At 46.3% G+C, this 1,153,433-nt stretch overlaps 1 protein-coding gene and 1 pseudogene across 1 annotated transcript; one reads left to right on the top strand and one right to left on the bottom strand.

Annotated features, from left to right (window-relative positions):
* Positions 1 to 19,373: 19,373 nt before the first annotated feature.
* On the bottom strand, positions 19,374 to 22,636 carry TMEM215 (transmembrane protein 215). The gene has a single exon (XM_069626003.1). The coding sequence runs from the start codon at positions 22,167 to 22,169 to the stop codon at positions 21,492 to 21,494; it is 678 nt and encodes a 225-aa protein (XP_069482104.1). The 5' UTR covers positions 22,170 to 22,636; the 3' UTR covers positions 19,374 to 21,491.
* A 167,555-nt stretch (positions 22,637 to 190,191) lies between these two features.
* Positions 190,192 to 190,343, top strand: LOC138512763 (5.8S ribosomal RNA; annotated as a pseudogene).
* The last annotated feature ends 963,090 nt before the right edge of the window (positions 190,344 to 1,153,433 follow it).

Below are 1,153,433 nucleotides of genomic sequence, written 5' to 3'. Positions count from 1 at the left end.
TGCTGAGGTTATAAACTCAGGGTTGTTGAAGTAGTGAAAAAAAGGGGATGCTTTGACATTACTGACATGACATTACTGACATGACATTACAGGCCAACCGTGGATGGGCAGGTCCCTTCTTCAAGGCCCAGCTACATTCATCCCTCGCTGTCATCCCTCTTCTACCTCTGCAGCATTTCAACCAGCTGCTCTCCTCTCCACCTGAGCCTGGCTGCTGGATGCATAGTTGTTTGGACCTGCCGTGATCATCTTGCTGCCTGCAGGTCTGAGGGTGCAATTGGGGATGACATCTCCCATCATTTCATATGTTGTTTGCATTTTTTGGGAAAAATGGAGAAAAAAAGAAATGAAGATCTACTTTATTGGCACTTTTCCTCCTACACGGCATGAGCCCCTCACAATATATCCTGAATGAATAGCCATGCTTGGGCACTGTGTTTGGGCTTACTTTCAACTTGATGCCCTGTTTTTCCTTTGTCTGCCTACTGCGCGGCTACTTCAAAGATGGTCGCCGCCATACTCTCAATGTTGAGGCTGCCTCTCTGGGCCTCTTCACCGGAATCTGCTGCTGATTGGCCAGTAGGTCCGTCTTACTAACCAACCCGGGGACCGGCAGTTTTTAGCAGGCCCCCATCTTCCAAGGCACACTTCCTAAGGCCCCTGTCTGCTCCCTGTCCACTACTTGGACGCTCTCAGGTGAGTCGCTGTCCCCCTGTGCGGTATACGGGGTTAGGCTACATGAATGTGCCCACTTGATTGACTCTTGCATCCATGCGCCACAGCTGCCCTGCAACATGGGGTTAGGCTCCATGAATGTGCCCACTTCATTGACACTTGCATCTCTGTGTCATAGCCACCCTGTAACATGGGGTTAGGCTCCATGAATGTACGCACTTGATTGACTCTTGCATGTCTGTGTCGCAGCCGGCCTGCAACATGGGGTTAGGCTCCATGAATGTGCCCACTTGATTGACTCTTGCATCTCTGTGTCGCAGCCGCCCTGCAACATGCGGTTAGGCTCCATGAATATGCCCACTTGATTGACTCATGCATCTCTGTGTCGCAGCTGCCCTGCAACATGCGGTTAGGCTCCATGAATGTGCCCACTTGATTGACTCTTGCATCTCTTTGTCATAGTCACCCTGCAACTTGGGGTTAGGCTCGATGAATGTGCGCACTTGATTGACTCTTGCATCTCTGTGTCGCAGCCACCCTACAACATGCGGCTAGGCTCCATGAATGTGCCCACTTGATTGACTCTTGCATTTCTGTGTCGCAGCTGCCCTGCAACATGGGGTTAGGCTCCATGAATGTGCCCACTTGATTGACTCTTGCATCTCTGTGTCATAGCCACCCTGAAACATGGGGTTGGGCTCCATGAATGTGCCCACTTGATTGACTCTTGCATGTCTGTGTCGCAGCTGCCCTGCAACATGGTGTTAGGCTCCATGAATGTGCCCACTTGATTGACTCTTGCATATCTGTGTCGCAGCTGCCCTGCAACATGGGGTTAGGCTTCAAGAATGTGCCCACTTGATTGACTCTTCATCTCTGTGTCGCAGCTGCCCTGCAACATGGGGGTAGGCTCCATGAATGTGCCCACTTTGAACTCTTTTTGCAACTATGCTTGTGATGTAATTACCTATGTACATTTTTCTATGATGTAATCACCTCCTGTGCTTCCTCCCTGTAACCAGAAGCACTGTAACCAATCTCTTAAGCTTAAGTGCCTAGATACCTCTGGGTTTTTTGCGCTATATAAATAAATAAATAAGTAAGTAAGAAAGTAAGTAAGTAAGTAAGTAAGTAAATAAATAAATAAATAAATAAATAAATAAATAAATAAACTAAATTAGCATGGACTCCAGGAGCACATGGAGGTTTGGCTTGGCCTTAAGGTCGGAGTTGGAGTAGGGGCAGTGACTGCGGTGTATGCTCGAAATTGATGTTGGTGAAGCCAGAGAGGCTTGTGGAAAGATTTGAGAAGTGTTGAAATCAGTGGGAAATATATTGATTGTCGGTTAAGAATTGTGAGAACAGACTGAGAATATTTTGGTACAAAACAAATTCCCATTTTGAGGTCATGTAAGTATCAGCAGTCAGACGAGTGATGTGCCATCATAGGAGACACTCCCCTAATACATATGTGCAGGTTGCTTGCATAATATAAGGTCAGAATGTGCAAGTAAATTGCAGAATGTACTCGGGAGACGGTGGGATAGATGATAAAACCTTGGCCCCAGGAAGACAGTTTTGTTAAACCTGTGATGCAACACATGACCATATATTTACGAGCCGCATCTAGGGGCAAAATTTTACAAACTAGGATAGCAGTTCTGCAACTATGGAAGATGTTCGGCACGAGGTGGAGGACCCACCCAGAAGGGAGTGGATACTTAATCAGCATGACATGGGGATGCCACGCCAAGGGCTCCTCCTCCCCAGAGCACTGACCCACCAAGCAAGGGGCAGATGTTTATCCATTGAAAGAATTAAAAGTAGTGGCAGGGTACACTAACGCTGTGTATGTACCTCCCACATATAGCAGCAAAGACATAATAAACAGAGCCAAGTTAAATAATGCAAAGCTACTTCCCATGCACAATGTTTATGAAGAGCGCTATGAGTTGCCGGCAAAGTTAGCAGAGGGCGCCAGAGAAAGGGTGGCAGCAGAAAAGAGCGAATGGGTGGGAGGACAGATATTACTTAAATTAGATAGACCACACAAACCGACCCTAAAGATATGGAAAGGGAAGCTAAGATAAATGGGAAAAAGAGGAAGAATAGGAGAGACAGAGAAGAAAGTTAGAGAAGGAAAAAAGGGAATGGGAAAAAACAATAGAGGAAGTGGAAGAGAAGGAGAAAAAGGAAAGATGGCGGCAGAAAAAAAGAAGGAGGGAGTTAGAAGAAGCAGAGAGGGAGAAAAAAAGGGAAGCAGTGAGAAAAAAGAAAGAGGAAAGGGAAAAGCAGAAAGAGGCAGCAAGAGAAGCAGGGGGAAAGGGAGAGATAGGTGCCACTGAACGAAGAAAGGAGGAGATGGGAGGTTGAAAGGCTCCTTCGAGAGCATATGCATAAGAAATAGGAAGAAAGTAAACAGCAGGAGAGAGAAAGGAGCTAGAAAAGAAAAATTAAGGAAAGGGAGGAAAGAATAAAAAATAACACGCTTCCTGATGAGGATGAGGGAGAAGGTATATGAAGGAGGATTGGGAAACAGAAGGGATGGCAGAGCCACCTTTAAGGCAACAAAGAGCACAGCAGGGTCACCACAAAGGGAGGAGCCAGGTTTGCCAGGCAAGGCTATGAAATGGCAACGGGGGAGAAGTATGCTAAAATGACTGAATTTTGAAAATGAAGAAGTTGAGGGGTGTGATGATAATTGCGGGACAATGGGGTCAGATGAAGGAAGAGATGTAAGTGAAGATGAGGAAGAGGGAACGAGGCAGAAAGAGAAAGGCCTGGACTTAAGACACACACTAAGTGCCTCAAGGGCCACTCACCCAGGTTAGACAAAGGTACCCCCATATACCCAGTGTTTGAGGGGGCACCAGGACAGAAGAAGGCAAGCATGAATGGAGCATTCACAGTGACGAAAGGTCTAGACGCACCCAAGTGTTATGAACAAATAACTCAGTACCCAATATTAGAGAAGGGGTGAAGGTGGCCACAATATATACCATGGCCACAAATGGACAAGGACAATTTGAGGTGTAAATTGCCATTGTTGATGGGAGGGGCAGGGAAATCGATTTACAAGATAGAGAAACTGACAGCAGAGAGGACTCTAGCAGTGGCCGACATTCAAATCTTGCTTTCTGCTATCCTTGGGGAGAGGGTGGATGACATTTGGAAACAAGCAGGGTATCCTGGGGTGACCGCACAGAAACCATCATATAATACCTTCTAATAAATACCTGGGGCGGCCATATGGCAAGCGCTCACAGTGCAGTATCCCAACATGTCAGACATAGGTGCGTATATGGCACGTAAAATGTGTGATGACGAAGACCCCATTGCATATATATAAGAGAGCCAAGAACGTTGGCGTCTCAAGACTCATGAACCATGGGACAAGACAGTGAGTTTTCTTTATCACATACTAAGTCAGGGACTATCCGAGAATGTTCAAAAGCAGATGAAGAAATTAATTGTCACAATGCCTGCCCCAGACATCCGGAACAGGTCCATCTGTCCCGGGAACAGGCACCCAAGAAGACATAGGAATTCCCAAAACCCCACCTAGGGGCTGTATGGGTTCAGTCCTGGCGCCGTAGGTGCCAGGCTCATATTGCCAACTTTAAACTATGCAGGTCATCCTGCAAATAACTCATGCACAGGCCATGAAGGGACTACTTTCCTTTAGGAACTATTTTGCTGCTTGGGTGTGGTACTGGAACTTCTTAACTAGGAACTACTTTTTTGATGCTATTTAAAGCATGCCCGAAGAGCAGCACACGCTTTGCGTTATTCTGCATCTTAGCAACGTAACGCTCACCGTGTCTGCAGTCCAGCATCCAGTCTACAGCCACACCTGTCTCGTGTCCGGAGCCGATACTAGAGAAAAGGAAAGAAGAAGAGAAGGTTAGAACAAGGAGATTTCCATTTGGTCATCATCTTTTCCTGGAGCAGCTGCAGCTGTGGATAAAGGAAAAAGACATTAAAATAAACTGCGTCGCATTGCCAGCTGCAGCGCTGCACCTTACTCAGCTGTCTTCGGAGCATCTCCATGTCCCGGCGCAGCATCCGTTGAATCGCCGCCCGAAACATCAGCATCTGAAAAGACAAGAACAAACAAAAGGTGAGCGGGGTTCCACCAAAGACATTCTTTTACTTACCGCAAGATACTTACTCGGAATTTTACCGCTCGAGGCAGCGCTGGTCACCATCCTACGTTAGACATTTTTGGCAAGGCACCGCACCTGCAAAGAAGATAGAGAACTATTGGTTAATTACATTTGGAACAATATTACTTGCTAGACAGTGCTTGGTACAAACTGACTCTTACCTAAGCGCTACCTTCATCCATTGTGGCGAACTCACTCCTTGGATCACGCTGCAAGGGAAAAGGTATGAAAGGAGCAAGAGTGAATTAACAGACATTTGAACTCTAAAAGAACTATACATCCGGTTTACACACTACTTACCTCGGAGTCATTGTTATCTGGAACTCTGCCAAATACCTTTGGATCAGTGAAGTAACTGAACTTCTACGCGCCCCTGCACTCCACGCAGGATGGAGAGTTCATCCTTCCAAACAATAAGGTGAAACTTTATGAAGGGGAATACTGGAAGTTTTCAGGGAAAATAGTGTTAGTGTAACCTCTCTACCACGGGTGGCTAATCCCCTTTACTGCTTTTAGGAAAATATTCTTGCGGGCCAGGCAGACGAAACTGAGTGGGCAAGTGCAGTCGATCATCACTTTGCTACGAGTCACACTGGTGGAGACCGCAGCAGTCCAGCTTCCTTCGACGCCCCAGTGGAATCCAGGTGAGCGTAACATTAATGGGGATTGAAGCAAGACCGTGGCCAGAGATTCAGTTGACAATATTACACTATTGTCGGTTAATGCAAGAGAACGCTAGAAAGAAATGCGAGGATAGAAAGCAGGATGAAGCAAAATTAGTTCTGAAAATGGCTGAGGATTTAATGGGGGACATCCCGGATCCATGGGACCCCTACAATGTTGGGCATGCGGGAAGATTGGTCACATATCCTGAATGTGAGAAGCAGGGGAGGGATGCAACAGAATTGGCAAGACCCAAGGGGGGGACGACATATCCACCCACATACCGACAGAGCAACCAGACTACTATGCCCAAGATCACACACCATATCAGACACATGTGCTGCAAATGCAACAAGCTCCTAAGGAGGTGGCACAACCAGAGAAAACACATACGCAGACACCACCAAAGCAGGCACACAATTAGATGCAGTCACAACAAGCGCATCTGCAGATGCACCAACTGCATGCACCACCCCAAGCACTGACGCAGCAAAATGCCCTGACTACATGGCACCCAAACACCACAGTACAGACTCCTGCACCCATAATGGGGAACGTGACAGTAGTGGGAGGGAATCCTTTGACTGGGAATGGGATGAATCTATACCAACAATAGGACAGCCCACAGACTGACTTGATGTGTTCCATACTATCTGGCCCACCTGGCCCGCAAGAGGTGCCATGAATGGGGGTGACCAGAGGTGTCAAGATGTTCTCTTTTCTGGGAGATATGAGGGCCACTAGATCCAGTGTTAGGGAAGGGAGATACCCAATGTCAGGTGCGTCCATAAATGCACAAGGCTTTTCTGGGGCTACAAATTTGGTTCCATTCCATGATGAATTGCCCCTCACAGTTGGGCAACACAACATTACCGTGCTATTATTGTATTCCCGCCAAACTCCAGTGTACATAATGGGAAGGGATATGATGAACAAGTTCAACATGACCATGTCCTTTACTGAGCAGGGAATAGTGTGTTCCACTCCAGGGATCCACTATGTGAATGCACAAGAATTTACTCTAGCATTCTGTGGTCAGACAGTGCAGAAGGGGCCATCCCTAGATCCCAGGTGTTTCAGTATGGGGTGAGCCTTATATTAGCATGGCTCCCTGGGATCCAAGGGAAAACATTGAGGGTACCCACAGACCTTTTATACAGGCCAGAAATCCCCATGGATGAGCAAGTGGGACACGTGTTCACATTAGAATTGGAACCGGTTATAATCAGGGACGGGAGAGTAGTTCTCCATGGGACAGATTACAGGGGAAAGCATGGCAGGCAGTAATTGCCCTGGACGAAGGGCACAGACTGACAAATTTGAAAGGCAAAGAGTTGTTTAGAGACAACTACTATGACAGTGACGTGGTGTTCTCTATAAGCATTACTTTGGATTAGATGGGGATTGAGCACAAGTGCCACAGAGAATGGCACTCATGAAAAAGACACCATAATTTCTTGAAGACGACTTGGCACAAGCGCCAGCTGCCTTGTGGACCAATAGTCCTTATGTCTTATGACATCGGCTTACTAAAAGGGATGGGGCAGTCAAGACGAAATTGAAGCCAGGAACAATTTTACCGAGAGTAAAACAATACCTCATGTCCAGAGAAGTAGACAAAGGATTTTTTTTAGACAATTTCAGTGCTAGCACAACCAGGAATTTTAGTACCCTCAGAGTCCCCAAGTAACATGGAGGTGTACAGAGTGAAATAAGCGAGGTGGGGGGTCATGGAGATTTATACAAGATTTGCGCCCCCTAGACAATATTGTTGAGGCCAAATTTCCATTAGTTCCCAACCCAGCAACCATATTATATAACATCCCAACGAAAGCCACACATTACACAGTGATTGACATGAAAATTGCATTTTTCTCAATACCCTTTCATGAAGAGTCACAAGACTTGACCTCATTTTCATATAGAAATTGGAAGGGGAGACATACAAGATTAACTCAGGGGTTCTGTGAGTCCCTATCTATATTCAATAGAGTACTTAAGATGGATTTGGGGAACGTACACATGGATTGCACAGTAATTCAGTATGTGGATGACATTTTGGTGTACTTTGAGACAGAAGAGCAGTGCAGAAGAGACTCCATGATCACAGTTTTAGTTTTAGCAGACAAGGTATACAAGGTAGACAAGGCAACATTACAGTATTATCAGAAGGAGATTCTATCCATTGGGCAGTTGATTTCCGAGGAGCGCAGGAAGGTAACCCCAGAAAGAGCAGAGGCTTTCACTAAAATACGACAGCCAAAGACAGTAAGAGAGATGCAGCCGTTTCTGGGGTTGCACAATTATTGCAGAGCATGGGTGTTTGACTACTGCCCCTCCTAACAGGACTTAAAGAGATTCAGAGAGACAAGGCGAGATAGCCTGGACAAATGAAAGGACAGAAGCATTTGACAAGCTGAAAAGAGCAATACGCACAGTCTTAGGGATCTCTGAATACAATGCAGAATTTTACTTATGCTCGCACTTCAATGGGGTGGTGAAGACAGCAGCACTCACACAGAATACTACCCTGGGACATAAACCTTCAGCTTTCTACAGTGAGCTTTTAGATCCAGTGATGAAGGGTCAATACCCTTGCGAGCAAGCATTGGCTGCAGTAGCTTTTGCACTAGAGAAGTGAGCAGATATCACAAAGGGCTGCAAAACAACAGCCTAGGTGGAACATGCCCTTTTCGCCATTCTCGAGACCCAAGAGCACATTGACAATGCAGAGAGCGTTGGGTTACAAATTAATCATTTCACCCAAATCATAGAATTACAGGAATGAGACCCACCATTGTACCTGGAGAGCACTGGTACACCAGTCGTGCCCTTCACACTATTACAGGTAGCACTAGAGCAACTCCACCACCGGACCCATATAATTAAAGAGAGTCTTGCAGCACAGATTGCGGAAAACTAGTTTGCTCCCAACTTGGTGGAACATGTTGCCGCCTATATTTTTAATTGCTTGATTTGCCAACAATTCACAGCAGGACATACGTTACTAGAAGTGAGAGTCGCAATAGCCCAGCCTACAGGGCCTTTCCAACATTTGCATATTGGTTGTGTTGATATGATTCAAAATTGTAACAGCTACAGATACATGTTAGTAGTTGTATGCCCATTCTCACGCTGGATCGAGGCCGGTCCGTGCACCTACCCCAACTCCACAAGTGCTGCCAATTTCCTCATACAAGAGTTATTCCCACGATGGAGTGTGTGTGAAGTCCTTTGGTCTGACAATGGACTGCATTTTGTAGTTGAGGTTTTCGGGCATATCACAACTCTATTGGGGATTAAGCATACATTCCCCTGTGCTTATTACCCGCAAGTGAATGGAGTTTGTGAGCACCTCAATGGCCTACTCAATGAGAAAATAGTGAAGCTGAAAATGACACTGAAAGAAGGATGGTTCCATTGTGTACCCTACCACATTTTGCTCTACGAAATCAGCCAGACTCTGATCACCATTTAACTCCTCATGAGTTGGTGACAGGATGCTGCATGCGCATCCCACTTGCTCCTCCCACTAGAGTATTGACTGATGCCCAGAATGCTGCTGTTATTTTGGGAACTGAAATGCTGACTACCTTTCGCCGATGATTGTTAGTGTTTCTTTTATCTCTCAACAGCTTGAACCACGCCAGGGGAGGCCAAAGAAGAATGAGAAAGCCCCCCCCTTTTATCCTGGTGTTACGCTGACCTGGTCTCTGTGGGGATGTTGAGGCACGGTTGGAGCCCTCCCTGGATTCGGCTCCCCGGATCGGTTCTCTCCCCCAGCTGCTGCCAAGTACACTGCTCTGGATGTTGGGACTGCCTCTGCGAGAACACGAAAGGCAATGAAAAGGGTGTGGAGGTATCGTGACTCCCCTCTGACATTTCGTGCCAAAATGAGGTAAGTAAGCATTTACCCATATAGGCTCACCTGATATATAGTGAGGGCGAGCTCTCCATCCTGCTTCTCATCAGCAGGGGCGCTTCAAGATGACCCCGTTCCTTCACTAGTCCATCGATGTGGTGGCCCAGGCCGGCTGTGACCGAACCTCTTCGAAGGTAGGAGTTTTTGTGATGATTATTGTTCATATAATTATTAATGTCTTGTCACATGATTTAAGTTTGTATCCTTAATAATGTCTCTTTTTCCCTTATAGATGATGGCGGCCCAGCAGAGCCGTTGTGCTGGTGGAGGAATCGAAGTGTTCCCAAGAAGATGACAAGTTGGAATCCTAAGGTAAGCGCTAGATGTGATGGCACGCGACCTTAACAAATGTCCCTATTAGGTTTCAAACCTTCTTTGTACTTTCCTCCTGCAGGTGTGCGGACCTGTTGGCGAGTGAAGGATGCCTGCGACCACGATGAAGAAGGCCGTGTAGAACTCCCTAGTTGGTGTCCGAGCTGAGAGCCAGGTAAGGCGCGCAGCCGGCGGTTGCATTCCACGAGCCAGGTAAATGCGCTCTGGTCGATCGTGGATGGAGTCACTGCGAGCAGATAAGAGATGCTTCAGAGATGGTTCTGCTGGTTCTGATGGAGAAAACAGGTAAATTGCACCTCTGCAATGGTTTTGCTGACTCTGCAGGTAAAATGCCTCTCCGCGATGGTTTTGCTGGAAGACAGGTAAGATGCTTCTCCGAGATGGTTTAGCTGGAAACAGGTAAGATGCTTCTCTGAGATGGTTTTGCTGGGAAACAGGTAAGAGGCTTCTCCGAGATGGTTTCACTGGAAAACAGGTAAGATGCTTCTCAGGCGGCGGTGAGCGTTACGCTGCTTAAGCAGAATAACGCGAAGCGTGGGCCTGCGGGTGGGGCAGGCTTAAATAGCATGGTCCCGGCCATGCCCCCTTGCTCTACTAGATGGTTCCACCCTGTCACTCCCAAATGATGCTGCATGTGCAGATTCATGGATTCCTATGGCCACCCCTGTCCAAGAAGCACATGGATGATCAATATGAGATGGAATAACACGTGCCCAAGGGAAAAAGTGTGCAGACCATTTAGAGGATGTGAACTGGGGTTCCTGTCCAGTGGCCATGACACCTGGAGATACAGTTCTGTTAGAAACTTCATTCGGGTATGGCATAGGCCTCGCTTTAATGGTTCATATATAGTAGACAATGTTACTCCCACAGCTGTAAAATGGATAGGGAAAAGATCTTGGTTTCATCTCAGAAATGTGAAATGCTGTACAGGCGAGGCCCCCCTGCCCTAAACCCCAGACGAAGCAGCCCAAGAGGACGAAGAGTGCAGATGCGGTCCATGGATAGATAGATTATCCATAAAAGAGGATTTGTACAGGTGCACTGTCCTTTCTTGCATACAGCTACCACTGTGCATGAATGAACAGCACTTTTGAGAAAAAGACTGTGTCCTGCAGTTTGAAAGAATCTGCGAAAGCAGTTTTGACCAGCTAAAATTACAGACATTAAGTGTTGCCTTGTCAGATTTCTATCTACGCTTTTCTTGCATACATTATTGAAAGTTACCCAGCACTGAAAAAAGAGTAAAGTGCCCATTACCGTCTTGCTCAGCGATCCCAAAACGCAGTATATATTTGAGCACATCCTTATGGCCTTTCTAACACAGCTCCCTTGTAAAGATTTAGCCATCTAATGGAGGGGTGGGAAACATAAGCGACGAGAAAAATTATCGTAATTCAAAATGCTGTAGATTTTGCTAAACACTGAATGATTGCTTACAGACAGAGAAATGAATAATACAACCAAGGCCACTGTGATTATATTTTTTGCATTCTGCTGTCTCTACCTCTTTACCCTCCTAGCGTTCAGAAAAGTGGCAATGTATTACACACCTGAACCAGCATATGCTAATGTGACACCTGTTTCCCTACTAACTGAAGTGACAAACCCACCCCTCACTAGTGCCATCCAAGAGATCAAGAGGCTCAAGAGGAGCATCACTAATAACTTCAAATATGTGAACGCTTATATGACAAGTTATTCGCACGTCACCATTAACATGCGGTACCAGCACATGATCCGTGTGGGGAGGGAGGTTTCAGAGGAGAGCTGCTATGTTTGGTCGCTCATTCCCTATGCCATGAGCTCCTCCAGGACATTCAGAGCCACTGAAATCCCAGCAACTAGGGCACAGTTACTAATGCATTGGGCTATTTGCACCTGGAAGTGGGCTACACTGAGATGGATGTCTCAAAAGACAATTCCATTTGACGATAGTTACATTAAGACACACAGGATGATGGAGGATTACTGGAGCACAGATAAAATGCTGCAATATATACTGGATGGCTCCAACTGAGGGGAAGCTAGAATAGTGACACAGAAGGGGCTGCAATGTCTGAACACTGGAAGGAGAGAGATAGGGGGAATGCCAGGATGCTGGGAGAGACCCCAACTATTAGTATATGGATAAGTATTCACCGGAGAAGAATGGGTCGAAGGAATGATGGGATGTAAGGCACATGCACCCCTGACAGTTCCAGTGGAAGTGGTGCAGAAAGAACAGGATGAGTGCCTCAAGGACTGGGCGGAATATTCAAAATTGCTTACCTGGGCAGAAAATGAAGCAGACCCTCTACCCATAATACCCCTCAAGAACACATCATTATGTTACCGGAATGATGGTTCATTAAAGGTTGGAGAAAACAGAGGCTGCAAACACAGTTCAAAGATAACTGGCATGAAGGTAGGAACAGCAGTACTCAAGGACCACTAATCGGCCTGTGATCCCAAAGCCTACATGCAGCTTCCCCCTGACTGGTCAGGGATATGTTCCTTGGTATTAATGAACACACCAACCTTGGTAGTACCCCACAAAGACACCAAGATAGATGGTGTCCCAAAAATGGACGCACACTTGAGAAAGAAAAGATCAGTGCGGCTTAGCAGAGTAAGAGGGGAAATTATGTTTCCAAGAAGATGGAAACAGCACTTGACGCAATACCAGATGAGCAAAGGCTGTTCAGCAGGACAGAGATGTTCTTTGCCTCTGTTGTTCTAGGGATATAAGTGAATGAGAATTCCAAGTGGTTGCAGATTATGCAATGGGAACTGTTACAATCAAACTCAAACGTAAAGGTTTTCAATGCCATAAAGGAAAACCTCCGAGCCATGAGTCTCATGACTCTTCAGAATAGGTATTTTCTAATCCTCATCACAGCCATGGAGGGCGGTGTCTGCACAACAATAGTGCTGTCCTGCTGTACATAACAATCTGCCCCTGACGAGCAAAATGTGAACCTCACAGTAGCAATAACATTGCTGTCAGACTTACATGCTAAAATGGAAGAAGAAATAAACTCAACTGGGGAAGAGGACAACTGGTTGGCGTACATCTTTTTGTGGATTCCATCCTGGATGGTGAATGGTGTAAAGGTCCTAATAGCTGCACTATTGTTAGTATTATTCAGATTCTGTGTCATCAGAGTAGCAATAGCACAATGCATGAAGACAACACAGAAAAGAATAGGAATGAAGATATTAGTAGATATGATTACAAAGGCAGACGAGAACACACAAACTTTCGGAGTGCTGCAGTCACACCTAAAACACAGTCCCCTCTTTCCTCCAGGTATGAAATTCTTCTACACCATGACGCTGACAATTACGTTGGATGTTGGGTGTTCTGCAAACCAGATGGGGAGTGGTGCGAACACATAAAGAACTCCGGCAACCTCAGGGGGGTGACAAAGGTGTGGATCCCGAAGACGCCAAGCAGTGGGAAAGGGCCTCCAACCAGTGTGGTCAATGACTCGACCAGAGAGGGGAATGAAGAGAGACAAATGAACGTGTTCATTATTGCATCGGCCCTTCCCTGTTTCGATGGTACAGACACGAAGGGTCTACTTCGCTCATATCATCTAGACCTTCACCACCATTGTATCACTGATGCGAGGCACATTTTTACCCGAGACAACCTTACAGACCCTACCCGGATGATGTCACCAAAGCAATAAATCTTCAGGCAGTGGAACCCATGGATGAGCTGTGATCATGAAAGAAACTAATGAGGTCACAGCCGAGGCCAACAGACGTAGGTGCAATAGACAAGAAGAACATATAGATCCAAACACGAAGCTACACAAACACTGTCAAATTGCACTTAGACATGAAGAACATGCTTGCATCCATTAAGTTAAAAAACATACTCTCCTTGCTATGCGGAAATGCAAGTCGCACGAGAATACATTTAAAAGCTTGCTCAATGCAGAACGCCATTAAAATGAGTGGCCATGTAAAGCAAGATGGAGGACGCAATCACATTAGGTGAATGGGAGGCAGTGAGGAACCATAAAGCAACAGAGAGACCCTATGTTGCTGAGCCAGCGACAGGAACTAAAGCCCGAACAGCGCAGATAGCAATGTGCACAGATTGCCATGGTTAGCTGGGAAGGTGGGTTTGAACGAGCATTGGAAAAGTACAGACAGTAACCAAATCCCAGACAATGGACATAACTCTATCTGAAGGAGCAAAGAAACAAATCTTGCAGGAAGGTCAGATTCCCACCAGATCACACCTGACACTGAGAGGAAAGTAGCTTAATAACGCCTACAGTAAAAAGGGCTAAATTCCTCATTAATCACTGAGCAGGATAATTTGAAATGCGGTCTCCACTCACAAGACCTGCAGCTGGCACAGAATGTCTATTCATTAGAGCCAGACATAGGCAGACAGAGACCTTTGTTCCATTCATCTCACTGGGACGAAAATGCAACATAGAGTAAAGTTGAAAGCTAATTGTCCCAGCTTGTGGCCTAGGGAATCAGGGAATGGCAACTTTAGTGGTACGTGCAGCAGATTGGGGCCATGGTCACGTGCTGGTAACAGTCCAAAGTGCCAAGGCTGAGAAAAGCCATCCTTGTCCAATCATCATGCACCTCTAACGCTCACCCTTACACTGTTGCGCCTACCAATCATAGAACACCCCGATGACCTGTTCCCCGTGTGTCTTTTTGTAGTTGGTCCCAGGCGCAGTTACCTAATAGCGCGGGAACAATTATGTTACTTACCACGTATAGAATATGTAGTCGGCCATACTACTCACCCAATAACATGCCACCTAGGTTTGCACAATATTAAATTTTTTGTGATGGCATTTTGAAGTAAAACTCCGTGGCAATCTTGTACTCGGAGGAGAGAGACTTGGAATCACCTGATGTCCATCACTCTCCCCGTTTTATTTTTGATTCTGAAATAAAACAGTACTATTGCCATCTTACTGGACTCTTCCGTTTTTTTGGCTTGGGAGGCCCCCTGCCCGCCCGCTGCATACCCGAGAGGGGGCGTCTTCCACAATATCGCCAAACCACTCTTTCTTCATTTTATGTTTCCCTTAAATCTTACCTTTTGTCTTTGAACGAATGATCATTGTGAATTCTCAACCTAAAATGATACCGTTTTATTTTCTGTGAAGCGCTATACAAATTAATAAATACAAATAGGATTGTGCAGTATTTTCTGAATATGAAAACAGGATTATCAAGCAAATATTTTCGGATGTTTCAAAAGGATTGTTCTGGCAACCGTATATTAATGCTCTAGAACAGTAGCATAACAACACTCAAGCTACGTTGATGTCGGCACATGTTAAGTCACTAGTAATTGGTGAAAAGTCTTAATTAGTGATAGCAGGCAACATTAAGTGAACCTCATACTGCATCTGGACCATAGCTGTTTGCTATAATCGTCACTACGGTTATGGAACTATGATAATTTACAAACATGTAAATGAGATATGTTCTTCTGTCTTCTTGTTCCATGTGATGATATGAACACAGCATATACAATTCCAATCCTTCTGAGGAAGCTGCATTTGTGAAACACGTGCCAAGAAATAATTGCTCAAAGACCGAAATATTACACATCCTTGACCAAGGCAACAATTGGATAGTTTTCAGTTCATTTGCATGCAATTTGTTTGCATTACATTCAATAACAATCAGTGCGGATTATAACCGTAGAACTTCATTTGTTTAAAATGTATTCACTCCCGCCAGTGCAGAAAGGCAGAGTGGGGTGCATGCAGGGTGGGGTGCCGCTCTGTATTTAGAGCTAAATGCGGATGACACGCATGTTTCTGAAATTGGACATTTTAGTTTTACAAAGTTTCATTTGCTGTATTTTCAAGTCTTGAAAGAACATTTGCAAATCCCAGAGGAGTGTGTTTAGCCTCACGCAACTTTGAATGCTGTTGCCTGTAGTCTTCCATTCGGCATATTGAACATTAAACTATAATCATACTGTATTTGCTCAACATGTTGCTATCAGGATTAACATATTTTCCAGGTAACTTTATTTAATGGTTTGCGAACTTTCAAAGTCCTTTCCAGCAAGCAGTGTCATTTTAGCCCTTGGATGTCGAACACAACACATACCTGTACTACCCAGCGCTGAGAAGACACGTGGTCAAGTGCATTGAAGTGCAAACTGGGTACAAATCATGGTTTCATCACGGAACCAAGAGCAGTGATCATCGGCAAAAACATGTTATGTCGCTGTGCAGTATCTGCTGTTCTCATTGTATGCTGTTAAAAAAGTTGCAGTCATGGGCTCATAGCCTATGTCATTGTTCCATACCAGTGCTTAAAATGGAAACATGGAGGTGCAGGTGCTCACTATCTCAGAGTACCGGCTTACTGTTGAGAAGTTCCGGTACTCCTCCATTAAATGTATTGGCTTCCTGCTGAGAAGTGCCGGTCCAATGTCTTACAAATAAAAGATGTGCAGGAACTCAGGACCGGCCAAAACCTACCCATTTCAAGCACTGCTCCATACATAACAATAATAGTGCACATTTGTGTATTGAACATTGGTTGTTTCTCTTTCGGCACACACACTCACTGTAACTTCTTGTAATACAACTTCTCATGGTGCACTTTGAGTATCAAAGAGTGATGTCACTGCACGTGACGTTCTCTCATGTGATTCATGGAAAAGAAAGGAGGCGATGCCTGAAAGGATTGGAATTAATCCTAAACTCTGGCATAACTCTGGACTTCCCTCCAGACCATCAGTCTTCAGCCTGCCAAGCCATTACAGAAAGGGGACGGGTATGCCCAGACATGGGTACCATGCCTACTGGGCCTAGAGGCTCACACTACCCCTCGCTGATGACACCCAGTCAGGCTGAAACTTGTCTGGGGTTGATTGTGGTCTCATGCAGAAGGTACGTGGGCTAGCAGTTCGGGCATGACTGTCCCTTTTGGGGTGGGACCAAGCATGATTTGCATATCCAATAAATAAATAAATACAATATGCTTTTTCCCCTTTCTGTAATGGCTTGGCAGGCTGAAGAACGATGTTCTGGAGGGTTGCCCAGAGTGATGCCAGAGGTTATGATTAATGCTAAACCTTCCAGGCATCACCTCTTTTGTTTGGCTTTGTCACCCCGTTTGGGACGGGTATGCCCAGAAGTGGGTCCTGTGTCTGCTGGGTCTAGAAACCCAAACTACTTCTCACTGATGACAACCATTGAGGCTGAAACTTGTCTCGGGTTACTTGTGGTCTCGTGCAGAATGGGTGGGACCTAGCAGAATGGACTGGACTGCCCCTTTTGGGGTGGGACCAAGCATGATTTGCATACGTTCTTTCCCCTTTGTGTAATGGCTTGGCAGGCTGAACAATGATGGTCTGGAGGGTCGTCCAGAGCAATTGCAAGAGGTTATGATTAATTCTAGACCTTCCAGCCACCACCTCTTTTGTTTTGTTGTTATATCATGTGATGTCTCTTTCTGTCACATTAATACAAATGCAAATGAGGTAGCCCTTCACTTTTTCCGCTGCACAAGTGCAAGCAATTCCTAGAACCGCCGTTGGTTTCCAACTTGCCTCTGCTAAAGCTAGAAGTGTGCGAGCCAGAACCATGATGTACATGTAATCTGGCAAACCCACCGTGATGCAGGCCTGGTCCCTTTATACTGGAGATGGGTGCAACATTTGGCCCATGGAGTCCTCGTCTGAACTTTAGGTGACCAGCGGGAGCCATTTTGACTCTTGTCTCGTGAGGACGTAGAGCGAGGCACGGTGTGAAGTTTAAGTTGCATCATCCGCACCTAGTCTATCATTGACTGGAAACTGTAGCCTCCAGGGCAGTAACCCTAGGAGCACAGAAGCTGCGCACTGGCCACCACTTCTGCATGGGCCTCTCGCATATCACAAAGCCGGAGTTGCACGCTAATGTCATTTTTTGCTATCTGTCAGAAAATCCTATCGGAAGGAAAATCTGACAGCAATTGTAATGTCATTTTTTGCTACCCGACAGAAAATGCTACCTTTGACACATAGCAAAAAGCGACGTGACACACATCAGGATTTTCAGAGAGCAAAGGCGTTTCGCATTTTCATAGGGCAAAATCACTCCTTTGGAAGGCAAAAGCACACATCAGCAAAGTTCGGCCATTAAAGGGCAGGGTGCTGCGATCTCCCTAGGAGTGCTAGGCAGATCACTATGGACCGGGGAAAATAAAGAGTAGCAGAAACAAAACAAGTTGATCAAGTTCGCGAATCACTATGCATGACTTTTCATGAAAAGGTTGTCTGTGTCAGATTTGTTTTGAAAATGTACATGGCAGGAAAAGGTGCATTGGCCGGGTAATATTGCATCAAGCTGCGTGGGGCAGTTAGTCATTTTAAGGGCTCCCCATTGTCTCGGGAACCTGGCCCTGACTCTTCTTTCAGACCCTGCCTTCCATGACTGCCATGTGGGCCCAACCCACCTAGACCTTGCACTCTGGACTCGACCAAGTCAATCACAACACGTTTACATGGCGCTGCCTCCTCTTTGCGTGCATTTGATTGTTAAGGCGTGCACGTGCGTTGCTTAGCATAGCGAGCGGGTGCATTTCTCTACGTCCACGCAACACCCACACGTGTCCGCTCAGATATCCCAAGACACGCCCTGACAGAGAAGCTTAGCAGTGGAAATAGTTCCGAGTGGGGCTGCAGCTTAACACCAGAGCACGTGCCAGAGGCTGTGGAGAGCTCTCCTCCAGAGCTTTTAGAAATGTCTGCCTTCGTAGTGGGGTAGTCTTGAAGAGAGGTCCGGGCGGAGCACTTCAGTGCATTCACAGTGCCCTCTGTCCTGCTAACTATCTTCAACTGCGCGCGCTGTGCTGCCAACTCTCTGGAGGGGATCACATCGCCTCCAGACGCTGCCTGCGCTTCCTCTGCAGTTATGCCAATCTGTGACCACAGGGAACTGTCAGGCTGTACTAACATTACTCTGCTTACCGGGTGGAACTACGTGTCTCCCTCCGCCGTTCTCCCCGCTCCGCCCCCTTCCCGTCTCCCCCTCGCACCCACTTCTGCACACGGTAGCGCTGCACTGAAATTCGTTCCGGACCTGGCGCCATTTCTCAAGACGCATATTTGCAGGTTGGAGGCGCATTCTGCGCCAGTCTCTGTCAGGCAGCTGAGCTGTGCAGCTAGAGCCCTCACGGACACGAATACAGCGCTTCGAAAATCGCACTCATGGCGGGTGCGTGCTACATACAAACACGCTCCACACTGACAATTGCTGTCAATGCATTGGAAGTCATATCCAAAACCACCTTAACACACATGCACACCTTTTATTTTTAGGTTTTCAATAGCTTGCCTTTAATTGCTACCTTTTTGTTGTTTAATGTCAGGTGCACCCCAGCGCCATCTAATGAAATGGTGAAATTCCTTGGCGTTTGTCCTTGCCATGTGGCCATCTGGAGGTGGGCACAGCTGTGCAAGTGAGGCTATGCACTGCCAACAGGCATCCGGCGAAGAGGTGCCAGCAGCCGGGATGAGCCATGGAGGTTTTCCAGCATTCAGACAGCGGACAATTACCATCGCCCCTCGGGGACAGCAGACATGCTCTGAAAACATTGTACACAGGGAAACCACGTCGCATTACAGAAGGATGTGGATTGTAAAAAGTCGCTTTATTTTACAAAATCAAAAAGCAAGTTTACAACTGAAGCACTAGACGATGTCTTCCCCCGCTCTATGCAGGAAGAACATGCAGCTGCTGTGTTGTCCCTTTTGCCCCTCCCTGCCACGCCCAGTGCACACACCCTTCCCACCCCCACCCCGAAGAAGCAATCGTCTCCGAGGGGGCGGGGATCATGATAGAAAGGCCTGCACACATGTTTATTAGATGGAAAATGAAAGGTAGACTACAAGGTGATGAATACCTATGACGATTACCAGGTAACTTTCTCAACATGGACACCAAGTTCCAGACCTGTGCTTCCATTTCGTAGCCCGTTGCATTTTGGAAGTTGTAGTCTTCACTTCAGTTGAAATAAGCATTGACAAACCAGTTTGGGCTTTTCCTATAGGCAATCGGCGTGCCCCCTGCCCACCGTAACCGTAAAGAAAATTGTAACTCTTACATATAGCAATCTTCTCCAAATGTGAACACGAATAATAAGAATAACGCGTCACTAATGCGTTTTACCTTTTCTTTACAAAACAAAGCAATAATAACATGTTACTATTGTTCTTGACATTTTCTGTATAAAAATGAAAACGAGACAAGCCAAGTAGTTTCATTTAAGGCTGCTTTTTGGGATACTCCATTGCTTGGAAATCGAGCACATACCTGTTATTATACCACTGTAGCTGCAATGAAGTCATGACCTTTCAGGCCTCCGTTTTTACAGTCAGAAGTGGCGGTTTTAAATCACATAGATGTGACGAGAATTTAGATAATATAGAGCATGTGTTACTGATCCTGATCGTTGTGTATACCCGGAACACATGGATGCCACGCGAACATGTTCTTTCTACACCAGGGTGGCGATGACCACCTCTAGGAGCCAAAACAGACTGAATAACTGGGGTACAACGGCTTGAGGGGGGACCCTGTGCTGGAACGGGGTGCCTCTGTGCATGCCCACAGCGTCTTCTGGTGACATTGAAACTACTTGCCCAGACAAGGGGCATTTACCCATCACAATCACCCACCTTCAGTAACATAGCAAGACGCTAGTCCCCAAGGGCATCTACTCAATCTAGATACAGTGACCGACCCACCAGTTGCCAGGCTGCTAGCAGCACAGCAGCACCCTGCCTTGAGAGTGCGCTAAAGTGAACGCGATAGTGTGGCGAGGGAGGCGGGGCTTGCAACACTTAACATACTTTAAAAAAAGGAATGCAAAAGAGCGTGGGAAGAGATGCCCGGGCGCAGGCTTGCTCCCCAGCCCCTGGCTGTGCATATGCAAAATGCTCTGCAAGCGCCACTGGGCGCGTCACAGGGTCAGAGTCCTACACATGCGGACGCACAATACGAGAGGTTCAGGCACGAGAGGTAAGGTATACATAGTCGTCGTATAGCAGAGTCCGTCTTTGCATCAGTGTAAGGAGAGGACATGCATTGTAAACAGTTACTTTTGTGGATTAAGAGCACACATCTTTTTATACAATTGTATATGTACAGGAACCTGTGCAAGTTCAGTATGCGCCCAAGTATTAGAACTTCTAAAAGAAAAAGAACTTGTGCTACGCCACAACAAATGGGCTCTTAAAAAATGCATGAAGAGAAGAACTTTACATGGCTTCGCTAGGTTTTTTTTTGGTGTGCGTACAAAAGAAACAACAACGTTTAGGAGAAACCATAATATCCATCGTTCTGATACCTCCGCATGACGTGAAGCCGGCAGGTGTATTATGAGATTAAACAGGGTATCCTGCAGTCGGCGCTTCGATGCACTTTCCGGGTTTAAGCGCTAAAGTAGGAAACCAACACGGTGAATACATTCAGTGCGTCTTTCGTGATGCAGGCGTTGCATGGCTTATGAAATGTAGAGGAGCACTCTTCGTTGGGGTCCTTCCGGGTCGTAGATACCAGCACTATTTTAGTTTATAGAAACAAGACGCCATAATATTGCTATATCGTAGTCTTTTTAACCAACACCCTCCCAACATATCCCTGGTTCCAATGCATGTCAGTGGGCGAAAAACACCGTCCTGCTCTTACCACGTCTCCCTCTTTGAGTGTTCCCAGAAGTTGCAATGCCTTTTGAGAGGGCACGTGGGTTCACACGATGGTCTCGCGGTCCCAGCTGACTTCCTGCGGGTTGATGTAGCAGCAGTACTGGTCCTCGGGCGCCCCCTCCTCCACGGGGGACTCGGGGACAGGGTGGGCTGTGAACACCATCCTGTCATCGGCGGCGGTGTAGAGGATGCGGCTGGCTGTGGAGTTGATCTTCTGGAAGACGCAGTAGGAGGTGGCGGAGTCGGCCCCTGGCGGCAGGGGCGTGCTGGGGCAGTAGCACTCCTCCAGGTACTGCAGCACCTCCTCCTGCTCCTGCTTGGTGTCCCGGGTCTGCGCCCGTGGGCTGCCGCCGCCACCACCCTTGGGCAGGAAGGGCTGCTCCGGGCCGCTCTTCTTGTCCAGTTCGTCCGAGCTGCCCTTGCCCGACTCCAGGTCGGAGCAGGGGGTCTTCAGCAGCTCGATGACCTCCTTGTCCGCCTTGGCCTTTTTGGCGCAGGCGCAGGTGTTGTAGGGCCACTTGGTGCATCCGTCGGTCCTCTTGGCCAGGATGATGGCGGCCACGCCGGGCAAGCAGATGGCCGGGCCGATGGCCAGCAGGGGGATGTCCCCCAGGAACTCCCCCTTGATCCCAGAGACGGTGAACATGAAGCCAAACACCAGGAAGACGCTGACCACGGCCACCACCATCCCGGTCCTGGGGTTGATGTCATCCGGCCTCATGGCTTCCCCGGCCCCCAGCACAAGTCAAAGGTCACGGGTGGATCATCAGGAGAGGGGCCTCTTATATTTCCTTCTTTTGGAGAATACCTTCCCGGCAAGTTGTCCATTTGAGGAAGACAGCAAGGAATGTTCCATAAGGAGAAAGCTACCAGGGAACCCAAAATCGTGGCCGAGCCTCAGCACGGACTTTATTGAGGAGAGGCATTGTCAGCAGCGAGAAGGATCCATAAAGTGGCCCGAATAAAGATCTTCACTGGCCGTGACACGTCTGCTCCGCTGTCAATCCCCAGAAAGGAGAGCTGGGCTTCAGGAAACTCCTGAGGGGGCTTCCCCCGGCGAGGCCTGCCTGGCCCAGGGTCCTGGAAGAAACAGAGAGGAGAGGCATTAACACAGGGCGCTCTCCGCAAGCGGGGCGGTGTTGCGTTCCCATGCATGTGCTGTGTCTGTGAGAGAGCGCGCGCGCGTGTGTGTGTGAGCGGGAGGGTGGGGCGACCGACGAGGAGGGAGGGCTGCCAGTCCTAGAAAGCCGGGAGGCATGCAGCTTCTCTGGTTTCAGAAAGATAACACAAAGTCAACACACAAGGATGACTGAGGGGAGAGTGAGACAGGGGCACACACTCCCCTCACTCGGCGAGGAAAGCTCATTCAGATTGCCATGCTGAAAACAACATGCTCTTAATTATGCACACAACACAGATTGCACAACTGCACACGCTAATCAGCTCGCAGGGAGTTCAGCGAGGCCGACAGAAGCTTTACCTCTCCCTGGAGAGCGAATATCGTCCGTCGCATCGCACAAAACGCATGCAGTTAAGACATTGGATTAGACTAGTTTGTGTTTAAAAAAAAATGCAGATATTTATTTATTTATTTATTTAATAGATTTATTGTACGTCCAGACCCTGAGGTATCGCGGCGTAGTTACAGACAGAAGCAAATACATTCATGGTGATGAGACAGCATTAGAGCAAGTTTTTGTGCATTGAGGAACAAATGTAGCTTAGTGTCTAACCAGCCTCCAGGCGAAATAACCCCTTCTGCTATCAGTCCATCAGCAAGGCTAATCAACCTAACACCCAGTAAAAGTGGCTGGAGGGGCACATGTAGAGCTCGGCAAAACACCCAAAACAAAAAGATACAAAATAAAGTGCCTACTGTGAGATATTGGCAACAGGAAGTCTCATCGTGGCCAGTGGTGTGGGCAGGATGTGGAATTCAGGGCAAGGCCAACACATTTTTGCTCCTGGGACAGGGGCCGGTCTGTCATTCTGTCCACGGCTGTATTCAGACCTGTTTATGTAAGCTAACGAGGGTGCATATGTGCTTGTTTAATACACAAAGAACGTATTACCTTTTTGGGGACTGCAAATGTTATGCATAAGAAGCTGCATCCATGTGTCAAACAACTAAAGAAATGAGACCTTATCGCACAAGCTCCATTGGGATGTTTCTAAGCCAGGGTCCCGGGCTTTCCCATACCAGGGGTTCGGAAGGAGGGGCAATCGTCCCAAGCCCCCCAGTGCTTTCGGATGAGACAGAGGTCTGGAAGTGTGCAGTCGGAACTCAGGGAGGGGACAGGGGGGAGGAGGGTGGTAGCAAGTACCATACAGCATGGAGGATGGGGATCTTTCTTTTGGTCCAGCGAACATGTGCAAGCAAACAGCACCTTACCTAGTAGCAGCCATATTGGAATCGAGGCCTAACGTTGTGCTGCAGCCAGGGCCACAGCCCTAAGCCTCACGCATAGAACTAAGTGTATGCATGCAGGAATAGGTTTGGGCAGCGATGAGAAAGGCCAGAGCTGCAGAGATTCATAGACCCTTCATTGTCTCATGTTGCCAACATTTTGTATGTCAGAAGGAATGCTCCCTGCAAGGCCATGAGGCGGTTGAGAGCTCTCTGTGAAAAGCTTTCCTATCCCAGCCTTAAATAATAGCACTCAAAAGCCTGAGTCCCCAAGACCCCAGCATTCCAAGGTACCAGTCAGTCCCAGACCACCAGCCATAAAACGGTTAGAAATCAATCAGAAAAGATCTGAAAACAAGCCCCAGTTGCCTTCACCGTAGGTCATGTGATTTGTGGTGCGAGGTGCCAGGAGGGATAAAACAACATAGCTAAAACGAGGGCGGCAAACTTTGGTGGGTGCCAACGTGTCTGGAATCGAGCTGTAGTCTGTATCCTCTTAGCCCATGTCTGCAGTACTAGGTGCACATCAGGTCAGAGCTAGAGCCAGTATTGTTTTTCTTCACATAATTGCCAATTAGTTGCAGATTTATGCCTGATGAAGCTCAAGGCGCAGCCCACGTGGAAGAAGATGAACAGACAGGGTTGGGACCATTGGCCTGGCATCCCCTATGGAGCAGCTAGCCTATGTATAGAGTCACACCATCCAGCCATTTGGATTTGTACATTATGTAACTTGAGTCACTGATGACGCTGTAGGTCTTCATAAAGTGTTATTTCTACTAATTTCAGCAGAACGATCCGTGGCAGTAGAGTCCTTTGCTGGCGCATTTCTATTTTTGTGGAAATAAAACTTAGTTTTCCTTGCAAGAGGTGTGCGGGGCCTTTTCCCCAGTGTGCAGTATTTTTTCTGGTGTGTGTTCAGGGGCTTCTCTACATTTTTGGTGACCTTGACGCGATCCCAGCGACACCTGTGAAGATGGAGCTATCAGGCCGCATCTCTGGAGGGGCCGCTCCCACCTACACTGACCAGTTCCAAGCGTGCAACCCGCAGCGGTGTACAGGGGCCATTTTCACAGAATTCCTGTCTGCTCTTTGAAGCGGGATGCGATTCCTAGAAGGGTGCAGGCCTTTGTTCGGACCCCATGATGGAGGAGCTCGGGTAACATGCAAATGTAAGTACAGCTTTTGCGAGCGACAATAAAGGGGGTATGAGCAGGTGGGGATGTGAAGAGTGTGTGTGGGTGATGGGAGGGCGTGAAAAGGCCACGTGGCGGTTTTTGTATTTTTATATTATTATTATTAGGGAGATAACAAGGAGGAAAAAAGGAGTGTGAAATCCAATCTGAGTAAGGGAGAAGGTGGCACAATTGTGACGAGGAGGGTGAGGCACAACAGGCTCCAGAAATTACACCAAGTGTAGAAAGTTTGTGGGTCGAGCGATTGAGGAGGAGGTTTGGGTGGTTAGCAGTGGCAAGGAAAAAGGTAAGTGGCGAACGGAGAGCGGGGCGAGGAGTAGGTAAACAAAAGCCATTATTGCACAAGGGACCCGGGAGGGTGGATTATGTGCCATGGGCACAGTTGGATAAAAACTGTTTGATCTAGGCACTCGCGCCCCTTACTGCCAAAAGGGATCCGAACAGATTGGAAACACAAGCAAATTATAAACATCCTTGTCCAATTTTGGTACCGTGGACGGAACGGCAGGCTTACCTCTGCAAGGTCGTAGATCATTGTTTAGTTGCAACACAGCGAAAATACAATTATTACCCAATGATAAAAGGGACTGTCCAGTCAAGGTTTTATAAAAATATCTACTTTATTATTATTCAACAGACAGTTCCAGCACACTACAAAATACAACCCACCCTGTAAACGTATGCAGAGGATAGACAGTTTCAAGAAGGAAAAGGGATGCACTTTGGATACTGACACGAGGGTAGTCGGTAAAGTAATTATTCGCAATAGTTAAAGGATACTTGGTTCCAGCAAAAAGGAAGCAATGTGTCATAAAATGTCACTAGGGGCCTTAGGAGAAGGACCAAGGGGATGGAACCACAATGCACCTTGTGCTTGTAGAAGTTCTTGGTGCTCGACAGGATCGAGTCGGTTTCAGGGCGCTTTGCAGCTTCTGCGACAGAGTTCAAGGCAGGAGACAGCTGCGGGTATCAGGCGGCAGGCCGTTCGGCGAGCGAGGCTGTACAGATGGCTGCAGGCTTGCCTACACAGCGGCTCTGGGTCAGGAATAATTGTCTCAGTGCTGGTTGATGGGTCTGAAGCACTGTTCGAGGCGTCTCGAAACAACGTTAGTGTCTGCAGCATGACAACTGTCAGCGGTGCAGTCGATTGCAGCTCGGGGGGCTCGACTGACTCGAAATTGGCCTTTAAGGCAGATGCTGGTTGATGCTTGTCGATGCACTCCTCCTAGCTTCCTCACTGAGCTTGTGTCATCCTTTAAGGTGGACGCGACCCAAAGCTGAGGAGAGTGTTGCAGGCAACTGCCGTGTCTTTGGCTTGGTTCAGAGACTTTCTGGCACTTCCCACACAGGAAGCTTGCTGCTGAGCCTAGGGCATGCTCTGTGCTGGCTGGGTACTGGTTCTGGAGCTGCTGGAGGGTCCTCTGAATTCAGTATCTTCCTCGGTTAGCTGGGAGATGTTAAGGGGAGTGATCTTGCTTCCCTCTTTGGAAATCCTGCCCTTCCTTCACTGGCGAAAGCTGTAAGGCAGACTGTATCTTCAGCCAGGGTCCAATGCTGAGTTTGTGTTGTTATTCCTTGCAAAGTCTTCAGATGATTTTGCTTGATTTTTCAGTGGGGTTTGACACCATTGACCACCCTACCCTGATCACCCGTATGTCCTTGGCGGGTCTCTCTGGCCAAGTTATGGCTTGGTTTTCTACTCACTTCAAACTTTGGACGTTTCGCAAAGTTCTTCCTTGCATTCCTCAAAAATGTCATGCACCTGTGGTTTCTTCCCTGGTTATCAGCAATATTGATTATTGCAACGCCTTATACCTTGCTCTTCCACAGTATCTGCTTCAGTGTTTCCAGTTATTGCAGAACGTGGCAGCCAAGGCTGTTCTTCATCCTCCTTTTGGCGCCCGGATGACTCTGTTTTTTGCATCAACGTCATTGGCTTCCCATGGAGCAGCGTATTCAATTTCATTCGCTTTGCTTGGTGCACAAAGCTGTCCACAAATCAGGAGCTGAGTTTCTTCAGGCAAAATTCAGTATCTATAAACCTGCCAGTCCACTTCGTTCGCAAGCATTGATGACCATGGGTCAGGCTCGTTCGAGTGGGTAGTCGTGCTTTTTCAGTGGCAGCAGCAAAGGTTTGGAATCTTCTCCCGCTTTCTTTATGCAACATTGAGTCCCACTTGCCATTTTGTCGGGCACTGAAGACTTTCCTCTTTTAGTTTAGCTGTTTCTCTGGTCGTCCTCACTTCTTAGCCTAGCGCCTCGATGCCTTCGGGCCTTCCTTGCGCTGTACAAATGCTATTAAGATAAGATAAAATGATCAACCAAAAGAGCGGCTCAGCCCTCTATTAAAGCCAAATAGGCCACGGTTATTGGTGTAGGCTAGGTCTAGCTTAATGAACAATCCTGGGTCCCCACCAAAAATCTCCTGTATGCATGAGGTCATAACCAGAGTGCTTTGCAGCAGCAAAGGTAAAGGGGTGAAGACATGTAATACTAAGTACCACCCGTATTCCTGTCTGTTGTGGATCAAAGGGTCTCTCTAGTTAATGGAGCTCCCTTTGTTTCCTGATTGAAGTGGCAGGCCTCCCTTGAAGCTGTGGCGAGACTAGACTTTTGGTTGCCGTCAAACCGATACTCGTACCTTCTGAATGGAGTCCACCTGCGGGATGACTACTCTAAATACATAGTTCCAGACATGACAGGTCACTGCCCTTGATACTGAGAGGCAGGAGCTGGCTTCAGGTTGACACTGTGCATATCAAATGTTGTTGGGGTTTCCTGTCCTTTGTTAGTCCTGCGACCAGGCCTCCCGTGGGCCTGTTTGAATGAACTCTGATTAGTATGCAAGGCTACCACCAGAGCAGCAAACAAAGGAAAGAGCGGATCCATTGAGCCTTTGTCAATTGGGCTGGCCATGGCAGGAGGAAGGTTTTGCCTTCCCCCTTCTGAGATGCCTTAATGTACTCTTGGCTGTCATATTCCAATTTAATATGACAGTGGGGACAGTGCCTGTATGTAGGCTGTGTCCGCCCAGAGTACACAGGTCTATGTATATGTCATATAGAGAGTATAGGAAAATGTGTGCAGATTATCCCCACACATTTTCCAGAGGTTGATCTACCATAATTCAATTTCATTTAAAATTTCAAAAAAGCCTAGGCGAGCGCACACCCACCATGTGTATGGTCGAATTCCTCACAATGTGCTACTGTCATTTTTGTCCCGGCCTGCCGGATTTTGCAAAATTTGTAGAGGACAGTTGGGGAGCAGGAAGGGCATAATCTTTCCCCCTCCGCCATACAAATGTGGGTGCATTAACACAAGCATTGATTTTCATGCTGGCCTTAATCTAATGGATTCCTATGCAATCCACCTACAATTACAGCTGTTGAAAAGCAGATCGATCATAGATAAGAATCCATGTAAATGCTGCCTGCAAAGCATACTTTGCAGGTGGCTTATGAACTTTCCAATAGCATGGTGGAAAAGTGAGGAGCAAAGGTGATTTTACCTATGTTTTACTCCTCACTTTTCCACCACTTAGTGGAAAGGAGGACCATTTTACAGAAAGGACGTTGTGCACAATAGTGCAAAAGGAGCTAGTCCCCTCTCATGCCATTGAAATGGAAATTAAAATGACCCACTAAAATGTCAAGAATGCAAGTGTGAAAAGTCTCCTCTAATTTCACTATAGGATTACATTATAGTAATTGTTTAGTACAAACATCCAGCTTGCTGTTATGTATAGTGCAAAGAAAATATCAATATTCTGAGCCCTCAAATTTCCTGTGACCATGAGTTAGAAAGCCATCCCGTATCGTTTCTTAACCCTTTAGATTCGGGGAGTTTTCAATTTAAAATTGCGGCAAAATGATAAGTCCCAGGACTCAAAACAAAAAGGGATTGGATGGCCTTCTCACAAATGGCCACGGGAAACTTGAGATCTATGTATTCTGCAAAAAAGATACTTTTTTCATGTGGAAAATTGGCGGACATCAGGCATATAGACTAAGCTTTCCGGAAGGCGTTTTTCTTTTTGACTCACTTTTTCTTAAAAGAAGGCATATATTTGCCAAGTTATGTGTGATCTCCTGCAGTCTTTCAGAGGTTAATGCCCCATTACGTTTTATTCACATGTTAACAAGGTGATTGCCAGGCCCTTATTAAGTGCTGCTTCATGTGTCCCGGACATTGTAAACAGGGAAGGTGTCGGGGCATTTCAACTTTTCAAATGGAATGGGCCTGGAGCCTCAGGAAGGCCCCCAGCAACTGCCCCCATGTTGCCAGTCAGCAGTCTTCTAACACGGCAATATATTCCTTTCTCTATTTTCGTTCTGGGGCTTAAAATGTGTCTTTTGCAGCCCTCGCATTACAAGTTGCATTTCCTGGAGCCCTTCCGGCCGTCACTTCCCAAAGGATATGCAGAAGTATTATCACCTTTGCCTTTATCACTGGCTCCTCCACATCCGCCGCTTGCTGGCAAAGAAGGGTTTATAGCTCTCCAGTGGGCATTTTGTATTTAAGATCCCTGCTGGCTGGCCATCTCAGGATAATCGGCTGCTATTAAACTTATCTTGGTTGCCATTGTGATGTATGCACCTCAGGGGTGCCTCAGATTGTTTTCGCTCTAAGCAGGGGCCCCCAAGCTTCATGTTGAAATGGGCCCCCACACATCTTCAGTCGGCCTGATTGTAAATTTTCTGCCTGTCCAAAAGAAAGCTCTGAAGCCAGAGAGGTTAATGGCCTGAGATGAGATGGGATGGAGGAGGACTCCAAAACACAATGGTGTTGTTGGCCAAACAGAAAGGGCACTCAAATAAGAGGTGCAACACAAGTTGCAGGTGTTGCACCTAGAGATCCACTAATTTGCATTTTTTAAAAAATGTGTTTATTTGTAAATCAACACACAGGAGAAATTATACAAATGCATTACATGAAGCTTCTCAAATCGTGCAAACCCAGAGTCCCCTTCTCCCATCCCAACCGTTCCCCGGCGAGCATAGTTCTCAGGCCTCAATCGGACTGGTCGGTGGTGGTAGCGGTTCATCCACAGCGTGAAGGGCTCTTGCAATCAGGCGCGGTTTGTGGGTCAGGGCCGGGTAGTTCAGGTCATAGTCCAGTACTGGTGCCCAGATGTCTCGAAATCGGTGAAGCAGTCCCGCTTTGGCCGCCGTGACCCTCTTAGCCGCTAACAAGAACTGGGACACCAGGGCAGCTCTTCTCCCTGACCGCGGGTATGAACCTGGAAATGGAATCCCTAGGAGGACCTGTTCGGGCGTGAGCGGAATGGTCACCTGCGTGACATCGTTTATGGTAGCTAAGCAAAGGGTCCAGAACTCCTTCACTCGGGGGCAGGTCCACCACATAGGGAAGTAGGATCCTGGAAGGCCGCAAAGTCGCCAACATTGGGGGTCCAGTGCTGGTTGGAAGTGATGAAGGCGTAGAGGGGGATAGTACCAGCGCAGGAGTAGCTTATGGGCACACTCCCGGTTGGTAATGCAGTGGGATGTCTTCCCCGTTCTTGTCCATATGTCCACCCACATGTGGTCCTCAATGGTGTGTCCGAGGTCCGTTTCCCATTGAGACATGTAGGTAGGCCTAAACTGGAGGGGGTCCTCCTGCAGCAGTCTATATAGGGCTGAGATCCTTCCCCGGGCCGGTAGGTCGTTCACCTTAAGCTCTAGTGAGGTGAGGGGTCTCGTGGCTGCCGCACGGGTCTGCGGGTGGGAGCACCAGTGCCTAAGTTGGGCTAGGAATATCTATCCGTTTCCGCCAACTGGAAAGTCATCTTGCAGCATTCAAAGGTTAGGGGGGAATCCCGCTCGAAGAGTTTTCCCAGAGTGGTGAGGCCCCATGTGACCCAGTTTCTAAAGTTTTGGGGGTAGGCCCCGGGGGAAAAGGCTGGGTTGAGGAAGATTGGGGAGAGTGCACTCAGGCCTCCTGGGGCACCACGGTGTCTGCGAGCCCACTCCCAACCCCTTATCATTTGTTTTGTGGCTGTTAAGGTGCACGGCCAACTTTGGCGTAAGGCTGTAGTTAGGAACGGGAGGAAGCGAAGGTGGAGAGTGAGGCAAGATTGTTCGATTTCCACCCATTTCGGCCGACCTGTAGCAAGCCCCCATGCTTGGAGGTGGGCTAGTTGCGCCGCCATTTGGCATTTACGGAGGTCGGGTACCCCCAGACCTCCCAGTCTCGTGCTGGCCATCATTGTTCTCTGTGGGATGCACGCTTTCTTTCCCCTCCAGATGAAGTCCACCATCTTTCTTTGGAGCCGCTGTAGGGGGGGAGCGGAATGGTGATCGGGAGGGCGGCACAGGCATAGAGAAAGCAAGTTCATCTTGCATGCCATGATGCGGCCTAGGAGGGAGATCTCTTGTGATTGCCAGCGGGTCAGATCCTTTTCTAGTTCCTCGAAGAGTGACGGGAAGTTAGCCCAATAGACTTTCGTTGGATGTGCAGGGATCTGAACCCCCAGGTAGGGGATCGATTTGATGCTCTACTGGAAAGGACCTCTCTCCTCCAAGGCCTCTCGTTCAGCCGAGGTCAAACCCACTCCCAGCGCTGCTGACTTTTGAAAGTCAATCGCGAATCCCGAGACCACCCCAAAGTTATGGATTTCAGTTAAGTCCTCCCTCATGGAACCCTCAGTGTTTGTAATGGTGAGCAGAACATCGTCCGCATAGAGGGCCACTTTATGTTGCGCAGAGCCAGTACTCAGGCCACTGATTCAGGTTTTTTTTCGGACTCGTTGAGCCAACGGCTCCATGGCCAAAGCAAAGAGCAAGGGGGACAGAGGACTTCCCTGTCGCATTCCGCACGTGAGGGAGATCGAGTCCGATAGGCGGCCGTTGATTCTCAGCCTAGTCCTAGGGGCCTGGTAGTTCGCAAAGATCCTTTTCAGGAAGGTCGGTCCAAAGCTAAAGGCCTCTAGAGTGAGGCGCAGGTAAGACCAGTCCACCGTGTCGAACGCTTTGGTTACGTCCAGCGCCAATAAAGCTAGTTGTTGGGAGTCCCGAGTCGCGATCTCAATGAGGTCCAGAGCTCTGCGGATGTTGTCTTTTGTTGACCTGTGGTGAATGAAGCCCGTTTGATCCGGGTTTATGATTTTCGGGAGGATGGGTGCTAGACGATTGGCCAGGATCTTGGAGTGTATATTGGCATCCAGATTCAGCAAGGCAATGGGTCTATACGAGCTGATATCGTGGGGGTCCTTCCCAGGCTTGGCGATAAGGACTGTGATAGATTCCTGCATTGTTGGGGTGACCGTTCCAGTGACCACAAATGAGTTGTAGAGGCGGGGCAAGGGGGCCACTAATTGGGCCAAAAGATTTTGTAGAAGCGGGAGGAGAATCCATCTGGGCGCGGGGCCCTAGATTTTAGGCTCTTAATGGCTGCCTCCACCTCCTTGGTCGTAATCAGCGCTTCAAGGTCTTCCCTGGCTGCCGAGGACAGGTGTGGGAGGGCCGCCTTTTGAATGTATGAACGTTGCTTGGTCAGATCCTTCGGGGCCGCCGTCATTATTTCCAGGTGGTGGGCAGTTGCCAAACGTACTTTCTCGTGGTCTGCGTAATGGATCACCCCGTGCGGATCACGGAGGCCCAGGATTGCATTCATACTCTTCACCTTTGCCAGTTTGTTCACCAAGAGTTTGTTGGCCTTGTTGTTGTGGGCGTAGTACCATTGCTTGGTTCTGGTTAACAGATTCGCCATAGCCTCAGCGTAGTAAGTATCCAGCATTTGCCTAGCCATTTGTAGGATCCTGTAAGATTTGGGGGCCCAGCCCTTCCTTTTGTGAGTAGCCTCTGCTTCACGGACCTCAGCCTCCAGGACGGCTCGAGTTGCCTGCTTTCTTTTATGGAATGCGCCATTTTGGGCAATCAGCTCTCCTCTAAGGACCGCTTTCATGGCATCCCAGGTGTTGGCCGGGGAAGTGTCCTCTTCCCGGTTTTCGGTGAAAAAATTCTTGATGGAGCTGGCGATTGAGTCTCTCACAGCCATGTCCCCCAGAATAGGGTCATATAAGCACCACCAGCGGCGTGGAGGGGGCTCCGGGTTATGGGACCGCAAGGTCAATGTAACTGGGGCATGATCCGAGAGGATCCGGGGGCCAATTACCACATCATCAGTGAAAGTCAGGATCTGTGGGGAGGTCAAGATCAGGTCGATTCTAGAGAAAGTATGGTGCATGTATGAGTAGAAGGTGAAGTCCCTTTCATCCGGGGACAGTGTCCTCCAAGAGTCTACAATGTTCAGCGTGTGAAATAGATTGAGCAGGCCAGTGGCCAACTTCAGGTCTCTGGGTGTTGGAGGGTGGGACCTGTCCTTGAGGGGGTCCGGGGGCCCCATTAAAGTCTCCTCCCATGACGACATGCCCCTCAATGAAAGGGAGGAGGGTGTCCTCTAGGTCCTGGTAGAAGTCCCCCTGGTATTCGTTCGGAGCGTACACCGAGATGAGGGTATAGAGCTGGCCATGTATGGTGAATTTGATTGCAATGAAGCGACCCTCTTGGCATCAACGTGTGTCGAGAATCTGGGGCTTCAGGTCATTCGCGAATAGAATGGCGGTGCCTCCCTTCTTGGTTCCATTAGAGGCGAGGAATTGTAGCTGAAAGAATCTGCTTCGCAGGCGAAGAAAGTCCACCGGAATCAAATGCGTCTCTTGTAAGAAGGCAATCGAGGTCCCGTCGTCCTGTAGCCTCTGTAGAATAGATTTCCTCTTCAGGGGGGAGTTCAGGCCCCTAACATTCAAGGTGGTGAACTTAAGTTTCAAATGCAAAGATTGGTCCGGAAGATCCACTTGCTGAGGGGAGGGGTGTCGTGGGGGAGTCAGGTTAGCCATGGACGTGAGAGCGTAGTCGTTACGGGGTCTCCTGTGGTTGAGGGTTTTTTAACTGGTCTAACTGGCCTCCAATGGGAGGAATTCACATTTACGAATGACCCCCAACGGGGGGTCCAAATTGCAGTCAGGGGGGTCGATTTAAAAGTAACGACATGGCCCCTGAGCGCCAAGGCTGTCATCTGACAGCGCCAACATGGTTGAAGGCGTCTCCAAGGGTCAAAGCATGGCATCCACCTCGGCGGGGGTTATGGACGCATGGAGTCCGCGGCTAGATGTAAAGGCTTCAGGCGTTTCCAGTACCATGTGTCTGGCGTAGGCATTATAGTGCTTTATTTAGGTTTGCGGTTCCTCTGCACCCTGGACCATGGGGTCCGTTTCGGCTTTGGGGAGGTCGTGTCTAAAGCCGGGCTTGTCCGACTCAGAGCGGAGGGGTCTGAAGACCCAAGGGAGTCCGGATGAACGATTGACGCTGCATCGTCCAGGTAGCTGATGGTGCGCGGGGTGCCCTTGTACGAGAATTGTAGAGCCGTGGGGAAAAGCCATCGATAACGGATCTGCTGATCCCGGAGAAAAAGCGATAAAGGCCGGAGCATCCTGCGCTTCTGAAGAGTCTGCGGGGAGAGGTCCTGGAAAATCTGTATCGGGATTCCCTGGAATGAGAGTTCGTCCTTTGAGCGGTCAATAGCTGCTATGGCCTCCTTGGTGGTGTAGAAGTGGACCCTAGTGATCACATCGGGGGGGGGGGTCCGTGTCGATACCGCGGCTAGGGCCCAGCCTGTGGGTCTGATCCAGGAGTTGGGTCTCCTCCAAGTCTGGCAGAGAAGAAGGTGCTGACATATTCAGGGAGCTCTCGATCGGGGATTGAAGCGAGCGCCCACGCGGGGGCCAGGTTGTTGCGGCGAGAGCGGTTTTCCAAGTCCTCCTGCTTATATTCAAGGATTTCGGTTCTCACCACCAGCGACTGGACGGCGTGTTGAATTTCCGTTAGCGAGGTGGAGTGGTCCATAGTTAAGTCCTCGACCTCCCCGACCCTCTGTTCTATGCAGGCGACTCTTTGTTCCGTCTGTTCCAGTTTGGCAGTGAGTTCTGTCATGCAGGCTCTAAATTCTGATTTAATATCGCTCATGAAGGCTTGGAGGTCCTCCTTGTTCGCAAGTGTCCCCCCGCCGTCAGCCGGCTTCTGGGGAGTAAGTCTGGGGGGTCTGCTTTCTTACTCTTCTACGAGGCTTGCAGCATGGTAGATATGTCGGTCAATTTTGAGGGCTTTAATGCTTTGGTCATGGCTCCGAGGCGAAGGGACGTCGCCCGAGGGTGAGTCTCGTGTCTACGTTCCACGTAAAGCAAAAGAAGGCGGCCAAATAGATGTATGGGATGGGTAGGGCCCAGGCGTCCCAGGCGATGGAGCAGACAGGTTGAGCTTTCAGAGTCTCACGAAGTGGCACAGTTCCAGTAAAATGGGCGGCTGCCCAGGAAGATGGCAAGGCGATGTGGGCAGTGGCGCCCCAGGAAGTCAAAGGGGGTGGCACACTCTGTATGGGGTCAGGGCTAGTGGGCTTGAGGGTCCTCTGACCCGGTGGGGTCTGGAGGGGAATAGTAGGCTCCCGGGGGGGGGGAGGTGTTGCAGTGGGCCCCAGAGTGGTATGCTGAGGGGCCGACAATCTCACCTGGGCGATGTGCGTGGCCCTCACACGAGCCGGGGTCGCGCTGTAGCTGGAAGGCCTCCGATGGTAGCCAAGGGAGGCAGGGCCTCACCCCCGGGAGCAGCAGGCAGAAGGCGGGCAGGGGCGCCCCAGGAATCGAAGAGGACGCCGATGTAGCAAGGGTCCCGCCGAAATAACAGGGGCATCAGCGGGGCCGCCGCTGGAGGCGGGCGGTGGATAAGCCTCCAGCTCCGAGATCAGTCCAAGGCCCGTGGGGCAGCAACCGCTGGTGGTGTAGCAACTGGCAGGAAGTCGCCGGAGCACCAGCAGCTCAGAAATCAGGCCCAGGGGTGGGGGGAGGCGTCCCGCTACGGGATGTCAGGTGGTGCAGGCCTCATACGTGGGCCCCCGCTATCAGATGCGGCTCAGGGATGATGATGAGTCCCAGCCGCCAACTTGGGAGGAGTCGCAGAGATGCGGCCGCCATTTTGGGCCGTAGTACGGGTGTGGGCGTCCGAGCTCCCCATCGCGTTTTCACCGTTGGCGAGAGCGTTATGCACTCAAAATGCTGTCATCTGTAGCCCAGGACCTCAGCAGCTGAGGGCTTGCCATCTCGTAACACGATCCCGGCTGGAAATGGGCAGAATTAGGGCTTAGCCGCGGATCCATGCGGAGGCCATCAAAGGAGCTGCCTCATCGCTGGCGCTCCAGGCCACGCCCCTTTTTATTTTTAAAGCACTCACACAGCCCAGGGTCATCGAGGCGCTGTTACAGGAATATGACTTTGTTGCGTATTTATAATGCGCTTATTAACCAGAGGTTTCTAAGCACAGACCCGGGGATCGAACCTGTGTTGCTTTGTGTTGTCTTGTTTCCAAGGCGAGCACGTTGCCGCTGAGCTGTCCTCCTGGCTAATGTCTGTAATCATCATTTCTGCTATGATTGGAATGGGTCTGGGGTAAGTGTGCCCGTAGAGTTGATTGTAATAAGCTTGGCTTTTGCGAAGTCTCTAGGTTTCCTGGTATTCCATACCAATTATGGGTAACTTCTGAGGGAGTGGAAGCCAATTGCTATGGATCACCCCACGAGGCCAGGTTGACATATGCCTAGATTGCCAGAGACCTCTCTGGAGCCTACAGGCGTATGTTTTTTCAGCTTCCTTTCTGCCGGGTACAGTCGATGCAATGAGAACCTTCCAGTTGGATGATGGTAAGATCTGTTATTTACACTGCAATAAAGATATAGGGGCTGCTTCCTTCACCTTTTCTGTGGTTTGGGGTGGGCTACTGCCATGCAAGAATGGCACTAAGTGTGATTGGAGATCCCCTTGCACCTGTGCTAGAGGCCTAGTTTATTTTTCCCACGAGCGGAGCGGCATTGGCGGAGGTGTCCAGTGTCACTTAGCTTCCGATACCTCGCCTCCTCCTTTTCCAGGGTTCTCTGGTTATCTTTGTGATGTCATGGCTCTCTCGCTCCATCTGGGACTGCATTACTTGGATTTGCGCACAGCAGGGTTGGACGGCTGTCCTTCTGCTTATGCTAGTATGGTTCTTAGCCCAGGACCGGGGTTGGGGGTCCTGGCCAGTTTCTATGCATGACTTTCCGGTGATCTGGTTGGAGATTGATGCTACATGTGTTGCCCGGTGCATGGATGTTCCACCGTGTGGGCTCTCTTGGCGGCCTAGTCCGGGCAGAGTTTCTGCCTAGTTCCCGGCATTGTCTGCTTTTCGTTCCACCCACTGGGCCTTGGAAGCTCCCTTGGAATCCAGACGAGAAACGCTTTGGTCTGCTGAAGCTGCAGGATTCCGGACTTGGCACGTGGTTGTGAGTGGGGCAAGAATCTTCCATCTAGTCTTTGGCAAGCCCCATGAAGTAAATTCTGCGACATGGAAGGTGCGTGTGGGGGCAATGCTTTAATTACTCACCTGTGATTTTCATTACTTCTAGTCCCTCTCTTCACAGTGCTACGCTCGCTGCTCCTGTCTGTTTGATAGAATAGGAATTATCTTTTCCTGCTGGATATGCAACAAGAGGTTTCTGGGTAACTCTGAGGTTTTCTCACTTCCACATCAAGTGTGTAGGGTTGAAAAAAAGTTTTTAAAAAGAAGAATTTCTGGATAGAGTTACTGGCTTAGAAGTGGGTCATCTCATGAAGTGAGTTGTGTGACGAGGAAGGTAGGACTATGAGCAGTGAAGATTACCAGTAAGTAATCTATTCATTTCACAATATTTTTAGGAGTAAATGATTATGCATGAAGTAGTTGGGTAAGAAAAGTGGGCAGTAATTTCTCAGCATTACTAGAGTTAGAATGTTCACACTCTGTTATTACTTAAGCAATAAACCAGGAGGAGGGGGCATTACTAACTGGTAAGTGTCTCTAGGCCCTAGTTCATGAGAGCCTTAGCACAGGTGCGCGGCCTTGCCTGGCTGGTAATAACCACCCCCTAAACCCCCCAGATGTATATAGCTATTAGCACCCCAAGCAAGCGAGCTAGGGTGTTATCGGCTATTTTGTTGAGGAAATTCATATTCACACTGAGCACACACTTTGAATTCCCTTGAATAACTACAAAAGAGGGCCATCCTGGACATAGAAGTGGCGTCCTTTTTCTATGGCACTGGCGAGCAACAGGTGATGAAGGAACCGATTGACAGGGAACGTAGGGGTAGTTGGTGGGGGTGTGAGAGAGATGGGGGCCAGAGCGTGAAGGTGAGAGGGAGCGTGTGGGGCGGTGGGGCCTGGCTTTGGTGGGGACCAGTGTGGGTGGCGGGAGCTGCAAGAAGAAAATGGCAGCTTGTGGGGGAGGAGCCGGGTGTCTGCCTGTAATGTGGGTTTTGCTATATTGTAAGGCTTGCATTCCCAGACACCTGGATTGGTTGGCCCATGGCCCTCCTGGAAATAGCTATTATTTCCTACTCTGATTAACTTGCTCTGCGTGCGTGTGTGTATGTATATTTGTATGGATTGTATATACGACAACCCTAGCTAGCACACAACAGTGCCTTTTCTGAAAATGTGGGTGAGGACAAAGTGAGAAAGAGAGGTGAGCCCGGTAGAGGAGGCCAATTAATATGGTTCACCCCATGAGGCCAAGTTCACATATATATAGATTTGTGCACAATTGAAACTAAGTGTCTAAAGCGACTCCTGGGTCTCCATCTGACTAGTACATGAAGAACTGGACGCCAATATCTCACCCAAGTGGTGGCTTTTAAACCTCTAGCTTTTGGGTTGCGATTATGGAAGATACCAGAACTGAGCATCTTCAGGGATTCAGCTCTCGATGTGCTCAATCAGGGTGGAGGCCGTGCACTCTCATGGTTCCAACATGTAAATGAACCTTGACCTTTACTGGGTGCGCTGAACTCTGGGATTCCTCCGAGAGGATTGATTCCGGTACCTCACATACAGGGGTGTTGCTAGGTCTGGAAAAGATCCGGGGCTAGGCTAATTTTCAGACTGGCGGGACTCGGGGCTAGCTATAGCCTTTTTGGTTGTAACCCCTGAGCTTCTATCCGGGGCTACAAACAAAAGACCCAGGGCTATAGCCCTCTCAGCCCACCCCTAGCAACGCCTCTGCTCACATAGATATATTGGGATAACCGTGCAGTGGAGGTGGTGAACGCAGTGAGAGAGTCTGCAATGTTCAACCATATTGGTCTAATAAGCTGAAATCGGGATATGAAGATCATAAAGCCAAGACAGTTGTGGATCTCTGTATATCATACTAAGGCTTGGTATCCTACCGGTTGCCCAGCAACCGATGAACAAATGGGATCCAACTGAGTCAAATGAATGTGAATACTGTAAAGCAAGGGTGGAGGCAATCGAACACTTGCTTCCGGCATAGCCCATTGCACATGCAGTACCACACAATCTATTTGAGGGATCATGGCATAAGGTCCACCTACAGTAGAGGACCCTACATCACACTGGAGAACAACCAACGATGCATGCTACCGCCTTTGCAGTTACCAAATATCTGCTTTTATCATGGTTAAGGAGACAATAAATGTTAAAGCTAGCAAATTGATCAAGAAACAGGCAGGAATTTTTCTAAAATCATAATAAGACGGCTTTCCATTCCTATTGCGCTTCGAAACCTCAGACATCTGAGCTGCAGCCATGTGTGGCACCCATTTATTGACTTTGGAAGAATGAAAGGCTGAGTTTGGCCCTGCCGGGATCCGAACCTGCGTTAACAGGCTCTGCAGCATGGATGCCAAAGCAAACGTCTCGCTGTGCTATCCGACCAGCTAAAATGGCGTTTATAATACAGTATATTCACATCAATTAGTGACGAACCATGTTTTAGTTTGATTTCATGCATGGCAGTTTTTTCCGTTTAGGTTTTATGCTGATTTTAATGACAGCTTTATACTGTGTGCCTAGTGAAGGAAGGTATTGTGAATGAATGAGTATAGATTTCTAGAGACCTTTGTTGAACCTGCCTGCATAGCTTCGTCCATCATCAGCGCAGGGGCATGAGTTTACCTTGGAAGCAAGACGCCCCAGTCCACGCATAGAAAACCCTGGGTATTAATATTAAGCGCACTATAAATAACCCCTTACAATCCTTTCTGCCCTTTATCCTGGTACAGTCCGTGCAGTGAGTACCATTCAGTTGGGTAATGGTAGTAGGTGCCATTAACACTGCAATAAAGATAGCCCTCAAACCCCTGGCTGATAGTGTGCAGTGGAAACCCTCTGCATAAGGCCCACCTGATTTAGAAGTTTTGGCTGCACCACAGTGATCGTGGCTGCCCCATTTGGCTGAGCTGTGTGATCCTGCGAAGGCACACAACGCCATTGAGCTAATCGGCCTTGCCCCCAGCGCCCCTGAAATGTGAGCTGAGGGGTGGGGCATCAGCACAGAGCTTTTTGTTAGAGAGGCGAGGGAAGCCTTTTCTGAAGCTAGCAGTGTTAAAGGGTGTTGCACATTAGCTCATCATGTATGTGTGCATGTGTGCAAGGAGTGTGTATGGAATGTATGTGTGGATGAGTGCGTGTGAATGAGTGGATGGTGTATGGGGGGCTGGTGCACATGTAAATGAGCAAGTGTATGGTGAATGGGATGTTTAAATGAGTGAGTGAATGTGTAATTGTGTGTGCGCGCGCGCTTATGTTATGTTAAAGGTACTTGTATAGCGCATCGTCACCAACGGAATTGGTCCCCAGGCACTCTGGCGGATCTGTAAACAGGAAGGATGGTTAGGGTTAGTCAGGAGGAGGGGAGAAGGAGAGTGGTTATGTGTAATACTTAGCCGCTCCCAATTGATACTTAGCCCCACAGCAGGCAACAATTGGGGTAGAACAGAGGGGGCGTGGAATCCTAGTTTGCCCACTCAGTTTCCGTAGAGGCCCCTCCCATCACCAGTTAGCCCCCCGAAATGTAGGTTTCCTTGCACCCTTGATCCTGAGGCAATCACTGCTCCCCGTATGCCAGTTCCCGAGTCTGCCGAATTGGAAACAGACTGAGCGACATTATTAAGCGAAACTGGGAGAGGTGCCAGAAATGAAGTGCAGTCGCGCGCTGCTTTTGCATCCTTGGTTTCTCAAGTGAAGGAGCAACTGCCTGAACGCGAGACTTCCGCCCAATCCCCAGACGGTGCCGCAGCCAGAGGCAGCTGCAAATGCCAGGGCCCAGAGAAGAGCTTCATTTAACGCGGCCGCTTCACGCTGGCAATTAATGAGGCTGCGCGCAAACAGATTGCCCTTTCGTTCGTGATTATGAAACCAGGTTGCCAGTGGCAAAGCACACGAAATGCGGAAATGCCAGAATCTATCAAGTTTCCTGGGTGTGTACCATCTCAGTGGGTCCAGTGTTTCCTGCTAGACAAATAAGCTGTCAGTGGGCACCCAACAGCCACTCACTAGAATACACACCCTGCCACCCAGCACCACATCCTCAACGACACCATGACGCGGTGTTTATCTCTTTAGAGACCTAAGAGCGACCTATGCAGTGCTAAATGTTTGTGTGCAGAGGTCAGTAGACCCAACATTCAAGTGTTATAAAGTACAAGACCTGGGAAGTAGCCAGTACACCCAGCACATGTCCTCTCAATAGGGTACACGGTCTGGGGGAGTAGCATGTACACCCACCACATGTACTCTCAATTATAGATTTTCGGGGTGTTTATTTCCCCGACAGGGTACACGGTCTGGGGAAGTAGTGTGTACACCCAGCACATCGACCCTCAATTATAGAATTTCTGGGTGTTTATATGGGGAAGTAGTGTGTACACCCAGCACATGTACCCTCAATTATAGAATTTCGGGGAGTTTATTTCCCCGGCAGGGTACAAGGTCTGGGGAAGTAACGTGTACACCCAGCACATGTACCCTCAATTATAGAATTTCTGGGAGTTTATATGGGGAAGTAGCATGTACACCCGGCACATGTACCCTCAATTATAGAATTTCTGGGTGTTTATTTCCCCGACAGGGTACAAGTTCAGGCGAAGTAGCGTGTACACCCCGCACATGTACGCTCAATTATAGAATTTCTGGGAGTTTATTTCTCCGACAGGGTACAAGGTCTGGGGAAGTAACGTGTACAAAGAGGAGGGTGGAAGGTGCACACACTAAATTTCTAGAAATACTGATTCATATGGCAGTTTGTCAACAGTTAAGGATTTTTGGGGTGCAGGGGAGGAAATGTAGCCCTGGCACAGGGTTACTAAAGGTACAAAAAGGAGAGAAAAGAGGATCCGAAATTGGAACCCTCCCGTCCCTTGCACACCTTAAGTTTGCGCCAATATGACGCCTTGAGATTGACTTTTGTCACAATAAATTAGATATATATTCCAGTGGATTTCAAAAGATAATACAATTTTTTTTAAAAAGAGTGTAGTAATGACATCCAATGTAAAAGAAGATTCTTTATTCCAAACGCGTGAAACAGGAAGGATTCAATTCATTTGATTGTGGCTGACGCGTTCCGAGAAGTTCATTCTCTTCATCAAGAGCCCAGAATAATGAATTAAACACCAATTTTAAGCCAAGACTTCTGGCATACTCCTCCCCAATCCACACAAGGAGTTCAGCACCTGAAGGAATCACCTGGCATGCACGATAATAAATCTTTCCACGGTACTGAAAGGCAGCGTGTACACCCGGCACATGTACCCTCAAGTCAATCATTTCTGCGTGTTTATTTGCCTGACAGGGTCGGTGCTATTTTTTGGGGGTTATTTTCTTAGGGAAAGTGCTTTTTTAACCACCGCTAAATTATCATCTTGTTGACAGAGAAATAAAATGCAACATTTTTAGCAGCTGCAATGTTTATAGAGGAGTAATCAAAAAGAGAAAAAACTATATAAAAAAAATAAGTAAATGCAAGGATTTTAGTGCAGAATGTTACCCACATCCAGTTGGGGGCCACTATCCCATTGATTGAAATGGAGAGATAAAGTCTATGAAATGATTTACTCACCCACATTGGTATACATTGTACAGACCACCAGAGAGCAACCCACATATAATGAATGGCTTCATAATATAAATATCCACCCCTTCATCTCGCCTCTCCCCGCCCCCTTCCCCAACCCACCCCTGAGAAAACTCTAGGGGTGAAAAAAAGTTGTGCGTCAGGACAGAAATACAGATAGAGCCAAGGGAAGCAGATGGAACAGCAGTTTAGGCACTTTCCCTAGGCAACCCAAGAGGCGACGCAAGGTTGTTTGCTGCAAATTTTTCCCTAAGACTCCACTACCTTACTACCTTACTACTTTACTACCACATGCACCCCAAGCCTTAAGAGTCCCTTCGATTGCTCGAACCCGGTATTAGGATACCTTTTCCTCCGGACTCACCTTTCTCAGTACACCTAGAAGACCTTGGCCCTCATTACGACCCTGGCGGAAATCGAAAAACGATGGCGGAAATGCAATACCGCCATCGAATAGCGCTCGGTGCGACTATGACCCGTCACCGCAAAGTACGATGCCATTAGCGACACCGTAGTGAACGCCAACGCTAACTGCACCAAGTACGCGCGCGCGCGCCATGCCAAACCATAAATACCACCATGGCGCAAGGGTACGCAAATTCCGACCCTAGCGGACATGTACCTAACGCCATCAAGCACGGCGGAAGGTACCATTCCGCCATGGTGAGAAGTACGGCATCGCGAATCAACCGTAAACGGCCCCACTGAGTGCCTGTACACCGCTCCCTGGCCACATAGTACAACTCCCCGTAGGTGCAATGAAGTCACAATGCAACCAGTGAAATGTACAAGTCACCCATGCATGCCAACGAACAAAAGAATCTCAAGAGGGGCCAATGGGAGCTGCAGGGCACAGATGGCACGAATACAGAAGCCATTCCAATGGACATGACCTCAGTCCCCCACCAAGAAACGCACGCAAACACAGGCACCTGTGACCAGCAATATTCCGAAAATCACATCATTCCACCAGTCCACCTGGCTGACCGGCATCTGTTACACAAAACCTAATCCCCCGCCCCTGAGCATGACATCATTCAAACAGTCATATTGGCAGCCCTCATCCCTGACCTCACTGGGCTTCGTAGGCAAACGCGCCCAGCACAGTACCACGCAACTATACTCCGAAGCTGGAACCCAATGCAGATCTCCTCACAATACATCGCTCCCCAAATAGGAATATGCCACATCACTTGCAAAGAAGAACGCTACACGGCCCATATCAGAATAGAAATTTAATGCACAACAAATTCACCAAGCCCATACAGCCATTAGGCCATGAACTCCAAAACACATTTCACCATTGTGGGCTGCATCCGCAAGAAATGACCAGCTACTTCTTGTGTGACGCCCTGTTCCTTCATGGTACACAGGGCCACATTCTCGTACGAAAAGGCAACATGGAAGCGCACAGAACCGCAGGGCCGTCCCAATGGGGAGGCACTAGTCCAGCTGAAAGGCCGAAATGTTGCTCCGAGCCACTAGTACTGCGTAAGGGCATGTGGCCCATTGGCGATCGTCCCATAAGATCGTAATGCTGCTCCACTGATTAACACGAAGCAGCAGGTGTCGGGAGTAAAAGCCATCTGCATGAGTGGCATACAGATGGCAGTGGCAAAAGGGGAGGAGATACCTGTCAACCAAAAGAAAAGAAAAAGAACAGAATGGCCATCAGAACTACATTCGAACAACTCACTTCAATGATCACACTAAATCCACAGCCATATGCATGCTAGCCCACTCCAAAGGATCATCACCACCCCAAAACCACTTGCGACTCATAACTATCTATATCGAGGTGTAAACACCATCACAAACGAGTGTACCTGTGCATGCGTCTGTGAAAACAGAATCCATCAGATGGGATTGGTAACGTGCATGGACACAAGTGTCTGAGGGCGCGTCGAGACAGGGAGGGCTCAACAAGGCCAGATAGACGATGGTCCCACTATGGCAGCCCTGCATCACATGGCGCAGGGGAGGCGGACAGATTCCAAGAAGCCCTGTACATGGCAAACACTGTATCAAATCATCTGTCCATGCATCCATTCATCATTCCCTCATCCCGGTATAAAAACGCCTGAATATTTACTCACATAACATTAGAAATTTCCATTGAGTCTGTGCGTTATGCAGCCTGCAAAATCCACTGTGCCGCAGCCCGTAATTCCAGTGTTGTGAAGTAACATGTATTTGGGAACGTCCGGCCTCATCGTCCACTTCGCTATTGCGCATCCCAAACTATTCATATCAATCATTGCATCCTCGCCATGGCCCCTGTCCCAAGGACATTGAACAATAGAACGTTATATTTGCAGTCAGACCTGTGGGCATCTCCTCGCCGCTAGCTGATAACCGAAAGCGCCGCCCTTCGAATTCCTCATTTGCAACATCACGTCGAAAAGGCATCTGTGGCCGCTTGAAATCACAAATTAATCCATCTAGTGCGGCTGTGTGTGAAAATGGCAACTGCCTTCACTCACAAATGGGACGCCCCGCCCGTCGTTGCAACTCGGTACAGTGATGCATGAGGGTCCACCGTTACTCGAGTACTACGTTCCACTGACCCTTCACAAGTCTGTTCGCGACTGCAAAGATTGTATGTGAAACAATGGGACCATAGCCGAATGAACATATCAACCAATGTTACACGGCCATCGGGTACAAATACATGATTGTAATAGCAAGATGCCATTCCTCGAATTGCAGCGTTGTGTGCGGGACGTGCTCGGCCAAAGGGGAGAGCAGCTTGCACAGGTGGAATGAATCACCACAGGTGGAGGCCATACAGCCTGAAAACACATAAATTGCACACCCAGTCTCCTCCCACAACCACACCCACTCCGAAATGCTACCGGCAGGACTCGCGATGTTGGCCCTGGGGGACCTGATAGCACTGCAAGTACTCCAACTCCAAGAAGAAGACGAACACCAACTACAACCGGCCGCACGGAGGAGACGCAGGAGGAGGAGGAGGGCAAGGCAGGGCCAGCAAGGGCCGCCAGCACAGCCACTACCACCACGCAGGCAGCCCGCAATCCCACGCCTCCGAGCACATCCGTTCAACCTCACTGATGAGCAGATCCACACCCTCTACCGTTTGGACCGGGACACCATAGCCGCCATTGTGGACATGACACAGGCTGACCTTGTCAGCATGATAGATAGCCCAACCGCCATCCCACCCCTACTGAAGGTGGTGTCTGTACTCCACTTCCTGGCCACAGGCACCTACCAGCACACAGTCGGACAGTTGCATGGCATTTCTCAGCCACTGTTCTCACGGACACTATTGCAAGTGCTCGATGCCCTCCTGCAGCACGCAGACGACTACATCTCTCTACCACGCTCGGAGCAGGAAATTACCAACACAAAAGTGGGATTCCATGCACTTGGCGGCATACCGGGTTGCCTTGGTGCCATCGACTGCACCCATGTGGAATTGGTCGTCCCACATGCCATGGAGGCCCAGTACCGCAACCGAAAACAATTTCATTCTCTGAATGTACAAATGGTGTGTGACTCCAACAGGATCATTACACATTGTTGTGCCCGATTCCCTGGATCAACCCATGATTCTATGGTCTTGAGGAACTCAACAATACCACGCTACATGGAGCGACACGCAGGGTACAGATCCTGGCTACTCGGTGAGTCTCATTTCATGCATGATGATGTGGGGTATGTGATGCGGCAATGACCTGGCAGGAAGGGGGGGGGTGCGTACGTAGCAATGGCATTCCACATAATTCGTTTATCGTCCACATACAGGTGATGCCGGATATCCACTGAAGAGATGGCTCCTCACACCAGTCCGGAACCCACGGGACCAGCATGAGGAGGACTACAACCATGCCCACTCACGTACCCGTGTAGTCATTGAACAGGCATTCGGCCTACTGAAGACTCGTTTCCGGTGCCTCAGCAGGTCTGGCGGGGCACTCCTGTACCGCCATGAGAAGGTTGCAAAGATGGTGATGGCATGTGTCATGCTACACAACATGTGCGTACGTAGAAATGTGCCCATGCCCCCTGACGCAGAACTGCAAGCACCTGATGATGGTCATGATGAGGGTGGGGATGTGGCAGCACCTCAAGGAGTCCGCGAGGCACAGGAGGGCCGTGACATTCGTCAGCATCTCATTGATGCATGCTTCTAGCACTCACGCCTGGTGGCTGATACATGGACACGGGACTCGTGGCACTGTGTGTGTCTGGTACATGCACAATATGGACTGTACGCCTATGATGGCCTAGTACACAAAGATCATTGTCCACACATCTCATTGGTTGATCGTGCATTGTTTATGGCATATGTGATATCATGTTGAACACCCTATCGACCCGCCACCCAAGTGAGCCCAACACACCCCCTCCACCCTCCTACCTCCCCCCCGAACACCAGTGTCCAAAGATGCTCATCGTCAGTGGGCAGTCGCTATTGCAAGCCCCCTCTGCGGGTATCAGGGGCACCCCTGCCTGTGGAGCGCAGGTTCCTCCCAGATCTACGTTGGGGGCTGCCCTGGACGGAACTTGCAACGGATGATGTCTCTGCCTGCTCACGTCCATGCATGTCCCTAAGGGTTTGTGAGAGCTCAGTGAGCACACGGCGCACTGCGGCAAGTTCGGCACATACGTCTTTGGACGTCGCATGCAGTTCCCCCCTCAGGCTCTCGGTGCTTCTCTCCATTTGGACTCTCAGGCTCTCGGTGCTACTCTCCATTTGTACTCTCAGGCACTCGGTGCTACTCTCCATTTGTGCCCTTAGTGTCTCTGTACTTCTCTCCATTTCTGCCCTAAGTGTCTCAGTTGATGTTTCTATGTCTGCCTTAGTGCCCCCACATTCATCGGCATGGTCCTTGAGGAGCGTGGCCAGTTGCTGCTGTTGCACGATTAACTGGTCGAGGGACTGTTGTCTCTGCTGGGCCATGGCCATTTGCGGTGGTGTCACAGAGTGGCTGTTCGCCTCATGTTGCCTTGCCACAGGGCTTGTGGGGGATGGCCAGTCGTCGTCTTGTGGGTGCCCCTGCGTGGTATCCTCATGGTGTACGGGATGGAACAGACAGGGGGATTGGGACAGGTCATGGATGGATCTGACTTCGACATCCCCGTCTTCTGTGTCGGAGCATGCTGCCATTAATGGGGTGTCACCTATGGTGCTGCTGCCACCAGAGGCAGTGCCTTCTGTGGCATCCATTGGGGGGACCTGTGGTGCTGCTGTTGTGGGCATGCTGGCTGCTGGGGTGCCTGTTGATGTTCCCTCCTCTGTGCTGCCACTTGATTTGTGCTACTGCCGTGTCTTGATGCGTGCAGCTGAGGTGGAGGGTCTTTGGCCGTTGGTCTTGGCCCTCTTTGCAGGTGTGCTGGTAGGGGTGTCCTGAAGCTCGTCGTTTGGATCGGACCCTGTGGTGGAGTAAAGGAGGGCGAGCGTTATTAATGGGTCTGTGGGAATTGGAATGGCAATGTATCACATGCATTGGGGTGGTACCTGAGGGTGATTTGGGTCGGGGCCTTGGAGGTGCTTTCATTTGTGTGTGGAGTGAGGGTGCAGTTGTTTGGCAGCCTGCAGTTAGAGTGTGCCTGCTGCACGTGTAGTGGGTGTTTTTGGGGTTTTTAATTATTTATGTATTTATTGTGAGTTTTAAAGTGCACTATCAGGCCAATGTGTGTGGACATTCTCCTGGCCATGTGTTGCTGTTGCGCTATGTGGACACATGTGATTCACATGATTGGACATTGTGGATTTGGCATGGTTTTATTTGGGCCACCTACCGGATTCTCCGGATGTCTGCACTCCTTTCTCCATCCCTCCGACTCCCTCTATGCTCTCCATTCCAATGGTGGAGGCACAGATTTCTTCCCAGGGGGTCAACTTGATGGGTGATTCCGATCCTCCCCCGGTGGCTGTGGCAATGTTGCGGTTGGCAGAAAGTATGCTACGGACGCGTATCCGCAGGTCGTCCCATCGCTTTCTGCATTGCTGTGGGTTGCGGGGTGCGGTCCCCACCGCACTTACCCGCTGTGCCACCAGGGCCCATATGGCCTTCTTGTTCGCAAGTGCCGTCCTGGTCATTTGCGTGGAGAAGACGGCGGCGGCATTCTCCTGGAGGGTCTCTGTAAGCACGGTGAGTTCCTCACGGGAGAAGTGGACCTGCCGCTTGCGGTCGCACGCTTTCTTCGCTACTTTTCCCATTTTTCTTGGTTTCACTAGGGTGCATGACGGGTTGGGATGTGTATCAGGGTAGTGTTTTTAGTGGTTGTGTGGATTTTCTGGTTTTATAGGTGTACTGCGTGTTGTTTCCCGTTCCGGGCCCATGTTTTTACTTCCGTTTCCATATATTTACGGTCACCGTACTTTCCGGTTGGCGCTCACTGCGGTGTCCGCTAAGATGGGTGGCGGTATTGCACCTAGGGCGCCGTACGGCGGCGGTGTGGGCCGTTTTGGGGTCATTTCCGCCATCGCGGACTTTGCACTTCCGCCATGCCGTGGTGCTCGTGCCCGATGGGTCGGAATGGGCCGCACTTTGCTCCATCGTGCAATGGTGGAAACGCTATTTACGCTGTGGCGGTCCGGTCAGTCACTTTCCGCCAGGGTCGTAATGAGGGCCCTTGTATCTAGCCCGTCTAATGCACCTTTAGGTATGCGCGCTGCCAGCAAATGACAAAAAAAGATAACGGGAAAGCCTCGATATCGCATCTCGAAAATAATAAAACAGCTGATCGCTCACACCTAGAAGATGCAATATGATGTTATCAAGTGAAAAAGTAGTTTTAAGATGATCGAAAAAAAAATATTTATTTAGAAAAGACCACCCTGTGACCGCACAGAACAGTCTTTCTAAATCAAACTGTCATGCCCCTAATGCATACGAGTGCACGCAGGTGCTGACAAGCACAGGCAGGGGAGGAAAGAAGCATTGAATGAGGTAAGTGTATTTAATGTGATGCGTGTGCGTCAGTGTGTGTGTTTGGGGAGAAAGTGTCTGTTGGACTGGGAAGGGGGCAGTGGGTGAGAAAATAGAAGGTGCGGGGGGTAAAAAGAAATCAGTCTTTTTTGTGTTCGTCCTTTAAAATGCATAAATATCACATAGAACCAATATAATAGCGTGTCCATGACGCTTGGAAGACCTATTATGGAGATCAAGCTAGTGGGCCTAGAAGGGCCCCTCTCATGGACCACAGCACCAACAACAAAGCTCCATACGAGCCTCAATGTACGTATTAACACACCACTTCAGTGAGCATTGGCTGCAGGCAGGGCTACCCGCACTCATGCACCAGCATGCAGCAATGACCAATGACACATTTGGTCTAACTCGGCACATAACGTTTTTCAATTTACACCACACTAAGCCTCAACACCTCTACCATTAAAATCCAGTGATGACCTATAACAAAATTTGATCCAGCTGGACAAATAATACATCTCTTGCACTCACACACTCTCCTGACCTCCCTCAGCACCCGACCACATGCCTGATCTCTGGGGTTGCTTATAGCAGCCCGGCCAGCCCACCTAATTCCTTATCTTGGCCAAAATGCACGCATGAATTCCAAACCTCTGTGGGAATTTCTCATACTCTGGATGGTGGTCCCCGGGGGCGTTCCCACCACAAGCATGTTGCGACCATAGTAATGGTAAAAGGCGCTATATAAATGACAACTACAATTACAATTATAATCAATAGATCAAAAGCAAAACGTGACATGTATACATAGGAATATCCTACGGGAATAAGTAGACAAACTAAAATACGAAAAGGTAAACCAAGTAGCCACATTGACAAAGAGGGCCCACATGGGCAGGAAGGAACGGTGCCACCCAATGGACTTTGTGGGAGGAAGGGGAGGAGGGACTGCGATAATATGCAGCACTGGCCCAGAGGGATTGGTTAGTAGTCTGGCCCTGCACAGAAGAGTGAGGGCAAAGGTACTTTTCGTGCGACGTAGGAGTGGGGGAAAAAGAGCAACAATTGTGGCACAGGCAGCGACTACTACTGAAGCGGAGATCGTGGGCGCCATTGCTACTTAGAAATTTGCAGGTCGGAAGGAAGTCAAGAGGGCATATGAGGGATGTTAATAGGTAGGGTATTAAGTGAAGGCCACAGAAAAGGGCTGCATCAGCGTGTGTGGCGGCTGCCATTTAGGCGTGTGCCAGCCGCAAAAGGAATGGTGGGCTTGGAGGGTAAGAGGGTGAACGAAAGAGAACAAGTGGGCAGAATAACATGTAGGACGAGGAAAGAAAAAGTAATTTACGAGGGCCAGAGCTAGGTCTGAAGCGGCTCAGGTGGAAATAATGAGGTCCGAGGAGAGCAAGATGGTAAAACCCCAAGGATCTTGGACAATGCTGTGATGTACTTGGAAGGCTATGCAGTGGAATGTGATGTAGAGCAGAATGTTATGATGTGAGTGAGAGAATGCTTGCGATGAGGGTTCTAAGCCCAGGCAGTTGGAAAGCCCCTACCTGGGTGATGGGAGCCAATGTCTGTTCCATGCAACTGTTCCTGATAAGCTTACCTGATGTAACCTAAGAAGATGTAAATAAAGCTTAATGTAATTTACCTGCAGCCTACGGAAGTCACTTTGTTTCACTGGGGACGAGGATGGTCTTCACGAAGATAAGTAACAGACCTGCAAGGCAAAGGAGAGACAATTAAGAGACCAGGCTGCTGCGGGGGGTGCAGCAAGAAGACAGAGGAACACACTGCCCTCATACAAGTAAGTCCCATCACCCAGGAATGGTATGTTCCAGGGGCAAAGTATGAAGAACTGATCCTGGTGGGGTACAGAGGAAGAAGGAAATGTGCCCATAGTAACTGAAAGAGTAACAAATAGTAACCCAGCGCTATGAAGAAGGGAGGCTTTTGGCACCGTGGAATTCCAAGAAAAGGAAAGATTTGCCCCAGTGCAGAGTCCCGGGAAGATAGAGAAGGGGAGCTGTGCATCAGTTAAAGATCCCTGTATAATTGATTGGGGAATCGTGACCTGCAGCTTTATTCAGAACAGGTTGGCGGATCTGTAAATGAAGCTGCTCAGTGGTGTCAAGTGGAGGGGGGCATGATAACACTGACCATGCCATGTCCCAACCTAAAATTCTGTGCTGGAAAGATGATTTGGTCTGGTGGGACTTCAAATTACTTTGGAGAGGTACCAGATTGCTCTTCTGCTGCCTGTAATGCAGCGTTGTATGTCGTTGCAAGTAGCAGGTTAAATACAACCTGTCTTGTCAATACAGGGGCATTTTATATAAATGTGGGTCAAGAGAAGTATTGCGTTTTGGTTGCGTGTGTGGATGTGTGAGGAGAGGTGATGCTGGCCTTGTAATAGTTTATAGGTGATAGCACTAGTAACGATAATTTCTGTAAGTATGTGCTAATTTATAACCTCTTGAGGAATTACAGGTTAGACCTAGTTAGGCTATGGACTTTTAGGCATTAATAGGGTATCAATGTTAAAGTTTGATACATTGATGTATGTAACCTGTTGTTATGCATTGTACTAGTCATAACAGAATTTGAGGAATTGCAGCGGTACATTGCGTTCAAGCAATGAGGACTTTTGGGATCACTTTATTGAGACATGTCTAATGATATGTGGATAATGAGTCCAATGCAAGATGCAAGGCTACGTGATGCAATTGCCGGAGGTAGATCTTTTGTGGAAATGCAGCAGTGAATTTGTATTGATGTAGATTTTGAGGTGTGGTGTATGTGTAGGCGACCTGATCACTGTACATGTTGTGGGATGTTTTAGTGTGCTTAGTATTGACACTGTGAGTGTATGATGTAAAGTTTGGTAGACAGGAGGGTCATGCCTTCCGCATTGTGAGTGGATGGGAATTGTGTGTTTCCCACCAGGTAGGAGGGTCATGCCTTCTGCAGTGTGTGTGTGGGAAGCATGGGTTTCCCACCAGGGGACATAAGGGAGGTCATGCCTTCCGCATTGTGAGTGGATGGAAATCCACATTGTGAGTCGATGGGAATTGTGTGTTTCCCACCAGGTAGGAGGGTCATGCCTTCTGCAGTGTGTGTGTGGGGAGCATGGGTTTCCCACCAGGGGAGATAAGGGAGGTCATGCCTTCCATATTGTGAGTGGATGGGAATCCACATTGTGAGTCAATGGGAATTGTGTGTTTCCCACCAGGTAGGATGGTCATGCCTTCTGCAGTGTGTGTGTGGGAAGCATGGGTTTCCCACCAGGGGAAATGAGGGAGGTCATGCCTTCCGCATTGTGAGTGGATGGGAATCCACATTGTGAGTTGATGGGAATTGTGTGTTTCCCACCAGGTAGGAGGGTCATGCCTTCTGCAGTGTGTGTGTGGGAAGCATGGGTTTCCCACCAGGGGAAATGAGGGAGGTCATGCCTTCCGCATTGTGAGTGGATGGGAATCCACATTGTGAGTTGATGGGAATTGTGTGTTTCCCACCAGGTAGGAGGGTCATGCCTTCTGCAGTGTGTGTGTGGGAAGCATGGGTTTCCCACCAGGGGAGATAAGGGAGGTCATGCCTTCCATATTGTGAGTGGACGGGAATCCACATTGTGAGTTGATGGGAATTGTGTGTTTCCCACCAGGTAGGAGGGTCATGCCTTCTGCAGTGTGTGTGTGGGAAGCATGGGTTTCCCACCAGGGGAAATGAGGGAGGTCATGCCTTCCATATTGTGAGTGGATGGGAATCCACATTGTGAGTCAATGGGAATTGTGTGTTTCCCATAAGGTAGGAGGGTCATGCCTTCTGCAGTGTGTGTGTGGGAAGCATGGGTTTCTCACCAGGGGAGATAAGGGAGGTCATGCCTTCCATATTGTAAAAGGAGGGAATCCGTACAAAGTGAGTGGTCATGCAGGTTCACACCTACCTGGGTTGATAGGGGAGTGTTTGCGTCCAGCGATGTTATAGGAGTGCTTACAAAAGGTCAGCAAGTGTAGATAGGGGGGACGCACTCCGTGTTGCAGATTCAAAGGTCAAGAAGGGGGGGCGCCTCCCATTTCTATTTATACAAAGTTGGGCTTCCCTCTTAAATAAGCGCACCGTGTGATTGGGTGTGTGCTGGCGAACGTGTGATGTGCTGTGTGTGTGGTGATGCTGTAAGAAAGGGAGATGTGTTGTGATGTGCTTTTTGTGTTTGTGATGATTGTTGGAAGAAAGCGAGATGTGTTGTGATGTACTTGAAAGGATATGCAGTGGAATGGGATGATGTGAGTGAGAGAATGCTTGCGGTGAGGCTTCTAAAAGCCCAGGCAGTTGGAAAGCCCCTGCCTTGGTGATGGGAGCCAGTGTCTGTCACTTTGTTTCAGAAAAGAGAGGAGAAAAGAGGAGTCATAGGGAGAGGGGTTTTGAGTGAAGAGGAGATGATCGATACAAGGTTGAGGAGGTGAACAGAAACAGGATTGGACTGCAAAAAGTGGGGAAGGAGATAAATGAAAAGAAGAAAAGGAGGGTGACACGGGTAAGGGGTGGGCCTGAAGTGCAGACAACAGCGAAGGTACCGGCCCACACCACGTACTGGCCTCGAATGAGGGATGAGATGTAAGGGGAAGAGGCACAGGGTTTGAGCCATTTAATGCATTGGGCCTCATTACGACCCAGGCGGTAAGTTACCGCCTGGGCCGTGACTTTACCACCATGGCGTAAACTACGTTTACGCCATGGTGGTTGGCGGACTTACCGCCCCATTCCGACCTTGGCGGGGCGGTAAGTCCCCAATCCCCATTTACCCTTCCCCATTCCCATTTTTGCCCCATAGGGTATAATGGGAGTGGGGAAGGCGTTAATTACGCCACCGTAAATTACGGTGGCGTAATTAACTCCATGGGGCCTCATTAGGACCCTGGCGGAGAGGGTATTACGCCAGCGTAGTGCATGGCGTACCTCTCCGCCATACTACGAGTTCCCGTAGCGCCATGGAGGTTTTCTCCGCCTGGTTTTACCAGCCGGAGAAAACCATGGCGCTACGGGACCTCGTTGTTAATTACGCCACCGTATTTTACGGTGGCGTAATTAACTCCTTCCCCACTCCCATTATACCCTATGGGGCAAAAATGGGAATGGGGAAGGGCAGAATGGGGATTGGGGATTTACCGCTCCGCCGAGGTCGGAATGGGGCGGTAAATCCGCCAACCCCCATGGCGCTATCGGCGGCTTTCCGCCATGCTTCGCGGTGCATTTAGCACCGCGAAATCCGCCTGGGTCGTAATGAGGCCCATGGTCCCTTAGCGCCATGGATTTTAACACCTGCTAAAAGCAGGTGTTAAAAGCGCCATGGCGCTAAGGGACCTCGTACTCAGGCGGTAAGGGTCGGCTCTGTTAACGCTGCCGTTAACCCCTTACCGCCTGGGTCGTAATGAGGCCCATTGACAAAAAAAATGGCGCGGTTGGCTGCCAGGGCAATCTAGCAGTGGGGCTCATGTGAGAAAGGAAGAGGGGGTGGCATATGGGGAAGAACATGAAGAGGTCGAGAGCAGTGAGTGGGGGAAGGGTAGCAGCTCCAAGGGACGGAAGATAGTAAGAGGAGCATGGGGTCTGCTGGATGAAGAGTGGCAGGGTGAGGAACAGGCGGGCATGGATAAGGAGACAAGCCCTGGAATATGTCAGAGGAGGGGGTAATGGTCACCAGCAGAATCAGTGCTGAAGGGTGTAGAGGGGCGAGCATGGCGGGTCACTCTGGGCAATGCAATATGTCAATGCAATGAGGAAAAGACCAAGATGAGATCTGCACATGGTGGTGAAAGTGCAGGGTGGAAAGGAGGTGGCAGTGATGAGGGCAAGATGGCTGACAAGTTCCGGTCGTGACGCAGTCTCAAAACAATAGGGGATGGAGTTTGTGGGAGGCAGTTTTGAAAAAGAAGAGGGGGAAAGAAGGGTGGCATGTAGATACAAACATGAATGCACCACATGACCTTGGTGGCATCTTCTCACACAATGCTGCGTGTGGGGTGGTGATGAAAGAGGTTACAGGTCTGGGGGTGAAGGCACATACTGCGATTAGCTTGTAAACTTTGAAAGGGTGGCTCATATTTTACCCTGATAAAGGTGTGGCACAGGGGTGTAGCTAAGTCTGGAAAAGACCCGGGGCTCTGCTTATTTTGGGACTGTCGGGACTGGGGGCTAGCTAGCTTTTTTGGTTGTAACCCCTGAGCTTCTATCCGGGGCTACAACCAAAAGATCTGGGGCTATAGCCCCCTTAGCCCCCCCTAGCAACGCCTCTGGTGTGGCTCATTTATTGACGCTTGGGTTTGAGGAGGGGTTCAAGATTCCATACGTGGACCTGTGGGTTGGTAGGTGGGCAGAGAACGTGCAGTCTATTAAGGAACAGACAACTGTGGTGGAGGAGAAGTGGGAAAAAGAAGGGAGGGAAGGGAGAATGGTGGGTCCATTCAATGTAATACCAATGACAGTCCTGATCATATCACCAATGGGCATAGTGCCCAAAAAAGACAAGACTGGACTTCAGAATGATACACCACCTGTCTTGGCCACAAGGGGTGTCTGTTAACGACTATATATACTGCGCAGACTGTGCAGTGGCTGATGGCTGACTCGAATGTGGGCAATGTGATTGCACATATCAGAACATATGGGCAGGGGCAAATATGGCAAAATGAGACATACATTTGTCATTCATGTTGCAGCTACTACACCTAGATGATTTCCAGGTGTTGTGTTTTCAATTTCAGGGAAAGCTATATGTTGACAAAGCATTGCCGGGGGAATGCTCGGCAGCATGCATTCCCTTGCAGTTGTCAAAGCAAAAACAAAGAGATGATGGCTGTAAGGTTTAGAATGAATCTTATACGTCTGGAAATTGATTGCTCTTGGCAACCTTCCAGACCTTCTTCGCCTGCCAAACCATTACAGAAAGGGAAAATACCATATGCCAACCAGGCTTGGTCCCACCCCAAAAGGGGCAGTCAAGCCCGAACTGCTAGGTCACATCCCTTCTGCACAAGACCACAAGCATCCACAGACATGTTTCAGCCTCATTGGGCGTCATCAGTGAGGAGTAGCTTCGGTCTCTAGGCACAGCGGGTGTACGGGACTGAGGTTTGGGCATACCCGTCCCAATCGGGTTGACAAACCAAAAACAAAAAGGGAATGGCTGGAAGATTTATAATTAATCTTAAACTTCTGGCAATTGAACTGGGCAACCCTCCAGACCACTGTTCTTTGCTATTATAGAAAGGGGAACGACCATATGCAAATCAGGCTTGGTCCCACCCCCAAAGGGGCAGTCCAGCCCAAACCTCTAGGTTACATCCCTTCTGCTAGAGACCACAAGTATTCCCAGACATGTTTCGGCCTCATTGGCCGTCATCAGGAGTAGCTTGGCTCTCTAGGCCCAGCTTGTACGGGACCCACGTCTGGGCAGGTATTGCCCCAAAATCCCAAATTAAAAAAAATGTATGGTAGATTTCATTGAATTTCAGCTGTACGAACATTTCGTACAGCCGAACATGTTGATCAAATCTACCAAATGGTATCATTGTAGCAAACAAGGGGAGCGTGGGCATCCCCCGCACTGTTGTGCACTACAGTGGTACTGGCGTTTGCGGGGGTTTGCCCCCCTTCCTGTAAAATAAAGTTGAAAAAAAAATAAAGGAGGACCCTGCGGCACCAGTTCCCATCCACGCAAGTGAAGGGAACCGGCGTCACAGGCAGATGAGGGAGTCAGCGGCACACAACGTGTGTGTGTCACCAACAGGTAAGTACGGGTCAGGTTAGGGGATGTGCCTGAGATCATGCGTAATTTCACTGCAGCATGCATTTCAAATTCAGCATTTTCGAATTCGAAATTCCACGCTATAGTAAAATCATGTAGATCAGTCTGGGTATACTCGTCCCACTCGGGGTGACAAAGCAAAAACAAAGAGGTGATGGATGGAAGCTTTAGAATTAATCTTAAACCTCTGGCAATTGCTCTGGGCAACCCTCCAGATCGCTGTTCTTTGCCTGTCAAGCCATTACAGTGGTGTGTTTAAGCATGTTTGTGAAGGGGGTTATCATGCTTTTCACAGGTTCACATCAGATAGTTCACTATTTTGAGGAATTTCTTGGTGATGGGCAGGGTTTGACGACTAATGCTTCTGGCTATTGGTGGAGTTCGAACATCTGGTGGAAAAGCTGGGTATCCACCAGACTCCTGACAAAATAGAGGGTCTGGCACCGGTTCGGACTTTCTTGGGGATCGAATTGGATGCAATGCAAATGGAATCAAGGTCACCCAGTGATAAATACGGACTTTGAAAGAGATGATATCAGAAGTGTTTTCAAGAGACAAATGTGAGGTGAGAAATATTCAACAGCCATTGGGACATCTGAACTTTGCATGCAGGGTAGTGGTGCTGAGTAGGGCTTCCTGTAGATCAAGGTGTTAGCCCTTCCGAGGACAGAAAAGACCACACCACAGGATCAGGTTGACGATTTGGATAAAGAGGCCTGGAAGTGTGGAGGTATTTTCTGGTAGGTTACAATGGGACATCAATGTGGCTAGTGGACAAAGTCGTACAGTGGAATGTGGGGCTGTTTTGAGATGGGGCAGGGGCACATCATTTTGGGATATACTGGAATGGGAGTTGATGCACGTGTGAGAGGCCTGCAGAGTGGTTGACGTAAAAACAAAGCATTGCGTTTTTGGAATCGTTCCCGGTGCAGATGACACCTGAACTTTAGGGACCGTGTTGGAAGAGAAACAGGGTATTGTTCAGGGTGGATAACTAATGCATTGAGCCAGTGATCAACAGACAGTATCCCTGGGGCACTAAATGGTATTGCTGATGTGATATCCCTTTCACAGTTGTCGAGATTCCCTAGGCTGGCGCCTGCAACAGACGCCTGGCCAGCAGCAATACCAACAGGGATGTGGCAGCTAGGAATGAAAAGGTACTGGTACTAGTGGAAAGCTCATTGATGGAATCACCAACGGTGTCATACAAGATCCCATGGAAACGATTTCAGAAAACTAGACCATGGCGAGATGGGGGGAGTGGTGGCGGGAGGACAGAAGGTCAGAAGTAGAGAGGAGAGACAATGCATATTGCTTTATTTATTGTGAAGACAGGGCTGTGGGTGGTGATGATTTCTGCAGAGTTAGCTGGTATGGCTTTCTATGGGAAATGGGTTAAGGGATACAACCCCAAAGCTGGCAAATTCGCCAGGAAGATGTTGGAAGGATGGGCCAGAAAAAGTGGAGCTTGAACAGATCACTGTATACCAGTCTCAGTGGCTCTTTTAAAAGGATTAGTGGCAGCGATGAAAGTGGTGTGTTACTCAAGTTGGGAGAGCTGTTTCTTACAGGGCATGTTTTCGACCTTGTTTTTTGGGGTGTTTAGGGTTTAGGAGCTAGTTGGTGGAAAGGTTAGGGAGGATTGACAGTGGAAATTGTGTGTCCAACAGGGGTCTGTCTGGGGATCAAGAAGTGTAAAATGGACCAGAGATGCAACGAGTTGGTGGTGGAGCTGCACAAGCCAAGGATGCAGATCATTAGTCCAGTGGTATCTCTAGGAAGGTTTGAATGGAACAGAACAGAAAGGGAGCAGGGACGTTCTTTCTGCATGAGGACAGACATGTAGTGAAAGGGTTGCAAGTGCTGGCAATGTTCAATAAAAGGGTGAGGTGGGCAGGTCTGAACCCAACACAATTTGGTACCCACTTGTTGCGCATCGGGTCACTCTCAGAAGGGACTGGTTTAGGCATGGGGAAGAGATGGATTAAATCTTTGGGCAGGTGGAAGTCCTGCGAGTTCAGAGGGTATGTCAGGATCTGGGGCAGGCAATGCAATAGGTGAAGGGCCCGGTTTATGTATCTTTTCCCAACATTTACTGCCAAAGGTCCTTAAAGAAATTTGGATTTGTGGACACTCGATTGTAAAATAGGCCAGACAGAAAGCGGAGAGAGAGCAGGTGGACACAAGGATGTATGGAAAGCAAATGCAGGGGTAGGTGCATGGCCCTACAGTGGTGCAGAATTGGTATAGTCCTGGCTGAGCGGGGGATATGCTGATGGTAGGTGCTAGACATGCTATTTGAACTATGGACCAAGAGGCAGTCAGTGGACTTGATGACCATTGACTTGGATTCGAAAATACTAGAGCTGATGAAAGAAGAGTTGGGCATTCTATAAAAGTTATGGACAGGCACTAGGGTGGCGTGGACACAGTTGCTTTCAAAGAGGGCCTGGGAGGGGCGCAAGGAGACCGGCAGCTATTAACAAGGCTAGCACAGGAATACAGAGGGAGTTGTTGTGGGTTTGAATGGCTTATGGTATAGGAGCGTAGAGCGCAAAGTAGTGGGATTTGAGAAATCAGCGTTCTTCAGGCAAGACTAGCCGCATTTGTCATTTTTGGGGGACGAAAATATGCCTGATGACCTTGATGCATGCAGTAGACAGTTTAATGAAGGAAGAGGGTGTCAGGTGGAGAGAGGGGTGGGGGGGTCAGTGGGACTCCATATGGGGAGGATCCTGCAGAGTGTCGGGCAGAGATTAGAGAACAGGCAAATCGAAGAAAAGGCGAAAGACGTTTCAGGGTAATTCATAGAATTTCGCTGAAAAGTGTCGCAAGCGGCTGGCGCAGAGTATCCGCGTGCGATTGACTGCGCCAGGCACGTGCGCTAAAACCGATTTCCGCGCACAGCGTATTCATGGATTTCATGCTCCCAAACCAGCCGTGGCGCAGAGTATCGCAGCGACCCTGCAGCAGCGCCAGTAACGCCCCCAAGAACGCCCTCGCGCAAGGAAAAGCCATCAAAATCGCTAAATCATCGCAAAGGACTGCGCTAACCCTGGACCAGTTTACAGGGCTGCCAAACAAGGAACGCAAAGCGGGTAACGTGCATATCAGGGGTACGCGTGAAGTCATACACGCGATTAGCCAGGGTACGTGTATTACAGGGGTACGCGGGAAGTTTAACACGCGATTGGCCAGGGTACGTGTATTACAGGGGTACGCGGGAAGTTTAACACGCGATTAGCCAGGGTAAGTGTATTACAGGGGTACGCGGGAAGTTTAACACGCGATTAGCCAGGGTACGTGTATTACAGGGGTACGCGGGAAGTTTAACACGCGATTGGCCAGGGTACGTGTATTACAGGGGTACGCGTGAAGTTATACACGCGATTAGCCAGGGTACGTGTATTACAGGGGTACGCGGGAAGTTTAACACGCGATTGCCCAGGGTACGTGTATTACAGGGGTACGCGGGAAGTTTAACACGCGATTAGGCAGGGTACGTGTATAACAGGGGTACGCGGGAAGTTTAACACGCGATTGGCCAGGGTACGTGTATAACAGGGGTATGCGGGAAGTTTAACACGCGATTAGCCAGGGTACGTGTATTACAGGGGTACGCGGGAAGTTTAACACGCGATTGGCCAGGGTACGTGTATTACAGGGGTATTCGGGAAGTTTAACACGCGATTAGCCAGGGTAAGTGTATTACAGGGGTACGCGGGAAGTTTAACACGCGATTAGCCAGGGTACGTGTATTACAGGGGTATGCGGGAAGTTTAACACGCGATTGGCCAGGGTACGTGTATTACAGGGGTGCGTGGGAATCATCACACGCGATTAGGCTGGGTGGGTCCTCACAGGTGTTCCCTGTACACCCTCCACGGCCCCTGCAGGCAGCCTACAAAACAGGGGACTACCCTGCACACCTGCTCATGTCCCCCTGCACCCCCACCCCCCAGCAGTGCAGGGGCAGCCTCCACCAGGCCCCCACTCATGTCTCCCACCACCCCCACCCTCCCGCCACCAGGGGCAGCCTCCACCAGGCCCCCACCCATGTCTCCCACCACCCCCACCCCCCGCCACCAGGGGCACTCTCCACCAAGCCCCCACCCATGTCTCCCACCACCCCCACCAGTGCAGGGGCACCCTCCACCAGGCCCCCACCCATGTCTCCCAACACCCCCACCCACCAGCACTGTGGGGCACGTGGCCAGCAGGCAGTCAGGCAGCAGCAGATGGCAGGTGGGAGCGTGCTCAGGGCTCTGGGGGGCAGTAATTTGGCCTCCTGGCCAGGAGCGTGGTCTCTCGTGTGTGAACGCGTGGACAGCCTGATAGGGAGTGAAATCCCACACGTCAGCAAAGGCCCTTAGCGCGTAAACCCGTCAACAGCATATGCGCGCCTATAGTCACCTGCACGTGCAGGAAATTGTTGCGTGACACGTCCCAGTGTCAAAGCGTGTGATTGGTGAAAATGGATGTACACGTAGAAGTGACAAAGCGTGTGATTGGTGAAAATGGATCTACACGCAGAAGTGACAAAGCGTGTGAATGGTGAAAATGGATCTACACGCAGAAGTGACAAAGCGTGTGATTGGTGAAAATGGATCTACACGCAGGAGTGACAAAGCGTGTGATTGGTGAACGTACACGCCGCGTAAGTGACGCTGTACGTGTGGGCCTGTATATAAGGTACATGTAGAACACCATTTCCTTGTACGTGCTTTTCGTGGAGAGCGAGTGGGTGAATTCTGAACTTCTTGTCGTTTCACACGCGATTTACTTCACGGCGTTTCCAGTTCGTATTCCCTGTTACCTCTGACAGCTTTTTCTCTTTTTTCTCTTTTACTGGTTTACCTGGGCCTGTTCCCTCAAACAGTGTCCCCTTCTACTGTTGTCCTGTCTTCTCAGACAGCGTACACATCTTCTTTTGGCGGGGGTTTAGCCAGCCAAACGCGCTCATTCTTCACGCTCTTTTACCTGGCAGACGGTGAGTCACGCATGTATCCAACTTCTGTGCTTGCCCCGTGTGTAGCCTACCCCTTCAGAGGTCATTCTAGGCTGCGTGTGACACGCATACGTTCATTCTTGTGTTACTGGGTGCCACAGCGTAGTGCAGGTTTTTCTTTCTGCACACGTGGTCTAGGAGGGGTTGCGTGCACGTCATCTCCCTTTTTTGGGCCTCCTGTGCGTTGCGTGACCCGTCATCTTTCCCCAGGGGTTACAATCAGCCGTGCTAGAGCACTAGGGTACAATTACCATCTGGTACCCAACCCCTTTGACCCCCAATTGCCCAGGACAATTGTCTACAGCCACTCCCATACGCACATTAATATCAGTGCCATGGCTGGGAGGCGAGGATTCCGTAAGGGTGGCAAAGGTGGAAGAGCCACAAGTGGTGGCCGTGGTGGATCCGGTAGGGGACGTGGTCGTAACTTGCAGGGTGAGCCTGTCCCCCCATGTGTGGAGGACCAGTCAAGGGCACCCATCATCCCCCCCCCTCCCCCCCTCCCCCCCTCCCGTTGAGGCTGAAGTGGCTGACACCATCCATGCTCAGCCCTTGTTGGACCAGCCCATTGTGGCACCAGACCTGGCTGACTCCATGGCTGACTTCCAGGTCAGCAGGGCTACGACACGTGCGCTGGTGCACGTTGATGCCATCATGCCACGTGGATCTGGGGCAGCAAGGTCATCTGCTGCACCAAGGAGGCAGGGCGGAGTGGCTGCAGGGGCAGCTGCGGCTCCATCCACCCCAGCCCTCACACACCCAGCCAGGACAGTGTCGGTCCTAGTCCATGCTGCTGACATTCCCCCTGACACCATCACACTAGAGCCAATGCCTGCACCAACTCCCATGCTGAGTGTGCAATCCCACACTCCTGATACAGAGTCCACCAGGGCTCCTGCCCCTAGTGTCCAGAGCGGCGCAGGACACTCAGGATCACCACCACCTTCCAAGCGGAAGAGGAAGAGTGCTCGTCCGGCACAGGCTGATGCCCCAGACACGGCTACACAGTCCGGCCCGTCCAGGAAGCCCAGCTTCACGGATGACGAACTGAATGCACTTGTCGAGTATGTGTCCGGACATGACAACGAGATGGTCATTGTTGCAGGATCCAAGACCACACCTGCACAACGCCAGGCACACTGGCAGACCGTTGCGGACATCGTAAGTGCCCTTGGAATCGTGAGGCGCACAGCCAATGATTGCTATAAGCGCTGGAATGACCTAAAGCGCAGGGCAAAGAGTAAGCTGGCCTCAAGTCATGCCGCAACTCTAGTGACTGGAGGTGGGTCTCCAGTAGTAGACATGGAACTCACTCCACATGAGTCAGTCGCTGGGACCTACGTCACGGAGGAACAGATCCAAGGCGTGGGAGATCTGGCTGATTACGAGGCATTGTCCGGTGAGTGCACATGCATGTGTGTGTCATCCATGTGCATGGTGTGTGTGTGAGGGCTTCTGTTTGGGTGCCAGGTGAGAGTGTGTGCGCCTCAGTCGTATGGGTCAGCCATGTGCTTCATGCAATACTTCCTGCGCAGCTGCATTTGGCCATAGCAGTATCCCTTCTGCCAACAGTAGACATCTAGCACAACTGCACGCCAGTTGCCCTTGAAGTGTCACCTTGACACAACATATTTGCTTATTTTTCACTGTTCATTCAGTCAGTTTGTTTGCATTCCACCACTTTCACTAGGCATGTCGCTGTCCACTAGTCACATGTCTGACATGGGTATGGTAAAGTGGAGTGACTTTGTTACCTGGATATCATTTGTACACACATGTCCCTGTGCAATTTGACCATTTCAGACTGGCAGCTCCAGGTGAAAAATCTGACCTGTTAGAATCAGAAAAGCTATTACATGCGGGAACTCGACTGAATGAATAGGTGCTGCCCTCCTCTCCATCTTCACTCAATAGCAATGGTACATGCCATCTGTGTGATGGCATGTGTGTTTCACCTGCCAATCACAGGCCAATGTGTGATGCCACTGCCAGGCAGCATGCAGAAAATTTGTTCATCTTCCATCTTGGTGTCATCAGTGTGTGCCATTTGCCTGCACTTCATACGCAGTGAGGGTGCATGCATGGGAGGGTTTTAGTCATGTGGGACATGTGTCAATCAAGTACTGGTTCTCTTGCTTCTCAGCCCTCAATGTGTGCCATGGTGCTAATGCCTGTTTCCATTACTTTGTTTTCATGTCTTTGCAGGGGAAGACGCACCTGATACTGCTGGGGTTGTGGAGATGGTGCAGACCCAGGAGGTGTCCCAGGGCCGACCAACCACCAGTGAGGGACGTGGTGTGGTGGTGGGGGAGAACCCACAAGTGCTGCAGGTCGTGCTCTCAAGGGGTGTCTCTGGCTGCACCTCCCCCGAGCTGTACTCAGGTGTTGATTCGGATGAGACCTACGTGCCGTCGCTGGTGAGTGTTCCAGGGAGGGATTCTGTTCTGTCTCACCCACCTGCACCAGGGTCAGTACCCTCCATGGGGATGTCAGTGTTGGCAGCTACGCCTTCGGTGGTTACGGATGCAGGGTCACACTCCGCGACATCTGATCCTGTTCCTGGGCCAGCAGATCAGAGGGGGAATGCAGTCCTGGAGCCTCAGGCAGTGCCGGCACAGCAAGGCGCAGTTCGCCTTGCCCCAGACAGGTGTGGTGCCCGCCGACGTGGTGGCCGTACGCCACCCGGCAATACCGCATGGGAGCAATCCATTTACGGTATGGCTACCCAACAGGCTGCATCATCCGAGATGATGGCTCAGGCCATGGATAGGGTGGCCACTTCCATTGTCCCCCCAGAAAGGCTGATGGAGCGACTAGAGCAGGCAACCGACTCCATCTGCCAGTCACACAGGGAGGACATGTTGGGGTCCAACAGGGACAGGCGGGCGGCACTGGCGACTCTGCAGGAGGCCATCTCCATTGAGTCCCAGGGCCACAGGGAAGCCCTGAGGCAGGAGCTCCTACACCTCAGGACGACTCTTGTTGAGCTTGAGGCTTCAACACACCAAAGGACAGAACAGCAGCTGGAGCGTCTCACCCGTACGCTCTCAGCTGAGATGCAGGCAACGAGGGCGGAGGTCCGGGCATCCCGTGAGTTGTTGCATGGGGACCTCCGCACACTCATCCTCCAGAACCAGACCTACCACACCCGCATGCTTGCAGCCATGGAGGAGCAGACTAGGGCCTTGCGTGGGCTGCCTCCCATAGTGCAACCACCTCCGGATGCAGCTGCACAGGGTGATAATAGCGACAGCAGTGATACTCCCACAATAGGGTAGCCGTGTGGGCCATGAGCCCATGGAGGTGTTTTATCTTCCCAGGATCCACGCAGGTGGGTTCTGGTGTGCATCCTGTCCTCGGACCTCCTGGGTGGCCTCCCCAACCCCCCCGGGCCCATCAATGGCCATTTTTGATTGTTTCTTATTTTTATTTTTATTTTGATTTCTTTTATTCCCAATTTTTTTGGGACGATCTGTTGGCTCCGATCTGTTGGCTCCGATCTGTTGGCTCCGATCTGTTGGCTCCGATCTGTTGGCTCCGATCTGTTGGCTCCGATGTGTTGGCTTCCGTGGTTCCTGTGGGCATACGCTGCATTGTGGCTGGGCACATGCAGGCTTGTAATGTATTTGGTTCAGATGCTTGGGTTTGAGTCACACACACCCCTCCTGCTTCCCGTTTCCATGGGCTTGCAAAGGGTGTGCCCAAGTGACAGTGAATTACACAGTGACGTTGGACTCCCATGAGCTGTGTGGCCAGTCTGTAGTCAATACTGTGTATACATTCATAGTGCATATTGCTGTTGTGTTGTACACTGCATGTTGCATTGATGTGTAACTCTTCTTCTGTGTCTACCTCCCAATTTGCAGGTCCCTTCCTCAAGTCCACACAAGGACCTCTAGTCTGGCGATGGGGACCATGTTGGCAGCAGTGCACCTACAACTCTACATGGCGCCAACACTGCACAGTTGGTAGTGGTGGGAGTGCAGGCATTTCCAGGTGGTGAGACTACTAATATGTAACATTTTTGATGTCATGTTAATGGTACTACGTGCTCAAGTATGTTGTTGGTCCGGCATTGCTGTGAGCATTTCAGGTGTTGCAGGTTTCTAATAGTGCCACTGTACATAGTGAGAGTGATGTCATGTTGTGGGGATTACTTTGTTTACCTGCAATTAGCATGACATGGCACGGTGTGTCGTGTGGCAGTGCTGGGGTTGGGTTGGCTGACATGGCACTGTCCTCTTGTTGCATTTTGCAAGTGGGTATTCATTTTAGCTGCTTCAATGTGTAACTTCACAAAACTGCATTGGTGGTGTCTGTGTGGGTAGGGATGCACACATTGTGACACTTCCAGGTGAACAATCTCAGGCTGACATGGAATTCCCGGTTCATTCTCCACACATTCAGGATCAGTGTCAGGTTGAGTCATCATTGATTGTCAGATGGAATGTGCCAGGGCAGTGTGCACTCCACAGGGGTGTGATTTCTATGTGAAGTAATTAGCCACTAGCTGTGTACGGGCTGCCTCCCCCCGTGCCCTTTCCCCTCCCATGCGCAGCGGCTGTGCATGTGGTTGGGGATGTGGGGCCACCACCATGTCCACGGCCAGGCCCCGGCGTGTTGCAACGTTGTGCAGGACACATGCTGCCACTATGATCCTGCACACTACTGGGGGAGCGTATAACAGCTGCCCGCCAGAACGGTCAAGGGAGCGAAAGCGTGACTTCAGCACTCCGAATGTGCGCTCCACTATGCCCCTGGTTGTAATGTGGGCTGTGTTAAATCTTACCTGGGGTGGCGTGGTGGGGTTCCGAATTGGCGTCATCATGTGGGGGCTGAGAGGGTAGGCACTGTCCCCTGTGGAGGTGGGGATTGGTATCATTGGTGAGGTTGTGACCTTGCTCAGTATCCAACATGCATGCATGTGCAGTGGCATACATACTCACCAAGCAGCCATGTATCGCCATGCCGCCCAGCTTCTAGGTCCCGGCTTAGGGTGGACATTCGGTAAATGAAGCTGTCGTGGGTGGAGCCGGGATAGTTGGCATATACTGAGGTGATGATTCCCTTGGCATTACATGCTACCTGCACGTTGATGGAATGCCAGTGCTTGCGGTTCCTATAGATGTGCTCAGATGCCCTGGGGGGACGTAGAGCCACATGGGTGCAGTCGATGGCACCTAGCACTTTGGGGAATCGTGCCACTGCGTAAAAATCCAGGGCGGCAGCATGCCTTTCTGCAGGTGTTCTGGGCAGGTATATGTGCCTGCGGACTGATGGGCGTGCAGTCATGATGTTCAAGACCTGGTGTAGGCAGCGTGACTGGGTGGCCTGTGACACCCCACCCACTATGGCACTTGTCCGCTGAAATGATCCAGTGGCTAAGAAGTGCAGTACATTGAGGACCTTCTCCAGGGGGCTGAGTGCTTGGGAGCACAGGGTGGGTGATGTGAGGTCATCCTCCCACTCACTCACCAGGTCCAGTATGATGTGTGGTGGAAACCTGTACCTCCCATACACCTGGTCATCAGGCATCCCGAAAAGGCTGGTTCTGGGTGTGAATATTCTGGCCCTGACTATCCTCCTCCTCCTCCTTTGGTAGCCCACTGCCACTGCTGCTAGGAACGGTATGTTCATCCTGGCGTCTGAGCTTGTTATTGTTAAAGTCCGCAATTTATGCTTAGCGCGTGTTCTAGGCGAGCGTGTGACCCGCGCACCCCTGGAATCCAGTTCCCAGTCCAATAGCGTGTGGAAATTCACACGCACCACGGGATACAGCGTGTGACCCGCGCAGCCCTGGAATCCAGTTCCCAGTCCAATAGCGTGTGGAAATTCACACGCACCACGGGATACAGCTTGTGACCCGCGCACCCCTGGAATCCAGTTCCCAGTCCAATAGCGTGTGGAAATTCACACGCACCACGGGATACAGCGTGTGACCCGCGCACCCCTGGAATCCAGTTCCCAGTCCAATAGCGTGCGGAAATTCACACGCACCACGTGATACAGGTTTGCTGACGTACTTGCGTGTGTAAGTGGCCGCGCACCCATTAAATACACGTACATAGGCCAATCGCGTGTACGCGCACTTTTGTCCAATTACACGCGATGACACTCTGACGTGCAGTATCTCCACGTGTGCCCCGTCATCACGTGCTGAGTGGGGAACACCCGTGCGGGTCACGTCACAGACGCGCTTACGCGCTGAGGGACTCTGGTCCAATAGAATCGCGTATGCGTGCTGACGCGCTTACGCGCTAAGGGCCTTTCCTCGGATTTCACGCTGACGTGCAGGATTTTCACGTGCCAAATCACTCCGTATCAAGCTGGCCACGCGAAAACACACGGAAGCCCACGCTCCTGCCCAGAAGGCCGAGTTACTGCCCCCCAGTGCCCCGAGCAGCCTCCCACGTGCCATCTGCTGCTGCCTGCCTGCCTGCCTGCCTGCTGCCACCGTGCCCTGCCATTTGGTGCCTGCACATCAGCCATCTGCAGGGGTCCAGTTGCTGTGTCCACCCCTGCTGGAACTGAAGACTCCCGACTGGTATTACATCGCTCCACAGCCCAGCCCCAGGACCCAGTTGCCCACCCACACCTGCCTCTGGGGTTGCCATGTCGGGCACTTCCACATCTGGCACCAGTGGCAACCCCAGGCCAGAGGGGCAGAGGGGCACCAGCTTCACTGTCACCGAAGTTGGTGTCCTGGTGGAGCATGTCCTGGGGCAGTATGATGCCCTCTTTGGATCGTCCCGCGCCAGCAAGGAAGGACGGCAGAGGATCTGGGCCGACTGTGTGGTTGCCATCAACGCGGAGGGGGTGGCAACCCGCGACGTCCTGAAGATCAAGAAGCGCTGGGAGGACTTGAGGTCCAGGACCCTTGTGAAGGCCCGGCGCCTCGTGGAGGGGGGCCGGGGCCGCATGAGTTCCATCCAGATGAGGGTCCTGGAACGCGTACGCCCAGCGCTCCACGCCCAGATCCTTGAGAGGGAGGCCCGTCTGGAGTTGAGCGGTAAGTGTCCATGCATTACTGTGTGAGACAGGGCATGTTGCGGTGTGCTGGTTCTATGATACTTGCCTGTATGTGTGCCATAGGCCATGTATGCATGTATGTGTGCAGGGACATCATGGTAATGCATGTGCGACCAGTGATGTGTGATGCACATGGTTGTTGTATGTGTTGAAATGCCGCATGGGGAGCCCTATTCAGATTTTGAACATGAGAGCATGCCAGTCTCTGTACGTGGACATGGGTGGGGGTGAGGGATGGGTGCTGATGCCAGGTACATATATGGTAGCCATGTCTGTGTGCCTGACCTGCGTGTCTGTGACTTGTGCATGCCATGGATGCATGACACATGTGTGTGACAATGCAGAGATTCAGTAAAGCAGCCAAATTACCCTTGTAACCGCTGTGTTTGGTGTGTTTGGGGCCAGATGGATGTGACTGAGGTGAAGTGTGTGCATGTGATGGGCATGAGGCATGATGCATGTGAGTTACATATCATTGAATGTTTCAAGAGTCCATTGGACATGCATGGAAATGTCCATGGCATGCACCATGCCTGTTACTGTGTGTGTTTTGCCTGGACTGACCCATGTGTTGTGGAGGGACATGATGGAAGTGTACTTTGACAGTGGTGCTCATCTGCTATTGCTTCCTGTCTAGGGGACCATTGTACAGTGCCCTGATGCTTGTGTTCTTTGTCTCCCTCTACGCAGCGGCTAGTGATGAAGAGGGCGGAGACGGCGCTGTGGAGCAAGGCGGCGGGGATGCCCCCACGGCTGCAGCGGAAGGGGTGGGTGAGCCCCCACAGGGGCCTGCTACGGTGGGAGACGGTGAGGAGCCATCCAGGTTGGTGGTTTGCACAGAGGAGGAGGAGGCCGCCACTGGGGCACACATGGGGCCTGGTGGGGGCATCCCTGCTGGTGCAAGTGGTGCAGTCCAGGGCCAGGGGCAGGAGGCAGCACAGGTCACCGTGGAGGGGCCTGTGCATGTCGCTGTCCCTGACCCTGTGAGTGCACCACCATGCACCAGCAGGGATGCCCCGTCCCAGGCCTGTCCGCAGGTAGAGGGGATGTCCATGTCACCTGACTCCCCTCCACCTGCGGACGTGGGAACCCCTGGCCGTGCGGAGAAGGTCCTGATTGGGGTCGCGATGCGCACGGCTGTGATTCGTGATGCCGTGCGTGCTTCCCGGGAGGAGCACGCACGTCATCACGAAGTGCACCGTGCCGACGTGGCCCAATTGGGATCGGCCATGTTCGGGGGTTTCCTGCATGTGTTGGCCAATGTGGCGGCCCTCTCCTCCTCTGTGCAGGCTATCCACCAGTCGTTCTCCTTGCCCTCTTCCAGCCCAGATGCCACCAGGGCCCCCTGTGGACCTGCCCCGACCAATGCAGCCAGCTCGGTGGGGATCCCATCCCTGCCACAGTCGGGAGTCAGAGATCCAGCAGGGGTGGACACCAGAGCAACTGGACCCCAGCAGATGGAGGATGTGACGGCATCATCGGGCAGGGCACGTGCACGACGGCGTCGGTGGTTTCCATCAGCCTGGATGCCGTCGTGCTGGCACAGGCAGTTGCGTCGGAGGCAGCAGCAGGCTCAACGTGGGAGGCATCATGGCTCGGGGCCATCAACATCAGGGGCGCAGACATCGGCCGGAGGGCAGGAGAACCCTGGAATGGGAGTGGCTTCCGTGTGGGAGAGGTTGTGCCAGCGGATAGGTGCGGAGCGGCAGCGGGCAGAGGAGGAACGGCTCACGATGGTCAGGGCGGAGGACTCCATGCGGAGGGCGCTGAGGCGGGCTGAGTGCCTCGAGGGTCTTCGCAGGGAGTTTGAGCTGGACACTGCGTTATCCCTGCGGGACCTCGGGGCCAGGGAACATGCCCACCTCCAAGCCATTGACCAGGAGTTCGATGATGCCCTGGCCCATGACAACAACCAGTGAGCCGTCCGAATAGCCCGCTGCCTTTGTATATAGTTGTATAGTTAGGGTTAGGTTTCCTTTGTTTTTTTGATTTTTTTTTGGTTGCGATTGGACAATGCACCACTTTTTTGTATATAGTTCACTTTTTAGTTAGTAGTCAGTTAGGTTTAATTTGGTAGGGCTCATGGACCCAGGATGATCTTCTTAATTGGCTTATTTTAATTTTTCAGAATTTTTTCTTGGACATTCATCTTGTTTTGTTTGATTTGCTTTGTGTTTTTTCTTATTTGCTGTTCAATACATATTATTTTTTTAATCTTCAATGTGTCGTATCATCTCATTGCTTTCAGGCATGTCATGTTGGGTGTTTTGTCATTCACTTGCAGCCATTGTGTGTGACAGACATGTGTTAAATTGCATTATTTACATTGGGGGTGTAACATGTAATTGCCTTTGATATGTGGGTGGGTGTGATAGTTGGTTGGGCCTTTTGGCAGGGGAGGATGGGCATTACGGACATGATTGGGGAATGTTGGGACCCAGGTGCAGGGGGGCATGGATTGGACATGGGTGGGGGCCTGCTGGCAGGTCCCACACAGTGCTGGGGGGTGGGGGTGGTGGGAGACATGAGTGGGGGCCTGGTGGAGGGTGACCCTGGTGGCTGGGGGGTGGGGGTGGTGGGAGACATGAGTTGGACATGGGTGGGGGCCTGCTGGCAGGTGCCCCACAGTGCTGGGGGGTGGGGGGGGTGGGGGACATGAGTTGGACATGGGTGGGGGCCTGCTGGCAGGTGCCCCACAGTGCTGGGGGGTGGGGGTGGTGGGAGACATGAGTTGGACATGGGTGGGGGCCTGCTGGCAGGTGCCCCACAGTGCTGGGGTGTGGGGGGGGGGTGGGGGACATGAGTTGGACATGGGTGGGGGCCTGCTGGCAGGTGCCCCACAGTGCTGGGGGGTGGGGGTGGTGGGAGACATGAGTTGGACATGGGTGGGGGCCTGCTGGCAGGTGCCCCACAGTGCTGGGGGGTGGGGGTGGTGGGAGACATGAGTGGGGGCCTGGTGGAGGGTGACCCTGGTGGCTGGGGGGTGGGGGTGGTGGTAGACATGAGTGGGGGCCTGGTGGAGGGTGACCCTGGTGGCTGGGGGGTGGGGGTGGTGGGAGACATGAGTTGGACATGGGTGGGGGCCTGCTGGCAGGTGCCCCACAGTGCTGGGGTGTGGGGGTGGTGGGAGACATGAGTTGGACATGGGTGGGGGCCTGCTGGCAGGTGCACCACAGTGCTGGGGGGTGGGGGTGGTGGGAGACATGAGTTGGACATGGGTGGGGGCCTGCTGGCAGGTGCCCCACAGTGCTGGGGGGTGGGGGGGTGGGGGACATGAGTTGGACATGGGTGGGGGCCTGCTGGCAGGTGCCCCACAGTGCTGGGGGGTGGGGGTGGTGGGAGACATGAGTGGGGGCCTGGTGGAGGGTGACCCTGCACTGCTGGGGGGTGGGGGTGGTGGGTGACATGAGTGGGGGCCTGGTGGAGGGTGCCCCTGGTGGCTGGGGGGTGGGGGTGGTGGTAGACATGAGTGGGGGCCTGGTGGAGGGTGACCCTGCACTGCTGGGGGGTGGGGGTGGTGGGTGACATGAGTGGGGGCCTGGTGGAGGGTGACCCTGCACTGCTGGGGTGTGGGGGTGGTGGGTGACATGAGTGGGGGCCTGGTGGAGGGTGACCCTGGTGGCTGGGGGGTGGGGGTGGTGGGAGACATGAGTTGGACATGGGTGGGGGCCTGCTGGCAGGTGCCCCACAGTGCTGGGGGGTGGGGGGGTGGGGGACATGAGTTGGACATGTGTGGGGGCCTGCTGGCAGGTGCCCCACAGTGCTGGGGGGTGGGGGTGGTGGGAGACATGAGTGGGGGCCTGGTGGAGGGTGACCCTGCACTGCTGGGGGGTGGGGGTGGTGGGTGACATGAGTGGGGGCCTGGTGGAGGGTGCCCCTGGTGGCTGGGGGGTGGGGGTGGTGGTAGACATGAGTGGGGGCCTGGTGGAGGGTGACCCTGCACTGCTGGGGGGTGGGGGTGGTGGGTGACATGAGTGGGGGCCTGGTGGAGGGTGACCCTGCACTGCTGGGGTGTGGGGGTGGTGGGTGACATGAGTGGGGGCCTGGTGGAGGGTGACCCTGGTGGCTGGGGGGTGGGGGTGGTGGGAGACATGAGTGGGGGCCTGGTGGAGGGTGACCCTGGTGGCTGGGGGGTGGGGGTGGTGGGAGACATGAGTTGGACATGGGTGGGGGCCTGCTGGCAGGTGCCCCACAGTGCTGGGGTGTGGGGGTGGTGGGTGACATGAGTGGGGGCCTGGTGGAGGGTGCCCCTGGTGGCTGGGGGGTGGGGGTGGTGGTAGACATGAGTGGGGGCCTGGTGGAGGGTGACCCTGCACTGCTGGGGGGTGGGGGTGGTGGGTGACATGAGTGGGGGCCTGGTGGAGGGTGACCCTGGTGGCTGGGGGGTGGGGGTGGTGGGAGACATGAGTGGGGGCCTGGTGGAGGGTGACCCTGGTGGCTGGGGGGTGGGGGTGGTGGGAGACATGAGTTGGACATGGGTGGGGGCCTGCTGGCAGGTGCCCCACAGTGCTGGGGTGTGGGGGTGGTGGGTGACATGAGTGGGGGCCTGGTGGAGGGTGCCCCTGGTGGCTGGGGGGTGGGGGTGGTGGTAGACATGAGTGGGGGCCTGGTGGAGGGTGACCCTGCACTGCTGGGGGGTGGGGGTGGTGGGTGACATGAGTGGGGGCCTGGTGGAGGGTGACCCTGCACTGCTGGGGTGTGGGGGTGGTGGGTGACATGAGTGGGGGCCTGGTGGAGGGTGACCCTGGTGGCTGGGGGGTGGGGGTGGTGGTAGACATGAGTGGGGGCCTGGTGGAGGATGACCCTGGTGGCTGGGGGGTGGGGGTGGTGGGAGACATGAGTTGGACATGGGTGGGGGCCTGCTGGCAGGTGCCCCACAGTGCTGGGGGGTGGGGGTGCAAGGGGACATGAGTTGGTGTTCATTAGTTCAAGGAGACATGTGCCTTTGGTGGGGGGCATGCCCATGGTGGGTGGGCTGCCTGCGGGACATGACCAGGGATTCAGGGTAGTCCCCTGTGGTGTGGGCTGCCTGCAGGGGCCGTGGAGGGTGTACAGGGTACACCTGGGAGGACCCACACTGTGAAATCACATGTGGAACTTCCCGCGCACCCCTGAAATACACGCGCCCAGGCTGTTCGCGTGTGGAACTTCCCGCGCACCCCTGAAATACACGCGCCCAGGCTGTTCGCGTGTGGAACTTCCCGCGCACCCCTGGAATACACGCGGCCAGGCTGTTCGCGTGTGGAACTTCCCGCGCACCCCTGAAATACACGCGCCCAGGCTGTTCGCGTGTGGAACTTCCCCCGCACCCCTGAAATACACGCGCCCAGGCTGTTCGCGTGTGGAACTTCCCGCGCACCCCTGAAATACACGCGCCCAGGCTGTTCGCGTGTGGAACTTCCCGCGCACCCCTGAAATACACGCGCCCAGGCTGTTCGCGTGTGGAACTTCCCCCGCACCCCTGAAATACACGCGGCCAGGCTGTTCGCGTGTGGAACTTCCCGCGCACCCCTGGAATACACGCGGCCATGCTGTTCGCGTGTGGAACTTCCCGCGCACCCCTGGAATACACGCGCCCAGGCTGTTCGCGTGTGGAACTTCCCCCGCACCCCTGAAATACACGCGCCCAGGCTGTTCGCGTGTGGAACTTCCCCCGCACCCCTGAAATACACGCGCCCAGGCTGTTCGCGTGTGGAACTTCCCCCGCACCCCTGAAATACACGCGCCCAGGCTGTTCGCGTGTGGAACTTCCCGCGCACCCCTGAAATACACGCGCCCAGGCTGTTCGCGTGTGGAACTTCCCCCGCACCCCTGAAATACACGCGCCCAGGCTGTTCGCGTGTGGAACTTCCCGCGCACCCCTGAAATACACGCGCCCAGGCTGTTCGCGTGTGGAACTTCCCGCGCACCCCTGAAATACACGCGCCCAGGCTGTTCGCGTGTGGAACTTCCCGCGCACCCCTGGAATACACGCGCCCAGGCTGTTCGCGTGTGGAACTTCCCGCGCACCCCTGGAATACACGCGCCCAGGCTGTTCGCGTGTGGAACTTCCCCCGCACCCCTGAAATACACGCGCCTAGGCTATTCGCGTGTGGAACTTCCCGCGCACCCCGGTATACACGCACACGTATTTTTTGTCAGCGGGTGTCCGTGTTTGTGGGTACCCCTTTGCACGTCTTTTTTCCTGGAGGGCCACAGTATGGGACATTCATCATGGCAGTATATAGGTGCGATTTGTTGGCGCACCTTTTGGCGCACATTTCTTACAGCCGCAGAGACGCTACCGCCTGCTTTCTTGTGGCGGTCGTGTTTGTGCCTGTGCGCTGGTTTGAGCGTGCGCTTTTTTCCCCTATTCTATTCCATGAATACGTGTTGTAGGCGAGCGTGTGGGCGTTCCGCGCACTTGTGCCCTGTACTTCCCCCGTGACGCCCACGTTTTGGCAAGTTGTTCCCCATTCCGAGTGTTACGCCCGTGTTCCGCCTACTTTTGTTGCGTGCGCCGCGCTATGTGCGATTTTCGCTGTGGCCTGTGCGATTTTCGCAGTGACCTGGCGCACGCTGTTAGATGGCCTGTGCGCCAACGTGCGCCGCGCACTTTTTATCGCACATCCGCTGGTTTTCTCGCGCACGGCCTTCCATGAATCGACGTGCGCTGCTTTTCGTGCGATTTTCGCAATTGCACTGCGATTTTCGCTATTCCACTGCGATTCGCACGTTTTTGCCCACTTGCGCCGCGCTAATTATTCCATGAATCGGCCTCGTTTGAGTTTTAAAAGGTCGCAAAGGAGAATAGAGGGGAAGGGTAACAGAGAGAAAAGAACGACATAGATTGGTCCTAGAGCGGGTAGGTACAATCGAGAAAGAGGAGAAGAAGAGGGAGAATAGAAGGAAAGGAGAAAGAATACAGGGAGACGAGGCTGGGGGAAAAAACAGCAGGAAAGGCACCAAAGAAGAGGGGCAAGAAAAGGGGGTGTAAAGGGAAGATAGCAGAGAAGAATATGATTGGTAGCGAACACTGAAGGGGTTTGATGATGTCATTTGTAAGGCTGCGCTGCCTTGCACAAAGCAGCCTTTCCTCAACAGTCATGGAGTCAGAGAGGTTTATTTGAGAGGGTCTCTCACAAAGCCCACATTTCTTGAGGTCACAGAACACATGTGCTGCACTCACAAAGCACTTAGTGGACTCAACCTAGAGTTATCCAACAAGAAGGCTTCAGGGAATGCAGAAAACATGAACACATGGTCTGAGCGATGGGCTCATATATTTAAACTAGCATTGGCTAAGCCAATCATTTTGGTTTTGGTATGAGCAGTGGCGAGAAGGTCAGCGGGAGTGAGATGAAAAGGGACACAGCGATGACAAGGAGCAATGCGCAAGAGAAACCACTTGGTCAGTTGAAGGACACCCTGCCTTCATCTAAAATGCTGAGGCCACAGAGGCAGCCGTGGGGTATCTCCGGGGGTTCCGTGTCACCTGTGAGTAGCTCATGCTGGGAAACACATGTATGCTCCTTAGTTGGCCGACTTCTCTTTTCTGCGCTGTAGCCCCATTTCCTCTCTTTTTGCCTTGGTGTATGCTACTTCTTCTATTGATCTTGTTGACCTCTATGACAGGCCAATGCTTCGCCTTCTGCTGGTTACCCATCTGTCGAATAGTCCATCTCGGTGCTGACCGATGGGGCACAGAGACCATGAAAGAGAGGAAGGACTAGTTCAGAAATAGCCAGGAGCCTCACTACAGAAACCCAGCAGTGATTCATGTGCAGTTAGACCGGTATTAGCATTAGGACAAGCACTGCCCTACTCACCTGATACACCTTCCTATTATCAGAATCATGATGAATGCAAGGCTGATTAATAATGATCAATCATAAATATTCACACACAAAGCATCACGACACAAAAAAAAATCACACCTTGGCCATCATTATAGAAATTGTGCACCAATGCAAACCTAATTATACACCTCATTTACACTGAGACACAAATTACCCTGGTGCAAAGAGATCTGTTTCAATGTATTTGTGCACCAGGGTAGTTTGTGCCACACTGCTAATTCTACCCATAATAGCTCTAGCCCAATGCAAAGGTTCTGCAATGCAGGGCCATTTTTTCAAAATTTTTAAATGTAAAAATGTGCGTAAAGACGCCAGCATCTTTGGTTGGCTTTAATGCACAGTACACAATGCATGTTTTAACCTTGGCGTTTCCAACTTTTGTATACTTTTCTTTACAGGAAGCACCAGTGTTCGTTTTTTAAAACACATTTTGTATATTTGTTCACCAAACGGCAGGCAGGGCGTTGTGGGGTCGGGTGGGGGGGGAAGAAGGGGGTAGGGGTTTGCTGCACTACCCCAGTCGGAAGATACTCCCCATTATGGTAAAGTCATGGGACATGAACGATCCGTACACATTCTGGGTGCACATTATTTGGGCCATCCTGGCGCTTACGCGCAACGTGAAATACTTCTCGATGCATGGCAGTGATTTATTACATTCATTATCTCCCTTCACTAAGCCCGTGATAGGCATTATTAACAACGTGGGTTTTATGCAATTAATTTAAAATTGCAAGCACTGCCTTACATAAAAAATGGAGAAAAAAAATGAATGAGTCGACCAGCATTACGTTCCTGTATTCCTGACCGTTTGCCCAAAATCTGGGAGTATTTTTTCCAGTCTCAATGATGAGTTGGGAAACACAAAAATGACTGCCTCTTTGAGAACACTTTTCTATGTTGTTTGTTTGGGCCGTTAGAAGGTTCAGAGACAGCACTTGTTCCTGTTTAATGGGTGTCTGATTTTAATTCCTCTAGGCATCCACTGAGTACCATACCTGTACCTAGAAGGCGCAGTGCCCATGTTTCCATTTTCCTCTGCTACCCAGAGAGGAACTTGGCTTGTCAGGAACATATGTGTCCTGCCTGAACGCACACACAGAGCACCACCACAATGATATGCAAACTAGGCAGAGCGACATAAGTCAGGCGAGTATTTTTCGGGCAATGCCTGACTAAGAAGACAGACGCCACCTATGCTTTTGTTTATCACTTCTGAAGTTTGGCAGCTGAGACCAGGGCAAAGCTGGCTTGAACTAATGAAAAAGGGTTCGTAACCATCCATGTTGTGCTAAAAGGATCCAGAGTTTGTTCTCAATGGTGGTGATGCCTACATGCCTGGGAGCATTGTCCTGCATGACAACCATATTGAAGTACAAATAACGGTGCAGAGCAATGGAAAAGACAGACTTCAAGCAACCAATCATAACAAATCACTTTGCTGAATGTCTTGGTAATCATCACACCAGAAAGACAGACAAGTCGACCCTGACTCCGTATTCCCTAATGTCTTTGTAGAGGAGGTCCCAATAAAGCCTGCACTCCAGTCGCACATTTTGAAGTACCAGGAACTTTTACACCGAGATATGTGACGTATGATGAGCAAATAAATCAGCAGAGAGCCGCAGTAGGGCTCTGCCCAGTACCTATCAGAAGAGCAACACCTATTGGAGTCCCAATACCCAGAAAACCGTGGAGAGTAAAGTATCCATTAAGAAAACCCTACCAGCAAATGAGACGAAATGAAGATTGCCTCAGTACTGTCCCGGAAGAAACCAAAAAGGCCTTAATGGAAGACGAATGGTGACGTCACGAGGACCCGGACAGACTCACAGATAGAAGAAATGACAACCTGAGAATGACACACAGAGACAAAACGCCATGAACACGGATATCGTGAACCTAAAAAGGGAGAACAATGTTGAAATACAAAGAAGCTTAAGCTTTAAACAGGATGAAGGTATTCAACCAGTTAAGACCTGTATATATGCTTGGAACCGCAAGAAAGCTAAGAAAACAATGCAGCTTGCAATGCTAAGTAGATGAATAGTGCGACAAGCGCCATTATACATAATCTACCTCAAAACGAAGCACAGTATTATAAGTGCGATTCCACTTTGCACGAAAAGCAGAATCAACTCAGGTTACTAGAGGCCAAACAAGACAAGATTCATATTCTAGCAAAACGAGAAGAGACGGCTGGAGAGACAAGGTCATACCAATAGAAGGAACGAACAGTAGCTACACATAATTGAAACTTAAGAAAATAATACCCTGTCTCTGAAAGGCCAAGATAAAGAGGCGTAGGAAGGTGGCAAGCTAAATAAGAATCAAATACACAAATTGTGAGAAACCAGAAAAATCCACAGTGTGGGAAGCACGTGACCAGCCGAGCGAAGAAAAGCACGGGTTCACACCTACTTCTTGGCAGCCTACCAGGCAGAGATATCAGAACTTTTCCAGACAGAAGATGCAGATTCGAGGCCAACCACAGTAAAATAATTGACACATAGTTGCTGAAGCAATGATTGATTGTAAACTTAATTGGAGGAAGGCTGGGTAACTGAGGGGCGCCCCGCACCTGGCAGACCATTCTGCGTGCTACTAAGCAAAGTGGAAAATTATGCATGGGGTTGGTGCCCACCCAATCACGATGGACCAAATAATCTAGGGTCCTATAGCTAATAGAACCAATAGGTCATTGTACTTTTAGCGACGTCTGCAGTAGTCATTTTGAAAGAAGGGCTTAAATGCCCACCTGACAGCGTTTTACCCAATCCCCTAACTCTGTTACCATATACAGATATAGCACCTATATTAAAGTTACCTTTTCCTAACTAATAAAATTGCATGTTAACTTTTGAGTGCTACATGTCAATTATGATGTGTTTTGAGCATAAATGTTGCAACTTGTATGAAGTTTGTTGGAGTTGAAGCGAGAAGGACGATCGCATCACTGCTGATTTCCATGACTCCCCATTTTTAGTACTTGTCATTAAACGGACTCCCTTTGCCAAACCATTGAGTTGTCCTTATTAATTGGTGTTGGTGTAATACATCTGCACCCCTATCCATCTCAAGGGTGCAGCTATCTCGTGTTAAAGTACTTCGGAGCAAACCACGGCTCTATGGGCCGGCCAGGGGTCTCCAGAGTACACTTGGTAGCAGAGATTGATGGTTTATCGATTATCGATTAGAAGAAGACACCCATTGACCGTTGACATAAAGTAACTCTAGGTCTTTGGCAATATCACAAGTCCTTTTCCATTCGGCCAAGTAGACCGTGAAGCTCCCTGTAGACAGTGGTAGTGTAAGAAAATACTGCTGACCAGGGTCTGAAGGGACTCGTGTGCCCCACATTATCCCTTCCCATTCCTAGGGGCAGCTGAGCGGGTGAAAAGCTGAAGAAGTGGGTAACAAAGGCGGTAATCCTGAGGGTCCAGAGAAGAAATATGAAAACGGTGAGTAAAAAGATTGAATGTTTTGGCAAAAGTCCATGCTTTAGAACAAGTAAAGGGAAAAGGTAACGGAGGGAGGCGGGAAAAACAAAATATAGTTAGAAGTAGAGAAGAATGTATATATATAAGGGGATAATGATTCGAGGATAAATAAGGAAATAAAGGTTACCGGGGAGGACACCCGAGAAGAGAGAGGTTACCGGGGAGGACACCTAAGAAGTGAGAGGATTTGCCTTATTCCTATGTTTTTAATACAAGCGGCTAAAAGAAACGTGTACCCAGAGCCCCAGCTAAAGGAGGATTGATTAGACTACCACGACGGATAAAGACGTCGTGAAAGGGGTACGTTTAGACTCCATGAAGGCGTAATGATTAGAGGCAGAGATATATGTGACCAGCTGGTGTTCGTCTAGTCTGTTAAGCGTCTTTCTTACATGTTTTTTGTTGTGACGTCATACATCTCAACATTTTCCTTGAGAAAACTGATTTAAATTTTACGCGATTGAATAGCTGAGATGACATTGCATATGAATTGATGTTTTTGAGTAAATTAGAAGGTATAAAATGTTGTGAAAAATTTGGATTGGAGCTTGCAGTGTTTGGTGCTCACTCATATTGTTGGAACTGTTTGAGTCACGTGGAAGTGTTGAGAAGTGTTATATAAGAGGAAAGGGAACAGATTTAAGTATGGGAGACATGACACCATTGACACACTTATGCAAACAGTTGCCAAAACACGCACCCAAGCCAAAGAAATACAGTACAGAATTGGTTAAAGGAACCGCCCACAAGATGTTTATGCCATGGCCAGAGGGTGGGTCCTTATCTAAAGCCGTCTTGCAACACATGACGACATATTTGCATGCCACATACACGGGCAAAAAGCTAGACAAACACATAGCTATTTTAGAACTTTGGAAGATGTATGAATAAGAGAAGGGAGAGGAGCCGCCAATAGATTGGATAGTTAAAATATGCTCAGAGGGGGGTGAGACGCCTACCACGCCACCCATCCCAAACCCGAAACAAAGGGTGAAGAAAGTAAGGATGAGGGATTATACCGGCTGAGAGAGCTTAAAGCGGCCACGGGTTACAGCAACCCGGCATATGAGTCACCTATGCATAGTAGTGAGGAAAATCAAGGGAAAGATAAGGATAAGGATATTGCCTCCACTGTCCCAAGGGACAAGGGGAGACATGATAACGAAAGAAGGGATCAGGCACAGACAAGCACATCTCTCGACAGAGAGAAGGAAAGAGATGGAAGGGAATCAAAGATAGAACTGATGAGATAGCATTCACAAAAAACGAATGGATGGGAGGGCACATTTTACTGAAACTTGATGGCAAAGGCATTGATGATGCGAAACAAAAGGAGAGGATAGAGGATGTACAGAGAAAGGGAAAAGAGAATGAGTTGAGAGACAAAAGAATAAGAAAGAAAGACAGACAAAGGCGAGAACAGCTATATCGTGAAGAGCAAGAAAGACAGCTCGATCGCAAACCAAGAGTAGCAAATGATCAAGACAGACAGGAACAGCAAAGGTCAGAGGAAGAGCAAAGGATACGTGAGAAAAGAATAAAGCGACAAAGAGATGAGGAAAATCGAAGAGCAGATGAACATAGAAATGAAAAGAAAAAGGAAGAAGATAGATTCAGAGAAGAGGCGAGGAAACGCAAATAATTTGATGACGATGTAGAACGTAAGCGGAGACAGAGAGCATGTGATCTTGAATATCTGGGGAGAGAGGTTAAAAAACCTGATCCACTAGTAGATTGGGAAGATATAGAAGAATACTTTCCTGCATAAGATTCAGTACCAGGCACGTCTAGGGCAAATATGGAAGATGACTTTGATACCAGAAGCATCAGAGAAACCATTGATAGAATATATGATGAATGGGTTAGAACAAACACCCCAAGGGGAAGAGGAAGACGAGAGCCAGGCGAGCACTCAGCTAAACAACACTGAGGATGTCTCCCGAAGTAGTGTGAATAGAGACCTATCCCTGGATAGACTATAAATACGTAGGAACAAAGAAGACATGAGACGTGGCACTAGTTGGGCACAGACAATGTCTGACTCTGAAAGGGAGGAGCGTGAGGAAAACGAGGAAGAGAGACGGAGCGAAAGATGACTCCCAAGGGAAAAAGGAATAAGATGGTCAGACACTAGCGAGTTTGCACCGAGGGCATCAGAGTCACCACACATTCTGACTGACATAAAGAAGTATCTCACGGTCAGAGGTGGGGTGTCTTCACCACCCTATGTAGACAGGCTCAGGACATTGCCAGGGAGACGGCGATGTGGGAATATTACCCCTGCAGTAGACAGGAGAACAATGAGAGAAGAGAGAGAGGGATATGCATCCCAATTTCTGCTACTCGAGAAGGGGGGAGTAAGACCACAATATATTCCATGGCCACACATGGATCATGAAAACTTGAAAAACAAGCTTCCAATGCTGACATCGGGAGCCGGAAAGTGGATACACGAGTTAGAAAAAATGACAGGAGGAAACACGTTAGCTATAGGGGACATTGAGGGTCTCATAATCGCCATACTTAGTGAGAGAGCATTTGATGTGTGAACACGAACAGGCTACCCTGGTGTAACCACAATTAATACCGCACATGACGGAGCCCCATTTAACAACTGTAGAGCCGCAGTATGGAACGTGCTACGAGTGCTGTATCCAGACACCTCTGATATGGGAGCTATAATGACACGAAAAATGAAGAAGTCTGAGGATCGTTAATTTATATACAGAATTTTCAAGACGGATGGGTACTAGAGACGCATGAATCTTGGATGAAATCTATACCTGTGTTCTACCAAATATTGTGCCAAGGGCTGCCAGAGCCGGTACAGAAACAGCTCAAGAAATTGGTAGGAATTGAGGCTAAACCTTGGGCAGAAATACAGCTGACTATGGCACACTATTGCAGACTACTGCAAGAAAAGAATTGCAAAAAGGAAGCTGCTCGAAAGGGTGAGGAAGCGAAATTGGTGCAGAAGAAATTGTCAAAATACGCTCTTGAGGGAGCCATGATAACTAGCGCAGCTGAATCGAGCATGCTGCAGGTGACTAATCCACAACAGAATTATCAGGGCAATACAGGGTTTTACCCACGGGGAAGAGGATTTAGGGGAAGAGGATGGCAGAGTAATCAGGGAGGCTTTCAGAATAACCAAGGAGGTTTCCAGAATATGCAAAATGCCAATCAAGATATGCCAAATGAGCAAATGATCCGACCACCGCCAGTATGTTGGTTGTGTGGAATGACAGGGCACTTAGCACGCAAATGCAGAAACCAAGGCATGATGCAGAACGGCCAAAGGACAGGAGCAGGCATGGCAAATCCACCTCCAGTTTTACAGCAAGGTGTTGCATAAAATCACACGGTGCAACAACAAGCGCCAGGAGCACAACACGGAGTGCAGCCTCAGAATATGGGGAATTTTCCACAAGGACAATCCCAACAGGCACCGATGCAACTGTCACAGACAATGAGCACAGGGCAGACCACAAACCCTGGAATGGGAAGTAACAATAGGAATGGGGAAATCCACCAGCACACAATGGGCCAAAATTGTATATGAACTAGGGCAGCTCACTGACACCAGACCCTCACAGGGAACCTCACAGGGAACCTAGGCTGGATGTCGTTATAGGGGATAAAGAATATTCCTTCCTAGTTGACATGGGTGCAACACGCTCGTGCATACGTGAAGGCAAGTTTTCCTTGTCTGGCGAGGCCATAAATACTCAGAGTTTTACAGGAGCTGCAAGTCGTGTTCCCTTCACCTATTTTGATATAGTGCTAAGATCATAACCGTCATTGGTAGGGAGGCTCACCAATGTCACTGACTTTCTTCAAGATCCTGAAAACAAAACGACAATAAAGAGATTGATTACTGTTATTGCCGAACAATTTCTCTTACATCCTGAGTACAGTGAGAAAGAACCTAATGTCTGAAACACAGACGGAAATAAATGAGCTTATGAACACCTTGTTCTTTCGTATAATCGAAGACTGTCCAACTCTTGTCGGAAGAACAACAGACACACTCACGTTTCTTCAAGATCCAGCAAATACAGAACACCTAAGCCATCTCCTAAATAAAATAGTAATTCTAGTTGGACTCCACGTGAACAGACAGTGTAGACATTGTTTACATTGAAGAGAGTATACAATACTGAACCTCAGCAAGACAGGACAGATGTCCCTGTCACTAGAAGACAACAGGTTGGCTCACAATGTCCTCTTTTGCCTAGCCGCTGACTTTCCAGAGCTAGTGGCGAGACCAATCGATGTTGACGTCCTCACATTCATCAGAGATCCAGCTAATGTTGCACAGATGGGCATGCTCTTGCATGGAATCATGTTACAAATAGAGTTCTCGAACCATCAACAGAACTATCTGAGGAGATTCTAAAAAGCTTTCCACCGAGGGACAGATCGAGGAAACAGTATCAAGAACTTCACTATTGCATTTGTTATTATTCTGTCCTTACTCTTCATATTGACCAGCATACAATATTTCCTCAGGACTGAAGCAAATCCGAGGAGTGGACTGGGAGCTTACTTACTTTGAACATGCACAGTAAAAAGACTTACTGAGGTGTTAGTTGATTGGATTTTTCCCATAGTCTAGCAAAGGAACTGTATCCTGAGATAAGAGACAACTCATCATCCACAAGAGGGAGGACACTTGTGGAGCACCTGACACTCTTAAACCCAGAACTCGAAAGACGATATTGGTTGAGGGAATACAATAAAAGTGACATTTGGTGAATGATTGAGATGGGGGTCCAGAGCAGCAATCTGGTCCTCCCGCAGGTGGAGAGACAACCACGCTTCTCTGGAAGTAAATGCTGCCGCCTGACATACAGGGGCATAATGTATCTGTGTATCATATTCATCATTGTTTTACTGTCATTAACAATCAGAACTGCATCTTTTATTGGTGCACAAAGCGTTCCAATTCCAGTGCACCCACCTAATGATGCACGCATGAAACCCACAAAAGCACTCAGACCTTACATAGTTATTCCAGTCCCTAGAAGATCTGACGGAGGAATGAATGAACTTGAAATGGATTTGATGATCAATGACACACACACTTGGGGTAACAAACAAACAGAAAAGCTGGAGACAGGGTAAGCAAAGAATTAATGAATAAAAGTTACTGACAACCACACGCATGCAAACACTGAATGCACATGAAACAGGCCAAGTGTCAATGACTGCAGAACCACAAGCCAAAACAGTAGAGAAGAAGAGACTGCCTGCCATAAGAAACTGCAGATGCTGTGAAAAGACAAGGGGAGATGGAGAGAAAGCCAACAGAAGCAGTCATATCAGAGACCCTTAAGAAATCAAGAACCAACTCAGAGGAGCTCTCTGCACGAACACAACTGATAGTAGACTCATTATGGCCATTCATAGCCAAAGCAAGGAAAATACAAGAGGAACTGAAGAACAAAACCACAGAGACTGTATTGCCAAGCATATATGTTCCTACACAAGGGACAAGTACAAGTTCTACAACACAACCATACAGCGGACCAGCATCAGGGTGGTTGAAATGGATATTTATAACCAACAGAAAAAAGATGCATGAAGACCAAGAAAGAGCTGCCAGACTTTTGTCCACTCAAAAGGTGCAGATGAGGAGGCCTGCACCATGGACCGGGATACCTGAGAATCCTCCAGCAAGAAAAAGCCATACAGATGCATTCAGGGATGTAGTCATAGCCAACTATAGGAAAACACTAAGGGGCCGATTCATGGAACAAACGTGCGCCGAAAATCTTTGCGCAAGCAGGCGCAAGCGCAAAAAAACAGGCGCACGCGCACGCGTGCGATTCATGGAAGTCCCTGCGCGTGTTTTCCTCGGGATGTGCGCCAAACCCGTGCATGGCGCACACTTCACTGCAACATCCCGAAAGGCGTGCGCGACGCGCACAGTGAAAGCGCACAACCTCGGCGCATACACCAGAAAGTGGGCGGAACACGAGGCATAACGCGCGGAATGGGGAACAACGCGCGAAAATAAGGGCGTAACTGGGGATGTACTGCAGGGAAGCAGACGGAACGCCCACACGCACTCGAACCACACATATTCATGGAATCGAATAGGGCAAAGCCACGCACAGCCAAAGACACGCACAAGCCGAAACACGTCTGCCACACGAAGGCAGGCGGTAGCGTCCCTGCGCATTACAAAAGTGGCAACATACAGCAATTGGGCCTTTGCGAGCGGGGTACGTGTATTTCGGGGGTGCGTGGGAAGTTACACACGCGATTGAGCGGGGTACGTGTATTTCGGGGGTGCGCGGAAAGTTACACACGTGATTGAGTGGGGTACGTGTATTTCGGGGTTGCGCGGGAAGTTACACACGTGATTGAGCGGGGTACGTGCATATCAGGGGTGCGCGGAAAGTATCACACGCGATTCCATCAGGGTACGTGTATTACAGGGGTGCGCGGGAAGTTCCACATGCGAATGTCCAGGCTACGTGCATTTCGGGGTGCGCAGGAAGTTACACACGCAATTGAGCGGGGTACGTGTATTTCCGGGTTGCGTGGGAAGGTACACACGCGATTGAGTGGGGTACGTGTATTTCGGGGGTGCGCGGGAAGTCACACACACGATTGAGTGGAGTACGTGTATTTCGGGGGTGCGCGGGAAGTTACACACGCGATTGAGCGGGGTATGTGTATTTCGGGGTTGCGTGGGAAGTCACACACGCGATTGAGCGGGGTACGTGTATTTCGGGGTTGCGTGGGAAGTTACACACGCGATTGAGCGGGGTACATGCATATCAGGGGTGCGCGGAAAGTATCACACGCGATTCCATCAGGGTACGTGTATTACAGAGGTGCGCGGGAAGTTCCACACGCGAATGTCCAGGCTACGTGTATTTCGGGGTGCGCGGGAAGTTTCACACGCGATTCCATCAGGGTACATGTATTACAGGGGTGCGCGGGGAGCACCACATGTGAATTGCACGTGTGGGTCCTCCCAGGTGTTCCCTCTACACCCTCCACGGCCCCTGCAGGTGGCTCACACCACAGGGGCCTACCCTGCACATGTCCTGCAGGCACCCCATCCACCATGGCCATGCCCCCACCCAACCCACATGTCAACTTGCACTACTGCCCACCAACGCATGTCCCCCTGCACCCCCAGCAGTGCAGGGGCACCCTCCACCAGGCCCCCACCCATGTCTCCCACCACCCCCACCCCCCAGCACTATGGGGCACCTTCCACCAGGCCCCCACCCATGTCTCCCACCACCCCCACCCCCCAGCAGTGCAGGGGCACCCTCCACCAGGTCCCCACCCATGTCCAACTCATGTCCCCACCACCCCCACCCCCCAGCACTGTGGGGCACCTGCCAGCAGGCCCCCACCCATGTCCAACTCATTTTCCCCACCACCCCCACCCCCCAGCACTGTGGGGCACCTGCCAGCAGGCCCCCACCCATGTCTCCCACCACCCCCACCCCCCAGCAGTGCAGGGGCACCCTCCACCAGGCCCCCACCCATGTCCAACTCATGTCTCCCACCACCCCCACCCCCCAGCACTGTGGGGCACCTGCCAGCAGGCCCCCACCATGTCCAACTCATGTTCCCCACCACCCCCACCCCCCAGCACTGTGGGGCACCTGCCAGCAGGCCCCCACCCATGTCTCCCACCACCCCCACCCCCCAGCACTGTGGGGCACCTGCCAGCAGGCCCCCACCCATGTCCAACTCATGTTCCCCACCACCCCCACGCCCCAGCACTGTGGGGCACCTGCCAGCAGGCCCCCACCTATGTCCAACTCATGTTCCCCACCACCCCCACCCCCCAGCACTGTGGGGCACCTGCCAGCAGGCCCCCACCCATGTCCAACTCATGTTCCCCACCACCCCCACCCCCCAGCACTGTGGGGCACCTGCCAGCGGGCCCCCACCCATGTCCAACTCATGTTCCCCACCACCCCCACCCCCCAGCACTGTGGGGCACCTGCCAGCAGGCCCCAACTCATGTTCCCCAGCCAACATGTCATCACAATCTAGATCCCTGGTCCCTATGGTCAGCCTCCAAATGAAAAACAGCCACCTGAGTATTGCATCCACCCACTCTGAAATGGCAATTACATGACAGAACACCAATTGCAAGTTTCGAAACAAACACATGTCCCTCACATACACCCAATGGGTGTCAGTGAATCTCAAAACCCATATCATGATATGCATGAAACCAATGAGATGATACTACACATTGAAGTTCGATAAAAAAATATGTATTAGAGGAAACATAAATAGATTCAAAAATAAAGAAACAGAAATGGGAATGTACAGAAATGAAAAGAAGTATGTCCGTGAAAAAAAGCAAAAGCAAAAATCATAATCCAAAGTAATGGTGTCCAAAGTCACTGTCCACAAAAGAAAATCCAATGGGAAATAATAATTGAAAGCCATTGCTCCATGGGTAAATTGTGAAAGTGAAATAAAATCCAACAGTGAACTATGTACAGACGAACAAGCCAGGGTCCATTGTCCCAACCAAAGAAATGAAACCTATCTAACAACACTAACTAATAAAATAAACTATATACAAAAATGTGGCCAATGTCCAAAAGGTCCAAAAAAAATCAAAAAACAAAGGAAACCTAACACTAACTACATAACTATTTACATGGGCAGCGGGCTAGTCCAACGGCTCACTGGATGTTGTCATGGGCCAGGGCATCATCGAACTCCTGTTCAATGGCTTGGAGGCGGGCATGTTCCCTGGCCCCGAGGTCTCGCAGGGATAAAGCAGTGTCCAGCTCCAACTCCCTGCGAAGACCCTCGAGGCACTCAGCCCGCCTCAGCGCCCTCCGCATGGAGTTCTCCGCCCTGACCATTGTGAGCCGTTCCTCCTCTGCCCGCTGCCGCTCCGCACCTATCTGCTGGCCCAACCGCTCCCACACGGAAGCCACTCCCATTCCAGGGTTCTCCTGCCCTCCGGCCGATGCCTGCACCACTGATGTTGATGGCCCCGAGCCATGATGCCTCCCACGTCGAGCCTGCCGCTGCCTCCGACGCAACTGCCTGTGCCAGCACGACAGCATCCAGGCTGATGGAATCCACCGACGCCGTCGTGCACGTGCCCTGCCCGATGATGCCGTCACATCCTCCATCTGCTGGGGTCCAGTTGCTGGTGTGTCCACCCCTGCTGGACCTCCGACTCCCGACTGTGGCAGGGATGGGATCCCCACCGAGCCGGCTGCATTGGTCGGGACAGGTCCACAGGGGGCCCTGGTGGCATCTGGGCCGGAAGACGGCATGGAGAACGACTGGTGCATAGTCTCCACAGAGGAGGAGAGGGTCGCCAGATTGGCTCACACATGTAGGAAAGCCCCGACCATGGCCGATCCCAACTGGGCCACGTCGGCACGGTGCTCTCCGTGATGACGTGCATGCTCCTCCCGGGAAGCACGCACCTCATCACGAATTGCACCTGTGCGCAACGCGACACCAATCAGGACCTTCTCCATACGGCCAGGGGTCCCCTCGTCCGCAGGTGGAAGGGAGTCAGATGACATGGACATCCCCCCTACCTGCGGACGGGCCTGCGATGGGGCATCCCTGCTGGTGCATGGTGGTGCAGTCACAGTGTCAGGGACAGTGACATGCACAGGCCCCTCCACGGCGACCTGTGCTGCCTCCTGCCCCTGCCCCTGGACTGCAACACTTGCACCAGCAGGGATGCCCCCAACAGGCCCCATGTGCGCCTCAGTAGCAGCCTCCTCCTCCTCTGTGGAAACCACCAACCTGGATGGCTCCACCCCGTCTTCCGCCATTGCAAGCCCCTGTGGGGGCTCACCCACCCCTTCCGCTGCAGCCGTGGGGGCATCCCCGCCACTTTGCTCCACAGAGCCGTCTCCGCCCTCTTCTTCACGTGGCGCTGTGTAGAGGGAGACATAGAACACAAGCATCAGGGTACTGTACAATGGTCCCCTAGACAGGAAGCAATAGCAGATGAGTGGCACTGTCAAAGATCACTTCCATCATGTCCCTCCACAACACATGGCTCAGTGCAGGTAAAACACATGTGGTAACAGGCATGGCGCATGCTATGGACATTAGCATACATGTCCAAGTGATTCTTGAAACATACACTGTTGTTTTGGAACTCACATGCATCATGGGCCATGCCTATCACATGCACACACTTCACCCTAGTTTCATCCATCTGGCCTCGTACACCACAGACACAGTGGATACAAGGATGACTAGGCTGCATCAGTGAACCTGAACATTGCAACAGACATGTGTCATGCATCCCTGGAATTCACAAGTCACAGACACACAGGTCAGACACACAGAAATGGACAGCATACATGTACATGGCATCAGCACCCATCCCTCACCCCCACCCATGTCCAGGAACAGAGACTGGCATGCTTTTATGTGGCCATTCCGCATAGGGCAACCCATGTTGCATTTGAACACATGGTTCACACATTACTGGTCTCACATGCATGACGTCCCTGCACACACACATGCATACATGGCCTATGTCACACATACAGGCAAGTATCAGACAACCAGCACACTGCGACATGCCGTGTCTCACACAGCAATCCTTGGCCACTTACCGCTCAACTCCAGGCGGGTCTGCCTCTCAAGGATCTGGGTGTGGAGCGCTGGGCCTACGCGTTCCAGGACCCTCATCTGGATGGGACTTATGCGGCACCGGCCCCCATCCACGAGGTGCCGGGCCTTCAAGAGGGTCCTGGACCTGCAGTCATCCCAGCGCTTCTTGACATGTTGGTAGTCGCGGACTGCCAAACCCTCCGCGTTGATGGCAGTCACGATGTCCGTCCAGATCCGAGTCCGTCCTTCCTTGTTGGCGCGCTTACTTCCAAAGAGGGCATCATACTGCCCCAGGACTTGCTCCACCAGGACACCAACTTCGGTGGCGGTGAAGCTGGTGCCCCTCTGCCTCTCTGGCCGGGGGTTGCCAGTGGTGCCAGATGTTTCAGTGCCCGACATGGCAACCCCAGAGGCAGGAGTGGGTGGGCAACTGGGTCCTGGGGCTGGGCTGTGGAGCGATGGTATCCCAGTCGGGAGTCTTCTGTTCCAGCAGGGGGGGTCACAGCTGTTTGTTTCGGAACTTGCAATTGGTGTTCTGTCATGTAATTGCCAATTATGAGTGGGTGGATGCAATACTCTGGTGGGTGTTTTGCATTTGGAGGCTGACCATAGGGACCAGGGATCTAGATTGTGATGACATGTTGGCTGGGGAACATGAGTTGGACATGGGTGGGGGCCTGGTGGAGGCTGCCCCGGCACTGCTGGGGAGTGGGGGTGGTGATAGACATGGGTGGGGGCCTGGTGGAGGGTGCCCCTGCACTGCTGGGTGGTGGGGGTGGTGGGAGACATGAGTTGGACATGGGGGGGGCCTGTTGGAGGGTGCCCCTGCACTGCTGGGGGTTGGGGGTGGTGGGAGACATGGGTGGGGGCCTGGTGGAGGGTGCCCCTGCACTGCTGGGGGGTGGGGGTGGTGGGAGACATGAGTTGGACATGGGTGGGGGCCTGTTGGAGGGTGCCCCTGCACTGCTGGGGGGTGGGGGTGGTGGGAGACATGGGTGGGGGCCTGGTGGAGGGTGCCCCTGCACTGCTGGGGGGTGGGGGTGGTGGGAGACATGAGTTGGACATGGGTGGGGGCCTGTTGGAGGGTGCCCCTGCACTGCTGGGGGGTGGTGGTGGTGGGAGACATGGGTGGGGGCCTGGTGGAGGGTGCCCCTGCACTGCTGGGGGGTGGGGGTGGTGGGAGACATGAGTTGGACATGGGTGGGGGCCTGGTGGAGGGTGCCCCTGCACTGCTGGGGGGTGGGGGTGGTGGGAGACATGGGTGGGGGCCTGGTGGAGGGTGCCCCTGCACTGCTGGGGGGTGGGGGTGGTGGGAGACATGGGTGGGGGCCTGGTGGAGGGTGCCCCTGCACTGCTGGGGGGTGGGTGTGGTGGGGAACATGAGTTGGACATGGGTGGGGGCCTGCTGGCAGGTGCCCCACAGTGCTGGGGGCTGGGGGTGGTGGGGAACATGAGTTGGACATGGGTGGGGGCCTGCTGGCAGGTGCCCCACAGTGCTGGGGGGTGGGGGTGGTGGGGAACCTGAGTTGGACATGGGTGGGGGCCCGCTGGCAGGTGCCCCACAGTGCTGGGGGGTGGAGGTGGTGGGGAACATGAGTTGGACATGGGTGGGGCCTGCTGGCAGGTGCCCCACAGTGCTGGGGGGTGGGGGTGGTGGGAGACATGGGTGGGGGCCTGGTGGAGGGTGCCCCTGCACTGCTGGGGGGGTGGGGGTGGTGGGAGACATGGGTGGGGGCCTGGTGGAGGCTGCCCCTGCACTGCTGGGGGGTGGGGGTGGTGGGAGACATGGGTGGAGGCTGCCCCTGCACTGCTGGGGGGTGGGGGTGGTGGGGAACATGAGTTGGACATGGGTGGGGGCCTGCTGGCAGGTGCCCCACAGTGCTGGGGGTGGGGGTGGTGGGAGACATGGGTGGGGGCCTGGTGGAGGCTGCCCCTGCACTGCTGGGGGGTGGGGTGGTGGGAGACATGGGTGGGGGCCTGGTGGAGGGTGCCCCTGCACTGCTGGGGGTGAGGGTGGTGGGAGACATGGGTGGGGGCCTGGTGGAGGCTGCCCCTGCACTGCTGGGGGGTGGGGGTGGTGCGGAACATGAGTTGGACATGGGTGGGGGCCTGCTGGCAGGTGCCCCACAGTGCTGGGGGGTGGGGGTGGTGGGGAACATGAGTTGGACATGGGTGGGGGCCTGGTGGAGGCTGCCCCTGCACTGCTGGGGGGTGGGGGTGGTGGGAGACATGGGTGGGGGCCTGGTGGAGGGTGCCCCTGCACTGCTGGGGGGTGGGGGTGGTGGGAGACATGGGTGGGGGCCTGGTGGAGGGTGCCCCTGCACTGCTGGGGGGTGGGGGTGGTGGGGAACATGAGTTGGACATGGGTGGGGGCCTGCTGGCAGGTGCCCCACAGTGCTGGGGGGTGGGGGTGGTGGGGAACATGAGTTGGACATGGGTGGGGGCCCGGTGGAGGGTGCCCCTGCACTGCTGGGGGTGGGGGTGGTGGGGAACATGAGTTGGACATGGGTGGGGGCCTGGTGGAGGGTGCCCCTGCACTGCTGGGGGGTGGGGGTGGTGGGAGACATGGGTGGGGGCCTGGTGGAGGGTGCCCCTGCACTGCTGGGAGGTGGGGGTGGTGGGGAACATGAGTTGGACATGGGTGGGGGCCTGGTGGAGGGTGCCCCTGCACTGCAGGGGGGTGGGGGTGGTGGGAAACATGGGTGGGGGCCTGGTGGAGGCTGCCCCTGGGGGTGCAGGGGGACATGCGTTGGTGGGCAGTAGTGCAAGTTGACATGTGGGTTGGCTGGGGGGCATGGCCATGGTGGATGGGGTGCCTGCAGGACATGTGCAGGGTAGGTCCCTGTGGTGTGAGCCACCTGCAGGGGCCGTGGAGGGTGTAGAGGGAACACCTGGGAGGACCCACACGTGCAATTCACGTGTGGTGCTCCCCGCGTACCCCTGTAATACACGCACCCTGATGGAATCGCGTGTGATACTTTCCGCGCACCCCTGATATGCACGTACCCTGCTGATATCGCGTGTGAAACTTCCCGCACACCCCGAAATACACGTAGCCAGGACATTTGCGTGTGGAACTTCCCGCGCACCCCTGATATACATGTACCCTGCTGACTTTGCGTGTGAAACTTCCCACGCACCCCAAGATACACGTAGCCAGGAGATTTGCGTGTGTAACTTCCCGCGCACCCCTGATATACATGTACCCTGCTGACTTTGCGTGTGAAACTTCCCACGCACCCCAAGATACACGTAGCCTGGAGATTCACGTGTGTAACTTCCCGCGCACCCCGAAATACACGTAGCCAGGAGATTCCCGTGTGGAACTTCCCGCGCACCCCGAAATACACGTAGCCAGGACATTCGCGTGTGGAACTTCCCGCGCACCCCAAAATACATGTAGCCAGGACATTCGCGTGCAGAACTTCCCGCGCACCCCTGGAATACACGTACCCTGCTGATATCGCGTGTGAAACTTCCCGCGCACCCCGAAATACACGTAGCCAGGACATTCGCGTGTGGAACTTCCCACGCACCCCTGATATACACGTACCCTGCTGAATTCACGTGTGAAAATTCCCGCACACCCCTGATGTACACGTACCCTGATGGAATCACGTGTGGAACTTGAAGCGCACCCCTGTAATACACGTACCCTGCTGAAATCGCGTGTGGAACTTCCCGCGCACCCCTGAAATACACGTACCCTGATGGAATCGCATGTGAAACTTCCCGCGCATCCCTGAAATGCACGTACCCAGCTGAAATGACATGAGGTACTTCCCGCGCACCCCAGTGATACACGTAGCCCGCTTGCCGTGCTGGTACAGGGTTAGCGCAGCCCTTTGCGCTGGATTGGGGATTTTGATGGCTTTTCCCTGCGCGAGAGGCGTTCTCGGGGGCGTAACTGGCGCTGCTGCAGGGTCGCTGCGCCACTGTGCACCACGGCTGGTTTTGGTAGCTGGAATCCATGAATACGCTGTGCGCGGAAATGGGTTTTGGCGCACGCGGCTGGCGCAGGGATTCGCACGCGCACACTGTGTGCCAGCCGTGTGCGCCACTTGTGCGCTGAATTCTATGAATTACCCCCTAAGAATCAAGAGAAGCATGCATGGAGATGACAATGAACTAAACGACTACCTGGACAGCACAGTACATCTGGGAAACAACATTTGGTACCAGCACATGAAGGAAGTTGGAAGACGAAGTTCAGAAGGGGAATGCTTTGTTTGCGCACTCCTACCATACAGCATGGGGAAGTCCAAGATCTTTGTAGCTATAGAAGTTGATGTCCAGAAAGCACACTGTCTTTCACACGTAGCCATGTGTAAAACTAGAGGCCAGTTCATGGGAAGTGATGCTTCCCTAATATGGGCAACTGAAACAGCCTATCCCGATGAAGATGATTATGTTCAAGACATTAAGACAAGAAACAAAGCTCAAACTAGAAATCACGTGATCAAGTACGAGAAGCCTGGAGTTAAAGGAGCAGAAATCAGAAGAGAGGCAAACCAGAAGCTGAATGTCCAAGGAATAACTCCAGAAGAGGCTCAAAATTGGAAAAACAGAGGCCAAATGCAGATTTGGGGAACAGTGCTTTCACCAGACGAATGGGAGATAGGAGTAGTGATCTGCAGAGCATGGATGGTCGCTGGAGCCTGCAAGGAGGCAATTGAACATTCACAAAGGATATGGAAGCCATTATGGCCACAACTTGCAAAACTACTGACGTGGGTCGAAGACAGAGGGGGACCCTTACAGATAGTGCCACTAGAAAGCCCGAAACTATGCTTCAGGAACAATGGCACAAGGAGAATGGGAGAGAATCAGAACTGTGGACGAGTTTTTGACGCTCCAGGAATGGTTCATGGCACTGCCGTAATTATGGATCATTATTGGGCATGTGGATCCAAGGCATACATCAGACTGCCGAAAAACTGGGGAGGCACATGCACAATAGTGAATGTCCACGTTCCAGCATTAGTGATCCCAAAAAGTGACCTGAATATCGACAGTTTGCCGAAAGCAGATGCTCACCTGAGGAAGAAGAGATCTGTGGAACTGATAACTCGAATGAAGAGAGAGAATTACTTCTCTGCTAAATCAGAAGAAGCCTTTCATGCAATCCCATATGAACATAGGCTGTTTAGTCCCACCTCATCAGTGTTCACAACGATTTTCATGCCAAGAATCCAAGTTGGAGTGAACACTAAATGGTTGCAGATAACCAGATGAGAGTTACTGCAGACCATCAACACGACCATAAAAGGATTCAATGCGATTAAGGAAGAGTTAGGAGCCAGCCGACTGATGATTCTCCAGAACAGATATATCCTTGACATGATCACAGCCATGGATGGAGGAGTTTGTGCAAAAATAGGAGAATCATGTTGCACATTTATACCTTCTCATGAGGAGAATGGAACTTTAATAGAAGCCATAGGTATGCTAACAAACCTACAGAACCAGATGATCAATGAAACCGACGAAGTTGATGATGACAGCTGGTTTGGATCACTGTTTTCATGGGTCCCGCAATGGATGGAAGACACATTCAAGTTCTTGGGAGCCCTGTTAGTGATGATATTGCTAGGATTTTGTGTTATCAAGATAATAATCTCTCAGTGCCAGAAGACTGTGAAAAAAAGCCATAGGGATGAAGATCATGATTGATGTCAAGCCAGGATGGAAGCCCAAAGACCTGACTGATGAGGAAATAAGAGACTTTGTGAAGGCCAGCATTCATGCACCAGAAGGAAGAAAGTTTCTCTATCCCAGAAAGCACAGAAATCATGTGGGAAGATGGGTTTACTGTAGCCCAAATGGACAATGTCAACTAATGACATGGAAAAAAGACGAACATGTAAGGACAGCAGGAAGCCTGAAAGGAGTAATAAAAGTATGGACTCCAAAGAGACACTTCTTCAAGCCATCATGTACAGACCCAGAAGATGAAGAAGGAATGAACCCAGGCGATGGAGTGAAGACAAATGCAGAAGAATCGAGTAAGTTGAATCCAAAGACAGAGGTGAAAGTGGTCGATGAATCGCCCAGAGGGGTGAGTGTAGAGGAGGTCCCAAATAAAGCCTGCACTCCAGTCGCCCATTTTGAAGTATCAGGAATGTTCACACCAAGATATGTGACGTATGATGAGCAAATAAACCAGCAGAGAGCCGCAGTAGGGCTCTGCCCAGTACCTATCAGAAGAGCAACACCTATTGAAGTCCCAATACCTAGTAGTCATTTTGAAGGAAGGGCTTAGATGCCCACCTCACAGTGTTTTACCCAATTCCCTCACTCCGTTACCATATACAGATATAGCACCTATATTAAAGTTACCTTTTCCTAACCAATAGAATTGCATGTTAACTTTTAAGTGTTACATGTCAATTATGATGCGTTTAGAGTATAAATGTTGCAACTTGTATGAAGTTCGTTGGAGTTGAAGCGAGAAGGATGATCGCATTACTGCTGATTTCCATGACTCCCCGTTTTTTGTACGTGTCATTAAATGGACTCCCTTTGCCAAACCATTGAGTTGTCCTTATTAATTGCTGTTGGAGTAATACATCAGCACCCCCATCCATCTCAAGGGTGCAGCTATCTCATCTTAAAGTACTTCGGAGCAAACCTCGGATCTATGGGCCGGCCGGACGTCTCCAGAGTACATATTCACAACTCCAGTGAACGAAAGCGGGGTGCATCCACCCCATTTTCCTGGATCATTATAAGAATTTTGACAGGAGGCGGTGATGGAGAAACACACCTGGAGAGTAGCAGCAGGGGCAGTCTTGGTTAGAATGAGCAGAACGGGTACTTCAGATCCAATAAAAATGTAGGAACAGCAAACCGATGCTCTTAAGGAATTACACCAGAAAGACATTAGCAAATGGTGGGACCATGCTCCATAACTACATAGATTTAAGAAGAATCCCCAGCGATCTTCGCTTGCACACTACCCCATTTTACAAGAAGCATGACCCAGAGATGCTAAATTATGGAGTGGAATGCACAACATACTCATCTGACCTGATGCATACACTTTTCAACTTTGCAAAAAACAAGCTGTCAGAAGTACCTGGATGAAATGGGGGTTCAAGAAGAGAAAACGTTCTTCGTCATGGATGCTTTTGAGATAAAGAATCGCACACCAAAAGTGGAGACGTATGAGGAGGATACAGATTTGCAAATAGGGGAATTTCCTCAGGGATGAGATCATCTATGAGATGGAGCGGATAAATATGTTTGCAAAGCGCTTTGATGAGGAATGGCATTGAGATGCGCACCTCACCCCAAAATACAGGTCTGCGGATAATTAGCCCTCAAGTTCAGAAGGAGCTTCCTCGGACATGGAAAACATGCCAGTCAAACACAATTCTTTAGAGGAATTTTGCCTTGACGTCAAGTGCAGCCAAGAGACAGAGGAAAACGCAGAGGATGCCGCAAGGGACCTGGCATGGAAAAAGAGGAGAGAATAATTGACACAGGGTCACCGGAAACCCCCATGCAAAACCCACAGGGCGATGGCAGAATACAAGCAGAAGGAGATGAAGTGAACAATATTTAACATCTCCACCTAACTGAGGATAAAGCAGAGGTATGGCGGTTGTATCAAACTTTTGAGCATAGCAAAAGCTTCATTGATGTAGATTGCAGAGACTGATTATAAACAGTACAGGCTGTATGCACACACCTGCATAATAGCAGCAGTTTGCATATGCCAAGACATCTATGTTTGGATGATTAAACGAAGGTAGGGTGAACCCCTTTCCCCAAGGCTGGCTGGGGTAAAACGTCTATAAAACAAAAGAAGTTCCACCGTTGGATTCTGCTTACACCATTTCTTTGCATTCGAAATGTAATTCTATCACCACAGGTGTCAACACCTGCTATCCAGTTTCTTACTTTAGACCTTACTACAAGAAATAAGGCACATAATATACAGTATGTCAAGGAGTCAATTAATTGTAATTTCCCAACACGAGAGTAGTAGAATAATCTAATTTATTGTACTCAATTTGAGTCATTGAGTTACACAAAATGTTGAATCCTTGATACAAAAGACCAGGGGGCAATACCCTGGAGAAAACACTTGCAATCATTAGTAGTTCCCAAACATCTAAGTGGCCTATACACAGGGGACAGTGCCCTGGGAAGATAGAGTCTCAAAAGGCAGGAATCAGAGATGTGTGGATGGGCCAGCGTTTGAAAATGCTTGAAGCTGACAGAGTTGCAGTGGGCTATTTTTGAAATATCACTCTCTTATGTAAAGTACATGTTTCAGATACAAGCAATAATGCACCCTGAGGTGTGAGATGTGGAGTTAGTGGAGAACATTGGTCTTTATAAATGGGAAAAATTAGTCACATGTATTGTGAAAAAATGCGCTACTTTGTTCTTTTTGCATCAACAAATTAGGCATGGGTGGGGCATGGGTGGGGAGTAGAGCAATCACTCTACTCCAGAAAGTTCCTGCCACTCTAACTTACCTATCAATGGCCTAGACTGCTACAGACCTGCACCATGCATTATTAGAGAGATGTGACCACCAGCCCAAACCTATTAATGGCGGGACATCAAACACTGCCTGCAGTATAATGCTAACCATACCACGAGTGAACCACAAAGACGAGCCTGCGCCAAATCTAGACAGAAACATGATTGTTAGCATGGATTCTCAAGTTTTATGAATCCTAGCATGTCCACACTTAGATAGAATTGTGATTGTTAGCATGTCCACATTTGGATAGAATTGTGAATGTTAGCATGTCCACACTTAGACAGAATTGTGAATGTTGGCATGTCCACTCTTGGATGGAGTTGTGAAAATTAGCATGTCCTCATTTGGATAGAATTGTGAATGTTAGCATTGTCCACACTTGGATATAATTGTGAATGTTAGCATGTCCACACTTAGACAGAATTGTGATTGTTAGCATGTCCACATTTGGATAGAATTGTGAATGTTAGCATGCCCGCGCTCAGATGGAATTGTGAATACTGGCTTATCCACACCTAGATAGAATTGTGAATGTTAGCATGTCCACACTTAGACAGAATTGTGAATGCTTGCATGTACACACTTAGACAGAATTGTGAATGTTGGCATGTCCACTCTTGGATGGAGTTGTGAAAGTTAGCATGTCCTCATTTGAATAGAATTGTGAAAGTTAGCATTGTCCACACTTGGATATAATTGTGAATGTTAGCATGTCCACACTTAGACACAATTGTGAATGTTAGCATGTCCACACTTAGACAGAATTGTGAATGTTGGCATGTCCACTCTTGGATGGAGTTGTGAAAGTTAGCATGTCCTCATTTGAATAGAATTGTGAATGTTAGCATGTCCACACTTGGATAGAATTGTGAATGTTAGCATGCCCACTCTCAGATGGAATTGTGAACACTGGCATGTCCACACCTAGATAGAATTGTGATTGTTAGCACGTCCACATTTGGATAGAATTGTGAATGTTAGCATGCCCACTCTCAGATGGAATTGTGAATACTGGCATGTCCACACCTAGATAGAATTGTGAATGTTAGCATGTCCACACTTAGACAGAATTGTAAATGTTAGCATGCCCACTCTCAAATGGAATTGTGAATGTTAGCATGTCCACACTTGGATAGAATTGTGAATGTTAGCATATCCACACTTAGATGGAGTTGTTAATATCCGCCTGCGTCGCATCTAGATGGAATTATAAATGTTAACATGTGAAAGATGCATTAAGAAAGCGTGCCCTATAGCCTCTCCATAAATTTAGAAATGTGCCCAATAGCCTGTCTGGTAAACTGAATTTAGAAGTGTACCCAAGATCCTCTGTGACAGTTGCATTCAGAAGTGTGCCCAATAGACACTCTGGAAAGTTGCATCTAGAAGTGTGCCCAATAACCTCGCTATGAATTTAGTAGGGTTCCCAATAGACACTCTATGAAAGTTGCATTTAGAAGTATGTCCATTATCCCCTCAGTGAAATTTAGAAGTGTACCCATAGCCTCCCTGAGAGTTGCATTTAGAAATGTGCCCAATAGTCTCTCTAGTAAATTGAATTTAGAAGTGTTCCCAACACCCTCTCTGGAAAAGCCTCTCTGAAAAACTGACTTAATAGTGCGCCCAGTAGCCTCTCCGTAGAAAATGGAATTTAGAAATGCGCCCAATAGCATCGCTGTGAAGGTTGCATTTTAGAAGTGTAACCAATACCCTCTGTGAAAGTTGATTATAGAAGTGCATCCAATAGACGCTCTGTAAAGTTGAATTTAGAAGTATTCCCAATTACATCTATGAAAGTTGACTATAGAAATGTATCCTATAGACACTCTTGAAAGTTGCATTTAGAAGTGTGCCCAATAGTCTCTCTGTTAAATTGAATTTAGAAGTGTTCCCAACACCCTCTCTGGAAAAGCCTCTCTGAAAATTGACTTAATAGTGCGCCCAGAATCCACTACGTAGAAAATTGAATTTAGAATTGCGCCCAATAGCGTCGCTATGAAGGTTGCATTTAGAAGTGCAACCAATACCCTCTGTGAAAGTTGATTATAGAAGTGTATCCAATAGACGCTCTGTAAAGTTGAATTTAGAAGTGTCCCCAATAGCATCTGAGAAAGTTGACTATAGAACTGTATCCTATAGACACTCTGGAAAGTTTCATTTATAAGTGTGCCCAATAGCCTCTAGTAAACTGAATCTAGAAGTATGCCCAATAGCCTCTCTGTGGAAAACTGTATTTAGAAATACGCCCAGTACCCTCTCTGGGAAAGTTGCAATTAGAAGTGTGCTCAGTGAAAGAGCATATAACCGATCATACCACACCACCATGCTTACTCTCTCCTTACATCACCACTCAACTAGAACACAGAGATACTATGACACCATTCGGTATAACTGTTCTCATACCAACATTCCGCCGCTTACTCCACATCATTCTATGTAATCACTGCTGGTTCCACACCCCCAGCCAGGCGTTTTCCTCAGGCCTGACGCAGCCACATCCGTTCCGGATAAATCCTGCCAGAACGAACACATTCTCCTGATCTCTCAACCACCACACCTACCGCTAAGAAGCAGCTATTACACGAGTACCGCACGAGCTGCACACATACCCGGTGCTCACACGCACCTTTTGACTCTCCCTACTCTCTCTACTGATCTGAACTTCGGTTCCCAAGGGCGTTCAACCTACAAGCGCCTTCAGACCATACCAATGGTATATAAGGCGCTATATAAGTGCAAAATAACAATAACAATAACAATTAAGCAATCAGACTAAATTACCTTATTCTTGTTGAGAGAAGTGCATAGGTGGGTAAAACATCACCCCCCCCATTTGGCCACCCTATTGACTGGGGTGCACCATCAGGAGGGAGGCTTATTGCATTAAATTACTGCACATCTGAGTAGCAGTATATTCTACATAGTAGAAAAACACATTACATGGCTGTTATTGCCTGGCCTGCAGGAGAATCATGGAACAGACTTTATTTTCCCTTGGGAATGTGGCTTATTAAAACATCAGAAGTTATGTGTTCAAAACCATTGCCTAGTTCAGATCAACTAATGCGCAAAATTTCGTCTTCTATTTGGGACAAACAACCCATACATTTAGCCATTTTTAGTAAATATAAGACATATAAAAAGGTATTTTACAACGGAAGTTTCGTGCACTTATGTATCTTTTGAGGTGAAATGTGCTATCCATGTCATTGTAGGCAGAAAGGCCCAGAAGAGCAGAACTCTTGGGGGGGTCATTACGACCCAGGCGGTAACAATGGCGCTAGTTGCGCCATGGTTGCCGCCGGTATTTTACCGATTCCGCCAATGGTAAATGGGGAATTACCGCCCCATTCCAAGGTTGGCGGGGTGGTAATTCCCCATTTACCATTGGCCCTTCCCCATTCCCATTTTTGCCCCATAATGCTCAATGGGAATGGTGAAGGCGGTAATTGCGGTACCGTAATTACCTTCAAGGTCCCTTTGTGGGTCTCTACCTTAACGGCTGGTATAGACCAGCCGTTAAGGTCGGGACCCGCAAAGGGACCTCGTAGTAAGGCGTTAAGGGGTTAACGGCGCCGCAACCTTTTACGGTGCCGTTAACCCCTTAACGGCTGGGTCGTAATGAGGCCCTTGGAATGAGTTTTGCCCAAGGTGAAATATTTGATGGGTTGCACTGAATTAGTTGTAAGTAGAAAGACATGTGATGTTATTATTGGACCCTATGTTTCCCTATGCTGCTATTAAGCAGATTCCTCAACACTGTTCTGTAGATATTACGCGAGGACGAGATGACCCGATGATCCGCAAACAGGGTTATTAAATCTCCGGACAGACGAAACTGTATTAATGTGATGGACGATACATTTAAAACAGTTACATGAAGCATCAATAGCCATCCATAAGAGAGCCAAAACGAACTATACTGTAATACGAAGTGCACAGCCAAGGAATGCACAATAAGAGCAATAACAGGAGAGGATCTGACCCTTTCCCTGCATGTGAAGGTCAGATATTTAGGCTTCTGTCAATCTCTCAAACGTGGATCTTTCTAAGCAGGGCAGAATACCAAGAAATGTAGTGTCATTTGGCATATGGGAACTGTGTCCAAAGTCCTAATTTAATAAATGGCAAATCCGGACTAAGAAGTCAAGTCTGTGATGTTTCAGAAATGAATATTTCCAAATACATCCAAAATATGAATACTGCTATGACTACTGTCATTGTTCCCACGCATAGTCCAGGAGTGCTTTGTGGTTGGAGGTAGAGATTATTTCACAGAGGAAAGTAAACAATTGCACTTCAAACACACAGAATGATTAATGTTGACATGCTTGCGACCAATGTAATCACTCCAAGTCAGGAACCTCTTAGTAGTAAGGGGTTAGTTATCATGTTATGTATGATTCAAGGGGAAGAAGGGAGAGAAAGAAAGTAGACAATAGAATAAAGGCAAAAGGAAGCCAGTGCCTGGGCAGAGAAGCCTCTGGTCAAGATCTGCAAGAAAGATTTAAAGAAGATAATGGAACTTTAACCTCCAGAAGCTGATACAATGCCCAGCTTTGTGGTCCACTCCATTCTGCCATATCCAAGCTGACCAATGGCCCTTTCGAGATGGGGACACCGCCGGGCTGCCGCCGAACTCGTAACACTGTTTCTGCCGCCTGATATCCCTGTGCCACCGGGGCAAGCCCCGGCGGCCTGGGATATCAGGCGAAGGAAAGTGTAACTCCCCATTCGCGTGGAGTCCAACAGGACTCCACGGGGATATGGGGACACGGAAGCACCGGCACCGTTGCTAACAGTGCTGGTGCTTCAGTGAAATCCATGCCGGCAGGGGCCGGTGCCTCCGGCAGGTCAGACTGGCTGGGAGCAGCGGCCCCTGCAGGCATAGTTGTAGTCTGGCGGTCTGGAAAGGGTGCTGGTATGGTGCTACTGGCACCCTTATTTCCTGACCGCCAGGCTTATAATGAGGCCCATGTGTGTCATCCAGAAGGGGAAATAGTGTAGCAGACTACTGGAATAGAGGGAAGCAGGCCTAAAAAGAGGGATGTGCGCACACACATCAGCTTAAGCCAAACCATGTTCACCTTTTCCTTTTTGCACTTTATAGAATCTGCAAAGTAAGTAAAATAATAGTATTTCAGTGGGAATGCATTGTGATAGCCATTTAGAGCTTAATTGACCACAGAAAATAATTGCTTTCAAGGATTAGATTTTAACACGTGAATCCCCCAGGCTTTTGCTGAAGCAAAGGTATTTTTACTTCCATGATCATCATCCACATTTGAAATCACAGTTTAAAAGTTGGATAATATCTCGAAGAGGGGAGTCTGTTGGGGGGAAGGAAGTAGTAGGAGACACAAGGCCAAAGAACCTGCAGCCCTGCAGTCCAACCACTAGCATCTAGTAGACAGGTCCCATTCCACTAGCTCATATTCTGTCTCTCTCTCTCTTTCTCTTTTTCACTGTCTCTGGCAAGACAATCTGCGATGTGAAAATCAGGATGGCGCGAAACATCCGTCAGTCCTCTACTCCTGGTGCCTATTGCGGCTCGCTCCCCCATATGTACCATGGGATGACCATGCCACTCTTGTGGGGGGCATTGGTCAATTCCCAGTTGGACTATGGCAACCGCCTGTTAGATGGCATTCCATGAACACATCTGAACTGGTTACAGAAGGTACAAAGGGCAGCAGTTAGACTGATTTTTAAAGTCCCCAAATCATCCCCAATCTCAACCCTGCATCACTCCCTTCACTGGCCTTCGGTGAGGGATAGAATCAATTTTAAGATGCTCTGTTTGATCTACAAATGCTAGAATAACTTGGCTCTGCTCTACCTGGCTGAAAAACCGGTACGATATCAAATGTCTTTAGCTTTGGGATCTCCGGATAAAGGTTTGTTGGTTGTTCTGCCATTCTGCTGTGTCTCAAGGGGAGACAGGCGGTTTGCAGTTCATGGCCCCAAACTGTGGAATAGTCTTCCCTGTGAGTTTAGGAAGAAGGAAACACTAATTAAATTTCGTAAATCTCTGAAGACTTACCTCTTTGAATAACCAATTTATGATTGGTCGAGGCTGAATCAATCCCTCGCGTTCACATATTGGAGTGCTTTTGTTTCAACTGCGCATAGATACGGTTAACTTCGTTCAGTCCAGCGGGTAATAAATACTTCAAATCTCTGTCTCTCTCTCTCTCTCTCTCTGTCTCCCCCACTTTCACTCTCTCTTTTCTTCCTCTCTCTCCCTCGCTATCTCTCACTCTTTCTTCTCTCTCTCTCTTCATGTTTAACAAAACAAGCATCTATTCCGCTCCTAAACTGCGTGCGAAGGGTCAAGGGAGGAAAGAACGTTTGGTTCAGAGAAAGGGCTGCTTGAAGTTTGAGGACCACAGTCACCCATTTCACCTACATTAGTGTGTTGGTTGGCAGGCTGAGAAACACCTCAAACCTCACTGTGACATGCTCAGGTGCTGTGCTCAGTGGCCTGCTGGGAAGTTTGCTCATCAGGGCCCATTAGATGGTGGAGAAAGAGGCAGAATCCCTGCTCCTTTACCCAGAGGTCTCCCCCTGTCTCCCACGAGCCCCAAACTATTCTCACTAAGTCCAAAATGAAATCCCCCTTCAGACCATCAATGGCCACAACTCACAAGGCTTTGAGGCAGTACCAAGACCTTGATATTAAAGTGATGCACATCCCTGCAAGGGGCTCTTCATGATAAAATAAGGAGCAGAAAATATAAACAGTAGAGTGTGGTTTCCTCAAAAGTGCTGCACCTAGACGTAACATTGGGTCAAGCAGCTGTATGATAGTGAAAGCAGTATGCTGGCAGTGACAGAAATGGGCTTTGTGTGTGGCTAGAAGGATAGGATGGACTCTCCAATAACACTACAATCTAGAGTTGGCAGTCTCTTTGGTCCCTTGCTATGTATGGATATCTGGATAATATGCTTACAAACCTGTGAGCCACAAATGATGAAGCCAGGTCAAAACAGCTATGCTTTATTCATCCATATTTTAAGGGCTCGCCTTGCAAGCTAGGGAGGGGCTTTCATGGATTAACATATGCACAAGGTGTGAGCTGTTCCCAACAGGTGCTGTCTTGGAGCCAGGAAGATATTGTGTCACCCATTAACAGCTATTAACACTATAAAAGAGATGAAGCGGAACAAGGAGAAGGTGCATTCCTGGAGTAGGTCAGTGTTGACTGAATTGTGGACTTGTATTTTCAACTTTTACACAAGTTGGTATGATGTCTGGGAAAGAATATCAGAGAATGTGTGTTTTGCGTAGTTTTGAAATGGTCCCAAAAGACACAAGAAACATATGTGTAGGCCATTTGTGCTCCCTTGGATTGCCTGGTAAATGTCTAGTTTCTTAAGGCTTCAGTTTGGGGGATATCTCTGCTGTCTAAATTGTGAGCCTGCAAGGTACAGCATATGCAATATAGAGGCATAGTTCAGCTCTCTCAGGACTGACCATGCACAGAGTATGACATGAGATTGTGGGTTGTAACACTCTTGTCTACAGCCTGACTATATACAGTGCAGGTCATATGATTTGGGGGGTGGAGGATAACACTTCTGCCTATAGCTTGAGCATTATGTTGTGGTATGTGAGATTTAGAGGGCTAGCTCTGCTGTCTGTAGTCTGAACATGTACACTAGTGAGCGTCTGAATTAGGGGCATAGCTGTGCTGTCTTAAGCTTGAGCATGTAAAGTACATTGTGTGCAATTCAATGGGATAGCTCTGCTGTCTAAAGTCTGATCGTGTACAGTACATTAAGTGCAATTTAGGGGCCTTGGTGTCTAAGGCCTGACCATGTTAAGTTATGTTAGGTTTTGGGAATTTTTACGGGGCACCACAGAAATATATGATCTATTTCTTTGACCTAACCCTGTGTTGTCATGTCTACATAATCTATATATTATACGATTTTAAATTAATTTTTTCTACAAAACAGTGTGTGTACTGTGCCAGATGTAAGGAAGGCATGATATCAACAGTAAGAAGGCATGCTATCAACAGTAAGACAGACACAAGTGACCACAGTTCAAGGGTGTTTATTGAACTTCAACAAGGGTGTGATAAACGCCTATCTAGCCCTATATCTAAGATGGGCGTGATCTCGACCATCAAATAATAGATAAAACGGTCTGAGTCGTGTCAGTCAAAATCCTAAGATTTAAACTAGAAAACCTAATGCCTGGCCTCACTCTATTACAATAAATGTGAACAGGGATAATCAAAAATGAAAAGAGTGTTTCAAAAAGGAAATGTAAGGAATGGCTTTCAAAAAATGGTGTAACACTCCCTTCCCCACGTTTAAAGCATGGGGTATCAGATTTGATGAAAAAAAGGTAGGGGAATGACACACCGTTCCTTAAGAGACACACTGGCTTTTGGGTACACATCCTTCAGGTCTCCCTCGAATCAACCCCTCAGGTATCCTTCACCCAAGTCTGGGTCTTTTCTTAAACACAGTTCAAACACAGTTCAAAACATAGGCTTCCATCAGTCCGGGTTTGAAACCGCCTTAATTCACAACATACAATAGATCTCCCTCAGCCAGGTTCGGATCTTTGTATTTCATAGGTTCCAATTAGATCTCCCTCTGTCGGGCGTGGAGTTTCAAACACAATGGGGGTCATTACAAGGTTGGAGGTAAGGGATTACCGGCACCGGTAAGGGTGCCGATGCCGGTAATCCCTTACCTCCGTATTCCGAGTTCCCTTTGCGGGTCCTTCCTTACCTCCTGCTTTTAGCAGGAGTTAAGTACGGGACCCGCAAAGGTACCTCGGAGGTAATTACGGTACCGTAATTTACGGTGCCATAATTACCTCCTTTCCCATTCCCATTGAGCCCTATGGGGCAGAAATGGGAATGGGGAAGGGCAAAAGGTGAATGGGGAATTACCAGTCCCTCCAACCCTGGAATGGACCGGTAATTACTCCATTCACCATGCCGGATTTGGGACGGTTTCGGAGGCAACCATGGAGCTAATACTCCATGGTTAGCTCCAAACCCGGAATGAGGCCCAATATCAAAGTAGATCTCCCTCAGTCGGGCTTGGATCTCACTAATCGAAAGCTCTACCAAATCTCCCCCAGTCGAGTTCGGATCTGGTTATTTGGGAGTTCACTGTTCAGTTTTTGTACATTCACTTTTACAGAAAAGACTTTCTACTGGGCCAAAGGGTTTCACTCACACCTCTGCCTGACCACTTCGGCAATCACATTTTCTTTCATAGGCTTCCCTCAACCGGGCTCAAGCCTATCGCCTGAAATATCTTATCAAGCCTTTTTGTCACAGCTTTCACAACCTCTCACCAATGTCTCTTGGTATTTGTAGTTTTCTTGCTCCTAGCGTTTTGTAGTTTCCCTTTTTGTTCACTCCTTTGCACTCTTATCATTCTTACTGAGTTTTTATTCAAGACAGTGTTAGTGTCTAACTTTGTTTCCTACAACAAACACTTCAACAGGGTTTTACAGTCTTTCGATTGCGCACAGGGTTTAGCTTGACCGTTGCAGGACCACTCTGTTACTTTGTAATGCGCGTGGTAAACTTAAAACACGCCTTCCACTTGTCGGCATACGTGCAGTTTTCCCTAATGATACAGTTTCACTCGTGGTCGCAATTTCACTTATTCTGACATTAACCAGACTTTTGTTCAGTTCATTAACTCACCGGATGATGTATTTCTCGCTTCTGGTTTGTGCCTTGCATATAGCGTTCAAGGCTCCTTGCACAGCATTCCTTTCCCCCCCAACTCAGCCGTTATCCGAGAGGGAAACAGGGCAACCATAGGCTTCCAACAGCAGCTTGTTTCTCTTTCACACGTCTTTCTCCTTTGAACTCTTACAGCCTTGCAATCAAAGGGAACTACCGTCTGGCCTTCTCTCGAGTTTCTGTTTTCTCTAACAGCTCCTTGGCCTCTCCCTTCGTGTTGCCTGGTTCGCCTTGCTGACAGGGAGTGTTTATTGAACTCAGGTGTGAGCAATTGCCTGACTCTGCTTGGTCTCATTAGTGTGACAATATGGTTGATTCCCATAGCAAAACATGTTATTCCTATGCAAAATCTTCATTCTTCTTTCTTTGTTCTCTTTCGTCGCAGTACTTAGACAAGCAAGTGAGAAATAGGGATTGTGGGAGTTGTAGTGTCTGATAGGAATAACAGGTACGTCTGGCATATTACTGTCGGGAAGTGAATGATGGTGTTCTGCAAAGGCTGAGGGAAGTAGGATGATGGATATTGGGAAAGAGGAAGAGAATACCGCGTCTCACCCTTGGGCATCCTCTTTCTACTCCTGAAGGATCCCCTACTCAGGTGATCCTCCCGCACTTGTACACCCTCAGGGTCTGGATCCAAAGGCGGTGGCCGTGCCCTGGCCACCTAAGATGAGGATCCAAGGGAAGAAAATTTGAGGATGTCAGGTTCCTCACACAGAGCAGTGAGGGGGATTGCTGTATTTTGAAAACATTAAAGTGGGGTTGAGCTCATCCAGTCTAGAGATTTATATAGGCAACTGTGATAAATTCCCCTGAATGGGTGCACCCAATTAAATATCCAACAGATTTAGGGCTTGTTGAGAGACAGTGGCCCTCATTACAACACCGGCGCCAAACCATGGCGCTATTCGCACCATGGTTGGTGTCGGTGTTGTAACGAGTCTGCCATGGAGAAATGGGGAAATACCGCCCCATTCCAAGGTTGACGGGGCGGTATTTCCCCATTTCCCCATGGCCCTTCCCCATTCCCATTTTTGCCCCATAGGGTTCAATGGGAATGGGGAAGGCGGCAATTACGGTACCGCAAATTGCGGTACCGTAATTGCCTGCGAGGTCCCTTTGCGGGCCCCTACTTTAATGGCTGGTCCAGACCAGCCGTTCAGGTCGGGTCCCGCAAAGGGACCTCGTAGTAAGGCGCTAAGTGGTAACGGCGCCGCAGCCTTTTACGGCGCCGTTAACCACTTAGCGCCAGGGTCGTAATGAGGCCCAGTGACTGTAGGGAATGCAAGTGACATCACGGTAACACACAGTGCCTAAGGCAGGTTTCTGCACAAGATATCACATTTTTGTAAAGGTGCTTTGTTGTAGTAAATTGGACGGCTCCAAAAGAATAGCCCCAGAAGAATAGCCCCAGAGTAGAGACACACTGTTTTGAAATTAAAAAACAGGACCCATCATTGACTATGACCTTTCAGAGAGTAGAACACGTTAACCTCATAGAGACCTTTGTGGAGTCATGGCTGGTGATATTTTCTTTCAAAAGTGGGAGGACATTTTCTAAAGAGAAATGGATCGCACATCTGGAGGAAACAGAACACACAGCAAACAAAGCAAATGCAAGCAGGCCGGGAACCCCCAGAAAGAAACCCTGAATAATGAAGGCAATGTGTATTTCATAGAGGGCAGAAAAATGTGGATGCACATTCTTATTTATTAACTTACTGCCCTACAAGAAGGTGCTTTGACACATAACCTAAGGAAAAGGGGAGTGCACTCGAACCATTCTCGACGTCCATGTCTACTTTCGCTCCTGCAGAGTCCTTGACCAAACCATCTAACCTTAATCCGAGGGAAAATGTTAGCAAACCGAACTTGATGTCAACCTAAGGTCAAGTTCATGAAACAGGTAACATTAAAACACTGGAATGATGCACAAAATCACACTTTCTGTGTAAACAGTGAGTGCAAGTTGCGATACATGTTTCACTCCTATCCAATGTCTTATTCAGTGTGATTATGGCCATATGTTGATTCAGGGTCCTAAACCACCTTGAACCAAGGGATGTTCAAGAATCGTTGTATTGGTATTAAACATCTTTTGGAGTATTGCTAGATTTCTTTTAATGGAATCACAGAATGAGAAATAAAAATACACCAACTCTGAATGAAACATCCAGTGATGGTCATGGCCTAAACGTGGTGTTTAACCTGAATTCGACCTGAGATCACCTGAAGTTCAGGCATTTCAGCCAAAGTGAGATTCCAGCACTTTGTTTGAGGTTCAGATGAGATGGTTAGACCGAGTTCAACCTTAAAGTTTATAAATAAGGCCAGCCCAGTAAGAGCTTGTTAACTGTTTTGTAGTGTTGTGAAGCCAAGTAGACTCAACTGAGGTTTGACACAGATATTTGGGCTAAACCATACAAAATTATCAGGGATTTCTACAAAAGTGGGACTTATTGGCTATCTTCCTCTTCAACATTCTCTCCCTCATTACACCTGATGTTGCCTCCAATCGTCTTCTTCAACTTCTTCAATATGTTTCTCCTTCTTTCCTTCCTTAACCCTTCCTCTTGCCGCCTCTCTGCTTTTGCTCCTCGTTATTCTTCATCTTTTTCCTCCTCTGTTATCCTGGGCACCTCTCTTCAGCCTCCACTTTATACTGCACCTCCTGATGCACCTCTCTCCTCCAGAAACTCTCCCCAGGATTCCCAAATCACCTACGCTTTTCTCTCTAGGATCACGGCTTACTCGGCTTAAGGACTACCTAATCATATTTAGGTGTGGGTTGTAATTTTTTGCAGGCTCCTGTGGTAGCTAAAGCTGCCTTTCCCCAAGGGTCACTTTGGCCTTAGCTTCGGCTTGCAGCCAATACGTAGATTAGACACAGATTCATGAGTAAACCAAGCTTCTTGTATTAGATAGAAAATACACAGCATATGGAGTGATCAGCTGATAAGAAGGAGAATACAGCAGGACAAGTGACGGGCAGTTGGTGCTCAGAGCTCTCAAGGGACAGCCCTTAGATGGCAGGTTATATAGCATATCTTATGCAATCGCTAATATATTATATCATTTGCACAATGGTGGGAAGAACTTTGCATGAAATTGCAGACATTTAGCAATAGCTGTCAACATCTCACTTGTGACCTTGTGACGAAGCCTTGCAGGGCCATTGGCTGGGTACACAGGGACATCATTTCACCAAAAGGCCAGGGGTAGCGGAAGTGACATCATACAACTCTTGATCTCTGATGACATCACTGACCCCACCCCAAAGTGACATCACAGGAAGCAATGAAACACACCCTTTCACCCCTTGACAAAACAGGAAGTGGCATCACATAGCATTGTTTCTAAGTACACTACGAAAAATAGGGTTACGATATCACTGTAAAGGGACTGGGACTCCCCTCTCAACGACTGGAAATTGATCTGTGTAGCAATCCTGGATCACTTGGGCACATCGGAAGAATCATTGATATATACTCCAGTAAAGGTGAAGAGTACACTTTATGACCAAGATTGGATAGATACGTGTGATGCAAAGTCTACAAAGAATCTTTATGGTCACTGTGACTTGGAGTGCAGGTCAAGAGGAACATTGCCCAAATACTTGGTATGATTTCCTAGTCTACTACACAGATCTCAGTTCATGACATTCCGCCTGAATCTCTTGCCAACAAGGGAAATTACGGAAGCCAGGATTAAAAATAAACATTATAGAAACTTTGAATGCAGACTCTGTAAGGCCCCTAGAGAAACTCGCCACCGCTTACCTTTAATCTGCTCAGCTCTTTGTGCACAAAGAAGCAGGTGAATGGGAAGGTTCCTGCTGCAATTTACTACGCTGTCTGTAGAAGACTGGTGGGTTCTTCTGTTGGTGGCAGAACGGGTCTCCATAACGCTTGCCCTGCTGGCATATCTGAAGGAAGTATTTGGTATGCTGGAAAAGGGGCCAGCTTTGTAAAAAGTGAAAGACTTTCTGATGTTTCACACTTTGTGCAGCTCATTTTTTATTAATTGGAGGGTGTTTGTCGCCCTGGTAAGAAGTTCTAAAAAAAGGACAAAAAAAAGGAAAATGTGTGCTCTTTTGTATTCATTTTTTTCAATGGCCCTCATTCCGACCCTGGCGGAGAACCATGGTGCAATTTGCACCATGGTCCATGGCGCAAAGCTGCCAACTCCGCCATTGGGGTTGGCGGACTTACCGCCCCATTCCGACCTTGGCGGGGCGGTAAGTCCCCAATCCCCATTTTACCCTTCCCCATTCCCATTTTTGCCCCATAGGGCATAATGGGAGTGGGGAAGGCGTTAATTACGCCACCGTAAATTACGGTGGCGTAATTAACATCAAGGTCCCGTAGCGCCATGGATTTTTCCGCCCGGAAAAAGCAGGCGAAAAAAGCTCCATGGCGCTACGGGAACTCGTAGTAAGGCGGAAGGGTACGCCATGATTTACGCTGGCGTAAACCCTTTCCGCCAGGGTCGGAATGAGGGCCAATGTCTTTATTTTGTTTGAAATTTTGTAATGTGTTTATAGTTGTAAGGTTTGACTTTGATAAACCATGACTAATAAAATAAAACAATAATAAAATATATACATTTATACAAGACTGGATCACCATATGTATCATTAATATAAGGGCGTATAGGCCCATATTACCAAATTACTATGAATGCAAGCAGATGTCCAAGGCCAAACGATAATGATGTGTTATTAGAAAGCACTTACGCTTAAGCGCTTCATATAGAACAAATATACATACAATATTACCCAACCTGTGTTGGTACTCATTTATCTACCTCAGCAGGATGAAAAGCTGAGTTGATCTTGCCGGGAGTCAAACCTGCAACCTGCAGATCACACACACATTGCAGCAGCCCGCACTGAACCCACTGAGCTATATTAACGGCTATAGCTATCAGAAAACCAGCCACTCCAGATACAAAGACCCACATGCTGCTAGCCACAACCCAAGAGTCTCAATTGAATGTTAAAAAAAGGAAAACAAAGGGAAACAAAATAACATTGTTTTAAGGGTAGCAAGGGAGACATCAGGATTTCGCAGGTGCGACCACTGGCGACCCCTAAATGATGTTCCTGTGGGTACATCGTGTTGTACTATGGATAAGCAGCATTCGCAGACACCCTTCTGTTATCTACCACATATGGTGCTAATGCTATACTTGCAGAGAGCAAGCAGAAGAGAATGTCTGATGGGTTCCTTTGCCTTGTTACAGGGTATTGGTCTAATCTGCTCCAGGATGGGTTTGGGCTTGTCAGAAGAGCAGAGTGCAGAAGGAGGCAGAGGGAAACAGAGGGAAAGGCAAAATGGAGGATCTAAGGCCTAACGTATGAGACGGCCTAATGATGCATACCGTAGCATAACATAGCATAGCATAGCATAGCATAACAATCCTGCCACATCAACCCCCACGTTGGTCATTCCTGAGACATGGTGTAGGCCACAGGGAGCATGAGTGGGGCATAGCATCAATCAAAGATGCCCAGGTACATGGGTGACATAGGGATAGTGTGGGTAGGCACAGGGATTGTCACTAGGATTGTTACAGAAAGGATGTTGCATCAGATTTTGGGACCAGGAACCCTATCAGTGCTTTGAACCATGTCCAGGTGTTGCGTTTGGAATGTTGGGGTGTGTAGTGAGCTTTTGGAAAAAGGGACACATGGCAGATCACTGGGCGAATGAACCGAATGGTGCATTAACTAGTCCAGTTACCTGGTAGCCATTGGGAGGCTCTAGCCCCACAAAGGAAATATAACCCTCTGTGGGTGTAGGATGCTATTGCGGTGCTAGGTGTGCCATTACTATGAAATTGTCCTATCCTACTGACAGTTGTGTGGTTGTAGGTGGTGGTGGTAGCACTTCTGTTAAGGACATAGGTGGCTGGAGTGATACCCATTGAAGGCAGGGTGCCTATCGCGGTGAAAGAGATCAGAGCATGTGAAACAAATGTGGTCAGTATTCTGGAAAAAGTGACCACAGTTCAAGGGTGTTTATTGACCTTCAAAAAGGGTTTGAAAAACAAAACACCTATCTAATCCTAAATCTACAGATGGGAGCAAGCTACGACCATAAAATAATAATAACGCAGTCCTCGTAGTGTCTTGTCAAAATAAACGTGTCTATACTATTGTAAATCCTTACCTCTAAATAAAAATAGTGTGGGAAACAATGTTATAAAAAAGAAAGAAGTGTTCACAAAAGGATATGTCAGAATGTTCAGGCCGTTGGCCTCCCTTCCACATGTTTTCAGCACGGGACAAGGCGGTACACTCGAGCTTATCACACTCTCTGTTTTATCTAGCACAAGGATACAGTTCAAACATTCATCAGGGCCTTCCGTGCCCAAGTCACTTTGTCTTTCAAATTCTCTTCATTCAAAGGGCCTGGTGTGACAAACAAACGATAAGTTCCTTCCTCTTTCCGAGTATTCAATTTCTTAGGCGATTCACTATTCACCTCGGATCCCGCTCAGATGGGCTCAGATCCTCTTAACACAATGAGCCTCATTAGAAGTTTGGCGGTAGCCTTGCCGGTAAAACGGGCAGGCTGCTGCCAAACTTCTGAAAATGTCCGGCACCCGCGAATGGGCAATTACCGGGCCATTATGGCCCTGCCAGACCCGGTAATTTCCCATTTGCAAGTGCCAGAAAAAAGATGCTCCCCATTCGGCCCTGTAGTGCTGAATGGGAATGGGGAGGTCGGATGCACCGGCACCGTTTATAACGGTGGTGGTGCATCCGACATGCTGTGCTCGCGGGTGCCTTTCTGCCCGCCTTTCTGCCCGCCAGGTCTGACCTGGCACGCAGAAAGGCACCCGCGAGCACAACTAGTAGTTTGCCAGTCTGGGAACTACGGAACTGGCATGCTTACCAGTACTGTAGTTCCCAGACCCGCAAACTTATAAAGAGGCCCAATGTTATTAAATCATACATGCATCCAATTTCTCGTACGATATTTTTTCTTGCGTGACTCATGCTTGACCCCTGATCCCCATCAGTCGGGCTCAGATCTCGGATCCCTCTCGGTTGGGCTCAGATCTTGGATCCCCTCGGTCAGGATCAGATTCTTTTTAACACAATGTTCGTAACTTTACACAAACTTGCTTTAACCAAAAGCTTTTAACTGATCTCCCTCAGCCGGGCTCAGACCAACTTCCTATACGTTTTCATCAACTATCGAAGACTTTCGAATGTGCACAGGGTTTTTGCTTGACCCATTGCAGGATCATTTTGATTTCACACTTATTTATCACTCTTCACATTTGCCCACTTTCCGCTGTATACCTAACAGAGACTTTCATTCACAGTTCTCTTCAGTCTTCATTATACAATATTGCTGCTTGCAACCTTGGCTTCATCACAGACTGGTCTGGTATCAGTCTCCCCAACTCACTGGCTGTGCTGACTTCACTGGCGCTGCTTGGTTGTAGGAGCCAAGGACAGTACCACGGCAGCAAACGATTCTACTCGCCTTGACACCCAATGCAGGATTCTTCAGCCTTGATTCCTGGTCTTATGTTTCCTATTCTGGAAGGTTCCCGAAAGTAACAGACTTTTGTTGAAAAGGTCAAGGGCGCTTCCCTCCTTGCAATCCTCTTCGGTTTTGACGTCTTTCGCCTGATATTAAACTGCCATCATGGAACTGCTGTTTCCTTGTGTGCTTTGCTTTGCTCAGTGTGTGCTTTCGTGCTCCGTCTTTTATCCGAGTAGGGAAAGGTGATGGAAGTTAGGTGTGTGTGTAATGGTCAGTGATTGCCTGACCCTGCTGACCATTGTTTGTATTGGGACATGCCAGGTATACGGCTCAGGTGTTAGTCTTTTTTTTCTCACAGTGAGCTGTCCGTGAGAAGGTGTCCATGTTGGGAAGGGGGGGGTGAGTGGTAGGATGGAGCTAAAGGTTTACAGGGAAGGGGATACCGCGTCTCGCCATCTGGTGTCCTACTTCCACTCCCTGAGGGCCCGTCACCCAGGGGATCCTCCCGCACTGGTCCACCCCCAGGAATTGGATCCAAAAGCAATGGCCGTGTCCTGGCCACCTAGATGACAGATCCCCGGGAATTAGCAGGTGAGGCACCTTCAGGATTCTCACAAAAGTGAAATACCAGAGTGACAAAATAAGCAGCAGGAAGGTTGTATTTACCGATCATCCCTAGGTGAAGTTTCACAGCTGTGGGCTGCACTGGACATCCTCCATGGCCCACCTCTTGACCCCCACCGCAGATCTGGCAACTTCGCAGTCAACAGGAGTGCCACACTTATAAAAGCGACCTCTTGTATGGTGAGGACCTTGGTGTGTACTTGGCAGTGTGGTCGTGGTCGAGCTAAAGTGGCCCCATCTTTTTTTATTTTTTTTATTGGTTTGTTACAAACCTTTAAAAAAAGAAGAACAGCACAAAACAGTTTTTCCCTTTAAAACAGTTTTTCCCTTTAAAAGCTACATTCATAGCTATTAGTTATAAGACCATCAGTGACACAACTCAATAATAAGACTGACTAATTGATACATTTGCCATTGAATTTTTCATAAAATATTTCTTAGTTTTTCTACTATCTTTTCTAAGAAAAAGGTTAATTCAATTGTTAGTTTTCGATCTAAATCACTATATAAGTTTCTCCACCAATCTTCTATGTCTAAAGATGGTTTTATGACAAAATATTTGGAGAAGTACAAATTTCTATCTTGGGTTAAGCCCGAACACATTAAAGTTAAGTGTTTCAGAGTTTCACATGGATTTCTGCACAAGCGACATGATAAGACTACAGACTCTTCTTTTGACCAATAGTTTAGTTTTTCTCTTGTTGGTAGCTGGTTTAGCCGAAATTTTGGAAATAAACGGGCTTTCCCAGGAAATTTTTCAAGATAATGTTCTGCCATGTTATATCTTTTTGCTTCCATAGGAACTGAGTTCATAGCTCTGTGTTGGCTTCGAATGTCGATGGTCTCGATCCAATCTTGAGTCCCCAACATGGTTTTAACTTTATTTGGGTTACTTTCCAAGGTAAAAATATCGGTGCTTATGTCAGCCAAAATTTTCTCACAACGTTTTGCCCATATAGTGAGAATATTCACAAGGTTTCCAGTGTCTAGATCTTGCAGAATTGCATATTGGGGCGCCAACTGCTTCATCTTCATTTTACGATATTCATTTAGCGTGTTCCATGATATTCTTGCATTAATGGATATTAAACCCAGCTCATATTGTATACATGCAGTTGTTACACCCTTGGGCAACCACAACACTCTTGACCAGAATTCATGTTCTAATGATGATCAGAATTCCGATTTGCAACCAAAGGCAGCCTTGGCACCATGTATTAAGGCTGGAACAGCCTTCTGTTTGTAAAAGTTCAGCACTGGTGTTATAGAAAATTTCCCATACTTTTTGTTTAGTAGGCATGCTTGGACTGTAAGTTGTTTGTCCTTTGTTCTTTGTACCCATGGGGCATCATTAACACTAGAGCTAATGGACATGCCTAAATACGTGGTTTGGGTTACCAATTTGATGGAGTCTGTTCCAATTTTCCAGGTGAACGTTTTTGATACGGACGTCTTCTTGGTCTTTGGTAGATTTTGTAAAATCAAGATTTCTGATTTATTGGTGTTTACACATAGTCCGTTTTGCTGAATATACTGTTGCAAAATGTTTAGCTTTCGCTGTAGACCAATCGGTGTTGAGTCCAACAGGACGAGATCGTCCACGTAGAGAAGCCAATTTATTTCCTTGCCGTTGATCTTAGATGGAAAAACTTTGGCTCCTACATAAGCTTCACCAATATCGGAGATGAACAAATTGAAGATTAGTGATGCCAAGGGACAGCCTTGTTTAACTCCTCGACCAGTATATACAGGATCTGATAATGTGCCCTTTTGGGTCAATCTCACTCTTATACATGTGTCCATGTGCAGCTCTTTTACTGCCATGATTAAACTTTCCGGACATTTCCATGCAATTAGCTTTTGCCAAAGCAGTTCTCTGTCGATACTATCAAAAGCTTGCGATAGATCTATAAACGCAAAATATATGTTCTGTCCAGTTCTGATGGCCTCCATTTTTAGAACATTGAGGGTAAGCAGATTTAAGCCACATCCTACTCCTTTCACAAAGCTCGTCTGGCGTGAGTCTTGATGTCCTCTTATTCTTGTCCAGTTCAATAGTTCTTTCTGTAGCTGCATCGCATAAATCTTACCTAGAACATCAAGGAGTGCGATCGGTCTATAATTCTTTGGGTCAGCCCGATTTCCTTTTTTGAATATTGGGACAACGATCGCACTCTTCCAGGAAGCAGGTGTTGTTTTTTGCGGGCTATGGTTGAAAAGAGGTTGAAACACAAGGACGGCCATTCTTTAGGATTCTGTTTTAGGATGTAGTTTGTCAGGCCATCAGGACCCGGTGCCCGTGATGAGCTGCAGCACATAATGCTTTGAAGAATATCCTCTTCATCAAACTGATGATTCCAATGTGTTAATTTTGGAAATTCAGGATCAACTGCAGTTCCCTTTTTTTCATACACTTTTGTAAAGTGGGACACCCACTGAGCTTCTGTTACCATGTTGGTTTGTATGGCTTGTTGTTCACAACTACTCTGGTTTATTAATTTCCAGAAATCTTGCGAGTTGTTGTTGGTCAGGCTAAGCATCATCGCCTCTGCATCTCTTTGCTGGAGAATTATCTTGTGGGAGATTAGCCAGTTTTTATAGTTTTGTTTGCTTTTTTCCGGCAATTTGTTGTTCCTTACTGGCCGGGGCTGTAAGTAGTCTCAGTTCCTTGCGCAATTTTTGTCTTCTTTTTACAAGTTTGTTGTTATACTGGTGCTTCGGTTTAAAAGCTCAATTTTTTAAGCCACTGTTTTGGTGTGTGTACTGCTGCAATAAATGAGAGTTCTCTACTTCTGAAGTTTGGTGGCTACTTGAGTGTTTGGCATATGCGTTTACAAGAGCTTTTACCTCATTGACATTCATCTTGAAACGACTCCGATTTGGTTCCACCAAGACGCTCCGATTCCACCAGTCAGCCTTTTCTCTTTCACTATATGTAAGGGATAGTTTAAGTTGACTATGATCGCTCGTCCGCGTCTTTGTGATTTCAAGCGAGTTGATTTGTTGTGTGAGACTATTCGACACATAAAAGAAGTCTATAGTTGAAGTTGACTTCTTATCACTCCACGTTGTGTGAGCAGGGATGTCAACCTTGATGTTACCATTTGACATTGTTAGATTTCTATCATCCATTGCAGTATGCCATCTGGCTGCCAATTTTTGGGAGCCAATCTTTGTGTTATTCCAGCCATTGTTCATTTTTAGGCACTCCAAATTGATGTTGCCACAAAGAATGATGTTTGGTGCTTCTTGCTCACTGTTTATGTCATCAATTATTTCACAGACTGTCGTTATAAATTTAGTTGTGCCTGCCAGGTTGTGATGCCAATATACATTGATTAAATCAAATTGGTTTTCCTTTTTAGTCTTACTGCATGTTGATTTTACAACCGTGTGCTGTATAAATGCAGAGTGATTGATTGATGAAATAGTTTTCCACCCTGAATTTATTTTAATTAGCGTCATCAGCCCTGCAGATGGACACCCTTTTTTCCTCATCCCAAGGGGCACTTTGGCCTCAGCTTCGGCTTGCAACCAATAAGGAGAATAGACACAGACTGATGGGCAAACCAAGCTTCTTCTATTCGAAATAAAATACACAACATACAGAGTGAACAGCTGATTAGCAGGAAAATACAGTCGGCACTCAGAGCTTTCAAGGGACACCCCTTAGAGAGTAGGTTATATAGCATATCCTATGCAATCACTAATATATTATAGCATTTGCACAAAGGTGGGAGGCACTTGGTATGAAATTGAAGACATTTGGCCATAACTTGTCAACATCTCACTTGTGACCTTGTGAGGAAGCCTTGCAGGGACATCGACTGGGTACATTGTGTTGTACTACGGTTAAGAGGCGTTTGCAGAAACCCGACTGTTATCTACTATATATGGTGCTAATGCTATACTAGTAGGGAGCAAGCGGAAAAGAAGGTCTGATGTGTCCCTTTTCCTTGTTACAGGGTCTTGGTCTGATCTGCTACAGGAGCGGATTGGGCATGTCAGAGGATCGGGGTACAGAGAGAAGCATTGGGAAACAGAGGGAAAGGCAAAATTGAGCATATGAGGCCTAGATGTATGAGAGAGCCTAATGTAGCATACCATAGTATAACATTAGATAGCATATGACAGCATAGCATAACAATCCTGCACATCAACTTCTCCCAACCTCTCACTTGGACCCACCCCTCCCCACTCAGCTACGTGGCCTGAGCTTTATTAAGGTTGGCCACCATTTTGAATTCACATTTGTTTGTTGTCTGGAGCTGATTGTTTCCAAAGAACTCTGTAGTTCCACTTTACATCTGGCAGAGCTCTGCTGTGGAATGAGATCTATGTTTTCCAGTGAACAATCCTTTACCCCTATTGTAGCAATGCAGGGAGGATGTTGGTAAAGCACACCAGCTGTTTCTCCTGTTCTAGATTTCGGTGCATGACAGTGCAACCTCTGGCTGCATATTTCACAGGAGATGGGCGAATACCTTAACAGCTCCAAAGGGAAAGCTCTGAGTGCACCAGGGCCTGCAGGCTCCGAGGTGGTTGGGAGAGGCCTGGTATGTTTGGGGTATTCTTAAAGGCATTTAGGATGTATGGTGCAGCAATGTGATGATGGTGGGGTAGAACAGGGTATCCTGCAATGCAGCCCATGTGTCCAACTATTTGTTGCAGATGGTGATACGCTGCCACGTGGGTTATAATAGCAGAAAAGGTTAGGTGCTTCATACTAGAGTTGAGGGAGAGGTAGAAATGTAAATCAGTGTTCATTCAGCCACTAAATGAAATAAAAACCCTTAAACTTAAAAAAAGAAATGTAAATGGTATTTAGTTGGGCAAGAGGTGCATATAACAAATGACTACAAATACAATATATAATACAATATAATATAATACAAATATAAATACAAATAACTGAAACTGTAAAGGCCATCTTGTGAAACTCAGGAGGAGAGAATCAGAATGTGAGCACCTTTCATGACACACACACACATGAACTTTCTTGACAGTGATCAGTAGGGAGGCCACAATCAATCTGTTGTTTTTTAGTGAAATAAGGAAAAGCAAGAAAAAGGTTTGAAACAAAATCCCACACAACGTGTCACAAAGGTATTCTCAGGGGTTTCGAATAAAGGCTTTCATTTTTACCCTTTTTTAATTTTTGGCTGGAGGAGGAAGCATAAGCGAAGGGGATTGGAATGGTGTCAGAAATATTTTCTGACAGGCTTTCTAAAAAGGTTTCACAAAGGAATAAAGTTAAGATAAATTGGATTAAAAACAAGATCAATGGGTTTCAAAAGAGATTTCCAAAAGGGGTAAGTAAGAACATAAGTAACTTCATAAAACAAGTACAATCAAACAATGAAATGTCACAAACGTAGAATAGAAGGAAGACAAGGTTTGAATGGCTACAGAGTGTGGAGCTCACTCCGTGTGTGGACCACCCTTGATCTTCCCTCTAACAGTCAGTCCCAGCCCACAGAGAGCCAGGAAGTGCATTGGTATTTTTCTCTTGAACCTTTCTAGAGATGCCAGGGCTCGGAATGGCCCATCAAATGTCTTTGTGAGGGACAGTAGATCTGATCGCCCTGCTGAACCTGAGCCCATCCACCAAACTTGCAAAAGGAGTTCAGGCATGACATTGGGCTGCGAGAGAGTCTTGTGAGAGCTTGCAAGTCTGCCGAATCCATAATATGTGAATTGGTTTGGCTCATGGAGTCCAAGGTCAGGATGTTCACCCAGCTTTAGGGATGGATCATCCTGAGGGCACACCTTATATACTTTTACTAAAAATAATGGGCCTCATCATGAGTTGGGCTGTAGCCCTTAAATGCGTTGGCAATGGTATTACCGCCGCATTTAAGGGCTGACCCTATCACGAGTTGGGCGCAAAATGGGCTGTTTTGCCTCCACCCTCTCCGTGGAGGTGAAAATCCCCTGTTTTCGGCTGTATTACCGCCGGCTGTATTAGCCCGCATAATTAGCACTGAAAATGCCCCATTGAATCCAATGGACCAAATGGGGAATGGGGATTTACCGTTAACACTCAACCTGTGATCCGGCGGTAATACCGCCAGACCTGTTGGCGCTAGGGCTATTACAGTCGGGCAGTATTACAGCCAGGATACAGCCCAACTCGTGATGAGGCCCAATGTGTCCAAAATAGAGTGGGAACCAATGGATTTTTGAACTACTGAGAGGCTATATTAGTCTACTCAATTAGTTTCATTTGAATTTGAATTTGAAGTACAACTAAACATAAATGTTACCAACCACGGAAATAGCAAGCAATTTACTAATCCTCTCAAAATCAGAAAACAACAATCTTTGCCTAATGTAGAATCTTTTTTTAATTTAAATAATATTCTGCTACAACAAAGACTCTACCAAGAACTAGTAGACATCAATGACGATTCTACCAGGGCATTAGTGGACAATCATTTTCTTCAGAGGATCAATTTAGGTAAAGACATCTCAATAGACTTGGTCATTGATACTCAGTACATTTCAGTGCATCTGGTAAATCCCATCACTTCCCAAATACGGCTAGAATGTTATGATAAAATTGATGGCACCAGGCCATAACCTCTGCATACCTCATAAGAATGGGATTTTGTGGTCTACTCTATGTCCCCATGTAAGGTCGAAAGAGAAGGAAATGGTATTATGTGTTTACCTAAATCCCATGGATTCATCTATCAAGGAAGACACCATAAACATAAATCCACTCAAGCCGAGGCAGCCTCAGAAATGGCTTCCCTAGAGGTATTTCTAGGTTTCTTTCCAATTGGCTAAAATATATTAGCATTGCTGATTCCTGCGATACGTCGGTTAAGGGCCAAGAATTTAGATGGGTGTTTTGGGATTTGCAAAACATCTTCCCAGTTGATTGGTATAGTTGTTGGCAGGTGTTACTACACTGTACAACGACATCCAAAAATCCTGATGCTGGTATTTGATAGACAGTACAGGTTGCCCGACGCTTCCATGGAACCACTCATCTCAAAGAGAGGGTCAAAAACTTGGACTCTCCTGATATCATTTGTTAAATTCAGAGTATTAAAATACAATGGACAGTGGAGGCACTCTGAGGACCCAAGGAAAGTAAATAAGATGGTCTACATACAGAGATGGCCTTTTGCTCACATCAATCAGGAACGTGCCCAGATCCAGGGATCAAAAGTATACTCTACCATTGATTTAACAAGCAGATATTGGACATCCGACATAATTTAGAAAAATCATTATAAATTGGATTTCCCTCTGGAGAGGGGGAAACACATTCAATATCTTCCTGCATAGGGCCATGTTTGTCCTGAGCAAAAGAAGACATTTGACCTATGTTGATCATCTATTGATAAAAAGCAAGATAGTGAAAGAACACCTGGAAGATGCTGTCATATCGGATACAGCTACAGAAATCAGGTACTAATCAGAAATCGGTAACCTTTTACCTGCCAGGACTTTTGGACTACAACTCCAGTTACCCATACTACCCCTACCTAACACAGTCAATAGTGAGAGATCCTGGGAGTCATAGCCCAAAACATCTTACAAGTCGCAGGTTGAAGAGCCCTGTGCTAAATGATCACTTCAAAACAGAACCAAAGTGAACATTTTGGCTCATTAAATGAGGGATAATGGTCTTAATCATCAGAAAAGAAGGTTAAAATACTAGTAAAATGAAAGACCCCTAGAAATGTGCATGTACTACACAACCTTTGAGGATTGACAAATTATAGTTGAGAGTTCAATCAAGATTTTATAAAAATCTCTGAACCCTTACTACATTCATTAAAGACAGGGGTAAATTCAGAATGGGGGTTGCACAAATCAAGACAATAAAGCAACACCTAAACTATGGACGCTATGTCGTTACCACCTGATCTGAGCCCCCACCCCAGATCAGGGGTCATTACTATTATCACCCTGGTTTTCCAATCCAGAAACACGCGGTGCTGACAGCAATGTATTTTGTACAAATTAATGGGACACGCTCACAGAGTCCCGTTAATTCATACAAAAACTTACCTAAGATGGCCCGGCGTGGAGCTGGATGTCCCTCTTCCATTTTCATGATGCTCTGGGAGGCTGGAGCGGTGGCGGCAATTGCACCACCACCAAAAGAATATAGAGAGTGGGTTAAGGGGGTAGGGAAGGAAGAGAACAGTGACCGGAGGGAGGGTGGGTGTAAGATGGCGAGGCACGGGAGCAGCCATCAGGTTGCTCGGAACACAGGCTTGGATCATGGGATTCAGACCGTGATCATCGCAACCTGCTTGGTTGGCTCCCCCGCCCTGGGTACTAATTAAGGAAAGTCCATTCCCACGCTTCTTGTCTGGCTTACCCCGTAATGAATAAGGCGTTGTTCCGCGAAACAGGATTCTCAGATGCCCGTTCACCTTCAATTCTCTATGAGGACAAAAAGGTGATCTTCAACGCTAGCAAGCAAATGCCACCTGTAGAGGTAAAATTGAATTGTCTGAGAAATCTCACTTTTGGCAGTAGCATAGAACAATGAATGCTTGATTTATCAGGAGCACATTATATGTTACACCCTCCATGAACCGCTACAATATTTCCAAAGTGACAGGATAGGGGCAGAGAATGCCCATGGCTAAAGAATTCCTTATTTGAATCTTTCCATGCAAGTCCACCATGTATAGATGTATAGCTCATATATAGCCAAAATAAAAATAAATCCTGAAGACATGAAGGAATTTAATAATATGGATGCTTTTTATATTCACCCAGTGGCAGCTAGTAAATTGGTGGGGTGTAACTATTTCCCCAAATTGTCCTGAGTCAGTGTGTGTGTAGAAAGAGAGGTTAGTTTGTGGGGATTCCCCCCTGAAAGCATGTTTAAAGAATGTATCGAAATGGTGCATGTAGTGGTTAAAAGTCATACAATTTGTAATGAATTCTCTACGGTAACACATGAGAAAATACAATAGATTTCAGGCAACCAACAAAATCCAGGAGCATTTTGCAAGACATGTTCATAATGCCTGTGTGCACAATAATTGCCATAATTGCCAAGGTAAATACACTTTCCTGATGTCAGTGCTCACAATACACACCAGCATACCAATGTACAACATGCTACATGATATATAGCAACATTGCCACTGGAAAGCACAGTTTCATGTTATGATGCCTGTGCTCATTAGATAGTCCAGCTTGTCCCTGTAAAAGACTCTTGTGATCCTTGTGCCCACAGTGTATGCCAGCAGTGTCACTTAAAATATCCTTTATGATGCCTGTGCTCATAACTTATGTCAGTATTTCTGCTGTAAAACACACTTCATTATGCCTGTACCCACAATATATGTCAGCAGTGCTACTGTGAAAAACCTAGGGGAACATTTTATTCAAAAACATACATCATTTCTTAAAGGGAACCTGTTACGGATGCACTCAGGTACAAACAAAACACCTTCATACATCTTTAGATATTTGTAAATGCAAGCATAATTGCATGTAAGACTTACACTTCGTACTGCAAAATGAGTAAATATTGCCGACCATTTATGCCTAGCAAGATGCGTTTATAATGGTTCCTATGGAATCAACCTGCTTTAAGCTGGTATAAAAAGCAGGAACATTGCATTGGAATCCAAAGCATTTGTGACAGCATGAAAGTGTCACACTGGAATAAATGAGTGTTCATATTTATGGTGGAGAGGTTCTCATTATGTTTCCTGGTCCCTCTATGCCATACAATGAAAAGTGGAGTAGAGTAAAATGTAGCAGTGTGTGTTGCAAATGTGGATGAGCATACAAGATGCAGCCAAGCTGTACCTATAGGTATTGCCATTTTGCAAATGGACCAGGCAAATGGAGCAAATGATTGCTGTTGTACATTTTACATCTTCTCAGTGTTTGACCTCAAAGCATTGCCATGCCCAAGAGAGCAAATTATCTGTTTGTACAGTCTACCTGTACTTGCAAGCATGTGCATATGCATATGTGGTGATGCACTTACGGTGTGTTTTGTTGGGATGTCAGTTGGGGTGGAATGGTCTTGGACCAGGTCAATTATGGGTCAGGCAAGAGTGAGGCCTCCACTAGAAGATTCTGGCTGCCTGCAACGTCCTAAGTTTGGTGGTTCTATCACTTTGATGACATTGGGCCTCATTACAAGTTTGGCGGTAGCCTTGCCGGTAAAACCGTCAGGCTGTCGCCAAACTTGCATTTTTTTCCGGCACCCGCAAATGGGCAATTACCGTGTCATTACGGTCCTGCCAGATCCGGTAATCGCCCATTTGCAGGCACCAGAAAAAAGATGCTCCCCATTACCATTCGGCCCCATAGGGCCGAATGGGAATGGAGAGGTCGGATGCACCGGCACCGGTTATAACGGTGCCGGTGCATCCGACATGCTGTGCTCGCGGGTGCCTTTCTGCCCGCCAGGTCTGACCTGGCGGGCAGAAAGACACCCGCAAGCACAATTCGTAGTTTGCGATCTGGTAAGTACGGTACTGGCATTCTTACTGGTACAATAGTTCCCGGACCGGCAAACTTATAATGAGGCCCATTATCTCAATGGCTCACGGGTGAAATCACCTCTGACACTGTGGGTTCCACTTGCTTCATGAATGGAGCAGGCATGCAAAAGCAATGACTGGCAAACTGCTTTCCATAGGAATCCAATAATCACATAACATTGTACAACAGGAAACACCACACATCAGAACCTGCAGACCCAGGGAAAAAGAATCAGGGGCAGGAGTGACATCTAAGATGGTGGACCCGCCAATGTAAAGCCCAGCCCACTGGGCCCTCACAGAACTATGATGTGCTAATTAACACCCACCAGTCCAAACCCCTCACTAATTTAGTCACCTAGGGGCAGGCCCATAGATGGACTTCAGCATAAGGCGAGGACATACATATGAACCCCAACTCACAGTGAGGGAGTGTGGGTGTTTGGAGACTATTGTGGTGGGCTGTTGTAGAGAAATTGAGATGTTTAAGGAAGGTGGTAGAAGGTGTTTGGAGGGTGAGAAGAGGTTTGCATGGCAGAAGAAGGTTTGAGAGAAGGAGGGTTGAGACCAATGGGAGAAAAGAAGGTTGTTGGGAAAAACAGAGGATGGAGGTGATTGTAGAAGGAAAGGAGGAGTGTGAACCTCAAAAGAAGGTGGTTTGGGGGAAGAGGAGAAGGATGGAGAAGATCAGAAGGGGTTGGGGGAGAAACAGAGGAGCTGGATAGAAACGTTCAATAGGAAGAGGAAGACAGGCGGAATATGAAGTTTCCAGCAGGCACAACTTGACCAAAGAGGGGTTAGAGGATATACTGTGATTTGAAAGAGTTGGACTTATAGTGGGAGGAGGAATACACAAGGAGTGGTGTCAAGGGTGACCAGGTAAAGCACAGGAGTAGAGAGAGGTGATCAGAAGAGCATTGGTCAACATACTAAGTGGGAGGGATGTGACTGTTGAGCTCACATAGGGAATCTGGGGAGGCTCATCTCAGACAGCAAGATCTGAGCCTGGTCAAAAAAGTCACCCTTTCCGGCAGCTGGTGGAAGAGACCCAATGATGGCTACCTGCCCTATCGAGCTGACAAGTGAGGAAAAGGGGACTGGTCTAGGAAACACTAAAGCACATCAATGGGATGAGCAGACAAGTGGTGCCAGAAATCCTAAAGCCCAATCATTGGGAACAATAGACATAAAGAGATATAACTGAACTGAATCGTGGCTCAGAGGTGAGCGTGTTGACCTTAGACTCCTACTCTCATAAGTTTCTTTGTGACGGGAATACAAATGGTTTTACTATACTTTTCTTGTACAGTCTCTTTGTGCTGCTCACTCGGTTATATGAATGTGAACATACACGACATAAAAGTCTACTTTAGTAGCTTTAACCATCGGGTGTATTCCACCGTAGTGCTCTGAGTGGGAACATAACAGCTAAAGCTTCCCTCCTATTGTTTAACAGACTTCAGTCGGCATTCTTTGGTGAAATATATCCTACTAGTTAATAGATACCCATATATAATTGGTTCTATGTCATTATTTCTATTTTTGTAGGTCGCCTACCCAAAAGATCGATTTGTTTTGGCCGATTTTAGGCAGCCTACAAAAATCCAAATAATTATATTTTTTGTCCCCACACCATCACCCCCACCCCTCTTCCCAGATTTACTGTAAATTGGGGGGTTTCATCCCCTGAACCATCTTCCCTCGGCCTCTGAAACCTCCCTCCCTTCCCAACACCCACCCCCCACCAAAAAGCACACAAACACACACACAAACACCCAACACACACACACACAAACACACAGGCACATACCCACTTACCCGTTCTCGCTCATTGCTGCTCCCGGGTCCTGGCATGCCTGTCAGCCCCTGCGCACAATCGTGTGCATCGCAGGGGCCGACTGTTCGATTTAGAAAGACCGCACTGTGCGGTCACAGAGCGGTCCAGGGAGTCCGAGTATCTCCTCAATGTATCTAGGGAGGCTTGGAGACCCGCAGGAGTGAGGTCAAGCAGGATGATGTAATACCCGTAGCTCACCCATTGGAGGAGGATATCCCCCAATTTAGGAAGAATAGAGATGGAATTGGCCAAGGCAGGGCCCATGTCTGTTAAGTATAAAATAATCAGGAGGGGGGCGAGAACCGCGGACCGTCGGGATCCAATTGGAAGTGGTACCAGACTGGTCCACCCTGGTTTCAGTATGAAGTGATGTAATCATTGACAGGAGGCTCGATGGAATGTTCCATGATGAAAGCTTCTGTCAAAGCTTGTTATGATTGACAAAATCGAAAGCTGCGCTATAGTCAATGAATGTGGTGTAAACAGAGCACTGCAGAGTAAACCGAGCCTGTTGGACTGGAGAGCGAGGCAGTTGGTAGTTGTGCTCAGGCCCTGCTGGAAACCAGTCTGGTTAAAGGGAATAAGCATTGACTCCACAGCCCAAGTCCTGAGGTCAGAGAGGAGCATGCAAGAGAATATTTTGGAAGAGGCATTGAGCATCGCGAGGAGGCGATAGTTTCCAGGTAGGGATCGATAACCCTTTTTCCAAATGGGGACGATGATTCTGTCCCTTCATGAATGTGGAAGCAAATTGGGACTCAGATCCAGTGGAAAGGGCAATTTAATACAGAGCCAAGCAGGGTCTTTTTTGAGCTGCAGATGCCGTCAGAACCATGAGCTTGCAATGACTTATTGCTAACAATAATCTTGGTAATGTCCGCAGGGCAATGAATGTAAGACCATCTGCTCCAGGTGTGAGCACAAACATTCACGGTGGAGGTATTATGCCCCAACATTTCAGTCACGTGCTCCACCCATGCCGATTCAGTGGTACACGACAAGTCGTGCTCACGGCGTTCTACCAAGGCCAAGTTCCAAAATTGGTACGTGTCATTTACACAAGCAGTATGGACCAACCTACGCCAATTTGAACATTCCTGGGCATACCATTGTTGTTTAATCCATTTACGGTGAAGAAAATTGGCTCTGTTCCGACGAGATGTGCAAACTTGAGGGTCGAATTCGGTACCTGCTATATTACCCAGTTCCTTGAGTAAATCCTTCTTACTAGTTACAATGATTCTATGATAGGAATACCGGAGAACACGCACCAGGAGTGTGGGGTGCTGGTGGCTAGAGGCTTTTTGTCTGAAGATTGAGGTGACTAAGGTCAGAATTACTTCCCCCAAAATCATGAATCACCTTGAGGGGGCTGACACTACAGACACCCAAAACCTTGACTGTGGAGCAATTAACAAAGGAGGCCAAAGCAGCACATAGAATTGGGGAGTCTTCTTCCAGTCTTTGCTCACTCCATGAGATGACATTTAAAGTGGAGTTAACTCTTAGTACCCCAGTTGGTTCACAAACCAGGGGTGGCTCAACCAGATTCAAGGCCATCACAAGGGAGGAGTGGTCACTCTCTAGGCAGGGCGAAACTACCATGTTAACCACCAAAGTGGGGTCATTGGCAATAAAGCCATAGTCCAAGATACTACTGGAGCTGATACCAAATTGAGTACAGTTTGCGGGGTTGTCCGCTGGGATGGCTCCATTATTCATAGAAAATCCAGTAGAATACAATAAAGTAGCCCACTCCAAGCCCCTTTTGCAGGAATGGGCAAGTTGACCATCCTCCACTGGACAGGAGGAAGGGGGTCGGAGTGCAAAAGCCGAGTTGAAAGGGCCTGGGATCCGAGAATTGAAATCCCTGCAGATGATGCAAGGAGGGCAAGAGCTTGGGTCACTAATCAGCCTCTCAGTTTCAGCTAGAACTTCAGCATGGGGGAGCCTGTAAGGAGGATCACACAGGTTGATAATCACAACTTCCCTGCAGTCCCCATCAAGAGGCATGGTGAACCCAGCCATTAGGATATTTGGAGACCTGGTCAGTAATTCCACCATTCTAAGAAGGTTATTATTGCCCAGCAGCAGCCCACCCTAGGGCGTCCCCTAGGGATCTGGGTGGCTAACTTATTAATAAAGTGCCACCCATCAACCACCACCGGCTCGATCAGCCAAGTCTCCTGGAGATCCACAATGGAATACTGGGCCAAGTTATCGAAAAGGCTGCCTGCCTTGAAAAGGTGGCTACAGCCACAAGTATTCCAGCTGATCAGTTGAGCAAAATGATGGGAGGGAGCAGATAGAGGCCCTTGCCACCCCTCCCCCCCAAAGCAGCTTTTCATCTTTTCATATACTGTGAAGACTCCTGTGGATCCCTCACTGAAACCCTGCCTAAAGTCTCCAGGTGGCCAGGGGAAGGCAGAAGCTTCCTGATTCTAACCCTGGGAGTTGTGTACTACGGGAAGATCACCTGGGAGTAGACAGTGCACAGGAGGGTGAGGATATTCCGTGGGATGAGACACAGTATTTATTTCTAGAAGGAAGAATCTTCCCAAGATGCCTAAAGAGATAATGGCTTATTGCCATTGTAATGTCCCTAGCCCTCACATTAGATTTCGAGCTGTGGACCTTAACTAAAAAAATCCAAGCAAACCTTACCAAAAGAAAGATCCTTTTTGGTATTCCAAAATAAACCCCTTCCTCAAACCCAAGGGTACACTGTAAAGGAATGTGGAAATGTTAGCTTCAATAAACTAGCTTCCTCTGTAAAGGCTTATCTTCATAGCTTCTCTCTTAATAACTTTAAGGGAATTAAACATACCCTTAAAAGTAATTCAAATATGCTAAACCCAATTTAGTTGAAAGAAGCTACAAGTCCAAGAATCCTAAGCCGAGGAAGAGGGCTGAGAAGGCAAGCATTTGCCAAAGTTAGGCAATTAAATTAAACCTAGTGGCCATTGCAATAGTCGGGCAATTGAAGCTAATAGCCCACACCTGAAAACTATCACTGAACCTGGGAGGCATAAAAGGCCTTCTCAGGCAGTGGTAGAAGTGTACCAAAATAAATAGTGGAACTGTGAGTCAGCGGGGGACAAAGTAGGCAGGTAGGGAGCATTGCGCAAAACATTTTTGAAGGGTTGCAGCCATGCTTGTTGACAGTCAATTAACTTGAAACAGATTTCAGTTTAGCTGTAACTACTATCTGATGGTAAAGTGGAGAAGTGTGCTTTGACTTCACAAAGAACAGTTCCAGAATGGGGAAAATGGTTGCAAAAAGTATTGGAACAGTTAGCAGTAACAAATAAAAGTTATGGAACGCCACTCCCGTCCGTTCCCGCTCACTTCCACCACTGCTCTCAGTGAGAGAAAGGAGAAAGGAGTGGAAGGAGCTGGAATGTTGACTGGAGTACATGCTGTGGCAGTGGAAGCAGAAGGAAGACACGAGACTGGAAAACCAAGCAGAAGTGGAGGAACAAAGAGGGACGCTGGAACGAGGAGACAGCAGATTTCACCTGCGTGTTCTGAGAGACTCCTGTCCTCCCAAACCCTGAAGTGCAAAGGCTGCGCAGCAGAAGACATGCTGGAGAAATAGTTTACCCATGTGAGCCAGATTGCCAAGATGTGTGGCCAGACCAGAGACACCTGTTCAGGAGAAGGGTGTGGGTCCCTAGTGAGCCAGAAGCAGTAGAGGTTGTAGTAGAAGTCAGGAAAGCAGTGCAACCCGGAGAGAAAATGCATCAGAAGGCAGTAAGTGAAGCATAGCGTTCTAAAGCATTGCGCGAGACTTGCCGGTAAGAGTAACCAGCTCCTTTGCCACTTGCGTAAGATTTTCAGCAAGTACCTTAACTTGGCTTCCTTATGTCAGCCTTTTAGGTTTTCCATCGAGTACCACATATCTCTAAGCTAGTTCTTGGCATCCTTGTTCTGTACACATTCAATGTTTCATTGTATTTCATGGTCATATTTACGCTTCACATTTGGTGACCCTTTTCCCCCCTTTGTGCTTAGCTTTTTTCAAGTATGCAGGTTACTATTCTTTAGTGCTTCAATAGGCTGCATGTGTGTACTATTGTCCAATTCTGCCTGATCTGACCCCCATAGCTTTAGTAGGCATCTTTCATGTCCCAGTGTTAAAGTGGACATGGGAGTTGTTAGTGGTCATTGCTCTTAGTCGCCTCTTCCTCGCCACAGTACTGTTAAAGGACAAAGGTGGGAAAATGAAGGGAGATCATTTGAAATAGCCCATAAAGGCTTGTGGGAGGTTGGGTTGACTGTCAAAAGTGAAAGGGGGATAGCATGTCTCGCCTTCAGGTATCCAACTCCCAATTCCCAAGGATCCTCCATCCAGGCGATCCTCCCTCGCTTCTCTACCCCCAGGGTCCGGTTCCAAGAGCGATAGCCTTTCCCTGCCCGCCTGAAAAGAGAATCCAGGGAGTTAGGAGTGAGGATACCCTCATGTTTCTCACACTGCTCATGAAACTATATACTAAAAAGTGACATTATTGCTTTTCAGGCACCTAATTGGCACTAGAGACAAGATTGCCCTTACAAGGCAGTATCAACATTATCAAGATCTTACGATTTTTTATTCAAAGTAAGATATAGAGAGAGAATTGATATTTATATGAAACCTGCAAAACCAAGCAATGTCAAAAAAGGGTTGACACAGCAAGCATGCAATGCGGAAAAACATGTGTCGGGCATTGGACTTTAAAGGTATTGTACCAAAATGTCACACTCATTTGTATGCCCCCACAGTCACTGCGACTTTGGAGGGTGACATTTACTGGGCCCAAGCAGAGCAGGGGTTGCGGGGGTGTGCCCCGCTCTACCTGGGCGCAGTAATGGGGGTCAGAGGTTGCGGGGGTGTCCCACGCTTACCATTTCGGAAAGCGGGGGACATGTAAGAAAAAAAAGAAAAGCACCCTGTGGTGTCAGCTCCAACCTATGTTAGTGGGAGGAGCTGACACCGCAGGGATCGCAGAGTGCGGGTGGCACATTTCTGCGTGTGCCGCCCTAAACCTAATTGGAGTGGGGGGGTGGAGAGGGGTAATGCAGGCCAGGGGAAGCAGGCACAGTGATCCATATGATCACTGCGCCGCGCCGTAACTGGTGTTGGCATTTTCGGCCGTAGCACTTACAGGGGGCGCAGTGATCACATAGATCCTCTTTAAATGATAATCACAACAGGAAAATTGGGCATTGGACTTCAAATCAAGATCACAAGTGGAAATCTAAATTAATTGCATCAAATAATATTATAAGTTGAATTAAATATGTTTCCACAAGTTTATTTGTCAATTTACATGATATGATATGATATGATATGTCATGTATAATGTGCCTGTACACTAGTGTTTCCAGGCGCAACAAGACAAGGGAGGGAGGCAGAGGGAGGACAAGACAAAAGACAAATGATCTTACTAGGCCTTGTGTCATTCAGATTGTGCAAGTGCGACAACGCAAAGTAAGGCGGAAGGGAGAGGGGGACTGCCAGGGAGAGGGATGGGCAAGTGCAATCAGGGCTTCATTGCTCTGAGTAAGTGCACTCAGGGTAGTGCGGCTCTGGGTAAGTGCAAGGAGGCAGGACACTGCAGAGGTTACAGCTACAGTAGGCCCGCAGGCAGTGCAGGGGAGACTGATCATGGAGGAACCTGGTACCCAGTGAGACTCTGAGGGTGCCAAGCAAGCAGTCGGCGGAGCAGACAGGCAATTGAGTAGGGGAGGGAGAGAGAGAAAACAGAGGAGAAAATGAAGGTCTTGAGCTGCGTCCGGAACTTCAGGTGGACCGGATCAAATTTGAGAAGGGCAGGGAGGCCATTCCAGAGGCATGCACCTGCAGAGGAGAGAGATCTACCCCCCACTCTCTGCCTGGAGAAGCGTCTGACTCTCAGAGATTTGGAGGTAGCAGAGAAAACGTCTTGAGAAGGAAGGTATTTTGGAAGAGAGAGTTGGATGTAGGGTGGGACTCTGGACCAGAAAGCCTTGTGGACAATGCAAAGGGTCTTGAACTTGATCCTTGCTGCCACCGGGCACCAGTGGAGAGATTTCAGGGCTGGAGAGATACGGTCCCTGGGCTTGAGGCCAATTATTTATTTTATTGATCATTTGTAAAGCTCTATACATCAAGAAATTGCATTTTAAAGCACCCACGGGGCAAAGGGAAGGGAACAAGGGAACAGCAGGAAATGGAATATGATAACAGAAGATGAGCAAAAGATAGGAGCGGTTTGACTAGGCCTTGTGAACATTTAGATTGTGCAAGTGCAGAGAGTGAGTAGGGAAAGGGGTAAGTGCTAGAGGTTCCACAGAGGGGTGAAGTGCCAGGGAGCCAGTTGCAAAGGCAACAGGTAAGTGCCGGGCAGTGACCACTAGTTGGTGGAGGGGTCACCAGCCCATACAATAAGTGCAAGCTTGTGAGACAACACAGGCCAAGTGGTGCCCGAAGGCAAGTGCAGGGGGTTGAAGGACACATAAGGGCCCAAGCGACCAATCACAGTGACTGATGGGCTTTTGCACGGGAGGAAGAGAGGGAAGGAGGAGGTGAAGAGGAAAGTCTTGCGGTGCTTGAGGAACTTGAGGAGATCTGGCTCAAGACAGAGAAAAATGGGGAGGCTGTTCCAGAGGAGGGAGCCAGCCAAGGAAAGGGAATGGCCGCCCGCTCACTGCTTAGAGAAGCACTTTACAAGCAGAGAGTTGGAGCTGGAGGATCAGAGGGATCTGGAATGAGAGTATTTGGTGAGAGTGAGTTGCAGATAGCGTGGTCCCTGGCCCCCGACAGCCTTATTGATGATACAGAGGGATTTGAATCTGATCCTTGCAGCAACCCGGAGCCAGTAGAGAGATATTAAGGCTGGAGAGATACGGTTCCTGTGCTTGAGGCTAAGGATACGTCTTGGAGCCCTATTCTGTATTAGCTGGAGGGAGCGGAGAGAAGAGGAAGGTAGATTAAGCAAGAGGCTGTTAAAATAGTCCAGCCTGGAGAGTACCAGAGCGCTGGAGACATTAAGCTTCTGGGAAAAAGGGAGGAAAAGGAGGGTTCCCCTGGGGAGGTAGAGTTGGAAATGGGCCTTCTTGACAAGGTCCAAGATGTGAGGAATGAAAGAGAGAGAGGAGTCAAAGATGACCCCCAGGGTTCTGGTTTCAGAGGAAGGAGAGGTGGGCGGGCCCCTCGAGGGTTTGCCAGAGTGAAAGGAGAAAAGAGGGAACAGGAGTCCCTATAGGAAGAATCTCAGTCTTGCTAGCATTGAGACAGAGATCACTGTTGGTACTCCAAGAATGGATGGCAGGCAGGCAATAAGGAATGACAGAAAAAGTCAGAAGAGATGCAGAGGGTAGTCTGAAAAAGAGATGGGTGTCATCTGCATAACACTGGAAGTGCGGGGAGAAAGTGGAGATACGGTGAGCAAGAGGGGCGAGATAGATGTTAAAGAGCCAAGACGAAAGTTTATAGTGCTGAAGAACGCCACAAGTGGAGATAGAGGGGGTGGCATAGTAGCCAGACAGGAGGAGGCAGGTGTCAGAGAGGCAGCAGAAGAAAGAGGTGTCAGAGGAGCCAGAGAGGTGCAGGTAGGAGTATCGAGAGAAGAAAGGAAGTTGATAAGATGCTGGAGACGCCTATCGAAAAGGAGAAGATTGGGCTCAGGGCCTTGGGCCAAGACAATGCCATTCCGATAGACATTAATGATGGTCTTGGAGGAGTAGAAGGAGGCCAAGAGGACCTCCCACCGAGTGCCACCATTAATGGGTGAGGAAGAGATAGGAGAGAGAGCCAAGACCATGTGACGGGTCAATAGGTCTGGAGAGGGAACGACAAAGAGGATGTCTAAGAGAGTCTGTCTGGAGGAGGCGCTGGTGTAGGTGTCAGAGATAGTCCTGGGTTGGAGACCAGAATATCCCTCTTGAAGTTTTTCCTTCCAGATTTAGTGAGAGGGATAGGATAGGAGATATAGTAGCAGTTGGAGTAGATTGGAGGGATAGAAAGCACCATAGAGGGTGCAAGGAGGGAAGTTGGAAGAAGAGATGTGACACACCACAAGGCTAACAAGACACAGCAAGGCAACAGAAAATGACAAGAATGGGGGACACAGTGTACACAACAGTAACAACAGTAGACTCAATGGAGTGGGAACCTAGAGGGAGAAAAGCGCAAGAGGAAACAGCAGAGCAGAGTAAACCAACCGAAGAGTGGGAGCCTAGAATGGGGTAAGGGGAATAAACAGATCAAGTAACACAGTATTAACAACAGTAAACTCAATGGAGTGGGAGTGGAAACCTAGAGGGAAGCAAGAGGAAACAGCAGAGCACAGTAAACCAACAGTAGAGTGGGAGCCTAGAGGAAGGGGGGGGAAGAAACAGACCAAGAATCACAGCAGTTAACCGTGAGGAGACAGAGCAGTCTCAGTTCACAGCACAATAAACACCAAGTACGGCTAACCACAGAGGGGGGAGCATAAAGTTTGCACAGAGACAGAGTGCGTTAAGCCGACAGGATAAGTAAATGTACACGCAAGATCTGGCAGTTTAGTAGGGAGCAGTAGTGGCTTATCACAATGCACAGACCTTTTTTACCTTACGGTCGCAGCTGGTCGATGGCTGTGCAGCATGCTTGAACTCTGTGTCGCACCCCTTTGTCGCCAAACACCTGCATTGCACAACACAGCGCCCTTAGCCTACGCAGGCTTTGCCACAGAGGGTGTGGTCCTCACTTTCTAAAGAATATCTGCTTGGGCATAGGAGAATGTGCTACGTTCAATCGGACAGCCTCTTCTGTGGTCCTGCGTTGCACAGCACTATGCCCTTAGCCTACGCGGGCTTTGCCACAGAGGGTTCGGTCATCGCCTCTTAAAGGATATTCTGTGTGGGCATAGCTCAACGTGCTACATTCGATCGGCCAGCGTCTCCTGCTCTCCAGCGTTGCACAACACCACGCTCTTAGCCAACACAGGCTTTGCCACACAGGGTCCGTTCCTCGCTTCCTAAAGGATATATTGCATGGGCATAGTGCAATGAGCTATGTTCGATCGGCCAGCGTCTCCTACGGTCCTGCATTGCACAACACTGTGCCATTAGCCTACTCAGGCTTTGCCGTGGAGGGTCCAGTCTTCTTAAAGGGTACAGTGCATGGGCATAGCACAACATGCTACCTTCGATCGGCCAGTCTCTCCTGCGGTGCTGTGTCGCACAACACTGTGACCTTAGCCTACGCAGACTGCCACACAGGGTCCAGTCCTCGCTTCTTAAAGGATACGCTGCATGGGCATAGCGCAACGTGCTACGTTCGATCAGCCAGCATCTCTTGCTGTCCTGCATTGCACAACACCGCACTCATAGCCTATGCAGGCTTTTCCATGGAGGGTCCGGTCCTCGCTTCCTAAAGGATACATTGCATGGGCATAGCGCAATGTGCTATGTGCAATTGGTCAGCATCTCCTGTGGTCCTGCATTGCACAACTCTGCACCATTAGCCTACTCAGGCTTTGCTGTGGAGGGTCCGGTCTTCGCTTCTTAAAGGGTACACTGCATGGACATAGCACAACGTGCTACCTTTGATCAGCCAGTGTCTCCTGCGGTCCTGCGTCGCACAACACTGCGCCCTTAGCCTATGCAGGCTTTGTCACACAGGGTCCGGTGCTCACTTCTTAAAGGATACGCTGCATGGGCATAGCACAACATGCTAAATTCGATGGGCCAGCATCTCCTGCAGTCCTGCATCGCACAACACCGCACCATTAGCCTACGTAGGGTTTGCCACAGAGGGTCCGTTTCTTGCTTCTTAAAGGATACAGTGTGTGGGCGTAGCGCAATGTGCTACGTTCCATCGGCCAGCATCTCCTGCAGTCCTGCATCGCACCACACAGCGCCCTTAGGCTGTGCAGGCTTTTTGGAAGCACAAACATGATATTAATGTTGGTTGTTGTTTTGATTCTGACAAAAAATTGTATTTGAAATCGAAAATACGTTTCCCTTAAAATTTTAGTTCAATTGATTTATACATGCAATGAGCATTGGTATGGAATTGTATTCAATTAATTAACTAAGCATTAATCTTAGGTGCAATGCATTTTGCATTCCAATAGTTGCTAAGCAAACACAAATCTATTCAGTAAGGATTAATGCAGATATCCCATGAGCAGCTATTGTAAGTAACTGGTCTGTCAAAAGAGTGTGTAGGTAAGATCATGTGGTGTGAGTGAACATGGAATAAGAGAGTGCAGCGTAAGAGCATGGGGTGTAAGCGCATGTGTAAGAGTGTGTATTACAAGAGAGTATTGTACGTTTGTGTATGCTAAGCATGTGCTGTAAGTGTGTCCTAAGTGTGTGTGTCATAAGAGCATGCATTACAGCATTTGTCATAAGAGCATGTGCTGTAAAAACATGTGGCATAATAGTGTGTGATGTAGGTGGGTGTGAGAGTGTGTGCCATTCTATGGCCCTTCAGGAGGTCAAGGTGGACATGAATAAATTGGAAGGGAGAGTAGATGCAACTGAAAATGCACTCCAGGAGATCACTGACGACACAAAGAAGTTTGATGAACTGGTGGAAAACCTGTCTAGGGTCAAACAAAACTTAGAGATCCAAAGCGAAGACCTTGAAAACTGGTCAAGGAGAGCTAACATAAGGATTAAAGGCCTGACAGAAGAGGTGGGGGATAAGGAGTTATGTTCAATGGCCAAACAGGTGTTTGCAGACTTGATAGACCTAGAGGATAGTGCTGTACTAAAAATAGGCCTAATGCATAGGGAACAAGGCCCAGGGACGTGTTGGTCGCCCTACATAACTACGAGCAAAACGAGAGAGTGCTGGCAACGGCAAGGAAATCAGGGGGGATTGCGTTTAATGGGTTCGACTTGCAGCTCTATCAAGACCTTGCACAGTCCACCTTGGCTAAAAGGAGACTGATGGGTCTGGTGGTCAGAGCATTGAGGAAGAGGGAGATATGATACCTTTCCCTTTGGACCTTTGTTTGATTGGGAGGAGCGTTGTTAGGGTGAATTCTCTGATAAGGCTAATTTCCCAAACCTAGTGAGTACCCCAGCAGCTTTGCTGTATTTTTGGGGTTTGTTTTTTTCTCCTGCTAAGAGTGAGACTCTTTTCCTCTCACTCTTAGGCATGATTTGAGGTATGTCTTTGACTTTTTGTGTGCTTATGGGCTATGGGGACTTTTACTCCATACGGTATCATTTGTTTTAGTTTGTGTGTTACACAGCACCCTCAGTGCCGTAACACAGGGGTGTCATAGTGACCCCCAAACATAGACTCCATACCCTGGGACTGACTACTGTCTCCCAGGGCATGTAAAGTAACCATTGACTTTACTAGTCCAAAATTGTGAACAGAACCAGTACAAACCATCATATTGTGGAAGTACTGGAATGGGTTAATTAGATTGCCCCTGGGTCTGTTTCCAAGGGGACACTGTCCAGTCCCCCCTTGTCGAGTTTCTGGCTGGTGGCAGTGGTTACCACGCAAAATATTCCACCAGAATATTTCCTATGGGATTTTCCCATTGATTTTAAACGCACCACTTTTTGGTGCAATGTTAAAGATACCGCCGGTTTATTTATTTAATATAAAATCACCGGTTGGGTCTTTTCGCCAGAACTCTTTTCTAAAATGGCATTCGTGTCCGTCTCTGTAACTCCAACCAAGGTCGGGCCCTTTGTTCCACTTTTTTGGCAGGCTTCTCCACAGAGGCCCTCCAACTGGTGCCACTCTGTCTGGGTTCCACAGGATGTGTGGGTGGGGGAATTGGCACCATGGACTGCATTGCCTTAGCAACTCAAGTCGCACTCTGTTCTGATTGGCCCAGTGGTGAGCCGCCCGGCTCACCACTTGGCATGTATGAGTGACAGCTAGGCTGTTGAATGGGGGTTTTTCTTTATAAAAGCAGGGCTTTTGGGACTGGAACTTCAGAAGTCGCCACAGGACCTAAGAAATCCGAAGAGGGGAGAAGCTGAGCCATCTGCAACGACGACACCACCGGTGGAGCCCTGCTGCAACGACCTCACCACTTTCCCGACGACAAGAGAAGATCTTCTGCTGAAAGAGTCTTCTCCCTCTGAGCTGGTGTGATCAACCAGTTCGCCATTTTGCCTTCCACAATGTCTCTTGGTCGAATCGCCCGTGCCAAGCACCCCGGCGTCCGGATAGCCAAGCTTCACCACTGTGACCGCGAATAACAGGAACGCACCTTTTAACCGACGAACTCCGCGGCTGGTCTCTTCCCTGGGCAGTGCAACGACTCAACGTTTCCTCCTCAACGAGATCATCTCTTCCCCTGGTCGAAAACACGAACTGCACCCGCTGCCAGGAACAACTGCCACCGCTGGGGCTTCCTCAACTTTAAAGGTACTGTGTTCCACCTGGCCTCCCTTTCTATGGTTTGCTAAAGGTGACCCTTAAATCCTTGGCTTTCCAACTGGGTTGGCCCCAGACCTTCTAACTTTACCTTCTGAATCAACCCAACCTCTTTTGAACATTTTTACAAAGACTTGAATGCATTTCTAAACTGTGTGATCTTGGGCACATTTCACCTTGCTCCATTTGAAGTGGGCCTGGTCTATGAACTTTGGCTCTAAAGTAGACTTTGCCTTCACTAACTTGTTTTGGTCTTAGAAAAGTGTTGGGAACTGTTTTATTTTTATGACCTGCCTTTTTCTCTCCCTTTAACTGAATTATTGGAGTGCCATCTAAGTTACGCGCTCGCATCTGTTTTTACAAATAGTGGTGTTTTGACTTCGACTTGTCTAATAATTCTTAAGAGAGGTGTGTATACTTTTCTGACTGTGTTTGAACTTGCTTTGATTTATAGTGCTAGTGTATTGCCTTAAGTGTGTGTTAAATAAATAATTATATACTTTTGATACCAAGCTCTGGTCAGTATTTGCTTGCTCTAAATGTGTTTTTAGCCCTATTGTGTATCCTCTGTATACTGCCCTACTCTTCTTGAGAGAGGTCTGACTGCTCAGCCACAGCTACCAGGTAAATGTGGGTGGTACAGACTGCTACCAATTGGGTTTGCTGCTTACTCCTGTAGTCTTAATCTTCTTGCAGTGGTCCCCAAGGGAACTGCACAGGATTCTGCCTAACAAGCGTCAGCCCCGAATTACCACATGCAAGGAAGGGGTGAGAATCCTGGACTTTGAAGAGGAGGAGGGCCAAGGGTGCCCCCAAAAGCCTGCAAGGGATCCAGTCAAGAGAAAACTGTGGGAATGGTCCAAATACACAATGAAAAAACCCAGGAAAGAATGGGCACGAGTGGCCAACTTAAGCTTTCTGAGAAAGGAATAGAGGGGAAAGAGAACCACTTGGCAGAGACTATGAGCAGATTAAACAGATGATCAGAAGCTCTGGGGGTTGGGATCAAAAGCTGCCTGGGGAAGGAGGTCAGGAAGGAGGTACCAGGGAAGGGGTTGGGGATATAGGCTAAGCTGGAATCACTCATGGGACTGGGGGAACCCACAAAAGAATCTACTAGGATGGCGCAGGGGCTTAAGTCCCAAGAGGAGAAGTCAGGGGGCTAGAGGCTGGTTGAGTCCACCCAGTGAGAGGGGGGGAGAAGGTTGCAGGGGGGGGGAGAGATGGGAGAAGGGAGTTGGGAGAGGGAGTGGAGGAAGGGGACGTCCCAACCATAACCTGTATTATGCAGTAGCTATTAGAATGACATACCAGGACCAATGCTAGATAAGACACCCTTAACATCATCTCCCTGAACATTAGGGGGATAAACTCCCCGGTGAAAAGGAAAAAAACAGAATATTTTCTGGGGTTGGAGGGACCAGGGTTGTTAACCCTCCAGGAAACACATATCCACAAACAAGACAAACAGAAAGTGAAAATAAGGGGGTACCAGCAAATATTTCAGGCCAACGCAGTGGGTACTGATTGCCATCTGAGATAACATGGGCTTTCACATCATAGAGACGGAGAGAGACTCACAGGGTTGATATTTAGCTGTGACCTTTCAGGGGGGCATACAACCTTGCAAGCATATGTTGATTATGTTGATATATGCACCCAATGTGGGGCAGTAAAAGGTTCTTAAGATTAATACTATGAAAGCTGGAGGTTTTCGCGAAATGACACATAATTCTAATGGGGGATTTCAACAGGGCTTGGGATCCCTGCGAAGATTGAAGTGCGAGAGTCTTCCATAACCGGTGTAAACCCTTGAAAGAGCTAATAGAAAAAATTGTGCCTATGTTACTGGTAGACAGTTGGAGTGAAAAGGGTGGGAACACGAGAGGGTACACATTTTATTCACACGTGCATAGAACCTTCTCGAGGATTGATTATGCACGAGTGTCAAGGGCCTTACTCGGATAGGTAAAGGAAATTGAGGTGAGTGCCATTGCCTTGTCTGACCATACTCCCGTTATATTATCTATAAGTCTGGGGGAAGGCACACCTGGGCTGTGGTGATGGCGTTATCCATCGCATATTCTTAAAGACGAGATCCTGAGGGCAGAAGTAAAAGATAGTATACTAGATTACTTTAGCAATAACAGCTCAAGTGAGACAAGTCAACAAATGTTATCAGATGCTTTTAAAGCCACCTTGAGGGGGGCGCGTATAGCCTTGAAATAGCGGAGACATAGACAATTGAGACAATTGGAAATCGAGCTAGAGGGAAAAATGAAACAAATAATGGTCCCCATGGCAGAGGGTGCCGGAGGGGCTATCAGAAGGGAGTATCGGCTGATAAAGGGTCAACTCGAGGTCTTACAAATGAAAGTTGCCAAATGTTTACTGAGCTACCTGAAACAGAAATACTATATTAAAGCTAACAAGACAGACCGCTTATTGGCAAGGGCACCGAGGAAGAAGGAGAAGTCAAGAATGATACTGAAAATCAAAACAGAGGGGGGCAAGGAAAGCACAACCCTTGCAGACATTATGAGGGCGTTCACAAAATGTTTGTCCGCTCTGTACAAGACGAACTCTCTGTCAGAACAGTCGCAAAAAAAATACCTCGAAATATGCCCATCAAAAAAGGTCACCAATCGGGATCGGGAAGAACTGGAGGGTGATATTACACCAGAAGAATTAAGGGTGGCTATAACAAGCTTACCAATGGGGAAGGTGCCGGATCCGGATGGGTACTCAGCGGACTTCTATAAAACCTACAGGGAAATCTGTATTCCGTACCTGGTCCTGTTCTTTAACTCTTTTGGGCGTACAGGGGAAATGACACCTTCCAAGGAAGAAGCCAAAGTAGTGTTATTGCTGAAACCAGGGAAGGATAGCACCCAATGCGGATCCTATAGACCGATCTCACTTATTAACATCGAAACAAAGATCTATACGAAAATTCTGGTGAATCAAATTGACCGGCTCCTTTCCGAAGCTCATTGACTCAGACCAATCTGGCTACATTAGAAGGAGACAGACACGCGATAACACTCGGAAGGTCAGTCTCCTCATCGAAAAGGTTAATAAGAAAGGAATTCCAGCATTAATCCTGACCCTAGATGCTGAGAAAGCGTCCGGTAGGGGCGAATGGCACTTTCTCTTCCACAACATGGAAAAAAAGGGATTCAGGGCCACATTCCTAGCAATGATAAAGGTGAGTTACCACTGTCCCAGATTACGACTGGCAATTAACGACCAGCTCTCTGAGAGCATCCCAGTTTCGAGAGGTACAAAGCAGGGGTGCCCGCTCTCTCTGCTGCTTTACGCAATCCATCTGGAACCCCTTCTGGCAATTATTCGAACCACGGACGAAATAAAGGGGATCCCATTCGGGGGGAAAGATCACAAAATTGTAGCATTCGCGGACGACTTGCTGCTAATCATTACGGACCCTGTCGGTACTCTCAGGGCAGTTGACTGGGTACTGCATCAGTTTGGAGAGGCAGCAGGCTTAAAAATAAATGCCCAAAAGTCAGAGGTGTTAAAACTGTTGGTTCTGTCACATAAAGCCCAAGAACTGCAAGAAACCTTTCCATATAGGTTGATGTACAAAGGCATAAAGTACTTAGGAATAGTGATCACCAAATCAATAGACACTTAATTTGTTGCAAACTACCTGCCCCTACTAGGCAAATCAGGGAGATGGTAGCCGACTGGGGACCCCTATCAATATCATGGTTCGGGAAGATCAATGTGCTGAAAATGGGGATCCTACCAAAGCTGCTTTACCATTTTATGGCATTGCCAGTACAGGTACTCAACACTTACTTCTGGGCTCTACAAAAACATATGGGTGCATTTATATTGAATCATAAAAAACCTAGGGAGTCGAGACAAGTTATGAGAACCTTGAAGAATAAGAGAGGGCTTGGGAACCAGATTTCAGAGCTTACTATCTAGTGTCTCAGATCAAAGTGATTTGGGACTGGTTTAGGAATGACAGGGGGAAGGTGTGGAGACCCATGGATATGGCAGTAGAGGGGACCCCACTGGAGGAGGTTTTATTTGTATTTGTATTTTATTGATTTTTATATAGCGCTTTTTCCCAAAGCATTTCACAAAGAACAATTAGCAGTTCAATAAAATCAGCATAACTATTGTTTTCAAGGGTTTATAGTGATATTTTCGAATACCCATATATTTTCGAATGCCATTTTCTCGACACCAAATTTGCCGGAAATCTTTTTTTCAAATGGTTTTTTTTATTTTATTTTTAAAATGTGGGGTTCCCTCCAAACCCCTGTTTTTTTAATGTACACTTTTTTTTACTAACAAAACACCAAAAAAACATGAAATTAAAAAAAAAGAAATTCGAAAAAAAACATTTCGGCAAAATGTTTTCGACATAATGGTCATTCGAAAATATGTTTTCGAAAATATGACCGGATACCATTTTCAAGATCAGCCAGTAACAATCAGACAGGTGGCTGAAGTAAGTGACTTTTTAAGGAGGAGAGAAAGAGAGAATAGGAAGTTTTAGAACAGAGGTAAAGAAGAAGGAGGTTCCAGTGGAGAGGGGCAAGCAGTTGGAAAGATCAAAAGCGAGATTGTGCGCAAGGGTCACGGGGAACTGTAAGTAAAAAGAGTCCAGCAGAGCGGAGAGGCCAAGAAGGAAAATAGCATGAAAGAAGGGAAGCCAGATAATCGGGAGCAAGGCCATAAAGAGGTTTGAATACTAAACAGATGAAATTGAATTTAAGCTGGGAATGAAAGGAGAGCCATCCAAGAGAGTAAAGAGAAGAGGAGATTGAGTCACGATAGGAAAGTAAACAAAGTGAGTGAATAGAAGAATGATAGATTGATCTAAGGGGGGCTAGGCATGAGGAACGAAGACCAAAAAGTAGAACAGACAAGGAGAAAAGTCAAGAAAAACTAGTGAAGAAACCATGAGCTTAGTGGCATGAAAAGTAAGAAAGGGGCACATTTTGCGAATATTGAAGAAGTGAAAATGATAGGTACGAGAGGTGAGTGAGATATGATGCTAAAAGAGAAATTAGAGTCAAAATAAAGACTGAGATTGGGGGCAGTAGGAGACATCACCAGAGTTGAAGGGGGAAAGAGAATTGAAGAGGGAGGAGACGGAGGTAGAAGAGTATTAGCAGAAAAGAAAAGCACTTCGGTCTTTCCTGAATTTAAGGTAAGAAAATTAGAAGTTATCCATCACTTAATAGCAGTAAGACAGGAAGAAAGAGTGGAATGGATATCAGGTGTTAAAGATGAGAAAGAGAGAAAGAGCTGAGTGTCATCTGCATAAAAGTGATGTGACACTCTGAAGGAAGAGATAACAGGAGCAGAAAAAGAGGTGTATAAGAAGAAAAGAAAAGGACCAAGAACAGACTCTTGTGGGCCACGGTGATCGAGAGGAAGAGGAGGAGAAATAATGCTGCCCCAGGATACGGCGAATGTTCGATTGGATAGATAGGACAAAAGGGAGATAGACCAACAAACATGTACTGCAGTGAAATAGAAGTGCTTGTGGAAGAGACGTGGGATGAGTCAATAATGCAGGCATGTCTGACCACCTTCCCCTGCCCTCTGACACCTTTGTTTAGAAACTTGCAATTTGCACCCGATATGGGAGGCAAAGAATGTGTTAGGTGGCAAGAGGGGGTTGCACAAAACTGAGGCACATGTTTAACGGACAGGAGTTGAAAACTTTCAATCAGTGTAAAGAAGACTTTGGGCTAGCAGAAGGGGAGCAATACCATTATTTTCAAATACGACACTGGTTACAAAACCCCACGATTAGGAGAGCTGCTACCAGGGGATTCACCCCCTTCAAAAAATATGTCTCGACAGATACAGGGGACAAACATTTAGTGGGGGAAATGTATGCCATTATCAAAGATGGGGAGGAACTGGGAAAAGAGGCATACATGAAGAGCTGGGAGTCGATAGCAGGGCATCCAATAGAAGAGGAACAATGGTCTGTTTTGTGGGCACAGACCCCCAAGTTAGCAAGGGCAGTCCAAATACAAGAGATATGGACAAATAAGTTGGTTCAATGGCATCACACCCGCAAGACGCTACATAGATGGTATCAGTCAGTCCCGGACAAATGCTAGAGGGAATGCAGGGAGGTGGGAACATGGACACACATCTGGTGGGAGTACCCATCCATTTATTCATATTGGGTAAATTTCCAGTAAGCAATGGAAGAGTTTTTCGGGGTACAATGGAGGGCCACTCAGGGAGAGGCCCTCTTGGGTCTCAGAGGAATCCTAGAAGAGTTACCAACAAAAATTACAAAGAAAGGCATATGTGATTCTGATGATGGTGGGGGTGCTGGTGGTGGCTCAGGAGTCGAGAAAGAGGGAACCCCCAATGAACATGAATGAGTGGAAATGATATGGAATTTTGTGGCGTGAGAATGGGTCATTTACTCTATTCAGGAGGATAACCAAGTATTTCTTATAGAATGGGATTTGAAGTTTCTCCAGCGGGACCCAAGAGGGGCATCGTGCTGAGGAAGATGAAACTACTGGGGGTGATCTGAATGCAGAATAAGTAAAGAGCACAAAAGGGACAAGGACTGTCAATGCCTTGGTCAGAAAGCAACACATGGACTCTGGTCTCAATTGAGGGTTGGACAGACAAATGCTTAGGGAGGAGGAAGGTGGTCAAAGAGGATCAGGGGTGTGATTCGAATGGGTTACAGTCGAGACAGAGGAAAATAGATTCAACAATGTTGTGTTGTTTGGATGTCAATAAAAACTTATTTTTTTAAAAAAGAGGGTGTGCCATAAGAGTGTGTCATAAGTGTGTGTGTCAAAAGAGTCTGTGTCATAAGAGCATGTATTAAAGAGGGTGGGCTGTAAAAGCATATGCAATCAGATCCTCCAGCATATTTCGGCATGCAATTGAACATTTTGCTGCATAAAAAAGCTACTTTTGCAGCACAAAATTGTATTTACTGCAAAATATTTGCAGCAGATGTTTACTGGCGGGTGTAAAATTGGCAGGTTGCAAGAAAGAGGCAGTGTGTGGGACTGCAAGAGAGCCAGGTTGTCATTATTTGCAACCTTTTTTGTATTCATTTAATAGGAAGAGTCCCAGCTGTCCCTGGTTGTACCCCACTTTTTCATTTTAATGTGCGTGCCTACTTAATATTGTTTTTAATCATTATCAGTCATATTGGTGAAAATATTCCCCTTGTATGTTCTCAAATCCCCCAAGAACCCACACACCCCAATGACCAACACCGCTCACACTCATCAATTCCCCATCACAATTTGGGCTCCCAAACCTTTCACTCTGACAGTAATGCACATACTCATGCTGTCAGTCAAACTTCCAAGTCACTACTCACACTTCCCATTCCCTGCCACACTCCAACCCATGCTCCCAACTCACACCTTACATTCCTTAGTTCCTCCTGCCATCTACAGTCCTTCATTCGTTCTCGCTCATTCTGCATCTTGCATGCTTTCTCCCTTTCTGTTGCACTCTCAACCAATCCTTTCTCCCTACGCGGAGCTCCCTGCCTCTTTCTGCCCAAACACCAGCTCTGTGCTTTCTGTCACACCGAACCCCACCCCCCGTCGCCCACCACTCCCTCTGCTTTCCGAACCTGCACTCCCTCTCTTCTTTCTGGCCTGTTGGTCCCTCAATGCTTTCTGGCCCACTGCCCACCTCTGGCTCACTGCTTCCTCTCTGCTCTCTTGCCCACCACTTCACCTTCTGTCACCACTGCTCTGCCTCTGCTTTCTTTGCCATTGCTCTACCATCTTCTCCTTTCCCCCTCGTATTCGGACTATTTTTCTTTTTCAAAAAGTTTGATTTTGAGCCAGGTCCTAAAAAGAAGCAGCATCTAAAAACAGAGCAGATGATGTGCTCTAATGAAATGCCCTATTTTGGGAAATGAGCGAGTCATCTTATTCTCAAAGGTGACCAGTGCATTTCTATGAGACTTAGCAGTAGCATAAAGGATGTGCTGCCCAGCAGACTTTAACACATCAGCTTTGGGTGTGCTTCATAGACAATAATGTTGTACTGGTCCCAGATCATTGCACCATGATGGACCCTTAAAGGGCCTGTCACTGTAAAATGTGATACAAAAACATTTAAATCCCCTTTGAGGAATAGAAATGCAAGTGAGACAGCATTGATGCACACCTCTATGGGTGGTTTCAACTGAGCCACTTTTGGCCCCCACCGTCCCTGCCAAATGAAAGCCTGCTTCAGTCTCCTAGAATCACCTAGGTGTAATCAGTATATTCACTTAGGTGTAATATACACATTTATTTTTGCTATAAAACTCATATCAAATTGGAATTAAATATGCTCATTGTCAAAACCAAAGTCTACAACGAAATGTGACCTATGTGAGCTGGTCCCTAATTCCACTGCTAAATCGACAAAGCGCCAAGATGCTCGTTTTAATTCCTTGTGGAGGAATTAGGTGCTTATGGACATTATTTAGATAGATGGGACCCTTCTGAGAAGAATCACTAGGTCAGCCTGGAGCGTCTCCAGTGACAGGAGTAAGCTTAGAAGGAACCCACTCAAGCTCTTAAAGCATGTATAAGCCATTGCATACCCAGGGCAAGGGTCTGCAAGCAGCGGCTCGCCAGATGTTTTGGACTACAACTCCCATAATCCCTCAACATTGACTATGCTGTCTGGAACTGGTGGGATTTGCAGTCCAAAACATTTGGAGAGCCAAAGGTTGCAGACCCCTGACCTGGGGGCTCATATTTGTATGCTTGAGATGAGACTGTCTGAAAAGTCTTTTATTTAGCCTTAGTGTATGAGCAAACAAAGCATCGCTTTCAGGGAGCAGATTAAGCGACTTCTGTGGATTGACAAAGGTGGCATATTTACACTTGCAAGCAGATGCCAACACATTTCCTTGGTTATCATTTGAAAAACCAACTGGGAAAGGAATGGAAACGTTGTGAATTTATCCTCATTAGTCACCGTCAAGAAATCATCTGATTTGGTGCGTGACTGCCACATCTTGCCCAACTCAAGGAGGATAATTGCGTTCCTGTGATTTCGTTAGGGGGACGCAGGTGACAGTGATGTATAAAGAAGCCGGGAAAAGAATTCCAGGAGAGCTCAGCCAATGCTCGTGCGACTCTTCCACAAGAGAGACCACGGCGCGATGTACCCTCTTTGAATACTATTTATTACTTGTTCCATGTGGATCACGCTTCTCCAGAAGAGGTTTCATCTGACACTGTCAAGGGAGGATTCTGAGCCTGTCCTGAAAGCAAATGGTTTAGAACCAGCTGACTGAGGAGGAAGGGAAGGCCCATCCGTTCTTAAGGAAGCTTTATTGTGTTAGTCCCACCGAATAAGATATTATATAAATTGTTCACATTTGATTATCATCATTTTTTAAACAAATTATTTTGCAACATGTCGCACAGTTTGTGTTTTTGTTAATATATTTACAAAAGCAAATCTCTATGTGCATTAAAATAAAATTGCAGTTTATAGCTTTACTTCTCACCTCAGTATTTTGGTATGATGTCCTTTTGCTGACAGTCGTTTTTTCGAAGGAATTTTTACCGAAAAGATTCCATTGAAAAAAACTCATCGAAATACAAATGGGGCAGGTAAAGGGGTTAAAAATGGTGGAGAGAGGGTCAGGTTGGGGAAATAACATGGGAAAACCGGGGGCTGGATGGGATCCCCAAATAAAATTTTTAAAATGTCGATGAGATTTTTCTATGGGTTTTGCTTCGGTAAAAAATCCATTGAAAAAACAAGTGTCGGTAAAATGACATAGAACCACTATTTTATATATTTAATGGTGATTTATAAAGCACAAACTTGCAAATAGGTTGCTTCCGGGTGGCAAGTCTAAAAAAGTGGAGATGGGAAAGGGTACATGGGTATGGGGGAGGGAGCGAGATGTACTGATGGAACCGTTCTGTGCTGGAACAAAGTTGCTTTCCTGTCAAGAGAAGGACCTAAGCATAGCCCTCTTTACACCCATCCCGCTCTCAGCTGATTTATTTTTTGCATTTTTAAAGCGCTCACACAGCCCGGGGGCATTGAGGCGCTGATAGAGGAGATTTTCTTTGTCTTAGTTGCGTATTTATAACACGCTTAAATACTCTGAGGTTTCTAAGCGTGGACCCGGGGATCGAACCTGTGTTGCTTTGTGTTGTCTTGCTTCCAAGGCGAGCATGTTGCCGCTGAGCTATCCTCCCATTGACAGAAAAACGAGAGATGTACTTCGCTCGTGGCCCCTCCTCTCTTTCATCGTTGATGTATCGTAGGTGTGAGACGTTACTCGCTCAGCCATTCAGACCGCCATTCAGACCATATCCAGACGACATCACAGAAGAGACTAGTCTGAGCAAATCGACTGACCACAGCCACAAGGAGCAGATGATGTCACGACTGACATCACATAGTTACGTTAGACATGAAGCACATAGGCATCCCTGCACGAAGCTACGCAGACCTTTTAGTTTATTGCAGGTAGACACCAAGGATTTGCTTATGACTCACATAGCTAGAGGACTGACACATGTATACTCTTTTGCTGAGCATGAAACCGCAAGACGCATACAAATACATATGAAAGCTGGCTGGCGCTTAACGCAACTAACATGGGCAGCCATGCAAACCAAGATGGAAGCCACAGGTACATTGGAGTGAATGGGACAAGCTTCGGGAGTTTGAGATGCAGAGAAAGACAACAGGCTGATCCAGTTAAGGCTTGCAGGACAGGCTTCCAGTACAGTCACTGTGCACAGATAACCAAGGACACAGAGATAAGGAAGGTTTCCAGATAAGCAGAAGGAATGGGCACCTGCAAGAAACCCAAGCTAAAATCCTCATAATTACAGGCAGAAGGGCTCCATTTCATGGTCCTCACACAAGTGACTTGCATCTCCCAGACAGTGCCTATTAATTCGGAATAGATAGGGATGCCAGAGGAGCCACCAGATACGGTTTACCCAATAAGTATACTAATCCATTATAGAACATATATGTAGTTCACCTCACTAACCAATCCTGGGCTCTTGTTAGGTTTTTGGGATGTAACCGCATTTTGTGATGTCACCCACTAACAAAACCAATTGCCTAGGCACTGAGAAGTGTGGACAATGTCATGTTGTTCATGCTGCAATCCCTGTCATTTGATTGTGCAATAAAGACATTTCATCATTGTCTTACGGCTGGGTCTTCCGTTCTTTTTTCAGGGACCGGTTCCTCTTTCATGTACATTGAGAGACTGTTAATAGTCCCATAACTGCCATTATAGGTGGTAGCAGAGAGGATGGTTGCTAAAACCCCTCAGCAATTGACCACCTTGTCGCACCACTGGATTTAAAACTAGGCCTGGATATTGAGTGGTCATCAGGAGCAAACTTGGAGAAATTCCTGCATGCTTCCAGTGGGACGCCAAGTAGACCGGAAGGCAGAGTGGCAGATTGGGGGAAAGGTGGTGCCCGAGGATCCATGGAGTGTGAGTATAGACTCAGCCGTAATACAAACAGTGTGGAGGGGAAGTTGTTATTTGTCTTTTGTTTTGTGCTATTGTGAAGGATACCTGTTTCTGGGTGTTTAGCCTAAGGTTATGGATGAAAAAATAAGAAAAGAAGAAAAAAAATGGATACCTGTTCTTGGCTGATAGCTTAGTTATGGATGATTTGTGTATGGAAATCCTGTGTCTAGGCGGTAGCGCAGCTCCCTTAGGTCGCAGACGGTGGTTTCTTAATTTATCTCACAGAGATCTTATCCTATGTGATGGTATAGAAGAAGAACCACGTATTTGTTGAAGATCCCTGTGGTTGAAGGACAGGACACGAAGACTGCCGTATATACGTGTAGATATTATGTTTTTCGTATTGTTGTGTTCTGGGGTATTGTGAAACTTGTAAGGGTGACTTTGAAGTATCAAGATCTTTCCCTTAGCTTTGAGAGGTCACAAATAGGGGTGGCAAATAGGACACAGAGAGTTGTGGTGGAAGTGACGACCTGTGGTGGGGCACAGACGTAGCGGTGACAGAGTTAAGAAATTACAAAAGTAATGGTTATTAACATGGCGAGATGATGACTGAACTGTTATAGAGAGTATATCCTTTCGGACAAGGCTCAATGAGCACATGAGAGAATTGTAGGTTGGCCCTTGAAGGCAGAGAGTACAGTGTGGGCGGTGTGTGGAGCACACTCCGCTACTGGTGATGAGCCGGGGAGGTTGTTGGAAATGCTTTGTGGACATAATGGGCCTCATTACGACCCAGGCGGTAAGTTACCGCCTGGGCCGTGACTTTACCACCATGGCGTAAACTACGTTTACGCCATGGTGGTTGGCGGACTTACCGCCCCATTCCGAGGTCGGCGGGGCGGTAAGTCCCCAATCCCCATTTACCCTTCCCCATTCCCATTTTTGCCCCATAGGGCATAATGGGAGTGGGGAAGGCGTTAATTACGCCACCGTAAATTACGGTGGCGTAATTAACTCCATGGTCCCTTAGCGCCATGGATTTTAACACCTGCTAAAAGCAGGTGTTAAAAGCGCCATGGCGCTAAGGGACCTCGTAGTTGGCGGTAAGGGGTCGGCGCAGCTAACGCTGGCGTTAACCCCTTACCGCCAGGGTCGTAATGAGGCCCAATGTGTTAAAATGTATCACAAATCCTGATTTGAGGTCAAGTAAGTATCGGCAGTCAGAAAGTGATGTGCCACTACGGGAGATACACCCTTAAGCCCTTGTGCAAGTCTTTTCTGCGGTATCAAGATAAAATACTCAAGTATGGCACAAAATGAACTTGCAATACAGAGGAGAAAAAATGGCAAAGCCATGGTCCCGGGAGGGCAGTCTTTCCAAATATGTACTGCAACTGATGTCTACATATTTACATGCCACCTATAAGGGGAAACAATTTGAGTAAATGGTTGGCCATATTAGAACTCAGGAAAATGTTTGAGGACATGGAAGGTGACCCGTCCAAGAAGGAGTCGATGCTAAACCAGCAGGATGCAGGGGGCGAAGCATCCACAGCACCTCCTCCTCCTCCTCAAACCATAGACCCTACATCAGGATGTGAAGGATTTTACCCCTTGAAGGAACTAAAAGCAGCGGCAGGGTACACCAATCCTGTTAATGCACCACCCACGTACAGCAGCGAGGACGCGCTTAGTTGCTCGAAGCAAGCTAGCAAAAGGATAGGTGCTCTAAGCGATTAATGTAAGGAGTGCAGTGAATTACAGCAAAATTGATGAACAACAATAAAGGGGCACCAGAATGCAGCAGGGATCGCAAAGTAACGGTGTAATTGAATGAGTGGAGAGGGCCAAAAAAATTCTCAAACTAGACAAAAGGAATACAGACGACCATACAAGCAGAGAAGAGGAAGCTCAGCGGTGCAAGAAACAGGAGGAAGAAAGTAGAGAATAGGCAGAGATAAGGGAGGAATTGGAGAGAAGAGAAAGTGAAGAGAAAGAGGAACAAGAGCAACTGAGAAGGGAAAAGGAGAAGGAAGAAGAGAAAGAAAAGGAGAGAGCGAGAGAGGAAAAGGCAGAAGGAGATTGAGGAAGAGATGAGAAGAAAGGCAGAAGAAGAAAGGGAGAGGCAGTCCAGGTGAAAAGGGAGAAGAGAAAGTTAGAAATCGAGGGCCTTTCTAAGGAGAGTTGGTGTAAAGAGGAAAAAGAAAGGGATAGAAGACAGGAACGGAAAAGGAGGAGAGAAAAACGCATCAAAGAGGTAGCAGTTATTATGATAAGACCAACACGTTTAAACGACTAAGAGGAAGAGAGAATACGGAGGAGAACGGGACACTGTATAGGAGCAGGAGGGATAGCATCTCAGCTTCAAAGCTAAGTAGGAGTGTAGCAGGGTCTCCATTGAGGGGAGAGAGCAATTCATTGGACAGAATGACGGGTAAGCAGCATGAGAAACACCCGAAAAGGAGACTTAATTTCGAAGATGAGGGAGACGAGGGCAGCGATTATAGTGGGGGAACTATGGATTTGGACGAAGACGCAAGGGGAAGTGACGATAACGAACCGAGAAGGCCAAGCTGCCCAGCCAGGGAAGTAAGCCCTGAGAGGGTGACATGATGGAAAGTAGAGGGAAACATTAGGAAAAGTGTGCTAGGATCCGATGGACACCTTGAACATCCCAAGGGTAGACTGCATAGTGCAGATGAATTACCTCCATATTCACAGAGGCTAAGAGCCTTACCCGGATGGAAAAGAGCAGGTATGACAAGAGCGTTCACTGTTACCAAAGACATGGGGAGGTATGACAGGGGAATTGGCCTGACACAGTTCCTGTTACTAGAAAAGGGTGGCGGATGACCACAGTATATACCTTGGCAACAGATGGACCAGGGTAATTTGAGGTACAAGCTGCCTCATTGACCGCAGGAGCAGGGAAATGGATATATGAGCTAGAAAGACTGATAGCAGGGACGGCATTATTAGTGGGAGACAGGAAGAGCTTGCTTTCAGCCATTCTTGGGGAGGTAGCTAATGATGTGTGGAAATGGGCAGGATATCCCAGATTGACAGCACAGAATACGGCACGCAATTGTGCACCATTTAACAACTTCAGAGCAGTCGTATGGCACACTTGAGAGTACAGTATTTAGACACATCCGACATAAGTGCGATTATTTCATGCAAAATGCGTAAGAATGAAGACCCACTTCAGTACATTCAGGAGATACAAGAGCATTGGCGTCTTGAGATGAGAGAAGCTTGCGATAAAACTGTGGGATTATTTTATCACATATTCAGGCAAGGGCTACCAGAACAGGTACAGAAACAGATGAAGAAATTGGTGGCAATGGAAGCAAAACCATGATCAGAAATTCCGTTGACTATAGTGCATTATTGTCGCTTAATGCAAGAGAACGCGTGTAATAAATGCGAGGAAAGGAAAAAGAAAGAGGCAAAATTAGTACATAGGAAAAGTATACAATATAAGGGGCTATGTTGACAAGTGGAGAGGGAGCAGTTATTCAAAGCACACGGAACCAACCACAGATGGCAGGAGGATGTTTTGTGGCAAGAGGAGATACTAGTCAGTGGTCATGGGGAAGATGGATGCCCCGAGGAAGAGGGTTTATATATCCCACGCAGCGGGGTGGAGACAGGTTCAGTGCCGGACAGCCTAGACCCTTAGGGGGTCCGCTGCATTGCCAGACATGCGGTAGAGTAGGCCACATGGTGAGACAGTGCATAACTTTAGGTGGAATGCAGCAAGTTGGAGGGGCGACATACCAATTGATATACCAGACTGAACAGTATGACTATTATGCCCAAGATCACACATAGAAGCAGTCATATGTGCCGCAAATGGCACCATTGCAACAGACACCGAGACAATCACAAAAGCCTATGGGATACATATCACAGACACAGTGGTACACACAGCCACCACAGACACCAGTACAGCAGAATGCCGTAGACACAAGTCACACGGACTCTACAATATAAACTCCGGTACGGAAATTAGGGGAAGCGACAGTGGTAGGGTGCGACCCCTTCATGGGGACAGGAATGACAATGTACCCATAATAGGACAGCCAAGAGACAGATCTGATGTGTTCAATCCTATCTGTTACACCTGACCCAAATGAGGAAGTACGTGTAGGGGTGACCATAGGTGACAAAACATTTTCTTTTCTCGTGGATACGTGGGCAACTCGATCCTGTATTAGAGAGGGGAGATACCCAATGTCACACATCGCCATGAATGTGCAGGGATTCTCTGGGGCTACAGATTTGGTTCCCTTTACCGACAAGCTTCCAATTTCTTTAAGAGAACACACCTTACCATGCCACTATTGGATTCCCTCCAGACACTAGTCAACATAATGAGTAGGGTCATGATGAGCCGATTCAACATGACCATTTCATTCACCGAGCAACGGATAGTGTGCTCAACCCCAGGAATTCACTATATGAATGCACAGGAATTTATTCAGGCATGTTGCGGTCAGACTGTACATAGGGGGGTGCCAGTGAACTATGAGTTATTTCAATATGGAGTGGAAGTACTATTGGCATGGTTTCCAGGAATACAAGGTAGAGTTTCTATTTAGACCAGAGATCCCCTTAGATGAAAAGGAGGGACAAGTGTTCCCACTAGAACTAGAAACGGTTATAGTGAGATGAGAGAGTAGTGCTACACAGGACCGAGGACCCAGGATGGGCATGGAGAAAAGTAAACACAGTAGGAGAAAGGCACAGGCACTTGTGGATAGGTGCATTATAAATGTCATATCATATCACAGACTGACTTGACAGATGAAGAATTGTTCGAGATGACTATTCGGACCTCGAAACAGTATTCCATATGAGCCTTACAAACTGAATGAGAATCCTTTACAGTCAGGTGCCACAGATAATGGCCCTATTGAAGAAGATGCAAGCACCATTTCTTGAGGAAGATTTGAAGCGAGTGTCAAGAGTTTTATGGACCAACAGCCCATATGATATGGGCCTGTTGAAGAAAATAGGAGCTGTTAAAATCAAGCTCAAGCCACAGGCAATCTCACCTGGGGCAAAACAATATCCCTTGTCATGGCAGGCAGACAAAAGCATCTTTGAGACAATCTCTGCATTAGTACAACAAGGCATTTTGGTACCATCTGAATCACAGTGTAACACAGTGGTGTACCCTTTGAAGAAGGCAACAGAGGGATCATGGTATTTTGTGCAGGATCTGCATCCTTTGAACCATATTCTTGAGGCAGAGTTTCCGCTAGTTCCCAACCCAGCGACAATACTATGTAGCATTCCTCCGGCAGCTACCCATTTCACAGCGATAGATTTGAAGAATGCCTTCTTTTCTATTCCACTACATGGAGAATCACAGGGCCTGACATTGTTTCTATATAACAACACCAAGTGGAAACACACAAGACTTCCTCGAGGGTACTGCAAATCACTCTCCATATTCAACAGGGTACTCCAAATTGACGTAGGGAACATACATTTGGACAGCTCAATTATTCAGTATGTAGACAACATCTTGATTTGTAACAAGTCCAAAGGACAGTGCAGGGAGGACTACATGCAATTACTGACTGTCAGCAGAAAAGGGTTACAAGGTGGACAAGGCGAAGCTGCAATATTTCCAGAGCAAGGTTATGTACATCAGACAGATGATATCACAAGAAGGTAGGACGGTAACCCCAGAAAGAGCAGAGGCAATTTTCAGGGCACACCTGCCGCGGACTGTAAGAGAGATGCAGCAATTTTTCAGCCTCAGTAATTACTGCAGAGCCTGTGTGTTTGACTACAGTACATATACGAGACCCCTTCTAAGCGGGCTCCAGGAAGCGCAGATAGGGGACAGTAGCCTGACATGGACACAAGAGATGACAGAAGCACTTGAGGAACTGAAAGGGGCAATATGTACAGCCCCAGTTTAGGGTTTCCCGATTATCACGAGGAGTTCTATTTGTTCTCACACTCCGATGGAGCAGTGATGTCTGCAGTGCTCACACAGAAAATGACCTTAGGACACAAACCAATAGCTTACTACAGTGGGCGATTAGACCCAGTAATGAGAGGACATTACCCATGCGAACAAGCATTGGCAGCAGCTACATCTGCAGTAGAGAAGTCGGCAAGTGTCACATTGGCCTGTAGCACCACGCTTTACGTGGAACATGCCCTTTTTGCCGTCCTCAAAAAACCGCAAAGCACGTTGACTACACAGAGAGCGTCAGGGTATAAACTAATCATTTTGAATCCAGCAATAAAAGTAGTAAGGTGCAGAATTTGAAATCCAGTGACATTTATAGCAGAACCAGTAGAGGAAGTAGACTATGCACATGACTGAGCTACATACACAGTATCCTATGATGATATCCCTAGGGTAGGAGAAAAAGCACTCAAAGGAGGATAGATACTCTTCATTGATGTGTCATCAGCCATCGATCTGATGATGGGAGAAAGGCATACTAGGACAGCAGTGATAAAGATAAAACCAAGTGGAACAGTAGAAGTAGTAGCAAGCGCGAGATTGCCTTCACATTTTTCAGCACAAGCAGCAGAACTAGTGGCTCTCATCATAGCATTAGAAGAGCATAAGGAGGAGGAGATCACTGTGTACTCCTATTCCGCCTACGTGATGTCAACAGTACACTAAGGACTGTTACATTGGAAAAGGAGGGGCTATCGACGTGCTGATGGCACACCAGTGCAGCACGCGCCCCTACTGGCCAGACTCATAGATGCACTACAACTCCCATAAGCCATAGCGTTCGTGAAGTGCCAGGCACACACAAGGGGGGAGGATGCGATCTCCTGCGGCAATGAAGCTGCAGACACTGAAGCAAAGCGAGCAGCATATTTTACAGAAATAAGGGAGTTTGACACTCCATCCAAAACACAAATGTGTGTTTGTAACCTAATGCTGAAAGATACAGTTCATTGCCTGTTACCCAAATAGTAGAGTTCCAAGGGTGAGCACCAATAGAAGAGAAGGAATTATGGGTGAAGAGAGGATGTTCAATATCCCCTACAGATGCACAGTGGAGACAGAAGAGCACAGGGAAACCAGTACTTCCTGCAACATTGTTGCAGTTTGTGCTAATGCAGCTGCACTATCCCACTCACCTTAGCAAGGATGTCCCTGCTGCACACATTGGAGAAGACTGGTTCCATTCCAACTTAGTAGAATTTGTCACCACATTTATGGATGCATCGTATGTCAAAAGTATGATGAGGGCACATTTTGCGCGTAGTGTGAGGAGCAAAACCGCACCCTATTGGGCCTTTTCAACATCTCCACGTAGATTATGTGGATATGATCCAAGTCTGCCAAGGGTACCACTACATGATTGTGGTTGTATGCCCTTTGTCTCACTGGATCAAATCTGGTCCATGATCACCCCCCGATGCCTTGCCTGCGGCTAAATTCCTTGTCAGAGAGGTGCTCCCACGATGAGGGGTATGCAAGGTATTGTGTTCAGACAGTGGACCTCAGTTCGTAAACCAGATTTTTGAGTACCTCACAACCCTGCTGAGGATTACACATAAGTTTTCCTGTGCTTATCATCCGCAAGTGAACAGGGTTTATGAACGCCTCAATGGCTTGCTCCCAAAAGAAATTGCAAAAATAAAAGCAACGTCAAAAAAGGGATGGCCTACCCTTAGCTGTGTTTGCATTGTGCAATAAATCCGGACCAGACCACCATTTAACCCCATATGAGGTGGTGACAGGATGATGCATGCGACTCCCAATTGCTCCTTCTACTAGAGCTCTGACAGATGCCCAGGGTACATTCACTGTCCTAGGTGATGAAATGCGTGACTATGTTACTTCAATGATGGTTAGTGCTTCTTTTATCCCTCAATAGCTCCAGTTGTCCTGGGGGGGGCGAGGAAAATAATGCCCAACTAACATACTTTTAACTGCTTAAGCAACCACTACCCTATCCTGGCGACCAGGTATTGCTAAGAAACTTTGTCTGCACCTGGCTTAAGCCCTTATTCGGAGGCCCCTATGTAGTAGAGCATGCAATGGACCAGGCCGTGAAGCTTGCTGATAAAATGGCCTAGCACTTTATTGGAGACGTCAAGCCCTGCAGCGGTGAGACCCCCTCGGCCCAACTCAGAGACTATCAAAGGCAAGAAGAACAACAAGAGCAAGAAACCCCAAATTGCATGCAAACAAGATCATAGATTAGAGTTGGACAAGAGCAAAATGAAGAGCTAGAGTAGTTACACTGTCATTCTCCTACAATAGGTTTTCTTCGTGAAAGTATGGACTAACTACTGGCAAATAATTTTACACCTGCACACATTCAAAGACACGTTTTTCTTCTTTACTTGGCACACACCTACCCAGCATTAACACAAGGTGATACACCTGTCATTACGCTACTTAGCAGTGTCAAAATTTGATTCATTCGGGAACAATTGTTTCTTGCAGTATTGGCTCAAGATTACCATAGAAGAGCTTGACTAGCATAACACAGCAATGATGTTGTATGTTAAAAAATGTTTTAATGTTTTCATGGATGCTATGGACAGTACAAACGATGCACAGCGGTACAGAACAGGAAGCTACTGCAAGGTTTATTGTGTTGATATTTTTTGCATTCTTCTGTCTCTACCTCCTCACTCTCACTGCACTATAAAATATTGTGTTGTCTGATGCACAACCCCTATCCCTGCCATCACGGAACCATATCTGGTAAAAAGAGTAGCCGTGCCAGAGAATTAAAAAGACTCAGGCATAGGGCGTATATAGATTGTGAACACGTAAATGCTTGCCTTGCTGACTCAGCCAATGTATCTAAAGTGTGACCAAGGAGGGGTTGGTGACAACGAAGGAGAGCCACTATGTCTGCTCTCTCATCCCCTATGCCATGAGTGCTTCCAGAACATTCATAGCTCCAGAAATTCCAGCAGCTAGAGCACAATGCCTTATGCGTTTAGCCCTCTGCACTACAAGGGGTTGATTTCAAGGGAGATGGGCCACATTGATATGGATGTCCTGTATGAAGACAGTTACATCCAGACTCAAGAAATGGTAGACTACTGGAGCACCAACAAGGCTATAGAATACATTTCTGACAAACCAAACAAGGGGAAGCTAGAATAGTGACACAAAAGGAATTACAATGCCCAAGGACAGGACAAACATAGATAGCAGGGACTCCAGGATGCTGGGATAGACCTCAACTGCTAGTATATGGGCGGATATTCACAGGAGAAGGATGGAAAGAAGAGATGGTAGGGAGTAAAGCACATGCACTCCTGACCGTTCCAGTTGAAGTGGTAAGAAAGAAAATTACAGTTGTCTCAAGGAGTGGGCAGCAAGTGCAAAATTGCTTACTTGGGTTGGAGAATGAAGCAGTCCCTACACCAATCATACCACTTGAAAGTGCTTCCTTATGCTTGCAGAATGATGGTCCAGTGAAGGTTGGAGAGAACAAAGGACGCAAGCACATATCAAAGATAGCATGGATGAAGGTTGGATCTGCAGTACTGATGGACCACTATTGGGCCTGTGGATCCAATGCATGCATGAAATTACCACCCAACTGTGGAGGGATATGCTCAATAATACAATTGAAAACACCAGAATTGGTAGTGCCTCAGAAAGACAAACAAGAAGATGGATTCCCCAAAATGAATACACACCAGAGGGAGAAGAGGTCTGCAGATCTAGAGAGCAAAAAGAGGGAACTATGTGTCATCAAAATGGAAGACACACTGCATGCGATACCACAAGAGCACAGACTATTCGGCAGAACTGAAATGTTCTTTGCATGAGTAGTTCCAGGAGCCAAGACCAATGTTAACTCCAAGTGGTTGCAGATCACAAGATGGAAACTGTTGCAGAAGATAAACTTGACTGTCATGGGGTTTAACAACACCAAGGAAGAGCTGAGAGTCGTCAGATTGATGACCTTACAGAACAGCTATATTTTGGATCTACTCACAGCTATGGAAGGAGCCGTTTTGTCCCAAGATTTGGCCTTGCTGTTGCATGTATGGGCCTTCTGACGATGAAGAGAATGGGACACTTACCAAGGTGATCACACAATTATCAGACTTGCACGCAAAGATGGAAGCAGGGACAAACCCGATAGAGAAAGATGGAGACTGGCTGTCATACACCTTTTCCTGGATACCATCTTGGATGGCGAACGGACTGAAGGTGCTGATAGCAGCTTTAGTAGTAGTTGTATTCGCCTTCTGTGTTATCAATAACACAATGCACAAAGACCACTAAAAAGACAATAGGGATGAAAATATTGCTGGACGTAAACACAAAAGTGGACGGAGAAACACAGACTCTGGGTGTATTTCAATCACATTTGAAGCAGTGTCCTCTCTTCTAGGTTCAAGGTTCTCCTTTCCCCCAGATCCGCGCAACTATTGGGGAAAGTGTGTGTGGTGTGAACCCAACAGAGATTGCTGTTATATGACCTGGAGTTTAGACGAACAAGTAACATGTGCCAGACACCTAGGAAGGGTGGTGAAGGTATGGATTGCAAAGCTGTACATAACCAGAGAGAAAGATATGGGGAGTGTAGTGGACATGATGACAAGAGGGGGTTTGAAGAGAGGGACCTAAACATAGCCCTCGTTACACCCATCCCGCTCTCAGCCCGTTGACAGAGAAACAAGAGATGTACATCACTTGTGGCGCCCTCCTCTCCTTCATCGTTGATGTATCCTAGGTGTGAGTGAGACGTTACTCGCTCAGACAGCCATTCAGACCCTACCCAGATGCCGTCATAGAGGAGACTAGCCTGCAATCAAGTTGACTGACCACAGCTACAAGGAGCAGATGACATCACAACTGACATCATGACATAGATACTTTAGACATGAAGCACATATACGCATCCATGCATGAAGCTACGCAGACCTTTTAGTTTATTGCAGGTAGACACAAAGGATATGCTTATGACTCACATAGCTAGAGGACTGACACACAAATACTCTTTTGCTGAGCACAAAACCACAAGACACACAAGAATACATATGAACAGCTTGCTGACGCTTAACGCAACGAACATGGATAGCCACGCAAATCAAAATGGAAGCCACTGGTACATTGGAGTGAATGGGAGAAGCTTTGAGAGTTTGAGATGCAGAGAAAGCTGACAGGCTGATTCAGTTGAGACTGGCAGGACCGGCTTCCAGTACAGTGACTGTTCACAGAGAGCCAAAGACACAGAGAGAAGGTTTTCAGATAAGCAGAAAAAACAGAGCACCTGCAAGAATCCCAAGCTAAAATCCTCATAATTACACGCAGGAGGGCTCCATTTCTTGGTCCTCACACACGTGACTTGCAACTGCCAGACAGTGTCTAATCATTCAGGATAGATAGGAATGCATGTTTCCATAGAGCTGAAGGCAGTGGGATACAAATGTAACACAGGTTCAAAGGCAAATGTTCTGTCTCATGGCCTAGGAGATCAGAGAAAGTAATTTTTGGGAACACATAGCACCTTCGGGGTCGTTCCCACTACCTTGAGTTGTTGCACTCGGCCTGGTGTCCGTCCAAGGCTGAGAAGACCCCTTTTGTCCAAGTCCTGTTTGCCATTCATGCTAAGCATACACTATGTTGCATTGGCCAAGTACTTTTCACTAACCTGTAACTCTACATTTGATACTTCTAGAGGTGTTCATGGGAGGAGCCACCAGATATGGTTTACCCAATAAGTATACTAATTATAATTGTAATTGTTCTTTTATAATGAGCTTAATACCAGAGATTGGTTTCTAAGTGTGAGATCAGGATTCAAACGTGTGTTGTGCTGCGTTGTCTTGCTTCCAAGCCAAACGTGTTGCCCTTGAGCTATCCCGCCTCACTTCGATACATCTAATCCAATTATAGAACCTATATGTAGTTCACTTCACTAACCAATCCCGTCCCGGGATGTAACCACATTTTGTGATGTAACACACCAACAAAACCAGCTGACAATCCCCTAGACACTGAGAGCGTGTGGAGAATGTTACGTTGTTCATGCTGCAATCCCTGTAATTTGAATGCGCAATAAAGACAGTTGACCTTTGTCTTGTGGCTGGGTCTTCCGTTCTTGGTGCAGGGGATTTCCAGGGTTCAGTTCCCCTTTCATGTAAATTGGTAGGCTGACCACCATTACACCTGTATCTCCACTCCCACCCCGGACTCAGATGGATGGGTGCCACGTAGTGCTTTTTAAAGTTTTTCAATGTTCATATTGTGGTGGACCATGCCGAAGGGTGATTTGGTGTTTTTGGTTATTGTTTTATCGCTCAATGAGAATCCACTCTGATCTGCAGAGTCTTAGTGTCCCTTTTGTATTTGAAAGTGACATTTGGACATATCACTCTTTTGTCCTCAAAATTGCAATTTTATCGTCACATCTCACCACTATTTTAGCCCCAAATTCTATGGCATGGCACAAAGACTTCCTATTATACTTATCTGTCTTTCTTTAATGGCTCCAAACAGCAGTAAGAATTATAATAGAAGAAAACTACATATCCCATAACCCCCTCCCTGTCATGTGATGGTAATGATCAGTCCCCTAACATGTGACCCTGTTAAAGGCCCGTGCCCCCAAAGCATGTCCACTTTTCTTACTGCCCCCAACAGATGAGTATTCCCTTTTTAGCTGTTAAGTTGCATGCAGATTGGTTCTTGTTTTTGGTATCCCTGCAGGGTTGTTAATCTTTCCACTGTGTGTACTGGTTCTCCCAGAATTTATGTGTATGAGAAGTAGAAGTCGTTCTTGATTTTTCAGTGAGCATGGCATTGTGAAAGGATCCCCTTTGGAAGACATGCACTGCTGTAGTAGCGTGCAGGGTTTGACTAAGGAAAGGACCCAAGAAGAACGTGCATGCACACACACTCGCCCAGTTCCTGTTTCTTGGACTGTTTCTTTGTTTAAGAGGCTGAGTGCTCCAGGGATTTCATGCAGCAGGGAGTTTCTGTGTGTGGCTATTGTTTGTTTAGGTATCCCTTTTCTGATGACCCAAGGGATCTGGTGCGATTCACAATGGCAGGGGAACTGATGGATAGGCAACCCCTTGCTCAGTTTATCTCATAGGAGGAGGAGGAGCCTGTCTTGGAAATTAAGCTTTTTAGGGGCAAGTTGTTTCTCTTGTGAACACCTCCCTTTCACATGCTATGGCTAGAGCCTTAGATTCTAGATTACCTGCCCTGGCTCACTCTATCTAATCCAGGATATCTCAGGCTCTGACCTCTTGGAATCCCAGTGATGCCCACCCAGGTAGTCAGGTTGCAGGAGCCAGGGATGGCAATGTGGGGTATAGTCCTTTCCATGATAAAGCCCCTATCAAATTGAAACACCTAGAACAGGCAAGCTCTGGTGATGGGAGGAGCAGTTTTAGGGGGTAGGCAGGCTTGGTAATCTTTCCAGGATAGGCCCTGCAATACCTTGGGACCATTGATAAAATATTAGATTTAGTAGAAGAAGCCAAGGCGTGAGAGTCTACTCTAGAGCCCCTGGATATTACGAATTGGGCCTAATGGGTGTTTTTTTGGGCAGGGATGCAAAGGCTTCATGTATGCAGTAGAGGAGGAAGGGCACCTTATTAAGACCAGCTCCAAATAAGTGAGTTTTGCAGAAGCCAAATGTGTGGAAGTCACTGACCTTCATTGTTTGGAAATTATTTTGTCAGAGAGCTTGTGAAATATGTTGACATTGTCACCTCTCTGGAAAAGGCTCAGTCTTCTTTGAAGGAGATTGTTTCCCCACGGGTGTCCACCGGGGTTGGCCGTAGTTCCCATTCCTCAGGTCCCTTCTGCCAGAAGAAGCTCAACCTACTCCACAGGGACCTATACAGTATTTCTGTCCCCAGTCATCTCAAGGGGACATGCCCTATGGATTAAGAGGTGGCCAAGGCAGAGCCCCCGTCTAGCAGGGGAGGTTACCTACTCCCCTATGGAGGTTCCAGTTGGGGGCAATTGATGTTCTTTACACAAAATGTGTGTCTTGTTTCTCAAGACCCTGTGGTTCTTCAAAGCAAGATGGGCTTCAGATTGATGTTATCACAGCCTCCTCATTGGAACTTTCCAAGGACTGTGGTGTTTTTATGCAGAGAGAATCACCAGTTGCTCGACCAGGGGAAACAGGAGCTCTTGAAAAAGAAGGAAGTGGAGAGGGCTGCATGACAGGTGGAGTTCTCATGAACAATATATTTCCACTATAAAAGAAGGAGAAGGGGTTTTGTACTGTCATCAACCTCTTCGGGAGTTAAATTTCTTTGTGGTGTGTCATGACTTCAGACAGAGAGGATTTCCACGTTGAAAGACGAATTGAGGCCAGGAGATCCTCTCATGAGGTTGGATCCCAAGGACGCATATCTCACAGTCCCAATTTCCATGCCTCTCAGGCAATTCTCGCACTTTCTGTGGGAAGGGAAATATTACCAGTTTTCTGTGATTCCCTTTGTTCTTTCTTCAGCCTCTTGGTGCTTCTCCAAATGACTTAGACCAGTAGCAGAGTTCCTCAAGTTAATCGTTTATTTGGATGACAACCTGATATTGATCAAATCCATTCCAGTTGTGTGCTGCCATATCCTGAGACAGTGAATTGGCTTCAGTTCCTAGAGTTCATCAGAAATGTTCACAAATCATAGCTGACTTCATCAGGCTATGCAGTTTCTGGGCTTTGTGATAGACTGTAGGTCAGCGACCCTGCACTTGCCGCAGAAATTGTTGCTTTTCAGAATGGTACTGTGGCTGACCTATCTCTTCTAAGAATTTTGCCAGATTAATATGCTCACTCTCGCCTTCCACCTACGCATTGTTTCCAGGCCATCTTTATAACAGGAGTCTTCAAAAGCAAAAAATTCAGGCTCTACGTCAGACTCTAGGTTACTCACGCTGGGTCCTGTTTTCTGTTGAGGCAAGAGAAGATTGGCTTTTGTGGATAGTGCACAAGAAAGCTTGCAAAGGAAGGGCCGTTTTCGCTACTTCCTCCAATCGTGTATTAGAATCTGATGCAAGTCAGAGGGAATGGAGCATCAGGTGTGGCGCAACGTTGACTGGAGGGGCTGTGGTTTCCAGAGTAGTCGTCATGGCACCTAAACTGTTTGAATAGGCTTGCCACTCTTTTTATGGTCAGGTGCTTCACAGGCAGGGTCTCCCATTGTGTGGCCCATCTTCTGATGGATAACAGCGCAGTAGTACACTATGTCAACAAGCTAAGGAGGGCTCACTCTCAATCCCTGTTAGACCAGGTAGTACATTTTGGGGACTTTCTTTGGGGTTTTGCATTAAGGTTTTGGGGTTCCTCAACCTGGAAGCTGACACGTGCTCTCGACAGTGGTTGGATAGGAGCAACTCATAGTTCCATCGCTCCTTGTTCAGCTGTGTTCAGGAGTTTTCTGGGCCTTTCCATCTGGATCTTATTGCGTTCTGCCTCAATACCCATTTCCCGATCTTTTCAGTTGGGCACCATATCCGTTTGCTCAGATAACAGATGCATATTTCAACTTCTCCATGTTTGATTAGGGCCTATGACTGTGCCTCGGGTGTGTGCGCTCGCTGGTGCATACTAAGGAGTTTGGATCCCTTTCAGGCAGAATTTTCGCTGGTTTTAGTTTTTTGGCAGGTTTAACCCCAGTGCTTTCGTACTATACTGTTAATACTTACTATTCTGCTATTTCAGCCAGGCATGCAGCGGGGAAAGGATTCCCTTTGTAGGAAAACCTGCCTGTTTGTAGATTGTTGAAGGGCATGAGGCTTTCTCATTCTCCTCTTTTTTCCAAGTATTCCTGTGTTTGAGATATGAATCAGTTTGTCAAGAGGAGATGAATACGTCATTCATGGCGTTGGCCCCTACCCCGCCCCCATATAGTAAGAGCGAGAAGGATACGTCATTCATGGCATCTACCCCTCCTCCGCCTCCATACCGCAAGTCCACAGGGGAGAGAGGGGCACAATAAAAGCTTTTAACTCAAGCCCAATCAGCACCCTGCCATGATGGCGCCAATCTGGAATCTGCACCATTGTAGGGAAAAAGCAGGAAAGGGGCACTAACGATCCGTTCTGGGGGCATATATCAAGGAACTCATGTGCTATAATAACAAAGAGGTTCTAAGAAATCGAGCAGCTGGATCTGGACACTGGCCTTATGACCACCACTGAGGGGGATGCATCAGAATGGTAATATATTGCAAACCCAGCATGAAAAGTGTGAGGGGTCAGTAAAGTGCGACTCACGACTGTGCTTAGTATTCTCAGGAATTGACATTTTATTATACAAAAAAAAATATAAAATAAACCCTAACTTACCTACTGTACTAGGGGATTCCCTACTTCTCCTAAAATCTATGGGGAAACCTCCTAGCTTTCACAAAATTAACCCTCACACTAAACATTATAAACATTATAATGTACATAGACAAAGCAATTATAAAAGGTTACCAAACACCCAGTGTCTTGGAAGACTCCTAGTGGTCCTGGGTAGATCCTGCTCCCCAGGTATGTCCCAAAGTCAATTTCCTCCAAGGAACAACAATCTCTTAACCAAAGTCTTGAAAGGTTCCAAAAAAACAAATGTTCAAACAAATAAAAATCCACTGGCACTTTTATAGAGTTTACTCTATGGGTTTGGGTGATACTTGTTCTTGCTTCTTCTTCAACAACTTCTACGACTTCTGCTTCAGCATTTAATATGTTGCAAGATGTGGACTTCTTACTGAAAACGAAATCAGGCACACGTGATTTTATGGTACTTATAAACTGCCACTTCAAAGAGAGACGGGTTCCCACCTTTCGGTCAGCATTCAGCTTCCAAGGTATCTGGAAACTTTGCCTCACGCACGGTCTCTTTAAACAGTGCTTGCAACTCTTCGGGAAAGTCAGTTCTACTTCAATTAAGCTACCAGCCACATTCTCCATGTTAACAGGAGCCAGGTGACCACTCGGCAAAAAGGTATTTCTAATATTAGGGAAAAGAAAGACTTTCACTACACGCAAGTGTTTTACATAAGTGCGTGTGACATTTATCTTCTCCGAAAGACATGTATGCACAAGCATAATTAAAGCTGGTTACAGTTACGAGCAAGGTATTTCTGTTGTTCAGGAGTATGGAGCTTCCTTTTCTGACTCCTAATTACAGCGACTGCAGGCTGCTGCTGCTTCCCGGCTTGGTTTCCTCTCCTGCTACTGCTACTGACACTTTTGGGATCCACACCCCTCTGCTGCATGGGTGTCTCCGATCCGGCCTCATCAAGGGAGAGTCTTCTGCTCTCCAGTTCCCCTCAGCCAGTCTCTGGACACGGACCTTGGGAGATTGCACAACTTCAGCTCTGCATTCACAGCAATTAGGCGCACCTGGAAAGACTGCCTGTTGCTTCCAGTCCCTTCCAGTGCTGCCACAGCCAAATAGGGTTTGTGAGCACAGGACCAACTCAGAGCCTGCAGGTGAAATCTGCCCTTTCCCTGCTCCGGTGTCCCTTCTGTGTTCACACTTCCTTGTGATCTGCAAGCTTTGTGCTCTGCTACTTCTGCTTTTGCTGCTGCCGACGTTCCAGCTCCTGCTTCAGCTTCTTCATGCTACTCCTCCCTGCTGCAGCCTATTATGCCTCTCAGGGGAGCTAAATGGTTTCCGGTACTGACCCTAAAGACTAATTGCCTGACCTTGCCAGGAGCCAATAGGATTCCCTGCCTGATGCAGACTCCTGTATGCCTCTTTAGTCATATTCTTCTTCACAGTCCCTGAGGGATTCTGGGACTTGCAGTTTATTTGTGGAAAATGTAATTTCTCTTATTCTTTAAAAGGGTTTAAAATGGATTTTCTACCCATGGTATTATTAAGAGAGGAATTATTAGATTTAGCCATTTGAGAGACAGCAGGGTTAAGAAAGGTCACATATTCACGGTTCCAGCTGGCATACTTTTGGTATTGTGGGGGATATGGGTATTTAGGGGTATAAAGATTGGTTCCGTGGGCCCAACCGTATTCCTCTTCAAGGAAAAATACTGTTTCTCACCCTGCACAATCTCCCCATGTCCCTGGGCTCCACCCGAGTGATCCTCCTGCAGTGCACCACCCCCAGGATTGGGATCAGGAAGCATCTACCCTCTCACCGCCACCTGGGAGGAGACTACAGGCAGGGTTTTAGTGGGGGATCTGCAGGATTCTCCACAAAAAGCAAAGAGGTGATTGAAAGGAGTGGCTGCTGCCCCTGGCGAGGCTGGTCTTAGTGATGGCACCAGCAAAGGAAGTCTGCTTAGTGCATGTTGGTTAACATGCAGCATTAAACAAGTATACATAATATAAACGGGGGCAGTGGCTGGTGGCACCCCCAGGCTTTGGCCCATTTCAACTGAAATGATTGAAAGACCCTGACACTGCTTCTGCAGGCCGAACATGTGCTGGGTGCATTATCAACTCACTGAATTCATTAAAAAGAGGATTGCAGTGAGCTGCTTAGGGCAATTTTCAAGTCACCTTCATAACTATTTAGACAAAGGACAGGTAGGTTTTGCTGCAGCTGATTTGGTTGAGGGATAATTCATCAATTTATTTTCTTCATTTCTTGCTGTAAATATATGTGGGTGGTGGGTTTAGGTTAATAATTAACGTGGGAGGATTATGGGCGGCTGCAGTAGTATCCCCCCTCATATATTTGCAACAAAATCAAAAATATATTCAATGAAATTTCCCTAGACCGATTCTTTCAAGAAAATAATGTAGAACCCTTTGTCAATGAACAGCAACTCTTTGTTGCTTTGATGTGGAACGTACAAAATTGGTTGGTGCAAAATGGTTCCCAAATCTGATGTTTCGATGTGGAAGGAAGGAAGGAAGGAAGGAAGGAAGGAAGGAAGGAAGGAAGGAAGGAAGGAAGGAAGGAAGGAAGGAAGGAAGGAAGGAAGGAAGGAAGGAAGGAAGGAAGGAAGGAAGGAAGGAAGGAAGGAAGGAAGGAAGGAAGGAAGGAAGGAAGGAAGGAAGGAAGGAAGGAAGGAAGGAAGGAAGGAAGGAAGGAAGGAAGGAAGGAAGGAAGGAAGGAAGGAAGGAAGGAAGGGCCGGCTTACTTGTAACTGTGAACGTTGCTTACCATGATCACATGGCAGGCAGCGTGTACAATGAGCATGTTAAGCAGCGATTAATTTTACTTGTGAATGCTGCTTGCTCATGCACACCTGGTAAGCAGCTTTCACAGTGACAAGTAAACAATGCCTGACATGTGAGCATGGCAGGCAGCATGTGCAATGCATCCCTATGGGCTCCGTCGGCATTGTGCTGCTGCATAAAGCCAGCTGACCCCATAGGGATCTCCAGCATTTTCGTTGGCAAGAAAATCTATGTCGGCACAAATGCTCGAGCATTTGTATGGCAGAGGGGAAGGAATGTGGCAGAAATGCAAGTTGTGTTCCACCCCTCCTCTCCGCCATACAAATGAGTGAAAATATGGTGTGGGGTGACGTTATGTGAATGAAATGAGTAAATGCCTTACACAAGGCTTTTACGCCTGTCATTTACACTAAGCCACTTATTAAAATGAGCTTCTGTGTGTTGGAAAAGTGAGGATTAAAACAAAGGTGAAATTGCCTTTACTCCTTCCTTTTCCACCACATTAGTGGAAAGGTGTAAAGGCGGCCAACAAATCATGCTTTGCCGGCAGCATTTGCAAAGGCTGTGTAATCTGCCTGCTTTTACCCAGTATGGATTTCATGTGGATTCAATAGGATTCCATTGGATTGTCATGGTTTCGTCCAAAGTGACCGAATAAAAAATACTGAATACGTGATTTGACCGAATTTCAGCCATTCGAAAAATCTGACGCCAGAAAAGTTAGACCAAATCACGCATTCGGTGCTGGGGTGTGCGGGGGTGTCCCCCGCACCCTTGCTCACTATATTGTGAGCAAAGGCTGCGGGGGGGTGTCCCCTGCACCCTTGCTCACTATATTGCAGCTGTTCCAAAAAAAAAGGAAAGGGCCCTGCAGCGCTGCTGCCTGATCACGGAAGTGAAAGGGAACAGGCGTCGCAGGGACACAGCGAGATAGAATGTAAGGTAAGTAGGGGGTGGGGGTGTGGGTAGGGGTGTGTTGGGGGTGTGGTTAGGGGTATTGGTGGGAGTGTTGGTAGTGGTTTGGGCAAGTCAGTAATGTTCAGGGGAGAAAAAATAATCTTCGGTCTTTACTCCCTCGAACATTTCTGATTAGGTCTTTCAACCCCAAACCGATTACCCACCAGAAAATCCATGCTTGCAGCAAAGCACCCTGATTTGTGAGACAGAGCGGGAAATGGTGGTGGACACATTATGTCGGCCCCGCTTCCCAACTACTCAAACACATTTTGCAAAATGAGGCAGATCGAACTGACCTCCCGTCTTAATATAGAAACAATATTCCCAATTGCATTACACTAACAATGCTGCAAAGATGCCCAAAATGCGAATCCTTATAGTGAAAAGTTACCTCAGTTTAAAATTCTATATCAGCAAACACTCCCAAACAATTATACAGTAAGAAAAATCACGCTTTAGATAACACTCTTACCTGTGCAGTTTCTGTGATCCAACTTGTTTTCAAGGATATGGGACTGATGCATTGAGATCTGATTCTCAGAGATTTGAACTGGAGAAAAGGAGACCGTGCTGTGAGCATCTCTGATTTGCACCTGCTATCACATACCTTATTCACAAAGCCTGAAACCGCAGAAACTCTGGAAATCTGGAGTTACCTGGAGTATCTTTGAGAAGCTAATGTACAAATGTGATTTCCAAAATGTTGCTGATGGGAATCTCAGAGATGTTACAGGCATCCTCTGAATATCTGCATGCATCTCAGAGATGCTCCAGGCATCCCCAAAATGTCTGCAGACATCTCAGAGAAGCGAAGCTCTAGGCATCCTTCGAATGGCTGTGGGCATCTCAGAGATGCCTTGGCATCCCCAGAATGTCTCCAGGCATCCCGGATATGCTACAGGCATCCCCAGAATGTCTGCAGGCAACTCAGAGTTGCTCTATGCATCTTCCGAATGTCTGCAGGTATATCAGAGATACTCCAAGCATCCCCAGAATGTCTGCAGGCATCTCAGAGATGCTCCAGGCATCCCCAGAATGGCTGCACGCATCTAAGATATGCTCTAGGCCTCCCCTGAAAGTCGGCAGGCATATCAGAGGTACTCCAAGCACCCCCAGAATGTCTGCAGGCATATCAGAGATGCTCCAGGCATCATTTGAATGACTGCAAGCATCTCAGAGATGCTCTGGGCAACCCCAGAATGGCTGCAGGCATCTCAGAGATGCTCCAGGCTTTCCCAGAATGGCTGCAGATCCAGGCGCTGTGAATCAGTTATAAGGGCACAGCGGCTAATCTGAAATGCTCCCAGGCACTTTCTGCTTCACTCCTGTGCAGAGCTTTGGCAGTCAGGCCCAGGGTCTCCATATCCTGTATGCGCTGTGTGGCAAGGCCGCAAGAATACCTGGAACAAGGCGAGGCGAGGCGGGCAACAGGATCCACAGCAAATGGGTTATGAACATGCCTGTGTTCTCACTGCCGCTGTAATCTTCAGTTATTTCTTCCTTTTCTAGCATATGACTCTATTCACTGAAACATTATTAACCCCTTTTAACCTTTGCCCTGTTTGAAAGCGTGCGAGCCAATACAAATAATGTTTTCCAATTGTGCAGGGATCTAAAAAGAAAAAAGAAAGGAACATAATAACAGCCGGCTAAGTGTTGGGAGAGCTCTGCAGGCATGAGCAGGCGAGAGGATAAGTCATTGACTGCCAGAGGTCCTGTGCTTGTTGAAATTGAATGGAATGGCTCGGGGCAGCCCATTGCTTTCTGCCAGTACCCAAGCCCCCGCCATCAGACACATGCAGCCTTATGTTAAGTAGTATTGTGTGGCGGAAAAGCAAACGCAAAGGCCACGGCTGCCAGGGGCGCACCTTTGAGGTTTTGGGGTATCTGAGTTTTTCCCAACACTCTATGTTGTGTACGCAACTAAAAAAGAGAGCACGGCAATTATGCTAACCCCAGCATTGTCATGTTTTTTTAAAAAGGAAACAACAGCTTGGTTTTACGATGACTGTTGTGCCTTCCGATCCTTCGTGTTAATGCCCTCTGTTTGGGGGGTGCAGCTCAATCCCCATCACATGCCTTTTCATGACCCCTACCCAAAATACTGTATTGCCTCCACAAGTTCCCCCGACCATCCGACACACCCCAAACGCGCTTCGTGGTGTCATTTCTCTTCCTTCATCTACCAATCACAGTTGAGGTAGCCATCAGTAGCTCGGGAGGCATTTCAGCCTGTTGCATGCACTCAATTAATGGTCAATATTAATATGATTTATCTTGCAACACTGTGTGTTAAACACTTCATGAGTGATTCTCTTTGTTTTTGTTCACACCTGAAATAATTCCTTCTATGTGTCATCAATTTGTGTCAGATAAGGAAACTGAAGGACAGTGATGGAAATTGGTGTGGCCAGGATCACATACTTTGGTCAAGTGGAGAAACTGGGATGTTAGTCCAGATTTCCAGGTTCTACAGGGTGTAGTTTGGGCAGTGGACTATAGATCCTCCCATCCCAACTTTATATGTGAATGTACATCAAGACGCAATGCTTTCTGCTTAACTGTCTTTCAAAAGGGCCGCTCCTATTTTGCATTCAATGTTTATGTTTATGTCTTACATTTATAGGATTAAAACCCGAAAAACGAGCAGGCGAACAGGGAGAGGGACTGGGTGATGATTACCCTTGTCTAAAAAGAGAGACATTCTCAAAAAAGGAAACACTTAAGTTCCCCCTTGAACGTATTGAGACAATGGGCCTCATTACAAGTAGGGCGCAAAGGGATACCAGGCACCGGTAATGACACCGGTGCCGGTAATCCCTTTGCGCCCTACTACGAGTTCCTTTTAGCAGGCGTTAAGGACGGGACCTGCAAAGGGACACCGGGGTCAATAACGGTACTGCAATTTGCGGTACCGTTATTGCTGCCTTCCTCCTTCCCATTGAGCCCTATGGGGGCTCAAATGAGAATGGGGAATGGCCTAGGTGAATGAGGAATTACCGGTCCCTCCGACCTCGGTATGGACCGGTAATTACTCCATTCACCAGGCCGGTGTTAGAACGAGTTTGGAGGCAGCCATGCCGCAAATAGCTGCGTGGTTACCTCCAAACTCGGAATGAGGGCCGATGGGCCTCATTGTAAGGCTGGCACTCCCGTAATGAAGGGGGCCGGTACGGGACCGGCCCCCTTCATTACGGGAGCGCCGATCACGAGCTTCCCATCGCGGGACCCGGATCGCACGACTGGTAAAACCAGGCGTGCTTTCCGGGTCCCGCGAGGGGAAGAGGGAGGCAATAACGGGTCAGATGTAATCTGCCCGTTATTACCTCCCTCCCCATTCCCATTGAGCCCTATGGGGGCTCAAATGGGAATGGGAATGGGTTCCTGCAAGGAGGAATTGCCGGGTCCTCCTATGTCAGAGTAACCCGGTAAGTCCCCATTGCAGGAACCCGGTAATGGAGCCCGGAACGGAGACAGCCATGGAGCTGACGGAATGAAGGGGGCTGGTACGGGACCGGCCCCCTTCATTCCGTCGGGGCCGATTACGAGGTTCCCTTTGCGGGACCCGGATAAGACGTCTGGTAAAACCAGACGTCTTTTCCGGGTCCCGCGAGGGGAAGAGTGAGGTAACAACGGGACACTTATAATGTGCCCGTTGTTACCTCTTTCCCCATTCCCATTGAGCCCTATGGAGGCTCAAATGGGAATGGGGAAAGGTTCCTGCAAGGAGGAATTACCGGGTCTTCCTATGTCAGAATGACCCGGTTATTCCTCATTGCAGGAACCCGGTAATTGAGCCCGGTTTGGAACCAGCCATGGAGCTAATAGCGGCATGGCTAACTCCAATCTCGTAATGAGGCCCAATGTATCTTTCACACAGAGAAGGGAGTTCCAGACTGGTGTGCCCTGTACTGAGAAGCCTGTTCCACCCGCAGAGACGAGCCTGAATCCTGGAACCGAAGTGACATTCAACTCAGCAGAGTGCAAATCTTCATTTTCAGTTCACAGAAATGGATTCTTCGGGCAAGATGAAAAAAGCTGTGAAACAAAACAACATTTACATTTTTCTAGCAATGTGGACATAATGCCAGTACCTGGCAAAAGTACTTTGCCAGGAATATAGAAAGTCTAAACAAAGAAATTATTTGTCAAAATAAATGTATTCAGTGTCCATCTAGAGTCATTTGTTATTGGATTTTAGTCCTAAGTAATGGTTAGGCTTTATTAGAACCCTACTTGTGAGCCAACATCAACCTGATGGTGGCACGTGCAAATGTTTCTCCCTTTATCAGGCTTTATCAAGACGTTAATTTCCAAAGATGGTTACCAAGGTAAATCTTCAGACCTATTCTTAATGAGTCCTTTAGCATCCTGGCTAACCCTAAGCTAGAACAAAATGTCCACCAGGTGTGCCCAACAGAAGTGTTCATAATCCTAGGCCCCAAAGTCCCGCCCGTATACTAGAAATAAACCCATACCAGATGTTGTCCTGGGCAGTAATTCTGCCCTCTTCAGGGTCTCTTGCCTACACATCGTTCCTTGGCATCTTCATAGCCTCTTTCACTTCTCAACACTTGCTTCTTCTCAGGCCTCTCCACCATCTCTGGTTCTGCTCTCAATTCTCTCAATTTCTCGGAACGGTAACCCGCATTTCTTCCCCCTGTTTCAGGGAGATGATAATTGGTGCCTCCTGCAAAGGTTCTTCTTCATAGGCTTCTTAAGGAAGTATCCATCCGTCAGGCCTTCCTTTTACTCAGTGCCGTGCCTTTGTAAAAAGATTGAGGTTGTATTTCACTCTGTGGTTGAAATTCTTTGCACAATGGGGTTTTAATTGTACTGTCTGAATAGAGTTTAGTTGAAATGTGTAATTCCATTCTTCTCTGCAGGTAAGGCTATAGCAGTACCAGGCTATGCTGTGATTAGTAGCCCCTGCCATCCTTTTAGGTAATAGTAGCTCCAAAGGGGATATTTGAATACCATGTCTCTGAGGGGAGGGCAAGCCCAGGAAAGCCCACTCGATCTACCCTCTCGGAGGCATTTTGGGAAGCGGCCAGACCAACCCAGTCCAGTGTGGCTGTGTTGCCGCATAAGAAATGAAGGGGAGTTCTTCCAACTTTCCACACACCATTCAGCAAGAAACTCTAAAACTAATATCATCTGCCAGTTATGCCCAAATCCAAACCAATGCAACCAATATCCCAAATAGGGGCTGAATGCAGGGCATACCAAGACTGGCACCCTCCTCCTCCTCATGCAACATGTATCAAACTAACCATGCACTCATTAACTAAAGATCCACCGACCACACCCTGACACCCACCATCTCCCCATTGCACCTACAAATGAAAGCAAGCAGGCAATGGATTCGGGTCCGTTAAGTTCCTACAGCGAGTGGAAATGTCTATACCTATTGCGTATAGCTATCAGACACATCCCCCTCCCTCATATGTACCCAGGCCGCATTGTGCTGCCTTCTGAGAAACAACACAAACTGAACACTGGAACTCACAACTCAGACTCTCACCACAACAATCCTGCTGAACGCAAAGAACATGTAAATACTCACCAGACACAATCCCTGCACAATCCCTGCCCTCACTCACATGATGTCCTTGGGCATGTGGATCACCTAAGTTAACTGAAAACATAAAGGTACACCTAACACACAGCCCAGACTTACCTCTTTTACAGCAACGGCTCGATCTTGCCGGCCAGAGCCATTTCTAGGTTTATAAAAGATCCGGGGCTCGAGCCCATGGCAAGTTTAGACAACCACATAACTACTCTATATCATATGAACACACGCGCAGCATTGCGCTTTCGGAGCATTAATATTGCATAGTATACTGCTCATACTCATTTGGAGTACTGCTAACGTGTGCCTATACTGACACTCCAAAGTGGACAAAGAAAAGCCTTAGGCCAGGACAGACATACTAACTGTGGATTGAGAAATTGTATTTAAGCAGCAGCTGGAAAGCTACCTGTTTGCCACATTAGCCATACAGTTGCTTGCTGCTGGTTGGTGGGCTGACAAACTAACAGGGGGTAGCTAGTGGCTTAAAAAGTGGCGAGGCATAATTAAGATAATTGTACAATGTAGCGAGCGCAGCAAGTGAGCCTGAACATGCCGAAGTGGGGCTGCAGGATTCTCCCCTGTGAGAATATTTTAGAAAAACCCTGTCAGAATCACACATATTTCAGCACAATTTTTCCAAAATAACCAGAAAAGTAGATATGTTTCTTAGAGATCTAAAAGGCTACTGAACACTGTACAACTAATGACCTGGGGCCAGCGGCAAGCAGGCGGGATACAAACACCCTAATAACATAACATAACATGGTAGTAGGACTCATAATGTACAACCCAAATTGAAAAAAAACATGCGAAGCCTCAGAGGGTGGATGACAGATGTGATGCCTAACATCTGAAAATAACCACTGTTAGCATAGCAATGGATCCTTTGCCTGTAGTAGGCATCATCAATCTTCAGCCAGGAATGTAAAGGTCACTGCTCAAGGCTCAAGCATATCCACAATTCTGCCAGGCGTGCAGGTGCTGGTGTCTCGGGGGAATGAGAGGATGGAAGGAAGCAACCTATACAGTTTTGATTATTAGGTGATGCTTAAGCAACACCTATAAGCCAAAACTATTGGAGTACAGATATTTGGGAGTAGGGATGTGAGAGGGGCACACAGCTTGTGGGAGTTGTTTGGTTATTTATCCCCCTATTGACTGCCAATAGCCAGGCTCATTTCTATGGCCATTCACACCTACTACATGTACCTCCTTGTCGAAAACACATCATCCTCGGATCTCTTTGACCTAGCTTTATCAAGCACTAACATCAGACTGTGTGCCATGTAGAGCCGGCCAGTGTTATTTCAAAGCAATCTTCTGGGAGTTAATGGTTAACTATGACTGTAAACACACTACTTGCATAATACAATTGTCCTAAGTATGTCTTCAGCCTCTTGATTTATAAGCAGTATGTGTGTCCTCACATCTGTTGCTTGTACTGAAGTCCCATTAAAAACAAAAAAGTGTGGCTTGAGTATAAGTATTATATAGGTATTTAACAGGCACTGTTATCATATGTCTAGGTGCTCATACAGTTTTCCAGCTGTTGCCATCTTATGGTCAGGTGGTACCATTACAGCATACCCTGGTAAATGCCTATCCTCTGCCCAGAGAAAAGCAAAGACTGTTGGCTTGGCCAATCCTTGTTTTTAAAGGAATGTGCACTCCCCCTTTGTAGTAAACACCTGCCTAGCACAACCTTCCATTCCTCTTCCATTACTCGTCGCCCGCCCCTCCCCCAGTGTTTATATTTGTTTTGAAGGTTTTCTTCACACTTTACACTGAATCCTTGAATCGACTTTATTTCAAAAAACGTTTTTAAGCGCATTTATCACAAAAAACTTCGGTGTATGTATTTGATCCCTAAAGTGATGTTGTTAACATCGTTATATTTGATTAGGTTGCACTACGATACGCTTGAGTGTGCTCTACATTGTTAGAGATCAATTTTAAACATAAATAGCATATGCTGTCACAAACAAATGTACTTCCAAATGATTTTAAAGTAGTGGGAATGCCAAGGTGCTGAGATCCCACAAGAATTCCATAAAGCTCCTAACTGATGTGGAATGATCTGCTGAAGACACCATGCTGAGCTCTTGTGGACTCCCACCAGTGCGCCATCCAGGCCGGAGGATAGCTCAGGGGCAAAGTGCTGTTCTCAGAAGCAAGATACTGCAGGGCAACACAGGATCGAATCCCCCACCCGCCTTATAAAAGATGAATTAGGGCGCATGAAGTTATGGCCCCACTGGAACTTATTCCCAGCATGTTGGGGGTAGGCATTTGCTTGTAGCCCTTGATATTCTATCTGGGGCTCCAACCAAAATACCCAGGGCTAATGACCCCCCCTTAGCAACACCTCTGCTGCCGGTTACCAACACCGAGCGACAACTCAAACGCACAATCTAATCCTGGTCCACCCTCAACAACAACCAACAATAGCTCTCTGCTAGCCTGCGCCTCCAGATCAAACAGCAATCCTGCTATGCTCTCACCACTCCCACAATGCTTTGCCATACCCAATACAAAGTAGGATCCTGTTGCACTCCATCTGGGCCCAGCCACGCAATAACACACAGACTCCGGTGTTTCTCTTCTTTATTACTCTAACATGAACTGCCTTCCTTGCATGCGCTCCCTCCCCCCAGTCTCTTGTTTCGCTTTCCCTTAAAGGGACCAGCGCCCCGTTCCCCGTAACAGACATTACAATTCAATGCCTACACCCCTGCCCTTACTTATCACGGGAGTCTGTGGCCTACATCTGTTCAATGAGACAAGGGGGTTTACGTATGGCCCGCTGTGGGGGGCCGTGCGGGTCGTCCCGCGTCTTCTTCAGGTGCCTTTGGCGGAGGGTCCTCAGGAGGTTCCGCCTGGGGTCCTCCTTCCTCTGTTTCTTCTTCCGCCGACTCTCCTTTGTGGTCTTCTTGGAACAGCTTGCGGAAGAACGAGGCATTCCTTGTTATCTCTCCATGGTCTCCCGAGGCTGTGATCATCAGCCCTTTCACTTCAGTAACCACCAGGGGCTCGGGTCTGTATCTGGAGTGCGTTTTCCGTTGCTGCGTCTGTCTCACTAGTACGACCTTGCCTACTGGGATCTGAGGCTCTTTGGCTTTCTGTTTCTGATCAGTCCATTCTTTGCCCTTTCTCCTCTTTTCAGCCTCTCGTTTCCTGATTGTGGCGTCTTCGGCCGGACTGTAATCCTCCTGCTTTGGTAGCCTTGTTCATGGCTTGTACTTTATCATGAGCTCTGCTGGGGTCCGGCCGGTTGTCAAATGAGGTGTATTTCGGTAACTCCTCAGCATCTGGGAGATGGCTTGGGGCATAGAGCCCTGGTCTGCCGCGGCTTTCTGGTGTGTCCTCTTTATGGTGGCCATGAAGTGTTCCGCCATACCTTTGGCTTGGGGCTACAGGGGAGTGATCCTCTGGGGGTGGACACCTAGGTGTGCAGCAAACTTCCCGAACACTTGTCCCTGGAAGGGTGGACCGTTGTCTGTTTTTACAACATTCGGGATGCCCCATTCACTGAACAGTTCATCTACCATGGCCACCACCTGCTGGAATGCCATGGACGTCAGATGCTTCAGCAAGGGGAATCGGGAGTATTTGTTGATCGCCACCAGGAGGTGGCCTCCCCCTTCTGGTGGCCCATAGAAGTCTAATGCCACCTGTTGCCAGGGTCCATCTGGTAGCAGAACTATTTAATGCGGGCATGGGAGTGGGCTTGCTGCTGTCACCTGACATGGAGTGGAATGCGTCAGTGTGTCCTCAACTATGGTGTCCATGTGCGTGAACCAGACCTGGTTGCGTAGGATTTTCTTTGTGTTGGCAATGCCCCTGTGTCCTTCATGCACAATTATGATTAGGGTGTCTTGACAAGTAGTCTGTGGGATTGGCCTCCCCCAAGGCTTGTGGACAATGGTGTAGTCATATTACTGGAGGCGGATGCCCCAACGTTTAATGCGCAGCCGCATTTTGATTTTGGCGTTCCTGAATAGGGACAGGAGCACCTGGTGGTCAGTTATGAGCACAAATGTTCTCTCAATGATGAAGTGGTGAAATTTCTTGCATGCCCAGACTGCAGCTGGGCTATCACGTTCTGCATGGGAATAGGCCTGCTCGATGGAGGTGAGTGCTCTGCTGGCATATGCTACTATGCGTGTCTCAGCATTTTGCTGTGGGTTGGTCTGGCCTAGAATGGCACCCGCCCAACAGGGCTAGCATCTGCTGTAATTTCTGTGTCCCACTTTGGATTGAAATATGCCAGCTGGCACTTGTTTGCCAGCTCCTGTTTGATCATGGAAAAGGCGTCCTGGCACTGTTCGTCCCATGCAAAGGGGAGGTCCTTCATGAGGAGTTGTCTCAGTGGGCTGGTGAGTGTCACATGGGGGGAAGATATCGAGTAGAGTATCCAGCCATGCCAAGGAATGATCGCAGCTTGAACATGTCCTTCGGGGATGCCAAATTGATAATGGCACTGATTTTATCAGGGTCTGTCCTGATACCTTGGTCAGAGAAGATATGTCTGAAGAAGCACAGGCTGTGCTTGTTGATAGTGCACTTCAGGCCATTAAGAGTGAGGTCGGCTTCTTGAAGGATGTGGCACACCTGCCAAAATGCCTCGTTGTGATGGTCTTGGGTGACTCCAAAGACCAAGATATCGTCACTGTAGTTCAAGGTATTGGTGACTGGCGCTATCAGCCTGCGTATTGTCTCCTGGAAGCTCTCGGCTGCCGAAGATATTCAGAAGTTTAGCTGTTTGTAACAGAACAGGCCTTTGTGCGTCGTAAAGGTTATGGGTCTTGATTCAGGGTCGATGACCAGCTGGTGATAGCCTTGGTTCAAATCCAGTTTTGAGAATCGGGTGGCCTGGTTAAGTCTTACTAGCATATCCTCGATATTTGGCCCCGGATGCCTCTCTCTTTGGATCGTGGTTTGGGAATCCTCATGTCGACTCATGTCGCTTTCTAGTGGACTTATTTACTTCCAGGTGCAGGCAGCGCAATCCTCGCTTTATACAGCGTTTCTTGCCGCTTGTCTCCGCCCCCCTCGGGACTCCTCCGTATCTGGCGGCGTGCGATACTGCTCCTTCCTGCGGATCCGTCACCAGCTGCAGCGTTGTTTCACTTCACGCTCGGCTCCTCTGCTGTCGGTCTCCTTCCGGCGGCCAACGCCCGCAGTCCTCCTTATCGCTTGCCTTTCTTGGGCATTTTCTGGGTCTCCACCAACTCCGCAACCGCTAGCTTGGGCCGCCTCCACAGGCCACGCAGCACATCTCGGCCACCACTGCAAGTCTCACCTCGACCTCTGCCGCATTTCACCTCTGTCGTCTCGGGCCAGCAATGTCCCCACCTCAGTGGGACAACAGCGTGGGCCAACTTCTCATCGCCAGTTGTTGCATTCTAACTGGGCCCAGCCACGCAACAATACACAGACGCTGGTGTTGCGTCTTACGTCTTTATTACTTTAACATTAACTGCCTTTCCTGCGTGCATTCCCTCCCCCTTCCCACTCCATCCTCTTCCCTCCCCCCAGTCCCTTAAAGGTACCAGCGCCCCGTTGCCCGTAACAGATCCTACAATTCAATGCCTACATCATATAATGCTATTGCCATTGTCACCACTCAACCCTTTCGTGGGCCCTATGTTCATTGTTTGTCTGTTTTGTGTTAGCATGTGGTAAGATTTAATATGTGTTAGATTGGCTCATCTCGCTTTATGCTGCATTTTCCTGGCTTATTCTGCGCTATATTCTGGTAATGTTTGCCATGATTGCCATGACACACTACACAACAGCATGTTTTGCTGAGTTGTTCCCTGTTTTGTCATGTTATACTGTACCATGCACTGCTGGGTATGGATGCAATTACAGGCTCAGGACTGCTACTTGTTCGATATTAGGAACCTGTGGATTCAGGAATGTCAACCGACCTGGCAGCAGCTTAATCCGGCAGCTCCTGCTTCCTCCCCCGTCTGTGGATATTGAAGTCACTAAGCCTATGAAAATGAGTACTCTGAGTAAAAAGAAGATTGAAGTACCTGAGAACCCCAGCCTGAAAAATTCGAAGCAAAGTGGCGAGCTGGAGGATACCCCTGGCATCAGTGACATTTATGCCCTTTTACTGAAGGTCTCCCAGGATGTGGGCAAAATGAAGATTTCCCCGAGTGAGCTGCCATCAAAGGTTAACCACCTAGAGACCCGAGTTACAAAAGAGCAGTCTGGTAATTCAGCTTTGGCCTCAGAGGTAGGAGGGAGCATTAGAGCCTACAATGATCTGCGGGGGGAAATTTCTAATCTAAAGAAAAAGATCTAGAACCTGGAGGTGGCAAGTAGAAATCTTAACCTTCGCTTACTGGGTTTACAAGAAAATGATGAGTTGGATAAGGACTTGGATGCACGTGTCCTTAGGGAGCTGGCTGAAGTGCTAGGAAAGAAGATTGTTGACTCTGGTGATTTGGTGTATTCCTACAGGGCCGGTAAACTTGTAGCTGATACATAAAGCCAGATTGTTTTGGTAGTCACAAAAGTAAGTACCAAGGAGAGAATCCTGAAGGCTGCGAGGGACAAAGGAAAACTATTTTTTGATGGGAGACCCCTGGCTATCTACCCGGATTACCCCAAGGATATTGTGGAAAAAAGGAAGGCATTCAAGGAAGCGAAAGGCTTTGGCCATGGAGAAGAACCATGAATGCTATCTTGGTGAAACCTGCAGTTTTCAAGATATATATGTACGGAGGCGTGAAGAGCACAGAAGACCCTGCATAGGCTCAACTATGGCTCAAAGCGGTGCAACCATCAAGGATTGACCTGGAATAACTTTTATTTTTAATTATATCACACAAGGGTCGTTTTAGCTGTAATTCATGCAATGTAATGTGATGTCGCAACATGTATTGTTCTATTATTCTTAGACATTTCCTAGTGCAGTATTTGGAATATATATAAGTTTACCGTTACTCGTAACGGCTCCGGAGACAATTCAGACCGGGCTTGTGGCATATGATTAATCTGAACGTGAGGGCCTGTGCCATGTGAGGTGCCTTTCTCTAATAGGAAGTGCACAGCTTAATATCTAAAATGGTAGCGACTAGTTCCCATCTGAGAAAAGGACCATAGCAACGTCCCGCCCCCTCTTCTTCACGTGACTCTGATGTCATCCCTATGATTCCGTCGGAGCAGTGAAGCGCTTCCGGAGCACGTTCAGTGAGCGGGGCCGGGGCTGAGCGGCAATTCTGAACGCTCTTGCTGCCGGTGCAAGTGCAACCGGAGCCTGCCAACCTTTAGCTTGCAGCGGATGGGGTGGGCATTTTCTCTGGCGACCCTGCCAGCCTTTTGTTTGCAGCGTTTAGGTTGGGCTTTTTCATTGCGACGGCGGGAATGTTTCTACGGCTCTGGCTGCCAGGGTGCAGGAACAGCAGCAACCCGTGTGCTCTTGGCTGTAAATACAATTGCCATTTTCTTCCGGATACCGTGAACGTTCCTGCAAGATGCCTGATTTCGATAGGGGAGCGGGAAATTACATTTATTCTAAAAAATCATGCTCATCTATTCAACATGAAAGGTATGGAGGGCTAAGAAAAGGAACAGGGAGACAGTGTATGATGGTGTTTGACTGATCAACGGGGGCTAATAGAGTGATTTAATGTTTCATGTGCGTGTGATTATTAGGATGGATGGTTTTAGAGGAGGTTGACTAGGGCTACCTGCGTGTGATTCGGGATTGGCACACAGGCATCTGTTGCAATCGGGAAGGGGCATCTTGCTATTTAGAGGGAGGATGGGGCATTATGGTATTGGACTAGAGGGAGGGATTGGGCATCTTGGTGGGGTCTGAATGGTTGCATAGGGGCATGCAGGTGTGGGTCTGGTGTGATGGGGCACATTTGTGTGGATCTGGAGAAAGGGGCACATTGGTGTGGGTCTGGAGGGAGTGAAAGGACATAGTGGTGTGGGTCTGGGGAGGGATAGGGACAATGGTGTGGGTTTGGGGAAGGGTTGGGGTACATTGGTGTGGGTCTGGGGAGGGATGGAAGACATGGGTATGTTTCTGGAGGGAGAGATGGTGCACAGTGTGTCTGGAGGGTGGCATGGGTCATCTAGGTGTGGGTTGGGAAGTTGGATGCAGCATCTTGGTGTGGCTCTGGAGGGAGGTGTGGGGGCACATTGGTGTGGCTCTGGAGGGAAGTGGTGAGGGCACATTGGTGTGGATCTGGGTGGAGGGATGGTGCACATGGGTGTGTTTCTGGAGGGAGAGATAGGGCACAGGGGGTCTGAAGGGTCGCATGGATCATCTCGGTGTGGGTTGGGAAGTGGGACAGGGCATCTTGGTGTGGCTCTGGAGGGAGGTGGTGGGGGCACATTGGTGTGGGTTTGATGGGAGGGACCGGGACATTGGTCTGGGGAGGGATGGCCGCATATTGGTGTGGGTCTGGAAGGAGGGGATGGGGCACATTGGTGTGGGTCTGGGCGGATGGGGGCATACTAGGATGGGTGGTTTTAGAGGGGGTTGGCTGGGGCTATCTGCATGTGATTCAGGATCGGCACATGGGCATCTGATGCAAGGGGAAGGGGCATCTTGCTATGTGGAGGGAGGATGGGGCATTATGTTATTGGTCTAGAGGGAGGGATGGGGCATCTTGGTGTGGTTATGAGAGGGAGGGATGGGACATATTGGTGTGGGTCTGAGAGGAAGGGATGGTGCACATGGGTGTGGGTCTGGAGGGAGGGATGGGGACATTGATGTGGGTATGAAGGGAGGCATAGAACACAGTGGTGTGCATCTGGAGGGAGGGATGGGGCACATTGGTCGGAGGACGGATAGGGGCATCTTTCTGTGTGGAGGTAGCATGGGCCATCATGGTATGGGTCTTGAGGAAGGGATTGGGCATCTTGGAGTCTGGATCGGAGGGGGCATTGTTGATCTGGAATGGAGGGACAGGGCATATGATGGGGGCAGCTCAGGGAATGGTGGAGCATGTGGGTCAGGGCTGGAGCACTCTGGTGGGAAGGAAGGGGGCATCTGGGTGTGAATGGAGGGATGGGGTATGTTTGTCTGGAGAGAAGGATGTTGGTTTATTGGAGTGGTGGGAGTATGTGTGTCGAAGGGATGGGGTAATCGGGTGTGGGTATAGAGAGAGAAAGAGCGAATGGCGCCATCCGAGTTGAGTCTGGAGGTAGAGGTGAAGCATATGGGTCTTGCTCTGAGGGGTGGAGCATCTTGGTGTAGGTATGGAGGGACGGATGTTAAGTGTATTTGTGTGGGTTCGGGTGGAGGGATGATGGCATGCATGTCAGGAGGGAGGTGGCATTTGAATCTGGAACGTGTGTTTGGAAGGAGAAATGGGGCATTTGAGTGTGAATGGTATCTGCTTGTGGGTGGGGGCATGAAGGATCATTAACAGCGGAACAGCGGGAGGGAGAGCCGTGGGCCCGACCTCGGTTGCATCCCAGACATACACACCACAGCCCGGGGCACCTCTCGCAGAGCGGTCCGGTGCGCGTGGTCAACCAGGCGCGAGGGAGCGGGCATTCCCTTCCACCGGAGAGGGGTCAGCGACCCAGCAGATGTCTGGGGATGCCTGGCAGGGTTGGGTTAACCTGCCAAAGATGTCCCCAACCACGCACCGGAAAGGGAGCCCTCAGCAGCCCCCTCTCCTCAATGAGCCCGCCTCTGCGCTGGCCGGGGGCACGCACTTCTCTCTCTGACCTGCCAGCGGGTGGGCATTGGTGGGCATACCCCGGTCAGCAGGGAAGCCCTGAGTGGGGGCAGCCGGGAGCCGAGGGAACCTGACTGCTCTCAGGTGGCGCCTCCCCAGGCAGACAGGGGCCCGGCACGCCAGGCATGAGCCTTGAGCCATGGTGCAGCTGGCTTAGTTGACGGTGGGTGCCAAGGTTCCAGCCGCCCACATCTGTTGGTGAACCATGGCCAGGCCCGCTGGCACAGTGGGTGACCTTCCCTCCTGCCCAGGTACCTGGAGCTGGGCCCTATGTGGCCGAGCTGGGGTTTGAAGACTCCAGCAGTCCCACCCAACCCCCTGTCTGTGCTGTCTCTGGCCCGCCTCGCTGTCCGTCTCCCAGCCCCCCCCCCAAAAGGGAAGCGTAAGGGGTCAGGGAAGGCTGAGTGGATCGGGCCGGGTGGGCAGGTGGCGGAATGGCCTACCTCCATCCCCCTGGGAAGTGCTGTGCTGCTACAGGTGGCGGTCAGGCTTCCCAGGCTGAGCACCTGGATTTCTTTTCTTTTTTTTTTTAAACCACAATGGTTTTGGCCGAGCTAGACAGGGCGCTGGGCTGTCCTGCCAGAGGCGGCGCTACCTCCCCCGACCTTTCCTGCACCGGCAGGGTCAGGCCGACGTCTGGAACAAAATAAATGTGCCTGTGACTCTTGGCGGTGGATCACTCGACTCGTTCATCGATGAAGAACGCAGCTAGCTGCAAGAATTAGTGTGATTTGCAGGACACATTGATCAACACGTTGAACGCACCATGTGGCCCTGGGTTTTTCGACGGGGCAACGTCTGTCTAAGGGCCTCATTACGACCCAGGCGGTAAGTTACCGCCTGGGCCGTGACTTTACCACCATGGCGTAAACTAAAAACTACGTTTACGCCATGGTGGTTGGCGGATTTACCGCCCCATTCCAACCTTGGCGGGGCGGTAAATCCCCATTTTCCCATTTTCCCTTCCCCATTCCCATTTTGCCCCATAGGGCATAATGGGAGTGGGGAAGGCGTTAATTACGCCACCGTAAATTACGGTGGCGTAATTAACTCCATGGTCCCTTAGCGCCATGGATTTTAACACCTGCTAAAAGCAGGTGTTAAAACCTCCATGGCGCTAAGGGACCTCGTACTCAGGCGGTAAGGGTCGGCGCTGTTTACGCCGCCGTAAAACCCTTACCGCCTCGCTTGTACATCAATCGCCCGGGGGTTCCCTCCCAGGGGCGTGGCTGGGGCTGTCGCAGGGACCCCATTCCATTCATCCCCCTAATGTCAGACCCCGATCAGCACCGTCGCTGGATCCTTGGATCTGGAGCACAAGCTCATTGCTGACGCGTCCTGTCCTCCCCAGTTTCCCCCCCTCATGCTGATATCGGGAGGGCCGGGTGGCCGACGCGCCCCGGATGTGGTGGTGGTGGCGGCAGCAGGCTTTAAAAAAGCCTGGCGCCCCTTAACCCTACCCCGGGGAACCTGGCCGTGCTGTGTGTTGCTGTCTTTGGTGTCCCACGGCTGCCGGCGCAGGATGACCATGAAGCGCGGACCTCGTGACCATGTGGGCTTCGGTCGCAGATTGGGACAGAGCACACTAGCCTGCGCCAGAGGCACAGGGCTGGGGCAACCCCCTGTACGGGCCCGAGGCCAGCTGCCCTGAGCTTTGTGCTCCCTGACCACGGCCTCAGATCAGACGTGGTGACCTGTTGAATTTAAGCATATTACTAAGCAGAGGAAAAGAAACTAACCAGGATTCCCTCAGTAACGGCCAGTGAAAAGGGAAGAGCCCAGCACTGAATCCCCATTCAGCTGCAGGCGTGGGAAATGTGGCGTACAAAAGGCTGACTCCCCGGCATCGCTCAGGGGGCTCAAGTCCTTCTGATCGAGTCTCACCACGCGGATGGTGTTAGGCCGATAGCGGCCTCTTGCACACCGGGATCAGGTCTTCTTGAAGTCAGGTTGCTTGGGAATTCAGCCCGAAGCGTGTGGTAAACTCTGTCTAAGTGTAAATACGGGCACGAGACAGGTGGCCAACAAGTACCGTAAGGGAAGGTTGAAAAGAAGTTTGAAGAGAGTTCAAGAGGGTGTGAAACGGTTGAGCAGTAAACTGGTGAATCCTGTGGGCGGACTGCACAGACCCCAACACGGCAGGCAGGTTGGTGTCACCTGGAACGGTGGAGACCCTTGCGGGTCTGCGGCACGGGCACATCCAGCCCCAGCAGGGCGCATTTCCTCTGTAGCGGTGCACCACGACCGGCTGAGAAGGCCCCAGGGGGCAGGTGGCTCTCTGCTCCAGCAGAGAGTGTTGAGCCCCCTGACAGTTTTGCTATGTCCACAGGGCTGAGGGAGATAGACCGCCACCACGCCCTTATCCGGCAACCATCCTAGCCCCTCTTGGGGGTCGCTAGAGTGGCGACGGGAGATGGGGCTCCCGATGTGACTCTGATGGACTGCCCTCAATACGCCCCGACTACATCGTGCTGCCGGGCGGGTTGGCCCACAAAAGGCGCCAGGGGTCTGAGGTGATGTCAGTTAACCACCCGACCTGTCTGGAAACACTGACCAAGGAGTATAATACGTGCCCGAGTCAGAGGGCCGAATGAAACCCTGTGATGTAATGATGTTGAGGGCCGGTGCTCGCCGATTGCAGTGGCATCCTGTCGCGGTGGGCCCTGCACCGACCCATCTCGCCCGCTCTGTCAGAGAGATGATGCATGAGAGGTGTGTGATAGGACCCGAAAGATGGTGAACTCGGCCTGGTGGAGGTCTGTAGCAGTCCTGATGTGTAAATTGGTCATCCGACCTGGTTATAGGGACAAAAGACTAATCGAACGATATAGTAGCTGGTTCTCTCCGAAGTTTCCCTCAGGATAGCTGGCCCAGGGAAACCCCAGTTTTATCTAGCAAAGAGAATGATTAGAGGTCTTGGGGCCAAAATTATCTCAACCTATTCTCAAACTTTAAATGGGTAGGAAGCCCGGCTCGCTGGCGTGGAGCCGGGTATTGTATGAAAGTGCTCAGTGGGCAACTTTTGGCAAGCAGAACTGGCGCTGTGGGATGTACCGCACCCCGGGTTAAGGCGCGGGGGTGGTACCTAAAGCCTGTGCCCCTGGATGGTGGGGTCGGGGTAGGCCCGGCTGGCCACTGAGCCAACTGGCCTGGTAGTAGGCCCAGATGGCCCAACTTGTGGCTGGTGGACCAGATGGGCCGAGTTGTGGCTGACTCCTGCATTTGTCTCCGGTCGGATTCAGTAGGCTTAATAGTTGGCGTGGAAGTATCTCCCCGGCCCGAGTACACGGTGGTGGTGCCTTAAGTCCAGGGCGGGGAAGAGAGGTAGCAGCTTAAGCACCCACCCCAGAGCACGGGGGTGGTACCTTAAGCCTGTGCCCCTGGACTGTGGGGGCAGGCATGGCCGCCGGGCCATCTGGCCCGGGGAGTAGACCCAGATGGCCCGAGTTGTGGTTTCCACGGCTGACTCCTGCATTTGTCTACGGTTGGCATGGAAGTGCCACCCTGCGGCCTCCAGGGCGGCCGTGATGCAATTACCGGCTTTAGTTCAATGGCATTCGTGGTTTGCACCCGGTCCCAGGGCAAGTATCAACCACGTGTGATCAGGTCCAAGACGAGCTGCGTGTGTCAAGGGGTGCCCTGAGCGGGTCCCTTTCCTCCGCGTGGGGGTAAATGCGCTCGCAGTGGCCGGCCCTGAGTTCCACAGTGTTTGTGGGTTAGTCCGGGAGGGAAAGGCTCTAATGTGGTGGGAGAAGCTCTCCCGGAGCGGGCCAGAGCTCCAGGGCGAAATCCCCCGAACCCAGTGGTAGTAGCAGGGAGCCCTGGTGGGGTTCCCATCGCTCCCCACAGGGAAAAGCTCTAAAGGGGCCCTGCTAAAGCTCCAGGGTGGCTGGCGAGGGGGGGGTCCTGGCCTTGGGCGCCTGTCTCACGTCTGTGTTGACTGTCCCCAAGCACGGTGGTGATCGTGGGGACTGTCCCTCTCCGGAGGGTAAAGCTCTAATGTGGCGCAAGAAGCTCTAAGGCAGCCCGGGCCAGAGCTGCAGGGTGGCCGGGGCTGCTGCCCCCACTGGCCTTGGGTGCCAGCCTTGTGCTTGTGGGTCGAGTCCCCAAGCCTTGCGGCAGTCGCCGGGAGCCCTGGATGGAGAAGCTCTAAAGGGGCCCTGCTAAAGCTCCAGGCTGGCTGGGGGTGCTGGTCCCCTGAAGAACCCAGCCTTGGGTACCTGTCTCACATGTGGGTCGACTGTCCTTCCCCGGAGGGATAAGCTCCAAGGTGGATCAAAAAGCTCTTACGTGGTGGGGGGGAGAAAAACTTTAAGGTCGCCTGCCCAGAGCTCGAGGATGACGATTGGTGCTGGCCTATGCCTTTGGGCACCTGCCGGTCCCCTGTTCTTTGTCAGGTGGGGGGGCCAAAGGCCCTTCCCGTCCAGTCCCATTGGAATGCATTGACCTACCAGATAGCCGCTCTCCGAGCCCGGCCATCTGGTCATTGGCCAGAGGAATGTCTGCAAGGACCAGACGGCTGGGCTGCTCTCGAAGTCCCGATGGACGTCAGTTTGAAATTTGTCTCCATTTGGGTCTATAAGGAGCCCAACGCTTTTGCTGAGAGGTCCCACTCTGTCACTCTGGGTACACAGATGACAAAACTTAGTCACCTTCCTCTGGATTACTATAGACTGGGTAAGAGGAACCTGTCTACACTCCTCTTGGTTCTTGCTGCCCAACCCGGGCTCCATGGTGAAACCCCGGGCCGGCCGGGGGGTGTGCCCCACGAAATGCACCAGCAGAGACTGGCCTGCTGGGGTGCTCTTCCGAGCACTCCATGGGATCGATTTGGTGCACTTGGTCTGTCTAGGGTAGGACTGCTTGGCCAGCCTCGGCTGTTTCAAGCAATTTGCTTCAACCTGCCTTGGGACCGTGTCAAGGGTGTGCTTCCCTCGGGGAGGGCCCCCTCGTGTGGGCGGCTCTAGAACGAAGGCCGAGCAGCCCGGCAACTCCCCAGTGGTCAGATCAGATGGGATCTCATTGCAAGCACCAACGCGGCCCCTCCTCAACCAAGCACGTTTCTTCAGCAGTTCGGAACACACGTTGGCTGCTGACTCCCTCTGCTGCAAACCAGTGGCAGCGTGCTGGCAAACCCCCCTACCGGTCATGTTGTGCCTGGCCTCTCCCTCCCACCCACCCTGTGGCATGGCAGAGCAGGCCCGGCCGCCGGCGCCCGCGTGACCAACCTGCCCACTTGACCTGCACACGTCTGGGGTTGCTCTTTGGCGCTCGGGTTCTGCAGACAGCTCCAGAGGGTGCAAAGTTTGGCTCTGAGGCAGTCGCGCGGCTCCCCCCGTTGCCACCCTCCAGCAGGTGCGGCTACCTCATTGATCCTGCCAGTAGCATATGCGTGTCTCAAAGATTAAGCCTTGCACGTGTAAGTACAAACGACTGGTACAGTGAAACTGCAAATGGCTCATTAAGTCAGTCATGGTTCCATTGATCGCTCCATCTGTTACTTGGATAACTGTGGCAATTCTAGAGCTAATACATGCCGATGAGCGCGGACCTCCAGGGATGCTTGCATTTATCAGACCAAGATCAATCTGGGCTCGCCTAGCCGCTTTGTTGACTCTAGATAGCCTCAGGCCGATCGCACATCCATGTGACCGCAACAATGCATTCAGAGGTCTGCCCTATCAACTTTCGATAGTACTTTCTGTGCCTACCATGGTGACCACAGGTAATGGGGATTCGGATTCTGGAGAGGATGCCTGAGAAACGGCTACCATATCAAGGAATGCAGCAGGAGGCCCAAATTACCCAATCCCGACTCCGGGAGGTAGTGACGAAAAAGAACAATACAGGACTCTTTTGAGGCACTGTAATTGGAATGAGTACACTTTAAATCCTTTGAGTACCCATTGGAGGGCAAGTCTGGTGACAGCAGCCGCGGTAATTCCAGCTCCAATAGCATATATTAAAGTTGCTGCAGTTAAAAAGCTTGTAGTTGGATCTTGGTATTGAGCTGGCGGTCCGCTGCGAGGCGAGCTACCACTGCCTGTCCCAGCCCCTGCCTCTTGGCGCCCCCTTGATGCTCTTGACTGAGTGTCCTGGGGGTCTGAAGCATTTACTTTGAAAAAAGTACAGTGTTCAAAGCAGGCTGGTCGCCTGAATACTTAAGCTAGGAATAATGGAATAGGACACTGGTTCTATTTTGTTGTTTTCCTGAACTGGGGCCTTGATTAAGAGGGACGGCCGGGGCATTCGTATTGTGCCGCTAGAGGTGACATTCTTGGACCAGCGCAAGACGAACCAAAGTGAAAGCATTAGCCAATAATGTTTTCATTAATCTACTGTCGTTTTTGGTTGTTGGTCTTCAGGTCTGCCACTCTGTCAAATTCCCTAGGAGTGCTGTTAACCTCCAGAGGGAAGTGTCCATGTCTGTTATCACGACTAGGAGGTCGTCAGCAAAGGCCATTGCCTTATGTCTTCCCCACCAAATGCAATCCCTTTTATTCCCCTCTCCTGTCTAATTCTAGCTAGGAGGGGTTTGAGAAGGTTTGCGTACATGAATGGTGACATGGGCAACCCTGCTTAGTACCCCTAGTGATCCTTATCGCCTGGGAGACATGCCCATTGATAGCTAGCCTGATAAGTGGTGCTCCATAGTTGACTTTGACCAGGTGGAGAAGGCCCGGGCCAAACCCCATAACCACCATGGAAGCAAACAAGAATGACCGTTTGACTCAGTTGAATACCTTCTCTGCGTCTAGTGCTAACACCCCCTGCCCTCCGGACTGCCCTGTTTGACTTCTCTATCAGGTGGGATATTCGCCTAATGTTGTCAAATGTTTGTCTCCCCTTGACAAAGCCTGCTTGATCCGGGTGGATCAAGTCGGTGATTACTTTATCCATTCTAGATGTTAGAATTTTTTGTTAAGATTCTGGCATCAAGGTTTATTAGGGCAGTAGGGCGGTAGGAGCTAAAGAGGGTTTGTTTCTTGTTTGGCTTAGGGAAGAGGATTACCTTGGCCTCCTCCATGGACTGGGAGATGCGGCCCGTATCGGAGAAGGAGTTGAACAGGGATGTCATTAAAGAGACTAATGTGGTATGGAATGCTTTATAGAATGTGGCGGGGTACCTGTCCGGGCCTGGGGCTTTATTTGGTTGTAGCGATTGGATCCCTGCACGCATCTCGTCTTACGTAATCGTTCCTTCTAAAGCGTCACGCTGGCTCTGTTCTAATCTTTTTAGCCAGCAAGATACTAAGAAGGCCTTTTGGAGGTCACTCTCTGGTGCCTTCGTAGAGTAGAGGCTCGTATAGAACTCTGTGAATGCCTGCAGGATCTCTTCTGTACGTGTGGTTTCCTGTCCCTCCACCATCTGAATGGATGGTGGAGGGACAGGAAACCACACATACCTACTTGGCTAAGAGCCGGCCTGTCTTGTTTGCCTGGAGGTAATACTTCTGCCTCAAGAATAGGAGCGATTTTACTGCTTGTTTAGCTAGAAGAATATTGATTCGCCCTTTAATATGCCTATACTCCCTCCTGATCATTACCCCCTATCTGTCTCCGTTAACTCCCTGTTCTAGGTCCACCTAGAGGGCCTTCTCCTGTTTGGCTCGAGATGCTTGCTTTGCTATGAGCATCCCCCGCATGGTTGCCTTAAAGGCATCCCATATTACATGTTCCTGCACCTCTGGGGTCTTATTTTCCCCAAAGAAGTTGCGGATGGACTTGTGTATCTCGTCGCAAATTACTGCATCAGCAGATGTCAGGGAAACCACCACTTCCAGAGCCCCCCCCCCCATTGGATTTCTAGCTGCAGGGGAGTGTGTTCGGGCAGGGCTATGGTTTCCCTTTCTATGATCCGTACTTGGCAAAGCAGTGTCTCCGAAACCAATATGTAATCAATTCTTGGGAATGTTTGGTGCACATGTGAGTAGTAAGTATACCCCTTGGAGTCCCCTTTTAGTTCATGCCATGTATCTGCTAATGCCATTCTGTTATGCTAGCCTGTAGTTTACTAGATGGGCCTTTAGATGTGGGTGTCCTGTCCGCGCTTCTGTCTCTGGATGGGCACCACGCCAATTTAAAATCTCGTCAGTATTAGCTGCCTTGTTGTTAACTGGTCTAGCTTCTCCAAAAACCCCTGCAAGTATTCGTCCTGCCCTGAGTTGGGGGCGTACACTGTGGCGATTGTGAGAGGCCACCCCCCATTGTAGGTGGACGAAGATGAATCTACCTTCCTTGACGGCTTTTGTGCTTATTATTTCAACGTCGGGTAGGTGTCTAAACGCTATGAGGACCCCTCAATCTTTGCTCTTGTCGTTGGCCTGCAGAACCTGGGGGTACCCTCTCAACTTCATTCTGTGTCTATCTTGCTTACGGATATGGGTCTCCTGGAGCATCACAATGTTGGGCTTGGTATCCTGGAGGAGGTGCTCCAGTTTCCGTCTCTTAAGTCGGTGTGTTTAGTTCTCTAACATTGAGTTTTAGTATTTGGATCCCTACCCATACCCTGTTACGTCCTGAGAGTAACCATGTCGAAACGATCCGCCTCAATTTAAGCCCCCCATCCTCCCTATTGCCCCCTCTGGCTGGACTTGGCTCAACTTCACCAGGCCGTAACATCGCTCCCTCCAGCTGAACACTTTTTCTTTTTCACCCAGGTAGGTACAGCCACACATGAGGTACTGTTTTCATCCAGACACCTATGGGAAGGTAGGCCATGTGTTGTTGTTGGTATGTTTCAGAAGTTTCCAGGTTGGAAATGTCTGAAAATTGTGTTTATTTTCCCTAAATTTCAGACTTTGCTGGGTTTTTGGGTAATACATTCCAGGGCAATTTGTGCAAGTCAGACCTCTGTGGGTTCCTACGGGAGTCTGCTCTCCTGAAACACTTGGGTTATCAGTGGTTTAGCCTTTTCCATTTGCACCCAGGTAGGTGCACCGACACATGAGTTACAGTTTTCGTCAGGACAAGTTTGGGAATGTGGGATGGTAGGACATGTGTTGTTTTCACTTGGTTGAACATTTTCATACATTTGCTACTGCACTTTCTTACACAACCCTTTAATTTTCCAAATGTGAACTACATGTAGTTGCTGATTTAGGCACTGTATGCTTTTGTAACCTGCTCAAGTCACCTACCCTTCAAAAGGTCTGCCTGTGCTCTTTCAAAAATTGTATGCTTGCCATTCCTCACATTTATTTTCCTTATTTACACATGCTAAGTATGTCTGTTTAGGCCGTCAGCATAAAATTCCTGTGTACTATGGCTCCGTTTTTGGCTTCTGGTATATGCGATTTCCTAACTGGAAAAGTCAGGGGAACGTAGCGGGGCATTGCTTTTCTCAATATTCACAGAAGCCATTACCTTACAGGTCCAACCATGTCCAGCACATACCTTTTTTAACTGTCATTTTTTGAAATCTTTCACCAAACTATGGGCATTTTCCCTACATGGATGATGCCTGACCTGCGCAAATCACCCTTTCCTAAACGTGGAATTTTGTCACTTTTCAGAAATGTATGCCTTGGTCTTCCCTTTCAGCTTTCCTACCCTCCTCTTCCATTCCGTCCACGCATGGACTATTGGGGGAAAAAAAGGGGTAAACTCGCATAGCTCTCACAAAATTGATGGTAACCTTATTTTTTGGGTTTCCACTCAACCTGTTCTTGTAAGCCTGGAAAATGGCAAATTCACCACAGCAAACCATTTGTTCCTAGCGCTTACAAGGAAACAACCACAGGCTTCTTTGTACATCATTTTATTGGCATTTTCTGAAAAAACACAAAATGTGCTCCCTTTTCGGCTATATTCCCTGACCCCCCATACAGCAAACTAGGATTCCTAGGTGGCGTTATGATCACCTACATGTGGGAAGAAAGGGGGCCACATTTGAGCGAGATATCACATGTAAATAAAAAGTTACAAGGGATTGAATGGCGACATACCGAAACCACCAAGAAAGGGCTTGGCGTGCGGGGGGAGGAGCATTGGCAGTTAAGGGGTTAAAAACAAATAACACATTAGCTTAAAGAAATAGACAATTGGGTAATTGAAGTGTTTTTATTATGACAAGTTCTTACACTGTAAAGCAACAAATAATACATATACACGTGTAAACCAAAGATCAAATTGGTGGAGCCATATGGAGTGAACCTGCTTTACCTGGGGGATTGGAAGAAAAAGAAGACGAATAGTGAAACATTTATGGAAAAACAGTCCTCATAACTGCACATGAATCGCTGCAAGAATTGGATAACAGAAAAAGAAAACTTTATTATTTCAAATGTTCACAATTTTTTGTCACAATATTTCCTGTAAGGGCTCAACCGATATCACGACTTCACACCTTCAGCAGGGGCACGCTGATACACAGTGCCAGAGGTTTGTAACACAATTATAGATCTATAAATTATTTGCTTTTCATAATGGTGCTGTAGTGTGAACAAGTACAGGTAAACTATAGACAACTAAAGGTCTCAGAACATTTCCAAGTTAAAAATGTCACTCGAAATATGGATTTATAGGACAGTGGGCCTCACTATAAGGTTGGCGGAACGGGTTTACCGGCACCGGTAAAGGTGCCGGTGCCGGTAAACCCGTTCTGCCCTACTACGAGGTCTCCTCACAGGACCCGCAATGGGCGCCTGCAAAAACCAGGCGTCCTTACCGGGTCCCGCGAGGGGACCTGGGAGCTAACAACGGGCCCGTCATTAACGGGCCCGCTGTTAGCTCCATCCCCATTCCCATTGAGCCCTATGGGGGCTCGAATGGGAATGGGGATGGACCGGGTCCGGGTTCCTCGGACGGGGAATTACCGGGTCCGCCAAGGTTGCGATGGCCCGGTAATTCCTCATTCGAGGAACCCGGGCCCGGATTGCGGTATGGAGGCAGCCATGGCGCTAATAGCACAATGGCTACCTCCATACTCGTAATGAGGCCCAGTGAGTTAAAATAACATGAAAAGCAACTCACACTGCCTAAAATTAAAAATGCGATTAGAGTGGAAGGAACTCGGAAACACTTGACACTTTTCTCAAACGCACCTGGCACTTTTTGAATCCGTTATGCTCTTTGCACTTTAGTCAGGCATTTCCAATAGTTACGATTTGCCTTGAAGTAATATGGTTCTCCTTTCACTTTATGACGCATTTTGCACACAGCACATTTATATGGATGTATAATGGATTTATATGTACAAGGCAGTTTGTCAGTATTTAATATCAGGCATTTACTAAGCGGAGTGGCCGAGCAGGAATGTACAAACAGAATTTGGCCTGTAGATATTCTGCCCCAGTTCCATAAAAGGCATGATGAACTAAACGTTAGCCCTTGACCTGAATGGTCTTGGCCATGGGTAGCCAATGAAGATGGTGCACACACAGAGTAATGTGAGCACAACTAGGTGTGTAAGTGGCTACTCTGGCTGCAGAGTTCTACAGGACCTGAAGGTGCAATAGGAAGTAGCCAGTTTGTGCCAGAAATAGGGTGTTGCAGTGGTCCATAGAGGACATAACAAGTAAGGACACCACAGGGGCACGTAACTGAGAAAGGAGTAAACAAAGAACCTTACTATGGGGTTTTCATTTGAAGATGGCCCCTTTGACATACTGGACTTAGCTTTTCTGTCTGCGGAATCTCAGATAACATATTTACCCCTAAAGATGGCCAAAAAGAGGGGGTCCAAAAGGCAGTAGAGGAAGGAGGGCCTACCACCAACACCTCATTTTTCCCCCCTGAACCATCTATTACACATCCATGCACCCACAGCTTTGAGACAGGACCTACATCTGGTCGCTGTCTCGACAAGAGATCTAAACGGACCAGGATCACTGTGAATAACAGTGGAAGCCGTGAGAGCAGATAAGCTTGGTAAGAGGTTACATGTACATGTACATGTTAAACAAACCTGGAAGATGGAGCAAACCTGAGGAACTCCACATTTCAAGGCAGACTGTACAGAGGGAAAAGGGGAGATGGAAATTGACTGTTCAGTTAGAGAGAAACAAAGAAAACCAGGAAAGAACAGCACCAGAAAGGCTGGCCCAGACGAGCAAGGGGGCATGGTCAACGGTATCAAAGGCGGCAGATAAGTCAAGTAATAAGCACCGACACTGCCCGAGTCGTGCAGCCAAGCCACATCGTCAACGTTTGAGACCAGCACCCCCTCTGTGCAACATCCTGGACGAAAAATGGATTGAGAAGTGTGGAAGAAAGATTACTCAAGAAAGGGCAGACAAAGCCTTCAAAAAGCTTCATAAGAAGATTCCAAAATGGCCCCCTTGATCACCCCACCGTGAGGAGCTCGCTCCTCCCCGGCCACCTGAAAAAGAAGCAATAAGGGCAGCAAAAGCAAAGGGGGACAACTCGTGAAGCGAGCGGTCCCTAAGAAAACTCCAACTGGAGCGTTTGGGGGCAGAGTGAGTGGACCTGAGACCGCCAGCAGCGATGCCTGTGTGGGGACTGACAGTCGAGCCGGAGGAGATCAGAGAACCCACGTGGGTGGTGCAGAAGACGCAGGGTGCCCATTCAGCCAAAGCAACATAGGCAAGACTGGGGAGTGTGAGCGGACCACCACGGATCCCCGGCGGCCGACCTGGGGGAGACAAGGCTGCTGGACCAGTCCGCCTGCCGGGACACACTGGCGCAAGCACTGCAGCGCGGCAATACAGCAGAGCCAGCGCAGCCCGGACACCCAGCTACAAATGAGAGGGAGCGGCTAGTATACCCCTGAAATCCTGCGCCTACCTCTGCCCCATACAGCAAGCCCGGCTCCACGCAGTGCAGGGCCTCCACGAACCACGCAGCGCCGGGGCCCCATGAGCTGTGATGCGCCCCAGATGGCGCAGGGTACGTAGGCATAATTAAGGGAGTTGGCAGCCATGAAGCAGGCACACGCAAGACGCTCCCCTCCCAAACAACGGACATGGAGGTTTATGAAAGCATCTGCCCCAGCGTACCATAACCTACACTTGGAAGGGGACCCCCCTCCCCTACGGCAGGAGACACACAGCATACCCGGACCCAGGCAAAGGCCCAAGACCATACCATTCAGCAACATCAGAGGCAAACTGCAGTAATAGAAGGGTGACAGCACTAAGTCTCCTGCAGCATCCCCCCCGCTAACGGCCAGGGAAGGAACCCGGGGGCGAGGGGTGGGGGAGGCGCATGCTCCCAACCCCCAGCATTTGACTCCGCAGGAGAGCGCTGCTTCACTCCACCACCCACCCTTATGAAAACTAACCCTGCCATGCAAGATTAATCGAGAAGGAACCTCCACTGGTGCAAGAGCATACTTAGAGGCTCAGGAGCGGTGGGAGCACAGGGGCACCCCAGGAAGAAATTCAAGAAGCTCCTGGGCTCCAGTGTGACACTGCGACCATGACCACTTTCACCTTTGAGTGTACTAGCCCCACGGCCCCCAGGGGGCAACTAACCCAGGCTCTAAAAGGGAGCTAGACCCCCGCTGCGCACAGTAGGGAGAGAGAAGCATCCCCTTCATACAGAACAACTGGCCAATACCCCGGGGTCAAGAGGAACCTCAGAGGCCTGGGGAGAAGCCCCCTACAGTAAGGTGCAGGCAAGCATTCGCCATCACCAATCAATGTTGCGCAACAAGGCCAAGGAGGCCAAAAAAGGCCCCTCAAGGGCCAAGCTCTCAAGAAAACAGGAAGGAACCCTCCAAAAGCTATGGAGAAATGAGGGGGAAGCCCCGGAGGAAGAGGATCCAGCGGTGACAGAGAGACAGCAGTCTGAGGAACCCACGACGCTGCCACAGGGGCAAGAGGTCACAAGCAAGGTGCTGCAACAGTGCTTTTAGGCATTCAGTGACCAAATGACTGCTACCCTTCAGACACAATTAAGCCTAATACGCACAGAACTTGCACAATCCCTGCAGGAAATCTAAGGCGACAGCTGAATTGATACAAATGAAAACGCCATTCAAGAACTCACTGAAAACACCCGGAAGATAGATGTATTAGCGAAGCAGCATGCGGTAGCGACACATCCTGGAGCTCCAAATCAAGGACTTGGAGAACCACTCAGGAAGGTCCAACATCAGGGTGAAGGGACTGCCAGAAAGTGTGAGTGATGCCGACCTCAGGGAAACAATGCAGCATGTGTACAAAGATTTGCTGGACATGGCTGGGGGAGAAATTCTCATAGATAGAAGGTCCGCAGCGAGAAGAACCTGGTGCCAGGGCAAGAGAAGTGGCGATGGCTTTACAGCGATACGAACAAAACAAATGTATCCTCCAAGCGGCGAGGAAAGCAACCCTGATAAGTGACCAGCGCGGTCATAGAACTTTTCCAGGACCTGGCCAAATCCATACTAAAATGGGCCCGGTGACCAAAGCCCAGATAAGATCCAGGTGGACATTCCCCTTTGGAATGGTCTTCAAGTGGGAAGGGCGCCAACACCACATCACTACGTTGGATGAGGGTCCCAAGATCCTGACTATTGAAGAAGAAGGGGATGCAGGGGGAGGACATAATAGGAGGCCAGAACCTTAAGGCCACCAAGAGAAGCCATGGGAGTGGAGAAGAGTAGAGAGGTCAAAGCCAAGACACAAACAATTGCGGGGGGGCAGAAACCGAAGCCCCAGGCTGAATAGGCTGTCCACTTAACAGCAGCGGTGGGGGATCACGAGACAAGGGCTAAGACCCAGTGGGGTTACACAGGGAATGTCAGCCCAAGGGTCGGCTCCGGGACAGGGGTGGGAGGTGACAGATCTTGGAAACAGGGGAGAGCAGATTTATTCTCTGGGATGGGAACGAGATCCAGCAACCTAGGACGGCGTTACGGCCTGGGGAAGTTGAGCCGAGTCCAGCCGGAGGGGGCGATGTTACGGCCTGGGGAAGTTGAGCCAAGTCCAGCCGGAGGGGGCAATAGGGAGGATGGGGGGCTTAAATTGAGGGGGATCGTTTCGACATGGTTACTCTCAGGACGTAACAGGGTATAGGTAGGGATCCAAATACTAAAACTCAATGTTAGAGAACTAAACACACCGATTTAAGAGACGGGAACTGGAGAACCTCCTCCAGGATACCAAGCCCAACACTGTGATGCTCCAGGAGACCCATATCCGTAAGCAAGACAGACACAGAATGAAGTTGAGAGGGTACCCCCAGGTTCTGCAGGCCAACGACAAGAGCAAATCTTGAGGGGTCCTCATAGCGTTTAGACACCTACCCGACATCGAAATAATAAGCACAAAAGCCGTCAAGGAAGGTAGATTCATCTTCGTCCACCTACAATGGGGGGTGGCCTCTCACAATCGCCACAGTGTGCGCCTGCAACTCAGGGCAGGACGAATACTTGCAGGGGGTTTTGGAGAAGCTAGACCAGTTAACAACAAGCCAGCTAATACTGATGGGATTTTAAATTGGCGTGGCGCCCATCCACGGACAGAAGCGCGAACACGACACCCACATATAAAGGCCCATCTAGTAAACTACAGGCTAGCATAACAGAATGGCATTAGCAGATACATGGCATGAACTAAAAGGGGACTACAAGGGGTATACTTACTACTCACATGTGCACCGAACATTCCCAAGAATTGATTACATATTGGTTTCGGAGACACTGCTTTGCCAAGTACGGATCATAGAAAGGGAAACCATAGCCCTGCCCAACCACACTCCCCTGCAGCTACAAATCCAATGGGAGGGGGGGCCTCTGGAAGTGGTGGTTCCCCTGACATCTGCTGATGCAGTAATTTGCGACGAGATACACAAGTCCATCCGCAACTTCTTTGGGGAAAATAAGACCCCGGAGGTGCAGGAACATGTAGTATGGGACGCCTTTAAGGCAACCATGTGGGGGATGCTCATAGCAAAGCAAGCATCTCGAGCCAAACAGGAGAAGGCCCTCTAGGTGGACCTAGAACAGGGGGCTAACGGAGACAGATAGGGGGGTAATGATCAGGAGGGAGTATAGGCATATTAAAGGGCAAATCAATATTCTTCTAGCTAAACAAACAGTAAAATCGCTCCTATTCTTGAGGCAGAAGTATTACCTCCAGGCAAACAAGACAGGCCGGCTCTTAGCCAGGTAGGTACATGTGGTTTCCTGTCCCTCCACCATCCATTCAGTACAGAAGAGATCCTGCAGGCGTTCACAGAGTTCTATACGAGCCTCTACTCTACCGAGGCACCAGAGAGCGACCTCCAAAAGGCCTTCTTAATATCTTGCTGGCTAAAAAGATTAGAACAGAGCCAGCGTGACGCTTTAGAAGGAACGATTACGTAAGACAAGATGCGTGCAGGGATCCAATCGCTACAACCAAATAAAGCCCCAGGCCCGGACAGGTACCCAGCCACATTCTATAAAGCATTCCATACCACATTAGTCTCTTTAATGACATCCCTGTTCAACTCCTTCTCCGATACGGGCCGCATCTCCCAGTCCATGGAGGTGGCCAAGGTAATCCTCTTCCCTAAGCCAAACAAGAAACAAACCCTCTTTAGCTCCTACCGCCCTACTGCCCTAATAAACCTTGATGCCAAAATCTTAACAAAAAATTCTAACATCTAGAATGGATAAAGTAATCACCGACCTGATCCACCCGGATCAAGCACGCTTTATCAAGGGGAGACAAACATTTGACAACATTAGGCAAATATCCCACCTGATAGAGAAGTCAAACAGGGCAGTCCGGAGGGCAGGGGGTGTTAGCATTAGACGCAGAGAAGGCATTCAACTGAGTCAAACAGTCATTCTTGTTTGCTTCCATGGTGGTTATGGGGTTTGGCCCGGGCCTTCTCCACCTGGTCAAAGTCAACTATGGAGCACCACTTATCAGGCTAGCTATCAAATGGGCATGTCTCCCAGGCGATAAGGATCACTAGGGGTACTAAGCAGGGTTGCCCATGTCACCATTCATGTACGCAAACCTTCTCGAACCCCTCCTAGCTAGAATTAGACAGGACAGGGGAATAAAAGGGATTGCTTTTGGTGGGGAAGACATAAGGCAATGGCCTTTGCCGACAACCTCCTAGTCGTGCTAACAGACATGGACACTTCCCTCCGGAGGTTAACAGCACTCCTAGGGAATTTGACAGAGTGGCAGACCTGAAGACCAACAACCAAAAACGACAGTAGATTAATGAAAACATTATTGGCTAATGCTTTCACTTTGGTTTGTCTTGCGCTGGTCCAAGAATGTCACCTCTAGCGGCACAATACGAATGCCCCCGGCCGTCCCTCTTAATCACGGCCCCAGTTCAGAAAAACAACAAAATAGAACCAGTGTCCTATTCCATTATTCCTAGCTTAAGTATTCAGGCGACCAGCCTGCTTTGAACACTGTACTTTTTTCAAAGTAAACGCTTCAGACCCCCAGGACACTCAGTCAAGAGCATCAAGGGGGCACCAAGAGGCAGGGGCTGGGACAGGGAGTGGTAGCTCGCCTCGCAGCAGACCGCCAGCTCAATCCCAAGATCCAACTACAAGCTTTTTAACTGCAGCAACTTTAATATATGCTATTGGAGCTAGAATTACCGCAGCTGCTGTCACCAGACTTGCCCTCCAATGGGTACTCAAAGGATTTAAAGTGTACTCATTCCAATTACAGTGCCTCAAAAGAGTCCTGTATTGTTCTTTTTCGTCACTACCTCCCGGAGTCGGGATTGGGTAATTTGGGCGCCTGCTGCATTATTTGATGTGGTAGCCGTTTCTCAGGCACCCTCTCCAGAATCCAAATCCCCATTACCTGTGGTCACCATGGTAGGCACAGAAAGTACTATCGAAAATTAACCTCCGGAGGGAAGTGTCCATGTCTGTTAGGCCACTACTGTGGCTGTGTAATATATAGATATATATCCTCGTTTACAGGTACTGAGGTATCTGATGACTGTGAGGCGCTTCTGTTATTGAAATAATGAAGCAACCTTTGAACTGTGATTGAGGAGCTAGATGGAAAATCAAATCAATGCACATTCAGATGATGAATAATTGTGGGCTGAAATAAACATTAGACCCCCTTAGTTGTCAGCCATGCAAGCCATTTGTGACACAGCATGTACTGGGCAACCTTACTGATTATGTAAACAACCTCAGATAAGGCAACCCCATCTCAAGTCCTATCTGTGGCAAAATGGGACTTGATGGGCTTGGATTTGCCTGGCAAATGCACACTTGGATGGATAAAGTAACAATAGTGACTGTTTGTAGAAGACATGTCATAACTGAAGAGGTTTCATCAGTTTGTGTTGGTTATCACATCGCCTGGGTGACTTTACTTTCATTACCCTCAATGGTAATTTGCAATATGCAACTGTGGCTCCTCATATACAACTCCCCATACAGCATACACTCCTGATCATACAAGGTTAAAGTCTTGCACAAGGGACAGACTAAATCTCAACACTGAATTAGTACGGAGATCTTCTACCTCGGAAAAGAAAACAGTTATGTGGTGGGGGCTAGCTCCCCTTATATGCAGCTCTCTTCATTCTGGCTCAGAAGGAGAACCAAGGGTTGTCACTCACCCCAGTGATGAGCCATTGCCAGCACTCACCTCACATCACCATAAATGGGCATTCCTGACAAGGCCAATGGACCCTTGAGGACATCCCTTCCTCACACGGAGAAAAGGAAATAGAACAACTCTGGAGAATGACATGTCAAGTGCAGGTAGAGCAGTGAGCGAAAGCCTTCTTCACTTGGCCTGCAGCGGTGCACCACAGCCTTCTTCACCTGAGCTGCCGTTGTGCGCAATGGACTGCAGAAGTGAGCTACTCGTAAGTCCCTGCTCTCCCGGGTAGCCGGTGGCACGGAGTAAGCTCTGGATAGTGCACCTGGGTGGTGGGAAACTCAGAATACAGTCACTGAGCCTGAGGCCCGTCAGACATGGCCAGTCACGATTCACCCTCAAGAATCAAACCACTGTTTAACAGTTAGTCCTAGAAGTACAAGTATAACTAACTGCTAACAATCAGTTTAAGGGTGAACGTCCAGATCCTGAAGTACAGGCTCAAGGGGAGCCACCTCAGGACACCGTGCAATGTAATTCCTCTCGCTCCACCTCTCTCCGACCGTCAACTTCTCTCAACATTTTAACCCCCTCATAAATTCTAGGAAGGTCACGTAGAGGTCATTTTGACAAAAGGTCATTGAACTAGCCAATGACCTCTCACCAGGGGAGCTAAAATGGCTTCCCCATTACATGCAATCCATGATACACAGAGTACATTTAAAGATAACTCTGTACTACCTACATATTATTCTTCACATAAATTCATACGCAATGACATCAGTGACATGCACTGATCTATACATTTTACATAAGATTGATACTTTCAGCCCTAATGGACTGGGGCACACGTGCTTATTAACCTATTCCAGGCAGGGGTGCCCCCACAGCCCAGCCATTCTATGTATGTGACCCCACACCCATCAGAGGATTATATATAGCAGCGAGAGCTGAAGAAATTCTAATGTTTGTGGCTCCCATGTTACAGGAATACTTTAAGACATTCTACTGTTTGCAGCTTTTCGGTTCTTGGTAGCAGCAAGAGCCTACAAGAATTTTCATGTTTGCAGTTCCCATGTAGCACTGAGAACCCAACACAATCCCATATTTGAGGCTCCTGTGCAGCAGCAGGAACATGAAAGGGTCTCATGTTTGCAGATTGTATACAGCAAGGAGAACGAACACAAATCATTCATTTACTCGATGCTCATGTGTGGGTCTTGCTGTATATCCATTTGTACAGCATGGGCACACCACATAGTGATTCCTTGGCACTAGGACTGTGTTGGTGAGAGCTATAGGAGCAAAGCTAGCAGCAGAAAGCAGTGGAAAAGAGCCAAACCGGATGTTTCAGCTGGAAGGCAGGGAAGCAGGGCCAGTGCGTCCACCAGGCATGGTTAGGCACTTGCCTATATGTGCAGCATTTCCGCCAAAGGCATTTTGTGTTGTATATGTTTGTATTCTCGGGGGCAGTCAGACAGCAGCAGCAGGTAAGGCACCATGAGGATGTTGGGGTTGGGTTATGAGTGCCAGGGTGTGGGCCGTGGCGTGCACTCGCACCTGCGTATTAACGCTGCATGCGCAGTGCCATTGACCCTCGTGACTGGTTTGTGCCGATGCAAATTTGTTTGACTGTCATCGTCAGCAGCCTGCCGCGTGCCACCAGTAGCTCACTCCACACATCTGCATCAGCCTTACTTTATTCAGTGCGGTGGTGCGCTAGCAAGGCCCCGGGGCCCTAGAGTGAGGCTAGCCTCACTTGCTCAGTTCTCGAGAGACACCCAACCGACGACGCAGGTAGGAGGTGCCAACTCTGAGTCCGACCGTATTCTTTTGTTGTACTACATTGTATGAAATGTTCTCTGCCTCCTGCTGCCATGCCTCTCAGGACCAGGGCGGGTGCAGGAGGTCAGGGGGCAGCACGACGGCCTCGCCTCCGAGGCTCCACCGGTGCCGCTAGGCAGCTTCGCCTCCTCCTTGCCTTCTGTGGTTTTTCTAATTAAATATTCTGACTCTGCCTGCTGCCAAGCCTTTCAGGGCCATTGCAGGAGGTGAGGGGGCACATCATGCACACTCTACAGCTATCTTCCCAAAAATGTATCCCCTCAGACACCTTTCAAAGATGTGTTCTCATTGGTACCACTTGGGCTCCCACAATCATTCGCAATACAGCACTACACTACTACACACATCCAGAATGATATCCCTCATGACCTGTGCCACCAGACACTCAGTGGGTGAATCTACAGTGAAACGCAAAACGAAACTGCTTTCAAGGAGCTTTCCCAATGATTGTTACTCCTATGGGGTGATGTGACCTTTTCAGTTTTCATTTGCAGTGACACTTAAGGGCCATCAGGGGCAAAATAATGTATTAATGGGACCTGCATTCTTCACATTCATGAGAGCTTGGAATGGATTCTTCACATTTTCCATTGACTATTTGGAATTCATCCGTATTGCTGTTTTAGGATTGAAAGAATGGAAATACAGTGTACAATATATCTCAGATGCACCTGCAAATAAATAACAAGGCTGACCGTGTATCATACCAAAACTATGCATTGGAGGTAAATGCTCCCCATTCTGTTTAACAAGCATTCTGTGGGTTCATTTGTAATTTGAACTGCAGGGAAAGACGTAGGCAGTTGGACAGTGCTGTGTTTGACTGAAAGTAATGGGGAAGCGGGACATGCTAATTGTCAGGAATTAGTTGCATTGTAAGAGCTATGCATGGTGTGAAATAATTTGCATGGTACCAACTTGTTTACTGGAATAGGCGAGATGCAAATCATTTTAATAAGGACCATTTAAAAGGGGACATGGCTTTGCGGGTTAGAGGTGGTGCATGCACCTGTCACCCCATAGATCAGAGGCTACAACCTTTGGCACACAAGATGTTTTGGACTACAACTCCCACTACCCCTAACTAGCATATTCATTGGTGAGAGGTCATGGGAGTCAAAGAGCCTCATTACAAGTTTTGTGGTCCGGAAACTACGGTACCGATAAGCTTGCCGGTACCGCAGTTCCCGGACAGGCAAACTAGGAGTTGTGCTCGTGGTTGCCTTTCTGACCGCCAGGTTGGACCTGGCGGGCAGAGCGGCATCAGCGAACACAGCATGCCGCATGCACCGGCACCATTCACGAATGGTGCCGGTGCATGCGGCTTCCCCATTCCCATTGAACCCTATGGGGTTCAAATGGAAATGGGGAAGATTTTTTTCTGGTGCCCTGCAAAGGGCAATTACCGGGTCCGCCGGGGTTGTAAGAACCCGGTTATTGCCCGTTCCAGTGCGCTGGAAAAAAAACAACTCTGGCAGCAGCAGTGCCTGTAGCACAGGCACGGCTGTCCGCCAGGGTCGTACTGAGGCCCATAGTCCCAAACATCTGCACGGACGCAGGTTGCAGACAACTGCCATAGATGACCCTCATGACACAGGGAATACATTGATATCAAGGAGATCTCTGCTGGAGCACGGTGGCAAGTCTACTGGGTGTGAACTGCTGTGTGCAGATCACCTCCTGCATGCTAGGGCTTGATTTTCCTTCCTCCCGTGTGTTGATGGTTTCTCAACACTAGCAGGCCAGGCTCACATTGGTTAACAAGCACCACTGCTGCAGATAAGCATTTCAACTTTACTATTAAAAGAGTGCAATAATTTGTAATAGGAACAGCAGGGCTGTGTTGCATAATCAGCAGGTGATTTGACAGAGATGTGCATGCTTTCGACTACATAGAGTAGCAGGGGATGGAGCAGGTCAGGCTAGAGGTGCATTGGGGGAGAGCTGTGGTTAGGTTCCATGACTGGAATAATGGCAGGTGGTTTGCTAGGAGTTGTGTGTGGGCTTGAGTGACGGAACCGTCAGCTCCCTGCAGCGCAGGATCAAGGCACATTAGTATCATTGTTTCCCAGTACAATAATAACAGGAGCTGCTGCAAGGAAGGACGGATGCGCATCAGCAGAGGTATTTATGAATAACAGCCGTCAGTATTGGGGAACACATAACCCGTCTCTCTGCATTTGTCTATAAACACAGATAGGGGCGGTATTGTGATCAATTGTGCAACAACCTCAGTTGCATTTTGCCCATATGCAAACAACATTAGCACCATTGCAGCTATATCTGAACTGCATTTGGACAGGTGCTAATGCCATTTGCTTGTGGAAAAAATGTGATTGTGGTTGTGCAGGTTACCATAATACCACACGAGACATTCACAGCAATAAAATAACCCCACCTATTGACTTGGCAATGCTACTAGACGCTAGTGCCCTGGCCTGTAGGGTAGGCGTGCTCTTTAGTAAGCTTTAAAACCAATATAAGCGGGTGCTACCTCTCTCATAGGATGCATGGCTTCGGGAGAGTAGATGTGTTGTGTGTTTATATCACTAGAATGTGAAAACAAAAGTGCATAGATAACCCAACCGATTACAGATATGGGAACCTGTTATGCAGTGAACTCTGCCCCACCCGAACTGGCCTTCCAGAACCAGGACACCTGCCAAGTCACTGGTTCTGCACCTACCATACCAGTGGTAGGAGAGGTAGGAGATGAAACCATCCATCCAGAGGCAGCGGGATGACACTAGGCCAGCCTTTCTGGGCGTTCCTTATTCAGCGACACAAGACAGCCACAGCCCTAAACACTTTCATGGCCCCGAGGCATATCAAACATCTCGCTCTGCCCCATCACTCTTAGTCTTTCAGACGCACTGGCTCAGCTATTGCCACGTTCTACTACATTTGGTTGATAAGAGGCTTAAAGCTTCCAAAGAAAGCTTCACAGCACCGGCACATTGACATCTCTGGACAGACTTTTCCTGATGCTGATATTAAGATTGTAAATAAAGACCAGGTACAGGCATAAGGGCGGGGTTGCGGTGGAAGGGAACCATGGGTGACGGCTGTAGAATTATACAAGAATGAAATTCCTGAACGGTAAGATGTGAAACGCAGAAGTCTATTGGGAGCAAAGGGCGCCGGACAATGGAAATGTTATTATATTGGGAGCAATGGGTGCTGGACACTGGACATTTTATTATTGTGTCACAATGACAATCATGTCTCACTACACAATATACACTCAATCACTTCAACATACATAAATCTATGTATGCATATGTCTGCATACATAATATTCAAACACGTGTGGATATTTACATAGATTTGTGAAAGTGTGTTTGTATGTTTGGGGTTGGCTCCGGCCCCACAACACTTGGGCTTAATTTTTGGCCCGAGGTCAGCATACCAGTCTGGGGTGTACTGGCGATAGTGAAATCTGACTAACACCACCCATTCCCCCGGCCCTCTGCTATCAATATAGGCAATTTTGGGAGATGCCAATTTTGTGATTTGTCAAAAGTAGGGCATTAGCTTACAATCAAACATACACAAGGCTGTGGCAGACCCCCACGTGCATACCCGTGCAACGACGGGTGGTACAGATAGCACATATATATTTTTTACAGATAACATAACAGATATGCATTACACCAAAACTTGTAATATTTATTAGATATTTACAAAGGATTTCAGAATTAATGCAAAATAATTGCAATTAATTTGAGAATACGGTTCTTTGCAACATACGCGACCTAGGCCTGGCGTCCACCTTGAAAGCAACGAGTGAGAGCAGCTCCAGCCCCAGCATGAAGGCAATCTTTCCTTTTGGATTCTGGGATTTGAAATTATTTCCCCACTTGGAAATTAAGAAAACTACAAGTCCCAGAATTCCAATCAAAACCAGAACGGACTGCCTATCTCGCACATGGCCATGGGAAACGTTAGAGCTATGCTATGGTAAGGCAATATTATTGTGGGCCTTGAAGTACAACATTTCAATATTTGTACCAAGTACAACATGAAAGGTTTGTGTGCAAGTGCCTAAACTATACAGTGTTTAGGCACTTTATTCAAAAGGGAGTGGACAGTTGCAGATTTCAAGAAGGCAGGGAAGAGTCCAACAGAGAGACAGACATTTAAAAACTCAGAGACATAAGAGCAGATGATTGAGACTTAAGTCTTTGAAAAGTTTGACGAGCAAATAGGTCAATAGGAGTGCAAGACTGCTTGGTGCTGTGAAGGACAGGTGCTAATTAAGCAGGCAAGGTAAGGGAAAAGTAGTCAGGAGGAGAAAGGGTAGAGGGGAGATGTCATGATAAGAATGAAGGTGGGGTGAGAGAGAGAGGAGGGCAACGGTATCACACATTTTTGAGATTTTAGGGGAAAAGGGTAGTGAGCAAAGCATTAGCAGAGAGAAAGGAGGAAGGGGATATTGGCTTGGGAGGTGTGAGCAATACTTGGAGTGTAGATAAAGGTTTCGGGGTCGATTGTAAAGGGTGGATTTTAGGTTTGTATCATAGGAAGGCTTTTCAGAGTCCAGTGCAAAGGTGGGGTCAGCAAGGGATTTGTGTAGGCTAGGAATAGGGTGAGCATCCGTGAGTTACACCAGCATCATAGGTCATGGTGCATGCTTCACTTGAGGGTCTGGCTCACAGAGCTGATCCAGGGCTGAGGGCGCGGACGAGCAGATGCGAATGTGCACGCAGGTTAAAGGGTGTCATCAGTACATAGTAAAAGTCAGAAAAAGAATGGTCAATGGTCAATGAAAGAGGCATGAATAGGGGAGAGGGACAGGAGAGAGGTCCTCACATCATCCTGGTAAGGGGCAAGAGAGTGCTGCTTGAATTTCCCTTGGTCATTTAAGAGGGGAGAGGAGTAGAGGGTGGAGGGACTGAGATGTTAAAGTGAAGAATAGAGTGATCCACAGGAGAGGGGTTAATGGAGAGATCAGAGGTTGAGAGCAAAGTAGAGAGAACGTTACAGTCAAGAGTGCTATAGGCTGGATAGGCTGGTTGTGGAGGACGCTGAGCAGTGGTCAGACAGGAGGGAATTAAGTTGACGGTGGCTGGTTGCAATGGGATTAGTTAAGGTCCTCCAACATGGCAATGGGGATGTGAGTGGGTTGTGACTCAAAGAGGAAATGCAGGTAAGTGAGGAAGGAATTGAGAGGGCCAGTGGGTCGATAAAGAGTCAGAACAATGATATGAATAAGAGGGAGGAGTTGAAAAGTGTCATACTCAAAAGAGGAAGGAGGGAAGCCCGCTGGGGGCATAGAGGCAGAGGCAAGGCCCTTATTGATGAGGAAACCCACACTGCCACCCTTCTCAACAGGTCAGGGAGAGCAGGAGAAGATAACAGCAACTGTTTTGGGAGCCGCTAGTGTAGCAGAATCAAGAGAGGAGAGGTCTGTGTTTCTGTGATAACAAGAAGTGAAAGTTGAGGGTGGTGGGATCTGAATGTGGTCAGTGATGTCGCAAGACATGTTTCCTAGCTGTTTTGCAGTCCATAGGCCAACTAAAAGAGGGTAAGGAGGTGGCATAGAGGAGCAGGCATTTTACAGTAACTAAGGGGGACAGAAGAGGTTTGAGATCCTGCTAGAACGGGAGCATCAGGTTGAATGGGTTGCATTGCAAGGAAAGATGGGGAGTGGGAGAGTATGGGAGAGTTTGGACTGAGTTATGGCTTAAGGCTATGAAAGAAGGGGACATTGACCATGTGTTAGGTCACCCTCTAGCCTGGCTAAAAAACAACCAATTATGACTTTGTTTCTTTGATCTGGTTGTACTATGTATCTTTAGCTATCACTTGTCACTATAGGTGGTGGTTTTACACAAAAATTCTAAAGCACAAATTTACTTTAACTTTGTACAAATTAAATTGTGTTTTCTCATTCAGTTGCCACTAAAGGATTTGTAAATGCATAAAAACAAGCCACATTCGGTAAACTGAATTTATATGTATATGAAAAATCTATGCAAAAAAACTCTTAAACGTATGACTACAAAATGCATGAACAGCTAAATAAATGAAAGCTGCACCTAGTTTCAAACTTTGTCTGTGCTATCTATTGATGGGTTGAGTACTACTACATACTAAAGAAATTTAAATGTGTGTTATATGACAGAACAAATTTTGGGTTTACAGTAATTAGTAAGCAGACCACGAAAATACAGTGATCAGGACAACCCCCCCCCCTTGTGTACCATATGAAAGAAGGGGAGGACAAAGGGGAGTACATGATGGAAGGGACCAAAGTCAAAGTCTATGTGAAAGAGTAGGGTACAGGAAATAGGTCGGTGAAGACAGTGGAGTAAGGGCATAGCCCAAGAGGGAAAGAGTAGGTGAGTGCGTGGCATGGGAAGGGAGAAATGTTGGCTGGGGAGAACTGGGTATCCTTTCTGAGATGGACTAGAATGGGATATAGGCAACCAAAAGATAGTCATTCAGTTTGCCCATCTGTCCAGGGCTGGTAGCCTAAAGACAAGTGGGCCTACATTCCCTATAGCCATATGAAAGCAGCCCAAAAGCAGGATGTAAATTGTAACCCACTATCAGAAACCTGAACCTCTGGCAAACTAACCAGATGACATGCTTCTGCATCAAAGAAGTTAGTCGTTCAGCAATGGGTAGCCAAACACATGGCATAAATAAGCAATTTTGGTGTAATAATCCACCACAACTGGTATGGCCATACATACCTGGTCAGCTAACAAATCCTCAATGAAATCCGGGCTTATGTTATACCATGCAGCAGGTGGCATGTGGAGAGGCTGCAGCAGACCCACAAGTTAACCAGTAGATGTCTTAGGTTGCACAAATGAGGCATGGGATAGAACATGTTTTTTAACATAATTTGTCGATCCCGGCCAATGAAACCACCAGTGTACTAACTGAGCATTTTTGTAAACCCCCAAATGTCCTGCCACCTTGGGGTCATGAAGCCAAGCTAAGACTTGTGCTCAGTGATACTGCTCAAAGGGGTATCCCTGGTTATGTGGGATGTGCAGTCCCTTATTCAACTGTAGGTGTTCTCATTCCAGCTGTGTTTAATTTTTCACAGCCCAATCTTTCAGTTCCAGCAGGAACATGGCTGGTGAGGTATACAGTCATATAACTTTCCCCAGTGCCTAAACTGGCCAGTTCTTATTTTGCTGGTTCCCTATCAGTACCATACATCTGACTTAGCGCGTCCTGCTTGGTTTTTGCTGCCCGACGGCAAAACGTGACCACAAAATCATAAGCCGAGAGGAATCAGCAGAATCTGGCCTGTTGTGGATAGTACATGTATATGTACTCTAGGCAAGCAGGTTCTTGTGGTCTGCTAAAACACTGCAATCTGATGCTATGCCCCCTGTACATAATGTATTCTCTCAAAGAAGTCATCCTTAAAAATCAACAACTCCTGTTCTGTGATAGTGTAATGTTGTTCAGCTGGGGACAGTTTTCCCAAAAGAACGCAACTGGATGCAGTGTTTCAGCTGCTACACATTTTTGAGACAACATTGTCCAAATTGTGGTGACAGATGCATCAGCCTCAACATAAACAGGCTTGCGGCACCCATGTGTTGGTGAAAGGGTGTGGCAGGAAAAGCCTGGTTTAGGGTGTCTTGTGTAGCTGCATTCCAACACAATAGGACTTCTTTTTTTAAAAGGCATGTGCAGCTATAGTACAGAATCCTGGCAATAAGTGCTGCAACCAAGGAAGCCTTCTAGGGCCTTGAGTATCTTCAGTACAGGCCTCTAGGGCACTGCACGGATCTTCCCCGGTTCCATGTGCACACTTTGTGCTGTCAATATGAAACCCAGGAATTCCAGCATCTATGTATGAAATAACACATATTTCTCCACTTTGGCATACATCTGATTTTCTCTGAGTTCACGTAAGACCAATGACACAGGTTGATCATACACAAGCAGGCAAGGGCACTAAATCCGTATATCATTGGCACAGATGACTACAAAACGATTGACCGCTTCCCTACGGCCTCACTCACAAAGTGTTCAAACATGGCCGAGGAATTCAAAATCGGAACGGCATGAACTGGTGTTCAAACATTCTGTACTATGTACAGAACACCATCTCCCGTTCATCCCTGTGACAAATCCATACCAGGCTGTAGGCAGCCTGGAGATATAGGGCCTGATTCATGGCATTTCTTGCACGGTGCAAAGTGACTTTTCACTGGTGATATGATATGATATGATATGGCATTTATAACACGCCTATACACAAGTGTTTCAAGGCGCGACGAGGCAAGAGAGGGGAAATACAGACAACGATCCTACTAGGCCAGGTGTCATTCAGATCGCACAAGTGCGAGGGTAGGGAGAAAGGGAAAAGTGCCTGGGGGGAGGGAGAGGGGAAAGTGCAGTACATGGGATAGAAGAATAAATACAATAAATAAAAGTGGCCTGATGGCGGCAAGTGCAAGGTAAGAGCAGCCATAAGTGCTGGTAGGGCGACTGTAGGGAAACAGAACCAGTCCCTAAGTGCAGGGGGTTGCCAGGGAGGCAGGGCAGGTGTGCAAAAGGCAGGACCTGGCCCCAAGATCAGAAAGGGTGGCCAGGCAACCAGTGCAGATTCGGCTGGGAATTTCCGCAGGGGAGAGAGGTAGAGAAAGCAGAAGCAAAGAGGAAGGTTTTGAGGTGTTTCCGGAACCAGAGATGGTTCTCCTCAAGTTTCAGGGAGGCTAGAAGGCTGTTCCAGAGGGAGGCCCATGCCGAAGAGAGAGAGATCGACCACCAACTCGTTTCTTGGAGAAGCGGCTGACTCTGAGGGAGTTGGAGGCAGCTGAGCGAAAGAGCCCGAGAAGGAAGGTATTTAGGAAGAGAGAGCTGAAGGTAATGCGGCCCCAGGCTCCAGAAGGCCTTGTGAATAATGCAGAGCGTTTTGAACTTAATCCTTGCAGCCACTGGGAGCCAGTGCAGAGATTTCAGTCCTGGAGAGATACGATCCCTGGGCTTGAGGCCAAGGACAAGTCTTGCAGTCCTCTTTTGGATAAGTTCCAGAGGGCGGTGGGTAGAGGCAGGCAGATTTAGATAGAGGTTGTTGCAATAGTCCAGCCTAGAGAGAACCACCAGGGCTCTGGAGGCAGTGAGCTTCGGGGGGAAGGAGAGTAGAGGACGAATACCTCTAAGGACGTGCAGCTGGTAGTGTGACTTCTTAGAGACGCCCGAGATGTGTGGAGAGAAGGAGAGTGTGGAATCGAAGATGACCCCGAGGTTTTTAGCCTTGAAGGTGGGAGCAGGAAGAGGGCCAAGAGAGACCAGCCAGAGAGCTGCAGGGAAGGAGGGAGAGGGTGTGCCGATGAGTAGAATCTCAGTCTTACTGGCATTAAGGCAGAGGTCATTGGTGGCACACCACTTCTGGATAGCAGACAGACAGTCAGAGATGAGGGAAGGAGAGGAGGAGGCCGAGGGTAGCCTGAAGATGGGCTGGTTATCATCCGCATAGCACTGAAAATTGGACAGAGGGCGGCGATGCGGTGGGCAAGGAGTGCCAGGTATTGGTTGAACAGCCAAGGAGAGAGGTTAGAACCCTGGGGGATGCCACAGGTAGAGAAAAAGATATCAGAGAGGAAGGACCCAATTTGGACCTGGGAGGATCGGTCGGAGAGGAAAGAAGTCAGCCACGCCAGAGCCTGTCCAGTGATACCCAGGTTATCACTGAGGCGGTTGAGCAGGATGGCGTGGTTGACAGTGTCAAAGGCAGAAGAGAGATCAAGCAAGATAAGGACACATGGGGTGTTGGAGTCAAGGTTGGAGAGCAGGTCTTCACGGATGTTCAGGAGAGCAGTTTCCATGCTTCTGGCAGCTCTAAAGCCAGACTGATAGTCATGAAGACAACCAACAGATTTGGTGTGGAGATTAAGATGGGAGATGGCCAGTTTCTCCAGGAGCTTGCCCAGGAAGTGAGTGATGGAGATTGGGCGATAGTTAGCCAGGCAGGAGGGGTCAGCAGAGGGTTTCTTAAGAAGAGGGTGCACAAGGGAGTGCTTCAGGGGGGATGGGAAGACTCCAGTGGCGAAGGAGTGATTGCAGAAATCAGCCAGGGCAGGAGCCGGGGAGTCAATGTGGTCCTTGATAGTTTTGGAGGAACAGGGGTGAACCTGTTTTGACAAGACTTTCGTAGATCGTACTTGTTGAGAAACCTGGTCTGCAGAGAAAAGGGGAAAGGCATAGAGGGAGGGAGGGGGGGTGGCAGCAGAAGGGCCAGAGGAAGAGCAGGGGATAGAGGGAGGGAGGTGATAGGAGGAGAGTGAGGACAGGATGTCCTGAGTTTTGGAAATTAAGTGAGAAGCCAGTGCCGTGCAGAGGGCCTGGGAAGGAGCAGGAGAGGTAGAGACTGTGGCAGGATTGGCCAGTTCCTTGCAGATTTTAAATAGTTCAGCCGAGTGACTTTGCACTGCCAACAAACACCCTGGTTCATGCAACAATGCAAAGTGTCTTTTTGCCCTGCAAAGTGACTTATGTTTATATACGGGCCCCTCAGAGCTGATCCATGAGAACCGTAATTAATGATGGGGATTAGAGATTCTTCAAGGCGATCTTATGAATCACCCTGTACACTCTAGACAGGCACAATTTCCCTCTGCATTTGTATTAAAAAAAGAGAAGAGGGGCTGCCGGCAAACGAGATTGATGGATCAATCCATTTTATAAGCATTCATGCAAGTATGGGCGCAAATACTGGTCTTCTTGTTTCGATAAGGCATAGATCCATCTTAGCGCCGGACAAAGTCAGTGGGACAATCATACCCACGATGTGGGTGAAAGGTGGCCAGCCCCCTTATCCCTACTGGGTATGTCTGCATATACTGTGTCGCATGGAGGGTAGGTTGAAGATTGTCTTGCACTCGGTTTTGTATCAGAATTGATCAAGGGTAAAGGCAAGCTAAGGACACCTAAACAGTTACTGTACCTTTCAAATGCGCTGGTCATGAAACAGACTGTTCATCAACTACAGGGTTTCGGAGGGACAGCCAATGAATGCTTAAGATGACCCCAAACTGGGAGCATCTATAAACAGCACTTCTGTGCGTCCTTCCAAACAAGTCATTGGGCCTAATTACAAGTATGGCCGTAAGGCAACAATGGCGCCCGTATCGCTACTGGCACTGTTGCTACTGTACCGCCATACTACAAGTTGTGCTTGCGGGTCTCGCTCTGCCCGCCAGGTCGGACCTGACGGGCAGTGTGGCACCCGCGAGCACAACTCGTGGATGCACCGGCACCGTTATGAACGGTGCCGGTGCATCCGAGCTCCCCATTCCCATTCAGCCCTATGGGGCCGAATGGGGATGGGAGTCCCTTATTACCGGCACCCGCGAATTGGCAATTACTGGGTCCGCCGACCTCGGCATGACCCAGTAATTGCCCATTCGCGAGTGCCGGTAAAATCACAGGTCCAGGGGCAGCCATGCCTTTGTTACAGGCACGACTACGCCATACACGTAATGAAATGTCGACAGTGCACCCTACGACAGCTCCTAATGATAATAGGTTTCCATCAATGCCCTGTACAGGCTCTGGATTTCCTTTCTGACACATAGGAATGTGAAATGAATTGGCGTAAACAATGTGTAAATATTTTCTGGTGGCTCATGAATTTTTGCACATAATGCCATGACTTTCTGCAATAAACGCAACGCCCTCCGTTCAAATGTCTTTCATGTTCTTACGGTGTAAACAGGCCCTGATCCCCTCCAATGTGTGTGGGCCCACGGGATGACTCACAGAACGTAGCCTGCAACTCTATGGTTATCAGGCATGGGGTGGAAGGCCAGAGAAACCATCCTGCATCCCTCTGCTGTCCCCATCATTCACTCAGCTGTTGGTGCACTTGAAGTAGTATATCCGAAAAGGCAGTCTTTGGAGAGGAAATTACCAACGTTGCGACGGGCAGCTCCAACCTGAACCTCCTATAAAATACAGTGAATTTGATGCCCTATGTAAAGGCCACAAGCTTATGGAAAATATCCAACGTACTGCAGCAAAATCTTATTTTCTTGCCAAAGACCCATTGGACCCAAAAGCCCCAAATCAGAAGCATAGGCATGATACTTAGGGCCTGATTCATGGAAGTGTTTTATAAAGGCACAATCCCATAGGAAAATGTTCTGTGAGTCAGGGCCTTAGTATCCACAATCTGACTTCATGCAGCTGTAAAGGCAGAAACATTGTATGGCAAGGGGGTCATTGGACTCCAAGGCACATGAACTGTCACTTGCAATAGCTGACAAAGTTCTGGTGTCCCTTAGAGTCCCCAGAAAAGTGTCCGAGTGGAGATAAGCAGGAATAGACCAGATGTGGGGCAGCTAGGTTTCGTCTGGCAACACAGGAGCAGTGCATGGTCGTGGCATGGAGACTACGATACAGCGGAATTCCTACTCCAAATTTCAGGACTTTGTCCGGGAGCAGATGTTGATTTGTTCACCTCTTGTCCAGCCCATCATTGATCGCCGCATGGGCTGTGGTCATTTCAGTACACAGTGCAGCAATGATGGCGGTGAAAGGACCCTGGGCTGAAGCCTGGCCAGGCTAGGGCACAAGGGATCATGAAACTGTCAGGATCCTGGTAATGTACTTTTGATATCCAGCCTTCACGAGCCTCCTGAACTGTCGCACCCCTGTGAGGGAATTTCAACCACCTCACAGTATGTGGAAAGCACAAAAGGTTGGAGAAATCATCAGCCCAAAATAAAGAAGTTGCAAATAAGAAGCAAAAGAAAAATAACATTTACAATGTATGTGACGGTAAGCAGTTATTCCATGGAGAAACCAAGAAGAAGGGAACCTATACTACCTCATTGCCCATGTTGCAAGATAAAGCAGAAGGGGACAGGGGGGTAACACTCCAGGAGTTGGGGATTAATAAAGGGTATACCATTGAGGTAAAAAGCGTTCCCATCAAGTTCAGACTCAATAGTTTCCACAAGTGAAAGAGACAAGAGTCCACCAGTTGACGATCAAGTTAAAATTGCAGAAGCACTCCCAGGAGAGTGACAAGAAGGGTGAGACCAAGTTGAGAATTCCAAACAATCCAATAGCAGAGAATCAGCAATACCTGCAAACCCCTCAGATCAGCTTGTAAAATGATTGCGGGCAGTGCATCCCGCAGAAAGACCAAACGAGCTGTGTGAAAACAGGAGCAGTCCGTGCAGTAGACCGAGGTCGGCGGAGTCAGAGAATCCAGAAATGGGAGGCACATTGGGTAAATGGATGAGGGGTGGAGGAAAGGATGACACCAGAAATTGATAGCATAGTGTCCACACAAGAAACACAGCAGGCACCCAAAGGGATAACTTGAGGAGCAGTAGCTTGAGGGTACCCAGAAACAATATACCCATGTTAAGTGCAGGCATCATTCAGTTATATGTGCATTGTACTCCTCCAGCCTCTCTGTGTGCCATGTTAGAAGACCAACCTGATCCCAGGCACCTGTTCTAGACTCCAATACGGGAGCACCGCCAACCATAGTTTATCCACATGCTGTTTCTCACATGGTATATCCTGACACATGCGCATCACATTGCATCGAAAACATATGCATCACCTTATATGCTCCACAAAATGTGGCCATTCACCGTCGCTATCCAGAAGCCGGAAGTAGATTCAAAATACCTGTAGTTCACCAGTGGATATTCTGGGAGCTGCAAACTGAGCGCAGGAGAATTTCCTCTAAGGAGGTCCAAGGTGGCCAGGATGGGGAGAATGGAAGAAGCGGGCCTCATCATTGATTACATGGCTGATCACAAGGATACCCTCTTGCAGCTGCATGGGAAATGGAATAGCTAATGAGCAATATTAATATCTTGGTTTTTGCCAACTGAACCCCCAAAGAGATGAAGGGGCACTGGGGAGATATTAAGCTGTGGGTTTTGCAGCCATAGTTTGTGGACAACTTATTCCCCACCCCTCCAAAAGATGTGCAGGGCAATGATGTCATGGATAGTTGGAACTGTGTACCTGTAAATGGAGTCCTGTGCCCTCAGACTGTATACACTGTAAATTGCAGACAGGACTCATGTTGTGATAATATTCACATGATGTATGGCCATGGCTGCTGACTGTCTGCTCAGACCCGAGGCTATGGCTACAGCATTACAGTGCTGTCACAAATCACTGGATGTCGTCACTTCTCCCTGGGGGGAACCCCTTCCCATGAAGCCACAGAGGTGTGGCCGCTACCTGATAGTCCCCCTGGTAGTGGTACGACGTGGGAGGATTTTGTGGGGAGGGACTCCCCCCCCCCTAGGGAGAAGCACAACCATCTAGGCTATAGCTCTTATAAGATCATCACACTCCCATACACTCTACCCTCTACTTCCTCTACTGACCTCTATGTAGATACTAGACCAATGTACTGTTGTAAAGTAGACTACCTCAAGGTCCTGGAAAGTACTGAGACGAAGAAGAACATCAGGAACATGGGTAATTCCGGTAATGGAGAAAATGTTGGCTGCCAAAATTATTGAACCTTCTTAAAGTCTGTGGTCCTCACCGATATTCCTTGTGGCAAAACCCAATCAATTGTAAAGGTGTGTATAAACTTTCAAAAGCTCAATGCTATATCTCAGTTCAATAATGATCCTATGTCCTGCTTCGATTACCTTATTGATTGGCTGGGGTCAACAGTTTACCTCTCCATGATTGATCTTACCAAGGGTTGTTGGCAGGTGCCCTTGAATCCCACAGACAAATAAATTATGGCATTTTCCACCCCTAGAGGCCTATTTAATTTTTTTAAGTCCTACCATTTGTGCTCCATGGTGTACCCGCTACTTTCCAATGACTAATGGACCAGATGTGTGACCATACTCCAGCTTTTGCAGTGCAAACCTGGATGACATAGTCATTCATAGTCAGTCGTGGGAAGAGTTTATGTTCCATCTTCATGAAAATACTAGAGCCCTGGGACTCATTGCTAAACCCAAGAAATGCCACTTAGCCCAGTCGGCGGTGGAATACTTGGGATTTCTTGTGGGCAATGGGTTAATCCAACCCCAATTAGAAAAAGGTCCATGCTCTCCAGGAAACACCAGCTCCAAAAACGAAGTGGGATACAAGGGCCTTCTAAGCACTTACTGGATATCACAAGAGGTCCATTCCCAATAAATCCACCATCACCTCCTGTGTAACTGCTAAGTTAAAGAATGCAGAGCCCCGAAAACTGTGTTGGCAGAGGGAGGATCAAGCCAGTGTCAACACCTTGAAATCAATCCTATGAAGTGAGTCAATCTTTAAGGACCGCAACTTCAATAATGAGTTCATCCTTCAGACTGACGCCTCTACGGTGGGATAGGTGCAGTGTTATCACAGAAATACAATGGAGTGGAACATCACGTGCTATACATCAGCCAGAAGTAATTTCCACATGAAAGTTAGGCTTATCACTGACCATTCACCCCTCAATTTGCTTAGTGTCCGAAAGGATACTAATCCTAGAATCATGCGCTGGTTCCTAGACCTTCTGTTTTTGTGTAGAACATAGGAAGGGAAAGAGCAGAGGAACGTAGATTTCTTATCTCGTTTACTTATGGAAGGAGATGGGGAAGCTGGTAGCATTAGAGGAAGGGCATGTGACGAATCAATAGATGTTGTCACTTCTCCGCATGGGGGAACCCCTTCCCATGATGCCATGGTGGGGAGGCCACTATCCGATAGCCCCCCCTTGGGGTGGTAAAATGCAGGTGGATCTCATGAGGAGGGCCCCCCCCCCCCTAGGGAGAAGGTCGACCATCTAGGGTATAGCCCTTATAAAACCATCACACCACCACGCACTCTATCCTCTACTTCCTCTACTGACCTCTAAGTAGATACTAGACCTATGCACTGTTGTAAAGTAGACTACCTGAAGGTCCTGGAAAGTACTGAGATGAAGAAAACATCAGGAACATAGGCAATCCAAGTACTGGGATGAGGTGGAATACAGAAACAAGGAAGAGCAATACCAAGAAGGAACTGCTCGCGGCACAGACTTTCGCAGAGGAGTGGTTTCTTTTGCATGATAAAAACCAAGAAAGGACTGCCTGTCGGAGAGTCACAGCCAACCGGGACATGTGACCATGAAGCCTGTGAAGCACAAAGAAGATGAGCAGAAGGACAGTATGGAGCCGAGAGCAGTCCGCTCTCTGAGTCAAGAGGACAACAGGACTCCTTTGCCACCAGCTTCCAGACGGCAACTCGAGGCTGGCCGAGAGTGGCGCGAACACAAGAGGCAGTGTGCAGACCATCGCTCCAAGGACCGGGCAGGAGATTGATGAGGTAAAGGCACCGAGACATGGAGATGCCCCCGCAGCATACGGAGTAGGAGGGAGACCGCAGGAAGAACCGGCTGCACATCCCAAAAACACAGAGGGTAATGGGAGCGGTGCAGGGACCGGCAGGGGCTGAAATGTACAGGAGGCAAAAACCCTGTACAAATATAACGAACAGGACTATCTTCTTCATGTCAGTACTTGGCAAGCCAGGCAGCCAACGGAACATAAAGGGAAGGGGAGAGGAATAAGGGTCGAGGACCCAAACCAAGAGAACCGTACGAGTCATCTTCCTCATGGCAGTTCTTGGCAGGGAAGTGGGCCAAACCAAAGGAGAGAGAAGCCAGGGTTACAGACCCTCATAACCCTCACAGTTGGGTGTTGCAAGTGTGAAACCTAAGGAGCAGAAGATCAGGGGAACACAGTCATTCCCCCTGGTTGTAAGGCTTGTATTATAGATACCAGGAGAAGGGAGTCATTCTCCTGGTAACTTGGACCAAGGGGAAGGTCCAACAGGCCTGGGGAAGGGAGTCATCCCCCGGTCTTTTTGAGATGGAGACCAGATGCCAGGAGAAGGGATACATTCTCCTGGCTTATCAGACAATGTAAATATTATTTGGAACTTTGTGACCTGGCAAAGGAAGTCATTTCCCCAGGCTGTTTGGAATATTATTTGGAACGTTGTGCCCTGGGGAAGGAAGTCCCCCAGGCCTTTTTGAGACTGAACACCAGGAGATGGAAGCATTCTGCTGGCTAACCAAGGAAACATTATGACAAACTTTGACCTTAACCCAGGAGAAGGGAGGCATTTTCCTAGCCTACAAACCAAACAATATTTTGGAACTTTGTGAACTGGGAAGGGCGTCATTCCCCAGGTGGTTTGAGACTGAGTGCCAGGTGAAGGGAGGCATTCTCCTGTCCCACCAATGAAACATTGTGTGGAACTTTGACCTTAACCCAGGAGAAGGGAGACATTCTCTTGCCGCCAGAACAGTACTACTGTATTCCTTAGTTATAGCGTAAGGGCCAGAAATAGGGTTTTCTTGACACAGGACGGTGGACACATTTATTTTAACAGACATCCTGTCAATCACTTTAGATCTTTAGTTGAGGCAGGGAAACCCCTCTTAGGCACAGGGAAAGATAGGTTTTCTCTTGCTTTACTTATTAATATGCAAATGTGTACCAATGAGGATAGGACCAAGATGACAGATGGGTGGTGGTTCCTAGGGACAAATATCCTATTTCTGATGGTTCTCTGGTCATGTGGCTTTATGTGAGATGGCAGGAAGAAGAGCGGCTCATCTACCTAGGATCAATGATCAGTGTACAATTGTTGAAATATGTTGCTTAACATGGCATACACATACCAATGAGGCTGCCCTCTCACACACAGATGCTTCTCCAGAGGACACCTCCACCGAGGAAATGTGTGTTGTGTGGACATGCCATCTCTTGGGGGCCAGGGGGTGGTATGGAGGAGGGGACTGTACAGGTGGACATATCCACTGTTCCTCAAGAGCAAAAAGGTGCATTGGCTGGGGGTGGCAAAGTGGAAGAGATTGAAGGGCCGTTGTCTGCCCGTTAAGCTGAGGGGCCCATTACTTGCCACAGGTGAGACACTCGATTCTGACCATGTACATGCACGCACAGTGACTGGATGGAGGAGATTCTCCAAAAGCAACTCTGCCTGTGGTCCCGGCCCTCATTAGGTGAGGTTCTGCATGGCCTCTCCGATGAGGTTGCTGCTACCACGCTCGCCTCTGTAGCAGAGGTCAGGGAGGTGGGACCCATCCTTGTGGAGGAGCTAGGAGAGAGAAGGAGTGCACAGAAATGCACCCCTGGGAGGCAGGTGAGATTGTGGATGCACCAGCATTCAGCAACCATGACAGCTGCCAACCACATTGCAGCATCCCCAGAGGTTTATGGGTAGCTATGGCCATATCATCCAGCTACAGGACCACACTCTGCATTAAATCACTATGACAGCATGGCCAGCCCCACCCAAACGAGGCAGGAACACCTTCTGGGGCGCCTAATACTGGACAGGGTTGCTCCAGGTAAGGCCACGCCCTTCCCTCAAGCTAGCAGCATGCCCACAAGTGACCTTGCACAGATTGCTTTGTATTTCATTTTATTTGTATCATCACAGGAAATTACATTTCAAGTTGAGGCTAGGGGGCTTCCATTATTGATGTGGACATGTGTGGTCTGATGTTAAGACTCGGTACTCTTTGTGTGCTGTGTCCTATTTCAATTATACATGCTTTGTGAAGGATGTTGTGCGCCACCATACATGCAAATCATGGATTCTCTTAAAGTCAGTGTTCGCGTTTAAGAGAATAAGAATATGTGCCTACATGTGTAAATAATTTATGGGTGCTCATGGCTGCCATTGGGGAATTCTGCAGCACCCCAGAGGAGACTAGCATGCCAGAAACAGTCAACGGTCATTTAGTCAATTGATTTCTCATTGTGCATGCACAAGACACAATGTCACAGGCCCTAGGTGGCACACGTGACTGATTATGTGAAATAACTTGTAACCAGGTCTTCCCTAATGACCGCTGCCTCACCCCAGCCGCCCATTTATTGCAGCATATGGGCCAAGCGGGTGTGGTTGCAGATCATGCCAGATCCCCATTTGCAAGCCACACCCGAGTGCAAAGCCATGCAGCACACAGCAGGCAGCTATGACATACCATCAGAGGGCTGTGCAGTAGCACTCCACTTGAAGGCATAGGCATCCGAAACAACGTTATTCGATCTCGATTGGATTGCGGGTGTGCATGTCTCGGGAGGATAGCTCATGGGCAACATGCTCGCCTTGGAAGCAAGACGACACGGAGCACCACAGGTTCGATCCCCGGGTCCGTGCTTAGAAACCTCTGAGTATTAAGTGCGTTATAAATAACCTGTCATATGGTATGTGTGCAGTGTTGTAACTTTGCTGGCCTCTGCCCTCTAGGTTCCTGGATAGGGTGAATATGTGTCTCTTCAGGGCTAAGCAGTGCCACTTGTGCTAGAGGGCCACCGTGTGATGTGTCCTGCCACATGCACTTGTGGATGTGAGCTGAAGGTAGAGTACCATGACTTACCCATTACTGGCATGCAATACAGAGTGCCGGTAGATATAGTCGCCATGTGTGGATCCTGGGTACTTGGTATTCACGTTCATTGTGTTGATACTGACGTCACACACACTCTGCACATTCCTGGAATTCCAGCGCCTCCTGTTCATTTACATGTATTCCATGCCCAAAAGACATCTAGGTAGCAACATAGGCTCCAAGATTCTGGATCTTATTTGGCCGTGGGGGAGGTGCGCAGAAGGCTGATAGGTATCTGTGCCCGGGCTCCAAAAACCGTTAAGGTTGCCCTGTGTACGCCAAATGAGGCGTCGAGGTGGAAGTTGGGACAGGAAGTGGGGAATAAGGCTGACTTTCCTAGAGGGCAACTGTCCATGCTTATGTCTTTGCACAGGATCTGGTTTTGGGAGCAAGACACAAAATGGACGGGAAGACATGGAGAGACCAATAATCAGTCATGACATCTCCCGGCTCCTCAGCTTACCTTTTATGTGAGATAATACAGTGACTGCAGAGGGATCAGCAGGGTCTGAGTAGGGATTCCACGTGGCCTTTTGTGTGTCATATGGATCCATGGTACTAGCAGATCCAGGTTTTTACTTAGTGACTGCTAACATTGATCAGCGCTGCTCCTAGTGCATCTCATGCCAGGGGTGGATAATGACATGGAAGCCCAGGGACCCCACACATTCCCAGATGTTATCCGCTCCAGATGGGAAATTATGCAAATCCGGCATATAGGGCTGCGAACACAGATTTGGTTGCGGGAAGCTCATCAAACTAAGCCCATTTTCAGACACTGCGCGAAACACTTACGCGGTTTTACGGATAGAGATTGGGGATCAGCATTGTGCGGTATCAGGTCATATTTTCGGCAGCAAAAATATCGCCGAACATATGGTAGTCGGGAACAGCCATAGTTGATATTTTTGGTGGCGAAAATATTAGGTGCGTGGGTTGCTGGGGTGCCCCTCGCACATAAAAAAATGATGCGGGGGTTGCGGGGGTGTCCCCCGCAGGGTCCATGTGTTATTTTCGCCGCAAAAATATGGCGATATTTTTGCATCGCGATATATTTGTGGCAAAAATATCACATGGAACCCATTGTGCATCATTTTTCTTTTAAAACATTGAAGTGATAATAAAAGGCATCTTGGTGAAAGGCTATAAACTATATGTAAATATGTAAATTAGCTCCTAAATGAGCACTCAAATTCCTTCCTGTTGGAGAGCTGTGGGGGGCATTTAAGAATGCATCTTTGGCATCTGCAGCAGCTGTTGCAAAGTAACAATAATATATTGATTTAGTGAAAAGTTAAAATCACCACACACACACACACACACACACACCCTGCTGCACTGACTCGCTTTAAGTGTGGCTCTGCCTAGGAGCATGGCATGTGTTTGAACTCATTCATGTATTTGAGTTTAAAACATCTCCCACAACTGGGGCCTACACACGTATATTACAAAATATAAAACAATGTTGACGCAGGAAAAGAAACCCACGCTGTAGCTCTTTCCTTTCAGTTACAAGGAAGAAAGACTCATCGCGTGCTGTTGAAAGATCTTTCCGCGGCCACTCCTTCACCATGATCCTGGGCCTCACCTGCTTTGCTCAGATTGATGGCAGCTGAATCGCTCAACACCCCACCCTGGTACACATATAGAGCAAATACAATAAACAGCACAGGGGATTAACTGCTTTTTTGTGGGAAGAACTTACTGACAAAGCAGGAGGAGGGAGAAGAGAAATAAACTTCCCATTCCAACAATAAGCACACAAAGACATAGAGAATACAACAGATTCACACACTTGGCAGGCTCGGGCTGGCTCATAGGGCAATAGGGCAATGCCCAAACCAAAAAGGCAAAATGCTAGTGTGGGCCCCTTTTCTGGGTCAAAGAAGTGGGCCAGTTTTATTAGTTACTTCACTAAGTGGGTACTTTGACCAGTGTTGCTGAATAAATATTCTTTAAAATGCACAATTTGCTTCACATTTGATTAAAAAAACTTCCCCTTGGGTACTTTTCAAACAGTCGGTCACAAGAGGAACGAATTGCCATTTGCAACTGTGTCCCACTTTTTCATTGGTGCCCGAGACAATTGTATGCCCCAGTTCGACCCTGCACCCACTATACACACATTTGCCTTCCCACAAATGTCACTATGATACATGGACCCTGAAACCCAGAATTGTATGCCTCAGCCCGACCCTGAGGTAGGAAACATAAAAAGGCCACCCTAGGGACCACACCTATCACACAGGTGTTTTTTTTATGAAACATTAAACATTTTATTGGCCTTCTCCTGGTGCTTCTTTTTATATTGCACTAAGGGTTTGCACGTTATGTTATATTATGTTCAAAAGCTTTTCTACTTCACCCATCACTGCCAAAGTGGTCTTATCGCACCAAGGCTTGTCCAAATAGGGGTATAGGGCTTCATTACACGGAATGCGGTAAGGGTTTACCGGTACCGATAAGGGCACCGGTACCAGTAAAACCTTACCGCCTTACTACGAGGTCCCTTTGCGGGACCCGACCTCAACGGCTGGTTTTACCAGCCGTTAAGGAACGGGCCCGCAAAGGGACCTTGGTGCTAATTACGGTACCGCAATTTGCGGTACCGTAATTAGCTCCTTCCCCATTCCCATTGAGCCCTATGGGGGCAAAAATGGGAATGGGGAAGTGCCTTGGTGAATGGGGAATTACCACCCCCGCAAACCTTGGAGTAGTGCGGTAATTCCGCCATCCACCAAGGCGGACACGGTAAAATACCAGCGGCAACCATGGCGCTAATAGCGCCATGGTTACCGCATACCGTCTAATGAGGCCCATATTGTTACCAGGCCATGCACAGTCAGTGGTGGATAGGACATGGGGGTAAGGGTGAGAGGATAAGATACGCAGGACTAAGACTGAAATGAGACAGATAAACATATAAAGAAAAGGGGGAAACCTGCCTGTTGCACCAATCAATGTTCCTCAAGGGCAGCTTCCAGTGCAGCAATTGCATGGTACTAGAATTAATCAGCAAAAGGTTAATTGATTGATTCAAGGTGAGTTGTGCTTCAGCTCATTTTGCAAGAACCGGGTGTATTATATATTGGTTTGTTTATGGAATGCACGTTGTCACCTTCTGGCTGCTTCAAAGCACATGTTGCCCTTGTAAAGACTGCGGATAGCTCAGGGGCAATGCTCTGGCTTCATAGAAAAGGTTATAATCAGCAGCACCAATTCGGTACCCGGTCCTGCTATTGTGCTTAGAGGCTGGCAATATAAAAAAAATGATTTAAATTTTAAAGGGCAGCATGACACTAAGGTGAAATGACATAAGAAAACATGACATAATATAACTAAACCTAACATCCTAGTATATTGCAACTGGCATCATGTCCCAAAAAACAAAATGAGAGGAGAAAAAAATGAGGTAACTGATGCATAAAAATGAAAATGAGCAAGACTTCCTTAAAGTCAAAATATGCAATTTGGTTGAAAGATTGCACTGGCGAGGGAGAATAAAAAAGGAAATCACAGAGATGGAGCAGGGTTAGATGCGATGAGGGAGGAATTCGATGTTTAAACAGTGGCAGGTGAGGAACACCAACCTAAAAGCAAAAGGAATGTGTACTTTAAAAGCACAATTTCAAGTTAGCATTTTCCACAAACATGCCTTTGTCAAAAAAACACATAGATCCAAACAGACAAACATTAAACAAAATGTCCCATCACTCTAAGCATGACATGATGTAGCATAAAATAACATAGCGGGTGGAAGAGCCCGGAAACACCTTCTAGGGAAGACTGGATGAAAAAACTCAAGAACATGTTCTTGATGGACAAATTGACTGCCTTGGTAAACAATAATTCATGTTCTTTTCTCGCCGATTGGTATGGGATCCAGCAGACATGGGGATGGGACGTCCATTAATTCCAATACCGCGCCCCCGGATGGTCGGGGCGCGACCATCAACGAGAAGAACTACACCCAGTGGGGGGATCCCACGACCCGGGGCGATATCGGCCTCAAGCCAGCCATTGAGTTGGTCACGTGTCGCATTGAGTCAGATACAGCGGAAATTATATGAAAGTTTGGTCTCCTTGCTGCTGTTATGTTGGCATTGACACGGTGGGGGGTGGGTGAGAAGGGGGGCAAGATAGGGGGGGTTTGGGTCTAATGTAATGTTTATTTTTGTTTTACAAAATGCTAATAAAAACCAAAGTTTAAAAAAAATAAATAGCATAGCCATAGTATATCATACCAAACCTAACAAATCATAGCATTGCAAAGCATGGCAGATGTGATGAATCAAGGGAATTTGACACTTCTCCCCAAGGGGGAGTCCGCCACACCCCTGTGAGGCTAGGGAGATGAGCCCACTTTGAAAAACCCTCCCTAGGGGTCGAGGCAAGTGGGACCTCACCAGGATAGATTCCCCCTTTGGGGTCAAGGACTCCCATCCCCACGAGGAACCCCCTGATGGCCTCCATGTGATAGCCCACATGGAACCATCTAATACACCAAATCATTACTAGTGCCATGGCTGGGATGAGCGTATATCATTATTAAAGAGGACGACAAGCTGTCCCTTTAAATCCCAATGTCCAGTGGACTGTGCCGAATACGTTGAAGAGAGGGGAGACGCCAAGGGAAGGTGAATTAAGAGAGGAAGGGTGAGACAAATAGGGGAAGCCCCCTGTATGTAGAAAACCTGAAGGAGGCGGAGCTGATGCAGACGACGAAGACTGCGAAGTTCAAACTGCATTGAGCTAAAGCAGAATGTGCTGGAAGCCCAGTATAACAGAAGAACAGGGAGACTTGACGGCTTGACCAGAGAGATCAGTGGTGGCGTGACCACAAAGCAATCGCTGTGGGCACGCTGCCCTCTCAATGACACTGACACCACCTCAGATCTGAAGCCCTGAACTAACCTATTACCCAGTATCTAGGAGATAAAACAGAGAAACAGCAATGCACACTAAGTGGACATCGCAGGATCTCTGGAAAGAAGAGAACATATGTGCAGAAGCACAACTACCAGGAGAAGAGAGTCCTGACTTTAGTTTATTAAAACAGTGGTAGGGTTAGTTAGGTTAGCTTTGGAGAGTGGACTGATTCTTTTTGGACATTTGCTGACGACTGGCAAGCACCTTAGTTAGTAAAGTAGGTCGGAAACACCGTATAGTGATAGGCAAAGATAGGCCTTCTTTTTATTCTTTAATAAATGCATGACAAACATGTTCTCAAGAGTCTCTGTCCCTCTTCTGACACACCACATTTGGTGTCAGAGTGGGATCTATAGAAACTGACCAAAATTGGGGACCCATCTTATTTACTAAATTGAGTCCCAATGCCAAGCCCACTATGGTAGCTACAGCTGAGTTCATAGGATTTTAACTATGTGAGGATATTTTGATAACACCAGGCGAGAGACGCCTAATCCCCATAGGACTAACCTTAGCACCTCCCCAAGGGAAATACATTAGACCAGCATCCAAATCAGGTTTAGCCTGGTGATATGGGTTGGATGATATGCAGGGGTCATTGATCCTGACTTCTGACAGGATATCAAGGGATGAAACCCATGAACCATAAAAGAAGGGGAGTAGATGGCCAAAGTGATCCTTGAAAAAAACATTATTCCCAGTGCCTCAAGAAGAAATAGACCAAACAGATACAGAAGGGGGAACCACAGGCTTCGGAGAGGCAGACCTTCCCAGAGTAGAACATCCTCCTGAAGAATTATAAGAGGTCACCCCTTAACTGACCTTGCCTTTGCCCAAAGGAAGAACTCCATCCTCATGGAGGCCTTCAGTAGTGTCACCACCGAAGAAAAGGGGAGAAGACAGTCAAGTCCTTCTTCTTTTTAAAAAAGGCTTACTTTATTGGGGTGATGTAACCACAGAGGGAGTATGGTGTAAACAACTGGTGGTTCCACAAAGTCATAGGAGAATTGTTCTGGAATTTGAACACTCCCATCTGACAGCAAGTCATCAGGGAGTTTGCAACACTCAAAGTCAGATCACACACAGCTTTTATTGGCCAGATGTCTTTGCTGATATCAAGAACTTTGTACTGAGCAGTGAGATGTGTCAGAAACAGCAACCACTCCAGTTCCAGCCACCCCACATCAATCATTGCCCATCATTGAAGTCCTGTTCTCAAGGACGGCGAGAGACTTACCATTCTTCTGAAGAGTATGATTCCCAAAAGAGATCCTTACAGACCAGCGTACTGCCTTTATGTCTCCTTTCATGCAGAAAGTGAAAGAAATGTTTAATATTAAAGCCTTAAAAACCTCAGTTTATCATACACAGACCGACGGATTGGTAGAGTGTTTAAATTAAACGTTCAAAAGAATACTACACAAGTTGGTTGAAACCAACTGAAAGAACTGAGATGTGATGATACCATGTGCTTGGTTCATACTCAGGTTAAAACCCCAAGCTTTCCTGCAATATTCCTGTTTGAATTCCTCTATGGAAGGAACTCCGGGACATGTTAGACATGCGGAAAGAAACCCAAGAGGAAAGGGAGGAAGCTATTTTACCAGTTTCTCAGACTGCGCAAAAATGAAAAGCTCATATGGCAGCAGTACATGAAATCATAAAGAAACACTTGGGGCAAGCACAAGAGCAACAATGGGAGACATATAATAAACATACTGTACCCTGTACATTTTCAGTTGGATAGTCAGTCTTGGTCCTTCTGCCCACCTCCAAAAACAAAATGATTTCCAAGTGGTATGAACCATATGAAATCTTGGAAAAGAAAAGCCCCTTCAATTATCTCATCTCTCAACAAGATAAACAACAGAAAAGCTATTTTTCATGCCAAATTGATCAAAGAGTGGAGAGTAGACCCAAACCAAAATACTACCATTACTATGGCTGCTCTCCTTACTGAGTGATAGAAAACATACCTTAGTTTCCTCTGACCTATTCTCTTCACTACAGACTGACAGTCATGAGACACGGGCAATGATAATTATGGTCCTCCTGGCGTTTGTTGCCACGTCTCGTTCATGCTGCTGTACTTCCCAAGATGGCACCATCCATTTCACTGAAGAACTGCCTTTGTCCTTCCAGTTGTTCGGGTCGGCCATCTTGGTTTCTGAACTCTTCCGGTTTCTACAGACCATCTGTGTTCGCAGATGATATGCAGGTTCCAGAGGCAGCATCTTCGCGTCTCAACATTAGGTAACGGATTGCCTAGTTCAGCGCTTATAACTTGTTTCTTTCCTGGTAACCTGTCATTATATCCATTATTTCATTCCCCCGCCTTGCTTTGCTAAATTTCCCATGTTCTCCAGACCCTTCCTTTGCTACATTTTTTCAGTACTATGCATTATACAATTTTACTGTGCTATTACATTTTGCACTTGTGCAGATTTTTTCTCTTTGTTGAACGGTTTTTACTGCTCTTTTCTGGCAGTTTGCTCTAGAAGTTATTCTGCCTGCAGTATCCATGTAGCAGGCAGGCTGGCTTCTGGAGAGGCTCGCCCATACCTCTGTAACTCCAAATCCCATCGGACGTATCAGCGCACATTATCTCCAGCTTCATATTCATGCACAAAGTCTCAGGTGAGCTCAAATCCTGACACTAACATTAGCAACTTATTGGACTAATTTCCTGAGGTATTCTCAGAGCAACCAGGCAGGATTATTAATTTCTTTCATTTTATTAGAACTCCAGCAGGGAAGATGATTAATTTAAAACCATATCGAATCCCTGACCTTTGAAAGAAAATAATTGAATAAGAGGTAGAGGAGATGCTCAAGGCGGATGCAAGCAAACCCTCTGAGAGCCCTGGGCACTCCACTATTGTCTTAGTAGCAAAGCTAGATCAATCAAGGAGGATCTGTAGAGACTTCAAAAACTAAATTCAATCTCAGTGCTTGATAATGACTTAATTTCAAGAATTGATGATCTGATTGAAAGGTTGGGCTCAGCCAGGTACATATTAGCCATAGACCTAACCAAGGGGTATTGGCAGATCCCATTGAATCCAGCCTTCTCATCCCCTCAAGGCCTATTCCAATTTAAAGATTTGCCTTTTGGTCTTCATGGATCCCCAGCCACTTTTCAGAGGCTAATGGATAAACTATTGAAGCTCTACTCAGCCTTCTGCGGAGCATATTTGGATGATATTGTGATTCATAGTGATAGTTGGCCTGACCGTGTCCATCAACTGTATGAAATCGTTCAGGCCTTGAGAAATGATGGCTGCACAGCTAATCCACAAAAGTGTCACTTTGCACAAACCACTGTGAAATATTGGATTTTTCATAGGGAATGGTCTGATACAAGCGCAAACTGAAAATGTGAAGGCAGTCAAACTGACTCCCATCTCCAAAAAAGAGACTTTTGTGCATTCCTGGCAGTGACTGGATATTATAGAAAGTTTATACCTAATATTCGCCAACCTGACAGACAAACTCAAGAATGTACAACCACAAAAGCTACTCTGGGATAAAAGGGATCAATCCAGTTTGATGGTCTGAAAAACATAATGTTCAATGAAACTGTGCTTAAGATGCTGGATATTAACAAAGAATTCCTGTTACAAACAGATGCATTAAAGATGGGCCTAGGAACCGTACTCTCACAAGAACTTGCTGGAGTCAAACACCCTGTGCTATATACAAGCCAAAACATGTTCCCAGAGAACAATCCTTTGATACTCTATAACTGGAGGCTCTCACCATAAAGTGGGCTGTCAGGCACTTAAGGTATTATTTGACAGGTCGAAAGTTTAGATTGATCATGGACCATTCCCCGCTAACCTGGATGAGTTTACAAAAGCACACTAATGCCAGAGTAATGAGATGGTTCTTGGTTTTACAGTCCTTTTGTTTTACTGTCGAACATGTTTATTTCTTAAACCGCATTCCTGTCAATCAAGAAGGGGAAGCCAAGAACATAAGGGAAAGGATATGTGATGAATCAAGGAAATTGGTCCCTTCTCCCCAACAGGGAGCCCCCCCCAGCGTGAGGCTTGGAAGGTGAGCCTGCTCAGCAACACTCTCTCTAGAGATCGAGGCTAGGGTGACCTAACTGGGAGAAACTTCCCCTTTGGGGACACTGACTCCCATTCCTGTCAGGAACTCCCTGAGGCCTCCACGTGATGGACTACATGGAACTATCTAATACACCTAATCATTCGAAGTGTCATGACTGGGACGAAGATGAAGTAAACGTATACTGTTCTCAAAGAGGAAGAGAAGCTGTCAGGGACGTCTTTTAGGGGTCGCCAGGGTTCTCCCTTGCTACCCGTAAAAAAAATATGTTAAAAACAACACTTTTCTTTTTTTTTTTACAAATTGAAGCTCCTGGGCTGTGGCCAATGCCATGTGGCTGTTTGAGCTATTTGCCTTTCTGGAATTATGTACAATAATTTCTAGACTCATTAAAGGTTTATTTCAGGCACACGTCAGGGGGTGAGTCACTGATTTAGTCTATTCTTAAACACCTCAAATTTACAATGCAGACAAAATCCTCCAAAAATAATTTTTAGAAGAATAAGCATCCATTTCGGACTATGTATTTTGCTTTTCGCAAGTTGCAGTTGTAGCATGTTTTTTTCTGCCGATACATATGGTGATCCCATTCTTGTATGAAATGTATATCACGTTACAGTAATATTGTAACCATATTTTTCATAATGTACTTAGAAACAATGCTATGTGATGCCACTTCCTGTTTTGTCAAGGGGTAAACGGTCATGTTCCATCGCTTCCCGTGATTTTACTTTGGGGTGGGGTCAAATGACATCACTTTCTGCGATGTCATCAGAGGTCAAGGATCATGTGATGTCAATTCCGCTACCCGTGGCATTTTGGTGAATTGACGTCTCTGGAAGCCGTCCCTTTAACTCAATCTCCAGTGGACTGTGCCGAGTAGGTTGGAGAGTAGATGCCAAGGGGAGGAAGAGAAAGAGGGTTCCACGTTATTTCGCCGAATGATTTTACATCGTGGGACTTTTCATCGCCACCCTTTCATCGCCAAAAACTCCTTTTTTAATTTTTCTTTATTTAGGGGGGGGCTTTGCCCCCCAAAACCCCCCCCTTACTTAAATAATCATACCCCAAACCGCACCAAACACCCCCCCCGTAAAAAAGTTTTTTAAAAAAAGTTTTTGGCGATTAAAGGGTTGGCGATGAAAAGTCCCACGATGTAAAATCATTTGACGAAATGCATGTATACCGAGAAAGAGAAGAAGGCAGAGACAGACAGGGGATTCCCCCTGTATGGAGAACACCCGAAGGCAGTGTAGCTAACATGGACGGCAAAGCCCACAAAGTTCAGAACTGCTTTAAGCTGAATCAAGACACGCTGGAATCCTGGTGAGACAGAGGGACAGGGAGCTTAGACATCTCGACATGAGAGCTCGGTGGTGACATGACCACAAAGCAATTTTGGTAGGCAGGCTGCCCTTTCAACGATGCCGACATCACCTCAGAGCAGGAGCACAGAACAAACCGATTACTCTGAGTGGTATCGGGAAGCTAAACAGGACACCAAAACACACATGAAGCGGGCCTCATGGGAAGCCATCCAAGAAGCAAACCGAAGAAAGGACAAGATCTGAAGTAACTATGGGCACTGGACATGTTCCCCTACAATACGGAAGGTAACAGGGAGAACGGGAATACTGGGATGCCAAAAGGGACTTGTTATAGAAGTAAGAAAGCCATCCCATCCCAGTAGAAATGACAAAAGTGTAGAAAATAAGTGGATAACGTTGAACTACGTCAATGTGGTAACGATAAATAGAGAAAGCGCCAAGAGTGAAAGAAATAGAACTGGAGTGTTGTTACCTTGGGAAAAGGGCAAGACTACACAATTTCCAGGAGACCGAGAATGGAACACAATAAAGAGAGACACTTGGGACCCAAAGACCAGAAAGGCCCCTAAAATAAACCTTATACAAGAATGGCCACTTTGGGAAAAGAAGAGCAATAAATATTTGGACAACAAAAACCCCAGAGAAAAGGACACGATTCAAATACATTCAGAATGTGATAATAAAGAGGAAAGGATCCTGAAAAGAGTAAGGAAGAACCCTAACAAAGAGGTAAGGAAGGACCCTAATAAAGAGGTGAAAAAGTTAACCAATCCCCTAAGGGAGTTGAAGGAACTAATACAGAGAATAACAAGAGACTATTTAAGGACTGTATATTGATCAGATCTCTGGAAAGAAATTAACACAAGTGAATACGCATAACTACCAGGAGAAGTGAGCCCTTCTCCTGACTTTAATTGAATAACACAGTGGTAGGGTTAGTTAGGTTAGCTTTAAAAGGCAGACTGATTCTTTTTGGACATTTACTCATGACTGACGAGCACCTTAGTAAAGTAGGCAGGGAACATCCTATAGTGATAGGGAAAGATAGGCCTTCCTTTTATTCTTTAATAAACTCTTGGCAAAAATGACCTCCGAGAGTCGATATCCTTCTTCTGACCCACCAAACAGAGCATTGCAAGAATAGTAGATGGAGCATAGCGCAGCCACATTATAAAAGCATGGCATAGCATAGAAAAACAGACAAATAATAATGTAACCCAGCATAACAGCACCGCAAAGGTATTATATCTCCAAATAAAACATTAGACTGGGTACGACATACACACACACAAACACACACAACGCTTCCAGATTTGAGGTTGGCTAATCTGGAGCCTGACTGGAAACATTTGAATAAGGAGCTACATTGGCGGCTAAGTCCTGAAACCCAAGGCAAGATGATGACACCATTGACACCTTTTCTACTTTCTGCCCTGAGTCAGACAGCCGCTCCCTTTCACAAAGAGGTTTGTTCCTTGACTGCAGGAAACATTTGGGCCCTTTATACTCTATACAACAGCGGGCAGAGAACGAATAAATAAAAAAATATGAAATTCAGTGAAGAAACTTTGTTAAAGGGACGTTATGGTTACAAGTAAAACTGAAAACCTCAGAGATTCGCCAATTACAGTAAGCTAAGCAACCATAACTCGTGCCACCACCGCACACTGCTGAAACTAACACCCAGGACATCAAAGATGAAATCACAAATGTCCCACCTTCCAGCATAATTTTTAACATCACTATACACTTTTTGCAACTTTTTCCATGTTTTTTGCATTTGTCGACGTCTGCGAATGTCTGACACAATCGTGGCAAAATGACGTGTCCATGAACGCGTCTGCACTTCGCAAACGGGTGCATGCTTCGCAAACAGTTCAGAACAGCATTTTCTACTGACCTAGGAACATTCATGCTCAAAATGTACCCTTGCACAGCTCACACACCTATTCTTACTCATTATGCATTAACAATCTAACACAGAGCACATACTTTGAAGAATATTAGCAAAACTGCTGTTTATCTTAAAAATGGCATCAGCTTTTGCAATTCCTCTTCCCCAAGAGCCACCACCGTCACCAGCTGGAGGACCTACACAACAAAAAAGGCACAGTACTTCCAAAGACAATCAAGGGGACCAAGAATATGAGGTAGAGGAAGTGCCAACCTCTAGCACTCAGAGCGAATCACGGGTGTGGCAGTTCTTTACCACTGTTAAAAATGTACCCAAGGCTAAAGCTACCAAACTGAAATGCACTGAGAGTCGTGGACTACCTGGACAGAACCCCTACGGGTCCACCTCCATACGCCACACACCAAATCCAACCACTACAATGCTCTCAGAAAGGTTGTTCCTTTCTTAGCAAGTAGTAGGATGTCTTCCTCCACTTCATCTTCCTCAACCAATACTGTAACCACACAGCCTACTTCTGTGCGACACAAAATCCCATCAGCTACCTTGCAAGTGATAAAAGAGGCTGCTGATCCATAACTTTTGAAGACAACAGTACTCTGTATATACCACTCTGCAGAGGGGAGCAATTTTGAAGTGCTTTTGAAGCTGTAATCAAAGAGCATGACAAACACTGCCCCCTACCTTAGATGGGCTTTGCTTGTCTCTGGAGTCAAGGTCGATACCACGGTGGCACGCGCCTCTCCCCAGCTTGGCTATCAACGAAGGAGGGCCCTGTGTACCATTGACATCTGCTGCAATACACGCTGGCTATTGTTTGCAGCCTTATGATTACTTCCGTGGAGTTTTCACAGGACTGGCTCAGAAAGGGCAAGGTTGCTTCTCACCTCCCACTCATTTTGCGCCATATTTTTCCTCCTCTTGAACTGCCATACTCAGTTAGCTCTCTCGTCATGTGGTCTGCCTTGCTCGTATTGTGCTCTCGTGCTCCACCTTTTATCCCTGTGGGGAAGGGAAAGGGTTGTCAGGTATGTGTGATTCTGGTCACTTGCCTGACTTTGCCTGACCCTTGTGGTGGGACATTTCAGGTAAAAGGCTCTGGTCTTTGTCTGTCATCTTTTGTGGTGCACAAAAAAGTGTTTGTGTCAGAAAAGGGGGCCGGGGCAGAGTGTTTGAGTATCCTACAGGGTACGATGCGGAAAAGGTTTTATAGGAAGGGGGATACAATGTCTCACCTGTTGCCGTCCCACTTCCACTGCCCGAGGACCCCCCATCCAGTTGATCCTCCCTCACTGGTCAACCTACAGGAACTGGATTCAATAGCGATGCATGTGTCCTGGCGACCTGGATGACAGATCCCTGAGGATGAGTCAGGGAGACACCTTTAGGTTTCTCACAGCGGTCACTGCAGTCTCCTTTCCATGCCAGGCATACTTAAAGGACCCTTATGGCACGTGCAGTGTCTTCAGACTACCGCAGACAGCATAGCACAGTCAACCCTTATACCCTTTTTACTTTTATGTTTGTAACACACCCTTATTGGCTGCTTTTTAAAGGTCACACACCCATCCACCAATCACATCCAAAAACTCTACATGTAACCCTGTCACCCTAGTTCAACACTGCAGATGTACTCTGGAACTCTCAAAGTACATGTTACCTGCTACTCAGAGCCACCTGCATCAGAAACTACTGTAAAACACTCCAAAATGTCTATTTGCAGATTCAATAATATCAGCATCTAATAAGACACAGTACAATTATGCTTATATTTTGCTAAGTAATTTTTCAACACCTTCATAAATATATGTACAGGGTTGCTGCTACTTACCCTGTAATAAGCTTCTCAATATGCATATTCTCCTTTTTAACCACTCTATCAAATACCATGCATTGCAGCATTCTGCACCTGCTCACATCAAGTGGTAGTTAATTACAATGTGGAGCATTTTGATTAAACTTAAACAATGTATATGTGCATTTATAACACCACTGTGTGTAACTTTTTTCGAATGGAAAGGATTTGTAGAACATTTCTAAGTGGCACTTGGTGTGTGTAAGTTGAATATGTTGACAGTACAATCAAGCTTGCCAACATAATCCATTCCACTCTGTGGGTGCTTATCAAGTCTTGTTTTTTTTCTTGCCATGCTGTGACTTGTAATTCCACTTCTCCCATTATAAAACTCAGACTAGAAGTCCCAGAATGCAAAGAAAAAACCAGGGCTAGACTGGAAGATTCGAAAGTGTGACATTTATATGGAATGAAAAGTCGAAAATGCAGTGCGTAGTGTAGAAGAGGAGCCATGTACCCCTACTCCACCTACCACGCATATATTACATGAGAAGTATGAACCACAGTATGTGACATATACTACACCATCAGAAGGCAAGAAGAAGAGCAATGGCTCTGTGCAGTACCCATAAGAATGCCTATACCTAAGAGAATATGGGAAATAAAGTATCCATTAAGGAAGCCATACCAACATCCAAGACAAAACGATGGCCATTTGAATGCGATTCCGAATGAAACAAAGAAACTGAATGACCAGGATGAATGGTGACGTCATACTAAACCGAATCGATTCCATAGATAGAAGATAATCAGACCTGAGAGGCAGACGATTTATAAAGAATGAAGAAGTACTAAGGATAAGTGACATTTTGGGATCAAGATGAAGAAACTTATGCCACAAACCTGATGAAGAAACTTAGTTAATTTAAACGTGTACAGATGCAATGAAACGCAAGCAGCAAAGTAATCATGAACAGTGGTCGAAGTGTACGAAAAGAAGTAGTGAAACTATGTTCCCTACTGGCCTGCACCACTCCCCACAGACCCCATCGCCGCGCCCCCTCCCATGCACAATAAAAAAAACAAAAAAACTTGTGCCTGCTCTTTAAGGAAATGTCCTGTGCAGTGCACTGAAAGTGCAAGTTTCAACTTCTTCCTACACTTTTATTTTAAAACAAAACCATTCCGGAACGGTTTCTTTTTAAAATAAAAGTATAGGAACGGTAAAACTTAATTAAAATAAGTATAGGAGCACCGCTCCCAACCACTCCCGCCCACTTCGACCACTGATCATGAAGCTAGCCAAATGCTTATAGTAAATAGATCGCGGCAAGCACCAACATATACATATATACCTGACAGATACATATGGATTGACTAAAGAATGAAGGTTCCACTATGTATATAGGATTCTTGAACAACAAAAAAGGCCTTGAATTCAGTGTCGCAGTTACAAAATCAATTGAGTTAAACAGAATATATTTCAGCTAAGGAGTAGGATGAGCCAAAGAGCCAAGGTCTTATTAGAACTAAAATTGGCTGACATTAGATACAAATAACGTGAAAGAACAGAAGCTCCTATTCAAGAAGGTCAAGTATAAACAAAGACGTCAGAGGACTATTGGAAAATACAGTCAAATACACAAAGAAGGTTCAATTCATGGTGTCCAGTCACGTGGTGGAAAAAAGTTGGCCGCATGAGGAAATCACACCTATGCACAGAAGCCAGACAGTACCCATACTCCTTAAAAAATCCCAGAGAATAGTACAAACTCAAGGCCAACTTCAGACACTAATTGACACTGAACCGTTGAGGTGATGATGGAGTGTACTTTTAATTGGTGGGAAACTGGTATCAAGACAAGCTCACCCGCACCTGGTTGTTCAGTCAGTTGCTCACGTAGGTGGAAAGTCATTGACGGGGGTTAGTAGCTAGCCAATTATAGGGGACCATGTAGTTGAGGGTCCTATAGTTGTGTAGCCAATGAGATGTCGTATATTTAGTGACGTTCATAGTGGCCATTTTGAAGGAAGGGCTTAGTTGCCCCACCTATTGTTGATTATCCAATAATTTCTCTGTTACTCTTTACAGATATTACACCTTTACTTAGTAATCCACTTAGAGCCAATCCCGCTTCCCGATAGGTTTTAAAAGTTTGCCACGTAGGATGACGTTGGTAATGACGCAGGTCTACACGTCAGTAGTGACACATTTGGTATATAAAAACTATGTTTTTTCTTAAATGAATTGAGAGTTGAGTATCGAGCGATTGCTGATGTGCGTTGTACTCCCTGTTTTACTTAATTACATTAAAACAGACAAACGTTTTGCCAAGCTATTTGTGTCATCTGAATTATTGATGTTCGATTAAAATCTGCATCCCCATCCATCTCAAGGGTATTGCTACTCATCTTAAAGGGCTGGGAGTCCCCAGTTCACCTATTCTTTAAAAACACTGCAACACATTAAAAATACATTGCACCACAAACACAGCACTTCTCTTATTAAAATCACCAGCGCAAAAACAACCAAGATAGGCACACCCATTTTTGTCCAGTTCCTTCTAATGTCCCAAACAGCACTACTCATACTACAATTGTTCTAACAACATAATTAACATACTTTAGTACACCATCCATAACACATCTTTATTAACTCTTTTTCCCAACAACTCCTCCTACCTTCATGAATAACAACCTCTCTTACTAAAAGTACTTCACCATTACCACATACACCCACTAACTTTCTTTTACAATTACAGGGGAAAAAAAGAATATTGACAAAGGGCCTCATTACGACCCTGGCGGTAAGGGGTTAACGCCAGCGTTAGCTGCGCCGACCCCTTACCGCCAATTACGAGTTCCCCTAGCGCCATGGTGCTTTTAACACCTGCTTTTAGCGGGTGTTAAAATCCATGGCGCTAAGGGACCATGGAGTTAATTACGCCACCGTAATTTACGGTGGCGTAATTAACGCCTTCCCCACTCCCATTATGCCCTATGGGGCAAAAATGGGAATGGGGAAGGGTAAATGGGGATTGGGGACTTACCGCCCCGCCTAGGTCGGAATGGGGCGGTAAGTCCGCCAACCACCATGGCGTAAACGTAGTTTACGCCATGGTGGTAAAGTCACGGCCCAGGCGGTAACTTACCGCCTGGGTCGTAATGAGGCCCAAAGACAGCTACTGAAAAAAACACTCTTCACATCCTAAAACGTAAGTACATTAATATAGCAGGTATATCTCTCATAACAATGTACTTTCACTATAAATTAGCTTATTCTTTTTGAGTCAACAACATTGTATTTCATGTTTCTTGCTTTTGTTGAATAGTATCAGTCTGTCTGCTCTACCCGTGGCTAGTTTGTTTTGGTTGCTTTCTGTTATTGTATTTGCTTAGTAACTGACTTATCCAGATTCATTGGCGGTCAGTGGCTGCATGGATCCATAGAGACCGATATTCACCTGTCGGCCTATTGTTTAAGAAAAGAGATAGTTTTTTTCTATGTGAGTATGTGCGCTTATTGATTTAGTTGTCCTCACTAGTTCCCAAATTTTGTAATGATTGTGAGGTACACACTTGTTAGTGTTTTTCAAACAGTGTTATGCTTTATTCAATTTGTTTCACATTCATCATATAAACACAAGTACTTCGCTTAGTGTATTCAATTTCATTATTTTAGGTGTGGTGACTTTTTTGGTGGAAGATGTATCATTCTTCAAAAAGCATTTGTGCCAGTGAAAGATGTGTCATTTATAAAAAAAGAAAACCTGTTTTCAGGTGAATATGCTTTCACATGCAAATACTGGGTGTTGTGTAACAAGGGTGGCTAGTAGCCCCAAGAAGCCATGTGTGGCATTAGTCACACTTTACACAGAACACAGCCTGTATAGTCACGGTATGCTAAAACAATCCTCCTGTGCACAGATACCAACACAAGAGGGCAGATGCCGCCTCAGATCCCCAGGCTCTGCTGTCTTATGTCTGCAATGGACGTGCACGCCTAATCCCCATCTAAAAGGTGCAACCTCAAACGCCTAGATGCTGCCCTCATAAGGGAAGTGCAGCCTCAAACGCCCTTGTGCCGCCATCTTATGAGTAGAGCAGTCTGAAATGCCTAAGTGCTTCCATCTTGTGGCATGTGTAGTCCCACATTCCAGGTATGGTCATCATATGCCTAAGTGTTGCTATTGTATCCCATGTGAAGCCTGGACTGCCCAGCTACTGCAATTTTATGTCTCTGGTGCTTCATTAGACAGGGATAGGCAATATGGTATTGTCTCACAGGGCCAGATGCTGCCATGGCAACTTCACATGCCAAAGCGCTGACATTTCAAGCCATTTAAAGTATTGCTACCCGTGCTGTATGGGTGGTCCAGGGTGGTGGGTCTGCAGAGAGTGCAGGGTCTGGAGATCCATACTGGAGAAGACAACATTGTGGCCCCCACTTCCCTGCCCCAACACCGGCCCGCGCTCCAGACTCCCTCTAATGCAGAAGGCACGAGGGAAGTTGAGATACTCACTGGTCCGCTAGGGGAGTAGGAGCGACATCACACTGGGGAGAGGGCGTCTAATTTAGGTCGTCTCTCCCCCTAGCATGGGTATGAGTAGCACTAGTGCTGGAGAGGAAGGGAAGGCGTGCCTTGCAACGTCTACCACACATGGTGGTGAGCACGGATAAGTGCGCAACTCAGCTCCGCTTCCTAATCTTTTCCTCCCTCTGCTGACCTCAGAGGGAGCAAAATCCCAGGCCTTGTCCCTCACTGTCCCTCCCAACAGCAGACAGGGAAGCTGAGTGAGGGACAAGGGGTGGGCCCTCCTATCCCTTGTCCTACTCGTGTGTCCTATTGATTTTCTGGTGGCGGTTGGAAGGGATAAGGAATAGGAACAAGAGAAAGTGTGCATGCCCCTTACAGTACAGGGCTGTGCATGCTTTCTGTTCCCGGCAAGTTCACTGCAAACTCAGACCCAGAGGTCAAGTGCCGGAGGGAGCAAAGAAGGTGTCAAATGAAGAACATCCTGTCTCAATCGTAACCCTCACATTACATCTCTGCTCACCGCAGAGCTTATCTTCAATGGAACTCAATACAAATAGTTCGAGACAATTTAGAAAGGTAAGTGAGATGCCTGCTATACATGACAGTATCCTCCTGCAGGAAAACACAGGAGGAGTCATGAAAGTCATTGCTCAAGTGAGATGGTGTGGACCCAATCACCTGCCGCTGGTTAAAGGCCTGCAAATAAACCCGCCAAGGGCCTAGGCTTTGACAGGCATGCCATTGACTGCCTATGGACTATGGCAGGTCTCTTGATGTTCCAGCTTCAAGGCACTATGGTCAATTTAGTTTTGGTGGCTAGCGTCTCTTCCTTCACACAGTGCATGTGGCCCTTGATGAATGTTACAGGGCCCGTGGGCATGGCCATCTGGCTTGTGGGATTCCGTAGTACGCAAGTCCTTGTAGACGTGGAGATATGCTCCTACTCCCACAGCAAGGCTTTGCTTTTCCGCTGACTGCTCCCATCCTCCTCTCTGACTCCTATTCCATTCTGCTCAAGTCAGTGAAGCTACGTGGGAGAATAGTTTGAACGTCCCTGGAATCTTTTGTGTTGCACTCACTGCTTAAATGTAGGTTTCATCACATGGGCATTACTTGAAACTCTAGTGATGTCTACTGGTAAAAGAGAGCACGACGGTGTGCCAAAACTAACATATGATATAATAGGTTATTTATAACGCACTTAATAACCAGAGGTTTCTAAGCGCGGGGATCGAACCCGTGGTGCTCCATGTCGTTTTGCTTCCAAGGCAAGCACATTGCCCCTGAGCTATCCTCCCGATTACATAGGCAGTTAGGCACTGCTCTCCCCTTTCCCCCTCAGCTTTGACCTGCTGTTGGACAAATTTAGCACAGGCATATGTTATTTGTGGCAAAACAAGGCTGCAGTTTATTAATTCTTTACACAATATTAATATTCAACATATAAGTCAGCACTGACGATCGGCAGCGACCCGCTTCTTTCTTCCAGCACCCCCCTCCTTCTTATCTCATTAGCTTTCTTTTTGTCATTGTACCACTTTTTACCTTTTCCATAATCCAGGGTCCACTCCCCCAACAGAGGCGTAGCCAGGATTGTCTAACAAGTGGGGCTTGAAGATAATGCAGTTGGGCCTATCACAGTGACATTAACATCTGTAAATGCCCACTCAGTACTGATTGCTGGGAATTTACACATTTTGGGTGGGCCTTGCCCGCTCAGGCCCTACCCTGTCTACGCCTCTGTCCCCCAACCTTCCTGAGCCTTCCGCTCAGGACGGAATGTGTGTCCCCGGTGGTGGGCTGTGGGAGAGCCGTTGTCTCTTTCTCTTTTCACCAGCTGGGGCTGGAAGCTGAAAACGGAGGGTGCACCTCTTTCCAGATCTTTCTGCCCCCGCTGTGTTAAGCTAAATAAGGGGCTAATCGCTCATGGTCATGTTTCCTCTGCAAAGTGGCTTTTTCATTGCTCGATCGTCTGAATGGCCGCCATCGGCGACAAGACATCAACAACAAATGTAGCATACCTGCGAAGAAAGAGCTGCTAGGGAGCGGTGGGCGGGACGAGCTTCCGTGCTGCTCGCGGGGTGGGAAGAAGAAAGAGGCCGACCCATCTCCCGCGCAGCCTTTTAATGGCCCTGGCCCTGGGCCTCTGATGTCACCTAGAAGGTGCAAAGAAGACCTCGCCCTTCAAGGCCCCTCTCCCTCAGGACAGCCTCCCCTTTCTGTCCATCGCCCATCTCCCTCCGGGTCACCTTAGCTTTGTGACCCTTGTGTATCCCATCCTGTGAAGAGGATGGAGGGTGGCCTTGGCCCTCTGCCATTTTATGGCCAGGCGCCCTAACGCCCCCAGTTTCAGGGTGGCTGCGCCATCTCGCATTCCTCAGATGGCCATGACCTATGTATACTTTAACCTACACGTGATACACAACTTTAGGCATGGGACGCCCCCAATCCCTTCCCCCCTCCCTCCTTCCCCCAGCTTTAACACAGATTTAAAGATATCTGAATTGTATTCTTTTGTGTTCAATTCTGGCTCACACCTTTTCGCTCTTTCCCACCGTAATTGCTTCCTGTCTTTCTGTTTTGTGTGTGTTCATAATAGAGCGTGCTTCCTGTTCTACTAAGATGAGGAAATACTTAAGTGGACCATTGAAAGCCTAATGCTCTCGATTTCATTGTTTGAGGTTGTGTCAATTCGGCTCAATTGTCTCTACAAAAAGTCAATAATTGGTCTGAACTGAAAACAAAAGCTTCTTTCAAGGGCTCCGTGTCCTTCTCAGTGATATAAACTAGGCCCAGCAGTCGGCTGAGGAGGAGCAGACAACAGAGAAGCTGAGAGCAGTTGGCTTCAGGGGGAACAACAGGAAATGCAGCCAGGACAAATAAGACTCCAGCAAGACTGTGTGGCAGATCTGCACGCAGACATCTCTCCGGTACCCTGGCACTAGGCAGTGCTGACGGCAGATGAACAAATCTTAACCTCTGTCATTTGCCTTTGCCAGCACAAATGTAACAAGAAGTACACATAGCTGCTAACTTTAAGTTACAAAATCAAGTCGTTTTATCATTTGCTTTATGCATTTGCTGTATTCGGGCCATGCAAGCACAATACACACAAAAGAACGGCTTCTCGCTGATTATGAACTTAAACCTTGTTTTAGAAAATGTAATGTGCATTCATGCATCACAATACATTGCTGTTTCAGCGTCTAATGAAACATCTGTTATTATTGGCAAGACTCTGGCGTCTGGCTGCAGGTAACTGCCATAATGACTGGAGTGCAAGGCGGCATGCCCTGTCCTTCTCCACAATCAATTGCCCTGTGCCACCTGGTCAACGGTCTCAAGTACTCCAGACTCAGCAGGTCCTGCTCCTACCACTAATCAGGAAAAGGAGCAGAAAGAACATGAAAAAACCTGCTACCAGCAACTAAAAGCTTAAAAAAGGCAAAAAAAAAAGGCAAGAGAGCAAGGTTCCTCTATGCATTCAAACCCAAATGTAACCTTCCAGCTGATCCCAAAGGGATTCATCGCTGGTAACCCCTATGGATTGCCAATTTCATCCCACGGCTCGGTTATTCCTAAATGGAAATTAAAGTAGGCAGCCACCACAAACCTCTCATTTAGAACTTTGCCTTGCAATAGGGTAAAGAGGACACTGGTAACTAACTGTTCCCATGGGGGCCTCCAGAACGTGCCAGGCCCACCTGCACTGAAATTGACAATTTCATTGCATACACATTAACATAATTATCCAAGATTTCAAAGGCGCTATCTGTACGTCACCTGCTCAAGAATTCCCAAGGAGTCCCCGGGGAAACCTTATCCGTTCTTACGTCAAACCGTGGAGTGGGCTTATCATCCTCTTCAGCTATCTATCTATCTATCTATCTATCTATCTATCTATCTATCTATCTATCTGTCTGTCTGTCTGTCTGTCTGTCCATCTGTCTATCTATCTGTCCATCTATCTATCTATTTTTTTATATTGCGCCACTCGCCCAAAGGCCTCAGGGCGCTTACAAGACAGACAAACAGAAAATAGATAATGGACTGCAAAGAATGATGTGTCAGTTATTGCACGGATACTCGCCTCATTTATCTATCCCTCTCTCCTTCCAGCCAAGAGTCCACAGGTGTAAAGTTGTTCATTGATCAAAGAGACACATATTCTGCAGATCTGGCTTCCTTGGTTACTCTTTCTATATATTTTTAATATCAATTTAGGAGTCCTCGCTCAATTCCTTAAATAGTGCACCTTAATCCAGCTTTATTGAAGGAAATCAGCTGACGACGCATGAAAACAGTCTATGTTAATAGCATGCCCAGGTCAGCTTGTTCAATAAAATAGTCATTAGCACACTGGATGGGCTGCTCTTCCAATCAGGCTGCTCCGAATGCGATCTGGTATAAGCCTGTGTTCGGACAACCCGAGCTGCGCGCCCCATGTCGCTGCCACCATTGCCCCAGTGCCCCATTGCCCCAGTGCAGCATTGCCACCTGCACTATCACCCGAGGTTTTAAAACGAGGATGCTACCCTGACCTTCTCAAAAGAAATAAAGGAGAACACTAGACATACCTCTGGAATCTGCAAGGCCTCCTTTAGTCCGTTCTTCATGTTGATTTTGCAATGGTAAACAACATTAGAAATGGACGACTTCAACCGCCTTTGTTTCCTCGCAGGATTTTCTCTTCTCAGTGTATCAACGAACTGTTCATGTTGCGAGCACACATTGCGCTCCACACTTTAGGCAACTCCACACGAAATGTGAGTATTTTTTGTTTCTCCTTTGTACAGTGTGATTTCTGTAAACAATGTACTGACCACCTGTTGGAAAATGTGCCCAATATAATACATGGACCGATTTGTAATTGTAATGGGCTATTTATAACGCACTAATACCCAGAGGTTTGCGCACCCTGGATTTGAACCTGTGTTGCTTCACGTCATCTTGCTTTCAAGACAAGTGCATTGGCCCTCATCTATCCTTCAGTGCAAAAACGCCGTCTAACTCCTACAGGGAACCTTGTGTTTTGCATATGGTGTTTCGCCTTTCTGTAATTGCTTGGCAGGCGAAGATGGTGTGAAGGTTTGTCCAGGCCAATTCCGGAGGTTAAGATTTATTCTAAACCTTCCTGCCATCACCTCTTTTGTTTTGCAGGTGGCAGGGATGGGCCTTGTCTGGGAGGAATATAAATGAGGAATCTAAATAACCCTTCCACAGCTGAACTGGGCCCACAGGGCTGACCCATGTGCAATATTAATTGAATGGGCTGGGGAAACTCTGAAGATGCTGGCCACCATGGATGTATGCAATTTCTTAGAAAATATTTCACCCAATGGAGATTTCTTCTTTTTGTATTTTATTAGCTGTACTTAAACAGCTTTTCAATATAATACAACAATCTTAAAAACATAATTTAGTTTCAAAATTTGCAAGCATAATTTTCAAACAATGTGAACTTTTCAATTCCTTTACTCACTTCCTATACAAAATTTCATAAACTAATGAAAAGAGAAATAGAATATTCACTCTAACAGTACCAAAACAAATATAAACAAATTCAAATCCAAATTTGAATTTTCTAGATTTAGACAAAAACAAAACACAATAGAATAATAAAAACCAAAAATTACAAATCAGAAAATGCACCAATTATGAGAACACCCATTAGCCGAACAGATATATTGGAATACTCCTACTATAATCATTCTGATTTCTGGACAGGTGAGCTAGTACTGTCTAAATTCAGAGATTGCAAAAAATGTACAGTTGCCCACTGTATTGTATTCTTGCCCGAGCATAAAAGATACGAGTAACGGAGATCCTGATCAACCTGTTCTAGCATTGAGACAGCATTTACAAAATACATTTTTCTTACATCATTTAACTTTGGGCACTGGCACAGTAAATGTTCAAGTGATTCAACTACATTTGGATTTTCGCGAAATCTACAAAAATTCAGGGAGCTGGGAATTAGTTTCCTTCTTGCTTGGACTTGCCTATTTGCCCATAAATCAAGGCATAATCTTGAGAAGGCTGCTCTAAACGCCACAGATTTCAGCAGGTAGGATTCTGTCACTTTCAGATGTTTTGGCCAAAATCTATATCGACACTGCTGGCGATATCTTAGACATTGCGTTCTCGTGGCGATCCAATCACATCTGTAGATGAGTGTTTTTGCCTTATCCGGATTTGTGATCAGCATATCGATTGATATATTTGCATCCGCTAAAATTGCATAGATTTTATCCACCCATAATTTAGCAAATTTGGTAGATGATGAAAAAATATAAGTCGCAATCGTGTTCAGCATATTAGTTGACTGAGTTGCCACAAGACATTTTCGAAAAAAGGCACACAGGCGCCAGAGATAGAGAAATGTGTCCTAGTTCGTAGCGTAGCCACGAACCCGGCACACACTGAGGCAAGTGTAAAACTGCTCGACAATACTTGGCTTCTAATCTTCCCAAATTTGGTATTTGCCAAATTGGTAGTGTTTCAATACCATATAGTATTGTGGGGATAGCTTTAAGATTCCAATACTGAATTGCTGGTTTGATTGTAAATTTACCATAACAAAATAGTATGATTTTTGCCTGTGATATTGCCATATTTAATTTCTCTTCCATGCTTTCCAACTGCCCCTTTAAATTGCTTCCACCCTCAAAGATCATTCCCAGGTAGGTGTATTGACCAACTATCTCAAGCTTGGTCTGATTGATAAACCACAAATACTTGTACCGATTGTTCTTATAAGCTGAGTACGTGACTATTTGTGTTTTCTTTGTATTAAGTATTAGTTCGTTCAACTCTAAATATGTTGAATTCCATGAGCAATTTTTGTAGTCCCACCGGCGTTTTAGAGATGAGGACAATATCATCTGCATATTTTAGATTTGTGATGATTTTGCCATTTAGCCTTCGTGAATCAGACAAAATATGTGTAAAGATGTGTTGCATGTCATGCATGAAATAATTGAAAATTGCTGATGCTAATAGGCAGCTATTGTTTAAGGCCATGTGCTGTCTGGATTGGTGCTGATAATAATCCATCCAGAGTGAGACGGATACGGATTGTGGTATCAGAATGAAACGCATGGATAATGTCCTGTAGGACCGGTGGACAGCCGTCTCTCTTTAGTTTGGCCATAAGTAAAACACGGAAGATCGAATCGAACGCTGCATGCAGATCCACACAGGCAAGAAAAACTGATTGTTTAGTTGTATAATAGTATGATTTAATTGCGTTAAGAGAGAGGAGATTGACATTTGTATCTAGGTCCGCAACAAACCCTGTCTGTTGTGGGTCTCTCATTGTCAACGCATTAAAGTCACGCAATATTAATTTGGCAAATAACTTGCCTGGCATGTCCAATAACGTGATTGGATGGTAATTTTGTGGAATAGTGCGGTCTCCCTTTTTATATATAGGAACTATGATGGAAGTTTTCCATGAGTCCGGTAAACTACTGCTTACCATAATCTGATTGAAAATGTGATCTTCTTTATATAGGGCGTTATGGAGACCGTCTGGGCCCCCTGCTGTAGATGAGCTAAATTTTTTTATCATATCTTCGCGGGTCTCTGACGAACATTCAATTAACTATTTTGATGTAGTTTTTTTTAAATATTCTGCTGGGTTGAATGTCCGATCCTCGTTTAAGGCTGTGTAATTGGCTACCCAGTGTTGTTCCTGTACCCTACTTGCCTGCACATTTGCTTGTTTCCAATCATGTTGATAGTTCAGAGGCCCCCAGATCTCTGCTGAGTTTTCCGTAGCCATGGCTATCAGCATATGTTCGCTGTCACGTTGGTAGCTCAGCGACCGTCTGCCTGGGATCCAATTAAAATATTTGCATTTGGCTGATCTCAGAGACTGGGAGATGTTACTTGTATTTGAGGCCATTATCATTCTTCTCTATGCCGCCTTTCGCTGTTTGATTTTAACATCGAAGGCATGGATATGGAGTTTACAACCCTGCTGGGGTATGATTGTATTTTTAAACGGTTCCAAGAATTGTGTGTATTGGATCAGGGCGGGAGAGTTACTGTACAAGCCAATTTGCCTTGAAAATTCAACAAATTTGGCTTGTGTCCACTTTAGTCTCGTTTTGGCAGTATTAACACTCACTTGTTGGGTCATCCATGTGGAAATTGGCTTCACTCCTGCCCACTGTATTTGCAAGGCTAACAGATGATGGTCACTTTGCTTTTGAGGTATTACTTCAAATGTACGTGTTTTATGAAAGAGCCTTTGATCAGCATACATATAGTCAATTGTACTTCTACACGCTTCTTGGTGGCAGGTATGTTGCGGTGGGATATATCCTTCCACCGCGCCATTTAGCATGCAGAAGTTTCTATTCTTCATGAAGTTGGCCCAAGTTGACACATCCTTTGCCTTCCTTTTTGATGTTGTATTTAGGCAGTCCAGGTTTAGATCACCAACTATTAATGTGTCAGTGATCTCGATCGTTATTACAATTAGGTCCAATAGTTTTGTCAAACCGATATAAAATGCTGAATCAGTCAGTCCCAGGGGGTTGCGATATATGTTAACAAGTGCCATTGTGTGGTGTGGGCATGTTATTTTAACCAATTGGATATAAGAGCCCACATGTTTCCAAGCTTCAATGGAAAGGCCCTGACTTAACTTTATAGCCACTAACAAGCCCGGCGACGGGCGACCTTTCAGACCGGCTCTTGCAGGTAATAGGACCACATCATAATTGTCCCATGTTGGGGCTTCAGTGTACCAGGTCTCTTGGAGGGCAATTACATCAAATTGATGTGGAAACATTTTAATAGATTCTTTCAAGTGGGAATGCCCAACTCGCCACTCTGAAAGACAGTCGTACTAGATCTGTTAATGGTTAAACGGACAGGGACCATGCGACCTCAGCGCGCTTCTCATACCGGGAACTCGCATAGATTTTGTCTTGCACAGGAGTAGACACCTTCGATCTAAGGGCCAAATGCTCTGGATCCTGTGCGATCAAGAACCCCATCTAGAACAACTTAATTTTTACTTTCCAGGTGGCATTTAGTACTACCCCAGATTGGATCCACAGTCTTACAATTGAAGTTACTGTGTCTGAGAGATATTCCACCTGTGCAATATCTCTGGACCCAATAGCTTCAAGTTCAACCAGATCACTAAAGACATTAAGAACACTTTGTCGGTTCAAATTATAGGTGTTACAAGGACCCTCTCGGCATTTTAAGATTAGTGAGTGGCAGTCAGAATGTAAGTTTATCGAAGGCCGAGACATCCTGCGTCTCGTTTCCATTGTATCAGCCTGGAGGCCATGACTTGTGATTTCATTGGCCAGAGATCTAGGAAATGTTAAGGCTCCTGCAACACCCTTTTGCGGAGGCCTCTGCAGAGTGCAGTCTTCTCTACTTACACTTTTAGGAGGACACTCAATCACCAGACTCGGCCATGTGACTGATTTACATTGTGCTCGTTGGCCTTGCTGCTCACGCTCATCATTCACACACTGTACACGTTCAGCCAAATAGAGATCAACCGCTTTGTGCAATTTTGCTAAGATCGCTGGTCTTGCAGGGTTCGTCTCTCCTGATATCGGGGCCTCCTTAGCTGCCAAGTTCATCACCAATCCACTTCGGGAATTCAAGGCAGAATGCACCACTGGCAGAGGCACAACTGGATCATTAATTTTCTTAAGTTCACGCACAAGATCATTTAGTGGGGCATGTGCCGGAGTAGATTTAACACCCTCGCACACCTCTGATTCTGACCGTGGACGAAAGTTGCTAACCTGATCGAATGTTGGCTCACCGCAGTTAGCAGTAACCACAGTTTTTGTTTTGGATGAGTTCAATGTTTTGAAAAAAGAGTTTAACGAGGACTTGGAATATCTTAACACAGGCATGTTTTTTGGTTTTTTTGCTGCACTTTTTGGGCCTTTCTTGTTCTTTCCACCCTTTTTTGGGCCCAAGTGCCCATTACTCAAACTCCGAGTGCAGTCGTCCATCAACTATGGCACATGTTGTGTGCACGCATCGCCACGTTTTGGTGGCAAATCTAACACACTTGTCCATGATGAATTTATCGGGTGCCCATTCGATGCTTTGGGGGGCTCTGTTACTGGTCTGATTATGTCTGCAATCGCAGTAATGCACCCCCCAGTATTCACCAACAACACCGGTACATTTTCAATACTTAATGGCTCACTTACATCACCAATGCGTGCAACGGTCACCCCTGTCCCCACACCTTCTAATGGTGACTGTTTAGCAAAATTCGTCCAATTGTGTTTATTTTGAAGCCAGGCCACTCTATGTTCCACTTAGGACGCCTGTTTAGTGATTTTTAAATCCAGAGTTTCAAACACCTTAAAAAGGGTCAGTAAGGTGGTATTAATGGCAATTAGTGCCATTTGAATCATCGGTGTCTGTGAATCAGCAATCTCCCCTCGCAGTTGTGGCATAGGACGCCGCGGAGTGGGCTGAACAAAGGAGACAGAATGAGCTTGGAAAGAAGAATCATTTAGGCTTACACTTTTATGATTATGTTGTGAGCTCTGAATATATATAGGGGATTCGCATTGGCTTGCTTATATCGACACCTCAGGATTCTCTCCCGTTTGTTCTGGAGAAGCTGACCCGTGCGAGTTTGATACATGATGTCCCCATCTATTCCTTGGTAAGGAACATGGGGACGTCAACATAGTGGGCCTCATTACACGGTAGAAGGTAACCATGGCGCTAATAGCGCCATGGCTGCCTCCAAAACCTTACAGACTCCGCCCTGGTGAATTGAGCAATTACCGGTCCATTCCAAGGTTGGCGGGAACGGTAATTCCCCATTCACAAGGGCCCTTCCCCATTCCCATTGAGCTCCTATAGGGCTCAATGGGAATGGGGAAGGCGCTAATAACAGTACCGCAAATTGCGGTACCGTTATTAGCTATAAAGTCCCTTTGCGGGTCCTGTCCTTAACGCCTGGAAAAACCAGGCGTTAAGGGAGGACCCGCAAAGGGAACTCGTAGTAGGGCAGTAGGGGATTACCGGCACCGGTGCCCTTACCGGTGCCGGTAATCCCCTACCGCCTACCGTGCTATGAGGCCCAGTGTCATCAGATAAAACTTGCATCACCCCTCGCACACTACCAGATGGTTTGTTTTGCAAACCCACATTTCTTTCGTGAACAGTCCCAATATGCAGATTATCATTTATCGGATTGCCTCTATTGGCGGCTTTCGGCGTCGAAAGACCATGGGTCTCATTACGAGTTTGGCAGTAGCCATGGAGCTATTAGCTCCATGGCTGCCACCAAACCGGGCTCCTTTACCGGGTTCCCTGAATGGGGATATACCGGGCAATTCCGTGTTCGGAGGGCCGGGTAATTCCTCCCTCAGGGAACCCGGGCCCGGAGCTTCCCCATTCCCATTTGAGCCCCCATAGGGCTCAATGGGAATGGGAGAGGGAGCTAACAACGGGCCGATTACGACCGGCCCCTTGTTAGCTCCCTCTTCCCCTTGCGGGACCCGGTAACGATGCCTGGTTTTACCAGGCGTCCTAACTGGGTCCTGCGAGGGGGCCTCGTAATCAGGCGGAATGGGAATAACGGGTCTGCACCCATTAACGGACCCTATTAACCCATTCCGCCTGAGTTGTAATGAGGCCCCATGTGTTTGCAAGGTTAAAGTTCCACTAGAACCCAGTGGTACGGTTGAGAGATTTAGAGTGATTGCCTTGTGGTTCACATGTACTTGCTTATCGCTGTTAATAGGCATTGTGAAAACATTGGGCATATCTGATTTCAACGAATACAATCTGCCACGTACATTCATACCTTTAAAGATTATGTAATCAGCCTAGTGTCCCACTCACGATCACCCCCACCAACTGTCAACTGCTCGGCTGGGTGCCAGGCAGTACTTGTTGCGAGAGTGTATGGTTGGTTAAATGCGAGTAGCGTATTTTAGGGCCTTATATAGTAAGATACAAACACACTACAATATCAGGCTACAATATCTGTTGATGGAGAATGAGTTAATACAATACAATACAATTTACACAGTGGTTTTAACCACTCACGTGAACTTCACGCAGGAGCTTTTACTCACACTCACCCACTCAGTCAAACAGCTCAACAGCTCACTTAGGAACTCACTTGCGTGCACGCGCTGGATGCACAGCATCCGGTGTAAATATACCTTTCCTGGCGGCTTGGGGGCGGGAATTTGCACACACACACAATGGATCTAGAAGGGAAAGGAAGGAGGAGTAGAGTCAGTGGGCGTGAAAATGTTGTGAGCCAATGAGCACACAGTCTAAGAAAGAACCAACCCAGCCCTGCCCGGCCCATTTAGTTCAGCCCAGCCCAGCCCACTTCAGATCAGTCATTCAAGAAAAAAGTTCAATCAATTACTCTGGTAAAGGTAGTAGTCCGTAATAGTCCGTGAACAGCGTTTCGCTTCAAAAGTCAATGAGGACCTTCCTCTTGCGCATAGGTCCAGTGCCAAACAATGTTGACAGGTGAAACACAGCCAAGTCCTTCACCGCAGTTTGCCAGCAGCTCAACAGCTCACTTAGGAACTTACTTGGATGTGCACGCTGGATGCACAGCATCCGGTGTAAATATGCATTTCCTGCCAGCTTGGGGGCGGGAATTTGCACACACACGCAGTGGATTCTGGTAAAGGTAGTAGTCTGTAATAGTCCGTGAAAAGCGTTTTGCTTCAAAAGTCACTGAGGGCCTTCCTCTTGTGCATAGGTCCAATGCCAAAGAATGTTGACAGGATAAACACAGCCAAATCCTTCACCGCAGCTCGCCAGCAGCTCAACAGCTCACTTAGGAACTCACTTGGATGCGCTGAATCCATTTCACCGAAAGTGAACTTTTTACTTTATCCACTTTTTTTTTAATTTGGGGGGTGGCTCCCCACATAACCTCCATCACCACTCCCTAACCTAACTTATAGCCTTACCCCACACTGCACCTATTATGCATTAAACATATACCATTTTCGGTGAAATATATTCAGTGAAATATCATTAGTTGAAATGGTATTTGGTGAAATCTACTGTAATGGGCCAACATACCCTAACTAAGGTATGGCTTATTTTTACACTGTAACATGCCACCAGGACAGGGGCGCAGCACTTAATTTGAGTCCCCCGTGTGAGCTATGATGAGGACCCCCTCCGCCCTAGCCCCGCAACAAATCACGGGTTGCGTCACACACTGGGCTGGCTTAGACTACCATGCTTGTGCAATACACACGATCATGCTGCTGCAGGGGCATGCCGCACACTGCACTAGGAGAGACGATGGGCCTCATTACAGGTTTGCCAGTATGCCGGCAGTAATATTGCCGGACTACTGGCCAACGGTAATACCATTACCGGCACTTGTCTGCCGGTAAAACCGGCAGATTACAAGTGCCAGTATTCACGGTAAATCCCCATTTCCATGGAGTTCCTCCCATAGGACTCCATGGGGAGATTTTGCCACAATTACCGGCAACAGCATTACCGTGCCAGTAATACAAGCATTTCTTTGCCGGTAGGGGCCCGATTTACCTCCAGCTGTAAATCCGTCACCCCTACCGACAAAGTTGTAGTTGGCCGGGTCGGTAAAAGTGCTAGTAAATGTTATTACCGGCACTTTTACAGTGTACCGTGGAGCTCTTACTGAGTGCCTTTGTGTTTTAATGCATTATACTGCACACTTTCTGAGAAAAATTGACTAAAAAGCCAGAGCGTATGCAATTGTTTTGTAGGGAACACCCAGGGCAGTCTGAGTGGTGGCAGCACCCCGGCAATGAAATAACATGTTGCCCCCCCCGGTCAATGCCAGTATAGCGGGGGTGCCACATGTTTGTTTAACTCCCCGCTCACGTGCTGGAGAAGGGAGTTAATCACTGCAATAGGGTGCCAATGCTAATGCATCAGCGCCCTATTGTTATGAAAACCACCCTGCTCCCATGCCAGAGCGGGGAGGTAATCACTTCAATAGTGCACCGATCGAAATCGTTGTGATGCAAACTGCCCCATTCCCACCTCGGAGCGGGCAGGTAATCAATGCAATAGGACGCTGATTCTAAAGCATCAGCACCCTATTGTAATGTTTTGCACCCTGCTCCTGTGCTAGAATACCTGATGCCGGCACAAGAGCGGGCTCATTTTATCATAATCGGCTGTCTGCCACGCCTTCTCCCACCATGGCAGCTTGGGGGAGCCCTTGAAAGACTCCCCCCGAGCTGGCATGGCGGGGGGTTAATGCGGCGTCCGAGGCAGTCACCCTGCCTGCCCAGGTAACACCAATACAAAAATCCAATACATGCAAGTCACCAGCAGTACACAGGAACATTAATGCTTTAATTAGTTTAACGCTTTGCTATTAAAAATGCCATGCCACAATGAACACATGTCCAACTGGCTGCACAATGGAGGGCAGTCTAAACACCTAATAAACATACTACAGTAAAACATACTATGCCACATTAAGACAAACCTAGACAGGCAGCACCCAAATTCCAGTCTAGCCAGGTATTTACACTTAGCATGACTGCTTGATCAGAGATGCCCAGTTAAAAAAAGTAAATAAAAGTAAGAAATGACTAGACTGGCTAGACCAAAATGCCTGTCAAGCCACTAATAAAACACATCATTTCTTTCTTATCCTGGACATGGAGGACCATTATGATGAGCACATAAACCCACAATCCCCCATCCCCCCACACATCCACTCTCTCTCCCACCCACTACCACAACCTCCAAAATCAGCTCCTCTGCCAAGAATTACCTCCATGTCTCTCTTCCTTGTCCCAGTGCTTACGTATATGGCACTGTGCCTTATGGGTAAGTACGGGGATGAGGACGAGTGGGAATAGGAGTAATGAAGATTACATTTAACTAAGCCAGGCATTACCTCCATGTCCGTCTAGCTCTTCGCAGTTCTTATGTATATGCCTCATACACAAGTACTGGGTCGAGGAAGAGTAAGGATAGGAGTAATGAAGATTAGCAATAAGTAATCCAGGAATTAAACACAAGCACACACTCCATTCACCATACACTCACACACACACACACACACACATCCAGCCACCCTTACATTTACATGTGCACCATTTCACCATACACTCACACATGCACACCCAAGGCAGCCACCCATACATCATGCACTTATACATTATATGCACCTACATGCACACACATTTAAACAAAATACATGTTCTTATCTTTTTGAATCCATTGGTCCAGAAAACAAGTTCTTCAGCTTTCTGCAGCCAGGAATGCTTGTTCATGTGCAGAGTATTTTTTTTTGTTTTTATTTTTATTATTTTTTTGTTTTGTTTTATTGGTTAGACAAAGTTAAACCTTTAACATTTCTTCCCTTGGGAGGTGAAATCCACCCAAATTAGGTTCAGTTGAGGTTCAAAATTCTGTAGATAAACCCCCCCAGGCCAAGTCCTCAAGTCGGCTCAAGCTAGTTTTGGGTGGCTTCCACTTCAGGATCCTCGTCCTCCTGATCCAATTTTAAAATTTCAACAAATTTGAATGCATCCAGAGTTCGACCCACTTTCTCAGCTGTGATAAGTCTTTCCCAATATTCTTCTTCATTCTCCTCCGAGATACAGCTCGTATAGTTTCCCATATACATGTGCTGTTTCGATGTCAAGTTTGGGCAGGCTAACATCACATGTCTTATGGTTTCTAGTTGTTCCTTGTTTCTGCAAAATCTGCAGTAGGCTATTGATTCATCAATAAGCCTTCTTCGCCATTTTATTTCTCTACAATGCCATATGTTGAGTCTGCATCGCATTAGCAGTCCTCGATAGTGCTGTGAAGGGAATTTTCTCAGGTACGGTGGGAGAATGTTCAAAGCTTTACGTTCCCAGATAACGTTATGACATAAGTTTTGCGATAGTTTCTTCTCCTGTGTTTCCTCCCAGTCTTTTTCCCGAGTTGTTCTTTTGGCCTTGTCTGGGTTGTTCTTCAGGGTTTCTTCAGAGATCTCTAGGTGTTTCAGAGTTGCCTCACATCTAATTTTCCAGTCTTGTAGAATTATATCACCACTGGATTCCCCTTGCCTTGCTAGGATTCTAAATGGCTGGGATGGATTATCCAGAATACAATTTCTATATAGAGAAAGTGACTTCCACATCGCGATTGAGGTAATGGATTGGAGTCTTAATTCCGATCTTATCAGTTCCAATGGTAGCGAATTCGGAAGACGTAGGATCTTTCGCCAAAAATAGGATTCGCAGAGGTTCCACACTTCCCATCTTAAGGCTAGAAGTGCTTCGGCTCCATATGTGATAACGGCCACTACCTTTTGCTTATAAAAGGTTATTATCGGCATCAGAGAAAATTTTCCATACTTACGATGTAAAAGTATGCCTTGGTTGACCAAAGCTGTAAGTTTTTCTCTAATCAGGGTATAGTGTGCCTGTTCGTTACAGTTTTTGTTGATTCTTATCCCAAGGTATATCATAGTATCCACTTCCGCCAATTTTTCTTTTTCCAATGACCATGTCTGACATTTCCCTGCTGTCTTCCTTCCACGACTTGATTTCATAGTCAAAATCATGGATTTTTTTACATTGATTTTCTTGTCATTGGCTTTTAGATATTCGTTGAAAGCTTCTATCCTACGCTGGCGTCCTATGGGTGTCTGATCTATGAACACAGCGTCATCCGTGTATAGCATCCATAGTAGGTCCATCCCATTAACCTTCGGAGGGAAGGCACGAATCTGATCTTGCGATATCTTCATATCAGCCATGTATAATACAAAGAGAAAAGGGGCAAGTGCGCATCCCTGCTTGATGCCCCGGGCTGTTTTAATCTGCCTAGATAACCCTCCATTAGCAGTAATCTGCACTCGTATCGAAGTGTCCGTATACAGGGCCTGGATTGCCTCCAGTAGATCCACTGGTCATCCCCAGTTTCTCAATTTAGCCCACAAGCGCTCTCGATTTATTCCATTGAACGCCTGTTCGAGATCAGTAAAGGCCATGTAGATCGCTGTTTTCCCTTTTAATGCCTTTGCTTTTAATATATTGATCAAAAACAGGTTGAGGCAAGTGCCAACACCACTCACAAAGGCAGTTTGTCTCTCGTCTAAGATTTCAGTTTGGACGGCCCATTTCTTCAAGTCCCTTAACAGGATGGATGCAAAGAGCTTACCGATGGAATCTAATAGCGCAATTGGCCTGTAATTTCTTGGGTTCCCACGGTCTCCTTTTTTGAAAATAGGTACGATGTAAGACTCTGTCCACGTAGTTGGGATTCGTCTGGCTTTCACAACTTGTTTGAAGAGAGCATATATTAGGTCAGACCAGCCTTCCACATTTTCTTTCACCATCTTATTAGTGACGCCGTCCGGGCCGGCTGCCCTAGAAGAGCTTAGTTTTTTAATAAGCATTTGGATGTCTTCTCTGTCAAAGTTCAGCGCCCAGGTGGCATTCTCCATTCTTTTCTCTACTACTTTTTCATTAGTATTTCCTTTGAACAGGGCAGTACAGTGGTCTGACCAGTTTTTCTCAGAGACTTGGTTAACACCTCTAGCCGATTGATTTAGATTTCTGTTATTAATTAGATCCCAGGTACTTCTCGTATTATTTGTTGTTAATGCCGCCAGCATTTGTTCTGCATCTCTTTGGGTTCTTAAATAGCGAGTTGATCGCAACCAATTCTTATAGGTTTGTTGGCATTTCCTCCCCAGCTCACATTTCTCTAGGCTATTTGACTGTTTTATACACCTGAGGTCAGCTCTATATAACTTCTTTCTGGAGACTACGAGTTCATCAAAGGCATGCTGCTTTTTTATCTGCTTCACTTTGGTTGAGTCGTACTTGATCACAAAGGCTTTCAATAGCCATTTATATTCAACCACATTCCCCCCTTCCTCTACGGCTTCCTTGAATTCTCAAGCCAGTTTTGGTATAGCCTGATCTTTGAGTCGCAGCCGATTTCTCCCCCATGATATCTCTGTTTCCATCACTCTTTCACTCTTCAAGATTGACCTTGAGTCCCATGCAAGCTTAGTTTCCAGTAGAGAATGATCGCTATTCGCTTGCCTAATTATTTATAATGATTTTGTCCAGGCGAGCGTGTTTCTTCCTACGAAACAATAATCTAGGCATGATTTCAATTTTCCATTGTGCCAGGTGTTGGCCCCCATTAAATCGCCTTTTGTTTGGCCATTTAGCATCCTCATATCACGTATGCCCATTTCCTTCATCCATTGACTTTCTTTTCCTAGTAGATTTTCTGTTTCTTTGATTTGACCTCCTTTATCTAGGAGTTTGATGTTTAAGTCTCCATTCAACAGAATAAGCTGATCTTTTTCCTCAGTCATGGATTTGTCAATTGCATTCATGATAGATTTTAAATATGGCCCTGGATTAGGCATATTTTCTCTCCAGTATGTATTAATCAATAGCATTTTAGCCATCTCCTCATGGTTCTCCGTTTTAGATGCTATTTTCAATATTTGTACATAGGGGTTTGGGATTTCGTGTTCAAGTATTTGCAAGGGGCTGTCCAATTTTTTTAATACCATAAGTCCTGCAAATGGTCGGCCTTTCAGTCCCTTTTTTGCTGGATTGAAATAGACCTCATAGCCTTCACACACTGGGGGGTCGCACAGCCAGGATTCTTGAATGGAAATAAGATCATATTTGGCCAGAAAAGAGCTGTCCTTCGAGAACAAATGATGAAACCCTCTCGTATTTCATTATTCCATGAGGCGCAGAGAACAGATCTATTTCCATCCTCATTACTCTATTGTTTTTTTTTTTAGATGGAGTTGTTTACCATAGATGTCTAGTCATTTGTTTTATTTCCTGCATTGTGCTCATTGACTTTACCTTTCCTTGGGTTTTGTGAATTATCCACCGTAAACCTCAGAGTTTTCAGTTTTTCAACATCTTCTTTGTTGATATAAAGGCGGTCATCGGGATTTTTTTCCCCCTCTGTTTCATTTTTTTTTAAGCTCATTTTCCTCTTAACATCCTTTTCTGGTCCATTTTTATCCCTCTTTTTTTCCATGGTTTTTTCTTTGTTGCAGGACGGAGTCTCATCCTTAACTTTTCTTCCGTCTTTTGTTATTGTTTTTGTATTATTTAGCTTGTAGTCATCTTCCAATTTCGCCAATCGAAAGCCCTTTTTTTAAAGATATCAGTAGCCTCCAAGAATTTCTGCTTGATATCATTTGAATTGAGATGTAGTATGACTTGGTCCATCCTCTGTTCTCTTGGGAATTCAACAATTTTTATATCCTCAGTAGAGATCATACGTAAGGCTGAGGTTTGATTACAAAGCGACATTACGTAGCTCCTGTTGAGCAACGCCCTTCTTGGCCTGTTGGATGCAGTCTCTAACTTCAGATAGCATCCTTTGGGTGGAGCTTTCCTCGGAGGATGTACGGGCGATTTTTGCCTTTCATTGGCTTCTACAAATTCTTTGACTCTACTTTTACCGTCATGTTTTTATCGGGTATTTTCAGGTTGACATCGTGCATTCCTTTCTTTGTTAACTCGCTCCTTTCTTTTTTGTTCCAGAGTTTTGAAGTTAGGGGGGGAGTCTTAAACCTCATTAGCTTCATCTCTTTCCAAGGGATCGGACCTTCTCCTTGACTCCTTTGCGGTCTTAAGCAGGACGACTCGTTGGGGTTTCTTGCGGTCTGTGGGATTTGAGGCCATATCCGCAGTCTCCAGTTGTCCATGGTTTTCCATTCTGACGGGCTGATACTTTACCACTCTTCATCATCCTTACTTTCATCCATGAAGTCAATCAGATCACTTAGATCTACTTATTGATCTGACTCATCCCCATTATCCTCAGTTAAAGGGGTAGAATTTTTTCCTTCTCTCGCTTCATTTCCATCCTCCTCCTCCAGGTTGTTTATTCCACCCATTATCAATTCTCTTCTTGGCTTCTTTGACTGATGAAAGTTTTCTCGTCTTGGTGGTGTTCTTAAGTTCCTCAGAAATGCTCTAGAACCGTTTGTTTTTGGCTTTTGAACTTCATTTTTGTTTTTTTTCCCATTTTCACCTGATTTTTTCCCCACCTCTTTTCCCTTTTCTGGGGGCTGTTCCTTGGGAGCCCCACCTAGAAAGATGGCAAAATTAGATTTCTCTGCCTGCTTTTTTGGATCACGTTTTCCCACCCCCTTGTATCCGGGGAAGATCAGAATTACGTCTTCAGACATAGGGCCTCATTACACGGAAAGCGGTAATGGTTAACGGCCACCGTTAATGGTAACAGTGACCGTTAACCATTACCGCCTTACTACGAGGTCCCTTAGCGGGTTGGTGCTTTAACGCCTGCTTTTTGCAGGCGTTAAAAACCAACCCGCTAAGGGACCTCAGAGCTAATTACGGCACCGCATAATTGCGGTGCCGTAATTAGCGCCTTCCCCATTCCCATAGAGCCCTATGGGGCAGAAATGGGAATGGGGAAGGGCAATGGCGGAAGGGGGATTTACCGCCCCACCAACCTTGGAATGGGGCGGTAAATCCCCTTTCCGCCAAGGCGGTGCCGGTAATTTACCGGCATGGTCTAGGGTGCTAATAGCACCCTGGATCACCGCCTTCCGTGTAATGAGGCCCATAGACTCTATTTGTTTAGGGTCTGTTACTTTGCCTTGGTTCAATTTCATGGGACCTTTTCCTCGACTAGGATTTTTTCCCAAGTGGTCCTCGTCTTTATTCTGTTTGTGCAGACTTCTCATCCACTTACAGTCCTCCAAGACCGCTTCCATCAATAAAGACTTGTCATTAGCATCTCTCCTTGCTAATTCAGTGAGGCGATTTTGCCAAAGCTGGGTCTGTTCAGCTTCTTTGTCCATTATTACGTTCAGGTTCTGCAAGGACAAAGCCGCTTGCATATTTGCCTCTTTTATTTGTATATTTGTAGAGGTCACCTCTTGAACAGAGTCTTTTACAGCCTCATACAATTTTAGGAAAGGTGCTAGTGTGAGATTCAATGAACTCATGACCACATGTTGGATATGTTCCGTGTCCTTTAATCTTCCATGTTTACAGGCATCATTGATTAAATGTGTAATATGTTCTTTCAAGGAGGTCTCAGAACACTGAGTTTGATCTTTCGCCCATGGCGTCTGAGTCGTTTTCGTTATCATTTGTGGTTCCAATGGTGTCTTTGTTTTTTTGAGCTTTTCGATCTATCTTCAAGATAGAGATTTGCCCTCTCAATTGATGATCTTTGTGGCGGTTTTATTAGCCTATGATCTCTCTGGGGTTCAGTTGCAGATGTCCTAGGTCCTACGACCTCAATCTCAAAAGAGCTCCCTTTAGTTTGTTCCTTATCCAGTACTGCCATCCTCTCACTTATTAGCGAGAAACTCCTCCTTTTTTCTCTTTCGATTTTTCCCGTCAGTAGGGTAAGATCTTGCATGATTTTATTAGCTAAGCTTGAGTTACTCAAGCTGACTGGCGGCAGCATTGTATTTTCATTGGTACCAGAGGTACTAGGTGGGGTTGCTCTTTCAGAGTCTATCATGGTTTTCTTTTCTAGCATCTGGTTTCTATGATCTTCCCTGTATGGCTGGAAGATATCGATAATTATCGGTATTTTCTCCAAGGATCCTGGATGTTGACCTTTTTCTCCCATTTCACTAATGGATTCCTGCGGGGCTTTATCCCATTTTCCCATCTCATTTATGTCCCACTGATCTCCATTTTCCCACACCGTCTCCGACAGTAGAGATCTCTTTGTGGTTCCATTTATGGTCTGGGTAGGGGAATTCATTGCCTCTACTGGACTGATATGATCATCCAGCATAGCCTTGCATATGTCAACTCTAGGTGTAATTGTACCGCTAGGTAATTCATTAATCAGCATATTTAGGGAATCATTTTCATTCCTTGAAGAGTTTAGAACCGGGATCGAGCTTAGCGAGTCACTCCTAGCATCAGGCTTGCTTATTGGTTCTAACATCTCCATCGCCTTTTCAAGTATCAGATTAGCAGGAGTGACTAAGACTTTCTCGAGTAGAGCCCCTGCAAGTTGCTTTAGTTCACCCGAGCTTTTCGCTTGCTCTTTTAGGGGGTGATGCCGTCCATTTGGCTGATCTCCTCTGATTTGCCAATAGTTTGGTCTGCCACTTCTTCCTGGCCCATGCCCACCTCCTGCAATCTTACAGTTGCGAGGGGCATGGAGAGTTGACTCATGGTCACTCCTGGAGTGGATCCTGTGCAAGCCATAGGTAAAACAGGTGATTTTGGTGCCAGTCGCAGAGAATCTTCCTTTGCTATGTCAGGCATTTGAGGCTTGTCACTCGTCGTATCGGCCGTATCGGCCGTGGTTGCCCCCACGGATAGACTTTTACGCTTCTTAGTAGCGAAGGGTAAACGGGATTGTTTAAGTATTGGCATTGTTAGTGCATGCTCTGGACTTCCATTCACTTCTGGGAGAGATGCAAATCTTTGCCTTACCTGAAGGCGAGTTCTCAGGCCGGTTCCTGATGCATCCTTGTGGACAGCAGCAGTCTTCATACTGTCGTGCAGCTCCTCTGTACAAGAACTCTTGTCGTAGTCCTGCCTCGCACGGCTGCTACCAACTAAATGTATTGCAGCCATAGCGTGCAGCCCAGCAGCCAAACAGCACAACAGCAGGTAATCACCCAGATGATGCCCATTGAGCGCTCGGGCTTGGTACCGCAAGGGTGTCTGGTTGAACAACAAATAGGACTTCCTTCCTGTGGGTGGAGCGGGGGGCGGTCAGGGGGTGGGGTCAGACAGCGCTACGGCGCTGCAGAGATCTTTTTGGCTTTTCCGCTTTTCCGCCTTCCACAAGTCACTCTCGCACACCACTTAACGCGTCCTCAGCGTCCTCCTCCTCAGTGACCTCGCAGATGCAGATGCAGGTTCAGGCTGCAGGCTACAGCGAAAGCAGCCACAGCACAACAGCAGGTAATCACCCAGACGATGCCCTTTGCGCAGAGTATCTTGAGGCCTCCATGTCATGTGGGAGAGGGGAGCCCTATGAATTTAAAAATAAATATTGTCTCTTTTTGAAGAAACTCTGACTTCATAAAGAAATTATTTCTGTTACAGAAATAATTTCGTACCGAAATCATTTCTTTATGATGATAGAGTAACTTTAAAAAGAAACAATTTCATTTTGAGGTCAGAGGGCCCCCATGGAGGCCTGGAGGCTTTGATGTCATGGGGTTTTGGAAGCCCTTGCACTTCAAAAAGAAATAGTTCATTTTTGAAGCCACTCTGCCTTCAAAAAGAAATTATTTCGGTAGAAAATGATTCCTGTAACGGATATAATTTCTTCATGAAGTCTTCAAAAAGAAACTATTTCTTTTTGAAGTCCGGGGGAGGGTGCCCCCTCACAGGATATGTGGTGGCGGGGCCGCTCGCATCGCGGGTTCTGTGGTGGTCCCGCTACCCCAGTGCACCAGGATAGGATCTCCAGAATTGTGCAGTTTTTGGAACAGGCGTGCATATTTTAAGTGCAGCCCCTGCACTGCATAGACTTGGATGCAACTGCAGCTGTCATGAGGGCATCTGTGACCTCTGAGCCTGCTGTGGGCCACTGGTAGAGCAGGTGCTGTGAATCAGGATATTGATGCAGCAGCGCACAAGTACACACTATGCTTTTGGCATGTAGTTTATGGAAAGGAAACCTGATCAGAAGATTTCCCTTTCAGAGATGGAATTACCCTCATCATTTTATTATTGAATAAAAATCAAAACAAAAGCCAGGGCTCCTATACCCTTACCAGATGGCAATTCCTCACAACAGCTTCAGAAGTGCTAGCCACCTCTTTGGACCTTCCATATTGGAATGCAATACGGGTCAGGTGAAGTGCCAGCATTGAATGTGGCAAATGGTTGTGGCCCAGATAGAGAAGAGGAGGCTGGAATCAACAATCCTGTCCTTTGAGGGATAAATGGGTAGCCCCCCAAACCAACCTTGTGTCCCTCCATTGAAGCTTCGATGGACCCCAACTAGTGCCACCGTCTGCCATAAAACAATTTTAAAAACAAGAAGCATGTTCAAGGAAAACATCTTAGCACTTTATTTAGTAGTGCAGTATTAATCCGCCTCAGTGGGCTGAGCAGGGGGTGCGGGAAAGCATGGCTATTCACAGGCAGGTCATGTTCTTCCCACCCTCCTGCAATCTGGCATTGGTGCAAATAATAACACAGTCTGATAGGGAGCTACATCATGGAATATGGGCCACCCTGACCTGCATGCAGTAGAGGACGACGGGCGGGGCAAAAATAGATGCCTGTGGGACCAGGTATTAGGATGCTTCTGAAAGCTTAACGAATCTCATTCCAAGTCTGGTGGAGAGGAACAAAAAAGTGGTGGCAACGTAATTACCACCACTTTTACCGCTCCGCCAAATGCTGCGTTTGGCTTTGAAGTGGAGGATTTAACTCCAGTAAATGCTGGAAGTAGATACTCCACATTACCACTGAAAAATCAGCAAAGTCACCAGTAATATTGGTGGAATTACTGCTGGCAGAATTACCGCTGGTGGTAATTCTGCTGAAATCTCCATAGAGTTGTATGGATTCCAACAAATGGGGACTTAAATCCCCTACCACCACTTACAATCCTACAGTAAATTTGTGGGACCAAATAGCAGTAACAGTAATTCTATTTGGCACTAGTTCAGCGGAAATACTACCGAACTACCGCCAATCTCATAATGAGAGCCAATATCCCTTACCTATCCACTGCTCAAAAGTTGGGAGACCTATGCGAATTACACATGTTGAGCTCTGAGGTGCACAGAAAAGACAACCTTTTTTGGACAAAGAGACTCACTATCAGTTTGGTGGTATTATCACACCACTCAGCCTGTCTGTAAATTCTCGTGATTAGGAGTGGAGAAATTGATGTGTTTATCCCCCATTCATGAAGCACACAGGTATGCATGGGAGATTCAGAGCATTTATCAATGGGTGATAATTCCGCCTGTGGTAAATCTTCTATTTGTCGGCAGAGAGTGGAGGTAAAACCCCCAGCTATGTGCCTCCACATTGCCACCAAACTCGGAATTTGGTAAAAGTGGCTGCAATTCTGTTACTTCCACTTTTTACTGCAGCACTAACCTGGGGGTATTTTATAGTATTGCGGGCCAGAGCTGAAGTTACTGCACGCTATTATTTGCTTGCTGTTACAAGTTCAACTCTTTTCTGTGTGCCCGCCCATATGAAAGTTTGACCTTTTGTGTGGTTTCCAGGTTCTAATACCAGATTTGGGACCCGCTGCCTGTCCTCAACACCAGAATCATGATTACCCTATTGCACCTCTGATGCTGGTGGACGGGGCCTTCATTGTTCTACAGAACAACCACAGCATCGGGAGTGAGAGGAGAGGCCCGCAGTCAATTAACACCCGTGTCCTGCTGCATGGAACTCTTCGCGCATCTGCTTCATTCCTTCAATGTTCTCGCCTCTTGCCTTTACCACCTCGCTGAGAGCCCACTTCCTGCATTCAGGCCCTTATCATTGCTGCTTCGTGGGAGAGTTGGGCTTCCCAAGCACCTACGTTTGGAAACAACATTTATGGGGAAGTGAAGTGGACCACTTGTTCTCAGTCATCAGGCGCTGTTTGTAGGATTCTTTCGGTTCCAGGTAATTTCATCACCTGCTTTTACATCGCCAGGCTTTTAAACGTGCACATTCCATCATGTGCTGATAGTTTTTTTTTTTTTTTTTGGGGGGTGGGGGGGTTCGGGAGGGGTTCCCTTCCCAACCCCCCACCCAAACTTATTTTTTACTATTGCCCACCCGCCCAAACCCTTATTTGCCCTTTCCCACCCCCACCACTAAAAAATTCGATGAGCACATTCGATGTAATGTGCACGTTTAAAAGCCTGGGGATGTAAAAGCAGGCGACAAAAGGACAACGTACCGATTCTTTCTGTCTCCAGTTAAGACTTGATTATTCTCTGTTCCCTTTATTGGCAGACTCAACTTGTATATGCAAATGTATTTTCTTTAAGATTCAGCTGCAAATCCATGAATAATTGGCCTAGCATCACCCCTTAATATGTTCCAAACTATTATCACTGCTATGATCTGATCCTCTTAAATAGGGGGCTGCATGATCTAAAGTGATCTAGTAGAAATGTATAAAAGTGGGTGTGTTACATTAGATTTGTTTTTAAAGTACCTCCGTTTTTCATTAGCATGTCATGTGATAAACTATCACACTTTGTAGGATTGGTGAATTCTCGGTTCTCACACACTCTGTTCTGCCCCTCCTCACCTGTATCTTCTGAGGATGTTCTATGCTGTTTCCCCTTTCTCCTTCGTAACAGATGTTTTTTCTTGTAGAGGTACGGTCTCCCTCGGGTAGGCGCAAACCTGCCGTCTCGTTAGAGCAGATCAGCACGGGACCCCTTCCCGCAAGAGCCAATGAGAGGAAAAAGCCCACGGCAGAAAAAACCTCTCAGGTGTAATGGAGAACTTGGCTGGATGAAGTTGTATTATGATGCAGTTGTAGTTGATAAGCTTCCAAAGGAAGGAACAGGACAAAAAGATGGATTGTCAGTGGATGAGAAAACTTGAGGAGCACTGAGGAGTACTGGAGGCCGAAGGATTCCACAAAGGAGCCAAATAAGTATGAGCGAGTGTAAAGCCCACGGGTATGTAGGAATTCCAAAGGAGGGAAAAGGAAACAGATACAGGTACGGAGGAAGAAGGAAAAAACGAAGATAGGACAAGCGAGAAACAGAACAGACAGCAAGGTGTGACAAGGTTTTGGCAAGGGAGCAACAAAAGAAGGTAAGTAGAAGACGAGACAGGGCGAGACCCGGAAGTAAGAGAAGGAAGGTAGGCACCGAAAGGGAACCAAAAACAAAAGGTAAACAAACAAAGAATCCGTGGCTGAAGGAGAACGTCAGGCCGCTCTGAAGCCACAGAACGAAAACGAGCCACGCAAGGAAAAAAGAATAGAACAAGGTAGGCAAAGGGCTGGAAAGCTAGTTTAGAGAGTCACTCGGAGATACGGCAAGAAGCACAGTGCGTAGACCCAGGGACAAGCGAAGGGTTGCAATGCACCGTTGCAAGAGCGGGGTGTGGTTTATAGGGACAAAGCTTCCATGAAGGAAAATAAACTAGACCCACACACCAGGAAGTGAAAAAGAGAACGGTGGAACATTTAATGGCGTCTTAGTTTCCACGCCCCCCCATAGACGCCAAGAAGGGAAGCGTGTGACATAAACATAGAAACAATACTCTGGGTTTACTTCAAAGTGGAGTTTCTCAATTATGATGAGTGGACTCAGAACCCATACTTTATAATACATTGGGCCTCATTACGAACCTGGCGCTAATGGGTTAACGGCGCCGTAAAAGGCTGCGGCGCCGTTAACCCACTAGCGCCTTACTACGGGGTCCCTTTGTGGGACCCGACCTGAACGGCTGGTCTAGACCAGCCGTTAAAGTAGGGACCTGCAAAGGGACATTGGTGCTAAGTACGGTAGCGCAATTTGCGGTACCGTACTTAGCGCCTTCCCCAGTCCCATTGAGCCCTATGGGGCAAAAATGGGAATGGGGAAGGGCCAATGTTCAATGGGGAATTACCGCCCCGCCAACCTTGGAATGGGGTGGTAATTCCCCATTGAACATTGGCGGACTCGTTACGATACCGGCACCAACCATGGTGCTAATAGCGCCATGGTTTAGCGCCAGTGTTGTAATGAGGGCCATTGGGTTAAACAACATTTGAATACGTTTAAATACTAATTACAATGTAAACAGCTTCAATCTGATATTCGTCTTAAGTATCTCAATTCTGAGATTACCAAATAATAACAGAAGGGTTCTTAGAAAGGTTCAAGAAACAAAACTCTGTCGGAGCAGAATGTGTGCCCTTATGTGAGTAAACAGGCACTTTAAGCTTCAAGTTCATGGTCTTCCTTAAGCCCATCTGTCATCCCACCAAGGTGATGGAAGCAAGCAGCCACCTTGATGTCTGACATGTTGTTATGTCGCCAGGGAGTTGGTTTCTTCCAAGTTTTATTGTGATGTCTTAGCGCCTAATCCTTGACTTTTGGGGATGTCTACCGATGTCTAGGGTAGTTCTCCAATGCATTGTACAGAGTGCAGCGGAATGAAAAAAGTGAGGACATTCCAAGCAATCTATGTTTGGTGCAATGCAGCTTAAACACGTCATCGTACCAACACTTACCTTGACCCAGATCATAGTGAACTACCAGTTTTGACCCAGGTCACGAATTCTGCCTCAGGTGATATCTATTGTAAAATTCATCTGTGCATCCCCTTCCTTTACCAACTATTGCACAAATGCAATTTTAATTAAATTCTCAGAGAGAAAAGATTTAGGTGTGTGAATCTTCTGTTTCACAGCAATGCTCTAAATTGTGCAGTGCAATCTGTCGGTACCTTAATATTTGGAATCTTCAAAATGACTGTTTTTAGATGAACCGAGTCCATTTTATGTAGTCATTTACCTGCCCCCTGCCACATTGAATGAGCGCATTCCATCCCTTAATGCATTGTCTTTCTATGACCGCCCCATTGAATGAGCGCATTCCATCCCTTAATGCATTGTCTTTCCTTGCTAAAGGTTTTTCTATGACCGCCCCATTGGACGAGCGCGTTCCATCCCTTAATGCATTCTCTTGCTGGAGGTTTTTCTATGACCGCCCCATTGAACGAGCGCATTCCATCCCTTAATGCATTCTCTTTCCTTGCTGGAGGTTTTTCTATGACTGCCCCATTGAATGAGTGCATTCCATCCCTTAATGCATTGTCTTTCCTTGCTGGAGATTTTCTATGACCGCCCCATTGAACGAGCGCATTCCATCCCCTAATGCCTTCTCTTTCCTTGCTGGAGGTTTTTCTATGACCGCCAGATTGAACGAGCGCATTCCATCCCTTAATGCATTCTCTTTCCTTGCTGGAGGTTTTTCTATGACCGCCTGATTGAACGAGCCATTCCATCCCTTAATGCATTGTCTTTCCTTGCTGGAGATTTTACTATGACCGCCCCATTGAACGAGCGCATTCCATCCCTTAATGCATTATCTTTCCTTGCTGGAGGTTTTTCTATGACCGCCCGATTGAACGAGCACATTCCATCCCTTAATGCATTGTCTTTCCTTGCTGGAGGTTTTTCTATGACCGCCCCATTGAAGGAGCATATTCCATCCCTTAATGCATTCTCTTTCCTTGCAGGAGGTTTTTCTTTGACCACCCGAGCGCATTTCATCCCTTAATGCATTCTCTTTCCTTGCTGGAGGTTTTTCTATGACCACCCCATTGAACGAGCGCCTTCCATCCTTAATGCATTGTCTTTCCTTGCTGGAGGTTTTTCTATGACCGCCCCATTGAAGGAGCATATTCCATCCCTTAATGCCTTCTCTTTCCTTGCTGGAGGTTTTTCTTTGACCGCTCGAGCGCATTCCATCCCTTAATGGATTATCTTTCCTTGCTGGAGGTTTTTCTGTGACCGCCCCATTGAACGAGCACATTCCATCCCTTAATGCATTTTGTTTCCTTGCTGGAGGTTTTTCTATGACCGCCCCATTGAACGAGTGCATTCCATCCATTAATGCATTGTCTTTCCTTGCTGGAGATTTTTCTATGACTACCCCATGGAACGAGCGCATTCCATCCCTTAATGCATTGTCTTTCCTTGCTGGAGGTTTTCTATGACCGCCCGATTGAACGAGCGCATTCATCCCTTAATGTATTCTCTTCCCTTACTGGAGGTTTTTCTTTGACATCCCCATTGAACAAGCACATTCCATCCCTTAATGCATTCTCTTTCGTTGCTGGAGGTTTTTCTATGACAGCCCCATTGAACGAGCGCATTCCATCACTTAATGCATTATCTTTCCTTGCTGGAGGTTTTTCTATGACGGCCATATTGAATGAGCGCTTTCCATCCCTTAATGCATTCTCTTTCCTTGCTGGAGTTTTTTCTATGACCGCCCCATTGAACGAGCGCATTCCATCCCTTAATCCATTGTGTTTCCTTGCTGGAGGTTTTTCTATGACCGCCCTATTGAACGAGCGCATTCCATCCCTTAATGCATTGTCTTTCCTTGCTGGAGGTTTTTCTTTGACCGCCCCATTGAACGAGCGCATTCCATCCCTTAATGCATTGTCTTTCCTTGCTGGAGGTTTTTCTATGACCGCCCGATTGAACGAACGCATTCCATCCCTTAATGCATTCTCTTTCCTTGCTGGAGGTTTTTCTATGACCGCCCCATTGAATGAGCGCATTCCATCCCTTAAGGCATTGTCTTTCCTTGCTGGAGGTTTTTCTATGACCGCCCCATTGAACAAGCGCATTCCATTCATTAATGCATTGTCTTTCCTTGCTGAAGGTTTTTCTCTTTCCTTGCTGGAGGTTTTTCTTTGACCGCCCGAGCGTATTTCATCCCTTAATGCATTCTCTTTCCTTGCTGGAGGTTTTTCTATGACCGCCCCATTGAACGAGCGCATTCCATCCCTTAATGCATTTTGTTTCCTTGCTGGAGGGTTTTCTATGACCGCCTGATTAAACGAGCGCATTCCATCCCTTAATGGATTGTCTTTCCTTGCTGGAGGTTTTTCTATGACCGCCACATTGAACGAGCACATTCCATCCCTTAATGCATTCTCTTTCCTTGCTGGAGGTTTCTCTTTGACCGCTCGAGCGCATTCCATCCCTTAATGCATTCTCTTTCCTTGCTGGAGGTTTTTCTATGACCGCCCCATTGAACGAGCGCATTCCATCCCTTAATGCATTTTGTTTCCTTGCTGGAGGTTTTTCTATGACCGCCCCATTGAACGAGCACATTCCATCCCTTAATGCATTGTCTTTCCTTGCTGGAGGTTTTTCTCTTTCCTTGCTGGAGGTTTTTCTATGACCACCCCATTGAACGAGCGCATTCCATCCCTCAATGCATTGTCTTTCCTTGCTGGAGGTTTTTCTCTTTCCTTGCTGGAGGTTTTTCTATGACCACCCCATTGAACGAGCGCATTTCATCCCTTAATGCATTCTCTTTCCTTGCTGGAGGTTTTTCTATGACCGCCCAATTGAACGAGCGCATTCCATCCCTTAATGCATTGTCTTTCCTTGCTGGAGGTTTTTCTATGACCGCCCGATTGAACGAGCGCATTCATCCCTTAATGTATTCTCTTTCCTTGCTGGAGGTTTTTCTTTGATGGCCCCATTGAACAAGCGCATTCCATCCCTTAATGCATTCTCTTTCGTTGCTGGAGGTTTTTCTTTGACAGCCCCATTGAACAAACGCATTCCATCCCTTAATGCATTATCTTTCCTTGATGGAGGTTTTTCTATAACGGCCATATTGAACGAGCGCATTCCATCCCTTAATGCATTCTCTTTCCTTGCTGGAGTTTTTTCTATAACCGCCCCAAAGAAGGAGCGCATTCCATCCCTTAATGCATTGTGTTTCCTTGCTGGAGGTTTTTCTATGACCGCCCTATTGAACGAGCGCATTCCATCCCTTAATGCATTGTCTTTCCTTGCTGGAGGTTTTTCTTTGACCGCCCCATTGAACGAGCGCATTCCATCCCTTAATGCATTGTCTTTCCTTGCTGGAGGTTTTTCTATGACCGCCCCATTGAACGAGCGCATTCCATCCCTTAATGCATTCTCTTTCCTGGCTGGAGGTTTTTCTATAACCGCCTGATTGAACGAGCGCATTCCATCCCTTAATGCATTGTCTTTCCTTGCTGGAGGTTTTCTATGACAGCCCGATTGAACAAGCGCATTCCATCCCTTAATGCATTGTCTTTCATTGCTCGAGGTTTTTCTATGACAGCCCGATTGAACGAGCGCATTCCATCCCTTAATGCATTGTCTTTCCTTGCTGGAGGTTTTTCTATGACAGCCCCATTGAAGGAGCATATTCCATCCCTTAATGCATTCTCTTTCCTTGCTGGAGGTTTTTCTTTGACCGCCCGAGCGCATTTCATCCCTTAATGCATTCTCTTTCCTTGCTGGAGGTTTTTCTATGACCGCCCCATTCCATCCCTTAATGCATTTTGTTTCCTTGCTGGAGGTTTTTCTATGACCGCCCCATTGAACGAGCGCATTCCATCCCTTAATGCATTCTCTTTCCTTTATGGAGGTTTTTCTATGACCGCCTGATTGAACGAGCGCATTCCATCCCTTAATGCATTGTCTTTCCTTGCTGGAGGTTTTTCTATGACCGCCCCATTGAACGAGCGCATTCCATCCCTTAATGCATTGTCTTTCCTTGCTGGAGGTTTTTCTATGACCGCCCCATTGAAGGAGCATATTCCATCCCTTAATGCATTCTCTTTCCTTGCTGGAGGTTTTTCTTTGACCGCTCAAACGCATTCCATCCCTTAATGCATTCTCTTTCCTTGCTGGAGGTTTTTCTATGACCGCCCCTTTGAAAGAGCGCATTCAATCCCTTAATGCATTTTGATTCCTTGCTGGAGGTTTTTCTATGACTGCCCCATTGAACGAGCGCATTCCATCCCTTAATGCATTGTCTTTCCTTGCTGGAGGTTTTTCTATGACCGCCCCATTGAACGAGAGCATTCCATCCCTTAATGCATTGGCTTTCCTTGCTGGAGGTTTTTCCCTTTCCTTGTTGGAGGTTTTTCTATGACCGCCCCATTGAACGAGCGCATTCCATCCCTTAATGCATTCTCTTTCCTTGCTTGAGGTTTTTCTATGACCGCCCAATTGAAGGAGCGCATTCCATCCCTTAATGCATTGTCTTTCCTTGCTGGAGGTTTTTCTATGACCGCCCCATTGAACGAGAGCATTCCATCCCTTAATGCATTGTCTTTCCTTGCTGGAGGTTTTTCTATGACTGCAGGATTGAACGAGCGCATTCATCCCTTAATGTATTCTCTTTCCTTGCTGGAGGTTTTTCTTTGACGGCCCCATTGAACAAGCGCATTCCATCCCTTAATGCATTCCCTTTCGTTGCTGGAGGTTTTTCTTTGACAGCCCCATTGAACGAGCGCATTCCATCCCTTAATGCATTATCTTTCCTTGCTGGAGGTTTTTCTATGACGGCCATATTGAACGAGCGCATTCCATCCCTTAATGCATTCTCTTTCCTTGCTGGAGTATTTTCTATGACCGCCTCATTGAACGAGCGCATTCCATCACTTAATGCATTGTCTTTCCTTGCTGGAGGTTTTTCTATGACCGCCCCATTGAACGAGAGCATTCCATCCCTTAATGCATTGTCTTTATGCTGGAGGTTTTTCTATGACTGCAGGATTGAACGAGCGCATTCATCCCTTAATGTATTCTCTTTCCTTGCTGGAGGTTTTTCTTTGACGGCCCCATTGAACAAGCGCATTCCATCCCTTAATGCATTCTCTTTCGTTGCTGGAGGTTTTTCTTTGACAGCCCCATTGAACGAGCGCATTCCATCCCTTAATGCATTATCTTTCCTTGCTGGAGGTTTTTCTATGACGGCCATATTGAACGAGCGCATTCCATCCCTTAATGCATTCTCTTTCCTTGCTGGAGTATTTTCTATGACCGCCTCATTGAACGAGCGCATTCCATCCCTTAATGCATTGTCTTTCCTTGCTGGAGGTTTTTCTATGACCGCCCCATTGAACGAGAGCATTCCATCCCTTAATGCATTGTCTTTCCTTGCTGGAGGTTTTTCTATGACTGCAGGATTGAACGAGCGCATTCATCCCTTAATGTATTCTCTTTCCTTGCTGGAGGTTTTTCTTTGACGGCCACATTGAACAAGCGCATTCCATCCCTTAATGCATTCTCTTTCGTTGCTGGAGGTTTTTCTTTGACAGCCCCCTTGAACGAGCGCATTCCATCCCTTAATGCATTATCTTTCCTTGCTGGAGGTTTTTCTATGACGGCCATATTGAATGAGCGCATTCCATCCCTTAATGCTGCATTCTCTTTCCTTGCTGGAGTATTTTCTATGACCGCCTCATTGAACGAGCGCATTCCATCACTTAATGCATTGTGTTTCCTTGCTGGAGGTTTTTCTATGACCGCCCTATTGAACGAGTGCATTCCATCCCTTAATGCATTGTCTTTCCTTGCTGGAGGTTTTTCTTTGACCGCCCCATTGAACGAGCGCATTCCATCCCTTAATGCATTGTCTTTCCTTGCTGGAGGTTTTTCTATGACCGCCAGATTGAACAAGCGCATTCCATCCCTTAGTGCCTTTTCTTTCATTGCTGGAGGTTTTTCTATGACCGCCCCATTGAACGAGCGCATTCCATCCCTTAATGCCTTCTCTTTCCTTGCTGGAGGTTTTTCTATGACTGCCCGATTGAACGAGCGTATTCAATCCCTTAATGCCTTCTCTTTCCTTGCTGGAGCTTTTTCTATGACCGCCCAATTGAACGAGCGCATTCCATCACTTAATGCCTTCTCTTTCCTTGCTGGAGGTTTTTCTATGTCTGCCCGATTGAACCAGCCCATTCCATCCCTTAATGCATTCTCTTTCCTTGCTGGAGGTTTTTCTTTGACCGCCCAAGCGCATTTCATCCCTTAATGCATTCTCGTTCCTTGCCGGAGGTTTTTCTATGACCGCCACATTCCATCCCTTAATGCATTTTGTTTCCTTGCTGGAGGTTTTTCTATGACCGCCCCATTGAACGAGCGCATTCCATCCCTTATTGCATTCTCTTTCCTTTCTGGAGGTTTTTCTATGACCGCCTGATTGAACGAGCGCATTCAATCCCTTAATGCATTGTCTTTCATTGCTGGAGGTTATTCTATGACCGCCCCATTGAACGAGCGCATTCCATCCCTTAATGCATTCTCTTTCCTTGCTGGAGGTTTTTCTTTGACCGCTCGAGCGCATTCCATCCCTTAATGCATTCTCTTTCCTTGCTGGAGGTTTTTCTATGACCGCCCCATTGAAAGAGCGCATTCCATCCCTTAATGCATTTTGTTTCCTTGCTGGAGGTTTTTCTATGACCGCCCCATTGAACGAGCACATTCCATCCATTAAGGCATTGTCTTTCCTTGCTGGAGGTTTTTCTCTTTCCTTGCTGGAGGTTTTTCTATGACCACCCCATTGAACGAGCGCATTCCATCCCTTAATGCATTGTCTTTCCTTGCTGGAGGTTTTTCTCTTTCCTTGCTGGAGGTTTTTCTATGACCACCCCATTGAACGAGCGCATTTCATCCCTTAATGCATTCTCTTTCCTTGCTGGAGGTTTTTCTATGACCGACCAATTGAACAAGCGCATTCCATCCCTTACTGCATTGTCTTTCCTTGCTGGAGTTTTTTCTATGACCGCCCGATTGAACGAGCGCATTCAACCCTTAATGCATTCTCTTTCCTTGCTGGAGGTTTTTCTTTGACGGCCCCATTGAACAAGCGCATTCCATCCCTTAATGCATTCTCTTTTGTTGCTGGAGGTTTTTCTTTGACAGCCCCATTGAACGAGCGCATTCCATCCCTTAATGCATTATCTTTCCTTGCTGGAGGTTTTTCTATGACGGCCATATTGAACGAGCGCATTCCATCCCTTAATGCATTCTCTTTCCTTGCTGGAGTCTTTTCTATGACCGCCCCATTGAACGAGCGCATTCCATCCCTTAATGCATTGTGTTTCCTTGCTGGAGGTTTTTCTATGACCGCCCCATTGAACAAGCGCATTCCATCCCTTAATGCATTGTCTTTCCTTGCTTGAGGTTTTTCTTTGACCGCCCCATTGAACGAGCGCATTCCATCCCTTAATGCATTGTCTTTCCTTGCTGGAGGTTTTTCTATGACCGCCCCATTGAACGAGCGCATTCCATCCCTTAATGCCTTTTCTTTCATTGCTGGAGGTTTTTCTATGACCGCCCCATTGAACGAGCGCATTCCATCCCTTAATGCCTTCTCTTTCCTTGCTGGAGGTTTTTCTTTGACCGCCCGATTGAACGAGCCATTCCATCCCTTAATGCCTTCTCTTTCCTTGCTGGAGGTTTTTCTATGACCGCCCGATTGAACGAGCCCATTCCATCCCTTAATGCATTCTCTTTCCTTGCTGGAGGTTTTTCTATGACAGCCCGATTGAACGAGCGCATTCCATCCCTTAATGCGTTGTCTTTCCTTGCTGGAGGTTTTTCTTTGACCGCCCCATTGAACGAGCGCATTTCATCCCTTAATGCATTCTCTTTCCTTGCTGGAGGTTTTTCTATGACCGCCCCATTGAACGAGCGCATTCCATCCTTTAATGCATTCTCTTTCCTTGCTGGAGTTTTTTCTATGACCGCCCGCATTCCATCCCTTAATGCATTGTGTTTTCTTGCTGGAGGTTTTTCTATGACCGCCCCATTGAAGGAGCGCATTCAAACCCTTAATGCATTGTCTTTCCTTGCTGGAGGTTTTTTTTTGACCGCCCGAGCGCATTCCATCCCTTGATGCATTCTCTTTCCTTGCTGGAGGTTTTTCTATGACCGCCCCCTTGAACGAGGGCATTCCATCCCTTAATGCATTGTCTTTCCTTGCTGGAGGTTTTTCTATGACCACCCCTTTGAAGGAGCGCATTCAACCCTTAATGCATTCTCTTTCCTTGCTGGAGGTTTTTCTATGACCGCCCCCTTGAACGAGGGCATTCCATCCCTTAATGCATTCTCTTTCCTTGCTGGAGGTTTTTCTATGACCACCATGCAAGATTGATTATATCACTGACACATGCTGCTGTATTTCTTGGCATCATTCGAACAGTCCTACTTTTGTTTTTATGCAGTTCCTTAGATTCATGATTTTTCCCTGTTGATTTTTCTTCCGCATTTTCTGATATAGAGGAATCTGGCCGGCACTTTATTGTATGAACTACTTTCTCTGAATTCCAACTGCCGTGTCACTTTTTAAATTCTATCGCGTCCTAAGGCAGCACCTTCGCTATTCGTGTAAACAGGGCATATGCCAGATGTGAGTTTTCTGAGGTGAAGCGCTACTTTAGCAACATTACCACGCAGTTGTGAGCGATTAGATGCTTGTAGGGCCAGTCTGGCAACCTTCTCCAGACACACTCCTGAATCTGCCCTAGGGGCCCGTGTTGAACAGTGTCGCCATGTTGCAGAACTGGTCTTGCCCAAAAGGTCACATACTGATCCTTGTCCACATTGTGTTGGCCGATAATTAATGGAAAAATACCATAATTTAAGCACAGAACTTTCCAGAATAGTAATCTGTGACCTAAAGCTAAGCACGGCACCATGTCTTCAAACTTTAATTTGGCTGAATGGTGGGTCATGGATAGCCATAGTGCAATCAGTCACCTAGATGCCGAATGGCTGGGCCATGCAGGTGGCCTCATTTTTTTTTTATTTTTTTTTATCTCTGTTTCTGGTTTATATCAAACCTTACACAATTAGAAAAATACAATTCAATACATATATACATTATTAAAATAAACGTCCACATTCTCATACACAAAAACATCTACTGTTACATCAAGAATATCATTACAGAAAGACAGAATACTATTTTTTACAAGTGGCAATTGCATCCATAATATCAATGAGGAATAAAAGAACAAAATTATTTAAAGATAGCTTATTATCAAATAAAATTTAGCATCGTCAATCGGTGCAGAACGTAGGGTTGAACTATTGACTCACGAACATTTCCGGAAAAATATCCTTAAGAAATGCCACTACAGCCACAATGATCGAAATCTGTCTACCTTCTGCTATTCTCGACAATAGCTTGCATGGGAGAACTGCAGCTGTAGAGTGAACAAACGTGCCTACATAAAAAAACTGCTAGACATTTCATCACAGGATGATAGAGTGTTTCACATGGCCTGCAAGTAGGCTCACCCCTAGGAATACCTAATCTAGTTACTATGATTTCTAGTGTATACTGCACACACTCTACTGATACCTCAATACCAACACACCTAAGGTTAGGATGCAGCTACCATCAAGCAATCGCATCAGCTGCTCACATATTGAGTGCACCCAAGCACCCTCTCGACTGATTTGGACTACGGTCCCCGAGGGCGTTCAACCCACAAGCGCTTTGAGGTCATACCAATGATATATAGAGCGCTATATAAATGCCAAATAGCATAACATATAGAAAAATAAAACAAAATGTAAGGTACCAAGCGTGCATTTTCTCAGAAGGGAATTGTAACAAATATGATCTAGGGGTTCTCTGATTAGTATATTGGGACAATAAACCTTAATATATATTGCCTGAAGGTGCAAGTTGGCCTAATATTGCATTTCCCCTTAGTGAGTGGTTTGTAGATCCGGGTTCGTACTAGACGTAGAGGTTCTTGACGCACCAGATGCCTATAAAGGGAAGCATAGTTCATTCGGTAGGCACAGGAAGGCAATCAGGGAGAGGGAGGCCTCTTCCAAACCCACAGATACTCGCACATACCTCCTGCTACCCTGACTCTCCGCTCAGCACTGACAGCACTGGAATGCAGATATCCCCCAAGATCAATTTGGTCTAGCTGCACACATAAGTATAGACCACCTTACACACTGCAATGACCTTTAGAATGCAGCTATCCCCCATGATATATATGGACTAGCTGCACACATAATCTCACATAATAGCAACACCTCCACTAGAATGCAGCTACCCCCACAACAATTCGGCTTAGCTGCACACATACTGCCTGTCTCACATACCCTGCACAGTAGATACAGCATTAGAATGCAGCTATCCACCACAAACAATGTGGTTTAGCTGCACATGTACAGGGTGCACACATGCACTATTTACTGCTCTGACTATCTCCACTGACCTGGACTCCAGTCCCCGAGGGCGTTCAACCTACAGTGCGTTGAAACCATTCCAATGGTGAAAGGTGCTAAACAAATGCCTTATAACATAATATAACATAAAAAGACAATCTAAGAAGATAAGTTTCATCAATTATTCAATCCCAATCCCTCAGGCCTGTTTTAAACCTAGGAAATGTGCATCATTTGGCACATTTGCTTCCATCAAATGAAGTTCACACTCGGACTTTGGATCTGTCAGTAATCGCACTGATTTTTTTAACATTCATTTCCTCAATTCATCATAAAGTGAACCCTCTATACCATCCCTTATTTTCAAGTAGAGGCTAGGTCTATGGCACTTATAATACATCCACCACGTTGAATACATAATTCCAGTCTGATAAGACTGATGGTTACAGACGAGGTTAGGCCCAATACAGCTCTCCAGATCTTCCCCCCCTAGGTATCGAAACACCTCGTACTTTTCAACTGCAACAGTTTGATTCCATTTAAGGCAGCTGGTGTGACCATAACTCTGTACATTTCAATCATGGGCCACAGAGAGTATATGCGCATTTCCTTATTTTAGTGACTTTCATAAGCGATATGAGTGTTACAATCTTGGCCTTCATTTTCTCCTTACTCAATTTGTTCTGGGATAAATGCGTTATTTAAAAGCCTAAATACAGGGACGTCATTTCACCAAAATGCCAGGGGTAGCGGAAGTGACATCACACGACCCTTGGCCCCTGGTGACATCACAGGAAGTGATGTCATTTGACCACACCCCGAAGTGATATCGCGGGATGCAATGGAACGCGACCTTTCACTCATTGACAAAACAGGAAGTGCTATCACATAGCATTGTACACTACAAAAAATATGGTTACGATATCACTATAATGTGATGTACATTTCATACAAGAATGGATCGCCATATGTATCGTTAAGATCAGTGTGTATAGGCCCATATTACCAAAATACTGTGAAGGCAAGCAGACGTCCATGACCAAATGGTAATGATGTGTTATTATATAGCACTTACGCTTAAGCGCTTTATATAAAAATAATATACACCCAATATCACCCAACCTGTGTTGGTACTCATTTATCGATCTCAGAAAGATGAAAGGCTGAGTTGAAGCGTTTAAGAACAGACTAAATCAGTGACTCACCCCTGAAGTATTTTTTAAATAAACCTTTAATGAGTCTAGCAATTATTGTAGAGAATTCCAGAAAGACACATTATTTGGAGTTCCTAATCTTTCTTATTTAGGGTCAGTGCTGAAAGTGTCGACTTGTGGCACTCCTTTTCTTATTTTCCTTTTTTTTAAGGGGCTTTAACAAGAAAGCCAGCCACCCCAGAAGTAAAGAGCCACATGGTGCTGGCCACAGCTTTTAAAAAGTTTTTTTTAGAGGTCGCAAGGGAGACCACAGAGGTTGCAAGGGAGACCTCAGAGGTCGCATTTGCGACCTCTGGTGAACCCTAAATGACATCCCTGCCTAAATATGTAAACCTGCGTCACCTCCACAATCTTCTGTCCATTAATGAACAATGACTTTCCCTTCGCTTCCTCTTCTTACTTACAGAGAGAATCTTAGATGTTTCTGGATTCACTGAAAGACCCTTTTCATAAATAAACACTGCCACCCTGTCCGATCAGTGCTGCAGGCCGAAAGAGGTCTGATCAAGCAAGATAATGTTGTCAGCGTATGCAATACATCCCCCTCTGAACACTCCCAGCCTTGAAGGGGGGACGCTAGACTACATCTCTGCAGTCCACAAGTATGACATGTACAGATGGAACAAGGTTGGGGCCAGCATGCCACACTGTCACAGACCTTGACCCTTCCTAATAGCCCCTGACAGACCCCCCTTCAGATTAAGCCGAACAAGGATATTAGTGTAACGATGGAATAATTTCAACATATTAAGCAAACCCGGATCAATTTTCAAATCCAATAGTTTTTACCACAGCCGTGTACGCTCCACCCTATCGAAAGCAGATGATACATCTAGGCTGGCAATATATAAGAAATTTGCCATGCCACAGTGCACAGCTGCCATACATAGTGTGAGAAGCAATCCACTCACAACCGTCCCTACTCCCTTTCGGAAGTTTGTCTGATAGGGTACAACGTCCATTCAATGCCGTTTTTTTTCCACAGCATTTTTTGCCGCCGATTATTTACTGCACAAAACCATCAAAAAATATGTGGGTGGGTATGTAAAAACAAAAGAAAGTATCGAGGCTGAGTACCCCAAAAGGAAATACACCAAACACGGGCTTATAAAGATTCTCAGATCTTTATTCAAATAACTGTACAGTTTACAAAGAAACAAAGTATCAGATAGCTATCTGGCCCTCAGTATATCACAGCGAATACCAGCCCTTTCGGTGGGATAAGTGAGAGGTACTGGACGTCTAAACATTTGCATCTTTTATACAGTTTTCAATCGTAATGTCCAACCCCTCTGCAAGTTAATAATTTGCAGTCTAGGGTTCGTGCCGAGTTCACCTCTAGTTTATCCAACTATATGCATGTGGATTATTTCCAGATCATACAACAACAAGTCACAATGGCAACAGTGTATCTCTGAATTTAACATTAAGCCTTAGTACACGTCTTATACAATGTAGTTCAACAAGTGTTCACGTTTAGTATTTAAACAACATTGTATTTGATGTATGTCCGCGGATCAGACTTGTTGGCGCAGGTAATCCTCGATCTGCAGGTCAAATTTAGGACAAGGTCTCATTACACGGTCCTAACATTTGGCCTACGGGTAGTTTGGACATTAACTTTACGCGAAGGTCAGGATGGCTAGGTTACAAGCGGGAAAACACTGTCCACCATTTTAGAACACAGAGTGACTTTGAAAAGGAAATCAAAATGGCGGATGGACCTAAAATGGCGGTTAGGTCGATCTAAGGTCGGGACCTTGCAACGCAAATTTCTTCGCAGAGCGACTGGGCTTAGGCCAATATATACGATAAAAGGGCGTACAATTATGATATCCCATTTAACAAACCCTCCTTTTGGCCTAAGCCAAGTGCTAATACTACTTCTAGTCACTTTACGAGTAACTCCACGTCTCAATGTCCATGCATCCTGAATCACTATCGGAGATATCAATTGCCATGAGGTCAGAAACTAAGATTTCCTTCAGCACGAATGTGTTAGATATTTTCTCTGGGGCGTATACCTTGTGCCCTAATGCACCCATTGCTTGTGCACAACATCCTCCTACCATCGAAAAAATACCAGGAAGACATTGTACACAACAGCAGAAAAACAGCAAAATACCTAAAATAATCAACACGACCGAGAGCAGCTTCCATCCCCAAGATCGCAAGAAGTCCCACAACCAAGCGCTAAGATCCAAATTTCCCTCGGGAACATGCACTTCTGAACTAAGGACGTGCAAATTTTGAATTGCTCTGAAAATCGTTGGGGAGGAATCTGGAACGAAAACGCAGCAAGCGGACCCGATTAATTTACATACCCCACCACGTTCAGCCAGAATGACATCTAATGCCATCAGTTTCTGAAGTGCCACTAACCTTATTGCTTTCTGCTCTCACGTCATATTATAGAGTATGTCAGTGGTCCGGTTAATGGTCCTCTCCAGTACTCTCGCTAGTCTCCTGATATCTTCTGAGTTTAGTATTTGTCCCCAAAATGGCACAACGGATTTAACTACATCGCCCAGAATTTGTGCTGAAGTATCCCCATTCTCGTCCTGCCGTGGATGAGCCTTTGAAACTTCTATAGTGCTAGCAATGAATACCCCAGGTAACAGAATCCCTAAATAACAAGTTCCCTGCCAATCCCTTGGTAACCATGGAAATGCTACATTACCGCAAACAAAGTAGACAGGTTTGCCTACATACAAAGGTCTGTTCTCACTAGTCAAATTCGCAACGTTGGCACAACCCTTAAAATCACCCATTGACTGACTACCATTCCTCTGTATTCAGAATGAAACTGAATTGGGGCTGTGGTTGACAGTATAAGAAGGAGGTGTGGCATCCCTATTGCCCATAGGAGCCATCTTGAAAGAGATCAAGGATTGAAAAGGACGGGACAGTCTGTCAGAAGGCCTAATAGAAGCAACATTTGGCTTGCTCCTATTCGCAAAGATTGAGCATCCCCGGGGCGTTAGAACACGTTTCTCAAAATCATTTAAGTTAGTTCCATCAAAATTCCCTGAGATGCTATTGTTCCATCAGCCAAAGAATAGTGCTCTAAGAGAAGAATAACAAGCAGTTGTCAAAGGTAAAGGATGAATATACCAACCCAGCCCCTTATCCCCATGTTGCGGTAAATGCGAACAAACCCAACAGTTGGACCTATTAAAAATGGCAGGTGTGGCATTCATAATGAGTAGCAGAGTGTTGTTCTGGTAACTCTGTCTGTGTTGAGAGTCTCTAGGAGATAGAGTGTGCAGATGCACGAATGGAGTAGAAACAGTGGGTACATTTTCAGTGGGTAACACATTTACAAGCGGATGTACTTTTTCCAGATAACAAAATCCTAAAGCAATGACTATTGTAAAACCAATTAACATTATCAGTAAACACCAATACGTTTTCGGGGCCCACATATTCGATCGTTCTTTTTCGTGGCTGGTCACACTGTCTCTTATCTGATCTGTACGAACGGGAGCAGTTGCAGGCATTGTATTCTTCAAACGATGTGCACCAGAGTTTATTTGCTGGCGTCCTCCAGGCCAAGCGTCTTCTTAGTCCTTTCACAAACCATAGTCAACAGAATCCCCTTATATACAAATGATCGGGCCAAAAAGGTAAGCCCTTTGATGATTTTCTCGATGGCACAGACGAACCGTGCAGTAGGTCTATTTCCTCGGATGCAGATCTACCTTGTGACTCCTGGTACTGAGTGATCTGTAAACAACGGGTGGTCACATCCCGTTGGAAGCGACGAATCCAAAGCAGGATCTGATGCAAGATCCGGAACAAATTCAAAAGACGAAACTGTTGGAGAGTGTGGAGGTGAAATGTCTGTTTCCCCAGGCCCCACGGGCTCAGATAGAGTCTCTGACGCACTCTTGATGCTGTTTACTGCTTCGTGATCGTTAGTTGCAGTACTGGTGAGGGGTTCTGTATCTTCTGTAGCGAGTGGCACAGGGTAAGGAATTTTCTTGATGTGGGACGCGTGGATCCAGTTCTTCATGCCTGCTACCCGCACCGCCGTCTGTGTGACCAGGAGGACCTGGTGGGGGCCCCTCCAATGAGGTACGAGGCAAGAAGATCACTCAAATGCTTTTTTGAGGACCCAGTCTCCCGGCTGTATGCTGTGACCAGGGCCCTCGTACCTAACAGGTAAAGCCTCTCTCACCTGGTGATAAATCAAATACAGATTTTTAGTTAACTGGCTACAGTAGTCAGAAAGAAGTACATTTTTGACATCTCGTAAAGAACGGGGCTTTGGAACATTCCAAATGCTAGCTGGCCTACACATGAGCACCTCAAAGGGAGTCTTAGTTTGAGGGGTCATCCTCATGGACAATAATACGATCGGTAAGGCGTCCGGCCATTTTAGTTTGGTGCCGGCACACGTCTTAGCGAGCTTGTTCTTGATGATGCCGTTGTGTCTCTCTACTAGTCCAGCACTCTGCATGTCTGGCCGAATGGAACCGTTTATCGATCTGTAATCCCGCGTATATATGCAGAATTACAGCAGCGATAAAATGCGGACCATTGTCCGACCAGATGACTCTTGGCAGAACAAATCTTGGAAAATATTCCTTCAGCATGGTCTTTGCCGTGGTCATAGCGGTGGCATCTTTGACGGGAAAAACTTCAACCCATTTGCTAAAAGCACAAATGACAACTAGTACATATTTAAAATTGTTACAACGCTCCATTTCTATGAAGTCAAAATGGATTACTTCAAAGGGGACAGAGGTGGACCAAAACTACCACTAGGAGTTGATGTGCCCTTTCCCACATTGTGCTGTAAACAAATCATACACCCCTGAATGAAGCGTTCAGCTACCTTAGGGATTTTGTCATTTACCCACACATTTTGCAACATTTTGGTGACCTTACGAGCAAAAATATGGGTGGGACCGTGAGCCATAACAACCATCATCATAATATACGCATCAAGCAATAACCACTTCCCTTCAACTTTGTCCACCAAACACCCGTCATCATCCAATTTTGCCAAACCCTCAGCCCACTTCTTAGATTCCTCTAACGTGGCATCGGCTTGAATGTTCTTTATGGATTCGATACCCTCTCCAAAGTACAGGCATTTGTGGCTTCCCTTGAAGTACACATTTCTGAAGAGAGATCAGTGGCAGTCTGTTTGGCTATCTGGTCAGCGAAAGTGTTCCCCTTTGCTACATTATCTACAATCCTCTGATGTGCTGCGCATTGTATAATCGCTAGCTGAGTAGGGAGTGCAAGCGCTGAGAGTAACCGTACTATCAAGGAGTGTCACGAACCTCACCCAAAACCCCCTCTGGCAAACCCATTGGCCAGGTGGAGTCAGGACTCGGGCCACTAGAGCTTGGCATCTTCTTCAAAAGCCCTCATGGGGTCAGGCTCATACACCATGAACAACAATGTGCTTGGGAACTACTTTATTGTATTGTCAGCCAACATGGAGGCATCCACATAGCTTGGTTCCTAAGAACCAAGCTATGCGGTCTAGTGTTTTGGGTGTGGCAGGCCTGGAACTACTTTCCCTGGTACTACTTTACCTGGGCTATATAAACCACACCCTGACTGCAGAACATGCTTCGTGTTACTTTGCAGCTTGCAACGTGACGCTCACCGTGTCCAGCTATTCCCTCGAACCTTGGAGAAGCATAACCTGCAAGGAGACAATAGGAACATCATTAGCAGCAGCATCTTACCTGCAGTCTTCATCTTCAAACACTCGCAGCTACTGGGAACAGCTTCCTCGAATCTGCACGCCTCCCGGACAGAACGACCTGAAAGAGGAAGATAGAGGCAACATTAAAGAAAGCTGTAGAGACATTTACAAATTACAAACTGCTCAAAAGGCTTACCTGGCTGGTCGCCTCTCGGCTGGCACCACTCCGGACATTCCACTCGCGCTGAAAAACACTGCAACCTATAAGGAACGAAAACACAGGATAGCAAAGGCAAGACTTTGCAGCGCTGAGCATAGCGCTTACTTACTGCATCATAGCGCTCTTAATGCGCCATCATTTACCAGCGGGGCTCAACCAAGCCAGTTTGCCGTGCTGAAGCTCCACATACCTAAGGGAGAAACAAGAGACATTTTAAACAAAGAAAGGCATGCAGGATAGCAACAAAACTAAAGAACAGCAATAAGACCTACTTGAACAATATCAAACGGGCCGGCGTCAGTGAAGTAACTGGACCGCACTCACCCATGAAATACAACGCGCCCCTGCAAAGAAGGCAGGACGAGAGCACGCCTTATTCTACCACAAGGCAGAACCTTGCCCGCAGACCACATCAGGGCCAAGCTGAGAAGCATACCAGCAAGTAACCCAGCTGGGTGGCATCCTTGTGGATACCAGGTGAGCGTAACAGAACATGAAGCCTACTATAACAAATCCACCTGGGTGCCATGGAGAAATCAGAAATGGACCAATTGGCCCAATTACTAGGAGAGCTTCGTGCTGAGCTTCATTCTGCACGACAAGAGACTAATGCCCTCCAGAGAGACCTAATAGTGACCAAAGAACGCACTGAAGAGATTAGCAGGCAATACTTGCAATCACAGGCAGGACAGACGCCTCTACTTGGAAGCAATCCAATGACGCAAAACCCGGCCATACCACCCACTCCGGTACATATCACGTTACCTGGAACAGTGCTCCTGGCACCACCAGAAAGGTTCTCAGGCGACCCACGGAAGTATGCAGCATTCATCAATCAGTGCGGCCTTCATTTTTTTTGTAAGCCTGGAGCATTTCCAAATGACCAAGCTCGGGTAGCTTTTGTCTTATCATACCTGAGTGGTAGTGCAGCAGATTGGTCGGTGCCATTGGTAACCCATGACGATCTTCTATTCCATGACTTTGGGGGGCTCCAGAGAGAAATGGAAAAACCTTTTGCTCGCCATATCCAGGAACAAGCAGTAGACAATGAACTCTTGTCCCTCCGACAGGGGAATCAGGACTTGTTAACGTACATTGCTACCTTCAAAAGACTGGTTGCCGAAGCTAGGTGGCCAGAAAACAAAAGAAACACGTTATTCCATTGAGGCTTACGAGGCAAATTAAAGGACGTCTTAGCCCAGGTGGTTGATCCACCCAGAGAGTGTGCAGAACACATAAATCTGGTTGTGCAGCTACACCACCGGTTGCAGGACCGAAAGGCAGACTGGTCTAAGACGGACCCTCGGACCGTGTATGTTCGACCAGGGGAAAACGCACCCCGTGTACCTGAAAATGCTGTAGAACCCAGGCAGATTGGAGGGATACGGCCTCCATTAACAAAACAAGAGCGGGACAAAAGAAGATAACAACAGCTTTGTTTGTATTGTGGGAAACCAGGACGTTTCCTGAAGGACTGTCCAGTAAAACCCCCAAGAAGAACAGTCGGGCCACAGAGAAGGATGAAGCTAAGGAATCGGGAAACTACCAAGCTCGACAAACGTAGAGTTCAGTTTGTCGAGTGAGAAGAAAGAGTTGCTGACCTCGCACTTTGCAATACCAGTGATCTTAATTAACCGCCAACAGTCGTCAGGAATGCATGCCGTTGAAGCATACATCGATAGCGGAGCAGTTGGAAATGATATTGATCAAGAACTGGTAGCAAAGATGGGGCTTCCTTTGTGTTCTAAGCCAACTATGGAAAAGGTAACTATCGTGGATGGGACAGAAATCGCTTCCGGACCAGCAACCCAGTGCACAGCCAGGGTAACCTTGCTGTGTCAGGACGGACATCGGGAGTCTATTTCATTCGATCTCATCAAGGCACCTCAGTTCAGGCTAATACTAGGGATGCCAAGGTTGGTTGCTCACAACCCTTTGCTAGACTGGCGGGCACGAAAATTAACCTTCCCCGGTGACTGCTCCCCTGCCTGATATTACCAAGAGGAGAAACCCGACGTCTGCATCCCCATGACTCCCGGAGCGACAGTATGAACCCTGGGAGCAACTAATACCTTGCCAAGTGAATACCATGATTTCCAGGATGTTTTCCGAAAGGACAAAGCCAATACATTGCCACCGCACAGGCCCTATGACTGTCAGATCGACCTTGTTCCTGGTGCACAAATCCCTTGCGGCAGGATCTACGTTCTCACAGAACCCGAAAACCTTCATTTGAAATCCTATTTAGACCAGTACCTTGCAAATGGATTTATCCGTCCTTCGAAGTCCCCCGCAGCCAGTCCTTTGTTCTTCATACCGAAAAAAGAAGGAGACTTGAGAACCTGTATTGACTACCGTCCAATGAACCAGATCACCGTGAATAACCGCTCCCCCTAGCCACGTATCCCTGAGATGCTAAACCAAGTTAAAGATGCCCAGATTTATACCAAATTGGACCTTCAAGGAGCGTACCACCTGGTCCGTGTCAGAAAAGGAGATGAATGGAAAACCGCCTTCCGTACTAAGTACGGCTTGTTTGAATATCAAGTCATGCCCTTCGGGTTATGCAACGCTCCTGCGGCATTCCAATATTTCATGAATGACGTCTTAAGGGAGTTAATTGATGTGTGCGCGTTAGTGTACATAGACGACATCTTAGTATACTCAGCCTTGGAACAAGATTATGTCACGCACGTTCGTTCAGCCCTCACCAAGCTCCGTCAACATCGCTTGTTTGTAAAGCTTGAAAACTGCTTTTTTCACGTCACCGAAGTAGAATTTCTTGGTTTTATCCTTACTCCAGGAGGCATCAGAATGGATGTGCACAAGGTAGATGCCATTCTGAAATGGCCTTCACCGACGTCTCTGAAAGGGGTGCAAAGCATGCTGGGCTTTGCGAACTTCTACCGCCGGTTCATCCCAGACTTCTTTCAGGTTGTGCACCCAATCACAGTACTATTACGAAGAAAAAAAAATAAGTTTGCTTGGACTGAAGTAGCAGAAGAAGCCTTTCAGGAACTTAAACGAAGGTTTACATCCACTCCAATCGTGCAACATCCTCGTCCAGACCTACTTTATGTTGTTGAAACTGATGCATCCAGTCTCGCAATGGGGGCTGTCCTTTCACAGAGAGACCCGTAAACCGGCCAGCTACATCCTGTGGCCTTCTGGTCGAAAAATATTTCTCACCTCCAGAGATTAATTATGCCATCACGGACAAGGAACTCCTGGCTATCAAATCCGCCTTTAAAGCCTGGAGGCACTACCCTCTGAAGAAGAGTTGATAACTCGAAACGCGTTGGGCACCATCATGTACTATGTGCAATAAAGCAACCAATATTTTCTACAATCTTCGTTTCTTCAAAAAATGTATTTGTTCAATGAATATGGTTTATGGAGGCACTACCTTCTGGGAACCAGACACACCATTACAGTCATCACAGACCACCGAAACCTGCAATATCTCAAAACAGCCAAGGCCCAGTCCTTGCGCCAATTACGGTGGGCCCTTTTCTTCACCGAATATGATTATGTAATCACATTTTAACCAGGAGTCAGAAATGGAAAGGCGGATGCCTTATCTTACATGGGCATAGATGAAATAGTATATACAACTCCAGACCCAGTACCTATTATACCTGAAGACAAACTCTTGGGTATCACGACAGCCTTAACAGAAGCAGAACAACAAAAAGAAATCCAACGGACAATGAATCCTGATGCCTACTTCGCATGGCAAACTCAAGGAGAACAATATACCATCAAGGATCACCTACCCATCAAGGGATCGCCTATATCTACCCAAGAAGGAATTACAACAGCATATTATTTCAGACTATCATGATTCACTGATCGAAGGGCATCCTGGGATCGCCAAAACCCTAGCTAAGGTAAAAGAGAACTTTTGGTGGCCTACCTGGCGTAAGGACATCATTCAGTATATTCAGTCCTGTGGTGTCTGCGCACAACATAAATCACAGAAACAAAAACCATCTGGTCTCCTACAACCATTGGACATTCCTCCAGTTCCATGGCACACTCTTTCCCTTGACTTCATCACTGATCTATCTCCAAGCCAAGGGTTCAACACCATCCTTGTAGTTGTGGACTTATTCTCGAAGATGGCCCATTTTATTCCTCTCAAAGACCTCCTAGACGCAGCCACTTTAGCAAAAGTGTTCCTGGAGGGTGTGGTTAAGCTACATGGCTTCCCTTCGGTTCTGGTCTCTGATCGAGGCAGCCAGTTTGTTTCAAACTTCTGGAAAAAATGCTGTGCAATGGCGCAGATCGACATTCGGCTATCTACCAGTCACCATTCCCAAACGGACGGCCAAACCGAGAGAACCAATTAGACACTCGAGCAATATTTACGGTGCATGCTGCACCACAAAAAAAGGAATTGGAAAGACCTGCTATGGATAGCCGAATATGCATATAACAATTCTTTGCATTCAAGCACGGGACAAACGCCCTTCTATACCCTTCATGGCAGACATCCACGTACTTCTGAACTAGACCTTCCAGCCAGCTTGGAAAGGCCAGCGGTAAAGACTCTACACACAACCATTGCTCAGGCAAGGGCAAAGGAACACCTTATTCATGCCAAAAAAAAACAAAAGAGATTCGCCGACCAACACCGGAAAAAGGCCCCTGATTTTCAAGTAGGAGACAAAGTTTGGTTAGCCGCTAAATTCGTACCCATCAAGGAAACCCGGACCTTTCATCCCAGATTCTTAGGACCCTATACCATTAAGGCAATTATTAACCCAGCAGCCATGAAACTGGATTTACCATCTAATCTACACATCCACCCGGTATTCCATATGTCCCTCCTGAAACGAATCTAACCCGGCACACGGATTGGGACACCACCTAAGCCCATACTTGTTGACGGAGAACCAGAATTCGAAGTCAAAGATATCTTGGACTCTAAATACTCTAGGAACAAGCTATATTATCTAGTCGATTGGAAAGGATTTGGCCACAGGATAGATCCTCGCACCACGTCTAATCAGGAAATTCCATTGGACCTTCCCAACCAAACCTGGGCCAGACAGAATGAACACCATGGGAGGGGCCTTAGGGGGGAGTGCTGTCATGACCCCCGCCCAAAACCCCCTCTGGCAAACCCATTGGCCAGGTGGAGTCAGGACTCGGGCCTCTAGAGCCTGGCATCCTCTTCAAAAGCCCTCATGGGGCCAGTCCTGGCGCCTATGGCGCCAGGCTCATACACCATGAACAACAATGTACTTGGGAACTACTTTATTGTATTGTCAGCCAACATGGAGGCATCCACATAGCTTGGTTCCTAAGAACCAAGCTATGCGGTCTAGTGTTTTGGGTGTGGCAGGCCTGGAACTACTTTCCCTGGTACTACTTTACCTGGGCTATATAAACCACACCCTGACTGCAGAACATGCTTCGTGTTACTTTGCAGCTTGCAACATGACACTCACCGTGTCCAGCTATTCCCTCGAACCTCGGAGAAGCAGAACCTGCAAGGAGACAATAGGAACATCATTAGCAGCAGCATCTTACCTGCAGTCTTCCTCTTCAAACACTCGCAGCTACTGGGAACAGCTTCCCGAATCTGCATGCCTCCCGGACAGAATGACCTGAAAGAGGAAGATAGAGGCAACATTAAAGAAAGCTGTAGAGACATTTACAAATTACGAACTGCTCAAAAGGCTTAGCTGGCTGGTCGCCTCTCGGCTGTCAGCAATTCGGACACTCTACTCGCGCTGAAGAACACAGCGACCTACAAGGAAGGAAAACACAGGTTAGCAAAGGCAAGGCTTCGCAGCGTTGTGCATAGCTCTTACTTACCGCATCATAGCGCTCTTAATGCGCCATCATTTACCAGCGGGGCTCAACCAAGCCAGTTCACTGCACTGAAGCTCCGCATACCTAAGGGAGAAAAAAGAGACATTTTAAAAAAGAAAGGTATGCAGGATAGCAACAAAACTAAAGAACAGCAATAAGACCTACCTGAACAATATCAAACGGGCCGGCGTCAGTGAAGTAACTGGACCGCACTCGCCTATGAAAGACAACGCGCCCCCTGCAAAGAAGGCAGGACGGAGAGCACACCTAATTCTACCACAAGGCAGAACCTTCCCCGCAGACAACATCAGGGCAAAGCTGAGAAGCATACCAGCGAGTAACCCAGCTGGTTGGCGTCCCTGTGGATACCAGGTGAGTGTAACAAGGAGCCATGTTGGATTTTAGTGCCATGTGAGGTCAAGAAACCTCTTTCTGCCCAAAGTCTGCCAAAGTTGTGAACCACCCCAAAGGCATACTGACTGTCAGTATATGTGTTTGCGATAAGCCCTTCGGAAAGTTCACAAACTCGGGTCAATGCTATAATCTCTGTGGCCTGCGCGGAGTTATGCGTGATTCTTTTAGTCTCCACGACCGTGCTCAATGTGGTGATTGTATAAGCAGCTGTGGATGTACCATCCGGGAGTTTGAAACAGGAGCCATCACAAAACTGCTCCCCTTGTGGATTGTTCAATGGAATGTCTCTTAGATCGATTCTGCCTTTGGTCTCTTGTTCTGTAGTGTAAAGGCAGTCATGTGACTCTTCATCACTGCAAGCAGTACCTTGCGGGAAAGGTAAAAGTTCAACCGGATTAAGAACACAACACCTCTTGATTTGGATGTGCGGTGCAAACAAGATCAATTCGTATCTCGTTAATCATGCGGAGGTGAGGTGTTGCGTTTGTGTTCTCTTTAATAGAACATCTACAGAGTGAGGTACCATCAGGGTTAAAGCATGGCCTAGGACCATTCCCTCCCTCTGTTTTACGGGCGCAGCAGCGACAGCTCTCAAACATCTTGGCAAAGCGCATGCAACAGGATCAAGGGCGGAAAAAAAAGTAGCCGCACGGCCTATTCTTCCCTCCATGTTCCTGCGTTAATACAGCAAGGCACATCCATCACATTCATGCACATACAACACAAAGGCCTTTTCATTGTTTGGTGTGCCCAGAACTGGTGCCGAGCACAATGCAGTCTTGAGCAGATCAGATGCTTGCTGGTATTCCAAGTTCCACGGCAATGGTGAAGAAATGCCCTTCTTCTTCAAGGCCAACATTGGTTTAATCACTAAGGAGACATTCGGGATCCACTGCCTACAGTAAGAAGCCATTCCTATAAAGGCTCTGCTTCCTTCTGTGTATTTGGGACAGACATGCTAGAAATTATTTTTATCCGTTCAGGCATCAACCTTCTTCCCTCCTTTGACCGTAGATAGCCTAAATAGGTGACCTCCTGTCAACAATATTGAAATTTTTTAAGCAAAGCTTTATGTCCATGTTGTGCTAGGTGAATAAGCAACAACACGGTGCCCTCCTTACAAGCGCTCTCTGAGTCAGCAGCTAAGAGAAGATCGTCTACATACTGAAGCAGTGTACAAGTAGAGGGCAACTCAAGTGTGTCGAGCTGCTCCTTCAAAGCCCTACTATAGATGCTAGGACTTTCCGTGTAACCTTGCGGTGCACGGGTAAAGGTAAACGAGCGTCCCCCTAAGGTGAACGTGAACAAGTATCTACTGTCATTTTGTATAGGGATACTAAAGAAAGCGTTCTTTAGATCCACAACACTAAAGTGAGTAGCTGAAGCCGGAATCATGGTCAATATTCAATATTGTTGTCACATCAGGCACAATGGGAAATTGTGGAGCAACGATCTTATTAATGGCACGTAGATCGATAATAAAACGAAAGGGAACCGCATTATCGCCTTTTTTGTACACGGGCAAAATCGGACTATTGCACAAACGACATGCAATTTCCTCAATCACCCCTCGATGCACATAATCGGAGACGATGCATTTCAAAGCTTGCTCACCATCAACCGAGATCTTATACTGGGGAATACGTGGCAAACTACTCCATGTTTCAGAATAATCGTAACAGGCTCAATTTGCAAAACACCAACATCATTGTCATCAATTGCCCACACAAACACTCTGGAACATTACTAAATTCCTGTGGCAAAGGTCTGGTTAAGAATTGGGAGACTGAAAGTTGCTGTGGTGAAATCGTCAAACGCACCCCATCAGAAGAACAATGAATTACCGCATTTAATTCTTTCAACATATTCAACCCCAACAAATTCTCTCCACAATTCGTGGTCAAAAGGAATGGACAGTGGTCCGTAAATGGACCCAAAGTAATAGGTACCGGTGAAGAAACCAGACAGACGACTGGTGTGCCAGAAAACCCTACAGAAACATTGGTTTGCCCTCACAGTGAAATGTTTGGAACCCGTGAATGATCAATGGAACACTTCTGTGCCCCTGCATCTATCAAGAATAGATGTTTCCTATTTCCCACTATTATTTCAACGTAGGGACCTTTCTGATTAACGGGAATGGGCGTTGGTTCCAAACCTTGCTTCAAACAATCCTAGCGAAACAGAATGTCGTTGAAAGGAAGTTCTTCAGAGAGGTAAACGGCAGAAGAATGATCAAAAATGTTTCTATTGTCCACACTTGGTGCTTGATTGTCCTGCGAAAAAGGTTGCTGTGAATCCTGTGAAAACTGACCTCTAGCAGGACCCCCTGACCCAGGGCGACCGCTGGATCATCTACCCATATTCCCAAATGCGTTATTCGACCTCTGCTGGAGGATCGGGCATTGTGCACGCCAATGACCCTCTTGTCTGCAATAAGCACACTGGTTTATGTTTACAGGACCCAATGGCGCATTTCCCTGTGGAACGTACTGACCTCTAAATTGCGAAGTACCCTCTCTAGGGCCTCTAACAATTTGTTGCAATAGTACTTTTGTCTTTAAGTCACCTTTTCTCTTTTCAACTCTTTCCTTTTCCTTTTCATTATTGACACGATTCTCATAGTACTGAGCCATCTGCAGTACTTCTGACTGAGACTTCGCTTGCCAAGCGCTCTCAGAAGACATAATTTGTGACTGGATGTCAGGCAGCAATCCACACACAAATTTATCCACAAATAGTCATTTCCCAGACTCTGTGCTTAAGTCTTGCCCACTGTAATCCAAAAATACTTGTTCGAACTGGTTAAAGAACTCGGTAGCACCCTCAGATTTTTCTTGGACACAGGCCGTAAGCTTGTCCCAAATAATCCTTCTTTCAGGAATTATAGTTTTCAACTTTGTAACTATTCTATCAGGCAAAGTTAATATCACCTGTTGAGGTCTCTCACCAGCTGGCCTTTCTCTATCGAGTCTAGCCATAGTATCCCATGAATCTCCTAAGCCTGGTACATCATCTACAGTCCTAATCTGCTTCCATAAGTCAACAGGCAGGAGTACGGGAAATAACAAATCAATATCAGTTAAGGTGAATACTGACAACTGTAAGACAGACTCTATTTCTTTGTAGAACAATGTTGGATTCTTCCTAATATTGGGAATAGATTGTTTGATGGTGTTCACTTCCTGTCTCGAGAACGGGATGTGAACGAACTGCGACACATAATGTGCAGGAATTTTTTGAGCAGCAGTACCTGCTGAAGGATTAGCGGGAATCTCTACTTTTGGGACAAATGTCGGAGGAACCTCTCTCATAGGCAACTGAGAAGTGGGCAACTCCGAACGCTTACTAAGCAACAGAGCTCGGTCAAGCGCTAAAGCAGCTGAAGAAGTGTCAAACGAAAAAGCCCTCTTATAAATACTCAATAACTCTGCTGGACAACAAATCTTTCTTTTTGCGCGCTCATCCTGCAGGTACTCTACCATTACCTGTATCACTTTCCTCTGCATTTCTGGCGTATACTGACTATACGTGTCATATACTTCAACGGGAGTTATCGACATATCTGAGATCCACCTAATTGCATCTTTCGTACAAATTTGTGTTTCCTCATTTATCGATTTTCAACAAGGAAAGAACTGTTTCTGCACAAACATAACGTCCAAACTATCACCATCTTCATCTTCATTCTATAACCATTCCAACTCCTTTCTATACTCAAAAAACCCTCTCTACATGCTCTTGTACTTTCTCCACAGTATCTCTAGAGAATGCTAAAATATTCAGATCCCTTAACCCTTGTGGGAGATCTATATTATTTAGCCTAGTCCACATTACACATAAATTAATTCATAATACTTCAATAAAAACGTTTTTCTTAGGAAAATTGTCCAAATTACAGAGTGTGGCAAGAGCATCATCCTGTTCATCCCTCTCCATGCAATGTTTAGCCCACGCAGTTAATTCACGCTTTTTTCCCGAAGACACAGTATTACGAGTTACAACCCTCGATCCCGCTCCCCGATCTATTATAAGCGGTGTAGAACCACTTCGAAGAGGGAGAGTAGGCAATTTCTGAACATCTGGAAACAAAGGTACTATCACTAGCGCGGCAGGCGAGCCCACCAGACCCGTAACAGCAGGCAAAGGTGGAGGAGCAGGTGGATGAGCGACAACGAGAGGAGGAACAACGGGAGGAAGAAGAGGAACATTGAGTGGAGCAATAGGAGGAGCAGGTCGGGCTACGAGAGGAGGAATAACAACAGGAAGTGGAACATACGGAGGTGGCGCAGTGGCACCAGGCCTTCGTTCATTTAGAAGTTTGTCAATAAGTTCATCAGATACATGAAAGTCTTTGGAAGGCTACATTTCTGGATACCAAGTGAAAAAGCCCTATCCATATTCCTAACTGACTCAGACTGTTTATTCTGGTCATTTTTGGCGTTCGTCATATGACGGCGCGCATGCTTTTCTCTACTCTTAAGCTGCTGCATAGCTTCTTTCTTCCAATTCTGTAATATATCGAATGCTGCAGGGCTAGCCTTTTTCTTCAATAATATGGATTCTAAGTATTCAATACGAGGAATTTCAAAACTACCATTGATTGTCCACTGATGTTCGGAAGCATTTCTAGTTTGTCTGTGCCAAATATCATTAAATACTATACTACCAATGCCGTGCTTACAGTACATAGTACATGCCGGCGTCCCCTCCATTGGTGCCGGTCGGCCAAATTCCAAAGATTGTCTGTCACAGTGGAATAATGCCCTGAAGCAGGCAGACAATTTCCCAGGCATATCAGAATACTGGTGTTAACTGGTCAATAATTGTACTTGCAAGAACAATACACAGGCTCGTGTCTGCTTTCCGGCGCTGCAGCTTCTTTCAGTTGATGTTACAGAGGCCGCTGTCATGGCGTCCTTTTGTATCCACCCTAGTGAGTGACATGCAGGTGGGGCAGCTCTCAGCCTATCCTCACATCTCGTTTTTAGGCCCAATGAAATGGCGAGTTAGGCTTCCTGCCCTCTTCAGGCTATATGAACATTCGTGCTCGCTTTGCAGAGTGTTGCGAGAGGTTTTCAAGAATGGCTGTTCCCCTCGCTCGTCTGCATCATATTTTGGTCAAGCCGATATAGGTAAGACGCAATTTCTCGCGGGTTCCTTCTTACACACACTTAGTGTTCATTGTACACATCTGTCCATTCTTCTAATATTATTCATTATTTATTTTTTTCACTCAGAGGTTGTACACCTTTTATGCCAGTGATAAGGGACCACACCAGGCTACCCGAGGAATGTGCTCTCCGCACTATATACTCCACCTTTCATCTGTGTATGCTATTTAGCTACAGGATTTAATCCATATGTGAGTACACACCTCTCTACTCCTCTCCCCATTTGGATAACTTCAATTTGTCCTTTTTTAATCTTTATTCTGATAAGTTCCCCCTTCCATTTCAGTTGTTGTTTTTTCCAATACGAGTCCTTACTCGATGCAGTTACACCAAGGGCCCTGTCGGTTCCGCTTTACAGGCATTACTGTCGTGGGCCCCTGAGCCCCTTTTTTCACGCCTGTATTTCTAACTTACCCACAGCCTGCAAAATTGAGGTAATTGATTTCCTAATTTATTCTCTTTTAAACAACAAGGGCAACTTTACTTAAACTTTGGAGTTCGCTCCTATTATGCTTTTAAATTTAATTTCATTTTCTTTCATGTCTGCTTCCCCACAGGGTTAAACTGTTGTGAGGTTCTTTCGCCCTGAGGAAGGCAACTTTCAACTATGCAAAGAAACTATGGCCAGACAGGCGGCATGTTAGCCGAAACGTTGTTGTGATGATGTCAACCTTGATTTTTTCTGAAATATTTTTTTGACACCTACACGTAGGCAGACCTGTCATTAAAAACTAAACCAAATTTTCTACTGTGAATTACAATTCTGAAAAACAAAACAAAAAAAAAACAAAAAAAACAAAAAAAAAAAAAAAAAAAAATTTCTGTTTCACAAAAAGAATAATTGATTGTTTTTTTGTTCTTAAAACTAAACCAAATTTTCCACTGTGAATTACAATTCTGAGTGTTTTTATAATTTTTGTTATACTTCTCCGTTATTACAACTTTTGTGTTATTAGGATTTTCTTTGTTTAAAAAATAAATATTTCAAATAACTTTCTAGAAATTTGCCCTTTTTGTTTTCAGAGAATTTCACAAAAGTGCATGATACCATAGTTTGGTACTTTTCTGAACAATTTAATCACGTTGACTTTGATACATAGCAGTTAGGGATCAATGGTGTTATTTTGGTCTTCTGTCCCCTCCCTTTCTGCTCATGGGACAAATCCCCCCCCTCTTCTTTGTATTTGTAGAACAATACACCAAAACAAATTATCAGGATACTTAAGAATCGGGTCACGACTCACCTGATCAAAGCCTAAGGAGGTCCAATCGGATTGTGAAAGTTCTAACTAAGGTCCCACATGGTTGGTGATTTCGGCAAATCTGCCTGCCTCGATATATGGACCCTCGTCAAGATGCCGACTCGGACCGCGAGCTCACCTTCCAGGGATCGGATCGTGCAGCGCTGCTGAGGTGTCGCGTCTCATCCAAGAAAGGGGCCCCCTTTTACACCGTCCGATCCCGGTACGATAGCCGCGTCAACCTTCAACGAGCTGGCATCAATCTTGAGGGTCCCTATTTGGGTGCCATCTATAAAACCAAAAGAAAATATCGAGGCTGAGTACCCCAAAAGGAAATACACCAAACACAGCTTATAAAGATTCTGAGATCTTTATTCAAATAACTGTACAGTTTACAAAGAAACAAAGTATCAGATAGCTATGTGGCCCTCAGTACATCACAGCAAATACCAGCCATTTTGGTGTGAGAAGTGAGAGGTACTGGACGTCTAAACATTTGCATCTTTTATACAGTTTTCAATCGTAATGTCCAACCCCTCTGCAAGTGAATAATTCCCAGTCTAGGGTTCGTGCCGAGTTCACCTCTAGTTTATCCAACTATATGCATGTGGATTATTTCCAGTTCATACAACAATGGCAACAGTGTATCTTTGAATTTAACATTAAGCCTTAGTACACGTCTTATACAATGTAGTTCAACAAGTGTTCACGTTTAGTATTTAAACAACATTGTATTTGATGTATGTCCGTGGATCGGACTTGTTGGCGCAGGTAATCCTTGATCTACAGGTCAAAGGTAGGACAAGGTCTCATTACACGGTCCTAATATTTGGCCTACAGGCAGTTTGGACATTAACTTTACGCGAAGGTCAGGACGGCTAGGTTACAAGCGGAAAAACACTTTCCACCATTTTAGAACACAGAGTGACTTTGAAACGGAAATCAAAATGGCGGATGGACCTAAAATGGCGGCTAGGTCGATCTAAGGTCGGGACCTTGCAACGCAGATTTCTTCGCAGAGCGACTGGGCTTAGGCCAATATATACGATAAAAGGAGGTACAATTATGATATCCCGTTTAACAGGTAGAGGGATATAAGGTATAGGGGTGTGTGGGGACTAGATTGTAAATAGGTGCTAAGAGGGTTTGGGGGGTAACCCCCCAAAAATAAAAGAATTCAAAGAGTTTTTGTTGCAAAGAATCAGCGGTAAAAAATGCTGCGAAATAAAAACGGCCGATGGAATGACATGGAACCATCTGATAGACACCCTCATTACAAGTCAGGCGTTAAGGGTTTAAGGGTGCCGTCGGCGCCGTTAGCCCTTAATGCCTGATTCACACTTTAATGCCTGCTTTTTGCAGGCGTTAAAGTCCAAGGCGCTAAGCGACCTTGGTGCTAATTACGGCACTGTAATTTACGGTGCCGTAATTAGCGCCTTCCCCATCCCCATTATGCCCTATGGGGCAAAAATGGGAATGGGGAAGGGCAAATGGTGAATGGGGAATTACTGCCCCACTCACCTTGGAATGGGGCGGTAATTCCGCCATCCACCATGGCGGAATGCGGCATGGACCATGGTGCTAATAGCACCATGGTCCACCGCCTGACTTGTAATGAGGGCCTCAGCCTCTTTGTAGAATCGGGCCATTTAACTAAGTCATTCAACACAAGTCCAGACAATGGGCCTCATTATGACCCTGGTTTTAGCCGGAGCCCAGAAAAGGACAATAACCGGTTCATGCCGACCTTGGCGGACCCGGTAATTGCCCTTTTCTGGTCGCTGGTAACAATTAATCCCCATTCCCATTTCAGCCCCATTGGGCTCAATGGTAATGGGGAGGATCCTAACAATGGGCCCGTTAATGACGGGCCCGTTGTTAGCATCCTGGTCTGCTAGCGGGTCCCGCTAAGGAAGTCTGGTCTGACCAGGCGTTCCTTAGCAGGACCCACTGCAGACCTCGTAATAGGGCGGCCCGGAATGAACAGAGACAGTCACTTACCGGCACCGTTCATTCCGGGGCCGCCAGGGTCCTAATGGGGCCCAATATCATTGAAGAAGTATCTATTAATGTAATAGGTCTGCAGCTCAAAGGAGAGCTACATTCACCCTTCTTAAATATAGGTACAATAATTGCTTCAGACCAGGAGTATTGCATCACAATTTCTACTGATATCTGATGGAAAAGAGTTAAAGAATGCCTGCAACGGGGTCAGTTCATCTTTCAGAAGCGAATAGCCGTAGGATGATGGCACATTCAATATCCTCTTTTCCAAATGTCACCTTCCAACATTCCCTTCTTCCATGCACTAATGATTGACCATTCTCTTTATCATTACAAAAAATGAGTGAGAAGTGGTTTATCCAATGAACTTCCGTCACACAGTTTGACTGACTATTCGATTGATTTTCATTAGTGTCCTTTTAGAATACTCCATATTGCTTCCTACTTCCTTCTTTACAATGGTGTTCATGATCCTTTCATTAGACTGGACATAGGAATGAATCCTATGTGCCTTAAACCAATTCTTGTATGATTGTCTCAGTATTCTAATATGAATTGCTTTTTCCTTAAATGACAAGTCGCCTGCTGTTTTCACTCTGCGCACTTCAGCTCTCATTTTCTTTTTTTATCATTCAGTATAATATCAAATTCCTAATACACTTTCATATTAACCAGTCTCTTCTCCCATTGTCTCCTAAGGTGAGTTATTGTGTTCCAATGTGTCAGCGGGCACGAGAATAACTCTGGTGGACAAATCCTCTGTCTTTCCAATGGCAACAGAATCTCAACAATACTTAATATGGGAATGCACCTTCTTCTGATTAACACTAAACTGAGAGACAATGGGCCTCATCACGAGTTTGGCGGTAACCCTTAAATCCGGCGGTCGCGCTATTACCGCCAGATTTAAGGGTCCGATAAATCAGGGCTTTGGTGGATTTCTCCCAAGCTCTCAGCTGGGGGGAAATCCACAGAAAATATGCGCTATTACCGCCGGCGGGAAATCCACCGGCGGTAAGAGCGCGAAAATTCCCCCTTGAGCCCAATGGGGAATGGGGCATTCCCGAATGGGCTCAGTGGGGAATGAGGAATTCCATTACCGCCAAACCCGTGATCCGGCGCTAATAGCGCCGGAGGGTTTGGCGGGCTAATACCGCCAGCGGTAATACCACCAGCGTTATCGCCCAACTCGTGATGAGGCCCAATGTTTCCTGTGTCATTCAAGAGAAGATACTTACATGCAGTTAGAAATATTTATTTAAACAAATTTACATAGAAAATTTAGAATCATCTGCGCATGATCACCAAAACTTGTTTTCTAAACAATAAAACACATAATATCACTTCTTTCTAACCTCGACAGACGATAGTGGTCCAAACCAAGTAGCTTGACATGGTAATTTCTCTTCAAAATGCATGTTAACTGTGCACATATTGCACCTAGCCATAAAACTAGCCCATATCATTCCTCTTGATTCCTTCTTAAATGTATCCTGCTTCTTGGCCACTTGGCCTGAGCTCGTGATGAAATCCATCTCACTAAAGGGATCATCAACCAAAGGACAAGTGGAGCCCAAATCACCACCAATCACAATAGGACCCTGTGGACAGGACATTAACCATTTTATCATTTTGCTTTTGAGTGCTTTTGGCTGAAATCAGATTTAGTAAATCTGGGCATTTCCTACTTGCTCACTGATTTCTGTTTGCTTGGCTGTCGGCTGTGATTCTATTGTTGCATAGACCCTCCCCCCTGCTACCCTCTGGCTCCCGCCCCTCTTTTTTCTGCCCCATGTTGCTCTCTGTCTCCCCTATCTTTTCGAACTGCTTCTCCATCTCCTATCCTCCCTCTCTCACAAAGCCTGGAAGGAAGAAACTAAAAAAACCACTCCTGAGTTCCAACCCTGGTCTGCCTATTGCAGACACCGACATCAATGCTACCTCCAGACAGACTATCACTGACATTCTCTTCGCTGTTCCTTCATCTAACCTATGGACCCCCATATGGTCTCTGTCCTCTACCGTTTCTCCTCCTCTGCCATTACTGGCAGCATCAGATGGGATGTGCTCTTCTCCAGCATGGGGTCTGGCATGGATTCACATGCTCATGAATATTCCCCGTCGTCAGGCTGGGAATCCTCGGTAAAGAAAATATCAGTATCAGTTTCGTTTCTGATCTGTCTTTCGTAGTAGTAACCAATCACTGATCTCTGCGTCATACTGACCACAGCCAATGACTGCCCTCTACCTAAGCCCCGCCTCTGGCAGCCATCTTTAGATTTTTACCGCACGTTCAAGTGTTGGGAGTCCACGTGCTTAGCTCTCGAGCTTTTACTGCGTGTTTCACGCTTTTTCAGGTGAATTTTCACATTTTTTCGGTTAATCGAGCCTCAAGCTCCACCGTTTCTACTCCCGTTAACGGCTACCCGTTGCAGGATTTTCCTACACCCCTCAAGGGTGAAGATTTTGTCGAATCAACTTCTTGGAGGATTCCAGAAGATTTGCGGCCTACTTCGAGATGGCCCAGGATGCGAGTTCGTCGCCCGGACCCAAGCTGTTTCGCAGCTGCCCTGGATGCGGGCTGCAGAATGTGTTTAAGGAAGACGAACATTCACGATGCCTCTACTGTCTTCATGGGGACAAGACTCATGTAGAGAAGGACTGCCAGTTCTGCAAGAACTTGTCGGAGCGGACCATGAGGGACTGTCGATCCCGTCTCGCCAGCTGGTTGGAGAAGGGCTCAACGGGTGAGAAGAAGAAGAAAGGGTCCGAGCGGGCTTCTAAATCCTGTGCGGGCGCCCCGGCGACGGGGGCCCAACACCAGGCCAAGAGCCGCGAGTTTGCTGGCTCCGGGAGCGCCGAAAGGTCGGGCTCTTCGGTCGCCAGGCAGGGCGCACCTTCCCCGGCACCGTCAACCACGAGCCAGCGCTCCGGTTCGGGGAAGAGGAAGTCCGAGACCCCGGGTAAGCTTCGGGAGAAGCCCCGTCCGATCTCGGAAGAGGGGGAGCGAGGCGTCGTCCCTCCCCCGAAGGAGAAGGCCCGGGACGCACCTAAGGTGGTGAAGGCCCCTACCCAGCAGGCAAAGGCCTCTATTGAGGCGATCGCGGCGACTCTGGCCAAGCCGGCAAAGACCCCGCCAGCGGAGACTGCCTCCGGGACTAGAGTTTCCCTGCCGCCAAGGAGGGAATCCTCTTTTCAGCCCATCGTCGTGGCCGCCATGATGGAAGAAGCGAGGGGGGGCACGGTAGCCTCCTCGAGCTCGGAGTCAGCCTCGGAGGAGGAACTGACCGAGGCCGTGAGGAACCTCGAATTCCAATTCGAGAATGTTCAATCCCGTAAGGAAGATCCTCGGGAGATAACCGAGGAAGACGACGATGGCGAGGAAGAGCAGCCTTCCCTTCCGGCACGGCCGGAACCTAGGCCGCAGGATGGCTCAGCGGCCATTTTGTCTGCAATCCAGTCCTTATGATCTAAGATAAGGACGAGATTCCCACGGCCCAGGCCGGAGGACCCGCAACCTGGCCCGTCGGGAAGTCCTCAGAACAAACGACGGAGGACCCAACCCTCTCCTCCGCTCGCCCCGTAAGGCCTACAGTTCCCTCCTCATCCTCCCACGAGTCGGGAGATGAGGGTGCGTTGGGCTCGACGACAGGTTCTGAGGGCGACGGCGACGACGACGGAACGGGTCTCCCGTCTCCCATCGCACGGGCCTCGCCGCCCGACGAGATTGGCTCATTCCACGCCATGATCGCCAGGGCGTCCGAATTGTTCCAGCTCTGCCCCGAGGAGCAGAAAAAGGAAGGTTTCCTCTATCAGCGCCGGGAGGCCAAGAGGAAGACTGTCATCGCGGTGCCTCTAATCGATGACATCTGGGAGGAGGGCCTGTCGGTTCACAAAAACCCCTCCACGGCACCAGCCAAACCAAACCGGTACGAGAAGAAGTACCTGGTCCCCGAAACCGCTCCCCTGTGCCTCAGGGCCCAGCCAACGCCAGACTCGGTCGTCTCGGCGGCGGCGAAGAAGAAAGCGGAGGGGTCAGGAGCCTCGACGTCGAATTCCCCGCCGGACGGCGAGGGAAAGAAGTTGGACGCCATGGGGCGGCGGGTCATTTCGTCGGCGGCGACGATGATCAAAGCGGCCAACGCCCTGGCGATCGTGGCCCGTTACGACAGGGAGCTCTGGTTTAAGCTGGCCCCCATATTGGACTTCCTGCCGGACGACAAGAGGTCCGAGGCCCTGGAAATACTGCAAGAGGGCGAGGTGGCGTCGGACCACGCCATAACGGTGGCAACCGATATTGCCGATACCGGGTTCCGCCAGCTGGGCAACGGTGTTTGCCTACGACGACGGGGTTGGCTCCGGGCGACCGACTTCCGTCAGGACGTCCAGACCAGGGTGTTGGACATGCCGTTCGATGGCAGCAACTTGTTCGGGAAGGCGGTGGACGAATCCCTCCAAGCCATAAAAACGGACACGGAGACGGCCCGCGCCCTAGGAGCCCTTCAGCAACGACGGCCCTTTCAGAGCTCCGGAGGCAGACAGGGTGCCTCCAAGGGATCCAGCGGTGGCTCGTCGTCCTACCGCCAGGCGGCACGCTCCTCGTCTCAGGAGGCCTACGGGGGTCACGGCAAGCAGGGGGCGCCTCGCCGCCGTCGGCAAGGTGGCCAGGGCGGCAAGGCCACCACCTCCAAGCAGGGCTGAACCGGCCGTGGTCTCGGGCCCCCACCGAAGCACCCCTGTGGGAGGCGGCTGACGAATTTCATCGGCGTGTGGAAGTCCATCTCCACCGACCTTTGGGTGCTGGATACCCTGGCAAGAGGACACTCTATCGAATTCCTGAAGAAGTGCCCTCATGTTCCACCTGTGGCCAGGAAGGAAAATCACGTCCCGCAACTTCTGTTGGAAGTACGGGCGATGCTCAGGAAAGGCGCCATCGAGCTTGTCCCGAAGAGGCTCCGGGGCTCCGGGGTGTACTCAAGGTACTTCCTCGTCAGGAAGAAGACGGGCAGCTGGCGCCCCATCCTGGACCTTCGTCGTTTGAACAAATACATCAGATCACAAAAGTTCAGGATGGTCACCCTCCAGCACGTACTGGGATAGCTGGAGGAAGGCGACTTTCTATCGTCGTTGGACCTGGAGGATGCATACTTCCACGTTCCCATCCTCAAAAGTCACCGAAAGTTCCTCAGGTTCGTCGTCCAGGGACGCCACTACCAATTCAGAGCACTGCCGTTCGGCTTGAAGTCGGCCCCCAGGGTCTTTACCAAGTGCCTAGCACCAGTGGTGGCGCGGCTGCGCCTGCAGGGGATTCACATCTACCCCTACCTGGACGACTGGCTCATCCACTCAAGGACGAGGGAACTCGCCGTCGAACACACTGCGAGGACCGTCCAGCTACTCACAGACCTGGGATTTGCCATAAACTACCCAAAGTCCCACCTGGTGCCGTCGCAGGTGGCCCTGTTTCTGGGAGCGAAGCTCGATACAGTGAGGCGCCTGGCGGTCCCGTCGGAAGAACGGACGAAGACCATTCTAGGCAAAGTGCAGCGCCTGCTAGCCACGGACGTGGCCAGGGTGAGGTCCATCAAGTCTCTCCTGGGGATGATGTCCTCTTGCATCTACCTGGTGCGCCTCTGCAGACTACGTATGCGCCCTCTTCAAGAATTTCTCGACGCCCGTTGGATGCAGGCGACGGGCACCTTCGAAGACAGGGTCCCCCTCAACGAGGTGTTCCGGCGGGCGATTCAGTGGTGGGGCGTTCGAGCACACCTCACGGCGGGCAAGGACTTTCAGACGCCGGCGTACCAGGAGACGGTGACGACAAACGCCTCCCTGGAAGGTTGGGGCACCCACACCGGAGATCTCCACGCAAGAGGCCTCTGGCTCCCGGAGGAGAGGCTCCTGCACATCAACGTCCTGGAACTCCGAGCCGTGTTCTGGGCTCTCAAATCGTTCCTCCCGTCGTTCAAGGGCAAGGTGGTGCGAATCTTCACGGACAACACCACGACAATGTTTTACATACGGAAGCAGGGAGGCACCAGATCCCCAGCCCTACCCAAGGAGGCACAGGATCTGTGGCACTGGGCGGTCGCCCAGGGGATGTTCCTGGTTCCCTTCCACCTGGCAGGAGAAAGCAACACCATCGCTGACTTTCTCAGCAGGGAGCTGCGCGCGTGTCACGAGTGGGAACTGCGCCAGGATCAGGTGGATCAACTCTTTCGATGATGGGGCAAACCCCAAATCGACCTGTTCGCAACAGCGACAAACTCGAAGTGCAAGAGGTTCGCCAGCAGGTTTCCCCAGCCGAGAAGCATGGGCGATGCGTTCTCGTTCCCATGGGACGGCCTATACCTGTATGCGTTCCCTCCGTTGCCGTTGCTGCTTCGACTCATCAGCCAGCTCAAGAGGTCCTGGTGCAGGATGATCCTCGTCGCACCGGCGTGGCCGAGGCAGATCTGGTTCCCGGACCTTCTGGACTTGTCAACGTCCCCTCCCATCAAGCTGTCGGCGGACGCGGACCTTCTCTCCAGAGAAGGAGGCGCCATCTTCCACCACAACCCGGCGTCGCTGAACCTGCAGGCTTGGCTCCTGCAGCGCTAGAGTTTGGAGGCTACGATATACCGGCCGATTGCAGAGAGGTTCTTGCAAAGGCCAGGGCGTCCTCGACTCTCAAATGCTACGGTCATAAGTGGAAGAAGTTCTCTATCTGGTGCCGAGCACAGAAGATCAACCCCCTATGGATTACGGCCCCTCAAGTGCTGCTGTACCTGCTATCGCTGGCAAAGGCTGGGCTAGCCCATGCCTCCATTAAGATTCATCTGGCGGCGATCTCCAGATATACCAGAACCACAGGACGGACGTCCCTGTGGTCCCATCGACTGGTAAAAGAGTTTATGAAAGGACTGTTCCGGTCGTTCCCGCCGGTGAAGGCCCCGGCCCTGGCGTGGGAACTTAACGTGGTGCTGACCAGGCTCATGGGGCCCCCATTCGAGCCGATGCACTCCGCACCGATGAAGTTTGTGTCGTGGAAGACTGCATTGCTGGTGGCCATTACCTCCGCACGACGAGTGGGAGAGATCCAGGCCCTATCCTGCAAAGCACCGTACTTGACTTTCCATGCCTCGAGGGTGGTGCTTAGTACGCACCCCTCCTTTATGCCCAAGGTGCCGTCGGACTTCCATCTTAACGAGCCCTTGGTGTTACCTGTTTTCTTCCCGTCTCCTTCGTCGCCGGCCGGCGAGGACTTTTCACTCGCTGGATGTGGCTAGAGCGCTGAAGTTCTACGTGGACCGCACAAAGAGTTTCCGGAGGACATCACAGCTGTTCGTGAACTTTGGACCTGTGAATCAAGGGAAGGCTCTCTCGAAGTCTTCTATTTCCAGATGGCTCTCCGGCTGCATCATGCACTGCCACCGGTTGGCTAACCGACCGCTGCCAGGCCGTCCGAGAGCCCATTCGACCAGAGCGATCGCTGCTACTACGGCGTTCTTATCTGGTGTGCCCCTGCTGGACATCTGCAGGGCTGCTACGTGGAGGTCGACGCACACCTTCACGAGATTCTACTGCGTCGATCGGGATTCCAGGGAGGAGTCCAGGGTCGGCCAAGCAGTGCTGCGCAACCTGTTCGCTTAAGGTGAGCCTGGTGAGGAGGTAAAAGATGCTTAATGTTGAGTTTTTTGTATTGCTTAATGTTGAGCCTTTTGCCACCCCCGTGGTTGTGCATGTGTGTACTGCTATTTATTCTTATATTCATGAGCATGTGAATCCATGCCAGACCCCATGCTGGAGAAGGAACAAGTTACTTACCTGTAACTGTTGTTCTCCAGCATGGGTCTGGCATGGATTCACATGCGAACCCTCCCGCCTACCCCTCTGCGGCTCTTCACTTGGTCATACTGCCTCTTCACGTGCTACCAAATCTGAAGATGGCTGCCAGAGGTGGGGCTTAGGTAGAGGGCAGTCATTGGCTGTGGTCAGTATGACGCAGAGATCAGTGATTGGTTACTACTACGAAAGACAGATCAGAAACGAAACTGATACTGATTTTTTCTTTACCGAGGATTCCCAGCCTGATGACGGGGAATATTCATGAGCATGTGACTCCATGCCAGACCCATGCTGGAGAACAACAGTTACAGGTAAGTAACTTGTTCCTTAGCTCACTTCGCATCTTCCAAATGGACCATTAATGTCTTTCATAATGGCACTGTCATGGCCCAGGGCTCTCAGCCCAACCTCTGCCTTCTTGACAGGCATCTTTCTTCTCTCTTCAACCTCCCCCCTCTCATTTCCACCCCTCCTTCCCTCATCCCCTTCTCCCATCCCCTCCCAGTGGTGGCACCCAACCTCTGTGTCCCCGCTCATAAATCTTTTAAAGGGGGCAACCAGCTTCACTTAGCTACTCTCAATTCTTGCTCTACTCTCAAACAATGCTCTGACATCTGTCACCTCCTTGAAGACCTTGACGTCCTTTCTCGAGATGTGGTTGAAGGCCAGCTCTGTTACTGCTTTTGACACTATTGTCCGTGAGGTCTACAAGATCCTGTCCAATCCCATGACCTCCCGGCCTGGTGGTGGAGTGGTTCTGATCTTCCCTGAGTGGGTTCCTGTCTCCATCATCCCCACTCAAACCTACTCATCCTTTGAAAAACCTTGTGTGCAGGCTGTCTGTCTCACCTACTTTCCCCTCTTACCCTCGCTTTCATCTACAGACCCCACAGACCGTCCTCCCTCTTCTTCTCAGAATAGGCCGACCTGTCCTCCTCTCTTCTTGCCTCCTTACCCAAACCTATCTTCCTTGGGGACTTCAACATCCATCTCGACTCTCTTGATGTGGACACTGTTCTCTTCCGTGACCTCTGCAACACTCTGTCCCTCTCTATCCTTCCCTCTGGCCCAACCCACTCTGCTGGATGCTCTCATCTCAACAGACATCCCTCCCTCTACCCCTCTCACTACCCCTCTCTTCTGGTCGGACCACTATTTCCTCTCTTCCCACCTTGACCTAACCTGTCTCCTGACGCCTCTGCCTGCACTGCCAGTCTCCTTCTCCATCATTCAACCGATGAAGCATTTGTCAATAGCTGCATTTGTCTCTTCCTTCATCCCTCCTCCGCCCACTTCATTAGACTGTCCTTCTGACTCTGTTCTAGCTAACCTCGATCTCTCTTTCTCTGATACCCTGGACATCCTTGCCCCCGTTATTAGGATCTGCATGAAGCCTGCCACCAAATGCAACTCTTGGTATGACTCTGATTTGGCAGCTTTGAAACGTGAGTGCAAAGCTGCAGAGCAGAAGTGGCAGGCATCTAGCTCATCCTGGCCTGCCGCCTACTCCAAAGGCAATACCGTCTCTCTATCTGCTCCAAGAAGAGGGTTCATGTCCCAGCCTGCATCTCTGGATCCACCAATAACACGGCTGAACTCTTTAAAGTCTGTAAGGAACTTGCCAACCCTACTGCAGTCTCCTCCTCTCCCCCTCCCTCCCAGGTCCTCTGCACTGGCTACCCACTTTTCCTTCAAAACTCTGGGCATCCCGTCCTCTCAGTCATCTGCTCCCCCAGCCCCTCTTCTCTCGCCTCCCTTGGCACCCCCTCCCCCAACCCATACTCTCCTCTTGTTCTCCCATTGCACCAGATGAGATCTCTAGAGTTGTCTGCTCTATGAAAGTCTCCTGTCAACAGGTGCTCCCCTGCTCCTCCAGAACCATCAAGGACAACATTGCCTCTCTCACTCCAGTTTTAGCAGACCTATGCAATGACTCATTTGCCACTGGCTCTTTCCCTCAACTCCTCAAGCACTCTCTTGTGCACCCTCTCCTAAGAAAGCTGTCTGCTGACCCTTCTTGGACGACTGACTATCGCCCTGCTTCTAGCATCCCTTTTTAGGGCAAACTCATGGAGAAGCTGGTCATCCTCCAACTGACCCTCCATACCGAAATGGCAAGCAGCCTCCACGGCCACCAGTTCAGTTTTAGGGCTGCCAGAAGCACATAAACTGCTCTTCTGAACACCTGTGAATACTTATTCTCTAACCTGGACTCTGACACTCCCTCTGTTCTGATCCTGCTCTATCTCTCTTCTGCTTTTAACACAGTCAACCACTCCATCCTCATAAACCGTCTCCATGATACCCTAGGCATCATGGACTGGACACTGGTATGGCTGATCTTGTTGCCTTTCAAACAGACCTTCCCAAATGCAAATGTGCTCTTTTCTCTCCTCCACCTCACTCTCTACCTGTGGCATCCCTCAGGGCTCTATCCTGTTGCCTTGGCTCTTCAACATCTACCTGGTCCCACTGGCCCAACTGATCTCCACTTTATCCCCTAATTCCCAGTGTTACACCGATGACACACAGCTCTCTTTTAAGCTACCTTCCTCTACCTCCTCCTCCCTCATACCTGACTGTCTCTCTGCTATTCAGGCATGGTGCTCTGCCAATGATCTCTGCCTTAATACCAGTAAGACATAGATCATTCACATTGGGATGCCTGCTCCTTGTTCCCCCCACTCTCTAGCCTCTCTCCCAGGGTTCTCTCCCCTTACCCACTCATGAGGCAAAAAACCATGGGATCATCTTTGACTCCTCTCTCTCTTTCTCGTCACACATCATGGACCTTGCCAAGAAGTCCAATTTACAGCTGCACCTCCTCAGGGGCATTCTACCTTTCCTCACCTTCCCCCAGAAGCTCAACGTCTCCAGAACCCCGGTTCTCTCTAGGCTAGACTAGTGCAACAACTTCTTCCTCAACCTGCCTCTTTCCTCCCTTCGCCCCCTTCAGCTATTCCAGAATAGGACTGCAAGACCTATCCTTGGCCTCATGCCCAGGGACCTCATCTCTCAAGCCCTATAATCTCTCCCCTGGCTCCCATTGACCGCAAGGATCAAATTCAAGACCCTTTGCATCATCCACAATGCTGTCTGGGCATGGGACCTCTTTACATCCAGCTTTCCCTCCCTAAATACCTCCCGGCCTTCGCTCTTCTGGCTCCAACTCTCTGCAGGTCAAACGCTTCTCCAAGCAGAGAGTGTGAGGTAGATCCCTTTCCTCGGCTGGCTCCGCCCTCTGGATCGGCCTCCCTTCCCCGCTCCGACTTGAGCCGGATCTTCTTAAATAGTGGAAACTTCTCAGACTTTCCTTTTCTCCTCATCCTTCCCTCTCTACCTCCCTTGCTAACTTTCCATCTGCCACTGCAATTGGGTCCTGGTCCCTTCAGAGTCATACAGGGGCCAGACCACCCCCTACCAGTCCCCCCTGGCATTCTTTGGCAGCACTTGCCCTCGGTCTCCCTTCCCCAAACTAGCCCAACCCTGTCCAGCCCATGTCCACCGCATTCATCCACCAGTTCCCTTGGCACTTGCCGCCTTGGCCTGCCTAGCACTTACCCGCCCCTACCCTTGGGGTTACCCCATTCCTGAACTTCTCCCTCTACCCCCTCACCCTTGGATTTACCACCTTGTCATGCAGTTGCACTGTAGGTTTGGCACAAGGCCAATATAACTTCTATTATTGTTCTACTTTTTTGATTCCCTTGTCCCTCCTCCCCCCAACTTGACTTGTGGCACCTGGAAACAACTGTGTATAGGTGCCATACGAATGTCCAATACAAAAATAAAATAAAAAAATAAATAAATTCTTCTTCTAAAGCAATAACAATAGTCATAATATCCCCCACTGTGGGATTAAGATAAACATTGATCAACAGCGTATCCACAGCTTTCTCCACATGCCCCAACTTCACTCTCAGAATCAGATAAGGCTCCGAATATGGAATAAACATGGAAGAACAATCAGGCCGGTTCAAGATGGCTATCAGGAGACCACCCGAAAGGCGTTCAAGTCTACCCTTCTAAGCGTTAGAAGTCTCAATCGCATAGCCATCTATAATCTGCGCTTCAACCAGCCATGTTTCCTGTAAAATTATAATCTCATATTTATTTTTAGAAACATTTCTCTAGATGTATTTATTTTTAAGAAACGTTTCTCTAGATTTATTTAAAAAACGGTTAAAACCTCTGGTATTCATTCCAGCATAAAAAAACAGATTAAGATTAAGAGCTCTGGAAGCCTGTAAATTGCTGTGTAGATGACCCCAAGGCATAAACAAGCCACGTCCAATCATCTCCCTTTTCAATGCTTATGTCCAAGGTCACACATCTGTCCCCCCCACATCCACTTCACATTGGAAATTAAAACCATTCTCAATTTTACATGCATCTCTTCCCTTTGTAGAATCAACTTCCACCTTCCAACTTCCACCTTCAACCAGACTCTTGGTTTATAAACTTCAAACCCGTTCTGTAAGAGGTCTGGATGAGCCAAGAAGGCGAGATCACAGATTAACTGGGAACACAAATGTACCTTACATTTTCCCAGATCTACAAACTTAATATCCAAAGAGGTATTCTCACTGATCCCCGGAGTTGACCTCAAAAGAACTAAAACACGAGCCATATTCAAGGCAATGTCAGATTTTCCCAGAAAAATAGACTCAAAACACCCTGATTCATGAAAGTGTTTTATAATGGTTCAATCCCATAGGAAAACGTTCCATGAATCAGGCCTGTTAACGTCTTCTGCATTGCACTGCTCTGAGCCCAATCCTTTTCCACCAAAAGGGAATTTATGTGAGGCCTCTTTCTCATTATGCCTCCCTCCCTGGTTCCTATACCAATATCCATTTTACCCTCACAGTGAGTTCGGAACGCTGTAGACCACCGGGTTGGCCTGGGCACCTTTTACATATGGGAGCAACTTATTCCCTTGAAATGTCACTGAGACACACGTACTATATTCAGTTCAGTTCATAAGCTTTATTTCAGTCATTAAATCATAAAAGCAACACAAAACGATACACAATATTACACAATAACTCATTTAACAATGTTAAAATCATATAAAACCATCAGGATTGTAAAATTGTCCTACTCACATTTCCGTTCATATGTACTAACTAATACCACGAGGAGAGCACAGCTCTCAGCCTCAAACTGGGATAGTCCCGATAACATTTCAATTGGCCTCAGCAAGAAGGGGCTTTCCATCTCAGGCTGTTATCACTCCATACATTTGATTTGTTCAACACTCTTGCCCTCAGTGACCCTGCTCTGTGGATGTAACGAGCTGTGGCGAATACCACACAGACACTTTGGGGGGGGGGGGGGGGGGTTAGGGGGGTTTAGTTAAAAATAACGGCGCCTCTCTAACATTGTAAATCCCAGCAGGAAATAAAATTGGTCTCAAGTATCTGCATCTCAACAACAAAGTGTTTTGACAAAACAGCATAAGATGCATTACATCTTCTATGGTAGTTTTGCATAGAGGGAACACAACAGATTCATGGGGTTTCCAAAGGTGTGATGCTTGCAAGCGTCCCCAATCTAAAACGTAGATATAAGGACCTTTTATAAACCGGACTAATTAAATCGATGTTTATAATATGCTGTCTTTAGACAATCTGTTATTAACATAATCAGGTCCAACAAAAAATTTGATGGCATCACAGGTTAACTTCTTAACTGGCTGTTAATTGCCGAAATTACAGTCACTCTTCCCATAGCCTTGCAAGCAAGCAGTCAGTTCAGCAGTTAGTTCATCCCATAAATTACTCAAATTAAGTTTAAACATTATTTTTAACGTAAGTAAACCATTTCATACTTCTACCTCCCTCCAGGCTTATAAAGTGTGACAATGCCTCCCGATAAGGTGTTAGACCTTCCTGGCTTCACAATCTTGTCCAGTATCTAACTGGGTCAAACCTCGTCTTGGTCACCGTAGGCAAAATACCTAATTCAAGGTGTAACAAAGAAGACTATGTAGGAAATATGAGCTCTTCCGAAATAGCTTAGTCCAGAAGCAAACTGTAAGGGTCTTCTGTGCCACCAACTGCACTCTGCCTCATCAGCAATCTGCTTCGACAACGCTTTGTGTCTGCCGCATCGCTATGTAAGAAGTATACGCTCTACCGAAATAGGTTAATCGAGAAATGAACAGCGAGTGCCTTCTGTGCGGCCAACTGCACTCTGCCTCCTCAGGACTCTGCTTCTATGGCGCTCTGTCCCTGTCGGCTCGCTTTGTAGGAAGTATGCGCTCTTCCGAAATAGGTTCGTCCAGAAACAAACTGCGAGTGCCTTCTGTGTCGCCAACTGCACTTTGCCTCCTCGGCACTCCACTTAAACTCTCATGCCCTCCTACTCATCTGGCCTCAAATGCCCATGTACTTCCTGTGAGCCTGACACATAGTGAGGTACTTCTGGGGTCAGTGCTATCACCACTCCTGTTTCAATGAATATCGGGGAAGGGAACTCAGACAATCAGGAGTCTGGAAACGTGAACGAGAACATACTGTGTACCGCCCGCGTTTCTCCTGCCGCCCACCACCATTCCCCAGGTGCCGCCCTCTTGATTGTGAAGAGGCAACAGCAACAGAGCGACAGAGGCATGGGCAGGGTAGGGCCTGAGGGGCAAGGCCCACCCACAATCTGTAAATGCCCACTCAGCCACGCTGTGTGGGCATTTACAGATATTGTCAGTGCAGTGGGCCCAACTACATTAGCTTCTGGCTCCATTTACTAGGCAATCCTGGCTATGCCTCTGAACAGCGAGCCCCTCCCTGTTGTCTCCCCGTGCACCCACATCCCCAAGACATCCCGCACCCTCTCCCCGCCCACCCTCCCAAGTTACCTGCTGGTCTTGAGCTTTGCGCTCCGGTTCAGGCACTCCATTTCACTCGTGGCTGCCACAATAGTAATTGGAACCCGTCCTGTACACCCCCCTAAGCAGGGATGATTGCTGCATTAAAACATGTGCGTAAGCACTGTAATGAGAAACACAACCAGACGAACACATTGAACAAACACACATATGCAGCTGCACATGCATGAACAGGAAGCATGTTGAAATGATGAAACCACATTCTATTCTCATTCAAAACTGAACAACAAACTGAAAACAAGCATTGGCAACGCCAAATATTTTGGCTCATGTGTAGGCATCGGACTGGAATTTTCCAGGACCGGCCATAATGTTACTACCTGGCCATAAAATGGCAAACACTCCAAAATTGTCAGATTACCTGGCGCATAATACCTATGCAGGAGCCAAAATTGTTGGCTTTGCCAATATTTGCTTTTTAACAGACCTTTAGTGCATGGAACAGATATAAATCAAGTGGCTAAAGGCACATTTGGGTAAGATATTTGCATTAGGCCAGTAACATGTTTTTAGATGCAATTCAGCCATAAGCTCTCAGCAGATTACTTATATATAACACTGGCAGGCCAACGTTTGATATTACTGCTTGACAGAGCTAGCTCAAGACGATCCCAGGAGAATGTGTTTGGGTGGTAGAGTTAGGTTATGGGTGGGAATGGCTTTATGGATTTATATCGCCATAGGTAGTCAGTGGGCAGGTAAATAAACATCACCCGCAAGCTGTGTGTACCTCCTCACATGCCATCTCCCTCTTTATTCCAATGCACCGTAATGCTACTTAGTAGCCCAAGCTGAACAGTTTCACCACCCTGTCTCACGATTGGCCTGGAAACTTAAATATATGCTTGCCCAAAATAAATGAATGACAAATCTGCAGAGGGCTCCTGCGTCACATCATAGCTATGTGCAGACGGGTTGGGGTCAACGGTAGTTCAACTCTAGCCCTTGAATAAGCAGCAATTCTGGATGGTTGTATTTTATATTGTTCATGTCAGCCCAACATTTTAAATGCATTAGGGACAGTTGAATCGTGTTGTGCTCTAAATCGCTGCACCACCTTCCATTTGTATGGATGCTCCTGGACATTTGAGTTTCGTTGGGCTTTACCTCTGCTCCCCATGTTCCTTCTTACTGTCTATCTCTACCTCTTTTCTGTCCCTGGCTGTACCTTCTCTTCTTCTCCCTCCTCCCTCACTATTGTCAATGCTTGTGCACTATCTGAAATGTCGCCAGGCCTAGTACGATACTTTATTGTTTGTTGTTCTGTCCTTCTCCTTCTACCCCCCTGACCTCCGTCCCTCATTTATTGTCTATGCTCTTACAATATTTGAAATGTCGCCCGGCCTAGTACGATAGGTTTGTTTTATTCATTCTGAATGTCTCAGGGCCTTGTAAGAATGATTACTGTATTTTACCATGCTCCCTCCACCGCCTTGAAGTGCTTTGAAACACTTCTGTGTATAGGCACTATAGAGTCACCAGAACTTGAGCACAAATGTAGACAATGGCTTACTCATTTCTAACACCACCTAGGATCGATCCCAGCAAGTGAACTGTGGGGACAACTAAGCTCGTCTTCCTTTTCTCAATCTGGTGGGAGATGAGGGCCAGCATTTGATAGCCACGCCTCTAGGTGACAGAACAGAAAATAAGGGTTTAAATGCCCGCTTGGGGGAGCATCTTGATCTTCAACAATATATAGACTATGAGAGGCACACTTTCAATTCTGCTTGTCAGATTCCAGGGGAGTCTGCAGATGTGCTTCCCTCCAGATTGTGCAAGTTAGTAGCAATGATGAGCAATGCAATTTCAAGGAATTTTGGGACCCGGCACACAGACCCCTACTAGTCACAACTAAAAATAGCAGTCATGAGACTGCTAGATGCAGGTCAGAGATCATTAGCCATATGGAATGAGAATATAATTGCCCTTTATGGAGAATAGAATTGGGAATACACACGAGCCACGATAATAACAATATACTGCAATGAAGATATAAACCTCTGTACTAAGACAATTTCCACCTGCACGGCCTCACCATTATAGTAATTATGAGTTGTGTTATTCTTTTGCTATCATTGGCTAACTATGAATTACAATTTTTTCTCTTTCTCCTTCCCTCTCCCCTAAATTCTATATTCATATTTTGTGTCATGTAATCTTCGCACACATTAATGTACTTGTTTGGATTTAATGAATTATCTCATCTACATTATACCTGGAGCCGTAACATGTTTTCTCCAATTAATTTTAAGATACTAATCTTTCATCACTTTTCACCTTGAAAAAGACCTGATCGGTGGAAACACCTGTTGGCAAAGGAAATGTGGTAAATTAATATAGACAAGTGGCAAAACGATTGTGGAAAATTGCACCAGTCTGGTGTTTTTTGGGCATTGTTGCCAAAATGTATTAATAATTGTGATATTGTTAAAGTTTTGAAGCACCCTGAACACATTTGTTCAATAAATAAATTAGATTTTGCACTTGTTAAAATGTGTCTAGAATCAAGTTATTAGGCCACCATAATTATGATATCGAATTATATATTATTGTCATGCGCATGAATACACAACAGCGAAGATTCGGCTAAGTGTTGTAGCGGCACCAGCATTTTGCCATACGCAACATATACTTATGCAGCATCATTGCTGATAAAAAGAGCAGCAATGAAACCATTACAGTATCTAAGTTCAGGTGGCGTAGAGCTTATGTAGGGTACTGCAAACTATCATTCATTGGGCCTTCTCCTGCAATTTGTTCAAACAGGTGCAAACAAGATCTTTCATTTTTGCATATTTGAAAGCCCATCCCATTTGGGGATTCAGGATACGCATTGAAATCACACAAACGCCCCCTTATTTGTGCAAATGAACAAAGGGAGTGAAATATTGTATTTGAATGTGAGCATCTAAGATGAAAACATTCAGAGGCCCTTTGTGGACTTGGGTGCACGTTTTTGGCACAAGTGATGAGATGCGAATGTCGCTCAACATGTGTTCTACTGTGAACACAGAAACCTTTACAGGATTCATTCATCAGAAGAGAATATAGTGGTGAACGACATTCAGGCAGCCGGTTTAGAGCTTAAGCAGAGCACCATAAAACATCATGGCATGTTTAGTAAATAATCGGAACTGACTTCTCTGAACCAGTCTCTCCATGTGGGCACCCCTGACCCCAAGGTAGTGGCCCGGGGCACAAGCCCCTTTTGCCCTCCCATAAAGACGTCCCTGCTTCTGAGGCTATGTGTCTGCGCTTCATAAGTGTTTGTTCTGCTTCCTCGTTTAGGAAAAGATTAAAGAACCATTGGCTTTGGCCAACATACTTACAATAAGCAGGACAGAGGCAAAAGCAGAAGCCCATGCCATCCAAAGAGAACTCGTAAGGATGAAGATGGTTTGGCAAGCCTGTGACATGTCCAGCCCAAAGACCAGAACAAGCTTGTGAAGTCAAGACCCTTCGGAGTAAAAATGTGCTATAGGTTCGGTCAACCATTTCCATACGAAGGACTGAGTCCAGCAACGGGTCAGAAAGGCAGCAATTGCAAAAAGAGAACATTCTTTGGAAGGTTGTGCAACTCTGCACCTAAGAAACAAAGCGAGAGACAACTTCCAGAGCAAAGAGAACGTGTCAGCTGCATGAAAGCAAGATGGCAATGCACCTGTCGGTCATCATCGGACAGTGATTCAGATTAACAAGTGTATGTGATGGCGGCCACTGATCAACATCTTAAAGAAGACATTGAATTAAGGGTTGGCCACTGTGTGATAAGAATCATAATTGACACTGGGGCCATGGTCAATATCACGTGCATATCAGACTATCATGCATCAAGAATAAACCAATTCCATCTTACTCTGGTCTATGTGCTTTTGGCTGGGCTTCCAAAGGACTTGTGAGGAATCATGGCAAACAGCCCTATAACAGAACGGCAAAGCTGTATTGGGGGAAATAGACATACGACTATTACAAGGTGAAATTCCGTCCGACAATGTACCGTACCGCAAACCTGCAAGGGCCGATGATTGCTGCCATCAGCCTCTCACTGGCAATAGATCGCCGAATTGTAAGTCGACATCCATTGTTATTCCGGTGACTTGAAAACTGCAGGGATCTTCCGGTACTCTAGTGAATGAATCAGCCAGTGGCTCAGCACCATCACCGAGTTCCAAAACCTTCCCAACCTGAAGTGGAACAAGAGATTGGAAACCTGCTGCAAAAAGGCATTATAGATCCAGAAACGGGTCCCTCACCATGGATTTCTCGCAGTGGCATTAACCAAAATGACTGCAAAGGGAGAAATGTGCATGTATGTCAGCATGCAACAGGTCAAGGGCGAGAGAGAGGAGTATCCAGTGATGCTCATCAATGACATGAATAGTTGCCTTACAGGTGCCCAGGAGTAGTCCAAATTAGATCTTAACAAGAGATATCACCAAATTGAGATAGATGAACAAGACAATGATGTTGCATTGTCTAGCTGCATTGGTCTATACAGACGTAAAAGGCTCAAAGCAGGCATTGTTTTGGTGGCAGAGATATTCCAAGAAAGCATCCGGAAAGTAATCATCCATATACAGATCTGCTTTCATTCCCATCACGACAGTCCCATCTATGCAGACAGCCTGCGGCAGCATAAGAAGCCGTAGTAAGGTCTGACTTTGGCGTCAGCAGGCGCGACTGAAGCAACGAATCACTGGCATTCACTGGACACCTCGTCTAAGGAAGATGGCTGCAGCCTGATCCGGAGAAAGTGAAGGCGACAGACGACACGCCTTCTCTTACCGCTATAGCTGGCACTCAGTCATTTTTAAGAATAGTCAGTTACTGCAATCAAACATAAGAGATGTTGTGACCACAAGTGCAGCAATGCAGTCACTCTCTCTGTACGGATGCTAACCTTGTAGCGTGGAAAGGTAAACTTGGTCAAAACAGGCAAGGGAGAGACACTGTCAGATATGTGGTTGCATATGCCAGCCGTAGCGTGTCTGATGCTGAGAGAGACCACTACCAGCTGGAGAAGGAAAGATTGGCGGTAGTCTGGGCATGCAAACATTTTCACATGTTGATCTTTGGAAAATCATTCGTCATCCAAACAGACCACCAACCGTTCGCATCCATCTATAGGAATATGAAATATATAATAACTCAGAGGATTGAGTGGTGGGGCCTCGGGCTGCAGGGGTATGATTTCAAAGCAATTCATAAACTGTAGAAAGTAGTCAACAATGTTATGCTATGTTATTTGATATTTGGATAGCACATTACTGACATTGCTATGGCTTTGACGCGCTGTGGGGTGAGTGGTACCCAATGATTTCATTGCTCAAAATTCACCATACACATTTTTAAGAACAAATTATGAATCAGTTAAAAGGTCACATACAATATCAAACTTAAAAAGGGGAACAGATAGTATATTTGGGAAAGGGGTTACTGTTTTTAGGGGTGGGGCTCGGGTTTTGGGTTAATGGGTGGCTACAGCTTTTCCTCCACCCTCAATTTTGCAGCTGAATTGAATTTCAAAACAGGAACATTCAAAAATGAAACATTCAGGGATAAAAAAAAAAGCAGCTGTAAAAACACACGGAACGGGGGAATGACCCTTCGGCAGACTGTAAACTGAACAGACATTACATAAAAAGAAAACTATATTGCATGAAAACAGCATTTATAATGTCATGCGTCTGTTCAATTATTTTTAGAGATGTAGTGGCATTATAGTAGCCATAGTATGTCGAGTGTCAGGCATGGCATGGGTTGCTATGTCATTGACTATGTGACGGCTAGACTAAACGTTTCGCGTGACTCAGCCGTATTCTGTGGGGCACAGCACTACAAGTAGAACTGGTGCAAGTATTAACAAATGTATCATCCCAAAGGGCAACTGTCTACAGTTGAAGGCTCTGCTATACCTTACACACAGAACACACAGTGAGGGACACGCAATCACATGCAAACTGAATGCACATTTGTCAGACATGTCAAAGATACATTCAAGCCATGCCCACTTGTCCAAGATTATTTAAGAAAGGCATGACCTATGGAATATTGAAAGGCCAATTCACTGGCATTAGCAATACATGCATGCAGTTTGATATATGCAGAACAATACAAAAAAAACGGATTTCGGTGCGGTGCTTCATACTAGGGGTGTTTTTGTTTACTATGAAATTGATTATTCAATATACCATTCTCAAACGGAAAGACTACTCTCAGTGAGAGCTGTAGAAATGGGCTTGGTTTAGTGATTGTTGCGATAAATGTAACGTTTTCAGTGTATTGACCCAAAGGGAATGTAATCAAAAGAAGGGATACAAGCTTCCCTTATTGGCCAGCAGAACTGTCATGGAGGCCATTACTTGTGTGGTGGTGGTATTACGTTATGTCGTGTTGTTGATGTGTGACCGCCTTGTGGGGCGCCCAGTAGTTCCTAGGGTTTGTGGGGACTACTACCCATATAACCATAGTTGAATCCCTCTTGCTGATGGCCAGAAGGAGTTCTGGGAAAGCCGAAACAGCTGATCAAGGTGTCAAAGCCAGGAACTGGATGTGTGCAGAGTGAGTCATGGGTGACACAAAAGGAGCGTTTGATAAAAGGATCTCCCCCACCCTGAACCAAACCAGACTGGTCTTGAGTAGAGAAGAATGAAGGGGTGTCACCTTTATATGTAGTGAATTGATCAATTATCCTCTGGGAGGCAGTATGAGAGAATAAAATTAGAATTGAAGTTGAAAAATAATGCAAACAGCCTAGCAAGGCCAAAGGAAACATTCAACATTAAGACAACAATCTAGGAGAGCAACAGTCCACTATAAAGCCTGTTAGCAGAGGATGTATGGCACCTTAAGCACAGGATGTGAGGCCTTCCTCTACTGCCAAGGTGTAGTCAAGTGATGCCTAAAGGAGCAGATGAGGACACACTCTTCCACTCTTCCACTCTTCCACTCACTCCCTGGCTCTACAACCGCCAGCTACGATAGACAGGAAAATTGTGGGGAACTATGGACAGAGACAAGACATCCTGTTTCAATGATGTCACAGCAAGTCTCAAAGGCAGAAGAATATATCATCTTCCACACCAACATTTAATAAAGAGTCACTGGAATGCCCCTCTTGATCCCTATAAGCATGACAGCCCGAAGATCCAGAAATGCAAGATGCCAGTCACTGTTTGGCCAGCCCCAAGGAGGGCCAGTGACTTCGACATATGCAAACATATATTCTCTCAGACAACCATTCAAACCTTATCCAGCTGATCTCTTCATGGATAAAGGTGCCTCAACACTGGAACTGGTTGACTAATGATAAATATCCAGCTGTGCTGACATCATTAGGGAAACCATGACATAGGAATGTTAGCCATGAAGCAAACTTGAATCTCTGCACAAAGTTACATGGACGCACACAAAGAACATGCTTCCACAGTTCTGTAGATAGATACATATACATACTGTCAGAAGCATTTCCGCTTCATTAGCCAAACGTAGGAACGCAAGAAATCAAGAGATGCAGAGCAAGCTTGCAGCCACTTATTGCAACTAACCATATGGAACTACAGGGTCATATAAGGAACCTGGAAGAACCAAGTACCAATGGCCCATAAGGAAGATGATACAATATAGACATATAGAAATCATAGCATAATTATAGTAGAATTACATGAAGCCACAGGCCTCGGAATATGGGACGAAGGAAAACAGATTTTGCAGAACACTGTTCAGGGCTGGTGATCGCAGCTAAGGTCACAGATATGCAGAACATTCCTGGATCCATGGACAGGCAGCCACCTGCAAAACAGCAGAATAAATCCTCACTAATTGCAGACAGAAAGGTTCAATTTTGCAGTCCTCACCCACGTGATCCGGTCGAGCCGAACAATAGCCATTTACCCGCAGTGGGAAGAGGAGCAGTTCCCAGCGTAGCAGGCAAGAACTAATACATGTGTTGTTTTACAATGTTGCAACCTGCAGGCACTCTCTAAGGTGAGGTGGTTATACCAGTAGCAACAATGGGAACACATAGTCTCGTCTCCTTGAGAAGGTACACGGAGCACTGAGAACAGAGCTGGGTCCCAGGCCTGAGGCGACCTGCTCCAACCAATCAGAGAACAGAAATCCAGGGGTGGATGGCAAAGGGCAAGGGCCAATTGTAAATCCTGCAACCCTGAAACAATGTAATATATCATTTTTTTTGGGCAGGCTCAGGCAAAGCCACCTGACATGCAAGGGCCATTCAGCTAACCTCTATATGTGCCATCTATAGGCACTACCACCCAAGCCACCCAGGAGTGTAAACTCTAAGGTTTTTGGGGAAGAGCCACAACTTGTGAAGACATATGCCAACAAAATCTCCTGACACAGGCTCAGGAGCTGTGATGCTGGAGATTTCTTGTTTCCTGTATGATCCCTGTCTAACTTGTCCTTGGCTGAGTCCCCTGTCTTTTACCGGAAGAGGGTTTGTTGGACCCTGGGTACTATAGTGAATGGTTGTTGTGTAGCACAAACCCCGGTCCTTTGGTATACCTTTACAAGATCTTGCCACATCTTGTACACCCTGAGGCCCATGGGCGTGTTGGTGCGTTATAAGAATTAAATTATATTATTAATAATGAACTGCTTTCGATTCAACGAGTAATTGATCACCAAATACAGATCGACTTTAACACAATGGACACTACACTTCCTCAAGGTGCAAAGGCCTCTGATTTACTAGCATTCAAGAATGTGCTTGTGGAGCTCTCAATGTCATCGGATGGCATCCTACTGAGCGGACCGTAAGACACCTGAGGGTATCCTTGCTCCTACTCCCCCTGGATCCTCTTCTCAGGTGGCCAGGGAAAGGACATCGCTTTGGATCCTGACCCTGGGTGTGGAGAAGCGAGAGAGGATCACCTTGGATGGAGGGTCCTTGGTGATTGGGAGTGAGGTACCCACAGGCGAGACATGGTATCCCCCTTCCCCATTGAAAACCAACCTAACCCTGCACCGGACTGTATGGGCTATTGTAAAACATCTCCACTTATTTTCCCTCACTTTACCTATGACAGTACTGGGATGAGGAAGAGGCATGTAGGAGTAATGAACACTAGTAACTCCTTTCACCACTATAGTACTGGGACGAGGTAGGTGCCTGCAAAGTACTATCAGGCATGTCCCTCTAACTACAGTCAAGCAATTCCAAATGAAAAGTCACACCTGCAAACTGTCAAGTGGTTGCCGCCGTGTAAGAAGAGAGCAGCAATAAGATGACCAACAGGGATGCCTGTGTGGGAGAGACCAACAGGGGACACTGGGCATGAGGAGGCAGTCATGGCGGGACCTGAGAAAAAGCCAGGATGCCGGCAGAAGTCCCAGAGGACTTGTGGAGCCCCGCGCAAGTGGGGCCGTTAGACTTCCACAGGTGTGGGAGCCTCTGTGGTCAGAAGAGAGCAGCTGGAACCTGCGGACAAGGAAGAAAGAAGAGAGGATGACATCTGCGTCAGTGGAAGAGGAGCAGAGCTGCCGGTGTGTGCAGGAAAGCTCCAGGAGTGTAAGTGGGGCTTGCAGTGACTGGCTGCCAGCCGGCAAAGCAGAACGGAAGCGAGGCTGCCGGAGAGGAACACCAAGGTCTGGTGATTGCAAAGTGCTGTATGACTCAAATTAAATACCAAACTGATTGAAAACTTGAAGCAAAGCTAAATTATGCATATTGAATACTGAACTGAATGAAACCTTGAAGTAAAATTAAATCACGCATATTTAATACCGAACTGCATGAAAACTTTGTGGGCAAAACTATTAGCTGATGAAACTTAAAACGGGAGAGTGTCCATTTGAACTATTTAAATCAGACGTTCCTTAGTGTCATTCAGGTAGGGAAAACCCACCTTAGCATAGGGCAAGTTAGACCTTCAACCATCCTGAAATTTGATTTAATAAACCATTTGATTTAGAACTTTGAATCTGTTGTCTGCCTTGTATGGAAGAACATTGAGATGCAGTAGCCATAAAAAGGCTGATATATGACACCATGTGATCAGCGTTACTGGACAAAATGGTTGAAACTAGAATAGGGTCATGACATCTGGGTCAAAAGACCAGCAAGCTAAATTCACCAGAACCCCAGGTCATGTCAAAGCTACCTGCATAAGTGTGGGCAAACGTGGCGTGAAACTTCTTTGGACCCTGAAAAGATTCCAAATATTTTCTTGTCCACATGGATTAATATTCAAAATGTCCACTGGTCCGAGGAAGATTCCAGTGCTTGATGACCTGGGGCACCCTGATTATGTTAAAGACAAACAATGCTCCCCAGTTGAAAGGTCTTGATTACTCACTACATAAAATACATGGGAAACACACCCAAAACAAATGACTCCATTTTGACTGCAAGTCGATGGTATGGTGGAGAGCTTCATGAGAACCCTTGAAAAGCAATATAAAATCGCAGAGAGAAGTGAGTGAAATCTCCCTCCATAAAACAGTATGTGCACTGCTTAGAGATCACAGAGCATCACAGCAAAGTGTCTTGCAGAACTCAAGTTAGGGAGCAAGCCTCATTCACAAGTATCCACGATATGGTCAGTGACCCTAGAACAGGAGCAAGAAATACTTGTGGTCAAGATACCAAAAGTAAGCAGAAGGCTTACTCTGATGAAAAATTGAGTGCCAAATCCACCCGTCTCCAAATAGGGATCAAGTGCTAGCCAAAGGAATTGTGTAAGAAAGTCTGTCACGACATTTGACATGACCCGCATGAGCGTAACTCAGAAGAAAACCTTGATGATAGATGCCAGAACTCCAGATCAGGTCATCACAAGAAATGCCTCCCACATTAGAAGGTCCCTAGTGTAAGAACCACCTGCCGAAATATCTCAAGCAACTCAACTGATAGGTGGAAGGACATGAAGAAGGGGGTCCAGAGGAAGCTCAGAAGTCAGGCCGCGGTGTGCCTAATGATGCCCAGTGCGACGCCACACACTTGGCTCACACCTGGATCATACTGGCGGGCTTGTTGCTCATTTGGACATGTCCTTTCTCAAGACCAAGGGGAGGTATGGTTATGCCAGGCAGGGGTTAATGAAGACCATTGTAACTCCTGGCCCAACCAGGGGCCGCTTAGGTTGGGGATCCCCACATTGCTAACACCTGAAAGGAAAACATAAAACACACACACACACAAGATGGGTTGGTAAAAGTCTGTTTATTAAACATGTGTAGTGCTTTGCTGTGCTGTGTTTATTCAGGCTGCGGTGTGAATCATTAATAGGGGACACCTAGGAACACTGGGTTAAGGACAAGGGATTTGGGTTCCCCTCCCAGTGGCCCTTGAATGGGTGAAGCCAGCAATGGCTGGCGTAGGACGGTTGGGCAGGAGAAGGGAGGACAGTAAGAGGACAGACAGAGTAAGTACTGTGCTGCTTCTGGGGAGTTGCCTGGGTAAAGGCATCCCCAGGGCCATCGCTATCCAGGCCTGAAAGTCATAGCCCTAGGGCCTGTGCCATGAGGGGACCAGGCATGATGTGAAGAGTGCAGGGGTCCCGGGACAGGCTGTGCATATGGGCGGCATGGTTTGCACTGTTAATCCCATGCCGAGTGCGTCAGGTGCAGCCCGGGTGAGGAGGCCTAGAAGGGCAGAACTGGTAGGTTAGAGATCCCGGGGTAAGTGCACCAGATGCAGTCCTATGAAGAAGTGCCTAAATGCTGAGGCAAGGAAGCAAGCATGCACCCTGCTGAAGTAAGCCAGGGCATGAACAGTTGGCGTGGCGCGTCGGTAAGCCTGTCTAGGGCTAGGAACGAGTGGAGTGGTCATGGCAGAGGGCCGATGGAGCTGGGTCATGAGGGTGGGAGTGGCCAGAGCAAGGAATCCGCCCGCCTGAGGACCATATGAGGTTGGTGCTGAAAAACGGATGCGCGCTAAGTCACCAAGCTCGGGTCTCCCATGGGCCTAAGGACGAGTGGCCCGGGATACCTGCACCATGGTGGGCTCGCAGGGGAGGAATGCCTACCCGTCTCAGCTTAAGGAGGTAAGTGCCCGTCTGGGCAGATGCACAGTAGGGGGAGAGACGTTGACTGGGTAGAATAGTGGAGATTAGAGACAGACTGAAGCTGCCACCATTCCTTCATTTAAGTTTGGGGGTCGATCCTTGCCTAAGTTACAGGTCCACCAGGCTGCTATCATCTATTGCGGCTCACGTTTTACATTGAGATGACATTGTTACTTTTGTAGAATCTAACAGCTGGTCAAAGCCAGCCTCGTGCATGATGAGAAGCTCAGGAACAGCTTAGCCAGGAGAGTTGAGGAGTAGTGTGTGTGTGTGGAAGGAAGAGCTGTGTCAATGAGCTATATTGTAGTTACACCTGACAGTCCACACACCTCCATGGAGTCTCTCTGGTACTAATGTGTGCTGTAATATGCTGCAATACACGAAAAATACTTCCCCCCGAGTGATTACAAGCATATGAAGCGTCGAGTGATTATTCTAGCCCAGGAGCTCAGTATTGTAGCCCATCTCCTGTTATTCCACGGTTCTGCAGCCTTTGGCTCTCCCGAAGTGTTGGACTACAAGTCACATCAGCCCTATCCAGCATAGTCCAAGGGGAGGGTTCATGGGAGTCGTAGTCCAAAGCATCTGGAGATCCAAAGGTTGCAGACCCCTGTGTTATTTGTGTGTTGCATGCTGCCTAACATCCTTTTTTTCTTCCACAGTTGTTCTTGGGAGGGTTGGTTGCAGGGTTTGTGGTAGAGGGTCCAACCAGCCGACCAGGGGAATACATTCCTGGGTTGCCCAATGACCCATCATGCCTCATCCACTAATCCACTGTTTTTGGTTCATTGGGAGGACGAGAGTCTGGAAATAAGGTAAAAGATAGTTTGGGATTATGGCTCCAGGGTGTGCCTGCAAATGAGCAGAGAGGTTGCGTGGAGACAAGCTCCTACAACCAGAATTGAAGGCAATAGAAATAATTATACAGGTGGATATTACGCATGTGCGCGTGTGTTTTCTTCACACTAACCTTCCCTGCCGTGCCCTCTACCACAAAGAAGGACATGGCATTCATTATAGCTGTCAGGGCCCTTCACATGGTCTCCTCTACGAATTAACCTGAAAGACCTGCGTGCCAGCCGTCCCCGTTTTCAGAAACAGTTCTCTCATTCCCTCCGACTCTGGAAAACAGCAGAGCTGCTGCATCCAGCTGATGCCTTGGCTCCTAACGGCGGAACCGCCGCAGCCAGTCCTCTTTTGATTGCTTGCTTGCCACTCACATCATTTGTAATTTAGCCCAGGGGCTTCTGGGAAATGAGTCTGAGCATTGCACCCTGTGCCGTCAGCGAGCCCTTCGCTCTGCGGCGCGTGAGCTCTTTTCTGATGCTGAATTGTGTGGATTTTCGGCCAGATTATAGCCTGCCATTTTAACGCTCGAGCCAATTAGCCCACCGGGACTCTTCCGCTGTGTTTGCCAGCGGTCTGACTGTGGGGATTGCGATGGTTCGTCGTGGGTTGCTGAAGCAAAATAATTCAGGGAGCCAATTCCTGGCCGAGTAATGCATCATTTTGACATGATCCAGCTCAGCAGTCTTTGAGTACAAGGCTTGATACATCATTATGAACCGACTGCTTCTATTTTCTTTTGTTGAAATTTCCCTTTTTGTAGTATTCCTCACCCGCAGAGAATGCCTTTCACATTGGCAGAAACGTTTCAAAGGCAACCTTCAACCCTGGACCAATCACCCTGTCTCCCAGGGAGTCAGTCAATTAAGCCTCAAATGGAACCTGCTTCTCTTGCAACAAACTTTTATACAAATAGTTGACCAATGGATTGATTAATTTGTGTGAGGAGAACTGCTTGCCTCCACCCGCCCTCCTGTACCTTCGGCAAGAGAGATGATATCACTGTTACTGCAACTGGACTTCTTCAGGGTCAGAATGGACCTTGAAAAATACCCTAGGGACAGGCTTTTGTGGCACGAAGGACCGGAATCAGGGGCTGTCATATATGAGCACAAAGAACACAAAGCAAGCATTAGCAAAGCTACCAGTGTGGATGTGTGTGTAAAGCTAAGAGAGAGAGAGAGAGAGAGAAAGAGAAAGAGAGAGAGAAAGAGAAAGAGAAAGAGACAGAGAGAGAGAGAAAGAGAGAGAGAGAGAGAGAGAGAGAGAGAAAGAGAAAGAGAAAGAGAAAGAGAAAGAGAGAGAGAGAGAGAGAGAGAGAAAGAGAAAGAGAAAGAGAAAGAGAAAGAGAGAGAGAGAGAGAGAGAGAGAGAGAGAGAGAGAGAGTGTGTTTGTATGTGTGTTTGGTGGGAAAGTGGGTGGATAAGTAGGATGATTCCTGGTGGATAACTGTAAAGTGGGTGGATGAGTAGGAGGATTCCTGGTGGATAACTGTAAAGTGGGTGGATGAGTAGGATGATTCCTGGTGGATGGCTGCAAAGTGGCTGGATGAGTAGGATGATTCCTGGTGGATAACTGTAAAGTGGGTGGATGAGTAGGATGATTCCTGGTGGATGGCTGCAAAGTGGGTGGATGAGTAGGATGATTCCTGGTGGATAACTGTAAAGTGGGTGGATGAGTAGGATGATTCCTGGTGGATGGCTGCAAAGTGGGTGGATGAGTAGGATGATTCCTGGTGGATGGCTGCAAAGTGGCTGGATGAGTAGGATGATTCCTGGTGGATAACTGTAAAGTGGGTGGATGAGTAGGATGATTCCTGGTGGATGGCTGCAAAGTGGGTGGATGAGTAGGATGATTCCTGGTGGATGGCTGCAAAGTGGCTGGATGAGTAGGATGATTCCTGGTGGATAACTGTAAAGTGGGTGGATGAGTAGGATGATTCCTGGTGGATGGCTGCAAAGTGGGTGGATGAGTAGGATGATTCCTGGTGGATAACTGTAAAGTGGGTGGATGAGTAGGATGATTCCTGGTGTATAACTGTAAAGTGGGTGGATGAGTAGGATGATTCCTGGTGGATAACTGTAAAGTGGGTGGATGAGTAGGATGATTCCTGGTGGATGGCTGCAAAGTGGGTGGATGAATAGGAGGATCCCTGGTGGATAACTGTAAAGTGGGTGGATGAGTAGGATGATTCCTGGTGGATGGCTGCAAAGTGGCTGGATGAGTAGGAGGATTTAATTTGATTGATTTTGATTTGTATAGCACTTTATGCCAAAGTGCTGTACAAACATAAGACAGTAGAAATACTGTAAAATTAAATTGATTATACAAATTAACACGTAAGCAGGTGAATTTTCAGAGAGCGAAAAACCGGAATAGACAAGAGCGAACGAAGGGAGAGAGGGAGCATATTCCATTGTTTAGGGGCCAAAAGGGAGAAAGAACGGAAGCAGGAATTAGCACAAGTAAAATGAGGAACAGTACAAAGAGAAAGTGCTTGAGAGCAGAGTGAGCGATATGGGACAGAGAAAGAAATGAGAGAGGAGAGATAGGGAGGGGCAAGATTGTGAAGGCATTTAAAAACCAGACAGATAAAGTTAAAAAGTAGACGTGATTCAAAGGTGAGCAGGGGAAGTGAGGCAAGAGTGGGGGCAATAGAATCATGATAGAGAGAAGAGGAGACGTACAGCTGAGTGATAGATGGACCGAAGAGGAAAGAGATGGGCTGCAGGAAGACCCAGCAAGACGGAAGAACAGTACAACAGACGAGCGAAGATAAGAGAAGAAACAAGAATTTTATTGGCGGTAAAGAAAAGAAAAGGTCTAGCTGTGCCGATGTTAAAAAGATGAAACCGACAGTAGTGGGAAAGAGCAGAAAAAATTATTAGAGAAAGAAAGAGACGAGTTGAGAATTACAACATGGTTCTGGACAGAGAGGGAAATGGGGAGAGAAGAAGGGTGAAAAGCGATAGAAGGGGAAGGCAGAGGGGCGGTGGGGGGCACGGTCATTGCAGGGAAGAATTTCACCACAGTCTTGGAGGATTCGTGGTGGATGCCTGTGCACTGGGTGGATGAGTAGGGGATTCCTGGTGGATGACTGTGTGTCTAAAGAAGTAGGTGATTGACTTGATGGGAAAAATAGCCATTTGTTTGGGATAGTGGATTGGTGGGTTGGTAGGTGAATGGATGAGTACATGAGTGCATGTGTGACTTTAGTGGACTGATGGGGGAGTGGGGAGATGGTTGAGTGGGTTTGAGGGTGAATGGTTCTGTGACTATAATGGTCAGGGTAAAGATGTGTGCGCTGCTTCAGGTTCATGAACTTTCCTTTGAAGTTATGTTCTTACGCTCTGGGGCCAGCGTCCCGTAAGCACGTGACCAGTCCTGCTCTAGTTACTTGAAGGAGTCCAATACGTTGTGACGTTTACATCTACTGATGACATATTACTTCCATTGTCGTTATATCGCGCACTGTAATGAATGAACGGTCAAGTACAGGAAGTGCTCTAGGAACCCAACCATGGAGGAGACTCTGAAATCGATGTCTGCCACATAAGGGTGCGCATAGGCTTATATGTATAGTTTAGCTAAATGTTGAGTATAATTGATGCATTATGCAGCAGTCAATCTTTAAGTTAAATCCTAAGTGAACACATTTCACTTCTTTAGGCAACTGCACCAGCGAGTGCGTACTACGGCCCGACCAACGGCACAGTGTCTCCACCATGAGCGTAATTTTAGGGGGGCACAGGGGTGTTCGTCTGCCTCAACTTTCATGGCTCACTATTTTGTCCCCATTCATTTGGCTGGGGCACCTTTTCGACAGATGTCATGTCCCCCCCAACATTTTCAGTAAAGTTACTCCACTGGTCTCCACCATACGACATTCGAAGCAACGAACAGGTTAACAGTTACAATGTTCCTTTTGAAGATGATAGTTTATGGCATAACACACAATGCACTAGAATTCATTCCTACTCATTGTATTGTAGAATCATTCTGTCTAAAGGAGGACTGATACCACCAGACTCATATTAAGGGGCACTGTCCAGGTAATATATTTTACCAACATACTTCTTTCACCCTGTTCGTTTATGGTCACACAATTTATTTGCTAATTGTATGTATGTAATTACTTTGTAGAGTTGAATTGGCCCTGATGAAGACGAGGTTTCAAGCCCTTCGTCGAAACTAGCACCCTTAGACCGGATTCATCAGTGTTGATTTTATAAATGTATTCCAACCAGTGTAATGGGCAACATGTATTGGAGTCTTGTACATGAATGTAGTACACTGGTAGTCCATGTATGTCCCTTACAGAGCAGTTGTTGCACTGTCTGTACACTACCAAGAGGCAGTGACATTCTACTTTTTCATATCTGGGCTATATTATTTAACATGATGTGTTCTTCACTGCACTTCATCGTCAGCACTTGAGGCACTTTGAGTAACTGTTGCACTTGGTAACCCACATAGATGCATCGACCTAACTGTTAAGACGGATTTCTGAACTCTGTCCTGGTGGCGCAGAAGTTCAGAAGGCCAACCTAATTACTTGGAACAGGGTAACCTCTGGACAAGCCAGACCAATCAAGGTAGCGATCGCGGCGGTCAAGACTAGGTCTCAAGAGGGGTGAGGGTGACTGAAAGCCCGCAATGAGCACACAAAGCAAGAGCGCTTACAAACTACTCCAAACAGTTGTTATATCAAAAATAGATACACATTTATTTTAAGGCCTTTAAAATAATGACCGTAGCGAGAAAATCACAATATCACAATATTAAACCAACACATACCATATCAACACAATATATATACAAATACGCAGTCGCAAGCGTTTAAAGCACGAAATATGTAGTCCACCTGAAAGGAAAGGAAAACAGGCAGTGCGATAACGCTTTAGACTCAGTTCGCCTTCAGAGGCACCTAACTAGATGGAAGTCCGAGCCCTGCGAAGAGTGGAGCCTTGTGCTCAAAGTACCTGCCACGCCGGTGCCAACGGGCAAAAGGGGAAGCTCTTCGGAGGAAGTCAGGCAGTTCGGGTTAGTGCACAGCAGAAGGAGAACAGGTTCCGCAACTCAAGCGCAGCCTCCACAGCAGGCAGAAGCAGAGCGCGAGTACGGCCAAAAGGGTGCTGTTTTTACACAGCAGGGAAAAGCAATGGGATACTGCAGGAGGGCGACCAGATCCTAGCTAAGCTACTCACCGGTCCCCGAAGCAAGCAGACCCAGGCTTCTCCACGTTAGTTTCAGCAGCTGGCAGGTTCAGAAGAGCAGGGAACGCCTCGTAGTCGTGTAGAGCAAAAAGACGTCCCAATCGACGAAACCAGCACAGTTTGTTGCCGCACAGGACAACGGATCGGCCGTGTGTATTCGAGCCAAATGAACCCTCCTCCCTTCAGACCTGGGGACGCCAAGCGTACGAAGCGTGGGAGAGGGACAAGGACTCGCAATACAACACAACCTGGCGGCGGTTGCAGAGCCAAACTCCTTTGTAAGCTGGTCAGTCAACTGGATGGCCCAGAGACGCTTCCGAAGGCTTACTTGGCAGGAGATGGTTGAAGATGCCGGGAATAGCTGTTCCTGCTATTCCAAAGGTCGAAGCACCAGTACAGGCCTTCTGGTTCGATCAAAGGAGGACAGGGGCTCTCCGGACGACAGCAGTGCAAAGGAGGATTCCTTCAGCGGGTCACCAGCGATTCCTCGGTCCAGCCTCGTAGTTGCAGGATACTTGGCTCCTGTATTCCTTCGTTCGTGAGAACTCAGGAGATCGACATGGTAGTGGTGTTTCCAGCTCCCTCTTATCCACGGTTCCCTTCGCGCCAAAACAGAGGGGAGCCAATGGGAGATCCGCTCATCAACACACATACCATACGTGGACCAATCACGGACCACGGTGGTCCCAGGCATTCACACCACCCTAGACTCTCTGGCACCCAGGATGTGTATTGGGACCAGACATCCCAGCCCACACCCTGGAGGCACACAAACGACATGTAGAAGCCCGCGAAAGCAACCACGTTTCGCGGGAAAGTACATGCCCAAATAAGGAAGGCCCCGGGTCGCCGGACCTGGGGAAGGTGAAGGGAGCAAGACGGACAGTGGACAGGACAAAGGAGCCTCGCGGCCTGGCCATTTTGGGAGCCAGGCCACCATTTTGGGTTCAGTGCAAAAACGTGCTCAGAACGCCAAAAGGAGCTCAAAATAAACAATACGATCGCTGCCACCATTCCAGTCCCTGAATGACTTGCACCGATCAAATACCATCCTAAAAGAGTATCTAGGGCCTGTAGAAGGCTAGAGACCCAAGAGAGCTGTAACTTAGCTTACAGTGCCCTCTTGTGTCGTGTTGCACTAAAGCTGCGACACGATAAAAGAAACTACGGGAAACCACGTTCCCCGGTACTGACTGTCTTAAGGGCATGTCAGTTTCCCCATAAGAAAGGAGCGAAAGCCCAGGGAAGTGCGGCAGAAGGCTGTACTTCTCTGGCAAAGTCAAGAACAAGGTTAAAAACAATAGCAAAAAGTTTAGGGGTTGCCACATGGAAGGAAAATTCCCTACAATAACGAAATCTTTCCTAACACTCGCCCCTCCCAGACTATGGACAGGGGGAACTAATCCACCCCTGGATGAGTTTCTTGTTCAGGTCGGTTAAACATTCTGGACAACCCATCAGCATTGCTATGTTGGACACCTGGTCTATGCTCAATAGTGAAGTCGAGGCCTTGAAGACATATGGACCACCTAAGCAACTTTGGATTCTCCCCCTTCATGTTCATTAGCCACTTTAACGGCTTATGGTCAGTCTGCACAGTGAAGTGGGTCCCATAGAGGTAGGGCCTCAGCTTCCTTAGGGCCCACACAACAGAGAAACATTCTTTCTCTACCGTGGACCATCTGAGCTCTCTGTCCTTAAGCTGGCGACTAATAAAACCGATAGGGTGTTCCTTACCCTTCTCATCTACTTGTGATAGTACAGCTCCTATCCCAGTGTCAGAGGCATCCGTCTGCACGATAAAAGGTCTTTGATAATCAGGGGCCCTGAGCACAGGGGCCTGGCACAAGGAGTCTTTCAAGCCATTGAAGGCCTTCTCACACTCGTCGGTCCAAGTTACCTTCTTGGGTTTCTTCGGAGTTGTGAGGGCAGTCAGAGGAGCAGCTATGGTACCATAGTCTGCCACAAAATTGCGGTAATACCCTGTGAGTCCTAAAAAGGCTCTCACTTGGGTTTGCGTAGTGGGGGTAGGCCAGTCTTGTACTGCTTGTACTTTACTGGGTAGAGGCTGTATCCTCCCTCCACCTACTTCATGTCCAAGGTAAACCACTGAGCCTTGTCCAATCTGGCACTTACTAGCCTTTATGGTCAAGTGGGCTTTCTGAAGAGCCTGGAGCACAATCCCGAGGTGTTTCACATGGTCTTCCCAGGTGGCACTGAAAACTGCTATATCGTCCAGATATGCAAGGCAGAATTCGTCCAACCCATTCAACACATGATTCACAAGCCTCTGGAAAGTGGCAGGTGCATTCTTCAACCCGAACGGCATTACCCGGAATTGGTAAAGGCCGTCTGGAGTAGAAAATGCCGTCTTCTCCCTGGCATGCTCTGCTAACGCTATTTGCCAATAGCCAGCAGTGAGGTCAAAAGTGCTGAGGTACTTGGAGGCACCCAAAGTATCCACCAGCTCATCTGTTCGAGGCAAGGGGTGGGCATCTGTCTTGGTGACAGCATTCAGAGCCCTGTAATCCACGCAGAACCTCAATTCAGAAGTGCCTGCCTTTGGAACCAGAACCACAGGACTGGACCAAGGACTACTAGAGGGTTCAATCACCCCAAGATCTAACATCTTGTTGACCTCGGTCTTAATATAAGACCGTACTTTATCTGACATCCTGTATCCCCTACTTTTGGTAGGTACACTGTCTCCTGTGTCAATGTTATGTTTGCACCAAGGTGTCAAACCAGGGGACTGTGAAAACAGGGGGGAAAACTGCCTAAGCAAACTTTTCACCTCAGCCTGCTGATCAGAAGTCAGGTGAGGGGCCACTCGGACACCCTCAACGGAGCTATCTGAAGGACCGCTCTGGAACAGGTCGGGGAGAGGTTCAGACTCCTCTTCCTCAACGTCTGACGCCAGTAGCAGTGCTGCGATTTCGACTCTTGGGACGAAAGCCTTCAGCCTATTTACGTGAAACACTTTTGGAGCCTGTCCAGGCCTTCCAAGGTCCACTAAATAGTACACCTCACCCAGGGGCTCCACCACTGTGTAAGGGCCTGACCATTTGTCCTGTAAAGCGCGAGGCCTTATTGGATTCATGATCAGGACTTGCTGACCAGGTGTAAAGTTGATGAGGGAAGCTTTCTGGTCGTACCAATGTTTCACCAGCGCTTGCCCTGCCTTCAATTTATCACTAGCCAAGCCCATCAGAAGTACCATCCGTTTTCTGAGCCCTAGCACATAGTCAACTACATTGGTAGTAACAGGGGGAGTGGGCATCTCCCATCCCTCCTTGACAATGGCTAAGGGTCCCCGTACGGGATGACCGAACAGAAGTTCGAAGGGGCTGAAGCCAACACCCTCCTGTGGTACCTCTCGGTAGGCAAACAGCAAGCATGGTAAAAGAAGATCCCATTTTCTTCTCTGGGGCTCCTCCAGAGCCCCAATCATGCTCTTTAACGTTCTGTTGAAACGTTCCACCAGACCATTGGTCTGGGGGTGGTATGCAGAAGAGAACTTGTAGGTGACCCCACATTCTTTCCACATAGCCTGCATATACTTCGACATAAAGTTGCTGCCACGATCTGACACAACTTCTTTAGGGAAGCCAACCCTAGTAAATATGCCGAGTAAAGCTTTTGCAACTGACTTGGCAGTTACAGTTTTCAATGGGATGGCCTCAGGATACCTGGTTGCATGGTCGACCAGCACCAGGATAAACCTATTGCCCGAGGATGTTTGCGGGTCAAGGGGACCAACGATGTCGACCCCTACCCTTTCAAATGGTACCCCCACAACTGGGAGCGGTACCAACGGAGCTTGGATTGTCGCGCCAACCTTACCAGACAACTGGCAGGAGGCACAACTCCTGCAGTGACTTTCTACTTGCACCCCCATCTTGGGCCAGTAGAAGTGCATGGATAACCTTTGCTTGGTCCTCTTCATACCAAGGTGACCAGCAAGGGGAACTTCATGCGCCAACTGCAGGAGGAAGGGCCTAACAGCAAGGGGAACCACCAACCTCCTATGGTCTCCTTCTGTAGACTCTGTGGGCTCACTATACAGGAGTCCACCTTCCCAATAAATCCTATGCTTCCCAGGAGGTTCACCCTCAAGCTGGGAGCAGGCCTGTCTCCTTAGGCCTTCCAGAGATGGGCACTCACGTTGGCCTTTACTGAATTCGTCCCTATCAGGACCTCCTTCAACTAACAAGTCTTTTAGTTCCGGATGGTCGTTGGGGTCGAATACTTCAGGCATCGCCACCTCCTCGTCAGGCTCGGGCGATTGACCAACTTCCTCCACCGCAGTGGTAGGCGAGCTCGGGGGAATATTCTCTTTCCCCCGTCTTGACTTGTTGACTCCTTTCGCCTTGGGTTGCCCCTTCGGCTGGGGCGGCGTATTGGACTTGGCCAATGCTGCCCGTGTTTGAGACCGTGTGTAGGGTCGTTCGGCAGTGTCTCCTACGAGCCCTAAAGCTCTGAGATCATTACCTAATAAGACCTTTCCCGGGACGTTTCTCTGAATGCTCACTGGAATCCTGACTGCTGTACCATTTAAAGTTAGATTAACAGGGATCACGGGAAACATACGGAGGGGGCCGTCAGCCAACTTAGTGGGCATCAGAGTAGCTCTGGCAACTTCCTCTGAGTCTACCAAGGTAGAATCCACTACAGTTCGACTGCACCCACTATCCCTAAGAGCTGGAGTATCCACTCCATTGATCAGCACACTGTCTTTAAAGTAGTGCTTGGTATTATCCGTAATCCTAGCATACGCCTCTGCGACTTTAGGCTCCCAGGAACCCAGGGACACTAAAACTACCTCAGCCTCTATTCCGCTGGGAAATGAGTCCGAGGAGAAGGATGCTCCTGTAATCTCTTCTTCCTCGTAGGAGGAGAAGGCCAGATTAGCGGAGTGGACCCCCAAAGGTCTAACCTTACAACGGGGATCCCCCTTCACGTGGTCAGTTGCTCCACAAGAAAAACAAGCCCCAGTGGGTCTGTTTACGTAGGGAGGCTTATTGTAACCAGAGTTCTGTTTTGGAGGCGAACCTCCACTACCCTGTGAGTTCTCTTGTGTCTTACCCTTGTTTTTCTTTTTGTGGCCCTTTTGGGAAGAAGATTTAGCAGATTCCCCACCCTCCATATCTTTGGACTTTTTCCCCTCCTCCTGCTTACCAGGATGAGTTTTGTCCTTATGGGACACTCGATGTGACACCCATAAGTCTGCTGCAATGGCCAGCTTCTTAGGATCTATCTCCTTCGAATCGGCCAAATGCTGCTTAAGCTCCGGGGAAGAAGAAGCAAAAATGTGTTCCAGCATGACAAGATTTATCATGCCGTCGAAGGTAGAAACCTTATAGCCTTCGACCCAGCCAGTTAAGTTTTTCAAAGATTCAGCGACATAAGATACCCAAGTACCACCTTCCTTTTTCTTATACTCTCGAAAACGCTTTAAATATTGGGCCGGAGTCTTCCCAAACTTTAAAATGAGAGTCTGCTTTAACATTGCGAAATCAGCCCGCTCAGCCTTCGACATTTCCATAATGGCACTACAGCCAGAATGGGGCAGTCTACTGAGCAACCACGCAATCTTATCAGCATTGTCAACTTCCTGGACCTCGCATGCATACTCAAACGCATTCAGCCAGTCCATAATGTCATTCCTCTCTTCATACACACTGAGCAGATCTTTTGGAAACCGTGGATGAGAGGAAGCCCCAGACCCATGTCTAGGACCCTTGGATCCATTTGCAACCTGAAGCTTGGCCAGTTCCAACTGGTGATCCCTGTCTTTCTGTTTTTCTGCCTGTTCGATTTTTAGTTTGGCTATGCTGAATTCAAGCTCCTGCTGCCTAAACCGCAGCTCTTGCTTCTTGAATTCAAGCATAGCCTCCCCATCAGCACTGGCAGAGGAAACATTAGACATTACATCCTCCCTGTCCTCGTGGTCGCGATGGATCAGTGCAGCGGCAGAACCGTCGGTTCTGCCAGTGAGAGCAGCCCCACCACCTTCTGCACTGTCCTCGGAAGTTATAGCGTCAAGCTGCGCTTCTTGCCACGCCACGATTCTCTGGATCATTTCCAATTTTGTGCCTTGAGAGGAAACACCTCTCTCCGCACACATCTTTTTCAGCGTTTCTGATTTGGAAGCATTTAAAGTTAACAACGTATTTGTTTCCATACTGTTTGATAGGACTATGGCCTTTTTAAAGTTATACTATAACAATTCACTACGTGTACTGTTTGGAATAACCTGAAATGCCTTAGTTCGAGCGCAACACTGGATACCTTCAGTCGTATCCCACCGCTGTACACCAATTTGTTAAGACGGATTTCTGAACTCTGTCCTGGTGGCGCAGAAGTTCAGAAGGCCAACCTAATTACTTGGAACAGGGTAACCTCTGGACAAGCCAGACCAATCAAGGTAGCGATCGCGGCGGTCAAGACTAGGTCTCAAGAGGGGTGAGGGTGACTGAAAGCCCGCAATGAGCACACAAAGCAAGAGCGCTTACAAACTACTCCAAACAGTTGTTATATCAAAAATAGATACACATTTATTTTAAGGCCTTTAAAATAATGACCGTAGCGAGAAAATCACAATATCACAATATTAAACCAACACATACCATATCAACACAATATATATACAAATACACAGTCGCAAGCGTTTAAAGCACGAAATATGTAGTCCACCTGAAAGGAAAGGAAAACACGCAGTGCGATAACGCTTTAGACTCAGTTCGCCTTCAGAGGCACCTAACTAGATGGAAGTCCGAGCCCTGCGAAGAGTGGAGCCTTGTGCTCAAAGTACCTGCCACGCCGGTGCCAACGGGCAAAAGGGGAAGCTCTTCGGAGGAAGTCAGGCAGTTCGGGTTAGTGCACAGCAGAAGGAGAACAGGTTCCGCAACTCAAGCGCAGCCTCCACAGCAGGCAGAAGCAGAGCGCGAGTACGGCCAAAAGGGTGCTGTTTTTACACAGCAGGGAAAAGCAATGGGATACTGCAGGAGGGCGACCAGATCCTAGCTAAGCTACTCACCGGTCCCCGAAGCAAGCAGACCCAGGCTTCTCCACGTTAGTTTCAGCAGCTGGCAGGTTCAGAAGAGCAGGGAACGCCTCGTAGTCGTGTAGAGCAAAAAGACGTCCCAATCGACGAAACCAGCTCAGTTTGTTGCCGCACAGGACAACGGAGCGGCCGTGTGTATTCGAGCCAAATGAACCCTCCTCCCTTCAGACCTGGGGACGCCAAGCGTACGAAGCGTGGGAGAGGGACAAGGACTCGCAATACAACACAACCTGGCGGCGGTTGCAGAGCCAAACTCCTTTGTAAGCTGGTCAGTCAACTTGATGGCCCAGAGACGCTTCCGAAGGCTTACTTGGCAGGAGATGGTTGAAGATGCCGGGAATAGCTGTTCCTGCTATTCCAAAGGTCGAAGCACCAGTACAGGCCTTCTGGTTCGATCAAAGGAGGACAGGGGCTCTCCGGACGACAGCAGTGCAAAGGAGGATTCCTTCAGCGGGTCACCAGCGATTCCTCGGTCCAGCCTCGTAGTTGCAGGATACTTGGCTCCTGTATTCCTTCGTTCGTGAGAACTCAGGAGATCGACATGGTAGTGGTGTTTCCAGCTCCCTCTTATCCACGGTTCCCTTCGCGCCAAAACGGAGGGGAGCCAATGGGAGATCCGCTCATCAACACACATACCATACGTGGACCAATCACGGACCACGGTGGTCCCAGGCATTCACACCACCCTAGACTCTCTGGCACCCAGGATGTGTATTGGGACCAGACATCCCAGCCCACACCCTGGAGGCACACAAACGACATGTAGAAGCCCGCGAAAGCAACCACGTTTCGCGGGAAAGTACATGCCCAAATAAGGAAGGCCCCGGGTCGCCGGACCTGGGGAAGGTGAAGGGAGCAAGACGGACAGTGGACAGGACAAAGGAGCCTCGCGGCCTGGCCATTTTGGGAGCCAGGCCACCATTTTGGGTTCAGTGCAAAAACGTGCTCAGAACGCCAAAAGGAGCTCAAAATAAACAATACGATCGCTGCCACCATTCCAGTCCCTGAATGACTTGCACCGATCAAATACCATCCTAAAAGAGTATCTAGGGCCTGTAGAAGGCTAGAGACCCAAGAGAGCTGTAACTTAGCTTACAGTGCCCTCTTGTGTCGTGTTGCACTAAAGCTGCGACACGATAAAAGAAACTACGGGAAACCACGTTCCCCGGTACTGACTGTCTTAAGGGCATGTCAGTTTCCCCATAAGAAAGGAGCGAAAGCCCAGGGAAGTGCGGCAGAAGGCTGTACTTCTCTGGCAAAGTCAAGAACAAGGTTAAAAACAATAGCAAAAAGTTTAGGGGTTGCCACATGGAAGGAAAATTCCCTACAATAACGAAATCTTTCCTAACACTAACTAGAATTGTTTTTAACCTGCACCGTTTGTGCCATATATATATATATATATATGTTATTTGTGACATGGATGATGCTTGTATATATGTATAAGTGTAAACAATGAGATTGTATTTCCAGTGATGCTGTTTTGGTTAAAATGCATTGCACTATAGCGGTGTGCTCAGGGTGAATTAAAGTAGTTGGTATCATAGGGTCTAGTACCAGTGAGTAAAGAGTAGGCGATTTAGCCACCTATAAGTGATCCATTCATTTAGCAATTATTGTTAACATTACTTTGTATAGAACAAAGATATTGTGTTCTTTTAGAGGCATCATGAGCAACATGGCAGGTCCCATGGCACAATCCTGCTGCTGCTGCTGCTGCTGCATTCTCTTCATGAACATGCGGGATTGAATGGTACAGTCCTACAGATGCAGTGTCGCCAGCAGCACTGGCGTCTCTCGACACACTCCTTAAGCCTCAGTCTCTTTAGCATCTTAGCGGGGGACGGGGCGCACTCCCCCATACGCAGTCTCTTCAAAAGCATCTGGGTGGCATGATGCAGTCCCTTCAGTGGGCTAGGGGGTCTGATGGCACAATACTACAGATGCAGTCTCTCGATTAGCACACGGGGGTCTCAACGCATCCATCGGCAGCGGCATTCTCTTCAGCAGCGGCACAGCAGTCTAATGGAAACCTCCCAGAACTGGAACCTCTCCATAGGCATGAAGGGGCCTCATCACTCAGTTCTACAAGTGCAGCCTCTTTAGCAGCACGGTGGTCTTGTGGCGCATTGCGACAGCTATTATTACCTCTGCAGCTGCACAGGGTTTATAGTATAGAATTCTAAGGAGCCATTTCATTAGGCAGTACTGTCCCCCTGAATTGCATAGACTGTCCATTCCAGGCTGAATGGGTTGGACAGCGGAGCAACCCCCATTACACCATCTCCTGCCCCAAACATGGCCGATCTATCGACAGCAGAGCTATCCCTGTAAGTTCACATTCTGCACTGTGCACGGTCACACTTTAGACAGCAGAGCTATCCCCCAAATGCAGAGCCCAGTTCCACAAGAAAGTAGAACATGACCAGGGAACCAAAGGGAGCCCACGTGGAGCCCACGTGGCCAAAACAGATGCATTTGTGAGGCTTTTGGAACCAGTTCAAAACTTTGCAAACACAATTCTCCGATATCCTTCTCTGGACATCAGATTATCTTGTGCAAAAGCTGTGAAAGCAAGAAGACAGTTCAGTGAACTCCCCACTTCTCCGGAAAGGCAGCTTGCCCCCCTCCCCTTCCTCTCTTCCGCGGTGCAAATATCTGTTCAATCAATCAAACACTCTATTTTGGGCGAGTCCTTGAAAAGTGTGCACATGAAATACAGAATTAAGTTAAAATAAAATGACAATTAAAAACCTACAATTGATGAAAAACACCAAATACACATCTTCCTCTGAATTCATTGATTAATCACATATCCTTTGAACTACGTATGTACATTACTAAGACCTTCTTATCTTCCAAGCCCTGTGTACGTGTTTGGCAGATGCAAGAGTCACGTAATTATGCACGATTGATCCGCACAGATGTAAGGCTTCTGATAACGACCATACCTTAAAAGTCCGTACATTTGGTATCAGATGTAGCATACTCACTTGCTTGTAACTAGGCATACAATACAAATAAAACATGTGCCAAACATACACCAGATATAATCATCGTGCATTTATAGTCTAGAGAAGCTAGCGGTATAGACCGCAGGCAGAATCTAAGATATAAGGAAGCGCAATGTGTGCTTATTTGTCCAGCATTACGTGGCACTAATTGATTGTACGCAAAGGGCTACAGTTCTTGCCGTAACTAGTATAATATGTGCTTGTCTTATGGCTGGAACTACAATGTTAATGTAAATAATGTCCTTATTCATCCAGAGATCCTCAAAGCCTAGGTGTTGTTCTATAGCTGCACCAGGCTATTGCCTTCCCTCCCTATTGTTCCAGCAAGTCAGATAGTGCTCTGCAGTATTTGACCACATGTGGTGATCTCCACAAACGTACCAATTTGTAACTGGCTTTAGTGCTCTTTCATTTGTTATGTACTTCTGCTTGGTTTCTATGTGTAAAGTCAAATTTAGTGAACTTGAAAGTAAGTTTGTGATTTAATCAAGAATTGTGTTTTCATCTACCCCCAATTTTGCAGTATTCATAAAACCCCCCTGTTCTACGCAGGGCAGGGGGCCTTGCCTCCAGGCTGCAAATATGTAGTGTAGGTGTAGCGTTCCACTTTCATGATTAAAACTAAATATGGCAATGGCATTTCTCGTCCTTTCCAGTGTCAACGTTGATTTGTCCAACTGGTCGCCCCACCTGCCAGAGCTGTTGGATCTCAATCATAGGTAGTGAAAACTCCTCATCTTGTCTACCCTTTGTCTTCAGGGCCCTGGTACCTGCTCACCCTGCCACCCTTCTACACTTCCTCTGGTCCATCCCTTGCACTGGGGCCTGTACCTGTACCCATACAGCCCTCTTATTTGTCTTCCTGCACTTATCAGACATTCCCTGTCGGCTGCCTTTACCCAGCACTTACCACCTGCTTGCTGCACTACCACTGTCTGTTGTCGTCCTTTATTTATTTATTTATTTATTTATTTATTTATTTATTTATTTATTATTTACCTGTTTTCTCCTTTGCTCTGCACTTTCCACTACCCACATGCACTTTTCCCCTCTCCCTCTCCCACGCATGTGCGTGTTCTCAATGTCACTGGGCCTAGAAAGATTGTTGTTTTTGTTCACCCTTGTTTCCCCTCCCTTGTCTGGTCGCACTCTGAAACACTTGTTTACGAGCATGCTATAAATACAATATCAATATCGATATGCTGTGGTCATCGAGCATCATTTTCAGATTAGTTTTTTTTAATAATATGGAGAAAGACCATTGATTTGGTTTATTATAGTTAATTGTCAGGCCATTCTTTTTTACACCCCTCATTAAATACATGGGCCTGTTTTTTTAGCCCACCGCGAGTGGGGGAAATCAAGGTGGCATCGTCCACGTACATCAGTATTGGGATTTTATCCTTGCCCAGCTTTGGTGTGTCAGATTGCATAGCTAGTATGACATCAATAAGCCTACTTAGAAACATGCTAAACATAGTTGGTGCCAGAACGCAGCCCTGCCTAAGTCCTTTGTCACTGCTAAGCAGTGTTGTCCCCAGATACACTCCATCGGACACTGGCTTTATCATCATGGTAAAGGCTGTGCATAGCTTTGAGCAAATAGGAAGAGATAATTGCATCTTCTAGGGCTTGACAATTCTCCTGAATTCCACATGTTTTTTTGTACTAGGAGACATCATCTGAGGCACCTGTCACCGTGCTCAGGCCAGACCAGAAACCGGCCTGCAGGTGATCTATAAGGTTTTTCTCAAATGACTCATTTTGTATTTGTGAGAGCACCAGCCTAGCATAAATCTTCCCTAAAGTATCCAGGAGATAAATCAGGCTGCAGTTTGAGGGTTCCTCACTGTCACCTTTATTACAAAGGGGACTATTTTTGTTGCCGTAATCCAAGAGGGCAGAACCCCTCCTGCCTCTAATGCTGCATTAAAGACCACTAGTAATATCAGATATCTTGTTCTGACTTGAATAATTCCCCAGGGATGTTATCTGGTCCGGCCGCTTAACTCGATTTCTGCCTAGCTATCGCATTTTTCACTTCCTCTAATGTAAACGTTAAAGGGGAGTGCGCGTTCACAGGAGTCCCTGTGTTACACTCTTTATCTACCCAACTTAAGCTTTGTAGGTCCTTAGGAGGGGCGAGCAAACTGTTCGTCCTGTGAAGTGAAAAATGCGGAATCCGCTTCTGCCCGTTCCAAGAAATCAGCATTACGGTTCTGCCACCACTAATATCTCACCTGTTTTGGTATGTTTCTTTAGGTCTCTTTCCAATCTGTTCTAGGTTTGCAACAGAATATGCTTTGTGTGGGTCTTTTCGGTCCGTACTAGTTTCGTGCAGCAGCACTATAGTGGTCGAAGTGTACAACAAGAAGTAGTGGAACTATGTTCCCTGCTGGCCTGCACGCACTCTCCACAAACCCCATTGGCAGGCCCCCTACCACACACAATACAATCCACCAACCCTTGCACCTGCTGTTTAAGGGAACGTTCAGTGCAGCGCGCTGAAAGTGCAAGCTGTAACGTCTTCCTACACTTCTATTTTAAAACTAAACCGTTCCGGAACGGTTTCTTTTTAAAATAAAAGTATCGGAGCTGTAAAACGTAATTTAAAAAAGTAGAGGAGCACCGCCCCCGACCGCTCCCGCTCACTTCGACCGACCACTTATGAGAAACTTTTGTTAGGTTATCCACATCGTTTGTGTGGGCGGGCCTCCGTTGGGGCCCAAAGGAAATGACGTCCCGGACGTGACGTCAGGGGAAGGGGGAGGGATGGGGAAGGTTTTCGGCAGTTCCGCCGATGTGTTTCAATAAAGACGGTTGCAGCATACCCCGGCTCCCGCATATTATTACGGCGCAAGCAGGGCCTACTCCGGGGACGCTTCAGAGAGAAGCAGAACCCCAACACTGGCGACGACCGGGCACGGACTCCCGCTGGCGCCGTGCCGAGGTCTGCGGTCGAGCAGTACAGCGCGTCGGCGCGCCTCGGGCACGGCAGGCGATTCTGTGCGGCCCCGCCTCCCGCGTGACAAGGGCCCGGGGACAGCACACGGGCACCCCGCGCTCACCTCTACGCCACACGAGGGAGTGCAGGCACACCCTGTGAGCCCAGCGAACGGGGGATAGCGCGCGGAGGAGGCCGTCCTCTCGCGCCATGTCGTGAATCACGACCCCCTCCCACGAGCGGTGTGAGGCCGCGCAGGCCTTGAGAACCAAGGCCGCACTAAAATAAAGGGGTGAGTGAAGGAAGAAGGTCCCCCACACGCAGCAGCGCTGCCAGAGTGCACACCACATGCAGCCCAAGCCCAGTCACAAGCGCCATAGTCATCCACGGGCACACGGGCTCACCACAGCACCGCAACCATGTCGGACACGGCGACCACGCCAGCATCCTCCTTGGGAGGGGCGGGATTGGCGGCGACGGCGTCTGGAAATGCTGATACAGCGCAAGATAACAGCCAACATGCACACCAGGAGGGAGGAGCATCCCAAGTCATGCACATGCCCAACCCTTTCGAGATTAGAGACACTTCTAATCTAGGGCCCAGATGGAACATATGGCTCCGGGACTTCAAGTTCTACACAGGTGCCATAGGATTGACGGACGACACAAGATTGAAAAACACACTGTTCATGGCAGTGGGACCGGCGGTAAGAGACATTGCGGGGGAGCTGCTGAACGTAGAAACAGTCACATACGGGGAGCTACACGCCAAACTGTCTGAATATTTTGTGCCACATACAAACGTAGACTATGAACGCCACATGTTCCACACAACAAGACAGGAAAAAGGGGAGTCAATAGACAATTTTGTGATGCGCCTCCGCATCAAACTGAAACATTGTGAATTCCACAGATATTCCAATGAAGAGGCACTCAGGTCCCAAGTAATCGCCGGTTGCCTCTCGCAGCCTTTTCGCAAGCAGCTCCTACAGAAACAAAGATCCCTCGAAGAAATTCTAGCGCTGGCCCGCATGGAAGCAGCTGTGGACTCTCAACTGGATAGTCTAGGAAAAGTGTCCATACATCAACACAGTGAGAACACTGAGTCGATCAACAAACTGTATACCCACCCCAATCAAGGCAACAAACACCTCGAAGCCACATGTTATAAATGCGGTTACGAATACCCACACACAGGGGAATGCTCCGCTGTAGGACAAAAGTGCGCCGCATGTGGGGGAATGGAGCACTACAGGGCCATGTGCAAAAACGCCCCAACCCACACACCACCTAAACATCGCTACCAAGACAGGCGCCGGCACACCCGCCAGAGTCCACCCAGACCCGCAGTGGACAACGAAAGAAGGCGCGCCAGAAAAGAAGACAGCGACCGCAGAAGCCGATACACACGAGAAGATAAACGCTCGTCAGAGGACACGAGACGATCACACAGACGGCGTTTCGTAAGGTATGTTGAGACCAGGTCCCCCACTAGCAGCGACACCCCGTCGTCAGAGGAGGATCAAAGGAGGAAAGGATACGTGTGGGCCCTACAGGACAACACAGCGGCCACTCAACACAGCCCCATATTGACACTTCAAGTGAATGACACCCCACTAAAATTTCTCGTAGACACCGGAGCGACGGTCAACATTATCAGTGAAAGCGCATATCAGTCCCTGACCACACGGCCCAGAATTAGAAAAGCCACAGTAGACATATATCCCTATGGCTCCACGACACCCCTGCCATGCAAAGGCATGATCACAGCCTGGTGCACACATAAAGGGCACTCCGCAAAGGTCCCGCTATACATTTTGGACACCGAAGCCAACAGCGGATGCATATTGAGCTTCCGGACAGCAGTAGACATGGGACTAGTGCACATCTTATACCAGCTGATGGCCCACAAGTACTTTGCCAAATCGGATGCAATCGAAAACTCATTCCCAAAGCTCTTCACTGGCCTAGGCAAACTGCGAAACAGGAAAGTACACCTCCACATTAATCCTCAGGTCAAACCAGTGGCCCAACATTATCGAGGTATTCCATTCAATATCCAGAGACAGGTGGAAGAAGAGCTGGACAAGGTCATCAAAATGAACGTCATAGAACCTGTGTCGGGGCCGACGCCATGGGTATCACCCATCGTCCCCGTCCCCAAGAAATCACCAGAAGGATCCATACGCTTATGCGTAGACATGCGCAGAGCCAACACAGCCATTGAAAGGGAAAGGCATCAGGCGCCCAGGATCACGGATATGATTCATCTTCTTCAGGGGGCGAGAGTTTTCTCCAAGTTAGACCTTACGAAAGGATACCACCAAATTGAAATCGCATCGGAATCCCGCTACATCACCACATTCGTCACCCATCTCGGCCTGTTTCAATACAAAAGACTCAGTTTCGGCATATCCTCTGCCGCTGAGATCTTTTCAGGAGGAAATTCACAAGGTGATCAGACACGTTCCCAACTGCCTGAACTATTCGGACGACGTCCTGGTCTACGGTAAATCACAGGAAGAACACGACCTGGCACTGCACAAGGTATGCCAAGCACTGGACGATGCAGGGCTAACCTTGAACAAATCCAAGTGTGAGTTCTCGAAAGGATCTTTGAGGTTCTTCGGGCACATCTTCTCGGATAAAGGCATGAGACCCGACCCGGAAAAAGTAGAGGCCCTCAACTCAGCCACGCCCCCCGTGAACACCACAGACCTAAGGTCGTTTCTAGGACTGGCCAGCTACTGCTCCAGATACCTGAAAGACTACGCCACAGCCAGTAACCCCCTGCGCTTACTCACCCGGAAGGACACGCCATTCATATGGTCGAAAGAGTGTCAAGCAGCGTTCGAGGCGATAAGGAAGGCCATCGCACAGGCAGAAGACATGGCATACTTTGATGCCAGCCGCGACACCGAACTAATAGTGGATGCCAGCCCGGTGGGACTCGGCGCCATATTGACCCAGAAAGACCCCAGGGAGCCACACATCACACATGTAGCAGCATATGCCAGCCGGAGCCTGACAACCACGGAACAGGCATACTCGCAGGCAGAAAAAGAGAACCTCGCGGTCGTCTGGGCCTACAAATATTTTCATCTCTTCCTGTTTGGCAAGGAATTCACCATCATCACCGACCACCAGGCACTGCTCACCATATAGGGGAGCCCGAAGGCCAGGATGCCGCCGAGAATAGCCAGATGGGGCCTACGCCTACAGGATTACAGATTCCAAATACAGCACCGTCCAGGGAAGGAGGAAAACCCAGCAGATTACCTCTCCCGGCATCCCATGTCCACGACAGCATCTCAACCGTCCATAGCGGACGCGTACATAAATTACATCATACATCACCTGCAACCACTCCCAGTAGGGTGGCAGGAACTATCGATACAGTCAGAGGTGGACCCAGCACTGCGAATTGCTCGACACTGCCTACAGACGGACAAGACGACCCTCATGAAACATCAGGCCAGAGGAGAATCGGAAACTACGAAGGAAGACGTTAAGTGGCTGGACCAGGTCCGGGAAGAGCTGACTGTGGTAGAGGACAACATTATATTAAAGGGATGCAAGGTCGTCATCCCGAGAACGCTCCGGGAGAGGATAGTACACCTAGCGCATGAAGGACACAGAGGCGTAGTCGCCACGAAACGCCTCCTTCGCCAGAAAGTCTGGTTCCCTCACCTCGATCGCTTGGTAGAAACCGTCGTGGGAAGTTGCCACGTGTGTGCGCAAGTGGCGCCCCCGCCACATCCAAACCCACTACAGTCATCACTGCTGCCAAACAAAGTGTGGGAGGAGCTAGCAGTAGATCTATTCGGACCACTGAACAACGGGACACACGTGGTCGTACTCATGGACAAACACTCAAGATACCCGGACGCCCAGATAGTAGAAAGCAGCGCCACATCGAGTGTCATTCCGGCACTTGACAGGATGCTCTCTGCCTATGGCATCCCCAAGATCAAAAAGTCCGACAACGGTCCCACATTCATAAGTCAAGACTTCCAGCAATTCGCAAAGTACATGGGGTTCCAACATCGACGCATAACCCCTCGATGGCCTCAGGCCAACGGCATGGTCGAAAGGTTCATGGCCAATATAAAGAGGACCCTCCAAATCGCCCATGTGCAAAACAAGCCATTCGAGCAGGATCTTAACCAATTACTACGAGAATACAGGCACACGCCCCACAGCACGGCGGGAGTGTGCCCAGCCGACCTGCTGTTCCGAAGACCGATCACCACAAGACTACCGGAGGACCCGAGGCCACAAGAACTGACGCCGCTACAACAAGAAGCGAAAGCAAATGACACCGCGAGGAAAGCAAAGACAAAAGAGGTCACGGACAGGAAAAGGAGAGCTTGCGAGAACATAATGCAACCAGGAGACGAAGTATGGCTCAGGCAACCCAAGAATCGGAAAGAAGAAGCCACCTTTGCACCCACACCCCTGGTCGTGACGCACAAGAAAGGCTCCATGGTCACAGCACAAAGGGACGACTTCTCAATGGTGACCAGGAACAGCTCGTACTTCAAACGAGTCAGACTGACTCAAGAAGGTCAATGGACATGGGACAGAGACAGCGATGAGGACAGACCACGCGAAGAAGCGTACCAAGGAGACGGGGAAGAGTCAGAAGGCGAGGCGCACCTCCCCACACTCGCCAGGGAAGGACCAACCCCGATTAAGGCAAAACGACCACAGAGGAGCCGCATGAAGCCAATGCGACTCATCGAGGAGATGGGGTAAGAGGGGAGCCCCTGAACTCGCATGTTAAAAAGGGGGGAGATGTCAGGTTGTCCACATCGTTTGTGTGGGCGGGCCTCCGTTGGGGCCCAAAGGACATGACGTCCCGGACGTGACGTCAGGGGAAGGGGGAGGGACGGCGAAGGTTTTCGGCAGTTCCGCCGATGTGTTCCAATAAAGACAATTGCAGCATACCCCGGCTCCCGCGTATTATTGCGGCGCAAGCAGGGCCTACTCCGGGGACGCTTCAGAGAGAAGCAGAACCCCAACAACTTTGTGCAGGTCTTTTTCAATCCGTGGGAGTTTCATGCAGAGACACAAAAATGTTTGCATGGTTTGCCACGATCTGTACTAGTTTCACGCCGTGTCATGAGAAACTTCGCACCAGCTTATTTTATATCCATACTAGTTTCACGTTGGGACAAAAAAAAGTTTGCACATTTTTTCAAACCATGCCAGGTGCAGGCAATGGCACGAGAAACTTTGCACAGCTTTTGCTTTGATTTGTGGTAGGTTGGGGCAGCGCCACAAGATGCTTCATGCCGTTCTTTTTGATCCATGCTAGGTTCGCACGGTGGCATGTGAAACGTCATGCAGCTCGTTTCTGTTTGCAAGACAGCAGAAGAAACTTTGTGCTGAACTTGCAAGATTTTAGCACAGCTAATCGACATCTTACACTTTTTGCTTCCATGCTTACAACGTTGGTGGAACAGAATTTCACAGTTTCACCAGCTATAGTCCTTAATTTCAGCATAAAGATGTGAACAATAATTATATCAGGTTGTCTCAGTGATACTTCCCAGAATGCTATTTTGTTTCTCCGATTTAGCTGATGTCACCAATTTCCAAAACACTGAACTAACTTTAACACTAGCCATCCCATTTAATGCATTTCTTTTATTAGATGCATGGTCATTTTTCTTACTACTTATGAGTTCCTTACAACTACATCTAAGGATAACGATTTCACTTCTAATTTGGCTTGTGCTATTTGTAATTCTCTCAATCAGGTTCTTCTTTGCTGCCCCCCATTCTTCATCAAACCAATTGTCAGTATTGGTTGTGGTGGTGCTTCTAAAATGTTTCTGTCTGCAAGTAACTATAGGGCGGATCTCTTCAATAATGGATGCATAAGGATGTATAAGGCATGGGCCTCATTGCAAGTGTGGCGGTCCGGAAACAAGGGTGCCGGTTAGCTTACCGGCACCCTTGTTTCTGGACTGCCACACTATGAATCTGCCTGCCGGGGCCACTGCGGCAGACAGGTCTGACCCTGCCGGGCCGAGCAGCCCCAGTAGGCAGACTCATCAAGGAATCACCGTCACTATTAGTGATGGTGACGGTGCTTCCATGAACCCATTCCCATCGAGTCCTATTGGACTCCATGGTAATGGGGACTAAACTTTTCCTGCACCCAGCTTACTGGTCCGCTGGGACTTGTAATGTCCTGGTGGCACCGGTAAGCTAGGTGCCGGAAACGGTGTTACGAGGTCAACGGGAATAAGCAGGTCACACCGTCAGCTTACCGCCGACCTTGTAATGAGGCCCACTTTGTTACTTTTTATTCCGCATGAAAATAATTTCTCCAACAATGGCAAAATGTTTGTATAAAGTGTGGGTAGGATATTTCCCAAATCAAACACTGCCCTTTTCAGGGACCTTCATGCGTTCCCTGTAATGAGGAGAATGTTTGTGTTTTGGTCGAACTCTAGGCTCCTAGTAGTAGACATGTCAGAGCCTACCCACCCAAATTTTAAACAGAGCGGGAGGTGATCACTTTCCAAGCGTTCATACACCTTGAAACCTTTAGCTAGGTGCCAATACTTTGTGTTTGTTAAAACGTCATCTATATGCAAGCATTTGTCCCCTACCACAAAAGAAGGTTTCGCCGGTTGATCTCCCATTATTCTACCATTACGTGCCCTTATTTCTATATTAAGAAAACTAGGCACTGTTTCCTCGGTGTATTTGTGTGTTTTATTGGGGTATTTTGTGTCAAAAGTGGGCATATCCCATGCTGAATCTTCATCATTTGCAATCCCATCCAGTACTTTGTCGTTCGAGATAAGTGGTAATCGAGAGCGCTTTTCTTTGTAGGAGGAAATAAGTTCCTGGAGCAAATTGATTGAGAACATCCCATGGCCATTAGTAACATTTGGCCGGTTGTAAGTATTAATTAGCACCAGATGTCAGAATTCTTTCCCTTGTGCATCCATCGTTGGAGTCAGTTTCTTGGGCGCTGCCTCCTTATTAAGCTGACCCATATCAACAGGCCTCCACTAGGTCGTCCCCTTTTCCCCTTCACTGCTAAGCCTTGATAAGATGCATCGACCTGTAAATGTAATTCCGATAGCGCCCAAGTCTCTTGGAGGCAAATGATATCATGCTCCCTCATGAAATCACAACAGTCCTTATTCAAAAGGTTTCTTGAATGGCCAGCTATTTTCCAAGTTTTGTCCCTTCTTCAACTTTGTTTAACTCAACCATACTCCGAAGTAATGAGAGGGTATGATTCGGCAAGGTGTATAGTCAATCTACTGACTTCAACCCTTCCTCTGTCTCGTCGCTTGTTTTAGGTGGTTCTGCCCATTAGGCCATCCTTATCCGCTTACGTGTTGACTCATGCCTATTGGTAAGTGGCTGGGTGAAGTCCTGGTACCTTGAGTTATTCTGGATGAGGGCACTTCTGCTATCAATCTTTTCAGAGCTATAGCACAGAGTTTGGTACTAGAACCATGCAGAGGATAGGTTTGATACTCCAGGGCTATGAGACTCTATGCTAAAACTACATCACAGAATTCTAGGCAGATATAATCCCAGTCTTTCGACCCTCGCATGGGTAACCTAGTACATCCAGCTATATCCTCTGTGATCACGGATAGGCATCCACGAGGTCTGCCTAGCCAATGAGACCATTTATTAATGTGTGCTGCACTGTCTTCTTTGTTGCTATTAGACAATTTAAGAACTTTATGCCTATAGACCATATTTCTTCCCCCCCACCTGTCGTGCAGGGTCGCAGAAAGCGGCACTAGCTGTTCTATTTGCTGTATAATCATTAGGACCTAACGATCCCTTGTATATGTCTGTGGAGGTCTGTTCATTTGCTTGTGAGGAAATGGCAGGGGCTTCAGGCATTGCTGCGTCAAAGTGTTGTTCATTGGGTGATGTAAGGAAAATGTATTCGGCTTAAGTCTTAAGCAAATAGCTGTTAATGTGTGAGGCAGTACCTTCCATGGCTCCAGGAGAACCCTTGTGGGGAACGGTTCACGCCTTGTGCATATGCTATTCCCTGACAGGCCCCCCACTACCATTGGAAGGACAGACTTTAAAATCTGTATGAATAAAGCATGGCTGTTTCGTCCTGGTTTCATCATTAAGATAAGGCACACTTGATTTTTAAGAATATCAGCCAGGAATCCTTACCTAGCAATGGGCCACAGAGACTGCAAACTCGAGATTGCAGTGTCATTGCAAAGTCCATCCTACACCTTCCACTCAACCCCCCCCCCTTTCTGGGACAGACAGCCGGCATACTTCTATTCACCATCCTGCTGCTACTGCTTGTCCTTCTAGGCCCAGGTGCTGCGTTTTTAATGAATCCACACACTTTCTTCTATCTTTTCTGCTCCTCGTTCTACACTGAAAACCCCCCTGTAGGGTTGGAGCATCACTCTGATACCAAAGTCCTGGTGCTACCTCAAAACCTGGTGAGTTTTGGCTGTCGGGGGTAGGGTTCATTTTGGATAGTCTGAGGAGAGTTTGGGCTTATCGGAAACAGCATGATGGACCTCTTAGAGACAGGAGCAGGGATTGTGACCCCTGCCCCGATGTATACCTGACAAATAAATACATTGCCCTTCTCTCAATGAGCGAACGTCCCAGTAGGCCACAGAGCAAAGCACCTGAGTATGTTAGAGTGAGGTTTGAGATGTCTCTGCAGTCTTCAACTTTCAAGCAGACCTTTCTCTGAACCTAGGGTTCTTGCATCCTATAGCACTGAGCAATACGTGAATGGCAATGAGTGGAGTTTCCAGACTGCCCATGCCCTTCATCTGTCAACACCCAGATGTTTGCTTTGTTGTACATGGGATGCAATGTATCTATTTGACAGAGAGAGAGAGAGAGAGAGAGGCAGAGAGAGAGACAGATGGCACGTGTGGGACTGACAGTGGCAATGTGAGCTAGTGAAATTACATCTGTCTTCAAGAGTCCAGTGGTAGGAGTGCAGTGTTGTAGTCTGTCTAGCCTTGTAAGGCCTGCTCCCCCATTCTCTCACCTAATCGACACCCCTCTCTATACATAAACACCCCACCAATGACCAACAAAGGCTAGCCATTAGCACATCAATGCTAACCAAACCACACCAGATCTTGGGATCTTCCCTGTGGATAACATATTTCCAAGGCCCCCGGGAGGGTTCCATACAAGGCAGACTAGAACACAGGAACATGGAAATTCAGACCTCAACACCGCATGTTTCGCATCTGCCTCTACGGCTGTCCCAATAATAACCCCCTTTTTCTTACAGAGCCACCTGCAGCGAGGCCACCAATATTGCAAAAAGGGCACTATACAAGAACGCTTAATTACATTAAATTTCAATTGGTGGAAGTCATTTCCTTTGAATCAATTTCTTATAAAATCGTGTGTGGGCCATTATTTCCCCCTTTTTCAAATTGTTACCTTCAATCGCACTCAAAATTCCTCCATAAATATAGCATTTATTTGTATACATACACTGACAACGGCCACATTCCAAACACCTCGATGGGGTGCCACCATTACCTTGCTTAATTTTTAAGTCAGGTTTGTTTGCAGTAAGCAATTGGATGGAACACAACTGTTTAAAAGTCAATACGAGCACAACATAATTTCTCGTTTCTGGACCAAACACAGACAACTGGAGCCCAACTCCTGGCCAAAAATTATTGGTATCCCATCAAACAAAGTCTGAAACTTAGTTATCACCACTGAGAGCCAATTGACTCTTGCATCCCAGGTTAACATTGATGATGGCATCTGCTTTAGCCAAATATGCCAACTATAAAATCTTTGGCACGAGCTCTCTTTTAGTCATCAAGTTCAAGTAATAGATGCATTTGTAACTTCACCACATGACTATGGTTTACTTGGTTAATTCCGAATATTTAACTGTAAGACTAAAAAAAAAAAAGAAAATTCATTAGCCAAAATTCTACTCAGACTTTCTAGCAAGCCTCATACAACCGTCACATTATTCCAAATGCACTGGCTCCCCGTTGCTGAAAGGATAAAATGCAAAGCACTGTGCCTAGTCCAAAATGCACTTCAGCACAAGCCTCCGGTATGCTTCATAAAAACAGTTAAGGCAATGCCCATTGCCTCTCCCTTTGCTTTTCAAATGCCTATTTATTCGGCCCACATAAACATCTACTAAGAAAAACGGGTGTCCGTTCTTTCTACACTCAATTAGTCTTCGTCTGACATTCACTACCAGAAGGTCTTCACGAGGAAATATTGTGACCTGGCAGGGCCATCTTAACTTTTGGGGCCCCTGGCATGGACACCTTTGGGGCCCCCCTCCACCTGACCAAAGGAATGAAGGGATATAGAAAAACGTGTCCCCTCATGTCGCGATCACAACCTAGCTTGATTGTTGCTTGCAGAGATCAAAATAAGCATGGCAAACTCCCTTTCAGTCTCCTTACCCTCTTCATTCTTGCTGTAATCAGAATGATAAACAAGTAGCATTTCAAGGGCAACATTAGCAGTCTATGATAAGGGTAATTGTGTTCTGGCATAGGTACAGGAAACATTTCATCAATAGGAGCCACCTGGAAGGTATATCGGACATAGTACAGGACACAGATCATATGAAAAAGATGCACATAATCTAGAATAGACAATGACAAAGATTAGCCGACTCACAGAATGCAAACGTGTCCAAGCATGGACGCAGGTGACCAATGGTAAGCAAGGGGAAAGCTACACATACCATAGCATAGAGAGTGGGTGACAATTTGAAGATACCAAAAAGGTGTCTGTATCCAAACAGACTGAGATTAAAAGTGGGGCATGGTTTTCAAGTAGTGTTGCCTTTAGAGAGAAAATAAACAAGTGGCTCTGGTGCGCAATATATCAATGTTCACTATTATTATAGAGGAAGCAGCACCGTATATAGCCAATAAAACCACCAGTGAGTCCTTTTTAAAGATCATACCCTCAGAATGAAATCACTCTGTAGGGCTGACTATTGTGAAAGGTTTAGCGACTGGCAATTTTGACAGGTGAGGCAATACAAGATTAAATGAGATGCCCAGGATCACACATTGGTTAAAAGGTGAAGCTGGGATTTGCACCCTCTCTGTAATGTCTGCACTTTACCACTTTCCTTTCTAGTAGTGCTTTCCCTGAACTAAAATAATCCCTTTTTACAGAACTAACTTGGAAAACATGCAAATCATATGAACAAACACAAACCATTTAATAGAAGACAGCACAGTACTGTGAGTGATAAAAGATTTGTCCAGGATCATTGTATCGTCTGCTGGCAAAGGCAGGATCCGAGCATGACGATTTGGTTCCACAGTCTGGAATTTGGGTACATAATCACTGGATTAACACTTTGTTTATCATTGGAGGTGCCTTCCTAGGTTGTACAGCTCCCCATCTGTACAAAGCTATTTCTAGACCTTCACTATACTGATGCTATGTTTGTTTTTATATCAAATGCTATCTGGGTCAAGTACATTTGTGATGATAAGATCTGATTTAAAACAAAGTACAGATACATGCAAGCTTATAACGGCATACATTGGAAAGGCTGAGTCAGCCTTGCTGGAATTTGGTTCTGTAATTTTGCATACGAACACAAATCTCTGCAATGAGGCTTAACACACTGAGCTACCCTCTGAACCAACGCGCCACTCACATTTATCAATATCCATTTCAACTTTCAATATAATCCCCACAGAAAGGTGAAGATGCTACAGGTGTTGTGCCACACAAACTATGTATACCATGAACATTGAAAGCATTGCAGGATGAACAACAGCGGGTAATATTTTTCGAGCCTTACCAGCACACCATGACAAATCCTGATGTGTGATATTTAATTTTGGTGACTAATGGAAACTGACTAATCAGGCTGCATTTTGGGGCCCCCTTCCAAGGTGGGGGCCCGGGGCAAGTGCCCCTTTTGCCCTCCCATAAAGACATCTCTGTGACCTGGCATTTCCGACTGGACTACTCATCTAGGGGTGGGACCACGCCTGATTTACATATTGCCTTTCGCATTATGTAATGGCATGGCGGGCTGAAGTACGATGGTCTGGAATGTTTCCAGGGCCAGGGCAGAGGTCGTGATTAATGCTGGACCTTCCAGCCATCAACCTTCAGTTTTGCTATTTGGTATTAACACCATGCTAAGACATTAGAACGTTATCGGTACATATTAGGACGCCATTATGAGATTTTACAGGTTATTAACTAGTTGCATTCTCAGCCTGTGAAACAAGTGATATCCACTGCGGCATCATACACATCTGCCTCTTTAGCAATGCCCCCCTCGCAGCCCTCACCCCCAGGGTCCAGCATACAGTAAGTGACAGATACTTCTATGATCTTCACATTATTTGTTAGTGTATCACTGGCCCATACATAGCCACACGGCCACCTCCTCACTTCTCTCATCACTGATTGCCTAACTGATTGCCTAACTGCCACCCAAGATTGGTGTGCCACCAACGATCTTTGTCTTAATGCCAGCAAGACAGAGATCCTCCTCATTGGCACACCATCACCTTCCTTTCTCCTCACTCTCTGGCCAGCCTCCCTTGGCCCTCCTCCTATCCCCACCTGCGAGGCCAAGACCTTGGTGTCACCTTTGATTCCTCACTCTCCTTCTCCGCCCACATCGTTGATGTATCAAAAAAGTAAAACCTCCTACTGCACCTCCTCAGAGGTATTCTTCCTTTCCTCTCATTCCCCCAGAAGCTCACTGTCTCCCAAGCTCTGGTTCTCTCTAAGTTGGACTATTGCAACAGCCTCTTTCTTAATCTACCTGCCTCTACTCTCCGCCCTTTACAACTTATCCAGAACAGGACTGCAAGACTTGTCCTTGGCCTCAAGCCCTGGGATCGTATCTCTCCAGCTCTGAAATCTCTCCATTGGCTCCCAGTGGATGCAAGGATTAAATTCAAAACCCTCTGCATTGTCCACAAGGCTTTCTGGGGCCTGGGTCCAACATACCTTCAGCTATCCCTCCGCAAATACCTCCCATCTCGAGCACTCCACTCCTCAACCACTAACTCCCTCAGGGTCAGTCGTTTCTCAAAGAAACAAGCTGGGTGTAGATCTCTGTCTTCGGCTGGGGCCTCCCTCTGGAACAGCCTCCCTGCCACTCTAAAACTTGAGGAGAACCATCTCTGGTTCCGGAAGCACCTAAAAACCTTCCTCTTTGCTTCTGCCTTCTGCTCCCCTCTCCCCTGTTGATTCTACTCTCCCTCAACACCATGCACCTGGCCACCCTCTGACCTTTGGGCCCAGGTACCTGCTCATCTTGCCACCCTCACGCACTGCCTCTGGGCCAACCCCTGCACTGGGGTCTGTATCTGTACCCATGCAGCCCTCCCCTTTTCTTCCTGCACTATCAGACCTACATGGCCTGCTGCCATAAACCCAGCACTTGCCACTTGCTTGCTGCACTCCCTTTGTTTGTTGCCTTTTTATTTATTATTTTATTATTATTTTGTTTTTTCCTTCTCGCTCCGCACTCTCCTTTTGTTCCCCTTTCCATGCACTTCTCCCGCTTCTCCCTCTACCCTGCACTTGGACGTTCTCAATGTCACTGTATGAGCGCGATAGAAATAAAATATCAATCAATCACACAGTGCTGTACACAGTGTGTTAGGTGTTCTTCTTACCCTCACAGTCTCCCCTAGTTACAGCACTCAATGTGTGGCAGATGCTGCTCTGGCCCACATTATACCCTTTTGAAAGCTGCAGCACCAAAGGACCTTCCCTTTCTGAATGGCTCCACGCTTAGAGGAGGGATCTGAGTAAACGATAAATTGATGCTGGACAGATATTACTTGGTTATTTGTCAGCAAATTTTTGGGGAGAAAAAAGCCGGTATTATTAGCCCTTATTGAGGGGCCTAAAGTGGCCAGTAGCTGCATTAAATGATCTCTATTTAAATTAATTGCCAATGAAATTGTCTGTAAGCATTCTGTGCTTACAGTAGCCACTGTGCCAAGGAAGCCCATCAGCACAGAACAAATCTGCTTGGGATGGAGCGGTACGTTCAAATAACCGCAAGAGACCGGCACAGTGGAATCTTACGCTCACAAACAATGTTTGCAGACACTATGAGTGCAAGACACTAACCAAATCGAGTGTCCATTTGGTGGAGAATACAGGGATCACGCTTCGATGGCCCTAACCCCCTGAGCCAACTGGCCTGTAGTAAATCTGGCTGGGAGAAAACAATACTTTGGTGGAAAAAGGGAAACAACTGCAAGATATAACAACATCATAACCAAGAAGGAATTTGGTCCTTGGCACAGCCCTGCCAATACTACACGAAGAGACTAGATTTGAAGCCAACATACCTTGAAAGTGGCCTTCCGGGAAACACACTTGGTCTACAGAAATTTGACACCCTGTAAAGTGAAAGAAATTACACCTTCAATATTGGACAACAGCCAATTCACACCAACTTGAATTCTTTTTGTATTAAGAATTGTTTGTTGTTTGTAATATATATGTCCTGATGAAGTGCACCAGACGGAAACTGTACAGGCCGCTCTGGGTGCCTGAAACTTGTGTCGACAACACCATAGAGCCCACTCCTTCCAGAGTTGGCTCTAACTTGGGTTTATATAGACAAAATGTGGTAATTGATATGTGTTCAAGAGCAACCACCTTGGAACATTTACCCTGTTTTTTATTCTTAAAACATTGTTAACTAGGCACTTTGAGCAACTAAGGCATTAACCCAAATAGATGGGATGTTCTGAGTGACAGAACAGAATTATCAGGATTGCAATTTTTGCACAAGTACGAGTGGTGTTTTGTATGTATGGGGATGAAAGAGTATGTGAGGAATGATATGCGAGATGTGAGTTTTTTTGTTGGTGTGATAAAATGTGTGCTTTGACAATTGGTTTTTAATGGATGTGATATTAATGTATTTCATGTGTTTTTTTGTAAATGTTTTCCATGATTATAGTATGATCAAATAAACAAAATAAATGAATTCTGACATGCTGTCTTTTGTCTAGAACATACACCTCTCAGATAGGGTTATTGCTTTAGAAGGTATTATGTGGCGTTTTTACACATGAATTGCACAAATCAACAATAGGAGGGTGTGTACTTATCTACAGATAATTGCAAGTTTTGTATGGGACGGAGCTAGGGACATACCCAGGGACCAGCTCTGTGGTACTGCTAGCGTTGTAACCTACCGTTATTTTCTATTTGTTCTTAATTTAGTCAAATGGTGCCACAGCTTGGATCCGAGAGATAACAGCGTGGCAAGAAAGGCTGATGTCTCGCACACTAAATCCTTCCAACCAGCACGAGCAAGGGGCTGCAGTGGTCACTGAGCACCAAGACAGCCAGACAGGAACACGCCTTGGCAGCGGACTGACCACTGACTTCATTTGGTGTAGGTAAAGTAATGTTAGATTGTCAGATTGACAAAATGAATGCCTTATAGTGACTTAAATTTTACCCTGTGGCCACCTGCACAACTGTGAGGAATTCGACCATCCGCACAGTCGGTGCACGCTTACCTGGGCTTTTTTGAGATTTTAAATGAAATTGAATGATGATAGATCAACCTCAGGGAAATGTGTGGTGCTAATCCACACACATTTTCCTATGCTCACTACATGAAATAGGCATAGACCCGTGGACTGTGGGTGGACACAGCCTACAGGCGCAGTTCCCCCTGTCATATTTAGTTGGGATATGACAGGAGGAGTACACAATGCATCTCCAGAAGGGTGAAGACCAAACATTCTCCCTGCCATGGCCAGCCTGATTAACTAACAAAGGCACCATGGATCTGATCTGTCCTTTTGTTGGGCCCTACAGCTGGTGGCAGCAATTCACATAGCATTCATAGGGTAATTCAAACAGGCCTACATGGGCCCTGGCTGCAGAGGCTAACAAAGGAGACAGGAAACCCCAACAACCTTTCATATGAAACTGTGTCAACCTGAAGCCAGCTCCCGCCCTCAGTATCGATTGACAGTGAACTGTCATGTCTGGGACTGCCTGTTAACAGTAGTCCTCCCTGCAGGGGGACCCCATTCATAAGGTATCTGAATGTGGTTTGCAGGAGCCAGAGAGTCTGGGCTTGCCGCTGCTTCAAGGGAGACCTGCCACTTTAATCAGGAACCACAGGGAGCTCCATTAACCAGAGAGACCCTTTCATCCACAGACAAGAAGATGGGTGGGAGTTAGTATTACATATTTTCTGGTTATGACCTCATGCATACACAAGATTGTTGGTGGGTACCCAGGATTGGTTCATTAAGGTAGGCTTAGCCTACACCAATTCCTGAGGTCCATTTGGCTTTACAAAAGGGCAAAGCCCCTCTTTTGGCAGATCATCTGAAGATTTTGCAAGGAGTAGCAGAAGAACTCATCATTGGACCCTGGCTGAAGGTACATTCTGCCTTACATCTTCTACCAGTGAGGGAAGGCCAGGACCTCCAAAGAGGGAGCAAGATCCCTCCCCTAAATATCTCTCAGGGAATAGAGGGAGATACTGAAGCCAAAGGATCCTCTAGCCACTCTGGAACCGGTACCCAGCGAGCACACAGCATGCCCTTCTAGGTTCTGCAGCAAGCTTCATAGGTAGGAAATGCCAGAACGTCTCTGAACCCATCAACCAAGGACAAGGCAGCTGCCTGCAACACACTCCTCAGCTTTGGGCTGCCCACCTTAATGTACGACCCAAGACCATGCAAGAAGCTGGGAGAAATGTCTTGATGAGTATCTACCAACGTCCTCCTTAAAGGAAATTCTTGAGCCAGTTGAGTCCCTCGAGATGCAATCGATTGCAACGCTGACTGTTGTTATGCCACAGTCGCTTAAAGCCATCAGAGGCATCTCAACCAGTGCTTCAGAACAGCTCTTCAGCACTGAGACAACGGTTCCTGACCCAGAGCCGCCGTGTAGGCCAGCCTGCAGCCGTTTGTACAGGTTCACTCACCGAACTGTCTTGCCGCCTGATACCTGCAGCTGACTCCCACCTTGAGCTCTGTCACAGAAGCCTGCAAAGTGCATTAAAGCTGACTCGACCCCGTTGAGCACAAAGAACACCTACAGCACAAGGTACATTATGGTTCTGTCCCCCAGGTCCTTCCTGGAAGGCCCCTAGAGACATTTTAAGACACATTGCTCCCTTTGTGCTGAAGCCAAGTAACCTTGAACTGTTGCGATAATTTCCCATGATGACCAGTGGTCGAAATGCATAAAAAGAAGTAATGGAACTATGTTGCCTGCTGGCCTGGCCCACTGTACACAAACCCCATCAGCGTGCCCCTCCAACGCACGATGCAGTCCCCCAAACAAATGTGCCTGCTGTTTAAGGATATGTTCAGTGCACTGCACTGAAGGGCAAGTTTCAACTGCTTCCTACACTTTTATTTTAAAACAAAACTGTTCCAGAACGTTTTTTACAAAATATAAAAGTATAGGAACAGTAAAACTTAATTTAAAGAAGTAGAGGAGCACCGCTCCCAACCGCTGCTGCCCACTTCAACCTCTAATGACGAATACCCTCCTATCAGTATCCAGAGTGCATCCCTATTTTTAAACTGTCTGTTCTCTGCATTCCTTTACAGCATGGGTTGTATTTCATAGTGTTGCTAGAACTGTCTGTTGTGATGATAATAATAAAGTCGATGTTTGTATACAACCTTGAATCGACAGTCCCTTTCATCATTGGGCAATACTTGTTTTTTTGTTGTCTTGCAACTAACTGTCGATCCACAACCTTTCGGAGATAAGCCTGCAATTCCATCTACATTACCAAATTTACACATGGAGGTTTGTAATTTGCTTGTTATTCAAATCTGTTCGGATCCCTTCTAGTGTACTAGAGGTGTTGGGCTGATTGACAGTTTAGAAATCAATATTCATCCCTGGGCCACTGGTGCCCCGGAAGTTGATTAGTCACATTGGTGGCAGACAGTCGGATCTAGTTGGAGACCTGCGCACATCTTAGTCAACCAATGATAAAAGTACTGTTGCAGGCAACATTTAGAAAACTGATAGGTATTTGTAATAATCATGGATCCTGACAAAAAGACTCTGAAAGGCATGACCAAGCATGTCCTGTGTGTCCTATGTCAAGAAAGGGGCCGTCCCAGCAGCACCAAGGTTAATAAACCTCAGTTGCTGATCAGCCTCCAAGCTTGGGTAGAAGCGAGGGCAACTGTGGAGAAGACCCCAGGGGCGGGGCTTGGCCCTATGTACCCGAATGAAGAAACCTACCAGGAGGGGTAGTGGAAGACGACGAGGAAGACCGCATGAGCAGTGTTTCTCGCCAACCATCCCTCTGGGGGGCAAGCATGGTTTCTCAACACTCAAGGGTTTCTGTGAGGTCAGGTGTTACCCACAGGTCTCAGGCCTTTGCAGAGTCTCTATGTAGCCTGTTCATTGTTTTGGGTGTTAACAAGGAAGCGTCTAGAAATCTTCTGCCAGAGCAGAGGAGACTAGCGCTAGAGGAAGAGAAACAGTGGGACAAGATCATCATAGATGTCCGCAATCTGGTGGTCAAAGAGAAGAAGGAGGCCAACAGATCCACCTCTAAAATAAGCAACAGTAGTGGCTCAAAACAGGGTGCCCAGGATTGTGGAACCAGAAAAAAAAGAATATTACGGCTGTTACACCAAGCAAAGGAAAATACACTGACACGGGCTTGTAAATATTCCCAGAATCTTTATTACAAAACTGAACAGTATTCAACAAAGTACACAAATAGCTATTTGGCCGTCAATACATCACCAAGACCACCAGCGGGGTTCAATGTGAGCAGTGAACAGAATTTCCTAGCTGGACATCGACGCATTTATACAATTTGTAAAATGATGTCCAACCTCCTACAGGTTAATTATACACTGGGCTAGGATCGCGCCAGGTTCACTTCCCTAATTTCCATATCTCGTGCATGCGGTTTACTTTTGAATATATTTACTAACACACTCCATTATTCTTTAATTTAACATTTACACTCATTACATGATGTTTTAATACAGACCAAACAAATGTTTCACATATTATATTCGGATTGCATTACGGTTCTTGTATACTTGTAGTTTAACATTGCTAATTCAAGTAATCCCCTGCTCCCGAGGTCAACAAAGGACAAGGTCTACATGACCCTAACATGTAGCCTGAAGGCAGGTTGGACATTAACTCTCCTACAGAGGTTGGAGAGGTTAAGGCAAGACCAAGGGCACATGAGACGGCCATTTTAAATTACAGGGTGACTTTGTACAAAAACCCAAAAATGGCGGTTCTAACCCAAAATGGAGGCTTGATTCAAGATGGCAGCTTACATCAATTTCTAAGGTCAAGACCTTCCCGTAGAGAGTTATTCGCGTACAATTTTAAGCAACTTGGCGTAGGCCAATATACATACAAATCGGTATAATAGGAGGCATAATTTAATATCCAGTTCGACAGGATAAGCCCCGGTGCCAAATTCCCAAAGACTTAATGCAGGTTTATGAAGTGGGGAAGGATATTTTTGACTGGCTTGAAACGCTCAAGCGGGCTTTTCAGATACACAAGGTGGGTGAGATACTGTGTAGTGCAGCCCTGATGAGTCGCTTACAGACACCAGGGACTGATGCAATTCTTCAGTTAACTCCTAAGGAAAAGCCTGTTTATGACAACATGAAGGTAGCTCTTCTCAGGAAGTTCTGTAAAACCCCAGAGCAGTATATCAAGAGCTTCAGAGAGCTCAAAGAAAAGTGGCTGACATTTGAAGCGTTCACACACTTGTTGAAATAAATGAGCAGGTGGGTGTCTGGTAACAAAGTTCACACATTTAAAGGGATGTACAATTTGATTGCGTGCGAGCATTTATTGAAGAATTGTGAGGTTGACCTACACTAGCATCTTGTGGACAAGACTATTACAGACCCTCGGGAGCTTGCAAAGTCTGCTGACAGGTTTGTAAGTATTCGAGTCCAGAAAAAGGCTCAGGGGAGTAAGAATTGTGATTCAGAGTTATGAAGCAGGAGAAGAGAAATAGGGTGAGGCATTGTGAGAGGAGTGGTTTGCTGAGAAGGGCAGCAAAGGCTCTGTCCGGATTTAGGTAAGGCAGGAAGCACGCTGCCAAGAGCCTAATGGGGCTGCAGCGCAGGTGCTGGCAAGGTCCAGAGAGAGAGTCCTGAGGGAGAGAGGAGCCGATTGCTAGCCTGCTGGGGTCTCTAGCCCAGATTCTGGCAAGGTCCAGGGGAAACTGAAAAGGGAGAAGAATTGTTTGCAATCTTCCACGGTGCTATAAACCATGACCTGGCTGGAGTCAATGAACCAAAAGGAAAATAAGTGCAAATAGGCCTGGTGTGGACTCAAGCCTGGGAAGTTGACCATTGTTTTGATGGCAAAAAGCACCCCAACGTGGGGAGAAATTACTGTTAGAAAACATTATGGCAATCCCCCAAGGCAAGGGGGGGGGGAGGATCATAAGAACTTGTGGGGAAGCAAGTGTTCTGTCTACATCCAAGGAGCCCACATAGGTGACCCTCTGCAGAGGGTCAGAGCACCTGATCCAAGGAGCAATCTGAGAAGAAGTCAAAAGTCAAGCAATCATGCTGGGATACTATGCACTGCCTAGGAGTTCCCTGGAGCCAGCCAGCAGGTCACTGTAACCCCTGAAAGACTTGTTTGGTTAAACCTCCTCTGTAAGACAAAGGACTGCCACCTGAGTTTAGTTACATCCCCAGGACTGTTAGGCGTAGAGCTGACCCCTCCTATATTAAAACAAATGTTTGAACTACAAACTTGTGTCTTTTGCGTTCGGTTGGTTCCCCGCCACGTCCTGTTTCAAACTATAGGGGTAGTGAACTTCTTTCAGAAAAATATGTTAGAAAAAGGGACAATAATTCATGCGGCTTCACACAGGTCCTAGAACTGGCTTACTTCCAGTTTGGAACAGGGGAACATTTCTATAGGAGCAAGTGTGAAAACAAAGAAATTGATATGAGGCCGGGAAGCCCAAAGGAAACACACCAACACAGGTTACAAAGAACATACAAAGTGCTTTATTTAAAAGCTACAACAGTTACCAAAAAAGTCAATTGACAAACAGATAGCTATTCGGCTCTCAGAGTAACAGAACGAACTTCAACGAGAGTTCACTGCGTTAGTGAGAGAGACCGTACATTGGGATACTCGTGTTTTTATATTCTTCATCCAGCTCTGGCCAACCCCCTCGCGGGTTAACCATTCTTAGGACCAGGTCTAGGGTTTCTTGCCAGGTCAATCCCATAATGTATGCATTTTGATCAGTTTTGCTGATACAGTTGTTCATTTACACATAGGTCAGGGATAGGACAAGGTCTCAGTTCGCGACCCCAACAAGTGGCCTGCAGGCATATTATTTATTCATGTATGCGGAGGTCAAAACGGCCAGAATCTCACTCGAAATGTCATTCGGCCTCCATTTTGGTGTTCAGGGTGACTTCCACATTACAAGAGAACCTAAAATGGCAGCTAAATCCAAGATGGCGATTTGCACAGTACATTAAGGTCAAGACCTTGCCGCGGAATCTATTTACACGATGTTTTAGACAACTTGGCATAGGACAACACACATTCAAATAATGTAATAGGAGAAATAATATTATTTCGATTCCAACAGACCCTCCTTTTGGCCTATGCCAAGTGCTAACATCATTCCTAATACTTTTGAAAATAACTCCATGTGTTGTCATCCATAGATCCCGAATCATTGTCTGTAATGTCTATAGCCATTAGGTCGTTCATCAAACCCTCTTGTACCATGAATTCTTTAGATGCTGTATCTGGGGCGTATATTTTATGCCCTATTGTGCTCACTGCTTGGGCACAACATCCCCCTAACATTCCACATATACTTGGGAGGCATTGAAAACAGCAACAAAGGAATAGCAGGATCCCCAAAATAACCAGAATAACAGAAAGCACCTTCCAACCCCAAGATCGTAAAGAATCCCAGAACCAAGTGCTGAGGTTCCAGTCTCCTACAGGGATATGTACTTCAGAACTAAGAGTATGCAAGTTCTGTATTGCTTTAAAAATTGTTGTCGAGGAGTCTGGTATGAAAACACAGCAAGCGGACCCCACTAATTTGCATACTCCACCTCGTTCTGCCAAAATGACATCTAATGCCATCCCATATTGGAGTGCTACCAATCTTATTGCTTTCTGCTCTAAGGTCATATTGTAGAGTATGTCCGTGATCCGGTTGATCGTTCTCTCCAGTACCCTTGCTAATCCCCTAATGTTCTCTGAGTTTGTTATTTGTCCCCAAAAGGGCACAAATGATTTCACTATATCTCCCAATACTTGCCCTGGGGTATCTCCGTTCTTGTCTCGCCGTGGGCGAGCCTTAGAAACCTCCAATGTACTAGCTACAAATACCCCGGGTAACAATATTCCTAAATAACAGGTTCCCTGCCAATCCTTGGGTAACCAGGGAAACGCTAAACTACCACAAAAAAAATAAACAGGCCCCCCTACATATAGAGGCCTGTTTTCTCCAGTCAAATTTACAATGTTTTTACAACTTTCAAAATCTCCCATTGGCCTAGTGCCATTTCTTTGTACACAGAAGGGAACCGAGTCAGGGCTATGATTTATAGAATAAGAAGGAGGCACGGCGTCCTTATTGCCCATCGGAGCCATTTTAAAGGAAATCAGAGTTTGAAAAGGAAGAGATAGTTTATCAGATGGCCTAATAGAAGCGACGTTAGGTTTACTTCTATTTGCGAAAAGCGAGCATCCCAGGGGAGTCAATTCACGTTTCTCGAAATCATTCAGATTAGTTCCATCAAAGTTCCCTGAGATGGTATCATTCCATCGGCCAAAGAATAGTGCTCTAAGAGAGGCATAGCAAGCAGTCGTTAAAGGTAGAGGATGTATATACCATCCCAGTCCCTTGTTCCCATGTTGCGGTAAATGAGTACAAATCCAACAATTACTCTTATTAAAAATGGCATGCGTTGCATTCATTACTATCATTAGAGTGTTATTATGATACTTTTGTCTATGTTGGGAGTCTCTAGGGGACAGAGTGTGAAGGTGTACAGAGGGAGTCAAAACAGTTGGTACAATCTCGGTCGGTAGTAAAGGTTTTAGAGGATAGATTTCTTCAAAATACCAAAGTCCTACAGCAGCAGTCGCAAAAATAACAATTATCATTATCAAAATACAGTAGTACGTTTTCGGGGCCCAGGCACATTGTTCATTGTCCAATTTGGTCACCCCCTTATTCACAAGTCCAGCAGCGGAGGTGGCAGGCATCGTAGTTTCTCAATCGACGTCCCCAATGTTCGTTGCTGGTGACACTATGGTCGCTCGATTTCTTAGTCCTTCCCAACCCTAGCCAGCAGAATCCCTTTTGTTCAACAGAACTTTCTCATAAAAAGAGAACTTCCAATCACTTCCTTTTTTCAGATGCACGAAAAACCCGTGCCGTAGTTCTATTTCCTTCGTCGAAGGTTGTACCTGGTGGTACCCAAAATTGTCTGGTCCGGAAGTAAAGTGTCGTCACTTCCTGAGGGAAGCGACGTGTCGGAGGCGACGGAAGTCGCAGAGCTTGAAACAGTGTTTTCCGGAATTGATTTTTCAAGAGAGTGCGGAGACGAAATGGACTGTTCCCCAAGCTCCTCAGGCTCAGAGAAATTCTCCGACGCACTCACAGCGCTGTTTGCTACTCCAAGATCAGAGACTGTAGCATCAGCAAGGGGTTCTGGTTCTTCTGTAATGTGTGGCGTTGGGTGAGGAAGTTTCTTGACATGCGTCGCGTGAATCCAGTTCTTCTTTCCAGCCACCCGCACTGCTGTCCTGGTGACCAGTAACACCTGGTGGGGTCCCCGCCAGCGAGGCGCGAGACAGGAAGACCTCTCGTAGGCCTTCACTAGGACCCAACTTCCAGGCTGTATATCGTGTCCTGGGCCCGTGAACCGTACAGGTAAAGCCGAGTGTACCTGGTGATAAATGAAATAGAGGTTTTTAGTTAACTGGTTACAGTAGTCTACAAGCAATACATTTTCCACCTCTCTCAGGGCTTTAGGTTTTGGGAGACCCCAAATGTTAGCAGGTCTCCCCATCACTACCTCAAATGGAGAAAGCCCAGTCTTAGTCTGAGGTGTGGTACGCATAGCTAATAACACAATGGGTAAGGCATCTGGCCATTTTAGTTTGGTATCAGCACATGTTTTTGCAAGCTTATTCTTTAAAATACCATTGTGTCTTTCCACCAACCCAGCGCTTTGAGGATGTCTAGCTGAGTGAAATTGTTTCTCAATACATAGGGCTGTGCATATCCGCAAAATTACTGCTGCAATAAAGTGGGGACCATTATCCGACCAAATTACCCTCGGGAGCCCAAATCGAGGAAAGAATTCTTTTACCATAATCTTTGCAGTGGTCATGGCGGTAGCATCTTTAACGGGGAAAGCCTCGACCCATTTACTGAAGGGACAAATAATCACAAGAACATATTTCAGATTGTTACATCGTTCCATCTCAATAAAATCAAAGTGAATGACCTCGAAGGGAACAGAAGGGGGCCCAAAGCTTCCCCTTGGAGTCACTGTCCCCTTACCCACATTGTGCTGTAGGCAGATCATACAGTTCTGGACGTGCCTCTTCGCAGTCTCCAGAATCTTGTCATTTACCCAAACTTGTTCTAACATTTTCGTGATCTGCTGGGCACACACATGCGTAGGACCGTGTGCCATCGTAACCATTGCCAATACATATGAATCAGGGAGCAACCATTTCCCTTCGGATGTTTCCACCCAACACCCTTCATCATCCAGTTTCCACATTCCTTCAGCCCACCTTTTAGATTCTTCTATTGTGGCATCAGTTTGAATATCTCACACAGACCCAATACCTTCATCCATTATGTAAGCATCTCTCATTTCCCTCAAGACATATATGTCCGTGCTAAGGTCCGTGGCCGTTTGTCTGGCTATCAAGTCCGCAAAAGCGTTCGCTTTGCCCACATCATCTATGACCTTGCGATGTGCTGCACATTTCATGATCGCTAACTGTTTAGGGAGTGAGAGTGCCGAGAGTAATTGCACTATCAAGGGGCCATGCTGGATCTTGGTCCCATGTGAGGTCAGGAACCCTCTTTCCGACCAGAGCCTCCCAAAGTTGTGAGCCACCCCAAATGCGTACTGGCTATGAGTATATATATTTACTCTACGCCCTTGGGAAAGTTCACAAGCTCGGGTCAACGCTATAATCTCTGCGGCCTGCGCGGAGTTATGCGAAATTCTCTTAGTTTCAACAACTTTGCTCAATGTAGTAACTGCATAAGCAGCTGTAGATGTACCATCCGAAAGTTTGAAGCAGGAGCCATCACAAAACAGCTCCCCTTCTGCATTATCCAAAGGAGTATCTATGAGATCTATCCTGCCCTTCGTTTCTTGTTCAGTGGTATACAGGCAGTCATGTAATTCTTCGTCACCGCAAACAGTGTTTTGCGGGAAAGGTAAGAGTTCAGCCGGATTAAGAACACAACACCTCTTAATTTGGATGTGAGGGGCGAACAGAATTAGTTCATACCTTGTTAACCGAGCAGAGGTCAGGTGTTGCGTTTGGGTTTTGTTCAATAGAATATCAACAGAGTGAGGTACCATCAAAATCAAATCATGGCCTAGGACCATTCCCTCACTCTGTTTTACAGACGCGGCAGCAGCAGCGACAGCGCGCAAACATCTTGGCAAAGCGCATGTGACAGGATCAAGGGCGGAGGAGTAGTAGCCACACGGCCTATTCTTCCCTCCGTGTTCCTGTGTTAACACAGCCAAAGCACATCCATCACATTCATGCACAAACAACACAAAGGCCTTGTCATAATTTGGAATACCCAGAACCAGTGCAGAACATAGCGCGGTTTTGAGAAGCTCAAATGATCGTTGATGTTCCGATTCCCATGGCAGTGGCAGAGAAATGCCCTTCTTCGTCAGAGCCAACATCGGTTTTATCACTAGCGAGAAGTTCGGGATCCACAACCTACAGTAAGAAGCCATACCTATTAGGGCTCTGACTTCCTTCTGTGTATTTGGAACAGACATGCCAGAAATGTGTTTTATTCTTTCAGGTGTCAATCTTCTCCCCTCCTTTGACAGGAGGTAGCCTAAATAGGCGACCTCCTGACAACAATATTGAAATTTTTTAAGCAAAACTTTGTGACCATTTTTAGCTAGATGAACAAGCAACAGTACAGTGTCTTCTTTACAAGCACTCTCAGAGTCTGCAGCCAAAAGCAAATCGTCAACATATTGAAGCAGCGTACAAGTAGGTGGCAATTCAAGGGTGTCGAGCTGCTCTTTCAAAGCTCTACTATAAATGCTGGGACTTTCAGTATACCCTTGAGGTGCCCTTGTAAATGTAAATGAGCGTCCCCCCAAGGTGAACGCAAACAGATATCTGCTTTCTTTATGTATAGGAATACTAAAGAAAGTGTTTTTTAAATCCACAACGCTAAAGTGCGTAGCCGTAGCAGGGATCATTGTTAATATCGTCGTCACATCGGGCACAATTGGAAATTGTGGGGCGACCACTCTGTTAATAGCACGAAGATCAATTATGAACCGGTATGGAATTGCATTGTCGCCTTTCTTATATACAGGCAAGATCGGACTGTTACACAAACTACCTGTAATCTCCTCGATCACCCCACGATGCACAATATCGGAGACAATGCATTTCAAAGCATGTTCGTCCTCGACTGATATTTTATACTGCGGAATGCGTGGCAGTTTCACTCCATGTTTCAGAACTATTTTAACAGGCTCAATCTGTAACACCCCGACATCATTGTCGTCCACGGCCCACAAACATTCCGGGACAATGCTAAACTCAGGAGGTAAAGGTCGAATCAAGAACTGAGAATTAGGAAGTTGCTGTGGTGAAACCGTCAGCCGTACTCCATCAGAAGAACAATGAATTACTGCGTTCAATTTCTTTAACAAATTCAACCCCAGCAAATTCTCTCCACAGTTTGAAGTGAGAAGAAAAGGGCAATGGTCCGTAAAGGGACCCAAAGAAACAGATACCGGTACAGAAACCGGACAGACAGTTGGTATACCAGAAAACCCTACGGAAACATTCGTTTGCCCTGACAGTGGAATGTTTGGAACCCGAGAATGATCAATGGAGCACTTCTGCACTCCAGTGTCAATCAAAAACTGGTGTTTCCTATTCCCTACTAATAATTCAACGTAGGGGCCTTTCTGATTAACAGGAATAGGTGAAGGTTCCAAACCCTGCTTCGGGCAATCCTAATGAAATACAATATTGTCGAAAGGAAGCTCTTCAGAAAGGTAGACAGCAGAAGGGTGATCAAATATGTTCCTCGAGTCCATACTCGAGGTCTGATTTTCCAGCGAAAAAGGTTGCTGAGGATCTTGTAAAAGCTGACCCCTATCAGGGCCCCCTGCTCCAGGGCGGCCCCTAGGTTGTCTACCCATACCCCCAAACGCACTGTTTGACCTCTGGCGAAGGACAGGGCACTGTGCTCGCCAATGACCTTCCTGGCGGCAATAAGCACATTGATTAATATTCACAGGACCCAAAGGAGCATTTCCTTTTGGGACATACTGACCTCTAGTCTGTGTCGTGCCTCCTCTGGGGTTTCTAACAATTTGCTGTAATAATACTTTGGTTTTCAAATCTCCTTTCCTCTTTTCAATTTTTTCCTTCTCATTATTAACACGGTTCTCATAATACTGAGCCTTGTGCAAAACCTCAGATTGAGATTTTGCCTGCCAAGCGCTCTCAGAGGACATAATCTGTGACTGGATGTCAGGTAACAATCCACGTACAAATTTGTCCACGAACAACCTTTTCCCCGACTCTGTACCTAAATCCTGTCCACTGAAGTCAGAAAATACCTGTTCGAATCTATTAAAAAATTTGGTGGCGCCTTCAGTTTTTCCTTGGACACAGGCCGTAAGCTTGTCCCAAATAATTCTTTTCTCTGGAATTATAGTTTTTAGTTTTGCGACAATTCTATCAGGCAAAGTAAGTATTACCTGTGGTGGTTTCTCACCAGCTGGTCTTTCCCCATCAATTCTAATCATATTAGCCCACGTATCTCCCAACCCTGGCACATCATCTATAGTCCGAACCTGTTTCCATACATCTACGGGTAGGAGTACAGGGAATAACAAGTCAATATCACTCAAGGTGAACACAGAGGACTGCAAGACGGACTATTTCTTTGTAAAACCCCGTCGGGTTTTTCCTGATATCGGGAACTGATTGTCTAATTGTGTTCACTTCCTGTCGTGAAAATGGGACGTGAACGAATTGCGATACATAATGTGCAGGGATATCCACAGCGGGGGCACCAGTCCCAGTGTTGGCGGGGATCTCAACTTTTGGGACAAAGGTCGGAGGAACCTCTCTCATAGGCATCTGGGATATAGGTACCTCCGGCCGGTTACTAAGCAACAGGGCCAGGTCGAGCGCTAAGGCAGCTGTAGAAGTATCGGGCGAAAAAGCCCTTTTACAAATCCCCAACAATTCTATGGGGCAACTAACTTTCTTTCTTACACATTCTTCTTGCAGGTGCTGTACCATCACCTGAATTACCTTTCTTTGCATTTCTACTGTATACTCACTATACGTGTCATATACTTCATCTCGCGGAATCGATGAATCCGAGATCCATCGAACCGCATCTTTAGTACACATTCGTACTTCCTCAGGTGCCGATTTACGGCACGGAAGGAACCGTTTCTGTACATATATTCTATCGTCTTCGTCGTCCTCATCTCGTGACTTTTCAAAGTCTTTCCTAAACTCGAACAGTTTTTCAACATGCCCATATACTTTCTGCTCTGTGTCCCTCGAAAGTGCCAAAGCATTCAGATCTCTCACTCCTTGTGGAAGATCTGAATTTTGTAATCTACCCCACATCACACACAAATGATTCCCCAAACCTTCGATAAAAACATTTTTCTCGGGAAAACTATTCAAATTAGATAATGTGGAAAAAACATTAACTTGATCACCTTTCTCCATGCAATGCTTAGCCCACGCAAACAATTCCTGTTTCTTATCTGCAGAAACAGTATTACGGGTGACGATCTTTGATCCTGCACCTGGATCAACTTCAGTCGATACGGGGCCACTCGGGAGCAGAGGTGTAGCTAAATTTAATAAAGGTGCAACTATCGGTGTAGAAGGAAGGGGCGGTGCGATAGGTGGAGGAACAACAACCAGAGGACTAGGAACAATAGGTTGTACAGGGGGAACAGGAATAACAACAGGAGCAACAGCAGGAACGGGCAGAGCGCCCAAAATAGGAGCATACGGAGGTGGCGCTGAGGCATCAAGCCTGCGTTCGTTTAACAATTTCTCAATAAATTCCTCAGAAACATGGAAATCTTTAGAGGGGTACATTTTCTGGATTTCGAGTGAAAAAGCTCTATCCATATTTTTAACCGATTCTGAACGTTTTTCTTTATCATATAACAATGCTTTTTCGGCGTTTGTTTTATGACGACGTGCATGTTTATCCCTACTTTTAAGCTGCTGTAACGCTTCTTTTTTCCAATTCTGTAAAACATCAAAGGCTGCAGGTCTAGCCTTCTTTTTTAGCAAGATTGATTCTAAGTATTCAATACGGGGGATCTCAAAACTACCGTTGATTGGCCACTGAAATTCGGAGGCATGTCTGGTCTGTCTGTGCCAAATATCATTAAATACTATACTTCCAATGCCATACTTACAGTACATAGTACATGCCGGCGACCCCTCCTGTGGTGCCGGGCGGCTAAATTCCAAGGATTGTCGATCGCTGCGGAACAGAGCCCTAAAGCAGCTCGACAATTTCCCAGGCATTTCACAAAAAATTGGTGTTACCTGGTCAATAATTGTGTCTGCAGATACAATACGCCAAATTCAAATTGTCAGGGTTAAATTAAGAGCCGGGTCACGACTGCACCTGACCAAACCTAAGGAGGACTGTACGGTTTATCAAAGAACTTACCTAACGAATTTTACCTTGTGTTTGGTGGTTTCGGCAAATCTGCCCGCCTCGAAAAATGGACCCTCGTCAAGATGCCGTGTCAGACCACACGACTATCGTCCAAGGATCGGATCGTGCAGCGCTGCCGAGGTATCGCGTCTCGATCGATCGGGCCCGCAGAATCACACTGTCCGATCCCGGTTCGATAGTCTGCATCAACCTTCAATGATCCGGCATCAATCTTGAGGGTCCCTATTCGGGCGCCAACTGTGAAAACAAAGAAATTGATATGAGGCCGGGAAGCCCAAAGGAAACACACCAACACAGGTTACAAAGAACATACAAAGTACTTTATTTAAAAGCTACAACAGTTACCAAAAAAGTCAATTGACAAACGGATAGCTATTCGGCTCTCAGAGTAACAGAACGAACTTCAACGTTAGTGAGAGAGATCGTACATTGGGATACTCATGTTTTTATATTCTTCATCCAGCTCTGGCCAACCACCTCGCGGGTTAACCATTCTTAGGACCAGGTCTAGGGTTTCTTGCCAGGTCAATCCCATAATCCCATAATGTATGCATTTTGATCAGTTTCGCTGATACAGTTGTTCATTTACACATAGGTCAGGGATAGGACAAGGTCTCAGTTCGTGACCCCAACAAGTGGCCTGCAGGCATATTATTTATTCATGTATGCGGAGGTCACAACGGCCAGAATCTCACTCGAAATGTCATTCGGCCTCCATTTTGGTGTTCAGGGTGACTTCCACATTACAAGAGAACCTAAAATGGTGGCTAATTCCAAGATGGCGATTTACACAGTACATTAAGGTCAAGACCTTGCAGTGGAATCTATTTACACGATGTTTTAGACAACTTGGCGTAGGCCAACACACATTCAAATAATGCAATAGGAGAAATAATATTATTTCGATTCCAACACAAGTGCCCCACTTTCATTGTCAATCAGCTTACTCGAATTGCATTGGTCGGTGGTTCCTTCATTTTATTTGTTCTACTACCGATGAAGAAGACCAGGAGCTGCGGTAAATTTCAAGAGCTTTACTCAGGAGTAGCGTCAGACACCTCCTGCCTCCCACATTTCTCCAAATGGTCTCCCTCTCGTGGTTCTATCCTAGACTATGGTAAGGGACGCTCCATGGCTCGAGGCAGAACTGCGAGATGCAAAATACAACACCACTCCATTCTTATATTCTAATAACAAACAAGGTGTACATGACCATGCTGGGATTTGTATGGAGAACATTGCATTGCCAAAACTAAATTCAAACACAAATATAATGATGAACTAATCCTGCAACTAGCAAGGAGCTACCGAGCTGACAACAGGGTACTTACTGCTCAGTGGTTGGTTTGGCTGACAACTAGTAACTAATCTAACGTGATTAAATGAATTAAATGAATACAACTGCACTCCCTTTCAGGCCCTGTCCTTGTTTTATTGTCTAAATCTTACTGGAATTGCGTTATTTTACCAGGCGTGCTGCCAGTCCACTGCATCCAGGAAGTCTGTGAACTGAGCTTGTGTGTGCTTGTGTATCATTGCCCAGAATAATGTTTTCTCACCCAGAGATGAGGGGGTATAATGCTGGTCATCTACTGAGTAGTTCTTGATCATGTGAAGTCATTCCCACACTACTGTGAGATACACACTCCACATTGCACACTTTATTATCTGTGGTATGTACTGCCCCACGTAGTACTTCGGAAACTCATGGGAGTCTGAGTACTTGGATAATCTTTTGGGAACTAAGGTCGGCAGATTCACCTTAACCTAGTCTCGTACTTGAAAGATGGGGGGGCCGCAAAAGTCGAGAATCCTCCGTTGTTTTCATGCGACGTTGCAAATTGAGAAGATTTCCTCTCACTTTTTCAATGTCAGTCTTCACTGTCATGTTTTTTGCTTCTGTTTGAAAAACCCACTTAGACTTCGCAGGAAGGTGTTCTCCATCCTCATAATAGTTCACGGGTGACACCTGTTATGCTTGATCTAAAATGGCGCTGGTGCGCAATGCATTCTGGGAGCGCTCGGAGCCATGATGGATATTTACTTCATGCCGCAGTGAAAAGCTGCACACATTTTTCTGAGTGTTAGATTCACGATGTCAAGAAAAACATGCTTTCCAAACCTGGTATACGGTCAAGGACATTTCTGCTGGGAAAGCTAACTTTGTTATGGTTTACTACTGTTCTCCGTGGAGCGTGTTTTTAGAGAAGGGAGGCATTGTGCTTCTTGGGGGGAGCTCTCGATTGACCCAGCTGGCAACCGACGGCTGTTCCTCAACTGCGCAAGTGCAATTTCCAGAAGGTTCGAGAATTGACTCCTCTTTATGGAGTGTGTATATATGCGGAAGCCCGGAGGTGGTCAGGTGGGACTTCAGCCGGAGAAGGACGCTTATGTCTGGCCCTCCTGTGAGCTGTGGTGCTCTCGCCCTGGCTGTTCCCGGGGTCTTCCAGCCGCTTCTGGACGAGATGAGGAATCCTGTTACACTCACGGTGATGTATTTCCTTTTGAATTCTTTACTTCTTCTGTGATCTATGTCCATATTATTTTTGTGAGTTATTTCTATGTACTTCTAATATTTGAATAAATAGCCGTATAAGAGCTGATTATCTTCTAAGAGTGCGTGGCTGTGAGTTATTGTGCCTGTCTACGTTCAAAGTATTTGCTCTATAATTGCATTGATGATTTATGGTTGTTCCCTGCCCTTTTGGGGGAGAGCAATACATTTTTGGCTTCACGAACAGGATACTTGTGATGAGTTGTTCCGAGTATTCAAGAATCTGTTGAAATGTAGATAGGATTTGGTTGTCCTCTAAGTGAAGTTGAATAGTGAAGTTTTTTTCCTTTTTGCCAGTGTGTGAGTGTAGTGTGGAGAAGAAAATATATAGATTTAACAAGGTTTTGTTTTGTTTGCAATAATGAGTAGTTTGTTCAGGAAGAAGAACGTTACCGCTGGCGGTGACTGTTCTGATGTTGTTATTCCAGGTTGGACTAAGGGTCCATAGGATAAGTTGGCTCAGGCGTGGGCATGTGGTGCAGGTTTAAGTGAAACATGGGATCAAGGATTGGGAGATGCCGATCTGGCTGATGTAATGGCATGCTTGCAACAAGTTCCAGTAGAACGTGGCAAAGAATGTGCAGCATTAGGTAGGCGAAGTTGGGTTCTTTTGCATGCTTATAGGAAAATACATCAAATGAAGGGGGAAATGAAAAATGAGGTTTTGCGATTAGAAAGAGAGCTAGCTGCAGAACGGCAAACTGCGTTAATGCAGCAGATTCAAATGAAACTGTTTAAAGATAAGGCCGACACATATCAGGCGGTAGCCGAACGGGCAGCAGTCAGAGTAGCCCGGTATAAATATAGGAAAAGACAGGGAGGGGTCAACAAAAGAAAGGTGGAAACTGTAATCGCTACCGCTGGCGTAGACTGGGATCCAGATAAGTGGGATGGTGATATTTTTGATTCGACCCGCCTAGAAAGTAGTTCCGCAGATGAGTCTGACCCCAAACCAGAGGCCAAACAGAAAACAGTGGCGGCTAAGACCGTTCGAAGACGGCGAGTCGGACCCCACCCGCAGAATCCTGCTGGCGGAATGGTAGATTTAACCACGCGGGAGGATTACACACAACAGGAGGTTGGGGAAATTATTACCCGTTTGAGGCAAAAATCAGGGGAAGCTTTATTGACATGATGGTGAGATTACTAGATGGGGGTGCTGCAGGGTTGTTGGTAGATTCTACGGATTCACAGCATTTTTTACCCCTGTCAATTGACACCAATGTACAGGAGGTCTTAAGAGCAGGACCGCCCCCTGATGCAAATGGTCAAGATACGCAGGTGTCTTTGTTGCACCTGGTAGCCCAAGCATGTAACCGTAAATACCCTATTACCACAGATTGGCCTAGTGAAGAAACAAAATGGTATACATTGAGAGAAGCAATTAAAAAAGTCAGAGAGCATGCTATGAAAGAGGCTATTCACATAGATGCTCCTGATCACATGGGAGCTGTGCCGCTCTCAGTTTCAACTCGAAACATGGTGATTAGAACTGCGCCACCCGCATACAAAAGTGTCATTATGACTTTGCTCGTAGGTATGACGGGCAAGGCCACTGATGATGTAGAAGATGCCATTCGGCAACTTGCAGACTCGGGAGAGTGGGATAAGAGTGATAACAAGCCACGGGAGAGAGAGGGGCGTAGTGAGAGAAGAACCGAAGGCAGGCGGCAAGATAGCAGAGACTCCAGAGTGTCCCAAAAATACATGTTTTTGGCTTTGTTAAAAGATGGCGTGCCACATGAAGAAATTGATGGCATTGAAACCAGAGTAATGTATGAATTATACAAAAAATGAGGACTTGCAGCCAAAGAGCGCTATAAACAGGTTAAGAAACAAGTAGTCACCAAGCCACAGGGGGACACCTCACCTTCTGCTCCCCCTGCGGAAGAACAAGATGAAGTGTCTATGGGGACACCTTCCCCGTACCAGCCAACATACGCTGATTTGAGAAAGGTGGTGAGTGCGATGCTAGAGGCGGAGTCGAGTCACACTCATTCAAAGTTTGACTAGGGCTTCGGCCAAGCTCCGGCAGCGTCTGCCCGCATAAAAGTGGATAGGCCTCACGTTGATGTTAAGATTTTTTGGGGGCCAGGAAATACACAAGGGGTGCGAGCATTGATAGACACCGGAGCGGAGGCCTCTTTGATTCATGGTAATCCAACACGATTTAAAGGTAAACAGTTTACTATTACAGGTCTAGGGGGAAAGAAGACCCCCACAGTACAAACGAAAGTGGAGATGAAAATAGGCAATTTGAATAGGCAGAAATACCAAGTGTTGATTGTCCCGATACCTGAATATATAATTGGTTTTGACATTTTGGAAGGGTTAACCTTGGGACGTGGCGGTAAAACATACCAGTTTGGGGTGAGTGCATTAATCTGTACACCCATTACCATAGGCAAATTGAAGATGCCCCCAGTGCAAGTGCCAGTGGCAACCAAGCGGGTAGCAATGAAACAATACTGCATTCCTGGGGAGAACAAGGAAATTTAAGACACCATCAAAGAGCATGTGGATGGTGGGTGTATTACGCCCTATTACCACCTCATGGAACAATCCTCTCTGGCCTATTAAAAAGGGAGATGGGTCGTGGAGGATGACGGTGGATTACAGGGAGTTGAATAAACATACTCCTCACTTAGTGCCTGCAGTCCCAGACGCTATTACCTTGATTTAAAATGTCCAAAGGTTTGAGGGGACTTGGTATGCAGTGATCGATTTAGCTAATGCATTTTTCTCCGTGCCAATTGCTGACGAGTGTCAAGAACAGTTTGCATTTTCGTGGAGTGGACGTCAGTACACTTTCACGAGGCTACCTATGGGGTACATGCACAGCCCGACTATCTGTCACCGGCTGGTGGCAGAGCACTTAGACAAGATACCGTGTAAACCTGACATACAAATCTCTCATTACATTGATATTATTTTGATCCAAGGCAAGGATGAGCACAGTGTGCAAAGCCAGTTAGATGTCCTTATGGAAGGATTGAAAAAGGAAGGGTGGGAGATTAATCCGAGTAAGATTCAAGGTCCAGCTGAAACAGTGATATTCCTAGGGATTCAGTGGTATCATGGGCATCGAGAAATGGTGCCAAAAGCTCGACAGAAAATACTTGAATTCACCACTCCAATGAACAAAAAGCAAGCTCAGCAGTTTATAGGACTGTTTGGGTTTTGGAGACAGCACATTCCTCATTTAGGGCAGACATTGGCCCCCCTCTACAAGGTGACATGAAAGAAATATGAGTTTCAGTGGGGGGAAGAGCAGCAGAACGCCTTTGAGATGGCGAAAGACACCGTGCAGCAGGTGCTTGATTTATGGCCCTTGAAGGAAGGCGAAGTGGAATTAAATGTGTCAGTACAAGACAATTATGCTACCTGGAGTGTGTGGCAGAAACAAGACAGGAAACGTGTGCCATTAGGGTTTTGGAGTCGTAAGTTGCCCGACGCTGGTAACTCATACACTCCGTTTGAGAAGCAATTGCTGGCATGTTATTGGGCTCTTGTTGATACCGAGCAGATGACAGTGAGCCATGATGTATTCATGAGACCAGAAATACCAATCATGCAGTGGGTACTGAGCTCTCCTAAAACGCATAGAATAGGACATGCTCAAGAAGCCAGCATAATTAAGTGGAAATGGTATATTCAAGACAGAGCCAAATCCGGAAAGGGTGGAGTGGCGAAACTATATGAGCAAGTAGCCACCATACCGCCCTCAGATTACATACCACCGGAAGTGCCTGAAAAATGTGAGTCTCCTGTGAAATGGGGAGTACCTTACAGCGATTTGACCGCGGAGCAAACAGAGCATGCTTGGTTCACGGATCGTTCAGCTCGATATGTGGGAACTGAGCGGTACTGGAAAGCAGTGTCGTACAATCCCAAAACAAAAAAGATGTTGACAACGACAGGCAAAGGGAAGAGCAGTCAGTTTGCAGAACTTTACACAGTTTACCAAGCATTGAAACAAGAGACCCCTGGTCAATGTTATGTGTACACAGATTCATGGTCAGTGGCGAATGGACTGGCAGTGTGGTTGCCAACTTGGCAAAAGAATGGATGGAAGATTCATTCAAAAGAGTTGTGGGGAAAATAACTGTGGCAAGATATTGCAGAAATGTTATTACAAAGTGAAGTCACTGTATATCATGTGGACGCACAATGTGCCACAGACTCATTAGAACGTTGGTTTAATTCTGTTGCAGACGAACACACCAAGATTTCATCAATGGATGCAGAGGCTCAGGAAGACGATTTGGAGGGTTTGGCCAAATGGGCCCATCAGAAATGTGGGCACCTTGGAGAAAAGGCTACTATCAGGTGGGCACAAGCTCGAGGAATCAGTCTTCCTTTAGAAGTAGTGAAAACAATCATTTTGCAATGTCCCGTGTGCCAACACCAATTACATAGACCTATACCTCAAATTGTTCAAGGCACATTGAGAAGAGGAAAATTACCAGGTCAAATATGGCAGATTGATTATATCGGTCCCTTGCCAATCAGTAGAGGTGTCAGTATGCATGCACTATTGTGGATACATACTCAGGATATTTGATGGTTTTGCCGTGCAAACGTGCAACCCAACTGAACACCGTCAGGTTGTTAGATCAGATCATATTACATTATGGAGTGCCTTTGCAGATTCAAAGTGACAATGGGTCACATTTCAAAGGCAAACTAATCCAGGAGTTTTGTCAGGAAAAGAGCATTGAGTGGCTGTATCACGTTCCCTACCATTCAGCTGCTGCAGGGTTAATTGAACTAATGAATGGGTTATTGAAAGAACAGTTGCGCAAATCTGGAGACGGCAGTTTGGCAGGCTGGCGTGATCGTGTGTTTGATGCGGTGCAAGTATTAAACAATAGGCCTGTGTATGAACATGAAACTACTTTGATGCGATTAATGACTCCTACTTTACAGGTTCAACCCAATTCAGTCAGAGAAACCCTATTGTACTGGGAAATTACTCCAGGTTCTTTAGCTCCCTATCGAGTAACTCCAGAGTCAGCAGGGGTAGACTTGCATTCCCATGAAGAAATCAGAGTAGATCCAAGAGGAATAGTTGTAATTGAAACAGGGATTGGAGTACAGATTCCCACAGAGCATATGGGATGGATTGCCCCTAGATCTGGCCTAGCATTGAAAGGAGTTCAAGTGTTGGGAGGGGTAATTGATGCTGATTACCAGGGTGAATTTAAAGTCATCCTAATGAATAGTGGGGATCAATTGTTATCAATCCCCAAGGGTGATCGAGTAGCCCAATTGATAGTCATTCCCATTAAGTTGTCCATGATTAAGAAGGGGGAGCCTCCTACAGTGTTAACTACCCATGGGGATCGCGGTTTTGGCTCTTCAGACAGTATGGTACCGGGTGCAAAGGTGTGGGTGGAAAAGCCAAGTGGCCCACCAGTGCCCGCAGATGTCATTGCATCAGGCAAAGATCAAGTAGTTTTAGTTATGGAGCCTGGTTGGAAGAAATGGCAATATGTACCCGCAGACAAATGTTACCTGAGAGAGTGATGTGCAACACTGATATCTCTTTTCTGGGTTTGCCTTGTAGATCCTGTGTCTGGTTGGTGTAACTGTGGCACTAAATGGACTCCATTTAGGAGAGTTAAACAGTCTGCTGCTACCAACGAAAAATGTCACATCTGTGCCAGTGATCAAGGGGATACTGATAGTGATGAATAATGTTGTCCCCAAGCAGCCTTATGCCAGTGCCGGAAAGCCAACCAGACAGAAGACATGGATTCGTGAAATGCAACAAACACATCAGGAGCCAGTGAAAACAATCTTGATGCCAGACATGCAAGATACGTTCGTAGGAAGGCGGAAACACTCTCCTATGATTACGCAAGAGGAAAATATGTGGATATATCTGGCACAGCAAGTACTGAACATATCACACTTTTGTCTTACTGATGTGCCCAATGCTGAAGCTTTATTGACTACGTGTTTAGTAGCGGTGCCGACGCCTGTTTCCGGTTTTAAAGCATATCTTCGGCGTCACACACAATGATTCTTTAGTTCAAGACTCAGATATTAGACAATCTTTTTCAGTTTATGAATACTGTCGGTTCTGCCAAGAGACTGACCGTAAATGGAGAAATTTGACGCGTGTTATTACCTACAATATAACCCAAGGTGATGTATGTTATGTTATGACCTGCAATGCACAAGAAATTGGCAAATGCCGACAAATAGAGTTGACCCATCAGCGCAATCATACGATGTTCGAGAGGCGACTGTGTTCGCGAGTGTCACGCAAATGTACCAGTGTAAATAACACTATGTCCTGCAATTATACAGTGATAACTGCCAGTCATTTGAATCTTGTGAAACTTCCAACAGGATGGCTCTTTTCATGTGGTAACATTACATATACTTATATTCCAGCTAAAATTTCTGGAGGTCCATGTGCTTTAACTTTATTAGGACTAATGATGTTTCCTTTACACCCAGCGATAACTCGAGGTAAAAGGTCAACTTTCGAATCTGTAGGTCTATCTCCTGACTGTGATTCACATGTACATTTGTTATCAGAATCTGAGGTTTTAGGCATTAACCCTTTCATTAGTGGGAGTTTGGGGTTTAGCTGCTGGAGGTTACACATCTTTGATGAAATTAGCATGTTTAGTAGTCAAAAGCCTTAATCATACTTGGCAGGCATTAGAAGAATTACTCCTTGATAGTCAAGTTATTAGAAAAGCAACTTTGCAGAACAGAGCTGCTGTTGATTATCTTTTGCTAAAACATAATTTAGGGTGTAACGCATTTGAAGGTATGTGTTGTTTCAATATAAGTGACCATTCACAATCTTTTGAAAGTCATATTTGAGGTTTGAGGGATCTCATTTCTCAAGTGTCTCAAGATCGTAAAAGACATTGGTGGGATTGGTTATTTTCATGGATACCTGATATTGGGGGTACACTACGTTACGTTTTTGCTTGCATTTTTATTACATTATCGATCATAATTGCTTGTTGTTGTTGCATTCAATGTATTCCCAATTTAGTTTTAACATTTCGTAGGTTTCAGAGACCGGTTCCTGTGCCACCAGGCTATGGAAGGTAAATATCCAAGGGTGGAATTGTTATGCTTGATCTAAAATGGCGCTGGTGTGCAATGCATTCTGGGAGCGCTCGGAGCCATGATGGATATTTACTTCATGCCGCAGTGAAAAGCTGCACACATTTTGCTGAGTGTTAGATTCATGGTGTCGAGAAAAACATGCTTTCCAAACCTGGTATGCGGTCAAGGACATTTCTGCTGGGAAAGCTAACTTTGTTATGGTTTGCTGCTGTTCTCCGTGGAGCGTGTTTTTAGAGAAGGGAGGCACTGCGCTTCTTGGGGGGAGCTCTCGATTGACCCAGCTGGCAACCGACGGCTGTTCCTCAACTGCGCAAGTGCAATTTCCAGAAAGTTCGAGAACTGACTCTGCTTTGTGGAGTGTGTATATATGCGGAAGCCCGGGGGTGGTCAGGTGAGACTTCAGCTGGAGAAGGACGCTTATGTCCGGCCCTCCTGTGAGCTGTGGTGCTCTCGGCCTGGCTGTTCCCGAGGTCTTCCAGCCGCTTCTGGACAAGCTGAGGAATCCTGTTACGCTCACGGTGATGTATTTCCTTTTGAATTCTTTACTTCTTCTGTGATCTATGTCCATATTATTTTTGTGAGTTATTTCTATATACTTCTAAGATTTGAATAAATAGCCGTATAAGAGCTGATTATCTTCTAAGAATGCGTGGCTGTGAGTTATTGTGTCTGTCTACGTTCAAAATATTTGCTCTATAATTGCATTGATGATTTATGGTTGTTCCGTGCACTTTTGGGGGAGAGCAATACAACACCTTGGTGGACGAGCGCAGAAAGATCCTGAATGTAAATAACATGCATTGCACAGCCTCCGTCACCTCAATGTTAATCTGAAATGCTAATTGTACAGTGGATAGAAAAACCCAATTGAATATCCCCATTTTGTCATTGCTCTGGGAATGATACAGCGAAGTGGTGTGGTGGCGGATACTAAACAAGTCTAGAAATGCCTTCATGCGGCTCGAAGTGAACTCCGTTATCGGATATTAGGAATTGTGAAAAGCCCTCTCTGCCTAATAGCTCCTTTAATATATTCGTCACTGACTCAGTCATAACCGAGTCTAGGAATGTGATTTCTGGCCCTTTGGGAAAATGGTCACTTGAGGTAGGCAGCTGAATGATTATAATATATCTATGGCCAGGATGCGCCATGGACCTTCTGGCACAGTCAAGGGGGCTTGACAGGGGCTGATCCCATGACAAGGGACTTGACCTATTGAGCACAGATGGGACCCTGCCTTACACATCTCTGAGTGTACATATCTATGGCTGGCCATCAGTAATTCTCAGTAATTGCCCTGTTAGTTATGGTAATTCCCAAGTGTCCTCGATGTGCTCCTTTGAGTAGGGCCGTTCTAACGGTGCCCGGGGGTATAATTTTATTTGCTCAGTACAAGAAGCTTGTACATAGTGATAGTTCTTCTTGAACTTTCCGGTATGGGTGGAGTTCAGGAGAGAACTGGCAACATCTCGCCACGGGGACAGGTTTACTTTTCTGGCCCATAGTGCAATGGCCCAAGCCCACAGTGCAGCAGCTCTAACTTCCAGTACAGGTAAACTCAATACCACACGCCTCCCCCCCGCACACACACACATTCTCAAGAATATATAGTAGACATTATTGACATTACTTTCCTTTTATGCAACATCTTTTCAATTATGTTTGGGGTTTGATAGAGAGCCAGCCTCCTCAAAATTCTCCCATCTACCAAACAGTAAAATTATCTCACTAGGATAATATAATTGGTGACATGGAAAAGCTGGGGTTTGAACCCAGTTTTTATTGTTTTGCAGTTTTTCATTTGACAGCAGGCTACATCTCCTCCCATCCAAACCCATCTTTAGTTATAGAACAATGTAAAGAGGTGGCAAAGCTAGAGAATTCATTGGCAGAGCAGAGCCATTGCAGAACCAGGTAGGTCTGGGTTTGCTCTCACAGTCAGACATGAGCTAAAATGGCAAAAGCCCCATACCTGGCTTCCTACATCCCCAGCCCTCACCACACAACTCATACCTTCACCCCCCACCCCCACAACATCAGACCCTCACTTTTCATCATGCCTCCTCACTAGTATGCTTAACATACATTGTGAAAATTATAATTATAGAGTATAAAGCCCTATGAGTGAGGCTTTCTCTACAGATAGTTAAGGAAAATAAGGCAGAGTGATGAAAAGTGATCTGCTCAGGAACACATAATGTATGACATGTGGAGGGTGGGGGTTTGGGCCCTGTCTTCCTGGTTCCACAGCTTCCAAGTAAAAAATCAGGGAATACTTAATATTCTCCTATTCATTCTTCAATGTTAGAAACAAAAAAAACAGATTTCTGCAAAGGGCTACACTATTATACTGATCACTAAAGCCGTACCAATGTATCTATAAGGGGAAAGCCTACTAATTATCTGTACCCAGAGGCAAAATACTGCTGAAAAACAGACTAAGTTTATAATTATAATGAAAATGGTCTATAATTATAATCTTAGGCTGTACAATTGTGTGTACTATTAAATGTAAGGAACTCATGGTGACAATAGTAGGACAGACAAGTGATCACAGTTCAAGTGTGTTTATTAAACTTTAAAAATGGCTGAGATAAAAGCCTAATCTAAACCTAAATCTAAGATGGGAGTGAGCTACATCCATCAAATAATAATAATACAGCCCTAGTGGAGTCTAGTAAAGGCCTATACTAAAAAAAACAATTGCCAATCCTTACCGCTATGCTACAAAAATAGTGTGGGATAATGTTCACAAGAAAAGAAAGAAGTGTTCACAAAATGATAAGTCAGGATGTTATGGCCGGGGTCTCCCTTCCCCACGTTTTAATCACAGATAAGCCAAGACTCTTGAGCCCAGCACACTCTTGGGCTTCTCCAGCCCAAGCTTACAGTTCCTTTTATCAGTATCATGGCCTTCTGTGCCAAGACTCTGTTATGCAGAGTCTCTTGCTTCAGAGAGCCTGATGTATCATAAACAACAAAAACTAAGTTCCTTCGGCTAGTCTTCACATCAGGCGAATTCCCTTCACCCTTGGATCCCCTCACCCGGGCTCCAGTCCTTCTCTCAGTACCATAAACAACAAAGCAAAAGTTCCTTCTCTAAGTGTTAGCTCCCCTCAATCGGGCTCAGACCAGCAACCCACCGTGCACATCCCTTAGTCGGGTTCACGCTTGTCAACACAATGTTCATGGGTGTGTTACGATTCACCCTTATTTTTAGGCATCGCTCAGCCGGGTTCACACTTGCCAACATATCACAGTTTTCTTAGTTTTATCACAATGCGGGACTCGCTTCCTTTAGCCTTTCTCCTGGTATCCCTCCATTGGGTTCGCATAGCCATTCTAACACAGTTCACGATTTTATCATCTCATCAGAAAGCAGGGGTTCCCTTCTCCTAGCTTTCTCTTGGCATCCCTCACTCAGGTTCACACTTGCACCAGTTCAGGGTGTCAAAGACTTTCGATTATACAAGAGGTTTGATTTGATCCTCGTATCACCTCACGCCGGTCTCCCATCAGGTCTTTCCAGTTCAACACACCTCGGCCTTGCCCAAGTTCTTTCAACTCACCTGCTGCCTGGAGATATGTCTCCCTTGCCATGCCACAGCCTCTCTCTTGGGCTGAATCGGCATCTTGGCTTCACGTTATTCTCTGGTCACTCAAGGCTTCTTATCATGTACTCTGGCTTTTGGGTCCTTTCTCCATCTTTCAGTGCCTCTGTCTGCCAGGCACGGACCCCAGGTTGCCCTCTTCCGGGCTCAGACCTTCTCGCCTTGCTTAAAGGTCTCACTCTGCTGGGCGCGGACCCTTCTTCAGTTTTCACAAAGAACCAGTTTTAGACTTCCAGTCCCAGAATGCATTGCAGTGTATTTTGCTCCCACTTCAAAGCTCCCCAAAACAGCAGTCCATGGCTTTGGGAGCTGCAGGAGTCAGGACCTCTTTGGCTGCCCCTCAGAGACCTGCGCTTGCCTGCTAGGCCCAGGGGAGGAGCACTGGTGTGGCACAACCAGGAGACCCCAGCTGCCCCTAGTTTTGTCTCCTGGAGGTACAGGTCTCTCCCCTCACTGCAGCCTCTCCTGTATTCAAAGGTCCAGTGTGGTGGTTTCCTCCTCCTCCAGGTCCCGCAGGGTCTCTGCAGCTCAACTGATCTTCCCCTGCCATCTCAACACCTTCTAGCAACCCCAGCTCACTCCAAATACTGTTTCTGGCTGTTGCTTTTATACTTCCAGCAAGAGTTGATTGGAGTCAGGTGTGAGTAGTTGTCCCTCCCTCCCTGATTCTGCCTGACCTCATTATTGGGACAACATGGAGACTGATCATAGGAATCCATTGCTCATTGATTCCTATGGGTAATCCTCATGACTCCCATCTGCCTCTTCCTTGTCCCACTCCTTGTGCATTTCAATAGGGAAATGGGATTATGGGAGTTGTGGAGCTCTACAAAAAAAGGATTAAAATGTTGTGGATTTTTGTCAGGATAAGAGGTTTGAATGTAGGGTTGTTGAAAAGTGTGTTTTGAGGAAAGAGAGGTAAAACTCATGTTGGATTTTAGGGATGGTCTTTGTGTTCCCTGATGGTTTTGCCTTTTCTTTACAGAAAGGTACTGGTGTATGATGTGGCATGTTTACAATATCCCATAACAACTGAGGGGATGTCGGGTAGGGGTGTATCAGAATGGGAGGAATACCATATCTCACCCGAGGGTGTGTCTCTCATAGTCCCCAAGGACTCCCTGCCCAGGTGATCCTCCCTCGTTCGTCCACCCCCAGGGTTGGGATTGAAGCGCAATGGTCCTCCCATGGCCACCTAAACAAAGGATCCCCAGGAATAACCTGGGAGAAACGCCTCAGGTTTCTCACACAAAGCATCAACCCACATGATAAAGCAACCTGAACAAAGATATGAGAAGTAGTAATTGAAACATATGTTCATAAAGCAAGTATGCATCACTTAGTCAGAAAAAAGAAAGGGCGGGCCAAGCCAAACCCACAATCTGGTGCAGTGGCATGCAGGTCAAACATAGATCTCAGCAACAGTCAACCTGCTGACCTACCGTTTCACCTGTGTACCTCCATCTCCTTTACCCTATTTTCCTTAACCATCCAATAGTGTCCTTCACTTGCACTGCATTCTCAATGCCTCCCTGTTTCTTATAATTAACATTCAGAGCTCCGTTCCTCTTTTGGTTCATCCTTTAACTATGAACTCAATCCCCTTCCCTTACCTTGCACTCACCTCTTTCCCTTTCCCAGATTGCTCACCAATTACTTGCCAGTCACACCCTTTTATTGCCCATCATACCAAGCTCATTCCTTGCCCCTCACCAAATTCCATTTCCCTGGCTTACAGTTTGACAGTAGACCATTTTGATTTGCCAGTCAGCCTCTGCCAGATACGACTTGAAGCCGCAGTCGAGGTCTAGCTGATAATTATAACTTTGGGGTCTGCATTCGGACAATGCAGAGCAAAAGACGGCGATTGGACGTGCCTTTTTCTGTGCTGCCAAGTTGCATTTTCGTTGAAAAGTCGTCTTCATATTTCAACTCACTGAGCCAGAGAGAACTGATCCTACGCCTTGGACCTTGACAGGGAGCAAGAGTGGCCAATTATATGTATGTGTGTTTTCAAATAAGGTGGCGTGTGCGTGTTTGTGTTTGAGTGTATTTGTGACAGTGTAAACAATAGGTAGAAGGGTGTATATGTGTTCATTTCACTTTGTAGCTCTATATCTGAATCTGCTGTTAATTTGCATGTGTGTCTTTTGTTGGTCACATAAGAGAGGCGTGTTCTGGACAAGATAATGGAAAATGATCACAGATTTAGGGGGTCAGTCAGAGTTGGGTGGTAACAGTAAAATCGGCAATATTTGGCAAATACAGTTGATTTTGCTGTCAACCCAATTCAGGGTTTGACCCAATACGAATAGTGGTATTCCATGGGAATTATGGCAGTGGTGTTTTAGGTGAACCTTTTGCAGAAAATCCACCTCATTTTACCTCCTTGAAGATGGAAGTTAAAAAATCCAAACAGGATCCAAATGTTTCAAATCGTTCTTTTTACTGTACAGAACGGAAGCATAGGTGTTTCCCTTCAATGGAGTGAAAAAAGTGTTCACAAAGGGCCATGTTGAGGGGTAAAAAGGTGAGCATCTCTGATTAACTCCTCTCACCACTGTACCCATATAATGCATACAATGAGCAGAAATTACACTTTTGGGCATAAAGAAAATCAACAGTAATGATAAAACACTACTGTACATAATCCATTTCTCCCTTCGCTATGATGCTGAAAATGGCTGGAATTTGTTTTTTTTAAAAAACCTTATAACATTACAGCCGTCAGAGGTGGTATTTCTAAAATAACACTGGAGGTATTACAGAAATACCACCTCCGCTGGTGGTAAACTTGAGTGGGGTGGATTTTCAGAAATACCAGCAGTGTAGCTGGTAACTTTCTTCATCAGTATTAACAAATATGTGAATGCCCCCCCTTAGTTTGTAGTCTTCTAATAATTAATACCTGAACATTACATCCTCATCTGTATTTTTCAACTGCGACCAAAAATAAGTAACATAAACATTCCATCAGCCATTTCCACAACCACTATATAAGAAACATCCATTAGTGCTAGTAAATATTTTTGTAAGAACACACTGGTGATCAAGAAATTCACGAGAATGTATGGGAAGCATTCATACAGAATAAAACGGAGGACAAACTCTAATAAGATATGGAAATATAATGCGAGTAAAGCAGCCATGTTGAGAAAATGGATGTCGGCATTGTGTAATAGTAAGCGAGAAGCCTTGAGGAGAAAGACCAAGGCTGCAGAGCTGACAAGCGCTGGAATACAGATGTGTACAAGAACAAAGAATATTTTCTTAGCTCAGAAACAAGGATGCCACAGCAAGAGGCCACTGCAAAGCACAAAAGGAGTCAAAGAGGATAAGCTACATACACAGGACATATTTCTCTTACATTAAGTAAAGGAGTGAATAATTGTGAGTGCCAAGTATTGAACAATCAAAGATGTGGAAAGCACATGCAAGACGGAGCAACCAAGACTCCAGAGGCCAAGGAGAGTAATAGCACCCAAAATAATTGAATCAAATTGCACTAAATAGAAGGACAGAATGGCCAAAATCATGTTCTCCTCACATGTGCTACGAAACCAGAAGACAAGGCCTATTCATAAAGCTCCAGATGAAGATAGCAATCTACCTTCACTCCCTTTAAACCTCTGAGGAAGAGGACAGTCAGCAAGGTCAACTACAGAGACGGAGCCTTGGCTAAGGGCCCAACTGATGTGAGATGGTAGGCTAGTTAGCTAAGGAGGGCAGTTGTCTGATGTTGTTCCCTTGCACCTGAGTTTTGTTGCTTACGTGCTGCTAACATGCTGGATGTCCAAGGTTGGAAGAGAGTGCCAACCAATCATGAGGGCCTATGTAATGGTGTAACATTGTTGCAGAAGCCTATCCACTGCTGTTGTTATGCTATTATCATTATTTTACATAGTTAGAGGTTGGTCAAGGTTTCCCTACCAGATAAGGGGCAGCCAATGATGATACCAACACTTACTGAACTATAGGTATATATGTTCCCTTAACCAATCCCGCCACCCGATAGGTTTTTACTGCTTGCCATGAAGGATGACAACATAGCCGACATAAATCGAGGTATAAAACCTTTTGCTTAATTGAAATGCACTGTGAGTGTGTGAGCTATAATCTGTTCGCCAGGTTTCCATACTTTATTGAACTGATAATGAAGTAGTATTTTACCATATTCTTTGAGTCTATCCTGTTATTTGAGCCTGAGGTCATTTATTTGGTAATCCCATTCGGCACTTGGAAGGCTCCAGGTGCTACTGAACACTTTCGTCATTTTGAGTGGTCGCAAATGATCTTTTGTTTTGTGAATAAGGTGCAATTTGCACAAGCCAAAATGTGTTAATTTTCTCGGGTGCAAATACATTTGCAGCTGTATAAATGCTTTGTGAATTGGGACCAATGTGTTTTAAATCATAAACTATAGAAGGACAACTTAAACATACAGATGTAAATAAATAATGTGCAGGTAGGCTGTTCCTTGCACTGTCACCTGTCATTTTACACATTGGTATTCTGGGGTGTTTAGTGTGGGAATGGAGGGGAACATTTAACAACGGCAGAAGTATGTTGCTGGAAATGAGCCTTGTTATTGCCTGAACAATAAGCCTTAATTCCGTCAGCCACCGGCACTCATCACACCCACAGAGGTGTCCAGCTGCTGTTCCAGATAGCGCGCGTGCTTGTCTTTAACTGATTCGGAACACACTTTAGAAATGCTGACGCGTCAGCACACCTCCCTGCAGTTCCCACAGTTCAAAATGATAGGTTTTCATTTCAGCCTGCCGTCGATGCCATAGTCGCAATCGCGGCTAATTATCGTGCATTGCTGCTATTGTTAGCAGCTGCAGGTTGTAAGCATTTCTGCACGTGTGTCATCATGACAGCAATCAACCTTATTCTTGAGTCGGAATCTACTGGGATCATGCTCGGTGATACTATTCTCTTGGACTAAATACCAGTGCTCCTAGCGCAAACCCCTCGCTGCGCAGAAGATTGTCTGCTGCTGACCGGAGTGATTGGCAGCCAGGTTTTCTGGGCTGCCTCTTTTCTATGGAGGGGATCACAACAGGTTGTCATTTATTCCGGCCACTCCTCTCCCACCCCAATACCTTACAGTGTTCTCCAGGGATACCCTCCACAAACAGGAGGATAGCTCAGAGGGAACGTGCTGAAACGGGAGGATAGCTCAGGGGCAATGTGCGTGCCTTGGAAGCAAGACGACACGGAGCAACACAGGCTTGATAACCTATCATATCATATCCCCTCACCTGTTCAATGTCTTTATTGCCCATGTTTTTCTAACCATGTACAAATCTAACATCTCTCATCGTTAATGAGATGATGATCCACAGCTTTGCGTCCATATGTCTGACCTGTACTTTCTTGACCCCTTTCTCAAGTCTATTCAGTCTTGGATGGCCAGAAATTGCGTTCAACAGGGTAAAACCAGGATTCTAATGTTGGACCCCCACAGGATTACCGAGCACATGTTCTTTGTCCCCTCCTCCCCCCATTCTTTTCCAATATATTGTTAGCCTACAGCCTGGAAATGCTACAGTAAAATAATTCTTCTTACAGCTGTTATATTTTGAAAACACACCCTCCTTGAAATCCCCACTGAGGACATAAACATGTTTACTGGATCCCTTGATGATTCTTGTCTTGACAACGACAGCGCCATCCATGCCGGTGTTTCTCCCTACCCCATAGATAGGTGCATGTTATCACAAAATGCAGCCGTTAGAGCAGTGCTGGGGCCCTAACATTGCATTCCCGAAGCCCTATCTCGGTTTGAAGTGAGAATATTTCTGGGTAGTGATAAGGCAGCCCTTCCGCACCGATGGGAGCTTGAAGCTCTCTCAAAGCAGACCCAGAATATACAAGCTGGAAATCCCTTGTGCCCCTTTTACGGGAGTCAGTTTCATGCTTGCAGCATTAGTAACAAAGGCTATGGCATGTTACAAATAAGTAGGCAACACCAGAGAGTTCATGTCAGAGTTTAGCTACAAAGTGAGACCGGGAGTCCATGGATACAAGGTTACAAGGTTACAAGCTTGAGGCCCTCAGACCGCAGATTGTATCATGCGAGGAGAAGCGTTGTCTCCAGGCAAAGTATTCTCGCACAAAGGATACAGTGTTGAATTCTCAATGCAAGCTCACAGTGTATGCACAAAGAGTTTAAACACTTTACCAAGTGCTTTCCCAGCCTGGGGGCACAGGAGAAATGGACTGGGCACAGGTGGCACGAGAGGAGAGCGTAATTTACAAGATAGCGGGCAGGCCCATTAGAAGCTTGGTACATACCCTTAAACCTACAGCAGCCCCAGATATCCCAATGAGCAATAACCAATCACGCCATGTTACAATGGTATTAGGTCTTTCTATATCGAACTGTCAGCCCCTGCGATGCACACGAGTGCGCGCAGGGGCTAACAGGCCCAGAAGAAGCCACGAGGAAGAACAGGAAAGTTTATGTGTATGTGTGGGTGCGTGCGTGTGTTTGTGTGTGTTCTGTGTACATGTTTGTGTGCGTTGTGGTGGGGGGTGGGGTGGGGGGTCTTGGAAGGGGGTGTGGGTGGTGAAATGCCCGACTCTGAGTAAAACCGGGAAGGGAGGGTGGGACAGTCTAGCGGTGGGGATGGGGGTTGGGGACTGAAGAAAGTTCATTTTTTCGATTTTTATAGGCCGCCTAAAATCGGCCGAAAGAAAGCGGTCTTTTGGTTAGACGACCTACAAAAATCAAAATAATGACATAGAATACACAGAACACAGATTTTTCCATCAGCCATTGTGGGTTGAGAAGCAGGAGGCTTGAATTAGTCAGTGGCTGGAGACTGGGGAGACCTGGAGAAACAGGGGAGACTTTCTAGGTGGAAGCAGTGGAAAGGACAAGGAGTTGGTAACATCAAAACGAGAGAGGATTCAAGAGGCGGTAGAGCGAGCTAAGAAGGCACAGGAGGAGATGATAACCTCAGAAAGAGTGTGGGTGCAAGAGGAGGAGTTAGGAATTAAGCGGGTGAAAAAGGAGGGGGTGATAATAGAAGGAACGTGGGTGCAGAAGAAAGTGACAAAGGGAATTAGGAGCTGTGAACGTCAAAGGCAGGAAGTGACACAGAGGAATTGGTAGCATGAAACATAGAGAGCGTCATGGAGGACGAAGAGGAAGAAACATTGCAAGGCAGAGGTGGCAGTGGAGGTGGTATGGAGCGGTGTACATTGTAACGTTGAGTTGAAGGAGGGGATACCCTGGAGGAGATAAAGCCTAAAGGAGCTAGCGTAGCCAAGGTGATAACACTGGATGGAAAGGGTCTAACAGATCAGCTGGTGACAACAAGAGAGAAAGAGGACAGAATAAGATAAGAATATGCAGAAGAGGCAGGAACATAAGGGAATGAAGGTGGGACTGAGGAGAAGATGGAGGGCCTCCGCTTAGATAGACAAAGTATGACGTTTTCAGCAGGTCTGGTCAGCCCTAAACAAGACTAGATGGTGGGGGCGGGGAACAAAGGCAAAGCACAACCCCCAAGACCACTCTCTGGCTCTCCATGCCAGATGCTCTCATTGACCTGCCTGCTTGAAAGACTTTGCCTCCGAGTCTTGGGGTACAGGACCCTGAAAAGCACACAACCAAAGAAGGTTTCAAGTCACTCTCAATTCCACAATGCCCAGGAAAGGGGGTGAAAAGACTCAATTGGGCTGTAAGGGTTGGAGTGACATACCTGAGGCTAGAAAGGGCCTACAAAAGAGAAATAATGAAGAGGGCACAGTGTGAGGGTGTCTCAAGGGAAAAGGACCCGGCTACATCAAGGAGTAGAACTATACGAACCGTTATTATTTTTGTGACTATCACATTAATATTCAAATTGTCCCATCGTGCAACATATCCCCAAATAAAGGTATTAAAATATAATATATGTTCTTAGCTTAGATCTTGGTCCCAGGAAACCCTATGACAGTAGAGAGAACTTCAACTTCCTCACAGTACTGTAGAAGAAGTACCTGAGAGGGGGCGTGCTGTCAATTAGCGGTTCTCGGATGATGAAAATACTTCACAATGGTCCATTGCCTGCTGGCTTGTACTGTGTCCCACTTCCGCCACCTCTAGCCCTCTGCACCAAGGTGTTTGTCTTTCCGACATTTGTATCGACTGAACAATCCCACATGCACATAGACTCGGGGTCATATAACTCCTTGCCTCCCTGAGATCCTCTGGCTGTGAGATCATGACTCAGGACAAAAGCAATACTATGCATTATCCTAATTTATTTTACTGTTTTTTTATAAGGTTTCTTCTAAGCACGGATCAGGGATTTGAAACTTTGTTGCTCTGCATGGTCTAGCTTTTAAGACCATCGCGTTGCGCCTGCGCTATACTCCGTTCCCAGGTGAAAGCGTGAAACACTTCTACAAGCTGGAATCACCCACTTTCCACCCAGCCCATATGCTGCACTATATCACGCTTTGCATGAAGCCTCTTGTGAATAGTCATGATAATGTCATGTTTTATTTAGGATTGCTTGTTTGTAGGGTTTGTGAGAATAGTTGTAATTACTGTCCAATGTAATGGTATTCCAGACCTGTGGCTGCAAGTTGTGCTCAGAGCCGAAGCTTTACATCATTGCGATGTGTCATTGGCTTTTATGAGTATCACAATTATTACTGTTTCTCATTTAAACCTTGAAACCATGGGACTGGCCACCAGGGGGCGTGCGGATGTGGTCTGACTTCGCGTGAGCTCTGCTGCTTTGGGTCCCTAGGAGGAATTGAGCCCCCACTTTGACGACCCTCCCACGATTCTACACCGGTGTGCCGCCATCTGAGGACCCCCCCTCCGGTCGGTCGAAAACCCGATCGAAATGGACCCCTGCAAACCTCAGATATGCCTCCCTCAAAAAGTCGTCACACAATGGCTCCGCGGCCCGCTCACAGGGAACTGCGCAACGGTCAGAGGCGGACCCTGAGCCTGACGAACGAAGAAAACCTGAAGGACACTGAACCCCGGCCACGGAACTCACACTCCCGAAATGTACAGAGGATGAAGCATTATCGGCAATACAAAGGTTCACTCAAGACGACGTGAGTCCTTAAGACCAATATATCTACTTGACACGGGTCTCGAATCCACAACCGAAATACTCTGATAATGGCACCAATTGAAGAGCAGAAGGGTAGGGAGTCCCTAAGGATAGGAACACTTAAGGTGAAAGACGTCAACTCGCCAACCAAGAGATCATTAGTGGCAAGGGAATTCCGTAGATCTCAAATAGACATTCTCCTTCTACAAGAGACAAAGTTTGCCAGGGGGGAGGAGAGAGGAATACTAGGAAAAAGAGGGGGAAAGGAATTCTGGGGCTCGGGCCCACTCTGGAAGGGAGGAGTCGGAATCCTGATCAAGAAAGGAATCAACTTTGAAGTAGATAAGACCTGGTCCGATGTAAGCGGGCGTGCCCTCCTGATATCTGGGACAATCACAAAGGTTAAAGTAACAGTCGCAGTAATATATTCTCCCAATGCAGGAGAGGCCAAGTTCCTAGAAAAGACAATACCCAAAATAATGTTGGAAGCATCCGGCCAAGTTGTTCTTGGAGGAGACTTTAATCAATGGCCAGACCCAACTAAAGACTGGGAACCAGGCAACCCCGAGATAAGAAGCCAAATGAGAAGTGATTGCACTGGGCTCTCCAACATAATGGAGATATATGACCTGCAAGATGTGTAGAGAATTAAATATCCTAATGAAAGAGGCTACACATTTTACTCCAATCCGCACAAGACATTCACCAGGATTGATTACTTATACCTCACCAGGGACCTCCTTGACACCACAACGCTATCAGAAATAATTCCGTTAACATGGTCAGACCATGACATGGTCCTGTCAGATATAAGATGGGCAGACTTACCTGTTTCAGGAGGGAAGTGGCGCTGTAATGAAAGCCTGTTGAAAGTTACAGTATTTAAAATTGAAATGGCAACTGAAATTAAGGAATACTTCAAATTAAACAATAATGGGGAAGTCTCCAAGCAGACAATATGGGAGGCGGGTAAAGCCACCTGGAGAGGCATCCTGATACGAGAAGGATCTACCAAAAAAAGAGAGAGAAAGATCATCGAGCACAGACTTAGGTCTGAAATATGCCAACTGGAAAGCGAGAACAGGGAACACGTGGGCACGGACCGCGACAACATCAACATAGCACAACGTAAAAGGGAAGAACTAAGACTATTGGAGCACAAACAGATTGTGCGCAAACTCTGATTCCTCAAACAGAAATTCTATGAGAAGGGGGACAAGGCCGACGCACTATTGGCAGCCAGACTCAGAGAACAAAGAGCGGAGCGGAAAGTGAAAGAGATAATTGAAGAAAACCCCATGACCCCACCAACCCTCCACACTATCCCAGAGAGTTTTGCCAACTTTTACGAGGCGTTGTACACCTCGGAAGTGACTCCAGGACAATCAGATACAGATCACTATCTCTCCCAGATAGATATGCCCAAAATCTCGTACCCTGAGACTGAGCTCTTAGAATCTCCGATATCTGAACCTGAGGTCCAAGAGGCAATTAAAAGACTAACTGTAGGCAAATCCCCCGGAGAGGACGGTTATACCACTGGGTTTTATAAAACCTTCAGCGACCAACTAACACCATTGCTGACAGAGCTCTTTAACGAGATATTAGAAACAGGGACAGCCCCCGACTCCTTTATGAAGGCGTTCATAACAGTAATCCCAAAGGAGGGAAGCAACCCCAAACTTTGTGGTTCATATCGACCGATTTCATTGCTCAGCTTAGATGCAAAAATGTACACCAGGGTACTAGCCGCCGATTAGAAGTACTGATCCTTCACCTCATACACAATGACCAAGTCGGATTTATATTGGGTAGGCAAGGGGCTGAAACCATGCGCAAAAATCTCCATCTCATCCACTCATCACCAGAACTACCAAGTGACCCTGCCCTACTGTCAATAGATGCAGAAAAAGCCTTTGATAGAGTGGAGTGGGAATTCTTGAGTGCAGTCCTTTGCAAGGTGGGGATAGGGCTGAGATTTAGTAAAGGAATACAAGCAGTATATACATCCCCAACGGCATCTATCTCTGTTAATGGGGAGTATTCCAGATGGTTTGAAATGGGACGGGCTACTAGACAGGGGTGCCCCCTCTCTGCAATACTTTTTGCGCTCTCCCTAGAACCCCTGGCCCAAAAGATACGATCCGACTGCAGAATAGAAGGCATGCGATTGGGAACAACAGAATATAAAATAGCACTCTATGCTGATGACATGCTTTTACACATTGCCAACCCCTCTGTATCTGTCCCTCATGCTCTGCAACTATTAGAAGAATATGGCAAACTCTCTGGGCTTAAGGTGAATAAGACTAAATCAATATTGTTCCCTTTGCAAGGAACGAAAGAGGAAAACGAAACCAAGTTCTTGCCCTTAGGCCTCAAACTTGAACACTCTGCCTTTAAATACTTAGGCATCCAGATCACCAAAAACATAATGGACCTATACGAAGCTAACTTCCCTCCCCTCCTCCAGAGCTTCTCGGACGATCTGAATAGGTGGGACAAACTCACGATTTCGTGGTTAGGACGGATTAATGCCATTAAAATGGTATGCCTCCCCTGATTCCGGTACCCTTTCCAGATGTTACCTATCGAGATACCAAATGCGTTTTTTGAAGAGGCCAAAAAACGTATGCTTAGGTTCCTCTGGCAGGGAAAGAAGGCGAGGATTGCATTCGACACTCTGACGCTTTCCAAAGACAAAGGAGGAGTAGGTCTCCCTGACCTGCGAGTATACTACAAAGCCTCACAACTACGTATCCTTATCCCACACCTACGTGATTAAAACCACCTCCAATGGGTCCACATGGACAATCATTACTTCTCGCTGGCCACTGTGTCAGAATGGCTATGGACCCCTCACAAAAGAATACAAAGGAAAATTAAGGGCCACCCGATACTGAGTACCATCTGGAACATCTGGCAACCAAGCAAAGCAATGAACAAGATCACCAACTGGCCATCCCCACTTAGCCATTTATGGTCCCCTGGCATAAACAACCACATACCCGAGGTAGGAAGATTCCAATCCTGGTATGAGGCAGGACTCGAAAGAGTAGGGCAACTCCAGAGGAAGAACAAATTCATAACTCTTCCAGACCTAACTGAAGCCCTAGGGATAGGCCCATTATCCACCTTCCAATACATCCAGATAAAAGGAGTCCTCACAAAATCTGCATGGAAGGAAAAGCTGCAGAGAGAACTCACCCCATTCGAACAACTCTTGGATTCTAAGTCTGAAATGAAGGGTTTCATATCGGCTATGTACAAAGAACTTATCGAAGCAGGCACCGGGTCCACGGAACATCGCAGAAGCAGATGGGGGAGAGACTTAGGAGAGGAGATAGATCCAGAACAATGGGAAATGATGTGCAAAAACGCATCTAAAACATCCTTATCCAGCCAATATAAATCACACGCCATCAAACTCTTACACAGATGGCAATATGACCCACTCAAATTGTCCAAGATGTTTCAGACTCTGAGCCCGAGATGTTGACGAGAATGTGGAGAAACAGCCGACTATTGGCACATGTGGTGGAGCTGCCCACGCATTAAGGTATTCTGGGAGGAGGTCCTGGCATGGATCAAAGACATAGATGGCATACAGAGAGACGTTGATCCACGTTTGGTTCTCTTCGGAATGGAAAAGGACGAGGACGAATGGACTAGACTCAGGGGTCTTGCCCCACACCTATTACTAGTAGCCCGTGCACTGCTAGTAACAAAATGGAAATCCAAAAAGGTTCCAAGTAAGAAGGAATGGATCAATCTGTCCACCAACATCTATACAATGGAATTGATCACGGCATCCCTACATAACAAAGCATCGCAATGCGAGATCTTATGGTCAGAATTTCGAGGCAAACACCTCTCAGAGACGACGGACTCCCAACCCGAACACACTACAGGATCTTAATTGAAGTAAGAATCTCAAAACTCTCAATACAGGACGGTTATGACCCAAGAATCGAGGAAACCTCACAATAGTGAACCGAACATTACCCGCTATGAACATGTCAACAGGGAAAAGATGCCGCAATGATGTCTGCCCAACCATGGGGAGGGAGGTGGGTGGGTATGGGTGATGTTATATTGATTGTTATTACTAGAGATCGGAAACGAACACAAGGACGATCAATGGTATAATGAGACTCTAGTTTTGTTCTTTTGATATAACCATATGCTAACAGAGTTGTAACAAGTGAAATGCTCAAATCTTTTGTTAATATTTTGTTTCTCCCTTTTATTTTTTGTTTCAAAATCAATAAAACCAAATTAAAAAAAAAAAACCTTGAAACCATTCGGAGTTCAGCATATTTTGAATAATCGTAGCGGGTATTTGTTTGACCTTTTTACTTTATTATTTATAAGTTGCCAAAACATACATGAAACATCACGCCATGGCACTTCAAGGTGCCAACCAATTAGTGGTAGTGAGAAAAGGGAAGGATTGCAAAGACAGTGGTAACTGTTGGATGGAAAAAAGAGAATGATTCACAGTCAAATCAAAGCTTGCTTTCCTGAAACTCTTACTTGAGACAGTGGGTATTGGGGTGCATGTACTGAACTCCCCATCTTAATATGACTGAAGGCTTGGTTGGTCTAGCCACTACTGGATGTACACCCCCAAGTGTGGAAGGAGTAGAATCCCACCGGTTTAGCACCCCCCACAAAATGTCATATTACATCCTCCGAGGTGCTGCCGATACCTTCCTCAAAACCACTCATAAAATATCATCAGAGATTTCCAGAAAGTCTCTGATTCACATTCGTATAAAGATGGTGACTATCTAAAATCAGGAGAGTGTCTGGAGAAGAGTTCATTAAAAGTTCCAAACAGTAAAATCTGGCCAGGCAACGTGCTATCCAGGCCCTCTAAGAGTGCCACAGCATTTGTAGAGCAAACCCGAAGTCTGTGCAACAGGAGAAAAGATGTTCCCGAACTCACTGAGGAATGGGATGGAAGAACCAGGATCCCAACATTTGGTTGGTGACACACAGAGAGGCCAAGGGTCACGTTCCCTCTTTTGCAGGACACCCAAGCTCCTGCAAAAAGGATTCCAAGACTGCAGTGACGCGATTTGCCATATGTAATGATGCAGAATGAACAGACTAGAGAAATCATCTGAGTATCCAATGCAGAGGGACTATTTGAAACAGAGTTGAAATTCCTTTAGGGGAAGCTCAAATGCAAACCAGGGGTGGAACCAAAGCCCCAAAACAAACTCCATCCAAGGCCAAGGGCTGGGACAGTTATTAGGACCTGCAAGGGACTGTAAAAAAGGAGGTTAGCTTTAGAAAGGGAAGAAGATTATAAGGAAGCAAATTAGCTTTTCCTTGACCCCTGGAAACAAAAGGAAAAAAGGACTTGAGAAGAGGTAGTAAACATTTTAGCGGCTGTGCAGCGGCTACTTGCGAGAAAGGTACACCAGAGAACCAAGCCGAAGAGGGTATGCTGATTAATTGAGCAGGCCACACTGTGGTCCCTTACCCAAGCACTGAAACCAGAAGGAAAACTGAAGGCAAAGGACTTCCTGAAGATTTGGAAGATGAGAGACCGCTGGCTGGAGGGTAACATATTATCAGCCTGAACATGGCCCTGAATGAGGGGGGGCTATCCATTCTTGGTAAAAGTCAATGCTAAAAAACCTAAGTTCTAGAAGAGACCTAAAGTAAATGCGGAGAAACCCAAAGTCTGGGAAAGACATTGGGCCTCATTCCGAGTAGGGCGGTAAGGGATACCGGGCACCGGTAAGGAGACCGGTGCCGGTAATCCCTTACCGCCCTACTACGAGGTCCCTTAGCGGGTCCCTCCTTTAACGCCTGGTCTGACCAGGTGTAATGGACGGGACCCGTTAAGGGACTTCAGAGCTAATAACGGTACCGCAATTTGCGGTACCGTTATTAGCATCTTCCCCATTCCCATTGAGCCCTATGGGGGCTCAAATGGGAATGGGGAATGGCTTTTCAATGGGGTCTTACCGGTCCCGCAAAGGTTGGAATACACCTGTAAGTCCCCATTGAACTATACCGGAGTCGGTACCGTTATTGGTGGTAGTCATGGCGCAAATAGCGCCATGGCTACCACCAACCTCGGAATGAGGGCCATTATGTGAATGTTGAGTAACAACTCATGGTCTGGGAAAGTCCCAAAGTGAATGCTAAGAATTTCAAGATTTTTGAGAGAGCAAACGTGAATACTGAGAAACCTTAAGGTCTGGGAGAGATCTAAGGTGAATGTTGAGAAACACAAGGTTTTAAACACTTGTGTGTGGGCACGTTATAAATGCCATATCATATCATATCAAGGTCTGAAAGAAACCTACAATGGAAAGCTACAAAGCCGAGGTGGAGCCTGAGAAGACAAACATGCAAATCTTGATCTTGGAAGAGGTTTTACGAGGCATTTTGACAACAGGAAGCATGAAGAAGGACCCACATTGTGTGTAATCCATGGAAGTACCTTCACAAGAAACCCTTTCTGTGTTTTATTGTTAGGCGGGGGTTGGACATTTCAGAGTAGGATATGTGACCTTTCTCATGGCCACTCCTTGGAGCATTTTGTGTTATGGCATAGGGTAGCCTGGAGGCGTGGACACCATTAAGATTAGGATTTGAAACATTATGTTATCCACTCCATTGCACATTGTTGTTCAGAGAAGGGTGTCTCTGGAGGGACATGGTCTCTTAAAACTAGGTTAAGAACTTTATGATTTGTGAGTGCGTCCTTGGAGGGGTTAGGCATCTTGAGAAAACCCTACTTTGTACTGTCCCATACCTGCCACTAGTTACTATAGAAATATCCTTCTCATTTTCAGACATTTCTCTAGTTTCTATAAGCATTAGGTGCAATACTTTCGCTGAAAGAATTATTTCAAAAAGACATATTTAGAATCACACTCATCCAGTGGCATGTGTGGCATTGCTCAGCCGTACCACATCATAAAAAGTCCAACTAGTTCCAAAGTGCCAATAAACGGTTGTGATTCAACAGTGGTCTAAAGGTTGAGCGGATAATGAGTGGATCGTAAGGTTCATGCGTGAAATACCAACACTTGTTTGAGGCTCTTTCAAGATGTGTTATTGTCTTGTTGAATGACTTAAAAGTCTTGAAGTAATTTATTTTGGACATCAATACCTTGTGATGTTATGCTTTTTGCTCATGTTCTTTTTCTAATTGAAGGTTTCAGGCAGATGAGCCAGATAGAATGTGGATCCCAGGTTTTTCAATGAAACATAACATTTTGCAATATTTTATGCAGTTAAAAGGAGCTTTTTCCGTAGTACTCTTTATGGGCAAGACAGGGGTCATCATGGATTATCGTCCCAGGCTGGAAAACCAATTAATCATTTTGGATCTATGTGTTCACTGCACTGCTGAAAATGCAGACAAAGAAAATGCTGACTACAAAAACGGCAAGGTGCAGTAATCACATAGATCACTTTACCCCCAAACCTATACACGCTTCCACTTTATATCTCTTCTTAGCTTTCGTCCTGCACAGTTCTGTGCCATCGACTCTCCTCTATCCCTGCAACGTCAGTTCCCTCGCACTAACGTGGGTTGGAACTGGCGCCACAGGGTCCTTTTTTTTCTTTTTGACCCTATTGTCCCCTGCCATCCATGTAATGGAAGCCGAAAACACCCCTGCAACCCCTGAACCCATTATAGCGAACAAGGGGAGAAGGGGATGCACCCGCAAACCTCACACGACTTGTTTGGTATAATGGGATTCAGCACTTTGGCATTTTTCCTTTCATCAAGATTTTGGGCCGATACCAGCATTTTCAGAGCTGTTGCCTAATCGCCATCTTATGCCCTAAGATCTCTGGCTATCTCTCAGGACGTGTTAGTCGCCATCGCGGCTATTTCTCTTCCCCTTCTTTTTCAATTTATGTTATTTGTTTGTTATGTTATGTAAGCGCCCTGAGACCTTTGGGTGAGTGATTGCGCTATATAAGAAACTCTTTAGTTAGTTAGTTAGTTAGTTGTTACATGGTCATGGAATTTAAACAAGGAATCAATGTAGCTGCTTTATTTTTTACTATTTAGATAAATGCTGTATGCTTTTTGAAATTGTATCAATTGCGCTAAATGAGCTTAAACAGAAAACCAACATGGACAAGAGCTATTTCAGGGTTTGTGTTTAGGAGAGGGAGGATGTGATAGTGAGCATTGTGGGTCAGGCTGCTTATTTGGGACTTCAAGGATGCTTGGGTATCAAAAATGAATCCTAGATTTTAGTTTATTTGTGAAGCATTGTGGCCATTACCAGTCGGTCTGACCATTTTAAGTATGAAGCACAAAGGGAGAGGTTGTTAAAGATTATGATTTTTGTCTTGTCCCCGTTTAGGCAAAGGTTACTTGCGATCCATGTTCGAATGTCTGTCAGGCTGTTGGGTATGGTGTTCATGATATTATTTCCAGCAAGTAATATGAAGAGGAGTTCTGTGCCATCAGCAGAAATCTAGAAGGTGTTTGCAAACTTTTCAATTATATTGGCCAGTGGGTACATGTTGTCACAGAACAGCCAGGGAGATAGGGCCGATCTCTGCAGAACTCCGCGCTCCAGTGTGAATAAAGGGGAAAGGAAATGGGCAAACATATCTTGGCTGCTGCAACCTTGAAGGATCAATTTGCTCCGTGTAACGGCAGTTCCTACTAGGTCTATGTTGCTGTTAAGGTGATCAATGAGGCTGGTGTGGTGAGTAAATGTGTGTGCTGCTGACAGATCTAGTGATACAACGGGAGCTTGTTAGTTTGAATTTATGGAGTTGGATTTCCATAATCTTGTGGGGTCTGATGTTCAACTGCTTGTTTTGAAAGAGATTTCCTTCACTGAGTAGTCTTATAATTGTTCTGGGGCAAATCTCTCTATTATTTTTATTAGGAAGACAAGGTTGAAAATTGGGCAGTGGTGCACTAATTGCAACAGATCCCTACTTCTTTGCTTTTGGAGGGGTATGTGGTAGTTTCTTTGTGCTGGTTTGGGAAATTCCCCTTCCTAGGTATGCTTTATACATATGGGTGTGTTTATCTGCTGCGATTAAGTCCTCTTCCTAAACTTGGGGACAATTGTGGGGTGATCAAAGGGGCCACGGGCCACCCAGATCTGTGGATGCTGAACCCGGAGGATGTTTATGGGGCATCCCCAGATCACCCACACTGGGTCCCCGCTCTAAGACAGGGGGCAGTCACAGTAGCACTTCCCCACCTACATCCCCCAAGAGTAATCCAAGTAAAGGGTCAGGTACAAACCCGAGGATCCCACTAATAATAATATTGGGGTTAATATAGAGCTATTTCAGCCCCCTAGCCAGACCGAAACACCCATCATATGCATTAATACTTCACTTTAAGGAAACAGAGTTGCAGTATTTTGAATTCACCAGTGAAGGTGGACAATTCATGAGAAATAATCCGACCTATGCAGACCAAAATAGTTCCAGAGATAAAATGATTCACTAGAGAAACACAATGAATTGTGCCCATGTTATTTGCATGAGAGACTAAAGAACAAGCACAGTTATCCTGCTCCCTCTAGCATTGCAGGGATATACCATTTCACTGCAAAAAAAGCTTCACAATTACAAAACAACTGCTTCCCTTGCTTACCGAATGTTTCCCTAACTTTTGATTTGCATGCTGGGAAAGCAGGGTGGTCCAGTTCAATGTAGGCAATATTAACAGGGCCCCAAAAGGGAGTGAAAGAGGCTGAACCCAAGGTTTAGAATCCAAGATGGCGGAAGTCCTTAATAAAAGCTCAGGTAACCCCCTTCCAGCCCACATGTCCACAGGCACCTGGGACAATCAGAGAACAGGCCAACATACAGTAGGTATGTGCAATCCATGTTCCCTAGCTCCATCCAGGGGGAGGAGATACCAAACGAATGACTACTAGTCAGAGAGCATGTAGTGTTCAAGAAGGATGTTTAGAGGTGATCAGTAAGTGAGAGGCCCACTGAGAGGAGAGCTGGGAGGAGATAGTTGAAGGTTAGAGGGTGGAAGTTATAGAGGAGAGGCGAGTCGCCATTTGGACACAGTTATACTGAGGGGTTATAAGAAAAGGGTTACCCTCTGCAGAGAGTTATACTGAGGAGGTTGGAGGGAGACAGTTACCCTCTGGAAAGAGTTTTACCTTGGTGGTTGGAGGAAGAGAGTCACTATCTGGAAAGAGTTTGACTGAGGCGTTAGGAGGGAGGGATGTATCATCAGGGAAGGAGGATTGAAGGAGGTGGGAGAAGGAGCGAAAAATTAACTTTGGGGAAGGAGGAACAGGGAATGCTAGAGGTGCAAGAACATATTTTAAGATCTGAGGCGTGACGAGAACAGACACCTCTGCTAGCAAGAGAGATTAGAGGGGTTTCTGCAAGCAAAATCAGTCCAGGACAGATTTCAGAGGTGGGAGGAGACACATGATACTGAAACCTCACTGAGGTGCAGGGAGATTGCATCATGTGTACCAAGGAACGGAGTGTCCCAGGGACAACAAACCAAGAACAAGCAGGTGGTCAGGTGACAGGGTACCCATAAGCCTGGCCTAATCAATCATGGAAGGGTAGACCACTCCTGGGACAGAAACACTTCTGCCTCCAACTTCTGGAAGAGACTTTTAAATGGTGTCCACCATGTGACATCTAGATCTAGATCTAGATCAGACTCAGCAGAAACGGCTTGGGAACCCTAATAATCCATGACTAAAAGAGAAAGAGCCATGTGTTCAACTGTATATTGGAGTGGGGCCAGGATGTGCCCAAGTCAAGAACTTTGTAAGATATCTTTTCATTGCTCATGATTCATTACAGCAGACTTCACCGCCTGCTGTTTTTTTCTCTGGGACTATATATTGGGAGAAACCTTTTCTTTGCTATGCCTTTTGCATTTTAGCACATCTCAAGCCTACTTCTAGGTGCATTCCCCAGCGCAACCTCCTCTTATCAATTACAGTACATTTTCCTCTCCCTCACTTACTTGAACCACAGCATACTTTGGTCAATTAACAAAACACTTGGGTTATCCAATCAACTAACCTGTTTTGTAGCCCTACTCAGCACATTCTGTGATGCTGCTCTTTGATGAAATATGCTGTGCATGGGATTATTGGCGCAGATAAAGTTTTTAAAATGTGTATCTTTTTCGGAATAACAGCAGTAGTTATTTAGGCAATAAACCCAAGCCTGCGGGCCATTACCACAAAAGGTAATGTCCCCAGAGCCCATAGTTAATGAAGGCCGCAGTGGCATTACCATATGCGGTAATGGCCCACAGGCGAGGGGCTTATTGCCATTAGTACCCTGGCCCATTAGACCGGGGTACTAAAGGCATTCTAGGAACAGAAAAACAAATGTAAAAAATATGGCCGCCGGATTAGGGAAAACAAAGCCTGTTTTCCCTTTCCATGGTGGCCATTGAAAATAAGTGAAACAAGTAAACAAACAAAATGGCCGCCATGGCAAGAGAAAAGGGACTACATATATATAGTCCCTTCTCCCCTTCCATGTGGGCATTAATAAAATAGGGAAAAAAGTTAACAAAATAAATGGCTGCCATGGAAATAAGAGAAGGGACTATCTGTAGTCCCTCCTTCCTTTCCATGATGGCCTGTCGCAGATTGGGAGCAGACGTGCTAGCGACAGAAGTGTTCCTAGCAGGTACGCTCTCAAAAATGGACAGAAAACAAGTTAAGTGGGGCTTTGAGGGTGGGGAGGGAATACTGTGGATGGGGGCAGGGTGGGAGAAAGACTTCCCTGATTATCCGGCGAGGGGAGATGGCAGTGTTCCAGCCGTGACAAGGCTCAGGGCAGCGGGATTACCGTATGGTAACACCAGCATTCTGAGCCTCCCCATTGGCAGGGAGGCAGCCACACACCCCTTCCTGGGTACTAATGTTGCACAGTACTAACGTTTGGGTACACTGTAAGGAAGCAGTATGAAGGCTGCACTACTCCACCACTGCGTCTTCCCAGTGATCCTCGGTCAATTGCATTTGCTCAGAAGAACAATGTGTGATTTTGTTCATTCACCATTGGCCGTGGAGGAAGAAGTGTTGCACTGGGGAGTAGCTGTACTAGCTTCATTATGAACATCCACAGCGATTTGTAGACTACTAGTTTTGTTTGGGGCCTTGCAGGTATAATAAACTACTGCGTCAGAGGCTTGAAACCCAGGTTTTCCTATCGTGGGGCACCACTAGTTACGTAAAAGATGTTCTGCAGTATTAAATAAAATATAGACAACAAGGGACAGAAGAGTCTTGACGTTTGTATCACCAGTCTGGTAGGTTATAGGGTGAATAGTAAACTGAAGCAAGTGTCAAGGGCTGTGAGTAAGTTGATGGCCCAAGAGCTACCCTTTATAGAAGGATGGCCTAGCATCAATTGCCCCAGATAATGGCCCATGTATTTTGTCAATCAGTCTTCTGAGGGAGGCCTTGATTCACTCATGCTAAAAATATAATTTTCTCCCAAGTTCTCCATGATGGAAGTGTTATACTACCCTCCCCCTCCTCATACACCCACACATCTAACAGTTCTAGAAACATGTCTGCTACCTCTTGTTCTGGGGCATTACCACATTATTCTTTTATGGGATTTCAATATTCAACTGGATGTTAGCTCTGACTCTCTTTTGCAGGCTTTTTTATCAAAACTTTGCACCTTACTCAATCTCTCTAATTTTATTCCTGGCCCTACCCATGTGCATTGACATAACTTGTATTGCTTTAATAGTGATTTATCTGTCTGTGTGCGCATTATGTTACTGTGCACATCTTGTATCCATAACAAATATTTATCCCACTATCAAATGGATTTCCAAAACAGTACACCACCGGCACCAGTACAGGAAGCCAAGAGCACTGTTTTCTGTGAGAACATTTTAAATTGACATTTTAAATACACACTTTACAATTCCAAAGTTAATCTGTGTATCACATCCTCCTTCTCTACATTAATTTACTCCCAGGACTACCAGACCCAATAGGTTTCTCATCACCATACGGTGTGACCAGGGGTGCTATTAAGACTATATGCCAAAATAACAAGGATACTACATAAATAGTGTTAACTAACTCACGCTTGCCATATACAATGTATTCAAACAAATCAAGTGTAGCCACGATGCGCTACAAATGTAGGAAGCTCAACCCACTCAACCTAGTTCTCATTGGGCCCTGATCAATGCCAGACCAAATCTTTGCCATAGTGTTGAGCAGGGGTCTGCAACCTGTGGCTCTCCAGATATTTTAGATTACAACTCCCATGATTCCTCACTTTTGGCTGATGGGAGTTGTAGTCCAAACATCTGGAGAGGCAAAGGTTGCAGACCCCTGGTGTATAGATACATCATTTTATTACCCAAAATAATGTAGATTTTATGGCTATCACAGAGACATTGCTGAAGGATTACTCAGGACCAGCCACTGCATCTGCATCATGGGCGTAATTATAGGGGGGAACAGGGGAGTTTGTCCCCCCAACTTCTGTAGCATGCCTTTTTGCCCCCCCCATCTTTTGGAGGGAAGGAAGGGGGGCTGCAAATATCAATTATGTAATTGGACAGCGCCAGCATGGCTGGGGTGCTCAGCAAGGCTTGCACGGTCTCATTCCATAATGCAGAGATGCCTGGCAGCAGCGCTACAACCCATTCAGGGCTAGGATGCCCTGCATGGCTCAGTCCCTCACCCTGGCTGGCGTGACTCAAAGTCAGCAGCCAGGGTGCTGAACTGGGTGTTGCAGGGCCTGGCGCCTGTGCTGTCACGCTAGCGGCAGCACTTCCCAGGGCCAGCAGCATAGAGCATCACTTTCAAGCTTCATGTTCATGCGACACACAGACAGGAACTAGGAAGCTCATTCAGCTTCCTGGTTTTTTTCTGGAGGCGCGTGAGTGCGAAGAGGTTAGGTCGGTGTAACATGAGACATGGCCCGGGTGAAATTTGAAAGCAGAGCAGAGGTACTTTAAAAAATGAAATGTAATTGTGTATGTTTTTTGGGGAGCTCTGTCCAAGCCCACGGAGGCAAAATACATGAAAACTTCCTAATTATCATATGGATTGCACCAACAGAAGTGACTTCACAGAAAAGGACATTGCAAGGCACATCATCAGTCTTTGATACTTGGAGGCACCATGGAAGTGACTTTAGAATAAGTTGCCATATGTAAGCCAAGTGACAAATAACTTTCTGGTGCAAAATACCTAAATTGCACTATTGTTATATGTGGAACAACTCTATAGTCATTAGGCTTTTCCATTATAATAGCATGATACAGTAACATAAGCTTTGAAGTGAATCAGAATCACTTTACAGAGCTGCAGATAAGGCACAATGTGATTAAATAATTTGCTCAGGATCACACACTTGGTTAAATGGTGAAACTGGGATGTGGACAATTTAAGCAACCGCGCACATCTTTCCAGGCTTAGTTGATATAGATATTTATTAAGGTTTTACAACATATCATTATTTATAGCAATGCATTGGAATGCATTGGAAGAAAACCACATTACATAATAAACGAGCCTTTCATAGTAAACTAACCATACACTATATACATTGCCATATAAATATGTTGAGCAATGGGAGTATGGCTTTAGTTTCATTCTCCCCATTCTGCATGCAAAGTCACAATGGCATCATGCAGATTAATGTGAGTGTAACAAATCCTCCTTGGATTTTAAAGCCAGAGTGATTATTTTATAAAGCATGCAATATTATGCACCCTTCTCACTTCTGATCACTTCCTCCCATTGACATTTCTAAAGGGACAAATGTCCCTGCTAATAGTACCCCCCTCCCTCCTGTCAGTGCCTAATGGCTCACATTGTAATTCTCTGTTGATACAGAGCAACGTGAGGAACCTCTGCTGCCCGGAGCTCCTTGGGACATTGTCCTGACAGCGGGACACTTCCACCATTCGGAACGGGTAAGGTGTCCTGAAAATGAGCATGCTGAGCAGGAATTTCTCAGCACACGTTGTCCTGCCAGTGGTACACTTTTGCCGTTGGGCACCCTCTTTTAGGTGTCGAATGGGAGAGGTGTCCCAATGGCAAATGTCCTGGTCTGGCTATTAAAAGAGCTATCGGGGGCGCTTTAACCACCCCCTTGTGACTCTCCCGCTCAGTACTCCACTGCTTAAAGCCATTTGAACACAGGAAAACATACCTTAATTTTAATCAGTCAGAATCTTTTGGAAAAAATCTATCAGCACATATACATATAAGGTGCTGTGCAGAACCCAAGTTTGGAGATATATGGCATTTAACATTCTATACCAATTATACTTGGTCACCCACTGCACTGTGTTAACCAATGGTTTCTGCCTTTGAATGAAAGGAAAAATCAGGCAAATTGCTGACATTCCAGTGAATCTGGTCCTTTTCGGCCATGGATTTATGGTTCAGCTAGGTCAAGCCAACGTAGCCCAAAATTTCAAGTATCGGGGTGTGATAAAGTCTGGTCTGCTCAATGGACGTTGCGCCACTGTTTCCATGTGTTATTGTAAGTGTACATATAAATGATGTGTGCACACAGTGTATGTCAGTGGAGGTGCTGGGCGCATTTGTGGGTGAGTGATAATGTGAATGATAAATAATCCATTGTTTGCATGTTCTAGTGGAATTAAGTTTGTGAATGTTATGTTGTGTCACTGGGTGCATGGCAGACCGGCTGAAGGTGTGTGGGGGCCCAATTGAATTTTAAAGATATGCCACCAGTCTTATGAAAGTTATAACAGAGCTTCAGCAATGGACTTTTGTGGTGTAGTAGTTTAGTGTTGTCCCTCAAGGATTCAGGTTGTTTGACCGACGAACAAAATCACGGCGGAATTAACTGTAGTCATTTTTGCTGCGAATATGTTTTTACCTCTGTACAAAAACCAAACCCATGTCCCCTCAAACTGCCAGTACACCCATAAAACCCCCCACTTAACTTTTCTTCATCCGTTGCCTCTCCTGTAACCTGCAGCGTCAGATCCATCCCTTTAACGCGGTTCAGATCTGGCGCTGCAGCGTCCCTTTTCTTCTTTTTTTTGGTTGGTTCCCCTGCCACCAATGTTGAAAAAGCGGGGGACAACTCTGCAACCGCCAAAGCCAAAAATACAGAACATGGGCTGAGGGGGCCACCCCCTGCAACCACTGCTCTTCATGTTCGGTATCTTCGGCTTCGAACTAATGGGGATGACCGAATTCGGTCAAATCTACCATTCAATCTATTTATTTTTAACAATTTGGCCCAAACAATCCCTCAGAGCCACCATCTGCCCTCCCTTCACCCCACCCCTTTCCTTCAGTTGTCATGTCCCCCCAACATTTTCAGCAAAGTTACTCCACTGATCTGCATGACCTATAGGTTACACCATGTTGTCTGTGCATAGAATGCCAATTTGAGGAGGCAGAGCCTCCCTCATATTAAAGGATTTTATTGGATCAAAATCAATTATACATACACACCAATATCCCTGATTATAAAATGTTAGTGTTAACATTAATTACACTTCTTTATTCTCCACTCATTTTTTAATCATGTATCTTTCACCCTCTCACATCCGCCCATACGGGGCACGTACCTTGGGGCTAGAGGCTCTGTCCAGGTTGGCATACCACATTGAGCGGGCGTCTCCGATACATGCCGCCTTCTCCTGGAAGCGTAGGAAAGCGCGCATGAGCGGAGGACCACTGCTCCATGAGTGCACAAAACCCTAGCAAGCCTAATTTCCGTGCTGATCCCTAAATACTTGCTCGTTGATCCACGCGTCAAGCTTGAAAGAGTTGGGAGACTGTCTTTTGATTTCACTACATCCTATCTCTGGAATAATTTACCACCAGATCTTAGAGAAATACACCCATTGTTACTTTTCAAACGGGCTCTCAAGAGCCACCTTTTCACTTAAGTTGGCTTCCAGTCTGGGGGAAAACTTGATGTAAATTCTGATCTTTGATACTCTTAAGCGGCTTGATGTGTGTTTTCATGTCATGTGTATCTTTTTGTTTTGTGTTCTTTGATGTTTGTCTTTTTTGTGCGCTTCTTTGCCCATGGGCTGTAGGCATGTTATAAATATTAAATACATAAATAAAATAAATAAATGGACACCGTGTCTCGACCCCATTCTGTGCGGTGAGTTGACGGTCCTGTTCCTTCCTCTGTGCTTCTCTCCAGTCTCCTCGGTTGCCTTCCCTTGCCTGCCTGCCTTCATCTGTGTCTTGCCGTTTCTCCTTCACCCCCCTGCCTTCCTCCTGCTCGAAGCCTTGTTCTTCCTCTTTGGGTTTCCTTCTCCTGCTCCTTCCTGATTCTCGTGTGTTCTGTTCCCTTGTATCCTGCTTATCTGGTTCGTCAATCTCCTGGGTCTATCCTTTGGAGGCCAAAATGTCCATCACAGTGGTAACACTGTCCCTGCTTCATGTTAATGGTGAACAGCTTTTCCATATTGTGGGGCAGGGAGCATATTACTGCTAATCCCTAATGTTCCACTGTCGGGGCATGTCTGTGGTTTGCCCTCTGCGTCCAACTGCACCCTGGAGACTAATGTCTGCCACACAACCCCTCATCTTTTCAGGCGGACCACACATACACGCTTAACACGAGATGCGCTTCTTGATAGGCTGAGATGGATCTACATGATCTACGTGGCTGATTTGCCTGCAGCCGGAAACTTCGCATGAGAAAGGTGCGAACCACCAAAAGTTTGCACCTTTCTCATGCGAACACACGTACATACCCACCCCCCACCCACACTCAAAACACACCCATGACACACCCCCCACCCACACCCTCAACACACCCCCACCCACACCCCAACATAAACAAACCGCACTTACCTTTTTCTTCATACTGAGTCCCTGCGGCGCCAGTTCCCTTTCACTTCCGTGATTGGGAACTGGCGCCGCAGGGTCCTTTTCTTTTTTTTTTTCTTTTACGTGGGCTGCACTGTGAAGTATAGTGAGCGGGGTTTTGTGGGGGACACCCCTGCAACCCCTGTTTTTTTTCTTTTTTTTTCACGGGTGTGTTGCGGGGGGGTCTCCCGCAACACCCCGCTCACTATACCACACAGTATAGTGAGAGGGGTGTTGCGGGGGTCAAACCCGCAGCCCCCGTTTTTATTATTTATTTAACATTTTTTTCACGGGTGTGCTGCAGGGGTGTCTCCCGCAACACCCCTCTCACTATACCACACAGTATAGTGAGCGGGGTGTTACACCCCCTCAGTCACCCTTTTTTATTCCGTGGGTGGGCTTCGGGGGTGTCCCCCGCAACACCTCGTTCACTATACCACACAGTATACTTTTTATTTTACTTACCTGCAATGCTACCATCAAAGGTTCGAACTTTTGGTGGTAGCATTTTTAGACCTTTTTGTACGTGTGACCGTTTAGATACAGTCAAAAAGTACAATACCGGCTGAGACGCCCATATACCAGCAACGGTGAGCCTGTGGCTATGGAGGTCATACAAGAATTGCGGACAAAGGTGTTGGCATTACGACAGGAAGTAGCCGCACTTAAAGATGAAAATAAAACATTGAGTGGACACTGGCGCATGGTGTAGTTATGAAATATGATGGAAATCCCCAATGACTGAACACATTTTGCAACCACTGTAAAATACAGTTTCTTTTTTGCCTTTACATTTTGCCAGTGATAAAGCCAACATTGTCTTCATATTAAATAACCTAACCGGAAATGCTTTGGCTTGGGCGGCCCACTTTGTGTTGTCATGCAGTCCCCTTTTGGAATCTTTTCCAGCATTTGTACAATTACTGAATTATGCCGTTGTCCAGAATCAACTGGTTGTAATATGGCACATGACTAAGCACCTGATTGTATATATATGTATATATATGCATGTGTTACCTTTCAAAGGTCACTGTATTTTGTATGTCCTGCGATGTAGTACTCTGCAGGAGGGAGACACTTCGAAGTGCTTTCAAGGCTACAGTCTGGGAACATGAGAATGTCTGCCACCTACCTGATGAAGGCCCACCCAACATCTTCCTCTCTCCACCTGCCCTTTCTTATCCCTGTGGTTGGTGCCCAGTCCTTACCCTTCCTTCGCTTCCTTTCCTTGTGTGTCTTGTTAAAAAAAACATAATACAAAACAACAAAAAACAACAAAAAAAGGCTCTCTTCAGAGCCGCCCTTCAGAGTTTAAAAATATAAGTGGCAATGAAATGCTGCAAGGACATGTGCATTTTTAGAAGTCCGTGGACAGTCCGCAGACGTGTACATTTTTGGAGTACTGCGCTATCAAAACCATTGCACTTTTCTCCAAGAGGAAGTGGTGCCTCTGAAAGAGCCTTTTTGTGGGTTTTTTTGTGTTTCGAAAACTTCAAGTGGTCAACATCTACTGGGAAAAGGATTGCTAAAATTCCAAAAAGGGTCGCAATACATTCTGTATATTTTGCAGAAAAATCGGATTCCCAGTATGAGTAAGATGGACTCCATCTCTGCGAAAAATGTGTGTGCTATGAAATAATATTTTCATTGTGAAAAGAGGACATACCAACATCTCTCAAAAAAGCGCAAACAGTCTTGCGTCTCGCTTTCTCCATTTGTGGACCAACTGAAGAAGAACGCAGCTACATTTGCCTCTGCAGAATACGAGAAAAAATTACTTGAGAGTTTGGAAACATGTCTATGACTTTCCCAAGTCCTTCTTTCATTGCAAGCTGCAAGAAGATTCCAGAGACATGTCCTAAACTGTTCCCTCCACAATGAATAATAATAATGTCTGGATGACCGTGTAAAATCTATGTGGCACAAAGAGGAATCAGATCTAACCACTTAATTCTGCACACTCCATGCCAGTGCACACCCACATGAGGGAATACAAGATCTGCAGCCATGCCACAGCGATCTGCATGCACCTCCAACCAATTTATCCATGAGTCACCCAAAATCCAGACAATCTGCCTTCTGAAAGACACAGCCATAGCTATCTGCTCTCCTCTAATGAAACAGACTTTCTGCCAAAGTCTCTCCTTACACATCACACCCAGTAAACCTTATTAACCAATCCCTTGCCTGCACAGTCTCATTTGCATGCCTCTCAGCCTCAAAATTCCTGTATGTAACACGCGCGAACCGCGGACAGCCGCAGTTTCAGCAGACAGGTCGTGAAATCTGAGAGTGGGAAATGAAAATTTAAAAAGGTTACTCCACTTCCCCTTTGATGGTGGCTCTGAAAAGATCCTTTTTTTGTTTTTTTTAAAGTGCTTACAAAAAAACAACTTTTATTTTGTTATTTTTTACCACGCATTTTCTTCCTGATGTCTTCACATTATCCTCTGTAAATAATTCCTTATATTTGGAAATAACATAGCATTTCCCAATATGGATAAAGAAATGCCATCTGCTTTGAAATAGTCACCATTAACAAAATCAATATTGTTATTGTTACAAGACAACAGCCCACTTCTAAACAAGAAAGCAGACATCCCTCTGTTAACCAAACACTCTTCACCATTTTGCTGGGGACAAAAAACATTACAATTGTCCCATACTACCGTATGCAACATTTCAGAAGAAATCACTTTGGCAGTTGGAAGGACCACCATCACTGCCTGAACCTAGTTTTCAATAGCAAGCACTCAACAAACTAGGAGCACTGATGTATCCCAAATGGACATCACCCCAATGCAGTACCACTACATCTGTACTGTTCCACATAGAGAATCTCTTACAAGCTCCAACCACTGGCAGCCTATTGGAACCGGGCACAGTTGACCACACTCCTTCAAAACCAAAACTGGCAGCCATATGTTTAGACATAGCATACCTCTCCAAAACATTTATAAACAGATCTCCAACAACCAACACTCTCACTTTCTTCACCTATGCCATCTTCACTACACACACAGCCTCCCTTCCTGCAAAGAACAACTTCAACAGCTGATTGGCTAATCCCCACAGTCCCCTTTCTATGCTGGATCTGCTGAGAAACCCTCGATGTGGCCTGTCCGCGAACAGCCGCGCTGTCCGCGGACCCCACAACACAGGGGCAGCTGTTTTTCCCTTTCAACATAACTGTCTGCACCACTCTCTCATTGTATACACATAAGGAGTCACACAAACATCCACCAATCACATCCATGAACTCAACATCTAACTCTGTCATCACAATTCAGCACTTTAGATGAACTGTTTATCACTCTGAGTACAAGTGCCCTGTGATTGCAAAACACCTACAGCTAAAACTACTGTAAACAATTCAAGATTTCTCCTCCCAGATTCAACTACATCTACATACATCAATACAAACTACAAGTATGAATATTTTGTTCACAGTAAATTTGCAACTCTTTTATAAATGCATGTGAACAGGGCACCTGCATTTACCCTGCATAATCTGCAAAAAAAGCATACTCTAATTTCCATATTACTCCTTGCAATGTCCAACCTATGATTCTCTTATTTCCTTTTGTCATTTTCACAACCACTTACCCCTTAACACACTATTATAAATTCCTAGAATGCACACAAAACAGGAGACCAGCTTTTATCTTACAAAAGCATTGCAAGTACATAAAATGCATTTATTTAAACAGAATGCGTGACACTTGCCATACTTGCAAAACCAAACAAATACAAGTGTACATTCAGAACAGTGCTAATAGGAATGTGGATAACAAAGTCAAAGAACTGAAAGGTTTCCAGCACTCATGTAGGAAATATCTATGCACAAAAGAATTAATGGAATTACACACACAAAAACATTCTCCCTTTAAATCTGTACATTTTCCAATTTTTTTTCTCACCCTACTACAACTTCCACTAATCTATTACCACACTAAACAGTGCAACAACAACACATACTTTCAAAAGTGCACCTCATAGGACACACCTATAAATACTCCACTAACCCCCTTAGCAATGAAGCTGATGCTCCAAAATCCCCATTCATATACAAAGCTATGCAATTTAACACATACAGTACCTCTTCCTAGAAAGAATACATTTTTCAAATGTAACTAACCTATTCTTCAAGTGAAATTACTGTGACATTAACACAAATATGTACTAATTTCCTTCTTTCACAATTGCAGTGAAGACCACACTCCTGAAAACCTGCAGCATCTGAAGTAAAAGACAGAACCCAGAAGAAACCTACTCTTTGCATCCAACAAGGTAAGTGCAATACTGTCATAATGTCATAATTTCATAACAAACAATTGTATCAACCCTACAGCATTAAATTCAGTATTACTGATTTCACCTCAACAGGTGCACACTTTGTATTGCTATCTCAACACCAGTATAGTAACACACACATACGAGAATAGCCTTCCCAACCTGAAGTTACAGCCCATTCAACAATTGCACACCTCTACATACATGCCTACCATCATACTCGGACACTCATGCACAATGCATACATACATTGCACAACATCCCAACCAAGACTTTCTTTTTTCTCCAACAGACACCAAAGAATGCCTAACAAAAAGCAACTCTGTAGAAAGCGACGCAAAAATAGAGCAAATCAAAATAAAAGTGTACAAAATAGGCATCAGCCGATAGCAGAATTTATACAAAAAATTCAAACAAAACAGCTAATACAGACACTAAGCGAAACTAAAGCAGCGTGCAGTAAATAAACTTTGACTCCTCTTTCAAAATGTAAAACTAAACAGACAGTTGTTAAAAACACTGCAGGCAGCTACCGCTAGTGCTAACATTGCACCTATAAATCTTGATTTAACCACAAGTAAGCCACAGAGTCCTTCAGAACCTTATAAAAACAGGAGAGAAATCATGCTCAACCCTTCAAACCTACCACGGAAAACTAATCCTGGAAGCTCTTATAGACAGTTCAATCCTTCTCAAAAGGAAATAATTTATATTAGTTTTAAACAGAATGAAACCACTAACAAAACAAACTACTAAACTACAACTTGAACTTCTCAACAAACAGAATATCAACAAAGATAGCTTCGCAAACATCTGTGCAGGTGAGTGGAGTCACACCACCAGCACTGAACCATATTTCAATGAAGAAGCATACAAACAAAAGCAAACAAAAGCAGTGGACGAGGGTATGAAAAGGTTAATAATACCATCATGGAACAAGAAATGCTGCTCACACAAATATCTCCAGCAAACTTAGCATCAACTCCTCATTCCACTGAACCAATACGTCCAGTCTACAAATGGCCATGCACATCAATGTGTAACATAGGCAAAAAATCTTTCACATCTTTACGCCAGTTCCTCAATCAGTATGTGAAAGGCAAAAACAAATTGAAAATAAAACTATTACAAACTATGTGCTCCTGTCCAGTGCGTAAATACACAGGACTACAAGTATTAGCCTGCATTTCTGGAGTTATTTGCAAAAGCACTTTCCACCATATCAAAATGATAGGAACACACCATTCAACTGTAAGAAATCTCGTTCATAAACTGTACTCTGCTAAAAGTACAGCCAAAGAACTACTTGAAGAAATAGAGCAAATCCAGAGAAAATATTTTGGAAGTGAAAGCTACTTTAAAAACTCAATATCTTTAGAACAGACTAGCAACACCTTTACAGATGGCAACCTTCTACTACAAACCTACAAAAAAAAATACTAAAGTTTAAAAGCACATCTCCTGAAGTACCAAACCATGTGTGTGTGTGTGTTGCCGCAGGACTTTTTATAAAAATAGCACAAACACTGTAGACATAATGTACAAAATAGAAGACAATGAATATTCCAAGTGATTCCAATTGGCTCTCTATCTTATAGAAGAAAACAAATACAAAATTACTAACCCCTCAATACTTTGCAGATACAGCACTGCAAAACTTGACAATAACCTGGTTTCACTAATAACTTGGAATTATTCCCACTACCAAAACCACTGCAACAACTTAACTTGTATGAGAGCATTATAATTCAAACAGTGCATCCTTTCAATCAATAATACTCCCTCAGCCAAAAACAGCAAAAATGACCTCCCTCTGAATTACTAAAAGGCATTTGTGTTGAAGTAGTTTATTTGCTATTAGATCTCGAAGAAAATGTATACACTCTGGGAGTGCAACGGCCAATGGAACAACTTTGATTATCCTAGTAAATGGCGTACCTACAAAAGACAAACTACGTGGCAGCAACTAGTGGACTAACATAAAGTTAGAGAAGCCCTACAATATCTAAAAGACAACATTGAATACTACAAAGAAATAGACATTGAAGAAAACCTAAGGCAAACCACTGAAATAAGACTTATTAGAAACTGGCCAATTTCAACTTCTAGATCCTACGACAGAATTCAATATTTTAGACCGTTATACAATTCACCCATTGCAATCTAAAGACACCATAGATGATGCACTGGAAATTCACCAAATGCGGCAAGCCAAAGGATCTCCAATCAGCATATGGGAAAAAAGTGTGGAAGCACGATCCTTCCCTCTACTCTTTCTGACTGGAAAAGGAGGAAGGCATGATGAAAGGCCCACACAAATAACAGCATCAAAATACCACTCTTTACGAATGTATTCTGAAGACCCCAGTTTCAGACAAAACGTGGAATACATATTCCACCTTCTCTTTGAAAGTGAACTAGCAACTCTATGCTAGGGAGTTGCACACACATTGAAAAAGGTACCAATCTTCAAAATATGTCTGCTATGCAATTACTACAAAAAGTGCAAGAAAAAGATGACGTTTTACAGTCGAGCATTACAAACCTTTTAGCAAACATACATTGTACAAAATAATACTGGTTCCAGCGACACGCAGAAGTACAGTGTATGATAAGAAACCTTGGCCCACCCTCATGGTTTGTGACATTAAGTTGTGCAGAATATGCATGGGAAGATTTGCACGATTTCCCATGCATAGCAAACAAAAACAAAACAAATATAGGAATAAAAACACCAGGAGAACTGATCAAGATGATCAAGATATTTCCATCATCGCTTTATTCCCATGCTACACTTCATTTGTAATAAAACAGTGCCTCCCCTCGGAGAAGTGCAACACTTCTTTTGGAGAAAAGAATGCCAAGCCAGAGGAGCACCACGCATCCACATACCTTTGTGGATTAAATATGCTCCTAAATTTTCTCAGGACAGTGGTGCCACTGTTTTGCAGTTCATTCAGAAATATGTCACTTGTGAAATCCCTTCACAAATTACACATAGTGACCTACATGCACAAAGTTTACAATTTCAAAGACACAAGTGTGGGAAGTATTGTCGGTGCAAATATAAAAACAAAGGAAAATACTACACCAAATGCCGCTTTGGTTTCTCTCGACCAGTTTCAACAACAGGTCAAGTGAACAACTTCATGTCTTCAGTTAGACATAGTGTCAAAGGTAAATCACCTAAGAACACATACTGCATAAATAGAACAGAAGGATCAAAGTACATCAATGATTACAATGCAATCATTGTCCTCCTTTGGAATGCAAATATATATGTGCAAATCATTGCAGACAATTCAGGTGCAGTTGCATGATACGTCACAGCCTACTAAACCAAAGCAGAAAAAACAGAGCTCAAAGACCTGTGGGACGACATATCATCTGACAAAACACTGTCACAGAAATTGAACATACATCTGTGGTATAAAAATGCTCTCCCATAGAGAATGTGGCTTCTACTAAGCCGCAGACTGTTTAACCGGTACTGCCTTGTATGGAAAGTCTGAAAACATAGTATGGCTAAGCCTTGGTCCTGCTAAATCCAGAAAAAGAGTTCTCAAATCATATGAAGACATAGAAACAATAGCCAAAAATGATCCCAACAGCCAAGACATTTTGAAAAACAATTTACTAGACACATACTACCCAAACAGAAGTACCACTTGCGAAACCATGTGTCTATACCACGTAGCCCAAACCTTCACATACAAAAATAATATTAAACCAGATGAAAAGAAAGGTAGATACAAGGTCAAATACTATGAAGGCAGCCTAGTGAAAATTACCAAACAAAGCTTAATTAATCATATGACATTGTCATTAAAAACTCCTCAACATAAAGAACTGTATTACATGTCTGTACTACAACTTTTTAAACCATGGAGAAAAGAAGAAGATTTATTAGATACCCATGTCTCCTATGAAAATGCTTTCAAAGCAAATGCAAGCAATATAACAGACATAAACTTTACGCAGTACAAAACAATGTTAGACAATGAACAGCAACAAGAAGAAGAACTCCAAGTACAACTTAATGTAGACACTCCTGACAGCAGTCAACCTTCTCTAACAGGAAGCCAAGAACCACTTGGACAACCACTCATAGCAAATGAGGCTGAATTAGCCATGACTGAAGTAGAAAACACCATGTACCAGTATGAAGAGTCTACAGAAGACTTTGCTATACTCAAATCACAATTAAACCATGAACAGCGTAGCATTTTCCTAGAAATATCAAAACAAATAGAACATGGTATGCAGCACGAAACTAAAACTTGTACCTGCCAAGACTACAAACCTATACTGCTATATGTGAGTGGTCAAGCTGGTTCAGGAAAAACATTCTTATTAAAAATCATCAGCAAGTTCCTCCAACAATTGACAAATAACAAACTATCAGCTGTTGTAACTGCCTCCACAGGTTTAGCTGCCTGGAACATAGGCAGTGTCACTTTACACCGATTACTACTCCTTCCAGTAGAACACTAAAACAAATTAGACTACTACAAACTTTCTCCAGAATCTGCAATGGAACTACACTGAGTTTTGAAACAAATGAAAATGCTGCTAATAGATGAGGTGAGCATGGTCTCCAACCTAATGATGGGTTTTATTCACCTCAGATTACAAGAGGTCCTCAAAACAGACTACGAAGAGCTCTTTGGAGGAAAACACATTATTGTTTTCGGAGATCTTCTTCAATTAACACCAGTTAAAGGTGAATCTATTTTTAAAACCTTAGGGCACAAACAATGCCGTCAAACTCTTGGCAGCATAGGAAATGTCAATCTTTGGCAACATTTCCAATACAAAGAATTAACTGAAAACATGCGTCAGTCTGCAGTCCTCACCTATGCAAAAATTTTGAAAAGTATTCGGATTGGTGTACTATCTAAAGAAGCACAGAGTATCTTGAATGCCAGACATATCCATGACCAATACAGCCATAACTCATGTGCTACTGATGTCATGGAACAATTAGCACACAAAAATGTAAACTGTATGTCCTTGATGCCAACTCTTGCAAGCTGTGCACAATTCAATGAAACAATGTTGAAAAAAGAAATCCAACCAATAGTTCAAATTTGCTCCACAGACAAACTGGACGTGCCCGGTATGACACTACCCATGTGTGAACAAGCCGCAGCACGACTAAATACCTTAGAAATCTTTATCTCTAACATAGCTGATTTAGAGAAAATATTAAAATTATCTTTAAGCTGTAGAGTAATGCTCAAACGTAACCTTGACATGGAGCAAGGACTAGTTAATGGAGCACTTGCTACAGCTGTTGGCTTTCAAACATACAACAACATTCAGTTTGTCAATATTCACTTTGACAAACTATCCGAGGTTAAAAGTATAGAACTCTCAACAGCCCAATTCCTTATTTTCAAAGACATGTATGCACGCAGAGAACAATTTTCTCTATCTCTAGCATATGCAGTCACCATTCATAAATCACAAGGTCTTACCCTAGATTAAGCATTGATAGATATTGGCAGCACAATGTTTAAAGAAGGCATGACCTATATAGCACTATCAAGCCTACGTACACTTGAAGGACTGTTTCTAGTCAACTTTGATGCAAGTAAAGTAAACGCTGATATTCCTTGCATTCTAGAATACAATAGACTACGTGCATTCTACCCATCCCATCTCAAAACCTATCCTGTTCCTCAAAAAGCAAATGTTTGTAAAATAAAACTAGTTCAGACTCAAATTATACAGAATCTAAAAACCATACCTCCAAAGAAATTTAAATAAGCTAATACTTCATCAATGACCACAACCAAAGAAGGATCTACTGCACAAACAAAACCACACTTGACTTAGACACAGAACTGTCTGGTCCATTCAAATTTTCAAATACAACTGGTGTAAATTGCTATGCATATGAAGCAATCAATATTCTATTCCAATTGCCACCAATTATTGAAATCATTTACCTAAACGGGACAGACCAATTATGTTTACAAATGTTAGTCCTTCACAGAAATGTAACCAACAATCCTGACAACACTTACAGTGTTTCTGGAATAAGGCAGGAATTGGACTACTGTGCTGGAATGGTCAGATTCACTATAAACACACAAGAAGATCCATAAGAATTTGTAATATACTTACTACAAGTACTGAAAAACAAAAACATACCTATAAGTGAAATCTTCCAGATTTCATACATATGGAAACATGCATGCACTCTCTGCAACCATGTGACACAGGAACAAATCCCTAATGAACGCTTTGTCTGTGTATCCATACCTAACTGTGAATCCATTCCACTTCAGCAACTTGTACAAAATGCAAACAATGGCAGATTATGTACTACTTGCAATTCTGATAATCGTTCCACTTTACAAATAAAGTCACATAGTGAATACATAATGTAATGCTTTTGTGTTACAATGCAGATGGTACCAAAAACAACTGCAAGCTGACTGCATTCACACATGGACAAGTATCACTTGGTAAGAAAACCTTCACAACAGTAAGCATAATCTACCACGCAGGAGCCACAACCAATGCAGGTCACTACACTGCAGACATAAAAAAGAAATGGGGATGTTTGAATGTAATGATACTTCCATTACTCTAAAACAAAGATTACCAGCAAATCTTGTAAATTCTTACTTAATATTCTTAAAACCAAAATGTATTCCCTAATCTGAGTATAAACATCTACAAAATGACCTCAATAACCTTTAAAACCATAAACTAATAGAATAAGACTACAGCTATCTAAATAGTGAAAAACTATAACCAGTTAGAATACACCAACCGGTATCTAACTACAACCAGACAACTGCAATATACATTTTTCTAAGGAAACCCTACAACACTTATTAGGTATTAAAATATTCTCAACAACTTCAAAACTATCAACAGTTCGAATACACCAAAAGGTATCTAACTGCCTCAAAATTCTGCAACAACCAAACAGATAAATTAATACTGCTAAAATGCAACAAGAAATAAACAGTTAAAATACGCCAACAGGTATCTAACTGCCCCAAAATTCTGCAACAACCAAACAGATAAATGAATACTGCTAAAATGCAACAAGAAATAAACAGTTAGAATACACCAACAGGTATCTAACTGCCCCCAAAATTCTGCAACAACCAAACAGATGAATTGATACTGCTAAAATGCAAAAAGAAATAAACAATTAGAATATGCCAACTGGTATCTAATTACAACAATAGTACCACCACTTCCAAACTAAAAAAACATACACCTATTCAATTCCTCCTACTGAAATCAACCACCGAAAAATATTGTGCCATAACGTAGAAAGGTTTTTTTTAATCCTGCATGGATTTTTTTCCCACAGACCCAATGATTTTACGAACAAACATAGGAACTGGGCAAAGTGCACACGGCACTGGTTTGAAGCATAGTGCTTGTAAAGTACTATGAGGGTCGACAAAGTACAGCAATATCTGCTATGCAATGCAGTAACTCATTACAAACTCCCTTAACTAACATGTGATCTTTTCCTTTATCACAGAGAATGAAAAAACAATGTCTGCTCCAATTTTCCGTACCATGAAAAAACTGCATACAACCTCAACAAAGCAAACAGTAAGTATGCACGCATGGGTGTCTTATGTTGCGACAGTTGTGAGCAGTGCCTACAGTCTTGGGTGCATGGCATGGACAAAACACTGCATACAGCCTCAACAAAGCAAACAGTAAGTATACATGATTGGAGTCACAAATACCCCAACATAACACGCCCATGCAAGCGAACACCTGACTACTAACTACAACCCAAAATGCCTAGAATATTAGGTACCAACATTCTGAACACAGTCCAACAAACCAACTACCACACACCATGTCCACTGTTCTATAAATACTATTACACTACTGGCAAACAGTACACAACCTTTTGAAAACATACCCCCTATGCAGTCCACATACCACAGTCAAAATGTTTGCTTGCATGGGTGTGTTATGCTGCAGTGGTTTGGCCAGGGCCTAGAGTCTTGGGTGCATGGCCAATGGCCAGGGGCCTCCAACCATGCACTCAAGACTCTAGGCCCTGGCCAAAACCACCCCAGCATAACGCACCCATGAAAGCAAACACCTGCCAAATGACCACAACCCAAATACCTAACACAACCACCTCAAACCCTATCCACTTCATTTGGCATACTAATACAGTACTTGCAGCCAATGCACAAACTCTTCAATGCATGCCCTCTCCACCCAATAGTCGACTAACTACCCAAAAGCATAATAAAATACCCAGTAGTGCAGTCAATGGTTGGTATGACCACGAACAGCCGCAGTGACCGTGGACACAGAAATCACATCCCGGCCTTCTCCCACCTAAACAAATACAGCATTTGACCCATCTCTCACCCCCCCCACCCTCTCCAGCCATTCTTCCACACAAACACACTCCCCAAAATTAGATTCCTACTCTGTTCGAAGACGCGCTGTCCGCGGATGTTCGCAGATCCAACATGGTGGGCGCATCGGGAAAATGTGATCCACCTCACACTTCACTCCAACCAATCAGCAAACATGTTGCCTGTCCGCGGACATGATGTAGGCCCACTGGCCAATCAGTGTCCTATCAGCGGAGCGAACAAGGAAGTGTGTTCGCGGTACCGGTCACAGATATCACTAATGTTTTTGGACCTACTTTTTTGTCGTTTTTAAAAGAACTATTGGACGGATTTCCACCAAATTTACAAAAGCATGCTTTCAGGACCAAGCCGCCGCACCTGTTGAAAATTTGGTGAAAATCCATCCAGCGGTTTGGGCTGTAGGCGTGAGCAAAACATTTTCTCCTTTCAGTCTATGGAAAAAAAGAAATGTTGGGACCCTCCTATAGCTTTGCCCCCCTGGACAAAACCTCTGCAAACTCTGCAAAAATAATCTTTTTTTGCAAAGTTTGGTGAGGATTCGTCTAGGGGGAGCGAAGTTATAAGCCACCCAAAAGGTGCTCTTCCTTTGGGTTTAGCAACTTAACCATAATTTCACAGCCGCTACCGTGGGCCGTGTAATATATATATATATATTCAGTGAAAAAACTTTGTTAAAGGGATGTCATGTCACATTTGTGATGTCATCTTTGATGTCATGGGTATTAGTCTTAGCAGTGCATGGTGGTGGCACTAGTTATGGTTGCTTACCTTACCATAACTGGTGAATTTCAGTGTTTTTTTGGTTTTACTTGTAACCATAATGTCCCTATAACCAGGTTTTTTCACTGAATTTGAAAGGTTTTTAGTAGCACAACTTTACCATAACGCCCCGTACACACATTTTTTCACTGAATATAGATATAGATATCATGAATTTCATAGGATTTTACCAGGATACCCTTAGTTTATATAGATATACCATACACCATACTGAACCCCCTGGCCCATGCTAATTACTGCAATGTCCGCGCACTACGCAAATGTCTGCAGACTCGGGCAACATCCACACTGTCCAAAAGCTCAGGGGATATCTTAAATTGTTTTATCATACAACAAACACACTGAACATGTTCAAAGAGCAGCATATAAATGAATTACATTAAAAAATATATAAGAAGTACAAACTGTATACGTAAGACACCAACAGTGCAATTACATAGGATATAAAAAATAATGGAACACACCAAAAAAATTAAATAACATATGCCTCCAGCAGAATTACCTCACTGATGCTTTACACAGAAACTGCAAACCAACTATCAACAGCACACCCACAAAACATTAACAGCAAAACTGAAAAACAAACTGTTAAGTAGACTGCATTAATTCCTATATTTATAGACTTTCTTCAGTAGGATACACTATAAAATAATGTATCTTTTTTTTTACAGAGAAATGGCTAGCACTCTGGAGTGGCTTGAAGAAAACTTTCCCCAGGATGAAATTAGTGAAGACAGTGATACTACTGGTAAACAATGCAGTTTTCAAAGTAAGCCAAGTAATACACATAATTCCACATGTACCTAACATATATTTTTTTCTTTAACAGTACTTACAGAAAATAAGAATAATACTCCAGAAACAGTACATCATGTAGTAATGGAACAACAAACAGACACTGTGGAAAATCATCTAGTGCATTTAGAAGAAAAAATTGATAAATTATTCACCAATTTTATTATTTTGAAGAACTTTGTAGAAAACCATATCATGGAAAAATTCAATATCATTGTTCGACGTGCACCTGTACCCCTTCTCCATGTCCCAGTCAAGCATCCCCAAAAATTCCACATCACCAAAAACGTTATGATGAGACCTCAATCCCTTCCTCCCCTACCACCCTACATGTAGAAAACCCTAATTCCCCTGTATATATCTCCATTTCTGCTTCCCCCTTTCTTTCATGATTTCTATATTTTTGTATATTTAGAAAGTGATATGTATACTGTTCCTTTATTTGTCTGTGTTCAACCCTGTCCGGCAGACACTTGTGCGCATGCGCATCCCACCCTGGGAGTCCTACGAACATCGGGCCTTTCCGTAAGTGTCTGCCGCACACGTGTCGCACTTTTAATTAGTTCAGGGACCCATACCCTGTCCGTAGAACATCTGTACGCATGCCTACAACCAATCCCATGCAATAGGTGTCCTACAGATGCCATCCAATTTGCGAACGTGTCCGTGACATCATCATGTGACCGCACCTATGCTGAGCATACGCCCAAGACCGCAGACAGGGTCTTTGCCCCAGACACCGAAAAAGCACGTTTTTGAGCACTGCAAGATGTTTTACAATGAAACTTCATTGTAAAACATCTTGCATATACTGTTCATTTATTTGTCTGTGTTCAACCCTGTCCGGCAGACACTTGTGCGCATGCGCATCCCACCCTGGGAGTCCTACGAACATCGCGCCTTTCCGTAAGTGTCTGCCGCACACGTGTCGCACTTTTAATTAGTTCAGGGACCCATACCCTGTCCGTAGAACATCTGTATGCATGCCTACAACCAATCCCATGCAATAGGTGTCCTACAGATGCCGTCCAATTTGCAAACGTGTCCGTGACATCATCATGTGACCGCACCTATGCTGAGCGTACGCCCAAGACAGGGTCTTTGCCCCAGACACCGAAAAAGCACTTTTTTGAGCACTGCAAGATATTTTACAATGAAACTTCACCCTTGTAGAGGTCCCATACTATGCCCTACTGATCTGGATACTTTTTGGAAATTTTGGGCCCATTTTGGTGTTTGAAATTTCCACGGACAGTACTGCTATCCGCAAAGCGCTCCCCAGCATCCCTATAACAGGCCACGCCCCAGAGCGGCTCCTCATTCTGTCTTTCTGTCTAAGGCAGAGCACTACTGCACATTGAGTCTTGCTGGACCTGCTTTTACTTCTGCCTTAATTCCTTTTGCAAAATACCAGGAATTATTTTGGCTATTCCTCATTCCTGACAGCTGTCTTGATGGCATCCATGGCTGCTGCTGGTGCTACATCTGTCTCAGCATTACCCCCACCTCCTCCTCCACGACCACCTTCCAAAGGGCCTGGAGAGGGGAACAGACATGGAGATGTAGAGCCGGATGAAAAGGAAGATGAGGATGAGGATGAGGTCATCCTTACTACTGCCAGCCAGTGTGAGTCTTGGGTTTGGAAGCTGTTTACCATTGTTGGAAGGGTACCCAAGGGAGGTGCAGGCAAGGTGCGCTGCACTGAGTGCAAGATTGTGCTCAGTCATGGCAAACCAGGTCTGTACAGCCATGGGACCACTTTCATGCGGTGATACATAAGGTCATTCCACAGGGTGGCAATTTGAAGGGTCGTCCCCTTCAATCAAAGTAGTAAATTGAGTTCCTCTACAACATCATGTGTATCTGCTCCTGCCACCACAAGAGAAACTCTTGTGGGGCAGTGCATCCCTGAATCAGCCTCGCAGGCAATACGCGACGCAGGAGACCGTTACCTTTCAAGGGTCACTGTATTATGTATGTACTGCGATGCAGTACTCTGCAGGGGGGAGACACTTCAAAGTGCTTTCGAGGCTACTGTCCGGGAGCATGAGAAAGTCTGCCACCTACCTAAGTGAGGTCCACCCAACATCTTCCTCTCTCCACCTGCCCTTCTTTATCCCCGTATTTGGTGCCCCTTCCTTCCCCTCCCTTCCCTTGCTTTCCTTGTGTGTCTTGTTAAAAAACACCAAAAAAAACAACAACAAAACAGAGCCACCTTTCACAGTTTAAAAATAGAAGTGCCAATGAAATGCTGCAGGGCCCTGTGCAAGTCGACGGACAGTCCGCAGAAAGTCGGCAGACATTAACATTTTTGGGGTATTGCGCTATCAAAACCATTGCACTCTTCTCCAGGAGGAAGTTGTGGCTCTGAAAAGAGCATATTTATGGTGTTCTTTTGTGTTTCAAAAACTTCAAGTGGTCAACACCTACTGAAAAAAGGATTGCTAAAATTCCAAAAAGAGTTGCAATGCATTTTGTATATTTCACAGAAAAATCAGATTAACAGCATAAAATCGACTCCATCTCAGCGGAAAATGTTTATGCTACGAAACATAATATTTTATTGTGAAAAGAGGACATGCCAACAACTCTCAAAAAAGCACAAACAACCTTGTTGACATTGTGCCTCGCTTTCTCCATTTGTTTCTGTGCAATATGAGAATAAATTACTCGGGAGTTTGGAAACATGTCCATGACTTTCCCAAGTCCTTCTTTTATTGCAAGCTGTAAGGAGATTCCAGAGACATGTCCTTAACTGTTCCCTCCACAATGAATAATAATAATGTCTGGATGACGGTGTGTCATCAAAGTTGCACAAAGAGGAACAAATCTAGCCACTTCATTCCACGCACTCCATGCCAGTGCACATGCACATGAGGGCATCCCAGATCTGCAGCCACTCCACAGTGATCTGCATGCACCTCCAACCAATTTATCCATGAGTCACCCAAAATACAGACAATCTGCCTTCTGAAAGACACAGCCATAGCTATCTGCTCTCCTCTAAGGAAACAGACTTTCTGCCAAAGTCTTTCCTTACACATCACACCCAGTAAACCTCATTGACCAAACCTTTGGCCTGCACATTCTCATTTGCATGCCTGCCAGCCTCAAAATCCCTGTATGTAACATGCTCGATCCGTGGACAGCTGTTCTGTCCGCGGACAAATCGTGAAATCTGTGATAGTGTAGAATGAATATTTAAATAGTGTACTCCATTTCCACTTTGATGGTGGCTCTGAAAAGAGCCTTTTTTGTTTTTTTAAAAGTGCTTCTAAAAAAATACCTTTCATTTTGTTATTTTATTTTCACTTATTTTCCTCCTGATGTTTTCACATTATCCTCTGTAAAGCATTCCTTATATTCTCAAATAACATATCATTTCCCAATATGGATAAAGAAATGAAATCTGCTTTGACATAATCACCATTAACAAAATCAATATTGTCATTATTACAAGACAACATCCCAGGTCTAAACAAGGAAACAGACATGCCTTTGTTAACCAAACACCTTGCCCCATTTTGCTGGGGACAGAAAACATTACAATTGTCCCACACTACCCTAGGCAACATTTGAGAGAAAATCACCTTGGCATTTGGAAGAACCACCATCATTGCCTGAACCAAGTTTTCAAGAGCACTCAACAAACTAGGAGCACTGATGTGTCATAAATGTACAGCACCCCAATGCAGTACCACTACATCTGGACTGTACCACATGGAGAAACTCTTACAAACTCCAACCACTGCCTCCATAATGGAAGCAGGGACTGTTGACCACAAAACCTCCACTCCTTCAAAACCAAAACTGGCAGCCATATGTTTAGATGTAGCATACCTCTCTAAAACATTTACAAACAGATCTCCAACTACCAACACCCTCACTTTCTTCAACTCTTCCATCTTCACTATACACACAGCCTCCCTTCCTACCATGAACAACTTCAACACCTGACTGGCTAATCCCCACAGTTGCCTTTCCATGCTAGATTTGCTGAGAAGCCCCGGATGTGGCACGCCCTGTTCGCGAACAACCGCGGTGTCCGTGGACCCAGCAACACAGGGGCAACCCTTTTCCCCTTTCCACATCACTGTCTGCACCACTATCTCATTGGCTACACATAAGCAGTCACTCAAACATCACGAATCACATGCAAGAACTCTACATCTAACTCTGTCATCACAATTCAGCACTTTAGATGAACTGTTCATCACTCTGAGTACAAGTGTCTTGTGATTGCAAAGCACCTACAGATAATACTACTGTAAAACTCTTCAAGATTCCTCCTTCCAGATTCTTCCATATCTTCATATATCAATACAAACTACAGGTATGAATATTTTGTTTACAGTACATTTGCAACTATTTTATAAATGCATTTGAACAGGGTACCTGCTATAGACCCTGCATAATCTGCAAAAAAAGCATACTCTAATTTCTCCCATATCCTATAATCAAGTTCATTAACAAATCTGTCTGCTTTCCAAATTTTAATTTACCCATATTACTCATTGCAATGTCCAAACTATTATTCTCTTATTTCCTTCTGTTATTTTCATAACCACTTACCCCTTAACACACTATTATACATTCCTAGAATGCACACAAAAAAGGAAACCAAATTGGTACTTACCAAACCTTTGAAAGTACATAAATTGAATTTATTTAAACAGAGTGCCTGACACTTGCCATTCTTGCAAAACCAAACAAATACAAGTGTACATTCAGACCAGCGCTAATAGGAATGTGGATAAAAAATTCAAAGAACTGAAAGGTTTCCAGCACTCATGTAGCAAACATCTATGCACAAACAATTAATGGAATTCCACACACAAAAACATTCTACCTTTCAATCTGTACATCTTTCCGAGCTTTTATCCTCACCCTACTACAAATTCCACAAATCTATTACCACACTAAACAGAGCAACAAGAACGCATACTTTCAAAAGTGCACATCATAGGACACACCTATAAATACTTCACTAACCCCCTCAGCAATTAAGCTCATGCTCCAAAATCCCCATTCATATACAAAGCTAGGCAATTTCACACATACAGTACCTCTTCCCAGAAAGAATTCCTTTTGCAAATGTAACAGATCTATTCTTCAAGTGAAATTACTGTGACATTAACACACATATGTACTAACTTCCTTCTTTCACAATTGCAGTGAAGACCACACTCCTGAAAACCAGTAGTACAAGAAAGAACCCAAAAGAAACCTACTCATTGCATCCAACAAAGTAAGTGCAATACTGTCATAATGTTCTAACTGTTACTCAAACACTGTAGTATTCTAGTATTGTAGAACAAACAATTGTATCAACCCAACAGCATTAGATTCAGTAATACTGATTGCACCTCAGCACGTGCACATTTTGTATTGTCATCTGAAGACCAGTATAGTAACACACAAATATGAGAATAGGCTTCCCAACTTGAAGTAACGCCCATTCCACAATCACACACCTCTACATACATGCCTACCATCATACTCAGACACTCATGCACAATGCACACATACATTGCACAACTTCCCAACCTACACTTTCTTTTTTCTCCAACAGACACCAAAGAATGCCTACCAAAAAGCAACTCTGTAGAAAGCAACGCAGAAATAGAGCAAATCAAAATAAAAGTGCACAAAATAAGCATCCAACTCTAGCAGAATTTATACAAAAAGTTCAAACAAAACAGCTAATACAGTCACTAAGCGAAACTAAAGCAGCTTGCAGTAAAGAAACTTTCACTTCTCTTTCAAAACGTAAAACGAAACTGAAAGTTATTAAAAAAAGACTGCATCTACCACTAGTTCTAACACTGCACCTATAAATTTTGATGTAGCCACAGGTAAGCATACCAAAACATTATTTTATAAAAGTGTTTCTGCCACAGAGTCCTTCAGAACCTTATAAACACAGGGGACAAATCATGCTCAACCCTTAAAACCCACCACAGAAAACTAATCCTGGAAGGTCTCATAGACAGTGCAATCCTTCTCAAAAGACATTATTTATATTCCTACTACAGAATCCAATATTTTAGACCATTATACAATTCACCCTTTGGACTCTAAAGATACCATGGATGATGCACTGGAAACTGACCAAATGCGGCAAGCCAAAGGATCTCCAATAAGCATATGGGAAAAATAGTGTAGAAGCACAAGCCTTTCCTCTACTCTTTCCTACTGAAAAAGGAGGAAGGTACGATGAAAGACCCACACAAATAACTGTATTCTGAAGAGCCCAGATTCAGATAAAATGTGGAATACATATTCCACCTTCTCTTTGAAAGTGTACTAGCAACTCTATGCTACGGAGTTGCACACACATTGAAATCAGGTACCAATTTTCAAAATATGTCTGCTATGCAATTACTACAAAAAATTCAAGAAAAAGATGAAGTTTTACAGTCAAGCATTACAAATCTTTTAGCAAACATGAGTGGTACAAAAGAATACTGCTTCCGACAACAGACAGAAGTAGGCTGTATGATAAGAAACCTTGGCCCACCCATATGGTTTGTGACATTTAAGTTGTGCAGAGTACGCATGGAAAGATTTGCATGATTTCCCATGCATAGCAAACAAAAACAAAACAAATATAGACATAAAAACACCAGGTGAACTCTGCTCGCTAGATCCTGTAAATGTATCAAGATATTTCCATCATCGCTTTATTGCCATGCTACACTTCATTTGTAATAAAACAATTCCTGCCCTTGGAGAAGTGCAACACTTCTTTTGGAGAAAAGATTACCAAGCCAGAGGTGCACCAGACATCCACATGCTTTTGTGGATTAAAGATGCTCCTAAATTTGGTCAGGACAGTGATGTCACTGTGTTTCAGTTCATTCAGAAGTATGTCACTTGTGAAATCCCTTCACAAACTACACATAGGGACCTACATGCACAAATTTTACAATTTCAAAGACACATGTGTGGCAAGCATTGTCGGCGCAAATATAAAAACAAAGGGAAATACTACACCAAATGCAACTTTGGTTTCCCTAGACCAGTTTCCACAACAGGACAAGTGAACAACTTCATGTCTTAAGTTAAACATAGGGCCTCATTATAACCCTGGCGGTAGCTGTGACTGTAAAACAGGCACGGCTGCCGCTGGAGTTGCATTTTTTTGGCACCCGCGAATGGGCAATTACCAGGTCATGCTGAGTTTGGCGGACCCGGCAATTGCCCATTTGCGGGTGCTGGTAATAAGGAACTCCCCATCCCCATTCGGCCCCATAGGGCTCAATGGGAATGGGGAGGGCGGTAACACCTGTGCCGTTAGTAACGGTACCGGTGCTACCATCATGTTCTGCTTGCGGCTGCCTTCGGCCATGTACCCAAGCCTCTAGGCCCTGACCACCAATGCAATTAGGCACCTTTAGGGGCCCCTTGACTAAGGCAGAGAAGATGTAGTGCAGGGCAAATAACTGATGTATGTATTGTGGAGTTCTGGGGCATTACTCTGGGAACTGTTTGGTACGGCCCCCTAAACCATCAGGAAATGGATGGGTCTACTGACGGATGGGAAGGAATCAGTTGACCCCTTCAAAACATTTGCCATGCTCCACACTGACATACTGACGTCCATGACTCCTGTACCCCTGATGGCTGCGGTTGTAAATCTGATATGGAGAGACACTTTGGAAAAGACAGTAACCACCAAGGCATTGTGGGGCATCCAGTAATTATATCAGCCAGTCCTTTGTGCAGATGTATTATGCACCAGAGATAGCTCGACCATCAACGGCTAGGATTGAAGGGATCAATGGGGTGCCACTATCCTCAGGACCCGTGACCCACCAGACCAAGACGTTGGGCCTCATTCCGAGTATGGAGGTAGCCATGCCGCTTTTAGCAGCATGGCTACCGCCATACTGGGTCCTGGGTCCTGGGTCCCGGGTCCCGGGTCCGGGTTCCTTGAATGGGGAAATACATGCCATTCCGACCTTGGAGGGCCCGTTATTTCCCCATTCAAGGAACCTGGACCCAGTGCATCCCCATTCACATATGAGCCCCTATAGGGCTCAATGGGAATGGGGAGGAAGCTAACAACGGGCCCGTTAATGATGGGCCCGTTGTTTGCCTTCTGGTCTGCTCGCGGGACCCGCTAAGGACGCCTGGTTTTACTGTGTCCTTAGCGTGTCCCGCAAGCAGACCTCATAATGAGGTGGTAGGGGGTTAACGGTGCCGGCAGCTCTATCGGCGCCATTAACCCCCTTTAGCCTGGGTCGTAATGAGGCCCATTGAAGCTGTGGATATACGAGCACAGGGAATCCCTGGTGTTCAGCATGATCAAAACCTAGTCTTGTCCCCTAGTCTTGGGTTTACCATGGCGTTCTAAACATAATCCCCAAATCTATTGGAGCACATGGACCCCGATATTCGGGTCAGACAAATTCACAACCCAATGTTGCCAACAACCGCATGCTGTGCCCGCTGCTAAACCCATCATGAGAGAAGCAACACATCATTGTATCAAAACATCACACAGCACATCACAGCAAATCCCTAGCAAATATCTCTGATTTCAAGATGTGTTCTCTGAGCCAACTGCCATTCCGTTTCCTCCAGACAGGCGATATGATTGTGAAATTAACCTCAAAGAAAGAATACCAATTCCTCATTGTTGCATATATTCCTTGACTAATTTACGAAAAAGCAGTGCTTTGTGTATACCTTGATGATTATCTAGACTGGGGGGTTTATTGCCCCTTCAAGTTGCCTTCGGGTGCCCCCCTCTTCTTTGTACCTTAGAAAGAGAGGACCCTTCATCCCTGCGTGAACTACAGAGAACTCAATAAGATCACCCAGAAGGATCGGTATGCACTTCACCTTATAAAGGATACCCTGAAATCACTCCACTTGGCTAACCTATTTACCAAACTGGTCTTGCAGTATGCTTATCATTTATTACGAGTAAAGTCTGGGGGCCGAGTGGAAAACTGCTTTAAAACACCATGTGGCCATTTTGAGCATCGGGTGACACCCTCCGTCTTGAGCAATGCACCAGCTGTTTTTGAGCTTTCCATGGACACAATCTTCTCCGGCCTCCTGGGTAATACCGTCTGGGTCTATCTGGACAACATCCTGGTATTCTCCCCATCAATGTCATCTCATGTGGAACATATGTTCGAAGTCTTGTCCAGATTGCGTGTCCACCATCTTTATGCAAACACATGCATTCTTCTTTATTATACCATCTTTATTTTACACATCCTGCAGGTAAAAGATGATACGGGTCTGGAACATCCCATCATCTATTATTCTAGGAAATTCCGTGAGCACAAACTTAACTATTCAGTTATAGAAAAAAGAGCTTATGGCTACAAAGAAAGTGTTCTTCGAATGGCGAAAGCATTTGCAGGGCGGTCGTTTCCTTGCCGAAGTCTGTACTGACCATCGAAACCTACCATACCTGCAGTCCCTTGCTTATCAAAATGCACATCATGCAAGGCTGGCCTTCTTCTTTTCTCAGTACAACTTCCACCTCACATACATTCCAGGGTCTCGTAATTTTAAGACGGGTGCCTTATTTCAATCAATGTCTATGGAGCAGAAGGATGCTAACAACAATTGTCTCATACCTGCAAAACACATCTTGGCTGCCCTTCTACCATTGCATGATCAGATACGCGAAGATACGGCCGTGCTCAAAACATAACCAACATACTAGGCACCACTGATACCAAGATGGAAGATGGTTTGGTCTTCCATTAAAACAGGTTGTACATACCTACCACTGATATGAAAGTCCAATTGATAATATGTTTTCATGACAATAAGATCGCAGGACATAGGGGCTGCTGCAAAACCCTGGACCTTATACAAAGACAGTTTTGGTGCCCTGCACTTTACACCTAAGCACAAGAATACATAGCTACCTGCCCAGTGTATGCCCAGGCTAACACGACTTGCTAGACACCGTTGGCCTACTACAACCTTTGGAAACACCACTGTATCTCTAGCACACCATCACAACTGATTTTATAGTGGAACTTCCTCCATCAAATGGCAAGACTTGTATCATGGTTGTTATCGACTGTTTCACCAAATTGGCTCATTCCCGAAAAGATTGTCATGTATTGTGGTGAACTATTTATTTCCAAGTTCTGGACTTTGCTATGCAAACACCTTACAATACGAAGATAAAACAGGCAGGAAGTACCAATATAACTGTTGAACAATATTTACGGTACTTTTCCAAAGCCCTGTAGTTGAACTGGTGGGACCATCTACGTCTAACTGCAATCTCTTACAAGAACTCCACTCATTCTGCTACCAATTACAGTCCTTTATACTGTACATATGGTTTCCACCCCCAAAGCCGCTTCCTTTCCTGTTGCTACACATAGTAAAGTCCCATCTGCTGATGCATTGCTGCACCACGTAGAGGCGTTCATCTCACCATGACTGTATTGCAGTCCAAGCAAGCTCAGAAAATACAGCCTGACAAGCGGCACTCACCAACCCCTGCATATAATGTCGGTGACTGTGTATGGCTTTCCATTAAAATGTACCAGTGAGTAATCTGCCTACCGAATTGGCACCCTGATATCTGGGTCCCTTTTGTGTCACTCAATGAATCTAGTTTGTGGCTGTTTGCTTGCGATTGACTTTGTCTTGGAAGGTTGATTCCATGTTTCACGTGTCATTGTTGAAAAAAAATCTGACGGACCAGTATCGCAGGCAATGTCCCAAGTCATCACATTTAAAGTTTTCCAGCGGGGATGAGTATGAAGTCTACGAAGTTTGTGATGCCCATTTATGGAAAGGCCAACTATACTTCCTGATTGATTGACCACACTTGGGAACTGGCCTATGCTCCTCACCTTGTTTGCCAGTTCTACCGCCTTCGTCCTTGGAAACCTGGCCTTTGGAGAGGGAACAGAGTTACATCCGTCCCTACGGGGCACTCACCTGGAGGCTGAAGGCTCTACCTGAGTTGGCACACCACATGAGCCGGTATCTCCAGTACATGCTGGCTACTCTTGGTCTCGGACGCACAATGGGCCATTGCAGCATGGGCGCCACCATCTTGAGGAAAATGTGCATGCGCAGAGGACCACTGCTCCATCTGGGATTATGCTCAGTGCACAAAATACAGCACCTGCTTGGCAGAAATGAGGCAAGCCTCGTTTCCATGCTGATCCCTATTTATGGAACTGCTGGAGATGCAGACACCACGTCTCAGCCCTGTTCCATGTGGTGAGTTCACAGTCCTATTCCTTCCTCTGCACTACTCTCCAGTCTCCTCAGTTGCCTTTCCTTGCCTGCCTTGCCTTATCTGTGCCTTGTTCTTCATCCTTCATCCCGCTGCCTTCCTCCTGCTCGAAGCATTGTTCTTCCTCTTCGGGCTTCCGTCTTCTGAACCTTACTGATTCTCTTGTGTTCTGTTCCCTTGGATCCTGCTTCCATTAGGTCCATCAGTCTCCTGCATCTATCCTTTGGAGACCAAGCTGTCTATCACAGTGGTAACATTGTCCCTGCTTCACGTTAATGGTGGACAGCTTTTCCATATCGTAGGGCAGGGAGCATATGACCGCCAATCCCCAGCGTTCAACTTTCGGGCCTTGTCTGTTGTTTTCCCTCTGTGTCCAACTACACCCTAGAGAGTAATGCCTGCCACACAATCCCTCATCTTGCCAGGAGGACCACAGGTACATGCTTAAAGCAAGCTGCTCCACTTGACACACCCTCTTGCAATGCAGTGACTAATACCCTCCTAATTGAATTTGTCATCTCTCGTATGAAGCTATCTGCTACATTGGTATTATTAGGAGATTTCAATCTGGATATTAATGATCTTAATGATATGCAAGCAGCCTCCTTCACTTCATCTGTTAGGGATTAAGAATTTATCTCACTAACACCAGACGTTAGGCTGGTCTATCACATACAATATTTTACCTAAATTTACATACATTTATCCGGTGGATTGGTCTGATCATTCAGCCATTATTTTTCACCTGCGTTCTACTTTGACTACTTTTTAGGCTACTAGCAGTAACATGATTTCTATCTCCTCTAGAAATTAAAAATAGTCCAACTGCTGCTCATTTTAGCCCATATGTAAATGTCATTGATTCGGATATCACAAATGATTCTTCAGCTGACCCCATCCTTGAGAGATTTCCTTCTCTCTTACACCAAACTGTAGATATTCTAGCCCCTATGCAGACTAAGAGACTGAAAGCAAAACCATCTGCTCATAGTTAGTTCATTGCCAATCTTTCAGTTCAAAAGAAGTCTCTTCGCAGAGTAGAAGGCGAATGGCAAAGATCTCCCAACTCTGAGAACTGCCTACATCTTAAATTAGAAAGACAGGCATATAAAAGGGTGACTATAGAAGCAAAAAAGCCAACTGCACTCAGCTCATACATTCATCTGCTTATTCGAATCACACATTGGTTCAAATATTAGAAGGTCTACCAAGCCCATGTTCTTCGTCGACCTACATCACACCAACAGTGGCTTGGTGTAATAATTAGAGAGTTTATTCTGTGAAAAAGCCTCAAAAATTAAATCTTGCATTAGTACACAAATGCTTGTGAACCCCTCTTTTAATGTATATATCCAGGATAAATCAACACACTCATTACCTTTATCATCATCTCATTTAGAACCATTTGAGTTTAAACCTCTCTTTAATTGACACCAAGAATATAATTCAGAATTTAAAACAGCAATTAAAGTATGCGTTGATTCCTTAAGACGATTGATTTCAAAATCTATCAACACCTCCTTTTGAGAAGGGTCAGATGCAGGGGTCGAAGTGGGTGAGAGCGGTTGGGAGCAGTGCTCCTTTACTTTTTTAAATTAAGTTTTACTGTTCCTATACTTTTGTTTTAAAAAGAAACCGTTCGGGAACGGTTTGGTTTTAAAATGAAAGTGTAGGAAGAAGTTCAAACTTGCACATTAGTGTGCTGCACTGAAGGCATTTTCTTGGGGGTTTGTATTTTGCATGGGAGGGGGTGTGGTGATGACGTTTGTTGGTTGTGGCACGAGGCCAGCAGGGAACAAATTTCCACTACTTATTTTCATGCACTTCGACCACTGGTCAGATCCTGAAGTTATTAAACAAACATGGGTTTCCCCCATCGCAAGAAAAATACGCTGAATCCTCAAGATCGTACCAGCTATCGGCCCCATCTATCAGCCCATAACCAACGGCCCATTTATCTTGAAAGTGCTCGATAAAGCAGCATCTGCAATTGCAATCTTATTTAGAATCTCATTTACTTGGTAACAGACCATCAAGATTTAGGCCTGGTAGAGAGACTGAAGTGGCTCTCTTTACTATCACAGTTTCTCTTACTCGCATTTTAGATCAAGGCAATCCTGGACTTTTGATGTTGTTGGATTTCTCAGCTGCCTTCAATATCTTGGAGCACACTATCCTCCTTCATTATTTTTAAGAGATAGCTGGGGCATCTGGAAATTCATCCTCATGTCTCTCTTCTTTTTAGGCGTTAGAATATCAGAAGTCAAAGTGGATGATTGTGTTTCTGCTCCAGAAAAAGTTCAATAAGCAGTCCCACAAGTAGCGTGCATTTCTACAGTTTTGTTTAATATATGAAGACATTCCATGATCTCCTGTTAAATCTGGGAGTGGAATTCCAAAATTACGCAGATGACATGCAAATGCAAATGCAACTATGTTTCGGGCCATGATTCGCCATTTCCCGAGACCCCCTTGTGTTGGGGAGCACAGCAGCTGGTGCCAGATCTTCCCAAGATTTATGATCAAGCTCTCATTTCCTGGTTAAGGTTGCTCTTTTAAATGCAGATCACACAGATGTTACCCGCTATTTATCTAGTGGAGAGGTTTTTAGAGCTTCCATTAAGGCCGCTTTTTTTTCATTGCATTCTTCATTAAACCACCTATTCATCCTTCTGATCTTATGTTCCTTGCTGTCTGCTATGAAGCTACGCGTGATGCTTGTCATTAACTGATAGTAATGATGCAGGATCATTTCTGCTTTGTTCCCCTTGGCCAGAATAGCACACACCACCTTACTATTATTTGTGAATGATCTTCTCTTCGGTCTTTTCACTCATACTAGCATCCTACCTAATTCCTCTTTTATTTTCGGACGCTGTAATATTGTACATTGGAAAATAAGATTCTGTCCAAAGAATCGGTGTCCCCTCTCAATCTTAAAGAGACTGAAAAGTGGTCCTTGGCTTAGTCTATTTGAATGCATTTGTTGATTTTACTAAACTGTTAATTTCCCTGGAATGTCTTTCTTATGGTGGCCATTGATTGATCTTAAGCTTCACTCGTTTAGCCAACTGCACATTTTAAGACCTTTTGCACAGGTGAAGGTGTATACACAGGGGGGTTTAGAAAATGACATCCTCCATATCATCTAAGAGTCTCTAGGGGGACATTTCCTATTTTTTGACTGAAATCCCCCTCCCGCCCCCAAAATGAGAGAAAGATTTTCGGTTTCTGGTTATGTCAGTATGTGATCTATGTTTTGTTTTAAGTTAGCCAATTTAGATTTCACCAATCTGTGCCTGCCTGATTTAAAAAAAATCGAATATAGAGTCCTTCCTTAGAAAGAATTGATAGAGAAAAGCTGGAGTGTGGATGTGGGATATTGTAAGGTCAGTGGAGTGGCTTCCCAGGAGACTTTTACTAATATTGCTAGTCCTCCGTATAGGTGGCCTCTAGCTTTTTTGGTCGCGTTCATCTGGAACGTGTTATAACCATCCAATCCAAGTTCCTCTAGAAGCATCACATCATAACATTCTTATGTAGGATTATCATCCTTTGCCTATAGTCTGTGTGATTGCCCCACCAACTGCCATGATAAGATGATAAGCTGGAGAGACATTGTAACCCTTCCTTCTTCTCTACCCCCGAGTTCCCTTTTACAGATATTGGGCTAGACTGTAGACTGGGATTGTCAATCGATTTCTTCCAGGGATGATAGAATGATAGATCTGTTTTCTGAAATAAAATATCCCATGTAAGTGCCCTCTCGTCCAGACACTTTTTAAGTTTTGTGTATGTCCGTGCCTTCCATAAAACACGGATTACTATCTACCCTTTAAAACCTTGGGAGAGGAGTCAACCTCTGACAGTGATCTTTCCTAGTCGATACTGGTAACGGAGGGGAAGCACTGGGCATCTCAGCTCAGTGCTATAGAAGTAACTCTAGATCCAGGTTTTCTCCGTAAAGGATGGGGCAGGAAAATTTGAATTTCGCCCCCTTTCAGAAACATGTTTGAACATGTAATGGTGATATAATCTCTGCTTTTGTTTTATTTCCTACCCAGGCCGATCTTCTGGCTATGAGTATCCAGCAGGCGTTAATCTTAAGTCCTCTTATTTGGGTACTGATCCTGTGAGTTACTTTATTAATTAAGGCGGCAGTAGATTATTTTACATTTCGTCCAAGCAGATCTATCCCCACCACTACCCCCACCAGCGGAGCCACTGCTGGAGAAAGCTGGAGCACCAAATCTGCCACAGGCTGGAATTAAGAACTTCCTCCCCCAACTGCATTACGCTCTTTTAGTGTGTTACCATTTGAGTCATTTTCGATGGCCCCAACCTGTCCAATTATTTTTTTATGTGCTAGGCATTTGGTTATTTTGTGAGGTGGCAGGGGGGGGGTCCACTTTTCTGAGATGTGGATACGGCTGCGTATCTCTCATCATTCCAAGTAGAAGCTGTCGGGAGTTGAGCTCTACCCAATGTCTTTTCATTCCATGTCTCAGAGAACTTGCTACTAATTGTCCTACTCATATCTTCTATGATAAATAGCGAACCCAATGTTGACTGCTTAAAGTTTTTTTAGTAAGTCAAAAATCATGTTGACCTGGCTCTTTAAATCTGTTAAATCCTTTAATGATCCTTCTAGCTGTGCAAGCCAGTAAGGATGTAATGTCATGTGCGCGTCTTCGGGTTCCCGGAAAATCAATGCTAGGTTCCGTGGGCGGCACTTCATCAATAGGAGCTATAGGGGTTATAGCTTTTGCTTCTCCAGTGGTATGCACGAGAGAACTAGCAGGCGTATCTATATCCTCGGATATTTCCGCTCGTGTCCTCAGCGGAGGATTGCCAACTTTAAGCCTGAGGGGAAAATAAAACAAGGCTGCCCTAGCCATGACACAGGGGCCACAAACCACCACTCAAATTCAGTATTTGAAAACACACTGAAAAAATAATGTAGTGTGGCTTAACGTGGCAATTCACTTTTTGAGGCAAACACCATGGACACCCACTACTTTCAGCCAGCACGCAGAAGAGTCTGTCAGCGGTTATCCTGATCAGTACCACATGATGCATGGATAGCTAGACTGATCACCACCGCACCACTCCACCAGCCCTTCCTTTTGAAGCTCTGATGGCAGAATTATGCCAGGCACTTCCCACCACAAACTCCTATGCAAATATCAGCCTGTTGACGAGTCTGTGTGGCAATGCAGTGCATCCACCAGCCATGCTCTCCAGGTCTGCCGCCTATACACTCCAAGTAATGGGCCGGTCTTAAGAGATGCACTTAATCCACAGGGCAGCCCAGGAAAGAATTGTGTCAGCTCACCACTGTTGCCCACTATTTGGTTTGAATAGCACTTCATGTTCGATACCATGACACAAAGACCCAAAGCATCAATCATTTTTTCGAGGGATACTTTTTGGGAACTATCAAAGACCCACATTAGGGGCACTGCACTGCAGCACTGCAAGATGAACCACCCCCAAAAGACAAGCCAGAACAGAAACGCCCTTCTTTTTAGGTTTTATATTTCACTCTTACAGTGGATTCGTTTTTATGAACACCCAATTTTAGCAGAGGCACAGCTGGATGAGGTGTTTTCCCAGGATCACACAAAGCTGGTCATATGGGGGAGCTGGGATTGTGCTCCTGGTCTTCTGTTTCCACTTATAGCAAGCAGATGCATTATTAACACCCCTAACCCCACCCTCCCAAATAAAAGGGGCATTAGGTGGAAATGATTGACATTCTTGGCATGCTACGTCATCGGAGAACAGAACGCAACATGACTCTGTATTAAGTTATCTCTTGGAGCCACTGTCCCAAGAGACTCCCCCACTCCAAAGGGTGTAGTAGTCCTTCATGCACTTGAGGTTTCTTTGGGAGAGCTATGCCACACAAGTGACAGGCAATTGCTCTGAGGTACTGGGGCGTATCCTCAAGCTTTCACAATCACTCTTGCAGCGTATCTCTCATAGCCTCATTGTTTGCCTTAATCAATGTTTCTGGAAATACGCTTTACATTGCATATTGTAGCCCCATTTTGGCATAACCGTTAGAAATAGCTCATCCTGCACCCTTTCCTTCTCCCTGTTGCTATGGTCCTGTGCCTCCATATCGGCCCCTCTCCAGTGGTCGAAGTGTACGAAAAGAAGTAGTGGAGCTATGCTCCTTGCCGATCTGCCCCGTTCTCCACAAACACCATCACTGTGCACCCTCCCACACACAATCCAAACCCCCAAACCAGGGCTCACGTCGAGGGGACACACGGGGGATCGGAGTCCACACACTTTATTCAGGGGGTGGACTAAGTCCCCCCCAGCTAAAATGAGAAACATTAAATCCTCGGGGATCAAACCGCAGTCAACAGGTTTGTAGGCCAGAGACTTCACCACTGCACTATATAACCTGATGAAAAATAGCTAACAACTAAAGCTGAAATGTCCCATTTCGGTACTGCAAGTCCCAGGGAAAACATTTGTATTCAAAAACACTATTTAGAAGAAACTATCCTTTCTTGGTTTTGTGTTTGTGTTGATTTTATGAAAGGCAAATGCCATTCGTCCTGTTCAATTTGGGTGGTTATGCAAAGCCAATTTAATGAAATATGCATCTTTCACCTTGATGTGATAATTTCTGGCGATGTCACCTCCCATTGCGTTTGTTGATGAGTCCCCTCACTTTAATTTTTAGGACTTGACCCCTGCCCCAAACACACCTGTTATTTAAGGCAACGTTCAGTGCAGTGCACTGAGGTGTAAGCGTCAACTTCTTCCTACACTTTTATTTTAAAACTAAACCGTACCAGAACGGTTTCTTTTTAAAATAAAAGTATAGTAACAGTGAAACTTAAAAATAAAAAGTATAGGAACACCGCTCCTGATCGATCCCGCCAACTTCGACCTTTGCCCCTCTCCCGGCCACTCCCTGCATCTCCCTGGACACCTCTCATCCGCTGAACCTCAGCGCCTCCACCTGCCTCCCTTGCTACATGTGCTCTCCCCTGACACCCTGCGGGGCTCCATGGCTTCCAATCCATCTCCTTGACTTTCAGCTGGTTCTCCTGGGAGCCCTCCTTAGCCCTCTGGCTTACATGTTACTCAGAGGCTACAGGTTGAACTCCTCCACTGCCAGCTATGCCCTGGCATAACAGTTGTTGAACGCCTGTTATTACATGCCATGCCTACTGCCCCACAGTATTGCTTGATCAACCTACCTTAGGAAGAAGCATACTATAGTGTGTCATTGAAACTGGAGGGAATACACCCCATAAGCCCACAATACAAATTAATGTGTAGCACATAGAGAAGTATTTTTCTAGTACACATGTGATATGTGCTGCAGCATAGCCCCCTTGAATCACTTATTTAATAGTAAATATTTGTATTATTCAATGCCTTCATTCTACCATGCACGTTGTTGTATATCTCATCCCATTAAATGAAGGTGCTACATTTCCTGGATAATTGTATCGAAAAATAATAACACTAATAGTATTCATCATAATAAGAAATGCACTCATTATTGAAAAGAATGCATGGTCCTCTGAAAAGGGCCACACTTGACAACTCTTTAAGGGCATGGATGGGAATGGGGAAATGGTGAAATTGTGTACTGTTGAACCAGGAAACCAGAGTCGTAATCCTGGATTCCGCCACGCTGTTTCCTCCCGGGCAGATAGATCACTTAATAGGTTTCGCTATACTTCCCGTAGCTGTCAAACTTGTTATCGCTTGGAAAGTAGCGAAGTTCTGAAATGAACCTCTATACAAATGGCTGGATATTCATGGAATAGAATTGGTGTTTAGAGCATACCTAGAGCATACCTATGCTAGCAAGCAGTGCCCGGTTACATACTGTCTGCGCGCCTTAGCACATCAGCGCTGTTCCTACTAATCAAACCGTATCCATTCCCTGGCAGGTGCAAACCACCAAGACAGCAGGAAAATTGCAGCAGATCGCTTTATGAAACCAGAAAACCTATCAGAAGTTTAAAGCGGGAGAATAGAATGAACACGTGCATTGAAATATCAAAGTTCAGAGAATGTGCTGCGCGATACACTGGGCCTTGTGGGCCCCCTAGATCCACTGGAGGTCCGCAAACCCAACCCTCCCAGAACTCTGGTATACGCTTTGCACGGTCCACTTCAACATTATCTAGATTGGAGGACAATTGCTATGGGCCAGAGGGACAGCCTCCAGCAAATGTGCTCCAGAACTGAAAAGTGAGCAAAACCTGTCCCAGAGACTACCACTGTAACTCTCCTGTTCTTGCAAAAATGTGACTAACAGACACTGGAAATTGACTTTGTACCATGTTTGTTTGTTTGTTTGTTTATTTATTTATATTGCGCACCAGACCCGAGGGTATTAGGGCGCAGAAGAAGGAAAAGAGGATTGTTCAGCTTACATTGGGTTACATTGCTGTGCATTACAATACAAATTATTAGTAAACATTGCAGGCTTATATCATACAAATGAGCAGAACAGTAAAACATAAATCAACAGTTATATACAATATATACAATTATACGCAGTAGTGGACAGTGTAATGGAGGGTTAAATATCATGCTTCTTAATCCATTGGATAAGGTTAGATCTGAAGCGTAGGAAGGGCATGTCTTCTCTTAAGGAGGGTGGGAGTGAGTTCCAGTTTTGGGCAGCTTTAACCGGCAAGCTGCTGCCACCAGTCTTTATACGTTTGAATCTAGGCACTTGATGTAGGTTAGTATTAGCTATTCTGGAGGGGCGATTGGTGGATTGTCTCCAGAATCTGGTGGTAAGGTATTGAGGGGCGGCCATATGTAGGCATCTATGAGTAAGGGAGGCTGATTTGAGGAGAATTTTATCTTTAGTAGAGAGCCAGTTGTTAGATCTTCTAAAGTCAGATATGTGGGCTTTCTTGGGAATGTTGAGGGCTGCTCTTAAAGCGTTATTTTGTAGGATCTGGATCTTGTTGGTAATGTATTTGTTGCAACGTATGTAAAGGGCATTACAATAATCCAGTTTATATAATACCAAGGCTCTTGCTAGAGTAATGCAGTTGTTAGGTCTAAGGAAAGGCTTAGCTGCTCTAATTAGCTTAGACGTGTAGGCGGTGGCTGAGGCCATGAAGTTAACTTGTTTTTAGAAGGTGAGAGTGGAGTCTAGGTAGAAGCCAAGAGTTTTCACTTCCTTGGCTACTGGGATGTTGTTTTTGTCTATAGTGAAGTTAGAGTATGGATGGCCTAATTTGTTGAGATAAACCGTGGTGCCCAGAATGAGGAGTTCAGTTTTGTCATCATTCAGGCATAGTCCATGAGAAGCCATCCATGCCTGGATGATGAGATACACTCTGTTCACAAAAGCCAAATCCTTGTCATAATCTCCAGTCAACGAAATGTGGATCTGTGTATCATCTGCATAGTTAGTGTAGGTGATACCCAGGCCATCTCGATCATCAAAAAGGGGCTTTGTGAAGATGTTGTACAGAGTGGGCAAAACACATGAGCCCTCAGGCACGCCACAGGTGATGGGAATAGGATCTGCGGCTGCTGAGGGTGCGAAGACCTGCATGGTTGTATTATCTAAGAAGGATTGGATCCAGCCTATGGCTTCTTGGGAAAAGTGGGTGGCCGAGGCTAGGTGGTGGCAGAGAGTCTTGTGATCAACCAAATCAAATGCCACTGAGAGGTCAAGCAGCAGAAGTAGTGCTGTGTTACCATTGTCTCCCAGGGTGTCTATTTGTGCTTTAAGGTCAATCAGTGCAGTTTCTGCTCCGTGTTGCGACCTAGAACCTGACTGAAGTACTCCTAGGAGGTAGTTGCATTCCAGGTATTGTTGAATTTGGAGGTACACTACCTTGTCCAGAATTTTAAGCAAAAAAGGCACTGTCGTAATGGGGCGATAGTTAGTAGGAACAGACGGTTCAAGTGATTGTTTTTTAGCAGTGGGAGGACCCATGACTATTTCAAATTGTTAGGAATGGTGCCGGTAGAGAAAGAGGCATTTATAAGTTTGGTTATGAATGGTGAGAGGTCCCTTGCGGCATCCTTTATGATTTGTGCGGGACAAGGGTCGCCGTGGCAGTTGGAGGGTTTAAGAGTTAAGAAGACTTTTTCAACTTCTAGAATGGATACTTTCTTGAAATTGAAAAGGGGTTTAGGTAGTTCAGGCAGGATGAGAGGTGAGGTGTTCGAGGGAACAGAGGCCGTCATATTGTTAGAGTTGGAAGCGAGGAGGAGAGATTCTTTTTTGTTGATAATTTTAGCCTGCAGGGTCATTATTTTATTAGCTAGGGCACTCTGAATACTGGTGCACCAAGCTTTGTCCTTGAGGCAGGTGTCCGGGCTTGGATAGGTGTTTCCAATTCTTTAAGGATTTTGAAAAGTTCTTTTGTATTGGAATTAGCTTGGGTGATGCGCAAATTGTAGGATTCTTGTTTAGCTAGGATTTTTTCTTTTTTGTATAGGGAGGCTAGTTTTATGAGGTTGTTTTTGTTGGTTTCAGAGGGGTTTAATCTCCATATCTGTTCACATTTCCGTTTCCCAAGTCTAATGGCTTTTAGGTGAGGAGAGAACCATGAATTAAGATGTTTTTTCTGTTTGCATTTTCTGATTTTCAAGGGTGCTATTGTATTCAAAGCAGATAACATTACCTTATTGTATTCTTCAACCAAGGTAAGTGGGTCTGCAGAGTCAGGGAGAGAGTTCAAGGTAGGGATGATCAGAGGAATCAGTTTGTCAGCTGTAATGTTCTTTTTATTCCTTGTGGGAATAGCGGGAGCTGTGCTTATGGTATGATCGGGGGCTGTGACATCAAGGGAGAAAGAGGTCAGGTGGTGGTCAGACCAGTACAATGGTGTTATGGCATTGATGGACGTTGCACACTGGTGTTCCGCTATCCAAAAAAGGGTTCTGCCCTTAGTATGAGTAGCGCCTGTCAGGTTTTGGGCGAAGCCTAATTCCTCGATGGAGTCGTTGATCAGTGTGGCATTAGGATCTGAAGGGTCTTTGAAGGCAAGATTAAGATCTCCTAGGAGAAGACTTGGTGATGTGTTTTTGATGTTATCCAAAAGGATGTTAGTGAGATCTTCTTCAAAGGAACCTAAAGGGCCTGGGGGTCTGTAGATAAGGTGGATAGATAAGGTTTTTGTAGTTGAAATAGTTAGTTTGGTGGTCAGGATTTCGCAGGAGTCAGCCTTTAGTGGGGGAGCAAGTCTCAATGCTAGGCTAGTTTTTGCGATTATGGCAAGGCCGCTGCCACAAGAGGTAGTGCGGTCTATTCTTAAAAGTGTGTAGTCCTCGGGAATGGCTAGCATAATTGCTGGGCCGGCTGCTGAATGATTCCGTAATGGCGAGGAGGTCTAGTTTTTCAGTTGTGATAAGGTCAGCTATTTCTGTGGCATGTGCCACCAGACACCGGGCATTGATTAAGGCTCCTCTTATACCTGGGAGTGTGGGCTCAGTGGGTGGTATCGCAGTATTGTGGAAGGGTTTAGGGCAGGTGGTAGGGTCTCGATAGAGTCGGCTGTTGAGTAGGAGTGGGTGCTGAGTATTAGAGTTGTGCGAAGAAATTTTGGTATTTAGCTGGGTGCTTCCTGGGTTTCTAGACAGGTTGTTAGAGAGGAGGTGTAGAGATTTGGCTGTAGGTTCATACATTTTGGGGAGTCTGGAACGAAGTTTGAAGTTTCTTTGGGAGAGATTGCATGATCTAGTGATCATGTCATTTGAGTTTTTGAGCTCGTTCAGGGGTGTCGCAGACACCAAGGAGGGCAGAATGTGAGACATGTTAACATCTAGCGTGATGAATATGTGTAGGATAGTCCTCAGTAGGACTCTATAGGTAGCTGACAGATACATAGTTATGTGAAGGTGGACTAACTAAAATAACATACTAGACAGTAGGCGGGAGCAGTTTAGCAGCAGGGTTTGTCTGAGTTCAAGGAGCACAGCGTGTGCTAAAAATGCAATAAGCAACAGGTAGGGACAATTTTAGCAGCAAGGTTCACCTAAGTTCAAAATCACAATGTATGCTAAAAATGCAATGTGCAGCAGGTAGGGAGAATTTTAGCAGCAAGGTTCACCTAAGTTCAAATCATAATGTATGCTAAAAATGCAATGTGCAGCCGGAAGGAACAATTTTGGCAGCAGGGTTCACCTAAGTTCAAAATCACAATATATGCTAAAGTGCAATGTGCAGCAGGAAGGGACAATTTTAGCAACAAGGTTCACCTAAATTCAAAATCATAATGTATGCTAAAATTGCAATGCGCAAATAGGTGGAGCAATTTAGCAGCAGGGTTCACCTAAGTTCAAAATCACAATATATGCTAAAAATGCAATGTGCAGCAGGAAGGAACAATTTTAGCAGCAGGGTTCGCCTAAGTTCAAAATCACAGTGTGTGCTAAAAATGCAGTGTACCAGCAGGTAAGAACAGTTTCTATACTATTTCAACCGTGATTGACATGGTGCAGTGGGTGGTAACAGGCCGTGCCGACAATAGGCATTCTATCTCTATGCCTATTGTTGCACTGTAGTGAGGTAGTAGATGATCAGTGTGCTAGGTGAATGTAGGTTATTTATAGAATATCCTAGGAGCACAGACAGCAAATTGGATGCATACTAAATAGGAGCATAGCCATAGATGAGGCTTCAGGAGAGTCCGGTACTGTGGGGAGGTGATTAGATACTGGTTAAAATGCGAGTGGGAAATACAACAATGCTGCATAGGAGCAGTAATGGATTGTGCCGTCATTAGCGAATATACTTAATTGGTTAGACATATGTTCAGGTTCAGGTTAACGAATGGTAAACGTTGTGCATGCATTATAAACGTACTCAATGAGTCAGCGTATCTCTAATGCAGATGACTAATCAGGACAAGGCTAACCAGGGGGGATAGAGTCTTGGCGGTGGTAGATTGTTTGGTGGCTCCAGATGGAGTAGCTTCAGGAAGAAGCAGTGAGGTTAAAGTTATAATGTTGTTGAGTGCAATAAAGACTGGATGAACCATGAAACATACCTCACATCTGCACTTTTTTGTAAATGCCACCGGAAATCCACATTCCTTGGGAGTTGGTGTGTGTAAACCCACATTTCATTTAGTTAAGTGTATGAATGAGCGGTATGTCCAGGTTTTGGCGGGCATTCCGTTTTCTTTTCTTCGCTCTGCACAGTTGCGTCGCGCCCCAGCACGAAAGAGATTTGACATGTCAACTTAGTATGGGTCACCAGCAGGGGGAGCGAGCTGGTCCGTGAGGTAGTTTCACCTCAGCATCAAGGGGAATGCCCCTGTCGACTAGTGCAGGTGGCAGATCGCCATGAGGAATATAAACGGTGGGGTCCCACCATGAGAGGGAGAGCACCAGGGAACACGAGAGGCGAGGAAACTGGGAAAGCGGCAAAGCTTTCCCTGAAGAAAAAGAAATGGGACGTCCCCATCGGCTGTCCCATTTCCTGGCCGGCTGCTTGCTCACCTCTTCCCAGGGTCGAGAACTCGAGCAGTGTCGGTGCCGGGAACTGAAGGAGGGAGAAAGTTAGAAGGTGTTGGTCCTATGGCACGGCTCGACAGTGAGGGAAATATCCTGTCCTCTCTCTCCCCGTGTCGGAGTGCGGCTGAGGTAGGAGTGGAAAAGAATTGTGGGAAAGGGCGCATTTGACAGCGCATGCTGTCTAATGGATACACGTGGTGTTGTTCTTCTTTCTGTTTGCCTCAGTCAGACCTGACGTTGGTGAGTGCGAGGCTAGTCTTATGAGATACGCTGCGGCCTGGTTTAACTTAGTAGATGAGGAAGGTGTTACGGAGGTGATTTCCCCTCAGCTAGTCATAGGAAGCCCTCCAGAGGCCCAGTTGGCACAGGTATTTGTGTGTGTTTTTCTATCCCGTAATGGCGCAGTACCTCGTAGTGCATGTTACGCTCTGTGGGACGACTTAAATTCAGGCGGTGGGATAGTAAAGGGTGGAAAAAGGGGAACCTAGCGGCAAAGAAGGACGGTTTCGTCCAGTATGTCAAATCTGGTGGCTGACTTAAACAAAACTCTGAGTGTGGTATGGTGAGGGCAGGAAAGGCTCCCTTGATTTGCCAGGCTCCCAATCGCTCATTAGGGGGTTTTCTGTAAGGGAATAGTATGTTCCTTTGGGAAGAGTACATGCCACCCAGTAAAGGGGTAGTTAGTTAGGCGTTTCCTTGTTTAGGCGGAATGTGTTTGTGTGTCCGTGTCCAAGGTGTGGTGAAGCTATGTGGTAGTGTGCAGCTACCAAGGATATAAGGAATCAATTGATACTATTGAATTATTTATTTAACCAAATATGAATGAACTTGCTCCCATGTGACCCAATTGATGCAATTTAATTATTTATTTAACGAAATGTGAATGAACTTGCTCCCAGGTGACCCAATTGATGCAATTTAATTATTTTTTTAACGAAATGTGAATGAACTTGCTCCCAGGTGACCCAATTGATGCTATTTAATTATTTATTTAACCAAATGTGAATGAACTTGCTCCCAAGTGACCCAACTGATGCTATTTAATTATTTATTTAACCAAATGTGAATGGACTTGCTCCCAAGGGACCCAACTGATTCTATGTAATTACTTATTTAACCAAATGTGAATGAACTTTCTCCCAGGTGACCCAATTGATGTGATTTAATTATTTATTTAACCAAATGTAAATGAACTTGCTCCCAGGTGACCCAACTGATGCTATTGAATTATTTATTTAACCAAATGTGAATGGACTTGCTCCCAGGTGACCCAACTGATGTGTCAAACTGGAAATTATATCGTGCCTTCTGTTGCTATGAATATATGTATATTGGCCTACGCCAAGCTGCTAACAAGCTACTTGTGAAGAAATTCGTGTTGCAAGGTCCTGACCCTAGAATCAATGTAAACCACCATATTAGGTTCTCTCTCCCTGTAAAGTCACCCTGTGAGTTAAAATGGTGGACGATGTCATTCAGAATAGAACACGGCCGTCATGACCCCTGTGTACAGTTAATATGTACCTTGCCTGCAGGCCACTTGCTAGGGTCATGAACTGAGACCTTGTCCTTTGCTGACCTATGTGTAATGGATTACCTGTGTCAACGAAACTGATCTATGAACATATATTAACTGCAATGTCGTTTGAATAACTGAATGGGAACGCCTGTTTAACTACATTGTATAAACTATTTCCTAAGGCTTAATGTTAAACCTAGAGAATACACTTTTGCCATTTTGACTTGTTGATGTGTAAACCAAAGATGAACTAGATACATATAGACGAACAAATTAGAAGCGAACCTGGCACGAGCCCTAGATCAGTAATGATCTAGGAGAACCATCTCCGGTTCCGGAAGCACCTCAAAACCTTCCTCTTCGTCTCTGCTTTCTCTCCCCCTTTCGCCTGCTAAAGTTACTGAAACTGCACTGAATCTGCAACTGGGCCACTCACCGTTCTCGGTCCTTGGCCCAGCCACTCTCCCCTGCACTGCCTCCCTGGCACCCCCTGCACTACGGGACTGTGTCTGTATCCCTACAGCCCCCCTTCCCAGCACTTGTCTGCACTTACTCGCACTTGCCACTAGCTGGCCCTTGTTATTTTTCATGTATGCTATTAACCCTGTACTGCGCTTTCCCCGCTCCCTTTCCCCCTTGCACTTCTCCCTTTCCCCTCTACCCTTGCAATTGCGCGATCTGAATGACACCTGGCCTGGTAGGATCGTTGTCTGTCTCCCCTTGTTCCCCCCGTCTTGTCGCGCCTTGAAACACGTGTTTATAGGCGCGTTACAAATGCCATATCATATCATATCATATCAATGTATTTATGGAATAGTTAACCCGCAGTAGGGCTGGACAGCAGGCTAAAAATTATGTAAACGCCTGACTGTTTCAATGAATATTTCCACTCACTGAGCACGCCGAACCACGCTGGAGTTCACTGTGTTGTACTGAAGGCCGATAGCTATCTGATTTGTCTTTGACTTTTTGTAACTATTTAGCATAAAGTAAAGACCTTTGTATGTAACCTGTTTTTGGTGTATTTCCTTTTGGGCTACCCAGCCTCATATTATTTCTTTATTTTCACAGATGCTATGTAAATACTTATTTAACCAAATGTGAATGAACTTGCTCCCAGGTGACCCAATTGATGCGATTTAATTATTGTTTTAAACAAACGTGAATGAACTTGCTCCTAGGTCACCCAATTGATGCTATTGAATTATTTATTTACCAAATGTGAATGAACTTGCTCCCAGGTGACCCAATTGATGCCACTGAATTATTTATTTACCAAATGTGAATGAACTTGCTCCCATGTGACCCGACAGAAGCTAGTTAATTATTTAACACCAGAGAAAAATGGAAACAGTACATCAAAGTAACCAGTTATTTCATGTACAAACAGAGAGTGCCCCAGTTAGGGACCCAGTGGTGTAATATTATGCAGAGAATCTGTTTTACCAATTCAGTTGTACAAAAAGGCTGTGCAAGCTTATCAAAGGAAATAAGGCTGTGTGTGTTTATTTCTATCTATATTTATTTTTATATATCGCTGTTCGCCCACAAGCCTCAAAGCGCTCATTTAACCAAGTGCACAAGTATAACTCTCAGTCATCAGGGCTGAACTGCCATACGAGGGGGAAAACCCTCCCTCAGGGCAGCCTGCATATACTGAGGTCTGCCATAGGCCTTCATATATGGGTCCATCAAGCATCCCCCTGGGTTTTCATTTGCACATGTATGCAGTAAAGTGTAAGTATCCCGTGCTCAGGTCTCCGACAGGTTGCTGCTCACCCGTACATACAGAATCATAGGGAGAAACACCTTAAACATCATTAAAATGATGCAGCGCTTTAACTTCACTTGGACAGAAACACTTCCACTTCCAGAACTCTGGCACAGTCCCAGCAACAAGTGGCATAATATAAAACAACAGAATACATAATAACCAGCCTTGATGGAACATCCTTGCTCTACATATGCAGGGCTCGTCTTGCAAAGCCAATTAAAACCAGTTGGGGCAGGACTGCCCTTTTGGGGGGTTGGACCAAAGCCTGCTATGCATGTGGTCTTTCCCCTTTCTCCAATGGCTTGGGAGGTGAAGAACAATGGTCTGGAGGGTTTCCATAGCAATTGCTAGGTGTTTAAGATTCATTCAAAACCTTCCAGCCATCAGCTCTTGCTTTTCGCATTGTGACATTGTGTACAGGAAGCCCTGGAGTGGGCAGGAGATGGTACTGGGAACTGGAGGAGATGGGGGCATTCAGCCATTGCTTGAAATGAGATTCATCAACAAAAGCTTCTGGTGAAGGCGCGCACAAGTAGAGGCCCGGCAGCTTACAGCAAGCTGACTGGCTGTCGCAACATTAATCTGACTTAACTAGACCTGCGGATTGGCGATCATTTGAAATGCAGAAATGAAGAAGTGGCGAAAAAGGCCCCAGTCACATCAGTTATAATAGCAATGTGACTGGTTTTACTTTTCTTGGAGTGTAAAATGACTGGCTCAATGCAAGCTGTGCTGCAGCTCTATGCAGCTTTACGCTTTGCACAGCATCTGCTTCGCATGAAACCCAATATATAAATAAAGGAAGTCAGCTTAAAGTAAACCAAGCATGGTGAAAACAATTACACACGCACACACACACACACACACAAAAACATATTCAATTGAAAGGAGCTCCAGTAGTCAACATCCACTTTTACAAACCAGGCCCAGCTGAGAATCCACTCCATGGAGGCAGATTGCACTGGAAGAGGCCCTTCTGTCACACGTGGGCCCGGCAGGCAGATCTGTGGAACAGCCCAAGTTGCTATTCATTGATCATTGTTGTTCATTTGCAGTTCTCGGGTCCGTTTGAATTATGAAGTAAAGCAGGACCCAGTCAGCCAACTCTCAGCAAAACAAGAAGCGTGAGGGGCACACACGGGGGTCTGGATGATGGGGGGGGGAGATCCGGGGTTGACATTGACCACCCCAGCGTAGCTCTGCCACTGCACAGCACTGTCCTGATCCTACCAGCTTGGTCGGATGAAGACGGTTTTGTGTTTACATATTCTAGGCCTGTCAGTGCGTGGACCACCGCGTCCACAGGCCTGGGGGGTAAACGCCATCTTGCCCTCCAGGCAGTCTGCCCCTCCCCCTCTGTCCCCTCCTGACCCCTCAATGGGTGCTTTTGTCTTTGAGGATGGGCACTCGATGGCAACATTTAGATGAGAATTTGCCAGTTCTCGTTCAGCTGTCTGTTTTCTTCCAGCTTTCCTGATATAAAGTCCCCTCCATGTTCTTTATGGGAGCAGCCTCAGCAAGTGTTTTTGCTTCTTCCGCTCTGTGGAGCCAGAGCTTGATGAGTAACTTTCCTTTTCCCCATCTCAAAAAAAAAAGCTCTGAACCACACCAAGGGTTTACCCGCGAATAAGTGTTTGCCGCCCATGCCCCCATATACATGGCAGGAAAGATTAGTGGGATTAGGAGTTCTGAGAAATATTTAAAAGTGCAACTGCAAGTAAGTTAGATGAATAGAACTAGGTTATTCAAATAAGCATATATACATGAACACCAGTAACAGTACAAAAGTGAGAGTAACACGCCACTTACAATTCTACAGTTGGTTTAGAGTGGAATGGAGTAACAATATGCATCAATACACCAATAGAATGCAGTTAACCAACAAATACCAACAATTACCAACAACAAAATGCAATACAATGCTAAGAGGCTGACATTTACAACACATAAATAATTAGAAACTCAATGTTTGTACGATACTGTAGTTTCACTCAGGGCTTGATGTTAATCTTTACTCGACCCCTATTGGGCAAGAAAGATAATGGGGAGATAATGAAACCACAGTGTTTCAAAGCGAGCACAGGGCAACAGGGAGGGAACGTGGGAATGAAAACAAATAAACAATGAAAGATAGAGGTGAACCTACTAGGCCTTGAGAGCATTCCAAATGTGCAACTTCAATTTTCCCGGAATGGGATTGTTAGTAATTCCCAAGTTTTGCAGTTCTGCAGGAGTGTACCACACTTTGCAGCCTTAAGTCCCAAGGATGGGAATCTTCTCCCTGTCTCTGGAAAACCTGAGCAGAATCATCTGAAAATCAGATCTCTTCTTAAAACGAGGCTCTTCCGGTCAGCTTAATTTCCTGCTTCCAAGGCCGTTCTTCAACTGCAGTGAAGATCAACGCCAAGTGGCAATTTATTTGACAGTGCATACTTTTATAAATGATCCCATCCATCCATCCTATATCCCTGGCAGCTCCCGGCACTGACTCATTGTCCTCAGTAGTCTCGGTTGCTCGGTCCCTCAGGTGCTCATATTAGTACAGTATTGCAGCAGCTCCCCCACTTCACTGTAGAGCTTAGGTAATAATAATAATAATTTAGCATTTATATAGCGCTATGAGCGGTGCTCATTTATCGACCTCAGAAGGATGAAAGGCTGAGTTTGGCCCTTTCGCGATTCGAACGTGCATGGGCAAGCTCTGCATGCATGTCAAAGCGAGTGCTCTATTCGCTGTGCTTTCTGACCAGTGTTATTAGGTAAGAGTGATGGTCTATGTCTTGGTCTTCAGATGGCTTTTTGGAAATCATCCTTGCTCATTATGTTATTTTGTTGAAGATGTTGGCAAGACTCCCTCATTTTATTTTACCTATTTTACCATCGGCATACTTTTGAAATTGGACCTCGCTGCTGCACAAGAGGTCATGGAGTTTTTTCTATGTAGATGAAAAAGGAGGGAAGGAAAACATGTGGGATTCCCTGTTTCATTATGTGAGCACCAGATGAGTGCTGTTCTAACACCACAGTAGCAGACGTACTCTGTAAGGGCCAGACAATCAAAGATACGGTCTAGTGCAAGTTACGCTATTAAGATGTCATGATCAAACATATCAAAGGATAGGGAGGATAGCAAAGGGGCAACATGCTCACCTTGGAAGCAAGACGACATGGAGCAAAACAGGTTTGATCCCCAGGTAGTGCTTAGAAACCTCTGGGTATTAAGAACATTATAAATAACCTATCATATCATATCAAAGGCTCCTGAGATGTCCAGGAGCATTAACAGTCCAGCTTTGCCATCATCTAGAATGTAAAATATTCCAGACTGAATATCCAACAGAGAGGTCTCTGTGCTATCTGCTGGACGGAAGCCCGGCTGGTAAGTACCCAGTAGCTTATGTGTGACAACAAAGGCCTGCAGCAGTAGGAAGGCACTAAAATTAGTGATGGGCCAATAATTACCTGGATCAAAAGCATCCAGGAGACCTTTTTTTAGAGGGGAGTGATACAGGTCTCTTTCAGAGAGTTGGGTATGAGGCCAGTGGAAAAAGTCTCATTGGGCCTCATTACGACCCTGGCGCTAAGTGAAAAACGATGGCGGTAAATGGTTACCGCCATCGTTTTCCGCCAGGTCCGATCATGACCCGTGACCGTTAACTACGATGCCATTAGCGGCATCGTAGTTAACGCTGCCGCTAACTGCGCTAAGGGTGCGCGCACGCGACCAGCCACACCGTACTTAGCGCCATGGCGGAAAGGTATGCAAATGCCGACCCAAGCGGACATGCACCTAACGCCATCACCCAGCCCGTTAAGTACCTTACCGCCATGGTGCTAATTACGCCATCGCGAACCAACCGTAAAGGGCCATGTAAAGTGAATGCAGCTGCCACAGGTGCACAGAAACAGCACAGGTGAAGGCAATACAGACTCAGGAAGTACAAAAAGAGCACACCCACCCCTTCCCACACCCAGTCACACTCCACAATGATACCAATACGACTAGCAATGTTGGGGCTGGAGGACCTGATAGCAATGCATGTGCTACAACAGCAACAACAACAACAGGCAGCACAGAGGAGACGCAGGAGGAGAAGGAGGGCAAGGCAGGCCCAGCAAGCCCCACCAGCACAGCCAGTGCCACCACGCAGGCAGCCCCCAATCCCACGCATCAGAGCCAATCCATTCAACCTCACTGCTGAGCAGATCCACACCCTGTACCGTTTGGACCGGGACACCATCACCGCCATTGTAGACATGATACACAACGACATCGTCAGCATGATAGAAACTCCAACCGCCATCCCCCCCTACTGAAGGTAGTGTCTGTACTCCACTTCCTGGCCACAGGCACCTACCAGCACACAGTGGGGCACTTGCATGGCATTTCACAACCATTATTCTCACGAACACTCATCCAAGTGCTCGATGCCCTCCTCAAGCACACAGACGACCACATCTCATTACCACGGACTGCCCAGGACATTGCAAACACCAAAGTGGGTTTCCATGCACTAGCCGGCATACCCGGTTGCATTGGTGCCATCGACTGCACCCATGTGGAATTGGTGGTTCCACGTGCCATGGAGGTACCGTACCGCAACCGGAAACAGTTCCACTCAATCAACGTGCAAATGGTCTGTGACTCCAACAAGATCATCACACATTGTTGTGCCCGATTCCCCGGATCAACCCATGATTCTATGGTCCTGAGGAACTCCACAATACCACGCTACATGAAGCGACATGCAGGCCCAAGATCCTGGCTACTCGGTGAGTCCAATGTCATGGAAGTGGGCAGGTGAATGACGTACCGATGCATACTCCACCTGGCTGAAAGGGGGGGGGATGATGCATACTCCACCTGGCTGAAAGGGGGGGGTGATGCATACTCCACCTGGCTGATAGGGGGGGGGAATGATGCATACTCCACCTGGCTGAAAGGGGGGGAATGTTGCATACTCCACCTGGCTGAAAGGGGGGGGGTGATGCATACTCCACCTGGCTAAAAGGGGGGGGGGAATGATGCATACTCCACCTGGCTGTGAGTAACACAGAGAACGGAGACAGAGGATGGGCACTCACAATGCACTCAACCCCTCTGCATACATTGGGTGATGGCATGCAAAACAGGCCATGGGAGCCATGAGCATATACTGGTTGCATTGTGTGAATCAATTAGTGCATGTAGAAGTGAGCCAAAGTAACAGTTGGATGCAAGCCATGTTGGCACATCATGTTCTTGATCAGACGACATGACTGACACATACATTCTCGCCTACATACAGGTGATGCAGGCTATCCCCTGAAGAGGTGGCTCCTTACACCAGTCCGTAACCTGCAGAACCAGCACGAGGAGGACTTCAACCGTGCACATAGACGTACTCGTGTGGTCATAGAGCAGACATTCGGCCTATTGAAGGCACGGTTCCGAAGCCTCAGCAGGTCTGGTGGGGCACTCCTGTACCACCATGAGAAGGTGGCAAAGATCGTCATGGCATGTGTCATGCTACACAATATGTGCGTCAGACGGAATGTGCCCCTGCCCCCTGACGCAGAACTGCAACCACCTGACGATGAGGATGAGGAGGGTGCAGATGGGGCGGCACCCCATGGAGGAGGCGACGCACAGGAGGGGCGTGCAATGCGCCTAAGTATCATCGACCACTGCCTCTAGCACACACGGCTGGTGTGAATCACATGGAGACTGCACTTGGGGCACTGTGTGTCTCTGGGACATGCACACTGTGGACTGTACACCAATAAAGCACACATACGCAATGAAAATGTCCACACATTTCATTTTGGGAAAGAAAAAAGTGTATTTAAACTATGAAACATCGTGACACACCCCCTCCCCCCTCCCCCCTGCACACCCCAACACACCCCCTCCCCCCTGCACACCCCAACACACCCCCTCCCCCCTCCCCCCTGCACACCCCAACACACCCCATGTAGGTGTCAACAGATGCCTGTGACAGTGGGCACAGGCTGTTACAAGCCCCCTCTCCCGGCCCCCGGGGCACCCCTGGCTGTGGAGCGCAGGTTACGTCTGGAACGTCGGACGGGGCTGCTCTGTGCAGAACTGGCAGTGGAGGATGTCCCTGCCTGCCCCCGTGCATGCCCGTCCTGTAGGGTGTGGGTGAGCTCAGTGAGCGCACGACGCAAGCCGGCAAGTTCAGCACAGATGTCCCTGGACATGGCCTGCATGGCATCCCTCAGGGTGGCAGTGCTCTGCGCAACTTCGGCCCTTAGGGTCTCCGTGGCCTTTTCAATGGTTGCCCTAGCCCCCACACATTCCGCGGCATGCTCAGCCAGCATCGTGGACAGTTGTTGCTGCCGTTCTGTGATGTCCTCGAGGGACTGCTGCCCCTGCTGGCCCATGGCCAGTACTGGTGGTGTGATGGAGGGGCTGCTCCCCTCCTATGGACTGAGGGCTGGGCATGGGGTAGAAGGCCACTCCTCTACCTCTGTGTGCCCCTGTGTGTGATCCTCATGGGGGCTGGCGTCTGACAAATGGGGAATGTAGTAGGTCAGTGGGGCTTCGGACTTCGTGCTCCTCAATGTCTGAGTCTGAACATGCAGCTATTGCAGCTGTCTCACCCATGTTGCTGCTGGCTGCTGACCCGGTGCCTTCTGTGGCAGGCAATTTTGGTAGAGGTGGAGCAGCTGCTGCTGGCCTGCTGACTACAGGGGTGCTTGCCGGTGGGATGTCCGGTATGCTTGCAGTGGGTCCTGCTTGTTGTGGGGTCTGCCTCACTGCAGCTGAGGTCGAGGGTGCGGGGACGGTATAATTGGCCTTTTTGGCTCTCTTCGTCGCAGGGGTGTCCTGGTCCTCGGGGTGTGAATCTGTGCCTGTGGTGGAGCAAAGGAGGGAGGGCGTTATTGATGGGTCTGCGGACTTTGGAATGACAATGATAGACATCATTCTGGTCAGTAGATGAGGCAGATTTCAGGCAGGGCAATGCAGGTTGTCTCCTTTTAGTGTGGAATGTGGATGCAGGTATGCGGGTGCCAGCAGTGTATACAGGGTGGTGCTCGCATGTGGCTATGGGCAGTGTGGAAATGTGTTGCATTTACACTCTAGGGCAACCTTGTGCTACACATGAATGGACTGCAGTGACCATGGCATGTCTTGTTTGAGGCACCTACCTTCATCGCCTGATGTCGGAGCTCCCCTTTCCATCCCTCCGACGCCTTCAATGGCTTCCATGCCAATCGTGGTTGCACAAATCTCCTCCCACGGTTGGAGTTTTAGTGGGGATTCCGACCCTCCACCGGTACCCATTGCAAGGTTGCGGTTCGCAGAGATGACCGCTCTGACCCGTATGCGGAGGTCGTCCCAGCGCTTCCTGCACTGCTGTGGGGTGCGGGGTACGGTCCCCACCGCGCTGACGCGCTCGGCCACCAGGGCCCAGATGGCCTTCTTTTTCCCTATCGCTGTCCTGGTCATTTCAGGGGAGAAAACGACAGCTGCGTTGTCTTGCAGGGTCTCCGCAAGCATGCAGAGTTCCTCCCCGCTGAATCTTTCCTGGCGCTGGCGGTCACATGCCTTCTTAACAGCTTTAGGCATTTTTGGGTAGTTGGAAGGGTGGGTGATTGGTTGGGACAGGTGTCAGGGTTGGATCTACTTACGGTGGCGGAAGTGCACCTTGCTCGCTTTACGATGCCGGTAGGGGCCTTTTCCGCCATGGCGTTAATTGCATTACCGCCATGGCGTAATGGTCGTGTGCGATGGGTCGTAATTTGGCGCTCTTTACGCCATCGGCCCACGGCGTAAACGCTCATTACGCCATGGCGGTAATGACGGAAGATTACCGCCTGGGTCGTAATGAGGCCCATTGACTATTATGGTGATTGCTTGCACCAGAAGTCATACGCATTCTTTCATAACGCTACCATGACATACATCACTGGCACAATTTGCTGCTCTAAACTCCTGGAATATTTTAGAGACTTCATCAGTAGACTCAGGCAAAAAGCAAAACTGTGGAGTAGAATTAACCATCATTCTTGGGGGCACTAAGGGACTGGGAGTAGCCTCAGAGAGGTTGTAGAGGGATTCAGACCCCTCCCCCTTCAACTGAGTACAGATAACATGATAGGCAGATCAATGGTTCTATTATTACAGAAATCAGGATTGCAGTGCCTTTATTTTTAGGTAAAAGGTGCACATGGCACAGTGCATATTTGGGTTAAAATGACCCAGGAAGTTAAGGGTGCTTTAAGTATCACACATATATCATGAATATATAAAATATATTCTGAAAAAGAGATACAAAGCGAGAAATGCTTAAATAATTAAATAATGGCTCCCTGAAGGGTAGCACAGTGGCAGACTGGGATATATTACAAAACAGATACCTCGAGCAAAATGGTGTCTAGTGTGAAAGCCCTGACTCATGCTGTTAAGAAATGTTCTTTGGCAACATCTTGCTGTGAGATAAGTAAGCCTGGAACGTTAATCTTAGAACTTGGCAGGAAAAGCAGACAAGATTGATGGTGGAGTCAGGTAAAGGCAAGGGAAATTACCAATTTGAACCGAAAAGCTGCATTACTTGGCATCAAATAATTGAGGGTATTCATTTCTCCATGGTACAATGTCTAATTAAACTTGGCAAGGCCTCAAGAACAGATAAGCGACAGTAAGGTGATAACATTGTTTTCGGCAAAAGATGAGGAATGATGTAATTGTGTTCAGCTGGGTCTAAAATAGCCTATCAGTCTATGTGTCAGACAGCAAGTGTTAACGGCAAGTAAGACTAATGTGGGCTTGGTGTGCTTCAGATAAGTCATTCAATCAGAGGAAATGGAGAGGTTTTCTCTCGCTAAAAGGACCTATCAGATATATGCTCTACCAAAGTAGTAATTTGCATGAGGATGTTGCATCATCCAAAAAAGCCTATATAAGCAGGTTGAAAGCAAAATGTTGGTGTGTGTTTTTTAAAAGTGTCTTGTAACCTCTAATAAAGACTGCTGTGGAAACCACCTGGGCGGCTGTTTCTTTTGCTCCTGTTCTTTGCCTCAAAATGAATTCACAGATGCCAAAAAGCTTGATGAGAAGAGATCCCCCTGTTCAAGGTGTTGAGTGGATGTTTTAGTCCTTATGTTACCCCTAATCCTGGTACATTTGTTGTTCAAAATAAGCCATAACCGTGTTACGCCAATCAGAAGAGGCAGCAGGACCAACAGTAATGGTATGCCCTTTCTCCAAGTTACGTAGTAGAGTAAAAAGCTCTTTAGTTGAATTCATGGCTAAAGAAATGTAATTATTCTGCATCTCCCTCTTAGAGCCAACAAGGGCTGACCTATAATGGACCTCTGCAGTGGCCCTCATTGAGGCCAGATTTACAACATTTCCTCTCAGCTTTCCGTTTAGTTGTTCAAAGATTTCCAATAGTAAACATAATTACTACTTTACATTAATTATCACCTTACTTTAGCTTTAACCCCACCTAGCACTTTACCTTATGCCCACTTAGCATATAATTGCCAATTGTTCATTACTCCTATTTAGCACACCATGTCCAGTTTCTAGTATAGTCAGATGGAACATCATTGCTCATTTACAGTATGCCCACTGGGCACATCATTTACATTTTATTTGTACCCGATATCATAGCTGATGTCCAATATGTTCACATAGCCCACCATTACCAGGCCTTCACTGATCTCTCACCGAGCAAGTTTTACTTTCTGTTGCTGGTGTAGGAAATAATAGGGACCATTGCCCCACATGGTGGTCTAGGTACTCAATGGGCAACAAAGCCTGTAGCCAACTTTGGATACAGCAGTGAAAATTCTGCATAAGGCAGTGTCTGCTGCTGTATTGAGGCAGGCTGGGATGCACTGCCCAGTCAGCCTGCAAGCACAGGGGTCTCGATAAGGCCTCTGACAGGGCTTCTGTCTTTATGTCACATGTACACTTCTTTTTGAGTCACCAAGGCAATGACCCACTTTACTCTGGTCTTAATGCTGGAGTAGTGACTATATATTTGCTAGTTGTAATGTCAGTGAAATAGCGATGTACCTCTGGTTTTCACACTGGCAAAATGTCTGTAGTTTTTACTGGTGGAGTGGTAATAGCACTGGTGCTAACAGCAGGACAAATCTGGTCATTGTGATAGCAGTGTTAGTACCACAATTCCTTTCTTTGTGGTAGTGTTGAGAAGATACAATTTAGGTATTTTTTGTTTAGTTGCATAACAACTTTTCAAATATATGTAATCATAAAATTCATTTCATTACAATTCATTTCATTTACAATAAAACTATCAATTAAATTGACACTTAAAGTTCAAATTTAAAGCATCATTATTCACCTTCAGCCTTCCTACTTTGACTGTGGTCAGGCACTGTGATTTCTAAAAAGTGAACAATTGCTACTTTTAACGATACTCTTGGGCATGAGAAAACCATTTGCCAAGTTTCCTGTACATTTAGGTATGCTGTAAAATCAAACACTCTTTGAAGAAATTGTTTCCGAATCGCAATCAAAGCAGGACATTGCACCAATAAATGTTTCAATGTTTCAGGTTCACATTAATTTAAACAGTACCGGCAATGTATTAACTTTTTAGAAATTATCCTCCTTCGCAACAATACATCGCGGGTATGCCACAAATTAAGCCTAAATCGCATGTACTGACATTGAATGCGTGGTGAGGGACATTTAATCAGATATTGAGCCATTTGTCTATACCTTTTTGTCCCAAACAATGATGTATCAAAGTCCTTATATTGAGCACAGTTCTCCACATTCTGAATCCAATCAAATTGGTAGAGTTTGATTTTTGTTGCCCAGGGTTGTTCATTAACAATTCCAAATCAATAGATGCTTCTGTCATAGCATTGTATGTTATTTTACACCAGGTTTTTGATAGTGTGTTGCAGTTTGATAGTAGATGTTTGGCTGCTATGCTCAACACATTGTGCATTTGAGTGCTCAGTATACATTTGCGTAACAAGGAACACATTTTCCATAACAATTGAGAATAAAGAGAGAGTGAACCCAGTTCGTATCGGATCAGGGGTAGAGGGGTGCAGTTGGGTAAAATTGGTGCCATGCCATATATTAAAATTGGTGTTACTTTCATTTGATAAAATGACAGAACATGCTTAAGTGAAAGTTTCCCAAACCTGTATGCTAATATTTTATCTTGTGATGTTAAAGCTCGTAGTTTAGACTCTAGTTCAAATCTGTGGTGGATTTGGTCAATTGTATTTGAAAACACTATGCCTAGATATTTGTAATGATCAACCACAGTCAAACATGTATTTTGAATTCTCCACGGGCCTTCTTGTTTTCTTTTTTTTTTAGTTGGTCTCGGCTTGCTTACTACCAACTGTGATTTATTGTTTGTTGATGTTTATGATCATGTTATTCTTTTTGGTGTATGCATCAAGAGCTTGTAGCATCTTTTGCAGCTCACTAGGGGTTTGAGACATAATTACCAAATCGTCGGCATGGAGTAGATATTTTATTTTTTGGTTGCCTAACCTTTGTGCGTCACAGATGATACTAGTGAATATGTCACCCATATCCAGGATGAAAAAATTAAACAAAAATGATGCAAGAGAACATACTTGTTTCAGACCTCTCTTCGTAGCTATCATTGCTGATAAGTGGCCCCCATATGTTAGATGTACTTGCATTGTAGTATTCGTGTGGAGTAGCATGACCACGGTTAATATGGAAACAGGACACTTATGTTTTTTCAATTTGTTGTATAGCATAGTTCTGTCAATCGAGTCAAATGCTGCCTGAAAATCGATAAATGGCAGGTATAATGTTTGGCCCTTTTCTGCGTATTGTTGTTTTATCAAGTTTAGGCATAAGATATTTGGCACTGTGCCCAACCCCGACACAAAACCTGCTTGAAATGGATCATTTAGATGCTGGGCTGTAGTCTATTTATTTAGTTCTTTCAATAAAAGTCTTCCATAGATTTTGCCAGGGACGTCAACCAGTGAAATGGGTCGATAACTACTCGGCAGTTGATGATCTCCCTTTTTAAATAGGGGATCAGTTATGGCAGTAGGTAATTGCACCTTCATTGCAAATTGTAGCCCCAGTGCAATGCCCAAATAGGGCTAATATTAGCCTCAGTGAAATTACTACACTTGCACCAAAGTTAGCATTGGAACTAACAAGTGTGGTCTTTGATTTTGTCATGACACTTGTATACATCTTTGCAGTAGACGTAACACTCCTGGAAATCCTTTCATTGTGCAGGAACGAATACCAGTGTAAATCTGGTTGTCACGCTGATTCTACAAACATAACTTAATTTCTGCATAAAAGTAGTCTCAGATGCAACATTTCGACACTATTGAATGCAATTTGAGTATTCTCAGTATGCTCCCAGAAAGTGCAGGACACAACCTTGATATGACATACCATCGAGACATATACCACAGATGGCATAAGAATCACCTCCAGTCTCAGAGGTGGCTGAAGAGTATGTTTTGGAGATTGATTTTGTGGGGCCTATGCCTGCCCCTCTCTCTCATTTGGTATAGAACCTACGCCCTATTCCTATACCCTAATCCAGGCATCCCTGATCCAGGTAAGTAGATAGAGAAGATTGGCCTCCACTATCTAGTTCTATTTTTTGCTAGTGGTCAGGACTACAATGATGACTACTACTACTACTCCCTTCTAGTAATACTCCCCCCTATTACTATCCCCCCTCCAAACAATTACTCCTTGCTCCGAACCACTCAAACAGCCTCCTTTCACTCAGTACCATCTGCTTCACAACCACACTGTACACTACTCTTTCTAAACGCTTGCCGCACAAACACGCACACTCACACCCAGTGCTTAATTTGTAAAAAAATAAGTGCCAGGGCCCAAATAAATCTTGGCTCACTAATGCTGGCCCCAGCGGTGCCGTGGTGCAGGGAGCCCGAGGCTCAGCGCTAGGTCAGCCCGCCACCAGCCCATCACATTGCTTGTGATCCATGTCACTGTTTGGCGCAACAGCAGCTGCTGGCACGGGCTAGCAGTGGGATGGATGGGGAAGGAGCACACATGGGTTGAGGAAGTATATGCCAGAGCTCCCTACTACTATACATGAAGTACTATCGCCAATTAAACCATGAGTGCAGGTTTTTTGAAGTGCACACATTGAGAACTAAATTACTTGGAGGAGCTGCCAATTTTGGAATATTAGGGACTGGGTCTGGCAGTTTTCATAGGTTGGCCAGAAATGGAAGGGCAGTATAAACCATTGATAGGCCATACCACTAGTTCTTTTAATTTTTAAAGAGCTTACTGTGAGAAACCTGAAAGTGTCTCACTCGCTAGTCCCTGGGGATCTGTCATCCAGGTGGCCAGGGCTGGACCAGTGCGGCAGGATCACCTGGGTGAGGGGTCTTTGGGGAGTGGAAGTGGGACCCCATAGGTTGAGACGCAATAACCCCTTTCTTATGACACCTTTTCCCCATGCTACCCCATAGGATATCTAGAAACTCAACCTCCCCCTTTCTTGTCCCCCCTTCTTGACCCAAACACTTTCTCACAGACAGATTATCATGAAAGACAATGGACTAACACCAAAGCTGTATACCTGACATGTCCCAACACAACGGTCAGGCAGAGTCAGGCAATTTCGGATAATTACACACACACCTGACTTCCCTTCCCTGTCCCCATATGGATAAAAAGCGAAGCACGAAAGCACTCTCTGAGCCAGGCCAAATGCATGAGGAAGCAGCTATTCCAGGACAGCAGTTCAAACAGAGGAGAAAATCGGTGAGACCTGAAAGGACGACGAGGAGGGAATTGCCCTTGCCCTTTTTCAACCCAGACCAGCGAAGCCTCCGAGAAGACTGGGAATTGCAGTTGGTGAATGATACGAAAGATGTCAGCGGTACATGGGACCCTCCCGCACTCATAGCCAGGGTGGGGAGAAGTGGTTGCCAGGGTGGTACCATCCTTGTCTCCAGGGGCAGGAGACACCAACAGAGTCCGGCACAGCCGGTGCGTTAGAAAGAGCTGACAATAGACCGGACTGTGTTGGGCGCAAGGTTGCGAAGAGCAACATTGTGTGAAGAAAGAAGACTAAAATACAAAGGTCTTTTGTAAGTAAAATTGGCATCAGAGTTAGAGTGGTCCCTGTCAAGTGGGCGCTCATTTGAAGGACTCTAACTGGTACCCCGCTCCTGAACAAGGAGAATGTGTTGAACTGAGAAATCAAAGTGGTCCTGCAGCAGATTATGTTAAATCCTGTGCATAGTCGAAAGTCTTCGGTTGTTGTAGAAACTACAAGTACCAAGAGGCCTTAGGGGATACTAGTGTAATATCTCTGAGTGGTCAGACAAGGGTCAAGCCAAACCCTTTGTACAGTCGAAAGTTTTTGACACATTGTGGAGGCAAATATGAACCTGACTGAGGGATGCTTGCTAATTAGGGTGAGTAGTAATACCCCCGTGAACATTGTGATGACAAGTATGAACCCGACTGAGCGATGTCCACAGTGAGTGGCTGGTCTGAACCCGACTCAGCGAGGTAACATTGAGAGAAGGATCGCAGCCCGGATGAGGGGGATCCAACGGTGAAGAGTATTCACCTGACGTGAAGGTTACCAGAACAAACTGTTTGTTTTTGTTGTCAATGGTAAATCGGGCCCTCTGAAGCAAGAGACTTTGCATGAAAGAGACTTGGACCCAGAATGTCCTCATATTGAGGAAAGGAACTGTAAGCTCTTGCCAGAGAAGCCCAAGAAAGTGCTGTGCTGAAGATTCCCGCCTTATCCCAAGCTAAAATGTGGGGAAGGGAGACCCCGACCATAACATCCTGATTTATCATTTTGTGAACACTTCTTTCTTTTCTTGTGAAAATTATCCCAATTGGTTGTCTTAGTATAGGCCCTGTTTATTTGATTAGACTCCACTAGGACTGTATTATTATTATTTGATGGTCGTAGCTTGCTCCCATCTTAGATTTAGGTTTAGATAAGGCATTTATCTCACCTATTTTTACAGTTTAATAATCACCATTGAACTGTAATCACTTGTGTCTGTCTTACTTTGATACCATGCCTTCCTTACATTACCTTTAGTTCAAAGGCTCAAGAAAGGCGTCCTTGATGCTTTGTCTTTCTCCTGAGCCAAATATAGAACCGCCTCAGGCCAAATATAGCACCGCCCGTTTCCCAAGTCACAGCTAGGCAGACACATACACAGCATCCGTGGCTATGCAGGTCGTTAGGGTGCTCAGGTTGCAAGCACATTTCTTTGTCAGTGGCAGAGCCTTTCATATGCATGATGGAACATTTCCAACTCAAAGAGCTCGCAACGCACTAGTTACCTTGCAAATCTGTGCAAGTTAAAGTGAGTAACACATCGTGTCCATTTGAAGATTTCTTTATATCCATGATGTCAACTATCTTGATATGCAAAACAATAAAGTTGCTTTGAGTCACAAATCACATTTTTTCAACATCATGAATTACAATGTGCTGGAAGTAAATTGTGACAAAGAATCTGCATATCTATCTTTTTTTATTGCACAACTTCTTTTATTACATGTCTTAAATCATTGAAAGTACCGTGGAGGAAACTAGATTTTTCACGTTGGCTGGACTGTTCTGGGTTGTCCCAAAGTAAGTTCTTTGGTGGAGGGTGGATATTGCTCCCTCATTGGTCTCCAGTGGTCTGTGGGGCCTCTCGGTTGTTGTGCAGGCTTGCCAGTGTTGCTTAGCTGTTCTGCAAGGTTCTTTTGCCTGCTGCATATGGCGGCAGCAGGCAAGTTGCAGCTTATCTATGCAATGTTCTCTCTCCCCGTCATGGTGCACTGCAGCTTCCAGTAGATGTTTGTATCAATGTCTCTGCTTCTCTTCATTTTGATATCTCTCTCATTCAGAGGTGTTGCTAGGGGGTGGAGGGCTGAGGGGGCTATAGCCCCTGGGTCCTTTGCTTGAAGCCCCGGATGGAAGCTCAGGGGTTACAACCAGAAAGGCTAGCTAGCCCCAGTCCCGACAGTTCCGAAGTTAGCATAGCCCTGGATATTTGCAGACCTAGCAACACCCTTGCTCTAATTCTCACTCTTTGGGGTTGATCACTGCAGTGGTCTGATGGCAATTTGCCTCTCTTCTCTGGGTTTTCATCTTCAGGAAATTTTTAATTTTCTTGTTTGGGTGCTGGAGCTCTGTAAGTAACAGAAATACACTGGCAAGTATCTGACATTGGGGTTAAGGCTTGCAATAACAGTGGTCTGCATATAAACATGATGACTCAGGGGGTGCAGTAATTGTGGCCCTCTCAACTGCCACCGTTGACAGTTAAGACTGGCTGTAGTTTTCTCTGTGGCAGGCCTCTCACCCCCTCAGGACCACTGAGAGGGTTTCCCGTTCCCTCTTGACAAGGTCAGACTACTGGCCTTGTCACACATGCCATCCTGACATGACATAATTCCAATGATTACGTTATTATATGGTATAATTGCATTACATCATGACCTGACATCACAGCATAAATCATGTCATAACATGATTATATGACAACATCATGTCATGAACACATGACATTTTGACAAAACAATACGACATCATGACATGGCATTATGGCATGGCAACCTGACATCATGACACACATCATGTCATGACAACCTAGCCTGATTTCATAACATGACATCCTAGCAATCATGGCATAACAACATGACATTCTGATAAAACGACATGATATGATGCGATGATCTCCTGACTTAGTACTACATGACAGCATGTTATGATAACATGACATGGCAACGTGACATCATGCTTTGACATGATGGCATGGCAATGTGACATCATGGTATGCCCTGACATGCTAGCATGGCATATCATGCCATCATATCAACATGTCCTGTTAATATGACATGACATTGCAATATCACATATTATGATATGAGGTGACAGGAAATCATGCCATACAAATGGCATGATTTGATTCCATGTCATGCCATGATGCCAAGTAGTCATAATATGTCATGACCTGACATCATGGCATTTTATGACATGATATCATAAAATTACATGAAATACTACTATGCCATACGAACCAAAAGTCATCTGCTGGGAGCGGTAGCTGAAAACGCATACACAGCATCAGGGCACAAGGCTGCTCATATCCCGCACCTATTGTCGGCGGCATGATTAAAACTGGCTCGAGGAAGGGAAACTGTGCAGGGCCCAATAATTGCTTGTTGGTGGATAAAAGTATGGGGGATTATGACAATAGGGAAGATTTGTGCCCTGAAAACTGGCAAATACCTAAGATTCTTGGCAGTGTGGGGACCCTTCCAAGAACTGGTAAAGGACAGAGAACCGCATTATTACAGACCCAAATTACTATGCCAATGTCTGCTAAAGCCCTGAATTAGAACAACCTTGATTGCTTGAGAATGCTCGTAAATCTGGTTTAAAGGACAAACTGAGAAATTGTTTCAGTCAGGGGAAAGGGGAGGGGGGAGAGATAAGGGGTATTTGAATGTTAAAAACCACAGAGACTGCAGAGACACTAAACGAGGGCTCAAGGGGAATGTAGAAATGCAATGTAATGTGCCAATTTATGATCCGTTTCTAATTGTTGTTCTCTGTATGATTCTGCAGAATAAAAAATTACATGAAATCATAAGATGACAATGTGACTTAAGATGAAATCGTCACTTGGCAGTAACTACAAATAGATTATAACATGGAATAGCATGACAACATAACATTGTGAGATGAGATGACATCATGTCATATCATGTATCATTTAAAATCATGGCATGACATCATGGTATGTTGTGATATAACATGATAGGGAATGGTAAGATGACATAACATTATGAACTATGGTTATTGAATAATATAATGACTTGAAATCAAGACAAGATACCATGATATACATCATGCAATGACATCATGACATGACATAATTTTATAAAGAGACATTATGACATAAATGATATGATGGCATGACATCATGACATATCATGACATAACATGACATTATAGTATGCTAAAATGACCTAGCAAGAAATAATATCTTGACATGACAATACGAAATGTCTTGAAATGATATAACATGTAATGACAGAACATGACATTGTGAAATGACATGGCATCATGAGACTCTTAGATCCATACCTCTTTGTCTGATCTCTATTCTTTCGATGTGAAGAAACCTCAGCAGTCCTTTTTACTGCCCTTTATGTGTTTGTGTCTATTGCTGGGCTAGAGTCTATTTACTGTCTCTCAATGTGAAGCTCCTGATGTCTGAAACAAGCACCAGCACCATTTGGAAATAAGCCAGGAATGTTTCCAATACAATGTCCCACATCTAATGCCTACAACTGAATACTAACCATCTATATTTTTCCTGTATAGTAGGGATTTTACAATGATGTGGATAACGCATGGCCAACTTGCCAGTAGCATCTGTTGAATGCTTCTGGCCCTAGTTGGAAGATCATGGATATGGCTAAGGAGGCCAGGTTTACACAGGACGTGCTGGATCCTGAGGTAGGGAGCGGTTGGGCTCCAAAGGCACTGTGCTTAATAGGTGATACCAATATATGAGAAAGGACGAAGGGGATCATAATGAAGATCATCACCAAGCCCAAAGGCGTCTTTGTTCCTCAAGCTAAGGGATGTTCTGAGAACGTCTTCTTTGAGATGGCTCTGTTAAGGAAATCGGCTAGTTTGTATCCAGGTCACACTGGATAGAGCACAGTCTTCCCTTAAGGGCATGTTCTTAAAGGGGTTATCTATTTGGGTTAGCCATGTTATGGGCCGATCACCGGCCAAGCCCAATTTGACAGAAAACCTGGCACCACATGTCCCCCAGCACCAGAGGAATCAGAACTGCTATGTACAACCCTGCAAAAGATCCCTTTCCTGAAAATGAGTCAAAAGCAGAGGGAAAGGGGTCCCAGAAAAGAAGCCAGATCATTCAATTATGGGCACACTGGACATAATTATGAACAATTCAACAAACTAATAAAAGACACAAACACTGTCACCTCTCCCAGTGACCCATGCCCAACCGGTATCTACAAAGAAACTCTCAACTACAAAACACCAGGCTTATTCATCCAACTAGTAATGAATCTATCCCAAAACACAGGAATAGTAACAACAATCATTCAAATCAGCCTATATCAAACCCCCCCTGAAAGATGAGATGAAAATACAGAAGACCCTACTAACTATAGACCTATATCAAATCTATTATACCCAGCAAAAATCCTAGAAAACAACATCTACAAAGAACTACTAAATCATTTAGAAAGCAACATAATACTTGACCAATCCCAAGTTGCCATCAAACCCATGATAGGAAAAGAATCAGACTCCATATGGGACAACCTAAAAATAAACGCGGACAGCAGCACCCAATTGGCTCATATACTACTGGACATGTCAGACGCTTTTGACACAATCAGACACACATGCTAATGAAGAGACCAGAGGAATGTGACATTAAAAGCTCCACACTACAATGTGTGAAATATTTCCTCACCAACCAAACCAAAAGAACACACCTATCCCCATTTACATTAAAGAATAAAAATATCACATGCGATGTACCACAAGGATCAAGTCTCTCCCAGCTTCTCTTCAACATCTACATGACCCCCCCTAATGAAATTCATTGAAACCCACTGACGGACAGCCTACAACTATGCAGGGGACACCTAACTCATCTTCAAGATAACTTCCGACTGAAAACCTGACAACACTCTCGACAAATGCCTCATCCGGCATAAACAACTGGATGACAAACAACAACCTCAAGCTAAATCCAACCAAAACAGAAATAATGATCCCCCCTCTGAATGACAATACAACACAGGCATACCTGACCTGGCCCACAGGCATGGGAGCCCAACTGGAGACATCAACAGTGATACAAAATCTGGGAATTCTCATGGACCCGGCCCTCTCTTTGGAACCAAAAGTCAATGCAATAGCAAATCAATTTTGGACCTCCTGCAATTAATAAGAGGGATCCTCCCTTACCTTAATTTCCCACACAGAACCCTTGCGATCATCTCCTTGGTATTTATCAAGAATAGAAAAGGTAAATGGTCTCAATCTTGGAATGCCAGAATGCCTCCCAAAAAAACGACAACACATCCAAAATACTGCATTAAGACTACTTGTGGAAGAAACCACATTACAGCAGCCCTGAGAACCCTACACTGGCTGCCAGAAAATAAATGCATTAACTTTAAAGGACTCTGCATTTCCCATAAATCACTAAACGGACAAGGAGCCGAATTCCCCCAAGCTAAAATCACACGTTACTAGCCAGCAAGAGACTTAAGATCGAGCAACGACCTCCAAATAAAAACACAACGCTACGAGGAAAGGAAGTTCGGAGGAACCGCCTTCTCCTATCTGATAGCCAAACTATGGAACTTGATACAGATGGAAACAAGAAAGACAGAAAAACACTTAACATTCAGAAAATGACTAAAAACATGGCTATTCAACTCACTGAGATCAACATAGATGCTCATCCCTACAAACTGTACTCCTGACCAAGGCAAACATGGGACACTACAGAACGGAAACAAACGGACAATAAAACTACTCAACACCTAGAGTTCACCAGAAGCCAACTAATCGAGACCCCTTCCCTTTTCCACCCCCACAATCCCTCACGTAGTAGACACACTGAGAGGGCTAGTGAAACAATCAACCAAAATACTCAAACCACAAAGCCCTCTCTATTCATGCTACAGAGCCAATATTTGAAGACAACAAGCAACTCAGACACTGGACGCCACGCTTGAGGACACAATGAGCCCAGTGCACAATCCAAAGCACACCAAAAAAGCTCACACGCACAGACGTCAGTGTCTCCTGGTTCTGCATACATCAAAAGATTAGCACAACCTCTCTCCTAGCCCCATCTCCCTCACAACCAAATGTACCCACTTTTCTTACAGAGGTCCATAAGCGGCTGGAGACCATGCAAATACCAGTGGTGCATAGTATAAATGAACATAACATAAAATAAGTCTTGTTCAAATTCTACTCTTTAAGGAAACATTTGGTAGGTGAGCGCAATATGTCTTAAAAAACTGGTATGTTTTCAAGAGACAATTGGATACTAGATTCAGAGCTCAGGAGTATCACATATAGAAGGTAGCAATTCACAAACAGAAAAAGGCCCCAGCCTCTTGCCAAGTGAAGCTTATGATGTCTCAGTTAATACGTCACAAGATGCAGTTATGGTTAGTTGTGGAACACAATAGAGATAGGGAATTCGGCCGGGCTCAATTTTTTTAGCAACTGTTTTCTTGTATGGAAATAAGGCAAGTCGTTCTCACTGTGTTCAATCTAAAATTCCTCAATCAATATGTTGTATACAGACATTTCAAGATGATGACTGTTGATTTGTTAGGAGACATGTTTAGGCCATATGACTGGCCCACGTGACTGAATCTCAAAGATGCATACCTTAAGATTCTGAGTGTGCAAGAGAACAGCCATCTGCCTTGCTTTCAGTGGGCTGCTGTATATTTCAAGTTTGCTCCTTGCCCTTCCGATTATTCTGAGCCCCTTGGTGATTCAGCACATACGCCATCCTGTAGTACTGTTTTGCATGCAAAGTGTATCAGATTGTTGTTCTGCATGGACAACATACTGCTCATTTCCCCGGGACTTGTATCCACTTCTACCATCCAGTAGATATTGGGGTTACGTTATCTGATACAATGGGAGAAGTCCAAAATGTAACCCACTCATAAGATGCAGTTTCTCTGGCTTATGGCCAATTGTATCTCCACCACCTTACATTTACCCCAATCAAAGATCCAATCAATGGAAAGGGAGACTTCCTTTCCCTACAGGCTCCAATAATAACTCTGTGGCAGTTGCAAGGATCATTGGGGTACTCCTGGCTTCCACTGATGTAACCCCTCATTCACTGCAGATGGTAAACTCCAGCATATGCAAAGAGAGTCAAATTGTTCAGACAGGGTTCTACTTTCTGACTAGAAGAATTGGCCTGATGGCTAAACCAGCAGAAGTGGGCAAGGGATTGCTGCAGTGTGGTTTTTACTGGAGGTGAGTTTGTCTTGCAGGGAGTCCCCGCTCTACATAAACTGGATCTTCATGCCTATGCTTTGCAGCTGGATGTTTTACAAGGAACAAGTTTCAATACAGATTTAGGTAGTCAGTTACAGTCGCGAGCAGAATTAGCAAAGACACTATGGGAATTCTCCCCACAAGGGCAGATTAAGCCTCAGGTGGCATTTATTCTGGGGTATTCAATTGCTATTCACAGCTGTCCATCGTAACTTAATAGGAATAAAAAGTAATGGAAATTGTTTTCCAAGTTTCACTAACATTTTCAATCACATTCGTGCAGTACACTCAGCCCCTTAGTTTTGTCTTGATGTAGTTTATTTGAAACACAGGGTTACTCAAGGTTTTGAATCCTTGATGCGCTGTTCCCCCTGACATTGTGTGTGAAGTGCATGAGCTCATTATGCTTTACAAAGTAAGTTTCGTTTTTTTTCTACTGTAAATTTAAATTATTATGTTTTCAATCATTTACGGGTCTATTCCTTTTAGCATCAATCACCCCATATTTACACACTGCATGTTTCTGTACTGTACCTGCTTCAGGTGTGAATGTACAAAAACACATATTTTAAACAACCATTAAATAGTCTCAGAAATATGATTACCCTCTCCATTGATGGTAAAGCAAACAATAAACATACCTCACCTTTCAATCAGTTGCCAACAGGTGTTCTATCTCTGGAGGAATTCTGTTTCCAAAGTCCTAAGAGGACATAGAAAAAATACTGATCTTATTAGAAAAAATCTTTCTGAGATCAAAATTGAGTAATTCTTGCCATCCCATGTTGTTTTGATTCACTTAACAAGGATTCAATGAATTTTCCAGACCACTTTTTAACTTTCTGTCCATCTGCAGCAGTGCAGTGACTTCTGGTTTTCGTTTTCACAATTCTCAATCTAGTCCTATTGTTGTCAACACTAAAAGCAGGCTATGTTTCCATCTACCCTACTCCACATATAAACACGAAAATACATGTGACCATACACTTGAAAGACACCACGTGACTATAGACACATATTCTATTTTTCAGTTGGGTGTCAAGACTGAGAACGAATTATGTGGTCTTTATTAGGATGGCGGAAAACACAATGCTAATTCCGTGGACTGGCGGAATTGCCTTTTCCAGTATAGCATCTGGCAGTTTTGGAGCCAAATTACGAGGCCATGGATGTGCGTTCTAACCTACGGCGGTAACAGTAATAAAGTCCCACAGAATTAGTTCCAAAAAATAATGTCGATCTGTAATTACCCAACTTTTCAGTGAAATTAACGTTACCGGGGCAAAAGTGGCGATCAATTGGAAGCTCAGCAACGGCTATCTTTAAAACACAATCCATTCAATATCACCCATTTCCTGTTGCCATCCAAGACCCCAGGTTGTGTCAAACATGCCAGGGGGAAAAGGCAAAGAGAATGTGCACGAAATGCAGTTGCAGAAACTGAAATTCAGCGAGCATAACTGCTGAACCCATATGCATGCATTAATATTGGCCGAACCCCAAGCCCTCTCCCGTAATAATAGGCTCACAACTTGTGTCAAGTGTTGGCAATAAAAGGCTGTAGGATTTTTATTGTACAGATATGGTTATGGCAATACACAATATCACATATCATAATGGTATCATACTTTTGGGCACCGGGTCCTGAGGTTACCCCCTCTGACCCGTGCCGCCTTCTTGTGTCCCACGACTTGTTGTGGGCACCGTACAGTGCCCTGTACTTCTTTTTGTTCTTCTTCCCTTTTTTGTAGGGTGGGAGGGTTCTGTGGTAAAGAAGCAAAAAGCATTTGGAAGACACTGAGTAAACAGTGAACCTCCTGTTTGCTTGGGTCCACGTTCAGGGTCCACAAACAGATTGTGTTTACTCTGAGCATGCTGCTCTCATTTATAGGACCCAGGGAGGCCCTGTGTCTTTGCTATGTATTTAGTGGGGGCTGCTGTTGTCGCAGCCCCCGGCCGGATAGCCGACTGTCTGGCCCCCTGGTGGGGGAAGGTCTTTGAACCTGGGCCCTGCCTGACGGTTGGTTTCCTTATGGTGCTTAGCACCTTGCTGTTTGGAGGAATGGTGAGGTGACTGTTCACACCTCACCCTTCTATGTCTTTGTGCTGCAGAGACTGCGTGTCTCTGTAGCTGGGGGGAGGAGAGGAGCAGGCACAGATAAGGTTGGGGCTGCCCCTCTCTCAGCTGCTGATGGTAACAGCAGTTACCCTGCCTCGCTTTTGGGATGCCCTGCAGCATTGCCCAGAACTGCAGGTCTTTTCTGATGAAGTGGTCAGTTATTGAGAATTGTTTGAAGAACAGGAGAGGAAAGGGAATGACCAGAGGAAGTACAACATCTGGACAGAAAGAAAAGAGCAGGTGATCTCTGTGGGCACTGTGTCTCGAGGCAATGAAGACTGCCACAAGAGGTGGAATGACCTGAAGTCCAACGTGTGGAGCAAAATATCTATCCACTGATGGGCGACAGTATCACTCACCATCACGTCCTGAGAAGAGAAGGCAAGCAGCGTCTTTCACATAGCTGACTTGGAGGGTATTGAAGGGTCAGAGCTTGAAGCAGGCACTCAACCCGACCCCGGTGAGTACAGCGTGTGAGAAATGCAATCTCTGCAAAGTGAATGCATACCCTGCATCACCACCAAAGGCATGTGCCAGTCTATGTATTCAGATGGCCACAATGCCCAAGCCGAGCTAACAGCAAATCGGGGCAATGGCCATGGGAGCATCTGGGGTAACTGAAGGCACGTGGCACCCAGGCAGGGACCTCACGACAATGCGCCTGAGGTGAAAGAAATATACCATAGCATTCATACATGTGTGTCCTCATGCAGTCGGGACATGCTTTTATCAGGGCAGCCAACGTGCACCATCTTTGAGCACATGAAACCCATTACTGTCCAGCACCATAAAACCCACACTGAAAGCACCACAGCCAATATCCAACATGATCCATGTAAGTGACATGTGAGCCATGAATCTGCCTTTGAGTTGCAGTACAAATGGCAGGCCAAGGTGTCATGTCTCCATGACTTACTCCAAACATAGTACTGCTGTTTGTGGCACATGAAAACAGTCCCACTCATGATGACACGGTAACATGCTGACTGGCCAGAATAAGCCCCAAATTACATATGTCAACAGAAACCCAGATATACCAAACTCTCTTGTGACACCTACAGACTCTTGTGCATGTAATAGAGCACACATACCAATGTTTGAATAGTGTGCCCCTTGCTCCACAATCCACCCCTTTTCAATGGCCCTTTTGTCACTATCCTCCAGTATGAGTGTCATACTCGGCTATATACAAGTCGCCATGATGACTGACTGCATGCCGTTCATCTTCATACAGGTTCACAGGCCACCCAAGCAGAGGAAGAAGAGCCTTGCACGACTGGTTGATACAACCTGCCGCTGCCACCACTGAGATGCAGACACCGGCCACCTTCGCCGCCACCCGTGCTCCCCGCAGTCATGGTCCTCGCCCGAAGACCGCTGTCAAGAAAACACCTGCCACCAGTACCTGCAAGGCAGCTGCACACACCAGCCAGACAGCCACTACTCAAGAGGTTGTGGCTACTGACACTACCAGCACCACCAACACTGTTCCTGACACAGCCGGTACACTTGCCACCACCGACATCATTACCATGCAGACCCCTTGTGTTGACCAGTCAGCCATTGACTGCTCCACCAACCACCCATGGGGTTACATTGTAAAGCACCTTCCGGGCTGAAGAGGTGACCAGGCTGCAGACCTGTACTGACCCCGCCTCACCTGTTCCGCTTACACAGTGGCACAAGCATCACGACACGGACACAGGGACTGATGATGATCTCATTGTCTCTGTGGATTCCATTGGGTGGGAGGACAGGTATCTGAGCAACACACCCAGCTGTGTTCCCCACTAAACCCTTGAAGGGATCTGCAGCATGCTGAACAAGATCGAGCAACATCAGGAGTGCATTGAAAACACAGAGGAGCAGCAGCTGCAACACCTGTAGGCCATTGGGGTTGCTATGCAGGGCTCAATCTGATGGATGGTCAGGGCAATGGTCAGGCAGTGGCACCACCGCACGGATGCAACAACATCAAATATGGTGGTAATCCATAGGGTTCAAGGTCAGGCAGAGGCACAAAGACAATGCAGAGGACATAGCTCTGGACAAAGCAACGTATTTGATGGCTGTATTAGTAAAGTTGCAATGTTGTCACCCTCACAGAAGGCTCACTGTCAGGGAGCCTGCATCACTGGTTCCAATGCGCAGCCGCAGGCTCACAAGCAGAACAATTTGGCATGGGAAAATAGTCATATCAACAGGACTCCTGTCCTGGAGTCCATCATGCTGGGGATGAGGTTGGCGGAGTGGCAGGGGTGTTCTAGTGTTAGAAAATAAATCCAGGACTGTACATGAAATGAGGAGGCGACAGATATCTTTGAGTGGATGTGAAATATTTACTGACTTACTATATACAAACATGTGAAAAGGTGTCATCTGATGTCCTTGGAAAACACTATCAGTTCTAGATGCATGAGACATCTATCCCTGCCTTCCACACGGCCACTGCGTGGCAGCATGTGGTCGCCGGCATGTATGTTGTCATCCTACTCTGGGGGTGCAATGTTGACATTGAGGGGCATTAGGACAGGTCTTCTGATGCAGAGGTTTTTCAGCATGCAAGGCACTGCAAATATTTTCCCACATTGGTCTGGCCTGTACATTAGGGCACCTCCCGTCTGATGGAGTCACCAGAACCCCCCTTCTAGCAGGCCAAAGGTATGGTCAATAGAAAGCCTGGTCCTGATGTGTGCCTCGTTAGATGCCCCTTCCTGTGCTGTCTGTGGGTTCCAGACGGGTGAATATGGTCATTCAAGCTGGGATAGTGGAGAGGAGAAGGGACCTGATGGGGGTGAACTGTGGCCACGCCCCCTTTGAGGAATAGGCCGGGTCAGGAGGCGTGCCTCAGCAAACGCAAGCTTGGTTAAGATCTGCAGGACCGTGTTTGTGAAAGGTGTTTCTTCATTGCTAGGTTGTTTTTTGCGTATTTTGCAAGTCATCTCTACAAAATATACTATTATTTTAGCCCATAAAGTAAAAGATTGACAAATATGTTTCCTTTTTGCGACCACTAGATCAGGGAATATATGGGGGAGGAGGGGCTGCCTCAATTGCAGACGAGAAAATGTTCGTACTAGCCAAACCGTATTAGCACTAGGGCAAACTTTGCCCTGTTACAAAAATGCATTGAAAACGTATCTTTTGTGCACGAGGGAAATGTTTGCCCATGTGGTTATAACATGCCAAACCGCACTTGTCACAGTGCGAAGGGTTTCTTTTATGTCCCAGTGTTTTAAAAAATAGAGCAATCTTTGCCCTAGCGCTGATACTGTGCACTTGCACCGGTGCAAAGTTTCTGTAATCTGGCCCCTGGGCTTCACAGCTTAATTAAAGTATTTGATTCTGCGCAAGCAGTCTTATCTCAATGTGCCTTATTGGACAAAATCGGGACTCCATACATGCGATCCACTTCATAATATACGCTATTAAAATAGCATAATTCATGGTTTCATGAAATGTAACGATTGTAAGGTTACTCCAAATATAATTACAATAGTTACTGCATAAAGAACACCGCCACGCCGTTGTTTCTTGGCTTCCTCATTGCAAGCCATGCTATCTTGTGATGCATTTGGCCGATTTTGCTGATGTCCCTTGCTGTCGTCTGACTTCTGGTAGTGTACTCCTTGTGGTGCCATTTTCTGTAAGGCCACCTCCAGAGATGTCCCTGCCTATGCAAACCTGTGCAGGCGTGGGCGCTTTGCATATCGTTTGCACACGTGCCCTTGAGTCCGCCCTCTACATACACCATGACTTCCTCACACTTTCCCTCAGCCTCTTTCGCTGACTAGTCCCATGATAATGTCACAGGAAATTAGCCTTTATGCCAACTAATAAAATGTCGATTGTAAACACGAATTAAGTGCCATGAACGAGTATGCTTGTCCTTTTTTGCATAGACTTGCATAGTCGCCTGCCACTTAGGGGTTCATGTCTGCTCCCTGCGAATGGGCACGCTGGTACGGGTTAGGAGCTCTCCTTCATTCGCCCTCTCTCTCTCTCTACTACTGCTCCCTTTCTTATACTCCCTACGCACTTCTCCTTGCCTCTCCCCTTCTGGGTCCCACCTTTGTCCTCTTCACCTTTTTGTGTGCTCGTAGACAAACAATGTCTAGAGGAACTTTAAGGGTCTCCTTTATCGAGAGGACTAGCATGCGGTCTTCGCTAACCCCGGGGGGCTAACCCTTAGCTCTACCTGGATATTTGGTAAACCAGTTGCCCAGTCTTTCTGGCAAAAAGAACAGCGGCCGGCTGGTATAACGTAAGCTCCCTTTCTGCGGGTTCTGATAAACGCACGCTGTGTATATATTTCCTTCAGAGTGTTGCTGAGCGTGCTCTTTTGTGGCAGCCTCTCGCAATGAGGCTTGACGCAGGCTGCTGGGAGCTCTTCTAGGCGGCGTCTGGTGTGCGACGCTAATGGTTTACACCTGCTTCATAATTACAACTTTAGAGACATATCTGTGCTCATTATTCTTCTGGGCATCAAAAATATGGAGCTGTGCCAAGGGTTGGCTGCGCCGGCATACACTGACGAGGGTAGGCAGACTCTGCAACGGCCGCCCGGGCTAGTTATTGTCTCGCGGTGTGTGCATCCGGACATTTTGGATAAAAAGAACGAAAAAACAAAGCAGCTTCCGCTTCTTTAAACGAGCGACATTATGCTTGCGCGTGCGAGAAAAGGTGGCGTGAGCTGCGCCGCTGACGTATTGCGCAGTCACGTTCGTGGGCTTCTCAACCCACTGAAATGATGCATTCCGTTTCGAGAATGACCAAAAATATGCTCACGTCTGCTTTACTGCTCGTTATATTTTTCTCATATACATTCATTTTCAGTATCCTAAGACCTGGATGCATTTTATTATCAGGTGGTTCAACTACCCCAGCGCCAGCAGTCATTAGATTGAAGCACTCTTTTATACCCCATAAATCAAGGGCGAGAGAGTATTGTCCAGCTTTACACATCTGGGACGCTTTACTATGCAGACAATAAATAATCACTTGCAATTTTGGACCTCCTTAAGAAATCAATTCTTTTTTCAGATGAATGGTAATTCCGTAAAAATAAAGATACAAAGGAACCGATTCCGTACCTTTATTCAAGAAAAGTCGTTTTATCGCCGTGATGCGCGCGCATATTTTACTGAAACAACAATGACACACCAGAGTACCGATATGTTGCAAACCGGGTGTCGGATAATGCGCTTAAAGGTGTCTTGGTTTCCCTCAAAGGAGTACCCAGCATGGCACCAGTGGGGGGCGGGTGGAGGTGGGCGAACTATGTTTTTTTAATCATCTGGGTAATTGGGCTCTTCCCATGTTTGGTCGAAGAAGGTACCACGACCTAACTAGCCACCTTAATGGGATTACATTGTGACGAATCAACTTCCGGGGCACCAGTGGTCCAGGGATGAATATCGGTTTCTAATCCATCAATCAACCCCACACCTCTAGTACACCAAACAGATTCGAAAACAAATGAATGAAAACACCTCCTTGTCCAATTTTTGGTAACGTGGGAGGAATGGCAGGCTTATCTCTGCAAGGTCATGGATCGTTGGTTAGGTGCAACACAGCGAAAATACAATTATTACCCAATGATAAAAGGGACTTTCCAGTCAAGGTTGTATACAAATGTCTACTTTAGTATTACTACAACAGTCAGTTTTAGCACACTACAAAATAAAACCCACCCTGTAAAGGAACACTGAGGACAGACGGTTTCACGAAGGAAAGGGATGCACTCTGTATACTGAAAGGAGGGTAGTCGGTAAAGTAATCAGTCTTACTGTTCAAGGTTATTCGGCTCCAGCACCAAGGGCAAAGGGTCGTAACTGTCTCTAGGGGCATTCAGAGAAGGACCAGGGGGGCAGGTCCACAAGGTACCTGGTGCTGAAGAAGTCCTTGGTGCTCGACAATGTTGAGGCAGTTCCAGAGCGCTTTGCAGCCCTTGAGACAGAGTTAGTGGCAGGAGACAGCTGCGGGTATCATGCGACAGGCAGTCCGGCAAGTGAGGCTGGACGGACGTCTGCAGGCTGGTTGGTGCGGCGGCTCAGGGCCAAGAATCATTGTCTCTGTGCTGGGTGGCGGATCTGGAGCGCTGGTCGATGGGTCTCGGATGGCTGTGGTGACTGGGGCCTGACAACAGTCAGCGTGCAGCCGGATGCGATTTGAGGACTCAGCTGTCTCGAAAATGTCCTTAAAAGATGGATGCTGGATAATGCTTGAGTGGTACTCCTCCTAACTTTTTCACAGGGCTCGTGTAGTCCTTTCAAGGCGGACGGCCCAAAGCTCAGGAGAGTGTTTGCAGGCAACAGCCTTGTCCTTTGTTCAGTTGTCCTTTGGCATTGCAGATACAAAGTTTAAAAACTTCCAAGGGAATTGGAGGATTCTGCCCCATGACAGGAGGGTGATCGAGAGGACAGGGAAGTGAGAGAGTAGCACCTCAATCACATAAACCAGGTCAAATTGCTGAGGTATTACAGGAATACATACAGTGATCAGTGTAATTACTGTAAACATTTTGGACACTGGAAAGCTGAGTTTCCACATCAGCCTCACTATGACGGTCGAGGCGGATAGCCTACCACGCCAAGTGGAATGACTAGGTCCAGGCCTCCACTGGCACAACTCCAGACCAATGGTTAGGATTGCCAAGTGGTCTTCAAACTTGTTGCACCACTCATACTGATTGATTCTACTGCCCCGTACATTGAATGCTTTATTTCTGGTCAAACAATTTCATGTTTGATTGACACAGGAGCATCACGCTCCACACTAAAAGCCTCTGAGTTTCTGCAAATGATGTATTTTCATGAACTTGTTAATGCTGCGGGTACGCCAAAAACCCCATCCTCGTTCTATCCCACCTATGATATCGAAATGTTCAATTTCTGACCAACATGAATTCTTGCTGGCTCCCTATTCTCCTGTGAATTTGTTTGGATTAGATTTATTGTGTAAGCTGAGTTGCTGTTTTCACTGTTCCCCTGATGGTGTATACCTTGACATCTCTGCTTACAGAGAGCACAAGGTGCTGGCAGTTTTATAGGAAATTACTCATTCGAACTCTGAAGATTGGCCAGATACTCCCTGTTCATGACAGGGACTGTTGGACCGAGTCCTGACCAAGTTATGATCAACCCATGACACTGGTTATATGTGTTACGCTCACCTGGCTCCCACAGGGGCGTCGATCGGAACTGGACAGCTGCGGCCTCCACCAATGTGACGCGTAGTGCCGAGATGACGGACTGGACTGGCCCACCTAGATTCGTTTGCTGGGCCCTTAGGAATATTCTTCTGATGGTTTGGAAAGATGAGCTCTCCATCCTGCATTGAGCGCAGGGGCGCGTTGGTAACCAGTTGCTTCACTGGCTCGAAGGAATTGGTGAGTTCCAGAACAATATTGACTCTAAGATTCCCGGCAAGACGCCGTAAGTATGTAGTTCGTAAGAGTTCAAATGTCTGACTTTCACTCTTGTCCGATTCCTTGCAGGTTGCAGCTTGACCCTAGCGAAGAGTTCCTCATGGCAACCGGTAATATTCAGTTAAGGATTTGTATTATCCAACACAGTTCGATAAAATAATGTCAATATGTAACCTGTTGCTTTCTCCCTTATTCAGGCGCTGAGAGAAAATATGAAGTCTCGGGGAATAATGCCTCTGGTGGTAAAATCAGGTAAGTCTATTGTGGTGAGCAGGTTTCCCTTTGTTTCACCTTGCTGTCCTTTTGTTTCCCCTTAGGGGCCGGGGTTCGGCGAGGATGCAGTGGAAGCTGCGCCGACCCGTGAAGAAGAATAGTACCCCCGGTGGTCAAATCAGGTAAGTCTATGGGGGGTAACTAATATTGCCTCTGTGTAATCCCTTGGCTCACCGTGCTGTTCTTGTCTTCCCCTTAGGTGCCGGAGTGCGGCAGGAGCATGCAAAAGGATGCGGTGGAATGTGAAGATGTTGCAAAGGCCAGTGAGTTCAGCGCTGCGCTGCTGCAGGCGAGGCGACACGCATAAAATAACTTCTTTCTTCCAGCTCGAAGGCGCGATGGATCGGGAATTCAGGTAAGGATCAAAGGTATTGCTCTTGTTCTAACCTTTTCTCCTTCTCTACCCTTTTTCTAGGAGCTCTGGACTCGAGGCGGGCATGGCAGAAGACTGGATGCAGACTTGCAGGCACGGTGAGCGTTACGCTGCTGGATGCAGAATAACGCGAAGCGGTAAAGTAGCCCCTTCCAAGCCTCCTTTGGCTTGGAGCTCTTGCAGCATGGTCTGCATCAGGTGAGTTTGCAGCATCGTCTGCATCAGGTAAGTTTTAATCTATGAGCCTGGCGCCTATGGCGCCAGGACTGACTCTCCATATGAGCCTGGCGCCATTGGCGCCAGGACTGCACCCAAACAGCCCCTAGCAGGGGTTGTTGGGTTTGCTTAGTATAACTTGATGCCTGCTTTAGGGGTTGCTGGACTTGGTCTGGGTCCCCGGGGGTAGGCATCATGACAACACTCCCCCCCAAGGCCCCTCCTAAAGTCGTTCTTCCCTGTGGTTTCGGTTTGTCTGGGAAATTTCAGTGGAATTTTTTCACCAATCGGGGTGCATGAACGTGGTCACTAGGTTCCCTTGATCTTTCCTGTGGTCCGTAACCTTTCCAGTTGATTAAATAAAAAAGTTTTGACTTTATCAGCTTGGAGTCCAGGATGTTCTTAACTTCAAATTCGGGTTCCCCGTCTACAAGGATGGGGTCTGGTGGCTTGGTTAGTCTTGTCCCTGGTTGCACTGGCTTCAAAAGTGACACATGAAAGACGGGGTGAATTTGCATATTAGCAGGTAAGTCCAACTTGACAGCCACTGGGTTGATAATGGCCTTAATAGAGTAAGGTCCCAAATATCTGGGGTTAAAGGTCCGTGTTCCCTTTAGAGGTATATATTTTGTGGCTAACCATACTTGGTCCCCTATCTGGTATTGTGGAGTATCACTTCTATGCCGATCAGCATCTTTCTTGTATTTTTCTTTCGCCTTTTTTAAATGTTCAGTTGCTTCCTTAAAGGCTTGTGTAAGTGTAGAGTGCAGATGGTCCACTGCGGGCATTTCTAAGTGTTGGAGTGAGTCAAGGTCTGAGTTTCGAGGATGGTGCCCATATAAGGTATAAAAGGGGCTTTGTCCAGTTCCAGAATGTACTGAATTATTGTATGCATATTCGGCGATCCAAAGAATGTCTTTCCAATTACTCTCAGTCTGATGTAACATACAATGCAGGTATTGTTCGAGAGTCTGGTTGATCCTCTCCGTTTGACCATCGGTTTGGGGGTGGTGACTGGTCGATAACCTCACATCGATTTGCGCCAATTGACAACATTTTTTCCAAAAATGTAAAATGAATTGACTGCCCCGGTCAGAGACCAATACGGACGGAAATCCGTGTATGCTAACAATGTTTTCGAGGAACCCTTTGGCCAGGATTGAAGCTGAAGGTAATCCCTTTAAAGGAATAAAGTGGGCCTTCTTGGAAAAAAGATCCACAATGACTAGAATGGTGTTAAATCCATTGCATGGGGGTAGATCAGTAATAAAGTCTAACAATAAGGTGTGCCATGGTGTAGGTGGAATGTCTAAAGGTTGTAAGAGTCCAGCTGGTTTTTTCTTTTGACTTTTGTTTTGGGCACAAATGCCACAAGACATCACAAATGATTTAATATCCTTTCGCCAGGTGGGCCACCAGAATTGTCTCTTAATCTTAGCTTTAGTTTTTGCAATACCTGGGTGCCCCTCCATTAGGGTATCATGATAATGGGAAATTACTAGCTCTTGTAGTTCCTTATCTGGCAGAAATAGCTGCCCTTGGTAATAAGGCAGGTCATTGGTGACAGAGTATTCCGGGCCTTTCTTTACCCAGTCCTACATGGCTGTTGGATCAAAGAGTTGTTCGTTCTTTACCTGAATGTCCTATAGTGTCTGTAGAGTTGTCATGCCAAGAATCCTTTGTTCGGAAATTATAGGTACTGGTTCTGGGTTCACTTCTGCCTCTCCCATCCCTATTCGGGATAAGGCGTCTGCTTTACCATTCTTACAACCTGGTCGATAGGTTATCACAAAATCGAACTGGGCAAAAAACAATGCCCATCAGAGTTGGCGTGACGATTGGGCCTTGGCTGTCTTTAAATACTGTAAGTTCTGGTGATCGGTGATCACAGTAATGGTATGCCTGGCACCGAGAAGATAGTGCCGCCAAGCCTTGAAGGCGGATTTAATGGCTAATAACTCCTTGTCGGTAACTGCATAGTTTAACTCGGGTGCCGAGAACATTCTGGACCAAAATGCTAATGGGTGAAGCTGGCCAGTTTCAGGGTCCTTTTGAGACAGGACAGCTCCCATGGCTAGACTGGATACATCAGTTTCCACTATGTATGGAAGTTCAGGGCGCGGGTGCTTTAATACAGGTGCAGACGTGAATTTCGCTTTCAGCTCTTGGAAGGCATTTTCAGCTTCTTCAGTCCACATAAAGCGTTTATTTTTTCACAAGAGTGCTGTGATGGTATGTACAACATGTGAAAAATCCGGGTAAATCTACGGTAGAAATTGGCAAAGCCAAGCATGCTTTGTACTCCTTTAACTGAACTTGGTGATGGCCAGTAAAGAATTGCGTCCACCTTTCGTGAGTCCATTCGGACTCCTCTTGGGGTCAGGATAAACCCAAGGAATTCAACTTCTGTGGCATGAAAAACGCATTTTTCCAGTTTTGCATATAGTTTGTGCTGGCGCAATTTCTCAAGGACTGCTCGGACATGATTCACATGGTCAGATTCTGAAGAGGAGTATACTAGAATATCATTGATATATACGACAACACAAACGTCAATGAGTTCACGAAGGACATCGTTCATGAAGTATTGGAAGGCTGCTGGTGCATTGCACAACCCGAAAGGCATCACCTGGTATTGGAATAACCCATACTTAGTGCGAAAAGCAGTCTTCCATTCATCGCCCTCTTTTACACGTACCAGATGGTATGCCTCCCGGAGATCTAGCTTAGTGTATATGCAAGCGTTCTTCACTTGGTCTAGTAGTTCAGGGATCAGAGGCAATGGGTATCGGTTCTTAACAGTTATCTGGTTCAATGCATGGTAGTCTATGCACGTTCTGAGGTCACCTTCCTTTTTGGGTACGAAGAACAAAGCTGAAGATGCAGGGGACTTGGATGGGTGAATGAAGCCATTAGCAAGGTACTGGTCTAAGTATTGTCGTAGGTGAAGGTTCTCAGGTTCCGTAAGGGTGTAGATCCTGCTACAAGGGGGTTGTGCACCGGGTATGAGATCGATTTGACAATCGTACGATCTGTGAGGTGGTAAGGTGTTTGCCTGTTCTTTTTGGAAGACATCCTGGAATTCTTGGTATTCTGGAGGTAGTTGCACGACTGCTGTGGTTACTGGGGCCAGGCCTGCATTCAGATTTTTCTTTAGGTAACAGGTTTGTGCACAATCCGGGAAGGTTATTCCCTTCTCTCGCCAATCAATACAAGGAATATGTGTTTCCAACCAAGGTATCCTCAGTATTATTTGGAACTGTGGGGCTTTGATTAGATCAAACACAATAGTCTCTCGATGCCCATCCTGACCCAATAGTGTCATCTCTGCGGTGGAATGAGTTACAGGCCCAGAGGCAATTTCAGTTCCATCGACTGTGGTGATGGCATCTGAGGTGGTTTTTCGACAGAGAGGTAGATTCATCCATGAAGCCAATTTGTAGTCCACATAGTTTCCTATGGCCCCGCTATCAATGTATGCCCTTACTGCGTGCATACGCGATGGCTGCCTTGGATCTACGAGGACCATTGGTATGATGAAATGCGAGGTCTGAGTATCCTTCTTCAAGCTCGGCAAGCGGACCTCTACGCTTGTCGGGCGTGGTCGTTTCCCGAGTCTGACTCCATATGCTTTTATCAGCAGCTCCTACCACCTTCTTGGGTGGTTTTACAGGGCAATCCCGTAGAAAATGCCCAGAAGTTCCACAATATAGACACAATTGCATTTGCTGTCTCCTTTCTCTTTCCTTCTGGGTTAAGGGTCCTTTAACCCCTCTGATTTGCATGGGTTCTGAAGCATCTGCTCCTTTAGGGTTAGCGTGGGTCTTGACCAACACCCGATTCTCAAACTTGGCTCGATCAGCCTTTCTGTTCTGAAGTCTGTGATCTAACTGGACCACTAAGTCTATATATTCAGCGCAGTCTTGAGGTGGGTTCACTAGTTGAGCCAAGACATCCTTGAGTTCTCCTCGAAGCCCTCGATGAAATAACGTGATTCGTTTTACCTCAGGCCATCCAGTTTCCACTATCAACCTATTAAAGGTCGCGATGTAGGATAGAAGGTCCTGGTTACCTTGTCGTAGGGACAAAAGTTTGTTATCCAGGGCCTGTCCTAGGGAGTGCCGGGCAAATAGTCTTTCCATGCTCATTTGAAAGCCCTGAAAATCTCGAAGAATTGGGTCATCCTGAGTAACTAGTGGAACTGACCAATCATCTGCACTGCCGCTGAGATATGACAATACAAAGGCTACCTTGGCTTGATTGTTTGGGAAGGCACCGGGTCTGTATAAAAAGTGCAAACGGCATTGGTTCATAAACACGGCGAACCTTTTGGGATCTCCGGCAAAGCGTTCGGACGGAGCTAATGGAATACTTCCTGGTAGGTTTATTTGCACAGGGTTACTCGATGACACAGGAGCTGGATCCCCCCCGGGACCTGGTAGGGGTGCTTGTCAAGCCTGGCTTTGCAGTAGTTGCCTAGCAAGGTCATCAGTTCGCTCCTTTGACAAAATCAGTTCTCTCCTAAGAGCATTGGTTTCTTGACGGGCGGAATGCACTTTAGCCCTCAGTTCCCCGAGTAATTGGGCCAACTGGTCAGTTTCTGAGGTATCCATAACGCCCGGGTGGGAATTTGTGGGTAGGCTTCGCATTCTATTACGCTCACCTGGCTTCCACAGGGGGGTCGATCTGAACTGGACAGCTGCAGCCTCCACCAATGTGACGCGTAGTGCCGAGATGACAGACTGGACTGGCCCACCTAGCTTCGTTTGCTTGGCCCGTAGGAATATTCTTCTGATGGTTTGGAAAGATGAGCTCTCCATCCTGCATTGAGCGCAGGGGCGTGTTGATAACCAGTTGCTTCACTGGCTCGAAGGAATTGGTGAGTTCCAGAACAATATTGACTCTGAGATTCCCGGCAAGACGCCGTAAGTATGTAGTTCGTAAGAGTTCAAATGTCTGACTTTCACTCTTGTCCGATTCCTTGCAGGTTGCAGCTTGACCCTAGCGAAGAGTTCCTTGTGGCAACCGGTAATATTCAGGTAAGGATTTGTATTATCCAACACAGTTCGATAAAATAATGTCAATATGTAACCTGTTGCTTTCTCCCTTATTCAGGCGCTGAGAGAAAATATGAAGTCTCGGGGAATAATGCCTCTGGCGGTAAAATCAGGTAAGTCTATTGTGGTGAGGAGGTTTCCCCTTGTTTGTCCCTTTGTTTCACCTTGCTGTCCTTTTGTTTCCCCTTAGGGGCCGGGGTTCAGCGAGGATGCAGTGGAAGCTGCGCCGATCCATGAAGAGGAATAGTACCCCCGGTGGTAAAATCAGGTAAGTCTATGGGGGGTAACTAATATTGCCTCTGTGTATTCCCTTGGCTCACCTTGCTGTTCTTGTCTTCCCCTTAGGTGCCGGAGTGCGGCGGGAGCATGCAGAAGGATGTGGTGGAATATGAAGATGCTGCGAAGGCCGGTGAGTTCAGCGCGGCGCTGCTGCAGGCGAGGCGACGTGCATAAAATAACTTCTTTCTTCCAGCTCGAAGGGGCAATGGATCGGGAATTCAGGTAAGGATCAAAGGTATTGCTCTTGTTCTAACCTTTTCTCCTTCTCTCCCCTTTTACTAGGAGCTCCGGACTCGAGGCGGGCGTGGCAGAAGACTGGATGCAGACTTGCAGGCACGGTGAGCGTTACGCTGCTGGATGCAGAATAACGCGAAGCGTGTGCTGCTCTTCGGGCGTGGTTTAAATAGCCTCCAAGGCAGTCCCAGGTAAGTATTCCTCTCCAGCCCCACCCAAGTAAAAAATAGTCCCTTAGGTAAAGCAGTCCCTTCCAAGCCTCCTTTGGCTTGGAGCTCTTGCTGCATGATATGATATGATAAGGCATTTGTAACGCGCCTATACACAAGTGGTTCATGGTCTGCATCAGGTGAGTTTGCAGCATCGTCTGCATCAGGTAAGTTTTAATCTATGAGCCTGGCGCCTATGGCGCCAGGACTGACTCTCCATATGAACCTGGCGCCATAGGTGCCAGGACTGCACCCAAATAGCCCCTAGCAGGGGTTGTGGGGTTTGCTTAGTATAACTTCATGCCTGCTTCCGGGGTTGCTGGACTTGGTCTGGGTCCCCGGGGGTAGGCATCATGACAATATTGTCAATGGTGAGCCAGTCAAAATTACTTTAAATCCTACTAAGCCCTTGCCATGTCTATCTCAGTATCCTATTTCTCAACAGGCTGAAAAAGGCATTTGCAGTGGGTTAGAATCCCTTCTTCAACAAGGCATTATTGTACAAACTCGAAGCCTCTGCGAAACTTGATTTTGCCCACAAAGAAGCCAGGTAAAGAGGTTTATCATTTCATTCAGGACATTCGTGCAGGTAATGCAGTCGTGCTACTGGCTTTTCTCGTTGTACCTAACCCGGCCTCTATTCTGTCATTCATTCTCTAACAGCCAAGTATTTCACTATTTTAGATCTGCGTTCACCAATTTTCTCCATACATATACATCTGATAGTCAGAATCTGTTTGCATTTACCCATAAAGCAACACAGTATACGTTCACTTGTCTTCCAATGGGTTATGTAGGTTATTCTCATAGCATCCCCTCCCTGGAAACATGTGAGGAAGACTCTCTCATCCTGTTGACAGCATTTCTGAAAAGTGTCACAAGACATCTAAAGACAATTTACAGCTGTGTTTTCCCTGTTTGCGATACTGAGGCCATACGATTTCAGCTGGGGGAACACGTTTTTCGCAACATCGGATTACAGAGATTCAGAAAGTCCCCAAACCCCAGACCAGAAAGCACATAATAGAGTTCTTCCGGATGTGCAGTTACTGAAGAGAGTGGGACCTGGGATATTCAACCATAGTTAAGCCCCTTCAAAACCTCATGCACTATTCGACCACTGGGCCCTTCCATGGCCTTAGGAAGCAGAACATGCCTCTGTCACCATTAAGCAAGTCCTTGCAATGGCTATGGCTTTAGTTTTTCTGGATTATAGTAAGCCCTTTGTGCTGTACTGCTGTGAGCACAACTGGTTTGCTCAAGGTGTGAGGACCCAGCTGCACAGTGACAAGCACTGGCTGTATCCGACCACAGTGTAGCCTTAGACACAGTAGCCACGGGACTCCCAGCTTGTCTGTGAGCCACCGCTGCTGCTGCATTGTTGATAGAAAAGACCGACTCACTGGTTGAAGGTCATCCTGTCACAACTGCAGTTCCCCATGCTGTATTGTCCGTATTGATGAAAGGGAAGACACAGCATGTGCCTAACTCCCAACTCATCCGATAGGAAAAGTTACTAATTCCTGCCGCTAATGTAACTTTGAACTGATATTCAGTCTAGAATCCTGCTTCTTTGCTGCCAAACCTGCAGGATGTGGAAACGTATGACTTTCAGGTTGTTGTTCAAACACATATGTCACCCTGTGCTGATTTATCACATGTGCCCTATTGAACCCTGATCTGATAATCTTTGTGGATGGCTCTTGCATCCATGTCCCAGAATCTGTGGAATTGGTCTCTGGTTATTCTGTATTTATCCCCCATGTCATCTTAGAAGCATATTGTTACCCAGGGCCAAATGTGCACAGGTCGCTGAACTGTTAGCACTCACCTGTGCCTGTGCCTTGGCCCGGGATAGATACTTCAACATCTATACTGACTCCAGGTATGCTAACAGGGTTGTTCATGACTTTGGTGTCCTTTGGAAGCAGCGTGGGTATTTAGCATCCACGGCACCCGCAATCTTGAATGAAAAATATGTGCCAGCCTAATTGAATGCATTGTTCCTTCCTGTGCCTGTAGCTATTGTTAAATGTAAAGGACATGATCCCTCTCAGTCATTCATAGCCCAAGGAAGTACACCAGCAGATGGCGTAGCTCGCTCAGCAGTCTTACACTGGTCCCTGGCTTCTAATGATATTCTTGTTTGTGTTGCAGTCCCACGGTCACCAATCGCCTCCCTTTCCAGTCTGGCAATCCTCCATGACCAAGCCCCCAAAGCCGAAAAGATGACCTGGACCCAACATTACTGTATGTTGGGAGAGACTCCCTGTGGCGTTCCTCAGACGGCCGCCTGGTAGCACCCAAGTTACTCCTCCCCTACCTGGTCCGTAAAGCTCATGGGTTAGCCGATTCAGGCAAAAAGGCTATTATTACCCTTCTGAATCGACATTGGATTGTCCCTGGTTATTGTGAAAACTGTGTTACGTGTTTGGCACATAATGTTGGGAGAGCGGTATCCATGAGGCTCTCTGTATGTCCATTACCAGAGGGTCCCTTCTTCACTTTCAGGCAGACTTCATACAGCTCCCATCTGCATTACTTTTATTTATTGTTTAGTGATGGTGGATGTATTTCCTGGGTGGGTAGAGGTCTACTCATGCAGAAAGGCAGACACAGTTACAGTTGCAAAAATGTTTTTGACAGAATTCATACCCTGATTTGGATTGCCTATCAGTATAGATAGCGACAGAGGAACCCATTTTACTGGTCGGGTTATTGAAGAAGTGTGCAAAGCTCTAGGAATAGCTGAACAGTTCAATTGAGATTATCACCCCAGTCCACTGTGCATGTAGAATGCTGCAATAGGAATTTGAAGCTAAGACTGTCTAAAGTGTATACATGGACGTGGTTGAAATGGCCCCAAGCCTTTCCCCTGGCTCTGTTTGCCATGCACATCAATCCCCAGTGTAAGCAAACTGCCTGCACATGAAATACTCACAGGTCATCCCATGATAATGGTAACTGCACCCCCAGAAGTCCCCCACATCCAAAGTGGATGATGCTTTACTCCAATACTGTTGCATGTTCATTAAAACTGTCAGATCCCTCCATGTTCAGGTCCACGAAGCCCTGACTGATCCAGCTACTGAGCCCTGCCACCCTTTATAGCGAGGAGACTGGATCCTGTTGAAGGTCCATCAGCGGAAATCTGCGTTCCAGCAAAGGTGGTGTGGCCCATTTCAAATCTACCAGGTGATACACACTGCAGTTAAATGTGCTGGAATCCCGGGCCCAATTTATGCAGCACATTGCTGCAGGATCGCCACCCAATTGATGAAATCACCTCCACTGTGACCGATCTTCCTTTGCTTGGATCCAGTTCCACTGCGATCACCGACTTCTCCACCAGTGATGTCACCAGTCATTTGCCAATGTCAGACCCTTCCAGTGCTGCTGGAATAAAATTGGCAATACCAGTGGACGAGGGTGCGACCCTCAATTTTCCAGTATGCTCATGTGCCGAATAATGACCCACAGCTTCTGAACCTATTGCACATTGTGAGGTCTATGCGGGAGCTATTGATAAGGCTCTTTCGTCAGTTGGATGAAGCCCTGCAGGGAAATACCCCGATTCAGGCTCCACTTCTGAAATACCACCTTCAGTGCCTGACCCCTCTGGATCTCACAACGCAGCCCCCAAAAGGTACGCATTGAGAAAAAAAAAACATTGATCATCTATACCTAACATAAGACAATGCTATTCAAAACAGTGCACTGATAGTGTAGATGAGGTCCCAAATATAGCCTGCACTCCAGTCGCCCATTTTGAAGTACCAGGAACTTTCACACCGAGATATGTGACGTATGATGAGCAAATAAACCAGCAGAGAGCCGCAGTGGGGCTCTGCCCCGTACCTATTTGAAGAACAATATCTATTGAAGTACCAATAACCAAACAACCATGGGCAGTAAGGTACCCATTGAGAAAACCCTACCAGCAAATGAAGCGAAATGAAGATTGTTTAAGTATTGTACAGGAAGAAACCAGAAAATCCTTAATGGAGGGCGAATGGTGACGTCACAAGAGCCCGGACGGACTCAGAGATAGAACAAAGGATGTACCAAGAATGACACAAAGAGACAAAACACCCTTAGAAAAGAGATCGTGAGCTTAAAGTGATAGAAAGCTATCAAAGCGTAAGATAGTTGAGCTGTAAGCAAAATAAAGACAGTCGATCAGTTTACACCTGTACATATGCTTGGAACCGCAAGAAGCTAAAGAGAACAGTGCAGCTTGCTATGCTAAGTAGAAGAATAGAGCTGCAAGCGCCATTGTATATAATCTACCTCAAAATGAAGCACAATATTATAAGTGCGGGTCCACTTTTCATAAAAAGCAGAACCAACTCAGGTTATTACAGGCCAAATGCAAGAAGTTCCATATTCTAGCATCAAGAAGAAAAAGGCTGAATCGAAACTCGGCAGAGGCAGCTCGTGCCAGGGAAGCCGAGGTCACATAGATTGAAGCTGTAGACAGTAGCTATTTTAATTAAAGCAAAGAACAGAATATCCTGCCTCTGAAGAATCGAGATAAGAAAGCGAAGGCAGGTGGCAGGGTGAAATGAAAATCAAATGCACGAATGGAAAGAAACGAGGCAAATCTATGGTGTACTAGCACGTGACCAGCCGAGCGAGAGGAGGCACAAGTTCACACCTGTGCTTGGCATCCGCCCAGACAGAGATATCAAAACTTTCCAGACAGACGATGCAGTTTCGAGGCCAACCACAGTAACATAATTGATGCATTGTTGTTGAAGTGATGATTGATTGTAACCTTAATTGGAGGAAGTCCGGGTAGCTGAGGGGGCACCCTGCACCTGGTTGACCATTCTGCGTGCTGCTAGGCAAAGTGGAGAGTTATGCATGGGGTTGATGCCAACCCAATCACAGTGGACCAAATAATCTAGGGTCCTATAGATAGTAGAACCAATGGAACATTGTGTTTTTAGTGACGTTTACAGTAGTCATTTATGAAGGAAGGGCTTAGATGCCCACCTGATAGTATTTACCCAATCCCCTCACTCCGTTACCATATACAGATATAGCACCTATATTAAAGTTACCTTTTTCCAACCAATAGAACTTCATGTTAACTTTTGAGTGTTACACGTCAGATAATGATGTGTTTTGAGTGTAAAAGCTATGTTTTGTGTGAAATTCGAGGGAGTTGAAGTGAGATGGGCTGTCGCACTGCTGTCGATTTCCATGTTTCCCTGTTTTTTGTACTTGTCATTAAACGGATTCCCCTTTGCCAAACCATTGAGTTGTCCTTATTGATTGGTGTTGGAGCAAGAGACCCTGCACCCCCATCCATCGCGAGGTGCAGCTATCTCATCTTAAAGTGCTGCAGAGCAAACTCCGACTCTATGGGCCGGCCGGGGGTCTCTCAGTACACTTGGTAGCAGAGGATGGTTTATCGATTATTGATTGAAGTAAGACACCTATTGACCATCGACATAAAGTAAATCTAGCTCTTCAGCAATATCACGAGTAGTTTGCCATTCGGCCGAGTAGACCGTGAAGCTACCCGTAAACAATGGTAGTGTAAATAGACTGCAATCAGGGCCTGAAGGGACCCGCTTTCCCAATACATCCCTTCCCATTCCTATGGGCAGCTGATCGGGCGAAAAGCTGAAGAAGGCGTTAACGATGGCTGTGATTCCGAGGGACCAGAGACGAACAATGCGAACGGTGAGTGAAATTTTTTTTAGTGCTTTGGCAAACAGTGCATGCCTTAGAACAAGTAAAGGGAAAAAGGTAATGGAGGGAGGAGGGAAACAACAAAATATAGTTAGAAGTAGAGAAGACTGCATATATATAAGGGGATAATGACTCTAGAATAATTAAATAAATAAAGGTTACTGGGGTGGACACCCGAAAAGAGAGAGGTTACCAGGGCAGACACCTGAGAAGTGAGATGATTCACCTTATTCCTGCGCTTAAATACAGCGGCTAGAAGAACGTGTACGCAGAGTCCCACATAATGGGGAACAAATAGACTACCACACATTTAAAGACGTCTTGGAAGGGGTTCCTTTACACACCATGAAGGGGTAATGATTAGAGGCAGAGATATCTGTCTCCAGATGGCGTATTCCTAGTCTGTTAAGCGTCTGTGTTACATGTTTTCTGTCATAACGTCACATGTGACATTTCTTAAGAGAACTGATTAAAAAAACATTTTGGGCGATTCAATAGCTGAGACAGAATCGCATATGAATTGATGGTTTTTAAGCAAATTGGGAATATACATTTTTTGTGAAAATTTGGATTGGAGCTTGCAGTGTTTGGTGCTCGCTCATATTGTCACGAGTTGTTTAAGCCACACGAAAGCATTGGCAAGTGTTATATAAGAGGAAAGGGAACAGATTTAAACATGGAAGACATAACTCCATTAGCACACTTATGCAAGCAATTGCCAAAACACGTACCCAAGCTAAAGAAGTATAGCACTGAGTGGGTCAACGGTACTGCCCATAAGATGTTTATGCCATGGCCACAAAATGGGTCTTTATCTAAAGCCGTCTTACAACATATGAGGACATATTTGCATGCCACATATACAGGCAAGAAGTTAGAAAAATGCCTTGCTATTCTTGAATTGTGGAAAATGTACGAACAGGTAAAGGAGGAAGAGCCACCAACAGATTGGATACTTAATGTATGCACTGAGGGGGATGAGACGTCTACCGTGCCACCTACCGCACCTGAAACGAAAGATGAAGGAAGTAAGGTTGAGGTATTATACCCGTTGAGGCAACTTAAAGCAGCCATGGGGTACAGCAACCCTGCATTTGAGTCACCTACACATAGTAGTGACGAAAATCCAGGGAAGGATAAGGACAAGAACATCACCTCCACAGTCCCAAGGGAAAAGTGGAGGCGCGATGATGAAAGGAAAGATCAGGCACAGACAAGTGCATTGCTCGACAAGGAGAGAGAAGGGAATAAATGGAAAGGGAGCGGAGACAGAAATGATGAGATAGCAATCGCAAAGGACCAATGGATGGGAGGACAGATTTTATTGAAATTCAATGGTAAAGGCATTGATGACGCAAAACAAAAGGAGAGGTTAGATGAAACAGAGGGAAAGGGGAAAGAAAAGGAATTACAAGACGAAACAAAGGCGAGAACAGCTATATTGCGAGGAGCAAGAAAAACAGCTCAATCACAACCCAAGAGCAGCCTACGATCGAGACAGACTGGAACAGCAAAGATTAGAAGAAGAGCAAAGAATACGTGAGAAAAGAATAAAAAGACAAAGAGATGAGGAAATATGAAGGGCAGATGAACGTAGAAATGAAAAGAGAAAGGAAGAAGATAGGATCAGAGAAGAGGTGACAAAGCGCAAGGAAGTTGATGACGATATCGAACGTAAGCAAAGACAGAGAGCACGCGATCTTGAATATTTGGAAAGGGAGGTTAAAAAACCCGATCCAGGTGTAGACTGGGAAGATATTGAAGAATTTTTTCCTGCATACGATTCGGCACCAGGCATGTCTAGGGCTAATTATGACAATGACTTTGACACCAGAATCATCAGAGAAACGATCGATAGAATATATGATGAAATGGGGCTAGAACAAATACCCCAAGGAGAGGGGGAAGACGAGCGCCTGGAGAGCACTGAACTGTATGACACTTAGGATGTCACCCGGAGTAGCAGGAATAAAGACCTATCCCTGGATACACTAGAAATAAGTAGGAATAAAGAAGATACAAGAAGTTGCATAAATTGGGAAGAGAAGGAGGGAGACAGAAAGAAGGACGTCTCCCAAGAGAAAAAGGGATACAATGGTCAGGCACTAGCGAGTCCGCACAGAGGGCATCAAAGTCAGCCACGCGGTCTGACCAACATGAAGAAGTATCTCACGGTCAGAGGGGGGTGTCTTCGCCGCCCTATGTGGACAGAGTAAAGACATTGCCAGGTAGACAGCGATGCGGGAATATTTTACCCCTGCAACAGACAGGAGAACAATCAGAGAATAAAAAGAGGGCTACGCATTCCAATTCCCGTTACTAGAGAAGGGGGGAGTAAGACCACAATATACATTAACATTAAGGGTCTCCTAATCACCATACTTGGAAAGAGAGCAGATGACGTGTGGGCACAGGCAGGGTACCCTGGTGTAACCACAATCAATACCACACATGACGGAGTACCATTTAACAATTACAGAGCAGCAGTATGGAAAGTGCTACGAGTACTTTACCCAGACACTTCCGATATGGGAGCTATAATGACTCAAAAAATGAAGGATTCTGAAGATCCGTTAATTTATATACAGAATTTCCAAGATGCGTGGGTGCTCGAAACGCATGAATCTTTGACAAAATCCATACCTGTGTTTTACCATATATTGTGCCAAGGATTGCCAGAATCATTACAGAAACAACTCAAGAAATTGGTAGGAGTTGAGGATAAACCTTGGACTGAAATACAGTTAAACATCGCACCCTATTGCAGACGATTACAGAAAAAGAATCGAAAGAAGGAAGCAACTTGAAAGGGTGAGGAAGCAAAACTGGTGCAGAAGAAACTATCAAAGTACGCTCTTGAAGGAGCCATGCTAACTAATGCAGCTGAACAAAGCATGCAGCAGGTAGCTAGTCACAACAGAATAATCAGTGTCACGTAGGATTTTACCCATGGGGGTTAGGATTTAGGCAAAGAGGATGGCAGAGCAGTCAGGGAGGTTTCCAAAATAATCAGGGAGGCTTTCAAAACGTGTAAAATGGAAACCCAGATATGTCAAATGGGCAAATAATCCGACCACCACCAGTATGTTGGGTGTGTGGAATGACAGGGCACTTGGCGCGCACATGCAGAAATCAAGGCATGATGCAGAACGGCCAAGGGATGGGAGCAGGCATGGCGAATCCACCTGCAGTTGTGCAACAGGGCATTGCACAGAATCACATGGTGCAACAACAAGCGCGGAGTGCAACCTCAGAGCATGGGCAGTTTTCCCCAAGGACAAATCCAACAGGCACCGTTGCAAGTGTCACAGGCAATGAGCACAGGGCAGACCCAGAACCCTGGAAGAGGAAGCAAGAATGGGAATGGGGAAAATATACAAGTGCACGGTGGGCCAAAATTGTATATGAACTAGGACAGCTCACTTGGAACCCTGATGTGCTCTATCCTATCAGTGACACCAGACCCTCATAGGGAACCTAGGGTGTATGTCGTTATGGGGGGAAAGTATTATTCCTTTCTAGTGGACATGAGTGCAACACACTCGTGCATACGTGACGGCAAGTTTTCCTTGTCCAGCGAGGCCATAGATACTCAGAGTTTTACAGGAGCTCACAGTCGAGTTCCCTTTACAAACGCACTCCCAGTCTCCATAGGAGAGTGCGAAATGAATGTACATTTATTATATTCACGTCAGACCCCAGTAAACATTTTGGGTCGAGACCTTATGACAGAATTAAACATGACAATTTCGTTCACAGATGAGGGCATAGTAGGCTCCACTCCAGGAATGCACTACTCAAATATATGTGAAATGATTAGAGCATACTCAGGACACATAGCCATGAGGGCCATACCATTAGAGCCAGAAATGTTTGCATACAGCATGTGTGTGCTTATGGCGGGATTACCAGGACTTGCAGACACAATTATTAGAACCCCTGATGAGTTTTTATTCAGACCAAGAACACCTATGCATGAGGAGGAGGGACAAGTATTTCCCTTGATGATACACACAGCTGCAGTGCGAGTGAAAGTGGTGTTGGTTGACAGTTATGATGAGGAGGGCAGACAATGGTGCGCGATTATCACCATCAAAGAAGGATATCGAGTGTCTGACGTCACTGATGATGATCTGTTTGAAGAACAACCAGATATGGGAAAGACAATAGTGGAAGTGAGTCTCACCTTTTGGGTAAAGATGATTAAAAGAGAAGTACCTCAGAAAATGATGTTGGCACTAAAACGTCCTGAATATTTTGATGAAGATGTAGCTAAAGTGCCTATCTCAGTGTGGACTACAGGACCCTATGACGTGGGTCTCCTGAAAGGGGTGGGAGAAGTAAGAATTAAATTGAAACCAAGAGCAATCCTACAAAGAGCCCAAAAATATCCCATGTCCAGAGAAGCAGATGAAGGGATTTCTAAGACAATCTCTGCCATGTTGGACCAGGGCATCTTAGTGACATCAGAGTCACCATGTAATACATCAGTTTATCCTGTCAAGAAATCAAAGGGGGGTTCTTGGAGGCTAATTCACGATCTTAGACCGATAAACGATATTATTGAGTTCGAGTTCCCTTAAGTCCGTAACCCGTCTAAAATTCTATGTAATATACCCGTTGAGGCAAAATATTTCACAGTGATTGACTTGAAAAATGCATTTTTCTCAATCCTGTTGCACCGTGACTCACAAGATCTGACGTCATTCACATTCAGACAAATGCGTCTGAAAAGCACAATGCTGCCACAGGGTTACTGTGACTCTCCTTCTATTTTTAACAGAGTCCTGCAAATGGATTTAAGCAACATTGCACTAGAAAATGTTGTCTTACAATATGTGGATGACATCCTGATTTGTAGCACCATAGAAGAATAATGCAGGCATGATTCAGTTCAGCTATTGACTATATTGCCTGAGAAAGGATATAAAGTTGATAAGAAAAAGTTACGATATTGTCAACAAGAAGTGCTGTACATATGCCAGTTGATCTCACATGAATGGAAGAAAGTGACCCCAGAAAGGGCTGAAGCCATAATGAACATGGCTAAACCACACACGATAAAGCAAATGCCGAGCTTTCTAGGCATATGCAATTATGTAAGAGCATGGGTTTTCGATTACAGCTCTTATACTAAGCCTTTACTTCAGGCCCTAAAGAAAGCCCAAGTGACAAAAGAAAGGATTGAATGGTCTGAAGCCATGGAGGAAGGGTTTACTGAACTCAAGAGAGCAATTTGTACAGCTCCAGTTCTCGGAGTTCCCAATTATGCAGAGGAATCTTACCTGTTTTCACACATAAATGGCAGCGTTATGACGGCAGTACTCGCTCAAAGAACCTCCTTGGGGTACAAACCCCTAGCATACTACAGTGGAAATTTGGACCCAGTAATGAGAGGCCACTTCCCATGCGAATAAGGTTTAGCTGCTGCAGTGTTTGCCATAGAGAAAGCTACAACCATTGTGAAGGGATGCTCCATGACGTTGTACGTGGAGCACTCACTATTTGCCATTCTAGTGAAACCAAAGGGCACATTGACATCCCAGAGAGCTTCTGCTTATGAAGTAATCTCAGCCATGTTCATCGCAGAACCAGTCACTGAGGGAGAACTGATACATGACTGCGCGAACTAAGTAGAATTCTATGATGAAATTCCCAGGGTGAAAGAGGATGCCCTGGCAGGAGGAGAGATCGTCTTTAATGATGTGTCATCAAGAATCGAGCAAAGTGATGGACAGAGATACACAAGCGTTGCTGTGATAAAGCACACAGCAAATGGAGAATTTCAAGTTCTTCTTAGTGCACGAATACCATTGCACTATTCAGCACAGGCTGCAGAATTATTGGCATTGATACTCGCCATTGAGAATCATACAGACCAGGAAGTAACGGTGTACAGTGACTCCGCCTATGTGACGTCAACAGTGCACGCAGGCTTAGCACGCTGGAAAAGTAGGGGCTACCTTCGAGCAGACGGCACGCCAGTGCAGCACGCAGCCTTGTTGGACAGGCTGATTAAGGCACTACAGCTCCCAGAAGGCATAGCGGTCGTGAAATGCACCGCCCACACCAAGGGGACAGATTTTCTCTCACATGGGAACCAAGCAGCGGATGCAGAAGCCAAACGTATGGCATTCAAAAGTGAGACGATTATGGGAGCGGTGTGCACCAATCAAAGGATGATGGTTGCACGGGCAACATCTGAAGCCTATAACGATCTTGGGCAAACACAATTGATGGAGCTCCAAAGGGAGGCAGCACAGGAAGAGAAGAATTTGTGGAAATGTCGAGGGTGTTCTTTAAACCCCTCTGACAGCTTGTGGGGACAAGACAGCACTGGTAAACCAGTAATGCCTGTAGCCGTATTAAAACTAGCGCTGGCGCAATTACATTACACGGCGCACATGACAAAAGAGAATCAAGCAGCAATGCTCACGGAAGACTGGTTCATACCGAATTTAGCAGAGCATGTTGCATTTTTTATGGTGAACTGCATAATCTGTCCGCAATTCACTGCTGTACACACATTAAAAGTAATGAGAGGAGTCATCCCCAGACCAAATGGGCATTTTCAGCACTTGCATGTCGATTACGTCGACATGATTCAAGTATGCAATGGGTACAGATACTTTATTGTTGTGTTGTGTCCATTCTCTAGATGGATAGAAGCAGGTCCATGTACACACCGAGACTCTACCTGTGCGGCCACATTTCTAGTGAGGGAAGTGTTCACCAGGTGGGGGGGGGTGTGAAGTCATGAGATCAGATAATGGGGCTCACTTTGTCAATACAGTGTTTGAGCAGATTAGCTTGCTGTTTGTTATAAAGCACAAGTTCTCGTCGGCTTATCATCCACAAGGTAATGGATCTGTGAGAAGCACAACGGCTTGTTGAAGGAGAGAATAGCCAAGTTGAAACTTACTCTAAAGAGAGGATGGTTGCACTGCCTTCCACTGTCACTGCATGCACTTCGGAACCAACCAGGCTCCAACCATCATCTTACGCCACACGAGATAGCCACAGGAAGAAGAATGAGAACTCCCCCAACACCCGAGATAGAGCTAGATGTGATGCCCAGTCAACAGGAGAGGTTTTAGGGTCTGAAATGCAAAACTATCTGAACTGCATGACATCTTGCCTTACTGTAATTTCAGACCAGCTGCAGCGATGACGAAAAGGGTGCAGAGCAGCACAGAACACAGAAGGAGACACTGCATCAGACTCAGTTCAAGGTCTACGTGTTCCACTTATCTTCCCTGGTGACACCGTCTTGGTGAGGAATCATACAAGGAAAAAGTTGGAGAAACAAGATTCAACTGTCCCTTCATCATAGAGGACTGCACTCCGTCCGCTGCGAAGCTACAGGGCAGGAGAGCTTGGATTTTTCTCGGTGACATTAAACCTTACATCGGAGAAAGCCCCCTGCTTGCACCCCAATGAGAGGAATCGACAAGCAAAGGGGAAGAACCACAGCACGTGCAGACGAGATCCATGATGAGGAAGAAGGACGCATGACCAGCAAAGTAAAGACAAGGGGCCTCATTACGACCCTGGCGGAAATGGAAAAATGATGGCGGAAATGCAATACCGCCATCGAACACCGCTCGTTGCGATTATGACCCGTCACCGTAAAGTACGATGCCATTAGCGACACCGCAGTGAACGGCAACGCTAACTGCACCAAGTACGCGCACGCGCGCCTTGCAAAACCGGAATCACCGCCATGGCGCAACGGTACGCGAATTCTGACCCTAGCGGACATGTACTGAACGCCATCAAGCACGTCGGAAAGTACCATTCCGCCATGGCGAGAAATACGGCATCGTGAACCAACCGTAAATGGCCCACTGAGTGCCTGTACTCCACTCCCTGGCCACATTGCACAACTCCTGGCAGGCGCAATGTACTCACACTATGCAACCAGTGAAATCTACAATTCACCCATGCATGCCAACGTAGAAATGCATGCAGGGGCCCAAAGCGCCCCGTGAGTGGGCATCCATGTACGGCATGTCACCATAGCCGTACTGATGCAGCACAGGCATGTGAAGGTACAATACATCAAAATGAAAATCAAGAACACATGACACAAAACAACAGTAGTCCCCCATCGCATGCCACCAGCGCAAGGCAACATCCAAAACAGCATCCTGAGGGGGATTGCACCAGCCCTGTACTCTTGCCAGTAAACAAACCAACCATCAGCAGAAGCATGTACCACACAAGTTGGCAGAGTGACTGAGCAGCCAGGCTCATCCCAAGAGGGGCCGATGGGAGCTGCAGGGCACAGATGGCATGAATACAGAAGCTATTCCAATGGACATGACCCCAGTCCCCCTCCAACAAACGCACGGAAACACAGGCACCTGTGACCAGCCACATTCTGAACATCCCATCATTCCACCAATCGACCTGGCTGACAGGCACCAGTCGGCCAAAAGCCAATCCCCCGCCCCTGAACAGCACATCATGTAAACAGTCACAATGGCAGCCCCTATCCGTGACCATACTGTGCTACGTAGGCAAACGCGGCCAGTACAGTACCACACAACTCAACTCAGAAGGCGGAACACAATGCAGATCATCTCGCAATACATACCGCCACAAATCGAAAATCGCCACATCACCTGCAAAGAATAACGCAACACGCCAAATATCGGAATTAAATTTAAATGCACATCCAAATGACAAAGGCCTCACAGCAATTTGCAAAATAACACCAAAACATCCATCATCACCGAGGGCTGCATCTGCAATAATTGACCAGCTTCCACTTGTGTGACGCCCTGTACCATCATGGCACACAGGGCCTACATCAACGTTCCAAAAGGCAACATGGAAGCGGCAAGAACCGCAGGTCCGTCCCATGAGGCAGGCACTAGTCCAGCTGAAAGGCCGAAATGTTGCACCTAGCCACCAGTACAGCGTAAGGGCATGTGGCCCATTGGCGATCGTCCCATAAGATCGTAATGGTGCTCCACTGATTCACCCGAAGCTGCAGGTGTCGAGAGTAAAACCCATCTGGAGGAGTGGCGTACAGATGGCATCTGCAATAGGGCAGGAGATACCTGTCACCCAAATGAAACACAAATTAACCGATTGCATTACGGGACTCATGATGCATTACAATCTTCATTCAACACACCAAATCCACACCCATATGCATGCTAGCCCACTCCAAAGGAATATACACACCCCTAAATCAGTATCGATTCATAACGAAATCAATCGAGCTAAATACACCATTGGCAACGTCGGTTACTGTGCATGCGTCCGTCAAGATAGAACCCATGACATGGGATTAGTAACGTGCCTAGACACAAGTGTATGAAGGCGCGTCGAGACAGGGAGGATCCGACAAGGGCAGATAGACGTAAGTCCCACTATGGCAGCCTTGCATCACATAGCGCAGGGGAAGGGGATTGATTCAAAAAACCCATGTACATGGCAGACCCTAAATGGAATCATCTGTCCATGCATCCATTCATCATTCCCTCATCCCGCAATGAAAACGCATGAATATTCACTCACATAATATTTGAAACTTCCATCGCGTCTGTGCGTAATGCAGTCTGCAAAAACCACTGTGCTCCTGGCCGGATCTGTAGTGTTGTGAAGCAAGATGGATTTGGGAACGTCCTGCCTTATCGTCCACTACGCTATTGCGCATCCCATTCAATTCATGTTATTCATTGCTTGCTCGTCATGGGCCCTGTCCCAAGGACATTCAACAATAGAACGTTACATTTCCAGGCAGACCTGTGGGCGTCTCCTCACCGCTACTTCGAAACCAAAAAAGCTGGCCTTCGAATTCCTCACTTGCAACATTACGTCGAAAAGGCTTCTGTGAACGCTTGCATTCACAATTACATCAATGTAGTGCGGCTGTGTGTCATAATGCTAACTGGCTACAATCACAAATGGGACGCCACGCCCGTCGGTGAAGTACGTTACTGTGCTGCATGAGGGTCGGCCATCGATCGAGCCCTACATACCACTGACTCTTCACAGGTATGTAAGCGGCTGCAATTATAGCATGTGTAACAATGGGAGCATAGCATGAAAATCAGTCAAAGTACATCACACTGCCATCGGGATTTGATACATGATTCCAATCCCAAGATGCCATGCGGCCAAATGCAGCCTTACGTGCGGGACGTGCTCGGCCAGAAGGGATTGCATCTGCCACAGATTCATTCAATCAGCACAGGTGGAGGCCATACAGGCCGACAGCACATATATAGCAGACCCAAACCCCTCCCACAACCACTCCCACTCCAAAATGCTACCGGCAGGACTAGCGATGTTGTGCCTGGGGGACCAGATAGCACTGCAAGTGCTACAACTACAAGAAGACGACGAACAACAACAGGTACAACAACCGGGCGCACAGGGGAGACGGAGGAGAAGGAGGAGGAGGAGGGCAAGGCAGGGTCAGCAAGGCCCACAAGCACTGCCACTACCACCACGCAGGCGGCCCGCAATCCCACGCCTCCGAGCTGATCCGTTCAACCTCACTGCTGAGCAGATCCACACCCTCTACCGTTTGGACCGGGACACCATAATCGCCATTGTGGACATGACACATGCTGACCTCGTGAGCATGATAGATAGCCCAACCGCCATCCCACCCCTACTGAAGGTGGTGTCTGTACTCCACTTCCTGGCCACAGGCACCTACCAGCACACAGTCGGACAGTTGCATGGCATTTCACAGCCACTGTTCTCACGGACACTCTTCCAAGTGCACGATGCCCTCCTGAAGCACGCCGACGACCACATCACACTACCACGCACGTACCTGGAGATTACCAACGCAAAAGTGGGATTCCATGCACTTGGCGGCATCCCGGGTTGCATTGGTGCCATCGACTGCACCCATGTTGAATTGGTTGTCCCACATGCCATGGAGGTCCAGTACCGCAACCGGAAACAATTTCATTCAATCAATGTGCAAATGGTGTGTGACTCCAACAAGATCTTTACGCATTGTTGTGCCAGATTTCCAGGATCTACCCATGATTCTATGGTCCTGAGGAACACAAGAATACCACGCTACATGGAGCGACACGCAGGGCACAGATCCTGGCTACTCGGTGAGTCTCATTCCATGCATGACATCGTGGCCCATTTGATGCGTCAATGACCTTGCAGGAAGGGGGGGGGGCTACTTAGCACTATCATTCCACTGACACCCTTTATTCGTCTCATACAGGTGATGCCGGGTATCCACTGAAGAGATGGCTCCTTACACCAATCCGGAACCCACAGAACCAGCATGAGGAGGACTACAACCATGCCCACTCACGTACCCGTGTGGTCATTGAACAGGCATTCGGCCTACTGAAGGCTCGTTTCCGCTGCCTCAGCAGGTCTGGCGGGGCACTCATGTACAGCCATGAGAAGGTTTCTAAGATGGTCATGGCATGTGTCATGCTGCACAACATGTGCATACGTAGGAATGTGCCCATGCCCCCTGACGCTGTACTGCATGCACCTGAAGATGATGATGATGAGGGTGGGGATGTGGAGGCACCTCAAGGAGTCCATGAGGCACAGGATGCACGTGCAATCCGACAGAGCATCATAGATGCATGCTTCTAGCAACCACGCATGGTGCCTATTACATGGAAAGGGGACCTGTGGCACTGTGTGTGTGTAGTACAGGCACATTGTGGACTGTACGCCTATGAAGGCCTCGTACGCAAATATCAATGTCCACACATGTCATTGGATGATAATGAAGTACTGTATTGTTAATGTGATTGGATTTATACACCCTATGGACCCGCCACCCAGTGAAGCCCAACACACCCCCTCCACCCTACTACCTCCCCCCCCAACACCAGTGTCCAAATATGCATGCTGTCCGTGGGTAGACGCTATTGCAAGCCCCCTCTACGGGTATCAGGGGCACCCCTGCCCGTGGAGCGCAGGTTCCTGCCAGATCTGCGTTGGGGGCTGCCCTGGACGGAACTTGCCACGGATGATGTCTCTGCCTGCTCGCGTCCATGCATGTCTCTGAGGGTTTGTGAGAGCTCCGAGAGCACACGGCGCACAGCAGCAAGTTCAGCACAAACGTCTTTGGACGTCGCATGCAGTTCCCCCCTCAGGCTCTCGGTGCTTTTCTCCATTTGTGCTCTCAGGCTCTCGGTGCTTTTCTCCATTTGTGCTCTCAGGCTCTCGGTGCTTCTCTCCATTTCTCCCCTGAGGCTCTCACTACTTTTCTCTATTTGTGCCCTGAGTGTCTCGGTGGATGTTTCCATGGCTGCCCTGGAACCCCCGCATTCATTTGCATGGTCCTTGAGTAGCGTGGACACTTCCTGCTGTTGCTCGATCAGCAGGTCGAGGGACTGTTGCCTCTGCTGGGCCATGGACATTTGCGGTGGTGTGACAGGGGGGCTGCTCAACACATGTTGCCTTGGCACAGGACTTGTGGGGGTTGGCCAGTCGTCGTCTTCAGGGTGCCCCTGCGTGGTTTCGTCATGGTGTAGGGGATGTAACATGCAGGGGGATTGGGAAAGGTCATGGATGGTACCTACGTCGCCAGCACTGTTTTCCGTGTCGGAGCATGCTGGCATGACAGCTGTGTCACCTATGGTGCTGCTACCACCAGAGGCAGTGCCATCAGATACGTTCTTTGGGGGGACCTGTGGTGCTGGGGTTGTGGACTTGCTGGCTGCTGGGGTGCCTGTTGCAGTCCCCTCCAGTGTGCTGCCACTTGATTCCTGCTGCTGCCGTGTCTTGATCCTTGCACCTGAGGTGGAGGCTCTTGGGACGTTGGTCCTGGCCCTCTTTGCAGGCGTGCTGGTAGGGGTGTCCTGCAGCTCGTCGTTGGTATCGGACCCTGTGGTGGAGTAAAGAGGGGCGAGCGTTAGTTATGGGTCTGTGGGATTTGGAATGGCAACGTATCAAATGCATTGGGGTGGTACATGAGGGTGATTTGGGACTGGGCCTTGGAGGTGGTCTCATTTTCGTGTGGATTGAGGATGCATTCATTTGGCTGCCTGCAGTTAGGGGGTGCATGCTGCACATGTAGGGGTTGTTTATGGCATCTTGATTAATTTGTTTATTCATTCTGACTTTTAGAGGGCGCTGTCAGGGCAAAGTATGTATTGCACTATGGGGTCACATGGTACTGCACATGTTCGTGCTTTGTGGATTTCGCATTGTTTCTCTTGGCCAACCTACCTGATTCTCCGGATGTCGGCACTCCTTTCTCCATCCCTCCGACTCCCTCTATGCTCTCCATTCCTATGGTGGAGGCGCAGATATCCTCCCAGAGGGTCAACTTGATGGGCGACTCTGATCCCCCCCCGGTAGCTGTGGCGATGTTCCTGTTCGCAGAAAGTATGCTGCGTACGCGGATCCGCAGGTCGTCCCACCGCTTGCGACATTGCTGTGGCGTGCGGGGTGTTGTCCCCACCGCACTTACGCGCTGTGCCACCAGGGCCCATATGGCCTTCTTGTTGGCAAGGGCCGTCCTGGTCATTTGACTGGAGAAGACGACGGCGGCATTTTCCTGGAGGGTCTCGGTGAGCACGGTCAGTTCCTCTCGGGAGAAGTGGACCTGCCGCTTGCGATCACACGCTTTCTTGGCTACCTTTCCCATATTTATTTTTTTAACTGGGGTTGCTAACGGGTTGGGATGTGTGTCAGGGTCGGATTTTTAATGGTTGTGTTGGGATTCGGATTTTATAGTTGTGCGGCGTGCTGTTTCCCGTTCCGGCCACATGCTTTTACTTCCGTTTCCGTATATTTACGGTGCCCGTAATTTGCGGTGCCCGCTCATTACGGTGACCGCTCATTACGGTGACCGCTAAGATGGGTGGCGGTATTGCACCTGGTGCAGCGTACGGCGGCGGTAAGGGCCGTTTTGGGGTCATTTCCGCCATCGCAGCCTTTCGAATTCCGCCATGGCGTAATGCTCGTGCCCGATGGGTCGTAATTAGCCGCACTTTGCTCCTTCGTGCAATGGCGGAAACGCTATTTACGCTGTTGCGGTCCGGTCAGTCACTTTCCGCCAGGGTCGTAATGAGGGCCAAAGAACTTTTTGAAAGTTGTGGCTTCATTTTGGACATTCCTCTAAGCAAAAAGGGGACAAGGACATAAAAAACAGACACTCTGTGTATCCTAGTTGCAGGGTGAAGAAGAAAATGTGTTTATCAGCCACAACATAGTCTGTTGATTTTGAACTTGGAACTGAGGCACACTTAAGCCTTGATGAGAAAAAGACTATGACAAATTTTGACCGAGGATATTTACATTGAAAGCAAATACAGTATTCCGATTTGTTCCACACCCGAACCCTATTTGAAGTCACTTATGGTGTCCCACGGTATGGACATCACAAAGGACATAGTTACCTACTTCAACCTGGTGCTACGATCATACCCGTCATTATTAGGAAGAATCACAAGTGTCGCAGACTTTCTCCAAGATCCTGAAAACGAAAAAAATATTAAGGCAACTGCTTACTGTCACTGCAGAACAATTGATTGTACTCCCTGAGTACAGTGAGAAAGAAGCAAATGTTTCCAACACAGGCAGAAATAGATGAGCTCATCAACACACTGTTCTTTCGTATAATTGAAGACTGTCCAACCATTGTCGGAAGAGCAACTGACACACGTACATTTCTAAGAGACACAGCGAACACTGAGCATTTAATCCATCTTCTAGATAAAACCAGAATGTTGGTTGCACTTCACGCAAACGGACAGTGCAGACATTGTTTACATCAAGGAAAAAACATTTGATCCTGAATATCAACGAAAATCGGGACAGATGTCCCTATCACCAGAGGACAGCAGGCTGACGCATAATGTTCTGTTTTGCCTAGTTACTGACTTTCCAGAGCTAGTGGGGCGACCAATCGATGGTGATGTTCTCACATTCATCAGAGATCCAGCTAATATTGCACAAATGGGAACGCTACTGCACTGAATTATGCTTGAAGTGGAACTTTCCAATTATCACAGGAGTTTTAGGAGAAGATCGTGAAACCTTCTGCCGAGGATCAGATTGAGGAAGCAGAGTCCAAAACTCTATTTGTTCCATTTGTCGTTATTTTTCCCTATTTCTTCATACCAATCAGTGTCCAGCAATTCCTCAGGACTGAAGCAGATTCGGGAGGTGGGGGAGGGGGTGGATTGGGAACTCACCTACTTTGAACATGCACAGTAAAAGGACACACTGAAGTATTACTTAATTTGATTTCTTTTCCATAGTCTAGCAAAAAGAACTGTATTCTGATTTAAAAGACAATTGTCACTTGCAAGAAGGAGAAGGGAAGCACCTTTAAACACCAGACACTCATAGACTCAGAACTTGAAAGACGATATTAGATAATGAAACAATAACATCGACAGTCGGCTAATGATCGAGATGGGGGCCCAGAGCAGCAACCTGGTCCTCCCACAAGAAGAGAGGCACCCCGGCCTCTCTGGAAGGAAATGCTGTCGCCTTACATATCGAACCATAATCTACTTATGCATTGTATTTATCATCATTTTACTGTCATTAACAATCAGAACTGCATTCTATATTGGTGCACAAAGCGTTCCTAATTCAGTACACTCACCTGATGCTATACGCATGAAACCCACAAAGGCACCCAGACCATACATAGTCATTCCAGTCCCCAGAAGATCTGATGGTGGAGTGAGTGAACTTGAAATGGACGTGACTAGCAATGAAACACACACTCTTGTGGTAACGAATGAGCAGGAAAGCCGGAGACAGGGTCGGCACGAACTAAATGAAGACAAATTACTGACAACTACATGCACACAAACACTGAATGTACACGAAACTGGTCTAGCATCTATGGCTGCAGAACCACAAACTAAATCAGCAGAAAGGAAGAGACTGTCTACCACAAAACCCTTAGAAAGACCAACAGAAGCAGTCATATCAGAAACCCTTAAGAAAACAGAAGCGGCCTCAGAAAACCTCTCTGCAAGGACCCAAATGTTAGTAGACTTACTATTCCCGCACATAGCCAGAGCAAGGAAACTGCATGAGGAATTGAAAAATAAAACCGCAGAGACTGTATCACCAAGCATAGATGTTCCAACACAAGGGACAAGTATCAGTTCCAAAGTACAGCCATATACCGGACCAGTGTCAGGCTGGTTGACATGGGCATTGGCACGCAGCAGAGAAAAAAGGCATGAAGAAAAAGGAAGAGATGTCAGACTCCTGTCCACTCAAATGGCACAGATGAGAAGGTCTGCATCCTGGACCAGGATACCTGAGAACCCTCCATAAAGAAAGTGCAATACAGACGCATTCACAGATGTAGTAATAGCAAACTACATGAAAACACTAAAAATTAAGAGGCGCATGCATGAAGACGACAATGAACTGAATGATTGCCTGGATAGCACAGCACACTTAGGTAACAACATTTGGTACAAGCACATGAAGGAAGTTGAGAGACGAAATTCCGAAGGGGAATGCTATGTTTGTGCTCCCCTACCATACGGCATGGGAAAGTCCAAGATCTTCGTAGCTTTAGAAATTGATGTCCAGACAGCACACTGTCTTTCACACATAGCCATGTGCAAAACTAGAGGCCAATTTATGGGAAGTGACGCTTCCCTAATATGGGCAACTGAAACAGCCTATCCCGATGAAGATGATTATGTCCAAGACATTAAGACAAGCAAAAAAACTCATACAAGGAATCATGTGATCAGGTACGAGAAGCCTAGAGTTAAAGGAGCAGGAATAAGATGGGAAGTAAATCCGAGACTAAATGTCCAAGGAAAAACTCCAGGGAAAGCTCAAAAGTGGAAGAACAGAGCTCAGATGCAGATTTGGGGAACGGCGCTTTCACCAGACGGATGGGAAAAAGGAGTGGTGATTTGCCGAGCATGGGTGATCACTGGACTCTACAAAGAAACTGTTGATATTGTGCAAAATGGCTGCAAGCCATTATGGCCAAAACTTGCAAAAATACTGAAATCGGTCAAAGACAGAGGAGAACCCTGCAGATAGTACCACTGGAAAGCCCAAAATTCTGCTTCAGAAACAATGGCACAAGAAAGATGGACGAGAATCAGAACTCTGGAGGAGTTTTTGACGCTCCAGTAATGGGTCATGGACTGCAGTAATTATGGATCATTATTGGGCATGCGGATCCAAAGCATACATCAGACTGCCAAGAGACTGGGGTGGCATATGTACGATTGTGTATGTCCATGTTCCAGCATTAGTAATCCCGAAAAGTGACCTGAACATTGATAGTTTCCCGAAAGCAGATGCACACTTGAGGAAGAAGAGATCTGCGGAACTGATAACTCAACTGAAGAGAGAGAATTACTTCTCTGCCAAATCAGAGGAAGCATTTCATGCAATCCCATATGAACACAGGCTGTTCAGCTTCACCTCATCAGTGTTGATGACAATCTTCATGGCAAGATTTCAAGTTGCAGCAAATACTAAATGGTTGCAGATAGCCAGATGGGAGTTACTGAAGATGATCAACACAACCATAAAAGGATTCAATGCAATCAAGGAAGAGCTAAGAGCCATCCGACTGATTACTCTCCAGAACAGATATGTACTTGACATGATCACAGCTATGGATGGAGGAGTTTGTGCAAAAATAGTAGAATCATGTTGCACATTTATACCTTCTCACGACAAAGAAAATGGAACGTTAACGGAAGCTATAGGTATGCTGACAAACCTGCAGAACCAGATGATCAATGAAACCTACGAAGTTGACGATGACAGCTGGTTTGGATCACTGTTTTCATGGATTCCAAAATGGATGGCGGATGCATTCAAGTTCTTGGGAGCCCTGCGAGTGATGATATTACTAGGATTTTGTGTTATCAAGATAATAATCTCGTAATGCCAGAAAACTGCGAAGAATGCCATAGGGATGAAGATTATGATTGATGTCAAACCAGGATGGAAGCCCAGAGACCTAACTGATGAAGAATTAAGAGACTTTGTGAAGGCTAGAAAGCACGCACCAGAGGGTACAAAGTTGCCCTGTCCCAGGAAGCGCAGAAATTATGTGGGAAGATGGATTTATTGCAACCCAAATGGACAATGTCAGCTGATGACATGGAACAAAGATGAACATGTAAAGACAGCAGGAAATCTAAGAGGAGTGATAAAGATATGGACGCCAAAAAGACACTTCTTCAAGCCATCATGTACAGAACAAGAAGATGAAGAGAGAATGAGCCCAGAAGATGAAATGAAGATGAATGCAGAAGAATTAAATAAGATGAATGCAAAGGAGGAAGTGGTCGATGAATCGACCAGAGGGAGGAGTGTAGAGGAGGTCCCAAATATAGCCTGAACTCCAGTCGCCCATTTTGAAGTACCAGGAACGTTCACACCGAGATATGTTACGTATGATGAACAAATAAACCAACAGAGAGCTGCAGTAGGGCTCTGCCCAGTACCTATTAGAAGAACAATACCTATTGAAGTACCAATAACCAGACAACTATGGGCAGTAAGGTACCCATTGAGAAAACCCTACCACCAAATGAAACGAAATGAAGATTGTTTAAGTACTGTACAGGAAGAAACCAGAAACTGCTTAATGGAGGGTGAATGGTGATGTCACGAGAGCCAGGACGGACTCACAGATAGAACAAATGACGAACCAAGAATGACACAAAGAGACGAAACGCCCTGAGTAAAGAGATTGTGAGCCTAAAGTGATAGAAAGCTACCAAAGCATAAGAGAGTTGAGCTGTAAGCAAAATAAAGACAGTCAATCAGTTTACGCCTGTACATATGCTTGGAACCACAAGAAGCTAAAGAGAACAGTGTGGCTTGCTATGCTAAGTAGAACAATAGAGCGGCAAGTGCCATTGTATATAATCTACCTCAAAATGAAGCACAATATTATAAGTGCGGGTCCACTTTGCATAAAAAGCAGAACCAACTCAGGTTATTACAGGCCAAACGCAAGAAGTTCCATATTCTAGCATCAAGAGGAAAAAGGCTGAATCGAATCTCGGCAGAGGCAGCTCATGCCAGGGAAGCCGAGGTCACATAGATAGAAACTGTAGACAGTAGCTACTTCAATTAAAGCAAGGAACAGAATTGCCTGCCTCTGAAGAATCGAGATAAGAAAGCGAAGGCAGGTGGTAGGGTGAAACGAAAATCAAATGCACAAATGGAAAGAAACAAGGCAAATCCATGGTGTACTAGCACATGACCAGCCGAGTGAGAGGAGGCATGAGTTCACACCTACGCTTGGCACCCGCCCAGACAGAGATATCAAAACTTTCCAGACAGAAGATGCAGTTTCGAGGCCAACCACAGTAACATAATTGACACATTGTTGTTGAAGTGGTGATTGATTGTATCCTTTCTTGGAGGAAGTCCGGGTAGCTGAGGGGGCACCCTGCACCTGGTTGACCATTCTGCGTGCTGCTAGGTGAAGTGGAGAGTTATGCATGGGGTTGATGCTAACCCAATCACAGTGGACCAAATAATCTAGGGTCCTATAGTTAGTAGAACCAATGGGACGTTGTGCTTTTAGTGACATTTACAGTAGTCATTTATGAAGGAAGGGCTTAGATGCCCACCTGTCAGTATTTACCCAATTCCCTCACTCCGTTACCATATACAGATATAGCACCTATATTAAAGTTACCTTTTTCCAACCAATAGAATTGCATGTTAACTTTTGAGTGTTACATGTCAGATTATGATGCGTTTTGAGTATAAAAGTTATGTTTTGTATGAAATTTGAGGGAGTTGAAGTGAGACGGGCTGTCGCACTGCTGTCGATTTCCATGTTTCCCCATTTTTTTTACTTGTCATTAAACAGACTCCTCTTTGCCAAACCATTGAGTTGTCCTTCTTGATTGGTGTTGGAGCAAGAGACCCTGCACCCCCATCCAACTCGAGGTGCAGCTATCTTGTCTTAAAGTGCTGCAGAGCAAACCCCGACTCTATGGGCCAGACAGAGGTCTCTCAGTACAATACTATGCTCATGCTGGCCCAACATGTTTCATTCTGCTTGGCAAATGAAGAAATCACCAGAACTTCCTCAGGGGCTTTATCTTGTTCAATGCCAGGTCCTAAATCTCAGACACAACTAATTCATATCAATTCTATATGAATACCATTCCTTCAATTCAAGTTTACAATTCCTTTTCAAACTGCTCCCAGATATCAATATTGCACAATCCAAAACTTTAGATTTCCCAATTCGCGATATTGTACAATCCAGCTTCTTGGGGTCTTGACATACAACATCTTGATTTCTAAAAACAAACCATATTTGACACTGTTTTAGTTGGCTTGCGTATAGCTCAAATCTTAACATTCTTCAGTTGAAATTTAATTTTGTTGTAACTCCACAAATGCTAGGTATTACAGACCTGTGCAGGTCATCCCAATTATCAGTGACTCATCATTAACAGACACACATCAGGAGGCACACCCAGTGAAATCTATGCAGTTGATACAGGACCCTTGGTGTTACCAATTTCCTTATGATATTCAAAAACACTCTACATATTTTGTATATAAAAAGTAACTTATAATGCACTTTTATTTAGTACCTGTCACTCAGTAGAAGAACCTTCTCACAATTTAGCATTGGCATCAAAGCAGAGTAATGCTACAAACTAAAACACCAATTTGTAGGATCCCTGGTTAAGTTAGACTTCACCGAGCGTACTCCAATAGCTGATACACTACTTGTTCATGTATCATACCCACTCAATTGGGGTGTACTTTTTGATGCAAGAGTACTGCCCATGCCGTGTATCTCGGGTGGGCCACTCTTAACTCCCCGTGCTGTAATTCTAATGAATGAGCATCTGAGTAAAATAATTCAAACATGCATCTGTAACTCATGTAGGCATCTGTTCTCTCTACTTAACTCCAAACTTCATTAGTGCTGATGTGGCCAGCTTCTCCGCTCGCGTCTTTGATAATCCGCCATTGTGGTTAATTTCATATTACGGACAGCAACTCCTAGCCGAGCGTGATGATGGCACTCCGGCCGCGGTCCTTTCCTCTAGCTCTAAGTGCGCATTGTTGTGGCAAACGAGGGAGGCATTTCCCAATGCAGCCACTTCCACTCAGCTCCCATAATGCGCCCAATCGCTCGGACTGCTCCTTACATCTTGTCTGTATGTCTTGTGTGTGCTTGGCTTTTTGTCTTAACTTAGTGTTTCAACCAAAACCACTCAATGATATGATATATGATATGATTGTTTATTTATATAGCGCCTATAGACAATGTGTTTCAAATGTGTTTCAAATGCTTTCATTTAGCCCATTCTTATCGCTATGGGTAAGGAAAATGAGCTCCTGCTCCTTTCTCAGCAGCTTGTCTTTGTCACTATTGGCATCCCTACTGCACACTGGTGTATAGACCACTGTCCAGTGTGAATTGACAGGCTTGTGGTTCAATAGTGCAAAATGGTTCACCAAAGGTGCATTACTGATTTAATGCCTTATGCAGCTCTTGTGTTCCGGTATCCTTATACGTATTTTCCTCTCTGTATTACCTATATATAGCAACTTGCACAGACACCATATTGCATAGATGACCATCTTGGGGTTGCAATCTGTCAGCGATTGTTGCTGCCATGGGGGTTTCAGTCCTAAATCACATTCCACACATTTCTCTGTCAATTCACAACCTTTGCAATTTCCACACAGTGTGTTTATTATGCAGTGATTATATCAAATAGAAAACAACTAATGAAATTTGAATGAATGAAAAAACTATGAAAATGAAAATAAAGAATTTTGGAAAAGACTAAAAATGGGGTTGGGAGTGAGAATAGTGGTTTGGGGGTGCGGGAAAAGTATTACTAAAAAAAGGGAGGAATGGGGGGAAACTCCCCCAAAACAACAAAACAGAAATAAGTTATTTTGGTTTTAGCTGTTTTTTTTATTAGTTGAAATTTCATTAGTTGCTTTTTGATTCAATGAAGACTGGTGTGTGTCCCGTGGCCTTTGCCATTTCACATATTTCTGGCAGACTCTTAGTTCTCTGTCCGGCTAGGAGGGTGTCACTTTTTGTCAAAACATCCTTCAAATTCTGACTCCTCTTAAATTCACACATTGGAGGAGTTAAGCTTGGATCTCCAGTATTGAACACCCTCGGAATTACACTGCCACCACCACTTGTAATCCAGCGGAAATTCCGCCGAACCAAGTGGCGGTAGCATTCATTTCTTTGTGTGGTATTCTGCCAGATTTACCGCCGGTATACCACGCAACTCGTAATTAGGCCCATAGTGTATAAAGACGGGACATCTAGTCCTCTCAGAATTTCTTCCCGGGGGTCGCAATGGCAACCTTCTATTAGATTGATAACTGCTGTTGTATCATGTAGATATGATTTAATTTAATCTCTCATACAAACGGACGTAAATAAACATCCGTAAATTGTGAAATAGGTCTTTGTGGAGGTGCATTTAGGCTACTCAGCCTGTCACACATTTGTCAACATCATAAACAAACCTAGCTTGTGCTTCTTGAAGAAGAAGAACACAAATAGGCCTCCTTCAATCCCAAAGAACCAGACATCATGATCTGCCTTGACAACAATCCACACAGATCTAAAGAACTCTTCTGTATACATGTAGACTAGGGAGCCTATGCCTGTACCCCGCAATCACACTTCAGACAAGTGAGTGGAAGAAATAGACACAAGGGATCAACCATATGTCACAGAAGCAAAACTAAGGTAAGCCCCTTTGCCACTCCATCTAACAGATTATGTCAAACTCAGCCAAAGAGCTAAAGGTCTCACCATGAAAGCTACGTGATCACCCGAATGTTCAGGGCAACTTCACCTCTGCTGGGATCTTCCTCTTGATGCCTTCTCTGCTTTAAAGTGTAATCATCTCATTATTTCCACCAGATCATAGCCAGGTTTATCTGATAAACCTCTTTAAAAATAAATCATTTTATCCACTGATGGACTCTAATTAATGCAGCATCTTCACCTACTAATTTAAGGTAGAAATCTCACATAGGTTCGTGGCCTTACTTGACCAGCAAGAGAATCTTATTCTCCCTTTCTGGGATTACACCCACCAATAGCTTGCACTTTGCAGTTATTCGGCACATGTTATCATGCATTCCATTCTAGAGTGAGACAGGTAAACAGAATTATAGATGCTGTGAGCTGGCACTGCTTTAATTTAGTCGATCCTGTTGAAGTTTCTTGAAAGTCTCTATTTAATGCTCAATACTAATGAGTGGGGGCCTCTGTGCAGGCACATCAAAAGTGAACAAGATAGAAAGACCTAGGCTGTTGAGCCTTCGGTGTGGGTTGCACACCCTGATATCATTTTTATCATTTTTTGTTCAGATTGTCAAACTCTGCCACCATCTTGTCCACTTCCTTCTCATAGCGCTTCTTCTGCAGAGTTATTAAAGATGTCAGCAGGTGGTGTCAGAACGGTTCAATAAAAGAGAATCACACAGCAGGCTGCATGTATGGACCAGGAAATGACGCTCCAACCCTGTGCCATCCACGAACACTATTCATAGAAAATCCTGGTCCAGTTTCAGCACCAGTTTTCTCATGTGTTAGTATCTGTATTTCGCACTATTTGAATAAATAATGATGGTAAAATAAGACTAAGTTGTCTGCTTCTGACTGGTTTGCTAGCTTAAAGAATCAACACAAATGATCTACACCAGTAAACTAACAAACCAGAAACCCAGTAATGGTTTGCGGAAGATGTTGTAAAAAAAATCAATTTTATGATTAAAAAAAAATAATTACGGTTATGAAGAATCAACAGAAGTCGTAGAAGAATAATTACATGTGCAATGTTGTTATGTGTTGTACCAATACAAAAGAAATACGCGAAATGCAACTACAAAGTATTTCTGATATTGCTGTGTAGTAAAGGAGAGAAAAAGTCCACAAGTTTAAAGTATTAACAGAACAGCAGTCACACTATTTGTCCAAACACAGTTGTGTTCCATAGTAATCCAAATACAGTTCTGTTAAATATGTTGCACATTAATGATTACTTTGCCTGGGTTGGACCATGGCATTCAAAGATGTGTCTAAATGACTACAATATCCATGACAAAGACCAGCGGTGGCATTTGCATCTGCAAAGAGCAATCCAATGTTCTACTTCAGGTGCTAATATTTATTAGCACATGGAGATTGTTACTGACAGCCTCTCAGTCGATTCCAGTCTTTAAAGTGCATTCAATAACTACTGGTATTGACTGCATTCTGAACATCCTGTCTTCAAAAGCAGAGGAGAAACAGCAAAGCAATGTCAAGGCAAGTTCTTTTCGCAAGACACTTGCTCTCTGGGAGGGCCTTCCCTTTTGCTGCAACATCCTATTTGACACAGGAAAGAGAAAGCTAAAACATGGGGAAATGCTTTCACTTTCTTATCGAGAAGGTGTTTAATTTTGCACGACACCGAATACGCGTGATTGTTAAACTTAAACCTGTTTTAGTTCAACCAAGTTTGCAATTAAAATGTTTGGCTTAGGAAGACATGTCAGCTAAATGTTAGAAATGAAACCATATTTAATTTACTCAGTATCTCTATTTATTTCACCCACTCTTAAAGTAGCATTGTTTACTTCATGGGCAAAAAATACCAAAACATGTATTGCTGCTGTCTCAGAAGGATAGCTCAGGGGCAACGTGCTCCCTTTGAAAGTAAGATGAGACGGAGCAACAGAGGTTCGATCCCCAGTCCGCGCTTAGACACCTCTGGGTATTAAGTGCGTTATAAATAACCTATCATATTATTATATTACTACAACTATGTGCTAACAGCATGATAGACCTTGGGAGGGATCATTATTGCTTTGGGATAGCGACCCCCCACCAAATTATCGCCCCTGCAATACCTCCTCCCTCAGTCTATAAAGCTACATTACATATAAAGCTCTTGGCGGGAGATGGGGTGTTTGGAGTCCAACTGAAATTGGCATGTGTTGAGATGTCCGTCTGCTTGTCCCGTGTACATGGTGATGTCATTCGAAGTCAACACGTGTTAATGAAGGAAGAGTGTATCCACAGATACATAGACTTGCATAGTAGCCTGGCACTTAATGGGTTAAGGCTAGGCTTCAGTTATTGTACATTTCTGATTACGGTTTGAAAACACGTATTTTCAGCCGTTTTTAAAAGGCAAAGTTGTCCTCTTGTACACAGGGGGGTTAGGCATAGGTTTGTGGCCATCACAGCACAGGTGGTCCATCTTGTATTGTCAGGTTGTCATTCTTGTTTAATTGAGATGGTTCAGCCAGGACGGAAGGGGTCATTACACCCTAAATATTCATGGGCTCTGCCTTGGGCTGCTCAATGGGAAATGCATATTGCCCGGGGCCACAGTGACTGTGGACATGGTCGGGGGCCAGGCACAGTAGGCCATGCAGGGAGGGTCACCGTGCTTGGGGCATGGCCGCAACACATGCTGCAGACACAGGGACGGCATGCCATAAGGCAGTGCATGGGGGATTGCTGTGCATGGGGTTTAGCCAGCTGCAGGCCGTCGCAAAGTTCACAGCAGGTAGTGCATGCGCTGTGACGGAGACATGGCTCCAGGCAGAGTGGTTGCTGGCATGACCACGCCCAGCAGTAAGTGCATGGACGGTCACTATCCCAGGGCAGTGCCACTGGCCGTGCCGAGCCACAGTGAAGGATAGACCGTTACATCATACTTGGTGTTGGACCCCGCTCATACGCACGCACTCAGGCCTACAAATGACGCGGAGCCAAATCTATGGTGAACCAACTTTATTCACCTCCAAACTCCAACTGCCGTCCCCTTCCTCCAGCCCCTCCCTTTCCGTCCTTCCTCCCGCTCTTTCTCCTTGTCTGCCCTTAAAGGGACAGTGTCTTTTTATTCATGTATAACACCTCCCCCGTACTTATCATGACAGTCCAGCTACATCTGTTCGATGAGCCTCACCGGTTTCTTTATTGTCCTAGGGGGTCTCCCTGGTGATTCTCGGCTCTCGCCGCTTGACTCTATTGGGGGTTCCGTTTCCTCTTCCTCATTGAGGCTCTCGTCGGGTATCTCTGGTGGTTCAGGTTCTTCCAGATATAGCTTCTTGAAGAATGAGGAGTTACGGGTAATGTCCCCTAATTCTCCAGTTGCCGTGACCATAGGCCCTTTGATGGCTGTGATGGTTCTTGGCTCTGGATGGTATCGAGTGTCCGTTTTCTTGCGCTGTGTTTGTCGGACCAGTACCGTTTGTCCAACTTCCAGCTGTTGTTCCTTTGCTCTCCTCCTTGTGTCAGCCCATTGCTTGGCTTTCCTTCGTTTCTCAGCGTCGCGTTCCCTGATGGCTAGGTCTTCTTCCGGCGTGTAGTCCTCCCATCGTGGGATACGCCTCCTGGGTTGGTATCTCACCATGAGTTCAGCGGGTGGCTTTGCCGTTGCGTAATGTTGAGTGTTCCGGTAGCTTCGGAGCATGCTGCAGATGGCTTTCGGATGGGGTGTCTGTTCCGCTACTGCCTTTTGTCGGGTCAATTTGATTGTGGCCATAAACCGTTCGACCATCCCATTGGCTTGGGGCCAGAGTGGTGTGATTTTTTGATGGGAGAAGCCTAGGTGCTTTGCAAAGTTTGCGAATTCCCGTCCCTGGAAAGGGGACCCGTTGTCAGTCTTCACGACATTGGGGATGCCCCATTCGCTGAAAAGTTCATCCACTATGGGTGCATTGTCAGTGAAGGATGTCGAGGGTGTTTGCTTAACAAATGGGAATCTTGAGTACTCATCTATTATTACTAATAGATACCCTCCTTCTTCTACGGTCCATAAAAGTCCATTGCGACCTTTTGCCAGGGTCTCGTTGGGAGTGTGGTGAGTTGGAGGGGGTTTGGGTTTGGTCCTTGGGCTGCCAGTTGGCAGGGTCTGCAGTGTTTGAGCATGTCCTCCACTATCATGTCCATATATGGGAACCAGACATAGTTCCTGAGTAACCTTTTTGTGTTGTCGATTCCCCTGTGTCCTTCGTGTGCCAGTGTTGCTAGTGTCTTTCTTAGGTCTTTTGGTGCTACTAACCTCTTTCCTCGTAGTAGCAGCCCTTGGTCAGTTGCTATAAGCTCATCTTTTACTTTGGCTAGCCGGTCCAATTCTTTCTGGTCTACACCTCCTTCTTCAGTTCTGCTTGAGTGGCGTTCTCTCCATTTGTTGGAGCGGGTGAGTGTGATAGCGGCCCTGATCGTTGGGTCGGCTTTGCTCCTTTCCTCGAACGTCGTGGTCGATATGGTGGGCGGCATGGCATTTGACGATAGGTACAAGACATATTCAGTGGCCTCATGTGCCAAAGTGTCATCTTTGTCCTGTAGGGGGTGTCTGGATAAATAGTCCGCTGGGTTTGCGTCTCCTCCTGGTTTATGGATAATGGTGTAATCGTATTCCTGCAGTCTTATCCCCCATCGCTCTATGCGGGGTGGCATCTTCGTCCTGGGGTTCCCAAAGATAGATAAGAGGGCTTGGTGGTCTGTCACCAGGGTAAATTTCCGGCCAATGATGAAGTGGTGGTACTTTTCACACGCCCATACCGCGGCCAGGCTTTCTCTCTCTGCTTGAGAGTAGGCTTTTTCCGTGTGCGACAGGGCTCGGCTGGCGTAGGCAACTATAGCGTGGTGGCCGTTGTCTGCAGAGTCAGTTTGTGCTAGGATGGCTCCCAGCCCCACCGGGCTCGCATCGACTGTGATGATGGTGTGCCAGTTAGGATCAAAATATGCCAGTTGTTTGTTGTTGGTAAGTCCCTCTTTTATCGCTATGAATGCCTCCTGGCAGGGTGCGTCCCATATGAACGGTTGGTTCTTCTTCAGGAGGTTGCGGAGCGGGTCAGTCGTTGTGGCGTAGTTCGGAAGGTATCGTGCACAGTATCCCGCCATTCCCAATAGCGAGCGTAACTCTGCTGTGTTCGTCGGCGCTCGAAGCTCAGTGATGGCCTTTATTTTGCCTGGGTCTGCAGATATACCGTTGTTTGAGAATGTGTGTCCGAAAAATTTGAGACTTGTTCTGTTAATGACGCACTTGCACTCATTCAATGTTAGCCCTGCATCTTGTAGGATGGAGCAGATGTTTCTGAGAGCCCTATCGTGCTGGTCTTGATCTTTCCCAAATATCAGGATGTCGTCACTGTAGTTTAATGCATTCGTCTCTGATGCTATGAGACGCCTGATGGTCTCTTGGAATATTTCCGCGGCTGATGAGATGCCGAAATTTAATCTTTTATATCGGAACAGGCCGTCATGTGTCGCAAATGTGGTTATGGGTCGTGATTCTGGATCCAGGACGAGTTGATGGTAGCCCTGGTTGAGGTCAAGTTTCGAGAAAAATCTCGCCTGGTTTAACCTGATTAGCAGGTCCTCCAATCCTGGTCCCGGGTGCCTTTCTCTCTGGATGGCGGTATTTGGGATGCGCATGTCTACGCATATACGAAGGCGACCATTGTCCTTGGGGACAATTACTATTGGTGACACCCAGGGTGTTGGCCCCTCCGCTTTCTCTATGATGTCATTCCGGAGGAGAAGTTGTATTTCCTTTGATACTTGCTCCTGGAGGTGGAAACCCACTTTCCGTGGGTGCTGTGGAACTGGCCTGACATTTTCGTCAATGTGTAGTTTGATGCATGGCCCTTTAAACATTCCTACTCCTTCGAACAGTTTGGGGAAAATGTTCTTGAGTTCCCTTTTTTCCAATGGTCTGTCTGTCATTGCCCTGACGGATTCGCATGGTAGTGGTAGTCCTTCAATGACCTCCGACTGGTCATAATGTAGGTCAATCAGGGCAAGTGCGTTAACTGTCCTGTAACTGAGAAGGCAGCGGCCAATAGCTGGGCTTCTTATCACATGTATCGTGGCGGTTGTTGTGATGTCTCTGTGCCGTAGATCGCATTGAAATTTCCCTTTAGATGTCATGGGTTGGGCTGCTCCCCATTGGAAGATGTGTGTCTTAGACTCTTGGATGGGGTATGTCGAAGCAATTTCACGATAGATGTCTTCATTCATGACATTTACCGTTGCTCCTGTGTCAACGATAAATCTGTTTTGGGCTCTTCCCATTTGGATTGTTACTCTGGGAGCTGCAGTGTCCTCTTCCTCCACACTGAGAAGGCATACATACTCTCGGTCGTATCCGTCTTGCAGGTATTGAGGTTGTTCATTTTCACCTGGTGGATAATGTGGTGGGGCGTAGGGGTATGGCTCCCTGTCACGCTCCCGGATGCCTGGTGCTTCCGCTTTGCGGTTGTCTTCGCGTTCTAGTTCCCGCATGAAGTCATCGTGATAGGCATCATATAGTTCGTGGTCTTTCCTGTCCGGTTCAATCTGAAGTCCCTCCAGAGCTCTCACTGTGTTTGGGCGTTGATATGATGGCGCGGGAGGTACGTTCCTGTCTACTTGGTGGTGCTGTTCTTTATGTGCGTCTATCACGCGAGGGGCAGGTCGTGGGCGTGTTGATCCCCCTTCCGGTAGTGGTTCCCTGCACATCACTTGGAAGTGGTTCTCCATTCCGCATCTCATGCACCGTTGCCCGATGGCGGGGCACGGTCCTCTGTGTGGATATTCGAATCCACAGCGATAGCATTGGCGGTCACCCTGTGCTCGTTGTGTCGGGTACCTCTGGTTGGTCCTTGGTTGGGGGTTTGGCTGGCGGACATAGGGATGTATTGCGGCTATAGTTTCTCCCTTTTTTGGGTTCTCAATGGCTGCTGCCTGAATGTCCACTCTTTCGTAGACCCTGGCTAGGTCTAGCACTTCTTTTAGAGATAAGGGTTTCTTGAGGAGGTGCTTCCGGAACATCGAGGATACACACCCTTCTATGATGCGTAATCTAATGGCTTCCTCATCATTAAAGTTAGCAAAGTCACATTTGGATATTTTCCTTTGGAGACGTATTACAAACTCCCCTATTGATTCGTGAGGTAGCTGGCCACATTGGTTGAAAGTGTATCTTTCATAGTCTCGGTTAGGTGTGATGACCAGCTTTTCGTTAATGGCTTGCAGGAGTCTTGCATACGTGGTGCGATCTTGTGGAGGGATTGTGCGTATAATGTTTTTGATTTCTCTCCCTGCGACATTTGCAAATATGCTCATTATGTTGGGAGGTTCTTGCGTGCCAATGGCACCTACGAAGTCGTCAAATTCCTCCATCCATTCTTCCCATCTTTGCCCCTGGTCATGGTGTGGGTTCAACATGAATGGCGCAGGTCTCCTCATTAGGCTTGCATGAGAGGAGGGAGCTCCTGGTGGTGGTGGTGGTGCAATCGGGTTTGCCGTGTCTGCAGATGACATGGTGGTGACGCTTGGTGGTCCTACGTCCACTGAGGTGGTGTGCGTGTATTGTCACCTGGTTGTGGGTTTCCTTGATGTGTAGTGTGGAGCGCTGCGTCGTAGATGCTCGGGGTGCCTTAGTAGGCTTTTCTGCTGCGGTGTGAGCTCGCGCGTTGGGGCACGCTGTTCACCTTCTTCTTCTTGTGTGTAGGCCAGCGCTCTGGTAAATGCCACCTTTAGGTGTGTTTACTGATGTGTCACGTGGGTGGGAGACTCGGGGTTCCCCTTTTGCTACCCCTTTCCGACACCTTACTTGAGGGGTGGATGCCGCGAGCCTGCGGGTCTCCTCTTCCGTGACGTGTGGGCCTGCTGTATTCCCTCGTGGTCTCCTTCTTCTTGTGGGCCTCTTCCGGCTCGCGGGCTCCTCTCGTTGTTGGCGTCCGCGGTCCTCTTCCTGCCGAGGGGGGCGTGGGACCTCCTCTGCTGGGCGCTGCGGTCCTGGGCTCACGGGCCCTACGATCTCCCGGTCGGCTGAGCTGCTGTCGGCGGGCTTCTGCCGTCGGGCACTTCGGTCTCGGGTGCACGGGCCCTTCGATCACCTGGTCGGCTGGTCAGCTGCTGGTAGGCCTCCGCTGCTGGGCTCTACGCTGCTGGGCTCTATAGTCTTGGGCGCACGGGCCTCCCGATCTTCCGGTCGGCGGGTCTGTAGCTGGCGGTCCTCCGCTGCCGGGCTCCTCACTGCCGGGCTCTCCAGTCCTGGGCGCACGGGCCCCTCCGATCTTCTGGTTGGCTGGTCTGCTGCTGGCAGGCCACCACTGCTGAGCTCCACACTGCTGGGCTCTCCGGTCCTAGTACGCTGCAGGGCACACGGGCCCACCGGGTCTGCTGGGCTTATGAGTCCTCCTTAACTGCTGGGCACACGGGCCCTCCTTGAACGCTGCTGGGCGCACAGGCCCTCCTCACACTGCTGGGCTCACAGGCCCTCCAAACTGCTGCCGGCACGCAAAGGGTCGTATCGGCTTCGTCGCCAGTGTTGGACCCCGCTCATACGCACGCACTCAGGCCTACAAATGACGCGGAGCCAAATCTATGGTGAACCAACTTTATTCACCTCCAAACTCCAACTGCCGTCCCCTTCCTCCAGCCCCTCCCTTTCCGTCCTTCCTCCCGCTCTTTCTCCTTGTCTGCCCTTAAAGGGACAGTGTCTTTTTATTCATGTATAACACTTGGGTTCATTGTGGTTAGCGTACAAGCCAGTTCTACACATCCTCACTCCACTTTAAAGGGCCAATCAGCTACATTTGGAAAGTGAAACTGCAAAAATCCAATAGAAAATGGTCATGTAAGGAATAAGCATTTCTATTTTGTGTAGTCATTTTAGGCTGAGCATGCCTTCCAGGTATTGCGCATGCCACTGTGCCTGGCCATGTTGGGCCAGAGGGATGAGGTAGTAACACAAAAAGAGGCTGCCCAAAAAGGCGGGGAGGACCGGAGGGCTGGAAACACTATAACAAGGGGGTTTGTCCTACCCTCTATGAGTCAAAAAGGGTGCACACAATACATCAAGTGCACACTGGTTTTTAAACCAGTTAAACCCTTATGGGTGCCCATGTGATTGGGGCAACCATGATTTGAAAAAAACACATGTTTGCTGCTGAAAAACACATATCTCGAATTTGTAAGAAAGTGTCAGCATTTATTAGTTTTAGCTGGTGTAGACCAGCCGTTAAGGTCGGGTCCCGCAAAGGGACCTCATAATCAGGCGCTAATGGGTTAACGGCGCTGCAGCCATTTACCGCGCTGTTAACCCAATAGCGCCAGGGTTGTAATGAGGCCCAATTACTTTGTTTGTCCTGTGACACAATCCCTGGTTTGCAACATTGTATCCGCTGAAATTCCCTGACTCATCAACTGTCCCTTTTAATTTGTGAAATGACTGCCTTGATGTTCTGGGTTAAGTTTTAACAATGTCACAGCATAGCTGGCAGTTTCTAGTGAAGGGAAAGACAGTTCCTTCTCTGATAGAGCTGTGGTTTGTTTACAAAGAGCTGCAAACTCAATCAAATGGGAGGATCCCCTCTCCCCCCTTAGTACCCTACATGTTTTTCCAAAGGTTTTAAATAGGGATTAACGCTTTAAGGTTGGTCAGCCGCGATGAATTAGTTGGGCACATAGAGAATGGTTTCTTGGCATTGGTCTGTGATCGGGCAGTGTGATTATTTGCCTCTGAACTAGTAGGGGTACCCAGGGGACTTTCGGCATGCTGCCCTTGGAGCCTCTGGCAAACCCACCATTCGCTACAGAGGTGAGGCGGGGGACTTTGTCACAGCACACATAGAATGCAGATGTTTTTTTCCACTTATATGTGTGAATATGGTGAACCTGAATGCTCATAGTCACACATTTGTCTATTCTTTTTCTCCTCAAGCTGATGCTTGAATAAACAAGCATACCCTTTGTATTATTGTATCATGCATTTATTGTAATGGACATGTACATTTGATCGATGAGCGGTACATTTTACAATTTAAGAACTGGTCATGTCCTGAGGAGAGCCATACAGTGTTATAGGAAGTCCCTTTTCTGTCTCTCTTTTCGTGGACATTGCTTTGGCCATATTGACTATGGCATTGTGGAATGGTTTACAGTGAAGATGTCGACTGCAAACATTTTGAAAAAAAGAATGTAGAAAAAAAAAATTCAAATGTTTTTTAAAAAAAATGTTTAATAGGGGGGTTCCCCCCAAACCCCCTGTTTATTTGTACTAGCTAAACCCGAAAAAACATACAAATTAAAAAAAACACATTTGAATTTTTTTTCCAACATGTTTTTTTTCGACATTATTGCATTCGACTTTTTGCATTCGACATTATAACTGCACACCTTGTGGAATCACAGCAAAATCCCACAAAGCTCTGAGAACCTGTAGATGAATGCCTGGCTTTTCTATTAACTGCCACTCTATGGACCATAAGACTACGGACTGTTAGCACTGTTTCCAGAACGTTGTGATTGGCTCAGTGAATCTAAAGAGAGGATTCCCTAGTAATTCAGGGCACTAATTGCCGCGTATTTGCTCAGAAATGTGTGTCTCTGCATGTGTATGTCTCTCTCTGCAGGAATTCGTCCATCCACAGGGGGCTTGTGTGCTCAGGGCGTGTGTGCTCACCTGGGCTTTTTTGAAGTTTTGCTATTAGAATGAATGATGGGAGATCAACCTCAGAAAATATGTGGGGCTAATCTACACACATTTTCCTATGCTACCCGCACAACAAACACATAGTCAAGGGTACTCCGGGGGAGACACAGCCTACAGGCGTAGTACTCCCTGTCACATCTTGCTGGAATGTGACAGCCACGGGTACATCAAAGCATCTCTGAAGGGCGAAGGCAACACCTTCCTCTGGCCATGGCCAGCCTAATTAAAATATCAAAGTCTCCATGGATCTTCCCTATTCTATTGTCAAAATATTGTGTGGTGGCAGTGCATACTGATGAGGGTTAAATAAAAACAGGCCTGCAAAGAGGCCTGGTAACAGAACTAACACAAGGGACAGGAAACACCAACACTTCTTTGATATGTGTCAGTTTGAAGCTAGCTCCCACCCCTCTGTATGAAGGGCAGTGAATGTCATGTCTGGCACAACTGTTTAAAGTAGGCAACCACTGCAGGGGAACCCCCTCTCAGGGGGAAGAAGTATGTGATTTGATGGAGACAGAAAGTCTGTTCTCGCCACAAACATCAAGGGAGACCTGCGCTTTCATCAGGAGTCACAGAGCTTAATTAACCAGAGAGACACTTGGATCCACAACAGACAACAAGATGGGTGGGACTTAGTAGTACATATTGTCACCCCTTACCTTTTCTGTTGCAAAGCACTAATTTGGACCCTGGCTGATGGTCCAGTCTGCTCTACAGCTTCCGCCAGTGAAGAAAGGCCAGCATTTCCAAGAGGTATGAGAAATCTCTCCCCTAAACATCTTCCAGGGAACAGAGGGAGATACGGACTCAGAGGACCTGTCCAGCAGTTCCAGAACTGGTACCAGCCAGCACAAAGCATGCCCTGCTAGGTTCTGCCAGCAAGCTTCCTAGGTGGAAAGTGCCAGAGAGTCTCTGAACAAAGGACAAGGCTATTGCCTGCAAACACACTCCTCAGCTTTGAGCTGTCCACGTTAAAGGATAACACAAGCCCTGCGAAGAAGCTAGGTTGAGTGCCACAAAAAGCATCAACCAGTGTCCATCTTTTAAGGGTATTTCCGAGACATTCAAGCCCTTGAACCATGACCGGTTGCACCACTGATTGTTGTCACGCTGCAGTCACTAAAGCCATCTGAGACACCTCGCCCAGCGTTCCAGATCCGCCAACCGGCACAGAGACAACGATTCTTGAGCCTGAGCCGAGGTATAGGCCAGCTTGCAGCCGTCCGTCCAGCCTCGCTTGCCAAACTGCCTGCCTCTTGATACCTGTAGCTGTCTTCCATCTGGAACTCTGTCGTAGGAGCTGCACAAAGTGTCCTGGAACTGACTCAAAGCTGTCGAGCATCAAGATCCTCTAAAGCAACAGGTAATGTGAGAAACCAGAGGGTGTCTCACCCGCTAGTCCCCAGGGATCTCTCTCTCAGGTCGCCAGCGTACAGCCATCGCCTTACAAACCAGACCCTGAGGGTATACCAGTGCGGGAGGATCACCTGGGTGAGGGCTCTACAGGGATTGGAGGTGAGGTAGCCGATGGTGAGAATCAATATTCCCCCCTATTTAGTTTAAATAACCCATCCTTTTTTTTAGGATTATCTGCGGTCCCAACCCCCCTTCTTTTCTACACAAATACTGGCCAAGGATGAGGGTGACTGAGAGTAACAAAACTAACTTTCACACATCGTACTGGACATGTGCTGCTAATCGGGTCAGGCAAAGTCAGGCACTTGACTCTAAGTGCATACACCTGATACCATTAGCTCTCCTCACACAAATAAAAGGCAGAACCTAGAGACACACGCTCAGCAAGGCGGAACACGAGTACGAGCAGAACTTCCAAACAGAGCAGCGGGTCGAAAACCCCAAGAGTTCCCTACTAGAGGTTGTTGCCTCTGAAATTCTGTGAAAGACACGTGGAGAAGGCTAGATCCCACATCAGAAGGCTACATTGTGTTTCAAGGATGCCAGTGACCCTCCCGGGTGAACAGCAGAGTTGGAGAGGCGAGGTCAAGCCTGTGGTACTAACCTTGATTTGTGAATTGGAAATCGTAAACCCAAGAAAGAAAAGCACACAGCTGGTGAGTTGACAAGCGACCTGAGAGACCGGTGTGTTAAAGTTTGAAGTAGTAACATTATATCGCAAATGAAGGCTGCACGCGTGTGAATGAGACGCAAAGAAAGGCAGACCTGTTAATGAGCTTTGAATTAAGGACAGCTGCGAAATCAGAGATACTATGTAACAGAGTGGTCCGATGAAAGGAAGTAGCCCACTCAAAAGTCTACATGAAACATACATTGTTTAAAGTGATAACACGAATAAACGACAAAAGTGAAGTAAGCCAAAGAACTCCTAGAGAAGCCAAAGAACTCCTAGAGAAGGGGAGAGTGAATGTTAAACCGTGAACCTGGAGTTGAGGTCGTCCTGCGGTGCTCTGTAAAGAAAGCCACGCACAATCAAAAGTCTTCGACATCCAAAAGTGGTCCAACAGAGGGAGATCTGAAGTATAATAAGCTGCGGTAAGGGAGCCCCCTTGCAAGATTTGTTGAACTTTGTTGTGAGAGGTCTGAGCCCGACAGAGGGGGACCGACATGAAGTTTGGTGTGAAAGATGTGAGCCCGACAGAGTGGGACCTATGTGAATTTTTTGTTGAAGCATTATTTGGAAGTCAGGAAAAGAGACTTTGGGCCTCATTACGAGGTTGGCACTAAAAATCAGCCATTAACGGCATGCCGGTAATAACATGTCCGTCTTGGCTCGATTCCGCAAACAGCGGGTGATTACGAGTGCGCGCACCCCTGCTTGCCTGTAACGGCCGTACCGGCATGCCGGTAACGACCCTCAAACCCCCAGATAGCCGCATCAACGAATGCGCACATAACACCTCTGCCCACGGCAACCCCTAAATAGCGGTACCGGTATTAACATAGTGCTAAGGATAAGAACGGGCCCATCATGACCGGACCCGGAAGTAATGTCATCGCGCCGGAACGGGAAATGATTTGGCGGCCATCTTCAAAAACACAATACATTGCCATCCTCCACATACTGGACCTTCACCACCAGAACTCCTAGCACACCACAGACAAAATGGCAAATTCTACCCAGAAAGGCACTGCCCGGCTGCGTAAAGCACGATTTAAGAATGAGGAGCTGAACATGTTAGCGGACACCCTAGTAGAGAATGCTGATGTGGTATTCTGCAGCGACCTCAGGCGTCCAGCCCAGCTGAGGAAGAAGGCCATCTGGGAAGAAATTGCACGGAAAGTAAGTGCAGTCAGCACCACTGCACGCACAGTGCGCAATTGTAAAAAGCGCTGGGATGACCTCAGGCTGAGAGTGCGGAACATCTTGTCGGCCAATCGGAGCCTGGGGCTGGCAATAGGTGGAGGACCTCACTCACCAGTCAAATTGGCCAGATGGGAGGAGACTTGCAGCTCAGTTATAGATGTGGAGTCCATTGAAGGAGTCGGTGGAGCTGAGTTCGACGTGCCAACATCGGCAGATGAAGGTGAGTGTACCTAAAAACACATGACAACCAATGTTCACCGTTGGCCTCCAAATTTGATAGCAACGACAGCCAATACATGGCCGTCATACACACCTACACATATCCATATATACATGCTGAGCCCACCACTATCACATCCCAATGCATACCGCGCCCATACACGAATACACACTCGACACACAGATGACCTGCACGTGTCACACAGCAGGCAAGTCACAACACACATCAAGGCCCCACAGCAGGCACCATGGTGTACATGTGAACACCTGCATGATTGCAAACAACACCCCCCAACCTTGCATGTACCCAGTTTGCTGCAAAGCCAGGCATGCAACTGATCACATGGCGCCAACTGCACAAAGACAAATGCATGCATGATGCAAGCACCACCATCACTGATGCCCTGCCACTCTCTGTCCCCCACAGGTACGGATGCAGACACCGAAGAAGCACAGGGAAGTGCACAATGCACAACACCAGCCAAAAGGGCGAAGGGCCAAGCTGATGGCACCGGGCCATCTACTTCGAGGGGACCAAGGATGGGCCAAGCGGCACACAAGACAACAACCAGTGGCCAACCAGCCACACTGCCACCCACACAGGACCAGCAGACACCTGCTCCTGCACCCCTGGACACACAATATACACAGGCCGAGGACACATCTGGCATGGACGATGGCACACAGTCCGCTGCCGCAAGCACAATTGGGGAGATGGCTGCATCGGCACGCATAGTGGCAACGAGGAAGCTGGCCCTGACAATTACGCCAATGCAGGAGTTGTCCACTCAGAGCCTGTAGGTCAAACCCCAAGCCTGCAGGTCACCCCACAGGACACCCCTTGCCAAGGTTCATCAGAACAGGGCAGCCATGGAGAGTGGTCTCCGACATTGCACAACCCCATATTGCCTGCAGTATCACCACGTAACCCACCAACCACCACCCACACTGCTATACGGGACCTTGAGGGACGTCTGTCCAGGAATGAGGGCCAGCAGGAGGAGATGCAAGGCTATGTCAAACAGTACCTTGCAGAAGGCGAGTCAACACGCTGTGTCATCCGTGATAGCACTGTGGCCGTAATCCAGGCCATCAACTCAAGCGCTAAGCAAGTGCGGGATGGATTCAATGCCTAGTTCCAGTAGACCAGCCCTGTGCGCATGTCCCTGCGAAGTGCACAGCGCTCAGAAATCCAACCCCCACCTCCGAAGGGGGCTCCACAGTAGCAGAGCCACCCTGCCTAATCTGTTTAGCACTGCATCCAGACACATGTTGTGCCATTGTTGACTTTGGATGTTAGGGGGAGGGTGGAGGGTGGTGGGTGTAGTACTGTGGGTGTGGGGGGGCATGGGAGTTGTGTGGGGGTGTGTGGGGGGAGGGGAAGGGGTGTTTGGGGGCATGAAGTGTTAAATCATGTTGACCAAAACCAACACTTGAATACACCTGTTGTGTACAAAACATCACATGAGTGGGCGTTGCTTCTTTGGTGTTTGTCTATTTATTGCTTCATAGTGCACTGTGCCCATATACCCACACACCCAGTGCCCACAGTTCCCAATACATGGCACCCTCTGCATCCCAGTACATCAGAATGATTGGTCTATAACTGATTGGCGCACTGCACGACCCTCAAGTGTATCGTGTCCTGGCCTATGTCCAACATCTACTCCTTCCTCTCCTTCAACTTCACCAGGTGGTGGCAGCTCCGTGTCAAGTGGCAGGGGTACGTTCCGCCGAATGCACATGTTATGCAGCATTGCACATACCATGATGATCTTGCCCACCTTCTCAGGCCCGTATATGAGTGCCCCACCCGACTTGCTGAGGCAGCGAAACCTTGCCTTCAACAGGCCAAAGGTCTGCTCAATGACCACACGCGTGCGTGTATGTGCACGATTGAAGTCCTCTTCATGCCTGTTCTGCCGATTCCTGACAGGGGTGAGTAGCCACGCCTTCAGAGGATAGTCAGCATCACCTGCATGGGAGCAGAAGGAGGTATGTGTGAGGATACTGCTCAGTTGCCATGTGTGCTCAGCCTGTACATCTTTCAAGTTCACATGCACTATCCCGTTGATGGCAGCCACATCCACATGACTATCAGCCCTGTACAGTACTTGCCAATCCATAGTGTGAGCCTTGGGTGACATACATGACTTAGGGGACTAGACATTTAAACCACCAGGCCCACGATGCATTTTCTAGGTCCGTTATGTCCGCACATGTGAGGGCTGTGTGGCAGGGGATAACTCAAGATGCTTTTAGGCATCCCCCCATCCCTCTACTCCCGTGGCCCAGAGGGCATTACCCCTGCATATCCATGTAGCCCCCCCCATCCCTCGCCTCCCGTGGCCCAGTGGGCAGACTCACCCAACAGCCAGCCACGTCGTACGACGTCTCCTTCCATGTAGTGGGGTAGTGAGGAGTTCCGCAGCACCATGGCATCATGCGTGGATCCTGGGTATCTGGCACAGCAATGTGTTATTATCTGGCTGGCATCACACACCATCTGCACATTGATGGAGTGGTATAGCTTCTGATTGCGGTACACCACCTCCACGGCATGTGGGACTACCAACTCTAGGTGGGTGCAGTCGAGGGCACCAATTACATTGGACATGCCTGCCAGTGCATTGAATGCTATTTTGGTCACATTCGCCTCCTGTGGTGTCCATCGTAGGGATATGTAGGCCCTTGCGTGCTTTAGTAGTGCATCCAGCACTTGGTTTAGCACAGCAGAGAAGCATGATTGCGACATGCCATGCATTTGTCCCACTGTGTGTTGGTAAAGGCCTGTAGTCAGGAAGTGGAGCACAGATGCCACCTTCAGCATAGGGGGGATGGCTGTGCGGATGTTTATCAGGCTGACCAAGTCTTCCTGTATTAATTCCACTATGTTGGTGATGGTGTCCCTGTCCAGGTGGTACAGGGTGTGGATCTGTGCTGGGGTTAAGTCAAATGGATTGGCCCTTATACGTGGAATTGATGGCTGTCTGCAGGGAACAACTGCCTGCACTGGTGGGATTTGCTGGGCCGGTCTCACCCTCCTTCTCCTCCTGCGTCTCCTCTGTGTTGCCTGTTGTACTGCCTGCTCAAGGAGTAGCAGTGCAGGCATGTCCTCCAGCCCCAGTATTGCAAGTGCAAGTGGTATCATTTTGGTTTGGGCAGGGGTGTGGTGTGTGGGTGTGCTTCTTTTGTGCAGGGCCTGACTCCATTGCCTCCACCTGTGCTGATTGTGTGCACCTGTGGCAGTTGGATACACATCAGATACACATCAGATTGCTGTTAACGGGTGATCCGCGATGCCGGTATTGACGGCAACATGGTGGCCCTTCTTACCAGCATATCGATGCCGGTATGTACATGTCCGTGCGACTCATGATGTCCTCTTCATTGCGGGATCCCGGTATTATGGGCATGGCACCCGCGGGCGCGCCTGCATGTCGGTATGGTGGTGCACGGCCACAGCGGATCCTTGTCGATGCCGGTAGGACCGGCGTCTAGGGTTGTAATACTACGGACCGGTAATGGATGGCGGTATTGCCTTACCGGCTCCGTTATTACGGGACCGCCAACCTCGTAATGAGGCCCTTTGACATGGAAGGCCAGGCGGGCCTCCACCCACATTTTGGAACTATTTATTGTATTGAGAGCCGGGCTAGAGTGTGTCATCCTGCTTACAGGGACAGCCTTACTCCGTGAGTTCTAACGTGGGGAGGAGAGCTGGGTCAACCACATTTATTCTTTTGAACACTGATTTTTCCTTTGCATACATTTCCCCTTTATGTACTTTTTTGTACAAGAGATTGGGCAGGCATTAGGTTTTGTTAGCATAGGCATTTTAATTTGACGAACTCCACTAGGACTGTTTTGTTTATTGTTTGATGACCGAGGCTACTCCCATCTTAGTTATAGGGAAAAGTAGTTTTTCCAGCGCCAACAACTTCAATAAATGCTTTACAAATTGAACCCATTGTGTCAGTGTCATACCTGTGATACCATGCCTCCCCTACAGTACATTGTGGTTTTGTCACCCTGGTCTTTCTCCGAATGTGTTAAATCCTTGTTCTTCTTCCCCTGACCCGTAACTTTCCCTTTCCTCCTCACCTGTGTCACTGGTGTCAAGGCTGCTCTGAGTCAAACGTCACCTGGTGCTGTAATACTTTTACTTTTTTTGTGAAGAGAAGCCCTACCTCGGGAGGAAGCTACAGTGGCCGCCTGTGAACTGCAGCCCTGTGGCCCCTCTCCCGAAGGAGGACAAATCCAGGGAAAAAGCCTGTCTGGCACAAAACCCCCCGGTAAAGCAGAATCCTTATGTTGACAAACTTGTATCTCTGGTATGCGGTTAAGTGACAAATCCTTGGGTAGTATGATTCAGAAGTATAGCCGGTTGGCAGCCTGTGAAATCCAACTGTATGACTGGAGGTGTCCGGCTCCGACAAAATCCGAGCTGCAGGCAAGGTTCGTGAACCCAAAGGGGACGACTGTATGACAGGAGGTTTTTGGCTCTGAAGAACCCAAGCTGTAGGCATGGTTCGGGAACACAGAAAAGACGCAGACCGGGGGAGGGACAGTAGCGCTCAACGCGGCAGCGAGAGGAGGTGCACAAGAGTCTCCCTGAGAGCGACAAGAGCCGTTAAAGAACGGAGCAATGACAGAGCTGGAGAATAGCGAGAACAAACGAAATAACAGAGAGAAAGAGTGAAAGACAGGGATAGGGAAAGAAAGGAGAGAGCAAACAATGCAGAAGAAAGGTATGTATAGGATAAGCGACAGAGAGCGATGAAAGAGCCCATAGGAAGAACGGGGAAAAGGGAAAGAGTTCCGGTAACGGATATAGAGTGAAAACTAGCGTGTGGATGCAAAGAGGGATAAGGATCCGATCGGTTGCAACGCGCCGACTGCTGGGAGTTCGATAGCTAAGAACCTCTTGGCAGTGGCCATGATGGAAAAGACTAGACCGTCATCAGAAAACATGAAAAGAACATGGTGGGACAGTTCAATGGTGGCTTAACTTCCATTTGTGCCATAAGCGCCAAGAGCTTGGGCGCATGACAGAAGGCCCCTGGTGACATTTACAACCCCTTGCTCCCTTGGTGCTGAAACCAAATAACCTTTAACAGTTAATACTGATTGCTTTACCGAATACCCTCCTGTCAGTATCCAGAGTGCATCCCTTTCCTACGTGAAACTGTCTGTCCTCTGTGATCCTTTACAGGGTGGGTTGTATTTTGTAGTCAGGGTCGGATTGGCCCTCCGGCCACTCTGCCCGTGGCCTGGCCGAAATCAGTCCCTTGAGCTGGAGGCCAGTTTCATTCTTTCACCTGGGCCGGTTTGAGCAGAAGAACAAAAAAATAAAGAAATAAACACCTGCAACAGCATGGAGTAGGGGGCGGACTCAGACTCAGCCCGCGCGGCCTGGGCATCCTCATTGGCCTAGCACCAGAGGTGTCATGTGTAGGGAAGAGGTGGAGCAGATAAGCTGAAGTGCACACTTGCTACTTCTTTGGCCATTGGCCACAGCGTAGCGGGGGAAACTGTGGCCACAACCAGGATTGAGTGGAGGGTGTCTGGCATTTCCTCCTGGACCAGCCGCAAGCTCTGGCCTCGTCTGTCTGCCACCTCCCTCCCCGCTGTCCACACACTCGATTCCTCTCTTTTCTTATTGAAGGCTCGTGAATAGCTCTACAGGTGTGACGTGTCCTGGGGGGGAGGGGGTGCACAGGCCCTGCTGTGGTTATTGAGAATCACTTCCCAGGAAAAAGTGTTCCGGCGGAGAAAGGGTTATCCGGCTATTTGAATAGTGCTCTGGGCCGCAGAGACCCTAACCTCCCGCCGGCCCCCTGTGCCGAACCTCTCATGAGGGCAGGAGATGAGAGGTGCACTCGAAGGGCGGAAGGGCTGGGGCTGCCTGGCACTGCTGCCCCAGCCCCAGCTGGCTACTGTGCGAACATTCTCACATGGGACCGTGGCTCACTCTTGCAAGAGCCACGTCACATGTCTCGCTCAGACTATTGCAATGCTCGCAGGACACTTAGGAGGATAGCTGAGTGGGTTAAACTTAAGCCCCCGATACTGACTGCTACTAGTCATTGTATTAACAAACACAGCAGCGAGTCTGATGCAACCTCTTTCATGTGTAGTATTTTTTAAAGCAGAAAAAAGAAACACCTAGAAAGCCGGTAATGCCATCAGTGTGGCCAGCAGTGGCCAGTGGCCTCAGATATCCGCTCCATCAGTGGCAGCCACTTAGTCTGTGGCCCTGACAATCCGGAGCACTGCGCACCTATGTTCCCAGCGCCTGCAAACGAGTTGTGTGACTGTGTGCCATCCTCGAGCACAGCATGAATAGTGCCTTCATGGAATGAGCCGCTTCAGAGTAACACAAAAAAAACCCCAAGGGGGAAAAAAGTTCACATGGAAGAGTACTATATTAATTTGTGTACCCAATAATGGAAATAGAGGCGAAGAAGTGAAGGGAGCCCAATCATGATAAATTCACATTTCTTTTTTAGTTTATTACCATTATAAAATTGCATAATATACAAACATCAAGACAACAATAAAATAGATGAATTAATTTTAATATAAAATACTTGTCAAATCTAATGCCTTAAAACATTCAATCGCAATTTGATTACCACAATTCATAACCTCGTATTACTCAAGGTAAAGCATCACTGTCTCATTTTCAAATTTCATTCGAATAGTGGAGATGCTGTAGAAAAAATTAATGGTTGACAATAGAAAAAAGTGCCAAATGCAACCAAGTGCTAAGTGCCAAATTGTTAACAATGGAATAAAGTGCTAAATGCAAAAAAGTGCTAGGTGCCTACTGTGCATACATGATCTTCAAATATCATAACAGTTTCGGCGAAATCAACCTATCTGGCTCAATTAAACGAGCCAGTAGTCGCCTTCTTCAGGGCGCACTAAATATTGCAAATATAAACCTGGAACATACTAATGCTTGAATTTTTTCACTCAGTAGTTCACATAGGTAAAACTTTGTACAATTCAAGAGGGCTTGATTGTAGATCTGAAGGTCTGTTCGAGACGTTAGCCCTTAATGAAACACATTAAAACAGACAAAAAAGAAAAAACAAAGAAACTTTAAGTTTAAGATACAGAATATAATGAGTGAGCCTCCTAATATTCAACGCCTCCAACCATAGAAATGAAACCTGGGGATATATATATATTCACCTAAGTTGGTCCAAATATGGTGCCGAAAATTGCATTTGTTTCGATCTGCCACCCGAACAGGACTGAAGATGAAAGTAAATTTACATCTAAAAAGACAAAAATATGAAGCTTAGTGAGATATCACAAGATTATCTCAAACTTCAAATGCTAAACCCCAGTATCCCCTGTCTCCACAGGGAGTAGATCGCTATATTGCCCCTTCTATTACCAACCTTAAAATGTTGAATGTTTCAAACTCGGATCAAAACAGCATTGGACTAAATTATAGATAAAGATAGAAAATATTCCAGATCTGTGGATCTTTAGACGGTGTAGGGTCAAGCCGGAAGGAGAGACCAACAGTTGCAGGACCGTGGGTGAAGAACCCTAAAGGAAAGGTATAGAACAAATTTGCATTTTAATAGTTGCAAATCATTAAGTGCATCGATTACAAGAGCATTTTGGGATGAAAAACAAGCTGCATCAGAATTAAATAGATTCTGACAGATGAGTAGCCTCCGAGCCTCTAAGAAACTAGAATAATAGAATTAGAATGTTAAGATTAATTTCAAATTCATCGGAGGAGATGGACTGCTGCTTGAGTCAGGCAAATACCACTTACACAAGCCTGTCCTTATTTGGCATACTGCAACCGACAATTCCTGACCTCTCGTGCGCCCATTTCCAACCAGTATAGTAATGTCGAAATTCTAACCTAGAGCAGCTTTCTCTCTTGATTTTAAAACAGCCGGCGTAGATTCGCGCCGTCCGATATAGCCTCCGCGGCTAAGTATATTAATACACGCGGAACTAGGGACGTTAATAGAACTACATGTATGTCCTATGTCCCATCGAAACTGCAAGGAGGACTAAGTTCGGCTCGCGAAAGGGAAAGTCAACGAGTGTATGAAGAAATAACAAAGTTCTCACCCGGAACGAGCCTTCTCTCTCGTCTTGAAAAGCAGCCGACTGGAATGCACGCCGTCCGGTGTAACATCCGCGGCTGTGTTTATAAGTACTTGCGGGACTAAAAACAGTAATAGGGCTACATGTGAGCCCTTTGTCCCATTGAAACTAAAAAAGGACTAAGTACGGCTTCACAAAGGAAAGAACCAACGAGTATGTGCTAACAAATGTAGCATACTTGGAATAAGCCAATAATATTACATATAGGGCCATATTTAAACGACCGGCGTAAAGGCATGCCATTAAGTGTTATAACCGCGGCTATGTTCGTAGATACACGCCGAAAAAGACCGTAATCAAAGTGAGACTACGTACGTCAGTTCTGTGTCCCATCAATACTAAGAAGGGACTTAATATCTAAATTGCAGGGACAAAGGCAACCGAGTGCAGGTCAGCAAGGTTTGCTTATATGGATGTATTAAAAAATCATGAGAAAAACCGGATAAGAAAACTTTGTTTATATGCGTGTTAAGGTATACAATGGAGCCATTCTTCTTGGCGATTTAGTCCTGTCTCATAGCTATTGGTGTTGTACATCCACCATTGCTCCCTTTGCGCCAAACGGGCTGCTGTGCTGTGTGCCTTCTGAATAAGAGGCACTAGAACCAAATGAAGCGTCCTCCTGATCCCTGCCCAAAGTCCGGGGACACTGCAAGGGGCAAACAATGCATCGGACTCAGCACGCACACGGACATAGGAAGCACCACCGCCTTTTATCATTCGAGCGCGCCGTCACCGTCACTACTGGTAAGTGGGAAGCACTATTCTTTAAATTCAGTTTTACTGTTCTGTTCCTATGATTTTATTTGAAAAAGAAACCGCTCCAGAATGGTTTCGTTTTAAAATAAAAGTGTAGGAAGAAGTTGAAACTTGCACTTTCAGTGCACTGCACTGAACGTTTCCAGCAGGCACATGTGTTTTGGGGTTTGTATTGTGCGTGGGAGGTGGGGGGCGATGGGGTTTGTGGGGAGCGTTACAGGCCGGTAGGGCCATAAATCCACTACTTCTTTTCGTAAACTTCGACCACTGATTGCTGGATGTTTTAAATTCTGACAATACAAATAATGTTAGATAAGCAGTCCCAATGGATGCAGAAAAAAGGAGCACTATTGAGTAGTTCGGTTTATTAATTTCTGCTAAAATTTCAGTAAACAATTTTGATAAAACATCTTATGCATAGAGAAATTGTTTTCTGTCTTCCCACTATATCAAAAGCTCAGGGGCTCACAGCACACAAGATATGGACAGTGTATGCTATGCGAAGTACTCAAATCCTAGGGCCCACCCCTTATCTGCCACATACACACAACCGTTCTCTCTCTGGCAGAACAGGGTGCCGGGGCAACACCATTTTGCCTCAGGTTCCCCCTGGAGTTGTGTTGTGGCCCGAGCCCAGAGTGCACAGGCATTAAAGCCCCCTTCCATGTATTACACACCCATGGACACATTATGGCAAAACGAAACCAAAAACAGACCTGAAACGGTCAGGCCTGAAATACATTTGACATACAAGAATGGCTAAGCCTATAAAATAATGTGCACTACGTGTGCAGTCATCAGTCAATGGTCGACTGCTCTGCACCCAGAGAGGACAGGACATTTAAACATCACAACAGTCATATGCAAACAAAAGTATCAATATGTTGGCGTGAACATATAAAATCTCACACGCTACAAACCATTTTTGAGCCTGCGAGCGTAAAGTGTACTGCAAAGCCATTTTGAAAAGTTGGCCACCCTATTGCAAAGGGCAATTTATCCAGGTGTGAGATTTTGGGATATCATTTTCTGTAAAGTCGTGAATTTCCGCAATTCACAGATGATGGTTTGAGGGCCACTTTTTTTAGTAGGCAAGGGGTGGGCCACTTTTCTTTGGGTGTCCGGTCCTATTTCTTGTCCCAGTCAGACCCTGTTTGTAGTGTGCTAGAACTGTCTGTTGTAATAATAATAAAGTAGATATTTGTATACAAACTTTGGCTGGACAGTGTTTTTTATCATTGAGTAATAATTGTATTTGTGCTGTGTTGCAACTAACCAACGATCCACAAACTTGCACAGATAAGCCTGCCGTTCCGTCCGCGTTACCAAAATTGGACAAGTAAGTTAATCATTTACTTATGTTTCCAATCTGTTCGGATCCCTTCTGGTGTACTAGAGGTATGAGGCTGATTGATGGTTTAGAAACCGATATTCATCCCTGGACCAGTGGTGCTCAGGAAGTTGATTTGTCACATTGGTGGCAAGTAGTCAGATCAGTTGGAGCCCTGCACACAGCTTAGTCACCGAACCATAAAAGTACTGTTGCAGGCAACGTTTAGTCACTGCTAGGTATTAGTAATAGTCATGGATCTTGACGTGGAGACTGTAAAAGGCAGGACCAAGGATGTCCTGCACATCTTATGGCAAGAGAGGGGACTTCCCCACAGCACTAAGGTTAATAAACCTTAGTTGCTGACCGGTCTCCAAGCTTTGGTAGAAGCGAGGGCGGTTGGGGAGAAGACCCCAGGTGAAGAGGGAAAATCTGAGTGTCCATTCCCTCCTGAAGGCGCCCCTAACCGGAAGAAGCTCTCCCGACAGAACAACTATCGATTATCTGAGATTGCACCCGGTCCCACGGCTCCCAATGTAAGCTCACATCACGACAGACATCCAGCCATCCGCCCGATCAACCCCACGATGGCAAGAGCCTTAGCCAACACAACCAACGACAACCAAGACCGAGCTGGATACGATTATATGGACCAACTCGATTGACGTCCCGGCAGACCATGTTGCAGATCGTTAGAGACTTCATGACGACATAGCCGCATTAGACAGGAAGCACACATGCAATAGGCACAATCAGGACACTCACACACTAACGCAAACGAAGAACATACATGTACAGTTCTATGAACTAGAGGACAGTGACACACATCCTGTCTGCACGTTTGTTATTTTTCATGTAGGCCCGCTATCGCACTGCAGAAACGCAAGATGCCAGAAGAGCTTGTGTATATGCTTGCAGATGCTACTCGCTATTTACTCTATGGATGGACAGGAACACTCAAGGGACCTGATCACCCATTGCATGCTTTTAAACTTCTGCAATCATATTGGAAGAATAACCAGAATTTAGGTAGGCCTCGGATCAATCCAGCACACTAAACTCCTTTTGCAGAGATCTCGACGCTGCAAGCTACTGAGCGAGCAGAATCTCCCTGACAGGGACTGCCACTGCCAAGGCCATAATGTTGCAATTGACATTCCTCACCCACGGTGCCAGGATGAGCCCAGCTACAGGGCTCCAGCTAAAATACAAATCAAATCAAAGTAATTCGACTTCCCTGGCGGTCGCCTCACACGTGACCCGGCCGACCTCACATGATGCCAAGACCTGGAAGCTGGGAAGACAGAGCCATCCCACGTCTGAGACTGAACCTTGCCACATAACTGCAACAATCCACCTACAATATGCGCTGGGACTGGACTGCTCTCATGGCATTAGCAAAGACCTCATTGTTACACACTGTCACATAGTTACATCTTGTTGATGCACAATATACGAGAGCTGGTGTCTCACAGGCTGGTAACGACGTTGGTTCCAGGCTTGGGGGCCTGCAGCCTGACCAATCAGTACACTGGGGGACAGGGGCTGGAGGCCAGAATCTCCAGCCAATCATCAGGGGTTCCAATGTAACATTTCTCAGGTAGCAATTTTTAGGGATGAACCAAGTAGACCACCTGACAGCGCGCCCACCAATAACAAGGCACCCCTTATGTCTCCATTCTAGACCTACCACTCTGGGAGCCAACCCAGGGTGGCGTTAGGTTCGGGGAAGGATTTTGGTAAGTGACGACAATTGTGACGTCACAAGTGTACAAAAAGGGCCTGCAAGCCTGAAATTGTCCAGACGTGCTCGGATGAAAGTTGATGCCTAGTATGTTGTCCGGTCTCGTTTGATATAATAAAACGGCAGTTATCCTTTGCTCCTTGTGTGGACCTCGACTTATTTGGGACGTTGCAGGGAGTTAGGGCCCTCCGTGAACTGGAGGTCCGCGGACCCTAGGTATGGCTCTGCCGACCCCAGAATCTACCCTAACACAAGGATGGGCTGGGCCCTGTGACACAAACTGACAAGACCTTACGGGGTGTGGGGGATGATGAGGGCATACACATGAGCAGTGTTTCTCACCAATCATCCCGCCGGGGGGCAAGAGTGGTTTCTCAACACTCGAGTGTGTCAGTAAGGACAGGGGATAGTGCAGCATCCCACAGGTCCCAGGCCTCAGCACAGTCTCTAAGAGGACCAGTAATTTTTCCAGCTGTTACAGAGGTAGTGGTTAGGAAGCTCCTGCTCCCAGAGAAGAGACTAGCGCTAGAGGAACAGAAATAATGGGACAAGGTCACCATAGAGCAGGACAGGGCCACCATAGAGATGCGCAAGCTGGCGCTTGAAGAGAAGAAGGAGGCCAACAGATCCACCTCTAGCGAAAGCAGCAGTAGTGGGTCAAACCAGGGTGTCCGGGATAAGCTTTAGCGGCACATCCCCAAAGACTTAGTGCAGGCTTATTAAGTGGGGAAGGATATTTTTGACTGGTTTGAAGTGCTTGAGCTGGCTTTCCAGCCACAGGAGCAGGTGCAGCCCTGGTGTATCGCTTACCGACACCAGGGACTGATGCCTTTCTTCAGTTAACTCCTGAGGAAAGGCCTGTTTATGAGAGCAGGAAGGCGGCCCTCCTCAGGAAGATCTGTGAAACCCCAGAACAGTATCTCAAGAGCTTCAGAGAGTTTGGAAAGAAAAGTGGGCAGACATTTGAAGTGTTCACACACTTGTCATTGAAATGGCTGAGCGAGTTGGTGACTGGTAACAAAGTTGACACATTTAAAGGAATGTACAATTTGATTGCATGTGAGCATCACAGACCCTAGGGAGCTTGCAAAGGCTGCCGACAGGTTTGTGAGTACTCGAGTCCAGAAAAAGGCTCAGACGAGCACACCAAACTGGAAGAGAAGTTGGCGGTCAAAAAAGTAAACAAGGATGGGAAGGACAAAGGTCCAACCTAATCCTATTCGAAAGCTGGTCCCCAAAAGATCGAAGGGAAATCCCAAAACTCTAGTTCAGCCGTGCACACCGAAAAGAAGCGCACAGGCACCCCTAACACTGGGACACCTGCGTTCTCACCACCCAATGGTTGTTTCGTGTGTAAGGAGCTAGGCAATAGCAAAGGGGATCCTGCTTGCAAGGGTTTACCCAAGCAAGCCATAGTGAATGTTGGACTCGTGGAAGACACCATCATTAGTGTGGGACTCTTAGAGGAGGACTTCACACTAGGCCAGGGAGTGGCCAAATGAGGATTGGCTACACTGAGTGTGAATGGTACCGGGTCCCAATAATACTCAACACTATCTAGAACATGTGTACATGAATGGACACAAAACTCCTGCAGTCCGAGACACCGGAGCTAGCATCACTACTGTCACCCGGCAGTGGGAACAACCAGGCCAGTATATTGATGAGCCGGATTTGTGCGTCAGTGGGTTTGACTGAAAGAGTAAGTGCCCCTTGGCGATAGTAGAGTTCAGCTGGCAAGCTGAAATGACCCAGCACTGTGTAGCAGTGAAGGAGTCCATCCCTGTCCCTTGTCTGTTGGGTAATGATCTTCCTGATCCCGAGATAGTGGCAGTGGTTACCCGATCATGTGATACAGAGATCGCCAGATTGAACACTCTAGGAGCCTTAGGGCCTGGAATGCTTCCATAGAACTTGTTGGAAGGACCAGCATGGCCAGTAGCCCCTTGTCCAGTTCCACAGACTGCTGAGTCGACTACTCCTGTGAGAGAGGGGCCATTAGCCACTGAGGACCGTAGTTTGGTAGGAGGGGACTCAGTGACTTCTGAATTGCCTGACGCAGTACAGGAACCTGAGGTGGAAGACCAGGTGGGCACAGATCTGAAGGGCCTGCTCGAGCTGGATGAGTTTGGGTGGGGGCCCAGATCAGACTGACTTCTTCACAGCCCAGGAAGAGTGTCCCACTCTAGCGGGTCTGGCTCACCAAATTCCTTTAGCAGGTCACATGGGAGTGACTAAGGAATCAGACTGGTTGTTTGTGCATTTTTACTGACTGTAGTTCAGCATAAAAGTTAATGAATTTGTCTGGTCCTGCCTGACTTGTCAAGCTTCAGTCAAGTCAGGTGGTGCTACAAAGGCCCCCTTAATTCCACTACCCGTGGTTGGGCGGCCTTTCAAGAGAATAGTCCATGATATTATGGGTCCTTTGTATCCTCAAACCAGCTCAGGGAACAGATATATCTTGGCGGTGGTAGAGCATGCCACAAGATAACCTGAGTCTGGCCCTCTGAGGAGCAACAAAGCCCCCGTAGTTGTGTAGGCTCTGATTGGGATATTCGCCCTAATTTGTTTCTGACAGGGGATCAAACTTCATATAAGCGTATATGAAGGCCATGTGGGAAGAGGGTGGAGTCACCTATAGGATCTCTACATCCTTCCATCTACAAAAAATGGCTTTATTGAGCAGTTTAAAAAGATCCTGAAAGGCATGATAGGTGGCTTGGGAGAGCACCTGGGATATTCTCCTGCCATGCCTTCTGTTCGACCTAGAGGGAGGTGCCACAGAATGGAGTAGGGTTTAGCCCCTTTAAGCTTCTGTTTGGACAACCTGTATGAGGTCCCCTCAGTCTAGTGAAAGAGACATAGGAAAGCAAACCCTCATCCCCTACACGAGATGTGATGGACTTTGTACTCAGCCTTCGGTCTAGACTGGCAAAGTACATGAAACAGTTGACAAAGAACCTAAAGGCCAGTCAGGAGCTGATGAAGCGCTGGCACGACCAGAAGGCCACAGTGACAGTCTATTCTGCAGGCCGGTGGGTGTATATTATGGAGCCTGTTACACCCAGTGCCCTTCAGGACAAGTGGACTGGGCCTTACTGTGTGCTAAAAAAGGTTGGTTAGGTGAATTATCTCATTGACGTGAAAGGACCTAAACAGATGTGCAGGGTCTTTCATGTCAACCGGCTAAAACCCCATTATAGCCGAGTTGACTTGGCCATGGCATTAGTGACTGACGGAGAGACTGAGGAGGAGATCTGTGCACACTGAAGACACAGATGGGTCAGTTGAAGGTTTCAGCCTTGCAACAGACCTGTCAGAACAGCAACTGACAGATTGTCGTTGTTTACTGGGACAATTTGCTGGTCTGTTTTCTCAGACTCCAGGTCACGCAGATTGGTGCAACCATGATGTGGACACTGGAAACAGTAAGCCGTTGAAGAGTAGGATTCACTAGATGTCCGATAAGGTCAGGGACACCATCAAGGAGGATGGTTCCAAAATGTTGTCCGTAGGAGTGATAGGGCCATCCCACAGCCTCTGGGCAAGCCCAGTGGTACTGGACACTAAATAGACCAGTGGTGCGAAGACTGAAGTTTGCTTTTGTGTCGACTTCAGGGGGCTCAATTCTATCATGAAGACAGATACTCACTCCATTCCTCGGACAGATGAGCTCATTGACAAGATCGACGCTGTCAAGTACATGAGTACCGTAAACCTCACAGCGTGGGGTTGACAGATGGAGCGAGGGAGAGGTCAGCATTCTCAACCCCGTAAGGACATTATCAGTTCACTGTGATGCCCTTCGGATTGAATAATTCCCCAGCCATTTTTCAGAGGATGGTTAACCAGGTTTTGTCTGGTGTGGAAAACTTCAGTGTCGCCTATTTAGATGACATTGCTATGTTCAGCCACACCTGGGAGGATCACTTATCCCACCTAAAACAAGTGCTTCAGGCACTGCAGAATGCAGGTCTGACGCTCAAGGCCACAAAGTTCCAGATAGCACATGCTACCGTCACTTACCTAGGCCACCTGGTCAGTGGAGGTAAGAAACAGCCTCTCGAAACAAAAGTAGAGGGTGTGAAGGATTGGGACATCCACACCACACAGACGCAGATGAGAGCCTTTTTAGGTTTCACAGGGTACTATCGGTCGTTTATCAGAGAGTATAGGATCATTTCCGTTGCCCTGAATTATGTCACTTCCAAGAAGATACGGAAGAAGGTAACTTGGACCCCCGCCTGTCAAACCTCCTTTCAGGATTTAATGGATGTGTTGTGCAGGGCCCCAGTTCTGAAAATGCCAGACTATGGTCGGGCGGTAATTATCCAGACAGACGCCTCTGATTTTGGGATTGGAGCAGTGTGCGCTCAAGGGGTAGAGCAACCTGTCACCTACGCTAGCAGGCAGTTGACAAAATGGGAAAGGAACTGGGCTGTCATAGAAAAGAGGCGTACAGAGTTGTGTGGGCCATAACAAAGGTGAAACCCTACATCTTTGGGTCTTACTTTACGATCCAGACAGACCACCGACCTCTGCGATGTTTAATGGTGATGCAAGTGGAGAACCCTAAGCTTTTGCGTGGGGCCCTATCCCTACAGGGATTAGATATGGACATCCAGCACAAGCCAAGCTTCCGGCATGGATATGCAGCTGGCCTCAGCCTGTACTTAAGCCTTGATGACGAACCAGACCCTCAGTAGGGTGGTGGTTCACATGTTGAGTCTCGGGGGCATGTGAGTAATCTGACCATCCGCACATGGAGAGTGCACTCGCCTGGGCTTTTATAAAGTTTTGTAATTAAAATGAATGATGGGCGATCATCCTTAGAAAATGTGTGGGGCTAATCTGCACACATTTTCCTATGCTCGCCGCACAACAAGCACACAGTCAAGTGTACTCCGGCTGGATACAGCCTACAGGCAAAGTCCTCCCTGTCACATTGTGATGGTTTAGAAACCAATATTCATCCCTGGACCACTGTTGACCCGGAAGTTGATTCTTCAAACTGCATGGCCGGTACAAATAAAATGCCCTTTGAGCTTCTACCTCACCTTCTCCCGCTGTGAGCATTTCTCCCCATCCGGTCACCCGCCTCTTTCTTGATCTAGCATGACAGAAGAATGGGACACATCCTCTCACTGTACTTCCTTTCGTGTGAGGGCCCTGCTCATGCCACCTCATGATGCATCCCCCGTCGCAGCCATGTTTCTTCTTTTCTTGGAGGAAGCCGCTTACGAAAGGATTTTTTTCGGGGATGGTGGGACACTCGGACCCTCACTGGTGCTAAAAGGCTTAGCACCCGGGGTAGGGGATTTCTGGGCATTACAGTAAGTGCCCACGCCCTCCTTCACACCCTTGCTTCGCTCAGGACACCAGGCACAAGGGCTTTTGCATCGTCCCATTTGATACAAAACCATACTCAGCACCGGCTCAAGGTGCGCTCAGAGGCTGCGGCTGCACAAGGGCGCCTCCACAGCGCAGCAAATTAAGGGCCCCTTGCCTCCAGCTCAGTGTCATGTAAACATCGTCTATTAATGAATCACACGGTGATTCTTGAATAGGCGCTGTTTACATGACACTGAGCTGGAGGCAAGGTGTCCTTAAACAGACTTTACAAGAACAGCAGGGGGCTCAGTTCTGTTGTTCGGCTGATACTTCTCTAGTATCAGCCGAACAACAGAACTGAGCCCCCTGCTATTCTGCATTTGTGGTGGGCGGCGCTAGTGGCGCACAATTCTTGCACAGGGCGCTGGCAGACCTGGGGCCAGCATACTGTCCCACTATGAGCGATCCCACAACTGAACCTGTACTGACATACAAATTCTCAAGCACATGAGAGACTGCATCCTCGCCTACTACTGCTTCAGCAAAATGCATTCTAGAAATATAGTTAATTTTGTTTTAAGCACTGTTTTAGAAAAAACCTTCAGATAAAGTAGACTAGGGTCATAGCTTTCTGGGAATAAACAGTTAAGATAAAGTTCCTTTATGTATTTTCTGAGACTGGATATATGTGCTATACTGTAATTTGAGGCCGCTCTTTGATCTTCTACAGTACACATCTTGCCCTTCAAGTCCCAATATCAAATAAGGGAAAAGGTGCTTTAAGATGAAAATAAACTTAGCACATGATAGTTTCCATCTGCTGACTCAACCCTCCCCCATCTACATGTTCTAATGTGAACCTTATTCAGTTTCACATAGTTTCAGTTCAGTTCTTTTCAGTTTCATGGGCCGGGAGGATAGCTCAGGGGCAACGTGCTCACTTTGGAAGCGATACGACACGGAACAACCCAGGTTTGATCTCCGGGTCTGCGCGTTATAAATAACCATTTACATAAAGTGTCAAGCACCTGTTTTCTCTGTCATAGCACACATGAAAAAACAAACATTGGCAAAAACAACAGTGTTGGCTTTTGTATCGCATGGGTTAGGGATTTTGCAAGCATTGGCTACAATGGCACTACCTGGCCACAAGATGACAACAGCTGTAAAATCGTGCGAATACCTAGCTATTTAATAGCAGAGCCTGTCAAAACACATATCTGATACCTATACACAAACCAGTGTGGAAGGCACACTTGGCAAACACATTTTATTACACAGTTACATATTGACAGCTGCAGCTAAGCCGTTAACTCCCAGCAGACTGATTGTAAATAACAATCCCAGGCCAAAGTTTGATAATACTGCTTGATAGAGCTAGCTCAAAGAGGTCCCAGGATGTGAATTCGGCCAGGAAGAGCAGGTAGTGGGTGGGAGTGGCCAAAAGGATGAGAATGACCATGGGCAGTTAATGGGGTGGTACATCCCAAACAACTCCCATAAGCTGTGTGTCCCTCCATGTTGTCTCCCCCCAGCTGAACTCAAATGCCGGATATAACACAATGTTCACTAAAACAGAAAATATATTGGCAGTAGTGACCCCTCAAGTTTGTGAGGTACTGCAATATGTTTAGAAAAATGTTAGAAATATGTTTATAAAAGTGGCATCATCCAATGAGCACCACTATAGCATGCAATGTGTACTTGTGCAGCATTTACATACGATCTTTGGCGTGATGCGTGAATCTATTTTGCTTTAACACAGCATTCACATCTGTCCGGCATTGCTATCATTTCCTTTTGAATAAACACATTTTCTCTGACTAATTTGCATCCAGTTTGGATTTCTCCAAGTTGACTATATCAGTCAGTCATAATGATCTCCTTGCAAACCCCTTGTGGGACTTTGGTGTAAGGGCGATGTATATGGGATCACGTTTAAGCCTCTGGAAATCTCCCTGCTGCTTACGGACCAATTTCTTGGCTCCCAGTGAGGCACATTTCAACTTGGGCTTCAATGATCCTAAGGATAAACATGCCCACTCCATTGAAACCATTTTGACTGAACATGGCCTGACCCAAAAAGTCCTCGCCCCCATGCACATAAAAGGGCGAATATTAGAATGGGTAGCCAATCTGAACTGTGCCATCACTATCTCTAAAATAACCCCTCAACCCTGGACTGACCACCACTTAATCAGTTTCTGGTCCGCCATAGAGCCCCAAAAACAGAAAAATATTGAAATAGTACCACCGCTCCTCACTAGAAGCAAAAAAGACATCACTGCGGAAAAACGACTTCCACTCCTTCTACCCACCCTCTCTTCTGTCACTAATAACACTGACCCAAACACACTAGTAGCAACCTTTAATAATACCACGATGAAGGCCCTTGACACTATCGCGCCAGTCATGCTTCGCAAAAGTAAACAAAAATCCCATCTTAATACCTAGTTTACACCCCAGCTCAAAGTATTAAGACTCCAAAAAAGGAAACTTCAAGCCATATGGCGACATTCCCCTACAGTCGAGAATAAAACCACATTAACGAACTTCGCTAACATGTACAAGAAGGAAATAATCCGTACTGAAAGGAATACGCTCAATGAAAGAATTTCCAAAGCAAATTTGAATACTAAAGAGCTCTTTACCATCCTTCGCGAAAGGGAAAACCCCAGTCCATCCACAGATAATGTCCCGAAAGATAAACAATGGTGCACTAGCATCCAAAATGCTTTATCTAATAAAATAGCCACTCTGCAGACTAAATAGCCATCAAAAAAGCCTCTCTGTGCTCCACTGCGATGCACCCCACCCCACCCACTGTAAATCCAATCATGAATACACCTTTCAGTTTCACCAACATCTCCAAATTGGAAACTGAGAAGGTTACACTATCACTGAAACCCTCTAACTGCCAGGGCGATAGCTGCCCAGCACAAATAATGAAGGTTGCAGCTAGAGATTTAGCACCCTTCATCTCCAAGCTAATTAATGCTTCCTTTAAGTCAAGCACTGTCCCGATTAACCTCAAAGAATCGTGTGTGCTACCACTTCTTAAGAAACAGACACTAGACCCAGCCATCCCTACTAATTACAGGCCCATTACAACAGTCCCCTTTCTCCTCAAAATTATTGACAGAGTAGCCTACCTCCAAATCCAAACTTATTTGGAGGCTAACCATCTATTAGGATCGCGCCAATCTGGCTTCAGACCACAACATGGGACTGAAACGGCGTTAATTGACTTAAAGACACAAATCGATGAGTTGAAGGACAAAGGTAAAACAGTTATGCTACTCCTCCTCGACCTGTCGGCAGCCTTTGCCCTGGTGGATCGTGCAGTGTTATACGAACACCTAGCATCAGCTGCACACTTCTCGAGTGATGCTATAGCCTGGGTACAATCCTTCCTAGCCAACCGTATGATGAGAGTGTTCTTCCCTTCAGCCTCAGCAGACCCAATCCAAATTACCTGTGGTGTTCCACAAGGTTTTTTTAAAATATAATTTTATTGACTTTTAACAAAAACAAACACAGCAAATCAACACTAACACAACTTAAAATATAACAAGAACATGTCCATCACGCCTCAATTATTCCCCCCTTCCCCCCGGGCTTACTCTACACCAACCCTCGTGCCATCATCGGGTGGTGTGGGCACTTCTGCGTCACTGGAGGAGTCTTCTGCCTCCGAGTCATCCTGTGCTGGCTCAAACAATCTGGCCACTAGTTGCCTCCAAGCCATCAATGACTCACCCAAGTCTTCTCCCCCTCTGTTAACTGCTTCGCCCCACACCACAGTTTCCGCTTCTGCCCATTTCTGAAGGTCATGCCACCACATCTCCGCCTTCGGTCTATGGATGGCTTTCCAGCCCATAGCTATCCGGCGCTTGGCCAGAATATAGGCCAAGTCCTTTAGCTTGTTCACGTGTCTCAACTTGCGTGGCCTGGGAAATCCCGCTACCATGCACGCCCACAGGGACTCCACCTCCAGTTTAATGCCGTTCTCATTCAAGCGGTGTTCCACAAGGTTCATGCGTCTCACTGACAATGTATAACATCTTTACCAAGCCGCTCTTCAACAAACTTGACAGACTGGGTGTCACGAATACTAATTATGCTGATGATACTCAGATCCTCATACCCCATTCGGCAACTTCGTCGAAGACACGGCTCTGGTAAATAGGATATACCTCCTCATTCAAGCATGGATGGCCTCACATGGTCTCTGCCTGAATGATGACAAAACTGAGATCTTGATTCTGGGCTCTGACCCCAACCTAAAAAAACTAAGCCCAGCTACGCTGCATTCACTATTGATGGCAACATAATCAAAGTAGTAACTCAGGTAAAAACACTAGGCTTTTACCTTGATTCTACATTATCCCTAAAAAAACAAGTAAGCTCCTTGGCCTCATCTACAGCTTATACCTGTAAAGTAATTAGGGCCTGTAGACCCTTTTTATCCAAACCTAGTTGCATTACACTCGCTAATTCATTAATAATGTCCAAGCTAGACTACTGTAATGCCTTATATGCAGGCGCTAACAAAAATATCCTTAATAAAATACAAATATTACAAAATAATGCTCTGAGAGCAGCCTTGAACATACCACATAGTGAGCATATTTCCAACCACAGCAGAGACCAGCACTGGCTAAAAATCAGCGACAGGACACTACTCAAAGTGGCATCCCTCACCTTCAAATTCCTCAAAAATGCCGCCCCTCCCTATCTCTCTGCCAGACTGACTAGAAAAACCCCTAATCACCACACAAGATCTTCCAACCACCTCTGCCTAGATATTCCTAGATTTAGACTCTCTAAAGCTGGTGGAACCAGCTTCCCAGTCAAAGCTGCTCTCACCTGGAATGCACTCCCCGCTGCCATTAGAGTGGAACAGCAATACTCTAGTTTTAGACGTAATTTGCTGAACTGGCTGCGAGCTAATGACATTTAAGAAACTGCTTACCCACCTGTGCTTCTGACCCTCGCACTAAGCTGCGCGATTATATGTGTATACCACTATTGTCCCTATCAACGTACCTACCTGGTATTATGTATCCCTACCAAATTATATGTATTGCATTGTTTTATGTTTCATGTAATGGTCTGTATGCTGTAACTAAGCTTCTAATATTCTTGTAACTGCTGCGCCCAGCTACCTGAGGGTTTGGTGTGCATTACCAATTAAACAAAAAAACAAACAAACATTGAATCATATAGGCTGCTACGTCCATGTGACTGCCATAGAAATAAAGGAGAGATTAGAAGAAATGTTATATTACTATTAGAGTATTTATTGTGCTAACTTCGGAAAGCATCAGAAGCATCAGGGAAGCAGATCGCAAGGGACCAATACAAGGGAGCGTGGGGCTAGCAATGGGGCAGGGAGAGAGCGGGCAATTTAGCAGCAAGGTATCTACAAGCAACCAGGGTATGAAAGAGTGGGAGTGCATTGCCCAGTCTCGGGTTGGATGAGGAGGGGCAGGTGTGCAGTTTTAAGGCTCCGCAGTGTTATTCTGAACTCGATTGGATGTGGTCCGAATTAGAGCACTGACTGGAAAAGGTTGGGAATGGATGAACTGTGCGAGAGCTGTCCACCAGCAAGCGAATGTTGGTGATTGGTGGTAAATGGGTCAGCAGTTGAATGCTTCCCGCTGTTTAGGAGGGTTACCCGTGTACAATAAGCTGAGTACTGTGATGCAAGTTGTCAGGAGTCTCGGATGCTGGCATTCTTAAAGCGGTCCAGAAAGACTGCATGCAAGTAATAGAGTCAACAGCCCTGCAGGGGGCATATGGAAGGCGGTATCCGGATGGCAATTTACTGAGACTTCTCTATGGGCTGGAAACTGGCAGGGCTGGATATAGCTTCCGCTGGCCCAGTGTTCTATCAGTCATGGACCAATGGGTATGAGAGTGTTTTTAATAAATTGTCCCCACATTTAAACAGCGGCAATAAGCCTGCATTGGACATACATAAAAAAAAACAATGTTAATGCTTAGCCTGGCGTGTTCATGTGCTGCACGGTGCCTGCATAGGGCACGTGCCGAGTCCATGCATCCCTGAGTAACAATGGTGCACTTCAGCCAGTAACCCAGGTTTCATGAGCTGGCCTCGCCCCACTTTGCACTCCTCCAGGTTCCACTCTACAGGCCTGGGGTGGCTGATGAGTCTTCTAACTGAAAGGGAGTAAATGTTTCCCAGTAATGAGTGTGAACCATCGAGTGTTATTGATGGAGCCCAAAACATCCAAACGGTGTTTGGGTGGGCGAGAACCTTTTTAAATAATTGGTTAAAATAGTCCATTTTACAGCACACCTTTTGTGAAAGTTGGGTAAAAAGCCATCCGATGCACAATCAGTTATGCAGGGTAACCCATGAAAAGATCCAGTAGGTGCCACTTCACCAACAATGCACCGGGGCATTTTCCAATGCATTTTCATGATGCCTTTGCATAAATACCTTCCATGCAGTGGTGTTTTGGTTGCGACTGCTCGGTAGGTGATGTAGGTAGCAGTCTTGAACATAATGTATGCTGGAAGGCATTGCCACTGCAACTCCTTGAGGATGGGTGTCCTGTGGTTGAATTTTCTTAGTCCTATAATGTGGCCTGATGTAGAATGCTGGACGGCTTGGAGAGGGCCCAGAGGGACATCTGGGACTCCTTTGAGTAGGGCATTTCCACCCTCCAGGTGGGAGATGATCAGGGCTCAGACAACTGTTCTAAACCTCAGGGTGGGAATGAAAGGCTTGGCTTTGTGGAGGAGCACAGCCTGGTACCATGTTGCTTGGCCATTGAGTGTCATGTCAGTCAGCCAATTCAGGACTTGGACGTGCTTGTTGGGGTTTCCCAGGAGAATTAATTTGCTCTTTGTAGTGAGTGTTGAGCTTCAGTTAGGTGCAGGTCCAGACTGGCCTACAGGTCAATAGACCGATGCCTGAACCAAAAACACAAAATGCTAGTATGGGCCGATTTTTTGGGTCAAAGTGGGCCACATGTGGGCCAGTTTGGTAAGGTACTTCACCATGCATCTAGTAGTTTTGACCAGTGGTACCGAACAGATATTCTTTAAAATGCACAATTTGTATCACATTTTTTCTAAAAACCTCCCCCTTGGATAATACTCAAACAGTCAGTCACAAAAGGAATGAATTGCCATTTGCAACTGTGGGCAACTTTTCCATTGGTGCCCGAGACAATTTTATGCCCCAGTCCGACCCTAGTTAGGTGCCTGATATCCAGCCAATATGTGCAAGCATTGCCAGGGTAACAGCATGCTCATATTCCCTATGCCTAATAATGGTAGTTAAACCACTGTAAGGAGAAATTGTCATCTTAGCCAGCCTAATAATGCCAATGGTGTAACCGCAACACAACACTCATATTTGATGTGCACAATTATTTCATAATTGCCACTGGTAGTATACAGTCATGTTGGCAGTGCTCTAAAATGATAATATTGCCACTGTAAGAAGACATTGGGCCTCATTACACGGACGGCGGTAAGGGTTAACGGTCACCGTTAATGGCAACGGTGACCGTTAACCCTTACCGCCGTACTACGAGGTCCCTTTGCGGGTTGGAGGATTTAACGCCTGCTTCTTGCAGGCGTTAAAATCCAACCCGCTAAGGGACCTCGGAGCTAATTACGGCACCGCAAAATTACGGTGGCGTAATTAGCGCCTTCCCCATTTCCATAGAGCCCTATGGGGCAGAAATGGGAATGGGGAAGGGCAATGGCGGAAAGGGGATTTACCGCCCCTCCAACCTTGGAATGGGGCAGTAAATCCCCTTTCCGCCAAGGCGGTGCCGGTATTTTACCGGCATGAGCCATGGAGCTAATAGCGCCATGGCTCTCCGCCTACCGTGTAATGAGGCCCATTGTCATGCTGGTTGTGATAGTATGTGTCAGTATTGCCACTGTAACAGCACACTCATATTGGCTGTGCCTAATTCTGTCAGAATAGACACTGTAAAGAGACATTGGGGGTCATTACGACCTTGGCGGTAACCATGGTGCAATTTGCAGCATGGTTACCCCCTTACCGGGTCCCGGGTCCGGGTGCCTTAAATGAGGAATTACCGGGCCATTCCAACCTTGGAGGACCCGGTAATTCCTCATTCGAGGAACCCGCACCCAGTACATCCCCATTCCCATTCGAGCCCCCATAGGGCTCAATGGAAATGGGGTGAGAGCTAACAACTGGCCCTTTAATAACAGGCCCGTTGTTAGCTCCCTGGTCTGCTAGCGGGATCCGCTAAGGGCACCTGGTTTTACCAGGAGCCCTTTGCGGGTCCCGCAAGCAGACTCATAATGGGGCGGTAAGGGGTTGACGGCTCCGGCACCATTACTGGCGCTGTTAACCCCTTACCGCCAAGGTCGTAATGACCCCCCATAAGATCACTGGCACCCTTGTTTCCGGACCAGCAAACTACAGTTATGCTTGCCGGCGCCGCTGTGCCCAACAGGTTTGACCACGGTAGGCATACTTGTCACGGGTGCGCCGGCACAGTTGCTCCTGTGTCCCACTCCAATAGGACTCTATGGGAATGGGGATTAACAAAATTACCTGTGCCTGAATTCCCGGCCGCTGGACTTGTAATAGCCCAGTGGCACTGGGAAGTCAGGCGCTGGTAATATTTTATGGGTCTGGCTGCAACCCGCCGGTAGCACCGCCAGGGTTACCGCCGGATCCGTAATGAGGCCCATTGTCATCTTAGCTGCCATAATAATGCTAGGTCTACACTGTAGCAACACACTCAGGTTGAATGTGCCCAAAAATGCCAGTATTGAAAGTGTGGGAGCACACTTATTTTACTCTGCCCAAAAAAACCAATATTGCTGCAACCTTACGCAGGCCTTGTCTTGCTATGCCAGCATATGCCAGTATATGCTTGTCTTGCATCCAGTGTCCAAAGTATGCCAGGATAGCCAAAAGAGCTCTCTTCTGACTCCATGGCACACCTATATACACAGTATTCACAATATGTACAAGCACACACACACACACACATTCGCACAATCCCTTGCATGCACACACACACAGACACGCGCGCGCATACACACAAACATGCACAGCAGACAGAAAGGTTATTTTCACTTACTTGGTCAGTTGGATGAATCAAGACCCCAACTATAGGATGATCCACCAAGTGAGCTTGCAAGAGGCAGTATCAGGGTAGGGTGTCAATCAAAACCCCTCTCTCGGTCCTGGTTCCTGCATGCTCAAGTGGCAGGATTTGGCACCACTCAGGCATTTACCATGGGGATGCGTCTGAGGGCCTCCTACACCAAGGTGGACTACTTCAACTCCAGTTAGTGAAACTGTGAAATTCGTATGTATTGCGAGGGCTTTTGTGATTGGGGGCCTGGTGCAATTTAAGCTTTTGCACCATAGGTAATACAGCCCTGGGAAATGGCATCCGCATGCAGCCATTGCGAGGTAGAATACTGCTTCCAGAGCCCACTCGATGCCAAATCCTAGATGAATCTACTAACAGTTTCATTTTCTTCAAGGAGCAAACTGTGTGTTAACGTGTCTGATTGCCTGTGCATACATGCAGTCTGGCTCCTAAGCCAGATTCTTATCCAATTCTGCAGAGGGCAGGGATAGATCAGGGATTCTCTGCATCGTTGCAGTAAAGGCATACAACCCAGGATAACCTGGGTGGCCATGCCTTTCAGCACACAGATGTGGTGAATGAGGAGTGATCTGTGCAGTGTCCACATATGCACACCAGTGATCTGCAGTAATGGCTGCCATGACAAACACAGTGCCTGCCCCGTGTGTCATTGATTTCTACACACAGTGCCTGCTTTTTCCTAGCACAGGAAAAGCAATCACAGCCAGACCACAGACCAGATAGCTGATCCCCTCAACATGAATGTGGATTCTGCACACCACGCAGGATCCTCACCCAGGAACTCCAGCTTGGAGTGCCACTCAGGCGCTACCGCACCGTGTGTGGATTCCCGATGCTCCCTCACTAGGATGGGGCAGACGCAGGAGAAGCGCAATGTCTCTTTTTCCCGCTTTTCTTTCTGATCTGCACCATTCAGATGTAGGGCCCAGGTGGAGTACTGGCAGCTTCCACTATCAGAGCAGTCCCTGAGGACACAACAGAAGGGTGTCTGTAGACAGGGAGAGAGTGGGTGTGTGAGGGACAGTCCGGGGGCACACGGTTGGTAACGGTAAACTCAGATCGGATAGGGTATAAAGTTATCCAGAAAACTAAGGAAGCAGACTGAAACCACATTAGAAAGCAGGTGTCAGCCTTTATCTCACCCACAGTCTCACAACCAATAGAGTTATAAAAGGATTTCTAGGGAAGGAGACATATATGCAATGAGATTATGGTTATTTTGAGCTAGCATATGGTACACAAAATGCGCCTCATTTTGAGCCAATGTGACAGTGATTACTTTTTCAGGGTGGCCATGGGTGGCGTTCAAAAGAAACTTGGGAATTTGTTCTAAACGAGGGGAGTGTGTGGAGGGTTTTCTTCCATTCGGCAACCTTGCCCTTGGCTTATCCACTAAGAACCATCAGAAGAAGAGGCTTTCTGGTCTCAGGTCTGAAGTCCAGCAGGGTGGACTCAGCCTTCAATCTTTCGGAAGCTGATTACATTTGCACCAGTGACTTCAGTACCCATAAAACCTTTGTTTTTTTAATGGGTTTCTTTATCATTTGAAACAAGAATTGCAAAAGTTGCCTTGGCAGATTCTGAAAATTCCTGTCAACTGGTGTGAGTACCTAGGCATGTGTTTATTTATGGATCTACGTTAAAAACCGAATACAAAAAGCTCAAATCACAAAATTGCAAATTTGGGTTTTGGATTTTTGTCCCCGTGCTGGACATCTAATGTATGTTATGCAGGGGACACCCCTGCAGCCTATAATACCGAACTAGGGGAGCAGGGGACACCCCCGCAACCACCGCTCCACAGATTCTGTATTATGGGATTCGATCTTTTATACGAGGTCGCATGCACACTTTTCCCCCTCTCTTTTGGGGTAAACCCATTGATAATACCTTATAATAGTGGACAATGTACTAGTGGGGGTAGATAGGCATATGATGAAAAAGCTGACATATGTCATGAGTAACTTTGCACATGAGGAGATGACAATACTTGATAAATCATGTGACCACCTGGCAAATGATGGCAATATCTAGAAAAAAGTGCACGTGCCATGGTATATGGTGGCAAAAGCCGACGCAAGAGGTAAGTTCCGAGGCATATCATGGTACTACTGAGCAAATGGTGTGAGAACGCGGGTATTTGATGAAAACATATGGCACCCGGTTGGTACAAACATGTTGAGGCAACACCTGGCAAAAAAATATGAACAGCTTTTGATCGGAAAACCTGACTTTTAGTGTGGCACATGACCATAGGATGGGAAGATTTGCAGGTATGAGGGCAATGCCTGGCCTATGATGGCCATAGGAGTGATCTGCCTTGTGACTAATGTTTCTCCTACACATCCCTGTTCTTTGCCATCTCCTCCACTTACATAGTAAGCCCACGCGTGTGTGAACACAGAAATGCCTCTCAGTCCCAAATTAAAAACAAGTGTCTCTCTAGACTATTGTTTAAACATCTTAGCCAAAGGTTTCCTGACAGCCTTTCTTAGTCTCCAAGTTTCCAAAGATTTCATGGCAAAGTATTTCACTTACTGGGAGCTCATCGCAGACTGCCCATGATCCACCTCCAAACACTGAAATTCAGGAGACTCCCTTGACTGTCAAGGACCTTAGAAACAGCAGCTGCCTTAGAATAGCAGTGGCTGATCAAAGGAAACAGCAATGACTGGAAGTAGAAACTCAAGCACCCTGTGCTAGAGCAGCAAGAGATCAGAGCAGGGTAAGGAGTGCATATCCAATTGAAGGTTCCTGGCCTGCGGGGCCAAGTCCAATGGTCCTGCAGGCTTCCATTTTGAGAGCATCCAGAAACAGATCATTTATTGGTGCACAGTTCCATCTACTCAGTACCCGCCGGGCCACCGTGCCATCGGCCTACATGGCAGAGTAAGCAATAGAAATGAACACATGGGCTGCCAAGACCTGCCAGTCACCGCCCTTACTCCTGCGGGCAGTTTGGGGAGTTCTAGGCAGGACTCCCACTTTAGGACAGCGCTGGGTTTAAAGTACTTCATACAGATCAGTACAGTAAGGCATATGTACAAAGTATAAATTAAAAATGGGCTTTGGATTTTGAGTAAATGTCTGTGTGGGGACATAGCCTCATTTGAAAGGTGAAGTGGCAAAATACTGTGTGAAAATAAAAACATACTAAAAGAATCCGGAAAGATAAAATGCAGGTTGTGTTTTGTTGTAAACGTAAAACAATAGAATATAATGTGCAATACATGGGTTTAGTTTGTGTGGATTGATTTTTATCCGATGTTGACATTTTCTGTTGTACCTGGAAATGGAATTCAGTGGCAGGGCTCCCACCAGACAATGCTATCGGCATTAAGGAAATTTATATCCAGATTATATTTATTTTACTATTATAATACCAATCTTTTTATTGAAAGTATTTTTATTTGTTCACAATATTGATCAAACTTTATATTTTAGGTTTTGTTATATTTTCTGTATTAGTGTTGCAACACAATAGTTTTCTCACACGATTTTGTATTTGTGTTCATAAAAATAACACATAGATCAATTTCTTTATTTTAAATGTTGGCAGAGCAGGGCACTTCACAACTTCTAACATGTGAAAGGGTTGAGATTGATCATCTTTTTTTTGGATAAATTGCACTGACAAATGTTAGTAAGAATTCTGAGGCCTGCCTTTTTTCTAACTAGCAGGCATTGTACTGCTAGGATGCTTTGGTCCATATTATTACCACCACCGGCGGCATCGGCAGGAGTGACGTTCAGGTCACGTTACCTTTCTTCCCCTCTTCTTCATGAGCGCTCAGGCCTTCTCAGCCATGCCCACCTGGGGCTCTATCAAGGCTGCTCCAATGGCCTAGGTCCACTAACTACCACCGGAAGCAGCAGGAACGAGTTGCAAGTCATGTGACTTTGGTTCCCGCCTCCTTGCCGATGACAACCAGTGCTCCACCCTCCTTGGCCACAGCCACCTCAGGTTTTATCAACAGTCACCCCCTCTGTGTCCTAAGCACTGGCCGTCCTCAGCAGAGGACAGACAAAGGCAATGATGCCGCCTGTTGTGCCTGTTCAGACTTCATAGGGTCAAAGACCAGACACCTTGCTTTGGCCCCAAAGAAGTCATCACCATGTGTCTCCTAACACCCCAGCCCATTCCTACACTTTCCAGGTATTGCCCGGTCAAACAGTCATACCCCAAACATTTACCCAACTTGACTAACATCAAAATACCTCTTGCCGCACGATAGGCTCATGCATCCTCATGGTGATAAAAATCTGATCAGCAGTCATACATGTGCCTGACTTCTCAGACCATATCACCAACCACACACTAGATGCAATCTTCATCTCCAAAACATGGCTCATTTTAACCTCCCCCTATCTTTGATGTCCTCTTACCACCTAGTTATATTGTTCAACATGTGGTCCAATCAGGGAAAATGGACGGTGTGGCAGTCATCCACAAAATCACTGGCCATGTTCGGCTCATACCCACCACACTCTAAAACAAAAGAAACCATTACGTGAAAGTCCCCCCCCCCATAAAGACTCAGCCACCTGCCAACTCATATACAGATGACCTCATAGATGTGGTACCTTCCTAGATGTGATTACAGACTTAATCTCAACAGCCTCAAACTTGTACACAAATAACATATTTCTCAGAGACTTCAATCTCCTCAGGAACCACCCAATCAAGAATACAAGTGAAGTCCTCTTATCCCTAGTTCAATCGCTATGCCTAACTAAACATGTGCTCCCCACTCATGTCAAGGGGAACATACTAGAGCTAATTCTCTACTCCACCACCTTCTTAAACTGTGGTGAACCCATCTCAATCGACTTTTTAGATCACACGGCCATCCCCTTCTCCCTAACTCACACCATGACAGCCCAAAAAGGCGAGTTTGAATGCCCTAGTATTGTCACACAACGATCATTGAAAACCTTCCCTGTGCACACCATGAAAGAAAGATTCTCTAACGTCCATTCCTTGGAGAGGATATCCTCCCTTCAGTTGCCAAACCTCAAAGGAGCTGGTTAACACCTATGTACCAATCAAACTAAATCAAGCAAGGATAAGACCCTGTGCCCCTTGGAACACCCAGGAGCTCCACAGTTACAAACACATGGTTAGGTCATTAGAGAAAGGGTGACACAGGGCACACAAACCAGAAAACCTACCGTCCAACCATCAGCCCCTCATCACTGAGGAAAATACTACCTATTACACCAACGCCATCTCAACAGCCTCTAACAACAGAACAGCCATCTTTCCAGCAATCAAGCAATGATCGAACCCCTCAATGCACTCAGCTGCAAAGTATTCACAAGAAAATTTAAGACTATCAATTACTTTTTAATCAACAAAAACAGCATCATCTTCACACATTGAGTCATCTAAGAAATTAGATGCCTGTTCATAATCCACCTGCAATCCATACAACCCTGGACTGAATTCCCCTACTATTACATGAAAACCATTCTAAAAAAATTGCTTCGGTAAAGACCACTGCCTCCCGGTTGCCATTGTCAAACAATTTTGTAGTCTCACCATGACTGCCATTCTCAGGATGGTCAACTCAACTCTTGCCCTTTTTCAGACAGACTAAAAATGGGGCTCATATGTTACTATTGTAAGCACCTATCTAGCTAACTACATTCCTATCACTAACCTCCGTTTAATCATATATCATGGAGAGGGTAGTGGCCAATCAACTACTCAATTCAATTGACCAACTTGGCCTACTTCAGGATTATCAATCTATCTGGATTTTGCCCCAAATGTAGCAAGGAGACAGCAACCATCCAATTGGTCGATGATATCTTGCAAATTATTGATGAATGTGATAAATTACTATTAGTTCACCTCAACCTCTCGGCTGCATTCGACACAGATGACAATCTCCTACCCCTGCTTACTCACAAAACGGGCTGTGGTATGACTGTAAATGTTGGTGGTATGACCGTTTGACCGGGTAATACCTGGAAAGTGTAGTAATGGTCTGGGGTGTTAGCAGACGCATGGTGATGACTTCCTTGGATCCAAAGCAAGGTGCCTGGTCTTTAAACCCTCTGGGCTGTGTGAAGAACCCGATCGTCCCAGCCCAGCAGTGGGTGAGAGCATAGCGGGCCGGGGCTGGGGAAGCCACTCGCCAGCTCTGCAGGAGTCTACAAGGTAAAGCACCCGGCGAATCCTTTAGTTTCTGGCTGCCGTCTGGCACACCCTGCTTGGCGCTCCCTGCCTTTGAATCGGAATTTCTCGCCGGCACGGTGGTCTGGGGACGGCACCGTGCTCTCCCGTTTTGCTGCAGCAGGTCGGGTGCCGGACTGTGGCGAACGCTGGCTGGTGGCTGGGGCATCTAGACTCAATAGAGGTCCCCCAATGGGTGAAGAGCTGCAGCGCAGTGCATGGATGAGCCCGCGGGGCTCAACTAACGAGGCTGACAAGGGTTGGAGCCCCCGGTGTTGATTGGATCTCGGTGGGGGAACAGGCTTGAAACCCCTTGGTCCCTGCACTGACTTTGCCAGCAATGCCCAGTAACAAAACTGGGCCCCAAGGACTTGCGGATTGTGTGGCCATCACTCATTGAAGACCCACGTTCTGTGTCCATCTGCAACTGAACCTAAGTACCTTCTGCTCTGGACTCGCCCCTGCTTACCCTGCAGAGCCTGAGGACTGGTCTGTGGCCACCCTTCCCCCACCACCTCTCTGACCCAGTCTAGCACCGTTGCCTGAGACACCTGAACTGTCAAGGACTACTTGGAAATGTAGGTCCATCCTGGTGCACCCCCTCCCCTTTTCTTGCAAGCCTGCTGGAGAGTGGGGAGTTGGGGTTTAGAGGATTGGGGGTTGGGGAGGGGGCCTCAAAAATCACTGCTCCACTGCAAAGGAGTGCTGGCTTGCCTCTTGGCAGATGGTGGGATCCAGATTGTGGGCTGGCTCACAGGTCTATACTACTCTGTTTCTCCTTCCTTGCTGTGGACTCTGATGATAGGGCAGAGACTGCTGGAGCTCGACCTTACCCGGAATGTCCAAAGCTGGAATGAGGGCCAAGGCTGGGGACATTAAGACCCCTATGGCCATGCAGGACAGCAATGGGAAGCAAACGCAGGCAGTCAGAGTGGAGAACCACTCTCCTCCCCCAGTATTTGCCCCCACGGAGCCCTCCTTCGTGAAGTAGGATCTCATGGAAATGTTCTCCACCTTGAGGCAAGATGTCATGACAGAAATGAAATGCACAATTGAAGCAGTGACAAAATCAATTGCAGAGCTTAACTACCACCTTTCTAGTCTGGATTCCCGGGTCATGGATATGGAAGCTATGGTATGTGACCAAGCCCACGACAATGCTGAGCTGGCCAACAGAGTGGTAAGAATAGAAGAACAGCTAGAACTTATCTGGGATAACAAGAGGACCTAGAAAATTGATCATGCAGGAACAATATCTGGCTTCAGGGGGTTCTGCGTCTCATACCTGACCAGGAGTTGCCTGACTACATCCGTAATCTGTTCCGTACCTTCCTGGACCTCCCAGACATGGTAAAGGTCACACTGGATAGAATGCAACACGTCTTTTCCATGGCTCAGCAGCGTCTGGTGCCGGACATCCTCTCAAGGGTGCATTATTTTCAGCAGAAGGAGGCTATTATGGCAGCAGCCCAAAAAAAGAGCCAGTGGAATTCTGAAGGGCCAAGCTCTCTTTGTTCGAGGAACTCTCTCCATGTACTCTAACCAACAGGAGGAAGCTGCAGGTGGTGTCATCATGGCTGCAGTCGCAGCAGATCCACTATAGATGGGGGTTCCCATGTTAGCTTTTGTTTGAATACCAAAACCGGCACTATGCAATCAGCTCAGAAGATGGGGCATTGGATTTAATGGAAGCCCAATTGTAGCCTCGGGAGCCTCGGGAGAAGGGTGGCGGAATTGAGGTGGCGCAGAATCTGTTGTTCGGGATAAGTCCAGGAGGCCTAGGGCGAAACGTGATGCAGTGAAGAAATCTTTGGGGTTGGACAGTGAGCCCTTGCCTGTTGACCTGAATTGAAATGTCTGAGCTGGCCACTAGATCGGCAATTTGCTAATTCTATAAGAGCCTCCGTTATTGGGGTCCATAGGAGTAAGAATTGGGTTCACTAGTTAAAAGAAGTTGTCATGCACATTTTTCTTGTAGTGCGGTTTGGAAGAGGGAGGGCGGGACTCAAAGCTGGGTGCCAGAGGTATTGGCACCCATGCATTCCTTACTTGGGTGTTTCAAAATAAACTTGTTATGTTATGATATTCACTTTTGTAGCACGTGGAGTTATGTTTTTCCTTTAACAACACAGCAGACTTCTCTTTCTTTCCTTGGTGGGGGGGGTCGCTTGCTGTGTCTTTCCAACAGGTGCCTTTGCTGGGTTTGGTTCACAGGTCATGCCTGAAGGAACGTATGATGGGGACTAACAACTTATCCTATGTGACCCTAAAAGTGCAGGGGGTGAACTCTCGGGTCAAACGCACGGCCCTATTGCACATATTAGCCGGCCTTGACACTACCCTAGTTTTTCTCCAGGACACTCGCCTTTTGCCTACAGATGAAGCTTGCCTTGCCAATACAACATACTTGAAAGCGTACTTTGTCTGAGTGGCCATGAAAAGCGTGGAGATGCCATCATGGTTCGTAAGGACACACCCTTTAAGGTGTTGAGAGTGTTGACGGACGGGCAAGGGAGATACCTACTTATTATGGCATTTCTTTTGGGACGTACACAGCCTCCCTATATGCCCCTAATGACAAACAAGAAGTGTTCATGGGTTCGTTCTTCTCAAAGGTACTGGCTAGTTTTGTGGAGGGTGAACTTATCATCGGAGGGGACTTTAACTGGGGACACTCACTAAGGCTGTTCTGTCCCCCGGGGGAAAGGTAATACAACTTCTACTCGACAGTGCACAAAGGGTTCTCAAGGTTAGACATGTTCCTCACCTCCAATACACTTGTCCTCACAATGAATGGGATAGACATACACCGGAAGACCCTCCCATAAGATGCGCATCTTAGGCTCACTCCTGACCTTGCCCTACCATATCCTCAGACCCACCCACCCTGAAGGATCAATTACTTCCTTCTAAAGGAAATGGCAGTGAAAGCTCAAACAGCGTAAGCAATATCTTATTATTTCAGAGAGAACGGTACTGGCATTTTCACTTTTAGAACGGTTTGGGGCGCAGGAAAAGTAGCGATCCGAGGAGCTATGATTGAGCAGTCTGTGGCTTAGGGGCAGAGAAAGAAACAGATTCAATCCCCTCTAGAAGATGAGGTCCGTGGAATGTAGAAGAGAGTATGAGCATGCTCAAATGTGCACTCAGCGCTCCCTCCGCGATCACCGGGTGGCAAAGCAAACCTTGGAATCTCATCTCATGGGGATGGCAGCTCACTCTATCCTTTGAACTAAGCAATACTATTATACTAAAGGGAACAAGGCCAACAAGCTACTAGTCGCCAAACTAAAATAGGCAGCCACGCGTAATTACATTAGGGCCCTGAAGGACAGGTTTGGGAGGCAGGATATTACAGAACCTGGGAAACTGGTCATAGTGGAAGAGTTCTTCCGTTCATCGGAATCATCGGAATCATGCCCTCTCTCTGTTTCCCCGAGTTCCACTAGGGTTAAAAGACCTTCTTGAAGCAGACATAACAGCACAACAAAAAGCCCAGGCAATTAGGGCCCTTCTGACAGGTAAATCCCTGTGCCCGTATGGGTTTTCCAATACATTTTATAAAGTGTTTTCGGGCTGCCCTGGTCCCACACTTAACCAAGCTCTTCAATTCGTTTTCAATCTTTGTCAAAGTCACTGATTCTATGGCGGAATCGGCCATCACTCTCATACTTAATCCGGGGAAAGACCCTGAGATGTGCTCCTCCTACCGTCCCATTGTGCTCCTAAGCACGGACGCCAACCTGTACAGTAAGATCATCTATAGGCAAAAGGTGAGTCTCCTGGAGAAAAACCAGGGTAGTGCCGAGGGCGGCTAATCTGAACAGCTTGTCTATGCCCAAATATGACCCTGGGTAGCTCACAGCACAGTTTAACAGGCAGAGTGTCGACCCCGAACAGGGATCAAGCTCAAAACTTTGGAGGGGCAGGAATCAGGCAAGGTCTCCACCTGGTATCGCTTATTAGAGAAAGCCTCTCACAGGGAAAAGCTCCCATATATGGCATGATGGGAAAGGGATTTGAACGTGGATATCTTGGAGGAATGATGGTCAAGGATTTGGGCTAAGGCTCATAAAAGTTCCAGATGTACCACTATTAAGGACTGTGTCCTCAAGATCTGCTTTACGTGGTACATGACCCCACAAATATTGCACGCTATTCATTGAGACTACTGAGATCGATGTTGGCATGGCTGTGGGCAATTGGAGGACTTAGCACACATGTGGTGGCACTGCCTGATCATGTAAACTTATTGGCAGGAGATCCGCTCAAGAATCAAAGACATTCGTGGTTGCTTGCTTCCCATGTGCCCACTGACACTACTTTTAGGAGATTCCCTCGAGGACAGCACATTCCTGGTGTCGGACCCCAGCGGGGAACTCAAATCTCATCTACTGATGGCCGCAGGATAAACCAGGCCTGAGCATGGAAAACACCAGAAGGTCCATGTACCTCATACTGGTGGGTGTACATTTTTGAAATTCTAGCTGTGGAGAAATTAACTACACTCACCTTAGATCGAATCCCCACATTTTCCAGGACCTGGGCCCCCTTCCTGGATTTAATCAGGGACAGAGAACAGATGATTTTCCGTCCGCAACATATGAAGCACCTCTCCCTGAATTGATCTGGGGTATATGTGTTCGGCACTGGTTGGCCCTGTTGCGCCTTAACCTTCTGTGCGGGACCTGGGTCGACACAGCACCACTGATTGTTAACCAAAGGCTCTTATTTTTGCTGCAAGAATATTGAATTCGTTAGTCTGGTTACCCTTTTTTCTTTTCTTTTTTTTCCTTTCTTCTTTTATTTTTCTTCCCCTATATGGGGTGGGATGGGACGGGTTGTTAAATTGAAAATGAAATTTCGATGTTATACCGATGTTGCTTTATTTAGTTGACTGTTATGCTATGTTTGGCCCATCGACATTTCAATAAAACATAACTTTGGAAAAAAGATAAGTGAATAGTTATACCCCTTGTATGTGATGGATGCTTATAGTAGCATTGACTAATTGGTCTATCTGAAGTGCAGTGAAGCCCGGATGTGTCTCATAGAGGGATGCATGATACTTTGAGCCAGAACATTCATACCCTTGGAATTAAAAAGTGAATGCTGGTCAGAGTGTTAATATAATGGTTATTTATTTTTTTAAACAGAGACTAGTTCAGTCAAAAATCTTTTGCTGCTTGCCATCTCAGAGTAGGGATAGCTATTGTGTTGGCCAGCCCTATCCCTTTAAGAGATGGTTCCGATGCTGCCAAAGGCTACCACTACTCTAACCTTAATCTCACCTGATGGCCCAAACATGTTTGTGCTTTCCTTGAGTAGTTTGTCCAGCTAGGATTTCGCCGGATCCTCCAGGGAACTCACCTGATTTTGCTAGGTGAGCCCGCAGATTTGCACGCCACCTTTTGAAAACGTTGCCTGGGGCCGCTCATCAGCATAGATCAACCTTTTGCAAAAAAAGAGAAATGAGGCTGAAGGCTCAGGTCCTTCATATGCTTTTCTTACATCATTATCTTTGCGACCCTTAGGTTCAGGTCCCGGGAGATAGCTCTCCTACCAGTACACCATAATATGAATACAAGGGAAATATTACTCAGTATTTGGAAATCAGGAAGGGAGCTAGGTGCCCTGGACCAAGCACACAGATGCATTAAACACTCGCCGGCCTATACATGGGAACAATGGCATGCAAATGAAAATATTAGCTGCAATCATTTGGAATGAAAGAAAATAAGGCACCAATAAGCGATGCGGAACGTGTCAATTGTATATACAAAAAACAAAGAAAGTGAAGTATCGAGGTTAGTGTGTTTAGATTGCTAATGTACTTGCGGGTTACTTTTTTAAGGTCACTGAACACCAATATGATGGGCAATTTATCGTATGTATTCAAGAGACATCTTGGACCTCTTTAAGGGTTTGGCGGTAAGTGGAAAAAGCGGCATTAATGAAATTACCTCCACTTTTACCACTCAGCCAAATTAACTGTTTTGAATAATGGGCTCTTATTCGGCCAGCGATATTAGCACCGTCTGAATTAGTGGTGGCAGAATGACTTCCAAAAAACGGGAGAATTAACCCCAGCGTTAATTATGCCGAAGAAATTAACAGCACGATAAAAAATGGTAATTCCACTGTATTACAACTGGAAAAACTGCAGAAATGCTGCTTAAAATGGGCATTCATTCTGCCGAAAACATAGTGCAGTGGAGGTAAATGCATACAAGGGATGGAGATGAAGCCACTGGTGCAGCCAATGGACACAGAAAGGGTACATACAACCCACACCTTCCCCAAACACACTTTCCAACACCATGCTGCCACTAGCAGTTGCTAACCTGGATATTCAGTACCTCCTGAGGTGCACATTGAGGTGCAGAGAGAGGAAAAGCATCACAGACCACATGGTGCAGAACGGCGGAGGAGATGCCATTCAAGGTGAGCACCCATTCCCCACGTCGCGTCATCACCCTGGCCATTAACAGACAGCAAGCTCATAACCCTGTACCGGCTCGACAGGTAGACTATTGCTGAGCTACTCACCCTGATCCAGGATGACATCCAGACCAGCATCACCATCCAAACAGCCTTGTCACCGCTGCTCAACCTTGTGTCGGTGCTGCACCTCCTAGCCGCAGGCACCCACCAACACACTGTGGGTATGCTGCATTGCATGTTACAGCCCACATTTTCAATGATGCTTTGGCAAGTGCTGGATGTACTCTTGCGGCAATCACCCCATCACATCTCACTGCCCACCACACCGGCACAGATAAATGGCACAAAGGCATGATTTGACTCAGCAGCCCTCCTGCCCAATGTTATAGCCACCCTAGACTACACCCATGTGGCCTTGGTGGCCCCCACAGGCAGCAGATGAGCTATATCAGAACAGGAAGCAGTAGCAGCCCTGTATGTACAGGTGACCTGTGATGCCGACCGCACCATCACACACTTCTGGGCCTGCTTTCCCGGTTCTACCCATGACACCATGGTCCAGTGGAACAGCACACTACCTGCCTACATGGAAAGCCACAGGGGGCATTGGACATGGATACTGGGTAAGTACAAGTGCAATCACACATTACAAGCTTGCATCACAATTGAAAAAGGTTCTACAGGGAGTCAGGGTGTGGGAACCCATTACAGTGGCTAATCAATGTGTGCCCTGTCAGAGCCCTGTGCATGTAGGGCCTTCCCTCTGACCCCACACATTATAGCCACCAACCCACAGGACTAGGCCCTGCAGGACAATGCTGTGGCATGACAGTTAAGCATAATGTTATTGTAAGTAAGTAATCCACTAAGAGAGTACTACATGTCCCACAATGTATAGGGAAACCATACCTACACAGGCAATTACACAATTTACCACTGCACAATGATAATGCAACACTGACAGACAGTGATGGCGTGTATGATGCAAGCTATGAATGTCATTCCAAAAGAGCAGGAATGCAGAAACCATAAAAATGCACAATATCTGTACGCCCCTCAGAGCACATGCATAACAGCCGAGGATGTAATTACCACAGACAACATGTACATTGCTAATCTTGTCACAGCATATGAATGTTACAACTGGTAGTTGAGAGATTTGTGAAAGTGGAATTCTAAAGTGGCATTGCATATGTACCTCTTTGGTGCATGTCACCTAAAGAAATGTTATGGATATACAACCATGTTGTTCACCAATGAACCCTAACATCACCAAGATGGTGTTGATCAACATGCCATGAACAAACGCCGCACATCCTAATTGTTCTGTTACTGATAATTGTGCCTTTTGCCCTTGCAGGTGACTCTGGATCCCACAGCTCCCGTGGCTTATGACACCTGTGCGCAATCCACGCACACCACAGGAGGTGGCCTACAACGATGCACACATCAGGACCAGGCTGTGCATCGAGAGGGTCTTCGGCCTACTGAAGGGACGTTTCCGGTGTCTCCATCTGATCGAGTGGGCCCTGATTTATAGGCCAGAGAAGGTGAGGCTAATATCTGTAGTCTGTGCCATGCTGCACAACATGTGCATCGGGAGACATGTCCCCTCCCCCAGATGTCAACATGCTTCCCCCAGATGACAAAGACACAAAACTTGTGCATGAAGGGCTTCCACACAATGAGCATGACGAATGCAGGGACAGCCATCTGGTACAGCAAGAACTAATAGACAATATATTTAAGACACATTTCTTTGCACCAACCTCATTTGTACGTAGCCACATATTAAATAGTTCACTCTCACTCAACAACCATTGTCCTTGCATGTGTTCAAGTTTACATGTAATTTATTTAGCACAAGACAAAACACACCTTCCTTCCCACCTCCCTTAATCCTCAACACCCATGCCCTCCCACCTCCCTTGATCCTCAACATTCATGCCCTGCCACTTCCCTCAATCTATAACACTCATGCCCTCTCACCTCCCTCAATCTCTAAAACCCATGCCCTTCCACCTCCCTCAATCCCCAGCCCCCATGCCCTTCCACCTCCCTCAATCCCCAGCCCCCATGCCCTTCCACCTCCCTCAATCCCCAGCCCCCATGCCCTTCCACCTCCCTAAATCCCCAGCCCCCATGCCCTTCCACCTCCCTCAATCTCCAACACTCATGCCCTCTCACCTCCCACAATCTCTAAGACCAATGCCCTCCCACCTCCTTCAATCCCAAACACCCATGCCCTTCCACCTCCCTCAATCCCCAGCCCCCATGCCCTTCCACCTCTCTCAATCTCCAACACTCATGCCCTTCCACCTCCCTCAATCTCCAACACTCATGCCCTCTCACCTCCCTCAATCTCTAAAACCCATGCCCTCCCACCTCCTTCAATCCCAAACACCCATGCCCTTCCACCTCCCTCAATCCCCAGCCCTCATGCCCTTCCACCTCTCTCAATCTCCAACACTCATGCCCTTCCACCTCTCTCAATCTCCAACACTCATGCCCTCCCACCTCCCTAAATCGTCAACACGCATGCTGTCTGACCTCCCTCAATTCCCAACACCCAGGCCCTCTCACCTCCCTCAATCCCTAAAACCTGTGTCTTCCACCTCCCCTGTGCCCGGTATAAATGTCAACCCTGAATCAGAGTCATTTCTGTGTTATCTTGGGTATGTCTGCTTGTTCAGGCCTTGAGCAGGCTGCATTCCTCTGGGAGTAGCAACGGGGGCTCCCATGCAGTGAGCCCTCTGTGGGGGGGACATAAATGAAGTCTCTGACTCCTGGCTCTAGATGTGCTGGAGGGTCAGGAGGATGCTGCTCTGCATGGTTTCTGCAAAAGCAGAGATGGCGTCTTTCAGCTCCCTGGCCCTCTGGCCCACAACAGTATTGGCAGCAGTTGCCAGTGGCAGATGCCATCTCTGCCAGTCCATGAACCTTGCAATCCTGCGGGATGAGCCCTGCACTGAATCACGGATTGCCTGCAGATGTTGTAGCAGAGTTCAGCAAAACTTTCAACCAGAACCTGTCATTGCTCTATGGTGTTCTGCCGCTTCCATATGGCATCCAGCGAATACTGTGGCACAAACTCAGGGCTATGTACAGGACCGGGGTGGTTCCAAGGGGACCAGAATCCCCTACCACCTGTATCTACTGGTAAAATGCCATTGTCATCCCTTCTTGTGTCAGTGTCACGATGCTGATGACATTGGATCAATGACTCAGGTGAGGCCGGGAAGTCAGTGAGCTGGATGAGTGGGTGCACATGTCACATTATGAGTGGTAGTGATGGCACGTGGCACCTCAAGTGTCTCCACAGGGGCGGCCTGTGAAGTGGCCTCTGCAGCTGATCGGTGTGCAGCTCCTGCAGCTGTGAATTGGACTGGCATCTGGTGGCATGTGCAATGCTGGTAAAGGATTCCTTTGTCAGACTTGTTTCAATAGTTGCAGTGTGTGTGAACGTCCTGCAGCAGGCATTCTGCTGCTGCTTGTGGCAGGTGTGTCACTCCTGGGAGTCTTCCTGCTCTTTCCATGACTGCGGGGGCCAGGGGGTGGCAGTGCAGTTGCTTGTGCCAGTGCATGAGCCCTAGGATGTGGTTGGGGCGGGAAATTGCAGATTCAGGGCGGATTGTATTTTTAAAGATGGCCACCACTACAGTTGCCATTTGCCGCATTATGCTATTTCCGCCTGGCTTTACCATTCAGTAATTCCACAGGCGGAATTTCCGACAATATCCCCGGTGGTAACGGTAATTCTGACAAAACATGGTGGAATTACTGTCCGCACTTGCTGTTTGACAGTAATTCTGCCAGATGCAATAACTGTTGCCGCCAATGGTTTGTACATGCTCACAACAACTTGAAATGTGGTAGTAATTCCACTGAACACCACAGAATTAACAGCAATTCTGTTGTGTGGAATTTTCTCCGTACTTACCACTCCAACTCGTTAAGAGGCCCTTTATTCCTTACAGTACATGCCACACCATCACCCTCTTTAATACTCGGTCTCTTGCTCTCATGTGCTGTTGATATGTGAAATAAATGTTGAACCTCTAATTTTAAACACATATAAATATGGAGACTGTGCAAAATTGCAAACACATATTTTAAGCAGATTACCACACGTACATTGACAAGCTGGGAATGTTTTTTTGAAATAAGGATCAACATGCAGATACATTCCTTCTCTCCTCTGCCAAGACAGTAAACCTAAGAACATCAGCAAAGGAAAAACATGATCAGAGAAGAGATCTCCGAAGAAAGGAATCTGAAAAGTTAGTCATCACTTTACTAGCTTAAGTGCTAGCTGAACTGTGCTCAGAATGCTAGCTCTGTTACTAGGCACTGGGACATCCCTACCCAATGGTGCGATGTATTGCAGCTGAGATGTCATAGACTAATTACAGGTGGGTCGTGGTGTGACAACTGGACTGTAATAAGAAAAGATCATAGAGCTTTATACTGAGATACGGCAGCCTTACATATAATGAATATAGAATGATAGGCGGGTAGCTGTCAACTACAGGCCATTCACCATGGGTGTGTAAGGGACATCTACTACGCAATGAGAGTGGAGCTCAGGTTGTCTATGAGTCACTTGAAACTCTAAGGAGGGACACACCTCCAAGTTGATTGGTTCCCATCTGTAATGTTATGTTGTTTATCCTCTGCACTTCCCTTTTCCACCCCATGAACTCTCCCCATGGTCCAGCTTTGCAGGGGTTGGAGGCAGGAGGGCTGGGGAAGGCAACACCCAACTCAACAAAGCGCACTCCCTAGCCCAGAAGGACAATGTATGCCTGGAATCCTGACACCTCTGCCAACTTCTTCGTGTAGCCTCCAGATGCCCCCTCCCCGCCTCCTCTATCTGCACCGCACACGCCATAAAGGAGAGATTATACTGTCTACTGGACATCATGCCTTCCCCCCAAACTCATTTGCACCCCTAGTAGAAACGAGCCTGGGTTCCCGCAGTGTGCTAGAGCCTCACTCTGCGCTCGGACAGAGGCTGAGTGGCCCTTGAAAGTGTGGGAAACTTTCAGAATCACGGTCCCCGCCCTGATGAGGGAGCCATGCTGAGGTATTTGGCTTTTCTCGGCCTCCCTCGGGTCTTGGGCAAACGGGCAAAGGCACAAACATGCACTACCCCTCGCCATAATGTCAAGGAAGTGGCATATGAAAGCCATACTTCTTTGCAGTGACGTGACTGACGTCAGAGTAAGTCTACACAGCAGACGTAAAAAATATTATTGCCGATAGCTTCCTATACAAATCCATACATTAAACGATTATTCCAACCACTAAATGATGTGTTTGTTTTTGTAAAAATGCCAAAATATGTTGCACAAGCCTAAAAACCTAAAAGCAAAACCAGCACAGCTAAGGAGCCCTGCATGAAGGCGGTATGAAGGGAGATGACTTCTCGGAGCCCTGGCTGGTCACAAACAGCACGCTATCGCCTGGCCGTGCCAACTGGCCCCCAGGCCTTCCTCCCCTAGCTCTCGCTTATCACAAGGACCTGAAGACATAAGCACTAGGTGTGAGGCTGTTGTCTGCACATCCGATTCCCCAGGACCCTGGAAGAGATGCACAAATGATGGACGACCGGAAGGGAAACAATTCTTTCCTGACTTCCCAATTAGAGTTTGATGTCACAGTTATCTTTTATTTTTGCACTTGCGGCAGAGCCTGACACAGACAGTGCGGCAATGGAAGAAAAGCTTCCACAGGACCTATAGCCTGATCAGCAAACCTAACATGTCAGCAGAACCACCACCGAAACACCTTTATGCATGGCTTGTTCTCAATTCCTCACTGATAACTGCACCTGACAAACCTCACGCAAACATATCAAAGCTACACAGTGGTTAAAACTAAAGGCCTCAGTGCCAGCTTTCCGGTGTTGGTACAGCTAACACCACAAATCCGAATGAGCGTTGCCGCCGGTGGTAGTAGTGGCGTCACCACCCGATCATGAGATTGCCCTTATCCGAGCCCCCCTGGACTTCATTGGAGAATGGAGGTACTGCTGGGAGTTCTCATTCTGCTGGCAGCATCACCACCATTTTGTGGAGGTAATACCACCATGCACTTGGAGGGGTGTCTGCGGTTTATGAGTTTACAAACCCATAATGAGGCAGAGCTCCCCAAATTCCAATGGGCTTCAGGGGGTTCTCTGTTGCTGCAGAACACATTTCTTGAATTTGCTGCCATAGGGGGCCATCCCATACTTTGCAGACACTTTAAGACATGGATGGCAGTGTACAGGTGCAATCTTACCCATAGAAGCTGCTTTTAAAGTGGGTAGACTCTCTCATAACCTCAGCAGTCTTACCCTACATGGCATCACCAACATACCACTATATATAGGCAGTCGCCGCACTATAGTTAAGTTGGGTATCGAGGTACATAGGAAACCCAAAAATTGAATTGCTAATAACATTTGACTCGAACTACGGATTTGGTAGACTTTTTACAAACAGAACGGTTGTCAGGGGCCCTACTGTACCACAGATTCTGGGAAAGATCTGTTATTACGAAAGTAAACAAGCATTGGCAATGCCAATAGTGTTGACGTTTACTGCTGTTCTTTGCATTTTGCATTTATGGACACCCGGGTGCAAGGAGGAGGGTGCAAAGTTTGAAAGGGGATCCAATAAGGTGTGCAGGTGTGCAATAGAATGAGACAGGGATTAGAGCAAACGAGAAAGCCATTGGCAGAGGGTGCCATCGATGATGAGCAAGAAGAAATATGAGCGATAAAGGGTGCGTGAGAGGGTATGAAATAAAGCAAGTGTGTGTGAGGAATGATGAGAGGGGATAGGGAGAGGGAGTAAGATGGGTGGGTGGGGAATAGAGGAAGTAGGATGAGGTAGGGTGGGTGGGGGAAAAGGGGTTTAAGGTGTTTGGTGGGGGTAAAGAGATAGGTGGTAGTGCTGAGAAAAGAAAGAGGTATAGGATGGCTGGTGTTAGAGGGGGGTAGGGAGGCAGGGGATAGAGAGAGAGGGGGTAGCACATGGGGTAGAGATGGTGAGAGTAAGGCGGGGCAGACAATGTTGTTCGGTGGGCGGGGCTAGAAAGTTGGTAGGCTGGGGGATGGGATAGTGGGACTTGTTAGGGTGGGTGTTGGTAGAGAGTTGGGTAAGGTGAATGAGTGGGGTAGAGAGAGTGTGGGTTGGTTGGGTGGAAGTAGAGAGAGTGGGGCTATGGTGGGTGGCTGTAGAAAGAGTAGGGGTACGTTGGGGTAAAGAGTGGGGTATGGTGTGTGGGGGAAAAGAGCGAGGGTAAAGAGTGGGGGTAGGGTGGTTGGGAGTAGAGAGTGATTGGGGGTAGGGTGGGTGGGGTAAAGAGAGTAAGGGACCTGTCAGGCACTTAATTCCCATGAGAGCGCCTGGGATGTATCAGCCTTTTTTCCATATATTTCCGGATTCTGTATCTGCTACATTTACATTTTGAGAAAAGCCTGGATTTCCCCACATTTTGTTCATTGGGCCCCAGGGCACCACAGCGTCTGTCGGCGTTTCATGCTCCCAATTGCTCAGTATGAGGCCTGGACTTGTAAGCGGAAGGCCCAACTATATGTAGCTTATGGATGAGGCGCATACCAATGTCTGAGTTTTTCATATCCGAGAACTCGTCTACACCCACCACTGTGGTGTGCCGTGTCCCCCGTCAAAGAGCAACGGTGGGACCACATTTGGACAACAGGCTGCTTTGCAATGCATACATTGCTGCAAAAATGTGAAGGCCAAAGGAAAGAAGGGAGCCCTTAAACACCATTTTACCGATGATGTTGAGTTATAGGCATTCAGTACCTCAGCCAAGGCTAGGGAAAAGACAGAGACAATGCAATTACAATTAGGGTTAACTAAAAAGCAAAAAAAATGTACCTTACCTGCCTGAAAATATATTAATTAGTAGTCCATTGTGCCACCTCACTGTCACAAGCCTGAAGGGTGGCTTGAACCATGTGTCTTGCTAATGGTAGACAAACGTTCTAACCATTGAGCTACCAGGAACACATTGGAAATAAAGAAGGAAACATGGGATTGTGGGATGTATTGACCCATGTGCTATGCGGAAAAACTCTGGTGCGTGCCAAAAACCTACAAAACCACGTGTTTGAACACACAAAAATATGGATGCACAACCTGCCACCCACGGTGCATATGTGGTGGGATAGAGCACACACTGCAGAAAATGTGCCAGTGGGCTCCATAACCAGCAAACAAAGTGCAGAGAGAGAAGCAGCGCTTTGCAAATGAAACTCAAAAATGTGCCTGTAAATCACATTTGCTTTGTTGCTAAAAACACCAAAATTCCTATAACACAACACTTCTCAACATTCAAAATCTTGCTCGGCACTAAAATTCATGTAATCTTATGAAGCATTGTGAACATACAAAGTCCTAAATATGAAGAGCAAAACATTTCTTCAGAAAAACATAATTGTCTGTAAACTGACAGCCCCTGTCAAAATCTGGGTGCAGTACTCTGGGCTACCAGTGAATGACAGCTGTCAGAATGAGCTCCTGAGGAAACTTCAAAGTATTTAAATTAAAAGTCTGCCGGATTAGCCAACATAAAGGATTGTTGCTAAAAGGAATACAGATCTTAGTTGTTTTTTTGATCCCACAGATTTAAAGCTAAGAAAGTAATGTATTTAGGTTTGATGCAACAAGTTTGGTATCTGCTGGACTTGAACGAACTAAGAATAAATTAGCCTGGCTGAGCTGCCAGAAGTTGAAAAACAGGTTTTTCCACCATAGAGGAGGGACTTCCTCTCAGAAGAAACTCACTGGGAGTTACTTATTGTGGGTCAGCCCAGACATTTGTCTACAGAACTAGAAGGAACAATGGCAGGGCTTCAGCCCAGGAAACGGAGGTGTGAAAGGGGTTGTAAACTGCTCCTGCAAGGAAATCCCAAAGGGAAGGGGGTTGCTCTGGGACTGCAAGGAGAGCCAAAGGGGCAGGGCCATTTTCTGTTAAGCATGAAAAATTAACAATCTGTAAAGACTCATAACTTATGAATCAAAGTGATGAAAAATATACCAAGGACATATCTGTTAGTCTGATTTTTGGCTGCACATTTCAAGAGGCGATAGAACTGTGTAACATGTTCTGGACAGGAATGGCAATATATGTGGTTTTATGTGAACTGTGTTAATACTAGAATTGTGAAACTTTACACACATATCCCTATTGTAAACACACACATTTGTGGAAAGTTGCAGAAAGGTTGAAAATTGTGTTCACGGTGAAAAGGACAAAATTCTGTAGAAAAGGGAAACAAAATCCAACAGCCGCGGGATTTTGAGGAGCAGATGCTACATACAATATGGAATCCTTGTGTGTGATTTTTGTAGAAGTGACCAATGTAGAAATATGTATTTAGGATCAAATCCGATTTTGACACTAGTGGCTGAGGGAGGTTTCTAAGGACTGTAAAGCTAAACCATAAATGTGACATCATCCGGCCTTGGTCCAATCACTCAGTTGGAAGGCGGAGAGGAGGTGTTGATCCACTCCCAGCTCACAGGGGCAGGCTTAGTTGAGCCGGCCCTTACATCCATTTTGTGATATCATTTGAAAGGATAAATAAAGACAGCTGACAACACATAGGGACTACTGATTCACTCAGTTTCCTGATTCTGAAGCACTCTGATCCAGCATTCTACATCCAGCTTTAACATCCTTCCAGATCTAGATGCCAAGAACCTTGCCAGCAGTAGAGACTATTGACTTTCTACAAGACCTAAAATCTTTAAACTCATTCTTGCAACCCAGTGAAGTGCTATGGTATGAGAAGGTCTTTTAAACTAGTACCCTGAAATTCTCTGGCTTGTTACCACAAGGCTTGCTGAGGAATTCACTATCCAGCTGATTGAAATATCCACAAACAAGAAGGGCAGATCCTGTGCAAAATCCGGTGACTGGCCTAGCTGATCCAATCCCGTGCCTGATGTGCTGTTCTTTCTAGACCAGATCCAATCCATGACCAGAACTGACGGTCCAATTTAATAACTTATTCTGTGAGTATTAATAGGAAGGAAAAAAATGACCTTCCTGTGTGGCATTTTCCTTTTTGTAGTCCTTAACCTAGTGTAAGCAAACCCATCTGTCATTTCTAAACCCGAATTTCTGTTTTCTATTCTCACGCCTATTTTACAAAAACGTCTTTACTAAAAACCTCTATAACTCCCTCAGATTTTATGATAGAAACAAAATTTCATCCGTTATAGCAAATATCGTGCAAGGAAAAGTTTGCAGCGAATTGAAGTCCTGAAAGGTTTTTTACACGTGTGAAATAGCTTTAAATTGCTTCCCCCTTAGACTTTGAGATTTTAAATGTTTTCTTTTTACTAAATCATTGCTTGTGATTGTGTGCAACATTTCAAAGCGGCTCCCATAGGAATTTATAATAATTTGAGTATTTTTGACCACATTTGGTGTTTTTGCTGACAGCTGAAAAGTCAATTCTGTTTTTCTCTTGTATTTGAAGGGGGAAGGTGGGAGTGATATGCTGTTGATTTGTGCTATTCCTGAATACCTGCTCTCTCCTCACATCTATTGAATTGCCTATTGGGGGGGTTGAGGGGTGTTGCAGGGGGAACCTCTAACCATAGTGCCATCTATCCTCAACCAATCCAAAAGTATTATTTTCTGTGCTGCATTTGTTTTTGTGCTCAGTACTTTATTCCTAGTGTATTAACTATACCATTCAGTGTTCTCTCACCCCATTGGTGATTGTTGTCTACCTATTAAAATATATTGTGATTAAATTCTGAATACACAAATAAATAGTTACCTTTAGAAACTGGCCTGATTCCTGGATCAGGGTGACCGGGTGGGTTCTAGGAGAAGGGTGTGATATGAGTGGTATATCGTTCAGAAGATTGAACTTATAGATAAAATAAATAAGGGTTTCCGTTGTGCACTAGACGCTGGCGTGACTTGGGTGTGTGCCGGATTGAAATCACTTACAGCTTGGGTGCTCCGTGCCGGGACCCTGAATTTGACATACCACTTGTGACAGTCTAACACAGCATGCTAGCTGAGGGGGTACATACACCTTGTCGGCTTACCATACTGTGCTACACGGTATAAGCACCCCTCAAAAGAAATACTCAAAGGAACTGGGCCTGTTTGCAAAAGTAAAGTAATCCTGAGATAAGCCAGAAGGAAATTCATATTTCCAGAATGGCGACCCCAGTGGAAATTAATATTGCTAGGGAACAGCTACTGCACAAATTGTTTGTCAGGGGTGAATGGCCAGAACAGGACCAACAGGTATGGCTACAGGAAATAAAACAGCAAATCACTGCAATGAACCTTGATTTATGGCAGGATAAGGGTCCATTACATCAAGCACTTAGCGAATTGTATATGGCACCTAAAATAAAAGAGGAGCAGTGTAAAATTGCCAAAATAGCGGCCAACCTGTACCTCCACATAGGATCATACAGGAAAAGTATGCCGACCATGTAGATTTAACAAGGAGGCAAGGGGAAACTCTGCAGAAAATCCAGAGCAATCTGGACTCTGCAGAGCAAAGGCTCCAAGATAGCAAAGAATCTGAAACAGGGGATAGGCAATATGCCAGCAAGCTCCAAGAAGACCTGGTTCTCTACTGCAAAAGAATGCAGAGTAAGATGCCCAGGTACAGACACTGCAAAAAGAGTGTCAAGAAAGGTTGGATTCTCTACAACTGTAACGCTCACCTGATTCCCGCAGAGGTGCCGGTCTTGACTGGGTGAATGCCGTATCTTCAAAGGTGATGTGTAACACACGGTTGGCTCTTTGGGCTGGACCTCTGTGCACTGTATGTCTGACTCGAAGAGTAAGATGTCTGCAGATAGAAAATATGGGATTAATGAACTGGGGTTATTGGGTGCCTCTCTCCTCTTCCCTTTCTCTTCTCCTGTAGAACCCCAAAGGTTAACGCCCTCACCTTAGGTAAGTGAACGCCGAGCTCTCCATCTGCCTCGGGGCAGGGTGCCGTTACCAGTTTCTTCACTGGATAAGGGTGCAGGCCTCTTGACCTCAGAGGACTGTTGTCCGTCGTTAACTGCACGAACAGTAAGTTCTGGGCACTTCAAATGTCTTAAAAGTCTTTTGTAATGATATCTCTTGTTTTGCAGGGTTCCGGCGATGGCGGATGGCGGGCTGATGAGAGTTGAGGATCGAACCCGCGTGAGGAATAGAAGCGCCTGGAAGCACGTAAGTAAGCGCTTGTAGCCTGCTTCACGATGCGCACTAACTGTCCCTTTTATCTTGCAGGTACAAGTTCGGAGCTTTAGAGAAGCTGAAGGGTGCTGGAATACCCACTGGATTCGGCGTGGGAAGGAGTAATGGCACGTGAGTAATAAAGTTGCCCAATGTCTTTAAACGCACCTTCTTTTGTCTTTCTGATGCGGGATGCAGCGCCGAAGGCCTCCGGAGCGTGCAAAGAGCTGGTAAGCTTTTGTCTTTCAGATGCCAGAATGCAGTGCGAAGACCTCCGGAGCATGCGAAGAGTAGGTAAGCCTTTGTCTTTCAGATGCCGGAATGCAGCGCGAGGCGTTGGTGACAGCCGATGGACCAGGTAAGAGATGCGCTGCCACTGAAGACCGTAGTGCTAACCTGTTCTTTCTTTGTCTTTACAGGTGCTGCTGAAGACTGGATTCCAGGATGGTAAGCCTTTGTTCCCTTAGGCCCAGGATCAGAAGCAGAAGACACGATGAGCGTTCTGCTGCAGAGAATGCAGAATAACACAAAGCAAGATTCATCCATCGGGTGTGGTTTAAATAGCCTCCTGTAGTGCTTAGGTCTCTCCTTCCACAGCCACGCCTAGGTAAGAAAAGAGTTCCTGCTTTCCAGACGAGTTCCAGTGTTCTGAACCTAGGGAGTGGCTCCTGCCCCACCCAACAGGAAAAGTAGTCCCAAACAGAAGAGGATCAGGGGTTCAACTGGCAGGTAAGTAAGCAGCATGGTCTGCTGCAGGTAAGTCCACCCAAGCATTATGAGCCCGGCGCTTCCAGCGCTGGGACTGGGCATCTTTATGAGCCTGGTGCCACTGGCGCCAGGACAGGGTCCAAAAGGTCCCAATTGGACTGGCTGGCACTCGGAACCGGGGTTATGGGTCTGCTTCCAAGGGAGTCGGGCAAGTCCTGATCTTTTGGAAGCAGAGATCATGACAACAACATAGTCAACAAAAGCTGGAGCAGCAATCACATTTTAACAGAGTCTGTGCAGAACAGTTAGGTGTTTTACAAGACCGCATAGACAAATTAAAAGAGGAAAATAATAAATGAATTATTAAAGACCTAGAATCCCAAACAGAGTTTGATGAGGAGCGCCAGGAAGCTGGTGCATTCAAAAAATGAAGGGACGACCTGGCTGAGTAGAAGGGCACTCTAACTCAGGAGAGGGACGCCTTAGGCCAGGAAGTCAGCCATTTAAAAACAAAGTTGGAGGAAAGTAAGCTGGCCCTTCAGGAGTTTGGGGAAATGAAAACTGATTATGAAAAGCTGTTAGAGCACACCAGGCGGGTGAGGATGCTTTGGCAAGGAACAATCAGACCAATAAGGACCAAACTCAGGAGGTGAGTCTCCTGAAGCAAAAATTGGCCCAATACTCCCAATGCAGGCAGGAAGCTCAGAGAGACAATGAGGCTCTCTGTGAAAAAAATGACAGGCTCCACAAACAGATAGCCAGGCAAGAACAAATCATAGAGACCTGTAAGGCCTGAATAGAGGAACAAAAGGGTCAGATCTTGGCATGCCATCAGGGAGTAGGGGCTGAAAGAGATGAGGTAAGATTGGAAAGAGAAACCCCTGAGCATAATCACAGGACCCCTGGCATCAAGGACTTTAATGCCTTCAGTTCCATGGACTCTGCCACCCTCATGTCCATTGGCTCATATTAACCAAGGGCCACAGGGATGGTAGACTTCAACACAATGGGAGATATGGGACTGACAGATCAACGCCTCCCAGAAATAGATGGGCGGGTATCTATGTACAGGTTCCCAAATATTAGGGCCAGCCTCTCTGATCAGGGAGACTCCAGTGAGGGGGCGAATCAGAGAACTGGAACCTCAAAAATATCACCTACCAATGGATCAGTCAGTTAAATTTGGTGGCGAAGTCCATGAAAATAGGCCCACAAAGAGCTTGTTAAAAACCTCTTTCCAGCTAGGACAGTGGGGGGGTGGGTACTCAGCCAATCCTGGGAGCAAGGGAGAGTCAGAAGACTCTTCTGAGCACCACAGGTCTCAAGAGACTAGGCCCCCACATTCTCCCGCCATTCCCAAGCCCGCAGAATCAGGGAGAGCCTAGAGGACCAGACAGCCACCTCTGGTAGCAGTGCCTCTGCGTCAGAGGATGAGTGGACAAGGGTGACCAGAACTAAAAAGGCCAATAAAAGTAAGAGGGCCCTACTGAAAGATCCCCTGAAGCAAATCAAGGCTATTAAGAGCGTCATAACGCCCTACCATAAAAATGCCAAATATTCAGTTTGGGAGCACCTCAAATTGTTTGAGCAAATGATGGAGACTTTCCACCTGAAGGACAGCCAAAGTTGCATTCAGTATGTCAAGTGGACATTTTCACCTGACTACTCCAGCTTCTTTGCGGGGGTGGAGGATCAGAACCATTCAAGATGGTCCACCTATAGGGTGGCCATTTTAAAGCATTTTTCAATCCATAGAAACCCTCAAGAGGCCTAAAAGGCGTCCTACAATCTGCAATGTGGGGAAGACCAGGCCCCACAAGAATTTGTCCAAGAGCTGAAACGTGCCTTTGTGCAGACCACCAGGAGGGTGCGCACAGACAGCAGGGAATTTATCAATACCTTCTTTTATGCCCTCCCTAAATACATTATGACCCAGCTGGTGAGGGATTTTCATGAGAAAAGAACACTGGACTGGGTCATTGAACAAGCAACTCGCATTTACGAAGTGCAGAAACCAGTAGAAAATAAAAGTGCCAATAAAAGCCCAAAACCAACCAACACACCTGCTGCTGCTAAAGTGGCAGAGGTGAAGGTTACCCCCATTTTAGATCTGGAGATGGGGGATAAAAACATTCCTGCGCAAAATCCCACTAACCAAAGGCCCAGAAGGCCCTCGGGCCAATCCCAAACAGGGAGTCAGGGAGGTAACCCCACAAATGGGACCCTTAAATCCCCTGACTACATCAGCCCCCATTACAAGGGCAACAGACGCATCCTGGGCTATGTGTGGACTCCCCCAGCCCAAGGGGGGGAGGATCCAACCAGGCAGCGGCCAACCCAGGAAACTTCCCTCCCAACTTTCCCCATGAGGGCAGTAATCCCCCAAATGCTAGTTTGAGTTTCTTTCCCCGGTACCCGCCAAACCTCAACCCCCAAAACAACCCCTCTTTCTTTCCCCACTTTCCTGAGCCCAGACAGGCCAAACCGGGAGAGGGGAGGCCAAGGGTGAAGGGGTACCAAAAATATCCAAACCAAGGGTATTATGGCAGAAGGGACAGTTACCCTTCCCGTGATCAACCCAGGGTAGACCAGAAGACGCCGTACCAGCCAGAGCGGGTGTCCCAACTGGAGCGCCAGGTCCAGAACTTGGCACAGTATCTGGGTCGCATGTTGAGGTTGCAGCAAAACCCTCAAATGAACATGGCGACTCAGAACTCCTCAAATCAAGAGTCTGGTGCTCCAGAGCAATAACACGGAGAGAACCCTGACAACGCACCGGTTCCCAGGGAGGAGGCCCAGGGGTAAGGGGGGCATAGAGCCTTAGAGGAAGCTTCCTTCCCCACTAGTGAAAAACCCCTGGAAACCCATGAACCGGCACCAGAATCTCCTGCCCCCAAAAATCTGCAACCTAAGGAACAGAGGGAGGGTAGGAGAAATAAAGAGCCTAAAAAAAACATTTTGTGGAGGAGGTTTGAATCTTCCAAATTGAAGGAGAGGGGTCCTCAGAGGAGTCTGTGGAAAGGATCTTCTCCTTCAGGGATGGGGGAACTCCTCCCAAAGAAAAATGGGTCCCAAGAAAGCCTGATCAAGACTGGGTAGATGAGGAGACCGAGTTTAAACCGCCCAACAGTGAACCCCAGAATGGCCAGCAAGAAAATCACCTTGTTCAAACCAATTCTGGTGACTGCCTCCAAAAAGGGGGGGGCAGCCAGAATCAGAACCAGGGGAGCCTAAGACTCCCCCCATATCCAACTGTTACCTTTTTCTTACAGGTTCCCAAGATCCCAAACAAAATCCTGACCAAATCATCCCTCTGTCAGAATCCAGAGCAAAGAAATTAACCCACCAATTGGCCAAACATGTGCATTATCTTTGCCCCCTTGAGGAGAAGGAGGGAAGATTTTATGCCCCGGTCCAAATACAGGGGCAATGTACATTTTTGGCACTGGTGGACACTGGATCCCAAGCCACCCTCCTGTCAAAAAGGGCCTTTGATCAGCTGAATTCGGGAAGGGGGGAGAAATACCAAATCCCTCTCACCCCTCTTCCTGGACAACTTCAGAACTTCGATGGGAATGAGATTCCTGTCGAGGGGACTGCGGATTTAGACATTAAAATTGGGCGACACAAGGTGAAGCACCTGGTCATAGTTGTGACTCCAGAGGGCACACCATGTTTACTAGGGAATTACATCCTGCGTAGATTGTCTCCCCTCATAGATTGTGTAAACAAAGTCCTCTGGACCCAAACTAACCGACCAATAAAATTAAAACATAGCGTCAACCATGTTCGTTTAAATGGCACATGCCACATGGTTGAACAAAAACGGACCAAATTGAATTCCATTTCCAAAATAATCACATCCCTGACGTGACAGTAATTACAGTAGGACAACAAACTGGTGATGGGAAGTCCTCTCTATTTCTGAAAATGAACCTTCCTTCCAGTCTCAAGTGGCATTCCACACTGGAAGGGAACACTCTGAAATTCTATACAAATTCACAATCAGAAAATACCACTTCTATAGTCCAAAATGATGAAAAACCAGCTCAAAGCTTGGCTGACATTAAGAAAATTGGAGACCAATTGTTCATCCCTATTCAGTTAAATGAGGGGAAGGACTCTGTTCTCGCCTGAGTGTGCGTGAAGAATGGTAAGAGCTTCATCAGCGAGGCCATGTTCCGAAAACTCCCAAACGATCCAGCCATTCCCACATTTAAACTGATAAACAAATGGGAAATGGACCTGGAAACACCCAATTCCAAACATCTACTGCCTAGCAGGTGCATGCTCAGAATTTCCATAGGCAACAAGAGCATAGTCCATAATTGTTGGGTCGTGCGAGATGTCCCTGCTGCATTTTATTTAGGCAGTGACATTCTCAATTGCTATGCAATTAGTTTGGACCTAATAAACATCAAAGCCTGGTCCCGGGTAGCGGGTAATCTCATGGACTTTGATTACCCAGAGAATGCATTTCGGTCAGCTCAACTGCTGCCATATGCAGTTGAAATTCAGATTGGAGAGGAAGTCACCATCCTAGAACAGACCCGACACTTCTCACTTGAAGTAAAAATTAAAAGAGGACAGAAACTGAAAAATCCTGACACCTATGCTCATCTCAATGCCCATTCCCAACAGCAATGGTTGGAGTTAAACCCAACACCACTAATCAATACAGAACACAACACCATTCCAATAGAGGTGGATAACAGCGACCTTAAGAGTATCACTCTGGGAGCAGGCACCATTATTGGAATGGTGGTTGATGACCGACATTTTTCCATAGATTTAGGTAACAAACTGTTAGGACCAATCCCCAATGACTGTTTTGACAGTGATAGCGACAATGACACAACACTAGACAGGATTTTCACCCGGCATGGGGGGAATTTCCTGGTGTACTCTTCCTGCCCTTATGGCAGGGTAGATGTGACCTGTGACTTCAGGAGGGATTAGGTGATATTTCAAGTCCACCAGGACTGCCTTCCCCACCTGAAGCCATCAGTCCAAGTCAGGACTTTGACCAGGGACTTCTCCACCCAGCTGGAGGAGGCTGCTGAGATAGCCAAACCAGAAGTGTTTCCGGGCTTCAGGCAAATGGTTGAAGAGAGAGTCAACCTAGTTGATGCCTGTGAGACTCTGGAGCAAAAGCAAAAATTGAAACAAGTTTTCTTAGATTTTCAAGATCTCTTTGCGGTGGACTCATATGACTGTGGTCGCACCGACATCCACACAACAACAATTTCCACGGACCCTGGCATGACTCCAGTGTTTGTGAAGCAATATCAACTTCCTCTCGCATCAATGGAGTCCCTTACTGAAATAATTAAGAACCTTGAGTCCCGTGGGATAATTTGTCCAGTCCACATTACCTTCAATAATCTGGTGCTGGGGATTTTGAAACCAAACGGCCAGTGGAGACTCTGTGCTGACTTAAGGGAGCTCAATAAAGGGGTCCATACTTCCTGATGGCCTCTTCCCTATATTGATCAAGGGCTGGCCCAGATCCAGGGGGTCAAAGGTATACACTGCCATTGACCTGTCCAATAGGTACTGGACTGTACCTGTCAGTAGGGAGGACCAATACAAGCTGGCCTTTACCTTCGGGGAGCCAGCAGTACACTTGGACCAAGGCTTCCTTCAGATACATCAACTCTGGCAATTAATTTAACATCTTTCTGCATAAGGCCATGCCCGACTTGGGTGAAAGGGGTAACCTGGCCTATGTAGATGATGTTCTAATTCAAAGCTCATCTGTGGAGGAACACAAAGCGGAGATCCATTATGTTCTGACACAGTTGAGGGTCGCCGGAGCAAAACTCTCCTTCCAAAAGGCACAGTGGTGCAGGACCCGTGTTAATTTCTTGGGGCATGAGATAACTCCTGATGGTCTCTGTCCCCAGGAAAAGAAAGTAGAAGCACTCCAGAAACTAGAAGACCCCACAACTCTGTGGGAGCTAAGGAGCCTCCTTGGACTGACTAATTGCAGCAGAAAGTTCATTGAGGACTTTCTACTTTCGCAGAGATCACGAGACCCCTAATCCATCTGTTGAAGGGGGGGTCAAGTGGGAGTGGGGTCCAGAACAAGCCGAGGCAGTAAGACAACTCAAAAGAAGCCTCTCACAAGCACCTTGCCTAGCTTACCCTGTCAAAAACAAGGAGTTCTTCTTGGAGACAGGGCTCTCAAATACATGACTGCAGTATTATATCAAAAGCATGACAAGGTCAATAAAGTAATCTCCTACGCGAGTAAGACTTTATCCTCTGTGGAGGAAAAATTCAACGATCATGAGAAGGCACTCCTGGCAACGGTGTGGGCATTGAAGAATTACTGCCCGTTTATCCAGGGGGAACACATCATAGGGGAGACTCCAGACCAGCCTCTGAAATATCTTCAAAGTGACATAATCCAGGCCGGAAATGTGAGTAATTACTGAATTACTTCCTGGATTCTGTCAATGCAAGGCTTTCCTGTGGAGGTTAGATATGGCCAAAACAAGAAGAGTCCCCTCGCGCAAGGTCTGGCTGACTTGCATGATTGTGCCAGAGAAAACTGTCTCGAGGATGAAAGTCTTAAAATCAAGGACAACATGGAAGCATACCTTAATTTCCCACACAAAGTCCATGAAGAAGACAAGTGTGTGGGAATGCCCACTGTTTATGTGGATGGGTGCTCCTACCATGTTGACAACAACGGGGAAAAGGAACTTGTGGCCCGTGTAGGGAATGCATAGGTGAATGATGCCCCAGAACCCTCCGCTGGGTGCAAAATCGTTCCCCGAAGTAGTCAAGTGGCAGGGCTGATGGCTGTGCATCAAGCCATCCTCACTGCTGTCCAACACCAACTCCACGAACTGGTCATAATCACTGATTCTGATTATGTACGGAACGGGTTTGTGGAGCACCTGATTAACTGGAAAACCAGAGGCATGCTAGGTGCTAATAATAAACCATGAAAGCACGGAAAAGTAATACAAAATATCGATGATCTGGTTACCTCGAATGGGATGACCATCTACTGGAAAAAGATCAAGGGTCTTTCTAAAGTAGAGGGACCAGACAAACTGGAAATGACCTAGCTTATCAGCTGGCCAAAACCAGAGCCATCCAAGGGGAACTACTTCAGATCGAGTCCCTGTTGGGGGAATCCAGGTCACTGCTATCACTAGGTCCCAGACAAATGCTCACAATGAACTCTCAACTGCACAATGGAGTAAGGAGACCCCAGATGCAGATTTGATTACAGCTCAAAAAGGGGATCCAATAATTGGTAAGTTTTATCAACACATTGAGGACCCTGAGAACTTTCCCCTGACGGATACCGATTACATTGGGAAGGAAGACCTCAGAGTGTTGATGAAATGTCCAAAAATGTTCCGAATCCAAGACGGTTTGTTGGTGAGGAGATCCATATCTGAGAATGGGTGGGGAGGCACTACGAAATATAGGTACAATTCACTGCAGGCAAAGTACGCCCATGGGTTTTTAGTAGTGTGTGTAAGTTAAGTACATAAGACTTCAGGTGCAGCAGGGAGAAACTCGAAGCCACTCGAGATTCAAATAATAAAGCACAAGACACAAACCGACCGTTGCCAGCTGATAGCCCTATGCTGCACTCCTAACGGGAACTAGTCCCAAGTGGTAATTCCACCTTGTAGATACCAAAAACTCCCACCTGGGGGTATTAGTTCTGCAAGGGTTGATATCAAACAGTATTAAGAGTAATGCAAATAGTCACTCCAATATTCAAATAGCAAATTAAGTATATAGGGCACTGTTACTGAGTGCATCCACAGACAAGAGAAGGTCAAGCTGGGGACAAACAGACGTAAAACAGACCCAATTATATCAAACAGTACTCAAATTTATTTCGTGCCACACTGTTACATTAGAGTGTGTGGAATACTGAGTCAACTCGTAGGTTAATTTATACAAGTCAGATAACAACTCGAAAACAAAGGACAAAGTTCCTTTTGAGCTGAGAGAATACTCAAACAAACCATGAATGGTAAAGAAAACATATGTAGGGTACAATTAATCTCAAGAAATCTCATAAGACAATTCACGTGTAGAACAACCACCACATTTATGTATTCCTACGTCTGAGCAGTTACATTCATTCTACTCAGAAATTTCCTAAAGACACTTGTCAAAACCCCTTTTATCTGCAAGTATTGAAAGGTGGATAATGGGCCTATTCCGAGGGCTTCGGTTAGTTCAGGGAGAGAGATGAAGGAGTCTTTCCATTGCAGTTGCCCTACTCTTTCTAATCCAGCCTCATACCATGATTGGAACCTTCCGAATTCTGGAATGTGGTCGTTGATTCCTGGGGACCATAAGATGGCTGAGGGGAGCCGGCCAGGTAGTAATGTTTTGCATGTTTTTGCCATGTGTCCAGATGTCCCAGATGGTCATTAGTATCGGGTGGTATTTGAGTTTTCTACAGATTCTTTTTTTAAGTGCCCATAACCATTCAGATACTGTAGCTGGTGTAAAGTAATGGTTGTCCATATTGACCCACTGGGTGTCTGTTTGGTTACGGAGGTGTGGAATCAATACCCTAAGTTGGGTGGCCTCGTAATATTTTTGAAAATTGGAAAGCCCAACTCCACCTTTATCTTTTGGGAGCGTTAAGGTCTTATGTGGAATTCTTGCTTTTTCCCTTGCCATAGGAATTGGAGCATGGCCCTTTTGATCTCAATAAAAAAGTTTTTGGGAATCCTAATGGGTATCGCTTGAAAAGGATATAGGAACCGGGGCAGGGATATCATCTTAATGGCATTAAGCCGGCCTAGCCAGGATATTGTGAGCTTGTCCCATCTTGTCAAGTCTAACCGAAATTGTTTCAATAGGTGAGGGAAGTTTGCTTCAAATAAGTCGCTTAGATTCTTCGTTAGTTGTGTCCCCAGGTATTGTAGTTGTGAGTGTTCGATATTGAGACCGAATTGGGAGAATCTGATGGTATTCTCATCTTTTTGACCTTGGAGGGGAAAGAGTGTGGACTTTGTTTTATTTATTTTGAACCCAGAGAGTTTACCATATTCTTCTATCAGGCAGAGAGCCCGGGGGATGGAGACGGAGGGGTTCATGATGTGGAGGAGGATATCATCTGCATAGAGGGCAATTTTGTATTCTGTTGTCCCCAGTCGAATACCTTCTAGTGTAGGGTCTGCCCTTATTGTGATTGCCAGGGGTTCTAAGGAGAGGGCAAAGAGAATCGCTGAGAGGGGGCATCCTTGTCGGGTTCCACGCTGCAGGTTAAACCATTGTGAGTATTCCCCGTTCACAAATATAGATGCCCTGGGGTCTGTATAAACTGCGTGTATCGCTCTCCTAAATCTAGTGCCCATTCCCACCTTTTGGAGTACTGCCTCAAGGAACCCCCATTCCACCCTATCAAAGGCCTTTTCTGCATCGATGGAAAGCAGGGCCGGGTCATTCTCCATGGTCTGGGATGCGTGGATCAGGTGTAAGGTTTTGCGGATTGTGTCTGCCCCTTGTCTGCCCAGTATGAACCCAACCTGATCGGAGTGTATAAGTTGAGGGATGAGGGTTTCGAGTCTCGCTGCCAAGATTCTGGTGTCTATCTTTGCGTCAAGGTTGAGTAGAGAGATGGGGCAGTATGAGGAACATTTCATAGGATCCCTCCAAGCCTTGGGGATAACAGTGATCAATGCCTTGGTAAAAGAGTCCGGGGGTTTCCCTGTGTCCATTATTTCATTGAAGAGGAGTGTTAGGAAGGGGGTCAGCGCGGTGATGAAAGTTTTATAAAATCCGGCGGTGTAGCCGTCTTCGCCCGGGGACTTACCCAATGTTAATCTTTTTATGGCGGCTTGGAGCTCTAGTTCCGTAATAGAGGATTCTAGTGATTCGACCTCTAAGTCAGGAATACAGGGTACATCTATTGAGGACAGATAGGACTCAGTCTGTGATCGTTCAGGGTCTACCTCAGAAGAATATAAAGTTTCATAAAAGTCGGCAAAATGTTCTGGGATGGTGTTGTGGGCGTGTGATGTGGGGGAGGTATCGCCTTTAATTTCTAATACTCTTCGCTCCGCTCTTTGTTCTCGCAGCCTGGCGGCGAGAAGTGCGTCGGCCTTATCGCCCTTCTCGTAGAATTTTTGTTTTAAAAATCTTAGTTTACGCACAACCTGTTCATGCTCCAATAGTTTCAGTTTGTTTCTTTTCTCTTTGTCTCTTTGGCTTCGTTCATCTTCTGAGGATCCACTTCTTCGCCTATTTTGGGTGTGCGTTCTAATTGGGAGATTTCAGTTCGGAGCCTTTGTTCAATAAGGTTACGTTCTCTCTTCTTTGATGAGCCTTCTCTTATCAAGATCCCTCTCCAGGTGGCCTTCCCGGCCTCCCACACTGTTTGTTTGGGTACCTCTCCATTGTCGTTTGTTTTGAAGAATTCTGAGATTTCTGTCTCCATTTCAGACTGAAAACGACATCCCTCCAGAGGCTCTCGTTGCAGCACCATTTCCCACTATTTTTAGGTAGGTCGGCCCACTGAATGTCTGTGAGGACCATGTCATGGTCGGACCAAGTGATCGGGGTTATCTTTGCCTGTGATGTTACTTCAGAGAGCTCTCTGGAGAGATACATGTAATCTATGCGGGTGTACGTATTTTGGGGAGCAGAGTAGAAAGTGTAGCCTTGTTCGTCTGGATGAAGAGCTCTCCATGCGTCTACCATGTTATACAGTTCCATCATATGCGCTAGCTCAGTCGGTTCAGGTCTATTCTGATGAGTCGTGGTAGGGTTCCCAGGATTCCGGTGTGTGGCCGGGTTCGCCCATTGGTTAAAATCCTCCCCCAAGATGATGTGCCCGGTGGCTTCAAGTAGTATCTTAGAGACTAAGTTTCTTGACTAGCCTCTTCTCCTTGTGTCCCTAAGAGGTCAGATATGCACGATTTTATCTCATTGCCCGATCGCAGTCTGAATCTGGTACCCTCGTATTGGAACGTGAGGGAGAAGGGATAACCCCATCTATATCGAACGTTCTTTTTCTTGAGCATCTTCATTAGAGGTCCGCACATTTTTCTGAGGGCTAGGGTCAGGGAGGAGGGATGAGGGATCTTGGTAAATGGAGATTTGTGTTCCGCATAGTGTAATCTTCTCGCTCATTCTGGCTTTCTCAAGAATTCTTGCTTTGTCCCTGAATCGGTGAAATCGGGTGAGGATTGAGCGTGGTCCACTCGCTGGGCCTCCTGCCCTATGAATTCATTCGGTTACCGGTTCATCCACCTCATCATCCGTTGTCAGAAGTTTAATGATGTTGTGAAGTGTCTCCTTGAGGTCCGCTTCCGTTTCCCCCTCTCTCTCCGGAATACCAACATTTTTTATATTATTCCTCCTTTCTCTGTTCTCCAAATCATCGAGCTTAAGTTTAAACTCGTATTCGCGTCATTCCAGTTCCGTCATTCTTTGGTCGAGTTGTCCTTCCAACGTGTCAATGGAGGCCTGATTGTTTTCAACTCCCTCGAGTCTGTCCTCCATGCTATCAAGCCGTTGAGTGATCCTATCTATTTTCCCACCTATATTTGTTCGCAGGTTCTTAATCTCCCCCAGTAGGGTGGCTATGTCTCTTTTCGTAGCTGCAGCCAGGTCGTCTCCTGTAGTGGCGCAGTTCGCCATCTTGGCGCCAGTGGTTGTAAGCAAGGTGGGGGTGTAGGCGAAGTGAGCTAGTTTATGCTTAGTACTCATACAGATCACCGATGGCGGGCCTGGGTAATAGCTGCATGCGCTGTAATAATCCACGCCTCACTCGATCTAGGTGGATGATGACGGCCTACTCCCTCGAGTTGCGCTGCGGGTAGATTGCGGGTGGGCCTGGGGTGGTGCCGTGGGCAGGCGGGCAGGCGGGTAGTCATGCTGGGTAGTCGGCTCCGAGGGGTAGTAGGCACCGTCCCCTGTCGGTTCCGGTTATGAATTCCGCCTCTGGTGGAGTTCGTGCACCTTCTTTTTTTGGGCCTAGACAGCTCCACCGTTGGGTTCAACCAGGAAGTCGCAGCTTTGTGAGGGCTCCACTCTGCGGTTTTCCCCAATGTCACTCCGTCCCAAATTGGTATGTTCGCGATCCGCAGTTCACTCCTTCGTGCAGCACTTATTTGCGCTCACCGGGTCGGTTGGCTGATCTCACGTCCGGAGCCGAACACACGCCTTCCGGGCCTCCTAATGGCGAGACAAACGCAGTTGGTTTCGATTTCCACGTGCCTCGGAGGCCTCGATTTTCTCTTGCATTTTCTGAGGCTGTGGAAGGCCGATTTACATTGGGATTTTTCCTCGGGGTGGGGGGGACGTTCACACGGCGAAATCCCGTATTTGTTCAGCGGGGGGTTCCAAAAGACGGGGGCTCATTCCATCTTCCGGGGTGCTGGTTACAGAGCTCACAGAGAGAGCATGCTGATCTCTGCGCCCACTTGTGGCCGTAGACCTAAAATCTTTAAACTCATTCTTGCAAACCAGTGAAGCGCTATGGTGTAAGAAGGCCTTTTGAACTAGTATCCTGAAATTCTCTGGCTTGCTACCACAAGGCTTGCCTGAGGAACTCGCTATCCATCTGATTGAAATATCCACAAACAAGAAGGGCAGATCCTGTGTAAAATCCGGTGACCGGCCTAGCTAATCCAATTCCATGCCTGATGTGCTGTTCTTTCTAGACCAGATCCAATCCATGACCAGAACTGACGGTCCAATTTAACAACTTATTCTGTGAGTATTAATAGGAAGAAAAGTGACCCTAATATATCTGCGTTGTATGATCCCAATCTCAAACCCATCCCATTTTTAATGCAGAACCATAGCATTGCTAGAACTATCTTTGCGCTGACTCTTTTCTGGTCTGAGTTATTAAACCCTAACTTCTTATTGATTGATTAAGAAAAATAATTCCCAAACCAAACGGAAAGTCGAGTACCACACATGAATTGTTATGAGCGGCCGTGAATAACCTTCCTGTGTGGCATGTTCCTTTTTGTAGTCCTTAACCTAGTGTAAGCAAACCCATCTGTCGTTTCTAAACCCGAATTTCTGTTTTCCATTCTCGCGCCTATTTTACAAAAACTTCTTTACTAAAACCTCTGTAACTCCCTCAGTTTTTCTGATAGAAACTAAATTTCACCCATTATAGCGAATATCGCGCAAGGAAAAGTTTGCGGTGAATTGAAATCCTGAAAGGCTTTTTACACATGTGAAATAGCTTTAAATTGCTTCCCCCTTGGACTTTGAGATTTTAAATGTTTTCTTTTTACTAAATCATTGCTTGTGATTGTGTGCAACTGTTCAAAGCGGTTCCCATAGTAATTTATAATAATTTGAGTATTTTTGACCACATTTGGTGTTTTTGCTCAGTCAATCCCAAGACAATTTCAAAGCCACAGCTGAAAAGTCAATTCTCTTTTTCTCTTGTATTTGAAGGGGGAAGGTGGGAGTGATATTCTGTTGATTTGTGCTATTCCTGAATACCTATTCTCTCCTCACATCTATTTAATTGCCTATTGGGGGGTTGAAGGGTGTTGCAGGGGGAACCTCTAACCATCGTGCCATCTGTCCTCAACCAATCCAAAAGTATTCTTTTCTGTGCTGCATTTGTTTTTGTGCTCAGTACTTGATTCCTAGTGTATTAACGATACCATTCAGTGTTCTCTCATCCCATTGGTGATTGTTGTCTACCTATTAAAATATATTGTGATTAAATTCTGAATACACAAATAAATATTTACCTTTGCAAACTAGCCTGATTCCTGGTTCAGGGTGCCGGGCGGGGGGTTCCAAGAGAAGGGTGTGATACAAGTGGTATATCGTTCACAATATTGAACTTATAATAAAATAAATAAGGGTTTCAGTAGTGCACTACACGCTGGGTGTGACTTTGGTGTTTGCCGGATTGAAATCATTACAGGATTAAATGACAGGCGTCCCACACCCAGGGACATCACCAAATTATTAACAACTGGAGTTAGCTAGCATACCGCATTAAGCCCCAAAACAACCAAAAGATGCTATACAAATTTATAGATGTTCCCAAACCCAGGAACCGTCACGGAAGCCCGGAATTTCCTTTGCAAAGGCACGGCCAGAAGCGGGAAATAAGAAACTGCTGGACGGAACTAGACCAGGTATCAAACATCTTGGGCACGAAGCATTGACCTGATTTCCGGGAGGGGCCTGGCGTTATGGTTCCAGTAGATTTTTTAATATTTGACAGAGAAGGGGGTGAACCCTTCTCCCAAAATATAGCTATATCTCCTATGGTGCTTTGTTGGAGAGAGGCTTTTCAGAAATGAATTTTGAGAATAACTGTGGCTAGCTGAAAACGAAAAGTGGAAAAAATGCCATTTGGAGGGGTAAATAGAATGCAATGGCATCAGGTTAGAGATGGGGAAGGGGAAAGAGGACACTGTGTGAAATAGGGGAGTTGTGGGGTGCTGGCGACCAAGTTCAGAGCTCTAACGTTTTCGCATAACCACAGCTATTCAGCAGGGTAACCGTGGTTATAAAAGAAAAACGCGATCGGGAATGAAAGTGTATCACGCAAAATGACGAGTGTTGGGGGGAATGGCAGAGGGCTAGGGAGGGAAAGAGGAACTGACGGTAGCGATGGTGCATGTCAAAAGGAGGGGGCACTCTGGGGTGGGCTTGGAGAGCAGCGAAGAGTTTTGGATTTTGCCCGCCTTTTACGGATAACAGCAGTTATTTGCAGGTGCCTACAGACAGCCGGAGTTATTTGTAGTGCATTACCACGATAACAACGGTTATGGGAAAAAAGGATTAAAAAAAAGAGAGTTGAAAAAAAATGGCATAATACAAAAAAAAATTGTTCAGCTACAGTGAGGTCGGGTGGGCCATAGCAAGTGGTGCAGTAGTGTTTTAAAATGTACACTCATCAGCGCCAAAGGCCATGGCTAGTGGGCCCAAAAGTCATGCATAGTCGGCCATGGCCACCTACAGGGTGCAGAAGAAACATATTGGGAGAACATGTACAGTGGATAAGGCCGAAGGCCGTGGCTAGTGTGCCCAAAAGACATGTATAGTGGGTACGGCTCAACTTAGTGCAATTTAGCTAAGGTTGTTTTAGTTAAGTTGATCATGATTTCCCAATCCACTGAATTTCAAGGTTTTTTGCATTAAATCTGCACAACTTAACTGCAACTTAAGTAAGGTTTTTTAGTGAATTTCAATGGTTTTGTTTTACAGGCCACTTGCCATGCCTATGGCCGTGTCCACTGTACATGTTCCCCCAATATGTTTATTTGGACCCACTAGGTTGGCACAGCCTTTGGCCGTGGCCACTATACATGTCTTTCAGCCCTGGCCTGAGAGCACAACCTTCGACCGTGCCCTCTGTATCTTTTAAAACACTACCTTTCTTTCCTACTCACTTGCCATAGCCTTCACCCATGACCATTTACTCTACATAGTGTTACAATAGGTTTCCTAAACAGTCCTTCAGCCGAGACCACACCACTAGGCCCCTTTTGGGCATGCAAGCCATGGCTTTTGGCCATGGCTACAGCCTTACGCCATGGACCCTTGACATGTTGCCCCAAGAGTTCTCGCGGGGCGTACTGGCCATGGCCTTTCACTACTGCTTTCAGCCATGTCCACTTTCCATATTGAACCATTTTACTTTTTTGTATTAATGTATATTTTTTTAACTCTTTTTTAACCATGGTTAGTATAACCCTGATAATAGCACTGCACTGTAAATTACCCTGTTATACATAAACATCCGCAAATAACCACAGTCATCCATTAAAAGCACACACAATCCAAAACTCTTCCCTGCTCTTCCAGGCACTCACTAAGTGCCCCCTTCTCTTGCCATGATTCACTCGCTCCCCTCACGTCTTTTTTTCCTCCCTAGCCCTGTCCCATTCCCCTCAACACTAGTTGTTTCGTGTGTGTCGTACTTTCATTCCTGATCACGTTTTCTATTATAACTGGGATTATGCGAAAACCTTTGAGCTCTGAACTTGGACCCCAGCCCTCCAACTCCCCAATTTCACATGCTATCCTCTTTCCCCATCCCCACCTCCAGCCTGATGCCATTTCATTATTTTTCCTCATCTAAATGACCTTTTTTCACTTTACGTTTTCAGCTAACCCTGGTTATACCCATTATAACCGGGGTTATCTCTCGCATCGAACCACAAAAATGTGAACTTTTCATTTCTGAAAGACCTCAGCTGCAAAGCACCATGGGAAAAAAGTGGCTACAATTTTGGGCGAAGGGAGCACCCCCTTCTCCGTCAAATATTGTAACAACTACTGAACGGAATAACACGAGAAGGCTCCCAGAAATCAAGTCAACGCTTTGTGCCCAAGTTGTTTCATACCTGGTCCATTGCCGTGCAGCGGTATTTGCTGTGTGCTGCACAGAAATATGTACTTTAAATGGGAGTTGGCCCAAATCAGTGGTTTTTTTTTGTTGCTTTCTTAATAACTTTTTTATTTGTTTACAATTCTTTCCCAAAATGTCCAGTCTGGAGAGGGGAGGGTGGGGCGTGTGTCAAACATTTGGTTTGCAAAATATCAGCCGAGTACGTCATGCAAGTCAAAGGTTCTTCGCAATTCAGTTTTTGGGTTTCCTATGGATCTTGATACTCAATTTAACATTGATATTATACATTGCTTTTCGGCTTCATGCCTTTACACACCACGTTAAGGCATTGTGGCATTAGTATATGACCACTTATTCTGTGCTTTCACAATGCAATTGTTGGGCACCAGCAGGCTCAGGCATTGTGCCTGTCAAAGTTCAGGTGTGCTATACATAAATATATAGATTTAACAACTGCAAAGGCAAGCAATGCACTTGTGCATTGAGCGAACTTGCTTGCTAACCTATGGTGCGAATATGCCCATCTTGCCACTTTAAGGGGGCCTGACACAAAACAGTAGCAAGCAAGGACTCGGATAGAAAAAGGGTAACGTGTTTTAATACATCCGTTGGTTTTGATGAGCCAAAATGATGACGCTGGCATCCAGAGTGCTTCCTAGCTAGCATAATCCCCTCTAATGGGGCTGCCAGGGAAGAAATGCCAAGACTTTATGCAGACCATGAAAGAGTGTCGTGCCAGCATAGCTGCACGCACCTCTGCCTGTTCCTTTCACAGACTCCATGCTGTCTGTATCTGTACCCTTGCTTTGTCCGAGCAACAGATCTTCTGTGTCAGCCGCTATTTTCCTTTCTCAATTTGTTCTAGCATTTTGTTCATTTTGCCAGGCCAGTATTCAGGGATTATGCGGTGACATTTATTTGGTAAGGCAGCAGCACTTGTGCAAGTAGTTGGGTTTGGAGCAACGCCATTGTTGGCACCAGACCAGGTATTCCTAAGGGTGCTCTTATCAGCACAGCACAGCACAGGCCCTCATTAGAGCTTTCTTTAAAAAAAGAGAGATTTGGCACCACAGTAAAATGGCCTAAAATGTTGCCTATCAAATAGAGTTCTGTGTGCTGAGCACCTGCTGCAGAAATGTGTGTTTAACCGGCACATCAGCGTTTTGGATTCCATTGGGTATGGCTTGACCCGTTATGGTTCTGATGGGAAATAGTTGTCCATCATTTCACTTGGTAATAACCCCCATATTTACAGCTTTCATAAACGGCAGAAGAGCTCACCACACACAGATGAGGAAAATACACACATTACAAATATTTCTGTTTGAAAATGTAATAATATATAATTTAAGTATACTTTTTAAAACCATGATGCTTAATGCATGGATTGTGTACCCTTGTGCCTCTAAACAACTGGAATATTTCAGAATGCATGCAGTGGACCCTTTCTGCCTTTTTTACTCTATTTAAATGAAATGAATGTTAGATACATATAAACTGCAAGAATGAAACTTCATAAAAATGTAAATAAAGCAGACATTCACATGCACCTATTTTCCCCAAAAACAAATACATAACATTGGGCCCCATTACGAGTTTGGAGGTAGCCATGGTGCTATTAGCGCCATGGCTGCCTCCAAAATCGTGTCCGGGTTCTGTGAATGAGATATTACCGGGTCATTCAGACCTTGGAGGACCCAGTAATTCCTCATTCACAAAACCAATCCCCATTCCCATTTGAGCCCCCATGGGGCACATTGGGAATGGGGAGGGAGCTAATAACGGGCCTGTTATTAGCTTCTTGGTCCCCTCGCGGGACCCCCAAAGGACGTCTGGTCTGACCAGACGTTCTGTGCGGGTCCCGCAAGGGAACCTCGTAATAGGGAGGAATGGGTTTACCGGCACCGGCACCATTACCGGCACCGGTAAACCCATTCCGTCAGCCTCGTAATGAGGCCCATTGTCATTTCACACTTATACTGAAGTCTAGATGGTTAGCTTTGTCAATGCCTAAATGTCCTCAGTTTTTTTGTTTGAGCCTGATGAATTACTTCTCAGAGATGTTACATGACCCAGTAAATTAAATTGTTTGTCCTGCCTCTGCAGTGCATGGCCTTGCAACAAGTCAATAGACCGGGACTGGGAAAGCCACACAGCTGCTTTCCTGCTCAACTGATAACATCAATACAGCCTGTAAGGCTTTAAAAATATAAAGAAATCTCGGAGGGAGCTAGAATAGTTATTTAAATCAAGGTTACAGCAGAATCAACGAAAATAGCCAGACACAAACACATAGATATCAATACATGAAAATGCCAGGAATGCCAGACAGTGAGTTTGATTCTATCCCCCCTCCCCTCTAAATGTTTAGCAGTAGTTTTGCATATTAAGCTTGGTGTGCAAACTAAATGAATAAATACCAGGTAATGCTATTAAAAGTGCTCAGAACATGCTCAGAAACCTACAAATAATTTCAAAGGTTGTGATAATGCAAATATTGCAGAAGCAAAAACATATTCTTCTTTATGGGCTATGTCTTGTGTCTGGGTTTGCACTTCATGCCATTCGGCACATGTATTAAGCCCTTATTTGATACTGTTATCTTGAAAGGTAATCTTCTATTCCTGCTTGAGCTATCATGTTTAGCTACTTCCAATATTTCGTCCATCAATTCCCTCTACTATAATCCATTTGAAATCTTCAGGTCCGTGGCCCTTGTCAATGAAATGTTGGACCAGTGGTGTGATATGATGAGTCATTTATAACACGCCTGTACACAAGTGAGCCATTCATGGTGCCATTAATATGCTGTTCTTTGTGTATTTTCTATGCTGTCTGAGCTTGGTTCTGACTGTCCATTCTGTCTTGAGGACGTAGCATAATTTAAAGGGGCGAGTGATAAGATAACCTGTCATTTTTGTGTTACAGTTTTTCAGCGATTGTTCACATAATATGCGAATATATTTTAATAATAGTTTTTTCTTGTTCTTTGTTTGTTTCTCCTTCTCTCATTTGCATATCTTTATATATGCTTTTGATGTAATGTTTGTGTTGCCAACTGATATTTTGAATGTATATAATTGGGTTTATTTCTACCAAAACAATGTGGTGTGTGAATGTGATTGGCAGTAGATAACGGACTGTCTTTTGACACTAATACTACAAATATGTAGAAACTGCACCTAGTACTAAAATCACTCACAAGAAATACTGTTATCATTGTTTATGTTGTTCAGCTTTTTTAATATTTAGAGCCCTGACGAAGAGAAGAATATCTCGAAACACGAGTTGGCTCAGTGTATGGTCAATCAGTGTATTTCAGGCTCACTAGACTTGTACTTTGATCAATAAATATTGATAATGTGCATATATCAATTTGACAGAATATTTGATTATGGGAAACCAACATGTATATCCACACCACCATTAACTGAGGAGATTGAGTGCGTTAGAGACTTGAACATACAATGTTCAGTGTAAAGTATACCAATATCTGCAAGCTACTAAGACCCAGCCCTACAGAGGATGTGGTTGTGCACTGTGACCACATGCCACAGTTGCCACAGGCTTAGAGGCCTTTAGGGTCAGTCATACCCCACTGTTGCATGATGGTTATTGGTGCTGCGTCATCTTATTCTTTTAGATTGTCCCTGATTTTACCATTCATAATGATACCGCTACCCTCTGTATGAGAACATTTGAGACTCGAACTGGCTTGCAACAGTAATGAGTTTGTGGTAGTTTTCATGAATGGTATTTTTAATCGTGTACGATAGGCTGGTACATGTGCCTTCACATACTATTCGCATGCCTGGTTCTTTCACTACTTCCAGTGCAAGTAAAGCCTCTCTGTTATTATTCAAAGCTCTTCCTGCAGGCTTATTTAGCAGTCCTTTGGAGATTACCCGTATTCTCAATTTTAGTACCTTCTTCTATAAGTGTGTTTCATTCACTGCTATTAGGTCTGGGCCTCACAAACTCCCCAAAAGTGGAATGATCGCCTGTGTGTCCGGGATGGTGGCTGTTACATCTCAACATGGAGTTTCTAGCTCTCAGCCTCTGTTTCACGTGAAAGGTGCCATTGATTGGAAAACTGGTCACTGGTCTTATACATAGCTGTTCTGATTGTTCAGCCATATTATGAACTCCACGTCTTATTTGTTGGAACCTCACCAAACCGTGACAGTGTCAATATAACACTTCCAATACATTAAGTGTGGTCGATAAGGATTATCCTTCCTGTAGATGACATTTCGGATCTTGGAATTCTGGCCGCATGGGACAATGCATCTCATTTTACAAGAGTTGTTTGAGGGACCACCCCACATACACCCATTGTACCCACTGCCCCCCCACCCATAGCCCTTGCACCCCCTAGCCCTATTCTACCAATCCTCTGTCCCCCTTGCTCCCAAAACCTACATTGGTTAAATATAGTAAGTTGTCCCACTGACAAATACGGTCAGTCAACTTCTGCCAGATGCCGACATTTCCTGAAAACGTTAACAGATAAAGATTGGCCTCTCTGTGGGAAACTATGGCCCTCATGGCGTGCCATCTATCTGATGGAACAGTTCACCTTGGGGCTAGAAAAATACTGTGTAAAGGACATCTCTGTGCACCAATAGATACACTCTTTAGTCATTGGTACCATCTCCTCCTAGATATCAAGTTGGGAAATGTTGATATACAGAGACACTGTGTCCAAACCTATTGGAGGGTTGGTGGTCTGATCAAAAGGGTAACCTTATATCACTCAGATGATGCTTGTGGTATTTCTGGGATAAGACGGCATTGTGGGGGTTTACTTAGATAAGCATCATCAAACTGTGAGACAGAATCTAAGATCAACAATATCCTTGGCATTATGGGGGAACTCACAGAATGTTAAAAATCTTTATGAATCTTTGATTACTGTGGTTCTCATTAAGATTGTGGCAGTGTGGTAAAGAAGCGATGGTTATGAGGTTACTGTGTGATAGAGAGGGAGCGAGCCCCACCCTGCGGGTAAGAATACATAATAGGATGATACTACAAGGTAGTTAAAGTATGAGGAGCACTGCAGTACCCCAATAGGCACTATTGGGTATACATTAAACACCAGGAAGAGATTGAAGGAGATAGGCTTCAATACTGTGTGCTCACATAAGGGGTGCGTCGGAGGCAAAACAACAGTGTGTGTCCAAACAGAGGATAGAAATACAAAATTCATGAGTCTTCCAAACGCAAAATGTACATTTCATAATTGCAAATGTAATGTTACATAAAAAAAAAAAGAGGACAGCAGAAGTCATGGCCACGGCCAATGCATTTCAGAAAGGCGAGTGTCCTTCATCAGGGTGCATCTGTCTCTCATCAAATGGAGAATCCACTTCTGTCTCTTGTGTAATGAGAGGTCAGCCTCTGTGTGGAATAGCCAAACTGGAGGGAAATGTGGGCCGCCAAACTCCCAGCAGACAGTTTGTATTTATCATTCACATAACTGGACCTTTTTCCATGTCTGACATTTTGAATATATTTTTCAGCCATTTAATATGGTAATTTTTCATGAGCCCTTTGAATCCTTCCACTTCGTTGTTCACTGTGTACACCGCCATTTGGTATACACAGGGCATACTTTTCTAATAATATGTTCAACTACATCACATGCAGTTTTAATGTGAAGGATGACACAATTGTGACCACATTTGTTTGCTCCATAAATCCTTTTTAATTTGATTTGATCGTTATCTATGAAAAACGTGCTTCATTTGTAACTACTAAACCGCGTGGCAGAGTTTTACTTCTCAAGTATTCAAGGATATTAGCTCTCTTACTATAAGTATTTTTTTAGTTAGGAGATCTTGTACCAGCCCACTAAGTTGCTGCTCACTGACTCCCCTCCTTGTCTGTGAGCTTGTTCATTTTCTGCCAAGGTGTCTTCATTCTGTTTCAGCTGCAAGTAGGGTTAATATTTTAACTCCTATACCTCCTCTCACAACCTCAATTTTGATGCTTGGAACCCTTCCCCCAAAAAGAGTCTGTACGAGCAGCCCTTTAAATACAAAGCCTGCAACCTGACTGACTGCTTCTATTCTCTGTTCCATCTGCAGTATTTCCTGGGACGTTAAGAAACATCCTTTGGGCATCCAATCACCTGTGTGGTCAGAGGGGCAGACAGAGCTAAGAACAATAGTTAAGATTCTTCTCTATTTGATTCTCTGCTCCCCCCCCGTTTGCAATTGGGTGCCAAAAACATGACACAGACAAAACACACAAAAAACATAAACATCCAACTCAAGCCTGGCCCAGCATCCCACTGAGACAACTATTTCAATACAAGTCTTCTTCTAAACTGCAACTCTGCACCTGCACACACACGTGAAATCAATGACCTCATTATCACCACCCCATCCTTTGCACAGAGGCACGGCTTAAGCCCCACCACACACCTATCATCATTGCCATGTTCTCCCCACACTCTCATCCACAATGGGGACCAGCCACAGAAAGCAGCTGATGGCATTTGCATCATTGTAAATAAGTTTCATGTACACTAAGCAACCCCACACATCCGCCATACACATCCATTGAAGCCCTCTTTCCCAGTTACATCCCACATCGCACCCAAACCCCACATTCATCTATCTCATTTACCGCCCCCTAACACGCAATCCCAACTTTGATATTATATGATATAATATGGCATTTATAACGCGCCGATACACAAGTGTTTCAAGGTGCAACGAGGCAAGGGAGGGGAACAGAGGGAAAACAAAGACAGCGATCTTACTAGACCTAGTGACATTCCGATCGTGCAGGTGTGGGGGAGAGGGGATGGGAAAAGTGCCAGGGGGAGGGGAGGAGGATAAGTGTTGGACATGGGATCAAAACCAATTTTAGTGCGGCCAAAGGTGTCAAGTGTGAGTGATAAAGTGCAGACAACAGGTATCTAAAAAGTGCAGGTAAGAGGATTGTAGGGTTGCAGATATAGACCACAGGTGCAGGGGATGCCAGGAGGCAGTGCAACTGGGTGGGCAGGTACCGGGCCTGAGTTCAGAGGGTAACCAGTGCAGTATCAGACAGGCGATCAGCAGGGGAGAGGAAGATAGAAGGAGAAGCAAAGAGGAAGGTCTTGAGGTGCTTCCGGAACCAGAGATGGTTCTGCTCAAGTTTCAGCGGGGCAGGGAGGCTGTTCCAGAGGGAGGCGCTAGCCGAAGAAAAAGATCTGCCCCCAACTCGTTGCTTGGAGAAGCAACTGACCCACAAGGAGTTGGAGGTGGAGGAGCGAAGAGCTCGAGTAGGAAGATATTTCCGGAGAGAGAGTTGGAGGTATTTTGGTCCCAGGCCCCGTAAGGCCTTGTGAACAATGCAGAGGGTCTTGTACTTGATCCTTGCAGCCACTGGGAGACAATGGAGAGATTTTCAGGGCTGGAGAGGTACCGTCCCTGGGCTTGAGGCCAAGGCCAAGTCTTGCAGTCCTGTTCTGGATGAGTTGTAGAGGACGGAGAGTAGAGGCAGGCAGATTTAGAAAGAGGCTGTTGCAGTAGTCCAGTCTAGAGAGAACCAAAGCTCTGGAGACAGTGAGCTTCTGGGGGAAGGTGAGGAAAGGAAGAATACCTCTGAGGAGATGCAGCTGGTAGTTTGACTTCTTAGAGACGTCAGAGATGTGAGGAGAGAAGGAGAGTGTGGAGTCGAAGATGACCCCAATGTTCTTAGCCTCACAGGTGGGAGCACGAAGAGGGCCAAGAGTGGCCGGCCAGAGAGTGACAGGAAAGGAAGGTGCAGGTGTGCCGATGAGGAGGATCTCTGTCTTACTGGCATTAAGGCAGAGATCATTGGCGGCACACCACTCCTGCATTGCAGACAGACAATCAGGGAGGAGAGAGGGAGATGAGGTGGCAGAGGGGAGCCTGAAAGTAAGCTGAGTGTCATCTGCATAGCACTGAAAATTGGAGCACAGAGCGGCAATGCAGTGGGCAAGAGGTGCCAGGTATTGGTTCAACAGCAAACGAGAAAGATTAGACCCCTGGGGAACACCACAGGTAGAGAGTGAGATTTAAAAGCGGAAGGACGCAAGTTGGACCTGGGAGGGTCGTCCGAGAGAAAAGAGGTAAGCCAGGCCAGGGCCTGATCAGAGATACCCAGATTACCACAGAGCCGGTTCAGCAAGAAGGCATGGTTGACTGTGTCGAAAGCAGAAGAGAGATCAAGTTAGATGAGGACAGAGGGGTGATTGGCATCAAGGTTAGAGAGCAGCTCTTCATGGATGTTCAGGAGAGCAGTTTCCGTGCTTCTGGCAGCTCTGAAGCCAGACTGATGGTCATGGAGACTGCCAACAGATTTGTGTGAAGATTAAGCTGGGAGATGGCCAGCGTTTCCAAGGGTTTGTCCAGGAAAGGAGTAATGGAGATCAGACAATAGTTAGCCAGACAGGGGGGGTCGGCTGAGGATTTCTTGAGAAGAGGGTGCACTAGAGAGTGCTTAAGGGGGAAGGAAATGTTCCAGTGGCGAAAGAGTGATTGCAGAAGTCGACCAACGCTGGAGCGAGGGTGTCAATGTGGTCCTTGATGGTTTTGGAAGAACAGGGAAGAACCTGTTTTGACGAGAGTTTCGTAGATCAGACTTGTCTAGAAACCTCATCAGGGGTGAACAGAGGAAAGGCAGAGAAGGGCTGAGGAGAAGTGGCCGCAGGGAGGCTGGAGGTAGAGTAGAAGGTAGAGGGAGAAGGAGGAGAGGACGAGAGGGTGGATAGGATGTCGTGGGTTTTCGAGATCAAATGAGAAGCCAGGACCGTGCAGAGGGCCTGGAAGGGACAGGAGAGGTAGAAACTGCAGCTGGATTGGCCAGCTCCTTGCAGATTTTAAAGAATTCGGCCGAGTTGTTAGATGCCGCAGAGATGCGGGCTTGGATGTGAGCTCTCTTCTTAGTGAAGAGAGAGAGTCATATTGCCTTTGGAGCAGGCGGCAGGCCGGTTTGTCAGAGGATGCACAAGATTCCAGCTATTTCCACTCAGCAACCCTACACATGCATTTAAGGGTGACATGGTCTGAGTCGTACCAGGAGTTGCACTTGGCTTTGGGTTTCAAGCAGATCCTAATGACAGGGGCAAGTACATCAAGAGTATCAGAGATAGAAGAGTGGAGCGTGGAGTTCGTCTGGATGTGAGTCAGCCAGAAGTGCAGGAGGGGGAGAGAAAATGGCGGCGAAAGCCTCAACTGACACATGCTTCATGAGTCGGATGACCGAGAAGGTAGGTGGCAGTGTGAGGGTTGGCTCCGCTTGTGCAGCAGAGAGAGAGAGATGAGAAGAGAGAGAGGTCCCTTGAGGAGAAAGGAGTGGTGAGAGGGTTAGAGAGGGGAGGTCTGAGGAGGTCAGAGCATCCAGAGTGTGCCCTGCAGAGTGAGTCGGGCCATATCTACTTTCACACTGAATGGTCAGCCTTCACCGCTAATAACCACAGCTCCCCCTGGACCAACATCTACTTTGCTGATTTTAATCCAGGTATTTCCCATCCAGACAGCAAGCCCATACTGAACAGAATCTTCACGCCACCCCTCCTCCCCTATGATCCCACCCAACGCATCGACTTACTTTACACACATAGCTGGAAATTCTCTTGACCTTCTGAAGTCAAGCAAAAATGTCACCTACAGCTACACCTCCATGCAAGGAAAGACTCTTCCACCCGGACGACTTTCTCACCGCAGTCCCAGCAACAGTTCTATCCAAGCTGGACTACAGAAATGCAATCCTCACCGGACTCGCCAGCATCACCCTCGCCCGTGCAGGCCATACAGAGCACAGCAGCAAGACTCATCCTGCACCTGCCCAAACACTCACACATCACCCCAGCTCTCTCCCATATCCACTGGCTCACACTACCTAAGAGAATTGCTTTCAAAAGAGCTTTGCATCATGCACACGGCAATCCACCTCAAGACCCCATCCTACCTGCACAGCAAACTGAAACCCCCACCAATGAACACACCAGACACGCCAGTTCAAATATCCTGTGCATTCCACTCTACAAACTCACCTGCACACAAAAACAAGCATTCACTCAGTGGGCACCAAGAGCTTGGAAGCGCTAGCACTCCACATCCGCACTATACCCTCCATCATCACTTTCTGGAAAGCCTCAAATATACCTTTTCCCCCACACTTAATCCAGTCTGACCACTCCCACCCCTCTCCGCCCCTCCAATCCTCTGGCCATACTGGTCTTCCCATCCTGTCCTCAAAATGTTGCAACTACTTTTCGACTTCTTCCCTTTTGAACTGCATAAGGATCTCTCCGGGTAGATCCAGAGCTGGACAAAAGATTAAATAGAATAAAATAATGCCCAGCCCTACAATCTCACCTAATGTTCTGGACATTCATTCAGTCTGTCAATTTTAAACTTCCTGCACACAGTTGAACTCTGTCTCGAGTCATAGGTTTTTTAATTGAAAGATATATGCGGAAAGAGTTCACTTTATGACCACTGTTGTGTTTACCTTAGCTGCCCATTTAAATCGAGGCCTACAATAATCCATTACAGTGCAACCTACTTCTGTGCTTGCATTGGGCAAGGTGACCACAGGCAATGGCGACAATGTATGGTCTGTGTTCACTTCAGGTAGCTTTCTGGGACCCGGCATGGTCAAAGGTCATGACCCAGGCGAAATTAGCACCGGTCATGGTTTGGGGACACTGCCGCATGGCCAAAAGCCCAGGCCAGCGCCACATCAGTGGGGGGTTGTGGCATGGGCGAAGGGCATGCCCACGGGAAAATGAATACGGGCCAAGGCTGAGGTGGGTTTGGGGTGCCCAGTGCATGGAGAGCAAAGGGCATGCACTGGGCAAAATGTCCACTGCTCATGGCAAAAGACCACCCTAGTAGACACTGCTGCTATGATAATATATAGCTCTACAACATTGGGCACAGGAACAGTATAGTACAGTTTCTGTACAAAAAAGAAATTCATTGAAAACGCTTTGTTAAAGGCACGTTATGTTTGCAACGAAGCCCCTCAAATACACAGGAATGCTTGGATATAAAACATGTTCATTTGTGGGGTTTCCTTGCTTTTCGTTGAAAACGTTAGCTTCCTTTAAATAACTTTTTGTTCTCCACTGAATGTATTTTTTTATGGAGATGGGTGTTTTTTTGCAGAGCAGTGTACTTTTTGCATCCCCTGATGTTTGAGCTGCATTCATTATCCTGGTTATTACTGGTGTCCTGAGAAAGACGTCCGGCCTGCAGCGGGGAGACTGAACTCCATCCCTGCAGAGGGATTTTAATGATCCGTAACCGCAGAGGCTCAGGGGCGGGCAATGCTCTCACAGAGACATATGCTCTATATATTTCTGTAACACAAGTGTTTCTAAGTACAATAAGCAATTGAACATTCGGCGAGCCTTATCTGCTTTATAACCACTATAATAAGCCCCATGGGCAGCAAACACGGAAAACAAGGTGTAGCAATTGCAAACATAATGTCGCTTTGCAACTCCTTTGATTTAACCAATCTCACTAATCATAGTTCCAGTCCCATATTCTCTCTACCATCTCTTTGCCTGCTATTCTCCACCCCTTAGGCTCCTCACCCCCTCATCCATGGCGTGCAACCTTGGGGTTCTCTCTGACAGCACCCTGAAACTCTACCAGTTCAGTTCAGCATGGCCACTGCCAGTGCAGTCAGACTCAACCATGTAAACATTAGAAAAAGGCACCCATGCCTCACACGCCACCCAACTAAAACGATTACCTCTACTCCTGTGCTCAGCAAACGTACTTCTCGGTCTACCCCGCTGCTCTTTTGATCCCCTCAACAAAGTCCTCGACTTTGTGATAAGGGACGCTTTGCTGCAACCGGCCACCTCACCTACCATCTCCATGCCCAATTGCTATGCATGCAACATCGCTCTCTCTTTACATTCCTGCTATAAATCCATCCATGGTCTCCCCCCCCCCCTGGCCTCCATTGCCTTATTGGATGCATCTCTCTGTACACTTTGCTCCTTGGCCCTTCAGGACCTATCAGTCTCGTGCACTCCCTGTGCCTCCTCCCACTTTTGCTCTGAATTGCCCCACTCCGCGGGAATGCTCAGCCCCTGGCCATCAATGCGTTCTTTAAAACAAAGCTCAAATTCCACCTTCTAGTAATGGAACAAACACGCCAAGCCCTTCCAACCTCCCATCCAAGCTAACCACCCAAGCCACCTCTACGGTATTCTGTTCCCAGACTGCTCTCTGTAGTTTGTAAATATGTAAATACTGGTCTCGGGCTCGCAATGTTCGAAATGTTTTACTGTCCTCCTATCTCTGTCCATGGTTTATGTTCCTATTCTTACCCCGTCTCCCGCCGGCATGCATCATTGCATACAACAATGTTCTTATGTAAAAGCACCTTATACTAGGACATTGGCTAAGGCAGAAGACCTTTTTTTGTTGAACAGAATGTTGCTTTGCGGTATTAATATATTTAGCCGAACGGTACATTTGACCGAATTTGGCATGTACCATTTGACTGGATATATTGTCTAATTGGCTAATACATAGCAAACATGTGGAGCATGGGTTGTGGGGGTGTGCCCCGGTCCCCATGTTCAGTGTGTATTGGCCTGGGAGGTTGCAGTGGTGTCCCCACTTCCTCGATATTGGAGGCAGGGGACTCAATAAAAAAAAGAAGAAAAAAAAGAAAAAGTATCCCTGCAGCGTCGGATCCGACCCGCGTTAGAGGGACAGATATGACGCTGCAGGGTTAATGCGAATCAGGCGGCGAGCCAGCAGATAAGTAGGGGTGGGGAGTGGTGTTTGGTCATGGTGGGGGGTGGTGTTTGATCATATGAAAAGTGACCTCATGCAGGCTGTTTTTTTTCCGTCAGTTTGCCGCGGTCACTTTTCCTACGTTCAAACACCCCCAATCCTTGCTTGGCTCAGTCAAATACTAGATACTTCCAGCAGGCAAGCATTTTTCGGCTCTCACTTCAATGGGTCACACCACCTGAGAGTGTGGAAATATACTTTGTGAACAAAGAGTATACAGGAAATTTAGTGAGAATTGGGGCACAGTTGGTTTCCCTTCTGTGCTTTACTATAGAAAGGTAAGGCAACAGGGGAGTTTATAGTGCAACCACTGCCATTTTGTGGGTTCGTGGTTCATGGTTCTAGAAAAGCAAGGGGTGCGGGGTGCGTAGGCGGAAAAAGTTAGAGGTAGGTGTTTAATGTGTTTACCCGGAATTGTCGATGGGTGCAAGCCGGAAGTGCCAGTTTACAGGGAGGCGGTATGTTTCTAAGCTGTTCTTGGTAGTGACCCCTGGGTTGGCTGTATATCAAGCGGGGAATCAATCCTAGGCGTCTGTAACCTACTCAACTCGCTACCAGTTCTAGTGTACCAGAAGGGGGGTCATGAAGCGCGCTCTGTATAGCCCTTCTGTTCTTAGTGAGGTGATGAGGGACGTGCAACGTCATTTGACTATAGTGTGCATAGGGAAGGGCGTATGTCATGCAAGGTGGAAAGAAGAAAATGTGAGTGGGTTAGCAGGGAGATGGATTTGTGACTGAGGGCATTTATCAGACGAGGGAGTCCAGGCTGTCCTTGGGATATTCTTATGATGGTAGTGGCAAGTGGTGGTAGTTTGGCCGTATTCCAGTTTCGTTGGTCCTGCCTAGGCAAATGCTGATGGAAGACCGGCCACCAGAAAGGTGAACATGAACTCTCACCGCCAGGCTCGGACTGGCCCTTTCGGTCTTTCGGCCCGTGGCCGAATGACTTTGGGGTCCCCTGGGGCCGGTTTTCCAGCAGCCACCTCTGGGCTGTTTTTTTTTTGTCATTTTTTTATTGGCAGGCCCGGCGGCCCCGGCCTAGTGTGTGTGTGTGCGCCGAGCACCGCAGAGCAGCAGCTCGCGACTGTCTGTGGCTCTAGGGGCTCAGAGCAGTAGGCCGCCCTGATGGGGGGGGGGGTTTGGGCCGGCTGGGCTGTGCTGTGCAGCAGGGCAGGGAGCCAGGAGGGGAGGCGCCGGTGCTGCGCGGCGGCGGCACTGTCTGCCGTCTGCAGAATCATCATAGCAAGGTAACACACTAGATGTTACCTTGCTTTGATGATTGCATCTGCATCATGCATGCATCATAATTTATGATGCATGCAGATGCAGATGCATGCATAATTCATTCACGGCGTCGTGGGCCAACGGGCCGGCGGCTGTGCCACCACTGCAGGGGGCCGGTGCCATGTGTGCTCGCCGGCTCACGCTCCGCTCGGGCCTGCAATGGCCAGGCCAGAACGTTTCTTTGATCTGTGGGAGGGACTCGGGAGGCAGGCTGAAGCAATTGCAAACACACAATAAAGCAATTGTAACACCTGCCTCCCTCCGAGTCCTGACCCTGGGGGGGCAGCCTGTCTGTAGGGCTGAGAGCTGAGCTGGGGGCCTGCCTGGGGCCGGCACTGCCAGAACAGTGACACAATTCACAGACACTTGCTTCAACTTTGCAGGAAGTAAGTAACACTTCTTTGCAAAGTTGAAAGCAACTGTCTTCAACTTGTGCCTGGGGGCTGGGCTGGGGCCCGTGGCCGCCGGCGCCGCAGAAAAGCCAATGAAAATTCGGCTGGGCAGGCAGCCCTGCCCACCCATAGTGCCGCCAATGCTGCTATTTCTAATTGCCTTGGGCCTCGCTTGCCTCTCTGACCCACCCTGGGCTGGCCCTGATTTATTTGGGCACGCCGCAGTCACACCGACACAGCGCAGCAGGCAGCGCTCTGGCAGAGAGACAGAGAGAGAGAGAGCCACCACCACCAGGCACCACTGAGCTGGACCTCACCAGACAACTTGGAGGCCGACAGTCCAGTGCCCAGTGCCCACACACAGGAGGACCACCAGGCAGCAGGCGAGGCGGCCAGCAGATGTACTTTCCATCCCACAAAGCAGTCATCCTTCCTTCATCAAAGCTAATTGACTTTTCTCTTTTGATATTTTGTTGTTAGAATCTAACTTTTGCTTTGTCCGTGCAGAATCTATCCTGCTTAACAGGGATTTTTGCAATACAATTTCGACCTCCTTTGGTCTGTCGATTTCCCAGAATCCCTGTGGGCGTGAGGCGAGTCAGTTAACAGTGCTTCGCTATGCATGTCCCTTCTTTCATTCACATGTTTCTCGGGCCCCCCACTTCCTAATAAGCAGAGGAAACGGCCGGGACTGCATGAAGCACCATGCCTTGGTGGTGGTGTTCCAGAAACAGGGCCTTTACTGACAGTGTTTTACTGACGTGACGTTGTTTTCAGGCTGGCTTTGACATCCAGCTGACATCAGCCTACCATCAGGTGCTCGAGGTCCTGGGGGATTGGCTGGCAGTTTGTCATAAACGTGATTTACTAGAGACTGCACGTTGGGATCTTAGAAACTACCCTCAACGGTCAGGCGCCATTGCCTTGTGTCATGCACTTGTATTTGCTGAGGCCCTCATCACACAAGCACTACCGTGGGCAGAGCCTGAAAAGTAGATGCATTGCACACATGCTTGAAATGCGGCCACATTTGCACCAGACCTGCAGATGCTCATTCTACTATAGCCAATATGATAGCTTAGTGGGTTGAGTGCTCGCTGCTGTGATGTGTGTGTGATCTGCAGGTTTGAATCCCAGCAAGGCCATCTCAGCCTTTCATTCTTCTGAGTTCGATAAATGAGTACCAAGACAGGTTGTGTGATATTGTATGCATATTTGTGCTATAAAAAAGAGCTTAAGCGTAAGTGCTATACAATAACATATTATCATTTGGCCTTGGACGTCTGCTTGCATTCACAGTAATTTGACAATATGGATCTAAACACACAGATACATATGGTGATCCATTCTTGTATGAAATGCATATCACATTAGTGAAATCATAACCATATTAGTCTGCTTTTGGTGCCACTTCCTGTTTTGTCAAGGGGTGAAAGGTTGTGTTTCATTAATGGCACTGATACTGTAAAACATCCATGTTTGCGCAGTGAGAAGCGTGGTAGGCGATTCACGGATGATGGTTTGAGGGCCACTTTTTTTGAGGCGCGGGGTGGGTCACTTTTTTGAGGCGCGGGGTGGGCCACTTTTTATGAGGCGCAGGGTGGGCCACTTTTTTGAAGCGAGAGGTGGGCCACTTTTTTTGGGTGTCCGGGCCTATTTCTTGTCCCAGTCCGACCCTGCTCACCGCTCATGCACCGTCACACTGCACAAGCGCCCTTACACTAAACACATACACACGCCCTTAAACTGCACATGCATCCTCACACTGCACATGTGCCCGTACACTAAACACATAAACACACCCTTAAATTACACATACACCCTTAAACTGCACATGTGCCCGAAGCGTTCATGCACCCTAGAATGGCACATGCACCCACACACTGCACATGCAGGCTCACACAACACCTGCATCATCACACTTTATATGCAAGGCCTTTTGCAGATACATCCACACACTGTACATGTGCGCTCACACTTCACCCGCACACATGCATGCACACTGCACATGCACCTTACCACTCCACATTCAAATTCATAAGTCGCATTAACTCTCATACTACACAAGCTCAAAATGAGCCTACAAAAGCCCAAACTATTGGCTTTGCCAATGCTTATTTCCTTTAGTGCTTAAGTCAGATCAGAGTTACATGATGACATTTTGATGATCATAGTGGCCCAAAGTACCAAGAGAATAAACGTTGTAAACCAGATAGAGGTGTGTCCGACATGGCAGTAGAACTTCCAGAAAATATATTGTTATACAAATGAGAAGATACATTAGACAAAATACGCTAAAAAAAAATGGCAAAGGTATTAAACTATGCGGGCATCTCATTGAATAAAAGCAAACAAGCATCCAGCAATGATCTTGAATGTTAGTATCGCATGAGGTTTAGTTGAAAAAATATTTGCAAAATACTTCATCCGTTTTTCATCATATGACCACCATTTTAAACAAAATCCCCCTTCAGGCAATATAATGAGAGTGATGCATTATACATACATTTCGCTACATGAAAAGTTACCACATTACTTTACAGACTAAGGGCCTCATTACACGGAAGGCGGTAAACTATGGTGCTATTAGCACCATGGTTGCCTCCGGTACCATGGAGAAAAGGGGAATTACCTCCCCATTCCAAGGTTGGCGGGGCGGTAATTCCCCCTTTCTCCATGGCGCTTGCCCATTCCCGTTTTTGCCCCATAGGGCAAAATGGGAATGGGGAAGGAGCTAATTACGGTACCGCAAATTGCGGTACCGTAATTAGCACCAAGATCCCTTTGCGGGACCCAACTTTAACGGCTGGTCTACACCAGGCGTTAAGGTCGGGTCCTGCAAAGGGACCTCGTAGTAAGGCGGTAAGGGTTAACGGTCACCGTTACCCTTACCGGTGACCGTTAACCCTTACCGCCTTCCGTGTAATGAGGCCCAAAGGAGCAAGCCATTGTACATTTGCCATGTACTTTTTTAACTCGGGATAGAAGATGTGTGTGTTTGTGTGCAGGAATGTTCTGAGATTGTCACTGGAAGGGATGGCTGGCGGAGGTACAGATGTTCTGGGGGTTTTAGGTCGGTGACTGATACAATAAAGACTACTCTTAAAGACACCTGTGAATGAAGAATAAAACATTGTTCTACATTGAACCGTGTTTGGACTTGTATTGTTCAATTATTACATTTGGCGATGAGACTTAAAGAATGTTGTGCTGCAGAGGATGGAGGGCAAGGCGACAACTCATTACCTAGCAAATTTTGAGAGATTCTTATCTTAGCTTGCAGTGATGGGTGCCAGCCAGCAAAGTCTTTTTCATATTAAAGTGCATGGCGAGAATCAGCAGCGAAGGTACGCTAGTGCTGTCGGTGGTGCTGGTGAAGCCACCAGGTGATGCTGACAGGGCTGATGCGCTGAGCGAGCCTTGGGGTAGCTTTTTCCGTGAAGAGCAATACCCTGAGCAAGGGAGAGCGTGGTGGAAAGTCCTAGAGCAATAGGGAGTACATCCCTGCAGGAAGGAGAGGGTTTGCACAGCTTAGTCGGGTGCATGAGAGCACTGTTTTGGGCGGCACCAGCCCCTGTTTTGGAGGGTCTATGTCCTCCCACACGGAGAAGGTATCAGGCAGATGGCAGTACTCTGCTACGACGTTCAGCTCATGGGTGCAGGTGAGAAAGCGGTACTAACTCTTGAGCCTGTAAAATTTCTTACCTGAGAGAGCAGAATCTTTACTTTAAAGAAATCATTAACATGACAGCAAATGTGCAGTGGCAGAGGCCAAAAGCATGCCCGGGCAATTTCAATACATCCCTCATGATGAGTCCAAAGGCTTAACTTCTGGGCTCAGCTATTAGATGGCTTATGGATGCCTCCAATGATTGCCATCTCTTTGCAAAACTAAATATCCTCTCATTTGGGGTGAAAGGTGCATGTAATGGGCCAAAGTAAGGTGTAATGGCTATTCAGCCTCCTGGGCTCAGAGTATTTTTTTTATTTATGTATTTATAGAGCGCCGCAGCCCGTGGGCATCAGGGCGCTAACAAGGAGATGCAGGACAACATAGGAGGACAGGACATGCGGGACAGAGCAGTCCGTTAGTGGGACGGAGCTAGGTAGGGGTGTTTACTTAAACAGTGCAGTTTTCAGGTTTTTTCTGAATATCAGATAGTTGGGCTCAAGTTGGAGATCAAGTGGGAGTCTTTTCCATTTAATCGTGGCTAGGCTGGGGAAAGCTCGGCCCAAGCCATTGGTTTTATTTGCTTGTCCAGTTTTGATCAACCCTTTATTTCCTGATCTTAACGTCCGGTTGGGTCCGTAAGGTCTGACTTGTTTTTTTAGATAGTCCGGGGCGGAGCCATAGAGACAATGGTGGACAGGAGACATGGACTTGAAAGAGATTCGGTCCTCGATGGAGAGCCAGTGGAGAGCTTTTCTTTCTTCAGTGATGTAGTCTCTTAGATTTGCCAGTGATTGCTCTTATGGCATTATTTTGGATTTTATTTTGCCCCTCTGGCCACCCCCTTGGGTCCACATACACCCCACCTACTAGGCATCCCCCGGGTCCGACACATCCGGCCGCAGACCTGGGGAGTGCTTATAAGGAGGTGGGATTGCGAATGCTCATCCTCCTTGTTTGCTGACCCCTCCCCCCACCCCCCCACCACCCGGAGGACAGTCAAAGCAATAACATCACACACCTGTTCCCTCTACTCCCATAGCAGGGCTTACTCAGAGGTACAAACAAGATTCCTCTTTCTTTGAAACCTCCATCCTTCCATTCCAAGAGACACACACGTCTCCTTGCCCCACACAAAAAAAGTAGCAACTTGCAGTTGGTAGACAAGGCTGCAACTCCTTTATTTGGCAGGAGTCCACTTACAGGTGATCTGCCTCTTAACGAGCTGGCGTCCTAGCGGTGGCCCACTGGAAGTAATTGTTATTTCCTCTCTCTTACCTTGAGCTCACAGTCAGATGAAAAATCCAGAAATGCAACATACAAAGACATGTTCTTTGCTGCTGCATCCTTTACATTTTCTTCTGTTTTATTTTCTTCTTTTCTCTTGTTTTAAACAGTGATATTTGTAATGTAATACTTAACTGCTATTTTAAATTCTAATTTTGTGAAAAGTCAAGTTCTTTGACTAAAACACAATGAATAAATAAAGCAAAGTCCCCAAGATGTATCCCCCCCCCAGATTTTATGTGTCTCCTACACTCCTGGACAAGGCGACTTTCCAGCTTGCAAACATCAAATGTCAGGGATATTGGGTATCTTCCTGACTGCTTCCTGCTACTTCTATAGCAGAGATGCCCCTCAAAGCAAGAAGGGCATGATTCAAAAAGATTTTTCGCCTGACATTGCTGCATCAGAACATTTGCACTTTGCTTATATGCAAAATGTGAGGCATACGTCAACACATGCACGTTTCACATTAAGACATACAAATAGAGGCAGTGCAAACGTGGCATGCATTTGCAAGCGATGGAAACACAAGGGCAGAAGAGGCAAGTGGCCCATGTCCATATGAGAAATAAGGCAGTGGGCGCATGTGCAGGCCATAAGATGGGAGTACCCGCTTAAGAAATACAGACCCACGAAGTGCTGAGTCACAAAGCGAAAGACAGACCTGCAAAATGCTGAGTCACAAAGCGAAACACAGGCCCGCAAAGTCTTCAGTAACAAAGCAAAATACAGACCCGCGAAGTGCTGAGTCACAAAGCAAAATAGAGACCCACGAAGTGCTACGTCACAAAGCGAAATACAGACCTACGAAGTGCTGAGTCACAAAAGTGGAGCCTCTTCATTTCCCCAACGTCTGTGCGTCAGAAACGGTTCCAATAGACAGCATAAGCAAGGTTTCTGAGCAGCTGATTCCCATGAGAAATGCTGTGAAAATGGCTGCACCAGCAAGCATTGCTACGACGTCGCAGACGGATTGAGGGTGAGAAGAAAGGGGCTTTGCCCCGTATGGAATGTCCAGCTCAAGCCATCTCCCATCAGACGTTCAAAGATCATCAAGGGATGAAAAACAGAGATCACAACTTCTGCTAGAGAAGTAATAGGTAGGATGTTTGGAAGTGGAGGGCTGCCAGGAGCGTGGCGTGCACCGGGATGTCATGTGATCGGCTGCGGCCGGCTTGATTGCCGAATCATTGTTCTGTGAGGCTTACATGACTCTGGAAGCAGCCTCAGGGAACAAAGAGAAGGTAAAATGGCCATCCTGCCTATTTTCACTTGGCGATGGCAGCACACACATCTCTGTCCTTGACCCAGACTGGTGCCTACTCCCTGGACCATGTAAACACTGCCTCCCTCCATAGCCATTCCCAAACTTTTCCATCAGCGCCTGGAGTAGGAGGACAATTACTAACTGATAAACCTTAATACGTTGGAGCCTGTGGCCCCGTTTCCGACTGCTGAAACCAAAACTCTCAGAGCACTCAGCCCAGGCAACTGGTGAACAATACTTGCCAAATGGTTACCGGGTATGCCTGTTTGCTGTCTCGTCTTCGGCAATGCAGTCCTTAACAGAGGAAGCTTCGGTGTGCACTCTTAATCCTTTAGTCAGAAAGCCAGCACCCATCTCAGGCCCACCTGCCACAGATGTTATGGAAGCGAGGTCTGAACAGCCTTCAAGCTGAAGTAAGCTATGAATAATCCTCATATGTAATCCACTTACTATGGGTTTAACATGTTGCACCCACATACCCCATCACACGCATCTATGTGATGTTAACGACGCGATGGTCCCCCCAAACCAGTTGTTTCCCCCTGCTTTAAACCCAACCCCCACTCCACCAGATTTCACCCCTTACCCCACCCCACATATATCTTTTTTTAAATTCTGATTTTTTTCGTTTTTTGTATTCATTATAAATTCATTCTTTATTTTTTATTAGGTATAATCACTGGATACCCATCACACACACGTGTGTCACTATTTTCTATTGCTAGTACAACGCAGCTCTTATGGGTTTGTATACAAGGAAAGACGCGAAACATGTCCAGTATATGCTAAAAAGTCGTGGTATCCAATATTTGTTTTATAAGACCCCACATCTCAGTCATGTGGTAAATGAGCCAAACATCATGCCCATCATAAACATGTTGACCATACCACCCAGAGCTACCTTGCATGAGCCAATGCCACCCCTCCCCCGAACCAAGGCTAGACTTTCACTTTCAGTCTTAAGGTGTTTAACAGTTTCTATCGCAGGGTAGCCACACAATCTATGAAATCGACTTCCTTTAACCAAACCCATATCCGCTACCTCAACCTCGAGTGTATTGACCAAATCAAGAATGAGCGAGTCATTTGGATATTCCTGTTCATAAGAGGGACGTTTCACCCGTCTCAAGAGTCAGTTGTAGAACTCGCCACTAAGCGATCTACTAGCCAAGTCCGTGAGGATTTGTGCATCGTCCAGGGTGCATAGTTCTCTCTTAATGATGTCCTTGAAATGTTGTAATGGAATGAGAGCAGGTTCTAGACTGGCACGGAGGCGCCATTTACTGGCTCCTGACACAGACATCAACAGGCTAGAACCCCCAAAACCACATATCGAGGTATGAGTAACCCAAAAGATAAAGTGCTAAAGAGTGTTATCAGAGCTATTTACCAATTTCCAGTAAAGATTAAACTGCCGCTTTTCAAGCTGTCTTATAATACTACTGAGTCCAAACTCGTCGTCTAGATATTCTACTGATAGACATCCTGGGCTTTTAATGAGGATCTTAAGATACCACCCTCCCATTTTCCTAATGCTGCTAATGTGTTTTTTGCCCCAAACGTCTGCACCGTAGAAGATGACCATAGGGATCTATGCCTTGTAAACTTTTATAAAAGAGTCAATGGAGTATCCACAATGCCCACCTGCAAAGCTCTATATGGCTCCAATTTGTTGATTAACCTTTATCTCAATTTTATCGATTTGGGGACGCCAGGTCCGTTTGTCATGTATTGTTACTCCCAAATAATCATAAAAGGGGACAGTGGGTGCCAATCCTCCAGGAATAGCTGTGGGTAGTCTTTACTGCCCCCTCCTTAAAAGCCATAATCTTTTTTTATTTAGTGCCATTGATGATAAGCCCATTTTTATTAGAGTAAAGGCTCAAGTTATTCAGTTGTTGTTGGAAGCCTTTGGTAGTATAATCCAACAACAGCAGGTCCTTCGGCATACTCGACCCACTGTATATGAGTTGAACCCAGTCTAGGGGGATTGATATCACCAAAGATCAACTGTTGGGAGAGAACTGCAAGGTAAAGATGAAAAAGAGTTGCTTCCAATATACAATCTTGCTTTAGGCCCCCAAAAGTTGGCATTGTGTTAGTAACTTCTCCCGTTAGGGACTGTCTAAGTTTAACAGACTTGTTGCTAGGGAGAGAGTTGATCATTTTCAATAGCCAAAGGGAATGCCGCACTTTATCAACTTCAACAAAAGAAATTCCCATCGTACGGCCTCACAAGCGGAGCTAAAATTGATAAAAGCTATGTATACTGTCTGTTTTAGCATTCACCAAGCAAATTCGACTACGGATGTTAAAGCCAGCAAGTTAACGCATGGCCCCATACCTTTCCTGAATCCCGTCTAGTTGAATGGCATGATGTTATTTGAGGAGATCCAACTATTCAATTCCGTCAATAAAATGGGCGCAAATATTTTAGATACTATGTCCGGCATGGCAAGGATTCGATCATTTTCTGTGTTACTATGTTGCCCCTTTTTAGGTATGGGAATATGATGCTTTCCATCCAAGAGGGAGGTAGTGAGTCACTCAAGCTAATGGTAATGAAGAGGACATGTAACAGTTGAGCCCATCAAAGCGGGTTCATCTTGATCAAATCAATGCATAGCCCATCAGGGACAGAGGACCAAGAGTTTATTAGAGACTTGATAATAGTGATGTTGGTAGCCACGTAACGATTAGAGAGCCACCATTCTTGAATTTTTAGATCATTATGCATAAGTGAAATTTGCAGTTCAAAAGTTTCCCCTATGTGATTTTTCCAATGTCCTTAGGAGGCACCTCCCATAATAACCTGAGATATGTGAGCTGGTTCTACCACGCACAAGAAGCCTTTATTATAATTGCTTCTGCATACCCTAATCAAAACCTGCCACTGATCCAAGATTTTCATCTTGTGATGTTTCACAGCCATTTCTGGTAGGCAGGCTTCCTTTTCTTAACTAGCTTGCTAAGTTTATATCTGAAATTCATATTTTTGCCAAGATCGTCCAGATCATGTCTTAACGTCTTATTATTATTATTAACAATCTCTTTGCATCTCTTATTTCCTGCCCATAACAGTGCCTGTGATTACCTCTTTTAAGTGAGACAACCTTATTCATTTGGGACTTCCTGTTGCCAATGATAGGGGCATTTGCATAACAGTATCATAGCACTCCAGGTTGATTATTTTAAAATTCAATCAGAATGTTGGTGCCCTCTAGGGACACTAAATGTAGTTTGCTAGTGGTAAAGCCATTCTCAGTGGCTATTCCGCTTCAGACAACTTTAGAGCAAAGAAAAGATTGCCAACTCAGTGAAAAGAGACAATCAGGCTCTTTCCGAGTCGGGCAGTCCGGTAAAAAAGTGCCAGTATTTATGGATACTGGCACTTTACCGGAAAGCCCGGCTACAGGTTTGCAGGTGGGGCACCTTGGCCTACCTCCAGCTAAAAGCTGGAGGTAACCCAGGCATCCTACCAGCAATAAAAGCCCTCATTACCGCCACTCGCGATTTGTAATGACGGCAAATCCAATGGGACTCCATGAATGGGGATTTACACTGTAGTCCAGTGGCAATGCTGCCAGACCGAGTGCCAGAAACGATATCAGCCTTTGCCAGTATCCTGGTGGCTCAACCGTCAGGATACCGGCAAGGTTGGAATGAGGCCCAATGCCAGGCATTGGCCTTATTCAGGTTGGATACATTTCAGCTGAGTCTATTATGTCCAGTATTTATATTCACGTGCCCTATATTATAATGTAGAGGTGCAGGTTTGGATCAACCCAAGGAGGGCATCAAAGGAAAATGATCACTCTCTTTTCTTGGGGATATTGTCAAGTCTACATACTGACTTAAGAAAGTGTGAGAAATAATAATATAGTCAATGGTTGAGTCGCTGTTGGCAGAAACCCTAGTAAAACTATGCAGGCTATCCCCCTGACAGTTACCATTTAACATGATGAAACCATATGATCCTAGGGGTTTTACCCAAGCAGTCCCAAAAGAGCCAAATGAGGACTGCCTCAGTGTGGAAGTAGGAATGTCATCATGCAAATGGGGATTAGCCGGAACTTTGGAGTTAAAATCACCCATGATCAGTATTTGGTGACTAAAATGGTACCTCTCTATTATGTTTTTTACAAGTACGACAAGGGATAACAATGGCTTAAATCCAAAACAGCGTAGCGCCTACTATCGGGATGTCCAATTTATAGTGGCAGAAAATATCAAGTCAGACAGTACTTCCAACTTGACAAGATTGAGAACAGGTTTATTACTAATTAAAAGACCGTCCATAGAGCGGCACAATTGCTGCTCCATAGCCACCTTGTGTATCGAACATCTACCATCAAACTCAAATTCTTTCGGTTATCCAAGTCTCTTGAATTAATAAAACTGTAAAACTGTAAAACTTAAAAGCTTATAAAATTCCAGCTTACATATAAACCTCACATTTGAAAAAGGAGGACCACCTAATGCCCTCCCCCCAAATCTACCGTCTCCCTATCACCCGGGGTTAAAACAGGGGAGGGAATACCTGGCAATTTATTCAGGATTATTTTCCACAGACGAAATAAAGCGAAATGTAACTTTGGTTTTCTGTGTTTAGGCAATATGTCCAAAAATGGTCGGATTGTAAGTACTCAAGGTTATGAACAAAGCACCCAAGAATCTCCACAATTACTGATGCTATGCCTAAGCACTCCGTAAACAGATGTATCGAGGATTCTAGTCTACTCTCACTGTTGAATATCCGGCATGTACGTTCTTTACGGGGAATATTGTAACATTCTCAGAGTAATACTCGGACAGCACATAATATATCTTTGCGCCTTAAGATATATATGGGTGACACACGCTACTTCCATGTGTGAACTTAATCTAGACAAATTATCATAATTATTAGTCCAGTCCCACATGTACAGCTTCTTTTTAAATATCAATTTTAATACATTGAAGCTATGCCACGTCTGAAATCAGGGCTCCAAGCAATTTTACCAAGACATTTTACAACCCAGCTATCAAAGTCCTTGCTAACAACTTTCAAGGTACTGCCTTGGGTATTTGCCAGGAGAGATAACAATTCGCAATGCAGAGAAGTTTTCTTTTTGAGATATAAAACTCCTTGGCTCGTAATGGTCTGTCCCATCAATGATGTCAGGCCTAGCTCCAGTCTAATATATTCAATAGGCATAGACCGTGCCAGTCCCAGGATAGTTTTCCAGAAATAACTCTCAACTCTATCTAACCATTGCATATCCTGCATTGCCAATGCCTCTAACCCATAGAGTATCATAGGGCAAAAACACTGCTTGTATAATACCAAAATCCCTTCTAACGAGTACTCAGCAGTCTGAAATGCGTATTTACGTATTAAGTTAGCTAATTGTTTTGCCTTTAGTCTTTTTGTTTCCTTGATATAGTTATAGGCTCTAGACAAGCTCATCTCAAGGGCCAGGTAAGGGTATTTATCAACCCTCGCTATAACTCCTATACTTGTGGATAGAACAGGGCATTTAATAGGATTAGCGCCCACAACCATCAGCTTGGTTTTATCCAAATTAATTGTTAGGTTATTGGTAATCGTATGTTTAATACGTTTTTCAAACATACTTTTGATTCCACTAAAAGTGTAGTTAAACAAGGCGAGATCATCTGCATATAGCATGCATGGTAAAAGTCGAGCACCTATTTTCGGGAAGCAGCCCAAGGATAGTGTAAATATTAGCAGGAGGTCCGCTGTATAGATACAATAAAGCAGAGGCGCCAACGCCCATCCCTGCTTGACCCCCACACTAATAGCAACAGGTGCCGAAAGACCCCCCTTGTCATGCAACCTAACACTTACAGATGTATCGTGGTGCAAGCCTTTGAGAACATTAAGCAGACACCCGGGCATCCCCAGCACTCCATTTTAGCCCAGAGTTTTGCCTGTTCACCCGGTCAAAGGCAGCCCGAAAATCCACAAATATCGAATATACAGACTTCCCACCCCTGGCCGTTGTATCCCTATACAACGCATCCATCATAATAAGATTATGTGCTGTGCTGCATCCAGGTCTAAACCCCGTTTGGGCAAAATTCAAAATACAAGAGTCATCAACCCACTTTTGTAGGGCTGCGAGTACAAATGCCCAAATACTTTTCCTGTTGAATCCAGCAAAGATAAAAGCCTATAGTTCTCAGGTGCTGTGCGCACACCTTTTTATAAATAGCCACTAGCCCCGCTTCTTTCCAGGATCTGGGTATACATTGTGTAATACAGACTCTATTGTAAAGAATACATAGTATTTTTGCCCACATCTCTGGATTTGACTTGAGCACAACGTTAGCCAGACCATTAGGTCCAGGTGCCCTACAGTTACTTAAATTCAAGATCTTATCCTCTATAATACCCTCATTTATATCCAACTGCCAGCCCAGCATAGAGAAACTTGGTGCCAGCGATAAATCACCCATCCCATTGGTCTTCTCAATGTAGTCGACCCATGTTCTCTCCTGTATAGGGTTAAGGGTCCTATCTTCATTCACAGTCTTTACTGTGTTTTATTGCCGCCATATGTCCTTATAATTTCTCTTACTAAGGACCCCTATCAAATCTTGCCAACTTTTATTTCTAAGGGAATGTTTCCATCTCTTACATCATCCCCTGTAGGCATTCTTGCCCATACCTATCGTTTTCTTTACTTCCCAAGTCTGGATAGTAACCGTAATCCGTTTTATTGCCCTGCGCGTATTGCACTTAGCATCTCGTATCGCAGGGTCAAAAGTAAGGTTATTCTTGTGGTGTATTGCATATTGCCCAGGGCGACATTTCCCAGTGGAAGTTGCAAATTGCCTAATCCAATATTCAATGGCATCCACACTCATAACCCCTAAGGAAGACACCTCGTTTGGATCAAGGATATCAACCTTTCTACTTGTCTTGTCTAGATTCCTTTCGTTCCATCTTATAAGATTTCCTGAATGGTTAATCTGCAACGCTGAACAACTTGGCCGGCTTTCCAATTTTCCAGTTCCCTCAGTCATTTCGAAAGACAGACCAAGTATATAGTGGTCTCTAAAGCCTGGATCGGTCACTCGCAGCTTTTCAGTTGCCAGCAAGCAGGCATTATTGCCAAACATATAATCCAACGTGGCAGAAGAGGTGGATCCCTTCCATCTAAATTGGCAAGGGACATTGCCAGTAGTACGTCTGTTCATCATTCTAATATCCTACTGCTGGAGGAACCCAACCAATTGTTTCCCTCTAGAGTTGTCGACTCCTGGTTACAAAATACTTCTAGGGGCGACATTAGTATACAGTGGGCCAGATGAATTGTCAATGCACCTTGTATTCAGACCCCCCCCCCGAGTATTACTAATCCATTGCTCCCATTTACTTTCAGATTTTCAGCCAAACACTCCTCCAATTTAGGCAGAAAACCATTGATGGATTTTAAACTAGGGGGTAGATATACATTAATGACCAGCAAAACAAACCTTTGTGTACCTATAGTGCTACTGATCTCTGCCCCAAGGGCAGACCCCACCTCGTGGATACGCCAGACTTCCCGTGAGCACAGCCTTTGGCTAACACCTAATATACCAATTGCTGGTTCATAGCCACCTTGTGTATCGAACATCTACCATCAATCTCAAATTCTTCGGTTATCCAAGTTTCTTGAATTACCACAGTGCAGTAATTATTGATTGCTGAAAGACAGCCATCTTGACCAAATAAATGGGAAAATCCCTGAGTTTTCCAAGAATCTAGGATAAGCTGTTTGGTTATGACCATATCACAAGGTTTACCGGAAGAAAAGAAGACAGCCAACGCCCGCTGCTATCGTTAGAGTGACAGCTGGCATCAACACCCTATCCCATGCTTGTTAGAGGTAATCTTAATACTTGTTTAAAAATGGAGACACATGATTCCTGCTAAAGCTGCTTTCTCTGTATATATTGAACAATCACTGTTTACAGTAAGGCAGCATTCCGTGTGGTTTTGCAGATATTGGTTCCCTATTTGCAGGCCTGCCCATCACCAGGCAACTTCCTATGTTCATGGGAGCAATAGTATCCATGCCGCACAAATTCCACTTCATGTGAAAAAACTAATTCCAATACAGATTCTGAGGAAAGGTGGGCACGAGCAGTAGAATAGTTATTTTCGACTAGCTCAATTTCAGCAGGATTTAAAGAGCGCAAATGTACAGTTTTATGAAATAAAAACAATAGTGCAGAACGATTTAAGAATCACTCACTACTGTAACAAAAGACACTCTGTATTATAAGTACTCTTTTTATGTCCCGAGTTCCCAGTCTGGGATCAAACAGGCCTCGGCTTTTGGGTGACCACCTCCAGAGGGATGGGCAACCTTCTCTTTGCCATCCTTAGTTTACTTAATTCCCCTTACACAATTAGTGTTTTTGCCTAAGACTCATAATACAGATATTCTCTTGAGTTAAGCCTTTCCCCACACTTTTAATGCCTTTTTAAAAATCATATTTTCTTTCCATGGTCTTGGATAGATAGAAGGGGCCATGATGTGCATTAACCTTGGGCTCCAGGGCATGCCGTGCGGGACTCTCGTCGTGATAGAACAGGGTTTCCAACCCTTCCAGGTCTAAGGTGTCATTTCCTGGATCCTTTTTTTGCAATTTCATCATAACACAAATTTAACTTTTGTGGCGGTCTGTTTGCATCGTTGGGTACCGCAGAGGGCAGATGTAATCAAATATCATTTGTAATGGAGATGGTGTCTAATCCTAATGATCGCAAAGGGTAGCTTCTTTTTCCTGATCCGTTTCGCTGTCCCTTTAAGGCTTTTACCCTTTCTCCTAGGGTCCCCAAGGTAGCAGTGTTGGAGAGTCATTTTTCTTGGGTGGTGAGTTGTCTAGTAGAAGATCTCGGATGACGAATGGGAACAGCATTGCGAGTAGCATTAGCTGGCCCTGATGGCTTAAGCTTCTTGTTTTTCTTCCTTGGAGGCTTACATGTGCTAATATTTTTGCCTCTCTTTTTACTGTTAGAAGAGGCAATGTCTGACCCAGTAAGAGACATAGGTTCTCTGAGGATGTTTGTGGTCTTGGGCAGAAGGGATGTGACCTAGCAGTTTGGACTGGACTGCCCCTTTTAGGGTGGGACCGAGCCTGATTTGCATATGGTCTTTCCCCTTTTGTAATGACTTGACAGGCAAAGAACGATGGTCTGGAGGGTTCCCCAGAGCAATGCCAGAGGTTACGATAAATTCAAAATCTTCCAGCCAACCCCTCTTTTGTTTTGCTCTGGTATTGTATTCATCAACCTGAGATGGCAAGAGCTCAGGAATTATGATAACTTCATCAATCACAGGATCAGGCATCACTGATTGTTTAATGAGATTAGATTTCATCTGAGTTTTCATTTAGAGAGCTCGAAGAGACAGATCATTTGGTGGATACGAATGTTCCTTCTTTGTCTTGGTCCACGGTGAGAGAGTTAGAGAGGACGCAAGCCTCGTTGGCAAAGGTCTGTGGGTACTCAGTTGTTCAATGATAGTATTTAAAAGAATGATGTGATCAGACAAAGTATTGTATAGTTCTTCACAGAGCTTGACAAGAGAGGTCAGCAGGTAATCAAGAGTCTGCTATTAGGGCCGAGCAATGCTAACATTTTCCTCTCACTCCAGGGAATTCCCACTAATGGCCGAACCGTCTAGGTGATCGTCAGCAGTTATAGTAGAGTTTAGTGTCAGAAGTATTTGTGGGGAAACAAGAGGGCTTGTGTTTATGAGATTGAGGTCAGTAGAATGCACCATTATGTCTATGGCAGCACATGCTCTAATTTTTTTAGACATATTAGTATTCAAATTGCTGCCTATAGTTACCAGAGATTTCAATTCGAGACGCAGTGTCACAAAGTGTACGTTTGCTGGCTAAAGCAGAGTGAAACGTGTTTGGGGATTTAACAAAACCTTTGACAGGAGACTGGGGTTACAATATTAACACATAATTACTTCATTCCGCAAGTGAAGCTGCTAGACAATCCGTGTCAGCGTTTGCTCAACGAGCCATGGTTGTTTTAGCGGAGGGGTCATATGGTATAACCACGGGCTCATCTACGATGTTAGACAGTACTAGTTGTGTCAGCTTGTTTCCCAAGCACTCTAATGAACATTTTAAATGCTCCCTGATGTCACCACTTGATGGAGTTTAAGCTTACGTAGCAGCATCTAAGTGGGTGAAGTAGTTAGTAAATTTGGATACAGGTGGAAAAGATTAGCCTGTAACGTTAGAAGTCTTGGCCAATCTAAGAGTCCTAGTGGTCTGGGCATTCAATAAATTGGCAGAGCTGTCTACAAGAGTAATCCTTACTGCATTCCCAGAGGCCGTGATCAGTGCCTTACCAACAACTGCTGTGTCCAAGTCCAACGCCACACCAACAGAGGGATCTGAGCTGTTAGACACCATAATGCCCTTCGCCCTGATGTCTGTCGCACTGCCTGCGCACCCGTTCAGCATGGCGGCATTGTCTTTAAGCACCTAGGGCGGAGCAGCAGTTCAAAGAGCCATCCCAGCCCAGCGGTCACTTGGCCAGCATTACACATCCAACAGGTGAGCAGCCCACAAGCAAAATAACATATTTGAAAAGCTCTATTTAGTTCAAAATGCATTGATTGGGAGAGGCCTGGACTGCAACGTGACAATGCTTTATCATATTGCTAACAACGCATTAGATTTTGTTTGCTTATATATTTTGGGACTAAGTTAAGCCTTTCCCAACACCTTTAATGCCTTTTTAAAAATCATATTTTGTTTCCATTGTCTTGGATAGACATTAGGGGCAATTATGTATTTTTGTTAGGCTAGCTTCTAACTCAAGGGTCCCCAACCTTTTGTGCGAATTGAGCAAAATGTCCAGATCAAATGAAATGGTGAGCAACATCCATTTTTCGACGGACCATATCAGCGCTCAATTGTTGGACAAATGATTGCAACACAAATTAGAAATGTAATAAACTTAAGACTGCTTATAGAACATTTTTAATTTGCAAAACGTAATAGTTATCTAGACCATGTGCAATTCTAGTAAAGTAAATTTGCAGGACCTTTAACTTTATTTTACATTAAGTGGTTGTTTAAAGGAAATGTTGAGAAAACTGAGTGGTCAGGAGGACATTTTTAGGGAGATAGGACCGGTCAAGTTGTTCAGAAATATAGTAGGACTAAATAAACATTACAAGGGGATTCAGGTTCTCAAGCATGCCTTTTTAAAAATCATATTTTCTTTCCATGGTCTTGGATAGACAGTAGGGGCCATGGTGTATTTCTGTTAGGCCCTGGTGCGTGGAGAAACACAGAGCTATGGTGTGCTGCACGCCTGGACAAAGTGCATTTAAAGACCTCTGCTCCTCCTGGTTGTTTCAGCAGCCAGGATAAGTGCCCCCATTTGCACACTGATGGACGAAAGGGAGGGTCCCAGCGGGTGGATTTCAACAGTTTCGCCAGTACTGTTTTTTCCATGACTTTCGATTGTTTGGGGTAGTTGCCCATAGAAGCCATGGACTTGTCAAAGCGTTTAGCCCCTTGTGCTTAATAGTGAATGTCGCTGAGACTTTCCACACTCTGTGTTCTCTCTTTGTTCTCCATCTGGGTGTAGAATGCTGCCTTCGGGCTTAGCTGAGAAGAAAGCCTGGCCTCCCTCTGCCTCTCCCTCTGCCTCTCCCCCTGTGCTTTGAAGTGATATTTGACTGAGTGTTGCACAATACAAAACTCCTCAGAACAAAGTAATAGGTAGCCCTACCCGGTCAGTCAAAATCACTTAACATGGAGGCACAATGTGTAATCGCATGCATAATAACAATGTTATACTGTAGACAGTTTTTTGTGTGGGATCATTGGAGCCTGCTGAATACTTCATGAAATTGCCATGCACCTAACACCCATCACGAGCTGGAACACCCACCACACATGCACACGCAATGACAGCTCCACCTGCTGCACACTTCCAATTATCCACAGTTCCTCATCTCCCCTTGCTCCCACTAACCTCTTGCAGGACCTAATGAGCCAAGAGACCATGCAGATGCCAGAATAAGTGGCTCCATTTTGACATAACAAGAGAATTGCAATGTCCCAAAGGCTGCCGCACTGGGTGAGTGGGACCTGGGTCTGGGCCTGGGCATAAGATCAGAGGTGGTTCACAAATTACCATTGCACTGTTGTTACGGAATGCCAGCCACATCAATCTCACGGGTTTCAATGGTGACACATGGCAGTTCCTGAAAACTAAAAAAAAAACAATCAAGCCGTTACTTCACTAAGGTTTCAGGAGAAATCTTGTTAACTTTCCTACTTGAGGTGCACGTCTGTGTGTGAAGTGGAGCACAGACATGAAGCCCAAATCACCACAAAACACCATAGGTCATGCGAAGTATAGGTCGACCCGTTGTCAGGATCGTCTAACAAGTGGGGCCTGACATTAACATCTGTAAATGCCCACAGAGCGCTGCTGAGTGGGCATTTACAGAGTTTAGGTGTTCCTTGCCCGCTCAGGCCCTACCCTCCGCGGTTCAGCTTGGCAGAGCCCCTCTCTTACTGTCTCTTTCATGCCCTTGGAAAGGGAGTCTGTGAGGCATTCAAGCACACCTACTAGGAGCAGGTGCCGTAGATTACAGGGGTGATGTCCCCGCCCACAGCAGAAGTGACCAGATCCGCTGCCACATAACCCCAGGAAGAAGCAGAGGGCAAGGCCTGTTCCTCAGAGCAGATGAGGTAGGCTAGCAGTAAGCAAGGAAGGAAGCCAGCGCCCCCCATGTCGCGTGCATCTCTTAACACGGGGTTCACTTAGACAACAACAATGCACATGCCTGTGTAGTTGGCTCCGCATGCACCCACCCCTGCCACAGTACTGGCTGTGCTTTGCATACCTTGAGGCACCGTACCAGCTGTGCCAGGCGGCGTTCAGCATTGGATCATGTGGACCATGGGACAAGCGGCTACAATCCCACTCACGACACTGCTCACCGAGCAACTACGACACTGCTCGCCCAGCAAACACTCATGACACTGCCCGCCCAGCAAACACTCAGGGTACTGCCCACCCAGCAAATACGACACTGCTCACCCAGCAAACACTCAGGACACTGCCCACCCAGCAAATACGACACTGCCCACCCAGCAAACACTGAGGGTACTGCCCGACCAGCAAATACGACACTGCTCACCCACGACACTGCTCGCCCAGCAAATACGACACTGCTCACCCAGCAAACACTCAGGACACTGCCCGCCCAGCAAATACGACACTGCTCACCCAGCAAACATTCAGGACACTGCCCACCCAGCAAATACGTCACTGCCCAGCCAGCAAACACTCAGGACACTGCCCACCCAGCAAATACGACACTGCTCACCCACGACACTGCTCGCCCAGCAAACACTCAGGACACTGCCCGCCCAGCAAATACGACACTGCTCACCCAGCAAACACTCAGGGTACTGCCCGCCCAGCAAATACAACAATGCTCACCCACGACACTGCTCGCCCAGCAAATACGACACTGCTCACCCAGCAAACACTCAGGACACTGCCCGCCCAGCAAATACGACACTGCTCACCCAGCAAACACTCAGGGTACTGCCCGCCTAGCAAATACGACACTGCTCACCCAGCAAACACCGAGGGTACTGCCCGACCAGCAAATACGACACTGCTCACCCAGCAAACACTCAGGACACTGCCCACCCAGAAAATACGTCACTGCCCAGCCAGCAAACACTCAGGGTACTGCCCAACCAGAAAATACGTCACTGCCCAGCCAGCAAACACTCAGGACACTGCCCACCCAGCAAATACGACACTGCTCACCCACGACACTGCTCGCCCAGCAAACACTCAGGACACTGCCAGCCCAGCAAATACGACACTGCTCACCCAGCAAACACTCAGGGTACTGCCCGCCCAGCAAATACGACACTGCTCACCCAACAAACACTCAGGACACTGCCCACCCAGCAAATACGACACTGCTTAGGCAGCAAATGCTCATGGCACTGCTCATCCAGCAAATAGACACTGCTCACCCAGAAAACGCCCAGGACACTGCCCACCCATCAAATAGACACTGCTCACCCAGAAAACGCCCATAGCACTGCTCACCCAGCAAACACTCAGGACACTGCCCACCCAGCAAATGCTCACGACACTGCTCACAGAGCAAACACTCAGGACACTGCCCACCCAGCAAACACTCAGGACACAGCCCACCCAGCAAATGCTCATGACACTGCTCACCCAGCAAACACTCAGGACACTGCCCACCCAGGAAATACAACACTGCTCACCCAGCAACCACTCAGGGTACTGCCCGCCCAGCAAATACGACACTGCCCAGCCAGCAAATACGACACGGTTAGGCAATAGGGAGTGATTTTAGAAGCAAGATAGATGGGGTCTAAATCATGAAGACACTTAAAAACCAGACACATGATCTTAAATAGGACCTGTTGCTGTACTGGGAGCCAATGGCGACTTTTGCGAAACTGGGAATCAGACGCGGATCAAGGGAGACTATTGGCTGCATTCTGGGCGACTTGAAGGCCGTGCAACTGACTGGCCGGAAGGCCCATAAAAAGGGCATTACAGTAGTCCAGTTTAGAATTAACTAGAGTCCCGCCAACTGGGTGATCTTTTTCTGTAATAAGGGGCAGAACAGGCCTCAGGAGTTTGAGTTGGAAGTAAATGGATTTGACAGGCTTACTAACATGCACATTGCAATTTAAATTCACCTCCCATCTGCAACCTAGGTTTTTTTCTTTAGCAGAAAAAAACGGTTGGAACTCCAAAGAGAACTGGACAGGGGACAAAACAATTTAAGTTAGCTGTTGATTTTTTGAACCAAACAAAATAATCTCGGCCTTGGATGGGTTTATTTGCAGCAGGTGTTTCCCAACATGCAGCTTTGTTTTTCGAGGGCAGTATTTCACAAGCCCCGACTCTAAATGAGGTCCTTTTCCTGCCCCACCCCATCCATGAACTCTCACTACACAGTGACTTTGCTACACCCCTCGTACTTCATCCAAATTGCGGTTTTGGCAAAGGTTTGACAGAAGGGGAGGGGAAGAGAGGGCATGAAACCAGTTGGGACCTGGGCAGTGCAGGGAAGTTCTTCTCTCTCAGCTGACTACCTTCATGTTTCTATGTTAACTGGGCATACAGGAATCTTTTGATCTTCCCTTCGTTTGCTAACTGGACACACTGGAATCTTTCCTTACTGTGCTAACTAGGCATACTGGCAACTAGCCTTACTGTACTGTGATCATTGGGCAAACTCTATTCTGCTCTGAGCAGAATCAGTCTGTGGCACCTGGCCGTACCATGCTAACTAGACACATTTGAACCTGCCACTACTTTGCTACCTGAGCAACCTGCAAAGGCACCTGTGACACTTGTGACAACTGGACACAGTGGAAGCCAGAATTGTGTTAAACGGGCATACTGGAATGCAATTACACACTGCGCACACTGGAATCTACTCTAACTGGGAATACTGGAATCAGGTCTCACATACAGCTTTGCATAATGGAATCTACACTTACTGTTCTAAATGGGCATAACGAAATATAGAATTTCTGTGGTAAATGGGAATACTGGAGAGTGCCTTGTTTTGTTTTGTTTTATTATTTGTACTGCGCTCCAGACCCGACGCTATCAGGGCGCATAGTATAAGATGACTTAGAGCATAGTTACACAATAGAGTAATAGAATACATGATAATTATACAGGGCAGAAGCAATATACAACTGTGAGTACAGAAAGATCAAATGGAAACAACATGACCCTCTATCTGAATTATTTACATGGAAGCAGGGAGGGTCAGTTATAGGTGGTGTCAGGGTGCGGGCATTACTTGTCGGGGACTTTGAACCATCCTATTAGGTTCTGGCGGAAGTTTTGGTAGGATTGATCTACTCTCAATGGAGGGGGTAGGGAGTTCCAGAATTGGGCTGCCTTGACCGGGAAGCTGCTGCCTCCGACTCTAGATAAATTAAATCTTGGGCTTAGGGGGCAGTTGGTGTTGGATAATCTGGAAGTTCTTGTAGCAAGTTTTCTGATGAGTCTTACTGTCAAATAGCTTGGTGCAGCATTGTTCAGGCATTTATATGTGAGAGAAGCAACTTTTAACTTAATTTTGTCAAGTGTTGAGAGCCAGTTATTTGATCTTCTGATCTCGGAAAGATGTTCTCTCTTAGAAATTCCGAGTGCTGCTCTGACGGCATTATTCTGTTGGACTTGGATTTTCTTAATAGTTTGTTTGCTGTCCCCTATGTACAATGCATTACAGAAGTCTAACTTTGACAAAATGAGCGCTCTGGCCAGGGTGATACAACGGTTGTTAGACAGGAAAAGTTTATGGTTCTGCTCAATTTGCAAGTGTATGCCATAGCAGAAGCCATGGCACTTACCTGCTTATTGAAGGACAGGGTGGAGTCCAGGTAGAACCCCAAGGTTTTTACCTCCTTAGCGACAGTGATTGTGTTATTGTCAATATTGAAGGCATTGTAGTTGGGGCTCAGTTTTTTTGTCTTCCCTTAGTGTGCTAACTGGGTATACTGGAATCTGGTCATACAGTGCTAAGTGGGCACAGTGAGATCCTGGTTTAATCTGCTAATTAGGTGATATGTCGAGTTTGGCAGCCGCCCTCACGGGTATCTGTTTTAATCAGAAAAGGCAGCATGTACTGATGTATATAGGTCTCCCCTTCTGGCCTACACCGTCCTAATGACTCTCCGATCGTCCACCCCATTCACGATTTTACCATTCCAGCCCGATGACACATACATCACAATAATTTATCTCTTCTTTCTTTCTTTCTTTCTTTCTTTCTTTCTTTCTTTCTTTCTTTCTTTCTTTCTTTCTTTCTTTCTTTCTTTCTTTCTTTCTTTCTTTCTTTCTTTCGTTCTTTCTTTCTTTCTTTCTTTCTTTCTTTTCTTTCTTTCTTTCTTTCTTGCTCAAGGTCATATCTTCTCCACTTCCGTATGACACCTGCACCTCATTTATTTCCACACTGTCATCCATACTTGCATAACCTTGAATGTGATAACAAGAGCTGCACACGTTTCCATGACCTACATGATCAGCAGATGGGTCATAACTAGTGGATTTTCAGTGACACTGACCTCTTCCACCGTGTTCATCTTTTAGCGTGTTTGAGTATAGGGAACTCCTCATTACGTTAACCGCTAAAACATATGGCCACAAACCACATGACACCCTGTTCTCTTTCAGGATGCACTCGCAATTTGTTTCCACTCTCCATCCTCATTACGCACTAACACTTGTAATTCTGCCATCCATCACACTCCATAACCCTTAAAAGCAGGAACACGAGAGTCGTTTTCCTTTTCCCCTTCAGCATCCAGTCGCTGCCTTTTAATGTTATTCTCAGAAACAGTCTGCGCGGGTCCTACAGTGCGCTGGTCATGCAGCTTGGCCACATTCCTCGCGAGCCACCTTGCTGCGAGACTTCCATGCTGCTGCCGCTCGAGAGGTGGCCCAGAGGAAAGGCGTGTGGTCAGGAGAAAGTGTGAAAGGAGCATGCGGAAATGCTTTACTGCGCATGTGCATGATGCTGCCTGCGTGTATGTCAGTAACAGAGTAGATCTCTCAGCTGGGGAAACGAGCTCAAGTCAAATGAAATGCTGCATTCTGGCCCTCTCTACCGCTGGGAGAGCACCACAGCCAGTCTCCTGGCACTTGCGTCAACAGTTCTCCATCATCTTGTGCTTGTACAGCAATCATTTGAGATGTCTTCTTTGATACGGTTGAAGCATGCATTTTGTTTGTCACTTAGGCTCCCAACTGTTCAACAATAGATGAAGAGCCTTGAACAACGCTGGCATAATACTCACAAAGGGCCAACAAGCTCATAAACTGCTCCTTGTTGTCAGTTGCTGGTGCTTCTTCGATGATTGTCGCTAGCTTTGGTTTTGGCTCTACTCCCTCTCAGCTGATAACATGCCCGAGATACTGAACTTCCTCGTGCATGAATGTACACTTTTCCTTCTTGAGCATCAAGCCGCTGCTTTGCAGTACATCCATTACCATGGCCAAACAAGCATTGTGGTCTAGCTCTTTCCACTCCCAAATAAGGATGACATCTTGAAAAGCTATTACTCCTTGGATAGGCCTGAATAAATGGTGCACTATACTTTGAAAAACAGACGTCTCCGATGTCACACCAAATGGCATTCTCAAAAACGGGTAAACACATTCTCGGGTCACAAAAGCGGTGTGGTGGGAATCATCCTGTAGCTTGATAAACTGGAATGCAGTCTTATAAATGGATATAATTTGCTGCATACCTTTGTGCTCCGGCACTTTGAAGCGTCTTCTATGCGCTAGATGGAATTACCAGTAAATACCTTAGACCAAATAACAGGACAGACCCAAGGAAGATGGTAAAATACTGCTTTAATCTCAATGAAAGAAAGCAGGGAGATAAGACAGCTATCAAAAAAGATGCATGGACATTCACAGTTTATCTTGTTTGTACAGAGTTTACATACTTTCCATACATCATTTATGATGTCATCCTACGTGGCATTTGCAAAACCTATTACTGAGAGGGATTGGATTAGGGCAACATGTCTACTTATAGAGTTATATATGGGTTAATATCTCATTGGCTGCCCCTTGTCTGTAGGACACGCCCTGAGCTACTTACGAAATATATTGATTATAGCAGAGAATATGGCAGCAGGTTGGTAAATGCAACATTATATGTAAAAGGGTAAAGCAGGCTTTATGATTGGTTGGCAACGCCATCCAACCTTGGGCTTTCGGCTTGTTTAGCAGCACGTGAGTGAAAACGAAACCTAGGTGCTCGAGATGCCTGAATTCATTTCTTGTTATCCCAATTAGTCCATCGTATGTCATTGACGTGATCCTTAGCCAAGATCTTCTGTTTGTAGTTAACCTCGTGGTCTGCTCACTGTCCTGGAACATTCAAGGGAGTATGAGAAGACCACTATCTCCATCTGAGCTTTTAATGAATAGCCCTTGTTTTTGACTTCTGAGCCACGTGTTAGGCAACCACGATTTTGTCAATTTCAGCCTCTCATTTACTACTATTTTATTTTATTTAACAGGGTACCATTACCCTTTCTGGCCTTCACAGACTTGCTCACTCCACTTCCCATAGGTTTTTGCCCTCGTGATTGTTCAACACTTGGCACTTGCATATGTCCTTGTCTCTCCTAATCTTAGCAGAAATATGTCTTATGCACAAGGTCTGTTCAATCGACTCCCTTATCCTGCAAACAAAAATGGCTTTGTCGTCAGTTTTTCATGTTGCAGTCCCAGGCTTGTCTTTTGAGGTAGCAGGGCTAAATGTTATGTATATACCTCTTTTTGGCAAGCTTCTTTGTACCTTTTCTGCCTTGCATTAAAGCATATTTACAGTTATTGGTGAGGACGTTATTTATATTCATGATTACTTCATCTTTAGGTACATGTTTCTCTTAGTACTTCAGTTATATTGTCAGTCTTAAGTATGATATGAGATTATAGGTTATTTATAACGCGCTTACTACCCAGAGGTTACTAAGGGCGGGCCCGGGGATCGAATCTGTGGTGTTCCATGTTGTCTATCTTCCAAGGCAAGCATGTTGCCCCTGAGCTACCCCACAGAGACTTCAAGTATTTTCATATAATTTCGGCATAGGTTCATACATCTTCTTTATGACATCATTCTGTCGTCATCAGACTTTAGAGTTTCTCCATATTACCAATAGCTGAATTCCGGCATCTTAGTAGTGGTCACCCTTCCTGGTAGCATCATTTTTCTGCCTCTATCAGAGGGTATATTCTGAATGGCTGCCTCAGTGCATATTGTCTCTCATTCACTCGACACACTATAGGAATATTGCATGGATTCATGCATGGGTTCCCAATTATAGCTCATCGTCTGCTACTCCAATAGGATGGTGGTGAGGGGCAGGGGCTAGATGAAAGGCTTCCTCCTGCTCCTCTACACTTTTGCTTCTTATAAACCCACCATCAACTCCAGAATATCTAGGCCGAGGATTGGACAATATAAATGTGGACACAAAAAAGTTGCTTATGTGTTGCCCCTGAGCGACTGCCTATCACCACTGCTTTTTAAGCTATCAATCAAAACCCGACATGACTTGCTTCTTGACCTCAGTGCCATGTTTCAAAATGATGCCAATGATACAAAGATCATTTTTTATTTGGAGCGCGACCTGGAGGCAAACATTTACCTTATTCTACTAATGTTTAGTTGTGTGGAAGAGTGGATGATGGAAAGTTGCTTAGACCTAAGTTAAGATAAAACAGAGCTACTACTGGTCCCATCACCTTACACCCTGAACAAGATTCTTTCATTTTATCGTGATATCCCGTTCACAGATCACTTGATTCCACTATCCAATAATATAAAGATCTTAGGAATCATTTTTGATTCCTCTTTATCGGGTGACGAGCAAGCAAATAGTACATTGATCTCAGTTATCTATTATCTGATGCTCTCTGTAGAACTATGACCATTGCTGTCCTCAGTCCACTGAAACACCATTGCTTGTGCCATTATTGCCACTAAATTCGATTATTGCACTGCACTCCTGCTAGGAGCTAAACCATCTACTCTCTATTGGATCCAAGTGCTGCAGAATTCTGCTGCCAGCATAGTAATAGGGACCCTAAGACACAAACCTATCTACCTAGTGCTGAGAAATGTTCACTGGGTTCCGGAGAAAGCTTGTATATGGTTGAAAGCACTTAGTCTATTCCATAAAGCAGGGGCCTATCTGGCATTCATTCACCAGACCAGTATGTTCTAAGGCCGCAACACTATTATCATTCTCAATTTTTCAAATGGTCCAAAGCACTTGGAAGTTCTTTTAGTGTCAAAGCAGTTAAGATTATGCAATAGTCTTCCAGACGATGGTCGACAAATCGCTGACCTTTTTGCCTTATGTAACAAAATGTACACCTTATTTTTTTTTTCTTCTGCCTGTTTCCTCCTTTCTTCCTCCCAGTACTCTCAGAGCTTACGCTTTGACACCCATGGATTACAAGCATTTCACAAAAGCACTTAAATCGACTCAAATCAAATCATGTATTTCTGATGATGGAAGACAGTCATCCCACATGTTTTTACTCAGACTATGCAGGTGGATGCATAACCTTACCTCATCAGAGGCCGTCCTCGCCACTCCCACTGGGTCCAAATACAGAGATGACCTAATGAGTTCTATTATTTTCTGCCCGAACATCTTTTGCAAAATACTCTAGACTTTTCCTCTGACTGCCACTCTTCCATCCTGTGGTTTTTGCTGGTTGGCACGGCTCTCCATTTGATCTTCTGGACTTCTCCTCTCACAGCCACTCTTCCATCTTGTGATTTGTGCTTGTTGGCACGGCTCTCCATTTGATAATAGGGACTTCTCTTCTCACAGCCCCTCTTCCATCCTGTGGTTTGTGCTGGTTGGCACGGCTGTCCATTTGATCTTCTGGACTTCTCCTTTCACAGCCCCTCTTCCATCCTGTGGTTTGTGCTTGTTGGCACGGCTCTCCATTTGATAATCGGGACTTCTCTTCTCACAGCCCCTCTTCCATCCTGTGGTTTGTGCTGGTTGGCACGGCTCTCCTTTTGATCTTCTGGACTTCTCTTCTCACAGCCCCTCTTCCATCCTGTGGTTTGTGCTGGTTGGCACGGCTCTCCTTTTGATCTTCTGGACTTCTCTTCTCACAGCCCCTCTTCCATCCTGTGGTTTGTGCTGGTTGGCACGGCTCTCCATTTGATCTTCTGGACTTCTCCTTTCACAGCCCCTCTTCCATCCTGTGGTTTGTGCTTGTTGGCACGGCTCTCCATTTGATAATCGGGACTTCTCTTCTCACAGCCCCTCTTCCATCCTGTGGTTTGTGCTGGTTGGCACGGCTCTCCTTTTGATCTTCTGGACTTCTCTTCTCACAGCCCCTCTTCCATCCTGTGGTTTGTGCTGGTTGGCACGGCTCTCCATTTGATCTTCTGGACTTCTCCTTTCACAGCCCCTCTTCCATCCTGTGGTTTGTGCTTGTTGGCACGGCTCTCCATTTGATAATCGGGACTTCTCTTCTCACAGCCTCTCTTACATCCTGTGGTTTGTGCTGGTTGGCACGACTCTCCATTTGATCATCTGGACTCCTCCACTGCTTTATTTGTAAAAAAAAGAAGTGCCAGGGCTCAACATATTTCTTTGACAGCCACTGCTGAAGGATACGGCCCCACGGGAAAGAGGTCAGGGAGGAATTGATTATCTTTTGGCTTGGAAACCTGTCGGTATTTGACAAAATTATAAACTTTTTCATCATAGTAAAATCAGTGACAAATGGTGAATTTAAAAAAAGATGGATGTGTAAATTGCATAAACGAGTGAAGTGAGCAAGCAAGACTCACTTCTTCCAGGAGGTTTTCAGGGGTTTCACAGCCATGAGCATGTATGACAATATAGGCTAAGAAAAAACTGAACAGAGTGGATTTGAAGAAATACCACCAGAAGAGGTGCTCTTTTCAATCGGTTGTGTTTCTGCAAAGAAATCGCCTCAACTCGTAAAGAGGCCCATAGTCTTATATTGATTTTCCCTGTTGCTGGTGATTCTCATAAAAGTCGCAATGATGCCCCAACAAAACTGGATTGCGCCACAGATCTTTTCCCAAGACATTGCACTGCCTCTTTGAACTTTGTAGTTCTGGCTGGACTTCCCCTTGGCTTGGCATGCTGAAGAAAAACAAAGGTCTGCAAGGTTGCTCAGAGCAATGCCCATGGCTATCATTGATTCAAAACCGTCCAGCCATCAGCGTTCCCATCACTCATATGACAGAGCTAGCCAATGATGTTTCTCAAAGCACAGTGGATGCTCTTGCCTGCCTGCTGCTTTTACAGGGTACCTGCAGCATCCCTATACATGAAATACACTGCTATCACCCTTATGTGCAAACTGTGATGGAAAGGTGGAGCAGGAGTGTATATTAATTTTGTTGTTTCTGGTTCAGGAAGTAGGCCAGCGACATGACTACTCCGGCCTTCAATAGGCTATTTGAACAGCACGTTTCATTTTCAGTTAATAAATATATGCAAATAAAATAGAATTCTGAACTATGACCCACCCCACACCTCATGTTGGAGTGCACTGTCAAACATTGCTGATGGTTGTGTAAAGCATATGCGGATGTCAACCGGTTAATGTAATTAGCCCTTCGGTTGACGAGTCCTTAATGGCTGACCAGGTGCCGACCCACCACCCATTTTGGGTGAGCTACCCCAACCCACTGAAAACATTACGGACTTCCTCAGCTGCAGCAAGGCTACAATGTACAGCCAAAAGTGAGCATGTGCTCTGTACACATATTGCCCACTTGTAGTTCAAAAGGCACGAGAGCAGGTTTGGAAGCAGATAAAGAAAAACTGAACTTGCATTATTCATGAGGCATAGGGTAGCCCAGAAGATGCCTCTTTAAGCCAGTAGACTGAGATGTGCAGACTGTGGCCATGTGGGGTGAGGAGGAATAAGACAATACGAGAGCATCAAAATGCCAGAGATGACTAATATTGACCCGTCAATAGCAAATTCCATGAGTAGGAATGTGATCGAAGGACAGGCTCGAGATGGGCTTGTATGTCCCCCAAGAGCACGGGGGCTCTTGTGGGTACCGAACGCATATCAACCCCAAATCTGAACACAAACCTGACCCCAGTGGTTTATTATTTATTTATTTATTTATTTATTTATTTATTTATTTATTTGTTTGTTTGTTTGTTTACAGTATTTAATAATCAACAAAAGTAAAATTTGAATACTACACATTTCCATAGCATAAATCAGCATTTCCTAACAACCAGTAGCTGCCTTTGCCACCACCTACTCTGCTCCTTTCACTCCTCTGGCTGACTCCCCCCCCTTATACAGCCCTCTCTATCTTCAACCTCTCTGTTTCCCACACTCTTGATATTCTTGCTCCTGTCATGAGGATACGACTGAAGCCTACCAACAAGTGCAACTCTTGGTACGATTCCGAATTGGCTGCCCTTAAATGCAGTTGCAGGGCAGCCAAACGGAAATGGGATTCCTCGGGCGCACCTTCGGACAGGCTGGTCTGCCGCCTCCTCCAAAGGCCGTATAGACTCTGCATCTGCTCCAAGAAAAGAGTCTTTATTCAAGCCTGCATCTCTGTGGCATCCAATAACATGGCCAACCATTTCAAAGTCTGCAAGGAACTAACCAACCCTATCTTAGCCTCCACCACCAATGTACCCACCCAGTACCTTTGATCGGCCGTGCCTGCACACTTCACCTCAAAACACAGAATATCCTATGCTCTCTCTCTTCCTCCCCACCTAATGCACCAACATCTCTTGTACCACCCATGACCACCTCCACCCCTCCCCTTCTCTTTTCTCTCTACCCTGTCACACCTGGGGGGTCACTAGACAAGTCCAGTCTATGAAAGCCTCCTCCAAACAGGTGGACCCCTGTCCCTCCAAAACCATAAGGACAACATTGACTCTCTAGCCCCAGCCTTAGCCGACCTCTGCAACCTCTCCTTTGCCACTGGAGTTTTCCCCACTGCCCTTAAGCACTCCCTTGTGCACCCTCTCCTCAAAAAACCTTCTGCTGACCCTTCCATTCTGGCAAACTATCACCCGATCTCTATCACTCCTTTCCAGGGCAAACTCCTGGAGAAGTGGCTATTTCCCAGCTCACCCTCCACACTGAATCTGTTGGCTGCTTCCATGACCACCAGTCTGGCTTTAGAGCATCCAGAGGCATGTAAACTGCTCTTCTGAACACCTGTGAAGATCTACTCTCAAATCTTGATTCTAACTCTCCCTCTGTCCTCAGTCTACTTGACCTCTCCTCTGCCTTCGATACTCTAAACCACAACACCCTGATCACACGTCTCTGTGACATCCTAGGTATCACTGATTCCGCCCTGGCATGGCTAACCTCCTTTCTCTCCGACTGGCCATCCCAGGTGGAGCTGGGGTCTTTCCTCTCCCCTATCACTCTCACTACTTGCTGTGTCCCCCAGGGATCTAACCTATCACCCTAGTTTTTCAATGGCTACATGGCCCCCCGGCCCGTATGATAGCTACCTTCATCTTCAACTTTCAGTGTTATGTGGATGACACGCAGCTCTCCTTCAGGCTACCCTCGGCCTCTTCCTCTTCCTCACTCATACGTGACTGTCGGCAATTCCGTCCTGGTGTGCTGCAAACGACCTCTGCCTCAATTCCAGTAAGACCCGGATTGTCCTCATCGGGACGCCTGCTCCCACCTTCCCTCTAACTCTCTGGCCACCCTGCCTTGGCCCTGTACCTCCACCTACCAACGAGGCAAAAAAACTGGGGGTCATCTTCAACTCCACTCTCTCCTTCTCATCTCACATCCCGGACACCTCTAAAAAGTCCCACTAGAAACTGCACCTTCTCAGAGGTATTCAACCTTTTCTCACCTTCCCCCAGAGGCTCACCATCTCCAGAGCCCTGGCCCTCTCTAGGCTGGACTACTGCAACAGCCTCTTTCTCTACCTGACCTCTTCTAGCCTCCATCCTCTTCAACTCATTCAGAACAGAACCGCAAGACTTATCCTTTGCCTCATGCCCAGGGACTGCATTTCTCAGGCACAGAAATCCCTTCACTGGCTCCCCGTGGCTGCAAGGATTAAGTTCAAGACACTTTGCATTGTCCACAAGGCTTTTTGGGGCTTGGGCCCACTCTATCAGCAACGCTCTCTTCCTAAATACTCGCCTTCCCGAGCCCTCCACTTGTCCTCCTCCAACTCTCTGCAGGTGATCCTCTTCTCCAAGAAGAGACTTGGGGGGAGATTGTTATCATCTGCAGGTGCCTTCATCTGGAACAGCCTCCCTGCCTTTCTCCATCTTGAGCCGGATCTCCTTAAATTACGGAAACTCATCAAGACTTTCCTCTTCACCTCCTCCTTCTCTCTCCCCCTCCCCTGCAAACACCCTATTTCTGTTCTCACTCTCTCTCCTCTACTTCTGCTTAGTTTCGCTGACTGGCTGCCTGGTGTACCTTACCTTCAGAGCCCCACAGGTTCCAGGCCTTTCTTCACCATTCTCCTGCACTTGCCCCCGGGCCTTGCACTTGCTGCAGCACTAATGCACTTCGGTTACAACCGATGAGAGTGGTATCTCTCTGCACTTAGCTCATGTTCTGACGGGACTGGGCGCACTTGTCCTTATTGCCCCCTCCACCCACGCACTTCCTTCTCTGTTCACCTGCATAATCTGAATGTACCATGCATAGTAAGTTCGTTTGTCTTCCCTTCCCAATGTCTTCCCTTCACATGTATGGTTGCGCTTTGAAACACTTGTGTATAAGGGCATAGTAAATAAATAAGCAATCAATCAATCCCAGGCGCTGGACAATACTAAGCATTGTCCATTAGCAGGACTTTGTGAACACAACTCACCAAGCCGAATTAGTCAGAACCTGACTGATTATTTCCCACAATATAGTAAAGTTTGCAATGCACGCTTCATGACACCCACTCATTAAAGTGTTCCAAAGTGCTTTGCCAGTGACGTTACCCTCCATGCCTGCAGAGTGCAACAACAAAAGGAGGAGTTTCACACCAGACAAGCATTCGGCCAGAAGATGCGTAGCGGACTCGAGCTGCATTTCATCACACAAGCGGCAATGTCAGGCATCCTTAGGAATATTTCTCAAGGCACTCAGAATCCCAAAGGTCTTAGCCACGTTAAATTTAATTCAAAGGTAATCCCATATCAAGAAGTTACCCAAGAAATAGTGAATATATGTTGGAAATTCTCCACTTGACTGAATGTACTTGATTAATTCAGCCGCAATGCTTATGGTCGCCAAATTTACAGTCAGTTGGTCCTTGATCTGTGTGTGTATAGAATTCTCTACATTGTATTCCTTTACTGACTGAGAGGCATTTCTAAAACGTGCTCTGGGGCCAAGCCAAGACACCGATCAGCCAGAAGCCCAATGTTCCCCAGACAACTAGACGACATAAAGCTAGTCTGAGTCTGCAACACTACACCCATTAACTTGTTCAACGAGACTTCTTGAGCATTAGCAAGCTTCCATGATGTAGTATGCAGTATATACAAAGCTGATGGCGCACAAGAATCGGCAGTAAATTAAGTTCCAAATAAATCGTTTCCAGGGATGAATGGGCGGGCAAACGCAGAAGTCTCTTCAGAATCACTGTCTCCAGTTTAGTCAACTCAGATGAAATTCTATTATCCCAATCTATGCACCATACAGTGCAATCGGCAATATTTTAGCCTGGTATAGTGTGCACAAGGCTCTTATGGAATAGCCCCCCCCCTATAGAAGAAGGACCCAATGGTACCAGCCATCTAACAGAGTTTGGTCTTGGTGCATTTGAAAATAGAAGCACCCCACAATTTGGAGTCAAGTTTGATACCCAGGTATTTATAATCCGAGAATACCTTGATTGCGCTCCCATCCATGTGCCAATTCATTCTTTGTGCCTTCTTATGGGTCAACTAAAGATCATGGGCCTCATTACACGGTAGACGGAGAACCATGGCGCTATTAGCGCCATGGTTCATGCCGGTAAAATACCGGCACCGCCTTGGTGGAAAGGGCAATTACCGCCCCATTCCAAGGTTGGCGGGGCAGTAATTCCCCCTTCCACCATTGCCCTTCCCCATTCCCATTTTTGCTCCATAGGGCTCTATGGGAATGGGGAAGGAGCTAATTACGGTACCGCAAATTGCGGTAGCGTAATTAGCTCCACTGGTCCCTTTGCAGGTTGGTTTTTAACGCCTGCAAAAAGCAGGCGTTAAATTCCCCAACCCGCAAAGGGACCTCGTAGTAAGGCGGTAAGGATTTACCAGTACCGGTAAAATACCGGTACCGGTAAACCCTTACCGCCTACCATGTAATGAGGCCCCATGACTTTTGATTCAATAGAATACACTCTAAGTGAATTTCTCTCTGGAACATATGTTCAAGGAGCTTAACGAAGATTGTAACCCTCCAGGAGTAAGGTCAAGGAGCACAAGGTCATGCACATAACCTATCCATTCAATAGGAGTATCTCCTAATTTGGGCAGTATAGTTGAGGGGTTAGTGATGGCCTCTCCAAGGTCTGAAAAATAAAGGTTAAACAGCATAGGGGCCAGAATGTAGCCTTGCTTAACCCCCTTCTGAGTCTAAAGCCAGCTAGTCAAACCACCTAGTTGATCAAGTTGAACTTTGAGTGTGGTCTGCTCGTGAAGGGAAATCATCATTTTTAACAGGCCAAGGGGAATGTTCCAAGCATGCAGCTTCCTCTATAGCCTGCCCCTATCTAGGTATCAAAAACGGCACTGAAGTCAAAGGCTAGACCAGTAGAAGTGGTATTGAAGCCCATTCAAAACTCCATTTAGATGTGCGGGATATTGTTGCTACTCTTGCCCCATGCTCCTAACTCCTCCAGCTGGACCGTGGTGAAAATCTTGGATGAAGCATCCAGCATGGCCAACAGTCGGTAGTTGCCCGGGTCTGTATGACTCCCTTTTTTGTGAACAGGGCCAACAATACTGTCTGGCAAAGATGTTGGAATGGTCTGGGTCACACTTATCCAATGGAAGAGCCAGTGTAAAGTAGTTTCCCATATTTCAGAGTCAGTTTTTTTAATGGTTGGTTGCAAATGCCGTCAGGACCAGGGGCATGCAATGATTTACTGGTCATAATAATTTTGTAAATATCATTGATACTTTTCGAGTGTTGCCAATCAGCAAAGATATTATCTGCCTCTGTGTATGGAATATCACCTACCCCAAGAGATAGTTCAACATGGTTGTTCCGGGCCTGTTTGGAGACCCTGTAAATGTCTCTAACCATAGGTGTATTACCATTAATAATGTTACAGTAAAAAGTAGTTTTGTTAGAGAAAGATGCGCAGACCAAATCCCGCCATAGGGCACATTGAACCGGCAACTTATGCCATTTAAGCCATTTACAATCATGGCTTTTGATGGCCTTGCCTCTTCGGTATAGCCGGAGGGATGTAATTCAGCATATGCCAATCTATCTAATTCCACGCGTGCAGCCCTTTTCTTTCCTTAATATCTTTGTCAAAGCGTGAAGATGGAGTTTCTTGGGTCTAATGCCTTTACGATATCAGATCACTGGTTTGGTAGAGGCCTTTGTCATAATGTCTTCAATGCATCTTTCATAAGTCGCAATAATAGGAAAATCAAGCTCGGGGATGTTTGCCTGTCTAAAAGCAAACAAGCTGATATATAAACCTCGAATATAGGCCGAGCCAATAGGGAAGCAGCCCCAATGGTACTGTAATTCCAGGACAAAAGATTAAGTTGTGAGTTAACCAGCAACCTTCCACTGGGAACTGGACACAGAGAACAGGGCTTCAAACCAAGACTAGCAGTAATTGGAAAATGATTGCTTTCCAGTCTTTGAAAAACACACATGTCTGTGAACAGTTGCGAAGCGTTGGCATAAAAAATGTAATCAATGATACTACTGCTGTTGTGACCAACCCTAGTGAATTAGGGGGGGGTGAGTCAGAGGAATAGGCGCCATTAACCATAGTAAACCCAGCCAAGTATAACAAGCTAGCTCAGTGAAGCCCCCGGTTACAAACTTGGTCTAGCCTATTACCTGAGGGAGGGGAAGATGAACAGTCCAGCACCTGTGCCCACCAAAGAACATCACATGGGACCCTAGAATTAAGGTCCCCACGAATGATGACAGGTGTCGTACGCTCCAAAATGGAGATGAATTTTCCACTTCCTTAATAGTGGCCTCATGTGAACCCACGTATTGGGGATCCTAAATGTTGCTCATCATTATTTTCCCAACATTGATGGAACTCTGTGGGATCAACACTCTACCAATTAGTAGGGTTTGGGATACATTTGGAATAACGACCAAGCCCAAAGGTTTCTGGACTCCCAGTGCCAGGCCACCTTTAGGACGGCCCCTCAAGCCCTGAATGGCCAATGATTAAATTGTCAGTAAGCCAAGTCTCCTGAAGGCCAATAGTATTACAGTTATCAATATGATCAAGAATACCACTGTGTTCAAATAAATGCAGATGACCTCGCTTGTTCCAGCTTAAAAGAAGAAAAGGAGAGCTAGGAATGTTGCAGCCTCCTTTGGTTAACCAGACTTGCTAGCCAGTCCCAGCGGCATTCTTCACTCTTGTGGCCATCCCCAACAGACAACCCGCCCAGGTAATGCCATTCCCCATGTTTGGGATGGTTGCCTAACACATTTGACTGTGTGGATAGACCCACCACGGCATCAGTCTTTGATGTCATGGGCAGGGCAACTAGTCTACTCGTGGTCGGAAAAACAAGACCACATGATGCCCTGGTTTCACTTCGAATGACAAAGGGCCCTTCGGGCCTTAGATTGTTAACCAAGTGTTGACCTCAAAGTAGCATATCCAAACTCCCATCAACCTCCACTGCCCTTCTTTCATAGCCAGGTCGATTGAATGCAGGACAGTGTAAATAACAAGGGGGTCCTGGGCGACTCTCTGCCAGACATGAGTCCTGTTTAGAAGAGCCTTCCCAGAGTCTTTAGCTCACTATCTTTCACAGAGGAGAAATATCCCAAACATATCAGTCTTTGTCCTGCCATGGGGCAGTCCAGGCAATTCTCCTCTGAACAAGAGTACCAACAGCAAACCCAGACACGTGTTTCGGATGGGTTAAACCTCATCAGTAGGGTGTAGCTGTGCCTCTCTAAGAATAGTGAGCAAGGGGTCCACGTCTGGATTCCCCTAGTAACTTAGGGTGAAACCCAAAGTTACTTGAAATATGCAAATAACAAGGGGGGTCCTGGGAGACTCTCTGCTAGACATGAGTCCTGGTTACAAGAGCCTTACCCAGAGTCTTTAGCTCACTATCTTTCACAGAGGAGAAATATCCCAAACATATCAGTCTTTGTCCTGCCCTGGGGCATTCCCGTACCGAAATGCTAGGCAATTCTCCTCTGAACACGTGTTTCGGTCTGGTTGAACCTCATCATTAGGGTGTAGCTGTGCCTCTCTAAGAATACTGAGCAAGGGGTCCACATCTGGATTCCCCTAGTAACTTAGGGTGAAACCCAAAGTTACTTGAAATATGCAAATAACAAGGGGGGTCCTGGGAGACTCTGCCACACATGAGTCCTGCTTACAAGAGCCTTAGCCAGAGTCTTTAGCTCACTATCTTTCACAGAGGAGAAATATCCCAAACATATCAGTCTATGTCCTACCATGGGGCAGTCCAGCACCGAAATGCTAGGCAATTCTCCTCTGAACAAGAGTACCAACAGCAACCCCAGGCACGTGTTTTGGTCTGGTTGAACCTCATCAGTAGGGAGTAGCTGTGCCACTCTAAGAATAGTGAGCAAGTGGTCCACGTCTGGATTCCCCTAGTAACTTAGGGTGAAACCCAAAGTTACTTGAAATATGCAAATAACAAGGGGAGGGGGGGGTCCTGGGAGACTCTCTGCCAGACATGAGTCCTGGTTACAAAAGCCTTACCAAGAGTCTTTAGCTCACTATCTTTCACAGAGGAGCAATATCCAAACATATCAGTCTTTGTCCTGCCCTGAGGCAGTCCAGCACCGAAATGCTAGGCAACAGCAACCCCAGACACGTGTTTCGATCTGGTTGAACCTTATCAGTAGGGTGTGGCTGTGCCTCTCTAAGACAGTGGTCCATAACGTAGGCAACTGAGTTTTCTGATCTGAAGAATACAATTTGAAGTAGCATGGCTAACATTTTCACAGATGTCAACAATTCTTAAGTCGTCACTTCTAATTGAAGCGCAGTGGGAGAATTGAGTGAAATAATTCCAATAGCCTTGAACGATTAAAATAAAATGATTTGGTGTCGCAAAAAACACTTTGTATTTGTAAAGCTTTGGTTTTACCAAATCGCCCCTTTTCTGTGGGTAACTGGAAGTCATCTTGATCCATTCTGCTTGCGTCTGTTTGAACCAAAGCATTAGTAGTGATGCAGCCTTGATCAGGTTCCTTTACAGCTGCCTCGGTACGGTTGAACAGATCCTCTAAATTGAGAAACCTGTTCCTCTGCCACAACTCTGCAGGTAAGGAATAATTTCCTTCCACTGGTTTTGGTCCTTTTTGACTAAATTGGCCTGAGGAGGTTCTATGCTCACAATGATGCTACAAAGATACACAGATTGGAGACAGCGCCACATTTTTAAACTTCAAAAGCCAGAAGTTAAATTTTATTTGTGATTGCCCTTGTTGATGACACGTGTTTCGGCTTTTAAATCAGCCTTTTTCAAATCAGGGCCATTTTTACTGTTTCACATACATATTATTTGCCAATAAAATATTTAATTAGAACCATAGTCAAAAATGTCATTTTACCATTTGGAAAAACAAAAAGCAAAAAGCATATAATATATACCAAACATTACATACATATTCCCAAATGGACAGATTCAATATCGTGTCAAACATTAATATTAAATGTCAAAACACAGAGAGATAAGGGTTGGAGAAGGGGAGGATTCATGTGTTTTTGGGAGATCAACAGTTGTAACAAAAATGCAAAAGACAAAAAATACAAAACAAAAAACAAATAAAACAGAGAAATATAATGAAATGACAATTAGTCACAAGTTTAAGTAAATCAGGGATGTGCATATTTGTGAGCCAATCTTTTAGTTGCGTATGTGCCGCTGCAATTACCTTGTTAATGCATGTTCCTGTTCTTAAAGTCAAAGTTGAAGGTTGCCAATAGATGGGTTCAATCCCTTCAAAATAAGTGCATTTGTTTAGCACACCGGCCTAATTGACAGTTTTTAATACCGTAGATATGCCATTTTTGTTCTGCGCACTGATTCTGTTTAATTTTATGACTTTTTAAAATACGCATTTAGATACATATGTGTCTCGTATTGTGACACTTTCTGCGCCTCTGATCGTTTATAATCACATATTTTGTGTCGCGGTGCTCCACAAACAAAGAGCTAGTTAGTGTTCTCCTTATTCACACCGCGATTTACGTTGGTGCGGGTAATTGCACATATTCCTTCTATTCTCTTGTATGGTGTGTTCACCCGTTTGTATAACAAGTTAAAAGAACTATTGTGTGCGGCTAAAATAGAATTCCAATACGTATTCCAGAGGCCGTAATTTGTTGATGATCTCTTACCTGATCTGTTTCTTCCTCGCGTTCAATCGCGTGCTACAGTTTCCCAGATGTGCCGAATGGCGTCCGAACAGAGTACTTGTTGTTTTCTAAAAATTGTCATGGAAACTGTCTCACCCGAGTCCTTTTTTAGTGTTTACTCTTAATGTTCACAATGTGCACCATCTTTTAGGGTTATAATTACCGTGTATGTATACAGTGTGGGGCTAATTATGCCTTATTTCGAGAAGTGATTAATAAACACATTATTATTTCATGAAGTGGTACCTAAGAACCGTTGTATTAGATTAAATATAAGTATTAACACATTAGTTTACTTCCACATGGATTATAGGTATGGAGCGAAATAGCCCGAATATTATTTATCATTCCAAATAATATAGATTCCCATAATTGTCACAGTCTCACTTATGTCCTGACAATATAAAAACGTGCCTAGATATTGCTCATTAGTACAGCGAAGCATTAAGGTGCTATATGATTGTACTGCTTTGTTGTACATGTGTACTCAAATGGATATCGATATAGACTCTTGTTATACAGCACATTTCAAATCATTCAGACAAGGTAAAATAAGTTATAAAACAATACCATTATCTGAGTTGAGACCTTGAACAGTCGAATTAAGCTTGCAAATAATTCTTGCTTCAGCCTGCCGTAATTTTTTCTCCTTATTACCTCCTCTTTTGCGCAAAGTTATTTTGTGTAGACATATGAATCTAATCTCTATGCTCACAAGACTGATCTTAGGGGCCAACACATTCAGCCGACTAGAAAATCCTGTCTTAGGGACTAAAGGGTTAGTAATCCCAGTCAGCGGCGCACAATCTTCTTCCACTAATGGAGTCTTCAAAGACACACAGTTATTAAAAGTGACAGCTTTATTCTGTCGGCCTCTGACAATGGTAGAAGACGTGGGGTTGCTAGCATGCATAGTGTCGGTAACAGGGTGGTAAGCAACGACAGATGCAATGGCCTCAGTAGCGTTTCTTTCCTTCTTCAGCAGTAGGTCATTATACATGACAGATTGGTGGTATACCTTTTTCTTCTTACGATTATACCATGTGGCTGAGTTAGGTTCAACTTCCACAGTACAGTGGGACAATTGTGCCAGAATCAGGCTCATCAGAGCAATGTCTCTTGTATGGATTTTATTCAAGCTGGCAGAGTGATCTTTAACGATGTTAATAAGGTTGGTCTCTATACCCTCAATGTACATAAGAGAGGTGCCCTGCTCCTCCAGCTTGTGAAAGATATCATTCCACCAAGCGGACAAATGCATGAATAGGGTTTCCAATACAGCAAACATGGTCGCTGATGAGCCACTGACATCAGCAACGTTTAGTGAGGCATTGAAGTCAATGGCCGACTCGGCCAGTAAAGGCTGCGAGAAGTTAGCTGAACGCTTGTGCACTTCACTAGGATGGTACCCTTTACCAGCGCCAGTGTCCTGGTCATTGCAATAATTTTCCCACGAAAGCAGGGTTTAGAACGAAATATGATTTTTCTCAGGTGTAGGAACATGCAGGGCCAATGTGCCAAGGCAGCATCCGCATCCGTAGCTTCTGGTTGTAAGGCAGCAAGCTCCGCAGGACTTGAGCAAATATAGTCTGCATTAAAGCCACTCACCCTTCGACTGTCAGGTGCCAGTAAATGCAACGGTGGTCATTCAGGAATAAGCTGCCCCAAGTAGCCGTAACCAGGGCCCTTACCACATTCTCAAACGTTTTTGATCCCAGGGAGGAGAGAGGCCGTTAACCCCTCTGTCATATCCAAACATAGTTCGCTAGCCGTGGCGCTTTCCGGGACCGCTATGATAGATGGTACAGTGACCTGTGCAGAATAGAAATCGGAAATTTTTTGGTCCGTCAGTCCCCCCATAGCAGTTCCAAGAAGGAATGTCTTTTGCAGGCAACTTCTGGAACGATGAATCAGACCTGAGTTTAATTCCGAGCTACTTATAGCAAAAGGCTCCATGTCCATGTCCTCGAGATCATTGCTCTTTTGAAGGCTAACCTTCCGGACATCCACAGCATCCACCGCGTCAATGTCCAGTAAAAATTATACAATGTTAGTTGAGGGCTTCATGTCCCTCTTTTTAGTGAAGGCAACTCTTTTGGAGGCTCGGACTGTCACGCCCCCCAGTGGCCCACTGTTTCGCCGTTTTGGCAAGAAAGCCACAAGCCCAGGAAAAATCAAATAAAACAAACGTAGCTTCCCCCCCTGCCAACAGTCACAATCTTCATGAGGTAAGGCAAACCAAAGCCAACCTCAAATTAATCAGTACACACACAGTGGCAACCGACCTCAAATTAATCAGTATACACACAGTGGCAATCAGAATCGTAATGGGATCGTATCAAAAGGTGTCAGACTTGCCTTCGATACGGTCCTGGGTATTCCAACACAATGTTTGACCATAATTGTCCACCATAATTCGTATTGAAGGCTCCAGCGAAAGTGAGAGTGATGAAATCGCTGGAAGCTGGAAATGCAACAGTGGAGGAGACCGCCGACCGCCCCACGGAAAACGAAACAAACCGCTGCGCTGCGAAGAAAGCAAGGCTTTTGGATGAAATGCAATGGAAGCGGCATCCTCCAGTAAGAGAAACAAGAGACAGACTCTCTAGACTCTGGAAACACACTGTGGCACTGCAGGATTATTGGTTAATCGTGGAACTGCTAAACCTAATGCAGTCAGTGCCAAATGGTGAACGAGAAGAAAGGTGTATGCTGGAGGGTGACAGAGAAAGGATGAAGGTTAGTACAAAAAGGAGGAGGGGACCAAAATCCACGAGCAACCTTCCTGGCAACCATCAGAGAATAGACGGACATGTGGGGATGTGGGAGTAGTCCAAGAAAGTAAGCTGTGAGGAGTGAGTAAGTAGTCCAGATCCAGGTGGAATGGAAGGAGGAAATGAGAGACCACCATATACTAAATTGCCCTATCTGCCTACGTCAGTTCGCTTTCAGAAAAACTAGTCAGGCACGAAATTACAAAAGACATATAGGTACACAGGCCCGATGTATACAAATAGAGAAATTAGGATTTCACTTCTAAAATGTAACATGGAGTCTAAAATGCTGTGTCTGCTTTTCGTTGCTTTCAGGTGCAGTAGTATTCTGCAATGCTACACAGAAAGCCAGCGTTTAAAAAAAGAGCAGTAAAGTGGGGGGGGGGGAGTACTAGTGGAACTAAATGACATACACTTTGCTCCAGGGCCCCATGCCCTTGAGGGCCCCAAACCCCTGAATGCCCACAATCGTCCCGTTTTATAGAAGGGGTAAACGAGTCGTCCTGGGTACACTTTTAAGTGAGAGTGGGCTACTGAGTGTAAGTTCCCAGCTGCATGCTGGCCTGGCTGCATGTATTATTGTCTGTAAATATGTCAGAGATGTTAGCTGCTGCACGTGAACAATTCGCGGAAGGGCAGTGGGGACACTGCAATCGCGGAGACAGTCCAACTAAACACCTGAAAGGAAGGATGTGCTTCCCAACACGCCAGCTTTCTAGTTTTAGTTTCACGGCTGTGTTCTTTTCATTATCTTATCACCTTTGGGAAGCGCTAGATGCGATCAGTGCTCTGTTAAATGCTGCCCTGTGCGTGCGTGCGTGCGTGCGTGCGTGCGTGCGCGCTCATCCTAGACGTCAGCGCGCACGCTCGGCTGCAGCGCCAGCCCCAGTTTTAGCACACTGTAACCTAGGAAGGCGAGCAACAGTGAGATTAAAGCGCAGGCCCGCTCAGAGGCAAGCGACTAACGGATAACAGGACCCACACTTGAAAAAGTTTGCGAAACATGCGAGTGACCGAGTGAACGCGTATCTCTCCACACGTCAACACCCGTATATGTCAGGCTGCCAACATTCCCTCAGCAGAACTGTCAATGGCCCTTCATCACAGAGACTAACTGGCAGATTGAGTGGAGTGCAGCAATGGCGGTGACGGGCAACTTCAACGCCACACTTCCTGCTCTCTGGCACTCTATTGCAAGATGCTTGTTTGTTTCCGGTGTGTACATCTCGTCTCCCTGCATGGCCACACCAGGTGCTTTTTGGCTTTCTCTAATGTGCTATATTCATAAAGGTGCAGCTGGAGAGTAGTGTTTGTTTGTATAGGCCAGGATGATGTTTGCCCCATGTGCAGTGTCTTGCATTTTGAGTCAACTTGATTGTTTTATGTTTCTGAGGCCTATCATTTTGTGCCAAAATACTCCAGGTTTTCATATTTAGTTGCATTGGGCTGTATCCAACTAGAATAGTGTGTATTATTATATCATGTATTTATGTATGGCACTTAATGTCTGACTCTTAACTCTTCCTGCCTCTAAACATTGTAAAAAAGGTGTTATTAATAGAAAATGTAATAGTACTTAATTCATCAACCTCAAAATGACAAAGGTCTGATTCAGGTACACCAATCACAGCCGGTTGTTGCCAATCGTTAACCCTATTAATGCACTCCTAATAGGACATGAAGTCTCAAGGATTGTCAAAGTCAAGTATGTGGGGAAACCCCTGGTGAAGGATTGCACATAGTGGACTAGTTCCATAAGTAATATCAGGGCTTGCCTGTTACTTAATATTCAATTTGCAAGTAAATCACAGATATGAACCATATTCTGTGAACAAAAGATCCTTGTAATATTCAAACAATTAATTGTCAAAAAATGTGATTGTCAAAAAATTAATTATCAACAAGTCACTGACCGTGTGGTTCTAAAGGTTATCATGAAAACATACCATCAGTCTCCAATATATTTCAAAATTGTATTCAAATTGACATCATGATGATACAGGGCAATGTTCATATTCATTCATCTAAACCATATAAAGCATGAAAAGCATCTACAGGGCAAACCAGTTTCAGAACACTCATCTAGAGCGCTCAGTGTTATATTATTCACACAATGGTGTTGCTCTACATAATCATTCTATAACTCAAATTGTCCAATCGCTCCATTTTTAGAAACCAAGAATGCCAACGCGTTTCGGATTATTTGCAATCCATTTTAAGGGCTTGGGAACTCATAGTTCCCAATTGTTCCCATTGCTACTGCTCTATTCACATATACACCTAGAGGATAATAAGTAAACTGTTAAGTCCAATCCATTTTGAGTAAATAATTTGAGAGTCCATCCAGGGCTAGGTATTGAACAGTACTGACCTTAAGTGGGCATTCAAGACATATAGTGGAAACCTGTGTATTTACAAATAAGTGCCATTTGTGTGTGACTCACATAACACTTGACAGAGGCAAATTGTGTTCAATAATGTGCCACAAGTGCCATTAGACTATAGTGCCATTAAACACAGTTTACTGCTCTTTCTTACTTTCTCCCACCTCTAACCTCCTAGGTTATTTCAACATTCAACTGGACTCCCCTGGCTCTGCATCCATTGTTTTTACTGACCTCTGCATCTCGCTTTCCCTCTCCATTCTCTCTTCCGGGCCCACTCAGCTGGACACACTCTGGATGCCCTCGTACACTCTGACCTCTCTCTCTCTCTCTGCCCCCCACTAGTCACCCCTCTCTCCTGCTCAGGCCATTCTCTCCTCTCCACCCACCTGGGCCCCTTTGGCCTCCTTACCTCCCCCTAAAAGTCCCACCAACCTCGTTCACTAACATCCGCCGGATGAAACGTGAGACTGTGGCTGCCTTTGCCTCCACCTTCACCCTCGTCCTTCCATCCTCTGACTCTGCCCTCAGCAACCTCCACCTTTCCATCACCAATACTCTTGACATTCTTGCTCCAGTCATGAGGATCCGCCTAAAACCTGCCTCTAAGTGTAACACCTGGTATGACACTGAACTTGTGGCCCTGAAACGAAAGTGCAGGGCGACAGAACAGAAGTGGCTAAGCTCAGGCTCATCCTCTGACAAACTGGTCTGCTGCCTCCTCCAAAGGCAATGCAGACTCGCCATCCGTGCAAAGAAAAGAGCCCTCATACAGGCATGGGTCTCTGCCGAATCCAACAACATGCCTGAACTTTTCAAGATCTGCAGGGAACTAGCCAACCCTTCCGCAGTCTCCTCCTCCCCTTCTCCTTCCCAGGCCCTCTGCAATACACTGGCCTCACACTTTGCCACCAAAACTCAGGACATCCTAGCCACCCTTTCTACACTCCCACACAACCCATCAACACATCCTCACCTCCTTTCCCCCTCCCTTCTCCTTCCTCCTTCCTCTTTCTTTCTTCTCCCCTGTTACACCTGAAGAAGTTACCAGAGTGGTCCGCTCCATGAAGGTCTCTTCTAAACAGGTCTATCCTTTCTCATCCAGGACCATCAGGGATAACATCGGCTCTCTTGCCCCTGCTCTTGCTGATCTCTGCAGTCACTCTTTTGTCACTGAATCATTTCTCTTCCCCCCCTTAAACACTGCCTTGTACACCCACGCTTGAAAAACCATCATCAGACCCTAATTGTCCTGCCAGCTACTGCCCTATTTCCATCACGCCCGTCCTGGGGAAGCTGCTGGCCTTGCCCAACTCAACTCACACTCTGAACATGTGGGTGGTCTCCACGACCATCAATCTTGTTTCCGAGCATCCAGAAGCATGGAAACTGCTCTTCCGAACACCTGTGAAGAACTGCTCGCAGCTCTAGACTCCAACTCTCCTGCTGTCCTTATCCTTCTCGATCTCTCCTCTGCCTTTGACACAATCAACCATTCCATCCTCATAGATTGGCTCCACTATACCCTTGGTATCTCAGAATGGCCATTGGACTGGCTGACCTCTTTCCTCACTAACTGCTCTTCGCAAGTCATCTTGGGCACCTTCTCCTCTCCTACTTCCCTCTCCACCTGTGGTGTGCTCATGGGGCTCTATACTCTCGACCTGGCTCCTTAACATCTACTTTGCTCTCCTTGCGTCCCTCATCAGCTCCTTCTCCTCCAACTTCAAGTGTTACACAGGCAACACACAGCTCTTTTTCAAACTCCCTGCTGACCCTTTTGCACCCTCCATCATCCCTCACTGCCTATCTGCCACCCAGTCTTGGGGTCTCATTACACGGATGGCGGTAAGGGTTAACCGGTACCGGTATTTTACTGGTACCGGTAAATCCTTACCGCCTTACTACGAGGTCCCTTTGCGGGTTGGGGAATTTAACGCCTGCTTTTTGCAGGCGTTAAAAACCAACCCGCAAAGGGACCCAGGGAGCTAATTACGGTACCACAATTTGCGGTACCGTAATTAGCGCCTTCGCCATTCCCATTGTGCCCTATGGGGCAAAAATGGGAATGGGGAAGGGCAATGGTGGAAGGGGGAATTACAGCCCCGCCAACCTTGGAATATGGCGGTAATTCCCCTTTCCACCAAGGCGTGCCGGTATTTTACCGGCATGAACCATGGCGCTAATAGCGCCATGGTTCTCCGCCATCCGTGTAATGAGGCCCTTGGTGTGCCTCCAACGATCTATGCCTCAACGCCTGTAAAACTGAGATCCTTCCCATCCCTCCTTCTTCCCCTCACTCTGGCCTTCCTCCTTGGGCTCTCCCCGTGTGCCTTCAACTGAAGCCAGAACCCTTGGAGTCCTCTTTAACTCCCCTCTCTCTTTCCTCTCTCACACTCAGGACATTGCCAAGAAGTCCCACTTTCAGCTCTTCCTTCTCAAAGGAATTTGACCTTTTCTCACTTTCCCTCAGAGGCTCAATGTGACGCAAGCCCTGGTTCTCTCTAGGCTTCACTACTAGAATAGTTATTTGTTTAGTGATGAGTCGCGGATAGGTAACACCACCAAAGGAGAGCTAATAGAGGCCTTCTACCCTCAAAGAGCAAGAATAAGGAACAAAAATGACTGGCAGAAACAAAGTGTCCAATTTTGTTATCATAATGTTGCCTTTAAAAAGGCAAGGCCAGCATAGTTCCAAGAGTTTGTCACCCCAAGTGAAAGAGCAGTTATGATGGCCCTCACAGTAAATCTCTTGTTCATTGGAGAAAGGGTACCCTCTTTACTAACAAATCACACTGTGAGGAGAAACTGTCCTGAGAGTGACAAAAATGATTTTTTGCATTTTTATTTTTTTGTCCCACCCTAACAAATCTAAGAAGGATGTTTTATCATCCCAGCACTAAGAACCTCCAACATCAGACATGTGCAATTAGCACTTACATTTTTATTATCAGCCCCAGATGTGCCGGTGACCCATAAAGTGTATTTGTATACTGAACATGCACTCATGTTACGTAGGCATTTTTTATGTACTGATGCATGATTCTAGTATACATTCATGGATTACATGATTTTGACTGTATTTAAATGTTTTTATTGTTGTAACATTTTAATTGTCTGTTCTTTGATGGGAATTTATATTTCTGAATAAAGATTTTCTCACTCACTCTACTGCAATAGCCTCCTCCTGAATCTACTATCTTCCACTCCGCGACCCCTCCAGCTAATTCAGAATAGGGCAGAGAGACTTATCATTGGCCTTAAGTCCAGGGACCACATCTCTCCTGCACTAAAAAGTCTTCACTGGCTCCAGGTTGCTGCACAGATTAAATTCAAATCTCTCTGCATCATCCACAAAGCTGTCTGGCGCCCCGGGACCACACTATCTCCAACTTTATTGCACTAAATGCTCTCCCTCTAGACCACTACATTCCTGTGGCACCAACTCTTTGTGTGTAAAGTTTTTTGCTAAACAGAGGGTATGTGGTTGTTGACTCTCCTCAGCAGGCTCCTTCCTATGAAATAGCCTCCCCCTCCCTCTACGCCTTGAGCAGGATCTTCTCAAATTCCAGAAGCTCCTTAAGACTTTCCTCTTTTCCTCCTCCTTCCCTTCTTTCCATCTCTGCTAATCCCACAGTTGCTGCAATCGGTGTCCTGGGCCCTTATGCATCCTCGCAGCTCTAACCTCCTACACCAATTCTGCCCAACTCCTGTCTATCCACAGCACTTGCATCTGCACACCCTCCCCCTTGGAGGTTCATACTTAGACCTCCTGTGGCCCCAGTCCGTGTAGCACTCAACATTCCTAGCGCTTCATCTTTGGCTCACCCATGCAGCTCGGTATCCCCAGCACTTACTCCCTCTTAACTCTTCCTGGTTGCACTTGCACGTTCTGAATACTCACAAGGCATAGTAGGGTCGTCCCTTCTACCAACCCCTCCCCACTGCTCGTATATATTGTGTTTTAATGTATTTCCCATCCTTGCTCCCTCCCTGCCGGCACTTTGAAACAGTATTTTTTTTATTGTAAAAGCACTTAACAAGCAAATAATAAATAAATAAATAAGAGTGTTTTGCGTAAAGTGCTTTGGCAAAGTACTATATAAGTAATGGATTATCATAAATGCTTAAATGTTGGCATCAACACATCGAAACATAGACTCAGAATAATGTCATGGGCCCTCATTATGAGTTTGGCGGTAGCCATGGAGCTATTAGCTCCATGGCTGCCACCAAACCGGGCTCATTTAACGGGTTCCTGCAATGAGGAATAACCGGGTTATTCCAACATTGGTGGACCCGGTCAGTCCTCCTTGCAGGAACCATTCCCCATTCCCATTTGAGCCCCCATAGGGCTCAATGTGAATGGGGATGGAGGTAACAACGGGCAGATTACAACTGGCCCGTTGTTACCTCCTTCTTCCCCTCGCAGGACCCAAAAAGCACGCCTGGTTTTACCAGGCGTGCGATCCGGGTCCTACGATGGGAATCTTGTAATCAGCCCTGTCGGAATGAAGGGGGCCGGTCCCGTATCAGGCCCCTTCATTCCGACACCGCATGGGTCGTAATGAGGCCCATGGTCTTAAATGAGTGTCACTTTAAAAGGTGTTTCTTTGGTTCCTTGAGATATGTGGAATTATGATTTCGTCCTGGCATGTCTAATGCTGAATGAGACTGGGTTATAAATTAATAAAAAAAAAAAATCAGGATGACACCAATCTATACATTGTTTTGTATGATATATATGTTGCAAACTTTGCTAATGTTATCAGCAACCAAATCTAACTCCTGGAGACAGCAATGTCAACGCCTGTCACCTCCCCCAGCCCATCCAGTTGCCATGAACCACATGAGAAACACATGCAAAATAATTCCACTGGGTACAATTGCTCCTGAACACTGGAAAGGCAGTAGGGCTGGGGTGATGGGTTGGAGTCAGACACGTATAAGGCCACAGATCATGCAGGAAGCATGCCGTCCAGGTCGTTTAAGCAAGCTGCAGAGAGCCCAGGTTGCAGGGAGCCAGTCACGCTCCTTTTGTTGCCATCCCTCACCCTGACATGCCCCTGCTGAAGGGATGAGAAGAGGAGTTAATGGCCAAGGGGCAGAGATCAGCCTGATCCTGACAGCAATGTCCTCCCTGTAAGGTATGCACCAAAGTGTGCATATATTCAGAGCAGGTGTTAATGGATGTACTCTGCCGGTGTTGTGTGTGATTCTGCTTCCTCGTGATAAATTGCACGACCTGGTTTAGGATTGCATACAACACTGGGAAGGGGGTGACAGTTTGTAGCTCCTGCCCCCACTCTTGCTGGCCCTGTCTGTGAGACTGAGTAAATGTGTGTATGAGTGCAGAGAACGTACCACATGATGTACCTTCTTGGTGAGAGTGGCAATAGTTAGCAAGCGGGTGGGTTGGGTGTGTAGTCTACGACTGTCAGAGAGAATTTCACTGCATGCTTCAATCGTCAACATAATCTTGCATTGTGCGGTTATGGGTTATGGTAAATGTGCAGAGAGACCTGGTGCAATGGTTTAGGTATGTTTGACCGAAAAAATTAGTCGAAAAAAACTGACCACATGCAACATCATATCTTATGATGTTGAATGCGGTCAGCTTTGTGGGTTTTCAAAAATATATATTTTTTCATTACCCACCCCCACCTCCCATTTACCTGTTATCTCGCTGCCTGGTCCACTTCAGCCCTGCGGCGTCAGATCCGTCCCTCCAACATGGGTCAGTTCAGACGCAGCAAGGTCCTTTTTTCTTGTTTTTTTTTTTGTTGGTCCCCAGCCTCCAATATTGAGGAAGCGCCCCCCCCCAAACCCCAAAGGCTAATACGTGCTGAGCATAAGGAGTGGGGGACACCACTGCAACCACCGCTGCCTATGTTCGGCACAAATTAGCCTAATTGATCGTTTTCATTCGATCGAATGTTAGTGGTCAAATTCGGTCAAATGTAACATTTGGTCAAATAAAACCGAAAAAATATACTAATAATGGTGCAATACGTGTTAAATACATTTGAGAGTGGGGATTGGTGCAGGAGGGCATGGGAGGGGAGGCGCTTCCTGTGCGTTTTAATGGTTTTGGCAATCCAAGATGCACTTTTAGAAAGAGGAACAAAGGAATGCAAATCTATTGTCGCAATGTAATGCATTTCAAGAAGGTTGGCAGCATCAATTTGTTTAAGATATTTGACAGTTGGAGAGTAAAGGTCCTTTCATCAGGCAATTAACAAGAGTTTGGAAGAGAGTAATGGCTTCCCCCCCTAAAGCAGGAGCTAGTCTGGTTTCCTAACTTTGCTAGTATCATTTCTTGAAGGTGAAGGTGGGAGTGGGCAGGGACATAGGGGTCATTCCGAGTTTGGAGGCAGCCATGGTGACCCTGGAGGACCTGGTAAGTCCCCATTCAGTAAACCATTCCCCATTCCCATTTGAGCCCCCATAGGTAAGGTGCTAATAATGGTACCGCAAATTGTGGTACCGTTATTAGCTCCAAGGTCCCTTAACAGGAACCGCAGAGAACGTGTGGTCAGACCACCCGTTCCTGTTGGGTCCCGCTAAGGGACCTCGTAATAGGGCGGTAAGGGTTTACCAGCATCCTTACCGGTGCCCGTAAACCCTTACCACCCAACTCGGAATGACCCCCATAATCTGTGAAAACTGATTTAGGGCAGATGGTATGTCATAAAGGATGTATTGCTAAGTGTATTTATTTTGCATCATTTTCACCCTTGAGGTTTAAATGTAAACGTTTGAGGGTGTTTACATGTGCATTGTGCAGAAGGCATGTTTTGATTTATCTGAACTACAAGTCCCACAAGGCAATTGGTGGAACAATTACAGGTAGCCAGTTGGAGTATTTACTGGGCAGAAACAATAGTCTGATAAATGATTTGATGCTGGAGGAAGCCACCAATGTTGAGTATGTAATTTGAAATGTTTATATTATTTAATATATTGATGGGTCTTGCACTGGTGGTCATGGGCATGCTATAATCCAATTGCTTTGACAATTTATGTTTGTAATGCAGAGGGGAGTCTACCCCAAGCCAAACAGGGGCTAGTGAACAGGTCCTGTCAGCGGGAGAGATGGGAGTCCACCCCAAGCCAAACACGGTGCCGGAGTGTCAGCAGGACCCCTCCTTACCGCATCAATGGTGCCGCAGCAGAGGAAAACGCCAGCAGCAGCGGAACAACATATCACGGGAAGCAGCCATGCGCCTGAAAACCAAAGGGATACTGTGAGCGGCACAATACTAGTAGCCTCCAGTCAGATGACACGAGAAGGATTGCCATGAACCAAGAGGTGCAGAAACTCCCACAACACCAAGTCGACAAGAGACGCAACCCAGCAAACTCGCAGCAGGAGGAGTGGCGACCAGAACAACGCTGCAAGAGGAAGATGAAATTGCCCCGCTAGCCCACCAGGGATTGGTTCGAAAGGGGAAAGGCCCTATGAAACAGTACCCCCATTAGAACACCATGGGGATTTGAAAGGTAAGTCTTGAAGAGCCGATATAGGTTCCAGGTGGAAAATGCATGATCCACGTTGAAAAGGGGCAGAGTTTACCAGCCTTATAAGCCTTCCCATGGTCTTCCCATGCCACACCCCCGAGAGTCAGGTAAGTGATTGGACAGGGTGAGTATGCAATCCTGGGAGGGAGTGGTGAGATATAAGGAGGTGTGGGTATGTTGGGAGAGGACAGGAGGTGGTGGAGGGTGTCCTAGAGACCAGAGAGGTAAGATCGAATGGTGGAGGTGGAAAGGCAGAGTGAGAGACTGGAGGGTCAGTAAGAGAGTGGGGGAGGAGATTAAGAAGGGAACAGGGATAGGTACAAGAGTGTATGCACAGAGTGATTATGGCAAAGAGTGAATGAAGGCATTGCTCGTTACTTGCTGAGATTACTGAGTGGGAATAGGCAAGGGAGATTAGAAGTTCCCTAGGGAGTCAGATAGAAGGCAACTTCGGGAAAACACCTGAAGTGAGTAAGAGAAAAAGACAGATAGGGGTTACTGATCCTAGTCCTACTAACACCCTGATAGGGACGTCTGGGTTAGGGAGGTGGGAACCAAGACGGGGGCAGAGCAGAGCACAGAGAGAGGGGCAGCCCTAGTGCCAGTTCCACTCGAATCCCAATGCCCCCGATGAACTTTTAGATCAATAGCCATTTTGACAACTTTTATTTTAATAAATACCCTTGGACTTTCTTTAAGAGCCAGTGAGCCTCATTACGAGGTTGGAGGTAGCCTTGCCGGTAAAACCGGCAAGGATACTGCCATACTCGCATCTGGGTCTGGCACCCGCGAATGGGCAATTAATGGTCCATTCCGGCCCAACTGGATCCGGTAATTGCCCTTTCCAGGGTGCCAGGCGCGGTACATCCCCATTCCCTTTTGAGCCCCATAGGGCTCCATGGGACTTGGGAGGGTGTTAGCATCAGTACCCTTAATAAGGGTACCCGTGCTACCATCATGTTCTGCTCGCGGGTGCCGGTACGGCCACAAGGTCAGACCTGGTGGCTGCAAGGGCACCCGCGAGAGGAACTCGTAGTATGGTGGTACGGTAGCAACGGTGCCGGTAGCGATACTGGTGCCGTTGTTGCCTTACTGCCATACTTGTAATGAGGCCCAGTGTGCTTCTTTGTGAGGAGACCACCCTGTCAAAAGCTCAATAGCATCCCGCTTGGTTACACAAAGGGCAGAGAATGACCAGGACTTAACTACAATATGGTAAGAAACTCTCATACTACTTTCAGCCTTCATCTCATCTGTTCTACATAACAGTCCATGGTGCTTTATAAAGCGTAGCAATTGTTTATATCTGAAAAACAGTGTTTTCCACTCCCCTTATTATTTTTTGGAAAGGGTGATGAGACATTAGTGACACATGTGAGCTCTTGTGTGATGCCCACTGTGATTGTGATCCCTGATGTGTTTGACTCTTGACTGTTGCACCATTATCTTTTACTTTTGTTTTCCATTTGCATGTTACTCATGGCTCTGCCTAATGTTTTCCCCACCCTTTGTGTTCCCAAGTGTGAATCTGCCCCTTGGCATTAACCAGTATGGTCACATGTCATGTCACCCCAGTGGGATTTCCTTGTGTGTTACCACTAAGTTTTGCCTAATCGATTTACCCCACTGTGTTGTGCTCAATGTGTGATTTGAATCCTAAGTGTGTTCCAACATGATCTTGCCACTAGGTTTGTCTCTTGGCTCTGCCTTTTGCACTCTTAACCATTAACTGGCTACTTTTATCTGATAGTGCAGCATTGTATATTTGGGCGACCAACACAATATTGCCCCTGGGTTGAGTACCACTGTGATTCTGCTATTACATTTTCCCTCTCTGTACTATTGCCCGAGGCCCTTCTGAGCCTAAGACACTATAGGGTTTCTTGCTGGATTAGCCCCTAATAGGTCAAGTTATGGCTCCATACATGAAAAAGCACAGGCTACCTTCCTTTATTGTTCTCACCAATACAATATATTGCCATGCATTCAAGGCATGCTCTCCCACACATCCCATCTCCTATGCTAGCCTTACATGCTACTTGTAACCCCTGGCAGCTTCCCCTTTGTACTGCGCTCCTTCCCGGCAAAGTTTGCACTGTATAAATTCTATACATACATACGTACATAGATATTTTTAATGTCTATTTACATTGACATATGTTTGTATTTTATAGAGTTTTTTCCCACTGCCAAAGATTGAGAGCATTTGGTGATGAGGCAAGGTTGCGGAAGAGTTTTGCGGAACCAGGTAAAACCACACCATTTGAGCTTGTTTGTCTTGAGAAAGGCACTAAAACCATCATACATATGTGCAGAAAAACGTTGACAGGATATGCAATACAATTATTTGGATGCATGCATGCATGATGTAATTATTAAGCCTAACATACACTGTGATTTTAGAGAAGTTTAAGTGATGAACTGTAAATCCAAGAATACAAATGAGACAATTCATAGACACACTGGAATTAAGTTAAGTAACCCTAAAGATAGTGTAGTCAGTGAGGATCCTACAAGGACTGAGCTTAGGTTTTCTCTAGAGAGGCGGTACTAAAACCGTCAAGCAGGGCAAGACACTTACTAAATAGGGAAAGTTAGTACCTGTCTCCAGCATAGAAATGGGTTCACTACAAAAGTAAATGTGAAATTGAATGTTGAAAACAATTTTCCACTAATCTTGTGTTGGGAAGGGGGGACAATCGTCCGAGACCCCCAAACGCTTTTGAATGAGGCAGAGGCCTGGAGGTGTGCAGCAGGGGTTTGGGGAGGTCACACATGGGAGGGAGGTGTCGACAGAGGCTATAGTGCGGGGAGGGTGGTGCATGCTTTGGCTTTATAGTACATTGGGAATCAAACAACATCTTAGACAGTAGCAGCTATATTGAAATTAATGCCTAGCTTTGCGGTGCAGCCAGGGCCACATCCCCAAGCCACACACATAGAAATAAATGTATGCATGCAAGAATAGGGTATAGCTTGGGCACCGGTGAGAAAGGCCAGAGCTGCAGAGATTCATAGACCTTTAATTGTCTCATGTTGCCAGCATTCGTATCCCAGAAGGAATGTTCCCTGCAAGACCACAAAGGGGTTGAAAGCTCTCTGAGAAAAGTGGTCCCACGAGAAGGAGGGCACGAGCCTCCGACCTTCCCTGTTCCAGTGCTAAGTAATATCACCCAGATTCCCCTCTTCTCGGGATCCCACAGCATTCCAAGGTAACAGTCAGTCTCAGACTACCGATCATAAAACTGTTAAACCCCCCCAATCGATCAGAAAACATCAGAAAGCAAGGACCAGTTGCAATCACCATAGGTCACGTGATTTGTGCTGCGATGGGCTGAGAGGGGCAAAACAACAAATCTGAAACGAGGGTGGTGAGATTTGGATGGGCGCTGATGTATCTGGAATCGAGCTGTAGTCTGGTAGATAAAATGGCCTTGAAGTATCCTCTTGTCTGCAGTACCAGGTGCACAGTAGGTAAGAGATAGAGCATTTATTGTTTTTCTTTGCATAATGACCAATTAATTGTAGTTTTAGGCCTGATGACGCGCAAGGAAAAACCCACGTGGAAGACGATGGACAGAAGGGGCTGGGACCAATTGCCTGGCATCCCTTATTGAGCAGGTAGCCTATGTGTAGGGTCTCACCAACCAGCCATTCGGATTTGTACATTATGTAATTTATGTCACTGGTGACGCTGTTTGCCTTCATAAAGTGTTGCTCATACTGATTTTGCCAGAACGTTCTGTGGCCGCAAAGTGCATGTCTATTTTTGTGCAAATAAACCTTGTTCTCCTTGCAAGAGGTTTGCTCAGCCTTTTTCCCTATTGGGTTGTATTTTTTCTGGTGTGAGCGTTGAGGGGTTTCTCGAAATTTTTGGCAACCCCGATGTGACCCCCGTGAAGACAGAGGCTTCCAGGCCGCATCACTGGAGGGGCAGCGCCCACCTGCAGTGACCATTCCCAAGCGCGCAACCCGCTGTGGTGAACAGGAGCCATTATTCCTGTCTGTACTTTGGAGCATGGAGCAGATCTTAAGAGGATGCAGGCCGTTTTTAGGACCCTGTGACGGAGGAGCTCCAATGAACATGCAGATGTAAGTACATCTTTTGTGAGCGACAACAAGGGGGGCAAGAGTGAGTGGAGAGACATGGTATGTGTGTGTGAGGGGAGAGCGTGAAAGGCCATGTGTCAATTTCTTTATTGATTATTATTGAGGAGATAACGAGGTGGAGAACACAAGTCTGGGATCCTTTCCGAGTACAGGAAGAAGGTGCTGCCATATTTTTATTGTGATAAGGGGATACAAAGTAGGAGCTCTGTATAAGTAGAGAGCTTGAATTTCTGTGCCTAATACATTTTGGGTGGGGGAAGGTGACAAGGTAGTGGTTGTTATTTTGGCTTGTTGTTTTAGTTTGTTGATTTTCTGTGTTCAATTATTATTGTGTAGTAGGTGGAGGCCAAGAGAGGTCCTGCGGGAGTAGTGTGGGTGATTGGGTCCAAGGAGTGAGGGAGTGTATGAGGGGGTGGGGGTGTGGACAGGGGGCGACTGTGAGGTGGGAATGGAGAACTGGTAGTGACGGTCATAATAACATTGTGTGTGACACATAACTAGAAGCTTCTTTTGAATATACAATTGTCAATATGGGGGTAATGACTCAGCTGGAGTATATGTGTAGTGCATTGCCATTATACAAGGATAAGCTAGAGAAGTACCACAAACAGTGGGTGGCAGAGACCCAAGGGCGGGTGCCCTGCCCCTGGCCCAAGCAGGATACTAATAACAGAGAGATATTAGAGCACATGAGGATGGTCCTAACTGCTATATATAAAGGTAAACAACTGCAGAAGCGAAAAGAGATTTTAGACGTGTGGAAAATGGTAGAGGATATAGAGGACACCGCCGGGTGGATTCCCCGGTGGGAAGATAGTGCCACCTCAAATATAGTGAACACAGCAGCACCGGAGGAAGCACCGCATCCCATGAGTAGTGTGAGGCATTAGCCACTTACCGCCCACCCAGCCATGGGATACAACAACACAACGTATGTGCCCCCATCTGCTACCACTCCACCTCCATATCGACCAAAACGGAACAGTCTTATGCCGTGGGAGAATAAATCTCAGAAGGAGTTAGAGGAGGCATTAGAGGCAACACAAGTGGGGCTGGCCCAACTGAGGGCAGTGAAGGAAGGGGAGAGCAACCAGCGGTGTAGTCTGGGCGAGTGGAGGGCTGGAGATATTTTGTTCAATTTAGATAGTACAGAAATAAAGTATGTGTATGTTGGGAGAGGGAAGGGTGACCATCGCAGAGTGGAAAGAATAGGCTATGGGACAGTGAGGTCAGATAGGGATGTAAACGGAGAACTGCGTGAAAGAGAATGGGATACTATGGATGAATCGGAGGAGGGGGATGCCCTGGAGATCTCAACCAGAGTAGAAAGCTTGTGGAGACCATGATTGAGGAGCAGATTTGGGCTGGTAGAAGTGGAACGGAAAAAAAGGAAGTGATGGACAGAAAGTGAGGCGAGGAGTGGGCATGCAACTGCCGTGATTTCATAAGGGACCTCGGAGGGTGCATTATGTGCCATGGGCTCAGATGGATAAGAATAATTTGATCAAAGCGCTCCCGACCCTCACTGCCAGGGCTGGGAAATGGACATATGCATTTGAAAAGCAGCCAGCAGGAATTCCTTTGGCGGTGGAGAACATGAAAAGCTTACTGGTTGCAATCGTGGGTGACCAGGCTGGGTCATGTGGGTCAAGGCAGGGTATCCAGGAGTGAAGGTGGATGAGAAGGCGCACAATGGGGTCCCTTTCAACAATATTAGAGTGCAAGGGTGGAATGCACTGCGGCGGGCGTACCCTGAAACACTGGACTTGCAGTCCATAATGCAGTACACTATCGGTGATGATGAAGAACCTGCTCAGTACATTTTAAAGGTGCAGGGGATGCAGAGAGTAGACCCAGGTGACCAGTGAGAATGGTCAGTTCCTCTTTTCTATTTTGTTATTAAGAGGTGATTACCAAAGGAAGTTCAGAAAGCACTCGACAACATAGTGAGTGTAGAGGTGAAGGGGTGCGCCGAAATCCAGGCCATCATTCTACATCATTGTAAAAGGATTAAGGAACGAGAAAAGGAAATGGCTCAGAAATTGTAAGTTCAGGAAGCGAAAAGAGTGCAGAAAAAATTATCTAAAATAGCACCTGAAGGGGCAATAACAACAAATACAGAGACAGACTCAGAGGTGCAGGCTGCTGTGCACACAGATGTAAGCACAGCAGTGTTTTGGTCAGGCAGAGGACCGGGGCAGTAGGGCATTAGACCTTAGCATTAGTGACCTGAGTGGAGCCAAGGAGGCCAGCAGCAGGGAAGAGACGGGTTTCAAGGTGGCAGAGGGTGCCGAGGGGGGGTTCATTGGAATAGGTGTCAATCACTCACAAATCACTTAACAATGCCGTACCTATCTACCTATCTGAGAGATTCCATAGACGGACATCCTTAAAACCGACCAGACTAGCTAACCTGAACTGCTTGTCCATTCCCAGATTCAAACTAGCCACGATTGGAGGTAATATCTTCCCCGTCAAAGCCGCCCAACTTTGGAACTCCTTGCCCCCCGCACTGAGAGAAGACCAGTCTTAGCAGAACTTCAGATCTAATACTATCACATGGCTCAGATCCTCCGACCAGTAAACCCAGGCTATGCAACCTCCACTCCGGGATGACCTTATGTCTGCGTAACTAAGATGTAATTTAGCACTGCCTGCCTGTTATTTACTATTCTTGTATTGCTTTATAACATTTGTAAATCCTGTATTTGTATGTAATGTATTTCATTCTATGTATCACTGTAACTAAGCTTCGCACATTCTTGTAACCACTGCGCCCTGATACCCCCGGGTGTGGTGCGCATTACAATTAATAAAACAAACAAACAAACAAACATAGGACCCAGAGGTGGTATGGGATCGTCGCAGTGTTGGAGCTGTGGAAAGTGGGAACATTTTGCAAGATAGTGTAGAAGCAGACAGGGAGCGGGGTATAACCCATACAATCAACCTGCCCATGCACTGCCAGAGGCATGTTCCTTCCCACCCCCGATGTTGACCTCCATACCCTTTGAAATACACTAGGCCTACAGCCAGTTGCCACCAAAACCCCTACACATGCATCCAGGCACAAGCACCGCCTAATGTGCAAGCGGCCCAGCAGAGCACCTTGTACAGAGGCCAAATGCCCACATCCAATGCAGTGGCAAATAGGATGGTAGCGACTTACTGAAGGGTCAGCATCATGGAAGGAAACCCTTTCATGTTCCCAGTTGCCAATACATACCCTGATTAGGACAGCTCACAGAAAGCTCTTGCGTGCCCAGTCCTGTCCATGACTACCCACCCTGACGAAAAACGCTTGGTGGGCGCTGAGATGGGTAATAAGCAATTCATCTTTATGGTTCATACAGGTGTCACTAAATCATGCATCAGTGAGGGAAACCCCCCACTATCAGGTGAAACTCTCTACACACAAAGATTCTCTCGGGCTGTCGCAACTGTTCCCTACACAGAAGAGGTAGCTATCAAAACCGGAGGAAAAGTGGGGTGTCAATCCTTACTGTACTCAGAGGCCTCCCCGATACATTTGTTTGTACGCGATTTGTTGAGCAAACTGTACAAGACCATTTCCTTTACAGACCAAAGGGTGGTATATGCCACTCCAGGCATGTGCGTCTTAAGGGCAATGGTCGGGCCTGAGGCAGGGACGTGGTGGTTTGTGGGATCCCCCTGGACCGAGACATGTTCGTGTATGGGATAACAGTACTGCTTCATGCAGTGCCCCAGATTGGTAAGGCTTGTTGGCGGGTACTATCAGATTTCATCTTCCGCCCGTGGTGGCCTCAGAGCTTGTGGCATGAACAATAATCTCCACAGATTCACAGAGCCGCCTGGTTGTGTCAGCTCAAAGGATTATTGTGGTGGGCACAGACTCTGATGGATGCAAGTGACGTACTGTACTGTGCATTGACCCAACAGTGCCCTTCACAGGAGTGGAATATGCCGAATTGTTTTGAGGATTGGGTTGATGACGGAGAGATTATGTTAGCAATCTGTATCCCCTGTGACATTATGGTGCAATATCGAATAGTAAAGTGTTCCTGTCAATGGCCCTAGTTCACCCACCCCTTCACTGAAAGTGACTTAGAACAGGTGCCAGAAAGATTATGGACAACTAATGCCCAGGATGTAGGGCTCTTGCAAGGGGTGGCACCTGACGGAATAACACTTAAGCCAGGTGAAGTGTTGCCCCGAGCTAAACAGTATCGGCTGCCCAAAGAGGTGGAGGAGGGCATACAGGACACCATTGTGGCACTTCTGAATCAGGGAATAATAGTGCCCTCCACCTCCCCATGCGACACAGCTATCTGTATGATCAAAAAGGCAAAAGGGCCAGTTGTAGGATGATACAGGGCCTTTGCTCTCTAAATGACAGGCAGAATTTACCATAGTGCCAAACTTTGCAACAATATTGTGTAGCATTGCTAAAGAGGTGACCCACTTCACTTTGGCGGACCTTAAAAACATCTTCTTCTCCATACCCCTGCACCCTGATTCGCAGTGCCTCACCATGTTTACACATGGGGATGTGCTTCAAGCACACAATGTTGCCTCGGGGTACTGTGAGTCCCCCAGCATCTTCAACGGTATATTGCATGCTGCCTTAAGGAACATTCAAGTGCCCAGTAGCATCAATCAGTATGTTGACAATTTGCTAGTGTGTATTGACAGTGAAAAGCAGTGTCAGAAAGGTTCTATCTCCCTCCTTTAGCTGCTGAAATACAAGGGGTGCATGGTAGACAAGACAAAGCTGCAATACTGCCTCCAAGAAGTGCTCTATTTGGCCAGTTGATATCTTTCCATGGGAATAAAGTGATACCTGATTGTGCCGCCTCAGTATGCAGCACTCCCCAGCCCAAAACTGTCAAAGAGATGCATACATTTCTAGGGTTGTGTAATTACTGCAGAGCATGGATTTTAGATTACGCTGCTTACACTAGGCCCCTGTTGCAGGGCCTTAAGGAGGCTAACAAAAAAACCCATAAGATTGCATGGAAAGAAACATGCGTACCAGCTTCATTGATTTGAAGGAGGCCATTTCCACTGCCCCAGTGATAACTACATCTGATTACAACCAAGAGTTTTTACCTGTTTTCCCATTCCAATGGCCAACTGATGACTGTGGCACTTACACAAAGGAGCACGATTGACCACCAGTCATTGGCCTATTACAGTGGAGTGTTATATTCTGTGATGTAGGGCCAGTTCCCATGCGAACAAGCGATTGCTGAAGCTGAATTTACAGTTGAGAAAAGCTCCACAATTGTCACGGGGTGTTCTGTAACACTGTACGTGGAGCATGCAATGCTCGCCATCTTGGAACTCTCCAAATCAACTCTTACTACACAGCGGGCATCCGCGTATGAGATCATCCTATCCAGCCTCAACATTCATATAGTGAGGTGTGAAAATGTTAATCCCGCCACCTTTTTGACAGAATCATGCACAGAAGGAGACCTTGCGGTACATGACTGTGTAACATTTGAGAGAGAGGAAGACAACATCCCAAAAGTGAGGGACAGCCCACTCAAGGGGGAGGTGCTTTTGTCGACAGGTCAGCAACTATCGACCAGGGAATGCGTTTGAGGCATACTGTAGCGGCAGTGGTCCACCCAGTAGATGGGATTTATGAGGTATTGGTACAGAAAAGACTACCCATGCACTATTCAGCCTAAGCAGCAGAACTTCTAGCATTCATTGAGGTGCTTCTAGTGGTTCAAGGGTGCGCTGTCACCATGTATTCAGATTTAATTTATATCACCACAGACCTTACCTGTTGGGAGAGAAGGGGTTTTAGGAGGGCTGAATGGTGCCCGGTATACGCATGCAGAACAGCTGGATAAATTGATTGATGCACTCTCACAGCCCTGCTTTATGGCGGTGGTGAAATACACCACCCATACTAATGACACAGATGAGGTAACGCTGCGGCGGACACGGCGGTCAAGCAAGCAGCATATTTACTGGTGCCAAGTGTTTCTGTTTACCCAGTGGTAGCGCAGAGCAGAGAACTGCTGCCAGAATCCTCTAATCCTTTACCGATTGCACAACTGATTGAGTTGCAGGGATGGACTCTGCAGGAGTTGCAGTTATGCTACATGAATTGCTGATGCTCGCATTCGACCAGCTTCATCATCCTTCCCATGTGTCAAAACAACATATTGCTGCAGATATACAGGAGGTCTGGTTTGCCCCAGTCTGCAGGAGGCAGTAACTAAAATGGTTATTAACTGTACTTTCTGTCAGACATACAGTACTGGTCTTACCGTGAGAACAATCAGAGGTACACTGCACCACCCTACTGGGCCAATTCCCGTGAGTTACATATTGACTATGCGGACATGGGCGAAAGGTGTAATGGGTCGTGTTACCTAATAGTAGTTATGTGTCCTTTCTCAAGGTGGTTGGAGGCTGGTCCTTGTGCACACCTTGATGCAAAATGTGCAGACAAGTTCTTAGTCAGATAGGTTTTCCCTCAGTGGGGCGTGTGAGAAGTATTAAGGTCTGACAATGGCACACACATTTTCAATGGGCTCATCAATGAGATCACAGCATTATTGGGCATCAAGCATTGGATGTATACAATTTACCACCCCCAGGCCAACGGATCGTGGAGAGGATAAATGGTCTTCTAAAAAGCAAATTATACAACTTTTCACAATGTTAAATAAGGACTGGATGCACTGCTCGCTCCTTGCTCTGTTTAGTATGAACACACAACCCTGTAAGGATCACCACTAATTGACCCATGAGGTGGTAATGGTGTGGCGTATGCACAAGCCTCTATCTCTAATAAGGGGAGAATCTGATGCTCAAAGGGCTGCTTCTGATCTGGGGGATGAATTTGGAAGTTACTTATGTACCTTAACAAAAGGAATACAATTTATTTCTCAACAGATGTCATGACCACTCTGAGGGGGCACACATTGTTCCACAAGCATGCTCCCACCAGAACCCTGAGGGCCTTAAAACCACTGCAAAAGGGCTCCTGGAGCCTGTCCTGACACCTTTGGCACCAGGCTCACATGTAGGAAGGAAGGGTTGTTCAAACTAGGTCCCATTTATGTACATGGGCCTTTACATCCAACATGGAAGCACCCACGCAGTCTAGTTCTAAGAACCAAGTATGCGGTCTAGTGTTTTGGGTGCGGAAGGCCTGGAACTACTTTCCCTGGTACTACTTTACCTTGGCTATATAAACCACACCCTGACTGCAGAACACGCTTCGAGTTATTCTGTGTCCAGCTCCTGGTCTTCAGCATCTTCCTGTAATCCTGCAAGAACAAGATTATTCTGTCTTACCTGAGAAAACACCATCATGCACTCCGCATCTCAACTGGGATGCAATCTGTGGAAACCAAGAGAAGAAGAAACATAACTCACCTGTGCGTACTAGCTTAAGGAACTCTGCTGAACCGCTACCACAGCTGCTGTTTCAACATTGTGACCTGCAATAACGAGAAAGGGAAAAACAATATTAGAACGTGCGCTTCCAAAACATCGAATTCCATCAGTCTTACCTGAAGTCCATCGCGCTACGCCACGCTTCCATCCAGAGCACCACAGCAACATCTGCAAAGGAAAAGAGACATATTCAAGTTCGCTTTCAATATTAAACAACCGCACAGTGCTGTACTTACCTTAATGGATTCCGGGGGCCTGTTTTTCATCACGCTCTCATCCACCCGCAGCACCACAGCGGCCTGTGAGGAGAAGAAGAAGAAAACACAGGTTAGCTTTAAAAGACAATGAAGACGCTGTGCTTCACGCTTTATCTTACCTAGAAAACATGCCTCTCCATCCGGCACGCCAGCATCAAGACCTTCGCACCTGAAAAGGAGATAAAGACATTAACGAATTCCCACCATAAACAGAACAAAGACTAACAATTAACAAACCTACCTGCCTACCAGCAGATTCGGGGTCACAGCAGGCCTGGGCCCAAGGAAGGCGAACTGCACCAGTGAAGCAACTCGGGCAGCTCGCCAACATACGTCAAGCGCTCCTGCACAAGAAACGCAGGACAGAGAGCTCACCCTACAAATAACTAAGGTGCGAAAAGAACCCAGTGGGAAGGGAATTGGTCAGAGGGAGGTGGGAGATTCACCCATTAGAGACAGTTATCACAAATCCTCCCTTCTGTAATTGCATATTCATTATTCAGCACTGGGCAACTATGCATCCAGGGTTCCAGATCTCAGAGCCTTCCCGATGCCCCCGCGGATAACAGATGAGCGTAACAGAACTCGAAGCCTTTAAACCTTATCCACCTGGGCATCATGGAGACATCTGAAACTGATCAGTTAGCCCAGCTTTTGGGACAATTACACGCCGAGGTGCACACAGCCCGGCAGGAATCCAATGCCTTAAGACGAGAGTTAATAGTCACAAAAGACCGTACTGATGAACTAAGCAAACAGCTGCTACAAACACAGGCGGGGCAGGCTCCATTGCCGGATTTGCCCCATCCGTCGCTACACCATCATCAGTCAATCCAGTACAGATAACGTTGCCTGGAGCAGTACCCCTGGCACCACCAGAACGGTTTAATGGAGACCCTAGAAGGTACGCAACATTCATGAACCAGTGCCGTCTCCCTTTTCTTTGTAGGACTGGGTCTTTCCCAAATGACCAGGCGAGGGTGCCCTCCGTGTTATCATATTTGAGTGGAAGTGCCGCAGACTGGTCGGTACCTTTAGTGAGCCAGGATGACCTATTACTGCAGAACTTCAGGGGTTTTCAACAGGAGATGGAAAAGTTATTTGCTCGACACTTGCATGGACAAGCTCTTGATAACAAACTCCTGTCCCTCCGCCAAGGGAATCAAGATTTGCTGACTTATATTGCCACCTTTAATAGACTGGTTGTAGAAGCGGGTTGGCCAGAAGATAAAAGAACCACGTTGTTTCATCTGGGCCTACGAGGAGACCTGAAGGATGTCCTTGCTCAAGTGGTAGACCCACCTAAAGACTGTGCAGAGTTTATCAACCTGGTAGTTCAGTTGGACCACGGATTACAGGATCGAAGAACAGACCGATGTAGACTCGGAAATCGTGCCATGTACGTATGTTCAAAAGATAACGTCCATCAGAAAATACCACAGAGGCCATGCAAATTAGAGTACGACCCCCTTTTACCAAGGGTGAAAGAGACAAGAGGAGACAGCTACAGGTATGCTTATATTGAGGTAAATCGGGTCACTACCTCAAAGAATGCCCAGTGAAACCTCCAGGAAAGGTGGTAGGCGCTACAGAGAAAGTAGATGATGGAAAACTGCCAGGCCCGGCAAGCATAGAGGTCCGCTTGTCGAGCGAAAAGGATGAGTCACAGACCTCACATTTCGCCCTACCAATAACCTTGATCAATCACCAACCACCATCACGGATGCATGCCATAGAGGCATACATATAGAGACAGCGGAGCAGTTGGTAATTACATAGATCGAGATCTGGCAACGGAAATGGGACCTCCCTTATGCACAAAACCAACAATTGAAAAGGTAACTACTGTTGACGGTACAGAAATTGATTCGGGACCAGTAACCCAATGCACAACAGAATGAACCCTTCTGTGTCAGGATGGATATCAAGAAGCAATCACGGTTGACCTCATCAAAGCTCCTCAGTTCCGGTTGATCTTAGGGATGCCATGGTTAGTAACTCACAATCCCCACATAGACTGGCGTGCAGAGAGACTGACCTTTTCCAACGAATGCGCCCACGCTTGCTACCCGAAATCTATGCCACAGCCAAACCTGAAATCTGTTCAAGGAATAGCATCGGGGATCGTGGAACCAATGGACACCTTACCAAAAGAATATCAGGATTATCAAGATGTTTTTCAGATGGAACAGGCTAACACATTACCGCCACGTAGGCCCTATGACTGTCAGATCGACCTGATACCTGGAGCACTGGTTCCTTGTGGTCGAATTTATGCACTTACGGAAACCGAAAATCTCCACTTGAAGTCCTATCTGGATCAATACCTGGCTAATGGGTTTATCCACCCGTCAAAGTCACTGGCATCCTCTCCCTTATTCTTCGTACCCAAGAAGGAAGGAGATTTGAGGACTTGCATCGATTATCGCACACTTAATCAAATCACAGTAAAAAACCGCTACCCTTTCCCCCTTATCCCGTAACTGTTGGACCAAGTCAAGGATGCCCAAATCTACACCGAACTAGACCTTAGAGGAGCATACCACCCTGTACGTGTTAAGAAAGGGGATGAATGGAAAACCGCGTTTCGCACCAAGTATGGCCTGTACGAATATCAGGTAGTGCCTTTCGGGCTGTGCAACGCTCCCGCAGCGTTCCATTACTTCATGAATGATGTATTACAGGAATTAATCGATGTCTCTGCCCTGGTCTATATTGACAACATCCTGGTGTATTCCCCCTGTGAAAGAGATCATGTGGAACATGTTCGCTCAGTCCTTGCAAAACTTAACCAGCACAAACTGTATGGTAAAGTCGAGAAATGCTCCTTCCATGTCACCGAAGTTGAGTTCCTTGGTTTTGTTCTCTCGCCAAAGGGAGTCAAGATGGATTTACATGAAGTAGATACCATCCTTAATTGGCCGTCACCTCCTTCACTTAAAGGAACCCAAAGCATGCTCGGCTTTGCGAATTTTTATCGCCGATTTATTCCAGATTTCTCACGGATAGTCCACCCAATCACATCGTTAATGAGAAAAAACAACAAAAAATTCCAATGGACTGTAGAGGCAGAACAGGCCTTTCAAGAACTCAAGAAAAGATTCACCTCTGCGACAATTTTACGACATCCTCGCCCTGATCTCCCCTATTTAGAGGAAACTGATGCTTCCAGCATAGCTATGGGAGCAGTTCTCTCTCAAAGAGATCCAGAGACAGGCCAATTACACCCCATGGCATTTTGGTCACGTAAATTCTCACCACCAGAACTTAATTATGCAATTACAGCCAAAGAATTGTTGGCAATAAAATCAGCCTTCAAAGCCTGGCGGCAGTATCTATTAGGTGCCAGACATACCATCACAGTAATCACAGATCACCGAAACATTCAATACCTAAAGTCAGCAAAAGCCCAATCGTCACAACAGTTGCGGTGGGCTCTTTTCTTTGCAGAATACGATTATGTAATAACATACCGACCGAGAGTTCGGAATGGGAAGGCCCATGCCTGGTCTCGTATGGGTGTTGAAGAGAAAATGAACAGTACCCTGGACCTTGTTGCGATCATCCCAAGTGATAAACTACTGGGACTCACCACCACATTGACTCTGAGTGAACTTCAAGATAAGATTTGAACCTTAATGAACCCTGAGATCTTTCAGAAATGGACTTCCCAAAATGAACATCACACGGTTCTGGATGGATTACCCTACTTCAGGGAACGACTATATCTCCCAAGTAAAGATCTGCAAGAATTGGTCATGTCTGGTTATCACGATTCCCTGATCGAAGGCCATCCCGGAATTGCTAAGACTCTAGCCAAGGTTAAACGGAATTATTTGTGGCCAACCTGGCGTAAGGACACTATAGCACCCTTGAAAATCAGAAAGTGCAAACAGAAAAAACATGTTAATTCATGGTTCTGCCCCCACCTAAAAACCATCAAACTTGAGAAACGTAAATGTGAACAGATATGGAGACTCAACCCATCTGATACTAACAAAAACAACCTCACTAAACTAGCCTCCTTGTACAAAAAATAAATATTCCTTGCTAAACAAGAATCTTACAACTTGCATATCACCCAAGCTAACTCCAACATAAAAGAATTATTCATAATCCTTAAAGAACTAGAAACACCTATCCAAGCCCCTGACACTTGCCTCAAGGACAAAACCTGGTGCACCAGCATTCAGAGTGCCCTAGTTAACAAAATATCGACCCTGCAGGATAAAATCAATAACAAAAAAGAATCCCTCCTCGCCTTCAACTCTAACAATACTATGGCTCCTGTGCCCTCGAACACTTCACCTCTCACCTCCTCCAAACTGCCCAAACCCCTCTTCAACTTCAAGAAGTATCTATTCCAGAAGTTGAAAAAGTCATCCTAACTCTCAAACTGTCCAATTGCCAAGGCGATCCCTGCCCTAAACAAATCATAAAGGACGCTGCACGGGACCTCTCCCCATTCATAACTAAACTCATAAATGTGTCATTCACTACCAGCAATGTTCCCAATAATTTGAAACAGTCGTGGGTCCTCCCACTTCTAAAAAAACAAACACTTGGCCCGCTTATTCCCACAAATTAACATCCCATTACGACAGTACCATTCCTGCTTAAAATTCTGGACAATGTAGCGTACCTCCAAATCCAACAATATTTGGAATGCAACCACCTCCCAGGAGTACGTCAGTCAGGTTTTAGACCACAACATGGAACGGAAACTGCACTGATCGATCTTAAAGCACAAATAGACACCTTGAGAGACAATGGTAATACAGCACTACTACTGCTGCTGCTGCTCGACCTCTCAGCAGCGTTTGACTTGGTTGATCACAAGACTCTCTGTCACCACCTGGACTCGGCCACCCACTTCTCACAAGAAGCCATAGGCTGGATTCAATCCTTCCTAGACAATAGAACTATGCGGGTTTTCGCACCATCCGCAGCTGTGGACCATATTCCCATCACCTGCGGAGTGCCCCAAGGCTCCTGTGTTTCGCCCACTCTGTACAACATTTTTATGAAGCCCCTTTTTGATGATCTAGATGGCCTGGGTATCACCTACACTAACTATGCGGATGATACACAGATCCTCATCCCGTTGACGGGAGATTATGATAAGGATTTGGCCTTCGTGAACAGAGTCTACCTCATCATACAGTCATGGATGGCCTCTCACGGACTATGCCTGAATGATGACAAAACCAAACTCCTCATTCTGGGCACAACGGCTAATCTCAACGAACTGGGCCACATTTATTCTAACTTCATCATAGATAACAATAACATCCCAGTAGCCAAGGAAGTGAAAAATCTTGGTTTCTACTTAGACTCTACTCTCACCTTCAAAAAGCAAGTAAACTCGATGGCCTCGGCTACCGCTTACACGTGCAAGTTAATTAGAGCAGCTGCGCCTTTCCTTACACCTAACAATTGCATTAATCTAGCAAGAGCCCTGGTACTTTCCAAACTGGATTATTGCAATGCCCTATATGTTGGCTGCAATAAATACATTACCAAAAAGATTCAGATCTTACAAAATAATGCTCTGAGAGCAGCCCTTAACATCCCTAAGAAAGCCCACATATCCCACTATAGAAGATCTAACAATTGGCTTTCCACCAAAGATAAAATTCTCCTAAAATTAGCCTCTCTGACTCATAAATGTCTACACATAGCCACCCCTCAGTACCTTACCTCCAGATTCCAGAGGCAATCTACCAATTGCCCTTTCAGAACAGCCACTGCTAACCTACTTCAAGTGCCTGGATTCAAACGTATGAAGACAAGTGGCAGTATCTTCCCTGACAAAGCCGCCAAAACTGGAACTCACTCCCACCTACTTTAATAGAAGACATGCCATACCCTCGCTTTAGATCTAACCTCATCCAATGGATTAAGTAGCATGACATCTGACCCCTTACCATAATGCCATACTACTGTCCACTGTGATTGTATATATTGTGCTCAATGTTTCTCTGCTACCAATTGCTTACTTGTATGATATATGCCAGCATTGTTTATTAATATATTGCATTATAATATATGATATGATATGATATGGCATTTGTAACGCGCCTATACACAAGTGTTATTGTAACGCACCGCAATGTAACCTAAGCTGAACATTCCTCTTTTCCTCTCTCTGCGCCCTAATGCCCTTGGGTCTGGTGCGCAATATAAATAAATAAACAAACTAACAAACAAACATTGCTCAATTTGTTCTATCCTGTGGGATATGTGCACAGAATAAATCATAAAAACAGAAACCAGCTGGCCTCCTACAACCACTGGATATTCTACCGGCTGCCTGGCATACTCTTTCTCTTGATTTTATTACGGACCTACCTCCCTGTCAAGGTTTTAATACCATTCTGGTGGTTGTAGACCTGTTCTCTAAAATGGCACTTTTCATTCCATTCAAAGGACTTCCTAACGCTACCGGTCTGGCAAAAGCATTTCTTGAACAGATTATAAAACTGCATGGTTTCCCCTCAGTCCTAATCTGAGATCGTGGAAGCCAATTTGTATCCAACTTCTGGAGGAAATGTTGTACCATGGCACAAATCAATGTTCAATTATCCTCTAGCCATCACCCGGACAGGGAGGATACCATGAGAGGGGCCTTGCGGGGGGGAGTGCTGTCATGACCACTGTGAGGGAGCACAAGTTGTGCCACAAGCAGGCTTCCACCAGAACCCTCAGGGCCTTAAAACCACTGCAAAAGGGCTCCTGGAGCCAGTCCTGGCGCCTTTGGCACCAGGCTCATATGTAGGAAGGAAGGGCTGTTCACACTAGGTCCCATTTATGTACATGGGCCTTTAAATCCAACATGGAAGTACCCACACAGTCTAGTTCTAAGAACCAAGCCATGCTATCTAGCGTTTTGGGTGTGGCAAGCCTGGAACTACTTTTCCTGGTACTACTTTACCTGGGCTATATAAACCACATCCTGACTGCAGAACACGCTTCGAGTTATTCTGCAACCCGCAGCGTGACGCTTACCATGTCCAGCTCCTGGTCTTCAGCAACTTCCTGTAATCCTGCAAGAACAAGAACAAGATTATTCTGTTTTACCTGAGAAAACACCATCCAGCACTCAGCATCTCAACTCGGCTGGAATCTGTGGAAACCGAGAGAAGAAGAAACATCACTCACATTTAGGTACTAGCTTAAGGACTTCCGGCGAACCGCTACCACAGCTACTACCACATTGTGATCTGCAATAACGACTAATTCCATCAGTCTTACCTGAATTCCATTGCGCTACGCCACGCTTCCATCCATAGCACTACAGCAACATCTACAAGGGAAAAGAGACATATTCAGGTTCGCTTTCAATATTAAACAACCGCACAGCGCTGTACTTACCTTAACGGATTCCGGGGGCCTGTTTTTCATCGCGCTCTCATCCACTCGCAGCACCACAGCGATCTGTGAGGAGAAGAAGAAAACACAGATTAGCTTTAAAAGACAATAAAGGCGCTGCGCTTTGCTCTTTCTCTTACCTAGAAAAACGTGCCTCTCCATCCGGCACGCCAGCATCAAGACCTTTGCACCTGAAAAGAAAGAGATAGACATTAACAAATTCCCAATATAAACAGAACAAAGACTAACAATTAACAAACCTACCTGCCTACCAGCACATTCAGGGTCACAGCAGGCCTGGGCCCAAGGAAGGCGAACTGCACCAGTGAAGCAACTCGCCAACAAATGTCAAGCACCCCTGCACAAGAAACGCAGGACGGATAGCACACCCTACAAATAACTAAGGTGAGAAAAGAACTCAGTGGGAAGGGAGTCGGTCAGAGGGAGGTGGGAGATTCACCCATTAGAGACAGTTATCACACATCCTACCTTCTGTAATTGCAGATTCATTATTCAGCACTGGGCAACCACGCATCCAGGGTTCCAGATCTCAGAGCCTTCCAGACGCCCCCGGGGATATTAGGTGAGTGTAACAACAGATAGAGCCACCAAGGACTGAAGAGGCAACCCGCGTTGCATCTGATACTTCACCAACATCACCCCCTCTCCAGCTATTCCCTGGCGACCTTGTCTATGTGAAGAACTTTGTCCGCCAGTGGAGTGAGCCTAGGTTAAGGGCCCCCTTGAGGTCATCTACAGTGATATTGGGTGCATCTTTCTGATGTTCACAAAGCACCCCGGGTCACGCCACCCTGCCAAGTACAGTAAAATGCTAACAGTGTTGGACCTCCTCACTGCCATGGAAGGAGGGGTCTGCAAAACGATTGGTGATTCCTATTGGTCTGATAATCTTTTTTCTTCGGCATCATCCTGGATAGCTGCTATTGTGAAAATGTTGGTTCCCATAATCATGTTTGTGATCTTATGCCCCTGCCAGAGGGGGCTTTGATGCTTTGCCTAGTAGCGCAATGATGATGGTCTCAATTTCGCTACAGGCGGCACCTCGTGGTACAGAAAATAGCACTTTTCAAACTGATGACCCAGCCAAGACACTCATGGCTCCAATAGAGTAATATATTCACCATCCAGGCCACACTGCAGTTCCCCCACCTGACCCTGAGAATTAAACAGAACACTGAGTAGATTTAGCAGGGTATGGAGGGAGTATATATATATATATATATATATATATATATATATATATATATATATATATATATATATACACACACTCCTGAGAAAAACTCACAAGTAGTGCAGGGCATGGGTACCAAAGGAAGGGTCGCCTTCATATTTGGAAGCTTGGAAAGGGAAAGAATAATAAAGGAGGACTCGAAGCTCACTTCAGAGTTTGTTCATGAAGTATTAATGAAAGGGGGGAATGTTGGGAAAGGGGGACGATCGTCCCAGGCCCCTAAGCACTTTTGGATCAGGCAGAGGCCTGGAAGAGTGCAGTAGGGGCTCAGGGACGATACAGCGGTGAACGGGTGTCGACAAGGGCTATAGTGTGCGGAGGGTGGTGCATGCATTGGCTTTAGAGTACATTGGGAATCAAATGCCATCTTAGATAGTAGCCGCCATATTGAAAACTAGGCCCATCTTTGCTCTGCACCAATGCTGCAGGCCGAACCACACACATGGAAATACGTGAATGCATGCAGGAATAGGTTGTAGCTTGGGCACTGGTGAGACAGGCCAGAGCTGCAACGATTCATAGACCTTTCATTTTCTCACGTTGCCAGCATTCGTATCCCAGAAGGAATGTGCCCTGCAAGGCCATGAGGGGGTTGAGAGCTCTCTGTGAAAGCAATCCCACGAGAAGGAGTCTACGAGCCTCTGACGTTCCCTGTCCAAACTCCAAGTAATGGCACCCAGATCCCTGTCCCGAGACCCCCAGCATTCCAAGGTACCAGTCAGCCCCAGATCACTGATCATAAAACTGTTAGAAAGGATCAGAAAGCAGGGACCACCATAGGTCACGTGATTTGTGCTGCGAGGTGCTGGGAGGGGCAAAACAACAAATCTAAAAATGAGGGTGGGGAGCTTTGGACGGGCACCGGCATGTCTGAAATCGAGCTGTAGTCTGTTAGTTACAATGACCTCGAAGCATCCTCTTAGCACTTGTCTGCAGTACCAGGTCCACAGTAGGTTACAAATAGGGCATGTATTGTTTTTCTTGGCATGGTGACCAAATAAATGTAGCTTCAGGACTGATGACGGGCAAGGAGGAACCCATGTGGAAGAAGATGGACAGAAGTAGCTCGGACCAATGGCCTGGCATCCCTTATGGAGCAGGTAGCCTATGTATAGGGTTTCATCAAGCAGCCAATCGGATTTGTACAATATGTAATTTACGTCGCTGGTGACAATGTGTGCCTTCATAAAGTGTTGCTCATACTGATTTATCCAGAACGTTCCATGGCAGCAGAGTGCTTTGCTTGCGCATCTCTATTGTTGCGGAAATAAACCTTATTCTCCTTGAAAGAGGTGTGCTGGGCCTCCTTCTCTAGTGGGTTGTATTCTTTCTGGTGTGAGCATTGAGGGGTTTCTCTACACTTGTATGACCAGGCGGCCAGGTATAACAACATACATTTTCCCTGAATCTTTAAGCTGACTCATGTCAGCCCGGGAGGATAGCTCAAGGGCAGCACGATTGTCTTTGAAGCAACACGTTTGAATCCTGGTCCTGCGCTTAGAGACTGGACTCCGGTATTAAGCATGTTATATAAGATTGATTAATGATTAATTATACCAGTTTAAAGATGGATAATACCATACTAATTTTGATAGAAACATACGATTTTAATAAGAGGGCAAGTAGTCCCTCTAACCTGAGGAAGGATTATTTGATTTGCCTGCTGCAAGCTAATCCTATGCTGTCTTTTCTGTGAAAAACTAGACAAACATAACACCCGTATCTGGTTGCCACAACCAACCAATACATGCTTTTGCCACAATCATATGGTTGTACTGATGGTGGATGCATGAGCCCTTCAAACACATAATTTAATGGCACTGCAAACCGTCCCCCAATTATTCAGCGCACTGTGTTAAAGGGGGCATGATCTGACTCTCCTTGCATTGCACAGGACCACTGTAAATTCTTGATTCTGCGCATTTATGCAAAGTGTAATGCAAGATATTTACAGTGCTTGGCATCTGGTTCATGTCCAGGGCTGGAAGCAAGCAGCACCTTTGCTGATCTTAAGTTGCTTAGCAACAACCCAGTAGATGTTTCGATTTTGTGCACCCAGACCCTGCACGCACGGCCTCTGAGTTACAAGACTAGATAAGGACTTTCAGTGTGCAGGTGAGCAGCATGGCCAGGCCAAGGCAAGCCAGTGCATTGGCCTGCAAGCATGTGCTGGCCACGGAACACCACACACCATACCCGACCCATATGTGCATGTGTGTGTTTGTCCATCCCTGCAGTGGTGCAGAGGAATATAAGACCGGTTAAGAAGATTCAGATCTGCAGATATGAGCAGATATGTGTCTACTGACACAACATTCAGAGGTGTGCACGCCATTATTAACATATTACAGGATATTACTGAGTAGTTCTGACATCATGGTTTTTATTAACAAAGGTCTGCCATCAAGCAGATGAGGAGACGCCCCCTGATCATATTGTTTGTTTGTTCGTTTTATTATTTATAATGCGCAGATATACCCGGGGGTATCAAGGCGCAGCATTTACAAGAATATGCAAAGCTTAGTTAGAAATATAAAATGTACATACTAGCAATGGAAGTATATACAGAGCATAATGAGGAGAACAAGCAATATATACAATATAAACACAAGTACAGAGTGGGCGCACAAGGTTACACAGTGTGCGGGTAGCATTAAGTGATAGCCTTGGCACCTAGCTATCTTGGTGGTCCCTCGTTTTCAGCCATGAAACTACCATGGACCGGAATTTCAGGTAGGGCATGTCTGCTCTAAGGTTGGGAGGCAAGGAGTTCCACAGTTTGGCTGCTTTTACCGGAAAACTGTTACCTCCTATGGTGGCAAGTTTGAAATTTGTGACAGAGAGGCAGTCTTTGTATGCAGTTCTGAGGGGTCTCGAGGATGCTTGTCTATGGAATCTGTTGATCAAATAGATAGTGCGGCATTGTTGAGAGATTTGTGGGTTAGAGGTCGTTTTTAGGAGGATTTTGTCTCTAGTGGATAGCCAGTTCTTCTGTTGGCTGAGTCCTGAGATGTGCTCTCTACTAGGCATGCCTAGGGCTGCCCTCAGGGCGTTATTCTGGAGGGTTTGTAGCTTGTTGGTGGTGGCCTTGGAGGTTCCCAGGTAAAGGGCATTGCAATAGTCAAGGCGGGAAATTATAAGGGCTCTAGCGAGTGTGAGGCAGCTAGTGTCTGACAGAAATGGTTTTGCTGAGCGGATTCATTTGCACGTATATGCAGTTGAGGATGCCAGGGAGCTCAGTTGTCTTTTGAAGGAAAGGTTAGAGTCCAAGTAGAGACCCCATGTGTTGACCTCCTGTCCAACTTTGATATTGTTCCCATCTATCATGAAGGAGTTGTAGGCAGGGTTAAGTTTTTTTAAACTGGGTATGGTACCCAGGATGATAAGTAAGCTCCAAATATTAAATTTGCAATGGCTGTGGTTTTTCTGAATCACAAAGCCTCAACATTTCCCCATTGCTTGCAGTCATGTTTTCCAAATGCATTTATATCACATGTCCATCCTTGTGTGAGCAGTGGAAATGGATGTGACGCAGCTGCTGGACCTCGAATACACATTTAAAGAAACATCAGGAAGGACCGGTCAGTGCATTATGCACAAACTAGTGTAGAAGCATCAAAGTGCAGGTTTTCATTAACACAGTAGGATCACTATATATCGTAAGGCAACAGCTCCCTGTAGCAGTGAGTTATATCAGGAACGCGGCATGCAGGAAATACATCATGAACCATAATTAGGCGGTATGGTTACTGCCTAACTCATGTTAACAGCCTAAATTAGAGCCATGGTGCAAAATACTGATACAAGTTTTGCCGGTGTCAACCTCACACTCATCTATTCCTGCACTCTTCTTATATGAGAGCCTGCCCACATGCTTTGCTCATTCAACAAATGACAAGTCTACTGAAGCGCACGAGCCTTATTACAAGTTAGAAGATTAGAAGTCCCGGTATACATGGTAAATCCCCATTCCATGGAGCCCCATAGGACTCCACGAGGGATTTGGATGCTATTACCGGCCGTCCTGGTAATACAGGATGTTTTTACCAGTTGGGGTCAGATTTACCTCCAGCTTTTGGCTGGAGGTAAATCCTTAAGCCCTACCGGCAAGATTGTAGTTGGCCCGTACGATGAAAGTGTTGGTAAACATTATTACTGGAACTTTTACCATGTACCAGCCAACTCGTAATGAGGCCCAAATCCTTCAAAGGTCGTCATTTTCAAGGAGGAACCTTTCGTCCAGTGATAGTCGCCACCACCCGCAACTGATCAAATCCTGATATTACAACATTCTCTCAATGCAGAGCCAGTGCCAGAGAGTGTACAATATTTTTCAGGCAATAATACAACCACAGCAATATAAAATCCATTGATAGTTGTAACCGCGTCTCACATCTGAGATCTATCTGTCTTCTGAAGCAGGATGCTGTTGATGACTTAATATTAAAGCAAATATCCACAAGGGCTGGAAAACAGGATGCAGTAATCCACTTTAATGCATTTTTGGTCACAATGAATTACAAAACGACTATCACAGAAATCAATCAAATAAATAAAACAATTTAAAAAATGGCATTTAAAAAGCTGCTGTTGGAAATAATATTGCTATAATCATTTGCATTTCTTTATTAGAAATTGCATTAATCCATTAAAACATGTGGCCGGTGGTTTCAGCACACCCAGCGTCTTTTTGGGCTGCTCTTTCTAGCCCAGTATTTGCAGAAGAGAAATGATTCCTTTCTTTTATCGAAGGAAACATTGATGCTTCCTGAACATGGCTCAGACCATATAGACCTCATTAGAGAAAGCTAAAGTGCAGTAAAAGTGCAATTTTGCACAGTACTAGCTCTATGGCAAATACTGCTCCAGTGCAAAAAACATTCTTTCAATACAAATCTGAACCAGGACAATGTTTGACCTAAAGCCAATGTCATGCACTATTAGCACTGGGAAAAACACTGCCCGAGTGTAGAAATTATTTGAAAGAAAGTTTTTTTTTTCTCTCACTAGGGCAATTTTTGACCTTGTGCTAATTAGGAGCAAAATATGCGTTATCCTTAATGCAGGGATCCCCAACATGCTGCTCTCCAGATGTCTTGGACTATGACTCCTATTATCCATCAACATTATTTATTTATTTAATTTATTTATCATTACTTGTTTATAGTTCAACAAGAAGTTCAACAAATCATTAAAACAAATACAATCTCATAAATCTCATAATTCTTAATAAAAATAGTTAATACGTCTCTCACTAAAAAACAAAAAATTAATATAACAATCACAACAAAATCTTTTTAATTCTTTGAAATTCTTTGAAATTCATACCTTGTCCCAGTTAATTTAAAAGTCCATTTAAAATCACAGTAAGGGAGTTGTCCATTGATATTGGAAATATTACCTTTAACTTAACCTACACAATAATCCGAAGTACATCTACTATGTCTATTACACATTTCTAAAATGACACATTCCCAAACGTTTTCCACTATTTTCCAGACTGAGTAAAGTGCAATGTGCATTTGGTTGAAGTCTGAATTTAAACAGTAATCCCAACAGTTGTTTGATGTAATCGATTCATAATGATGCAAGCTGGTGCCCAGTATGCACATGTATATTGGCCCAAGTGCACAGCATTCTGTCATTACGTGCCTCTCAGTCTCCAAGTGTTCTGAGGATTTACATACCCGGCATAGTCTCAATTCTTTCAGGATGCCCATTTGTGGACTTTTAATTGTTACTAATGGTAGTGAGTTCATTCTTAGGGCCTCATTACACGGTAGGCGGTAAGGGTTTACCGGTACCGGTATTTTACCGGTACCGGTAAACCCTTACTGCCTTACTACGAGGTCCCTTTGCGGGTTGGTACATTAACACCTGCTTTGAGCAGGCGTTAAAACACGAACCCGCAAAGGGACCGGGGTGCTAATTACGGTGCCGCAATTTGCGGTACCGTAATTAGCGCCTTCCCCATTCCCATTATGCCCTATGGGGCCAAAATGGGAATGGGGAAGGGCATTGGAGGAAGGAGGAATTACCGCCTTCCCAACTTTGGAATAGGGCGGTAATTCCCCTTTCTTCCAAGGCGGTACCGGTAAATTACTGGCATGAACCATGGCGCTAATAGCGCCATGGTTTACCACCTACCGTGTAATGAGGCCCTTAGTCTCAACATAAAATGCAACACTGCCGGACTTGGACTTAAAAGACTACATGCCTGGGGTGTCAAGCCGCGGGTTACCTTTTGTAACCGCACTATAATTACTGAGGCCTGTCAAGTGAGTATAGTTTTTGACCCGTCACAAATATTTGCCTTTTTGAATAGACAAGCCTTGACTAGGTCAAAATTAGACCAGGTCTCTGGCTCGGGCGTCCAATTAATGGTGTCAAATAATTCCAAGTTTAACGTTTCGAAATTCTTCCCACCAATTCTTAATTCCTGCCCACAATTCTTGCCAAAATCCTCCAATATTGGGCATGTGGGTGACTTTTCAGACTTTACATACAGGATCCCTCTCATTTTAAGCAGTAATGTACTTAGTGATATGATCCCAGGTTCAAGCCGTAGATATTCCATAGGGGTAGAAGCCGCTAAATTTAGTGCTGTGTGCCAAAACCTTCCCCCCAGACGATCCAGCCAGCTAGGATCCCTCATTGTTATTGCCCCAAGTCCATCCAAGATCATGGCACAGTAGCAATGCTATAAAGAACCAAGATGCCTTGCATAGTATACCCCGCAGTTATGTTGACAAATATCCGGAGGAGAAGCGTCAACTGCCGCGCTTTCCTTGTTTTAGTCTCTAAGTTACCCTCATAATTGTTTTTATTATTCATTTCAAGACCTAAATACACATAGCTTCCCACAAATTCAATCTCCGCCAGCTTTGTTTTCATAGCTGTTTTATGTACTTTATTAGCTACTAACATACATTTGGTCTTAGAGAGGTTCACCATAAGGGCTTTTTCATGCACAAAGTCATAGAGTTCATTTACCATGTTCTTCATCCCGCTGAACATGTGATCGAATAACACCAAGTCATCGGCATACAACATACTTCCAATACTTTCCTTCCCAATTTTAGCAGGGTAATTAGACCACATCAAGAGTCGAGCAGGCAAGTCAACAAGGTACAGATTAAACAACAGGGGAGCCAGCACACGCAACCTTGTTTGACTCCTCAGCTTATACTTACTAATCCGGACATGCTCCCCTCATTATCCAAATGTACTCTTACATAGGTGGTGTTGTGAATAAGTCTGATTGCAAATACCAATCATTCTGTACATCCTAACTCCTGCAACCTTAGCCACAACCAGTCTCAACGCACCCGATTGAAAGCAGCATTAAAGTACACAAATGTTATATATAACGAAGGGCAACATTTGCCTGCAGTTATTTTTAACAGCGTATCGAGCAACCTAATATTATGGGTATCTGCAGAGCCAAGACGGAATCCTATCTGATATCTATAGAGCACCCCCGATTTCGTGACTCAGCTCTGCAACTCTCCCAACTGCAAGGGACCATACAACCTTCCTGTTACATCTCACATTGACAGCCTGTAGCTGTCCAGGACTTTCCTGTCCCCTTTCTTATACATTGGGACTAACACAGACTGTTGCCACGAGGCTGGTATCTGATGTGTAATACAGATTTTCTCAAATAGCACCAAAGGAATGATTGCCCAGATATCACAAGAGTTCTTAAGAGCCAAGTTAGACAGCCCGTTAGGGCCGGGTGTTTGGGAATTTTTCAATTCTGTGATGGCCTCTACCATTAACTCATAGGTGATCTTTACTGGCCATTCACTCGCTGGATCAGGATCAACCAGGACAATTGGGCCTGTCCAATCTTCTCCCATTTTTAAATGTTGCTCCCAGGTTTCATGATTACAGACCAGGTCCCCATTCATTCTAACACAAGACACTCAGGGTTGAGTATCAATTTGCAGAGACAAGACCGCATGGTCACTATTTACTTGGGAGTTCACCCCAAGCTCCCTGATCTGATTCAGGACAACGTTGCTACCAAAAGGGTAGTCCAGGGTAGCCCTGGACCATCCGTCGCTCCAGGTGAACTTCCCTTGGCTCTACCGTTAATTATGAACATCGCCCATGCTTTCAAGAACGCCAGCCATCTCCTTCCTTTCTTGTTCCCATGCATCTGCAACATTATGCTTCTACTTGCCACATTCTTGTACTCAGCACCCACGGTATCATAGAGACATCTAGCATTTAAGCCACCCAGGGACGTCATTTCACCAAAATGTCAGGGGTAGCAGAAGTGACATCACACAAGCCTTGACCTCTGCTGATATCACAGGAAGTGATGCATTTGACCCACCCCGAAGTGATATCATGGAAGTGATGAAACATGACTTTTCACCCTTTGACAAAACAGGAAGTGGCATCACACAGCATTGTTCCTAAGTACATTACGAAAAATATGGTTACGTTATCACTATACTGTGATATACGTTTCATACAAGAACATAACCATATGTATCATTAAGATCAAAGTGTTTCAGCCCATATTATGAAATTACTGTGAATGCAAGCAGACGTCCATGGCCAAATGATAATTATGTGTTATTATATAGCACTTACGCTTAGGCGCTTTATACAGAACAAATATACATACAATATCACCCAACCTGTGTTGGTACTCATTTATCAACATCAGAAGGATGAACGTTTGAGTTGAGCTGTTTAAGAACAGACTAAATCAGTGACTCACCCCCTGAAGTGTGCCTGAAATAAACCTTTAATGAGTTTAGCAATTATTGGATAGAATTCCAGAAAGTATTCCTATTTCTTCTTATTTAGGGTCACTGCTAAAAGTATTAGACTTGTGGAACCCCTGTTCTTTTTAAGAGGCCTGAACAAGAAAGCCAACCACTCCAGAAGCAAAGAGCCACATGGTGCTGGCCACAGCACAGGAGCTTGCATTACAGCCCAGGAACTTGCATTAAAAAAAACTTGTTTTACTTTTTTTTTGGGTTAGTAAGGGAGACCTCAGGTGTCGCAGTTGCGACCCCTGCCGACTCCTAAAGGACATTACTGGGTCAACCCTGTGTAAAATTGCTCCTTGCTCTTCCCCTCCCTCCCACTGGGAGACGATTTCCTCTATGGCTTTGTAAATCTTCTTAACTGAGCAATTTATCCTTGCTATTAGCATTCCCCATTTGAACTTATGCTGCCATAATGTTTCCAGTTCAGGTTGACGAAGGTATCATTTTAGATTTAAAGGCGTTAGAAATGCCAATTATAAGGCCACCGAAGGGTTTTCCCCTAGGACCCTTACTTGCTGGTACATAGTAATTATGAAACCCATCTATCACTATTGATGAGGTCAACCATGTCTCCTGTAGCATAATGATGTCATATTGTGTTAACATCCTAATGGTCACAGTATGTCCCAACAGGTGCATATTCCCCCTGGTGTTCCAACATACGATATTAGTATTTCACTTGGGCTCAAGTCCCTGCATACGTAGGAGACCCTTCAACCAAGCCCGCCCCTTTTCATTTTCTGTATTGATAGGCTGAGGAACAGTTTTGTCTATTAGTCTCACATGCTTATTTTTACCAAGGCACTGTTGGCATTTCACACAACCTCCCGTTAGTCCATCTTTCACTATGTCTTTGTCTAAGGTGTAACTCAAGCTTTGTGACGTTTTTTTTCCTGTGAACCTATTAATTGAGCAATTTCAGGTAATGTGCAGTGGATACGCAATATATTACCACTGCTTCCTTTTAAAGGTTCAACAAATTAAAAATCAGTCTAGTTCAATACTCTTAGGTGGGGTATTCTGTGTAGGATGTGGATCAACTCACTATGGTTGATCCCCTTTTTTATTTTATCAGGATGGCCGTCGCAATTGTAATCTTTTTAGGATCTGCCAGGGGTTTTACTTCTGAGAGTATAGTTTCTGTTGCCTCAAGATTAACCGCACTCTGTACCTGAACTGCACCCCCATGGACCGTTGCCCGGGCAACTGCGGCACCAGTGGGCTTACTTGAAGTTCCTGGTTATGGCTCGTATGAGGATCCAGTATGATCAGACAGAGTTTCTTCAGTAAAGGCAGACTTTTTGTCTTTTAGTAACCAACTGGTTAAGGTCCCAAATTCCCGTTGGGACCCTTGCTTGTGTCTTTGCTCCTTCTTCCGGGTTTTCCGTGTCTCGGGACAAAATTTTAAGTTTATGGTGGAATTCAAGAGTTCATCCAGTAACTATTGACAGTCCTCAGGGCCGTAGTATTGAGTCATTTTGTACGTTTCCTTTGCGCCTGTAACCTGCGCTTTGCCATTCTTCGATGCCTGTGGGTTAAAAAGATTGTTAAATCCTCCACTGACTTACATTCATCCAGTTGGCTTGTTTGCTCGATTGCACAGTTGTTTTTCACCAAACTTATAGGTTTAACTACAGCTTTCTAGTGGGAGACATCCTTAGAGGCCTTGATTTTGGGCTGCTCCACCTCTAATTTGGCCTGGGTGCCCCCAATAGGTTTAATTTTGAGATGAGCATCCGATGATTCGATCACCACACTCTGTAAATTCAATTCTTGAAAAATAGTGCCACATAATTTTAGTAGAATTTTGACCGCAAACCGCATAAGGCCGTTACGGCCTACTTTTCCAAGTCGCTTTGTGCACACATCGCAAGATTCTGAGCCACCCGAGGGGGGATAAAATTCAGGAGTAGTTGACAATCTAGGCAACTGGGCGATCACAGGTGGTTGGCCTCGGGATGATGTGACAGGGAGAGACAGGGGTGGGGGTATTTGAGGCTTGGCAGAGACATTTGATGTCCCAGGCAAAGTTTGCGTCGGCAGGAACCATGATTGTAGAGTCTCGTGCAGAGGATAGCACAACTCTAGCAATGAGTTGTTATCAAAGCTGCCATAATCTGTGCATGTATGATATAGGTTGATTGTGGCAGCTTGGTCAGGCACTTGTTCATTCACACTTTGCCCAACTTCACGATGAAAAATGCTCGAATTGTTCCTCTATTTGCATTAGCATTAACATCCATCACTGCTCGTTCCGTCCCTCCTTCTGTACCAGGTATCACGGGAGATTTATGGACAACTGTCCGCAATCTTGTGATAGGCATTTTGTTATATGGTTTTTGCTGGCATTTCCTTGTGGTTTTACTTGTTGTTTTCCCAGGCATCCGTAAGAGAAAGGACACAATGACGTAGGAATGGGAAGGTGGAGGAAGTTCTGAATCAAGGATGGAGTGGTGAGGGAAAAGTGCTGTAGGGTTGTCCATGCAGGGTAGGGAGAGAGGAATACGGGGTGATGCAGTAGCGTAGAGTGCTAGGAAATAGGCTCTTCAGAAAGTAGAGCTTTGAGGTTAGATTAAAATAGTGGTAGAGTTGTAGTAGTAAAGAGAGGAAGAGCATTCCATGGTAGGGAGCAAGGAGAGAGATAGAGCAGAAATGAGAGGAAGCTCAGGGGGCTCGAGTGGTGGCAAGGAAGTAAGCTGAGGATGATCGTAATGAGCGAGGAAGAGAGCAGGGAGCGATATGAGCACATAGGTAGGGTGGGGAGAGTCCATGAATACTTTGCAAGATGGTGACGTTTCTATTTAGCCCTTTGTTTCATAGATAGCCAGCCAATACGGCGATAGGCAGAGGAGGTAGAGGTAAGAGGTAGAGGCTAGAAACGTGTGTGGACCGCAAAGGTGAGAACTTTGTCCAGAGGTGAAAAAGCATAGTTGGGAAGCCCATAGAGGAAACTAGTACAGTAGTCGGATCTAGAAAGGTCTATTGGGAGATAAGCTGTTCAGTGAGGGAGTTAGTCAGGAGAGAAGAAGCGGGGAGAGGAAGAGATAGCCTGTTTGGCTGGGAAGCAGAGGCAAAAGCCTGACAAATACCTTGCCCTGCACCCCATGGCAAAAGTCCCAGCGGGCCACTGAGCACAGCACCAGAGCATGTTAGAGTGAGGTCTGAGGCATCTCCCCCCCCCCCTTCCCTCTCATAAACTAAAGAAGGTTAAATAGGGGACTGCAATCCTCAAATTTCAAGCAGCCCGTTCTCTGAACCAAACATTCTTGCCTCCCATAATGAGTGGAGTTTCCAGGCTGTCCCCTTCCCTAATTTGCCAATTCACAGATGCTTGCTCTGATGTATACAGGATACAGTGTATCTATTTGAGAGAAAGAGAGAGAGCAAGCGAGATAGAGAGATAGAGAGACAGAGAGACAGAGAAAGAAAGAGAGAGCTGAATTGACAATGGCAATGTGAGCTAGAGGAATTGGACCTTTCTGCAGGAGTCAAGTGATAGGCGCACAGGGTAGCTAGGTTGCTTCGCCTTGAACGAACTACTGATATCTTCCCCTGGCTAACCGACTCTCTAAGACCCTGTTACACCTTACACCACAAACACACAAACCCCAGACAGACTCCCTTCGCAGAACTAACCATTACCACATCTATACTAACTAAAACCAAGATGAGGCTCTTCTCTTTAGCCCTGTCTCACTCCCCCACATCAGAGGTGAATCAGACCCAACGCACTGTTGTACATCAGATCTCTGGCTCTTCCCTATGGATAACATTTTCCCAGGTTTCTCCACCACAATCAAAGAAAGCAGACTGGAACACAGGATCCAGGTACTTACGACATGCACCCATCACCACCACAGGTTTCCATCTGCTCTGCCACTGTCCCACTAATAACCCTCTTCCCCTTTTCTTACAGAGCCAAGTGCAGCGAGGCCACCAAAGGCTGCAAAACAAGACCACTTACATTACATGAGTAGCAAACATAACACTATGGGCATCATTACACGGTATGCGGTAAGGGTTTACCGGTACCGGTAAGGGCACCGGTACCGGTAAACCCTTACCGCCTTACTACGAGATCCCTTTGCCGGACCCGACCTCAACGGCTGGTTCCGGCCGTTAAGGAACGGGCCCGCAAAGGGACTTTGGTGCTAATTACGGTACTGCAATTCGCGGTACCGTAATTACCTCCTTCCCCATTCCCATTGAGCCCTGTGGTGGCAAAAATGGGAATGGGAAAGTGCCTTGGTGAATGGGGAATTACCGGCCCCGCTCACCTTGGAGTAGGCCGGTGATTCCGCCATCCACCAAGGCGGACACGGTAAAATACCGGCGGCAACCATGGCGCTAATAGCACCATGGTTACCGCATACCATGTAATGAGGCCCTATGTGCGGTATAGGTGAAGGTGCCGGCTTCTGACATTTTCCAGTTTGATGTTGAGAGAGAGAGCACACCCGCACCAACACAATGGTGTGAATCCTTGCAGGAAAGGCATACCAAGGACACTATTTCAAAATCCCTGAAAGGATATCAAAGTTAACATTCATCAAACACACTGAAAATGTTAACCACCATTAACAAAGCCAGTTGTGTTGGCTACTATGAAAATGTTTTCTGTGTTGCCAGGTATGGACACCACACACCCACATACTTCACACTATTTTCCAAGCATTGCTATCACATGCCATGTCGCTACATAAGTTGCTGGATATGGACGTGATAGGCTTAAGTATTTATGTTATGGCAGGTATTGCCATACCACGTTTGGCTTTTGCGTGGCGCCGTGCTCAGATCATTCCAGAATAGTGGCAGAACATGGAGCTAGATACTTGCACTATTTTTAGCCTTCAGGTGCTTGGCTGCTCACATCATTTTCCAGATACCACAATCATTGGCCCAGGTTCTCACCACATCAGATGGCAGTCAGTGCCATCATCTGCAAGAGATTGGCATTATGTTCCCAGGTGCTCGTGCTATTGCCTTCAATTACACAAGTGCACCATTGTCAGGCAGGGTGATCAGTTGCCCAGGATCAAAATACATACAATGGTTAGGTAATTTTAAAATACCATATGATGCAGACATGCGGCCACAGGTCTCAAGGCCTACATCAGAAAGAGAGAATGAGCGTGGAAGATTTAGTCAGCACAATGTTGGAGCTCTTCTGGGAGAAGATTCATAAAGTGGGAGCTCAGGAAGGTAAAGATCAAACGCCCCCATGTGCCGCTTTAAAACAAGAGGCGGCCTCACAGAGAGTACGGTTAGCGGATCTAAGGTGCTATTCAGGAATCTGCAGAAAGAAGCACAGATCCAGTGCGGTGAAAGGATTTACAGACTGGACTAGTCAAAGCATGTTCACATGAACCCGACTTGCAACTAGGTGCCGAAGTATTTACCAACGGTGCCGACATAGATGCTCCCTCTTTCCAATCCGTATAACCAGGCGGGCCCCCGCATTCGGAATAAATCACAGATGCCATAGGGAGTATTCAGGTAAGCATATATAAAGGGCATACCCATAACACAGGCGGGGGGTGAGTGATAATATTGTTCCCTGCACCTTCAAAGAGTCCAAGAAAAGGGAAAGAACCAAGAGATGTTCTGAAGAATACCCAAATGAAAGAAACGTGAAGATGCAACAAGTATTATCTGAGGCTTGACTCAATAAGTTTAGAGTCAAATAGAAATCATAAATTCCTTACCACTGTTGAGGGGGAATGGCAGCACCTCCACTGCGGGGGCCATAGGGAGAAGGATCATAAGTCAGAGGCATTCCTCGCCACTAGGAGTAGCATCTTCTAGCGTTGAGCTTACACCAAATTCCCTTCATCCACCCTGAAACAGCATGGTAACCATGAAGGGAGGCAAGTGGAGGTAGTTTCTCTGCTGGTGTTTTGGACTACAACCCCCATACGTCCCAGGGAGCCTAGTCAATGTAGAGGGACCACTGGATTTGTAGTCCACAATATCTGGAGAGCCACAGGTTGCAGACACCTGATCTTATCTAATCAAAATGTGGATATCGTCAAGGCAAGTGGAGGAGCAGAAACGAAATGTGCCAACACGGGTCGCCAACGGTTCCACATAAACATTGAAATGATTAGGAAAAAGATCAGAACCCTGGGGGACTCCATAATGTGAACAAGAGAAAGTGGAAGTAAAAGATCTAATGGAAGTGCTGTACTTCTGCTACCAGCATTGTTCAGATGGTGTATCAAAATGGGATTTATTTATCTATTTAATGTATTTATATAGCGCACAGACAAAGCCCATGGGCATACAGGCGCTAGACAGGACATACATATGTAAAACAGGAAGAAGAGAAGCAGGATATGGTGGCACTGAGATTACTAGTTCATAGGGGTGCTCGGCAGAAGTGTGATGTCTTTAGGGCCTTCTTAAAGGCAGAAAAGGATGTGCACGCTCGCAGAATGGGTGCGAGCTCATTCCAGAGACTCAGGCAGCATGTGGAAATGACCCTCTTGTCACACAACTGCGTTTGGAGCATCGCTTCACCAAGAGAGAGGTGTTGTTAGAACGCAGTGTCCTGTGTGCAAGCAGCCAACAAAGAGGTTGGGTTAGATATTTCGGGCCCACCCATGAAGGCATCAATGTGTTATGCAATGCACATGGTACAGGACACAACTGTTCACTGGCAGCCAGTGCAGAGTCCTTCTGGCAGAGAAGACATGGTCTGCCCTGCCCATTGCCATTACAATGCGCACAGCATTGTTCTGGACCACCCATAGTCAATCCAGAATTCCTCTGCCAGTGAGTCCTGAAAGAAGACTCTTGCAGTGCGATCAGATAGAAACGAATGAACCCAATTTGCTGCTTCGGCAGAGAAATGTGCTGTGCTACGTCAAATACTGTGGACACGTCTAGTAGCACCAGCAGAGCTGAGTTCCCCTTGTCGACGGTGTCAAAGGTAGCCAAAACCCAAACAGTATGAACAGCTGAAGGACCTCTGCCATCGACAGATACCCGGAGGAAATCAAGGACATAGGTAGGAATAAATTCAGTGCCCCTGGAGAGAAGGAACCAAGCCTGATGTTCATTGAGCCAATTAGTCTGCTCACGGCTTTCTATAGTTTTCTCAAATATGGAAGGAGGGAAATAGAGCAATAATTAGACAGAAATAAAAGACTCAAGGCCAGTTTCTTGACATGAGGTTTCACATTTGCATGTTTAAAAGCAGCTTGTTAACAATATTTACTTGTGTGTGTGTGTATATATCTCTACCAATCAGAACATCGTATGAGTTGTAGCATGCTCTATTCTTCCAGGCGCTAGGTCTGCACTCAATGAATACCCTAACAATAATAATATCAATATTAAGGAATATTAACTATTTCATTGACTTTGGATTTAGAGACTGGTGTATGATTTGATATCAGAGTGTTAAAGGTTTACTGTAGGTTAAACTGTAAAATACGAATAATAATAAATGATGATAATTTTTTTTAATGTATTTTTTTTTTTTATCAAAAAAGCTTTTTACAAAACACACAATAAATAAGTGAACGTTGTCATAGTCAATGTTTATCTCTAACGCCTGGTTTCAAGTCCACTCAAGTTTCAAGAGCTCTCATGTTTTTACCTAGAAATTTCATATGTCCAAGAGCGGCCGAAGGGTCGTCAGAAAAGTCATGATGTGTTGGAGAATTTTAAATGTTGCGATTAACCAGGTGTTCCTGTCGCCGCTGATCATCCCGGGCCACCAGGTCTCTTCTTCCATGAGTGAAGGGTTGCTAAAGAAATGATGCAGGAGGACCGGGACATGACAACAGCAGATGGCGTATGCTTTCCTTTTCTGTATTGGATTCACAGAACCGACAGGTGCTTGTGTTAGAGAGACCTCTTATGGCCAACATCTCCTTAGTTTCCAGAAGATTGATAATATTATTAAGATAATTCTGTGCCTTTGGTGACACGCGTTAACTTAACGGCGTAAGTGAGAAGCAGCTCTGGTAGCTAGTGGTGCAATATTCCAGCAGGACAGGGATGACTGGAAGAACCACCATTCAGACGTATCACTGAATGTTTGACTTCGCTAGGAAATGGTGGCGTAGACTTAGACAAGCAGCAGGCTCCTCCAAAAGGTGCTTCCAAGAGGCCCAAGATGATGACTGTGCCCCAAAAGGAAGCTCTGCTGCTGGGGATATCAGAGGGTTTGCCACGGGAAATCTGGGAAAGCTCCTCCTAAGTCTCCAAAGCTGCCGGGGGATCAGGTGTGGAACTGGGATCAGGAGTGAGGTTGTGAGCTCCCCCTGCGCGCTGGAAGCAGTTGCAATGTGGTTGGAATAGTACACAACTTTGTTAGAGGAGTTATTGTATTTCCAAAACTGGGACAGGTGTTGCGTTTTTGTTTCATCTGTGTATCATTTTCTCCATTGACCTTACACATGACAGCAAATTGCCTTTTATTGAATCAGAGTATCTCACAATCAAGGCAAATGGTTAGAGAGATTAGAGCTATTGTGCATTTTGATGTTTTTGTTAAGGGCAGCAGAGCTCAGCAGTTTCAGAAATCCAATCTTTATAAATTTCAACAGAGTATTTAAGATGCCTCATTACACGGTAAAATACCGGCACCGCCTTGGTGGAAAGGGGAATTACCGCCCTATTCCAAGGTTGGTGGGGCGGTAATTCCGCCTACCCCCATTGCCCTTCCCCATTCCCTATAGGGCATAATGGGAATGAGGAAGGTGCTAATTACGGCACCGCAAATTGCGGTACCGTAATTAGCTCCCTGGTCCCTTTGCGGGTTGGTTTTTAACGCCTGCAAAAAGCAGGCGTTAAATTCTCCAACCCGCAAAGGGACCTCGTAGTAAGGCGGTAAGGGTTTACCGGTACCGGTAAACCCTTACCGCCTACCGTGTAATGAGGCCCACAAGTGGGGAGAAGTTTTAAGTGTTACGGCAAGGTTAGCAACGAGCTTCTGCCAGGGGCTAATCCACTTCTCTCCACTGACATAATGATTGGTCGAAGGTAAGGCAATGGGAAGATCGAATTTAGAATTATTATGGGACAAAATATGCACTTGAACAAATGGACTTTGAAATGCTAGGCGGTTGGACGAATACTGAGAGGTCAAATGCTTGCACTTGACCAGTCAGCCCTGTTGCGCATTGTGTGCGCACACATCAACATCAACCGGTGCTGAGGGTTGTGGGTGAGGAAGAGAGTAGAACGTGGGCACATTAATGTACAGGTCGTCTGAGATTTGGGCCTCACTATTTGCAATGAATTGCCATCCTTACTCAGGTGCTCACGCAATATGCAGACTATTGACGTCATTTGCCCCTGTCTAAAGGTTGCGAGAAGTGACCGAGAAATACGACTTTTTGAGTGCGTTTGTGAGCACAACATGGAAAGGTACTCTGAAATGTTCAATGGCAATTCGCAAAGGGACATCTGAGTGGCCACATCTGTTATATGTTGATGCCCCTTTTTTGACTCAGTAAGAATGTTTTTTACTTTGAGGCCACAGTCCCACATTTGTGAGTGTGTCTCCTATTCACAAAAAGAATATCTTCACAAATGTAAGCAAATGTCCTGTTATTCTCTGGTGCATATTTCAACAGGTTTAGAGTAATGCACGCTGCACGGAGGGAAAACCCCTGGTTCTACTCGGCATCAGTGCTGTGTTGGAATGTCAGGGGTATGGACTGCTGCTGCCACAGTTACATTCCCTCCCTTTTTAAAGGTGCACAGATGTACTTTTCATCTTTTTGTAAATTGTCCTACAAAGAGCTGCACATATTTTTGATAATCTGATCCTCAGGGCCTGATTCATGGACAAGTGCGCATTTATCCCGCAAAAGCCACGTGCCGAGAATGACACAGCGCAAACCTGTGTGCAGAATAAAAAATGCGCGCCCTGCGTATTAATGGAATTTTCTGCACAAAGTAACCGTATCCTCAAGCCGTGGCCGGAACACCCCGACAAATTCCCACGCAAAGCAAAAACAGCCAGAACAGCCACCTTTGCATGCTCCTCCAGGTGCGAATACACCCACCCTTCAAACATTGTGTGGGGTCCCCGCAAGCGGGCCTGCATCTCAGGGACCCTGCATGGGGTCCCCTGTAACTGTTACTGGCAACCCGACAACATGCGTACGATTTATTTTAACTCTGCATGCATACCCCCCCGTAAACCGTTCCTGCCCCACACTACACTCTGTACGTGTACCCCTAAATTAGTTTGGAACTCCAGCTGTATACACTCACCCCTAAATCCAACACCCAATCTTACCTCTGCGTGGTGATTCCCATACGCAAGTGTCTGTACGCCTGTCTTCGGGTGGCGGATCGGATGAAGGCTTTGCATGGCCATTTCCCTGCTGAGAGGTTGCGCAGTCGGATCCATAAATACGTACCGTTCTGCACAATGGTGGGAGTGTGATGGACTGCCTGCGGGCCATCCCTCGTAACGCCCACATTTTCCCTTGTTCTTCCTCATTTTACGCATTCTGCCCCTTTCCCAACCCTCTGCACAAGTCACATCCACGCTCTGCGTAATATTTGCAGTGCTGAGCCTGCGCGAAGTCCCCACAAAGTAGGAAAAAGTGCTGCACAGTCAATTCCATGAATCAGTAAATTGGATTTTGCATGCAGTTTGGCATGCAAATTCCCTATTTACCTCACAAATAATTCCATGAATCCGGCCCTTAGTGTTATCCTGATATATCAGATGAGCAGCAGGAGGTTGAACACATCAGTGAAGGTTGTCTCATAGGCTATTAAGGTACACAAATATAGTTCAATTTTAACAGTAAGGAGCACGGCTTCCTCTTAGACATTTCTGTGCTCCTTCTATTAAACTGTGAACTAAAAGAACATTTTCCACACTGAATACCTCATGGATTTGACAATTAATTATTTGTTTAACTATGTTGTCTAAAATAATTTGAAAGTGCACCCTAACCAGGAAGGCTGCAGGGTATTGTAATAAAAGAAAATACAAGTTAAACAATTTGAATGGAAAAATATATGAAAAGTATACAAACAATTACAATTAAAAAACAAGCACTGGGAAAGCCAATAGTTTCAGTGTGTGCTGCTGTTCTTTGCATTTGGCATTTATAAACAAAAGGGTGCAAGGAGGAGAGTGCAAAGTTTCCAGGGGAAGATGTGAGACGGGATGGAGGTGTCCAAAACAATGAGAAAGGGAATAGAGAAAAAGCAGAAGCCATTAAGAGAGGGTGTTATTCATGAGGAGCAAGAGGAACTATGAGCAGGAACAGGTGAGAGTGAGAGGGTAAGGAATTAAGTGAGGGTGTGAGAGGAAGGTTGAGAGGGTGTAGGGTGGGTTGGATGGAGAATAGAGTGGGCAAGGTGGGTGAAGCTATTGAGAGGAGGGCTAGGGTGTATGGGTGGTGGTTAAAAGAGAGGGGTTAGGGTAGAGTAGAAAAAAAGGATGGTAGAGTGGGTGGATGGGGGTAGAGAGAGGGGAAAGTTGTGGGGGTAGAGAAAGATGGGGTAGGGTGGGTGGGGTTAGAGAGGGTGTAATATGCTGGGGTAGAGAATGTAGGGACGGGGTGAATGGGTAGAGAGAGTGAGTTATGGTAGAGAGAGTGGGTGGGGGCAGAGACAGTTGAGGTAGGGTGGGTGGGGTTAGAGAGAGTGGGTGTTTAGTAGACAGAGTGGGTTGGGTGGGTGTTGCGAGAGTGGGGTGGGCTTGGTGGATGGTTTAGAGAGGGTGGTGGTAGAGTGGGGCAGGTTGGGGGGGTCCGGTAGAGAGAGTAGGGTGGAGTGAGTTGATGTAGGTAGACTGAGTGGGGGTATGGTGGGTGGGGCATAGATAGTGGGAGTACGGTAGGTGGGAAGGGGTAGAGAGAGTGGGGCAGGATGGGTTTGGGCAGAGAGAGTAGGGGTTTGGTAGAGTGGTTTGGGCTGGGAGGGGATTAAGAGAGTGGTGTAGGTGAGTGGGTTGGGGGATTTGTGGATGGGGTAGAGAGAGCGGGGTCGGGTGGGTGGATGCAGGTAGATTGGGTGTGGGTAGGGTGGGTGGTGGTAGAGAGAGTGGGGATACGGTGGGTCTGTGTGGTAGTGTGGATGGGTGGGGGTAGAGAGTGTGGGGGAGTGGTGTGGGTGGGGTAGATTGTGTGTGAGTAGGGTGGGTGAGGCAGAGAGAGTGGTAGTAGGGTGGGTGGCACAGGGTAAAGAGAGTGGGGGTAGAGTGGGTGAGAGCAGAGAGAATGGAGTTTGGTAAAGAGAGTAGGGTGTGGTGCAAGGGTGTAGAAAGAGTGGGGGTAGGTAGTGTGGGTAGAGAGAGTTGGGTGGGGAGGGTGGATGCAAGTAGATTGAGTGGGGTTAGGGTGGATGGAGGTAGACCGAGTGAGAGTAGGGTAGGCGAGTGGTGGTAGAGAGAGTGTGGATCGGGTGGGTCAGTCAGGATAGAGAGAGTGGGGGTAGGGTGAATGGGTGGGGGTAGAGTGTGTAGTCGTGGGGTGTGTGGGTGGGCATAGGGAGTGTATTGTGGTAGAGAGTGGGAGGTTAGGGTGGTTGGGTGGGGGTAGAGAGATTGGCAGTAGAGTGAGTGGGAGGGGTTACAGAAATTGGGGTTTGGAGTGGGTGAGGATAAGAGAGGGAGTAGTGTGGGTGGGGGTAGAGAGAGTGGGGGTAGAGTGAGTGGATGGAGTAGAGAGAGTGAGGGTATGGTGGGTGCCAATAGAGAGAGTGGGGGTAAGAAGAGTGAGGGTAGAGCGAGTCAGGGTAGGGTGAGAAGACAGGGTTGAGAGAGTGTGGGTAGGGTGAATGGGTAAGGGTAGAGTGGGGTACGGTGGGTTGGGATAGAGAGAGTGGATGTATGGTGGGTGTCTGGGGGTGTAGAGTGTGGGTAGGGTGTTTATGGGTGTAGAGAGATTGGGTGGGTGAGGGTAGAGAGAATGGAGGGTGTGGGTGGGTGAGTGCGTGGGGATAGAGAGAGTGGGGTTGGGGTTGATGGGTGGTGGTAGTTGGATGGGGGCAGAAAGTATGAACAACAAAACATCTTTGGGAGGGCTTGTCAAAGTAGCCCAAACAAAACCCAACCAGCACATGCAATGGGGGAGAGGTGGGTGGGAGGGGGTAGAGTGAGTGGGAGTCTGTTGGGTGCGGGTAGAGAGAGGGGGGTAGAGGGAGTGTGCATTGGGTGGGGATAGAGAGGCATCCTTAGATCTGCAGCTGAAAGTAGCCATAAATAGCCAGACCCTGCACATGGCAGTTATTCCCACACAAGTGGTGTTTTAGTAGCCCCAGCTAACATGAAATAGCCCAAAATGGCCCAATATTGCAACCTTAGAAATCACTGCGCAGCTGGGAAATGGAAAGCCGAATGTAAGCGTGTCAACCAATTGTATTAGTCCGCATAACGAAGGACCTCATAGTTTGAAGACCAATGAGAAACTGTATATCTAATGTTTCTGAAAAAATGACGTGTTTTCAGATGTAGGCATAAGTTATCCACCTGATAACGGGCAACCAATAACAAACATAGCTCCTATAGAAATGTATACTTAGATATTTCCCTTAACCAATCCCGACCCTTGGTAGGTTTTTCACTATTGCCATGTAGTATGATGTCACTCTGATGCATTTTCTGTATAAGAATCTTATTTATTGTGGAGATCATTGAGAGACTATTACACGACTGGTGTTTCTACCTTGGTTGATAGGAGGGTGGCTATGTCCCTGTGTCCACTATTGATGAAACCCTTCAGAATGCCTTGAAGCTGACAGAACCATAAACGAAGCAACATACAGACAACCAAATGGTAAATCAATCCTTATACCTGATCGGGGAAGGCTAACCTAAACAGCCATTCTGAAAGGGGAGCAAACAGCGGTAAACAGGAAGAGAATTCTGCACTTGTGGTGATGCAGCCAAAAATGGCCGGGTGGAATATTGAGCCTGAATTAAATCTGCACCCCAAGTAACTCTGCTCCCTTGATAAGCATACAGGCTGTCTTCCTAATGGCCAGGCAACATATTTGAAACTCTATATCAAAATGAAAGGTAGTGTGGTAAGCTGAAACAAAACGAGGGCGCCATGGTCACATTTTTGGCCATCCACCACCACCTATGCAGCAGAGTGTAAAACCAATTTTAAAGGAGCAAGTGCACCTCCCACTGACCCAGAGAGAAAGACATTTCCAGCATCCATACTCGAAGTGATGAAAGCCACCAACTGAATAGAGAAGACGATCTGTATTTGCCTTGATAGTGTTAATAAGGAAAAGCAGGTAGGAGACCATTTGGAGATCTGGATGTGGGCAAATAAACAAAATGCCTTTAAATTAAAATCTAAAGAACGAACCAAAGGAACAAGTTTATATGTCATCCCAAGGAAAGATAGCAACCCCAACCAAGTTTGCACCAAAGAATGTGATGTGGAATGAGAGGAAATTGACATCAATTCCCAGGTTTTTTTCTTTGAAGAGGAGGGACCGTCCTCTTTGACACCCAGGGAATCCTCGAGGTGGTGGACATCTCCCACAGATGACAATTTCCCACATAACTGTGTCATCTGTGTACTGCTGGATGTCAGCGCCTGACCCTCCGCCACTTCTCCCAACAGTGCCACATAGATGATAAATAACATTAAGCTCAGTATGGAAACCTCGGGCACACACCGCAAGCAATGGGAATTGGGTCCACCATGGAAGGTCCCACTGAACAAACTGTGAATGGCCCTTAAAGGAGGACAGACACTCCGGGACACCACCACTCCACACTTATTTGCATAGCCAGGGTATTTAACCCCTTAAGTTCCAGGCCATTATGCAAGTCTATGCACAAAGGACGAGCATACTTGGTAGTTCCCCCATTGGTAATAGAGGCAAAGGCCACTGACAGAGTGGGGAGGATGAGCAAACTGATGCTGCCCTTCCCCAGTGTAAGCAGGGCACCATCCACAGCCTGAGTGGTAGCTGATTCCATGCCACAGCCAGATAGATAGCTCCTTATTAGAGAAGTTGTGCAACTATGTGTCCACAATTGGAATGCTGCCTGATGGTGAAGTCGCTTCCCTACAAAAGACAAAAAAGGAATGGGCTGAGAATTGGCTAAATCGATTGACCCATTGCAAAATCTGAGGGAATGGTATATTAGTAAATGCAATGTTGGAAATGGAACAAATTTAAAGGGGGATCCCCCAGGGGCTGGATTGAGGGCGGAGTTTGGAGGAGGGGTGGAGTTGTGATGGGGAAGAGGTGGCAGTTGAACTTCGCTCAGAGTTATGAGCTTCCCACAGTCACAAACATCTGCAACACTGTGGAGTTTCAGGGGATTCGGACCTGCAGCAGGGCTTCACCAGTCATCCAGGAGTTGCAGCAGTCCTTTTCCTTCAGCTTGTCTTGGGTTCTTTCGTTCCAGCGGTCGACTCTGCTTTCCAAGTCCCAGAGACCTGCTTTTAAACAGTTTTCCCCCTTTCATTCCAGCCTGGCTGTCACTCACACAGCAGGGTGGCTGTCCTTGCTGGACAGCCAGCTGGCCAATAACGCCAGAGTGCATTCAGGTCTCCTAGGAGACTAGGCACAGGGAGTTTCGGGCACCTCCGTCACATCCTGTCCACCTCAGACACTCAGGCGCCAGAGGAGGGCTTCAGCACTGAAGCCCGCCAAAGGCAAATGAACAAAGGGACCAAACCTGGTTTGGCGCGCAGAGACAAACACAAGAAGGACCTTTCCTAAGAGAAATGGTGAAAAAATATGACCAGAGTCTGTGGTCTTGGGCGCCATATTGAAAAACATGGCTGACCCGATTTTTAGCTACCGTTGTTCGCGGTCTGGAAAAATCATGATAGTTTGATCTAAACAACTGCCACCAGCCATTTAAAGTAGGAAAGGGTAACAATTTAACTTTACATGCTCTGGGAGACAGTAGTCAGTCCCAGAGAAGGTATTTAAACCTTGGGAAGTCTAAAAGACACCCCTGTGCCACTGTACTAAAGGTGCTGTGTGACACACAGAAAAAGATGATGCCATCTGAGTTGTTTTAAAACTCCATAACCAAAGAACACAAAAATAAAACACACACAAAATATATGGAAGAGTGGAAAAAAAGGCTCACACTCTTCCCAAGTAGAAAAATCAAATCCTGGAAATCCAGCAAAATTGCTGGGGGACTCAAACGGTAAGGGAAATTAGCACATTGGAGAATTCTCCCTAACAGCTTCCCTCTCACAAAGAGAACAGTCTGAGCAGGGGAAGCAGGGTTATGAGCTTCCCACAGTCACAAGCATCTGCAACACTGGGCAAGCACTGCAAGCAGCCTTACCAAGAAACAGGAACAGTATGGCCAACAGCAGTGCGAACACTTCACATGACCAGGCAGTGCAGCATGGACAGGAGCACTGTAAGCTTCCCTATCGCAAAGAGAACAGTCTAAGCAGGGAAAGCAGGGTTATGAGCTTCCCACAGTCACAACCATCTGCAACACTGGGCAAGCACTGCAAGCAGCCTTACCAAGAAACAGGACAATATGGTTGACATCAGTGCAAGCTTTCTTCTCACATGGATGATCTAGCATGTGCAGCAACTTTGCACGCTTCTCTCACTGGGAACAGGAACCGTGCTGGCAGTAGCACTACAATGTCCCTCGTACACTCAGCACAGAAACAGCATGAGCATCAGTACTGGAATAGCCTCCCTCATGAACAGAACTGACACATAATCTGCAAGCACGAGGTAACTTTCCCTTACATCGCAAACCGGCACATCCTGTGCTTTGTCCTGATCAGAACGAACACGAACATTCAGGGGGACTTACCCATAAGTAATGTATTAAAATAATCCATCAAAATGGTGAATGATATAACAGATTTCAGACAAATTCAATAAAAAGCCATATAATTTACCAATCGTTCTATAGGAGGACAGGTGACATATTCCAATGGAAGCCATTCCGCCCAACATAAATCATCAGGTCTGTCTCAAAAATATGTGTCATCATTGGCACTGTAAACACATACACATGTCGGTAGTGCCCAAAGAATATCAGGAGACGGATCACAGCCATATGTGCCAGTCCTGCCCCCCCTTATGCTGCTTGGGCTCAAAGAATATCATAAGGCCAGTCACAACAATATATGCCAGCACTGCCCCCTTATGCTGCTTGGGCTCAAAGAATATCATAAGGCCAGTCACAACAATATATACCAGCACTGCCCCCTTATGCTGCTTGGGCTCAAAGAATATCATAAGGCCAGTCACAACAATATATACCAGCACTGCCCCCTTATGCTGCTTGGGCTCAAAGAATATCATAAGGCCAGTCACAACAATATATACCAGCACTGATCCTTATGCTGCTTGGGCTCAAAGAATATCATAAGGCCAGTCACAACAATATATACCAGCACTGCCCCCTTATGATGCTTGGGCTCAAAGAATATCATAAGGCCAGTCACAACAATATATACCAGCACTGATCCTTATGCTGCTTGGGCTCAAAGAATATCATAAGGCCAGTCACAACAATATATACCAGCACTGATCCTTATGCTGCTTGGGCTCAAAGAATATCATAAGGCCAGTCACAACAATATATACCAGCACTGCCCCCTTATGATGCTTGGGCTCAAAGAATATCATAAGGCCAGTCACAACAATATATACCAGCACTGATCCTTATGCTGCTTGGGCTCAAAGAATATCATAAGGCCAGTCACAACAATATATACCAGCACTGATCCTTATGCTGCTTGGGCTCAAAGAATATCATAAGGCCAGTCACAACAATATATGCCATGGTTGACCGCCTGGTCATAATCTTTGTGCCCAAAGAATATCATGCAGCCAGTCACAAAAACATATGCCATCGCTGGACTGCTTTTCTTTTGCTGCTTGTGCCCAAAACATATCATAGGTCCAATCACAGAAAATGTGAACCAGTTTTGGACTCCTTCATCATGATGCTTGTGCCCAAAGCATTTCAAGCAACCAGTCAAAGCAATGATACATTTGCATGCTGCCCCCTTGGCTATCATGCTAGTTCTGCCCATAGAAAACCATGCCGATGATCTAAATGTGTGCCAGCATCTGTGCAGTAAAACACATTTCCAAGCTGCTTTTTGACCAGTGTCTGCACTTGTCACTTTCTGAGCCCAGGGTCTAATGGTGCCACGGTTTCAGAAATGTTGGGAAACACTGGATACGTTTGGAAACCATTCGTCACAGAAACTCATCTCCAAAGGTTCATTCAGGTAAAACATGAGGGATTCTTGGCAAATCAAATGTCCAGCTCATGTAACGTCAAAGCCAACAGTTTTGCATGTTGTGTGTAGGCATTTGCCAGGCATTGTCATAATGGCACCACTTGGCCATAAAATGGCAATAGCTGGAAAATGGTGGCAGTAGATGGAAGCTAGTTGGTGTCTATAAAAGAGACCACATTTTTGGCTTTTCTCGTGTTTGTTTTAACATTCATTTAATGTATTTTATTGTACTTAATTTAATGCAACCACACATCGATTAGTTAAAATTCAAGTGGCTGAAGGGACACGTGGTCATAAAACTTTTTTTACACTATGAGCAGATTTACAACTGCAGTACGGTGACCCCCGTTGAGCTTAAGATTAACTAAAACTGAATGGGGTGCTGTGATGGTGCTGTGTGGAAAGAAACTTCTTACAAAAATTGTGTTTACAAAAACAAATGTATTTATTTATTTATTTATTACATTTGTTATACGCTCAGACCCGGAGGTATCACAGCATAGTTACAGACAATGGATAAATACAATCTTAAAAGATGAGAGAAGCAGTAAAATCACGCAAAGAAAAAAACATGCATTAAATATACAAAGTTTGTGGGGTGTCTGGTCTAAGTGGGTAGGGCTCATAGTCCACATTAGTATTGGTTGAATAACCAGGTTTTCAGTGATTTCTTTTAATTGTGAGTAGGACGTTTCGTTCTTGATATTGGTAGGTAAGGCATTCCAATGTCTGGGGGCGATAACTTTAAAGCTGCTGCCTCCCGTTTTTTCTCTTTTGTATCGTGGGATTTCGAGGTTTTTGTTGTTGTTGGATCTGAGGAGTCTAGTGTGATTTTTCTTCGTGACTGTATTGAGGAGGTATTTGGGAGCTTTGTTGGCGATGCATTTATGAGTGACACTTAGGGTTTTGAATAGCATCCTGGCTTTAATAGGGAGCCAGTGTTGTCTCTCCTGATGTTGGAGATGTGTTCAGATATTTTTAAGCCTAGTGCAGTTTGGAGGGCTTTTTTCTGCATAAGTTGGAGTTTGGCTATATTAGTATTAGAGGTACCAAGGAAGAGGATATTACAGTAGTCGAGCTTGGATAGTATAAGCGCTCTTGCTAATATAACGCAGTTATCAGCTGTGAGGAATTTGCGGCTGAGGGAGGTGAGTTTGGATGTGTAAAATGTGGATGAGGCTAGGGTGTTGACTTGTTTGGACATCGTTAGTGTGGCATCTAGGTAGACACCAAGTGTCTTGACTTGTTTGAGTACTGGGATCATGGTGCCATCAATAATGAAGGATAAATAAGCAGGCTGTAGTCAGTCAATTTTAGAGGAAGATCCTAGTATGAGTAGCTCCGTTTTGTCATCATTGAGACATAAGCTATTGTTGGCCATCCAGTTTTGGATATGTGCATAGATTTTGTTGAGGAGCAAGGAATCTTGCTTGTGGTTGCCTGTAAATGGGATGAGGATCTGGGTGTCATCTGTAAAATTAGTGTAGATGACACCCATAGCATCCAGGGCTGCAAATAAGTGCTTAGTGTAGGCATTGTACAGGGTGGGAGATAGGCATGAACCTTGTGGGACGCCTACAGGAACTGCTATGGGGTCTGCTGATTCTTTGCTAATGGACACTCTTGAGGTCCTGTCTGTTAGGAAAGATTTGATCCAGTCAGTGGCATGGTTGGACAGGTTGAAATTATTGGCTTATGTGGCACAGAGTTTGTCGTGGTCAACAAATTCGAAAGCCGCCGAGAGATGTAATAGCATTAGTATGCAGTTTGCCTGCTTCTCTGGTGGCATCCATTTGGATCTTAAGGTCGAGTAGGGCGGTTTCCGTACTGTGGTTAGGGCAGAATCCTGATTGTCGGTCCCCCAGTAGTTGGTAGTGTTCTAGATGGTTTTGTATTTGAGAGTATGCTATTTTGTCGATTATTTTCAGGAGAAATGGGACTTTGGTAATTGGTCAGTAATTAGTGGGGATGGAGGGATCCAGGGTCATTTATTTTAGTAGGGTTGTTACCCAGCCTTTCTTGATGCTAGTAGGGGCTGTATTTGAGTTAAAGGAGGCATTAACAAATTCGGTAATTAAGGGTGATAGAGTGGGGGTGCAGAGTTTGACTAGGTGGGATGGGAATTGGTGGTCTTTGCAATTCGAGGCTTTGAATTTGTGTGACTAACACTTCTTTGTTTGAGACTGGGGTAAAGTGAAAAGGAATGCACGGAGCGGTGTTGGGAGGATTTGCTGTTATGTAGAGAGTATTTCTTTTGCTAGCAGTGTTTTTTTACTATCAATCTTCTTTTGTAGCAGCAGGATTTTAGAGGTTAAGGCGTCTTGTATTGTAGTGTACCAAGCTTTGCTGGCATTGTTGGGTGCTATGACTTCACAGGGGTTCTCTAGTTCTCTGAGGATGGAGAACAACTCTTTGCTGTCGGAGTTGGCATTGGTGATGCGAAGGTTGAAAGCACTAGGTTTATGGGAGATTATGGCTGTTTTGTACTTTTTATTAGCTACTTCAAAGGCCTTTGCTGATTCAGGGGTTTTGGTTTTTCTGTGGAGGTGCTCGAGCGATCTTTTTATGCGTCTAAGGGAGACTAGTTCTTTGTTGAACCAGAAGCAAGAGCGTTTGTCTTGTTTACGTGATTTGATGGTGATGGGGGCGAGTGAGTTAATAGTATGGGTAAGGCTTTGTTGGTAACATTCTGCTAGGTAGGCAGTATTGTTTGTATTTGGAATTATGTTGGCTAAGGCTGTGCTCAGGACGTGGGAGAGGTTATCTGCTGAGAGCTTTTTGATGTTTCTAGTTTCAAAGGAGTTGAGTGATTTGGGCATGGTCTGGTCAGTGGCGTTATGTTCCAATGTAAAGCTGATGACAAAATGGTCTGACCAGTCTACAGGGAGGATGGGAGTCAATAGTAATTTGCGAGTTGAGGGTGAGGATCCAGTCCAGAGTTCTACCTTTGGAATGAGTGGGTTTATTGATCATCTGAGCGAAATTCATGTCTAGCATAGCTGTGTGGAAGGCAGGTGTGTCAGGATCTAGGGGATCGCTATAGCCTTGGTTGATGTCTCAGAGGATGATGCATTTGGTTTTAGGCTTGATGATAGGCGTTAGCAGTAGGGGGATGTCCAGATTGGGGTGAGTGTTTTTGTTTGGTGACCTGTACACTGCCAGGAAATTAGTGGTGGTTTTGGGGTTGGAGGTAAGTTTAACTAGAAGGAGTTTGTAGCCCTGTATTTGTTCCACTGGACAAGCTCTGATTTGCAATGTGGTTCTGGCTATAAGGGTGACTCCGCCTCCTTGGGTGTTGTTTCGGTCTGTTCTAAATATGCTGTATCCTGGTGGGATAGCAATGGCTAGAAATGGGCCTGCAGCAGGGTGTAGCCAGGTTTCAGTGACTACCAGAATGTCAAGTTGTTGGTCCACTATGAGGTTGTGGATTTCTATGGCTTGTGCTCCAAGGAAGCGCGCATTAATGAGTGTGCCTTTGACCATAGGGGTAGGGTCTTGAGGTGGTGTGTTTCCTAAATTGGGTGACTGATTAGTAGTTTTGGTATTTATTAATGGTTTGATAGGTTTTTTGGAGAAGTCTTTGAGTTGGTGGTTATGAGATGTGGTGTCAGGTTTGGTAAGGGTATCTGTGGTTGTGGTGGGCTTGGTAGCTTGGTGGTTGGTTCTGGGTCTTTCTCGAAGTCTGTTAAGTCTGGCGAGGCCCAGGGTGGGTATTGTCTTATTATTGGTCTCAATAGATGGGGGGTATTTCACTGAGTTGTAACTCAGGGTTGGAGTGGTTGGTACTGCTAAATTTGTGACGTTGGTCAGAATGATATTTTTGTGTATAGTAGAGGTGGGGAATGGGGGAAGGGAAGCAGGAATGGGGTGGGACAGGGGACTGGGTGGTGGCGTTGGAATCCCAGTCTGGCTAGTCCTTCATTGATCTTAATGAAGTATCCTCCTGTGCAAGGCACGGAATGGGGCATTATGCAGAAGGGGAACATTATGGTGGGTAGGAAAGTCAACATTATTTGGCAGGACTTAGTAGGTAAATACATATGGTAAGCGACACAGAGGAATGTTAGCGTAATTTCCTTACCTGGCCAGCACCACAATTCCCCCTCTTCTGGCACCACCTCTCCAGTGCGCCCCAGGCAAGAGCCTAGATTGCCTACTGGAAGCCCTGCAGAAAGGCTGCCCAGGTAAGTGCCATTTTGGAATCGTCCAAAAAGACTGAGATAAGTGACCGAATGGGACATTTGGCTGAATTGCAGCCGTCCGAAATTACTGAACAGTCTAAAAATTCGACCAAATACCCCATTTGGTGGCAGGGGCTATGGGGTGTCCCCTGCACCCTTGCTCACTATATTGTGAGTGGGGTTTGCAGGGGTGTCCCCCGCAGCCGGTCCAAAAAAAAAGAAGAAAAAAAAGAAAGGACCCTGCGGCCGCAGTTCCCGATCATGGAAGTGAAAGGGAACAGACGTTTCAGAGACACAGCGAGTCGGCACCAAGATAAGTAGCGTGGTGGGGGTGGGAGGGGCCATGTCGGGAATGTTCCGTGAAAAAAGATTGACTTTTTTTCGGAAAACTTATCTTCTGTCATTTCTCCCTCGAACATTTCCATATCTGGCTTTCAACCCTGATCCGCCAATTTTAACTCTCTATCATGTGCGGCAATGCACTACAAGCCTGCAGGAATATCTTCAGTGCAAATCCTACTCACATCAGTATGATAGAGACGGTCATGCATGAAATACTGCTTCCCTTTTGCACGGCATGTGTCAGAAGAACGTAGAGCCTGTGTAGCCATCGAGAGACAGGGCGAGAGATAAGACGTGAGAGAGGGGAGAGAGACAGATGGGGCAGAGAGAGAGGGAGAGATGGAGCAGAGAGAGAGGAAGGAAGGGGCAGAGAGAGAGAGAGAGAGAGGAGAGAGATAGAGGGAAAGGGGCAGAGAGAGGAGAGATGGGGGAGAGAGATACAGGAGAGAGTGGAGGAGAGAGAGGGTAGATAGAGGGGCCATAGAGGGATGGGAGAGAGGGTGTAGAGAGTAAATAGGGGAACGAGAGAAAGAGAGGTAGAGAGTGAACAGAAAGAGGGGCATAGAGAGAGACAGAGGGAGGGACTGAAGGAGGGAGGGAAGGAGAGAGCAAGACGGAGAGAGGGATGATACTGCTATTTTGCTGCTCATCCCATTTTCTTAGCAAGCCAACATCTGTCAAACTCTATGTGTCTTTTGAAGAGACAGTGAACAATCACGTTAGTTGGCATGTCTGATGCTGAAATGCCCTTATGAGAAGTCATGTTGCTTGCATCCTCCTCCTGGGACATGCCAAAGGCGTATTGTTTAGGCAGAGGCGGGCGCATCACTCCTAGCATAGATGGATCGCTGCTTGATTTTGCTGATACTTAGCAAAGGCAAGGCCAGGGAAGGGGACTGAGTGCAGCCATGCTCCAGTGGACACATCAAGTGGGCTTGGTTGGTCTGCAGATGGGTAGCTGGAGGTCTGCCCACGTGCAGCTACAATGTGCCATGACTGGCACCTAGAACCTCAATAATTGTGTACACATTGAGCACTTAATCAAGTGTGTAAAAGACACCTGATCCTTTTGCCTGGGTTCATGTAATAGTAAACATGCGTGTCCATGCAGAATAGATTACAAAATCCGTTTAGTCCACTTTAAAAGTCAATGCTGTACCTTACATGTGTGTCGCTTTCTTAATATTGCGGCAGACATCTCTGACTCAAAAAGGTGCATAGTGTTTCCATCATTGCAATTGATTTGGGGAGAGGATGGATACTTTTAGCAAGAGTGGCAATAACTATGGTAACAGATACTGTCACAGATAATTGTTTTGAATTTAGTGTATTTGCCAAGTATGAATATCATATGCCCTTGGCTCACGCCGTTTGCCAGATACTGTCATCATATTGCATACATGTAATTCTACTAGGACATCTGTGCTTTGGGGACTCAGCGTGCGCACAACCATCCTCACCCTGCAACCAAGCTACAATTCTGAGTGGAAAAGGAAATATTATCTCCAAAGGTCCCTTGACCCCCAGTGGTGTGACTGATATCACAGCCATTTATTCCTCTCATGCCAATACTAAGTCTGTCTGAGTCAGTGTTCTGAAACATGAAATGAGCACCAAACCCAGTGTCCATCATGTGCTCAGTGTTTCAAGTGTACAACCCTTTAATCACAGACATATTTGTCAAATATAGATATCTATGGATATTCAGATGTCGACACAATGCTCTTTGATTGTATGCAAAACAACCAGCAACCCTCATTGAGTCTCTTTGTGCTTTTACATTTTCAAATAGGAGTATTTTGAAATACAATTAAAACGTACCAGATTGCCCATCTTGGAATGATAACCTATCATAAAACAATTTTGATGGTTAGTTTAGCTTTTGATAACGTGATTTGCTTAGGGAGGTATGGGTAACATCCTGATTATGGCTACAATATATAGTGGAAATTATCATTACAAATGAAAACGCTAGAAATGTAAAAAGTGAACTTTTACCATTTTAGTACAATTACAATATTTCCTTTCTGATAGCTTCTTTTCCCCAATAAAACACAGTGGGGGTCGTTCTAAACTAGGAGGTAAGGGAAAAAACATGCCGATAATGATTTTACCGGCATCGTTTACCGCTACAGGCTATTCTGAACTCTCAGACCGCTAATTAAGGCACCGTAAACTACGATGCCGTAATTATCGGTCTTGGGTAGCGCACGCGACCCACCATGCCAAAATTAGCGGCATGGTGTAAACCGGAGCTGATCACAAGCAAGGAGCACACGTAAATTACGGCCTCTTTAAGCCCGTAAAGTACCTTACCGGCATGGAGTACATACAGGCATCTCAGAGAAGGAGTAAAGAACCCTGAGCAGTGGTTCCCAGAGCCACAGGTGCACACAATCAGCACAGGTTGAGGCAATGGAGTCTGCCACAGCAGAAAACGAACACATCCACACACCACACCCCCTCCCACACCAAGATGATACCAATAGTGCCAGCAAGGGCACAACCACAATAACTACACCTACAACACCAGCCCCCCCCCATTGAGGAGACACAGGGGGAGAAGGAGGGGGAGACAGGCCCGGCATGCAGCACCAGTGCAGCCTCCGTCACCACCCCAGCAGCCCCCATTCCCACGCAGCATGTCTGGTCCCTCAAGGAAACCCCTGAGCAGATACACACCTCCTACCAACTTTACTGTGACACCATCACCACCATAATTGTGCTGAGAAATAACGAGATAAGCGAGCAGCATACAAATACACACTGCCATCCTGGCACAACTGAAGGTGTTGCCTGTGCCCCACACCCTTGCCACAAGCACCTACCAGCACACAGTGGGGCCCATGCATGGCATGTCACAACCGTCCATTACACAGACACATAAACAAGTGCTGGTTCACCTCCCCAAGCACACAAGGGCCTACAAATCCCTAACATGGACTACCCAGGAGATATACAACACTAAAGATGGCCCCCATGCATTGGCAGGCATGCCAAATGACATGGCTGCCCCTGACAGCACCCACGTGTCGTAGGTGGACCAGCATGGCATGCAGGTGGCGGATAGCAACTGCAAGCAATACCACTCCCCCTACGTGCAGATGGAATGCAACGCTACCAAGAACATCACACATGGGTGGGCCCGACATCAAGGAACAACTCATGACTCAATGGGCCAGCTGATCACCGCGCTACCTTGCTGCATGGGGCGACATTCAGGATGACGTGCCTGGCTGCCTGGTGAGTCGTCTGACTGTGTCATGCCAGTGCATTGGTGCCATGAGGTGGGTGCCTGCATGGACAAACTGGGTTGAAATGATGAAGCCAGTGCACGATGTTCACCCCACCAACCACCCTGCCACAGAACCAGTGCAACAGCACATCAGTACAGATTCCCACATCGATGGAGTAAGGCACACACAAAACACAACATTTCCAACATCTGACAAGGCCAGATCCCACAACACATGCACCACTCATTGGCGGCCACCACAACCGTAAGGGCATATAGGAAGACACAATGCATATGCACAATGTGGCTGCCCCCAGCATGGCACCACACCGGAGACTCATCCCTGGGAGTGGATTGAACTGAGGGCAGCAGGGATACCACACCACGTCACTGGTTTGGCACACCCATAGGAGTGTTGGAATTCCCCATAGCATGGATCTGAGCAGTATGAAGATTACGAGCCACTGACTACATCCAACACACCCAATTACAGCTTCACACAGTACACAGCACTACATGGATATAACATCTGGACTGCTGCATGCTTCAACGAAGCATGTACCACGAGATGTCCATGCCATTGTTCATGGACCATCTTGTAGACGCACCCCCCTACAGCATTTCATTGGACTGGACACATAATGTGGCCATGAATGGGCGAAATGCATCCATGGACATGTGCGTATGGCCATCAGTTACACGCTGCCATGTCAGCCAAGTTCAGTTCTCCACCGTGATAGTTCAAACACTTACCTCAATTGGCTAGACATGTAGGTCTAGCCAATTGAGGTAGGTGGCTGTCCCTTGACACCATGGTACATGACCCCTGTCAGTAACCCACAGAACAGGCCCAGGGAGCACTTAAACACTGGCCATACCCGTGCATGTGTGGAGATGAATCAGTCACTTGGCATGCGTAAGGCACATATGAGTTGGCGAAGCTGGACTGGTGGGGGACCCTTCTACTGCTATGTGGTGTCCAAGATCCCCATGTCATGTGTAAAGGTGAACAAATAGTGCATCCCTTGGATTGCGTCTCTGTCCCCTGACATGGGACTGCTAGCAGCACATGAAGATGGAGTGAAGGAGGAGGAGGAAGTGGCAAGATGGCATCATGCATGCGGTGCACTTGAGGGACATGCTGTATGCCAAACAATGATTGGACATAATAACCAGAACACAAGTCAGCAGAGGGTGGAATTACATGGGCACACAGGCCACTGGCTGTGTGTATACTTGTGGACCATGCACTGTCAGACGTCATAATACACTTGCTCAATGAGGAATGTCCACAACGGTTAAACTTTGCAACACCAATAGTGTATTGAAAATAAAGGATGAGTGTGAACATTCCCTCCAGCCACCCCCCTCCCCCACAACTCCACAACAAACCCTCACCCCCCACTCCCCTCCCCCCAAACTCCACAACAAACCCTCACCCCCAATCCCCCTCCCCCAACTCTACAACAAACCCTCACCCCCCACCCCCCCAACTCAACAACAGTAGTCCCATGTAGTACGTGAAGGCCACATGTGGCAGCATTGACTATTGATTCTTGCTCCCGGGGCCCAGGGGAGGCATGTCCCTGCGCCGCATGGAACGCTGAGTGCGTCTTGGTGGGCTTGCTGGAGTGGCCCCACTGGATGAGGACATTTCCTCCTGCTGAGGCTGCGGATTTGATTGGGCTGCCTCAAGGGCATTGGCTATGCGTCCTAGGACGTGACACAGAAGGTTTGTGCTGTCAGGGACTGTCTCACACAACCTGTTGGTGCAGTCAGTGAGTGACTTGCGCATTTCCCTGAGTTCACTGTGCCATTCCACCCTGGCCTGGCGGGTGTCCTCAATGAACTCATTGATTTGATCAGTGAGCTGATTAGCACGACGTGTGCCGAATGATGGTAATCCATCACTCAATCGACTTGGCCCTGCATGCTCTGGCGAGGACTGTACTGGTGGACTTGGCCCACGATCTTCGTGCACCTGCGTGTCGGTAGGAGGACTATGGGCAGGTGTTTGTGGATCTCCAGAGTCACTGCATGAGGCCAGGCGGACAGTGCAGGGCTCCGGGGTGTGCACTGTCGGATAGAACTCATCCTCGGACGCCACTCAGATGGATGGGGAGCTGACCACATTCTCCACGGGGCCTGTAGCTGCTACCTCCCCCGAAATGCTGGACTGTGCCAAGGTTAGGGTGGGCACTGCGTCAGGCGCCGATGCTGGGAGGGATTGGGATGGTGCGGCCTCCTTTCCGGAGCCGGGGTAGGTGTTCTCTTCGGTGCAGGAATGCGCCTGCCCCTGCCACTGCCCATGGAGGTGGTTGGCCGGCTGGACTGTGGCTCACCGCTGTCATGATCAGTGCCTGTGGGGGTAGAAGAGAGGGCCAACATGAGTGATTGTATGATGTCCTAATTGCATACATGGCTGCATTCACATTTCTGTCAATTGGGCTTTGTGGCCTTTTGGGTGTAGCAACAGCAGTGGTACATGTGCATGAGTATGACATGTACGCAGGTTTCGGAGTGACTCATCATGGCCTGGTAATGTACAGTCTGGCTGGCACACTGTCAAACCGGCTGCACAGTGGGCATGATGTGATGTGCAAGTTAATGCACTATGGTTGATGTGCGTCATGTACTTGCACTTGGCCCTTGATTGCTTGCCAGTTGGCTCTGCATTAGTTGGATGCGGGGGGTACAATTGGATGGGGGGGAAGGCAACATGAGAAGGTGCCTTTGATGGCCCTTGGGGGACTTTTAATTATGCAATGGCCATTGGCAGTGTAGACTTTGGACACTCACCTCCTTCGGCAGACGACGTTGCCCCACACTCCATGTCGCCGACGCCCTCAATGGATTCGGTACCAATCAATGCGGTACATGTCTCCTCCCAAGGCTCAAGTCTGACAGGGGAACTTGGGCCCCCTCCGGTCTGCATAGCCTGACTCCGGTTTGCGGAGAGGAGGGCCCGCACCCGCAGGTCATCCCACCGCTTGCGACAGTCCCTGGGGGTGCGGGGGGTGGTGCCTACAGCGCTCACCCTCTGGCCGATTTGAGCCCAGATGTTTTTTTTCCGGATGATGTATTCTCTGCGCATGTCAGGGCTGAAGACAACATCGGCATGCTCTGCCAGGTAGTCCACCATGGCCTGCAGTTCTTCAGGGCTGAATTTCTGCTTGCTGAGCCAGTCCACAGTCTTTTTCGGGGCTTTTGGCATTCTTCCTTGTGTTGTGATCCTTTTCCCCACTTCAGTTTGCTCCCAAGGGTGCTGGCTGATGAGGATTGCAATGGATTGTGTTTTTAAAGATGGCCGCCGCGCTCCTTCCCGTTCCTGTGCAATGATGAAATTTCCAGTTCCGTTTTTTTGCAGTGACCGTAATTTACGGGAGCCGTAAATTACGGTCACCGTTATTTACAGACGCTGCTGCTTCCAAGGCGGTGTTGTTATTTACGTGTCGCGGCATGCCGGTAGGGGGATTTGCGGGTCGTTTAGCGGCATGCCGCTCGGAACTTTTCCGGCATGGCGGAAAGCACGTGTCCGCGAGGTCGGAATGGGCCGCAAATAGCGGTCTGACGCCAGGGCGGTGTCGCACTTTCCACCATGCCGGAATTTACCGGTACTTACCTCCTAGCTCAGAATGACCCCCAGTATCCCCACCTGCAAGAGATCTGTGTTTTTACTCTAGTTGTGATGCCGTCAGCAACAGCTGGGAGGGCTCTTGCAAACATACACAGACTTCTGGACTGATTTGCACAAAGATAACCTACGTCTGGTAAGAATTCAATCTCCGGTTTGAGACACATTATGTTCATTCACTTATTTGTTGTAAAAGTTTTATTAACTAAAAACAACAATAAATAAATAAACAAAATAAGCAAAGGAAGAAATGCATTGTTTTTAGTACACGTACCATACGATCTGGGTTGCTGTAGACAGGGGAAACGCATCATGGTTTCCCAACTCATTGTTTCGATATTGAGCAAAAGACAGGCTGAGTGAACTCACCAGAACTCAAACCAGGAACCTTCAAATTACACCCAGATCTTCGGGGGTGGCTTATCCATTCAGGGGGAAAGAAGCCCCCCCCAAACACTCTCAATTTGAAACCAGCTGAGAACATCCTAGGTTCAGCCACACCGCCCGCAGCTCATGTTGCGTTATAAAGTGAGTGTCTGTCTGACGCCTGCTCTCGAAAACAACGCACGTTTCATAACCTGGGCATTTGTCCATTAGCTATGCCGTTTGTATCCAACATTACTCATTTTGTCAGCCCCTTTCGTTTCCCCTCCAGTAAGGTGCTGCATGAGACATTTCCTTTGGTTTGGCATAACAAGGCCGCAGATTTATTTTTACATATACATAACCACTGCAAACAGGTATTAAAAATTAGTTCCAAAAGGTGTGGCAACTGCTCCTCGTCCTGCTTCCCCCTTTACCTCCATGTTGATTGCAGGCACAACTCCCCCAAGGCCTTAGAGTCTGAGAAACCGCCTGCCCCTGCAGGTCTTTGCGGACTGGGGGAGCGCCGTTTGTTGGGGGGAAGTTGAGCCCCAATTGCTACCGCCAGACACCCCCGCCGTTTAGGCTCCCAGGAGGCGCTGTCTAGAATGGGCGAAGCCCCTTCCGGTTTAGCAATGGCTCATTCGGAGTCTTTGTCTTGTCATAGGTTGCCACAACCCGCCACGCCAAAGGTGGGTTACCGCCCACCGTGGCTCCCTCCTTTCCTAGCTTATAACTCCAGTAATTTTGTGCAGATATTCCAGAAAAACAAATCCATTCCTTGCTCCGACAAATGCACTCCGTCCTTCAAGTAGTACTCCCTGTTTTTCAGATTGATCAAACCATGTCTGATATGCTGAAAGCCTCTCCCTTTGCAAAACTTAGCCATGGCCCAATTCAACTTCCTCCTTGAATTCTCCACGGCTGCCTGACTCTCAGCGCCCCTCCATTCGTGTCTCGAGATGATGTCCGACCACACGATTTCAGTTTCTCCCATTACCGCCGATAGCTCCTGTAAGGAAGACATAATTTCCTTGAGCAAGATCCTCCTCCCCAGACCAGCCAAGTCATTGCCCCCGAGGTGTACCACCAACACATCGAGCCTCCGATGTTCTTTCAGGAGTCTGCGCATTTGCCCCTGTAGCTGTGCCCATTTCATACCCGGCACTCCGTGCCACTGCACCCTGTATTCCCCGGCGGTCAACACCTCCTGCTTGGCTGTCCAGCTTGCCCTGGCCCTTGACACAAAGGAATGGCCCACCACCCAGGCGGACCGTCGCCTTCCCTTCTTCGATGCTATTGCGAGGAGATAGGAGGGAGGAACCGTTAGACTTACATTTTTTCAGGCCTGACATACCGCTTAAAACAACCGGACCTCCAGCCCCCAATCTGCTTGATTGCCTCTGCTCCCAGGCCCATCCCTGCCGCCGATGTGGCTGCCCCTATCCTGAAGGAATGCGTCCCATAAACTCCTTTCAAGAACCCTGCCTCCACCAGCGTCATGTCCAACACCCTTTTAAACTGAAACAGACTTAACGCTGACCCATCGTTATGTACTAGAAAAGGAGCCTCCTCCCCCGTGTGAATCCTCCAACTCAAATACTTGCTTACGCATCCTACTGGACAAACCGAACTGTCCCGGGTACCCCCTAACACAATGCTTCAGCCTTTCCCCGTCTGATCGGTCTTGGATCTCCTCAGAAATATGTATAACCGCTCTCCTTGTACCCCTATATCACAGCTCCTAAGGAAACTTACACCTTTACCCTTCTTGTTGGCAGGCACCAGCTCGCTTACCCTTAAGGCCCCAAAAAATGCCAGTGAGAAGGCTGCTGCAAACAATGCCTTTTCATAATCATCCCTACACACCACCACCAGGCTCCTGATCAATTCGTGCAACTTCCCCACATCTATGGGCCGCCTCTCGTCGGGTTTAACTGTCGCCTGTTTGGCCCAGCCCCTCATTGCCATAACAATGTAATGCTCTTTGGTGGGATCGGGCCTGCCCCCCAATTTATAGAAATGCGCCACCGCTGCTAGGTGGTAAGCCACCCAAGACCTGGACCTTCCTTGTTGCCAACACCATCCCACAAAGGCCCGCACTGGCCTTTCTTTCTCACTCACAGGCAAGATGTTGCTTTGAAAGGCCATGAATTGCTCCCAGCACCCTTTATATCTTCGCATTGTGTCTGGTGCGAGTGCCGTGTCGATCAGTGCGCTCAGATCTCCCCAACCAATCCCCACCATTGTGCCTGGAAGGGGGTCATCCTTGTGCTTGCCTCTGGGTGATGTTCCCGAAACTTTCCCCACTGTAAACGAGAAAGAGAATCAGCGGCCACATTCTTAACCCCGGGTATATGTCGTACCCTGACCTCTGCATTCAGCTGCAGCAAGCACTTTGTAAGCTCCCTGAGTAACCGCAAAGCCCTACCGTTCTTGCTTGTTCCTTGATTGATAATCTGCACCACTGCTAGGTTGTCAGACCAAACCATCACCTTTTTGTCTCGCATTTGTTCAGGCCAGAGCTTGAATGCCACCACTATCGGGAACAACTCCAGAACCGTAATGTCCCTGGTGATCCCCTCAGCCCACCATTCAGCCGGTCACGCCTGCCCGCACCAGCCCTTACCCAGGATGGCACCAAAACCTAGCGCCCCTGACGAGTCGGTAACCAGTTTCGGGCCATTCACCGACCCCAGGGATTCTTTCCATACCAACACCCCGTTAAAACGGTCCAAAAAAGTCTCCCACATTCTTAGATCCTCTTTAACCTCTTTCCCCAGGCGCACATGTTGGCCTGCATGCTTCAAGCCCACTGTTTTCAACTCTATGCTTCTAGCGAACACTTTACCTGCCGGGATCACTTTGCCTGCAAAATTCAGGCTGCCCGCTAGGGACTGGAGGTCCTTCAGCGTGGCCTTTTCCTTGCCCAACATCCCTTTAATTACCTCCTTCAACTTCCGCACTTTCTCTCCCGGGAGCCTGCACACCCCTGCCACTGAGTCAATTTCAATCCCCAAAAATACCAGGCTCGTGACCGGACCCACCGTTTTACCTTTAGCCAGTGGGACCCCAAACTCTCCCATCAACTCCTGAAATACCCCCATGAGCTCCTTGCAATCATGCGTTCCTTTTCTCCCAATAAACATGAAATCGTCGAGGTAGTGGAGCATTCCCCCGACCTTGGTTCTTTGCCTTACTGAAAATTCAAGGAACCGGCTGAACCTCTCAAAATAAGCACATGAAATTGCACACCCCATCGGTAAACATTTGTCATAGAAGTACTCCTGTAACACCTTGAACCCCAGCAAATGGTGGCTGTCCTTGTGAATTGGCAGCAAACGGAAAGCCGACTCTATGTCGGCCTTCCCCATGAGGGCCCCCTCACCTAAGGATTTTACCACTTCCACCGCCTCTTCAAATGATGCGTACTGAACCCTGCATTGCTCTTCAGCAATGCCATCATTAACTGACTCCCCCTCAGGGAAAGACAGGTGTTGTATCAATCTGTACTGCCCCACCTCCTTTTTAGGTACCAGCCCAAACGGGGACACTACCAAGTTTTCCAGTGGAGGTGTGGTAAAGGGACCTGCCACCCTCCCCAACTGCAACTCTTATTGCACTTTCAGTGCCAAGACTTCAGGCATTGACAAAGCAGACTTCAAATTGCAAGCCTCCCTCGGTCCTATTTGTCCGTTGAACGGAATCTTAAAACCCCACCTGAAACCTTCCCACAACAACTTTGCATCACCCTTGTCACAATATGCATTCAGAAAAGGAATCATAGCCTGTAAACGTATTGGCGTTGGCAGTTGCGTTTTAATCATGCTTGCTTTTTTCCTTGCCTTTTGAGCTGCCCTTTGCCTTGCCTTCACGGCTGGCAGAGCTATGCCTCCCTGTGCTCGAGCCCTTTGAGTGCTTGAACCTGCATGCATTTCCATAGGAGCACTTTCCTTCTGCAAACAACCAACATTCTGGTAACTCCCCTTGGTAGTTGGAACGGTTATTCCAAGAGGAGTTCCCTCGAAAGGACCCTCTCCCCCTTGAGTAGAACCCCCTGCCCCTGTCCTGGGCTGTTCTTTCGCTTGTGACAGCCTCATCTACTGGCCTGGATGGAACCATTTTTGTGTCTATGCGTCCTCCCACATCCACTTCATCCCAGGTCATTGCTGGCCATACCTGCATTTTGAGTCTAAAACCCTTATCATAATTGCTCCATGTATCTCCCCCATGCTTCAAGTACTGCTCATGAATATACTGTTCGTACGCCATCAATGCCACGCCATCCTGAGGGAATTTCTCTAACATAATAGTGGCATATACCCGGAAAGCCCTCAACCAGGTATGGATATTGAACTCAATTTTTGGCTTCTCCCTCTCCTTCTTCTCTTTTTCCCTTTCAGTTGGCTCGCTGAACCCCTGTCCCGAGGGGACCATCCCCAACAACTCCATAATATCCATGAACTCTTTCCTCCATACCCGCTCTTTGTATGCCAGCGGGATGTGCCACGCCAATGCATTAATTGCCACTCTGGCTGGTGCAAACCCCGCCATAGGTCTCCCATATATTGTATTATTGCTAGCCAGCTCTTGCCCTTGCACCTGTGGAAGAGCCTGTGTGCCCCACCACGGTGTTCCCCCTATCTGGGGGGTATAGGCGGTGCTCGCCCCTTGGGTCGCCATCTGCCCCGGGTTCACCCCGACCACTGGCCGACTCAAGCCTACCACGGGCTGACTCCCCACCAGGCCCCCCTGTCCCGAAACCATACTTCCCCCTTGAGGCCCCTTACCCACTAGGTTCAAAGCATGATCATTATTAAAAGGTATCTGTCCATTTACACCAGTCCCCCATGCTTCCATACATTCCCTGAACATACCTTTCACCATCTCCAAGGTGGTTGGACCCTCAGCTGCTACCGCCAGTGTGGCTACAGGTGCGCCGCGAGGACCTCCCGTTGGCCTTGGAGCCTCAGCAGGAACAGGTGCCGGTGTGGCTTCAACCTCCTGCACCCTCCCCTTTCCCTTAGGGTTGGCTTTCCGTTTCTGCGCCTCCGCCGCCTGCTGCTGGCTGTCCCTTGCTCTCTTGGTCATCACTCTTTTCCTCTTGCAGACCGGCTCGACCTCTTCCTCCAGCTCCTCAATGTCCTGTCCTTCTCCCTCCTGGGAGTGTACTTCTACCCATGTTTAGTCCATGGGTGTTGGTGGAAACAACAGCGGTGAATCCGTCCGCTGGCTGCGCCCTGCGACCTCAGCTCCCACCTGGGCTGCCATCTGCTGCATCCAGCTGGTGCCATATCTGTCCCCAGCCCTCCTTGCCATCATCAGAAAGGCCTCCAAATCGTCCTTCTGCTGCTCTTCCTGGCTTTTACCTTGCATTTCCATGTTTAATATAGTCCAATGTACCTCTGGTTATAGACAATGTTCTTGTTTCTGCCGCTCGTTCCCTTTCCTTCTATATAGTTCAAGTTCTGTTTTTTACTTCTGTGTGCCCGAAACTGCCGACACAGATGGCCCGAATCAAGCTGCAGTTCCACTAAAATAGCCCGTGGAGCTCTGCTGTTGCTCAGCCGACCGGAGCTTCTCTCCCTCTCTGCTCCTGCTCCCGCCGAAATAGTGGCCGCCTCCTTGCAGCCACCTCCCACCACCGTCCCTATCCCCGTAAAAACTTTGCCTTTTGTTTCAGGGGTGGGAGGGGAGAGGCGCCGCGCTCCGTTCTCCCGATCCGCTGCCCGGCTTCACTCTGTGCCCAGCAGACACCCCGGTGCCTCCTCGCCGTGCTCCGCTCTCCCGATCCGCTGCCCAGCTTCACTCTGTGCCCTGCAGACACCCCGGTGCCTCCTCGCCGCGTTTCTGGTGTCCCGCTCTGCTGACCGGCTTCGACTCTGCGCTGCAGACGCCCCGATGCCTCCTCACCACGGTTAACGGGCTGCGAAGGCCGTGCTTCGTTCTTCCTTCCGGGACCCGCGCCGCCTCCGCGATCAGCTGACTGCGCGTCCCTCTTCCTTCCGGCAGTTCCTCCTTCTTGCTTGCCGGTGCCTCAATTCGCGTACGGCTCCTCGCCGTTGCCGCTTGTCCGCCAGCCATCTCCAGAAGTCCTCGACCCGGGTACTCCAAAGTAAGTCGCACCGCAGGGGCCTCCCAACGAAATCCTTCTCCAACTACGACGACGACGAACAAACGAAGTCCTCCACTTTTGGCGGGCGCCCGGCTGCTGGAAGAGCTGCAAGTGCTCCTGCGCCGGGCGCCCGCCGTTTTTATGCCCCAAGCCCCACCTCCTTCCTTTGTTGCCCTTCGCGGGCTTTCCAGGGCTCTTGGCGCCCTTTCCTTTGGCTCCTTTGCCGCCCTCTCCCCTGCCCCTGTGGGGGGAGGGGCGAGAGAGCGTAAAGGAGGAAGGCCCCTGCCCCGGTTATCGGGGTGCCTCCTCCATTCGCTGTGCTCCCCGTTCGTCACCTTCAGCCTCTCCTCCGTGCACTTGCAAAGAATGTACAAGGAGGAATACATGTTAGACATGAAAAGCCTCAAAGCTCCCATGGGCCCGAAGCCAGTGGCGCACCGAAGTGAGGTAAAACGTGGGCAGCAAATCACATGGTGGCAGGGAGCTGCGACTGCCAGTTAATGCTGGCAGCTGCAGCAAATGCCATGCCCTCGCTGTCCAAGACCGTGCCCATTGAATGGGGATACTTACTGCAGCCCTGGCACAACTCTAAAGGCAATGGGCTGCGTCATGGGGTAAACATACTGGGGCAACCTGAAATGACACGGACATTCTAAAGCATTATGAAATCGACATGGGGCAATTCTGCACAATGTTACGGTGTTAAATGGCAATTGTGAGTGCAAGTCGAAGATGTTATGAGGAAAGGTTCTTGGGCATTTTAAAAGCACCTTGGAGCAGTTCTTAGGGGAATTTAAATGTCACGCGGGGAAGCAACTAGGGGACAGCTGCGGAAATGACGTATGTGCAATCTGGAAGTCGCACATTGCAATTTTGGAGACTACATTAAAGTGTTGTGCGGGTAATTCTGGGGACAACGTTGGATTGGGCAACTGTGAGAGTAATTTAATAGTGTCTCAGGGCAAAGGTAGAGGCAATATGCAAGCGGCGGTGTTCTGAGGAAATGAGGCAAGGTCGTTTCTTAATGGCAATTCATACTGACCTGCTCATTTTCCAGAGGCATGGCAAAAACGAGCAGAACACTGTACCTTTCTGCAGCAATTCTTGAATGTTTCTGTTAAAGTGGCATACCAAACGTTTCGGTTAATTTTATAAAGTAATGTGGAAAGTAGCAAGAAAGTGTTGTTAGCTGTGGCAGCGCTGGCATAACACTTTTGAAACTTGCACCCTCACTTTCTGGGCAGAAAGTGAACCTGCCCTGGGTATTTTCTAGGGGCCGTGTGAAGAATGTTCATCATAACCATGGCAAAAGTGGCATGGCACTGTTGGAACTGACATGGTCATTTTCTATTGGCAATGTGAAACGTGCATGTTAATGTGAGTTACTGGGGCAAAACGGGCGTATCCATCAGTATTTGCAATATCATTTCAGCTGGTATTAGCAATTATGTTCCGTCAGGTAGACTAAACAAGAATAACCCCTATGAAAATATGATCAAGAATGAACTCTTAATTAGTGCAACGAATAATGCACCACCTGACACCACTGGAGATGAGGTCCATTGAGGAAGCATTTGGACACAATCCTCGGGTAGTGCCGGAAATGATTTCCTTTGTTAGGATTCGATCAAATGGTCAGAAAGGCAATTTCTACAATGCCCAAAGTTAAGCACACATGTAGTCACAATCACACACACACAGAGCCACCTACACAAAGATATATGGACAGGTACACACACACACATAAAGACTCGAGACACAGGCATATATACACACAGTTATACTAACATTAACAAACACAAAGAGTTGCATGCTCATACACACTCATGCAGCCATAGACACAGAGCTAAAAACGGAGAACAAGAGCGCTTTTAGAATGGAAATGTGGAACACAAGAAAGTAGCCCATTTGTGACACCAAAATGGGCTGCGACTCCAGCCACAGGTTGGTTTTGGAGAGAGTTTGTGGTCAGCATCAGCCGTTGCCCACCACTGTCTCCTTTTTTCCTATGGCCTGTTGTGAGCGGTATTGCCCCAGGTCCCTCGCATGCAGGCCTTGCCCCACCCGTCCCTGAAAGGAACACACAGTCATAGGTCCTGCTGTATCGGGCTCCTGGCGCGCACTGCTGCGGTGCGCAACCGCCCCCCTATTATTCCTTCACGCGCAATGGCAGAACGTTGCTGTCGTGCCACGTGACCACATCACATTACTCCTTTTTCATAATAATGAAATAATCAAACATTTCCTGAATGTAGTCAGTGTAAACATGACAGTCTTCAACATGGAATAACATAGTAACATACCAAACTGGATTTGGCCCAACATGGGCAACATCGGGGGTGTGCTGTCAGCCCTGTCCTTTCGAGATTAGTCGCAAATTATATAGTCCTGGAATCTTCCAGGGCACCTTCTGCTTTCACGGCTGGGATTTCTTTTCCTGACTGCCTCCTCAGTGGCATAGCCTTCTGCCCCGCCGGGTGTTGACATCTCATCTTCCGCTCTACCTTCTGGTGTTCACTCCACCCTGAGGCTCCAGTCAGGGGAATTTCGTCCTCTCGTTCTCCTAGGCCCTCTTTCTCACCAAATCTTCGAAGAAAAACAGGAGTTTCGAGTCACTTGTCCCCTTCGACCTGCAGCAGTCACCATCGAGCCTTTGACTTGAACCTCCCTCATGGGAGAGAGCTCATAGGTGAGGGATAATTTCTCTTCTGGGTGACGATTACGCACCAGTACAGTATCTCCAATGGCTATGTCTGGTGGCTAGAGATGCCGCCTGAGGTTTTCCTCATTATTGTGTATTCTCTGATCCTCTTATGTCCTCTCATCATCAATAGTGCCTGGGGGTCAGCCTTCTAGCTCTGGAAGGAGCCCCAGTGGGCATCTCAGAAAAGTGCCTCTGCTGGGGCCACACCAGTGGATCAGTGTAGCATTGATCTGTATTCCCTCTGGAATTGGTACAGAGTTCTCCTTAGTTCATTGCCTTGACCCTGTGCTATGCGGAACACTTTGCTCAATGTTCTCATAAAATGTTCTGTCTCCCCGTCGGCCCTGGGCCAAGCTAGCATGACTCTCTGGTATGTGATCCCATATTCAGCCATGAACTCAGCGAAGCCCACCCCTTGAAATGGCAGGGCTTTGTCCGAGCATATCATCCTAGGGAAGCCATGTGTTACAAACATCTTCTCCATGACCTGCACAACTTGGTCACATGACGTGGACTCCACTAGCACTACCTCGGGATCGAGAACATTGGTCAATCATCACCAGGAAGTACATCCCCCTGCCCGTGGACCCAAAGTCTGCGTGGACAATGTCCCACGACTGGTCGCTGCGAGGCATGAACTCTATCCTCGGCTCTTTGTTGACTGGGGCAGTAGCTTGACACCAGATGCAGTTGGCGATATACTGGTCCACTTTCAGCCTTAGCCTCGACTTTGTTTCCCTGATAGCCACAGTGTGCCAGCTCCATCGCCCTTCCCACTAGTGCCTACGGGATCACTAATTGGTGTCCTTTTTAAGACCAGTGCTCCTTCAGTTGCCGACAATTTGTGTCTTACCTGCCACAGCTGCTCCAGGTCCTGCTGTGCCTCTCGACTCCTGCGGTTGGGGTTGGACAGGACTATCCTCCAATCGCCAATGGTCATTGGCGCTCTGGTCATGGCATCACCTGAAAACACTCATCACTGTCTGAGGTGTCTGCTACCTCCTGAATGGTGAGTGCAACCGGTTTGGCGGCTTCCACCGCTAAACAAACATGTTCTTCGACAGCTACCTGTGACGTATCTTCCTGTCCACCTCTGCTCCTCGGATGGTGCGACATGTAGTCCGCTTGATTGTGGGCTCCAGGTCTGTATGTCAGCACCACCCCATATTCCATCAGGGCCAGCATCCATCGCTCGATCCTCGAGGCGGCATTGTACGAGGACCCCGCCATGATGGGGAGCAACAGTTTGTGGTCCGTTACTACCGTAACAGGTTTGCCCAGTATGTAAATCCGAAAGTGTCAGCATCCCCATAAAATAGCAAGGGCTTCCCTCTTGATCTGGGAGTAGCGTTGCTCTGTGTTTGTAAGCGCCTTGCTGGCGAACGCAATTGGTCTCATCTGGCCCTACGCATCATGTTACGACAGAACTGCTCCCAGCCCGACCGGGCTGGTGTCGACAATGATCTCTAACTCCTTCCTTGGATCAAAAAATGCCACAGACCCCTTTCTCGTTAGTGTCGTTTCATTGTCTCAAAGGCATCCTGCTCTTTGGCAGTCCACTCCCATACTTTGTCCTTTCTCGTCAGCATTCTAAATAAAGGGGTGTACCTGCAATTATATCCCTGGTCCTTCAGGTAAAGTATATGAGATTAAAGCAAAAGGTGGACCAGTGGATCAGGATGACACAGATTATTCGATAAGTACACATTTTAATCATAAACATATAACACATCACTGTATGTATTGTTTAAAATCATTAATTCCATCCATCAACATATCTTTCATATTTCAGGCATCCATTCTCAATCCACACTATCTCATTCACACATTCTTATATAAAACCAATTTGGCATTTTATACACTGTGTATTGATATACTAATATCACACAGACATTTCCAAAGGTTATAACAGTTGTTTCCAGCCCAGTCCTTATTTTCAGGTGTCGTATCTTATCTGGTTTTTTAATTTCCCAGATTGTTCCCATAATCGTTGACGCGTGTTTCGGTCCACATATAACAGAACTGACTGTCTTTGTTTCTTTCAAGACCTTCTTCAGGACGTAGGGCAAAGTCTAGTTTGTCTGCCTTTTTTGAAATTGTATAAGCCAATTTTAGATCTAAAAAAACATACATAAAAACCCATCAGGAACTGGTGTCATCCATATTACTTGTCATCGGTGACTAATATTGTCACGTGTATTTTTTATCAGTAAACACATAAAAACCTACTCACCCCCATGTTTCAGCTCTAGGGATAGCAAGTAGATTGTTGGATTCAATCCTCCACGGGCATCTCTAACTTTGTTGAGATCCTGTGGACCAACAGAGAAAATTCTAAGTTCTCTGTATTTACTTTAAGGATGCAGATCTAGTTCACGTTCATATTTTGTACAAAACAATCTGAACTCACAATTTCCACTTATTTCTGGGTAAGGTGTTGTCTTTCAATGTTCTTAGATGTTACCAAACGACCTCCGGCTTCAGACACCTACAAGAACCAAACATTCTAATGTGTCTTTTCTATATACCGTCAAATTGAATGATTTTTTTGTAGTACACATGCAAATGCACTATATGTAGACTCACCCACACTCCAAGGCTCACGGTGTGGCCTGGACAGATGTTGGTAAATGTCTTCCAACCCTAGTCGAATACGCCCATCATCAATGGTTTATTAATTAAGAAATACCTGCGAGAATGTAAAAGGTTGCCTTACTAATAATTCATCACTATTCCATATCACATGTACTAGATTTCTTGCCTCTGTTTATTATTCATTCACACATGTTTTGGGTGTTCCAGTTATTACATCACATTTGTTTATAAGGTTTCGGTGCCAAATGGCCTTTCTGGCATCTCCTTTCATCATTCTCACACAAATTTGGTGCAAGTGTTACATAGCATTTTAGTGCCGCAGGGTGAGCAGGTCCCTACATACTCGGTATATTTAAGTAACTGCAACGTTGCCTTAGATCTTGTACTTGGCAGTATTAAAGGGCTGTTTAGATGGCCCATCTCGGTACTTTATTTACATTTTTCCGTTTATCTACTCCATTTAAAAATTCGTTTTGAAACGCCTTTAGCATTCTATTTGGTGCCGCATAGGTTCGGCGCTGGGATATGAAGCTTACCAGTATTTTTTTAGGTCACTTCTCGTCACAGCACACCGCGGAGCATCTCAGCAGCACGCTAGTTCTTCCGTGATAGCAAAAAGGACAAAGGACTTTGTTAATATTGCTTTCCAGTCCACAATAAACACAAAGGATGGACTTCATTCCTTTATGTACGGGGTTTGTAATGAACAACTGAATCAGACCACACACCAAACAGTTCTGTATATATATATATTTTCAACGCTCAGCTATTACTTAAGAAGAGCTAATCAGTGTTTGTTTTCTTTTATAGAGCACCGCGGAGCTATAGTCTGCCCACTATTACTTCCGTGATACTAAGCAAAAAAACTATGTTTATATTTGCCTATCGCCCCCAGTAGACACAAAGGCAGGACTATATTCCTTTATGTGATGGATTCAATACTCACTTGGGGTTTAAGCATAATTTCCCCAAAATGCCAAACCATCACAATACGTTTTCTACTCTTAGTAAAAGCAAGGATTTTAGTTTTAGATGGATTGACTAAGAGGCCATTGTCATTAGCAAAGCATAAAAAGCTGTCAGCAGCTGCCTCAGCCCGACCCGAGAATTATCGAAGAGAAGAAAGCCGTCCGCCTAAGCACACCATGGGACTTCCATATCGCCCACCAGAAACGTTTATGTAAAATAGGCAGCGAGCGAGTACGTGTGTGGATGAATTCTTTTTGCCATTCATTACTAGTCTCCCGGCATATATCAAAGACACAGGAACCATTTCAAACCTTCTCAATAATATACCTTGGGAGAATATTTCCTCTTAGTGACCTTGGATGTGACTTCTTTGTATACAGCTAACTTCACATGTTGTTGCATTGAATGATGCAGAATTTGTATGAACATACAAGCTTAAAAGAACATACTGCAATGCTGTTGCAAATGATTGAGGGGAGGACAATGTCTAATTTTCCTCAATGCATCTTGTAAATCAATTGTGACCTCCTGCAATAGTGTGAGGCTACTGTTTTCATACTGCATGTGCCCACAGAGGAAAAAACATATTTTCTGCTCGTTAGTGGGTGACAGAGGAGCCCCGGCAGAACCCTGTCTCAGAAGCAGTATTTGGCGACTGCCAGGGTTCTGCCCTGCCTGGCCCTGGCCAGAGGCGTAGACGGGTGGGGCCTGACCAGGCAAGTCAAACACAAAATCTGTAAATGCCCACTCAGCAGCACTGCATGAGCATTTACAGATGCCACTGTGCGGGGTGAGCAGCACGGGCCACGCTCTGGCTCTTCCATGCACGTCAGGAACCAGAAAACTCTCCCTGCTTTTTGGTTCCTGTCTTCGTGGAGTGTGGGAGCCGGAGGCCTGGAGACCAGCTGAGGAGGCAACATTGTTTCTGGTCTGGAGGGAAATGGGTAAGAAATAAAAACATTTGTCTGTGTATATGTATGTGAGTAAGGATTGTATGTAAGTATGGATGCATGCATGCCTGCGAGGGGGAGTCTGTGTAAGTGTGCATATGTATGTATGCCAGGGCGTGTCTGCAAGTACATGCATATGAAGGAATGCAGTATGTATGGTGTACATGGGTGCAAGTGCATAGCTGAATGCAGTGTGGATGTTCTGTGTGCTCGTGTGAATGAAATAGAAGCTGTATGGGTGCATGACAGGTAGGTGAATGTGCATTAATGTGTGTGTGTGTTTGTGTGCATATTTGTGTGTGTGCATGCAAGGCTGGGGCCCGTTGGGGCATTGAAGCATGAAGCATGGTCTCGGGAGGATAGCTCAGGGCAATGTGCTCGCCTTGGAAGCAAGACGACACGGAGCAACACAGGTTCGATCCCCACGTCCGTGCTTAGAAACCTCTGGGTATTAAGCACGTTAAAAATAACCTATCAGATCATATCATAACATTTTATGACAGGGGCATGCATGTTTTACTGGCATTTTTGGGCAAAGCAAAGCCATCTTGATGAGTGTTATTAACTGGAGGAGGGTTTGGAGTAGGTGACGGGACTACAACAGGGCTGGCATCCTGGATCTTTTAAAACTTTGACATGGAATTTTTTTAGACGGATTAAGGACAAATCCAACACGATAAGTGTTGTTACATAGGGGTGAGAGGCCATGTTTTCTTACTGTGGCATGGCATTTATACTGGTCAAAGGCAACATGATAGGGTTCTTACATTGGGGAGGGGCCTTTATGCATCATGCAGGGAAATGTTTTCTTACTGTGGCATGGAATACTTTTACTGGCGGTAGGGGCCAAATACAACATGGTGAGTGATATTGTGTGTTGGGGGCCGGGGGGGGGGGCATTTCTGTAGCCAGCAAGGATGTGTTATCTTACTATGGCATGGCTTGTTTTCTACTGGCATTAAGGCAAAGCCATCAGGAGTATGTGCTTCAGTGTGGGTAAATGCATTTATTGGCAGAGCCAGCATAAACATGTTTTGTTATAGTATATTACTGGCAATATGTGTAAAGCAAACATGAGTATGTTCTTATGTGGGAATACTGGCATTTATAGGTGCACCAGGATGGACGTGTATGGGCAGAGTCAGCATGAATGTCGTTTACTTTGGCAGAATACTTGCATACAGTGGGCAAAAGCATCATGAAAATGCATTCGAAAATGCTCCTGTGCATTGTTGGTGACTTGGCATCTGATGGATTTCTTTCATGCCATACTTTACTAAACCAATTGTAAACTGCATGGCATTTTACACAATTTGTAACAGAAAGTGTGCTGTAAAAATGCACACATTGTCAATATTGACGGGGACAGAGCAGCATGCTAAAATAGCCATTAATTGTGTGCTCAAAAGTCACAAAACCATTATCCCTCTCTTCCTTATCTCAATTCTCACTGTCTTTAATATTCTTCTTTGTCTCCTATAAACAGGAAATTTCGCATTTAAACATATTTTTGAGTATTATAGCCCAGCCTTGAAAAGGACCTGTGCAGTCACATCATGTGATATTTGTACATAGGGAAGTACTAGGTTTGAAGCAGAGCAATCTTTTCTCTGCATAAAGATAATCAGTTAGGTTGTGAACACTTTCTGCTTCTACTGCTGCTTTTTTTGCATACTTCACGTTCTCTATACATATTTATATGTGTATGTGTTGTTATGTCATTCTGTTTTGTATGTAGTAATGAAATTATGTAGTCAGTGGTTTTATTAGCTACTTATTACATTTTGCACAGTACCGAAAACTCTAATAAGAAAGCATTTATTATTTTACTATTCAACATGGGAAAATTATCCATCATGTATGCTGCACACAATCCTCATATTTATACATGAGTAGCTTAGTATATTGTTAAGAACTTCATTATAGAATGCTATTTATATCAGTGCATTGTCTAATGCACTACATAGCTCAAAATATCTATTCCAATGATCCTTAACACTTTTTCTGTCAACATTATAATAAGAATCCCTTGTACATAGTTTTTATAAAAAGTAAATACACATGTGATGTCATCAGTGATGTCATCTTTGATGTCCTTGGTGTTAGTCTTAGCAATGCACGGTGGTGGCGTGAGTTATGGTTGCATAGCTTACCATAACTGGCGAATTTCAGGGGGTTTTCGGTTTTACTTGGAACCATAACGTCCCTTTAACAAAGTTTTTTTACTGAATTTCATAGGGTTTTAATAGCGCAACTTAATCATACGTCCCTTTATCAAAGTTCTTTTTTACTGACTACACATATACATAGTGTGAATTTGATAGATGTTTACTAGGATTCCCTTACTTTATATACATATAACATGCAGAACCCCCTGCTGGTGATTTTGATGTCCGCGGTCTGTGCGAATGTCCGTGGATGGACGCAGACAATATCAACACTACCCCAAACTCAGGGGGTATCTTAGATTGTTCTATCATGCTGTATAAACACTGAAAAAGTTCAAAAAGCAGCACATAAACACATTGTATGTAATAATAAATAAGAAATGGAACCTATATATGTAACACATCAACCATCCATTTAAATACCATATGCACTAAAATGGAATATACCACAACAAAAAAGATATGCCTCCAACTGCACAGCTAAGTGCAGCAGCAGACCTACACAAAAGTAAAAACACAATTTACCAGAAACTAGTAAGTAAACTTAATTTTTCTTCTATATTTCTAAACTTTCTGTATTTGGTACACTAAAAGTAATATATTCTTTTTTACATAGAAATGTCCAGTACTTTGGAATGGCTTGAGGAAAATTTCCCACGTGAGGAAATGTCTGAAGACAATGATACTAATGGTACACACTTCTCTATATAAGCAAATTAATAACCATTACTTTATGTGTACTTAACGTATACATATTTTTTTTAACAGATGATACAAACATTGAAAATAATACACCAAAAGAGACATTAGAAAATACTCTGCAGCGCATGGAACAAAAAATTGACATGCTTATGGAAAATCTCAATCTTCTGAAACATTTTGTGGAAGACCACATAAAAGAAAAAATTAAATATCATTGTCCCACATGCACCTGTTCCCTCTCTCCATGTCCCAGTCAACTATCCCCAAACCCTCAACACCAAGAAAAACATTTTGATGAGACATCCATCCCTTCATCCCCTCCCATCCATCCTCTCCTAACCCCTAATTCCCCTGTGTTTGTGGCAGTGTCTGGTTCCCCGTCTCTTTCATAAATTTTATATCTGTATATAATAATAAAAAAAGAATATGTGTGTTTTAATTTAGTCCTTTGTGTGTTATTTTTTTTAAAAAAGCAGTTAAGGTGTCTGCGGACACCGCGGGTGTCCGCAATGTCCGTAATTAACCAAAATGGGGGTGTCCTGAGGACACTATACCTGTCCGTACTGTCCGCATGCAAGATAAAACTGTTCTTAGAACACACTAGGTGTCCGGAATGTCTGTAATTAACCAAAATGGGGGTGTCCTGAGGACACTATACCTGTCTGCACTGTCCGCAAGCAAAATTGATCTGTTCTTAGAAAACATTCGGTGTCCGGAATGTTCACAATTAACCCAAATGGAGGTGTTCTAGGGACACTTTGCCTGTCCGTACTGTATGTAGAACATCTACGCACATGCGCACCACACCCATAAGTCCTACGAACATCGCACCTGTCCGTAACTGTCTGTATTACTTGTGTCGCACTTTTAATTAGTTTGAGGACCCGAACGCTGTCCGTAGAACACCCACGCGCATGCGCATGCCCTTTCATGTGCATTTGGTGTCCTGCAGATACCGGTTCCCTTTGCGGACATGTTTGCGACGTCATCATGTGACCGCACGCACGCTGAGCGTGTGTCCTGAATTGCGGACAATGTTCGGGACCGTGAACATTTCAAAAGTACTTTTTTGGGGCAATCCAAAGTATTTTATAATAAATATTCACCATTGCACAGACAATGACCCTGACTTTCTACATACTTTTTGGAACTTTTTGAGCCTTTTTGGGGTGTTCGATCTGTCCGGGGACAGCACGGCTGTCCGCGGAGCACGCACCTGCACCCCTATAAAAGGCCACACCCCAGAGCTCATCCTCATTGTGCTTCTGGCTATCTGACAGAGCATTGTCTACTTTGTCTGCTAATCTTCCTGATTTTGCTGCTCTTGCTGCGACTTGATGGCGTCTATAATTGCTGCTCCAGCTGGTGCTACATCTTCCTCAGCACCACGCCCACCCCCTCCAAAATCACCACCTCCCCAAGGGCCTGCAGAGGAGAACAGGCATGAGGATGTAAAGGAGGATGAACAGGATGAAGAGGATGAAGTAGTGGAAGTCCCTACTACCAGCACTCGCCGTGAGTCTTGGGTGTGGCAGTTGTTTACCATTCAGGGTGGAATGCCAAAAGCACGTGCAAACAAGGTCACCTGCAATCAGTGCCAAATGTTGCTGAGTCTTGGGAGGCCTGGTTCATACAGCTTTGGTACGACATCTATGAAGCAACACCTAAGGTCGTCCACGGTGGGGCCGTTCACAAGGTTGTACCTTGTGATCAACGTAGTAGGTTGAGTTCCTCTACCACATCCTCCGTTTCCACTCCTGTCACCACAAGAGACACTCCTGTGGGATAGCACATCCCTCTAGCTGCCTCACAGGCCATTCACAATGCTGTTGACCCTTACCTTTCGAGGGTTACAATATTGTGTATGTACTGCGACGCAGTACTCTGCAGGGGGGAGAGTCTTCGGAGTGCTTTCGAAACTATGGTCAAGGAGCATGAGAAGGTCTGCCCACTACCTAAATAAGGCCCTCCCTACATCTTCCTCTCTCCACCTGCCATTTCTTATACCCGTGTTTGGTATCCCTTCCTTACCCTCCTTTCCCCTCCTCTCCTAGTGTGTTGTGTGTAAAAAACCCAAATAAATATAAAACAACAAAAATCCCCCAAAAAATAAGGCTCTTTTCAGAGCCGCCATTCACAGTCTAAAAATAGAAGTGGTAAATTAATGGAGCAGGGCCCTGCGCATTCCGTAGAAGTCCGCGGACAGTTCGCGGACATCTAAAATTTTGGGCTGCTGCCCTATCATAACCATTGCACTTTTCTCTGGGAAGAAGTGGTGTCTCTGAAAAGATCCTTTTGGTGGTGTTTTTTGTGTTTGAAAAACTTGAAATGGTCAACGCCTACTGCAAAATGGATGGCTGTAATTCCAAAAAAGGTTGTGATGCATTTTGTACATTTCTCATAAAAATCTGATTACCAGCATAAGTAAGATGTACTCCATCTCTACGAAAAATGTATGTGCTACGTAACATCATATTTTCATTGTGAAAAGAGGACATGCCAACATCTCTTAGAAATGCACAAACAGCCTTATTTACATTGCGCCTCGCTTTCTCCATTTGTGGACCAAATGAAGAAGAACGCAGCCACATTTGCCTCTGCGCAATACGAGAAAAAATTACTTGGGAATTTGGAAACATATCCATAACCTTCCCAAATCCTTCTTTCATTGCAAATTGCAATGAAATTCCAGACACATGTCCTAAACTTTTTCCTCCAGAATTAATTATAATTATGTCTGGATGATGCTCTGTCTCCAAACTAGCACAGAGAGGTACCAAGTCCAGCCACTTCATTCCACGCACTCCATGCCAGTGTACTTCCACATGAGGGAATCCAAGATCTGCAGATACTCCACAGCGTTCTGCATGCACCTCCAACCAATGTATCCATGAGTCTCCCAAAATCCAGATAATCTGTTTTCTGAAACACACAGCCATAGCTATCTGTTCTTCTCTCAGGAAAAAGACTTTCTGACAAACGCTCTCCTTACACAACACACCCACTAAACTTTATTGACCAATCGCTTGCTCTACTCTTTCTCATTTGCATGCCTCTCCACCCCAAAATCGCTTTATGTAATACGCGATGTCTGCGCACTACCGTCATGTACGCAGCCATATCGAAAATCTGAGCAAGCTGAATGTAAATTTAAATAGTGTGCCCCATTTCTCCTTTGAAGTTGGCTCTGAAAAGAGACTTTTTTTTTTGCAGATGATTGACAGACACCTGTTATTTTGTATTCTTTTCTTTTTTTTCTCAGTTTACTCCTAAAATCTTCACATAGCCTTCTCCAAAGCAACCCTTACATTCCAGAGCAGCATTGCATTTCCCATAAAAGATAAGTAAATGCCATCTTCTTTAAAATAAACAGCATTACTGGAATCAATATTCTCATTATTACAAAAGAACCTACCAGCTCTCAGCATGAAAGCACACATGCCGTGGATGATTGCACACCTAGCAATGTTTTGCTGAGGACAAAAAACAGAACTATTGTCCCATAATGCCCTAGGTACTAATCTAGAAAAAAATACTTTGGCATTTGGAAGGATGTTCATTACTGCTTGAACCAAGTGTTCCAAATCTGCCAACAAAGTAGGGGCACTTAAATAGCCCAAATGGAAAGCACCATAGTGCAAAACTACCACATGCGGACTGTTCATGCTGCCCATATCTCCACAAACTTGTACAATTCCCTGTACATTGCAATCAGGCACAGTGCTCCACGCCACCTCCACTCCTTTAACATCAAAATTGTTTGCCACATGCCTGCATTGAGCATACTGCTGAAAACCATGCACAGACATATCTCCAAGCACCAACATCCTGACTTTCTCCACCTCTGCCATCTTCACTACACTCTCCTTCAACAAAAATCCACAACCTCAACATCTGATTGGCTTATCCCTACAGTCCCCTTTCCATGCTTGACTTACAGGAAAACCCCAGATGTGGCACACCCTGTCTGTGGACAGCCGCGGTGTCCGCAGACAGCGTAACCCTTAGACAGCCCTTCTACCCTTTCCACTTCATTCTCTGTGCCATTCCCTCATTAGATACAGCTAAGCAGCCACACAACCATCCACCAATCACATCCAAGACCTCCACATCTAACTCCATCATCAGAGTTCAGCACTGCAAATGTACTGTTGATCACGCTGAGTACAAGTCTCACATCATTGGAAAGCACCTACTACAAAAACTACTGTACAAGTCTCCAAGATTTCTACTTGCAGCTACAGGCATATCCACATGCAAGAATAGAAACTACAGGTATGCATATTTTCTGCACAGCACATGAACAACTCTTATGAATGCATATAAACAGAGTAATTGCCACTTAACCTGTATAACCTATAAAAAAAACTTACTGTCATTTTTCCCATCTGCTATAATCAACTGTGACTTCCAAACCTGCCTGCTATCTAATGTTTTTTTACACACACAGCTATCTAAAAAAATATAATATTAAAAGATGGGAGAAATAACAATATAATTGTAGAAAAACACTTAGTAGTGTATTATAAAATTACACTCAGTCAGGATAAGATATGCATCTTCATACACTCACACAGATAGACAGTATCATTGAAAAGCTCCCAGCTGGAATAACACACTGGCTATAAATCACATTATTCTGCTTTATTACCCATACCTTCACAAATGCATACATTCCATGCTTTTCTATACAATTTCTGACATTTACCTTATAAAAATTGCAAAATAGGTATATCATTATTTCTTCTATCTCCTAACATTCAATAACACAGCCTTAAAAAACCAAGTGAGTTTCATACACTTACTGTTCTACTCATTTGCAAAGCATGTTGAACTAACATATTGTAAGTAAAATAAAAAGCTTGCACATAGTCAAAGGAAACTGCATTCACACACTATGTTCACTTATCAAACAAGAATACTACTACAAAAACATAAAAATAAATGTCTAAATTAACATCAGTGCTATAAACACACAAAATTACTAACTTCTTTCTTTTACAATTGCAGTCAAGACCACTCTCCAGAAAAGCAACAACATCTGAAGTACAAACAACAACTCAGAAGAAACCAGATCATTCCAAACGAAAAATGTAAGTACAATACTACCATAATATTCTTACTGTTAGTCAAACTCACTGTGCAGTTGATTCATGGAATTTGAGCACCAGAAAACAAAGATTTGTACACCATTCTGCCCACAAATCCCCATATGTTAAACAGGGATTAACAGGCAGAATGGCACACAAATCCCTGTTTTTCGATGCACAAATGACATAACTCAGCCCCTAGAATGTTAATATTACTGAACAAAGAACTGTTTTAATTCTATACCATTAGATTTAGTATTAGTGCTTCTCCTCACCAACTAGCTTACGTTGTACTGTCATCTGAACCCAAGTATAGTAACACACAAATACAATAGCCTTCCCAACTACTTGTAGCTCCCAATGCACAATCACACACCACCACATACATCCTTACCATCATACTCACACACTCATGCACACAGCACACATACATTGCAGAACAGCCCAACCCATACCTTCTTTTTTTTCAACAGACCCCAAAGAATGCCTACCAAGAACCAAGTCCGTAGAAAGCAACGCAGAAGTAGAGCAAATTAAAATAAAAGTGCCCAAAATAAGCATCCATCTCTAGCAGAATTTGTACAAAAAGTTCAAACAAAAGATCTAATAGAGTCATTAAGCGAAACAAAACAAGCTTCCAGTACAAAAACGTTCCCTCCTCTTTCAAAATGTAAAACAAAACAAAAAGTGATTAACAACAATTCAGCTACCACTACTGCTAACACTGTTCCTATAAATCTTGAAGTAGTGGCAAGTAACCATACTAAAACAGGTATATTAGAAAAAATGTTTCATCATAGAGTCCTTCAAAATCTTATAAAAACAGGAGAGAAATCATACACAACCCTTAAAACCTACCATAGAAAATACATTTTAGAAGCGTTGATAGACAGTGCAATCCTTCTCAAAAGGAAGTTATTTATTTTAGTGTTAAACAGAATGAAACCACTAACAAAACTAACTACTAATTTACAAAAAAGACTTCTAAATAAATGGAATGTCAACAAAAATAACTTCTTAAATATCTGTGGAGGTGAATGGAGTCACACCACCAGCATAGAACCATATGTCAACTAGGAAGCATACAAACAAAAGCAAACAAACATAATTGCCATACATAGCAGTAGAGGAGGCTATGAAAAACTTAATAATACCATTATGGAACAAGAAATGCTGCTTACAAAAATGTCCCCAGAAAATTCAGTATCACCTCTCCATTCAACTGAACCAGAACGCCCAGTATACAAATGGGCGTGCATGTCAATGCGTAACATTGCCAAAAAATCTTTCAAATCTTTACGCCAGTTCCTCAATCAGTATGTGAAAGGCAAAGACAAAATCCAAATGAAACTACTACAAAATATGGATACCTGTCCAGTGCTCAAACACACAGGACTACAAGGACATTCATTAGCCTGCATTTCAGGACCTATTTGCAAAAGCACCTTCCATCATATCAAAATGATATCAACACATCATTCAACTATAAGAAATCTAGTCTATAACCTGTACTATGCTAAAAGTCCTGCTTTAGACTAGCCAATTTAAATAACAATCTTCTACATGGTACAGCGAAAGACCCACTTGAAGAAATAGAGCATATCCAGAGAACATATTTTGGAAGTGAAAGCCACTTACAAAATGCAATACCTTTACAACAGACTATCAACAATTGTACAGATGGCAACCTTCTACTACACACATACAAAAAAGAAATACTAAAATTTAAAAGTACATCCGCTGAAGTACCAAATCATGTGTGTGTGTGTTGCCGCAGAACTTTTTATAAAAGTAACATAAAAACTGTAGATGTAACATACAAAATAGAAGAAAATGAAGATTCCAAATGGTTTGAATTAGCTCTGCACCTTATAGCAGAAAACAAACATGAAATAACTGACCCCTTAATACTTTGCACTTACTGCACTACAAAACTTGACAACAACCAAACTCCTCCACGTGCTATCACAAATAACTTGGAATTATTCCCACTACCAAAACCCCTGCAACAACTCAATTTATCTGAGAGCATCATATTTCAAACAGTGCACCCATTTCAAGCAATAATAAACCTTCAACCAAAAACAGCTAAATTACCTCCCTCTGAATTAGTGAAAGGCATTCGTGGCAAAGTAGTTTATTTACCATTAGATCTGAAAGAAAATGTGAACACACTGGGAGTGCCACATTCAATAGAGCAATCCTTAATTGTCTAAGTAAATGGTGCACCTACAAAAGACAAACAATTTTGTCAACAACTCATAGACTTACACAAAGTTAGACAAGCCTTGCAATATCTAAAAGACAATAATGAATACTACAAAGAAATGAATATTGAAGAAAACTTGAAGGAAACCACTAAAATAATTCAAGAGTCACCAGAAACTGGTCAATGTGAACTTCTAGATCCTCCTACACTATCCAATATTTTAGACCATTATACAATTCATCCATTACACTCTAGTGACGCCATAGATGATGCACTAGAAACGTACCAAATGCGACAAACCAAAGGATCACCAATCGGCATATGGGAAAAAAGTATAGAAGCACATGCTTTTCCTCTACTCTTTCCTACTGGAAAAGGAGGAAGGTATGATGATTGACCCATTCAGATAACAGCATCAGAATACCGCTCGTTACGAATGTATTCTGAAGATCCCAGGTTTAGACAAAATGTGGAATACATATTTCACCTACTCTTTGAAAGTGAACTAGCAACTCTATGCTACGGAGTTGCACACACATTGAAATCAGGTACCCAATTTCAAAATATGTCAGCTACTCAATCACTACAAAAAGTACAAGAAAAAGATGAGGTTCTACAAGCAAGCATTACAAAGCTGTTAGCAAACATGCGTGGTACTAAAGAGTACTGGTTCAGATGTCACAGAGATGTACGTTGTATGATAAGAAAGCTTGGCCCGGCCACTTGGTTTGTTACATTAAGTTGTGCAGAATATGCATGGGAAGTTTTACATGTTTTCCTACACATAGCAAACAAAAACAAAACAAACATAGATATACTATCACCTGGAAAACTTTGCTCTCTAGTGCTCTCTAGATCCTGTTAATGTTTCAAGATATTTCCATCATCGCTTCATTGCTATGCTACACTTTATTTGTAATAAAACAGTTCCTCCCCTCTGAGAAGTGCAACACTTCTTTTGGAGAAAAGAATACCACGCCAGAGGAGCACCACATATCCACATGCGTTTATGGATTAAAGATGCTCCTAAATTTGGTCAAGACAGTGATTCCACTGTTTTACAGTTTATCGAAAAATATGTCACTTGTGAAATTCCATCAGAAGCAACAAATAGTGATCTTCATGCACAAATTGTACAATTTCAAACACTCAAATGTGGGAAATATTGTTGTTGCAAATACAAAAACAAAGGGAAATACTACACCAAATGCCACTTTGGTTTCCCTATACCAGTTACAGAAACAGCTGAAGTGAACAATTTCATGTCTTCAGTTAGACTTAGTGTTAAAGGTTAATCACCTAAGAACACATATTAGATAAAAAGAACAGATGAAGCAAAATATGTCAATGATTAGAACGCAATCATTGCCCTCTTATGGAATGCAAACATAGATGTGCAGTACATTGCAGACAAATCCACTGCAGTTGCACGGTATGCTACAGCCTACTTAACCAAAGCAGAAAAAACAGAGCTGCAAGACCTCTGGAATGACCTATCATTGGACAAAACACTGTCTCAGAAATTGGGTAAAAGAGTGATTTGAACAAAATGTTTTCCTCAATTTTTTGTAAGGTGGGCTGTGGTGTGAGAGGAATGAACATTAAAAAACGATGTTCCCCTATTTGTAGTTTCACCGGTCGAATGGTTTTACCCATATATATCAACCCAAGGGACATTTTATCCCATAAATTACCCACTTAGTCAGGCAATTTGAAAAGGACCTGTATTTCCAAGCACGACCATTGAGGCCAATTTGCTTCACATTCTTACTAAGGTGGCATACCGAACATTGTCCGCATGAAAAATGTCCACAGACTGGAGGTAATCCCCATAATGTAGGCTGCGTCAGTGTCTTTTTTTCGCTCATTGGGTAAGTGTAAACTAATTTGTCCCCGAGATTCGGCATTCGTTTGAATGCAAATCTCGGGCAATTGGGTTTGAAGTCTTCCGTTTGTACAGTTTTCCAATTTCTAAGTATGATCCTTCTCAAATCATTGCTTAGTGGGGAAAAAGATGAAATGCAAGTAATTCTTTCTTCTTGAGGTTTAGTATGTTTTTTGTAAGATGACTTCACGATTCGCATTGTGTGCTCGTTTCATGGATCTCCTGATGATTTTACGAGGATACTGTCTATATTGAAGTTTCTTACTAAGTTCCTTGCTGTTGATTTTAAAATCATCAATTTTACTACAATTCCGTCAGATTCTTAGTAATTGCCCGTAGGGCAAGTTTTCTAAGAGACTGGACGGGTGAAAACTGCTATAGAGTAAATAGTGTGTTCTTGTCTGTTGGTTTTTTGTACAATGTCGTACCCAACATTTGGTCATTCTTTTTAAAGATCTTTAGGTCAAGAAATGCAATACTCTCACTATTATAGGTCATAATGAATTTGATGGTCAAAGTTTGGCTATTGAGCCACAGAAGGAACCTTTCTAACTCTTCCTGACTGCCATTCCACAGCATGAAAATGTCGTCAATATAACGATGCCACAAGGTGATGTGGTCATGGAAGGGATTCGTATCTGTATAGATGAAATTTGTTTCGTAATGATCCATGTAAAGATTGGCTAATTCAGGAGCAAATGTAGCTCCCATCGATGTGCCATGTCTTTATTGATAGAAAGTGTTATTGCATAGAAAGAAATTCTTTGTGAGTGCAAGTCTGATACATTTGGTGATGAAGGTGGAGGGAACTGTAAGGTCTGCCCTTTTCTCAAGGTATTAATGTAAAACTTCTAAACAATGGTCTTGCGGAATGTTAGTGTACAATGATTCCACATTAAGGGTGACCAACATGTCATTAGGTCTGGGGTGTAAATCTGTGATGGTGTGAATCATCGCTGTTGTGTCTTGAATATAAGATTTCATCTTAGCAACACACGGTCTTAAGAAGGCATCTGCATAGATGGAGAGTGGCTCCAACAGTGAGCCTATTGCTGACACAATAGGACGGCCTGGAGGGCTACCCACATTTTTATGCATTTTGGGTAGCATATAGAAGGCTGGGATAGTTGGATGTGGTCTAATCAAAAAGATCAATTCATCCTTGCAGATCCACTTTTGATCATGTGCATGACTCATAAGGCTTGCTATTTGCTCCGTCAGTCTTATGGTTGGGTTGCCTGGTAGTTTCTGATAGCATTGTTGGTTGCCCAATTGCATATTTATTTCAATGATATATGCATTTGCATCCCATTAGACAATTCCACCTCCCTTATCAGCAGGCTTCACTACAAAAAAGGTGTTGCTCTCGAAATCTTTTAGAGCTCCACACTCTGCCTTTGTCAAATTTATCTTTTTGTTGATTTTTACTCTTAAAGAGATAATTTAATTCTCTTAGTACTTTATTCTCAGATGTCAGGATCTCAGGAGAGGTCATAATCGACGTTGGTGTGAAAGATGAAGGTAATTTTAGTCCTGTTACGTTTTCATCTGGGCTTCTCCCATCCTTTGGATTGCAGAAGAAATATTTGAGCCTTATTGATCTAAAGAAGTTTTTCATTTCTATTTCAGTAGTACATTTGTCTGCTATCTTGGTAGGAACAAAAGATAGCCTGGCTCATGTCAACATAAGACGGTAATGATTCATTTTCGATATGTATAATAGTGACAATAAGTAATTTTTGGTCACATTATTACTGATTCCAAATATATTTGTTTATAGTATGGAATTTTTCTGACGGATTCATCTACCGCCAGACTAGATTGAGCAGTGAAATCTTCTCGCCCACTACACCCCAGGAAAGTGACATAACGTTAGTAGGACTGCTACCCTGTTATTCTCAACATCTATACCACCATCATAAATGTTTTTACATCAAGTTTCATACTTGCTCCATTTTATCTATCACCAGGTTACAACACTGATACATAGGCACCATGCAGACAGTGTAACCATTTTCAAAACTAGGTGCGTCCTGAAGATGGGTCCCGGGATATTACTGATGAGACTTAAGCTGCAACAGAGTTGTCCTCTGCCCCAGAAACACATTAGAGTGTAGACGCTATTATACCATGTCTTTTTGCAACCTTGATGTGGTTATACTCACTGTTACTAACATCACGTAACTTTCGAATGCATATGTATTATAAGTGTATTTATGAAAATAACAGCCAAAAATGTCTATTTGGGCTCTCTTTTATTGTGGTAATTCATGTATGATGAACGCACATAATGTTTTTTTTTTTAATGTATTTTAGTATAATTGTTTGAGAGATATATGATTCAAATATGTTAACTTTGATATATTGACCTTGATGGTATATATAATTTGATGATACCTTAATTTTGAATAACTGAGTAGCTTCCATGGTGTGGTAGAGGTGGGTAGCTGGTGGTGAATGTGCCCTGGTTTTTCATGTCTCAGAAATTGTACAGCTTAGGCATAAAAATGCTCTCCTATAGAGAACGTGGCTGATATGAAGCTGTAGATTGTTTAACCGGTACTGCTTTATATGGAAAATCTGAAAATATAGTATGGCTAAGTCTTGGTCCTGCTAAATCTAGAAAAAGAGTTTTCAAATCATACGACGACATAGAAACAATAGCCAAAATTGATCCCAACAGCCAAGACATTTTGAAAAACAATTTACTAGACACATAATACCCAAACAGAAGTACCACTTTGGAAACCATGTGTCTATACCACATAGCCCAAAACTTCACATACAAAAATAATATAAAACCTGGTGAAAATAAAGGTACATACAGAGTGACAAATTGTAAAGGTAGATTAGTGAAACTAACCAAAAGAAGCTTAATTAATCATATAACATTGTCATTAAAACTCCTCAACATAAAGAACTAATTACATGTCCCTGCTACAACTTTTTAAACCATGGAGAAAGGAAGAAGAGATACTAGGTATCTATGACTCTTATGAAGATGCTTTCAAAGCAAATGAAAGCACTATAACCGATGTAAACTTTACACAGTACAAAACAATGTTGCACAATGACCAGCAACACGAAGAAGAACTCCAGGCTCATCTAGATAAGGACACTCCCGACAGTAGTCAACCTTCTGTAACAGGAAGCCAAGAACCACTGGGACAGCCGCTAATAGCAAATGAGGCAGAATAAGCTATGACAGAAGTAGAAAACACCATGTGTCACTATGAAGAAGATACAGAAGACTTAACTGTACTACAATCAAAACTAAACAAAGAGCAGCATACCATTTTTCAAGAAGTAACAAAAGAAATTGCACATGGGGTACAACATGAAAATAAAGAATGTAGCTGCCAAAATTACAAACCTATACTACTATGTCAGTGGTGAAGCTGGTTAAGGCAAGACATTCTTAATCAAAAGCATCAGCAAGTTCCTTCAACAATTGACAAACAACTGTCAGCTCTTGTAACTGCTCCACAGGTTTAGCTGCCTACAACATAAGCGGTGTCACTTTACACCAATTACTACTCCTTCCAGTAGAACACCAAAACAAATTAGAATATTACAAACTTTCTGCAGAAGCTGCAATGGAATTACGCAGAGTGTTAAAACAAATGAAAATGCTGCTAATAGATGATGTGAGCATGGTCTCCAATCTAATATTGGCTTTGATTCACCTAAGATTACAAGAAGTACTCAAAACAAACTACGAAGAGCTCTTTGGAGGAAAACACATTATTGTTTTCGAAGATCTTCTTCAGTTGACACCAGTGAAAGGTGAACCTATTTTTAAAACCTTAGGACACAAACTCTGCCGTAAAACTGTTGGCAGCATAGGAAATGTTAACCTTTGGCAACATTTCCAATACAGAGAATTAACAGAAAACATGCACCAGTCTGCAGACCTTACCTACGCCAACATTTTAAAAAGTATTAGAGTTGGTGTACTATCTCAAGAAGCACAAGCAATATTAAAAGCCAGGCACATCCATGCACTTTATGGCCATAACTCAAGTGCTACAAAGGTGGTTCCATCAATACTATATGGTGCTGAGTCATCGCTGTGTTTACCACATAAGCTATGGCCCAAACTGGAGGGTTACGTATGGAAAACAGTTCTGGGTCTACCCAAATCGACCTCTATGCCGGCAATTAGGCGCGAATTGGGCCTAGTTTCTCTGACATCCATGGTGGATCAAAGCTCAATGAGGCTATTTAGAAAAATCATCATGTCTGACTCCCTGCGATTATACGAAATTCTGAGGAAAGAAAAGGAAAAAGGCAAATGCTCTGCCTTATCCAACTGGGCAGAGAAAAGAGAAAATGACCTAGCCCAAATAGCCTGCTCCGAACAAGACCTGAAGGAAAATCCGGATCGGGTCAAACGCAAAATGGAAGAGTGGGATTGGATCACCACAGTGGAAAAGGCAACGAAAAACAAACTTTTAGCCACCCTACCTCTGACCTTCAACAAATTAAAAATGCCGTTAAAATACTGTCAAAAATTCCCGGATAAAAAACTGAGAAACCTTCTACTGAAAGCAAGATTGAACTTACTCCCTACGCGGGAGATCATGGCCATTCGTGATCCTAAGACCACAAAGTCCTGCCGTCTCTGCAAAAACCTGGATACTATTGAATCCGTCAAGCACCTCGTGATTAACTGTCCAATGACCAGAGAAAACAGAATAGCTTACCTTCGCCCTCTGCTAGACAACGCCTGGATCTTGGAGCCCGACGAGTGGTGGGATAGACTAATTTCAGGAGAAAAAACGAATTGGGCAGTGGCAATGGCGAAGCAAATAGAGCTAGCGATGAAAGAAAGAAATACTCATAACATCGCATCGCAAACACAATAAAGGATAGACTTTTCTTTCTTTTTCTCTGTTATCCACTTAAAGTCGCAACGTACATGAAGAGTGAGGTAACGTTGCGCGAAGACTTTTCCTTGGAAAGGGGAGGAAAGTGAGAAGACATTTTCATTTTCATTTTCGTTTTACTTTTGATAAAACTCAGTTTTTCATTATTTTTAAACTGAGTAAATGTTTCAATAAAAAAAAAAAAGTGCTACTGATGTCATGGAAAAATTAGCACACAAAGATGTCACTTGTATGTCCTTGATGCCAACTCTTGGAAGCTGTTCCAAGTTCAATGAAACAATGTTGAAAAAAGAAATGCAACCAATAATTGAAATTTGCTCCACAAACTGGACGCACATGGTATGACACTACCCATGAGTCAACAATCCACAACAAGATTAAATGCCTTAAAAAACTCTATCTCCAACGCAGCTGTTTTGGAGAAAATATTAAAATTATCTTTAAACTGTAGAGTAATGCTTAAACGTAGCCTTGACGTGGAGCAAGGACTAGTTAATGGAGCACTTGGTACAGTTGTTGGCTTTCATACATACCCACGTGACAACAACATTCAGTTTGTCAATATTCTCTTTGACTAACTATCAGAAGTAAAAAGAATTGGACGCTCAACTCCTTCTTTTCAAAGACATGTATGTACGTAGAGAGCAATGTCCTCTAACTCTAGCATACACAGTCACCATTCACAAATCATAAGGTCTTACCCTAGCTAAAGCATTGATAGATATTGGGAACACAGTCTTTAAAGAAGGCATGAGCTACGTAGCACTATCACGCTTACGTACACTTGACAGCCTATTTCTAATCAACTTGGATGTAAGTAAAGGAAACGCTGATATTCTTTGCATTTTAGAATACAATAGACTGCGTTCACTGTACACCCCCCATCTAAAAACCTATCCTGTTCCACAAAAAGCAAAATGTTGTAAAAGAAAACTACTTCAAACAGAAATGCAACATGATCTCACTGCAAATCCTCCAAAAAGAATAGAAGAATCGAATACTTCATCAATTACTACAACCAAAGAGGAATGTACTACTCAAAGTAACTCAGATGATACTTCAAAGAAGCAACACACACTCCAAAGAAATGACTTGCACACAGAACTATCTGGTCCATTCAAATTTTCAAATGTAACTGGTGTAAATTACTATGCAAATGTTACAATAAATATTCTATTTCAATTGCCACCAATTATTGACAACATTTACTTACACAATGCAGACCAATTGTGTTTGCAAATGTTAATCCTTCATAGAAATGCAACCAACAATCCTGACAACACATATAGTGTTCATGGAATAAGACAAGAATTGGATTACTGTTTTGGAATGGTGAAATTCACTATAAACTCACAAGAAGATCCACAAGAATGTCTACTGTACTTACTACAAGTACTGGAAAACAAAAATATACCTATGAATGAAACATACATGCACTCTTTGCAATAATGTGGCACAGGAACAAATCCCTAATGAACACTTTGTGTATGAATCAATACCTGTGAATCCATTCAATTTCAGCAACCTGTACAAAATACAAACCATGGCAGATTATGTACTACCTGCAATTCAGATAATCGCTCCACCTTACAAATACAAACACATAGTAAATACGTAATATTAAATCTTTTACGTTACAATGCAGATGGTACCAAAAACAACTGCAAGTTGACTGGATTCACACATGGTCAAGTATCACTTGGTAAGAAAACCTTCACAACAATAGGTATAATCTACCATGCAGGAGCCACAACCAATGCAGGTCACTACACTGCATATGTAAAAAAGAATTGTGGATGGTTCGAATGTAATGATAATACCATTACTCTAAAGCAAAGATTACCAGCAAATCTTTTAAACACTTATTTGATATTCTTAAAACCAAAATTTAATAACTAATCTGTGCATAAACATTAATAAAACTTCAATTAGAAAACTATAAGCAGTTACAATACGCCAACAGGTATACAACTGCCTCAAAATTCTGCAAAAACCAAACAGATAAATCAACACCACTAAATTATAAGAAGAAATAAACAGTTAGAATACGCCAACAGGTATCTAGCTGCCCCAATATTTTGCAACAACCAAACAGATAAATCAATACCACTAAAAAGAAATAAAAGGTAGAATACACCAACATGTATCTAACTGCCCCAAGAATCTGCAACAACCCAACAGGTATATTATCAAAGTTAATAATATAAATACAAAACTATAATCAGTTACAATTCGACAACAGGTATCTAACAATCTGCAACAACCAACAGATAGAACGTTAGCCAGAAACAACAAGTAAACACTAAAAACTAAGAAACAAATGTACTGTACCATAACAAAAAAAGGTTTTTTTTAATCCAACATGGATTTTTTTCCACACACCCAATGATTTAAGCAACAAACACAGAAACTGAGCAAATTGCACAGTACACTGGTTTGTAAAGTACTACATATGAGGGTCAAAATAAAGCAGAAATGTCAATTATTCTATATAATAAGTCTTTATATACTAACTACACAAACATGATCTTTTCTTTTATCACAGAAATTGAAAAGGAATATCTGCTCCAGTTACCCACGTCATGAAAAAAATATATCCAATCACAAAAAATCAAACAGTAAGTATATTATAATAAATACAACTCATAAATATTGTTCCATAACACAACCATTGAAGCAAACATCTAACCATACACAACAATACAAAATGTTTACTTCCATGTATATGTTATACTGCAGTGCTTGTTACCAAACTCTACAATCTTAATGACATGACACACCCAAAACATCACATACAAACTATACAAATCAAACACAAATCAAACTGTAGATTTGCAAATATTTGATAGATGTTTGATTCTATAGGTGTGATCTATGGGTGTGATATGCTGCGGTGGTTGTGGTCAGGGCCTAGAGTCTTGGGTTTGATTAGCAACTTAACTACCGTGACTGTGTATTATATATCTATCTTGCAAAGATACGTGATTGGTGATCAAAATATTTTGTACTATTACCCTGGTATCGGAACTACATCACAAAAGCACACTTGAATTATGTGATATGTTACTAAGACTTCTTCAGATGACTATTTTGTGAAGACTAAATATAATGTCTATAATTTAACAACCACGACCTTTGTGATTACAACTAAGATAAATAATTGCACCTTCTGGTCTGCTGTCTCAATTATACTATTCATAGCAGTGACTGCAATCGCATTTGCTCTCATAGCATTTATTACAAACCCGAGCATGGTGTAAGGTGCATTATAGATGTGTATTTACTGTGGTTCAGCCTGTTAACACCCAGCCACGCAGCGGTCTCCATCACACTACATTTCTTCTGTGCGTAGCTTAACTGGGTACAGCCCAAAACTACTTTTTAAGGTATGGGGGATTGTCTCATGTCATGTTGTGATTGTCTCTGTTTAGCCAGGGGTATTTATATATGTTCAATTAGTGATGCTGCTGATATCTATATTTACAATTCTAGAGCATTGCCTTTGCAAATGGGTCACTGATTATTGAAATTGGAATTCGGTTGACTTGTTTTTTAAGAATAAATTAACATTTTTATATTGCGCGGGCCACACCCAACGGTATCAGAGCTCAGTGCGTACAAAACATAGATCGACACAGTATTCTTTATGCATGTTTTCTTTATTTTGTTATGCTTACTCTTCACTTCTAGCATGGGTTATAATGTGCCCACTGTTGGTACGCAGAACCAGCGGGATACTGAGTAAGGGGACAATTGTCTCCCCAAACCCCATCTACAGAGATTCCCGCGCACCATCTCCTTTCAGGTGATTGGCGAGAGGGTCGGTGGGTGGTTCGAGAATGAGGATGACTCAGCTTCAGGATGCAGAAGCCCCAAGCCAGGATTAGTGACCCAGGCACTCCATAATGGCATATAGCAGGCCGTTGGCATTGGATGCTGTATACAGTTACATGAGCCGTGGAGTGTGTTTGCGGCATCCACGGCACTTTTTGGGTTTATTTAAGTGCGTCACAGTTTTCAGCGCTCGTAAGTGAGGGAGAGTGTATCCGGGCTGCACGTTCTGCCCTTGGGATTTTTCCCGTTTGTTCATGCAGGATTTCTAGCAATGCAACTGGGCTAAGCCTGGGACCCACACACTGTAACCACGTGAAATTACATATGAAGGTCCAGGCGAATGCCACGTCCCACCCAAACACAGCGTCAGCCACTACACACGGCTGCCCAAGATGATCCAGTGCACGCATACATGTTGGGAGGCCCACCTCCACGTGTGCCTTGTACTTTTGTTTGTTTAAGAAAACGGCCCTTTTTATATAATTTATAACATTGTTAAATAATGCGTTGTGATAAAAAAAAAAAATGGGCAGACTTGAAGGTTTCAGAAAGATTGGCCAATTCATTTTCAAAGCACTGTCACCAAAAGCCTAGCTACAGCTGTCATAGGTTCCCCAGTCGTCATTATGCACAGGGACCCACATTATTGGCCCATATTGATTAATCACATGCAAAGTCTTCCATCAATTGCTCAGTTACAGTTATTTCATGCGCAGGTTAGGCACTCTGTTACTGGTAGTTGCATTCTCTGTCCAAGTCCAGTTATTATATGCCTGAGTTTAATATTGCTCACCAGGTACCCCCATTATTTATTGAGCTCCAACCGTCATATGGGCTTGTATAGTGCAAAAGCTGCCATTTTTCAGCCAAGGTTACTGAAAGAAAACATCCTTGAATCCTCAGAGGTATTCCTCCTTTCTTCTCCTTCCCCCAGAAGCTCACCGTCTCTAGAGCTCTGGTTCGCACTAGGCTGGAATATTGCAACAGCCTCTTTCTAAATCTGCCTGCTTCTACTCTCCACTTTCTGCAACTAATCCAGAACAGAACTGCAAGACTTGTTCTTGGCCTCAAGATGAGAGATTGTATCTCCCCAGGAATGAAATCTCTGCATTGGCTCCCAGTGGCTGCGAGGATTGAGTTCAAGACCCTCTGCATTGTCCACAAGGCCTTCTGGGGCCTGGGTCCTCAATACCTCCAACTCTCTCTTCACAAATACCTTCCTACTCAAGCCCTTCGCTCCTCCACCTCCAACTCCCTCAGGGTCAGTCGCCGAGGCGTTGCTAGGGGCTATAGCCCCTGGTCTTTTGGTTGTAGCCCCGGATAGAATCTCAGGAGCTACAGCCAAATGGCTAGCTAGCCCCCAGTCCCAACTGTTCCGACATTAGCATAGCCCCGGGTCTTTTCCAGACCTAGCAACACCCCTGGTCAGTCACTTCTCCAAGCAAACAGTTGGTGGTAGATCTCTTCCTTCGGCTGGGGCCTCCCTCTGGAACAGTTTTCCTGCCTCTCCGAAACTTGAGAAGAACTATCTCTGGTTCCGGAAGCACCTCAAGACCTTCCTCTTTGCTTCTACCTTCTCTCTTTCGCTCCCCTGCTGATTTCCTGTCTGATACTGCACTGGTCACCTGGCTACCCTCTTATTGGAGCCCAGGTCCCTGCCTGCCTAGTTGCACACCCGCACTGCCTGCCTGCAACCCTTGCACTTGGGTCTGTACCTGAAACCCTACAGTCCCCCTAGCCGCACTTTTGGACACCTGCTGTCTGCTCTTACCATTGCACCTGTCTGCACTTACCTTTGCACCTGCCACCTGCTGGCTGCACTTCTTATTGTTTTGATCCCATGTGCAGCACTGACCCCCTACCCTTTCCCCTAGCACTTTTCCCTCCCCCCTCCACTGCACTTGCACGATCTCAATGTCAGTTGGCCTAGTAAGATCGTTGTCTCTGTCCTCCCTCTGGTCCCCCCTTCCTTGCTTCATCATGCCTTGAAACGCTTGTGTTTAGGTGCCTTATGAATGCCATATCATATCATATCAATGGGTCTGTATGCTTGTAGAAGTGTTGTGGAGAGGGACCTTTAGGTATGTGTGCGCAGAGAAGACTCACAGGCTAGGGTTCCTGTTTGGTTCACTACTAACAAGATCTGTGCTGAGAGTAATGATGGGTAAGGGGATTGCTGGTAGGCTTTACGTAGTGGGTTGGTGGGAGAGGTGTGGGCCTGATTCATGGCATTTGTAGCATGGTGCAAAGTGACTGCACTGCCAACAACCACCCTGATTCACAGAGCAGTCCACAAATACACTTTGCACTGCTCTGTGAATCGCAGTGTGCAAAGTCACTCTGCACCGCGCTAAAGATTCCATGAATCAGGCCTGCAGAGTTTGCATGGTGTTGATGTGAGCAGGGGACTATTAGCAGGCATTCAAGAGTACTGTGTTGGGGTTACCCAATGTAAAGAGAAAAGAAGAATGCCGATCAGGGTAGTGTAGGTGGGACAGTCGAAGAAGAGGTCCCGAAATGTGGAGAGTTTTCGACGCCTGAGGATCCTGGCTATCACTAGGTCCATTTACCTCATAATTATAGAGCGTTACATGTTCGCCTAAAGCGAGACACGTGATCTGGTGCCCGTCTGTGGTGATTGCTAAGTGAGCAAATCAGATTCATGTGTGGTGGTGAAACTATCCTGGGTTATGGCTATTTGCCAGGCATAGGAGTGGACTGGCCTATAGGGAACTCTGGCCCGTTTTTGTGTGAAATTTACACATTTTACATAGGAAAAGTGTTGGGCTTGCTGAAAATGTGTAATATCAGGCCACTTTCACATTTTTTGCCAGGACATCTTTTGGTTCCCATTCCACCCCTGTCCAGGCCAGAAGTCCCTGGATGTCATTGCGTCCAGTCGCTCAGCAGCTATAAAGTGTTGGCCTGGAGTTCGTTTACTGTCCCAGGAACATTGTTAAGGGAGTACTGGCAAGTCCTGTCAAGGTAAGTTAGTGCCATGACCAGGAAGCAACATATTAGAGCTATTTTCCTTGAAGTAGCCCATTGAACAGGCATGTTTGTAGGAGTTTGTGGATATCTAATGTGCTGAGTCACCTGGTTTTGGAGTTCAATAAAATGGTTGCTAGGAGCATGAGAAAAGCTCCTCCTAGTCTTTTCCTGTTGATGCATGGGACTGGTTTGAAATCTAGCCACCAGCCACCTCACTACACCTTAGCGGCATGCGCCAGTTGGCCCTACATAGGGTTTTCTAGTAAGGGACTAGGCCATATTGAATTTGGGAGAACACTGGATGGGTTCGATGTCACTGGAGGCATGCCTAGGCTGCTCTAGTTAGTCTCAGACCTGTGGTGAGGCACAGGTTTGCAGGCCAGGAACTGCAAATATGTCTAACACATCTGCAAGGGACCACTGGAGTGCCCATTGTTTGTTTATAGTTCTTTGCCTGATTTTGCATGAAGGTGCCAATGATTCAGTAGTCATGGTCTGCATGTGAAAGGCCACACAAAGTTCTGCTTTGCTAGCATATCTGTGAATTCTTTCAAGGCAACTTGAAACCAGAGTCACAAAGTAAACCCCATGTTCTTAACTGTCTTGTTGGCTTTGTGTGTAGAACTTCCCAGGGTTCATCACATCATTAAACACAAGAGATATGTTTGTATAGAAGCAGATGATCTAATCAAACAGTTTTATTGTTAGGGGTGTATTCATGGGTCACAACATGGTTCTTCAGATGTTTTGGACTACAACTCCCATTACTCCTCACCATTACCTATGCTTGCTTGGGCTGGTGGGAGATTTAGCCCAAGCTAGCTCGAGAGCCAAAGTTTGCAGATCCATGGTTTAAATGTTTCTCAAGGTTTCACCCTTATTAATGTCTGTCTTGGGTTGATTAAGCTGCGTATAAAGTAGCTCTGCCCTGTAAAACACATGCAATTTTTTTGAATAAAATGCTCGCATTTGAGCTAATTTGCATACCCACAATGCCTAGCTAATGTGGCTCTGACCTGGAGGTGAACTTCCAGCGATGGTTACTAGGTGCTGTTGTGTCATGTGTGACTTGTCTCAAATGGAATATTCTGCTTTCACATTACAGGGGGAAGGCTTTTTTTTCAAGCCATTTTAGACCCATAATGTTGCTGGTGTTTGGTAAACATGGCCAAATACTCCAACCACAAGACTGTTAGACTATACTACACTGATGATCCATAATACGGGTGAAACCAGGTATGTAGCTGTCTACAGTCTTGAGAAATGGCTGCCTGGGTTGATTAAGCTACGTTTAAAGAAGCACTGCCCTGTAAGACAAAGGCAATTTTCTGGAGCAAAAAGCTTGCATTTGAGCTACTTTGCATACCCACATTGCCTTGCTAATGTGGTTCTGAACTGGAGGTGAAATTTCAGTTCCAGCACAGCAATGGTTACTAGGAGGCGTTGTGGCATGTGTGACTTCACGCAAACAGAATATTCTACTAATATGTATATATAATAACCCTCACATTTTCTCTTTTTGCCAGACTCATTCTTTCATCTATGTTTTCTCATTTTGTTTGCTTTTTTTCTCTTTCATGTTTTTGTGCAATCCTTTCCGTAAGCTACACCTATTATATTTTTGTATTATCCACCTTATCATTCCTTTTATGCTTACTCCGAAAGGACTCTTTCCCACTGCATTTCTTTCCACTGCTCAATGTTCACCCCTTTTCTTCGCACAGCCTTAGATGACTCTCCCCTTTTTAACATGCAGCCTAGCATTTTCTCTGCCCCTTTCCACATGAAAGGGAACTGGATGCATTTTTGCAGAAAACATTCTTCCCCTTTCAGCTCTCTCTCCCTCACCATGTTTTATGATGGCTGCCTTCCTGGGCGCTTAATGCTCACACCAGCAACAGGAGACAGAAACATAGGCTCATATCTGATGTAAGTGATTTTAATCCAGCACTTCACCTAAGTCAACGCCTAGCGTGTAATGCACAACTGAAATCCTTATTTATTTACTTGTGTCGAAAAGTTCTTTTATTCTGAATGATGTACCACTCATATCACGCCCCTCTCTTGGAACCACCCTCCATCCCGGTCACACTGAACTAGGAATCAGGCTGGTTTGCAAACTTACAATATTTATTTATGTAGTTCACAATATAATCACACTATGTTTAATGGTTATACAATAATCACCAATGGGGTGAGGTAACACTAAGCAATCTCTTTAATCACAAGGAATAATAATAAGCAAAAACAATGCAGCACAGAATTAATACTTTTGCGTGTGTGTGCTCAATCAAATGGTAATCTGGTTACTATTTCCCCCTGCGCACCCCTCAACACCTTAATATGCAATATAAAGAGATAGAAGGAGAGAGAGCAGGCATTCAGGAATGCAGAATTCCAACAAAATATCAATCCCAATTCCCCCCCCCCCAGCAACAGAAGAAACAGAATTGATTGGCAAACTGTCAAAATGGTTTTAAAGTTACCTGAGAATGGATTGAGTAAAACATGGTTTAAATTCTAATGGGAGCCGCTTAAGGTAGTAGCAGACAAACACTAGCAATGATTTGACACTAATAAGCAATGCGAAAACTTAAAACTGAGGTGGGTGCAATGAAAAGCTGTTTTACACATGATAGAAATTTCCTAAAACAAAATTTGCAGCAAACTTTTCTGTGCGCGGTAATCGTGATTGCAGGAAAACTATATGGATTTGAGATGCAGTTTTTGGTTCTATGGAAAGCTGTGGATGTTAGCTGCAATCAGAAGTTGAAATCTAGCATGACAATTGAGAAAGTTATGACATTTTAGTAGAGGTTGTTTTTCTGAGATAGGTGCAAGAAAGGGAACACAGGGAAACGCTTTTAAAAGACAAATGGGATTTCTTATACTAGGGGATGACTATGAAGAAGCAAATACCACACGGGAGCACAGCCACTGGATCAGGGCGACTGCCTGGAGAGGAGCTTGCCTTCTTCAGATGAAATATATCAGCGCAAAGATATTTTTCACAATACTAGTACAGAAGGAAGATAGTAGGGATAAAATAGAGAGTTCAGGCAATTCAAAAAGATTTCTAACAGTGCAGGTTCTGAAGACAAGGTAGGATTGATTTGGATAGGGGATTACTATGGACAGTACATATGCTAGTGACACAGTCCTATCTGTAGATACTCACTATCTGGGTTTCAAACGGAACCTCAGGGATTCTGGTCCGGGATTCTGGTCAGGAATTCTGGTTCTGGGACAGACTGCTGGGCACACCGGATTGGACTGGATCTGCAATGGTTCTGGTCACAGCTCGGCACAGGACTGGATCAGGTCTGCAATGGTTCTCTGGTCACATCACAGCACAACTGGATGGGATCTTTTGGTTCTGGTAAGGATTCTTTTATCAGGAAAGCAGTTACAGCACAGCCTGGCTGTTTCTTTGGTTCCCTTTAGATTGTGTGGGATTCTTTCTGGTTTTTAAAATTCAAGGCCTAGTTGAAAATGGTTCAACTAATGGAATGGGCCTTTCTGCTTGCCAATTTTCTGAATTCAGGTGCAAGGAAAACAGATGGTCCTCTCGCAGGGTGGGTAAATCTGTGTGTCTTTCTAAGTCCTCAGCTGTCTCTTTTTATGCATGTGATAAAGGGGGTGTGTGCTGGATTATCCTTAGCGCGCCCCTTAGTCAGGCGAGTGGCTAGAGTCTCTTCTCTCCCTTGATTGGAGGAGAAACCAGTGTGTCGCCATGATGATGGGGTTTATGAGCCAGAGAATCCTCCCCTTGTCCCTTTGAACATAAAATCTACTTTTGGTATAATACATATTTACATGTGTGCAATCTTTATAACAATACCATATATAAATCACATATTTTGTGTGGCAGATACTCTTCCAAACCTCGTCGCTGTCGGATCTTGTGTCTGCTTTTGACAGAATTATGCCCTTTTGGCTGGAACACAATATCTAGTTTATCCAAAAATGTGCACAATTGTGCACATTGCATATGGGCATAAGAGTATGAATTTTCGTGCTTTTGGCATAAATACATTTGGTGTAAAATGATATTTTCTGCTACTACTTCCCAGAACATCTCACAGAGTTCTGGCATCTCTTAAACCGTGCATCCAAAAATCACATTAACAAATCTGTTGTTGACATATTTTTCACAATTTTACACAGTAATTTATCAGTCTTTTTAAAAATGTACTTTTGCCTTTGTTAAACAGCAAATGGTGGTTTGTCCCCGCCTCCTTCTCCTTCTGGCATCTCAGAATCAATCTCCGCCCCCTTCCTTCTGGGAGAGGCCGTTTATGACTCTTCACACTCTGCATATCCTTTCAGCCAGAGGAAGTCCATTGTCATCTTCCCCTGCAGCCCAAGATCTCCTACCCTGATCTAATCCTCATAGAGGTGTGATTTCCTGGCCTTCATGGAAGGAAGCTATCATACTGGTTGGGTGGCTTTGAGGCAGCTTAAATTCAGTGTCATTTTGTTATATATTTTTTTGTGGTTTAAAACAAACTTGTAATTTTCAAACAAGCAACTAGAACACTTATTCCAGCTTCTAAACCATGGGATTTAAATAGTTACAACCAAGGTTACTCTCAATAACAGGTCACTTAGTTTTCAGACATTAGATTTCAGTTGTACAAGTTTAAATACTTAAGATGCAATCTATGGACAGCTGTCATACAGGCGGCCGCTGATACTGCGCACAGATTTTGACAGATTTCACGGGCAGGCACATTTGCTGTGAAGGTTTTGATGACAAATTCCGCTTTTCATGACATTGTATGTCCATAATGATTTCTTGAATGAAGTGACTAGTAACACCCAGCAAGAATTTTGGATGTTTGATGGTGTTTTGGACCGGCATTCTGTATTTTCTGCAACCAAGGAAAAGATTTGAAAACAATATTCTGGATTTCTTTCAGCAAAACACTGCTTTTCATGCAGTCTCTATTTTTACTTGTTGTGAAGCCCAGTGACATGTTTCAGCAGTGAGGTCTCCGTTCCACCACTGACAACATGAATGGTAGATTTGGCAGCCATATTTTCGTATTGTTAATTGTTAAATGTTAAAGGTATTTGTACCGCGCACCGTCACCAACGGAATTGGTCCCCAGGCGCTCAGGCGGATCTGTAAATGATAAAGATGGGATGGGTTAGTAAGGTGAAGAAGGGAGTAGGATAGTGAGAGGAGTGGTGTTCTGTTGGCAGCTTCAACTCAGTATACACCGGGTGCTGAGCTTTGGTGTGGTTATCGGATCGGAGTCAGTCTGCGTGTGCTGTTGTTCCGGCTTATGTGTTGTTGCAGTGTTGTGAAGTGCGTGCGGCTTGTTGTGCGAGAGATGGTTGTGTGAGTTTTTGAGTTAGATAAGTATGCAGAGTTTGAGCTTATATTGGTTAGTGGGTTACCTGACCTTTACCATGCTAACATTCGTAGTTCAGTCTGAGTGTGACTCCTGTTGGACCTTCATATTCCCATCTAGACGCGGCGCCGGCCAGTGATTAGGACTCCATCCAGGTGTGGTCATGCCAACCCTCACACCCCCATCCAGATGCGGCACAGGCTAGTGTCTAGAGACCCGTCCAGGTGTGTTCATGCTAACATTCACAACTCCATCTGAGCGCCACGCAGGCCGGTGTTCACAATTCTAGGTGTGGCACATGTTAGCATTCACGTTTTCTGGGCGTGGGCATGTTGTCCTTCAGTCGATCCTATCCAGATGTGACGCAGGCCAACGTCTATCCAGATGCGTCTGTTGTATGGCGCAATTTCCATAGGTTTTGGAGCGCATAGGGGTTTTGCGCCATTTTGATAATTCTGGCACCATCAGCACACAGTGATGCCGCAGGGCATAACATAAGTGGGTTAATACATCCCACACTGATCACCACCCCCACCGCAGCCCCATCCCCACACTTCTGGCACGGGACATCTGTACCATTCCGTGTGCAGTTTAGATTTTGTTCTTGCACTTCACTGCAACTCAATCCAGAGGTAAGGCATTGCTGTTTAATGTCCTTCATAATATCCATTTATTTTTAATGGATGTATGCAGTGCATGCATTTATGTTAATGGCTGGACTGTGGAGATGGGTGGAACCTCTACATTGGCCCACAGAGACCTTTATCCGGATAAAGTACCAATTTTGCCACAGATATATATATAGTAAGTGCGCCCCGCACCCCCTTTGTTTGCAATAAATATTTGGGGGCTCCGGACTGCAGTGGGGCAGCAGTGAGGTGGCACATGCCCTACTGCCGAGAGCTACACTTTTGTTTTTCCCCCTCCCCCGACTGTGTTTTTACATTGTGTAATGGTAGGGAGAGTTGGTTCCTGGCAGCCTTCATCAACTACAACTTCCAGAATTCCCTGAGCCTACAAACCTGTACTAACCAGCAACACCTGAACTGACTGCCTCCATCATGATTTCAAGAGGCACGAAAGTGCTTGGAGGATAACACCATCTGGACTGAAAGAGGGTGAATGAGCTGAAAACTAGAGTGCATCCCTCACCCCTGCTTTGCTTGAAATATATATATATATATATATATAAGCGCTCAGTAAAGCGCGAAACGTGTTGTTTGCAGGCCGATACACCTAGGCGTCCTGCTGTTGTTTTGTCTTTTATGTGCTGCACTGTTTTGTGCATTTGTTCTGTGCACGATGCATTTTTCTCTCAAAATTTTATAAAAACATTAAAGAGACCAGTAATTCTTCTACTGTGTCTGTTGTGTTTTTTCCAACCCCATATTGAACCTGGCATTTGTTTTCGTGCCTGCGGGAGTGCGATTTGCCTTTTCCTCCTTTTCTGCAATATATATATATATATATATATATATATGTATATATATATATATATGACATTTTGTTTTACAAGAGTTATGGTTAAGTGAACAAACACTTAAAGTCTACGAGCATCATTTGATTTTAATATAATTTAACATTAAGATCTTGTAAAAAAGGTTTTCAAATAAAATCACCTACTTTGACAGTTACATGATTATTGAATGTGAGTATTTGTTGTAATACTAGAATGTGTTGTAAAAGCATGTAGTATAAGTGTGTTTGTGGCATAAGAGCATGTTGCATAAGAGCACATGGCATAAGTGTATGTGCGGTAAGTATGTGTTGCAGGTTTCTGCGTTGTAAGAGTATGAGTCATAAGATTGTGTGTCATGTGTGTTGTAGGAGCATGTGTTGTAGGAGCATGTATCATAACAGTGTGTGGTACAAGAGTGTGGGTCATCAGATGGTGTGTTATGGGAGCATGTACTGTAGTAGTTTGTATCATACATCTACATGTTCGTCCACATGTCGTATGTCCACATGTCGTAGGCGCATGTGTTGTTGGTGCAGGTGTGATATGAGCACGTGTTATAGGTGCACGTGCTGAGGGAGCATGTGTTGTAGGAGCATGTGTCAGGACATTGTGTAGTAACAGTGTGTGTAATAAGAGTTTGGGAAATAGCAGAGCATGCTTTAGGTGCGCTCATTATAGGAATATGTTTTATAAGAGTTTGTCGTAGTACCATAAGTTGTAGGATCACGTGTCATTGGAGCACATGTGGTAGGAGCACATGCCATGGGAATATATGTTATGTCAGCATGTGTCATAGGACCGTATGTTGTAAGAGGGTGCATAGTAAGAGTTTGTGTTATTAGTGTTCATATACAATGGACATATTATGTTTTAATATGAAATGTACCTCTATTTTGCTCATGAATTAAGTGCCTTCTATACATATGAAAGCTCACATTAAAGTCAACTTTAACTTCAATGTGTGTTTTAATACGTATGAGAGGCATATATGACTTCTTCAATTCATAAGTTGTATGTAAGTTATAGCTCCAGAAAACGTATAAATCAAAGTAAGCCCTGAAATTACTGCCAGTTTTCAAAAGATGTAATGGCAGTTTGTTTGAAAAATGTATATTTATTTCATCCGCTGAAAACTGACATCAACATCAGACCTGAATGATATGAGTGTTTAGATGTAAACTCGGTGATGTATGAACTATGAAACTCATATGCCTGTTGGTACAGTTTGTATGGATAGTGTGCATTTATCACATCTTCTTGAAACTCACATCAAATTTAGCCCTGATTTGTCTTTGATGTGAGTTTTCAGTCAATGTTAATGTTGCAATATATGAACTGTGAGCCCATGTTGTACGAGCATGTGTTGTAGGGGCGTGTTTGTGTGTGTAGTAGGAGCATGTGTAGTAGCTGCACCTGTGACAAGAGCTTGTGTTGTAGGAGAACATGCTGTAGGAGTGTGTCATAACAGTGTGTGGTAAGTGTGCATTGTAAGAGTGTGCATCGTAAGAGTGTGAATCCTTAGAGTGTGTGTGGTTGAAACATGTGTCATAAGAGCATGTGTTGTACATTCACATGTTTTGTGTAGTAGGTACATGTGTAGCAGGTGCTTACATGTAGTACAGGAGTGTGTGTTGCAGGAGCACATGTTATAGCAGCCCTTGTCATACGAGTATGGGTCATAGAAGTATGTGTCAATATGGCATGAGTCGTGAGATTGTGCGGTGAGTGTCACAGGAGTTTGTGCCATAGGAACATGTTCTGTAGGAGCATGTTTTATAGGAGCATGTGTTGTAAGTGCATGTGTCATAGGTGCATGTGAGAGCGTGTGTCATACATCAACATGTTATGTATAGTAAGCACTGTGTATTAGGTGCATGTGCCATAAGAACATGTATCATAGGAGTGTTCTTTTTAGGAGCACTTGTCATAGCAGCATGTGTTGTAGAACTATGGGCCTCATTCCGAGGTTGGTGCAAGTCATGGCACCATTACCGGTACCGTGTCCGCCCTCGTTCAATGGGGACTTACCGGTCTAGTCTGACCTTTGCGGGACCGGTAAGTCCCCATTGAAAATGTCAATCTCCATTCCCATTTGAGCCCCCATAGGGTAAATTACGGTACCGTTATTAGCTCTGAAGTCCCTTTGCGAATCCCGTCCATAACGCCTGGTAATAGCAGGCGTTAAGGACGGGGCCGCAAAGGGACCCCGATGTCCTTAACGGTGCCCGGTATCCCTTTGCGCCCTACTCGGAATGAGGCCCTATGTGTCCTAGTAGCATCATTATTATGGTTGTAAGGGTGGCATGGTATCACAAGTATGACACTGACACAAGAGGTTTGAAAACCTTTATTCAATTCTTGGGGTTTGGAAAAACTCCTACTTTGCCCTATAGCTATGATGGGAGTAGTATCTACCATCAAATAATAAGGAAAGCACAGTGCTAGTCAGGCTATCTCAAATCAAAATGGCCTATATTAATAAAACCTAATGCCTGCCCTATCTCGTATACAAAAAGGGTGTAAAGGGGAATGTGTATGTAAAGGAAAGTCAGTGTTATAACATTAAAGATCAAGGTGGCTGAGTCAGCTCTTCTCCCCACGTTGGACAGCAGAGTAAGGCAGGCCCCAGTAAGCAGGATGACACACTCTGGCTCAGGTTATCAAAAATAATGCAATTCAAAACACGGGTCCAGACCTGCTTGGCCTTCCACTTTAAATTCACTTATTCCAGTTTTCCAAAAGTTCTTTCACAGTTCAACAAAAGTTCATGTAGGTCTCCCTCGGTCAGGCCCGGGCCTTTCAACACAAAAAGTATCTGATTCAACGTTATGTAGGTCTCCCTCAGTCGTGCTCGTACCTCGCAATTACAGCACTTGCAGGGGTTCCCTTCCCGAAGCTTCGTCCACATTCGTCAGGGGTTCCCTTCCCCTATCTTATTTCATATTCCAGGTCTCCCTCGGTCGGGCTTGGGCCTTTGACAGATGTCGAAGACTTTCAAATGTGCAAGGCTTTTTCGATAGACCTTTGCAGGACCACTTTGAATTTCACTTTATCTTTCCCTTCTGGTATTTGCCCCAGTGTCTCTTGGTTTTGGTATTTTCATAACACACTGAGCAAAGTTCAAAGAGATCTTTTCTCAGAAAGCAATCACATTTTAACTTCCCCTTTCAACGGGGGTTAATCTTGACCTTGTGCATTTCAAATTTGTTTAGTTTGTCACTTTTTAACAAGACATTACACATTTTGTGGAGACTATCGAGTAGGCTACTTCCTTTCGCCGGACCACTCCGCTACTCTGTATCACTGGCTTCACAGTAATCGGGATCTTTAAAGTTCACCACTGATTTGCTTTCTTTCATGTCTCATAAGTGCGTGCGCAACCTTCAATTGTAAGATAGACTGTTGCAGCTTCAATATTTTCTTGACACAGACCACCCTTTCATGTCTTTCACTAACTCAACGGTTGTGTGCATTCCTTTCTTTTTTCTGCAGCTTTGATTCACGAGTCAAGGTTGATACCACAGGCTTGGTCTCTACTCCCCAACTCTGCCGTTCACCCGGGAGGGTCTCTGGTGTCCTTGAAACACAATGCAGGATTCTACTTGTCTGGGATTTGGCTTTCTCCACGTATCCTGCACGGTTTCCCAGAGGCACGACCTGCTGCAGGGATCTTTAGGGCCATTCTATCGCTTGCTGTAGTCCCTCAATCAGTCGTCCAGCTCCAGTGGGTTTGCTTTTGCACTGGAAGATCTGCTCCTTCTCGTGTCTCACCTTGCTCAGAGTATGTCTCTATGTTCCGGCTTTTATCCATGTGGTGGAGGCTAATGGGTATCAGATGTATGTGATTAAGGTCAAGTGCCTGACTTTGCCTGACCTTATTAACATGGCATGTCCAATGAGATATGTAAGGGTTAGCCTCTTTACTCTCAGTCGTCCTCTTCCTCTGCCCAGTGTTTATGTAGAAAGGGGGCAGGAGTTGGGATTTTTGGCGAATCCTAAAAAATCAAATGGGGTATGGGCACGGGAAAGGGGGAATACCTCATCTCACCATCGGTTGTCTCACCCTCACTCCTGAAAATCCCTCATCCAGGTGATCCTCCAGCACTGGTCCACCCCCAGGGTCAGGATCTAAAGGTGATGGTCGTGCCCTGGCCACCTGAGAGAGAGATCCCTGGGGAATTGCATGTGAGACACCCTTTGGTGTCTCACATTGTATAATTATGGTATTTATTGAGAGCGAACCTAGCTTTGAGAAGCAATTAAGCACTTTACAGAGGTATCCAACAATACAGATACATAACAGAATACTTTACAGAGATGTATAATAGTACAGATGGATAATGCAGAGCTTTTCAGAGGTAACAACAGAACAGATATACAGTGGGGGATAGGACTCACAGCGCATGTGTTGTAGAAGTGTGTGTTTCATTAAAGTGTGTGTCATAGGAGTATGTTGTAAGAGTGCATGTGGTAGTAGCATGTGCAGTAGCAGCATGTGCCATAGGAGTATTTCTCGTTGGAGCATGTGTCATATGTGCATGTGAGAGCATATTTACCGCCACTTGTAATATGTAGTAGGTGTGTTTGTAAAATCAGCCCTGACTTTAATGTGAGTTTTCAGATGTAAACTGCGTGATGTATGAACTGTGAAACTCATTCTCATACAGGTACAGTTTGTATGAAAAGTGTACATTTATTCCGTCAACTTAAAACTGACATCAAAGTCAAGCTGTGACTTGCCTTGGATGTGAGTTTTTAGGAGATGTTAATTGTGTAATATACGAACTGTGAGACTCAAATGCTCTGTGTAGTTTGCATGAAAAGTGTACATTTATTTCATCACCTTAAAACTGTCATCAACGTCAACTGTGACTTGTATGTGTGTGTTTGATGTTAATTATCTAATGTACAAAGAATGTTCATTGTGTAATGTACAAACTGTCAACCTCATATTATCTGTGTACATTTTGTATTAAAATGCACATTCATTCTGCGTTTGCATCATATATAGATATATTTAAAATGTTAATATCTCAAAGATGGCTGATCTGATTTTCCAATTTATTTTTCAGTGCACCAATTCCAGATGAAATCTATGTACCTGCAAGAAGTTGTGAAAATCAAAGTTGCCAATTTTGCGATATTTGGGCTGAATTTTTCCAATGGATAAACCGCATGTTAAAAGCTGTTCAAAACACGATCAAAGTAAACATGAAGCGGTAAATGTACAATTCTGAAATTTTGTCTGCACTGGCGGCTGCTTTGAAATATTACTGGGGAATATTTGCAGATTTTTTCCAGGCAAGCATTCCAAAGTTAGTGAAAAGAGTCATTTTCTGAAACTCTGTAGAGACTTTGGCCCTGTTTCATGGATTATTTGCGCTGAAAAAAACAGGATTTGTGCGCCACTCTGCCCGCAAATCCCCATTTGTTGAACAGGGATTTACAGCCAGTATGGCGCACAAATCCTTTTTTTTTCGGCACAAACAGTCCATGAATCAGGGCCTCTGTTTCTAGGACGAAGGCATTGTATATATATTTTAATTGAAAAACGTTTTTTTTTTTTTTTTTACAAAAGTGTTAAGGTTAAACCAATAAAACTTAAACTCTACAAACATCAGAAATAATAAAGTTAAGGTAACAACATAATAAACGTATTTAAATCAAATATCATGGTAACCTTAGCTCACCCTGTTTTTGTTTTGCAATATTTTGTTTTGCTCTAAAATGCTTTATATCACAATAATGTAATGTTCTGTATGAATATTAAATTGTATTGCATTTGTGCTGCTTTTGTTAGTATTTACTGTTTGCATTATTACTCAATTTAATTTAGCATATTAAATGTTTGCATTGTTGGTGACTATAAATGTTGTGTATATGATATGATATAATATGTAATTTATAACGCGCATGTAGATGTGTTTCTGGGCACGGCAAGACAAGGGAGGGAAGACAGAGGGATGACAAGACAAACGATCTTACTATGCCTTGTGTCATTCAGATCATGCAAGTGCTGTGATGTAAAGTGCAGGGGGGAAGAGATGAGAGGGAGTGCCAGGGAGAGGGAAGGGAGGAAGTGCAGCCAGGGCAGCGTGGCTCTGGGTAAGTGCAAGGAGGCAGGGGACTGTTGGTAATAATTACAGTGACTAAGTTTGCGATAGGCCCAGATAATGTTATTTGTAGAAGTACATTTTTCAAAGCTTTTACTGTATATATTTTAATAATCTTATATTATTTGTGTGTGTATTTTATTTTTACAATGTAATGTTTATTGGTTAGTCAATTATATGGCTTTACAATGATGACATGTACATTGTTAATTAATATTGGTATTTGCGTTTCTATACATTTATAAAGTTATTTGTTAATTGATATTGTTGTATATGTAAAGTATAAGACTTGAATCCTTATGTTTAATTTGTTATTGTAGATTTTTTAAGAACATATTCAGTGTATTATTTTTTATTTCATTTGAATGAATTATGCTTTTTATATTTTCATTTAAATTTGGTATTATGTAGTATTTTTGTATTACAAAAATATTTTATACTTTCTTTTAATATTTATAATACGTGTACATTTAATGTACTTTTGAATTATTTGACATTTTATACAATTACTTGTTTTATGTGTGAAATGGTTATAATTGTATGGTAATATTGTATGCTTTTAAGTGTATGGGCGAGTTAAGGTTACCATGACATTTGATTTAAATATTTCTTTTAAATGTATTAATAAAGTGTATTATGTTGTTAACTTAACTTTATTACAAGCATATGTCTTAGCATCATAAGCCCAGATAAAACCATCATATGCTAAAGTAATGCCAAAATGTGCTTGAGTAGCCATCATACTGTTAGGTGCAATCAGCATATACTTGTGTACTGCCATCATATGCTTAGGTGCATCGTAGAACATTATCTCTGAGGATGCTGCCCAGATACCACTATTACATGCCAGGTACTTCCACTAAATACCCATGCATAGGCATTGTATGACCAGGTACTATCATCATTGGCCAGAAATCTCTATTATATGCCCAGTTCAGTCATCTTTTCCCAGCACCCTCATCTCATATATAGACATGACGAACAGATTCCCAGGTACTGCCATTATTATCTTGGTACTCAAATTAAAAATGCATTTCTAGCCTATTTTAACTAGGTACAAAAATCATATATCCAGACAGTGATATTTTATGTCCAGGTGCAATATAGATATCAAATTATCACATACCAGGTTCTCCCACTCTATGACAGGTACTGACACGGAATGCCCAGTTACTGCCAATGATAAGATATTGCCATTGTACTGTTATGCTTTTGCATAATTTTTCCATTTAAGGATTTATGTGGATATTGCCTTGCTATCATTTGCAAGATTATGATAGTAGATGCCCAGGTAAAATACACTTGTTCCTTGAGAGAGATATTATATGCCTTGGTTTTGTCATCAATTGAAAGTAGTAGCATGTTATGCCTGTATACAGCCACTGCATGCATGGTTACTGACCATATACACCTAAATCCTGCCAGCATTTACCTATGTAAAGCGATCGTTTTGTCAAGTATAGCCGATATACCTGACAGAGTTAAATGTCCAAGTACTAAAATCACATAGTCAAGTATTGCAAGGTAGCCACCAAGAAAACGCACCCCAGACACATGTGGTCAGCCTGTAAGACACAGGTTCAAATCCAGGTAGATTTCTTTGTTCAGCCTGCAAGATACAGATTAAATTCAGCCCTTGATTCTTCTGAGGTCGATACATTGCATACCATTAAATTGGTTAATAATAACACCTATTATTGCAGTGCTTAAAATGTGAAATTGTATTTTTGACAAAAAACATGTCTTAATACTTCAGTTACACCCCCCCTTACATCACATTACTAATGTTTGGTCCAACTGTAGGAATGAAAGCACGTTCAGGACTTATGGAGTATGGTGCAGTGGTTGTGTCCTGGTACATGGCAATAAATAGAGCTTTTAACCAAGCTTTTTGTGAAGGAGCAGATTCTGCCTCAGCTGCTGGAGGGCAAAGGAAAATAATGCATTTGAATATGGAGAGTCCATAGTACTTTCACTGTAAGGGGACTCAGGAACAGTGAATGTTGGAGAAAAGACAAAAGGAAAAAGATTACTGCACCAGAGACTCTCTCTAATGCTTCAACCAGCGAATGATGAATGTTAAAATGGTGGCTAATCTATTTGAATATTAAGAGGAGCCATCCCATCTGTTACCATATAGGATGCATGAAGAATCAATTAATCACATTAAACACGAGGCGGGAAGAGAAGCAGCTGCTAAGTGCTGTAAATCAGGTGGAATTATGTAAAATGCCAAACAGCAGCAAGAGATAAAAGCACACCTGGGAGCAGAGAGAACTTAAGAAAGGAAGAAGTCAGATACTCAGGAGTTGCCAGACATACAGTGATATAAAAATGTTCTGTTGAAGAGGCGATGACACCCATCAAGAGAACTCAAGGAATGGTGCTGAATCCCCTATGAGTACTGCTTGAGAAGAAGCACGGATTACCCTGTGAAGAATGCTTAAGGAGAGTTGCTAGGTACCCAGTGAAGAGAACTTTAGAAGAAGGACTTTGAGGGGTATTTCAGGACAGGTGCTTATGTTCTCATTTTGCTTGATCTCTCCTATGCCTTTGATACTGTCAACCATACCATCCTGCTCAAACGTCTCTGTGATAACCTGGGTATCACTGGTCAGGCTCTGGCGTGGCTCTCCTCTTTCCTCTCCAATCGACCCTCCCAGGTCCAACTGGGGTCCTTCCTCTCTGACATCTTTTTCTCTACCTGTGGTGTCCCCCAGGGATATAACCTCTCTCCCTGGCAACCAGTACTTGGCACTTCTTGCCCACCGCATCGCCGCTCTCTGCCCCAATTTTCAGTGCTATGCGGATGATACCCAGCTTATTTTCAGGCTACCCTCGGCCTCCTCTTCTCCTTCCCTCATCTCTGACTGTCTTTCTGCTATCCAGGAATGGTGTGCCGCCAATGGCCTCTGCCTTAATGCCAGTAAGGCTGAGATTCTACTCATCGGCACACCCACTCCCTCCTTCCCTGCAGCTCTCTGGCCGGCCTCTCTTGGCCCTCTTCCTGCTCCTACCTGCAAGGCTAAAAACCGTGGGGTCATCTTTGACTCCACACTCTCTTTCTCTCATCACATATCTGACGTCTCTTAGAAGTCACACTATCAGCTTTACCTCCTCAGAGGTATCCTTCCTTTCCTCTCCTTCCCCCAGAAGCTCACTGTCTCTAGGGCCCTGGTTCTCTCAAAGCTGGACTACTGTAACAGCCTCTATCTAAATCTGTCTGCCTCTACTCTCCGCCCTTTGCAACTCATCCAGAACAGGACTGCGAGACTTGTCCTTGGCCTCAAGCCCAGGGACCGTATCTCTCCAGGACTGAAATCGCTACAATGGCTCCCAGTGGCTGTGAGGATTATGTTCAAAAACCTCTGCATTGTCCACAAGGCCTTCTGGGGCCTCAGGCCAAAATACCTTCAACTCTCTCTTCCTAAATATCTTCCTTCTCGAGCTCTTCGCTCATCCACCTCCAACTCCCTCAGGGTCAGCCGCTTCTCCAAGCAACGAGTTGGGGATAGATCTCTCTCCGCTGTAGGGGCCTCCCTCTGGAACAGCCTTCCTACCTCCCTGAAACTTGAAGAGAACCATCTCTGGTTCCGGAAGCACCTTAAAACCTTCCTCTTTGCCTCCGCTTTCTCTCCCCCTCTCCCCTGTTAATATTACTGAAACTGCACTGAATCTGCAACGGGGCCACTCACCTACCCCAGTCCGTGGTCCTGCCACTCTCCCCTGCACTGCCTACCTGGCAACCCCTGCACAGTGGGACTGTTTCTGTATCCCTACAGCCCCTCCTCCCAGCACTTGTCTGCACTTATCTTGCACTTGCCACCAGCTGGCCCTTATTATTTATCTTGTTCTACTAAACCTGTACTGCACTTCTCCTCTCCCTTTCCCCCTTGCACTTTTCCCTTCCCCCCCACCCTGCACTTGCACGATCTGAATGACACCTGGCCTAGTAGGATTGTTTGTCTGTCTCCCCTTGTCCCCCCCCCTGCCTCCTCGCCCCTTGAAACACTTGTGTATAGGCGCGTTATAAATGCCATATCATATCATATCATATATCATGTCAGACAGTAGCACTTGACGAGAGGCAATGGTTCCCTGTGAGCAACAATCAATTAAGAAGTGGTACAGATTCCTTAAATGAGCAACTGAGACTTTGGGTTGAACTGTAGATGAGATACATATCAAGGAGAGTGTGCACCCTAACAAAAGTCTTGATGGAAGAAGTGAGATCTTTAAATAGTCCCGAAGATAAGGCTGAAGCCACAATAGCAACAAAGTGACACTTACAACCGTGCTCAGTATCCTTGAGTACATGGGCACACTGATAAAAGGAAACGGAAGAACCACTGCTGTACCTTGAAAAATGCTGAGGGATTACACATTGAATGAAAGAATGGAAAATGGAAGATATGCAAGACAAAAAGATGAAACCCTGGTGTTGGGAATTATGAGACCCACAGACTGTGTAGAAACAACGTAGAGAACGGAAGTAGAAGAGATTGTTAACTGTCACAAATTGTATAGGTATAGCTGTGATTGGACAGCTTAATAATCCAACACAAGCTTTATGACTGGAATCATTTATGCCTATTGACTTTTAAAGGTTTTAACAAGCACACTGAGAGACGCATATCCACATATGTGAGTTCAAAATTAATGAGTTTCACCTGTTTGCAAACACATGTAACCCACACAAATCATTTTGAAACCTTTTCACTTGCATTTGGCGTAGGGTAAGTAAACACACCTCCACTGAAAAGGACACATTTAAAGTGTTCACATGACGGAAAAGCTCTCTTACATTTAAAATGCAGACATCACAGAGTAAGTCGACCTACAATAGTTTTCATTTATTTCTTGCATTGCTCATTTATGCATCACATTGTGAAAACATTACTCCATTTTTAATGCCAAAATATGTGTGTGCTGAACGTACATGATCAAAATATTCAAAAACATAGCAAGGCTATTTGTTAAAAATAACGTGTTATTTTGAAGAGATTAATTGCATACTGTAGTTTATGAAAACTGTGTTTACATTCACTCACAGAACACATGCATGGAAGTTAACAGTACTTTAAATAATTTTCATTCTATATAATCCATGTAAACTTGAAGTTTGAAAATCCACCATCTTGAAAATCTAATGGCCTGAAAGAAAAAAGTGCTTGGGTTTGGGTGCCAGTTGGGAGATGCATGTATTCACCTGCCCACCTGAGAGACAGCACTTGACACATGGTACAAATAGTCGCAAAAACAAAACTATCTCAGGAATAACATTGTCCCTTGAAAACATTTCAAACAAACACTGGATTTTTACCAATGTAAAGTAAGAACAGGAGAACTTTTCCTGCCACACTAGAAAAATATGACTGACAGCAATAAACAAAATTGAAGTATTAGAGATACAGAGCATATATACATTTCAACTGGTACTGATAATTCCTTGCAAATCATAAAATGTGCCCTATACTACAGATTTATTCATTTAGAAATGCAGTTCCCCTGCTGTACCTGAACATTGAAGCCAAAACAAACTCTTTTTATTCAAAGGCTCAAAGTGTCCAGAATATTCCAAAATAAACAGCTTATTCATTTCTCCCACAACTGTCAGATTCTTCTATAAAGTGTATAATAATATGATGGATTATAAATAATATCTTGCAGTGTAAATAAATGGAAAACCATATTGGTTTGAATAACATGATATTCATTTCAACAGCCATATATTGTGCTGACTGCAGGTTGATTAGATTTTCAACCTGGAACAAACTGGCTCTCAACTTTGCAAGAAAATAAATCCTTAAAAAATAATGTAAAAATGTACCAGAAATGGTAGATTGCAGTTTGGCTAGACAGATGGTTGGAAACTATTCCCTTTTTATTGCCAGCCACAAGTGAAAATGCTTCCATTAGCTAACACCCCTTGAATTCTGCCTGGTCATAAAGCCAGCGACATGTAAGCTAATGCAATGAGAACGAAGGAGATCTCTCATGTTATTCAAAATCTATCATTGACTAAGGCCTCACAAAGAGCTTTTTACATATAACTAATGTGCTAAGCATCAGGTATTATCAGAGCGAGTGATTCAAATTTAACATTATGTATGGAAACGTTCTTGGCCCATAACTGTGGAACCACATGACAAAATAACATTGGACTGGGTGTGTTTTGAAGCTCATAGTCTCCATTTTGTTTTGTGTATGCAATGGTTTTTAATAATTAAAACATTATTGATATTCATAAAATTATGAATATGCATTGCACAAATGAATGTCACAAATGCAGGTGTGTATCTGCAAGGACAGATTTCAGAAATCCATATTTCATTAATGTGACATATTTGTACTAGTAGTGATTAAAGGAAAAAAAATGTAGCATCTAAAGTCTTGAGAGCAGATATGGCCTCTCCATTTTCTGGTCACAAGTATAGAAATTATAATCAATCAATCAATCAAGATTGAAGGGTGTGTTCTCTGGGAGTGTTTGATTATTAAACAAGCCAATGGAAAGACTTGTCCAATCAGAAAAATGCAATGTCACATGGGACAAAACACTGAGGGGAAGGGGACTTTCTCTGATAGATAGACAGATTGGATTATGATTAAAAACAAGCTATCTGCCCAACTGGAAGGGTGCTAAGCTAGGAATATCTGTAGATGAGAAACCTTGTCCAGGGAGATTGAAGATTGAAGCAGGTGGTGGCAGATTTCACCTTTGTCTAGAGGGACTAGAAACCAGTGGGGACCAGAGGCCTAACTGATGCTTGTTCCATAAACTAAAATAATTATCTGAAGTAAGCATACATTTCCCCCTAAAGAAAATCAGATTTGCTCTTTATTCTTTTCTATATTAAGTCCCAGGAATGGGTGGTTTGGAAGTGCTAAGGGGGTACCGATTCCCAGAAAAATACAGGAGCATTGTAATGTGATATGCATTTTGCTTCCCACTTTATTTAAGTGGCAAGTGAGATTTACTTTCAAGAAAGGTGTTGTGCAATCTTAGTGCAGTTTCCTTTGTAAATCAAGCCAAAGAAAACGTAACCCTGTGTTTTTCCACAGGTATAGTTTGCAGGCCAAACTGTGAACCGAGAGCCTGCACATCATAGCCTAACTGAGAATGTATTAATGATCTGAAACCTGTGGATGCCGTAGACATTTAAAGAGATATTTAGGGATGGAAGTTAGCATAGATGAATCATTTCTTCCTCCATAAAAATAGTGAGATGTATGTTTGAAGCAAAAGGGATGGGGTTTACATCTGTTTAATGCAATCTGAAAACCATTCTCCCAGGTTTTAGTGGGTGGGCTGAAATTGTGTATGTTCTAAATCAAAGACACTGCTTCCCTAATCAGAAACCTGCACGGGTCTGATGCAATTCACTATGAGCTTATTTTAAATAGCCCACACATGTTAGCAAACCTTTATCCGCATATTTACATGGGAAAGGAGGTGGTGGGCATGCAACACTTCCCTGATAACAGCAGTTGCTGGTAATATTGGGGAAAGAAAAAGTCATGTGCATTATGTGCAAGTGTAACTTCATGTGGAGTTTAAATATGGTAGCATATTACAGAAAGTAACATGTTTTAAAGAATAATGTAACTTTCACAACACATCTGCTTTCTTTATTATGGTGTGGCACATTTAAATCCAATTGCTGATAAGTGGCAGAGTTACAATTGAAATGCTTTTGTTATTCAGAACTCAGATTATGGAACTGGATGCTTGTACGTGAGAAATAGTGAGATAATGCAGGCATGGCAATTACGTTTTTTGTAGAATAGCTGTGAATGATTGTGTAACATTATAATGACTTCCCCTTTAATAAAACAAAATATTGATTTCGAAATTAGCCTGTTTCTTGTGCACAAAATTGTGGGGTGGGACTGGTATGTCATTAGGGATGCCCACGTAGAGTAGAAGCCATACATTAAACAAAACATACCTTACCCAGTGATAGGATGCAGATGACAATTGGCTGCAATTATAATGAGGGGTGTATACACTTTAATCTGAAGCTATATAATAAACATTTTTGCAAGTCACATGTTATTCAATAGGACACAGAACCTCACGGTGAAGCACAGGTGATTGAGAACAGCTGATAAATAGTATTTGTGGGAGGGTACTGTCCCTTTGAGGCATTACCAAGATGGCTGACACTTGCAATGTAAACTATATTGCAAAAAACAATGTTCTCTTATGGGCCGAAGACCGTAGCATGGAGGGCAGCTGATGAAAACTAGTGAGTAAATGAATGATGTCCACTAGTCAGGATTGGCGGACCAGGAAATAAGGAGGCTCGGATAAGCCTAACGAGGGGCATTCAACTCTATTTAATAAGCTGCACAGGACAGGATGGACACACAAACAACAGAGGTAGGTGGTGGAGGCATTCCTGAAGAAGTCAGGTGAGTCAGGGCTGGAGGACCGAGCTGATTCACAAGCTGGACTGCCTGCGTAACAGAACATAAGCAGCTAATGTAATGTATATGCCATGACAGTAGTTCTTTCTATGGGCCCACAATAGGCACTTTGCCAATTTTTCCAAATTCTATTCTTTCATGCTTGCTTCAAAAATCAAAAGCCTAACTAAACTATTATGTTGAACTACTTTCTTACGAAGAAGCAAACAGATACAGATTTCAGATGCCTTCCCCATGAGAAAGGACACCTGCTTATGGGCCTTAAAATTATTTGTTCCAAATTCTCATTTTTTGACTGTTTCAATATTTTGAGGGCTGAAATATGATGTATTTTTGTTAGGTAGCTTTTCAACCATACCTGTGCTGGTGACACACTGAGTTTCTCATAGTACCCCATCCCATGCATAGTGCACAGCATTAGCTGTGCTGCATCTCATAGTTATTTGGCCAAGTTACGTGGATACATGAAAGCACAGAGGACAGATTGATTTTAGATTGATTTTAGGTTCTTCTTTCTTAACTGCCCTTAAAAGACATCGGGGGTCATTATAACTTTTACGATGCAAGAAAAGCGCTGGTAAATTTGGTGGTAATTCCATTACCGCCACTTTTCCCAAACCGCAAAAGTGCATGTTTGCCAGTGGGGCTCACTGATTTACCTCCAGCCTGGAGCTGGAGATAAATCAGTCCCCCTCCGGCAAAAAACAGCTGGTATTACCGGCAATGGTATTACTGGTGCTGGTAACACCTGCAATCCCCTGGAATGGAGATGTAACCCCCTTTCTGCCACCTGGAATATCCCGGTAATACTGGGATGTCAGGCAGTGGAAACGGTAGGTCAGTTTGCCGATTTCTGCCTGAATTACCGGCGGGATACTGGCAAACATAGAATTACAGTTTCTTAAATTTTTCCATTTAATGGGCTTTACAGTGGTTGGTATGTATGTCCTTAGCTGTGCCCTGGCTTGCCAATTCTGACAGCACAGCTACTGTGCATATGATTTTAAGTTTTACTGTGCCACAATTTCTACACAAAGGTTGCTGAATGCTTTCAGGTTGCTTTAATATTTTATTTGTGAATAGAAGAGTAGGATCGCTGGGATTCTTTTCAACCAATTTCTTGCTACTGATGGGAACTGTATATTCTTTGACTATACCATGTGTACGGCCCATATATCGTCTCTACTGCACAATACATATACATACATGCCAAAGAGAGGGAGAGCATTCATAATGTGGTTCTATTCATGAGTATGAAATACATTATATTGCAAGTGTGCATAGCTTTTGGTTTAGTGATAAAACTGTATAGAGAAGATGTTGTTAACAGATAATGTTTGACATACACATAAGGATAATAAAAATAAGAATTGGTTCCTAGATATTCTAGAATAGACCCCAAACAGCAATGCCAGTAAATTTACCAGCTGCTCTGAGGGGATGGTTTCTCTTGCACTAAGTGCAGAGGTCCAACTCTTTTACGAGTCTTGCATCAAGTACTGCATTATCCTCTGCCACCAAATTCTGCTACAGTCCCAGGTGGGCATTTAAACCATCTTTGAGGTGGAGGGTAACCTCTGGCAACTAGGGTATGATGAAAATCATAGCATAACCTCAGCTATACAGGGACCAAAGATGTACATGGAGAAGCTACAAAGTGTATAGAAACCAAAGACAAGTTAAATGTTCCAAAGTCAATTGATTCCTGGTCTTGGCAAATATGGAAAAAAGAAACATTCAAAAAATGTCTTACAGAACTAGTAACATGTTCATGAATGCATTAAATTATTACCTACTATATTTAATAACGTAATGTGTAGACAGTTTCCAAGTTAATTATCGCACCTACACAGTATTATATTATCAAATACCCTGCTATAACCACTGTAGGAAAAATTCAAAATTAAAATATGGGGTGCAAAGCTGAGTCTTATCAAACTTCAGTAACTATTTTGATTAGTAGAAAATATTACCCAATGACTCCATCAATTGGGTCAGTCCCTGGCTAGAGGACCTGAAATAATGTGTAAATATACATTGCCCATTTAGAAAAATGGAAACAAAATGGTACTCTAATCAGATATACCTTTCATAAAACAGATCCCCCATACATGAAGTATTTTCTTTTAAGAGGCTTCCTTAATTATACACTGGACACATAATTATGAGAGATAAATCTACGTCTTTATAGTTCATGAGATCAACTCCCATCATATTTCAAAAACAGATTCCTTTAACATGAACACATTATTTTCATAAAGGTGAATTCAAATGTAATTTGCTTCCCACGATTTTTTTTCACAAGATATAAATGAAGAAAGAAATTCCTCCAAACAGCACTTCTTTGTAAAAAAAAAAGCAATAGATCAGCAATATTAAAGAATCTCCTGTCCTTTTAACACTGACGGATTTCGGATATAAATTATTATCCCTTTTCAGGGGAATAAGAATTGTCCTCCTACAGTCATAAATAAATACTAAATTAGACATGTGTCCCTTAGAGAATTAATCAACATTATAAACTTGGAGTATTGTTCGGACAACTAACCTTAGTCTTCTAGGATATTAGATACATCTATAAATCATATAATAGCAATTGCCTGACAACGAGTAACAAAGGTACCTCAGTTATTGCAATATTACCCGATTATTGCATTTTTTTTTAAAGTACCTGATATTAGCAAACGACCTATACAATACCCTTTTCAGTAGGGGTTTAATGACCAAAGTGTAATTCAAGCTTTGGAAGTGACTAAACTGTATTTTTTCCAACCCTCAATCAGGGATCAGTAGGAAAAACTCCTATAAAAAGGAAGCGTAAACAGCATCAGCGCACTGTTTCAATAAATTACAATAATGTCGTCTAGTTGTGATTCGCAGTACAGTCTTTACTGCGATATTACCTTTAGTTGCCTTGTAAAATGACCAAGGGTCAAAACGAGCTGGAAAAATAGCAAACTGCCCGATGCTCGTCTTTTGAACTTTTTACCTGACCACATTATACGTGGCATGTGACGTCACATAGTGGTGTGCTACACAGCAATGGGCGCAAAAAGGCAGCTGTTTTCTAATGTCTATCCCCATGTTCATCGCTTTGTAGAGGAACCTGTATATATCAACTCCTCAGGGCCAATATACCCCAGCATGATGTTAGTGTCATCATAGAATTTTAGAAATTAAGTTTAGCAGTGATTCTAAGTACGTCACATAGTGACGTTCCCCACTCCTCCTGGCTCAGAATGGCGGCCATTTTGTAATATCTGGCATTATGTTCATTGCTTGGTAAAATAACCTGTATGTATCAACCAGTTGGGGCCAAAATACCCCAGCATGATAATAATGTCATCATAAACTTAAAAGAATTAAGTTTAACTGTGATTCTAAGATGTCCACCAGCACATAATCGTAACAAAAACAATCTGAACGTGTTTGGTACAAATGGTCAATCTGCCATATGTATTCCGATCTCCCTGTGACGTGCTTTCTCCAGTCTCAAATCTCTAATCATCACCATCATAAATTCCCATTTATGCACATCCTCAATAGATACTTCATTGGACAGCCTCACATGTTTTTAAACACAACAATTCTTGAATTGACTTACCCCTAAACATTGGATATTGTTTTGCTTCATGTCATATTCAGATCAAAACAAGTAATTACAGAATGGTATAATCAACTCAGTATTTTGGTTTTGTCGTAACCATTTTTCTATACATATAAGTAATGAGCCTCATCACGAAATTCACGGCCTAACCCCATTTTTCCCAATCATGAAAAAGAACTGTATGCCCATGTTCTTCAATGGTCTGCCAGGCACTACCACTAGACACCAGGTATACTTGTGATATACCGCCCATTTAACTGCCTTTATATGCCCAGGACCTTCCATGTTATCCTAGAAACTGACGTCATGTACACAGCTACAGAAATCCTATGCCCAGGTGCAAATTCCGTGAGCCCATGTCCTGACATTGTATGAAATGCATAACCATTTTGTGACAGAGTAAAATCAATGTACGTCCAGGTATTGGCATTATGTTTCCAGGTTAAGCTATCAGTGCTAGTTGCTGACTTAATATGCCAAGGTTCTTCCACGATGTGCCAGGTACTTTCATTGTTTGCCTAAGTGCAGTCAATATAGTTCTGCAATGATTTGCCATATCCAACTCTTATACGCAATCATGTTCATATATGAAGTCACCATACACCCAGGCACTGGGATCGTATGGCCATGATACAGCCATCACATGCTTGCTGCTGCAATCTCCAGATCTTGCTATCAGAAACCTCTGTGCTGTTATCACATTCCTAGGTATCTAGTCAGGGTGCGTTTCTGTAGAGGGCTACAGGGCGTGATTCCACTGGTACAGAGCAGACAGGAAGCTTAAAGGCGGGAACTAGCACTGATGGCTAAACTTGGGAACTTGATGGACTGGTGGATGGTCTTCACCCACACGCCTTTTTCCGTTAATAGTCACATTTTATCCAGAACACCTTGTATGGGACGATACACGACGGTGCACATCAGTTTCGCTTATTATACACAAAATTGCGGAGGAAAGCCAAGTCTTTATTTACCTCGACGACGGTGGGTCCATTGTGATGAAAGCTGAAACAAGTCAGAGCTCTATCCTCATTCTAATACAAAATGAAACGTTCATTTGAGCCAAAGTGAGGACATTTTAGTAACAGAAATGTGATGATGTATTCAACCTATCCATGTGAAAGCAAAAATCCACAGTAACACTCATTTTCGAAAACGTTATTTGACCAAAAATATTGATAATTGAAATTGTCACTCCTTTATTCACACCACCACAAGGGAACCCAGCACCACCTTTCCTGTGTACACCACACTGAAGTAACGCAAAAGGAATAAAAGCCACACAGGAACAAAAAGTTTAGGGACCGTAAATCCTGAGAGCAATCCGGGTTTACTTATGTGCAGGAAAGTCCCGCACAAAGGACGCATCACTTCAGCTCCAGTGCCTGTAACAACCACTTCAATAACCACTATTGCACCTACCGGCTGCTTCTCTTGCCGGCCTAGAGTGATCCATCCACCATCCATCCGCATTCTTATAAGTGCTAAGGGCGTCTATGTTCATCTTGACTTCCCATAAGGAGTCAATTGAGGCTTCAACCAGTCCTGCTGTGAAGTTAAAGCACCACAATAGAACAAGCGCTCCACAGGCGTGCAACTTCCCAGTCCGGCTCAGAGATAATCGAGGCTAATTAGAGCCTCAGTCCTTCCCCAAAACCGTCACGCCCCTACTCCACGTGGCTCCAGCGGCCGACGCCGCCTCTTTCCTTTGTGCGGCCGACACCGCTCTTCCCCCACTTTTTAGGAACCGCAGGGAGTCACCACCAGGTTCGCTCCGCACTGCTCCTTCTTGCGGGCACCACGCGGCCAGTGCTAACCAACGCACTGGGCCCTGGCCCACCCGCAGTTCCAGCGGCCAACGCCGCTTCCTCGGGCGAAACTAGATTCAGCAACAACATTTTTTTTTAAATGACCGGCTTCCAGCAGCCTGCACAGCGGCGTGTGCAGGGCCCAGTCCCACCTCGTCGCCAATGTGGTGGCCCGCCACCAGTCACAACAGCGAGCCGCACCAGATGCCAGGGTTGGCGGACCACAGGGGACACCCTGCGCCGTCCAGCTCACCGGACGTGTTACAGTGGCTGGGAGCAACCAGCAGATGAGAGCCACAGCTCTGGGGGCACCCAGGCCGTGACAGTGACAACAGGCCGTGGTCACACGGAAACCCAAGACAAATGACCATGCAGACATCAGTTGCCACTTCCTGCGACTTTGATGCACTGCCTCTCATGTGCCAGCAGTGACCCTTTTAATTGAGAACTGTCATGACGAGGTCATGACACATTTTCTTAAAGAGGCAATGCGCCCACAGTTAAATGGGCCACACACAACAGTGCCTGCCTCCCCCTAGACTGATTCCATCCCACTCTGCTGGTTGAGTGCTATATCAATGCATGACCATCTGCCAGCCCACTTGGAACTCTTTGTTTTTGTATCACCCAAACAGCGTGGATCACTGCCTTTCTTAAAAATCTAGTAGGCATTGCCTGTCGTCCCTGTGTATTCCTGTGCAGAGCCAGGCTAGGGCTTGGAAGGGCTAAACACCCCCCTGACCCCCCACAAACTCTCCCCCGCACACACTTTCAGACAGCAGGCATTACTCTGTTGTGACCCAGCCCCGGGTTCGTAAATCCGTGTATGTACTTACTTTTACTTTAACGGTAAGTAAATACACCGGTCTGCGAGGTGAGAAAACGGTCATTAACCTGCTGCAAACGTGCAGAGGACAAAAGCCTGTGCAGGCCATCTCAATGGACGGCTAGCATTTTGAGGCTGGTTCTGTCCAGGGTGTCAATCTATTATGAGAATCAAGAGATATTTCTGCATGTTTATTTTGATTGATTTGAAACATTTCTCTAGTGTACCAGTAACCTGTGTGGTCTCTGGGAACTATCGAAAGAGATCTCCAGGTTGGGCTATCCAAGCCTTAAACAGGGCTCAATTCGAGGGTACACACGGGTGGACGGAGTCCACCCACTTTTTTCAGAGGGTGGACTCAGTCCCCCCCAACTAAAATGATAAACATTGAATGTCCTCTTTGAATTTATGAATTAAATCCGACCCTGGGATGCAACCGCAGTGGTCAAGTTTGCAGGCCGGACATTTCACCACGGCCCTATATAACCGGATGAAAAATGAAACACAACTAAAGGTGAAATGTCTCATTTCGGTACTGCATATTCCAGTGAAAACATTTGTATTGGTTCTTTGAGTTTAAAACATGCACAACTTTTCACATTTTCAAAAACACTATTAGAAGAAAATATTCTCTCTTGCTTTTGTGTGTGTGTTGATTTTATGAAAGGCAAATGCCATTCGTCCTGTGCAATTTGAGTGGTTATGCCAAGCCAATTTAATGAAATGTGCATATTTCACCTTGATATGCTCATTTCTGGCGACGTCACATCACATTGCGTTTGTTAATGAGTCCCCCCACTAGAATTTTTAGGACTTGACCCCGGGCCTTAAAGCATTGTGTGATTAGTTGCCCGGCGCTGGACAATCTAAGAAGGGCTATTATTGATCAGGTGCACGCCAAATGGTCGCCCACTTAGGAGTTCTGGGATAGACTGTTGGGAGGGCATGACATTCCGTTGACTAGCGCTGTTCTAGAAATGTTTAATAATTAAAACATTATCACAATTCGATGCTATGTTGATGCTTAATGTGAATCCTGGCCTGAATTCTTACATTATTAGTGGCCTGAGGCGGCTTTTAATGTCTTTGGAAGGACTGACGTATTAATATAATTTTAGATTTATGTGAATCTCAGACGCTTGAAAATTGGTATTTTTTATGGCTTGTTAGCACCTTTGTGATATTTTATCTGAACGATTTGCAATGAATGAACTGTGATTTTTATTGTATTGTTTTCTCCTCAAAGCAAAACGAAGCAAAATACCCTGCCTACTCGTTTTTCAGCTGTAAATGACAAGAGACACACTGAGATAAAGGTGTCTAATATCTTGTCCGGGAAAATGCTTAATCTGAATTGTAAAGACCCATTTCCGAACCGAACTACCCTTATGGCCGCCTTTAAATCTTTTCCACAATTGCAGCTGATTCGGTCATGTGATATTGAAACCTTACGTTTCGAAAAACACGCCATGTGGACACAGTTATCTTAACTATACCATCAATGATTATTAAAGATCTGATATGGAACGAGAGACACATTTTGGGTGAAGCTGGGTTTTGTTTAGATCTGATTCACCCAGTATCTTCTAAAAACAGCATTGCGAACAATGAGGACAGCCCTTATAAAAGGGATAACATTTGCATACATTGTGTGGGAAATCCAGGTACCCTAAGTCGAACTGTCCAATTTGAAGCTGACAGGATGTCAGATAATAATTCAGACTGGACATGGCTAAAGAAAGCTAGACATGAATCATATAAGAAATAATGTCAACTTAGTGGCCCCCCACGTAATATTAAGATGGTGAGCTGGAATTCTCGTGGCCATAGACATCTGCTAAATCCCTCTAATGGCATTATCTCTTTAAATGCAGAAATGATTGACTTACAAGAGACACTTCTTCCATCTACGGCGACCGGAGCTGCGACTTGGATGCCTCCCCACTTCTATCCTGAGGCCCTGCAATGCACACGGTGCATTTTCGGAACTGCAGGTAAGCCCCCCTGGGCTTATTGTATCGGTGCATAATGGCACCACAGCATACTTTTAAAGCATTCTGCTAATTTCACTACGTGACTTTGCCATCAGCCACATGTATTTTCTGGGCTAGAATTCACAGATTGCAGGCATGCTTTGTGTGTTGTTGTGTTTTTTGCCTCACTGGGTTCTCGAGGCACGGCCATTCCAAGATGGCTTTTTCTTTGTTGGGCACCGGAGTGCCTTCCATCCTGCTGCTGATGGCCTGGGATTGGCCCTAGCCCACTACATCTGGGCCAATGAGGAGGCCGGCAGGCTTGGTCCGCCCTCCTCACAAGGCCCACTCCTGGCCCTGTCTACCGGTGTCCACCGCGGTACGCCGGATCGCCTGCCCCCCCATGAGTGTCTCTGCGCCCCCCTGCCCCTCCATGAGTGTCTCTGTGCCCCCCTGCCCCTCTGTGAGTGTCTCTGCGCCCCCTGCACCTCTGTGAGTGTCTCTGCGCCCCCCTGCCCCTCCGTGAGTGTCTCTGCACCCCCCTGCCCCTCCATGAGTGTCTCTGCGCCCTCACCCTCCTTGCTCCCCCCCTCTTTGCTCTGCTTCCAGCCCCCCTTCCTGCCTCCTTCCCTTCCCCCCTCCTTCACCCCTTCCTCTTCTACTACCTTCCTTCTCCCCCTTCTATATTCTCCCTCCTCTCAGCCTTCCCCCCTCCAAGCACTTACTCCTATCATCTGTTCCGTGACTCTCGATAGCAGCTTGTCTGTCTCCCCTCACCCCCTTGTTTTCTCCTTCCTCCCCCCTCCCCTGCTTTTTAAATTTGTCACCGACATTTTTGCTCAGTTGCGTGCCTTGTTCTCCTTCCCCTTCCTCCCCTTACCCCCCTCCCACCCCACCTCATGTTACCACCTGCACTGCATAAATTGTCGTCAAACATAGTAATGTTACTGCTTGCTTTGTTCTCCTTCCTATCCATTACCTCTTGCCTTACTTGTTCTATGCACTTGCACTATCTGAAATGTCGTCAGACCTATTACGATAGTTATTTTTTCACATTCTGTATTGTTTCAAGGACTTTTTACTGAATGTAACTGTATTTTCCTATGTCCCCTCCCTCCTTGAAGTGCTTTGAAACACATTGTGTATAGGCGCTATACAAATAAACTATCATATCATATCATATCATGACCATTGAACCAACAATCCCTGGCTATGAATTAATATGTGTCCCCGCAGTCCATAATGGAAAAGGCAGACCGTCAGTTGGTTTGCTAACTGCTGTTAAGTTAGATATGAATGCCAAAGTGCATGGGCCTCCCCCATCCGTATTTTCAATTGTCAAGTATAGCATTAGTGATCAAAGTAATTTCGTTACATCGCAAATTGTGATCTTAAACTTATATAGAAATCCTGTGATGCTAACTGATTCATACTTTTTGAAATTAGTTTCCGATATGCTTCATTTAAGAAGAAAGGATACTGATATAAGCATGACCTTAGTAGTCGGTGATTTGAATTTGAAATGTATAGGGATTCTCCTTGTGAATCTGTCAAGTAGAACTAGATCGTAGTTAGATTTAATGAAAGTTAGGGGCTTTAGAATGTTAAATGTCACCACCGAGAAATATACTCCTCCACATCATACTTGGTCTAGCGACCTCTTGACAGCTACTATAGATTACGCTTTTATCTCTGAACAGGCGTGACCTAGAGTACACAATTTTGCTGTTCTTCCTGCCGTAAATAGTGACCACAATATGTTAGATATTTTGTAGTGAGAGTGCTATGACAAAAAGCATGAGTCATATAACTTTGCGTTAGTACTTTACGGTAGAAATAAAATTAGATGGTCATCCTTTTCTGTAAAGAAACTGAATAAACTTTTGCTCATTGATAGGGAAAATGCTAACTTGGGCAGCCACCAAACTCATGTCGACGTCCTACAGATTCTTCAGCAAGTCTGTAGAAAAAGAGGTTGCCCACAGATAGTACATACGTTTAGATTTGATTGTACGGTTCAGCAATTAAAATTAGAAAAAAGATGAGCCCTAAGAAAGCTTATGAAAGCAAAGCCCCATAACTGGATTGAACTTTTAGCCAATCTGTGCTCTAAATATAAGAACTGCCTTCGGTCTTACAGGACTCATCAAAAATAAATCACAGAGGAAAAAATGCTGAAGGCTCTTGTTGCTAAATCAACTTCAGAAATTTGGAGGCTGTTAAAAACTTCCCTTACAGATGCAAATGCATCTACTAGCTTAAATTTTATTAGTGAGATTACGTGGGTAGCTAATTTTTCAAAAGTATTTGCGGATGCTGATGGGCAGCTATCCCTGTTCTCTAAAAGCAAAGCTAATGTCCATGCCTTTACATTCATTTGCAAAGGCATAGAAGCCCTAATTAGACACTTAACCCCCTCGGGAGCTCCTGGGCCTGATGGGATTACAAACCTGATTCTAAAATCTAGACCTGTGGAATGGGTGGAGATTTTGTTCCTCATCTTTGAAACAGTGATCTTAACAGGCAGTATCCCCGCCTCGTGGCGAACTTTGGTGGTCATTCCCCTACTCAAGAAGGGCAATAGGAACGATTCTAACAGCTATCGGCCTTCTTGATATTCCTGGAAAGATCTTTGCACGGCTGATTCTGGCTGAGCTGACAGCTTGGCTGAAGGCTAGTGGAATGTTGGACCCATGTCAATCGGGGTTCGTGACAGGTTTGGGCACAACAGCAAATTTGATAACTTTAACAGCCCTAAAATTTCAGTCCTGTTATCGTGACCAGAACATCTACCTGGCCTTTATAGATTTTTGCCAGACATTCGACTCTATTTCCAGAAAGGTCCTATGGCATTAGATGAAGAATGCAAATTGCCCTCCAGAGTTATTATTTTTGGTGCAACAATTACACACTGGAGCATCCATCAAAGTTGAGATCAATCAGGAAGGAATGTTGTGGGAAGCAGTTCCAACTCGGACAGGTTTGAAACAAGGATGTGCTCTTGCTGCTCTACTCTTTAATTTTTAACTGCAGAATATATGTACATCTTTGGAATTTGCTGGCTCGTTTCTGTCAAAGTTGGGTGATTCGAAAATGTGTTGTTTATTTTTTGCGGATGATCTTGTAATCATCGACCAAACACCTATAGGGCTACAGAGGCCCATAGACGCTTTAGAAACCTATGTGACTAAAAGCCAGCTTTTTATAAATGTGGTTAAGTCAAATATTCTTATATTCTCCAGAAGAAAAAAAATACTACCCAAGAAAAGAGAAATGGTGGATAGGTAGCCAGAAATTGGAAACGGTTCATGATTATAGATACTTGGGAGTTAATATTAATGATTCCATAGGGGACTTACCTTATAAACTTTATGTGTTGAATAATATGAATAATTTAACAGGCCAAGCTAAGGTCCTGTCAAGAGTTCATTGTAAATACACTTGCAAGCCAGTACTGATGTTTTATGTCCAAAAAGTAATCACACTAAATAACCTTCAGATCAGCCTAAATGGGATTACCTAGAAGCTACATTTTGGAAATCAGTCTTCGGTCTTCCGAACAGTACTCCGATGTTGGTTATCTGCTTTGAACTTAAATATCGTTGCAGGCAGCAGTGGATTGGAAGACGCTGTCTATATACATTGAAAATGTTTGTTACAGGATGATCATAAAAATACTTTAGTTCCCAGATTAGCAGAGGCTTCCTTTGTTAGTAATGACAATAGCTACCTTAAATTCTGGAAGGATCATTGCCATTCATTATTGAGTGAATACTATATTGAAGAACAGCTATTGACACAGAATGCAGACAGTGCCAAACGGCAGTTATATCAATCCGAATGGATTAATTTATGGGAGTCTCGTCAAAGATACCGGATAATGAAATCTGGCTGCTTCATTATCAAGGCGAGGAGACAACTTCCAAAATATATATTAAAATTTCCCGACCCCGCTTACCGGAATGCCCTTTTACAAATGCGTTTAGATCTGTGGCCTACTAAAACTGTCTTAGCCATTTGATCTAGGTCCACCAACAAAACATTAGCTGCCGTTTTTGCAATGATGGTTTAGCCGGCGGAAAAAGAATGCACCCTATTACCCAATGGCCAGCCTTGGCTCAGCTCAGGAAAGAATACCTTTATATATTTTTGGGAGGTTTTAATCGACTCTCCTGTTCTGAAATGTGGTCCAGGATATTTAATGCTGCGCAGATTTCTTTGAACATAACTACAGTATACGTTTAAAAAAAACTTGAATCTTTGAGAGACATAACTGCTATAATGGAGTTTATTATGATGTTAACTAGTTTAAATGTTATTCTTTTAACTGTATTGTTAATTGTTTAAATTTCGTTGCGGTCTCTTTTTCTGATTTTACACACAATTTCGAATGTATTGTATTTTGTTTTTTTTGTAATAACATGGTATGTATTTATGATTGAAAAAGTTGCCATGTTTAACAAAATCACATAAAGTATAATTGAATAATGTAATTTGTGTGTAGGTTAACTTGATTAACCAAATCACAATAATAAAAAAATGCTCACTTATGGCATTCCAACATTCTTTTCCTTACAGCCTCGACTGCCTTCAGGCCTGCCCAAATGCTTCCATTACTTTGCCAGTCACATAGTTGCCAAAATGACCCATTCCAATCTGTAGATGTGCAGCCAGTCCTGGTTTTTTCTCTGCATTCTGGGACTTGTAGTCCTAGTTTTATAATGGGAAAAGTGGAACTACAGCTCCCAGAATGCAAATAAAAAAACAGGACAGGCTAAGCACCTTCAGATTGGAATCGATCATGTTGGCAACTATGCAGTCACACCACCTGAACTGATTTAATTTCAGTTTAGACCAAACCGGGTCTCCTTACAATAAACGAGTCAACATCCCTCACCATTTGGTTGCCTCTTTGTATTGTCATGCAGGGAGTTTTCGCTGCCCCTACCCTCGCATTCCCTGGGATGCTGAATCAACATCGCCATGTCCTTGCTTGGCGCTCCATCTAATGCCGCCATTTTCTTGTATCACCTAGGCCCATAGTTAGGCAGGCTCTATGGCAACGTCACTCTCACATGTTCATGCGAGCCCTGCATGCAAATGCCTGTGCACGTGCTGGAGCACACCTCCCTCGTAAGACAATTAGAGAATGGGCCTCATTACGACCCTGGCGCTAAGGGGTCTGCGCCAGCGTTAGCTGCGCGGACCCCTTACCGCCAACTACGAGTTCCTGGAGCGCCATGGTCATTTTTCCGCCCGCTTTTTGCGGGCGGAAAAATCCATGGCGCTCTGGGACCTTGGTGTTAATTACGCCACCGTATTTTACGGTGGCGTAATTAACTCCTTCCCCACTCCCATTGAGCCCTATGGGGCCGAAATGGGAATGGGGAAGGGTAAATGGGTCAATGGGGACTTACCGCCCCGCCGACCTCGGAATGGGGCGGTAAGTCCGCCATCCGCCATGGCGTAAAGGGACTTTGCGCCATGGCCGGAAAGTCCGTCGCTGGCGGAAAAAATCCGCCAGGGTCGTAATGAGGGCCAATGTCTCTACCCACTGCTGGTTCCTGATGTGTGGCCAGAAAAGGGCCAGTGTTTATGATTCATTCAAAAGCTTCCAGCCATCAACCTTGAGTTTTCCAGTATCTGCCACACATTGACGTTTTTGATGCATATACGTTTTTAATTCCATCTCAAACTGTTTGGAATGTCGAGGCAGAGTTTGGTAAGAATGCACTCTCTTGAGCACTCTTTTAGGCACTCAAGTCAAGAGCCAGTATGGAAAAAAGTAGCACGTTAGCGGCATCAAGTGTCTATCTGTCTGGTGCACTGCCTAGCTAGTGCATGATGCGAAAGACGGTGCAAGGTGCTTTAGTGCCTTAAATGAGACTTGCACCGCAGCCTGCCATCACAATGAGCCAGCCCTTTCCATTCTCTGGTGCACGAGATCAGAAAGGCTGGGTAAACAATACTACACAATACGCTTATTTGTGTAATATTAGCATTTATTATGTATATGTTGGCAAAAGCAGCAGGTGCGTTTAGGAGAATTGTCACCAAACAATAAGGCCCCATAATGGGTCGCAGCGACGGAGAGCGTGCAGGCTCACGTGTCACTCCAGAAGACATGTTCATTTACCTGGAATTTTCAATTATGTGGATTGTGAGAAAGCAAAGTGCGTTAATAGAGAGCCAGGATGGTGGTCAGTGACACTGTAGGTCTGTATGAAATCGCAGACGCATTCTCTGCTCTCCTTTTCAAAATGGCGTTTTATGAAGTAATTCAGCCCCAGGAGACAGACAGGGGCCGACACCGTGGAGAACGCATACAACCGTGTAGCTCGCTCTTACAATGAAAAGAGACAGGTTTCCCCTCCATGTTATGTTCGGGCCTACCATAAAGCATTCACTCCCTGTTCAAATAATGTTCCACAGGGGATTCATTTCCAGGGCGATCCCAAAACAGAGCGTAGGTTTGTTCTGGTAGATCAGCAGATCTGCCCGGATGCGTCATAGGCCTGCATCACTTTCACAACAACCATGAGTGCGCCAAACTTTAGCATGTCATCATGTCAAAGAAAGAGATGGCAGTGCCAAGTGTGCAGATAATTAGCAGCCCACCTGCTTACTACTTAGATGATTCTTACTATGGCGCTAATTGAATTAGCCACACTTTTACCACACCGCTGAATGAGGGGTTGATGGAAACGGACACTAATTCCATCAACGGACTTAGGGCCAGTGGAATTAGCGCCGGCGTAATTACTGCCAACATTTGACTGGACTAGCATCAGCCGTAATTTACTGGCAAGATGCAAAATGGTATTTCCACCGCATTACAAGATGAAATACCTCCAGAATACCACTGAAAATGGGCAGTCATTGCACCAAAATCCTAGTGCAGTTAAAGGTGGAGTTAAATGCACACAGATATGAAAATCATGTCACAGGTGCACCCAATACACTCAGAAGGAGTTAATAAGGCCCACACCTGACCCAAACACACTTTGCAACACCATTCTGCCACTATGACTCGTTAAGTGGGACATGCAGCACCTCCTGCTCCACATTGAGCTACAGAGGCAGGAACAGCAGCACAGGGCACATGGCGCAGAGAAGAGCAGGAGGAGACGCCATGCAAGGTTTGCCCCAATGGCCCGGGTCAGACCCTCACCTTGGGCATTGACTGATGCCAGCTCATTACCCTGTACCAGCTGAACAGGGAGACAAATGCAGATATACTGCCCATGATCCAAGTCAAAATCCAGAGCTGGATCAATATCAGTACTTCCCTACCTCCGTTGTTGAAGTTAGTGCTGGTGCTACATTGTCTTGCCAGTGGCACCTTCCAGCACACTGTGGACATGCTGCATGGCATGTCCCACCCCACATTTTCTGTTTTGCTTGGGCGGGTGCTGGAGGCATTCCTGTACCATGCATCCCGGGAACATCCCGCTGCCCACCACCCTGGCACAGATAAAATCCACAAAGGCCCGTTTCTACGCAGCAGTCCACATGCCAAACATAATTGCTGCACTGAACTTCACCCATTGGTTGCACCCCAGGACCTCAAAGAGGCATACCGCAACAGAAAGTTGTTCCAAACCATGAATGTGCAAATTCCGTGCCACGCTGACTTGACTATACCACACTTCTGTGCCCGTTTTCCTGGATAGACTCACAGCACTATAATTATAATTATAATTTATTATAATTGGGTATTTATAAAATACTTAAGTTGAGTAAAAGTGCCATCACAAAATACTGTCTTGCAGTACAAGTTGAATTAGGGGGGGACACATTACCACAACTGAACAACTGAACAATGCATGCCCTGTCAAGGCCCCAAACATGCAGGACCTGCATGCTCACACTGCACATGACATCCACCAACCCACAGGACTAGGGCCAAAACGACTATGCAGTAGTATGTCAGAAATGCATAGTGCCCCAACAAGTAACTGATACACAAACGGAGGACTACAGGTACCAAAATACATAGGTCACACATAGGGCACACTGAGCTGATCAGTCCATCATCACCCCCGCCGGAGCAGGAGCTCCCAGCCTGCCTTGTGCTGCAGGAGCAGCAACAACAGTATCCAGCATAGGGAAGCAGAGGTAAGCTAATGGCACATCCACTGTAGCCAAGCAGCCCCTCGAAGTCACCACTCCCTAGTGGTTTACTGCCAGCCCTCTCAGTACCACCCAGATTTGCTTTCATCTGATGTGCCCTGCCATACCCTCACTGCAATCTTGGCAACCCACGCTGAATTCTTGCCTTTACTTTGACCAAATCAACGAGATGTGACCTACCCCAAAGATGACCGCCGCTGTGACCCTTCGCTCTGCCTGACCTTGTCCTGCAGGCACCAGGCCTCTAGGGCCTCATCGATTGGCCCATCCTTCCTTATTGCTGCAGGCCAATCACCGGCAGGCGGAAGCTGGCCGGCGGAGTAAGGCCCAGGAAGAAAGCCAGCTGACTGAGCTGACCGAGCGCAGCTGGCGCCCGTTGCCCTGCCTCCGCTTACGCCGTCCGTGTCCTCACCCCAGGTGCATGTTTGTCACTGCCCTCTATTGACTGCCAACACACACGCGATGGCGCCCAGGATGCAGTAGCAACTGCCTCACCGCCAGAACTATTCTACCACCAAATACAGGTACCACAAGCCATGTGCAACGCACCGGTGAACTTTTGCACCATATCACCTCTGTCGTGCTACCCGAACACTAATCCATTACTGCCTGTACCCATAACTGTGTACCATGCTAACGTCCCTACCTGCACAATGGTAATGTACATATATCGTCAAACTGTACCTGTCTGCTCTGACCATTCATATCCTCATTGATTATTGCATTACCATGCCTATTTAGCTTCGCATGACACTCAGCGGATCAGAACACAAAGTTTACTCCAGGCCTTGCCACACTGCACTGACCCATGCAAATCCCTGATTCTCCCCAGGCATTCTGCCTGCATAGAAAAGCCTGCGTCAGGGTTCTCTGCTCATATCCAAACTAGACATTCCTAATGCATTTGATTCTGTCCCCTACCTGTTGCCTTACTTACTTGATTTTGCAAACTGCCTTAGGTATCATCCACACCCTTTGCCTATTGCCTCAGCTTGTGGCCTTGCCCTAACTACCTGATTTTGTTGATCGTCTACTGCCTTAGCTAACTGCCTATGCATTTTGCCCTAACTACCTGATTGTGTTGATCGCCTACTGCCTTAGCTAACTGCCTACGCATTTTGCCCTAACTACCTGATTGTGTTGATCGCCTACTGCCTTAGCTAACTGCCTATGTATTTTGCCCTAACTACCTGATTGTGTTGATCGCCTACTGCCTTAGCTAACTGCCTATGCATCTTGCCCTAACTACCTGATTGTGTTGATCGCCTACTGCCTTAGCTATAGTACTAGAGAGAACATATCTCTAATATTAGGAGAACCCACAATTGGCTCACCACCACCGATAAAATCAAGCTCAAGGTAGCCTCCATAACACACAAATGCCTCAATAATGCAGCCCCCCTTACCTTGCTGACAGAATAATGAGATACTCCCCTAACAGGCCTACCAGATCTACCAACGCCAACCTTCTTACAGTTCCCAGGTTCAACCGAACCAAAATGGGTGGCAACAGTTTCTAGGTGAAAGCTGCCCAACACTGGAACTCCCTACCACCTTCCCTCAGAACACCCCAAACCTATCCCCACTTTAGACGCAGCTACATTCATTGGTTAAAAAATAAGGACCGATAATCGACCATGTCGCTGCTACCTATGTAAATATGTTTACCTGCTTATTGCTGCTATCTATGTAAATATGTTCACCCACATACTGCGTATCACTGTATCCTGCAACTGTATCAACCCATGCATACAATGTATATTACTGTACAGCAATGTAACCAAGCTGAGAATAACCTTGCTGCTCCTGCGCCCTCATACCCCTTGGTCTGGCACGCAATATAAATGAATAAACTAAACTAACTGCCTGTGCATCTTGCCCTAACTACCTGATTGTGCTTATTGCCTACTGCCTCAGTTGGTTGCCTCTGCATACTACCCAAATCAGTCGTTCTGCCAACTGCTGTATTCACCTCATCGCCTCGTTTCTGCAGGCACCCCTCCTCTTACCCCATGTTACATTTCGCCATTATCTAGCCACCATACGTACAGATCATGTATCTTCCAGCGATCTACACTATCCTATTGAGGACCATACTAAAACTAATTAGCACACTAGACCCTACCATGGCACACATTCTGCCCTCAGCAGCTCCTGTGTCCTTCTACAACAAACTTCCGAGTCAGATGACCTTGGACACTAAACCTTTCAGTCTCGTCCAGAGAAACCTCAAACTCCGTGCCAGACTTCCCAAAATCTACAAACCCCTAGCTAAACCCTCACGCCTCCCCACAAACAACACCACTAGGATCCAGAGTAGCCCACAGCCCAATAACATAACTTCCAATCACAATGCCAATACCCATCACCCTCACTAGCACAACAGCCAGCTCACCCGAGTCACCAATATCCACCCTAAGGACCACCTTAACACCCTGCCACTACCATTGGAATCTAATCAGGGTAGTATAAAAGGTGCCCTAATAAATGCCTGCTCCATGGTGGCCCATGCCACAGAAATAGCAGACCTACTCCAGACAGAAAAAATTGACTTCCTCGCCATCACTGAATCCTGGCTTCATTCAGCAGCAGACCCAGCGATCATGCTAGCCATTCCCAAGGATTACACTCTCCTTAGAACAGATCGCACGAAATCCCGAGGCTGAGGCCTCGCTATAATTGCCAAAACAAGTCTAGCCTTGAGACTCACCACGTCACAAATTGTAGATCCATTTGTATCCCTCACAGCCAAGCGGACTATCTCTGACACCCAGTCCCTGTCTATCTACCTCATATACAGACCTCCTGGCCCTTTAGGTTCCTTCGAAGAAGACCTTACTGTTATCCTATCTGACAACCTTAAAATTCCTCACAATGCCTTCTCCTAGGAGACCTCAACTTAGGCTTCAATGACCTTTCAGACCACAACGCCACGCATATCAACGACTCCCTCAAGGAACTAGGGTTCACCCAAAAAGTGACAGGCTCGACCTACACTAAAGGTAGGACCTCGATTGGATTGCAGAGCATAACTGCCAGGCATCCTTTATCTCCATAACACCACAGTCCTGGTCTGACCACCACTTGATCGCCTTCTCATTAAAGGCTACACTTCCCCCTACTGCCATTAGCATAGCCGCTGCCATTCCCACCAGAAATGAAATAAATATCACAGCTGAAAATCTCATTCCCCTGATTGTTCCTACTCTGAATTTGCTTCCTGACCACTCAGATCCTTTCATCTTGGTAGAGGAGTACAACAAAATAATGCTATCCTCCTTAGACGCCATAGCACCACTGAAACTTAGAAAGAGTAAACCTAAAAAACGTGAATTCCTGATTTTCTCCACATTTGAAAGCAATTAGACGAGAAAAATGCAAAAGTGAACAAATTTGGAGACAAGACCCCTCGGACACTAACAAGAACAACCTTAGTAAAATATCCACACTTTACAAAAAAAGAGATAATCCTTGGCAAACAATCAACATACAATTTGCGCATTACTCAAGCTAACTCGAGCATTAAAGAACTGTTTGCCATCCTCAAAGAGATAGAAACGCCCATTCAGGGCCCGGACACTTATCTCAAGGACAAAAAATGGCGCACTAGTATTCAGACTGCCCTATCTAATAAGATAACGACCCTCCAAGCTAAGATTAATAATAAAAAATAAATACTCCTCTGGACCCCTAAGCCAAATAAAACTTCCATGCCTCAGCTGACCCTGCCACCCAACATACTGCATAAGATACACTTACCCTCCTTCAACTTTAATAAAGTATCCATCCTAGAAGTTCAAAATGTCATCCTTATCCTCAAACCCTCCAATTGCCACGGAGACCCTTGCCCAGCCCAAATCATTAAAGATGCTGCACGCGACCTCTCTCTATTAATCTCTAAACTCATAAATGCCTCCTTCTCCACCGGCACTATCCCTAATAACTTGAAACAGTCCTGGGTCCTCCCATTACTCAAAAAACAAACTCTTGACCCGTCCATTCCCACTATCGCCCAATTACCACAGTCCCGTTCTTGCTCATAATTGTAGACAAAGGCCCTCATTACGACCCTGGCGGAAAGTAACAGACCCGACCGCCATAGCGTAAATAGCGTTTCCGCCATTGCACGATGGAGTAAAGTGCGGCCAATTATGACCCATCGGGCACGAGCATTACGCCATGGCGGAAGTGCAAAGTCCGCGATGGCGGAAATGTCCCCAAAACGCCCCTCTCCGCCGTCGTACGGCGCCCTAGGTGCAATTCCGCCACCCATCATAGCGGTCACCGTAATGAGCGCCAATCGCAAAATACGGTGACCGTAAATATACGGAAACGGAAGTAAAAACATGGGGCCGGAACGGGAAACAGCACGCCGCACACCTATAAAATCAGAATCCCAACACAACCATTAAAAATCCGACCCTGAGACACATCCCAACCCGACAGCCACCCTAGTTAAAACAAACAAAATGGGAAAAGTAGCAAAAAAAGCGTGCGACCGCAAGCGGCAGGTCCACTTCTCCCATGAGGAACTCACCGTGCTCACAGAGACCCTCCAGGAGAATGCTGCCGTCGTCTTCTCGACGCAAATGACCAGGACGGCACTTGCGAACAAGAAGGCCACATGGGCCCTGGTGGCACAGCGGGTAAGTGCGGTGGGGACCGCACCCCGCAACCCACAGCAATGCAGAAAGCGATGGGACGACTTGCGGATACGCGTACGGAGCATACTATCAGCCAACCGTAACATTGCCACAGCTACCGGGGGAGGATCGGAATCACCCATCAAGTTGACCCCCTGGGAAGAAATCTGTGCCTCCACCATTGGAATGGAGAGCATAGAGGGAGTCGGAGGGATGGAGAAAGGAGTGCAGACATCCGAAGAATCAGGTAGGTGGGCCAAATAAAACAATGCTAAATCCACAATGTCCAATCATGTGAAGTACCATGTGGCCACATAGTGCAACAGAAACACATGTCCAGGAGAACGGCCACATACATTGGCCTGATAGCGCACTTTAAAAGTCACATTAAATACATAAATAATTAAAAATCCTAAAAACACCCTCTACACGTGCAGCATGCACACCCTAACTGCAGGCTGCAAAACAACTGCATCCTCAATCCACACAGAAATGAAACCACCTCCAAGGCCCTGACCCAAATCACCCTCAGGTACCACCCCAATGCATGTGATACATTGCCATTCCAATTTCCACAGACCCATAAATAACGCTCGCCCTCCTTTACTCCACCACAGGGTCCGAGTCAAACGACGAGCTGCAGGACACCCCTACCAGCACACCTGCAAAGAGGGCCAAGACCAACGGCCAAAGACCCTCCACCTCAGCTGCACGGATCAAGACACGGCAGCAGCCCAAATCAAGTGGCAGCACACAGGAGGGGACTTCAACAGGCACCCCAGCAGCCAGCATGCCCACACCAGCAGCACCACAGGTCCCCCCAATGGATGCCACAGAAGGCACTGCTTCTGATGGCAGCAGCACCATAGGTGACACTGCATTGATGCCAGCATGCTCCGACACAGACAACGGTGCTGTCGATGTAGGACCCATCCATGACCTGTCTCAACCCCCCTGTTTGTTTCATCCCCTACACCATGAGGATACCACGCAGGGGCACCCACAAGACGACGACTGGCCATCCCCCACAAGCCCTGTGGCAAGGCAACATGAGGTGATCAGCCCCTCTGTGACACCACCGCAAATGGCCATGGCACAGCAGAGGCAACAGTCCCTCGACCAGGTGATCGTGCAACAGCAGCAACTGGCCACGCTCCTCAAGGACCATGCTGATGAATGTGGGGGTACTAAGGCAGCCATAGAAACATCTACTGAGACACTTAGGGCACAAATGGAGAGAAGCACCGAGAGCCTGAGGGTACAAATGGAGAGAAGCACCGAGAGCCTGAGGGGGGGAACTGCATGCGACGTCCAAAGACGTATGTGCTGAACTTGCCGCTGTGCGCCGTGTGCTCACTGAGCTCTCACAAACCCTTAGGGACATGGATGGACGTGAGCAGGCAGAGACATCATCCGTTGCAAGTTCCGTCCAGGGCAGCCCCCAACGTAGATCTGGGAGGAACCTGCGCTCCACAGGCAGGGGTGCCCCTGATACCCGGAGAGGGGGCTTGCAATAGCGTCTGCCCACTGACAATGAGCATCTTTGGACACTGGTGTTCGGGGGGGAGGTAGGAGGGTGGAGGGGGGGTGTTGGGCTTACTTGGGTGGCGGGTCGATGGGGTGTGTAACATAACTTCACATATGCTATAAACATTTCATAATCATCCAATGAGACGTGTGGACATTGATCTTTGTGTACGAGGCCTTTATAGGCGTACAGTCCACATTGTGCATGTTCCAGACACACACAGTGCCACAAGTCCCGTGTCCATGTATCAGCCACCAGGCGTGTGTGCTAGAAGCATGAATCTATGATACTCTGACGAATTTCACGGGCCTCCTGTGCCTCGCGGACTCCCTGAGGTGCTGCCACATCCCCAGCCTCATCATGACCATCTTCAGGTGCGTGCAGTTCTGCGTCAGGGGGCATGGGCACATTTCTACGTACGCACATGTTGTGTAGCATGACACATGCCATGACTATCTTTGCAACCTTCTCATGGCGGTACAGGAGTGCCCCGCCAGACCTGCAGAGGCAGCGGAAACGAGCCTTCAGTAGGCCGAATGCCTGTTCTATGACTACATGGGTACGTGAGTGGGCATGGTTGTAGTCCTCCTCATGCTGGTCCTGTGGGTTCCGGAGTGGTGTAAGGAGCCATCTCTTCAGTGGATACCCGGCATCACCTGTATGTGGACAAGAAAGGATGTTTGTGGAATGACATTGCTACGTACGCATCCCCCCCCCCTTCCTGCCAGGTCATTGCCGCATCACATACCCCACATTATCATGCATGAAATGAGACTCACCGAGTAGCCAGGATCTGTTCCCTGCGTGTCGCTCCATGTAGCGTGGTATTGTAGAGTTCCTCAAGACCATAGAATCATGGGTTGATCCAGGAAATCGGGCACAACAATGTGTAAAGATCCTGTTGGAGTCACACACCATCTGTACATTAAGAGAATGATATTGCTTCCGGTTGCGGTACTGGGCCTCCATGGCATGTGGGACAACCAATTCCACATGGGTGCAGTCGATGGCACCAATGCAACCCGGTATGCTGGCCAGTGCATGGAATCCAACTTTTGTGTTTGTAATCTCCTGCTCCGAGCGTGGTAAAGAGATGTAGTCGTCTGCGTGCTTCAGGAGGGCATCGAGCACTTGCAATAGTGTCCGTGAGAACAGTGGCTGTGAAATGCCATGCAACTGTCCGACTGTGTGCTGGTAGGTGCCTGTGGCCAGGAAGTGGAGTACAGACACCACCTTCAGTAGGGGTGGGATGGCGGTTGGGCTATCTATCATGCTGACAAGGTCAGCGTGTGTCATGTCCACAATGGAGATTATGGTGTCCCGGTCCAAACGGTAGAGGGTGTGGATCTGCTCATCAGTGAGGTTGAACGGATGAGCTCGGAGGCGTGGGATTGCGGGCTGCCTGCGTGGTGGTAGTGGCTGTGCTGGTGGGCCTTGCTGGCCCTGCCTTGCCCTCCTCCTCCTCCTGCGTCTCCTCTGTGCGGCCGGTTGTTGTAGTAGTTGGTGTTCGTCTTCTTCTTGAAGTTGGAGTACTTGCAGTGCTATCAGGTCCCCCAGGCCCAACATCGCTAGTCCTGCCGGTAGCATTTTGGAGTGGGTGTGGTTGTGGGAGGGGGTTGGGTGTGCAATTTATGTGTTTTCAGGCTGTATAGCCTCCACCTGTGGTGATTCATTCCACCTGTGCCAGCTGCAATCCCCTTTGGGCGAGCACTGTACCGAGGTTCACCGACGGGCGGGGCGTCCCATTTGTGAGTGAAGCCAGTTGCCATTTTCACACACTGCCGCACTACATGGATGAGTTTGTGATTTCGAGCGCCCACGGATGCCTTTTCGACGTGATGTTGCAAATGAGGAATTCGAAGGACAGCGCTTTCGGTTTTCAGCTAGCGGCGAGGAGACGCCCACAGGTCTGACTGCAAATATAACGTTCTATTGTTTAATGTCCTTGGGACAGGGGCCATGGCGAGAATGCAATGATTGATATGAATAGTATGGGATGCGCAATAGCGTAGTGGACGATAAGGCAGGACGTTCCCAAATACATGTTACTTCACATCACTAGAATTCCGGGCTGGAGCACAGTGGATTTTGCAGGCTGCATTACGCACAGACTCAATGGAGATTTCAAATGTAATGTGAGTTAATAATCATGCGTTTTTATACCGGGATGAGGGAATGATGTATGGATGCATGGACAGATGATTTAATAGAGAGTTTGCCATGTACATGGCTTTTTGGTATCTATCCCCTTCCCCTGCGCTATGTGATGCAGAGCTGCCATAGTGGGACCATCGTCTATCTGCCCTTGTTGAACCCTCCCTGTCTCGACGCGCCTTCCAACACTTGTGTCTATGCACGTTACTAATCCCATCTCATGGATTCTGTTTTAACAGACGCATGCACACAAACACTCGTTTGTAATAGTGTTTTCACCTCGATTTATATTGTTATGATTGGCAAGTGATTCATGGGTGGAAATAATCCTTTTGAGTGGGCTAGCATGCATATGGCTGTAGATTTGGTGTGATCATTGAAGTGAGTGATTCAAATGAAGTTCTGATGGCCATACTATTGTTTTTCATTTCATTTGGGTGACAGGTATCTCCTCCCCTTTTGCCGCTGCCATCTGTATGCCACTCCTGCAGATGGCTTTTACTCCCAACACCTGCTGCTTCGAGTTCATCAGTGGAGCACCATTACGATCTTATGGGACGATCGCCAATGGGCCACATGCCCTTACGCAGTACTAGTGGCTAGGAGCAACATATCTACCTTTCAGCTGGACTAGTGCCTACCTAATGGGACGGGCCTGCGGTTCTAGGCGCTTCCATGTTGCCTTTTTGGACGTGAATGTAGCCCCTGTGTACCATGAAGGAACAGGGCGTCACACAAGGAGTAGCTGGTCATTTATTGCGGATGCAGCCCACAGTAATGTAGATGTTTTGGGGTTCATGACCTAATAGCTGTATGGGCTTGGTGAATTTGATGTGCATTAAAATTTTAGTCTGATGTTAACCGTGTAGCGTTATTCTTTGGAAGTAATGTAGCATATTCCTATTTGTGGAGCGATGTATTGTGAGTAGATCTGCATTGGGTTCCGGCTTCTGAGTATAGTTGCGTGGTACTGTACTGGGCGCGTTTGCCTACGAAGCCCAGTGAGGTCAGGGATAGGGGCTGCCATCATGACTGTTTTAATGATGTCATGCTTAGGGGCGGGGGTTTAGCTTTTGTGTAACAGATGCCGGTCAGCCAGGTGGATTGGTGGAATGATGTGATTATCAGATAATGGCTGGTCACAGGTGCCTGTGTTTGCGTGCGTTTCTTGGAGGGAGACTGAGGTCATGTCCATTGGAATAGCTTCTGTATTCGTGCCATCTGTGCCCTGCAGCTCCCATTGGCCCCTCTTGAGATGAGCCTGGCTGCTCAGTCACTCTGCCAACTTGTGTGGTACATGCTTATGCTGATGGTTGGTTTGTTTACTGGCATGTGTACAGGGCTGGTGCAGTCTCCCTAAGGATGCTGCTTTGAATGTTGCCTTACACTGGTGTCAGGCGATGGGGGCCTGTTGTTGTTTTGTCTCATCTTTCAGTTCATTTTGCTGTACTTGAACCTTCGCATGCCTGTGCTGCATCAGTACGGCAATGGTGACATGCCAAATATGGATGGCCACTCACAAGGCACTTGGAGCCCCTACATTCATTTGTTCGTTGGCATGCGTGGGTGACTTGTGCATTTCACTGGTTGCATTTTACTTCATTGCACCTACGAGGTGTTGTGCAATGTGGCCAGGGAGTGGTGTACAGGCACTCAGTTGGGCCATTTACGGTTGGTTCACAATGCCGTATTTCTCGCCATGGCGGATTGGTACCTTCCGCCATGCTTGATGGCGTAATGTAAATGTCCGCTAGGGTCAGCATTCGCGTACCGTTGCGCCATGGTGGTAATTACGGTTTTGCATGGCGCGCGTGCGCGTACTTGGTGCAGTTAGCATTGGCGTTCACTACGGTGTCGCTAATGGCATCGTACTTTACGGTGACGGGTCATAGTCGCAACGAGCGGTATTCGATGGCGGTATTGCATTTCCGCCATCGTTTTTCGATTTCCGCCAGGGTCGTAATGAGGGCCAAAGTGTCTTATATCCAAATCCAACAATATCTGGAATGTAATCACCTTTTAGGAGTATGGCAATCAGGTTTCAGACCACAACATTGAACTGAAACTGCGCTCATCGATCTTAAGGCACAAATAGACACATTGAGAGACGACGGTAAGGCATCTCTACTGCTGCTGCTCGATCTTTCAGCGGTGTTCGACTTAGTGGACCATAAGATCCTTTGCAACCACTTGGACTCTGCCGCCCACTTCTCACAAGACCCCATACCCATCACCTATGGTGTGCCCCAGGGTTCCTGTGTGTCACACAACCTGTAAAATATTTTCACAAAGCCCCTTTTTGATGATCTAGATGGCCTGGGTATGACCTACACTAATTATGCTGATGATACACAGATCCTCATCCCGTTGATGGGTGATTACAACAAGGATTTGGCCTTTGTGAATAGAGTGAACCTCATCATCCAGGCATGGATGACCTCTCATGGTCTATGCCTGAATGATGACAAAACAGAACTTCTCATTCTCGGCACCCCTGCGCACCTCAAAAAACTAGGCCATAACTATTCCAATTTCAAAATAGACAACAATATTAAAGTAGCCAAGGAGGTCAAAACCATTGGTTTCTACCTGGACTCCACACTAACCTTTAAAAAACAAGTCCACTCCATGGCCTCATCCACCGCTTACACTTGTAAGCTAATCAGAGCAGCAAAGCCCTTCCTCTCCTCTAACAACTGCATCACCCTAGCAAGAGCCCTTGTCTTGTCCAAAAGGGACTAGTGTAATGCCCTATACGTGGGGAGCAGCAAAAACATTACCAACAAGATCCAGATTTAACAAAATAATGCTTTGAGAGCAGCCCTAAGCTTCCCTAAGAAAGCCCACATCTCTGACCTCAGAAGATCCAATAACTGGCTCTCCACAAAAGACAAAATTCTCCTCAAAACTGCCTCCCTGGCACATAAATGTTTCCACTATGCCGCCCCACAATACCTCATAGCCAGATTCACGAGACACCCTTCCAACCACCCTACGAGATCTGCCAACGCAAACCTCCTAATGGTGCCTAGATTCAAACACGAAGACCGATGGAAGTAGCTTCCCGGTCAAAGCTGCCCAATACTGGAACTTCCTCCCACACCCTCATTTGGGAAGACTTACCCTACCCACGCTTCAGTTCCAAAATCATCCACTGGTTCATGGAAAACGACCACTGATAGATATTCTAATCCTGCTCTGCCTGTTTATACTGTATATAAAATATATAATGTCTACTGTCTATGGTGATTGCCGTAGTGAAACTTGTCCACATCATGCCTGTATTCTGTATATATTGCCTATAACTCTTTGCATTACACGTATGATCTTGTACAGCAAAGTAACCTAAGCTGAACAACCCTCTTGATGCCTATTGCGCCCTGATACCCTCGGGTCTGGCGCGCATTACAAATATTAAGACAAACAAACAAACAAACATACCTACATAGTCAATGCAACAGTTCAACACTGCACAATGACAATGCAAGGTTTACAGCCATTCCATCGACAGCCAAAGCATCTAATGCCATAACATCTAAAAACAAAGCATATAAAAAAGCAAGCATCTAATGCATTTTTTTTCATTTCTTTTTTATGGGGGGGGGGTCCCCCCAAAACCAACCCCTGTTTTTTAACCTTTAAATCCCATTTTTATTAAACTAAACCCTTTATCATCTAAAAAAATGCAGATGGTATGGCTGTCGATGCTTTGGTTGTCGATGCAATGGCCGAATACCACAATGCAACACTGCCAGACAGTGATGGCATGTACACGGCTAACCATGCATGTGAATCCATAACGGCAGGAACACAGAACACACAAATATCCACAAGAACAACCAATCACCTGCAAGGGCACATGCTTCACAGCACAGGCTTAACACAGAAGACATGCACATATGAAATCCTATCAGAGGCCATGTTGGGCACAACTGGTGTGTATGAGCTGTGTGCACAGTGTATCCCTAAGATAAAATGCACATGTACCCCAGTAGTACATCACACTTCATTTACATACTCGGAATGAAAAGCATGTTGTGGAAATGCCCCATGCCTACATGAAGAGAGGGCCCATCATCAAGACATGTAACATGCTACCCATCCTGAATGCACTGTCACTGGCATCTGTGTCCTATGCTATTGCAGGTGACTCTGGTTAGCCCTAGCCCCATGGCTAATGGCACCTGTGTGCAATACACTTACGCCACAGGAGGATGTCTACAATGAGGCACACATCACAACCGGGCGCTGCATTGAGCCGACCTTTGGCCTGCTGAAGGAACGTTTCCGGTGCCTGGAACATAACAGAGGGGCACAGTTGTACAGGCCAGAAAAGCTTGGCCAGATATTTGTTTCCTGTGACATTCTGCACAACATCTGCCTCAGGTAAAATGTCCTCCTCCCCCCAATCTGGACATTCCTCCCCGAGAAGACAATGATGCACTGTCTGCAGATGCAGTGCTGCCTCATAGGGAGCATGATGAAGCCAGCGATGCTGGCTGGTGCGGCAAGAACTTATTCAACATTTTTTCTAGTTACATTCGTTTTCACAGGCATTGCACTTTTGCATATCGGCACTTTTTGAATTTATCACCTTCACACAAGAACATTGCCCTTTCATTTCTTCAGGTTAGTATTTTATGAAGAACTTTGGGGAGCATCCATCCCAAACACCCCTTACCACCTACCTCCCCATCTCCAAAAACCCTTCCCACCCACTTCCCCATCCCCAACACCCATTCCCACCCACCGCTCCCATCCCCAACAAGCATTCCCACCCACCTCCCTTGTTCCCAGTGAAATAGTGTCATGTTAACCTAAGTCATTTAGTGTGGTCTCTTGCCCTTGCAACTCTGCTCGGGCAGTGTACGGCCCACATAGCGCAAGGCGCAGTGCAGAGGGATCCCAGGCAATGACCCCTCAGTGGGGGTGACTGAGTTGGAAGGCTCAGAATCCTGACTCCTGAAGGGTTTCATGGTGAGGAGCATGCTGGCGTACATAGATTCGTAACAACCAACATTCCCCCTGTGTGCTCCCTCATCCTCAGGCCCACAGCTGTGATTGCAGATGTCGCCATGGAAAACTGCCAGCACTGGCAGTCCAATGACCTCACTATACTCCAGGAGGAGCCCTGCACACTGTCCCATATGGCCTGCAGATGCTGAACCTGCTTCTCCACCAGGTTTTCGATGGTCACCTGGTGCCGCTCCATGGTGGCCAGTCTCCCCCAGAATGCATCTGGTGAATGCTGATGCATAGCCTGTGGGCTATGTAGAGGGCCAGGGCTGAAGCAGAGTGACCTGAAGCCAGTGTCAGTTCCATCGGCTGTACCACTGCCATCACTCCCTGTATCAAGCTTACCCTGACAATTGGAATGGCTGCCTGCCTCAAGTAAGGAGGGGGAGTAATGGGGCAGATGGGTGGGTGCAGGTGTTGTGACATGAGTGACACTGGCTAGATGTTGCTCCTCAGGCATCACCACAGATGCTGGCTGTGGTGTGGTGATTTCAGCTGCTGAGGGTGCCACACCTGCAGCTGCATGTGGAGTGCCTCAATCAGGATCTGTACAATCTGTGCCATGTTGCAGTGGTGGTGTGGTGGGTGGGGGGCAGTGGGCACACCTGTGGGTATGGTGGCTGTCTCAACACTTGGCATGGTTGACGTGGTGCTGCTGGGCTCTGACCCTGGAGCCTTGCTCCTGCTTTTCCTCTTGCTTTTCCCATAGCTGGCCTGTGCAGTGCTGGGGGTAGGTGCTCTGCCACCAGTGGAGTTGTTCTGGGAAGTGGAGGGCCCGTCTCATCTGTCTGAGTCCACTGTGAACCTGTGGGTGGGCAATGACATGCTCTCAGTCATCATGCATACTTGTACTTGAGCCAGCAAGACACTCACAATCTGATGAATGGTCACCCTACACGCATTTTGTATCATGGGCATCGTTGGTTGTAGGCCAATGTCTGCTGAGGGTGTACACACCACATGCATGGGCTCAGTGCCTGTTGGCCTGCTGCAAATATGACTTGTTAATGTGGTGGTGCAGGGGGATCACTTTGCAACTTGGACTTTCACAGCACAAATGGGTACTTCTCATAGTTCCATGACTTCATATGCACATTTCCCCTATGATGGATGTGTATTTCCTAAGTATCCGACCTTCCCTTGCACATGCATGTAGTCACAGTGCCTTTGTACTGACTGTCATGTGGTTGCCCATTCCCCTCACCATTGGGCCCATGAATTCTGGAGGCAACATACTTCTACACAGTGAATTTGAATGGTAGAGGGAAATGGATTACTCATCAGCATTTTGTTGGCTGCAGGCTCCAATTTTGGCACTGCCAACATCCTCTAACCCTTCCATGTGGAAGATTCTGCTGGCCTTTTCCTCCCAAGGGGTCAGGACAAGTGGTGGAACCATGCCGCCTCCTGTGGCAGCGGTCTCACACCTGTGGCTGGCAGTGAGCCTACAGACTTTGGCCTTGAGGTCGTTCCATCGTTTCCAGCAGTTTTCACTGTCACATGCGGCAATTTCCATTGCCACTACCTTGTCACGGATGCTGGCCCAGATGGCTGACTTCCTTTGGGCAGAGGTCTTCCATTGCTTGGTGCCATACAGCTCATCCGCATGAGCTACCACCTCTTCTTTCTACGCCTGTAGTTTCACCTTGTTACATTTCTGTTTTCTCAGCCTCATGTCCGCCACCTTGCCTTTCCCCTTCCACACAATTGTTGTCTTTGATGGTACGTGGAGATTCAGGGTTGATTGGATTTTTCGAAATGGCTCCTACCAGGCTTCCCATTCCTGTGCTGATGCCATTTCCGCCTGGGGGTAATTCTGACTGCAGAAATAGCACTCTGTTCACACCAGCGTTAATGGTAATTCTGATGATTCCCGGTGCAATTACCATCCAGAGTTGATTTGCGGCGGTAATTCCACCAGATACAATTACCGTTAGCACTGATGATGTGTGCGTGCTACCGTCACCTTGTAATGTGGTGGTAATTTCACCGTGGTAATACTAATTCCGTCCGGTGGACTTGCTGCCGTCATCACCGCCCAACTCGTAATGAGCCCCTCTGTGATGCTGGTTCAATCATTATTGGGCTATATTTGAGAAACGTTGGTATGTTAGGCTGATGTAGACTACGACAAAACACAGTGAACAAGCTGTTAGGGAGAATTCTCATTTCATGGCTAATTTCCCTTACCTAGTGAGTCCCTCAGCAGCTTTGCTGGATCTCTGGAGTTGTTTCTTTCCACTTGATAAGAGTGTGAGCTTTTCCCCCACTCTTACTTGTATTTTGCTATTTGTTTTGACCTGTTTTTGTGATTGTGGGCCCTGGAGTACACCACTTCAGTAGCCCCCCTTTTCGTGTGTGTCACACAGCACCTTCTGTGCAGTGGCACAGGGTTGTCATTCAGACTCCCCCCGACTCCATTTCTGAGGCGACTACCGTCCCCCAGAAAAGGGTAAAGTTACCATTAACTTTACTTAGTCAAATTTATCCACAGATCCAGTACACACCATCTTACATGGAGTGCTGGAAGGGTTAACTCTTAACTTTTTTTATCTGTACCTCCTAGAGCATTGTTTCGCTCTTTTAACATTTAGACATGGCTGGTGGCAGTGGTATCTACCCTAAATTTCTACCGCGGTTATCTTATATAACCGTGGTAATATTGTAGGCTGTGTTAGCCTCAGACTTAAACCCGCTTGACCAAATCCTTTTTCATTTATCTCTGGTGCGGTTTATTCGCCATTTCTTTTTGTTAAACTCCTTCTTGTGTTTTACTTTGCACGGCAAACCAGGTTTGCCTTCTTTGTTCACTGTCTTTTGGCGAGCTTCTACCTAGAAGCCCTCCTCAGGGCGCGTGGGTGTCTAGGTGGGCTGAATGTGAGGGAGGGGTGTAGTCACCCCCTGCACAGGGTATCCTAGGAAACCCAAGTCGCACTTTGACATGATTGGACAAGGTGGTTGTCCGTGCTGGAAAACGCCCCTGCTGGGTGATTGACAGCCAAGCTGTGTGAATGGGGGCTTTGCGCATAAAAGGCAGGTCTCTTGGGCTGGAAGCCAGAGAGTCGCCACTGGAACTACAAGGAACCGACAAGAAGTGGAGGAGAGGTTGACTACTACAACTACCCCGTACGGGTGAAGCCCTGCTGCAGTCCTGAGCTATCTACCCTTCAACGACTAAGAGGAGGTCCGGTCCGGAGTCTTCTTCCCTTGAGCCTGGTGGGGATAACCAGCTCATCTTCTTCAGCGAGAGGTCGCCTTCGTGGTCGAAATCGCTGCACACTGCTGTAGTGGTCCGGATAGCCACCTGAAGAACCTCTCCTGTTTTTAAGGAGCGCACCTTTTATTCATTGTCACTGCTGCCAGCCTCATCCCTGTGTGGTGCGGACCCCCTCATTGTCCTTCTTTGTACTGAAGCTGCAGGAAAGCGTGGGTCTGCGGGAAACCAACAGGAACAACTGCCATGGCACCAGCTTCGTTCTTTGATAAAGGTACTGTGTCCTGTTTGAGGAATTTTGAGTGAAATCCCTATTTCTCTGCTTTAAGGCTTGTCCTTACTTTTCCCTCCTTCTTATAACTTTTGCTTCCGAACCTTGACAATATCAAAGTATTCTTGGCAACGTTGAATCTCGAACTGTCTGACTGTGTGATCCTCGACAACAGGCACCCGGTGTCACTTGACTTTGGCTCCGGCCCCTTGACTCTTGAATTCCTGTCTATGTGTGTTCTTCGATTCTGTCTGCCTAACCAACATATTGCCTGTGATTTCTGCCCCCAACTCTCTCTGGGTATTTCGGGTGCTAAGTGTGTTTTTATCCCGGTAGTATTTCTTGCCGTGGATACGCGTTTATCTAGTAGACCGAACTGTCAAAAAGTGATCGCAATTGCATTCTGTTTCATAACACCGGTCCATTCAAACCCAGGGTACTTACCTCGAATAATACTATACAAAATGAATTGGTTAGTTGTAGTATATTTTACGTGTGGTTTTTGAATTAATAGAAGTTTTGAGTTCATAACAAATGGTTTAAAAATAAATGTACTTATATTTTCTACCTAAAACCTTGTGTCAGTGTTTGCTTGAGTCACAGTAATTGTGGTCCCTTTGTGTAATCTCTGCTACTGCTCATATGCTCTTGAGATAAGCCTGGCTGATCCGCTACTGCTACCACTATATCCTAGTAGTACAGGCTTGTACCAAAGGTGAAACTTGTATTACCACTTGTAGTCTTAATTGTGTGTAGTGGTCCCTAAGGGCACTGCACGGAATTCTGCCTAACACAAGCCCACTACAGCGGTTCAGACCTAAAGTGACTATGTCAGACTTTTGGTGACTTGGAAAGATGCCCACACTCTCATGTGCCAAACTGAATGCTGGCTTTCAATAGGATGTTTGGCCAAAAAAGAATATCCTGACTGCTATCTTTTATGTTTGGTACTGGAAAAGAATTTGCTGCCCCAAGGAGCTCTAAACTTGAGTACAGCAGAAGTATGTGTTCTGCGACAGCAAGCTAAAATCTATGTGAGTGGGAAGGTAGGAAGACAACCTCGAGGTCGAAGAGAATACGTTTCTCCTATCCCATTTCGGCCCACTGGTGTGCTAGTATCTTTGTCACAGTCTCAGCTGTCACGTCCAATATCTAATCCACATTTCCTTTCATCACACCCTCAAACCTCTTTTATTCCTAGCCACAAACCAAGGTCTGAGGACACCATGGTAGGGTTACAATACGTCATCTCTCTGAAAAAGGTCAGGCACTGAAAGACCACTAGAGTGGTGATGGGTGCAGTATAAAAACGTGATAACATAACCTAACAGTTCTAGAAACAGACTCAGGTCCTTTCTCTGGCCGTCTGATGTTTGGCAATGTGGCAGCAGCAGAGGACCATCTTCTGACATTAAACAAAAGGGTTTGGAGATGTGGTGTCCTCAACATATTCAGTTCAGTACTGTCTCCACGGCCTTATGTTCTTCTTTGGGCCACTTCCAGAATATAACATAAGTGTATTAATCTGCTATATGTGAACAAGTTTACTGCGGCCTCTGAGAAACTATACCTGCCATGAAATTCAGAGCAATGGTTTACTGTCTGTAAGCACTGTTTGGGTTTGTGGCACTGAAAGCAGAAGTGTCTTTCAAACTCAGATCCATGTTTTAAAGAACACCTACATTGATACCTAGTCATGGATATTCAAACAATAGATACATTAACATATTGAGCAAACCCCTCAGCTCCCTCCCCAGCCCAAAGTACAGATGGTTTTGCCTTGGCTCCCCCAGGACTTTAAGTGTGCATGCAAACGACGTATCTTCTCCTCAAATTAGAACTATGTGTGTCTATATACATGTCCACTGAAGAACTTGAGTTAACGTTTAGTTAAGCTGGGCAGATTTATCACAACAAAACCCTTGAAATTCAGCACATTGCGGAATCATGACTGGCTTAACTCGGCGCGTTCTCATGATGTCCCCCATAACAGACAGAACCATAAGAACTGCCTACACGAACCGTATCACCATTCCGAAGACCCTCACGGCTCGCGCAGGAGGATCCTGTTTCCCGGTCATTGCAGCCACCAACTGGAAATCTTTACCGCCCCACTTGAGAAACATGGAATCGCACACAGCATTCAGGAAAGCTGTGTTTCTTCTGTTTGTATAAAATTGTTCCCAATCCATTCTGAAGCTTGTACGCTTGTATGCTATTTTCCTCCATGATCTAGGCTAATATGATTTGATGTATGTAATCACAAGCACCTATGTTCATGTTGTCGCTGCGCAATATTAGGCCCTTGCTCTTTGTAACCAAGAGCAAGGCCTCTTAACTATAACTAAGACATTTTCATGAAACAGCGCCTCGATGCCTGTGGGCTGTAGTGCGCTTTACAAATCCAAATAAATAAATAATGCTATGTCCCCCATAACGCCATATCGCATGTTATTGTAAATCCTTTCTCTTATAATATATATGTTCTCTTGGGCTTTTCAACCGGAACGTGCCGAGTTAAGCTGGTCATGACGTCCCCAATGTGCTGAATTTCAAGTGTTTTGTTACGATACATCTGCTCAATTTAACTAAACTCTAAAGATTTTTCAGTGACTTTCAAAGTTTTCTTTATACCATAGTTTTTTTTTCCATGCCACTGGCCAGTCTCCATTGTATATTTGACATTACCAGGTCAGTAGCCATGAACTTTGGCCGTGCCCACTGTATATTTTACAACATTACCAGTCCACTAGCCATGGCCTTCCGCCATGGTCAGTGGCCACAGCCTTCGGCCATGTCCCCTGTATATTTTATAACATTACCAAGCCACTAGCCATGGCCCAGCGGAAATCGAGGCAACGCTTCATGCCCAAGTAGTTTCGTACCTGGTCCAATTACGTCCAGTGGTTTTCGATCTGCGCTCAAGCAACAATTTACCTTTTTTGTCTATGAGAAAACTGCTCTTTTGTTTCTTAATACATCTTTTAACAGACTTTCCCGAAATTTCCCGTCAGTACAATTGTGTCAGCAAAATTTCATCTAAAAGCATTGTACGAGTCAAAAGTTATTAGCAATTTGTTTTTTCGATTTCCTATGTATCTCAATACTAAACTATAGTGATGCGACTGCCGCACTATAATATGTAGATATAGATATATGTAGGTATATAGTGAGAATATATGGAGAGAGAGCTAACATATTAATAAAGCGACATGTGAAAATTCCATGCCTGAAAACCTTTGAGCTGTTGGACGAATCAGCGTGACATTTGTATGTTGGGGCCTGGGGCTCACTGAACTGGAAAATGTCATGCAAATCTGTATCACGGTTCAAAAGATATAAAGGGTCCAAAAAGGTTGTGTTTTTAACTTTTCCATTTTTTTTCCTATCGGGAAAATGTCACATTTTTACTCAAGCACAATACATAATTGCAGAACCTATTTCACTGGATCCGTCTATGGACTAATGTTAAGACCAATGTGGCACATGATCTTATTAGGCTTTTAGCCTCAAAGGATTTGAAAGGACGGATCCCATGGCTGGCTTTCGTAAAGTCTAAAATGATGGAATTTATTGCTGTCTCATATTTCCACTTGCTAGATATTATGTCTTCTAGCGTGGTAAAAGATATCGAATCTATTTGCCCATATATCTGAGAAAAAGGACTAGTTGGAGATGCTGAAACCCTTTAATAGGAGGCATGTGATTATAGCTGCCCTTTATACTCAACAATATTTGTTATGGGCAGTGAATCCCTCACTGCATATTCTGATAACTAAGGCATCATTTAGTTGCCTGCCCTTTAGAGCCATTATGGCGGTTTAGGGGTGTTATAGCAACAATTTGTCTTGCCTATTGTGTAATACCAACCTGGAGGACTTGGCTCCCTTTTTGTTGTTTTGCCCGGTTCCTCTCTGAGATAAAAGAGAAGACTTTAAGGTTGTTACTTCGTGAACTACAGTTCACGAAGTACAAACCTGCTTTGCTCTATTTGTTATTAGCTGATCCTCCTAGAGTTGACTCGACCTTTTTCATCTTTCTTGAGGAAAGCCTTGTATAAAAGGGATTTTTTACAGAAATCCTAGATGTTTGTATCCAGCTAATAGTTATCAAGTCCCCATTTTTATGTGAATCTCTTTTAACTTATTTCTTTTACGGTTCTTATCTGACAGTTTATAGTTCTTTGAAATGAGTACTCTGACTACAATTTGAATAAAAAGATAACAGAAAAATACAATAAGAGGTTGGAGAAATTCTTTTAAAAAGAAGGAATCAAATAATTCATAATCTCTCCACTGGCTCCAGATGGCTGCAAGGATCAATTTCAAGACCCTTTACTTCATCGACAAGGCTGTCTGAGGCCTATGACCTCTCTTCACTCAACTTTCTCTCCCTAAATACCTCCCTGCTAGACTTCTGCGGTCCTCTACCTCAAACTCTCTGCAGGTCAGACGTTTCTCCAAGCAGAGAGTGGGTGGTAGATCCCTTTCCTTGTTTGGTTCCTCCCTCTGGAGCCTCCTCCGTGCCCCTCTTGACTTGAGTCAGATCTTCTTAAGTTCCCAAAACTTCTTAAGACTTTCCTTTTCTCCTCTTCCTTCCCTCTCCCCCTCCTGTGCTAATGTCCCTCTGCAGCTGTGACTGCGGCCTGGTCCCTTCTGAGTCTTACAGGGACCAGACCACCTCATGACAAGTCTCCCCCAGATTCCCTATCCAGCATTTGCCCTTGGGCGCCCTTCCCCTGACTAGCCCGAATGTGGTCCATCCTGTCCATCGCACTTATCTGCCCTTCCCACTCATCCCCTGGCACTTGACCTCGTTGGCCCCACTCAGCACTTGCCCACCCCCTCTGGGCCCCCCTCCTGCATCCCCCCTGGTTATTTATCAGCTTTGTCCTTGCAGGGTAAGATTGTCACAAGGCCACTATAACTGTCATTGTTGTTCTCTAGCCGGACACACCTTGGATGTTCTCATCTCCTCAGAGATCCTCCTCTCGAACCCTCTCACCACTCCTCTCTCTTGGACTGACCACTTTCTGCTTCCCTCTCACCTGAAGCTCTCTGTCCCCCAGACAAAGCACTGCCACCTACCTTCTCAGTCATTCGGCCCATGAAGCGTGTGTCAGTAGAGGCCTTTGCCACTACTTTCTCTGCTCCTCCTATGCCTGCCACTGACTAACACCCTGGCACAGCCCTCTCTAACCTGCAATTTTCTATCTCCAACACTCTGGATGTCCTTGCCCCTGTCATGAGAATTCATCTGAAGCCTACCTCCAAGTGCACCTCTTGGTATTACTCCGATCTTGCCACCCTGAAACGTGTGTAGGGTGGCTGAGAGGAAGTGGGGGGCATCAGATGCATCCTCTGATAAACTGGCCTGCCACCTGCTCCAAAGGCGATACAGACTCTCTGCCCTGACCAAGAAGATAGCCCACCTCCAAGCCCACACCTCTGCAGCCTCTAACAATATGGCCAAACTCTTTAAAACCTGCAAGGAGCTGGCCAATCCTTCTGCAGTCTCCACCTCTCCTGTTCTCTCCCAGGCCCTCTGTACAGCTCTGGCCTCTCAATTCACCACTAAAACTCAGGACATCCTGTCCTCTCTCTCCTCTTCCTCTCCCTCTCCCTTTCTTGGCCCCCCCTCTGGCCACCTCCCTTCCTCCTTTCTCCTCTTTCTCTCCAACACTCCTGATGAGGTTTCTAGACACTTGTGATCTTTGAAAGTGTCATACAAGCAGGTGCACCCCTGCTCCTCCAGAACCCTAAAGGACCACATTGACACCCTAAGGCCAGCCGTGGCCGATTTCTGCAATCACTCTTTTGCCACTGGAACTTTCTACTGTCCCCTCAAGCACTCTCTTGTGCACCCCCTCCTGAAAAAGCCTTCGGCCGATCCTTCCTGTCTGGCAAACTACTGCCCGATCTCTATCACTGCTTTCCTGGTCAAACTCCTGGAAAAGCTAGCCATCCCCCAGCTTACTCTTCACACTGAATCTGTTGGTTGTCTCCATGACCATCAGTCTGGCTTCAGAACAGCCAGAGGAACAGAAACTGCTCCCCTGAACACCCGTGAAGATCTGCTCACTAATCTCTATTCTAGCCTTCCTTCTGTCTTCATCCTCCTTGATCTGTCCTCTGCTTTCGACACAATTAATCATGTCATCCTGATCAAGTATCTCAGTGAGAACCTGGGACTTATATGTCAGGCCCTGGCTTGGCTGACCTCCTTCCTCCTGAACTGACTCTCCCAGGTCCAACTTGGATCCTTTCTCTCCACCAGACCTTTCTACATGTGGTGTTCCCCGGAGCTCTAACCTCTCACCCTGGCTCTACAATGTCTACTTGGCCCCTTTGGCCCACCTTATCTCTACTGTTCTGTTTCAGTATGGTAGACCTCCGGTGCACAGGGAGAGGTCGGCTCATTCACTCGCAGGCCCGCATAGGCCCCAGACACACGGCACACAAGAAGACCACAACCACTCGTTGTAGTTACTTGCTCCGGACTGCCTAAGATCCCGGGCAAACTTTATTACCATGCCCACATCACGTGACTCAGGTCTCCCCTCATCCACATGACTGGGCCTGCCTCAATACACCATATTCCTCCCAAAATGATATGCAAACAAACATAACTTTTCTTAGACATAAATTGTCTTTTACGGCCACTCTGCCGCATTGCTCTTCCGACAATATATCCCTTGTACTACGTACCTGTGGAGACAGGAGGATGGCTTTGGTCTCTCTCTTAGCTGGTATCGCGGATGGGCCCTGTCCAGTTCTTCCACCCTGGGGGTACTTAGAGCTGTCATGTTTTCCCATTGGCATTGTTCATCGGCTTTCTGAGGCGAGGAGCCCTCCTCTGCATGCTCTGGTGCGTCGCATCCTGGTTGAGGGTGTCGCTCAGTTTGATGGGGTTCTGGGAGTTCTTTCCACATGGTTTCTGGGACTCGTCGAAAGTGAGACACGTTCCTTGTAACCACTTCGGTCCCTCGCATGGCTGTTATCATGCTGTGGTTGGCATTTTGGATTGTCCATGGGCGGGGCTCGTAGTTCAGTGTCATTTTCTTTTGCGGCGCCCTGTTCTTTACCAGGACCGTGTCTCCCGGTTCTAATTCCCTGTGTTGCACGTGGGGTTTGAGGCTCTCCAGTTTGTTCCTCCTGATTTGCCTCTCCTTGATGAGGGGTATGTCGGGATCAGGGCTCACTCAGCTCAGGTGTACCGGGAGTTCAGCTTGGATCGGAACGCCGAACATGAGGGCTGCTGGGCTCACCCCTGTCGACATGTGTGGGGTTTGATGATGCACCCGCAAAAACCTGTACACTGCGGTCAGCCATGGTTGGTTGTGTTCCTTTGCGATCCGTATGACTTTGTTCAGGGATCCCATAAATTGTTCTGCGTCGCCATTGGCCTGCGGCCAGTATGGGGTGATTTTTCTGTGTTTGATGTTTAGGTCGTGGAGGAATTGTTTTAGGTCCTGGCTGGTGAACGGCGGCCCGTGTCACTCTTCAATTTGGAGGGGATACCATGCATTGCGAATATTTTCTTGAGCGCAGTGGTCACAGAATCAGCACTGGGGGATTTCACGTACTCAACGTCAGGTTAGCGGCTTAATTCATCCACCAAGACCAGGAGGTACCCCTCTCCATAAATGGTGTAAAAGCCCATACTTACCTACTCCCATCTAGTATGGCTTCGTGGTGCACTGATGATCAGTCCAGGCGCTACCATCCTCCTTGATAATTGGAATGTAGTGCATGATTCAGTGAGCCTTATCACGTGTTGATGAATTTGTGGCATCCACATTCTGGATTTTAGGTATCATTGCGTCTTGACTATGCCCTGGTGGCCTCCATGTGTTAGCTTCAGGGCTCTCTCTTTCAGCGTGCTTGGTAGGATGATTCGGTGCCCCTTCAGCAGCACGCTGTCCCTGGATAGCATGATTTTGAGGTGGATCCCAAACAATGCTTGTAGTTTCTCCTGGGCTGTGGGTGTGCGTTGTGCCATTGCTGTCAGGTAATTCTTCCAGTCCCCTGATTGGATTGCTTGGATGGTTCGTAGCAGGCATGCGTCTCTCCTTGTCTCGTCCGCTATCTCTTGTAGCATGAGTGCTCACGGCCGCCTGCATGTGACGACGTGGCACACATGTTCTTCCGTTTCCGCTGCATGCTGTTCCTCAAGCTCTGTGGCGGCACGCAGATTACGGGATAGGTAATCTGCGGGATTGTCAGAGCTGGCCCTGTACGCCACGTCAATGTTAAATGGTTGAAGTTGTAGCATCCACCTCTCCAGTCTTGCAGGGGGGTGTGGTGCTGACCCCTTGAAGATTGTGATCAATGGTTTGTGGTCAGTGAATACCTTGTCCGGTAGTTCTAATAGGTACACTCTGAAATGGCGACAGACCCAGAGAATTGCCAGAGCCTCTTTTTCGATGTGTGCGTAATTTTGTTCAGTCGTAGTTAGCGCTCGGCTGGCGAATGCGATAGGGTGTATGCTCCTGTCTTTATCTACCTATATGAGGACAGCACCTAGCCTTACCGGGCTGGGGTCCACTAGGAGTTCAGTTTCAAGTTCTATGCTGAAAAAGGCCATTCTTGTGGTGCTGGACAATGAGTCTTTAATTTGTTGTAACGCCTGTTGATATTGTATTGTTCATTCCCACTGTTTGTCTTTATTTGTTGAGTCTCTCAGAGGGGCTGCGAGGGTGGCAATGTCTAGTATGAATCTTGCACAGTACGTTGCCATGCCCATGAAGCTTCTCGCTTCAGTTGCTGATTTTGTGGCTGCTGTGTTCTTGATGTCATTGACCTTGGCTGGGTCAGGTGATACGCCTTCGGAGTTAAACACATAACCGAAGAAGTTGAGCTCCTCTTTATTAAACTCACACTTTTCCGCATTTAGGGTGAGTTCGTCCTCCTCCAGTCATTGCAAAACTGCTGCGAGCTGTTTATGGTGTTTGCCGGAGGTGTTACCATAGACAAGTATATCATCGCTTATTTTGGTGGTGCCATCTAGGCCACGGAGGACCCTTTGGATCTCATTTTGGAGCACTTCCACTGCTGAGGATATGCCGAAATGTGGTCTTTTATACCTTTGGAGCCATAAGTGGGACAAGAATGTTGTTATGTATCTCGATTCCTTAGCAAGCCACAGCTGGTGATAACCGGACCTGAGGTCTAACTTGCTGAAGACCTTGGCCACTGTCAGGTCTACAATTAATTCATCGATGGTTGGCATGACGTGGCATTCCTGCCCGATGGCCGCATTGGGTAGCCCCATGTCTATGCATATTCGTACAGCGTCTGGCTGTTTTGGCTTTTGTGCGACAACATCGGTGAGACCTATGGGTTAGGCCCAGATGTCTTTTTCGATTATCCCTAACTCTTCCAGCTTTGCAAGCTCCTTTTCAACTGCTCCTCTCATATGAAAAGGGACACACCAGTGTCGTTCTACTTTCGGCTCGACCACCGGATCAATATGGAGCTTAATTGTTTTGTCGCAGAGGCATCCGATACCTTGGAACACTCAATGGGGTTTGTTGATGAGTCTGTCGATCTCTGTCGAGTTGATGCTGAGAGCAAACTGTAATAGTTTTAATTTCTCTGCCGTTCTGCAACTCTGAAGTGCTTCTAGGCTGGCATCCACCACGTACATTCTTGTTTGGCACGACGTTCCTCCATACTTGAGGTTTGATCCTTTTAATGGTAGTGGTTTTCTGCTGCCGTATGCAAACAGTTCTTCTCGCCTGTCTTGAAGTGTTAGCTTAGGGTTGAGTTTGTTATACTTGTGGGCAGGCATGACATTGACAGTGCCCCCTGTGTCAATGACCATCTTGATGGGGCTCCCATCTGCCAGGATGGTGCAGGATCGACGTTTGTTCTATTTTCTCTTCTTCCCATTTTTCGTTGTTTGTGGTTCTATGGAGAAGATCATATGCACACAATGTACTTTCTTGCCTGATTTCTTGCATCTTTCCTTCCCCCGTCTGTCTGGGGATGCACTTTCATCAGATGACTCCTCAGTCTCACTGCTGCTGGGCGACCTCTGTGCACCATTGATTGCTCTTGCTCTTCCTCTCCCTCACTGTTTGCGAAATGACCCATGTTGGTTGGGTTCCCTTCGGTGTTCTTGCTGCATGTTTGTCTCTCGGCCCTGAGGGGTATAGACACACAGCCGCAAAATGATTCAGTAGTTTGCATTTTTGGCATGTGACACCCCATGCGGGCATGGTTCGCCTCGGTGCAATGGGCCACCACACCATTTGCAAATGTTGCTTCCGCCTTGTGGGCGTCCAGGTTTGGTATAGTTGGGTGTCTTTTCTCCTGTGGTTGATGTGGCCGGATGTCTTATCGCCTCTTGATGGCTGCCACTTCTTCTCCCCTTTGGGGGTTGTCTAGTGGTAGACGCTGTATAGTCACCTCTATCACAGGCACTTAGTTATCCGTTCGCTCTCAGAGCCTTCCTATCTCTAGAATGCGTGCTAACAGGACATTTTTCACTGACAGGGCGGCTCTTTGCAGCTTCTCTGAAGACAGTCCATTGATAATTTTCAGGTGGATAGCAAACTCCTCGTTTGGAAATTCACACCCTACAGCCAGTTCTCTCAGCCTGGCGTGGAAATCGTCCATTGTCTCTTTCTCTTTTTGGTGGGCCATGCAGAAGTGGAACCTTTCGTAGTCAGAATTGAGATCTGGTTTGAATTTGCTGGTTATCCCACACTTAGAGGCAGCGTAGTCATCTGCTGCTCCGTTGTTGGGGAGCGTATTGAATAGGCGCAGTGCTGCTGCACCAATAGTCAACAACAGGAGTGTTTTTTTCCCTTCCGTTACGTCTCTTGCCTGCCGATGCAGTTCAAACTGCTATATCCAACCTGTGGTGAAAGGTTCAAAAGGCCCCATAAGCGTGGTCTGTGCAGCTTCATGCGTATTGGGCTTGAACACGGTGCTCCTCCTGTCAGTGCTGCTGCCTTCTGTCCTGGATGGGCTTGCAATTGGGGCTTGACATGCTTGGTCTCAGGCCAGTGCCTGTAGCAGGTGTTCTGTGTGCTATTTCCACTGTTAAGCACTTGCAGAGGCACGAGTGCGCACGTGCTCATCTAGGGGCTTCCCTTCGCAGTGGGGCCTAGCCTTGATCTCACTGTCCCCACTGTGTAGCATAGGTTTTGTGCCAGTTTCCTGCTTTACAATGGCCCAGTGATCCAGATTACGTGCAGGAAGAGTCTTTAATTGGGCTTGGCCTGCTGTTGCGCAGCCGCATGTACTAAAAAATCCAGTGGTGGTGTATTTGGAGCATTGCAGTAAGTGAAGGAAGCTTACCGGGGTGTCGGAACAGTCTAATGGAACGTTTCCTTGTTTCCGTTTGACATGCAACTTTTGACTGTTAATGTTCGTTTTCTTCCGACAGTGTACGGAGTGCTCGTATGGAACGCAGTGATTTCTGTAACAGCAACAGCATTCACAATCTTGCTGGGCAGGCACACGTGGATAAAGTCAGCCTCATCGCCAGTGTTCTGTTGCAATACGGTAGACCTCCGGTGCACAGGGGGAGGTCGGCTCATTCACTTGGAGGCCTGCATGCGCCCCGGACACACGGCACACAAGAAGACCATGACCACTCGTTGTAATTACTTGCTTCAGACTGCCTGAGTTCCCAGGCAAACTTTATTACCACACCGACATCATATGACTCAGGTCTCCCCTCGTCCACGTGACTGGGCCTTCCTCACTACACCACATCTACCTTCTGCTCTAACTTTCAGTGTTATACGGAAGACACTCAGCTCTCCTTCAGGCTAACCTCTGCCTCCTCTCCTCTCTCGCTCATTCCTGACTGTCTATCCGTGATTCAGGAGTAGTGCGCCTCCAATTATCTCTGCCTTAATGCCAGTAGGACTGAGATCCTTCTCATTGGGACCCCTGCTCCCACTTTCCCTCTCTCCATCTGGCCGCCCTCCTTGGGCCCTCTTCCTTTGCCTTCCTTTTCGGATAAAACCCTTGATGCCATCTTCAAATCCACTCTCTCCTTCTCTCCTCACATCACAGATCTTGCCAAGAAGGCCCACTACCAGGTGCACCTCCTCAGAGGTATTCCTGCTTTCCTCACTTTCCCCCAGAAACTCACTGTCTCCAGAGCCCTGGTTCTCTCTAGGCTGGACTACTGCAAAAGCCTCTTTCTCAATCTGCCTTCCTCTACTCTCTGCCCTCTGCCCTCTGCAACTAATCCAGAACAGAATTGCGAGACTGTCCTTGGCCTCAAGCCCAGGGATTGTATCTCTCCAACCCTGAAATCTCTCTACTGGCCACTGGTGGCTGCAAGGAACAAGTTCAAGACCCTCTGCATTGACCACAAGGGTTTCTGGGCACCGGGCCCACAATACATCCAACTCTCTCTTGCTAAACACCTTCCTTCTTGTGCCCTTTGCTCAACTACCTCGAGCTCTCTGAGGGGCAGAAGCTTCAATAGGCAGAGAGTTGGGGACAGATCCTTCTCCTCTGCAGGTGCCTCCCCCTGGAATGGCCTCCCTGCCCCTCTCAAACTAGTGCCAGACCACCTGAAGTTCCAGAAGCAGCTCAAGACCTTCCTTTTTGCTTATGCTTTCTCTATCTCTCTCTCATTCCCCCTGCTAACCAACCTGTAGGCTGTGCTGACTGGCTGCCTGGCTACCCTCAGAGTCTCAATGGTACCAGGCTCCCCTTTGACCAGTAGCCCCTGGACTGCCTTCAGGCCTACTGCGCACTTAGGGGCTGTATCTGGAACCCTACAGTCCCTGCCTCCTTGCACTTACCCAGAGCCGTGTTGCCCTGGCTGCACTGACTCAGAGCATTGGTTCCCTGATAGCACTTCCCCATTCCCTCCCCCTGGTACTTCCCCACTCCCTCGCCAATGCACATTTGCGTATCGCACTTGCACAATCTTAATGACACAAGGCCTAGTAAGATCGTTTGTTTTGTCCTCTGTCTGTCTTCCCTTGTCTTGTCGCGCCTAGAAACACTTGTGTACAGGCGCAGTATAAATGACTTATCATATCATATCAAAATCAGTCAGTTTTCTATCTGCTTGTGTTTTTATGGAAATCTTGGTAATTTCTGAAATAAACTTTATTGATGATGATGATGAATATCAATTTCAACTGCCCAACCCATGTGGATCAGGGACTTGATATGAGCCAAACTTCTGTGGAAGGTGTCAAAAAGAACAGAGGGAATAATCAAGGTTAGATGTAAATTGGATCTTTAGTAAAGTAGCTCTCAAATGGAAGTGAACTGGGAAACAAATTATTTTTGGGGAAACAAAATTCAAATACAATAATGGGTCTCTTAGTAAACAGCTATCAGGTTGCCCCACCCAGAATCCTTTTAGCCACAGGCTAAGCTTCTCCTACCTTGGATTCGTGTGAAAACAGTCTTTGGTTCCTAAATATTTGAGACTGACACTCCTCCTGAAAAGTAAAAGCCAAGTGTGTCTTTGCACAAGTCTCTTCCCTGTTTAGAATTTTCCTCTTCCCTCTTCCCAATGGCCAAAGCACAATGTAATCAAAAGACTTTGGGAGTCTACGCAAGGGGCAAAATCTTGTAAGGCTTTCCGAGTCGCTTTCCAGCATCATCACCCACAGTCTTTGGCATTCCTGGTTCTGGTGAAGGTAGAGAGGTTCATTATGCCTTACAGGCTATTCACCCTGGCCTCTCAGAAACACCTATATAGGTTTGGTGTCAGCATTCCTTGAGCTTTGGTACCAATATTGTAGAGTGGAATGGATGTATCACCCACTTATGAAGGGGAGTACTTTGTCACTTTACCCCCAGGGAGGATGGATCTCAGGAATTAGGAGCTGCCTCACTGTCCCTTGCAAGCTTCAGGTTCTCAGAGTTCAAAGACAGCTTCTTGACGCCTAATACCTTCCAACATCCTGCCCTGATCAGAGCTTGTGCCTGAGGGGTTTCTCCCTGCACCTCCATGAAGGGCCTTGATCATTACTATGTCCTCAAGGACGTCCCAGACACTTTGTCACATGTTCATATGTATCCCATGTTTCTCACTAGACTTAGGGTGCATGTCTCCCTCTCTATTCTTCCTCCAAACTCATTTTCCACTCCTACTATTACCACCTCCTCCTCATGCCTTGTATCCTACACCACCACCGTTACTCCTTTTTTCTACCCGCTCCTCACGCTACTGTGCTCCTCCTCTCACTGACTCCTCCTCAGATCATGTTCCCTCTTCCTGCTCCTCTGCTTCCCTTTTCATCATCTCATCCTCAAATCCTGATCTCTCCTCTTCCTCTGCTTCTACTTTTACTTCCTCTTTCCCAGATTCCACTCCTTCCTCCTCTTGCTCATCTGCTCCTGCTATCAATACCTCCTCCGCAGATTTTCCTCCTACCTCCTCCTGCTCCTCCAGTTCTTTCCAGGCTCCCATCCCACACCAGACGCTCCTGTATCCAACCACTGTCAAACGTGCTCCTTCATCTTCTCCAAAGCTCTCCCAAGTTCAGGTTTTGTATTCCAGTGTTCCCTCCCCATGGTCTAGGCATTCAGTGAGGGTCTGCAAGCCTGTCACATAAAGGTTTCTGTTGGGGGTTTGGCAGGTTCTCTATTGTCTATTGATCTCAGGTGTTGTTATTGTGAACATGCCAGCTTTCATGCACAAACGAGGTAAGATTGTCATCTTGGTGCTGAAACAGACAAGGCAAGGTCAACCCGGGGAACAACCAGCAACTAAAAGAGGAAGGTCTCCAGAGTGCTCTGAAATGGAAAGTGGGTCTCAATGTTACGCAAGGCAAAAGGAAGAGCATTCCAGGCCTTGGCAGCCGTTACATAAAAAAAGCCCGGCCTCCTAGGTGGGAAAACCTAGTCCTAGGAGCCTGAATGGTCCGCAAGGCTTGGGAGCAAAGTGACCTGGCCAGTTGATAAAAACCGAACTTGGCCTGAAGAAATTCTGCACCCACCCCATGGAGAACCCTGTGCAACAGGCACAGAGACTTGAATCTAATCCGCTGCTCCACTGGGTGCCAATGCAGTTGGCGCCGGAGAAGGGACATGTGGGCTCCAAAGGGGGGGGCGGAGAACAGCCCTCGCTGCCGAGTTCTGCAGCAGCTGGAGACGCCGAAGCAAATGACCCGGCAGAGCAAAATAAAGAGCATTGCAATAGTCAATGTTGGAAATGACTAATGAAGAAACCACTGGGGCATGGAACTTCCAGGGGAAAAAAAGGCAGAATTTTCTGGAATTGGATGCTGTTCCTTGGATGCACTTATAAATAAGGCACAATATTCTAAATGCAATTCTTTTCCTAACAAGTAACTAGTACAGTCCCCTCCAGTATGTAGAGACGGGGACCCTTTTTGGTAGAGTATAGACGAGTCTGACAGCGGCATTCTGAGCTACCTGAAGACGATGTAATAGAGTCTCTGGGGCTCCCAAGAGATCAGTGCCGTAATAGTCAAGCCTGGAATTCACCATTGTCCCTACAACCACGGCACAATCTGATTTGGGAATAAATGGAGAAATAGGTTTCAGAAGTCTAAGTTGGTCAAAAACAAATGTAACTACCTATGAGACCTGAGCATTATAATCCAGTGATGCTTGCCAAATGCAGCCAAGGGCGGTATTATAATTCAGTATAATGCTTGATTGACTGCATTCTGTATTTGTGGTAAATATCCAATGCACTGCATATACTGTGCATATGCAGGTCATAATGGTGTGGGCCAGAAAATGGTATTTCAAAATACTGCCTGTGTTTACCAATACTGCCAAAACCCACAATTAACCCCTTCTAGAAAACAGATTAAAAGTGAATGCACACTACGCGTGGGAGTTAAGGGAACAGGAAAACCCAGCCCTCACGAAAATGAATTATTTTCCCAAACAACTCTTAAACGCTCCCTACACATCTGGACAGTGTGAAAGTTAGACGTTTATTTTGCTTATGCCGTAAATTGTGTTTTGCATAATGGCAAAAAAAGCATAACTAAAATTCAATAGAAGACAAATACAGATTGTTGTTTACATAGAAAAGGGAAGGAAATATAATCTGAGCGAAACATTTACCTTAACAGTGTTAAACGTGGGCATTCACATTTTTATTGGCAAGTTTTAAAAAGTGCACCTACTATCCAAACAGTGATCCTAATTGGTTGCATGCATCTTACACTGTACATGTCACACGCATTTGCATAGTTTAAGGTGGCACCCAGGGTGGCTCCTGGCAAGAGAGCAGGGAAAGTCACAAGGGCATTGAAGATTGGTTAGAGACCAGATGAACCTTTAGGTACCCCACAAATCTTTGGATCACTCATGTTCTAGGACTACCGTCTGGGTACAGCTTTGCCTCAGAGGAATCATTAAATCCAGCAGAGTACTTTTCCAGACGTCTCAAGTTACTTGCAGTGATGCTGAGCACGATTGCCTTCTCTGTCTATGCTCCAAGCCTCTGGAACCTCCTCCTTTTCAACATCAGACTTGCCCCGTCACTTCTACAGTTCAGGAAAGTGCTCAAGACCTTCCTCTCAAGGAATGGCTCCTCTTTAACCCCTAGGTCCACACACCCTTCACTTCCCACCCTACCTGAGACTGTCATCTGCTGCCCACTGCCTTCCCCCATGCTGCCAATTGCCCGCCCTCCCCTGCTAGCTCCCCACTCCTTTTTTCTCTGCTCCCCTTCCTGTGTTCTTCCCTCTATGATTGTAAAGTGCTCTGTTGCTTCCCGAAGCTAGGTCCACACTCAACAAATACCCTAATAATAATAATAATAATAGTATAGGATTAGAAAACTGTAGCAAAAGAAAAAGGCAAATGGCATCTATATGCGCTCAAACCTGTAAATATATATTCATTGGTTATTCATTGGTTATGTGTTATACTTCTGCTACAGATTAATGGGAACGGAAACACCCTGCATGTGCTTTATATAATCCAGGGAACAGAAAGTCGATTCCCAAACCAATGCCTGATGTGAATATTTATCACAGTTAATTGTAATGACTAAACTGAATTTTTCTAAAAAATAAACTTCAATAATGTAAACATTATATTCTTCCAACATATCTTCAGGTGACAAGTATGGTCATGGGCAGGAACCTTGCACCTGGTCTGGCTAAACCATTCATGGCTATTTTGTAAATGAGAACATACATACATGCATTTTGAAGAGCTATGTAGATGACATTTTATTATATGATAAAATAATAATTTGACACTATCTGCATTTTTCTAATACATAGAATGAAAGAGACTTCAAATTGACATTGTGGCCAGTAGTATCATTAACATGGTATTTATGGCGCTATGTATCTGGCCTGACATGTTTAACACTGTAGTCAAAAGAAACCAATAGGAACATCTCAGTCCTGTCCTCTAGTCGATGCCCTTTAGCCTTGCAAGATTATTTGTCCTCGGCATTTCCTAAAATGGCACAGCATTTGCACCCTTACGGTGGAAAACCAGAAAAAGGGGAATTGACATCTAGAATGTTAGCCCAATGTCGCTCAGAGAGAACCTTCAAAACAGCAAACAAAGGCGGCATGGCATAAGAATTAGGAATTTTGTTTTGTTTGTAAATACCCATGAGGCGACAGAATAAATTGAGGTGTCCTATCAATTTCTCACAGTTTAGTAAAAACATAAGGACATTTCTCCTATGAAATTGGCAACTTGTTGAATCTAGAGTGGACAGTTAGTGCAAACGACTTTCTGCAATCAAGTCTAGGAAGAATCGGAATAAATATTTTCTGCATTCATTGGCCACACGTGGAGCCCAAAATCCATATTTTTCAAATTATAGGGTTACCACCAGTTATGGAGTACTTCCCACATGGGAATTATCTCCTGCTAATTCATGAGAAAGACAACTGTCTTCAGATGCAAACATTTTTTGAGTGGAAACTCCTGCAGCATTAGCATTGAAGGCAACAAGAAGTCAAGGAAGACTAAGGCAGACATAATGCACATTTGCACATACTGGGGGGTCATTTAAAGAGTGCAGGGTGGTAAGAAAGTGTAAAGATAAGGCCTAGAAGGCGTATGCCATTCTTTACACATGCTTTACCACTTTGGCATTTTAAAAGGTTTTTCAGGCAGAGCGAAAGACAGGAAGGGGAAATCTGTTTCCTACTTGTTCTTCCCACTCCCCCTGCAAAACTTCTTATTTTTATGCAGGAAATTAGTACGAGTAGTGTGCGCTTTTCCAAAAAATAGCATATGAAATGATGTTGAATAACAATCAGCCTGGCGCGGATGGCCAGACTGATGATTCCTCACGGGACATCGGATATAAGATTACTATAGAATACTATAACAATAGTGAACTAGCGCCGACCATTCGAGAAAATTGACTGCTTTTTAACAGGCGTTAAAAACCAACCCGCAAAGGGACCAGGGAGCTAATTACGGTACCGCAATTTGCGGCACCGTAATTAGCACCTTCCCCATTCCCATTATGCCCTATGGGGCAAAAATGGGAATGGGGAAGGGCAATGGGGGAAGGGGGAATTACCGCCCCGCCAACCTTGGAATAGGGCGGTAATTCCCCTTTCCTCCAAGGCGGTGCCGGTATTTTACCGGAATGGACCAAGGTGCTAATAGCACCTTGGTCCACCCCCTACCGTGTAATGAGGCCCAATGTATTTTATACATTTGACGTGTGTGTGTAGAGTTTTAAACTGTAACTTCTACTTTTATAATGTTACTTAAGATTTGCATTGTTTGTATAATTTATGTTGGTTTTATGGCTCAGCCAAAATAAATAGAGTGAAGGATGTATATCTTATAACACAAAATGTATTGAACAATAATAGAAACTGAATGAACGTTCCTTGTTCCTATGGGTCAGATATTGATCCTGGGATTACCAATGGAGTGTATATCATCACTTGGACCTATACTTGCCTAATCAAATCTTTACTAAATTACTAACTGTTATATAGTTAAGACACGTGCTTCACACTTCTGTGGATATTATAAACTGCTTTATGTGCTTCTTCAGACTCTTATTATTGGTCCAAAATAAAAGCAATGCTCCTAAAAATACCCTACAGCAACAGAGGATGCTACAAGTCTTGCCTTGGTAAAGAGACCAGAGAACCCCCAAGGTATGATGTGAGGCTACAGGCCAACAGGGCCTGCTTTGTCAACAGGTCCCGCCTGACCAGGAGCTCATTGCAGAGCAATAAGGATGCAGGGGGTTGTACACTGCTGGGATATTCAACTGGGATCAAGTAAAGAATTGTGCTGGGTGTCCGGAGACAGCAGTAAACACCACCAGATACAACAATGTGATTCAAAGATACCATTTATTTAAGGGTATTACAGGCACTTGGGACAAGCAACAAATAAAAGGTGTCCTCTACAGAGGAGTGAATCCTAAACAAACATAAGAGCTCCATCTCAGAGTTGTCTCTTCCTCCCTGTTGTCCCTCATTGTGCTTTGCTAATCACACCACCCTCCCTTTGACACCTTTTAGGACATAACTATGTTTTTAATCAGGATGTCAAGGCCACAGTGGTTTTCCTCAAATTCCTCTTCTTGCGCATGGTTTATGTCCACAACATTAAATTCTCATCTGGCTTCCCCATAACATTGAATAAGTCTTCCTTAGACAACAGGTGTTACCTCTTGAGATCTCTTCTTCCCATGCTAGTAGCTAATCTGCCGGCGAGGAAAGCACAGTGTAAGCCAAGCTAATAAATCAGTTATTTCCCATTCCACAAGGCAATGTCTGTGGTGCCAATAGTCTCTGATTGGGTCTCTTCCCAATGGCATGGCACTCACATATTCTTTTACAAAGATGCTCCAATGACGGATCTATTGATGGACGAGCGGCCTTCCCTACTTGGCCACTGGGCTAGTGTTGCCATGATTTCTCATGCACTCTTGTTGCAGCTATACAGTCTTCTTGAGCAGGTTCCATGGCATTTCCCAGAAGTGAAGTGGGCCTAGAGGGTGTCTAGATGCCTCATTGGGTTTTGTTCACATCCTTGAATTAAGGTGCTAAACCTATTACCGCCTAGCTTAATCTCGCTCTTGTACTCATGAAGCCAACACTCACTCAACTCTTACTATGGGACTGGCACTAAATCTCATATCTATAACATAGGTTGGCTGTCATCTAACCTCTTCATCATTAAATCACATGTTTGTTTCTCCTCCCACTTCTCCACGACAACACTCTCACTCACTCTCTCTCTATCACTTACCAATGTCTGCAAGGAACTTTGCATTGTTTCCCTATCTCAGACTTTCTCCTTCTCCTCTTCCCATCTGCTTCTCCTTCTATCTTCTCTACCCTCCCCCTTTCTGGTAGTTTGCTGCTTTCCCCCTTCCTCACCTGCTGTGTTCCCTCTTCTTGGATCTTCAACTCCTTCCCACTCTTTATTTTACCTTACCTGCTTCTTCTCTGCCAACTCCACCTTCATTTCCAACTCCTACTTCACTTCCACCTCATCCTGCAAACCCAACTCTTCATCCTCTTCCAGCTCCCAAATTCCTCTTGTATCTCCCAGTCTTCCTGCATCTCCTAGTCCTCCAGCACCACTACTCCAAACTCCCACCCTATGGCTTCCTTCATGGGTTTTTATAGCTGATTCTTTCCTCCCCCAGGGTCGAGCTTGTGGTAAGCACGTACATCTGGGTGTGATCATTTCCTATTCAGGGATCGGTTGCCTCACTCAGGCTTCTGCTTTGACTTTATTGGCTTCTCTCTCAATGTGGACCATGCCTCTAAAAGGACTGCCCCTTGTCTTGGAGCTGGCAGAATCACACATGCGCTCTGACACACACGCTGACCTCCATGATTGGTGCGAGCAGGTCTGCCCTGTGGTCTAATGCTCTTTCAACATGAGCATGGCAGGCTTGTAATTCATGGATTCTAGCGGGGAGGCTTGAGAGGCACATCACAGCAATCCATGTAGTGCAGGCCTTGGCTTATTGGCTCAGGGATTTCTTAATAAATACAGAGTATGATTTCTTAAAAGGGCAATAGTGGCAGAGTAAGCCATGAGATATGGCCTGCATCAGGCCCCCAGTGTTGTTGGGGAGATGAGGGGATCCTTTTTGTGTGGTAGTTTCTATCATTTGATGCCTGAAAGCCTGTTACCACACCCACACCTAGGCAACTAGAGCTGGCGGAAGCCACTTAACACTTGTGAGGGCATAACATGGTTTTAGTCTTTAGTCAGGACGTCAAGATCACTAGGGTTTTCCCATAACATTGAATTCTTCCTTAGATAATAGGGGTCACCTCTTGGGATCTCTTCTTCCCATGCTACTAGCTCATCTGCCCAGGAGGGGAGTCCAGTTAAGCCAAGCTGAAAAGTCTGTTATTTACCATTTCACAGGGCAATGTCTCTGATTGGGTCTTTTCCCACTGGCACTCATATTTTCGTCTACAAAGATTGTACAATGACTGATCTATTGGTGGACGATCGACCTTCTTCACTTGGCCACTGGCCCCTTTCTATCATTTAGTGCCTAAATGCCTTCCACAAGGGCCAAACCCAGGTAACTAGATCTGATGGAAGCCACTTGTAAGGAGAAAAGGCGCTCCTGAGAGAGTTTAGATGTGAGAAATCACGATGGAAGAGAATCCACTAGAAAACATGTGTTCTATTGTTTGGTATGTGCCAATAAAATAACATTGTGTTTTCAATGCATATCTGTGCCTCAAGCCCTCTGTTCATTTTCTCCTCTGGAATTCGGTGTCCAAAGGAGGCGGAATATGGCCTGTGAGACAATGTTCGACACACTTGCATACACATTGAGAGCAATTGTCAGAACAGGAGAAGAGGACATTTTAGTGTTGTCCTAGGGAAATGTTTGACCAGTGGTTTTCCCCAGTCACTTTCCTATTGAACAGAGCCACCTGTCAGCAGAGATGGAACATCCACACAACGAGACGCCACACAGTCCATCCCCATCAGAAGCTTCTGGCAGTAGGGAGGAAATTACTGGTCTCTGCCAACTTCCCCCAAAGTGTTCTGTGAAGAAGATGTCGTCACAGAGTATGAAAAACCCAACCCTAAAGAATCAGGGGCGGTTCAACTTCAGCACTGATAACATCACCAGGGGCCTGACTAAAACTGACCATGTTCACTCAGCTGAGCGGTGACTGCGTTTATGATTGTCTAGGGATGGACGAGCCAGTCGTCCTTTAGAACACAATGGGCCTCATTACAAGTATGGAGGTAGCCATGCCGCTTTTAGTGGCATGGCTACCCCCATACCGGGTACCAGGTATGGGTCTGGGTTCCTTGAATGGGGACTTACCGGACCATTCCAACCTTGGAGGGCCCGGTATTTCCCCATTCAAGGAACCCGGACCCGGTACATCCCCATTCGAGCCCCCACAGGGCTCAAATGGGAATGGGGAGGATGCCAACAACGGGCACGTTAATGATGGGCCCGTTGTTAGAATCCTGGACTGCTCGCGTAAAACCAGGCGTCCTTAGTGGGACCCGCAAGCAGACCTCGTAGTGAGGCGGTAGGGGGTTAACGGCGCTGGCAGCTCTACCAGCGCTGTTAACCCCCTACCACCTGGGTCGTAATAAGGCCCAATGATCCAACACACACTTTCCTTCTAAATTGGGATCCAGCACCTCCCCGCACCACCCCGGCTTCACTGTTTCATAAAGTGAGGTTTGCATGGCAGACCTCAATGTGATATACATTCTACTTGGACATGTTATTTTAGTGAAGTGAAGTATAGCTCGATTGGCAGGAAACTGGAGCGAACAGTAACGATGAACATTCCAAAGATGGCCTGAATGTTTTGCCAATAACAGCTGCCAGGTGATATAAGCATGCCTCATGTTCAGAGTGGCCATCTTGATTGCACGTCATTCATACAAAGCAGGCAGTTTGTGCGCATGTGCTGCTCATCAAGATCAACAAACAGAAATAGAAGCTATGGAGCCATTGTTCCATCCATTTGTATCCATTGCGAAATGTCAGCAAACTGGAAGTAAAGTTGATAGCAGTAGAGGCTTTCTTAATGCTACTTCTTAGCAAAGGGATTGTCACTGAGAAACAAAGGAATGTTATAGAGGGGGTTCTAAGGACAGGAGCCCGGATTTCTAAATGTGGTTGGCTCATTGCCGCCCAGTACTAACATAGCATTTCAGGTAACACCTGGAATATAGAAAGAATGAGCAGAACACACAAATGGCTACATTTGGCATTAATCCTCTGTGTTTTTTATTGTTTAAATATTGCTCATTAGTCAAGGCTCATCCCAGATGTAAAAAGAGTGCAGTTAGGTAGCGTCGTTTGTACTGGCGCAGTACGCTACCTAACTACACTGCTTGATATGATATGATGATAAGTTATTATAACGCGCTTAATACCTAGCGGTTTCTAAGCGCAGACCCGGGGATCGAACCTGCGTTGCCCCGTGTCGTCTTGCTTCCAAGGCGACCATGTTGCGCCTGAGCTATCCTCCCGAGCAGTGGTCGAAGTGTACGAAAAGAACTGGTGGAACTATGTTCCCTGCTGGCCTGCACCCACTCCCCACAAACCCCATCACCACGTCCCATCCCACACACAATACACACTCCGAAACACTTGCACCTGCTGTGCAAGGGAAGGTTCAGTGCAGTGCACTGAAAGTGTAAGTTTCAACTTCTTCCTACACTTTTATTTTAAAACGAAACCATTCCGGAACGGTTTCTTTTTCAAATAAAAGTATAGGAGCTGTAAAAGGTACTTTAGAAAAGTAGAGGAGCACCGCTCCCGACCGCCCCCGCTCACTTCTACCACTGCTCCCGAGACATTTTTGTCTAAGTGAGTATCGGTCACAGTTAGGTACCTGCAGCCAGGAACCTCCCTGATATACTTTCTGGACGTATTATATTGGAGTACTTTTAGAGTGGCGCACAGACACATAAACCTTTTAACTCATTCCAGATGTAGATCTAGGTTTTTCGGACAATCTTATTTCCCGGCATTCACTAGGGAAAGAATAGGGTTAGGGAAAGCCATGTGTCTGTCTAAAAGCTTTTAGCTTATTGACCAAGTCCCATATTCTATGCTGGGTGAGGCATATGGGATGTCCATGGTGGCCAGATGCCACCACCTGGGTCGTGATGTAGGACATGCAGGAGATATACGTAGAGGACCCACAGGCTTCCAAGTCCATCACCAGCCTTAGGAAGGCCACCCATTCATCAAACCCTAGTGGCCTCGAGACAAGGTAGGACAGGACAGTGCAAGGGGTGGGACCTCAGACCCAGGGACATGGGGGGCAGGAGGCAGGGGTGCAAAGCTTCTTCAGAGGAAAACGATCTGTTTTGATGCACACACATCCAAGGAGACTAATAGGAAACAGCAGAGATGGGGCATTTGAATACCAGGAACCATTTGCAGTGCTCAGCTCAGAGAAAGAAAATATTGTCCCATCGTCGCAGTGGTGCATGTGGGGGTTAGCAGACAGAGTTGAAACAAGAGAGAACTGAGGATTGGTGAAGCCAGGAGGTGTTGGTGGAAGAAGGAGGCGAGCCGGAGGGGGGGGAGGAGGCGGTCCGGCAGTACAAGGAGGTAGAAGTAGGGTAGGATAAGAAGAGAAGAAGCGAAGAGCAGGATGGAAAGATGAGAGAATAGGAGAGCAGAATGAGGTGGAGAAGTGAAAAGAGAATGTAAGAGTATAAGAGGTTGGGGGGGGCTAATGAAGAACAAGGAGAATGAAGGTAAGAAAGAGTAGGGAGAAACACCATAAAGAAGTTGGTGGATGAAAGGCATTAATTAACTTTAGCCCGTGATCCAGGGCCCCCTGAACCACAATGTGGAAGGACGATCTATCAAGAAGGTGATCCTGACAAGTGCACTGAAGGATCGCCGACTCAACCATGCCAAGAAGGAAGTGTTTAAGTGTCCTAAGTGACCCTAAAGTCTTTAAATGACTTTACTGGACCACAAGTTGGGAACCAAAAGGAACCAAAAGCAAGCAAGGGACGAACTGATGGCCTGGGGTCTTTAAGCAAGCTGGAATCATACTCATTGTTTTTTTTAAGTGGCCCCCACACTTAATTTCAGACTATCCTAAAACATTGGCAAGTTTTCTTTGCAAAATATATCACTAAGGGCCACATTCACTGGGCTTTGGGTTGACTTTTGATCCCTCTGCCCTAATACTTCTCAATGCCTTTCACCCAGAATGCCCAAAGAGCTTTCAGATGCAAGACTAGTTAAGCACCCATACATTTACGTTTGTGAAATCCAGCTGACAAAATAGCAGTTAATGCCAGTAGGATTAATCAGTTATGGGTAGTAGGTTTGCAAATGCCAGTGATTGTTGGTGCTCATGTTTTAGCAGAATCAATTCCCTCCATGTGTTTACCAAATCTCTCCCCTCATTTCTGGTAGAAACTTACCCATTTCTGGTCCTCCTTTGGCCTCCTCTTTTTGGACACCTGCTTTTTGGCCTCTCGCTCTTGGTCCTTTTCCTGTGCTATTCGCGTGGTAAGATCTCAGCCTCATTGCCGGTCGAAGCCCAAGTCAATGGTGTCTGGTGTTTTTTTCTTGGGAACTTGTTTTTAAATTGTATTAAAGGGCCCGCGCTCCGAGCACTTGTTCCCCCCCCCTGCTGCCACTTCCTGGTCCTCCCTCCCGCCTCCCTGCCCACCCGCCCCCTTCCCCCCCTCCTATTGGGTGCCTTCCTGGTTTTACTGAACCTCCTGGGCAGCCCCCCTGCCCGGCAGCCCCCTTTGGCTAAGGGTCCCTCAGGCAAAGGGCGGCTCCCACAGCTGCGGCTCCTGTTGTGTCTGCAGGTGTCTGCAGGGGACGCCAGGCGTCAGCCCCTGTCCTTCGACCTCCTACTCACCCCTCCTTCCGCCCACTAGCTGTTAACCTCTGCCGTTCTTCATGCACTAATCCGCCTGACTTAGTACCGCATTGTTGAACCTAGCCCTTTTCTCTCTCTCTAGGACTCTCAAATTTAGGTGGCGCTTAACTATTTGTATTGCTACCACCAATGACACTGTATTGTTGAAACCTAGGCCTTTTCTCCCTCTCTAGGACTCTCAAATTTAGGTGGCGCTTAACTATTTGTATTGCTACCACCACTGACACTGTATTGTTGAAACCTAGGCCTTTTCTCCCTCTCTAGGATTCTCTAATGTAGGTATGTCTTCTCTCCTGTCTTTAATGCCCTGTGCCTTTCTACGCTCACCTCCTTAGTGCCATTGTCTTGTCCCACTCTCCTGCGCACTTGCCTCTCACTGTCTTGTCTTGTCTGTCTACCCCCTAGACCCCCCCTCCACCCCAACCTACCCTATGGTGCTCTCTGTCTCCACTATCTTTTCAAACTGTTTCTCTATTGAATATCCTGCTCTCCTCACTAAGTCTGGTAGGAAAAAGTTTAAAAAGGACATCCTGGTCTCCAACCCAGGCCTCCCTATCGCCGACACCTACACCAGCGCCTCCTCCAAGGAAACTCTCACCGACATCCTCTTTGTCGTTCCTTCATCAGATCTATGGACCCCTCATATGGTCTCCGTTCTCTCTCCTTTCTCCTCTTCTCCCATTAATGGTGGTACCCGTTGGAACACCCTCCTGGCCTCCTTCCTATCCTCTAAGGTCATCATTAATGTCTACTCTAATGGGACTGTCTTGGTCCAAGGCCCTCAGGCCAACCTTCATCTCTTTTATAGATGCTTTCCACGCCTCATCAACTTCCTTTCCTCTCCTGCTGTCCCCTCCTCCCTTACCTTGGCTACCTTGCCTTCCCCTTCCCTCTCTGCCCCCTCTCAGGCGCTCTCTACACTTCTGTAGGGCGTACCTCTGATCTGTACCCCTCCCCGGAAGTCCTTCAAGGTGGGAAACCTTCTCCACATTGCTACTCTTAACTCCTGCTCCGCGGTCAAACACTCCTCTGATATCTGCGCCTTCTTGAAGAACTTGACCTCGATGTCCTCGGTCTCACTGAGACATGGTTTACGGCCAGCTCTGTCACCAGCTTTGACACGCTTCTACCCGATTGCTACAAGATCCTCTCTGCGCCCAGGCCCAATCGCTCTGGGGGTGGCGTAGCCCTTATCTTCCCTGAGTGGATTCCTGCCTCTGTCATCCCTACGCAGGCCTACTCCTCTTTGAATGCCTCGTCTGCAGGCTCTCTCTTTTGCCTAGCCACTCCCTCACTGTGGCTACCATCTATCGGCCACCTGGTCAGGTTTCCTCCTTCCTCTCTGTGTTCGCTGACCTCTCCTCCTCACTCCTGGCCTCAACCACTCAACTCCTCCTTCTGGGAGACTTCAATATCCACCTGGATGCCTCCTGTCCGCCCTCTGAACTCTTTCGTGACCTCTGCGACTCTCTCTCACTCACCATTCTCCCCTCTGGCCCGACTCATTCTGCAGGGCACACTCTTGATGTTCTGATCTCTTCTGACCTTCCCCTCTCTGTCCCTCTCTCCACTCCTCTCTCCTGGAGTGACCACTTTCTCCTATCCTCCTACATCACCCTCCCTACCCCGCAGGCCAAGCCACCTCCGTCACTGCCACCCACCTTCTCGGTCACCCGACCCATGAAGCGTGTGTCAGTTGAGGCTTTCGCCGCCACCTTCTCACCCCTTTCTCCCCCCTTGGCTGACTCTCACCCTGACACAGCCCTCTCCACGCTCCATTCTTCTATATCTGATACTCTCGATATCCTTGCCCCTGTCATGAGAATCCACCTGAAGCCCAAAGCCAAGTGTAACTCCTGGTATGACTCAGACCTCGTCTCCCTTAAACGCAAGTGTAGGGTTGCCGAGAGGAAATGGCGTGCTTCAGGCTCATCCTCTGACAAACTGGCATGCCGCCTGCTGCAAAGGCAATACCGGCTCTCCGTCCTCACCAAGAAAAGAACCCATATCCAAGCCCGCGTCTCTGCGGCATCTCACAACTCGGCTGAACTCTTTAAAATATGCAAGGAACTGGCCAATCCTGCCGCAGTCTCTACCTCTCCTATCCCTTCCCAGGCCCTCTGCACGGCACTGGCTTCTCACTTCATTTCAAAAACTCAGGACATCCTGTCCTCACTCTCCCTCTCTTAACCCCCTCCCGCTATTCCCTGCTCCTCCTCCGGCCCTTCTGCAGCCACCCCTCCTCCCTCCTTCTCTGCCTTTCCCCTTTTCTCTCCAGACGAGGTTTCTAGACAAGTCTGATCTATGAAAGTCTCATCAAAACAGGTTCACCCCTGTTCCTCCAAAACTATCAAGGATTACATTGACTCCCTGGCACCTGCCCTGGCAGATTTCTGCAATCACTCCTTCACCACTGGAGTCTTCCCTTCCCCCCTGAAGCACTCCCTTGTGCACCCTCTTCTTAAGAAACCCTCTGCCAACCCCTCCTGCCTGGCTAACTATCGGCCAATCTCCATTGCTCCCTTCCTGGGTAAGCTCCTGGAGAAACTGGCCATCTCCCAGCTCAATCTCCACACTGAATCTGTTGGTTGTCTTCATGACCATCAGTCTGGCTTCAGAGCTGCCAGAAGCATGGAAACTGCTCTCCTGAACCTCCGTGAAGACCTGCTCACCATCCTCGACTCTAACACCCCTTGCTTTCTCATCTTGCTTGATCTCTCTTCTGCCTTTGACATGGTCAACCATGCCATACTGCTCAACCGTCTCCGTGATAACCTGGGTATCACTGGTCAGGCCCTGGCGTGGCTGACTTCTTTCCTCTCCGACCGACCCTCCCAGGTCCAACTTGGATCCTTCCTTTCCGACATCTTTTTCTCTACTTGTGGTGTCCCCCAGGGATCAAACCTCTCTCCCTGGCTGTTCAACCAATACCTGGCACTCCTTGCCCACCGCATCGCCGCTCTCTGTCCCAACTTTCAGTGCTATGCTGATGATACCCAGCTCATTTTCAGGCTACCCTCAGCCTCCTCATCTCCGACTGTCTACCATTCAGGAATGGTGTGCCGCCAACGACCTCTGCCTTAATGCCAGTAAGACTGAGATTCTACTCATCCGCACACCCACTCCCTCCTTCCCTGCAGCTCTCTGGCCGGCCTCTCTTGGCCCTCCTCCCACTCCCACCTGCAAGGCTAAAAACCTCGGGGTCATCTTCGACTCTGCACTCTACTTCTCCCCTCACATCTCTGACGTCTCCAAGAAGTCACACTACCAGCTGCACCTCCTTGAGGTATTCTTCCTTTCCTCTCCTTCCCCCAGAAGCTCACTGTCTCCAGAGCCCTGGTCCTCTCCAAGCTGGACTACTGTAACAGCCTCTATCTAAATCTGCCTGCCTCTACTCTCCGCCCTCTGCAATTTATCCTAAACAGGACTGCGAGACTTGTCCTTGGCCTCAAGCCCAGGGATCGTATCTCTCCAGGACTGAAATCTCTGCACTGGCTCCCAGTCGCTGCAAGGATTAAGTTCAAAACCCTCTGAATTGTACACAAGGCCTTCTGGGGTCAGGGACCGAAATACCTTCAACTCTCTCTACCTAAATATCTCCCTTCTCAAGCTCTTCACTCATCTGCCTCCAACTCCCTTAGGGTCAGTCGCTTCTCCAAGCAACGAGTTGGTGGCAGATCACTCTCTTCAGCAGGGGCCTCTCTCTGGAACAGCCTTCCTGCCTCCCTGAAACTTGAGGAGAACCATCTCCGGTTCTGGAAACACCTCAAAACCCTCCTCTTTGCTTCTGCTTTTTCTCCTCCCCTCCCTTGCTGAATTCCTGGCCGTAATTGCCCTGGTTACCTGGCCACCCTTTTGATCTCTGGACCAGGCCCCGTCAATTACCCACCTACACTGCCTCCCTGGCAACCCCTGCACTTGGGGACCGTTTTTCTGTATCCTTTCAGTCCCCTTAGTAGCATTTACGTCTGCACTTCCTTGCACTTGCCACTAGCTGGCTGTTCATGTGTCATATGTATTCCACTTCCCATATACTGCACTTCCCCTCTCCCTTCCCCCTGCGCACTTGTCCTTTACCCCCTTCCCATGCACTTGCGCGATCTGAATGACACCTGGCCTAGTAGGATCGTTGTTTGTCCTCCCATTGTTCCCCCCTTGCCTCGTTGCGCCTTGAAACACCTGTGTATAGGCGCGTTATAAATGCCATATCATATCATATCATTTATCATATCAATCTGGTTATTATAAAACATAGATTCTCTGGAAAGTCCTGCCTTTTTTGCCTGATCGCTTGCGTGCCCCTGTTGTGGTATCTTCCCTTTTAGGTACCCTACACCATTTTAATTCCCTTTTTCTGGCACAGCTGGCCTATTTGATTCAGCGTCTGCAGATTTTGCAGAACTCTGCTGCCAGAGCTGCTGCGCAGTCTTCATATCAGGTTTCGATATCTCCAGTTTTGCAATATCTTCACTGGCTTCCTGTCCTAAGTATCATTGACTTTAAATCTCTTTGCACTGTTCACTGTGACTTCTATGGCACTGGTGCCGAGTACCGTCAAGCCCAAATCCACCCGTATGCTCCATCTCAGACCCTTCGTACTAAAGACGCGCTGCTGGTTCAGGTTCTGCCTTTTATACGATCCAGGATTGGGGGTCAGGTCTTTTCTGTGGCCGCAGCCATATCATGGGATAAGCTTCCTCATTCTCTAGGGTCTAGCAAAAAACATTTACTGTTTGGGCATTCCCTTAAAACTTTTTGTTCTATGCTATTTGTTGTCCGATTATCTTTTCGTTCCAGTTTTTCTTGTGCCAAGATGCCTTGTTGGTGAAAGTCTGCACTTTACAAGTTAGTTAACATAACATTAACATAACATAACATCATTAGGAAGACCTTACAATAATGAACAGAGCTGTAATGTCACAGGCTCTGTCAGGCCCTCATGAAGATGACAACCTTGTGTTGGACTGGCATCATTTGCACTAAAGTGCCTACGGTCAGAAATCCTGGGCCATTGACATCCATAACAACTAAATGTCACTTTCAGGTTTGCTAGCAGAAGTGACTGCTGAAGCTTAAATGTCAAGTCTAGGAACATCTGATTGCTGGAGCTGGGGTACAGTGAATCTCAGGCCATGAGTCATATTATGCAAACCCTCGCACTGCATGGCCGACTTCAGAGAATGGGCAATCACTGCCTATGGATCTTGTAAGGTCCCCCAGGAACTTGATCCAATTTGTAGACAGAGTCTGAATTTCCCTTTTCTTCTTTAAATCCCTGGAATATAATATTAGGGAGGTTTTAGATGGCTCATACGATCCAAAGAGTACATAAATACTTTTAGAAGTCCTGCGGGCCACAGGGAACTGCTCAACTGCTGGTGTGACTGCACGTCAGGGTCTTCCTTCTATTCTGAGCAGTCTCCAGACACGGAGGAGTTTGATCAGTGGATCTCTGCATGCATGTATGTATGCACTATAAGGGGCAGAAATCCGGATCTAGCTAAGGCTCCCTTTCCTTCAACACATTCATACAATGATATTGAAGTGATCCCAGCTGTCATTCGTGTGCACAGAGTAGAGATCAGCAGTAGATGTTAGCATTGCAGTAATGGTCGCTGCCACTGTCCCATTCCTAGCAATAGATTGGGCCTGGCTCTGCAAGCACAGTCAGTTCAAGCACAGTCTATCAGGATCCTGCCAGCCCACAGGGATCGGAATCTCGATCCCTGCTGGCTGGAGTAGTTCCCGCAAAGACGCAGTGTAAGGATTAAGGAAGGGCTGGACTACATTTCCCATGGTGCTGGTAGTTTGGGGCTGGTCACGTGTCACGGAACGTGCACGCAACGTTGCAGGTGCTGCCTCATAAACCCCACCTCGGCCCGTGCTGCTTGCTGGTGATTTTCAGAGTGTTCAGGCACCGGCCGAGACGATCAGGGGCAGTTCTACGAGTCCAGTGAGTGTGAGGCATGTATAGAGAGAAGGCGTGGGTGAGGCGGCCGCGTGCAAGGAGCTTTGCACTCCATTTTCTCCCAAAAGTGGGGACTTGCACATGCCATGAAGTGCTCCGGCTGCAGGCACAGACTCGAAGCGAGTCGGCGTACACTGTTTTCCCGCATACACAATAGCACCTGAGGAGTCTGGGAACGGCTCCTCAGGCTTCAGATAAGTGAAACTCGGCAAATAGGATATTGCTACTGAACATTAATGCTTGGTCAACGGAGTACGAGTTATAGTTGGGGCTAGAGACAGCTTCCCTAACTAATACGGAAAGTGCTAGATATAGAGGACTGGACTGAGAACCATGGCTAAACAAGTTTAAGGGAACAAAAAAAATTGCTTGCTTGCTTACATGTTGTCTAGGACTGCTAAATCCTGCAATCTTCTGGCTTTGTGTCCAAAGGGACTAATGTAGGTGGCTAATTACTGTATGTGGCTGTTGAGACTGCTGTTTGTGGCTAAATGTGCTTATATATGACTATGTTAGAAGAAGAAGCTACTGAGTGGATTCAATCCTTCTTAGAAAACAGAACAATGAGAGTGTTCTCGCCCTTATCTTCTGGTGACTCCACGCCGGTTACATGGGGAGGGCCGCAAGGCTCTTGCGTTTCACCAATACTATATAACATATTCACCAAGCCACTATTCGATGATCTGGACCACTTGGGTGTCACCTACACTAATTATGCAGATGACACCCAGGTCCTCATCCCGATCTATGGCAATCACGACACTGACTCTAAATTACTAAACAAAATCTACCTCATCATTCAGGCATGGATGGCCACACACGGCCTCTGATTCAATGATGAGAAAACAGAACTTTTACTAACCGTCTCTCAAGCCAAATGAACACCACCTTCAACTCCTTCTGCATTGACGGCATTAACATCCCGGTCTCCAAAGTCGTCAAGACCTTAGGCATCCACCTAGACTCATCCTTAACACTGACAAAACATGTGAACTCAGTAGCCTCTGCCACAGCCTACACTTGTAAATTAATAAACGCCTCCAGACCATTTCTCTCCTCCACAAGCTATGCCCCCTTAGCTAGAGCACTGATCCTATCCAAATTAGATTTTTGCAACGCTCTCTTCCTCGGAACCAGCAAAAGAAATCTAAACAAACTCCAGGTCCTCCAAAGCAACGCTATCAGAGCATCCTTTAACATACCCCACTCCCACTACATATCAGAAACCAGGCGCAACGCCGGCTGGTTGTCCATCAATAACAGAATCTCTCTGAAAACACTTACCCTTACTCATAAGTGCCTAACAAACTCAGCACCTAACTACTTGGACTGTAGATTCACCAAAAACCAATTGTCCAGGGCGACCAGATTAGCCCAACTACACTGCCTCAAAGTCCCTAGGTATAACTGCCAGAAGCCTGGAGGCTCCAGCTTCCCTGTAAAAGCTTCCAAACTCTGGAACTCCAGACCTACTGCCTTAAGAACCGTACCTGCTCTCCCCCAATTCAGGACAAGCACAAACAATGGCTCACCACACTTGAAACCAACTAACCACAATGTATCCACCTGTTGTGTCCCTTCCTACTTATACATAATGCCATATATTACTTCCTGCTTAGGCAAAATGCCACTGCTGTAAATATTACATCACAGTTTTTTTATACAATGATCTTGTAACCTGTTTCTATATCTTGCACAAATGTAACTGTTTTTATACAATTATCTTGTAACCTGTTTTATAACTTGTACAAATGTAGCTGGAATAATGCGCCCTGATACCTTAGTGTTTGGCGCGCTATACAAATAAATATAATTATGTTAAGCTATGTGTTGCTAGGAAGGTGGTAGGAGCAGGTGGGCAGGAGGTAGTGACCATATGGCTTGGAATTCCTATCCCCTTGAATAATGAAGGGCCTTTGGAGAGTTCAGGTGTTTCTGAAAAACCCAATAGTCTATATGGAGGAACAAGGCTTCGGTCTGTCTATATATATTGAGATATTCAAGTTGGTATTATATGCTACGCATTTTTCATATAACTCCCCCTACCTATCAATTCAGGTCCCCTGACCCCCTTTCCGGTGTTCCTAACTCCCCCTCCCTATCCACAACTTCTTCTTAACCCTCTTCCCCCAATGGCTGCCGCATGGTGACCTGTTACTTTTAACCAGGAACCCGTGCCAACCAAGGTGGGATGGTCGATATCCATTCAGCTTCTGTGGTCAAGAAGAAGTTGTGTTACATTCCCAGTGGGCTTGACATGATCACCAGCCCCTGTTTCGGGATAAAACACCACCCAAGCCAAATGGAGTCTACCACTCTGCCTTTAGCAGATTTACTGAAGGCAATACAGGAGATACAAGTGGAATTAGTAAATTTTCGACAGGAAATGAATGTCTTAAAGACACATGTTAGTGTGTTGTTAGCCCAGAATACTCCTTTGCAGGGGGCTGCTAATACCGCTCCAGTGGCTTCAGCAAGTCGGTTTAACATGGTAGTGGTGCAGCAGCAGTTGTGGTTACCATTGGCCACACCTGAATGATTTGCAGGGGATCCTAGAAAGTGTTCTACATTTCTACCGCAGTGCCACTTACACTTGCTATGCAAGTCTACTGCTTTTCAGGCTACACAGGCTAGAACTGCATTTGTAATCTCCTATTTGTCAGGAGATGCTGCTGCATGGGCTATTCCGTTGGTGCAGAAGGACAAGCCCTTAATGTATAACTGGATCCAGTTCATTGAGGAATTTAAGCGGTGCTTGATCAGCTGAATGTATCCTTGGCACAGAATATGGAGCTATTGGGGTTGTGACAGGACTCTAGAGACCTGGTAACTTACGTTACACACTTTAATTGACTGGTATTAGAAACGGAATGACCAGAACCTAAACAATTGGTCTTGTTTTTCCAGGGGCTCAGGGATGAACTAAATGATGCCATAGCACATGTTGAGCCACAACCCGATTTGTGCAGTGCATTAATTGATTTGGCCTTGAGAGTAGACCACAGGATTAGTGAGCAGAAAAGGGAAAGGAAAAAGTCGAAAGTAGTACCCTTCTTGCACTTGAGTTCCTGGTTTTTGTGGCCAACACTATGCAACAAAACAAGACACCTCATTTGTATTTACTTGTGACAATTATATTTGCTAATACTAAAGAAACTGTTTCCGCAATGGTGGATTTGTGAGCAACAGGGAATTTCATTGACATAACTCTTGCAACGAAATTGGGGTTACCCACTATGTGGAAAGAGTTATGGAACCAGTATGAGCAGTGGATGGTTCTATATTTGACCTCAGGGCCAGTTACCACACACACCCAGCCCATTAAAATGCTATGTGCATCAGAACATGACGAAATCATCACCTTTGATTTGATAGCACCTCCTCAATTTGCTTTTGTTTTTGGAATGGTTGGTGTTGCACAATCCCCAGATTGATTAGAGCACTCGTTAACCTTTGATTCCTCGAGATGTAGTACTCACCTAAAGGAGGCAGTGGATCTGACAGTCGTTCTGATGGAAGGCACAGTAGCTCAGAGAATCATTGGTGGAGTGGTAACATCATTGCTGGAAGAATATAAAGAATTTGCAGAACCTTTTGGCTGAGACTCTACCTCCGCATAGATCTTATGATTGTGCAATTGATCTTGAGCCTAATGAGAAATTACCATGTAGTCGCATGTATGCCCTTTCTCAGAAAGAAACTCAACATTTGCGTCAATATTTGGATGACATGCTGGCCTGCGGGTTCATTCGGCACACGAAGTCACCCATCTCCTCTGCCTAATTTTCTGTTCCTAAGAAGGAGGGTACCTTGAGGAGCTGTATTGATTATCGAGCACTAAACAAGGTTACTGTGAAGAACAGGTTCCCCTTACCCTTGATATATATCTGTTTTAATAGATCAACTCAAGACAGCCAATATCTATACCAAGTTGGTTTTGAGGGGGGTTTACCACTTGATCAGAGTGAAAGAGGGGGACGGGTGGAAGAGGGCTTCATGGCCAAAGTTTGGCCTTTTTAAATATCTAGTGATGCCATTTGGCTTATGCAATGCTCCAGCAGTTTTTCAGCTTTTTATGCAGGAGGTGCTGAAGGAGTATTTGGATGTCTTTCATATAGTGTATATAGATGATATATTCATTTACTTTGAGTCTGTGGAGAAACATGTGCAAAAGGTGAAGGCAGGGCTTCAGCGTCCGCAGGAATACAATTCTTTGCTAAATTGGAGAAATCTGAATTCCATAGCACCCAGGTAGAATTTTTAGGTTTTACCTCCCGCTGGTATAATTATGGATGATAGGAAAGTGCAGCCAGTTACCCAGTGGCCGTCACTCTGATGTGTCAAGGAGGTTCAGTCTTTTTTGGGGTTTGCTAACTTCTAACGGTGATTCATTGGCAATTTCACACAAATCATTACCCCAATAACACGACTACTTAGGAAACCTACTAAGTTTGTCTGGGATGAAGAAGCAGAGGAGGCCTTTAAGAGATTAAAGATTGCAGTAACAGAGGCTCCTATACTGCAGCATCCTGATTTGGAAAAGCCTTTCCAATTGGAGACTGATGCTTCTAATCTAGCAATTGGAGCAATTCTCTCTCAATGAGATGAGAATGGGGCGATGCACCCAGTGGCGTTCTTTTCACGTAAATTGACTAGTTGTGACCAGAATTATGCCATTACAGATAAGGAGTTGCTGGCTATAGAGGCTGCCTTTCAGAAATGGCAGCACTACTTGATGGGGGAACGACACCCAGTAACAGTGATTAATGACCACAAGAATTTGCAGTTTTTAAGATCAGCCAAATCCCTGGGTCCCCGCAAGTTGCGTTGGTTGCAGTTTTTTGAAGAACTTGACTTTGTAGTTACTTATCTTCTGGGGAAGGCAGGTGCCTTAACCAGACAGGGAGGCATGGAAATGCCAGTTCAGGAGAAATGAAATACCATAGCGGTGAACAGGAATGTGGGGGCGGTTACCAAAAACGCACTAACTGAGGTACGGGGAAGTCTCTCAGTAAGGAATTGCAAAATTGGGAGTACAAAGATGAGAAAAGGACAATACGGGATGGGTTGCCTTATCATGCAGGAAGATTATATTTACCTATCCACTCGCTAAGGGGCAATGCAGTGTTCTGGGGCCATAAGTAACCACTGTCAGGTCATGCAGGTGAAAGGAAGACCTTGAAGATGTTAGAGATATTTCTGGTGGCCAGGAATGCATATTGATGTTCAGGCTTACATCAAGCGTTGTGACACGTGTATGAGATCTAAGGCAGATCACTCTAGGAGTGCAGGGTTATTGCAACCTCTCCCTACCAGAGAAGAACCTTGTACCAATATATCCATGGACTTTGTAAGAGATATTCCTAAGGATGGGACATATGACACCATAATGATGGTGTGGATTACTTTTCTAAGCAGGCACATTCTATTCCTTGTGTGGGGGTATCTAATGCAGGGGAGTAGGTTGTTCCTACAGCATGTAGTGAGGTTGCATGGTCGGCCACATTCCATAGTATCGGACCGAGGATCACAGTTTACATCTAAGTTTTGGCAATCTTTTGCGCTATGTTGGGAATCTCTTGCACCCTTTGTACCAGTTACCACCCCCAGATGGATGGGCAAACGGAAAGAGTAAACCAAACTGTGGGACAGTTATTGTGCTGTTTTATTGCAGAGAGATTAAGATCCTGGGTGCAGGCATTATGGTTGGCAGAATTCTGCTATAATAACTCAGAGCATACATCGCTGGGTATGTCACCTAATGTCTGTTTATATGGCCAGGAGTTAAACATGTTACCAGAGATTCTGCCATCTAATAAATAAATTGCTGCTGTGTCAGAGCATAAGCAAGAGGTTGCCGAAATCTGACAAATGCCCCGGCAAAACTTGCTTAAGGCGAAAGCATCATATAAGGAGTATGCAGACAAAAAGAGGCAAGAGGGACGTAAGAATACAGTGTAAGGCAAGGTGTGTTTGTCTATGCAACACATCAGGTTGGCAGGTTCTCGAAAGTTTCTGCTGTGATATATTGGTCCCTATGTTGTTGTGAAATGTGTCTTTCAAACTGCAGTGAGATTAAAGCTTCCAGCAACTATGAAAATACATCCTGTTTTTCATGTCTCTTTAGTGAAACCTGCATTGTCTACTGCTCGGCTTCGGAAACCACTGGTGTTGCTACAGGATGGTCAAGAAGTATGAGGTGCATCGGATTTTGGACTCCAGGAGGAGACACAATCGCTAATGGTATCTCATTGAATGGTCGGGTTATGGCCATGAGGACAACTCACGGGAACCAGCTGATGCTGTCCATGCACCTAGATTGGTAAACTTGTTTCACCATTTACATCCAAATAAACCAGGACATGGACCTGGAGGGGCTCTGAGGAGGAAGATAATGTAAGGATTAAGGAAGGACTGGACAACATTTCATATGGTGCTGGTAGTTTGGGACTGGTCATGTGTCACAGAACAGGCACACAATGTTGCAGGTACTGCCTCTGCCACATAAGCCCCACCTCAGCCCGTGCCACTTGCTGGTAATTTTCACAGGATGCAGGCATCGGCCGAGGCTATTGGGGGCAGTTCTACAACTCAAGTGTGAGGCATGTATGGAGAGATGGCGTGGGTAAGATGACTGCGTGCAAGGAGCATCACGCTCCATTTTCTCCCAGAAGTGGCCACTGCACACGCAATGCCGCGCTCCACCCGCAGGCCCCTGAGGAGTCTGGGAACAGCTCCTCAGGCTTCAGATATGTGAAACTGGGCAAATAGGATATTGCTATTGAACATGAATGTATTGGTTAACAGAGTGCGAGCTATAGTTGGAGGCTAAAGACAGCTTCCCTAACTAATACGGAAAGGGCTAGATCTAGAGAACTGGACTGAGAACCATGGCTAAACATGCTTACGGGAACATATACATTGCTTGCTTGCTTACATGTTGTCTGGGGCTACTAGGTCCCACAGTCTGCTGGCTTTGTGTCCCAAGTGACTAATGTATGTGGCTAATTACTGTATGTGGCTGTTGAGACTACTGTTTGTGGCTAAATGTTCTTCTATGTGACTGCGTTCAGCTGTGTGTTGCTAGGATGGTGGTAGGAGCAGGTGGGTAGTGACTGTATGGGTTGACATTCATATCTCCTTGCTTAAGAAATGGCATTCTGAGAGTTCAGGTGTTTCTGAAATACCCAATAGCCTAATTGGAGAAATTAATAGTTGGGTCTGTCTATGTATATTTATATATTCATATATATATATGCTATGTATTTTTCCTAAAACTCCCCCTACCTATCCATAAAAGTTCCCTAACCCTCTTTCCGGTGTTCCTAACTCCCCCTCCCGTTCCACAACTTCTCCCCAACACTGTTTCGCCCACTGGGTGCTCCGTGGTGACCTGTTATTCTCAATCAGGAACCCGTGCCAACCAAGATGGGAGGGTCAACATCCATTCATCATCTGCAGTCAGGAGGAAGTTGGGTTACATTCCCAGTGGCCTTGACACACAGGAACACCACTCGGGGACCCTCAGTGAGGATCTTATTCCAGAATGTCTTCAAGTCACAACAACTAGAATGGACCAAAGTGGAAAATATGGGCAGTCAGCACCACTGTTTTTTTTTGTGTCTTCGCCCATCCAATGACAGTGTTTGTGAAACATCTGTGCCTTCTTGCTACTGGGCCACCTGTTGACTGCTCAGTCGCCTCAAAACAACAGATGTGTCTCCCAGAGATTCCCATACTAAGAGAAATTGCAATCCTTGCTTGCCTGACAGGGCTCTCAGATCCTACCCCCAACACAGACTGTGGGGCCAGTGCAGGGTACACGAGAGCGAGGTGGGAAGTGAATTGGAGGGCATGGAGCACTTAATGAGGTGGAGAAAGGTGAGTGAGGCCACAGGTGCACTAAAATGCTCTGTGAGGCATGGTGGCTAGTACCGACAGGCAAAGCAAGTGGTGCAAGTTCCGACAGGCAAAGCATCCCAAGCATCCAATATATTGAGACTTTCCAAGCATTAAGCTACCCACCCGACCTGGGACGTCTTGTGTACCTGGCTTGTCTGCAACTGTCTTGCTGTTAAACCACTGTGTGAATTCATTGTGCATTGTGCAGTTTCTCCTTGCATTGGAGTTACTCTGTCTTTCTCTCTCTCTCTCTCTCTCTCTCCCCCATTCCATATCTCTGCTCTCTCCCTCCATGGTGCTCTCCATCACTCCTATGTACTCTAACTGCTACTCTATCACCTATCCTACCTCTCTCTCTCGAAGACTGGATGGAAAAGTTTCAAAAAGATCTTTTGGTCTCCAATCCAGGCCTGCCCATCGCTGATACCTACGTCAATGCTTCTTCCAGGCAAACTGTCACAGGAATCCTCTTTGTCGTTCCCTCTCTGTGCCTATGGACTCCCCACATGCTCTCTGTCCTCTCCCCTTTCTCTTTGTTACCCATTAATGGTGGAACCATGTGGGTAATACTCTTGGCATGCTTCTCATCCTCTAGGTGCATGATTAATGTCTATCGGAATGACACTGCCATGGCCCAGGGTTCTTAGCCCAACCTTATCCTTCTTGATTTGTGCCTTCTATTTCTCATCAACTTCCTCCCTTCTCCTGCCACTCCTCTGTCTCTTCCTCCCCTCTTTCCCTTCTCAGCCACTGACAGGTGTACCACATCCCGATACCCCTCCTCAGAAGACCTTCAAAGGTGGCAATCAGATTCACCTAGCTACCCTCAACTCTTGCTCTGCTGTTTAACACTCCGATGATATATGTCTCCTTCAGAAGACTTTGACCTTCACGTTGTTGCTCTCACTGAGACGTGGTTCACTACCAGCTCTGTCACTGCTTTTGCCGCACTCCTCTTTGAGGGCTGTAAGATCCTCTCTAAGCCCAGGCCTAACCGGTCTGGAGGCGGAGTGACCTTGATCTTCCTTGAATGGGTCCCTGCTACTGTCATTCCCACTCAGAACAACTACTTTTCCTTCGAATGCCTTGTCTGCAGTCTTGGTGTCTCTCCAACCCTCTCATTGACTCTCGCCACCATCTACAGGATCCCTGGTCGGGGTCTCCCACTTCCTCTCGGAGTAGTCTGACCTCACCTCTTCTCTTCATTCCTCCTCTAAGCTTCTCTTCCTCAGTGACTTCAATATTCACCTTGACTGTCCTGATTGAGCCACTGGACTATTCTGCAGCCTCTGTGACTTTCTTTCTTTTACCATACATCCCTTCCGTCCGACGCACTCAGCCGTACATACATTGGATGCTCTCATCTCAGCAGACATCACCATCTCCAACCCTCTCACTACACCTCTCTTCTGGTCTGACCATTCTCTCCTTCCCTCTCTCCTGGACCTCTTAGGTCCCCTGGTTAAGCCTCTGCCTGCACAGCCATTCTCCTTCTCTGTCATTTGACCGATTAATCGAGTGTCAGTTGCTGCTTTTGCCGCCCCTTTCATTCCCCCTCCTACTCCTGACACAGACTCCCAAACTGACTCTGCCCTTGCTAATCTTTCACTACTCTATCACTAACACTCTGGACATCCTTGCCCCTGTCATTAGGATCAGCCTGAAGTCTGCCTCCAAGCGCAACACCGGTATGACTCCGACCTAGCTTCTCTGAAACGCAAGTGCAGAGTTGCTGAGCGGAAGTGGCAGGGATCAGGCACATCCTCTGACAGACTGGCCTGCTGCTTGCTCCAAAGGCAATACAGACTCTCCATTTGCTCGAAGAAGAGGGCCCATATCCAATCCCGCATTTCTGGGACCACTAACAATACGGGCAAACTGTTTACAAATCTGCAGGGAACTTGCCAATCATAATGCAGTCTCCACCTCTCCCCTGCCATCCCTGACCCTCTGTACTGCATTGACCTCCAACTTTTTAACCAAAACTCAGGACATCCTGTCCTCTCTCTCCTGTACTCCCCTCTCTCCTTCCATCACAGCTCTCAGGCCTCCCTTGGTCCCCCTCTCCCCTGCCCTCCTATTCTCCTCTTTCTCGCCCATAGCAGCATAGACAAGTCCTCACTATGAAAGTCTCCTCCAAACAGGTGCTCCACTGCTCCTCCAGAACTATCAAAAACAACATTGCCTCTCTTGCGCCAGTCTTGCCCGATTTCTGTAATCGCTCCTTTGCCACAGGTTCCTTTCTGCCACCCCTCAAGCACTCCCTTGTGCATCCTCTTCTCAAAAGCCCTCTGCTGACCCCTCCTACCCGGCTAACTACTGCCCTATTTAAATTACCTCTTTCCTATGCAAACTCCTGGCATAACGAGTCATATGCCCAACTGATCCAACACACCGAATCTGTTGGTTGTCTACACAACCACCAGACGGCTTCAGAGTAACCATAGGCACGAAAACTGCTCTACTGAATACCCATGAAGACTTGCTCTCAAATCTCAATTCTAACTCTCCATCCATTCTTATCCTTCTGGATCTTTCCTCTGTCTTCAACACAGTCAATTATGCAACCTTGACAAATCGGCTCTGTGACACCTTTGGCATCACGGGCCTGGCACTGGACTGGTTGACCTCTTTCCTCTCTCACCGACCTTCTGAGGTTCAACTGGGCCCCTTTCTCTCCTCTCTCACATTCTCCACCTGCGGCGTCCCTCAAGACTCTATCCTCTCGCCGTGGCTCTTCAACATCTACCTTGCCCCTCTGACCGACCTTATCTCCTCCTTCTCTCCTCACTTCCAGTGCTATGAAGATGACACGCAGATCTCCATCAAACTTCTCTCTACTGCTGCCTCTTCCTCCTCTCTCATCCCTGACAGTCTGTCTGTTATTCAGGCATGGTGTGCTGCCAATTATCTCTTCCTTAATGCCAGTAAGACTAAGAGTCTTCTCATTAAGGCCCCAGCTCCCTCCTTCCCTCCAACCCTCTGAGCGTCCTTTATGGGTCCCCTCCCCTCACCCTCTTGTGAGGCAAAAAACCTTAGTGTCATCTTTGGCGCCACTCTCTCCTTCTCTCCTCACATTGTGGACCTTGCCAAAAAGGCCCACTGTCAGCTGCACCCCCTCAGAGGCATTCTCCCTTTCCTCACCTTCCCCCAGAAACTCATTGTATCCAGAGTTATGGTCTTCTCTAGGCTGTACAACTTCAACAGCCTCTTCCTCAATCTTCCTTTATCCTCCCGTCGCCCCCTTCAACTAATCCAGAATAGGACTGCAAGACTTATCCTTGGATTCAAGCTACGGAACTGCATCTCTCCAGCCCTAAAATCTCTCCAGTGGCTCTCGGTCGCTGTCAGGATCAGGTTCAAGACCCTCTGCATTCTTCACAAGGCTTTCTGGAGCCTGGTACCCCACCACATCCAACTCCCTCTCCATAATACCTCCCTGCTAGAGCCCTCTGGTCTTCTAGCTTCATATCCCTGCAGATTAGAAGCTTCTCTGAGCAGAGAGTGGTGGTGGATCTCTCTCCTGTGCAGGAGCCTCCCTCTGGAAAGGTCTCCCGGCCCCTCTAAGGTTTGAGCCTGGATCTCCTTAAGTTCCAGAAGCTCATCAGGGCACTCCTTTTCTCTTCGTCCTTCCCTCTCCCCCTCCCCAGCTACACTACTGTCTTCCGCAATGATTGGCTGCCTGGTTCCCTCTGAGTTCTACAGGGCACCAGCTAATCCCCCCGCCCAGTCCACCCCCTCTTCGCACTTAGCATGTAGACCCTCACCCTCTGGATCCCATGCAATCCCTGTCACTTGCCCTCCTGTTCTCCCTTTAGCACACACCCCTACCTCCTCTCCCTCGCACTTGTTCCTGTACTTGCACGATCTGAATGTCACAAGGCCTAGTAGGACGGTTATTGTTATCTTTCTCCCTTGTCCCTCCTCCCCTCTTTTGTCTTGTGGTGCCTTGAAACACATGTGTTGTATAGGCGCCTTACAAATATCCAATAAATACAAATAAAATAAACAGTTGGACTGGTGTCAGAGGAATCAGATGTATGCAGATAGCAGGTAGCTGGCACACATTTGGAATGTTTCAAAGTGATGATCATAATGGGGTCATGTCAAGTAAAAGGTCATTTAATTCAGCAAACAAATGAAACTGAGGCACCTAGTTCCTGTGTAACATAGGGTAGAGGTCACTCTGGACTGGTATTTTGTGCCTAGGTTCTCTCATCGGAATCGATGTTACCCTCAGGACTACTCAGTTCATGGAGAATTGGAAAGGGTCAATAAAGTCAGAACATTTTTGTGCGAATGAAAGCAACACATTAATGAATACATGTTGCAAATTAGCTTGTCGAGGTCTGAAATGAACATTACATTGGAAAGGGGGTTGGATTTCTCGTAAAAGGGTTTAGCTAACTTGTATCAATACAAGAAACGGATGCAATGATCACGTGGGCATGCACCTTGCAACCTTCGATGGTACAATGTTCAATTCTTGAATTCTAGCATAATCGACGAGAAAATGAAAGAACAGAGAGGAGAGCAGGGGGTGAAAGGAGAGATAGAGGGAGGAGATGGAGAGGAGAAAGGAAGGGGAGTTAGAGGAAGGAAGAAAGACAAGAAACGAAAAGACGAGAAATGATAACAACTCTGTAAACCTGATACATGGGGCCTCATTACACGGATGGCGGTGAACCATGGCGCTATTAGCACCAGGGTTCATGCCGGTAAAATACCGGCACCGCCTTGGTGGAAAGGGGAATTACCGCCCCATTCCAAGGTTGGCGGGGCGGTAATTCCCCCTTCCACCATTGCCCTTCCCCATTCCCATTTTTGCCCCATAGGGCTCTATGGGAATGGGGAAGGCGCTAATTACGGTACCGCAAATTGCGGTACCGTAATTAGCTCCCTGGTCCCTTTGCGGGTTGGTTTTTAATACCTGCAAAAAGCAGGCGTTAAATTCCCCAACCCGCAAAGGGACCTCGTAGTAAGGTGGTAAGGATTTACCAGTACCGGTAAAATACCGGTACTGGTAAAACCTTACCGCCATCCGTGTAATGAGGCCAATGGTCTTATGCTTAGAGCTTGGGGGTCTTTGAAATTTGAAACATATTACTGTCTGGCCTATTGCCATGGGAGCGCCATGGACTGGAGTTCATAACCGGGACATAGGCTCTTTGTGTGAGAGAACTGCTTTTACACATATTAGTGGGATAAAGTATTGGGGGGGAAATAACCGTGGACGCATTAAAGATAGAGTGAGGAAGTGAAGAAAAGGTGTGCAGCCTGAGTGAGGTTTGAAACAGGCCCAGAACAGATAACTGGATAGGTAGCGCTACGGCACAGCTGGATTCTGCAACATGTGCAGAGTGTTTATCCCTTCCCAATTGATGCAATACATGCCACCCGAGCCCTGCATTTCAGGGCATGCCCTAGCAGACAGCACGGGCTCCAGACATGACCCTCTGGATCCCACCGGGCACCTTCGCCTGTGGTGTGGATCTCTGGTGACATAAGGAAGCGGTGGGGTAGTAAATAGGTCCTGCCTCCTTGGTCCAGTGTTGGAGATGCACACACACGTGAGTTCCCTGTCCCACCATGCCCATGAACATTACATCCAGGCGACTGAAGGCAGCAGCTTCACCGCCTCCCAGGGAAAAGCGAACTGCGTAGTAACCCATTTAATTACTATTCAGTTTCATTCACTCATCATTCACTTCGCGGTTCCCATGGAGCTGGAGAAGTAGCCCTGCCAGCAGAGGAGATTTCAGGATGTGATTTCCAAGTCCATGAAAGCGTGGGTTTAGAAAAGGTTTCCGTTTTTTCTAGGCCATTAGGCCATAGGTCGACAAATTGTGGGGTGCGCCGCCACGGGGGCCTGGCCACGTGGAGGGTTAGTGGGGGCGGTACAAGAGCCCAGCATATGAAATGTAAAATAAAAAAAGAAAACGTTTTTTCTTTTTTTGGTTGGAGGAAATGGCCAGGGGGGGCTCACATGATCAGACTGGACGATAAAACTGTCTCGGGCACCAATGAAGAAGTGGCCCGCAGTTGCAAATGGATATTCATTCCTTTAGTCACAGACTGTTTGAATAGTACCCAGGGGAGCCCAGCGACTGTGATGGCAGCAGGTGGGGGAACCCAGACACTATTCTGGGAGTAGGGTGCGGCGATGGCGAGCATTAGTTTATAGCAATTTGTACATATTGTCCATTTGGCATTTTGGGGGGGGGTTGCCTGCCCAAATTTTGCTCAGGGGGGGCCCAGGCCAAAAAGGTTTGAAGGCCACTTCTCAAGGCTCTAGTCAGCGGCGGGACTTGAGGATTTGATCTGATATCTGGATTGCACTGAGGCATAGCTCTCAACTCACCCGCTTTTGGCGGGTGTCACCCGCCTTGCAAAGGGCTGACTCACCCGCCAAGTCTCCTGCACTCCCATTCATTTCAATGGGCGTCTCACCCGCCAGAAACAAAATCGGGTGATTTCACCCACCTTTGCGAGACAAATGGTTGAGAGCTATGACTGAGGTCAGAAAATCAAAGTGCAGTCTTTAAAAAAATATCCTGCAGGATAATTCGGACTGTTCAAGGTGTACCTGAGCTAAGGGCAATATCTAATTATACAACCTGCTGACTGGTCTGAAACGCTCACCAGCTGGTATTTTTAATACAGACGCGTTTATAAATTGATGACCGAATGCTGCGTAAATGTATATTTAGCTGAACACTTGTGTTTGATTCCTGCGTGCACCTGTGACACTGCGGAAGTGGATTTATTTCAGAGTCAGGCCTACTCATTTTATCGCAGAGATAAATGACCTGAATGTGCAGATTGTAAATACTCTTCCGCATCCTGGGAGGAGTGTCTGCTAGACTACTGTACTGCAGTCCGCCAATCAAAAGGAAGCATTGGGAGCGGCGAATCAGAGGACAGACACGGGCTTCTCGGAACGCATCAAGTATGGTTGCACCATCTAACTTTGGGATCTGAAAACCGTAAAAAGATCTCACCAGTTCCATTAGGGACCGGCAATTAGCTTGGGGCGTAGACTGCAAGAGGATGGTTACAGTAGCACAGGCTCCCAGAAGCAGATTGCAGCAGTACAAACACTCCTGGGCAGTTCACAGAAGATGCCAGGGCTACTTTACAGAAGGACAGGCTGCCACTAAAAAGGGAGACTGTCATAGCTCTCAACCATTTATGTCGCAAAGGCGGGTGAAACCACCCGATTTTACTTTTGGCGGGTGAGAGGCCCATTGAAATGAATGGGCGTGCATGAGGTTTGGCGGGTGAGTCCGCTGTTTACAAGGCGGGTGACACCCGCCAAAAGCGTGTGAGTTGGGAGCTATGAGACTGTGCACAGCAGCACTGAAGTTTACCAAGGGAAGCATGTGGCGGTACAGACTCCATAGGCATTGCAAAATGCTAAAGGCTCTATGAGGCAGCACCGAGTATTACAGGCTATCGAGACACTGCGCAGTGGTACAGGCTCACAGCGACGGTGCCCATAGTACTAGCGCCTATGGGGAATGCACAGACGTGTGTCCTCCCCGAGGTATGATATGATGTGATATTAATAACGCGCCTGTACACAAGTCCTAACATGGGCACTGCTCACCCCCCACCTGTCAAGACACATCAATCCCGTTTTTAGCGCCCCTCGACCAAATAACGGAGGCCAGACTAGTTTTCCTCATTTGTGGCATAACAAGGCCGCAGTTTATTTATAAACAGTTCACACTATCACATTATTATAATCCTAGGCGTTCCGTTCCGCAACACCTTTCTGTTTAACACCTTCCTTGGCACCCCACTTCTCACCTTTCTCTGTCGGGCCTTGAAACACTGTTTATAGGCGCATTATAAATGCCCTATCATGTCATATCCTTTATTTCCAGTCAGCTCTCTTTTCCTTATCCGTTCCTTTCCAGCATACTTAGGCCACCACTTCCCGAACCTCTCAGAGCCTCAGTCAGGGCAACACACATTAGCCAGCACTGCTGATGGGCTGCAGGGAGTGCCGTTCTGCTTTTCTTTTACCCCAGCCCATTCTGGAAGCTGACTACCACGGGGGATGCCCCTCCTCTTTATATTGTGCGGCCCGCGCGTGTTAGCCTACCATGGGGGTCTGTGCCCTTTGGTCCTTTTAAACCTCCCTCAGGAGGATCGTTTAGGTATTGCTTGATCGCCTGAGTTACCGCCTGTGACAAAAACACACTCATTAGATAACCTGCAGAGAAAATTGCATGTTACGGTGGGTTGGGTGGGACAATGCTGATCCTGCTGCAGGGCGTATACAGGCATTTCGCCGACCTATTTTTCAACGTGGGACTTTTTATCGTCAGAATTTTCATCGCCAAAAACCCAGTTTTTTATTTTGGGGGGTGTTTTGTAGGGGTTGGGGTATGATTCTAATAGTAACAAGGGTGTCTGGGGGGGACCCCCCCCCCCAGAATAAAAAGAAAAAAAAAACAGGGTTTTTGGCGATGAAAATTCTGATGATGAAAAGTCCCACGTTGAAAAATAGGTCGGCGAAATAACGCAGAACCCTGCAGGGGGAGTGTACGTGCAAAGAGGCTGCACCCCGTGCGCAGGTCCCATGTATAGGGCCCACATTATATGGCCCCACTTCCTTTTCCTGCCTGTGCCTACCCAGTGAGGCACAGGTGCGGAGGGGGGGGGGCTCAGCCCCTCCACCCTGTTATGCCTTGGCGCTCCAAGCCCCTTTGGGGCAGCGCCATGTGCTAATGTGGGCAGTCGGGTACTGCTCGCCCACCCACCCACCCCACCTGTCAAGACACATCAATCCCATTTTTAACCCCCTCGGCTAAATAACTCGGCCCAGACGACATTTCCTCATTTTTTGCATAAAAAGGCTGCTGTTTATTTATAAACATTTCACGCTATCACATTATTACAATCCTAGACGATCGGCAACACCTTCTGTTTAACACCTTCCTTGGCATCCCCCTTTCCACCTTTCTCTGTTCCTTCCTTTATTCCCAGTCAGCTCTCTTTTCCTTATCCATTCCTTTCTAGCATACTTAGGCCACCATTTCCCAAACCTCTCAGAGCCTCGGTCTGAGCAACACACATTGGCCGTCGCTGCTGATGGGCTGCAGGGAGTACCGTTATGCTTTTCTTTTCCCCCAGCCCAAGCTGGAAGCTGACAACCACAAGGTGCCCCTCCTCTTTATACCATGCAGCCCCTCCCTGTGTTAGGCTAACGGGGGCCAATGCCCCTCGGTCCTTTTAAATCTCCCTAAGGAGGTTAGTTTAGGCACTGCTTGATCGCCTGAGTTACTGCCACAGCAAAAAGGGGTTTCTGCCCCTTTGCCACCCCCACTCCTGCCAAAAACTGCTCTAACATTCTCATCCTCCCCTTCTCATGGTGTCCCCCCACTCCGAAAAGGGGTGCCAAACCCTGACTGCCCGGTGAACCCCTCCCTCTCGTACTACCCTGGCACTCCTGGGGACCTCAGCCAGAAATGGCTCCCCCTGTGAGCCTAGGAATCATTACTGACCACATCCCTTCTCCTTCCCCTGCTCCCACTGCTTGGGGATGTGCTGCTCCTGACTCCAACATCAGGCAGCCAAGTGGTCTCCGCCGCATATGCTGCACGTGTGCCTGAACTTGCACCTGGCTCCCCATGTGCAGTTCCCTTTTTTGAATTTCCAGCAGGAGGTGTCCCTCCCCGATCTGCTGTCCCTATGCCAGGCACCACCCCCACCCTGAAAGGAACACCTTCCCCTCTCACCATTCTGATAACTCATGTCCCCTTAATCTGGGGATTGACTCCTCCCTGGCCACTGCTCCTCCCCGGCATGTTCTTGCGCCCATTGCTCGATATCATCTTATGGATGCATGCTCACACATCCTCTTCATCCCAGTTCATGCTTGGAAACATTTGCATCTTCAACCTGAAGCCCTCATCGTATCTGAGCCAAGCGTCCCCCCCATACTGCCCATGCATCTCAAGAATGCACTGCTCGTATGTGATGAGCACAGCTGCGTCACCCGGGTACTTTTCCACCTCGAGGGAGGTATACCTCCTAAAGGCATTAAGCCAATTAATAATGCTCCTTTCCTTCCTCACTTGCTTCCTGCTATCCCTCCTGTCATCCTCCTTTTTGGCCTCTTTAACTATGTCCAGCCCCACCTGCTCTAGCTCGAGCAAAATAAATATGTCGATCAACACCTTGCTCCAAATGTATTCCTTGACCTCTAGTGGCATTTGCTACACTACGCCAGCTGCCCTTGTATTAATGGGTTTACACCGTGGTCTCCTCCTGACCCCCAACTCTACAGCAAGCAGGTCTACCAGACTTTCTGCCCCTTGGTAGCCCCTTTATCAAGCTCCCAAGCCTCCCAGGCAAGCCCTCAGGTAGAGACTGGCTACCACCGTTGTTCCCTGTTCTCCCCCGCTTAGGACTGTGGTTGCACACCCCCACAGCGGCTGCTGAGTAAGTGTTGTTGGGCTCTGCACCTCCCCACACCCCATGGCTGCATTGCTCCCCCAGTGCTGTGTTTGTGCCCCTCTCCCCATTCGCCCTAGCCTGCAACCCATAATTATCATTGCAAATTTCTACATTATCAAACCTCCTGCTGCCATGCAAACCCCTCAGCAGTCTCGCCACATGCATCTTTACCAATTTTGTGATCCTCTGACCCAAAGCGTCCGGGACTGCTGCCGCCGTTAATGCCCCTAGAGGCTTCTTAGCCCTGGAGTTCGCCTGCTGTTTCTGGTTCGGCGCATCTATCTCCCCATTAGCTTCTGCCACTTTCTACAATGCCTTCCTGGATCTCTGTTGTCTCTTGGATGCTGGTGGGTCGTTATCTTCAACCGCGCCTTTCCTTTTTAGTGCCACATCCTTTCTTTCTGTCGTTTCCAATTACCCCCCCAATGTCTCAATTCCCCTCTCCTTGGGCTCTGGGTGCCCACACCCCGGGGGATGTCTGGCATATAATCCTTGCCCTTGTTATCATCTGGCACCCCCACGGTCTCTTTGTCTTTCTCCTCCTTACAAGTTGCCTGCGCTAATAGCCAATCCACGCCTCTGTCCTTTGTCGCTGCTTGGATTCTCCTAACTAGGTCTGTCACCTCTTCCGAACTTTCCATTTACCTTCTCTTCTTTGCTCTTTATTCTGCTATTCCTGCGCATAATTCATTTCCGGTTCCCCAAAACCGGTCGCTGCTCAACCCCCTCTATGCAAGGTACTTCTTTTATTTCTGCTGCCCCTGTATGCTGGGGCCTTTGTGACCGTTGTTTGCCTCTCCTCTTAGTACTTATGCAAGCACTTGCACATCGATTTGTTCATTTCCCCCAAACAGTACTGCAACGAGAAAGGAGAGTTCTGCGACGAGGAAGATGAAAGATCCTACATAAGAATCCCTGGGGTATCTGTGGACCTCAGCCATGTGCCAAAGTTATTCCCTGAGCACTGCTTGCCAAATCTGTTTGTCTTGTCCCACACCCAAGATGGCCGCCGCTCAATCTCCTCACAGCATGGCCTTTTTCTTTTTCAGCTGTTCCTGTATGGTGGGCCAACTCATCAGCCCGCCCCAAGATGGCTGCTATGCTTTTTGTCCTTCTTTTAGCTCGAGAGCCCCTGCAAGCACAACCAGCTCAGCAGCACTTCTGTAAAATGACCATCACGTTGTTGGGTCCTTTCCTGTAAGCCCATGTGTGTGTTCCCCATTCCGTATGGCTGCCACGCTTCACCACATTGGTTGGGCCATTACTCTAACCCCCAGCACATGGACGCATGTTTGCTTGATAGAGAAACCTTAACGTTGCCGTGTAGTGACTCCCTCACAAAGGCTTTGCTGGCTACATCTTATGGATTCCCCACTACGGGCAGAGTACGGGGGGACTCATCCAGGCTTTTATATCTTTCCGCCAGAGATGCTTAACACGCACCGCTCCTCCTCTGCTCCAGCGACGTTGAAGCTTGCTGGAGGGATGATTTTTCCCGCCTCAATCTAGGATCCGGTGCAGCTTCCCTGCACGCCACTGCCGCCAGATGCCAATCCTTGCTCCTCCAGCCCAACTTGCCCCCTGTCGAAAGAGCTTCTGCCCGCTCCAGCCTAGCATTCGGCCGCTGGACCCCGCCTGCGGTAAGATCTGCTTGCTGCTGGTGTGCCCACAGCACTTTCCCCAGCCTATGCACCACTGCGCCTTACATGGATCTAAAGGTGCAGACAATGCTGATCCTGCTGCAGGGTGAGCGAATGTGCAAAGACGCCACTCCCCCTGTGCAGGTCCCATATATAGGGGCCAAGTTATATGGCCCCACTTCCCTTTCCTGCCTATGCCTCCCCACTGAGGCACAGGCGATGGGCTCGGCCCCTCCGCCCTGTTATGCCTTGGCACTCCAAGCCACTTTGGGGCAGTACTATGAGCTTCTAGGTGCCACAAGACAAGAAAGTGGTGACAGAGAGAAGACAAGACAAACGATCGCACTAGGCCTTTAGACATTGGGATTGTGCAAATGCAGCAATGAGAAATGCAGGGGAAAGAGAGAGGGGGAAGTGCAGGGGAAAGGGTAGAGGGAAGTGCAATCAGGGTAGCATGGCTCTGAGTAAGTGCAGCCAGGGCATCATGGCTCTGGGTAAGTGCAAGGAGGCAGTTAGCACACCCAAGTACAGGCTACCGAAAGCAGAATACTGCATCAGCAACTGCAAGAAGTAGCTTACAGTACAACAGGGCAAGCTCCCAGACACAGCATACAATGATACAGGCTCCCAGAGGCTGGGCACAGTAGTACAGGCTACTAGAGAAGGCAAAAACTCGGCCAAACTCTTTAAAATCTGCAAGGAGTTGGCCAATCCTGCTGCAGTCTCTACCTCTGCTGTCCCCTCGCAGGCCCTCTGTTTAAAAGTATATTTTGCATGAACACACCGGATAGTAAGCATTGGCCGAAGCACATTTGCATCTCACTGTAAATTGCATTGGAATGAACCTGAAATAGGCTGACTACACCACCATTTTAAGTTATTCGCCATTTTGATTAACTCCTGCTTTCTGTCCCATGTTAGAATTTGTGTTTTTGTCTACAGCAGAGCAAAATGAACTTTGCACTGTGTCAACGTAGATAAGCATGCTGAAGCTGCTAAGGTGGATTGTTTGTCCTGCACTAAGGAAAACTTGGAGTTAAACCAGAGCCGTGCTAATCAATAATGTAGATGCCATCTGTACCAACAGTGTCTTCCCTGTTCAAATAGCAAAACAGAATGATGAATAGCTGAACATGTGCTTTTGCAGAAATCTTTGTTTTCGCTCCTTGAAACTAAGCTGACTTTAAACTTAAGAACAAATGGTAGACAAATATTAGTACATGAAATAAGGACTGTTACCTTTGTGTCCAAAAACATATGAAGTGTTTAACAGAAAACAACGGCTATTCAAAGAATGTTTGTACATGTATCCGTTATGTGGAAAGACAATGTACCCTAGGTAAATGTGTTACACAAAGAGGGGCTGGACGATGTGTCCGGGATTGTGAGAGAAATGTATAAATATTCATGTTTTTGAAATGTCCAGCACTCTCTCATCTCACGGTGTCTCCTTGCACACATTGCGGGGTGTTGAGAGCCAGACAACCGTTCTGCTAAAATAAAGTGTACTTGTATCTTAGTACTTGTGACTGGCATATTTCTATTATGTGGTACTAAGCCTCGATATTCTTTATTCTTTCATCTGCACGCCCCTGGCTTCTCATTTCATCTCTAAAATGCTGGACTTCATGTTCTCTCTCTCTTTCTCTCATCCTTCTCCTTCTACTCCCCTCTATTCCTCTGGCCCTTCTTCAGCCACCTCTCCTCCACCCTTCTCTGCCATTCCCATGTTCTCCCCAGATGAGGTTTCTAGACAAATCCGATCTATGAAAGTCTCGTCAAAACAGGTTCACCCCTGTTCCTCCAAAACCATCAAGGACCACATTGACACCCTGGCTCATGCTCTGGCTGATTTCTGCAATCACTCCTTCGCCATTGGAGTCTTCCCCTCCCCTCTGAAGCACTCCCTTGTGCACCCTCTGCTTAAGAAACTCTCTGCCGACCCGTCCTGCCCAGCTAACAATAGTCCAATCTCCATCACTCCTTTCCTGTGCAAACTCCTGGAAAAGCTGGCCATCTCCCAGTTTAATCTTCACACTGAATCTGTTGGTTGTCTCCATGACCATCAGTCTGGCTTCAGAGCTGCCAGAAGCATGGACACTGCCCTCCTGAACATCTGTGAAGACCTTCTCTCCAATCTTGATGCCAACACCCCCTCTGTCCTCATCTTACTTGATCTGTCTTCTGCCTTTGACACGGTCAACCATGGCATCCTGCTCAACCGTCTCCATGATAACCTGGGTATCACTAATCAGCCCATGGCTTGGCTGACCTCCTTCCTCTCTGATCGCTCCTCCCAGATCCAACGTGGGTCCTTCCTCTCCTCTATCTATATCTCTAACTATGGTGCTCCCCAAGGGTCTAAACTCTCTCCCTGGATGTTCAACCAATACCTGGCCCTTCTTGCCCACCGTATTGCAGCTCTCTGCACCAACTTTCAGTGCTATGCAGATGACATTCAACTCATTTTCAGGCTCCCTTCCGCCACCTCTTCTCCTTCTCCCATCTCTGACTGTCCGCCATCCAGGAGTTGTGTGCCACCAATGATCTCTGCCTTAATGCCATTAAGACCGAGATTCTCCTCATCGGCAGACCTGCTCCCTCCTTTCCTGTCACTCTCTGGCCGGCCTCTTTTGGCCCTCTGCCTACTCCCACCTGTGAGGCTTAAAACCTTGGGGTCATCTTCGACTCCACACTCTCCTTCTCTCCTTCTATCCTCACATCTCTGATGTCTCCAATAAGTCACACTACCAGCTGCACCTACTCAGAGGTATTCTTCCTTTCCCTCCTCCCCCAGAAGCTCACTGTCTCCAGAGCTATGGTTCTCTCTAGGCTGGACTACTGCAACAGCCTCTTTCTAAATCTGCCTACCTCTACTCTCTGCCTGCTGGAACACATCCAAAACAGAACTACAAGACTTGTCCTTGGCCTCAAGCCCAGGGATCATATCTCTCCAGGATTTAAATCTCTGTACTAGCTCCTAGTGGCGGCGAGGATTAAGTTCAAAACCCTCTGCATTGTCCACAAGGCCTTCTGGGGCCTGGGACCTCAATACCTTCAACTCTTTCTTCCTAAATATCTTCCATCTCGAGCTCTTTGCTCATCTGCCTCCAACTCCCTCAGGGTCAGTCGCTTCTCCAAGCAGTGAGTTGGTGGTAGATCTCTTTCTTCGGCTGGGGCCTCTCTCTGGAACAGCCTCCCTGTATCTCTGAAACTTAAGGAGAACCATCTCTGGTTCCGGAAACCACCTCAAGACCTTTCTCTTTGCTTCTGCTTTCTCTCCTCTTCTCCCCTGTTGATCTCCTGGCTGAATCTAAACTGCACTGCTTACCTGGCTACCCTCTGATCTCGGGCCCAGGTCCCCTCCCCGCTATTTGCACACCTGCACTGCCCCCTGGCAACCCTTGCACTCTGGGACTGTTTCTGTATCCCTATAGCCCCTACTAGCACTTGACCCCTGATGTCTGAACGTACCCTTGCCATCAGCTGGCCGCACTTTTTATTTATTGTCTTATTTATTGTATTTATTGCCTTTATTTATTTACTGTTATCCTTTGTATTGCACTGCCCCCTTCCCGTCCCCCTGCACGTTTCCCTTCCCCCCTCCCCTGCACTTGCGTGATCTCAATGTCATTTGGCCTAGTAGGATCGTTGTCTCTGTCTTCCCTCTGTTTCCCCTCCCTTGCCTCATCGCACCTTGAAACACTTGTGTATAGGCACGTTATAAATGCCATATCATATCATATCAAATACCTAGCATGTGCTCACCCAATCACACATTTGCACATATTTCTAGTAGTTAAAATCAAGCCTATGCTAACATGGCGCACAATCAGATCTGAAAAAATCAAAACAGCTATAAAGGAAAGAAGATGCAGCATAAATAGGAGCATGATGATAAAGAGTGGGGTGGGTGTGAATGACGAATCAACTTCCGGGGGATCAGTGGTCCAGGGATAAATATGGGTTTGTAAACCATCAATCCGCTCCACATCTCTACTACACCAAAAGGGATCCAAACAGATTGGAAACACAAGCAAATTATAAAGCTCCTGGTTCAATTTTGGTAACCTGGACAGAACGGCAAGCTTATCTACAAAAGGTTGTGGATCATTGGTTAGTTGCAACACAGCAAAAATACAATTATTACCCAATTATAAAAGGGACTGTTCAGTCAAGGTTGTATGAAAATATCGACTATTATTATCACAACAGACAGTTCTAGCACACTACACATTACAACCCACCCTGTAAAGGAATGCAGAGGACAGACAGTTTGAAAGAAGGCAAAGGAATGCACTCTGGATACTGACAGGAGGGTAGCCTGTATCGTAAATAATTGCAGTAGTTCAAGGATACTTGCTTTCGACACAAAGAGAGCAATGGGTTGTACAATGTCACTAGCGGCCTTTGGAGAAGGATCAGGGGGACAGAACCACAATGTACCTTGTGCTGTAGGAGTTCTTGGTGCTCGACAGGGTCGAGTCAGTTTCAGGGTGCTGTGCAGCTTCTGCAACAGAGTTCAAGACGGGAGACAGCTGCGGGTATCGGGGAGGCAGGCAGTTCGGCGAGTGAAGCTGGACGGATGGCTGTAAGGCTGGCCTACACTGTGGCTCTGGGTCAGGAATTGTTGTCTCAGTGCTGCTCTGTGGTTCTGAAGCCCTGGTTGAGCCTTCTCGGTCGGGTTTAGTGACTGCGGTGTAACAGCAGTCAGCAGTGCAGTCGGTTGCAGCTCGAGTGGCTCGGCTGGCTCGAGAATGCCCTTTAAGTCCCTGACATTGGTAGATGCTTGTCGATGCACTCCTCCTAGCATCTTCACTCGGCTTGTGTGGTCTTTTAAGGCGGACAGCCCAAAGCTGAGGAGAGTGTTGCAGTCATCAGCCTTATCCTTGGCTTGGTTCAGAGACTCTCTGGCACTTCCCACCTAGGAAGCTTTCTGCAAAGCCTTACATGGCATGCTGTGTGCTGGCTGGGTACTCGTTCTGGAGCTTCTGGAGGATCCTCAGGATTTGGTATCTCCCTCTCTTCCCTCAGAGATGTTAGAGGAGGGGTCTTGCTTCCCTCTTGGAGGTCCTGGCCGTCCTTCACTGGTGGAAAATTTAAGGCAGACTGTACCTCCAGCCAGGGTTCAAAGATGAGTTTTTCCTTCTGCTTCAGGTGAAGCCTTCAGATGATCTGCCAAAAGAGGCACTCAGCCCTCTTTTAAAGCTAAATGGACACCTGAGTGCTTTGCAACAGAAAAGGTAAAGGGGTTAAAACATGAAATACTAAGTCCCACCCATTTCCTGTCTGTTGTCAAAAGGTCTCTCTGGTTAATGGAGCACTCTGTGGTTCCTGATTAAAGCAGCAGGTCTCCCTTGAAGCTACGGTGAGACCAGGCTCTAGGGATCACTACCGTAACCACGCAGTCCCAGACATGATATATCACTGTCAATCGATACTGAGGGTGGGAGCTGGCATCAGGTTGGCACAGTGCATATGAAAGGGTGTTGGGGTTTCCTGTCTCCTTTGTTAGTCTCTGCAGCCAGGCCCCAGGTGGGCCTGTTTCAATTAAACTCTGATTAGTATGTGAATGCTGCCACCAGCTACAGGGCTCAACAAAAGAACAGGGTGGTTCCATGGAGCCTTTGTTAGTTACTTAGGCTGGCCATGGCAGAGGGAAATGATTGGCTCTCCCCCTTCTGGAGATGCTTTGTGTACTCCACCTGTCACCTAGAGTACACAGGTCTATGCATATGTTGTGCAGTGTGCATAGACAAATGTGTGCGGGTTAGCCCCACACATTTTCACAAGGTTGATCTACCTTCATTCAATTTCATTCAAAAGTTCAAAAAATGCCCAGCCGAGCGCACACCCACGTTGCGGATGGTCGAATTCCTCACAGTGTGACTGCAAAGTAAAGCAGCATAGTTTACCAGAATGGACAACTCTGACCCAATTGCCCATCTTCATTGACATTGGTTATGGTTCAAAGGCACAGCAAATGGGGTTCTTTAATATGAACAAAGTTTGGCATTTGGAAAGTGAAAGAATCATGCCCTAATTCAGAGTATCTACTCATGACGGCCTCCTGGATTCAACTCAAAGCTACAACAATTAGCCAAGAAAGGTAACTGTTAAGACTCAGCATAATGTACCACAGCAGGAACTAATTACAATGCAGCAGGAACCAATTACAATGACTGCGTAGTAAGTAGGAAACTTAGCAAAAATAAAGAGAAGGATCAGAGACTTAAAGCCATGCTTTAAGATAGAGCACCAGCTGAAGATACAAGGGGCCTCAATACAAGCCTGGCATTCTGGAAATAAGGGTGCCAGTAGCAACCTACCGGCAACCTTTCTGAAACGCCAGACTACGGGAATGTCTGAAGGAGCGGGTGCTCCTGGCAGGTCTGACCTGCCAGGAGCACCAGCCCGTGCAGGCATGGTTTTCACAGAAGCACTGGCACCATTAGCAACGGTTATGGTGCTTCCGTATCCTTATTCCCGTGGAGTCCTACTGGACTCCACAGGAATCTGGATTTACACTTTCTGCTGCCTGGCATCCTGGGCCGCCGGGACTTGTAATGTCTCGATTGCACCGGGATCTCAGGTGGCAGAATGCTCGTACAAGGTCGGCGGAACCCGCCGATTGCACCAATGGGTTACTGCCGACCTTGTAATGAGGCCACTTAGTCTGGTGAAACCAAAAAAACCATGACTGTTTGCCCATTCATCAAAATGGCAATGCTTCACCAAGTAAAGAGGCAAATTCAGGTAGAGGAAACTAGAGGGATATTCTCTTGCTTGGTATTTCACCAAACCAAGGCCAATGAAAGTTTTTATAGTGGTGGTGGTGATATGATATGATATGATGTGATATATAAGTCATATATAAAACACCTGTACACAAGTGGTTCTAGGCGCAACAAGACAAGGGAAGGACGACAGAGGAAGGACAAAAACAAACAATCTTACTAGTCCTTGCGTCATTCAGATTGTGCAAGTGCAAGTGCGATACGCAAATGTGCATAGGGAAGGAGAGGGGAAGTGCTAGGGGGAGTTGAGGGGAGGTGCAATCAGGGAAGCATTGCTCTGAGTAAGTGCAGCCAGGGCAGATCAGGTCTGCTTACGTGCAAGAAGGCAGAGGACTGTAGGGTTCCAGATACAGCTCCTAAGTGCACTGTAGGCCTGGAGGCAGTGCATGGGCTACTGGTAATGGGGGAGCCTGGTACCAGTGGGACTCTTAAGGTACCCAGGCAACCATCAGATGAAAGACAACAGACAGGTTGGACAGCAGGGTAGAGAGAGAAAGCAGAAGCGAAAAGGAAGGTCTTGAGCTGCTTCCGGAACCTCAGGTGGTCCGGCTCAAGTTTGAGAGGGGCAGCAGGGTCATTCCAGAGGGAGGCATCTGCAGAGGAGAGAGATCTAACCCCCTCTCTCTGCCTGAAGAAGTGTCTGACCCTCAGAGGGTTGGAGGTGGCTGAGCGAAGGGCTCAAGAATGAAGGTGTTTAAGAAGAGAGAGTTGGATGTAGCGTATTACCCATTTTGACCATTTACAATTGACCTTTTGTCCTAATTGACATAATTATAGTGGTCCTAATTGACCTTCTGCACAATTGACCTATTTTATATATGCATTGGGTTGGTTTTGGATTATAAATAATATAAGGGGATTGAGTGATGGATTCCGGGGGTTTTGGATTGGGTGGGGGGTTGCGTGGGGTTTCTCCCCGCATACATGTCCTAATTGACCCTTTACATTAGGTCAATTCTCCTGAGGTCAATTGTGAAAATGTTGATTAGTATACATCCCGATGTAGTGCAGGCCCTGGCCCCAGAAAGCCTTGTGGACGATGCAGAGTGTCTTGAACTTGATCTTTGCAGCCACCAGGAGCCAGTGGAGAGATTTCAGGGCTGAAGAGATACAGTGCCTGGGCTTGAGGCCAATGATAAGTCTTGCAGTCCTGTTCTGGATTAGTTGCAGAGGCCGGAAAGTAGAGGACGGCAGATTGAGAAAGAGGCTGTTGCAGTAGTCCAGCCTAGAGAGAACCAGGGCCTGGGGACAGTGAGCTTCTGCGGGAAAAGTGAGAAAAGGAAGAATACCTCTGAGGAGGTGCAGCTGTAGTGGGCCTTCTTGGCAAAGTCCATGATGTGAGGAGAGAGTGGAGTCGAAGTTGACACCAAGGTTTAAGCCTCCCAGGTAGGTGAAGGAAGAGGGCCTAAGGAGGGTGGCCAGGGTTGGAGAGGGAAAACGGGAGCAGGGGTCCCAATGAGAAGGATCTCAGTCTTACTGGCATTAAGGCAGAGATCGTTGGAGGCGCACCACTCCTGAATCGAGGATAGACAGTCAGGAATGAGCGAGAGAGGAGAGGAGGCTGAGGAGAGCCTGAAGGAGAGCTGAGTGTGGAGAGTAAGCTGGGAGATGGCAAGCTGTTCCAAGAGTTTGTGCAGGAAAGGGGTGATAGAGATCAGGCAGTATTTTGCCGGACAGGAAGGATCGGCAGAAGGCTTTTTCAAGAGGGGTGCACAAGGGAGTGCTTGAGGGGAGAGGGGAAGTTCCAGTGGCAAAAGAGTGATTGCAGAAATCATCCAAGGCTGGAGCGAGGGTGTCAATGCGGTGCTTGATGGTTCTGAAGGAGCAGGGGAGCATCTGCTTGGACGACACTTTCATAGATCAGACTTGTCTAGAAACATCATCAGGAGTGGTCAGAGAGAAAGTGGAGAAAGGAGGAGGAGAGGTAGAGGCAGCCAGAGTGGGGCCAAGAGAGGTAGAGGTAGAGGAAGAGGAGAGAGAGGACAGGATGTCAAGAGCTTTAGTGGTGAAGTGAGAAGCCAAAGCCATACAGAGGGCCTGGGTGGGAACAGGAGAGGTGGAGCCTGAAGATGGATTGGCCAGATCCTTGCAAAGACAAGGGCTTGGATTTGGGCTCTCTTCTTGGACAGGACAGAGAGTCTGTATTGCCTTTGGAGCAGGCGGTTGGCCAGTTTGTCAAAGGATATGCCCGATGCCCTCCACTTCCTCTAAGCCACCCTACACCTGCATTTCAGGGTGGCAAGATCGGAATCATACCAAGAGTTGCACTTGGAGGTAGACTTCAGAAGGATTCTCATGACAGGGGCAAGGATATCCAGAATGTTGGAGATAGAAAGATGCAGATTAGCTAGGGCTGTGTCAAAGTGTCAGTCAGCCACAGGTATTGGAGCAGAAAAAGTAGCGGCAAAGGCCTCCACTGACACACGTTTCATGGGCCGGATGACCGAGAAGGTAGGTGGCAGTACTGGGGTCCGCTTTGGCTAGGGGACAGAGAGATTCAGGTGAGAGGAGAGCAGAAAGTGGTCAGTCCAAGTGAGAGGGTTTGAGAGAGGTGTGTCTGAGGAGATGAGAACATCCAAGGCATGCCCTGCAGAGTGTGACGGACCAGAGGGCAAAATGGAAAGAGAGAGAGTGTCGAAGTGGTTGCAGAAGAGCCCACAGGAGGGATTTGAAGCATCCAGATGGATGTTGAGGTCTCTGAGGAGGAGATGTTGAGAAGTAGAGGCAAGGATAGAAGCGAAAAGGTCAGACCACTGTGAGAGGAAGAGGGCGACCTGCCCAGGTAGCCTGTAGATTGTGGTCACAGTCAGAGAGAGGCCAGGGGAGAGAGAGCCTGCAGAACAGGCATTCAAAGGAGGAGTATGTCTGCGTAGGAATGACAGAAGCAGGGACCCACTCTGGAAATATCAGAACTACTCCACCTCCGGGACAGTTGGTTCTGGGTTCAGAGAGGATCTTGTAGCCATCAGGGAGGAGAGTGTGAAAACTCATGACAGACCTGGCCGTGAACCATGTCTCAGTGAGAGTGAGGACTTCCAGGTCAAGTTCTTCAAGGAGGTGGCAGATGTCAGAGGAGTGTTTGACAGCAGAGTGGGAGTTGAGAGTAGTGACGTGGAGTAGGTTGCCACATTTGAAAGACTTCCGTGGAGGGGCACAGGCTTGAGATACGCCCTGCGGAGGTGGTTGAGAGGCCGAGAGTGGGCAGAGGAGGTAGAAGGAGATGGCAAAGTAGCCAGAGAGGATGAGGAGGGTGCCAGACAGGTGACCGCAGAAGGAGGTGGTGGAGGAGCCAGAGAGGTGCTGGTAGGAGTAGCAGGATAAGGAAAGAAGTTGATAAGACACAGGAGACGCCTAGCAGAAAGGAGATTGGGCTGAGGGCCCTTGACCAAGTCGATGCCATTCAGATAGACATTAATGATGGTCTTGGAGGAGTGGAATGAGGTCAAGAAGACCTCCCACCGAATGCCACCATTAATGGGAGAGGAGGAAAAAGGCGAGAGAACAGAGATCAGATGAGGGCTCCATAGGTCTGGAGAGGGAATGACAAAGAGGATGTCTGAAGGAGGCACTGATGTAGGTATCAGTGATAGGGAAGCCTGGGTTGGAAACCTGGATGTCCCTCTTGAACTTCTTCTTTTCAGGCCTAATGAGAGGGATAGGATAGGAGATAGAGAAGCAGTTACAGAAGATAGGGGAGATGAAAAGCACCATAAAGGGTGTAAGGAGGCAGTAGGAGGAGGAGTGATTTAAAGATAGAGAGGAGAGATGTGAAAGCGAGAGAGGAGAGATGCACAGCCCGTGCTGTGCAATGGACACTGCAGCCTTGTCCTGTGAAGGCTTTTCTGCAGAGGGTCTGATACTCGGTTCTCAACGGTTTGGATGTGTAGATGTAGGTGCAACATATTACGCATCGACGGGCAGCATCTCCTGCACACCTGCATCGCATAACACTGCAACTAGGTCATGGGAGGGCTTTACCGCATAGGGTCAGATCCTTGGTTCTTAAAGGTTTGGCTCTGTGGACGTAGGTGCAACGTATTACGTATCGACGGGCAGCGTCTCCTGCACACCTGCACCGCACAATACTGTGGCCTTGTCCTGCGAGCGCTTTGCCGCAGAGGGTCTGATCCTCGGTTCTTAAAGGATTGAATGCATGGAGGTAGGCGCATTGTTTTAAGTATCGACAGACAGCATCTCCTGAGCACCTGTGTTGTACAACACTGTAGTCTTGTCCTGCAAGGGCTTTGCTGCAGAGGGTCCGATCCTTGGTTCTTAAAGTTTGGATGCGTGGACGTAGGCACAACATATTACATTTCAACGGGCAGCGTCTCCTATGCACCTGCGTCGCACAGCACTGCAGCATTGTCTTCCGAGGGCTTAGTGGTATTCATTTCCCATCTATGAAACATATAGTGAGCCAAAGTGTGGCTGCGGACTCTCGAGTGGGTACCATCCCAAACAACAGGTCAATGGGCCGTGTTCGTTCTCGCAGTGGGCGCCCATAGAATATTTGTTCATTATTTAACAGACTTAGGTTTAGTCAACCTACGTTTCCTAGGGTCATCCAGACGTGGACCCCTTGCTCACTGTGCTCAGAGAGGCACAGATCCACCTCACTGTTGAGGCCCAACAAGGCTGAAACACGTGTATGGGGTTGCTGTTGGTACCCTTGTTCAGAAGGGAATTGCCATAGCATTTGCATGTGGGTGGGACAAAGACTGATCTGCAAATGGATATTTCCCATCAGTGAAAAGTACAGTGAGCTAAAGTGTGGCTGCAGACTCTCGAGTGGGTACCATCCCAAAGAACAGGTCAATGGGCCGTTTTCGTTCTCGCAGAGGGGGGCCCATGGACTATTTTATTCTTTTTTAATTTTTTTAGTATTTATTTTCTCCGTTACATCGAGACCAAAAGTGAATGAATGGAATACTCAAATTCAGCCCAGACTGAAGGACACCTCTCAACAATATAACAAAATTTGCACAGAGCAAACCCTTTCATTCTCCCCTTCTCTCTTGCTTTCTTACTTTAAGGACGCCTTGTCTCTTTGTTAGAAGGCTTCTACCTGGGTCCTCAGTGGAAGGCATTCTTAGGTTTTATCTGAGTGCCCGATGGATCCTCCTCTGTCTCCTGGTTACAGGGAAAGGACCCCACCCATTACCCTCAAGTAACAGCTAAACATAGCAATGTGCTATTTTCTACCGTTACCTGCTGGAACAGCAACATCTGGGCCTAGACCTTCCCTCTTAGCCTGAGCACTATTATTTGTACTGTCAATATGTCCATTGCATGACCAGGGCAACAGACACGCCGAGCTTCCAGCAGGATCTTGTGCTTGGTCTCCCATCAACTGCAGGACAGCTAGTGCCTCACTCTTACACTGACTAACACAGTTACTCTCAAAATCCCAAGTCACCATGACTCAGCATAAACAGAAAACACGTGGATTCTGAGGCTCCCTCTGACCCTCAAATAATAAAACAGAGGCACTGCATTCAACACCCGAGTGCAGGATGCCAGGTCATATGCATTCATTTGATAAATCATTTAAGAAATGTGTTGAGAGCACTTTTTAAGAATGCTCGATAACTTTATTTCAAAAACATAAACTAGATATGACTCATACCCATGATCAGGCACCTTGAGTCGCAGATCCCTCTTGGCTTCTAGCCTGGTTGCGTATGTCCCTTACACTAGTCCTCACCATATACTTCATATCAACAACCTTACTACTGTGACACAACTCAGCTAGCCTACCTCCTAAATGGTACGCTCACCCTCTCCCAAATTACCGCCACACCATGCCTGACATGCACTACATTTCTAAGGCCCCATGCCCAACTCCTATCAGAAATGTAAGACTTAGCACTCGTACAACTACAAGACTTGTCACTAAAGCTAAGTCCCTTATGATCAATAAGACAAACACTTCTATCATCCCACCCTCTCATCCCACACAGACATACAAGACAGCTATTTTGACACCACCTAGCAAAGCCACAACCATAAAAGGAGCCCTCATCAACACCAGGTCGTTAGTTGCCCACTAATTAGACATATCAGACCTCATCACTTCCAAAAAACTAGACCTGCTAGCAATTACAGAAACTTGGCTACACCCAGCAGCCGGTCCAGCTCTGAGGCTCGCAGTCCCAGACAAGTACACTACCTTCAGAGCATACAGAACTTCCAAGAAAGGAGGAGGAGTGGCCATCATTGCCAAAAATACCTTGGCAGTTAAAGAATGTGCCAGCACCCAGTTCACCTCCTGTGAACTCCTCTCAGTGAAACTCCCACTCTCAGCAGAACAAACGCTTCTCATTCACACCATCTACAGACCACCTGGTCACCTATTCTACTTCAAGGAGGACATAACTGGCCTCCTCCCTCAAAATACTAATCCTAACTCACAAATGTTACTTCTAGGTGACTTGAACTTAGGCCTGTACGATACTGCAGAAACTAATGCTCTAACTCTTCAAAATACCATAGTGGAACTAGGCTACTCACTGAAGATATCAGACCATAAACACTGCAAAGGAAGAACCTTAGATTGGGTCGCAGACCTCAATTGCAACACCAAAATATTATCCAATTCTCCTTGTGCCTGGTCTGACCATAATGTCATATCCTTCGAAATCTCTGACTCCAAACCATCATCGCCCAATGACATCCTGTTCACTCCAACGCTAACTAGGAACAACTGACTAATCACCTTAGAAAGTATCCGACCTCTAATCCAACCTATTATTCAGGACGAACAACCTCCTAATCTTGACCCCGCTGAAATGGTAGAGATCTACAATCAGAACCTACTAGATGCTCTAGACTAACTAGCCCCGCTTAAACTAAGGAAAGCCAAACCGGTTGCTCACCTCAATAAATGGTTCACCCCGGAATTAAAATCTCTGCGTAAAATTAAAAGAGAAGCAGAAGCATCCTGAAAAAAAAAAACTTCCACACAAAATAAGGTCACATTCTCAACTGCCTCCATCTCCTATAAAACTGCTATCCTAGAAACCAAAAAGTAAAACTACAGTAAGAGAATATCTAACACCAACTCTAACACGAAGAAACTTTTCACCATCCTTAAAGAATTGCAATCTCCCATCACACCTCGGGACTCGTGCATCAAAGACATTCCTTGGTGTACCAACATCCAAAACGCGCTCCTCAACAAAATCAAAATGCTCAAAACAAAAGTCAAAGCCAAAAGAGTTAGCCTATCGACTTAAGCCAAAACCAGCTCCCCATTCTTATGCAATTCTTTACTAACCCTCAAACTACTGCACCCACCAGCACAAAAGCGTCCTTTAAATTCACTCTGGTTACTCCACTTGAGGTGGAAACAATCATCAGAAGCCTTAAACCATCCAGATGTCAAGGTGACATTTGTCCTGCCTCCATCATAAAAGAAGGTGCCCCTTTTATCACCTCTTTTATAAATGCTTAATTTGCCTCGTGCACTGTCCCGAAAAGCCTGAAAGATGCATGGGTTATGCAACTCATCAAAAAGCCTAACCTTGACCCTAGCATTGCTACTCACTTTAGATCCATCACCACAGTGCCTTTCCTTCTAAAAATAATGGATAAGGCTGCATACATCCAAATTCAAAACCACCTCGAATTAAATTACTTCCTAGGCTTAAGACAATCGGGCTTCAGACCCAGACACGGGATCGAAACAGCCCTCTTGGATTTGAAAATCCAAATGGGTGAGGCTAGAGACAACGGCAAACCGGCTTTACTCCTCCTATTGGACCTATCGGCCGCTTTCGACTTGGTTGACCACGACAACCTAATCAATCATCTCACCTCAGCCGCCATATTCTCCAGTCAAACAGCCGCTTGGGTCAAATCCTTTCTGGCAGACAGATCCACGAGGGTCTTCTCGCCCATAGCCTCAGCCAACCTAGCCCCTATCACATGTGGAGTACCCCAAGGTTTGGGCGTATCACCTTCCCTCTACAACATATACACAAAGCTACTTTTTGACCATCTAGATGAGTTAGGCGTATCATACACGAATTACGCTGACGATACGCACATTCTCATCACACTATCAGGCAACTACCAATCCAACACCACCCTACTAAACGCAATTTACAGCATAATTCAGGGGTGGATGGCTAATGAGGGCCTTTGTCTCAATGATGATAAAACTGAGATCCTCCTCATTGGCTCCAAATTAAAACTCAGCAAATTAGGCCCTAACTATTCTGCATTCATCATAGATGGTAACACAATCAAAGTAGACAAACTAGCAAAAACTCTAGACTTCTACGTAGACTCTGCCTTAAACCTCCAAAAACAAATCAATGCCACTGCCTCATCAACGGCCTACACATCAAAATTGATAAATGCCTGTCTCCCCTTCCTTAATGCCAACAGCTGTCTCACCCTTGCCAAAGCTCTTATAATGTCGAAACTGGACTATTGTAACACTCTCTACCTAGGTACCAGCCAAAGAAATTTGCACAAACTACAAGTTATGCAAAATAACGCTCTCAGAGCTGCCAGCAATATTCCTCGCTCTAGCCACATCACTCAAATTAGACATACTGCTAACTGGCTCCCAATCCGAGACAGGATTAGCTTCAGAACTCTCATGATCACCCACAAATGCCTCAACAACACACTCCTAAGTACCTGATGAGCAAATTCTCCAGAAAAGAATCATGCAGACCTACCAGATCCCCATACACCCACTGCCTTAACATCCTGTCCTTCAAGCTGAGCAAAGCAGGAGGCTCAAGCTTCCCCTTGATAGCTGCAAAGTCATGAAACAATCTCCCTCTTCCACTAAGAACTGACCCTGTTTTCCTTTCATTCAGGAACAAAACAAAATCTTGGTTATTCGAGCAAACTTATTAAAACCCAGTTTCCATCATCTCGTCCAACGGATCTTAGCAATTCTCCTGACCTCGCCCACTCTTTGGATAGGAGCCAATCTTGATCTACCAGGCCAGGAATACTCCTACCCAAGAGGCACCTATGTCATTACCATATGTATATTTTGTATAGTTTGTAACCTGTATATATGCCATGCTCACCTGAACATTTGAACCCTCCTTTGTATATTCTATAATATGCCATGCCATTTATTTATGCATTGTCAATGTAATGACTATATTAAAAATTGTAAATATTCCCTGTAACTCTTATTCTCTGTAAACATGCTATGCAACTATGTACCTAAGAAAATGCACCCAGATACCTTCGGGCTCGGTGCACTATTTAAGCAAATAAAACAACCAAACAAGCCTGCTCTGTTTGTCATGACCCATACAACTTGCCCTTTCTGGACTAAGCATTATGCGGACTCCAAAAGAAGATAAGCGCCTTCTTATTCTGTTGGTGATCAAGTCTGGTTCTCCTCAAAACTATTACCACGACATCTACGGCCAAATTAATTAGCCCCCCAGTACTATGGACCATTTCCATAAAGGAAATCATCAATCCTGTCTCATTCCGGCTCAAGCTACCAGACTCCTGGAAGAGAATACACCCAGTCTTTCACACTTCTCTATTGAAACCCTACATCCGATCCACCCGGAAAACCTGCAGACCCAGTCCTGTGATTGTGGACAATCAACTGGAATGTGAAGTGTCAAGAATATGCAATTCCAGGTATAAACGGGGTCGACTTCAATACCTGGTTGAATGGAAAGGATATCCTCCTAGCGAGAGAACCTGGGAACCAGTTTCCAACCTAAAAACCCCTCGATTGCTTAGAAGATTCCATCTCATACACCCGGGCAAACCTGGTGGAACAGGTCTTCGGAGGAGGCATGCTGTCATGACCCATAGAACATGCCCTTTCTGGACTTCCTGGTCCTTCACGCGACGGGGCTTGTATTCATTGTTACTCCCAACATGGCCATGCCAAGTGACTTGCCTCGCACCAGCCTTTACGTCGGACACGGCGCGTTCTATAAATTGGCCACGCCCCCGCCGCCCCACGCGTCTCAAAGCTATCATTAGGTAGTGACTAGACGGGTGTGTGCTGTTCGGTGAATCCACTATTCCTAGTTTCCTGGTCCCTTCTTCCTTCTTTCCACTATATCGCTCTAAATCTGCTCCCGGAATCCTCAACCCTAGCGACCGCTACTTTCTTCCTGGACATCCTGGAACTGCGACCTTCCTGGAACTCTGAATGCGCTCTAGAGCCGGACGAGACTCGAGCGAGCCTATACAAGACCCGATCCGTCCACAAGAGGAATCCTCCCGCGGAACAGAGCAAGAAGCGATCCCAGGTGAGACGGGGGAGATTTACGACAGTTTGAGACGCCAAACGACCGACACTGATACTGCTATGGAGAAAGCGTGGCATGCAAGAACTAGCAACTGAAGTGCAGAACTTAAAAGCGGAGAATGCTGCGTTAAAGCAACTTGTTTTGTCTTGCGACTCCGCTAACAAGGAGAGTGTGTTACTGGGTGGAGTGGTAGACAAATATGATGGCTCGGCAAAGTCCTTACGTGGATTCCTGGATTCCTGCTTGGTGCATTTTACTTTTAAGCCCTACTATTTTTCAACTTCCAGGGCGAAGGTGGGCTTCATAATCTCACACCTCACAGGGAACGCGTTGACCTGGGCCACTCTCCTAGTCAACTCTGGAGATGCCCTCCTGGATGATTATTATGGATTTATTCAGGCACTCAAAACTATGTTTGACTGCCCAGAACAGGTTTATAGTGCTCAGGAACGGTTACTTGATTTCCGACAGGGATCCCAGGATATGCTAACGTATGTTACTAGATTCAAACAACTGGCCAAGGAAGCAGATTGGTCCTCAGAAGCAAGTTTCACTCTATTTCGCAGGGGTCTAAATGAGGATATAAAGGATGAATTAGCCAGAGTGGCTCGTCCTAGCTCATTCCAGGCTCTTATGGATCTAGCCATGCAAATAGACTTCTGATTCCAGGAAAGAAAGGCTGAAAGAAGAAAGACCAATATACCCTTTCAAAAGAACTCCCTTGAGACTTCTGTAAAAAACAATCCTGCCCCAACCCCTGACATAGATCCAGAGCCCATGCAAATAGGAGCCTTCCGTGGACCTATTTCCCCACAAGAAAGGATGAGAAGGATCCACACAGGCCTGTGCATGTATTGTGCCTCGGATAAACACTTTGTTAGAGAATGTCCTCTAGCCCCTCCACGGCGTTCGGGAAACGCCAGCTCCCGATCCCAGATGGAGCAAGGTGTCGGGAGAGAGATGTTTGCTCCACATCAATTCCATCCTTGAACTCTCCTGGACAAAACAATTTGGTGATACTACAGGCCTTCCTGTCGTCCTCCAAGAATAAGACCTATCCCATTCTGGCCATGGTGGACTGCGGAGCTATGGGAATTTTCATTGATCAAGACTGGGTTGTTAGTCATCATGTTCCGTATGAGACACGAAGCACCATGCAGCCGGTGGAAGCAATCGACGGAAGACCCCTCTCTTCAGGACCCATAAGCCTACAGACAAAACTTTCCATAAACCATCAAGAGCGGATTACATTCAACATCATTAAGTCAGCCCATTACCCCATGGTATTGGGTATGCCCTGGTTACAAAAGCACAATCCGTATATCAATTGGACAGCAGGATCACTATTCCTGGGTTCAGAGTTTTGTATGTCCCACTGTCTATCCCTGGATCCCTCCTCGACACCTCCTAAAGAACCACTAAGAGACCAGAAAACACCACTCATGGTTTCCAATATCATACAAGTCCCAGAGGCCTATCAGGTATATGCTGATGTATTTTCAACTGCCATAGTCCAGGCCTTACCCGCTCACAGACCTGAAGACTGTGCCATAGATACAGATCCCTCAGCAGTGATTCCCTTCGGCAGAATGTTCATTCTTTCCAAACCTGAGAAAAAGGCCCTCCGAGATTACCTGGACACCAATCTTGAAAACGGCACCATACGACCTTCAAAATCTCCAGCGGGTGCTTCGTTGGTCTTCGTTCCCAAGAAGGATGCCAAGGAACTCAGACCTTGCCTCGACTATCGTGGCTTAAGTCAATGCACCCTCAAAGATCGGTACCCACTGCCCCTGATCTCGGATATCCTGGAAGCTGTGAGAGGAGTTGTAATATTCACGAAGTTGGATCGCCGGGGTGCTACCATTTAATCCGTGTCCGGGAAGGAGACAAATGGAAAACAGCCTTTAGAACACCCTTTGGTCACTATGAATATCTAGTCATGCCCTTTGGACTAGCTAATGCTCCCGCAGTCTTTTAACCTTTTATGGATAGGGTGTTTTCTGACATGTTTTTCCTCTTTGTCATTGTCTATCTGGATGAAGTATTGATCTTTTCCAAGGATCCTCTAAAGCATGAAGAACATGTAAAGGCAGTATTACAACGACTCCGTGAACACAAACCTTTAGCCAAACCTGAAAAATGCTTGTTTCACGTTACTTCTGTTCACTACCTAGGTTTCATCCTTAGCCCAGAAGGAATTGGTATGGACCCTTCAAAGGTAAAAGCCATATTGGCTTGGCCCGCTCCCACATCTGTGAAACAAGTTCAATCCTTCCTGGGGCTTGCCAACTTCTACCAGAAGTTCATTTCTACCTTTTCCGAGATCGTTCAGCCGATCGTTGCTCTCTTGAAGAAAGACACCCCCTTTATCTGGTCTACACCGCAAGATAAAGCATTCCAACGATTGAAGACAGAGTTCACGCAAGCCCCCATCCTGGCCCAACCCGACATAAATCGCCCATTCCTAGTGGAAACGGATGCCTCTAACTACGCCATAGGAGCGGTCTTGAAACAGGTACTTGAGGATAAACTGGAACACCCCATTGCTTACCTCTCACGAACCCTGACCCCCAGTGAGACACACTATTCCGTCCTGGAAAAGGAACTGTTAGCCATCCGCCAAGCCTTCACTGAATGGCGACATCTACTTCTGGGTGCTACATATCCAGTTCAGGTCCGCATGGATCATCAGAATCTTCAAATTCTACAGTCGGATTCTACAGTCGGAGTGCAGGAACAGTCGTCAGGCGCGTTGGGCCTACTTCTTTGCCCAGTACCAATTCCAAATCACTCATGTTCCCGGATCACAAAACATGATTGCTGACGCCTTATCTCGACATCCTGACTATGTAACCACTGAAGACAAGGCCTATCCTAAGATGATTCCCCACACGATCTTTTTAGCTCAAGCAGTCAACCTCCTGGAAGAAATCCGAGTGCAAACCCAGTTCTCTGACCTCTGGAAGGATATTTCAAGGAAGAATCCATGGAACCTAAGAGTTAAGGAAGGATATTTATTCAAGGACAATGCACTGGTCATTCCTACACAGAAATTCCAACAAAGAATGATAAACCTCTGCCATGATACCCTTCACTTCGGACATCGTGGTATAACTAACACCCTCCGTTTTATACAAAGACAGTTTTCGTGGCCTGGAGTAAAGACCGGCGTACAACAGTACATCAAAGCTTGTGCTGTCTGCAGTCAAAACAAACATGATAACAAGAGACCGGCGGGTCTTCTACTGCAACCATCGCTGCCAACAAGACCATGGGAATTCATTGCTACAGAGTTCATTGTGGAATTACCACCTTCCCGAGGATACACGACCATCATGGTAACCATAGACCTGTTCACTCATATGGCTCATTTTACGCCTCTGTATAAACTACCATCCTCCTCAGAACTTGCTGGAATCTTCCTGGAACACATTTTCCGTCTTCATGGACTTCCTTCCAAGATCATATCGGACCGAGGACCTCAATACGTCTCACAATTCTGGAAACATCTGTGTCGTATTCTAGGGATCCAACGCGCTCTCTCATCAGGTTATCACCCACAAACCAACGGAGCCACGGAACGTGTAAATCAGACTCTAGAGCAATATCTTCGCTGTTTTGCCACCAAGGTTCAGGATGACTGGTCTCTCCTTATGCCCTTGTCCGAGTTTGCCTACAACAATTACGATCACTCAGCAGTCAAGGTCAGCCCTTTCTATTGCAGTCAAGGTTTTCACCCATCCGTTTTTCCTTCTGTTCTTCCACATCCCACACCAGTACCTACTCTCGACTCATGGATTGAGACTCTCATCAACATACACAAGGAAGCCAAGGAACAATTGGAAGAGGCCCAGACACGCACTAAGCGTTATGCAGACTCCAAAAGAAGACCAGCGCCTTCTTATTCTGTTGGTGATCAAGTCTGGTTGTCCTCGAAACTATTACCACGACATCTACAGCCAAATTAATTAGCCCCCCAGTACTATGGACCATTTTCCATAAAGGAAATCATCAATCCTGTCTCATTCCGGCTCAAGCTACCAGACTCCTGGAAGAGAATACACCCAGTCTTTCACACTTCTCTATTGAAACCCTACATCCGATCCACCCGGAAAACCTGCAGACCCAGTCCTGTGATTGTGGACAATCAACTGGAATATGAAGTGTCAAGAATATGCGATTCCAGGTATAAACGGGGTCGACTTCAATACCTGGTTGAATGGAAACGATATCCTCCTAGCGAGAGAACCTGGGAACCAGTTTCTAACCTAAAAACCCCTCGATTGCTTAGAAGATTCCATCTCATACACCCGGGCAAACCTGGTGGAACAGGTCTTCGGAGGAGACATGCTGTCATGACCCATAGAACATGCCCTTTCTGGACTTCCTGGTCCTTAACGCGACGGGGCTTGTATTCATTGTTACTCCCAACATGGCCGTGCCAAGTGACTTGCCTCGCACCAGCCTTTACGTCGGACACGGCACGTTCTATAAATTGGCCACGCCCCCGCCGCCCCGCGCATCTCAACGCTATCATTAGGTAATGACTAGACGTGTGTGTGCTGTTCGGCGAATCCACTATTCCTAGTTTCCTGGTCCCTTCTTCCTTCTTTCCACCTTATCGCTCTAAATCTGCTCCTGGAATCCTCAACCCTAGCGACTGCTACTTTCTTCCTGGACATCCTGGAACTGCGACCTTCCTGGTACTCTGAACGCGCTCTGGAGCCGGACGAGACTCGAGCGAGCCTATAGAAGACGGGATCCGTCCACAAGAGGAATCCTCCCGCGGAACAGAGCAAGAAGCGATCCCAGGTGAGGCGGGGGAGATTTACGACACTGTTTTGTACCAGTTTCAGCTTTTCCATCAATATCCTGGCAATGGTCTGGTTCAGACAATGGAAGAGCTCATATAAGATTGTGTCTATTTGACCCCTGACGTAAAACAATATTTTTGACAGCCTTCTTGTGAGTATTTATGTGCTTTACGGGCAAAATAATGATATCTGAATGAGCATGTCAAAGGCCCTTCTCCACTTCTCTTAAGTTAGCAAAACTACTGGCTCATTCTTTGCCTTTCTTTCTAAGCACCTATCGGTACATTGAGACGTGGAAACATTCCCTCTTTGTTCTTGCATTTAAAAGTCTTGCAATCAATTGAGTTTATTATTTCCATGCCCAATCTCACTCAGAGTTTACTAATTGTACCTTATTAATTCCAATTACCCTATATTTGACCCCTATGAGACTCCTAAGAGACCCTTCTGGCCCTGGTGTTATCAACTTTGTTGTTGAGAGCCAGGTGCTGCCAAATTAATCCTGTATTGTAGTTGTTTCCTAGGGAGGTGCATAGACAAGATGGCGGCCACAGCCCCCTGTGTACCCTGGAGATGCCTGCAAAGAGGAAGACATGGTGAATGGATCTGCATGGTGGCCGGGTCAGATTACCTAGATTACCATCTAGGGCTAGTGCTTCATTGGCTGCATGTGGAGAAGTTGAAGAGTTGCATAGCCTGCCAAGATGGCGACCCTTGCTGTTCAGTGAGTCTGGACAGTTGTTGAATTAGGTGGAAGCTTATGTGCTTGGTACTCTTAAGGAAACCCCATTAAAATAGCTAAGGGGATAGCACTAAAATGAACAGTGGTAGGCTCTAGGATCTCGAAACTCATAGGCAAACCGCTTCCATAAAAAAGGGCAAAGCAACTCCTCTCTTCATTAGACTCATAGGGCACTCATTCATATGTTTCTAGACTTCAATTTGTCTCAAGTTGTGTGGGCCATGAGGGCAGATATGCTGCGGTTCCGTGACTGCTTGGTGGCAGTAGTACATCACTGGTGAATTTATACAGTCATAATATTGATTCCATAAATGTTTACAAAGCCTTGAAACTAAAATTCAGAAGGCCCTGAGTGGCCCTTTGTTGTGGGCAGGAGATATCAACATACTCTGGAATTCTTACTTTGAAAGTTTCAAGGGTTCCAAATCCTGGGGTATTTTTCCTAATTGAGACCTCAACAACCTAAGATTTATAATGTTGTCATTGTGGATTGTTAAAGATTCCCTCTCTAAGAAAACTGCTCTGGGTGAACTGGGCAGCTGATATATGATAAAGATACAGATAAAGAGAGATAGGAGTCATTTTACAAGGGGTGGGGTGTAAATGTTTGGCTTAATGGAAGGAGTAAGCTGTTTCCGCCTTTTACACTCCAGGGGATTTTCAATTACGTTGAAGGAGAAATAGGGGCATGAAAGGGAGTTGGCATTTCTGTTGTGTGTTCCTCCTTCATCTAACGCCTGTTGGTTTCACGCCTGCATGTGATTGTCATGCAGGTGTAAAGAAATGGATTCCTATGGAAGCTCCCTCCATTTAGCGGAAGTAGTGGTAAGAGCATTGAAGGAAAATTGGATCCCTGCGCTGATCTTCATCTGTATGCTGTAGTGCGTCCTGCTGCCATGCACTGGGTTCCTGCGGGACAATGCTCAAGTAGTCCTGTATGGTGAGATATAGGAAGAAGATGGGAACCCTGTCTGTAATGGCGCTGGATTTCAATTATTGTTACCAGTTTAGTTAGTACGTCAGGCACGAGAGAATGATAAGTCTTACTACTTGGGTTTGAGTGCAGTGTAGGTTTTATTGGCATAGAGTTGCCACAATCTTAGAGAACATGTAGTGTTAATCACATGGAGAAAGCCGACACGTGTTTCGACCAGAAGGTGCATGGGATACATCCCAGCTTGTGTCAGATTCTCATTTTAGGGATGTTGGGTTTTGGGCTGGTTGCAGTGAAATGCCAGAAACATCTATGCCAAAGATGACAATGGAATTGCGAGAAGCCACCACCTTGACCAGAGTGTGAATGAGTCCAGTACAAGTTGTAGTAGTGGTTGATGTGTAATTAGTGGGCTACTGACATCTCATTACTCACCTACCCAAGATTCGTGCATCCCCAGCAATTGCAGCATCTACTGTTTCAGTAGTGAACCATGCCTCAAATCCAAAGCACCTTGCACTCCCACTCCGAGGCTGCTAGCTCTGAGCAGATCTCAATTGGTGTTGCTTTTTCCCTCAAACACCACATACAATGCAGCCCTAAAAGGAGGTATTGCTGTGTGTCCATGCACCTGACCCAAACTCAACTGCTTAAAGTAGCTGAAATGTTCTCAAGTGTTAAATCAAGTTCTTCTTTAACCCTAGTGCTCTCAAGCAGGTGGTCTACACAGCAAATCACCTTGATGTTATTGCCCACCACCTGTGATCACCACCTCCAACAATGTTTCCATCACCCCCACATTTTGTTTCTGTTGCTCCAAAGCATTTTATTTGCTTGTGCGGTGTGTGAGCATACCCGTTCAATCAAGCTGGCCCAGTGCAAATTTCTAATTTTAATTTTAATTTCAATTTTATTTTATTTATTTACACAAAATAATGTACAATAGATAATAAATCAGATTTGACAGGAAACAGTGAGCTTCTTACAATGCAGTGAGTTTGAATGACATTCTGACCAGGCTGTGGAGGGGGGTAAATGGAACAGTCACTGTGGACAATACATGGGTGGACATACATACATACATACATAGATTAAGGACAAACATTAGACATTTTAAGTGCAGGTAGGCGTACTGCCAGCTTTGTTATGGATGTGACCATGATGGATGAAGTCCTAGAGTGGAGATAGAAAAAGTGAGGGACAGAGGCAGGTTAGAGGCGAGGAGCAAATGTTAGCTACAAGGCAGATAAGAGGTACGTTAAGAGGGTAACTCAGAGGCAAGGTAGTACACTTTTAGTTTGGTTTTGAACAAATCCATGTGAACTGTTTCCCGGATGTCCTGGGGAAGATAATTCCATGTAAGTGGAGGAAGAAGAGAGAAAGAGCATAAATAAGAGGAAGCACAGAGAGGGTGTGGTGGCACAAGGGTAGTAGAGGAGGTAGAGCGGAGATTATGAGAAGGCTTGTAGAGCTGGATAGAGGAGGATTCAATGACGCCTTACCATGGATAGTTGTGTGTACTAGGAGTAGAAATTTAAATCTGGCCCTGTTTTGCATCGTCAGCCATCCAGGCTGGTGATATTACGAGGAAGTAGGTCTGAAGTGAGGGGGTTCAAAGAGAGTCCTGGTAGCAAAGTTAATGATCTTGGTGAGAGGACAGAAAGCATAGTGAGGAGATCAAAGAGGATGCTGGCACAGTAGTCCAGTTTAGAGAAGACAAGAGTGGTTAAGAGATGCTTGGCAGTGTTGAAAGGAAGGAGGTGCCTGACTTTCCTAATATTTAGAAGGTTGAGGCGAGCCGCCTTTGCAGTTTTGCAGATGAAAGTAGAGAGGTTGTGAGAAGGGTCATAAGTGACGCTGAAGTTTCCTCCGGAAGAAGACTAGGGGAGAGTGTCCGGTGGGAACTGTATAGGCAGGGTAAGAGAAGAGAGAGGGTACTTGGCAGTCCAGAATAGCAGCACTGTTTTGAAGTTTGAAGCCATCTGATATTTAATGGCAGAGAGGATGTTGGAAATTTTGAAACAGAGGTCAGAGGAGAGTTCAGGAAAGATTTGGGTGTCATCTGCAAAGAGTTGGTACGAGAACTCAATGGAGGAGATTAGTGCCTCAAGAGCAGAGGTGTAGAATGTAAAAAGGAGGGGACCCAACACAGAGCCTCGTGGAACACCAACTGTTAGAGAAGTGAGTTGAGAGGTGTTGTTGCTCCAGGAAATGGAGTGTTGGTGAGGTGCCAGGTAGAATTCAATCCAGGCAAGGGCTCAACTGTGAATCCCAAATAGAAAGAGAGTATTGAGCTCAGAGTGATTGACCGTGTCAAAGACAGGTCTAGGAGAATTAGGATAGAGGACACGTTGGCGTGCATAGCAGAGGCTAGGAATTTGGATACATTCTTGAGAGCAGTTTCAGTGGAGTGAAAGGAGCGGAAACCTGCTTGAAGGGGGTCTCTAAGTTTATGTAGAGTAGCGCAGAAGAGACACAGGGCAAATGTTTGCTGATGGGTTCCAAGTAAGCCCCTTGCTTTTTTAGGAGAGGGATGACTGGGGCCAGTTTGAAAATGGAGAGAAAGCAAGTGGAGTCAATGGACAGGCTGAAGATTTCAGCGAGGTGAGAGGTCAGTAAAGGGGCAATAGGCTTGACTGGCTGAGGAGCAAGAGGGTCTTAAGGGGCATAAGAGGGTAGGGCCTTCATCAGTAGAGATAGGACTTCTTCAGTATTAGTGTGACTAAAGTGGGAGGTAGAGGAACAGGAAGATGGTAGCATAGGTGGGGTGTACAATGTAGGAGGTGGCAGTGTGAGGAAGGACAGGAGAGAGTCTCTAATTTTGGATGTTTTTTGCAGAAAAGTATTCAGCTAGGTAATTTGCTGTGAGAGTGGAGTTGATAATTATAGGTGTAGGGGGAGTGAGGAGTGAGTTTAGGGTGCCCTGTAGCTGATGAGGATGCCTTATTGAGAGTCAATGAGGCTGTGGTGGAATTCCCTTTTCACTCTATCAAGAGAGGGCTTGACAGAGTTCAGGGCATGGGTGTAGAGTTGCAGGTCCTCATGCGAGTGGGCAAGCCTCCATTTGCCTGTGTGGAGAGAGTGTATGAATGAGGTGACCCATGGCTGATGGTGACTCTTAGGGGTGAAAGTTAGCAGTGGGAAGTGAGAGGAGAATGAGTCATATAATAGGGACTGTAAGCTGGAGAAGGGAGTGTTAGTGGACCAGGCATCAGGTGCATAGGAGAAGAGTGAGAACCGTTGCCCTTTTTAGTGCCAATGGTTATGCAGGTCTGTCGAGTTCATATTCTTCTGTGGTGATTTGCGATGGAATGCTTTATTTCATTTGGTATCAATGTTTCATTTTTTTGAGGTGTTACTATTGCGATGTATTGGCAGTTTCCCTTCGATGATGTTTCCCGATTAGCTCTGTGATTTAAAGAGCCAAGTCTTTAGCAATTTTGTGAACTTTAGGTGTTGTTCTGTTGTTCATATTTCCTTTGGGGGCCAGTTCCAAAGTTTTGCCGGGATGCAGGAGGATGCTGTTCCACCACATATCTGCTTTGAGTATTGTTTAGGTTTGAGGCGAATGTCGTTGCTGGTCCTTACTGTTCACTTTTGGTTTGTAGATGGAAATATTTCCCTGTATGAATTCTGCTCCTCGGCCATTGATTGCTCTGAGTGTTGTGCAGAGTCTTTTGAAGAAAATTGAGAACATATGTTTTTTGACTGGTAGGTAATATAGGTTTCTCACTGCTGGTGTGATGTGTTCTCCCTTAGTGAGTCTGAGGGGTAGTCTTACTGCTGCATCCTGAATTCATTGAATTGTTTTAGTAAGGTTGTCTGACATTCTGAGAAGGATCTGTTGGCATAGTGTCTTCTTGACATGATGAGAAATGGCGGTGAGTGTTCTATGTGGGAAGGTGAAAAAGGATAGTATCTGCCTGATTGTCTGTAGGAGAAAGAAGCACTTCTTTACTACTGTGTTGACTTACGGTTTAAGTATTTAGTCGCTATCCATTAATATTCCTATGTGTTTGACCACTTTGCATGGTTCTGGTCAATTTCCCATTTCAGTAGGCCATGGAATCTGGTGTTGGTTCGATGGGTCGTTGGGCATGATCATGATTTCTGTTTTCTCCGGGTTGAGTTTCAGGTTGTTGACACTCATCCAATGATTTATGTCTGTGAGGCAGTTGATAAGGGTTGGGTCTTGTTCTCTGCTAGTGTTGATTTTGTGGATGATTTGTGTTGTCTGCATAATTGTAGCAAGTGAGGCCATGTCTTTTGATGAGGTTGATGAGAGGGGTCATGTTGATGTTGAATAGCAGTGATGAGAGGAATCAGCCTTGTGGACCTCCGCAAGTTGTTTGTTAGATGTTGAGTTGAAGGGGGTAAGTCATGTTGTTTCTGTTCTTTCTGCCATGAAGGATGTTAGCTGAAGTAACGCTGTGTTGCTGATTCCTATTTGTTTGCGTCTTTGGATGAGTGTTTCGTGGTGGATTGTTTCGAAAGCTGCTGAGAGACCATGTATTATTGAGTATACAGTCTTTATAATGAAAATGTTATAAAGCATGAATATATAAGGAAAATCATATGATGAAAAAAATATCAAAAATGTAAGTAGGGGTGGGCTAAAGAGTTAAATCTTGTGGGGAAATGGTTGGGGTGGTTTTAGCTGGGGTAACAGGGGTTTAAGGAGGGAGCCCCCCAAACAAATCAAGAAAGAAATCATTGTTTTGTCGTATCATTTTCATTATATGTGCATTTGTTATGAAATTATTAGTTATAAAGTCATGTAAACGTATTATTGGCGCTGATTTAATGTTGGCATCTGCATTGGTTTTGAGATCATCCCATATCGATAAAAATGCTGTTTCCATTCCTCTCATCGGTCTGAAGCTGACTTTTGCCTCGTCTAGTATCCGATTGTTTTCTACATGTTCCAGAATTTGTTGGGAAGCATAGCTTTCTAGGAGTTTCGCCGGGTATGGGATGTTTGAAATGGGTCAGTTTTTCAGTGTTTGCTCATGGGTCTTTAAGGAGTGGCTTAATGTGTGCCACGAGACCAAAATTTGAAGTCTCGTCTCACATTTATTGCAGCTAGTGAAGGGTTGAAGAGATTGAGGAAATAGTCTGCAGGTGTTTTTTGGGTGAGTATAGTCTTCAATATGTCTGGTGGGAAGGGGTTTGCTGGAGAGCCGGCTCTGTTGCTTTTGTTCACTGGGCTGTTCAATTATTCTGTCAAAATTGGTCGGTAGTCCTTTAGTATTGTAGATGGTTCCTGTATTGGCTGGTTGAGGTGGTTGTTGTTGTTTTTGAGCATTCTTTCAATGATTTGCTGGATGTCTGTGATTTTGTTTTTGAAAAGTGGTCTGCAAGGTCATTGCATAATATTCTGTGAGGGTATCGATGTTTTATTGCATGCTGTTGGGATTCTTAGCTAGCACCTTGATGATGTTGAGCACCACCTCTTTCTGGGCGATGGTTGTGTTTGTGATCCGTTAGCTGTAGTATGCTGTAGTATGTATTTTTGCTTTGAGTATTTCGGCTTTATATAGTCATATGTGTCTTTGATATGTGATTTTTTTTCTGTTGATCGTAGTTTCTTCTCTGAATTGGAGGATTTTTTGGGGAGGTTAGCTAGAATTCACATTGGTGGGCGGATCATGAAGGGTATTATGAGGAGATTGCTCCAGAGGATTTGCACTGGGGGTGCAGTTGTGACCAGGTTTTGTTTTGCAAAAGACGCATCTTGGGTGTGGCCTGCTGTGTGTGTCGCTTCCTTCACAAATTGTTGTAGATGCATCGTTGCTAGCTGATTTGTTAGAGTTTTAGGTGAGTCGGTGTTTTCTTCTTTGAAGCAGATGTTGAAATCTCTCAGTATGATCAGGTGAAGTTTTATGCTGATATTGGTGAGGACGTCCACAAGTATGTCCGTGAAAGTAGGGTTGTATGTTGGTTATCTGTAGATGAGTACGAATGATAGGTTAGTTTGGTGGTCTAAGGTTAAGTGCCGAAGGAGTGATTCACAGTTTGGGATATTTAGTGGTGGTGCTGTTGTCATCTTTAGCTGGCCCTTTTCCTTCCTGGTTGGCTTGTTTCAATTTGAAGTTTCTGGGTAGGGAATTGTGTGCAGTTACGCTGAAGTTTTATGTTAACCAGGTTTTGGTGAGGAATACGATGTCTGTCCCTCCATCAGTTAGTACTTTGTATATCTCTGTTATGTGTTTTGACATTGATCTGGTGTTGACTACGTTGCAGTGTATCTTTTGTTTTCTAGGTTTTGTTTGTCGTTTGATGGTGGCACTGGTGATTTGAGTTGATATTGATTCATTTTTCCATCGGATTGTGCCTTTCGGCTTTGTTGTTTTTGTTTCTTGATTGAGTAGATGAAGAAAGTGGTGTTTTGAATTGCTGTTTTCTTCGAGGTCGTCTGTCTGCTCGCACTGATGATTCTTTGTGTCTCTTAAATTTTTGTGACAAAAGGTGTCTTGAGGTCATTTCATTCAGTTTTGCTTCTGTGGATTTCACATATGTCTGTTGTGTTTCCGGCATTCCTCCTCATGCGCTTAGGATGCTTTTGGTTAGTTGGCTGTATGAGTGGGTGGTAGATTGATAGTAGAGCAATAAGTATAGTGATTGTCATCTTTTTCCCGCAAAGGGGATCTCTTCCAGTGGGTGGTTAGGTATGCTGTTTATTGGTTTTGGTTGGCTCATGGTTGTGGTGGTTTGAGATTGTTGGTCTTCTTCCATTTGGTTTATTCTGTTTTGGTTATTTCTTGTGCATTGGTCTTTCCTGCATTTTTGTGGTGGTGGCTTGTTGCTTGGGGGCTGGGGTTCTTGTTTGATAATGTTTATTAGTTTTTGTTTTTCCCAATCAGGTTTGCTGTTTGGGTGTTTCGTGGTGGGTTGACTGTCCTCATGGTTGTTTTCTCTTCGCTTGGGCTTTGTTTCATTGTGCTATTCCAGCATGGAGTGGAAGTATCGCAGGGGTGTAGTCCGTTAGATGATATACAGGGCAAGCTATCCCAGTGGCAAAGCTATCCCAGGGACTAGACTATTTCCAGTATCAAACTTGTCCCAAGGATAAACCTATGCTGGAGGCTAACCTTATCCCTGGGCTAAACCTTATCCCAGGGGCAAAACCTTATCCTTGGGGTGGGCCCTATTCAGGTGGTGTGACCTATCCCAGGGGCAGAGCTATCCGAAGGGCAGAAATATCCCAGGGTCCGAGATATCCCAGGAGCACAGACATCCCAGGACAGAGATATTCCAGTAGCAGAACTAGCCTGAGGGCAGAACTATCCCAGGTGCAAGACTATCTTAGGTGGACACTACCTTAGGTGGAAGCTATCCCAGGGGCAGTCTTATCCCCTTGTACCAGGGAAGTTTTTGCAGGTGCAATTTTCCTCTGGGGGAGACTTTGTAGTGCTAGAAGCTTGTGATAGGGAGGTCTCACAATGGCATGATCTCCGTGTGGTAGGTCCTCACTGTATCAGGGCCTCCTGGATGTAAGACCCTGTAATGATGGTGCCTTGTATTGGCAAATGGCCGAATGTGGTTTTAGCTTCCTAAAGGTTTGGGCCCAATTTGTTAGGGATTTGTAGTGGTATCCGGCTCACAGTGGTGAAAGTCTCTTTGTGGTGGTTGTATGTCAGTATCAGAGTCTTGTGGTGTGTGGTGTGGCAGGTCAGAATAAGGATGCAGACACTGTGAGGAAATTCCCAATGTGCGCTTAGTAAAGAATAGGAATAAGGCCTATCTTTCCCTATAACTACTGGGTGATCCCTACCTATTTTACTAACTAAGGTGCTCATCAGTCATCAGCGAATGTCCAAAAGGAATAAGTCTGTTGTCCAAAACTACCCCTTACTGACCCTACCACTATTCTAAACGAACTATGGTCATGCTAATGACTCACTTTTCCTAATGATTGCTCCTTGCAGTTGTCTTCCATCTTTCCCTTGTTAATATGCAATTTTTAAAAGGTCGCTAGTTACTTTCTTTATCAATTCACGTGGTTCTCTCAAGCTATTGTCGGCTTTCCTCTCTTCTTTAGAAATGTCTTTCTTTAACCTTTGTCGAATCTTTGGATCTAGGTTAATGGGCTCTGAGTAACTTTGGAAAGCATATTTCCCTGTGTGGCTCTTATTCGCTGGACAATTATAGTTCAGCTCTTTCCAGCCTGATCTCTTTTGTATATGATTTATCTTACAGGCTTCTGTCTTTCAATTCCCAATGCTTTCTCTCTGCTACATTCCACTCTTTCCTCGTTGAATAATGGGATAGTTTTCCCTCTTCCCAGAGAAGTGATCCCCAATCACTATTGGTTTCCCTCTCAGGGTCTTCTGTGATTCTCCTTCTCACATTCTTACAGTTTAAGTTCATAAACTTTAGTTTCAAGTGTTCCTCACTTATACTGAGACGAGTATCTCTGATAACATATTGAGTCCCTTTTAGTCTCCCGGTCTTCCCATTCTCCCTGTTACCTTCACTGCTCTGGGGGAACGTCTCTGGGATCCTTATTGGCTTGGGACCTTCTCTTATGTTCTCCTGCAAATTCGGTGTAATTTTGCCGCTGTACTCCTCTCCTTGCCGTTCTCTTCTCCTTCACAGAGTCTCGGTCTTGCCACAGATGAGGTTTGTGATTGGCGTTATCAGCATAGTTGGATAAGTAGTCTACCCACCACAAACACCTTGTGCTCACACCACCACCAAGGTTTGGGATCACATTGCGCCTGTTTCTCTCTTCTCTCACACGCTGGGCTTCCACCGTCTCCTTCTGCCATTCAGAGCTGGCCTGCTCATCGCAGCATCTCTGTCTCTCTTTCGCTCCCCCTCCCTCAGGTGTTAGCGTTCAGGGGGCCTTCCCTGCCTGCATATGCGTTCCTCCATCTCTCCTTCGTTCTGCATGTACTCCTTCAACGTACTTGTCCCACTTAATTGCAGGTCCACATTTAAAGGGCCAATTTCCTTTTCTTCCTGATAATGGTGTACATTCGTTTTATCTTCAGTCAAGTGTTGGGACTTAAAACCATTTGGCATAGATAGTTCCATGTAAGCCATCACATGAAATGGTTTAGGGAGTTCCTCGCAGGAACAGGTGTCCTTGTGGGGACAAGTACACATCTCCCAGTGAGGTCCCACTTGCCTCTGTCCCTTGGGAGGGTATTGTGGAGCGGGCTCACCTCCCTAGCCTCACAGGGGGGTGGGAGGTCTCCCACTTGCAGACAAGGGACGGATTCTGTTGTTTTGTCACAGTGGGAAAGTAGCTTCACAGTGGTAGGGTCCAAGGCAGGAGGTTGATAGTTGTCAGAATTAGCAGTGGGAGATTAAGAGTGTTGGAGTCCAAAGGCTGGATGGCAGAGGGCAAGTTTCAGAGGTGGCAAGCTCTAGGAGGTGTGCTGTAAAAAGTGGTCAAATCTCGCAGTGGCAGAATTTAAGCAAGGCATGGTGCAAGATTTGCAAAACTTTTAGGGCAAAATTCAAGGTGAGGAGACTCAAAGCAGATAATTTCCGAGTGACAGGATCTTTCAGTAGCAACATTCAGAGTCAAAACTTACAGTAATAAAATTCAAAGTGACAGAGTCACACAGTGGCAAAAACAAAGTTGGGGAGCTCACACCAACTGAATTCAGAGTCACATATCTATCAGAAGCAAGATTTTAAGACACAATCTCATAGCAACAAAGTATAAGGTGACAGAGTCTCACTATGGCAGAATTCAGAGTGACAGATTCACACAGTGGCAAAATAAGAGTTAGGAAGTTCACAGCGGCTAGGTTTAGAGTGACAGAATCTGGCAGAAAGTAATTCAAAATGCCAGTGTCACTGAGGGGTAATAATCAAAGTCGGGAAGGTTCCACTGTGACAGAGTTCAGGTTAAGAGATTCCCTCAGTGATAAGATTGAGGGCCTCATTACACGGTAGGCGGTGAGCCATGGTGCTATTAGCGCCATGGCTCATGCCGGTAAAATACCGGCACCGCCTTGGCGGAAAGGGGATTTACCGCCCCATTCCAAGGTTGGAGGGGCGGTAAATCCCCTTTCCGCCATTGCCCTTCCCCATTCCCATTTCTGCCCCATAGGGCTCTATGGGAATGGGGAAGGTGCTAATTACGGCACCGCAATTTTGCGGTGCCGTAATTAGCTCCGAGGTCCCTTAGCGGGTTGGTTTTTAACGCCTGCAAAAAGCAGGCGTTAAAGCACCAACCCGCTAAGGGACCTCGTAGTACGGCGGTAAGGGTTAACGGTCACCGTTGCCATTAACGGTGACCGTTAACCCTTACCGCCGTCCGTGTAATGAGGCCCTAAGTGTTACAGTACTTACAGCAGCCAGGCTCTAAGTGACAGAATCTCACAGTCGCAAAATTCAAGAGTGACAGAGTCACATAGTGGTACGTTTCAAAGTTAGGAAGCTCATAGCAGTTAAGTTCAAGGTGAAAGAAAATTGCAGTGGTAAAATTCAGAGTTAGAAATTTCACAGAAAAATTCAAAGTTCAGAGTGACAGAATCTCACAGTGCCATAATTCAAAGTGACAGGGTCACACAGTGGCAAATTCTAAGTTAGAAAGCTCAAAGCAACAGAGTTCAAAGGGACAGAATCTCACAGTGACAAAGTCTATGGGCCTCATTCCGGTTGCCGCCGACCCGGAAACAACAAATCCTCCGCCTGACTTCCTGTTGCCACCGGGACATTACATGTCCCAGCGGTGCGGGAAGTTAGGTGGCAAATTCGGTAACTCCCCATTCCTGTGGAGTCCATAGGACTCCATGGGAGTGAGGAGACGGAAGCACCGGCAACATTGCTAGCGGTGCCAGTGCTTCCATGAAAAGTCTGCCTGCAGGGCTTGTTGCACCCGGTAGGCCTGACCCTGCCGGGCGCAAAGGCCCCTGCAGGCAGACTGGAAGTGTGGCGGTCCAGAAACATGGCTGAATGAGGCCCCATATGGCAGAGTTATCCAGTAGGAAAATCAGTGTTGAAAGTCACACCAAAAGAGTTCAAAGTGACAGAATCCAGCAGCAACCAATTCAAAGTAAGAAACTCACAGAAGCTAAGTTCAAAGGGACAAAATCTGTCAGTGACCAATTCTCAAAGTGGCAGAGTCACCAGTCTGGAGTACTTACAACAGTCAAGTTCAAAGTGGCAGAATCTCACCGTGCAAAAAACTCAGACTTCGAAAACCCACAGAAATAGAGTTCAGAGAAATAGCATCCCACATTGGTGAAGTTCAATGGTCAAAGCTCACACCAACAAAATTCCAAGCGATATAGTCGTACAGTGACATATTTCAAGGTTAGGAAGCTCATTGCAGTGATGGTCAAAGTGACAGAATCTCCAAGTGGCAAAATTCAAGAGTGACAGAGTCGCACAGTGGTACGTTTCAAAGTTAGGAAGCTCATAGCAGCTACTTTAAAGGTGACAGAATATTACAGTTGCAAGATTCAGAGTTAGGAAATTCACAGCAAAATTAAAAGCTCAGTGACAGAATCTCTTATTGCCAAAATTGAAAGTGTCAAATTCAAAGTTAGAGAATTCACAGCAACAATGTTCAGAGTGACAAAGTCGCACATTGGCAAAATTCAAAATGACAGAGTCACACAGTGGCAAATTCAAAATTGGAAAGTTAACAGCAGCAGAGTTCAAGATGACAGATTCTCACAGTGGCAAATGTTAAATGGCAGTGAAGTGGGAGAATGGAAGACCAGGCTCCCGTCCTTCACCTCTCGCGCTTGGCCTAAAGGGTCACGGCCCAGGCACCCGCCACGAGAAGAGTTTGCCCATCTACCAGACGACCAAATACCCTGGTACAGGAACATACGTATGTGTCCATCTGCCTGCCCAGCAGCCCGCCCTGGCCATGCCGACACCTGCGGCGCGGATCAACTAGACTAAAATCTACACGTCGTTAGAGATGCCATGACGACCTAGCCAACGGTCAGCACACCTGTACAAATATACACACTGGACACTCCCGCACCAATCTACACGAAGAATATACTCAGTGCTATGACGTAGGCGACAGACATACTCACGGACGTGCATCTTTATTATTTTCCACATAGGCTTTCAAAATGCAGAAATGCAAGACGCATCATGAACTCATCTAAAAAGCTTGCTTACGCTTCTCCTAAAACCAGGTGCCACAATGAGAAATATAATGAAGACACGATACTGGTCATAAGACAATATGGTACTGTAACCTAAAGCGCCTGTGCACCAAACGGTTCCACCTATACACCAGGCCTAAGTAGGCCACAAGCAAGAGCTTCCATGGACGTTAAAAGAACAAGAGTCAGGTTGCTGATCCTGCAGAATGAGCCCGGCGAAAGCAAACAGCCAAGGTCGCAATGTTGCAAACCCACATTCCGAAAGCAGACCATCAAGGGCACGATGTTTCAACCTTGCACGCCGCACACCAACGCTAAAGTCACACCTGCAAATTAAACCAGGCACACAGTGGAAAAACAATATTAATTGTGCAGAATTCTGCCTCAAACACGGTCCCACCTCACGTGACCAAGCCGAACCTGACAGGATGCCAATCCCAGGAGAAAGAAGGCGTCTGGATCCCTCGTTACAAGACATAGGCAGATACAATTAAAAGGCTCAATGGACATCTGCGACAGTGGGAGTAGTCGGCCTTTCAGCTTATGAATAAGTCCTCACATTGTCTGCACGTACTCATAGTGAAACATTGTTGCAAATGACAGGTACACCGAGAGCTGGGAACAGCGATGGTCCCAGGCTGGGAAGCTCGCGGGCGCACCAATCAGAACATGGGGCTCCTATCACTGACGCCATTAACATTAACCAATCATCAGGGGTCTTCATGTAACAATTCTCATGTATCTAATCGTAGGGACAACCCAGATATATCACCTGACTAACCCTTGTCCACTAATATTGTTCTCTATACGTATGCTATACTAACCCTACCACTCGAGCAACCAATTAAGAGTGGCGATAGGTTTTTTGCTAACTTTCCAAGGTGACGCAAGTAGCGCGTCATACTAAAGTAAAAAGGGCCTGCGAGCCCTACGATTGTGTGTGTGTCAGGACGGACGCGTACGATCCTTGACCCATCCCTGCCGTTTTTGTCTAATAAACAGCAGAGTCACCTTGCTTCTTGCGTGTGTCTCATACTCTATCTCATCTGGGATATACGGGAGGAGTTGGGGCCTCCCTGCCCGGAGGTCTGCGGACGGCCCGGCCGACCCCGGCAGAATTTCCCCCCCGACAAGTTGGAGGCACTGCTGAGATCTGTTTAAGATCCGCCTTTTTATTTTTACTTTTTCCAGGCACTCCCGTTGCGAGGAGGCCCGGCGGCGCGGCCCCCTCTGCCGTTGCCCCCTTCTGAGGACTACAGGACCATCGCGGAGCTGCGAGAAGACCGGACAGCGCAATCCGGATATTGGCCCTCGGGAGCCGGTTGAGAAGTATCCCGCCCGCGGTTGGCGAGTGTCCAGACGTGGTCCAGACGAGGGGAGGTGACGAGCCGCTTAGAGGGGTGCACGCAGTCGAGCGACCCCGCATCAAGAGAACTTGGTGAGCATGCCACGCACAACAAGCAATGTGAAATTGTGAGGGAGTGGGGAGGAATTAAATACGGGAGGGGGAGGTGTTGCACAGGTGCGCGGCGAAGGTTTGACAATTTAGTATTGGCAATGGAATGAATGGTAGTGGAACGAGTGCGAGAGCAGTCGGCTACGGTACGCAAGAGAGGGGGGCGGAGCACGAAAACATCACGTGCGGCCGCTCGTAGAAACTGATTGGCCTAGGTCGCGACTACGTGTAAGGGTGGGTGTGTGTGGTTTCCTACGATTTGGCATTTATTGATCAATGAGTAGATGAGGATCCCTATTGTTCGAGCAAGAAACTCGATAGGTAGATGACGTTTCCCTGTAGGCGGTAGCTAGTTAATTGCCCAATACGGAAGATAATTGGCTGGTTAAGCCCTCCTGTCGAGGGGCGTATCACACGCGAGGCGACGCAGTGTGCGCAGTCCGATTATATTATTGATTTGATTACCTTGTTCCAGGAGTGACAGGAAGACAGCTGTAGGGTTAACGGGGGTAGATTGCAAGTGTATTTTGAACTTAAAGAATATATGAAGAACTTACCAGTAGCTCGAAGAGATCGGTGACGTCACCAGTAGGGCTTTCATAGGATATCGCGAGCACAAGGCATCTTCGTTTTGAGAGTGGTGGGGAAGAGAAGTGTGGTAAGGGAGTGGAAACGGAGATAAACGGTAAATGAGTTGATCGGGGAAAGGCGAAACGGGGAACGTGGCTGCGCACGGAGAACGCCGGCAACGGCAAGTGTAGAAGGGGGAGGAGCACGTGAAAGTAGGACCACTGTATAGGAACGTCATAAGGGGTACGCAGCCGCAGGGGGCTACGTGCGCCTCGGCCGCAGGGGGCCGTAAGGGTGTTGTATAAAGAAAGAAAGACAGAAGAAAATATACAAATGTAAAACACCATATTTTTTATAATTTTCCTTAGCGGATTATCGTAAATCCCCAAACTTACGGGGCCAGGTAAACGATATAAGGCTGTATATTGTAAACTGCTGGTGAGATAAACTGCTACCAGATAGGGGAAGGGTAACAAGTGGAGCGCTACTATGTCATACGGGACAGGATCGGGAGGGTGGGGGAACACCCTCACTACCCCACTACAACACATATGCACAACACTGCCACCCCATAGGGAGAAACTGATTAAGTACAGCATAGAATGGACCCAGGGGACGGATAACAAAATGCTAACACCGTGGCCGCCTAATGGTAGCTTCGATCCATATGCCCAACATTCCCTATTAAACCATCTGCACAATACATATAAAGGGAAGAAGTTGGCCAACCACGTGGAGGTGTTTAACTTATGGAGGATGTTCCAAGGGTCCCGACCAGGACCAAATGGAATGTTCACTATGGGGGAAATACCGGAAGAAAAAGAGATTAAGGAGGAAGGAGAGGATGGGAAAAAGGGGAATGAAGACCCAAAGAACACGGGGAACGGAGGAGAGGGAGGAGAAAAGAATAATACATCAGATGACATAAAAAAGGAACCGAGCAACAAGATACCCATAGCAAAGGGAGTGAAAACAGAGGGAGGGGGGTTGTACCCTTTAAGAGAATTAGGAGAAATAGAAAGAGGACAGTTAAGGGCGGCTGAGGGATACTCGAACCCGGCATACAGCCCTCCACCATATGTGGCTCATAGGAAGATGCCAGCAGGGGAGGGGAGGACTGGAGAAGACCAGACTGTGGAAATAGGAAATGATGAGTGGGTAGCTGCACAGATATTATTAAAATTACGAGGTTCATTAACAGGAGAAGAGAAGGAGGTAGTAAAGAAAACAGACGAGGATAATGCCAGGGAGAGTGAAATGAGGGGGGAAGAGCTGTTACGACAAAAGGAAGAGATGTTGGAGGAACGACTAGCAAAATTAAGGGATGAGCAGAATGAATTGATAAAGCAGCTTGAGAGGGAGGAGAGAGAGAGAGCGAGGAAAAGGAAAGAAGGCAAGAACGAATTGGAAAAAATAAGGGAACGGAATGAGGGGCAAAGGAGAGAAGCTGAAAGGGTAAAAGCAGCAGCTGAAAGGGTATCAAGAGTAGTGCTGCGAGAAAAGAAAAGGGAAGAAGAAGAAAAAGAAAAAGAAATGGCAATGTGGAAGAGGAGATTACTATCAGAAACGACTAAGAAATACGAAAAAGGGAGGGTGATAGAGAGTATAGTAGAAAAAGAAAGGGTGAAATGGGAAAGGAAGAAAGAGGATGAAAGAATATTGGAACAGATGAGCAGTGAAGTGATGGAGGAATTAAAAAGGAAAAGGGAGGAAAATAGTAGGGAGATGGAGGAGAGAAATGAAGGAGAAAGAGAAGATAGGAGAAGGGAGAGTGGAGCATGGGGGGATGTATATAGAAACACAGAAGTAGCAATAACATCAGCACAAAGGGGAGCGGTTGATAAAGGAGAAAAAGGAGAACTGGACCTACTAGACTTACAAACAGTAACGATCAAGGGGAAAAAGACCGAGTGGGGGTTGCCGTTTATGACTGACTTTTGTAGTGAGGAAGAAGAAGGAGTGGAAAAGGAAGGAAGAAACAGTGAAAGGGAAAGTTTAGATAAACTATACATCACCCGGACCAACACAGACTCACCATGGATCAGTAGGAGAAAGGATGAGCTGGAGAGAAGTGAGGAGGGAGAGCGAGGAATAGCGGAAAGACAGACACATGAGGCCGCACCATCCCCATCCCCATCACGCCCTCCCCCATCCCACCCTACATGCTCAACCACCTCACGCTCGTTACGCAAAATAAAACTAGCGCCCTTCACAGACGAACTGACACCTTATGCATGTCGGCTTAGAGACCTCCCTAGTCGCAGGCAGGAAAGACGAATACACATGCCCACATTAAATACAGGAAAAGATGGAAAAAGGGGAAAAGATGTAGAAGAAAGAGTTACGAGCAGAGGAAATACGGACAAAATTGAAGATGTAGAAGAAAGGGAAGAGGAGGAAGGGTGTGAGGACTCGATATTATGGAACACAAAGGGTGAAACGAGACATAACTTAATGCGACTTTTAGAGAGAGGAGGGGTTAGACCGCAGTATGTCCCTTGGAAGCATACCGATAAAGAAAATATAAAATGCAGGCTCCCATCATTAAGTGGAGGTGCGGGTAAGTGGATATATGAAATGGAAAAACACACCGCAGGACAGAAACTGGCAGTAGGAGATGTAAAGGGCCTTTTAATATCAATATTAGGGGATAGAGCGGATGACATTTGGAAGAGAGCGGGATTCCATGGGGTAACAATAACAAACACATCGCATGATGGGGCACCATTCGCAAACTGCAGACATGCACTATGGCAGGCACTGAGGGTACAGTACCCAGACACATCAGACATAGGAGCAATTACCTCGCGCAAGATGCGTGAGAATGAAGATCCTGTTGATTATATCCAGGAGATCCAAGAGAAGTGGCGCATGGAAACTAGAGAGCAATGGGATAAAACACCAGCAATATTCTATCATATACTAGTACAAGGGCTCCCAGAAAGAGTTCAGAAACAACTAAAGAAAGTAGTGGGAATGGAAGCAAAACCATGGCCAGAAATACAACTGACTATAGTGCATCATTGCAGGACATGGCAAGGAAAAATGAAACAAAAGGAAGAGGACAGGAAAACGGAAGAGGCTAAACTAGTACAGAAAAAACTTACTAAATATACAATGGAAGGGGCACTAATAACTACGCCCACAACAATGACCCACAGCCCCACACAAGTAGTGGCTGCACAAGATTCCGCCCAAATACCACCTTCACAGACTGTAACACAACAGGCGCCGCCACTGCAACCATACACAACCAACATGGGAGGAGGACACCCAATGCAAGGAGCTGGGTATTATAATTATAACAGGGGGAGAGGAGGATTTATGAGAGGGAGAGGATACGGATATAACACCCAACAGCAGGTGGGAGGACTTAGAAATTCCTACCCCACAGGGCACCCAGTATACCAGGACAACACAGGGAGCTTCCCATGGCAGAGTAGGGAACCACCGGTGTGTTGGAGTTGTGGACTTTTAGGGCACATGTCACGCACGTGTAGAGTTAGACCAGGAACACCATCATGGAGTGAACAGGGACAACCAAGGCCCTCACAGGAACAGCAGGGCCTACAACAACAGCAGACGTTGCAACAGGAAAATGAACAACAACAACAAATAACACAACAGCCACAGACATATTCACTGCCACAACAACAGGTAGCGATGACACAACAACCCCAAGCACAACAAACACAACTGGATAGGGTGACGGTCTTGGGACACAACCCTTACACAGGAAATGGCCAATCGTTGTACCCTCAATAGGACAGCCCACAGACGGCCTTGGTGTGTCCCATCCTGTCAGTAACACCTAATAGTGCGGAGGAGCCACGCATAGAGGTAACGATAGGTGACAAAAAATTATCATTCCTTGTTGACACCGGGGCGACCCGGTCTTGCATAAGGGAAGGTAAATTTAAGATGTCAGGCGAAGCCATGAACACCCAAGGCTTCTCTGGGGCTAGAGGGTTGGTTCCCTTTACTGATAACATTCCCTTATCTATTGGAGATTATGATCTGTCAGTTCCACTTCTATATTATAGTGCCTCACCAGTAAATATACTGGGGAGAGACATAATGAACAGGTTGAATATGACGATCTCCTTTACTGAGGACGGCATAATTTGCTCTACTCCAGGGATTAACATGCTCACAGCACGACAGATTATGCAAGCATACTGCGGACAGACAGCGATAAGGGCGGAGCCAGTAGATGGCGAACTATTCCAGTATGGAACAGATATGGCAATTGCATGGATGCCAGGGATAGAAGGGAAAATATGGAGGAGGCCAGCAGCCTATCTGTTCAGACCAGAAACACCTGTTAATGAACCAGAAGGAAAGGTGGTTCTAATGGACATTGAGAGCATTATTGCAACAGCTGATTACATTGCTGTACATGCCCAAGACAGAGAAGAAAGAGCATGGAGGGCCGTGATAGCATTAGCAGAAGGATGTAGGCTCACCCAGGTGTCAGATGAGGAGCTGTTCTCAGATGAAAAGGAGGAAGGTGAAATGGTGTTTATGATGAGTGTGGAAATATGGCTAAGAGTGGCTTACAAACAAGTAGCACAGAAAATTGCAATGGCACTTGAGGCACCCACATGCACCCCAGTCCCCTTCTTTAAGGAGGATATGTCAAAGGTACCCAAATCATTGTGGACTACTAGCCCCTATGACGTGGGGTGCATAAAAAGTAAAGGGGGAGTAAGGATAAAATTGAAAAAAGGTGCAATACTCCCCAGAGTAAAACAGTACCCACTATCAAAAGAGGCAGATGAGGGCATATATGAAACCATAACGGCCCTTATAAATAATGGCATATTGGTCCCCTCAGAATCACCATGTAACACAGCTGTGTACCCAGTGTGCAAGGCTGAAGGGGGGTCTTGGCGCTTCATACACGATCTCAGGCCCTTGAACAACATAGTAGAAGCAGAATATCCCGTAGCAGCAAACCTGGCCACAATATTGTGTGGCATTCCAGCAGAAGCATCACGATTTACAGTGATCGACCTTAAAAATGCTTTTTGCTCAATACCATTGCACCCAGACTCACAAGATCTGACGAGCTTCACTTACAGAAACACAAAGTGGAAGCATACCAGATTGCCACAAGGGTATTGCGAATCACCCTCAATTTTCAATAGAGTAATACAGATGGATTTGGGTAACATTGAAGTGGAAAGCACAGTGTTGCAGTATGTGGATGACATAATAATTTGCAGTACAAACGAAAGAAAATGCAGAGAGGACTCCTTAAAGATGTTGACAATATTGGCTGAAAAAGGTTACAAGGTAGACATGGAAAAGATACAGTACTGTCAAGAACAGGTACTTTACATTGGTCAACTTATATCCCAACATGGAAGAAAGATTGCACCACAAAGAGCACAGGCCATTTCAAACACTCCAATGCCACAAACTGTGAGGGAACTACAGCAATTCCTGGGGCTGTGCAACTATTGTAGAGCATGGGTATTTGATTACAGTTCGTACATAGGACCCCTGCTTGAGGCGTTAAGGGAAGCTAATAAAGGGGAGAAAAAGCTGGGGTGGACGATGGAAATGAAAGAGGCTTTTGATGAATTGAAAGATGCGATATCAACTGCTCCAGTACTGGCATCCCCAGACTATGAGCGACAATTTTTTATATTTTCACATTGCGACTCAGCAGTAATGAAAGCAGTGTTGGCTCAAAAAACAAGCATGGGCTACAAACCAGTAGCATTTTACAGCGGCCACTTAGATCCTGTGATGTTAGGTCACTTCCCTTGCGAACAAGGTCTTGCTGCAGCTGCTTTTGCGGTGGAAAAAGCATCAGCAATCACCATGGGGTGCCCAACTACACTGTTTGTGGAACATGCACTATTTGCAATATTGAATAAACCTAAGTCCACCCTAACCACGCAGAGGGCATCAGGTTATGAGATCATTTTATCCAGAGCTGAACTATCAATTGTTAGATGTAGCACGGTCAACCCTGCAAGGTTCCTAGCAGAAGTAATTGAGGAGGGAGATTATGCCCATGAGTGTACGCAAATAACTGAAATGTACTCATGTACTAGAAAGGTTGAAGAAAACGCACTAGAGGGAGGTGAGCTTTTGTTTATTGATGGGTCATCAACTATCGATCAAAGAGATGGCATAAGGAGAACTGGGGCAGCAAATGATGGAGGTACCGGTGTGTGTGGCAATGAAATGTGTACAATTACCACAGCATTACTCCGCTCAAGCAGCGGAATTAGTTGCACTGATCTTGGCGTTGAAGGAAAGCTTTGACAAACGAGTGACCATATACTCCGACAGCGCATATGTTACATCCACTGTCCACTCAGGGCTGTCGAAATGGAGAAGAAGAGGGTTTAGGAGAGCTGATGGCACCCCAGTGCAACATGCCCTCTTATTGGCTGAACTAATTGAAGTAATAAATGACCCCCAAGAATTAGCTTTAGTAAAATGCACCGCACACACCAACGGTGAAGACCACGTCTCGAAGGGGAATGCAGCAGCAGACGCACATGCGAAGTATGCTGCATACTTTGGTGAGATATGGAACCCCCCAGAGTCACAGAGAGAGAGGGGGAGGGGAATGGCTAAGGAGATGTTGATAAGAGAAGGGTACACCCATCTCCCAGCCACACAGATTATGGAGCTACAAGCGGCTGCACCAATGGCCGAAAAAGAAATATGGGTAAAAAGAGGATGCACAATGTCACCAACCGACGCACTATGGCGCCAGGGTGGCACTGGAAAGGTTGTAATACCATTGGCACTTTTGAACACCGCCCTGAGCCAACTACATCATCCAGCCCACACAGGCAAGGAAGTAATTGCAGCACGAATTAGGGAAGACTGGTTCTGCCCCGAGTTAAATTCTCATGTGTCAAATTTTATCAGTAATTGTCTCACATGTCAACAGTTTACGGCCGGCCATACTCTAAAGGTGATAAGAGGTACTATACCCCGCCCAGAGGGACCTTTCCGGCATCTCCATATTGACTATGTTGATATGATCAACATATGTCAAGGAAATAGGTATATGATTGTAGTAGTATGCCCATTCTCTAGGTGGATTGAAGCAGGGCCCTGTTCACACCCAGATGCATTTAGAGCAGCTAAATTTCTAGTGAGGGAGGTCTTCCCCAGGTGGGGAGTGTGCGAGGTGTTAAGGTCAGACAATGGCCCACATTTCGCAAACGAAATGTTCCAGCACATCACATCCTTGCTGAACATCAAGCATAAATTTGCATGTGCATACCACCCACAGGCCAACGGTGTATGTGAACGCCTGAATGGCCTATTAAAGGAGGCAATTGCAAAGATACAGCAAACAACAAAGAAGAGTTGGTTATATTGCCTTCCATTAGCCCTATTTGAGCTAAGGAATAGACCAGGGTCTGACCACCACCTCACCCCACACGAGGTGGTTACCGGACATCAAATGCGCCTTCCCCTAACGCCAACATCAAGAGCATTTACCGACCACGAAAGCACAGCGAGTGTTCTTGGTGATGAAATGTACCAATATGTGTCTTCTTTGATTACTAGTGTAGTGTTTGTGTCTCAACAGCTCGAGCGCACACGGGGTGGGTCTAACAGCAATCAACAAGAAGACGCGGATAAAGAATTGGAAAAGGAAAGACTGTGTAAAATTGCTAAAGGTGACCACGTACTACTTCGCAATTTCAACAGGAAATGGAATAGTCCACGATTTACTGGCCCCCATCTGGTAGAGGAGGTATCAACGAGAGCAGTAAAGCTACAGGACAAGCGTGCCTGGAACCACCTACACGATGTAAAGATCTACAAACTCCAGACCCGCCCCAGCGCCACCGACAGGTCCATTGGGAGAACAACAACAACATCACCAACGGAGGAAGAGAGTTCTACCACAGCCAACGACCCAAGTGTTCCCATACCCTGTCACTCCCCAGATTCCCCAGAGACAATAACTGAAGAAGAAAGGGGTGATCCTCATACTGCCCACCCCATGGTCACACGCTCAAAGAGTAAAAATACTTCCGCCAGTTGAGCCCAAACCCCCTGCCCATTGACCCCTACCCCCACTACAGTAATAACTGAACTGAAGGACATTGCCTTGCACACGTACACATGTAAACACGTGAATGCTCTCTTTTCTTTTCTCTCGCACATGCACGAACTGCGTATTATTGTACTGCTAAGAAAATAGATAACTAACAAATTCACTGCCCAGGAGTAGATGGTACCCTCAGACGATAACTATCCAGAAGAATTGTCACACCAATTTGTATATGAAATAAAAAGGCCAACGTACCTGAAAAGGAGAAGGGTACGTGTCTACTACACAGCATTCCTCTTGGCCATAGAATATTCAATGCCCCACCTCCACCCATACTTGCCTGTCCTAAGAGATAGATCGCTTAGAATAGCGTGGGAACAGCTCTTCGCCTGGGCACTGAATGACTATTTGATAGGGAGATCTTAAAAAACAACAACTAACATTTAATAACCAGCATATTGAGAATTTTCAGGCGGGCAACTTTAACGTCGCAAGAATATGCTGCCGGACCGCAGCAAGGTAAGAGCAAAATGCCGGTGAAATTAGCATATGTAATAAAAATAATAGGGATTTTGATGATCACCGGGTTCTTGGCTGCCTCTGTATGGCAGTACAGCTATGCTTTCAATATTATTGCTGTACCCAAACCTAATACACCCCCATCCCCAGCTGCAACAGGTGTTACGTCAGGTGATACTAGTAAAATTGCACACAAGCAAAATAGAGTTCAACGCAGCACATACTCAGATAATAAAGGTATTGATAATTATATACAAGATTCAGCACACGTCTCAAACAACATATGGTACCAACACATGACCCGCATTGGTAAGCAGACAACAGAGGACAGCTGCTACGTTTGCTCATTAATACCATACGCCATGAGCGCTTCTCAAACATTCGTTGCCACAGAAATAGATGAAAAGACAGCACGATGCATAATATACTTGGCACTGTTTCAAACGAAAGGAAGATTCCAAGGGACAGTGGTGCATATGGTGTGGAAAACACGAGACTCATACCCATATGAAAACAACTTCCTCAAGACCTATTTGAGTTACCACAAGAGCAGTCTACATGCTGAAGCATTCAAATACATAACAAGTGGTCCTGCAAAAGGGGAAACAAAGAAAGAAACACTGCAGTATTTACCATGTGATTGGTACGCCACTGAAGTTCCTGGTAAACCAGGATGTTGGGAGGGGCCACTGGTGACGATAACGGGGAAGGTGTACCTGGACAACAATTGGGAGACAGGAGTGATTGGCAGCAACATGGTAACAAAAGAAACTATCTCAACTATCGAGGCACACAACCACAGATGTTGGACGACTTGGATCAAGTACGTACCCATGCTCACATGGATAGAGACGGATGAAGACCCAATAACAATACTGCCGCTGACTGCGCCTAAGGTATGCTACCAACATAAAGGAGAGGTGGACGTAGGATACAACACCAACTGTGCAAGCGTGATGGAGTTACCTGAGGGGGGAGCAGGAACAGCAGTGATAATGGACCATTACTGGGCCTGTGGAGAAAAGGCATACCACACACTGCCCCCTCTGTGGAATGGTGTGTGCACAATGGTGCACGTCAATGTACCATCACTAGTGGTACCCCAGAAGCATGTGAATGTGGCGAACTTTCCCAAAATGGATGAAGGGGACAAGAGAAAGAAGAGATCTGCACCACCTCAGGAGGAGCAAGGGAACAGGACCAACGGCAATGATACTGTCCTAAATAGAAGGAAAAGACAAGGAGAACCTCTGACAGGAAATTACCTATGGGGAAGGTTGGAAACGGCACTCACTTCAATTCCGCCAGAACACAAACTATTCAGCAGAGCAGCAATGTTCTTCTCCTCAATAATACATCCGGGACTGCAGGCTTACGCAAACGCAAAATGGCTCCAGATAACTAGATGGGAACTAATGATGACCATCAATTCTACAGTAAATGGATTTAACGCAATAAAAGAGGAGCTGCGAGCTATAAGGATGGTAGCACTCCAGAACAGATATGTATTGGACCTCCTCACAGCCATGGAAGGAGGAGTTTGCGCAAAAATAGGACAATCATGCTGCACGTTCATTCCTGCCAACGATGCTGACAATGGTACACTGACAGAAGCAGTTTCACAATTGGCCCAGATGCACTCCAAAATGATGGATGAAAGTAAAGGTGTGAAAAAGGATGAGAGCTGGTTTTCGCTATTATGGTCATGGATGCCATCTTGGCTGTCAGATGGACTGAAAATTATAGTTGGTTGTACTATTTTGGCTGGAGCTACACTGATCATAATAAGATTTTGGAAGGCCCGGAAGGCACGCACCACTGACGAGTTGCTTGAAATGGTCGGTATGCACCCCTTGATGCCAGCAGATGACGGCCAACACACAGGCATAATCATACAAGAGAGAGAGAAGCTGCGCAACCAGATCATCACCAACCACCTGGACCCACCATCGGTGAAGATCGAGAACCCAAGAAACCCCAGGAGCTACATAGGGAAATGGGTATACTGTACTCCTGGAGGAACCTGTGAATATATGTATTGGTCATTTGAAGATCATGTGAACCACTATGGACCTTTAGGAGGAATAACTAAGATATGGAGAGTAAGAGGAGATAATGAAAAGGATATGTTTGTGGTCGACAAGTCGACCAGAGGGGGGACTGAAGTGGGAGAATGGAAGACCAGGCTCCCGTCCTTCACCTCTCGCGCTTGGCCTAAAGGGTCACGGCCCAGGCACCCGCCATGAGAAGAGTTTGCCCATCTACCAGACGACCAAATACCCTGGTACAGGAACATACGGATGTGTCCATCTGCCTGCCCAGCAGCCCGCCCTGGCCATGCCAACACTTGTGGCGCGGATCAACTAGACTAAAATCTACACGTCGTTAGAGATGCCATGACGACCTAGCCAACGGTCAGCACACCTGTACAAATATACACACTGGACACTCCCGCACCAATCTACACGAAGAATATACTCAGTGCTATGACGTAGGCGACAGACATACTCACGGACGTGCATCTTTATTATTTTCCACATAGGCTTTCAAAATGCAGAAACGCAAGACGCATCATGAACTCATCTAAAAAGCTTGCTTACGCTTCTCCTAAAACCAGGTGCCACAATGAGAAATATAATGAAGACACGATACTGGTCATAAGACAATATGGTACTGTAACCTAAAGCGCCTGTGCACCAAACGGTTCCACCTATACACCAGGCCTAAGTAGGCCACAAGCAAGAGCTTCCATGGACGTTAAAAGAACAAGAGTCAGGTTGCTGATCCTGCAGAATGAGCCCGGCGAAAGCAAACAGCCAAGGTCGCAATGTTGCAAACCCACATTCCGAAAGCAGACCATCAAGGGCACGATGTTGCAACCTCGCACGCCGCACACCAACGTTAAAGTCACACCTGCAAATTAAACCAGGCACACAGTGGAAAAACAATATTAATTGTGCAGAATTCTGCCTCAAACACGGTCCCACCTCACGTGACCAAGCCAAACCTGACAGGATGCCAAGCCCAGGAGAAAGAAGGCGTCTGGATCCCTCGTTACAAGACATAGGCAGATACAATTAAAAGGCTCAATGGACATCTGCGACAGTGGGAGTAGTCGGCCTTTCAGCTTATGAATAAGTCCTCACATTGTCTGCACGTACTCATAGTGAAACATTGTTGCAAATGACAGGTACACCGAGAGCTGGGAACAGCGATGGTCCCAGGCTGGGAAGCTCGCGGGCGCACCAATCAGAACATGGGGCTCCTATCACTGACGCCATTAACATTAACCAATCATCAGGGGTCTTCATGTAACAATTCTCATGTATCTAATTGTAGGGACAACCCAGATATATCACCTGACTAACCCTTGTCCACTAATATTGTTCTCTATACGTATGCTATACTAACCCTACCACTCGAGCAACCAATTAAGAGTGGCGATAGGTTTTTTGCTAACTTTCCAAGGTGACGCAAGTAGCGCGTCATACTAAAGTAAAAAGGGCCTGCGAGCCCTACGATTGTGTGTGTGTCAGGACGGACGCGTACGATCCTTGACCCATCCCTGCCGTTTTTGTCTAATAAACAGCAGAGTCACCTTGCTTCTTGCGTGTGTCTCATACTCTATCTCATCTGGGATATACGGGAGGAGTTGGGGCCTCCCTGCCCGGAGGTCTGCGGACGGCCCGGCCGACCCCGGCAGAATTTCCCCCCCGACAGCAGAGTTATCCAGTGGTAAAACTCCAGTTAAAAGTCACAGCAACATAATTCAGAGTGACAGAATCCAGCAGTGACAAATTCAAAGTTAGAAACTCACAGCAGCTACGTTCAACATGACAGATTCAAAAAGTGGCAGCATTCAAATTAAAGAAGGTTACACATTGGCAAAATTCAAGATTGAGAGTCCCTTAGTGGCAGGGTTATTCAATGGAAAAATCAAAGTCAAAGATAATCGCAAAAGAATTCAAAGTGACAAAGAACCAGAAGTGGCAAGGTCAACGTTAGAAACTTACAGCAGCTAGGTTAAGGTGACAGAATCTCACTGTGGAAAAATTAAAAGAATTCAAAGTGACAGAGTCACATAGTGGCAGAATTCGAAGTTGAGAACTCACATCAACAAAGTGGCCAAACTACAAGTGGCAGGGTTACAAATTGGCAAAATCAAAATTAAAAAACAGAGTTTAAAGTGCAAATGTGGCAGGTCTGACGGGGGAATCTTAATGGTGATAATAGTGAGGAAGGATAGCTCAGGGGCAACGGTTTGTCGCGGAAGCAAGACAACGCAGCGCAACACAGGTTTGAATCCCGATCCCATGCTTAGAAACTACCTGCTGGTATTAAGTGTGTTATAAAAGAACAATTATAATAATAATTATAGACAGAAGCAAGAATGGAATTGAGTATATAGTTTTGTCCTTTACCTTTTTATCCTGTAATCTCAGGGCTGTTGGCTGGCTGCAGCGCAGGGCTGGGCACCTGGTGAACAGACAAACAGGGAAATCGCCCTTGTCCATTGCCATTCGCTGGCTGCCCCAGCAAGGCTGCCCTGGGAGGGACCAGTAAGAGTGCTTGTTGGGTCACAAGACCCCCAATAGCACCAATCAGGGGATGATGGAAGGTTTGGGGGAGGGTCTCAGATTGGGGAGGGGGGTGGTGCCTTTTTTCTTTTTGTCTATGTTTCCAAATTAAATTAAAGAAAGGGATAACGGGTTAGATTAATAAAAATGACTGGGGAGGGGGGTCAGGATAAATTGATTAAAATTAAGGACAGGGGGTCGGGGTACATTCACTAAAATTAAGAACAGAGGGTCAGGATAAATTTAATAAAATTAAGGACAGGGGTCTGGGTGAATTAATTAAAATTAAGGGCAGGGGTTCTGAAAGCTTGGACTTACCTGCTGCTCGGTTGGCCAGGGTCTTCCAGGCGAGGCTGCAGGAACCAAAATGGCTTTCCCTTGCCTCGTCAGTGATAAAGGAAGTTTATTGCTTCCAAACTGAGCATTCCAGAGTGCAATGTTCAGTTTGACGAGGGAAGGAAGAGTAGAGATGTTGGGTCTCAGAGGAAGAGCAGCAGGGTGCCTAGGTGTTAGGGGAGGTATGGTTAGCTCATTTGCTTTGTGTGTTGGAAGTTGGGGAAAGAGAGATGGAGCAGTGAGAGTTTCGAGATGTGAGTTTTATAATAGGGATCGGAAAGGAGGACGTTTTAGCGTGATTGAATAAATTGTAGGGAAAGGTGAGTAGGGGGAACAGTAGGAGGAGCAGGAGCGAATGCATTATAGGTGAGTACCTCAGTGTGGAGAGACAGCACAGTAATTAGCAAGCTAGGGGCCCTCACAGGTGCTGTAGGAAGGAAGGGAAAAGCAGAGGCTCATAGGCGAAGAGGCAAAGAGGACGGTCAAGGGCTGGTCTTCACTGTTCACTGTTCCATCCTTAACTGGGACATCCCTGACTGGATGCCCTTAGGGAGTTCAGGAGTAATGACACACGCTCTTGTCACCTGACCGCCTAGTCCATCAATAGTTGGTCTCTCTAATTTTGTCACTGTTGTTGCTGGGATGAGGCAATTAGTTTCCAATTGGTGTTCCGAGCGGAGTCTCTTGTTGTCTTCAGGTGGAGAGTGGGCCAACTCAGAATGGCCACAGGAAGTGATGTCACTGATCCAAGATAGCCGCAGAAAGTGAGGTCTGTCCTGCTGCTATCAGAACAGTGGTGTGTTGTGTAAAACAACCACTCAACCTGCCACTAATGCCGTCACCTGTAAGCACCATCTCCAAAACTTTTTCCATCATCCCCACATTTTGTTATATTCCCCCAAAGCAAACCAACTGCTTCAGTTATGTGTGAGTGAACCAATTCAAACAAGCTGGCCCAGGGCAAATTCTATCCTACTGGTCAAGCATGTGAAGTGTTACATCATACAGCCAATCAACCTGGCAATAATGCCCACTGCCTGTGATGACCACCTGCATGAATATTTGCAGCACACCCAAATATTTATATGTTCCCCCAAAGCAATTCAATTGCCTGTGTGTGACCTCATTCAAACAAGCGAGCCCAGTGCAAATTCCTCCTCTGTTCCACTCCTGCTAACCAGCTAGTGTGTTGCATCGCACAGCCAATAAATATGCCACACCAGTGCCCACCACCTGTGATCACCACCTCCATGCGTTTCTGTTGCCCCAAAGCATTTCAACTGCTTGTGTCATGTGCAAGTATATCCATTCATACAAGAAGGCCCAGCGCAAATTCCTCATTCATCCTCTTGCTCTCAAGCAAGGGGGTGTTGCATCACACAACCAATTAACCTGCCACTAATGGCCACCTCCTGTAATCACAACCTCCAACAATTTTTCCAGCATCCCCACATTTCTGTTACCCCTAAGCAAATCAACTGCTTGTGTTGTGTGTGAGTGCGCCCATTCTGATAAACTGGGCCAACACAAATTCCTCCTCTGTCCTACTGCTCAGCCTCAAGTAGGTGGTGGGTGGCATCATACAGCCAATCAACAAACTGGTGTTGAGTGTGAGTGCGTCCATTCAAACAAGCAGGCCCAGCACAAATTGATCTGCCATTATACTGCTTCCACGAAAAGAGGAGGATGTTCCCAAGATGGGACACTCCCGTCCCCTGCACACTATCTATTATCTGTATAAACAGATCAATGGTTTAGCCAAGTGGTTGGGCCATGAATTACAATAAATCTCAAGCTCTTATGATAAACTTGAACACTGTCATTTATAAATGTTTTGTTTTGACTAAAACACCTTCACATGTTGTACGGAAAATGTACATAAATTGTACTAAGTAGCAACAATTGGTGCTACTGGGCAAAATCACTATTGCCTGTGAATTATACACCACTTGGCTAAACCATTCATCGGTTTATACAGATACTAGGTAGTGTGCAGGGGACGGGAGTTCCCCATCTTGGGAACATCCTCCTCTTTTCGTGTTACTTCCAACCCAGATGCCAAGGTTGAGACTATCTCCCCCGCACCTCAAAATCTCTAAAAATATAATTTAATAAGTAAAAGTACAATATCTCTAAATCATTGCCCATACTCATCCAATGTTAGGTGTGCTTAGTGTTTTACATTGGTTCGATCATACTGCTTCCAAGCAGATGGTGTATTGCATCACACAGTAAATCAACCTGCCACTAATTACCACCACACGTGATCACCACCTTCAACAATTTTGCCAGCAAACACCACATTTTGTTCTATGACCCCAGAGCAATTCTACTCCCTGTGTTGTGTGTGAGTGCACCAGTTCAAACAAGCTTGCCCAATGCCAAATTCCTCCTCCATCCTACGGCTTATGCAGGTGGTGTGTTGCGTTCCATATACTATCAACCTGCCACTAACGTCCAGTGCCTGTCATCATCACCTGCAACAATTTTTCCAGCATCCCCAAATATTTTTCTTTTCCCTCAAAGCAATTCAACTGCTGGTGTTGTGTGTGATTTTGCCTGTTCAAACAATCAGGTCTGTGGGGAATTCGACCATCCGCAGGTTGGGTGTGCGCTCGCCTGGCTTTTTTTAAATCTTATATGAAATTGAATGATGGTAGATCAGCCTCCAGAAAATATGTGGGGCTAATCCACACTCATTTCCCTATGCTCAATGCATGACATACACTTAGAACGGTGTACTCTGGGTAGGCACACCCTACAGGCGCTGTCCCCTTGTCATATTTAGTTGGAATATGACAGCCAAGAGTACATTATAGCCTCTCAGAAGGGGAGCGCAAAACCTTCCTCCTACCATGGCCAGCCTAATTAACTACAAAAGGCTCCATGGATCCGCCCTGTCATTTTGTTGAGCCCTGCAGCGTGGTGGCAGCAATTAACATAATTAGAACACTAACAGAGTACACTTCAAACAGGCCCACATGAGGCCTGGCTGCAGAGGTTAACAAAGGAAACAAGAAACCCCAACAACCTTTGATATACATCTGTGTCAACCTGAAGCCAGCTCCCGCCTCTCAGTATCAAGGGCACTGAACGTTCATGTCTGGGGCATCTGTTTACAGTACTCATCCCCACAGGGGGACCCCATTCAGAAGGTACGAGAATGTTGTTTTTAGCAGCCAGAAAGTCTGGTCATGTTGCAGCTTCAGGGGAGACCTGCCGCTTTAATCAGGAACCGCAAAGAGCTCAATTAATCAGAGAGGCGACCCTTTGGTCCGCAACAGACAGGAAGATGGGTGGAACTTACTATTACATGTTTTCACCCCTTTACTTTTTCTGGTGCAAAGCACTCTGGTTAGGACCTCATACATACAGGAGATTGTTGGAGGGGACCCAAGATGAGTTCATTAAGGTAGGCTTAGCCTATACCAATCACTGGGGCCTATTTGGTTTTAAAAGAGGGCTGAGCCCCTCTTTTAGGCAGTTAATCTGAAGACTTTCCAAGGAGTAACAAGAAGAACTCAGCATTGGACTCAGTAAGTCAGCCTGAAGGTACAGGCTGACTTACATCTTCTGCCAGTAAAGGAAGGCCAGGACCACCAAGAGGGAAGCAAGATCCCTCCCCTAACCATGTCCCAGGGAAGAGAGTCAGATACTGAATCCAGCAGACCCTCCAGCAGCTCCAGAACTGGTCAACAGCTCCAGAACCGGTACCCAGCCAACACACAACATGCCCTGCTCGGCTCTACAGCAAGCTTCCTAGGTGGTAAGTGCCAGAGAGTCTCTGAACCAAACCAAGTACAAGGCAGCTGCCTGCAACACTCTCTTCAGCTTTGGGCTGACCCCCTTTAAGGACGACACAAGCCCAGTGAAGAAGCTAGGAGGAGTGCAACCACAAGTATCTACCGATGTCCACCTTAAAGGACATGTTGGAGCCAGTCGAGCCCCTTGAGCTTCAACCGACTGCACTGCTGACTGTTGTTACGTCACAGTCTCTCTAAAGCTGTCTGAGACACCTCGACCAGTGCTTCACCACCGCCGATCAGCACTGAGACAACAATTCAACAATTAGACAGCCTGAATAGTCCTGGCCTTTGACCAACAAGACAGTATTACTTATCAACACATAAGTGTGTGTCATGACTAGGGCACAAGTTCACTACGCCCACCGTGTGTGCGTTTCTAGTGCCAGCCAGATGTTTTAGAGCCCGCTGTAAGGGTAACCGAGGTGTGGTGTCCCTTTCAGATCTCCACCTATGGGGTTGGTCCTCTTACTCAGGGTCGGACTGGGGCAAGAAATAGGCCCAGTCACCCGAAAAAAGAGTGGCCCACGCCTCGCCTCAAAAAAGTGACCCACCCCTCAGGACCCTTGACCTCTGATGACATCAACGGAAGTGATGTCATTTGATCCCACCTCAAAGTGACATCCCAGGAAGCGATGAAACACGATCTTTCACCCATTGACAAAACAGGAAGTGGCATCCAACAGCATTGTTCCTAAGTACACGGAATTAGTGTGAATCCAAGCAAACGTCCAAGGCCAAATGATATGTTATTGTATAGCACTTACGCTTATGCTCTTTCTTATAGAACAAATATGCATACAATATCACCCAACCTGTGTTGGTACTCATTTATCAACCTAAGAAGGATAAAAGGCTTTTTGAAAAAAAAATTTGAAAAGAAAACTTTTTTTTCTCCAATTTTTCTTTCTTCCAAACCGGCCCAGGCATTGCCAGAAACCGGCCTCCACTCCCCCACACCCCATCGACGATTTTGGCCTGGCCACGGCCCGAAAGGCGGAGGGGCCAATACGACCCTGCTGTTACTGCTCAATTAGCATGACTGAGGGAGGTGCAGACTCATAATGGGGGCCCAGACGCTCTACACATGCATTGCTGCAGCTGGTTCCATGACATTGCATGCATCCCATTATCTCCCACACGACTTCTACAGGTTCCTCTGCTTGTGGGCATTTGTGCAGCAGATGTTTGCTTTATAAATATTTGGGCATGCTTTAATAACTGTAACCCATTTTGTGCACCTGGTTTACACCGAAATATCTCCAGAATGTCTTACTTCTGGATATCCTTATGCCAATGCTGACATGCAACTGTAGGCGGGATTAGACAGAGTCTTTCTGACCTAAGGCTCAATTTCAAATCTGAACAAACCCGGTGCTTTTTGGGATGGCGCATCCCTTTCTTACTGCTTCCAGTGGATTGTCCAGCAGTGAAATTATGTCGGTTTGATGTTTTCTCGTGACTGCCAAGCTCAGTGTGTAGCAGGATAGATGATCGGTTTACTCCCCCTTGATATTTGGAAGCCAATGAAAGCTCTACTGGACAGTGCAACACCGAAGACCTTCAGTGCTTTTAAGAACGTTCCCTAAGGCATTCATTGTTAATGGCTGTCCAAGCTGTGCTTCAATAAGACCGTTCCATGCAGCAAACAGCACCAATGTGGGTTACTGGCTGCTTTGCATATAATCAAAGAGCATGCTAGGGACGTAAGTATGACCACAGATTTTTTATATTTGAGACATGTGTCTGTGATAGTGACTCAAGCATGAAACCCTTTTAAGTACTAATGCCACTGAGCGTGGCACTCATTTTATTTGTGGCAACTCTCATCCTAACAGTAAAAATTCCTTCAAACCATGAACCTTATACACTTACTTCGTCAGCTTCCCCTCTGGGCTGTGACAGTTAGGCTGTGCTGTTTCAGGAGATGCTGGCTTCCTGTTTCACTAAATGCATTCCCTGTAACAGGTTGTAAATCGATGATGCCGAGTTTTCTGACAACTGCAGAGGGAAAACTGTTTTACATGCTTATTAGTGTGAGTCAGAGGAAGCAGTGTTTGAAGGCTGTTGGGACTCCACCCAGGCCAGCCCTGGCCCACCTAATCCCCACTGATGCAGATACTTTGCCATTAAGAAAGTCAGATCATGTGAATCTGACAAGAATCCGCTGACAATGGTATCAAGATGAGTTTACCCTTCCCGCTTAACCTGCACCCTCTGCACCCCCTCACTCCATTTCCAGGAGTGCCCTCAACAGTATAATCTTCTACTTGTATCCACGTCATTGCACCCGGTCCCTGTATCCCCTTGTTTCACAGCACCCCATTGCTTAGTGCGGGCGGCCATGAAGATGTGAAGCAAATCCTAGGTCAGGTGGGTGGGTGCCATGCACCCATGCTCTGCCGAAGGGACTCATTCGGACAGATCATGCTCTGTCTTTGCGACAGCTGTCAGGCGTCCTAATGCGCACGTTCTGCAGAGAGTCACAGTGGATTAGTGTCCCACGATTTGCTGCCACTGCAATCGCGGTTTCCGTGCCGCAGATTGTCTGGCTTGGCTGTGGTGTATGTCACGCGGGCAATGGCTAAGGGCGCCTTCGTGAGTGGGTGAGAGAGGCAGAATGCTGGCACGGCGCTCGTCGTCCCACTTTGGGGGAAGCCTCTGCGCTTTGCCAGAGGACAGGCAGATGCGCGCTGTCTGGCCACGATTCAGTGGCACATCTGTGCAAACAGTCTCTCAAAGCGTCCTAGCTCTGATGGCACGTCTCATACAAGAGCTGGCTTAAGCATGCCAATAACATATACTTCGTCTGAACTGTAAAATGTTAAACCTTACCCTTCTCTCTCCTGTCTTATAGACTTTCTCTTAAAAGCCTTCTATTTGGTTGTGAACTTTAGCTTGATTCAATCTATTACATGTTATGCCCATTGGTTAAATTTAAAGGATAGGAGCCTCCTCAAAACAGCCTCACTTACATCTAATGCCTGAACAACATAGCACCGCCATATCTCTCGGAAAGAAGAATCAGGAGAACCTCAACACGCCCAATTAGATCGGCCAATGCCCACTTCCTAGAGATTCCTAGATTCAAACGAGCCACAGCTGGTGGTTCTAGCTTCCCTGGTCAAAGCAGTCCTATCCTGGAATGCACTGCCTCTAGACATTAGAACGGAACAAACTTACCCTAGATGCAGACGAAACATGCTGAATTGGTTGCGTACAAACGACTGCTAACACTCACCCCACCCCACTAGTACTGCTCTGGGTATCTGCCAGCAGTGTCTAGTCAAGGGATCGAATCTAAAGGGTCGACAGGTCAAAGGATCGATTTTTTTTTTTAAATTATATATATTTTTGTTAGGTTTTCGTTTAGGAAAAAAAGTGTTTTTTAGCAAAAAAAGGGGGTTGGGGGGGTGACCCCCACACCCCCAAAAAAAAAATGTGGAAAAAAAAACATTTGGCCTGTCGACCCTTTGGTGTCGATCCTTTGACCTGTCGACCCTTTAGATTCGATCCTTTGAGTGGCAACCTCTGCCACCCTATCTCTGTCCCACGGCTATCTGGCTGCCTCGTGACAGTCTCGACCTACGGTTCCACCACAACTACTGTACCTGTTACCTATGGCACTACTGGACTGTATTATGTATATGTGACCTATTGCACCACGCCCTAAATGTAACTGCAAGTGGTAGCAAGTTATCTCTGTATGCCTGCACCCACTGCACTTGCTGTAACTAAGCTCTAAGTATACTTGTCCTGTTTGCACCCAGCTACCTAAGGGTTTGGTGCGCATTACCAAATAAATAAACGTGTTATTTATATAGCGCTTGTATGCAAAGTGCTTTACATAGCAAATATTCGCATACATTATTATGTATTAGCTAATGAAAATTGGTACTAATTTTATCATTTATCCATCTCAGAAAGCTGAGAGGCTGAGTTGGCGAGAGGCTGAGTTGGTCTCGCCAGGATTTGAACCTGCCACCTGCAGATCAAATACATATCACATCGAGTGCTTAACCCGCTGAGCTATCTTGCCAGCTATATGAACATGTGAAGGTGGGGGCAGTGGAGTATGGGCATGGGGGTGGTGTTGGTGAGGGAGAGGGTTATGGGGAACTCCATAACAAAAAAACAACTTGTCAAATTCGGGTCGACCAAAAGTCCACGACCAAACTGCAGACTTTCAAAAGTCTTTTAAAAGACGTGGAGCCTTTGAGCATTAGCCCACACGCGCATCCATTCTCTGATTGGTCTTTGGGTTACTCTTATGTGTTGCCACTGGCTGCGGCAAAATATAGCCAACTCTTAGACCTGATTCTAAGAGAATCTGGCATCTGGAAATATCCTAGAGGACGCAGAGAGGAGGCTTGCAGACTTGCAGGGAGCTGTGCACCAGGACTGATGATGTGCTGGCCCAGGCCCCATTGCATACATCAGTGTTAGGCGCGCGTTCCAGATTCTAGAGCAAGGCAGGCTCTCTCCCAGCACCCAGGTGGGGGCTAGAAGAGTATTTTACAGCACCTGTCACGGGGGCGGGGGATCTTTAAAAAGAAAGTAGCATTTCTAGAGATGCAAGTGAGAGGGGAGCAGCGCACACCGCCTCTGCCACGCGCTAAAACAAGATCAAGACAGGCCTGAAAGGGTCAGAAGTGACGCTGCCGTGCATGACCTCAACCCCTGCTGCGCCTGCTCCAAAGAGGTCTCTGTTTCTGAGCATTCTAAAGCGAACCTTTTCTGAATTCGCGATGCATTTTAAAATGTGTTCCTCCGCGCCCCCCCCCCCCCCCCGCACTCCCCGACTCTGTGCGTAATTGCTCAAGGGGCTGTAACGGCGCCTTTCAATATGTACATCCATGATGCGCACATTTGTGGATTCTGTGCAACACTGTTTGGCGCAAGTAAAGGTCAAATGCCAGTGCACCCGTTCTCTTCTGCCAAGCATGCAGTGTTTATGCACACTAATTCCGCATGCATGCAGTTACCCATCAAGCAGATTTACTGCAAAGGAATGATTCACGCATGTGCAAACACTGGCCCATGTTTAAAAAAATGCCTCGAAACAACCGACAGAATCCAATATAGTTGCACCCTCATGCGATTCCCCAAATTGCATGCAGCGACCACTGTAAGGAATGAGCTTTCCAGAAAGCCTCTAGCTGTGCTGGATGTTGCATGTCACCCCTCCTGGGAGCATGGTAGCTCCCAGGATTTGTGGCATCCCAGGCCGCAGGGTGCCTTCTGCACTCGCCCTTTTTCAGTATGTTAGATCTGGCGCCCCCTACGGTCCGCCATCTGCATGCATGCACTGCGGTTGTCGGCCTGGTGATCCATTCACTCAGTGCGGCCTGCCCGGGAGACAATGGGCAGCCCCTGTCTCTTTGCCCCATGCCATTACGCCTCTGTGCCCCGCAACCCCTAAAGGTGCTTCTGTTGCGGCAGACCACTGCCCACCGTGATCCTGTAGCTGCTGCCTGCCAACTGCACAGTTGGACCAGTTGGCTGCTGTGTATTGCTGTACCCTCCCATGGTGTCCCGTCCGCATCTGTGCTGCCTGTCTCCTGCTGCTCCATCTGCCGCAGAAACCAGTGGCTGGCACCTGGAACCCCATGCTGCTACATGCCACCTCCCCATACTCTTGAGGATCTGGCAGGACGGTGAAAAAAAATGATTCTGTGGCGAGGAACTCACTTCCTGGGCGATTGCATTGTGGGGCGGAGGAGCACCTCTTTCTATCCTTGACAACTAACACCTCACCACTCATCGGGACCAGGACTGGGCCGGGGGCATCCTCTGCAGCATACATGACTGCACATTGTGGAATGGGCCAATTAAATGTGGCTTCAGCAAGGCATTGACACATGACCCGGAACCTCTCCTCACAAGAAGAGGGATGCTACCCTTGACTGCAGTAAAGGCAGTGGAGTGTCACGATTACCACCCTAAAGGACCTGGTGGGCCAGAAGGTCTCAGAGGACTTGAGAATGGAGGCGAATGAACATTTCTTTTTGTTCATTCAGTAAAAATGGAGATTAGGCATTATTTGTCTAATAAACATGCCGAAACATGACTCTGACACACTGGCGCTGTTCTCTGTAACAGGTGGCAAATCGGACAATTTGGTGTGCAGTGGGTGTGGTCTTCATAGGAAATACCACACCATGACACCATCTGGAAGGGGAAGTGGAGCCAGACTGCCGGACGTTAGAATGAAAGGGGCCCCGCATGATCAGGCCACCACTGATGGTATTCTCCTGTCAGACCATGTGCAGCTCCAATCATGGCGTTGACGATGACAACACTCTATGCATGCTCCTCTACATCATTTCGTCCACATATTTCTTTGGTGCTGCATGCGGTGCTTGTGTTAGACCTGCTCCATGGCTTCAGTGATTCCCAGGTAACCCGGGGCCAGTCCAGAGCATACACTGCATTAGTACCCGGCTTTCCAACAAAGACAATAACTCTGCATCCCGATTGGTGAGATTCCGAGCATTGCCTGATGGCAATCTCGAAGACGTTGCTGCGTGCATCTCAAGCCGGTCCCGACCATTGTTTCCACCCCGTTAGGGTGTTCCAATACAGAGTACATTTGTCACATGATGCACTTGTGCTAGTGCGTTTCATAACAGTGAAGGGATGAAAATCTGAACATACATGCCAGGTCACTTTGACATTGCAGCAGTGAGTAGGCATGTAGAACGGTGTAACATGGCTCAGAAGTGGGTGGGTGCAGTGCAGTACATGTGTACGTTACCAACAATCTACATTAACAAGTACGTTTTGGTGTCAATCACTTAACATGACAGCAAGTAAGGGCAAGTTCAGCCATCATGTGCAATGTGCATGCACTGGGTTGCATGGCTACAGTTAACCCCCCTCCCCTTAGTGAAAATGCAGGGAGGCATTGCATGGCAATGAAAGGTTGACCAGAGTACTGTGTATTGGCAGACAGTGTTGACTAGCGTCAATTGCATCATCTCAGTCAACTGACACCACAGCAGATGAGAATGGGACAGTGATCAGGACACATGATGAACCCTCAGTAGTACACCCATTCATGCAGAAGGCACTACACCAGTTGAACAGAGTCAGGGGCCTGCAACAGGAGTGGCCTGTGCCCCACACAGACAATGACACCTTAAACATGTGCGTGATGCAGGACTGAGCCAGAGTGAACATGGAATGGATGACCAAATGCCATGATACGTTTGTAATCCCAGACACGTACTACAATGATCATCCTGCCAAGGACACATAGGGGTGTGCATGGAATGCACACAGAGCATGAACGGGCACTCATGTCCCTGGGGAGCATCTGCCATCTGCACAGTCCGGGTGAGACACCCTGCATCAAGGACAAAGGATGTACCCCACAGTATGTGTCTGGCAGATTCGCAGGGGGAAGTGTGCATGTACACAGGAGCATGGAACAGGCCATTGCAGTAGTCCAACATGTTACCTACCAGTGCCATGGTGAAATTGAGGTGCAGGTGAGTGGAGGGGCAAGGAAGCATGCCCGAGTGGAGTACCCGCATGCAGGCTGAACACACATGCACGTCAGCCATGCGATGACATAGTTCGAGTGCTGAATGGAAAGACACCACAGGATACATGCAGACAGGTCAGTGAGCTGGAACATGGACCGTGTTGGGTGTTCTGACCCATGTTTGGACTATTATGCTACAACATTTGGTGCTGTGGGCTTAGGAAATCCAAGATGGCCGAAAAAGCCCACATGTGCGCCAGAATCTATGAAAACCGCGCAGTTTGTGCGCACACCAAAATGGTCACCTGACTTTCCACCCCCCGGTGCGGGTGTGCTGGGTCAGAAGAGACATGAGTGAAATGGGGTGCCAAAGAGAAAAACAGCAGTGCCTGTTCGCTAGAAAGCACTTTAAAAATCACCCTTTGTTTCTCTGAAGGCAAGCTCAGAATGCCCATTTCAAACATTGCAGAATATCCAACAATCTCACTGAACACCAGCAGACATTTGACAGAATAAAGTCTTGTGGGCATACAAAATCTGGAAAGAGGATGAGCCTAAAATAATGTTCATAGCAAAACTGGCTGAGCTGTGGATTTCAGCAGTTTAAGTAAATTTGGACTGAAAGACACTAAAAATCTAAATGTTTAAAAGAAATGAGTGACCTACTTTTGAGTGTCACATAGGTTGCAATTGTTTAAATGTCATAGTTTTAAACTTAGAGTCAGCATTCTAGCTGCATGCGTAAAAATTGGAAGTTTGATTTGGACAGGAAAACTGGTAGCCAAAGAGACATTTAGCTGAGGCCTGGCTTAAAAAGAGAGGGAATTTTGCCCACCAGCTACCCCCGACAGGAGTTGAGACTTGCACAACAGCTGTGTTCCCAGGCCTAGCTGCCTTTTGCTGTTCCCACCAAAAGGGATATGACACTTCTCTGATTGAATTACCTGGGCTCTGCAGGAAATTGAACAAAGCCCTGTCCTGACTCAGGCAAATGTTTTATTGGGGGGGTGGTCGTAAAAGTGGATTCCTCCTGGAAGGAAAGGGGAGGAGCACTGCCTGTGAGAGCAAGCTGGCTTGGCAGAACTGGAAAAACCAGAAATTCAACCTTGTGCTGGGGGGAAACCACACCCCTTTGGGGCCAGAACATAAATCTAAAAAGATGATCATTCATAGAGCGGACTTGTGAAAATTTTATAAGTGATATCATTATTCTTGTGATTTTTCTGTGCACATTTGAAGACGTGTTAGGACCCGGTGGTATGTTCAGGGGGGTTTTTAGCGGAAAAGAGGATATTACTCTAAATGTATGTATGTTAAAAATCTGACATTCCACCACCTAATGCCCACATGCTTTGCGAACATTTGTGTAAATGCGGGGACAAATCCAATATTGTTAACCCGACCAAAAAGTGAAATATGTTGCCATTTTTGAACCCAAGCTCCTAGAAACGACAGAATTGGAACAGGGGCTACCATCAGTAAATGCATGATGTGTGTATGCAATGCCAAACAACTGTCTATCGGGGAAGTATATATTTGGATCAGATATAGATTGTGTGTAAAGTTGACAGGGGTGGGTTCTCTGTATCATAAACAGACCTCATCATGATGACACTTCATTTCATTCCCCCAATCAAGGGGAAGAGGAGGAAGTGGCCAACGACAAGTGGAGAGGGGTAGGGCCTAGAAAGCTAGCCTCTCCACCCACTTTCAAAACATATAAAAGCAGACAGTCAGGACAGATAGAGACATTCTATTCCATCTGCTGCGGGACGCTCTGCCGGGAAAATCCATACTTTACCTCCATCAACCTCCAGAGAGCCAACACAGAGACTTCAATCTATCCACCTTCAGAGACCAAGACTTTACTTCAGAATTTGTAGCAGAGAGGTCAACTACAAGCTAAATACCTCTTTAGCAGGCCTCAAATCATTGCAACTATTCACAGCCAGGCGAGCTGTTTGAATTCTTTGCAAGAACTCTTGCCATTTGCCAGAAAGCAGTGTTGTATCCAGAGAGAGACCAGCTGAACCGGAGACCGCTGTATCAGGACCCACAGACCTGATCAGAACCAGAGACCCAGACCAGACCAGCAGGGTAGAGCTGACCCAGACGCTGTGTGCAGACCGTCTGTGGCGAGTGAAGAAAACCCGCTGACCAGATCGTGACGAGGCCCAGTCCTTCTAAAAATTAGGAGTGAGTATCCGCCAAAACTGTGCAGAACCCAATCTCTTAGTTAAAATAATCTAATGCAAGCTATTTTAACTTGAGTAGAACTGTCTCCTAGAGATCCTGTCACCTGTCATTCTTAAGTTGTGAGCTGTCATATGTAATTCCAAAGTTGCACGCTGTCACTTGTCATTTTGAGTTGTTTTAAATCCGAAAATCTACCTTTAGTAAATCGTTCATAACTCCGGAACCGTTTGGGTTAGGGGTGTTATATAGGGGTAGTCATCCAGAACTCATGAACTGGACATAAAGATATATCAATAAGGGTTTCCATTCAGTATCCTAGACTAGGCATTGACTTAGCTGTAGTGTTGAATTGAATCCTCTTACAAATTGGGGGCTCGAGCCGGACGTTTGGGTTAGATCTATCACTTGTGCAGATTAATACAGTGTGCCAGCTGACCAGACACACATATCCTGTCGGATCACCACGCTGTGTTACGCTGTAAAGCACTCCTCAAAGGAACGCTCTAAGGAAAAGGTCTGTTTTGCAAAAATAAAATACAAACTTCTGTAAATCAGGACAGAGACCAATCTCTAGAATGACGACCTTAGTAGACATGAAAATAGCCAGAGAGCACTTCTTACATAAGTTATTTGTGAGAGGTGAGTGGACTCACCAGGACCGCATGGTCCGGTTGCAGGCCATCACGCAACAGGTCACTGAAACAGGGTCAGATACATGGAGAGATCAGGGTCCCTTACATGTGGCCCTGAGTGAACTATACATGGCTCCTAAAGCTAAGGATGAACAAGACAAGATAGTTAGGATAGCGGCATACCTGTACCTATATATGGGAGACATGCAGGAAAATGTACTGAAAGCCAAGATCTGGCGAATAAGCGACAGGTGGCATTAGAGAAGGCCCAATCTGATCTTGACTCTTCTGAGCAGAGGCTGCTCAGGAGCCAGGAGTCAGAAAATGACAGCAGACGGTACATCACTAAAATAAAGGAGGATATGGATGTGCTGCAACAGGAAAAGGCGGACCAGGATACCAGATTTCTGGCCTTGCAGAAGTAGTACCAAGAAGGTTTGGACTCCCTACTGCAGAGCCAGAAAAAGCTGGAGCAACAGTTAGACTTCAATAGGGCATGTGCTGAGCAGGTAGTCACCCTGCAAAGCCACCTAGATAGGGAGAAGGCAGAGAGCAATAAACTGATTTTGAAAGACCTGGATACCCAGGCAGAGTTTGACCAGGAGCGTCAGAAAACTGGTGCCTTCCAAAGGCAAAGGGACGAGCTGGCGTCACAAATTCAAGCTCTTGGTTAGGAAAGGGACACCTTAGGCCAGGAAGTCTGCCACTTAAGGAGAAAAATGGAAGAAAATCCCCTGGCCCTCCAGGGACTGGGTGACCTCCAAAAAGAACACCAGAACTTGTTAGAGCACACCAGGAGGGTGGAGGATGCTCTGGCAAGAAAGGAGCAGGCCAATAGGGACACAGCTCAGGAGGTAACCCTCCTGCAGCAGAGACTGGCCCAGTACTCCAGGACCAATCAGGAGGCACAGAGAGAAAATGAGGCTCTCTGTCAGCACAATGATAGGCTCCAACAACAGGTAGCGATGCAGGAGCGATTGATAGAGTCTAGTAAGGCCTTAACTGAGGAACTGAAAGCGCAGGCTCTTGCATTGCAACAGGGAGCAGGGGCGGATAGAGACCAGGTACGCTGGGAAAGGGAAACTCCTGAGCATAACCTCAGGAGCCCTAGTACCAGAGGCCTTTATCTCTCTCAGTCCCTGGACTCTGCCACCCCCATGTCCCCTGGCGCACATGAGCACCGGGCCACAGCGATGGCAGATTACTATCCAGTCCGAAAGCATGGGGCTCATAGGCCAGTACCTCCCAGGAATGGATGGGCGGGCATCCGGGTATGGGCACCCAAGCACAGTGCAATTTAGTGGGGAACCCCATGAGAATAGGCCCATTAAGGGCATCCTGAAAACTTCTGCCCAGTTAGGTCAGTGGGGGGGTACCCATCAAATCCTGGCAGCAAGGAGGAATCTGAAGACTCCTCTGAACGGCGCAGGACACAGGAGACCAGGTCCCCACATTCTGCCAGCCAATCCCAGGCTCGCAGAATCCGGGAAAACCTGGAAGATCAGACAGGAACCTCTGGGAGCAGTGCCTCTGAGTCAGAGGATGAATGGACCAGGGTTACCCGAACCAAAAAGGCCAATAAGGCAAAAAGGGCCTTGCTTAAGGACCCATTGAAGCAAATAAAGGCAATAAGGAGTGTCATTGAAGCAAATAAAGGCAATAAGGAGTGTCATCACGCCTTATCACAAGAACGCCAAGTATTCTGTTTGGGAACACTTGGAGCTTTACGAGCAAATGATGGAGACTTTCCATTTGAAGGACAGCCAAAGCTGTATTCAATATGTAAAGTGGACCTTCTCACCAGAATACTCCAGTTTCTTTGTGGGGCTGGAGGACCAAAATCATTTAAGATGGTCCACCTATAAGGCGGCCGTCATGAAACATTTTTCTGTTCACAGAAATCCTCAAGAGGCTCGCAAGGCAGCCTACAATTTGCAATGTGGGGAGGATCAGGCCCCACAAGAATTTGTGCAAGAACTGAAACGTGCCTTTGCGCAGACCACCAGAAGGGTGCGCACAGACAGCAGAGAATTTGTCAATACATTTTTCCATGCCTTGCCCAAATATATAATGACCCAGCTCGTGAGAGATTTTCATGAGAAAAGATCTTTAGACTGGGTCATTGAACAGGCTACCCGGATCTATGAGGTGCAGAAGCCCATAGAAAATAAAAGCAATACCCAGAAAAATCCCAAAACGAACAGCACCCCTGCTGCTGCCAAGGTGGCAGAGGTAAAGGTCACCCCCGTTTTGGATTTGGAGATGGGGGGCCTAAAAACATACCTGCACCTAATAATTCACAGCCCAGAAGGCCCTCGGGCCAGTCACAGACAGAGAGTCAAGGAGGTAGTCCCACAAATGGGGTCCCCCGCTCCCCTGACTATGTAAGTCCCCTCTATAAGGGAAACCGACCAATCCTGGGCTATGTGTGGACTCCTCCAGCCCAAGGGGGGGGGATCCGGCCAAGCACCTAACCCAGGGAACTTCCCTCCTAACTTCCCACAGGAGGGCAGAAATTCTCCAAACCCTGGGCAGAACTTCTTCCCCAGGTATCCACCCAACTTCCAACCCCAAAATCATCCATCCTTCTTTCCCCAATTCCCTGAGCCCAGACAACCTAATCCGGGAGAGGGGAGGCCAAGGGTGGAGGGGTACCCGAATCTTCCCAACCAGGGGTACTACCAGAGAAGGGATAGCTACCCTTCCCGGGATCAGCCCAGGGGAGAAAACAGAACCCCGTACCAGCCTGAGCGGGTTTCACAACTTGAGCGCCAGGTTCAGAACATGGCACGGGATCTGGGTCACATACTAAGGGCTCAGCAGAACCCTCAGATGGGCATGCCGGCACAGAATGCACCAAACTCTGGGCCTGGTGCTCCAGAGCAATGACGGGGGCAGCACCCCGATAACCCACCGGTTCCCAGGGAGGATGCACAAGGGGAAGGGGGTGTAAAGCCTTGGAGGAAGCTTCCTTCCCCGCTTGTAAACAGCCCCTGGAAACCCAGGAACCGGAAACAAAATCCCCTGCCCCTGAAAGTCTGCCTCCAAAGGAGCAGAGGGGGGGGTAGGAGAAACAAAGTACCCAAACAGACCAGTTTTGTGGAAGAAATACAGGTCTTCCAATTTGAGGGAGAAGGATCCTCAGAGGATCCTGGGAAAAGGATCTTCTCCTTCAGAGATGGGGGAACACCTCCCAAAGAAAAATGGGTCCCAAATGATTCCAATCCAGACTGGGGAGATATGGAGACTGAGCTACCGCCGCCCATCATCTCATCCCAGAACCAACAGCAAGAAAATCCCCTGGTTCAAACCCATCCTGGTGACTGCCTCCAAAAAGGAGGGGGGGGGCAGAACTGGAACCAGGGGAACCCACAATGGCTCTGATCTCCAGTTGCCAAATTTTTCTTTCAGATTCCCAAGGCTCTCCACAGAATTCTGCCCAAATTTCTTCTCTTGCAATGTCCAAAACCAGAAAGGTAGCCCACCAGTTGTCCAAAAATGTGCATTATCTGTGCCCCCTTGAGGAGAATGAGGGAAGATGCTATGCCCCAGTACAAGTACAGGGGCAGGGTACAATTTTGGCACTGGTGGACACTGGATCCCAAGCTACCCTTCTGTCCAAAAGGGCCTTTGAGGAACTAAATGCCGGAAGGGGGGAGAATTACCGTATTCCTCTCACCTCTCTTCCTGGACAACTGCAGAACTTTGACAGGAAGGAAATTCCCATTGAGGGGACTGCAGACTTGGACATTAAAATTGGGCGACACAAGTTGAAACACCCGGTCATAGTAGTGACTCCAGAGGGCACCCCTTGTTTACTAGGGAATGACCTCCTGCGAAGGTTGTCATCTCTAATAGATTGTGTAAACAAGGTCCTCTGGACTTAGACTAGCTGACCAATAAACTTAAGACAGAGTGTCAACCATGTTAGTTTAAACGTCACCTGCCACATGGTTGAACAAAAATCTGACCAAGTAGAATTTCACTTCCAGAACAACCAAATTCCAGACGTGACAGTAACAGAAGTAGGACAACAGACTGGTGATGGGGGGTCCTCTCTATTTCTGAAAATCAACCTTCCTTCCAGTTTAAGGTGGTATTCCACACTGGAAGGAAACACCCTGAAATTCTTTACTAATCCACAATCAGAAACTTCCACTCCTATGGTCCAGAAAGATGTGAAATCAGCTCAGAGCCTGGCTGATATTCAGCAAATTGGAGAGCAGTTGTTCATCCCTGTTCAGTTAAATGATGGGAAGGACTCTTTTCTCGCTCGAGTGTGTGTGAACAACGGTAAGAGCTTCATCAGCGAAGCCATGTTCCGCCAACTCCCAAAAGATCCAGCCATTCCCACATTCAAACTGATAGACAAATGGGAAATGGACCTGGAAGCACCTAATTCCAAACATCTCCTGCCAAGCAGGTGTATGCTCAAAATCTCCATTGGCAACAAGAGCATAGTGCATAATTGTTGGGTCGTGCGAGACGTCACTGCCGCCTTTTACTTAGGCAGTGACATTCTCAATCGCTTTGCCATTAGTTTGGACCTAATAAACTTCAAAGCTTGGTCCTGATTAGCGGATAATCCCATGGGCTTTGACGATCCAGAAAAAGCATTTAGGTCAGCTCAATTGCTACCTTATGCAGTTGAAATTCAGATCAAAGAGGAAGTCACCATCCCAGAAAGGACCCGACAATTCTCCCTGGAAGGGAAAGCTAAAAGAGGACAACATTTGAAAAACCCTGATGCTTGTATACATCTAAATGCTTCTCTCCAACAGCAAGGGTTGTGGGTAAACCCAACTCCATTAGTCAATATAGAACATGACACCATTCCAATAGAGGTGGACAACAGCGACTTAAAGAGTATTACTCTAGCCGCAGGCACCATTATTAGAATGGCGGTTGATGACCGACATTTTTCCATCGATTTAGGAAATGAACTGTTAGGACCAATCCCCAAGGACTGTTTTGACAGTGACAGTGATGACAATACAACACCAGACAGGATTTTTACCCGGCATGGGGGGAACTTCCTGGTGTACACTTCCTGCCCCTATGGTAAGGAAGATGTGACTTGTGACTTCAGGAGGGATGAGGTGATTTTCCAGGTCCATGAGGGTTGCCTTTCCCACCTGAGGCCTCCAGTCCAAATCAGCACTCTGACCAGGGACTTCTCCACCCAGCTGGAGGAGGCCGCTGAGATAGCCAAACCAGAAGTCTTTCCAGGCTTCAGGCAGATGGTGGAAGAGAGAGTCAACCTAGCTGATGCCTGTGTGACTCTGGAACAAAAGCAAAAGTTGAAACAAGTTTTCTTGGATTTCCAAGATCTCTTTGCGGTAGACTCATATGACTGTGGTCGCACTGACATCCAAACAACAACAATCCCCACGGACCCTGGCATGACTCCTGTGTTTGTGAAGCAATATCGCTTGCCTCTCGCATCAATGGAGTCTCTTACTGAAATAATTAAGAACCTTGAGTCCCGGGGAATAATCCGTCCAGTCCACAGCACCTTCAATAATCCGGTGCTGGGAATATTGAAGCCAAACGGCCAGTGGAGACTCTGCGCCGACCTCAGGGAGCTCAACAAACGGGTCCATACTTCCTGATGGCCTCTGCCCTACATTAACCAAGGGCTGGCCCAGATCCAGGGGTCTCAGGTATTCACTGCAATAGACCTGACCAATGGATACTGGACTGTGCCTGTCAGTAGGGAGGACCAATATAAGCTGGCTTTTACCTTTGGGGGCCAGCAGTACACATGGACCCGCACTCCCTTCGGATACCTCAACTCCGGCAATGAATTCAACATTTTCCTACACAAGGCCATGCCCGACCTGGGTGCAAGGGGTAACCTGGCTTATGTAGATGATGTCCTCATCAAAAGTTCATCTGTGGAGGAACACATAGCGGAGATCCGTTATGTTCTGACCCAGTTGAGGGCCGCCGGAGCAAAACTTTCCTTTCAGAAAGCACAGTGGTGTAGAACCCGTGTTAATTTCTTGGGGCATGAGATTACTCCTCAGGGTCTCTGTCCCCAGGAAAAGAAGGTGGAAGCACTCCAAAAACTGAAAGACCCCACAACTCTGCGGGAACTAAGGAGCCTCCTTGGACTGACTAATTACAGCAGAAAGTTCATTGAGGGCTACGCAGAGATCACCAGACCCCTGATTCATCTCCTGAAGGGGGGGGTCAAGTGGGAATGGGGTCCAGAACAAGCCGAGGCGGTAAAACAACTCAAAAGAAGCCTCTCACAAGCACCTTGCCTAGCTTACCCTGTCAGAAACAAGGAGTTCTTCCTGGAGATGGGGTTCTCTAATACGTGCTTGACGGCAGTATTATACCAAAAGCATGACAAGGTCAATAAAGTAATCTCCTATGCGAGCAAAACTTTATCCTCTGTGGAGGAAAAATTCAACGATTGTGAGAAGGCACACCTGGCAACGGTGTGGGCATTGAAGAATTACCACCCGTTTATCCAGGGGGAACACATCATAGTGGAGACTCCACACCAGCCTCTGCAATATCTCCAAAGTGACAGAATCCGGGCCGGAAATGTGAGTAATTCCCGAATTACTTCCTGGATTCTGTCAATGCAAGGCTTTCCTGTGGAGGTCAGATATGGCCAAATCAAGAAGAGTCCCCTCGCGCAAGGTCTGGCTGACTTGCATGATTGTGCCAGAGAAAACTGTCTCGAGGACGAAAGTCTAAAAATCAAGGCCAACACGGAGGCATACCTTAATTCCCCACACAAAGTCTTTGAAGAAGGCAAGTGTGAGGGAATGCCCACTGTCTATGTGGATGGATGCTCGTACCATGTTGACAACGACGGGGAGAAAGAACTGGTGGCTGGCGTAGGGAATGCATGGGTGAAGGAGTTCCCAGAACCCTCCGCTGGATACAAAATTGGTCCCCGAAGTAGTCAGGTGGCAGAATTGATGGCTGTGCATCAAGCCATCCTCACTGCTGTCCAACATCAACTCCACGAACTGGTCATAATCACAGATTCTGATTATGTACGGAACGGGTTCGTGGACCACCTGGTCAACTGGAAAACCAGAGGCATGTTATGTGCTAACAACAAACCCTTGAAACATGGGAAGTTGATCCAAAACATTGATGATCTGCTCACCTCGAATGAGATGACCATCTATTGGAAAAAATATCAAGGGTCATTCCAAAGTAGTGGGACCAGACAAAACTGGAAATGACTTAGCTGATCAGCTGGCCAAAACCGGGGCCATCCAAGGGGATCTAATTGAGATTGAGTCCCTGTTGGGGGAAATCCAGGTCACTGCTATCACTAGGTCCCAGACAAATGCTCACAATGACCTTTCAATTGCACAATGGAGTAAGGAGACCCCTGATGCTGATTTGATTACCGCTCAGAAGGGGGATCCAATAATTGGTAAATTTAACCAGCACCTTGAGGACCCTGAGAACTTTCCCCTGACGGATACCGATTACATTGGGAAAGAGGACCTAAGAGTGTTGATGAAATGTCCAAAAATGTTCCGAATCCAAGACGGTTTGCTGGTAAGGAAATCCAAAGCTGGCCACGATCAGTGGGTGGTTCCTACCTCATTCCGAAGCCTGATGTTAAGTCACGCCCATGATGCGGCCACCGCCGGTCATAGGGGGTTTCGCACAACACTGGAAATCTTAAGAGAGGTTGCATACTGGCCACACATGGGGCAGGACCTTGACCAATACTTGAAGGGGTGTCTTGTGTGTGCACAATTTCAGCCATCATCCCTCACACACCGTGCGCCTCTCCAAAAGAGGGGGATGACACTGCCATGGTCAGATTTGCAAATCGACTTTGTAGGCCCTGTAATCCGCTCGTCTAGAGGAAACAAGTACATGTTGACCGTTACATGCTTGTTTACCAAGTGGGTGGAATGTCTCCCAGCCCCAAATTGCAAGGCAGAAACTGCAGCTGCCCTGATGATTAACCACATCTTTTCCCGTTTCGGTCTACCTCAAAGAATTGAGTCAGACAGGGGTAGCCACTTCACCAGTGAAGTAATGACAAAGATGTGGGAGATACTGGGGGTTAAAAGGAAGCTACACATTGCTTACAGGCCAGCTTCTTCTGGAGCAGTGGAGAGATACAACCGAACCATTGTGAGCATATTAAAGAAGTTTGTGGCAGATTCTGGGCCAAGTTGGGATATCCGATTACCTCTGGTCCTAATGGCCATCAGATCTACCCCTTCATCTGCAACCAAAATGTCACCATTTGAGTTGATGACTGGATGCAAGATGGTGCTTCCTCAGCATTTGCTCTACAGGACCCAAGAGCAGACACTAATAAATGCCTCCACAACTCATGAGTATGTGGAGAATTTAAGGAAACACCTTCAACATGCTTTTGCCTATGCTCAGCGGAATCTAGAAAGATCAGCTGAGAGTATGAAGACCCACTATGACCTGAAAACTTCCAGGAAGGAATATCAGGTGGGGAACCGGGTCTATTTATACAATTTCCAAAGCAACCAGGCCAAACAGCGAAAATGTTTGCCTACATGGAAGGGACCGTTTGAGATTATAGACAAGATCTCCCCTGTGGCCTACAAGATCCGCATCCCCAAAGGCGGTTTGGCAGAGGGGGAAGACAAGTGGGTCCATATAAACCAGTTGAAGTGTTGCCATCCCAGGCACACTTTGCAGCACCTGGAGGAGTCCTCGGTAATCCCAGAGGGTACCGCTCCAGAGTAATTCAATTCCAACCCTAAAAGATCCTACATATAGCCTATCAAATTCTATGTTTCTCAAGTTTATGTGTTCCTGTCTCTTAATTTAAAAAAAAATGTGCATGTTCATATCTGTTGAGTTCTAAAATATATTTGCCACCCCACTATATCAATGGTGGGGGAGAAATGTCCATGAATAGGTATTGCCGCTCTTCCTTTGTCGTCCTAGGAGAAAGAAAACCTGGAGACTGGCCAAGGAGGATGATCCGGAGACCGGGAGCAGAGACGCAAGGGGCCCAGTGTACCGCCCAATACTCCCATCAGGACCGGCGAGGAGAACCGACTGATCCACCCCTGATGGAGGAAAGGATGCTGAACTTTGTCATCTGCGGAATTGGAAGAAGATGATGCGGACCTCCCAGCACGTGGGTCAACATCCTTAGCACCCGACATTCCCTCGACTCAATCCAAGTGCAGTCGGGCGGGGGGGTTTGTTGGGTGTTCTGACCCACGTTTGGACTATTATGCTACAACATTTGGTGCTGTGGGCTTAGGAAATCCAAGATGGCCGAAAAAGCCCACATGTGCGCCAGAATCTATGAAACCCACGCAGTTTGTGCGCACACAAAAATGGTCACCTGACTTGCCACCCCCCGGTGCGGGTGTGCTGGGTCAGAAGAGCCATGAGTGAAATGGGGTGCCAAAGAGAAAAACAGCAGTGCCTGTTCGCTAGAAAGCACTTTAAAAATCACCCTTTGTTTCTCTGAAGGCAAGCTCAGAATGCCCATTTCAAACATTGCAGAATATCCAACAATCTCACTGAACACCAGCAGACATTTGACAGAATAAAGTCTTGTGGGCATACAAAATCTGGAAAGAGGATGAGCCTAAAATAATGTTCATAGCAAAACTGGCTGAGCTGTGGATTTCAGCAGTTTAAGTAAATTTGGACTGAAAAACTCTAAAAATCTAAATGTTTAAAAGAAATGAGTGACCTACTTTTGAGTGTCACATAGGTTGCAATTGTTTAAATGTCATAGTTTTAAACCTAGAATCAGCATTCTAGCTGCATGCGTAAAAATTGGAAGTTTGATTTGGACAGGAAAACTGGTAGCCAAAGAGACATTTAGCTGAGGCCTGGCTTAAAAAGAGAGGGAATTTTGCCCACCAGCTACCCCCGACAGGAGTTGAGACTTGCACAACAGCTGTGTTCCCAGGCCTAGCTGCCTTTTGCTGTTCCCACCAAAAAGGTTATGACACTTCTCTGATTGAATTACCTGGGCTCTGCAGGAAATTGAACAAAGCCCTGTCCTGACTCGGGCAAATGTTTTATTGGGGCGGGGGGGTCGTAAAAGTGGCTTCCTCCTGGAAGGAAAGGGGAGGAGCACTGCCTGTGAGAGCAAGCTGGCTTGGCAGAACTGAAAAAAACAGAAATTCAACCTTGTGCTGGGGGGAAACCACACCCCTTTGGGGACAGAACATAAATCTAAAAAGATGGATCATTCATAGAGCGGACTTGTGAACATTTTATAAGTGATATCATTATTCTTGTGATTTTTCTGTGCACATTTGAAGACGTGTTAGGACCCGGTGGTATGTTATGGGGGGTTTTTAGCGGAAAAGAGGATATTACTCTAAATGTATGTATGTTAAAAATCTGACACTCCACCACGTAATGCCCACATGCTTTGCGAACATTTGTGTAAATGCGGGGACAAATCCAATATTGGTAACCCGACCAAAAAGTGAAATATGTTGCCATTTTTTAACCCAAGCTCCTAGAAACGACAGAATTGGAACAGGGGCTACCATCAGTAAATGCATGATGTGTGTATGCAATGCCAAACAACTGTCTATCGGGGAAGTATGTATTTGGATCAGATATAGATTGTGGGTAAAGTTGACAGGGGTGGGTTCTCTGTATCATAAACAGACCTCATCTTGATGACACTTCATTTCATTCCCCCAATCAAGGGGAAGAGGAGGAAGTGGCCAATGACAAGTGGAGAGGGGTAGGGCCTAGAAAGCTAGCCTCTCCACCCACTTTCAAAACATATAAAAGCAGACAGTCAGGACAGATAGAGACATTCTATTCCATCTGCTGCGGGACGCTCGCCAGGAAAATCCATACTTTACCTCCATCAACCTCCAGAGAGCCAACACAGAGACTTCAATCTATCCACCTTCAGAGACCAAGACTTTACTTCAGAATTTGTAGCAGAGAGGTCAACTACAAGCTAAATCCCTCTTTAGCAGGCCTCAAATCATTGCAACTATTCACAGCCAGGCGAGCTGTTTGAATTCTTTGCAAGAACTCTTGCCATTTGCCATAAAGCAGTGTTGTATCCAGAGAGAGACCAGCTGAACCGGAGACCGCTGTATCAGGACCCACAGACCTGATCAGAACCAGAGACCCAGACCAGACCAGCAGAGTAGAGCTGACCCAGACGCTGTGTGCAGTGACCGTCCGTGGCGAGTGAAGAAAACCCGCTGACCAGATCGTGACGAGGCCCAGTCCTTCTAAAAATTAGGAGTGAGTATCCGCCAAAACTGTGCAGAACCCAATCTCATAGTTAAAATAATCTAATGCAAGCTATTTTAACTTGAGTAGAACTGTCTCCTAGAGATCCTGTCACCTGTCATTCTTAAGCTGCGAGCTGTCTTATGTAATTCCAAAGTTCCACGCTGTCACTTGTCATTTTGAGTTGTTTTAAATCCGAAAATCTACCTTTACTAAATCGTTCATAACTCCGGAACCGTTTGGGTTAGGAACGAAATTTAACTTTCATCTGGAAGCTGAGATCCTAGGCTGTCCTAGGACCCCAAATAGTTCCTCTGTAATCGCGCCCGGCGCACTCAGAAAAATCTGCTGCGATTTGACATTTTGCCGCGAATTGAAAGGTTAGCTCACGTGTAAAAATCTGCAGCTGCTTGCCTTCCGTTGCAAAAATTCGTTTGCAACCTGACAACCATTCATAGAGCATTGCTAAAGTGATCCTGAACTCATTCAAAGTATCTATCACTCACCCTGAACCTCTAGAGGGAATTAAAAGCATTTTAGCATATTTTTCACTTCCTTGCAAACCATATTCAAAGCATTTTTGGCCTGTGTTTAAAACTCTGACCTGTTTTCCTCTAAGCTTGCTGGGGGGGAACTGAATTTCGTATTGTATTGATTGCATTCCTGAGAACTGTGTGCTCTCCTTTCCATCTCCTTATATTGCATAAAGGGGGGAGTGAATTTTCAAAGAAAAGTGATTACATTGTCTTTTAGTGAAGTCCTATCAAGTCGATTTCTGTGCTGCATTCTTTTTCATCTGTGCAATTCATTGAAACCATAAAGCATTCTCTGATACTTTATTCCCCTGTTCCTAGTCATAAGTCACCAGAACTGTGCTATTGTAGGATTGCTTATTGCTGATTACTGCTCAGATTAAGTGTGATATTCAATTATTAATTTATTATAAGGTGTGATATATATATATTGTTTACATTCTCAAATAAACCTTTTAAACTTGCAAAACAGAACTACTTCTTGGCTCAGTGGGGTCAGTGGGATTCTAAGAGAGGGGTGTTATATAGGGGTAGTCATCCAGAACTCATGAACTGGACATAAAGATATATCAATAAGGGTTTCCATTCAGTATCCTAGACTAGGCATTGATTTAGCTGTAGTGTTGAATTGAATCCTCTTACAACCGGAGGGGCAGCCAGGTGACTAGCATGTGAGTAGGGTGCATGTGTGGTGATGAGGACAGTCCCTGTCTGCTTCACATGTCCAGCATGCATCACAACAGGCACACATTAGTGAAGCATTGCATAACTCGCACATGAGAACCATGTACACATAGCATGTAGTGGCAGTCAAGCGCAGCACATCACACAAGCAAACAACACATGGGCTCGACAAACACGCAACAACACTCACTGGACGGGGCATCATAATCCTGCATCTCTCCCACTCCTTTGATCAATTGTGCCGGGATGAACTCCGCAGCGATCTCCTCGTGCGGAGTGAGTACTTCCTTCTCAGGTGGTGGCCCACTGCCAGTCACCTTAGTCATGGCATAATTGGAAGCACGCTTTTGCTTAGCACAGTGTTGGAGGTCATCTCAACACTTTTTGCAGTCCTGAGCTGTGCGCACCTGATATCCAAATGCATTAACACCATCTGCAACATGCTGCCAGTGTGCCCAATGCTGGGCAGGCATAGTATGGCAATTTGGACCCACTAGTACATTGCGTTCGTGTTCCGATACGTAGCCCACAAGGAAGTCCAGTTCCTGCTTGTTGAAAGGCTTCTTCCTTGATGTGCCGGAGGCCGGAGCTGTGTCTGGGGTCCCAGCCTCTTGCGGAGGAGCAACCTTCCTCCTCTTGGGCAGTGGTCCGGACCCTGACTGGCAAATGCCGCCCTGATCAGTAGGGGCAGTAGCGCTGGTGGACTGGACTAAGGGAGTGGAAGGTGGAACCAGGACGGAAGCCCTGACTTACGTCAGTGGCTGCTGGGTGCTCTTGACAGGACCCAGCGCAGCAACAGCCGCTGTGCCAAGGTCTGTGACCGACACAGTCCTGGCTGGCAGACTCACAGCCGGGGTGGTGTTAGCTGCATCTGCCCATGCAGTTGCCAACACCCGGCTGCTTGGGACAGCAGTTGACAACACTGCCCCAGGGACATGTGCCTCGGTCAGAGCATCCCTGCGTGCACATTGCTTGTGCCTCCTGACCACCTGGAATTCAGCCTGGGAGTCCTCAGGTGCCAACGCAACATGCGCTGGCCGACCCTGAGCCTGGATGGTGGTCGCCACAGCTGCACTTGCAGCTACCACTACCGTTGGGCCTGTGACAGTAGATGAAACTGACTGCCAGGTCACATGTGTGCCAGTGTCAGTTGCAAGAGCTGCATCTCCCGGAGCCACAGGGGGTGGTGGCATGACTGCACCAACACGTGGCAGAACATCCTGCCCAAGTGGCACACCCCTGCCTCTTCCCCCTATGCAGCCAACCTGGCCACCCTGGACTCCCCCTACTCCCTGGCCACCCCAGCCACATCCCTGACCACGCCCACCATGCAGAGGATGCCCAACTGAGGCACCCCTCACCTTTTGTGGCCTCCCAACCATGGCACAGATGTACTAGTGCCAATGGGAGGTGTACACGACAATTGTCCTGGACAATTGGGGTGAAGGGGGCAGGGTACGCGATGTAAACAGCACCCCTGTGCTCCTGCAAGGCTGTATGTGACCCCTGGGGGAAAAAGACGGGTCACACAACGCTCAGGCACTACAAATATACAATAAAACCGTGCATGCAACCCCCATTAACCTCCCGCAGTACGCAGTGGCACCCAGGAACACAAAAAACGCATACGCGTGGGACACACAGGCTACTATGACCTCGAAAACGGGTATGCGATACACAGGGGGACCGCAGTGGGAAAAATAGTGTGCGCGACTCACCCTCTGACTAGCGTGGGAAAGAAAAACATGCGTAGGCAAAACCCCGCCAAAAGAAGATGTACATCCTCGATCCGCTGTGAAGTGATGGCGTGTGAAACAAAAAGAAGCAGCAAAACCCACGCGTCGGTCTCCATGAAAAGCACGTACAGCGAACTGCTGGCCCGCGCTCACCTTTAATGCGTGCCGAGGGAAACGAGGGAAACGCCCGCGCACATCACTTCACTTAAGCGCTTACGTGCTAAGGCCCTTTCCTCGATTTACACGCTGACGTGCTCTTTTTTCACGTGCTAAATCACTCTGCATTGAGCCCTGAGCAGCCTCCCACAAGCCATCTGTGGCTGCCTGCCTGCCTGCTGCCACCGTGCCCTGCTATTTGGTGCCTGCACATCAGCCATTGCTGGCGTCCAGTTGCTGTGACCACCCCTGATGGAACAGAAGACTCCCGGCTGGTGTTCCATCACTCCACAGCCCAGCACCAGGACCCAGTTGCCCACCCACACCTGCCTTGGGGGTTGCTCACCATCTGAGACTACTGGCAACCCCCAGCCAGAGAGGCAGAGGGCTGTCAGCTTCTCAGCCACAGAAGTTGGCATCCTGGCGGAGCAAGTCCTGGGGCATTATGATGCCCTCTTCAGACGACCGTGCCCCGACAAGGAAAGATGGAAGAGGACCTGGTCGGACATCGTGATTGCCATCAACGCGGAGGGGGTGGCAACCCGCAACTTGAAACACATCCAGAAGCGCTGGGAGGACTACAGGTCCAGGACCCTCATGAAGGCCTAGCACCTCTTGCGCTCAGCGGAAGCAGGGAGGCGCCAGGTCCAACTTACCATCGACCCGATGAGGGTCGTGGAAGGCATCAACCCAGTGCTTCACCACCAGGTCCTAGAGAGGCAGACCCGTCTGGAGTCAATAGGTGAGTGTCTGGCCTATCCCATTCCACACAGTGCATGTTGATGTGTGGCAGGAGTGTGCAGCTTGGACATATGTCTGACATGGCCCAGGTATGGATGTGTGTGCAGGGATATGCTCCTGCTGCATGTGAGTCCAGTCATGTGTGATGCACATCAATGGTGTATGTGTTCCAATGCATGATGCCCAACTGCATGTGGAGATGCACACATGTTTGCATTTCTGTGTATGTACTATGCCATGGTTGGGGTGTGACACTTGGATGCTGGTCCCACCTTCATGTACGTGCACGGTGTACATGTGCGTGTGTCTGTTTGGCATGTGTGTAACAGTGAGATGCCATGGATGCATGTGATCCAGACATCTGGGTACCTGTTTGGCAGATGTGACCTAGTTGCCGATGATTGAACTGTGACAGGTGATGGAGATGTACAGATGCATGTCTGTCTGGTGGCATGTGTGCATGTGATCGGCACTCCCTATGTTGCTTGTGACGTCATGCCAACCTTTGGATGTTCATGCAGTTATGTGTGTATGGATGCTGATGCCTGCTGCACGATCCCAGTTTATTTGTGCATGTGTGTTGGTTCAAATGACATGAGAGTTGGGGAGTGTGATGCCATCTGTGATGTCTGACACTGACACTCATGTGCAACTGTCATGTGTGTAGCAGACCATTGTATGGTGACCTGATGCCTGTGTTCTGTCTCTCCCTGTCTGCAGTGTCGACTGATGAAGAGGGCGGAGACGGTGCTGTGGAGCCCAGTGGCAGGGATGCCACTGCCAGCTGGAGAGGCAAGGCCCAGCTCCCCTCCCAGGTTCTAATATCTTCCGGGAGTGAGGAGCCTGGTGCCGCGTCCATGGTCGCAGCTGCCGATGGGAGGTCCAATAGGCCAAGGTTGGAGGTGGACTCCTCGGCAGCAGAAGGGGCAGCTGAGCCCACACAGGGGCGTACTGAGGAAGACGGCACTGAGTCATCCAGGTTGGTGGGGGATGTGGTTGAGGAGGAGGCCGTATCAGCTCCACGCATGGGGCCTGGAGGGGGTGGTTCCACTGGTGCGAGTGGTGCAGTCCAGGGGCAGGGGCAGGAGGCAGCACAGGTCACCGCAGAGGAGCCTCTGTTTAATCATGTCCCTGATCCTGTGACCGCCTCATCCCGCACCAGCAGGGATGCCTCTGTCCAGGCCCATACGCAGGTAGGGGATGCATCTACAACAACTGGCTGTCCTCTACCTGCGGACGTGGCAATCCGTGACCATGTGCAGCCTGTCCTAGTCGGTATGGCGTTGCGCACACGTGGTTTTCGGTATTACATGCATGGTCCTAGGCAGGACAGTGCACGTCATTTCGAATACCTGCTTTGCCGCCTCGACTTGCTAGGACAGGTCACTGGCGCAGGGTTCATCGTGTGCTGGATGCTCTGGTGACCCCCTCCTCAACTGCACCCCCTATGCGCCAGTTGTCCTCCGTGCTGTCTTCCCACCCATGTATCACTTGGGCCCCCTGTGGAGCTGCCCCAGAGTCCACGGCCAGGCTGGTGGAGAGTACATCCCTGCCACAGTCGAGAGTCGGGGGTCCAGCAGGGGTGGTGTCACCACCAACTGAACCCCAGCAAATGGAGGATGTGCAGGCATCATCAAGTAGGGCACGTGCACAACAGCGCCGGGGGATTCCATCAGCCTGGAGGCCGTCGTGGTGGCAGAGGAATTTGGCATTGAGGCAGCAGCAGGCTCGGCGTGGGAGGCATCATCACTCGGGGTCAACAACATCCCGGGGGCAGGCATCGGCTGACAGGCAGGAGTACCCAGGACTACAAGTGTCTTCCGTGTGGCAGCGGTTGGGCCAGCAAATCGAAGCAGATCGGCGGCGGGAGGAGAGGGCATGTCTCATGATGGTCAGGGCGGAGAACTCCATGCACCGGGTGTTGAGGCAGGCTGAGAGCCTCGTGGCAACTCACAGGGACTTGGAGGAGTCCATGGCAACATCACTGCGAGCCCTCGAGGCCAGGGAACAGGTCCGCCTCTGGGACATCGACATGGAGTTCAATGATGCCCTAGCCCGGAACATCAAGGAGTGAGCTGTCAGACTAGCCCACCGCCTTTGTACATAGTTAATTAGGCATAGGTTTCCTTTCGTTTAATTTATGATTTGGAGTCCAGGGACTTTGCTCCTCCTTTTTGTATATAGTTCTGTTTTTGATTAGATTTTTGATAGGTTTCCTTTGGTTTTGGGATCATGGACCCTTGTGACTTACATTGTGGATAGTTCCAGACATATATTATTTTTTTTTCATCCCATGGAGTAATGTTTTTTTTTTGTTTATCAACTTTTGTTTTTATTTCTGTGGAGTTTGGCAATGGACCACTTTTCAGTTTTCATGTCTTTGATTTTTATTTTTCCTTGGATTTACCTTTCTTTTTGGTATTGCTTTGAAAATGTGTTCATTTGCGTGTGTGGTTTTGAATTTGTCATTTTGTTTTCTTTTTAATACATTTCACAAATCTTCATTATTGGTGTGGTCTACTCTCATTAGTTTTGTGCATGTGTCACTGTCCATTGCCTCTGTCATGTGTCACCACTGTGTGGCTCTGTTGGACATGTCTTAGGGTGCATGCGTGTGCTTTTTTGAATGTCAAGGTGTGGTGCTTTTAGTTGGGAGTGGGTACAATATATGGTTGTGTGTTTGGACTGGGGTGCTGCGGTGTGGGGTGGGATTTGGATTGGCATTTCTGACATGGGCCTCTATTCTGACAGCACGTTGGGTGGGGGGGGACATGTGTCGGGGCCTGCTAGCAGGTGCCCGTCACTGGTGGGTGGGACATGAGTCGGGGCCTGCTGGCAGGTTGCCGTCAATGTGGGTGGAGTAGTGGGACATGTGTCGGGGCCTGCTGGCAGGTGCCCGTCACTGGAGGGGGGCCACATGTGTCGGGTCTGCTGGCAGGAGCCCGTCACTGGTGGGGGAGACATGAGCCGGGGCCTGCTGGCAGGTTGCCGTCAATGGGGGCCGGGTGGGGGGACATGTGTCGGGGCCTGCTGGCAAGTGCTTGTCACTGGTGGGAGGGACATGAGTCAGGGCCTGCTGGCAGGTTGCCATCAATGGGGGGTTGTGTGGGGGGGACGTGTGTCAGGGCCTGCTGGCAGGTCACCGTCACTGGTGGGGGGGACATTTGTCGGGTCCTGCTGGCATGTGCCCGTCACTGGTGGGGGAGACATGAGTCGGGGTCTGCTGGCAGGTTGCCATCAATGGGGGTGGGGTGGGGGGACATGTGTCGTGGCCTGCTGGCAGGTGCCTGTCACTGGTGGGGGGGAGATGTGTTGGGGCTCACAAGTGCATGGTGCCATGTGGGCTGCCTGCAGGACATGGCCAGGGGTTGTAGGGGTGTCCCCTGTGGTGTGGGCTGCCTGCGGGGCATGCGGAGGGTGGATGGGCTGCCTGCGGGGCATGGTAAGGGTGGATGGGCTGCAAGGGGCATGGCCAGGGATTGTAGGGGTGTCCCCTGTGGTGTGGGCTGCCTGCGGGGCATGGTCAGGGTGGATGGGCTGCCTGCGGGCAGTGGTCGAAGTGTAAGAAAAGAAGTAGTGGAACTATGTTCCCTACTGGCCTATCCCGCTCCTCACAAACCCCATTGCCCTGCCCCCTCCCACACACAATACAAGCCCCTAAACACATTTGCCTGCTATTTAAGGGAATGTTCAGTGCAGTGCACTGAAAGTGCAAGTTTCAACTTCTTCCTACACTGTTATTTTAAAACAAAACCGTTCTGGATCGGTTTCTTTTTAAAATAAAAGTATAGGAGCTTTAAAACTTAATTAAAAAAAGTAGAGGAGCACCGCTCCCGACTGCTCCCGCTCACTTCGACCACTGCCTGCGGGGCATGGCCAGGGGTTGTAGGGGTGTCCCCTGTGGTGTGGGCTGCCTGCGGGGCATGGTCAGGGTGGATGGGCTGCCTGCGGGGCATGGTCAGGGTGGATGGGCTGCCTGCAGGGCATGGCCAGGGCTTGTAGGGGTGTCCCCTGTGGTGTGGGCTGGTTGAGCTTAAGCGTCCCGGCGCATTGCATCCCCGCTGCCCTCTCCATAGAAGCTGCCGGATAGGGGTTCCCAGGAGCTGTGACCGGAGAAGAACCTGCCTAACATTTCCATCCCTCTTGGGACCCCGGCCTTCCTGCAGCCTAAGAATCTGCTTCCTGCAGCCTGAGAATCTGCTCTGGTGCCAAGGAGACCTCGATGTACGCAGGCCGCGAGGGTCTGGAAGTCATACAAGGGCCGGGGTCACGCAAGGACTAGAGAGCAAGCCCTGGGTGGAACAGTGTCTGTGATTTAAACGTGCAGAAAGAAGTGCGTCGCAGCACCTGCCTGTTTCTTGTCGAGCAGTGCCGGTATTGACTCATTAAAAAAAAAAAAAACATTGGGACTGTCAAGTGCTAGTTTGTGCCCATAAAATGTATACTAACAAAGCAGGAAGCTGCGAGTACCATTTCGATGAAATTACCTAAAAAAATGATGGCGCCGCACAATTAATTCGGCAACAGAGGCCCTGTGGTAAACTCTTGGTAATGTCCCAGCGTATGAATAACAGCAGACCTCCGATTGTAGATTTTCAAGTGCACCATACTCTATACATGGTATATCAGTAATGCGTATACTGTCCCAAGAACAGGAAATCTGATGAGAAATGCTGGCACTGTTACGTCATATGTAAGGCAGACCTGTTCTTAAATTCGTATAAACCCGTCTGAGAAGTGGCGGCAGTGAGTGAACCAGGGGAAGCGGGGCACCCTGCTCAAAATGCCAGTACCACCCCATGAAATAACATTGCAGCAGAGATGTGTGGGTGACGGCTACTTAGAGTATAGCAGCCGGGCTAAGGAACGCCCGCACTGTTCCATCAATGTACAACAAGCCTGCTGGGACGCTTCAGAGCTGCCTTATTAAGAGAACAGCGCTGCTAACGAGTGCCAGCACGTCAGCCCTGCAGTGCAGTGTCTGTACTCCCTCCTTTAAAGAATACCACCGCTGCTAAGCAGTGCTGCTCCATAAAAAGTATAGAAGGGCACCAATGATGTATGCAGCTGGCGAGCATACGCAAGCGCGGCAGAAACAGCAAGTAATATTGAATTTTGCAAATGTGCAGTTCACTTATTATTTTTATCTCGGTTAACATGGAACTGATGCCGCCAATACGGGAACAGTCAGAGTGCTCAAATATGCAAACCCAACCTTGTGCTTTTAATTTAAAAAAAGTGGATGGCACAATTTGTGCGCATTCCTTTTTTGTTGGCCAAAAAATCTGTTTCATGGGTACATTTCAACATTATTTTGTCTGAAAAACAGCAGTGGGCGGCCACTGTCGGGAAATTAGATATTCTGTAGTATTCCAAGTGTTTCCTTTCTATTCCAGCACACCTCAGCTACATGCTAGCAGTCAGAGTAGAATATTTATTTAGGGCAGAGCATGCTTCTGTTTACTGTCGTGTACCACTTTGGCGGGATCTATATGTGTGTACCGACTCCTATATCATTGAATCCCATGACTCATCGAATACTAGTCCACCGAATCGCCCTCAGGGTACACTGCTCCTTTGCCCTTCCCACCGAATCCCATCCCGCAGAATCTACCTCGTCATCATCTCTCCCACCTATCCTTTGCTTTGTAATGGGGATTTGACTCCCCTCCCTATGGGCCATCAATGGGGGATGCTGCCTGGCCAACCAACCTGTCTCATACCTGTGGCCCCCACTCCCCACCCCATTCCCATGCTCTCCTTAGTGCTTCTTCCTCATTGGGTCAATGGTCTTCCTTCCTCTGCACGGCAAAGTCCATCTAGGAAGTGTCCTTTGAAAAATATTTGTAAGCACTCAGAGCTTATTTTTATTTTATTCATTGGTCATTTGTATAGCGCCTATACATAAGGAACAGTGTTTCAAAGCGCTTCAAGGCAGGGGAGGGAACAAGGGTAAAATGCAATCAGACAACATTCTTACCAGGCCTCGAGTCATTCAGAATGGGAAAGTGCCAAAGTGTTATAGAGGTAATGTAGAGAGGGTCCCAGGAATGCTTCCCCTCATCTCCATGAACATTATGCCCCGAAGAGCCAGGAACGCACTAAGTCACTCAATATTCTGAAAGCCCCAGGAGCACCAGTGACTGGCACGTATGCAGAAAATTATTCTCTCGAACAGCCATTCAAACCTTATCCAGTGAATGTCTTTATGGATACAGGTGCTTCAACAGTAGTTATAGACCCAAATGCCTCCATGGATGACATTGACTAATGCCGAGAAACCACTGTGCTGACGTCATTAGTGACACCACGATGTAGCTACGTTAGTCATGAAGCACACTCGCAAACATGCACAACGGTCGACAAACACACACTCGTATACACGAAGAACATGCTTAGACAGTTCTCTTGACATAGAACAGATACATATAAATACTGTCAAAAGCTTTTATTATTTTGTCAATTAGTTAAATGCAGAAATGCTGAACGCACGGCAACGAAGAGATGCAGAGCAAGCTTGCAGATGCTTATGGCAACTAATCCCATGGGACTACAGGATCACATAAGGAGCCCGGCAGGACCAAATATAACTAACTTATAGGAAACATAGCACGACATACATGTGCAGAAATCATAGTATACGTATAACGAAGATCACATAAGGCCTCAAGCTGCAGGACGCGAGACGAGAGAAAAGGCAAACCCAGGCTGCACAGAACAGGCAGGCCAGGGCTCGTAGCCAAGGTCAGAGACAAGCAGCACAATCCAAACCTAAAACGACGAAGGGGCCATCTAGAGAAAAACCAAATAAATCTTCATAATTGCAGACCGGAAGAGCTCGATTTTGTGGTCCTCAACCACGTGATGCGACCAAACTAAACAAAGGGTATTCATAAGCAGAGGGAAAACAAACCGTTATTAGCACCACAGACGTGAAGTGAAACATGAACAAGTTAACAATGTTGCAACATGAAGAGCACTCTCAAAGGCCAAAGTGGTACTGCTAACAGATATATTGGGTACACATAGTCATTCTCGCCTCCTTGAAGAGGTGCACAGAGCGCTGAGAACCAAGCTGGGTCCCAGGCCTGGAGAGACCAGTACCAGCAATTCAGGGGACAGAAATCCAAGGGTGGATGGCAGGGAGCAAGGGCCAATGGTACTCCTGTGACCCTGCAACAATGTAATAGATAGTTTCTTCGGGAAAGGGCAAGCCAGCCACCTGACATGGAATGGCCAATTGAGTAAGGTCTATAAGGTATACCACTCCGAGCACCCAACCAGGGGAGGGCTCAGGTTGTGACAACATTTGGTATCAAAAAGGTTTGACACAGGTTTGGAAATTCCAGAGATTCCGGGTGATTCCTAGGATTGTTGAATGTCCTGTAGGATCCCTGTTGGTTTTTCTAATAAACGACAATTTTAACTTGCCTTTGGCTGAGTCCTCCATTTGTTCTGGGGTCAGGGTTGTTGGGCCCTTGGAAGCTGAACGGGTGAGCTCATAGTAGCCCTCAGAGCTCTGGCATACTAGACCTCACCAACAGTACAGACACGTAACAGAACAGACAGTGATACCTAACAAATAGACGAATATAGAACAGAACTACCATACTAGGTCTGATGACATTTCAGATAGTGCAAGTGTGGTGACAAGTAATACATGCCAGACAGACAGACGGAATGTAGAACAAAACTACTGTAGTAGGCCTGACAACAGTTCAGATCAGGCAAGTGTGCTGGCAAGAAATACATGACAGACAGACGTACAGAATATAGAGCAGAACTACTGTACTAGGCCTGACGGCATTTGCGATAGTGCTAGTGCTGTGACATAGAGGGAGGAGCAGGAGGGACAGACAAGACAATGAGAGGAGGGTGCAGGTGCTGTGACCTAAAAAGAGGAGAGAGGCAGCAGGTACAGGGGAGGTGAGGATAGAGAGTTAGATGGGGGTAGTAGAGGTGAATGAGGAGAGAGCAGGTAAAGGGAAGGTACGGACAAAGTGACGATCAGGAGAGGAGGGAAGGCAAAGAAGGCAAGGGTACAGATGAGCAGTCTACAGATCAGGGTCACCAGGACATGCAATGCAGGAAGGTGCAATACTGTAAGACACACCTAGGCAAGGATTACACACAGTCAGTACAATTGGAGGAATGGAGGATGGAGAAAGCATACCTTGCTTCGAATTTCAAGGCTTACACACAATCATTACAATTGGAGGAATGCAGGATGGAGAAAGCACACCTAAATTTTAATTTAACATGGTTACACACAATCAGTACAATTGGAGGAATACAGGATGGAGAAAGCACACCTACATTCGAATTTGCCAGGATTAAACACAATCAGTACAATTGGAGGAATGCAGGATGGATAAAGCACACTTAGATTAGAATTTGCCAGGATTACACACAATCAGTACAATTGGAGGTATGCAGGATGGAGAGAGCACAACTAGATTCAAATTTTCCAGGATTACACACAATCAGTACAATTGGAAGCATGCAGGATGGTAGGGCGCTTCTGGCTGAAAATAAAAATCCATGTAGGGCAGTCAAAGTACCAAGTAGGAGAGAGAGAGCAGTCAGAAGCAGGAGGGTCAGCTGGCAGATAGTCAAACCCCACGGCCAGTGAACTAGATGCTTACAAAGGCATGCTGGAGGTATGTTGATCAAGTTTCTGAGTCAGAGGGCAGAGGGAGGGTCAGATGAGGGAAGTAGATTGACGCGACCGCATGGATGGCACCTCCCATCGCTGGACAGACCCAGACAGGGGCCTTAGTGCGGGCCTTAGTGTGGACCTTAGTGTGGACCTTGGTTTAGGGGCTGGCACACCATGCCTGCAGGCACCTAGTAGGGCTAGAAATCAGAGAACCAGACAATCAGGAGCAATGCGACTCTGCTCCCATGGTAGCCCTCAGAGGCACTCCTGTATCAAGGAAGAGGACCGCCATGATGGCAGAGAGGGAAACCAGCGAGTGAATAGCTGCAGGCACTTCAAAAACCAAGAAAGCAGCACCGGAAAGCAGTGAAAGATCGAGGGAGGCTGCTGATGCATTCTAGGATTTCCAAAGAGGCCACACCTGCATTTTGAAATGGCACCAAAAAAGCTGTACCCGCACTGATGCCATCCCTGGCCTCACAATGACTTGAAGTGGAGGTGGGGGAACCAACCAAACACTGCTGAGTGTGAAACCAACTCTCCGCAGTGGCTTAGGAAATAGTGGGGGGGGGGCTGCCTGGTAAGTGCTTAAGTGCCAGAAGTGTTGACAGACAAGGGCAGCCATGGTCAGGTGCAGTCAAAGGGTTGTTTTGAAACATTCCCCTTGTGAGAAAATTGAGATGTTTGTTTTGGTCTCTGGGAGTGTGGGTGACCCGCAGGCGTTGATACTGATTGAGTCCAGATGGACTGTGGTTGGGACAATGAACAGCACTTGGCTGTAGGTTAGTGCAGCGAGTTGGACTGGGGTGCAGTTTAGGAGTCTGTGTTTGGATGCAGATTGGAGTAGTTGGTTATGGTGGGGGGTTCTAAGACAATGCTGAGAGGTGGCATGGGGTGCCACCAGCGGCGGGGCAACTGATTGACCCTACACCCAGCAAAGGTCTGAAATCAGCAAAGGTGGCTTCATTTTGTATTTTTTTGTGTTTATTGAGAGGAAAATATGTTTCAACCATAATCATTACAGTAGAATCACAGTAAAAGGGGCAATGCTGCAATAGGTCTCTTACATAAATGGGAATGACAGTGAGTGTCTGAGTGGGTGGTGCAAGGGAAGGCTACATACATACACTGGAGACAGGAGAAGACACAGGACATATAGTAGTCCAGTAGGATTTGATATACATACATAGAATCAAGTGCACTGGGGACTGTGAAAACAGGCTATTAGGTGGGGGAGTTCTGGGGCGAGGAGATACAGTTATCCCGCAAGGCTAGAGGTGGCTGGCAGCAAAACATCACTGTGCCAACACTTGCACCGTTCTTCAGGCTTGGGACTGTGAGCTTTGATGGGGGGTATGATTTGAGTTGTGATGCAGAATGCAGCAGTCAGGACAGTTGGTCACTGACTTTGTAGCAGTGTGGTGCCTCACTGTCAAAATTCTGAATGTTATTGAGGGTTCTGTGACAGGGGCATTCTTGGCCAGTTTGCCATTCTACCGAAATGTATTTAACATTCTCAATATTTTGGAACGTCAGAGCTGAAAACTGATCAATATTTGGATAACATCAAAGATAAAATGAGGCTTGGTAATGAGCCAAAGGTAGCATTATTGTTTAGAACATTCAACTCAGTCAGGGTAGAATTAAACAATAATGCCTCATGAAGCGGGCCTTAGCGGGTGGTAACGACCCAAGGGACAAGTCCCAAGTTCATAGGCCTGTGAGAAGCAAGGGCCTTTAATTTGTTCCAGGGGACGTTAATATCTGGTAATGGCTCGGCGAGAGGGGTATTTTGCCATTAGAACATTCCACCCAACAAGAGTGCAATGATCCATTTGATACAAGGAAGGATGAAGGCGAAACATGGGAATGTTGGGAGAGTGGATTTATACCAGCCATTAGAGCTCTGTGACACTGCATGGTCTACAATGGAACAGCCAACATTGCAATGTTCTAAAAAAGTGGAATATGGCACATGTGCAAAGTATGTGTTTTCACAAACAAGTCTCAGCCTGAAAGAAGCTACCATGTGTCTATCACTTTCGCCCTTAACTTCACATTGTTTTCTGGCGCTCAGAATAAGCGCCAGGAATGAGCTTCAAAGGGCTGTGTCATCTCAGTTAAATACCTCAGCAATAGGGACTGGAACAGGGTCTGTGGTATAGGCACAAGAGGGGGTCAGAAAAGGGCAGAGACAGGATCGGAGGCAGGAGCAGAGGCAGGTGCTTGAGAAGAGGCAGAGGTGAGACATGAGGCCTAGACGAGGTTGGGGCAGACACATGACTCGGGACAGAGAGAAACGCAGAGCGTGAGATGTTGTTTGTGGCTCTGGTGGCAGTGCCACAATCTATGGCCATTGTCTTAGATTGTGCCTGGCGCTGTACCTTGCAATGCTAGAAATGCTGTAGTAGCATGAAAAGTCTTTCAGCAGTGATCAAATTAACGATCAATAAAACCATTTTGTTAATTAATAGCCCAGTCACATTGATTGAAAGGGCTGCAATACAGAAAGCGAGCATTGGAAAACCCAAGATGCCAGTCAGTGTGGTCTGTGGTGGAACGGCTGCCTCGAGGCCCTGCTGCTGCAGGCCCTGCTCCACATAGTGTGCCTGGTCAGAGATACTGAGAGCAGTCAGAAGGCAGAAGAATTGGTGGCTGTGGCCCACAATATCAAAGCGGCGAGGGTGCAACCGCTCTGGGATTTTGCTGACATTAAAGAAGGCAGCCACAAGTAGCCAGAGGTGGCACCAGTGAGAATAGAGGAAAAGTGTAAGCTTGCTGCGCCGTACGTCAAAATGTAAGTTCTCACCCATGACAGGACATGTGTGCAATACTAAGGCGCCTGATGAACACAAATCTGCCCACAGGCACAGTGGAAGGGTAAGTAAGAGCAGCCTGTGCATGGCCAAGTCATTCACTCTCAGAAGACTGCGCTCAAAGGGATTTTCCATGGGAGGTGTTTTGGGTGGGCAGGGACAGGAATGGGTGGGAATGGCCATAGGGATTAGCATAGTCATGGGCAGGCAATGAGTGGGCAAATAACCAAACAACGGTGTCCAGTCATTAATTCGAAAACAAAAGGATCAAATGCAATATATTTGAGGCAAAAGGACCGGGAAATAAAAGACTGATTATCTTTTTAAAAAAAATTTTTTTTGTGTGTTTTGGTATAGGTAAAATTAATTGTTTTTGGGCCAAAAACAGGAGTTTGGGGTGAACCCTCACCCCCCCAAAAAAAGAAAAAAAAGTCCTTCAGTCTTTTTTTTCGGTCTTTTTAACTCTAATGTATTGCATTCGATCCTTTTGTTTTCCAATCTTTAACCCTAAACCCCAAACAACACCTACCTGCTGCACTTGTTTAATCTCAATGTCACCTGCCCTAGTAAAATTGCTGTCTCTGTCTTCCCTCTGTTCCCCATCCCATCCCTTGCCTCGGCGCATCTTGAAACACTTGTATACAGGTGCATTATAAATGCCATATCATATCACCTACAGAAACGGTGTCCCTCCTCATATGTCTTTTCTCCATATCGGTACTCCAATGCAATAGTTTCGGCTTATAGGTGTCGCAAGCAACACCTAATAGTCCAAACAAAAACGGGCAGCTGTCGAGCATCAAAGAGTCCTCTTTCCTTAAGGAGTGAACTTGTGTCTGCAGCTTTGCCGCCCAAGCTGTATACTAGGAACCAATATGACAGGTCTGAAGCATTATATTAAGTGGGCTGTCAGTACATTCAGGCCGCAACCTAAATACAGACTGCAGTTATTGTGTTGCTATGCATAATAATAGGGTCCATTCATATGTATATCAGAAAGTTATGTGTCTCTTGCCTTACTCAAGACAACGTATTCATTTAATTGCACTTACGCTCCCCTCGCCATCTTCCAATCCAGTCAGGGTAACCAATTTTGTAGGATTTTCCAAGCCCAGCGTGGCAAAAACATGCATGCCCCTCTAATTTAGGATTCATGACAAATGTATGAATTCTTATGGAAATCCTTTAAGCAAAAAGAGTATGAGTGTATTTTTAGTTTCTACCTTTTGATTGCATTGAAGACTAGATGTACCAGGATGGAAAGTAATGTGAACCTTTAGAATCCCCACTGCATTTTGCAAATGTACTTTCAAGACTCCAGACACATTGCAAAATAAACGATTTTGTAAGGTCACTGGATATAGACATTGTGGGAGAGGGGCAGCTATGAATATGATTCAACAGAATGTGAAGCAAGCCAACACACAATCACGCATATAATGCAGTACACAGTGTGAATTACAGGGTCTCAGAGGGATACGTCTTAACATGTTTGGGCTTCATTTATTGACCATGCTTAAGTGGGGCTCCCTAACTGTTTTATGGCCATTTTAATTTGAAAACATTTGTCCTCATTATGGGTCCGGCAGTAACCGTGCCGGTGATACCGGCGGGTTGTCGTCAGACCTGTAAATATTTACTGGTGCCTGACTTCCTGGTGCCACTGGTGGATTACAACCCCGGTGGTTCGGAAAGTCAGTTGCCGACAAATTGTAGGTCCCAATTCCCATATAGTCTCATAGGACTCTATGGGAGTGGGGACCACAGAAGCACCGGCACCGTTGCTAACGGTCTGCCTGCTGTGCCCGGTAGGGTCGGACCTGTCGGGGACGGTGGCTCCGGCAGGCAGGCCTGTAATATACAGATCTGGAAACAAGGGTGCCGGTAAGCTTACCTGTACCCTTGTGTCCGGACCAACAGGGTCAGAATGAGGCACATTGGGGGTCATTCCGACCCTGGTGGTAGGGGGTTAACGGCACCGGTAAGGATGCCGGTGCCATTAACCCCCTACCGCCACATTCCGAGGTCCCTTAGCGGGTCCCACCAGGAACGGCTGGTCTGACCAGCCGTCCTTAGCGGGACCCGTTAAGGGGCCATGGATCTAATAACGTGCCCGAAATTTGCAGGCCCGTTATTAGCTCCTTCCCCATTCCCATTGAGCTCTATGGGGCTCAAATGGGAATGGGGAATGGTTTTCTGAATGGGGATTTACCGGATCCTCCAAGGTTGGAATGACCCGGTCAGTCCCCATTCAGAGACACCGGACCCGGACCCGGGTTTGGAGGCAGCCATGGTGCTAATAGCACCATGGCTGCCTCCAAACTCGGAATGACCCCCATTGTCTTCTAATAATAATCATTTTGTTTGTGAGCTAAGCAGACCCACACTGTTATCCCCGTTTTCATGGAGATTTATCACCACACCAGCTGGGATATGGAGGATCCTTACCCCCATATTCTAATTCATGGCATGTTTTGAACTTCAAAAGTACAGTACAGAACTAAAATGAGTCCCTTTTATTCTGCCTTTTCAAGTTCACAAGCCTCGAGCACAAGATTCCACAAGCCATAATTTTTCAAGTCCGCTCTCTGAATGAAATGCTCTGCTCCTGCTAAGTTAAGAGTTAGCAAAGAAAAAAAAGCCAATCAATACATGATCTCACAATGATGCGTTCATATGAAAGTGGAGCTTGAAAAGGGAAAAAAGCAGAAACAAAAGAGAAGCATGGTGATCAACAAAGCGTGTTTTTCTTTTTCCTGTACAACCAAAACCATCTACCAGTGATACTTCTATTGAGGGGTAACCACAATGTGAAACGGAGCACATTGAGGCTCATGTTGAGTCCGTAGAAGAGTCCACAGAGGGGGTATTTATGGTTCCCACTTCATCTAGCAGTGGTCATCTACAAACTGTGACTGAGCAGCATTCCCCTGCACGAGGAGGACAAGAAGATGGCAACCAGCCTGCAGCAATATTGGAAACAACATCAGTGAGCATCACATGTTCTTCCATAGATCCTACAGTATGGGATCCTATCTCAAATGAATTACGGTACTCCTGGATTAAAAAAAGTTCAGCAGCCTGTTAAAACCTCAACATCAATTTAATTTTTCCAAGTCAACCAGTGTTTATGATCTTAGTGACAAAAAGCCAAAAAGATGCTAAACACAAGCAGTATTTAAGCAACAAATGTGTAATGGTGAACTTGTTAACTGCAAATGGTTGTTATACTCCCCATCACAAGGTTCTGTTTACTGCTATGTCCGCTGTTTGTTTTCTTGTACAGATTATTCATTCAGTACAACTGGTTTTAATGGCTGGAATCATGCATCTTCCCACATGTATGAACATGAACATGGTCCTGAGCATGAAAAGTGCATGGTAATACTTTACAAACGTCAAAAGGAAACTGGCCGCAGAATTAGCTGAACAGTTAAAACGTGGACAGACGTACTGGTAGGATGTGCTTAAAAGAGTTCTAGCAGTTGTAAAGTTCATGTCATCGAGGGGTGTAGCATTCCGAGGGGATAATCAGATTATAGCATCACAGCACAATGGACATTATTTAGGAATTTTGGAGCTGTTCAGCCAAAATGATCCCTTCCTGGACGAACACATCAAAAAATATGGAAATGCTGATAAGGGAAGGGCCAGCTCAAAAGATTGTGAAGCGTTTGTCTGACACTAGATGATAAGCTCGTGCAGATGCAGTGAATGCTCTATGTGATGACTATGAAAGAATTCAAGCTGCTCTTGATTCACTGAGTAGTGATAACACACAAACAAAAGACACTGGACACGATGCACTAAGTTTTCTTAAAAAAACGGACAAGCTTGAAACCATTTTTGTGACCATTGCTTGGAATGATATTCTCTTACGTTTCAACGAAACAAGCAAAACTGTTCAGAAACTGTTCAGAAAGAAGACATCAACCTCGATGTTGCTGTTAACATCATCCAGTCATTGAAGTTGTACGTACAAGAAATAAGAGACACATTTCATGAATATGAAGTCAAGGCAAAGGCAAAAGCTCCAGAGACAGATTACAGTGACCAAGGTAAACGTGTGCAACAGCGAAGCTCTCAACTAACTAGCTTTGATGGAGCTGCTAGTGACACTGTCCTTCAACGACGGCAGAAATGTCTCATAGAAACATACTTGCCAATCATGGACTCAATCATTAATGGGTTAACAAGACGGGGTGACGCATACAAAGATATCAGCAACAGATTTGGATTTCTCATGAACCTGAGAGGCATGGATGGAAAAAAATGGGTGAACATTGTATAAAGGTGGCCTCTTACTACCACCAAGATGTTGAGAAGTCGGACTTAATTTCTGAAAGTCAGCAATTTAAGCATTATACCTTTGAAAAAAAAGAAACCATGTCAATTTCATGTATGTACAAGAAAATTAAAATGTTTAAGCTTGGCGCTGCTTTTCCAAATTTGGACATTGCATTAAGAATACTTCTCCCTATGATGGTGACAAATTGCACTGAGGAGCGTTCATTTTCAAAACTGAAGTTGATAAAAACAAAAAAGTGAGCTACGAAATCGTATCCTTCAAGCCAGACTGAATTCTTTGGCTCTGTTAAGCATTGAGTCTGAAATGGTTTCTGACATAATTAATGATTTTGCAATACGTACATCTTGAAGGAAACATACAGTTAAATATTGGTGGTGTTTCAGGCACATCATCCTTGCGCGGCTCTATGCAAATTTACCCATAAAAACGTTGTTGATGACTTTTTACCTAAAAAAATCAATCGAAAAAAATCACTGCATTTTGTATTTTTTGTTTAGGGGGCTACCCCAAAGCCCTCTGTTTCCCTATGTTTTAACACCACCCAAACCCCGGCCCATAATATATATATATAAATACATATAAAATGTTATGTTTTTTATGTATTTTTTGGTCAAAAATTACATCAAAAAACATTTTTGGTAAAATCACTGAATACCGACCTTGGGCAGTAGAAAGCATATCCTCACTGTCTTATTCTTTCTAGTATTACTTGAATGTGTTTGCTGTGTGAGCATGAACTGAAATTCTAAGTGATTTTTGATGTTTGTGCTGCCTTGTCATGTCATATTTTTCCAAGTGCTTGTACTTTGGAGACATTCATAGGTTTTCATTGTGTTAAATAAATGCTTGCTTAAAATCCTATTCCTTTATTTTCTTTCAAAATTAATATATTATTCGAAAAAACGCAAAGTGAAACGTCTTTACTATAGCATCCTCTTGGGGAAACAGATCACAGAGGTGTATAATGTTTATCTTTTATTAACAACTAGATAATCCATTTTAAGCTTAGACGAGTATCTGTTGAATTTGACTCGAGGTATATAGTCCCTTCATTTTTCACATTGGGAGGGGGGCAGTTGTTTTGGGGGGTGACAAGACTTTCGAGGTGGGTGGAAGCAGGACATGGGTTTCTGAGGGGGGCCCCAAGGCTCTCTGTGCCGAGTCCCAGAAACTGTTAAGATGGCCCCGAATTCGAGCCTTAGAAAAGCCTCTCAGAAGCAGGGCCACGTCAGTGAAGGACAAACTAAGTAAACGAGATGTGGTTGAATTTCAGCAAATATTACTCAAGAGTTCAGGAGTCATGTAACAAATGCTGCGCGCTGCCTGCTATTTTAAGAACAGAAAGCGTGAGCCGCTGAATAACTCCATAATTCTCCTAATGCTTTCATATGTTCACAAACTGCAAACCTTCCTTTTTTTTAGGTTATTGAAAGGCGTGAAACTACTGTGCGCCTGCGCACTCTCAGGCGAGGGCTGTCATCTGTCATCCTGCGCTGCACAGTGCGCCCAGCTTGCAGGTGGGATGTCGTAGACAGCGTCGAGGCCGCTAAAAATAGAAGCCGCGGTGTGTTTATCAGACCCCTGCTCCTCCATTTTAGTGTCACAAAGAGTTGAACAATGAGAACAGCTCGCTCCGTGTGCTGTACTGAAGAGCCAGCCCGTCCGTGTTCAGCCACACCATGAGAGCGTCCCTGTGAAGGAAGGTTGTGGGCGGAGCGTTTATGAAAGAGCAATTTTACCGAGAGAAAAAAACATGAGTCTTTTTAGTTTGGGCTAGTAGGGGTCACGTGGACTCGGTGTACACGATTAGGCCTTTCACTGTATGCTGGTCGCAATATGGTGCTAAGGAACGGCCGACAAAACGCACAGAAAGTGCATTACATCTATTCAAATATTTTCAAATAATAATGCTTCGTGGACATGGCTGGGCCCTGTGGGCCACTATACAGGAAACTAGTGCTCAGAAACAGCAAAAGAATGCATGGATAACCTTTAATCATTGTGTGTAAAATCTGTTCGTGTGCATTCATAAAACCTGACGGGAGTTTACTATTAGATGGGTCTCTGAGCTCAGGTCTAGCAGTGGGAAAAGCGCACGCGCAGAAGGCTGACCTTAATAGGAAGCATCGAAGTTACATGTCCGCCTGGGGCGCTCTCTGAATAAACATAGCAGAGCAAGCCGAGATGCTGTCAACAAGAGGTGGATTCCACACCAAGGAGCCATTCACCTTCCCAGCATTGGGAGAGAAAAGGCAAGCTGAAAACAAAAATTGGCAAAGCCAGACGTTTTGGCGTTGCTGCAGGGGATTTCTTTGGCTGTGCAGGCCTCAGCTTAGGTGCCAGGCCGAGAGAACCCTGGGTAAGCACCCTGCATCCATGAAGATGCATAACCATGAAGAAACAGAGCAGGGCCCCTCCCTGCACTCTCCCGGCCCCTTCCTCTCATTAGTCCCGGTGCTTTTCGTTTTGCACCGTCTGTTGCAACCCATCCCACACACACAGAAAGAATATATTGTGCTCCTTCTTGTTGGTTTTAAGCCCTCACAAGAGCTAAAACGAATGGTGCCGCTAGCCAGGGGTGTTGCTAGGTCTGGAAAAGATCAGGGGCTAAGCTAATGTCGTGACTGGCGGGACTCGGGGCTAGCTATAGCCTTTTGGTTGTAGCTCCTGAGCTTCTATCCGGGGCTACAACCAAAAGACCCGGGCTATAGCCCCCTTAGCCAGCCCCCCTAGCAACGCCTCTGCCGCTAACTCTTCTGAGCCAAAACTAATGATTGTACTCTTCCACCTGTCAGCCAAATTATGTAGCCTTACTAGGTTTTGACACAACAAAAGAGGTGATGCATGGAAGATTTAGAATTAATCATAACCCCTGGCATTGCCCTGGGCAACCCTCTAGACCATCGTTCTTCGCCTGCCAAACCATTAAGGAAAGGAGAAAGACCATATGCAAATTAGGCTGGGTCTCGTGCAGAAGGGATGTGACCTAGCACTTTGGACTGGACTACCCCTTTTGGGGCGGGACTAAGCTTGATTGGCATATGGTTGTTCCCCATTTCTGTAATGGCCTGGCAGGTGACGAACATTGGTCTGAGTGGCACTGGAAGTAGGGGTGCGGGAGGTGCTGCAGCACCCCCATACATTCTGGATGTAGTTGAAATTTGGCAGCTTGGCTGTGGCCTCATTTTCATCTTTTCATGGTTTACAGAGCAGGCAGTTAATGGCACCCTTACCCTGAGCACTTTCAAAGGTCAGGGTTTTGGGAACCCCCTTCCTGACAGAAGAGAAGATCATTTCAGAAACTCCCTTGCTGTTTGTGAAGGTGATGATGCTGGGTCATTTGTAAGGCTGCACTGTCTTTGATTCTTTACATCTGTGATTTTCCTATCATGATCTTGCTTCTAGTATAATTGCAGGTTAATATCTTCTGCAGTATAATTTTATTTAACTTTTTCTGCAGCACTCAAGTGCATCTATAGTTCACACATAAGAGGTACAAATATTGTGCTCCCATGTGTCCTATGCTAGGACTGCGTGTTTGCTCCACTGTTCTCCCGTGTTCTCATGGCCTGCACTGAAGGCAGCTCTCCAGCCCCAGCACATTTCCTTTCCTTTGTGCAATTTTGTGAAATTGTTTATCTGTTCATTTGTGTGGCCATTTCACCACACTATGCTTTCTCATTGCAGCAAAAGAATAAGCAGATTACATGTTTATAAAAATGAAAAACGTTTTTATGTTGAACATATTGTGTATAATTTCAGAATATTCTGTATAAGAAGGAATAGAGGCATGTTCTGTTATTTTCAGAGGAGGGGAGCAAGTATTGGTTGGTGATGCACTCGGAAATATCATTTAACTCCATGACATTATATAACGCACGCTGCCGACACAGAGTAAACATAGCATCACGTCACAGCATCAGTAGCTGCTCTGATTTTAAAGGACCACCAACAGAACTTGTCATTCTGCCTTCTATGATTTTAGTTTCACTGTATCGTGAAGTGTCAGTGACTCTGAGGTGGGAGGATAGCTCAGCGGGAAACGGACAGCACTAAGCCACATGGGTTCGATACCTTGTCCCATGCTTTGAGGCTGGACTCTGACATGAAGTTCAATATAGAAGCCCAATTTAGTATTTTTAGTTTTAATTCCACTATACTTTAAATGAGAAAGCTCCAGCATGCCCTAGTAGGGCACCTACAGTGCAAACCTTTTTCAGTGGAACACATTTTTTATTATTGGGACAATACAGGCACTTCTCAGAAGAACCACTTAAAGTTTAATGGCACAGTATGATATGATAGGTTATTTTATAATGTGATAGGTTATTTTTAACGCGATTCTAACCGCGGACCCGGGATTGGACCTGTGTTGCTCCGTGCTGTCTTGTTTTCAAGGAGAGCATGTTGCCGCTGAGCTAGCCTGCTGAGGCGTAAGTACAAACATGTTGTTTGCAGTGTCAGCAGAGAAGCAGAAGTCTGAATGGGAATAGTGTCTGAACACCTTTGCTCACTTTCCTGCAAAGGTACACAAGGATGGGCACCCTGTGAAATGTGTATTATCAGTTGCGATCTTAGGCAACAGTCCCCTCAATCTGGCTCGCAATACAGCAGCACCTCCCATAGCTTTCCTTTCTTGAATTGTATTTATTTATTGAGCATTTGTTAGGTGTCTATACAACAAAATGGTGTTTCCAGACACCACAAGGCAAGTAGGGGGTGGGGGGACAAGGGTAGTAGATCATAATGGCGAAAACAGTCATATTCAATAGTGGTCCTACTAGGTCTTGTGGCATTCGGACATGCAAGTGCAGTGAAGAGAAGTGAGGGAGGTAAGGGCGGAAGTTAGGAGGGGGCAAGGAGTGGGCAAGTGCTGGTGAGAGCCTGGGAGGGCAGTGCCAAAGGGTGCCTGGGGAGTAGGCCGATGGCTAAGTGCTAGGGTGGGAGAATCCCAAGGGTGGGATACCATCCGCTGGGCAGGGACCCACAAGGGTAGAGCTGGGGGTAGGGTGCTGGTGTTGACTGGGCAGGGGCCTGGTAACCTGTAAAGTTCCTGAAGGTCCAGGCCGCCAGTCTCAGTGGCAGTGGGGTGATTAGCAGGAAAGGGAAAGAGGGAAAAAGAGGTAGAGAAAAGTAGAGTTATGAGGAGTTTCCGGAACTTAAGGACTTCCCGCTCAAGTCTGAGACTGGCAGGAAGGCTGTTCCACAGAGAGGCACCAGCTGAAAAGAGAGACCTGCCTCCACTCTCTGCTTGGAGAAGCGTTTGACAAGCAGAGAGTTGGAGTTAGAGAAGCAGAAGACTCTAGCAGGGAAGTATTTAGGAAGAGAGAGTTGGAGATAGCATAGTCCCAGGCCCCAGAAAGTCTTGTGGATGATGCAGAGGGTCTTTAATTTGATCCTCATTGCCACCGGGAGTATGTGGAGAGATTTTAGGGCTGGAGACATACGTCCCTGGGCTTGAGGCCAAGAATAAGTCTTGCAGCCCTATTCTGGATTAGCTGATGGGGGCGTAGGGAGGAAAGGGGGAGATTGAGGAGGAGGCTGCTGCAGTAGTCAAGCCTGGAGAGGACCAGAACGCTGGAGACATTGAGCTTCTGGGGAAAGGTGAGAAAAGGTTGAAGGCCTCTAAGGAGGTGAAGCTGGAAGTGGGCCTTCTTAGCAAGGTCCAAGATGTGAGGGTTGAAGGAGAAAGAAGAGTCGAAGATGATCCCAAGGTTTTTGGCCTCACAGGATGGTGAGAGTAGAGAGCTCAAGCAAGGCGGCCAGAGGGTAAGAGGGAAACAGGGCCTTACAATTGACTGTCACTTCCTCAGATGTAATGATTTTTCAGAGTAATAGTCTGTAAAAATGCAGATTTCATTATAGAATAGTCATTTCAGAGGCTGGTAAACCTGAGGGCAAAGGCATTCAAGGTAAGGTCAGCCATTCTTGGTCTAGTGAGGAATAAGCATTATCCAGAGGCACAAGCTTGTTGTAAAACACATTTCATCTGGTATTTGAACCTACTGCAAAAACGTAGGCATAATATGGAAGTCTCAAGTTGCAATCTTATGGATAAAGCCTGTTGCGTCAGTGTGCATGCTACAGGTTGCAGGATGGACCCCACTCCATACAGAGTTAGCCTTCTTTATAGCAATAGCACTTTTCTGCTGGGGATGCTTGTATGCGACTTTTCAGCAGGGAGACTCTACTTTTATCAGATAGTACCAACACTTCTCAGTAGGGCTAACACACTTTACGAGAGTCAGAGTCGGATTGGCCCCTCGGCCTTTCGGCCTGTAGCTGTGCCGAAATTGGCCCCGGGGAGTGGGGGCCGGTTTCTGGCCATGCCTGGCCCAGTTTGGAAGAAAATAAAATAGAAAAAATACATATATTTTTTTCAATTTTTTTTCCTTTTTTTTCAAAAAGCCTTTCATCCTTCTTAGGTCGATAAATGAGTACAAACACAGGTTGAGTGACATTGTATGCATATTTGTTCTATAAAAAAAGAGCTTAAGCGTAAGTGCTATACAATAACATATTATCATTTGGCCTTGGACGTCTGCTTGGATTCACAGTAATTTAGTGTACTTAGGAACAATGCTATTTGATGCCACTTCCTGTTTTGTCAAGGGGTGAAAGGTTGTGTTTCATTGCTTCCTGGGATGTCACTTTGGGGCGGGGTCAAATGACATCACTTCCGGTGATGTCATCAGAGGTCAAGGGTTGTGAGGCAAGGGGTGGACCACTTTTTGAGGCAAGGGGTGGGCCACTTTTTTTGGGTGACCGGGCCTATTTCTTGTCCCAGTCCGACCCTGACGAGAGTAGGGGCATGCAAGATAATAGGTAGAACGAAAGGGGGGGGGTCTAGTGCTGAAGTCAAGCTCTTTATACAGTATGTAGTCAGAAAATGCCAAAAACCTTTCAAAACATGAGCCAAGAAGTCAAAGATTTCCATGGACTGTAGTGCGTTTAAAATAGGACTCCCAATTTTACTGCCTCCGAAGAATTCTTAAACTTCTGAAGGGATTTTCATTTTACTTACATGTCTCCTCACGTCCATAACGGTGCCTTTCATTTTGTTCTCAGACTTGAAAGACAAAGTGCTTAAGAATTCTTCCTGACTTTTTCCATACTTATTTACTTTTTCTACAATGGAAGTAATTTTCTCCAAAACTTTGAAACATGGAAATATAATGATTTCAAAATGATTGAATGACTTCCACCTTTTTAGTTTTGGAATTTGAACACTTCCTCTTCCAAAGGGTTCACTTAAGGACTGGTGGCGTCCACACCAGATTCTGGTCAATCTCCCAGAATGGAATGCATGACTTTCTGCATCTTTTGATATCATTTTTTCAGAACTGTTTTAGCTTATCAAATTGAACTGTGATTGCATCAGTTTGAATTGTCTGCATGCACAGAGCGTCTGAGAAGGCTTATGGGTGAGTGAATCATGGGTGAAAGTTTGGGTTGATTGTTATTGTGTGTGCGTGTGAGGTGCTGGGATGCCCATGGGGGCATGCATGACACATTTATACATGGCATCTATGATAATGCAAGCATGATAAGTGTTATTACATGGCTAGCCTAGCATTTGGTGCAGTCAGTCTAGCCATTAATTACTGTGGCATGACATTTGCTACTGGGCATCCATGAGAAAGTAAGCAGGATAAGTGTTATTACGTAGTTAAACTGGCATTTTGGTGCAGCCAGTCTAGCCATTTCTTACTATGGCGTGACATTGTTTACTGTGCATCTTTGATAAAGAAAACATATAAGCATTAATGCGTGTCTAGACTAGCCGACACTGGATCAGCCAGTTTGGACATGTTTTCTTATTGTGGCATGGAATTTTTAATGGCAAAAACAACATGAGCATATTCCTATGTAGGGGTTCTGGCATACATTGCAGAGCCATGTCAGACATATTTTCTTATAGTATTATTACTGACGTTATGTGCAAGCATGAGTATGTTGTTATATGGGAATATTGCCACATATTGGTGCATCCAGGATGGAAATATGTGGGTACAACCAGTATGAAAATGGTTTTCACACTGCCATATATTGTGGGAAAAGGCAAAATGAAATATTAGATGGGTAATGCTCCTTGCACTGTTGCTAACTTGCATCTATTGGAATTTTTATGAGTTACTTATTTAAAACCGATAGCATCAATGTTTCACAAAAAGTGATGTACGATGCACCATTTTAACTCATTAGTCAAAAAACAAAAATCATTTTGGGGAGAGAACTTCCCAGAACCCACCGTGGTAGGTTTGGGCTACACTCAGACACTCTTGCATATTTGTGGCAAATATTTAGACCCCACCCAAATAAAAAATGTATCAGCTGCCACTGAGACTGGTACATTTGGGTGCCTGGTGCAAGGCCATGTCACCTTTTTTTCTTTGCTTGGTGAAGGATTTAGGCTTTGATTCAAAATATACTTAAATCTGTCACTTAGTGCAGTGTGTGGCATGCCCCTGCAGCAGCGTGATCATTATGTGCATTGCACATGCGTGGTGGACCAGTCTGGCCTGCAGTGTGGCACAGCCTATGCTTTGTTGGCTCACAGGGGGGCCCTCAAATGTTGTGCTGCCCCACTGTTCTTTAGGAGAATGTTCTGCATTTTTGAACAGGTGTTTTAGTTTTTTCATGAGACTATAATGGAACATCTCAGCATAACATCTGCTGTCATTGTAATTAGAAAGGGCCACCACCTTCTAGCAGAGTTGGTATTGCCTTCATGTGCAGTAGCTGCACATCTTAGTAGGGCTGCAACGCTTGAAAGGATCATGTTATGCTTTCTCTGGAAAGTTGTGATTTCTTTAATAGTTTTCAGTTCCAGCATAGAGGCCAAGGACTGAATGGCCGTGGACTCAAAAACTCCAGTTTGTCTAGAGCAGGCTTAATGCACACTAGTATGGTTGCCACATAATACATTTCATAAGCTCTTCCTCCATAATACCTACCATGGGGTGAACACTTCCCAATTATAAAAGCCTTTCAGAAAATAACTTTCTTTCAGCATATTCATGGTGTACTATTTATGCTCTCATGTGACTGTAATAAAAGGGTGGAGTAGCATATTTCTCTGAGCATGCTGGATCAACACTCAGACTGATTTCCTTTTCGGTATCACATGTCTGTGCTTTTAAAACACATGGGTGATGTTGCATAGCTCTCCCTTCCAAATCTGTGCCTGCAGTGGGTATTCCATTCCAGTAACTTACACAGTGCCCTATTGGCCTATATTATTTAGGAGAAGCACATGTGGTAAACACCAAACAACGGATTTGCATTGGCAAATGTCCTTACGTCACGAATACGAGTGATGACTTTTTGACTACCAAGTTAAAGTTCCCCATCCAAATTGGAAACATTAGATTCTTTTCATTATATAGATCATAGTTCAGGGTGAATCTAGGTGTTGTCGGTAGCAGAGCATTTGGTAGTTATGAAGAGCAGAGCTGTGAGTGATTGTCTGCATTATAAGAAATAGAGGTCTGAATGGCCCATTATCGGTGGGATCGAGGGCAGGGCTGAGTGTGCATTTTTGATATTATTACCTCAGAAAGCGTTGGAGTGATATATAGAAAATAGCTCTGAGGACGTTTGCAGAAGAATAAGAGCAGCGTCTGTTATCAGGAGCATAGCTCTGGGTGAGTTTGCAGAAGAATAAGAGCAGCGTCTGTTATCAGGAGCATAGCTCTGGGTGAGTTTGCAGAAGAATAAGAGCAGCGTCTGTTATCAGGAGCATAGCTCCGGGTGAGTTTGCAGAAGAATAAGAGCAGCGTCTGTTATCAGAAGCATAGCTCTGGGTGAGTTTGCAGAAGAATAAGAGCAGCGTCTGTTATCAGGAGCATAGCTCTGGGTGAGTTTGCAGAAGAATAAGAGCAGCGTCTGTTATCAGGAGCATAGCTCTGGGTGAGTTTGCAGAAGAATAAGAGCAGCGTCTGTTATCAGGAGCATAGCTCTGGGTGAGTTTGTGTGTGCTCATGGTCAGAACTTTGAAAGAATGTGGCTGTTACCAAGTGCAGGAGGCCTTAACTGAATCGTGGTATTACAATGAATAGGGTTTCATTGACTTTAGATATTTTCAAGAACACAGATATTAGTGATTCTTCCCTTTTAGTGCAGAGCTATGAAAAGATATTGGGGTTGTCATTAGAATATCTCTGAGTAACTGTTTATTATATAGAACAAAGCAATTACTTCACTAGTTAAGAACTTTGACGGGGCTGGCCATTTGATATAACCTACCTAGACTAGGCAGCTTTACAAAACAATCTTTTTTCAGCATCTGATACAACATGCCAACCTTCAGTATTACTCTTAGAGCACGAATGCGATAGTGGTGCCCTTTTGTGATTTATTTTGCAAGTACTGTAAAACGGTCTTTCCTTGGGCAGATACCCTTGATATTTACTTACTTGTTCTATTGCACAATATTACAATGCAACTTTCCTGGCACAATAAGGTGTGGGTATTGCCCCAGCAAGGTATTCTGAAGGGCATTATCCCATTGCAAAGTTCTTCTTTGGGGCTATATTTCTATTGAGCACACACTATTCCTGCCATTCATCCAGAGATATAACTGTGCCAACATTTAAGAGAATTCAAAATATGTTGAGCACTAAAGCATCAAGGGAAGTGCTGAACATTGGGAGGTATTAGATTAATTTATGAGATTCAAATCAGATCTGTATTTAAAAACAGATCATCTTTAACTGTAAAAAGTGATTAACTCCTCACTCTTGAAATACTCGTTGGTTGTCCATTGGATGTTTCTGTTGAATTCTCCGCACTAAGAGTCCATTTCAATAGCTATCATCACACTATATAATAACATGCCATATGTATGTTTGTCCGAAGCCATCCTGCCCGCTTCACCTGTTATCACAACTAGAGGGAGCTGTTGCTTTAAGTATACAACAGTAAGACTTCAAGTTCATCTTCCAGGCGAACAAATGTGTATTTCATGTTATTTGCGCTAGAGGGAGCTGTTGCCTTATGCATACGACAAGATACCACTTTAACAGCATACTTTAAGTTGAATGTACTAAGAAAATATATACATTTCGTTTAAAAGAAATTAATGTGATTAAGCACTATTTTGCTAACAAAATAAATTACTTTTTTTAATGTACTTATGTATTATGTAACTATTCCTTGTAATATTTCTTAGTATGTATTATTATATCAATAATATTCTTCATGAACATTTTAAACTTTATTTGACTTCAATTTACTTTATTTTATGATCTAATGTCTACTTCAAATCATGCTGCACGTGAATTGTATTACTCTGACATCCCTCAACATTATATGTTTGAGTCCAAAACCCGTAAGTGGAATCCAAGACAAAGAAGAGCAGATACAACAATTAGCTATATGTACTATGTCGAATTTACATTGGATTCTGTGAGATTTTGTTTGAGGTTACTACTCCTCCTCATAAAAGGAGCAAGATCCTTTAGACATTTTTTGTTCTATTAACGTAAATTATATTAAAATACGCCACTTAATATATTTAGACTCTGAACATTTCTTTACGCACATTATCCTGTATACATTGGCTTTTCCATTTTCCACTAGTACTCTCATGTTTTACCCGTAGGAATGTTGAAGGGTGCTTTAAACTACAGTGGGCCCCATTTTCAAAGATTTCTTGAAAGGAATCCTTTAAACACATGCTTTAGTTGAAAACGATGAACTCATTTACTGCTCTCTGTGGGTCCCTATAATGTTGGTGTTGCGATCCCATCAGCCAGCACCCCACTCTAAAAATTGTTCTAGCACCACTGATCTGGAGGGTTGCCCAAAGCGATGCCAGAGGTTCCGATTAATTCTGCACCTTCTAGCCACCCCTTGTTTTGTTTTGCCTTCCTAGGTTTTGCCAAAGCGCCACAGATGAACCATGAAGAAGGTTGGCACTAAACCTCGAAACATATGCCAAACTACGTAGGCTCATTAAGTGTTGTTAAAACAGCATCTAACAGCCAAAACGAATGCTGCTGCGGCTGCAGCACTCACGATCCCAAACTAAAGCACACCCTGAGCCAAAACTAATAATGGTGCTGAAATGCAATCTATGAGCCAAAACTAATGGTGGTAGAAAAGCACCGCCTACGTCTACTACTAATGATCAAACAAATGTGATAAAACTAATGGTGGCGCTAAAGCACCCTGCGCACCAACATTTATTTGCTTGTTCAACTGTTTGACTTTGCTAGCTTTGCATCGAAAATATTCTGGCCTGAAAATAATGGTGTGCATTGCTTACCTGTGACCTTAAGGTATTCTGAATCTGGTCTTTAAATTGGACTACAAGGCACGCAAATGTGCTTATGCAACAAACATGTTTGACCATACACAGTTGACCCAGGAGATGGCTGAAGCCCCCAAGCATTACTGTAGGCTTTGAATGCCAGTGATCTTTTATAGTGAGAGTGAATCACAGTGGCGCCCCAGACAAGATCAGCAGGATAAGAACATATTATGGTCCAATTAGACTGCACTAAAACATGCCATACATAGGTGGCTAAATAATGTATGCTGGAGAGAAGTCATCATTAAGGGGTGCTTGGAGGAGTTTTCATAACAACTGAGTCACATCGTATTTTATTACAGCACGCCTGTCCTTATGTGACACTAAAGGAGATCAGCCTTTGCAAGTGTGAGTTACTACAGGTGTCAGCCCTCTTGGGTTATTATACCAAAGGTGCAAACCCGTCAGGCCGAAGCCATCCTCTAGTGAAGTGGCATTTACATAAGTTAGCTCTTGACTGAATTTTCATGTGTTTGTATATTTATGCTACAAATAGTAATATCAATGTTCAGAAGTTAGTGTATACAAAATATTACACATATAATACATGCTTGCAGATCCTATGGTAGAAGGGTGGAAACCAAAGGTTTACCATTTTCTTTTTCTTTTTTTAAAGAATGTGCGTGTGTGACATCCATACTAGCACATGCAAAGGAGTGCATTAAGAGTGCCAAACAATGACATATGCAATTTGTAACAAATTCCAAACGTAACATTGGAATTCTGAACACACAACACTAACCCAATACAGCCCCACCAGGGCTACATATTGGGACTAACAAAGAAATTATACACGTTTACAAAAAAATGTTAAAACCACAGAACATGCAGAATTGTTCTAATTCAAATCTATGCAGTATTTGCCTGAACTTAGTTGCTGTGCGTCTACTTAAGACCTTACGTTTCGGCTCCAGGGACCGTTGAATTAGGAACAAGCCTTCTAGAAGAGTTAATGCTCTCTCAGCAACCATCCACTAATAAGGCTTCCGACATGGATGCATAAAGCTGTTAATTTGATATGCTTTTAAAATCACCTAATATCATTTCTGATTCCTGTACAACTTGTTAGTACCATTCAGTGGGAATCCCCACAATGCAGTGCTGATATTCCTTTAGCCACGCTCAGAACGCCATGGCTGCGTGTAGACGTGTCAAGACAGACAGCGACTAAGCTGTCTCACTTGCACGTGCCCTTTGTTTCATCAGCTGAACGATGGGGCTACCCCATCATAATGTACTAGTGGAAATGAGATTACAAAAAAACATGTGCAACATTATCTACTAATTTACACCAGTGGAAAATTAGACATGTAATAGCTTGAATTCACACATAAAAGCAATTAGGGCTGAAAATGTGAGTTCATACAGAGCAAGGTTTACAATTCACGAGTTACTTAACTATGTGTTTAAATAGGACATTTAATAGCTGGAACTTTTTCAATGCTTTTACAATAGGCTGCAACTAATTTCTGCATGCCACTTGTCAATCCCACATACGTTTCGGCTAGCTGCACGTTCCCACACTACTTGTCAATGCATCATTCTGGTGTACGTTAAATGTGCAGTTATGTGTGCGAACTGCTTTTATACATGTCTGTAAATAGCCATGCAATTTATGAACTGGTGGGTTTTCGCCAAATTTGCATTATCACACACAAGCTCCTCCATGGCCCACCCATTAGAACACCTACTTGTGCAAATGTTGTGCTAAATTAGGCCTGGAAATGTTTATACGGATCATACTCTTCCCTTTCTTTCCCACAGATGCGGCATCTTTGGCCCCCTTCAGGGGTAGAAGTGCTGTGACAATTATGATCCACGGCACACACCATAGGTGTCCGAAGGTCCCATGAGTGACCTCCTCCTACCACTCTTCACATAACACGTTTGTTGCAGGTCTTTAAACCCTAGTGTTGGGGAGGGTTTAATTTCAATTGTGAACACTGCTTACCATGCACGCATGTCGGGCAGGGTTTCACTGTAATTGTACACGCTGCCTGATATGCGAGCATGGGAGGCAGCGTTTACAATGGATCCCTATGGGGGCTGCTGGCTTTATGATGGTGCATTTGTACGAGCATGAAAATCCATGCCGGCACAAATGCTAGACCATTTGTATGACAGAGAGGAAGGAGGTGACAGAGACGTAAGTTGTGTTCCGCCCCTCCTCTCCACCATACACATGATTAAAAATGAACTGTGGTATGAATAGAAGGCGTGAAAGCCGTACTCAAGATATTCACGCCTTCCATTCTCGTTATGGCTCAATGGAACATGAGCTCCTGTATGTTTCTCATGCCACCCTGGCACGCTATTTCCCAATGAGATCCCTGTGCCGAAATTCGATGCCTGCATGCAAATACTGCCACACCGCTCAGGAGACCTGAGTGTTGGTCTTCATTGGTTGGGATTTCCCTCTGACAGAGACTTCCGCTCAGCCTTGTAAAGCGATATGTAGTAGGTACAGTTTTTCACCCAACAGTAACCAAGATCACTACTGAGTGTTATGGCACGAAAAGGAGTTATGTATAGTTACTGCATGTTGGACAACTCTACCCACACGGACCCATCTGTGGAAAACGGACCTATGATCTCTATTCACAAACAGTAGCTCATGAAGCAAATAAGGAGATGTCCCAATATCTCGTATGTACACTATTAGTCCTTTGCACTACCCAGGAAGACTTCATTGAAACCTGCACCTAAGCAGAGTACTCTAAGATCCACCCTTCCAAAACTCTTACGAGCTGGTTCACACAGAATCTCGTTTTGGGATTGGAAGTGAAGCGAGACGTACAATACTCCTGCATCTGGCCACAATTTACAATGAAATGTCCCAGCATGCATTGGAAAAGCAAGGACTGGATAATGGCGTCACGCATGACGCAAGGCTCATAACTCCTCAATCTGACGTCACTGCAGTGAAATATAACAGTCACACTTCACTGCAGCACACGCCTGCACACCACACAATTACCTTTCCCCGTTGAGGTCGGGTCCCTCCTCAAACCACTTCCAGCTGACTCCTCTTAGCACTCCAGCCTGCGGCGATACTGGACCTGCTGGTCCTCTTAGAAGAAAAGACCCCACCTTTTTTCTAACAGTGTCAAAACTGCTTGAAAGACACTCATATACCACATAACATTCTATATGGGTGCCTCGCAATCAAGGAGAAATATTCCACCTGCGGTTTGGGAGTCAAATCTTTGACAACCCGAGCTTCGCTCTTGTTGTCTATTAGATATGATGTGTCAAAATCCCTTGGTGGACTATTTGCCCATAGTTGATAGTCACTCATATACAGTTCAATACGTATTGTACCTAATTGGGTCCAGAACAATCTTTGTGAATCCGTCTATACATGTTTTTCTTCTGATACATTGCAAGTCGCAAAGTGCGATGAGTTGGGCTCCACGCAACCAGGGGTGGACTGGCCTGTAGGGAACTCTGGAGATTTCCCAGTAGGCGCCTGCTTCCAGTCCTCTTTTGTGTGGTAACCTATTTTACTTCCACATTTTCTCACAGGAAAAGGGTTGGGCTTGCTGAAAATGTGTAATATGGGGCCACTGTGAACATTATTTCCAGGGCCTCTTTTGGTTCCCAGTCCACCCCTGCACGCAACATGTCTAGTATCATAGCAAAATGAAGCCGACAGAGGAATGCATTTAAATAATGCCCCTCTGAAATGAATTGCAAGAGCATGTCTCGCAAACTTAATATCAGGCTTGTCTGCGGTCCACCGATAACATTTAATGGGGTTATCCACGTCCTCAGCATCACTCTGCTCAAAGCTCAGAAAGGGCAGGAGACTGATGGAACATAACATTATTCCCATAAATTAAAATCCAAAGAGCGTGACTTGCAGTATGTTTTGCTGATTTATTTCCGTGCGTGTAATTGAACCACTGCGCTATCGGTGTAGCTGATACTGGAGTGGTCTCCCGTAATGAGAACGTAACTGCGTGTGCAACGCAAGATCCGCCAGCGGGCGCGCAGGCCAGACGTCTCGCTTGATATTCCACGCCTCTACTCATTACCTGTTCGCTTCCCCTTCTCGCAAGCCATTGAAATAATGTGTAGGGCCTGTAATGCTATTTGATTGGATTATTAACTGAGAACTATGGGCCAAGTAATGGAGGACCTTAAGGAGTGCACACCCTACCCTTTGTCATTTAGGGAATCATACCAGTTGCAGAGTTTGATAAATTTCATTGCACTAATGGAAAAATCTCTGCAGAGATGGAAGAAAGCATTAGCTCACGAAGTGAAGTCACACAGACCTCCTCATCAGATGCTGCAGAGTGAGATGATTTGCAAAGGAAAGCCACAGCACAGATCATCCTCAAAATGGAGGAGAAAAAGGAACATTTCATTGACTGGAGGAACAGAATTAATGGAATGTTGGCCTGGAATTGCTTTCTTAGTTAACAGGCTATAAGCAAGGAAGGCGACACAAGGGGTTTAAAACAGAACACATTCTGACAGTTGCATTTAAAAGAAAAAAGGAGGAAAAAAGGGATTATTTTCACATGTAACCATTAAGTTAGGTGCAAGCAGTCTTAAGGTGGGCCCTGCTAGTTTCCTAAAATTACTGATGTTATTTTAAAAGGCATATTGGAGTGAGAATACTTGGGAAATTAGGTTATTTTAGTATTTTAATCACAGAGTCTAAAACATTATGTATGGGTAATGAGTTCTGTCTTTTCGCAGACGAGTAGGTTATTGCATATATAGGCTTACATTTGAAAGTCTGCAGCTTGGTCAACCACTTTTGGTCGAACTGAACTCAACCTTCTTTTGTAGTTGTTGCATTTTGCTATTCCTGAGTGTCGTGTGGGTCAGCACTGCAGCCCGGTAAGCCTTCTTTTGTCATTGCATTTTGCAATTCCTGAGTGTCGTGTGGGTCAGCACTGCAGCCCTGTAAGCTGAGAACCTGTTGGATGTCGCCATGTTTTTGGCACCTGAAGGCGTGGCTCACTGGGCCTAGTATTTCAAACATGTAGTGCAATTGTTAAAATACTGTCATGTGCCTGGTAAGTCACATATTTAAATAGGCTTTCCAGAATTTACTTTGTGCAGTACTTGTCATTGGCATTTGAAACATGGGCTGACACCCAATTCACCCTTTGCCCCTACTACCCCACCTATCACAACCACACCTATATTCCAGCCTAACCCCCATGCCTGCGGGCAGCGTTGATTCACAACCCATCGTTACCCTATCCTCATCGACAACCCGGCGCCACGCACGCGACGGCCAATGTAGCTGTATAGCCCCCTCGCTGACGCCTTGGACTTCATATGAGAGACAAAAATGCCCTTCAGCCTCGCGGCAAGCCAAAACTCGGCCCTTACTTATTACAGCTTATGTGATCTACTATGCTTGCCACAGATGTAAAAACATAACCACTTTTACATCCTTATGTTGAAATTACCCCCTTACTGAATGTACTTCACTTTAATGTATATGCCTGCACACCAGGGAACTGCCACGCCACAGTTTGCATGCCTTTTCTGCAACCCCACTGTATCACGTGTCAGATTGCTAATTGTCTAGAAAATGGGCGCCAAACCGCTACGGTAGTCATATTGTACTTAACGATGCACCTTACATCACTAATATTATGTTTGTACCTATATTGTTGACCAAACTGTGCTCCCATTGTATTCCTATCGTACTTAACGCTGCGTCATACACCACCAGTGTTGTATTTGCTCCCATATTGTTGACCAAACTGTGCTCCCCATTGTATTCCTATCGTACTTAACGCTGCGTCATACACCACCAGTGTTGTATTTGCTCCCATATTGTTGACCAAACTGTGCTCCCCATTGTATTCCTATCGTACTTAACGCTGCGTCATATTCCACCAGTGTTGTATTTGCTCCCATATTGTCGACCAAACTGTGTACCCATTGGCTGGCACCCTAATAGACCAGGAAATACCTAGCCATAGTGTTCGTAGTGCTTCCCACTGCCCGCCCGCGTACCTCATCACCACCCACAGCCTAGCTAGAGACCTCTACGGCGTCTGCTCCTAACAAAGTGCTCGCCTCCCCAACTCTGAAGTCTTCAGCATGAGACGCAATCTTCCGCACAGTGAGCATAGTGGGACACGATTCCTGCCTGCCATTATCACCTACCTAATGTCCATAGGACTTAGCCAGGCCCTCAAGCTTAAACAGCAAACTACACAATCACCACCAACCTATTTCCCTTTGGCCTCATCCCTTATCAATATGGACTCACTACCCTGTTCCGGAGGAGCCTTCATACCCATAGGTAATGGTTTAATCAAACTAGGTTGTCCCCACTACCACCTCATTCCTTGGCCCACCCCCTTCCTCCATAAAATCGCCCCCTTATGTCAGCTTTTTCCAGTACTGCCCAAAACCTATATACCTAACTGCAATGCCAGAAACCCTACTAAAGATTCTACCCTCTTTTGCAACAGCACCCCAACTAGCAGAATCTGCACCCTCCCTTGCATCAGACCACCACAGACATATCGCCTTAAGGCTAGACTACCCCGGCCACCACCAGTAACTACCTACCCTTGCAAAGGAAACACTAAGCGCACCAGACTATCAGCACCCTCCTGCCACAGCCCAAACCACACTACTAATACCCAGCTGCCCGCCCATACTGGAAGCCAAAGTGCATCACACCTCCACCACTCCCACAGCTGCCATTCAAAGTACAGTCACGTCTACCCCAGCCAGCAACAAGTGTAACACCCATATCACCCAGGCCCATACCTGTTACACCACCATCCCTAATCCAGTGCCTTCTCCCCCGCTCAAAGGAGCACTCCTCAACATGCGCTCCCTAGGCGCCCACGCCATTGAGATGCATGATCTTATCTTAGATCACCACCATGACTTCCTAGTCATCACTGAATCCTGGCTGCACCCAGCGTCGGGCCCAGCACTCACATTGGCCATCCCCCTAGACTTCACCATCTTCAGATCAGACCGCACTATCTCAGTATGAGGAGGGGTCGCCCTCATAGCCAAAAACCTTTGTCAATTCAGATCCTGCCCGAGTGATAACCTGGAAGGTTACAAACTACTACTCATCAAACTTACTACCAATCCCAACACCACTATCAACCTCCTCATTACATACAGAGCTCCTAACCACCTCAACCACCCTGAATCTGATATTCCACTTCTTATCACACCCTATATCAAACTCAATACCAAATCCATACTACTTGGGGACCTGAATCTAGGATTCAATGACGCCTCTGACCACAAAGCAAGCGCCCTACACTCCTCCCTTTCCGACATCAATTTCACACAACTTGTGAATGCACCCACTCATGTTAAAGACAGAACGCTAGATTGGATACTTACCCTAAACGCAAACATGTCCATCGACACCATCTCAGCCATTAACTGGTCTGACCACCACCTCAGTTGCTTCCAAATTCTCACACAAGGAACAGCATCCAGGGACATAACACCCCTAAATCCCATTGAAATAAGGAATACAAAAAACCTTTCAGCTGACACCATCACCCCTGTCCTGTTAGAGGCACTCTCGGCACAAGCCTGCATAGATACAGACCCTAACTGTCTCGCAGATATCTACCTTACCTGTCTCACGACCATCATTAACGCACTAGCACCTACCAAAACAAAAGTACCATGGCCAGCTCAACGTTCCAACCTTGGTTTATTAAGGAGCTAGTAAGGCTAAGGCGCACAAAAAGGGAGCTGGAACACATTCACACAAAAAACAGAACTATAGACTCTGCTAAGGCATTCGCCATGCTAACCAAAACTACAAATCCACCTTAATAGAACAAAAAGCCAATGCCCTCAATACACGCATAAATAATGCAGCATCAAACCCCAAAGAGCTATATTCCATATTGAAAGAACTAGAAAGTCCCTTACCCACATCCTCCCCTATAAATACCAGTAAAGCTTGGTGTACCACCATACAAAATGCACTGGCATCTAAAATTGGTACGCTCCAAAAAGAATTACTGCAAGAAAACTTTACTGGGCAGCAAAGAACCCCTTACTTCAGTGTTGGGCCCAGAACCCAGAAACCTAACGACAGAATTCAAATTCTCTTTGGTCATCCAAAAGCAAATCCTTGATGCCATCTCCCAACTCAAAGCCTCTACCTGTAAAGGAGACATCTTCCCCACCAAACTCGTCAAATTATGTGCTCCCACCATAGCAGCCATCATCACCAAATTTGTCAACACCTCTTTTGTTTCTATGGAAGTCCTTGCTAGCATTAAAGAAGCTTGGGTCACCCCTTTACTTAAAAAAACATCCCTGGACCCGGTGATACCCACAAACTATTGCTCAAATACGACCGTCCCCTTTCTACTCAAAATAATTGATAAAATAGCCTACTCCAAAATTCAAAACTACTTGGAGGAGAGCCACCTCCTAGGTGCTAGACAATCAGGCTTTCGGCCTAACCACAGCACCGAAACGGCTCTCCTAGACCTAAAAATCCAAATGTATATTATAAGGGACTCCGGAAACATTAGGATCCTTTTACTATTAGACCTATCTGCAGCATTTGATCAGGTGGACCACAACAAATTATGCAACACCCTGCTCACCAACTTCAACTTCTCCCAAGGAGCCACACTTAGGGTCAAATCATTTCTATCCGAGCGCACCTCTAGAGTCAGCATTGGTAAAGAAGCAGCTGACCCTATACCAGTCCCAAAAGGAGTGCCACAAGGCTCTTGCCTATCTCCAACTCTCTATAATGCGTAGACCAAGCTATTTTTTGCAGCACTAGATGCCATGGGCCTGATTTACACAAATGTCACCAACAACACGCAGATTCTTATCCCAATTACAGGTAACCATGAGCAAGACACCATCAAAGTCAACAAAATCTATGCCATCATTCAAATCTGGATGGCTAACAACAGTGTTTGTCTAAATGACGAAAAGATGGAGATCCTCATTGTGGGGTCACCAGCAAAAATCAAAGCCCTCCACAAAGACTATAATTCCATAACCATCGATGGCACACCAATCCCTATTCTCTACCAAACCAAAACGCTAGGGGTCCACCTAGACACTAACCTTGCACTGATCAAACATGTCAATGCTCTCTCCTCAGCTACCTCTTACACTTCAAAGCATTGAGTCGAACATTCCTGACCCTTAAAACTGCATTACTCTAGCCAGGGCTCTCATCCTGTCCAAGCCAGACTATTGCAACATATTAATGCTAGGCGCATCCAAAGCTAACATCGCCAAACTCCTCCAACTCCTACAAAATAAAGCACTGCAAGCAGCACTAGGAAAAATAAAATCTGACAATATCTCTAAGATCAGAAGGGAGGCCCATTGGCTCCCTATCAAAGCCAGAATTTCCTTCAAAACACTCTGCATCACACACAAGTGTCTCAACATTGCCATCGCCTACAAAAAGAGCATTGGAGCGCTCAGACCTGGCAACAATTCACTTCTCCGTGTTCCCAGCTACCAAAGAGTCAGGGCAGGGGGTAATAGCTATGCGGTTTTAGCTCCGAAATTATGGAATACCCTTCCCCCTAACATCAGAGGCGAACCCTCTCACCAGATATTTAAGAAAATGTTAAAACCTGGCCTTTCAACCAACATGAATGAACCATAACAACCTTCTCGCCCTGTATCATGTGATGCACTATTGCAAGCGGGTTCTGCTCAGAATTATAATATTTCTCTTGTATAACTACAATTTTTGATTGTGACTTGTAACCAGAAACGCAAGCATTTTGTAACACTTGCATTGACTTTGTATTGTAACCAGATAAGTAAGCATTCTGTAAGCTACACCGTGATACCTCTAGGTCTGGCGTATGACAAATAACAAAAATAAAATACAAATAAAAATAAATAAAATATGAAGGTCCTGCTGTCATAGCACCTGACCTCTGCTTGACGTATTTCTTTTTTACCCCATCAATGATAGGCCTGAAGGGAAAATAGCAGCGCCGCTCCTCTCTCTATATGGTGTGGCGCGAGAAAGTGTGCACTGCCCACGTGCAAGGTTTTGGCCAAGCACATAGTGACAACAGTGGAAGTGTTAGTGCTTGTCTTTACTTCTATTTGCCTCACACTGAAAGGGTTGATTGTGAAGTGGTTACACTACACACCTCAGAATATGGAGCATATGTGGGAACTGGGTTTGAATCCTACCACCTCCAACTCCCTTTTGAATTGCCCTCCTTTATTTAAGATGTGAGTTTCTTTTGTTTCTCTTGTTTACCCGTTTACAAGTAGTGCAAACACATGAAAATATGTAATGTAACTGGTTTTGTATAGCTGCAATCTGCCATTATTGGTGGGCTCACTGCTCATGGCCCTGTAGGAATAAAAGGGTGGGCTATTGGATAGGCCTGTGAGGACCGTCTGTGGGGGTTTGTGTGTGTAGTTTAAGGTTCTATGAGATCCTAGCGGTGAGTCGTTTAGTCGGGGAAAGGGAAAAGTAAGTCTTGCAAGCAACATAACCTGCAGAACTGCCCTCCTACCCATGGCCTTTTGCAGAGAGGTCCCATTTCTCTAGCTCACAATGCCACCTGCCAATCCCCTCTATCACTCTTTATGTCTCGGTCTCGAATAGGTGCATTGTGTCCCATCAGGAGCAAATGCAAGCATCTGTGTGCTGGCAGGTGAGGGAAAGAGGCGGTCCGGAAACTCCAGATATTAACATGAGCTGCCTGCTAAGGGTTAAGGGTGGCAAGAACCTTTGGGTCAGAGGAAGGACTGATTGAAAGTTTGGGGCCGCAGTCACCCTTTTCACCTTCCTTACTATGTTGGTTGGCAAGACGATAAATACCTGAAATCTCACTGTAACATGCTCAGGAGCCCCTTGATGTCCAATGGCGTCTATTGGTTCCCCCTCTGCAAACATGTTATTAATTTCTACTAAATTATAAAAACATGCTTGTTTGTCAAATGTGAATTACTTTCTTAGGGAACCTTTTCTAATCGTCATCATCATCATAAATACTTTATTTCATTAACATGCCATAAAAGCATACATTTATATTAGAACACAGTCATACAATAAAACATTGTTATGCAATAGTTAATAAATGAAAAATGTATAAAGAAAATAAGTACAGATTTTCCATAAAGTGCCAGTGCCTCTCGTGTAGTCACAATCAATTAGCAAATGCCACGATAAAGCTCTTCACAATACACATAGCAATACGAATAATACATTTGAAACATTTAACCATCATAAAAACATGATTCCTAGTGAATCAATAATCTAAGTGTATTGTTACTTGAAATTCATATGTAATTACACATAAGCAAGCATGCAATTAGCTTTCTCATTCAATAATTAATACAAAATAAAGGATATATAATCGGCATCCAAATAAATCCCTCCATAAGGCGTTAAGGCCTCCTATACATAAATACTGTCAGCGAACATGTTCCATGATACATGTCATCACGATACACATGGCAATAAGGATAATAATAATAATAATAATTCTTTAATGTGGTACAGAATGAAAATAAATTCAAACTTTACACATGCAATTTTTTACATACTACAAGTCACAAAACATTATACTCAATTTAAGAATATACATAAACATACAAATAAAATCATGAATGAATATCAATAATAAAACTACAACTGAAAAGAACCATGGCATAGACTACGTAGCTAACTAATTTCCATCTCCACTGAGGAACTCTATGTGTTCTCATGTACTCCTCAATCTTGGGATAATTCCACCCCACCCTTCAGTCCAAGTTCCACTTGTTGCCAGATGTTATAGAGTGCAATAAATAGGTGCATGTTGCTGGTATTGGTGCAATAGAGCCAAAAAGGCATATCACGTATTGTTGCACAATTATGTACAAAGTCGCCCAAATGGCGAAAAATTGTGTCTCTCAATGTCTGGCATTCAGTGAGAAGGTGTCTAGCTGTCTCAAGACAATCTGGGGATTTACAGAGACGACATATGCGCTTATCCACCGGGATTTTCTCCCAAGCCCCTCTACTATACAAGGTGGGCAATTGCTCTAATCTGAACAGGATGATGAAGCGTCTAAGTCTTCTGGAGGGGCAGAGAGATAAGTAAGCTTGAGGCTTCATAAAGTTATACAATCAATATTTAACAAAGTGATATGTCTCAAGATTACTTATGTGGGCGAAATTCTGTAGCCAGTCCCATATATCTACTTTTAAGGTTAATAAATAATGTAAACATTCGAAAACATTTGATCAATATGGAAGCATTTCTCCTGGTGTATCATCAGTAATCTAAAAGCATAATGTTGATACATCACCTGCTGTACATGCTGTACTATTGTGTGCATGCAATGCATAAAATCATCAGCATAGGGACGAGCGCCAAGGTGGTGAGGCTTTGTGGTACTGGGTATTCTACTATGGAAATGCAGCAATGGCACTCTCTGTATTTCCCTCACACAGTCTGCAATCTACTACAACAATAGTGGCAAAGTACACCCAAAGAAGAGGAGAATTAAGCATCATGATAAGGAAGGGTTGTACTGTATAATCAATCAGGCAGGTGTGCAAATACACGCCAACCATCCCTAATTATAGTAGGAGGATATAAACATGATGTGTGCTTCTCCCTCTTTTATCATTTCAAATTATCACGCAAGCCAATGCAAGCCAATGGGTAAATTCATTTCTCCTAGTTCCCTCTCAAAATCTCCAAAAACTATTGTGTGCTTGTTTACAATAACACTCCTAAAACATAAGAAGCACATAACATTGTTAACTTGTAGGCACCTGTGTTAGATCATTGCTGTTCTCTCATCAGAGGATCAATGTTACGGACTGAGTCATCTATCATGCTCTGCAAATTATCATGCTCTGCAAATTCTCATACTCTGCAAATTCTCATGCTCTGCAAATTCTCAGTTGTAAATGGAGGGTCATGACATAAATCAGTTGCCCCTGACAAAGGCAGTGAGGGGGGTGCTTTGTTCTTTGGTTTTGTCAAGTGTTTCTATAGTTCAAATAATGTACATTGTGAGAATAATCCATTCCAATCTGTATGTGCTTATCCAGTCCTCCTTTTTGCTTTGGACCTTGGGGCCTAGACATCAGGTTTCATAATGGAAAGTAGTGTAGCATGGGTAACGGGACTGTAACCTGGGGAGATAAGCAGACTTACTTTTGTGCAGTATTAACATGCAACGTCTTGTGTGCGTACAGAGCAATAGCCTTGTGCTGCTATTACATTGGAGGCTGTCACGTATCATCCATGATGATAGCAAGGAAAAGCTTGTGCTGCATGCAAAACAGTAGATCAAGACAGGCTAGGATTTGTCAACATGCTGTTCACACATGAGAAATATGTTGAACTTGAGTGATTCAAAAGAATGGTGTTTCGGAAGACAGGGTACCTCTTTTGCACAGCCTAGGCACCCAGGGAAAGTTCATGTCTGGGGGGCCATCTACCAAAATAGACCATTCGAAGTCATCATTAAGGGCATAATACACACAAGCTTCTACAAGGAGAACATTGTTTGTGTGTTGCGTGTCCCACATGTACAAAGGTATGATTTCCAGGAAACCTGAAATCTAAGAATAATATTGAACAGCAATCCTAAATGTCGTTCTGCTGCAGGGTCATTTATGTGTTCTGTATCTGCTTGAGTCACCAGCCTTAAATCCAATCTAAATGGCGTGGCGAAACCACAAGGGGTATTGAAAGCAGGTTCATAAATCAATGAATAAGGTAGAGCTAATTACTGTAATCTACAAGTGTTGGTCTCAAGTACTGGTACAAGACATTAGTTGCTGGATAATCACCCATATTAGAAATATTCTACCAGTGGCAATCAAAAAGAATTGGGCAGTGCCAAATATTTAATGTGGGTGAATTGAGTATGTATTTTAATACATGTTCTATTGATGTTTTTCTTGCATGCAACATTGATGAAACTAAACACATGTTTGATCTTTTATAATGTTTACATTAGTCATTGGGTTTTGTGAAGGTAGAGATGGTTGCACAGACAGTTGAAATGTTCTATGGCATGAAGGGGTCAGAGGCAGGATGCAGGTGCCAGATTCTTTTTCAGCCCTTCATCAGTGAACGGAATACTACTGCATACATAGTGATCTGGGGGCCTTAAGATGGGGGCCTTAAGGTGTGTTTATTTTCTGTACCCTCAAAAATTAAAAATAGATAAGAACACATCCACATGCATTGATCCACACCGTCAGAGCCACCACCAGATGTTATGCAGTGTGGCAAGCGCCTAAACATCCTTGTGCTTGAAAGGACTCCTATGTCACAGCATCCGGGGAAGGAATTGCTGTGCCACCGTGCCCATCCAGTCGGGTTGGCACTCAGAACTCAGTCAGGTAAGAACACATGAGATGCATGAAACGGCTGAGAGGAGGGTGGTTTCAGCTCCTTTTGAAGATACTGATGCTGTGGTGAAGAGGTTGGCTCATTGAGAGTTGCGGATTGTGTCTGTGCTCTATGTGGAGTGCCTTCCCAAATTGCTTTGCAAGATTGTGATGCATATGTTGTGTGTACTTTTTCAATATGGCCCATGCATTTTGACATGTACTCCTATAAAAGTAAAAAGAAATGAGTCTCTTTCACAGCACTGTCCCAATACACGTTGCCCACTGAACGTCCTGTCCCTGCCACTAACAGCGAAACTGCCTTAGTGGGCAGCCTCTGTGATATATGCTGTATTTCCTTTAACCCCAACAACAGTACGGTAATGGTTTTAATGTATACTGCATCTGAGAAAAACAAGAAATAATACATCAATAACAACATATACTCTACAAAGTGTAGGAAACAAATAAACATGATCAATAATGAATAGGTACAATAACTACAGAACACATTCTCCAGTGTCCCATAACTATTTCCCACTCGCAAAAAGATCAGAAGAGATAAGAACACAATCAATGAAGCAGGGAGGATATGCATTATCTATGATGCCATTCTACATGGCAAACTACAAAACCAATTGAAGGGAAGGATTGGTTAAGGGAACATATGTACCTATGGCATACATCGGGGTTAGTACATCATTGGCTGCCCCTTATCTGTAGGGAATGCTCCGATCTACCTCGAAATATGTATAACACTGATTATAGCAGAGAAAATGGCAGTGAATTGTTTTATGCAACATTGTAGAGCATGTGGCCCCATAGACCCTCTGATTGGTTGGCATGCTCATCCAACCTTGGACTTTCAGCTCACCAGCCATATGTAAGCAAAACGAAAGCCAGGTGCTCGAGTCACATCAACTTACTCCCCACTTTCCCAATTAGTCTATCATCTCTCATCAGTCCAACAGTAAGCCAAAGTTTCCCGTCTGTAGTTGATCTTGTAGTTGCTCTCTGTTCTGGGACATTCGAGGGATTATAAGCACATCACTATCTTAATCCGAAGTTTAATGAATAGCCCTTGTTTCCAACTTCTAAATCACGTGTGAAGAGACCACAAATGTATCCATTTCAACCTCTTATTTACTGCTGTTTGATTTCATTATACTGGGTGTTCTTGCTCTTCTTGGCCTCTAGAGACTTGCTCACTCCATCTTATATACATCTTAGTCACTGTTAATTGTCCAATACTTGGATCTTGCAAATGTTTTCCTCGTCTTTAATCTGAGAAAAATATGTCTTATGTACATGGTTATCCGTCTGCCTCCTTTTGTGCCTTGCAATTATTCCTTAAAAATAGCTCCCTTGATCCCAGGCTGACATAGAATCCTCTTTATTCTGCACGCAAAGCTATTTCTCCAACGTCTCCTAACTCTGCATCCCTGGCCTGTCTCTGAGGAAGCTGGATTGAGTCTTGACATGAGCTGACATTCATTTTCTATCATGGCTGTCCTAGCCATGTTATATTTTCCTCTATAGCAAGCTTCTATACTTCTCCTCTACCTTGCATTACTGCATATTTACACTTATCAATCAGCAAGTTACTTTATCTTCTTTGTATATATGAGTACTTTATCATTTCGTACATGTTTCTCTTGCCACTGCAGTTACATCACCACTCTTAAGTATTTTCAAATCGTTCCTGTATGTCCTCATATATCTTCTTTATTGCATCACTCTGCCCTCATCCGATTTCACTCAGCACTACATGATGTCCATGCTGACTTCCTTCCACTCTTTCAGTATGAGGGTACATTCGGTATGGTTGCCAGAGTGCATATCCTCCCTCATACACTCAATGCGGTATTGGGATAACACGTGGAGTCCCACATGCAGCTCTTCTACTGCTTTTCCAGTATGACGGTGGTGAGGGGGCAGGAGCTAGGCAAAATGCATCCACCTGCTCCTCTACATTCCCCCCTCTGGTCGAGTCCTCGACCATATTTCCGTCTTCATTCTCCTTCATCTTCTCTTCATACTGCTGTTTCTTTGGGATCCATATATTTGTCAACCCCCTCAGGTGACAAGCATTCTTTATATGTTCATCGCCATTCCAGGTCATGTAACAGCAATCTCCTGATGGTGGACAGAATTTCCACCCTCCTACATATTTTTTATGATCCTTCAGGTAGTAGAACCTTGTTCCTGGAGGTGCCTATGGACTTTTCTTTATGTTCTCAAGTATACTTTCCTCATCTTGCATTCTAGCACCATCTCCAGCATCTATATCAATCATTATCTCACCCCAATAGCTTTTTTATCTGTTGTCTGCCACTGTCCCAAGATGATCCTCATGAGACAATATCCTAGCAATACCAACACTAGTGTTGCTCCAAGTATTACAGGTTAGAATCCATGAAAATAGAAGTGAAAACCAGTCATCTCCTGCTGTCTCATCATCTTCCATCTTCATATGCAGGGTCATCAGCATAGCTATGGCCTCCATCAGGGTTCCATTTTCTCCATCATGAGTAGGTATACATGTACAGCAAGAAGGCACGACAATGGTGCACATGCCTCCTTCCATTCCTGTAATTTTTTCCAGGACATACCTGTTCTGGAGAGTCATCAGCCTGATGGCTCGCCATTATTCTCTGATTGCATTGAATCCTTTTATTGTTGCATTAATCATCTGTAACAGCTCCCATCTGGTGATTTGCAGCCACTTGATGTTAATTGCAGTCTGGAGTCCTGGCATAAATATAGATGTGATTATCATTGCTGTCTTGCTGAACAGTTTATGTTCATCTGGAATGGCTTCATAGGCCCTTATTGATTTTGATGATAAATAGTTCTCCCTTTTCAGCCGGTGAAGATAGAGCAACCCCTTGTGTCTCTGGTGATCATTCATTTTTGGAAATTCATCAATATTGAGGTCACTTTGAGGGATCACTAGTGCTGGAACATGTATTACTACAATGGAGCATACTCCCCCCAAAATCTTAGGCAACTAAGAACCCCAACCTGAACCGAGATTCCATTCTTGAAACATGCTGTTGCATTCTTTAGTGGTATTATAGATACTGGTCCTGCTTCATTGTCGACCCATGTTAGTAACTAGAGTATTTGGCCCATGACTCTAAGCATCTGTCATTCATTATTTGCACTATGCTTACTGGTTCCTTCTTCAATAAGTGTGCAGGGCACGATAATAGTCCTTCTTCCCATCTAGTAATGGTGGCAACACGTCCATACACCAATAGCGTAGGTCTCTCCCAGCATCCTGGTTCACCTGATCTTTCTGTCATAAATGAGCAGTCCATCCTCCTAATTCTGACAATTTTTATAAATGAGCAGTCCATCCTCCTAATTCTGATAATTTTTATTTGTTCTCCAATTTGGGCTGGATAGATACATTTCTTTCTTGTGAAACCCATCCCACTTTCCATTCTCCTTGTTTTCACATAAGTATCTTCACATGGGAATATCTGTTTTGATCGCCATCGAAATGTTTCCCATTTTCCGTCAAATTGCCCTCTGGTTGTACACGCTGCTAAATGACTGAAATGAGTCGAATTATCAAGATATGTATTGATATTTTCAAGATTTTCCTCAGCATGCCTTTTTAATCGAAATAGGTCTCATGTGAGATTATGTAAAATTCTGTTTGTGCTTTCAATGGGAACGATAGTAGATGTGTCATTATCACCCACCATATCTGTATTGTTTTTTGTAACATGTCTAAATGCCATAACAATCAGGAGGAAAATGCAAATCATAATACAGAATGATATCATAATTATTAGTCCATGAAAACTCATTGATTTTTTTGATTTCGATGATGGCAATGAGCCTCTTATATTCTAAAACCTCCTCATCTTATTTTAACTCTGAATATGTAACTTCTGTAATTCCTTATGAATCAAACCTTTAGATCAAGAACTGCAAGATAATTGCTGTAATTATTCTGAAAATAATGTGATTGTTTTTAGGATTACCAAGAAACGTTACAATATTTTCATGTCTTTTTCCTAAAGGTGGATTAGACTGTAATATATATGTAACAACAGCATACAAGAATGTATGTATTGTTATTACAACGGGTAACATAAAAAGTTGAACTGTGCTTCTCTTCTTTTTGGCTCTGGTACACGTCAAAGCATTGTTTCTTTGACCTATCTAAAAAAGTTCCAGGATAACTGCAAGTCTATTTATTCCTTATCAAATGTTGAAAGATATTGATCCTCAATTTAAAGTGCTTCTGTGCTCTTCATTTTCCTTGTCTTTACTCTTGGCCATTGAACGAGTCTGCATGAGCAAAACCTCTTGTATTGCTTCACCATCAGTAGTTGCAGGAGGGGTCGAGTTTCTCTTTTATATGGTTTGATCTCATGCCAATGCAGCCAGGCTCTTCTTCCTTTTAAGTTGGCAGCTGTGTAACTTCTTCCACCTCGTACATCCTTCAAAACGGGGTGTATTCCAAGTACGTACACACATTTGCACCAGCACCTCGTCCGCTGGGTATAGACTGGGTTGCTTCAAAAAATCCTTTGAATGTGTTGGTTGTCCTTGTTGCTTCTCTTTGACCCCTCCCTTCACTTCTTGACCTGTTGAGACATACAAGAAACACTTGGCGTCATTGTTGTTGGAGGAGCAAGGGGGGTTCTCATGCAGCGTCCAGTCACCAACTCATGAGGAGTTAGATGATGATCTGAGCCAGGCTGATTTCTTGGGGTGTACATGGCAAAGGGTAGGCAATGTAGCCGTCTGTAGAGGAGCAAACGTACATATCTGCAGGAGATCCTACCCCTCTATCTTCACTGTATTGGAGCCATGAGACCATGCCCTGTCTAACACCTGTGGGATGTATTGACCCACTCCGCTGTGCTATGCAGCATCACTCTGATAGTTATGGTGCAAGAAACAGCAACAATGGCGGCAAAACTCTTGTGTGCGCCAAAAACCTACAAAAACCATGTGTTTTAAACGCACAAAAAGATGGAGGCACAACCTGCCACCCATGGTGCATAGGTCGTGGGATAGAGCACACACTACAGAAAATGTGCCAGTGGGCTCCATGACCAGCAAACAGAGTGCAGAGGGAGAAGCAGCACTTTGCAATTGAAACTCAAAAATGTGCCTAAAAATGACATTTACTTTGCTGCTAAAAATTCCAAAATGCCTATACACAACATTTCTCAACATTCAAAATCTTGCTGGGTGCTAAAATTCATGTGATCTAATGAAGCATGGCGAATATACAAAGTTCTAAAGTGTAAAGAGCAAAACATTTCCTCAGACAAACTGGATTGTCTGTAAACTGACAGCCCCTGTCAAAATCTGTGTGCAGTACTCTGGGCTACCTGTGAATGACAGCTGTCAGATGAGCTCCGGATGAAACTTCAAAGTATTTAAAATAAAAGTCTGCTCGATTAGCAAACATAAAAGGATTGTTGCTAAAGGGAATATATGTCTTAGTTGTGTTTTTGACCCCACAGATTTAAAGCTAAGAAAGTAATGTATTTATGTGATCTGATGCAACAAGTTTGGTTTCTGCTGGATTTTTAATTAAGAATAAATTAACCTGGCTGAGCTGCAACCCTATGGAAGTGGAAAAACAGGTTGTTTCCAAGGGGAGGGGAAATCCTCTCAGCAGAAACTCACTGGTAGATGATAATTGTGGGTTAGCCCAGCCTTTTGTCTACAGAAAGTGATTGAACAATGGCAGAGCTTCAGCCGAGGAAACGGAGGTGTGAAAGGGGTCGTAAACTGCTCCTGCAAGGAACTCCCCAAGGGAGGGGGCTGCTCCTGGACTGCAGGGAGAGACAAATGGGCGGACCATTTGCTGTTAAGGATGAACAATGAACAATTTTTAAAGACTCATAACTTTTGATTCAAAGTGGTGAAAAATATACCAAGGACATATCTGTTAGTCTAATTTTAGGCTGCACGTTTCAAGAGGTGGTAGAACTGTGTAACATATTCTGGCAGGAATGGCAATATATGTGGTTTTATGTGAACTGTGTTAATGCTAAAATTGTGAAACTTTACACACACGTCCCCATGGTAAACACACACATTTGTGGAAAGTTGCAGAAAGTTTGGAAATTGTGTTCATGACAAAAAGGACAAAATTCTGTAGAAAGATGAAACAAGATCCCACAGCTGTGGGATTTTGAGGAAAAGCTACTACATAAAATATGGAACCTTTGTGTGTCATTTGTGTAGAGGTGACCAATGTAGAAATATCTATTTAGGATAAAATCAGATTTTGAGACCAGTGGCTACAGGGAGGTTTCTAAGGATTGTAAAGCAAACCATATAATGTGACATCATCCGGCCTTGATCCAATCACTCAGGTGCAAGGCAGAGATGAGGTTTTGATCCAATCCCAGCTCACAGGGGCAAGCTTACTTAAGCCGGCCCATACAACCACTTTGTGATGTCATTTGCAAGGATGAATAGAGACAGCTGACAACACATAGGGACTCACTGATCCACTCACTTTCCTGATTCCGCCGAAGCACTCTGATCCAGCATTCTACATCCAGCTTTAACATCCTTTCAGATCCAGATGCCAGGACTCTTGCCAGCAGTAGAGAACTATTGATTCCAGCAAGGCCTAAATCCTCAAACTTATTCTTGCAACCCTGTGAAGCGCTGTGGTGTGAGAAGGCCTTTTGAACTGGTATCCTGAAACTCTCTGGCTTGCTACCACAAGGCTTGCCTGAGGAACTCGCTATCCAGCTGATTGAAATACCCACAAACAAGAAGGGCAGATCCTGTGCAAATCAGGTGACTGGCCTAGCTGATCCAGTGCCATGACTGATGTGCTGTTCTTCCTTGACAGATCCAATCCATGACCAGAACTGACGGTCCAATTTAATAAATTCTGTGAGTATTAATAGGAAGAACACCCATAATATATCTGCATTGTATGATCCTAATCTCAAACCCATCCCATCTTTAATTCAGAACCATAGTATTGCTAGAACTATCTTTGCGCTGACTCTTTTCTCATCTGTGTTATTAAACCCTTACTTCTTATTGATTTGATTAAGAAAAGTAAATCCCAGGAAGAAGTAGAGTATGCACAACAGGCGAGTTACGCTGATCACGTGACTGTAAGATCCATCTGTGGCATTAGCTTTTTCATAGTCATAATCTGGTGTAAGCAAACCCATCTGTCATTTTCAAAGTGCATTTCTGTTTTCCATTCTTGTGCCTATTTTGCAAAAATGCCTCCTACTAAAACCTCTATAACTCCCTCAGTTATTATGATAGAAGCGACATTTCAACTCCTACTTGTACCCAACATCCTTGGCCTGTTATAGCGAATATTGCACAAGGAAAAGTTTGCCGCAAATTTAAATCCTGAAAGGTTTTACACGTGTGAATTAGCTTTCAATTATTTCCCACTTGGACTTTCAAATGTTTTATTTTGACTAAATCATTGCTTGTGATTGTGTGCAACTGTTCAAAGTGGCTCCCATAGGAAATTTTAAAAATGTAAGTATGTTTGACCACATTTGGTGTTTTTGCTCAGCCAATTCCAAAGGCAATTTCAAAGCCGTCCTGACAGCTGAAAAGTCAATTCTGTTTTTCTCTTGTGTTTGAAGGGGGAAGGTGGGAGTGATATTCTGTTTGATTTGTGCTATTCCTGAATACCTGCTATCTCCTCACATCTAGTTAAATTGCCTATTGGTGGGTTGAGGGGTGTTGCAGGGGGAACACCTAACCATAGTGCCATCTGTTCCAAACCAACACAAAAGTATTATTTTCTGTGCTGCATTTGTTTTATGCTCATTCCTTGATTCCTAGTGTATTAAATATACTATTCAGTGTTCTGTCACCCCATTGTGATTGTTGTTTACCTATTAAAATATATTGTGATTTAAATAATTCTAAGTACATAAATAAATAAATAAATATTTACCTTTGCAAACTAGCCTGATTCCTGGTTGAGTGTGACCGGGAGGTCTCAGGAGAAGGGTGTGATATGAGTGGTATATCGTTCAGAATATTGAACTTATATATAAAATAAATAAGGGTTTCATTTGCGCACTACATGTTGGGCGTGACTTGGGTGTGTGCCGGATTGAAATCACTTACACACCAAATATTGTACCAATACCGCAGCGAGCATATGGAAGACAGTATCCTTTAAGATGACCGTATCGAATGTACCCTCGCGTTGATGACAGCCTACAGGAGGAACTTGAGAAAGAGCTAAGAAAATGGACTGATGACATCATAAGAAAGAATGCACAACGTCCTGAAATACTGAATAAACACGATGTATGGATCCTAGAAGAGAAATGGCGAAGTAAACAATGAAGTGAACGTTAAAGTGTAAAAGAAGAACATTACACAGTAAAAAGTGCTGCAGAAACTGATGTTCGTTACATATACTGTAATAGATAATTGCTAATAAAACAGCAACTTTCCATCTTCTTGAGTTTGTCAGGGGAAGGGGTTGGTTATGATATTCACAGGCTACATTAATTAATTAATTTATTTATTTAATTTAAACATTTTAAAAGCACAAAAAGTCATTGGGCATCTACGCACTAGTTATAGGGAGGCCAGTAAGCAGGGTTGTACATTGAACTTAGTTGAACAAGTGAGATTTGAGCTTTTATTTGAACAGGCTCTGCTGACATTCTGATCGGTTAAGTGCAGGGAAGCGGTTACAGGAGAAGAGCAATGCAGACATAAAAGTATGTAATAAATAATTCTATTGGCAAAGTTGTGTAAAGAGGACAATAAAGAAAGCATCATAAAGTCTTTTGGCCAGAGAGGCAGAAGGATCATGGTTGCAGGCCACAGACTTTCTCGAAGAGGAAGGTCTGTAGTCTTTTCCGGATCTATACGTCGCTCTACACGTATCCTATGGTGAGAGGAAGACCAATCCAGAAGGTGATTCAGCAGCACCCAGAACTCTGCCTCCATGTGTCATTTTCTTATAGGCATTAACAGCCAATGATTTAGAGCCAGAAAACTTTAAGTGTCTCCAAGAGGGATGTTTATTTATCCTTTGAGTGAGATAAAGCTTATTAGCAGGTGGTTCTCCTAGTCAGAGCAGAAAGCTTTTTCGGCTCAGCACAATCAGATGTATCCTTGTACTGAATATGGTGCTGGGGCTTCCAGGAATTTGTATGCAACACACATGCTCCTGGTGATCTTGGCCTGTAATGAAAGACAATGTACTTTTTGAGTAAGTGCTGACTGCTTAGCCTTTCTTTAAGGCAAAAATGAAACAAATCATCGGGTTCTGTAGTATTTGTTTATGTTTGATTTGATAAGCCAGGAGGCCTCTGTAGAGGGCTTTTCAATAGTCCAGGCTTAAGTTTATAAGTGTTGTGAGAAACCTGAAGGTACTCTCACATCTACTCCCCAGGGATCTTCTGTTCAGGTGGCCGGGGAAAGGCCACCGCTTTTGGACCCCAACCCTTGGGTTGAACAAGCGAGGGAGGATCACCTGAGAGGAGGGTCCTTGGATTGGGGAGAGGGTACCCAAAGGTGAGACATAGTATCCCCCTTTCCTGAAACTAACCTACCCTCCCCTCCTTTAGCCTTTATGGGCTATTGCCAATCTCATCCCACCCACCCCTGTAGTTTTCCTTTAAGTACTGAGAAGAAGAAGAGGCAACTAGGAGTAGTGCAGATTTCCTATCATAAACACCGCTCTAGTACTGGGACGAAGAAGAGTGTTCTGGAGGCATGCTGACTTTGAGAATCATATGATTGTGTGACCTCTAATGGGTGGACCCTGGGGTCTGACAACTGCGCCTAGATCAGGAAGTTTCCTGATACAGGCATTGTCAAAATCAAGAGTCAAATCACAAACAAAGTGTGTGGTTTCTGGTTGCACAATCTGTAATGGGTGGACTGTGTAGTCTGATACCTGTGCCTAGACCAGAGATCACTAAATATGAGAAAAGCAGCCAAGAAGTGTGCGCCATTGGTGAAGCTAAATAAAGGACGAGTCAAACGGACCCTGTATTCTTTTGTGAACTTGTGAACAAAGTAAACACGCCAACTGCTCCGTATTAATCTAGGCCAGGGAACCCTGAGAAACAAAGAACTGGAGACTCTCTTGGTGAAGGGAATCCCAAGATCACAGCGTTGTGTGAATTTGATTGCATTTGAACTTGGCGAAGAGAAACACAACACTCTCTTTTTGCACACTGGGAAGCCTCTGAACCTACATAAGGTAACTTCAGAATTTGATTAAACCTTTGGGAAACGAAGTTAAATTGGAACTATGTTGCACTTGAAATAGATTAACTTAAATTGTACTTCCGAACACTTATATTTGATTCAGAAAAAGTCCCCACTTGGTTTGGATGTAGTTGTGAGGACAAGCAAATTCCCCACAAGGTTTGGCTATAGTTCGAGGACAAGCATAGGTTTTGACCCAGACTTTTGTTTTGAACTTATAGACATATACTTTCCTTAGATTCCTTTAGGTATGGAAAATCCCACCATAGCATAGGGTTAGTTGGGCGTTACACCATCTTGATCATCAATAAAGCTTTGCTTAAATATATATCTGTTGTCTCTGTCATCTCTCTTGATACCATGCTTGTCTTACAGTGTCCTAACACCATTCTGTTGGCATGTAGGTCACGATTGTTTGAGAGGTTTGAGTGGAAGGAATGCTGATTTTACCATGGTGCCAACCTGTGAATTAATGCATGGTTTAGCATCCCAGAAGAAGCCTAGGTTGCGCATTTCTGTTTTCAAATGGACTCTTTCAGGGCAGCATATTGAGGAGCTTCCTTTGGGTAGATGAGTAGGGCAAAGGACTAGAATTTCCTGTTTCCATAAGCTTGAGCTTGAGGTTGTTTTGCCCCATACACTTGGCTATGGTTTTGAGCCTGCTGGCTAGTGATCCTTGAGTAGATTTTAGTGTCATCAGCATAGGAGTGGAAGTCGGGTTTTGCAGCTTAGGTTGATGAGTGACTTGAGATAAATATCGAAAGGGAGGAGCCCAGGTGTATTCTGTACTGCATGGAATTGTATTTGGACTATATGTTCCTAGTCACACTCACTGGCTGTGGTCAAACATGAAGTATCTGCATTACTCCATTGTCACGGCACATGAGACATTGACCATTGACCACAAGCCAGCAGTGTTGAAGACCATTATATCAAAGGTCACAGGCAGGTTGTCCATGATAAATATGCCCAGAACGCCTTTGTCTTCTAGGTCTAATGAAATGCCAGACTCAGATCAGGGAATTCTGTTCTGTGGCAGGGGACAGAACCCTGGCCGACGCTTGTCCCATCCATGGTTGAATAATATGTGCCCGTGGAGTTGTGCGGTGATGTGTTTCTAAAGAGTCTCTGATATCTGGTACAACCCTGCACAGGGATATCAATTTCCTCAAAATCTCATGGGTAGCAGAATTGACATGCTGTTCTAATGAAATCACAGGAAGTGATGTCATATCATCCTTGTCCGTGGTAAAATCATAGGAAGTGACAAAACCTCCAATAGATGTGTCATTAATAAATAACCAATAGTAGTAAAGCAAACAAAAGGCCATGTTAGTTTCCAGGCATATATCGCTTAAAGTGGGGCATGGATATTTAATGGGAACACTCATGATATGCTTGGAGCACACTCAGAATGCCAGGAGCATTACTTTCTTATGCCAGTAGAGCCTCAAATGCCCAGCCAGTGCCATCTTATATCTGGTAAATCCTACCATGCCAGGCAATGCATTAATATGCCATGTGCATCCTTGTATGTGCAGGTAGTGACAGTCATGCCAGGGTAAGCCTCATCTGCCATGTATAGTCATCATACAGACTCACAACCCCAAGTGTTGAGAACATATTCCAAGTACAGCATCCATCACCCAACAGGTACTGTCATTTTATGAAGGGAAAGGCTGATAGGCTAGTTTCATTATTCAGCTTGTTTGTTTTTGTATATAGCAAACTGAACTGTATCATATCTCATTTTGAGAAGTTAAGGAACATTAGGCCCTATATGGTAAAGTGATTTGTCCAGAATCACACATGTTGATCAAGGTGGAGGTCAGGATTTCTGCCCAGACAACCTGTTTTTGTGTCTCCCATTTATTCAGTAGACACATTTCCTACCATTCGGTCTTTCGTTTAACATCAGCAGACTAAGTTGTCCGTATTGTGTTCTTTCAGAAGCAGAGACAGTTTTTGATCTTAATAAAGCAGAAATGTGAAGCGCCAAACCCAATTCTAGATCAATCTAGATATATGAAAGAAGTTTTATCACAGCCTGTTGGGGTAAAACAAGAAAGATTCCCCGGGCTGTGATGCAGGATGAATGCAATTCCTGGCAGCAAGCACTCAATTCACTGAGCTATCTCCGTCCCTTTCTACCAATTGCATAAAAAGGTAACTTCCTAAATATACATGCAGAGAGATAAAAGCTTTGAACAATTCAGAACAAAATCCCACAAACAAAACATAAAACGTTGCACTTTGGCAAACTGCATACAGAGAGATGTTGGGTGCACCGAGGTGTTGCTAGGTCTGCAAAAGATCAGGGGCTAAGCTAATGTCGGGACTGGCGGGATTTGGGGCTGGCTATATCCTCTTGGTTGTAGAATCTGAGCTTCTATCCAGGGCTACAAGCAAAAGACCTGGGGCTATAAACCCCTTACCCTCCCTCCCCTTAGGGTGCACACCATGCCCATCCGACCCCACCTCCCCTCCCTCCCGCCCACACACGCAATGCATACAGAGGAATACAGCTCCCCACGCAGCATAACGTTTGAAGATGCCATGCCAAGTGCTATTGTGGAAAATAGAAGTTTCCTTACTATGCTGGATAAACCATACTCTCCCTCAGGAATTACGTGTGACTCCCATCACACAAGAAGTTACCATTTTGAAAAGCCACCGCATACGCAGAGGGTCTAGACTACTGAGGAAGAAAGTTCTCCTTGGCGTCTACATGGGAAGGCCTGGGGTTGTAGAGGCAATGCCAGGGGTACCAAGGAGATTGACAGGGCTACCACCTGGTACTGCTGGCTACCCTTGATTGACATCCATGGCTCTGAAATGTTGCAGAAAACTGTTGGGACCTTTGTGGCAAAGGAGGAGGGATGTGAGTGAGCGTAGGCGTTTGGAGAGCTTTCCTTACTTGGCCTGTCTGCAGTGAGCTTTTGATGAATGAGGTGCTTGATGGGTTTGCACAGGATGTCAGTATGGGGTTCAGCACTGACTGCTAGGAATGCGTGAGCAGAGTCCTTGATTGGCCAGAACCCCCTTGAGGAGTTAGGATGTGCTTCTGAGAATAAGAATCTTTTTTTCACTTTTCCCACTCTCCCCCTCTCCTTGGGCCGGTTTGCTTTTCACCCCACAGACCCCATTCTGCTGTCACCCTGGATGGGGTCCGTTTGCTTCTACATGGGCAAGGTTCTGAGCTTTGAAAACCAGTATGCTGATGTGTGCAGCATATGTTGCACAAAACATAGCATAGTGAAATTATAAACTCCACCATTTTCTTTTAGAGTTTTGCTGATTTCTTGTTTTATTTATTTGTTTATTGATTTCCCCCCTTTTATTTTTTTAGGCATAATTGCGGCTTTGTAATACTGAGACGTTCTGATGCGTCATGCTATGTCACCCTATATTATACAATTTTCTATTTTGTTTTATTATTTATTTTTTGTTATTTGTTATACACCCAGACCCGGAGGTATCATGGCGTAGGTTACAGAATGCTTACTTGTCTGGTTCCAAGGCAAAGTCAATACATGAGTGACAACATGCTTACGTTTCTGGTTACAGGTCACAGTCATTACATGAATTACAGTCATACATGAGAAATGTTATGGTTCTGAGCATAATCCGGGTGCAAGAAGTGAATCATGAGTGAGTCATGTGATACAGGGCCAGATGGTTGTTATGGTTCATTCATGAAAGTTGAAAAGCCAGGTTTTTAACATTTCATTTTCTTAAATATCTGGTGAGAGGGCTCTGTTTCACAGCATTGTCATGTAGCTTTGTACATGGCACTCAGAGGCTGTGAAGCAGCTGGAAGACTGACTGACACGTAGCATTCTATAAACACCTAATTAAGTAAATAGTACACAGTAGAGGGACTCGTGCATGAAAAAGACAACAATGTAGACATGCAGGCTCTGAAAGCCATGTTAAATTTAAGAGTCCCCTGCTGCCCTCTAACGACAGGACTAGGTAACTGCAGCCCACGTTATGAAGGCTAGACAAGGCTGGTTGCTAAGAAGCACGTTCTAAGGCAGCAAGGAAGTGCTATAGAAGTAACTAAATCTTACAAAAAAATCCATGTCCTGGAAGCCACTGTTGCTTTCAAATTCGTGTTCATCTTTCTTTTTTTTCAGCAGAGCAGAATAGGACCCCAAAAGTTCTCCCGTATGAAGAGTTTAACACCCCCACCCTGAAAGCCCAGAGCCCATAGGCTGAAGGTGGAAAGGAGCAGAGGTACCAAGGGTTGTTTTCCTCATCACCTGAGCTCTCCAGGCATTCCTACTTCCTAGCCCTGAAACCTAGAAAGTACGAGTCTGGAGCAGGGTGTGTGTGTTTGCAAACGTGTGTGTCATGGGTGTACTTTTATGGGGGCAAGGGTTTTTGTCCCCCCCCAGATTTCGTGGCACCCCATTGTGTCCCCCTCATTTGGAAGAGGCCCCTTTCCTTTAGATGTCCTGTCCTCCCCCAACATTGTCAGCAAAGTAACTCCTCTGGTGTGTGTGTCCTGCAACATCTCATGCAATTTTCTTGTGTTAAGATATTTGTGTTTTGCTGCCATGTATCTTTTGCCAGAAATGTTAACATGACATTGTTCTTTTTAATGGACTCACTCGCACACGCTTCTGTTGGGCTGCCACTTCTTTGCATCCTTGTTTTTTTTTTTGTTTTTTTGATCTTCCTTCCAAAGTTCGACATTGTTACCAGCGGTCATTTTTCATTTTTACAGGAGTTTTTCTCATTTTACGTTTTCTGTGTGTGTGGCCCCACTTCAGTTTCTGAACACAATGCTGTTTTTTGTCATGCCATACTATTCCATGTTCTGTTTTGTCGTATTTGCAATGCACACGGCCGTCAAGAGCTGTGAGGCAGCTGGAGGGTGACATGTAGCACACTGCAAACACCCACATAATATAAGAACACAAGGTAGTTGCAGTCTACCCAGGAAAATGGCCTCAACACCCAATATGGGCCTGAAAATGTAAGCTCGTAAGCAGTCGTTACACCCTCCTGAACCTAAGATTCCCCTGCTGTCCTCAATTACCAGTACAAGGTAGCTGCGGCCCAGGTTCTGAAGGGTGGACAGAGCTGGATTATGCAGATTTAATTCCAGACGTGCCAAGCCTCAGCCCAAGAGCAAGCCAACCTCCTATGCCACCATTTCGGTCCCCATGAAGCTCCTAGCAGTCTTCAAGAACTTCCAGGCAGCCCTTACAGGGCCTTTCCCCCACTGGAGCAACAGAACAAAAGCCACCCTCATGTCAGAGTGCTTGGAGTTCCTTCCAGATTTGGAGATGAGCGAACAGGAAGAGAGTGTGCTCTCTTGCTCCTGGGGCGTCGCTTGAGCACACGTGGGCAGCACAGGAAGGCCTCAAAGCCTGTGCCTACCATGCCAGACAGCCTCTGAATACACGCCTTACGGCAGTTGTCCTCCTAACAGGGGCACCGAGTACGTGGGTGCCCCGGAGCCTGAGCACCCCTTGGGAAGACAATGTGCTCTAGAAGTTCCTTCACTCTCAATGGAACGTCCTGAAAATACACTCACTGCCCCCATGCCCGCCCTGGGAAATTCAAAACTTAGCTCCCCTGCCTCCTAGAGTGTTGTCCTTAATGGGAATCGTACCAAAATGTCGTCCTCAAAATTACGACTGCCGAAAATGGCGACTTTTCCTTTACCCGCCCCTTACACCACATATATATGTGGGGGGGTATAGAATATAATATTAATATGGTGGGGGTCTCCCCACGCATATATATGTGGTGTAAAGGGGTTTAAAAAAATAAGTCTGCATTTTCGGCCTTGGCAATAATCACAAAATCCATCTTCATGTGGCCTAGCTAGCCTGCCATGCCTTACTTTACAACATGAATTATTATGTAATGCTTTCATGCTGCATTGCAGTGGTCTATTTACCAATTCACTACATACAAGCATGACACCTGTTCACTCTTTCCCACCCAAGGTATGGCTATGGGGGGGGGGGGCGATCCTATGCCACACTCTCCATTTGAGTACCCCAGCACCCATGTTGTACCCATCCACTTCCTGGCTCGGACAACTCCATCAGCCGGCACTACTGAACAGGACCCCTTCCGATTTACAGCAGGGGGGAATACAGTATGATTATCTGGTTGGTAGCCCCCAAAACCCCAACGAGCTCTTGAGCACATTGCTAGGCTGTCACGCATCCACAACCTGACTAAACTCTTTATTACCATCACACTAGTAATAGCTTCCATGGAAGTTCTGCCAGCCAATCGGGGAAGCGCTCATCCCTTCTTTGGAATACATTTTCTTTCAATGAAAGCACTAAGAACCATACATTCATCCCAGTGATGACTATCACTCACCCTTATATTTTCATGTCCGTGCATGTTGTGAGTAAAGTCTGTATGTTTTGTCTGAATTTTCCCCCTTTCCTCTTTCCCTCTCTTCTTAAACCGGTTTTCTTTTCCCCACACAGACCACGCTCTGGCTGCCACCCTGGATGGGGTCACAATTCGCCTCTACATAAACAAGGCGCTGCGCTATAAGACTACCACAGTGCTGAAGTGTGCAGTAAAAAAGAATTATATCAGCGCATTTTCATGACATGCCTCTGCTGCTCAAAAGGAGTGGTTCTTATGAAGGCTGAGGAAGCCGGCCTTGGTGCCGAGATCACAGGACCCACAAGAACGAATCATTTTTCCATTTCAATGGCAGGGGATCGGCCATTGCAGCGGCGTCCTCCTACTGCTTTTGCTGCATCTCAGTTGATCATGGGTGTCATCCTTGCACGAAATCTGTGATGAAGTCAGAGTTGTCTTTTGAATTCCATTAATTGTGATTCATACAAAATAAACTGAAAACAGTACACGATAGGTAGCCAACGAAGGAGGTAAAGACAGGGAAACTTATGATAGGAAAGGTTCAGCCTAAAGAAGACGCCACCCGCTGAGTGTATGAGAGGAAAAGATACGCCTAAAGACGACACCACCCGCTGAGTGTATGAGAGGAAAAGATACGCCTAAAGAAGACACCACCCGCTGAGTGTATGAGAGGAAAAGATGCGCCAGACGCCACCCGCTGAGTATATGAGTGGAAAAGATACGCCTAAAGAAGACGCCACCCGCTGAGTATATGAGTGGAAAAGATACGCCTAAAGAAGACGCCACCCGCTGAGTGTGTGAGAGGAAAAGATGCGCCAGACGCCACCCGCTGAGTGTATGAGAGGAAAAGATACGCCGAAAGAAGACACCACCCGCTGAGTGTATGAGAGGAAAAGATACGCCTAAAGAAGACACCACCCGCTGAGTGTATGAGAGGAAAAGATGCGCCAGACGCCACCCGCTGAGTATATGAGTGGAAAAGATACGCCTAAAGAAGACGCCACCCGCTGAGTGTGTGAGAGGAAAAGATGCGCCAGACGCCACCCGCTGAGTGTATGAGAGGAAAAGATACGCCGAAAGAAGACACCACCCGCTGAGTGTATGAGAGGAAAAGATGCGCCAGACGCCACCCGCTGAGTATATGAGTGGAAAAGATACGCCTAAAGAAGACGCCACCCGCTGAGTGTGTGAGAGGAAAAGATGCGCCAGACGCCACCCGCTGAGCGTATGAGAGGAAAAGATACGCCTAAAGAAGACACCACCCGCTGAGTGTATGAGAGGAAAAGATGCGCCAGACGCCACCCGCTGAGTGTATGAGTGGAAAAGATACACCTAAAGATGACGCCACCCGCTGAGTGTATGAGAGGAAAAGATACGCCTAAAGAAGACACCACCCACTGAGTGTATGAGAGGAAAAGATACGCCTAAAGAAGACGCCACCCGCTGAGTGTATGAGAGGAAAAGATACACCTAAAGAAGGCGTCGCCCGTTGAGTGTATGAGAGGAAATGATACGCCTAAAGAAGACGGCATCCGCTGAGTTTATGAAAGGAAAAGATACACCTAAAGAAGATGCCACCCGCTGAGTGTATGAGAGGAAAAGATGCGCCAGACGCCACCTGCTGAGTGTACGAGAGGAAAAGATACGCCAGACGCCACCCGCTGAGTGTATGAGAGGAAAAGATACGCCTAAAGACAACGTCATCTGATGAGTGTATGAGAGGAAAAGATACACCTAAAGAAGACGCCACCCACTGAGTGTATGAGAGGAAAAGATGCGCCAGACGCCACCCGCTGAGTGTATGAGAGGAAAAGATACGCCTAAAGAAGACGCCACCCGCTGAGTGTGTGAGGGGAAAAGATGCGCCAGACGCCACCCGCTGAGTGTATGAGAGGAAAAGATACGCCTAAAGACGACACCACCCGCTGAGTGTATGAGAGGAAAAGATATGCCTAAAGAAGACACCACCCGCTGAGTGTATGAGAGGAAAAGATGCGCCAGACGCCACCCGCTGAGTATATGAGTGGAAAAGATACGCCTAAAGAAGACGCCACCCGCTGAGTATATGAGTGGAAAAGATACGCCTAAAGAAGACGCCACCCGCTGAGTGTGTGAGAGGAAAAGATGCGCCAGACGCCACCCGCTGAGTGTATGAGAGGAAAAGATACGCCGAAAGAAGACACCACCCGCTGAGCGTATGAGAGGAAAAGATACGCCTAAAGAAGACACCACCCACTGAGTGTATGAGAGGAAAAGATGCGCCAGACGCCACCCGCTGAGTATATGAGTGGAAAAGATACGCCTAAAGAAGACGCCACCCGCTGAGTGTGTGAGAGGAAAAGATGCGCCAGACGCCACCCGCTGAGTGTATGAGAGGAAAAGATACGCCGAAAGAAGACACCACCCGCTGAGTGTATGAGAGGAAAAGATGCGCCAGACTCCACCCGCTGAGTATATGAGTGGAAAAGATACGCCTAAAGAAGACGCCACCCGCTGAGTGTGTGAGAGGAAAAGATGCGCCAGACGCCACCCGCTGAGTTTATGAGAGGAAAAGATACGCCTAAAGAAGACACCACCCGCTGAGTGTATGAGAGGAAAAGATGCACCAGACGCCACCCGCTGAGTGTATGAGTGGAAAAGATACACCTAAAGATGACGCCACCCGCTGAGTGTATGAGAGGAAAAGATACGCCTAAAGAAGACACCACCCACTGAGTGTATGAGAGGAAAAGATACGCCTAAAGAAGACGCCACCCGCTGAGTGTATGAGAGGAAAAGATACACCTAAAGAAGGCGTCGCCCGTTGAGTGTATGAGAGGAAATGATACGCATAAAGAAGACGGCATCCGCTGAGTTTATGAAAGGAAAAGATACACCTAAAGAAGATGCCACCCGCTGAGTTTATGAGAGGAAAAGATGCGCCAGACGCCACCTGCTGAGTGTACGAGAGGAAAAGATACGCCAGACGCCACCCGCTGAGTGTATGAGAGGAAAAGATACGCCTAAAGACAACGTCATCTGATGAGTGTATGAGAGGAAAAGATACACCTAAAGAAGACGCCACCCACTGAGTGTATGAGAGGAAAAGATGCGCCAGACCCCACCCGCTGAGTGTATGAGAGGAAAAGATACGCCTAAAGAAGACGCCACCCGCTGAGTGTGTGAGGGGAAAAGATGCGCCAGACGCCACCCGCTGAGTGTAGGAGAGGAAAAGATATGCCTAAAGACGATGCCACCCGCTGAGTGTATGAGAGGAAAAGATACGCATAAAGAAGACGCCACCCGGTGAGTGTATGAGAGGAAAAGATACACCTAAAGAATGCGCCGCCGGTTGAGTGTATGAGAGGAAATGATACGCCTAAAGAAGACACCACCCGCTGAGTGTATGAGAGGAAAAGATACACCTAAATGCACAGTGAGGAACACCAACAAAAAAACAATCATAAATCACGTGGGAAAGAACCAGAGGCTGGAGTGGCAACATAGCCGATGAGAAAAATAAACGATGCCTGGTGCCCCTGGTGTTACATAATTAAACACGCATCCCTTCGTGATCCATAGAACATACCCCCAGAATGAGCGAGGAGTCCAAATGTAAAAGCAGGAAACTCAGAGAAAGAAGGACGTGAACTATGAGAGTAAGAAATAATGCGTCAACATTTAAATGAGTTTATCGCATTAATGAGGGAGTGTTTTCTTATTGGATGGTGTGATGTGGCAGTCACATGATGCTCCATCATGTGGGGTGGGGAGGGAGCCAGAAGGCACGGAGGCCAGGGTGGACATAAGGGGAGGGCAGACAGGAGTTGTACATTCAGGAGTAAAGTTGTATCAAACTCCTCTGGTGTGTCCGTGCCTTTCTTGTAGAGGGCTGCTGTTTGGAAACGAAGTTGGAAGACCCAACAAGTGTGTTGTGTACCGGCACAGCCCGACACTGGTGACAAGAAGTGGAGGTCCCGCTCATCAGCTGCTGGCTGCGGCTATAACTACTTCATCTGTTGAATGGAGCTCAGGTCTCCTCCAAGCTGGACCTCAACAAGGTATACCTCCAGCTAGAACTGAGTGAGGAATCCCGCTACATAACATCTTTTGTCACACACTTGGGACTTTTCAGGAACAAGCGCCTCAGCTTTGAAGTGTCCTCAGCTGCCGAGATCTTCCAGACTGTAAGAGGATTCAATTCAACACTACAGCTAAGTCAATGCCTAGTCTGGGATACTGAATGGAAACCCTTATTAATATATCTTTATGTCCAGTTCATGCGTTCTGGATGACTACCCCTATATAACACCCCTCTCTTGGAATCCCCCTGACCCCACTGAGCCAAGAAGTAGTTCTGTTTTGCAAGTTAAAAGGTTTATTTGATAATTTAAACAATATATATATATATATATATCACGCTTTATAATAAATTAATAATTGAATATCACACTTAATCTGAGATGATAAAGATTAACAACGGAGAATCTGGCACTAGCACACCTCTTTATAATCACTAAGGAGTTGACATGAAATGGATAAGGTAGCAACAATACTTTTATGGTTTCAAATGGATGCAATGTGGAATGAAATGCAGTACAGAAAATAACTTGATAGGATTTCAACAAAACAATGTAATCACTTTTCTCTGGCAATCCACTCCCCCCCTTTTATGCAATGCAAGGAAATGGAAGGAAGGCACACAATTCTCAGAAATGCAATTAAATGTGATTCAGTTAACCCCAGCAAGCTTAGACTACAGAAGTTGGAACCACAGGCAAAATGCTTTGATATGTGCTGGCAATGGAGTGAAAATATGTTAAAATGCTTTTAATTCCCTCTAGAGGTTCAGGGTGAGTGGTATATGCTTTGAATAAGTTCAGGATCACTTTAGCAATGCTCTATAATGGTTGTCAGGTTGCAAACGAATTTTTGCAACGGAAGGCAAGCAGCAGCAGATTTTTACACGTGGAGAAATTGGCAAATCGCGGTAAATTCGCGAGTGCGTTTTTCACGATTGCGGCAAAACTATAGGGGGTAGGAATGCGGTTCTAGGTTCGTAGGAAAGCCACGATTCTCAGCTTTCAGAGGAAAGTTACTGCAAGTCTCTAGCACAAACGGTCACGGAGATATGAGCGATTAAATAAAGGTCATTTTTCAGATTTGAAATTTTAAAGTTCACCAAGACAAGTACAGCTTGCAACTAGAAAATGACAAGTGACAGCTTTACAAATGACAGGTGACAGTTAGGAGGCAGTTCTACTTAGATTAAAATAGCTTGAATTATATTATTTTAACTAAGAGATTGGTTCTGCACAGTTTTCTAGGTACTCACACTATATTCTTGAGTGAAATGGGCCTCGCCACGGATCTGGTCAGGTTTTAGACTGGACTCTGGTCTCTGCACTTCACAGTGATCTGGGTCAGCTCTGCTCTGCCTCTAGTCTGGCCTGATGGATTTGAAGTCTGGATCTTTCTGCACAGCTTTCTCTAGAGATTGATGGAGGTAAAGTATGGATTTTCCAGCAGAGCGTCCCGCAGCAAATGGATTTGAAGGTCCCTATCTGTCCTGTCTCTCTGCTTTTATGTGTTTTGAAAATGGGTGTGTGTGAGCAGCATCACTAGCCAGCCCCTCTCCACTTATCATTGGCCAAGCTTTCATTTCTCCCCTGATTGGGGGAGCTAGGTTGTGTCAGAGTGATGTCATTTTACAGCCTGCAGAAAGTCCACTCCTCCTGTCAACTTGCACACAAATCTAGATTTGAACCAAATACATATTTCATAGCTACACAGTGGTTTGAAATTACATGCACCCATCACATATCACAGGAGGTATCCCCTGTTCCAACTCTGCTCTTCCTGGGGGCTTGCATTCAGAAATGGCAATATTTTGCACTTTTTAACTGGTTTGCAATACCGGATATTAACCCAAATTTACACACATGTGCGCAAGGAGTATGGACATTAGTTGATGAAGTGTCAGATTTTTCACATGCACACATTTTGAGTAATATCCTCTTTTCCACTAAAACCCCCCTGAACATGCCACCGGTTCTAAAAACCTCTTAAAATGTGGGCAGAAAAATCACAAGAATTATGGTGTCATTTATAAAATTTTCACATGTCCGTACTATGAGTTATCCATCTTTTTAGAGTTATGTTCTGGCCCCAAAGGGGTGTGGTTTTCCACCAGCACAAGGTTGAATTTCTGGTTTTTCCAGTTCTGCCAAGCCAGCTTGCTCTCACAGGCAGTGCCCCTCCCCTTTGCTTCAGGAGGAAGCTACTTTTACGACATCTGCAATAAAACATTTGCCTGAGTCAGGACAGGGCTTTGTTCAGAGCTCCTGTATTCTGTGGGGGCTCCCCTTAATTCAATTATCAGAGAGATGGCATATCCTTAGTGTGGCCAGCAAAAGGCAGATAGGCCTGGGAACACAGCTGTGACTCAAGTTTCACTCCTGATGGGGGGTAGTTGCCAGGCAAAATTGGAATATCTTTAAGCCAGTTTTTAGCTACATGTCATTTCTGTTCCCCAGTTTCTGCATTCAAATAAAACTAAACATTTTTACATATGCAGCTAGAATGCTGATTCTAAGTTTAAAACTATGACATTTAAACAATTGAAACCTATGTGACACTCAAAAGTAGGTCACTCAGTCAATTTAAACACTTAGATTTTTAGTGTCTTTCAGTCCAAATTTACTTAAACTGCTGAAATCCACAGCTCAGCCAGTCTTGTTATAAACCTTCAAGTCACTTCAGAATATAACCTTACATTGGATCCACCTCTCAGTAAGTCTTTCTTTGGCTTGCTTTGGGTTCATTTATTCAGTTTTCTACAAAATCTGGTGGTTTTAAAACGCCGGCTTTTGGATAGTGGTGAGTACTGGTACTGCACCCCTTTTTGGGATTTAAGAAAATGAATTCCCAACAGTTATGGGTTTGCTTTTGGCAATCAGCATTGCCACTCCCAATGGTTTCAGACTACTGTGTGGGTAGTCCAATGGTGGTTTTAGGCAGTGTCCTTCTGTGCCCATAACATCGGCAAGAATGAGTGGCAGCCTATTCTTCATGCATTTCCCTGTGCATTTTCTGGGAAGCTCTGGCCATCATGATGTTTTCCATGTCAGTACTGCACAGTTTTGAGGTAGGGCTTGGATGCGTGGATAAAAACATCCCACAAGACTGAGATCCATAAAGTAATTCAGCAGATTAATCTACTTATATTTGTGACATTAATAGAGTATGCGTGGTACCAGTGAAACCTTCCTGTGTATGCTGGATACATCGACATCATTGCAGCATTTGATACCGTACTGAGGAATCGACTATGGAAGAAACTAATAGCACTGAAATTTCCGAATGGTTTACTAAATTTGATAACTCTAATTTATCGCAATACAAGTGTTAGAATCTGGTTAGGATGTGAAGGTAAACTCTCCAAACAATTCCCTACAACAAGAGAAGTAAAACAAGGATGCATGCTTGCTGTGACTTTTTTCAATCTATTTATCTGACCTAGCCAGTACATTCACTATTGACAAGGCATGCCCACTAAAAATAGGCACATTAAAGACAAGTTAGCTCGGCTATGATGACGACTTCTATTTTATTATGCCCCGAAAGGTCTGCAACTAATGCTCGATACTTTAGGTAATTACGCTGTGGTAAATGGATTAAAAATGAATGTTACCAAAGCCAAAATCAAGATTTTTCCCAGTGGAAAAAAAGTGATCCCTAAGAATACCTGGAAGACCGATAACAAATAAATTGAGATCGTGAAGAACTACAAATATCTTGGTGTAGTCAGGGATGATGGACTAGATTGGATAGCACATTGGGAGCAAAAAAAAAAAATTGCATGAAGATTGTCCATACCCTCCATTTATTCATTAGTAGACCAGGCGGCTGGTCGTTCCAAACAATACTGCAATTGTATCATTCAAAAACAGTACCATGTATGACATACAGTGTACAAGTACGGAGAGCAAAATTGTTGGTAGAACTAGAAAAATATGAAGCAAAGATCTTATGACTACTATTTAGGATGCCTAAAAGTTAACCAATTAAATACCTGAGCCTAAAATTGAAAAAGAATTGAGAAGAAAATTGAAGCAGTATGCATAACTAAATTCATCATGTGCTATGAAAAACTTACTAGACTTGATAATGAAACAGTAATGGTTGACACATTTAAAACTTATGAAGAGATTGACCGAAATGCACTACTCAAAACCCTTAGTAATTTATCACGTGAACACGAACGTTGGTCATCGTGTTGTAACTCGAGAAGCATATAAAAAGTGGATCAAAGAGAAACTATGTATATGCAGTAGGGAAACTCATATTGTGAGATTGGCTACTGATGTTAATAGAGAGCCTTTTGTTCAATACGTGATGGATCGCGAGCAAATGCCTCGCTATATAATTGCTTTTCCACAGCTTTTTAATACGCCAATATCTCTTAGTAAAGTTTAACATTAGTAAGGTCCTAAACATAGAAGGAGGAAACATTGGTATTCCTAGAGCTGATTGCCAATGTCGATTGTGTGGTGATGCCGTGACCACCAACAATGTTCTAATTCATTGTGAGAGCTTAGCTGAAGTAAGAAGAAACGATCTAAAAGTATATAACAATGATATGATTAGTGAAAAGAATTCAACCATATGGAATACGTTTATGGAGGGTAATGATATTAACTTTATGTATCACATGATTGCATTTGATTTGTATGCATTAAAATTTTAGGTGAACTCACACAGGGAGGTTTATGTTGATGTTTTTATACTGACTTTTTTGAATGACATAAGTAGTGGTTTTATGATATGTCAAGATGTCTTTTATCAATTGCCATTTGTATATATACACAAAGCTATGGTTTGCTGAATGTATTTTAATTGTATAAATAAAATGTATTAATTAAGCACATTCCCAATTGCCTGAACTACAGTGATGACATATTGGTGTTTGGGAAGAATTAGGACCAACACGAATACACGTTGGCAAGGGTGTACATGGCCCTAGAAGATGAATTTGAATTTGTGTGAATTTCGCAAATGAACTTTGCAGTTCTTTGGGCATGTGTTCTCAGCCCAAGGAATGACACCGGACCAGGAAAAAGTGACTGCCCTCACCAACACTGACTTGCCCACCAACGTATCTGATTTGCGTTCTTTCTTGGGGCTAGCTAGCTGCTGCACTCGTTGCATACAACATTTTGCATCAGTGAGTGAACCCCTCCATATGATCACAAAGAAACAGGGTCCTTTTATATGGATCGGGGGTCTGCCAAGAAGCCTTCGAAGCCATTTGGCACTGCATCTCGTCTGGGGAAAACATGGCTTACTTTAACCCAGCCAGAGACACTGAGCTGACGGTTGACGCCAGCCTTGTGGGGTTAGGAGCCATTTTGGCTTGACATGACCTGGAGTCACCGGACAAATGACACATCATTTAATACGGCAGTAGGAGCCTAATGCAGATGTAAATGGCATACTCCCAGGCCAAGAAGGACAGGTTGGCAGTGGTGTGGGCCTGCATACACGTTGATTTATTTCTATACAGAAAGCCATTTACCATTGTGACAGACCAGCAAGCCCTTCTGTTCATATTTTGGGAATTCCAGGCCAAAATGCCCACCCGAATTGCAAGATGGGGCCTACGACTGCAGGACGGTTTAGGTTGATTTTACCACGAACAAATGGTGGTAATGACCAAAAGTTCTAAAAATGCTACCACCAAAGGTTCGAACACCAAAAGTTTGTACCTTTGGTGGTAGCATTGCAGGTAAGTATAATTTTTAAAAAAGACTGCAGGGACTGCGTGGGTGTCCCCCGCAACATCTCGCTCACTATACTGTGTGGTATAGTGAGTGGGGTGTTGCGAGGGACGCCCCCGCAGCATACCCGTAAAAAAATTAAAAAAATAAAAATGAACAAAAAACAGGGGCTGCGGGGGTGTCCCCCGCAACACCCCGCTCACTATACTTGACAGTATAGTGAGCGGGGGGTTGCGGGGGACACCCCCTGCAGCCCCCGTAGTACGTGTGTTTCGCATGAGAAAGGTGCAAACTTTTGGTAGTTCGCACCTTTCTCATGCGAACGTTCCGACCGCTGCCATATCAGCCGCGGTTGGATCACTCAGATTCTGCAGGACTATCGCTTTCGCATTATACTTCGGCTGGGAAAAGCAGAACCCCCCCAGATTTTCTCTCTCGCCATCCATTCACCTTGGCAGAGACCAACCCTCTGATTGTGGATCAGTACATCCCCTATGTAGTCCAGGAGGCAACTCTGAAAGGGGTTGACATCAACCAGATCGTGAAAGCATCAGAAAACAACCAGGCAGTCCAGATCATCCTGCAATGTCTGAAGTCAAGAAGGGGGGGAAACAAGCTAAGCAGCTGGGGGAAGGAACTTGCCCTGAGGTGCAGCGAGACATTAAGAGGTTGCTGCTCGTCAAGGAGGAACTAACATGGGCAGAGGAAGGGTTACTGTAGAAAGGGACCAGGATAGTAATACCTCAAACACTAAGAAGGAAACTACTAGAACTTGCACATGAGGGAATTCGTGGCATGGTATCCACAAAGAGGCTGAAGTCTGGCTTCCTCATCTGGATGGTCAAGTGAAAGCACTTTTCAAGGACTGTCCCACGTGCACTGTCATCAACCTGCACGCCAGACCTGAGCCCCTGAGAATGACGGAACCTCCCGAGAAGGCGTGGGACGAGATCGCCATTGAATTCTTTGGATCTAGTAATGGGGGTGACTATGTGCTTGCAGCCATGGATGAGCACTCCTGATATCCAGAGATACAATTGGGACCTCCACGTCTGCTTTTCACACCCTCCCGGCCCTTGACAGGATGTTTACCGCATAAAGGGTTCCATGAATAGTGAAATCTGATAATGGGCCCATGTTTACAGGACAAGACTTTTGCTGCATATATGGGGTTGCGTATAGAAAAATAACACCATTATGACCCCAAACAACTGGAACGGTGAAGAGCATTATGAGCAAAACTAAAAGAACCGTCCAAATCGCCCACCTGACCGGAGAACCTGTGGAAGAGGGGCTCTACCGGCTCTTAAGGGACTGCAGAAATACACCCCACAAAACCACGGGCAAGGTCCCATCAGAATTCATGTTTGAGCGCCACATCCGAACACTGCTACCACATGTCACGCTGCCCGAGGAAACCCACGCCGACGATTGCGCCTGAGAGACCGCAATGCCTGAGCCAAAGACAGGATGAAGCGTCACGCTGATGCCAAGAGACAAGCTCGAGGAGCAAACCTGCATGAGGGGACAGTATGATAGTGAGACAACCTCGCACCCACAAGAACACTGCCCCGTGAACAATCACCCGAGTCAAGGCATCTCTGCTAACCATTGGTGATGGACGCTGGCAAATAACGAGAAATTCCTCACATTTCAGAAAGATCCCTGAGGCCGTGGGGCTAAGAAGAGAGTTTCAGCATGCTGATGCAGGGGAGTCTGACCAACCGTATGAGGGCGATGGAGAGGAGTCTGGCAGTGACTGCCCCTCCCCCTCCCCTGGCTGGTTCCAGCCTGGTGATGGTCCAGGTGAGTCATCCTGGGCGGCCCCAGAGAGCGAGAAATAAACCTCACAGGTTTATTGAGGAAATTAACTGAAAGCTGAGTCGTTAAAAGGGGGAACGTTGTGTTGTCGCAGTCACATGATCCTCCATGGGGGTGAGGGGGGAAGGAAGCGGAAGACACAGGGAGCGGGGTGGGCAGAAGGGGAGGGCGTTATGTTAAGGGGTAAAGTTGTATCAAACTCCTCTGTTACTGGCACAGCCTGCCAGATGGCTTTATACACCTTGGTGGGGTATGTGATCTAAACTATAATAAGAAAGAATGCTGTGGCAAGACCCATGACAGCTTTATTCTGCAGCATCTTTTCACAAAAATGCCGATTTTTCTTAAGTCCTACTTACTCACCCCTTTAACAACTCCTTCCTTCCTTCCCTCCCTGCTTCCCTCCCTCCTTCCTTCCTTCCTTCCTTCCTTCCTTTCCCTCCCTCCCTCCCTCCTTCCTTCCTTCCTTTCTCCCTCCCTCTCTCCCTCCTTCCTTCCTTCCTTCCTTCCTTCCTCCCTCCCTCCCTCCCTCCCTTCCTTCCTTCCTTCCTTCCTTCCTCCCTCCCTCCCTCCTTCCCTCCCGCTCTTTCTCCCTGCCTCCTTCCTTTCCTTTCTACCCCCCTCCCTCCCTCCCTCCCTTCCTTCCTTCCTTCCTTCGTTCCTTCCTTCGTTCCTTCCTTCCTTCCTTCCTTCCTTCCTCCCTCCCTCCCTCCCTCCCTTCCTCCCTCCCTCCCGCTCTTTCTCCCTGCCTCCTTCCTTTCCTTTCTACCCCTCTCCCTCCCTTCCATCCTCCCCTCCCTCCCTTCGTCTCTCTCCTACCACTGCACAGCTTGGTATAGTGTGTGTACTTTTTCCTACAGACTTCTGGCATTTTCTGTAATGTGCAAAATACAGTCTAGGACAGCGGGGCTTTGCACGCTGCTTGCGCTTCTGTTCACTTGTGTCTGACAGCATTTGTATGATTTGTTGAGCTTAGACGTTTTCCCTTTTTTTTATAGCACAGGTCTGGATGTGCTCTGCGAGAGCTTGTGCTGACCTCTACTGGCTGCTTCCTGTAATGACTTGAACTGAGACCTCAAACAATTGCTCTCTGCTTTAATCCGCATCATAAACAAAGCTGCTTCGAAAAAACGAAAATGCGACCCAGGCTCATGCAATGATGGTAATTCGGTAACCTCGTGTTTTTGACTCGAACCCCTTGTGGCTTGTTCTTTTTAATGACATTTCAGAGACTGGTTGACAGGTACACGATTTACTTTATTCCCTCGCCATATACGCCATGAACTGGCAGCTTGCCCGTGTAGCCCCTCTCTGTCCCCTATCTTATTAACGCACCCCTACAATGCGCGCTTGACGGGGGTCTTCTGGGGACAGATGTCACTGCCCACTAACGGGGCTGGATAGAGAGACGGCACTTCCTGGTTATGGGTGCTGACAGGGCTCATCCCTAGGCAGTTGTAGTATAACTGCAACCGACCCTTCCTGTTTAGGGAAGAGCGGCGTGATTGGACGTTTAGATGCGTGAAAGGCAGATACGCGTTAGGTGAACACGGAGCAGAGGGGAAACATGTTTGCATGTTTTGATGTGTAGAAGTGAAATGTAAGTTTAGTACAAGCACGAATAACGTTAGTTCCATGTCGCTTTAGTGTATTTATTATAATAGTATTCTAGAGAGAGAGATGAGGTGCGCGTGCGTGTAAGAAAGTGGTTAGGTGTAAATGACCCCACTGAGAATCTGCTTGTACCTCTCTGCTGTATAATGAGTGTCTTCCAAATGACTTGGATGGAGTGTGACCATCGTCAGTGCCCTTTATACATTGGGGGCCTCATTCAAAGATTTGCACTGGGGCAAATGCATCTAAGACTTGCAAATGCCTTGTGCTGATTCCCAAATCCTGAAAATGGCCAGATCTGGAAATGGTGTGCCATTTTGTCTCCTGAGTAATTGTAGAAAGGCCTTTCTCAAACTTCATTTCCTGCCACTCCAACATCAAACTTCCTCTTCAGAGCTAGTCTGCATGGCAGAGAGGAGGTGCAAATCGTAAGTTACGATTCCGCCTCGCCCTACCTCTCTACTATAGAAACACTCGAGCGTTGGCGCTAGCATGTACTTTGATGTTGGAGCAAATGCTGTAGATTCCTGTGGAATCCGCCTGCTTTTTACACCAGTAAAGTGGAAACGGCGCCTGTCATGATTAAACAGCATTTGATCATTTTGCACGGCGGAGTGCAAAGTGTGGGGTACTTGCGCATTAGCGAGCACGCCACCTTGTTACACTCCACTTTTGCACTCAGGCATGCAAGGGTGGCAAATGACACATTGGGAACCGGTTGACTCAAAAGCGTAACTCAAAATTGAGCTCCCAGGTGTAGAGATTTCAACAGTTCTATTTTTACAATAGTTGTCCGGTGGCCCAAAGGTAAGGATTGGACAGGCCGGTGTGGGCCATTGGGTTATTATGTCATTGTGGTAAGTTTGGCGTGTCAGAAACACTGCCGGGAAAGACAGTGCAAGCAGTACATACATATTATACGTGTGTAAAATGTATCTTAATTATGATAGGCCATAAGCTTACAAAGCCATGCCTAACCTGGCGTGCCACCTTACCAAAGGACCATCCTAACAACACATTTATGTCATTTCGCCCGACTCCCCACACTGTCCCCTGTTGCTCACACGCCTCCCTTGTTGAAGACGTCACCTATGGAGTGCGGGTGGGTGGCATGGAGAAGGCCAAAGGAGCTCTATGGGCCAGGGGAAGCCACCAGCTAAGAGTTCCACAACCCAACAAGTAGGAGATCCCAAACCCATCTTCTAAAGGATGTCCTCCACTTAGGGGCACTTTTTGTATGTGTTACACGAGTGGTGGCATGGGGTCCCTTGCTTCAGACTGCCCGCTCAGGCATTGTGGCAGGGATCAGGGACATGTACACCAACAGCATGTACACCGAGAGCAGCAAGCACATCATCGGGACAGCATTAGTCCGGGGGCCCGCACGCGCAGAGGGAGCTAAGCGCACCGTGCTTCAGAAAAGCTGGTCAGGTTGGGGCGTGATCGTGAACGAGGAGAGGCAGAGAAATGGTGATACGCTAGAATGGGAGCGAGCCCGGGAGGCCCACGCGCAGGCAGTAATAGAGAGGAAGAGCACCCCTTGTTGGAATGGGCAGACCAGCTTGACAAATATTCGATCTAGCCTATCTAACCAATAGGGTTTCGACTCTACTCGAAAGAGTCAAACCATTGGGAGCCGAAGCTTGAACGGGCTTGAAACCTTTGAACGGGAATTTGCCGTGCTCATATAGATATGCGCGCATGATGCTTGGACTCGGCTCAAACACAGCGCCTCTTAATACTGAATTCTAGGATACGGGGCCAGTATCAGAGAGTTCGGTATCACTGGTGGATAAGGTAATGACCAAATAGGGCACAAATGAAAAAAGCAGAAATCTGCACAACACCTATCGACAAAAGCGACCGGCGCATTTCAGGGGGGGCTGTGTGATGTGCTGACCACCCCTTGCATACATTAATTCTGGGAGCGTGATGTAAGACATGCTTCCAGCACTCACATGTGTGCTGGGAGCACGTTTCATTCAGGGCCTGTCATGGTGAAATGCTAATAAAAAGAATATGTATTCCTGTTTGAGAGATAGAAATGCAAGGCAGCGGGGGCTTCTGCTGCTTATATGGCTTCTGCTCCATGGAAAGGAACATGCATGACACGGTTGGCAATGACTATGTCATGCCCTGCACATCCGCTTGCACCAATTCCATATCGGTGCAGAGGATTGTGACTATTTTCTGTCCATTTCAAAGCGCATTCCATTTGTGGATTCAAGGTGTGCTTTGAAATGCACAGACACGCCCCCTTATTTGCACAATGCGCAAAGGAGGTGAGGAGGGGCACCTGAATGTGTGCGGCTGTCAGACGCACACATTCAGACACCCTGCGCGGGAATAGCGCGTATCTGCTTTTGGCGCAAGTGATGAGATCGCAAAGTCACTGCGGGTCTGACTTTACAGCCACGAAGCTCTTTTCAGTTTGCCATGTGGTGTCCTTTTCATGACAGTCACTCTGTGTGTTTGCTTTGAGCAGGGCAGGCGTGAGGCACAGGCAGCCTGCGCGGTGGCACAGGGCCTCAGCGTCAATGTAACATAGCCGACCTGGCTGACCTGCAAAGCCCTCATGAAGCCCATGACGTGCAGGGTCCCGACCGCTTTGCTGCAGCCCCTCATGTAGAAACTGCCATTTAGTCCTGACGAATGATTGATTAAAATGGATCTTTGTTATCAGGAGGGCATTAAAATGGGATCTCTTTAGGTTGAGGCTAGCAGAAACATTAGCGTGTGAAAAAGGACCACTAGGGCAACCGTTGCCTGTGACAATTCCTCCAAATAGGTGTGAATGTTGGTTGTTAAGCACTGTGCCTAGGCGTCGTTGCATCTGAAAGCACAAGCCCACGGTCTCCCTTCTTCCAAGACAATAAAACAGAGCAAAAACTAAAGCCATTTTTAAACTGTCTAGTTAATTTCTTTTATACCTATTTGTTTGTCACACACACACACAAGGTATTTTTCTCGTGGAGCTTCACATTTTCATTTTCTTTGCATCATGCATGATAACAAGCTGTGATAACAATGACTGCGAGCAGTGACCTTATCACACAGTTTCCTTTGTTGGTTCCATGTAATAATGTCGCCACAAAAATCTTGCCATGCAAAAATATCACCGAAAAATGGCCGTTTTTTGTGGCAACATTATTGTATGGAACATGCGGGGGACACCCCCACAACCCCCAAACTTTATTTTTTATTTTTTATTTTTTTTTTTTTACATTTTTTATTTTTTTTGCCCCTGTCCCCATATATATGGTCACCCATATAATATCGCTGCGACCTTTTCCCGGCAATATTATTTACGGCGACAATATATATGGGGATAATATTACCTGATACCCATTTGTTGTGTCTCTAAGCCTTGAAAGTACAGCTGGGAATCCCTGCAGTGATTTTTTTAGACTCGCATTTCTTTGACTTCTTGTGCTTGTAGTCTTCCATTCAGGTTGGGGAAAAACCTACAGTTACACTCCGTTTGTTTCATGAAAACGGTCCTGACAGCTAGTGGAGCCTACGAGGTCAACACCCCTGCAAGTTGTTTGTTAGATTTTAAATCAAGAAAATGCAGTTTTTAACGGCAGACACCAGAGGTGTAGACAGGGTAGGGCCTGAGCGGGCAATGCCCACCCAAAATCTGTAAATGCCCACTCCGTAGCCCTGTGTGGGCATTTACAGATGTTAATGTCACTGCGGTGGGCCCAACTACATTAGCTTCAGGCCCCACTTGCTAGACAATCCTGGCGACGCCTCTGGCAGACACAAACATTCAATTTATCGACCAATGCATTTTGTTTACCACAAATTGATCTTCCGGCGCCTCCTTTGTTTCTGTTCAATTTTAAAATGATAAGCTGCATGTACTCATCAGCTTCAATTGTTTAGTTGCAACATGCTATGCATTGGACGAAGGATCCGAAATGGTGCTCGGAAGTGAGGATACCGCCATCTGCTAACACACAGGATGTTCCAACCAATCAATTGACACTAATGGATGCGTGGCTGAAATGAATAGCACCCCGCTCTAAATGGAAAAACTTTGTTGAAAAATAAAATACTTCCGGTCCCCCCTGAACTTATAGAGGCAATGTATGGTTCACAGAGAGTTAGGAAGCTAACTCCACACTTAGGCGACCTGGAATGAGAAGGGTTATCCGCCAGTGGAGTGAAGCCTACATCTGAAGCAAGGTTAACCGGAGCCGAACGCAGCGTTGGATTTGGGTTGTAGAAGTGAATTCTTGAGCTCAAAATCTTAGAACAAGATTATGTCGACATTTAAAGACTACGGTGGCAATTTTAAATGTATCCTTGCTACTACCGGTAGCCTGTGTAAACGGCTGAGAACACCTGTAGTATGTGCTCGAGAAGTTGAATGTGCAGCGATCTTGGCCAAGCTATATGGGATGGACAGTCGCCTCAGAATTAGGGAACTAGGGTAACTGTATAAATAGCATTGGCATAGTCCAATTTGCCCCAATAACGGCCCTAGCCATGGTGCCCAAATGGAGCAATTCAAAACACGTCTGGATTGGATGAAAAAGCCTCAAATATTAGCTGAAGCAACAAACTTCTGAGTCTCAAAGGATACTACTTGAGTTTTGACTTTAGACGGAACAGGCAAAGGGTGATTGTCAAAAGAAATAGAAGGTGGTGAGACCTAACTAGCCCACTGATGGGATTCAGAGTTAATTAGCAGCAGCTGAGTCTCATCAGCACTGAGGCAGAACCAGTTGTCTTGCATTCGTAGCTGAATAGTCGAGAAAATAGCCCCAAGATTATTCAAATGAGTTGGGTTAATACTTACTTTAAAAAAAAACAGCTGTGAATAGTCAACATAACAAGGGAAACTCACCTGCAAATGTTCTAGGTGGCCATGAAAGGGTTTCATGTGTAGCCTAAATAATAAGGGAGGTAGGTCAGATTCCTGGGGAACTCACATTTCACAGAAGAAGGCGGGGAAAGAGATGAAGGACCCATAACCCGGCTGCTTCCATTGGATCAAAACCACTTGTCCAACCTCCTTGCCATGGAACAGTCTCTACGATGATGATGATGATGTTGTATTTTCTAGGTTACTTTATGTCATTTGTATACTTGCATCTCAAAACAGAGCATCATTTGTAATCATTAATGCCGGGGTCTACAACATGTGGCGCTCCAGATGTTTCAGACTGCAACTCCCACCGTACCCCAACATGAACTATGCTGGCTAGGTTTGGTGGGAGTTGTAGTCCAAAACATCTGGAGAGCCAAAGGTTGCAGGCCCCTGCAATAATGTCAAACATTGACACATCATGTCACCAACGAGAGTTGGCAAGATATGTGGTCAAGTGCTTGGATGGCAGACTGGGCTTGATTCTCTACTTTCACCACCCACCTAAAGGGCCTGCCCGTGGCCCATCGCTCATCTGACCTCACATTTCCGTATCTGCCTTCAATGGGAGGCGCTGCAAATAATTCAGTCCAACGGTTCCGCTATCCAAAGAAAGACTCACTCATGGTTTAATATACTATACCGCTGCTCCGCAGCAAGCAATATTAGCGGCCATTCATATATTGCACATCCCAAACTAGCTTGTCTCTTTGGTTTACTCATGGCCACTTCTAATTAGGGTCCCTTAATGGCCTTGGGTATCAACTCCCTATGTCCCTCCCTATGACGACAAGTTCTCGGTTTATGGCCATTGCATCTAATGCCATCCCCATCGAAATATTTCCATCTAAAAAATGTCCATCGAATGCATTTTATTTTTATTTTTACCCCCGTTTTTGACCCTTTAAAATGCACCTGATCAAAAATTAACCCTTTACCCCCCAAAAACATGCATTAGATGGACATTTTTTAGATGGAAACATTTCGATGCAATGGTATTAGATGGAAAGGGTTTAGATGCATTGACTAGATACCCATTTTCTCTTATGTTGACTCCTACGATGTCAACACATGTGCAATGTAGAGGAAATGAGATATCTTTTGCTGCACAGGACATCATGAATCCTAGATCTGGCCCCCGCTCCCTGGTAAATATTCCAGACACATCCCCCTGTCTAAGGGCCAGGATGCAATTGTCCCAGACACCTGAAAATGGGGGACTGCCTCCTATCTAAGAACCAAGAGCAATGTATGGTCTGATCTCACAAAGCTACGCGTGACAAATCCTCACATGCCTTATGGAGTGTGTCTTGTGTGGCTTGTGTGTGCATGTGAGTGCATTTGAGAAAATCGGCATCTGATACGTCACCTTGGGCCACACCACTCTCTGGAATTCCCTGGGGAAGACACAGGTACGCCCCCACCCAGGGGGCCCTTGTGTGTTGTCTTTCTTGCTGTAGAGCTCATGTTGTACCGAGGGGTGACTTTGCGATGTGTTTTGTGAGATTATGAATGTCCTTCCTTTTTGCCAAGTGTTGTGCTTTTCATGCCACTTACTCCATGACAGGCACTGGCCTGAGCAGATGTAAGGCATGGGCAGGATGCGTGGCAGAACAGGGCCTCATGCTCAATGGAATAGTGCATCCCTCACTCACCTCCAGAGTCCTCCTGAGGAAAATGCCCAGTATTTGCTGGGTCCCTGACCCCACCATGGCACCTTAAGTAGGAAATGCCATTGGAACAGCAATCAGTCAGGAATGGATCATCTGATTTACCATTGTCTGTGACAAGCCTCCATAGTTAGTATGACTGGTTGGTGAAAAACATTTCACAAAAGCATGCTTGCCTCTGAAAGAACGAATACAGTTCTAGGTGCTACCCAGTCTGCGTCTTCTTCCAAGACAATTAGACAGAGTAACACATGAACTACACTTTTAAATATACAGTTAATGTCCTTAGTACCTGCTTGTTTGACAAACACAAAAAAGGGTTTGACATTTTTATGGAACTTCACATTTATGTCACATCTTGCATGACAACAAGCTGTATACAGATGCCAGCAATGACTGCAAGCATTGATCTATCCACACAGTTTGTTTAGTTGTGTCTCCAAATCTTGAAAGTACAGTTGACAATCAGATAGTGTCTGATTGTTCAGGCTCACACTTCAATGAATTCTGGCAGCTTTTGTCTTACATTCAAGATGAGTAAAAAACCTACAATTATACCCTTTTTGCTTTTTATAATGTTTTTTACTGTTTTCCAGGTTGGCTTGCAATGTGATTTGTAAACTTTCAAGACATCGCAAAACAGAGTATTATTTTAGCTCTTTAAAGCTAAATATTGAGACATATTTGTACAAATTGGAGCTGGGAAGATATGTGGGCAAGTGCCTGAATTTCCGACTGTGCTTCAATTCCTTCTCCATCAGCTGAGTAAAAGGTGTGATCCTTGACAATTCAAGTAATCTCACTGCGCCTTATTTCCCCAAACTGGGAGACCCAATAAACCATTCAGTCCACAGTTAATGCAATTCTCACTCATTGTTTGATATGCTATAGTTTTGTTCCAAATAAAATAATAATAGTGACCATTCATAATTACAGAGTTACTTGTCTCTTGGGTTACTTCCGGCAACTTGTAATATTACTTCCCATGATGGCCATGAGCCTCTCCCTGAGAGGTCACTTTCTGGGATGTCACCACCCAAGATGTCAATATTCATGCATATTGGGGGGTGCCTGCACATTTTTTTCCCCACAGGCCCGCACACATCCAAGAAGAATCTCTGTCCCTAGGGTAAATGTTTCAGCCGCACCCCCCCCCCCTCTGTAGGGGTGCACTTGTCTCAGTCGCATCGAAAAGGGGGTAATCCTTTTCATCTATGAGCCAAGATCAAAATATGACCTGATCGTGTGTGTTTCTTGCCTTATGTTAGTTTAGCTGTCTCGGATACATTTGCGCTGTCTCGGATACATTTGCGCTGTCTCGGATACATTTGCGCTGTCTCGGATACATTTGCGCTATCTCGGATACATTTGCATAGGCGCTATGTGGCATGCCTATTTTTGACTACATTTGACTCATTAGGTATTTTTGATATCAGTAATGCGAGGTATATTTGTATAGATTTAATGGGTATTCATAAGGGGTGGCTCATCAATAATGGGCGAGGGTAACGCCAACCCGCCAAAACTCTCACCCATTGTGGAGGTGCCGTGGGTTAAACTGTCAAAGGGAAACATAATTTCCCTTTGACAGTTTATGTTCCGTAGCGCACATGTCCAATTAGCCATGCAAGGCTGAGGTTGTTTTACAGCACCAGCCTTGCATGGCCCATTGGATACGCAGGCTGGGTAATTGGATGTCTGAATATGCAAGGAGGCCTCCTTGGGTTCTCCACACATCCAGACTCTACAGGGTGATGACAAAGTGGCCCTCCAGCTCCTGCATGCATGGGCAGGAACCAGGAAGCGCTGCAGCACTACCTGTTTCCTGTTCTTGTGCGAGGGGAACTGGAAGGCCCTTGTCACTGGAGGCACTGTTGCGGGCACAGCCGTGGAAGCATCCGGACCCTGGCTGAAGGTAGATGTACAATGAATATGTTGTGTATATTGTTATGTATGTATGCGTGTGTGAATGAGTCAGTGCTGTTGTATGGGTGCACATGTGGATGAGCGAGTGTATTATGCATGAATGTGTTTGCATGAGCGAGTGAATACTGCGTGAATGTCTGTTTTAAAGAGCAAGTGAATGCTATGTGAATGCGTTTTTTAATGAGTGAGGGAATGTGCGTGTGCTTGTGTTGGGGGCCAGCCATGATGCTGATTTGGGAAAGGCAGTGCTGAGGGAGAGATTGAGGGAGGGAAGGGGTATTTTATACTGGGAATCAATGATAAAGCAAGCATGATAAGTGTTATTATGTGGCTAGACTGGCATGTTGTTATAGTCAGTCTTGCCCTTTCTTACTGTGGTGAGACATTTTTGACTGGGTCTCTATCTTTGATAAAGCAGGCATGGTAAGTGTTATTATGTGCCTACACTGTCATTTTGTTGTAGCCAATCTAGCTATAGTGTTTTAGTGTGTCAGGCGTTTGTTTACTGGACATCTATGCTAAAGCAGACATGATTGGTGTTATTACATGTTGGACATGTTTTCTTATAGTGGTATGACATTTTTAATGGCAAAACCAACATGAGTATATTCTTGCATGCGGGTACTGGCATATATTGGTGGAGCCAGCTTGGATATGTTTTCTTATAGTATCATTTCTGCCATTATTTGCAATGCAAAGAGGAGTATGTTCTCATACGGAAATACTTGCATATATGGGTGCAGCGAGCATGGAAATGTATGGGCACAGCCAATTTCAACATATTTTTTATACTGGCATATGTTGTGGGGAAAGGCATCATAAAAACGCATTGGGAAATGTTCGTTTCGTGAAGCATGTGCTTAGATTACGGGGCCTTGTTAAGGGGAACATATGCGTATTGTTGTAAGTGTCCAGACAAAACATGGCTTATCTGTAATTAGGAGGGATATATTTCTATACTATGGGTGTGTGTGTGCGTGCGTGCGTGCGCGAGTGAGACATCCTCGCGCGAGTGAGACATCCTCATAACAATGATGTTTTAGAAAAAGATCTGTCATTTATAGGGTACCAACCCATGACGCAAAATCGCTCTCCATTTCTTTACTATCACGTGCATCGCTTGAATGTGCTGTGTGGAAACAGGGAGTGGCGCTGTAGAGAAAGCGCCTGGAAGTGTCTCAGGTCGTGTTGCTTTATTACGTTAATGAAGTATGTGCATGGATTTATCAGAAGGAGGGAGTGGCATCGGAATGCTGCTGACGCGGTACGTTACAGGCTCATGTGCACCGATGAATATCACACAAAGGGCCCGGGGCTCCACTCATGTGCCAGGCATCTTATCTTAGGATAGAAATCCTGGCTTTCGGTCTCTAAACGAGAGGCGTGCATACATCCCGGTAAAGTGGCGGGCAATATGCAGCTTGTGTGCAGGCATTTAAAAAAATGATGAACACACAACTTCTCCGAAGTTATAATGAGCTCTAGATACATTCACGATTTTTGTATTCAATCTTTTTGTACAGGGGTGGTTGCAGAAAGGCCTTCAAAGATGACGTAGTATCCACTTCACTGCCTTAATAGTCTTCAAAATGTCTGCAACGTTCATAATGTTCTGTGTGACTGTCAATTACAATTCCTCTGTCTTCAAACTCGGGGCATTTTGCTGCGTGTTTTGCTTTTCTGGACTATACTTCCTTACCTTTTTTGGAAATACTAGGATCTGGCCCCTTTCCCACTGTCCTCAGTGATTACTCACCTGATTCAGACAATATCGGGGTTTCTGAGTACTGTGGCTGCCTCTTGATGTGCAATTGCGCCGTTGCACACAGTCCACGCCATTTTATGCACGGTGTCATTGTGCCCGCGCCATTTTATGCACGATGTCATTGTGCCACGCCATTTTATGCACATCTATGCACGTCATTGGAGGTTAGCAAGTGTAGCTTGTCCCACACCTAAGCATGAAGATTTCAACCAACTCTGATCCCAACTTCTACCCTCAAACCCTGACCAATAACTGCCTCGACAAGCTTTCAACATGTAAGAACTGATATTAGTCAAATGCTGAGACCCTGCAGCCATCACAGCTGTTCAAATGCTGCAACAACTAAGACAGCTGACTCATCGGTAAGGATGTATAAAGTGCAAAATGGTCCCATGGTGTCGGCGTTTGGAAGAAACACTGGATGAGGGCATCGAAATAGTCACATTTCAGCATTGCGGGGTAAGGCAATGTGGGCGTCAGGTTTCTGACTGGTAAGAGGCAGGAAGTTCCATAGTCCCAGAGTTTGAACGAGGAAGGCACTAGCTGTAATGGGTCTGCCCTCCTTTCTGTCACCCTTGTATGCTGTGCTAGATGCTTCCTTGCACGTGTGAGGTACTGAGCGGTCTTGGTGTGGAATGGATTGTTATGTGTGCGAGCTGCCTCAAGGTTCCATGTGTGACAGTTGGAGTGAGGCTGGCTCGATACAAGAGTATGCTGTTGTTGTCCCGTTACCCTTGCTTTTCTACTGGGCAGGGCCGTTGCTAGGTTTTTAAAAGATCCGGGGCTAGAGCCCTTACATGGCAAGTTTAGATGTCACATAACTATTTCATATGAACGCGCGCACTGTGCCGTGCTACCGATCGATAATATATTGCATACTATACTGCTCATACTGCCACTCCAAAGTGTGAACATTCATCCAATAGTGCTAGGTAATACTTTATGAGGTTATATAAGACAAAGAAAAGCCTTAGGCCAGGACAGACAAGGACTTGCTATGAATGAAGGCATTGTATTTAAGCAGCAGCTCAGCAGCTGGAGAGCTAACCGTTTGCCACATTAGCCATACAGTCGCTTGCTGCAGGTTGTTGGACTGACAAACTGACAGGGGCTAGTGGGCTTAAAAATTGGTGCGACATAATGAATTTAATTATACTTTGCAGTGAGCGCAGTGAGCAAGCCTGTACTCGACAAAGGGGTATGGGGGGGTGGCAGAGAGGATTCCTCGACAATAAATATTTTGAAAAATCCCAGACAAAATCACACATATTTCAGCATGATTTTTCCAAAATAACCAGCAAAGTCTATATGTTTCTTTGTGATTTAAAGGGCTACTGAATACTATATTATTAATAAGATGTGGTCAGCGGCATACACATGCCTACTATATCATAACATAACTAACAAATGAAAAGCATTTCCAACACATCTTTTTAAAGAATGACATTTGTGGATTTATTTCATTATCTTGTGAGTTGCATTTAGTAGAAATGCAGTATGGACTGAACATACTGTAATAAAAATGAAAGACCAGTTTCCAATTCCAACATAGATCACAGACAGATAACTACAGTGCCGTTCCTCTTGAAATTATTGGACAAAGCCGCACATTGACAAATCCAACACTTTCTGGAAACCCACTTAATCCTTGGGACTAGGCAATCAGGCTTCCGGAAAGGACATGGCACCAAAACAGCCCTGGTGGATCTGAAGAGTCAGATCACCCAAATCATGGATAAGGGCAAGCCAGCCCTACTGCTCCTCCTAGATCTCTCATCTGGTTTACCACAACCCCCTCACTTCACACCTCACACACTCTGCCAATTTCTCTAAAGAATCAGCTCTCTGGGTCACCTCCTTCCTCGAGGGAAGAGCCATGAAAGTCTTCTCGGACACTGCTAACTCCACACCCACTACAATCCATTGCAGGGTCCCTGAAGGATCCTGCACTGCACCCACACTTTACAACTTGTTCACTAAGCCTCTCTTTGACAAACTCGACTCACATGGTATCACCTATACGAACTACGCGGACGACACACAAGTACTTCTACTTCTCCCAGGATCATACCACAAAGACGCCAAGGCACTCCACACGACCTACTCCATCATCCAGGCTTGGGTGGCAGTTAATGGCCTCTGCCTTAATGGAGACAAGACTGAAATCATGATACTAGGTCAACAGAGCACCCTAGACAAACTGGACAAACTGTACGCCAACTTCTCCATTGACAACTCCATCATCCCCGTATCCACAGCTGTCAAAACACTGGGAGTATACCTAGACTCCTCACTATCAATGACCAGACAAGTCAGCACAATCACTTCCTCATGTGTGCATACCACCAAACGTATAAACGCCATCAAGCCATACCTCTCAAAACCTAACTGCCTGACAATAGCCAGAGCAACCATTGGAGCCAAACTGGACTATTGCAATGCCCTCCTAGCAGGCACATCGCCAAAAAACCTAAACACACTACAAGTCACACAGAACAATGCTCTGCGGGCCGCTCTTAGTATCCCAAGAAGAGAGCATATCTCCCAGGCCAGACACTCAGCCGAATGGCTCCCGGTCAAAGAGCAGATCACACTCAAAATCCACACCCTCACACACAAATGCCTCTCTCTTTCCGCCCCATCCTACCTATCAGAGACCATCTCCAAACCCTCCTCCTCACGTCCCACCAGGACGCAATACACCAACTTACTCCATATCCCACGCATCAAAAAAGCCAAAGCCGGTGGCCTAAGCTTCCCCTACATTGCTGCCAAGTCCTGGAACGCTCTACCTGCAGACATTAGAGCGGAGAACTCACTCCCGATTTTTCGTAGGAAACTGAAGACCTCTTTCCTTGCACAATAATATGTGACACTCGCTAACCTATGTAAATATACTGCACTGTACATTTGTACAAATGTCATACTTGCTCCTGTAAATTATGTATTACTTATGTATATGCAACTAAGATATGTCTGCAACAAGTGCCACAATGCCCCCAGGCTGACGTGCGCTCTACAAATCCGAATAAATAAATAAATAGCCAATTGTTTTTAATACATTTTAATTCAAAGATACATAATGCAAAACAAATATGAGTCTTTGCAATGTTCCAATGGGGAGGGGGGTAAAGTGTGAAAGCGCCGGTTGCAAGGAAAAGCAGCAGCAGCAGCTTTCGGTGGCCTGTCCCTAAGCATTCCCCTCTAGGCCTAACCACCAATGGGGCCTAGTGGGGAGGGAGTATCTTCAAATTTGCACATTAGAGCAGCATGGGCATGTCCCTGGCCACACCAGCGGGCAGCTGTGACAGTGACTCACAGCCGCCTGCTGGAGGCCAAGGTGGATCAGCTGTCAAGGTGGCACTCTGGGGCCAGAGAGAGAGAGACAGTATGGATCCCCAAACAAAGGGCCATTCATACTGTGAGGAATTCGACCATCCGTACGGTGGGTGTGCGCTCACCTGGGCTTTTTTGAAATGTTAAATGAAATTAAATGATGGTAGATCAACCTCTGGAAAATGTGTGGGGCTAATCTACACACATTTCCCTATGCTCACTGCACGACATACACATAGACCTGTGTACTCTGGGTGGACACAGCCTACAGTTGTTGACCACAACATCTTCACCTCCCACTTGTCCAACGCCGCCCACTTCTCTGACAAAGCCACCTCATGGATTACCTCTTTCCTTGAAGGAAGGGCCATGAAGCTCTAGTCTTACCAAGCCCACGCAGCACCCACCACCATCAACTGTGGAGTACCCCAGGGCTCTTGTACTGCACCCACCCTACAACATGTTCACCAAACCTCTCTTTGACTTACTGGATGCGCTAGGCATAGTTTACACAAACTATGCCGATGACACCCAAGTCCTCCTCCCCCTCACTGGAGACTATGACCACGACTCAGAAACTCACCTTCAGACATATGCCACCATTCAAACTTGGATGGCAATCAACATTCTCTGCCTAAATGGGGATAAAACTGAGATTATCACTCTGGGCCCCAAGGAAACCCTCTCCAAACTCAATACTAAATACTCCCACTTCACCATTGACCTCACTAAAATACCTGTCTCTACATCTGTAAAGACCCTTGGCGTCTACTTAGACTCCACACTCTCGATGACAAGACAGGTCAGTGCCATATCTTCTGCATCTGCCCACACAACAAAACTCATAATTGCCATAAAACCGTTTCTAACCGCCCAAAACTGCCTCTCCATAGCGAGAGCCACAATAGGAGCCAGACTCGATTATTGCAGCAGGCACTTCTACAAGAAACATCAATAGACTACAAATTACACAAAACAACGCGCTCTGCGCAGCCCTACACATTCCTAAAAGTGACCACATATCACAGGCCAGATGCGAAGCCCATTGGCTCCCAGTCAAGGAACGGATACATTTTAAAATCCTCACCCTTACACATAAATGCATTAATCTCTCCGCCCCATCCTACCTATCGGAAACCATATCCAAAACCATCTCGGCCCTCCCAACAAGAAGCCACCTCGCCAACCAACTCTGCGGACCCGCCATAAAAAGGGCCAATGCCGGCAGCATTGGCTTCCCCCACATAGCACCAAAACTATGGAATGCCCTTCCCAACACACTAAGAGCAGAACCTTCCTTACTCGCCTTCTGCAAATCTCTCAAAACCACATTATTCACATAACCCCCCACTCCATCATGCCCCAGCTCCCTGCCAACCCATGAGCTGCTATATTCACTTCTCTATGTAACCCTAACTTAACTGTACTGCAAATATTTTCTGACTGAACTGTACTATGCAACGCCAACATGAACCGTAAATACAAAATGCCCATGTAGCTACTAAGCCTTTTTCTGTAACCAGAAATGTATATGTAACAGCACCACGATGCCCCTGGGCTGCTGTGTGCTTTAAAAATATGAATAAATAAATAAATAAATAAATACAGGTGCAGTCCTCCCTGTCATATTTAGTTGGGATCTGACAGGTGGAGTAAACGATGCATCTCAGAAGGGAGTAGGGCCAAAACCTTCCTCCTGCCATGGTCAGCCTAATTAGCTATCAAAGACTCCATCGATCCACCCTCTCCATTTGTTTACCCTCTGCAGTTGGTGGCAGCAATTAACATAATTAATATATTCAGAGAGTGTACTTCAAACAGGCCCACATGGGGCCTGGCTGCAGAGCCTAAAACAGAAGAGACAGGAAACCCCAAACACCTGTGTCAACCTGAAGCCAGCTCCTGCCTCTCAGTGTCCTGTCATGTCTGGGACTATGTGTTTACAGTAGGCAACCCCCGCAGGGGGACCCCATTCAGAAGGTACATGTATGTGGATTGATGGAGACAGAAAGTCGGTTCTCGCCGCAGCTTCAAGGGAGACCTGCTGCTTTAATCAGGAACCACAGAAAGTTCAATTAACTAGAGAGACACTTTGATCTACAACAGACAGCAAGATGGGTGGGACTTAGTATTAAATGTGTTCATCCCTTTTGCTTTTCCGTTGCATAGCACTCTGGTTATGACCTCAGGCATACAGGAGACTGTTGGTGGGGACCCAGGATTAGTTCATTAAGGTAGGCTTAGCCTTCACCAATCACTGTGGCCCATTTGGGTTTGAAAGATTGCTGAGCCCCTCTTTTGGCAAATCATCTGAAGGCGTCATAAGGAGTAACAAGAAGAACTCATTTGGACCCTGGCTGAAGGTTCAGTCTGCCTTACAGCTTCTGCCAGTGAAGGAAGGCCAGGATTTCCAAAGAAGGAAGTAATATCCCTCCCCTAATCATCTCTGAGGGAACAGAGGGAGATACCGAATCCAGAGGACCCTCCTGCAGCTCCAGAACTGATAAACAGCCAGCACACAGCGTGCCCCGCTGTGCTCTGCAGAAAGCTTCTTAGGTTGGAAGTGCCAGAAAGTCTCTGAACCAAACCAAGGACAAGGCTGTTGCCTACAAAACTCTCCTCAGCTTTGGGCCGTCTGCCTTAAAGGGCGCCACAAGTCTAGTGAAGAAGCTAAGAGGAGTGTATCGACAAGCATCAACCAGCGTCCACCTTGAAGGACATTATCGAACCAGTCGAGCCCCTCGAGCTGCAGCCAACTGCACCGCTGACTGTTAAGCCACAGTCGCTCATGCTGCCCAAGATGCCTCGACCAGTGCTTCAGACCCACCAACCAGCACTGAGACAATGATTCCTGACCCCGAGCCACTGTGTACGCTAGCCTGCGCTGTCCATCTAGCCTCGCTGTCATGATGCCTACCTCCAAGGAGCCAGGTCTGACCCAGCAACCCCAGAGGCAGGCATCATTCCCCCCAGGGGAGTGCCAGCGGGCCCAAGCTGGGGCCCTTTGGACACAGTCCTGGCGCATTAGGCGCCAGGCTCAGGTTGGACCCCTGTCCTGGCGCCTTAGGCGCCAGGCTCATAAAGCTAGACATGTGTTCAAGTGTTTTAATGTGCACTTACCTGATGCAGACCATGCTGCTACATCCAGGCCCTCTTGAGGCCTGAATGGAACTACTTTACCTGTGGGACTACTTTCCACCCGGGTGTGGTCGGGGAAGGATACATACCTGATCGGTGGAAGGATACATACCTGGAACTTCTTCCAAAGCTATTTAAACCACGCCCGATCAGCAACTCACGCTTCGCGTTGTTCTGCTCCTCGCAGCTGGACGCTCACCGTGTCAGCTCCTGCATCTGGACTTCAGCCACGCCTGTCAACATCCTGGATCACCTGCAAAGGCAGGTAAGAAGAGAATTGGAGAGGAAGAAGACCTTACCTGCTAAATCTGCATCACGGAGACATCACACCGACGATCCTGAAAAGGAAGACATCATTTTTAAAAGCATTTCACTTCGATCGCTGCAGCGCTGCATTTCACTCACCTCTCCTGGGTGCCTCCATCTTCAGCAGCGATCATCCGGATTCAGCCACATCCCGGCCCCTATGGGGAAAAAAGACAAAGACATTGAATGAGCGAATGCAAAGACATTACCTGAGCGCTCATCCAGAACTTACCTGTCCTTTACTGGAACTGCACGTTTCAGTTCGGGTCGGCGCCATATCTCCGGCATTCCGAACCCCGGCCCCTAAGGGGAAAAAGACATAAGCATTAGCGCTTGCTGCAATAAGACAATGAACATTATTATTAAGCTTGAACTTTTGAACTTGCAACAGAACTTTTACAGCGCCTTACCTGAATAGTCAAGCTTATTTGAACTCCCATCAAACCTCAATCCAGTGAAGTAACTGGGTTTCAACGCGCCCCTGCATCAGAAGCAGGATGGAGAACTCACCCTTCCAGACCCTAAGGTGAGACTTCACGGGGAATCGTGGAAGGGTATCGTGGAGGGTTGGAAGGGAGTGGGAGGCTTGAGCATTATTCCGTCAGTAGGTAATACTCCCTTTTCACGCATAGGGGAATATTCCTGTGAGCCAGAGAAGCCAGAGTAGAGGGGCCCTTCCTGTCCATCTTCAGAGTCCTGCGCTTCACCATTGAAGAAGCATCAGCACTCGAAGCCAGACCTGCGCCTCCGTGGAAATCAGGTGAGCGTGACAGAACGCGAAGCCTACCCACAATTTCCCACCCGGGTGCTATGGAGACTTCCGAGACTGACCAGCTGGCCCAGCTTTTGGGGGAATTACGGGCAGAGGTGCACTCAGCCCGCCAGGAGACTAACGCTCTCAAAAGAGAACTGATCCTATCCAAGGAAAGAAAAGATGACCTGGCCAAAAGGTTATTGCAGGCCCAGGCAGGGCACACTCCTTTATCTAATTCCGGAGGTACTTCCACATCAATGGGTTTGAATAACCCGGTACAAATCAATCTACCTGGACACATGCCTTTGGCCCCGCCTGAACGTTTTGCGGGGGATCCCAAGAAATATGCCGTCTTTATGAACCAATGTCGTTTACACTTTCTATGCAGACCCGGGGCCTTCCCTAACGACCAGACCAAGGTAGCCTTTATACTATTTTACCTCAGCGGCAGTGCTGCCGATTGGTCTATTCCATTGGTAAATCAGGATGATCCCATTCTCCAGAATTTTCAGGGCTTCCAGGCCAGCATGGAAAGATTGTTCGCTCGACACTCTCAAGGACAGGCCCTTGATAACAAACTGCTATCCTTACGACAAGGTAATCAGGATCTCCTGCCCTACATTGCCACCTTTAATAGACTGGTTGTGGAAACTGGATGGCCAGAAAACAAAAGGATCACATTGTTTCATCGAGGCCTGCGCGGAGAGCTTAAGGATGTTCTAGCTCAGATAGTAAATCCACCCCAGGTCTGCGCAGACTACATAGACTTGGTGGTTCAACTTGACCACAGACTTCAAAATAGAAAAGCAGATCGGTTCAAGTACGAAACCCGAGTACCGATCAAAACCCACGCTAACTCCAAGAGTACCGACGTATTCGAACCTATGCAAATCGGCGGTGTTAAAAGATCATTAACGCAGAAGGAACGAGAGAGAAGGCGGCAAATGCAACTTTGTCTGTATTGCGGGACTTCCGGTCACTTTCTTCGAAATTGTCCGGTTAAACCACCTAAGAAGGTGGTTGGAGCCACTGATAACGATTTATTGACACCTGATTCGGGAAACGACCTAGCCCGACAAGTGTAGGGGTCCGCTTGCCGAGCTTGAAAACAAACTCTTTGACCTCGCATTTTGTCATGCCAATGGTGCTCGTGGACCCAAAACAGCCTCAGCAGTTGCATGCTATAAAAGCATACATCGACAGTGGAGCTATTGGAAATTACATAGACCGTGAATTGGCTTCCAGGATTAATCTCCCTCTCCGCCCGAAAGTAACCCAAGATGTCATTACTACAGTAGATGGAACCGAAATAGCCTCAGGGCCTGTAACGCATTCCACTGTTGAAATGACACTGGTGGGTCAGGATGGACATCGGGAAGCAATCGTGTTTGATGTGATCAAGGCCCCACAATTTCAAGTAATTCTTGGAATTCCTTGGTTAGAAACACATAATCCAAGAATTGACTGGCGAGCAAAGAAGATAAGTTTTCCTGATTGTGAACCAACTTGTTATCCAAGAAATCCAGCTATGGGTCTAGCCTCAGCAACTTCCACCCCTGTACAGCTACCGTCAGAATACCAAGAATTCCAAGACGTTTTTCAGAAAGAACAGGCTAACACGTTACCTCCCCATCAATCTTATGATTGCCAAATCGATCTGGTACCCAATGCTCAACTACCTTGTAGTAGGATTTATGCTCTTACGGAACCTGAGAACCTGCATTTGCGTCAGTATTTAGATCAGTACCTAGCCAATGGTTTTATTCGCCCGTCCAAGTCTCCTGTCTCTTCAGCTCTGTTCTTCGTGCCGAAAAAAGAGGGCGACCTTAGAACATGTATAGACTATCGCGCCCTAAACCAAATAACGATTAAGAATCGTTATCCTCTGCCCCTGATCCCTGAGCTTATCGACCAGGTGAAAGACGCTTGTGTGTACACCAAGTTAGATCTCCGAGGAGCTTATCACCTGGTGCGTATAAAAGAAGGCGACGAATGGAAGACTGCATTCCGCACCAAATTTGGGCTCTTCGAATATCAGGTGATGCCCTTCGGTTTGTGCAATGCACCTGCCGCCTTTCAGTACTTTATGAATGATGTTCTTTGGGAACTTATCGATGTCTGTGTCATTGTTTATATTGAAGACATCCTGGTATACTCTTCTTCAGAATCCGATCACAGAAAACATGTTAGGGCAGTTCTTGAGAAACTGCGCCAGCACAGACTATTTGCAAAGCTCGAAAAGTGCGTTTTTCATACCACAGAAGTTGAGTTTCTCGGATTCATCCTGACACCTCAAGGAGTCCGAATGGACTCGCGAAAGGTGGACGCCATCCTCAAATGGCCATCTCCTAGCTCGGTGAAGGGAGTTCAGAGCATGCTCGGCTTTGCCAATTTCTATCGAAGATTCATCCCGGAATTTTCCCGAACAGTCCAACCCATCACAGCTCTCCTAAAGAAAAACAAACGCTTCGAATGGACTCTTGAGGCCGAACAAGCCTTTCAGGACCTGAAAACCAAATTCACCTCTGCACCTGTATTGAAGCACCCGCACCCAGATCTCCCGTACATTGTGGAAACCGACGCATCCAGTTCGGCCATGGGAGCTGTCCTGTCGCAAAGAGACCCAGAAACTAACCAACTACACCCTGTGGCCTTTTGGTCCAGAAAATGTTCTCCTGAAATCAACTACGCAATTACCGACAAAGAGTTACTGGCTATTAAATCTGCTTTCAAGGCTTGGCGTCACTACCTTCTCGGGGCAAGACACACCATCACCTTGATTACCGACCACAGAAATTTACAGTATTTAAAGACGGCCAAAGCTCAATCTTCACGACAACTCCGATGGGCTCTATTCTTTGCGGAATTTGATTTTGTAATTACCTATCGCCCTGGCTGCAAGAATGGTAAAGCGGACGCCTTATCCCGGATTGGCATGGAAGAACCTAATTTGAGTTTAGGACCTGTGCCAATCATACCTGAGCAAAGAATCTTAGGCTTAACTTCATTGCAAACTATTGAGGACATCCAAACGCAAGTAAAACAACTTCTAGACTCTTCAACCTTACTGGAATGGAGTCAAAAGGGTCCTCATTACACCGTTAAGGATAATTTACCCTACTTCCAGGAGCGGTTGTTTCTGCCAAGTAAAGAATTGCAAGAACTTGTTATTGCCCATCATCATGAATCATTAATGGAAGGACACCCTGGTATCGCTAAAACGGAGGAAAAAATCAAACGCCACTTCTGGTGGCCTTCTTGGAGAAAAGACATAAAGGGCCTCATTACGACCCAGGCGGTAAGTTACCGCCTGGGCCGTGACTTTACCACCATGGCGTAAACTATGTTTACGCCATGGTGGTTGGCGGACTTACCGCCCCATTCCAAGGTCGGCGGGGCGGTAAGTACCCAATCCCCATTTACCCTTCCCCATTCCCATTTTTGCCCCATAGGGCATAATGGGAGTGGGGAAGGCGTTAATTACGCCACCGTAAATTACGGTGGCGTAATTAACTCCATGGTCCCTTAGCGCCATGGATTTTAACACCTGCTAAAAGCAGGTGTTAAAAGCGCCATGGCGCTAAGGGACCTCGTAGTTGGCGGTAAGGGGTCGGCGCAGCTAACGCTGGCGTTAACCCCTTACCGCCGGGGTCGTAATGAGGCCCAAAGTCTTTTGTATTGTCTTGCGGAATTTGCGCCCAAAACAAGGCTCAAAAGAAAAGGCCAGCCGGCCTACTTCAACCCTTGGATATTCCACCGGCACCATGGCACACCTTGTCAATGGACTTTATAACTGACCTGTCTCCTTGTGCTGGTTACAACACTATCCTTGTAATTGTAGATCTATTCTCCAAAATGGCCCACTTTATCCCTTTAAAAGGTTTGCCTTCAACTTCCACCTTGGCCAAAGAATTTCTGGAGAATATAGTTCGCATGCATGGTTTCCCTTCCATATTAGTCTCGGATTGTGGAAGTCAATTTATCTCCCATTTTTGGAAGAAGTGTTGCCAACTAGCACAAATAGGTGTGCGGTTATCCACCAGCCACCACCCCCAGACCGACGGACAAACCGAGAGAACCAAGCAGACTCTCGAGCAATATCTTCGGTGCATGTTACACCAATCCGAGTTAAATTGGAAAGACATCCTTTGGATCGCAGAATATGCATACAACAATTCAGTGCATTCTGGAACCGGACAAACCCCTTTTTATACTTTGTATGGTCACCATCCTCGGACCTCTGACCTAGATCCCCCTCTGACCCTGGAAATGCCCGCAGTAAATCATCTGCATTCCACAATAACCCGAGCCTTCAAAGAAGCTGCAACTCATTTACAGCAAGCCAGGAAAAAGTATAAAGTATAAAGAAAACGCTGATTTGCACCGAAGTAAAACTCCTCCTTACCAAGGAGACCAGGTATGGCTAGCAACTAAACATTTACCCCTCAAGGGCCCGCGAACCTTCAATCCCAGATTCATAGGACCTTATCCCATCAAGGCTATAATCAACCCAGTGGCCTTTAAACTGGATTTACCGTCCAACATGCGTATTCATCCAGTTTTTCATGCATCACTTTTGAAGCCAGTACGACCAGGAACCCGACTGTCCAAGCCTCCAGACCCAGTTCAAATTGAAGGGGAATTAGAATTCGAAGTTAAAGACATTTTAGACTCCAAGGTGTTAAAGTCGAAACTCTTCTATCTTGTTGACTGGAAGGGATATGGACCTCAGGAGAGATCGTGGGAGCCTAGTAACCATGTTCACGCACCTCGATTAATACAAAGGTTCCACCGGAGATTTCCGAACAAGCCAAAACCCCCAGAGGGAACAACCTTGGGAGGGGCCTTGGGGGTGGGGTACTGTCATGATGCCTACCTCCAAGGAGCCAGGTCCGACCCAGCAACCCCAGAGGCAGGCATCATTCCCCCCAGGGGAGTGCCAGTGGGCCCAAGCTGGGGCCCTTTGGACACAGTCCTGGGGCATTAGGCGCCAGGCTCATGTTGGACCCCTGTCCTGGCGCCTTAGGCGCCAGGCTCATAAAGCTAGACATGTGTTCAAGTGTTTTAATGTGCACTTACCTGATGCAGACCATGCTGCTACATCCAGGCCCTCTTGAGGCCTGAATGGAACTACTTTACCTGTGGGACTACTTTCCACCCGGGTGTGGTCGGGGAAGGATACATACCTGATCGGTGGAAGGATACATACCTGGAACTTCTTCCAAAGCTATTTAAACCACGTCCGATCAGCAACTCACGCTTCGCGTTGTTCTGCTCCTCGCAGCTGGACGCTCACCGTGTCAGCTCCTGCATCTGGACTTCAGCCACGCCTGTCAACATCATGGATCACCTGCAAAGGGAGGTAAGAAGAGAATTGGCGAGGAAGAAGACCTTACCTGCTAAATCTGCATCACGGAGACATCACACCGACGATCCTGAAAAGGAAGACATAATTTTTAAAAGCATTTCACTTCGATCGCTGCAGCGTTGCATTTCACTCACCTCTCCTGGGCGCCTCCATCTTCAGCAGGGATCATCCGGATTCAGCCACATCCCGGCCCCTATGGGGAAAAAAGACAAAGACATTGAATGAGCGAATGCAAAGACATTACCTGAGCGCTCATCCAGAACTTACCTGTCCTTTACTGGAACTGCACGTTTCACTTCGGGTCGGCGCCATATCTCCGGCATTCCGAACCCCGGCCCCTAAGGGGAAAAAGACATAAGCATTAGCGCTTGCTGCAATAAGAAAATGAACATTATTATTAAGCTTGAACTTTTGAACTTGTAACAGAACTTTTACAGCGCCTTACCTGAATAGTCAAGCTTATTTGAACTCCCATCAAACCTCAATCCAGTGAAGTAACTGGGTTTCAACGCGCCCCTGCATCAGAAGCATGATGGAGAACTCACCCTTCCAGACCCTAAGGTGAGACTTCACGGGGAATCGTGGAAGGGTATCGTGGAGGGTTGGAAGGGAGTGGGAGGCTTGAGCATTATTCCGTCAGTAGGTAATACTCCCTTTTCACGCTTAGGGGAATATTCCTGCGAGCCAGAGAAGCCAGAGTAGAGGGGCCCTTCCTGTCCATCTTCAGAGTCCTGCGCTTCACCATTGAAGAAGCATCAGCACTCGAAGCCAGACCTGCGCCTCCGTGGGAATCAGGTGAGCGTTACACTTGCTCGCCAAACTGTCTGCCACCTGATACCCGCAGTCTCCCACCTTGAACTCTGTTGCAGAAGCTGGAAAGCACCCTGAAACCAACTTGATCCTAATGAGCACCAAGATCTTCTACAAGCACAAGGTACATTGTACCAAATATCCTTGAACTATTGCATTTAAATACTTTGCCAACTACCCTCCTGTCAGTATCCAGAGTGCCTCCCCTTTCCTTCTTGAAACTGTAGAGGAGCAGACGTACACATCCACAGGAGATCCTACCCCCTACCTCCCCTTTATTGGAGCCATGAGGCCGTGCCCTGTCCAACACCAGCTATTATAACAATACTGCAGCAAGCATATGGAAGACAGTATCCATTAAGACGACCATATCGAATGTACACTCGAGTTGATGACAGCCTACAGGAGGAGCTCCCTGAAGGAATATGAGAAAGAGCTAAGAAAATGAACCGATGACATCATAAGAAAGTGGACACAACGTCCGCGATACTGATTGAAACCGATGTATGAATCCTAGAGGAGAAATGACGAAGTAAAGAATCAAGTGAACTTTAAAGTGTAAAAGAAGAAGATTACACAGTAACATTTTCTGCAGAAACCAGAAGCATGAAGATTGTACAGACGCTGAAATGCAAGATAGATTAAGTCATCCTATAGGCTAGCTATAAGTAGCAAATAGAATGCAGGCGGCGCCGCCATTGTACAGAAACTGGACATTGGTATCATGAAATAAGTAAGCCAAACAATCATGGAGAGAAAAGTGTGTCCCAGTAGAGTAGCAGGTTATTGGAGCTGCGTTGGGAGGCTGTCTGGCGTGAAGTCAAGAACTGCGAAGTCGAGGACAGCTATCTATGATGAATCCTCTCACTTTAAGGTGCAAGAAAGAACACAAAGGAAGCCAAGTCTTAATTCATTTAAAACATTTAAAAGCTTTCAGAATGAGCAGAATCGTGGTCTCCTGTCACGTGAGTCGAGGATGGAAATAGAGTTCCAGTTACGATAGTGAAGGCCCTCACTTCCGTTGCATTCCCAGGATGAGAATAGGCCAAATACAAAGATAATTTCATGGCAGAAGGCATGGGTGATGAGAGATGCTGAGCTAATTGGGTAGTAGAGCAGCCTCATGTCCTATCTACTCGCACTCTAGTTTTGGTTTATGTGCTGCTAATTGAACCGAATGTTCCAGGCATGGCACAAGCGTACCAAACCATTTGTATTAGTTCATATAACGAAGAATCTTATAGCTTAAGCAGCCAATGAAACACTGTGTAAGTGTTTTTTCTTAAATGACACGTGTGAAGAGGTAGGCATAACTTGTCCACCTGATATCGGACAGCCAATAACAAACCTAGCTCCTATATGATTGTATATCTAGATGTGTCCCTTAACCAATCCTAACCCTTGATTCCCACTATTCACACGTAGCATGACATCATTCTGATGCATAAAGGAGTATATCGTATTTTTTGTGGAGATCGCTGAGAGAATGAGCGTATGTCCGTTGATGTTCGTTGTAAACTCCCTGTTTTAGATAATTTCTAATAAAACAGCAACTTGCCATCCTCTTGAGTTTGTCTGGTTATTTGGACTCAGAATTACTCTGGTGTAATCCCATCCAGGCATAAATGCACGTTCCAAGGGCCATAAATTCATGTGGTAGTGGTGTGGATGGTTTCAGATCTAAACTAGTTTCACTTCAGAGTTTCGAACGATCAGGCATCCTCTGCCATTAGTTGGAAGATCGTGGAGTTTCCTGTGGAGAGGGGCTGATAGAAATAAACTTGCAAGAAGAATCGAGATGGTTGGCAGGTTCCTCTTTGAAGAAATCCCTGCTCGGTTTCCAAGTGCGCTCGGCGGACGGAAGGCGAAGTGGTTACATGGGAGAAGTCGATACCAAAGGCCTCTAGTTGATTAAACGTATGTAAGTAGACTAAGGGAAATGGCAATATAGAGAGGCGTAATTGTGATATTTTATGAAAATAGGTGGCAATTCAGCAATTTGTTGACCTATCCGTGTCGCTGTTTTTATGGCTAAGGGAAAAAGTGGCATTCTAAAAGACGTAAGCAACATCCTAATCTAGACTAAATACATAATACCAGATGAAACAAATGCCCGTGAGGAGGAGCGCGCAGCAAGCACAGATGCACCGAAGACTGGTTACTTTCCTGATTCCCACGTCAGTCCCACCAGAGACACCAAGCTGCAGCCACTGCCGTTTACACATGAGCCACAGCGTGCATAATGAGGTCACCGCCGGGGAGTACAACAAAGACACCGGAAATAGAATTCTGCGTGCTTCTTTTAATGACACACAGTTGCTCTTATTTTGCACTCATGATTTCCTGATTTTATTGCGAACAACCTAAATGGCCGCCATCACGCCCTGGCTCTAGTTTTGGAGAGGATTTATGTTCCCCAAGATAGAGGGTGTTACTTGTCCAAGGTGTTCTCTGGGACGATGGCCCCACAGCAGAGGGGGTTTGCGCTGACGCACTGTGTGTGCTGTAGGCACCTTAAGCAAGCAGGTCACAGGTTCCAATCCTGGAAGTCCACTCAGCTCTCCATCCTTGAGCTGGTGAAAAAATGAGCCCCATTGAGTTGTGTAACAACAAACATGTGCTGCCTATCTGTAAATGAGTGCTCTTGACCTTCACTGCAGGCGTCTGTACTCCACACCTGATCGTAGCCAGTGGCATAACACAAAATGTGGGGGCCCCCCTGCGAGCCATGCTGAGGTGGCCCCCCTTAACTCAGCAACAAATCACTGGTCGCGCCACAGTATGGGCCGGCATAGATTATTTATCACGCTTGCGAAATACGCACGAACGTGCTGCTGAAGGGATATGCCACACACTGCACTAGGAGAAAGATATAAATATGTGTTTTAATGCAATATACAGCACACTTTCTGAGAATGATTGCCTAAAAGCCAGAGTGTTTGCAATTGTTTTGTTGGGTAACACCAATCCAATAGATGTAAATCACCAACAGTGCACAGGAACATTAATACTTTGCTATTAAAAATGCCATGCCACAATGAAAACATGTCCAACTGGCTACACAGTGTAGACCAGTGTAGACACATAATATCATTACAGTAAAGCATGCCAGGCCACATTTAGACATACCTAGACTGGTTGCGCCAAAATGCCAGTCGAAGCATTAACACTCATCAAGAAGAGAACACACATTCAAGCCTGTGGCCTCTAACAGCACAGCCAAACTCTTTAAAATCTGCAAGGAATTGGTCAATCCTGTTGCAGTCTTTCCCTCTCCTGTTCCCTCCCAGGCCCTCTTTATGGCTCTGTCATCTCACTTCTCTGCTAAAACTCCTGTCCTTCATCTCGTCTTCCTCTCCCTCTTCCTCTCTCGGCCCCTCTTTGGCCATCTCTACCTCTCTTCCTCCTTTCTCCTCTTTCTCTCTGACAACACCTGACAAGGTTTCTAGACAGGTCCGATCTATGAAAGTGTAATCGAAACAGGTGCTCCCCTGCTCCTCCAAAACCATCAAGGACCATATTGACAACCTCGCTCCAGCCTTGGCCGCTTTCTGTGATCACTCTTTTGCCACTGGAACGTTCCCCTCTCCCCTTAACCACTCCCTTATGCACCCACTCCTCAAGAAGCCATCTGCCGATCCTGCCTGCCTGGCAAACTATCGCCCAGTCTCCATCACCCCTTTCCTGGGCAAACTGTTGGAAAAGCTGGCCATCTCACAGCTTACTCTCCACACAGAATCTGTTGGTCGTCTCCATGACCTTCAGTCTGGCTTCAGAGCTGCCAGAGGCACGGAATATGCTCCCCTGAACACCTGTAAAGATCTGCTCTCTAACCTTGATTCCGGCATTCCTTATGTCCTCATCCTCCTTGATCTTTCCTCTGTTTTGACACGGTCAACCATGCCATCCTGATCAATCGACTCCATGAGAACCTGGGCATCACGGATCAGGCCCTTGAGTGACTGACCTCCTTCCTCTTGGACAGCCCCTCCCAGGACCAACTTGGTCCCTTTCTCTCCGCTCCATCCTCTCACCATGGTTTTTCAACCTCTACTTGGCCCCTTTGGCCCACCTGAACTCTACCTTCTCCTCTAACTTTCAGTGTTATGCGGCTGACACTCCGCTTTCCTTCAGGCTCCCCTCACACTCCTCTACTCTCTCGCTCATTCCTGACGGTCTATCCGCGATTCAGGATTGGTGTGCCTCCAATGATCTCTGCCTTAATGTCAGTAAGATGGCGATCCTTCTCATTTGAACTCCTGCCCCTGCTTTCCCTCTCTCACTCTGGCTGCCCGCCTTGGGCCCTTCCTGTCAGGCAAACAACCATGGTGTCATCGTTGAATCCACTCTCTCTTTCTCTTTCTCTCCTCACATCTCGGACATCGCCAATAAATCCCACTACGAGCTGATCCTCCTCAAAGGGACTCTTCCCTTTCTCACTTTCCCCCAGAGGCTAACAGTCTCCAGAGCCCTGGTTCTCTCTAGGCTGGACTACTGCAACAGCCTCTTTCTCAATCTGCCTTCCTCTACTCTCCACCCTCTGCAACTAATCCAGAACAGGACTGCAAGACTTATCCTTGGCCTCAAGCCCAGGGATCTTATCTCTCCAGCCCTGAAATATCTCCACTGGCTCCCAGTTGCTGCAAGTATCAAGTTCAACACCCTTTGAATTGTCCACAAGGCTTTCTGGGCCTGGGGCCCGCACTACATCCAACGCTCTCTTCCAAAATATCTTCCTTCTCAAGCCCTCCACTCAGCTACCTACAACTCTCTAGTGGTTAAACACTTCTCCAGGCAGAGAGTGGGGGTAGATCTCTCTCCTCGGCAGGTGCCTCCCTCTGGAATAGCCTCCCTGACCCTCTCAAAATTGAGCTGGACCACCTGAAGTTCCGGAAGCAGCTCAAAACATTCCTCTTCTCCTCTGCTTTCTCTCTCTCCCTCCCCTGCTGGCCTACCTGACCTACCTGTCCTCTGTACCGACTGGTTGCTTGGCTACCCTCAGAGTCTCACTGAGTCCAGACTCTTTCTTGATCAGTCACCATTGCACTGCCTCTGGGCCTACCAAGCACTTAGGGGCTGTAACTGTAACTGTAAAACCCTACAGTCCCTTGTTCGCCTTGCAATACCCAGAGCCACGCTGCCCTGCCTGCACTTACTCCGAGCATTGCTGCCCTGTTTGTCCCTCCCCTCTCCCTTGCACTTCCCCCCTCCCTTTCCCCTGTACTTCTCGTTCTCGCACTTGCACGATCTGAATGACATAAGGATTAGTAAGATCGCTTGCCTTGTCCTCCCTCTATCTTCCCTCCCTTTTCTTGTCGCGCCTAGAAACACTTGTGTACTGGCGCGTTATAAATGACTTATATCATATCATTTGATCACAGATGCCCAGGAAAATATACAATGCCGCAGTAAGAAACAGCTAGACTGGCAGCACCCAAATGGCAGTCTAGCCAGGTAATTCACCTAGCAGGACTGCTTTATCAGAAATGTCCAGTTAAAAAAAAGTCATACCAAACTGAGGAATGACTAGACTGGCTGCACCAAAATGCCTCTCTAGCCACTAATACCACACATCATGCCTGCTTAACCTGGACATGGACAGCATTATGATCTGTTGCACAATTCTGCCCCCCCACACATCCGCTCTCCCTACCACCCCTACCCCAACCTCCAAAATGATCTCCTTGGCCCAGAATTACCTCCATGTCACTCTTCCTTGTCCCAGAGTTTACGTATGAGGTTCTTTGCCTCATAGGTAAGTACTGGGATGAGGAAGAGTGGGACTAGAAGTAATTAAGAGTACAGGTAGCTAAGTCAGGCATTACCTCCATTTACATCTTCCTCATCCCAGTACTTGTGTATGAGGCAGAGTGCCTTTTACACAAGTACTTTCTCATACACACTGGGACGAGGAAGAATAGGGCTAGGAGTAATGAGTAATGAAGACAAAAAACACAAGTATTGGCGCAACACCACTGAGTTCACTGGGATTCAGCACTCCCCCTGAAACTTTGGGCTATGTTTGTTGATTCGACCTGGCTGACCTTTAGAGCAGTTGCCAGGCAGAACAGGGCGCAGATGTTAAATGGCACTTGGGTTTCGCTGTTAACAAGAGCCCAGTTAATACTAACATAAAGCATTTCACTGTTAGTACCTTCTTTCAAATGCCAAATGTTTTATGCAATTGAAATCGTGATGTGGGTTTAATACTTGCATGCCAGGGGAGTGATTGGAAGGGTAGAGAGGGAACAGGAGACCACTCATTCTTACAGCAGTCCATAAGTGGGTGCTTTAAACCTTAAAGGGAGAGAGTTAACTGCTTGTAATATTGAAGCTGCACTAGAATAGTCTCATTAAAATGAGTAAAGAAATTAGATGCCCCCAAACAAATAAGTTTGCCCCTCCCCCACCGCCCATGAAGTTAGCGCCTCTCCCAACATTTGAAGGGTTAGCCCCCCGAAATGTAGGTTTTGTTGGCGCCCCTGAACGCAAGCGCACACACACCAATCACCATATACACACATGCACACCCAGCCATCCATACATTTAAGTGTGCATTATTTCACCATACATTCCCACCCAGGCAGCCACCTGTACATTTAAGTGTGCACCCTTTCACCATACAGGCACACACACCGAGGCACCCACCCATACATTTAAGTATGCACCCGTTCACCATACACTCACACACGCAAACATCATGGGGTTAAGGGGAGCCCTAATACTTCAAAATGAAATTGGGCCTCATTACAAATGTGCCAGTCTGGAAACAACAGTGCCGGTAAGCTTACCAGCACTGTTGGTTCCGAACCGGCATATTACAGCTCTGCGGGCGGTTGCCGTCCCACCCGGCAGGTCAGATCTGCCGGGCAGAATGGCCCCCACCCGCAGAGTTTTCATGGAAGCACCGGCACCGTTATTAATGGTGCCACTGCTTCTGTGGTCCCCATTCCCATAGAGTCCAATAGGCCTCTATGAAAATTGGGACTTACCATTTGCCGGCGCCTGACTTCCCGGACCGCCGGGGTTGTAATCTCCTGGTGTTACCGGGAAGTTGGGCACCAGTAAATCATATCGGGTCTGAGGGCAACCTGCCGGTAGGACCGGCACGGTTACCGCCATACCCGTAATGAGGCCCTCTGACCTCATAAAGAAATTATTTCCGTTAAGGACCATAATGGAAATAATTTATTTGTGAAGGTAGAGTGACTTCAAAAATAAACTATTTCTTTTTGAAGTCATAGCGCTCCCTCCATCCCATGACATGGAGGCCTTGAGCCTAGCGTCTTCTATGCCATGGGGAGGGTGGAGCCCTGGGACTTCAAAAAGAAACTTTCTTTTTGTAGTCACTCTACCTTCATAAAGAAATTATTTCTTTATGAATGAAGACTGAATTCAAAAAAAAAAAAAAAAAAAAAATTTGAAAAAAAAAATATTTTTTTTTCTCCAGTGGGGCCCCCTCCTAGGACATGTGCTGGCGCGGCCCCCCGCACCGCGGGGGCTACGGGGGCCCCCGTTACGCCAGTGATCGTAGCAGTAGCACAGATAGGCTGTGGCAAATACACATTCGCTGTTAGCACTCATTTATCAGCGAATGTTTAGACACCCGTGAATCATAGCCTGGCCAGGTTTCATACAAAAAGGGCCATTCTCTGGATGAATTTGTAAGAACATATCAGTTTTGGCACTCTAGCATGAATTCCTCACGACAATCAGGATAACTATATTCTCCCATTGTACCCTGTGCTGTTGGTTAATACGCCAGAATCAAGACATGCGCATAAATCCTGGATATATGCAGGTTCTCTCTGAGGGGGGCACACCTTTTATCTAGGGAGAGCTCCGAATATTTTCATACGCTAAACGCAGTAGCATTTTAGCCATGACCGTGTAAAACTATGATAGCCCATTTCAACATATAAGACACACACTGACACAGCACCACCTAGTAGCCATCACTGGAAGTCCACCTCCGGTTCAGAGTGATGCGGCAATGCATCATGGGTATGCATATTAGCTGAAACGTCTGCTGTTTTGCTTCCTGAATCTGGATTTTGTCATTGTCTTATAGGGAAGTGCTATAAAACAAGAGGAACAGCTCTTGAAAATGCAGCAACCAACCTATTTCACGCTAATTGAGCATTTCCTGTATGGTTCACATTAATATCCTTTTAATTGGAGAATTGGGAAATGTTTATCAAACACAATTAATATTATGATAGCTTCAAAAAACAAGAACAATCCATTCTATATTTAAGGGGAGAGTACATTAGGCTTGTTCTGTAGGTAAATTAGATTAACGCAGTGTCACCTTGTTGCCATCACTGGAAGTCCACCTCACAATCAGAGCAACACAGGAGTGCATCATGGGTATGCAAATTAGCTGCAAGCTTGCTTTTTTGCTCCATGCAGAACATTCTCATTGTGAATATTAGACTATGTATAAAATAACCTGAGAAGACAATGACAATTTCCTGCACAAAGCAAGAAAGCAAGCAACCCCAGAGTGTGATGAGACGGCACATGGTGAATTGCACAAAGAACGCCGTTTGAATCAGCTGACTGCCATGAGTTGGGAGTCTGGCTTGTTGGCTTGCAGTGAGATGACATAGATATCAACCATCACAAACGAGTTGCCTCCATTTTAGGGTTTGCCTGTGAGAAATGGTTAACATGCTTAGAGACCCGTGAACCTGACTGGATGGCTGATACCACGCAATTCACCTCTTGCAGCAAATACAACAGCTGTGAAATCCACCCTGGCAATAAGAGAGTACATGGAATATTGTGTGGGCGACAACTTAGTTTTGATCCCAGTGTGACGTTTTGTTTGTAGACTGGTGTTAGACGAAGCTAGGGTGGATCCAATGCAGAGGATTGCGGGTCCATTTATTGACTTGCATACAGCACCATCACGACCATCAAATCCTAACAGGAAAACTCCATCAATCCGCATGGCCCTAATGAGCTCTTTCCAACAAACTACTCCATGAGAATTATGGTGGTAGTGATTGTGGCAATTCCCAAGATGCAACAGTTGCCAGCGGACAATGCTTCCATATTCCATATTTCTCGGGTCACCCTTTTCACAGTCCAAGATTCTACTAAAAGCATTTTTATCTAGAATGCATTCTGTATGGGTTTAAATCCCCTGACCGCCTCTTTATCATAATGTTGAGGGTGGAACAAGCCCGGGTAAAATGGCTGCTGGTAAAGTTCCCTCACTCGCCTGACTTTGCCAAACTTGATCTTCAGAGCAGATCACGCACGCCCGCGGCAGCTGGAACACAATCACATTCGGAACTGCACAACTAGTGAGACTGGAAAGGTATCAACAACAGGCTGGTCTTGTATGATGTTTGTACACCAGGCAAGTGCAACGCTTGAATAAAAATGGGTCACCTTTGGGTCTCTTTTATACAGCACACAAATTAAATCACGCAGAACGTATTTTTAGAATTGCAATGCATATCCAATAGGAACATAGGAACGTTTTTACACGGTACAAGACTGCAATGCGTTGAAAAGTGCATTCACTGACAAAGAGGAAAAACAACATAAATTACGTGGAGCTATTGTGTTCCTCCACCTCTAAGAACTGCGCATGCTGAGTCTGGCCAGTTTGGATCACATTGTAAGAATGGCACATTGTAATTTGTAATTTGATCATTTTATGAATTGTATATACTGAAAAAAATGGTTTTATATATATTTTTGATTATTTATGAATTGTATATACTGAAAACATTGGTTTATGTTTTGTTGTATATTGTATAAGAAATGATCTTTTATTTTGAAAAGTTGATTAATTTCAGCTACATCAAATACAAAAATAAATAAAAAAGAATGGCACATACACCTCTCAAGTCTTCTCACTAGCGCCCGCCCGCACCTCTCTTCATACCCCAGCCTAGTGCACATACCACCACTGCTCATGTCAAATCACATTTCATTTGTAAACCACTTCAATAAGTGCTCGATGAGTATAAAATATAATTCCCTCAAAATGTACGATTGCTATACAAGTTTGGAGACATACTACATTTTAAGAAAGACCTTTGCCCGGGGGTCAAGAATTGAAAAGGTCACTTGAAGGTATTATTTGCTTGAACATGTGAGTATTTGCCAATAATCATTAGTAAAACTTGAGAACTGCCAACAACTCCGGTCTCCGGTCAGGTGTTCAAGTCTTTCCACTTAACTAGGTCAAGATATCGATGACCCAGGTCCCACTTTGGTATCATGTGCGGGGTGGGAGGGGGGGTACACTTTTCAGAAAGTGTGTCATGTTAGGTAACAGTGAAACGGCAGGCACCTTACCTGTTCCCGCATGGTAAGGCATGGGGGCTTCACCCCATGGCGGACCAGATGAGGCTTCACCTTTGGGCTCTCCCGATGGCTTCCAACGACAGACCACTTGTACCGGGAGAGTCGGTTGTTTTATAATACGCTACTTCAATCCTCTTACAATTCCGCAGGCACATATTAAATGATCGTTCATGCAACACAAGCACTCAGATGTTCTTAGCAAAAGTAAATCAATATTCCTCAAGTCAATCAGACCCTCTCTGAGCGCCACGGCTAACAGGCAATGGTCCAAACGCCGCACGAGCTTCTACTTAAGGGCCCCGTTGAGAAGCCCTCGGTGGACATCTCTCTGTAAGAGTGCTCCCGGTGCTGCCGCGTAGAGTCCCTTGATTACATTTGAGCAGAGGCATCTAAATATTAATAAGCCGGCCAATCATTTCCTTCCTTTTCCAGTGGACAGCCAAAATATGAAGCACCGGTCCAAGCGTTGAAGAAATACCTGCCATGGGAAATGTTATTTATGGAGGTTATTAGATTTTATGGAATAATTGCAAAAGGAGCCTGCCTGCTATGAAAAATAGATCCTTAAATGGTCCATAAAACTCTCACTTCTCCCTCTGGTTGCCTCCTGAGAGAAAACCAGTGCCCGGAGAGGAGACAAGAGCCGACTTTCTGCGGTCAAGAGTTGATGCCAACAGGAGATTCTTCTGTCTTTCTAATGGGTCCCACTTTCTGAACAGGCCTCACCAGAAATATATTGTTAGGTGCGGAAAATCAGACTGAACTCCATCTTCAGCTCCCAGTGGAGGTGGTGTACTCACCTTATGTGGTCACTGAATGATGGCTGTCAGGCTCATCTTGACCTTTGCCCTCTGGCAGGGAACCCAACACAATAGCATAGTATTTGGGAATGCTAGAGCATGAAAGTGTGATGAAATAAAGATCTGTGCTGTTAGTTTCCATGCGGTCGGACCGCCTGAAGGACATATGTGCGCTGGCATGATCTATAAGCCTTGCCACGTTGAGGACACCTCTTGCCAATATGCAGCATACTCATAAAGGGGCAATTTGCAAAGATGGCGGAAAATGGGGAGAATTGTCAGCAGGGTGTGAAAAGCAATGTTAAATTAAAACAGACAGCTGTGATTGCCAGGGATCATCCCCCACTAGGTCATCAGTAACACCCAACCTAACTGGTTCACCTAGTAGCTCTATCAAGCATTAGCACAATCGTGTACTGCCCCTATTGTTTGGCCCAGTTCATACCAAGTAGGGGAACTACCATCGAATAAGCTACCTCTGCCTGCTCCCCTGGGTTGTCCTGTGCTTTAAGTTGTGTGTCTTTGGTGCACCCTGATGCGTGCTGGGTTTTCGTTGTGTAATAAATACACTTTAAAAAACGATCGCCATCTTTCGCAACTGAGTACGACTCGCCGGAAGAAGCGTGCTTGCTTATGTTGTCTAAGTGGATGCAATTGGCCAGCTTTGTTGTTGGCATTCTGTCACACCCTGCCAGGAAAACTCTGTTTGGAAAAGCAGGAAGGAGCTTGTACAGTTTGTGAATAATACATTTTATCTTGGGAGCAACCTGTTTGGTTTTATGAAGCCTGTACGATGGTTTTAAAGGTGTATTCAGTGAAATTCTAATACCAGAGTATGTAAAGTGATCACATATTTAGCCACCAAAAGGTTGCGCTTCTGCTCGTGCAGAGTCATGTGACTCCGCCCCTCACATCTAAGATGGGTTACTCTCAACTGGAGATAAAGGTTACACCTGACTCAGTGGCGTAACCCAAGGTATGGGGGACGCCCTATGAGCCATGCTGAGAGGTCCCCCCAAACTTGGCAACAATGCATGGGCCGCGCTATACTCGGGGCATGCCTGGACCACCATGCGTGGGCAATGTGCATGATGATCATGCTGTTACAAGGAAACGCTGCACACTGCACTAGGCGAAAGATGGAAGTATGCGCTTTAATGAAACCCTAAATCCTTCACCTAGCGTAGAAACAAGGGGGCTGCACCTGGCGCCTGAGGCCTGATTCCCAAATGTACCATCCAACTCTGTGTGTGGCCAGTAATATTATGAACAGTGATGATACCATCAGAAAACATGTTCGTACTGGCTCTGCCAGGATATGCCAGTATCCCCATGTTTGAACATTCTCTTGTTGGTGTTGCCCTTAATGCCAGTAAAACTCTCCTGCCACAAGAAGAAAACATGTTATTGCTGGTGCAGAAATTGCTTGCCCAACGCCCCCGACACCAGGTTAGAATAACCATCTTGACTTTGCCCTCAATGCCAGTAAAACATGCATGCTACAGTAAGGAACCATTTCTGTGTTTGGCTGAACATATGCCTCCACCCAATATATAAGATCACTCATCGTGTTCCCTTTGCCATTAACACCAGTAAAATATGTAATGCTACCGTAAGAAAATAAGGACTTACTGACTACACTTGTGCCCCCACCCTCCAACCTGCAACATGAATATTGTTGGCCTTGCCCCTTAAGGCAAGTAAAAATTGCCATACCAAAGGAAGAAAATGTCCAGTCTGCCTGCCTGATTGTGCTGTAAATCCCACATCCCTCCTCCATGTAATAACCTTCATCAAATTGATTTTGCCCGAAATACCCGATCAACATCTATGATCCAATGCCCTTTTCCTGGGCCCCAGCCTTGCATGCACTCATTCATACCCATTCACCCACCGGCCACCCATACACTGGCACCTGGTGATTAAGCTAATAAGAGGGGTGTAAACATTTCCCACAAATATGCCAGAGCGAGGTGAGGGAGTGCAAACCAAAAAAAAAGTTGTTTGGTCCCTCCCTCACTGAGAAATATTTTTGCATAATTGGTTAAAAAGGTGCATTATATAGCACTCTGTGGAAAGATTTGTTAAAAAGCCAGACAATTTGCAATTCGTTTTGATAGAAAATTCCAATAGACGCAATTTACCAATATTGCACAGGAACACTTTGATGATGCCTTTGTCCACAGTATATTCCAGGATTAAAATATTTTCACGCTGGCTGTGCCCAAACATGTCCTCTTTGGCAGCACCTTCGTATATGTCAGTATTCCCATATAAGAACATATTCATTTTTGCTATGCGCATTAGGCCAGTAATAATACTATAAGAAAATGTGTCCAGGCTGGCTCTGCCAATATATGGCAAAATCCCAGCGGAAGGACATACTCCTGTTGGCTTTGCCATTCAAAATGCCATGCCACAATAAAAAACATGTCCAAACTGGCTGCATAAAAATGCCTGTCTACCCATGTAACAAGACTTATCATATCATGCTTGCTTTATCATCAAAGGCTGCCCATAAAACATGTCATGTCACAGTAAGAAATGGCTAGACTGACTACACCCAAATGCCATTCTAGCACAGTAATAATACTTTTCATGCTTGCTTTATCATACATGGCCAGCAAAAAAAGTCATACCACAGTAAGAAATGGTTAGACTGGCTGCACCCAAATGGCAGTCTAGCCAGGTAATAATGCCATGCTTGCAGCCCAAAAATGCACAAATGCGCTGAATCCCTGCCAACACCTCTGCCAACAAATCCCACCCCTAACCTCTCTCCTGCCTATATCAGCTCCTCAATGGCTGCCCGAGCAAATGCTCACTAGCAGATGCAGGGAAAGAATTGGGACAGAACAAGACGGTGCTGTGCTGCAGCAAAAATGGTCTTGTTGCAGCGCTGTTCCGTGTAGACCGGAGGCCCAAAGCCCCACAAGTTGAGGCAGCTCTATCCCCGTGATTGCCATGAGTTTCTTGAACGCGGGGCATTTAGAATCTCAAAGCATGCCGCGATATCACCTTCACAAATTGCATCTGGAAGCCGTCCTTTGCTCACCAGGACAGCCCAAATTTAAACATTGAAACAGTTTAAAGCCCTATGTATATGTCCAATGCGTTGTACATATTTTACTGTCAGACTTCTCTGACAGATGAATTGAGCATCATACCAAGTGTACATTGCATGCTCAGAAAGAATGCACATTTGTATTACTTTCACAGGCATGTTTGATAAATTGGTGGTCATCTTATGCTCCCAAAATGCACTTTGTTTTATGCAAAGCAGCCAGCATCCTATATTCAGGGCACACACATTATTCGACACCTAACTCTACCCCTCAGTCCCACCCACACCACTGACAATCTCCCTCCCCCATCTGATGTACCCCCCGCCCACATGAATGGAGGAATGCGGAGCACCGAGTAATGTCTGTCCATCTCCAGCACTGCAAACACTGACACCCATTCACACAACATTCAGTACCGCATTTACTCCATTCAAACCGGCACCCATTCACTAAACACTCGCTGAGTCACACGCCTGCACACAGCCACCATACAGCATACACTCACTCGATCACATACATTGCATAATTCACCCATACATGCACGCATTCTTACATACAACATTCATCGTACACGTGCAATACCCTCACTTGCATGCACGCACACTTAAAAAAGTATTTTCATTCTTACCTGCTGTTTCCTGGCGGCGAAGGACTCCTCCCCAGACAGGCATCCAGCTCCCTGAGCCCCACCACGCTGCCAGGAACAAGGAAGCAGGGAGCGTCCTGTTTTCTGGTTCCTCACTTGTGAAGCGGAGCCAGAGTGCCTCCATCCGTAAGGAATGTTACGGGTGTGCCGCGCGGTGGGGATCCATCCCGCCATGCAACCGGAACATTTCTTTCTATCTGACAGAAATCATTTCCTTTTTAAGTCACTCTCCATTTGTCCATGAGCTCAACCCTCTTTCAGAAGCTTCTGCAGCCTCTACCCCGCTCTAGGACATGGCACATTGCCCCCCCACCACACTGCCGGGACTGCTGAGGCCCCTGCTATTCCAGTGACCTGTATTCTGTACCAGCTAATGAGCACAATGGGTCGTGGCGGTATGAGGTGCCTGCCTGATGCTTTCAATCCTTCTTCTTCAACCGTTGCCATCAATTGCAACTTGCCCAGCATCTTTTGGCATTCATTAACATTATGTTTCATTTGCCCATGACCTCAACCCACACACCGATCCTTTTCAATGTCCTATTTTTCCCAGCAAGCACATAGACCCGACAATTAGCAGCTTTGTATTCGTAGATGCGCCGATGAAAAGCTTGCTCTACCTCAAGGCACAGCTCACCACATAGTCGCTGCTCAGCCCAGCTCCAGAAGGCGATGCAGGCAAAGGCCTCAAAGAATAAGATCCTTCTCATCATCCAGATGGACCCCATGGAGGTGGCCATCTTCCTCGTCCCTTCCCCCGCTCTCAAAGGCCAAGTCAGGAGCCTTGGTGTTTCACTTTGTTCTGACTTTGAGCACTAAGCCAACTCAGGAATAAAGTCAGCCTCCTACTCGCCGCCCCGCGTGTGTCAATCCTCCTCCTCCTGCATGGGTTCCCGCTGGTCGTAGTGGTGATCACATTCTGCAGGACTCATCCCATTCAAGACTCTCACAAAACAGCAAACACCCCCAAAACTATGCAGTGGTCCACATCTGCAGCCTGGCATGTTCCTAATACACCTCCGTGGATACTAGCCAGCCATAAACTACCACGCTGGCTCCAATGAAAGCAGAGAAATACAAATAGTTAGAGCTAAGGTGTCCTCTTTTTTAGGGGGCTGTGTGGCTGAGGACGGATTTAGACAAGTAACAAAAAAGTGCCACAACAAACAGCTACCCACCTATACACGCATTAGATGTGTTTGGTTGTAAAAAGTGCTACTTAACATGTCGGTCAATAGATCCAGGCATAGAAAATAGAGATGAACATTTTAATCAATATATATAAAAACATTTGGAACATTTTCCATGTAAGACAATAGACAAAAATGCATTTTGATAACGAACAAAGAAAAAATATCACATTAAAAACAAACTCATGTGACGGTCATGTTTTTCAATAATTGAACGGAACCACGAATTTCATAGAATGGCAACATTGTGATGTTAGTAATAATGTGTGGTAAACACATAATGATTTTTATAATCTTTAAATGATAATTGCTAGTCCTTGACTCCGTCGACACAGAGGAATGTGTTTCTGGGAAACAGTGATGATGCTTGGAGGAAATCTATAGCCGATTTTAACCGCTAATAGAAGTATACTGATCCCGTCTTCAGGACGAAAGATGGTGGCATCGCATCAATAGTGTCAAAATTGAGAGTGAGGAACCGTCAGGTAACTTTTCTTGTTATAACAATCTAAAAACCAAGAGGCGCAAAAAACGGCGAATTGGTAATGTAAAAATATAAAACCAAATTTGAAGGTGACGTATCTCTATTTGAGTGCACTTACAACTTCTTGCACTAACCTTTCAATTGCTTTGATAGCGTGTATGGTCGCGAATAGGGAGAATGATTCTCCCTAAGAAAAGTTACCTGACGGTTCCTCACTCTCAATTTTGACACTATTGATGAGATGCCACCATCTTTCGTCCTGAAGACGGGATCAGTATACTTCTATTAGCGGTTAAAATCGGCTATAGATTTTCTCCAAGCATCATCACTGTTTCCCAGAAACACATTCCTCTGTGTCGACGGAGTCAAGGACTAGCAATTATCATTTAAAGATTATAAAAATCATTATGTGTTTACCACACATTATTACTAACATCACAATGTTGCCACTCTATGAAATTCGTGGTTCCGTTCAATTATTGGAAAACATGACCGTCACATGAGTTTGTTTTTTATGTGATATTTTTTCTTTGTTCGTTATCAAAATGCATTTTTGTCTATTGTCTTACATGGAAAATGTTCCAAATGTTTTTATATATATTGATTAAAATGTTCATCTCTATTTTCTATGCCTGGATCTATTGACCGACATGTTAAGTACCACTTTTTACAACCAAGCACATCTAATGCGTGTATAGGTGGGTAGCTGTTTGTTGTGGCACTTTTTTGTTACTTGTCCAATGAAAGCAGTCCATGCACCTTAACATGCCATGACTTGTCCATTAAGCTACTTCGACCTTCTTGATATAATACCATGACGGCCATCTGAGACACCAGGTGACAGCACTAGAGCCATTTGCATCATTGTTGAGTCACAGATTACATACAATTGAGGTAATATACCCAGGGGAGTCCTGAAGAAGCGCCAAAAGATGTAACATGTATGTACTTTGGTCTCTACATTGGTCAATAGACAAATATCAAATGTTGAAATATGCAAGTCCAATTAAATGCAATCCATTAAGGCCATGTTTATCCGGCAAACTCGAGTTCAAGTTCAAATGTGCTGACACGAACATTACATTTTGTTGCGTAAACCCTTATTTTATAAGCAGTTACAACCTTTAATTCAGAACACAAAGAAGATATCAATTTAAATCAGGGGTGAATTATTAACCCAAACTATATTTATTTATTTAACCTTTGCCTGGCGCACCAACCCCTGAGGCATCGGGGCGCTGGTCACATGAATGGGACGTAGAGAGAGACAATGACAGAGGTCCAGGTACATAAGCAGAGGTACAGGTGCAGGGAGAGCGGGGGTGGTGATGCAGCAGTCGCAGAGTACGGAGTAGGTGGCGGTGCGGGCGGGAGCCGGTGTCTAGGTTTCATTCGGCTACGGTGTCCTGGGAAAACAGGAAGGGTTTGATCATTAGCCCTCACTACTACTTTTAAACACTGGGCAATGAAACAACACATTCGCCGCTGGTGTCGTACAATAATACCCAATCTATAGCTGTGAATGTCCGTTTACTGTGAAAAATGCAGTGACGAATATGTCACAGATGCAAAACGGTGTGAGGTGGGCCTAGCGGTTGCGGGGATGTCGCCCGCATCCATGGTTGGCGTCTACCCACCTGGAACCGGCGCAGGAGTTGCGGTGGTGTCGATAAGGAATTCAATAACGTTCTTTTTGTTTTCAAAGACTCTCGCAGGAGTTGACACAGGCGCCAGTAGGGAAGAGCAGACGCGAGCGGAGCTGCGCGAAGGAAGCTGACAAAGAGGAAGCGAGGTGAAGCATGGAGGGGAACAGGAGGTGGCAGAGGTCCGCAGATGCGCAGTTAGGAACTACGTGATCACTGCATTCCGCCATAATGGAAGGCCGAATGTTGGGATTCAGCCTTTTAGGCAGCGCAGTGATCAGATAGAACCCTTATACGCAGTGCCTAAAGTGGCACTACAAACTGAGCCATGGCTCATCAAGGGGGCGTGGCCTAACGGCGGGGGTCACCTGCTGGCTCATTAGGCCACGCCCCTTGACGAACCCCAGCTCAGTGGGCTACTTTTGTAGAGATCAGCACCCTCTCTCCACAGGGGGGAAGGGTGCTGATCTCTGCACATATCTTCTATAGGCTTGCCTGGCAGGGGACAGCGCCTCGCCTATTCAGCCTTAAGGGTGGCGCTGGCCCTTGTCACCTGGGGAGGAGCAGCGTCACCATTAAGGCTGAAAGGGTGAGGCCCCTGGAAGCTGAGGCCGTTTTCCCTGATGTCTTAAACTCCTGCGAATGCGCGGGAGCTTCAGGATTTAGAAAACCAGGCCTCTGCTTCCTGTGGCCTCCCGTTTCTCTGCATAAAGGTGGCCCTGGCCTACGAGCATCTCTTGCTTGATGGGATGCCTCCCAGGGGCAGCACCACCATTATGGCTGAAATTAATTTTTGCCTGCAACCTGAAGCTCTCCTCTCGCACACAGGCTTTAGAAAAACAGCCTTTTCGTGTAGTGGCCTGGGCTGCCAGGGGAGATTAGTGGCCTGACACGGCCCCGCCTCAAAACGAGATTTCAGAGCCTGCTGTGGCCCAGCCCCGGCAGGCCCCAACCCACTTAAAGCCCTGCTTATACTGAATTCTGCAGGCTAGATTTCTTGATAGATTTCTTTCCATTTGAAATTAAACTAAAGCAAAACTCAGGGTGGCCTAATATTTATAAACTGTATTAAAATATATCTGCTTTTATTAAGGTACAAATACTGCCTGTCATCCTTATGCCCTGGGTGTCTGAGCCACGCCTTGGGTCAATTGGGCATGGCCTAATGCCATGGGCAGCAGACCATTTTCCTGGGGTACTTTCTTCGATCGTGCCCTGGGCACCCATTAGTCACCCAATGGGCTCATTGGTATGGTCTCTGGCAATGCCTAGCTGCCAGCTTTCCCAGTGCATTTCCAGTCATGCCTGAGCATCCCTAAGCCACCTGCTGGAGCCACTGGATCATGGCCTGGTTCCAGGTTACATTTCCACTTTGCCAAATGTATGGCCCTAGACCATGCCAGAGGAAATCCCATGCCACCCACACTTCCCAGTGAGCATGGACATTAGCCATGCCCACTGGTCAGTTTGCCAAACAGTGTGCCTAGGAGCCAATCAATGTGGCCATGCTCAAATGGGATTTTTTGCCAGGGCATGACCTTCATCTCTGCCCCAGGCATCTCCAAGCAACTGGATGCTCAGCGGGTAGTATTCCCACAGTCTCAGGGCTAAGGGCACATACGAGGCATGTCTCTAGATCAGCCTCACCCACAGAGGCAACTGACCATGGTCTATGCCCATACTCAATTTGCTGTTAATGTCTGTTGTGAAGGGCGTGCAATTGCCATGTGTGGGTGACTCAGTTGATATGCATATTTTCAGCGGGTTAGTGCAGTGAGCAGTCAGGGACACCGATTGGCAGGTCCCATTTCACTTTATTCCATTGCCAATGCCAGACCCTGTGTGTCTTTCTGTCTGTGTGTCTGTCTGTCTCTCTCCCTTCCTCTCTAATAAAGCCCTGCATTTTACCTGCAGCAGTCTTTCAAAAACTGAAAATAAGGAGTTAATGTTTATTCTTTACAGCAGTTAAAAAGAACTCCTACATGTTATTATGCTTGGAACTAAGATGCTTTCTCTGAGCATCATTTCACCCTGTTAAACAGAAAGCCAGCATGGGATTAGGGTTGACACTGAAACTGACCCTTTTTTCTGAGCTCCTCGGAAATGTTCACTTCATGTTTACAACCTTTTTCAACTCATACCAGCTCCAACCAAATATCTACACGCATCTTCAGAAGATCCATAAATGTGACTTTGTCATACTCCCTGAAATTTCGGAAATGTAAATGTTGTGCTTCAAGATTGGCCCGCGACTAGTTATTGGTTTGATGCGCTTGCATTTATGCAAAACAGCAAGTTCCGACTTCTATTTTGCAAGTTAATTAGAGGTCCCCACTCCAGATGAATATGTATTTCTCACAAGAAAGACACACAAGTGAATGGGATCAAGATCAGGATTATCATGAAGTCAGGACCTTGAGAGGTGTGCTTCAGTTCCTAATGACAATTCCTGTGACCTTATCTGTCATAAGCCAAGGCAGGTTCCTTAACAGGACCTGTGAGGACCGTCACAGATGGAAAGTGTGTACTCGTGCGTACTCTGAGGACCGTCACAGATGGAAAGTGTGTACTCTTTTACCTGTGAGGACCGTCACAGATGGAAAGTGTGTACTCTTTTATCTGTGAGGACCGTCACAGTTGGAAAGTGCGTACTCTTTTACCTGTGAGGACCGTCACAGATGGAAAGTGCGTACTCTTTTACCTGTGAGGACCGTCACAGATGGAAAGGACCGTCACAGATGGAAAGTGTGTACTCTTTTACCTGTGAGGACCGTCACAGATGGAAAGTGTGTACTCTTTTATCTGTGAGGACTGTCACAGATGGAAAGTGTGTACTCTTTTACCTGTGAGGACCGTCACAGATGGAAAGTGCGTACTCTTTTACCTGTGAGGACCGTCACAGATGGAAAGGACCGTCACAGATGGAAAGTGTGTACTCTTTTACCTGTGAGGATCGTCACAGATGGAAAGTGTGTACTCTTTTATCTGTGAGGACCGTCACAGTTGGAAAGTGCGTACTCTTTTACCTGTGTGGACCGTCACAGATGGAAAGTGTGTACTCTTTTACCTGTGAGGACCGTCACAGATGGAAAGGACCGTCACAGATGGAAAGTGTGTACTCTTTTACCTGTGAGGACCGTCACAGATGGAAAGTGTGTACTCTTTTACCTGTGAGGACCGTCACAGATGGAAAGTGCGTACTCTATTACCTGTGAGGACCGTCACAGATGGAAAGGACCGTCACAGATGGAAAGTGCGTACTCTTTTACCTGTGAGGATCGTCACAGATGGAAAGTGTGTACTCTTTTACCATTATTTTTCTATTTGCAAAAGTGATCAAATTCAGATGTTTTATTCGAGGTGCGAAAAATATATTTAGACAAAATGTCCACATGCTACAAGTAGCCGACGAAAGTTGCGGATCTATGCACTACCTCGTCCGAGCAATCTAGCATTGGGCAGACGTACCCCTTGAGGACCTTATTTATGGCCCACCAAGTCATCTACGTTTAATGATGAAGTGTCGCCTGGCCTTAAGTCAGTTTTTGTCTTCCCTGCAAATTATTCTTCTATTTATAATACAAATAAATCAAAGTGGTAATGCCATTACAATGTGATCTATCCCACAGGTTACACTTACAAAAAAATAGAGCAATAAATAAATAAATAAAAATGACACCTCAAAACCCATACTTTATTTTTTTTACTCCAATTCGCGCCTCAACGTCCCTCCCATCCGCTCATCCCCGTAGACAGTCCTGCCCACTGTATGAGATGTGTGTGGCGCATTCAGCCCTCCAGCGAAATCAGCTGTGCACCCCGGCTCCCAATAAAAAGATCTAAATGGGAAGCGATTGTGAGAAAAGATCTAAAAAGAAAAGGATAATATGTATCTGTTGTTCCAAAAGCTGCCTTTCTGTATGTACTCTGCCCGGTCATTTGTGAAATGGGGGACAGCCTTGGGGAGGCCGCAGTGGACCTCCCTTTCATGCTGAGCATGAACCCTCTTTTCTTTTAAATTTGCAATGTTCCTTTTCAGAAATGTTTTTAAAAATGTTTTTATCCAACGGATCAGTCTATTTAGGTTTTATGACAGCCGCACAAAGGCACTTGTAAAAATCTGAAAACATCCATGGGGCAAGGAATATGCAAAAGCCTGCAGAGGTGCTGAAAGCAGGAACTTTCCTTAGTTAAAAAAATAAATAAATAACTAGAGCCGCCCTGTAATCGTAAAGTTGAGGAGCTGAAGCAAAGCTATTGTGAAGATGCATTCAGAACAATCTCTGGAGTGTTTTTGATGTTCAAGTGCAATTAGATATTATTAAGAGTTGCTCAAGTGAATTCTCTGCTCACTCTAAAAAGTCTTATGTGTCTCCAGGTGAGCTCCTGCGAAATTCCTCAGAATAAACCACTTGTGGGATCTCAAATCCTTCTGCATCTTGCGATTTGCACTAGCGCAAATGGCCCTTATGCTGGTTTCTCAGCCACTCAGGTGACCTAAAAAGGGAATGAAATACTGGATCCGATGTATGTGTCTTAAGAACGTTTCCATTTTAATTATTTGATTTTGAAATGGACGTTTTTTTAAAGTACTTCAACCTCTACTTTAATGGATCAGGTTTTACCCTCACGACCTAACCTACACTACTACTTCCCACCTAACCCCCCCTAGACTAACCCCACACTGTATTTTTTTAATATAATTTCATACAAGCTGAATTTCGTTACTTTTTTGATTAAAAAAATAAACTCGCTTTAAAACTGCTTTAAAATCGCAGGAAAAGATCCATGTTCGAAAAGGGTACAGCCCCAAGGCCCTGGTTCAGAGAGCTTTTTCCAATGGGGGTTTTCCATTATAAAACGCTTCTTTAATTAGGCCCCAAGTGCCTTGCAATGGTGTCCACGCCTGCCTTTGTCTCCTCCCATATCAGGAGCCTGGTTAGCCGGAGTACATCCTCACGGGAGAGAACCTAAGAATTAGGCTGGCAGCCGAGAGAGAGAGGTCGGTGTAAGGCTGCGGACGAAAGTCTCTGCGGACGGAGTTAATACGGCTGGCAGCTTTCAATGAATTCATGTCAAGCCGAGAGAGAGCCTTGACATCTATTCGCGGGGACTTGCCATTTACGTGCAGTAGAATCATTATTTCGTAGCATTAAGAAGATAAGGGGGTTTTGATTGGGGGACCTTCAGGATACTATCGTAGTTTCTCTTGTGGTGGTGATTTGCTATGTGCGAATGTTACACACACCTGACTGATGGGTGCATTGTTTCTGAAACCCCCAGCCTCGCTGGCTTCATTTCCTAAATTAAACATAGTTTACGCCATGGTGGTAAAGTCACGGCCCAGGCGGTAACTTACCGCCTGGGTCGTAATGAGGCCCTTAGCGCCTAATTACGAGGTCCCTTTGCAGGACCTGACCTTAATGGCTGGTTTTACCAGCCGTTAAAGTAGGGACCCCCAAAGGGACCTTGTTGCTAATTACGGTACCGCAATTTGCAATACCATAATTAGCGCCTTCCCCATTCCCATTGAGCCCTATGGGGCAAAAATGGGAATGGGGAAGGGCCATGGCGGCATGGGGAATTACTGCCCCGCCAACCTCGGAATGGGGTGGTAATTCCCCATTCCGCCATGGTGGACTCCGCCATGGACCATGGTGCTAATAGCACCATGGTTTAGCGCCGGAGTCCTAATGAGGCCGGACTCTATTAGGCATTTTTGGCACATTTACTGCGCGCAAAGTGTGCCACAGTAAATGCACGACGGGCATGGGCAGAAAGTTGGCAGAGTTACCTCCAGCTCAAAGCCGAAGATGAATCTCCCAACTTTCCGCCCAAACTTGGGATTGGCCAGAGCGGAAATGCAGGGGTTAATAACGTTACCGCCGCATTTTTACTGCTCCGCCCAAGCCGTGATAAGGACCCTTATGACTACAAACCTTGGACTCGCTCGTCTCACATTCCCGGCGATGGTCAGATTCTTACAGAGCTCCAAGACAGGGTGATTCTGCTGTTTAATTGCTGTGAGCGTGGATCTTGGTTGCAACGGTGCGCACAGGGGTAATCTTGTGGGGGCTCGCTCAGCTTCTTCTGAGGTCTCCACAAACACTACGGGGTTCCTTTTAGTGCCCTTTTTCCTGCCATTCTGAGGTGTTCGAGGGCAGCATAGTGGAGATGGCATCTACGCTTTGCTTTCCTCCTCCGTCTCCGAGGGGCACTTGGCTTTGCACGTGCATGAGTTTTCATGCAGGCGTAAAACCAAAGATTTCAATGCAATACCCCTTGGTCTACACCTGCTAATGACCAGGTGGTTTCCATTGCAATCTATTATAAAAAGCCACCTGCAAAGCATCATTTGCAGGCATTGTTTTATTTATCTCAAAGTGGAGTGTAAAAGGGGAGAAAAAAGGCAATTTCATCTTGCTTTACTCTTCTCAGCACGAACACAGTCCTCGCTCAGAACGAGGACTGTGTTTGTGCTGCACAGTCATTGTAGCAGTCGCTACTAACAGGCAACAGCCTCAAGAACCTATCCTGAATTACTTCAGACCTTGCCATCCGGAATTACACACCTTCAATGGGAGAATACACTCCCCCACTTACCCGACCTGCCTTAAGAAAGACCAGTATGGGATAAACACGTGTCGGCTGACCACTTGTTCTAGACATTATTGTCTACACTACAAAAATTAAGATACTGCACAGTAAAAAGCATCAGAACCTTATTAAAGGGTCACTCAAACAACCTTTTTATTGCAAGGTAACCAGGACTGTTCTCACAATTTGGTCCACTGGAGGTATCGGGGTTTCCTTACCTGTGACCCTGCAAAGATACCACATGTTACAATCAAAAACAAAGCCCAGCACTGGAGTGTTCATATTCTAGAACCCATTCTCTACACCGTTTCTTATGTAGCCATACTGGCCTACATTGATGCAACCAGTTTGGGTATGTTTTCTTCCAGATGGAAGGCATTCTTTACTGACATACTATACAAAGACAACATGATGAGTGTTCTTATATGTGTGAGGAAAAGGGGTGCTGGGGTGTTCTTTGGGTGATGCTGTGGCCGGAGTTACAATACATGGGCTAATAAGCCCTGGAGGTGTGGTGTGTTGGGACCCCTTGGCAGGACCCAACTGCTCATACAAAACTGGGGGATCCTCATGAGTATTGGTAACACCGTAGTAGGAAACACTATAGTAGGTTCACATATAAGAAAAACATATTAAGTTTGAAATCTTCATATCCACATAGACACATCTCTATTGGTGTTGCTTCTTCATGTGTTCCTGAATGGCAGAAACAGTGGCCAATGCATTTCATACCAACCATCCTTCCTCAGGGCAATCTCTGTAATCAAGCAACGTTAATGCTATGGTAGTGTTGACTTATCTTCGAGTCAAAATGTGTAGAGAAGAGAATTTTCTTCCAGTCAAAATATGTGCCAACAAGTGGCAAAGAAGAAGCAATCTCTTTAAAGTGCAGTGCCCATAAACAATCTTTGTATGTGTTATGGTGAGGGACAGCACTAGGAATAATAACTGCACTGTGAAAGTTTGCTACTGAGATTTGTTACTACTTAGATAGTTTGCCACTCAGATATTCTGCCACTGAAATGTTTTGCACTGAAATATTCTTCAACTGAGATATCTGTGAGGAGTTAGAAATGAAAGTCGGACACAAGCTAGCCATGTTTTAGACTAAGGACTGTCAGGATGTCAAAATACAAACTGTCCTTGTATCTAAAAAGTTCTATTCTAACCCTCACACTATAAACAAAAATATAAGGTGAAGCAGGAAATGTCTTTAACCATAGGTGTTTGGAACAGATAATAAAGAAAGAATACACAGCTCCAACACAAAAGTTCTCCAAGGACAAAAAGTCTTGCTTTCAGAGGCTGGCTCACTTCCCTTGTATGTCTCTTTAGTACAAATGATTCTTTATCTAACAGTTCTTTGTGTCTTTCTTGGCCCACAACAGTACTATTCTTTACAAAGCTGCCTAGCCTTGTAGTTCCATTTCTCCCAAAAGTTCTGTTTTTTTTAGTAAACACAGTTCTTTATTTTTTCATATGATATCTTGTATATTTGCAACTGCATGGTATACTCCCTTGCCAGGGCTTCTTATGCACTTGTGATTGCCTGGCATAATCTCCTGCCAGGGCTTCTTGTATTCATACACACTTGTGGGTGCCTGGTTTACTCTCCTGCCTGGACTTCATATATTCATATGTCATCTCTCTTTACTTCAACAGATGTGCATACCCTTTTTGGTATAGAATATCTTCTTGATAAATCATTGAATTTGGATTCCCCATGTATTTGCATTCCATGCATTCACATACAGATAGGTGTCTTATTCTTAATTCACTTTCTTGTCTCTCATTCAGTCTCTCTGCTTTCTCGCTTTCTGTGGCTTTGATTATTCCTTTTTGTATTTGGAGCAGTCACTGAAATGCCCCGGGGTCCCCACTGTGTTTGGGTTGACTTACTGTCTCTTGTTGGTGTTCTCGGTCCTGGTTGCACTCAAGGACTACTCTCTCATTGCTTGTGTATCTCCTGTGGCTTCGCCTCAGCACGCCTGCCCCTGTGCAGCTCTCGGTAGGTAAAACGCTGTCTTCTTTGGTTGGCAAATACCTAGGAGTCTTTGTGATGCTGGAAATGCATCGGAGGGACAGGGCCTCCGTATCCTTGTCCATCACTGCTTTTTATCATGTGTTCTGCCGTGTTTTCCGTGCAGGAGTTCATGTGAGACTGCCGGTGGTGCACCTCTCTCTCTTTTGGTTTGGTGAACAGTCCGATGGGATACCCTTATGGCACCCATGGGTAGGGGTACAACCCTGTGCCCCTAGTGTAGGTTTTTGGGTACCTGTGTGTGACCCACGGAGCAGGGTACGGGTTGGTATTAGCTCCGTGCTGAAATGAATGGTGCCCTGAGCGTCCTCCATTTTGGGATGCCCAGGCCCTGTCATTGGAATCGGTAGATTCCCGATGGAGACAAAATGGCCCCCATTGCCTCTTGCCTTCCATCACCTGTGACCTTGATCTTCCCGAAGTCCCGGGAAGCCCTGCCTCTGTCACTTCACCGTCATAGCTCGACCTGTTCTCCGTCGGACGTTCGACGACCCGTGACTCCTGCCTTAAAGGGAGGGCACTCAAGAAGGGTTGTCGATTTCCCTCGACGAGGAACGCTATGTACAGAGGGGCGTAATTACACTGACGGGCCCATAGATCAGTGCGCACACTCTGGTACCTGTAAGACAAGATAGCTGCACCATGTGAGGTCTGGGGGTGCAGGATTCGCTTACTCCAACACGACTCAATAATGAGGACTCAGTGGTTTGGCAAAGGGAAGTCCGTTTAACGACACGTACATCAAACAGTACATCAAACAGGGAAACAAATGGGAATCAGAAGCATTGCGATCACCGTCTAATTCTATAAAAAATCATCATGCAATGTAATTGGTTAGGAAAGGTAACTTAAGTATGGGTGTTATATCTGTATATGGTAACAGAGAATGCGGATTGGTTAACTCTTATCAGGTGGGCGTCTACACCCATCCCTCTACATCACACGTTATTGACGTCACTACGAGTACGACGTCCTATTGGTTACAGTGTCTATAGGACCCTAGATTACACGGTCCATTGTGATTGGGCAGGTTACACCCCTAAACATAAATCTCCGTTTTAATTAGCAGCATGCAGAATAGGCACCCAGGTGCCCAGTGCCCCAGGATTCACCCTGCCTCCTTTCCATCAATCAGTGTTTTAGGGCGATGTGTCAATTAGTTGGCTGAGGATGGCCTCGAAACTGTAGTCTCTTATCGGGAAAAGTTATGGCATCCTGGGTTCTGGATGACATCAGGCGGTGGTACCTCTTAGCGCCTGGCTGGTCATGTGTTTGTTCACCATGAATCTGCTTCATTTTCCAGCTTTTAGTGTATTTCATTCTGTTTCGGCCTCGCCACCTGCATGGGCCCCCCTTATCTTGACGTTCATGGGGCAGACTGGTATGCTCTGAAGTTTGAGTCTTGTTAGCTGACGCTCTCCTCCCTTCGTCTTGATGACCTTGATTTCCTAGGGATGAGCCGCTCTTTGTTAAGTTTCAATTCCGCTGCTTCTCTTGCCTCTGGCTGGGTTACGAAACTTGGCCTGTCAGACCTCTGGCCGCCTGGGCATATTTCTGCTTTTACAAAATGGAGTTGCACTTGTATAGCGTGCCTTATTTGAGGTAGATATATGAATGGCGCTTGCCGCTGTATTCTTCTACTAAGCATTGCAAGCAGTATCGTTTTCTTCTGCCTCTCGCGTTCCAAGCCTATTTACACACGTTTAACTAGTTGGTTGCTTCCATCTTGTTTCGCGGCAACGTTTCTTTACGTTTTAACATTGTCTCTTCTCTGTGTCCATTACATTTGTTTTCGTAGTTACTCGCACTGGCGTGCTTGTCTTCGATAGCCGCTTTTGTTCATTCACGAGTCTGTTCAGGCCCGTGTGTCATTTCCACTGGCCTTCCATTAGGGCTCTTTGGGTCTCTTCGTGGACCGTCTGTAGGTACTCTTCGGTTCGTATCAGAGGCTGGTACGGCTGTCTGATAGGGTACTGTGCTACCCAGGGTTGTCTGGTTATGGGCGCTTAAACAGGTATGGATCTTCTAATGTACACTGGGCAAAGTCCCAGTGCAGCTCTTTGGTGGTTCATCTGTTCCTCATAGGTCACATACCTTGGTGAGTGCTTTCCCAGTACCTCGAAATGAGGGGCAGGGGGGCAGGCCATGTCTGGGACCTCCTCTACAGCTACAACGCCGGGTACTTTGGGGTTGCAGAACTAATGGAGAGTCTAGTGTGAGCAATATATGGACTGGGCTTGGATCTTTCTTCTACAGGTTTCCCAGGTTTGGAGGATCTCCACACAGAACTGTGTTTAACGGTAGTTAACAGTATTCTGCCAATTGCTCAACCATCTTGCTTTCCTTCCTCTCTCTACTGCTGGTTTCCTCTTTATTTTGATCTGTGTGTCATTCTGACCGTATGCACTTCTTTGAGATCTAATAACGTTAGTGGTACCACTTTAGAATTGTACATATTTACCATTGTGGATTTTCGGAGTACAAAGTGAAGTTATCGTAATCGTGTATATGACTTTGAATATTAATTATATAAAGACTGTATTTTAACCGATACAGTGTGCGGACATTCCTTCGTGGGTGCTCGGGGACTACACTGTACTTAAGAACCAGCTCGCATCACCTCCTGAGAAGCTGGGCCTTGATTGCTCGACCACAGCTACCAATACTAGAGAATCTTGGCAGGGGTCTCTGTGTCTCTCTCCTCTATCATATAGAGAACGGAACTACAGACCCCCCCACCGGTCTTTACAGTCTTCCACTGGATCCTGGCGTTTCTGTGCCTCATCTCGTCCTTGCAATGTTTCCCGGCTCCTTAGCTGGTGAGCCGCTCGGCTCTGCCACACTGGTTTTGCTTCCAGGCTTCCGCAGCCGTGTGGAGAGGGGAGACTGCTGCTCCCAAAAAGCAGCAGACTCTAAGACGTTGCCTTGCATCTTCAAATCTCCCGGGCACAGGTGGATTTTAAAAACAACTAGAACGCTCATTGAGCTTGTGGCTCTTTCCGCTCTCTATTGCTCTTTCCCTCTTCCTCATCCCAGTATTTGAGTGATTGTGGGAAAATGAGTCCATTGTTGTTGGCTGATGTAGATTGCTTGAAGAATCCCTCTCAATAGATCTTAAAGGCAAATTAGTTCTATATGATGAATTAAAACTGGAAAGGGTAGTCTTGGAGCTTCCATATTTTAGACCAGAGATGGGAGCTTGGTGTATAGGGTTTTGGGGTAGGTCTTCTTCATTCTCCCTAAAAGGGGTGTAGGTACATGGCAAAATGCCATGATGGATGTGGGTATAAAAGGACCATCTTCAAATGGGGGATACCATGTCTCATCCAATGAATATAGCTGCTTCCAGGGTCAGGATCAGGTAGCGTATGCCGTCCCCTGGCCACAGGCGGTTATCGCTGGGACCTCTGTGATTACTCCATTGGATTCATCACATATTCTACCTCTGAGATATTCTGCCACAAATATATTCTGTCACTGAGATATTTTGCAAATGAGATACTTTTCAACTGAGATATTTGGCACTGAGATATTATAACACTGTGATAGCCTGCCACATTGATATTTTGCCAAACAAATACTTTATCACTGATATATTCTGGAAATGAGATGTTCTACCACTGAGATTCTCTGGTAATGGGATATTTTGCCACTGAGATATATTTTGCCATTGGCATTTTCTGCCACTGTGATATTCTGAGAAATCCTTCAACTGCGATATTATACCACTGTAAAATCTTGTCAGTTTGATATTCTACCATTGATATATTGTGCCACTGAGATATTATACCACTGAGATATTATACCACTGAGATATTTTTCCACTGAGATAATCTGCCACAAAGATATTTGCCATTTTGATAGTCTGCCACTGAGATATCCTGCCACTGAGCTAGTCTGCCACAAAGATATTTGCCATTGTGATAGTCTGCCACTGACATATTGTGCCACTGGGATATTTTGCAACTGAATAATCTTTCAACTGAGAAATGTTTCCACTGAGATAGTCTGACACCGAGATAGTCTTCAATTGAGATATTTTGCAACTGAGATATTGTGATACTGAGATATTATGATACTGTGATATTTCACCACAGTGATACTATCCCACTAAAATAGTCTGCCACCTTGATAATCTGCCAGTTCAATAATTTGCCATCCAAACACCTTTGATAGCTGTGCCACTCAGATATCCCTCGAATACAACACTCTTCGGTTCTTCCCCAGTTAACCTATTACCCCCCAAGTCACCCATAATAATCAGTTCCTAATAACTGCCTTGGTGATCACTAACCCATGGTTTACTAGCCGCTGGTCTCTGACCACAGGGACACCTGACCACAGGGTTACCTGGTCACAGGAAAACCTGGCCACAGGCCCTCACTGAAATTTCTCGATCACGAAGAGACCATCGGATAAGAATTATCCATCAAAGCACAAGCAACAGTGAAGAAGACCAAAAACTGCAACCCACTATGGGAAGGAATCTAAACACACAGGGAAACCCTGCACTGAACCCCATTATGAAAGAGTGCCCTTTCATGACATCTCAAACAAAATGGCTATATGCCTCCCAATAGCTATCTACCCACAAGCCATCTCAGCCAGCAAAACAAAGACATTTTAACCACAAAGGAATTTAAGAAGCAAACACCATGAATGGATTAAACAAGGACCAAGGACCTATAATAGAACCAATCCATCTGAACACACCATTCAGCACAAAACAACAGGAGGGAAAAGGGAATTCCAAGTTATGAACCCCTGACAGCCCTTAAAGACATCATCAACCGAGCATGAAAGCTTCCCAATGAAGAACCGGAAACTAAGAATCAGACCACAACTAGCAAACCAAAGCCAACCACAAGACCGAAAGAAAAAGGAACTAAGGTCAGAAAGCCTTATCCACACAACCCCCAAAGGATAAACTAGCCCAGGAAAAGTAAACGATTCACTGCAACCTGGTCAACTCCAGATCTATGTCAAAACACAGCACAGTGATACCCATCCTTCCTTTTCCCCACAGAAACCTGTCTAATGGAGGACGTTAAGGTAGTTGTGCACAAATCACTCCCTAACAACTTCAAACTCAGGCAGGCCAACCAAGAAGGAAAACAAGAGATGGCTTAACCTTTCCATACAAAGATCACCTAAAAATCAAAACAGCAACATCATTAAATCTCCCAAATTTTGAATCAACCTTCCTCCATTTAACTCTGAATGACGAAACCAGTCTTTCATCCCTACTCATACACAGACAATCCACGTACAACACGTACTTCGCAGAGATATTTGTAGATGCCATAACCACCATCGCTATAAAGCATGACCACCTGAACATAATAGTAGATTTCAATATCTGGTTTAAAGAGGAGAACACTGACCTCACAACTATCAGCCATGCACCTACAACAATTGGTAAAGGGAGCAACCAACTGAGCTGGACAAACTTTGGATGCAATCTTCTGCAAAAAAAAAAAGTAGGTACAATCGCACCCTCAATACACATTCTGTGTAGAGACCACTTTCTGATATCATTTGTTATCCGTGCTTAAACATGAGTACATGCCAACCACATAAATCAGACACCAATTGAAAAAAGTAACTGGAAGAACCTCAACAGCTTGGACATCAACATCAAACTGGAATCCGTAAAACCATCAAAGATCTCCTAAATAACCACAAGAAAATAAAGTAAAAACGGAAACTGGAACAAGTTTGGAGGAAAGATTACAACAGATAGGACAAAAAGACATTAAAAAAACATACAGATCTACAAAGGATAAATCCTTAAAGCAAACAAATGGCACTGAACAAAACACATCTGAAAATCAAAGAAAGCACAGAAATAGATGTTCAACATCGTCAATGAGATCAAAAAACTGAAAAGAATGCAAAAGCAGAACCCCTCCCTCTTGGACTCTCTCTGATAACCTTACAAACCACTTTAAAAACAAAGTCATAAACATTTAACACATGATGAACACTATGGCCAAGTAGATAAGCAACAATATCACCAACGCCTCAACCCCAGAGGCAACTGCAATGCTGAGCTACTTCACACCGACCTCAACAGAAGAGTTCACTAAATTAGTAAAGGAAAGCAACAAAGCCCATGCCTACCAGATATGTATAAGATAATCCTCAGCAAAGAGACACCAGCAGAGTATCTCATGAACCACTCATTGGAAACAGGAACCGTATCTAGGAGCTTCAAAGCTGCCCACATCAAACCACTTCTCAAAGACCCCCACAGAGAGCATAGCCAATGCCACAAACTACAGACCTATATGACACATCCCAAGCTCCTAGAAACCTATGTATATGGACAAATCCCAACACACGTGGAAACCAACCTTTGAGGGGAACTGAAACAGCCCTACTCTCGACCTGCGAGGACCTAAAAATTAACTCAGACCCCAATATTACTTCTGCCCTGATACTTTTAGACCTTTCAGTGTCCTTCAATACAGTCGATCACACAACCCTCATCGAAGGATGCAAGCAATAGGGATAAGCAACACCCAACTACAATAGATAAACTACTTCCTCACAGAAAGAACTGAAACCATCTGGTTACCACCCTTCAACCCTACACCACACACATCCACTTGTGGGGTGCCAGAGGGTCCATTCCTCTCACCATTGCTCTTTAACATTTACATGACCCCACTCATGAAACTCATCAAAGGACACAGACTCATGCTACAACCATGCAGACGATACTCAAAAAATCTACAAAATCAATACCAGCGACGGTGTAGGCCAAATCCTTATCAATTAGCTCTCTCAAAAACAGACTGGAAGTATCCAAAGTAGCTAAACATCTAGCATTTCTGATGAACAGCAACCTAAAACTAAAACCATAAATTAACGCAGTATGAAGAAATGCTTCTTCTATCTAAGCACCGTCAAGCAGATATACTTGTGTATAGGCGCGTTATAAATGCCATATCATATCATACTGACCTTTCTGACCTTCCCACACAGAACACTTGCAACCATCTCTCCCAGCATGTCAAGAATATACCATATCAACAGCATCTACCTTGGAATGCCTGATTACCTCACAAAAAAACTACAACGGATCCAGAACACTGCAGCAAGACTCCTCCTCAGGCTCCGCAAGAGGGAACACATCACACCAGCACTAAAATCCTACACTGGCTACCAGTCAAGAAAAGGATCCACTTCAAAACACTCTGCATTGCCAACAAAGCAATTCACATCCAATCAGTAGATTTTCTACTAGAATAAATCTCCATATACAGACCAAATAAAACAAGGTATCCAGCAATTAACGTATGCCTGGAACCCAAACAATACTCAAAAATGAAATGTGGTGGATTAGTCTTTTCATACACCTCAACAAAACTCTGGAATCACATCCCATGGAAGTACGCACAATAAAGGAACACCTGAAATTCTGGAAAGCACTAAAACCGTAGCTCTTTGATCTGCCTTCTTAAAAAACCAAACCGTAGTCAAAGGAGAAGCACGCAACCTCAATGCCCCAAAGTGCAGGTGGTGGTCTGGGTTTGAAAGTGAAGTAAAAACCTAACACTGCTAACCCCAGACAATTGACCATGGTCTGAAACACTGATCCCCAAGAATGTAGCATGGATCACCCCTTCTTAAAATGAATCCTACTAAACGCTCCTCATTCCTGCAGACACACCATCCGCCGACCAAATATAACACCCACACACAACTACTACAAGAACCTCAATTGGGCTAAACAGATTGGTTTCTCACGTGCAATTAGAGCAACGGGCATCAGTTACAGAGCATTGAGTAGCACCATATGAGCAACGCTAATCGCAGCAAGATAATTGTAAACTGAATATTGTAGTCCAGTAGATTACCGGTAGACGAATTGCAAGTTTAGTTGTAGTGGGAGCAGGGTTTTTTATGGAGTAAGTTCACAGACCGGGCTGCTTAATAATGATTCAACTGCTATATTTGGAGCCAATATTAATGCCCAACTAGCAGCAAGTTCTCATCAACTTAAAACTTGATTATCATTGTATCTCCACCTCATTAGGTTCACGACAACCGCAAGGGGATTTGTTCAAACTAATGGGAACTCAGACAGTAAATCTGATCTACGTTAAGACCTTGAGCAGGTAACGTTTCATTGTTTAGTCCCGCCCTGGAAACTGAGACCAATGAAGAAGTCACTCTCTTCTCTATAACATCGATACTGATCCATTTTATAGCTGTGTTTTATAGGGGTTACTCTACGTTGGCACATATAGGCTTGTGTGCCACAGCACATCTCCTTACAAATCACATTAAATTCCAAGGCCGTCAGTGAAAAAAATAAAGTGATTTGAAGAAGGTATAGGTGTGATTTGGTAAATTGCATAACATTGAGCCTATTAAATCCACAGGACCAGCAATCTAAAGTGGTTTGATTTCCCATGACAGGGGGTCTGCCTCTCACATCGAATCCTCATGTGGTATTCAGGTCATGGACATGCCAGAAGCCATGCGCATCTGAGGTAATTTGAGACTCTAGTTAGAAGACGTATACAATTTTAAATATATAACATACCACTTTTATTTTGTTACACTAACAATACTATTATCCATGCTGGAATTACATACCGGTCAGAAGATAGTTACCAATAAATGGTTCCTTAAGTTGAACTCCCTCTGAAGAAACTTCTAAACATAAAGGAACTGAAACATGTTTGCAGAAGAAATAGAAGCAGAAATCAATATATGTTTTTTTAATGTTTTGTAAATACTCTTAGTCACAGGGTGTGGTGATGGTATGTTCTATATAATGGATTTGTAAGCAAAAAAGTGACACATGATATGAGCTAATGTGGCTGTTTTTAACAATATATTGATTAACATTTTCTATGATGTATTACATAGGTGTAAACTATTAAATACATGTGTATATTTATACTAAGCAAGTTGACTGAGTATTAAGTACTCCATTACATATGTATACTGTTTACTGGTAATTAACTATGGCAAATCCAACATGAATAGTCTTCTTATGATGGCATATTGGCCTATATTAGTGCAGCCCCTATTAACATATTGTCTGATAGTGACATGACATTTTTACGGGATTATATACAAAGCCAACAAGATGGGTGTTCCTTCATGGCCACAGTGCCCTAACTTGGTGCTGCCTTTTTGGACATGTTTTCTTTTTTTATGTGGCCAGACTGGTGCAGCCAGTATGTATGTGTTTTCTGACAGTGGCATGGCAAAGTCAACAGCTGTATGCTCTTATGCAGGGATTCTGGCATCTATTGGCAGGGCCAGTATGGACTTGTTTTATGGGAAAATCAAACATGAGTATGTTTTTATGTGGGACCATTGCCATATGTTGGTGCGTCCAGTATGGACATGTATGGTCAGAGCAAGCATGAGCATGTTTTTGTGCACTGGAAGAATACGGGCATATAGTATGGGTAAAGGCATCAATAAAATACATTGGACAATGCTTCAGAAAATGCTCATTTACACTGCTCATGACTTGACTTTTAATGGATTTCTTTCTGTGGTACCCTACAAAACCGTTCGTAAATTGTGTGTCTTTTTACGCAATATTTTACAGAAAAGGTGTTTTAAAATGCACCATATTATCCCATTATTTAAAATATTGTCATGGAGGTAAACCACCCCCCCTCCCACCCTGCACTTGGGTAAGCTTCCTTGATATGCTTGGTCACTTCCACATATTCATGGGAAATGTTTGTACCTCACAAAGAAACAAATTCAACAGCAGCCACTGGTAAAATGACTACTTTTACTGTTAATAATAGTATTAACGGCAGCCATTGTGGTTTACAGTAGTTTTTTTTTAAAAAAGAAAATAGGGCACAAGCGATAAACAGACTCCGATTCCCTTTAAAAAAAAAAAAACTACTAGCGCACTGAAACGAAAGCCTGGGTCGCCCGTAGAGTCATTGTTCCTGGGCTGGACAGGCTGGGCCGTTAATGGCTCACCAGCCTGTGCGGATGATCGTTAATACTAATGAAATGCATCTTTCAATGCTTGCGTAGTTACAAGGAAACGGGAAACAAACAGTCTAAGTGTACCCTGCTGTGTTTGCTCAATTCCTCACAAAGGTTTAGAAGAGAGATCGTGCCCCTGCCAGGAATCGTATTCCTCCCCTAGAGGCCAATTAGACCCCTCCTCAATCCAGCGCACATTTATTTGGGCGTGTGTATGTACTTCCACGGTGACCAAGTGAAAAGGGGACATGTCAATCAAGCCGACCTTGATTAACCCTCACAAGCATCGTGGTGACATTGTTTTCTCACAGTTGATCATTTGTCTGCCTGTCTTGCTATGCACTGTTCAATTCAAAAGGTACCCTCTGGCAATACCCGATTTTGAAATGTATTGCATTGTAATGATTATCAATATCTGCCTTAGGTCTGGCACTCCCTAAGCATGTACATGTATGTTAATGGTAATGTTAATATTAAAGGTATGTGTACTGCGAATTGGTCTCCAGGGTGGGTTAGTCGGGTGAAGAGGGAATAGGAAAGTGAGAAAGTGGTGTGCTGTTGACAGCTTCAGTTATGTTTTCACTGTGCGCTGAGCTTTGGTGTGAATATCGGACTGATGCGGGGCCTCGTGTGCTTTTGGTGCGGTTTATGTGTTGTTTGTTTGTTTGTTGTGGTGAAGTGCGTGTCGTTTGCTGAGCGAGAAGATGGTTGTGTGGATTTTCGTGTGAGTTAGGTATGCAGAGATTTGAGCATAGGGTTAGTGGGTTATTTGTCTCTTAGTTCTTATGATTCTTGTTCTATGTATCCGGTTGTCCTATAGGTAGGCATATTTTTCACTTTTTCTTTCCTGTCTGTCTAATTGTTATGAGTGATGGCGTGGCACGTTCCCAGCGGTGTTGTTTTGAACTTAGTGTAATAGGTAGGGGCGTGTCTTTTCTCCCACTATGGTACTGCTGCTGTAATTAGCGATCACCCACTCCCATGCTGTCTATTTTCTGTAAGTGGTCCATTGTTGCCTGTATGTAGTTTGTAGTCCAGGGTGTTATTGGATATATCATCCTTCCATCCCGACCTATAATCTTTTTTTGGTATTGTTCTATCATTTCTATCTCTCAGTTGGTAAGTTGATATTCCTTAGATTGTTCTTCCTTAACTTGTAGTTGTACAAGGAATCAACATTGAAAATATTTTGTGCAGCTGTCACTGTTACTAGGAAAAAACAAGGAAAGTGTTTTCTTTTAGTTTCACTGTTATCACAAGATGCCCTATTTTCACTTGTTCTGATATGCATGGGCATCTGATCCACCACCTATCACTCATGCACCCACACAATCCCATTCCCTCTACTTCCGCCTTCTTAGAACTTTCCAATGTCTTAGCTTGTGTGGTTCATTTCCTATTCCCGGTTCTCCCATCCCTCATTTTTGCTCTTTTCCCTCCACAGACTAAGGTCTGGGTACCCCGGCCGTGTGTGCAATATGCCATTTCTCAGAGAAGGTCCCAGTTCTGTAAAACCACTAGGCAGATGATTGGTGTGGCCTAAAAGCTCTTTAACATTACTTTACAAAATTTCTGATTTCACAATACCATGTGCTTCCCTACGCCAAGACCTTTTTTTTAAATACAAAGCCAGCAGATTGCTCAGGCGTGCAGCACGGTGACCATAGTGGGGTAAGGGCTGATTGCCACAAGCAATACTGCACCTTGCTGCTCTGGGTGTTGGACGACAAAAATGCTTTGGTTAGCCAGCGCGATCACTGGCCTAACCTCAGGCATAGGCGCAACCTTGATGGAGGACTCCAAATACATATGTTATGGATTACTTATGCATGTCTTTATTCCACCAGAATACCCCCTTCTTCTGCCTGCAGCCTCTTCCAAAAATATTCTTAGTGTCTCAATGGTTTTGCTTTATCCTAATGTTGTCCAATCCTCCCCATCGGGCCACTCAGTTTATAATGGCATGTGCCATTTTCGATCAAAAGCCAGTGGCCGATTAATTGCTCCACCAAACCTTGTCCTGCTTATTCACCAAAATGATTAATTTCAATGAAATGTAAAGCACCACAGAACATTTTCAATCCACGGTGGACCAAAATAAACACCTAAACTGTGAGCCAGGGTCATCAATTGGTAGACAATTATAATAGTAAATGTCAACTATGATGTTAATTAGACCATCTGGATGCTTTACAGATCTCATGTAAAGAATCGGCCTTAAGCCTCTGCTCGACATGATGGCAGAATCATTGGTGGATCTGTCCGGGATCCCTACTGGAAGTGAGTGATCTGCCAATCGTGTATTAGGATAGCTTTCATTCCGCTTAGTAGATGTATTAGGATAGCCTGTCTGTTGAAATTGGCCTGGTGTAGCACCTGGAAGATTCATGATGTTAGCCTGTCTCTCCGCTTAGAAAACTCTGAGGATAGCCAATGAATTGAACAAAGATGTATGGGGGTAGCCTAGATATTGCACTGAGAAGATTCCTGAGGTAGATTATTGCACTTAGAAAATCCTGACAGTTTGAGGGTAGTCATATATTACACATGGAATGTACTAGGATAGCCTGCCACTGCATGAAAAATGTACTGGGTTTTTCCCTGCCTATTTCACATTTTATGCACACCTATAAGATCCATGTTGTTAGCCCGTCTGCTGTTGAAAGATTTATGGGATTCCTGATAAATGCACTCAGTAGATACTTGAATTTGGAATCATACATTTTCAGGATGACAGCCTGTCTATTGCGCTTAGAAGATGCATTAGGCCAGCATGTCTATTGCACCTAGAGATGGCATGGCCTTCTACGGATGACCTTATCACTCTACTTCACAGACAAGGTTCAATCCGAGCCTCAAGGTACGTATGCACACACCACGTCAGTGAACTTCAGCCGCATACACACATTCAGAATGCAGAGACGGCCATGACAGAAATTCGGTGTAACTGGACACATAACGCTCCTCCATGCTTAAACACAGTGCACAGCACATATGCCATCAGAATTCGACGATGGCCTATGATAAAATTCGGTGTAGCTGGACACTAATGAATTTTGTTTTGCTATCACACATAATCCTCGTCCCCCAGCACCCATTCACATGCCTGTCTTCATGGGTAGCTTTATGGAGCCCGGCCATCCTCCCTAACTCCTTTTCTCAGCCAAATGCACACACGCATTCTAGCCTTCACACAATTTCCCACACTTCAGTCCCGGAAGGGTGTTACCAACACAAACACGTTGATACCATATTAATGGGATAAACAGGCTATACACATGACTGTTACAAATACTACGACTAGGAACGTGAAATTGTATCCTGCAGATAGTCTGAAAAACTGGAGGGAACCATGCCTCTTCGGCAGAACAATCACATTTTCCAAAGAGACTTCCCTAAAGAATCCATTCCCACAATGCACTAGAAGGGCCCTATGAAGAGCAAGGAGAAGGAAACAAAGAAAGATCCCCTGTGGAATCTGGTGAGAAATGTGGGCCTGAAAGCTGGATCACAGCCAAGAACCACAGGGGCACAGTAGATCATTGGGAAGGGGGAGCACAATGGACAGCACACTATTAGCCTAGTCACGTTGCAGACATTATTGCAACCAGGAATAATGTCTCCATTGGGAAGAATGTCCTACCTTTAGAATGGCCCAGTGCCGTTACTGGGCCGGTGAAGCCCACAGAACGCAGGATAATTGCTATTAGCATACCCGAGGGAAACCCTTGAGGCGTCAATGGCCATAGAAAACAAACGCCTGTGCTGCTTTGTTCGCAGTAGCGGCCGGGGAGAGTCAGGTTTGCCAAAGAATTGGAAGTCGGGGCTCGGATCAGAGCTCGTCTTCCATTTCCATGGCTTCAGCTGGAAGCCGTGCAGCTCGGGTGGAGGAGCCCTTGTGGTATGGAGATTTGGATTGGGGTGGATTGGGGGTGTGTGGAGGGGCTGGATCTGAAGGCAGGAGGCAAGGGAGGAGGGAAAACAGCAGCGCCGGGTGCGGTGACCACTCAGGTCTCCCCGAACAGGGCTTACATCAGTAGATTCAGCCTGGGTTCGGAGCTACGTGATTGGCTGCTGCACCCGCCGAGAAGCATACAGAGTATTTTGTATCTTGTTGACCAGATATACAGTGCTGTTTGTTTCTTAAACAAAAGCAGAGAAGCAGTGAGCTATCTTAAAAGGTATGTCACCTTTATTAGGCTAAAGCAACATTTGTTTTACACAGTTTCAGTGTTCCCTTGTGCCCCCCCTTCTCGCACACAGGTGTTGCCTGTTTTGCTTAATTCTTCTACCCTGCTCCCCCTCCCTCACCTCCAGCCTACCTCTGCAGGAGTCTGTCCTGATACATTCGGGTTTCACCATCACCCTCTTGTGGCCAATGCTGGATTTTACTTTCATGGACTTCATTAATTCACGGTGCGTCTCCCTTTCTCAACTCTCACGCTGGACTTCCTTTGCATCTTGTACTCGTGGTGGCCCTGAATCATGATGTTCCCATCTTCATCTTGTATCCTGGCTTGCAACATTATGTGTTACTACTGACTCTTCAATTGTATTCGCTTCTTGCTTCTCCTCTCTTTTTGACTGGTTACTCTCTATTCTCTCCTTCTCTCCCTTCTCCCTTTTCCTATCTCCTTCCCTCCTCGCCTTACTTTCTTCTATGCATGTACTCTATCAGAACTGTCCCTGGACCTAGTATGATAGCACCCTCGTCTGTCTCCTCCCCTCTCCCCTTACTGCCCCTCCTCCCCCTCCAGCACTATCTGAAATTTTGTCAGGCCTAGTACGATAGTCGCTTGTTTTGTTCCTCCCCACCCTTTCTGCACCCCTTTCCCTCACCTTTTCTATTTCTCCGGCTCTACCAGAAATGTTGTCAGGCCTAGTACAGTAGTCGCCTGTCTGTTTCCATTTCCTTCCCACTCTCCCCCTCCCTTCCTTATCTATGTCTTAGCTCTTGCACTATCTGAAATGTCGTCAGGCCGAGTACGATAGTTAATTTGGTGTCCAGACATTTGGTCGACCTAAAACTGGTCGAATGACATTTGGTTGACGCAATTTGGTCGAAAACCAAATGGTCGAATTTTTTTTTTAATTATATATTTATTTTTCGGGTTTTCGTTTTTTCAAAAATGGGTTTTTAGAAAAAAAAGGGGGTTGGGGGGACCCCCCCAAAAAAAAAAAAAAAAGGTGAAAATAAAAAATAAAAAAAATTCGACCATTTGGTTTTCGACCAAATTGGTTCGACCATTTGTCTGGTCGACCAATTTTTTTCGACCAAATGTCTGGTAACCGTTAATTTCACATCCTTACTGTTCATGGCCTGTAAGAATGTCATTGTATTTTCCCTTGTTCCCTCCCTTGCCTTGAAGCGCTTTGAAACACATTGTGCACAGGCGCTATATAAATAAACTATCATATCAAACTATCATATCAAATTCTGTCCCTTCTTCGGGCGGTTCTCATGTCCCTTTACAAACAAGAGAAGAATGGGATGTGTTGAATTGTATACAGGGAAGAAAAGAATAAATGTCAGTAACATACATTTTATAAGTATGGGGTGAGCTGTGTCAGTTTCTGATAACACCTTTTCAACAGATCTTCAAGGCAGTTAGTTGCCTATGAAACATGGTGCGAGAAACACAAAATGTACCAGTGTGCGCAGACTTGCATGTTTCCTTCTGTAGGAGCGGAAAGGACAATATGCCATCGGTATGGTTTATGAAACAACAGCTGGTGTAACTTTGAAAGACAGTGGACATGTATGTTCACTGCACAGTTTTTGTCTGTGTGTCAAAGTTTTGCTGGCTCTCTGTTGGCTCGGGGGAAGGCGAGGGACGTGTGCCCAGTTATTTAGTCGGCCAGGATGCCTGTGACTCTGTCAGGCCTGTATTCAGGGCATCCCATATCTAAGTAAATGACAGCCTCTCACATACACCTTTATAGCACAGCTCTCTTTTTAAATCCAACTCTAACCTACACTTTCTCTTACCGTCCTTCTCACCACTCACCTCATCTCCGTTTCTACCTTCCTCATGATACTACCTTTGCCTCTTCTGCAAGATCCCCTCCGTGTCTGCCTCTATCGTCCTCTAATGGAGATGGGAGTCCTTCTCGTCCTTTATTATTCTCTCTACTTCATTTCCAACTCCCTTACGCTCCTCTCTACCCTAGTCCTCATCTGAACTCTATGTCTACCTTTATCGTACTCTCGCACCTAGCTCGATCTCTTTCATTCCCCAGTTCCCATCATGAATGGGCCTCATTACGCTGTTGCTGGTAAGCTCACTGGTACCCTTGTTTCCTGACCAGCAAACTACAATTCTGCCTGCCGGAGCCGCTGTGCCTCACAGGTCTGACCCAGCCGGGTGCAGCGGCCACAGTAGGCAGACTTGTCACGGGAGTACCAGCACCGTTGTTAACATTGCCGGTGCTCCTGTGTCTCCTCTCCCATAGAGTGCCATAGGACTCTATGGGAATGGGGATTAACAAATGTACCGGCGCCTGACTTCCCGGCCGCCAGACTTGTAATAGCCTGGTGGCACCGGGTAGTCAGGTGGCAGTAAATTATTACGGGTCCGGCGGCTACCTGCTGGTAGCACCGGCAGGGTTACCGTCGGACCCGTAATGAGGCCCATTGTCTTCCTCTTTTTCACATCTCTGCATGTGTCTTCCTCTCACCAACCTTCTCGTTGCCTGGGTCCCTCTCACATGTTTGGTGCTTGATATTATTTTTCTCCTCTCGGCCCAACTCACCCACCTCTTTGACCTCGTATTCAAATCTTCTCACCACCTCCTGGCTCTGTCCGTGCAGAACCTAGTGACAAAGATTTAGCTGCTATCCTCCTCTCCCAACTACCATCATTTTAGATTGCTTGATGGTAAAAGCTGGACCGGTCGCCTCTGATTGCTTTACCAGGCCAGTGATTCGTTTCTGCAGGTAAGAGGTTGTCTGCGAGAGGAGTCTGGTCTGAGTTGAACCCAAACCCGTCGGGCGAAACAATGAACCCCACTTCACTACTCTCTTTCAGACTTTCCTTCTCGTCTTTACCTCTCATTCTCTGACCTCCCCGCGTCCGGCTCATTTGTGCATTGCAATCTCTCTGGGTACTCCTAAGGCATCCTTCTGCTCCTGTCTCCTTCATCGCCACTACCCTAGTCTACCTCGTGCTCGACCTCCTCTCCTCCTTCCTCTCACTCCCTTTCCTCCTAAGAGGCTGCTGCCTCAATCATTCAAGCGAATTTCTGATTGCCCATGCTTTTGAGGAATTCGAAATGATACATTTACAAAAATAATTCGGAATGTCCAGGCAGTGCATCAGTACACAATCTGGAGCATGGTGTGGGTTGGGACCCCAGATTGGAATGGAATTTTGTGAAAAGGTGCATTGGGTTATTCACACCTTTGGCAGTTATTGATGTGTGGCAATGGGTGATACAAGGATGTGCTAGGTTAGGGAGGAGCAAGTGGGTGGTGAGTTAGATCCAGACCTGTTTTAGGTGACACTTGTTCTCAGGTCACAAGTCCTACAAAGGTAAGTGGAGGAACGAATAAAGATTCAGAATGACGAATTGTTGCAATAGCACTGTAGGAAGTGACATCATGGGAAGCAGAGTTACCGCAGGCCAATGGCAGCACTTCTTCATGAATGGGGAATGTACCTGGACCGTTGGGATGAATTAACTTGATTGAAAGTAGTACATGTCTTCTCTTCTTTACATAATAGCATTCTGCCCTTATAGGGAACTACTAGGAAGAATTGAAGTGCAATAGCTCAGTACGCCAACACCTTAGTCCTGCTTGAACTTTCTGCCACATTAGATACGGTGGGACTACTCCAGTCTTCTCAACCATGTCACAGCAGTGGGGATGCAGGGTGATGAGCCTGGGTTATCTCTTTTCTCGGCAACCATCGTAGGTGGTCTCCTTACCACCTTTAAACCCCTCACATGTGATGTCACAAGTGATGTCTCCCCCACGTATTTAATCTTTTACATTCAGACTCTCTTCTCCTTCATCCAATGATTTGGCCTTTGTGCTTTCTTTAGTATCAATGCAGAAGACACCCTGGTCCTCATCCAGCTGGACGATGACGTGTGTAAAACGTCTGCCCATGTGCAGGCCTGTATGGCCACTGTTGCAACTGGATGCATGTAAACTCCCACACTTAACTACGACAAGAGAGTGGTCATGGTAGTTTGTGGCCCTTCCTCCATCTGATCTTTGACTCTTTGACCTGGTCTCTGCCTTATTGCTCTTTTCTTGTCCTCACAGTTTGAAACCTTGTGTTAAACCAATGCAGAAATCCTTCTACTTATTCAAATCAATCTTTTAGCTTCGAGTTGCGCACAAAATGGTTCCCTTTCTCTCTATTTCTGTTCTACCTCGGCGGTTACTGAATCCATTAAGGCCCCCCTTCATTATTCTAAGTTTTAACACCTGCAACTCATACAAAATGCAGTTGGTATGGTGGATTACAATACGAACCCAATAACACAGCAACTGAGTTGAACGTCCTTGCTACAGTAGACTCCATGAGCCTTGAGGGGCTGGGAGGTATGAACACACTGCAGGACGGTAGTCCTTAACTCTTCCCATCCTCTTTCAGCCCTATCTCTGTTTTAAATCCTCCCTGTCCCCCAAAGCTGCCCTTCCGCAATGTCCCGGGTCAAAACAAGTGTTTTGCATGTTGAGTGGTGCAACCGGTGAGAAGAGTCAGTCTTACATATTTCTGTATTTTCAGGTGTCATAATGTCAGGAGATGTCTCTATGGAGGCTGCAGCGGACACCGAAGGAATCATCCCTCAACTCAACTCAACACCAGTCTGAACTCCCCAGATGTCATTCTGGAGGATGCCGAGATATCCTTCTGCAAGTGTGTCAAATATGGAAGCACCTCTATAAGCACGGGTGATGGAATTGGGCAACCACTCATAACCAAATCGACACTCATCAGTGAATATTTGCTCTGCGCCCAACAGACGCTGTTATAATGTCCCCGGTAGGACTCCATCTGTGCAGTCACCAGATGAAGAGTGCCGGCACATTGTGAGTAGGGAAAAACAAACTTGTCCCCTTGAACAATTGAGAAAGCCCAACCGGCTGTTGCAAAGCAGGGGAACTCTTTGTTGCATGAAGACATGATGAGTCTAGTGGGGGGTTTGGGTGCCATTTAGTCGCATATGGCCAAACTGTGTGCAAGTGTTGATCGGCTGGCCATTTCCGTTGCCAAGAGCACAGAATTACAAGTAGAAATCCATCAGGAATATGCTAGGATTTGCCAGGGGTTAAAGGGTGCTGTAGAAATGACCAATGTCCTGTGCCGGCCAATGCCTTGGCCTGATGATTTGCTGCGGGTACAGGAGCAAGAGTATACATTACATACTGCCAGCGTGGCTGTGGCTGCTGATGGGGCCGCCCATAGGGTCCAGCATTGCACCAAGTATGTCTGCTGACCCTGAGGCCCCAGAGGAACTGAGAACAAGACAGAGGGCCTCATTACGAGTTGCCCGGTAAAAGCAGGTTCATTACCGGCATGCCGGAAAGAGCGGGTCCGTACTCGTATAAACCCGCTAACAACGGGTGATTACGAGTGCGCGAGCACATGCGTTCCCCCATGCCGGTAGTGGCAATACCGCCATGCCAGTAAAGGGCCACCAACCCCCCTATACCGGCATTGCGGGGCCTGCCCATAGCGTTACCGCCTCATAACAACCCCTAAATACCGGCACAGTAATACCGGCACGGTATTACCGCGTTCGCAAAAACCGGATCCCGAAATTACGTCATCGCGCAGGAACGGGAAATGGGCTGGCGGCCATCTTTAAAAACACAATCCATTGCCATCCTCCACAACCACCAGTTGTTTCGTGTTGTTCTGTGACAGGATAGAAGCAGGATGTCCAAGGCTACCAAGAAGGCGACCCAAAGGAAGAGAAAACAGCATTTTTCAGAAGCTGAACTAAGCATGCTGGCTGACACCCTGGCCCAGCATGCGGACACGATCAGGAGCACTGACATGAAGCATGCAGCCCAAACAAAAAAAAAGAAGTCTGGCAGGAGGTCGCACAGAGGGTGTCGGCAGTGGGAACCACCCCAAGGAGGGTGCGTGACTGTAGGATGTGGTGGGATGACCTCCGCCTCAGGATGAGGAAGATCCTGGCGGATAACAGGAGGGCCGCAATGGTGACAAGCGGGGGCCCACACTCCCCAGTGAAGTTGACGGCATGGGAGGAGACCGCCAGTACCTTCATTGACCCTGAATCCATCGAGGGATTTGGAGACCAGGAGGCAGGAGCCGCATCATCCACAGAAGAAGGTGAGTGACCCATCACATCCATGTAGGCTTAACCATGATGTGGCACAAGTGATGTGGAAGTGAGACTAGGCAAGGCAATGCATGTCCCATCAAGAATGTGTGGCACACCCTGCAACACACGCATGCTGAGTGCCAATCCCAATGCCAACACAAGTGCAACATGACCCGACTGTGCCCATGGAACTCACCACACAGACACCATACCAATGCCATGCCACCAGCCATGCATTAATTTCCCACATGTCCCCTCAGAACACCAAATGCCACACCCCAGAAATAATTTGATGCATGAATGTATGTACATATCGCAGCGCAATACATCATAGCTGCCATGTGACACCATCACTGATGACCTGCATCTCTTCTATCCCCCAGGCACCGATGAGGAAGATGGAATGCAGGACAGGGGTGCAAGTTCATCCACTGCACGGCAAGGAACCAGGGCCACCGCCGCCCCCCCAGCCCAAGAAACTGCCCAGAGCAACAGGCAGTGTGCCACACCGGGAAGTAACCCTGCAGGAGACACCTGCAGCCACAGTACAGCAGCAGCCACCCACAACAGTGGGAGGCGTTTCCATTCCCGCTCTGCCAGCCACCGCGGACGTTGTGGATACAGAAGTGGAGAATGAGGGTGACATCATGTCCGGCACACCCACCCCAAGCCCCATTACCAGCCTACCCCACCCTACAGAGGCTGAGAGCATGGACGACCCCTGCCTCCACGACTCAGACCTTGGAGACTCAGACATGGCCCTCTTTGAGGAGGACTGTGCCCTGGACATGGGCCCTGCGCAGGTGCCATCCTCCACCCTGCCTACCACCACCCTGCCATCCACCACCCTGCCTACCACCACCCTGCCTGCCACCACCCCGCCCACCAGTACTCCTGCAGCCAACGACTCCTGCGAGGCTCGCCTGTCAAGGGTTGAGGCCCGACAGGAGTCGATGCTCGAACTCATGCGGCAACAAATATCCAACGGGAATGACTCCATGAGGGCCATTGCCACAGCCATTGCAGCCAACACTACTGCTGTTGAGGCATCGACACGTGCCATGAGGGAGTGTATGGGGGCACTTACACAGGCCCTGCTTGCGAATCTACCTCAAACGCAGTCCCCACACCCTGGGGCAGGCATGGGACTGATCATCGACACCTCCACTGCCACAACCCCTTCTACCTCGGCCCAATCAAACCCCGTGCGGTTGACACGGAGGAGTGGACGGCGCTTGACCATGGCAACCCCGGATCCCAAAATTGCTAAGAAATAGAGTGGGCAGACAATGACATTTTGAAAATGTACGTTGGTGAAGGGACCAGTGTTTGTTGGACATATGGGGACATTTGGGGTTTGTAGGGTGGGTGAGGGAGTTTACTTGGGTATTTTTGGGGTTTGTAGGGTGGATGACGGAGTTTACTTGGGTATTGTTGGGGTTTGTAGGGTGGGTGAGGGAGTTTACTTGGGTATTGTTGGGGTTTGTAGGGTGGGTGAGGTGTTCACTGGGGGTGAGAGGGGATTTTGTTCACATTATCACGTGTCTTGAAAATACACCCGTTGTGTGCAAGAAAGTAATTGGCTGGACATACTTATTTTTGTGCATGTACATTTAATCTGTGATGGTGTTCAGTGGGGCAATTGTAACCAAACAAGTGGGCATGTCCACATGCAGACAGTGTGTGACAGGCACATTACATTTATGGTCCCTGCATTTCAAAAGTATTTGTCAATTAGTGCTTGGCGTACAGCATGGCCATCCCGTGCATCACGTACTGGCAGGGGGGCTCCTTCGCCTCCGTCTCCATCCCCTTCATCCTCACCCGGCCCATGCATGTCAATGTCAGATGGCAGTGGTACATTCCTTCGGACGCACATGTTGTGCAGCATGACACAGGCCATGGTGATCTTCGCCACCTTCTCAGGCCTATATTGGAGTGCCCCACCAGACCTGCTTAGGCAGCGGAACCGCACCTTCAACAGGCCAAAGGTCTGCTCAATCACAACACGGGTACGAGTGTGCACACGATTGTACTCCTCTTCATGGCTGTTCTGCGGGTTCAGCACAGGGGTAAGTAGCCACGGCCTCCAGGGATATCCTCCATCACCTGCAAGCAGATACAAATAGGTGTATGTCACTCTGAACTGCCACCTTCCGGGAGCACAGTCATGGCAGCAGCTATTTGGTGTGGGCATGCACATGTGCCTGTACGTGTACAAAATAGTCATCTAGATGCACTGTATACTGTAATGAGGTGTGGTACACTGGATGGGGTTCAATAGATGATGCAGGGTGTAATCATGCATGCTATGGCAGATGTGCTGTGGTAGTGCAAAAATGTTTGGCCTCCAAATCATGCTGTATATTCTTTACTATGCATGGTCACACTAGCCGCATTGCCACTGTTGCCATCCTATTCAGTCATGCATTGCTTGCCATCACCATGGTGCCCTGGTTGTGCTTCTTACTTGTTGTCATCCATATGCAATATTTGTGATATGTGGCCCAGTGATGTGTTATGCTCCGTTTTGCTGGTTCAGGTGAGGAGTGTTTAGCTCTGCATGCATTCTCCACTCACTGGCTAGTGCCACCCAGGTGCACTATTCCCCCCCTTTCCCACCCAGGTGCACTATTCCCTCCCAATCCCCCCCGGGTGAAGTAGGCCCCCCCTTCTGCATCCGCACACATCAGTACCCCACAGCATGGCCATGGCCCTGTTGTGCAACTCACCGAGCAGCCATGCACGTGGTCCAGCATGTCGCTCCATGTGACGGGGGAGCGTGGAGTTGCGCAGTACCATGGCATCATGTATGGATCAAGGAAATCGGGCGCAGCAATGTGCGATGATCTTGCTGGAGTCACATACCATTTGCAAATTGATGGAGGGGTATTGCTTGCGATTGCGGTACACCGCCTCTATGGCATGGGGGACTACCAATTCCACATGGGTGCAGTCGATGGCACCAACACAATTGGGCATGCCTGCCAGTGCATGGAAGCCTACTTTGGTTTCGGCTATCTCCTGCGCAGTCCGTGGTAGGGATATATGGGTGCTTGTGTACTTCAGGGGGGCATCCAGCACTTGGTTCAGTATGCGTGAGAATAGTGGTTGTGAAATGCCATGCAGCTGGCCCACTGTGTGCTGGTAGGTGCCTGTGGCCAGGAAGTGCAGCACAGACACCACCTTTAGTAGTGGGGGGATGGCAGTGCGTATTTCTATGTGGCTGACAATGCCGTTCTGTATCATGTCCACTATGGTGGTGATGGTGTCACGTTCCAACCGGTACAGGGTGTGGATCTGCTCAGGGGTTAGGTTGAATGGGCTGGGTCTGGTGCGAGTGATTGGTGGCAGCCTATGAGGCACTGGTGGCTGCGCTGGTGGTAATTGCTGGGCCTGTCTCACCCTCCTTCTCCTCTGTGCAGCCTGTTCTTGATGCTGTAGTTGTTGCTGTTGTTGCTGTAGTTGTAGCAGGATAGGCATGTCCTCCAGCGCCATGATTGCAACTACTAGTGGTAGCATTTTGGTGTAGGAAGGGGTGTGGTGTGTAGGTGCGCTCCTTTTATACTGGGCCACTCTACACTGCCTACACCTGTGGGGGGGGTTGTGGTGTGTGGGTGTGCTCAGTTTATACTGGCACAGCCTCCATTGACTCCACCTGTGGGGTTTGTGTGCACCTGTGGCAGCTGCCTTGTATCCTGCTTGCTGTTTGAGGGTGGTCCGCGATGCCTGTATGGCCGGCATCGTGCAGGCCGTGATTACCGGCTTCGCGATGCCGGTATTTGCATGAATGCCTGGGTTGATATTACCCCCTATTACCGGCATGCCGGTATTTGCTCCCTGAAGGGGCGCGTGTACGCGCTTATGCCGCTATTAGCGGCATCGTTGTTTAGTGTGCCGCTAATACCGGGTTTGCGGGTCGGAATGCAACGGGACGGTAAACGATGCCGGTATTACCACACCAGCATCGTTTTTGCCTTACCGACATACCTCGTAATGAGGCCCGGAGACCTTTGCGAGGCTGTAGGAAAGAGCCGGACAAAAAGGACAATATAAAATAAGACCATGGCGTGGAAGGTGGGAATGTGCAGAGTAGATTTGTTCATAAAGTATTCTAAGTGCGTGCTCCTTCATGGAGCTGTATAGGCTAGTTTGTTGTCTATGTTTTTGGGGGGCTTGGGAGGGAGAGAATCCCGCCTATGGTACTATCTTTCTGGAATCAATCTATGTGCTCGATGCTACACTTTAAGTCTCCACAACCTAGATTGCTTGCTATGTTTAAGCATGTTTCCGTTGCCTGTTGCCAAAGAATGTCATGTGACCTAAGCAAGAATATAAGTAATTAGCCCGGCACGTGCACCTATGCCCTCCCTGACAAAATATGATGTGCACAGTTGACAATTTGTATTTGTATATATTGAATTTTATATAGCGCTTTACGCCAAAGCGCTTTACATTTGAGTTTTTTTATACGTGTTGCAAAGATGTTTACAGTAAACAATGCTTAATAACTGCAACAAGATAGCACTGAGTACACTGTTCTTTCACTCAGTGCACCTAAACATTTACAGTTAATGCCAACACAAATATCCTGTTGGTACCTGATACCGCTACACCGTACAACCAATAACCTGTTGTTGGGGAAGGTCTACAGCTAAAATAATTTGCAACATCATTGCTTATAGTGTGTCGTCCTGAACTTCCTCCTCATTCTGAATGTGGTCATTCAACTCAACTAAGCCTTCTTCTGGTTCCAATAGTCTCTGAAAAACGGCTAAATTAGACCGCATACAGCACAAAACTGCACACTTTGTCTGGAGCATCCATACACGTCTAGGCACCAATAGGGACATTTCAACAGATCAAAAGTGCGTTCAATTGTGTTCCTTTTCCTGGCACGTGCCACGTTCTATTTCTTTTCTGCCACAATGCGTGGATTCAGGAACAGTGCTAGAAGCCAAGGTTTCAGTGCGCATGCCCCAATACCTGAAAGAGAAAAAAGAGAGTGCAAACAATGCTGGTACAAAAGCCATTCTCACATCTTGTCTCACGTCCAGACAAACCTGGCAAACCACACATTAATGGTGCAAAACGTAAGCACACTTACCAAGCAGCCAGCTTCTCGCTCGTACCATGCTACCCATCACCACTGGTAGCTTTCTGGTACGAAGACTATTTGCATAATGTGGTGAACCAGGAAAAGGTGCATAACAATATGTGATTTCCAAATTACCACTGCACATCATCTAGATGTTAAGGGGGTAGTGCATTTTATGATTTCTGAACATCTGTGTCCTTGCCCCGGGTGGTATAATGCAGACATGGGTGCAATCAGGACTGCCTAAAACATTGGGGAAACTGCCGAATCCAAAGAATCCAGCCGTCACAGAGGCCAAATCCCTGGCACTATGAGAGAACATGATAAATGTTCTCATGTTCTCATGTGTTTGATAATTTCTGGGAGAACCACCTCCAATATTTTGCAAAAGGCTGGCTGCAATAGTCCTGCTGCCATGGCTACAATGCTCTGGTATGATCCGGTGCACCTTTACACAGATGTAATGGCTGTTGAGTTATTAGTAGATGGTTCTGAGTCTTCTTTGATCAGGCCTACCAAGTAACGAATGGAGTCCCTATGCAGTCTGTATGGGAGAAGAATGTGCTCTGGTCACATTTTAAACAAATGCACCCTACTACGGTAAATGAGTTCCTTGATTGGGTATCTTTTTGTGTGCCTGTCCTTTAACAGTTGGCCTTGTGTATTTGTGCTTAGAGCCCTTTGGATAACACGCATGCAATGGATGGTGATGCAGAATAACTCCGACACCAAATAATCAAACCAACTCAGAAGATCAATTGTCTAAAACAGGGAGTTACAACGGACATCAACGGATGTTCGCTCGAGCTCGAGCTCTCAGTCCATTTTACAAAAAAACACATCTTCATACTAAAAATGCATCATAAGTGACGTCATACTACATGGCAAATGACAAAAACCTATGTGGTTGTGATAGGCTCAAAGGGAACACTTAAGTACACTTTCTATGCGGGATGTGTTTATTATTGGATATCCACTGTCAGGTGAAAACTCATGCCTATCTTTAAAGCAAGTCATCTTCAATACTATTAAGTACATGGTATTTCATTGGCTCACAATCTATAAGTTCCTTCATTATATGGCCCCCTATAATTGGTTGGCACGCTCGTGCCATGTCTGGAACATTCAGTTCACTTAGCAGCACTCAAAAATCAGACCCAGGTGCCAGGAGGTGGACATGACTTTACCTCCCCAGAAAGGTATTGTAATTGTTATTTGTTATTTATAACGCGCTTAATACTAAGAGGTTTCTAAGCGCGGACCCAGGGATCAAACCTGTAACCTGTATTGCTCTGCGTCATTTTGCTTCCAAAATGAGAGCTTTGCCCCTGAGCGATCCTCCTGAGACCACCCAATTAGCCCAACGTCTCTCATCACCCATGCCTTCTGCCATGAAGATTGTCTTTGAACTTGGCCTTGCAGAGTATTCTTGGCTCTGGGAATATAAGGGAGTGCGAGCACGCACTATCGTAGTTCTAGCACTCCAAGCTCAACTCTATTTCCATCCTTGGCTCATGTGACAGGAGACCACGATTTGGTCCATCATTTTGCAGCAATTAAATGTCTTAAATGAATAAAACTTGGCACGCTTGGTGTTCTTTATTAGCACCTTAACAAGGGATGATTCAGCTTTGAACGTTCACCACATTCAGGAATAGATAACCGACCTTGGCTGCTTTAACTTTGACACCAGGCCAAACAGCCTCACCATTCATGTACACGATCTCAGCTAATTCTTACTGCGACACAGCTCTCGGCCATTCCCCTCCATGGGTCCGGGCTTACTAAATTCATGAAACCGATCTCCAGCTTCTATTTAATGGCGGCTCCGCCTGCAGTGTATTCACTACATATAATATGATATGGTATGGCATTTATAACGTGCCTATATACAAGTGTTTCAAGGCGCGATGAGGCAAGGGAGGGGGAACAGAGGGAAGACAGAGACAACGATCTTAATAGGCCAGGTGACATTGAGATCACGCAAGTGCAGGGGAGGGGGAAAAATACAGGGGGAAGGGGGAGCTGGCAGTGCAGTACATAGGATAACAGTAAAATAAATAAAAACAATAAAAACAATAAATAAAAAGTATGGCCAGCTGGTGGAAAGTGCAAGGGTAAGGGCAGACATCAGGTGTGAAGTGCTGGTAGGGGGCAGTAGGGATACAGAAACAGCACCAAGTGCAAGGGTTGCCAGAAGGGCAGTGCATGTGTGCAACTGGCCGGGAGGGGACCTGGGGCCGAGATCAGAGGGTAGTGAAGGCACCCACTCACACAAGAGAAATGCAAAATAATTAGACACACCTCGTCATGGAATGAGGCTAAGAGGTAAATTGAACGGATAACAAATTGCATATAAAATAGAGTATGCAAGCAAAGAACTCTGCTGCCCGAGAGCGCTCTGTCAAAAATTACACGTGCAGCAATTTATAAGAAACAATTTCGTCATGAATGGTGTCATCATATACAGTAAAAAATCACAGTGCTGATTGGAGGGGCCGCATGTTACAGCCTGCTCTATAGGGGAATCCAGGCTCCAATTGGCCGCTGCTTCACAGCCGATCGGGTGGCACGTAGGTCAACTGGGCTCATCTCCATGGTGAGGGTCAAGACGAAGGTGATACATGGCTAACTAGCTAAGCTAAACAACAGGAACTGTTAATACAAAATAATGGCAAACATAAAAATGGGGGTACTTAGAGAAAATGGGCTAATATATTGGCATTCTGACCTCTACATTCAGGGCTTCATTAATACCAGGTTCCTGCTCCCAGGTCCCCCCCCTGGAGATTTTATATACTGTTCACCTTCCCTGGTGCCTCATGATACGATCAGACGTGTGTTGCTTTGTGGAGAATATACTGCTGCGCGGGATTAAATCTATGGTGGGTGTTCTGGAATGGTCAGTCAACATGAAAGAGAGTGGGGGGGTCGGGACTGGTGGGCCCTAGTCTGGCTGGGTGGGGGTTGAGAGGGCATTGGCAGTTTAGTGTAGATGGATGGGCACTTGTGCTGGTGCCAGCTTCGGTCTCACGCCCTGCACAGAGCACATCTGTGGCACTGATACTAAACATTTGCAACAATAAATGGCTGGACTTCCATGAGAACAAGGCTTGCACAGAACTGGAATGGGGGGGCGATGTCTTGGGCTCTCTGTGTGAGGTGCTGGGGATGGGAGATCTGAGTTCGACAGAGGAATGATTTTTGGGTCTAGTAAAAAGATGGCATCTGATCTGATAGAAAATGGTGTCTCTGGGGAGGGATATAGGCTATGTTATTCGTGTAATTGCTGATGGTATCTCGTGCCAATGAGTGTTGCAGGGGTAGGGGCCTCTCCCCCCTTGGCCCACACATAGTTTATTTGCCCTCACTGCCCTTGTGAGCTGCGAACGGTACTCTTTGAATTCTTCTCCTAATACAATTGCTGTTCGGTGTGCATCAGGCACCCTTCTTACTGTGGACAATGGCGTTTGCATGCATCGACCAGTCACTATTTCATGGGGGGACAGGTGGTGGTCCTTGCACGGCTGGGTGTGTAGCTGGAAGATGGCTAAGGGCTGGCAGTATACCCAGTTCTTTTTTAGAGAGTGACACAGTTTGGATAACCTACTCTTAAGAAGGCTGTTTATTTTCTCGACAATCCCGTTTGCGATTGAGCACATTTTGTGTTTTATTCCTAGCAGTAACGTCACTTCATTGAGTAAATCGTTGACAAAGTGAGTTCTGTTATCAGATCGTATGACGTCTCATATCCCCCATCGGGGGAATACCTCTCTGATGAGGAACTTGACTGCACACTTTGCGTCTGGGTGGGCACAGGGCCCTTCCTCCACCCATCGTGCAAAGAGACACACCACCACAATCAAGTATCTGGCTCTGTTACATCTCTCTCCAATGCCTGCATAATCAATGTGCAGCTCGCGGAAAGGACCTACAATGTGGGGCAATGGTCCCCTTAGTGTTCTGAGAGTCATCCCTGAGTTAAACACTTGACACGTTGTGGACTCGAGCACGGTTTTATTGAGATATTCCTGGAGATTTGGGATAAACCAATCTTCCTGGAGATCGGCAGCTACGTGCTGTTTTGAAGTATGGGCGGGGAAATGCAATTGCTCAAATGCTACATACAAGAGTTCTACGGGCATGACTACTTTCCCTGTTGTGTCCTGTCTCCACAGTGGATAAGTAGGTGACTGTGTGCACCGTTGTTTGCCCCATATTTCTTGCTCTTTTGGTGGTGCTCCTTTCTGTAACTATGATTTGTGCAATTGGTAATGTGTTGTACCTGTCTGCTTTTGGCTCTTTGGGTTTGCTGACTAATAAGCATTCTACGCTCATTGGTATGTGGAGATATGCTGCTTCTTTTGCTGCCGTGTCTGCGGCTGCGTTTCCCAAAGATATTTAGTCTACGTAATGTGTATGGGCCTGGCACTTCACTAGGGCCACTAGAGAGGGTTCTGCAAACCATTAAATTAATTTATTCAGTAACTCTGCATATTGTACTGGGGACCCATCTGCTCTCCTGAATCCCCCTCCTTCTCTATATGGATAGTCCAGCATGTAGCGTAGTGGTTACGTATGCTGAATCTGAATAGATTGTTACTGAACATCCTTTTGCTGGATGGAGACCCTCAATCAATGCCACTACCTCTCCGGCTTGGGCGCAATAATGTATGGGCAAGCATTTCTTAACCAGTACCTCATATTTCCCATCCTCCATTCTCACTACTGCTGCTCCGACATGTTCTTCACCTGTTTCTTGGCAAATGGATGCTGATCCATCCACGAATAACATTTCGCTCTCCTGCATTGCATTTTCTCTTGCTTTAGGAATGTCATCCTCTTCTCCCTCATATGTGGCACAATCATGCTCTTGCATGTCTTGCACAGTGCATGGCTGTGTGAGGAATGTGGCTGGGTTTACTGATTTACAACGGACCACATGAATATTGGGGCTCAAAAGGATGATCTCTTAGGACGATGCCCTTTGTGTGATGAGGGTGGATTTCGATCTTTCAGTATGCCGAACAAGGTGAAAGAACACCCCATGACATTTGTTGAGCTCTTTTCAATAGCAATGGTGGCAGCTGCAAGTGCCTGTTTGCAAGCGAAGTGACCCTGCATGACTGAATCAAGTGTACCACGCTAATATGCCAGATGTTTGTGACCCATAAAACTCTTTTGTGTCAGTACAGCTGTCATTAGGGTCCCATTGGAGTACGAGAAAAGGTAAAATTCCCGCTTGTGATCAGGGATCGGTAAAACTGGTGCCATGCAGATCAATTCTTTTAAGCTGTTCAATGCTTTCTCCATTTATGCTGTCCAAATGATATGTGTCTTGTCTGTCTGTGCTTCTTTTAGACATTGCAAGAGGGCCCTTGTATAAGCGGCATAATCTGGTATCCATGCCCTACAGCAGCGGTATTCAAACTGTGGGGCGTGGCCCCCCAGGTGTCTGCGGGTGCATCCCTTGGGGGCCCTGGGAGCTTAGCATGAAATGTTAAAAAAAAGATTTTTAATTTTTTTATTTTATTTTTTTAGATTGGAAGAAATGGGCAGGCGCGGCTCACATGGTCAGGCTGAAGCATGAAACTGTCTCAGGCAACAATGCAAAATGTTGTAAATGGATATTCATTCCTTTAGTCACAGACTGGGCCTCATTACAACTATGGCGGTACGGTAACAACGGTGCCGGTACCGGCACCGTTGCTACCGTACTGCCATAGTACGAGTTGTGCTCGTGGGTGCCTGACAGCCCACCAGGTCGACCTGGCAGGCTGTGCGGCACCCGCGAGCACAGCTCGTCGGATGCACCGGCACCATTGTTAACGGTGCCGGTGCATCCGAGCTCCCCATTCCCATTGAGCCCTATGGGGCTCAAACAGGAATGGGGATCTACCAGTACCGGCACCCGCGAAAGGGCAATTACCAGGTCCACCTAACTCGGCATGACCCGGTAATTGCCCATTCGCGGTTGCCGGACCCAGATGCAACTCCGGCGGCATCCGTGACGGTTCTACCTGCACAGCTACCGCCAGGGTTGTAATGAGGCCCACTGTTTCAATAGTAGCCAAGGGGGTGCTTTGTGTTAAAATGTAAGTAAATTGTGATATATTCAGCAACAATGGTCAAAATTACTAACTGCATAGTGAAATAACTCATCAAACTGGCCCACATTGGCCAAAATGGTGGGCCATTTTGACAGGCCCACACTAGCATTTAACATTTTTGGTACAGGCATTGCCCTATAGGCCAGTCCGAACCTGGCAGCTCATCCATAATGACGAGGGGGCGCCCACCCAGTGGCCCCTCACCCATTATGGAGGAGCTAAGGAGCCGGCCCAGTGAAACAGTGAGCACTTCCTCAGCTGATTTTTTTCAGCTGAGGGAGTGCTCCTGGGCTGGCTGAACTGTCAAAGGGACTTTGACTGTTCAGTTCAGTTCCCCAGCCGCACATGCTCACTGAGCCATGCAAGGCTGCGGCGTTTTGCTTTGCCAGCATTACATAGCTCATTGGAGATGTTGGCTGGGACACTGCATGTCTTTATGTCCGAGGGGGAGCTCCTGTGCCTCCTCGCACATACGGACAGAGCAGCCTGGAGCAGGGTGTTTCAGCACCCACACGCAGGCCAATGCAGAAGCTATGTTTGTGTTCAATTGTTTTATTTAAACATGTGTATGGATGCGTGTACGCTTATGTTATGAGTGAGTGTATGGTGATGGATGCTCGTTTGAATGATAGTGATTGCTGTATGAATGTGCAGCGCCTTGCATACACACGTAATCATGTTGATTGTGATAGGCCCAGTGGGGCCCAGGGGACAGGGATGGTATCATTTTACTGGACATGTATAATAGATGTCCAGTAAAAAATGTCATGCCTGCCACCTGGGCCCCCCAGCACCAATTGCAAACTGTTTGGCTATTTACTCATTTTTTTGTTAAAAGTATGCTCTACAATGCAACATTTTAACCCATTATTTTAAAAAAATTCAAGGGCGGAAACCCCCCAAACCTCCCTTTATTGGTTCAGGCTCCCTCACTATGATCGGTCGCTATGGCATTTTTGAGGGAAATAGTTATGCCCCTCCACTTAAAAAAATCACTGGCCGCCACTGGCCCTCAGACTGTGTTGGGAACGGGATGGGGGAACCCAGGAACTATGATGGGAGCACAATGGCCGGGAACCATGGGATAGTGGTGGGAGCAGAGTGGGGAGAGCCCAGGGTGTGTGATGGGGTGGGGAGAGACCAAGGACTGGGTAGGAGTGGGATGAGGGAGCCCAGCGATTGTGATGGGAGCAGGTGACGGCGCGCAATGCATACTGTTCATTTGGCATTTCTGGGGGGTCCCGGGTGTTAGGCAGAATCCTGTGCAGTGCCCTTAGGGACCACTACACACAATTAAGACCACAAGTGGCAATACAAGTTTTACCTTTGGTACAAGCCTGTACTACTATGGTAAAGTGGTAGCAGTAGCGGAGCAGCCAGGCTTATCTCAAGAGTATATGAGCAGTAGCAGAGATTACACAAAGGGACCACAATTACTGCGACTCAAGCAAACACTGACTCAAGGTTTCAGGTAAAAAATATAAGTACATTTATTTTTAAACCATTTGTTATCAACACAACACTTCCATTAATTCAAAAACCACACGTAAAATATACTACAACTAACCAATTCACTTTGTACAGTACTATTCGAGGTAAGTACCCTGTGTTTGAATGGGCCAGTGTTACGAAACAGAACACGTTACCGTGAATACAATTGCGATCACTTTTTAACAGTTCGGTCTACTAGATAAACGCGTATCCACGGCAAGAAATACTACCGGGGCAAAAGCACACTTAGCACCCGAGATACCCAGAGCGAGTTGGGGGCAAAAATCCCAGACAATATGTTGGTTAGGCAGACAGAATCGAAGAACACGCATAAACATGAATTCAAGAGTCAAAGGGCTGGAGCCAAAGTCAAGTGAAACCAGGTGCCTGTTGTCGAGGATCACACAGTCGGACAGTTCGAGATTCAACGTTGCCAAGTGTACTTTGATATTGTCAATGTTCGGAAGCAAAAGGTATAAGAAGGAGGGAAAAGTAAGGACAAGCCTTAAAGTAGAGAAATAGGGATTTCTCAAACAGGACACAGTACCTTTCTCAAAGAACTACGCTGGTCCCACGGCAGTTGTTCCTGTTGGTTTCCTACAGACCCACGCTTTCCTGCAGCTTCAGCACGAAGAAGGACAATGAGGGGGTCTGCACCACACAGGGATGAGGCCGGCAGCAGCGACAATGAATAAAAGGTGCATTCCTAAAAACAGGAGAGGTTCTTCAGGAGTCTATCCGGACCACTACAGCAGTGTGCAGCGATTTAGACCACGAAGGCGACCTCTGGCTGAAGAAGATGAGCTGGTTATCCCCACCAGGCTCAAGGGAAGAAGACTCCTGACTGGATCTCCTCTTAGTCGTTGAAGGGTAGATAGCGCAGGACTGCAGCAGGGCTTCACCGGTACGGGGTAGTTGCAGCAGTCGACCTCTCCTCCACTTCTCGTCGGTTCCTTGTAGTTCCAGTGGTGACTCTCTGACTTCCAGCCCAAGAGACATGCCTGTTATGCGAAAATCCCCCATTCACACAGCCTGGCTGTCAATCGCCCAGCAGGGGGGTTGTCCAGCCCAGACAACCACCTTGCCCAACCATGACAAAGTGCGACTTGGGTTTCCTAGGATACCCTGTGCAGGGGGTGAGTACACCCCTCCCTCACATTCAGCCCTCCTAGACACCCAGGCGCCTTGAGGAGGGCTTCTGGGTAGAAGCCCGCCAAAAGACAGTGAACAAAGAAGACAAACCTGGTTTGCAACGCAAGGTAAAACACAAGAAGGAGTTTAACAAAAAGAAATGGCGAATAAACTGCACCGGAGCCAAACGAAAAAGGATTTGGTCAAGCGGCTTTAAGTTTGAGGGTAACACAATAGCCTACAATATTACCACGGTTATATAAGATAACCGTGGTAGAAATTTACAAGTTGATTCATGGAATGTTTTGCGCCGAAAAACGGGGATTTGTGCCCCATTCTGCCTGCAAATCCCCATTTGTTAAACAGGGATTTGCGGGCAGAATGGCACACAAATCCCCGTTTTTCGGCGCAAATAATTCCATGAATCAGCCCCTTAGAGTAGATACCAATGCCACCAGCCATGTCTAAATGTTAAAAGAGCGAAACAATGCTCTAGGAGGTACAGATAAAAAGAGTTAAGAGTTAACCCTTCCAGCACTCCATGTAAGATGGTGTGTACTGGATCTGTGGTTAAATTTGACAAAGTAAAGTTAATGGTAACTTTATCCTTTTCTGGGGGACAGTAGTGACCTCAGAAATGGAGTCAGTGGGAAGTCTTAATGACAACCCTGTTTCACTGCACTGAAGGTGCTGTGTGACACACACAAGAAGGGGGCTACTGGGGTGGTATACTCCAGAGCTCACAATCTTAAAAACAGGTAAAAGGCACATAGCAAAATAGGTGTAAGAGTGGGGGAAAAGCTCACACTCTTACCAAGTGGAAAGAAATAACTCCAGAGATCCAGCAAAGCTTCTGGGGGACTCACTAGGTATTAGCCATAAAATGAGAATTCTCCCTAACACCGGCCTGCCCACATTTTGCTCAGGGGATCCCCGGCCAAAAAAGTTTGAAGACCACTGCCCTAGAGTAATAGCAGATTCCGAGGAACTTCTGCATGTCTTTTACGGTATGTGGTCTGGATGAGGTGTGTACTGTTGCCGCCCTGTCAGGTATTATTCTCTTGCCATCTTTTGAAATCAATTGGCCCAAGTACAGGAACTCAGTCATACAGTATTGCAATTTCTTCTTGTCTAACTTATACCCCTTTTGGGCGAGTAACTGGAGGAGGACAATAGAATCTCTCCAACAACTTTCTTCACTTTCACAGCAGACTAGGAGGTCATCTACGTACTGAATGATGGTGCTCAGGACTTGAATATTGCAGAGATCTTTGTGCAATAGCCTGTTGAATATACTGGCGCTCTCGCAGTACACCTGGGGCAGTCGACGGTGTTCATACCAACAGGCCACACATAGTTTATTTGCCCCGACTGGGATGAGGGGGGGTTGGTTAGGGCCATCTCCTTCCCAACAGTAGCCAGGTGACCAGTGCAGTTTCAGTTTCAGCCAGGAGATCAGCAGGGGAGAGGTGGAGAGAAAGTAGAAGCAAAGAGGAAGGTCTTGAGGTGCTTTCCGAACCAGAGATGGTTCTCAAGTTTCAGAGAGGCAGGGAGGCTGTTCCAGAAGGAGACCCCAGCCGAAGAAAGAGATCTATCACCAACTTGTTGCTTGGAGAAGCGACTAACCCTGAGGGAGTTGGAGGCGGATGAGGGAAGAGCATGAGAAGGAAGATATTTAGGAAGAGGGAGTTGAATGTATTGAAACCCCAGGCCCCAGAAATGCAAAGGGTTTGAACTTAATCCTCTCAGCCACTGGGAGCCAGTGCAGAGATTTCCGTCGTGGAGAGATAAGATCCCTGGGCTTGAGGCCAAGGACAAGTCTTACAGTCCTGTTTTGGATGAGTTGCAGAGGGCAGAGAGTAGAGACAGGCAGATTTAGAAAGAGGCTGTTGCAGTAGTCCAACCTGGAGAGAACCACAGCTCTGGAGAAAGTGAACTTCTGGGGGAAGGAGAGGAAAGTAAGAATACCTCTTTGGAGGTGCAGCTAGTAGTGTGACTTCTTAGAGACATCAGAGATGTGAGGAGAGAAGGAGAGTGTGGGGTCGAAGATGACCCTGAGGTTTTTTGCCTAACAGGTGGGAGCAGGAAGAGGGCCAATAGCCAGAGAGTGACAAGAAAGGAGGGAGCGGGTGTGCCGATGAGGAGAATCTCGGTCATTAAGGCAGAGATCATTGGTGTCGTCCGCATCGCACTGAAAGTTGGGGCAGAGAGCGGCAATGAGGTGGGCAAGAAGTGCCAGGTATTAGTTGAACAGCCAGGGAGAGAGGTTAGACCCCTGAGGAACACCACAGGTAGAGATAGAGATAGAGGAGAGGAATGGGCTAGCGTCTGTGATCACTTAGTCTACTTGCATTACAGCATCTGTACAGTTATTGAACGGCTTGCATTTTCAGCAGTGCGTCACACACGCACAATTTTCGTCTTGCATATGAATGTTTACTCGATTCTTAAGCATACATACAGAATGATGCAAATGTATGCATACATTTAATTGTGCACCCTTTCACAATACACTCACACAGACTTCCACCTATACCTTTAAGTGGGCACCCTTTCACCATACAGGCACACCCAGGCATCCACCCATATATTTAAGTGTGTACCCTTTCACCATACACTCGACACGCACACCCAACCACCCATACATTTAATTTTTACACCCTTTCTCTCTGTCTCCCCTATCTTCTCTAACTGCTATTCTATCAACTATCTTATCCCACTCACTAAGTCTGGTAGGAGGAAGCTCAAAAGGGACACCCTTGTCTCCAACGCAGACCTCCCTATCGCTGATACCTACACCAGTGATTCTCCAGACAGACTGTCACCAACATCCTCTTTGTCGTTCCCTCTCCAGGCCAATGGACCCCACATATGGTCTCTCTTCTCTTTCCTTTTTCCTCCTCTCCCATTAATGGTGGCACCCAGTGGGAGGCCATGCCATCCCCCTTCCATTCCTCCAAGACCATCATTAATGTCTACTTAAATGCTACCATCTTGGTGGCATCTTGGCGCCCTCAGGCCAATCTCCTCCTTTTCGATAGACGCTCCCTGCATCATTAATAACTTCCTTTCTTCTCCTACTACTCCTATTTACCCTTCTCTGGCTCCTCTGCTGTCTCCTTCCTCTGCCACCTCTCTGACACCCTCTGCTGCCTTTTTGACCACTTTGCTACCTCCCTCCTCCACCACCTCTCTGGCACCCACTGCTGCTTCTCGGGCGCTCTGCCTTCTCCTCCCTCCGCCACCTCTCTGGTACCCTCTTCTTCCTCTCTGACTACCCTGCCAGCTCCTCCTTCCTCCTCTGCCCAATCTCGGGCACCGTCAATACATCCGCAGGGCGTATCTCATGCCTGTACTCCTCAACGGAAGTCTTGCAAAGGTGGCAATCTGTTCCACGTCGATACTCTGAAATCCTGCTCCTCTGTCAAACACTCTTCGGACATCTGCCATCTCCTGGAAAAGCTTGATTTGGAAGTACTCTGTCTCACGAGACTTGGGTCTGGTCCAGCTCTGTCACAAGTTTTGACACTCTCCTCCCTGATGGCTTCAAGATCCTCGCCGAACCCAGAACCAACCGGCTAGATGAGGGAGTAGCTCTGATCTTTCCAGAGTGGATCCCTGCTTCTGTCATTCCTACACAGGCCTACTCCTCCTCTGAATGCCTGATCTGCAGGCTCTCTATCTCTCCTGGCATCTCTCTCACTGTGCCCACCATCTAGAGGCTGCCTGGCCAGGTCGCCCTCTTCCTCTCCGAGAGGGCTGAACCCTCCTCCTCCGTCCTTGCCTCTATCTCCCAACTTCTCATCCTCAGAAACCTTAACATCCATTTGGATGCTGCTAACCCCTCTTAAGCAACCTCTGTGACTCTCTCTCTCTCTCTATTCTAGCCTCTGGCCCGAATCACTCTGCAGGGTACACCATGGATGTTCTGATCTCTCTCAGACCTACCCCTCTCAATCGTTTCACCACTCCTCTCTCTTGGACTGACAACTTCCTTCTCTCCTCTCATCTGTCACTTTCTACCCCACAGGTTAAGCCAACCCCAGCACTGCCACCCACCTTCTTGGTCATCCAGCTCATGAAATGTGTGTCAGTGGAGGCATTCGCTGCTACTTTCTCTCCTCCTCCTACACCTTTGGCTGACTCACACGCTGAAACAGCCCTTTCCAAATTTCATCTCTCTATCTCTAACACTCTTGATGTCGTAGCCCCTGTCATGAGGATCCATTTGAAGCGGATGTGGAGGGCATCAAGCGCATCCTCTGAAAAACTGGCCTGCCACCTGCTCCAAAGGCAATACAAACTCTCTGTCCTCTCTAAGAAGAGAGCCTAGATCCAGGCCTGCATCTCTGAAGCCTGTAAAAACTCTTCCAAACTTTTCCAAATCAGCAAGGAGCTGACCAATTCTGCTGCAGTCTCTACCTCTCTTGTTCCCTTCCAGGCCCTTTGCATGGCTTTGGCATCTCATTTCACCACTAAAACTCAGGACATCAACGGCCACCAGGGAGAGTGCACGGATGGGAAGTCCCTGAATCTGTTCCTCTCCTGCAGCGGTCTCAGAAAGTGGAGAAAGAACCCATGTTTTGCACCCCCATGGGAGGGTGAAAGAGCAGTGTCAAACTACTCAGCGAATCCGGAGAATGGCCACGTAGTGGTCAAGCCCAAAAACGAAAGCGCTCTCTCCCGTCGTGGAGGCCGGAGCACATCTAACGAAAAGGAAGGAAGCTTCCCAACTTGGGCACAGGCCAGTGTGAGAGGAGGATAAGGAGGCGGGTTTGAAACCCTCCACCCACAGCCCCTCGCGACCCCCGCACCGTCCATATTCAGCTGCCTGGTAGCAGTGGACTACATTAGGGGAGAGGGACCATGCAGCGAGGAAGAAGGTCTCCCGTGCCGGAAGAGCAGCCAACGAAATTAAAAAGAGGTGGGTGCAACCCCCCCAGCAGTTAGTACCTCAGGGACCACGCTGGAATGCTGGGAGAGGCACCGGGGCCCTGTGGCTTGCCGCAGCCCCATATCAGACCCAATCAGGGAGAGGGGACCGCAGGGAAGGGGAAGAGGCCCCTCTACGAACAGTGCATGACTGACACCATTATTGAATTTAGTGATGATCACCCAACACCCCAGACATTACTGACCAGTGACTCAGGTGGCTCGGAGGTGACTGGCCTCGGCTGCCACAAGTATCTCTCTCTAACCCCTACAGGAGCAGGAGACCAACCCCCGTCCCCCTACAGACTACTACTTAGAAGGATCTGGGATCCAGGCCCTTTGCATGGCTTTGGCATCTCATTTCACCACTAAAACTCAGGACATCAACGGCCACCAGGGAGAGTGCACGGATGAGAAGTCCCTGAATCTGTTCCTCTCCTGCAGCGGTCTCAGAAAGTGGAGAAAGAACCCATGTTTTGCACCCCCATGGGAGGGTGAAAGAGCAGTGTCAAACTACTCAGCGAATCCGGAGAATGGCCACGTAGTGGTCAAGCCCAAAAACGAAAGCGCTCTCTCCCGTCGTGGAGGCCGGAGCACATCTAACGAAAAGGAAGGAAGCTTCCCAACTTGGGCACAGGCCAGTGTGAGAGGAGGATAAGGAGGCGGGTTTGAAACCCTCCACCCACAGCCCCTCGCGACCCCCGCACCGTCCATATTCAGCTGCCTGGTAGCAGTGGACTACATTAGGGGAGAGGGACCATGCAGCGAGGAAGAAGGTCTCCCGTGCCGGAAGAGCAGCCAACGAAATTAAAAAGAGGTGGGTGCAACCCCCCCAGCAGTTAGTACCTCAGGGACCACGCTGGAATGCTCGGAGAGGCACCGGGGCCCTGTGGCTTGCCGCAGCCCCATATCAGACCCAATCAGGGAGAGGGGACCGCAGGGAAGGGGAAGAGGCCCCTCTACAAACAGTGTATGACTGACACCATTATTGAATTTAGTGATGATCACCCAACACCCCAGACATTACTGACCAGTGACTCAGGTGGCTCAGAGGTGACTGGCCTCGGCTGCCACAAGTATCTCTCTCTAACCCCTACAGGAGCAGGAGACCAACCCCCGTCCCCCTAGAGACTACTACTTAGAAGGATCTGGGTGCCCGCACACACTCAGAGAGCCATACAGAGCCCAGACCCACAGCGCCAGGAGGAATCATGGTTAATAAGGGTGGGGGCCCGCAATTCCAGGGCCCCACAGCCAAGCTAAGAGTTGCACCTGAGAGAAGAGGAGGCCCATAGTAGTGTGAGGGAACCCCAAAGGACCAACGAGTTCCTGGAATCAGAGTAAGAATAGGGAGGTGTGGGACTCCTCTTCAGGAGTGTGTGCCCACCTCCCCACCTGGAGGAGTATTAGGTGAAGCTGAACAGATCAGTCTAGGAGCGGAGGACCCCGGTCAGTGCAGGAGAGGCCCGAAAAGGTGCGGGTTCCTACGGCCCACGAAAGGAAGTGTCAATCTGACCTGGGATAATCGGCAACATGAGAACCCCATAAATTGTTAAGGCCCATAGGAAATCGGACCCCAAGCCCCCAGACAGGGATCCATAAACCATAGACTCCCAGGAGAACTCTGTGCCACAGGGGGACAAAGTGTACAGTGAACACCGGTATGGGGACTACCCCCACTCAAGTGCAATTACAGAGGAGAGAGGGAGCACATGGACGTAAGGGCTAAACTCGCTATCTTTGAATATACCCCAAGACAAACGAAGGAGGGCCAAACAAATGGAACACCATGTCTCAGATCGAGGAGGAATCAGTTGCAACCAAAAAAGATGTGGCAGCACTAATGGAGGAGATCAGTAATATGAGAGTGGACATTGGCGGTAAGGTCAACAAAATCACCCAAAGGATCGACATGATGGAGGCACGACTGAAGGAAGTAGAGCACAGCCAGTCCCCTTTGGACACCCTGTAGACCCAGATGGATGTATGCCTTTCAGAAGTAGAGGGGAGGGAGGAGGAGATAATGCTAAAAATTGACAACCTCGAAAATCGTGAAAGGCGCAACAACCTCCGAATTTTTGGGATCCCAGATAAAGAGGGAGAGACTGAGAAAGACCTTAGGAGAACCCTGTATGAAATTACAAAACTCGTCTTTGACAACGACACAATAGATGAGGCAAAAATGGACAGAACAAAAACAAAACAGAACAAAAATGTTAACGCATTGTTAATATTAAACAATGCAAGAAATCAAACTATTTGTCACTCTGCTTACTAACCCGCTAAATATGCAGTCAAAGATTTACTCGAACATGCATATTCCACGTGCTTTGGCACCATCTGTATTTATGTCTTTCTGTTAGTCTGAATAAATTCTTGTATCGCTTTTCACCCCCGTAGTCCTGAGTGACATTCTATTCTGGGAGCCAGCAGCCACCTGGCCCCCCTGCAAATGTGAGGTGACCTTGAGTCACGCCTATGTCTAGGGTAGCCTATGACTCTATCTCCTTTTGTTCTGACCTTATCTCTTAACCCTCTAGAGTCAGGCCCCCTTACAAAAAAGAGGGTTTCGCCCATTTTTCTTACAACAACAATACAACAAAAATTGAAAGGATCCACAGGGCCGGCGGCACGGCTGGGGGTCCTATATCGCTTCTCGCCCGCTTTCGTAACTATGGCGACATGCTTAAGATGCTTGAAAGGGCGAGAAAAAAGGACCCGGTGCTATATGGTTCGTTGAAGATTACAGTCTTTCCGGACCTGTCCTCGCTCACCCTCTTGAAGAGGAGGCTATGTTCACCCCTCACCAAGTGGCTAAATGAGAACAGGATCCAATACAGATGGGGGTTCATTTCTTTTGAAATTGATGGCTACAAACACAGTCTCACACTATGAGTGTACCATCTCCCGACAAAGGAACATTATGCCGCGGTAATTAAAAGAGGATCCACATGCAAACAAATATAACAATATAAATAAAAGGGAAGAAAAGAACATACTAGTCCAGCTGTTTGCAATGCCAGAGACAATTAGTTGTGTGAGAGATGTAACTCCGCCCCACGTAAGGCGATAGATACAAATAGCCATCCACATCACATGTGACTGTCTGTTATGTGGCTGCCGAACAGTGACAGGAACCAGAGGAATCAGAAGCACACGTTAGTCGGGTAAGTGAGCTACAGCAGCATGATAGAACAAACTGGTTGCTGAATAGAATGTATAGTAACGTGAACGTTCGCCATGTTATGCATTTAGGATGGAAGCCAGGATTCGTCAGTGGGAAAACGAAAAGGCGACACTGCAGCTATGCAGTAAGGCATTTCCGGGCACACGCATTTTGGAAAACCTGACTATGCTAACTTTGGCCGTAGTGTGGAGGTATATTCCATTCACTTTATTAAACAATTTAGCCATAACTGGGTTTTCGGTAAAGACATTGGGCCTCATTACACGATAGGTGGTAAGGGTTTACCGGTACCCGCAAAGGTTCCTTGGTGCTAATTACGGTACCACAATTTGCAGTACCGTAATTAGCCCCTTCCCCATTCCCATTGTGCCCTATGGGGCAAAAATGGGAATGGGGAAGGGCCATGGAGAAAGGGGGAATTACCGCCCGCCAACCTTGGAATAGGGTGGTAATTCCCCTTTTCTCCATGGTGGTACCGGTATGGTACCGGCGGCAACCATGGTGCTAATAGCACCATGGTTTACCGCATTCCGTGTAATGAGGCCCATTGTATCTTCCGGTATGGCCAATACATGTCAGAAACTGCTCTAATACGTGACACCCTATTTATGTTGTTTATAGGGTCGAATAGTCGTGATGCGGCGAAACTACGGGGGTGATTACACTGACTAATCATCTGATAAACAGAATGCAGCAACAAACTTGACCACAGGGATTTCGAGAACCTGAACGGTAAGCGAATGGGCTAAACTACTTACGTTGAACACTTTACAGTAGTTTTGGTGCAACAGTTAGTGTTGCTAAACTGACCACTAATTGTATGATATGTGGTTAAAACACTGGCTCTTGCTTTCCCTCAGAACACTGTGCCCGGTAGAAAACACGTGTCGTAGTACACAGTGACGCTCAGAAGTATATGGACCCCACACAGTGATAGAGGTTCCTCTGTACATTTGGAGACTCACACGCCAAAAGAACGGTAAGTCCAATTTAATACACTTCAAACATCATAGGAAATACTAGAAAGTGAACAAGCCAAATGCTAAATAGTGTAAGGCGAGGTATGATGATGTTAATCTTGATTGGCCTCAACACACACTTCAAAACTTTACTGTAGAGCATCCAGTATGCTCAAGTTTTCTGTTGTTGTCTTGGTGGTCTCATGAGACTGTGTGTGACCAAAAGTAAATGAAGTAACAGGAACACTTTGTTGCAGCTCAATGGTAGAGAGGAAACTAAGGTTAACATTTGTGTTAATGCAGGACATATGGAAAATAATAACAATGTCTGCTCCGTTACAGGGGATGGTCCCTACCGCTGGTCGAAAAGAGAAGATTGATGTGCTTTAAGAAACATCACTACAGCAAAAAATGGTGGCTTCTTTAAGCAGCATAGCAACTACAAATATATTGACAGATTTGGTAGCTTGTGTATTTTAAATTGATATCAGTGCAAATTGTTGTTACCAGGCAGCCCCAGGTGAATTTCCTGTGAACAATAATACATTGATTGCATGGAAAGAAACATGTTGGGTTTTGTTGATAATGTATGAATTAGTATGATTGGGATGCGAATAGTATGAATGGAGTGCTTGATGTGTTTTATCGTCTTAACTGTTTTGCACAGCACCAGACACTTTGCTTAAGAAAAAAGAGGAAGGTTATAAATCACATGTTCCTAATATAGATACTGTATGCTTACCATTTGCACTGAATGAATGACCACACATTAAATTGTGACCATTTACTATGTTTTGAATATTGATTGTGGTTTTACATGAATGTATTTATATTAATTAAAACAGTTTTAAACTGACTACTGCATTAAGTGTTGATAGAGTTTCTGTGCTCTTTACACCAGTTGTTTGGATGACTTCATTGTAACGGAGTGGCTCGCCCCTAAGCGCTTTTGTTTGTTGTTAAGGGTTCTTTAACCCAATTGAGGGATCGCTTTGGGGCAAGATTTCCCTCACGCCTCCTGTAGTGGTTGTCATCATGGAGGAGGTCATACACAGGGTCACCAGAAACCTAACGGGGGAGGCGGAGGGCCCAGGCAGCTCTAGGGATAAGACAGAGGAGGGACAATGGCAGACGAAGGCCTTGAGATCGAGATGTATTCCAGGCTCCCGAAAGTACAGGCAGCTGGACACCCCACCCAGGTTGGCTACTTCACCTTACCTCGGGCTGAGCCTCTATGGCTATCGATCGCTGGATGGTGACTCAAGCACAGAGACACCCATGGTGGGTGGTTTCTTCGGAAACCACTAATGTTGTTATCTTATGAATTGTTTATTGAGGGGGTGAGCAACTCAGGGGGGATACTTGTTTTTTTTTTAGAAACCTTTGGAGGGGTGGCCAAGAGAAAGGGCTATAGAACAAGTGATTTTACTCGAAAGGGACTCCACTGAACGGGTGCCGTAGGTGGTTTAATTCCACCCTGGTGCATTTACCGGGGAGATCAGATGCCCAGGTGGCAGGCGGCAGGGATTTTTAGGGGAGCGGGAGAAAGGGGAGGGGAGAATCCTTGGTACAGGCTCTATCCCTATGTCTTGGCTCCACGGGCACAACCCACATAGCCATGCATAATCCTCTTGGGTGGAAGGAATCAAACTCCCGGACAGGGATAACGTAATGGCCGTGGTTGACGTGGGATCCCGAGGTGACACCCTGAGGGTAGGCACCCTGAATGTAAAAGGGCTGAATTCGCCCACAAAAATATCATTGGTGGCAAGGGAATTCCGGAGTTCAGGGACTGGATATTCTGTTCCTACAAGTGACCAGATTCGTTAAAGGTGAAGAGAGAAGGATTCCATGTGAGCGAATCAGCAGTGAATACTGGGCCTTGGGTCCTCTGAGAAAGGCAGGAGTGGGGATTCTGGTAAATAAGAAGATCAAGATGGAATTGACTAGGGTCTGGTCGGACGTGGAGGGAAGGGCCCTGTTGGTATTGGGCACCATAAGGAAGGTGTGTTTCATGTTTGCCACCGTCTATGCCCCAAACCAGGGTCATCTAAGATTACGAACAATACACTTGCAAAAATACTAGTAGAAAGTACGGGGGATCTTATCACCGGGAGGGACTTTATAATATGGGCTGATGTAGAATTAGACAGACAAGCACCACAGCAGAGGGAACAGGACCCACCCAGACCAGGTTATCAGGAACTCCAGGAGACACTTAAGGAAACACTTGTGTACGAGCGCGATAGAAATAAAATATCAATCAATCAATCAATGGATATGGGTTTAGAGACACATGGTGACATTTCCCCCTCCCCTAAGAGAGGATATATGTTCTATTCACCCCTGCATGGGACATATACCAGAATAGACTACCTCTGTATATCTAGGGACTTGTGGGTAGAGACACAGGGCTTGACGATCATTCTGATTTCTTGGTCCGACCATGACATGGTCACGCAGGATGAAATGGAGGTGCAACAATTCACTGTGGAGGGACTCTGTATTTTACTCGCGATGAGCAAGGATATTGGGGAATACTATAAGAGAAACACACAGGGGATGTTGAAAGATATATTGGGCCTCATAACGACCTCAGAGATACGGTATGGACAGTGCCGGTATGGCACCGGCACCGTTCATACCGTACCACCTTAATCCGAGTTTCCCTCGCGGGTCTCTGACAGCCCGCGAGGGAAACACATGGATGCACCGGCACCGTTATAAATGGTGCTGGTGCATCCATGCTCCTCATCCCCACTCCACCCTATGGGGCAGAATGGGGATGAGGAGCCCGGCATTACTGCCACCCGTGAATGGGCAATTACCAGCCAATTCAACTCGTAATGGGCCGGTAAGTGCCCATTCGTGGGTGGCGGTGCCGGATGTGAATTTGGTGGTAGCCCTGCCTGTAATGCAGGCATGGCTACTGCCGAACTCGTAATGAGGCCCATTGTCTGGGAAACTGGGAAGGCCACTTGGAGAGGGATCCTGATTAGAAAAGGGGCAAGGAAAAAGACGGAACGAGCACTAGTTGAAAGTAGGCTGAGGGAAGAGATAAAATAACTGGACAAAAGAGCGCATGAGCCATCTGGGATGGGGGAGGAATATATAGCAGAGGCAAGGGGGAAAAGGGAGGAACTGTGCCTACTGGAAGAGGGGAAAATAATCCAAAACCTACAGTTCTTAAAACTAAAATTCTATGAGAAAGGAGATAAAGAGGATGCATTATTGGCGGCTAGACTAAGGGGGCAATGGGCTGAAAGATGGGTCTCAGAAATTTAGGGGGTGGATGTAACGTACAATTTCTCTGGGGGCGGGAGCTTGGAGGCTTTTGCAGCCTTCTATGAGCAACTATATGACTCAGAGATAGAACACGAAGAAGAAAATATAGACAGGTACCTGGGAAAAATCCACCTACCCAAAATTTCCCTCTCAGAGTATAGTGTACTAGATGCAACCATAACAGAGGAAGAAGTCAAGAATGCGGTTGGAAGATTACCACTGGAAAAGGCCCCGGGGGAGGATCTGTTCAGTGCATGGTTTTATAAGACATTTCTTCTCGCCCTACTGCCATTCATGACGGACGTGTTTAATGGCATAATGAAAACAGGGAAGGCCCCCGAATCCTTTGGCAGGGCGCTCATCACAGTAATACACAAGGAAGACAGGGAACCCCGGGGAAGCGCATCTTATTGCCCGATCTCTCTTCTGAACATAGATGCCAAAATATGCACTCAGCTCCTAGCGACTAGACTAGAGGGATACATTGCTGGTGCTAATCCACCCGGACCAAGTGGGCTTCATAAAGGGTCAACAGAGAATGGACAAAATGTGGAAGACCCTCCAACTAATTCATGCAGCCCAAGCGATGAGTGGGGACCCGTCAATTTTGTCAATTGATGTGGAGAAGGCATTTGACAGGGTGGAATGAAGATTCCTTAAGGCAGTGCTCACAAAATTAGGGGAAAACTTCCTTCGGGGGATAATGGCAGTCTACGCATCCCCTATAGCATGTGTTATGGTGAATGGAGGGTACTCCCAGCGGTTCCAATTGGGAAGGGGAACTAGGCAGGGCTGCCCCCTCTCCCTGACATTGTTTGCACTCTCTATAGAACCTCTTACAGAAAAGACCCAGGGGTGGTGTGATTCTCGATTGGAGAGGAGGATTACAAAGTCGCACTATAGGCAGATGATATGCTCCTACACATTAGGGACCACAATGTACTCTATACCTGCAGTGCTCCTACTGATCGAGCAATATGGCTGTATGGCAGGACTGAAAATCAACCGATCTAAATTGGTGCTCTTCCCCCTAGACAGGCGAAGGGATGGGGAGATAGAAAGGTTCACATCACTCAAGATACAGATTAGCCCGAACACGATGAAATACTTAGGCATAAACATCACAAGGACCACCAGGAATCTATTCGAAGCAAATTCCCCCCCACTGATGGTCAAATTAAAGGCAGGCTTTCTAAAATGGCAAAAGCTCACAATATCCTTGTTGGGTCGCCTTAACGCAATAAAAATGGTGGTCCTCCCCAGAGTCTTCTGTGCGTTCCAAATGCTCCCAATCCTGATCCCGGATGCATTTTTTAGAGAGATCTGGAGCTCCATTTCAAGGTTTCTGTGGCAGGGGAATTTGGCGAGGATCCTCAGCAGTACATTGGTATTACCCAAGGAGAAAGGGGGAGTGGGTCTCCCAGACATGAACCTCTACTATAGGGCTGCAAGATTAAGGGCCTCATTACACGGAAGGCGGTAAACCGTGGTGCTATTAGCACCATGGTTGCCGCCGGTACCATACCGGTACCACCATGGAGAAAAGGGGAATTACCACCCCATTCCAAGGTTGGCGGGGCGGTAATTCCCCCTTTCTCCATGGCCCTTCTCCATTCCCATTTTTGCCCCATAGCGCATAATGGGAATGGGGAAGGCGCTAATTACGGTACCGCAAATTGCAGTAACGTAATTAGCACCAAGGTCCCTTTGCGGGTCCCAACTTTAACGGCTGGTCTACACCAGGCGTTAAGGTCGGGTCCCGCAAAGGGACCTCGTAGTAAGGCGGTAAGGGTTAACAGTCACCGGTACCCTTACCGATGACCGTTAACCCTTACCGCTTTCCGTCTAATGAGGCCCTAAGAGTCCTAATACCTCACCTCTGATCCCAAAGGGACCTGCAGTGAGTCATCCTGGATAATCAACAGCTGGATCCTGCTACAGCTGGGGAATGGTTGTGGGTCCCGAGAAACAAGATCCCGAAGAGGATCCGTGAACACCCGGTTGTGGGGACTCTATGGAGCATCTGGAGACAAGGGGGTGATATGAGGTGTATTACTACCTGGCCCTCACCGGGGTATCTCTGGGTACCTGGAGTGAGGCATGCGATACCGAACCCTGAAAGATTTCAGAAATGGTTTCATGTGGGGCTTGAAAGAATAGGACAGCTGTGGAGGGGGGATAACTTTATCTCTACAACAGAGTTAGAGAAGGCACTGGGCATAGGCAAGCTCTCAGTATTCACCTACTTGCAATTAAAAGGGGCCCTCACTGGTACGGAGCATAAAGAAAAGATACAGAGGGACCTCACACCCTTCAAAGCACTCCCAGATAAAAGGATGGAAACAAGGGGACTAATCTCAGCGATGTATGGGGTCTTGGTTGGATCGAGTAGAGGATCCACAAAAAAATTGAGAGATCGATGGGAAAGGGATTTTGGAATCGATATCGACCCTGACTTCTGGGACAAACTCTGCAGGGGAGTAGCCCAGGCATTGATCTCTTGCCAAAACAGACTCCACTCCATTAAACTTCTCCATGAATGGCACAACGACCCTGTCAGACTCTCAAAAATGCTCCCAAACACAAGCCCCAAATGTTGGAGAGGGTGTGAGGAGAATGTCGACTACTGGCATATGTGGTGGGGGTGCCAGAGGGTGCAGATCTTCTGGGATAAAGTCATCAGATGGATAAAAGACCTTGATGGTATAACCCGAGCCAAATCGTCCATGTTGGTATTGTTTGGAATGGAGGATGAGGAGGGGGAATATTCAAGACTTCCAAAAATGGCTGCAGCACTAATGCTGGCTGCAAGGGCATGTATTGCAACCAAATGGAAATACAAGCACCCTTCAAGTAAAGCAGAATGGACCAATGTTGCCAGAAATGTATACTCTATATAAAGAATCACAGCGGGTCTCCATGGACTAGTAGGCCCAATGGAGATGGAATGGGGTGAATTTATCGCAAAATACATGGGCCCGTACCCACAGAATCGCATTGGTCCAAATGGGAAGCAGGAGAGGGGTGAGACCCAGAAATGAAGTGATGTTTCAAGAGTATCGATTGGGAGACGGGGGACCCACATTAATTGGCTCCCCAAAGGTGCTCACCTAGGAGGAAATCAGTATACAAGGGGTTAAACTGTTAAGCTGTCAATGTGCACGAAGATGTTAAGCTTTGCTTTGCGAATGGGGAAGAGGTGTACCAAAGGAGATGGGGGGGAGGGGTGGCGGGAGGGGAAGAAACAAGAAGGGGGAGGGGAAAGTTAAGCAATGTTGTGAAATGTCGAACTGGTCCCGGGAGGCCAAGGTACGAACACCGACCAGTGTGGTTTGCTGTATGTGTATTCAAATTTTCAATAAAATAAAAATTTGAAAACTCAAGACATCCTGTCCTCTCTCTCTTCCTCTACCATATCTTTCTCTACCTCTACCATTCCAGGACCCGCTCCAGCCATATCCCCTCTTTCTTTCTCCTCCTTCTCCCCATTCAATCTCGACAATGTTTCTAGACAGGTTTGATCTAGGAAAGCCTCATCAAAGCAGGTGCTCACTTATTACTCCAGAACCATTATGGACCACATTGACACCCTTGCTCCAGCCTTGGCCGATTTCTGCAATCACTCCTTTGCCACTGGAACCCTCCCCTCACTCCTTAAGCACTCCCTTGTGCACCCCCTTCTTAAGAAGCACTCGGATGATCCTTCCTCTATGGCAAACTATTGCCCGATCTCCATCACTCTTTCCTGGGCAAATTCCAGGAAAAGCTGGCCATCACCCAGCTTAATCTACATAATGAATCTGTTGGTTGTCTCCAGTACCATCAGTCTGGCTTCAGAGCCAAGCACAGAAACCTCTCCCCTGAACACCCGTGAAGACTTGCTCTCCAATCTTGACTCTAACCTTCCTTCTGTCCTCCTTCTCCTTAATTTATCCTCTGCTTTTGACATGGTCAACCATGCAATCCTGCCCAATCATCTAAGTGACAACCTGGGTATCTCTGGTCAGGCCCAGCATGGCTGACCTCCATTCTCACCGATCAACCCTCCCAGGCCCAACTTGGGTCTTTCCTCTCTTGTATCTCTCTCTCTGCATGTGATGTTCCCCAAGGTTCTAACCTCTCTCCCTGGCTTGTTAACCTCTACCTGGCACCTCTGGCCCACCGCATCTCTACCTTCTGCTATAACATTCAGTGTTATACAGATGGCACTGGGCTCTCCTTCAGGCTCCCCTCAGCCTCTTCTGCTCCTTCTCTTTTACCAGACTGTCTGTCTGCAATTCAGGAGTGGTGCGCCTCCAACAATCTCTGTCTTAATGCCAGTAAGACTGAGCTCCTCCTCACTGGGACACCTGCTCCCACCTTCCCTCTCTCAATCTGGCCACCCACCCTGGGCCCTCTACCTGCTTCTTCCTATGGGGCTAAGAACCTTGGTGTCATCTTCGACTTCACCCTCTCCTTCTCTCATCACATCTCTGATGTCTCTAAGAATTCACAATATCAGCTGCACCTTCTCAGTGGTATTCTTCCTTTTCTCACTTTCCCCCAGAAGCTCACTATCTCCAGAGCCCTGGTCCTCTCAAGGCAAGACTCCTGCAACAGCCTCTTTCTAAATCTGCCTGCCTCTACTCTTCGCTCTTTACAACTAATCCATAACAGGACTGCAAAACTTGTCCTTGTCCTCAGACCCAGGGATCATATCTCTCCAGCCCTGAAATCTCTCAATTGGCTCCTTGAGGCTGCAAGGATCAGGTCCAAGACCCTCTGCATCGTCCACAAGGCTTTCTGGGGCCGGAGACCACACTACATCTAACTTTGTCTTCCTAAGTATCTTCCTTCTCAAGCCCTTCGCTCATCCACCTCCACCTCTGAGGGTCAGACACTTCTCCAGGCAGATAGTGGGGTAAATCTCTGTCCTCAGCTGGGGCCTCCCTCTGGAACAGCCTCCCTGCCTCTCTCATACTTGAGCAGGACCATTAAATGTTCTGGAAGCAACTCAAGACCTTCCTTTTTTCTTCCTCTTTCTCTCTCCCTCTCCCATGCAGATGTCCCTGTGTGTTAGAACGGATATAATATTGTTTCGTACTCAATGTATATGTTGGCCTATGCCCAGTCGCTTTGCGAGGAAATCCGTATTGCAAGGTCGTGACCTTAAGTGAATCAAGCCTTCATTTTAGGTTAAAGCCGCCATTTTAGTTTATCGTGCAAAATCACCCTCTGGCCTAAAATGGTCGACCTGTGTTCTCTTGTTCTTGCTTTAACCTCTGCAACCTCTGTAGGAGAGTTAATGTCCAACCTTCCTGCAGGCTACATGTTAGGGTCATGTAGACCTTGTCCTTTGTTGACCTCGAGATCAGGGGATTACTTGAATCGGCGATGTTAACCTACAAAGTATACAAGAACAATAACGCTATCTAAACACGACATGCGAAACATCTGTTTGACCTGTATTAAAGCAATGTGTAAAGAGTGTAAAGTTAAACCTAGAGAATAATAGTGTTTGTTAGTGAATGTTTTTAAAAAGTAAACCGCATGCACGAGATATGTAAATTAGGAACGAACCTGGCGCGACCCTAGCCCAGTACATGATTAACTTGTAAGAGGCTGGACATCGTTATAACGAAACTGTATAAATACGCTGATGTCCAGCTAGCAAATCCTGTTCACTGCTCACATTGAACCCTGCTGGTGGTCTCTGTGATGTATTGACGGCCAAATAGCTATTTGTGTACTTTGTTTTGTAAACTGTACAGAATTGCAATAAAGATTCTGGGAATCTTTACAAGCCCGTGTCGGTGTATTTCTCTTTGCATGGTGTAAAAGCCTTAATATTGCTTTTTCTGATTCCACAGATGGCACCCGAATAGGGACCCTCAAGATTGACTTCATCTCGTTGAAGGTTGGCTCGGCTATCGGACCGGGATCGGACGGTGCCAACAGAAATGGCCCCTCTGGACGAGAAGTGAATTCCTCGACAGAACAGCACGATCCGATCCCTGAACGGTGAGCTGTAGCCCGAGACGACATCTTGACGAGGGTCCATATATCAAGGTGGGTAAATTTGCCGAAATCACCAGACACGTGGGTCCTTAGAATTGTCCTTAGTAACCCGATAGGGCCTCCCAGTCATTTGGTCAGGTGAATCGTGACCCGATTCTTAATTTAACCCTGACAATTTGAATTTGGCCCATTGTACTCGTGAGCACAATTATTTGACCAGGTAACACCAGAACTTTGATATGCCTGGGAAATTGTCTGCCTGCTTTAGGGCATTATTCCGCAGCGACAGACAATCTTTGGAAGATAGCCGTCCCGCACCACAGGAGGGGTCGCCGGCATGTACTATGTACTGTAAGAAAGGCTTTGGTAGTATAGCATTTAATGGCATTTGGCACAGAGAGACCAGACATAACTCTAATCTTCGGGAGGTCAACCAATGGTAGCTTTGAAATCCCTCGTATAGAATATCTAGAGTCTGTATTGGTAAAGAAAAAGGCTAGACCTGCAGCATTTGACGCATTACACAGTTGGAAAACAGAAGCTTTGCAGCAACAAAAGAGTAGAGAGAAACATATACGTCAACATATGACAAGTGTCGAAAAGGCACGGTTATATGATCAAAATAAACAATTGGAGTCAGTCAGGAACACGGACAGAGCGTTTCAATTAGACATTCAAAAAATGTACCCTTCAAAAGATTTTCATACGTCAGATGAATTGATTAATAAACTTTTGCATGAACGAAGGCCCGATGCCTCCGCGCCACCCCCGTATGTCCATCCTCCTGGTGCTTTGCCCCTTCCCGTTGTTATTCCTCCTCCTATAGTTCCTCCGGTGCTCCCTGTTGTTCTTCCCGTTGTTCTTCTAGCCGTCGCTCCTTTGCCTGCCCCCTTGCCTCCACCTGTTGATATCCAGAATGTGCCTACTCTTCCTCTTCCAAGTGACTCCGCATCGCTTGTAGTAGACCAAGGAGCGGGATCAAGGGTTGTGACTCGTAATACTGTGTCTAAACATTGTATGGAGAAGGGTGAACAAGCTGATGTTTTTTCCACACTCGAAAATTTAAAAGGTATTCCTGAGAAAAATGTTTTTATTGAAGGATTAGGGATTCATTTGAGTATAATGTGGAATAGACTAAATGATGTAGATCTCCCACAAGGGTTATAGGATTTGAACGCCTTAGCGTTGTCCAAAGATACTGCGGAGAAAGTATATGAGCATGTCGAGAAGATTTTTGTGTATAGGAAGGAGTTGGAAGAGTTACAGAATGAGGAAGCAGATGGTGATAGTTTAGGTATTATGTTCTTACAGAAACGGTTTTCTCCTCGCCGTGAATTAAAAGGTGAGGAAGCGCGAATTTGTACAAAGGATGCGATAAGATGGATTTCGGATATGTCGATAACTCCAGATGAAGTATATGACACACATGATCAGTATACGTTAGAAATGCAAAAGAAAGTGATACAGGTTATGGTAGAATACCTGCAGAATGAGTGTGTAAAAAGAAGGATTTGTTGTCCCGCAGAATTGTTGAGTGTTTATAAGAGAGCCTTTTCGATGGATACTTCTTCGACTGCCTTAGCGCTTGATTTGGCTCTGTTGCTTAGTAAGCGTTCGGAGCTACCTACTTCTCAGTTTCCTATGAGAGAGGTCCCTCTGACATTTGTCCCAAAAGTTGAGATTGCGGCCGATGCTGCACGAGGAATACACGCGAGGGAAATTCCAGCACATTACGTATCACAGTTTGCTCACGTGCCGTTTTCAAGACAGGAAGTGAACACCATAAAGCAATCTATTCCCGATATAAGAAAGAATCCGATGGGGTTCTATAATGAAATAGAGTCGGTCTTACAATCATCGGTATTCACCTTAAGTGATATTGATTTATTATTTCCCATACTCCTGCCAGTTGATTTGTGGAAACAGATTAGGACTGTAGATGATGTACCTGGGTTAGGAGATACATGGGATAACATGGTTAGGCTCTACAGAGAAAGACCAGCTGGCGAGTGACCACCTCAAGTGATATTAACTTTGCCTGATAGGATTATTGTAAAATTAAAAACTAGAGTTCCTGAAAAAAGAGTCATTTGGGACAAGCTTACGGCCTGTGTCCAAGGAAAGTCTGAGGGTGCTACCGATTTCTTCAATCAGTTTGAACAGGTATTTTCAGATTTCAGTGGACAAGACTTAGGCACAAAGTCAGGGAAAAGGTTGTTTGTCGACAAATTTGTACGTGGATTGCTACCTGACATCCAGTTACAGATATGTCTTCCGAAAACGTTTGGCAGGCGAAGTCTCAATCAAAGGTACTGCACATGGCTCAGTACTATGAAAATCGTGTGAATAATGAAAAGCAAAATCTTGAGAAAAAAAAGAGTGACCTGAAAACAAAAGTCCTATTACAACAGATTGTTAGAAACCCTAGAGGGTGTAATCAATTTAGAGGTCAGTACGTTCCACAAGGAAGTACGCCCCTGGCTCCGGTAACCATTAATCAGTGTGCCTATTGTCAACAGGAAGGCCACTGGCGCGCACAATGTCCGACCTTGCAGCAAAGGTCATTTGGGAACATGGGTAGACGATCCAGAGGTCGCCTAGGTGCAGGGGGCCCTGGCAGAGGTCAGTTTGCACCAGAATTACAGCAACCTCCTTCCCAGGATAAGCAAGTTTCGAATGTGGATAATAGAAACATTTTTGATCACCCTTCTGCCGCGTACCTCTCTGAAGAGCTTCCTTTTGACGATATTCTGTTTCACTAGGATTGCCCGAAGCAGGATTTGGAACCGACGCCTATTCCCGTTCATCAGAAAGGCCCCTACGTTGAGATGGCGGTGGGAAATAGGAAGCATCTATTTTTAGTAGATACGGGAGCACAGAAATGTTCCATTGACCATTCTCGGGTTCCAAATATTCCCCTGTCAGGGCAGTCCAACGTTTCCGTAGGGTTTCAGGCACACCTGTAGTTTGTCCGGTCTCTTTGCCAGTACCAATAACACTGGGTCCCTTCACAGAGCAGTGTCCATTTCTACTTACCACAAACTGTGGGGAGAATTTGCTGGGGTTAAATTTGTTGAAGGAATTGCATGCAGTAATACATTGTTCTCCGGACGGAGTTCGGTTAACAATTTCACCTCAGCAATCACTCGCCTCTCAGTTTTTGACTCGACCTTTACCGCCAGAATTCAGTAATATTCCGGAATGCTTATGGGCAATTGATGATAATGATGTGGGCATTCTTCAAATTGAACCTGTTAGAATTATTCTGAAACATGGAGTTAAATTGCCTCGCATCCCACAATATAAGATCTCAGTTGAAGGCGAACAGGCTTTGAAATGTATAGCCTCTGATTTTGTACATCGTGGAGTAATTGAGGAAATTACGGGTAGTTTGTGTAACAGCCCGATTTTGCCAGTATACAAAAAAGGTGATAATGCGATTCCCTTTCGGTTTATAATTGATTTACGTGCTATTAACAAAATTGTGGCTCCTCAATTCCCTATTGTACCTGATGTTACAACGATACTTACCATGATTCCGGCTTCTGCCACTCACTTTAGCGTTGTTGACCTAAAAAACGCGTTTTTCAGTATTCCCATACACAAAGATAGTAGGTATTTGTTCGCGTTTACCCTAGGTGGACGCTCGTTCACATTCACTCGTGCACCACAGGGTACACTGAGAGTCTGAGTATTTATAGTAGGGCATTAAAAGAGCAGCTCGATACCCTCGAGTTGCCTACTACTTGCACGTTACTACAGTATGTAGATGATCTCCTCTTGGCTGCTGATTCTGAGAGTGCCTGTAAATAAGGCACCATGTTGTTGCTTTGTCATCTAGCAACACATGGCCACAAAGCTTCACTCAAAAAATGCCAATATTGTTGTCAGGAGGTCGCCTATTTAGGCTATCTCCTGTCAAAGGAGGGAAGACGGTTGACACCTGAACGAATAAAAACTATTTCTGGCATGTCTGTCCCAAATACGCAGAAGGAAGTTAGAGCCCTGATAGGTATGGCTTCTTACTGTAGATTGTGGATCCCTAACTTTTCATTAACGATTAAACCAATGCTGTCTTTGACAAAGAAGGGCATTTCTTTGCCATTGCCATGGACTTTGGAACACCAGACAGCATTTAACTTGCTCAAAACCACGCTGTGTTCGGTGCCGGTTTTAGGAACTCCAAATTATGAAAAGGCCTTTGTGTTGTATGTGCATGAACTTGATGGATGTGCTTTGGCTGTGTTAACACAGAAACATGGAGGGAAAAATAGGCCGTGCGGCTATTTCTCATCCGCCCTTGATCCTGTTGCATGCGCTTTGCCGAGATGTTTGAGAGCTGTCGCTGCTGCTGCTGCGTCTGTAAAACAGAGTGAGGGAATGGTCCTGGGTCATGCGTTAACCCTAATGGTACCTCACTCTGTAGATATTTTATTGAATAGAACTCAAACGCAACACCTCAATTCCGCACGATTGACAAGATACAAATTGATCTTGTTTGCTCCCCACATTCAAATTCTGAGGTGTTGTGTATTAAATCCGGCTGAACTTTTACCTGTCCCGCAAGATACTGTTGATGGTGACGAAACGTCACACGATTGCCTTTATGTGACAGAACAAGAGACTAAAGGTAGAATCGATCTGAAAGACACGCCTTTAAATAGCCCACAAGGAGAGCTATTTTGTGATGGCTCTTGTTTTAAACTTCCGAATGGTACATCCACGGCTTCTTATGCTGTCACTACTTTAAGCTCGATTGTGGAAACCAAAAGAATTATGCATAATTCCGCGCAGGCCGCAGAAATTATAGCGTTAACTCGAGCTTGTGAAATTTCCGAAGGTCTTACAGTAAATATATATACCGACAGTCAGTATGCTTTTGGGGTGGTTCACAACTTCGGTAGACTTTGGAAAGAACGAGGTTTCTTGACCTCACATGACACGAAAATTCAGCATGGTACTTTAATAGTGCAATTACTTTCAGCGCTCGCACTCCCTGTTCAGTTAGCTATTATAAAATGTGCAGCATATCGAAAGGTTACAGATGATATAGGAAAAGGGAATGCTTTCGCTGATCAGATAGCTAAGCAAACTGCCACTGATTTTAGTTCAGAAATGTATGCTGTAAGAGAAACTGTAAATATTTGCACTTTTGGTGAAAGTATCGATTCTGTAAAAGACATTCAAGCAGATGCTACTATAGAGGAAACCAAGAAATGGGTCGAGGGTGCAGGAAGATTGGATGTAGGAAAGGGTACCTCGACTCCTAGAGGAAGTTTCGCTCCACCTTCTGTTCCGTTTGAGGTTATCCACTTTGGTTTTATTGAAATGGAACGTTGCAACAATCTTAAATATGTGTTGGTTGTCATTTGTGCCTTTAGTAAATGGGTTGAGGCCTTCCCTGTTAGAGATGCAACGGCCATAAACACGGCAAAACTCTGTTGAAAGAGTTTTTTCCTAGGTTCGGGCTGCCGAGAGTCATCTGGTCGGATAATGGGCCACACTTTATCGCTGCTGTAATCCTACAAATATGCGAAGGATTACAGATTGATAAACGGTTCCATTCGGCCAGACATGCCCAGAGTGCCGGATTAGTGGAGAGGCATAACGGCATTATAAAGAACAAGCTCGCTAAGACGTGTGCTGGCACCAAGTTAAAATGGCCAGACGCCTTACCGATCGTGTTGCTGTTGATGAGAACAACCCCTCAAACTAAGACTGAGCTCTCTCCCTTTGAGGTGGTAATGGGGAGGCCTGCTAATATTTGGGGTATGCCAAAAAGTCGCTCATTGCGGGATATAGAGAATGTGCTTCTTTCAGATTACTGTAACCAGTTGACTAAAAATCTGTTTTCAATTTATCACCAGGTGCGAGAGGCATTACCTGTACGTTAAGAGGGTCCTGGTCACAGTCTACGACCGGGGGACTGGATTCTCACGAAAGTTTTTGAGAGGTCCTCTTGCCTTGCACCTCAGTGGAGGGGTCTCTACCAGGTCCTGCTAGTCACCCAGACTGCTGTGCGGGTAGCGGGTCGTAAGAACTGGATCCACGCGACACACACCAAACGGATCCTGCAGCCTGTTCCATACGATACAGAAGACACAGAATCCCTTTCCCCTGCTGTAACCAACGTGCCTGAAACAGCAACAACCGACAAGAGAGTATCGGAGACCGTTCCAGAATTCGTAAGGCCGGACAAAACGGCCATCTTGTCTCTGCACTCTCCAACAGTGGTACTTCCGGATCATTCATTTTCTGATCCCATTTCCATTCACTCGCCACCTCCAGTAGGAAGTGATGACATATTGTTATCCGATCCTTCGGCATCAGAAATTGTGAAATATAATTTATGTCCAAGGAAATAGACGTGCAGCACGGTTTGACTGTGCGATTGAGGAAATCATTTGAGGGCTTGCCTTTTGGTCTGACTATACGAAAGGATTCTGTTGGCTAAGGGTTGTGGGAAAGACATTAAGAAGACGCGCGACTGGAGTCGCCAGCAAACAAACAATTGGTGTTTTTTTCGATTGAAGACTACAATGCCTGCACCCGCTACCGCTCGTACCGAACCTTTAGATAAATATGTGACTAGCAGAGACAACGATCAAGCATGTAAGGGGACCCTGAAAGTGTATTGTTGCCTTTTTGTAGTAATAACTGGGTTTTTAGTAACTATTGGTTTTGGGTTATGGTATCTGGAGGAAGCATATCCGCTAGAGGACTTTTTACCTGTTGAAAATGTTTCTGTTTTCCCCACTTCTTCCGTGCAATAGCATACCTTATCGCCTAAAGATTCTTCGCATAGACGGAACTATCAGAATAATACTCTTTTGTTAATAATGAATGCCACTCATGCAATTTTAAATAGGACCAATTGCTGGATCTGCTCACATCTACCGCAACATGGGGATAAGGGGCTAGGTTGGTATATTCATCCTTTACCGTTGACAACTGCTTGTTATGCTTCTCTTAGAGCACTATTCTTTGGCCGATGGAATGACAACATCTCAGGGAACTTTGATGGTACAAATTTGAATAGTTTTGAAAAACATGTTTTGATGCCCCTGGGATGCTCGCTTTTTGCAAATAGGAGTAAGCCAAACGTTGCTTCTGTTAGGCCCTCTGATAGATTGTCTCGTCCTTTTCAGTCTTTGATCTCTTTCAAAATGGCTCCTCTAGGCAATAAGGATGCCACGCCTCCATCTTATTCTGTTAACCATAGCCCCTATTCAGTATCCTTCTGCATACAGAGGAATGGAACCCGGTCAATGGGTAATTTTAGGAAATGCGCCAATGTTGCGAATTTGACTAGTGAGAACAGACCTCTGTACGTAGGTGAACCTGTCTATTTTGTTTGCAGTAATGTGGCATTTCCATGGTTGCCCAGGGATTGGAAAGGAACCTGCTATTTAGGGATTCTATTACCTGGGGTATTTATTGCCAGTACTGCAGAAATTTCGAAGACTCGTCCACGACGAGGTGTGAAAGAGGATACTCCAGCGCAAACTCTAGGAGATATCATGAAATCCTTTTTGCCATTTGGGCAAATTACGAATTCAGAAGATATCAGGGGACTAGCAAGAGTATTGGAGAGAACCATCAACTGGACCACTGACATACTCTATAATATGACGTTAGAACAGAAAGCGATAAGATTAGTAGGTCTTCAGAACCGGATGTCATTAGATGTCATTCTGGCTGAGCGTGGAGGAGTATGTAAATTAGTGGGGTCCGCTTGCTGCGTTTACGTACCAGACTCCTCTCCAACGATCTTTAGGGCTATCCAAAATCTACATGTTCTTAGTTCAGAAATGCATGTTCCTGAGGGAAATTGGGAACTTAGTGCATGGTTTTGGGACCTCCTACGGTCGTGGGGATGGAAGTTGTTTTCGGCCCTGCTGATTATCTTGGGTAGTTTTCTGTTCCTTTGTTGTTGTATACGGTGTCTCCCTGGTATATGTTCAGTATTAGGAGGGTGTTGCGCGCAAGCAACAAGTGTATTAGGGCATAAAATATAGGCCCCAGATAAGGTTTCCAAGGAGTATGTGTTGAAAGAAACTCTAGTGTCTGATCTAATGGCAATAGATATGTCTGACAATGATTCGGGGTGTATAGACGTTGAAATGTGGAGTTAGTCGCAAAGTGATTGAAGGTAATTTAGCGCTTGGCATAGGCCAAAAGGAGGGTTTGTTAGAACTGATATAATATTGTTTCGTCCACATTGTATATGTTGGCCAATGCCCAGTCTCTTTGTGAGGAAATCCGTATTGCAAGGTCGTGACCTTAAGTGAATCAAGCCTCCATTTTAGGTTAAAGCCGCCATTTTAGTTTATCGTGCAAAGTCACCCTGTGGCCTAAAATGGCCGACCTGTGTTCTCTTGTTCTTGCTTTAACCTCTGCAACCTCTGTAGGAGAGTTAATGTCCAACCTGCCTGCAGGCTACATGTTAGGGTCATGTAGACTGTTAAGCGGCTTCACTTCAACACTACAGCTAAGTCAATGCCTAGTCTGGGATGCTGAGGGAAACCCTTATTGATATATTTTTAGGTCCAGTTCATGTACTCTGGATGACAACCCTTATATAACACCCCTCTCTTAGAATTCCCCTGACCCCACTGAGCCAAGAAGTAGGTCTGTTTTGCAAATTTAAAAGGTTTATTTGAAAAATTAAACAATATATATATATATATATCACTTTTATAATAAATTAATATCTGATAGTACACTTAGACATATGATGTGGATCCACAATGGGTAATGTTACAGTGGTACACTTGATTACTTAGGAGTAGTATAGAGGATGAGGTAGCTGAAATGCTTTATTGTTTCAAGGAAATGCAAGGTGGAATAAATGCAGTACAGAAAATAAACTGATATGGTTTCACAAGAGATAATATGTTCACTTTTCCCATGGTGGCAATTCACCCCCCCCCTATATGCAATGCAAGGAGATGGAAGTAACACACACAGTCTTCAGGAATACAATCAAATACAATACGGAATTCAGTTCCCCCCCAGCAAGCTTAGAGGAAACAGGTAGAAGTTTGAAACACAGGCCCAAAATGCTTTTAAATGTGATGGCAATGGATGGGAAAATGTGCTACTGATTTTAATTCCCTCTAGAGATTCAGGGTGAGTGAGAGATGCTTGTTGGTATTAGTTCAGGCTCACTTTACCAAATGCTCTATGAGTTATAACCAGGTTGCGAACGGATTTTAACAAAGGAAGGAATGGAGCTGCTATTTTGACAGGTGGAGAAATTGAGCCAAATCGCAAATTGCGGTAAATTTCGGGAGTGCATAAATCGCGTTTGTGGTAAAAGTATAAGGAGTAGGAAGTCGGTTCTAGGCTTGTTGGAAAGCTTAGATTCTAAGGACAAACGGTTCCAGAGATACGGACGATTTAATAAAGGTAGATTTTCGGATTTAAAGTAAAACTCAAATGACAGGTGACAGTTGTGCAGCTTTAAAAATGACAGATGACACGATTTCTAGGAGGCTTCTAATTAGCTTAAAATAGTTTGGATTAGATTATTTTAACTAAGAGATTGGGTTCTGCACAGTTCTGGCGGATACTCACTCCTAATTTTGAAATGAATGGGCCTCGTCACGGATCTGGTCAACACGTCCAGCGGCGGTTCTCTCTGCTCGGTGGGTCAATCAGGCACCGGTTCTGCTCACAGCGATCCAGATCTCTGGTTCTGCACACAGCGGTCTGGGTCTGGTCTGCGGTTCCGGCAAAAGTTCTTGGCAAAGAATTCAAACAGCTCGCCCGGCTGTTGAATAGTTTGCAAAAGATTTTGAGGCCTGCTGATAAATACTTTTGCTTGCAGTGGGCCTTCTTGGTTCAAAGTTCTGTAGTCTCTGTTTAGCTTGGAAGTCTAAGTGTTGGATCTCTGTATGTGAAGTCGTCGGTCAGCATGCTCTGCAGCAAATGGAATTGAATCTCTCTACCTGTCCCAGCAGTCTCTTTTTATGTGTTTTGAAAATGGGTGTGTGCCTGGCATAACTGAGCCTGCCCCTCTCTACTTGTCATTGGCCCAATTCTCCCCTCTCCCATGATTGGGGGAATTGGGTTGTGAGTCAGAGTGATGAGGTCTGTTTATGGGTCAGAGGATCCTCCCCTGGTCAATTTGCCCACAAATCTATATTTGATTCAAATACATATTTCCCAGATACACAATTTGTTGAAATTACATGTACACATTATATATTCCTTATGATCCATGCTTGTCCGCCTCTGATCTTCCTGGGGGCTTGCATTCAGAAATTACAACATTTTGCGCTTTTTGACTGGTTTACCAACATCAGACCTTTACCAAAAATTACACACATGTGTGCAAGGAGTATGGACATTAATTGATGAAGTGTCAGATTTTTAACATGCAGACATTTGGAGTAAGACCCTATTTTCCACTAGCAACCCCCCAGAATACACCACAGGGTCCTAACACCTCTTAAAACGTGCACAGAAAAATCACCAGAATAATGATATTACTTATATAATTCTGACAAGTCCGTACTATGAATTATCCATCTTTTTTTAAATTATGCTCTGGCCCAGATGGGTGTGGTTTAGGTTCCAAAGCACATGGGGGAAGCTTCTGTCTGCCCCCGCCTCCAGCTCGGGTGGCTCCCAGAGGCACTTCTCCTCCCACTTCTCCCAAGAGGAAGCCACTTTACGGCCCCCCCAATATAACATTTGCCTGAGTCCAGGACAAGGCTTTGTTCAACCTCCTGCAGGTGCCCCTCCCCTCATCTAATCAGAGAGGTGTCAACTCCTTTTGGTGGGGAAGCAGGATGCAGGTAGGCCTGGGAAGAGTGGCTGAGCAGGTTTCTCCTGTTGGGGTAGTTGTCAGGCAGAATTCAGCTAAATGTCACTTTAGTTCCCAGTTTAAATCAAACTTACAATTTTTACATATACATTAAATAATTACTTCCTTCAAGTCATTTCAGAATATAGTTTTACATTGTGTCCACCTCTTAGCAAGTCTTTCCTTGGCCTGGTTTGGGTTCCTCTGTTCAGTTTTACACCAAAGTCTGGTGGTTTTAAAACGCCGGCTTTCTGATAGTGGTGAGTACCGGTATTGCATCCATTTTTGGGATCTGTCTTGAATTACTGCATTTCAATAGAGTGGTCTTTTGCTTGATAGTATAGGTCCCTTGCTTAACATTGTTTTGATGGCATCCTTACAGTAGAGTGGTGATGTGGAACCCCCCACAAGAAGGTTGTATATTTGGAGTGGTCTTGTACCAACTGCGCAGTTCTCCTGGATTCTGGCGTGAATGTGGGCGGCGACAGCTCATCCCCACATCCACTCAGTCTATTGATTTAGTTTGTTCTGGGATAGAACAATGGGCGGCGACAGCTCATCCCCACATCTACCCAGTCTAATGATTCAACATGGGTCAAAACCCTTGACAAGAGCTTGTCCTTTGTTGACCTCAGGATCAGGGGATTACTTGAATCGGCGATGTTAACCTACAAAGTATACAAGAACAATAACGCTATCTAAACACGACATGCGAAACATCTGTTTGACCTGTATTAAAGCAATGTGTAAAGAGTGTAAAGTTAAACCTAGAGAATAATAGTGTTTGTTAGTGAATGTATTAAAAAGTTAACCGCATGCATGAGATATGTAAATTAGGAACGAACCTGGCGCGACCCTAGCCCAGTACATGATTAACTTGTAAGAGGCTGGACATCGTTATAACGAAACTGTATAAATACGCTGATGTCCAGCTAGAAAATCCTGTTCACAGCTCACATTGAACCCTGCTGGTGGTCTCTGTGATGTATTGACGGCCAAATAGCTATTTGTGTACTTTGTTTTGTAAACTGTACAGAATTGCAATAAAGATTCTGGGAATCTTTACAAGCCCGTGTCGGTGTATTTCTCTTTGCATGGTGTAAAAGCCTTAATATTGTATTTTCTGATTCCACATGTCTGCTGCACATACTGGTTACCCGGCTGCCCACTGAATTTACGGGGCCAGGCTCCTGCATGACCAGTTGCTCTTGCACTGCCTCTGGGCATTCCAACCACTTAAGGGACTGTATCTGCAACCCTACAGTCCCCTGACTCTCTGCACTTATGAGCCACTCCCAGCAGCATTTACAAGTTACTTGGCACTCTCCCATCCCCCCTCCCCCACCTGGCACTTCTCCCTATACCCCCCCGCACTTGCGCGATGTGAATGACACAAGGTCTAGTAAGATCGTTGTTTTGTCCTCCTTCTGTCCTCCCTCCCTTGTCTTGTCACGCCTAGAAACACTTGTGTACAGGCGCGTTATAAATGACTTATCATATCATATTATATATTCAAAACAGAAGTAGCAACATTTTGTCTGATTCCTATGTAGGTAGATAATGCTCTGAACATAGGGAGTTTCTCTCGGGAGTGGGGGTCTTTGCCCCGCTTAGCCTCAAAGGGGAAGGCTCCCCCTTGGGGAGAAGGGACGAATACTCTTGATTCATCAAAACCTTCACAAATCTGGAGACACAATACCATAGGGCCAAATGAAGCCTTTCCAGGGCCTGTAATGTGAAAGGGGCGGAAAATGTGCTACCTACGGAGCACTCAAGTTGCCACATTGCATGCATGAGTAGGACACCCAATCCTCTTTTTTCTTTGTTTTTTGCACTTATAGTTTTGCTTTAGCATTTTTAAATGTAGGACTACA

The sequence above is a fragment of the Ambystoma mexicanum genome, chromosome 6p (assembly GCF_040938575.1).
Source record: "Ambystoma mexicanum isolate Mex_15411 chromosome 6p, UKY_AmexF1_1, whole genome shotgun sequence".
Classification (NCBI taxonomy): domain Eukaryota; kingdom Metazoa; phylum Chordata; class Amphibia; order Caudata; family Ambystomatidae; genus Ambystoma; species Ambystoma mexicanum.
The sequence above is the reverse complement of the archived record's forward strand: the minus strand, read 5'-3'. Positions and strand labels throughout refer to the sequence as shown.

Bases quoted from the DNA above. Each gene is read 5' to 3' on its own strand.
- TMEM215 (XM_069626003.1), bottom strand. From the start codon at position 22,169: ATGAGGCCGGATGACATCAACCCCAGGACCGGGATGGTGGTGGCCGTG.